At 35.6% G+C, this 1153433-nt stretch overlaps 2 protein-coding genes and 1 pseudogene across 4 annotated transcripts; all 3 read right to left on the bottom strand.

Annotated features, from left to right (window-relative positions):
• Window positions 1–156446: 156446 nt before the first annotated feature.
• VWC2L (von Willebrand factor C domain containing 2 like) lies at window positions 156447–188438 on the bottom strand (the record flags this gene model as incomplete). The annotated part of the gene is made up of 2 exons (XM_082467502.1): window positions 156447–165525; window positions 188049–188438. 2 exons carry the CDS (start codon window positions 188436–188438, stop codon window positions 165376–165378), a joined length of 540 nt encoding a protein of 179 aa, XP_082323628.1. The 3' UTR covers window positions 156447–165375.
• A 3846-nt stretch (window positions 188439–192284) lies between these two features.
• SPAG16 (sperm associated antigen 16) lies at window positions 192285–1093695 on the bottom strand (the record flags this gene model as incomplete). 2 transcript variants are annotated; one of them, XM_082467474.1, is made up of 16 exons in its annotated part: window positions 1088362–1093695; window positions 1073937–1073983; window positions 1073012–1073107; window positions 1063761–1063879; window positions 1051733–1051870; window positions 1038691–1038798; window positions 1032559–1032676; window positions 1028187–1028256; window positions 1022753–1022862; window positions 947213–947340; window positions 671729–671872; window positions 619882–620067; window positions 558069–558195; window positions 470142–470207; window positions 436865–436991; window positions 192285–192460 (listed from the first exon to the last, which is right to left on the bottom strand). In XM_082467474.1, exons 1-16 carry the CDS (start codon window positions 1088594–1088596, stop codon window positions 192285–192287), a joined length of 1995 nt encoding a protein of 664 aa, XP_082323600.1. In that variant the 5' UTR covers window positions 1088597–1093695. The 2 variants fall into 2 exon arrangements, with proteins under 2 accessions (XP_082323600.1, XP_082323601.1); XM_082467475.1 differs by lacking the exons at window positions 1022753–1022862; window positions 1028187–1028256; window positions 1032559–1032676; ... (4 more) ...; window positions 1073937–1073983; window positions 1088362–1093695 and adding an exon at window positions 1018173–1018180.
• On the bottom strand, window positions 585779–586385 carry LOC309663506 (large ribosomal subunit protein uL11 pseudogene; annotated as a pseudogene). Its single transcript has one exon. The product of its transcript is annotated as a large ribosomal subunit protein uL11 pseudogene (transcript).
• Window positions 1093696–1153433: the final 59738 nt, after the last annotated feature.

Here is a 1153433-nt window from a genome sequence, read left to right as displayed (position 1 = left end):
ACAAAAGACCCCCAATAGCCAAAGCCATCTTGAGAAAGAAAAACAGAGCTGGAGGAATTAGACTCCCTGACTTCAGACTATACTACAAAGCTACAGTAATCAAGACAGTATGGTACTGGCACAAAAACAGAAATATAGATCAATGGAACAGGATAGAAAGCCCAGAGATAAACCCACGCACATATGGTCACCTTATCTTTGATAAAGAGGGCAAGAATATACAATGGAGAAAAGACAGCCTCTTCTATAAGTGGTGCTGGGAAAACTGGACAGCTACATGTAAAAGAATGAAATTAGAACACTCCCTAACACCATACACAAAAATAAACTCAAATTGGATTAAAGACCTAAATGTAAGGCCAGACACTATAAAACTCTTAGAGGAAAACATAGGGAGAACACACTATGACTTAAACCACAGCAAGATCCTTTTTGACCCACTTCCTAGAGAAATGGAAATAAAAACAAAAATAAACAAATGGGACCTAAAGAAACTTAAAAGCTTTTGCACAGCAAAGGAAACCATAAACAAGGCAAAAAGACAGCCCTCAGAATGGGAGAAAATATTTGCAAATGAAGCAACTGACAAAGGATTATCTCCAAAATATACAAGCAGCTCATGTAGCTCAATATCAAAAAAACAAACAACCCAATCCGAAAATGGGCAGAAAACCTAAATAGACATTTCTCCAAAGAAGATATACAGATTGCCAACAAACACATGAAAGGATGCTCAACATCACTAATCATTAGAGAAATGCAAATCAAAACTGCAATGAGTTATCACCTCACACCTGTCAGAATGGCCATCATCAAAAAATGTAGAAACAATAAATGCTGGAGAGGGTATGGAGAAAAGGGAACCCTCTTGCACTATTGGTGGGAATGTAAATTGATACAGCCACTATGGAGAACAGTATGGAGGTTCCTTAAAAAACTAAATAGAACTACCATACGACCCAGCAATCCCACTACTGGGCATATACCCTGAGAAAATCATAATTCAAAAAGAGTCATGTACCACAGTGTTCATTGCAGCTCTATTTACAATAGCCAGGACATGGAAGCAACCTTGTCCAAGTGTCCATGGACAGATGAATGGATAAAGAAGATGTGGCACATATATACAATGGAATATTACTCAGCCATAAAAAGAAACGAAATTGAGTTATTTGTAGTGAGGTGGATGGACCTAGAGCCTGTCATACAGAGTGAAGTAAGTCAGAAAGAGAAAAACAAATACTGTATGCTAACACACATATATGGAATCTAAAAAAAAAAAAGGTTCTGAAGAACCTAGGAGCATGACAGGAATAAAGATGCAGTTGTAGAGAATGGACTTGAGGACACGGGCAGGGGGAAGGTTAAGCTGGGACGAAGTGAGAGAGTGGCATGGACATATATACACTACCAAATATAAAATAGATAGCTAGTGGGAAGCAGCTGCATAGCACAGGGAGATCAGCTCAGTGCTTTGTGACCACCTAGAGGGGTGGGATAGGGATGGTGGGAGGGAGACACAAGAGAGAGGGGATATGGGGATATATGTATACATACAGCTGATTCACTTTGTTATACAGCAGAAACTAACACATCATTGTAAAGCAATTATACTCCAATAAAGATGTTAAAAAAAAAAAAAAAAGTTCAAACCTCAGTAAGACTCATTGTGTTGGTGTCTAAGACATGTTTCCTAGGTCACATGGGTTTTATTTGTGAATGTCCTCATGAGATTCATGCTTTCTGAAGTAGAGGTGCTTTTTAGTGATTATTAAAGAAATGAAGGCAACCCTGCTTTTCCATGTTGGTATCGTGATACTGCTGCTAATCACAGTTTCCAAGGCATACAATCACCTTTAGCTCTCCTACATATAACAAGAGAACTCAGGACCTATTTACACACACGTAAACAGAAAGGAGCAGCCTGGTGAGGATAACTTAATGGCAGAGGGCAAGCTGAGAGCTCTTTCAATGCTTAGAGATCAATCGCCTTTCCACGTAAGATGAAGTGGGCATATTTCTAAGCATTTTCTCAAGAGCTTCATTACATCTCTATTTCCACCTTGACTGCACATGCCCTATTGGGTTTTATGGGGATGATAGCATAATTTCTAAAAGAGCCTTACAAGTCAAGATGTAGGTGACTCAGGGTTTTATAGGAAATCTGCTTTCAAGAGGGATGAAATGACTATGAGGGCCTGTTTCCTTTACAAATTTATCACTGCCTAGAGAGCTTACCGTATTAATTTTATGCATGAGTGCCTTATTTGTTTCATATGAGATACAGCATGAGGCTTCCGGAGCAAAATATCATTAGGTCTGGAAAAGGATTGGGTCATTAATGCTTTGTCATCAAGGATCATTGGACACAGATTTTGTGTAACTTTTCAAGTATCAAGTAATAAGTATCAAATGAAGCATATTGGTATGTTGTACAAAGGAATGACACTTGAAATCTGTTAGTAAAGTGATATCCCGCTTAAAAGCAAGGCACAAGTGCAACTGTGTTTGTTACCAGTCTACGCCAGGGCACCTGTAGCGATTAGTCTTCCTCTTCTAGTTTTGACTCTGGCATTGGTGGAAAAGATAATCTTAGTCCAATTTCACTGCTGAGGATATTTTCTCATGGGTCTAGGCCTAAAGGCCTACTTAATACTTTGAAGAAAAGGGAGGGGCAGGGTAGGGTGTGAGGGATAGTTACAGGTGCTTCTGGATGTCTCTGCCTATCTATAGAGATAAGTTATTTTCATATATAATGTATATTGTTATAACTTTATGTAGTAAATAGCAGATTCAGATTGCTTGGGTTTGGTTCTCAGCCCTACAGCTTTAAGACCTTGGGTAGGTTAATCAGTCTCTCTGGTTCTCAGTTACCTAATCATCTCGCAATTCTACCTTATCTCGATTTTATTAATGGAGTCGCTCAGGTACAGAGGACTTAATAGTTTTCCTGACCTCACACATTTAATAAATGGTAACGCTGAGGCTTGAACCCAGGTTGTCAGTTTCCAAGTCCATGTTTTTTACACTACATCCTATTGCCTTCAATTTTTGTAAGCATTTAGAACAATATCTGGGACTTAGCAAATGCTTATTATGTGTATGAGAAAGTTAGGTGCTGCTATTAAAATTTTTGCAGAGCATTGTTATATGCCAGTCACTCTGCTAGATGCTGGGAGTATAAAAGTGAACTAAAGCTGATACTATCCCCGTGGAGATGATGGTGAATTTGCAGAGAATGATAATTAAAAAGGAGGCAAAAGTCTAATTATAAACTGTAAGAAAGGCTACAAAGTGAAGATACTTGAAATTCTAGTAGTATGTAACAGGGGAATCTGACACAAACCAACGTGAAGGGAAAACCTTCCCCAAAGAAATGATGTTTGAACTGAGATCGAAGAATGAATAGACATTAACTAGATAAAGCCAGTAGGTGGGGGAAAGAAGTGCGGTTGAAGGGCTGGCCTTTCAATCAGAAAGAGAAATAGGAAGCATAGCCACTTTGGGGAAACTGAAGATGGCTGGTGTGTTTGGAGGGTCATGGTCGTAGGAGGTGGAGGCATAACATGGGACAGGAGATGTTGGCAGGGAACAGATATTGCCAGACGATGTGGACATGTTAGGGAGTTTGGATTTTTCCTAAGCGTAACGGAAAGTCATTGAAGTGTTTTAAACTGAGGAGTAACAAGCTTGACTTATAAAAAGATGGTTCTGACATCAAGATCTTCATACATCCCAACCCCCCTTAAGACTTAATCTTCCTCATCCCTTTCTAATAATAAACTTTAAAACAAGTTATTATTTGCTCCAGGTTCTGCACATATCCTATGTACAAATTCTTGCCTTTCTTCTAGAGAACTCTAAGCTTATGAGTTATAACCTGCTTACTCTAAGTGTTGGAAATTTTTTTTTTTTTTTTATCCTATTATACCCAAAGCATTCTGCCGTGTTATAAAGTGTTTTCATCAATCTGGTTTTTTTTTTTTTTTTTCCTGAGCACCTTAACACACCAACTTTTTTTTTTTTTTTTTAAACTTTGGGTTTATTTATTTATTTATTTATTTATGGCTGTGTTGGGTCTTCGTTTCTGTGTGAGGGCTTTCTCTAGTTGCAGCAAGTGGGGGCCATTCTTCATCGCGGTGCGTGGGCCTCTCATTATCGCGGCCTCTCTTGTTGCGGAGCACAGGCTCCAGACGCGCAGGCTCAGTAATTGTGGCTCACGGGCCTAGTTGGTCCGCGGCATGTGGGATCTTCCCAGATCAGGGCTCGAACCCGTGTCCCCTGCATTGGCAGGCAGATTCTCAACCACTGCGCCACCAGGGAAGCCCGGAAATTTTTTTATATACTACATAGTAGTATTGCTGCTGCCTTTAGATGGTTTTTTTCCTCTTGCAAAGTATAATTTGTAGGTGTTATTTAAGGTTCAGTGTTTGATCCATTTCCCTAATTTCTACATCATTATACTTTGCTATACTAGTCTTTTCCATTGGTTCAGCTATAATCTTTATTCTTTTATTGAACAACTATTTTCCCCCAGCTTTACTGAGATATAATTGACTTAAAACATTGTGTGAGTTTAAGGTGTACAGTGTGTTGATTTGATACACTTACGTAATGCAAAAAGATAACCACCATAGGTTACCTAACGCCTGAATCACATGACATAATTACCATTTCTTTTTTGTGGTGTGAACATTTAAGATCTACTCCCTTAGTAACTTTCAAGAATATAATACAGTATTGTTATCTACAGTCACTATGCTGTACATTAGATCCCTAGAACTTATTCACCTTGTAGCTGGAAGTTTGTACTCTTTGACCAACATCTCCCCTTTTCCCCAATGAAATATTTATTAAGTAAATACTCTTAGTAGTTACCAGATTATGTGTTGAGTATTCAACAGTGAGGAAAACAGACACAGTTTCTGTCTTCATGGAACTTAGGTTTAGGTCTGCAGGTGACTGCCGAAGTCCAGACCTATTCATCCAGTGGTCTGCTGGCCCGGTCTCTAAGATCAAGGCTTGGAAATTACACAGCACATTCTCAGCAAGCTTTACTATGATGATTCCAAATTTCAAACTTCAGAGCTTTCTTGGCTCACTCCTTCCTGATGCCCTACTCTCCCATTGACCCCTGATCACAAATTCTCTCCCTTGAGACATTTGGCAAAACCTTCCTCTACCTTGTTCTTCAAATTCATTCCCTTCTTATTTCCAGAGCTATCATCCTAGTGAAGGTTTGTTCCTTTGTACCTGGATCATTGCTTTAATAAACTAGCTGATCTCGTGGATCTGTGGTCATTCTCTTCTCTAGACCATGATACTCCTGTGATGGCAGAGTCATTTTCTAGATGTACAGTTCTGATATGTCACTCTCCTTGTCACAGCTTTCTATGGTGCCCACATTCCTACTAAAAGAAACCCCAACTGTCTAGATGGACCCTCCAGACCCAAAGGTTCAGTACATTTTCCTCCTCTCCAGGCATCTTACATTCCAGTTAAACTGTATTACTGCTCTTCTCCAACACTCGTCATGTTTTCTTGCTTTTGTGTCTTTTGCTAATGAGGTTCCATCTGGAATATCTTCCTGAAATATGTCACCTGTCAAATTCTTTCAAGACCCATCCAAAATGCCACCCACTTCATTAAGCTGTTCTTGAGTTCTCCAACCAGATATGTTCGCTTTTCTTTTTTTTTAGCTCGTCAGCAGACAAATACTAATAAAAGACAGCTTGTAAACATGTGTTCACTTTGGCAGGTATTTATTAAACTATCAAATTAAAAGAAAAACACTGTACCAGGCACATTTTTTTTGTTATTTCACATGTATGTACTTATCACATTCTATCTTATAATCCTGTAAACTAGAAGCTGGCTCATCCATCCATTCATCTTACAAATATTTGTCGGGCACCTGCTATGTTCTAGGTACTCTGCTCCTGAATGGGCTGAAATGGAAAGCCCCCGAGTGCATAGAGCAGATGCGTGTAAGGAGAGATGTCTCAGTGCTGGCCTGGCAGGAATGTTAAGAACGGGAACTGGACATGTGTTCCTTTAAGTGGCAGAATTGTTTTTATATAGTAAATAAGGTGTGTCTGGGTGCTAAAGTGGGCAGGGGTGTAAGAGACAGCAAGCCCACACACCATTCGAGCTCCTCTTAAGTGGTAGTTAGTTCACTCTGCGTCTCAGCTGGTGGCACCCTGGGAGGTGATATAGGAAGCCATGCTATTCCTTTGTATCAGTGGTTGTATCTTTGTCCTCTGTCCATCCCATGTTCTGCTTATTTGACAGTGAACCAAAGTAAAAACCCATTTTGAACTGTGTCCTAGTGATAATTCTCATGCAGGAGGTATCTGATAAGGTCTTGAATACTCTAGTTTTCAACAGTCACGCCTCACAAAGTAGGAAGCAGGCTTTGGTTTTCAACACTGTATGCATCTTGGCCTTACCTCATTATCTACAAAATTACACTAGACCCCCATGGGGCTTTTCTAGCTTCAGATGCTATAGCATCACACTTTTTAGAGCAGTAGAGGGAAGGGAGTCTGGCCATGTGACCTATGTAGACTGCACACATTTCTCCATATGTAGATAACCCCGAAGGCTGCCCTTCTTTTTCAGGAGAGCAAAGATTCTCCTCATTTAGTTTCCATCAGAAGGGATTTTTCCTAAAGTCTTCAGCTCTCTGTACCATCACCTTCTCCCACAGAAGTAGAATGAGTTACCTAGGTTATAGGTTGACTGGACAAGTTAATTTATCAAGTCTGTGCAAGGTGGATTTAGCAAGAAGTAAAAAAAAGCCTTAGGCCCCTCCTTAGCACAGACCACTTCCAAGGCCCTGGTTAGGGCCTCTTCAACTCAAAGGGTGATTAAGATTAGTTGCTGCAATGAAATACTTAAAATGTCCTAAAATCCTACAGCTCATATGTGAATGAAACTTGACAGAGGTTTTTCCAAATTCAAGCCCGAAGACACCTTATCTAAACTCTCAGTTAAAAAGATCATCATTCTAGAGAAAAGAATGAATTATCATTTTTATCTCTGTAGAAATATTATAAAATTTTTATCCTATGCAAAGGCACCCAGACTAATCAGTGGAAAAAAAAAATGGAGAAAAAGAGGGTTAGAGATGAATCCTAGGAAATCAATTAATAAAAGTATTATGTTATCTTGTAGTTTTTGATACTTGTTAGAGTTAAATTTTTGTTAAATTTGTTTCTCTGATTCTAAATGAATATTTACTTGGTACCTAACTTTGTATTTTTTTTTTCCTTAAAAAAGACCTTGAAATTGTGTTGACTTCAAGCTCCTCAAAGCCTGGATCTACCCCCGCTTTCTGCACTTTCCACTATAGACAAATGAGAGGTGGCGACTCTAGGTAAGTGTGTCTGCCCTGCAGATCCACACTTTCTCTGTTTGTGTTTCAAATCAGTGGTTCCTAAACTACAGCATTCATCAGAATCACCTGGATTGTCGGTCCACTGCCCATCTCCCCCAGGGGTTCTAATTCAGGAGGTCTGACCCTGATTTGCATTTGTAACAAGATCCTAGGTGATGCTGAGGTTGCTGTTCCAAGAACCCCACTTTGAGAATCACTGCTCTAATCCAGTGGTTCTCAACTTTGGCTGCACAGTGGAAGCACCTGGAGGGGGTTTAAAACTACTGATGCCTGGGGCAAGTCCTTAGTGAGTCTTCTGATTTCATTGGCCTAAGCATGGGATAGTTTATAAGTTTTCCAGGTATTTTTAAAGTACAGTCAAGGTTGAGAACCAGTGGTCTAGACCAGCGGTCCCTAACCTTTTTGGCACCAGGGACGGTTTCGTGGAAGATGATTTTTCCGTGGACGGGGGGAGGATGGTTCAGGTGGTAATGCGGGCGATGGGGAGCGATGGGGAGCGATGGCGAGCGGCAGGAGAAACTTTGCTCACTTGCCCGCTGCTCACCTCCTGCTTTGTGGCCGGGTTCCTAACAGGCTGCAGACCAGCACCGGTCCGCGGCCCAGGGGTTGGGGACCCCTTGTCCAGACTGTGCGACAGGAGTCAACCTACTTAGGTAGCAGATCTAAGCTATGCTCTCGCGTTATCAGTAACAAGGGTGACATTTTACACATCGTTTATTGTGCCCATGGTAGTCCAACGATGATGACATATGAAGTCTATTAACTAAGAAGACTTTGTTATATGAAACAAGTGTACCTAGCATTATGCCACCTATAGCTTTTTATATTTTTAAAATATAATGTCAATATATATATGGAAAATCAACGATTAATATGTTGGGGAGATCATGATAGAATTCATTAAATGGAAGACTTCATAAGAACTCAGAAAATGAACAGTCTTCATCTTGGACGAGAAGTTGGATATTGTAGACTTTGGATTGGTGTACATATCACATGCATAATTTACCGTGCTCTGGAAATCTGAACTAGCTTGAAGTTTCTCAGTAACATTTTTTGAATTATAATTTTATCTTCTTAAGTAATTTCATGTCATTTCTCGATTTGATCTGGCTTAGCAGCTCTAAGAAAATGTATTGTAATAGTTTATTTCATGCTCAATTTATAATTTTTTCTCACTGGGAACGAAATCTCCTATGATGGTATCTCTAAAACATAGCTGTTAGCCTCATTCACTAAGAACCAAAAGGATTATGGCATCTCTAGGTTTCTTTTTAACAAGGCCCTAAAACAGCTGGCCATTGATCCTCTAGTGAGCAGTGGCTTGAGAATGAAAGTAATTTCTTCCTCTGAATATCTGTGCCTCATGGAGATGGGAAGTCTTGAACTACATACTACATCTCTATACTTATTATCATTCCATTTGGAAAAACATGTCACACAGAGCCAAAGAGATCCAGTTAGGCTGTGGATTCTGCTTAAATGAATACCCGATGAAGTGATAAACCCATTTGAAAATGAATTTACTGCTCCCATCAATTCTTTGCGACTCTGAAAAATGTATCAAATAATAAAACTTGATAATCTGACCCTGCTAAAATGCTGCAAGCAATGTCCCAGGCTGCACATATGGTGAGCTCTTTATTTATTTAATTCCTAAAAGAAAAAAAAAAAAAACCTCTGTAAAGGAATGTCTTTTCCATCTTCCAGATAATGCATTAAATCTGGCTACACATGAAACTTAAACAAATTGTATTGGGTTATTTGGACAAACATGGAATTAATTTGCATTAAGTGCAGGGTGACACTGTCATTAATTATGATAGAACAGAGTGTTACAGTGGGAGCAAAAAATGCCTGATTCTTGTGGCCGACTTTACCACTGGACAGCTCATGGAAGGAGGTCAAGTTTCCAACAGGGGAGTTACCCTCATTGACGGTGGAAAGAGCACACCTAGTGAGGTTATCTTCTCTTTCACAGGCTTTTGGACTCCATGTGAATAGTCTTTGGGGTGAGGGAATGTATCTTGATCCAAAATCCATTATTAGGGCTGGAAATTCATGCATCCCAGAAGTACAACTTTTATCCAAGTGCCTCATTTTATCCCGGTGAGAGATTAGCGAGTCTCGCAGGAGCACTGAAACTAATTGTTACAACAAATTAATTAATGACATGTACAGAAGGAGTTATTCTCTTGCATGGAGAGGCCTAGAAAGGCAGCAGATATCATTTTTCTTAATAATTTAATTATAACGGAATGATTATGATAACACCTTGTTTCTGCGGGTCTTCAAAAATTGAAGGCTTAGGTGTGATTTTATCGCTGGTTGGGGATGTGTTAAAGAAACTTTCAGTGTCACTCTTCATTTGCTGCTTTCCCATACCTACAGAGCAGCTTCCAAATGATAACTACTACTTACCATAATTACTTGTCCATATGACAGTGTAGTGTTGACCCTCCTGCAGTAGAAAATGGATTTTTAATTAATTTTTTTCCAGTTATAATGATGAGTTCATACTGGGCTTCCCATGCTTCTTGACTTCACCGTCTTTGTGATTAATAGTGTTTTTTTCTGAGATAACAACTTAAGCCTTTGATGACTATCTATTGGTTTTGCCTGTCATTTCCCCTTCTGATAATAAAACTCCAGTGTTGGCGGGAGAACCAGCCCTCACCCATTTCAATCCATTTGGTTGAGGTGGTTGGTCCCTCTCCTAGACTCCGGGGGTGGGTACATGGACCAGACATGGGAGATGAGAGCCCAGCTTGTGCTTAGATACACTGATTGGTTCAGGGATAGTCATGTGATCATGAAACCTGGGATACTTGCTGGAAATTTTAGAAAAGAGAAGTTTCATGTTTTTCTTCTGGTGTTGCTAAGCTGGTAGTATGTGATTAGAGAGCTCCTGTTGGACCTTTGTGTCATTATTTGAGGAGAGCCTATCTGAAGAAAGTAGACCTGAGAGATGGAGGGGGTGGGGTACAAATGTCTGAAGTTTGAGCACCTGAATCCAGCTATGCCTGAAGCAGACACTTGAACTCTTGAATTGTGAGAGGTTAAAAATCCTTCTTTTTGTTGGGTTGAATTGGGTTTCTATTACTTGCCACCGAAAGAGTACTCTTATACACATGTTCTGTGGTCATCATTCTGAGAATACTAACAAAGAGAAAAGTGCAAATAGAGTCCTCCCAAGTTATACCTGTGTAATGAAGAGTCTAAGGCATGGTGTTTCTAGCCAATTTCTCTGCATTATAATCCACATCAATTCTAAGTCTCAGAGTTCCTGAGGCGGGAGGGAGCTAAGAGTTTCTCACTTTAAAGTGGACAAACTTGGAAATCTTGAATGCTTTCATGAGAAATCGGGAACGTTGTTACTATCTTCTGCATCTGAACGTGAAAGCCCTTGTCTTTATTTACAACCAAGATTTGACCAAACCAAGCAAAAAAACAAGAGAGAGAGGATTCATTTCTTTTTTGTAAAGTTTAGAATAGCTTTTTCTGTAGAATTCCCAGTCTTTTACAGAAGGGAAAGCTAGAATGGTTGATAAATGGTAATAAAATATTTGTGAGTAATGATTATTCAGTTTAAACTTTCCTGTAATTATTTCATTAGGTACAAAAGAAATAGTCACATGAGAACAGAGTTGTTAACCCCAGGCTATGATACCTCCAGATAGTTTTATTTGCGCTTGTTGTGCCTATGCATCGGTTTGTGTAGACTGTTCTGTTCTGTGAAGATTTTGTGGTGTTTTTTTTTGCACAATGTTAACCACATGGTCATGGAGGTCTGAAATAACATGGGAGAGTCTGTTTGAACTGGGATAAAGGTAGCCTCCCATTGCCTCTTTCCTGCTATTAGGCTACAGATTCTGGGACTCAGAAGTCAAGGCTTTGTGAACAGCCAGTGCCCTGTTTTTTATTGGCTTCAGTTGTTCCGTGGGTCAGTCGGCAACAGCTAAGTGGCTAATGATGTGGAGGGATGAGGGCACTAATGAGCTCTGACGGGAATCACGCGTAGGATCTTGGCGTCGCTAGCCTTCTCCTCCAAACCCCTGAGCACACTGGACATAGAGTGACAAATGAGAAGCTGGCAGGTCCAGCCTTTTGTTTGGCCACAGAGCTCACCAACACAGGTGTCATAGCGCATCTGAAAAGGAAGAAGCTGAATTTAGAAACCTCATTCTATCATTCCTCAGCCCTCCTCCTAATATTTGACCGATGAATTAATATCAATAAAATAGTGACTTTAGTTGGGGATGAGCTTAAACTTCTTAAAGAAAACATTTTTTTCCTTTATATATTTTAAGTATTGACTATGGGCAGTAGGTGTTATGGGTTGAACTGTGTCCTCCCCAAATTCATTTGCTAAAGTCCTAATGCCCTGTATCTCCAGATGTGACTTTATTTGGAGGATAGGGTCTTTACAGAGATAATCAAGTTGAAATGAGGTAATTGGTGTAGGCCCTGATCCAGTATGCCTGGCGTGCTTATAAAAAGGGGAAGTTTGGATACAGACATGCATAGAGGGAAGACGATGCGAAGAGATACAGGGAGAAGACAGCCATTTATAAACCAAGAAGAGAGGTCTGGACTGGTTCTTTCCCTCACAGCCCTCAGAAGGATCTAATCCTGCTGACACCTTGATTTTGAACCTCTGGTCCCCAGAGGGAACCCAGAGGGGTTACTGGGAGACAATAAAAACCTGTTTTTGAAGCCAGGCAGTCCCAGCAAACTGATAACAGTCAGCCAGTATCCAAGGCCCTATAACTCAGGATATCTCATTTAATCAGCCCCTGTGACGTAGTCATTACATTTCCATTTAAAACTCAGGAGACTTGTCCACGGGAACACAGCTATCTAGTAGAAGAGCTTGAATTATAAACCAGGCATTTGATTGCAAGTCCAGTGGGTTTTCCACTCCCAGAAAAACAACTTCAGGAAGCTAAGGGAAATATATTACTTTTCTTAAAAAGGGGAAAAAAAACACATTTAAAAGGGCACAAAGAATACTGCTTATAAACACCCATTTAGGTGCCATCCAAATTTAACAAATGTTAACATGTTATTATGTTTCCTTCAGACTTTTTTCTTCAAGACATAAATCATTATGAATATTTTTCTTGTGTTTCTCTTTATAGAGCATTCCTTTTTCTCCTCCCTATAGGCAAACAGAGCCATTAATTTAGTTTATATTCAGTCCATATTTTAATATTCTCACTCTGTTTATTTTCTAGTAAAAATAATTCTGCGCAAAGTAATGCTTCAGTGGAAATCATTGAGCATGTCCCTTGTGTATGTTTGCAAGAGTTTTCTTTAGATTCATATAGCTGGAAACCAAATTGATGGGTTACCAGGTAGGCACTTCTCCATTTTTACTAAATATTGTCAAATTGGTCTTCAAGTGGGTCATACCAAATCATACTCCCACTTATAGCATGTGAGAATTAGTTCTCCATGACCTTGGTATTATCAGACTTTAAGTTTTTAGCAATCTGTTGTAATTTTAAAATGTCATATATATATACACATATAATATATGTATATGTACATCTATACATATATATTCATAAATAACATAGTATTGTTTCCATGTTTTAAAATTTATGCTAAATATATTATACTTTATGTATTCTATTGGAACTTGCTTTTTTTCGCTCAATGTATTTGTGAGATTTATCTAAGTTAATCTAAGTTGATGCTGTCCTTTTTACTGTTCCAGTTCATTCATTTTCACTGCTATATAATATGCCCCTGTGTAAACATATCCCAGTTTATTTATTCATTCTCCTCTTGATGGCTATTGAGGATGTTTCTGACTTCCTGGCCATGGCAGTCAACATTGCTCTGAATATAGTTATATATGTCTCCTTGTACATACATGTGAGGATTTCTCTGTATGCCCTAGGAAAGAAATTGCTGAGTCATAGGATAAATGTTAAGCTGTTTAATATCATTATCACCATCATTATTATTATACCTTGCCTTTTAAAAATATTTCTCTGTGCTTCAGTCCGGGTGAATACTTTCATACCTGCCTTCAAATGAATTATTTCTCACTTTGTATCCAGTGAATCATTTATAACCTATATTGAAATTAGTATTTTTAATTTCTAGGAATTCTAATTGGCTCTTTTTTATTCTAGTCTACTTATTCTTTTTAAAAAAAATTAATTAATTTGTTTTTGGCTGCATTGGGTCTTTGTCACTGTGCGCAGGCTTTCTCTAGTTGTGGCGAGTGGGCGCTACTCTTCGTTGCAGTGCGCGGGCTTCTCATTGCGGTGGTTTCTCTTGTTGAGGAGCACAGGCTCTAGGCACGCGGGCTTCAGTAGTTGTGGCATGAGGGCTCAGTAGTTGTGGTGCACGGGCTTAGTTGCTCCGCAGCATGTGGGATCTTCCTGGACCAGGGCTCGAACCCATGTCCCCTGCATTGGCAGGCAGATTCTTATCCACTGCGCCACCAGGGAAGTCCTAGTCTGCCTATTCTTGATTCATACCCGACTGCTTTGGTCTCACAATTTTTGTTCTTATTTTACAAAAGTTATTTCTTTATTTCTTTGAAGATATAAAACATATCTACTTTAAGGTCATTTTTGACATTTCCTATTTGGATTTTCTTCCCTTCGCTCTGTTATTTATCACATACTTGAAATTTTAGTTTGCAAGTTCATGTTGAGTGACAGTTCCTTTTCACACTCTGTGTTCATTCCTTCCTGTCTCTGGTTTTGTAGAGGCTTCTACACTGACTCTGTTTTCTCCTATCTCAAGCCAGGCTCCATAGTGGTGCCTCTGTGCTCTTGTCCCATGGTGATGCTGGAGAAAGTTCAGACCCAATTGTGAGCTTTTGGGCAGCCTGGCTGGGGTCCCACCTGCACGGCTGTCTCTGCTTCCTTTAGCCCCACGTCCCCCAGCAAAGTATATTGCTTCACATGCACCAATGTCCTGAGAATTTGCATAGCTTTCCCAACTTCTTTTTAATGCTTCTGATGCCTTATTTCAGGTCCCTGGTTTAATACAGTTAGTCTGGTTCAGGCATTTCCCCACATTCTACAGGAATAAAAACATCTCAGCTGCTGTTTCCAGTCTTCAATTCCCCATTAATTTATATGTGTGTGTGTGTGTGTGTGTGTGTGTGTGTGTGTGTGTGTATATATATAGAGAGAGAGAGAGAGACTGAACGTTTGCCCCCTGCCACCCCATTCATATATTGAAGCCCTAACCCTCAATGTAATGGTATTTGGAAATGGGGTCTTTTAGAGGTAATTAGGCTCAGATGAAGTCATGAGGGTAGGGCCCTCTTGATGGGATTAGTGCCTTTATAAGAAGAGGAAGAGGCATAAGAGCTTTCTTTCTCCAAGAGCATGCACTGAAACAAGGCCGTGTGAGATGCAGCAAGAAGGTGCCAAATGCAAACCAGAAAGAGGGTTCTCACCAGGAACTGAATCTGTTGGCACCTTGATCTTAGACTTCTCAGACTCCAGACCTGTGAGAAATAGAGTCCTATTGTTGAAACTACCACTCTACAGGATTTTGTTATAGCAGCCTGAGCTGTCTAAGAGATGTACAGTGAATAATTCTGGAATCTGGTTGATCTGGTCGGCTGTAGCCCCTACTTATCTCTGTTTCTGTTCTATTTCCAACTCTTGTGCATATTTATATATTTTAAAAAATGTCTGTGGTTTTAATATTTTTAAAAGTATCTCATCTATCAGTACTGTGTGTGTGTGTGTCACAGAGAAAGTTGAAGTATTAATTCAAGGCACCATTTTGAATGGTAGCCTTTAGGCTATTTCTCTAGGAAGTTCTGTTAAATAAAAATGTAAGCTCAAACGATAATACGACAGAGATCGAGGTATGGATTAAGATAGAGGTAGCATGTTTAGGACAGACGCTCATTATTCAAGAAACCCCTGGCATTTGCAGATTTAACATTTGCAGATTTGAGTTTTCCCAAGTGACCTCCAGAGGGCCCTGGAATTTTGCTGCTCCCAGCAAGTGCATCTCAACGTGACTTGGTGGTCCTTTGTTCTTTATCAAGTGATCTTTATTGCATGTCGTCATCAAGTGCTCACAACTGATTTTTTTTTAATGTGTGTAAAATAGAGGTGAAATAAGATATATGACAATAAACAATTAAAAAGAGGTAAATTTATTGGTTAGATATGGAAAGGAAACAGGTGATTTTCAGTAGAATGTGGTTATGGAGAAAACTAAGATACTTTGCAAAATGTTTTGAAATAGTGAATTTAAGGATATGTAGAGGACCCTGGAAGTATTCATAATGAATGTTGGATGTCCATGGTAAATATTTGTCCATCGAAATACTTTGAATTGGTCTTGGAAGTTGCCTATGTGATATGATTTGAGAAACAATAGGAAGACTCCATTGTCCCTGAATTCCTCCCCTACTATCAGTGTCTGATATTCCATTGTGTGAGATTCATTACTTTGTGCTTTGACCTCTCTCCAGAGATATCTTTTAACATTTATATCCGTTATTGTGAAAGGAGCAAGTACATTGTTACCAACACTTTAGGCTATAGGTTTTCAGATCCACAGACCCAGCATCTCTTGAATGTCTCTTATATGCAAGACTCTTCAAGGTACTATGAATGACACGAAGATGAAACATAGATACTTGTCTTTTGGGAACTCATGGTCCAGTGGAAAAAGGGATAGAATGAAATATTAAACTATGATATAATGAGTGACATTAAAAGGTATCAGTAAAGCTATCCTCTGGTAGCTTAGAGATGGGAACAATGAATGATTCCAGGAGAAATAAGGACAATCTTTAGAGAGGAGGCCACATTTGTGTCTTATGAAGGACAAGGGGTATTGGCTTACTAGGAAGAGCTGGGAATGATTCTTCCTATGAATGAGAACCTTAAGTCCAGATCTGGAACGTGAAAATATGGGTAAAGAAATGGGGCTCTGGGGGAAGGGGTACGTATGGCATAGACAGAGTTCATTTCTCAACTGTATTGTCATCTGTTCCAGCCAGTTAAGAATCCTAAGAAAAATGCTTTATTCCGTAACACTAGGTGCTCTTCATAGTCTGAGTAAGACCTCAACGATTTTATTTTATGTATGTATGTTTATTGCATGCTTGGGGTAGAGTAAAGACAAAAGTTTGCCTAGAAGTCTGAAGCCTTAGCTTCTAGACCAGTTCCACCGTTTACTAATCATGTAATTCTGTGCAAACCATTTAACCTTTTGGAGCTTCAGCTGCCCCAAAATGATAATGCAACACTAAGAGCTGCTCTGTCACTACAGTGAGTTCTTGGGATAGAAAGTTAACTAGCATATTTGAAAATACATTGGAAATTACAAAGTACTACACAAATATAAAATTAAATATGAAGTATTCAGCAAGTCAATGGGTCAGACTAATGCATGGATCACCAGGGATAAAGTGTTGGTAAAGGCTGAGTTTAAGGCACACAAGCTAGTAAAATAGTATAGAAGATTTTTTGCCCAAAGATATTTTCTGTATTGTGTTTGAGCTGTTGCCAGAATGAGCATACTCTACACTTGGTTAACCCAACCCTAGTCCTATTCCTAATCTGCCATTTTGCAAACGAGGATATAAATATAGCTGGGCAGTTGCACTCTTGGGCATTTATCCCAGAAGAATGAAAACTTAGGTTCACACAAAAACCTGTGCATGAATGTTCCTAGCAGCTTTATAATACCCCAAACCTGGAAACAGCCCAAATGCCCTTGAGTGGGTGAATGGTTTGTTTAAACTGTGGTACATCCATACCATGGAATACTACTCAGCAAGAAAGAGGGACTAACTATTGATACATGCTACAGCGTGGATTGAATCTCCAGAGAATTATGCTGAGTTAAGAAAGTCAACTGTAAGTGGAACTATACAGTTCCATTTACATAACATTCTTGAAATGACAAAATTATAGAAATAGAGAATATATGGTTGCTAGGGATTTAAGATGAGGGGTTGAGGGCAAGAGAGAGGTGAATGGGTGTGGTTATAAAAGGGCAACAGGAGAGATCCTTGTGGTGATGGAAACGTTCTGTATCTTGACCATGGTGGTGGCTATAGGAGCCCACATGTGATAAAGTTGTATAGAATATTGGGCAGAGTTCCAGTTTTGAAAGATGAAGAGTTCTGGAGATTGGTTGCACGACAGTATCAGCATATTTAACGCTACTGAACTTTGCCCTTAAAAATCGTTAAGTTGGTAAAGTTTATATTGTGTGTATTTTACTAAACAAAAATTTAATTAAAAATGCATGGGACTAAACACACACATACACACACTCAAGCACAAGTAAAACTGGAGAAATCTGAATAAGAGCTGTAGATGTAGCCATCTCAATATCTTAGATGTGATTTTGTACTATAATTTTGCAAGATGTTACAGTGGGGGGAAACTAGGTAAAGGTTACGTGAAATCTCTCTGTATTATTTTTTTTTTTACAACTGCATGTATGTCTACAATTATATTAAAATAAAAAGTTTATTTGAAAAAAAATATATAGCTGGGGATATGCAAACTCACGTTTAAGAATAAGGAAACAATTTAAGGGCATGCCACTGGACCAGAGGGACATCCCCTTTGTATACAGACAACCACCTCTTTAGTCACGAGGAAAAGTGAGTTGAGCTGTTCGTTCTTTAGCATGTAGTTGTTAACTTAGCAGAAACTGGAACCCACATCTCCCATCACACTGTTGTCTTTTGTATTTTGAGGAAAACAGCATTCCTACTCTTGTTTTTTGTACATGATACAAAATTAGCTAAAGACTAATAAGCTAAAGCAGTAACCTTGAATTTTGTGAAAGTTAAGGAAAATCGAATGTTGAGAGTTACACATCCGCAACTGAAATTAGTCCCAGGACCCCCTTCTGCTCTCAGATTCTGGGCATACCGATAAAATACCTGAAGACAAGCAATACAGTGAAAATTGGTTCTTTGGGTATCGTAGCATCTTGACTTAGAAGGGCTTTAACCTTGGCCTCATGCTTCCTGTGGGGCCTGTTGCCGATGCTGTGTAGATGCTAGAATTATCAAGCAGCACTCAGAATGTTTCATCTGAGTAAAATCAAAAATGAAACCTTCAAAGTCCTATTGATTCTAGACATGCTCTCTGTGCATTAAATTGAACTTAATGGACTGAGAAATGAGCATTTCAGCACATATAGGTAAAAATTATTTGTATGAGAATCAATTACTCACATGCCCTTTATCCAGCAGTATATGTATTTATCTACATAGGTAGGTAACGCCAAAGCATCATGTTGAATCTCTCTGAGATAACTGAGAATCACTTTTCATTCAAGCCACTTAAATTTGGCTCAACATTAATCCATCATTAGCTCTTGGCTTTGCTTCTCTAAAATATAAGCGACAAGATTTTATGAATATTTTGACCATTGGAAACACTGAGTAAGGGCTTTAGCGTGAATAGAATACAGAAGAATGTGTGGCTGTACAGATGGATGACCTCCTGATCATCGTCCCATGTATCTTCATTTGGCTTGTTTCTATGTGTTATAACTGATATTTTCCCAGCTCTATAGTCTTTACTTGTTCAAGCTTATCTGCTTCATGTCTTTTAATGTTGTTAGGACTCTTCACCCTGTGTTCCTATTTTAAGCTTGGCCTTGAACTTCAAACTCATATATCCAATGGTCTGCTGGAGAAAGTGACTTAGAAACCTCACACAGTCACCTGTAATTTAACATGCTTAAATTTGAAAGTCCTATTCCTACAAACCCAACCTGTTTTTCCCCTTGTAATTCAGCTCTCACTTAGACTACACTGCTTCCTCCTTTCAACTCCCATATTCAATTCTCAAGTCCTCATTTTACTGCCTAAATTTAGCTCAGATGGATCCATTTGTCTTTATCCCTATAAACAGTGCTCTAGTGTAGACTTCTGAGTACAGCTGCCCTCTAATCCTGCTTCAGTAGAGTGTCACTGTCCCAGATACATTTTCACGGTGTAGCCAGAACCAGAATCCTCTCTCCAATGTGCACATTTGACCACATAGCTCCCCTCTTGAGAATCTCCCAGTGGTTTCCTAACATCGACCAACAGAAGTTTAAGTTCTTAACAGAGCTCACAAGATCCTTCCAGGCTTGGTCTACACTTGTCTTATTAGCTTCATCTCTCAATCCGAGGGTACCATGGATTTGGTCATAACTCTCCACACTTGCAGTGCTGCCTCACATTGCCTGTCCTTATTCGTGGTGTTCCCTTGGCTGCAACAGCCTGCTCAACCTTTTTGCGTCCAGTTAGCCCTTGTTCATCTTTCGAGACTCAGATGCAGTATCCTTTTCTCCAGAAAGACTTCTCTAAAATCCAATGGGAAGTAACCCTCTCTTATGCTCCATCACCTCTTATGCAAACCTCTATATGTTGAAATTTTATTGACAGTTTTGTGTCTCTACTTCTCTAGGCTATGAAGTTTTTTGAGAAAAATACTACTTTGTATTCATCTTAGTACCCTCAACATGAAGCCCAGTGCCTTCCATTTGGTAAATGATTCAAAATGCTCATTAAATTGTCTTTGGGTAAAATTAACACATTTTAGAGTTTTATATAAGATTTCCTTTGGCTGAAAGTTTTAGGTAATTGGGTAGATTATGGAAAAGAACTTTGGAAGGATTCTTGATTTAGATACTCTCTGTGTCACTTATAGGTTGGAAACTGGTTTTAAGAGCAAGCATTGTGTTAAGAAACTCCCAAGGGATATACACCAAAGTTTCAGCTTAGTGTTTTAAGATACTGGCTAAAAGTTTCTGGGAACTGGTGGCACGGCCAGGATTATAGGATTGTTGCTATTGTGTAGTAACATGTACTATGAATGCATTTTAATTCTTAGAAATGTGAGTACCTTTATGTGTAAATTATCCGTAATAATTAATGGCCATTAGATTAAGGAATTCACAGCCTCTGAGGCCCTTCCAGTTTTGGAGTTCTAGGAATTCCTAGAACTCACCCCTAAAAAAAGTCAGAATAAAAATTGTTTTAACTTTATTGTACCTGCCAAATCAGACTGTCACTTGGTTCTGTTGGTTATCTATAACTGCAAAAACTGAACCCATCATGTGACCATCTGAATCACTTTTGAAGAAAGCACTTTGTATTAACATGCTCTCTTGGTCATTTTAATCAATTTCCTCACAGTCTAAGAGTCTTGAAAGAAGAAATCAAAAAGTCTAATTTCTCTGAAGAAACAGGAGGTTAACATAAAAACACACAACACTTTAACTGTCTCCTCTCTTTGCCAAATACTTCATCCTGAATGGATCTACTAGCTGTGAGGAGGGGTATGCACATTACAAGTTTTTTTTAAAGATGTCATTTAATACTCTCCATGGATCCATTTGTCTGAGATGGGGTAATATGCTTCTTATTAAGCAAATGTGTTTGCTCTCCTGATTTTCCATTCATTTGGTGGGTTTTGGCACCAAAATGCTGAGCAGTTGGACCTCTAATTTAAGGAACCTATAATGCACACATTCCTGGAAATGAGGAAACATTTTGTGTTTAGAAAGAAGTAGATTTATTCGACACTCAAAAGTTTCTGGTTTGTTTGTTTATAGAGAGACTTACATATTTCTCCTGACATGAGAATACCAAGAAGAAGGAAACAAATCATAAAGTTTAGGGATAAAATTGATTTTGTATCTTGAGGACTTCTGCAATATTTAATTTTGTTCCTTTATTAATTCACCCATTCAAAAAATACTAGATGAAAATCTGCTATGTGCCAGGAACACTGCTAAATGCCTCATCAACTTATAGTCTGGTGGAAGGGACAGCTAAAAAATGTTACTTATGGGGTCATAAATATTCCAAAAAGAGAAGTCCAGAGGGCTAGGGAAGAACGTCCTGGGGACCTGACCCAATCAGGGTGAGAGGCTAGTGCCTTTTACACTGAGAACTGAGGGCTGGAAAAGAGAAGGAGTGGGGGTAGGGTGGGTCCAGGTGTGCCAGGCCAAGATTACAGAGCACACAGTTCCTGCTAGGATGAGTTGTCCCCCTTGGGAAATATTTGACACTCTCTCTAGTCTCCAGTGACCCCAGCTTGGATGTCATGCTGCTTGTTCCTTCTCTGTTTCAGAGCTAACCTTTCTGAGCTCACTTTCTAAGCCAGCGTAAGACTCTATTGATGAATGAAGGGAGGTGGTGATAAATGACAAATTCAGTTAGAAGTGATGAAATACTACAATGAAGGACAAGCCCTCATCTTCAAAAATAGAAACTGACCTTGACTGCTGGTGCTTTTTAACATTTATTTCTGCTTTGAAGCAGCTCCCTGTGTAGGAGTCCAGTACATTCATAAATTAATGTATCTTATTAAATCCGTAGAAAAAGAAGAAAAAAGTAAGTTTATAAGAGATTTTTCCCCCATCTCTGATCTCTGGGTGAGATTTTAGTTTTTTTTAATATTAATGATTACATTTCTCCTAGTAACTCGAGGGATGTAGCTCTGGCAATGAAATCAAATCTCCTTTTCATAAAGAAAATAAAAGAATGTAATAATATGGATGAATTTCACAACAAGATGTGGAATGAAAGAAGCCAGGTTCAAAAAATACATATTGTCTGATTCTATTGAGTTTCAAAACAGGCCAAAGTGAGTTGTGCTGTTTGGAAGTTCACCATTCTTAGTGGGGGTTATCCTTGGTGGTGGTGAGGGCATTGACTGGAAGGGGGCACGTGGGGACTTCTGGGGTGCTAGTGATACACCCTATATATCCCATGTCATAAGTATTATGTGTGTGCTTGAATGTATGTATAGTGGAAGTCAATGAGAAGCTTAAAAGATGTTCACTTACAATGAATCCTTTATACAAAGGAAGAAAGCATTTGGCTTTGCAAACGTGGTTCTGGCAATATCTACAGAGCCATTAAGAAGTGGGCCTTTACAAAGATCCAGTTTCTTTGGTTCAGCTCAGTAGCCATAAATCAGTTCTCAAAGAAAATTATTTTGGACTAGATTATTTAGTTCAACCCCAAGTCCGATGATGCTAAAGATGCAATTGCTCAAACTAAGCAAACAGTTCAAAAAATCTGTATCTCATTGTGTGTCAGAGCTGAGGGTAAAAGAACATGTTTCTAGGTTGTATTTCACCACATGCGTGATGCATTTCCAACATGCCCTTTTATTTCTCCGGAAGACAGCTAAAGAAGACTGTATGGTGCTATATACCCAGTCTATATACAGTGGATTTGTATGTCCTGAAATATAGATTTTATGGTAAACAAAGAATATTTTTCTGAGTTGACATAATTTCAATAGGCATGTGAGTTGGATGACTGACCTTCTATCTTCTGTAAGAGCAAAACAATGGGATGGAGTATGTGATTACAGATGTACATTCTGGTTTTACTTCCACAAGTGCAAAGAAGGAATGTATCATTGCACGCTACATTGGTGTTATGAAATATCATAATTCTGTGCATTCCCCTATTTTTTTTGAGTTACTTTATGCTTTTTGGATGAATCATTTCACAACTTTGCTACTGTGACCCTAGCCATCCCCGCTCACTGGAGGATAGCTAAAGGTTTTTTTTAAAAAAAGACCCAGTCAGAATCTCTTAATAAAGCTATTATAGGCTGCTGACTCTGGAGGCTGGGTAGCCAGTGGCCTGACTGCTGATAAAAAGCACATGCTGGAGGAAGGGAGTGGGGAATGGACCGCTGCTGTCTCTGCTCTCATTCATGACTGATGCTGGGGCCTCTCCCTCTACTATTCGTATCCAAAGTGGCCTGTGTAGAGCTGTTCAATCACTCATGAGCTGGAAGATACAAGTGGGTATCTAAAGCAAACTCAGGCAATTACAGTCAACATTCCTGCGGTCAGAATACTTGTCAGGCTGAGAAACAGGCAGTTGAGTGGTGAGAACCTCCTGGAACATTGCTGAGTTCTCTGGAGAGCCCAAAGTGGCATCCAGCCCAGCCAACAGGATAGGAGCGTGCTTCATGTAAACAAGTGAAGCAGCCTGGAGGACGTTCTCCTCTGACCGCACGCAGGTATCCCCTGCATATCTGGATACTCAGGGCAGTCCTTCTCTGTTCATCTTACAGCAGTACTGCCCTGCAGGGCCGCAAGAGATAGTAAACAGAGCAGATAAATGGAGGATATGTCCTCTCGGACAGAAAAAATGACTGCCTGGTTGCAAGACAGAAACAAACAAAAAACAACCCCAAAACAATCGAACAAAAACCCAACTATATGCTTATGTTAATATTTTACACATTTAATAAGAAACTCTTCTTTTTTATATGTATATCTCATTGTCACTGCAATGATTTTAGGTTCCACGCAACTTGATTTTCATTCCCCTCTGCAACTCTCCTTTGCTCGTGTTCAACCTCCCTCTGAAATCAATGTACCACATGAGACACAAATGATTAGGGATGGAAAATTAAATCTATGAACAAGCAGAACTAATGAAATGCTTCACAGCAAGGCAAAGGTGGGATAAGAGTTACTGTAGGCTAAACAAGCCTGCAATTGTTAGGCACAAAAGTGGGAGAATGTTCTAGCTGTATGGAGACATAGCAAGTATGTGATCTTAATGACACAGCCATCAGTCCACCGTAATGTCTATAGCTTTTTAAATTTCTATCGATATACAGTCCTGTACTAGTAACACATGGATACAAATACACATATGCACCTTAGACATTTTCTACTTGCAGTTTAGAAATCGTATGCCTTATATTTATATATCCAGTAACCACAAATCTTCTTTATAAGATGTTGCCTAGCATCTTTTTAATTATCTCTTTGTAAAATTTTAACCCAGGAAACTTATTGACAATTGGTTTCAAGGCTAGTCTTATGAGTTTATAGAGTGCGCAGTCATCCTTAGATTGTCATTTCTGAACATTTAGGAAGGGCTCCTTGCTCACCAGTATGTCTCCTGCTTGCTTTCTGATGCTTTAATAGGGGCCGCAGTCTTCCATTCCACAGTTGAGCCTGGTACCAGGTAGGACAAGTCAATAGGTGAAGCCAAAAATGTAAATACCATGGAAGGATGGCATTACCCAAATTCCTACTGAGATGCAAGGACAAGTTTTGATAAAAGGCAGTGTACTTGGTACCCCAGTTGGGTAGAGGACAGTGAATTCCACCGGTCAGTAAGTTGACTATAGAGCAAAGGACAGATGGCACCAAGATAAGTAAGTGATTCCTTCACAATAGGAAGGTGACGTTTATTTATTTGCTCAAAGTCCTTGGTTTAGTGTCAGGCACATATTTACTGATTTGGATGGATTTCATTATTAGCAACAGGGGGACAGTTACATGGTCTGAGCTGTATCAGTAGAAAGTTCACCTTATATATCAATACTACACGAGGGCATTGGATACTTCCTCATTCTTTTGTCTAGTCGTTTCCTCTTTTAAAACTTATATTGCACATTCCATCTCCCAGGAAGCCTTCCCACAGGCCTGGGATGATGCCTTGCCTTGTGCAAATATTCCCAGTATGCCTGTTCATACTTGGAGCACAGCACGCCCCTCTCTGTCATTGTGGACTTGCCTCGCTAATTTGCCCCACCAGACTGTAAGCTCCTTGAGCGCAGGAAAAAAATGCCTCATTTAGTTTTTTTTTTTAAATTAGTTATTTACTTATTTATTTATTTTTGGCTGCATTGGGTCTTTGCTGCTGCTCATGGGCTTTCTCTAGTTGCGGCGAGCAGGGGCTACTCTTCGTTGTGATGCGCGGGCTTCTCATTGCGGTGGCTTCTCTTGTTGCGGGGCATGGGCTCTAGGCACACGGGCTCGGTAGTCGTGGCACGCAGGTTGTGGCTCACGGGCTCTAGAGCGCAGGCTCAGTAGTTGTGGTGCATGAGCTTAGTTGCCCCACGGCATGTGGGATCTTCCCGGACCAGGGATCGAACCCATGTCCCCTGCATTGGCAGGCAGATTCTTAACCACTGCACCACCAGGGAAGCCCTGCCTCATTTAGTTTTAACCCCAGTGTCTAGTTTCCTAGCTGGAACATTATTTATTGAATAATTGAATAAACTTTATTGAATATGACAAATCAAAGGAAAAGTCTGGATGCAGTGATTGGGTTAGCCACAAGGCAACATGGAGAAGAACCAGGAAACTTGAGCATTTACTTTATTAACATAATGCACTTTAAAAGGTCAAATCTATTTTTCTGAATTAAAAAATGACTTTATAGTCTTTTTGTCAGAGTTTGCTTGCATAATGAATTTGCAGTGGAGGAATCAGATAAGAGAGTCTGGATAAACTTTTCTGTGATAATTGAAAGGGCCCTAGAGAACAGTGACTTCTGAAATGGCCACTAAGTCATGAGAAGAGTAGGTGGGTGAGGGCAGCTACTGCCTAGAAGCTAAATAACCTGTGAGTGTGCCTACCTTTCCCTTGAGATGGTAGCTACTGGGAGCTGGAGACAGACCTTTCAACAAGATTAAAGAGATGTTATTAATTGCTATCGATCATGGGTCAACAAATTAAATTGCATCTGCAAGTGCATCTCTGAAAGGTCTAAATGAGAAATGCAGTTAATGGGTCTAGCTGACCCAATGTTGTGATTAATTAAAAAGTTTATGAAACCAAAAAACAAAGGCTAAGAAAAATGTATTGGGAACAGGGTGGATATCCTTGGAAATCTCAGATCAAAAGGTTCCCCCAGGAACTACTTTGTCACCTAATCCTGTGTGTTCTGAAAGAAAAAAAAAAGAGAGAAGGCCACAGTGGATGGTTGAAAAAGTTCTTTCTTTTTGAATTTCCAAAACCCTGGTGAATGATAATGTAAAAATAAAACTGACATTTATATTCTGAAGGGGCATGAACAGAGAGAGGTGTTGGAAATTTATAAGCAGTTTGTATCATACTACGCAAAAGAAATTATGTCACCATGGTGTGAGTTTAATATTTACCACAAATTAGTAAAGAATTCTGTTGTTCTTTCGATGCCAACCTTTGACTTCCATTTTAAGAATACTATGAAAACATGTATGACCAGTGGAGGACTTTGGCTCTTCAAATTGCAATTATTCAGACCAGGATGAAAAAAGAATTGGCAAATAGAAACAGAGTGGGCTGCCCTGTAGACAAGCGTATCTGAGGTTAATCCTAAATACCTTGGTATTATCAGCATCTTCAGCATAAAGTCTAAAGTGGGGTATGTGCCACCCCCAAAGAAAGCATGAGCTCCATGCTTTTGGTGGTTGTTATTAGCATCAATATCCTGCTAATCACCTGAACTAGAAATGTGGGCTGTTTTAATTCTTGAATCCCATTTGTTGCTCCATGAAGTCTTGTCCCAACCAGTCTGTTCGAGGGTCGCCACTACCAGATCAGATCCTCATTATTCCTTCCTGGACTCTTGTAATTGCTTCTCCTTAGTGTCTCCACCTCTCTCTCACTAGACCCCATCCCGTCCCTCATTCTGCTGTCAGAATTGTTGTTCTAAGACTTACATGTGGCCGTGTCACCCTCTTTTTGATGTTAATTAGTCCACAGTATCAATAAAAACCAAGTCCAATTTTCTGAGCATGATTTTCCATCACCCGACAGCTAGGTTTCCTTCCTGGACACATCTTTCACCATGTCCCACCATCTTCAACTTCACACTCAAATCACACCTGACTGCTTGTCACACTCCAAAGACACTATTTATTTTTAAACATGCCAATAGCAAACCCCAAATTCCTGCCTGTCTTTTACTCAAGCTTCATGATCCAAACCTAGGGCTACCTTATCCATGAGATTTCTTTTATCATACCATAACCTCATAATGATAGCTGACACATAATAGACTCTTCTTATGTGCCAGGCTCTATTCTAAGCTATTTTATGGGTAGCATTCTGTTTAATAGTTACAGCCCTGATATAAAATTGGGCGAGCCTGTGAAAATGACTGAACTTCTCTGAACCTCACTGTTCCAGTCTGCAAAATGGGAATGCTAGTGCATGATTTCATGATAGTTATCAGAATGGTTGAGCTGATGAATGTAAGTCATTATCTCTTGTAAAGTAGCCAATATAGTATCTGATGCACAGAAGGGGCTCAAGACGTGGTAGCTGAATAGCTGAACTTTATATCCGAATTCCTCCGCCACCTCACATAACTATTCATTTGAAAGGCTTTAAAACTGAAAATTAATTTTAAAAGTACAGCTTTTTATTTTTATTTATTTATTTTTTATTTTTTTTTAGTACAGCTTTTTAAGAAGGGCCCCTACTCAAAGCCAGGGAGTAAGGTAAGCACTGGGATAAATTAAATTGAAGTTTGGGCTTCAAAGAACTATGAGTTCAAGATTTTCAAATTTAAAGAGAAAACCATTAAGTCATTACCACAACTGAAAATGTTTGGCATATAAAACAAATTTTGAATCCTTAACATTAAAGAAGCTCCTTTAACTCAATGTGTGTAACTCTTATTCTGTGAGAGGCACTAAGGCACTAGCTCATCAAAAGAACAATATGCCTTCTGGGTCTATAAGGTTGATCAGGGCGAATCCGGTGTTCATACCAGATAGTACAGTTTGAGGCTCACTGATAAGACTATCCCCCCAGTTGGAGGTATAAATCCCTTATAAACAGAGTAAGAAAGTATAGGTAAGGTTGCCAACTCAGAGATAGCATTTGTCCTTCAAAATCATGAAGGTACCTTTCTTTAAAAGAGTAATATTACCAACATAAACCCTGAAATAACAGCAAACCCAGGACTGTCTCAGTTCATAGCTTTCTCTCCTATGCTTTGAAGTGCCCTTCCATGAAAGTTGAATCAGAAATGAACTGTAAACAATCCTTTGCAAGGGGCATAGGGGGAAAGAGAGTTGGATGGATGGGAAACTGAAAAGCACGATAGTCTAATCTTGTTTTAAGAAAATGTTGGTGGAGCCGGGGGTGTGTAACTGTGTATGTGGGGATGCCATGCTTATGTTTTCTTAGTGGTTGGCTTATTTCTTTCTTCCTCCAACAATGCAGTAGATGATGGCAATTTATAAAGTATTGTTCAGCTTTACTCCGTGAGGCCGTATGTTTGTCTCAAGGAGAAGGAGAATAACAGTTTGCTCTTACTCCGTAAGGAGAGCTTACACACGTACAGAAGGCGGCGTCCTCTGGGTACTGGTCATTGGAAATGGTTCTCAATCTGGGGCTTTGTTGCCCCTATTGGTAGAAAGCCTCTTGCCTACTGCTTGCCCTGCTTAGAGTCTAGGGAGGAGTTTAACATGGACTTTAAAAGAGTAATTTTCCCCAGCACAACCCCTCTGATAACAACAACAGACCCAGGAGTCTGTCAGAGTTCACAGCTGTGTGTTGGCAGGGTTCATATCCCTACTGTGGACTTAGGAGGCATAACGACCAAATGCAGTGTTACAGATGGTTTGCTTTGGATCATGCAAACACCCCTCCTCCCCTGTAGTTTAGAAAAATCTAAGAAATTTGAATATAAACTGGATATTGATGATATTAAGAAATTATTAATTTTGTTAGGTTTGGTAAAAACTATCCCTTTTTTCAAGGAGATGATTACTCTCTTTGATGATGTAGGGATGAAATGATATGCCTGATGTTTGCTTTAAAATACTCAAGGGAAAAAAACAGATGAAGTATTATGCAGAACCTTGAGAACTGTTGCATCTTGGCAATGGGTAAGTGGAGGTTCCTTATACGATCTTCTCAATTTTTGTGCATGATGGAAAACTTCTACAGTAAAAAATTTCTGCTTTGCCACTTAAGATCCTGTGAGCTTGGGCAAAGCATTTAACCTCTTCGTATTCTGGTTTCCTCAACAACAAAGCAGAGGTAATAAGAGTCCCTGTCTCGTAGCTGTGCTGTGTGGATTGAATAGAAAAGGTTCAGGGCACAGCACAGGGCCTGCCACAGAGTAAGCCTTCAAAAATTACAGATTATCACTAGTAGTGTGCATGGATCTGGGTCAGGGAAATATTTTTCCTATCACTTACCCTCTCACTGCTGGTTTGGGTTCCTCTCTGATCCCTAAAGCAGCCTTGCCTTCTATTATGAAAATGGAAAATGTACTCAGACAAATGCTAAAGCTGATGCCTAATTCTAATTGAATATAGCTCTAACAACACATGTATTTTCAGATGATAGAAGTCACTGAGAATTAGTCATTAAATGAAGAGTATGGAGAAGGGAGAAATTTAGGAAGGAAAATATACCACAAACCGTGTTTGCTGGTTAACACACTTTATATTTAACAAAATAGTTTTTTAATAATATATTCTTTTACACATCAAATATTGTTGCTAGAATCCCCTTTTTACAGTTGAGTGTTTAGTGTTGTTTTTTTTCTCACTAGTTTTTCAGGCACACCATTTTTCAAAGATTTTAGAAACTGAATCGTTTTTTTTAACAGGCATCAGCTGACAATCAGGATGTTGATCCCTTATTTAAACAGAGCTGTAGTTAAAGCCAAGAACCAAAGGCGGAGGAGATGTAGGAGGGTAGAGGTGATGGGGTAGCTGCAAACAAATCTTTCAAAAGAAAAAAAAAAACAACAACAGATGAAACCAGAACTCTGTTGTTCAGAGTTTGGAAAGGATATCTCAATGACGTGGGTAGAAAAGTTGTAAAGTGTTTATCAGTTTATGAGAAATTCTGTCACAGTATAGGTTCATCTCTCCCTAAAGGGGGAGAAATGTCAGTGCTACAAAGTCTTAAAGGAAACAGCTTGTAGTGAGATTCTGAGAGGGAAAAAAAAAATCCAAGGACAAGAATAAAATAATCCCTCTCTCTGGCTGGTAACAGAGGCTGCTGAACAGCCTTCATTCTGCAAACTCTCTGAAGAGAGTTTCTTGGTGGGTATTATACTCCATTCTCGAAAATCCTTGTTGTGACTCTCACTGTGCCCAGCCTTTGATGCAAAATTTCTGTACCCTGGCTTCCCAGTTGCTCTCGCCTTCTGTTTTCTACAAAGGACATAGTAACTCCTTAATAATAGATAGGGTACTATGAAACATGGCTCTATTAATGATGTTTTCTGGGTTTCAAACCTTATTTCTGTCATTTATTATTATTATTTCTTTCCAAGAGTGAAGATTTTCGAGGCTGGCAGTAGGCAACCTCAGGGCAAAGAAAGCTCTATAATACATCTCTGTCTAGAAACAAGCTGGAGTGTGGAGTGCCTTTACTTTGAAGTGCAGGAATAAATCATGCAGAATTGTTCATGAATGATTCATGACTGTCTTTATGATGTATCCAGGGTGGCAACTGAAAAGCACCACCCTTGCTGCGAATTGGTGTTCTAAGGGAAGGCGGCTTGATGTTCTCCCTCGGATGGCGCCGGCCTGACTATGGGTATCAGAACACAAGCACAGTGTGTGTGCGAAGTGTCAGGTCCAACGCGTCAACACATTCATTTTGGAGATGGCGACTCTTTCTTGATGACGGGAGGAGCTTCCAGGGAGGAGAGGCTTGACGATTTTCAAGGAAAACCCAGTTGATGAGACTAAAGAGATGTGTGTCCTGAGGGTGGACCTGTGGTGGTGAAGCATCACTCCCTTTGGAGGAGACGGACCCGTCCCCTTGGGGCTGCTGATGTGCCTGTCTGCAAGGGCTCAGAGGCTCCCCAAAGCCACAGCCTCAGCCAGACCTTGCCTGGTACTTCCCCCACCCCCCGGTAGAAAACCACTCTGTACTGATTATTTTAGACCAGTGGTTCTCAACCAGGTGAAATTCTGCCCCCTTCCACACACCCTGGGGACATTTGGCAACGTCCAGAGACATTCTGTTACTATAGTTAGGGTACTGATCTTGGCATTTAGTGGATGGAAGCCAAGAATGCTGCTAAACATCCTAAAAATGCACAGGACAGCTCCCAGTGACAATTAATTGTCTGGCCCCAAATGTCAGTAGCGCTGAGGTTGAGAAACCTTGTACAGGAATGCGGCAACTCCACTGGAGCTATGGCCAAGCCCCGGTGGGAGTGGGAGCAGGAAAGGAAAGAACATTGGTAATGAAGACAACCTTCAAGGCTCCTCAAGGACCCTACCAGATCTGTGCCAGGGTTTTCAAGACAGGAGAGTGGAATAAGTGACTAGCTATGCCATGTGGTTTCAGAATTGTTAAATTTGCACTTGAATAGAGGTGGCATCAGATACCCTGTGTATTTTATTTTTTCTGTTACTATACTAGCAGCATTACCAGGGCAACCTTGAGACTCTTCAAAGGTTCATTTGAATTGTTCAGTGTCTAATATATACATTTTAAAAAATGTTCAACAAATGGAATTGTATTGTGCAAGACTCACTCTACCCTAATCTTTAAATCAGCACTTGAGGTGGAAAGAGTGTCCTGAATCTATGTTTTAGACAGAGGGCTGAGCGGTCGTTACTGTAACATGGCAAACACAGTCCCGAACTAGAAAAACTGCCTGTGTATGTGACTGGCTTTCAGCCAAATCTGAACTCAAAGGCCAGAAGGATTCAGATTCACAGTGGGGCTATTCACCCTGGTTCTGGTATTTATCATGCCAGGTGACAGAGTGGGTGTAATGTGTTTCGTTATAAGCCGAACTTAAATTCAGCATCATGAGAAAGTCTGGTGATTGATGCTGCAATTTTGAATACCTGTCTCCCTTTGGATTCTTTAGTCAAGCTCATGGTATTCTTCACATATTAGTTTTTGATTGGCAGTTTCAAAATTTTGTGAATGAAATGTGTGGTTTGTAAGAATCAAGTTGTGAGTTCCCGCGTAATTCACTGAGCCCCAGTTCCCCACCCAGCCCAGCAGTGGGTCCATCTATGTGCACGTCTCTTCTGACCCTGCAGGGCAAGATTCACTTGAGGGGAGTGATTGCTTGGCTGCTTTTGCATCTTCCTAATCAGGAAGGTCCTCACTCCTGACACTGCTTTACTGAAGCTTATTTGACACAACTCAAAACCTTACTGTGCAGTCAAATCTGGCCCCTTAGACTCTAAAGAGGGAAAAAAAAAATCACTCCAAGAGAAAAATGCCAGGTTTACAGAAGAGTAAAGATGGAGAAAGTCAGTAGATGGTGAGCTGGCAGGCCAGAGGTGTCACCAGAGAAGAAACCTGTACAAGGCTATTTCTTTCTTTTTGTTCCAGAAATCGAGTTGTCAAGTCACCATCAAGCATGGATAATTACAAAAGCAGTTTTGATAGCTATATGCTATATATATATTTTATATAGCAAGAAAGAAAGAGAGAAATTTCCTCTTAGTAAAATATTCACTTTTGTCAACCCTAAAAGGTTTTGCTGGTGACCCTGTTGTAGCTGGCAGGAGTTTGTTTGTTTTCTCGTTTTAAACATGTGCGGTGTAGAAGCCATAGCAGCCTCTCCTAAGAGCTTGTCATCGGGTGGGAATCTTCTACACAGTCTGCTTGCCTTGGCATTCGCGTTTTGAACACTGAGCGGGCTTCCACCAGTCCCCGTTGTGACAGTGACAGATGTTACATTCATCCACTTTCACTTCAATGCCAGCCGGAATGATCGTAGTTCCTGCAAAGCAGTTTGGACCTGGAACACATACAGGCTGATTAGTTGATTAAGTCTGAGAGGCTCCCTTTCTTTCTTCCCGACCCCAATAAAAAGAATCCAACCCCCAAAGCCATGAACGAGTAGGTCAGACTACTCTTAACAGTGTATCTTTAAGGAATTTTCTAGTCATCTCCCTTAAATGCAGACTTTTAACTCCTACTGTCTTCTGCATACAGCTCACATTCCCCAGGTATGTCGCGCATTCAAAAGAAAAAAGATCCAATGCTCAAAATGTCTTATGGTCTGTTACTAAGTACATGCAATTTTCTAAAGCAAGATAAGGATTAAACTCTATTTGCTTTATGCTCTGGGGTGTAAATGCTGCCGAAGTGTCCCCTGAAACCATCTAGGATGGTCAGCGTCACTTGTCAGTACCCTGTGGCCTGTCCTCTCCCTTCCCATGGTGGGTTTGAGGCAATGAACTCCCTCCCTCCCTGGTTTTAGCACTTCCCTAAGCCCAGTTCCTGGAATCCCAGCTTGTTTCTTGATAACAATGAATAATTCATGACCAGATGATTTATTCATGTCCCAAACAAGCTTTGTTAGAGGTTCATTTGATTTTTGTAAATGGAGTTCCTTTAATCTGCTGGCTATCTGTTTTTTTAAAGAATGACCCAAAGGTTTGGCTTTTGAAAGTCAGCAGGAATTTTATTTTACTTTTTCAGATTCAGAAAAGCTTTACTGAAAATGTCACTTGCTCGTTAAAGATGGATGATTTTTAAAATTCACCAATCTGTTGTTTACTTCTTGTCTTTCTCCCCTTTCTCTTACTTTCCTTTTATTTTCTCTTTTTTTTTTTCCTTTGGTTTTTGTTTTCTTTTAACCTTCCCAATGTAGAAATGCACATGTTCGGTATTGGTGATATTATTTCTCAAATTCAAATGAGATAAAGATTTCTTCCCAAGGTGCAGTGGATTATAGCAGAGTGATGCAAATTGCTGTTTCTTAGAAACGATTTGGTATAAGTCTCTGAGGTACGTATTTAGATTAAGGGAGGGAGCACTGAGTTGTGTCTACTAGTGATTTATTCATCCAGCATTATTGGCCACTTGCCATTACCACTACAAAGTAACATGGCAACATACATTGACATCAGTGCCCTACTTTCATTTGCTTACCACTTGATAAGAATTTACGAGACTATCTTTACCAGGAAATAAATGAAAGCGAGGTGGTTTGTAGTTCACTTCATAATTGGAATCTTGCCTTTCTAAAAATGGTAATTATTACATTACAATGACGATTTCTCAACACACAACTATTCAATATGCTACAGCTTTAATCACCGTTGTTTCAGAGCTCCCGGAGCTCAACTGTGCATTTATTTACCAACTGCGTTTGTATACCTATGCCTTTCCTTCACTCAGGTGGACAGACACCTGGGGCGTGTGCCTGGGCGTGAAGAGCCAGCAAGAATAGGAGGGATATAATGGGTCCACACGGATAAATTAAACAGCTTAGTGAACTGTTTTCTTTCGCCCAGGAGGTGCTTCTTCTTAAGATGCTGTGGTTATAAGCTCTTGGCCATCTTAATTGCTGATTATTTAAGGATCACTATATCAATTCCATAAGTCTTAGCGTTTAAGTCATTGTTTGATAGACTGAACTGTCTTTGGGTCTACACCTCCCTGAGAAAATTCCACACCAAATCATGAATTTGTTCTGTTATTAGAGAACTTGGCAAGGAGTTTTTTTCAGAATGTAGCTGGTTCTCCCATGGCTGCTGTTGACAGGACCTCTCTCAGCCCTGCTGGTTCTCAGCCAGACAGGGTCTGACCACAGCCATACTAGCTTCAGAAATTGAACTAGATGAACACTAACAACTGTTTTCCCAGAACTAGCCCAGAGAAGGCAATAGTTTCTCTCTTTCCACTTCTCCATATCCAACCGTTTTTACCCTAATTGTATACTTTTAACTTTTCCAGATGGGAAGATAATTTATTTTTTCTAAATAGTGGCTCCAAAACAAAGAAGTCCCTGAAACAGAATAGGTAGAATGTTACCCAGAAAGAGTTTTCCCAGCTTCTTGAAAGCGTTTGGAAATGTGTCAGTAGAATCTTCACACACTCTCTCTCCTCTGTCTCTCTCTCTCTCCCCCTCTCCCCTCCGCTCCTTTTCTCTCCTTTTTCTCTGTGTGTGTGTGTGTGTGTGTGTGTGTGTGTGTGAGTGTGTGGCACACTACTGGCTCACAGGGGGGCAGGTTCATCTTAGTGGAACAATAAGAGAAAAAGGCAGGGAGGGATCTTGGTAAAAAGAGATTTCTAAGTCATCGTGCTTATCTTGAAGAGGGTTTTTACTAGAGCTCTGGTTTTCGTATCTGCCCCTTTTGGCATATGTTGGTACCATACAGTGATCAGCATGTATTTGATCAGCCTCTGTACATCATTTCTTAAAACTCATTTAGAATTCCTGCACTCTCAGCTCAGGAAATATTAATTTCTATTGATTGACAGAATGAAATGAAAGATCCTTTGCACTTTGCCAGGATTGACCAGTCAAAGGCGCTGCCCGTAAATGACATAGTAACCTCTGGACAGTCTACTTGGCAGCCAGAGGTATTGTACAGAATCAAAAACTCCTGTTTGATCTCATTAACAGTGATTTTATAAGCACCCGTCTGAGAACTTCAGGTGTAACTAAAGCAAGTCCCAAATTTGCTCGTTAATAGCCTTATCTGCTTAAAAGTAATTTAGATAATTGTCAAGCAAAATGGTTGGCACTATTTAGAAATTCTTCTGGTCTTGGCCCTTTTTCCTTAATAGTGGTGACAATAAATGCTATTTGCTTTCAGCGTGTGAGTGTCCTACATGAATTCCTTACATAGGAAATCTGTCCTTCTATCTACTCTCTTCCTTTAATTTGGGGGCTGCTTTCCTTTTGTCTTGGTTTATGTGAAAGAATAAGTTGCTTAGAAGAGTGAGCTCAATGGCAAAAGCAACAACTTTTAATGCTGAAGACTTGGAGAGAGTCCAGAGGGTGCAGTGAAAATGATTAAACTGAAGGCTGGCAAATAGGACCTCTGAGAAAAGGTTAAAGGGGTTGGAATTGTTTAATCTAGAAAGAGAAGACAAAGGTATAACTCAATAACTCTCAGGGAGTGAAGGCTTATTATGTGAAGAATGGTGACCAAATGTTCTTTCTTCTGACACCCAGAATAAGAGGAAATGGCGATGCATTGATTCTCAAGGAATTAGAAGCACACACACAAATTACTCAGCGAACTGAGAATTGAGTGTGGCAGTTGCCAATAGTGTGGTGAGGCCTTCTCTCTCAGAGATCTTTCAGAACACAGGAGGTCTCCTTTGTCAGGTAGATTGAAATCGTCAGTTCCTTGAAAACAGGAACGGAGTATCTGTTATTTCTGATGGTCCAGGCCTAATACTGTGTCTTGCAAATATTAAAAACTCAGTATGTGTTTGCTTAACTGAATGAAATAGTATGAACTAGCTAGTTATATATTGGAAGCAAAATTATTTTCTGAACTTATAGATCCAGCCTTACATATATATCAGGCCTAGCCCTAGTAATATAGAAATATTTGACCCATTGAGGAAGTTGGAAGTTGAAAAGCCAATGGGTTTAGAACGATGAGTGTACTGAGAAGTGGCTGGGAAAACAGGGGTGTTCTGGAACTGGGGGCTCCTGTTGGCTTGAGAGAGCCATTATTAAATATTCAGGAATTTTATAACCTTGTTGATATTATTTTGGTAGCTTGAAATTAACATTTGGGAAGTATTTATGCCACTAAAATCAGCAAATGCTACAAATCAGGATTTTAACTGCCCCTCCCCCCACCTGAGAGCCAAATGATATAATCATTTATATCACTAGGTTAAGGCTCAAGATTCAGGGCATTACTGGGCATGTTAAAGATTTTGCTCCTCATTCTAAAAGCAATGGGAAGCCAATGAAGTATTTAGGTAGGGGTTCGTGTGTGTGTTTATGTATGCGCACACATAAGCATCTGTGTATATGCAGACACGTCTATAATCATGAAGTAAAGACTGATTCCATAAACTGCACCAGGGTCACCATGTGATTGGTCCACAGTGCACCCATCTTTGGACTGTCCATGATGTCTCAGTGGAGGGTAGGACCTTTGAGATTGCAGACAAAGAGTAGAACCCTCACAGGCCCTGGCCACTGTGTGATTCCTTTCTCCTTTGCTCTGAGGCATTAAAAGTATCTGCTAAAATGCTGGGGTAATATTAAATTAGCATCAGCAATTAACACATCGGCTTGAATTAACTGATCAGATTACCCCTTATAGAAAGTAAGGTCCTAAGGGAAAAAGCACCAGGAAATGTCCAGTTTGATCTGGGAAAAGGAAAAGGGTCGTTGGGAGGGAGCAGGTAATTGCTAGGAAGACAGTTTAGCTGGAGTCTCTTAGGGGACCAGGGTCACTTTTAATCTGATGGAGATACTGGGCTGTTTGGGGAACTGGAGGATCCTATCAGTCAAGCAACAAACCAGTCCTGGATAAGTCAAGCATAAAGGCACTAATTAAAGTTGTATCTAGAGAATATCCAGAATAGCCCAAAGAACCACGCTCGGAGGTAATACAATCAGGAGCAAGGGCCAATATCATGCCACAGATAGGACCCAGTGAAGACACACCTTGGGTGCAGATATAGCAGCCTGCTCCATCAGTATTCCCAACCCAGGACCCTGGATGCGGCTATGAGGACCATCAGCAGCGCTAGCTCCCTGACCAGTCCTGCCAGGATGAGGATTGTGTAGTTCTTCTTGAAGTCACTAGCTTTCAGTGGAAAGTGTGCAGTGGGTGAGCCTGGGGACAGAGCCCAGTCAAATTCCTGCACCCTAGCTGCAAGGGAGGCTGGGAGGTGGGTACCTGGCATTTGTAGCTTCTCTAGGGAGAGAGAGACTTTCTTCGTACATAGAGGATTCCCCAGTCACAGGAAGGAGGCAGTTGTTCATTTCGGATGCTAAGATGGATGGGGAGAGGGGTCAATGAGGGCAGATTTCATCTGCTTCAAAATGTTTTCTCTGGGGCTGACTGCCAGTATGCTTGTCTAGCAATCAGGTAACAAATATTCAGAAAAAGACCACTCTAAGCGTGAGTGATACAGCTGTTAAGACAGAGTTCCTGCCTTTGGGCAGTTGACATTCTAGTGGGGTGAATCAGACAAACAGTAGAAAAACAAACAGGACATTTCAAGTCATTCTGAGCTATGAAGAAAATAAACAAGACAGTGTAGTTGAGGGCCTAGACCCAGGGAAGGAACATTCGTTAGAGTTTACAGAACATGTTCGTATATGTTTTCTTGTTTCATATTCGCCGTAATGCTGTAAGGTGTCATCATGAATCCCATTACATACATGAGGAAAGTAAAGCTCAGAGAGATTAAGGGACTTGATAAAAGGCAGAGAGCTAGATAATGGGAGAGCTTAAATACCAACTGTCTTATTCTGACTACTTTCCTCGAGGAGAGGCTTTTTTATGTGTCCTATCACTCCAAATGTCAGCCAGAATGGTACCCTTTCCTGTTCCTGACTCCCCAGCTTGCTCTTGTAGGAAGCTCAGATGAGATCCAGATCCAGTTGGCAACAATGAATTCAGTGAACACCTTGGGAGTTCTTTTTAAGAATTTTCATGCACGACCTTATTTCCTCCTCACATGAGCTACTATTTGCTGTGTATTATAGGTCAGACAATGAGACACGGAAGTGTCAATGACTTTCTCAAAGTCACACAGCTAGTGAGTGATTGAGCTGGGACCCAGAGCCATTTTTCTAGGCTACGTCCCAGAAGTCAGTCTTCCTGTGAGTAGGAGCTACTTTTCACTTCCTGCAAGTTTTAATAGCACCTGGGATGCTATGGGATGGATTAGAGGGAAAAGGTTAGGATGTTTAAATTCCTGTTTAAGTGTGTGTGTGTGTGTGTGTATGTGTGTGTGGGCATGCACACATGTGTAAGTAAAGGGAAGGTCTGGCTACACAGTCCCTGTGGGGCAGAGAATTGAGCCCCTCCAGCAGCATTATTCAGCCTCTTCTCCGTAAGTGCAAAGCAGGAATTGCTCGCAAGAAGCAGATGTAGCTGAGAAAAAGTGTGGCTCTAGCGATCGTCTCCAAAGGCCACCAGGCTGGTGCTGAGATCCTCAGTAGGAGAAGCCCTGTTCTTGTTGCCCCACATCTCCTTTACAGCCAAACCTCCTCCTTCCCAGAGACTTGGAAAGCCAGGCTGGTCATGACCATTTTATAGGCGCTTCTGGATTATAAACTGGTATATGGTGTCCCTGAAAACCCTCCTTCTGACAACAATTTCATATTGCTTGACAGGCCTTTTTTGAGTATTGCAATTTCTGGCCTTGATTTGAAAATTTATTATTGATGCTCGGTGTCTTTTAGAAATTGGCTGTAAACGATCTTCCTGCTGCATAAATGAGGCAGATTCCTATTGTGTTAGGCTATAAACATCCTATATTTATTTGGCAGGGCATCTAAATCATTGTTTCAGCAAATAGGAGGCTTGCAGGCATCAGTCTGGGATTGAATTGGATTGGATTACGTTCATCCTTTTAACTGATTTTAATTCTCTGCTTCATGAAGTCTGACAGATGTTATTGTGCTACCAAAAAGCAAATAGGCTTCCGATCAGGTGAACCCATTTCCGACTATTAAAATCTTGGAGAAAATGTTTCTAGCAACCAGTAATTAGAGCTGATTGCAGTGGAAATTGAACTAAGTGACTGAAACCTCCCCAGTAACACATTCCAATGGCCTTTTTAGGCCTGGACGGAGAGCAGAGATGAGGTTCAGGTTGCTAAGGGAGCTTGCAGACTGGAGAATGGGGTGCCGCTCTCTATCTGCTTCTAGACCCTCATCCCTACGTTACTTTCCAACTATTTTATTAAACCTGAGAACAAAAAGCTTCCTCGGATTAAGGTGGCAAGTCAGGAAGGATTGTTTTCTCAGAGGCTGCCCTAGAGCAGCCTGTTAATCATTTTATTTGAAAATTCAGTACTGTGGAACTCCCACACAAATTGCAGTGTGAGGGCTCCGGAGAGTTTTTTGGCCCTTAAGTATGTAAGATTTATAGCATGGTGCTCCTATTAAGCCAAGTCCAAAGACTGGAGCAGAGAGAGGAAGGACACGGTCAGTCTACACAACAGAAGTAAAGGTTGGCTGCTTTTTTCCTAATTCCAGGCAAATCAGCAGCTGTGAGAATCTGGCGTCATTCACAGTCTGCATTAGCTGGCCCTGTATGTCCAGTCTCACCTTCACAAGAATATGTGTGGTCAGAAAATGGCTTGGTTTGCTGTTGTATAAAACGCTATCTGGTTAGTTTTTGCTTCAAATGATGAAATAGTCTCAGCCCAATTTTCCAACCTTAAACCAGATGACCTCCCCTTGTTAGAGCTTTCAGTGATTTTCATGTTTCTTCTCAGCAATCCTAAAGGTAGGAAGAGCTGGTATTACTCTACCCATTTTGCAGCTGAGGGTACTGAGTTTCAAACAGAGAGGAGGTGAGGTGATTTACTACTTACTTATTTCCCAGGTGAGGCGCTTTATTTTGAAGTGAGCAGATAGAACTCTGGAGTCATACTGTCTACATTTCAGTCCTTCTGCCATTTACTGGAGGTATCATCTCGGTGTCCTCAGCCATAAAGTGGGAATAATATTAAAATAATAAGAGTATTTACCTTATAGAGATTTTGAAGAAGCAAATGAATTAACATATGTAAAGTACTTAGAACAATGCCTATCATGAACTAACAATAAATGTTAGTTGTTGCTATTTATCATTTTCATTATTATTATTACTTGAGTTACCATCTGTGCTACTTTGGGTAGCTTATGGATTCCAGGACCTTTGATTCCTAGTCTGTGTTTCTTTTTTTAATTTTAAAATATCAGTGAAGAAATTAATATGGTTAATGTCAACCAATATTTTTTGCAAAGTGAGTAGTTGTACAACAAAAAAATCATTCCTATGTGGATTTTCCCCAACTTTGTTTAGTATTTACCAGGAAACCAGACAGTTGAAGAGAACAGCTGAGTAGAGAGTGTGTGACTGGGGAGAGTTAAGGGGAGATATATTAGTCTGAACCAGTTGTTGACTGTGGAAGAATTCATTAGGAAATTGATTTAAAATGATTTGCTTGGATGGTACAGACAACTGGTTTCATTTGTTGGAAAGAAAGAGCCCAGATATGGTGGGAGAATATCTAAGGTAAAGGCTAACAAAGAGATTGCAAGCTCACTTATTTATTTACTTATCTATCTATTTTTAAATTTTTTTTGTTAAATTTATTTATTTTTGGCTGCGTTGGGTCTTCGTTGCTGCGCGGGCTTTCTCTAGTTGCGGCGAGCGGGAGCTACTCTTCGTTGTGGTGCGTGGCTTCTCATTGCGGTGGCTTCTCTTGTTGAGGAGCACGGGCTCTAGGTGCGCCGGCTTCAGTAGTTGCAGCACACGGGCTCAGTAGTTGTGGCGCATGGGCTCTAGAGTGCAGGCTCAGTAGTGGTGGTGCACGGGCTTTGTTGCTCCATGGCATGTGGGATCTTCCTGGACCAGGGATGGAACCCACGTCCCCTGCATTGGCAGGTGGATTCTTAACCACTGCGCCACCAGGGAAGTCCCTGCAAGCTAATTTAAAGAGAGAGTAGGCAATGATAGCTATCTATGGATTGATCAATTTATCTACCTATCTATCTAAAGGTTTCTGCTTTTCTATAGCATTTTCGTAGTGCTTAAAAAAAGGATAAGGTGTAAATGCCCAGCGATAACAGAAATAATGAACGAATTATGGTACTCCACTTCATAGACTCTTCTGTAGCCATGAAAAAGAATGAACGATAACCTCTAGCTGACTTGCAGGGATTTTCATGAGTTATTATTGAATAAGAAAGGAATTATGCAGAGAAGTGGGTATAATATCCTATTTTAAAAAAACAAATATAGACAAACTTCTGTGTGTACATTCGTATAGAATTATATGAGGATGGAGGAAAAATAAAGAAGCACAAATACTAAGTTGTTAACGTGGATTATCTTGCTGGAGGAAGGGATTGCTGATGGGGGAGGAGATGGGGATAGGACACATAGCAGGAGGAAAACAAGTGCATCATGAGATATTTGGTTCTATGTGTAAAAATAAAGAGAAGTTTTAGACTGACATGCATTTTAAAATCAATGTGTACATTTAATGCTGTAATTGTTCCTTTTTTCCTTACAATCTGTTAAATCGATAATGTGTCTGACAGTCAGGTACATCTTAAAACTGAGAAAATGTAGTGAAAGTCATAGAAGTGGGCAGACCATGAAGAGCCCTCAATGCCCCAGTTTTCTTGACTCTAAAGTTCTATGGCACTGCTGCCCATGATAGCAGCCACTGGCCATATACGCCTATAGAGCACTTGAGCTATGGCGAGTCCAAAATGAGATGCTCTGTAAATGTCAGAAACAGACATCAGACTTCAAGGAATTAGTAAGTCTTTGAACGTAAGAGAAAAGGAGTAAAATTACTCATTAATATCTTTTATATAAAGTATGTGTTGGGTGACAATATTTTGGATATATTGGGTTAAATAAAATGTATCAATAAAATTAATTTCATCTTTTTACTTTCTAATGTGGCTAATTTAGAAAATCGAATTTTAGAAAATTTACTTAAATTTGAAACTAAGTTTAGAGAATTTAAGACTCAGTGTACGTCTCACATGATATTTCTATGGGACAGTACTGGCCCTAAGGAATTACAAAAGAATGAAGAGGTGTTAGGAATGGCCAAGAGGAAACTAATTTTTACATAATTTGGGAGGAAGGAATGCTAGGTATTGTGGAAAAGGGCATAACTTTAAGACAGGGGTTCTCAAAACATGCGCCCTTGATCAACAGTATCACTGAGAATATCTTTGAAATGCAAATTCTCCAGCCCCACCAGACACCTACTGATCAGAAACTGTGGGTATGGGGTCCAAGATCTGTGTTTCTGTGTTTTAATAAACATTCTAGGTGATTTTGATGCAGGCTAAAATTTGCTTTAGGAGAAGGCAGAGCTTGGTTAAAAGCTGTAGAAGATAGCGTGGTTAGTCTGAGTTTTAGAAGATGCCTCAAAATAGGCTAAGCTTATCCCAATGGCAGTGAATTCAGCATGCTACATAGGCTTTTAGCAGTGGGTCATTCCTGAGGAGAAACTCTGAGCAAGAAAATGGTGGTTAAATGGTTCAATTACTTTCAGGTTTCAGCATCGGCCTCTGAGCTGTCATTATTGTGTTTCTTTGATAAGTGTGACTTTTATCCACACGATAGCTTTGAGAATCAGAGTCATGTGTGAAATGTCATGTGTGACATTTGAAACCATTTCGGATGCTTTAATGACCTCACTTTCCAAAACCAATTTGGTTATCACTGGAAAGAAAATAATATATATTTATCTTTGGGATAGAAACAGGTTAGAAAAGATTGTACTACTCAGTTTTATCTAACTTTCATATAAAAGATAGAATTTCTTTAAGCAACAAACTTTCTATCTCTGACAGCGAATTTAGTATCATCTTTAAAACTGCCTACCTCATTGATGAAAAGATTGCAAACCTATTTTCATTTCCTTAAAATGCTTGAGTGAACGTACTAAAATGGAAGTAGCATCCTCACTGTGGGGGAGGGGCATGGGACGTGGGGTATGCTTGTCAACAAAGTGGGTACCAACACACACACACACACACACACACACACACACACACACACACACACACACACACACACACACACACTATCCACACAGCATACTTCATAACGGAGATGAAACAGAAAACTTTCCATTTTCATTTTCTATGTTCAAACACACAAAATGTCTTGCAACTGAAAAAAAAAAAAAAAAAAAGGTGGTGAGTAGGTTATTTCATTAGTGGATCATATGACCAAAGGTGCCCTATTGACATTTCCATGATTTTCATGGTCATGAATTATTAGACATGCCATGGGTAAGTTAAGAAACAAAATGACATTTTCTTTAATGTTCATCTAACAATGCCTATAGCTAGCTAATAACTGTGGCACAGAAATGAGGATAAGATTAGTAAAAATAAATGTCCACACACTGTATACTGAGTCTAGTCTAGGAATATTTCTAGTCTAGAAATATAATGTTTAGTAGGTGGGCATATTTCCTTCCTGTATGGATGTGGCAAAAGTAGATACTGAATATAAATAACAATGGGATAAAATTTGTAAAAAATAAAGAGTAAACATATTAAGGGGATTTAATTTGGTCTAGAAGTCAGAGAAGATGCCTTGAGGAGATGATAGATGATAATGAGAGGGAGAGGTCAAAGGAGCTACATGTGAACATCTCCTAAGTGCAACAAAAGCTTGGCTCTTAGGGAAGCATTTAAGGTACTGCAGAGTAGAGAGCCAGTGGAAGGGGGGAACCAAAGATAAAAGAAGAGATCTAAGTATGAGCAATTTCTTAGTATTTAAAAAAAAACTATATTTGGAGTTTTGGATTGCTTCTAGAGGGCCATTGAAACCATGTCATCATCAGATTTACTTTTCAGCTAGATTATGCTGGCTTCAATGTAAATAATGAGCTGGAGCAGGGGTGAGGGCCCTGCTGCAGAAAGTAGACCAATTGAATCAGTTCTTACATTAGTCCAGGCAAAGGTAAGTGTGGCCTAGTCTAGGGTGGTGGCCATGGGAATGGAGAGAAGTGAATGGATGTGAGCAGCATTTAGATTGAATCAACATGATTTGGTGGTGGAGCGAATGTGTGGAATGAGGTAGAAGATGGTCCTCAAGTTCCTGATGCAAGCAAGGATATGGGACACTGATGAAGGAGCAGGATTTGGAGGAAAGAGAATGCAGTTAGTGTTAGAAACATTGAATTTATGCACACGAGTCATCTAGGTGGAGATGAATAGCAGAATAGAATTGACTGAGCTGCCAGGAAGAGTTGGGTGTCCCTGGCAAATGAGTGGTAATTGAAGCCAGGGGAGTGGATGAGGGGTCCCTGGAGCTTTTGCTGTAGGGCAAGAAGAAAGAGGGCCTAGGACAGCAGATGGGACAGTTGGAGCCAACTAAGGTGACTGAAATGAAGTCTCCAAAGGGGAAGGAGAAAAAATTAGCAGTACATGGCGTCAGAAAAACAAAGGAAGGGAAATGTTTCTGGTAAGGGCAGTGACAGCAGTGTTGAATGCAGCTGAGATGGCAAATGAGATATGGGCTGAGAGAGGTTTATTGGTGACTCACTTTCTGTGGCGTAGTAAAGGCAAAAGCCAGAAGGCTGAGGGAGGGGTGGACATAAAGGAAGCCTGGTCAGTAGCTGAATGAGGCCAGAGTTGAGGGAGGATATTTAAGATGAGAGAGAGAGAAATATGTTTAAATGCTGGTGAGAGAGTCTCAGGGAGAAAGAAGAGCTGAATGTAAAAAGGTGGGATGTAGGGGGAAGATAATTGACAGAACAGAGTCCCTGAGAAAGCAGGAGGGCACGGGATTCTGTGCTCTCAGATGGGAGAGGGGGAACTTCTTCCATTGTAATAGGCAATAGGAAGCTACAGGAGTTTCTTTCTGATAATTTCTATTTTCTCTGGGAAGTAGGAGGGACACTAATCTGCTGAGAGTGAAGGGAGAAGATGAGGATGAGAGAGGGTTGACATAGTCATTCCAAGAATGAAAAAGATAGCAGCCTGCGGAAGCATAATGGAATTGTCGAACAGGGGGAGGGTCCAGATGAGGATGCTGACCATAATTTGCAGTGGTACCCATTTGATTGCTCCTGTGATCTTCCCACTGGAGCCCAGCAATATTGTGGAAGAGTGCCCCAGGCAGAGAGCATCATTGAATAGTCTCGTGACCTTGGGCAAGTCACTTATTCTCCATTTCCTCATCTGTGAACTGGGAATAACAAGAGTACACATCTGATAGGATTGTTGAGATTATTAGATGAGTTAATACACATAAAGTACCGAGAATAGTTAGTAGATAGTGTACCCTGGATATTAAGTGGTTAGCTATTCTCCAGCTTTGGGGTTTTGACAGGCATGAGATGATAAGAGCAAAGGAATGGGAAATGTTAACAAGAGAGCGATTGAAATTGTACATGAGGAGTTAAACTGGAGAACAAGGGAAGTGAAGCCATAGATTCTGAAAATCACTAGATTGTTTTGTATTTACTGGAAGTCCTCCTGGTATGGATTCCTGGCCTAAGATTAGAATACGCTAGTTTTGCTGACAGAATTGGAGTGTTAATGGAAAATGAATAACAGTTTCTGAGCTCTGTTATTCCAGCTCCCATTCTATACTTTGGCTTTGGTACCCAATTACACGAGGAATTTACATCAAAAAGATGTCGCTGTTTTGAGAATTTTAGCTTGAAGCAGATCCTGTGTGTGATACTTTACGTTCTGAATTCCTGTGAAATGGGAAAGTTCTTAAGAAAAGAAAAAAATTTATAAGAAGCAATATTAAGGGAATCCCCTCAAGATAAGGTAATTTTGTTTAAAGGCTGTAAATTTGCCAACTCTTCCTGTTCTTTTCCTTGAGGTCCACAATGCAATTTAAGCCAGAAAAACAATCAGTTTGGCCCAAGCTTGAATTGCTGCAGCATATCAGCCTCCAAAAGTGAAATTTAAAAGGAACTCTCTGCATCGCTGATGGGCCTAGACACGTACAGGTGTTATTTTGTCTCCAAGAATAGATTTTGTACGGTCACTCAGCTCACACACTGGGACCCTGGCCTTTAATCATAAATGTAAATGGACTTTAGACACCAACATTTATTTCCAGGTTGGAAAATGATTGAGGTTTTATATGGTAAAAGTATTACTGACAGGCCTAGTGAGCTCTCTGAAAATAGTTTCATGTGCTAACTAGCAAATAAATAAAATACAATTATAGACTAGGGCCTGCCCCCCTAGGAGTCTAGAAATCTTGATTTTATTCTTGCCCGGGCAAATGATTTTTTCTTAATTTAGAGGAGACATTTAGAGGTGGGGAGGGTGGAGAGAGGAGAGATCAGGGTGGTCTATCTCAGGTGCAAATACCACCATTCTTATCTCAAAAATACCCCTTAATCTGTTGCCTTCCCAGAAATTGCCAATGGACAGATGTCAGTTTGGCAAATAAACTATTATGGATAGTTTATTTATTCATTTATTCAAAAGCATTTATTGAAACCTTCCTGTATGCCAGAGACTGTGAACATCCCTGGAGATACAGTGAGCACAAGACATATTCCCAAGTCTCAGTGGGGTATACTCTAGCGGGAGTGAGGCAAGTACAAAGTTAGAAATAGGATTTTACAGGAGGATGTATGAGGGAACCCAATCAAAACAGAGGAAGAAGGAGGCTTCCTGGAGATGCAAAGACTGAGTGGATCATGAGGGGTGAATGGGAAAAATTTTGGTAAAGAATCAGGACGGTGTGGTGGTGAGTGGGGAAGTTAGTGGCATAAACAAAGAAGGGGTTATGGCCCACTGGAAAAATGTAAGAAATTGTGTAGAATTGGAGCTTAGGGTCCCAGGAGGAGAATAGGGAGCTGAAACTGGAAGAGAAGAAAGAGCAGTGGCCAGGTTCTGGAAGACCTTGTAAGCTGTACTGAGTAGAATGGACTTTACTATTACAACACTGTGGGGACACTGAAGAATTTTTAAATGGCGAGGGCTGTAACCATACTTACGCTTCAGCCAGATTGCTCCTGCTGCTGTGTGAGGTGGGGTTGGAAGGCCCCCAGCCTGGTGGAAGCAAGAGCAGTAATTGCTCCAGGAAAGAAATGGGGAAGGTCCACACAGAACCAGTGGCTGTAGGAATGGAGAAGAGGGGATAAATTGGGGTGATCTTAAAGGGAGAATTAATAGAATGTGGATGTAAGTGATACGGAAGAGAAAGGAAATAAGATGATGCCCATATTTTTTGCTTATGTACTGGCTAGCAGGTGGTATCTTCCACGGAAAGAAGAAATATAGGAACTAAGGCTAGTTTAGGTGGAAGGTCCAGAGTTCAGTTCTAGACATATTGAGCTTCAAATGTCTTTAGCTTATAACAAGTGGAAAGCTTAGAGTAAGTAGTGGAATCTATGGCTTCAGATCTCATGGGAGATATTTGAACTGGAAGCACCAATTAACTTAGAAGTCTTCAGGATATAGATGGTGATTGAATACATGAAAGTGGCTTCTTAGGAAGAGAGAGAATAAATAATGGGAAGATTACTATTGACAGAACCCAAGGAACTAACATTTACGTCATGAGTAGAGGAATGGAACTCTGAGAGTCGTGTGTGAATGAATGGTTATAGAGATGGGAGTAAGACGGTATAACAGAAGTTAATGGAGAAGAAGATTTCAATAAGGAGTCAGTGCTGCTGGATGTTAAATAAAATAAGGGTTGAACATATCCATTAAATTTAGTATCCAGCAGGCCCCGGATGGCCTTGGCAAAAGCATTTCCACGTCATTGTGGGGATGAAGCTGGATATCAGTGGATTTAAGAGTGATGTGTGGACAAAAATATGTCAACTACACATTCAAGAAAACTTGTTTTGAAAAGAAGGTGAAATGTAGGGCTAAGTGACGAGAGAGAGAACTTACTGGGCTGGAATTGAGTAATTCAGTCAACTTCTGAGTTTTGTTGTTGTTGCTGTTTTTAACATCAGGAGATGTGCCCATCTATGTGCTTAGAGGAGAAAGCCCCTAGTGAAGGGAAAATTGCAGGTTCGGAGAAGAGGAAGCTCTGGATGTTCTGGCAGGGATGAGTTCTAGGAGTTGTTCATCGAAGTACCATGATCTTAGGGCCAGCAGCAAAGGCATCAGCAGAGAGCTTGTTAGAAGTGAGTAATGTCGGGCCCTACCCTAGATTTATGCAACCAGAATCCACCTTTTAACAAGAAAGAACATTCTCCTGAGATAGGAAGATAAGGACAGATAAGTTTCTTGATGTTGGCCAAGAAGGGAGTTAAAATGATGTGATGTCATTTTGCTGTGAGGGAGTGAAGTGATTTACTGAGAATAAGTAGGGGGCAGTGCATGTAGTAAAAGAGAGCCGGCTAGTGGGGTCTGAACGGGTAGCACTGAAAGTGACGGAGGAAGAAACCCTGAGCTTACTGTGCCTTGCACGTGAACGTTTGTGTGGATGTCTCTAACAGCCTAGGACTGGTATAGGAGCGGGCAGACACTTAGGTTGATGTAGGTTTGGAGTTTTAGCAAAAGTGGGAGTCAGCAAGAAAGAGGGTGAATGAATGAACCACAGGGTCTCTGTTGGAAAGAGAAGTCAATGAACATCAATGGGAGCTGATAGACTGGAAGGAAATGGGCGTCAATCATAGTTATTTATAGTAATGAGAACTATTACGCTGCCAGCAACAGGGGCCACTCATCCAAAAAAGCTCTTCCTTCTCACTGCAGAGTGTTTTTGTTTGTGTGTTTTACAAATAACACATCTAAAACATTCAGTATTCTCTCTCCCCTGGTCACCTATCGAACTAGAGTCTGAGGCTGCTCCAGGCACTGAAACTGCCCACTAAAATGGCATGCTCATTATGATATCGACTATGGCTTCTCAGTTCTTTAAACGGGAATAAGAAGACTCGTAAGATCTGGCTGAGGGCTTTAAAAGATCAGAATGATATTCTTTGCTACCTTGAATGCCCTTTTTTAAATAACTATTTGCAAAATTTATACTGGAAGTATGTTTTATGAATATTACACTGATTCTTCACCCAAATGTTTTTTCTTTAATTTTTGAACCTCAAAGCACTTTGTTCTTCCCTTATGACACTATTTAACCATACAGTTGGCCCTTGAACAACACGGGTTTGGACTGCTCTGGTCCACTTATATGTGGATTTTTTTTCAATAATAAATACTATTGTACTACACGATCCATGGTTGGTTGAATACAGATACGGAGGAGCTGCCTGTATGGAGGGTCAACTGTAAAAGTTATTCGCAAATTTTTCACTACACAGAGGGTTTATGCCCCTAACCCTCACATTACTCAAGGTTCAACTGTGTGTGTGTGTCTCTCTCTCTATTTTTAACATAGCTCAGTAGTTTCATCCCTTCTAAGAGACTGTAAAACTGTGAATATCAGGAGCTGTCTTGCTAATTTTTGTTGCATTGCTGAGCAAAGAGAAGGTTTTCTAGCTGAATCACAGGGTTCAGGAATAGGGTAGAGTATGCTAGAGAGACGACTGGTAGAAGATTATGAAATGCCTTTTGTACCAAAATTAAATGCTTGTATTTTAACCTCTAAGATAGGCAGTCACTAAAAAGTAAAGTAGGGAAGTGATATGATATGCATCTTCTGGAAGCTCACACTGTCCAGTCCAGAGAGTAGAGTACTGAACAGAGATGTGTAAGACGAGAACAAGGACATGAGTTACAAAACCGTTGTGTTGGTCCAGTTGAGAGACAAGGGTCTGAAATGAGGCATAACTTTAAATATGGACAGGAAGGCTTTCATTTACTACATTGTAGGATTTAATGACCTTGGAGGGGGGATGAGACAAGGGAAGAAGCCTGTAGCTCACTCTGGGTTTCTGGATTGGGTGACACAGGTAATGCCATTCACTGAGATGGGCAGAGAGAGAAACAGGTTCAGGGAAGAGGAAGAGGAAGGGGATGGTTGATGATACGTGGAAGGTGGGGAGTGATCAGTTTTAGAAACTCTAAACTACTTTACTTATGGTAATAAACATTGGTTGAATACGCTAGAAGAAAAATGAATATGAGACTGTTTTGAACTTTAAGGAAGAGCCAAGGTTGAAATGGAAACATGTTATTAAAAATGTTTACATTTATTTCCCCCAAGTGGAATTTCTAAACCACTCCTACTGCCAAGTCTGTGGTGGGGAAGCAAAACATCTGGTTGAAATTCCACTGACCTTTAGATACACCTGAGTTTTCCTGTGATGCTCATTTTCATTCCAAATGGTACAGCAGAGCCCTAGGGATTGTACTTCCTGGAGCATTTCACCAATAAAGAGCATTTGTGCAGCACTTGCATTTCACACGCAGGTTTTTGAGCCAACTTGGTTCTAAACACTGAATTGGGCACTTTTAAAATATTTGCGTATCTGAGTTTGTTACGTCTTCACATCAGAAAGTTTGCAGAGTGATTGTGAAAGAGGTTAGGAAGTAAAGTCTCTGATCTAGTCAGTGTTTTTCTCTGAGCCTTAGCAGAGGCACATAGATAAGGGGCGTCAAGGCAATAGAAGGGGCGTCAAGGATGTCCTGGTTAGGAATCAAGAAGGAAGATTCAAGAAATGCACCCTATATTTCTAGACAGGTTCCAATTTTTCACGACATAAATATGTGGCTAGGCCAACTTCTTAATACAGCTTGTTTCCAGTGGCAGAACTTAATGTTGTCCTAATTGCTTCTTTTCATTTGTGATTCTCTGATGCTTTTGAGGGGGGTATAATGTCCTAAGTACGTGGAGCTGCTGTTTTTGTGTCCTCTTTGCTATACCACCTGTGGTAAGCTGAATAATGGCCTCCTTGAAATGTTCCCATCATAATCCCGGGAGCCTGTGAATATGTGACCTTATGTGATCAGAGGGGCTTTACAGATGTGATTAAGTTGAGCATTTTGAGACAGGGAGATTATCATGGATTATCCACATGGGCCCAACATAATAACAATTGTTCTTGTACGAGGGGAACGGGAAGATAAGAGTCAGTAGTAGGACATGTGATTAGGGAAGCAAGAGATTGGAGTGATGAGAGAAAGGGGTCATGAATCAAGTATGCCGGTGACCTCTAGCAGCTAGGAAATGCAAGCAAACAGAGTCTTCCCTGACGCCCAGGGGAATGCAGTAGCCCAGCCTACACCTTGATTTTAGAACACCACCCCTTGAGTCAACTTGCGGATGATGCTAGAGCAGGAAGGGTCGACTTAGATATCAAGCAGTATTTCCCAATGGATTTTAAAAGAATTTCAAACTGTATATTGATTACTAATGCTGTTATTAGTGCTCTTAAAAAGAATCTCTGGAGGGGTAAAAGTTTGGTCCACCCTAAACACAGAAGGTCAAAAAAGTTGCCCTTCTTAAGCAGGTTATTGTGGTGGCCACTTGACAAATTGTCTATGTTGACAATGTGGTTAGATTTGACTGAAGCATTTGTTGTCTGCCCTGACCTGCTTTCTGTGTACTTAAATCAAGGATTCTTCAATGCTCTCAGAATGGGACTTTGATCCACTGGATTTGGTTGAATTCCCTGCTTAGATCTGAATTTGCAGGCAGCATTTTAGAGTATTTATATCCTGTAGGGAAAACATGAAAATTTATTTATGAATTTAAGTCCTGGCTTGCCCTGTTCATTTACAGAAATCAAAAGTACATCATCTCTGCCAAATGCAGTTTTTAAAAAAAATTGCCCACGCAGATCCTAGAGAATATTGGCATAACATTTTTTACAAATTTGTGTAAATGTTTTAAGCTTATAAATGACAAGCCTTGTGTTGTCAAGTAGTGATGAAACACCCATAACACAAGGAGAGACGGTGAGTCACATAGCTTAACAGAACTAACAAGTTCTGAGTAGTACAAGTGACTAATTGCTCTGCTAGTATACTCCGGGCGACGAACCCCAGAGAGGAAAACATTCATGAGTCATAGGATTTTTGTAGATTTAATGACAACCCTAGAATTACATTAGCATTGCCTCCAAATTGAGAAGACATTGAAGAAAGCAGAATTCAAATGAACTGGTGTGACTCAGTGTGAAACCTAAATCAATGAAAAAGAAGCTGGAAGAAGAAATAAAAACTCTCATGCATGCAGAAGAGGAAAACCTTCATGTATTTATGGATTCACTCAACAAGCTCTACTCAGTGCCTACTGTATATCATGCACTGTGCTTTTTCAGGACAAAATAATTTGCTTCCAACTGTGAATATGGGAGAATGGTCATACTAAGCTGAGAATGAATGAGGTCTTGGCAAGACTGTTTTCCACTAAAACCCAGGTACTTAGAGGATGTGCTTTTACTTATTTGCATCCCATGAATTTCTGTACTTTTGGGTATCTGTGACATTGAATGTACTTAGAACACTTTAATGATTGAGTCCTGTTACTAGGGGAGAAAGCTAGGTCAGATTTTGCTGAGTTTTGTTCTGCATTATCTTCAATGAGTGCTGCTCAATTGGTCTCTTACTCTCCAGTAACTTTCATATTGAGGCTGGTATTTATCATTAAAAAAATTAATTGTAGCATTTATTTTTAAATAAAGCCAGGAGCACAGATGTTAAGAATCACAGATCACTTGGTGAAAAATCTTTGAATATCTCCTATGCTGTCAGCCCTAGTAAATTTTACCTTGTCCCAGATTGTGTATGTAAAACGTCCTCCAGCCTACTCTAGGCTGGATTCATCTGCACCTGTCTGTTTTGTGCTACTCTTGCTTGAGTTCTATGGATGATTCAAGGATTTTAGGACAGTGTAAACTCAAAGGTTTGAGGATGTAACCCCAAGAGTTCTCTTTGTTTTCCTAGAATTTACCCAAGCCCTCAAATCATTGCTGGATACATATAGTGGCATTCAAGGGATTCTTCAGACCCCAATTAACAAAATGCCACCAGTTCCAACTGCCCATCCTCCCTATAGGGCCTTCCCTGCCCTGGGTTCTGTTCTCTATTGTGGCGTCTGTCACAGAAGGGTATTTATTTACAAGTTCATGTCCATGCTGGACTTTGAACATCACAAAGGCACTCAGCACAGTGTACAGAAGGAGTTCAGTAAGTGATTGTAGCATTTATCTAAATGTACTCCTGAAAGGAGGTTTTGCCTTTGGTATTAAAAATAGGGTATCATTCTCCTTGGGATTCCTTCTGTGACTCTTGGGTTTGGCGAAGAATCGCTTGAACATGCCAACTCTACCAATGAAAACCCTTCTCACTCAGCCACTTACATGGTTTGTGACATTCGATGCTCTCAGTGTTTGCTAAAAATGATGTTCATAAAACCTGCAACTTCAGGGATGGAAGAATGACATTCATTTCAAATGTGCCAACATGATCATGTGTCAAATGACAAGGTTTCCAAACATGGCATGAACTCTTCTGTTGTTAAAAATCTGATATTTGCAATAATTACTTGGCCTGCCTGTAAATGCTACACTTCATTTTTATGAAACTAATGACATCTGCCACATAGAAGTGCACTATTACTCCTACTGTGGCCATTTCTAGAATAAAACAGAGCTTTTGCATGTTCCCCACTAGAACGTTACTGAGAAAGGAAGGAAAACGTTAGAATTCAGGAGAACCTAGGCGATGCTAAAAGATTCAGCAAACAAGATCTAGAGAGCGTTTGGTTGAAAGAAACATAGCACAATGAACATATGGTAATCAAACTGAAGTTTTGTACATCTTAGTACCTTTGTGCCAAATGCCACAGCAATTCCTTCTCACTGCTTAGTAAATGGGCCCAACCATAAGAGGAAATGAAAGATTCAACATCACGAGAAAGAAGAGATGATTAAGGCTTAGCTTGCTAGATGGTTTTAGGGGCAGTTAATTTCCTAGAGCTATGCTAGGGTTGTTTCTCTCCTGTTTATACAAATTACCTCCCCCGTTCAACCCCAAGCAGGCTAATATTTATGCTCTGGCATGGGATTGCAAATCAAATCCAAAAGTTAGTGAGTAGGGTTAGAGATGGAGGTGAGAGGAGAGTGAATATAGAAATAGCTTACAGGAAGAGAATTATTTTTGGTGAGCATCCCTCAGTTATTTTTGTTAGTTCCAGTGTAAAAAATTCGAATCAGTTGATGCTGAATGATTAAGTGATTTCCTGGATTATTTTCCCTCTAAGGTGTATGGAAAATCAGGTATTCCTCAAATTGTATCGTGAGGACCAGCGGGATATCACAGTTGTCTTTGTGGTGAGATTCTTGGAACATAGCTGTCAAGGATGTTTATGGAATTTCTTGTTTTCTCTGATCGTCTACCAAGAAAGTTTTTTTTTTAACCATATTTTCAATTTGGCTGAAATTAAAAAAAAAAACAACGTTATAAAATTGCCACAGAGAAATTTTTTTCAGGTGAGGTATCAGTGCTTTTAGCTTTCTGCTAGCTCTGAAACAGAAATATCACATTATTTTAAAAAATGTTTTGTTTCTTGTAAGATGCAATGTTTGTTTAGACTTAGTATTACTGTCACAAATACGTTTTGTGTTTTGAGCAGAACGATGTCTTGTTCAAAACACACCCTTTACGATGATCATGTGCTACTATGGTACTTGGTTAAATATAAATTATGTCATTAATCCACCAGGCAACAGCCATGGATCAGTCTATATTTTCTACAACAGCTTGGATAGCGCTGTTATTCAGCGTGTTGGCAGAGATATTACTTAAGAATGAGCAATTAATAATAACAGCTTTCAAAGTGAGAGTATACACAGATATAGCACATGCCAGTGCATCTAAAGTACCTGGTAGATTTTTTTTCCTATTTAACTAATCTTTACAAAATACCTGTGCTGTAGATAATTCAGCTTTCCTGACTGACTTTGATTATTTTACTACTTTGCTTTTATCGTCTATTTTATAATTCTCCAAAGTTCTATTGAAGAATACATACATCCCATACTCTACATAGCAGCTACCCTATCATTGCTAGAAGATGCATTTAGTGATGAATTCCTGGAGACTGGGCGTTTTACATCCTGCTATCCAAAGTAACAAACATTATTTTACAGTTTAAGTCACATGGAGTATGTGAAAAATCAGGATAATTGGGAAGCAGCATAGCATAGTGAATTTGGGAGCCTGGGTTCAAATCTCAGTTTTGCTACTTACTAGTTGCATACTTTTGATCAAGTTACTTACTTTGTCTATGCTGTAGTTTTCTCGTCTTGCAAAATGGCATAGTACTAGTACTTACCTCATAGGGTTGCCAAAGGACATAAAATAATGCCTGACCCATAGTACAATCTAAGAGATTAGTCCATTAAAGTTCTGTAATCTTCTCAGAAAATTTGCAAAGAATGTAGTAATATCTCCCATTATAGACAAGAAAATTGGAACTCGGAGAGGTTATAAGACTTCCCAAAGGTCCATGTCAGATCCCTGCACCATTCACCATTATTCAGTCACCTGTTGGTTACCAAGTCTTGGCTCGAGAGTCTTTACCCAACTATGAGGATGGAGTGGCGGCTGGGTCAGGGAGTATCAGGGGCACCAGTCTTAGGCTGGAATGTCCTAGGAAAGACAGCCAGGTGTAAGGGGGGGTTCCTGGAAGGTTACCAGGCCTAAGGAACTTGTAAGTTACAGAGGGGCTAAAGAGAGGCACGGTGCTATCCAGTTTGGGTCAGTGGCTCCAACTGGCTGCTTGCTGGTGGCAGCTACTACCTTCTTGAAGGCTTTACAAGCCAGATCTTCTCGCAGCACTGGGTTCTAGCTACAAAATGGACCAGCAACTCTGAGGATGCATCTCTATGCCTGTGCAGGCACATGCCCTGGAATATTCTGAATGCTAGGCCTTGGCTGTACATGCCTGGAGTCCCTCCCCTGTCCCCTTAAATGAACACAAAGCAACGGACTTGGAATCAGAGGCCAGGAGCTCTAATTTCGGTTCTGTGTCTTTTTAGCTATATAATCATTCTGAATCTTAAATCCTCATTTTTAGACAGGGATAGGAATATCATTCCTGTATTTTTATCCTCATAGGGCTGCAGGTTTATCAAATAAAATAAATAAGAAAACATTCCCATAACTTGCAGAGTGCTATGGTATTCTTATTTCCATAGTCACAATATGACTACACAATATGACTACAGAATATTTCCATAGTCACAATATGACTACACAATATGACTACAGAATAACCACACTTTCTGGGTGTACCGTAAAGACTCCAGGTTTTCCTCTTACCCAGAAACACAGTGAAAGTGAAGCCATTTGGCAGATCTGGCTGAAAGCCAGGATTTCTTAATGCCCTGTAGGAACCACTTAGCACTTTGGAATTAGCCAGACTGGTTTGGATTTGAGAGGGCATGTAGGACACTATTTGGAATTCCCTTGTTTATTCAGTTAAGTTGAGACCTTGCCAACCATCTTTATTTTCCTCTCTCTTATTTCTCTTGCTTTCTTTGGTCAGTGTATTCTGCTAGAGGATGACTATAACCTATAAGTTTTCTGGGAGCAAATACAACATAGTTTGTATTTCTGGAAAGTGCTCTGGATAAGACAAATACTTTTTGTTGGTTATTCAATAACTATCTTGAAAAGCCCCTGTTTATGAAATGAGAAGGGAAGACCCTGATCATATTGATTTGGTTCACTTGATTAACTTTTTAAGTTGTGAAATCGAATTAGGTTTTCTCTATAATTTCTATTAAATTGAACCACACCCACATGGAATTACTGTCATGATCGGTATAGTTTTTGTAGTTAAATCAAATATATTTCAAGGAAAACTCCCTGGAGAATTGAGAGGCCTCAAAAATGAATCAAAGTTTGGCTGGGTTGGAAATTATGTTTGAACACATCTGAATGAAATCATTCCTCTTCAACCTTTTCAAGATTTCTGGAGGAACATGGGGAGGGGTCTTTTTGTAATTTAACTTGGAAGTCAAGTTTTCACATTAACCTCAAAGGGCTGCTGTCACGAGGTTGCTCTTGCTACTGAATATCTGTCAGAGGGATGCACGCTAAATACTGCATTCTCTTAGGTACGAGTCATTCTATGAGCAGGATTTAGAGTTTTTAATGAGAACCATCAGGAACTTACAAAGAAAAGGACTTAGTGTGATACAGTGACAGTCTAACGCGGGACGGGTGTGCAAGAAATGTTTGCTGAATAAAGGAACCTCAAGTTGGCACATGGTTTCTAAATTGTGCACATGTTTTGGTAATGGGAAGGTTTATATAAAACCTTGTTTTGGATGAAAGTGTACGAAAATTGTACAGCCATTAGCTATAATCACCCCTGGGATAAATCCATTCATAGAGTGGGAAAGGCAGACAGAGGATGAAGGTTGAAAGATTGGAAAGGGCATAAGAGAGACACACTAGGGGGGTAATCAGATGCAGGGAGCTTGTTTTGATGGATGCCTGCAGCAATTTTCGCTTGCCTGGGGCACCCGGTCACCCCGTGGTGGACACTCGCTAAAGTAGGAATGGCCTCCACAGCTCTAGCAGCGGCATCTGGATCTTGCATTAACTGCACGTTTCTGAATGATGTCAGGGTCAATCGGAGCCAGGCAGCAGCAGGAGAAGTTTTCAGTCACTTCAACTTTGCTCCCACCCCTGTGTTAGGACCATCAAGTCTTGTCAGCGGCAGTGATTGCTCACTGATGCGCCAAGCGTGGAAGTTGGAAAGGCACTTGGCGATGCTCGTCCCCAGACAGGCGCACAGCTGCTGGGTCAGGCTCCTGAGAGGCACTGCGCTCCTGGTCGGGTTTTGAAGGTGCTGATGTTATTTTCCAAGCTGCTTGGAAGCTTGGTGGGTTGTGTACAAATGATCAGATGCAAATCGTCCCCAGTGATCACAGCTTGTTTTCCCCAGATTTTACTCTGCTGCACTCAAGGACAAGCTGAAAGCACTGTTACTAATCTACCGCCAGAGCCGCCTAAGATGCCGGGAAGCCATTAAAGCCAGACAGACTGTCATGGGCATTCTGTTCGCCCCCGGGAGCCAACACTGTCCCATAATGAATGCCCTCTCCCACTGGAGCAAAATAAAACAACCACACAGCTCTTCTGCAGCTGAACTTCCCTTCTGGTGGCTGTTCATTATTGTTCTAAATTAGATGGAGCACTTTTACCTCAGGAAAAGGAAAGACTCAGCAGTGCTTACTCTTCCCCAGAACGCTAATGCTATTCTAAAATTCACCTAGAGTATAGGAGGGTCAATGGCTCATATTAAACTCTCCACATTATGAGGGTAAATGCATTAACTGTTTAACCACCAAAAAAATAAGCAGTGCTATTATTGTATATTTGCCTGGTGTCAGGCACAGAGCTGAGAGAGCCTGGAACAAGCTAATTGTCCCAGTTTTAGGGATGAGGAAGCCAAGGTTTGATGGGGTTGAGTGACTTGCCCAAGTCCCCAGCAAATGTATAGTAGCGCAGGGATGCAAGATGAAGACTGCCCTCCCCCCAAAGCTGGAGTCCTTCACCACGATGCATACTGTTAGTTTTATCCGTGCACCACTCAGAAAATTCTTCCATTATAAATTGCAAATTCATTCAATTACTTCCTTGACAAATGTTGTTTGAGTTCCTATTCTACGCCAGAAGCAAGCTCATCCATGAATCACGACTACCTGGAGTAATGAGGCAGCTCTCCTGGGGATGGGATAAGCAGCCCCCAGGAGGACATGTGCCTGAGACGCTCGGCTTGATGTGGAAATAGCTAAATGTCACTCAGAGACACGAACAAGGAGAACACACACAAGGGAGAGTTTTGGTTTTTGTTTGCCTCTTAGGGTGGTACCAAGACTGGAAACAAAATGAGGGAATTAAAAGAGATGAAGAATAAGCTATGTAAAGGGCCAAATGGCCTTGATAGGTGATGGCAGAATAGAGGACATATAGCTGTCCATCCGAACCCAGGTAGTTGTCTTTCACAGCATCCCACCACTTTGGGCCAAAGTGTTTCTGAAGTTGGTCTGAACAGAACACTGAATTTTACTAGCTGAAGTACCAATTTTCTGGGATTTTATCCCAAGTATTATCATCTAACTAGCATGTTAAAAAAAAAACTAAAAACAAACAGAAAAACCCAACAACGACAAAGTGCCACCTGAGATGGGAGAGGAAAAACTAAATTTTGAGACATGAGGAGGTAAAAGAAAGTGAAATATTTGGTGGCGGGGTACGGTGCTTTATTGGCTTCTTTCCTGTGTTGTCTAAAGAAAGGGGTTGGTCCCATCTGCTCACTATCTGGTAAAGGAGAGGACATTCTGACAATGCTGAGGGCGCATGTTACAGCATCATAAAATCTACCCCAGGTCTCTCCCATCTTGCTTTTCAGTGTGTTGTTTACAGATGCTAGGCATTTGAGAAGAAAAGCTCTCTGTTGTTTACCACACATTTCTCAAGGGGCAAATTAATTTCCCTGGGATTCCTCTAACACAGATGAGGTCTGGGTTCTTCTCATGCAAATGTTAGTGAAAGTTTAATGTTGAAAAACATGGAACTCTGAAAATAAATGTCTTCCACCCAGGTACAGAAGATGTTGGTTATACACAAGAAATAAAGACACCAACTCTCCGATATGTGCCCACCATATATAAGGAGAAACCATCTCTTCTGGGAAAAAATAATGTTTCATTCTTAGACGGTATTGCACACTGGTTCCCAGTGGGGATCATAGGGCCACAGTGCTTGGGTTTGTATCTTGCTCCAGAATTTACTACCTGTAGGATCTTGGCCAAGTTACCTCACTTCTCTGGGCTTCAGTATCCTTAGTTGTAAAATGGGATGTCCTGCTCTTAGGTTATTGAAGATTCAAGAGATAATGCACATAAAGATTCTACTAAGTGCCCATTAAATATTGTTTTTGTTGTAATAATCTATTATCTTCTTTCTGATTTTTTCCAACACAGGTGGCTTATGTGGTATCCTTAGGACATGTAGATTCTATTCAATAAGCATTAGAGATTATCTACTATTTCATATGAGCCTCTCACCAAACAGGTGTCAACACTTCCAGGGAGATACTCAATTCTAAGTAGGCTTTCTTAGGAAGGATGAATCAGAAGTGGTAGGTTCTAAATTTTGTACCTCATTCCTTTAGCTAATTTATCTGATATTTTGAGTTTTCTGTGAATTCTGCCAATGCAAAACATACACCAAAAGCCCTAGGTAGCATTAAAAAATATATACCCCAAATCAAAATTATTTTAGAGGTGAAGTTTAAACTGTGTTAATTAAATTGTGCAATACGTTGTATTAGCCAATATCAGTGATGTTTAAAAGTTGTAGTTTATTTTCAATGAGGATAAAACAGCCTGTTCCAGGAAACTTAGTATCTTTGTTAAAATACTAGCTGGAAAAAGTTTAAGCGATTTAATCACAAGTTGCCTATCAAAAAGAAACAGTACATCAGGAGAATACAGAATACAAAGCAAAACCCTCAGCTTATATTAGCTACTTTTAAACAAGGTCAGGATAACTTCGTTATTCATTAACAAAGTTTGTGGATAAATATGGAATTTAGAGGTTCTCGATTTAATGGTTCAGAATAATAAGTAGTCAGACAGTAATGGACCTAAAAGGTCTCTTTCATTCTCATTGATCTTTTTTTCCTAATTGGTACAAGGTACACACAAAGATTTCAGCTGGCAGTGACAACTTTACTAACAGTGAACTAATCACAGCATTTATTTTGCATTTGCATTTTGATTGTGGCAAATTTTGGAAAAAGGAATGAAAGGGCTACTGAAATAATTTTATAAACTTTTCAGCAATTGAACTGAATACATTTAAGGATAAACAGTTTTCCTTGATGCCAACTGGGCTATGCTTTTTTGCGCCTCTAAGTTGATTTACATCTCCTTTGCAGTGTTATCAAATGTTTGTTATAGTTCTTAGCCAAGCATGGTAGTCCCCAAACAAATCAGAGGCAGTATGGCCGCCAAGGAGAGCACTGTCACACTGCCTTTTAAAAAATTTAATTGATTGAATAGTTGCTTCATTTTATGAGGAGGCATTACAGCAAGCATTGCTAGATATGAAGCCAGAGATCCATTCATGCAAGGAAGATCTATAGATGCAATTTAAAAGTGCTCAGTTTAGAAATTATGAGGGTTTGTCCCCAGTGGAAATTTTAATGTGTGTTGTGCAAATAGCCTAGATAGCTAATTCCTCTCTCAAATAACTGAGAACTGAGGGTTTTGAGAGAAGTGATCCTGCATTCATCCACTTAACGTCTACCTCTTAAGTAACTTAAAGTTGACAAAGCAGAGTATTAAAATTAAGGTAGCAGGAAGTAAAATATTTTATAAATGTACTTGGGAGAAGGTGGAGAATACATTCCATTAAGGCATTTCTTTAACTAAAAGTATACTGTTACACTAAATTATATATACTAAATATAATATATACACTAGTATATATACTAAATTATACTAAAATTATACTGACAGTGAACTCTAAGGATCTGTTTGAATTTTTGAGCTGACATTGCAATAGTCACCCAATAAAAAATATTTACTTTAGTCAAAATATTTTTATTTAGAGTATGTCCTCAGCCACAGCATTAGAAGCCACAAAGTTACTTGCTCAACACACTTTTGATGAACTGTTTGAATCGGAGACATTTGTACATGATAGTATTTGTTTAACTTGCATAAAATAGGCTAAGCATCTCACTGTCTTTCTACTCGTACAAGGTGCCAACTGTACTTACCTCCAGAGTAGGAGGCTGTCTATGGGTCTAATCAAACTGAAAATTTTCTAGAGTGATAACAGCTTCCAAGTATGTAAACAAATTAGTAGATCATGAGGAGCCATTCAGCAATAGTCAATGAATAGTACTCAGTCTGTCTCTCAGTCTTTTATTTTGTCTCTTGTGGTCATTCTGATGTTGGGATATATGCTTCTCACATTGTTTGCCGCATCTTCTTGCAATCCAGTTCTGGGCAAAATCATCGCATTTCCTACAGTACTCTCATGTAATATGGCAATAAGAATACACTTGCCCCCCAAAGGAGAAAACTGCCTGGGGAGAGGGGATGGGCATGCATGATGACATACAGATTTACCCAGTGTCCAGTTCAAAATCTTATCCACAGCAAGCCCACCAGAAAGTCCACCACCAATCCATTTGGAAGCAATCTGCTTGTCCTTGGTTGGTTGTTTGGGTTTATTCATTGAGTAAATAGGTTCAATAAGAAATCCATGTAGAATCTTTCCGGGAGGAAGTATAAAATTAAAAAGGCATGGACATATTCCTTTGTTCCATGAAGTTTTGTTAAGTTTTGATTATAATAATAAGTATTATATTGGAACCTGGGGATCCAAAGACATTAAGACTCAAACCCTGCCTTCCAAGAACTTACAGACTACTAGGGAAGGGGTGAACTGACAGATGAGTTATGATAGTGAAAGTTTTCTTTAAGAGGGCCACCCAACCCAGCTTATGGGAACGTGTGCTGGGTGATGACTTGTATGTGTTTCTGGAAGACTGATCCCCGAGCTAATTAAAAAGATGAATAGAGATTAGCCTGGTGTGTGTCTCAGATATGAGTTTGTGGGTTTAGGAGAGAGAGGCATTATTATACAGAGAGGACAAGAGGGAGAAAAAAGAAATATGTATTTAGGAACTTGAAGTATTACAGATTTATTTTGGGGGTGGTGGTGGTTACTGTTGGGAAGAGTGCTAGGGCATGAGCTTGCAGAATAAGCAGGGGCTGGATCATCAAGCTTTTGGTAAGTCGTACCATGAATCTGGATGTTATGCTGAAGGCATTTGTGGGAATTTTAAGCGTGGAATGAGAAGATCAGGTATATATTTTTAGAAAACTCTCAAGAGGCAGTGAGGGTAAAACGCTTTTTTAGGATCATAAGAACAATGATAATAATTTTTGTTCTGTAAGAAGAGGTATATATTTTTTTCTATAAAAGAGATAAATGATAAATCTTTGTTTCTTTTTTCTATTTTTACCCACAAATTTTAAGTTTTTGAGCCTCCGTTGGATGTCACCAAAGTTTGAAATTTCCCATCATGGTTTAAGTAAGTACTGGCCAGGAGGAGGCAGTCTCTTAGCTGGCTGAAAAGAATACAAACAGTACAGGAGGTAGCCAAGGCCATGAAGTTCACTCCTACTCATGGTGATCATGGGGAATATAGAAGGCACTGCTGGTCTAAGAACTGGTTTCAAGTCCATCTAAGGTATTTTCTCATCCTGAAAGCTGACCTTGAATTGAAAGTGCACTACAACTTAGATACATGTTTATTGAGTGCTACTATAGGCCGGGAAGGCCCTGTGGCAGTTACTCAATAAATGTGTATTTCGTGAAAGAAAAAAAAAAAATGAACTCTTTTTTTCAGTAATCCAAAAAATATTTACTGAGCCTATACTATGTATCATACAACAGGCTAGCCAATGGGACTCCAAGGTGGATGAAAATAGGTTGTGGGCTTCCCTGGTGGCGCAGTGGTTGAGAATCTGCCTGCTAATGCAGGGGACACGGGTTCAAGCCCTGGTCTGGGAAGATCCCACATGCCGCGGAGCAACTGGGCCCATGAGCCACAACTACTGAGCCTGTGCGTCTGGAGCTTGTGCTCCGCAACAAGAGAGGCCGCGACAGTGAGAGGCCCGCGCACCGCGATGAAGAGTGGCCCCCGCTTGCCGCAACTAGAGAAAGCCCTCGCACAGAAACGAAGACCCAACACAGCCAAAAATAAATAAATTAAAAAAAAAAAGAAAGTTGTCATGGGAGTCAGAGTGTAGTGTAATAATGAATGGGTAAGAAAACAGAATAAACACATCTCCTTTCTTATACCAATAAAGGTACTGGAGAATATTTAAATGAGTGTGCCAGGAGGACTGTCCAGGGCAAAGATTAGCCTTGGATGGAGAAAGTCTGAGAAACTGAGACAACGTATGCCCATTCTAGAAAAGGGCATAAGTTATTCACTTTGTAAGGTCAGAGCCCTGTCTTCTCTCTTGGATGTTCCCAGGTATAAAATATCGTGTGTGCGTGTGTTTTCATTTTTGTGACTTGTGTTTGAATTTCTATGATGATTGTTAACTTCTGTTATAAAACTCCATTTACCGAATTGAGCTCAGTCCTGTGTAGCTGCTTCCAGCCTGAGTTAGGCTGACAGCCTAATACCTAACGTTTGAAACTGGGACGACTTGCACAATTTTAAGAATCACCCTTCTGTTTATATTTCTAAAATAAAAACACATGGTTTATAAGCAATCCTAGTGCCACTTAGATTATAGTTTTTAAAGTGGATCCTAAGTCTGCTTAAATGCAATAAACCTGGTGTTTTCCATCAGGAAACCAAACTCGGCTCACATTTCATTAGGCCAATGTGGATACAAGGGACTCTTGATTGGGAGGTGTGGCCTCACGCAGTGTGAGAATCTTGGACCTGAGGAGTTGAGAGGGACATGGGAAATTTTACAGAAAACGTATCTTCAGTATATCTATTTTATAAATCAAATGACAGACTGTAAAGCTCAGTAAAAAATTTGGATGGTGGTGTGCAAAAGTTAGTCTGAGGAAACGGGAAAGAACAGAGTTTGTGTGTGTGTGTGTGTGTGTGTGTGTGTGTGTGTGTATTTCACTCTCCCAGATCAGGGATGTTGTTTTGTTTGTGTTTGATTTAAAGCAGATTTCATTATTTAGCTCAAAGAATATACTTCCAGCTTGGGGGAAATGAACCTCCTAAAATCATTTTTGAAATACTGCCTATACTACTTCAATGAAACTTTTCTTTATGATTCCATTTTGTCTTTAATTTTTATGTAGTATTTTCATTAGTTGTGAGAGAAACTGAACTGGTCAGCTGTCCAAGGATTTAACCTCTTGCCAAAGGCCTACTTCAAAACAAACAAGATGATTGGGAATTTCTTCCTGTTTTCACTAATATGACGCTAGTCACAAAAGCACTGCTTGAAAGAGGGAAACATTTGCATCAGTCCTATTACTTGATGTTTATGAATTGATCTTGACTCAGAATATGAGTCTAAGTGCTGGAGTTAATACTGGAGATGATCTCATGTAACCTTCTTGTTGAAAATGAGAAAAGTCAAGACCCAGAGAGCAGAAGAAGTGGCACCTATGTCTCCTAAATGGACATTTCTAATTTATTTGAGTCAGTTTTTCTTTAGGAGGATTTCCCTAGGGATATCTGTGAACTTGCAGGATTTCTTCACAGCACAACTCCAGGAGGCACTGTTCACATTGTGATCTGAATGAATGGTGCCCCTTAGGGATATGCATCAACTTGAAGTCGTATACTCTCTGCAACCCCTACCACTGCTTTCTCGTTGGTGGTGACGTTATCTCTGTTTAAGTGGAAGGTGCTCAAAAACAGTCCCTAAGACTCCATCCGTATCACAACTTCAGTTTTGAAATGTTTCTGTCAAAGAATCCAGGGGTACTAGGCAATGATCTGGAAACACAAGGAATGCAACAATTTCTTTTAAATCCTAAATTTTAATTGCAGCGTGTGCAATGAAAATGTATAGCGCCCAGGACAGTGGTGACCTGAGCCGGATGCAGTGCTGTGAGATGGGCATTAGGATGCGACATGGCTTTTCAGTACAGCTCAGTGTTGGCTCTATTTCACCATCTTGGCTGCAGTATTATCAGTACCTCGGACACTTACCACACATCTCAGAGATAAACGGTGTGAATCGGAGGGTCCGATTTGGCCCTAAGTATGTCACCTCTGTAAACCTTTTCTGGGGCTTGGCCCTTGATTTCAACCGCCAATATCTGCAACTGAAGGGAATCAAGACGTGCTAGGGTTCTGAAGCTATGACCAAGAAAGAGAGAGAGAATTGAAAGCGTTCCATCCATTTTAGTGGCAATGAGTCAAGGAAAACCGTTTAGAAATCTTTGTTCGAAGAGGTACTCAAGAAGTCACGGTTACGTGGAAGGTTTATGGCTAAACTCTGCCTGCCGTTATCCATAGATAATCCCAACAATTTAAATTATAGAAGCCTCATACAGATGATTCAGGGCAAAGTTATAGGCAGTCCCTAAAATCTCCTGTTGTTCACTTAGTTGGTTAAAACCAGAAAAATGTCTGTGACTTACTAGACAAATGCCTTAAATCAGAGAATTCCATGTGATTTTACTCTTGGGCTGAATTTGCATTTATATGAATAGAAATAACAAGTGTGCATTTGAGGGATATATCCTGTCTCTTATCTGTTTTTTTCAATTACACTTATTAAATCCCTTGGCTTTTTTTCTTTTTCCCCTCCCTAGGCTTTTAAGGGAGTTCATCACTCTAGATTGTTTTAAGGATGCGTATTGAGGCAGGGAGAATACAGAGTGGAAGTTACACAGTACAAGTCGGGGGTGAGGGGAGAGACCTGGCAAGAAAAGCTCTAAGTCAACTGCTCGGTACTAACAGCCTCATGTAGAGCAGACTATGACAGCTGCAGGCTTATTCAATTATTCTGACTTTATCTTTAAATATTGCTACAGCATCTGATAAAGCTAGTGCTTTAAATATATATGTATGCACACATATACATATGTATTTATAATGACTGCTCAAAACAATCCCATGAGGTAGATTTGCACATTTCTGTGTTTCTGGGTTACAAGAGAAACTGGAGCTGGGTGAGGTTAAGTGGTTTATCAGGTAATTGTGAGCAGAGCTGTGAATCAGGTATAGTGAGGCAGGCAGAATTCTATTCTGCTCGCTTGTAGAGGTTGTGGGCTTTCCTGGGTTTTGTTCTATAAAAAGAGCCATGACTCTGGAAGTTGGTATATGTATCAGAAACTACTTTGGGTTGAGGGGAGGGGGTCATGAAAATGAACATGGAAGTCAGCCTACCAGGGACCAGTCCCTCCAGCACAAGGTCACTGGCTCTGGCATCTAGTTCCCCAGGCCAGCCTCATGGGTTTTAATGGGGTTGCCCCTGGCTCTTCCCATCCAGGCTCAGGTGGCAGAGACTCAGGTGGGAGAAAGTTTGAGGTTTGTAGCCTGACATCTGAAGTGAATGCTGCCTGTTGCTCCCCACCCCACCTTCTAGTCCCAGTTAGTTGAAACCACCAAATAGATACAGTTGCCATTGTCAGTCTCTTATGTTCAGAAACATGTGACTTAAAAACAAAACATACAGCAACACACACAAAAAATTCGATCGTTTCATAAAAGCCAGTAACATTACTGTGGAGTTAAAAATCTCCTTCTCTCCTAATTTTGGTACCAACAGAATAGAGATGGATTTAAAAGACATTTCAACATATTCATAAAATTTTTATTAGACCGTTGGAAGAAATGGTGGGAATTTGGTTGATCCTACATGTCAGTGGAAAGGCTACTCATGTCGCATATGTGGGGTCTGTTTCTTAGTGTGGATCCAATGAAGTGAGTTATAATTTTTTTTCCCTAGTATACTTATCGAAAAACGCACATTCTTACCTCAGTATCCATGTGAGTAAAGCAAGAAATCAGATTTTATTGCCAGTTTTTACATCTAGAATCTGAAGTAACGATGATACGCCCAATATTATTACTACCCTTACTGTGACTATTTATGGCTTCCCTACTATGTACCAAGTGCTCTGCAGGTGTTTCACTGTGATTGGAAGTGGGTTATGTCAATCACAGAGCAGGTTTTTGTCAGTCCCTGGTCTGTTTCCTATCTCCATGGCTGCCTTTGCATTCTGTGATCTAAAGGTTTATAACCACGCTTTGTGGAAATTCCCAGAGAATTAGATTTCTTTTTCTTCCCCTAATCTTACTGAGCCTACAGAGAAATAGCAAGTATTAAGGATAGCTCCTTTTGGAGGAAAGACTGTGCATTGCAGAAATGTAAAATTAGCGTGTAAGGGGAAATATAATAATATTGCAACTGAGTATGTTACTATAGTTTTCATTTCTTTTTTTTTTTTTCTTTTAACATCTTTACTGGAGTATAATTGCTTTACAGTTGTGTGTTAGTTTCTGCTGTATAACAAAGTGAATCAGCTGTACATAAACATATATGCCCATATCTCCTCCCTCTTGCATCTCCCTCCCACCCTCCCTATCCCACCCCACTAGGTGGACACAAAGCACAGAGCTGATCTCCCTGTGCTATGTGGCTGCTTCCCACTAGCTATCTACTTTACATTTGGTAGTATATATATGTCCATGCCACTCTCTCACTTCGTCCCAGCTTACCCTTCCCCTCCCTGTGTCCTCAAGTCCATTCTCTACGTCTGCGTCTTTATTCCTGCCCTGTCCCTATGTTCTTCAGAACCATTTTTTTTTTTTTTTAGATTCCATATATATGTGTTAGCATATGGTATTTGTTTTTCTCTTTCTGACTTACTTCACTCTGTAGGACAGACTCTAGGTCCATCCTCCTCACTACAAATAACTCAATTTCATTTCTTTTTATAGCTGAGTAATATTCCATTGTATATATGTGCCCCATCTTCTTTATCCATTCATCTGTCAGTGGATACTTAGGTTGCTTCCATGTCCTGGCTATTGTAAATAGAGCTGCAGTGAACATTGTGGTACATGACTCTTTTTGAATTATGGTTTTCTCAGGGTATATGCCCAGTAGTGGGTTGCTGGGTCATATGGTAGTTCTATTTTTAGTTTTTTAAAGAACCTCCAGACTGTTCTCCATAGTGGCTGTATCAATTTACATTCTCACCAATAGTGCAAGAGGGTTCCCTTTTCACCAAACCCTTTCCAGCATTTATTGTTTCTGGATATTTTGATGATGATCACCATTCTGACCAGTGTGAGGTGATACCTCATTGCAGTTTGGATTTGCCTTTCTCTAATGATTAGTGGTGTTGAGCATCCTTCATGTGTTTGTTGGAAATCTGTATATCTTCTTTGGAGAAATGTCTATTTAGGGCTTCTGTCCATTTTTGGATTGGGTTGTTTGTTTTTTTGATATTGAGCTGCATGAGCTGCTTGTAAATTTTGGAGATTAATCCTTTGCCAGTTGCTTCATTTGCAAATATTTTCTCCCATTCTGAGGGTTGTCTTTTCATCTTGTTTATGGTTTCCTTTGCTGTGCAAAAGCTTTTAAGTTTCATTAGGTCCCATTTGTTTATTTTTGTTTTTATTTCCATTTCTCTAGGAGGTGGGTCAAAGAGGATCTTGCTGTGATTTATGTCATAGAGTGTTCTGCCTATGTTTTCCTCTAGGAGTTTTATAGTGTCTGGCCTTACATTTAGGTCTCAAATCCATTTTGAGTTTATTTTGGTGTATGGTGTTAGGGAGTGTTCTAATTTCATTCTTTTACATGTAGCTGTCCAGTTTTCCCAGCACCACTTATTGAAGAGGCTGCCTTTTCTCCATTGTATATTTTTGCCTCCTTTATCAAAGATAAGGTGACCATATGTGTGGGGGTTTATCTCTGGGCTTTCTATCCTATTCCACTGATGTATATTTCTGTTATTGTTCCAGTACCATACTGTCTTGATTACTGTAGCTTTGTAGTATAGCCTGAAGTTAGGGAGCCTGATTCCTCCAGCTCCATTTTTCTTTCTCAAGATTGCTTTGGCTCTTCGGGGTCTTTTGTGTTTCCATACAAATTGTGAAATTTTTTGTTCTAGTTCTGTGAAAAATGCCAGTGGTAGTTTGACAGGGATTGCATTGAATCTGTAGATTGTTTTGGGTAGTAGAGTCATTTTCACAATGTTGATTCTTCCAATCCAAGAACATGGTATATCTCTCCATCTGTTTGTATCATCTTTAATTTCTTTCATCAGTGTCTTATAGTTTTATGCATACAGGTCTTTTGTCTCCTTACGTAGGTTTATTCCTAGGTATTTTATTCTTTTTGTTTCAGTGGTAAATGGGAGTGTTTCCTTAATTTCTCTTTCAGATTTTTCATCATTAGTGTATAGGAATGCAAGAGATGTCTGTTCATTAATTTTGTGTCCTGGTACTTTACCAAATTCATTGATTAGCTCTAGTAGTTTTCTGGTAGCATCTTTAGGATTCTCTGTGTATAGTATCATGTCATCTGCAGACAGTGACAGCTTTTCTTCTTCTTTTCTGATTTGGATTCCTTTTCTTTCTTTTTCTTCTCTGACTGCTGTGGCAAAAACTTCCAAAACTATTTTGAATAATAGTGGTCAGAGTGAGCAACCTTGTCTTATTCCTGATCTTAGTGGAGATGGTTTCAGTTTTTCATCATTGAGAATGATGTTGGCTGTGCGTTTGTCATATATGGCCTTTATTATGTTGAGGTAAGTTCCCTCTATGCCTACTTTCTGGAGAGTTTTTATCATAAATGGGTGCTGAATTTTGTTGAAAGATTTTTCTGCACTTATTGAGATGATCATATGGTTTTTCTCCTTAAATTTGTTAATATGGTGTGTCACATTGATTGATTTGCATATATTGAAGAATCCTTGCATTCCTGGGATAAACCCCACTTGATCATGGTGTATGATCCTTTTAATGTGCTGTTGGATTCTGTTTGCTAGTATTTTGTTGAGGATTTTTACATCTGTCTTCATCAGTGATATTGGTCTGTAGTTATCTTTTCTTGTGACATCTTTGATTTTGGTATCAGGGTAATGGTGGCCTTGTAGAATGAGTTTGGGAGTGTTCCTCCCTCTGCTATATTTTGGAAGAGTTTCAGAAGGAGAGGTGTTAGCTCTTTGCTAAGTGTTAGAATTCCCCTGTGAATCCATCTGGTCCTGAGCTTTTGTTTGTTGGGGGACTTTTAATCACAGTTTCAATTTCAGTGCTTGTGACTGGTCTGTTTATATTTTCTATCTCTTCCTGGTTCTGTCTCGGAAGGTTGTGCTTTTCTAAGAATTTGTCCATTTCTTCCAGGTTGTCCATTTTATTGGCATATAGTTGCTTGTAGTAATCTCTCATGATCCTTTGTTTTTCTTCAGTGTCAGTTGTTATTTCTCCTTTTTCATTTCTAATTCTATTGATTTGAGTCTTCTCCCTTTTTTTCTTGGTGAGTCTCGCTAATGGTTTATCAATTTTGTTTATCTTTTCAAAGAACCAGCTTTTAGTTTTATTGATCTTAGCTATTGTTTCCTTCATTTCTTTTTCATATATTTCTGATCTGATCTTTATGATTTCTTTCCTTCTGTTAACTTCGGGGAATTTTTTTCTTTCTCTAATTGCTTTAGGTGTAAAATTAGGTTGTTTATTTGAGTTGTTTGTTGTTTCTTGAGGTAGGATTTATTGCTATAAACTTCCCTCTTAGAACTGCTTTTGCTGCATCCTATAGGTTTTGGGTCATCGTGTTTTCATTGTCATTTGTTTCTAGGTATTTTTTTTATTTCCTCTTTGATTTCTTCAGTGATCTCTTGGTTATTTAGTAGTGTATTGTTAGTCTCCATGTGTTTGTATTTTTTACAGATTTTTTTCCTGTAATTGATATCTAGTCTCATAGTGTTGTGGTCAGAAAAAATACTTGATAAGATTTCAATTTTCTTATATTTACCAAGGCTTGATTTGTGACCCAAGATATGATCTATCCTGGAGAATGTTCCATGAGCGCTTGAGAAGAAAGTATATTCTGTTGTTTTTGGATGGAATGTCCTATAAATATCAATTAAGTCCATCTTGTTTAATGTATCATTCAAAGCTTGTGTTTCCTTATTTATTTTCATTTTGCATGATCTGTCCATTGGTGAAAGTGGGGTGTTAAAGTCCCCTACTATGAATGTGTTACTGTCGATTTCCCCTTTTATGGCTGTTAGAATTTGCCTTATGTATTGAGGTGCTCCTATGTTGGGTGCATAAATATTTACAATTGTTATATCTTCTTCTTGGGTTGATCCCTTGATCGTTATGTAGTGTCCTTCTTTGTCTCTTATAATAGTCTTTATTTTAAAGTCTATTTTGCCTGATATGAGAATTACTACTCCAGCTTTCTTTTGATTTCTCCTTGCGTGGAATATCTTTTTCCATTCCCTCACTTTCAGTCTGTATGTGTCCCTGGGTCTGAAGTGGGTCTCTTGTAGACAGCATATATATGGGTCTTGGTTTTGTATCCATTCATCCAGTCTATATCTTCTGGTTGGAGCATTTAATCCATTTACATTTAAGGTAATTATCGATATGTGTGTTCCTATTACCATTTTCTTAATTGTTCTGGGTTTGTTTTTGTAGTTCTTTTCCTTCTCTTGTGTTTCCTGCCTAGAGAAGTTCCTTTAGCATTTGTTGTAAAGCTGGTTTGGTGGTGCTGAATTCTCTTAGCTTTTGCTTGTCTGTAAAGGTTTTAATTTCTCCATCGAATCTGAATGAGATCCTTGCTGGGTGGAGTAATCTTGGTTGTAGGTTTTTCTCTTTCATCACTTTAAATATGTCCTGCCACTCCCTTCTGGCTTGCAGAGTTTCTGCTGAAAGATCAGCTGTTAACCTTATGGGGATTCCCTTGTATGTTATTTGTTGTTTTTCCGTTGCTGCTTTTAATATTCTTTCTTTGTATTTAATTTTTGATAGTTTGATTAATATGTGTCTTGGCGTGTTTCACCTTGTTTTTATCCTGTATGGGACTCTGCACTTCCTGGACTTGATTGACTATTTCCTTTCCCATATTAGGGAAATTTTCAACTATAATCTCTTCAAGTATTTTCTCAGTCCCTTTCTTTTTCTCTTCTTCTGGGACCCCCATAATTCGAACGTTGGTGTGTTTAATGTTGTCTCAGAGGTCTCTGAGACTGTCCTCAATTCTTTTCATTCTTTTTTCTTTATTCTGCTCTGCAGTTGTTATTTCCACTATTTTATCTTCCAGGTCAATTATCCCTTCTTTTGCCTCAATTATTCTGCATTGATTCCTTCTAGAGAATTTTTAATTTCATTTATTGTGTTGTTCATCATTGTTTGTTTGCTCTTTAGCTCTTCTAGGTCCTTGTTAAACGTTTCTTGTTTATCCTCCATTCTATTTCCAAGATTTTGGATCAGCTTTACTATTATTACTCTGAATTCTGTTTCAGGTAGACTGCCTATTTCCTCTTCATTTGTTTGGTCTGGTGGGTTTTTACCTTGCTCCTTCATCTGCTGTGTGTTTCTCTGTCTTCTCATTTTGCTTAACTTACTGTGTTTGGGGTCTCCTTTTCGCAGGCTGCAGGTTCATAGTTCCTGTTGTTTTTGGTGTCTGCCCCCAGTGGGTAAGATTGGTTCAGTGGGTTGTGTAGGCTTCCTGGTTGAGGGGACTGGTGCCGGTGTTCTGGTGGATGAGGCTGAATCTTTTCTTTCTGGTGGGCAGGACTAAGTCTGGTGGTGTGTTTTGGGGTGTCTGTGACCTTATGATTTCACGCAGCCTCTCTGTTAATCGGTGGGTTTGTTTTCCTTTCTTGTTAGTTGTTTGGCATAGGGTGTCCAGCACTGTGGATTGCTGGTCGTTGAGTGGAGCTGGGTCTTAGCATTGAGATGGAGATCTCTGAGAGAGCTTTCACTGTTTGATATTACGTGGTGCCGGGAGGGCTCTGGTAGACCAGTGTCCTGACATCGGCTCTCCCATCTCAGAGGCTCAGGCCTGACACCCGGCCGGAGCACCAAGACCCTGTCAGCCACATGGCTCAGAAGAAAAGGGAGAAAAAGAAAGAAAGAAAAAAAATAAAATAAAATAAAGTTGTTAAAATAAAACATAAAAAAATATTAAAAATTAAAAAATTAAAAAGTATTAAAAAAAAAGAAGGAGGGAAAGAAGATAGAAACCAAACCAAAAAACAAATCCACCAATGATAACAAGCACTAAAAACTATAGTAAAAAAAAAAAAAAAAAGACAGAACCCTAGGGCATATGGATAAGCAAAGCTATACAGACAAAATCACACAAAGAAGCATACATATACACACTCAGAAAAGGAAAAATATATGTAAAAAAAAAAAAAAAGGAGAGCAACCAAATGAGTAAACAAATCTACCAATGATAATAAGCTCTAAATACTAAACTAAAATAAACATGAAACCAGAAACAAATTACATGCAGAAAGCAAACCCCAAGTCTACAGTTGCTCCCAAAGTCCACCGCCTCAATTTGGGGATGATTCGTTGTCTGTTCAGGTATTCCACAGATTCACGGTACATCAAGTTGATTGTGGAGATCTAATCTGCTGCTCATGAGGCTGCTGGGAGAAATTTCCCTTTCTCTTCTTTGTTCACACAGCTCCTGGGGTTCAGCTTTGGATTTGGCCCTGCCTCTGTGTGTAGGTCGCCTGAGGTCATCTGTTCTTAGCTCAGAGAGGACGGGGCTAAAGGAGCAGCTGATTAGGGGGCTCTGGTTCACTCAGGCTGGGGGGAGGGAGGGGTAAGGAATGCAGGCTGAGCCTTTGGTGGCAGAGGCCTGCATGATGTTGCAATAGCCTGAGGCGCGCCGTGTGTTCTCCTGGGGAAGTTGTCCCTGGATCACGGGACCCTGGCAGTGGTGGGCTGCACAGGCTCCTGGGAGGGGAGGTGTGGATAGTGACCTGTGCTTGCACACAGGCTTCTTGGTGACTGCAGTAGCAGCCTTAGCTTTTCATGCCTCTCTCTGGTGTCCACGCTGATAGCTGCGGCTTGCGCCCATCTCTGGAGCTCATTTAGGCGGTGTTCTGAATCCCATCTCCTCTCGCACCCCGAAAGAATGGTCTCTTGACTCTTAGGCAGTTCCAGGTTTTTTCCTGGACCCCCTCCCAGCTAGCTGTGGCGCACTAGCGCCCTTCAGGCTGTGTTCACCTAGCCAACACTGGTCCTCTCCCTGGGATCTGACCTCTGAAGCCTGAGCCTCAGCTTCCAGCCCCCGCCTGCCCTGGCAGGTGAGCAGACAAGCCTCTCGGGCTGGTGAGTGCTGGTCGGCACTGATCCTCTGTGCAGAATTCTCTCCGCTTTGCCCTCTGCATCCATGTTCCTGTTCTCTCCTCTGTGGCTCTGAAGCTTCCCCCCCGCCCACCCCCCCATCTCCACAAGTGAAGGGGCTTCCTAGTGTGTGGAAACTTTTCCTCCTTCATAACTCCCTCCCATAGGTGCAGGTCCTATCCCTATTCTTTTGCCTCTGTTTTTTCTTTTATCTTTTGCCCTACCCAGGTAGGTGGGGAGTTTCTTGCCTTTTGGGAAGTCTGAGGTCTTCTGCCAGCATTCAGTAGGTGTTCTGTAGGAGCTGTTCCACATATACATGTATTTTTGATGTATTTAGGGGGAAGAAGGTGATCTCCATGTCTTCCTCCTCTGCCACCTTGAAGCTATCTCCTAGTTTTCATTTCTACTCGTCCTTTTAATCTGCTAATAAGGTAACTGAGGGAACCTGAATCCTGACATTTAAACTGGCTCTGTTTCACTAACAGAATATGATAGTGGGAGCTTCCACTGACGTATTCCTGTGTGGGCTCTACCCCCGACAGTCAGTAACATGAGAAACTGCTTTGGTTGTGGTGTCCCATGGGCCACTTGTAGCTCTGACTCTGCCTTAATGTGAAGCAAGCCACTTCTGCAAAGAGCCCACTTAAGAAATGGCTTTGCTCGGCATCTGCCTAGTGAAGAGTTCACCTTTCCCCAAAAACAGAACACTTCACTCCCAGGAAAGTTGATTACCTGCAAAATGGAGCTATACTCCAATATAGAGAAAATGCAAAACTGCTTCTTTTATTTCCACATTTTTCTACTGTGCCAGAACGAATTACCTGTTCCTCTATACATTTGGAAGAAGGAAGGGCAGACTAAGGAAAAAATAACTTGATCTAAAAGGCATTTGTTACTTCCAAGTAATAATTATTTGGCACTGTTTCTTCACATCCTCAGCAGAAAAATAGGTCCTGACTAACACAATCAGAACGTGTTGACATGTGGAAAGTCCTATATATATTTGCTGGAGAGAGAGAGCATGCTAGTTGTTTTGCTTGTTTTCCTGCATTACTTGCATTTTTTATGTTTTCTGTGATCCCAACATGATCCAAGATTTGTAGAGGTGTCGGTTGGACGGCCCTTGGGGAGTAACCACTTTGCTTTTCAATCTCATTGAGTCTACAGAGAAGTAACAACATCAGTGCCAAAACACAGCAAAGTTCACTTGAGAATGAGAACAGAAATATCCTAGATTTGGGAAACACTAAAATTACTTTGTCAGTGGCAATATTAAACCACCCCTCTTGCAGATGCTACTGTAGCTTTCATTCTACTTATTCATCGTAACATGATTACCAATGCCTCTAACTAAAACACACAAAGTTAATATGGCTGTTTAGGCAATGGTTTAGAGATTTGGGGGTCTCCCTTTTAAACAGGTGCCATGTTTTGTTTTGTTTTTTTAAAAATTTAAAATTTTATTTTATTTTTTTTATACAGCAGGTTCTTATTAGTCATCAATTTTATATACATCAGTGTATACATGTCAATCCCAATTGCCCAGTTCATCACACCCCCACCCCCACCCCCCGCAGCTTTCCCCCCTTAGTGTCCATACGTTTGTTCTCTACATCTGTGTCTCAATTTCTGCCCTGCAAACTGGTTCATCTGTACCATTTTTCTAGGCTCCTCATATATGCGTTAATATATGATATTTGTTTTTCTCTTTCTGACTTACTTCACTCTGTATGACAGTCTCTAGATCCATCCATGTCTCTACAAATGACCCAGTTTCGTTCCTATTTATGGCTGAGTAATATTCCATTGTATATATGTACCACATCTTTATCCATTTGTCTGTTGATGGGCATTTAGGTTGTTTCCATGACCTGGCTATTGTAAATAGTGCTGCAATGAACATTGGGGTGCATGTGTCTTTTTAAACTATGGTTTTCTCTGGGTATATGTCCAGTAGTGGGATTGCTGGATCATATGGTAATTCTATTTTTAGTTTTTTAAGGAACCTCCATACTGTTCTCCATAGTGGCTGTATCAATTTACATTCCCACCAACAGTGCAAGAGGGTTCCCTTTTCTCCACACCCTCTCCAGCATTTGTTGTTTGTAGATTTTCTGATGATGCCCATTCTAACTGGTGTGAGGTGATACCTCATTGTAGTTTTGATTTGCATTTCTCTAATAATTAGTGATGTTGAGCAGCTTTTCATGTGCTTCTTGGCCATCTGTATGTCTTCTTTGCAGAAATGTCTATTTAGATCCTCTGCCCATTTTTGGATTGGGTTGTTTGTTTTTTTTAATATTGAGGTGCATGAGCTGTTTATATATTTTGGAGATTAATCCTTTGTCCGTTGATTCATTTGCAAATATTTTCTCCCATTCTGAGGGTTGTCTTTTCATCTTGTTTATGGTTTCCTTTGCTGTGCAAAAGCTTTGAAGTTTCCTTAGGTCCCATTTGTTTATTTTTGTTTTTATTTCCGTTACTCTAGGAGGTGGATCAAAAAGGATCTTGCTGTGATTTATGTCAAAGAGTGTTCTTCCTATGTTTTCCTCTAAGAGTTTTATAGTGTCCGGCCTTACATTTAGGTCTTGAATCCATTTTGAGTTTATTTTTGTGTATGGTGTTAGGGAGTGTTCTAATTTCATTCTTTTACATGTAGCTGTCCAGTTTTCCCAGCACCACTTATTGAAGAGACTGTCTTTTCTCCATTGTATATCCTTGCCTCCTTTGTCATAGATTAGTTGACCATAGGTGTGTGGCTTTATCTCTGGGCTTTCTATCCTGTTTCATTGATCCATATTTCTGTTTTTGTGGCAGTACCATATTGTCTTGATTACTGTAGCTTTATAGTATAGTCTGAAGTCAGGGAGTCTGATTCCTCCAGCTCTGTTTTTTTTCCCTCAAGACTGCTTTGGCTATTCTGGGTCTTTTGTGTCTCCATACAAATTTTAAGATTTTTTGTTCTAGTTCCATAAAAAATGCCATTGGTAATTTGATAGGGATTGTATTGAATCTGTAGATTGCTTTGAGTAGTATAGTCATTTTCACAATATTGATTCTTCCAATCCAAGAACATGGTATATCTCTCCATCTGTTGGTATCATCTTTAATTTCTTTCATCAGTGTCTTATAGTTTTCTGCATACAGGTCTTTTGTCTCCCTAGGTAGGTTTATTCCTAGGTATTTTATTCTTTTTGTTGCAGTGGTAAATGGGAGTGTTTCCTTAATTTCTCTTTCAGATTTTTCATCATTAGTGTATAGGAATGCAAGAGATTTCTGTGCATTAACAGGTGCCATGTTAATGCTGTTTTTTTTTTTTTGTAACAAGCTTTACTCATGAGTATGCATACATTTTATGTATCCTTACATCATTAACTTGCTACAGGATGGAAACATATAACAGCTTCTTCTGAAACTAATTTACTTTCAGAACTTGCACAAGTTATGCATAATTTACTGAAGTTGATTTCAATCCCTAATCTCCTCTTTATCCTCTCACTACCTGAAAGCTCCAGATTGGATTCCCCAAGTGGCTCCTCTTCTGGTGTTTTTCTCTTTACTCTCGCAGGTGGTCATGAGCCCGTGAGCCAGGAGTGGGTGGCCAGGTGTGCCTATCTTTGCAGCTTCATCTGTGCTAAGAATGTGCTTATATTAAAGGACCAACTGCTATGGCATTGGGGCAGAGATAAATGTTACCTCTTGTATATTATAAACAAATGGCTAAGTGGGGATCAAAATTAATATTAGAAAATGAGGACTCTGCCATCACTCACAGCTGAACTCAACAGCAATCTCGACCCCCTCCCCCCTGCTTTCGGCATTAACTTGCCCTCCTCATGGAATAATTGCTGGTTGTCTGTGTTACCCACACACCAGGAGCCATGGGAATGATGCTGTCATGACTTCCTCATTTTAACTAAGGAAAGGTGAGCTGTGAAGGAGAGAAGGTTTGGCTTGAGCCCCACTTGGCAGGAATTCATTTTAAAAGTACTCCGCAAAGAAAATAGAGACCTAAGTACAGAGTAATTTCATTTTTTCCCCCGTATGGTTAAGTTATTTTCTGAGCTACTGTAATTCTCATGACTCTGACATGGTTATTGCTGTTTCAACTGCTGGTGCTGTGAGATCTGAAGAACTACTGGTTGGGAGGAAACTTGTTTTTTTAAATTTACGATGCTATTGAATTTACTGAATTGTATGACTTTATAATGGAGGCTCCTGGAATGCCAGTCCCTCACCTGATAGAAGATCAGGGATAAAACTATCAAATATCTAAGCTTAAGCATGAATCACTTTAATAGATGCACAGACACGATTTGGTAATTCCATCTATCTGAGAGAAATTAAAGAAACCTGAGTGACTGTTTGACTTCCTCACACATGAATGCCCTATGCAAGATCCGTGCAATAATGGAAATGACTCAGCACTTTCCCTCTGAACCCAGTTTGTAGAAAACTTTCATAATTTAGATGTAAACCTGCGATGGAGCAAAACCTGAACCTGGCGATGGCTTTGGTACAAGTGCTTTGTGCCCCACAAGCTTTTCCAAATTATCTCCATGGGTTCCACTGCCTAAAGATGTAAAACAAATAGGCTTTCTTGTGTACTTGGAGGGAGAAATGACTTATAAAAAAACATACATTAAAACGAGAAAACAGATTTTGGTCATTTTGCTCCTATTGACTTTTTCAAGTTAAAAAAAGTCAGAAAACCCCTCACAACCAGGAACTATTAATAGTAAAGGCAAATGGTAGCAGTGAAATAATGAAACTGTCACACTTAGTCAGAGCCCCCGTGTTTCAATTCCCAGCTCCCTGATTTGTGATTTTAGCTAAGGTAATAAACTTCCCTGAGATTCAGTTTCTACATTTGTTTAATGTGGAGAAGATGATGGAATCCGCCTGGCAGTATAACACATTCACTTCGTCTCTAGGAATCCGAAGGGCTGACCTCAGGTAGAGACTGTGTGATACGGTGACAGCAGCCTTGGCTCAGGAGTCTGGCTTCTGATCCTGCTCTTGTCACTACCTGGCTTGTGATCCCGGGCAAGTTACTTACCCTCCACTAACTAATTTCTTCACCTGAACAATGTTGATAGTGTACTTTGTTCTTATATACATGATACAGTGCGTCGAGTTCTAAGAAATCACTATTTTTTCCAGCTTTATTGAGATATAATCAATATATAGCATCTTGTAAGTTTAAGGTGCACACCATGCTAATTTGGTACACTAATACATTGCAAAATAATTACCCACGTATCGTTAGCTAACAACTCTATCATCTCACAAAATTACCATTTCTTTTATGTGCTGTGAATATTTCAGATCTACCTTTTTAGCAACTTTCAAGAATATAATGCAGTATTGTTAACTCATCACTATGCCCTACGTTAGATACCCCAAACTTATTCATCTTGTAACCAAAAGTTTGTACCTTTGGACAAACACCTCCCCATTCCACATACACCCCCTTACCCTCTATCCGCCGCCCCGGTAAACACCATCTGGTCTCAGTTTTTAGATTCCACATATAATGATATCATACAGTATTTGTCTTTCACTGTCTGACTAATTTCACTTAGCATAATGCCCTCAAGTTTCATCTATGTTGTCACAAATGGCAGGAATTCCTTCTTTCTCATGGCTGAATAATATTTCATTGTGTGTATATATACATATACACATACACTACATCTTCTTTATCCATTCGTCTATTGTCAGACACTTAGGTTGTCTTGGCTATTGTGAACAACGCTGCAGTGAACATGGCAGTGCAGATATCTCTTCAAGATCCTGATTTCATTTCTTTTGAATATATACCCAGGAGTGGAATTGTTGGATCATATGGTAGTTCCATTTTCAATGTTTTGAGGAATCTCAATACTGTTTTCCATAGCAGCTGTACCAATTTACATTCCTACCAACAGTGCACAAGGATTCCCTTTGCTCCACATCTTTGCCAGCACCTATCTCTTATCTTTTTGATGATAGTCATTCTAACAGGCATGAGGTGACAGCTCATTGTGGGTTTGATTTAAAAATTGCTATTTTTGTAAGTTAAAATAACCACATATTGGCAATTTCATGTAATTTGAGCTAAGTAGGATTTTTTTATCTTTATAAATTTAGAGAGACTGTCATAGTGATCTCCAATTTAATTGCAAAAAAGGGAAATAAAGAGACAGGAAATGATTAGAGAGTGGTGGAGGTTTGGGGGGTAAAAGGGAGGCCAGTATTTTCCAGATTCTTTCCTTTTATTGTTTCCCTTCTCTGTGTTAAACTCCTAAGTGGTTTTATATATTTTGTTGTTGTTGTTTTGACAACATGAACATAGGTTTCGACAGATTGTTTTGTTCTGCAGTGATCAGGTCACTTGTGGCAAGAGGTTTGTTTCTGGGCTCCACCTGCTAAGAGGACTCTAGAGACAGTGGTGTAAATTAAGAAGATTGCCCCCAGTGAGAACTTGAAACAATGGCATGTTAAGAATAGTTGAAAGAACTAATGATGATGTCCCAGAGAAGAGAAAAGTTAAGGGGATATTACAATTGTCTTCAGAAACATAAAAAGCTATTGTGTTTAAGAGAGATTAGGTTTATTCCACTGAGATTTAAGATACTGAAATCAGACCAATGGGTAGAAGTTAATGTGATCCTGTCTCATCTCATCTTTATAGATTTTCTAAAAGTCAGACGTCTCCAAAGAAGAAAGGGTTACCTTAAGAGGCTGTGAATCCGTTATTAATGGAGGACAAGTACTTTGTAGGAACATTATGGAAGGGATTCAAATATTAGATGACTGGATGGTTCTAAGGCTTTTTCATGGTTTTCTAGTGCTGAAATTGTATGACTTCATAAAATTTTGATCCTTTCAGGGTTGTTACAGGATCAACCAAAAAAGCAGAGAGGCCCATTATTTGAAAACTGTAAAACACTTTGCATATGAACTATGTAAACTTTAGTTTCTTCTATGTGTTACCATTATTCCTACACAAAAGGAGTGTTTTAAAATTAATGTTGAGATATATACCTTGCAATTTACTGTGAGTCATAAAAAATGAGTTAATGTTTATCTTAGTGGCTGGGACTTATAGGTCAATAACAATAACTAAATAACTTCCATAAAGTTAGAACAGATGAAAGATTTCCCTTGTGCTAGTATTAATTTATTAATGTCAAATAAATATTGGTACTTCAAGGGAAATAAAACTGGTGGTATGATAGACTTAAGTAGGGAGAGGAAGAGTAGGAGGGCTACCTTAGACTGAGTGGTCAGGGAATGCCTGTTGGAGGACATGTCATTTATCATCTCCTACCAGCTCAGATGGTAAGATGAAGTCAGGTCAGGCTTGATCTGGGGGATAAACATTCCAGGCAGAGGCAATGGCAAGTGCAAAGCCTCCGAGGCAGGAAGGAGCTCGGTTCAAGGAACGGAAAAATAGCAGGCCAAGATGGGGAAGAGTGATGTGAAATGAGGGGTCAGAGGCAGCAGCAGGCCATATCATCTGGGGCCTCATAGACTGAATTAAGGATTCCCTTCTAAGCATAATAAGTCACTGGAGAGTAATAAGTAGGGGAACAAGCTGGCTATCATGTGATAAGTGGGTTTTAGTGACAAGCAAAGCAGTGGGAAAAGGGAGACCAGTAGAAGGAAGAAGAGACTTTCCCCAGTCCCTTCTAGTTGGGTTTATGATAATGAATCAGGTCAAAGGAGAACTGAGTAGAACTAAGTAGACAAAGCAGAACTAAGCTAGGCTTGAGTCATCTGTCATCCTTATGCTTTTTGTCCTTATATCAATAATAATGACTTTTTTTTAAAATTGTGGGCTGTGGTTTTGCCATTAAATACCTCAGACCCTAATTGTGTCATCCATTTCATTTTACCCTAAAAAATTAACTAATGCAAAAGAACTGTCGTATGAAGATGGGGCAATGCTGGCAGGAAGATTGATCTGTCTTTATTGCGTCTTTAACCAAGTGTCTAAATGTTGATGTAGCTCTGCGTTATCTGTACAGAACAAAATGGAAATGTATCCAACTCTCTGGATAGAAAATGGTTATTTTCCCAAATATATGACTTTCTTCCCCCCAAATATTTCAGTTTATATTCAGATACTCTGAGAAACAGTAGCCACTGCCTGCTTCTGAAAATACTAATACTTATCACCTCTCTCTGACTATATAAAATATTCTGAGCCGATCGATCAATACTTAAGCAGCAAAATATATTAATGTAGCCACAGAAAATAAAAATTATAGCTAATATTTATTGGGCACTTCTCTGCTGGACACTAACTGAAGTGCTTTATATGTATTAACTCATTTAATTCTCACAGTAATGGCATACATAGTAGGTACTATTTTTCACCCATGTTTAACACATGTTAAACCCATGTTGCTTAGAAACATGCTCTAACCACCTTAACCTTGGCCTTAACCTTAAAAGGCCAAAGGTTTCGATAAACAGTGAAAAGTTCCATCAAAATAAGGGGACACTTATCTGTTTTTAATACCTACGTCTCAACATTCACTAGTAGTGCTATTGATTGACTTTTTTCTCATAGGAGATGATCTCCTTCAGCCAGATTCATTGATGGATCTAGGAGTGTGGTAGGGACATGAGGAATAACTTATTTCTCAGTGTTTCTTAGACCACCAGTTAGAAAAGGCAATTCAAGGGTGGATGTTGAAAGGGGGTTCCGTGCTCAGAGCATTCAGGGAATGGCCCCACATACAGCATCTTTTCAGGGAGGTGCGGTGAACGTTAATTTACTAAAGCATTTTTAAAAATTATTTTGAAGACTCATTTTAAGTCCAGAATTTTCCAGACTCATTCACTATGGAGACATTTTCCCTTCAAAGTAATAGTAATACCAGTTTTTGTAGAACACGCATAATGAAGTGCAGTCTTTTGTAGAATATAACAGTCAACTTGATACTCTGATAGGAGTTGATTAACTTGGGATCCACGAACTTCCTAAGACTAGCTGCAAAATGGTGTATATATGTGCTTATTGCACATATGTACTGCCCACCTTTTCTAGGCCTCCCTGCCTCCCAGGTCTCAGGTTCATTGCCTTCCTCTGATTCTCAAAGGGACCTCTGACCCTCAAAGGGATCTCTGACCCCCAGAATGGTTAAGAATCCCAGGCAGGGATTTTCGCTACAGAAGAACATACTTGATAGAATGAAATCCTTTTTAGCTAGTGTAAAAGGAAAGTATAGAGGGACCAATGAGCTCATTGTTTATTTAAAGTTAAGAAAATAAAAGAGAGAATGCTGCTCTCCCTGACCCCTTCCAATTCCAGGCTTTTAAAAACACAAATCACTCAGTAAGTGTGTGGCTCTGTCTTGTACTTGGCACTGCTAGAAAGCATAAAGTCAACCGCAGTATGCTTTCCTCTGAAGCCATCAGTGAAAAAATGAAAATGAAATCTCTTTGTGTTCCTCTAAACCTTTGTTTGAGCCAAGATTACATGATAACTGTCTGTAATATATATATATATATATTTAGTTTGATGGTCAGATGGTCTGTGAAAAGTGGAGTCTTGCTCTTGAGGAGACCAGGACGTGAGTGAGAGAACAGCGATAGTGGAGGTCACAACACAGCATCGCATTTCCCTCACAAGGGGGTAAGTGAGGTGCAGGCTGGGACCCTGTGCTGTTCTCCCCACTGTGTTGTTGGTACTTAACACAGTGCCTGGCACGTGGCAGTGTTCACTCAATATTTGTGGAATGAATAAACAGAGGGGCTTAGAAGCAGAATAATTTTCATTTTATTGCCCAAAATGTTCAGGGAGTCCTTCTGGCTTAATCCTTTCATTTTTAATATATGAGAAAACCTAGGCTCTAACTCAGACTAAGGGAGAAAAATTCTCAGAACTTGGCGGAGGTCTAATAATTTTACAGAAGGTAGAAACTCTCGGAAAAAGAATTTCCAGAACCAGGTCTGGTTACCTTTAGAAAACTGAGATACTGTTCGTTCTACTGTTAAGGTGATATTATGTGATTGAACTTCAACATTTAACAACTGAGACTAACTTGGATGGATAGAGCCAGGAAACTGAGAGGTTGACAAGACACAAATCAGACAAAGAGGGACCAATATAATGTGAATTTTATTGCTGTTAGGTGAAAAAGCATGTATTATGATAGTTTGCTTTTTAAAAATGACTGTATAACAGGATGTGGTATGGTTCAATCTATTTGAAATTTTCTTCTTTCATTTTGTTCTCCTGTAATGAATAAACAATGATTTACTTAAAATAAGCTTATGGCTATATGAACAATGAATTTCTTAATTTTCCTCCCCAAATTAACCTTAAATCATTCCATCCACCATGCTTTCCTTCATAAGCATAGCTAACCCCAGGAAGTAATTATTACCAGTAAAGGCAGGCAATTTGGCAAAACTTGAGTCTCTTCAAGACTTTAACAGTAATTTCATATTCATTTCTCTTTGGTGTCTCAAATCATTTCTTTTTCCATCTTTGAAAAAAAGATCTCAGCTTCTCAGTTAAAGGAAGTAGACGTTAGGATTTCTAAAATACTTTTCTTTTCTAATGAGGAATCCTCACATTTAAAATGCAAAGGATACCGGCAAATTAGAAGCTTGTCAAACTATTGTAAATATGTTGGACATCGTAGGGAAATGGGAAAAGCAAAAACTTATCAGATTCCCAGGCTTTTACTGGCTCTTGGAAAACAAGAAATAGGTAACTCAGACCCATAAAAAAAAAAAAAAAAAAAAAGGAAATAGGTAACTCCGTGGCACTTTTCTCAAGAATGTGAATGCCCCAGAGGCTTCTGTGCTTTGATTCCTGTCGTCATAGAGGTCAGAAAGTTAGGACATGACTGGAGTTAAAATGAAATGAGGTGATGGTGTGAGACCAGGAGAACAAGGCCTGGACATTGACACTGTAGCCTTAGACAGAAGTCACTGCTAAATGATAGAATTATGATGAAGTTATTCCTTTTCTGACAAAAGTCAACAGAAGATGTTCACCTGGTTCCTTTCACCTGAAAGTTTATTAACAAAGTCTGATTTGTTAATGCTTATTTCTATATGGATATAATGTATGACGATGTGTCTGAAATATATTACATTTACAAGCAATCAGTGTGTTTCTTGAATATTAAAAAAGTTAGCTTTGGGACTTTTACCTTGCATACAAATGTTCTTTATTTCTTTTTTATTGTTCTGTGTGTTGTGTTTTCACTATAAATATTTAACATATCAAGATTTAATAAAACCCAAAACAGAGATAACATTTGGAAAAGTAGCTTCTTAGTCTATAAAATAGCTATGGTATTTGTCTATGTGCAAACTTGTATTTTCATAGCTCATAATGATCATTAAGTAAAATGCTTTTAAAAATTTACTCAAATGTTAGGGGTGTTTTTTTGTTTTTTGTTTTTTTAGGTAGGTAATATATATTTAAAATACTGTGTGTATGTTTAAGGACTATCATAAAAATTGTCTAGTCGTTATCTGGATTTCAACAAAAATAGAGGCAAACTTGCCATTTATAAACACGAGAACATATCATATTTACATCATTGTTTCCTGTCTTCTATCTTCTTAAAATTTATTAAACTCAATACTAATACAGAGAAAGTACAATCATCCTATTAATACAGGAAGGACAATAGTTTGTATTCTTTTTTTTTGGGGGGGGGGATAAAGTCTTTATTGATAAATAGGTTAAATAGAATAAATAGAATGGTGGTTTGTTAGGGAATAAAAATGCAAGCAGAATCTCAGTGTTTCTCCACCCTGGCCTCTGGCTCTTGGCTTCTGCTTCTTACTGGACCCTTTGGACAGTGAGGCCTTGCTGGGCAAGCCAGGCCTTCTTGGGCCCTTGGGGGTCTCTCTCTTCCTGGCCAGTGATACAAGCATCATCTTGGACCCACTGCCCTTAGGAGGAGCAGTAGCCTCGGCTCTTGGCCTCCTCAGCTGCTTGGATAGTGACCTCTTTAAGGACCTTGGCTTCCCTCTTTTTTTGTCTGGGGAAGCAGCTCCATTCTTGCCTTTGGTGACCATGAGTTTTGAACTCTGACTCTCAGCTTTTGTTTTCCTGTGGGCCTTGGCGTCTCAGCGGCTCCTTCTGCCTTTGACCTTTGACTTCCTGCCTGGTTCGTTGGCACTGGGAGGGGCCTGTGTAGCCTTGACTGGCTGTGGGGAGGCCTTCCTGGCCTTGCCCAATTTTCCCTCTTGGTCTTTGGTCTGGCTGCCTTTCCTGGGGGTCTTCTCCTTAGGTACTCCTGGTTTGGAGGGAGGCGTCCTCACCTCTGCTGGCTTCTTTTTTTTTTTTTTTTTTTTTCACACACACACTGTATTTTATTTTTATAAGAGATAAATAGACTGACTTTGTCTCCCTAATGTAGCCACTTTGCTCACAGAGGTGGCATTTCTCATGGACAGAGTACAGTGTTAGACGCCAAGGCCCAGTTAATGCTTACTGAGATAAGCAACTCCCAATGTAGTGTAGTTTTGGGGGTGTCAGGAAGTGATGCTTCAAGTTATAACAATGCTGATCCCTTGCATTTGGGCAACCCACGGTCATTGTGGGACACCCAGAGTATCTCATGGTCATATCTTCTTGAGCTAGAGGATAAGATCTTTTTCTGGGAAAGCTGGTCAAATTTTATTGACAACGGTTTTGGTAAGGAACCCTTTTATTTGAGAATGGCTGTAAAAAACATTTACTGCTTTTTATGATTTTTTAAAGGGTTTTTTAAAAAAATTAATTTTTATTGGAGTATAGTTGATTTACAGTGTTGTGTTAGTTTCTGCTGTACAGCAAAGTGAATCAGTTATACATATATCTACTCTTTTTTTGATTCTTTCCCCATATAGATCATTACAGAGTATTGAGTAGTGTTCCCTGTGCTATACAGTAGGTTCTTATCTATTTTACATATAGTAGTGTGTATATGTCAATCCCAATCTCCCAACTTATCCCCCTCTTTCCCCCTTGGCAACCATAAGTGTGTTTTCTACATCTGTGACTCTATTTCTATTTTGTAAATAAGTTCATTTGTACCATTTTTTAAGATTCTACATATAAGCGATATCATGTGATGTGTGTCTTTCTCTGTCTGACTTACTTCACTCAGTATGACAATCTCTAGGTCCATCCATGTCACTGCAAATACTCGTTAAACAAACACTCATTGACAAAAAAGCAAAAATGCGGTAAAGTAGGAGGAAGAGGAGGAAAAAGCAGGATCTGTGGAATTAGTTTAGCTTGGGTTTAAATCCTGGCCTGGCCTCTATCTAGTTTTCTTGCCTTGATTATGCTCTTCTGTAAATGGCATATTAAAACTTTGTAGAGTTCTGAGGATTAAATGAGATACTGCATGTCAATTACCTAACATGTTTCCTGAAACATGCAAGCTTTTGAATAAATAGTACATATAGTATTATTAATGCTATAGTAAAATGCTTATCAAGAGTTCAAACAGTGCTTGCATTATTCTCATTGTATAACTTATTTTTTTTTAGTATATCTTTATTGGAGTATAACTGCTTCACAATACCGTGTTAGTTTCTGTTGCACAACAAAGCGAATCAGCCACATGCATACGTATAACCCCATACCCCCTCCCTCTTGAGCCTCTTTAGGCATACATTTACATTGTTGAGATCATATCGTATATACAGTTTTTTATACTTTGTTTTATTTAACACATAAAGGGATAGTTTTTCGTGTATCAAGAAGAGATAGTTTTTCATGTATCAAATTGGCAATGGTGATAAAAAGATAACACTTGAGACAGAGTTACAAGCGCTGTTGTTTATCATCGGTGAGAGTATCAGCTAGTATAACCTTTCTGAAAAGCAATTTAGGAAACATATTTCAAGAGCATTAAAAATCATTTTTGTTTGACCTGGTAATTTTACTTCTATATAGCCAGTCTGAGGAAATAAGTGAATATATGAACTCATGGTCTCATGGTCAAGGTAGTTCCTTGAAGCGTCATTTATAACAACAGGAGGATAAAAATCATTACTTCCTACCATAAGGAAACTGCTAGATAAATTATACTACATTAAAAATATAAAAATAAAATGTACAAAGACTAATTAATAACATGGAAAGAGTTCTTGATATGATGATGCATGGAATGAACATAATGCATGCTGCAAAACCCCAGTATTTTGATTCAGTTTTTAAAAAAGCAAGCATGTACGGAGAGTGGCCCGGAAAAATATATGCCTAAATGTTAGTAATGATTATCTCTGGCTGTTGGGATTATATATGATATTCATTGAAGTATTTAGTTATTTATTGTATTTCTCAAATTTTCTACTTTGAATGTGGGCTTATGTAAACATAAAAGGTGAACAGATATGTATGTATGTATATATACATACATGCATGTTTACACACACATATTCACCTTTTATGGTTACAGGTATTCAATGCCAGTGTTCAATGCAGAAAATTTGAGAAAAATACACACGTACACACACACATATATACGTATAAATGCACATATACACACATATGAAACAGAAGCAAACATCATATCCTGAGAATTTTCCCATGCCATTAAATAGTCTTAAAATTTCAGAACTATGTATTTTTAATAGCTTTACAGTGTTTCATTTTGAAGATATACCATAATGTCCTTAACTTTTTTTTGGTATTGTTTAAAATGTGTAAATAATGGCAGTGTACGTCTTTGCCTATAAATATCTTTGTTAGCATTTCTAGACCATTTGCTTTGTGGTGCAAAGACATTGTTGGGTCACCTAAGCAAACCCGGGGGGAGTACGCTTGGGCGTGTGCATACACACACCTAGACATGCACCTCCAGGAGCAGGAGGGAGGAAATGAGACCAACCCTTCAGAGAGTGGAGAGAAATGACGTGGCATTTCTGGGAAGGAAGGAAAAGCTTTTCTAACTGGAGACCAGGATATTCTGAGGATGACCTATTTCTTGGGAGAGAATTTAACCAGCATGCTGCTGTGGCCGCTTCATGTTTTTAATTTTTTTTATTTTTTCTTTTATATTGAACTTTCCTTGAAGATTTCTTTGCCTGGCTAGACTCTTATCTTTCAAGACACACTTGCGCTCTAATGGTTTCCAATGTGGGCTGAGGGCAGGGCTCTCACAGCACCCTGTGCCCACTTCCATCTTTGCAGTTTCTCTTCTATGTTGAACTGATCTATATACTTAAGTGGTCTCCATACCCTGCTGTCTTGCATGCATCTCAGGGGCAATCTCAGGGGTAATGAGGCTAATTCTTACTCATTTTTATGTCTCCAGTGCCCTGAAAGGTGCTTGGCGCATAGTGGGTGCTCCATAAATGTTTTTTTGGGACCAGCAATACATTGGTACGAAGTGGAAATCCCAAATGGAGGGACAGTGGAGAGGGACACGGGTAACCCTGTGTTTCCTCTCTGCCCTTTGCTCCCTTATCACACTGATTATGAATAAATCAGCATGATGTTCATGTTAAGGCTTTCTAAAAGAACAGAAACTTTCCCAAACTACCTGCAAACCCGCTTTTTGCCACGATGCTCGCTGTAGCTCATTGCGGTCACGTGTTTTTTCTATAAGCTTGCATTAATGTGCCGCTAGTGAGGAACGTTGGCCTTCCAGTAAGATCCGGTATTCTCTTTGCCGAGCATGTGGCAAATAAAGCAGGATATTCCCCTAAGGAACTCAAGGGCTTTGTAGAAGTAAGTTATCCAATGTGAAGGTTAATATTTGTACTGCAGTTTATAAATTAAAAGTGATTTCATCTACATTATCTCACTTAATTTGCTGATGGCTAATATTCCTTGGAGAATAAAGCTGTTCATGCCACAGTTTCAGATAAAACTTTAAGATAGAGTCCTACTGAGAAAAGTAATCCCCGTAATGGTACTGTTATCAGATCATTTTCTTCTGAGAGGTATTTGCGAGTGGACAAATCCTGGTCTTGAAGGACAGGAAAGGGGGAAAATGACATAAAAGAGAATAAGCACACCAATCAGAGAGAAGTTTTTCATGATTCACAGTGTTCCTTGCGGTAGCTCAGGTTGGAGGAAGAAAACCCAGCTTAGCATCTATCACGGTTCTCTTAAAATTGAAAGCGCAGGGCTTCCCTGGTGGTACAGTGGTTGAGAATCTGCCTGCCAATGCAGGGGACACGGGTTCGAGCCCTGGTCTGGGAGGATCCCACTTGCCGCGGAGCAGCTGGGCCCGTGAGCCACAGCTACTGAGCCTGCGCGTCTGGAGTCTGTGCTCCGCAACAAGAGAGGCCGCGATAATGAGAGGCCCGCGCACCGCGATCAAGAGTGGCCCCCGCTCGCCACAACTAGAGAAAGCCCTCGCACAGAAACGAAGACCCAACACAGCCATAAATATATAAATAAATAATTAAAAATTAAAAAAAAAAAACAAAAAAAAAAATTGAAAGCGCAATCATAGGCCAACTTCTCAACTTAATTCCCCTAACTTTTGCAAAGGCCTGCATCATCATCGTAATCATCGTCATCATCATCGTAATCATCGTCATCATCAAATGTGTTTGCTATGTGTCAGATGCTGCTCTAAGAGTCATATATGAATTATCTAAATAAATCTTCTAAGAAATTTATGAGATACGTTTATTGTTATGTACATATTAGAGATGAAAAAAACTGAGGCACTTTGCCCAAAGTCAAAGAAAGTGGTGAAACAGGAATTTAAATCCAGCCAATCTGACTACAGTTTCCTTATCAATTGATACGCAGCACTACTTCTCCTCATTTTTATCCTTATATTCATCATGAGCCCAAATCATCTCTATTTGCTCTGAATCTTTTAAGTACTAGTACTTTATAAGTATATATTTTATGGCATCTTTCAAATGATATTGTCTTGTATTATAGCCATTGGTGTACAAATATTATATTCTTACTTTCTTTGCTCCAGTATCACTAACCTTTCTCCTCTTTGGTATTTACTTATCTCCTACCTTCCCCATGGAGCCTTTCTATAAACTGTTTCCTCCCCTTGGGATTTGATTTGACTTCTCCTTCTTCGTCTAAATCAGTGTTTCTCAATGTTGGTTGTACATTGTAATCACCTGGGGATCCTTAAATAATACTAATGGCTGGGTCTCACCCCCAGAGAGTCTGATTTACTTGGTGTGGCCAGGATAGCAAGATTTCCAAAAGCTCCCCAAGTTATTTAAATGTGCAGCCAAAATTGAGAAACATTGGTCGGAACATTTACTACTCATTTTTCATATCTTAGTTGCAGCATTTTCACCTCCTTCACTAGGGTTCAAGGTCCCTATTACAATCTGTCATAACACAATGTAGTTATAGCCCATAGACCCCTGGAATCGCTAGTGCCCATGGGGAGGAGAGGAGCCCTGAGAGTCTGGGGTACCGAAAGCAAAGTGAAGAAAGTATATGAGCGAGGAGGGGTTGATTAGCTGTGTCACATGCTAAGTCATGTAAGATGAGAGCAAAGACTTGACCAATGGATTTAGTAACATGACATCACTGGTAGTCTTGACGAGATCAACAGAGGCCATTGGAGTGGTGGGAAATACAACCCTGAGTGGAAAACAAAAAATTGAAGATGCAGGAGAGAGAGGGAGACAGGTGCCAGGACAATATTCTTGGGTAGGCGAGAGGGATGGGGTTTAGTGCGCTTCATCTCATTTAATCCTTGCCACAGTACTAAGAGGCAGATATTATTTTTATTTCCATTTTACATTTGAGGAAAGTGAGGCTTAGAGAGGTGTCTAACTTGTCCAAGTTCACAGAGCTCACAGTTGTCAGAGCTGGGATCAAATGTAAGTCTACCTGCCTACAAAACCCTTAGCAACTATATCCCCTTGTCTCTTATTGGTAAGAAATATCCTTTTATTTGCAGCTAAGTCAGCTGTCTATGCGTTTCTTCCTGAGCTTATTATTTTCAAGAACCTGTTTCTCCTAAAGCAAAATTCTGCTTAACGATACACTATATACAATCTATATAAACTAGATACCAGTGTACTCTTTAGATTAAAAGAAAGAAATCTTTGGGACCTGAAGCTCTGACGAAACTATTGAGCATATTAGCTTTCTCTAAATCAGTGACAAAACTTCCTGTTCAGGTATCTCCTGGCTTCAGGAGTCCTGGTAGAGCCCTGATCCCCTGACACAAGTAATTCTCAAGATCTCTTACACTCTTGAAGGAGCCTCATAGCAGCTTCCCACAAGCTGGGCTGTAAATGACTGAGAGTCGGTAGCTGGAGACTGAGGTAGAGGATGAGTGTTGGTAGGTGAGAGCAGTATTACGCCTAATCCTTGATGAGCTAACTCCTGGGGTGATACAGTAAGAGTAACGTGCTGATAAGTATTTAACAACCAGCTCTAGGAAAAAGAAGAACCCTGATTTGTAGTACTTGCCCACTTGTGTGGTGTAAATACTCTCACCATGGCTAATTTCAGGCTATCAGCTTGAAGTCACTAAATGGTAGTCAGGAAGAGATGAGAACAATAGACCCTCAAGAGTCTGTACAAAACTGGCTCCGGCACACCATCAGATAAGAAAGAGTTTTCTCCTGTATCGCTCAGTGGACATTCTTACTTCCTGAAGCAGCATAAAGTGAAGCAGCACGAAGAGACAGAAAGAACTTGGTATTCAAATTTCCAGAGAATGGCAGTCTGGTTCTGATTCAGTGATTAGCCATGTGGCTTTTGCCAACTCGCTTAGCTTGTTTGGACTCTGAGAAATGAAGCAGCTGGCCCTTTAAGGCTCTTGAGAGTTTGAATATGCTGTGATGCAGTAGCACATAGGATGCTGGAAGTCAGCCCTCTCCTCCGTAGAGGTGGAGAAAATCTCCTGTAAAACTGTGTGCTACATTGTGCTTTTGGGTTTCAGATGAAACCTTGCCTTTCCTCAGTAGCTTGCCCATGCTGTTCTCTATCACTGTGATCGCTGAGATTTCTCAAAGAGACCAGCAGGGATGTTTGAGGCTGTTCAGTGAGGCTGTCTAAATAATGAAAAGGAGTATGCAGTCACACCAGATAACTTCTCATTCTGGGGATAGATAGAACTGCAGTCTTAACCTTTAATTTTACGGCCTTCCCATCTTTTGCTAACCCTTTCACATTATATTAACGAAAGATGGACTGGGCAGGAGCAGGGAAGGGCTTAATGCTCTTCATGATCTATTTTAACATTTTTATCTCTCTTAAAACATAAATTTGCCGTAAGAATGAAAACTGTATTTTATCCTTTTAAATGTAGCCTTAGATGATGTAGATGACTGTGCTGGCAGCCAGTCAAGTCTACACAAAGTCCACATTGAATCTTCCTTCTGCCTACAGCTGTGCGTGATATTTTATGCAATTTTTTATGCGGGTCATAAATGAGGTGGAAACCGTGATTATGCCAATTATGGAATAATGCATCTCCACCAAAAAAGCAACTGCCGGTTTTCAGACGTGTGTATGTATTTACAGGATCCAGCCCTCCTTTTCTCATCACTAGATGGCATGTTGTTGACCTGATAAAAGATTTCTGGGTGAAGTGCTGTAGGCACTTACTAACCTATCGCTATAGAACCTAGGATTGCAAAAAAGTATCACGATTTCCGCTTACAGCACTATCTATTTGGTAAAATGTAGCCCTTTAGCCACTGAATGTTCTGAAGTAGGGGGTGGGTTTTAGCTGTAAAAACCTATTCCACTACATATGTAGATGGATCGGTCTAGCTATCTAACTAGATAAAGACCCAAAATGAATGGGAAGGGAAGTTTAAGAATACAGAAATATCATATTTCACTGTGTTACATGAAATGGTGTCAAGAAGGAAGAAGAAAAGTATTACCTAAAGGTGAGGGATTGATGCTTTTCTGCTTCTCTTGCCTATGCTTGCCACAATATAGATGCTTTCTATCTGCATCTAGTATTAACACAGAGATTATCTTTAAACAATTTAAATTGGAAAGTTTGAGAGGGAAAAATTAAAATGTTGAGTAAATGATTACAGAATAAAATAAACCTTGGATGTGAACCTTAACAACTGTTTATCCAAATTAACATGGCATTACATTTCAGGCTGTAAAGATGAAGCTGTTAGCATGGGTGTGTGTATATGGGCTGAACCATCAATCGGTTCTCACTGACAAATAAAACCCAGAGCCAAAGATAGTTGCTCCACCAGCACTTTGCTGTCATCCTGCGGACCACTTCTGGCAGAATGACAGCCCTTCAAGTTGCTGACTGAACGGAACCTGCCATGTGACCAGCAGAGAGCACTGTAGCTGCAGGTGATCATATTAGGGGGCAGATTTCCTACATTTGAGAATTTGTCTTTAGAGCTTTCTGGAAGGTTTTAACCAGAGACTGGATGACCATTTGCTACGGGTGCTGAAGATGATACTATTGCATTGGATAGAGGGTTCTGTTGTGTAACTTACATGTTTTTTTCCCCCAACTTTGTCCTTTATTCCATAAAAAAGAGAGAATGTGTCTCATTAAGACCATCAGTAGCAACTTTTGTTTGGCACTGAGCAGCTCTCCAAAATTATATGTTGAATATTTGAATGAATGAATGAATGAATGAATGAATGGCAGATCTGGCCAGATACCATGTTGAATTCTGTGCCACTGTGTCATCCTTCCGAGGAACGTCAATAGTGAGAACCTTCTCTGCCATATTATGAGTGTTCATATGTAATTCTTGAACTGCAGATAAAATGTCAGGTGTTAAGAACCTTCTTCCCTCTCATCTTGGCCTAATGGAAGAATGAATTGGGATTTTGCACATCTTCAGAAACATTACTCGGGATTGTAATTTTGGCATCTTAGGCATCATTTAATAATCAATTCACAGACACATTAGCCTGGCTTGCATAACGTTGGATGTTCCTGATTGGGAAGGCTGACTGATTAAATTTCAAGATAAAGGCATTAAAGCTTGAAGGTCAGATTAAAGGTCTAGTGTACGTAATGATTGGGGAGATACTGATGGCTTTCCTTGACCTTAAGGGAATCACTTGTCTGACCAAAATGACATTCATTTTTAAGATGTTAGCATCAGTTCTAGGACAATTCTAAGATTTCCCTTGTTTGTAGTTGTGCAATAATCTTTTATCTAACTGAGTTTAATGACCAAGATGCAGGCTTCCTCTTCAAAAGGGCTTTGCTGCCTTTGTCCACACATTATAGGTAAATTACCACTACAGTGGATTCTAGAAGCATTCAACCTTGAAAATCATATGTCAGTAGATTCTGTGAGGAGTCAGCCTTGAAAACCACTGATGTTTCAGGAGGAACTTTCTAGCATATATTTTACTGAGGTACTGTAGTTTATGTGATCATCTTCTAGCTATGATTCATCTTGCCAACCTTCATACATAAAGTCATAAACAATTCAGTTTCCAGTTATGTTCACATTATGCATTCTTCTTATGGTCTATCACTGTTGTACGGGGAAACTACCTCTTTTGACAGCCTTTAGATTTGAAATTCTTAGGTGTTGGATTTAATGCATCTCCTCTTGAATTTTGTATTTTGACCTGATGGCACTGGTTTTCGGCTTGCAGCATAAACCCTATTATTCGTCAGCAGGTACCTAATCACATTGATAACAGAATTTTAGAAGGGGATAATGATTGATTTTGAAATGCATATGACTCTTATCACACTTCAATAGAAGAGGTGCCGTAAAGATGGAGTAAACAAGGCAAACAAAAGACCTGCTGACCTATTTTTGCTTGAACAGGTAGAATACAGTTTCTTCCCAGCTAATTTGTTGTAAAAAGAAAAATTCATTTCAATTCCTCTTGCGTGCATTACACGAAACCATAATCAAATGAGATCAAGGCTATAATCAAATGAGATGAAGACTATAATCAGATGAGATCAAGTGAAATGGATGATCTATTTGTGAGAGAGGGATAGTTTGTAAATAACGTATCTCAAAAACAGAAGTGCAAATGGCAAGGATAAGGATTAAGTTCATCACCCCTTGGGAGCAACACCAAAACCATCATATATATATATATATATATATATATATATATATATATATATATATATATATATATATATATATATATCTTTTATTTCATCCAATTCAACATCCTTACATCTTTAAATTATGCAGGATTTCACCAGATTATGTACATCTTATGGAGAAATGCCATGTGATGTCTTTTCCAGGTGTGTGTATAAGTCTACTTGGGCTGCCATGACAAAATACCATTGACTGGGTTACTTAAACAACAGAAATTTATTTTTCACAGTTCTAGAGCTGAGAGGTCTGAGAGCAAAGTGCTGGGGGAGGTTTCTGGTGAGAGTTCTCTTCCTGGCTTCTAGTAGTGTTCTCCTGTGGCAGAGAGAGATCTCTCCCTTCTTTTTATAAAGCCACAGTCCTATCAGATTAGGGCCCCATCCTTATGACCTCAGTTAACCTTAATTACCTCCTAAGGACCCTTATCTCCTGTCCCACTGGAGGTCAAGGCTTTAACATAACAGAATTCAGTCCACAGCAGCAGAGTTATGGGTTTTCATTTCCTGGCCACTTTAACAAATATTTACATATAGGTTCAAGGTGTTATGTTGGTGCATAAAAATATAAGTAAGACAGGATTCTTAACCTCGAGGATCTTACGGTAAAGCTTATTGGCTTCTTGCTCTCGAGGGACTTACAATGCAAAAACAGGGTAAGAGACACAAAAGAAACATCAAAATAGGCCATAAAAATTTATGAAAAGGAAAGATCAGTTCATTTGGGGAGCAGGAGACGTGAAAAGGTTTCATGTGGAAGTGGCATTTAAGATGGTTGCTAGAGGATGGATAGACTTTTTGACAAGCAGAAACAAAAGTGAGGATATTTCAGGCATAGAGGCCAAAGACATTATTTTCTACTGCTGCTGAAACAAATTACCATAAACTTAGTGACTTACAGCAACACAAATGTATTAAATCACAGTTCTGTTGGTTAAAATCTGTCACACTTGGCTAAAATCAAGGTGTCAGCAGGGCTGCATTTCTTTCTAGAGGCTCTAGGGGACAATCCATTTCCTTGTCTTTTCTACCTTCTAGAGGCCACCAGAACTCCTTGGCTTATGGTCCCATCTTCCATCTTTAAAGTCAGCAAGACTGCATCTCTCTGACTTTAGCTGGGAAAAGTTCTCTGCTTTTAAGGACTGATGAGTATATTGGGTCCAAATCAAGGGTAGTCTCCCTATCTCAAGATCAGTGACCTTAATTACATCTGTAAAGCTCCATTTGCTTTGTAAGGTAACATATTCATAGGTTCTGGGGATTAGGATGTGGCTATCTTTGAGGGAGCTATTATTTTGCCTAGTATATGGGCCAAGAGTAGAGCTATTCTAGGATTCATTCTTTTATTCAGTAATTATCTGTTAGGGAATGAGTGCATGCCAAACAATATACTCAGTGGGTGCATACTTGAATGGCTGAGGGTGGAATTCCAACTGAGTAGAGGAGCCATTAGAATGTGTCTACAAGGATCAGTAAAAGTCTCAAGTAAGATTAACCTTTCTTTCAGTGTTTTACATTACATTAAGCAGCCCTTCCCAGAACTATGAGAGGGGATACTAGGAGGAAGTTAATTTACTACATGACGTCTCCTTTTAAATAGAGGGGAAAAAAATCTCAGAACCACAAATACCTTGTCTGCTTCACCTAGAAGGATAAATTGAAGAATAAGATGTGGAGGAGAAACCAGAAATAATATAGATCTCTCAGGAGACTTTCTAGAACTAACTGAAAGCAGCTCCAAAAAGAGGAGTTAGATAACATGTGAATCAATTAAGTACTTAATGCATAATACTTAATGCATAAGAGGAATAAATTAAAATTTCTAAACATTTCAGCAGAGCCATAGAGAGTGCCCAGAAATATAAACATAATTGATCATCACAATCTCTGATAGTCAATTCAGCTTACATCTGGATCCCATTAATGAGTTATTAGGATTCAAAAGTTTCCAGAATGAGTGTCAAATGGCTTTCTGATTCTGAAGAAAGAGAGACAAAATTATAATAAAGATTGGGTTATAATAGAGATTTAATTAAAAAGTAAGGCCCATCAAAATTGAGCCAGGTGCTTTCTGCACCAAAATTTTATATATTTTATGATCCTCTAGTCACAAATGGGATCTTATTTTAATAGTTCATAGTTATATAAGGTATAAAGTACATTTTGCTGATAACTTTATTAATAAAATGCAAACAGCTAGCATCTATTTTAATATGGCACTCTGATCACATGCATTTGTTTCCTTTCCTTCAAGAGGCCATCCTTAAATTGATCATAAAGTGACTGATATAAAAATGTATAAACCTATAGTCATGAGAATAGGAAATGAACCATCTTCGGTAGGAAATTTCAGCAATGATCTGGAAGAAGGAGAATAAATGAGCTTTAAAGTGGAGCAGAGAAAGCTATTGCTGAAATTATGCAGTAAGAGGTTAAAGCCAAGCAGAGTCACTATACCCTGCAGAACCCCAAAGCAATTCAGCTCTCAGATACACTGGGTAGAGCAGAGGAGACACTGAAGAAGTAGGTAACAAGGTCGTCTTCAAATCAATTGTATCCTCCTTGCCACCTCCCTCCCCAACACCAACCCCACCATCCAAATCTGCAACATCCAGAAGTGAAGACATTTACCTCCCAGGCAAATTCAACATCAGCAGCTAACGAACAATTGTTTTTAAAGTAGTATATTTTTTCTTTAAAGAAAGAAAACTCAAATGTCTTGGCAGTGTGTGGGCAGTGTCTTAGGAACTAGAGGCTATGACAGGTAGTAAGGGTATTCACGCTTAAGAGCAAAAACATTTAAATTGGTTAAGTAGGAATCCTCCAACAAAATGAATGCCTTATGACAATTTAATCAATTACTTTACAGTTTATGTGAATGAACAGTCAAAGATCTGACACACTTTAGAAATTTACTGTCTTCGTTTCAATGCAAGTAGAGTCGGGCCTTGGTATCCATGCGTTCTGCATCCACTTGGGGTGAATCCGAGGATGCAGAACCCGCAGATACCGAGGGCAAACTGTACTATGTGATTTTATGTAAGGAACTTGAGCATACGCAGATTTTGGTATCCATGGTGGTCCTGGAACCAGTCCCCTGCGCATACTGAGTGAGGACTGCAGTTTATTTAGGAGGTGATCTCTAGAAACTCTAGTGGGAGAGTAGGGGAGTGAGACAAGGAAAGGAAGGAGGTGATAAAAGCCTGTGTACAAGTGGGGCCCAATCTCACTGAGGACCTCTGGGACACTGGAAACTTGTTACAGAGTGATCAAACAGAGGGCAGGGATCCTGTGAGCTGTTATACCCAGAAAGTGAAAGAGAAAGACAAGAGAGGGAGGGAAGAGGAAGAAAAGAAAGGAAGGAAAGAAAGAAAGGAAAGGCTCATGACTTCATGTCTCCAAGGCTGTTCAATACAAAAAAAGTTAGAACTTCCAAACTAAAATTCAGATTAAGTTCTTAAGTAGAGCTGAGAAAAAAAAGAAACTTCATTAGTAAAACAAAAAGAGTATACTACATAAAAAGTAAAATCAGAAAACTTGAACAGTTTCTGGAAAGTTAAAAGTGATTATGATTGGGGCTTCCCTGGTGGCGCAGTGGTTGAGAATCCGCCTGCTAATGCAGGGCACACGGGTTCGAGCCCTGGTCTGGGAGGATCCCACATGCCGCGGAGCAACTGGGCCCGTGAGCCACAAATACTGAGCCTGCGCGTCTGGAGCCTGTGCTCCGCAACGAGTGGCCACGACAGTGAGAGGCCCGCACACCGTGACGAAGAGTGGCCCCCACTCGCTGCAGCTGGAGGAAGACCTCGCACAGAAGCGAAGACCCAACACAGCCAAAAATAAATAAATAAATTAATTAATTAATTAAAAAAAAAAAAACAGATTCGCAGTTACATCACCACATGCAAGGCAGGTTCAAGTTCGGTTTAAAAAAAAAAAAGTGATTATGATTAAAAAGAAAATCCATGGAAGTATTAGAAGAAAAGTCAAAGAATTTTATGAGAAAAAGGAAAAATAGGGGGAAAAGGAGATGGGAAACTCCAGGTCAAAATGAACATATACTAGTTATGCAGGAAGGGAAGTGGGATTATAGTAAACTGCTTGGTTGTTAGTGAAAAAAATATGTTGTCAGTTATATTGTTACCCTATTTCTAGTTCCATCATTTAAAGTCACCCTATGAACGAAGCTTGACAGACAGATTGTAAATGTCACCACCTTTGATCATGTAAAAGTAGAGATGGCAGTTATAAGAAGTAGAAAGGGAAAGGTAGGGTGAAAAGAAGGGGGAGACACACTGATCATCTTACCAAATGAGAAATCCACAGGTCATTTCTGTAGTTTTGGAAAAAGAAATAAAGGTATATCACTTAAAAGTTCAAAAAAGTAGTGATAATTTAAGCCCTTACATTAATTGGCTTTTTAAACAATGTTCATGTAATTATCTGTTAAGATTTTGATTACATTTAAAAATGTGACAAATTGCTGCAAATTCTTTGAAACCCACTCATCAGGCGAGAAGTAGGCTGTATGCCATCTAGTGGAAATCTGAGCCCACTTCAGGCTCGTGACTGTCTCCAAGGCTGTTCAATACAAATATGTGTTGTTCATCAAACTCACCGGTTACAGATGATGATATACTTAACTTTAAGAGCAAATATTTTTGGTAGAATCACATGAGTGGATAAGAGAGAGTGATTATTTTAGGGTGCCAGCGTGGAATATTGGCACAAACTCTGGACTTTGGTCCAGGATTAGAAATCAGAGGAACAAAGTCAAAACTTGGTTCTATCACTGATTTGCCAAGAGACTTTGGGCAACTTCCTTAATTTTGCTCTAACAAATTTCTCCATATCTCTAATCAGAAAAGCACTATTCCTATTTATAAATATAAGGGTAAAATATAGTAATGTATATGAACATGATTATTAATGACTATTAATCTTTCTATGATCATTTTATACCTGCCATTATTCTATCTGATTCACTAATTAGTGGATTTCCAAATTATTTAGCACAGAATTAAGGAATCCAAATAAAGTTCAATTTGAAATTAAACTCTATATGATTATGTTGGGTAGATAATGACATTTGTCACTTTAAATTTATTAGTGAATTCCTTAATAATGTTAAAATATCTATGGTTTGAATATTGTGCCTTTATGGTCTTTAGATACACAGATTAAATATTATAAATATTTTCAGTTACATTTAATTGTGGCAGGTCTAATTTTAAAAACATGTTTCTGCTCTAGTACTTATTGCTTCAAAAAAGCATATTAATCCTGACCTTGTTTTTTAAAATAAATTTCGTATTTTACAATCATAAAATAGAACTTATTACTTGTAGGGCATTTTACAAAAATTAGAGAAGAAAATTTCCAGTAATTTCAACCACCTAGGTATAATTCCATTAATATTTTAATATATTTCTATTCTTCTCTCTGTATACTTAGACATAATGTTTAAAAAAAATTGGATAATATAGTTTTATATTTTGTTTTCCACAAAACATTATATCATAAGTATTCTCCATGTCATTATATATTCTTCAGAAATAGTTTTATTGGCATAATATTCAAGTAAATGTATGATTAATATACATTTCAAATTTTACTGTTGACATTAGATTATTTCTATTTTTTGATATCACAAATTTACTGTGATACTTGTTACGATAAATAACTTTTTATGTAAGTCCTTAACTTCATCTTTGAAAATAATTTTAGAAAAAATTCTTAGAAGTAAAATTACTAAGTCAAAGCATGTGCTCATTTCCAAATATCAGTTTTACCCTAGCCTCTCCAAATATCGGGTATTATGATTTTAAGACATTCTTAAAAACGATATAGGAGTTAAGGGTTATTTCATTTTTTTAAATTGCAGTATAGTTGATATACAATATTATATGTTACAGGTATACAATATAGGGATTCACAATTTTTTAAAGGTTATACTCCATTTATAGTTATTATAAAATATTTGCTATATTCCTTGTATTGTACAATATATCCTTGTGGCTTATTTTATGCCTAATAGTTTGTACCTCTTAATCCCCTTCCCCTATGTTGCCCCTCCCCCATCCCTCTCCCCCCTGGCAACTACTGGTTTGTTCTCTATATCTCTAAGTCTACTTCTTTTTTGTTATTTTCACTAGTTTTTTTATATTTTAGATTCTGCATGTAAATGACATCATACAGTATTTATTTTGTCTGACTTATTTCACTTAGTATAGTGCCCTCCAAATCCATCCATGTTTCTGTAAATGGCAAAATTTAATTTTTTTTATGGCTGAGTAGTATTCCATAGTGTGTGTGTATATATATATACATATATATATATATATATATATATATATACACACCGCATCTTCTTTATCCATTCATCAGTTAGGTTGTGTCCATATCTTGGCAATTGTAGGTAATGCTGCTATGAACATTGAGGTGCATGTATCTTTTTGAATTAGTGTCTTTGTTTTGTCTGGATATATACCCAGGAGCAGAATTGCTGGGTCATACGGTAGTCCTATTTTTAGTTTTTCAAGAAACCTCTATACTGTTTTACACAGTGACTGCACCAATTGACATTCCCACCAACAGTGTGCAAGGGTTCCCTTTTCTCCACATCGTCTCCCACATTTGTTATTTGTGTTCTTTTTGATGATAGCCTTTCTGACAGGTGTGAGGTGCTATCTCATTGTGGTTATGATTTGCATTTCCCTGATGGTTAACGATGTTGATCATCTTTTTATATGCCTGTTGACCATCTGCATTTCCTTTTGGAAAAATGTCTTTTCAGGTCTTCTGCCCATTTTTTAAACAGTTTTTTGGTTTTTTTTTTGATGTTGGGCTGTATGAGCTGTTTATATATGTTGGATATTATCTCCTTATTGGTCATATCATTTGAAAATATTTTCTGCCATTCAGTAGGTTGTCTTTTTGATTTGTTGATGGTTTCCTTTGCTGTGCAAAAACTTTTAAGTTTAATTAGCTCCCATTTGTTTATTTTTGCTTTTATTTCCTTTGTTTTAGGAGATAGATCCCAAAAAATATTGCTCTGATTTATGTCAAAAAGTGTTCTGCCTATGTTTTCCTCTAGGAATTTTATGGTGTCCAGTCTTACTTAGGTCTTTAATCCATTTTGAGTTTATTTTTGTATATGGTGTTAGACAGTGTTCTAATTTCATTCTTTTACAAGTAGCTGTCCATTTTTCCCAGTATCACTTATTGAAGAGGCTCTCTTTTCTCCATTGTATATTCTTGCCAAGGGTTATTTCATTTTGATTTGTATTTCTTTGATTACTAGTGAAATTGACCTACTTTATGTTTATTAGTCATCAGTATTGTTTGTATGTGATTCTGTTCATGCCCGTTGCCTGCCTGCATTGGTATTTTTGTATTATAGACTTGTATAAGCTTTTTTTTTTTTTTTTTTTTTTTTTTTTATTTATTTATTTTTGGCTGTGTTGAGTCTTTCGTTTCTGTGCGAGGGCTTTCTCTAGTTGCGGCGAGCGGGGGCCACTCTTCATCGCGGTGCGCGGGCCTCTCACCATCGCGGCCTCTCTTGTTGCGGAGCACAGGCTCCAGACGCGCAGGCTCAGTTGTTGTGATGCACGGGCCCAGTTGCTCCGTGGCATGTGGGATCTTCCCAGACCAGGGCTCGAACCCGTGTCCCCTGCATTGGCAGGCAGATTCTCAACCACTGCGCCACCAGGGAAGCCCTTGTATAAGCTTTTTATATGCTAAACATATATGTCATTAATCTGTCATACTTGTTATAATTGATTACTATTTTTTGGCCAAATATAAACTATTATACATCATTTAAAGTAGAAGGATAAAGTTTATGCATGTCCATAGAAAACAGTCTTGTGAAAGACTAAAGATGGAAGCATGAGATAATCTTTTCCAAATTCTTTATTAAACTGCCCTTCATGAGACCTTGTTATTGTTAGAATTAACCATATGTATAATATTTCCATATATATTATTAAGCAATAGAGTCAGATTGCTCGGTGTGAAAATAAGTCATCATGTTTCCAACACTTTTTGCTGTTCCCTATCCACACCCCCCGACCCATTATCCGTAAGAGATTTGGAAATTTAAAAAATCTCCAAAATCTAATGTCACAGCTGAGAGATTTGATCATTTTAAACAATCTTACTGGAATATGGATTTATACCTCTTTCTGCCCTTCCTCTCCCACCATTCTTATGCATTTAAAAAAAATTTTAGTGATTGGGAATGTCATTGAATTAAATACAGTGACAGAACATGATCTACAAAAGAAGATAGTTTTATAAGACAGTTAAGATTTTCTCATTGACATTTTCTATTGTAACTCACATTGCCAATTAATTTCTTAATTCATTATCAATGTAACAGAAGAAAAGACTTTGAAAACACTGTTCTTTGTGTAGATGTCTTTTAATTATGGCTAATTAAATACTGTGGAAGGACCTGATTATAACTTTGAGTATTTCTTAGTCTGAAAAAAGGAAAAGAAGAAAAAAAAAACCCACCAAGACTTGTAATCATGAATACATTGAACAAAAGCTGAATTCAACAACTCTTTTTAAAAAACAAAAACTTCAAAAAAAGGAACAAATTATAGAGCAGCACTGGGGGAGTATCCTCTAAATATGCAGATTCTCTATGGAGGCTTATGCACCACTGTTTGTTTTGGTTATTGGGCAGAATCTCAAGTAAACCCAAGTAGAAATCACACTGATTCTGAAAATGAAGAGCAGTGCCAGTGGGTAAACAGTTTCAGTGCAAACTGAAGCAATACTCCTTGGAGTTAGGAACAGATTTTTCCAGATGGCCACTGTGCATATGGCTGGGGTACTGTGGTAGCCAAAATAGGAAACGAGAACATGATTCTTTCCAATTAAATCAACACTGTCCTTGAGAAAAGAAATTTCACAGACCATGTCCAGGGGGATGCGGGCAGATAAGAAATAGCATTCAAGTCCATCAAGACATCTTTAATTTAACTAATTATACTATCTTTTTAAATGTTCAGAACAGTCAAATCTATTTTGGGATTTTAGGCGAGCAAGGCAATGAGCTAAATGATGCACTAGAAATTCACAGCTCAGAATTCGACTTGTCTATCCTCTTTCATTCTGGAACATTAGGTGAGTTACTTAATCTCTCTGTGATTGTTTCCTCCTGTGTAAAATGGGAATCATATCTCCAGGCTGCCTAACAGGCTTGTTGTAAAGATAAAATAATACATGTTGTTAGGCACTTTGGAATCATGAAACACTGGATTGTATTTTCCAGGACTTGGAGGGAATAACCAATGACTTCAGTTTATGCTGTGGCTCACATCATGGTCTCTCTTAGGGAAGATGTTACTATTTATAATGGGGTAGGATTTCTAGCTTTATTTAGGCCCTGACCCCTGACAAATTCTTTGGTGGTTATTCAATTCATCTTAATTAAAGAATAATTTACCAGCCTCTGTATAATCAGCTTGGCTGGAAGCTGACTTTTGCTGGACAATCTGGTTGAACTTCTTAATAAATTTCAGGTCCCTAAACCATCAGCCACATAGGCTACTGTTACACACCCTGTCATAAGTGAGTAATCAGGGGGAGACTCTAAATACTCGTACACGGAAAGCAGCCCATTCTTGCAGGACCTTTGATACATCCAATGAGTGCAGGGATCACAGGTGGCTAGTTTCCACACCAGTCATTCCAACCCAACTATCTCTTTTTTTCTCTTTGCCTTGTACATCTTGATTTCACCCTTCTCTTAGGGAATCATCTAAAGCTATTTAAAATGAACAAAAAGAAACTTTCTCTCTTCTTGCTTTGAAATGTACATTTTTTTCATTTTTTGCTTAGTATTTCAATCTCTACCCAATTGGTCCCATTTGTACACAGACCCAGCTGCAATTTGTATAATGCACTGGAATCTCAGCTTTTTTCAAGGCTAATCTGATATATTTTGTTTGCCAGTGTACAATAGAAGTGGTTGTCTTGTAGTCAATAAATTATGATCCTCTTCTGTAGAATAATCTACCCACAGATAGAATTTCAAAGGAATATCAAGTAGTTGCTGATCATGGAGCCAGCAGCTTAATACTTGCCATACGCAGGTGGTGAGAACAAATCAATTAGGACAGAAAAGTTATAAAGCAACATACTCATACCTTATTTGTCCCATGCCTCAACTCTGTTCCATAGAGACAAAAACTTTCATCATTTCTGGCTTTACTTCTTTAGTTTTCCTCTAATTCAGTGTGTAGTAGAATTACCTAGATTGCCCATTAAGAATGCAGATTCCTGAGATTTATTCTAGCCTTGCTTAACGGAATCGCTGCTACTGTCTCTGAAAATCCATAAGAGAAAGATCACAGGAAATTCTAATGCCTTCTAAATTTTGAGAACGATTAGCCTAATAAAGCTTGGGCCACATTATGACTTTCTTGGGCTCGAGGCACTTTTGCCTTCATGGGTCTCTTCCTCCATAAAAATATTTTAAATTATATTTTACTACTGTGTTAGTATATGGATGAATATGTTAATATTATAATATTAAAATTTTTTTCTTCAACCTAAGTTCGTTTTTTCTTCTGATTGGAAAAAAAAAAAAATTTTCATTGGCCCCTAAAAGTATTGTGGGCATTAGACATTGTGCCTCCTGTTTCTCCTACAGCCCAGAATGAATACAAGATTAGTCAACCTAGAAAACTGGCAATCAAATATTCTTAAAATTTAGATCCTAAACGTATCTTTGACATATTACAGTGAGATCCAGATCAAAATTTGTTGGAGTTCAGAGGATACAACTTTGCATGAAGAAAATTTACAGGTTGTCTTTTTGCTCCCAGCTGGATGCCTAGAGATGAAGGCAAGCAGAAAGCTTTCCACTGACTTCTCAATACTGGCAGATGCAAAAGGGGAGGAAATACTGGGTCACCAGTTTGCCCAAGTATTACCATCCTACTTGTTAATACTAACAAATGCATTCGACAGCTACATAAAATACAAGTTTATGGAATATTAGGCTATAGGAATAGCAACTATTAGGGCCCAGTGGCTGCAGTCTAGAAAAGCTTCTTATCAGAAGCAGCAGAATGGGGGGAAAGAGAAAGGGAAGATGAAAAACACAAGTGTAGATAAGAAGGAAGTTCATAATATATGATAGCACTCATGAGAACTTCTAAGAGGAAGCAAATAAGAAAGACTGCCTGATGTTGTACAGAAATAGAGGGGAGACTACAACTGATAGAAGACCATAAAAATGACAATCTTGGATCCCTAAGAAGACTGGGTATCATTTTAGAGTTTCGAGAAGACAACAACAAACAGTGCTTGAAAATGGTTATTACTCTGAATATTTACACTTACTCTTACATTTGCCATTTACAAAGCGACTTACAAAATAATAGCTAATATTTATTGCGAACTTGCCAATATTTCAAGTTCAGTGGGAATACACACTGAAGCCAAGACTAGATAAGAAGGAAACAGTATAAAAATTATAGAAGAAGAAATAGCAGGGTGTAATTGCTTTGGTTATTGATTGTTCTGTAACAAACCACCCCCAAATTTAGCAATCTAAAACAACCAAGACTTTATTTGCTTCTTTCTTGCCATCTGGGCTGACTTAGCTTAGCACTCCTGCTCACCTCGCGGGTGGTCACTCGTGGGGCTGTAGTTAAGCAGGCGAATCAGTAGGGACCTGGCTTAGCTGAAACCCTGGGACAGCTGGATTTCTCTTTCTTCCTCTGTAATCTCAGGTCCCCTCCCTCTCTAAATGGCCTTTCTGGAAAGGTAGCTTGATTCTTACAAATTGGCTCACAGGTCTCAAGAAAGCCATCGAAGCAGCAAGTGACCTTTTTAAGTTTTAGGCTTAAGGCTGATGCATTCTTTTGGTCCAAGCAGATTGAAGGGAAGGGTATACACAAGGGCCTGAATTCTGAGAAGAATGACTCCCTAGGGCCACAAGTAGGCTAGATACCACAAGTGTCAGGGAGAACTTTTCCCCCACACCTCAGATTTCTTTCCAGGTGGTGGTGACAGTGAAATACTCCACTACTGGGTGGCTTATCTGATTGCTAAGTTTGTGAACTGTAACAGCATATTGGCCTCTTGGAAGTGAGCTTTTTCTGTAGGAGTCCAGCATTGCCAGTAGGAAGGTCTGTATTATTTTGGGGTTCAGTAGTAGCTACTGACTGATAAACCTGAAACCACACCTTCCAACTTGGTCTCTACGAGTAACCAAAATGCTACTTGGCTTCCATCTGCTACTGCTTTATTTTATTTCCCCAATTCAGGGAAGAGGGATGCTATTTGTAGACTTCCTCAGGGATTATAGCAACCTGAGGAGATTACAAATGATGAGATATGTGTGGAGACTCAAAGAAAAGGAATGAAGAGTAAGTGATGAATATGCTGAGAAAGGTATTCTATAACCTAAGGAGAATAAACGATTGACAGGATTATTGAGCTTCAGACTCATATCTGGCTATCAGATGGAGGTTGATCATTTGTTTACACCTCTTATAACTGAAGCCATAGTTATTTGGTTTTAGTAGTCTACTAATATTGATTTTCCCCTTCATCCTTATATCACTCTGATCTTGTTGAGGATAGCAATGTATCCAAGTAAAAATATGTCTCCTAACATTCCTTGTAGATAAAGGGGCCATATGACCAATTGACTTGTGACAGAAACGGTTAGGTGAAGGTGTGGGAAAGTTCTCCAGAAGCTGGCAGTTAGGGGTAGAGACCAGGAAAACAAATTCAGATAGGAGGTGCTTATGTGCCCTTGTTTTCCTATCTGGAATTTAGGCATAAAGCTTAAAGCTGCAGTCGTCATACTGTGACCATGAAGTCAAGCTGAAGATGAAATCCATGCACTAAGAATGGAAAAGTAAAAAGATAGGAGGCTGAAACCTTGATGTTATGGTGGAGCCCCTTTTCCAGCCCTCCATCACCTGCCTCCCGACTTAAACTGACATGAAGGAAAGAAAATACCCTACTTTGTTTATGCTCCTGTTTTTTGTTTGTTTGTTTCTATTACTTTGCAGTGGAACACAGTTCCTGAGTGACCATTTTATCAGAGCAGACAAATAAAAGTATGTGGTTAATGATTTTTCCAAGAAAGATGATGCCATATTTATTCAAAATCATATAAGAGAATTTTCTTAAATGGGCACATGCTAGAGATTTCTCATATAAGATAGACTCTTTCATCAGAGCATTAGCACTTTTTCTTACCTTGCCTGATACTCTTCTCATGAATATTCACATGGCACAACCTTCCCTTCACTGGGGTTTCTATTCAGATGTTTACAGCTCGGAAAGGACTGTCCTATAGTAATAGTCCCATCACACTCTATAGCTTTATTCTATTAACTGCCGACTCTTGACATTTTTTACTTTATGCTTGTTCATTATTGTCCCCTCAATGCTTGAGTGTCTTATACTTAGCAGTTGTTCAGTGAATATTTGTTAAACAATTGACTTAGGAAATGGAAAAGGCACAACTAATGCACGTTTGATTCTGAAAGTTTTCTGAGAAAGCTGCCAACAAAACAATGTGTGTATGATGAATTAGAACTTACAGCCCATTTCAGGTTGAGAACTTCAAATATACTGTTAAACTTCAGGATAGCTCTGTGCCTATTAAAATAATGTGTCTGTTAAAATTGTTCAGAGTAACCAGCAATGTTTAAGTGAGAAGGCAATTTTTCAAACTTTGCGGATTTCTTCAATTTTATGTGAAAGAAATAGAACAGTGAGATATAAGCCTCAAAAGGCACATGAACGTATTCGTAAATCACCTTTATGTTGACTTGGTCATGTAGTCCTTAATTTTTCCTGGGCAGGTGCACCCTATGTCTCCTTAGTCATAGAATGAACACAAAGCAGTGGTTTATGTTCATGAAAACTATATCTGCTACACAACAAAATCCAGCTGCAGATATACATGTAATATACATATGTGAAAATGTATATGATGTGTGTGTGTATATATATAGAATATGTGTGTGGGTGTATGTGTGTGAACAAGAAAGTTGTACACATACACAACTTTCTTGTTTTTCAATATCAGGAACATATTGCTTTACCCACCAACTTTTATGTATTAGAGTATTCATATAGCTCATCTGCAAAATTTCACAAAATCTACCTGTGTTTCTAGATAACCAGGGAGAAATGTTAAGAAAAAGAAATATGGAGGATTCAGACAGGTCAAGAGAGAAGCCTTGAGGGGATCCTGGTTCTCCTCCTCAAGCAGGAAGTTCTGGAAATGGGGGTCTTTGAATAACAGAGCTCCGATACTTCTTAACGTGTTGTGGAACTATGCACTTTGTTTCTTTACCCTCTGGGTGGCGTTAGTGGCAGAGATGCCAGGGTCCAGTAGAGTGTTGCTCAGGGGTGCACAGTGCAGTGCACAGTGGTTTCTGGAAATTGGCTGCCCAGGGCCTGCTTTCCCTAGCACTTTCCAGGCCTCAAGGTGGAATCTCAAGTTCATGCCATGGTGATATAGACAGAAGTGATGGAGGCCACTTCCAGGCCAGGCCCATAAACATCTCCTAGGGGGTCTTCCACTCTCTCTTCCCTAGTTGGCTGGCTGGATGTTGATATGCAGGGTGACCCTGGGAAGCATGGAGTGAAGAAGCAGAAGCCTGTCAGGCTCAGTCCCACAATGATTGTCTAGAGCAGAGCATCTCTCCCTGTATGTCTATTGGGTTAAGTCACAGAGATTTTGGTTTTTACTGTTATAGCACTGGGCACTACCTCAATTACACATATGCCACAGCTTTAACAGAGGTTATGAAGTTACCATCATTAGAGAAAGCTGGCTGAGCAGAGAGCAATAGTTCTCAAACTTCAGAATCTTCTGGAGAGAGTTTGTTATGAATACGAATCCCCAGGCCTCTCTTCCAGATTCTGATTCATTAGATTTGGGATGGGGCCCAGAAATAGGCCTTTTAATCCCCACTCCAGGTGATTTTGATGCACATTTGGAGGAATACTAGATTTGCAGAAATGGCAGCTAGGAGTCTGGGGTTGGAAATGGACAGCAGGTTATATCCTGAGCCAAAGTATGAGCTGGATGAATTAGAAATCAGTGAGTTAAGTGGAAAAATTGTCAAAGAAACGTTCCCTACTGCAGCAATGAGTACTAATACTTGGGCACTTATGACCCTGCCATCTCTCAAGGAGGAGAAAGTCTCAAAGATGGGGTGGCAAAATGGGGTGAAGCCAAAAAGGAAGCACTTGACATTTAGAGAGGCAGGAGAGGATAGTTTCAGTATAAACATTTGTTAACAGAAGCCCCTTTAAACCGGCATAGCAAAAGTGAAATAGATCATTTAAGGGAAGCAATGGTTTTGAGGCCAACACCACTATCAACACCAATTCGCCTCTCAAGAAGAACAATATGTTGGAAAAACAAGAGCTTAAAATGAATGTTTTTTTTTTCTTTCCAATGCACTATCAAATAAAAATGTTACAGGCCTAAGGCCAGAGACTATTCTTGGATTGATCTTTTCCAATGCTCTAAATTTAACCAGCTGTGATTCTGTAAGTACCAGTCTATTCAATCTTTTGAAATGCAGAATTTGCCTTTTAGTGGGAAATCTGCATTTCACCTTAAGTGGAACAAACCATCTTTTCAACTCAAAGAAATATAGTCTTTTGGTACTGTATAATTAGCACAAATAAAAGAAAGTTTGTAGTAAGGGGTGAAAGGACCAAAACATACAAATCACCACATGTAATACTAAGGACCATGAAAAATGTACCTCTATTAATGGTTAACTACAGGCCATATCATGAATACTTATTAGGTATGTTCACCATCAGGTTTTTACTAAGAAATATGTATCTGGTGAGAAGAGAATTTGAAAGAAGTGCACTTTTAGAATAAATGGTTGATAAAATTATAACTTTTTAAGTTAAAGCATCACTCAGTTATTGAAGATTGAATTGGTCAGCAGCAACTTTAGGCAATCGTATACAGTTGCATGGGTTGTCTCTTCAATTGTGCTTCTTTTGGGAATTAGATGCTCTAGTTAAAAACATCTTTGTGCTTGTGAAATCCAACTCCAACATGGACGAAGCAGAGTGGTGAACCTGTTCTTAGAAATATCAAATTATTTAAGGGGCTCATCAATGCTCTGAAAGCCAGTGCTCTTGTAGATGAACAGGTCTGGAGACCTAAGCATAACTGATATTGTAAAATAATACAGGATAGCACCGGGGGTCATGGTCTGTGGGAAGATACCTGATAGCTTGCGTAAGGTTAAAAACAAGTCACGGAGACGATGATATTGCCTATGCTTGCAGCTATTCTATTTCGTCTTTCTTTTCAAATATGTAGGATATTCAATTCATGAAATATCTGAACAAACTTATTGGCTTTTTTGAAACCTTTCTTGTAATTTACATGTTTTGAAGCTGGTCATGAGGATTTCAGAAAGAGGTCATGCTGCTGTTCAGGTTTATATCTCTTGCCTGTAAAATAAGAGTTTGAATGTGAATGTTTTGGGTGCTTCATACTTTCAGAAAAATGGTCATAGCGTTTTCAAGTTGATCAAATACTTTGACAGAGATAATTCATTTGACACCCACGACAGCCCCGTACAGTAGATGCTAGAAATGTATTGGTGGAAGTGTATTGGTTCTCATTTTACAGATGAGGAAACTGAAACAGAAAGAGATTAAGTAATCCCACTAGACTAGAGGGACAGTGACGTGCTCTGGTGGTGGTTCCCGAATACCGGTCAGTCAACTGAGCAAAGCTGATGTCTGAAAGACCCCCCGCTTCATTATCTTTGAAAGAAACAGAGAAATGAAATCATTCGAATTAAGAAATGTTTGTTGAGAAGCTACTCTGGCATTTCAAGTGAAACAAAGATGAGAAAGCACAATGCTTGCCATGGAGAAGCTCACAGCTTTCTGGGGAGAATAAGGCAAATACTTTCAAAACAGGCAAATGTTGGGTAGCAGTTCAGCAGTGACAGATGTACTTTCACTTCTGCAACCCTTGGTGACTTGATAGCGGGAGGAGAAAGTCGACAAAGACGTCCTCCTTGACCAAATTTTAGTCAGGCTCTTAGGAGCCCTCTTCCCAACCAGGCCTTGACCTGTGGACTTACGTGTCCATCTTTGCATTGCCCAATTTTGACACAGTCTTGCTAAGCAAGTTTAGCAGAATCCCCACCCTGGATGTCGTGAGTACCCACCACCTCTGATCCAGTTCCTCATTCCCCAACATCTCCCAGGTAATATTTCATCACCCCGGTCTGCCTTCAGCAAGAATCCTGTCAAGCCTGTTTAGTCAGAAATCTCCCTTTACCCTTGACATACCTCTTAGTAATTTTCCATTCACTGACCATCCTCCCCACCTCCACCCCCCCACCCCCCTGCCCCCCGGCCATAAGCTCTTCCTTGGCTGGAAATCCCCACTTGTCCATGTTGTATTTAGAGTTGAGGCCAGTTCTATACTGAGGTCTCTTTCCTCCTATTCCAATGGTTCCTGAATAAATTCTGTTTTTACTACTGTACTACTGTCAGGCTCTTGGTTGTGTGTGTGTATGTGTGTGCATGTTGTTGTTGTTTACAAAGTATTAGCAGAATATTTTTCCAATCCAGATAAGTATAAAGTCAGACTAATGTAAAAAAAAAAAAAAAAAGTAAAACACATCAAAAATCATTAAGCTAGTCATCAACGTAAAGGTATGCAATACTTAGTTGTTCATGAAAATTCTAGATAAACCAGACCACTATGAAAGCATTGTAAAGACTCTGATGCATTAGAAGATGGTTCAGAAGTAAAGACCTTAGAAATCTAAGAGTTGTTCTAGATGGAAACTTTAATGGGCAAATGAGAGCAGCAGTGTATTTGTCACTTTTCCAGAAAGTTTTATATACTTGAAGTATGCCCTTGAAAGGAAAAACAAGAAGAAAACACCCAGGACACCAAATTAGAAGCTAAAAAACAAAGTACCTGGTGCTATAAGAAAATATAGTTGTGTAACATTTCAAGGATGAATTTTAAGCACATTCAAGTCTTGAGGCAGGCAACACTTGCCTAGTTCTGATAAACTTTAATTTCTGCTTTGACTTTAAGAACCTCTGCGAGGAAGGGGTAAACAAAGCTGATACGCAGAGACTTTGAGACTCAAAGATGAGCTGAGATTTTCTTTTGAAATGGAAGAGACTGTCACAAATGTGTGAGGTCAAAGAAGACTGGCTCTGAAGAAGGTGGAGGTCAAAGTCGTTCCCAGTGATCCTCAACTGGGAAACTCTTCAGCAACACACAGAAATGGAGTTTCATTGTTTGGTTTGCTGCTAAAATGCTTTTGGCAGTGCGATTGGCAATATTTATCTGTCTTAAGTCATTCTAATAGCCCTGTGCTCTCTCTGCATGGGAAAGCAGTTTTCTTTGCTAAAACATATTCCAAATCAGAATAATTGAGAAGTACTTTGCTTCATGTCTATGAGAATAACTTATAATATTTTATCATACCTAGGACTGGATAAATAATTGAAGGCATTGTAGCAAGAGACAAAACCTGAGTTAAGCAATTTACAGCATTCCCTGTTCATCTGGGGGTGAGGTTATGCTAAGTAAGATGACTGCAGTCTCACTGTGTAGTGAGGAAGATATGGTGGGTGCATTTAGCATGAAATATAATAACTAGCAAAGTAGAGTGGACCTCTCCACTGATGTCCTTTTGAACTTTAGAAAACTAGGAGTAGGATTATAGAATTTGGCTGTATAGTTGTTCTTTAGCCTATTAGGAGCTGGTGGTACTAGACAAGTACATTATGGAGACAGAATGAGAGAAAAAAGTGGGTGAACAGGGTAAGAATAACCTCACCCCAGAATGCTTACAAGTTGAGGATTTGAGGTACTTTGCTTGCTTGCTTTCTGTGCAGCAATTCCTTGGTCAACAACCTCTTTGTCATCTCTGTAACAATCCTATTCAGTCTATGAGGTCCAGGTAATCCCCTGCTGCCTGCCCCCTGCCTCTAGTACCTAAGATGGAAGGTGACCAGGGCCTAAGCTCAGAATACTCTCCTTTTTGGTTTCAGAGGTGGACACATGACTCAAGCTCAATCAGACAGAATTCTCTTCAGAAAATTTGTCGGAACTATTAGAAAGGCATTTCCTTTTTTTTTTTTTTTTAACTGCAGTTGCTAGGTTGGTAGGTTATAAAACTGATCGTGGCTGTCTTTGCCACAAAAATTGGTGGGATGCCTAAGAATGAAGGGAATAGAGAGGAGAGAAGTGCCAAAGTCCAGAAAGACAGAGACAGGATCCTTAAGATATTTCTGGACCTCTGGGTCTAGCCATGCATGAAACGATACCTATCCTTAGATTTTTTTTCAGTTCTTTGAACTAATAGTTTTCCTTTGGATCTTGTTAACATGGGATTAAGTTTTGTCATGTACACAAAGTTGGCTGCCTAATTGAGTAGAACAGGGGTTAAAAGAAATAATACTTATTGAACTACTCATTTAAACCCTGCCTCTCAGAAGCCATAAAGTTCTTCCCTGAGTTATTCTTTTGTGGTGGTAAGGTATTGTTATAGTTTCCCTAGCTTTCTCAGAGAAGCTAATCTAATCTAACCTGAACCAGTGAATTTTTTCTTTTTTTAGTGTGCTAGCACTTTATTTTTTTTAAATTGAAGTATAGTTGATTTACAATGTTGTGTTAATTTCTGCTGTACAGCAAAGTGATTCAGAGATATATATATACACACACACACATTCTTTTATATATTCTTTTTCGTTATGGTTTATCTCAGGACATTGAATATAGTTCCCTGTGCTATACATTAGGACCTTGTTGTTTATCTATTCTATATGTAATAGTTTGCATCTGATAAACCCCAAACTCCCAGTTCATCCCTCCCCCACCCTCCCCCTTGGCAACCACAAGTCTGTCCTCTACGTCTCTGTGTCTGTTTCTGTTTCATAGATAGGTTCATTTATGTCACATTTTAGATTCCACTTATAATTCTTTCTGACTTATTTCACTTAGTATGATAATCTCTAGTTCCATCCATGTTGCTGCACATGGCATTATTTCTGAACTAGTGAAATTTTAAAAGTTTAACAGATACACATATGCAGATATACTCTACATTAGGAATATATGTTATGATAGATTTTAATATAGTTCTCAATTATTTATCTCCTCTCCCTGTAAAACAACTCTGTTTTCCTGCCCCATTAGCACAGACTTGGCCAGATGATTTGCTTTGACCCAGTGGAATGTGAATGGAAGTGATGAGCCCCATGTGTGATGAGAACCTGTAAGAGCCCTCATTCTTTCTGCCATTGCTTTTTCCCTCCTCTGCCAAGAAAAGTACGGGTCCCAGATAGAGACTGCTCCTTCAGCATAGGCTCCAGAATGAGGAAATTGGGAGAGGCAGAGTCATAGCCAACTCACATCCAACATGTAAATGTCAACAAGAAATAATAGCTTGTTGTAAGCTCCTAAGATTGTGGGTTTGTTTGTTACAACAGCAAAACCTAATAAACACTGACTGGTACATTAGGCATAAAAAACCTTCAAGTTAAGAAAAAATGATTATTTAAAAAAATTTTTTTTTATTTTACAATTTTTTAAAAATAAATTTATTTTATTTATTTAGTTTTGGATGTGTTGGGTCTTCATCGCTGCGTGCGGGCTTTCTCTAGTTGCAGCGAGTGGGGGCAACTCTTGGTTGTGGTGCGCAGGCTTCTCATTGTGGTGGCTTCTCTTGTTGTGGAGCACGGGCTCTAGGCACGTGGGCTTCAGTAGTTGTAGCACGCTGGCTCAGTAGTTGTGGCTCATGGGCTCTAGAGCGCAGGCTTAGTAGTTGTGGCGCACAGACTTAGTTACTCCACGGCATGTGGGATCTTCCCAGACCAGGGCTCGAACCCGTGTCCCCTGCATTGGCAGGTGGATTCTTAACCACTGCACCACCAGGGAAGCCCGAAAAAATGATTATTTAAAATCAGTTATTCATAGGATCAGTGGATGTCTTCTCTAAATTACAAGTTCCTCTGGTGCATTATAATATTCAATTTACCAAAAAACAAAATTTATACTAGATAAATGAACACATTCATTGTAAAGCCCTCCCCAGTCCTGAATGTATTGTAACTCCATTTTCTTCCTTGGTTGTCTTTTCTGGGCTCTGGTGGTTCTTGTATGTCTCACAGATACAGTACTCCATGGAACTGAACTGTTGCTTTGGTAGATCCCTTTGATGCATTGTTGTTCTGACAGCTCCTCAGGTGCTCTGCCAACAAATGTCACAAGAGAAGGCACTTGTCACAGCTGCACCTCCTTTGTAATAACCTTTTGTGATCATGGTTGATGGCCAGTGGAGTTCTTCGAACACCTGTTCCCCATTGTCACACATCACACTCTAAATGCTGTGCACCCCTGGTACCAACGACTACCTCTAGGAATAGTCATCATGCCCTCTTGCTTCCAAGAGGCTTTATGTTGCTTAGTGGGTTACCCCATGTCCTATCATGCATCCCAGAGTTACACACAGAAAATCACTCTGACTTTGCCCTCTTTGATTTGTTCTTCATGTTTAATTTTCTAAGATCAGCTGTCATCATGCTTACTTTTATCCCTCTGATATTATGTTCCCAAAGCCCTAAAGTATTTTGAGTTGTATTACTTTCCCTTTCATATTTTTGGCAAATATATACATGTAAAATAAAAACATAATACTCTTTATTAGTTGACAGATTTCTACAAATTTCAGTATTTCATAATTGGGAGGAAACCAGAAAGTGAGGTTGGAATGCAGGAAGAAAAGGGGGGAGAAGAAAGCTTATTATGCGCCTATTATTGGGCTAGGAACTATAGTGACTAAAAAGTAGATATTATTTTCCCCATTTTACACATGTGGGAATAAAACTCAAAAGGTTAAGTAAAATGACCAAAGTGCCATAAGTAATGGTGCTGGGATTCAAACTTATTTCCATCTTGCAACAAAATTCTTTTCTTTCTTCTGTGTGATGCTGTTTCTTAGCATTAGGTGAGAAAGTTCTCAGGGCATGAAGGAAAATTCATAATTTGGGGAAAGTTATTTAAGCTTCCTAGTTAATGATGAGGTTGAGAAAAAATTACCACAAGGAATCATAACAACTTATGAATCTAAAATGGTTGACCAAAAGCCTTTCTAAGCCAAGGTCTGTTCCTGGAGTTTGGCTACATCCCTGCCCTTGAGATCCAACTGATCCATTCCCAAATATGTCATCGGCTCAAAATCTGTTCTGTATGTCCATTTGCCTCTGAAAACTCTGCTCAACAATTTGTGGCAGAGACTGGCTAGATAATGGCTGTTTCTTCTTCTCAGGCACGCAGCTAAACTGTTCCCAACCTCCTTGCATCCAGTGACTAGTTCTTGCCAAAAGAATGTGACTGAAGGTGATATGTTAACTTCTGGGCTTAGATGCTTAAGAGTAGGTGTGCTTTCTTCACTTTTTCTCTTCCCCCATCTGGTGTGGGACACTGTCAAGATGACCTTGAAGCCACATATTGAAGATGAAAGGTCCTAAATGATTGCATGGAGCGGGTCACCCCCCACCCCAAGGCCACTTGAACAAGAAATAAACTTTTATCGTGTTAAGTCTCTGAGATTTAGGAGGTTTAGCTATAACAGTTGTAACACGATTATTTACCCTGACTAATGTGTTGTCTCACAGCCACTTCAAATTCAACATGCTTAAAACCTCATTTATAATCTTCCCTTTCTCTCCAATGCCTGTTATCTTAGGGAATGGTTCTGTGTTAGGAAAAACCCAGCCTTCCCTTCTGTGTTTCTCCTTCACTCACACTACAACCACACTCACAACACTTCTGACCCCAGATGTGTGAGGGATTTTCCCCCACCAGATGATTCTCTGTGACGCCAGCTGAGTGTCCTACAATTTAACTCAATTCTGACCCTATTTACCTGGAGATAGTATCAGATTCCATAGGTTAAGGGCTCAGTTCCACAAGACTGCTCCCACCCCCCTCTAGATGCCAATCACAAGTCCCGGTTATTACCTGTGCTTCTGACCGATTGGCTATAAGTCTAAGGTCCCCATAAGCGTTGGGTTCAATTTCTTTGCCTCATTGGCTCACAGAACTCAGGAAACACTTACCTATATTTACCGGTTTATTATAGGATATGCTAAAGGATACAGAGGAACAGATGAAGAGATACATAGGGAAGATCTCTGGGAGGGCCCCAAGTGCAGAAGCTTCAGTTCCCTTAGAGTTGGGGTGCCTCACTCTCCCACCCTCCCATTATGTGGGTGTGTTCGCTAACCTGGAAGCTCTCTGAGATCCATGCTATTGGGATTTTATGGAGGCTTCTTCATGTAGGAATGTTCAGTTATTAACTTTATTTCCAGACCCTTTCACCTCTCTAGAGAAGTGTGTGTGTTTGCGGAGGGATGCTGAAAATTCCAAACTTATAATTATGGTTTGGTCTTTCTGGTAACCAGCCCTCATCCAGGAGCCCACCCAGAGTGGCACCCATAGAACAAAGGACGCTCCCAGTACTCTAATCACTTGGGAATTTATAAGGGTTTTAGGAGCTCTGTGCTAGGAACTGAGAGCAGAGACCAATATACATATTTTCTTTCATTTCACGAGTTCTACTGTCCATTAAGCCAGAAATCTCAGCATCATACTTGATGGCTTCATCTTTTGTAATTTCTGATTATAGCTGGTCGGCAACTACTATTAATTTAACGTATTTAAAATCTCTCCATTCTACCCCCTTCTTGCCGTCACCACTGTCAATGCCTTAGTTCTAATCTTTGGCATCTCTTGCCGGGTTACCACAGAAGCTTTACAACTAGTCTCTTTAGGTTATTTCACTTCAAACCACTCTTTCCTTTTGCTATACTATAGTTAGCTTTTAAAAAAAAATTCATATTTTATTTCTCTTAATCTTTTAATGACTCCTTAACATCTTCTGGATAAAATCTATGAAATTCCATTTACCTGGCACTGTCATAGCCCACTTCTGTAGTGACTGATTGGAATTATTTCTTTGAGCACTAGTTGATATGTTTATGGCCCAAGGTGATTTGATGAGGGATAGGAGACTGAACCAGCAGTGGACCTCTGATTAGTGTGTAGCAGCTAATGAAATAGCCTAGTACTACAACTCTGCCCAACGGGGTTTCTCTATATTGACTTGTGACTTATCAACCCAATCAGACTCTCTATCCAGTGGGTTTAAATGTGAGACATGAGAGGAACATAAATAGTAAGAGCATCACAGATAATAGACTTATAGTGAAGTGCATCAAACAAAGGCATCTGTGAGCAAAAGTTATGAAGCCACAGAAGCTGCAGTAAACAAGATCCATGGATTGGAGAGACAGGAAAGAATTGGTGGGGAGAAGATGTAGATTTAGGCACAGTAGAATCGAAAGCCTAGGGGAGTAAAATCTAAAGTGTAGTGAATCCCCGGAGGAACAGTAACAGACACGCATTTTGGAGGAGATGAGTTTTGCTAAAGTAACCAGAATATCAATAAGCCGAGAGCCGTTGTTGCAAGCTGATCAACATTCCACTTTGCTGGTGAGGCCTGATGGTTTGGATTATGAGATGTTTTCTGTGTTTCTTCACTCTTCCACCTAATCTACTAAAGCCTTATCACTTGATTTAAGCTGAGTATGCGTGGTTTAAGCTTGGTTGCGTGCAACCAGAGATGTCATGGTCTACAAGGCATCCTGACTTGCCGTCTGCTTGCTTCTCCAGCTTCCTCTCCTAATACTTCCATTCACATCAGACGCTTTAAGCATGCTGGCTTCACAGCATTCCCCAATGCACTGTGCTTGGGGACACGAATTCTCCAGTGCAGCTCCTAGTGTCATGGCAGGACCCTCCATCATCGGCTGATTTTTACTCATTCTCCAAAACGTAATGGTTACAAACATCTCTTGGATGACTTGCTTATCTCCAGCATGTTTTGGATTGTATGTCTCTCCTCATACACCACACTGGGCAAGACTGTTTCATTGCTAATTTATCACACTGTGTGATAATCCTCTCTTCCTCTGTCTATCTCCTCTTGAAGGCTTGCAACCCTTCTAAGGCCAGCAGCTATGTCTTGTTCACCACTGTATGCCCAGCAACTGGATAGAGCCTGGCACATAGTAGGTGCTCAGTAGTGAGCACAGTAGGTACTTACTAAGTGATGGATTGAATACCTTCAGTTCTTCGAGCCAATGCTTGCCAGTTAGTAGTGAATATAAAATTACGATTACTAAATGTATTAGTTTGCTAGAGCAACCATAAAAAAGTAGCACAGACTGAATGGCTTAAACAACAGAGATTTATTTTCTCACAATCTGAAGTCTGGAGGTCTGAGATCAAGTTGTCAGCACGGTTGGTTTCTTCAGAGACTTCTCCTTATGTTGTAGATGGTTGTCTTTTCCCTGTGTCCCTACAGGGTCTTCCTTCTGTGTGTGTATCCTAATTTCCTCTTATAAGGACAGCAATCATATTAGAGTCCATCCTAATAAGCTCATTTTAAATGAATTACCTCTTTAGAGACCTTATCTCCAAATACAGTTATATTCTAAGGTACTGGGGGTTAGGTCTTCAACAAATGAAGACACAGTTCAGCTCATAACACTAACTTACCAAATTTGGTAAGTTGTTTCGTTAGAAGCTCTGAGTTCCACTTTAAGTGCAAAGTAGATTAAAAGCAAACTAAGAGCAGCCTAAAGCAGACCCAGTGATTACACAGAGAAGCTGCAGCTGACAATGAGGGAAAAAATAAATGAAAAATAAAAACTCATGGTAACTAGACTTATTGTGGAGATAATTTTGAAATGTATAGAAATATTGAATCACTATGTTATACACCAGGAACTAAGATAGTGTTGTAGGTCAATTATACTTCAAAAACAAACAAATAAATTCATAGAAAGAGAGATCAGATTTGCAGTTAACAGAGGTGAGGAGTGGGGGGAGGGGGAATTGGATGAAGATAGTCAAAATGTACACACTTGCAGTTATAAGATAAATAGTAGGGATGTGATGTACAACATGATAAATATAATTAACACTGCTGTGTGTTATATGTGAAAGTTAAGGGAGTAAATCCTAAGAGTTCTCATCACAAGAAAAAAATCTTTATTTCTTTAATTTTGTATCTATGAGATGATAGACTCCTACTAACTTATTGTGGTAGTCATTTCATGATGTATGTAAATCAAACCATCTTGCTGTACACCTTAAATTTATACAGTGCTATATGTCAGTTATATCTCAATATTACTGGAAGGAAAAAATGTGGCTATGTATTACAGAAATAAAATAGACAAAATATTTTTATGAAATAAATAAAGACAGAAGGCCCAAACTGGACATCACATGCAAAAAAATGAATCTAGACACAGACTTTATACCTTATACAAAAGTTAACTCAAAATGGATCATAGACCTAAATTTAAAATGCAAAACTTTATAGTTTTATAAAGTTTTATAACTCCTAGGAGGTAACACAGGAGAAAACCTAGATGACCTTGTGTATAGTGATGCCTTTTTAGATAAGACACGGAAGACATGATAATGAAAGAAATAACTGGTAAGGCTAGACTTCATTAAAATTAAAAAGTTTTACTCTGTGAAAAGACAATATTAAGAGAATTATAAGACAAGCCACAGACTAGGAGAAAATATTTGCAAAACACATATCTGATAAAGAACTGTTATCCAAAATCTACAAAGAACTCTTTAAAGTCAACAATAAGAAAAACACCAACCCAATTAAAAAATGAGCCAAAGACTTTTACAAACACCAAAGAAGACATACAGATGGCAAATAAACATATGAAAAGATGCTCCAAATCATATGTCATCAGGGAAATGCAAATTAAAACAACAGTGAGATACTACTACACATCTATTAGAATGGCCAAAATTCAAACACAGATAACATCACATGATAGTAAGGATATGAAGCAACAGGAACTCTCATTCCTTGCTGGTGGGAATACAAGCCACTTTGGAAGACAGTTTGATGGTTTCTCATAAAACTAAACATACTCTTCCCGTATGATCCAGCAATCATACTCCTTGGAATTTAGGCAAAGGAACTGAAAATTTATGTCCATGCAAAAACCTGCACATAGATGTTTATAAGCAGCTTTATTCATAGTTGCCAAAACTTGGAAGGAACAAAGATGTTCTTCGGTAGGTAAATGGATAAATTGTGGTATATCCAGACAATGAAACATTATTCAGTGTTAAAAAGCAATGAGTTATCAAGTCCTGCAAAGATATAGAGAAACCTTAAATGAACATTATTATGTGAAAGAAACCAATCTGAGAAGGCTACACACTGTGTGGTTCCAACTGTATGACATTCTGGAAAAGGCATGAAGACAATAAAAGATTAGTGGAGACAATATAAAGATTAATGTTTGCCAGGCATCGGGAGGAGGGGAGGGATGAATAGATCACAGAGGATTTTTAGGGCAGTGAAAATACTCTTTATGGTATTATAATGATGGATGGATGTTATTATACATTTGTCCAAACCCATAGAATGTGCAACACCAAGAGTGAATTCTAAGGTAAACTGTGCACTTTGGGTGATGATCAATGTAGGTCCATCCTTGGTAAAAACAGTATCATTCTGGTTAGTGATATTGATAATGGGGGAGGTATGCATGTATGGCGGCCAGAGGTATAGGGGAAATCTCTATGCTTTCCTCTCAATTTCACTGTAAATCTAAATCTGTTCTGAAAAAAACGAAGTCTTTAGAAAAAAACAAAGTACAAACAAACAGAAAAACCCAAAGGCCCAGCTAGCGAAGTCCCTGGGCAACAAATATCAAAATCCCTTCCAGGCTTCCTGCATGTAGGGGCCAGTAGGGTCCTCTGCCCTGCCTCCCTCAGCATGGCTAATTTCTACTCATTGATGCAGAGGTATGCACGTAATTACCAGAGTAGTATGAGTGCTGTTCTGAGCAGCTCTCTGAAGCTGCCAGAAGCACAAGAGAGTCTGTTTGGGGCATGAGAAGAGTTAAGGGGAGGTGGCAGCCTGTCTCAGATCAATTTTCAACCCCAGTCTTCTAAGATTTCTTGTAAGAACATACTATTACAAATACTGGTGGTAACTCATGTGCAGTGGTGCTAAGCGGTAAATAGAGGATTCGAGAGCTTCGAGCTCTAACACCTGCTTTGCCATTGATTGACTGCATGCGCCTCACTAAGCCACTTAACCTTTTTATGGCTCACGGTCTTCTCTGTAAAAAATGATGGTCTCAGTGTCATTCATCATCAGGTTGTTGTGATACATAGGCAATTAAAAGGGCTCTGAGTGTATAAATATACCTTAATATAGCAATGGCTATTTCCTGTTTACACACACACACACACACACACACACACACACACACACACACACACACTCTACACTACACTACACTACACTACACGGTATGGGAAGGAAAAAGACCTCTCAGGATTATTCTCCGATGAAATGGTCAAATAACAAATTCATTATTAGGGGTCAGGGCGTATGCCAACTGTACCTTTAATAATTTATTTCTATGAAAAAACTCTTTCAGGTTTTATTATATCTTTTAATATCTACGAACATAATGATAATTTTCCTATTACTTTTTTCTTTTAACTCACTTATTCATTCATTTTGAGGCTGTTGACTCTGCTGGGTACGAGAGAGGAAAAGATGAAAGAGACATGGTTGTTATTTGTCTTCAAGGAGAAGAAACATGAGAACAGTTACAATCTTAAATTCTGAGTGTGGGTAGAGATATATGTAAGGTAGTGCTGGCACAGAGGAAGGAAAAACACAGGCCCTAGGTGGGTGAGGCAAGGGCGTGAATTTCAGCTTCCCACCACGTTTTGCTGTCGGGTTCTCCTTTTTCACCTCTGTGCCAGACACTGAGCTAAGTGAGTTTCATACATTATTTCTCATGTCTTATGGCCACCCTATGGAAAAAATATTTTTTTAGCCTTATTTTTCAGATGAGGAAAAAGAGACTCAGAGAGGTTAAATAACTTGCCTAAAGTCACAGAGCTAATGAATGGTAGAGCTAGAAATCAAATCCAGTCTTATCTCTTTACGACTGCACGCTATTTCTTCTCCAACAAGTTGTGTTTAAGATACAGAGTTCTAAAGGTAGAAAATGTTTGTTTTTCATATCTCAGCTTCAAACAGCCCCTTAATAATTTTCATGATGATATATTTTTTATGTTTATAAAAATATAGATGATCCAGGAAAAGGTGCTGTTTAAAAAGTTCATTGTATGGAATGATCTCTATCAACGTTACTCTGGTGCCAAGAATTTGTGAGAACCTGTAGCTTGCAAAAACCAAATTCAATTATGAAAAAACAAAACAGGTGTTATCATGTCGTTTCAGTTTCTACCATGCCTTAGAAAAGCTTTTTTCCATAGAATTTAAAATAAGCATGTTAGGAATAAAGCATATTTTTTGAGCTGTAAAAACTCCATCGATTTCTATCTGATGCTGTATCTTAAAGTGGAATTCACGTGAAGGCCAAATGGAAACTTGCACTCTCACTGACCGAGCTACCTGCTTACCATTGCTCTGTTGCATGAGCATTGCTCCCCGCTGGCCAGCTGGCTGATAAGTGTGTGCCATTGTTCATAAGGGGAAATTGGGACGGCTGACACTGAGCACATGAGAGAGTCACAAATGGTAGAGTTTTGGAGGGCACTCAGAGAACATCTAGTTCAAAGCCCTTCATTTTAAGGCAAGGCGCTGAGGCTTAGAGTGGTAAAGTGAGTTGCCCAGTGTCACACAATTAGCTTGTGACAAGTCTCAGGGAAGAATTCAAACCACCTGAATCCCTCTCTGGCATCCCTGCACTGGGTTGAATAGTGTCTCCCCGAAACTCATGTCCACCCGGTACTTCAGAATGTGACCTTATTTGGAAATAAGGTCTTTGCAGATGTAATCTGTTAAAATGAGCTCACACTGGATTAGGGTGGGCCCTGATCCAATGATTGGGGGTTTTTATAAGATGAAAAAACAGACACAAAGACACATAGGTGAGAAGGCAATGGAGGCAGAGGTTGAAGTGATGCATTACAAACCAAGGAACACTAAGGATTGCCAGTAACTAGCAGAAGGTAGAAGAGGCAAGGAAGAATTCTACGCTAGAGCCTCTGAAGGGAGGATCGCCCTGCCAACCCCTTGATTTCAAACTTCTAGTCTTCAGACCTGTGAGAGAATAAACTTCTGTTATTTTAAGCCACCCGGTTTGTGGTCAGTTATTTCAAGCCAGCTGGTTTGTATGGCAGTCCTAGGAACCAAATACAGTCTCTTCTGCCTAACCATGGCTCATCTTGGGCATCCTTCTAGATGAAAAGCCCAAAGTGTACTGCCATTGTCAGTGCACTTAAGGGTCCTAGCTGCAAATATGAAGGGCAGCATTTTAATCTGTAAACTGACGGCTCTTACAGTCACACCTGACAAACACACTTACTGTTGTTTTTGTTCCAATTAGCTGTAAATCACCTTAAATCTCATCATAGGAAGGCAGTGATCTATTTAAATTGAACGTAAATATATTGCTGCTTGCTTTTCTACCAAACAGAAATAGAACATGGACAAATTACTTACTAGGTGTTATGTGTCTTGAAATCTAGAACTGATAAGAAAGAATAGATGATTGGAGGTCAGGGTAAGAGAAGTATTGATATTCTGGGTACTAAATCATCATGGAATTGACTGTCACGTTGCAATTTTCAAAATCCTCTTAAAAAAAAAAAATGCCAGATACATTGTTCTGATTTTTACCAAGGTCATCAAAGGTGAAAGTAACAGAAAAAGAAATAGTTGAGCCGTTAACTCAGATGACTATATTATGGTTTATCAGAGTCTAAACTCATCTCTAGGGTGTCCTCTGTTTGCCTTCTTGGACATCGTAGCAATAGCTGATTACTCTTACTTTGCACTCAATCTGCAGTCACACGGGAGTAAGGTAGCTCAGGCTCTGTGACCAGAAATGTCATTTGAGACTGAAGCACTTAGGTTTTGTTTACATGACACATAAACAGCCAGCCAGTTAGAACTTCACATTTCAAGCCCCCTCATTCTTATGCGAGAGATAATATATTGACTTCAAGTCCACTGCTTGGGTACTGCTGCTTGTGATCAGAGGAGAAAGAGAAGGAGGGGTAGATGCTTTGCTGTCAGGAGTGGGCTGATAGACTGAACACAAGTGCTTTTAGTGCAAATGGTCTTTTGACATTGCTATGTGCCCCTGGAATGTGCAGATGCTCAGAACCCAGGACAAGAGATCATAGGGAGAAATAGGGGGGGAAAAAAACCTGGCCATCAAGTAGACTAAAATCAATGTTGAATGAACATTTAAATTTTATCTTATTTTTTTGTCAGTTTGGAGCAACGTGCAGACACAGTTATTGCTCTTGAGTAAGAGAAGAGGAGGGAGACGTAGAGAAAATGTTCTCCAAGCTGGTGCTGGGGTCAGTGAGGTAGGGGATGGTTCACATCCTCAGTAAGGAGTTGTGAGGAAGGAGGAATTGGGTAATATGTTTTAGGAGGAATCTGGTCAGCCTTACATCTCCTTTTGGGTCTTTTTAAAGCTTTATTAGAATTAAAAAAAAAATCTTTTCATATACTCTGGGATATCAAATGCTGTTGGTGAGCATTGAGGAGGATGAAAGCATAAGGTTTTGAAGGCTTTTCTTAAGGTTTTGACTATATGGCTGCCCCTTTGGTCTTTGGCTGTCCTTGACTATTCATGGTGGTCATTCTGCCGTGTTTGGTGTGTCCACGTAGCTGTTTACGTATTTTTGCCCATGTTTCAGTTGTCAGTATCCCAGACCCTAGTAGTATTTGCACCTCTTGCATATGTGCTATAAACTAAGAAATTGGTTTGCTTTTAGTCATGTCTCCCCACCCCCGACCCCTACCACCATTTATTGTATTATCTTTTTTGTATTGAACATTTCTTCACCTTATTAATCAAGACCATTTTTTAAAAAGTTATACTAGGCACCAATATCTGGGGAGAGGTTGCACAAATATGGAAATGAGGCTTTGTGTTACTTTTATTTTCAAGAAGCCAGTAAAGTCTTATGTGATGCCTTGATGGTACCAATGCTGTCATACTCCAGAATTAGAATTCAAGTTAATATTTTCATTATTTGTCACAGAGGTGATTTAACATCAGGACTATAATATAGTTTGTGTAAAATTTAACAGCCAGCATCTCAAGGTGTGTCAGATATCAAACTGTTATTCTTTGTGATGATTTTCAAATGTACTGTCGTATCAATTGTCTGTTGCCACGTAACAAACCACCCCAAAGCTTCGTACTTAAAAGAGCAATGGTTTATTATTTCTCATGTTCTGTGGATTGACTGGGCCATGGGCCTCTTCTGAGCTCACTCACAAAGTTTAAGTCAACTGTCAGCTCAGATGGTGCTGGAAGGTCTAAAAATAACCTTATTCACAAGTCTGAGATCCTGGTGCTGGCTGTCAGCTGGGCCTTTTTCTCTACGGTCTCTCATAATTCATTAGCCTAGCTGGGCTTCCCCACGTGATGGTAGGAGTGTTGCAAGAGGATGAAAATAGAAGCTCTGAGGTCTCTTAAGGCTTAGCCTCGGAAGTCTCACAACGTTGTTTCTGCTTCATTCTGTTGGTCTAAGCAATTCATAAGGTCCACTCAGATTCAAGGGGTAGAGAAATAGACTCCACCCCTGCTTGGTGGGAGGATGAAAGAGTCACATTAAAAAGGGATGTGGGGCTTCCCTGGTGGCGCAGTGGTTGAGAATCTGCCTGCTAATGCAGGGGACACGGGTTCGAGCCCTGGTCTGGGAAGATCCCACATGCTGCGGAGCAACTAGGCCCGTGAACCACAACTACTGAGCCTGCGCGTCTGGAGCCTGTGTTCCGCAACAAGAGAGGCCGCGATAGTGAGAGGCCCACGCACCGCGATGAAGAGTGGCCCCTGCTTGCCACAACTAGAGAAAGCCCTTGCACAGAAACGAAGACCCAACACAGCCAAAAATAAATAAATAAATAAATAAAATTAAAAAAAAAAAAAGGGATGTGTACAGAGGAGGATGTTGGGGTTATTATTGTGCATCTCTATCATCGTTTTCTAAGCCAAGTCCTTTGGGAGTTTTATCTCTCCGTGTCCCTGTAATCTTCTTCCTACTTGGCTGAGTACTCTGGATTTAGTTTTAGGTTATAAGAGTAAATAAATTAATTTATCCTTCTATGGCAGAGACTGCTAGTTGTCCTTCAAAATCCATTATTTCCTTCCTCATCAGAAATAAATACCCTATTTTTTTAGCTAGGCATATGGACCTCTGAATCCTTGACCCCAAGAAATGCTACACAAGCTCTGGACTGATTTCTTCTAGGTTTCTTGAATGTAAAAGAGAAATACATTTCTAAATCATCTGAGCACTATTCTTTGAACACTATCTTCAGAATAAACTTCATGAATATATCTCCTTTTATTTTATAATTAGCCATTCAGAATGTACTGAACCCATCATCAAGTTGTCGTCTATTCTTCTTTTGATATCATACAAGAATGGGAAGCTCATTATCTTCTTACTTGCACTTATTCATCTATAACTTTAATACAACACTAAAATCAGTGACTTTGGGATTTTTCTAATTTTAATTCACCTATCTTTTTTATCAACATAGAAAATGAGGAGCTAGTTATTATTTTTAAAAATACTAAAACATGAAAACTAATAAAATGTAATTGGATCTAATGTTCTTACTATTTGCTCTACTTCCAGACAATTATAAGAAACAGTTTAAGAACACTCAGTTCTTTGAGAAAGTAGATCCTTTAATAGGTTAAAAAATTTTTTTTGATTACTTTTTTTGGTAGATGCAAAAAGAGATGAAAATTCAAAGTTTTATAATCCAAAAGATCAACAGCAGGAAACAAAGAGGTAAATATGGAAAACAAATAAAGAGGAATATTATGCAATCATGGAGAAGAAAACACAATAACCATAACAAGGAAATTTTTATAGCTAATGTAAAGTCGTAAAATATAATATTTTTGGTATACTATGAATATATCTGTAAAAAGATATAATGGGAAGTTTGTTCCATCAGTTTAGAATTCCGTGATATCATGATAACAAAGATGAGTTTGAGATGACCTTACCCATCTGCAGAATTTACAAAGAGAGTAAACTGCTCCATGGCTTTTGGGCTCCTCTGCGAGATCAGGGATATTATAGGGTGTCAGAAAGTGGATCAGAGTGGGGAGGGGACATTGCTGAAGGGACTTTTGTGGAAATGGCTGTCCTACCTGTGTCCTCACACCAAACTTTGGAAGAGGGATATGTGGTGTACTAGCTCCTGACTCCAAGCCTAATGAAGGGGACTAATTGAGAGCTTTGAAATATGTTTCCTGCATTTTGGGAAATATATAAGACTGATGCCTGACCTATACCTGGGAAAGGGAGGTCGCTTAGGGATTAGGGACTGGGAAATAATGAGGGCAAGTGAATGGCTGACTGGCTTTCTTTTGTGGCAGAACCAAGAAAGAGCTGCTGCTTAGAAATATTAGTCAGAGAAAGAGGGGTTGAGTATTTCCCACTGCACACTTGTGGGCTATATGAGAAAGTGAATCCATGTGGGGTTGTCTTGGATTCTGCTTAATAGTGTTACATGGAGGTGAGGAGAACTCAGTGGAAACCAAAATTCAGGAGTAGGTGGAGGAGGTATGCATGGAGAAAATCACAGAGTAGGACCACAGCTTCTCCCCCATTTCTGGCTTCCAGACTGAAGCTAGAGAAGTGGAAAGTTGACATTAAATAAGGTTTAGAGTTTTGATTAATATCTTGGACTAGACATTCTAATTAATAAGTTGAGGCTATGTTTGTGACTTTAAGTGCCCAAAGCCCTGGCTGAGTTTTCATCTAAGCTCTGGGAAAGGTAACTTACACCAAGGAAGTTCAAAGAGAAGGTAAGCGTCAAAAATAAAGTTGCATTTGTTCATAATCTATGTTAGCCTTGATCAATAAACTATATGCAGAACATCATCTGGAAAAAAGTGATTTTTTTTTTTTTAAGTTTTTTAAAACTAATTAATTTATTTATTTTGGCTGCATTGGGTCTTCATTGCTGCACGTGGGCTTTCTCTAGTTGCAGTGAGCGGGGGCTACTCTTCCTTGCAGTGCGTGGGCTTCTCATTGCAGTGGCTTCTCTTGCTTTGGAGCACAGCCTCTAGGTGCTCAGGCTTCAGTAGTTGTGGTGCGTGGGCTCAGTAGTTGTGGCTCATGGGCTCTAGAGCGCAGGCTCAGTAGTTGTGGTGCACAGGCTTAGTTGCTCCATGGCATGTGGGATCTTCCCAGACCAGGGATTGAACCCATGTTCCCTGCATTGGCAGATGGATTCTTAACCACTGCACCACCAGGGAAGTCCCCAAAAAGTGACATTTTAAAGCAGCTATTTCGAAAACCTCCGAACATAGAAAAGCCCAGCTCCCAATGGCTTCACTGGAGAATTTTACCAAACATGTAAAGAATTAATACCAATCCTTCTCAAATTGTTCTAAAGAGTTGAAGAGGAGGAACACTTCCAAAATCATTTCGTAAAGCTATCACCACCCTGATACCAAAGCCAGACAAAGACACCACGAGGAAAGAAAACTACAGACCAATATTCCTGATGAATATAGATGCAAAAATCCTAAACAAAATACTAGCAAACTGAATCTAATAGCACTTTAAAAGGATCATGCACCATGGCCAAGTGAGATTTATCTCTGGGATGCAAGGATGGTTCAACATATAAAAATCAATTAATATGATAGGCCAAATTAACAGAATAAAGGAGAAAAATTATGTGATCATTTCAATAGAAGAAGAAAAAGTATTTGGCAAAATTCAACATCCTTTCATGACAAAAACTCTAACAAACTTAGGAAGAGAAGGAAATTACCCCAATGTAATAAAGACTATGTATAAAAAGCCCACAGCTAACTCAACAGTAAAAACTAAAAGCTTTTCCCTTAAGATCAGGAACAAGGTAAAGATGCCCACTCTTATCACTTCTATTCAGCAGAGTACTGGAAATCCTCCTCGGAGCAAGTAAGTAGGCAAGAAAAAGCAAAAAAAAAAAAAAAAAAAAGCATCCAAATCAAAAGGAAGAAGTAAAATTGTCACTGCTTACAGAGGACATGAGCATATATATGGAAAACCCTAAAGACTACCTCCCCTGCAAAATTGTTAGAACTAATAAATGCTCAGTAAAGTTGCAGATACAAAATCAACATAAAAATGTCTTTGCATTTCTATACAGTAACACTGAACTATCTGAAAAGGAAATTAGGAAAATAATCCCATTTAAAATAGCGCCAAAAAGAATAAAGTACTTAGGAATAAACTTAACTATTGAGGTAAAACACTTGTATACTGAAACCTACAGACCACTGATGAAACAAATTAGACACAAACAAATGGAAATGTGTTGTGGATTGGAAGACTTAATATTGTTTATATGTCCATGCTACTCAAAGTGATCTACAGATTCAGTGCAATCCCTATCAAAATCCAAAGGGCATTTTTCACAGAAATAGACAAAAAAGAATCTAAGATTTTTACAGAAGACCATGAATAGCTAAATCAATCTTGAGAAAGAGCAAAACTGGCGGCATCGCACTTTCTGATTTGAAGCTGTATTACAAAGCTATAGTAATCAAAACAGTATGGTATTGACATAAAGGCAGACATATAGACCAATGGAACAGAATAGACAGCCCAGAAATAAATCCATGCATGTATGGTCAACTAATCTTCAACAAGGGTGCCAAGAATACACAATGGGAAAAGGATCGTCTCTTCAACAAATGGTATTGGGAAAACTTATATCCACATGCAATGAAATTGGATCCTTAACTTATACCATACACGAAAATCAACTCAAACTGGATTAAAGTCTTACACATAATACTCAACTGTAACCCTCCTAGAAGAAAACACAGGGGAAAAGCTTCATGACATTAGTCTTGTTCTTCATGGACATGACACTAGAAGCACAGGCAATAAAAACAAAATAAGTGGGACTACATCAAACTAAGAAGCTTCTGGACAGAAAGAAAACAATCAACAGAGTGATAATGTAATTTGTGGAATAGGAGAAAATATTTGTAAGCTATGTATCTGAAAAGGGGTTAATCTCCAAAATATATAAGGAACTCCTACAACTCAATAGTAAAAAATAATAATAATAATAATAATAATAATAATAATAATAATTACCTGATTTAAAAATGGGCTAAGGACTTGAATAGACATTTTTCCAAAGAAGACATACAAATATTCAACAGGCATATGAAAAAATGTTCAATGTCATAATCAGGGAAATGCAAATCAAGCTACAATAAGATGCCACTTCACAATTGTCAGGATGGCTATTATCAAAAACACACAGAAGATAGTAAGTGTTGGCAAGAATGTGGAAAAATTGGAACCCTTGCACATTGTTGGTAGGAATGCAAAATGGCGCAGCTGTTTTAGGAAACAGTGTGAAGGTTCCCCCCAAAATTAAAAGTAGAACTACCACATGATTCAGCAATTCTACTTCTGGATACTTATCCAAAAGAATTGAAATTAGAATCTCAAAGAGATATTAGCAATCCTATGTTCATAACATCACTCTTCACAATAGCCAAGATGTGGAAACAACCTAAATGCCCATCAGCAGATAAATGGATAATGAAAATATGGCACAGACGTACAATGGAATACTATTCAGCCTTTAAAAAGAAGAAAATTCTGCAATATGCAATAACATAAATGAACCTTGAGGACATTATGCTAAGTGAAATAAGCTAGCCATAGAAAGACAGATACTGCATGATTCTACCTATATGAGGTATCTAAAATAGTAAATCATAGAATCAAAGAGTAAATTGGTGGTTGCCAGGGGCTGGGGGAGTGACCAATCAATGGGCATAAAGTTTCAGTCAGGCAAGGTGAAAAAGTTCGAGATCTGTTATATAACAGATATAGTCAACAGTAATTCATTTCACATTTAAAAATTTATTGAGAATAGATCTCATGTTATGAGCTCTTACCACAATAAAATAAAATGCAAATATGTATATAAAAAAGAGAAAAAACAAGCAAACAAATAAACCCTAAAAACATCATAGCTGGGAAATAGCTTAAAGAGTTCCTTTAATATTGCGGTAGTATTATCTAAGAATGAATGAAACTCAGGGCAAGATGAGGCTTTTCATTGTACCTTCAGCATAACATATAGGGATTAAGAACAAGCCTGCCTAGGTTCAAATCCTTCCATATCATTTACTAGTTGTGTGATTTTATGCAAGACACCTAGTATTTTAAGCCTTTGTTTCCTCAGCTGTAAAATGGGGATAATGATAATTATAGCTGCCTCATAAACTTGTTGTGAGGATCAAATGAGCTCATCCATAAAATATTAAGTGTTCTATACGTGTTAGCTGTTTTTGTTATGGTTCCAGGGACAGTGATGAAATGAAGCAGGACTGTCTGCTTTTCTGAGGTTGTGGTCAGAGAAGCAAAGAACATTTTCTTATAAATCAAGGGGGTGTTGCAAATCTCCTAGCAAAGATTTGTGCCAGAGCAACGAGTTCCCACTAGAGTTGAACCAAGGATGACTTCTGCATCTCTCTCAAGGCTTGCCTGCAATTCGAAAGCACAGCTGTGGCTTCCAGGAACGTGATGGGTTGAAGGAGAGAACATCCTGGTCCCTTCCATACCTTGGGGAATTTTCCAGCGTTGATATAGGACAGTAAGAACTCAGTTCACAGCCTCATTAGGGAGTGGAATGTTCACACAAATGACATTTTCTAATTCATTAGGTCTATCCATTTTTGTCCTTACATAGGTATTCCTGATGCTTCAGTTCTGAAGGGATGGTATTAGCTGCAGGTGTCATGTAGCTTTAGCAGATGGAAGATATATTAAATTTGGCAGCCTTTTCCTTTTCTTCCTGTCTTCAGAACTTTTGATTTTATCACAGCATAAAATTCAGTCTCTCTGAGTACAGGGTTCTAAAAGGGGTTTAGACCTTAAGGGAAGTTAATCAGTACCCTTAGATGTGGAAAGAACACCTTGGTTTCAGCTACATAACCAATTGACAAAATAAATGTTTGAAGTTCAGCTTTTCTTACTGAGTTTCCACACAGTTAATAAGTAGATGAAATACAAAAATACATCAATAGCTCAAAAGGAAAAAGAGAGAGAGCATGAAAAAGGCAGGGGAAAAATGTGGTTTCACTTCCAAATGTGCTGAATAAAAATAATTATGGATGTAAGGAGGCCAGCTTTAGGTTTTAATCATTGTTTTTCCACTACCTAATAATTTGCTATTCAGCTCCTGCTGTCATATAGCTTTTGGGTTGGGTGGCATAAGCTCACCAGGTAACCACAAGTAATCTCTTTAGTTTAAGCCTGTGGTGCATCAGAGCATGAGAGGCTGGACCAATTAGATGCACTATGTAAAAAAAAAAATTTTTTTTTCATTAATATTTGGCATTTGATGCCCTGATCTGTAACCAAATGAGTAATTTTGCCATTGTTATGCTGTATGGAAACTATCATTTTGACCAGAATGTCGATATGTGGTCTTTAAATTTCATACTGGGTATTAAAAACTATGCAAGCTAGCAGTTAGAATGTGCGTGATTTTGTTCTGAATGTATATCATTGAAAATATTGATTTAAATGATGCAATATGTGCTGCTTGTACCAAATCTCTCTGCATATTGGCTGCAGTATATTTCCTTAAATCTACCAAGACATTAGCTATCAAGCAGAAGATTGCTTTCTGTGAGTGGGGGAATTGTTATCACACGAAGAAAGGAGAAGAGGGGGGTCTTATCATGTCCTAGATAATACATGAGAAAACGGGGAAATCTCTTGAGGAAAAAAAAAGAGGAAGAAATAATAAGAACATGTATTTTTAACTGGTCTGTTCTATTTTCATGAATTCTGCTGTCAATAATATTGTGACTTGTTTAGATGTGAAAAGACAAACTGATTTTCCTGGGCTGGGGGGTCAGGAGATCCAGGTTCAACTTCTGGCTTTGCCAATATCAGTGTGACCTTGACCAAGTCACTTAGCCTCCTTTGCAATCTGTTACTTCCCTGAAACGGAGGCTCTTGCAATTGTCAGCAATCACAAAGCCACATTTGGCCTACAGATATTTTTTGTTGACCTGCATTGTTTGTAAATTTCTCCAAGCCAAGCCAACACTCAAAAGTTGGGAGATTTCACTTAAAAACCAGGTTTCTGCCCTCCATTCGAAAATTGGAAGACTTAATACCAGCCTCACATTCTTACATGGCAGAATAGACTAGAGCAGAATGGTGCCTCCAATTCAAATGGCATCTGCTTCCGCCATTTGTCTCAGTCTTCACCACTCCCTGTTTTCACCCCAATGCAGGGACTAAATGCTAGTTCCACTTGCTATGCTTATTGTTGATTTTCTTCTAGTATGGGTATATATTTCAGTATCCACCACCATCTCTGTCTAATTTGGAAAAAATAAAAGTCAAGGCATCTACAGGTTTCAAAAATATATGGGAAGACAAGGCATCTACAGGTTTCAAAAATATATGAGAAGAGTACATTTCCTTTTTAAATGCAGACTACCTCTTTGTTTTTAATATGCTAACAATATGCTAACAAAGCAATTCTAGTACTCTTTAAATCACATGATAAAGTTGCATGTTTGAAGAAGCACTGAATCCTGTCTATAAATTTTTAGGACATGATTCTATAGAACAGCATCTGATTCAGTAAGGTTAGTGCAGTGGAGCAAAAAACCTTGCTGTGCATAAGAAGCATCTAGAAGGCTTATTAATGAATACAGAGATACCTGTTAGTCAACTTTGTTCAGAGGGGCTCAGAAATATGCCTTTATTATAAGTCCAGTAATTCTGGCATGTGGTTCAAAGAACTCACTTTGAGAAAACCTGTTTTGAATATCCACAGAAAACAATTAAAAAGTCTCAATTGTTCTAGTAAAAAAAAAAAAAAAAAAAAAAAGAATACGAGCCCTACTTCACTTGTTTATGTTACTCTCTCTAGGCATTTAAATTTGTCATCCCTGGGCTATTTAGGAATAAATGCTATAATTCTATAACTTCATGAAGAAACTTCTCAAAAGATGCCTTCTTTTAAATGTCCCATTGATGTACAACAAAGAGAGAATGTCTCTGGGAAGATGTCTGGGTCTAATAGCCAGTAGAAGGGCTTATACAAGCTGTAAAGCTTTCAAAGGAAGGGCTCTGGGGGCCAGACAGTAGCTTGCTGAACAGTTACAAGCAATTTGCATTAGTTCAGGGGCCTCGGTGAGACTGCTGTGTGCTAGAGAGAATGGCTTTCCCATACCAGATTCCATTTCTTCCTGTATATTCCTTCATTTCCACCATGAACCAAAGATTTCTGTTCCTCTTGGCACTGCATTGCTTTGCTTTTTTGGCAATCAGAGTGACCTTGAGCAGGGTGGGAAGCGACAGAAGCAAGCCTAAGGGAAATAGCATTTCATACCCTTCCTGATAATAAATGCCGGTGCCGGCAAATTACTGTGTCTATTATGTGCCAGGTGCTATACAGAGTATTTTACATACATTATCTCATTTAATCCTCATAATTAGTTTATTAGGAACATATTATTTTCCTCAATACACATGGGGAGTCTCAGGTGCTGGGAGGTTAAAGAGCTGGTTCAAGGTCACACAAGCAGCACTGGGGAGTTGGTCTCCCTATTGCCACAGGCTCTGCTTGAAGCCACTTCACTGGATTATATCAATACAATGGCTGCAATGGTTTTAAAAAAGGAAGATCAGGGAATAAAATGAATGGTTTACTTATGCAATAATAGAAAGTATTTTCCCCCTCAAATGTTGTAATATTTCTCTATAAATACACTCTTTTGTCTTCCTGTAATTCATATTTGACAAAATACTTTCGTATGCATTTAGCTCTCACAACAGACTCAAGAGGCAGGCAGGCCAGGTCTTAACTGACTGCATTTTGCAAGTGAGAAAACCAAGTCCCTAGAGGTGAGGTGGCTTGCTCAAGGTCACACTGCTAATTGAATTGAGGGATAGTTCTCAAGTGCCCCGTGCTTGTCACTCCCTAGGACGCCATGCTGCCTCCTTCTTGTAGGTAGTAGGTTGATAAATTTTTATGTATGAAAGAGCCTCTCCTCTCACAAAGTGAGGAGAAATGACCTGCTCTCTATGTAAACTATTCAATATAAAATTATTTTCTTCTTTCTCAATTATTCTTTCATTATTACAATGCAGATGGTAATAAAACAAATATTATTGGAAACTGGGTTATACTGATACAGCAATCTGTTCATTTTGAACCCTCAGATTCTTCTATCTGCCCTGGGTAGACTTTTCAGACTGGCATGACATCTTTGAGAGGTGTCTGTGATGATTAAATTCGTTCCTCATAGTATCAGGGACCCCGTTAATAATTGATTAGCTCACTTAGACATGTGTTAATGAGACCAAGATGATGATGTAGCTTTGCTCATGTCCATAGGTACAGATTGTCCCCTGACCTTGACTATGTTTCCCAATGGTTGTAGGAAGGACAAGAAAAGTGAGCTATTATTTTGATACCACCAAAATTGTAAAACTCAGTGCTTTCTTTCCCAAACTCAGCATATGAAAAAGCTATGTGTTATATATGGAATCTAAAAAAAAAAATTCTGATGAACCTAGGGGCAGGACAGGAATAAAGACGCAGATATAGAGAATGGACTTGAGGACACTGGGAGGGGGAAGGGTAAGCTGGGATGAAGTGAGAGAGTAGCATGGACATATATACACTACCAAATGTAAAATAGCTATTGGGAAGCAGCCGCATAGCACAGGGAGATCAGCTCGGTGCTTTGTGACCACCTAGAGGGGTGAGATAGGGAGGGTGGGAGGGAGACGCAAGAGGGAGGGGATATGGGGATATATGTATACATATGGCTGATTCACTCGTTATACAGCAGAAACCAACATAACATTGTAAAGCAACTATACTCCAATAAAGATGTTAAAAAAAAAAGCTATGTGTAAACTAGGTGTAATTCTCTATATATTCCTACATGAATATTCATTGAGGGGGAGGCATAAAAATGCAACATTTCTCAAACTCTGTTCCATGAAATGCTAATAGATATTCTGAACAAATGAGATTACTGCCACCATGGTGACATGGAATGCCAGTCTGTTGAAGATAGGACCTGTGTTCTAGGTCTCTTCCATCTGTTGACTGTCTTTGGGTGATGTTCTATATCAGGATTCCTTGTATACAAAGGTGGTTCTCACTATCAGGTATGAGTTAAACATGCAGAAGCATGACCATGATATCTTTTCTATCAATGTTTGCTTGGTCTTAATTATCCTTGATGTGTTTGTCACTGTTATTCGCAAACACCTATAGCTTTGGTGCCTGTGCATGAGACGTTTTCATAGAAAATACTTGTATTTTCTTCTAATTCTGAACTGTAATAGAAATGTCATGTTTTTTGACATTTAGGAAACATTAACCTTGTTTTCTGAGTATAGTACTTTTATTTACCTTGGGAAAATACCCACTGTCACTACCCTGTGACTCTAGTAGTATTGTCTTCATCCCCACCTTCAGGAATGGGAATGTGGCTCCAGCCTGGCCAACTGAGTGTCACGTTCTTCTGTCGAGGGGGATTGGTTCAGGAATTTCTTTATTTTCGCCAATGTGAGTCACACCAAATACTAATGTTAGATAAAATACCTATCCATTCCTTCATCCTCCACTAGATCTAGACATATGAGGAAGTAAACCTGAACCTGCTGGCAGCCATCTTGTCACCATGAAGGGCCTCAAAATGCAACCAACAAGAGAAATGCAGAACAGAGGAATGACAAAAAATCAAGTCCTCATATTGTCTGAGTCCCTTGATTCATCTAGGTCTAGAGCTGGTGCCCTTGGATTTTTCAGTTAGGTGAAACTTTTTGTCTGACATCAGCCGGAGCTAGTTTTTTGTTATTTGCAACTGAGCAGGTGCTCACCAAAGCAACCAGGGAAAATAAGGAAGCTAAAGGCAGAGGGCAGAGCGCATCTATAGTATTAAAGCCTGTAGAGCCCCATGAGTTTGCTTTAAGGCCCCAAGGCCCCATTCAATTCTCCTTTTATTAATGTAAGTATATGAATGATAGTGTTACACCCAGGAAGTCTGCTTATAGAGTACATGTTGGCTGTGTGGTTTAGTGGAAGGGGCATGGGCTTCGGACAGGAAAGAGTGGTGAAAATAAGTGCTACAATTTTCCAACTATGTGACCCAATGATAAGTAAGTTTCTAAGCCTCAGTCTCATCTGTACAAGGACCATTGGGAAGATTAAATGAGATTACATGTGTACAGTAACTGACCTAGATGCCCAATAAATGTCTATTTCACAGACAGATTTACCTTTTACAGCTTTACTTTCATCTAACCTACTCATCTTACAGTGCATAAAACAATGCCTACTTTACCCATTCTTGCCTTAAATGATTCATTAATTCATCAATTTTAGTCTCCAATGAATTTCTATGAATAACCTTAGTTTTCCATTTAAATTTCACATACATACCCATGAGATGCGAAGTAAAGAGTCTACAAGCTTTTGGGGGGCAGGATTTAAGCTTTGAAACTTTTCTTCTCCCAAGAGATTTCCAGGAATGTAATGCAGATTAGAACATGGCCAGTCTGGACAGTGTCATCTGCACGCTGGGAAGATTACTGAGACATTTGTACGAACAGTAAAAATTATTGAGAAATCATTGAAATAACCTTTAAAAATTCTTGTGGAGAAAAAGATGGTTTGTAATCAAGAACATACATTTCATAAATGACCTTGGACAAAATTAAATTTAAAAAAAAATTAAAGTATAGTTGATTTATAGTAATATATTAATTTTAGGTGTACAGTGTGGTGATTCAATATTTTTAGATTATACTCCGTTTAAAGTATTATAAAATCATATCTATATTTCCCTGTGCTGTACAATACATCCTTGTAGCTTATTTATTTTCTACATAGTAGTTGGTGCCTAGTCTGAATCTGCCCCATGACGTGCTCATTTATCTCAGTAGGGGCTATGAACTGAGGTTCTATTATTTCTGCTTGCTTATTCTTTGAAAGGCAAATACTTTTATTTTCCTATAAGGGGTCCTTCAAACAACTTTAGGCATTTTCTGTTGAAGTCCTTGAAACAATAGTGGAAGTCAATATTTTCCATGTCTAAGAATTAAAGGAATATGTCACAAATGTTATCATTTGGAATTAGATTGTTCTTTACCTGCTGGTGTTTTAAGTGTAATTATAGATGATTTAAGTATCTAGGACTGTCAGAGGCATGGAGGAATGATGATTGAGAAATATCAAGTGGTGTGGGAGCAAAGAGAAGAAAATAAAGTCACAGAACTTTTAAAATAGACTTTCCAATCTGTATCTCCTTAGTTTCCTGGGCTCTAATCTTTATTTCCTATTTTTATTTTATTATTGTGTGAGTAGAGAGCAGGAAGTAGGGCAAACATCTATTTGACCCGCAAATTCCTAACACTCTGTCAATCCTTTGTATAACCAGACACCAATAAAAAGACATTAAACACATTAAATTACAAGTACATGAAATCAGTCTTTGCAGCTGTGCTCAAACTAGTGGACATAATAGTTCAAAGATTCTGTAGAAGGGAAAGCATAAGGATCAGTAGATTTCCCCATATTGGTTACTTATAATTAATTCTTTCCAATATAGCCAAAGTGACAAAGTTCTGTTTGCTTTTTTCTCCCTCTAGGCACTCTTTGGCAGATTTTTGCTAAAATTTTCTTTGAGCATATTGCAATAACAATTCATTGCCTCTTTTTTGTTTGCTTGCCTAGATTTCCCTTAAAGCTGGGGGTTTCTTGAAGGTAGGGACTAATCTTGGTCACCATTGCATTTTTAGCAGTTCCAGCAACACGGCTGGTATGTGGTGGGTACTCAATAAATAAGTGTTGACTGAGTGAAGGAGGGCAATATATACTTGCTAAACTGAATTGAGCACAGAAGAGTTGATATTTTAATTTTCTTGTGCTGCAAGATATATTCATCATGACAATAACAATATGTGCCCCTAGGTAGATATGGATGCTAAAAAGGAATTCTCATCAGCCATTTTTCAACATTTCACTAAAAAATGTTGGCATCTCTTCTCCCAAGAATTACTTTGAAATGGGTTCCTTCTTTCCCTCCTCCTTTCATCCCTTCCTTCCTTCCTTCAAGTTGGCCCTGGGGCATGGTGTTTCCCAAATATATTAACATGCCAGATCCCCTAATCTTTAATAAATATTGTCATTAACATTCTAACCACAATTTTTACTTGTAGGTGCACAAGTACTTACAAAATCAAAAATAGCCTTAAGAATCATTTGATTGGCACTCAACACCCAGCGGCATATAAAAACAAATTAAATTCTATAAAATACTTGTCATAAAAATGTACAAGCATTCCTGTTAACTAAAAACAAACCAACAAATACCTGTGGGATATCACACAGAATATGTATTTCTTTAGTTTAAAACATGGGTCCCCTGAGAGTAGCAAAGCTGTGTTGTAGTCCTGGCTCTTTCTGCTTAGTCTTCGAAGATTTCACCTTCACTTGCCATCCTGGGGTTTTTCTTCAAGTGCAAAATCAAAGATTTATATCAAATAATTTCCAAGGTCTCTTTCAGTTTTAAAATTCTATTTTTCTATGATTTTCAATTTTCTCTAGAAAGTAACTGGGGAAAAATTTATTTATAGAGTCTGCTGTCCAGCCCTCTTCTTAGAACTATATTTATTCTATAATGGGTCTTTACCTATATCCACACTGTCACCGTATTGTTTTACATATATTAATAGTTTCTCTGAGGACTTAGATGTAACATCACTTTGCCTCTTGCATTTTTTTTTTTTTAAAGTCAAACCCTGTTTAAAGGTATTAGAGTTTCTTTTCCCTCTACAGGATTTAGCTCTAAGTTCCTTGGATGCTTGAAGAATGCTGAGACATAGGGAAAACCAGCTCCGTTTCTATTCTTTACAACCATGCTACAAAGGAAAGTAATCATATCATGAGTATTCATTTGTACAGCCAAGATTTTTGCTTAGGTCTCTCTTCAACAAGAATGAAATAGTCAAAGTTTACATTTTACTTCAGTGTAGGAAATTTTAAGAAGTTGAAATGAATAAAGAGTAGTTTTAGAAAATTTATTATTTTGTCCTAATACCTTCCAAGGTGATATTTTGCTTTCAGTTTTCCCTGAGGAAATAGAGATCTCAAATGCTATATACATTTTCTTTTCATACTCTCATATACATTCTATCCATGATACTTTAAGAGCTTTTAGTGAGGAAGTATGACTCTGAAGCAGACCCACTTCTCATGTAGGGTTGTACTTGACTGCATTGGTTACATTGGAGCTAACTGGTCATTCCTGACTCTTTGATAGCATCATTAGCACAAAATGTATGGGGTTTTCTTAGCTTTACCATATTTTGTGTACTTTTCATCATTGGGTAATTCAGTAGTAAAATGCAATCATTTGATGTTTTGTAATAGTTACAGTAACATAGATGTTTTAAAAATCGTTATATTTTGTACTGAAAATATTTATTAAAATTTTATTTATTTAAAATATTTAAACCAAGATCTGAGAGTGTCTTTCAATAAAAAGAACATGATTCTTTGGTAATACTTTTAAGTCAGAAAAAATTGGATACCTTTAACGAAGTTTAACTTGGTAATATTAAGTTTTAAAAAGCTCATATCTTCAACATCTAAGACGGGGTTTGTAAGCCACCAAAATAATACAGCTTCTAAAAAGTCCAACAGTTTTATTGCTGAGTCAGCAACCATGTACTCTGGTGGTTTGTCAAATGGAGCAGTTTCCTCTTCTGAGGCTTCCTTCAGATTTCTGAATCTCTGGGCCTCCTTCTCTTCTACTACAAATTCTTGTTCTTAGTGTTTGGCATTAATCTGAGTAACAAAATTACCCACTTTATATTCTTTTCATTTTATCACTTTCATTCTTGCAATATAAATTTTCTTTCCCTGCTGATCTACAGAAAATCTCTTTTAAAATTCTACTAGTCAGCTAAATCTTTTAAGGTGGTAAGTTAGAAATGTTTTAATATCCTCAGCTGGAAAGCACAATTAGATAATCCATTATTAAATGTCCTATTTCTATTTTATGGTAAATAATAACCACAGCACTACGGAAAGTGAAAAGTCCTTGGAATCAGAATCATCTGAATTTGAAAGCTAAATACATCACTTACTGGGTATCTGGCGCATTATTTCACATCCCTAAACCTAATTTCCCTCATTTACATAAGAGGTAAAATAAAAAGAGAGGTAAAACGTCATAATGTGTTATTAGGAATAGAAATAATTAGTGTAAACTATCTAGCAAAATGGCTAAGACGTAGTAGGTACTCATTACTTATTGAGTGACAACCATTTGGCAGTTATTAAGAGGGCAATGGATATTGCTATTTTAATTTGTTTAACTATGAATTGCTCAGCACTGTTGTGACAGGTAGAGATTGTACAAGCGTGGGTCTCTGTTGAAAAATACAAGTTATGAAATTAAACTATGCTCTTCCAGTTATGTCCAAGGTAGAGTAATTGAGAAGATTTACACCCCCACTAGAAATCATGAAAAACAAATACAATATGTGAAACAGTCATTTTCAAGACACTGGATATTGGGCAAAGAAGGACAGTTACCCCTGATAAAAGAGAAGCAAATAAGGGGAGTTCTATGATTGCCCTATGTTTCTGCCTTGGGAGTTTCTAGTTCATAGTGTTGGGTAGTGAAACCCAGGTGACTCCCAGTGTTGAGGAAACAGAGCTAAGGTTTTGTGGAGACCAAGGCACCTTGAGTTTGCAGGACAGAGTACTGGTGAGGGGACAGCTGCCCAGAGACACAACTCCAGAGACCTGCAGATGGTTTCCCTCAAGCATTCAGCTGAGTACTGATCAGCATATGCATGTGAGGAAACTACCCAAGGCAGGGAAAGAACTAACAGAGGGAGTAGGGCTGGGAAAAGTACCATCCCCACCAGCCAGACTGAATTAGCAGGGTATTGAGACCAGTAGTCAATAATTTTTACCTTAGTAGGGAAATAATTAGTCCTGGACTAAGCACCGTTCTAGTCCTGCTGAACAATTCTTAAAAGCCAGATGTAAAAGGAAGAAAATATTTCCAAGTAACTTAACTTTGTACTGCAGCAAATCTCAAAAATATTTATAGAAATGCAAAATGTCCAGCACTTAACAAAGTAAAATTTACAATGTCTGACATTTCAATAACAAGAGATAGAAAAACGAAAAGGATCTAGAACTAACACATATTAGAATAAGCAGGAAAAAATAAGTTATAACTTTTTTCCATATATTTAAAAAAAAAAAAGTTGAAGCCAGGAATGCAAATCCAAAACCAACAACAAAAAAATCTACCGTCTAGAGATGAAAAGTACGAAGTGTGAATATACTAGATACGGTTATTGTCAGATTAGATAATGCAGAAGAAAAGATTAGTAAGTTTTAAGACATAACAGTAGAAGCTATACAAAATGAAAATCAAACAGAATGGAGAATCAGAAAAGGTGAATAGAGCATGATGTGTGAAACAATTTTTGGCAGCCTAATACATGTTTAATTCGGGTTCCCAAAGGTAAGGGACAGAAAAAAAATATTTGAAGAAATAAAGGCTGAAATTTTTCCAAATTTGGATGAAACTATAAATCCAGAGAAGTTATTGAAGCACAGGCATAAGAAACACTAAGAAAACTATGTCGAGATATATAATAATCACATTGCACAAAAACAGTGGTAAAGAGAAAATCTTAAAAGTGGTGAGGGGGTGAGGTTGGAGGGAAACATGTTCACAGGAATAAAGATAACAGCTGACAGCTTGTCCGAACAAAAAATGCAAGGGAAAATACAGTGGAGCAACATCTTCAAAGTACTGGAAAAAAAACACCGCAAACTCATCAACCAAGAATTCTATAGACCACTAATGATGATCAGATTGGATTAAAAAGCAACACCCAATCTTATTCTGCTTACAAGAAAAGGACTTCAAATATACAAACAGAAATAGATAAAAGTAGAATGACAGAACAAGACACAGCATCTAACACTAAACAAAAGGAAGCTGGATAAGCTATATTAATGTCAGCACAAAGTAGATTACTGAGCAAAGAATATAAAGGCATGAAGAACGTCATTTAATAAGTAGAAGTCTATTTATGAAGAAGTCATAATAAATCCTAAATATTGATACACATAATAAAAGTTTCAAAGTATATGTAACAAAGCTGATAAAACTGCTAGAAGAAATAGACAAGTCCAAGTATAGTCAGAGGTTTCAATACCCCTCTCTCAATAATTAATAGAACAAACTAGACAGAATAGCAATAAGAGCATGAAAGACTTAACACTATTAATCAACTTGGCTTAATTAATAGCTAGAATCCATACTCAAAAACAGCAGAATATATATTCTTTACAGGCACACATGGAATATTTCCAAGATAGAATGTATTCTTGGCCATAAATCAGGTCTCATTAAAAATTAAAAAAATTGAGTAATAAACACATGTTCTTTCATCTGTGTGAAATTAAATCTGAAATCAATAACATAGATTCCTGGGAAATATCCAATATTTGGAAACAAATTAACACATTCTAGATAACCTATGATTCAGAGAAAAAATTAAAAAGAACATCAGGAAGTATTCTAAATTTAATAAATGTGTGAACACAACATATGAAAATTGGCAGGTGATGCTGAAGTAGAGCTTGGCGTGTTTATAGAAACCTATATTAGGAAAGGAGAAAGGTATCAAATTTACTATGTCAGATCCTACCTTAAGAAATTAGAAAAAGAAGAGCAAATTAAACCCAAAGTAAGTAGAAGAAAGGAAACAATGAGTAGAACAGATATCAATGAAATATAAGAGAGGAAATATTAGAGAAAATCAATGAACCCCAAAGTTGGTTTTTTGAGAAAATAAAATTGATAAACATTTAACTAGACTAATCAGAAAAAAAGTAGAAAGGATAAATTATCAATATCAGAAATAAGAAAGAAGAAATACCTACAGAATTTGAAGATATTAAAGAATTCTAAAGGAATATTAACAATTTTATGATTACAAATTCAGAAACTTAGATGAAATGGTATATTCCTTGAAGGCACACATTTCCAATGATAACTCAAGATGAAATAACCCAATCACCCTACATCTATTAAATAAATTTGTGTTAAAAACTTTTCCACAGAGAAACCTGCAGCTCATAAAACTTCATAAGTCATTGGTGAATTCTGCCAAACATATAAGGGAAAATTAATACTAATTCTACACAAACTTTTCCAGAAAATTAAAAAGAGAGACTATTTTCCTTACTTCTATGTGATCAGCAATACGTTGATACCCAAACCTAACAAAGACATTATAAGGACAGAAATCTACCGATTAATATGCCTCATAAACTTATATAAAAAAAATTTAAACACAAATTTAGCAAATAAAATCCAACAACATTTAAAAAGGATAGTACTTCATGACCAAATGAAGTTTATGTTAGAAATGGAAGGTTGGCTTAATATTTAAAAATAATCAATGTAATTCACTATATTTATAATTATAAAAGAAAATCACATGATCATCTCTATAGATACTGAAAAACTCTTAACCAAACTCAGTCTCCATCCCTGATAAAATCTCTTGGCAAAGTAGGAATAGAAAGGGAGTTCCTCAGCCTGATATAGGCATCTGTGAAATAGCTACAGGTAAAAACATATTTAATTGGGGAAGACTGAATGAGTTTTATTCCCTATCTGGAAAGCACAAGGATGTATGGTTTTAGCACTTCTATTCAATACCGTATAAGATATTCTAGCAAGTGTAATAAGATAGAAAAAGAGAACTAAAAGGCATTCAGATTGGTAAGAAAAGAATGGAACTGTCTGTCTTTGCTGGTAACGTGCTTGTCTATGTAGAAATTCCAATGGAATCTACAAAAAAAAAAAAAAAAGCCAACTAGATTTAATAATTGAGTTTAACAATGTTTCAGGATCCAAAATCCATATACAACTATCAATTTTATTTCTATATATTAGCAAATAATAAGATTTAAAAAAATGTATACTAACTACAGTAGCATTAAAAAAATAAAATACTTTGGAATAAAACTGACCAAAACACTGCTGAGAGAAATTAAAGAACTAAATAAATAGACATATCATGTTCATAAATTGGAAGACTCAATACTGATAAAATGTCAATTCTCCTCAAATTGATGTAAAACATTCAACATAATGCCAATCAAAACAGACTTTTTCTTTTGTAGAAACTGATAAACTGATACTAAAATTCAGAAAGAAATGCAAAGGAACTAGAATAGCCAAAATAACCTTACTGGAACAGAATGGAGAGTTCAGAAATAGATGAAAATGTATATAGGCTTAAATAGACAACTGATTTTTAGCAAATGTACAAATACAGTTCAGTGGAGGAAAAACAGTCTTTTTAACAAATGGTATTAAAACAACTGGATATCCATATTAAAAAAAAAAACAACTTCAATTCCTCGCATCATATTCACAATATAATGCAAAGTGAATCATCATCCTAAATGTCAAATCTAAAATATTTCTAGAAGAAAACAGGAAAAATACTTTTGACTCTGGGTTAGGCCAAGATTTCTTCGTTACAACACTAAAAGCAAAATTTATAAAAGAAAACACTGATAAATTGGAATTTGTCATAATTAAAAACTTTTGCTCTTCAAATGACACTGTTAAGGGGATGAAAAGACATACCACAGACTGGAAGAAAATATTTGCAAATCATATGTCTAGTAAAGAACTTGTCTCTAGAACATATAAAGAACTCTGGAAACTCAATAATACAGAAACAAAAACCCAACTTTAAAAAACTGTCAAATGATTTGAACAGACATTTCTCTAAAGCATATATATAGATGGAAAATTAGCATATGAAAAGATGTTCAACATCACTAGCCATTAGAAAAATGCAATTTAAAACCATAATAGAATAATAATAATACGCTTCTATTAGAGTAGCCAAAATTAAACAGGACTGATGAGCCCAAGCACTGGTGACAGGTACAGGAATTGGCATTCTCACACATTTTTGATGGAAATTTCAAATAATACAGCCACTCTGAAATAGTTTGGCATTAAAGAAAAAATAGTGAAATATACGCATACCATATGATCTAGGATTCCACTTCTAGGTATTTTCACAATAGAAAATAAAGCATATATCCATAAAAAGACTTGTGCAAGAATGTTTGACAGCTTTATTTGTAATAATCAAAAACTGGAAACAGTCCAATGTCCATCAACAAGTGAATGGATAAATTATATGGTGGTATATCTATATAATTGAGTACCATTCGGAAATAAAGAAGGAATGAACTAGGATACACGCTACATGGATGAATTTCAAAATAATCATGCTGAACGAAAGAATTCAGACAAGAGAGTACATATTGAACAATTACATGTATACCAAGTTCTAAGAAATGCAAATTTATGTATAATGACAGAAAGCAGAACAGAGGTTGCCTGGGATGGGATGGGGCAGAGAAGAGCTAAAGGGAAGGATTACAAAGGAACATGAGGAAAGTTTTGGGAGTGACTGGTATGGGTACTTTCCCAACTATAATAATAATTTCACAAGTATACATATGTCAAAACATCAAATTGTACACTTAAAAAATGTGGAGTTCATTTTATGTCAGTTAGACCTGACACAGCTATTTAGAGGGATTAAAATATTCTTAAATATATATATGACTTATAAAATGTTAATTGTTATCATAACTTAAATTCAGAAAATAATTTACTTGAAACAATCGCTTCATAGTAGATCAGTATCTCACGTTGCCTTTCCTTTCATTACTGTGCCTTTCTTAGTGACTCTTGCTGCCTTTAAAAATCAGTTGAATTTCGTTCTCAATGATCACGGCTTTGTTATTAAGAAATCTCTTTGGGTGTGACCATTCTTGACAGCTTACCTTGAATATCATCTTCCTGGTATGTCCCACCTACATCACTTCTAGGCCCTGGGGGACCTGCCTTTGCCCCTATTGGGGTTTACCATTCCTGGATCCTCTCCAACCCTAAGTGCCCTTGCTTTGACTCCAGGGCATTTTGTGTCTAACCCTTCCTTTCCAGCCTTGTCTCACTTCTTGTCCTGGTATAACATTGTCTCCGATACCACTGACTAATAATTATTCACCTTTTACTCCCCTAGCTTCCCCCAACATACACATCCTTTATTTGAAAGAGAACAGACTTCCTAACAGACACCTGTGAAGAAGTCCATGCTTCTCAAACTTTGAGCATCAGAATCACCTAGAAGGCTTGTTACGGCACAGAATGTTGGGTCCCACTCCCAGAATTTCTGCTTCTGTAGATTTGGGATGGGCTCAGAAATGTGCATATCTGACTAGTTTCTAGATAATGGTGATGTTGCTGGCCCAGGGCTACTTTGAGAACAACTGGTTAGACACTATGGCTTTGAAGTTGGATGGAACATGGTTCAAATCCCATTTGTATATCTGACGGTAATTTATATACTTTAGTCTCAGTTTTCTCCCCTGCAATAAATGAAAGCTAGTGCTACTCTCAGTAGTTAGGTTAATTATTATTATTAGATCAGTCATTGAGGAAACATATGAAAAAGGCAACTATTTCCCTCAACATGCACCATCAACAGACATGTCGGTTCATTTCAACCTCCCAGCGTTCATGGCTCCCTCTCTCATCCTAAAGGCACCTGTGTCAGGCGTTCTCTCTTTCTCTGGTCCAGTACCTTCCTAGGGTCTCCCTGTTATCCCGGGTTTACTCTTCCCCACATTTAAACTAACTGGGCCTATGTTTGATGATCTAGTCATCTGATAAACCCAAGAAAAATATATGTAACTTAATTGGTGTCATTAATACCTGATGTACTAGCTATTTTTCTCAAGTGTTTAGTGACATTAATTATGAAAATTTTTAAAATAAAAGAGATTATGAGCATGAAAGTATGTACGAATGTGTATGTGGACATGTACGTTGGCGGGCTAGAAGGGGCACTACTTTTGATGGGTTGAACAGCTTTCAGTACATCTCAGATGACATTGCATGGTGGCTGATTACTTCACTGAGCTTAGGGATCTGACTATTGCATTTACTGGGAGTTAAAACAGAATCCAGTTAAGTTTCTTGCCATCCACCTGGCTTGAGAGGCTCGCGGGCCCTCCTCTGCACTGCAGTTTTCTTCCTTTGCTGCTGTTTACTGTCATCTATCTCCATTCTTAAAGAAATCATCAAATCAAATCAAAGCGGGTAGGATAAAACAGACACTGAGAATCCCACATCTTAAACACAGGCCATCAGCCCCTAGTGCCCTGCATCTTACTTCTGTTTTAAATCCCAACACAGCAAGTTGGAGTGAGCAGGCTTTTAAGATTTGGATACAACACTGCCAACTATTTTGTTATTTAATGTTGTTGGAAACGAACTGAGCTTAGCCTTCCAGAAGGCAGGTGTGTTGCTTTATGGACCTTTCTGCAGAATGCATAAAAGTGATGGGTGAAAGGAGGAGAGGACTCAGGCCTGGCTAGTTACTACCCTGACCAGCAGCAGCATTTATGGCTGCACTTTGCCATCACCTTGTACAAATGAAGCTAGTGTAAGCAAAATAAGTGTGCATGCAGGAACTTCCCATTCCCTTTTTCTCAATTGAGGGGCATCCAACCATAAATATGTTTCAAAAGAGGTTTAAAAAAAAAAAAAGAGGTTTAACATTTCTGATAGTTTGATTTGAAGCAGCTCAGAGCTACATTTAAACATCAGAGGTCTTACTGCAAGGGCTTCCTACCTCAGCCTCAGCCATCCTTAGAGAGTTTCCCAATCACTATATGCCAGAAAAGATATTGGTTAGCAAGTTTCCTTTGTCCCTGTTTTATGCCATAGTTCTGATATCTTTTTCGGTTGCACAGTTTGATTTCTAAAATTAAATATTATCCCCTGCAATCAGTTCTCCCTCTGCCCTGATATCAAGTCCCATTTTCCGACTCTGTTTACCAAATACTGACAAATCCCATATTCAGTCAATGCTCGAGGCTTCCTTAACTCGTAAATAGTCCAATCCCTATTGTTAGATGAAATACATCATTGTAGATAATACTGGCTAAAGCATTACATTAATTTTGCACTGAAGTGACTCATACATTACATGCAGTCATTTCTTAAGAAACAGAAGCTTTAGGTGTCCCTAGCAAGGTTATAAAGCAGTAAAATATCAAGCTGACTCAATTTCCCCTGGAAACCAGTCTGTCTCTACTAGATCACCTTGATACGCCTCCTATCAATGTATGTACCACTAATCCTAGTGGTAAATTAAAGCAAACTTAATTAGGAAAAAAATCTGATAAGCACCCTCCTTCCCACCACACAATGCCTCCTAAGCTCTCCATTTGAAAGCTCTTCTCTGTGAAATAGAAGACTTTTCAAAAGTGAAGCTAAAAGAACTCAAAGAATCAATTTTCTTATTTAATTTTGGCTCTTCCAAAGGTACAATACAGGTGTGCATTCATTCATTTATTCACAAACATATATTTGCACCTACAATGTGTTGTAGGTAGTGGGAATACAACAGTGAACAAAAGAGACAAAAATCTTTGCACGAACTTTGTACTTCTGTGAGCAGGGGAGACAAGCAACTAAGTAAGTAAAATATATACTATTCAGGTGGCAGTAGGTGTGATGGAGAACTAAAAATCAGGGGCCAGGACTGGAAAGTGGTGACTTGGGGTGTTACCTCTCAGCTCATAGCACCATATGGAGATCAGAGTCCCGGGGATGAGGGGTGACCTAGTGGTCCTGGGCTCCTGGTGGGGTCTGAGCTAAGCAGGGAGAAATCAGTCCTAAGTGCCTCAAGCCCGACGATGAGGACGAGGCTGTGACTGCTGGCCAGGGAGGTGTTAGGATCTTTTCAAGAGGACCCAGAATTCTGGATCCCGTCTTTACCAGTGACGTGGGATATAGAATCCCAAGAAATTTGGTCTTATCTGTAAAAAAGGGAATCTGTGCCTCAGAGATGAGTGTATTAGATGCTCTTGCTTCAGACCGCTGAAACTTCTGAGGAAGACAGAGCAATACCTTCCTCGAGGCCCCCCAGGCTCATCTTGCCCAGTGCTTTAGAAGACATTCAAATTCAAAGCAGGTCAAGGAACACAATTTGCATGGCAACCTTGTTTTGTTTTTGTCTGACTGCACAAGGTTTACATTAGTAATTAGTGAAGGGGAAAAGGGGTGCTGGTGGATGGACATGTTTTTTCCTGCATCTGAAAAGCCTGAGTTTCTACATGGCAAAGACATGAGGTAAAGGAGGGAACGCAACTTTCTAACGCGCCTACCTCAGGAAGGAGGTTTGGATGAAGGGAAACTCTGCCTTACCCTCAGGGAGGCTCTCCCACGGCAGACGACTCAAGCCTCCCTTAGATAAGACTTGGCAAGACCAAATGCCTTGGCTTTCCCATCAGACCCCCACCCCATTCAATTAACTCTTAGAATCAAATCCAACTCCTAAGGATTGTACAAATGAAGCTAGTGTAAGCAAAATAAGTATGCATGCAAGAACTTCCCATTTCCCTTTTCTCATTTGAGGGGCATCCAACTATAAATATGTTAGTGATCCCAATTGCCCTTTTGCCATCATCCACAGTTCAGAGGTGTTTTATAGAGATTACTGTATACAATCCAGAAGTCAGCACTATTCTATAAAAACGTAGTTGAAGAGAGGCTCAAGAATAAGAGAGAAGGTGGGGTTAAGAATAGAAATGCACGGGCAGTTTGGGGAGATGTATTCAACCCGCTGCCAAGCTACTGTTTTTGAACCAGATTATCTGTGAGGTTATCTGAATGTGTAAGAATGAGACATTCAGTACATGTGTGTGCATTACCCTTCTTCGGGGCCCTTAGGCTCCCTTTGGGGTGGTGCGCGGAACATCAAAGTACTACGTGGCACTCAAAGGAGTGAGGTCTACTTCTTAACATGTCTCTTCTCAACTAGGAGTGTGTGCTTTGTGGGAGGACCAGACCCAACATTCTAGATGATTACATAGGGAAAAAATAGTCCTGAAGCATTTTCTATATGTTGAGGAGAAAAAAGAGAAAAGTTCTCATTTTTGCAGATGTTGGCCTTCTTCCCTTCATTTTCTGAAGGACTGGGGGGCCCTGATAATTAAGTAGAGATGCAATTAGCAGGAAATGAACGTGGCATTAATTTTCATTGTGTCAACTTTGTAAAATAATCTTTTTGAAATCTAATTTGCTGATGAATTGAGAGGGAATCCTGTTGGTTTAAGACAACATAAATAAAAATATTTCCTTTCATACTTTGGAGGAAGCTTTATGAAAGCAATAGGAAATTGTGGCTCATTAAAATAGCTATTTATAATTACTCTGTTTTGACATCTACTTTATACGAATATGATAATTCTGACTTTCAGTTATGAAGTCAATGAAATGCAGGCTTAGAAACTGCCCTTCATAGGGTATGCTTTCATCACAAACTATTTCAGGGGCTCTGTAGCCTATGGATATGTGCAAGTGCCAGAAATTTTTTCATCTTCAGTGTGTTTGTTTAATGTCTGTGTTTCATTTGTTACTAATTGTCTCCCTAAGAGGAAGTGAGAAAATATCAAATTAAGGTGAAAGACTTGCATCTAATTTTCAAACTTAAAAGGCTGAGTTTGCAAAATAGCTTCATGAAAATGTAAATGCATAGACTTAAGTGAATATTTTAACCATTACCCTAATAGGTACATAAAATGGGCAATGATGTTTTCCAAATTCTTTGCAAAGAATCTCACAGTTAAAGGATTTGAAAGTCAAGTGGTAGAATTATTAGTTGGTTTATTAATTATGGAGTACAAATTATAACAAGGAATCAGTGCAATTTCTAATAAGTGGCACGTCATTGATTATTAAATCATAAAAATAGAAAAATTTTTACATTATCTTTTTAAAGAATTTTTCTATTTTCTCCTTTAAATAGTAATTTTAAATCACAGGGATGATGCAGATTTGTTGTAGGTAATTTAGAAACTAGGGGCTAGCAAAGGGAAAAAAGGTAAAAATCATTCATTAGCCTACTACTATTCAGAGTTATGTGCCATTAACATTTTGAAGTATTTTCTTCCAGTGTTTTTCTATACATACATTTTCTTTTTAACAAAATTATTTTAAAAATAGTGCTTTCTGGCCTACTAGTTTAATTTAATAATATACTCTGAACATGCATTTTTTTTGTTTGTTTTTTGTGATGTCCTTAATTTTTTTTCCATGACATCATTTGTAATAATTTTTTAGTAGTTAGTCCATGTAGATATACTATGGTTTTTTAAACACCTCCTTATTGTCAAATATTTAGGTTTCAGGTTTTCCAAGGTTTTGCTATTATAAACAACTCTGTAATAAATACCTCTCTATATAACATCTTTATATTCTTATCTGATTATTTTTGATCAATTTCTAGAAGCCACATTGCTGGATCAAAAGTCCACACACTTTTACTGCCTTTCAGAGAAGATATATTGGTTTATACTCTCATCAGTAGTGCTTGAGAGTGCCTGTTGCGTCTTACCTTTCCAAAGTTAATTTATTAAGAAATTTAAGGATAAAATTATATGTTATCTAATTTGAATTTTAATTTTTCCTTTTATAAATTCTTTATTTGCATTTATGTTTAGGAAAACCATCCTGATCCTAAGAGTAAGCTAATGTTTACGTTAAAAACAAATCCCTTTATGATCTCATTTTTTAGATTTAGATCTTTAATCCAATGATAGTTACTTTTGTATAATGGGTAATACAGGAATGTAATTTCACTTTTGTAAAAAATGATTAACCTTTATTTTTAGAATAACACATTCTTTCATCAGATACTTGGACGTCACCTTAATTGTATGCTAAATTGTGATACAAATGTGAATTACTTTCTGATTTTCTGTTCTATTTATCGATTTATTTTTGTTCCACTATCACACTGTTTAAAACTATTATACCTTTACATATTATTTTAATATATCTGGTAGATTGAATTCCCCAAACTTACCAAGTACATTCTTTTTTTTTTTTTAATTTATTTATTTGTTTATTTTTGGCTGCGTTGGGTCTTCGTTGCTGCGCGGGGGCCTTCTCTAGTTCCTGTGAGCGGGGGCTACTCTTTGTTGTGGTGCATGTGCTTCTCATTGTGGTGGTTTCTCTTGTTGCGGAGCTCCAGCTCTAGGCGCATGCGGGCTTCAGTAGCTGTGGCACATGGGCTCAAGCAGTTAGCTGTGGCGCACGGGCCTAGCTTCCCCGTGGCCTGTGAGATCTTCCCGGACCAGGGATCGAACCCACGTCCCCTGCACTGGCAGGCGGATTCCCAACCACTGTGCCACCAGGGAAGCCCACCAAGTACATTCTTTTTCATGTATTTAAATTTTCCAACTTTTGCCAACTTATAGAAGAAAATTACATTACATGGAAAATCTGATAGATTTCCATTTATCATTAGAAAAATAGCATTCTAACAAATTTCAGTTTTCACATTTAGAAATCAGTTATGGCTCCTTACTTACTATTTTAGAAAATAGTTCTTAGTAAGGTTTTGTGACTTTTTAATCTCTCTCTCTCTCTCTATATATATCCTCCACACATTAATATCTATTTTAATGTTTTTAAGTAGCCTATTATCTGTTGATTCTGAGTAGATTTCTATTAGTTTCACAGTTTTGAGCCATTTGAAATTAGTTTAAAATATATTATATGAGATGAAAAACATAAAGGTAAATAGAAGCTAATAAAATTATAAATCAATAAAAATATTTGAGTATTTAAAGAAAGAAATTATCTCTTTTTTGACTATCAACTAATAGCATGTTAAAAGGAAATTTAAATCTATAGTTATTTTTTACAAATTTTCTGATTATTCTTTATTAGTAGTAAACCTGAAGTACAACATAGAAGATGAACAACATTATTTGTCATTTCACACATCTGTAAAGAGAAGTGGAATTGCTGAGATAAAAGATATATGTACTTCAATTTTGACATATATTGTCAAATTTCCTTCCACGGGAATTGTACCAATTCATACATTTACCAGTGATGTGAAAGACTGCCTGTTTTACCACAGGTATCAACAACAAAGTAGATTATTAAATTATAGGATATTTGGCCAATCCATAAATAAAAAACTGGCATCAAATTTTAATTTGCATTTTCCTTTTAGCAATTTTTTGTATGTTTTAGGAGATTTTGTTTTTTGTGCAGTAAATTTTGAAGTCCTTTGCCCATTTTTAAGATTGAGTTGTTGATCTTTTTCCTTATTAGTTTCAAAGAGATCTTTATCTATGAGAGACATTAACCCTTTGCGATATAAGATTATTTTTCCCTTAGTTTTTTATTTGTTTACAGTGGTGTTTTGTTTGCTTTGTGGAGATTTTTTTGTTTGTTTTTAAAATCTAGCCACTTCAGGATTAAAAATCAAATGTCTAGGTTTTCTTCTTGTACTGTTTGGGAAAATAGCTTATATTTAATCTGTTGAATTGAAAGTTTTCTTGAATTATGAAATAATGTAGGACTTTAAAATTATTTTTTTCAGACAACTATCCAGTTGTCCCAACACCATTTCTTCTACAAATTAACTTTCCCCCATTGATTTGAAATGCTATTTTATCTATCATGTATCAATTTTCATATGTATGTTAAGTCTGTTTATGAAGTTTCTTATATTCCATTGATATCTCTGCATCATGTACCAGTGCCACAATTTTATTTTCATAATATACGTACCTATACATATATATATATATATAGAGAGAGAGAGAGAGAGCTCTGTATTCTCATTTTGTACTCTGCTATATTACTAAATTTTTGTTATAGCAGTTTTTAGTCTATAGTCTTGGGTTTTTCAAGTATACTCTCATATAATATGCAAATGGTAGTAGTTTTGGCTCCCAATTTTTCTCCTCTGAATTCTTTCTTTTCTAATTATACTAGCTAGTTCATATCTACAATCTGAAATTTTGAATAATAGTGGACAGCCTTGTCTTGTTCCTGACTTTATCAAGAATGCCTTTAACGTGTACCTATTAAGCATGATTCTGTCTTTGGGGCTGAGGTAAATATATTTTATATCCACTTAGTCTTATTTTATCAAGAGTTTTAGTCATCTTTATATATATGTGTGTGTATATTTATATAGAAATAATATGATTTTCTCTTGCATTTAGTAATAGGATAAATTCTATTAATATAGAGTTCCTAATTTTGAACTCTCTTTGTAAACTCCACTTTGTCAGAATGCACAATTATTTTAACCTACTGCTAAATTCTGTTTGCTAACACAAATATACAATCCCTTTCCCACAGTCTCTGAAAACCCAACATTTTTTCACAATTTTGATACCAAAACTCAGCTGAGATTAAAACCTGACCTGAGACGATGGGAGACTCTATATTTATTCCATCTCCTTAGTATAATTATCATATATTTTGTGGCAGAGGGTTCATGTGATTGATTGAAGAATGCTGCTCTAGACCCATTGGGTGATGTAATATATGATCGGGGATTTTGTATTTTAATAGATCCCCATTACTTTTTCTTAGTTTGTAATCTTTGGTTTGTATCAGTATTGTACTTCAGAAAAAAACTGTTCTTGTCTCTCCTCTGGAAGAGTTTAAATGACATTAGAATTATCTTTTCTTTAAAGGTTTGGTAAAACCTTTTAACTTATAAAAAATAGTTTTTTGAAAATTCATTCAGTAAAGAGGCCCATGAAATAAAAAGTCAAAGTTCTCGGCTTCTACCTTCTCACTTCTACTCTTTAATTACTCTTCTGATCACTGGATCACTGTTAAAAATTTGGCGTGTGTTCTTACAGAACTTTCCCTATGCTACATACAAACATAATAAAGAAGGGTTTAAACAATAAAAAGCAAATTTGTTAGTGAGGTTGAATAATTTTTATATTTTTTGAACATTTGTATTTTGTTTGCGAACTGCCTGTGTACTTTTCTGCTGTTTTTATTATCAACCTGTAAAGATTTAATATTTTAAAGAGATTAACTCTTGTCTCCCCTACTTTTACCTTCACTCTTTTATTCCCTAAAAGTAATCATTGAATCATTGTTAATATTCTATTGTGTATCCACACTTGGCTCTTTTCCTATGTGCATGTAAATGTAATATCTATTTAAAATTATATATCAGTTAAAAATAAAAATGTCTTACATATCACTTAAAATGTACAAATTATATATAGAACACATTACTATATTATGTATAAAATATTTGTAGTCTAATATACACTTCTTGCTTATTTTACACAGCAGTGAAAAATGTTAGTAGGATCTTTTCAAAGGCTGCAATATATTTTCACTACTCCATTGAAGTACTATTACATTTCTCTGACCTTTATGCTCTTAAAATGCAGTGGAAATTTAGTGCATGAATGTGGGACAAAGTACAAAAAGTAGAACTGCTGACTTCAAATTTCTTAAAAGTTGTTCCAACATCTTCTCAACTCTTAGTATCTTTGCTGATTTGAGGTATCATCAATCTCAAATTATTATCAATGCAATATTAGTATCACATTGTTTGAATTTCTATCACCCTGATCCCTTGTGAGGTTAAGCATATTTTCATATATTTATTAGACATTTGGTTTTCTTCTCTGAATTTTCTTTGTATACCCTTTTCCTATTTTCTTCCCTGTGGAATTATTTTTCTCTCTTATTTATTTCAAGGGGCTCTTTGTATATTATATGTGTCAACACAAAGCAGCGTTTTACCCAAGCACCTTTAGAAGGCGTTGGATGGCTCTAAAGTCCTCTCTCTTATTTGTGCACTTCCCATCCCTTTGCTGTCTTCTTTCCATTTACCTTTTGGCTAGTCTATTTCCTTCTTTATTTGTATCACTACTAAACTGGAAGAGAGTAAGGGATATGAAATTAAATATTTGAACAGGGCTTATGACACCTTCAGTTTAGTTGAAAAGGATATGAAAACTCCTCACTTAATGTGCATGGAGGATTTTGTGGGTGGTTCCTCTCTATTTCAATTTTTCATGAAGTGACTTTTTTTCCAAACCATGAATAATGACTGACTATATATTTCAATGAAAACAGAGAACTCACTGACATACTGACAGATGAAATGTAAAAAAAAAATGCAGTTAGTCATTTGGATGATCTAATGATCAAATACTTCACTAGTTAAATGAAGGGTCAGTTACCGAATATTTCAAATATTTACATGACACTCCAAAATAGATATATTTTCTTTAAGTAGGTGCTGTGCTAATCTATTTTTCATATTATAAAAACAAAAAAACATAAAGAATATTAATTCCCATGGAAAGGACTGGAGCTGAAAGATAGGCCAAAGTAACTCAATCTTGGAGGAAGAAAAACAATCTAGAAATGTTAGATCTTTCAGGAAGGCATTTGGATTGCTAGCTCATGGAGATATATAGAGAAGGGAGAAGCAGATGCTTAATAAAATTGTTTAAAACAATAAATTCCTATATCAATCACCATAATCCTCCCCAAATAAAAAATTACTTTCCTCCTTCTCCTCCTGTTTTGTGTATGCCCAGCCATTCACATCTTTCCTTAACGTTTCTATTGTATTTTATTCAGACTAAATTAATAGACTTTTCTTGGTGCTAAACTAACTTTAATAAGAATGGAGTATTTTTAATGGCTTGGCTATATTTATTGATAACCACTGGAAAATCTTGCTTGAGGTAACCATTGAGACCAAGAATTTAAAAGTTTTCTTTCTTTTTTTTTTTACATCATTAGAGAAAAATTTTAGAAGTATAAGTCTTTATATTTATTCTTACAAATTATATTATAGAGAATAAAGAGGTTATCATTATTTATCTAGGGATCAGATTACCTTGCACTTTATAATATTAAAAATATTTATTTGTAAGGGCAATTGTTACATTTTTATTGGTAAACAACTGTTTTCTGGGAAAACTTCATATACCTACATATATATCATTGTACTTCCTTTTTTTTTCTTGCTCTAATCTGAGAACAAAGATTTTGATATTAGCTGAATACTGTTTGTGGTACATTCTATTGCTTTAAACTTTCATTTTATATCTTTAATGTCTCTTGCTCTTGGCAAGTTATAATTCAGGAAGGCGGAAAAATCAATCTTAGTATGAAGAAAGAGTTTGGCAGCCAAGATAGTCTGCATTTGTGCAAACTAAATGTTTTCAACATTTATGAAGATTTAAGAAAATACAGAAAATATTATAGGACTGTTTACAAACTAGGATCTATTGCCTCTACCTTGAATCCTGAGGGTAGATGTTTATCTTCTTGTTGTTTGTTTTTCAAAATCTAAGAAAATAGTACAATACTTTAAAAATAGTTTACACTATACTGGGCAAATGAATCTTGTCATTTAGAATAAGATAGTCTTATCGTGTGTTGGAAATTTAAGAAATTGTTCTAGTTATATTCTGTCAGAGTAAACATCTGTTTCCCACCTGGCTCTTCTGCACATAGGTCATCTGTTTCTGTTTTCTGAACTAAGAATGAGAGTCAGCAAGCATTGGGGCTCGGTCTGTTCACTCAAAAATACTGGTACGTGGTCATAAGGATTCTCCAGCAGTCCTCAATATGCTCTTCTTTGACAATGATTATACTTTACTTTTGGGGCATAAGTGACGAATTAGTGGCATTTAATAATAAAAAAGATAACATGTCATAATGTTATATTAAATTCAGAATTAGTCTTTGGGCTAATTTTAATTCAGGTTAATTTTCCTTATTTAAAAAAGAAAAAAGTTTGCTTGGAAATGGCAAAAGGGAACAGAAGTGGTTGTTTTGTAGTGCTTCATGAACAAAAAATTGGAAAACCTAACTAATATATTTTGTTCTCTCAACATATGTTTTTCAGGAGTACTAATGGGTTACTAATTAATTACCTAATTAATCGAACAATTAAAGTTCATTCATTATATATTTTTGTACAAAGAGAGTTTCATTCTAGGACAGATTTCTACTCTGGCATGTGACAGAAATAGGATAATCTTGGGTGACATAAAATTCAGTGTAACTAGTTTGTAGTGGCTGATTTAACATTTGACACAGACATCAACTCTGGATGTACTGTTGGTTTGGGTGGGGAGTACCTAGGATAACGTGGCAGATGCATGTGTAAAACCTGTATTCTAAATATACAGTCTAGCATGCTTTAATTCTCTGAGTATTCTGAGTATGTCCAGATGAGAGTTTTTAACTTTCAGTATAGTTTTGTTTACCCTAAATGTGTAACATAGCCAACCAGGGCCTTCCAGGGAAGACAAGATCCTCAAGGACCTGTTTAGACAGTTGCTTCTAGAAAAAAACGGTCTTTAGTCAAAGACTTGTCAATCCTAGTTTTAAAGATTGATTAGGTAGCTGATTTTTTCTTCCTTCTGTCCTTGGAGAAAATGAAAAATAACAGGTGCTCTTCTACTTTAGACTAACCATTCATATACTTTATGACAGGTCTCCCTGGAGCCTTCTCTTTTCTAGGACAAATTATGCAAACTCCTTCAGTCTGTCCTCATAGGTCCTATTTTTCAACCATTAAATCATCTTATTTTTCTTCCCTGTATCTTTTCCAGTTTCTTCAATATCCTTTTAAAAATATAAAGTCTTAAATTTGATATCTTTGCATATATTAGATCGGCTTGAACTTCAGGAGGATATTTATCTCCACCTTCTAAGTCAGAGAGATGGGCACTATGACACACGTCAGTTGGATGAGAGGGATGAGAAGAAAAAGAGAAGCCAGGTGTGCAGTAATATTAGACTCAAGAGATTTACACAATCAGAAAGAATAAAAACTGTGCCTGAAGAAATGTCATAAGGGTTCTTTATAAGTCATTTGAGAAGATACCAAAACACTACAAGTATTATAAAAACAATCAGAGTTGCTTGTGTTTTTTCTTTGGCTAAATAACCTGATACCTCTTTTCACAAATTATAATTCTGCAAGAGAAAAAGATTAGTAGGTGACCTCACATAATGCCAAATTCTGGACAAAAAAAATGTGTAATAGAGAAGATGAGAGCTGCTAATTCAAGGAAGGGCATAGGGATTCAGCATTACAGTGACCTCAGCTTAATTAAGAGCTAGAACTCCTTTTTCAAGCATATATTAATGCCAAGTGGGGGCATTTGTGGAATGTTACACAGGGAAGCTTTATTTTTTGGTTGGTATATGACCAGTAGCAAGAGTGTGATTTTGGCTTTGCTGATATGCTGTCCTGGGTTAATGGCATTGCATTGTCTTCTCTGCAGCCTCACCTGGATTTTGGGTGATTGGCATGCCATAGTCATTTCAACCTCTCCATCCTATGAGGGCCAAAAGGAACCCATAAACTTATAAGCCAAGTTCCCCTCTATAGCAATTACTCTGAGAGCAGATTTCCGTTGTATTAAAAACCTAGAATAAAAGCCATAAACTTTCTAGTCTTCCTTACTTCAACTTAAGTGTATGAGTAATTGAGTTCTGTAATTCTTTGATAACTTTAAGCCTAAAGTCTTATCTATGCCCAAAGCAAAATACCTGGCATTTATCCTACTCTCTGTCCTGGGTTATGCACTAGGAACTGCTTCATAGCCTCCCCAAGAGAGAAGTTCAGTCACTATAAAAAGATGGTACTGCGTTCTTTCCAAAATTCTCCGTATAGATCAACAATAAATAATAGGGACCACAACAAAGTCAGCTTATAAGAGCTTAAATTCTCCAGATGGAAAGCTTCACGATTCACCCATTGCTGGCTTATTTTCACTTTAAGATGGGATAAAAATATTAATTGGCCATGCCCACATTGCAAAACCACAGGCAGATCTTAGAGGGCTTTTGCACTGAATGGTGTGCAGTGGTGGAATATCTGTATTTTGCACTAACCCCTCTTTGAAAGCTAATGCAGTACGGTCTTACCATTTTTGCAGACAGGACAACATTGTTCTGGTTCATAGACTGGGTTGACACACTCAGGAACTGCGCAGTCTGCTACAACACAGTGAACTTCATTGCTGGGCTCACAGCGACACCATTCACATGGAGAGGGCTAGGAACAAATCTAAAATTAGCCCCTTTTCTCCTATAACTTAATGCTTGCACATTCATATGCTGTCAGAAGACAAAACATCAGTGTTTATTTGGCTTTACTGTATTAACTCCATTTACCATGTGTATGATCACTCTTCCCCCATGGAAGGCCACCTGGACATCCAAGCAAAGGTGGGTTGCCATGTGCAGCTCAGGTTGCCATGAGCAACCAGAGTGCTCATGCATGACTTTTCTTATGTCTTATGTTCCTACTTTTCAAAGAAAGGTTTGGACAACAAATATGTCACCTCCTGGTTTGGTTTCCAGATGCATTTATTGCTCTGCCTTCCTCTGGGAAACAGGAATGACACTGGAGCATGTGAAATAAGTTTTTGCCATTTTTCATTTTATTTCCTAAGAAAGAAAATTTATTTCCTATTTTACTGAGAAACAAGAAAATAGTAAATGGAGATCTGTACCCTTGGTAGAAACTCCTTTTCAAGCTAACCTAGACTCTAAAGGGCATTTTTTTCCGTTGTGAATTTTAGAGGAGATTGCATTTGGGATCCAAACATCCAGGTACTGCCTCTTGAAAGATTTAGTGAATACCTTTCATCTTGCCTGCTTGCTTTTATGAATGGACTAAAATTGATTGACTTAAAAAGTCACTATTTAAGAGTCAGAGACTCTAAAAATGGAATTGAACAGTGATTAATTTAGAGAAAAAAATTAAAAAGCAGAAAATTTTTGTCTTCACAGTACTTACCAACCAAGAATGAGTTTGGGGTTTTGTGTTTCCTTTCTAGAAACTTTCTATACCACAAATAATCTAAAGCAGTGGCCACTCTGTGACTATCTCATCCTTTATACTTTCTAGGTTTCCCTTCTCATAAAACAGAAATTGAGAATTCTGGAATGAAAACTTAGAGGTCTCAGCAGTTATACAGGTCTATACTTCTCAAAACAAGCCATTTGTTCCTGGAAAATTCTGTCTCCAATTCTGTGCCACAGTGCCACAGTGCCTCACTTCAAAATTGTGTTAATTAAAGTCCACAGCCTTTATCTCAGTGACTACTGTCCATAATGCCTGCCAGCTCTTGTTTCTTCATGAACTTGGCAGTTTGGGTAATATCAATATTTCTTGACTCAGGTGGTCTGTGAGAGTGGAAGCCTTTCAAACTAATTATTTTTAAATTAATTTTCTCTTTCTGCTTGAAGAATGATGGTCTAGCTTTCAATGAACTATTTTACTTTCAAATTTAGTAGAAACAAGAGAATTAGCCATAGACTCTGTGGAAGAAATATTGCTATTTCTTAGCATGGTCAGTAAGTTTATTGCAGAGTACAGTTAAGCTCTTTACCATGTGGTTGAGTTGTGTTAAGTATTCCAGAAAAATCTACTGGATCATCCCAAGGGCGGGAAGTTTCCTGAAGCTCCCTCCACTGAAAACCTCAGTAAATTAAGGAAAAGATTTGTTACCACAACACATTATTTGATGAAGGAAATTTTGAGTGAGGAAACAGCGTGAGAGATGGATATTCAAGCTGCTATACTGCCTCTTATTTTGCAAGTCCCATTGTGATATCTTAAATTCCCAAGCAAAATTGTCAGAGGTGTCTCCCTGTTCTTGATTAGTTGCAAAGAAATATTTTTGCCCAGGCTTCTGAAGTACAGCAAGGACTTGGCCTGCATTTATTGCTAACATGAGAGAAAAAGGGAGTGGCTAATATTGTTTCTGCACCTTGCTCTTCCACAGCTGTGATTGTGCTTGCTGTTTCCCTTCTTGCTGAAGGAGGGGCTGATCTATGCAATCTAGTGGACTGATTTTGGCACTAAAAATCCCAAAGAGCCCCTAGATTTTCCAATGCAAAATGTCTACCTCTAAGTACCTGTGGTCCTTGAGAAAGATCTGTTGGATTATTAGATTCCCATCACAGACTGAGGAAGAACACCATTCTGACTCAAACAGTGTTTTTGAACATTGTTAACTACTGGGTATCATGCTAGAGCAATTTACTTATATCAACTTACTTATTTTTCATAATAACCCTATGAAAGAAGATTTGTTATTATCTCCATCTCACAGATAAGGAAATAGTCTTGAGAGAGGTTCAGTAGCTTTCCCAGATCCTGTAGGCAGTAGGAGCAAGGGCCGGATTTGAATCTAGGCATCCTAACTGCTATATGGTGCTGCCACGTGATAGCAAGTATGCCTATTCTGTGTACTCCCATATGAGTAGTTTATTGTCCAATGTGTTGTACACTTCTTCAGGCAGACCAGATCCATAGGAATAACCATTAGCAGCTGAATGATTGATTTATAGAGGATAGATACTTCCTGTTAAAGAGAATTTCACTAACTAGGGTAGTTAGTGCATAGATTATTATGGAGCTGTAGAGCTTTTAAACTTTTTGCAAATGTGAGTTCGTAGAAAACTGTAATAGGCTGAAGTTAGGTTGCCATGAGGCTCATGTTCTTGGGCACTTTGGCATCTTCAAGTCTTGTAACCTGGTAGCTACACTCATGGTAGTTATCCGGGAGAAGCAATAACAGATAGTGGTCCAGTAAAGACTCCAGGGCCTCTGCCTGAAATCAGTGGAGGCTGGATGTGTATACACTGGAGTCCTGAGAAATACTCTGAGGAAGAACTAAGACTATAAGGCTTAGTGATAAAAGGATGCCAGATTTTTAAAAGGGATTTTGAGTAATGACAAACATAAATTAGAAAAATTAGGCTATCACTCTAGCCATTGGCAACTTCTAATCAATCCTTCCCTGAACCTGGCTTTATTCATATACCAGTCTCTTTCTTCCTGGCCCAGAATCTCTTGTCAGAAACATGTTATTTCCTCTTTTGTTATCATTCAGTTGTTTTTAGAAAGAATGCCTCTGTTAACAGCCTATTTCTTCTCATCTCAAGCCTCTGTGTGCCCGCCTCCACCCCTCCAAACACTCTATCAAATTTAATCTACTGACCTCACACTAAAGCCCCCTCTGTCCTCTCCAGCCTCACCAAGTCTCTTTCCTTTCATAAAGTGGCCAGCTTGCACATCATTGTTTTCTTGCCTCGCTTGACTTCCTCTACCACCCCTGCTTCCCACTGTGCTTCTAAAAAGGTGTTGCTTATACAGCCAGAAGTTCCTAGGGGTGGGCAGTGTGCTACTTTGACATTAACATTACTGTAAAAATCCTTCACATTTATTTGCATTACCGTAAAAACCCTTCCCACCTTACAGCGTAAAACTCTGAAAGATTTGATGCTTTGAATAAATCTTTACATCTTAAGTACTGAGCTGGTTACAAATTTCCTTTTATCAGGCTCTTCAATGTGATAACTATAGATTAAATCTGAAAATATGGCCTGTAAAACCAAAGATTAAACAATAAAGCTATCCTGAGAGGAACAGAGAACACTGGAACAAGTACTTGAGAAAAAATTATTCTTACTAGCTTTTTTTTTAGACGAACATGTGAAATTATGACCAGTACATGGCTTTTGTCGGTTAGAGATCTGGTCAGTACAGTAAGATGATTAAACGACACCATCCTAAAATTTTATACATGGAAAATCTTTTTCTAAGAAATCTCACAGAGCATTTTATTTCAGTGAAAGCTTTGAAAAATAAAGTAACATTCAATATATATACAAACATTAACAAATAATTAACATTACTTTTTAATTATTTAACAAATAATTAACAAATTATTTGTCAACAAATCTGTTAACAAGTTATTAATGTTAATACAAACATTAACAAATAAATAATTATTTGTTAATGTTTGTATAAGATGATCTGAATATTGTATGTCTGTTATGAATCTGTATGCCTTTAGCTTAGTGTCTTTTGAATATCTAACGTGGGACTCTGTTTAAGCAGAAACCGTATATTTTATCTGTAGTTCTCCCTGTCACTGAATATATTTGCATGGCAAATCCAAATGCTGTCCCAGCTGTTCCTAAAGTTCAAGGGGTTTCCTGCTAGATATATATTTATTTTAAAATTAATAGAATAAAATGGGGCTCTTTCTAAAATATTGGTTTAGGTGACTAGAATTCAAATCTTCCTCCTTGGTATTAGAATGGAAACATGGCAATACACATCCTTTAAACTATGGTTCACTTCTGAAGACCTTGAAGCTGAAATCCCAATGCCACTGACTGTGACTTTTGAGAATTCTAAAAGAACTGGAATTCCAGAATCCCAGAATCCAGGAAACAGTAGAATGCTCTGCAATTTAAAAATGCAAAAAAGTAGCCTGAGAACTAGTAATTTAGATTAGCAGAGTGACTGAATAACTCCAGAAAAACAATCAAATATGTTCTTTGTGAGAATTTGGAATCTAATGGGGTCATCAAGCGTTAACATAGGATTATTAGAACGTGTTATTGGAGACTGGTTGCAAGGAAGTTTCCAGATGTTTATAGAAAATACACCCTTATCTTGTACTCTGAATACAATGAGACTTACTTATCCATACCTGAGGAGAGGCTGGATGTTTGGTCCACACAGTAATACCTCGTGGCATTGTTATTTATGTGATGGCTGTGACTGGCATTTTGCATGTAGGGTGCCTGGGAGGAAATGGCCACAGTCTGTAAGGTTTGTTATACAAACTCAAACCTCAGAGTGACAAGGGACATGGCAGTGTTCAGCTTACTATTTTAATTTGGTAGGGTTTAAGATAACATTCTTACAAGTTAAGGAATTCTAAATTAGGAAAAACTGAAAAAAATTTTTCATTTTGTTGGCTTCGTTTCAGTGGCTGTGGTATCATGGTTAAAAGCAAGTTCTCTATAGCCTTAGGACTTGAGTTCAAGTCTCAGATGCTTTACTTTGGTTGTGAATCTTGGGAAAATTACATAGCCTTTCTGTGCATTAGTTTCTTAATTTATAAAACAAAAGAATAACAATATTACCGGCCTCACAGAGTTACTGGGAAGCACATAAAATATGTAAGAAATATAACATTATTATTATAATTCACTTGCATACTTAGCTAGTGATGGCTTTCTGAAAAATAATTCAAAAAATATAAAATTGGAAGCACACAACTGTATTTAAAAGAATATTCAGGTTATTTCTCTTATTCAAAGTAGTATATGATTGCAGAGGTGGTTGCAATAAAGTTTTATAGGACTTGGTTTGGTAGGGAGATTTGTGAACTAATAGAATTAATCATGTCAGAAACACACTGAAGAAAAATTCTTAGTAGAAGCCTCTAGGTGAAGAGTAATTGTGAATGGTTAAAATGACCATTATAAATCACTCAGAAAAAAAAGAAAGGCAACAAACCTATTTTCTTTTCTTGAAGTCTCATCATTTAGGTGTCAACTCAAATGCCCTCTCTCCGGGGAGCTCTTACACGACTATTCCTCCGTCATCTTTCTCCAACACATTGCCCATTCAGTGCTCTCATCAGTTTATGAAATTACCTTATTGATTTGGTTATATTTGTTTATTTTTATCTGCCTTCCCCATAGTTTATAAGCTCCTTACAGTATACTGTTCTTGGCTGTATTCTTGGCACCAAGAAGATATCTTAGTACATAATAGATACTCAAGAAATCTTTGTTAACATATACATAATTAATTATGCATATTCTATGTTTTCTTATTTGTTAAACCATACCTCTGGGCAGTTTCATCTGTGTTTATCATACATGGACAGGATTCTGATTCAATAAGATGTTTGCATTTTACTTAAATGTTGTAAAGGGCACTTTGAGGGGGAAAGGTTTCTGATTATGAGTCAGGAAATAAATATTTGGGTTTCAGCATTATGGCAATGAACAATAAACTTACTTTCTATAGGTAATTTGAAATTCCTTGAATATCCATCATGTGGATCACCAGTTAAGTCAATCTTCAAGCACTCCACTGACTAGACTATCTAGCAGTTGATGATTACAGACTTTTATTGCACTAGAAAATACCATGATAACTAAGATGAGAATACATGTAGAGGTACTGTTAAAGGGTCTAAGAAAAAGCTAGCCTCATTTTATAGTGTGTGTCAAGTTTAATGGTTACTTATTAAACAAAATGATTTTAGTATATTATAAAATATTTTTCAGAAAGAAGCCCTGATTTTTTTTTTTTTTATTGGAGTATAGTTGCTTTACAATGTTGTGTTAGTTTCTGCCGTACAATGAAGTGAATCAGCTATATGTAAACCTATATCCCCTCCTTCCTGGACCTCCCTCCCCCACCCCATCCACCCATCTAGGTCATCACAGAGCACTGAGCTGAGCTCCCTGTGCTATCCAGCAGGTTCCCACTAGCTAGCTATTTTACACATGGTAGTGTATTGATGTCAAACCTAATCTGCGAGTTCATCCCACCCTCCTCTTCCCACCCTGTGTCCACACGTCCGTTCTCTATGTCTGCATTTCTATTCCTGTCCTGCCCTGATTTTAAACATGTCCTTTTTCCTAAAGGATGAGTTAAAGTACAAAGTCCAACAAAACACATGCTGAATACTCTGAGAAACAAAACTTGATTCCTAGAAAGTCCTCTGTGAATATTGTTGAAGATTGAATGGATGGATACATAAATGGATAGGATATATTCTTTTTTTTTAACATCTTTATTGGAGTATAATTGCTTTACAATGGTGTGTTAGCTTCTGCTGTATAACAAAGTGAATCAGCTATATGTATACATATATCTCCATATCTCTTCCCTCTTGCATCTCCCTCCCTCCCACCCTCCCTATCCCACCCCTCTAGGTGGTCACATAGCACCGTGCTGATCTCCCTGTGCTATGCGGCTGCTTCCCACTAGCTATCTGTTTTACACTTGGTAGTGTATATATATCCATGCCACTCTCTCACTTCGTCCCAGCTTACCCTTCCCCCTCCCCATGTCCTCAAGTCCATTCTCTATGTCTGCATCTTTATTAATAGGATATATTCTAAGTGCCAAGTTTTAGCACAGTAACTATATCGATGGCTTTCCTTCTGTCCAAGTGATAGTGGGCCTTGGACCCACGTGGCACTCCATTTCTTTGATAACGGGCAAAAATTTTCAGAGAGAACATAGCGCAGACTGCTTTTCCAAAAACGTCTTATTAAACAACTATTTAAAATCTGATCTCTACCAAGGAAATGTTTCTGCTTTAAGAAGCACTCTTCTCTTAGAGATAATTTATGGCATAAATTTCATCACTTTATGGAACAAATCTCATTACTTTCAGACTATGAGAAATTTGGAAGACTCTATTTCAAAGTTGCTGATGCCTGTCAGAAATCTCACTGTTCAGTTCATTAAAATATACATTAAATTACAGAGTACAAGAGTATTTAACATCCACTGCCAATCCTGTAGCCAGTAACTTGCATGTGGCGGATGTCACCTAATAATCAATGGGTCCAATGGATTTTAACCAAAATTCACAATCATCTGAAATAAGACCCATTGTGTCACTGATTAAAATGCTCCCCATTGTCCTATGTCTAATGGGATTGCGGTGACCTCTCCAGTGATCTGTCCTATTGATTGGAGCATATTTGAAACACTGAGGTTTTAAGTCTAATCGATTTATGGACATAGAGCTGGAACTTATTATGAATTTCAATACTGCTGAAGCAAATTAAAAAACAGATGCATAGATTTTTTTTTTATAATCACCTCCATTGGTCAGCAAATGTGTATGATTGTATCATTTGAGTAACAAGTTAAGTAGTAGATATTCTTTCTGAGAAGTTGGTATTTTGATAATATATGCTGGAATATTATCTCTACGGTGTCTGTCAAAGACTACTTCATGCTTGTTGAAAACACAAACATTTTAGTCAAGCAATTGTAAAGAGTGCACATAGCTTTGCCCATGTAGATACAGTAAACTAGGTAGGTAATAAACTAAAATTCAGAAATTATATAAATTTTAAAAATTATTCAGCATATTTATTAAATGTGTATTTACACAAGATAATGTATATAAGGTATACTAAGATGAACTCCATAGCTAGCCTTCCCTCAATAAATAGCAATAGTGATAATCTAGATGTCTATAAAAATAAGTTTTGAGTTTTTAAATCAATTGATTATTTATAAGAATAACTGATGCTACTATTATAATGGAAGACAGAATTATTAAATTTAATCCTTCTACTCATTTGCATTTACTCTGAGCTAATGTAAAACACAAGAATATCGCAAAAACAGTTGATGAAATAACCAGTTTAAAATTATTATCAAGTATGGAAAGTTTACTCATTCTTGAAAACTCATCATTATAGATGCAACACAACAATGACATTATATTAATGGTTTTTTTTTCTCTAAAATATTTTCTTCTAAAAATTATTTAAATATATTTTGGCATTTGTTTTAAGGATAGGCAACTCTACAATTATATATTGCCTATTCTGATAAACTGATGGTATATAGAACCATTTTTTTAATCTGAGTATTTTCAAGGAGTTTTATGACAATAAAACATAGCTTTTTCTGAAAAATGAAGACCAGCATAGAGAGAAATAAAATATAGATAAGGAGAAGGTAAGCAAAAACCACTCTTCAGTTGCAATCACAGATGTATTTTTTTAAGTAGGCAAATGCACACTTAAGAAGAAATATCAGTGTGTATTTAAGAGGAAAATAAAGGATGCTTTAGTTGCCTCTAAGATCTTCAAAGGAGAACCCAAAGGTGTAGACAAAGGCTAGCAGATTCAAGATAAAGATTTTGATAAAGTAATGATATCACACCTATACTTGTGAAATAGCCTAGAAAAGCAGCAGTCTCTAGTTCTTCACTGATACTCTGGATTGACAATTGCTTTTAGTACAAAGGTCTTTGACAAGGAACTGAATATTTCAAGTAGAGCCTGTATGTCTCCATGCTAAGGATGTTCCATTTATTACACATTTATGCAACAAGGGAAAAGTGAGCAACTGTATAACTTCAAAACTTTCCTGTTGACACTGTGAAGGACAACTGTTGATATCAGTTAAAAGCCTATCATCTACAACAGCATTAAAATAAGGTCATGTGTGGGTGGGGGAGAATACATCACCGTGAGAATTCTACAGTGTGAAAGTTCACGTAAGAGACAAATACAATCAGTTCTATTCTACAGGAAACACTGAGCGAAGGTGATAACAGAGAGGGCCATAAACTCTAGCCTTCTAGCCTTGCGTGGATGATACTGAGTTCACAGCTTTTCAGGGTCTGCGGGATGGGAGTTATAGGCACTCCTATACAAAAATCCATTTGTATTGGGAATGCCAATCAGATTATTACTTAACAAATCTTTCCTTCATTTTCCATTTACTAGTAATATTCTTTTCCATGTTATAAATAGAGAGTAATTAAAAATTAATAAAGTGCTTTATAATTGCTAATATTAAAATATTTTCATTTTAAGTCCAAACAGCAATTTCCTACTATATTTTATACTACGCTATTTGATGCTTAATTCATAGCTTACACCTTATTCCACAAAAATAGATTGGGATGGCTTATGGGCAATAATATGAAAGAATATTGTAATTGAAAATTACAATATTGAAATTGAAAAAATCTTGAGTAATTTCTTGATAAACTTTCTGACTTTAGTGTGTATCTTTTGTGCAAGTAAAGCAGAAGCAGTCAAAACTTTGTAGCCATGTATAAAAATTGTTAGTGCTACGGACCAATGGAATTCAGCCCAATTCCACTGGGCTGAATGGCCCATTGGAATTCAGCTATTGGAAAATGTGGAGTAGGCACGTTTGGAGCTCAAGTCCTGCCATCAAACACTGTTGTATTACCTTGGACAGGTTATTTAAACCCACTTGACACTGGTTTTTCTTATTTGTAAGATGGAGTTAATAACATAATATTAAGGGAGCTCTAATTTTCCTCATTGGATTCTTATGAGACAAAAAGGAAATAATGTAATATTTGAAGGAGCTTGTAAATTATGCAGCATTGGGTAAATGACTGTCGTTGTCATCAGAGCTTTCAACTTGACCAGTGTTTTTTTGGTTTTTTTTTTTTTTTAAAGTTTAATTAAATTTATTTATTTATTTATTTATTTATTTATTTATTTATTTATTTATTTATTTATTTATGGCTGTGTTGGGTCTTCGTTTCTGTGCGAGGGCTTTCTCTAGTTGTGGCAAGCGGGGGCCTCTCTTCATAGCGGTGTGCGGGCCTCTCACTATCGCGGCCTCTCTTGTTGCGGAGCACCTGCTCCAGACGCGCAGGCTCAGTAGTTGTGGCTCACGGGCCCAGTTGCTCCGCGGCATGTGGGATCTTCCCAGACCAGGGCTCGAACCCGTGTCCCCTGCATTGGCAGGCAGATTCTCAACCACTGTGCCACCAGGGAAGCCCCTTGTTTTTTTTTTTTTAATTTTAATTTCCCTTTGTTCATTTTCAGTGGCTGTGTATTTCTCAAAAAGTATATTGATCATAAATTATTTTTATTACATTATCACATAATCATTTCCAATACGAATTATTTGAGATATTAAGTTTGTAAAGAATATATATTTTAGTTTTGAGAGCAATCTGTGTTGCATCTCTAAAATGTAGCAATGTTTGCACTCAGATTGTGTTTAGACTAAGAATGACATTGGACAACATTTTTTCGATAGTTTATTAGATTCTTATTTACAGTGATGAAACTTCAATCTTTAATCAGAGTCTTGCCAAAAACAGATTTGCAACAGGGTAACTTGAGCTCTCATTTTTTTGGAGTCCTGATTAAAGTATCTTCTACTTTCAATGTGAAAGGCCTAGAGTCTCATTAACAAAAGGAAAATTCTCTGTGATTGTCCTGTTTCTCCCTAAGGAAGCTTTCTAAATCTCAGCAGTCAAAGGTTTGCTATTTTAGCAGACTTTTATTTTTAATGTTGGGAAAAAATTAAAGTTAGACTGAACAATTTTAATTTTTTCTCTGTCCTATTTAACATACAGTGAAAATAAGTGGAGTTTCAGGGAGCTGGGCTGTCCTCTCCTCATACAGAAATAGGACTGAATTTGGTAACCACTGGGAGTTTCTACAATGACTGTGGTATTTCTAAGGCTGCAAAAAAGCATTTTCAAGGCCCACGTTTTCTTTGTTGTTTCTTTTAATTTGTGTTTTCCTGATGCAGAAATTTAAAATGAAAACAATAACTAAATTTGCAATATTTGCAATATTCCTGGTCAATCCTTACTGCATTCAGAATGTAGGTTTTTTTTTTTTTAAATAAATAGTAATGCACCTTAAATGCAACCTTCTTTATTGCCATGGGAGTTTTTTAAGTGAAGCCAATTGAGCCATGTAAAACATGGAGCAGGCAAAGAATTTCCTAATTTTCAAATTTCCTAATTTGCTAATTTTCATGTTAGCAGTGTACTACATTTCCATCAGAAAGATATGAGACTTAACAGGAAATATTTCAGAGTTATAATTGAACAGGTATTCCAGAATATAGGATGTGCACACTCAAATGAAAAATAAGCCATCTCTATCACATTTCTTTCATAATGTCCATAGTATACTCATGGAATCCGGGCAGGTGTAATAGAGCATTAGAATTAGAGTCAGAAGCGTCCCTTCTTGTTTATAACATGAGAATAAAAATATCTTAGAACTAAATCATTCAATGAAGGAACAAAGATGCAAAATATTTCATAAAATTGTCAACAATTATTTGTATTTCCCTCAGGCACAAATCTGGTTGTGTCACCTCCCTGACTCAAGCCATTTGGTAATTTTCTACTTGGTCCAGGCTTTGCCCCAAGCTCCTGAACCTGGCATCCACATTGTGAGCGGGTGCCACACTCCCTTCTCTCTCTTATCTCTCACTTTTTATCTTCTCTACACCCTCTGCTCTGGCCACTTGGGTTAACTCACTTTTCTCTGAACGTGCTTTCCATTGACTTTTGCCAATTTTCCTGTTTTGTCTAAGATGTTATCAGTGCACTGAAATCCTCACTCCTAGGATCTTCCTAAGCTCTTCAGACTGAATTATTTCTTTCTTCATATGAGTTCCTAGAGCAATCAGCCCACGCCATCTGCTATTAGTGGTACCTGTGTTATTCATTTTAATAGACTAGGCGTACCTTGAGGGTTTTATACATTTTTGTACACCCCCCACCAAGACCTATCGCCTCTCTACATGTCAGAGACACTTAGGACATCTAATGGAATCAAACCATGGATTATATAAGTTGATTTGAAAAGATGTTAGTGAACGTAATAAGTGAGCAGACAATATACATATTTTTATTTATTAATATAATAAGAAATATATCTATTACACTAAATGAAAAATACCTACTTGTCACACTGTCAAAGGAGAGCAGATGGGATATCAAAATATGACATTTTTATCATCTTTGCTTATCTATTTCATCCGAGAATTCTCAGTAAGTGGAAAGTTATTCAATTATTATACATCAATGCAAAGAGCAAAGCCGTACTCCTTGGAGACAAATGTGCAAAGAGACTTAACACGTCTGCTGTTAAGTATGTATAATACACTTAAAATAGGCAAATTTAGATGCCTTTGAAGATTTACACACTTGGAAAGACATCCCCGAGACCACCTACAAATGAAGTAAAACCTATACCTAACAGTACCCAAAGAATTCGTAACTTTGAAGAATGCGGGTTACATGAAAGTACAATTTGAGGGAAGTAGAAAGGCAGGGAAGAAGAAGAATTTGATCCTAGATCAGAAGTTGGCAAACTTTTTCTACAGAAAACCAGACAGTAAATATTTTTGACCTATTTGGGTCACATAATCTCTGGAGCAACTACTCAGGGCTGGATTGCAGCCTGAAAGCCACTATGCACAATACATAATGAATAAGCATTGCTATTTTCCAATAAAACTGTACTTACAAAAACAGGTGGTGAAGCTGAACTTGGCTAATGGATTGCAGTGCGCTGATCCCTGTCTTAGATTTTTGGTAACATGTAACTGGCATCATCATTATTACTTTGAATAAGTCATTGTCCATTTAAATTGTTTTATGTAACACAAATTAATAAATTACCGTAAATAACCACATTAACTGCAATTTTGGAAACTTTAAAAAGGACCAGGCAATAAAAGATAAGCTGAGATATATAGATTTTTATCATTAACTGCCCATCAGAGTCAGATAAAGGAATAAAGGATGATCTTGGTCATTAACAAAATACTTCTTAAACTGTTTCATTGAACGCTTATGAACTTTAAGATGTTAATAGATGTTCAGAGAAAAAGTATTCTGCTGTTACATGAATCTGTGAAATACTGGACTTAAATACAGGTAAGTAGTAATAGTAGTAAAAATGTCAGATAACTTTTATGAATCCCTTATTGTGTTCCAAGTAGTTTTTACTATTATCTCTATTTTAGAGATGTCTGCACTAAGACATAAGAGGTAAAGTAATGTGTGCCTGGGTCACTTAGCTGGTAAGTGGTAGAACCTACTGTAAAATACAGTTTTCACCATACTGTTGAGCTCTTAGCTGTTGAACTGTGTACATACTGACTCTCAAAGCTTTAAAAAATGTTCAAGCACTGTTAGTATATATTAATATATACATTCAAGCAGTGCACATTTCCAAGAGATAGTAAAGGACGCATCATTTCTCAAATTTACTTGACCATGAAAAAAAATAAAAAATCCTTACTAAAATTCCAGCTGATCATTAGAATAATCTGGGAAACTTTAGAAAAATATAAATTTAAATCATTTCAGTTGGCATTGAAGAGAAAGAGGTCAAGGGATGTGAATTTTTGCAGCATTCTTGCCTTAGATGATACTGATCATATGCCAGTTTAGGGATATCCCTTTGTTCTAATGCCAAGCAACTAGAGATTTTTGTACACTCCATCCATTTTTCATACTCCATTCCTGTCATGTAGTGAGAGGTGGGAGTTTGCAGAGTGAAAAAAATCAAGAACACAGGTCCTCAGTTCCTAAAATCAACTATATGGCAAGAGCAGCTAATTTAGTTCCTTTGTTACTTCCTAGTATAAAGTAGTCTCCGTGAAAATAAATAAGCAGTGTTTAATATATTATAATTTTATTTTGGCCTATATTGTTTGGTTTAATTACAGAATTTTTCATTTTTAGGCAAAGGATCCTCTTTTTATTAGAGCCTTTGTAAACTTAGGCTCCTTTTGCAAATTGTCCTCTATCTGTGTCAAAGACAGATTTTAGATATGGCAATATTTTATTGTTCTTGTCTACTTGTAACTCTGGGTTGTCATGGAGCTAGGTCCTGATATCACATTTCTATAGACAATTGGATGAAATAAATGTTTGCATCCAATGTATTTATTGGAAAGGAAGATGCAAGTGAGCATTAAACCTGAAGGCTTAAAATGTAGATAAAAGACCACAGGAAAGAAATATATTTATATTGCCTTTGCAAATCGTAAGCTATGCCAGCCATTGTGGTGTTTTTACTAAGTTTCTGTTGGTCTTTGTTTTATCATCTGTAAAATAAGTTCAAAGTTCTTTTCCATATCCAAAATTCTGTTGTCAGCTCTTAAGAGTAGGAAGGACTTAGATTTAAAAAAAAAAACCCCATAATGCTGGCCTTTTATAAATAGAACTTGTATAAACTCAGATACTAGAAATCCAATCCCATGCCAAGAAATAACAATCATAGTCAAGGGTCAATATTAAAACAAAATGATTTCAAAATCCCAACCAAGTAATGTTTAATTAAAAAAAAAAACACAAACTTTTGAGCAGTCAGAATTGTTAATTATAAATTGATATGCAATACTTTAATTTTCAAATTCCCAATACTATTAATTCTTCATAAGACATATGATGACATTATTGTATCCATCCTATAGATAGAAGGATTAAAATTATTTGAGTTTTGTTCATGGTCTCATGACATAATAGGGAGGAAATTAAGAGTTGTGTTCAGTGGATTTGTATCCACTTTAAACAAATTTATACAGTCATAAAATAATATCATCTAAAAGCTTTTTCAGGACATAAATGAATTTTTTTGTCACTTTAGTACTTTATTCACTCTTTTCGTGGTATCATTAGATTCTTGCAAAGATGGCTTTATTGTGATGTGCTGTATGGCAGGCTGGAAGCAAGGAAATCAACACTGGTGATATGTGAGACTGAGATTACTGATGCTAATCAGTGGTGATTAATAGTCCAAAGTACAGACTCTAAAATAAGCCAGTCCCCAATTAGTAATGACTAAGGCTTGAGAAAGATCACCGGGATAAGCAAACCCACTGATCACTTCACATCGCCTCTAGTTATTTGTTTCAAGCTCTTCCTCGAAAGCTTGGCAAAATACAACTAAAAAATAGACCAATAGTTTTTTCTTGTGCTGTCCTTCATAAAACACACTGCCTGATATATAAATCAAGCTATAGGAAAACAAAACAAAACAAAAATATTGTCAGGGAGAATAAGGAGGAGTAGAAAAAGATTTTCTTAAAGTAAGAGCATTTCCCAGCTCCCTCAAATTTCACACACATACACATACAACGCATGTATGAAGCAATTTCAATTTAGACTGTATAGATTATAGATTAATACACAAAATTTGCATAAAATATGTAGACCTAATTTATGAAATAAGATATAAGAGACAGAAGAAAACATGCTTGTTAGTATCACACCATTGACTAATTACGTGTTTTGGTGAGTAAAACCACAATTAAAAATAAGCAAATTTCTGACATATTCAGAATCTTGTACAATTAAAGTTTGGAGGGGAGACTACCAGGTCCCTCTCTTTTCAGGTTCATCTTCTCACAGTCTTGGAGAGTCAGTAAGGAATGGACAGCGAAGTCTATACACAGCTCATGACTGACCTCAAGTGTGAGGTAGTCACAAGCAGTGATAAGCTCTGCAAATCTCAGATGTGGCCACAGATCAAACACCAATCTCCTGGTGTGCCCTGGGAACAGAAGGCCACACACAAATCTCTGTAGTCATGCTTATCACACAGTTAACACCATTAACGGCAGCATCTTGCCATACGAAGGACAGCGATAAAAATCAGTGGGTGAGTCTATATATAACTAATCAAAGGGCCAGCTGACCATCAAGTCTCTTAAAATTTAAAGCAAGAGACTTTTTCAGACTATTTCATCCTTCAGGGGTTAACTTGGAAGCCATTTATTCCTACAATTCTAATCTCTCATTTTTAAAAGTGTTGAGGGTCATTTCCAGTTCTCATTGGGGCTTTTGAAAAATTATTTCAAAAATCTGGTCTGTTTTCTAGATTTAATGTAGTTTTGTAGAATTAAAACATGTCAAGTGAGCACAATATAAAAAGAAAGAGAAAGGTTTGAGGAACTTTATAAAGTTTTAACAAAATTGACTTCTAATCTTTGAAACTGGTCAGACATTATACAAATTGAGCAGAGGCTCCCTAGTTATTTACAAAGATGGACATCCCCCATTGAGAATTATCCACTTTGAGCGTGTTTGTTGTACAGGCTGAGGGCTGAGCTCCAGAGGAGCAACTGTCATTACTGATTAAGATTACTTAATCTCTGTTATTTTGTAGCTACTTGAAAGGAGAAGCCATTCTTGAATTCACTCAAAGGCAGTTTCAATATTAACAACTACAGCATGTTCCACAAAACAAAAACCGCATTTTGCAGAGTCAGTGATTGTGGAATTAGTCTTTTCAATCTCCCAACAAAGACCTCAATTATCTTTGTTGTATGAAATTATGATGTTTTCTAGGACTTTCTTTGGATGAAATCTTACAAATGCCCCTGTTTGTTCCATTAATCATTTGTTGAGAACTTGTATATCCTCTCTTGGGAAAAATATCTTTAAAAATCCCACCCATATTCTTAAAATTCATCCATTTCTCTGTTATTAAAATAAATACAGAGGGTCAAAAATAAAAAATAAAAAAATAAAAATAAAACAAAAAAAACCCTTCCAGTTGTTAGGATGAAACTTTCACTGCCTTGCCTCTCATATTTCAGCAGGACATAACACATTTGATTCCATTTGGTGGCATTAAAATACATACATACATACAATCTTCATACCTCTGGAAAGATGCATTCTGTACCCCTCTGTCCTAGTACAAACATCTTAGTTTCTGTGCCTCTCATAGAAACTGGTGCCATGGCAGATGAGTGGGTGGGGTACAATAAGTTGTATTTCTGCAAGGTGTTAACTATTAGTCCCCTCAATTGAGATTTCTTTACAGACCCCCATTTTTTCCTGTTCTTTCACCTATTTGGTTATCAGTTCCTAGAATGTGTTACTTTCCATTCTTTCTCTGTATTAAAACAAACAGACATAAAAAACAAACTCCCAATCCTAAATTTAAAAAAGCCTTTCTACTCACTTTTACAGATTTAATGTTAGATTTAATGTCCATTAATGTTAATTGGACATTAATGATGGGGGCATAGATTAATGAGAAAGTTGGGAAACCTGTCTTCCTGTGAATGTACCCATTGAAGAGCAAGTCAGTTCTAAACCTTAGTTGGCATCGACATTTTTTATGGGTGTGATGATTTGGCAGAATACTCTGATTAATTTTCTGTCCTCTTTGCTGCTCTCCTCAAGATTTAAATGTTAAATCCAAAATTCAGGGCAAAAACTAGGCAGCTTACCACAGCATGAAAACATGTTTTTTTTTTTTAAAAAAGCAACAACATATTTACAAAATGTGCAAAATGAGAAAATAACCACACTGAACCTATTAAAAATAAAAACCAGAAACCTGATCAACTGTCAGTGTCTGAAATAAAACTAAAACACTGCAAGTTTTAAAGTATAAAAAAATCCAAAAAGGCTAATTCTAGCTGAGTGAGAGTTATAAAAATACTGAGCAAAATAAGAAATTATTTCTCCATTTAAGAAATTCAGCATGAGATAGTTATCACAGAGCCAAAGCTGATAGAACCTACATTTCCAATCAAGTTTTTCTGTAGGAAATGCTATTGTAATTTATTATTTATACTTCTTATTTCTCAAAAAGTAGGTTCCAGTGTCATTTTGCCTGAGTACACATAAAAGAAAGATGAGAAAACCTACTATACAATGACCTTTAACTTAATACAATATTACCAGAACACTGGAAAATTTAGAGTTTTCAAAAAGGGTAGAGAGAAATCCATTTTCAAAGCTTGCATCAGTAAGTGTTGAAAAAACCCCAACGTTTATAAATAACATTATTTTTTCCATCAGGTGACACATGTATATCAATTTTTTTTTTAACCACACTAAATGTTTATTTTTTACTGCGGTATAGTTGATGTACAATGTTATAAGTTTCAGGTGTACAACATAGTGATTTACATTTAAATTTAGTGATCAGAAAAGACTGAAGTAGGGACTTCAGTATGTTTCTGTAACTGTATAGAGTGAGACCACACAACTAAAACACTGGATGGTCATTACAACACTTGGGATGGAGATGCAATCCAAGATGAGTATTGGTTAGGAAGGGGTAGGGAGAAGGAGTAGAAAGTAGAAGCAGTATGGAAATATGTGCTTTATGAACAATGCGTGTCATCTTTAGGGGTCCAAAGAGCACTGTTTACTTGAAGCTTGAATGCTTCTCTAATTAAAATGGAGATGTCAACACATAAACAGAAAGAAATGAAGGCATTTTAAAGGAACTTTTTTTATTCCATGTGTTCAGTTATAACCTGACTCATTTTGTTCACCAAATATATTAAATGCCTGTTATGTGGTTTATATGGGGCTAGGGTTGGGAACAGAGGAGAAAAAAGAAAACACCGTCCCTAGCCTCAAAGGGTTCACTGTCCAGTGGGAGAGACAGGTCCTTTCACTTTATGTTATTGCAGTGTGACAGAGGTGGTAAAGGTGGTGAAGAGTTTATATTCTGAAGCCAGGATGCCTGGGTTTGAATCCTAGTTCTTCTACTTTAGATATGGTGTTGGGCAAGCTGCTTACACTTTGGTGCTTCAGTTTTCTCGTCTGTAAAACAGTGCTAATAAAAGTGTAACCTCATAGTGTTATTATGAAATGTGCTATAATACATGTAACGGCCTTAATGGTGTCTGGCTATGATTATTGTCCTTGTTATAATGGTGTGAGACGCAGCCCAGGATACAGAAGTAGGACAGTCAGAGAGGGCTTTGCAGTTGAGATGAGATTTAAATGGAATTCTGAAGCAGTCTAGTAAGACTTATACAGGTGTGTATAAATGGTGAAAAAGTATGGGACAGCATGTGTAAGCACACAGGGAAGAGAAGTCAGTGAGAGTTTGAGATACTTGGAGAGGTTGATGTGTAGAATCTAGACTATACTAGGGAATTTAGATTTTTATCCTCAAGACTGCCCTGAATGTTTTTGTCCTTTGCATGCTGGTCATCTCCACCTCCCCAGCCATTAATATCTCTTCACCTCTATTCAGTTATATCCTTGGCTATAAAGTCATTTTGTTTAAAAAACATATTTAACTAGGTCATCTCTATGTATAACAACCTGCATTTTGTCCCTTGTTATTCTTTAGACTGAATCTAAATATTTTGGCCCAGTACTCAAGTTCCTCTTTCCACGTTCCAAAAATGCTAGGCAAATTTATGTCTCTCTCCTTATAATGGCATTTTAGTAAGATCCATCTTCCTGTTATTCTCATCTCCCTCCTCTCCTTGCAGATTTTATTCATCCCAATCTCTGATTTTGCTCAAGCAGTTTCCTCTTTGGAACTTTAATCTCCCTGGATAAATTTTAATTTTTTAAGGCTCATCTGTGACCATCCTGAAGAAAAGGAAAGTTTGTCTGACCAAACCTCACACCATGTTGATAAGCTTCTGGCACCACAATCCCTTGGTGTTGACCTTCACAATCACACACTTTAGACTTCCTTTTCCCCACTTCTCTCTCCACGTTGTTCATGCCTTCCTTGTGGGTGGAGATTTTGCCTTCTAGATACCTTACTTTCTAATGTATGTACAGTACACCTACAGTATCTTATATATCAAAAAGCCCAATAAATGCTTGTTGGATGAATATATAACATGTAAAAATATCTTGTAATACAACCTTCTTAATAACATGCCAAGATTATTATGTGAAAGTTGCATACAGCTTTAAAGATCAGCTTACAAGAGACAAGAAACTAAATTAGAAGACAATCAGATGGCTGATATTTACTTAGGCGTACATAGTTCACATAGATAAGTAGAACATTTAAAAAAAGGTGTTGGAATTCTTTCACTTGAGTGACTTTTAAAATCGAGCTTCCTTCATAAAAATGTAGGTGAAGACATGGAGGAATGGAGAATTTAGAGTAAATCCCTGGACATTAGAATTTAGAAGGAGTGAAACAACCATTTCTTTAATATCTATTGTGTACCAGTCATCACAAGACTGCTAACTTCATATAAATTATCTCACAAAATCTTTCCAACATCTCCTCCCATCAGAAGTAATGATCATGATGGCCATTTTGTAGCGAACGCTACTGTGGCTCCAAAATTTAAGGACTCCTTCCAAAATCTTACATCTAAGTGATGAATTTGGGATATGAATCCAGGTCTTTCTGACTCTAGAGTGCTTTGATATAGGCTTTCTTGTTTGAATGTATTTAGAAATAGGTTAAATAACTTGACAATTTTGGACAGGTAACAAACTTTCTTGGTCTCAGTTCTTCATTCTTATTAATGATCTCTAAAGCTCTTAAAACTAAATCCTTGTGAAAAAGTGGCATCTGTTTTCTTTTTTTAAATCACATTGATTTAAAATCAATGATATTGAAAGTCAGGGAAAAAGTTGTGCATATCAACAGATTAAATATTAACTATAGCAGGGACAGATAGTTGGAGTAAAGGAATTACTAACTTGATATGTCTTTATTGTTTGACATGGTAAAGTTATTATTACCTATGAGATAAAATAAAATCTAATAAAAACAGGGAAAACTATAGCATTTTAAGTGGTGAGCTAAGTTAAAAAAAAAACAGTCAGTATCTTTTCTTCTTTTATATAATTTGGTAATCAATATGTAATAATCTCATATTTTATCTTGGGTACTTTTTGTTTGGGCTAGGCTATCTTAAAATGTCTTTTTGCATTCTACTCTAGATAAATATGCATGTTAGAGGAGAGTGACATGATTCTAGAACCACGTCTAGAGTCAATCACGTGTTGAATATTTGCATTTACTTTTGTTATCCTAAGAGTAAAAGTAGCTAATATCAAAATGTGTCCAATATGTTAAAGACCAGAAAGGTATTAATAAATATATGATACTCAACTATTATTTGATGTCAATAATGGTAATTTTACTAGACTCTCAAGCCTCTTCTCAATATTGTGCAACAAAGTATCATAATGCGTGAAAAAAAAAGTCTAGAATAACACTTATGTGTAAGAAAGTTGAATATGATAATTATCATTAAAATTTCTCTCGTGTCCTGAGGAATCTAGTTAAAATAAACGGGTTCCTTGGGTAAATTAGAACTGGTTTGAGCCCATAACTTGGAATAGACCAAATGCAATGAATTGCCAATACACAGGAGGTACTCTGATCATGATCAGTTAAAACCTTTTTCCACGTATTGACTTCTTCCACCATTTGATTCTTGTAAAGAAGGAAGCTGGGTCAGTGCTAATAACTGAACATTTCTTCTCTCAAACATAAACAGTCTCACTGAAAACTAGCTATATCTTCTTTTGCCTACAAGATTCTGAGCACCTTGTCACAGAACTTAGTTAGGTGAAATGAAAATCTTTATATCAAGCCATCAGTATGACAGAAACTCCAAGGCACAAACTGCCATTACATTTGAGGACATGTTGATATATTAATTTATACCTAAAGGGTTCATACCTGGCTGTAGAAAACACTAATTAAAACTAGCCATTAGAGAAAAGAGACTCCAATAAGAGATAAAAGTGAATTCCAAGTTACTTGAAAATATGACACAAGCATAAAAGAAAGACTAAGAAATACCATGGTATCATGGAGGCTGAAAGGCTGAAAAATTAGTCTTTTTTTTTTTTTTTACTACCTTTTACAAGGGACTATGATAAAAATTCAGTTCTCTCTGGGGTCCTGTAAGTAAAAAAAAAAAATCTAATGAGCAGAGAACAGAATGGGGACCATGCTCTACAATAAGTAAGTCCAATGTATATTCTTAATATAAAGACCACAGCTCAGAAGTGTGTCTCTGTAGCACTTGCATTTCCATACACTAAATAGATAATTCTAGACTATAATTAAATGGCTCCAACTACAGGCTAATAAGCCACACACACACCCACCCAAAAACTCACAAAATTTAAACATTAACTTAATGGACACATAGCCTTTAAACAAAGTTGTTTCCTTCAGAAAACATATTTTCTTATAACACCAAAGAAATGTTTAAGGGCAAAAATAAAAGATGGTAACATGCTCCAAATACTTCTGAAGGAAAAAGTTATTGTGAAACCCTACAGATACTGATCAACAAACCAATTACCTATTTGTTGACCACACTGGTACTTATGCTAACTGGAGTCATATTTTTGTAAATCAAAGAGAAATTTAAAACTGTGTTTTTCCAACTGTCATTTTAATGTAGTAATCTAAGTATGTGGTGTAAAAAGTTAGTATTCAATAAATAAAAAGGGTAACTCATACCTTAAATTCCTCCAAGATTTTGTAATTTTTCCCATGATATTCACAAGAGTTTTTCACTTCTTTGCACTCAGGACAGCATCCGTTGTGTTCCACTTTAGTACACTTTGGGTGAATTTTAGGGCATTCTGGCTGGTCACAAACAGGTCCATCCAGAGCACAGACACATGGACAGTTGGAATGCCCTGGGAAAAATCGTTCTCCCAACTTGTATACAAAGCCGCTATCATCCACACACCCTTTCCCTCGATAGTCATCAAAAATCAGATTGTCATTACTGGAAGTCTGGTCACCTTCATCAGCAGGATAGTCTTCATGACTGATGGCAGCAGAGGTGACCAATCCGGGGATGACCAACAGAAGTACACAAGCTTCATGAACATGAAGAGCCATCCCCCTCCTCAAAGGATTCTGGATGTTCTCCTAATATTAGATATACTCAGCTCCTTCCATGAGAATACAAGAGGGGTAGGCTGAAAAATAAATATTTAAAAAGAATAATTTGACATATATAAAGAGAATATAGATTCATTTAAACCCATGCTCTTAACATGTTTATTTGAGATCTATTTGGAAGCTACTAAGACCTCAAATCAACTAAGTTCATGCAACTATCTACACTTTATTATGAAGTTTGGAGGGTTGATCCTTGGCCATATATGCATTAAAATTGTCCTTTATGGACTTATTTCACCTAGGAATCTTCAGCTTAAATTTACCTTCTGAATTTCAAAGGTCTAGCTTTGTCTAAATTATAAGAAGTGGTTTTACCGAGACTCAAAGGGTGATCTTACTAATAGTTACAAATAACTTGAGAATATTTGAATTCACATTCTCTTTGAATTCACTGATTAAACTAATGAGTGACAGAATGTATATATGTTACAATCATCTGAAAGAAAACTCAAGAGATTAGTGAGAAGACATTCTACTTCTAAAAGAAAGGGAAGAAACCAACAGCTGAATGTAAATTATCATTGGATGCAGCTACTACAAAGGTCTTCTTACTTCTTTATGCCCATAATTGGAGAACAATGGTCTCAATATAGGTGACTTGTTTAAGTGAACATGAATCTGGATTTTGAAACATAGTTAAGAAGGAAAATAGCACAACTATTCCACAGTGAATAAAAGAAAGAAAACTTTAAATAATAAATAAGAAAATGCCAGGTATTGAAAAGGATTTGTTAAAAATTTATTTGTATTATTGTCCACATCTTTATTTTACTCAGGAAGTAAGCTCCTAGTGGGCAGGAAAGATGTATCTGTAAATTATTTTTACAGCAACTTGACTCTAATATTCATGTAATAAATACTACTTGAATTAATTACTTCAACATAAAGTAAATGACATTCACACACTCTTGAAAACATAACTCTTTTTTGACATGCCAAAGATACTTGCATTTAGGCAATTTGCACAAAAATGCCAGTGTAACTGTTTATTGAAGTTTCTTAAAAATAGGGTGTTGCCAATTCATAGAAAATATGCCTTATTAATTTGGTGTTATTGACTCTTGTACACTTCACTTAGTATTAGTGCTTGGTGGGGAGTGTTGGTAGGGGGCTCTTATTTAAATTATCAGAGTGACTAACTCATACAAAGCCTTGGGAAAACTGTGACTTTAGGGAGTAATAGATAAGAAAAGTGTAAAATAGTTCATTTGCCTATTTAAATGATGCTGGCTTTATGCCAATATTGCTAAAATTGTATATAGGACATTTTCAGATCATTTATAAATGTTATTTGTTGGTTTGTTTTCAGATTATAATAGCAATGATAAACCATCGATTTTTAGTCTAACATGCAGATAATTTTAAATAAGATAAAGATAGCATTAGAAAACTTCAAGAACTATTATACTTGCATTTTAAGTTAGATATGCAAATTCTAGTAATAGTAAAATGGAAGGGAGTATATTCATGCCCTCCTTTACGAGAAAACTGCTCTCTAATATTAGAATTCCTTTTGGGTAGGTAATGATAAAGGAGATGGATTTCTTTTAAAATATGTCAAAAACAGTGAGTCATGACAGAACAAAAAAAAAATGCAAACCTATAATTCTACTTGAGAAGGTGGAAGCTCCCTTTGACAAAGCATTTTTTCCCTTAAATTACTACAGAGCCCACAAACATAATACAAGCTTCTGAAAAAGCATAATTTTCCAATTAAAGCATGCATTTATACATTTCCCACATATTTAGAAAGTTTATCTTAGAAGAAAAAGGAGCTATTGTGCTTTCTTATAGTTTTCTAGTAGTATCTGTCAATACATGCAAGATAAGCCGTATAAAATACACATCTCATTCTGTTTCAAAAGGACATAGAAAATGATCTCTTTGTAAGCTACAGGTAGGCATTAATGTGTCAGGTTAGGGTGAATGTAAACTTAAAGGTAAAAATAGGGATGTAATACCTACTTTATATAAACATTAAGCATGCTTTTATTATATGAAATATATTTTACAATCTGCATGGAGAAAACAAGGTCTTCTTTTCAGTATAAGAAAGTTATTTTTTTCAAGAGCATTCTTCTTAATTAAGCTACTCTAGTGCAGTTTAATATTTATTTAAGAGAAGAAACATTAGAGAAATCAAAATGTTTATCTGAAGATTTTTTAATAAGTAAGCAAACATTGCTAAACTGAGGATCACTTCCCAGCTAAACTTTCCCCCCACCCCATATTGCTACATATGATTTTAAATGACTGCATCTATTTCTTTGAGAAAACAAACATAACTCATGTCATGAGATACACTTACCTAATCACTCTGGAGGTTAAATGGTGGTGGTGGGGGTCATTGACGAATACAAACTAAAAGATCAGGTATGTTTTAGAAAAGCAGTTTCTTTTTAATTATCCAAAGAATACATTTTCAGGCTTGAATTAAAGGCAATCCATTCTACCTCCCATTTCAAAACACAGTCAAGAAGCAGTCTCCCGCCCTTCCAGAGAGAAACACAGCAGACACACATAAGAAATATGCTTTGGATCTGTCTTCAGAATTCAAAGCAAGAAGCAATGCTGGTCCTGTAGCGATCCAGACCCCAGTAGCAGAATCATGTTGAACTTATTTTTAGCCTTTTCCCAGATCCTTCTATGAAATTTCCCGGCTGATTACGCCTCCTCCACACATGAGTTCACTTACACAGTGTTTGATATGGCAGTAGAGGTGATTTGGCTAGGCTCTGAGGATCAAAATCAGCAACAGCATGCTGTAGCTTACAGCCCACTCCGCTGGCAGTACCGTCAGCATCATCCACGATATGTTGCTTGAATCCCCTCTTAAACACCAGAAAATACTAACTGTGGCCGTGAAGGAAAGGAGCAACTTTAGCTGGGTTTCTGCATCACTGAGCGCAGTTTGCAGACTGCTGATTTGGAGCTCATTCTGCCGGCAGCTGGGAATTCCTCAGCACCACGGACAGCGCCAACAACTGGCTTCTGAGCCGAGCTCGGTCGAAATCCGAGCTGCTCCTTTGGACCAGGCTAGAGCGTTCTCTAAGCAGTCGCACTTTATACAGTGGATGCATGCATTAAAGGGGGAAAGGCATTTTACGTGCACGATACTTACTTGCATTGAGATTACGATGTTTTTTTTTTTCTTTTCATTTTTTATTGTAATTATACTTAATGCATTCTCCCATGGGCTTCAGAGATGAAAGTTCTGGAAGAGCCTAGCATTTAGACTTAAGCCATCTGCAGTCTCTGATTATTATTAACAGATAAAGTATAATCATTGTTAAAGAATCTGTGAAAATGTATGCTCCCCAATTCTACTTGACCCTTTGCTTGCAGAAAGACTTTCCCTGTGCTACATGATTAAACTTCAGGTCTTCCTGCAGTTTAGATTTGATTTTTTTTTTAAAAAGTAGCCTGGTTCTCCTGCAGTTTGTTTTGTAACATTCAGAATCAATCTCCTGTAATTCATCTAGTCTGTCATTAGGCGTCATTGTAAAGCTGTTTCTTCCAAACCGCTAGCAAAGATGCTCTGTCTCGAAATTCTTATCAAAAGGAGAAAGAAAAAGACCCAGACACAAATAAATGAGCAGAAAGTTATTTTTTTTTTTATTGGTAACAGTAATGAGCACTAAAATATATGTCCAAAGCATGTTTTAAAGCAAATTGTAAATGTTACCTGCTGGCATATTTAACCAGATATTTACTGGTTTGGGACTATACAAGGCATTTTCAAGCCTTAAAGGGAATGCCCTCCGCAGTGGGATATGCTGACTGTCAAGACCACGTTCGAACGGTGCCGTCAGAGTCTCCAGAAAACAGAGTCTCTCCGTCATGAGAAAATACGACCGTGTGAGCCTCACTCTCGTGGCCCATCAGTTTGTGGATCTGCCCCGATTTAAGATCCAGCAAATGGATAACTCCATTGCCACTTGCCTGAGCTAAAACTTGACCTGACAGAGAGAAAGAGGGAGGGAGGGAGGGAGGGAGAAACAGGGAGAGAGAATGAATATCAAAGTTTTATTTCAAGCAGTCACAGTTTATAAGCAACAGAATATACAGTTTTGTTTCAACTGTAATTCAGATTCATTTTACGTGAGATGTCAGTCATTAAATAGGAACTAACTCCTGGCTGTATAGGAAAAAATTCCAGTTAAAATTAAGATATGCCAATGATTAGATTATAAAATTTAAAATGCTTTATCTACTTTACATGCAGAGGTCATCAAATACCCTGCTAGTCTCCTTATATTTGGGATTGATAATTTTGAGAAGATGAGATTGAAAGCAATTAAGCAATGAAGCTTTCTTCTTCGAGTGAATTATTTCTGAAAAAAAGTGTTAAAAAATAGGATTCAAAATGTATCTAAGGCAAAGATATATACATATACATATATACATGTATACATATATACACATACACATATATACATATATACACACAGCGGGTAATTTAGAACTTAATTTATTATAATTAAATTTGTTTAGTATACTAAATCACTACTTAGAACTAATAATATACATTTATACTTTAAAAATTGTGGTACTCATTAGTGCAACAAATTTTTTTTGGAGTTGAAGTGAAAATAAATACCTCCATTTCCAAAATGTCTTAGGTTTTTTACTCTAATTTAAAATTCAAAATTCTGTTAAACTAAAATTTTGTGTCATAAGAGAGCTAAATACAGCACAGAGTATTCTCATAATATTTATACCATATATTTGTGAGTTAATAATTTCCTTAAAGTGAAAAACATATCAGCAATACCATTCTAACTAATACTTTTATTAAAGGAGTCCAGCAGCAAACTATCAGGGAATTTGGAGGTAAGTAAAAACAACAGAATATGTCTACATAAGTATGTGGGTTAAATAAATGACTTTAGTACTGTCCCTGGGATTATCTAATCATACTTAGAAGGCATATAATATTATCATTCCAGTAATGCCATTTAAAATTCATTAAACTCTTTCAACACATTAGATACTAGATTTAGTTCCTAACATATATATTGATAATTCCATATAATCCTTACAATATCTAATGATAAAGAAAATAATATTAACTCCATTATATAGGTGAAGAAAGAGAGTCCTGGAAAGGCTAAGTAACTTGCTTAAGATGACACCCTAGATACGGAGGGAGCTAGTATTTAATCACAAGCACTCTGAATCCAGAGCCTGGGGTTTTAGTCATTTTTTCCACATCCAGCATAGCATTGTTATCAGTGATGCCTTCTTGACAGATGTTAAGTAGGTGATATATTGTTAAAATAGAATTTTTCCATTCCATAATAAAATTTCAATAATAATATTGCCATAAAAGTCACAGTCAAATATTTAATCAAGAATTATAACCCAAATTGCCATGAATGTCTCTAAAACAGAGAAAAGTTATAAAAGTAAAGTTAATCATGATAAATATGGCCTATTTGCAAACCTTTATATCTACTGAGCTTCTTCATCTAGAACAAAGCCTGACACAGCAAAGATCCTTAGGATGGATTAGAGTGTCCAAAGCAGCAGATGTGAATATTTATTATAAAGCCCCTTCTACTAAGTCTTTGCCGACAGAGGCATTACATATGGATTCCACTCCCAGCCACACACTGTAGGCAATTGTTGTTCGTGACTTTCCTAAGAATCAAATAACTTTTTTCTTGTATTCTTCATACAACAACTAGGAAGGTGGTAAATATCATTTTCTATTTTTGAAAACAAAACCAAACAGAATCAAAGCCTGTAAAGAAAAAGGAAAGAATTTAGCTTTTAAACCATTATCTTTTGTTGGAGTCAAATCTGTAAAAATTTTAATTGGAAATATTTATGAAAGTTCTTGGTAATTCCTGAAAGCTTGTTCAATAAAATAGAGAAAATGATAATATTGGAATTTAATGATAGGATTATATAATTCAGCAGCACCATGCCTCAGGTATCTAAAAAATGTGTCTTTGTTAGAACAGATATGAGTCAGCAAGTTTATGGTGAGGTTTTCAGGTTTACTTGAATTCATTTTCAAAAGGCTGTAAGATTGTGTGTGTGTGTGTGTGTGTGTGTGTGTGTGTGTGTGTGTATATATACATAAAATCATGTTCATCTCTAAAGTATACTGGATTATTACATGGCATATAATGTCTGACCCCAAACTTAGTTTTACTGGGAACTGAGATGCTGAACTCTTTCTAGGTTAGAAGATTTTCAAAATTACTTAACCAGGATGTGTCAATTACTACATTAGTATCTGTTGGTGTGAGAGACAGAGAGGTGGCACTCCCAAAAGAAAAAATCACAGTATGACTATTGGTGACATCTCTACAGAGTATTTAGAGACATGTGCATAGTTATCTTTCTATATATCCTGATGATTGGCAATAAAAAGTAAACTACAATATGAATCATTGGTCATACCAATGTCACAGTCTTAATGACAAATTTCGGAAGAATAGAAGATGTACCTATATCAAACTTGGTCAATGGAATTAAAATATGGTAGACATGAAATTTTAAATAGTACTATGAGGATTTATGAAAACTTGTACCAACAATGTTCATGTTAAAGTGAATAAGCCTTTCAAAATAGAAATATAATTTATTTATTTCACATTTTAAAATTTTATAACATTTTAATAAAATATGTAACCATTATAACATTTTAATAAAATTTTGTCTCCTAACATGCAATTCCTGAATAGATTATTTAAAATATCATTTAACATGGTATTTTAAGAATAATTATACTAAATTATAAATGCACATATTCCACAAATATCACATGGATTTAAAGTATATTATTAAAAAGCATAGAATAATATAGTTTGCCAACATTGATTTAAAAATAAAATAGCCAAATTGGTTCATAAAGGTATTTAAAAATATAAGTATCTCAACATGTATTAAGCAAAAAAGAAGCAAGTCTAGTTTCCTTTGCTGTGCAAAAGCTTTTACGTTTAATCAGGTTCCATTGGTTTATTTCTGTTTTTATTTTCATTACCCTAAGTGGTGAATCCAAAAAGATATTGCTGCAATTTATGTCAAAGAGTGTTCTCCCTATGTTTTCCTCTAAGAGCTTTATAGTATCCAGCCTTACATTTAGGTCTTTAATCCATCTTGAGTTTATTTTTGTGTATGGTGTTAGAGAATATTTTAATTTCATTCTTTTACATGTAGCTATCCAGTTTTCCCAGCACCACTTATTGAAGAGACTCTTTTCTCCATTGTATATTCTTGCCTCCTTTGTCATAGATTAGGTGGCCATAGGTGTGTGGTTTTATCTCTGGGCTTTCTATCCTGTTCCATTGAGTTATATTTCTGTTTGTGTGCCAGTACCATACTGTCTTGATTACTGTAGCTTTGTAGTATAGTCTGAAGTCAGGGCATTTGATTCCTCCAGATCCGTTTTCCTTTCTCAAGATTGCTTTAGCTATTTGGGGTCTTTTGGGTTTCCATACAAACTGTAAAATTCTTTGTTCTAATTCTGTGAAAAATGCCATTGGTAATTTGATAGGGATTGCATTGAATCTGTAGTTTGCTTTGGGCAGTATGGTCATTTTGAAAATATTGATTCTTCCAACCCCAAAACATGGTATATCTCTCTATCTGTGTCATCTTTGATTTCTTTCATCAGTACTTTATAGTTTTCTGAGTACAGGTCTTTTACCTTCTTAGGTAGGTTTATTCCTAGGTATTGGGTTGGCCAAAAAGTTCATTTGGTTAGTGAATACATTGTTCAATAAAAGTCTTGGTGAAAATGAAAAATGTCTTTTACTTAAAACCAAACGAACTTTTTTGGCCAAGCCAATACGTTCTTTTTGATGTGTGGGCAAATGGGATTGTTTCCTTAATTTCTCTTTCTGATCTTTCTTTGTTAGTGTATAGGAATGCAAGACATTTCTGTGTATTAATTTTGTATCCTGCAACTTCACCAAATTCATTGATGAGCTCTAGTAGTTTTCTGGTAGCATCTTTAGGATTTTCTATGTATAGTATCATGTTATCTGCAAACAGTGACAGTTTTACTTCTGCTTTTCCAATTTGGATTTCTTTCATTTCTTTTTCTTCTTTGACTGCCATTGCTAGGACTTCCAAAACTATGTTTAATAAAAGTGGCGAGAGTGGATATCCTTGCCTTGTTCCTGATCTTAGGGGAAATGCTTTCAATTTTTCACCGTTGAGAATGATGTTTGCTGTGGGTTTGTCGTATATGGCCTTTACTATATTGAGGTAGGTTCCCTCTATGCCTACGTTGTGGAGTGGTTTTTTTTTTTATATCATAAATGGGTGTTGAATTTTGTCAAAAGCTTTTTCTGCATCTTACTGAGATTATCATATGGTTTTTATTCTTCAATTTGTTAATGTGGTGTGCCACATTGATTGATTTGCGTATATTGAAGAATCCTTGCATCCCTGGGATAAATCCCACTTGATCACAGTGTATGATCCTTTTAATGTGTTGTTGGATTCTGTTTGCTAGTATTTTGTTCAGGATTTTTGCATCTATGTTCATCAGTGATATTGGCCTGTAGTTTTCTTTCTTTGTGACATCTTTGTCTGGTTTTGGTATCAGGGAGATGGTGGCCTCATAGAATGAGCTTGGGAGCGTTCCTTCCTCTGCAATTTTTTGGACGAGTTTCAGGATAGGTGTTAACACTCAGCAGATTGGTGCCTGCTGCAGGGTTTCCTAGCAGTGGTGGCAGCTTGCCCACTCCTCAGGACAGCAGGGACAGTGATTGGTGCCTGCTTGCAGGTCCCCTAGCTGCAGCCATGGCCCATGCACTCCCAGGACAGTGGGGGCAGCCACTGGAGCCCACTTGCGGGTCTCTTAGTGGTGGCGGCAGCCTGTGCCCACCCTGGAGCTCAGTATGGCAGTGGTGGCTTGCGCCTGCCCCCAGAGCCCTGAAAGCACATGTGCGCAGGGAAAGAAGCTCCTATGGTGGTCCTGCCCCTCTCCTCGTGTGACCCCAACAATGGTGCCTTGCCCCTCTGGCAGGCCCAGGCTTCTTCTGAGTGACCTTCAGTTGCTACACTCCAGCTTCTTCAGGCTGTCTCCATGCAGCCAACCCTGGTGCTCTCCCTAGGTCTGACCACTGAAACCTGAACTTCAGCACCCAGCCCCTGCCCGCACCAGCAGACGAGTGGCCTCAGGTTGCAGAGTGCAGGGGGGTGGTACTGACCTTCTGTGCAGGTCACTCTCCATTTTGCCCTCTGCACATCGGTTGCTGTGCTCTCCTCTGAGGCTCCAAAGCTCCCCTCCATCTAGACAGATCTCCCTGCCAGTGAGGAGCCTTCCCAGGGTGAAGGAACCTTTCCTCCTTCACAGCTCCCTCCTTGAGGCACAGGTGCCCTCCCGATTTCTTTTTTTCCTTTTTTCTTTTGTCCTACCGGGGTACGTGGAGGGTTCCTTGCCCTTTAGGAAGTTTGAGGTCTTCTGCCAGCGTTCAGTAGGTGTTCTGTGCGAATCGCTCCACTTTTAGATGTATTTTTGCTATATTTGTGGAAGTGAGCTCCATGTTCTACTCCTCCATCATCTCCCACGTATATCAATTAATTCTCAAAAGCACACATTCTAGTGTATATATTGTACCTACTAAAAAACTACAAACTCATATTACATCCCTTCCCACATCTCCAGCAAAATTATCTGTCTAGTTCTTCCATTTCAATTTTGAATACTATATTCTGTTTTTCAGAGTCCAAACTGCAGTGGCAGTGATTTCACACCTTTTCTCCCTCTCCATCCTTGACCCAACTTTTATCCATTTTTCTTTGCTACTTTTCTATAATTTTCCCATTTCCAACTGTTATGTTTACAATATTGAAGTGCTTATTTTTAAGATGTCAGGACCATTGAAAAGATAACCCCAAGTGATTTTTGGGTACAATTTCTTTACTTTTAAATCTACCTACATTAATTCTTAAAGCTTTCTTCAATTATGCCACTCCCATCCTAAAATACCATAAATTTGAATAGAACAACAACAAAAATAGCAGGAACAGTGAAAACAAAGAGACCCCTTACAACTCTTGACATTCTCAGGTTTTGTTTTTTTAGATCTAATTACGTCACTTTAAAAATACACAACTGAGATGAAGTGACTCCCCCAAGGTAAGAAATTGGCATATTCATGGCAATTGTGGAACTTGGTTAAAATCAGATCTTTGACTTCCAAATCAGTGCTCTTTTTACTATTTCCTTCTGACACTGAAAATATCCTAGTATCTTAGCATGGCTTTTAAACCCCCTTCACTAATACAAATCTGCATTTACTCACCCAAGTACACTCTTACATGAACACTGTGTTTTCAATCAAAAATTGCCATCATTTCTTGAGTGTATTTTTTCACTTCCCCACCTTTGAATCATTGCTCCTATTATTCCTCTGGTAGAATATTTTTCTTAGCTAGCTTCATGGTCCCTTACCTTATCTTCCTGAGAAAAGTCAACCCATTGATTAAATCCCAGTTCAAAATGATTTTCTTCACCAAGGTGGGTACAAGGCAACTCTAGTGGGGAAGATCTTCCTCTTCTGAGCATTCATTGCGTTTTATTCATACATTCATATGGTAATAAGATGCCATAAATTATAGTTAACTATTTATTTATCTTGCCTTCTTAACTTTGTAATTACTCAGGAACAGAGTCATGTCACATATTTTTGCTTTCACCCCAGTTTAGCACCTAGGCTGCTGTAGTCAGTACTCAGTTATAACAGTAACAGTTTTCACAACTCCCTTTTTTAGTCCTTTTTATTTGCCAAACACCTTTCTAAACACTTTACACACATTTTCTCATTTTATCCTTACAGCAACCCTATGGGGTGAATATATACCTGCACTATCCATGATAGCAGCCACTACTCACATATGGCTACTGACTGAGCATTTGAAATGCAGCTAGTGCAAACTGAAATGTGCTATCATTGTAAAATGCTCACCAGATTTTAAAGACTTAGTATGAAAAAAGAATGTAAAATATTTCATTAATAATTTTATATCAATTAATTACATATCACAGTAATACTAATTTGGATGCATTGTATTAAATTTTAAAAAATTTAAAAATTAATTTCACCTGATTTTTGAAAACATGGCTACTAAGAATTTTAAATTGTATATGTAGTTCACATTATGTTTCTACTGGACAGTGCTGGCACACACTCTGCTTCATGCAGGAGGAAAATGAGACAGATAAAAGCAACTTCCCCAAAGCCACTCAGCTTATAAGTGGTGGAATCTGGAAATGAGGACTATCTGACTCCAGAGCTAACGCTCTTATCCTCCACGTCATGCCCTAATACCTCCAGATGAAATTTTATTGATTGATTGGTTCAGTGTTGTGTTTCCCACTGTGATTAAGCTGCCCTCACTAAAATGTAACATGAGTCAGAGTAAATATCTCTTGGGTGTGCAGCTCGTTTCCAGCTGAATCTATGCTTGCTCCTAGGAATACTTTACTTTAAGATTAATTTCTATTTAAGTACAAGAAATATTTCAAAAATTTCATTTCTGTGGTTACCCTAATGGTACTTATTGACTCCAAGAATCTTATTGTACAGTTAGTTAGCTTCCTGGGACTATATGAGAGACTTAGGAAAGCAGGTTTATCCTTTTAGAGCCCAACCATGTACTCAAGATTCAATAGAGCCTTAGTGAGCAGAAAGCTAGATACCTCCACATCTTTGGGAAGTATTTTATATTAAGATGTTATAAAATTTATTTTATTTTTGCTCTAGGCGAAACAAACCAGAATATATCATCCTTCTGATGCTATGCTTTCAACATTGACTAACATTCCTCAGATTCACTCAAATAGTATTTTTGAATATAGTGAACATAGTTTATGCAATTCCTTACACTAATTGTTCATGAAAACACTTCTTGTTTTGTTGAAAGATTTCAACTTTGTTTTGCATAAGAGATTCCTTCAGAATTAATTAAAAAAAGAAAAATTAAATTGTTAGATAAATAAAGTAAAATTATCTAAAGTCGAGATATTGGGACTTGACTATATGATAATTCATATTCCCTGAAATTCCAAATGAAAATCATGAGATCAATGAAACCTTTCAATAAGTAAAAATTGGTGGTCAAGTTTTAAGGAGGTAGTGGTTCAGTGACACTTTCCACAGTAGCTTATACAGTGGCCAAAATAATGCCATTTTGTAATGGAACATTCAGATAAGGAAAATAGGTAGTATAAGGTTATGAAATTTACTAAGTCATGTTGACAGGAATCTTTGGCTTTTTCGTTATAATTCACAACACTAGTTAATGTATCAAGACTTAGAAGTTGAGCTTCCTTGGAAAAGTCCTTAACCTAATAATATTTACCCAATGAATCAATTGTTTAGATCAAAGATGAATAGAGTCCTATTTAATGAGACTCATTAAATGCTATATCTGTTGAAACTGTACACTTATTGTTAGACAATTTATAAGACATACTTTTCTTATTACTCTGTCTATACACTTAACACATATATTAGCAAAAAGGTCACAATGTCCACTTACATGTTTGATCATGTTACCAAAATATAACTTGCCAGCAATATAAGTCAACATTTGACTAAAACTATGCAATTTTCTATTATTTATACCACCGGGAATAGCATCATTCTGGATTAAATGCATGTGTCTGCATGAATTCTGTTATAAGAAATAGAAGCAGACTCAAAAAAGCTTAAATTAAGCTTATTACAAATAATGAAAATGTGAATGAAAAACATCATTACATTTCTTATTAAATTCAGTAATTTCTCATGATTATTCATGCTTTAAATTTCAAGCAATATGTTCCCCCAAAGAAACAAAAACACCCATTTTACATTTCATTCAAATTAGTCTCGTACACAGATCACAGGAAATTTGTTTATCACAGATATACATGAAGTCTAAAACAGTTGTATGCCATATATGAAATAACAGAGTGGAGAAGGGAGGCTTTGATCAATAAGGAAATGATTTTTATACACATCTGAACCAATTTGAAGCAATTCTCCCGATCAATATAGATAGGCAGAAATGCTTCTCAGCATTTATTACCTGTGGAGAGCATTATTGATTAATTGTATTGATTTTTAGAATGCATGTGGAGAGGCATCTGTTGTTTCTTTAAAAGATGCCTCAAAATGAAAAGTATCGAGAAACTATTTAAGTTTTGAGGATTTGCATTAGTGGCTCAACCTGGGTCATTACTCAGAATTTCAAAAACATCACTGAAGGAGATGTGAAATTTGATTTAGTTTATTTTGCACCCTATCACTAATCAATACGTTTCAGAAAAAATTATTTCTTGGCAATTTAATTTGCTTAAGTGCTGGTAACAATTTTTAAACTTTTTCAGTATTTTTTTTTACTATGTATACTCTTGCTAAAAGGTCTTAACTTTTCTCTTGCAGGTAGTACCACTGGAACAAGGATTGAGTCAAAGTGTAAATATAGGCTAAAAATAAATGCATTTTAAATTTCTCTTGGTGGAAACTCACATCATAAAATGACAATAGAAAGTTTCAACATCTTATTTTAGGACTAGTCAAGCAGATATGTTATTTAGAATAGATAATATGTTTAATGGATACAACAAACTGAGAGGATAAAGATAAAATCTACTGTTACTTAAACTTGGTATGGAATGTAATTTATTAAGTGAATTTTGTTCCACAGAGTATGTTTTATCTGTTCACCCTAAATAAAGTTTTAAACAAATATGGTAATTGTTTTTTGACTTACACTTGAAATCCACGTCCTATACAGGAAGGCAGTTCTTTGACACTGCAGAAATTCCTAAAACTCAGCAATAAATCCAAAAAGTAAAGTATTTCCCTGCTAGGAACAGAACTTTTGGTCTTACCATGTACAGTTTTTAAAATAATTTCCCCCTATTTATTAGGAGAGCATGAATGAGTATCTTCCTGAACAAGTGCTTTCCTATGTGAGCTGTCTTCTAAATATTACAGAAATCCCTTGTGAGATGCACCTAAAGTCCTAAAAATGTTCTAATTACTGAATCTATTTAGAATATCAACAGCCACCTGCTTTCATTAAGAAATCCTTGTAGACCTCTTTCCTAACTTGGTCTTCACCTATGCAGCTGATCAGTGTTGAAATAATATTTATTCAGGGACCCATGCACCTGGAGATTTGCAAACATTTCAGAAAAGCTTTTGCTGATGTCAGAGGAAAATCTAGTTTCAGTTCAGTTCTGAGGATCAGATAAGCTATGGTAAAGTGAAGTTGAGAGCAAATCATAGACTGCAATATCTTTTCCCCCATTATTCTTGAGTAGAGAAAGGACCTGAAGGCTTATATTTTATACCAAAAAGTAATTAAAACTAACTTTTAAATATTATTATAATTAAAGTACGTAGTATTTCTCTCTGTTTTTAACTACTTAAACCATAATGTGTACTACAGTTTAAAAGTCAGAGTTCTAATATTTCGGAAATTTTTCTCTTCAGGGACATTTGTGTCATCACTAACTTCGTCATAAGGGAATCCCCCTTTCTGAATGTGGAGTCTTGTCTGTGGGACAGAAAACACTGTCAGCTTCTGTTGGTTAATGTTGAGATGGTGAATTATTAATAATTGCATCCTTATTTTTAGAACTTCATCCTTTCCTACTCCTGGGCAATATCGTCCAATGGGTGAAAGTGGTTAAGTGATAAATCAGCATCACTACACCATTAATAGCTATAGTCAAGAATATGCATATATGTGATTTAGTAGTTACAGTCAAGAAGATGCAAATATGTGATAAAAGAATTATAGCCTGATGATAACCTCTCTACCCACTGCCAAAAAAACAGAAAAGAATGGCTGGGATAACAAATGTGAAAGTTCTTTTGAGTATGGAGTGGCTGAACAAATTAAAGATAATATAATTTGCTTGGTTTTAGAAAAATCATTAAACTCTTTGAAATCATAGAGATTAGCCTAAATTTCAAATCTGTCATAATTCATTACCTGAGGAAATACACAGTCCTACCATCTAATTGACATGTTACCTTCAAAGTGATTTGAAGGGGTTGATAAAAGATAAAACCACTAGTTTCCATGTTTTAGGTGGGGGGGGGGGATGAATCAGGAGCTTGGGATGAACACACACACACTACTATATATAAGATAGATAACCAACAAGGACCTACTGTATAGCACAGGGAACTCTAATCAATATTCTGTGATAACCTATATGGGAAAAGAATCTGAAAAAGAATGAATATATGTATATGTATAACTGAATCTCTGCTGTACACCTGAAATGAACACAATGTAAATTAACTACACACCAATAAAACATTTTTTTAAAAACCCACTAGTTTCCATTATCTACTTTTTCCTCAATATTTTCTATTATATTCTGTAATACTTACAACCATATGTGAAGAAAACATTATTTTCATGCTTCATTTCAGAGAAAGAAATGGAATCATAGAGAACTGAAGTAACTTCTTTAAAGTAACAGAGCTAGTGTTAAAGCAAGAATGGCAACCCAAGATTGTTGTAAACCTTTTCTATAGCCTGGGGAAAAAGGAAAGTAGTTATGTCAGAAAGCTAAGCTGATTTGGCTATTACCTGAAGTGCTAAATAAATTTATATTAACTCATAATTCTGTGAAGGCATCTTTATGGAAATCTAAAGTAATATTCTAGTATATTGCATTCTGATGGCCTGGCTTTGTATCTCATAGAAAATTTAAAGCAACTATATGATTAGTTTGTTTTTACTCAGACTTTCTCCATCACACTTTTTCATTCTTACTCTCTTAATCTGGCATTCCAACTTATATCAAATGGGCTTTTGATAAAAGCTAAGAGACAATTTGAGATTTAGGGCCCTGATGAATACTTGGGGTGAAAGTTACAAGACACAAATGATTTAGATGTGTACATGAGGCATAAAAATGACAAAGTTGACACTGCAATTTTTTTTTTTTTTTAAATAGAATTTGACTTGTCAATAGATGGAGTATTAGTTCAGGAACTGTTCAGTTGCAAGTGAAAGAAAACTCAAAGTGGCAAAGAAAAAAAAATAAGAATATAGATTTATAACTCAGAAATAAAAGTAGACTGAAATCAGAAATAGTTAGACCAAGAGGTTGGAATGATATTATAAGAGCGCCATCCCTCACTGTCTTTCAATTCTGCTTTCTGCAGTGTGGATTTACTCTCAGGCAGGCTCTGTCTACTTTGTAGTCCCAACAGGTTCAGAGCCTCCCAAACTTAATATCCATGGCAAGAGTACCTTTATTGCTCAGCAGTTTCATACTGGGTAAAAATGTCCCAACTTGTCAAGCTGGGATCATGTGCTTATCCCTGGACCAATTACTATGGCTGGCAAGTGGAAAGGTGTGATGGACAAAGCCAGGACTGACTGCCCACTACAAAAGCTGAGAGTGTACAAGAGTTACCCAAAGGAAGATCAAAATGCTGTTATTTAAGAGAAATGAATTCACTTTGCATGAAAAAAAACAAAACCCAAAAAACTACAACCTACTTTGGATAGTCATTCCACATATGCAAAGCCAGAGTCAATATTTGCGTTAGAGAAGAAAACAAAAACAAGACACATTCTAGGCTACTGAAACAGTGCTTTACTTTCCCACTATTTTTCCATTTGGCAATCCATCTCATTCTATAATCTTGCCTCCTAAAAGACTCCAGTGTGAATAAATTGCATCTGACTTCACTAAGAAATCAGCACAATTATTTTGTTAAACAGATTGCCAATGTTTGGAGTCCCTTGATTTACAGTCAGACTTTCAAATGCAGAAAAATCCCAAGGAAAATTGCAAGGAAGGTGGGGGTGAAATGGGAATTACAGTTGCAAAGGAAAAGAAAGAGCTGAACACCTATGTAACAAGCAATGTGTGTTAGAAAGTGGAAAATATCCCCTAAACTCAAGCCTCCTTTGCACTGACTAGATATTCTGATTATTAATATCTGAGTTCCATTCATATACCAGATTATAACCTCGAAAAGAAATGCCAACCCAGAAAGTCACACCGAATTTCAAGTTAAAGAATAAAACTGTTACAATCTCTATAGTTAGAAACATATGTCATAGTTTTTAAAAAGCTTTCCTAATAATCTCAGTGTTTGCAGGAAGGAAAATGACTTAAGAAAACTGTCTTTTCAAGGGCTCTTCTATCTAGGTTGATATATTTTAAGTTTCAGTTAACAATCTTGCACATGTTCAAAAGAGCTTGATGTGATTTACGAAGAGTTCTGAACACTAAAAAGTTTATTATTTCAGCTATCTCGAAAATAGAGACCATTTTCAGAAAAAAAAGGCTAAAAATATATACAGCCAAATAGATAAAGGTTATTTTGAGAAGTCATTCTCTTGAGAAAATATACTCTTTTTGCTGTAGTCAGTATTTACACTAAAAAAAAAAAAAAAATCATTCTTTGGGAATTGTTTCAGAATAAAATAGATGAAAACGCAAGGGGAGGGTATCGATGAAACAAAATTGACAAAAATCTTATAGTCATTGGGTAAATGGTGTTCATTATACTATTTTCTCCACTATTATGTTTGGAAAATAAAAATTGAGTTTAAGGAATATTAGACAAAATAAAGTCAGCATTACTGTGTAGTCATTTCTTACATTTAAGACTAAAAATATGTTTGTTATCAGAGAACAACAGTGTTCTAGAACTAGGTATATATACAATGTGTCTAAGTAATTATGTTACCACCTATAGAGAGCCAGATAGTGATAACTGAAGTTACTAAATATTATGTGTTAGAAAAATAAAATTGAAACCAAGATGAGATTAATAGATCATTTTAATTGTAATTAAAAAAATAAAATACGTATTACTTAGGATGACCTTATCCTAAGTGCTAAAAAGTAGTTGCTTTCAGTGTCTTTTTAAAGTCCTTAACTCTTGTACATAATTCTGAATTAGCTTTCAAAAGTGTCTTCTCGACATACAGATGGCCAAGAAGCACATGAAAAGCTGCTCAACATCACTAATGATTAGAGAAATGCAAATCAAAACTACAATGAGGTATCACCTCACACCAGTTAGAATGGGCATCATCAGAAAATCTACAAACAACAAATGCTGGAGAGGGTGTGCAGAAAAGGGAACCCTCTTGCACTATTGGTGGGAATGTAAATTGATACAGCCACTATGGAGAACAGTATGGAGGTTCCTTAAAAAACTAAAAATAGAATTACCATATGACCCAGTGATCCCACTACTGGGCATATACCCAGAGAAAACCATTATTCAAAAAGACACATGCACCCCAGTGTTCACTGCAGCACTACTTAAAATAGCCAGGTCATGGAAGCAACTTAAATGCCCATCGACAGACGAATGGATAAAGAAGATGTGGTACATATATACAATGGAATATTACTCAGCCATAGAAAGGAATGAAATTGGGTCATTTGTAGAGATGTGGATGGATCTAGAGACTGTCATACAGAGTGAAGTAAGTCAGAAAGAGAAAAACAAATATCGTATGTTAAAGCATATATGTGGAACCTAGAAAAATGGTACAGATGAACTGGTTTGCAGGGCAGAAATAGAGACACAGATGCAGAGAACAAACGTATGGACACCAAAGGGGGAAAGTGGTGGTGGTGGGGTGGTGGGATGAATTGGGAGATTGGGATTGACATATATACACTGATGTGTATAAAATGGATAACTAATAAGAGCCTGCTGTATAAAAAAATAAAATAAAATTCAAAAATTAAAAAAAAGTGTCTTCTCTACATTGTGAACCATACCATATAATTTTAAGTATTTAAAGTTTTAAAATTAAATACTAAGATTTGTATATACTAGGAAGCAGTTATTTAGCCAAAGAATTGATAGTAATAAGCTATGCTGATACTGTAAAATAATCACAGCTCAAACTCAAAAATTCGAATCCTGAAATCATTACTATATACCTCCAATTGGACTTTAAAAAAAACCAGTTGCCTGTGTAGATGTAGCTTGTATTATAGACACTAAAGTAATACAAAGATTTTTGTTAAAAAAGCACTATCCATCATAACCGGAAAGCAGATTGAAAATACAGAATGAATTTCCTGGCACACACTCTATGAACTGGCCAATGGTAGTACCCAAATACACCAGATAATTGTTCCACCATCTGCTTCACATTGATTACATAGTCCTGATGGTACATTTCCTATGACTGTGAGAGATTCCATTTAAAAAATTAAACATGATTTGGACTTTCTAAATTAGGAGTCTCTTCAAAATAGCATAAAAACTGGTTTTAGAGCAAATCTAAAGCTTTGATATGGTTCTCTCTTCTAGGAATTAACATCTTTAATATTTCTCATGTATAACATCTTCCTTGTTTTTTTTTTTTAGCTTCATGTTAATAGTGTTGTAAAGCATGAGGGGTTTCTAGTTTTTAATCGAGTGTAAACATGCCTCTGAAGATGTACAGGGTCCTGTTTAATCCTGCACATAAAACACATGCACACTTTCACTTAAATGATCCTAACTGATATGAATGGCAACTTATTTTACTAGATAACTATTTTGCAATTTTAGCAAAAATATTTATAAAAAGTATTTTATTCTTTTCCTAAACCTGAAAGTACAAATCCTCATTTATTATAACTTACTCCAATAAATAACTTACCTTTCATGTTTATTATTTAGTGAACTAGTCAAAGAGAAAAAAGTAACTTTTTTTTTTTTTTTTTTTTTTAACACAACCCTAGATATTCTTGAACAAAGCTTTTCCAACTGGTGACAGAAAGGAGATGGTAAGACAAAGTCAATCAAATCTTACATATTTCCTTCAGGGGCTGACAGCCAAAGAGCAGGGCATAATTGTAGGAAAACTGTATTATATTGTATCATTCAACCAAGAAAAGGGATAAGCTACCAGGAAGTCATCTAAGATTCATGAACATATCTTTAATCTAATTTCAAGAAGAGAGATTGAAAGGCTGCTTCCATATGAGATATTTGCATTTTAAATTAATTTTGATTTTTATTGAGGGAATATGACATGGTTAAAGAAATCAAGTTCTATAGGCTTATAATAAATAATAATACTTTTCTGCCCTAACTCCTTTCACATCACATGGGCCCCTTCCCCAAAGTGCCTATTTTAAATCCTTCTAGCTGCTGCTTTTGAAATTTGCCACCATATTGGACAATCATTTGTGCCACTGCTATTTTTCAATGTATCAATTTCAGACATTTTCCATGGAATTCCTATTAGGGAGAATATTAGACTTTTATGTAATTACATTCAGTTCTCATCTCTCCATCCTTCCAACTAGTTGAGACCACAATTCTAGGTTCAGTATTAACAAATTCAGTTAATACTTAGTTCAGTTACATTATTATGACATCTATCCTTATAATTCACTGCTGACTCAGTTAGGATGCTCTGATTATATATTCCTTGTTGCACAAACTTACTTCCCAGTTTTTTTCTTCTTTCTGGGTTGGTTTCTATGTACCTACCACTAATCACTCCTAAACTCTTCTCTAGAACTATAGAACTTCTTTCAGTACTATTCCTTGCATGGTCAAATACATCAAGTTTATTTTTGGATTCTTATTTCCTGGAGACCATACCTCCAAAACAAGAGCTTGGTTGGTTGCATAGGAAAAGTCTATCTGGGGGTTCCTAAGTAAAGGTATATGTGTGGATAAAATTCTAAGTGGGAGGCAAACTGACATTTTCATTGTGTATAATGAAAATTATCCCCTCATGTCACAATCTGTAGGCATTTCCTTTGGGTTCTATTCAATTCTTCCAGCAATGAATACTGCCTGGTGGCCTGTGTTCCAGGAGCTGAATGAGGGGAAGGGTGGAGAGAATGTTGTTGGTCAAAATCCATGTTTTGTATTTACATTCTGTGCTTTGTGTTTCTGAGTCCAGAGCCCCTTCTGATTCAATTTTTCTGGAGAACAAACCTTTCCTTTGAGAATTGTGGTTGAAGGGAGAATGCTTGGTTGAACAGAGTTGGAGAGAAGATCTCAGGTTTAAACTGCTCTTTATATTAATACAACCATGTCAGCTCCATACCTCTTCCCTAAATTCTTTGTAGCAGGTGACATCAGTTCCAGAATCATTAGGGAGCTCTGTTGTGTAAATTAGCACATCATCTTAAAGTTTTCCTTTATAGGCACTTGGGTCCTGCATCCTCTACTTTGCTAAGTCAGTTATCACTCCTCCACCTGTCTCCTACTGACATCTCTAGCCCATTACAGTATTCTCTTCATTTTCTGTCTTTGTGTATTTATACCCATGTCCTTCTTTACTGTCATTGTAGTGGTGTCTTGGCATTTAATTCACTATATTTAATGCATTCTTCAGTGTGATATTTACATTTTGGTGATTAAAAAGTGGTGCCAATTTTCCCATATGTATTCTATTCAATAAATTAGGTAATCTGAGCTTTAAGTATATACTTTAAAAATTATTCCACAAGATCTTAAATATGAATTTGAATGAAAAAGATGAATCCCCCTAGTATTTCTGTTTCTCCTTACTTGACCTTCACTCTCCATAGGTGTTTTACATGTACTAGCTTATTTATTCCTCAAAATCATCCTAATGGTTAATACAATATTACAGAAGAAATTAAACTCAAAGAGCTTCAGGAAATTGCCTTGTGTCATACAGCCAGTAAGCAGTAGGGCAAGAATGACCATGCAAGAAGTATGGGTACTTGCATGGAATCACAAAAGACTCTGAATAGCCAAAACCACCCTGAGAAAGAAGAACAAAGCTGGAGGCATCACACTTCCTGATTTAAAACTGTATTATAAAGCTATAGCAATCAAAAAGGTATGGTACTGGCATAAAAAGAGACACAAAGATCAACAAAACAGAATTGAGAGCCCAGAAATAAATAATAAACACATATATGGCCAATTAATTTATGACAAAGGAGCCCAGTATACACAATGAGGAAAAGATAGTCTCTTCGATAAATTGATGTTGGGAAAACTGGATAGCCCATGCAAAAGAATGAAACTGGGCCCTTATCTTATATCATGCACAAAAACCAATCCAAAATGGTTTAAAGACTTGAGCATAAGACCTGAAACAATAACACTCCTAGAAGAAAACATACAGGGTAAAGTCCTTGATACTGTTCTTGGCAGTGAATTTTGGAGTTGACATCAAAAGTGTAAGCAATGAAAACAAACAAGCAAACAAACCAAAAAACAACAAAACCTACCTCAGGGGGTAAAAGACCTGTACTGGGAAAACTATAAAACACTGATGAAAGAAACTGAAGATGACCCAAATGGATGTAAAGATATACTGTGTTCTTGGATTGGAAGAATTAATATTGTTAAAATGACCATATCACCCAGGGCAATCTATAGATTCAATGCAATCCCTATCAAAATACCAATGGCATTTTTCACAGAAGTAGAATAATTTTAAATTTGTATAGAAACACAAAAGACTCCAAATAGCCAAAATAATCCTGAGAAAGAAGAACAGAGCTAGAGGAATCATGTTTCCTGCCTTCAGACCATGTTACAAAGGCACAGTAATCAAAACAGTATGATACTGGCACAAAAACAGACACATAGATCAATGGACAGAATAGAGCACCCAGAAATAAACCCATTATGGTCAGTTAATCTATGACAAAAGAGGCAAGAATATTCAATGGAGAAAAGACAGTCTCTTTAATAAGTGGTACTGGGAAAACTGGACAATTACATGTAAAAGAATGAAATTAGAACATTCCCTAACACCATATACAAAAATAAACTCAAAATGGATTAAAGACCTAAATGTAAGAGGGGAAACCATAAAACTCCTAGAGGAAAATGTAGGCAGAACACTCTTTGACGTAAATCATAGCAATATTTTTTTTGACTCTGTTTCATAAAGCAAAAATAAACAAATGGGACTTTAAACTTAAAAGCTTTTGCACAGTAAAAGAAACCATGGACAAAATGAAAAGACAACCTACTGAATGGGAGAAAATATTTACAAATAATATGACAAATAAGGGATTAATATCCAAAATATATAAACAGCTCATACAACTCAACATCAAAAAAACAAACAACCCAATTAAAAAATGGGCAGAAGACCTGAATAGACATTTTTCCAAAGAGGACATGCAGATGACCAACAGGCACATGAAAAGATGCTCAACACTGCTAATCATCAGAGAATGCAAATCAAAGCACAATGAGATATCATCTCACACCTGTCAGAGTGACTATCATCAAAGTGTCTACAAATAACAAATGTTGGTGAGGATATGGAGAAAAGGGAGCCCCATACACTGTGGGTGGGAATGTAAACTGGTGCAACCATGGTGGAAAACAGTATGGAGGTTTCTCAAAAAAACTAATAATAGAGCTACCATATTCCTCTCCTGGGTATATATTTGAAAAAAACCCCAAAAACATTAATTCAAAAAGATATATGCACCCCAATGTTCATAGCAACATTATTTACAATTGCCAAGATATGGAAGCAACCTAAGTGTCCATCAACAGGTTAAGGAAGATGTGGGGTGTATATATATATGTAAATGTATATATATACACACACATACACTATTTATATACATATGGTATATATATAGTGTATCTATATGGTATATATATGGTATATATATATAGTATATATATGGTATTATATATATAGATGTGGTGTTTGTGTGTGTATATATATACATATATATACATACAATGGAATATTACTCAGCTGTAAAAAAAATGAAATTTTGCTATTTGTAGCAACATGGATGGACTTGGAGGGTATTATGCTAAATGAAATAAGACAGAGAAAGACAAATACTGTATGATATCACTTATATGTGGAATCTAAAAAATAAAACAAACTAGCAAATATAATAAAAAAGAAACAGACTCACAGAACAAATTTGTGGTTACCAGTCGGAAGAGGGGAGGGGCAACATAGGAGTGGGGATCAAGAGGTACTAACTAATATGTATAAAATAAGCTACCAGGATATATTGTACAATACTGGGAATATAGTCAATATTTTATAACAACTATAAATGAATTATAACCTTTAAGAATTGTGAATTACTATATTGTACACCTGTAACATATAATATTGTACATCAGCTATACTTCAAAAAAGATGAAAAAGAAAACCAAGTGGCACTACTTCAAACTAAAATTCTTCTGCACAGCAAAGAAAACCATCAACAAAATGAAAAGGCAACCTACTAAATCAGAGAAAATATTTCAAAATCATACCTGATAAGGAGTTAATATCCAAAATACATAACAAACTCATACAGCTCAATAGCAGAAAATACAATCTGATTAAAATGGGCAGAAGATCTCAATAGACATTTTTCCAAAGAAGAGGTACAGATGGCCAACAGGTACATGAAAACGTGCTTAACATCACCAATCATCAGGGATATGCAAATCAAAACCACAAGGAGATATCACCTCATACCTACTAGAATGGCTATTATAAAAAAGACAAGAAATAACAAGGGTTGGTGAGGTTACCGGGGAAAGGGAACTCTGCTGCACTGTTGGTGGGAATTTAAATTGGTGCAGCCACTATGGAAAACTGTATGGCGCTTCCTCAAAAAATAAAAATGGAACGACCACATGAGCCAGCAATTCCCCGTCTGGGTATTTATCCAAAGTAAACAAAACACTAACTTGAAAAGATACAATGTTCATTGCAGCCTTATTTACATTAGTCAAGAATGGAAGCAATGGAAGCATCCATCAATGTATAAATAGATAAAGAAATGATATATAAATGGTATATAGGTACAGTGGAATATTATTCAGTCATAGAAAAGAAGGAAATCTTGCCGTTTGCGACAACATGGATGGACCTTGAGAGCACTACTCTAGGTGAATTAAGTCAGAGAATGACCAAGACTCTACCATTTCACTTATGTGTGGAATCTAAAAAGAAGAAAAAAGAAAAACAAACAACCCCAAAATAAAAAACAAAACATGAAAAAAAAAAAAAAAAAAAACAAAACATGAACTCATAGATACAGAGTACAGATTGTGGCTGCCAGAGGCAAGGGTTGGGAAGCAGGCAAAAGGTACAAACTTTCAGTTATAAGATTAATGAATTCTGAGGACGTAATGTACAGCGTGGTGACTATAGTTAACAATACTGACTGTACATTTAAAAGTTGCTAAGAAAGGAGCTTTTAAAAGTTTTCATCACATGAAAAAAATTTGTAACCATATGAGGTGGTGGGTGTTAATGATTACTACCATACATTTAGTTAACTAATACATTTAGTTAACTAAATGTATGGTAGTAATCATTTCCCAATATATACATATACCAAATCATGTTGTACACCTTAACCTAATACAATGTTGTCAATTATATCCCAAAACTGGAGAAAAATAAAATTTAAATATAGAAACTCTTAGGCCAAAAAAAAAAATGAAGTTTGGGTCCAAGATCTCTCCTCTTAACCATATGCATATGCCTGTTTAAATACAGGTCATGGTTTTGTGATCTTTAATATGATAATACTTACCTCTACAGCCCTTAAGAGCTCCCAAGAACCATCATGTCTAAAGCTACAGATATATCTAATCAAGTGCCCTCCTCAGCTAATGATCATCAGCTCAGAAACATCTCTGGGCTTTGCTCTGCGCTTCCTTTAAGCTTCTTTTCTCATGGAACATGCCTTAACTATGCTTGTTAGTTTCATATGTGGACTTGTCTCTTTTGCCTCTTATTCATTGGCAGCTCAATTTTGGACCATGATTTTGAGTCTGATCTGGCTCTCCATTGGAACTGTGCTTCTGGTAACTTTTCCCTGGGCTCCACATATTCCATCTAGTTGAATATGAGCCACACGACCAACACTCCCCTCTGGAATCAATGTTGTATTCCCTGACTACCACCTGCCTCTCTCATCTCATTGGGGGGAGGAATGACAATGTTCTACTGTCTTTCTAATTGGATGGTACTGGATTTTAACTGCCCCTTCAAATTATATTTTTAGTGATATTTAATTCAGCATTCAGAATATGACCATTTTTAACCAATTTATACTCAAAGTGAGCCTGAGATAAAACGGGAGCTGCGCAGTGTAGAAGAATAGTCACTTGTTTGGCTATCCAGGAAGCCAAGTTTAATTTTAGCCTTGAGAGAATTTGAAATCATTATAATTAGATGAGTATTAAAGCCCACAAGTGAAAAGGACTCTTTTTTTTTAAAGCACACCCATTCATTTAGCATCAATTCACAACTGGCAGTTCATTCTCCCAAATGCTTTATCACTGAGCATGCATACAGAGTTATCTGGAGGAGTTCAAGTAACTTGGAAGTAGGTCATTGCTGGGGATGTGATATAGACACTATATTTAACTGGAATATCTATAGAAATGTATAAAATGTGTATGTATTTGTAGAGATTATATTGTTTCACGTATTTTATTTGTGAGGCACAATAGTGGGATAGTTGGTTTAGAATGATTGTAGGGTACACCCTGCACATGGTGCTGGGCATCAGTACAGATGTTAGGTAATAACCACTCCTGAGCTTGGGCTCCAAGGTTAATTTGAAGTGCACGCCAGAAAAATAGGCACTTATTTCACAGTTGCTTTAAAATGCTACGTAAGTTCTGTTTCACTCCAGACTAATGCCCTGATTGAAGAATGTCAGTAATATGATGATCTGAGGTATCTTGAAAAACAGATGAGAAAATATGACTGGCAGTTTAGTCTTCTAGCCCTGCAATTCTAGAACTAAAAGGTGTTTTTGTAAGATTTAGAAGAAAACAGTTTCAGAAATGGGCTTTGGAATTTCCAGTAGAAAATGAAAGCAAGGACTCTTAACATAAGCATGTTATTGTCAACAGTCGCATCTCTGTTAAGCTTGTTCCCTTACTTAAACACTCCTATTACTGTCATCTCTCAGGTTTGTCATACCCACTGCCCTGACAGTACAAACATTCCACTGTAAAATCTGTCAAAGAGGCCAGTTGATTTCCTACATCTTCCGACACATGCTGCTCTTTAACATCAGCCTGTCAGAACACCTAAGAGAAAGGCATCAGCTTACATGCTTGGAGCTGAGGCTAGACCTACCATCACACACACTGTAATCGTTAGCCTTTCCCTGCTATAAAATTCTGCCTTTTGGAACCATAGAACCTGTTGCTGGAAAATGCTATTGGCATAAATCTATCATGCAAATTAGATTGCATACATCTCGGTGGAACTAGTTATTTCAAAAAAACATTTTTTTTCCTGGTGTGAATCTGCTTTAATTTCTTTAACGATAAGTTGTTTTCAAATGTATATTGGATTTTCCTCAGCCACAATCAAGTGATTCCTGCATAGAAGTCAAGAAAAATATTTTTGGCTTGACTTGTCTTGATTATATTCTATTCTTGTGGGATATATACACCCTTGCATTCATCTTAAGTTTGTCTTATCTTGGGAGGAATGTTCCTTTTGGTTTCAAAAATGTGATTAGGTAATTTCAGGGTGACATACTGGACAGTCTTTCATTTACAAAAGATGGTTTTCTTGGCACCCCATGGGGAGGTCATTGAGCTTTTATGTTCTCTCTTTTTATCTGGTTCTCTTGTGGTATGTGTTTATGGGAGGCCTGGGGGCAGTCTATTAATATAAGGGATGTTCTCATAAAAGAATGTAGCTAATTTTATAACAAATACAACAGAATGTCTAAAATCAGTACACATGGTATATTCACGTAGTCACCTTGGGAGGATGTGGACTTATCCCAAAGACCTTTTTTGGAATGCCTTCAGAGTGTACGGCAGCACATGCTTTTATCCCTACTCAGTAAAGTTTATTTTAGTATTTGAAATTAAAAAGTCATACATTATCACCATAATAATGAACAAAAGTATCCAAAATAAAAATGATGACCACACACTTACCCCAGCAACTTACTTTAAGCCCTGGCTTAACCCCCCTTGATGAAGCTAATTTTAGTATCTTGGTTTATAATCATTCCACAGTTTTCATCTGCTCATAAAACATATACACTATATATATGGATTTAATTTTTATGGAGAATATATAGATTATATATATTCTTTAACTCGTTCTTTTCCCTTTAACAGTATATTGTGGGTATGGGCAGGTTTACCATGAAATAAATGAACTATGAACTTTAGGGTCCCTTACTTTCATGGGCCCTTTCCAAGGCCCTGAAAGGGGGAGATCCTAACAATTTTTTTTTTATTATATTTTTGTATTTTTTATTTCTGAAGGAGGCCCTTGACCTTTTAATGTACCAGGCTCTACAAAATCTGGATCTATTTCTGAGCTTGGACATCTTTCCAGGCCAGTAGATCTGGTCTATGTATATCCTTTTTGTTCTAGTATTCTCATGAATGTGAATCTTTCCAACAGAAGAGAATTGTCAAATATACAAACAAATGCATACAAGGATTACTGTAACATTTTTAAGATATTAAAAATAGGACAATCTGGATCTTCTCATCACTTGGGGAGAAGTTAAAAAATTATGGTACAACCATACTGTGAATATGTGTGGTTTTGCATTTTCTAAAGTGATGGGAAATTGTTGGTTTCTAAGGATAGATTTGACATTTGGAAGCAATCAAAAGGTATTCAGAGTCTTGTGAAAGAAGAAGAGACACTGGAATAGTACTACCTTTGGTTAAACCAAATTAGAACATGACTGCAAAATCATGGGATTATTTATTTGGCCAAATCCTCCCTTCAACAGCAGTGCATTGAGAACCTGCTTTGTTTCAGGTATTCTGGTGGTTAAAACAGGGCCCCATTTTTAAAAGTGGAAACATTTGCATGATAATCCCCATTTAATGCAGAGTGTCAGATAGCAGGCACTCAATGAGTCTTTGTTAAAAGAATAAGCAAGTAAGAGATAAGATTTGTGGTTACAGAAAAGAGGGGTGTTGTGGTGAGGGGAAATAAATGAAGGTCGTCAAAAGGTACCAACTTCCAGATATAAGATTATAAGTACTAGGGATATAACGTACACATGATAACTATAGTTATGATTGTTTTGTGGCATATTTGGAACTTGTTTAGAAAGTACATCCTAAGAATTCTTATCACAAGGAGAGAAACTTTTCCTTTCTTTCTTAATCTATATGAGATGATGGATGTCAACTAAATTTATTATGTAATCCTTTCATATACTGTAAGTCAAGTCATTATGGTGTATACCTTAAACTTATACAGTGTTGTAGGCCAATTATATCTCAACAAAATTGGAAGAAAAAGGATAAGCAAGTGAATCAATAAGATGCTATAATGGTATTATGTATATGGCATTATAAGAACACAAAAGAAGGAGAGATGTTAATTACTTAAGGGTGTCAGACAATGCTTGCTTCACAGAGGATATGATGTTTGAGCTTAATCTTTAAAGATAAAAAGAAACTGAAGGGAAAAAAAGAGTGAACAGAAAACATTTCGGTTAAAAGGAAGTAGTATATAAAAAGGCATAGATGTGTAAAATTTGACTTGTATTAATCGGGCTTGGAGTACAGGGTCTGTATATGATTAATAGAAGCTGGGATTGAAAAAGTTAGGTAGCTGCCCAAAGGCAAGTAGTTCTCCTCATTTCATATTCTTATACTGATTCCTTATTTTCATTCCTCAGTGGTCTTTGTTAGAACAAAATTTCTCTATTGGATGAACTTTGTTTACCATACTTAGCTGACATTTCCCTCTAATGTTCTTTAAAAAATTATTCACAGTTTTTCCCTCTCTGGAGCATGCTATGAGGTGGTTATTATCAAAGGTATATACAAGGTAAGAGCCAAGTTGAAATATTAATAGAAAATCAGGGTCATGAAAAAAGATAACACACAAATGGCAACCAGAAAATTCAACACAGTGTCTTCATTATTGAACTTCAGATTTGAATCTGTGCTTGCTGTTAACTGAGTCAAAAAATAAGTTCACAGTTTTAATAAAAAAAGATATAACTCTGAAAGTAATATTCTTTGTGTCTCTTTATAAAGAATAATTCTTGGAGTCAGAATGCCTTGGTGGTAGTTACTTAAGCTGTTACAGCAAATGGAGATTTTATGTGGTTTAAATGAGATACTAATAGGTAAGACGTTTAGTATGTGTTAGGAACTGATCTAAGTACTTTACATATATTAGGTCATAAACCTCACGGTAACTCCAAAGCTGGGGACTGTTATCTTCTGCCCCATTTTACAAATGACGCACTGAGAAGTTAAGTAAGTCTCTAAAGAGCATATAACAGTGAGTGATAGAGCCAGAATTTGAACCCCAGTTGGCCCTGTTCTGAAGCCAGGCTCTGAACTACAGGCCATGCTACCCATCTGAAACAATGAAAGCCACCAGACAGTGCCTGGCACGTCATGAGTGCTTAATATCTACCTAATGGCTCTTAGTGCTATGATAGAGGACAACATTTTTCAATCCCTATCTGAAAGCAAACATAGTCACCTAAAGATGACTTCTTTTAGTTCGTCTCCCACATTACAGATTGAGGAAGCAAACATATGCTTTGGAAACCAGATCAGCAGATGGCTTGTTTGGCGACCTATTGCATAAATTGAAGAAATGAAAGAGGTTTCCTTCCTAGAAAACATGTTCTGTCACTGGCATGCAAGGACCGACCTTCTGTCTAGAGTGGGATGCAGGGTGTTTACCAGGAGGGCATCCAAGATACTTAAGATATTTTTATGTAAGTGAAATAGTGAGTGGAAAAGTAGAGATAGTGGTTGTGAGGAGGAAAATTAGTTAAATCTTCCTTTCTGTGAAACATGGCACCACCCTGAAACCCAGCATGGTTTCCTGAGTGAAGATCACAGCAAGAAACAGAGGCAGAATGAGAAGTACATTCATGTTAATTGTCCCATTTAAATTCCATAACCTGGTGTGTCACGGGATTACTTCTAGAGAACAAATGAGTGCTAATAAGTGCTGGTATTATTTAAATAGAAAAGGAGAATCCCACATATAAAGTAAAAATTATTGGACAATTTTTAAAATTGAAAATATTATAACAAATAAATTTCAGGTGGTAACTGTCATGCCTTGGTAAAGAACAAGTCCTTTCAGACAACTCAAATATCTTTGTGTCCAAGATCAAAAGCAGAGACTTGGTTTTAAATTGAAATGATCTGGCATGGTCTTGGACAGGTTAGTAGCTCATATTCAAAGTAATGATGCTATTTTAGAAGTCCTGGACCTAGTATCTTAAATATATATCAATCACCTGTAGGATAGAAGAAATATGCCAGTGATAACAGCCTAATGGGCAAAGTTGTTTTATCAACAGAGATTGATAGAGGGTTTGTCATGTGTGTGAATTTTTACAACATTCTCCACTCTGGTCTTCCAGCATCTTCTCTCCTCTCTCTCTAAACAGATCTCCACACAACAGTGAGTTTTAAGAAATCTAAATCTGATCATGTCACTCACTGCCGGTCCTTTGATGGATTCCCATTTGCCCTATGGTTTACATAATCTCCCTTCTGTTCAGTTTTTATATCACCTGCCCCCACCTGTTTCCCACCTCCCAGCCTCAGATTCTCTCTGGTGGAATGTTCTTCCCTCCAAGCACCCCCTTTTCCTTATTAAATGAGTTCCCTTCTAGTTCTAGTCCAAAGGTCCCTCCTTTGGGGAGCCTCCTTGGATCTCTCGACTATGTCTAGGACCTCTTGTTATATGCCTCCACAGTACCTGTTCCTCTTTCCTGCACCATGCAACATGTAACTACTTCAATTATTTGTGATAATAATGCCTGTCTTCCCCACTAGACTATATATTGCCAAGGACAAACACTGTAAACTGTGCTCAATAAAAAGTTTACTGACTGAATGGAGTTTGTTGCTTAAGGGATAGGAGAGAGAAGGAAGGGTGCTAAGGTAGGGTGGCGGCTTCAGCATGAGCAGAGGCACAGAGGTGGGGAGCGCACGGCAAGCCTTTGGGTTGGTGGCACTCAGTAATCCTTTACGAAAGGCCTTAGCAATAGCTGTGCTGAGAGAGGCAGAAGGACAAACAGGCTGATCTGATGGGACCCTTCCTACCCTATGATTTTCTGTACCTGGCACATCTTTTTACAACTCTCAGAGGAAAAAGCCCAGTCTCTGGTTGCATACTGAATAACTGTTTGGACACAAAAAAGGGACATGAAGGCAACGTTCTTCATTTAGAAAAAGATGCTCTTATTCAATACGAAAACTTTCAGTAAGCACAGACCAATGTCATGTGCTTGATGGATACTCAATAACTGAGCTATTGTTGCTGAGAGAGGGTGATGCCCCCTGTAAGAATCTCTCCGCCACTATTATCTTTTCAAACACACCCTCCTCCATGAGAGCGATTAAGTCTGAAGGCTATTACCTGCAATTGCAAAATCTGCTGCACAGAGCAGCACCTGCCATGAGTTATAAAGGTACTTATTACACTAATGTTGAGTCACTGGATAGGGAACCACAAAATCTAAGGTTAGGTGTGAAAAATGGAGGATCTATCTTGCAACAAGTAAGTTTTGGTTTAGGGATACTGAGCACTTCTTCTCAGTGGAGTTATGTTAACAAAAAGCCATTTTGCAAGGATGAATTATGCTTCTTTGCACATTTGTAATGGAATTTAGTTCTTAGTCAAACATGAATCAGGTTAGAGCCATTCCATATTAATCAGATTTTTTTTGAGTATTTGATCTTTCTGGTCATTGGCATCATTCACATGGGTAAGCCACAAATATTTTCTATTCACCACATGGCATTGACCCTGGCAATAGGAGGGATAGTCAATGATTCTGTTGCTGCAAAACCTGGTTAACAAACCACTGTGATATTTATTTTTCTTTTTCCAAATCTGCAAGGAAATAAATTTATGGATCACTTAACCTTTTGCCCAAGGAACAAATCCAAGTCAGTTCTGAATTAATATTGCTCTGAGGATGCAAAGCGAGGTCTGGTTTTCAAAGCAAAGCTGAGGGTTAAGGCAACAATCCAGGTAAGAGGTGGAACTGCTTGTCCTCACCTGATTTAAAAGATTGCTCCAGCCCTAAGTATATTTGCACAGACATCTAATAGAATGCTTTTTGTTTGTTTGTTGTGCTTTGCTTTGTTCAGCTTGTATGAAGTAACAAACTGCCTACTACTTTAAATCAGAGTTCTCCAAGGCCAGAAAAATGACAGTCACCTATGTCCCATTGGAGACGGCACAGATGCTGCTATTCCTTCCTCACCTGAAGACCCCTGATCTGGCTTCACCCATAAAATCTGCCTGTACTCAACATCAGAAGGTGTGGAGAATGCATCAAAAATTTTGTAGATGGTTCTGATTTCTACATTACATTCCAAAGCTTGCCAAATATGCTGTAAATGTGAGGTTCTAGGCTCCTATTCAAATAATAAAATCTCTTGGGTGTTCCGAAAATATTTTACTCAAAATGAAAAATGTTGGCAGAAAAGAGGCAACCATCTTTGGGAATTATGCCTTCCCGTAGCTCACACTCAATGCATGAAGAACTTGCTTATGTGAAAGGGCATCATTACTCTTTCATACTTGGAATAACTTTTCCAAAAGAAAAGCACCTCTTGATTTTGCTAAGTTACCAAAGATCTGGTTTGATGCAGGAACTGTTAGAAATTTAGCTTTGGCACGCATTTTCTTAATAGTAACTGGGAATTTTAAATTATTTAGAAATGGCCCCTGCTTTGCGCCTTCCTTTGAACTATCCCCTGAACACACTGAGTATTCTTTAAAACATGTGATAATCAATACTTTGAAAGGTACTGCTTCTTAGAATTGTTGTCACTAAGCATACCAATTTTCTTGAAAAAAAAAAAAAGTGCCATTCTACTTTCCCTTGCAAAGGGAAAAAGGGTATTTACAGACACAGCAGTACCAAGAATTCCCTTATGATCTGGAGGAAACTAGGAGTGATTATCCATCCCAGTGGATTCAGTAGCAAATAGGGACCCTTTTCCGCTTATTTACTGAAAGTGCCTTAATAAATTCTCCTCTGGAGAGTAAGAACCAATTACGCTAATGTAGATGTGGAACCAGTAATTGACTTCACATCATGGAAAACATCCACTGAAAATGGTGATGCAAACAGTGGTGACCACGTTAAACTCACTGCTGTCGCCTGATATGTGCTGTGGAGTTTATCATTTCCACTCTGTGATTTCAAGTTACAGCTACCATGAAAAAATGTTTTGTGGATCCCGAGAGCCTCTGAGCCATCTCATGTTGGAAGTATGCTCTGTTTAAACGTTGTTATACACTGATCTATCTCTAAATTAGAAGTAAATTAAACAATGTATATGCCAATAAATTATCTCTGGAAACTGACTCTAACAGGGTCTTTACTTTTTTTTCATTAAAAAATAAAATAAAAGAAACTTGGGTCCCATCCTGTTGCTCGTTTTCTGCATATTAAAACTCTCACTCATTATTAACAGTTCTTGAACAATAAAGCAGAAGCAATCACACAGGACTACATAAAATGCAATTTCAGTAGGGTTCAATAGAAGCATTTCTGAAAACTGTTTTAGGCATTTTCTTCAAGACTGCCAGGGACTAGAAATGCTTTTCAAACACTAACATTTTGCAATGCCTGAAAATTCACGCGATGCTTATTGGGTAAAAAGATCTTTCGTTTCTACCCCATGAATGCCAATAGTGGAATCTGTGCTATTTTAAAGGTCGTCATTATAGGTCTGGGACTTAAGGATCTGCCTTGTTTAAGGCAAACTGTTCCATAAATTTTGTTGGATAATGACACACATCCACTGTAAACACACTGTTTTACCATCTTGCTCTATCCTTGCCTTCCTCTCTGCTGACAAGATGTTTGCTAAGTTGACCATTCCTTTCATTTATTTAGTCCTTCATTTAACAATAATGATTTGTGTGGGTCAGGCACTGTACTTGAAACTGGAGATGCAGTGTTTCTAAGATGCAGTCTCTGCCCTTGTGAAATTCAGGATCTGGACCATTCATACCCTGTTTCCTGGATGCCTGGGCTCTCCTGAGCTGTATATATGGCTGGGGCAGTTTGAGTGTTCTTTCTGAAAGGTCTCCAGAAACAGAAGGGTATTGAAGGGTAATTCTTTTCTATTTTTGGTGTGAATCCTCTGTAAATGCTTAGACCATGATAGAGGAAGGATATGCCCACCCAGCAAGCCAAATTACCATAATCAATCCTGATGAGCAATGTTATTGCACTTAGGTTTCCCCTATTTTTAATTGGGGTAGAGCAGACAAAGGGGCCACGAAGCCACTATATCTATTCTAGCTTTCTTCTGGAACTCATCTAGAGGGACCTTCCTTCATCTCTATTTTTAGTTCGAACAAACTTGGGGAAAGTTTGATGCTCCTCAGATTTCTCAGCCTCTCTATAGGACATCAGGACCAGTTTGGGGATAAATCTTAAGTCATAAGGATAGTGTTAGGATGGGGCAACTCTATTCAGATATTCAACTCTGGGAGTGGCCCCTCAGAGTACAGAAGGAAGAACATGGGCTTAGGAATCATACTGCCTTAAGGTTAATAACAGCTCTGACATTTACAAGCTTTGCAAGTCAGTTCTCAAATTTCCCCTTCTCTAAAATTGCAGAAAGTAATGCATTGAAGGTTGGAGATTAAATGAAATATCTTACAAATAAGTGTATATAGCTCAGTACATACCTTATCACTACCCAACTGATATCCTTTCTGTATCCTTTTTTTCTCCCTGTATTACTTTGCCTGGCTACAGAGCTGGTTGGGTAGGAAGTTGCTCAGAACTATCATATCAGATACTTGTACAACACATATGAAGATGCAGATTTCAATGCAGTAATGTATACAAAGGAATGTATCCATTTTCAAAGGGAATGCACCATGTTTAGGGATGACTCACAAGAGGCTATCTGGTGTCAATCTAATCCAGAGTTCAGCAAGCTGCAGCAGGTATGCCAGACGGTGGTGTGACGAGCCAAGGTGCTGGGCATGTTGCCATTCCCCAGGTGGAAAAAAGTCCAGAGTCACTGCCAGTCTGAGCCTGGCAGAATGAGTTGTGAGTTTTACTAACGGCCGCTGCTCCTTCTATTACACAACTGTCCTTACAGGGCAAGGGAAAACATGGCCAAGTAAAAGTTGGAGCTTGTTTCCTAGTCCTAGGACTGAGGGCACGGTATCCCTGGAACTTGTTTAAGCATTCTCAACCCTACACTTTCCTAATGACAGGATTTTGTGATATACTTTGTGGGGCATTGCAAACATTCAATCTGCCTATGTTTTCCTCTTGCCCTTTACTAATAGAATTCTGATTTCGTTCAGGCATCTGCCCTATCACAGGTAGCCCTTAAGGGAAGCTCCAGGGATGGGCCCTGATTTGTCCAAATCTATCAAGGTAGATAATTAGGAGAAGCCTAGCTTTTTACTGCTAAAAATCAACAAGGAAGCATTTAACTCCAATTGCTACTGGCAGTCTTCTCAAATTTATAAGGGAGAAGTCAATAGAACAGAAATACCTACAGAGCAGAGATACAGGAATGAATTAAGTGGAATCACTGATGATATTACTGAGACAATGAACTCTGCCTCTTATCAGACTTCCTAATTTGCAAACCAGTGTACTTTCTTACTATTTAAACCAGTTTGGTTTGAAGTTCTTGCTATTCGAAGCCAAATTATCCCTAACTGATTTCCCTTTTATACTAGTTTCTTATTGCCGCTGTCACCATTACCACAACTTAATGGCTTAAAACACACAAATTCATTATTTTACAGTTTTAGAGACCAGAAGTCTGAAATGGGGCAGCAGAGCTGCATTCTTTCCAGAGGCTCTAGGGAAGAATCCACTTTCTTGCCTTTCTGGGCTCCTAGAGGCTGACTGCATTCCTTGGCTTGGCTATGGCTCCACCTCTACTTTTGTCATCGCATCTGCTTTTCTGTCTCTGATTCTCCTGCCCCCTCTTACTAGGACCTTTGTGATTATATTGGGTCCCCTGGATAAATCCATGATAACCCCCCATCTCAACAGTTCTAGTTTAATCACATCTGCAAAGTCCCTTTTACCCTATAAGGTAACATAGCCTCAGATTCCAGGGATTAAAACACGCTATCTTTGGGGGGCCATTATTTTGCTTGTCACATGTCCTTAACATAGCCACATGGCCCCATTCCGAAGCACTACTAATATCACATTTTATTTTTTAAAAATTTGTCATTCATTCATGTCATTTAATCAACATGTATGGAATCCTACCCTACATGCTAGCCATCATGATAAGCATCTCTCTTACAAAGATGAATGTCTTTGTTCCTCTTCAAAACAGGAAGACAGACAAGGAGTCAGGAGATCTTTTTAGAGAATGTTCAGTGCTGTAGGGAAAGCTGTGTAAACAGTGAAGGACACCCAGTCTAACTGCTGAGTTAGGCTTGGTTTCGTTATAATAAAGTCTTTTTAGTTGAAGATATAGAAGATTCACTACAACACAAGATTATCATCAAGAAAAATATTGACCAGAGCCTCTCATCAAGCCTCTTGGATAGCCTCAACCACCAGAGGGCAGACAGCAGAAGCAAGAAAAACTATAATCCTGCAGCCTGTGGAACAAAAACCACATTCACAGAAAGATAGACAAGATGAAAAGGCAGAGGGCTATATACCAGATGAAGGAACAAGATAAAACCCCAGAAAAACAACTAAATGAAGTGGAGATAGGCAACCTTCCAGAAAAAGAATTCAGAATAATGATAGTGAAGATGATCCAGGACCTCAGAATAAGAATGGAGGCAAAGATCAAGAAGATGCAAAAACTGTTTAACAAAGACCTAGAAGAACTAAAGAACAAACAAACAGAGATGAACAATACAATAACTGAAATTAAAACTACACTAGAAGGAATCAATAGCAGAATAACTGAGGCAGAAGAACGGATAAGTGACCTGGAAGACAGAATGGTGGAATTCACTGCTGCAGAACAGACTAAAGAAAAAAGAATGAAAAGAAATGAAGACAGCCTAAGAGACCTCTGGGACAACATTAAACGCAACAACATTCGCATTATAGGGGTCCCAGAAGGAGAAGAGAGAGAGAAAGGACCCGAGAAAATATTTGAAGGGATTATAGTCAAAAACTTCCCTAACGTGGGAAAGGAAATAGCCACCCAAGTCCAGGAAGCACAGAGAGTCCCATACAGGATAAACCCAAGGAGAAACATGCCGAGACACATAGTAATCAAATTGACAAAAATTAAAGACAAAGAAAAAATACTGAAAGCAGCAAGGGAAAAACAACAAATAACATACAAGGGAGCTCCCATAAGGTTAACAGCTGACTTCTCAGCAGAAACTCTACAAGCCAGAAGGGAGTGGCATGATGAAAGTGATGAAAGGGAAGAACCTACAACAAAGATTACTCTACCCAGCAAGATCTCATTTAGATTTGATGGAGAAATCAAAAGCTTTACACCAAACCAGCTCTACAACAAATGCTAAAGGAACTTCTCTAAGTGGGAAACACAAGAGAAGAAAAGGACCTACAAAAACAAACCCAAAACCATTAAGAAAATGGTCATAGGAACATACATATCGATAATTACCTTAAACGTGAATGGATTAAATGCTCCAACCAAAAGGCACAGGCTTGCTGAATGGATACAAAAACAAGACCCATATATATGCTGTCTACCCACTTCAGACCTAGGGACACATACAGACTGAAAATGAGGGGATGGAAAAAGATATTCCATGCAAATGGAAATCAAAAGAAAGCTGGAGTAGCTATACTCATATCAGATAAAATAGACTTTAAAATAAAGAATGTTACAAGAGACAAGGAAGGACACTACATAATGATCCAGGGATCAATCCAAGAAGAAGATATAACAATTATAAACATATATGCACCCAACATAGGAGCACCTCAATACATAAGGCAACTGCTAAGAGCTATAAAACAGGAAATCGACAGTAACACAATAATAGTGGGGGTCTTTAACACCTGACTTACACCAATGGACAGATCATCCAAAATGAAAATAAATAAGGAAACAGAAGCTTTAAATGACATAAAAGACCTGATAGATTTAATTGATATTTATAGGACATTCCATCCAAAAACAGCAGATTACACTTTCTTCTCAAGTGCACATGGAACATTCTCCAGGATAGATCACATCTTGGGTCACAAATCAAGCCTCAGTAAATTTAAGAAAATTGAAGTCATACCAAGCATCTTTTCTGACCAAAATGCTATGAGATTAGAAATGAATTACAGGGAAAAAACGTAAAAAACACAAACACATGGAGTCTAAACAATACGTTACTAAATAACCAAGAGATCACTGAAGAAATCAAAGAGGAAATAAAAAAATACCTAGAGACAAATGACAATGAAAACACGACGATCCAACACCTATGGGATGCAGCAAAGGCAGTTCTAAGAGGGAAGCTTATAGCTATACAAGCCTACCTAAAGAAACAAGAAAAATCTCAAGTAAACAATCTAACCTTACACCTAAAGGAACTAGAGAAAGAAGAACAAACAAAACCCAAAGTTAGCAGAAGGAAAGAAATCATAAAGATCAGAGTGGAAATAAATGAAATAGAAACAAAGAAAACAATAGCAAAGATCAATAAAACTAAAAGCTGGTTCTTTGAGAAGATAAACAAAATTGATAAACCATTAGCCAGACTTATCAAGAAAAAGAGGGAGAGGACTCAAATCAATAAAATTAGATATAAAAAAGGAGAAGTTACAACAGACACCGCAGAAATACAAAGCATCCTAAGAGACTACTACAAGCAACTCTATGCCAATAAAACGGACAACCTGGAAGAAATGGACCAATTCTTAGAAAGGTATAACCTTCCAAGACTGAATCAGGAAGAAACAGAAAATATGAACAGACCAATCACAAGTAATGAAATTGAAACTGTGATTAAAAATCTTCCAACAAACAAAAGTCCAGGACCTGATGGCTTCACAGGTGAATTCTATCAAACATTTAGAGAAGAGCTAACACCCATCCTTCTCAAACTCTCCCAAAAAATTGCAGAGGAATGAACACTCCCAAACTCATTCTATGAGGCCACCATCACCCTGACACCAAAACCAGACAAAGATACTACAAAAAAAGAAAATTACAGACCAATATCGCTGTTGAATATAGATGCAAAAATCTTCAACAAAATACTAGCAAACAGAATCCAACAACACATTAAAAGGATCATACACCACAATCAAGTGGGATTTATCCCAGGGATGCAAGGATTTTTCAATATATGCAAATCAATCAATGTGATACACCATATTAACAAATTGAAGAATAAAAACCATATGATCATCTCAATAGATGCAGAAAAAGCTTTTGACAAAATTCAACACCCATTTCTGATAAAAACTCTCCAGAAAGTGGGCCTAGAGGGAACCTACCGCAACATAATAAAGGCCATATACGACAAACCCACAGCAAACATCATTCTCAATGGTGAAAAACTGAAAGCATTTCCTCTAAGATCAGGAACAAGACAAGGATGTCCACTCTCACCACTATTATTCAACATAGTTTTGGAAGTCCTAGCCACGGCAATCAGAGAAGAAAAAGAAATAAAAGGAATACAAATTGGAAAAGAAGAAGTAAAACTGTCACTGTTTGCAGATGACATGATACTATACATAGAGAATCCTAAAAATGCCACCAGGAAACTACTAGAGCTAATCAATGAATTTGGTAAAGTTGCAGGATACAAAATTAATGCACAGAAATCTCTGGCATTCCTATACACTAATGATGAAAAATCTGAAAGAGAAATTAAGGAAACACTCCCATTTACCATTGCAACAAAAAGAATAAAATACCTAGGAATAAACCTACCTAGGGAGACATAAGACCTGTACTCAGAAAACTGTAAGACACTGATGAAAGAAATTAAAGATGATACCAACAGATGGAGAGATATACCATGCTCTTGGATTGGGAGAATCAATATTGTGAAAATGACTACACTACCCAATGCAATCTACAGATTCAATGCAATCCCTAACAAATTACCAATGGCATTTTTTATGGAACTGGAACAAATCACCTTAAAATTTGTATGGAGACACAAAAGACCCCAAATAGCCTAAGCAGTCTTGAGGGAAAAAAACGGAGCTGGAGGAATCAGGCTCCCTGACTTCAGACTATACTACAAAGCTACAGTAATCAAGCCACTATGCCACTGGCACAAAAACAGAAACACAGATCAATGGAACAAGATAGAAAGTGTAGAGATAAACCCACGCACCCATGGTCAACTAATCTGTGACAAAGGAGGCAAAGATATACAATGGAGAAAAGGCAGTCTCTTCAATAAGTGGTGCTGGGAAAACTGGACAGCTACATGTAAAAGAATGAAATTAGAACACTCCTTAACACCATACACAAAAATAAACTCAAAATGGATTAGAGACCTAAATGTAAGACCGGACACTATAGAAGTCTTAGAGGAAAACATAGGAAGAACACTCTTTGACATAAATCACAGCAAGTTCTTTTTTGATCCACCTCCTAGAGTAATGGAAATAAAAACAAAAATAAACAAATGGGACCTAATGAAACTTAAAAGTTTTTGCACAGCAAAGGAAACCATAAACAAGACGAAAAGACAACCCTCAGAATGGGAGAAAGCATTTGCAAACGAATCAACGGACAAAGGATTAATCTCCAAAATATATAAACAGCTCATGCAGCTCAATATTAAAGAAACAAACAACCCAATCCAAAAATGGGCAGAAGACCTAAATAGACATTTCTCCAAAGAAGACATACAGATGGCCAAGAAGCACATGAAAAGCTGCTCAACATCACTAATTATTAGAGAAATGCAAATCAAAACTACAATGAGGTATCACCTCACACCAGTTAGAATGGGCATCATCAGAAAATCTACAAACAATAAATGCTGGAGAGGGTGTGGAGAAAAGGGAACCCTCTTGCACTGTTGGTGGGAATGTAAATTGATACAGCCACTATGGAGAACAATATGGAGGTTCCTTAAAAAACTAAAAATAGAATTACCATATGACCCAGCGATCCCACTACTGGGCATATACCCAGAGAAAACCATTATTCAAAAAGACAAATGCACCCCAGTGTTCACTGCAGCACTACTTACAATAGCCAGGTCATGGAAGTAACCTAAATGCCCATCGACAGACGAATGGATAAAGAAGATGTGGTACATATATACAATGGAATATTACTCAGCCATAAAAAGGAACAAAATTGGGTCATTTGTAGAGACGTGGATGGATCTAGAGACTGTCATACAGAGTGAAGTAAGTCAGAAAGAGAAAAACAAATGTCGTATATTAACACATGTATGTGGAACCTAGAAAAATGGTACAGATGAACCGGTTTGCAGGGCAGAAGTTGAGACACAGATGTAGAGAACAAACGTAGGGACACCAAGCGGGGAAAGCCACGGTGGGGTGGGGATGGTGGTGTGCTGAACTGGGCAATTGGGATTGACATGTATACACTGATGTGTATAAAATTGATGACTGATTAAAAAAAAAAAAAAGAAAAATATCGTTTTAAACTAATCAGTTTCCAATTTGGTTTTTTTCATTTTGAAGTATTTTTTCCCCCAGATTTCTGCAGGTCTGGTTTCCTGAGGTCAAGCAGGCATAGTTTGAGAAAATGACTAAGAGGTCTGAGAAATGTGCTCTGGATAAATTTGCACAATATATTTAAAAGCTAATTCATTTCATAATCTATTTATTGAAACAATGTTTGCTAATTTACTGAGTTACCAAGGAGTATGCTGTATCCCAGAGGTAATTCAAAATTGAATAAGATATCATGGTCTCTTGTATTCTAGTTAGAGATAGGTCAGGTATACAAATAACTAAAATACATTTAATACACCCTAGAATATTTAATTCTGCCATGAATTGCCCCATTATCAATTTCTATTTTGTTTTTCAGCATTTCCTCTCATTTTTTCCATTCATTATTTTTTATTCCTTCCTCTTTGTTACTTAAAAATTTTAAAACACAGGGAAACAAAAATCACCTATCATGCAATGGCTTTAAAAATAGCATATCTTAAAGAATCTAAGGCACACAGATTGAAAGATGTGCTGCTATTTTATGTGTCACTAAGAAAGAGAAGAACACTTCCAATTAAGCTGACACATTGTCAACTGAGAAACGATTCCCAATTGTGGAGATGTTAACTCGTGAAATTAGGAAAATCTCCCCTCTCCCTATCTCTTATTTCAGAGGTAACCATTATGCTTAGTTCAATACCAACTTTAGATACATGAGGAAAAAACCACAGGGGGCATGATGTTGTATGATTCCATGGTTAAGAATCTATATGCCTAATACTTATAGATATATTGATAGACGACAAAGCATACCAGGGTTACTATTGCCTTTCTTCTCTGTTTCCATATGTGTTTTTGTTTATATGAGGTGTGTGTGTGTGTGTGTTGGTGGGGTGAAGTGTATAAATGTCAGCACGCATTCATGACATTCATGTGCTGGTGGAGAGTTTACTCAGTGTAGGCGGTAATGAAAAGCTATATTCTAGTCTCAGGTAATGAAGAGAGACTACGAAGGCCAAGTTAAAGAAAAAATAAACAAGAGAAAAAACTGCCACATTTAGTAAGCTGGTTTTTGGCCACTGTTCCCTAACAAGTTTCTAGAAAACCAAAATAGCTCATTATGGAGATACTTCAACGCTTACGTTTTCTAACAATTTCACATATTTTCTTAGAAACCCCAACTCTTATTCATACTAGAAAACCATTTAAAGTTCTGTTTCAAAATTAGTTGAGGTCTAGAAAAGCTAGCAAGTGCTAGAGAAAGGGAGTCAGTTGAGGCTGCTCTCCTTCCCCTAAATCTTTAACACTCAAGGGGCTGAAGGTGTTAGTTCCACAACCGATTAAAGGAGAAAAGCCCTGTTTTCACATGTTCCTGAAGACCCATATTTATACTAACACAGTAACAGCGTGCTTATCTTGAGGGCATTTTGATATTAAAAATCTTAAGAGTACAGTGTATCTTTCCATAATATACCAAGAATGTAGGTGACATGCAACTGTCACCTAACAGGATTTTGAATCATGCAGACCTCATCTCCATGTGCCAGGAAGGACATACACCAAAAATAAAAGACACAGTGCCCTCTCTAAGGAAGGAACTTAGATTTATTGAACGCTTACTGAGAACCACACATTGAGCTAAATGATTTTGTTTGTGGTGCTTTATTTAATTGAATGAGGCATGCATCTACTTCGAGGTAACTTTGGTGCAGAAATCAAATATTCTATTTCACATAATGATTAGCTTAGTAAATTACTCTAGTGTTTGGGATCCCTGATTATTCAACACATTTGCTTTTGGGGTTGCAGGTGCAGGCTGCCTTTCCAGAGTTTTGTATTTTGAGAAATTTAGAGTTTTGGATGTTCTTTTTGTCTCCATTCTATTTGAGAAAAGAGTTTATGATACCAAATATTTTAGAAGAGAGAGTTTGTCAGGCAACAGGACCTAGAGGAATAAGCTGGTAAGCGAGTTAAATGCTGGCTTATTTTTATTTCTGCTGAATATTCAGAGAGGTTAGTTAGTGTTCTTACGCTGGTAGCCCCTCGAATTTCCTGTCCTGTTTAATAATATAATCAGATATATTTCATTGTAAGGATTGATTTTAACATCTATCAAATAGATTTTGGACAAATCTGCTTATTTGGGAATTGGATCTGAAGAAAATCATCCTGGATATTTTTAGAGTCATTCCAGATTCCCTCCCTGGCATATTGCTGCCAAGCAGACACTTTTGGATGTTCACCTAAAACAATTAGCATAAAGGCAGTCTTTATCAGTTGCCCTTGAGGTAAAATCCGAATTCTATAGTGTACAGTTCCAGGTAGGTTCTTGCAAGCTGGCCTCAATCTATCTCTAGCCATTGTTCTTTATGGACTTTGCATGCTTCTGTTTTAGCACTTTATCCTGCTACATTCCAATTTTGCCTGTTTTTGGCTCTCACTTGACAGACAAACTCAAGAATGAAAACCATGTCTGTTTTCCTTGCTTTCACATTCCTGGAACATGGTCAGTTTTGTGCACGTAGTGGGTGCTCAAAGGAATATTGCTAAGTGAAGGAACAATTTCACATTATTTCAACTGTAACTATGATTGATGGAACTATCGCCATGAGAAAGTGAAATCTGAACAACTTCTATTCCATTCATCATTGGCAGGAGATAAAAAAGATGTACAGCAAAAATCAATTGCTTTCTCCACCTCTACCTCTTCACAAAAGAAGGCCCCTCCCTTCAAGTTTGCACTCCTATCAGCAAAGTTATCTGTCTGTCTCTGTCTCCTTCTCTCTGAATGACCTACCAGAACTTTTGAATTAGAAACTAAGGGCCATTGTTCTAGTGAAGTGGGGGCTTTACTCTGAGATTTCTCTATTCTTTCTTCTACACATTGATTAATAAGTTGAGCATTGCAAGTCATGGACTGCCTGCATAATAATTTAAGACATTTCCATTTTGCAAATTAAAAACTTTATTCACTTTTATCCCATACAAATATACTAGGTTTGATATTGTTCTGAGAGGATAAGCTGCATTATAAGGTTTAACCATGTAATGTGTGGCTCTTGTAATCACTTTCGTTGCTTTATAGCTATGTCTCATATAATCAATAGTATCGTGAGAGGAAATGTAATCCTATATTTTTACTTTGGCATATAGCACTTCCATATCCTCTTCATAATATCTGTTGGTGGTGAGAAAGTGCCATTTCATTAAAGGTATTATAAAATTGTCCAAACAAATTCTTGGTATCATTAGTTTATCCTGAAAGCATTTTTTTCTGAAGCAATTATTTCTTTTTATTAAGAAAGTACCAGTCTGGAGGCATATTAACATCACCAGGATTTCATAAATAAGGAAAACATATAATTTTATTACATTCTTTGATATACTCTGATTTTCTCATAGACTTGGAGTTACCTAAAATATTCATTATGAGTTTCCTTCCTTCTTGAGTATTGCTTTGTCATGCAGAGCATCAGAAAATGTAGGTAGCAGCATTTCCTGGTACATATATACATTTGAATATTTCAACCCAAATAAAAGTTTTATTTCTAATCTTAAAAAATAGCAAGATGGGTAACAAAATATCATGGCATTTCTTGGGGCCAGGGAGGAAGTGATAACAAAAGAAGGGCTGAGATTTTTTACTACAGGTTGGCAAAAAAAGTTACAATTCTTTTACTCCTACTGTCTAGGAATTATGTCATTATAAAATACTCTCTTTGCCCTAAAACGTAAACTTCTTGGGACCAAGTCTCTGGAATCCGTGTAGTTCTCTCTAGATGAGTGGATGAACAACACAGAGAAAGGACTTATGGACAAGGCCTGACACCTACCTATGCCTCCTCAGCAAAAAATTGGCTTCTTTTTTTGTTTGAAACAGCTCCCTAGGATATATTTCAAATGAGGTTAAACAGGAAAGTTACTTGTTTTTTCACTCTTTTCCTTCAAGCTCTTGTGGTATCCTTGGTCATATGAAACTTGATTTTGTTTGTTTTTAGGAAAGGAAGGAAGTCTGATTTTTTAAAATTTTGAAGCTTAAATGATAGAGACTGGTTAGTTTACACTGTTACGGTGCTTCAAGGAAAGCTGAGATCACTATTTGTCCCATCTGGCCGTGGAAAGGAAATAGTATAAAGAGCCTGTAGTGCATTCTACCTCTATCATAGAGATAAAGCATGCAACAGCATGGAATTTAGTTTTATATATAATTCTCTATCTTCAAACCTGGTACAAGAAGAATCACTAATATCTGATTGCAGTATGAATCTTCTATATGGTATATCAATTTTATTCAAAATAGGAAATATCTAATAGGAGAAACCTATGAGACTGAGATGTATCTCAAAGTTAAGAGAAGACAAGGGAAGGTCGAGTAATAAAACTATACACAAGATATGCACACACACACAGAGCAGAATCTTCTACTCTGCAAGAAAATAAATTCACATAAGCCAACGATATGAATTATAATGTTTTCAGGTTTAGCTGCCTTTACAGACAGCCTCTAGCATAAAGCCTGGCACAGAAGAGCAAGTGCTAATGTGCAACTTGTGCTTGTTCAGTAATTGATTGGCTGTTGTTACATAGGAACAATGGACTTCCCCATAGAGGACTTCCATTAGGGTGACTTCACTGAAGAACAGCCTTAGAGTTATGCTACATTCTGAAGGCTTCAGCCAGATATAGGGAATTACCCTTATACCCTAACAGTCTACCTTAGACTGTGAACTTGACAATGGCTCCATTAGAGGGACAGCCCTTCAGAGCTCTAAAAAGACCCAGAACAACTGTACTAGATGGCGGTTGACCTCCTGGAAGTTAAACATCCATCTATAAATAGGCCTGAGAGTGTCAAGGAGTTTGGGACTATATAGAAAACTTGACTGAAACGTGACTTCACTTGTTCATCCTCACAACACAATCCTATCATTATAGTGTGTTCTAACACATGTTCTTGAGAAGCACAGCAGGTTAGATTTTCCAGGAAAACTGAATGCATTTTAGGGTGAGCACTGCAGCTTTGTAATATGTGGAAGAGCAAGGTAAGTGGAGGCATGTTGGAGACCGGATGCAGTTCAGGTATGGATGGGGAGTGGTCAAATAGCTTAAACATTTTGTTATGTTTTTTTGAAAAAACCACTCTACTTAATGAGAAATGGGAAGAAACCTACCATTTCTTTATATAATGTCAGTCCATTTGGAGAATTTTTATGGTAGAATTGAAGAAGAGCAATTAGTAAAGATATATAAACAAGATGAGTCAGAAAAAGACAAAGAAGGGTGGCACGGTAGACATCACAAGAAGGTATTATCAAGGAATAGGTTCTGGGCAATAATGTCAAGAGCTGCAGATATAAAAGCCAAGTGTTACAGTTTGCCAACCACGAGAACATTTTTGACATTGGAAAAAAGAATTTCAACACTGAGGTGAGGGTGGAAATATATATTCTTTTCTTTTTTTTTTAACATCTTTATTGGAGTATAATTGCTTTACTATGGTGTGTTAGTTTCCACTTTATAACAAAGTGAATCAGCTATACATATACATACATCCCCATATCTCTTCCCTCTTACATCTCTCTCCTTCCCACCCTCCCTATCCCACCCCTCTAGGTGGTCACAAAGCACCGAGCTGATCTCCTTGTGCTATGCCGCTGCTTCCCACTATCTATCGGTTTTACATTTGGTAGTGTATATATGTTTATTTAAAAATTATTTTATTGGATTAAGTTGATTGGTAGAGTGGGAAAATGAGCCAGAGATGAGAGATTCATGATACCAGAGAAAAAATAATTGCTAGAGTAGTATCATCTCAGAGGAGGCAAAAATGATAAGATCAATATGATAGATGGAGGATTGGCCTTAGAAAGGAGTTACTTCTTCCCTGAGATAACATAGACGACTATTTAGGTAAGTTTGGAAGAAAAATTGAAGGAGTTCACAACCTCATGATTTATATTCTCCTGATTTAAAACCAAAAAAAACAAAACAAAACAAAACAAAACACCAAAAACATGTTGCATCTGTTGAGAATCAGGAGCCAGAAGTGGAGCATATGTCTTGGAAACAAAATTGAAATAAATCATTGTAGAGAATGAGAAGAGTCAACCAAGGATCAATACTGAGATAAAGTTAAGAAGCGATAGTCTCTCTCTCTCTCTCTCACAGTGAAAAGAGAGGCAGAATCATCATTTATTGTCTGCTCTGAGCTAGGGTGTTTGCATCATGTAGCTTTCATAAAAACCATATAATGTGGTAAAAAGAATTATCTTCATTTTACAGATGAGGAAACTGAAGCTCTCAACATCACAAACCTAGTGGGTGGTAGAACAAGATTCTGGTCCAAGTTAAGATTTCAAAGCCTGTTCTTTTTCTTCTCATACAACCTTTAAATTTAGATAGTCCTTAGGTTGACATAAGGTTGGAGATTGACAAGAGGTGTGGTACAAGATAAAGGAACACAACAGGATTCAGGGTCCAGACAGTAGTAGGTGAAATAATTGATCATGGGGTTCTATCCTGGAAGACAAGAAGTTAATTCCAAAATGGAGAAGGTGAACTACATGAGTATTAAGGACTTCTGGTGAAGATTCCTGATGCAGAACAGATTTTTTTTTAATTTAATTTTATTTTATACAGCAGGTTCTTATTAGTTATCCATTTTATACATATTAGTGTATATATGTCAATCCTGATCTCCCAGTTCATCCCACCACCACCACCACCACCCCCCTGCCCCGCTTTCCCCCCTTGGTGTCCATATATTTGTTCTCTACATCTGTGTCTCTATTTCTGCCTTGCAAACCTGCTCATGATGCAGAACAGATTATGATGGAGTAGGGGTAGTGGAGAATTGGAAAGCTAAGATACTTTAGGCAGAGATGGGAATTTCACAATTTACATTCCAAGAAGTATAAGGATTTTAGCTAGTAACAAAAGTTCATGGTGTGGTCATGTGAACTGATTTCTAAAATGGCTTTGAGTTTTGCCACAGGAATACAAGGAATCAAAACTGAAGTTAATTAATGAGGTGGACTATCTTGAGATTTTCTCAGGATGACAGTAATAGTGGAGAGAGGATAACTGTGAATTAGGTACTCAGTCTTCCAAAAATCAGGAAAGATGGCTCACAGTTTGTTGATTAAAGTAGGATTAAGTTGATATGAATAGAAAATTTGCTTTAAATTAGGATGGACTTCCCTAGGGTAGTATGAGACAAGTGTTCTAGGATAAGATAAGGTGGAACAAAATGCTGTAAGTTTTTTCTCATTACCTTCACGCAGAGAAAAAACAAATAGCCTCCACTTGTGAAAACTACTTGTGGGGCATTATTATGAGAAAACACCAAGTTTCAATTAAGCAAAGCGATTGATGGTCTACTCTCAAGAGAAGAAGAAAATATTCAGATATTTCTTGACCACAGACTAAAATATCAGAGGAGATATTATAATAGAAAAGTATGATAGGATCAGGAAGAAGAGAAGGGAAAATATGGGTTAGGAAGCAGGACGGAATGGGTTTGAAGGTGTCAGTAGAAAATAACAAGGCATATTTAAACAGATGTGATAGTTTTAGAAAGAAAAATGTATTTAGAGAAGTCAAGAAAAAGTTATTTCAAAAATATGTTGATGATATGGGATTGATAAAGAACATTTTCATGAGATACTTATGTAACTGAAGGGAAGACTTAGTATGCTTTACAGAAATTTGAAGCTATGATATTGAGATTCCTGTCATTAGAAAGAACATTTTTCTCTCCACCAAATCCTCACAGAAGCTTTCAAAGTTTTTCACCATATGCTTACATCATTCCAGCCTCCAAGATATAGGTCAAAGAATGTGGAAAAAGGTTCCCATATTGTGAGAATGAGACTTATCATGGGAAGAGATGGAATTGATAGAATTAAAACATTTAGAATAAGTATCCAGTAACAGAATTTTCTGAAAACACAATTGAAGCTCCTTGACACAGCCAGATTATAGTCAGAAGACAGTATATCACATGGGAACAAGTATCAGGGAAAAAAGGGCTTGAGAGACTTGGGAGTGTATTTGTATGGGACAGCAGTACTATTTTGTCTACACAATAATAATTAAAAAAAAGTTTGTTGGGAGTAAAGGCATTATTTTATTTACATGCCTCAAGGTTTAGTCCACATTCCCTGAAGAAGATTCTTTGAGTTCAAACTTGTAATCATATAGCATAGAAACCTTTTCTGCTTTTTAAGTTCTAAAAAGTCATTAATCTATTAGGCTAATTAGAGTCAGTTAGGTTTGATGTAGAGTTTCTTTAATTCCATGGAACTATTCCCTCAGGCCATACTAGTATATGGTTTTCAGTTCACATGAAGGACAATGAAAGCATGTTTACAGAGAACAAGCCAGTAAGCACAGCTAACTCTGAGTTGTTTGCCTTGTGATAATCAACGTGAAGTTTACTGCCACATGAATTGTTTAAGAAAGTTCCAAACTTTCTACTCTTGAATTCGTTTTGTTTTTAAAAGTGTTTTTTTTTTTTTTTTTTTTTTACCTAATTCTTAATCTTTTCTATACAACAGTATTAAGATATCATAGGTTAAATTTCCACATCTGGCATTTTAAGGCAAGAAGAATTTTATCTCTGCCAACTTTCCAACCCTGTCTCCACTGATCCCCAACAGAAACCTTCCTCTCTAGGCACACCAAAGAGGAACAGCTGGAGAATGGTTACGAGCAATAAAAGAAGGCTTTCACCTTCCTTACCACCTCTGTTTAGTTGGGCTTGAGAATTTAAGGCTTTAAATCTCAGAAGAGTCTTTACAATAGACTTTGGAATATAACATGCTAGGAAAGACTACTTGGGGGGAGCATTCACACTAACAAATGTGCTTTTCTGAACTGCATCGAACCATTCTGGTGCTCTATATAACCTAAGTTACAGCAGATGGCAGGAGCTGAGCAATTGGCATTTAATGCCATTACTTATCTTCTTGTGTATTCACCTTTTCCCCCAATGTTCTAATTATTTCCTTCCAATGACTGGAAACTCACTGAAGCATCAATCAAACCAAGCTTTGGTTGATTTTATGGTAACTCAAACATACTCAACGTTAAATGATACAATGCACAAAATTTAACACCTATTCATTAAATTCCAAATTCCCTTGAGTCAGCTATTGCAATTTCCATTTATGGATCTTTGCGCTTACTTGCTCACTGTGTTTTCTCTATGCCATATACGTATATACACACACACACATACACACAATATACACAAACACACACCCTTATAGATATTTGTTATGTATCACATATATCTCTATATATGTGATATGTGTGTGTGTGTGTGTGTGCTAGAGATACATATTATATTCATTAGGTAGACATGCACTAGAGATTTTATTAAATATTTTATATATATTTTATTATATAATAAAATCTCCAGCACATATCTATATACATACACACACATTTCATTTTATACTATGTTGGGTAGTTTTCCTCTGAGGAAATGTTTAAATACTTCTGATCTAGGTAATACTTTGAAAAAGTAGGTCATACCCAAACTATCACTCAGTAGTGGAAAAGCATTTTGATAGAAGCTATATACCTACTATCTGACCACAGTCACAATTTCAGTAATGCACAGGAAACACAGAGTAAAGGCCTTTAAAAGTTATCTGACAAATATAGTTGTGCTGATGACTAGCCTCTTACATTTTTCCTAGGTATGCATTTATAGAATTCTTTTTTATTTTCAGTTGTAAGGATAAATTTATTGGTGCTTTATCAAGGCTACTTAGAATTTGATAATAGAATGCATCAGACTGTCACTTTTAGAAAGAAACAGACCTTGAAGAGAGTGAAGAACTAGTTTTATATGACAGAATAATAAAGATGTCATCTCTCCCTACCATCTTGTTTTTTTTTTAACATCTTTATTGGAGTATTATTGCTTTACAATGGTGTGTTAATTTCTGCTTTATAACAAAGTGAATCAGTTATACATATACATATGTTCCCATCTCTCTTCCCTCTTGCATCTCCCTCCCTCCCACCCTCCCTATCCCACCCCTCTAGGTGGTCACAAAGCACCGAGCTGATCTCCCTGTGCTATGCGATTGCTTCCCACTAGCTATCTGTTTTACATTTGGTAGTGTATATATGTCCATGCCACTCTCTCACTTTGTCCCAGCTTACCGTTCCCCCTCCCCATATCCTCAAGTCCACTCTCTGGTAGGTCTGTGTCTTTATTCCCGTCTTGCCACTAGGTTCTTCATGACCTTTTTTTTCTTTTCCTTAGATTCCATATATATGTGTTAGCATACTGTATTTGTTTTTCTCTTTCTGACTTACTTCACTCTGTATGACAGACAGACTCTAGGTCCATCCACCTCACTACAAATAACTCCACTTTGTTTCTTTTTATGGCTGAGTAATATTCCATTGTATATATGTGCCACATCTTCTTTATCCATTCATCCGATGATGGACACTTAGGTTGCTTCCATGTCCTGGCTATTGTAAATAGAGCTGCAATGAACATTTTGGTACATGACTCAACCATCTTGTTTTTTAATGTCATTTTTCACAGCAGGGAAAATTAATATATTTCAAAAGATATAAAGTAGAGGAAACAGGCATCAGTCACCTTCATATTTTTAATGGAAATACTGTGAAAAAATATAATTTTAATCAATTTTAGGGAACTATGGTTTTTTTTTTCATTTACTCAGCTCTTAACACTACTCTCTCTATTATATAAGGAATACTCCTGAAGCATAGATTTTCTTCTATTTAAAATTCTTAAGGTTACATTTCTTATGTCTTGTTTAATTTTGCTATTCACTTCATTGGTAGTGCTGCTTATGATTTTGCTGTCAGATACATTTGGATGGCAACTTCCAATCAGTCAAAATGGCAGTCATTCATTGAAGGCTGCTGTTAGCAGGAGAATTTGGTCTTGAATATCTTACCAAGTGACAGTTCCCTAAGTCATTTAATAGGAAAAGGAAAGCAATCCTGATGTGAAGAGTTTAAGTAAGTGCTGATATTCAAGTTCAAATTCATATTTGCTCTTCAAACTCACTATGTCCAAAATTGAACTCATAATATTCTCCTACAAACTTAGGCTTCCTCTTGTATTTCCAATCTCTTGTTAAAAGCAGGAGCATCCCTCTGTCACTCAGGCTTAAAACCTTAGTTATCCTCTTTCTCCCCTGTCCTCTAGCAGCCATATTCCTCAGTCTCTAGGATGGTCCCTTTACAATGTGTCTCCTACCATTCGTTTTTTTTTTTTTTTCTATTGCTCATTTACACATTTCTTCCTTTCTGGACTGTTGCAATATCTTTCTAATACCTTTTGCAGCCTATATCTCATTCCTTAAGACATACTGACATCACAGTAATCTTCATAAAGTTATAAATTTGAATAACAACTCCTCTGTGCTCACAAACCATACAAGCTCACCTCTGCCCAGAGGAAAATAATATAATAAACACACTTGCCTGTCATTCAAGTCACCCCATAATCATCTGTGGTCTACCCTCCAAATTTATTTGTCATTAATCCTTCTTCTGAAGTGTCCCTGTATTTTAGCTGAGTTGACTTTCTAGGTATTCTTAAAGAATACTCTGTAGTTTCAGTGTAAACAGAATGCCATTCTCATCATACCAGAATACAATCCATTTCTAAAGCCCTGTTCAAATTCTATCTCCTGTGTGAAGCTTTTAGTAAATTCACAATCATCAAACATGCAACCATGAAGATTTATCTAAGCATTGTAAATATGATGAGTATACCAAAAAATATATAACACTGATGCATATCCTCAAGAAGTTAATTGTCTAATGGGGAAATAATATGAAAACAAAGAGTAACATCAATATAACATAAATGGTATGTAACTCTTACCTATAATATGAGGTATTAACAAAGTACTATGGGAACACAGAGGAATGGGTATCTCCTTATTAAAGAGTTAGGGAATATTTTATAGAGTGAGTGTGAATTGAGCTGTTTTCACAAGTAGAACAAAGAAAGTACTTTTCATATGCAGTAAACAATTAACCTATTCAACAAGTATTTGAGAATCTACTGTATATCAGCATCAATTATGTATCAGTATAATTACTGGAGATACTATAGAAGGAAGGATGGAGAGGAACAGAAAGAATTAAAAGGTATGTTTTAGTAGAATGAAAAGATAATAGTTACTATTTAGTTGTAAGAGGGTGTGAAGATGGAAAAGTCCATGAAAACTTTTGGATTTCCTGATTGGAAAGGATGATAAGCCCATTAACTGAACTAGAGAAGACTGGAGAAGGGGTATGTTTGGATCACTTTTCAACCTGTTAAGTTTTAATTATAGGTAAGATGTTCACATGGTGAATGGAAGTGTGGGTCCATAGGACTCATCAACATTTAAATAATATTTGAAGGCATGGGGGTGGATTTTATTTTAAAGAGAGAAGATGTACATTGAGACTAGAGGAAATGTCTCAGAGACTAAGAAAAGAATGCTTAAAGATATAGGAAGTGGTCAACAGCCTTAGATAGTAAAGAATAGTTATGTAAATTATTGGATTCAACCATTACAAGGCCCTTTTAATTTGGTCTTTGAAAACCCAGTCATAAAAGGATGGCAGAGGCTGACTGCAGTGGTTTGAGCTGTGAATAAGAATAGAGGAAGTAGAGGTAGTAAGATTATTTCTAGCTCAAGGAGCTTTAGAACTAAAAGAAAAGTGAAATATAGATATGTTCAGGAAAAGATGTTATTTTTGATGGAGAAAAAAATTGGGTAAAGTGGTAAATTGAAGAAAACACAGTAATGGAAAAGTGATTAAAGCTACGGGAGAGAGGGAAGAAATGATAAAGCAGACTCTGGAGAGGAAAGAGGGAATGGAATGAAGAGTCTTGATTAAAAAAACAGGAAAATAACAAACATGTGGAGACTAAACAACATGCTACAAAAACAAACAAACAAACACCAATGAGTCAATAATGAAATAAAAAAGGAAATCAGAAAATACTCCCAAGAAAAATGAAAATGGAAACAGAACACTCCAAAATCTATGGGATACAGCAAAAGAAGTTCTAAGAGGGAAGTTTATAGCAACACAGGCCTTCCTCAAGGAATAAGAAAAATCTCAAACAACCTAAAAAAAAAATAAGAAAAAGAAGAATAAACAAAGCCCAAAGTCTGCAGAAGGAAGGAAATAATAAAGATCAGAGGAAATAAAATAGAGATTAAAAGAAATAGAAAAGATCAATGAAACCAAGAGCTGGTTTTTTAAAAAGATAAACCAAATTGATAAATCTCTAGCCAGGGTTCCCAAGAAGAAAAGAGAGAGGACCCAAATAAACTAAAGAAAAGAAAGAGGAGAAATAACGAATACCACAGAGATACAAAAAATCCTAAGAGAATACTATGAATAGTTACATGCCAACAAATTTTATAACCTAGAAGAAATGGACAATTTTCTAGAAACATACAGCCTGACAAGATGGAGTCAAGAAGAAACAAACAATTTGAATAGATTACCAGAAGTGAAATAGAATTTATAATTTAAAAAAATCTCCCACTGAACAAAAGTCCAGGACTAGATGGCTTTACAGGGGAATTCTACCAAACACATAAAGAAGAACTAATGCCTATCCTTCTCAAACAATTCCAAAAAATTGAAGAGAAGGGAACACTCCCAAATTCATTCTACAAGGTCACTATTACCCTGATACCAAAACCAGACAAAGAAATTAAAAAAAAAAAAAAAACACGAAAATTACAGGTCAATATCTTTGCTGAATATAGAAGCAAAAATCCTCAACAAGATATATTAGGAAACCAAATCCAATGATACAGAAAAAGAATCATACATTGTGATCAAGCTGGATTTATTCCAGGGTCACAAGGATGATTCAACATTCACAAAATCAACGTGAAGCACCACATTAGCAAAAGAAAGGATAGGGCTTCCCTGGTGGCACAGTGGTTGAGAGTCTGCCTGCCAATGCAGGGGACACGGGTTCGAGCCCTGGTCTGGGAAGATCCCACATGCCGTGGAGCAACTGGGCCCGTGAGCCACAATTACTGAGCCTGCGCGTCTGGAGCCTGTGCTTTGCAACAAAGAGAGGCCGCGATAGTAAGAGGCCCGCGCACTGCGATGAAGAGTGGCCCCCGCTTGCCACAACTAGAGGAAGCCCTAGCACAGAAATGAAGACCCAACACAGCCATAAATAAATAAATAAATAAATTAAAAAAAAAACAAAAAAACAAAAAACTGCAGATTTCATTTAAAAAAAAAAAAAAGAAAGGATAAAAATCACATGATCATCTCAATAAGTACAGAAAAAACATTTGACAAAATTCAACATCCATTCACGATAAAAACTCTCATCAAAGTAGATATAGAGGGAACATATCTCAACATAATAAAAGCCATTTACAACAAACTCATGGCCAACATAAAACTTAACATTAAAAAGCTGAAAGACTTCCTGTTAAACTCAGGAACAAGACAAAGATGCCCACTCTCGCCACTTCTGTTTAACATAATGTGGGAAGTAGCCATGGCAATCAGACAAGAAATAAAAGGTATCCAAATTGGAAGAAGTAAGAATGTCACTATTTGCAGATGATATGATAATCTCTATAGAGAACTGTAAAGTCTCCACCCAAAACTACAGAATAAATGAATTCAGCAAGGTTGCAGTATACAATATCAATATTCAGAAATCTGTTGTGTTTCTATACACTAATAATGAAATATCAGAAAGAGAAAGTAAAAAACAATCCTGTTTAAAATCACATCAAAAATATACCTAGGAATAAACTTAACCAAGGAGGTGAAAGACCTATACTCTGAAAATTATAAAACACTGATGAAGGAAATTTAAAATGATACAAAGAAATGGAAAGATGTCCCATGCTCTTGAATTGGAAGAATATTGTTAAAACGGCCATACTACCCAAAGTAAGCTACAGATTTAATATAATCCCTATCAAAATACCCAAGACATTTTTCACAGAACTAGAACAAATAATCCTAAAGTTTATATGGAACCACATAAGACCCCAAATTGCCAAAGCAATCTTGAGAAAAAAGAACAAAGCTGAAGGTATTACGACCCCAGACTACAAACTATATTGCAATGCTACAGTAATCAAAACAGCATGGTACTGGCACAAAATCAGACACATACATCAATGGAACAGAATCGAGAGCCCAGAAATAAACCCACACACCTATAGTTAATTAATATACAACAAAGGAGGCAAGAATATACAATGGAGAAAAGACAGTCTCTTCAATAAGTACTGGGAAGACTGGACAGTCACATGTAAAACAATGAGACTAGAACATTCTCTCACACCATATACAAAATAATGAGACTAGAACATTTCTCACAACATATACGAAAATAAACTCAAAATGGTTTAAAAACCTAAATTTAAGACCTGAAACCATAAGATTCCTAGAAGAGAACATAGGCAGAACACAGATAAAAAAACATTGACATAGATAGAAAAATATTGCTATGATTTATCTCCTAAGGCAAAAGAAATAAAAGCAAAAATAAACAGATGGATCCAATTAAACTTAAAAGCTTTTGCATATCAAAGCAAATCACTGACAAAACAAAAAGACAACTTATGGACTGGGAGAAAATATTTGCAAATGATGTGATTGACAAGGGGTTAATATCCAAACTATACAAGTATCTCATATAGCTCAATATCAAAAAAACCCAAACAACTCAATCAAAAAAATGGGCAGAAGACCTGAATAGACATTTTTCCAAAGAAGACATATAGATGGCTAACAAGTACATGAAAAGATGCTCAACATCACTAATTGTTAGAGAAGTGAAAATAAAAAGCACAAGGAGGTATCACCTTACACTTGTCAGAATGGCTATCATCAAAAAGTACTTACAAATGTTGGAGAGAATGTGGAGAAAAGGGAACTCTCATGTACTGTTGGTGGGAATATAAATTCATGCAGCCACTATGGAAATCAGTATGGAGTTTCTTTAAAAAAAAAACCTAAAAGTAGAACTACCGTATGATTCAGCAATTCCACTCCTCAGGATGTATCCAGGAAAAACAACGACACTAATTTAAAAAGATACATGCACCTCAATATTCATAGCAGACTATTTACAATAGCCAAGACATGGAAACCATCCAAGTGCCCATCAACAGACAACTGGATTGAGAAAATATGGTGCATATATATGCAATGGAATATTACTAAGTCATAAAAGAGAATGAAATACTGCCAATCGCAGCAATGTGGATGGACCTAGAGTGTGATATTCTTAGTTAAGTAAGTCAGACAGAGAAGGCCTAATGTTGTATGATATCACTTACATGTGGAATCTAAAAAATAATACAAATGAAAGTACATGCAAAACAGAAACAGGCTCATAGATATAGAAAACAAAGTTATCGTTACCAAAGGGGAGAGGGGCAAATTAGGGTCATGAAATTAACAAACTACTAGATATGAAATAGATAAGCAACAAGGATATACTGTATAGAACAGGGAATTATACTCATTATCTGTAATAACCTATAATGGAATCTAATCTGCAAAAATATTGAATCACTATGCTGTATACCTGAAACAATATTGTAAGTCAACTATAAGTCAACTGAAAAAAAAAAGTCTTGTTGGAATGAGTGGTTTAGGAAAGCAGGAGGAACATAAATAAGGATAAAAGGTAATTAAATTTAGGGATGGGAACGAGGAAAATTGGGGGAGTTCAATGGCTCCAATTTTGTGCGTGTGCATGAATGGTTCCTACTGTGTTATGGCATTTTCTATTTTTTAAAACACTCATCACAGTCTACTCTGAATCACAGATGTACTTGTATTTTATCTTCCTAATAAAATTAGAAGCTGCTTAAGATTAGGTAACATGTCTAGTTTTCTTGTGTTTCCTCCATGCACTTAGGCAGTGTTTGGTACACTGCAATTTGGGGGGAACTTATATAATGTATTTTTGTAGCTATCTCATTAAGTAATAGTTCAATATATATTCATTAGGTAAATTCTTTATCGACTAGCCATAGTGAAGGGGAAGCCACGGGTATAACATGAGGTTGTGAAACTGGAGAAGAATGAGAGATTGTCAGGATTCAAATTCATTCTCTACTTAAAACAAAAAATTAAAATTAGATTAAGAAGTGATCTCACAGTAGGACTAGCAACTCACATTCAATGTGACTACATAATAATAAATTTAGTAACAAAGGCAAAAACATAAATTAGTGTGTGTATGTGTATGCGTGTGCATGTATATGTGAGTATGTGGGTGTGTAGCCTAAGACTTCTACTTCACTTGATATCTACATTTCTAAATTATATTATTAGTGGTGTCCTGACCACTTGAAAAATAGTAAGGTTTCAAAAAAACCAAGAAAGCATACATCAGAGATGAAGGATTTTAACTTTCTGATCAATACCAAATTATTGGCAGCTTCTGACTGGGACAATGCAAAAGACAATTTTAAATTGTAACAACTGTATTAGACTGAAGTGGTTTCATTCAGTTTGAGAAGTTTTGACCCTAGTAGCCTACTTTAAGTATGTAACTCCATAGCGATGGACTTCTAGCGTAAATGGAACTGCACCTACCTCAGAGTATCCTATAAATGACAATAGAAACTTTGCTGAATATAAGGTGGCTACAGAATCTTGCTTCTGTGAAAATGTTAGAGCTTCCTAAAATTGTTGTAAACTATCTTAGAACTTGTTTATAAAGATGAAGTTGGTGGAAAGTTATAGAATACCTAGGCTTTTCAATTTGTTTGCTATGGCTAAAATGAGATGTCAACACCACAGAGTTTATTTTTAGTGATTTTTTCTGTCGGTAGCTGTTTAAGAGTTAAAGAAACATGCTTGAATGTCTAAAATACTTGTTTCTCTTGTCCAGAAGAATATTCTAATATACTTTAAATCTATTAACATATCATGTTGACTTTTTATCAATTCATAATCCATCAGTTATTTGGCTGAGAGAGCCATTAAGGAGAAACTACTGACGTCCTAAAAATTACAAATCATCTCATTTCACAATAAATATTCTTTGTACCCTGTCCCAAGAAATGACACAACTGTGGTGATTTATGGCGGGAGGAAGGTGACAGGGTAAACTTGCACACCAAGTTCTACTCAAGAAGTTGACTCAGGAGGTAAACTTCCTGCTTGTTTTAGAGCACAGCACCTGAGACCGATCTACATCTTGACAGTGCTCATTAGCAAGCCAATTGTAGACTCAACACTCTCCCTCAGAGGGGCTTTAACCAAGTCAGAGCTCATTAGCAAGGAGTCCTTGGTGGCCAGACAAGTCTCCTGCAGATTATGCAGATCAAACCTTCTTCATTTAATTCTGGTTTTAATAATTTCTCTCAATTTTTCTAAATTAGAACAAATTGACACTATATTTTCCTTAATATAGTTAATTAACTCTTTAATGATATATATGGCATTGGGATATATTCTGTTGCTCTGATCACTTATTTCTCTTGAAAATTTCTTGAGTCTAACTTAGGCCTTATGATCCTCTGATATTTTCTCTATTAAAAATGTAAATAGAACCCTGGAGCGACTAATTTGGAAGTTAATAGTTCATCCACAATTGATGTAGAAATACGCGACAGGCACAGCCATGAGAATTAAATGTTCTTTGTAAGGCCAAAGAGCTGGATTTTTTTCAGTTGTTAAAAATATTGTCTTGTGCTCTGAAGTTGTATTAACTCTTTAGCATCACTGAAATGTCTTTTTGTTGTTCTGTCAAACAAAAATACTGCCTCCCCAAGTGCCCAATATGATTTTAGAACAGTAGCCTATTTGTTGCACAAAGAAAGGACATAAAGCCTGGAGTCAGGCAGTCCTGAATTTAAACCCTGATCTGTCACTCACTAGCTCTATGAACTCAGAAAATTAACTTCAAGATTATTTCTTCATCTATAATATGGGGATAGAAGTGGCACCTCACAGGGTTGTTGTGAGGAATATAAAATTTGATACATGTGCAGTACTTAGAGCAGTGCCCAACACATAGTAAGCTCTCAATAAATGTAAACCTGTATCACTATTGTTGTTGATGTTATTATCTATAAAACAAGAATAAAAAAATAACATATAGGTAGTACCTAGCAGGTGCTTATAGTAAGCCTTTAGTAATTGATCCTTCATTTCCCCTTCACCTCTGTGAGGTTGTGAAAAGAATCAGGCATATATTTACAAGGGGAAAAAAAGCAGCAAATTGATATAAATGGGTTCCTTGTTATATGAGAATAGATTTAAAACTAATAGGCAAAAAACATTGTAGTAATTTGAAATAACAGTGTGTATGGCAAGGGGAAACTGAAAATACCCAACACAGTCAACTGATCAGCCTGACAAGTCAGAAGTACATCCTTCCTCCTGTTATATCTTTCCCAACTCTCATCATCATTGGAGTCTCTGTAGACTCTCCATGATGAAATAAAACCACCAGAGTTCAGAAGACTGCAACAACCAGAGCTCCTAATTCTGGAGCCATAGCTGGTAAAGATCCCCTGCTCACAGAGGTGATGTGAGCAGCAGGAATAACAGTGGCTAAGTCTGTGATTTCAGAGTAGGTCCTATAGGTTCTTTTTTTTTTGGCGATATGAGAGACCAAATGTCTAGAGAACCGCTTCCAGTACAAAAACATATAGCAATGCTCTACAAAGTAAAAAAAAAAAAATTTGAAATGCATTCCTTAATTTGTAGGGGAGAGTGGGTTATAGTTTAGGAAAAAAAGTAAAGATGCAAAAATTCTGAAAGACAGAAGATCACTAAAGCTTGAGTTTGCCCTAGAGATCTATCTGCTCATTTCTGGTGACCTGGTACTGGGTAGAGTTTGTGTTTTAAGGAATTAAGTGACATTGGGGGAGGGATGTGGCAAACTTGGTGAGCAAAGTGAGCAGTCAGGTCAGAGATTCATTTAAAACTAGGATGCCCAAATGATGACACCAAGACCATCATGCATACTTGTAAACGTTGTTCACTGCACAACCCCGGGGAGTGCTCTTTCCATGAACCACAATGTGAATGTGGGCCACTCAGGCTGTACATGGCAGCTCTGGGAAACACCAACACTAAGTTAATTACAGAAAAACATGCATTTCAGAAGGATCCATCAAGGATATGTGCATGTTCCAGCCATGACTCTGGGTAAAGAGGAGAAGATTTTTCTTGATTTAAATCTTCTGAAAATTGCTAACCATAAACTCACACTCCTAAGAATTTGGGCCCCAAATTCACACTAACCACATGATCTGAAAACTCCTGAATTCAACTATTTGAAGTTTTCCTGGGAGAGCAACATCTCCAGACACTTGCCAGAGCAAAAGTAGATCCTCCCTAGCAGAATCTCTGAAATCAAACCCTCAAAGAATTCATATGGGACAGAAGTCACCATAAAGAAAATCACAGAATAAATCAAGTAATAAGCTACGGGAGGGACAATTAGCAGAAATAAAAGACTGCAAAATCAGACCTACAAAGACTGCAGATGATATTATCAATACAGAATATAAAATAAGCATATTAAATATATTCAAGAAAATAAAAGACAGCATCAAGATATGATAAAAGACTGTGCAAATGGCTAGGCATATTTGAAAAGGAACCAAATATAATTTCCAAAAATAAAAAAACTGAATAATTCAAATTAGAAACTCAATAGATGGGATAAAGTGCAGATTAGACACAGCTGAAGGGAACCTGAATAAACTAGAAGATAGAGCAAAAGAAATTAAACAGAATGCAGCACAGAGCCAAAAACAGATGGAGATATAGAGGTGATAAGAGAAGGAGCAAAGAAGGAATATAACATATTTCTCACTGGAATTCCAGTGGGAGATAATAGAGAGGCTGGGGAGATAAAAGTATTTCAAAAGAAAATGATAATTTTCCAGAGTTGATGAAAAGCACCAATCCTAAGAATAAGATATTTAAAGAAATTCATACTAGGCACATAGTAGTGAAATTTCAGAGCACCCAAGACAGGGGAGATCATAAAGCAACCAGGAAAAAGACAGGTACCTTTCAAAGGATAATTATAAGATTGAAAGTGCTATCTCCATAACAGCAGTGGAACCAGAAAGGAGAGGGGTATCTTCAAAGTGCTGAAAGACAACTGTTGATCTACAAATTTATACTAACAAGACTTTCACGACTATAGGCAAAATGAGGGTATTAGAGAAAACACAAAGTACTTAGGATGAACAGAGCATCTATAACATTTTCCAGAATGAAACTGACCACAAAAAAAAAGGTATCAGATGGAAGAAAACTTGAGCTAAGGGGATAGTAACCATTTTGGAAATACTAAATCATTATTACCATTTTAACATTAAGTGTTAAAAAATTAAGATAGAATTAAAATACCATCTTCTAAAAGTTTAGTTAAGAGAGGACAAAGTGGCTTGAGTTAAATTGTTTAAAGGTCCTTGCACTATTCTGGAGTAGAGTTAACACAGATTATCTTTATGCTAAACGTTTATGTTGATATTTCTAGAGTAAATGCTAAAAGAATAGAAATAAAGTATATAACTTCTGAGTTAGGAGAGAGGGATATATGGATTGAGGTGGGGGCTTTCAATATATACAAAAGAAGAGAAAAAAAAACTTAAAAATGCATTTGAATTTTTTTATTAACTGTTCTGCTCTCTGACACACATTAAATGTCTTTCACAGAAAAGCTTAATTATGGGAGGCCTAGATTACACACACACACACCCCTTCTTCCACTTTATATTGGTTGGTAACATTTGTATGCAATCCTACCTAGGGACAAGTTTTCCCCCTTTTCTCCATAATTTTCTTAACATTTTTCTCTATAATTTCTTTCATTTTTCTTCACATAATTTCTAACTCTGTTCAAAAAGGACATGGAATGTGTTTATTGGACATGTTTATTTCAGGGGGAGAAACGTATATATTTTTTGAACATTATGACCAGGAAGAGACTGACATCAATGGAAGTGACTGATTTCTCCAGTCTACATTTTCAGGTGTATATTTCTCATTAACGTAATTCAATCACAGCTAAGACACATGCTGCCATGCTGAAAACAAATGTAATAAAAGCAGACTAGAAATTAGTGGCTTTGCTCTATTTTATATTATAATAACTGCAATCACAGGTTATCACTGACCATATAAATAGCACTTTGATTTTCATGTGATGAAAGAACTGAGATTTAGGGGAAGTTTAAATGTCTTAGAATTCTAAGGGAGGTCTTACATCTTCATGCAATTGCATCTTTTATTCCTGGGTGATTCAACTCTGCCTATTAGCATTTGATCCTTGACTAATTGGGTATTTTGTTGTCTATGAAATGAGGGCTTAATTTGTAAAGAGAGTAACTGATCTGCAGACCTCTCTCTTGCAGAAAAGAATGGCTCTACTGAGACCTTCGTCAAGGATTGCCCACATCTCTTGCAGATAGATTCTGGGTACTGGAACATTATACAATTTAAAACCTAAATGGTAGGTTTGAAAATGTGACTCTTTAAAATCCTTGATTATCCTTTGAGCACAGTAGCTAGGCTTTGGAAATTTATTATACTGATCTCTCTATGCACAGTGTTATCACAGGAGTTAGAAAATGAAATCAGAGTTGATTTTTTTTTTTACCCTCAGCAATTTCATATATAATTAGTAGTAAATTTAAGAAATGTTAAAATTAATCAGCTTGATTTTTAGTGTTTTGGTAAAGGTACCTCCTTTGTTTTTGCCTTTGGTTTCTTATGATTTAGTGTGAATTTTATGCAATAAACACTGACAGTTGGATCAAATCAATATTTAGATTAAGCCCCGTTTGTAACAGGATGATGTAAAAGAATTCTATAGGACTCCTCAAATAAAGAACCAGGAAATCTTGCCATTTGTGACAATAAGGATGAACCTGGAGGGCACTATGCTAAGTGAAATAAACTAGACAAAGAAGGAAAAATACTACATAATATCACTTATCTGAGGAATCTAAAGCAGTCAAACGCATAGAAACAGAGAGTAAAATGGTGGTTGCCAGAGATTGAGGGAAGGAGAAAAGGGGGAGTTAGTAGTCAAAACTTCAGTTATGCACGATGTGTAAGTCCTAGAGATCTACTATACAGCATAGTGCCTATAGTTAATAATATTGTACTGTAGACTTAAAAGCTTGTTAAGAGGCTAGATTTTATGTTTATCATTCTTATAATGATGATGGAGATGATGATGATGATGGAGATGATGATGATGATGATAAGGAGGAGGAACAGGAGAAGCAAGAGTAGTAACAATAATAATAGTACAGAGCGCAGGTGGAAACTTTTGGAGGTAACGGATATGTTACAGCATAGATTCTGGTGATGGTTTATGGGTGTATACTTATCGTCAAACTCAGTTTGTATACATTAAATATTTATAGCTCTTTTATATGTCAGCCATAACAAGCAAAAAAGAACCAAGAAAGATACAAGTAGAAAGAGCAGTGAGTCACATATTAAATGTATTAAACGATTTATAAGAAACAAAAAGTGGAGGATTCCAACAGACCCATTTAGATCTAGAATCACAGGAGAGCACTAATATCACAAATGAGGTAGTAGAGTAACTGTATCACTAAAGGCTCTCTGTAAAAGTTATGAGAAAATAATTGAAAGTAAGTTCAATGGCAAAATAAAATGTATGCTAAAGTTAAATAATCAGCTTGAAGACAGCATAAAAACTGAAGGAGTATAAATAGTTTTGAATAGCCAGCAGTAAAAGAGCAAAAATATAAATCTAAAGGGAGAAGAAAAGCACATGGATTTCCCAGTATTTGAAAAGTATACTTTAAAATATCAAATAATTTCAAAAAATAAAAACCTACGATAATAGTAAAATGCTGTAAGCAATATCCAAAGAGGAGAGAAGAACAAAGTGTTAGGTAGGACTAAGTGACAAACACATACACTTACACTCACACAAAGAAAGAATCAGGAAAAAAATTCTCATGTGACAAAGTTAAAACTCTGAGGTCCGAGTATGAGGACAGGATAAAGACTGGAGAAAGTCAGAATAAAGGCAAAATCTCTTTAAGGAAAATGTTATGGAAGCAATTGTGCATTATCAAGTGTATCACTTAATCAAGGGAACTAATATGTGATTTATCCTTCAAATATATGACAATAAAATACTTGGCCTCTCTAAATCATTAAAATTAAAACTTTAAAAATGGTGATAACTTTAAGGACTCAGTTAGGAAATCTGGGATACTTGATTAACAGAAACTATTAACTCATATACAATTTAAAAAGAAATTATATTGCTTTTTTATGATGTAAATAGAATACATGTTAATTGTAGAAAGTTAAACTAAAACCTCAAAAAAAAAATAACATGGATAACAAAATTATTTCATCATATACTACTGTCAATATTTCAGTGTTTTTTATATATGTATATAAATAAAAATATATATGTATGCATAAATATATGATGGTATATGATATATGATAGGTAACTTTAATATATGGACATAATTTGATAGAAGTGATCCTACAATACGTATATGTGTATACATACATACAGACACAAACCTTGTTCTTTCTCCTTTTGTAATTTCAGATTTGATTTGTACATTCATTTTTCCTCCTAGTTCTTAAATGAAAACATTAGAAAATTTCCATAGCTTTTCTGTTAACTGTTAGATTACAAGAGACTTTAGTCTATTCCAGACTATTCATCACATGTCCCCATTCCCATACAGTATCAAAACCCCTGCTCTCATCCAATGAATGCTTCTCTCCTCATTCAGCTCAGATCTGCTAGATGCGTGCAGTGGAAGAGGAGTGTCTGGTTCATTATATTTCTTTTCTTAATCCAATTATTCTCAGCAGACATTTTGGGGCAACTCCAGGCTGAGTTCAGAGAAGGTTCTCTTTCTTTCATGGGTCTCCTTTGGAGATTTCTTAGAGAAAATCTAAGGGGTGCTGGGGTCAGAATGCTTACTGAGGATCCATCAATCTGGTATTGCCTTTACTCCTGCTGGCTGTCAACAACTTCCTCTTCAACCTCTGAGCTTCCAAAAGGTCATTATTATTTATTTTATTTTATTTTATTTTTGGCTGCATTGGGTCTTCATTGCTGTGCGCAGGCCTTCTCTACTTGCGGTGAGTGGGGGCTACTCTTCGTTGCAGTGCACAGGCTTCTCGTTGCGGTGGCTTCTCTTGCTGCAGAGCACGGGCTCTAGTAGTTGTGGTGCACGGGCTTAGCTGCTCCGCGGCACGTGGGATCTTCCCAGACCAGGGCTCGAACCCGTGTCCCCTGCATTGGCAGGCAGATTCTCAACCACTGCGCCACCAGGGAAGCCCCCAAAAGGTCATTATTAATTTGGAATTATGTGGCTTCCATGAGATTCTCTTAGAGTCCCTCTTGAGATGAATCTGAGACTTGCAAGGAGACAACATGTAGACCAAGAGAAATATGCACCATTTCCTGCCTCTATTTATTAGTGTGTAGTTCACTTCCAACCCAGCCAACCTCATATAACTTTTCAGTTTCAGATTTCTCCAAGGTCAGGGTCAGACAATTCTTATCTCGCTCACATGACAAAATACATATCTACTCAGGGAAGTTCTCCTGAAGCCTGCTTACTAAGCTTAAGTAGAAAGAAATTCTAGAACTGAAAAATGCAATATTTGAAATAAAAATTCACTAGATGGGCTTAAAAGCAAAATGGAGATGACAGAGTTAAGATAGAGGAGGTCTGAAAACAATAAAACTATATAATCTGAAGGACAGAGAAATAAAAGATGCTAAAAACAACAACAACAAAAAAAATCAAAGCTCCAGGGACCTGTGAGGCAGTATCAGAGGGTCTATTATATGTGTAACTGGAGTCCCAAAAGAGAGGAAAAAAAGAATGAGGAAGAAAAAGTATTTGAAGAAATAATATTTGAAATTTCCCCAGATTTGTTAGAAGAGATAAATTACAGCATCAAGAAACCCAGTAAATCCCAAGCAGATTTCAGCTGCAGAATGAGGTAGTCTTGAGGGTACAGAACAGCTTCACTCACATATCTGGTGCCTTGCTGAGAATGGCTGGAAAAGTGGGCTTAGCTATTGATAGGAGTGCTAACACAGGACTTCTTTAAGACTGTAGTTTCATACCTTGTGGCTCAGGGCTCCAAAACCAAGTTCTCCAGTGAATGCTGTAGAAGGTGAATGGCTTTTTATGACCTAGCCTCAGAAATCACATAGCATTACTTCCTCACTATTCTGTTATTGAAGAAATCACAAGTCTGTGCAGATTCAGGAGGAGAGAACATAGACCCCATTTTCTAATAGGGGGAGCATCAAAGAATTTGTGGCTATGATTTAAAGCCATTTACGAAACCCAAAAGAAAAATAACAAGAGACTTAAGCCAGAAACTCTTCATAAAAGAAGATACCAAGATGGCCAATAAATACTTTGAAAACTGCTCAACCACACTAGTCATCAGAGAAATGAAAATTAAAAACATAATGAAACATCACTACACACGCACTGGAATAGCTAAAATTTAAGACAGACAAGACCAAGTGTTTGAAAGCAGGTGGGCATTCTCATAAGCTTCCGGTGAGAGTATATTTGGTACAACCACTTTAGATAATTGTTTGACAATTATTAAACCTGAACATACAAATACTATTTCAGAAATATTTTATACCTAACATAACCCAACAGAAATATATGCACATGTGTACTGAAAATTTTTACATGAATGTTCACAGCAGCATTATTTGTAAAAGGCTAAGCTGGAAACTCAAATGTTAGTCAACAATACAACGGATAAATAATTTGTGGACTATTCATACAATGGAATTCTGCAAGCAATGCACTGAATGAACTATGGCTAATGTTAAAAAATAAAAAAAACGGGACGAGTCTCTAAGACGTGAAGTTGAGCATAAGAAGCTGAGTACAGAATATATACTACGTGCCTCTGTCTGTTTGCTGTTCAATAATAAGCCAAACTCATGTATGGTGTTTTAGGAGGGGCAGAGGGCCATGTGCTCTGGATGAATGTGAAGTCACTACGGGGTTACCTTAGGAGAGAGCTCAAGCAATTCCTCCATCATGATAGGAGCCATCTACTGAAAAGGCCATCAGAGCCCAGTAGGGAGGCCCAAGGAAAGCAGATCTGGTAGAGGAACTTGGTATTTGGGGATCTGTGGATCCTGGGGGAAATCTGAAGCTGCCAGTTCTCCCTGAACCCTAAAAGGGCAAGGGGTCAGGATAATGGTTACCACTGGGGATAAGGGAGCAGAAAATGATTGGGAGAGGGCTTGTGGGTTGCTTCTGAGATGCTGGTAATGTTCTATTCTTAGACCTGAGTAGTGGTTTCAGGCGTATGTTCACTTTATAATAATTCATACTACTTCACACTTAGGATTTGTGCATTTCTGATGCAAGTTATGTTAATTAAAAAGATAGAGCAGATAGATTATATACTGGAGTGGAAAAAACAAGACAGCAAGACTGTTTAGAAGAAAATTTAGTCTTGGAAAGAGATAAAGAGTCTGAGTTAAGGCAAAGACAGTGAGAAAGGAGGCAAAGGGAGAGATGAGAGTCTAATGGAAGCTGGTTTGTTTGTCACTAAGACAGAGAGAATAGGAGCTATCACATCCAAGAAATTAGGAATATTTATAGGGTCTGCATCTGTGCTCAAGACAGGGACTAATAGCAGATAACAGCCCACAGTGCAGGCAAATGGCAAGTCAACTTCAAAAGAAAGCTGTTGAAATCCAACTGTGAAAGGATGGGGATACTAGGACTCTAGTCCTAGAAGTATTAGAAAGACTAGGTTCTGGAAGCAGAACTGGGATACTGAGTTCAATAGTCAAATAAGACTACTTTACTCTCCCTTTAGACTTTAAGTTGACTAAAGTAAGAATTATTGTTCTTCATGATAGACTAACAAAGAGGCATGTGCCTAGAATATGATAGGCATACAAAAATCTGATAAATTGGTCAATAAATAAATAAATGACTGGAATAAAAAATAACTCATTCACTTGAACTGAGGTTCAAGGGGAGGGTTTATAGAAATGTGTATAAATTAAGATCCCAGTTACTAGAACAAGGGGATATCAGACAAGGAGCAAGATCATCTGGAGCTAGTGGTTCAGGATTGTGTCTATTTCCTTCTTTGTTAACGGGGATGATGTCAGAGGATAGTTTGGTCTGAAACTGCAAGTATATTTTTGGTAGTTCCAGCTTTGTATGTAATTCAGCTACAAGAACAGAGTCATGCACATAGAAATGACTTGTATTAAATTCCCATGTTACAAACCACATATGAACCATTATTTGAATGACACCTTAGATAAGATCACGTTAAAAAAGACTCAAATTTAATCTTAATCTCCATTAATTAGTAAAAGTAAGAGAAACATTAAACTTTAAAATATTGACCCTGTTTTTTGGCTAATATTAAAGAAAGGTGTAGAATCATATTGAATACAGTAGATTTTCAAAAGAACCTGTCATTTTTACCAATAGTAAAAATAATTTCTTTAAGCAATTCATATTTATAAAAAAGCAAGGAATTATACACCCAAACTAAGTCTTTCGATTTTTTTTAAAGCTCTAAAAGCAGAGTCAAGTTGAAGCTTTCACAGTGCTAGGAAAGCCAGTTTTTATTTCACATACTACAAAGCTATGACATTCTGATTTTTAAAAGTTAAACGAAGACTTTGACTTTATTAAGTGTTATCTCCTCTACACAAGGAAGTCAGGTTTTAAAAGGTCATTCAAATGCATAGCATCTACACATATCTCCTTTTCCAATACATACTGATACTCACTTGAATATAGAACAGTGTTTTCAATAAATGGTATTTGATAAATGTGCTTTTACCGAGAGTATATGGGTTAAGAAAAAAGAAAAGTTCTGTGTTGGAAATGGAGACCATTATTAAGGTAAAAGAACAAAAATCCATTTATTCTTCACAAGCCATTTGCATGTGGTTGAGTTTGAGACTCAGAACTGCATCCTGAATACTCTCACCTCATTATTATTGCTGGGTTCTTTCTATCTCATTGTTCATTCTCCCTTATTCAAGCTCAGTAAGGCAGATGGTCAATTTTATTAATTATGCTCAGTAAAATTATTTACAGTATTGGGAGTTAGTTATGTAAGTTATGATGTATTTGAAATTTGGAAGTTAATTTAGAGGCCATTCTGGAGTAGAAACTATCAATAGAGTAACTAAATAGAAACAGCTTTTATTATTTTAAAATCTAATACCTCATTGTATGTAAGTTTACCTGGTTAGCTTAAATGTGTGTCAGTTCTATAACCTACTTGGGCTAATGGTATAATCACTGACATATAAAACCTTCATCTACAAAATCAACATATACAAATCAGTTGTGTTTCTATACACTTACAAAACTACCTGACAAAGGAATAAAGAAAAGACAATCCCATTTACAATAGCATTAAAAATAATAATACTTAGGAATAAATTTAATCAAGGAGGTTAAAGATCTATAGACTGAAAATTATAAGATATTGATGAAAGAAATTGAATAAATGAAAGATATCACATGTGCATGAATCAGAAGAATTAATTTCATTAAAATGTCTATACTACACAAAGGCATCTATAGATTCAATCCAATCTTATCAAAATTCCAATGGCATTTTTCAAAGAAATAGAAAAAAACAATCCTAAAATTCTTATGGAACCACAAAATACCCAGAATAGCTAAAACAGTTTTGAGAAAGAAGAACAAAACTAGAGGCATCACATGTCCTGGTTTCAAACTTTATTATAAAGCTATAGTAATCAAAAAAGTATTATACTGGCATAAAAACAGACACGTAGATCAATGGAACAGAATTGAGAGCCCAGAATAAAACTACAAATGTCTGGTCAACTAACATTTGACAAAAGAGCTAAGAATACTCAATAGGGAAAGAAAAAATCTCTTCAATAAATGGTATATAGAAAACTGGATATTCACATACAAAAGAATGAAATCAGACCCCTATCTTACAACACTTACAAATTAACTCAAAATGGATTATAAAGACTTAACCGTAAGACCCAAAACTAAAAATACTAAAGGAACATACGGGGAAAGTTCCTTGACATAATTTCTGGCAATGATTTTTTTTTTTTTGGATATAACACCAAAAGCACAAGCAACAACAAAAGTAAAAATCAACAAGGGGGACCACATCAAACTAAAAAGCTTCTGCACAACAAAAGAAAAAAAAATGAAAAAGCAACCTACAGAATGGGAGAAAATATTGTCAAACCATCTATCTGATATGGGGTTAATACAACTCAATAGGAAAAGACAAAACAAAAACAAAACTGACTAAAAATGGGCAGAATATCTGAATAGATATTTTTCCAAAGAAGACCTCCAAATGACCAACAGATGCATGAAAAGATGCTCAACATCACTAATTATCAGGAAAATGCAAATCAAAACCACAATGAGATATCATCTCACACCTGTTAGAATGGCCACTATGGAAAAGATAAGAAACACAAGTGTTGGCAAGGCTGCAGAGAAAAGGGAATGCTAGTGCATTGTTGGTGGGAATGTAAATTGGTACAGCTGCTATGGAAAACAGTATGGAGGTTCCTCAAAAAATTGAAAATGGACTACCACATGATCCAGCCATTCCACTTCTGGGTATATATATGAAGGAAACTGAATCACTATCTCAAAGACATAACTGCACCTCCATGTTCACTGAAGCAATATTTACAATAGCCAAGACACGAAAATAACTTAAGTGTCTACTGATGAATGGATTAAAAAAGACATGATGTGTATATATACACAATGGAATATTATTCAGCCCCCCCCCAAAAAAGTTCTGCCTTTTGCAATAACACGAATGAACCTCAAGGGTATTATACTAAGTGAAATTAGTCAGACAGAGAAAAACAAATACTATATGTTCTCGCTTACATGTGGAATCTAAAAAAGCCAAACTCAGAGAAATAGAGAGTAGAATGGTGGTTGCTAGGGACTGTGGGTGGGGTGTATGGGAAAAATCTTAGCCATACAAATCTTAGCCAAGTTTGTACTTAGAGAGTACAAACTTCTAGCTATAAGATAATAAGTTCTGGGGATCTAATTACAGCATGGTGACTATGATTAACAGCACTGTACTATATGCTTGAAAGTTGTTAAGACAGTAGATCTTAAATCTTATCACCATCATCACCATCAACAACAAAAAAAATTGATAATTAAGTGAGAAGACCTGAATTAACATTATTGTGGTAATCATTTCACAGTGTATACATATGTTAAATCATGTTCTACACCTTAAACTTACATTATATCAATAATATCTCAATAAAGCTGGGGAGAAAACTGTTAATATATACCTTATTTGTAAAAATGTGTACAAACATGTCAGTATTTGTAGTGTTTGGCTATATATTTTACACCTTGGCTTTCAAATTTAATTTTTTTCTACTAGTGGTCCAATACAATCAAGCTTAAAATAATATGCTTTACCAAAGTCACTCATACTTATGAAAAACCAAATAATATAGAAGAATCTAGGATAAAAAGTTTCCTGACACCTCTCCCCCGGAAACCTGATTCTTCAGTGTCTGCTTTTAGTTCTACAGTGAGTTCAGCAACTCTAGTTAATATGTGTACAACCTCATTTCTTGAGGCAATATCTATTAATTCCTCCTTACTGAAAGATGGGGTTATTTTTCTTAGAATACCCTTTTCTCCTTTCTTGTTCTATTTGACAATACCTTAAAATTTTTAAATAAGATCATTGTTAAACTTAGATTTTTCATAGCATGACATTTTTGACAATATCTTTTAACTTACTATTTTGTAAGATGCACATATTAAAGACTTCACTTTCCTTAAATTCCTCTCCTGCACACAACCATTTTCTCATCTCCCAAATTCCATCTTTGGCCAGCTAACCTTTTACATTGTCAGGATTGTTAATAGTTACATTCAATTCTATGACTTGAAATGGTACCCACGGCTTTATTCGCAGCCTAGGTAAAAAGTTGGTAATGTTGGAGAGTATTTATATTGTTATAACTATGTTGTGAAGGTATAAATATTGCTTAATAAAGAGGCCAAGTAGGGTGAACTCTTTCTTTAGGATGTTGCAACCTCTAGAATACTTTAAAAAGGATGCTTCCAGCATTAAGGTCAAATGAATTTTTTTTAAATTAATTTATTTATTTTGGCTGTGTTGGGTTTTTGTTGCTGTGCACGGGCTTTCTCTAGTTGTGGCGAGCGGGGGGCTACTCTTCTTTGCAGTGCACGGACTTCTCATTGCGGTGTACGGACTTCTCATTGCAGTGTCTTCTCTTGTTGCGGAGCATGGGCTCTAGGTGCGTGGGCTTCAGTAGTTGTGGCATGTGGGCCTCAGTAGTTGTGGCTCACGGGCTCTAGAGCACAGGCTCAGTAGTTGTGGTGCACGGGCTTATTTGTTCCGTGGCATGTGGGATCTTCCCGGACCAGGGCTCGAACCCGTGTCCCCTGCATTGGCAGGCGGATTCTTAACCACTGTGCCACTAGGGAAGCCCCAAATGAATTTTTAAAATGCTTCAATTATTTAAAATCATTTTAGTTTATATCACATCTAGATTACAAATTTGAGGGGCAATTTTTTCCCCCCTAGAATTTCTAAATTTCTTTTTTTTTCCTTGCATTATTTTTCTTTATTATATCCCTAATTTAAAAAGAAAACTTCTAGTTATGTCTTCTAGTAGTCTACTGACTCCACTTTTTGCCCTGAAGACCTCCTTGTCAGAGCCCTTAGACTTTGGAACTTGTTCCCTCAGTCTGTGGTTATTCCACAATAATCCTCCACTGCTATCCTGAGATGGATTAGTTGTTTCCTGGTTGCTGTATTTTCATCTTCTTGATTAAGAGGAAGTTCTTTTGCCGGAGTGCATTCCTAAGCAAGTTGCTAAGGAAAAAAAGTACATTGAAGGTAAACTTTCTTTCATGTCTGAAAATATGTTTATCATGACATCATTTCAAATTAATACTTTAGCTGTCTACAGACTTCTAGATTAAGTTATTTTCACTCTCAGAATTTGCTTGAAAAACATCAGTTCATTCCCCCCCACCCAACCCCCAGAATCTGGGCTTGCTGATGAGAAGACTCTAATCTGATTCACATTCCTTTGTAGGTGGACTTTCTATTTAATCTCAAAAACATTTTAGAATATTTTCATACAAGTTTCCTTCTCTTCAGACTCCTTGAAAATTTGTAGTTCAATGGTAATCCTGTGTGTGTGTTATTCACTCATTGTACTGGATTTTCAGTGAGCTCTTTGAATCTAAAGACTTGGCTCTTTCAATCGTTGGAAATTTTCTTCTCTTTCTAGGACTATTGTTGAATGAGTATTAGACCTTTTGGGTTAATACTTGATGTTTCTTGTATTTTCCATCTCTCTTTTTCTTTCTGGAAATTTTCCAAATACTTATTTTTCAGTCTTTTTATTTAGTTTTTTTTGTTGTTTGTTTTTTTATAGCAATGAGAGTTTTCAACCTTTTGAAAAATTTTCCCTAATTGTTCCCTTTTAGTGGCACTATGCAATGCTTTGGACATAATAATATATTCACAAATCATTCTGAATGTATTAATTCTCCAAGGTTTTGGCTGAGACTACAGTCCAACCTAATGCTTGGAGACCTCTTCCAAGCTCATTCAAATTGTTGACAGAATTCAGTTCCCTACAGTTGTAGGACAGCAACCAGAGGCTGTTATCAGCTCCTAGAGACTACTCACTGCTGCCTGCCACATAGCCCTCTCCATAACATGGCATTTGCTCCTTCAAGACCAGCAGTAGAACATGTCTGCTATTTTGAATCTGTGACTTCCAATGTCTCTCACATTTAGAACCACATGTAAAGAGCTCATGTGATTAAGTCAGGTCAATCCAGATAATATCCTTTTAAGATTAACAATGTCAACTGATAAGTAAACTACATTGTATCTACAATATTCATTTTGCAGTATAACATCCAATATCACCCCCTTGATTATTTTATCACAATCATAAGTTCTGTACACAGTCCAGGGGACAGAACTGAAGACAGCAAGTGACATTGTACATCATCTTAGAATTCTACCTACCACATAGAACTAAATGTAAATTAAAAAATAAAATTCTTAACATTACTAATTTTCAGGGAAATGCAAATAAAAACCACAGTGAGGTATCACCTCACACCTATTAGGATGGCTATTATAAAAAAAAAAAACAAAAGTGTTGGCTAGGATGTGGAGAAAAGGGAACACTTGCACAGTGATAGTGGGAATGTAATGGTACAACCACTATGGAAAACAGTGTGGAGGTTTCTTAAAAAAAAGAAAAAGAAATAAGTAATAGAAATGTCAGGAAGAGAAAAAAAAATCGTATATTAACGCATATATGCGGAATATAGAAAAATGGTACAGATGGACCGGTTTGCAAGGCAGAAATAGAGACACAGATGTAGAGAACAAACGTATGGACACCAAGGGGGAAAAGTGGTGGTGGGGGGGGGGTGGAATGAATTGGGAGATTGGGGTTGACACTACTATGTGTAAAATAAATAGCTATAAAGAACCTGCTGTATAAAAATAAATAGAAATAACATATGATCCAGAGAGTCTACTTCTGGGTATATATCCAAAATAATTAAATCAGGGGCTCAAAGATACACTCCCATAGTCATTGCAGCATTATTCACAATAGCCAAGACATGGAAGCAACTTAGATGTCTGTTGATGTATAAATGGATAAAGAAAATGTAGTATATATATACGATGAAATATTATTCAGCCTTAAAAATAAGAAAATCCTGTCATTTATATCAACATGGATGAAGGTGGAGGACATTATACTCAAGTGAAATAGGTTAGATGCAAAGGACAAATATTACATGATACCACTTATATGAGTAATCTAAAATAGTCAAAGTCAGAATCAGAGAGTAGGATGGTGGTTCCTGGAAGCTGGCAGGAGAGGACAACAGAGAGGTCAAAGATACAAAGTTTCAGTTATACAAGATAAATAAATCTGAGTGATCTACCGTATAACATAGTGCCTACAGTTAACAGTACTGTACTGTGTACTTAAAAATTTGCCAAGAGGGTAGATCTTATATTAAATAGTCTAATCACAAGGAAAAAATAAAAAAAGAAAGAGGGCAGGAAGAAAGTTTTGGAGATGATAAATATGTTTATGGCATATACTGTGGTGATGATTTCACAGAGGTATACTTATCTCCAAACTCATCAAGTTGAACATATTAAATATCTACATCTTTTTGTATGTCTCAATAAAATATTTAAAAAAGAAAAAGATAAGGTGGTATTTAAATAATGTAGTATCAGTTCCTAAAAGAAAAGAACCCATACTGAGGAGTTCATTTTGCATGAAATGATAAGTTAGATTCAGGGAAGAAATAAGCATGTTATTCTGATCCTACAAGCTGAGAAGTGTGCTTTGTTTGGCTAAAATAGAGATGTTAAAGTCCTCAGAGTATCTCTTAGGACAAATTGCTTATTAGTCATTTCCTAGAATGGCTTGACTGTCTCGAAGAGAGATCTAATAGTGAGGTAAAATTAAATTACAACATTACTTTGATTAAATCAATCAAATAAGATTTAGGCTTATCCAGTCTTAGTCCTATACTTATTTTATAACATTTAAAATTAGTCATTTAGGTAATTTTTGCTTTACTCTCATATTTTTGTCTTGTATCTGTTTTACTATAGACCAACAATAGCATTTGAGGAGTGAATAATGAATATATACTTTTATAGTACAAAAAACTGTTCTGAGTTCATTGGCTTTTTAGTTTTCTGTAATGGAGGAACAGCAACCGTCCCTCATCATCTTACCAAAAAAAGGCAAGCCCGTCACCTCTTAGCTAACCCAAATTTCAGGCAATTGGCTTAATAAAGAATGTAATTGCCCTCTAAATAGTACTTTACTAAATTCAATCCTTTTTGAGCAGAAGTAATCATCATAGCTTCATTTGATTGGGTATTTATTGATTTCTTAGTTTTTACTTATAATTTTGGTTGCTGTGGTTGGATACCCATGAAGTATCAAAAATATTCTGTTGGCAGAAACACCATTTAGGCATATCAAAACTGAAGACAATACTAAGCAGTGTTAACAAAGCACTTGATTTCAATATTATCCAGTGTCAAAATGCATGGTTCAGGCAATTATTATAATTAGTAGTTGTCCAAGGAAGTCACTAAAAAACAACAACTATTACTCTTTAGTGTAAATATTACATACTAGGACTGGGGGCATAGGAGAATTATAAATAGTTGGAATTTCTGATAATTAGACATACTTCAAAGATTTTAAGATTTTTACTTTATTTCTACCAAATCATTTTAGAAACCCATTACAGACAGAAAAAACTGACAGAATGGAGATTTGCCTTTTCATTCTATTCCTGTCCATCCTCAATTAGAAGTTAAGTTGATGCTAAAGACAGAAGCAAGACAAGAGGAGAGAAAAGCAAAAGACCGAAGGACTAATGTAATCTAATCTCTTATCTATAGGAATCCTGTTGGAGAAATTTTTTTCTTGGAGGTTGAAGGAGATCGAATCCATTTTGACTGATAATCCATTTTGGATGATAGTACATCTATTAATTTAATAAAAATTCTCAACTCTGTTGCCTCCCTTTTTAGAGTATATAAGCTGAAATGAACTGCTTACAAATAGAATAAGAACTTTGGGTTTCACCTATATATGCCTTTTTTTTCATTGAATGAAAGATTCTTTAAGTTCTATAGTGCTTTACAATTTTCAAAAGTTTCACTTAGATGATTTCATATAATCCCATAATAACCCTTTTTTTAACCCTACCCTGTTATTGCCCCTCTCCCTTCCCTCTCCCCACTGGTAACCACTAGTTTGTTCTCTTATCTGTGAGTCTGCTTCTTTTCATTTTATTCACTAGTTTGTTGTATTTTTTAGATTCCACGTATATATGACTTTTTAAAGTGGATGGTATCCTTAAACTATTAAAAATATTCAAGTATCCTATTTGTACCAGTTTAGATAAAAGCTCACTATCCCTAGCACTAGTCATGTTCCTCTGGAAGAAACTGTCTTTTAATTTCTAGAAGGAATCCAAGTTCTTGATTTGAAAGAAGATTTATCTTAAGGCCTCAAGTAATTCTTTGGTCACCTAGTTTCACCTTCTTGTTTTCAGGTAGAAATGGTTAGCATTCAGCTTTAAAAAGAAAAGAAAAGAAAAAGCCCTGAATTATAATGTTTGTTGATTTCCAACGTATAAATACTCCCACCATGGGGCAAATCAAGCTACCAATGTAACATCACTGAATACAAAATTTAGCAGAGAGATGCATATAATTGACTCTCATGAGGCTGTGATCATTCTCTATAGCTATATACTTCCTGGCTAAAAGTATCCATAGGTGATTCTTGTAGTTTGTTTTGTTTTCCCTAGAACATCAGAATGATAGAGCTAGTTTTAGAAGAGCCAGACAACATTCATTACCCCCCAAAGGTACTCCTAAATTAATCTGAAATGTAATAGGACATGACTGCCATTACAGTATGGCTTTTCTGCAATTATGAATCAGAGAAGGCAATCCAGGTACCTGCTATTTGTATGGAAAACAACAAAACATACTTGTGGAGGTCTTCAAAGTAATAATTTTGACTCTCTCATTAATAGATGAGGAAACTGTGTCCAAAAGGGGTCAAATGGCTTACTCAGAGTTAAGATTTTTAGGAATGGATTTCTTAGTAAGTTGATGAGTTTGTTTTTTTGTGGTTTTTTTTTTTTTTTTTTTAACAAGCTTCTTAAACATTCTTTTTTTTGCCTATGGTATTTTCACATATTTGAACTGAGAAAACTTTACTATAAAATAGAAAACATTGGTTTAGATACAAGAATAACCTCTGCAAACCCCAGGGATTTATATAGACGGGATCAACACCATGATTTCTTAGACATTTCAGTGGGGCCCCAATACTGTGAAGTTGTTCTTTCAGGAGTGGGGAACTTGGATCCTTAACTTGCGGGCATGTTCTGCATTACTTCAATTTCTGTTCCCTTTAAACTTATCTGTATTCAGCTATACTGAAATGAGGCAGCCTAGGAGATTCATTAGGCAGTAGAGAAGAAATCCTACATCTCGTAGCCTTTACTGTTGGCGAATTATTGACATCTAACATTAATCCTTTTAGATTATTCATAAGCTTTTCCTTTTAGCTTTAAGAAGATGAGAGTGGTAGCCAGAGTGGCTCAACATGCAGAGCACTATGGAGATAGTTACTAGAACAGACATCCTGGTACAAGATAAACAGGCAGTCAACAAGAGAATTTCTCAATCTATATAATCTAAAGAAATCATGCATGCAAGATCAGGAGGCTGCACTTAGCTCTACCAATAAAAAGTCAAGATCCCTTGATCTGGGTTTCCAGACCTGAGTCAATGCTCATATCCAGGACCTACTGACTGAAGCAAAGGTTTGATCCCCTTGATCAAGAGAGATGTTGCAACATCATGGAAAGGGTATATGGTAATCATTCACTTGATTCTTCTCCAAAGGTATCTATGGCCATTTCTTCAGATAACATTAAGGAAAGGAAATACCTAGACAATGTGAGGCCTTTTGACATTAATCAGTGGAGACTTAAGCATCACATCATGACTCTCTTGTTAGAGTTGTTGAAGTACATGAGCAGATATAGGCAAGGTAATTAAGGATACCCTATCCCAGTTCTAGGTCACAATTGGTCCATGAATCCATCTAGTGATTATTTCCCTGGCCACCAAACATGTAATTACAATGGATTTACATGGTGGTTGGCTGAACTCACATTGGTTCCTTGGTTTCTGGAGTGACAGCATAATGGGAAAATCAAATGGGGAGTATTTGTAGAAATTAGTGCCACTCAAAGATTTAAAAGACTGAAGTATGGTAGTCCTCATAATATCCTCATTTAATTAACCAGTCTGGCCCCTATAAAAACTACACAGATCTTGATGAATTACAGTGCACTGCTGCAAACTCAAACAAGTATTTGTCCTAATGCCTCTGGGGTATCAGATGTAGTATCTCTGATAGAGCAGATGAACGCAGTTTCATATACCCGGAATACTACCACTGCGTTCTCTTCCATCTTAATCAGGAAGGAGAATCAAAAGCAGTTTGAATTCATGTTGGATGGACAACAGTACACAATTATGGTCTTGTCTTAAGGCTATATTAACTCTTCTGCCCTCTGTCATAATACAGTCTGGAGGAGTCTGGACAACTTGGAACACATCGGTCCACTCATGTGAATATTTAGGAGTCTGCCACATCAGTGAGGTCTTCAGAGGACCCTTGGTCTGAGGCATAGTGCATCTTCTCCTAAAATAAAGGGCAAATTATTGCATCACATAATTTCCACCACAAAGAAGGAAACATAATGCCTGGTAAGCCTCTTCGGGCTCTAGAGGCAGCATATTCTATGCCTATGAATACTATTTCAAACCATTTACTGAGTAGCATGAAAAGCTGACAGCTTGTTGTGGGTTCTAGAGCAGGAAAGAACTCTGTAGCAGGTCTATGCAACCTGGCAGACCATATAATAACAGATACCTATATGTGGTTGGAAAAAAATATATTGTGGGACTTAGGGCAAGCCCATATAGGAGAGTCACTGCATAGACAGCTCAGTTTCTGGAGCAACATCAGGCCATCTGCCTCAAAGAACTATATACAACTCAGAAAACAACTGCTGATGCTTATCACTCTGGTAGCAACAGGCCACTGTCTATGGGACATCAATAACCATGTGGCCCAAACTGCCTATCCCAAGCTGGTTTCTGCCATAAGCACTAAATCATAAGTTTGAAGGTGTCCAGCAACAATCTGTAATAAGATGGGAGAGACACATCTGGGATTAGTCACCGGTGGGATGAGAAGGCATAAGTAAACATGAGGAAGTTGCATGAGTGGCCCAGACCACCATGTTACTATTTACCCTTGTGCCAGCACCTCTCCTTCAGTTCACATCTATGGCCATATAGGGGTCCCTTATACGTAAGTGATAGAGAAGGCAAAAGGGCAAGCTTGATTCACTGATCAGTCACATCAGTGTGTGGGTGCACACTGAAAATGGACTGCTGATTCAGCCCCACACGGGGGTAGTTCTAAGTCAGTGGTGAAGGGAAATCCTCCCAGTGGGCGGATTCAGGTAGTGTACTCAATTACCCACTTTATGTTGGAAAAAAAAAAGTAGCCTGAGGTAAGATTACACAAAGACTCTGGCAGTGGCAAAAGTCTTGGTTGGTCAGGGGCCTGGAAGGAGAAAGACTGGGAAGCTGGGGACAAAGGGAATGGAGAAGATATATGTAGAGAGACATATGGGAGTAAACATAAATCATTAACTTTAAATCACATGATAATGCCCTCAAGAGAGTATCTACTATCAAAGAGGCACAAAAAACCTAAACAGATAGATTGACTTGGCCATTTGATGTCAGCCCGTATCTGTCATCAAGCATCCCAACAGCTATGGTGTCATAAAAGTACCCATGTGTGGACCAAACATCTTGGGATTCCATTCCCAAATGCTGATTCATTCTGAATGTACAACCTACCATTAAAAGAAACTAATATTAAGTCATGAATACAGCAAAATCCCTCAAAGAATCCCGCAAACCTACATTGTGACAAATGTTTTTATTAGACACTTTGTACCCTGGGACAAAGTCTATTTTTGACTAGAATGGATGTATTTTCCTGGTGTGGGTTTGCCTCTTCTGCCCTCAAGGCTTTGACTAGTTCCACTATGAGAGAGTTTACAGAGCGTTTGTTTAAATGACATGGAAAAACACAAAATAATCTTAGACCGAGGGATTTTTTTTTCACGGAAAAGCAGGTATGAAAATGGGCACAGAATAATAGGTGCCATAGGTCCTACCGTATACTCCACTATGCCAAAGTTGTGTGCATGAGAGTTATGGAATGACCTTTTGAAATTGCAGCTGAGAGGCCAGCTTGGAGGAGGAGGAACCTTACTCCCAGGGACCCATTGTGGAATTTTTGCTTTCTGTCTCTGGAACTTAAAGCAATGTAGATGTAGTTTTCAAGGGAAAACCTTTCAAAAGGGGGGTAGTTAGAGTCCCATTAAATTTTAATCTATGACTGCTATCTGGTCACTTCATGCTCCTTCCAAGAGTGCAGGAAGTAATCAGAGGAGTCACTGCCTTGGCTGAAGTAATTAACCCTGATGATCAGGAAGAGGTAGGGTTCTGTTATACAAGGAGAATCAGCAAAGAATATGTTTGGAATCCAAGTGATATACTTCGGCATTCCATGGTTTTTCCCTTGGCCAATTTTGACAATAAATGAACAGGCAAAGTTATTGTGGCCTGAAAAGGGTGTGGTGACTAGGTGCTCAGACCTATCAGATTTTGGCCTCTTCCTAAGGCCAGTCAGCACAGAATGACTGGTTGATGCAGGGGTCAAAGTCCGCACCCGCTTGCTTTGATTTGGGACAACTCTGAAGGGCCATCCCAGATTCAGGGCTTCCTATAGGATTGACTGAGGCATCTTTGCCGATGCATTGCAGCTTCTCCGTTTGCCCAATTATGTTTCTCTCATTCTCTTACACGTGTTCCCAAGAGCACTTTTCAATTAACTGCCATGTCAGAGCTTTTCTTGGGGAGTCAAACATAAGGCAGTGCCCTTTCCTTTTCTCATAACATTTCCATTTTTTTCTACTTTATCTTCAACTCTGTTCCCATAGAGCTAAGAGATCTAGCTGTGCTTGTCCCATAAACTTCTCATTTTAAATTGTTCACTTCCTGGCCTCTTTCATCTATCTTTTTTTCCTTTTCTCTCTAATGGCCCTAACATAACTGGACTTTCAAGTTGACATCCCATTGATGATGTAGGGGCAAAGTTGGAACCTTTGCTAAAAGCAGTGTCTTATAGTCTTGTGATATTTCACCTGGTTAGGGTACCATTACCGGGCAGTGTTACATTGATTTATATACTCTAGTGAAAGTACTTGGAAGAAAATCCTACCCGAAGGGAGGTCTTTAGCAGGAACCAACAAGACAAAAATGCCACAATCTGAAACTTCCTTTTCAATCTTATTCTAAGTAAATTTTTAAACCTTCCATGCAGAGCAGGTCAAATATTCAACTGTCTGTTCTAGAAGCTTTAAAAAATTTCTCCCTCCACCATTCAAATCTGAGTGGATTTTAGAAATTCTATAAAGTACTGCATACGAGCACCCACTAATTTCAATTTGTCTTTTTTAAAAATCCTTTTGAGTGCTGCTTTCTGAGCACAGAGAATACTGCTGTTTGATTCTACTTGTCTATTCAGTTGTTTGATTTAATCAAGTAGACTAAATGAAGAATACTGAAGGTTAAACTTCTTTTCCAAATGTATCAAAGAGAAGCTAACAAAGACAAGTTAGAAATATACATAAAAAATGATTCTTTTAAGGATTGGCACCAAAGAACTGTACATAATTTTGAGTTCTTTTAAACTTTATTTTCTGCTACATTGGCCCCATCGTGTCATACTTGGCACTCCACAGAGTTGATTTTAGATGGAGCATTCCTCTGCTTCAAAGGCAGCTTTATTCTTTGAGCAGCTCTGCTTCTCACAGAATTGAATGAGAAACCTTTGTTTCTGTGTCACAGATTTGGTATTTGTTATTGTTTGCAATGATACCTTTCTAACCATCTTGGTGTCCCTGGCTGGGCAAGTAACTTAGCTTTTCTGTGTCTTGGTTTTCTTATCTGCATAATGAAGAGTTTAGGCTAGTTTCCTGAGTAGTCCTTCAAGCTTAAAACACACACACACACACACACACACACACACACACACACACACGCTGAGTACATAGGAAAAGATATATAAAGTAATTTCACCAATGCTTGGAACCTAGTAACTTGTCAATGAACGTTAATTTTTAAGATTGTTATTATTGCATGAATTGAAGTGTTCACAGAGTAAGAAGCTATAATAGAAAATACCAATCAAAAGTAGATTTGAATAATTATAATGACAACATCAAAAGAGAGGGGAAAATTTCTGATTAATAAGACACTTTTTCCTTACTATGTGAATTTTGGACTTTTGATTTTGATGAAATGGATTTAAAAATATAAATCTGATATATCTGATTTAAATACATATGTGTTATTCATCCTATGAGGCCATCATTACCCTGATACCAAAACAGAAAAAGACACTACAAAAAAAGAAAATTACAGGCCAATATCTTTGATGAACATAGATGCAAAAATCCTCAACAAAATATTAGCAAACCAAATTCAACAATATATAAAAAGGACCACACACCATGATCTAGTTGGATTTATTCCAGGGACACAAGGATGGTTCAATATTCATAAATCAATCATTGTGATAACACCACATTAACAAAAAGGATAAAAATCACATGATTATCTCAGTAGATGCAGACAAAGCATTTGACAAAATTCAACTCCCATTCATGATAAAGCACTCAAAATGGGTAGGGAGGGAACATATCTCAACCTAATAAAGGCCATTTATGACAAACCCATAGCTAACATCATACTCAATGGTGAGAAGCTGAAAACTCTTCCTCTAAATTCAGGAACAGGACAAGGATCCCCACTCTTGCCACTTCTAACATACTAACACAGTATCGTAAGTCCTAGCCACAGCACTCAGACAAGAAAAAGAAAAAAAATACATCGAAAATTGGAAGGGAAGAAGTATAACTATCACTATTTGCAGATTACATGATACTTTAAATAGAAAACCCAAAAGTCTCCATCCAAAAACTATTAGAACTAATAAATGAATTCAGTGAATTTGCAGGGTACAAAATTAATATACAGAAATCTACTGCTTTTCTCTACAGTAATAATGAACTATCAGAAAGAGAAAGTAAGAAAAAAATCCATTTAATATCCCATCAAAAAGAATAAAATACTTATGAATAAACTTAACCAAGCAGGTGAAATACTTATACTTTGAAAACTGGTAGATATTGATGAAGGAAATTAAAGATGATACAAAGAAATAGAAAATGCCCCATGCTCTTGAACTGGAAGAACTAATATCATTAAAATGACCATATTACCCAAAGCAATCTAAAGATTTAATACAATCCCTATAAAAATACCCAAGACATGTTTCACAAAACTAGAACAAATAATCCTAAAATTTGTATGGAACCACAAAAGACTCCAAATTGCCAAAGTAATCTTGAAAAAAAAAAAAAGAAGAATATGGAGGTATCACCCTCCCAGACATCAGACTATACTAACAAAGCTACAGAAATCAAAATAGCATGGTATTGGCACAGAAACAGACACAAAGATCAATGGAACAGAATAGTCCAGATATAAACTCACACACCTATGGTCAATTAATCTACAATGAAGGAAGCAAGAATATACAATGGAGGAAAGAGAGCCTCTTCAATAACTGGTGCTGGGAAAACTGGACAGTCACATGTAAAACAATGAGATTAGAGCATTCCCTCATACCACGTTAAAAAAAAAAACAAGAAAAACTCAAAATGGTTTAAAGAGCTAAATATAAGGCCTGAAATCATGAAACTCCTAGAAGAGAACATAGGCAGAACAGTCTTTGACATAAATCATAGCAATATTTTTTTAATCTGTCTCCTAAGGCAAAAGAAATAAAAGCAAAAATAAACAAATGTGACCTAATTTAAAAGCTTTTGTACAGCCAAGGAGACCATCAACAAAACGAAAAGACAACCTACAGAATGAGAGAAAATATTTGCAATCAACAAGGAGTTCATATACAAAATATATAAACAGCTCATACAAACAATATCAAAAAGGAAACAACCCAGTCAAAAAATGGGCAGAAGACCTGAATAGACATTTTTCCAAAGAAGACATACAGATGGCTAACAGGCACATGAAAAATTGCTCAACACTGCTAATTATTAGAGAAATGCAAATCAAAACAAAAATGAGATACTATGTCAAACCTCTCAGAATGACCATACAAATAAGAAATGTTGACGAGGATGTGGAGAAAAGGGAACCCTTGTAGACTGTATGTGGGAATGTAAATTGATGCAGCCACTATGGAAAACAGTATGGAGATTCCTCAAAAAACAAAAAATAGAACTATCATATGATTCAGCAATCATATTATACTCCTGGGTATATACCAGAAAAAAAAACCAGAAACAGTAATTTGGTACATAAGTTTCAATATTCACAGCAGCATTATTTACAGTAGACAAGATATGGAAGCAACGTAAGTGTTCGTCGGCAAATGAATGGATAAATTAGATGTGAAATATATATATCCACACACACACATATATATATACACACATTGGAATATTAGCCATAAAAAAGAATTAAATTCTTCCATTTGCAGCAATGTGGATGAACCTAGAGGATATTATGCTTAGTGAAATAAGTCAGAGAAAGAAAAATACTATATGATATCACTTATATGTGGAATCTAAAAAATAAAACAAACAGAATATATATAGCAAAAGAGAAACAGACTCACAGATACAGAAAACAAACTACTGGGAGAGAGGCAAGGGGGGAGGGCAAGATAGGGGTAAGAGATTAAGAGATACAAACTAATATGTATGAAATAGATAAGCAACAAAGATACATTGTACGGCATAGGGAATTTTAGCCATTATCAGGGAATTTTAGCCATTATCTTGTAATGTTATCTTGTAAAAGTTATCTTGTAACTTTTAATGGCATATAATATGTAAAAATACTGAATCACTATGCTGTACACCTGAAACTAATATTGCAAATCAACTATACTTCAATAAAAAATTAATGCTTATAATAATAAATCAGTGAAAAAAGTATGTATGTGTTTGAACTGCCTAAATATGTAATTCCCAGCCTACAGTAATTTAATGCAAAAGAATTGGAGCTTGGGGGTCCAAAGTATACTGGGATTCAACGTGATACCCTTTAACCAAAATTTTCTTAAGGACTCCTTTATAATATCAATTACCTCCTGTTCATGGACTAATTTACAACATGAGTTCAGAATAAAACTGAATTTAACATAGACAAACAGCTTTTCTGTAGATTTTTTTTATAAGCCTGCTTCTACCATAGAGTCTCCAGGAACCTGCACATAGATGACATTGAGTTAATACAGTGTCAGATCATTCATTCCATGATCTATAACCCACCCTGCTGATGCTCCAGTTTCAATCAGACAAGTGACTAATTAACCAGATGGGCCCTCTGCAAAGTCCTCTGCAGGCCAACAAATTCCAGACTTTTCAATCAGGAAGGAGAAATCAATTTCAGAGGAAGGAACATTTAAAAAAAAAAAAAAAAATGGAAGAAGGCTATACTATATTTTACCTTTTTACTCTCAAGGAAATGCAGGCTCTCCTAGTAATAGCTCTTTGACAGTCTCATGACTCATGAAACGATGTAAAGAATAAAAATAATTTGATATCTAGAATCTGTACTTTATATGACTTCATAGAGGTAAGTTTATAGTTTGAACTGAACTTTAAAAAGTATATGTTGCGCCAATAAAAATTAATGTAAAAAAAGTGGGACTCTAAAACTTAAAAAAAAAAAAAAAAACCCACTAATGATAAAGAGTTTATCCTAAAAGTTCCCAGAATGAGAGGAAAAAGAAAACAAAACAGGTCACCAAAAAGGGCAAAAAATTTTAAATTATACTGGTTTTCTCACCAGCAACATTAAATGCCAAGAGACAGTGGAGCAATTTATATAAAGTTCTGAGGGACAATGATTTCTAGAAAAATCTCAAATGCTATAACCAAGCAAATATAAAGCAAATGTTCTCTGGTTAATGGGACAAGGTATTAAAAGGTTAATTTAAAAAAAAAGTATATGATGGCTATGGGACTGCTTGAACAATTAAGATAGTTAAAATATCTTATTATTTTAGTCCAACTACAGGCTTGAGTGAAAACATTCAACAAATACTGATTGAACTCCTACCATGTACCTGACACCAGACAGTAATGACATGATATGCCAAGGTCTGTGATCTGGACCTTAAAACTTTGTCTCATTTAATCCTCAAATTTCTTAAAGAAAACACAATTTTTATCCCTGGGAAACTAAGGCACAGAGAGGTTAAATAACCTGGCCAAGGTCTCACTGTCCCTGGATGGTAGAACCACAATTCAAACCCATGTCTATCTTCCAACAGAAATTGTATGCTTAGCTTTTATTCTCAACTGTTTCCTCTTTTTATCCTGTCATTGAAATAACTAGTCGTTTAATTGAAATGATCAGGAGCACTGATGCCTCACAAACATGGTCTAGTTTGATTATGACACGAACATTTTATAATTCTTAAAGTTTTTAGAAACTAGATGTCAAAAAGTTATTTACAAAAATGCTAATCTTATCCCAGAGAAAGATATTCATAATCTTACTGCTATCCAATATTCAATATTTTCACCTAACATTTTGTCTTCTGTGGACAATTATAACAGCTTGACAACTAGTCAAATGTTGTAAGTCTTAGTACACCAACACTAATATATAGAAATAATATGATATTTGATATTTCTGTCATGCTGGGCTGAGAAAACCTAGGCAATTTACTTCACCACTCTGGACCTCCCTTTCCTTATCTTTAAGATTAAATTTCTAATATCTGTCATCCTTCAGTTATTCAGTCATTCCATGAATTTTTGCTTACTGTATTAGTAGTTATCTGTGGCTGCCATAACAAATTATCACAAACTCAGTGACTTAAAACAACAGAAATGGATTCTCTCACAGTTCTGGAGGCCCAGTGTCCGAAAGCAGGTGTCAGCATGGTTGTTCTTCCTCTAGAAGCGCTAAAGGAGACGATACTCATAGCTTCTTCCTTCGCCGGTGGCTGTAGCTGCATCACCCCAACCTCTGCCTCCACCTTCCTGCGGCTTCTGCCTCTGTGTGTTTGTGTTGGCGCCTCTTCCTCCCCTTATAAAGACTCTTGTTATTGGATTGGGCTCACCTGTGTAAACCAGGACTCTCTCATCTCCAGATCCTTAGCTTAATTACACACACAAAGACGCTTTTTCCAAATAAGGCCATATTCACGGGTTCTAGAAGTTCACATGTCTTTTGAAGGGAGGCCACTGTCCAACCCACTGTACCTACCAGCTGCCAGGCATTGGACTTGGATGCTGGGACTATTTTGGGGAAAGAGGCATAATCCTCAAGCTTATGGAGGGCATCTTAATTGTTGCAAGAACTTTGGAAATTATAAAATCCTGTAAAAGTGGAAGTTATTATCCCTTAAAAATTAATAACTCCCTTTCTCTTCTTGCTTTTGCCTCAGTATGCTAATAAGAGAAAAATAATTGGACTACCCAATTGATTGATGCTACCCTTCATTTGTGACTAGAACACATGTCAGAGGAAGCTGATCAATAATAAGGAATACTCCGGGAATAACTGAAGAAAGCATCAATCAGAAACACATGTTGATGAGGGTGTTTTCCAAGTAGGTAAGAGTAATAATACTTAACGTGGCATGATTTGATCTGAGGACAAAATAACCTGTAAATGATTAAGTTTGATTAAAAAGTTAACCTCCCTGAAAATGATGCCCTGATAACATCATCATTACAGATTAATTTCTTTGCATTTTTAAGGATTTTCATCATAATACACTCCTCTCCTCTACCTTAAAAGTTCTAGAAAGGATAATGCCTTACAGGTTAGCTATTAACACTTGGGGGGAAATAGTTTTGTTCCTTGATATTCAAAGTGTGGCCCACAGATTAGCAAAATCACTATCGCACGGTAGCTTGTTAGACATACATAATCTCAGGCCCTGCTCAGAGCTACCAAACTGGCATGTAGGTTTTAACAAGATCCCTAATAACTAGAAGACACAATACATTTGAAATGTTAATTATATCCTTTCCAACTAGTACAACATGTTGAAACAAGGCATTTGGTATGCTAGTTCTCAAAAGGTAGACTGCGGCTTTTGTTCATTTATGACAAAGGTCACCAGTGCGTGACAAAATGAGAAAAATAAGTTTATTTAGTGGGTTCTGTGAAACTACATTTACTCAGTTTAAAGAAATACCCTTTATTCTGATATTGAGAGCTTCCTATTACTTCTTCATTTCATTTCTTTTCAAATGATGATAATATAAGATGGCATGCATGCATGCGTGTACAGGGATGTTTAACCCTTTATTTACAAACTGAATTGGACAAATATCCACAGTATTTTTTCCCCTTTAAATTATTTGACCCATAAAATCCAAGTGGTATGGACAGAAGATGAACCACTGAAGAGAAGGGTGGAGTTAGAAGAAAGAAAGGAGGGTGGGGTGAAACGTCAAAGAGGAATTTTTCTTTACATTTTTCCTTAACATTTTCTTTACTTTTTTTCCTTAGGCTGAACCTCTTTGGAGAGACCACACGGACAAGGCTTGACAAATTACCATAATGCCACTCAGCTTGGGAGTACTATTTGATAAGCCCTTATTCCTGCTAGAAACGTTCATCAGATACAGTTCACCCCATGAACTACTAGAAAACTTGTTTCAAAGTAGCAGACCATGGTGTAGAAAGTATTCTTAAGTTCTAGAGTCTTCCCAAAGGGAAACTCTTGCATGTGCATGCCCACCAAATATCCCTTTTCTGTTCTTTGAAAATAGAAATCCATGTTCAAACCTTACCCTTTGCTTCAGAGGTGGTTCTATTTCAGTTAACCTGAACCAGTAATTGAAACATTAAAAACTTTGAAAACTGTGCAAATATATAATATTTCTTCAAAAGTATACTTTGAAAGAAATGTTAAGGGGAGAGTGAAAGGTGACAAGGTCTTTGAAAATGAATATCATAACATTTGTGCATTCTTTGAATAAACTAGTGACATTTAAGATTGCTAAATTAACATTTTAATTTTTCTGAAGCAACTCAGTGGTTCAAAAGGCAAAGTTCCTAAGCTATTTTCCTTTTCCCACAGATCCCATTGTTTCTGATGTAAATGTATACTGTGCACTCATTAATTAAAGGTTATGCTACAACGGATTCTTTTCTCATTTACCAAAGATCAGACCTTTTTAATCATTAGGATAAGCATGTTATTTAGTAAATTAAAAAATGCTTATAGATCAAAGACCGAAAGAATTCAAGTTTAGAAAATTATTCCTACACAACTTTCTTACAAATAGTTCATGTTCCTTACTTTTCTCATAAAATTGGAAGTAAAACACAAACACATGGGTAAATAAATATTTGATCTTTCCTAGCACTTGTATCTTATAATTAATAGTGTGATGGGATTTTAAATGTTAAGGAAATAATAATTTGCCATGAACAGGGATGGGAGAATTTTGTTTATTAGTTTAGTGTGATTCAATTTGTGAAAATGTGCTTCATTGATCTTTGCAAAAGAACTTTAATTGGAAATGAATATCACAATTTGCCACACCAATAAGCCCAAGTTGCTGCAGTTCATTAAGTACCACACCTGCTACTTAATTTTCCATGGGGAGAAAAGTAATTGATTTAATACACTTAAGGGTGGCCAGCTGGGAGCTCAGAAAACAATTTGAACTATTCAATACTTATTTCTCTACTCATCCAAGTTGTTAAAATATACCCCAATTCCCTGCTTGAGATAAAAATGCCCTAATACTTGATCTGGATATTACTTTATACTTTTGTATAAATTCTTTTCTTAAATACAAATGTAATCCATTTAAATAATATTCTTTTAAAAACTCACAAATAGCACAGGGAGATCAGCTCTGTGCTTTGTGACCACCTAGAGGGGTGGGATAGGGAGGGTGGGAGGGAGGGAGATGCAAGAGGGAGGAGATATGGGAACATATGTATATGTATAACTGATTCACTTTGTTATAAAGCAGAAACTAACACACCATTGTAAAGCAATTATACTCCAATAAAGATGTTAAAAAAAAAAACAACTCACAAATAAATGAGGAAAGTGCTTTTTAAAAAAAAAATACCAGTGCACACAAGGGTTGCCAGATCACCTTTACAAGCAATCTGAAGCTCAGTGGGGTGAGAAGAGGAGAAAGAACAGGGACTTTTATTAGGATAAAAACCATAGGACAGATGCTAAATAAACAATATCAAACAACCACTCTCAACAGGACAGATACCCTCAACAAATAATCAAGAAACAGCGGTGGAGAATAAGCAACACAGTAAAGAATAAGTGCGCAGTAAATTCCTTTAGATGTAAGAGCTAAAAATAATGGACTGAGGGCCCAAGAAAGACTTCACAGCTTTTAGTTATTTGAAAAATGAGTTCTTACATCAGTCAGTAACTGGATTTGCAGGAACCCTCTGTGCTTAAGCTTGAAACAAAACTAGAGCCATGGGCTTGGTCCCCACATGGATCAATCAGCGCCGCCATGAAGCAGTTAGGCTGCAGGCTGTGGATTCACATTGTGATTGTGAGCACGATAAGGTCACGGTAGGGCATGGTTTATTACCAGCCCACCTTTTTCCCTGGAGAAGTAACTCTCACTGTGCAATTTTCATTTTTACAAAGAACGGTTAGCACTTTTCTGATGGTAGGTGAAGTGAGATGGTTAATATCTTAACTATATTTTAGAAATATTTGAAATGTTCACTAAAATTTACAATTTAAACTTTTTAAAGCCAAATATTCCTCCATCCAAAATATATTCCAACTTTCTGTAAAACTATGGGAAAATGTCATTTAATTTTTGGAAATATACTTCGCTATCAATGTTTCTGTGATGCATTTTTTCCATAAGGTGAGGCATTTCTGTATGCAAATTAGAAATAGGAGATTTAGATATTCTCCATTCCAGTTAAGGCAATTCTGTCTCTTTTAAAAAGTTAATCAATTTATCCAACAACCATGGGTACCATTTTCTTATGAGACTTCAAGATGAGGAAAAAGTGGGGATGGGGGACACACAGATAAATCAGACGTCATTAACACTTGGGATGGTTTCAAAAATGTGACACCTGGTTTTCACCTCAGTTAGACCAATGAAATCAAAATTTGGGGAGGAAATGTCAGTATATTTGAATTTCTTGAAAAATGCCATATGTGATTCTATTGTGCAGCCAGGGTTGAGAATCACTGGAACAGTGCAAGAAAGAGTCCCAAACCAAATAATTATAAAGCAATGTGGTAACATCACTGAATGAAATATATACCAGACAGAGAAAAGTGCAGAAGAAAACTCACAGTTATTTCTCTGATTAACTCGGGACAGCTGGGCTTGGAAGAGGGAAGCAGGAGGTTGCTAGTCCTTTTTTTTTTAAACACAGCTCTGTATACATTCCTTTCAAAAGAACAGGTGTCACTTTTGAAACTTAGAAGCCAGCAATACATTAGGAAGGTTGAAATAACAATAACATGTGCACAAAATATTATAGAAGCACAGAAAATAGCAACTAATCTAGGTTCTATGACCATAGAAGGCTTTCTCAGGGAAACACAAGTTTAATCTTCAGGTTAAACCTTTACCTATCAATCAATCTGAAAACTATTTCAAATTCTCTTATCAATAAAATATCACACAAATGTAAAGAGAGCTTATTTGTAGCATTTATTTAATTTCCAATAATATTCTAGTTTAATAAGCAAACAATTATATTCTAATAAACAAAGAAATTATATCCCAGATTTATTATTGGAATCTGTTAGTATTTCTATACTTTAAAAAAAATTTTTTAAACTATACAGGCCTTCCTTGGTGGCGCAGTGGTTGAGAATCTGCCTGCCAATGCAGGGAACACGGGTTCGAGCCCTGGTCTGGGAAGATCCCACATGCCGCGGGGCGACTAGGCCCGTGAGCCACAATTGCTGAGCCTGCGTGTCTGGAGCCTGTGCTCCGCAACAAGAGAGGCCGCGATGGTGAGAGGCCCGCGCACCGCGATGAAGAGTGGCCCCCACTTGCCACAACTAGAGAAAGCCCTCACACAGAAACGAAGACCCAACACAGCCATAAATAAATAAATAAATAAAATTAAAAAAAAAAAAAAGATTCAACTTAAAAAAAAAACAACTATACAGTGGTTTTAAATAAATTAAAACAATTTGGTAATAGATCAATTTAACCTACTGAATAGGGCAGAACCAGGGCCACTGCCTTTGACGATGTATGTTTGAGCAGCCATACCTGGTATCCCTAAGTAGAACTGTGCCAAGAACAGTGATTTCCAAATATGAACATTAACATCAACAAAGAATGCTTGCTTTATCCTCTATGCAAAAGCTCACTGATTATCGTCAGTGGTCAAAATGGTTAAATATCCAACCATAGTTCTATCCTATCCATGTAAAGTTTTTGGTGGAATCAATGATCTTAGGCTCCAGATGGCCTTGCCTAACTATTTTAGCCCTCACTGATCTAAATTTCTCCTGCATATATATCATGTATACGATAAAGTAGCACTAATTGGGTTTACCTTCAGTATTCATGATTGTTCTGATAGGTTTAGTATTATCTCCCTGACTGGATTCCTGGACAGCAGTGACTATATTTCCTACCTGTTAGGTTTTTAGGAAGTATTTGGCTGGCTTGATTACAAAGTGTGTAAGATGGGAGATTTCAAGTTTATTTTTATCCAGTGCTGACCATTGTGTCTGGCCTGGCAGCACCAGGGAAAGGAGAGAAAGGAACACGATCATCTGAAGAGGAGTGTAAGTCTACTTGCAACAATGAGTAGCCTATTCAGGATTTTTGCAAATTCCTTCTTCTCCTTGGCTACATGAAGACACCTATCCTTCCTTTGTCATTGCTTTATTTAACTCCATATGTGAGATTCTTTTCATTATACTCTTGGCACAAAAACCCATTTTTGATTAAGGTGTTCTAGTTATTCTTTCTCTGAAAGCCATTATCTTGTTCTTTCTTTTTTCCTGGTAAGGAAATACTGAAATACAAACTAGGTGAAATACTGTCTATTGCAGTACTCTCATTATGTTCCAATCTGCAGGCAATTATTTACTAATATACCAACAGGCTTATGTGATTTTTTAAGAGGATTTGGGACATTTAAACAAACATTTATAAGTTTCCCAACCAAGACACTTAAAATTACTTTTCTTAATTAATGCACAAATTAATTTAACCATGTTAATTGAGCAACTGCTAAGTACCGGGCTGTCTACTCCGGGCTAGTGAGAGTATGGTTATTAAGAAAGGAGTGTAGACAAAGAAACATTAGATAATATCATGTGTGCTAGGTGAAGAAGGGCTAGTGTGTATTGGGAGTAGATAGGGTCTCTTAACCCAGATGTGAGAGTACAGGGAGTTCTGGAAGGAAGTGACTAAGCTGAGATCTTAAGAATGAGCAGGACTAGACCAGATAAAGGTAAAAGTGGAGTAAAAATTTTCAGGCAAAGAACCCAAAAGAAAGAGCGTGGCAATGAAAAATCAGAAGGGTCACTATGACTAGACAGGGGGATTTAGGTAGGGGGGTAGGGTGAAATAGCAAGAGGTGGGACTGGAGAGTTTGGCAGGGGTTAGATCACGGGGTCTTGAAAGCAATGTTGAATACTGGCAGACTGAAACACATAGAACACCTTCACCTGATCTTGTATCTTGTGTATAATTTCATGGCACTAGACAAACATTTTCAGCACTGAAGAAATACTCTATGTTCTAGGTAAAGATATTTGTTTAAAAAGTATACCCTGAAAAATGGTTTACAAAATTGTTTCACTGTTAATTGACCATTGCTGAATTATAGTTTCAGAGATATATTAACAATTGATGGACGAATAAATCTTCCATCTACTCAGTAATTTTAATGAGCATCTACTATATTCCGGGCATTGTGTTAGATATTCTAGGGTTAAAAGATGAGAAAAAGAGAAGAATGCCATCTTCTCCTTCAAGGAAGTATTGACGTTAGAAAAAACAAAACCATAGATTTTTCTAAACAAAAACAATAACAAACGACAACTCTGTTTCTGTCATTGTCTCTGTTGCCCAGCCTTGGCCACTAGAGCCAAGTTCTACCACTACCTCCTACTTCCACCGAGTTTTCCATATAGTCTAGTCCTCTATCTTCCATTAATTCCTATTATTATTCTTTTGTAATGGCTCTTTTTGGCCTGAGTCATTTCCTTGTTTGGGAATCTTATCACTTCCATTTGAATCATGCAATATTTCACTAGCTGATTCTCTGCCTTTACTCTTTTCCTCTGTTCCATTCTCCTGTCCTCTGAAACCCTGATTTCACTCTTTCACTACTCTGTTTAAACACATCCTCTGGTTTACTTAGTTTATTAATATAGAATCCATGTATTTTATATATATTATGCATATATAAATAAAATATATTTTAATATATTTATCAAACAGATAAAATGCATACTTTAATAAGTAAATTAATTAAAATATTTAAATAAATAAATAAAATATATATTCTATTTTAATAATTTAGCCTAACATTAAGGACCCCTTAGACTCTAAACTCAACTCCACCTTTAAGATCTTTTCTCTACTTCAAAGCATAACTGGGAGGAGGAGGGGAAGGACTTGCTCACCCTGAACAGAGTCTCAAAACTGGCATTGTTTCAAAGTGTATTAAGGTAGTATGTCCACTTAAAGGTTTCTAACAACATAATGAGAGTGCTTTAGAAGAAGCAAGGTAAAAAGGAAGATTTTGATATGAAGAAAGCCAAAAAAGAGTGGCATCTTTTTACTTGCTCATAGTTTATCTAGCTCATGACCCCAGGCTTGCCTCCCCTTCAGGTTAGGTTCTGGAAACACCTACATATCAGGAATTCTCTGTTAGAACCAAGTGAGTCTATTCAGTGTGCTTTGAAGACAAGATGCCTGTTCATACCTCTGCTCGCCCCACTTGTAGACTTTAAAACACCACCCTGATACATTAGATCTGATCTAAATTCTGAGCCATTGTGAAGCCTGATTGTTAAAGAGTCCACACCCCTTGTCAAGTGCAATTTCTGGGACAGTCAATGAGATTATGAGGGAGAGGGAGCAGGGAAGTGAATCGAATCTTCCATTATTGCTTAAGTTAAAAGTCTTGTTCTCTGAAGTTTGCTGAGCTTCCTGTTTCTGTGAGTAGAATAATGATTCCTCCAAATATGGCTGATCAGTCATAACTGGCACAGAAGCACATTCTCCCAGGTTCCAGGTTATTGCACACAGCAGATGTTTTTAGATTTGTGGCCAGTAGTAGTATCCTGTCAGATGCTGCTGAATCCTGGGTTCTGATAATGTCTTACACCCTAAATATCTTCCAAAAGAAACGCATGCTTAGTAATTAAGAAATACACTCAAATTATATTAATCCCATCCTCCCTCAAATATGTCTTAATTTTTTTTCTTCCAACAGAACTCTGATGTTGTTCAGATATTTGGAGGCTTTGTGCTTCAGGGGAAATGAAGGTTGGTTACTCTAAGACAACTGTGGTAGTTCCATTTTCTTGACAGTGGTTGGTTTAGACAAGGGCACGTGATGTAATTCTGACCAATGAGCTGTAAGAGGAAATCTGCTGAGGAGAGTGAGTGGGAAAATTTTTCTCTTTTCTGAAAAAGGTACACAGGCAGAAATTAGTCACTTTTTTTTCTTGCCTATGGCTGCATGTAATGCCTGGAAACATAGAGTTACTGGAAAATCAAAGCCAGTAGAGAGAAGAATTCACAGAGAAGGAGAATCTGGGCATTGTGAAACTGATGAATTAACTTACTCTGGAACCTTCCTACCTCTGGTCTACTTGTTTTGTTCAATTAATAAACCCTTTATTGTTAACATCACTTTTAGAAGTAACCACTGGGATATTTGCAATCTAAACCATCTAAACTGTTCTAGGAAGTTACTAATGTGAGTTTGAGACTCAAGTCTTAAGTAACTGACAGGCATCTCTCAAAAGGGAGTATGAGTCAAGGGCTGTGCTCATGTCATTTCGGAGACCTGCCTGCCATTCAGTTCACACTATAATGGTTGCATTCTTGGACTTGGATCATTTCTGATATTACAACATAGTTTGTTTTCAATGGAGCATGTGCCCAAATTGCTTTTTATGTTAAAGTTAATGACTTGTACTTTGTGACAGTAAAGTGAAGTGGAAAGAACATTGGGCTGGAAGTAAGAAGACTTGGATTCTTGCCCTTATGTTGATACAAAGTCTCTGTATGACCTTGGTCAGAAAACGGAACACTATGGGATGTGGTTTTCTCAACTGCTATAGCAGGAGGCTATACCTGATTGTCTCTAATGGGGTTCTGATTCCAATTTTCTAAAGCCCAAACATACCCACGAATTGCATCCAGAGTAGAGAGTAGGCACTCAACCTGGGGTGTTTCTAACAAGGAGATGTACTTTATATACTTTCTATTTTTTGTGTTCCATTATCTATCCATGCTTATTGTATAAAGTTCTGTTAATAATCCAATAATGAGAGCTTTCTCATTAACTAATTTGGATCACAGTGCTGTCTGCACAGGGTTTGGCAAAATCAGGCCTACCGACCATTTTGTGAAGTGCTGGATACAGTGGAGGTAGGAACAATGAGAACTGCCAAGAGGTGGGGGGATATCAGCTACTTTTGAAGTTGTTGAATGATATGAAGATTATATCATGCAACACAATAGAATCTTGAGACAAAATAGCCAAATTGAAAAATTAAAGAAAACCATTTTTATGTATTTACGTAAGATTGAGCATTCAGAAATCTGGTTTAGAGTAATAGAAGTCAGTGTAGGAAATATTCTTAACAAAAAACATTTTATTAAAATCTCAGGGCCTACAAAGGAAGGGAAAGGGAGAGGAGATTTCTTCATAGTTACTATATACAACTTTCATTACTGGTCTTTATTAAAAGAGCCCCAAATAAGGTGTTCACAACAAAGCAGGCAAGAGTAACTGCGTGTCACTGAACAGCACTATGATAAGCAAGGGGCTTCATCCCTAACTGAAAATTAGGATCCGTACTCAGCTACCTGCTGATGAGGTTAAGAGAGTCTCTTGATAAGCAGCCCATGGACAAGCCAGAATGTCCTCCCGTCTCACTCAAACTGCTTTTTTATGTTATCGCTGACACAGGCTGCCTTAGTTAATAGGATTATTGCTGTGTTGCATTTCTAGTGCACTGTTTTGCTTTGTTATAACTTTGCACAATAGGCTACCTACAGAGGCACTCATTAAGCCACTTGGGATTCATAAGCTGGATAGAAAATCTTTGAAGTAAAAAGGTCAGAAGAGAACATGGTCACCAAGGTGACCAAGGCTAGTATAACAAAGAAGCTGGTTACACAGAAGATTACAATCAGTACAATCACGTCTTCATTATTAATGCTCCATGAACAAAACAAGCTGATGCAGATAAATGACAAGATATTTCCAACCTTTTTCACTCACTATTATCATTGGATTAGAAGTCAGATGTCTGTACTGCCTTGCAAAGTACATTTCCATGCTAAACTAAGGCTGAATAACCAAAGCCAATGAGAGAAATACTTATGCATGATCTGGTAAAAAGAAAAAAAAAATTATTCACCTCAAGCTAACCACACTGTCTCCCTAAACTAACTCATATTCAAAATGAAATCACTCATGCTTTTCCTTCCATTTGGAGGGCAACAAAGAACCTTTTTAATTTTTAAACTGAAGCTATGACAACTGAACCAACAGTAGGAAATAATAGTCTCTAAATCAGTTTAATGTGTTTAATAATAAATACCAACTCTTCATAAATTCAACAGCAGGCTGGGTTTTCAGAAATGTTAACATGTGGAAAAAATAGGTGGTATAGGGCTGTATTCTTTGGTGCCTGCACAAAAGAAGGCCATACAAGATAGCAATGCTATTATCCTATCTCATGACTGCTCCACTCCTAACATTTTCTTTCCAGTTACTGATGCTTCCTTCACTTAGCTGTTAATTCCTTTCCTGCTGAAAAACAATGAAAAAAAAAAAAATAGATGAAACTAGGAATGGTGATGGGAGAGAGGATGGGCTCAGGAGCTTCCATCCAGGCAGTTCTTCCATTAAAATTTGCTCACATTGTTTCAATCCCTTCTCTTTATACATGACCATCTTTAGTTGAACATTCTTCACCACACATCAGGATAATACATTACCTTTTTGCTTTAATGACACTCATCATTGATTCTTCTTTCTTCACGCATGGATTACCTTTTAAAATACCTCTCATCATTACACCCTTTTCCTCACTGTTATTTTTCTAGATTTTCAAAGTCTTTCATGATGTGAACCTACCCACCCTAACTAATGTTTCCTAATACTTCCTAACTCAGCCCTCCATGTGCATCCTCTGGCTTAGTCAAATACTTCTCCGGGTCTCCTGACCACTTCCTGCTCATGCCTTCGCTATGCTGTTCCACTTTATTGGAAGTCCCTCTCTTCCCACCTCCACTCATCCTAAAAGCAGTCAACCTTCCAAATTCAACAAGATATTCAGGAAGATATTAACTTGCTCAAACTTTCTCTAGTAAATGGTTGAACCAGGATTCAAATTCAGAGAGACTGTCTCTAGAGTCTGTGTTCCTGACTATTAAATAAGTATTAAAACTAAAAAGTCAAAATGGAACTTTAGGACTTTATTCACATTTTAGAATTTGGAGATAATGAAGTCTGCACTTAGTGTAAATTTAGGGCTTCTCGAAACAATTTTAGAAATCCTACATAAATAAGTAGAACTCAATATTAATGCTGTCATGCATAAGTTTTAACATATATAACTATAACCATAATTACATAAGTGGAACTAACTTGAGAAAAAATATTTTAAATGTATGTGAAAAATGTTATTGATGGGATAGTAATGATTCCATTTCTAAGAAAGCATAATCCAAAATAGAGTTATGTATGTACTATTTTCAGAAGTGTAATAAGAGAAATTGACTAGGTTTTGTTAATTTTAAAATTATCCGTCTATTACAAAGTAACAATGGAATGCTAGTCACAACCACAAGAAAAGTTGTAATGAAAAAAAAAAGTTATCAGATCTAGATTTAAATATAATGCCTCAAGTAGATAAGTTAATAATGCCACTATGGGATAGATTTAATTGCATAATTATTAGTGCATGAGGATATATTTGGAATTAGTAATAATCTCTTTAAATTACTTTAAAATTTTTATAGGTAGCTTAATAAAGATATGATCATTGTCTAATGATATGGAGAAGCAAAAAAGAAAATAGAAAAAAAAATAGAAGAAAACTTGATCGTATACCAGGAAGTATTTAAAAATTAAAAAACAAAACAGAACCAAAACACATTAAATATCATGTTGCCATTCCTTGTTAGTGGCCATTAGCCTGAATGTGGGATTTATATTTGATTGCTTATTTCAGGGGTTTTATTTTGTAAATTAAAAGTACCTGGAAAAAAATCATGGATAGAGAAATTGAAGGAAAATCATGTGAAATGAGAGAAAAAATAAAAATTATTTAATTTGGAGAGACCATTTAAACTAGTGGATGTTAGAGATAATCAGCAGGAATAATAAAAACTTTTCAAAATAGCTAATATATATGAAACTCTTATGTGTCTAGTCTGTTCACTGTCTTTTTTAGCCTTCTGACGAGGCTTAAGGTTGGCATAACAGATTTCAATTTTAGATTATGTAATAATATAACTATAGGTAGCTTTATTGGTTTTCTTTCTGTAGTCATGATTTTTTTATACTAAGTCATTTTTTTTTGGCTTATAATAGGTAAGAGTTGTTTCCATTTTCCACTTCACTTTGACAGTGATAACCCTGACTTGAATGCTTTGTCAGCAGGATCTGTTCTAATAGAAATGAACTTGGGTAATTTGCTTCAAAGAAAGCAAAAAAATGGAAAGACCATACAGATATAGGGTACTAATTACATTCCACTGTACACAACTTTTTGATTAGAATAACTGAATGATACTTCTGAAAAATAAGTATAAATCACTTATATTCTAAGGATAGATTGTTATTTAAGGAAAATAATAACAATGCCTTGGGCTCTACATACATAAAGTGATAAAAGATCATTAGTGTGGATGATCAGATTTCTCAAAATCAAATCTGTGCAGCTCAGCAGGCTAGGACACATGGAGAGAGGCCAATATATAGGTCTCTGTCCATAAGAATTGAGCACTTAGAGGAGGATTAATCTGATGTGCAATGTCCTAGGCCTACACTAAACAAATATGACACCAAGAACCCCATGCAAAGGGCTCAAGCTGAGGCCCAGGTACACCTTGGGTATAAGACCAAATTTACCCAGGGTGAAAATTATTCTCTCCATAGCCATTTGGATTCAAATTTTTAAAAGTCTATAATAAGTCATCTTTACCTCTGCATGAAACCAAAGTACACATTAGTGCAGCAGGTGAATTTATCAAGTGGTATTCAAGTGTTAAAAATTACTAACTCACCCTGGGAGGGTATTTCTTTTGCTTTTAATTTGGAAGCCCCTGACACATAATTTTTAGTTTGGATTTAGCAGTTTTATCATAACTGTTAAAAGATATGATTCACGTCATTAAACATGATCATTTTCATCATAAAGAAAATGATTCACACAGTAAAACCCATGCAAAATATTTTATTTTTTTCTTTGAATAATTCAACTTAGTATGGAAATACTTTTATCCGTGAAAGTTTAAAATTCCTCATTTTAAAAAATACACAGTCAGTGTTAATCTCTTCTATGTAATAATATGTTTTATTCTTTCTAATTAAAAAAAAGAGTGGGAGTGTATGAGGGTAGGTTTTATACTGTAAGTACACTATATAGATTGAGAAGTTTAGTTGTGCATTTCAGCCACAAAATAGTGAGTATACCCTTATTTCTTGGAGAACATTACATTTTGAACCTACCTAATCAAAGGGAAGCTTTTAGAAGGAAACCTCTTAGAAAGGAAAATCAACTAAACTTTTAGAAAAGAAAATCAACTAAAAATGGCCAAGAAAACAGTTTGACAATGTATAGCAGATTGGTCACCCTGGTCTAAGCTCATATACATACCTTCCTTTCCAATTAAGGGGAGCTTGAGGAGGGAGAGTATTTAGAATCTTTTAAGGATTATTTATTGCAGGTAAGATGCAAATATATATATATACTTAAATGCTAGTTAGAAAAAGGTGTTTATTAGAGTATGGAATAAGTTTAAAATTTTAAAAAATATGCCTCACAGTATGGGTGTGAGCAGAAAATTTGCTATGTAATGGAACATACACTGATCAAGTACTTACCACCCAGATTCACTGGCCATAAATGCCCTGCACACTTTCTCTCCTTGGGTGCCAACTGCATGACCTTTCAGAAAGTGATGATGAAAGTAGAGATTCTGATTTCAAAAAGGGAGTGAAATGGTAGACCTGAACATGAACTAACTCTTAATGGTAGGTCTGGGTGCTATGTCTTCTACCAATCAACCCCACCATAGTCGATGGGCCTGATTTCCCTAAACCCTGTGCAGATAGAACTGTGACAATGACTATATCAGTTCCCACACAGGGATATGGGCACAACTATTATTCTGTGATAAACCAAGCACTCCCCATTCTGTGAGGAAACAGAACCATCATTAATGGTGGTTATACATTCAAGAGTCCAATCTAGCTAATTTGTAGTTTGGCATCAGACAGGCATTTTGGGAAAGGTAGTAAGATCAGACATTAGCATTATTATGTCTTCTTTGATAAACTTCCTTTCTTGGGGGAAGGGAGAGTCGTGTCCAGGTATAAAGGAGGCTGTTTATAGCCAAATAAGAATGGAATATACACAGCCAAACATCAGCAGAGTCCCTTTGACTAAGTCCATGATTTGCTGTTGAGTTAGGCTGGGTATCACCCATGGTCAAGGTTGACAGGTAGCAAGTGAGCAGGGGCAAATCATGAACTGAAGCGGAAGGTGCTCACTGCTCATCCTAGAGCTAGGTTTTTCCAGAAGTTTAGTTGGCATTTCAGTTGAAACACTTTAAGCTAAGATTCATGAAAATTGGACTTTTACATTTCCACACACACTAATTTTTCAAGTATGTAAATCAACTCCACTTCAAAAATATAATTTTCTCTTGGTGTTGATACTTTCACTGAAATGCACAAATGTGAATGCATTTGATTATAATGATTAGACAGAAAATCAATATTTTAAGATATTAAAACTCAAAAAAACCCCACTTCTACCTCAAGTAGATGAACAGATGAAAAGTGTTTCAATCTCAGGAAGCCCACACCTAATTATGGTCTGATCAAGCCGTGCTGGCAAAAAATACCACTCTGAGAGGACTGATTCCTTTTAAGGAGAGTTAATCTCTTTGGATTCATTTAACTGCGGAACATCACTCTTTAAAATGTGAGTATGTTAAATAGAATAATGAATCTGTGAATTGTCAGCATATATCTTATTTCATGAAGCTATTCCTATAATGGGATATAGAAAGAAATCACTGAGAAGTTCTTATAATAGAGAAAAGATAAAAGAAACAAAACATGTGAAGAGTAATTTTCACTTTCAGAGACTTTCAGTGCATATATGGATAGAACTCAGCAGTCATTCAAAGTCAATATTTTGAAGAATACCATCAATAGGAAGTGGTTTAGAAGGTAACAGCAGACCACGCAAGGCACTGACATTGTTCAACATATAAGAAGGAAAGACAAGTAAGACAACTAAGATTTGTATTTTTGTGGGTGTAATCATGAGATTCAGGGAATCTTATCCCAAAAATGAATATGTCATTAAAGACATCCTTTTCAAAGGACTTTATTAATCACTAAGTTCATGTTTCTAGCCCTAATTCAGCTAATTCAGTAACGCTTAAATAATTAGGAAACAATCTTTCAAGGCAGTTATAATCCAGCTTAAGAGACAAGGGAGATGGGATTCAAGAAGGTGATCCACCATTTGCCCATTATGGAGAGCATTAATACTTTCATGGATCTATCAATCACTTCTAATGATTCTAAAGCATTCAGTTGGGGAACTTTAGAACAAGTTACCATGATTTAAAATGAAAAAAACCTCGACTTAGTCCTTTTACAATATTATTTGAGGTTTTACATGGATTTTGGAGAAACACATAAGCACTGATATAAATATTTTGAGATCATTGGAGATTCTTTGATAAAGGATAATTTGGTAATGAAGTTGGACTATATTAGAAGAGCCAACAGACTTTCTTATCCAATGAAGGCCTCAATCATATTCAACCTAATATTTGGCTGGATTTTTAACTTTCTGCTTCTATAGATCTCAACAGAATGCTATTTAAAACCTTTCAGAGATGAAAACTCTTCAGCTGCTGCTTCCTTTATGAATTAGCACTATGCCCATCTTCAAACGAAAATGCGTTTTAAAAAAATGTTCAGCTTCATTGAGACATACTGACAAAATTGTAAGATATTTAAAGTGTATATTGTAGTGATTTGATTACATATACAATGTGAAAGGATTCTCCCATCTAGTTAATTATCACATCCTTCACCTCAGATATCTACCAATCTATCAATCGATCTATCAATCTATTTTTTTTTCCTTTGGTGGAACATTTAAGTTCTACTCTCTTAGTAAGCTTCCATTATATAAAACATTGCTATCAACTGTATTCACCATGTTTTACATTAGATGCCTAAACCCTATTCATTTCATAGCTGAAAGTTTGTACCCTTTTACCAAGCTCTTCTTATTTACCATACCCACCAGCCCTGGCAACTACTTTTCTACTCTCTGTTCCTATGAGTTTGGCTTATTTCACTTAGCATAATGCTATTAAGGGTCATTTATGTTGTTGCAAATGGCAGGATTTCCTTCCTTCTCAGGGCTGAATGATATTCCATTGTATATACATATACCATATCTTTTTTTTTTTAATAAGAGCATTTAAACTTCTATCATTTACTCTATCAAAGTAATTCTTTTTATTTATTTATTTATTTATTTATTTATTTATTTATTTATTTATTTATTTATGGTTGTGTTGGGTCTTCGGTTCTGTGCGAGGGCTTTCTCTAGTTGCGGTGAGTGGGGGCCACTCTTCATCGCGGTGCGCGGGCCTCTCACTGTCATGGCCTCTCTTGTTGCGGAGCACAGGCTCCAGACGCGCAGGCTCAGCAATTGTGGCTCACGGGCCTAGTTACTCCGTGGCATATGGGATCTTCCCAGACCTGGGCTCGAACCCGTGTCCCCTGCATTGGCAGGCAGATTCTCAACCACTGCGCCACCAGGGAAGCCCACCATATCTTTTATATTCATTCATCCATCGATGGACACTTAGGTTGTTTCCATATCTTGGTTGTTATAAATAATGCTTCAATAAACATGGGAGTACAGATATCTCTTCAAGATCCTGTTTTCATTTCTTTTGGATATATACCCAGAAGTGGAATGGCTGGATCACATGATAGTTCCATTTTAAAGTTTTTAAAGAACTTCCATAGTGTTTTCTATAGTGGCTGCATGAATTTACATTCCCACTAACAGTGCACAAGGGTTCCCATTCCTCTATATTCTTAACAACACTTACATCTTGTCTTTTTGCTGATAGCCATCCTAACTATCATCAGGCATGAGGTGATGTATCATTGTGGTTTTGATTTGCATTTCCTTAATAATTAGTGATGCTGAGTACCTTTTCATGTAACTGTTGGAGATTTGTATATCTTTGTTGGAAAAAAATCTCTTCAGTTCCTCTGTCCATTTTTTAAATCAGACTGTTTGCTTTTTGCTACTGAGTTGTATAAGTTCTTTATATATTTTGGATGTTAACCCCTTATCAGATATATGATTTGCAAATTTTTTTTCATTCTGTAGGTTGCCTTCTCATTTTGTTGATGGTTTTCTTTGCTATGCAGAAGCTTTTATTTTAATGTTATCCCACTTGTTTATTTTTGCTTTTGTTGCCTTTGCTTTTGGTGTCAAATCCAAAAAATCATTGCCAAGGAACTTACCCCTATGTTTTCTTCCAGAATTTTTATGATTTCAAGTCTTTAATTCATTTTGACTTAATATTTGTGTATGGTGTAAAATAGGGGTCCAGTTTCACTATTTTGCATGTGGCTGTGCAGTTTTCTTAACACCACTTATTGATAGGGATTGCATTGAACCTGCAGATTGCTTTGGGTAGTATGGACATTTTAATAAAACTAATTCTTACAATTTATGAGAATGAAATACCTTTCCACCTATTTGTGTCTTTTCAATTTCACCAATGTCTTATCGGTTTCAGAGTACAGATTTTTCACCCCCTTGGTTAAATTTATTCCTAGATATTTAATTATTTTTGATGCAGTTGTAAATGGGATTGTTTTCTTAATTTCTCTGTCTAATGGTTCATTGTTAGTGTATAGAAACCACCTGATTTTTATATATTGATTTTGTATCCTGCAACTTTACTGAATTTATTAGTTTGAACAGTTTTTTTTTTGTGTGTGTGTGGAGACTTTAGGGTTTTCTATATATAATATCATGCCATCTGAAAATAGAGATCGTATTACTTCTTCCTTTCCATTTTGGATGCCTTTTATTTCTTTATCTTGCTAATTGCTCTGGCTAGGACTTACAGTACTAGGTTGAATAAAGTGGTGAGAGTAGGCATCTTTGTCTTGTTCTTGATCTTAGAGGAAAAGCTTTCAGCTTTTCATCTTTAAGTATCATGTTAGCTCTGGGCTTATCATATATGGTCTTTATTATGTTTAGATTTTCTATTTCTTTATGACTCAGTCTTGCTGGGTTGGATGTTTCCAGGAATTTATCCATTTCTTCTAGGTTGTTCTATTTGTTGGTGTATAATTATTCATAGTAGTCTCTTACAATCCTTTGCATCGTCTGGTATCAGTTTTAATGTGTCCTCTTTCATTTTTAATTTTATTTAGTTGAGTCCTCTTCTCTTTTCTTCTTGGTAAGTCTAGCTAGACATGTTTACCAGCTCCTTCCGGGGAGACACTGGAATGGAGCAGGCCAGAGGGAGAATGTAGAGATGGTATTCTCAGCCAGCAGCTTTTAAATAGGCAAATAGGCCTCTTTCTGGAAAAGACTAAGGAATGGGTGTCCTCTTTTTGTCTTCTCCCTCTGTGCTGAGCCCTGGTGGGAATACTCACAGCAAGTCCTCGTGAGCCAACGCTATAGTCTTGCAGGTTTTATGGACCCAAACCCTGTTGGCTCTCTGAAGTGGATGTCTTGGGTGTCCTTCCCTCAGGTGGAAGTCTTAAAAGTTGGGGTGCTAGATGTGGGGTCCAAACGTTTTGCTTTACAGGGAGAAGCTGGGAGTTGTGAGTTCCCTCCTGATTGTGTATTGCTGTGCTAGGGGTGAGGTTTATGGCGAGAACATGTTTCAGTCTTTCCCATCTTTTTCGATGTGGGTAGTTTCTCATTTGCCTGATGTGTAGGAGTTGCTCAGCTAGTTTCTAAATTTCTTTCAGAGGGAATTGCTCTGTATGTAGCTGTTGATTTGGGGTTTCTGTGGGAGCAAGTGTGGTCAGGAGCCTCCTGTGTGGCTATCGTGGACCGGAACTCAATATGCATTTTTTCTTTAGGTGGATAAAGGGACTAGAGTGTCCTGAGAGTCTCCTACTTGAGGCTCTGTGGTTAAGTGCTGTGGAGTTAGAGAAACAAGAGGCAGAGCCACTACCTGCAAGATGTGTACTATTTAATACACACACAGTCTAGCTGTCGGAATCAATAATTAACAGCAAAAATACCATATAACTTAGTGCTAGATGTGGGTCTCAGTGCTGTGGAAAAGTCAAAGGATAAAGAAATCAAACTAAAGGAAAACTTTGGTGAGAAAATAATTAAACTGGGTTTCAGAAGACGGACAAAATTTATCATGACAAAGGGAAGAAGAAAAAGCAACACAACATAAAATAATGAAGCCTTATGAGTGACTTGGAAGGAAATTGTTATTTTGTGTTTTTTCCCATGGAGCAGACTCTTTCAAAGGATATTCACTGCCAGGTATAACCCGCTGAAAAAAGGAGGGTGCTGTATGAGGTTATGGACTATTCATTAAAATCCCTATGTATGTATGTATGGTGTTTATTGCTAAATGTTTTCTGAAAGTCTCCTTACTGAAGAGCTCTCAAATCAATAGGATACATTTTGATTATTAATCACTGTTTTCAGAACAACATTATAATAAATGCTACCACTGTGCTTTATTTAAGCACAACTACTGATCTGATTGCCCCCATTTATGCATTAGTAATTTTTTTAAGTTTAAAATGTTAATTTCTTAAGTGTTATATTTTTTTCAGGTTAAATTCAGAGTGCTATTGTACAAATAGGCAGCACTGGAATTGTCACAAATGAGGGAGAAATTGGCTAAATATCTGTATCCTCAGTGCCACAGTGGTATAGTGTACTTAAAGCAATTTGCTCATTAAGCAGAAACTGTCAGAGCAGAAAAGTTCTGCCAATACCAGCAGAAAGTATCAGTTTGGAATGCAACCTTTCCTCTCAATTTTGGCTAAAGTGTCAAGCTTTTTTTTTTTTTTTAATGCTAATTTTACACGTTTTAAAAGTGGTTCAGGGTGTTATCTCCAGAGTTTATTTTGTTTCACAGCTTTGTATATCCTCCTCATTTTCCTCACCTGTAAAATGGAGATAATAAAAGACCCAAACTTACAAGTTTTTGTAGCAATTAAAGGAGTTAAAATATGTAATGTATCAATATTTAGAAATATCTAAAGTTTCCAAAGGAGTAAAAATATATAAAGTATTATGTAGCGCTAATTTGTAGCAGGCATATATTTAACACTGTATAAGCATTTGCTACTTTTTGTTGTTGTTGTTGCTATTAATACTAAGCCGTAAATTAACAAGAAACCAAAGTCCTTACACTGGCAAAAAAAAAAAAAAACTGGTTCACAAATATGATTATAATAATAATTCAACAAAAGAACTGATGCAGGCAAGACAAACAAATTATCCAGTCAAGAAACCGGAGTAAAATCAATTTACTGACAGAAGACTGGTGAGCACTAGAATTATTAATAATTATTAATAATTACCCATCATGTACTTTAATGCTTTTACTAGGCTGCATCTTTTTTCATCTATATACAAGTATATTAAAGTATTGCTTGCTGTCATCTACGCATCTCATACTGAGTCAGTATCAGATTTAGATGGTGTCTCCTATCAATTTTTCACTTGAATCTGCTGTGATCCTTTTCATCTTCTTTCAACTAATTTGTCAGTCCAAGGTAAAGCCTTGTTCAACTTATTTAAAAAATCCATTATGTAGTAGCCTACATAATGTATCACAAAGAGTTTTGGAGTGTATATTATGAGACTTGAATTTTTGTTCTAGCTCTGCCACTACCTATTCTTCAGATCCTAAACTAGTCATTTAAAATGGCCTCACATTTGGCCTTCATACAATAAGGTGACAGGCTACATGATTTCTGTGATCCTTTTCAGCTCTAAAGTTTTGGTTCTAAGTCTGTAGAAAAAAATACATTTGCGAATTAAACAACTGTCTCTTTAATTCTTTATTCAAAATCAAGAAGACTATACCTGGGAAACCATTTCCTGTTAGATAGTTAGCTAGGATTACTTGGAAATTACACAATTTCAAGATAAAGCTTCCTCTGCATTTAGAAGAAATGAACAACCTATCAATTGTGTAAACATGAATGTTTCATAAAATAGATTAATATTAAACTCATAGAATACTGAATTAATGGATTAAAGCATCAGAAACAAAACCTACTGGTCTTCATCAGTACTATTTAGAATTTTTCCTCACTAGATTTATTGTGACCACATGAAAGCACTTTCTTTTTTTTGTTTGTTTACAAACTTTTTTCATCAATTTCACTAGATTTGATTCAATCTGAATCATTTATAATTTATACTTCATTTATGATATTTCTGGATGGCTTACATATTCTTCACGTTTTATTCAGATAACAATGAAATATACATATATAAAGTGTACAATTTGATGTTTTAATATATTTACATGCTTCTTTTTTTAATAGGTATACACTTCTGGGGCTATTATCACAATCAAGGTAATAAACATATTCATCACCCCAAAAAGTTTCCTTTTGCTCCTTTGTAATCTGTCTCTCCAACCCACCTATTCCCCCACCCCCGACCACTGCACTCTTCCCCCCTGGAAACTACTGATCTTCTTTCAGTTATATAGATTACTTTGCATTTTCTTGAGTTTTATATAAATGGGATCATAAAGTAGGTACTCTTTTTTTTTTTTTACTAAGTTCTTTCACTCAGTATAATTATTTCAAGATTTATGCATGTTGTGTGTGTCAGTCAGTAATTCATTACATTTTATTGTATGAACACATCACATTTGGTTATCCATCTACCTGTTGATGGACATTTGGGTTATTTCCAGTTTTGATACGGGTACCATTTTTTTGTATGGACATACAGTTTTGTTAAATAAATACCTAATATTGGAATGGCTGAATTGTATGGTTTTTAACTTTTTAGAAACCTGTCAAACTATTTTCCACAGCAGTCATACCATTCACATTCCTGCCAGAAGTGTGTAACAGTTCCATTTCCTTTACATCCTCAACTTTGTCAAAAATCAGTTGTCCATACACGTGTGTGGATCTATTTCTGGAATCTCTACTCTGTTCCACTGATCTAATTGTCTGCCTTTATGCCAATTATACACTGCAGCATCATAATAAATCTTGAAAGTAGGTAATGTTATTCCTCCAACTTTGCTCTTCTTTTTCAAAGTTGTTTTAGTGATTCTACATTCTTCGCATTTCCATATGAGTTTTAGAATCAGCTTGTAAATTCCTTCAATTAAAACATGCTAGGATTTGGGTTAGCATTGAATTTAATATACAGATAAGTTTGGTGAAAACTGACACCTTAACAATTTTGAGTCTTCTGACTGATAAATAAGGTACAGCTTTCCATTTAGCTCTTCCTTATTTATTTTTTGCAATGTTTTGTATGGTTTTCTTTTTTAGTTTGTTTATATGGTGAAATGCATTGCTTGATTTCAAATGCTAAACCAACCTTGCATTACTGGAATCATCCCTATTTTGTAATAATTTCTGCTCTGATATTTATAATTTAGAGTTTAAAACACGTCTTCTAGGTTCTTCAAGTGAAAACTGGGGTGATTAATTTGAATCTTTTTGTCTCTGTAATATCATCTAGTGCTATAAATTCCTCTTAAAGTACTGCTTTAGTTGTATCCCACAGCTTTTTATATGATTGTATTTTCACTGTCATTTAGTTCAAAATACGTTATTATTTCCCTTTTGATTTATTCTTTGATCCATGTGTTATTTGATTTCCAAGTATTTGGGGACTGATTTAATTCTAGTTAATTAAATTTCTGTCAGCAAAATACTTTGTGTGACTTCAATCACTTTAAATTCACTGAGACTTATTTTATTGTCCAGAATGTGATATATTTCAGTAAATGTTTCATGTGCACATGAAATGTACATGTATTGTGCTGTTTTGAGGTGGAGTGTTCTATAAACGTCAATTAGGTCAAGTTGGCTGATAGAGTTCAAACCTTTTATGTCCTTATTATATTTCTGTCTACTAGTTCTGGTTCTACCAGTTATTTAGAAAGGCATATTTACATTTCCAAATATAATTGTGGCTTTAGAGCTATCAGTTTTTGCTTAATGTATTTTGAAGCTATGTCATTAGGTACATAAACATTTAGGATTGTAAAGTCTTTTTAATAAATTGTTTTATTGTTAAAGTTTACTTATTAATATTATTATTATGAAATGACCTGTATGTTATACTTTGCTCTGAAGCCTACTTTTTCTTATGATTAGTGTTAACATAATGTATAATTTTCCATCTATTTAACTATTTGTATCTTTAAAGTGTGCTTCTTATAAATAGAATTAGTTTGGTCTTGCTTTTTAAAAAATCAATTTATAATCAATTTTTAATTGTTCTATTTAGCCCATTTATACCTAATGTCATTATTGATATGGTCATGTTTAAATCTACAGTCTTGCCATTTATTTTCTATCTTACTATCTGTTCTTCAATCTCCTTTTCATCTTTTTCTTCCTGCTTTTAAACTAATAAAATATTTTCATGTTTCCATTTTATTACTTTTTTGGAATTATTATAAACTCTGTTTTGTTATTTTTATGGATGCTTTAGGTTTTAACACTTATTTAACATATAGTACAAGAACCTTACAATATTAAGACTTATATTGCTCTTCTCTTGGCCTTTATGTTATTGTTGTCACAAATTTTATCCATATGCATGTTGTAAATACAACAATACATTGTTTTACTTTGTTATCTCCTAAAAGGATTTAAATACTAAGAAAAAAAGCATACACATTTATTTGTATAGTCACCATTATCTGGTGCTATTCACTTCAAATACCGCTGTGTATTTATAGTCCATCTCCTGTTGTTTTCTTTTGATTGTATATCTGAAAAGTCATTATTTTGCTTTCATTTTTCAGAATTTTTTTTCGGTAGGCATGGAATTCTAAGATGACAGGTTTCTTTTACTACTTATTATTTTTTAATATTTATTTATTTATTTAGCTGCACCAGGTCTTAGTTGTGGCAGGTGGGATCTTTTACTTGTGGCATGTGGGCTCTTAGTTGTGGCACGCGGGATCTAGCTCCCTGACCAGGGATCAAACCCAGGCCCCCTGCATTGGGAGCATGGAGTCTTAACCACTGGACCACCAGGGAAGTCCCTCTTTTACTACTTTAAATATGTTGCTCCATTGTCTTCTCACCCTGTTTCTGACAATAAGTTTGTTATAATCCTTAATTCTGTTCCTTTTTTAAAAACCATTTTAAAATTATTTACTTATTTATTTTTAAATTAATTAATTAATTTTTGGCTGCATTGGGTCTTTGTTGCTGCATGTGGGCTTTCTCTAGTTGCGGCGAGTGGGAGCTACTCTTCGTTGTGGTGTACGGGCTTCCCATTGCGGTGGCTTCTCTTGTTGCGGAGCATGGGCTCTAGGTATGTGGGCTTCAGTAGTGGCAGCACACAGGCTCAGTAGTTGTGTTGCGGGCTCCAGAGAGCAGGCTCGGTAGTTGTGGTGCATGGGCTTAGCTGCTCCATGGCATGTGGGATCTTCCCAGACCAGGGCTTGAACCCATGTCCCCTGCATTGGCAGGCGGATTCTTAACCACTGTGCCACCAGGGAAGCCCTGTTCCTTTTTTTTCTTTTTTTTTTTACTTTGAATTTAATTACAGTTTATTTTATTTTCTTTTTAACATCTTTATTGGAGTATAATTGCTTTACAATAAATAGTGTGTTAGTTTCCACTGTGTAACAAAGTGAATCAGCTATACATAAACATATATCCCCAAATCTCCTCTCTCTTGCGTCTCCCTCCCACCCTCCCTATCCCACCTCTCTAGGTGGACACAAAGCACTGAGTTGATCTCCCTGTGCTATGTGGCTCCTTCCCACTAGCTATCCATTTTATAATTGGTAGTGTATATATATCCATGCCACTCTCTCAGTTCGTCCCAGCTTACCCTTCCTCTTCCCTGTGTCCTCAAGTCCATTCTCTACATCTGCATCTTTATTCCTGTCCTGCCCCTAGGTTCTTCAGAACCATTTTTTTTTTTTTAGACTCCATATACATGTGTTAGCATTACAGTATTTGTTTTTCTCTTTCTGACTTACTTCACTCTGTATGACAGTGAGGTCCATACACCTCACTACAAATAACTCAATTTCATTTCTTTCTATGGCTGAGTAATATTCCATTGTATGTATGTGCCACATCTTCTTTATCCATTCATCTGTCGATAGACAAAGGTTGCTTCCATGTCCTGGCTATTGTAAATATAGCTGCGATGAACATTGTGGTGCAAGACTCTTTTTGAATTATGGTTTTCTCAGGGTATATGCCCAGTAGTGGGATTGCTGGGTCGTATGGTAGATCTATTTTTAGTTTTTTAAGGAACCTCCACACTGTTCTCCATAGTGGCTGTATCAATTTACATTCCCACCAGCAGTGCAAGAGGGTTCCCTTTTCTCCACACCCTCTCCAGCATTTATTGTTTGTAGATTTTTTGATGATGGCCATTCTGACTGGTGTGAGATGATATCTCATTGTAGTTTTGATTTGCATTTCTCTAATGATTAGTGATGTTGAGCATCCTTTCATGTGTTAGCTGGCAATCTGTATGTCTTCTTTGGAGAAATGTCTATTTAGGTCTTCTACCCATTTTTTTTATTGGGTTGTTTGGTTTTTTTTGATATTGAGCTGCATGAGCTGCCTGTATACTTTGGAGATTAATCCTTTGTCAGTTGCTTCGTTTGCAAATATTTTCTCCCATTCTGAGGGTTGTCTTTTGTCTTGTTTATGTTTTCCTTTGCTGTGCAAAAGCTTTTAAGTTTCATTAGGTCCCATTTGTTTATTTTTGTTTTTATTTCCATTTCTTTAGGAGGTGGGTCAAAAAGGATCTTGCTGTGATTTATGTCACAGAGTGTTCTGCCTATGTTTTCCTCTAACAGTTTGATAGTGTCTGGCCTTACATTTAGGTCTTCAATCCATTTTATTTTTGTGTACGGTGTTAGGGAGTGTTCTAATTTCATTCTTTTACATGTAGCTGTCCAGTTTTCCCAGCACCACTTATTGAAGAGGCTGTCTGTTCTCTGTTGTATGTTCTTGCCTCCTTTCTCAAAGATAAGGTGACCATATGTGTGTGGGTTTATCTCTGGGCTTTCTATCCTGTTCCATTGTTCTATATTTCTGTTTTTGTGCCAGTACCATACTGTCTTGATTACTGTAGCTTTGTAGTATAGTCTGAAGTCCAGGAGCCTGATTCTTCCAGCTCCGTTTTTCTTTATCAAGATTGATTTGGTTATTCGGGGTCTTTCGTGTTTCCATACAAATTGTGAAATATTTTGTTCTAGTTCTGTGAAAAATGCCATTGGTAGTTTGATAGGGATTGCACTGAACCTGTAGACTGCTTTGGGTAGTATAGTCATTTTCAGAATGCTGATTCTTCCAATCCAAGAACATGGTATATCTCTCCATCTGTTTGTATCATCTTTAATTTCTTTCGTAAGTGTCTTACAGTTTTCGGCATACAGGTCTTTTGTCTCCTTAGGTAGGTTTATTCCTAGGTATTGTTGCTTTTTATATACTGTTTATAATGTGTTTTATTTTTTCATTGCTTTTAAGATTTTCTCTCTTTTGTGAACAATTTGATTATAATATGCACTGGTTACATTTTCTTCATAATTCTTGGGTTTGGGGTACATTGAGCATTTTGGATTTACAGGCTTTTAATTTTCATCAGACTTTGAACAAATTTGGAAATTATTTCTTTAAATATTTTTTCTGTTCCTCATCCATTTCTTTTAGGGACTCCAAATACATGTATACTATAAGATTTGAAAATTGTCCCAGATCTCTTTAATGCTCCGGTCAACAGAGTATCCTTTCTGTTTGTGTATTATTTTGGATAGTTTCTATTGCTGTGTCTTTAAGTTCAATATGCTTTCCTTTTGCCACATATAAATTTCCATTAATCTCATCCAGTTTATTTTCCATCTCAGACATTGTAGTTTTTATATCTAAAATTTTGATTTGGCTCTTTCTTATAGCTTCTATGTATCTACTTAAAATTTTGAACATACAGTATACAGTCACAAGAAATGTTTTTAAGTCCTTCTCTGCTACTTCTAGCATCTGTGTCAGCTCTGTGTTGGTTTTATTTTTTTCCTCCTAATCATGGGTGTGTTTTTGTGCTTCTTTGCATGTCTGGTTATCTTTGATCACAATGCCAGACATTGTGAATATTACCTTCTTAAATGCTAGACATTAAAATAATTCTTACAAATATTCTTGAGCTTTATTCTGGGATGCAATTAAGTTACCTGGAAATAATTTAATCCTTTTGGGTCTTGATTTTAATACTTATTAATCTGAATCAGAACAGCATTTAGTCTAGTTGTAATTATTTTCTACCATTGAAACAAGTCCTTCTAAATACTTAACACCCCATGAATTTTGAGAATTTTCAGTCTGGCTGGTAGAAACAGGCATTATTCCTAACTCTGTGTAAGTAATGGGAACACTTCCTTCCATTCTTCTCAGATGATTCTTTCTTTATCCTCATGCAGTTTCCTTATATGCATGTTCTGATCTGTACTCTGATGAATGTTTACCCTATGCAAATCTCTGGAGTTCCCTGTATATCTATTTTCTCTCTAGAATTCTATTCTGTGAATTCTGCAAGGCTTGACACCCCTAAACTCTTATTTCCACCCACCTTTTAGAGTTCACCAAATTCCACATGGGTTCTCCTTCCTTGAGTTGTGGCCTAGAAACTCTAAGGCAGTAAGCTGATGAAAATGTAGGGTTTAGTTTATTTGTTTATCATCTCTCTGGGATCACTGTACTTCATTGTCTGATTTCCAGTGCCTTGAAATTGCTGTGTCATACATTTGTCTGAATTATTTTTGTTGTTGTTCCTGTTATTGTTTCAGGCAGGAGCATAAATTCGATCACTGTTCCTCTATCTTAGATGGAAAAAGAACTCAAGTACCATTTTCAAAATAAGAAATATGCAAAGGTGCATAAAACATGGCACAGGAAGAACAGTGTTTGAACTGCTTACAGTAATGTTTAAAATCACAGTCCACATTTTGGTCAAAATGTAGTAGTTTCTCACTAGTTGACAGACCTTCTTGTTTTCTCAAGTTTGAAACACAGCTATTTCAAACTTCAATTCCTTTAGTTTGAAACAGAAACATTCAAAGGAAATAAATTCTTCTATTTGAAAAATGGGATTTGTATATATGCACTTTAGCAAAACCCCAAATCGAGTATGAGCTTAAAAGAGAATAACTGAAAGTTGAAAATTCTCATCTTTGTTCCTTCATATTTCCTCATTTTATTTACCAGAAAATAAGCTTTTCCCAAAGATGGTGCTTCTTAGGAAAATATCAAGTTATTTAAGGCATTTAGGTAGTCTTATATTTTAACCATATATAGGAAGATCTATCAGTACAATAGTAGCTGAAATACAATATTACACTGATACAGTCCATCTATCTTAAGCAAAAGAAGGCTAACACTATTCCATACCTTGTATCATGTTAAAAAGTCAAATTAGTAAATATTAATTATAATTTTAAAAATATACGGACAGAAATGGTACAGTATGATATAAAATTTTCAAAGAAAAGCAGAAATGTTCAGCATTTCTATGAAATATTGTCAATATTATATGGCACTGTGTATTAAGATCATAAATTTACTTATTTTATATAAAACTTATTCTCACTGATTTCATTTGAAGTGGGATAGATACTATAAGAATCACATATACAGTGAAAAGTCTTCAAAGTTTAACCTTTAAGCTTGTTAAGCTCAATGAAATTCATATAAAACAAAATCCTGCTGTTCTGCTGTTCTTTCCTTTTTTTTGGTCTCCTAGGATTTATTTTAATAAGCTTTCAATATATTGTTTGAAGTTATTGTTGTCTTTCATTAGAAGTAAAAACTTTCTAACTTTCAAATTTATGAACTTTTGCCCAAGCTAATTATTAAAATCTATACAGATATGGAATTTGAAATATTTGTTATCACAAGATATCTATCTACATTTTTAAAAAATTTAAAACAAATTTAGTTACTTCTTCTCTGAATAAAAACAAAGTGCACAGATCTCTTTTTTTCAACCCTATCATTAGCTTTGGGAAAATCTCCTAACTTTGTATGTCTCAGAGTCTCAATTGTTGAAATAATAATATAGTTTGGCTAACTCACAATGTAGAATACTAACTAGCAATTGGATTTAGACAAACAAAAATGTAAATGAGCATCAGAATTACACTTCACTCTTCACTCTTCAAATTAATTTGTTGCTTATATTAAGATAGTAAATATTACATTTTTGCAGCAAATATTGGCATATTTATTCAGGTTCTTACCGTCTACCAGGCACTGTGGTCTGCACAGTAGGTATATTAGGGGAAAAGTTAGGAAAAAGTCCGTATACTCATGGAATTCACACTTTGTTGGAGAAAGTAGCCAATTAATATGATTATCATTGTGATAAGCCCTGTGAAAGAAATAAAAAGGTGATGTGACAGCAAACAGTTCTGGTGGGAAGCTATTTTAGATAGGTGGTCAGAAAACACCTCCTTGAAAAGGGGATATTTAATCCAAGCCCTGCAGGACTACGGAGTCAATCATGGGATTAATCAAAGGATAACCATTTCAGGCAGATGGGAAATCAAATAAACATTCCTAAGATGTCATAGAATGGAGATATTCTAGGAACAGAAAAATAACTAATACGGTTGAAGCATGATAAGCTGAAAGAGGTAGGTTATTTGGAGGTAAAGATGAACATGTAGTCAGCAGCCATATCACAGAGGCTCATGTGTGCCATTCTGAGTTTCTTTTTTTTTTTTATATTATCCCATTGTTTCTATTTATTTATTTAGTTAGTTTGTTAGTTAGTTAGTTTTGGCTGTGTTGGGTCTTCGTTGCCGCACGTGGGGGCTACTCTTCGTTGTGGTGCGTGGTCTTCTTATTGCAGTGACTTCTCTTGTTGCAGAGCATGGTCTCTAGGCACGCAGGCTTCAGTAGTTGTGGCACACGGGCCCAGTAGTTGTGGCGCATGGGCTTTGTTGTTCTGCGGCATGTGGGATCTTCCCGGACCAGGGATCGAACCCATGTCCCCTGCATTGGCAGGCAGATTTTTAACCACTGCACCACCAGGGAAGTCCAAGGAATTCGGTTTTATATTAAGTGTAATATGTTATAAGCAGAGAGTGACAGAAAGAAAACTCATATCCCAAGATACTTATTCCATTTTATCAACCAACAGGGTTAATATCACACTTCTTATGAAAGTCAAAAATACCAGCAAAGGACTTCATTTTTACTTTTTAAATATGTTTGGATTATGGTCCAAAAGGAAGCTCTGAACTCTAAAATACTTGAACAATGACTATGCAAATGGAATTAATACAGCAGTTGTTAAGATGCAGCCAACGTTCAGTAACACTATCATTTCAAGTCTAATTTGCCAGTTGAATATTTATGGATAAGTAGACTCCTTTGGAAAGTTATTTAATTCAATACATTTTTGAATGCATGATATTGTGCTTGGCTCTCTGAGGGATGCTAAAATGAATATGACAGAGTTCTCATCTTAAAGGAGTTTAGAGTCCAATGTGAAGAGATTAAACTATGAGACTAAACATATTGATAATAATGTATCTGAAAGTCAGAAGACATTTTCTTTTCTCTTTTCCAAGTTCTATCTCTGGCACTAATTCATTATAAGATCTTGATCAGGAAATGAGATTTGTCCTTAAGCAAACATTTCAGGATAAGCTTCTTTACCAAATGCTAATTTTAAAGTAAATAGAGGATAAGAGATCCCCTCATGATTCAGAGGTCAATATTTGGATTCTGGTTTCAGCTTAAGTGGTTGAGATACATTCTTCTCACGGACTTTTTCTTTGTTGCAATTATTTTCTCCTGAATGAAAATCTTCTTTTGAGGTACCTGAGAAAAATCTCCTCTAATAGCTACATGACATATGTTTTACTACGCTTCCCCTCCAATCAACAGTTTGGAGTAACAAAATGCATGCAATGTAATTCTTATGGCATTACAATTTGTAGTTTGGTGTAGAGTGGATTGAAATAGTTTTGCAAAGTCAAATGCATACTAAATTTACTGCATTGAATAAAAATGTATGCTTCAGAAGATGTAGACAATTAACTAATTAAATGCTAATGTGATTTATTTAAGCAACATATACACACAGATACATTAGTGCACACACATATAATTCTATGTTCACAATTCAGCTAGTGTAACAATGCAAAGAACAGGCATATGTCTAAAGATTAAAAAAAAAAACTAAAACAGAAATAAATTATTGGATCTGGGGGGTGGGATTAGACTGTATGATTTTTTTTCTTCTCTAAAAATCTCATTAATGTTATAATGTTTTATAATAAAAAATTTTAATGCCTTTTCTCTTCAGAAAGACCATACTAGGCAGTTTCTTTTACTATGATATACTAGCTTACTTAGGATTTTCCATGTTTAAACTGAAACAAATTTGTCTTACTGTCTATATATTGCATGGACACCCCTAGAACAAAAATGTCCATTGTTACAATTCAAATTTAAAGTGGATTTTTAAAGATTTTCTAATTGTTCCCAGAAGATGTCTTATCAAAAGGCAAATGTCCAATGGCTGTATCTATAATAGCACTCTATTTCTTTCTATAAGTGAAAAATCTGGCAAATGTTTATTAAATTCAATTTTTAGGGATTGTTTCTATTTTATTGAAGTCAAGACACCAAATTTTAGTCACTAAGGTAATCAGAGTAGTTATTTTGTTGAATCACAAATTTCAGTAAAATAAATTAGTAACATTTACACGTAGCAGTCTCCTGCTTTTCAAAAGAAACTATTACTCCTGAATAGAACAGGAAAAAAGTTCTATACTGTTCTTTTATGCATGGTGTGTATTAATGCAGAAATCTAGAAGCTAGTGGTGTATTTAATGCTACATAAATATACAATGAAGAATGCACACACACACATACATACACACACACACTCTTCAGACTCTTGCTGTCTTTCCTCATTGTATCCGTTAAGCCATAATTTCTCCATTGTTTACATTCAGAATAAATACAAATGCCACTCACTTATTTTTCAGTTACATTAGTTCTTCTTTCTGGCCTCAGGAAGATAAAACATTAAGTCTTGGAATAGTATGATTATTCCTACATCATTTTCCACGAGGAATGCCCTCCCCCTTCTTTCTATCTCCCATCTAGTCCTTAAAACTCTATTCAAGTATTTTTTCTTTATAAAGCCTTCTTGAACATTCTAGTAAACTCTATTGTTTCTTTTTTTCTGATGTATGGCTTGAACTCATAATATTTTACCTATCATCCAAGATTATTGAGCACCCACTATTGGTGAACAACTAATGCTAAAATAGGAGAAACTAAGACAAATACAAAACAGTACCTGTACAACCAGGAGTTGCATAATCAACTAAACAGCATGCCATTGTATGAAACTCAAGTTCTAGATTTATTTAATGAGCAAATTTTTTATTCAGTGGCTACAACGTGCCAGCCCTGATGTACACACTGTGGATGCTTAGTATACAGACAAAACACAATTTTTCTCTTCACGATTACAATCCAGCTTTAGGTCCAGTCCCAGATCCACCATTGAATGACTTTGGGTAAATATCATTTAGCCTCTGTATATCTTATTTTGCCCATTAATAATATCTTCAAAAATTACTGTGAGAATTAAATAAAATAATAAATGTGAGAAGAGTTATTCAATTTAAAATGTGAAATAATTTGGCAGGTATTTTTTAAAAATCATTTTTGGTGTTTTACTTCTAATTTTTAAATACCTAAATCCTATTTCTCCAAGAAGAGAGAATGCAGAACCTGCATCACATATTTCTTGGTAACCACCACAGTGCTTTGAGCCATTATAGTTGGATAGTAGTTTGTCGAACAAGTATTGTTGAATCTAATGTGCTTTATCAAAATACAGGAAGATAAATCTTTCTCTCTGACTTCCTCCATAACCATTTGCAGAATCACCGATAATAAGGCTCAGTAGGAAAGACCAAAATAATTTTAATTTTTCTTTTTTATGGGTTTTACAAAACCCATAAGTTTTACACAGAATGACCAGAAAGATTCAAGTGATAGAGGACTAGTTAGTCCCAACAGACATATTAATACTGTGATGATAATGACTATAGTTTACACCAGGCACTCATCCCTGGTCTATGGCAGGCAAATCTGATATAGATACTATGAAAACTCAAGAAATCTTTATATGATGGCCCATCAGCAGCCAGCAAAACAATTATGAAACATCTTTGGCTTTTGGTTTGTTCTAATATTCAGTAGAGGGTCTGTATAAAAAGGTTGTGTCACATAATTACTTCCCCTTGTAAAAGAAAGATATGATAATTTATCATTTAATCTAACCCAGATTATCAATACATTCTTTTCCATTATTTGCTTAATAGAAACTCAGCTAAAATTAGTTAGAACTAATTTGCATTTTGTGGAAAGGAGAAGCAATCTATATGCATCTTCTGTTGATTGTTCAAAATGATTAAATAAATACTCTCCAAAAATAAAGTTTATTGGCAATTGACCAGGGACTCTAAACACTTCCATACAAATCATTTGATTTCCCTAAGTCACTTTCTTCTTGTGAACCATATTCTAGATTCAGCAGGGCTTAATATATGTTACGGGCAGAGCAAACAAAATAGCTATACTTTTGTTCTAACCTTGATTCCTTTTCTGTACCCTCCTTTTTAATTCCTGTAAATTTTCTGTCCTTGTTAATTATAAAGGCACTCATGGTCAAGGTCTTTAACATATTTCATGATGTGCTTGAGAGTTTGGCTAAGTGTATTTCTTGTTCATTCATTTATTTCACCAAATATTTGCCAAGTCCTTAATACGTTCCAAGCACTGTGTTAGGCACTAATGATAGAGCACTGAACAAGATGGATTGAGTCTTAGCACCCATGGAACTTACATTCCAGACAAAGAAAGTAAACATGCAAATAATAAAGGACAATATGATTTTAGGTAACAATAATGCTAGGGGAAAAGCAGGATAGTGGGTTAGTCAGTGATTTTGGTTGTGAGGGACTGCTACAGCTAGTATGCTCAGGAAAGGTCTCATTGAAAGGGTGACAATAAAATAAGAATACAAATGAGTAAGAAGCTATAAAAATCCCTTACAACTTTCACAAAAACTAACTCAAAAGGAATTATAGACCTAAATGTAAAATGAAAAAGTGTAAGACTTCTAGAATATGATATAGGAGAATATCTAGGTAAACCTTGGGTTTGGTGTTTATTTTTTATAGATACAACAGCAAAAGCACTATCCATGAAAAAAAAAAGTTGATAGGTTGGGCTCCATTGAAATGAAAGACTTCTGCTCTGTGAATGACATTTTAAGAGGATAAAAAGTAAGCTGCAGACTGTGAGAAAATATTAGCAAAACACATATCAGATAAAGGACTTGTACCTAAAATATATGAAGAAGTCCAAAAACTCAACAGTAAAAACACAAAGAACCCAATTAAAAAATGGGCATAAGATCTGCACAGACCAAAGAAGTTATACAGATGGCAAATAAGTATATGAAAAGATGCTCAACATTATATGTCATTAGGCAGTTGCAAACTAAAACGACAATGAAATACTGTTATACACCTATTAGAATGGTTAAAATCCATAACACTGACAATAGCTAGTGCTGATGAGGATGTGGAGCAACAGGAACTCTCATTCATTGCTGGTGGGAATGCAAAGTGGTATGGGCACTTTAGAAGATATTTTGGCAGTTTCTTACAAAGTTAAACTTCTCTTACCATATGATCCAGAAATTGTACTCCTTGGTATCTACTCACAGGATTTGAAAACTTATGTCTACATAAAATCCTGCACACAGATTTTTATAGCAGCTTTTTTCATAATTGTCAAAACAAGGAAGCAAACCAAGATGTTGTTCAGTAGGTAAATAGGTAAAGAAACTGTGGTACACCCAAAGAAATCTTATTCAGAAATAAAAATCAATGAGCTATCAAGCAATAAAAAGATATGGAGGAAACTTAAATGCCTATTACTAAGAAAGAAGCTAGTCTGTAAAGCCCACATAATATTTGATTCCAACTACATGACAATATAGAAATGTCAAAACTGTGGAGACAGTAAAAAGATCAGCTGTTGTCAAGGGTTTGGGAAGAGGGAGGAATAAATAGGTAGGACATGGGAATTTTAGAACAATGAAACTATTCTATGTGATACTGTAACAATAGAAAACAAAAGCACATAACACAAGTTGAACACGTGTATAGAACAAAGAGTGAACCCTAATGCAAACTATGGACTTCAGCTAATAATAATGCATTGATATCTATTAATTATAACAAAGTTACTGTAAGGTGTTAATAATAGGGAAAACTGTGTAAAGGAGTGTGGAAGTGTGGGGGAGTAGTGGAGGGAGAGTATATGTGTACTCTCTCTCTACCCATTTTTAAAATAAACCTAAAACTGTTCTAAAAATAAAGTCTATTAGTGAAAAAGAAAAGTCATTGCAAGATTCATGGGCAAGGGCAAGGCATCCTAGGCAAAAGGATTAGCAAACACAGCAGAAATATACTTGGCGTGTGCAACCAGTGTAGCTGGATTGCAGAGAGAGGAGTGGATGGAGATGAGGTCCATGAAGGAAATGCTGTCACAAAAGCTCTCAGAGGCCATAGAGATGCTTTTAATTCATTTGAGATGCAATGGGAAACCGTTTTGGGGTTTTGATTTGAGATATTTGATTTGATTTACCCAAAATCCAGTTGGCTATTAGGAGAAGCATGGATTTCAGGAATATGGGTGACAGTACAGTTAGGGAGAGGTTTCAAGCAGAAAACACAGTCAGGAGGTGGTTTTCACAGTCCAGACAGCCATGCACATTTCTGTAGTTTAAATGTTTTGCAACTCAGTTTCTTGTTCCTAATTCTGATAGAGGCCACTTTGTGCTTAATTTTAAGTATAGATTCAAAAGTGTTGATAAATTCTTCATAGACCTGATTCTATAACTACTTTAATTATTCCAAGGATGCCAGTGAAATAAATATTCCCCAAGAGCTTGCAGGTAGAAATAAAATATGTTAAAATACAATTCTTTATAAAATGGCCAATTTTGGAAGATGTAGGCACAAATGTCTGTGTTATTGTCCTCTGTTTTAACTGAACACTGCTTATTTTAACATGGCTTTCTGCTTGCATTATAAAAGTTAAAAATCATCTGGAGAAGTAATCCTGAGGGAATTTAGCTCAAAATTCCCAAATGAACTCTCTTTCCTGGCAAGTGCTGAGGAGTTGTCCATATGCTGATGTTAAGCCTGAAAGATCTTGGATTGGCCTTGGTTTGTACCTGTGCAGCTGTAATGCAATTCTGATCTATTCCATAGCTGCTAATGACTCAACACCTGAGACCTGGAAGTATAACAGCCAAGATTATTTTGCAATGTGATGCAAGAAGAAAACAGCCACTTTGACATGACATAGTGTTAAGATTTTCGTTAATTTAACAAGACTCTTTCAAAATTTCATCATCCTAAGAAAAAATTAAATGACCAGTTTGTATATAGCATAGGGGCCACGAAAAGTTTATTTCAGTCTGTGGTGGCAGCTGTTTCTTGGTCACTGAAACAGGAATATACTATTGTTAAGATAATAATAAAAGACAGACTACTACTGTTTTTAAAAGTACTTGAAATGTTTCAAAAAAATTAACAAGTGTATATCAAGCTGAAATCAATTATATTATAAAAGGTAAATTAAGAGACTTTCCAAATATGGCAACTTTTAAACATGGAAATTCATTCAAAAAACTGACCCCAAAAGTTTTAGTTTACCTATCCTCATTTCTAAAATTCCCCCTTTGCTTCCTAGAACATTATATTTTCTCATGGTAAGGACAGTTCAGAGGAGTATTTCTTGCATAGAATACATAGTATACTGGAATAAATAAAGGTATATTTTAAAAACAAAGTAGTTGGAAATAAGGAAAATTACAGAAGGATAAAAATGATAAATTCATTATGTTATCTAATGGATATTTCATATATCTAATGTCTAATATATAGACATTAACATATAGTGTCTAAGAAAGAGTAAAATAAAACTCTTTGAAAGTTTTCCTTTATTCATGATGAAAACAAAACAATCTCCTACTTATAGAGATGCCTGCCCCATAATTCAGCATTATGTCTTGGATTAGACAAGGAGCCTAAGTTGTCAATGTTTTTTGGTTGATATTTGCATCAAAATTGCATAGATGTCTCTAATGAAACAAGTTATTTGGCAAAACTTTTATAAGTAAGGTAAATAAAATATAATCTATTAAGCTCGATTGTAATTATATATACATGTACATATATATTTATATACTGATTTTTATTTTCAAGTTGTTAGAAAAAAGAAAAATGTTATTTAATGAACACCTAAATGAAAAATCAGTTCTGTATAATATTAAGATTATTACTTTTATTTGAATATCAAAAATAATACATAACCACCAAATATATGTGGTAAGATAGTATTTCCAAAGTATTAGCTGATGTGCTCTACCTTCCCACCTCCAATTCCTATCCACCTTACAATCTTATTCCCTTTGAGCTAGATTGTGATTCTCCCATTAGTTCAAGGACTAAATAATTTTCTCTGTCCTTTGATACATATAAGTCTTCTAGAATGTGGAAATAACCCCTGGGAAAAGGACTGCGAAGATGCTGAATGACTGAAATTAACTTCCCTACCTGGTGGCAGAGGCTTATAATGGAAACTAAGTAGATTTTAGAAAAATTTTCAAAAGTACCTTCCTCTGTCCCTGGAGTAATGGGCTGAGATTTTGTCTACATCTTGCATCGATATAAAAGACAACACTGCCCAATAATCAGAACGAAATCTTCATCATAAATATTTATTAGTGTATTTTAGTTACTAAATCACAATAGTTTAATTCTCTGCTAAGTAAATTTATTTTAGTCCTTTGCCTTCAAACATTAAAAATTATGTAGTCTTGGTAATATGGCACAATTCTTCAACAAAGGGATTTTAAAATTATCTTTTGTCCCTGAACTTTCATAATAGAAAGGTTAGGTCAAAATAAGAACTGCTTTAGACACACTCTCTGGCTTTTTATGTAGATACTTCATCTGGATAATTCAGAAGTTCACTTAGAAAATAAATCCAAACATACATTCTGGGATATCTGACTTGGGATTTCTCCTATCAAAACAATAAATGTAGATAACACACACACACACACAATTACTCAAAGGCACTGAGGAGTGAAATAAATAAATAAATAAATAAACAGGCAGATAGACAGTGAAGGAGAGTGAATACTAAGAAGGACATGGCTCAGGATATGTTAAGCATTTCTTTACTTTCAGAAAGAAGGAGTCCCCAGTCTGCAAGATAGGGATTAAAACACTAATACAAAAACCTGCAGTACTATCAAAGAACCAAAGGACAGAATTTGGGTCAAATATATCTAATTAAATTGTGTGTGTGTGGGTGGGTGGGTGTGCACGCACATGTGCACGCAGCCAGGAAAGAAGAGAGCCAGAAAGTGGAAGACCTCACATATGTATACAAACTCCACTCAAATACCTGGTTGACCCCTAAAATCAGGCATGCAGAAGGCTGACTCCAAGCAACTCAGCTATAGTTAAAACAACTGAACTGCTATTTGAGTTGTTGGCCACTTTTAGGGGAGACAGACTTTGTAGTTTTGAGTTCATGCAATAAAATTCATTTTAAAACAAAAGCAATCAACACTCTTGAGGAAAAGAAAAGAAAAGAAAACAGAATTTAGAGTATCTACAACCTATTGTTAAGCAAATCCAAAATACAAACCAAAATAACTCAACTTACAAAGAAAAGGAAACAAGTGACCCAATCTTAACAAAAAATAAATGTCAATAGACTACAATCTCAAGATGATCCAGGTGTTGGAATTGGGAAAGGAGTTTAAAATAGCTATAATAATTATGCACAAAGGCATAAAATAAAATATACCCACATAGAATACAAAAAATTAAATCTCAGAAGAGAAACTATTAAAATAAGACCAGATCATAATTGTATAATAGAAAAATACAATATCTGAAATGTAAAATTCACTAGATAGAATTAATAGCAGAATAGAGATGACTAAAGTAAGAGAAGACTGAAGAAAGGAAGATCACAGAAGATAGACTAATATAAATAATCTAAATTGAAGAATGAAAACTAAAAAGATTGAAAAATAATAAACAGTGTCTCAGGGACTTGTGGTATGCTAACAAATTTTACAACATAGATGAAACAGGTAAATTCCTTGATAAAAAAAACTTACAAAAATTGACACAAAATCGATCATAAAATCTGAGTAACTCTACATCTATTGTATATACATTGTTATCAAAAACATTCTCACAAGGAAAACTACTGTCCCTTATGGTTTCAGTACTGAATTCTAGTAAACATTTAAGAAAGAAATAACATCAATCCTACAAACCTTCTTATCAAATAGAGGAAGAGAGAACACTCCCCAACTGGTTTTATGAAGGCAACACAACTACAATACAGAATTCACAAAACATAAAACTGTAGATTAATGTCTCTCACATCCTTTGAGAATATTATTAAAATTATCCTGTAATAAATAAAAATAATGATGCATCATGATTATGTTTTTTTTCTTGTTTGTCTTTTACAAATTCAGAATTAACATTTAAAAATCAAATATTATCATTCATCACATTAAGAAACTAAATGAGAAAAATCATGATAATTTCAATGGATAGAGAAAAGTATTTGACAAAATTCAACACTATTCCTGATACAAACTGGAGCATTTATTAAAACACTACAAGTAACATCATATTTCATGGTGAAATATTGAATATTTTAACTTAATATTAGGAACAAAGAAATTCACATCATTTCTATTCAGCATTTTACTGGAGTTCTTACCCAGTACAATAAAGAAAATTCTATTTGCAGATGCCATGATTGTTTATGTAGAAGATCCCAAGAATTCTACAAAACAACCATTACAACTAAAAAGTGAAATTACTAATGTCACAGGATATAAGCTAAATGTACAAAAATTAATCATATTTTTCTATACTAGAAGCAAACAGTTGGAAAATAAAACTAAGAAAAAATTTTATTTATAAAAGCATGAAAGTATATAGTAGACTTAAGAATACATTTAAAATAATAAGTATTAGACCTCTACGCTGAAAACTACAAAATTGCTGCAAAAAATTAAAGATCACATAAATTGTGAGATACACCATGTTCGTGGATTGCAAGATACAATATAGCTAAGATGTCAATTATCCCCCAATTAATCTATAGATTCAATACAATAGCAATCAGTTACCTCAAACGTTTTTTGGTAGAAATTGACGAGATGATTCTGAAATTTATATAGAACTCTAAAGAAATTGGAATATTCATAACAATCTTGAAAAGAACAACTCTGGAGCACGTTTACTACTGACTTCAAGGTCACTAATGCTAGATTAATGAACACACAGTATACTACTGACATAAGAATTGACAAATAGATCAATGTAACAAAATAGGGAGACAAGAAATAGGTCCACAATTTTACAGATATTTCATTTTTGATAAAAGCAACAAAGAACACCAATGGGGAAAAGAAAGTTTTTTAACATACGGCACTGGAATTAGATAACAAACAGCAAAAAAAAAAAAAAAAAAATCCTTCACCCAAACTCACATTATACTGAACAATTAATTTGAGATGGATTCTAGATTTTTACCTTATAGCTATAAAATGTTTAGGACAAAGCAAAGGAGAATACCTTTGCAAACTTCTGGAGTTTAACAGACGTTTTTAGGACAGGTGATAGAAAGCACTAACCATAAAAGAAAGAAAATGGTAATTTAGACATCAAGAGCAAAACTTCAACTCACCAAAATATATTGTTTAGAAAATAAATGAGTAAGCCATAAGATGGAAGAAAATATTTCCAAAGCGTATATCTGGCAAATGACTGGTATCCAGGATATATAATGGAATTCTACAGTTCGGCGATAAAAAAATCAAACAATCCAATCAAAAATGGGTAAAATATTTGGATAATACTTCACCAAAGAAAATATACAAATGCCAATAAGAACATGGAAGGATGCTCAACATAATTAGACATCAGGGGAGTGCAAACTAAAACTATTAGATACTAATATGCATCCTGCAGAATTGCTAAATTTAAAAAGATTCACAACACCAAATGATGGTGAGGATGTAGAGTAACTGGACTTTCACAGTTTTAGTAACAGGAGTGTAAAATTATACCATCACTATGGAAAGAGTCTGGGTTTTTTAAACCTGTATCAGCTCTATAATTTAGACATTTCATTTCTCAGTACTGAAGCACGAGAAGTGAAAACACATCCCAAAGAGACTAGGTACAAGAATGTTCATAGTAGCTTTATTCATAACAGCAAAAACCAAAAAGAGCCCATGTCCGTCAGTAGGGAAACTGATAAATAAAGTGATAAATTCATACCACAGATTACTATTCAGAAATAAAAAAGAATGGACTACTGATACACACGGATGATTTCCATAAACATTATGCTGAATGAAGGAAACCTTACATGAAAGATTCCATTTATTTGCAGTTCTACAACAGTCAAAAACTAGTCTGTGGTTTAAAAATTCCTGGGCAGTGGTTGCTCCTGAGGGATGTAGGTGGAGTTTAAGTGAGAAGGAGCATGAGAGAACAATTTTCTGGGATAATAACATTCCATATCTGATAGAGGTTTGAGTTGCATTGCTTTATGTATATATTGGAAGTCAGCAAATGGTACACTTAAGATTTGTGCAAAACTGAACTCTAGTTAAAAAAAAAAAAAAAAAAAATATATATATATATATATACACACGTTGAAGTATATATATATATATATATATATATATATATATATATATATACACGTTGAAGTATTTGGAGTAACTGTAATAATATCTGCAACGTAATTTTAACTGAATCAGAAAACAAGATGCACTAATATAAGGATAGGGAGGATACATAGATGGATAAATTAAATACAGTAAAATGTTAATTGTGGAATGAATGTTGTGGATATATGGGTATTCACGATTAAAATGGTTAAGCATTTCTCTATGTTAGAAAAACACTGGGTCCAGACTGATTCCCTTGCTATTGACAAGAAAGTAAGAACAAGAGAATAAGAGAATGTCTCCAAGCCACAAAATGTGTTCCCTACAGAAAGAGCTAGTTATATTTCCAAAAGAAGGCAGTGGGTGTGCTGGAGAGACAAGGATGCCAGATAGTCACTGATCATATTGATAATGCTTCACTGATGATTTATTTCACACTAGTAACTTTCATATAATAACACACTGCATCATGTTAAAGCAACAACGATAATAATCATTGGTAATGGAAGAATGTATTATGTGTATTAAAATGCATTTTCCTCCCATTTTATAAATGCAGGAGGTTAAATGATTATTCTTCAGGCTAACAAGTGTCAAGACCTGCCCTGAACTCCGGATTTTGACTGAAAATCTAGGGTTCTTTGTACCATCAACCTACACCACATTTTGGAAATAGATGTCATCTAAGAAATTACAAAGAATTTAATTTTTTAGTAGACTTTGCCTATAAAATGGGAAATATATTCTTCTGATAATATTTTTATGACCTGAGCATAATAAAATTTTACTTACAGAGTAGAAATCTTTTAAAATCATCCATGTAAAAGAAAGATAGTCATATTTAAAACAGCAAATCAACTCATTTAAGATTATTATCATTTGGATGTAATTAATAAGAATTTAAAGGGAAACAATAAGTTAACTAAAGGTATTATGCTACTTTATCAGTGTTTTACTCCAAAAATTTTTGCAGGCAGAAATAAACATCTCTTCGGCTACTTAGACCCTACTTTTTAGCAATTTGTGCTTTCAGGTATGAACAGTTTAACCTTGAACTGAAAAACAGATTCAAACACATACTAGAATGCATCTGAAGCAATGAATCAAAGCAAGCAAGAACATTACAGGAGTACCTTTGTTGGACACAGAGCGAGCCCATGGGATGACACTCTTCTTGAAATATATAAATGAGGAAACCACAAAATTCAGTAATGTGCATCCTCAGCCATAACACATAACATGAATTTTACTGATTAATAATTTTGTAAGTTAATTTTTACATATGTATAGTTTTGACACAATGAACCGTAACCACATAATGTTAATCAATAATGTTTATCGATAGTAGTTAGTCATTATGGTTACTTAATATTTTCAGAATAAGTTTATTTTTATAACATAGAAATAAAGGTGAAAATAAAGGAAGAACTCTAATTTCTTTTAGTCTTTGTTCCCCATTGTTTATTATTATTTTTAAAATTTTTGAAATTGACTATATGTCTCTAGTTTTGCAGTGACATTTTTTCTTTTTCTCTATATGCAGTAGTCCTAAATTTGCTTAGGCCTCAAAGCATGAGAAAGTGTGTGTGTGTGTGTGTGTGTGTGTGTGTGTTTGTGTGTGTGCACATGCACACGTATATGTGTGTATCAAAATATACTCACCCACGTCCTGATCTGGAAAGTATTTATTCACAATATAATAATCTGCACTGTAACTTGACATAAGAATATGCATTTAAAACAAAACGTGCTCTAAGTAAAGGATAAGGGGATACTTGAAAGTTTCTATCAAACTGTACTCAATTGATATGCTAAAATAATAGCGCTTTATGTACACACCAGACAAAAGAAAAAATATTTTATTTTTTTAATGGTAATGGTAGTTTGAAGCCAAACTTCTATCTTTTTAATATGATATTAGTATATTTTTCCAACCTAATAAATGGGGCAAATCATCAAAATAATGAATCAAAATCTGAGAGAATCATGCAACCTATTTAAGAGAAAACATGGCAAAAACCCCTTTGGCTTAAACTCTGCTTATCTTTTTAAACTTTAATATTTGTCCATTTATATATTTCTTTCCAAAGGAGCTTTATATCTTTATTATATTGCAAACTTAAATGCCATTGTTTTCTAATTTACAAAAGGTTAGTGAATTAATAACAATAAGATAGCTTTTAACTTGTTTTCTTCCTTTAACTGATATTAAAATGCTAAATTTATTCCAATGTGATTAGGATTAGGAAACAGTAATTAACTAGAGAATTTGTGAACCCATTCATCTATTTTCTATTCTTAGTAAATATTTAACATAAAATACATTAAAAATGAAATTTATATTTGCTTTACTGCAACTCAAACTTTATCTCTGTTAGTACTGGCCTTAGACTTACAAGGTGGCATATTTTTTCTTCAGTAGTTTCAGATTCCTAGTTATCCACAATATTCCCCCTCTGAATGGTTTCTATTGATGCACTTTTCCTCATTGAAGGAACTCATTTCTTTTTAACTTTTTCTGAAATTCATTTGTCCAAAACATATTCAACCCTTTTACATAAAATGATAAATAGCTATCAATGAATGTGGCAGAGATAGCACTTACCAACTATCCATGTGAGCACCTACTTCTACAGGCTTCCTTGTACTTGGTTGTGGACATGTGAATAATTCTTGTCAATGACAGTGTGAGTGAAAGTGATGTATGGTTGCTGGTCTAAGGTGCTCAAGAGAGGATGTGAGTTTTCCTGACGCTGACTTCTCCTAACCTTGTACCTGGAAGCAAATTTCAAGATGACTGAGTTGCAAAATGAATGTAGGTTGAATTGCTGAATCATCACTGGAGGAATGCTACCAAAGAGTTAACTAATACATACCAAACTTTTCATGAGTGAAAAATAAACTTTCATTGGTCCTAACCACTGAAATTAGGGTTTAGTTGTTACTGTAACATAGCTAGTCTTCTTATAACTAATACAGTACCTAAAGCTACTTGTCCCAAAATAGTAAGTATTTAGGAAACCCTAAGTCAACAATATTTATGATAATTTAATCTTTTAACCAGACTTTTTAGTCCTACTACTACTAGACATTACTCATATACTTCATGTGTGTCAGTTTAAAATTATAAAAAATGTTTAAGTGCTTTTCTCATTATTTTAATTTTCCTGCTAACTATAATGCAAACTATAATGTGATTTAACTTTTCATCATGTTATTGTCAATGGTTTTAGTCTTACTTTTTCATATAAACTTTTTTCAGTAATTAATTGAATTTATTGACATGTTATTAATTTCTACATGCACTGTTGTTTCCGATATCTTATTCTTTTCCTTTTTCTTCTTCTTTCTTTTAGTGTATTATCTGTGGGTGGCAAACAATTCTAACTTTTATGCTGAAAAACATCTTTAATTTGTTCTCACTATTGAATAAAAATATATTTGTATTTTTATAAAACTCTAGGTTACAGTTTTTTCATCATCACTTTCAAAATAATTCTGCAGTGTCCTGGCCTTTATTTGATACTTCATTGAGGATAATCAGTCTGAATTTTCTCCCTGATAACTTTTAGGTTTTTTCTTTTTATTATTCAAGTTCTTCAGTTTTACACAGTGTGCCTAAGTGTAAATTTATATTTCTTTGCCTTCAGAGGGCCCTGTCAATCTGTGGTCTCATATTTTTTTTCAGCTCTGGAAATTCTTACCTATCATTTCTTCAAATATTGTTTGTCTGCCACACAGGACTTTTTATTGTTCTTCAAAACTTTTACCTTTTGTGATTCTGTGTTTTGGGAACAATTTTCTCCCAGATATTTGCAAGGCTAACATCATCAAGTTGCTCCACTCTCTCCAAAAATTTCACTGTATCAGAAAATCCTTCCCTGACCATCTTATCCCAAATCTTACTCTCATCTCTATCACTTTCTTACCCTATTATTTTCTTCATCGTATTAATTACTTCTACATCTTATATACTTATTTGTTCATTTATCACCTTATCCTCCTAAAATTTAAATCCAGTGAGGATTTTTTTTGTCTGCTTTATCATTGCCCAATAAAGTGCTTACAATAGTGCCTGGCACATAGTAGGTACTCAATAAATATTTTCCAAGTCAATGAAACTTCAACTTCTTAGTTCTGTCACTGTTGATATATATTGTACCTCTCAATATTTTTACACCTTGTTACCTTTCTTGCTGTGTTCTGGATGAATTCCTCAATACCATCTTTTAAAAAAAATGTTAATGACTATAAATTTCATTTCTGTGATTTCTTATTGATCTTTCTTTAGTATCAGCTGTTCTTGTTTCTTATCTGTATGTTTTTGTTGCTTGTCTTTCATATTATTTTTTTCCAAATATTCTGGAATTGTGGATTTTAGATTCATTTTTAAAGTGATCTCCTACTCACCCTTTCTCTTTTTCTCATCTGTCTATCTTTCCCATTCTAGTTGTTTTTCAGTTGCCTGGTCCTTTGAGCCCTCTGTTCAAAACTAGGTCTTTAAATGTCATTTTGGAACTCTTGTCCTAAGATGATATTGAATCTTTCACAGGTGCTCTCTTATTTCAGTTCTGGTTTGTTAAAATGTGTTTGTCTTCCCAGAACCATAGTCTGGTGCTTGCTATAGAGCTATAGCTGCACACAGTGGCCTGACATTAGTTGAAGTAGTAGTGTTTCAAACTATAAAGTTATTGTATCTTCTTGACTGAAGTGTAATAACTATATATTCTGTGTGATTAATTTTTAACGTCCCACTATAATTAATCATTGTTTCTTATAGGCTTTTATTCAGTTATTAAATATTTATTGCACATCTATTATCAGGAAGATATTTGGTAAGCATGAAGAATCCATTCATAAATACGACCGTTATATCCTTCAAGAGACAATTAATGTATGAGAAAGCCACATCAATGCAATATATTAAAAACAGAAAATAAAACATAAACTACTAGATCTTAGAGAACTCTAACTTTTTTTTTTCCATGATGGAATAGATTATCTAAAGCAGGCTTAACACATGACTCTTCTGAGATACATGGTGAAATTCTTAACAGAGATTTCACTGATGAAGGTTCAGGGAGGCCAGGATTGAAAGCAACAAACGAGTAGGAAGCAGGCTGTACATATCCAGTCTGTAGCCCTTGGAAATGACATTTTCAATTACAATTTACATGTGATTCTACCCTTGTGTTGATGTGTTGGGAATTGCATCTAATCCAACTAAAACAAGTATTCTATTTCTTAAAGAGTCCGTGATCTAATAAACAAGATTATTGTTATAGCATGTTTCCCTGAAACAATTCAAGGCGCTTAGCTAATATATCTGTGCCAAAAACATTTAGGTAGTCAACTAAAAAGGCAGTATTTAATTTTTTTCAAAAAATAAAGAAGCCGTTTGTGGCATGAAATAGTTCTCTCTAACCTCACAGATGCCACTGTATGCCACCTAACAAATCAGTCTAAAACACAGCAGTTTAAAACAAAAATTATTCTGCTATATTTCACATTTTCTGTGGATCTGGCATTCAGGAAGGACTTGGCTGAATGGTTTTAGCTTAGGGTCTCTCATGTAACTGCAGTCAGAGACTGGCAAACGCTGAAACAATGGGAGGCTGGAGCAGCTGGGGGTGGCTGGATTTCTCCGCATGATATTTTGTGTCATCTAGTTTGGTCATTTTCAAAGCGTGATGGACACAGGGCAGGCAAGGGCTTATAGGATAGCTCAGGACTCCAGGGCAAATGTTTCAGGAAAACAGTCCCGAATTACATCACCTTTTCTGACCAAGCCTCAGAAGTCACACAATGTTACTTCTGCCACTTCTATTAGTTAACAAGTGAGTCTCAAGCCCACCCAGATTCAAGGGGAGGGATCCTAGACCTCACCTCTTGAAGGGGAGGGATGTCAAGATCACATTATATAAAAGAGCAAGTTGGATGGGAGATACTGTTGCGACCATTTAGGAAAAATACAATCTGCCACAGCTACTAAGAGCTAAACAGCTTCCTGTCCTTTTAATTTATGAGCTTGTAAACTATGGGGTCCAATAGTTTGGATTTGTCCAAAGTACCTCTGTTAGTGGAAGAGCTAGAAATAGAGCATATATCTCCTGACCTCCACTCTCATTTTTCCCTTTGTCAGCAGAGTACCTCCTTGAGGGTACTAAAAGGAAATTCAGAACCTAGGAACACATGGTTGATGTGAATTCCTTGGGAATTTCTAAGGCATACAAAATGATTACTGAGGATGGTAAAAACCCAAATACACATACAATGGGGACATATACTGTAAATCTGTCTGTACATGGAATGTCTTAACTGAACATATGATTTCTAAGTTGCAAATTCATGCATTTAATTACTTATTCATTCAAAACTTATTTTAAGTCCTTTGAAGTGTGCTGGGGGATATGTGAATACATATAAGGTAAATTAAAGAAACTTCCTCTACTTAGGGCTCTAATTCAATAAAAAAGTACAAATGTCAAATACGATCTAATATTGACATGAATCCCTAATTTAAAGAACTGAAAAATGTTTGCTTGAGTTAACCTGAAATATCTTTAGATTTTATCAGTAGATGGTCAGATGCTTCCTTAGGTACACACTAGAACTTGTGTTCAGTATAATCTATAAAATAAAAGGATATCCTCTTTATGTGCGAGGAATAGGCTCTTTTTAAATCCAAAACTTTTTTTTTATGAAAAAAAAATGCTCCAGATTATGGCCCAGGTTTCTCTCTAAAGCTTTCAGGCAATATATTATTAATTATTTTGACTATATAGAGGAAATATGCTCAATGACTTCTATTTTTTAAATTCCTCTTTTAAACATCCAATTTTAAAAAATATAGAAATATATCATTAAGTTAGGCCCTGAAGAAGGTGGTGCCGAAGGCATTTTAGCTGAAGATAAATGAGTTGTCTTTGGGGATTGGGGGAAGAAATGTTGGTGGAGAAATGCGTGGTAATCAGGAAACTGTAGGATATAGGGAGGACTAATGAGCTGAGAATAGGGTAGATACTTTAAACATCTACAAAAATCTATACACATCCTAAATCCATGATTTCAGAATGTGGCTGTATAGTCAGAATAATATTCCTGTGCAGTAAAGTAGCAATTATGGAACAGCATACAGAAGCAGAAATTTATAGGTGGTGTTTGAGGAACATGCATAATTTATATTTAGAATGCAGATTCAGACAATACTAGTTCAAGGACATTGGAACACAAGAAAAGTAACCAATAGTGCCAGGAAACTGAAAGATGTCTAGGCATAGTTTAAGGTTTGGGAAGATAGTTAAGGAAGTTTAGCGTTAGAAAAAGATACTTGGAATAAGGAGTCATCTTTTGGGGGAAGAGGTAGAGAGGATAAGACTACAGAAATTTCTAAACATAACTTCTTGTTTAGAGTCCAAAATAAAAATATATGCTGAATATGGAAAATGATTAATGATAAAATCCGCTATGTCAGTCAGCAGGGAAGATCATTATGATAAAAAAAAGAATTTCAACATTATTAGTTACTGAAAATCAATAGAGCACTGACAGTCATGACAAACTTTTCAAAATAGCAATAGATTTTCATGTAACTATTTTGAAAAGTTCTCTAAAAATTAATTTTTAATTACATTCTGAAATGTTTTAGTAGCATAAGAGTTCACTTATAACAATTGTTTCTTCTACCAGTATTTTAACCTATGATCATTTTTATCATATTACAACATTACTTTGCCTCATATCAGAGTCTCAGGTACTATGCTTAGTTTCTTAATTTCTCTGAAAACACAGAGAGTAATTTAAAAATCATATGCATAGTCATTTTAAGTCTTTATTTATTTTCAGAACTTCAGCTTATCATTGAGGAAGTCATATGCTGAGTGAGCTGAAAATTCTATTAATTAGTTACACACTAGTAAGTAAGCTTTAAATCCCAATGCCAATTAAATCTATTTATAATTGCATTGGGAGCTGCTTAATAGACATGTCTCCAATCTTCATATGGATTCTGACCCATGATGCTATATATATAAAAGTAATTATTTTAAACATATTCAATTTGAATATTTTCAATATATATATATTTTTAATAATCTGAAAGCTTTTCTTTATTTCTTACACATATATTACTGATTCAGCGGATTCACAAGAAAGCCATTATAGTAAGTTTGTGTGATACACAAAGCATTATGATTAAAATTATATTATCAAATAATTTATAAATGGCTGCCAAAGTTCTAAATTTGAACTTCAGAAACATTACTGCTGATCACATTATAATTTCATGCCTTTCTATCTGATAAGTGGCTTTGGGGCAAAAACTGACCTATGCCTCAAGATGACTGGGAATATTTGAGAATTTCTTCATTCCTATTCACAGGTTGCCTGGAGGCAGTGAAAATGCTAGAACTCTGAATTGAGATCATGAGTCTGATGAGAAAATCCACAGAGAAGAGCTATGGAAGCAGGAAGATACTGTGTGTTATGGTGCTGATCCAAACTCCACACTGCTTGATATTTATGACACAATTTAAAATATCTTTTTTCATTAAAATTCTCAGAAAATTATTTCCCTATAAACATTGATTGTATGTGATTGGCAAACTCTTGAAGGTAAGTACTGACATTTGAATATAAACTCTCAAACAGGAACTGATATGTATAAATGTTTATTCTTACATTAGACAATTGTGACATATAGACAAAAATGCATTGTTTATAATACACTATAGCCTTTTATATGATTCTATGTATATCAAGGATATCATAAAAATAATTTATTATACTCATCAACACAGATTAATTAATTAGTGATTCACAATAACATAATTAACATATGGTTCCATAAAACCATACAGAATCACACAGGCCCGGTTCTGTAGATTTTAGGAACTCTTACTCCGGGGACAAATTTTTTTTTTTTTTTTTTTAAATAAAGGATTGTATATTGGTATTATCATGTTTTCCTGTTTTTTCCTCAATGGCTTCTTTTTTATTTATTTATTTATTTTTAAAATATCTTTACTGGAGTATAAATGCTTTACAATGGTGTGCTAGTTTCTGCTTTATAACAAAGTGAATCAGTTATACTTTAACATATGTACCCATATCTCTTCCCTCTTGCATCTCCCTCCCTCCCACCCTCCCTATCCCACCCCTCTACGTGGTCACAAAGCACCGAGCTGATGCTAATGCGGCTGCTTCCCACTAGCTATCTATTTTACATTTGGGAGTGTATATATGTCCATGCCACTCTCTCACTTTGTCCAAGCTTACCCTTCCCTCTCCCCATATCCTCAAGTCCATTCTCTAGAAGGTCTGCGTCTTTATTCCTGTCTTGCCCCTAGGTTCTTCATGACCATTTTTTTTTGGTTGTTTTTTAGATTCCATATATCTGTGTTAGCGTATGGTATTTGTTTTTCTCTTTCTGACTTACTTCACTCTGTATGACAGATTCTAGGTCCATCGACCTCACTACAAATAACTCAATTTTGTTTCCTTTTATGGCTGAGTAATATTCCATTGTATATATGTGCCACATCTTGTATCCATTCATCTGTCGATGGACACTTAGGTTGCTTCCATGTCCAGGCTATTGTAAATAGACCTGCAATGAACATTGTGGTACATGACTCTTTGTGAATTATGATTATCTCAGGGTATATGCCCAGTAGTGGGATTGCTGGGTCGTATGGTAGTTCTATTTTTAGTTTTTTAAAGAACCTCCACACTGTGCTCCATAGTGGCTGTATCAATTTACATTCCCACCAACAGTGCAAGGGGGTTGGTTCCCTTTTCTCCACACCCTCTCCAGCATTTATTGTTTGTAGATTTTTTGATGATGGCCATTCTGACCGGTGTGAGATGATATCTCATTGTAGTTTTGATTTGCATTTCTCTAATGATTAATGATTATCATTAATAATGATTATCCTTATTAATAATGATATTAATAATGATATCATTATCATTCTTGATAATGAATCAAGAGCATTATCTTGATTCTTTCAAGATAGAAATGCATCTTGAGCATTTCTTTCATGTGTTTGTTGGCAATCTGTATAACTTCTTTGGAGAAATGCCTACTTAGGTCTTCTGCTCATTTTTTGATCGGGTTGTTTGTTTTTTTGATATTGAGCTGCATGAGCTGCTTGTAAATTTTGGAGATTAATCCTTTGTCAGCTGCTTCATCGGTAAATATTTTCTCCCATTCTGAGGGCTGTCTTTTTGTCTTGTTTATGTTTTCCTTTGCTGTGCAAAAGCTTTTAAGTTTCATTAGGTCCCATTTGTTTATTTTTGTTTTTATTTCCATTTCTCTAGGAGGTGGGTCAAAAAGGATCTTGCTGTGATTTATGTCATAGAGTGTTCTGCCTATGTTTTCCTCTAAGAGTTTGATAGTGTCTGCCCTTACATTTAGGTCTTTAATTGATTTTGAGCTTATTTTTGTGTATGGTGTTAGGGAGTGTTCTAATTTCATTCTTTTACATGTAGCTGTCCAGTTTTCCCAGTACCATTATTGAAGAAGCTGTCTTTTCTCCACTGTATATTCTTGCCTCCTTTATCAAAGATAAGGTGACCATATGTGCGTGGGTTTATCTCTGGGCTTTCTATCCTGTTCCATTGATCTATATTTCTGTTTTTGTGCCAGTACCATACTATCTTGATTACTGTAGCTTTGTAGTATAGTCTGAAGTCAGGGAGCCTGATTCCTCCAGCTCCATTTTTCTTTCTGAAGATGGCTCTGGCTTTTGGGGTCTATTGTGTTTCCATACAAATTGTGAAATATTTTGTTCTAGTTCTGTGAAAAATGACAGTGGTAGTTTGATAGGGATTGCATTGAATCTGTAGCTTGTTTTGGGTAGTAGAGTCATTTTCACAATGTTGATTCTTCGAATCCAAGAACATGGTATATCTCTCCATCTTTTCTATCATCTTTAATTTCTTTCATCAGTGTCTTATAATTTTCTGCAGACAGTTCTTTTGTCTCCTTAGATAGGTTTATTCCTAGATATTTTATTCTTTTTGTTGCAGTGATAAATGGGAGTGTTTTCTTAATTTCACATTCAGATTTTTCATCATTAGTGTATAGAAATGCTAGAGATTTCTGTGCATTAATTTTGTATCCTGCTACTTTACCATATTCATTGATTAGCTCTAGTAGTTTTCTGGTACCATCTTTAGGATTCTCTATGTATAGTATCATGTCATCTGCAAACAGTGACAGCTTTACTTCTTCTTTTCCGATTTGGATTCCTTTTATTTCTTTTTCTTCTCTGATTGCTGTGGCTAACACTTCCAAAACTATGTTGAATAATAGTGGTGAGAGTGGGCAACCTTGTCTTGTTCCTGACCTTAGTGGAAATGGTTTCAGTTTTTCACCATTGAGGACGATGTTGGCTGTGGGTTTGTCATATATGGCCTTTATTATGTTGAGGAAAGTTCCCTCTATTCCTACTTTCTGCAGGGTTTTTATCATAAATGGGTGTTGAATTTTGTCAAAAGCTTTCTCTGCATCTATTGAGATGATCATATGGTTTTTCTCCTTCAATTTGTTAATATGGTGTATCACGTTGATTGATTTGCGTATATTGAAGAATCCTTGCATTCCTGAGACAAACCCCACTTGATTATGGTGTATGATCCTTTGAATGTGCTGTTGGATTCTGTTTGCTAGTATTTTGTTGAGGATTTTTGCATCTATGTTCATCAGTGATATTGGCCTATAGTTTTCTTTCTTTGTGACATCTTTGTCTGGTTTTGGTATCAGGGTGATGGTGGCCTCGTAGAATGAGTTTGGGAGTGTTCCTCCCTCTGTAATATTTTGGAAGAGTTTGAGAAGTATAGGTGTTAGCTCTTCTCTAAATGTTTGATAGAATTCGCCTGTGAAGCCATCTGGTCCTGGGCTTTTGTTTGCTGGAAGACTTTTAATCACAGTTTCAATTTCAGTGCTTGTGATTGGTCTGTTCATATTTTCTATTTCTTCCTGGTTCAGTCTCGGCAGGTTGTGCATTTCTACGAATTTGTCCATGTCTTCCAGGTCGTCCATTTTATTGGCATAGAGTTGCTTGTAGTAATCTCTCATGACCCTTTGTATTTCTTCAGTGTCAGTTGTTACTTCTCCTTTTTCATTTCTAATTCTATTGATTTGAATCTTCTCCCTTTTTTTCTTGATGTGTCTGCCTAATGGTTTATCAATTTTGTTTAACTTCTCAAAGTACCAGCTTTTAGTCATATTGATCTTTGCTATTGTTTCCTTCATTTCTTTTTCATTTATTTCTGATCTGATCTTTATGATTTCTTTCCTTCTGCTAACTTTGGGGTTTTTTTTGTTCTTCTTTCTCTAATTGCTTTAGGTGTAAGGTTAGGTTGTTTATTTGAGATGTTTCTTAAGGTAGGCTTGTATTGCTATAAACTTCCCTCTTAGAACTGCTTTTGCTACATCCCATAGGTTTTGGGTCATCGTGTTTTCATTGTCATTTGTTTCTAGGTATTTTTTGATTTCCTCTCTGATTTCTTCAGTGATCTCTTGTTTATTAAGTAGTGTATTGTTTAGCCTCCATGTGTTTGTATTTTTTACAGATTTTTTTCTGTAATTGATATCTAGTCTCATAGCGTTGTGGTCAGAAAAGATACTTGATACGATTTCAATTTTCCTTAATTTACCAAGGCTTGATTTGTGACCCAAGATATGATCTATCCTGGAGAATGTTCCATGAGCACTTGAGAAAAATGTGTATTCTGTTGTTTTTGGATGGAATGTCCTATAAATATCAACTAAGTCCATGTTGTTTAATGTGTCATTTAAACATTGTGTTTCCTTATTTATTTTCATTTTGGATGATCTGTCCATTGGTGAAAGTGGGGTGTTAAAGTCCCCTACTATGATTGTGTTACTGTCGATTTCCCCTTTTATGGTTGTTACTATTTGCCTTCTGTACTGAGGTGCTCCTATGTTAGGTGCATAAATATTTACAATTGCTATATCTTCTTCTTGGATTGATCCTTTGATCATTAAGTAGTGTCCTTCTTTGTCTCTTGTAATAGACTTTGTTTTAAAGTCTATTTTGTCTGATAGGAGAATTGCTACTCCAGCTTTCTTTTGATTTCCATTTGCATGGAATATCTTTTTCCATTCCCTCACTTTCAGTATGTATGTGTCCCTAGGTCTGAGGTGGGTCTCTTGTAGACAGCATATATATGGGTCTTGTTTTTGTATCCATTCAGCCAGTCTATGTGTTTTGGTTGGAGCATTTCATCCATTTACATTTAAGGTAATTATCGATATGTATGTTCCTATTACCATTTTCTTAATTGTTTTGGGTTTGTTATTGTAGGTCTTTTCCTTCTCTTGTGTTTCCTGCCTGGAGAAATTCCTTTAGTATTTAGTATGTAAAGCTGGTTTGGTCATGCTGAATTCTCTTAGCTTTTGCTTGTCTGTAAAGGTTTTAATTTCTCCGTCAAATCTGAATGAGATCCTTGCTGGGTAGAGTAATCTTGGTTGTAGGTTTTTCCCTTTCATCACTTTAAATATGTCCTGCCACTCCCTTCTGGCTTGCAGAGTTTCTGCTAAAGATCAGCTGTTAACCTTATGGGGATTCCCTTGTGTGTTATTTGTTGTTTTTCCCTTGCTGCTTTTAATATTTTTTCTTTGTATTTAATTTTTGATAGCTTGATTAATATGTGTCTTGGCGTGTTTCTCCTTGGATTTATCCTGTATGGGACTCTCTGTGCTTCCTGAACTTGATTAACTATTTCCTTTCCCCTATTAGGGAAGTTTTCAACTATAATCTCTTCAAATATTTTCTCAGTCCCTTTCTTTTTCTCTTCTTCTTCTGGGACCCCTATAATTCGAATGTTGGTGCATTTAATGTTGTCCCAGAGGTCTCTGAGACTGTCCTCAATTCTTTTCATTCTTCATTCTTTATTCTGCTCTGCAGTAGTTATTTCCACTGTATTATCTTCCAGGTCACTTATCCGTTCTTCTGCCTCAGTTATTCTGCTATTGATTCCTTCTAGAGAATTTTTAGTTTCATTTATTGTGAGGTCATGATTGTTTGTTTGCTCTTTAGTTCTTCTAGGTCTTTGTGAAATGTTTCTTGTATTTTCTCCATTCTACTTGCAAGATTTTGGATCATCTTTATGATCATTATTCTGAATTGTTTTTCAGGTAGACTGCCTATTTCCTCTTCATTTGTTAGGTCTGGTGGGTTTTATTTCCTTGCTCCTTCATCTGCTGTGTGTTTCTCTGTCTTGTCATTTTACTTAATCTACTGTGTTTGGGGTCTCCTTTTTGCAGGCTGCAGGTTTGTAATTCCCGTTGTTTTTGGTGTCTGTCCCCAGTGGCTAAGGTTGGTTCAGTGGGTTGTGTAGGCTTCCTGGTGGAGGGGACTAGTGCCTGTGTTCTGATGGATAAGCCTGGATCTTGTCTTTCTGGTGGGCAGCTCCATGTCTGGTGGTGTGTTTTGGGGTGTCTGTGGCCTTATTATGATTTTAGGCTGCCTCTCTGCTAATGGATGTGGTTGTGTTCCTGTCTTGCTAGTTGTTTGGCATAGGGTGTCCAGCACTGTAGCTTGCTGGTCGTTGAGTGGAACTGGGTCTTGGCATTGAGATGGAGATCTCTGGGAAATTTTCGCTGTTCAATATTAAGTGGAGCTGATTGGTCTCTTGAGGACTAGAGTCCTGAACTTGGCTCTCCCACTTCAGAGGCACAGCCTTGATGCCTGGCTGGAGCACCAAGAGCCTGTCATCCACATGGCTCAGAATAAAAGGGAGGAAAAAAAGAAAGAGAGAAAGAAGAAAATAAAATAAAATAAAATAATGTTCTTAAAATAAAAAATAAAAAATAATGAAAAAAAAATTTTTTAAGTTATTAAAAAAGAAAGAAAGAACAATCAAACCAGAAAACAAATGAATCAGTGACAACAAGTGCTAACAACAAAAAAAGGGACAGACAGAACCCTAGGACAAATGGTAAAAGCAAAGCTATACAGACAACATCACACACAGAAGCATACACATACACACTCACAAAAAGAGAAAAAGGAGAAAAAATATATATATATATTGTTGCTTCCAAAGTCCACCTCCTCAATTGGGGATGATTCGTTGTGTATTCAGGTATTCCACAGATGCAGGTACATCAAGTTGATTGTGGAGATTTAATCCACTGCTCCTGAGGCTGCTGGGAGAGATTTCCCTTTCTCTTCTTTGTTTGCACAGCTCCTGGGGTTCAGCTTTGGATTTGGACCTCCTCTGCGTGTAGGTCACCTGAGGGCGTCTGTTCTTTGCTCAGACAGGACGGGGTTAAAGGCGCAGCTGCTTCGGGGGCTCTGGCTCACTCAGGCCGCGGGGAGGGAGGGGTACGGATGCGGGGCGAGCCTGCGGCGGCAGAGGTCGGCGTGACGTTGCAGCAGCCTGAGGCGCTCCGTGTGTTCTCCTGGGGAAGTTGTCCCTGGATCACAGGACCCTGGCAATGGCGGGCTGCACAGGCTCCCAGGAGGGGCGTTGTGGATAGTGACCTGTGCTTGCACACAGGCTTCTTGGTGGCGGCAGCAGCAGCCTTAGCGTCTCATGCCCGTCTCTGGGGTCCGCGCTGATAGCCATGGCTCATGCCCATCTCTGGAGCTCCTTTAAGCAGTGCTCTTAATCCCCTCTCCTCGTGCCCCAGGAAACAAAGAGGCAAGAAAAAGTCTCTTGTCTCTTCAGCAGGTCCAGACTTTTCCCGGACTCCCTCCCGGCTAGCCGTGGTGCACTAGCCCCTTCAGGCTGTGTTCACGCCGCCAACCCCAGTCCTCTCCCTGCGATCCGACCGAAGCCCGAGCCTCAGCTCCCAGCCCCCGCCCGCCCCGGCGGGTGAGCAGACAAGCCTCTCGGGTTGGTGTGTGTTGGTCGGCACCGATCCTCTGTGCGGGAATCTCTCCGCTTTGCTCTCCGCACCCTGTTGCTGCGCTCTCCTCCACAGCTCCGAAGCTTCCCCCTCTGCCACCCGCAGTCTCCGCCCACGAAGGGGCTTCCTAGTGTGTGGAAACCTTTCCTCCTTCACAGCTCCCTCCCACTGGTGCAGGTCCCGTCCCTATTCTTTTGTCTCTGTTTTTTTCTTTTTTCTTTTGCCCTACCCAGGTACGTGGGGGAGTTTCTTGCCTTTTGGGAGGTCTGAGGTCTTCTGCCAGCGTTCAGTAGATGTTCTGTAGGAGTTGTTCCACATGTAGATGTATTTCTGATGTATTTGTGGGGAGGAAGGTGATCTCCACATCTTACTCTTCCGCCATCTTGAAGCTCCCGACCCGGGGAGAAAATTTTAACCAAAAATAAACTATACTTTGAGACTACTTTGTAAAATAAATATGGGCAAACTTGTATGTTATAATACAGTTCTTTTTGTTTATATATTGGGTTCATCTCAAGGGACTACTGAAAAAGATGGTGAGTGCTTAATATCAGTATTTTCTTCCTTGATTATTGATAACACTTAGAATAATACTCCCACTGGTTCTATTTCTACAGTCAAATTGATTAAAACTCATTTATCACTGTAAAGAGACAAATATTTCAAGACATTGAACCAGGTTTTCAGGCTCTCTCATGTCTCCTCAGTCTTTGAACACTTAGTTACCACTTCCATAAATTTGTACGATGCCTCAGGACCTTAGAGAGGATTTTATTATACTTGCTTTTCATTATGACCCAAAACATTTATCTTTCCAGTTATTGATTTCCCAGTCCAAAGCTTAAGAGAATTCAGTTTTCCTAATCAGCAAGTCATTCTTGAAGTAAATTTTTATTTCAACAACAGGATGAAACAATCGGTACAGGGCCATATCTACTCAAATGATAGTTAATAGATCACATTTAGCATATGAGTAGAAGATGCCAAATACATGCTGATAGAAATTATTACATATTTCATGTTTTTTTTTTTTATATAAGAGATTTATGTATTTGAATTATGGTGACTTTGTGAAATGTGGATTTTGCCTTATTTTACCCAGTGGGGACTTACTGTATTATTTATAATATTAACCAGTTCATATGTTACTTTTATTTTCTTATAGCCAGTGATTAAGGAAATTCTATTATTCAAAAATATAGAAAAATATACTGGGGGGAGAAGAAAAGATGACGGAGTAGAAGGACCTGGAGCTCACTCCTCCCAAGAGAACACCAAAATCACAGCTAACCGCTGAACAGCCATCAATAAAAAAGACTGGAACCTACCAAAAAAGATATTCTACATCCAAAGACAAAGAGGAAATCACAATGAGATGGGAGGAGGGGCACACTCGTGTTATAATCCAATCCCATACCCCCCAGGTGGGCGACCCACAAACTGGAGAATAATTATATCGCAGTTCTGCCATGGGAGTGAGTTCTGAGTCCCATGTCAAGCTCCCCAGCCTGGGGGTCTGGCATCAGGAGGAAGAGCCCCGAGGGCATTCAGCTTTAAAGGCCAGTGGGTCTTGATTTCAGGAGCTCCACAGGACTGGGGGAAACACACACTCCACCCTTGGAGGGTGCACACAAGGTCCCACACACACTGGGTCTCAGCACAAAAGAATTGACTCTATAGGAGCCTGGGCCAGACTTACCTGCAGGTCTTGGAGGGTCTCCTGGGGAGGCAGAGGGTGGCTGTGGCTCTCTCTTAGAACATAAAAGCTGGTGGCAAACATATCCAGGAACACGCATCTGAAGGCTGACATCTTGCTTGGGACATTAGCACTAAGACCTGGCCCCACCCAACAACCTGCAGGCTACAGTGCTGGGATGCCTCAGGCCAAACAACCAACAGGGTGGGAACACAGTCCCACCCATCAGTAGACAGACTGCCTGAAGGCTTTCTGAGCCCACAGTCACCTCTAGACAAGTCCCTTGACACCAGAGGGCCAACTCCACCCACCAGTGGGCAGGCACTGGCCCCTCCCACCAGGAAGCCTGCACAAGCCTCTAGACCAGCCTCACCCACCAGGGGGCAGCACCAGAAGGAAGGAAACTATGATCCTGCAACCTGCAGAACTGAGTCTTCAAACACAGGTCAGAACCTATCCTGAAACCAGCTGGTCCCTGGCCCTTGACTGATGAGAGGGGATTGTACTGCTGGGACACACAGGACATCCCCTACAGAGGGCCACTTCTCCAAGGTCAAGAAATGTAACTAAGCTACTATATACATAAAAATACAAATAGAAATTTAAATAAAATGAGAGGGCAAAGGATTATGTTCCAGATGAAAGAACAAGATAAGAATCTAGAGTAATGGAAATAAAAACAAAAATAAACAAATGAGACCTAATTAAACTTAAAAGCTTTTGCACAGCAAAGGAAACCATAAACAAAACAAAACACCAACCTACAGAATGGGAGAAAATATTTGCAAATGATGTGACTGACAAGGGATTAATCTCCAAAATATACATACAGCTCAATATCAAAAAAACAAACAACCTAATCAAAAAATGGGCAGAAGATCTAAAAAGATATTTCTCCAAAGAAGACATACAGATGGCCAAAAGGCACATGAAAAGATGTTCAACATCGCTAATTATTGGAGAAATGCACATCAAAACTACAATGAGGTATCACTTCACACCAGTCAGAATGGCCATCATCAAAAAGTTTACAAATAACAAATGGTGGAGAGGGTGTGCAAAAAAAGGAACCCTCCTACACTGTTGGTGGGAATATAAATTGGTACAGCCACTAATGGAGAACAGTATGGAGGTTCCTTAAAAAAACTAAAAATAGAGCTACCATATGATCCTGCAATCGCCCTCCTGGGTATATATCCAGAGAAAAAAGATACATGCACCCCAGTGTTCATTGCAGCACTATTTACAATAGCCAAGACATGGAAGCAACCTAAGTGTCCATCAACAGACAAATGAATAAAGATGTGGTATATATATATATATATATATATATATATATATATATATATATACACAATGGAATATTACTCAGCCATAAAAAGGAATGAAATAATGCCATTTGTAGCAACATGTATGGACCTAGAGATTATCAAACTGAGTGAAGTAAGCCAAACAGAGAAAGTATCATATGATATCGCTTATATGTGGAATCTAAAAAACGATATTTACAAATGAACTTATTTATAAAACAGAAATAGACTCACAGACATAGAAAACAAACTTATGGTTACTAAAAGGGAGGGTGGGAGAGGGATAAATTAGGAGTTTGGGATTAAAATATACACATTACTACATATAAAATAGATAACCAATAAGGACCTACTGTATAGCATGAGGAACTACACTCAATATCTTGTAATGACCTATAATGGAAGAGAATGTAAAAAAAAAGAATATATATATTTATATATATATGTATAACTTAATCACTTTACTATACACCTGAAACTAATACAGCATTGTAAATCAACTATATTTCAACAAAAATTGTAAAAAATTATGAAAAAGAAACATATTCATCTTTTTATTGATTGTTTTTTTTTCTAAACAAAATATTTTGGTAGATTCAGTAAATACAGTTGAGAGGTTTCTTACTCATCAGGAATGAAGAGATTGGAGAAGAAGCAAAATTCAAAATCATTCACTGTATGTCTGTGAAGGAAAAAACAGAACAACCCTCTAAAATTCCCTCCCTTTTCTTGATATTAGAGAATCAGAATGTGATAGGCCAATCTTAGGCTTTCTATGTTTTTGACAAGCAAAAATTGTAATGATTCATCTCCGTTTCTGCATGTATCTTCCTTTGGTACAAGTCCAGCCTGCATTGAGAAACTTCTAGAGACTTGTGGGGATTATGGGGTGCCTGGCCACGCCAAGTATCTTGTCTTGTGAATGGATGAAAGTTACAATATAATTTGCCAAAGTTAGGAGTAGAGTCTATAACCTCAGAAGAAAGGGAAGCTAACAGGTTGAAGTAAGAATTAAGCCTGTGACCTTAAATTCATAAAGCCCTCATTTTCTAATGGGCTGAGCAGTTCAGTCTAGGAAACATAGGATCATAGCCACAGGAAGTTGAACCAGCTTTCCTAGTTTTGACTAATTTATCTCCTTGCTTCTAGGTAAGAGAAAGTTAAGTTTTACCAGACAATTGATTATCTGCATCTTTCTTTAAACTCTCTAGGATATGAAAATCTGAAAGTTTCAGCTAGGAATCTGTTTCAATACTACTAATGAACTCTAATATCAGAATGTTTCTTTTATACAACTTACAACTCTCTTATGGCAATTAAAGGCTGTTTCCTTGTCCTATACTTAGGGGAGATGAAAGGCAGTTAGCATGCCCTGTAAAACAAGTAACTCTAAGGTCATTAAACTATTCTCCTTTCTCTTAACTTCCAGTTTAAGTAATACTTTTTTAAACCTTTCCTACATCATTTTCATTTTTTAATTAATTGATTTTTATTTCTTAGAGCAGTTTAGATTTATAGAAAAAAATGAAATAGAAAGTACAGAGGGTTCCTATCATCAATTTATTTTTATTTAACTAGGTAGTAAAAACTGTACTTTTTTTGAAAATGTTGTCACTAAATAATTTACTTTGAGTCAAACATAAAGCCATATGTACTGAAACTGTGTAAATGTTACAAAAACATAAAAAGATGCTAGAAAAATGGGATGGGCATGTTTGAATAGTAGTATATAACTAACTTGTTCTAGCTGACAATATTAAAGTCTATAAAGGTACAGCTAAAGGTTAGAAGAGACTTAATGGCTTCACTAAGTTTTCAGAAAGATGTAATTATCCATCTCTATGTACAGCTGAAGGAAAATAAATTATCTATACCTACTCTTATATATATTTCATAGAAAGAGTGGGACTGTAGATATAATTTCTCATCTACTCTTGAATATTAAGACAGATATTGGAAGGAAAAAGTAGTTGTCAAATAAAAGTATTCCATCAGGATATGTATTTTTTATGATTATGAGCTTTTTCAGCATACATTTACATTTAATTATTTATATGCTGTGGAATGTATTCCTCTTTCCTATAAAGTAAATGCTTAGTAGAATTTATATAAATTCTAGCTCTATTATACATTTTTGATGGTGACTGATTTGCATTATTCAACTCGGATGATTTTATCTGGCACAACTGGCCAATTTCTAAATAGCATCTAGAAGCCATCATCTGAGGTAGATTGTATAGGTAAATTTTATAAATCCTTAGAGAATTTCTGGAAGAAATAAAAAGGAAAACTTCATATTTCTTATTTTAAGACTTCTAGCTTGAATTTCCATTCTGAGACACCCTTCCTAAACATTGCTTTGGTGGTGGTGTGAATTACATAGGGAACTTGTGCATTTGAAACAGAAATCAGATAGTTTTTCAGACATTCTACGTGGAAGCCAATTATTCATTCATTTACCAAACTTTCTTACCCACCATAAGCCAGATACAGAGAAAGCCCAAGGGATACAATGAAGAATAGGACATAGACCTGTCCTCAAAAGTGTACATTCTCTTCAGGAGTGTGTCTAAAAACAAATGAAAGAACAAAGTCAAATATAACTTAGCATTTTAATTATTTGGCTTTGGAATTCTTTTTCCATGACATGAATATGAGGGAAATCAGAAAAAATAATTCACTCTTTTGAAGGCAGTTTTGTACTGCTTTAAGACCCCTGGATTGGGGGGATAAGGAAAAGCCTTTCCAACATGGCAAGATGGAAAGATGGAAAGAGCACTGAGGGATGAGGGAAAGGATCTGATATTAGTCCCAGTTGTGCCCCTCAGCAATCATGTGAGTTTGGGAAGACACTATTTGATTTCTGTGGTTCAGTTTCCTCATATTTCTTTAATGCCCACTCCACGGAGGTACATAATCTTTATCCGGGTTGGTACTGGCTACTTGGACTGTGTGGTGGAGGGTGCACTGTGGGTGGCTGTTCTTCCTATTTTTTGTTTTTGCTTTCTCTCAATAAAATTTTTTGAATTTTAAACTGTTTTAATCTGTCACAGTAAAACAGAAGTATGCCTATGCTTCCCAATTTACGTAGCTGATTTAAGGTATTTAATACTAACTAAACGCATTACATTTCCAACGATAACAGCTTTCCTCTCTCAGGGATTCTGAGTGGGGACTTGACAACCTGAATGTCCTCTACCTTGTTTCCAGTGCAACGCTAATACTGCCCCATCTATGTCAAAGGGACTGTAGGAAAAAAGCAATGAAGTAATGTCTGTCAAGGTGCCCTGCAAACTAAAAACAGCTAGGTGAATTAAAGTTTGCTCTTATTGTTAAAATAGTTTTAATACATGTCCATTAAAATGAGTGTTTATGTATTTGTTTCCTCAAAGTCAATTTAAAGTCCACTTTCATTGAAGAAAGGGGAAATAATGAAGAAACAGAGCTTTTCCAAATCTAGAAAGATAGTCTAGTTTTAAAAATGGTGGTTCATTGTTCAGTGGGTATAGAGTTTCAATTTTACAAGATGAAAATTTCTAGAGAGATGCTGCACAACAATGTGAATATAGTAACACTAAGCTGTACATTTAAAAATAGCTAAGATGGTACATTTTATGTTTCATTAACCATAATTAAATAAATAAAAGGCAGTTCAATGATTAACTACATCAGAGCTATGACTCCAGTAGCCTTGAAGACCTCAAAATTAAATTTCTAAATCAGTGAACAGCCAGGTATGGCAACTGAATGCCAATTTTCAAATAAATATCATCTACTCTTAAGAAATGTTAGCTGCAGATATATTTATTGTTAGGAACAAAAATATTTATATCATGGAAGGTAGTCACTTAAAATGCGTATTAGCCTCATGAGTTAAGTTTTTGTAAGTCAAGCACATAAAGTCATGAATTTTGTGGGAATAGGAAACTAGATAGCACATGAAATTCTAAACTATCCAAATGCCCTAGTATTTATAATTTATATCTATATTTATAATTAATTTATATTTAATTTAAATTTAAATAAAATTTATATTTATAATTTAATTTATGCAATATTCACTTAATAGTGCCTTGTTATATCAACTATAATGTTAATTTAATAAAATATCTTTACCATATATTGAATTAATTTTCCTGATTAAAATGCAATTACAATTTTGCCATCTGAACTTGGCACCATTACTGATGGAACACATTAATGCCGGGAAATCTAATTTTTTTGCCATTGAAATGGTAACAGTAGGATTGTTTGTAATGATATAAAATAATTTGCAAGATGATCCTGAGCATAAAAATAACTCCTGAATGAAAGACAGCTTGATTTCAAAGGAATTACAAGATTAGAGGGGCAAATCCCATGGAAATTGGACAGTATGAAATGAACAGTGGTGAAAGAGTGATAACTCAAGACGATGGAAAGTTAGACATAAAATATCTTATTATATATCTATTCAGAATATACAGTTCTAACATTGATGACTTGAATCTGAGGTAACTTTCAAAAAGCTAGAAATAGTATATTTGAGTTTGCTAACCCATATGGAAATGCTGCATTTTCTGCAACAGAAACAAATTGTATGATTAACTAAATTAAAGGTTGTTAATACAGTAAGAAATCTATTTGATGTTAGTGACAATCTAAATTACAATAGTTTATGCAACATGAGACCTTGTTCCTAATTCAAATATTTGTTTTAGAATATGACATAATGCTCTAATCTCTAAATCTATAGCAACAAGCTTGTAAATTTAGAAGAATGATAGTATAGTTTCTAAAATGTGAAAAACAGCAATTAAAAGTACTGAAACTGTTAGTTTTAATCTTCATGTACAGAAGCAGTCATATTAAATTTCTTCTACATGTTCTTTCAAAAACATATTTTCATTCTTTTACACTATACTTTTTGATCCCAAATGATTTTTATAAGGAAAATTAGATGAAGTAAAGATAATATTACTCCCAGGAAGGGAGTTATAAAATCATAGAAATGAAATTGTATTATGCACACTACTATTTAATTTAGTAAGTGACAAGAGTTGAATCAACAAAATATTGGTCCCTAGATTGTTAGTGCATTTTAAAATGATATAAGAGATGAACCTATTTCAAGGGCAGGAATAGAGATGCAGAGGCAGAGAACAGACATGTGGACACAGTGGAGGAAGGGGAGGGTGGGACAAACTGGGAGATTAGGAATGACATATATACACTACCATGTGTAAAACAGATAGCTAGTGGGAACCTGCGGTATAGCACAGGGAGCTCAGCTCAGTGCTCTGTGATGACCTAGGTGGGTGGGATGAGGAGGGTGGGAGGGAGATCCAAGAGGGAGGGGATATATGTATACATATAGCTGATTCACTTCATTGTACAGCAGAAACTAACACAACATTGTAAAGCCATTATACTCCAATAAAAAAATTTTTTAAAAAAAGATAAGCACAATTTGCAATTTATTTTTCCCATTTTCCAGGAGGATTATAAGTATAAATATTTAAATACATGTATTATTAACATTTTAAAGGAAACATAGTTTTCAGAAATCTAGTAATGCAGAATTCATTCTGAAAACTTCTCATAAATACCATCCTATAAAAACATTCTCCTTGAGAGTAGATCATTAATGATTACATGATGCTATTTATCTTACGAATAAAATACTAACAACAATTAATGAATTAAAACCTGTGTTTTTTAATATTTGACAGCCAGCTCATCAAACACTATTAACTCAAAAATGTTGCAGGTCTATTAGGAACATATGTCAGAATGCTCTTAGGAAGTGCATTCTTTGTCTTTAGAAATATTTCCTCATATCAAAACAGACCATGCATCCAGAGCATAAAGAGAAAAGTAACAATATGGTTGCAAGTGATAAAATTGTTCTTCCCTTTTTGCTGACCACATAGGGACTCACAATACTCTCTCTCCTGATTTTTGTGAAAAAAAAATATCCTGGTTCTTAAAATAGGGTTCCACCTGCCCTTTCATGATGAGGCTCAAGGATCAGAAGTACACATTATGGATGTGGAAAGAAGGGGTCACACTGAGGAGAATGAGTTCCAGGAATAAAATTGGGGGAAATGCGAGGCAGAGAATTCAAAATAGACATCACGCTGTTATTCTAAGGAAGATGGCATATAAGCTCTTTCTCACTCTCAGCTTAGCCATAAACTTTATGTTATTTCTCATCCCACAGTCACTATCAGGATGCACGATATGTTCAGGGGACTCATTTGAATCCAGAGAATGCCTAAAGCTTCATGATCTAAAAATCTCTATGCACCTTATTTGGCGACTCATGATAACTGCTGGGCAATCAAGATATAGGAGGTGAATTCAAAAATTGTGCCTTTGAAGACTATTCATAGTCAGTTTCCTTTTACTAGTGATTCATTATAACTACCGACACACTTAATGTAATTTTTATTGTACTAAACTTCAACAGCTTAAACTGTATCTCTCATACTGCTTGGCACCCAGGAAATAAATGCTTGCTAGATATAGCTATTATTGTTACTGAACTTGAATTACAAGTATTAATTGATCAGAGTTAGTAGGGCAACTGATGGGAATTATTTATGCAACAATATGGTCTGGCAGGTGGTTAGACTCTAGTTATCAAAGTCATAAGTGAAATATGTATATTTACTCTCCTGTCATATTCCTTTAATAGAAAATGAAGAATTTATTGTACATTTTATTCTTCAGAATAACAAACAATTATCACTCCACTTCACTCTACACATTGTATTTCTATGTCCTTAAAATTACTTCAAAATTAAAAAGCTAAAAAAGAGACAAATAAAAATTTTAATTGCACTAGCAGTTGTAGAACATAATAACAAATTCGGGTATATACTGTGGTGCTGTGGTAGCTACAATACATAAAACAAATACAAAATTTAATTGCACTGTTAGAAATAAATGTTATTGCTATGATCAAAAGAAAACTAAATGAAACCTAAATGGTTTGAACATTGAAAGTTGTATTACTTTGAATAGGCATGAGGATGAAAGAAAAATAAATTCTTAGTAATTGTTAAAAACTTGGGTGACCATAGATCACTCCTCTGTCCCACTAGTGGTAAGATCTTCAATGACAAAAAAGGGAAGATAGGAGCACCTTTTTCAATTATATTCCACACATATATATTGAGGGGGGGATCATTCTATTCAGGGGGCAGGGAGGGATCTTTCGAGCTTTAGGTATTTGGTACAAGACATCTCAATGCTCAAGTATAGTCCAATATTTATGTGAAAAAAAGTAGGGTGTAATATCTATTTGACGAATATGCATTTGAGAATAGTATAATGCAATATTTATTTGGAAAAATATTTTTAAATCAGAGAAATATTAAGTTTGGACTTTAATAAAATCCATGTATATTTTATTCCAGTTGTAGAAATTTGCTTTTGTCAAATGTTCTATTGAACTCTTAGCTTGCTACCAATTAAAACCATTTAAATCAATACTACATAAACATTCAGGTATAGCCTTTTCACTAATATCACAAAATCTAGGTATACATTAATATAGTAATCGACTAGTGGCACTTAAACACAAAATAAATTGGTTTCCAAATTACTCAAAAGGATCATTATTAGAAAGAATTTTTCATAAGTTTAGGACTGTGACCTAAATATTTCTGAAAACTGGTTCTGGGTCATTAGTTGGTTATTTTCTTCCTTTGGCATGTTAAAGATAGCAACCAATAAAAAATAAATTAATTAAAAAACTGTCTTTGGGTGTGTACGTGTTTGAGAGTGAGAGATGGGTGGGGGGTATACTCTGCAGTAGTAGAGTCAGGCAAGTCTGCGGTGAAATCCTGATTCTGGCATTTATCTTCCATGAGACCTGTGAACAACACTTGATCTCTTGGAGGCTTGATTTTATTTGCAGTATTTCTGTGAGATTAAATGGAGTATTAGGAGAGACAGCATCTAGCACAGTGCATGGCACAAAAGAGGAAGAGATTCTGAATAAATATCATTCTTTTTTCCTAATTCTCGTTGTGTATATTTTGCAGTCAGGTTGATGCCTGTAATGATGTGGTTTTTTGCTACGTCCCTACCAACTGGAATGACAATAGACAAATCCTGGCTAAGAACCACTTTGCTCTTTTTTACTCCTTGATTTCTTTTTTCCAATGTGCTTAGCTGACAAAGGGTAGAAGGAGTGTGTGTGTGTGTGTGTGTGTGTGTATGTGAGTGTCTTTGTGTATGTGTGCAATGAAAATGATAAAATCTTTTGCCTTATTCATGACCACAATGCTTTGTTCAATGAAGGTTTGTTGAAAAAAATAATGAATGTGTGAAATATGTAAAATACTTCATACTTTTTGGCAATTATAGCTGACATCATTTCCACATTTTCATGCATAGAAGTGAGGATTTGTGGTGAGAAGGATGGAGATGAGGAGATAATTATCTAAATAATTTTTGTACTTTCATTGAAATTATCATCCACTTTTCTATAAATAATTATTACTCCCAATTTGCAGATAAGAACTCTGAGGCTCAGGGAACTGAAGTGAATTTTCATGGTTTACACAAAGCTAAGTGTTTAAGTACGGCTCTGGGTGCTGAACCCAAGTTTTCAGTCTCTTAGTCTTTCCAAAATATCTCCCATGACCCTTTGTGATACGTTTTCTATGGCAGTCCAACTGTACACCTTGCAAGAAATAAACAATACATCAAATACCCTGGTTTTCTTGATTTTAATTTTAATTCTCCCTTTTTTTTATATTTATCTATTTTATCTATCTATCTACCTATCATTTATTTTTACTGAGAATTAGGGTGCACATACAAAAGACTATATAGATGAGTGAATTACTGAAAAGCAAACACTTGTGTAACTGCCATCCGTGTCAAGAAAGAAAACAATGCCAGAACCCCAGAAGTGCTCCCCTTTGTGCCACTTCCTGTTTCCAACCCTTGCTCTCCCTCTTGAAGGTAAACTCTGTGCTAACATTTATGGTTATCCTTCCCTTGTCTTGCTGTGGAGTTCTGTACAGTATGCACCCTTAAATAACAGAATAGTATTGCTTGATTCTGAACTTTTTATAAAAAGAATCATAGATTATGTATTCTTCTTGCCTGATTTCTTTCACTCAACATTATGTTTTGCTGTGTGCTCATTCATTTTCATGATAGCATGTATTCATTTCAAGGATAGATTACATTTTATTTATCCATTCTACTACTGATTGATGTTTGGGATGTTTTCTTACTCCTCTTCTTAACTAATGGTCTTAGCTTCTTGTAATATCCATTCAGTAAAGAAAAATATAACACTTCAGAATTTAGTGATGCTATATTTGAAGTGATCCTCGTAAATTACCAAAGCGGGAAAAGCAGGATAATCCTAAAAATAAGTCACTGAATACACATTAAATCTCATTTGTTAATGTACATTTATATACATATATATATGACATATGTCATATATATATATGACACTAGTGATATTTAAAGAAGTTTAAGATGGTTATTGTTCAAATCTGCATTTAGCACTTTTAGAATAGATTAGGCAATTGCAATATAATCAGAAACACCCCCTTCCCCCAATTCAGTTGTCACTGGTGATTTAGGTAGTATTTGAGTGCATCCTTCTAATTTACATTTCTCAATATAAAGATTTAAAATATTCTCAAATATTCTTCCATAGTTATTAACTCCTTGACTAACTGGACTTTCCACGACCACTGAAAACTCTAAATCAAATTCACCACTAATGTTGAGTTATCAAAAGAGAACGTTAAATAGGAAAACAAAAATAATAAAAGTAAACCTTATTTCAATTTTGGATAATATAGTGAAATATTCCATATAATTTAGAATATCATCAAGAAATCATCTTAAATTTCATTCTGATTCACTGAAAAAATAAAAATACCTGTTGAATTCTTAACTTTTAATTTAGCAATCAAAACAAATAAGCACATTATCACACTTTCTGAAAAAAATTAGATAATAGTTCCTGATGAAACCTGACAATATGTTTAAGGAAAAGGTAATGTCTCTGGAATCTCAAAATGTGTGTGGTTTACTTTGTTAAGTGTCTCTCCCCTCTTTCTCAGCCTCAATACCACCCTTCTTCTTTTTTGGGCTCAGTATTTTATTAATACCTTCTGGCTACATGAGCTTCCCTAGCATAAATCATGGATTTTTATAAATGTTAATAGAATAAATCATAATTAAATAGAATCAATAGTTCTATTTAAATAAGAATTTCAAAATTGTAAACAGAAGAATACTATTACTTCTTATATTTACGAGTATTGTTATATAATTCTTGTAAATTTAAAAACAGGAATATCGTTTATTTGACATCTTTTACAAATATATATTATTTTTGCCTTGTTTTAAATCATGGGTTTCCTTAGTCCATTATGAAGTTTAATAAATAATGTGACTTCATATCTAAGATACTTCTTTAAGAAATCACATGCCATAACATACTGTTGTATTTAAAACATCCACTTGTAAAGTTGATCTTGATAACTTTAATCTCTATTCTAGATTGATTTGTCTACTTTTTCATTATAGGCCAGAAATATATTTGGAATATATTTGAAAAACATTTGTCAATAAATAACATAGACTATCTCAAGCTCTGACCTAGTCCTGTACTCATTTTATTTGTTTCCATTGAACACAGTTCTAGGACATGGCTGGCTGTTCCAACCCTGTCTAGCTCCAATGAGTTAGGAAATCAAGAATTATTACAACATTGAAAACTGTAATAGGCTGAAGTGGGCTGGAGCTAGTCAATCAAAGAAGACACTCAAACTCCTTGGCTACACTTCCAGTTAAGACCTCTTGAATGAATGGAGTTTTTCTCCATTCATAACTCTCTCTCCCAATGGCATTGATATCCAGAATGGTAGAGAGATGGTTTGCGTCTGCTTAACATGCCTTTCTTTCAAAATATTCTGTTAAAAGTTGACCCACAACAACAAGTGTCAAATCTGCTATTTCTGAAATTTCTGCTCAATGCCTTCCCATTTGACATCTCCACAACAGTGGCCTCCCCCTTGGATATCAGATACCAAATTAGATTTGAGCTGTATTTTCCTGCCTCTTTTTGGATCTAGTCTCAGAATCTTGGTGTCCTCTGGAGACTCTCTGTGGTACATTTCATGCCTATTGTAGCAGCATGTACATAGAGGTGTATTTTAATTCCCTGCTGGGAGCAAACTAACAAATTTATAAATACCAATTATTTATGAACTGATTTTTAAACTATCATATTTCTCCCTGAGATAAACTGTTGTTTTCAACACATAAAAGTTTAATATAATAAATATTTAATATCACTGGCACATTTATTTATATCTGATCTCATTGCAAGAAAGAATTTGAGGCATAGTCAGTCAGAACTGCACCTAACATTGACATTACTTGACTAATAGTGAAATTAATATCCTTATATATTCTACAACTCAGTATTTTTGTGGGCTAACAAAGGGTTAGGAACATCTCTTTTCTCTTGTCATGTTTCTTGGTCTATTAGCTACATATATTGGTTAATGTAGAAATTAGTTAGATGACATAAATATCAATATTATCTAGAATCAGGTAGCACTAATGCAAAACAATATAATTTAATACAGAAAATACTCTAATCACCGTGGGTTCACTGTCGTAGAACAACTGCAATGGAAAGGCTGTTGCATATTAAATCTTTATTTTTATTGTGTAACTTACTGAAAATTTAGGAAAATCATTCTGATTTAGTTATTTTTCACTCTATCTGCTCTAGTATTTTAGGTGTTTCCTGTTTTTCTACTTTCATCACGTAAAATGTTGGAAGGTAAGAGAAAACTCATTATCAGTTTTATTCAGCAAAACTGGAATAGTTCAGTATTACTGTGCTGAACTTAGCTGACACTTCTATGAAAATAAACTATATTAACACTATAAGAATCCTCAGTAGATCAGAGGCTACGTAGATTATAGATCTTTCATTATAATTCATTTTACAACATGTTCAATGCTGTCTCCCACTTTTGCACTATGTAAATATTTTCCGATGGCATGAAGTCACCTTTTATATCTGATTCCCCCAAATATGAAATAAGCATTGAACTATGATTTTTGTTTTTAGTATTCTAAATTATAGTGTTTTTTAAGCAGAATGAGTGTATGCTTAATTTTTATACTGTAAAATATTTAAATTATTATATTCCAATGAAGAAACTCAGTTCAAAACTTTTCTCTGGATTTTAAATGTATCTTTGGACAATGATTCTTCAGAATAATGACATTTGAAAGTGTATGCACTCTTCTTTAGATAAAAATTGTCAAGAGAATAAGGATTCATGCCCATTCATTCTTTCTCATGTTGTTAGCTATTTTTATGGGTTAAGATATTTTTCCTCTCCTCTGAGATTCTATAATATTCCAGGAAGTGGTCTTTGAATCACTTGCCAGCCCTTCTCTCAAACTAAGAACCAGAAGAAGTGTTTTTCCTATGTGTTCATCGTGGCATGCTTTAATACAATACAAATATATTTTGTTCTGTATTGAAATTACCCATTTTGGGGCATCTGTTTCACCCAGTAGACTCCAAGATCCTTGAGGGTAAGGACTGTGTCTTGCTTATGGTTGTATCTTCCATGATGAACACAGCTACTGATATATGATTTGTTAGAAGAATGAAAGTGTGTCACATAGCAGGAAGCATACAGATTAATTTTTTGCAGCCTTCATTCTACTGAGAAAATCCTCTCCTGTGGTGTGTGCTCAGTGAATATTAGTGTATTGATTGTCCTTCCCCTACTTTCAACATCATGCCAAAGTCAATGTCTTGCCTGACTTAGATTTTCCTTTTCCTTTAATTTTTCTGTCCAATTAAAGTGAAAATTATGAGTTTGTTAATAGAGACAAGTTTTAGTGAAAGTCAAATCAGGTACTGGTTCTGTCATCAATCTAGCTGTGGAATTTTGAAGAAGTTAATCTTGCTGAATTTTAGTCTTCTCAATTAAAAATACTTTGATTTTTTAAAATGCAGATTAAATGATATTATGATTATAATAGTGCTTGAAAAGGATAAATAACTCTATAGAACAGTGGATGTCCCAACTTTAGTGTTCATTAGAATCACTTTGATGTCATTTTAAAATGCTGATGGCTGAGCACCACCCTTAGAGTTTCAACTCAGAAATTCTAGGGTTTGAGAATTAGCGTTTCTCACAAGCTCGCAGGTACTACTGATGCTGTCAATGCAAAGACCACACTTTGAGAACCACTGATATAGGGAACTGTTACTCTAGAATGGTTAAACATTTTCGTCTCCTTCTGTATTCATATTATAATCCTTTAATATTCACATATTTCAGTTATTCTACTATCCTAGCTGAATATATTCTTTTCTATTTCAAAACTTAGTAGCTTGAAAACTTACTTATAAAAAACAAGGTAAAATATTTCCTACCCATACATTTTAATATATTAAAATGACAAATTATTTGATCAGCTATAAGGCTAGCAAAATGAAAAACATATGAAAAAATGCTTTTGAGAAAACCCTTTCAATGGTATGTATATTGAATTATGATATAAATCCATGGGTCATAAGATATAGTTGAAACTTGCAGAAAGTTAATAAACTTGAACAACAATTAACTCACAATTGTACAAAGTTCTTAAGAAAACTAGGTTTGGATCATGAATTTAAACAATTTGATACATTAACCTACTCTACCCAGTCTACTAATTGGAATGCATGCTTGCAGCATACTATGTGACAGACTTGGTGAAAGATTATTTCTTTGCCAGGGCATGTTCAATATTCAATTATTTTCTTATTAATAATTTATCCTGCATAATAGAAAAAACACAGTAAATAACCATCTGTCTCCAGGAGCAGCTTTTATATTTACAAATAGACACAGCATAGAATCTCAGCAAGAGGCATGTAAAAAGAAAGGACATTCCAGGTTAACTGCTTAAATGAAGGAATTTGCCAGACTTCTATCTTAAACTGGTTGCTCTTCTTGGTTCCTAGTCTGAATAAAACAATGACAACCCAAAATTGGCCTATAAGGGGGAGAAGATGGTATGTCAGGAAAGTTAAAGGTTTTAGGATATATACATACAGACAGACAGACACACAGATGTATAGAGTTAGTTTCCACAAGGAACAAATTTTATTAATAACACAAACTCCTAGCTATCCATTGGGAAGTTGGAATTTTCAAACTGGCCACCATCTATGGCAGAAAGAAGGGAACCGCTACAGAGAGCAGCTACAGCAACTACTAGAGGTAACCAGGAAAGAAGGGGAAGCTGCATCATGATATAAAGAAAGTGGAACAATGCAAAGTCACCATGTTTGTTTCTGGGAGACAGGTGAGTACATATTGCCGTCCTGACTGGGAAAGGAGTTAGAGCAAGAATGACAGGAGATAAAATATATGTAGCTTTTGGGAGTAATGAAATAAATTATTAATATCGTTTGTTTATTTATTCTTATCTTGTCCTGAAAAGTATTTTAAGGATATTTGGCAGCAAATGTTGAAATAGTTCCTAATACTGACTTTAGCTTATTAATTTCAACACTGAGGCAGCATATTATTCAGATCATGCTTTATAGTCAGAATAAGTTATACAGAAGACACAGAATGTCTAAAACGTCTATAATCACTCTTTGACCACAAATTAATTGGAATAGTTATCAGGAGGAAGACAGAATTTAACACGTTTTAGACATGAAGTTTATATGATTTTTATTACTCAATTAAAAATAATTAATGATATATATGAAAAGCTCTTTCTGAAAAACACTTTACTGAACTTATTTACATTTTCTGGATTAGTTCTCTAGACTAGTGCATTGTTATGTCTTTGAGATGCCCTTAAGATTAATCAATTTGAATTATTTTTATTCATACTTCACTGCCAATTTAGCTGTTGTCTGATATAAATAAAAGATATGTATAAAAGCCTAAGATATAAGAGTGTATAAAGTAAAACTTTCAAAGATCTTATTACTGAAATTTTAGGAAACCAAGCACATTTAAGAGCCAGGGAATCAGTATCAGCCAGAAACTACATTTTTTTTCCTCAAAGACTGACCTGCTATCTGAATAATGCTTCAGTTTCATGTTTTGTGATTTCTCATTTTTAAATTAAGGGGCCCAAAGTATGACCTTATGAGATTCTGTTAATGTGTTTATCATGGTAAGGTCTGGGGGGAGTGTGTGAAAGTGCTTTAAATAGCCTTTAAGTCATTTTGCTGTTCTGAGCGCGGTGACCAAATTTCAGAGAGCAGCAAAAGGTCAAGATTGGGAATAAGGTCTTAACCAAACATGCTTGTCTTCCAGACTTGACACCTGCAAAAGAAATGGTGGCTGTAATGCTTTTTGGGTTTGTGGTTAATACCACGTATTTTGTTTGCTCTTTACTTGTGTCCTTGAAGTTCTCATTAAATGGTCAGAGCCTTTTTCCCCACTCCTTACATCTGGGATTGGCTGTGTGATTTGCTCGGCTACAGCCATTAGGATGTTATCAGACTTGACACAAGCAGAGGATTTTAAAAGTGCTGTGCATTTTTTACTTTTTTCTTGGACTTCCACCACCATCACGAGAAGAACCCTCGGCAAATCGCCCACAGGAGGAGAGACCACAGGGACAGAGCTGAGCATCGCAGCTAAGACCATTCTAAGACCAGCCAGCCCCTCCCAACTCACTAGCAAACTGTGGACAAGAGAAGGACACCTGAGATCCACTGAGACTTGTGAGAAATAATAAACACTTCATATTTTAAGCCAATAAATTTGGAGTGGTTTGTTATATAGTGATTTACACATAAAATCCTTTTCAGAGTCTATTTCCAGCCTGTACTTAAGTAAGGACTGAAGTCCCACTGTCCGTTTGCTACCGCAAGTAATCAGATTCCTTGATTCAGGATGCTTACTCAGCTATAAAAAAAACAGTATCAATTCTAGACTGTATAGGGCCAACATGTAAGAAATGATGTTATCGACTTATCTGTAACTGCTTCTGAGTGTCTACATAAGCATTTAGTTGGTAAATTTGATTTCAATAACATAGTCAGTTTACATGATTAGAATGAAACAAGCATTTATTCTGCATTTACCCTCACTGATTTTTTAAAATCAGATATTATATTTTAAACAAAATGAACTAATTTGTGGGCCAGTTCCATAGACTGGATGCTCAACAGTTACAAAGGTAGTTTTGCTTCTATCCTTTTTGATGCTTGAGGTCAAAGAAGAGTACATGAAATACTGTCTGGTCTGTTCTAGGGGTGAAGAATCCTCTGTGATTTTTGTGGTTTTGGTAATATCAAAACTTTGCCACCTATATGAAGTCAATTTTAATACATAAGTAGAGAGTAATTCAATATTTCACATATTGATATCCCTGCCTCTTATATCTTCAAAGTATATCCAGAATGCAGCTATTTGTTCCTACATTCTCTGCTTCCACTCCAGTCCAAGCCCCCATCCTCTCCCTCCTGGGTTATCACAATAGATTCCTTATGCCCTCATTCTCCATAGTCTAGTCTCAGGAGCAGCCAAATTGATTGTTCTAAAATGTATGACTCTCCAATCGATTCCTATCTTACTCACATTAAAAAACAAATTCCGAGAATAGCTGGCGAGGCCCTACACGATTTGGTTCCACCTTCCTCACCCCATGCATTCTTACATTTTGTTCATATCTCCTGCCATTTATTCTATCATTGGCTCATTCTCTTCCAGCTGCATTAGGCTTGCTTGCTTCCCCTTGAACATCGGGGAACACTCTTGACCCGTAAGTTTTGTTCTTTCTCCCCGCTTCCATCTGCATGGCTTAAATGCTACCTTATTAAGTGAGCCCTTCTCCAATCATTCTCGTACAAAAATTAGCAAATTCCTCTTTTTGCCAGTAACCCAGACCCTTTTATCCTGCTTTTTTGTTTCAACATCATCCACTGCCACATGACATATTATGAATTAGTTTATTTTCTTATTGTTTGACTGTTTTCCTGCCCCCATTATGACAACTGCCTTTAGAATGCAAGCCCCATGAGGTCAGGGTTGATTCTACTCTGTTTCATTGCTGCATGCTTTGTGCCTGGAACATTGCCACACCCATATTGGGTGCTTGATAAATATTTGCTAAATAAATGACAGTTCATTTATAATATTCATTTGTTTGCTTTCAACAAGTAAAATGTTTAAAAACAAAATTTCCCAGGGTTGTAAAATGAACCTTAAGACTAAAGTGGTTTGTCTTATCCAACAAACAAGCAAACAAGTAAAGAGCTCTGTTCTCAGAGTAATTATTTGTACAGCCTTTCCTCCAAAAAGCCTTAGTTTTGCAATTCTTTCCTCTACCTTAACTCTCAAGTTTTTCATATAACTTATGTATTATTTATTGGTTAAGAAATTGCAAGTCTTTTTGAATGTGTTTGTCATAAAATAAATTTGTATTTGATAAATTTTAGACATTTTAATTTTAGACATATCAAAATTATAGTACTTATACATACCAATGAAATCATAAACCTCAATCATAATGATTTATCTTTAATAGAAATAACTAACATGTACTAATATATATTTTTATGGGACACTTACCATTTTGTCTTAATTTTAAAGAAATAGAGTAATTGTAAAACATCTGTAACTTAGCAAATTGACTAATGTGAAAGAAAAAGCTAAAGTATGGCTGTGGGGAGACAGCTTCGTGTCAGGCCAAGGAAAGTGGCTAAGAAATCGTAAGTCTTAAGTAACTCAAAATTACATTTTCTGGATTGTGTGAATGGTGCTTCATTGCTCCCAAGAGGAAGATCAAAATCCTTAGCATGACATTCAAGATTCTTCATGATCCCGGGTCAAAGTGACCACAGCCCCAGTGACAGCTGATCTTCACACCTGTACTCTTAAGTTTTGGACATATTGAACGGCTTGCCTTTCTGCAGAATGCTCTAAGTTTTATTGATTTGCTTTACTCATTCTGCTCCCTATGGAAAGCTTCTCATCCTTTGAAATCCATTTCAAATGCCTCTTCCTTTGGGCAACCTTGCTCAGTGTCTCAGGCTGAAACATACCCTCTTCTGATCTCCATGATTTATTAGTATAGCACTCACTATACTGCAGTTTTTATGCATGATTCTGTGTCATCCAAATATGGTTAACTATCTAAGAGTGGGAATCATTTCCTACTCATATTTACATCACCTGTACAGTATTAGATAAACTTGGCACTTAATATGTATTTTTTAAATTGTAAGTAGGAATAGATATTTTATTATAATAGCATATCTTTTCTATAGCGAGATTCTATAGAATACATAGTATATTCTATAGGGAATATTTAGACTTAAGTTATTTTAAAATATTATTACCAAAATTATTTCTTTTGCTTTGATTTTTGCTAGTGAACAACTACCTCTTAAGTTAATCAAACTTTCCACCAGTTTGCATTTTACTGTTCTGAAGGAAAAAGTAGGACATAACTTTTATCTTTTTAAAACAAAAATCCTTCTTTTGTTCTACGTTCATTATTACCTATTTGATTTTGTTTATATGCTATATGTATTCAGAAATAAGTTTAAAGGTAAGTCTACTACAATAAAATATTGTAGAGTGCCCATGTGGGAAAATGACTATTACAGGAAAGTAAATCTTGTGATAATGTAGTATTCATTATTATAATGGATCAGTGAATACTTCAATTTCAGCTTTTTGCTAATGACCTGTATGCCCCAAGCCTTTCTGAAGAGCTTTCATTTTCTGAGTTAAGACTAAACATAGATTACCTCCCAGTGAGAAAAGTCCCCCTAGGAAGAGCTGAATGAGCAAAAATAGTTCACAACAATGGAAATCTTTTAAAATGCAGATGTTTATGATTATCAAGGGTTTTTGTAACATGTTTCATGTTAAAAATGAAAGGAAAAACATTTGACATTAGCCAGCAACACTAAGTGAATGTCTTTTTGACAAGGAAATGGTTCTCTACAAATGACTAAAAATTGAATAATAAGATTCTGAACATTCGTTTGGCCCAAATAAATGGTATTTCACCTTAGTTTCACCTTAGAAGTACCTGGGGAGTTTCCAAAAATATAATCTAAGGCCCCAACTCTAAAGATTGTTATTTAATTAGTATAGGACTTGTGCAGCAGGCATTTTATAGAAGCTCCAGGCAACTCTAAAGTTCAGTAGGTTAGAGAATCCCAGGGTAAATATCCCTGGGGCGAATCTCTTGAAAGAGTATGTTTTAGCCGGGTTAGTCACATGGCTTTACTGAAAATAGATGTTTCTGACAATTACATTAATAGTAGTAGGTATTCTACATCGTAAACAACTATGTCATGGCACATACAACAGAAAGAAATGTTTATTTTAAACAAAAAACATTTACTTGGGTTCTGTGTTTCACAGACTGAGTAATAAAATTTTTTTTCTTAGAGAAAAATGTCAAATTACAATCTGACTGAAAAGGGTTATTAACAAGAGTTTGTGTGGATGGCTAGATTATTTGGGGCTTAAAATAGGTCAGCTTTTCACAGCCTGCTAATGGACAACAAGTGTCTTAGTTCAGGCTTCTATAACATAACACCATAGACTGAGTGGTTTATAAATAACTGAACTTTATTCTCACAGTTCTGGAGGCTGGGAAGTCCAAGATCAATGCACGGAAAGAATCACCGTCTGGTGAAGACCTATTTCCTGGTTTACAGAACTCTGTCTTCTCACTGTAACCTCCCAGTCAGAAGCAGGGAGGGAGCTCTCTGGGGTATCTTTTATAAGGGCACTAATCCATTCATGAGAGCACCACTCTTAGACTCTAATGACCTCCCTCTCAAAGGCTAGGCCTAAGACCATCACATTAAGGGTTAGGATTTCAACATATGAATTTTGAGGGGACACAAACTTTAGTCCATTGCAGCAAGGGAATTAAATTCTTAACACATACTAATCTTTTAGTTAGTTGGTAAATAATCAAAGCTATTAGGCAGGAGACATGGTTGTACCTGTCACATCCAGTATCACTGAATATCACACTGGATATCATAAGGCACAAACATATATTTTTATTCAAAATGAATATTCAGATATTTCCCAATTCTTTTAATATAATATTTTCCAATTGGTACTTTACTAACTCTAAAATAATTCTTAAATAGTGTTGGATGATTTTTAATCAAACTAACATTCTAAAAAAATAATCATGGTACTACACTCAGCAAAAACAAAGGCAATGACTTTTTAGATACAACACCGAAGGCATGATCTGTGAAAGAAATAATTGATAAGCTGGGCTTCATTAAAATTAAAAACTTCTGCTCTGTAAAAGACAATGCCAAGAGAATGAGAAGACAAGCCACTGACTGGGAGAAAATATTTGTAAAACACATATCTGATAAAGGACTGCTACCAAAAATATACAAAGAACTCTTAAAGCTCAGCAATAAGAAAACAAGCTGATTAAAAATGGCCAAAGACTTTAACAGATCCCTCACCAAAGAAGATATACAGATGGCAAATAAGCATATGAAAAGATGCTTCACATCATGTGTCATCAGATAAATACAAATGGAAACAATAAGACACCATTCTATACCTACTAGAATAACCAAAATCTAGAATACTGACAATACCACATGCTGGTGAGGATGTGGAACAGTGGGAACTCTCATCCTACGCTGGTGAGAATGTCAAATGATACAGCTACTTTGGAAGATATTTTGGCAGTTTCTTACAAAACTAAACCTACTCTTATCATATAATCCAGCAATCATGCTCCTCACTTGTTACCTAAAGGAAATGAATACTTATGTCTCACAAAGACCTCCATACAGATATTTATAGCAGCTTTATTCATAATTGGCAAAAGTTGGGAGCGACCACGATGTCCTTCATTAAGTGAGTGGAATAATAAACTGTGGTACATCCAGACAGTGGAATATTTTTCACTGCTAAAAAGAAATGAGCTATCAAGCCATGAAAACACATGGAGGAACCTTAAATGCACATTACTAAATTAAAGGAGCCAATCTGAAAGGGCTACATACTGTATGATTCTAACTATATGACATTCTGGAAAAGGCAAAACTATGGAGACAGTAAAAAAGACTGGGGGTTGCTCAGGTTTTTTTATGGGAGGGAAGGGAGAGACAAACAGGCAGAGCACAAAGTATTTTTAGGTCAGTGAAATGCTCTATATGATATTATAATGTTGGATACACGTCATTAAACATTTGTCCAAACCCATACAATGTACAACACCAAGAGTGAACTCTAAGGTAAACTATGGACTTTGGGTGATTACAATGTGTTAACATAGGTTCATCAATTATAACAAATTACCTCTCTGGTGGGGGATGATGATAACGGGGGAGGCTGTGCGTGTGTGGGGACAGGGGATGTGAAAATCTCTGTACTTTTCATCTCAATTTTGCTGTGAACCTAAAGCTACTCTAAAAAGAAACACACAAAAAAATCCAAACATAAGAAGAATGTACACTAATAAGCACATAATTGAAGTGCTCATTGGGAACACTAAAGATAGTATGAAATATTTTTTCTTACTTTCTTAAGCATTCCTCTGCTGCATAAAAAGTTCTAAAGCTAGTTTTGGTTATACATATAGGGTATGGAATGTAAAAATTTCATTCTATCAATTTTTTGAGAGACAAGAGGGAGAATAAGGAGCTAAAGAAATACATTCAAGAGGAACAAATATCTATTCTTTAGCAGTTTCTCTCTTTTGATAAAGAGAGTTAAAAGAGAAAGATAAGCCATTACCAAGTCATGACGTACAGTGAGACATCTTACTTTAACCATTGTACTTTTTTTTTTAAGGTGAATATTTCTAAAGTGTTACATAGACGTAACTTTTTCTTTATCTTGAGTAAGAGGAAGAGGCTGAAAAATAAAATCATTGGAGAAAATAGAGACAAATGTCAAGCCTGAGAAAGAGAACAGAGGTGAAAATCCTCACCTATCAGACACTTAAGGGAAAAATAAGACAAGGTACGAAGAAAACACCATTCTATAAATCTGTTTAAAAAATAGTTTGGCTCTGCCCAAGATATTTGAAACGTTGTAAAAAGAAAAATAAATAAAAACTAGTTGTGGGAATTGAAAACTTTCTGCAGAATAAGAGGCAATAAAACATAGCATTGCATTTGTATATAAAGCTGTAGTTAGGAAAGCACTAAAGAACATGAACTCAGTGAATATTTCTGATGGGGAATTCTAAAATGCAGACAGTGTTTTAGCCAGGATGCTGTTGAACATGTTTGACACCCAACTGGAATTATCTAAAGCAAAATAAAGGAATACATTGGTTCTCATAATTAAAACATTGGGGGTGGGGAAGAAGTATCAAAGGTCGTGGATTGAATGTCCACCCTGAAGGAATGGAGTTGGAGTCACTCTCTTTCAACCACATGGAAAAAGAATGTGGTAGGAGTATTCCCCTAAAAGATAAAGAAGATATAGAATAGCTAGAAAATAAAATATGTCCATCACATGGCATATGATATCTTTTTTTACCCTGATAATTTTATTTTGCTTTTAGGTAAAAAGCTACTTGAAGATTAATTCATTAATCCCTAAAAATACTCACTTGTTGAGGGTTTACTATTTCCCTGGCACTACCCTAAGAATCAGAGAATAAAAACCTAACAGAAGCTTTGTGTTCCCTGAAATTTGCAGTCCAGTTTTAGCATATTTGACTATAACAAATTCCATATAGTAGTATGTACAGAACACAGAAGGTGTGTTTAATTCTGATTAGATATGAGAGGTGTTACTGGGGATTCTGAGTGGGCTGTGGTGTGGGTTGGGATGGTGGTGACATAACTTTCAGGTTATACAGTATATTTCTCTACTGAGAATGTGGAGAATTTTACTGATTAAAAATTAACAAGCTCAAAAAAAGGAACAAACAAACAAACAAACAAAAAATTAACAAGCTCAAATGCAATTGAAATTAGTTAAACATTAAGTATTTCCATACCTCAAGCAGACAGTACTTGGATAATCTCCAATGTCTGAAACTGTATACAACCAGTCAGAAGAATCAAACAAGTTTTAGATGGCTGTGGGCAGGCTGCAAGGTGAGGCTAATTTTTTAGTAAAGGTTCTAAACAGCCTAGATAAAAGACCATCTGGATCAAAAATTCAAGGCTTTCTAAAAATGTATAAACTTTCCATTATAAGATAAAGTTTAAATAGTTACTGGTAATAAAATTTAAACTAAATTTGATATGAAATATCAAATCATATTACAGTCTTCTATTTTTTTTTTTTAAAGAAATTCACGTTCTTTTATTTATTTTTTTATTTATTTATGACTGTGTTGAGTCTTCGTTTCTGTGCGAGGGCTTTCTCTAGTTGCGGCAAGTGGGGACCACTCTTCATCGCGGTGCGCGGGCCTCTCACCATCGCGGCCTCTCTTGTTGCGGAGCACAGGCTCCAGACTCGCAGGCTCAGTAATTGTGGCTCACAGGCCCAGTTGCTCCGTGGCATGTGGGATCTTCCCAGACCAGGGCTCGAACCCGTGTCTCCTGCATTGGCAGGCAGATTCTCAACCACTGCGCCACCAGGGAAGCCCCAGTCTTCTATTTTTAAACATCTTATTCTAAAGCTTGTATTCCTTTAACATTAACATATTGATGTAGTGAGTATTTTCATCCATATGTGTAAAATTTCCTTATAAAATAAACTATCCAGAAATGAGAAAGTATCAATAAAAAATAATTTTAAAATATGATGTTTCTCTAGAGGGTGAACCTACCAATAGGTTTTTCTAAATTCTCTGTCCATGTCTATTAAGTTTATTTTAAGGTTTATACTCTTTAAGCTTCCTTCATCAGTAAATGGCAACCAAAGGAATAGCTGGCCTAGTATTTTAGATAGAAATAATCATCTGTGAGCTTGCCACATAGAATAATTTATTTCATTGAAAGTAAATTCATGTAAATTACAGTAAACACACAGATAGACAGAGGGAAGCTAGCAAGACTTTTTTCTAAAAATGTGGAGACTTTCATGGAATTGCATTCCGTGCTGTGTAACACATATTACCCAGTTCTATTCTAGGCTCTCTATCCCCAATGCCTAAAAATAGTAAATGGCACAGAGCAGGCCCTCCATAAATTATCTTATTTTTTCTTGTCATCTTATTTATTTATTTTTGGTGATTGGTGTTTGTAAGAAAGTATAAAAACAGCAAAAACTTACATAGCACTTTATATATGCCAAGCAATTGTTCTAAGCCTTTTAAATACAGTCCTGCATAGATCATCCTAAGTTATATATAGCACAGAAAATTTCACAAAATCAGAAAAATTTATATATATATATATGATTAAAGCTGGAAATATCCCTATTTGATAAGTTTTTTCTGTTTTACTTTATAAAGGTTTTGTAAATACTATTTAGTATAACTAATAATTAATAGTTTTAGCTTCTCCTAAAGATTAGATTTTAAACAAAGATTTCACAACCACACCAAATTGAGAATTAAAAACAATGCTAATTATTCTAAATTGAATTTAAACATTAATTTAATATAGTAGCCTCAACATTTTCAAATGCTCAAATTTGTGAATACTACAATTGTATCTAATCAACCTCATAAAGTGTAATAAATCTTAAATTTAAGTGATATTTTTGGATACACAATTATTTCATGAATATTAGACTGAAGTGAAATGTAGAGTTTTTTTGTTTGTTTGTTTTTTGGGATTTTTTTTTTTAACAAGCACCATACTTTAGTTTCACTTTCTCTTTGTTTGCATACCAAAACTGGTAGTTTGCTTTTCAATTACCCGAGGCCATTTTTCACAAAACAGCAATACTCTCCCAAATTCCAAGACTTCCAAAAATGACTTTATTCTAGGAGCAGTTCTCCCTGGAAGAGTGGTCATTAGTAAATTCCACTGGGATGGAGATGTTGGGGATCCACTAAGCCCACTTGTCACGTGACTCACTCACCCTTGCACACCAACCTCGAGGCCTATTCCAAACTCATGCCTCAACAAAGCTACGAATGATTTCACGCCATGCATCTTCATGACCACTTGTGAAACAGCAAATGTTAAATCTGCGTATATCAAGGATCTACAGTATTTAGTAATAAATCAAACCACATTTACCCCGAAAATGGAGTTTGGTAAAACCTCCACAGCATCAACATGTAGAAATGGAGTCTGTGTTGCCAACAGGGCACTAAAATGGACCCAGGAGGCCTCTGGGGAAGCACAGCCTGTGCACATCTCCCCCCTGGAAGGAATGTGAAATTTGAAGGAGGCCAAGCCACAAGACCACAGCATCCTGAAAAAAGCTGATACAATGAACTCTTGCCTAGTAACAGCCATAGCAACCAATTACGTATAGTTTCGATCTGCCAGCACCAATCATGACTCTTGCAAAACAATTTAGGTAAGCTCCCTCCTTTTCCTTTAAAAAACCCTTCGGCTTTCAACCCTCCTCAGAGCACATTTAGGTTTCTGCCTGAACCTGCATCTCCTGAACTGCAATTTAACTTCAAATAAATGCTTTTGTTGCCTTACAGCCCTGGTCTTATTTCTTGATTAGCAAATGTGTTATTACACAAGTAGCTCCTGTCTTCTCTTTCCAGCTTGTTTTTGTCAAATGAGTGTAGACTAAAGTTCTTATCATCTCGGCAGGAGCAAAGTGCGTGTGGGCTATAATAGCATGGTGGATAGACAACCAGGTTAAAGGTGACTTGAAGGCAAAAGGAAGGTCTCTAGGTCTTCAGTATTTTCCTGTCGAATTTCCCCAGATTTGACATGAAGCCAATGCTGGAAACAGTCTGCTTTCCTCCCTTTTGCTTCTACTCCCCACAACAGCAATTCTCAAAGTGTGGTTTCAGAACTTCTTGGAGTCCCTAAGACTTTTTCAGGGAGACCTTGAGGTCTTCCCTTTTCCTACCACAGATCTGTGTAAGCCCTCATTTTCTTTCTATGCTTCAAACAAAACGATGTACTGCAAAACCTTGATGGCAGAAGCAAAAATTAGAATCTAGATCTCTTAGGCTACATATTAAAGAAGTTTAAAAACAATAAAGCAATGCCAATCTTCTCCCTTTTTTTTGGGTTTTGGAAAATATAGATTTTTATAAAATGTTTATGTTGGGATGTAGAGAGTATATTATAGTTATTTAAAATAAATTAATAAATATGTATTTTTATATTATATAGACATTTAAATTTTAATTTAAAATATAGTATTAAAAGACTTAATCTAAATAAGCAAAAGGTTTTTGGGATCCACAATAAGTTTTAAGAATGTAAAAGGGTTTTAAGAGCAAGAAGTTTAAGAACCACTGCCCTAGAAGCAGCTTCAAAACCAACTCATAAGTCAAAACAAAAAACCATGAATCAACTCCCAGAGAGCCCACTTCATCAGGGCATTCCATCAGGCATCTGCAGACATTAACTTTTCCTTTATTCTCATAGCTGTTTTATAAAGTAGCTCTTGTCAACTCACATTTTCAGATGAGAAAATTGAGTAATATAGGCATTAAAAAATTATGAAATCATAACACCCCAAATGTGTGGCCTATTCTTCACCATGTGTGTAGCCTAGTGGGAGTTTATTTAAGTAAGTCTAATATGGTTCTTGCATATATTAAGCACTCTTAAAAGTGATGACATAAACTTTTATAAAATATATTTAGTTTGGAAGCAACAATTTAAAGGTAGCTAGGCTGATAGGGACCTGACTTTTGGAGCACAATGGTTTTTAAAGCATTGGCATAACATAGTCAGAGAGGGTCACATACATGCTTTCAAATTTGTGAAGCCCTTTATTTTACAACTTCTTCTCCTTTTTCTCTTTGCATTTCCCCAAGTCAATTAAAATGCAAACACAGGAGGTTTGATAAGAGGCAGCAAGACAAGTGAGGCATGGGATAGCACTAAAATATGACTGCCTAACGCATGCAGAGTAATAGGAATAATTGGATTTTTAAAGTCTGAGCATTGCATGCTTTACCCTTTATCTCCCATTAGATCGATCACTGCCTTGCTCTTTTTATATCTAAATTGTTAACCTTTTTGAATTTTTAATAACTAAAACTTTGTAACACTTATTAAAACCTGAGATTGTGCTAAATCTGCCACTTAGTTCTTATAAATCATTGCTCCTTATCTGAATAATAGATTTTTAATGTCTGATGAAGTTTGTATTTGTTAATCTATAAAATGATGATTGTAAAAATGACCCCATAATTTAACACTATCTTAATCACATTTTTGTATACCTCATGCCTATACAGAATGCCTATGCAGAATTTTATCATCCATATCTCTTTAACAGAATAACTTCAACTAATGAAAAAATAAGTTCAAGACTGTACTTAATGTTCTTAAGTGTTCTCAAATGTTGACTGTACTTACATATTCAAAACATTTACTGTTAAATATGCCTGTCTGCATCCTACAATTAACATGAAGTTGTACATATCTCACCATAATAAGGGTCATTTATGACAAACCCACATCTAACATCATACTCAACAGTGAAAAGATGAAAGCCTTTTCTCTAAATTTGGGAACAAAAGAATATCCACTTTCATGACTTCTATATAACATAGTATTAGAAGTTCTAGCCACAGCAATCAGACAAGAAAAAGAAATAAATGGGATCCAAATTTGAAGGGAAGAAGTAAAACTGTTACTGACTGCAGATGACATGATACTTTATATAGGAAACCCTAAAGTCTCCATCCAAAAACTATTAAAACTAATAAGTGAATTCAGTAAAGTTGCTGGATACAAGATTAATATGCAGAAATCTGTTGCTTTTCTAGACACTAAAAATTAAATATCAGAAAGAGAAAACAAAAATCACATTTAATATTGCATCAAAAAGAATAAAATATATAGGAATAAACTTAACCTTGGAGATGAAAGACTGAAAACTATATAACACTGATGAAGGAAACTGAAGATTATACAAAGAAATAGAAAACCCACGCTCTTGGGTTGGAAGAATTAATATTGTTAAAATGGCCATACTGCCCAAAGCAATCTACAGTGCAATTCCTATCAAAATACCAATGACATTTGTCACAGAACTAGAAAGAATAATCCTAAAATTTATATGGAACCACAAAAGACCCAAAATTGCCAACAATCTTGAGAAAAAAGAACAAAGCTGGAGGTATAACCCTCTCTGACTTCAGACTATACTACAAAGCTACAGTAGTCAAAACAGTATAGTGCTGGCATAAAACAATGGAACAGAATAGAGAGCCCAGAAAAAAACCCATGCATCTGTGGTCAATTAATCTACAACAAAGCAGGCAAGAATATACAATGGAGAAAAGACAGTCTCTTAAATAACTGGTGCTGGGAAAATTGGACAGCCACATGTAAAACAATGAAATTAGAACATTCTCTCACACCACATACAAAAATAAACTCAAAATGGTTTGAAGACCTAAAGGTAAGATCTGAAACCATGAAACTCCTAGAAGAGAACATAGGCAGAACATTCTTTGACATAAATTGTAGCAATATTTTCTTACATCAGTCTCCTAAGGCAAAAGAATTATCTTATGGCAATCAATATCCATCCTTAACATCCTTACAGATCCCTATAAGTCAGAATTCTGATCACCTCCCGGTTATATTATTTCCTCAGTCTGTCTTCTATTTTGTTTTGTTTTGTTTTCCTGCTTTCCAACCTCTTCCTATCTCCATTTAACCTAATATCCTAAACAGTTTTATCATGTCCTCATCACAATCAAGCATTTCATTATTTTGGTCTTTTGTATCAAGTTCAGTCACTTCTGTCTGAATCAGGTTACCACCTGAATATCTCCAACTTTCTCTCATTACTCTACTAATTAAACTAAAATTAAGCTAATTTTATTGTGTTTAGGTATGAATTCCAACTCCTACCTCTGAGATTTCACATACAATTGTTTGCATCTGGAGTAGCTTTTCCCAGACTTTTTGGAATTTTTATCTATTAAGCCTTTCAAAACTAACTAACTGTCTCAATTTTAATTGCAGAAAAGGGGTCAGGTCTTCTTGGGAACTAAGCCAGGAAAAAAATCTGAATTGATTAGGATCTAGACTGACTCATGATGAAGATGAAGCGTAAGCCAAAATGAAGGGCGAGTTCAGGACTGTTTGATAATATTGACAAAATAAATGTATAGTTATGGCTGATAGATAAGTGGATTGTAGCAGGTATAATAATGTCAAAATCCAGAGTCCACATGGGATCAGGAGGAGAGCAATGGCATTATCATTGCAGCAGCACAATTGTTACAAGGGAAGCTGGATGCTTTAATAGTTCTCCTTCATTCACTTTTTTTCCCCAGTAATTCCACTGTCAAATGAAAAACAAATCTGGTCATAAAAAGGAGAGAAGTCTGGAGAAAAGAGACCTCTTCCAAGGCTGGGAAAGGAGACAATTATAATGGAGAGACCTTTGTGATTATAAGAACTGTAAGTTTCTCAAGAATTAGACAAAAGAGACGTCCTTTTACAAAGAAGAGTAAACAAAGCTAAAAAGAACCAGGTGTGGGCAAGTGGGATGAAAAGGTGGCATAATAGGATAGTAGGTCAGAGAATGTTTTATCCTGAGGCCAGTCTACTCTTACGGGGGTAGGTGGGGGGAGGGTATGCTGGCACAGGCTGAAAGTGAGCTAAAGTTTAGGGGCCTGGAGGAAGGACAGAAGCTTAATCAAATTTTGGTTAAAAAACATTTTGTTCTAGTTGATTAGTGGAGATAAGAAGTTCAGCTAGCCATTTCTTACACAAAGAATGGGAATTGGAGGGTCTGTGTTCAACCTTGTCTTAGATAAACAAGGGGGACATCTATAAGCCTTATTTAAAGTCATATTTGGAAGAGTGCTTCCTTGAAGTAAGTCTTTTTTTTCTGGAACACAGAAGGGTGAGGAGATTTCTTAACCTTCAAGTAAAATTAAACATTGTTACCACTAGCATTTATTAAGTTCCTTCTATGGGTCAACCACTGGGTATTGGAGATTCAGATAAATTTTAAAAAGGTAGATTTATGATAAAGGTAATGAATTGTAAGATCCAGGGCCCCTTAATTATAAAGAATTTTGTGAGATGCTGATAGCTGCAGAGCCTTCTAGATGGTAGGGAAAGCCAGGTTGCTATTAGCAATATATGTAAGTATTTCTGGAAAATTGACTAAAGAGATCTTAGAAAAAAGAGCCTGCATCTTTAAGCTTCCAGTTATTTGTTGTCACTTCTTTCTTAAATAGCTAATTTTGTGTGTGTGTGTGTACGTTTGTGCACGCGCACGTGAAGGTATTCCAGATTGTAAAAACTTTAGGACCCAGAAACTTTAGATCTGCCTAAGTAAATAAGATACAGCCCTCAAATGCCGCATGGGACATAGGTTAAAAAATCCAACCAACATTTACAGGACAGAATAACCAGTAAGAGTTGGTGACTCAGAGGGGAGAGGAGCCTACTGCCCTGAAGGGGGGAGTGTCAGGGAGGAACAGTAGCAGAGGAAAGTTTTTCAATGTTATAGAAATTATAATGTCAGAAAAAATATGGAAGTTTGGGGGGGGTATTTTAGGTAGAGGGAACAGCATGTACAAATGAAATAGAGATATTAGAAAGCACTTTTTCTCCCATAGAATAAAAAAAAAAAAATGATATGGCTGGCCATAGGACACATGCTAAGGAATAGTGGGGATTCAGGTTTGAGAAGTGAGCCTGAGCTCTATCACAAAAGGCACTGTAAGTAAGAAAAAGTTTAACCTTAACCATGAAAGTAATAGGGCTCTGAAGAAATTAGGATCACTTTTAAAAATTCAAATCTATAAACAGATTATATTCATCTACCAGTTTTACTCCCAATAGATCCTTATTGGGCTATAAAAGCCAGGACCTGTTAAAACTGGTTCAACTCTCTAAAGAAGAGGTGGGACCCTCACCTACTCAAGACTTCTTACTACCTATTTTCAGGGATAATGGATGGATCTGATTATTTTTTTTAATTGCCAGATAAGTACTTTCTCTATAAACATGTCATTCTGAACTGGGTGCAATCCTTCCCCCCAACACACACATACCAGGGGATAATTGTCCAAGTCTGTATATTTTGGGCTGTCACAAAAGTGGTACTACTGGCGTCTAGTGAGTACAGGCCAGGGGATGCTGCTAAACATGATACAATACACAGACAGCTCCCGTGCATGAATATTCAGCCCAAAATGTCAATAATAGTGCTGTAATTGAGTAACCTGCCGCAGACTTGTACTTGTTCCCTTGTGTTTGAGGCAGAATTCTGGCAGCTGGTCTCTGGGCTTGGCTTTGACACAGCTCCCTGCCTGTTCAGATTGCCTTATGTTACTACAGGGATGGTTTCAGTATGCTCAACATTTATGAAGCTCTGTGAAGTCATCAGCTTTGCCTGGAAGGCAGGAATAAGTGGTAGCTTCATGCGAACATTTGTATAAACAAAATCAGGGGTGCAGATTGGTGGATAACCAGTCTTCTTTAAGACTTGATAGGGATGAAGGTATTACAAGATATGGTTCATGTGTTATTTGCTTACTGTGTGAAAGATAGACAGAGCCAAGTGAACTCAATTTTGAAAAACTAGACTTTCCTTTATAAAAATGCTTTGCAAATCTGGAAGAGTAAGGGAAAGGTTAAGAAGGGAAAGAAGGAGTCAAGGATTAGTCTTTCAGATAGTAGGTGAAGGGAATACACAATCACATAAAGAACAAAATACTCAGTGGGGGACAGAAAAGGGTCTTTGACTATATTGACAATAATGGTGGCCCATGGTGCATCCAGAGGTTAATCTAGGAGATGAAAATTTGTGCTGTGTGGAGTTCTACAGCACAGTGCTCTGGGCACAGATTTGTGGTGTTTCATGGGTCTCCCCACAAAATGCCCTGAGTTCTGAAACTAAATCTTCAATTGGCTATTGTTTTAGGGATCTTTCAGTTTCAAGTGATAGAAATCATATTCAAATTAACTAAAGAGAAAAGGAGGACTTTTTGGGTTCACTTAAACTAACAGATGAAAAAGAGAGAAAAGAGAGCAAGTTGGGATGATTCTGAGAACTAAAGCTATACCAGTTCTTGCTCTTGGCTTCTCCATTTGGTTGGTACTTCAGTCTGTCCTTCTGCAGCCTGCCTTTCACCATGCAGTGGTGATCTAATTAAATGTATGTCCAGGCCCTGGGCACAATAGCAGTAAACCAGACAGAGAAGTTCCCTGCCCTTATGGAACTGCCATTTTAGCGATAGTCAGACAAGGTACATGTGACAGACTATTAGCAAGTGCTGAGGGCTGTGACCTGAAAAGGCAGGAACAGAGCACAGAGATTGATGGGTGGTGGGCATAGGAGGAAGGAACTATTTTCATAAAGCAGTCAAGGATGTTGCCTCTGAGGAGGTGATATTTGAGCTAAAACTTGAAAGGAATAAGGGAGGGAGTCATCTGTAGGTCTGGGAGATGAGCAATGATGGCAGAGGAAAGAGCAAATATAAAGGCAGGGAAAGTTTGCCATGCTCAAGAAACAGCAACAAGGTTAGACCCAAGAGACTGGGGGAAATGGTGAATGAGTTTGGAGAAATTAGCAAGGGATAAACCAAACAGGGGCTTGTCAGACCAAAGAAGTGTGGATTTTGTCCTAAATGGAATGGGATTTCATTGGAGAATTATGAGCTGAGGAATTATCAATACATCATTTGATTTTTGTTTTAAAACTGTATTTGGCTGTGTAGACAATATGTGGACAAACAGCTTTTAACAAGACAAAAATGATGCAGAAGACCAATTATGCACCAAGTGGCATAGTAGCTCAACAACAGAGTGGTAACTTAGAGGTTAGGAGAAGTGGGCAGATTTGGATTATATTGGGAAGGAAAAGCCAAAGGACTTGCTGATGGATTGAAAGAAAGCATGAAGGAAAATATTTTACTCTGATCATGACGGGGGAGTAATAGTGCCATTCTTTCGACAAGGAAAACTGGGGTGAAGCAGGCTTACTTTACAATTCACTGGCCACAGTCAGAAAAAATCCTTGGTAATGACTGATTAGTCAAAGCCTGGACCACTCACTGGCCTACTGGCAACATAGCAGATGTTGGCTTTCCCAGCCTTGATAACAGGCCTTGTCTATGGCCATGGAGCAGGGGTTTGTTACCACAAGAAGGGAGCGGAGAAGTGCTAGAGGGATACAAAATTTAGTACCATATTGCTTCCAGTGGTCTTTTCCAAAAGAAGCAAAACCTTACAGAGCTAAGTTTACTGGGAAATATGCCATAACTGGAATAGGCATCTATCATCCTTCTGATCATTCACTCACATTATACTATTGATACTTGGTTCTCACAATATCCTGAGAAATGAGTATTCTTTTCCTCAAGGCCAGTGGTACCCAAATACCAGTTTATGGACTGATGCTGGCCTGTCCACTTAAGAATCACTTCAGAACCATGTGAAAAATGTCAACAACAAAACAGCAAACCAAAAACATTTTGATTCAGCAAGTCAGCGTAAGTTTTAGAATGTTTTAAAAATGCTCCCTCGTAGTAAATTCTAATATAGGTTTATTTCCTCCTTGATGAAAGTAATTTTTCCTGTTAAAATTACTGCATAGTAACTGTGGGAAAAATGGAATGTGTATGAAGAGTCGAAGAATAGAAGTTAAAAAAGAATTCTTGCAGTATCATCACCCATACAGTCATTATCAACTTCAAGGTTGATATAACACAACACACATTACCTTTGTTCACCACTTACCTACATTATGACATCTTTCTTGTGTTGTCAAATGTACTACATTGATATGATTTTAAACAGTCACATAGTGTTTTATATGAATGTCATAACATATCTATATACATGTACACACACAGATATACATGCATATTTGCAAATTCCAAATTGTGTCTCTTTTTGTTATTTTCTTATTTCAAATAATGACCATTCTACATAAAACTTTGTTCTATGCTTGGTTGTTTCCTTTGGAAAAAATTCCTAGGAATAGAATTTTTGTGTCAGAGGTATAAATATGCCTAAGGCTTTTGATATATACTGGTTCCCATCCACCAATGAAAGATTACCTTAAAATACTCAGTAGTAATGGACAAAAGTGCTCATGTTTCTGTAGGAATAGAGTATCATTATTCTTTAAAAAGAGCCCTTATAGATATTAAGAATATTCATTCACCTTTTTATATATTAAGGAATGTTGCTTTTCTATTACATATTACAAATAAATACTTTTTTCTCAGAGTATATTTTGTTTTTAATTTTATTTTTATTGTATTGTTTGAAATACATTATTTTAATTGTATGTAGGTATGTCTTACTTTTTAATGTTTATCCTGTTGTGACTTTTGTTTTGTTTTGTTTTGGGGTGTGTTTTTTTGTTTTAAGAATAACCAACCTAAGGTGAGATGAGTATTCACCTTATTTCTTCTAAATCTCTCAAGACTTTATTTATTATATTTAGGTCTTAACTCCATTTGTAATTCTTTCAGTGAATGGCAGAAGGCAGGAATTCATTACTACTACCACCACCAACATCACTGCCATAAAGGGGTAGCCAAATGTCCTCAAATCATTTATTGAATAATTCTTTCTTTTTCCAATTATTTGTAATGGTTATGAGGTATAATTTTTAGGATCACAAGAATATGTTAACTTCTATTCAAACATATGCTTATGTAATGTTCTAATTAGATCCTAGAAAGCATTGTTTAGAATATGTTAAACAGAGATAAATATCCTATGCAGTCCAAATGATATTACCAACTATTCAAAATTGTCATGAGGATCTAAAAACACAGTCTTTCATGCATACTTAAAAAAAATCTTTCTGATACTGACTGGAGATATGACCCTTCCCCTCCTCTCTTCTCTACCTTTGAACACTGTCCTGGAGTTTCAGCTGATACAAATCACACTTACTCAAGTTGACCAAACAGGCTGAGAAAACTGTAGGAGGGAGTATTGATTTCAGATGGTGATCTCGTTCAACATCTGGTATTTATCACAAACATTAAATTCTCCAATTTTCTTGACAGGGATAGAGCAAGATTGGGGTTGGTAAAGGTCAGGTGACAAACACAGTAGATGGACTTTAAGAATTCCCTTGGTGTTATCTCCATTAAAAAATAAATAAATTCATGTACTTTACTGAAGTATAGCTCTTGGTGTGACATTAATAAATTATGTAATATTATTGACTGCGGAAGGTTGGAAGTTAATAACCTCAATTAGGCTTAATATACAAGGCGAAGGTGCTAATATTTCTGGGTAAAGCCGGGACATCCTTGTTACGGGCATAAGTATCAGTAACTAACCAATAGGTGGCGTTGATCATACTGGTAACCATACCTGGAACCAAGGGTTAGGGTCCTCTGCTTTAGTGATAAGACTTGGTCCTCTGCAAAGACAGACCTCGTTCTATGGCCCAGAATACTCTTTCATGTTGTTGAAAGGAAAGTGAGAAAAGCAGAGGACATTTCCTTGTGGCCTATTTCATGAGTGGGTGTGCTATTTGAACAGTCTTCCAGAGTATTTAAACAGCTCTTGGGTAATGCATGCTTTCAAAATTTCAAATAAATCAGAGCCTCGTCTACTGTTATCTTACGTCTCAGGAAGCAGAGGTTGTGGGGGTGTGGGGCACAAGTGAATACCTTATCTCTGACACGTTGCTGTGGGTTTCTCTACAATTAGGACGGAACGTTTCTGCTTTTTGGTTTTATCCAGAGTTCCAGGTGTGTCCCCAGGATATTAGGCATGAATAGGTGAAATACCAACAACCTAAGTTATATAGTAGCTATAGAGGACTAAATCCAGGTGTGGAGAGGAACTTGAGAAGAGATCTATTTTGAGTCTGGACTCTAAATAGGAAAGGATTCTTTCAGCTAATGGGATTTAACATTTCATCATAGCTTTCGGAAAAAGAAAGATCTATGGAGGTATTGCAGCGACCAGAAAATAGAATAAAAAAACAAACAATAATAACAAAAACAGATCAATTGGGTTCAAGAAATAGAAAACATCATACCATAACCATAAAAATAAAAATAACAACTAGTATTGACTTACTGAAAACTTAACTATGCACCAGAAAATGTTATAGTCACATTTCTTTCTTGCCACAAACCTATGAAGTAGTTACTATTATAACCCACATTTTACAAAAGAAGAAACCAAGGCACAGAAAAATTAAGTACCTTACCTATGGTCAGATAGCTATTAATCCAGCTAGTAAGTGGAAGAGTTGGGACTTAGATCTAGGTATTTTAGCTCTAGAACCATGTTTTTAACCATTCTATCATTCTAATATAACCAATATTTTGATGAGCTCATTATGCAAAATAAAACCTTCAATTGAAATAATTTGAAAATACTCAGCACTTAAGGCCTCTACTTGAGCACCTTTATTAAGAAAAGCTAAGCATGAGAAATAAGGATCTTCAATGAAAATGAAGCCACCCTTTTGTAGCTGAGAAGAGCAACAAGGAACATATAAATTGATCAACACCACTGGTGAAGAGATAGGATCCATTTCTTAATGAGCAAAAATAGAAACTTGGAATCAGAACTCACTGTATATCTTCACTGAATATACAACCAAGTAGAGTAAACTATCAATTTTATAGGTGGAGGAGGTAATGGGTGGGGAGAGGAATAGTACAGACGAGAAGGAAGAGGACAGACAGTTACAATAAACCCTGTGCTGTTTTAGTAAATTCCACATAGAACTACCTAGTCAAATATTGTTTAAGAACAAGCATATGAACTGGGTGGGCGCTATCTGATGATTAGAATCAGGATTCCAGCACCCAGTGTAGGCAGACATTGGCAAATCATACCATTTACAAAATTTTGACTTGAAAGTAATATTTTGGCCTGTGGGTGCATCACAATAGATCCAAGAAACAGAACAACTCATCCATATAGACAGGCTGAAGTCTACATGTCATAGAAGTTAATGGGAATACCTTCAAGAAAAATCATCTTTTTGTGGTATGGCCCTAAACAATTACAGTATTTTTTATCAGCAAGCTAAGAGACAAATATATCTTACTTTTGAAGAACAAGGGCTAATAAAACAGTTCTAATCCTCAAATGTCATAGGTTGAAGTCCAACCATCTAGAATGCCTGGATGTACAGGGTAATGACACAAGTCCTTCAGGCAGAACTGAGTTTTCATTGGAGGCTTAGGTTTTCCAGCAGCTATAAGGGAACTACTTCTTTAAGATGATCACATTCTATTATATTGGAATCTACTTTAATGAGGTTGAGATTAAACCTTTGGCAATGGTTTCCCTGACTTTATACATTTTCTGGGATTCATTTTTTTGATCAATCACTCAATGTCTCCACAAAAACTGTAACACATATAACTTATTTATTTAGAGTATTTTAATGTGTTTTTTGTAGGGATAACAAGTTATTTCATGAATGTAAGTTTTGTATCCTCAACTAAAGTAAAAATATCTTCAGGTGAGATATGCTTCCAAAAAATGTTTATATACGGGCAAGGTGATGTGCAACTGATACCTCTGTACTAAATATATAATTTAAAGAAATATTTCTATGAATAAAAACACACTTAAAATATGAGATTTATAAATATAAAAATGAAAAGATATCATTATGCCTTTCACTGATTTATAGTTTTTAACTCTCATATTAACAAAAACAACTAGGCATCCAAAGTCATATGTTATCAACTTAAAACTTTAAAGAAGTCCCAGAACCAGAAAATTAAATAAAACACATTATTGAAAATAATATTGGGATTTACTTTTAAATGAGGTGTCAACCAATTATGTTCAGCATGATATAGTTATCTTCATCATCAATAATCTCTCACATATAGTTTGAATGGATCACCTTTTTTGGCAACATAAAGGAATAATTTTAATTGCTATAGCTAAAAATCTCAACTTTGGATTTCTACACTGACTTCACCTTGTCAGAGATTTCAAAAAATATAAATTTAGGAATTTGTTTTAGTACCAGAAGAGAAGGTAATTCTCTTAGGTACATTTCCCAGGATTATATTCTATAATAGTTTAGCAGATAGCAGGGGGGGAAAATCTGTGATGCTTTCTGTGGTAGTCCCAACAGGAAATCAAAAAAAGTGTTTGCTTCCTTTGCTTTTCTATTTAAATGTATTTGGATACTGATGCTTTGAACAGATTTGTGTACCCTAAATGCCATTCTCTGTCTTTTGGCCCTTAAAGTTATACATTAGCTAGATATTAGATAGAAACGATTAGTTCAAACCAACTTTCACGTTTTGAGGAAAGTACAATGTTCTTAAAATTAGTTCAAATATTCACTGGTGCACATGGTTTCATGATCATTTCTGGCTGCTACTTCCTGGCTCGACAGAATTCCCATGCTTCAGGCTTTTTCCTTCAAAATCCCTTTACCTCTGCCCTGATGTTGACCATAGTTAAAATTTATCCCCTCTCCATGATTTTATTAAATACTCCTCCAAGTCCTTTTTAGTCATTAAGAGGTGTTACCTTATATAAGGTTTTTATATTCTAGAAATGCAGACAGACTTAAATTAAATATCAATCATATATGTCTTAAAAATCTGTCAGAAACTCTGCAATGTTATTCAACATCTTTCCTTCCCCATATCATCTTTCCTCAGATAATTTTGTCTTCAATCGATATATAGACATATAATAAAGCAACTATCAAGTTAACATCTTTTGGGCTTCCCTGGTGACGTAGTGGTTGGGAATCTGCCTACCAATGCAGGGGACATGGGTTCGAGCTCTGGTCGGGGATGATCCCACATGCTGCAGAGCAGCTAAGCCCATGCTCCACAGCTACTGAGCCTGTGCTCTAGAGCTCATTAGCCCCAACGACTGAGCCCGTGCGTTTAGAGCCTGTGCTTTGCAACAAGAGAGGCCACCTCAATGAGAAGCCTGTGCCCCACAACGAAGAGTGGCCCCTGCTCACCACAACTACAGAAAGCCTGTGTGCAGCAACGAAGACCCAGCACAGCCAAACATAAATTAAAATTAAAAAAAAAAAAACTTGAAAAGAAAAAAGTTAACGTCTTTTGGTCCCAACAGATTTTTTAAAGTTATACTTTTTCCCCTAAATGACTGCTTTTGTTGGTATAAATGACTTTTCCCCCAAAATATATACTAAAGAAATGGGATATTTTGACATTACAGTTCAGGCAATGGCATACACATCAATTTATTTGACCCCAAAAGTTTCTTATTTGAGAATATCATATGAATTGCTCTAGAATTTTGATTGGTATTGTATCAATACAATAGAGTTGATCAGACATTACTGAAGGTATACTGAAGTGAACTAACTAGTATATTTCCTAAGTAGCATGCTGGCTAATAGTATGGAAATAGATGCTTCTAAAGAACATAGGAAATTGGTTCAAGATGGCGGAGTGGAAGGACGTGCTCTCACTCCCTCTTGCGAGAACACTGGAATCACAACTAACTGCTGAACAATCATCGACAGGAAGACACTGGAACTCACCAAAAAAGATACCCCACATCCAAAGACAAAGGAGAAGCCACAATGAGACGGTAGGAGGAGTGCAATCACAATAAACTCAAATCCCGTAACTGCTGGGTGGGTGACACACAAACTGGAGAACACTTATACCACAGAAGTCCACCCACTGGAGTGAAGGTCCTGAGCCCCACGTCAGGCTTCCAAACCTGGGGGTCCGGCAACAGGAGGAGGAATTCATAGGGAATCAGACTTTGAAGGCTAGCAGGATGTCATTGCAGGACTGTGACAGGACTGGGGGAAACAGAGACTCCACTCTTGGAGGGCACACACAAAGTAGTGTGTGCATCAGGACCCAGGGGAAGGAGCAGTGACTCCAGGGGAGACTGAACCAGACCTACCTGCTAGTGTTGGGGGCTCTCCTGCAGAGGCGGGGATGGCTCTGTCTCACTGTGAAGACAAGGACAATGGCAGCAGAAGTTCTGGGAAGTAATCCTTGGTGTGAGCCCTCCCAGAGTCCGCCATTAGCCCCAACAAAGAGCCCGGGTAGGCTCAAGGGTCACCTCAGGCCAAACAACCAACAGGGAGGGGACCGAGCCCCACCCATTAGCAGACAAGCGGATTAAAGTTTTACTGAGCTCTGCCCACCAGAGCAACAGCCAGCTCTACCCACCACCAGTCTCTCCCATCAGGAAACTTGCACAAGCCTCTTAGATAGCCTCATCCAACAGAGGGCACACAGCAAAAGCAAGAAGAACTACAACCCTGCAGCCTGTGGAATGAAAACCACATTCATAGAAATAGACAAGATGAAAAGGCAGAGGGCTATGTACCAGATGAAAGAACAAGATAAAACCCCAGAAAAACAACTAAATGAAGTGGAAATAGGCAATCTTCCAGAAAAAGAATTCAGAATAATGATAGTGAAGATGATCCAGGACCTCAGAAAAACAATGGAGGCAAAGATCGAGACGATGCAAGAAATGTTTAACAAAGACCTAGAAGAATTAAGAACAAACAAACAGAGATGAACAATACAATAACTGAAATGAAAAATACACTAGAAGGAATCAATAGCAGAAACACTGAGGCAGAAGAACGGGTAAGTGACCTGGAAGACAGAATGGTGGAATTCACTGCTGCAGAACAAAATGAAGAAAAAAGAATGAAAAGAAATGAAAACAGCTTAAGAGGCCTCTGGGACAACATTAAATGCAACAACATTCACATGATAGGGGTCCCAGAAGGAGAAGAGACAGAGAAAGGACCCAAGAAAATATTTGAAGAGATTATAGTAGAAAACTTCCCTAACATGAGAAAGGAAATAGCCACCCAAGTCCAGGAAGCACAGAGAGTCCCATACAGGATAAACCCAAGGAGAAACATGCCGAGACACATAGTAACCAAACTGGCAAAAACTAAAGACAAAGAAAAATAATTGAAAGCAGCAACGGAAAAATGACAAATAATATACAAGGTAACTCCCATAAGGTTAACAGCTGATTTCTCAGCAGAAACTCTACAAGCCAGAAGGGAGTGGCATGATATACTTAAAGTGATGAAAGGGAAGAACCTACAACCAAGATTACTCTACCCAGCAAGGATCTCATTCAGAGTCGATTGAGAAATCAAAATCTTTACAGACAAGCAAAAGCTAAGAGAATTCAGCACCATAAAACCAGCTCTACAAAAAATGCAAAAGGAGCTTCTCTAAGTGGGAAACACAAGAGAAAAAAAGGACCTACAAAAACAAACCCAAAACAATTAAGAAAATGGTAATATGAACATACATATCGATAATTATCTTAAACGTGAATGGATTAAATGCTCCAACCAAAAGACACAGGCTCGCTGAATGGAAACAAAAACAAGACCCATATATACGCTGTCTACAATAGACCCACTTCAGACCCAGGGACACATACAGACTGAGAGTGAGGGGATGGAAAAAGTTATACCATGAAAATGGAAATCAAAAGAAAGCTGGAGTAGCTATACTCATATCAGATAAAATAGACTTTAAAATAAAGAATGTTACAAGAGACAAGGAAGGACACTACATAATGATAAAGGGATCAATCTAAGAAGAAGATATAACAATTATAAATACATATGCACTCAGTAGAGGAGCACCTCATTACATAAGGCAACTGCTAAGAGCTATAAAACAGGAAATCGACAGTAACACAGTAATAGTGGGGGACTTTAACACTTCACTTACACGAATGGACAGATCATCCAAAATGAAAATAAATAAGGAAACAGCAGCTTTAAATGACACAACAGACCAGATATATTTAACTGATATTTATAGGACATTCCATCCAAAAACAGCAGATTACACTTTCTTCTCAAGTGCGCACGGAACATTCTCCAGGATAGAGCACATCTTGGGTCACAAATCAAGCCTCAGTAAATTTAAGAAAACTGAAATCATATCAAGCATTTTTTTTGACCACAACACTATGAGATTAGATATTAATTACAGGGAAAAAAACGTAAGAAACACAAACACATGGAGGCTAAACAATACGTTACTAAATAACCAAGTGATCACTGAAGAAATCAAAGAGGAAATCAAAAAATACCTAGAGGCAAAAGACAATGAAAACACGATGATCCAAAACCTATGGGATGCAGCAAAAGCAGTTCTAAGAGGGAATTTTATAGCAAAACAAGCCTACCTCAAGAAACAAAAAAAATCTCAAATAAACAATCTAACCTTACACCTAAAGGAACTAGAGAAAGAAGAACAAACAAAACCCAAAGTTAGCAGTAGGAAAGAAATCATAAAGATCAGAGCAGAAATAAATGAAATAGAAACAAAGAAAACAATAGCAAAGATCAATAAAACTAAAAACTGGTTCTTTGAGAAGATAAACAAAATTGATAAACCATTAGCCAGATTCATCAAGAGAAAGAGGGAGAGGACTCAGATCAATAAAATTAGAAATGAAAAAGGAGAAGTTACAACAGACACCACAGAAATACAAAGCATCCTAAGAGACTACTACAAGCAACGCTATGCCAATAAAATGGACAACCTGGAAGAAATGGACCAATTCTTAGAAAGGTATAACCTCCCAAGACTGAACCAGGAAGAAATAGAAAATATGAACAGACCAATCACAAGTAATGAAATTGAAACTGTGATTAAAAATCTTCCAACAAACAAAAGTCCAGGACCAGATGGCTTCACAGGCGAATTCTATCAAACATTTAGAGAAGAGCTAACACTCATCCTTCTCAAACTCTTCCAAAAAACTGCAGAGGAAGGCACACTCCCAAACTCACTCTATGAGGTCACCATCACCCTGATACCAAAACCAGACAAAGATATGACAAAAAAAGAAAATTACAGGCCAATATCACTAATGAATATAGATGCAAAACTCCTGAACAAAATACTAGCAAACAGAATCCAACAACATATTAAAAGGATCATACACCATGATCAAGTGGGATTTATCCCAGGGGTGCAAGGATTCTTCAATATACGCGAATCAATCAAAGTGATACATCACATTAACAAATTGAAGAATAAAAACCATATGATCATCTCAATAGATGCCCAAAAAGCTTTTGACAAAATTCAACACCCATTTATGCTAAAAACTCTCCAGAAAGTGTGCACAGAGGGAACCTACCTCAACATAATAAAGGCCATATATGACACACCCACAGCAAACATCATTCTCAATGGTGAAAAACTGAAAGCGTTTCCTCTAAGGTCAGGAACAAGACAAGGATGTCCACTCTCCCCACTGTTATTCAACATAGTTTTGGAAGTCCTAGCCATGGCAATCAGAGAAGAAAAAGAAATAAAAGGAATACAAATTGGAAAAGACGTAAAACTGTTCACTGTTTGCAGATGACATGATATTATACATAGAGAATCCTAAGGATGCCACCAGAAAACTGCTAGAGCTAATCAATGAATTTGGTAAAGTTGCAGGATACAAAATTAATGCACAGAAATCTCTTGCATCCCTATACACTAATGATGAAAAATCTGAAAGAGAAATTAAGGAAACACTCCCATTTACCATTTCAACAAAAAGAATAAAATACTTAGGAATAAACCTACCTAGGGAGACAAAAGACCTGTATGCAGAAAACTATAAGATACTGATGAAAGAAATTAAAGATGATACCAACAGATGCAGAGAAATACCATGTTCTTGGATTGGAAGAATCAATATTGTGAAAACGACTATACTACCCAAAGCAATCTACAGATTCAATGCAATCCCTGTCAATTTACCAATGGCATTTTTTTACAGAACTAGAACAAAAAATCTTAAAATTTGTATGGAGACACAAAAAGACCCTGAAGAGCCAAAGCAGTCTTGAGGGAAAAAAGCAGAGCTGGAGGAATCAGACTCCCTGACTTCAGACTATACTACAAAGCTACAGTAATCAAGACAATATGGTACTGGCACAAAAACAGAAACATAGATCAATGGAACAAGATAGAAAGCCCAGAGTTAAACTCACACACTTATGGTCAACTAATCTATTACAAAGGAGGCAAGGATATACAATGGAGAAAAGACAGTCTCTTCAATAAGTGGTGCTGGGAAAACTGGACAGCTACATGTAAAAGAATGAAATTAGAACACTCCCTAACACCATACAGAAATATAAACTCAAAATGGATTTGAGACCTAAATGTAAGACTGGACACTATAAAACACTTAGAGGAAAACATAGGAAGAACACTCTTTGGCATAAATCACAGCAAGGTCTTTTTTGATCCACCTCCTAGAGTAATGGAAATAAAAATGAAAATAAACAAATGGGACCTAATGAAACTTAAAAGGTTTTACACAGCAAAGGAAACCATAAACAAGACAAAAAGACAACCCTCAGAATAGGAGAAAACATTTGTAAATGAATCAACAGACAAAGGATTAATCTCCAAAATATATAAACAGCTCATACAGCTCAATACTAAAGAAACAAACAACCCAATCCAAAAATGGGCAGAAGACCTAAACAGACATTTCTCCAAAGAAGACATACAGATGGCCAAGAAGCACATGAAAAGCTGCTCAACATCACTAACTATTAGAGAAATGCAAATCAAAACTACAATGAGGTATCACCTCACACCAGTTAGAATGGGCATCATCAGAAAATCTACAAACAACAAATGCTGGAGAGGGTGTGGGGAAAAGGGAACTCTCTTACACTGTTGGTGGGAACGTAAATTGATACAGCCACTATGGAGAACATTATGGAGGTTCCTTAAAAAACTAAAAATAGAATTACCATATGACCCAGCAATCCCACTACTGGGCATATACCCAGAGAAAACCATAATTCAAAAAGACACATGCACCCCAATTGTTCATTGCAGCACTATTTACAATAGCCAGGTCATGGAAGCAACCTAAATGCCCATCGACAGATGACTGGATAAAGAAGTTGTGGTATATATATACAATGGAATATTACTCAGACATAAAAAGGAACGAAATTGGGTTATTTGTAGAGACGTGGATGGATCTAGAGACTGTCATACAGAGTGAAGTAAGTCAGAAAGAGAAAAACAAATATCGTATATTAACACATATATGTGGAACCTAGAAAAATGGTACAGATGAACCAGTTTGCAGGACAGAAATTAAGACACAGATGTAGAGAACAAACGTATGGACATTAAGGGGGGAAAGTGGCAGGGGGTGGTGATGGTGGTGTGATAAATTGGGAGATTGGGATTGACATGTATACACTGATGTGTATAAAATGGATGACTAATAAGAACCTGCTGTATAAAAAAATAAATAAAATTAAATTCAAAGGAAAAAAGAATAAAAGTCAAAAGTGAATGAGGCAAAAGACAAAAAAATAAAATAAAGAACATAAAAAGTTGCCCTTTCTGGAGCTTTAAACATTATCCTTATACTTTTACCTATTGTTTCCAATTGATTTCTTCATAAATACAAATTCTAAGCCATGTATATGTCCACATTGTCACATACTGTGAATTACTGGGGTTGCATTCATTCATATAAAAGCATCAAGAAGGATGCAGGTGTCTCTCATACATTCAATATCTAGAAAACTAACTAGGTTGGATAGAACATATTATAATTTTTCTCATTAAAAGTAAGGGAGAATTTTTATTATTTAAACATTTTTAACTTAGCAGCAAGATTTTCAAGAACTAATTAAAAGTGTTTAGTATGGAATAGGTATATTAGAACATCTATTCAGATTCTACTGATATGCTGATGCTGAAGCAACAGTCTCTGAAGTAACTATTTATTGTACTTCACTGTGGCCTGTAGACAAATTTGGCTCCATCTTGAGAAAAGATATTTTCAATTATTTCACTAATTGACCCACAAAATGGTGCAAATCTGTAATCTTGTGATATTGACACCATTTTTTTTAGTAGATTTTTTTTCTAGCCTCTGGGCAAACACAAGAGCTGAGCTGATCCAATGGATCATCTGTTAATTGGCTGGAAGAAGAAAATATTTTTAGATTATTCTGTGTTTCAGACAACATGTTTCTTTGTATTATAATTATTATTTGATTCAAATATTTCGACTTAATTTATTTTCTTAAATCAAAAGCTAATGGATACAGCATGGTTACTGTGGTTAATAATACTGTATTGTTTATTTGCTAAGTGAGTAGATCTTAAAATTTCTCATTACAAGAAAAGAATTGTAACTATGTGTGGTAATGAATTGTGGTGATCATTTTGCAATGCAGACAAATATCGAATCATTATGTTGTATACTTGGAACTATTATAATATTATTTGTCAACTATATCTAAATTTAAAAAAAAAAAAAAAGAGCTAATGGGAGAGGTTTCTGGGAAGATACTGGAGTAAGAAGAACCAGAAATCTGTCTCCTCACTTAGACAACAATCACATAGGCAGAATCTATCTGATATAACTTTTTTGGAAGTCTTGCAACTTCCAAAGGAGGGCTTAGATGGTAAATCGAAGTTAATTTTGGTCAATTTCAGCTCTATGTTCAGTGGCAGTCCCATGAAAGGCAGCCATGAACGTGTTCCTGAAGCAGCTTGCACACAGCTTACAAGAGCTATGTGGGAAAATATTAGGGATCTGTGTTCTGATAGCTGATTGCTGCTTCTTTTTTTTTTTTTAATTTATTTTTATTTATTTATTTATTTATTGGCTGTGTTGGGTCTTCGTTTCTGTGTGAGGGCTTTCTCTAGTTGCGGCAAGTGGGGGCCACTCTTCATCGCGGTGCGCGGGCCTCTCACTATCACGGCCTCTCTTGTTGTGGAGCACAGGCTCCAGACGCGCAGGCTCAGCAGTTGTGGCACACGGGATAAGTTGCTCCGCGGCATGTGGCATCTTCCCAGACCAGGGCTCGAACCCATGTCCCCTGCATTGGCAGGCAGATTCTCAACCACTGTGCCACCAGGGAAGCCTGATTGCTGCTTCTGATCATAAAGGTGCAGACACAGAGGCAGGCAGTCCTCCACCGTTATAAGTTCCTTCTCCTCCAGATGAATGGACTTCCAGGGAATTTCAAGAGCTGGTACCCATTACCCTTGCCTTTTCATTTCTCTCTTTTTCTCCTTTTGGGAGGCAGATATTAAAGATTAAGGCATTCAAAATAAACTTCATATATGGAAAAACTAGAAAGTTACCATGCAAGCCCAGAGAAAGGCACAAGCTCAGAAAAAACTGAGAATTCCTTAAGCTTACACCTCAGGTTGATCCTTGCATAGAGAAGGCCTACAACAATCAAAATAAAACAAAACAAAAACAAAGAAGAGCAAATTCTGGGGAACAGGAAAAATCTTATTTCCAGAGTTACCACATTGTTAGATTCAAATGTCCAGTTGTCAACAAAAAAATAATCACAAGGCATACAAAGAAATAGGAAAATAGGGCCTCTTCAAAGAAAAAAGAAATAAACCAACAAAAACTGTCCCTGAGAAAAACCAGAAGGCAGACCCACTAGGTAAGGACATTAACATAGGTATCTTAAAGATACACAAAGAATTTAAAAAAGACATGGAGGTGGTAAATGATATATGAACAAAATGGAAATATTTTGTTCAAATATCAATCAATGGAAAATCAAAATATCAATACCAATAAAAAATATAAACCTAAAAATAAAAACCAAAAAAAAACTCTAGAAGCTAAAAAAGACAATAACTGAAATTTTAAAATTCACTGGAGAGATTCAAAAGCAAATTTGAGCAAGCAGAAGCAAACTTGAAGACAGGACAATTGAAATTATCAACTCTGAAGAACATAAAGAAAAAAGATCAAAAAAAAAAGTGAACAAAGTCTAAGGGACCTGGGGGATACCATCATGTGGACAAACATATGAACTGTGAGAATTTCTGAAAGAGAAGAGAGAGAGAAAGGGGCTAAGAGATTATTTGAAGAAATAATAGTTTAAGATTTCTCAAATTTGATGAAAGACATGAGTACAACAAACTTCAAATAGGATGAATACAGACTCACACCAAGAACACATTATGATCAAACTGCTGAAAGCCAAAGACAGAGAATCTTAAAAGCAGAAAAAGAGAAGTGACTCATTACATACAAGGGAATCTTATTAAGATTGTTAGCAGATATCTCATTAGAAACTTTGGAGGCCAGAAGGCAGTGGGTTGATATATTTAAAGTGTCATAAGAAAAAAGAAAAAGAACTGTCAACTAAGAATCCCATATCCAGCAAAACTGTCATTAAAAAGTGAGGGAGAAATTAAGACGTTTTCAGACAAACAAAACTGAGAGAGTCTGTTACCACTAGGCTGGCCCTACAAAAAATGCTTAATGGAGTCCTGCAGTTTGAAATGAAAGAACGCTAGACGGTAACTCAAAGCTATATAAAAAAACAAAGATCTCGGTAAATGTAAATACACAGGCAATCATAAAAGTTACTGTTATTGTAACAATGGTCTGTAACTTCACTTTTTGTTTTCTACATGATTTAGGAGACTAATACTTTTTTAAAATACAAAAAAATTCTCATTTTAAAAGCTAGTATTATTATAACTTTGGTGTATAAGTCCACCTTTGTTTTTATATAATTTAAGGAACTAATGTATTAAAAAGGTTACTATTAGTGTATTTTTGACATATAATGCAAAATACGTAATTATGAGACACTGATAATTGAAAGGGGTAGGGATGAAGCTGTAACCGAGCAGAGTTTCTGTCTGGTAATGAAGTTAAGTTGGTACAAATTCAAATTAGAATGTTACAACTTTAGAAAGTTAAATGTAATCCTCATGATGACCACAAAGAAAATAGTTATAGAACATACAGAAAAAAAATGAGAAGAGAATTAAAATATTTCACTACAAAAAATAAAGAGACAATGGTGCAGGAAATGAGGAACAAAAGCTATAAGGCATAAAGAAAACAAATACCAAAATGACAGAAGTTCCACCTCATCAGTGATGCAAATGTAACATAAATTTAAATGTAAATGAATTAAGCTATAAATACATTAAAAAACAAGAAGGAATTCAAATCAGCAACCTAAGTTTACAACTTAAGGAACTAGAAAAAGAAGAACAAACTGAACCTAAAGTTAGCAGAATGAAGAAAATAAAGATTAGAGCAGAGATAAATGAAATAAAGACTAGGAAAACTATAGAGAAAAAGAATAAAACTAATATTTGGTTCTTTGAATAGGTCAACAAAATTGGCAAACCTTTAGCTAGACTGACAAAGAAAAAGACTCAAATTTCTAAAATCAGGAATGAAAGTGAAGACATTACTACTGATTGTACAGAAATAAAAAGAATTGTAAAAGAGTATTGTGCGCAACTATATGCCAACAAATTGGATAACCTAGATGGGGTAGACAAAGTCCTAGGAACTTAAAACCTACACAAACTGAAAAGTGAAGAAATAGAAAATCTGATTAGATCTATGACTAGGTAAGCAAATTGAATCAGTAATCAAAAATCTGACAAAGAAAAGTCTTGGATCTGACGGTTTCACTGGTGAGTTCTACCAAACATTTAAAGAACTAGCACCAATCCTCAAACTTTTCAAAAATTGAAAAGGAGGAAACATTTCCCAGCTCATTCTATGAGGCTAGCATTTCCATGATACCAAAGCTAGACAGTCATTTGCTGAAAAAAATCTTCAGACCAACATCCCTTATGAACATTGATGCAAAACTCTTCAACAAAATACTAGGAAACCAAATTGACCAGCATGTTAAAAAGATTATATGAACACTATAACCAAGTGAGATATATTTCTGGAATTCAAGAATGGTTCAATATATGAAACTAGATACATATAATATACCCCTTTGACAAAATGAAAGAAACAAACCCATGTGATCATCTCAATTGATGCAGATAAAGCATCTGACAAAATACTCTTTCATGATAAAAACACTCAACTAACTAGGAATAGAAGGACATTTCCTCAACATAATAAGAGCCATATGGGAAAGACCCACGGTGAATATCATACTCAATGATGCAAGAATTATAGTTTTTTCTTTAATATCATGAAAACGGCAAGGGAACTTGTTTTTGCCACTTCTATTCAACATAGTACTGGGAGTTCTAGATAAAACAATTATAAGATAGAGAAATAAAGACATTAAATTAGAAAATAAGAAATAATATTCTCTCTTCACAGAATATATGATCTTGTATGCAGAAAACCCTAAAGATTCCACAAAAAACTGTTAGAACTAATAAACATATTCAACATGTTAGCAGGATACAAAGTCAACACAAAATCACTTGCATTTCTATACATTAAAAAAGAATAACCTGAGAAGGAAATTAAGAAAATAACTCCATTTGCAGTAGCAGCAAAAAGAATAAAGGACTTAGGAATCAACTTAACCAAGGAGGTCAAAGAAATATATAATGACAACTAAAAATATTCTGAAAAAAAATGAAAGAAGACATATATAAAAGGGAAGATATCCCATGGACTGAAAGACCCACTATTGTTAAAATATCAATTGATCTCAAATGCTCTAAAGATTCAATAAATCCCTATCAAAATTCCAATTTTTTTGCAAATATAGAAAAATCCATCCTAAAATTCATACGGAATATCTAGGAACCTTGAATAGCCAAAACAGTCTTGAAAGAGAACAAAATTGAAGGACTCACACTTCCTGGTTTCAAAACTAACTACAAAGCTACAGAAATCAAACAGTGTGGCACTGGCATAAAGACAGACATAGAGATCAGTGGAGCAGAATAGAGAGCCAAAAGGTTAACCCTTGATTATTTGGTCAAATGATTTTTAACAAGGATGTCAAGACCATTGAATGGGGAAAGAACAGTGTTTCAACAAATGGTGCTTAGAAAAGTGAATATCCACATATAAAAGAATGAAGTTGGGCCCTTGCCTAATACCATATATAAAAATTAACTCAAAATGATCAAAGATCTAAACATAAGAGCTAAAATTATAAAAATTTTAGAAAAAAAATAAGGCAAAAGATTCACAGCATTGGACTTGGCAGTAATTTCTTCTATATGACATCAAAGGCACAGGTAACAAAAGTAAAAATAGATAAATTAAATATTAAAACTAAAAACATCTGTGTATCAAAGGAAACTATCAACAGAGTGAAAAGGCAACCTACAGAAGGATAGAAAATATTTGCAAATGATATATTTGATAAAGGATTAATATATGGAATATATAGAGAATTCCTAAAACTCAACAAGTACAAAAACAAAACACCTCAATTCCAAAATGGGCAAAAAACTTGAATAGACATTTCTCTAAAGAAGATATATGAATGACCAATAAACCAATGAAAAGATGTTCAATATCACTAACCACTAGGAAAATGCAAATCAAAACCAGAAATGGGATACCCTTTAAAATGGCTACTATAAAAAAATAAAATAGCAAATTGTTGGTGAGGATGTAGAGAAATTGGAACCCTTGTGCATGGTTAATGGGAATGAAAAATGGTACAGTCGCTGTGGCAAGCAGTATAGTGGTTTTTCAAAAACTTGAAAATAGAATTACCACATGATTCAGCCAGTTTGCTTCTTATATATACCCAAAAGAATTTAAAGCAAGATCTCCAAGAGATATTTGTACATCCATGTTTGTAGCAACATTGTTCACAATAGCTGAAACGTGGAAGCAACCCACGTATCCATTGACAGATGAATGGATAAACAAAATATGGTATACACATACAATGGAATATTATTCAGACTTAAAAAATGAAGAAAATTCTGACACATTCTACAACATAAATGAACCTTAACGCCATTATGCTAAGTAAAGTAAACCAATGACAGAAAGACAAATACTGTATGACTCTAATTATATGAGATACCTAGCAAAAGTAGAGTCAAAGTAGCAAAAATAGTCAAAATCATACAGACAGAAAGTAGAACAGTGGTTTCCAGGAATGGGAGGAGAGGATAGAGGAGTTATTATTTAATTAGTATAGAGTTTCAGTTTTGCAAGATGAAAAAAGTTCTGGAGATGGATGGTGGTGACAGTTGCACAACATTATGAATATATTTAATATCATTGAACTGTACACTTAAAAATGATTAAGATGGTACATTTTATGTTATGCATATTTTACCACAATAAATATTGAAAAAAATGCTAATGGGCTGGTGAAGAAAGGGACTGGTATTTGGAGTCAAATAATATTAACTGTGGATCCATGTTCTACATTTGTTTTAGAAATCTTAGACTTTATTCTGCTTTCCCAAAAGCTCTCAAAAACTTTATATTTGTATAGGATTATAATTTTTATATATCTATATTTTATGAGCTCTTTCAAAGAATTATAAAAAATACATAATTAACTCTTGTTCAATTTAATTTTTGTTTCACATGATTTAAAATAAAACAGTACAAATATTTCACATTTTGAAAATATAAGATTTGAATGAATTAGAAATGGATTTGTGCTTTTAAGAATTTTTAGTTAGCATATTGGTCTAGATTTTTACTTGTGTAGTTGGCTTATCTTCTACATTTTAAACAATTAAATAATAGGTCAATTCTGCTACCAAATTAGAAATGAAGTGGAAGTTATGTATTAAATTACATATGATTTACACATAGAATTATAGAATATAAAAACCTTGGGCCATTTTCAACCAATGGCCAGGTTAAACTCAAGAGCAAATGTGGCCCAAATATCATCTTTTACTGACAAAAGAAGTGAGAATGAATGTGATAATACTTATTTCATTATATATATGATAGATTTTTAAATATCACGGTCCTCAATATTTTCCTAAGCACTTTACCAGTTAATGGGTTAAATCAAAAGATGAAAAACGCATAAAAAACACAGATGATTGTCACATAAACTGATATTACCACATATAGCTGTCACATCAATGTCAATGAAAAGTACTAAAGTATAAATAACAGGAGTAGAGCTCTAATGACAGAGAAATCTGAAAAAAAGTTTTGTGAACTAAATTATACGGAGTACCTAAAAAAATTTTATTAATATTGCCATTGATATTTTATTTGCAATGACAATGATATTTTTACTCTTTCAGTAAAAGTGTAGGAGATTTGGGTATATTCACTATGGGGAGTTACTATTTAGTCCATTCCTATTGTAGAATGTTTCCAAAGGAATGATATTTTATTTTAAATTGAACTTTATTGATTCAGAAATTCTACAATTTCTAAACAGGGCTAACAGCCTTTTAAAGTAATATTAATGTCAAAATATGAATATAAATTCAGTAAGGATTTTCCCATTTATTTTGTCTGTATAAATTGCACGTTCAGATTTATTCATTAATTTCAAAGTTATAATTGAACAATGATTAATTTAAATATGGTGTGTCAGAACTATAAATAATACTGTAAGTCAATTACTGACCTACATTATTTTTATAACATTTTTTTGTGCTTAGAAATTCAGTGGAATGCTGTCAGGTTAACTGCCCTAACTTTATCTGAGTAATGTTCCAAAGCTTCATATTGACAAGCGTACCTGTCTTCTGTTAACTATATATCCCAGGGCCATTTAAACCTTTAACTATTACTAATTGTGCCTGTTAGATTTATATATTATCATATAAAGCTAGTAGCAAGTAGTTTTCCCTCAATTTAGATTTCTCATCACTTATCCTTCTAATCATATACTCTGAAGTCATTTTTCAATCTAAAATAAAGGAAGAAAATTATAGGTTCTGTGGTTTTGATGGATTATGTTGTGCTATATGACTTATGGCATTATACTATCCTTCAGCTCTCTCTTGCATTATTTTCAGCTCAGTCCTAAATTAGTGTTTTTATTTTGATACTTAAATATTCAATTGAATTCAATTAAGGAATTTACCTGGTTTGAATATGATGCATTTTGTTTTTATTCAATTCCTAGTAATGTAATAGGCATGTAGATTGATTTTGTCTTTTCATCTTTCTTCTCCAAGGTTTTTCTATACAATTTCTGAGCATCCTCTGCATTTTTCTTGGTTTGTTGTGTGCCTTCAGTTGAAATTAACAGAATATTCTGGAGCTGGGTAATAATTTATCACTCTATCATTCTGAATTACGTAATAATATTTGTCTCTATTTTGCATTTCCCTAATAAATAGTCACCTAGGAATAGAATCTGTGTCCACTATCTTAGGAGAGTTTTCCTTTGTATCCTACTTCTTAAGTGGGATCTAAACCATCACATAGCTCATGTAGATGTGGAAGAGAAATGACATTAAGATATCAAACCTTTTACAGCTTAAGTCCTGATGCTAAAGATAATAAGATGCCAGGATCTCACAAGGAGATGAGGGTAGAGGATTTAAAGGACAAGGAGAAAGGCTACAGTGGCCTATTGATTTCTGTCTCCTTAGATAAGGTTTCTTCCCTCTATCCTATACCTCCACCTTCCCTGACATGTAACGCTTGTCATTATGACATGCAACATGGGGTTAATATTGGGAAAACAGTGAAAATCTTTCTTTCAGACCCTAAAAGTTTTAGGGGTGATTCTGGTCCCAGTAACATTCTACACTTAGTTTGAAAATTCTTACAGGAAAGCAGTGTGACATGGTAGAAAGACCATGATGTGTTAGTGTTTCTCAGGCTCAGTCCTGGATATTTTTTCTAATCTCTCTCTCTGCTAGCCTAAAAGATACTATTTATTTATTTGACTTTAAATAAAATCTTAATGTTGGTGACTTAAAATTCATAACTGCAGCTTGAAACTCCCCTTCAGAATTTAGACACACATAGTTACTTTTCTACTTGAACCTTCATTTGTTCTCATAAGAATCTCAAACTTATCCAGTGTAAACATGAACTGCTGATTTCTCTCCTGAATCTTTCTTCTACATTTCCCTCATCTTCTTCACCTCAGTAATGGCAAACCATGTCATTTAGTCACTGGGACAAGTCAGAAACCTAAGGGTCAAGTCACTTTCTTTACTCACCCCCTCCATGCCCATCTACAACCCATCACCACTTTCTATTAGCTTTACCTCTAAAGTTTGTTCAAATGTGTGTTATTCACTTCTCTCTACCTCCACTGCCTCCTTTGGAGTCCAATCCTGCACTTGTAGAGTAGCCCTATCAGTGGTCTCCCTACTTTCACTCCTAACCCCCTCCAATTCTTTTCCTACACAGTTGGTAGAGTGATCTTTTTAAAATGTAAATTAGATCATAACACTCTCCCCTGCTTGAAATCAATCAGCCTTCATTTGATATTGGAATAAAGTCCAAACTCTTTAACGTGGCACCTGTCTATATTTCTATCTTCATCTCTCCACTTAACATCCATCACTGGTCACTCTACTCCTTTTACACTTCATTTCTGATTCTTCCTAAAATTTGCAAAGTATTTTCTGCCCTCAGAGCCTTCCTACAAATTATTCATTGTTACCTGTTTACCTGGCTGATTTTTCCTCGTATTTTAGGTCTCATCCTAAATGTCACTTCTTCAAGAGGCCATCCCTATAGGCTCTGCCAATTACACTGTTCCATTCTCTGTTCTTTCATTTCATGACATTCAAAGTTTGTTACAACATAATTTTTTTGTGTTTACTTACATTGTATCTGGCTGCCACATTAAACTATCAACTATAAGTTTTAGGATGGGCAAGATATGTTTGTTTCATTTACTACTGAATCCCTACTATCTAGTACAGTGGCTATCACATGTAGATGTTGTGTAAAAAATACGTACTGGGGACTTCCCTGATGGCGCAGTGGTTAAGAATCCACCTGCCAATGCAGGGGACACGGGTTCAAGCTCTGGTCTGGGAAGATCCCACATGCTGTGGAGCAACTAAGCCCATGCGACACAACTACTGAGCCCACGTGCCACAACTACTGAAGCCCGCACGCCTAGAGCCCGTGCTCCACAACAAGAAGCCACCGCAATGAGAAGCCCAAGTACCAAAACGAAGCATAGCCCCCGCTCGCTGCAACTAGAGAAAGCCTGTGCACAGCAACAAAGACCCAATGCAGCCAAAAATAAAAAATAAATTAAGTAATTAATTAAAAAAAAAAACTTACTGACTAAAAGATACTGTGGTCTTATATTCCAGTCCTAGTACTAAACATGCATACTTTTTTCTCTTTATCAAATGGACTCCAAAAGCAGAGCATTCTGAGTTATGGGGGGGAAAAAAGGCTCCTTACTTGAAATCTAGCAGTATGATAAGCATGCATCCTAGGAGATCTAATTATGCGTCTGAAATCCAGTATTGTGACTTCGCAAAAGTCAAAAATATTCTTCATGTGTAAAATGAGAATATCTATTTGACCAGCAAACCCTAGAGTGTGTTATAAAAATCTAAAGTGATAATGTGCATAGATGTATCTTGTACTGCAAGATATACACAAATTTGACAAATTGTTTCTCTGGGGCTGTTAATTGTCAGTTTGAAAATGTGTGGGTTTATTGTGGGTACCCTTCTTCTGTCTCATTTTCCTGCTTCTAATTCACCTGTAGTTTCAGATACCAGATATCCAAAGCTCGCTATAACAGTTTGTAAAGTGAGAGCTAATGTCTCTGAGAGTGAGGGAGGGGATCTAGTAAATAGTCTGGTAATCTTTGAGTTTTATTCATATGTGTACTAGTGCATACACTTTGTGACTATTATGATCCAGGTAGATGGATTTGCCTGTAGCTGATTTTGGATCCAAAGCATTACTTTTATCTTTAAACATGTCTGAAGTGAACTTTCATATATCACCATCTAGTGGTGACCAGTAGAAAGAGCAAAAGCCCCATGAAGGCCTGTCAATCTATTCTTATCTATGGGTTATATAATAACACCCTACTTTAGAATGTCAGTGACAGTTCAAAACATCTTGCTGTCCAAGTTGTGTTTACCGTTTTCTGACTATATTTAAATATTGCATAAAGAGTAACTCTCTTTAGAAAGCTCTATAGAATGCCAGCCGATTTTGCTGATGCAATGGTGTGTTTGAATGGTGCATTTCCTTATTTACCACAGTAATGTCTGAGAACTTTATTATTTAAAAGAAAAATATAAAACTAAATGTTCTGATTTTTTATATAGAGACGATACCCAGTGTTGAGCTTTTGTCCGGTTGAGATGACATTTGCACTGACACAGCAACACTTTCTCACTTGGTCTATTTTTTGTTTTCAAAGCAAGTGTCTGAGGCCATGAAATAAGAGGACAGTAAAATAACTTACACTATATATAAAAAAAGAGCCACCATTAAGTGAGTATCTCCCTCTGGGTAGCAACCTTGTACACATATTCTCCCAATAATCCATAGGAAGGTATTATGACTGCAACCACAGAGATAATGAAATAGATTCAGAAAAGTTAAGTAACTACCTAAGATTACACAGCAAATAAATCATACAAATCTATTACTGCCAGAGGACTACTTTTTAACAGAACCACTTTGCCTGGAACCTTGGCAGTAACAGCCCTGAGCTCTACCAAATGAAGCAAATTCTCTCTTTCTCTTTCTCTCCCTCTCTCTCTCTCTCTGACACACACACACACACACACACACACACACACACACACGAAAGATCTTACTTTGGATTGAATGTTAATGAATTTTAATGAAAGCTCTTAACATTTTAACTACACAAATATATTTGACTGGCTTAGCATCAGTAGTAGAGGCTACTGGGGCTTCAGCCAGGTACCTTTCTCTAGCCAGTACAGCATCCATCCCCCGGCTGCTGACAGTGTTAGCTGTTAATTGTCCACAAGGGCAATTTTCTTTAAAAAAAAAAATTGTCTTTTGCCGGAAGCCATCTTGCCTGGAAATGTTTGAGAAATTACCCGTCACCATGGCCGCCTGCAGCCAACAACTGACTGATATAGGGGCACAAAGCTTGGAGCCTGTGCTTCCAGGTTAGACAACACTACAGACACTACAGTGTTAATCACACTCCAGAGTTCCCTGCAGGCCAGGCTGAAGCTAGACTTGAGCTGAAACCTCACCACTTCTGGCTTCAGTCCCTTCCCTATCCTGCTTCCCTCACTCCATCACAAGTTTCTCTGAAGGGCACTCCCTTGCATTAGAATCCCTGTCCCACAGTTCAAGGTCTTCTTTTGGAGGAATCTGATGTAAAACAGAAGCTTATTGCAGTTTCACTACTTATTTTTAAAAATGCAGTATGGCAACAGAGCAACAATCTTATATAGGTACAATTTGGCAAGCAGAGTATTTTGCTTACCCATGGGTCCTTATTAAAGAGAAGAAATATCACATGAAAAATTAAAATGTAAAGAAAACAAAACCATTCCAAATGGTATAAAATATCAGAACTGTCTCTTTGGAAATGTTTTAAAAAAAGATATAAAGGATTGTACAATGCCACTAAATGCAATAAACAAATTACAGTTCATGATGAAAAGAGAAGAAAACAGCTTTTGGTAGAATATATTACAAAAATATAGCTAAATGTAGGTAAGTAAACTGTGCAAACAAAATACTATTTTCTCCTTGATTTTTGCCCCTGGGTATTTAATAGAAGAAACAAATCTCCATTTCTCCTTAAGAAATACAAAATGCACTGCTTTACCAGACTGTAAAGTAACTCAGTAGCAAATTTAACATTATTCATTAATTATTTCACACAGACATTATTTTCTTAAAGCAACAGGAAAAAAGAAACATTAAAGAAAGCAGAGCATTGAAAGAGAAAATGACTACTTTGTTCTACATCAATCTTTTATGCTTTTCACCTTTATCCTAGTTCTGTCTTTTCAAAGTCAAGTCCAAGGACTCATTCAGACTCCTTGAATAAGAACATATTGGAATTGAAGCTCAGGAACCTGCACATTAAAGCGTTTTCAACTCTTAAACTTATACTGTTATATGTCAATTATATCTTAATAAAGCTGGTGGGGTGGCAGTGAGGTAGAAAAAAGGCACTTTAAGCAATAGTCTTCAAAATCAGTCTCTACGTACCCTTGGGAGTCACAAAGAATTTCCTATGGGTACATGGGCACATAGGCACATAGTTACATGATAATCATTCCTAGAACCTCAACTTCTATAGGAACTCCTTCTTAAAATTGGTTCACACCATTCTGGTTCACAGCATCTTGGCTTTTCCTTTCCAGCTTCCCTTTTTTCAATCATTTTTTTCCCCTACTTTGCTAAAGAGAAGTATGTTACTGCCCTAGGTATAACCAAGTCAGTCATGCCAAACCAAGGAACGGTTAGAAAATGGATGGCTCCTAATGGATGAGTCTTACAGGGGAAGCAAAGAGAGTTTTGGCAAGAGATACTGAAGATGGCCGTGCCTTTTCCCCTGCAAACAAAATCTCATGGCAAGGTCTCATGTTTCTTTTTTACCTACCTATCTATCTATCTATCTATCTATCTATCTATCTATCTATCTATCTATCTATCTATCTATCTATCTATCATCTATAGCTATCTATTGTTTTACTGTTTTATCATTTTATCTTCCTGTCTAGAATTCAGAAGAGGTGATCTTAAGAATGGATATCACATTTTTATTTGAATTGATAATGAAGTTAGTTTGATTTGGCTGATTGGTTTGATAATAAAGACTGGTTTTTTTACCATTTACCATAAACTCAGTAATTTAATTGAATAATTGTAGTTGCAGCTATAAGCTTTTGGCAAAAATATATTTATAGCACAACTACAATATACAACATGTTGGGAGATAATATCCTCTGTGACTACTTAATTTTATGAAACAATTTTAGATATCAACTTTGTGAGAGAATATATACTATTTTTCAAAATGTTCAGGCATACATGAAGAAAAAAATTGATGCACACTGCTCTAAAATTTTCAAACCATATGTCCTAGATAAATTCCAAAGCAAACCATACAATCTGGCAAATGAGGAAGAGAGGAAGTCTGCAAAGGTCCCACTCATATTTCTTTTAAATTTTATTATTTACCTTTAGTCTGAGAGGAGTACCAGAAACTGTCTGTATTGAGACAGACACAGAGAAGAGACCTGGAGAAAATTCCAGTGACACAGCGGTATGAATGTTTAGAGGCTGACTGGTATCTGATTGCTTATATCTACATGCACAAATCAAGGTAGAAAAAAGATAATGTAAAATAGGGAAACAGAAGATAATTTTAGGAGAGGGTGGTCATTTTGAAGGTTGGTTCACTCAATTAATTAAAATTCTTAATCATTCTATTATTTCCAACTATAAAATCTGAATTTGTGAAAATTCTAAGTGGCATTATCTAGTTCTTCAAGGGGATTATTGGTAGTTTCAATAATTCAAAAGATAAACTATGTGAGCTCAATTTTTGATAGAAAGAGAAACACACATCTACTTTAAATAGTCACATAAATTAATATACATGTAGAGGAGTTAACTGTATAATTAAGTTGATTTTTTAAAAGAACCTCTTAAAAACCTCTCTCTTCCCTGGAGTATTTTCAATCACTCTATCAAAATATCATGGAGAAAAAAATGTAAAAAGATGTTTATGCATTCAATACAGAAAATTCATATTTGGCATTTGCTGTTTTTGTGATAGCCTCCTAGGATCACATTTCACTGTAGTCTTAAAAAAATTCTCCAATTCAAGCTTATATTTATAAAAGGTGCAAAATGCACAGGTAGAGTATAGGATTTTATCCAAAGACAAGAAACACTGTTTACATGACTGGCATTTAAAATGGTTATGAAAAAATTCTCAACATTACTTGTAGCATGAGAATCATGAATGTCCTAGAAAAGACAATGATAACCTTAGCTGGCATGAAAAATAAGATAGATCCAGTGTTTAATGGCTTTTGTGATTTTTTAAAATGTGAACTGCATGTTTTATAAAAATCCCTTTTAGTTTCTGTTCTCAAAAGCCAGCTATCCCATTATTATTCCACATTAGTTCCATTCACTGATTTGATGAGTAAAGGCCTGGTGGCCAGATGCAAATTCTGCTTTCTGATGTTAATTTAACAAGCAGAAGAGCTGTGAATCTGTCATTCGCCAACCAAAAGCTTGGAGGAGTCACAGAGGATCCTTGTGAGAGGTATCACACAAATCTAAGCAATACAAGGTAATTATATGAATTGACTTAGTTCTGAAAGTGAAAATTCATATGACTAAAAGAGAAAAAGCCATGAGTTTTGTGTAAAGATTTGAGCTCTTTCTTGGTCAAGAGATGTTGCTACGTATAAAATACTACTCATTTTCTCCTAAACCACACCCAGACTTTCAAAACCTGCTTATAAATGAAGCACAGAGAGAAATGAACAATCTCACATTTGAATCAATGAGTGATTACTATGAAATTAGTTGATGACTCTGCTATGAATAAAAGACAAGTTACAAGGATAGCTTTGTTATTTAAGCAGTGTGGGATTCACTGTATTAACAGATTTTCACATTTGAGCAACGTTGACTAACAGGAGTTCAATATTCCTAAAATTAGTATTCAGGATCATAGCAGGTAAATACAAGGCTAAGGAGAGACTTAGAGGTAAAGCTATGTTGCCTCTGAAGACTGAACCATTATATTTGCAAAGAGTTTGCATTTTTATGAATATGAAAAAATATTCTATGTGGATTAGGTACAAAAGAATGTTTAGTTTCTGAGATGTTAAGAAGTCCAGATATCTAGTTCAATGAGCCCCTTGTATTCTGAAATATGGAAATTCAAATATTTTGATATTTGATTTGAAGAATCAGAGATAATTAAAATAACTGCATTCAGACTTAATTTTCAGATGTCCCTTTATGGTTGTGCCTACACAAAAACCAAGTACAGGGGACACATTCTTTGTTGTATACTGCTTGTCACACAGTATGTGCTTTATAAAAATGTGTTGAATGACTGAATACACAATGTCTTTGAACGACTGTACGGGACAAGAATAAGTCTCCCTATAGATCCTCATTATACTTTCAAATATACTTAATGGCATGTCTAATTAATGCTCTACTGGCAGTACCTCTCAAATTTTAATTGCAGACTCTCGTTCTCCAGCTTTACTGAACCAGTTTCACGTGGTCAAGTCAGAGGTTGAGCTAGGTGAGAGGCAGATATTCAGGGAGAAGTGAAGACACAAAAAAGGAATGATCTGGGCAGAGATAGGAGGGCAGACACTCTTGACTTGTTCAGTGTCTCATAACTAGAGCTTCTTAAGGCTCTGGAAGGAGTTGCTAAAATAGAGCCTCAGCTTTCAAAGTCATATGTTCTAAAAGTCTCTACAATCTGAAAATCGAGAAAAATGCACTTTGATAATAAAAAAGGAAGAGGTGGGGCTACCGAAAATAGCTACTTTGTATAAAGTGGAGAGGCTAAGAGATATGGAGTCATAAGAGTAATCTGAAAGAAATAGACAGCTAAGATTTGGTTAGGCAGATTTGTCTTAATCTGAGGTTCTATTATGTATTGTGTCACACATTGTTGTTTACATGACAGTTGCCAATCCTCTTCTGCCTGGTTACCTCCTGCTATAGACGATGGAAGAGACTCTTTCCCAGTCTCTCTCATAAGTAGGGGAGGCATATTGTTTATATCTGGCCAATGGAATATAAACTTAAATTGCTGATAAATTCTGGAAAATTTCTTGCTTTATGATAAAAGGGACAAATATATGTTGAATGAATGATGGGTGGATGGATGAGTGCTTAGGTCTCATAATCAGAACAAATGATATGATTGGATTGCCAAGATTTTTTCCCCCATTTTGCAGTGATTTACAACTCTAACATGCCAATATAAAATACTGATAACTTAAAACATAATACCTACCTCTCACCTGCTAAGCAGCTTAGTCGAGGTCAAGGAATAACAGAGATATTTAAAACAAGAGTCTTATGGATTAAAATAGAAATATACAGGAACTTTGTGTGTGTTTGTGGGGATGTATATTGATGCCTGCATATTCATTTAAGGTATAACTACTTTATGCCCATATAGTGTCCCATCATAGTCGTTCCTAGGAGAATAAACTTTGAAAATCTTCTATCTGTCCCTTCTATTGAAATTATTTGCATATTGCAAAAACTCCTGCATTGAGCTCTTTACATCCCCTAAGGGAGAACTCCATCTTGGCAACTCTTAATACACTAAGTCAACTTAGCATTCATTCCCTCCATCCATCCCTTCTCTTCCAAGTAGCACACATGATGTAATGTTACTGCAATGGAAGGGAAGCTGTGTGGTTCTTGACCACTGTTATTCCTCCATGGTAGCATCTACTGAATCATCTGAGTCATTTAACTCCCTGGTCATATAATTTGTACTAGTTTACTAAACCACTTCATAATCATTGCTCTGCATTGGTCTCAATCCCCAGTAACTTTTTTTTCCTTTCTTAGACTCTCTTCTTTTCTCCCCAGCCCATGGATTCTTTATTTAGCTTAGAGGAAAGAAAATCCCCAAATTATTAGATTCTCAAACATCTTTCTCTTATACTTAGACCATGGACTTAAACTTGAAAGATGGGATGCTTTACGCTCTAGCTTCATCGTGAGCTATGATGACTGCTGTGGCAGTAGAGAACTCACTGAGAACAGTTCTATAGGGAAAGACAGCGTGGTGGGGTGAAGGTGGCATGGATTTCTCTGATTAATACCTGACAGTGTCATTCCACAATTTATCCAATAAGGTTTTTTAAAAGGATTAATCCTCTAATTTTCAGCTCATATTCATGAATTTATTGATTTAATTTTTGTTTTTTGAACACTGACTATTTTATAGCTGTCTGGTATAATGCTAGGTATGTCTGAATAGAGTGCTGAAGAAGAAAGACAAGGACTCTGCCTTAACAGAACTCACAATGTAGTTGGGGAGAGGGACTGTAAATTAAATAAATAGAAAAAGATTATAAAGTAAGTAAATAGAAAATGAAGAAATGTAAAATTTGATATGAAGGAAAAAACAGACTGAAGGTATCGCGTTGCACACCTATGGCAGGGCTACTCTAAATATAAAGAATGGGCAGGTCCTGCTGCTCTCTGATTTCCATATAACTCTACATCTGTCTCAGGCAGCCCTTTGCCTCTCAGTTCTGGATTAAACAGGCAGTTTTGGTCATGTCTCCACTAATTTGCTCTCTCTCCATCCTGCGAATTTTGCTTGCTCTGCGAAAACTTCTCAGACCTCTCCAGTTCAGGCAGAGCTCCCCATCCTTTGGAATAAAATAATATATGTGCTCTTTCTATATTTGCATGATGTTTAAGGAAAAACGTCTTTGTAATGTCTCTGGTTCTTCTGTCATCTCATCTCACTTATCAAGCTTTCTGTAAACTCTTTTTATCAGATAGGAATTAAGTTAGGGGTCTTGAATATAGTTACATTGGTTTGTGCTACTATGTATTGTTCTTTCTCTTATTTTACCCCAAATTAGTATTCTCATTTCCAAATGCAAAGTATGTCCACTCAGTAACTAAGAAATAAGCTTTTCCGCAATAACCATAAGTTATCAGGTGCATATTATGTAGCAGGAATTGTACTCACTAATTTGCATAAAATTTCTCATTTTATGCAGAGAAGAACCTTATGAGAGGCAGATCCCAGTTCAGAAAGGTTATTTTCTTGAACTGTCTGTACATGCTGGATTACAGTGGAATGTGCTTAGAAAGCAGGGCTGCCTCTGCAATGAGCAATTTCTGAAGCATTTTTCAGCCTTTGCATAAGTCAATTTTGTGTGTGTGCAAATCTACCTTAACTGTCAGTCAGCTATGCACATTATTTTTTTTAATCTTTAAATATAACTAATTATTGATGTTAATAAGCAATGTGATTCTAAAAGGTCCAGCTGCCACCTTTTTATATCCATAGCGATATTCTAAATGCAAAAGCAAAAACTAATTTTTTTAGAGACTTGAAATCATTATTTCTATTTTGTCATTAAATTACTTAAATTTTACTGAAGGCTTTCTATTGGAATTAAAATTCATTTTACAGAGGCCTATCTCCCTAGGAACTCAACAACTAAAAAGCAAAAAAAGAAAAAATTGAAAGCTTTAGGTTTTCAGTGATAAAAGTGATTTGTTGAATTATATGGCAATAATTACACTTATAAATCCTACTATGAGATCAGTCAGCCATGTACTGCCCTTTAAAAGAAACCAAAACTGCTGACAGATGTCTGCTAGCTATCAGGCAATAAGATTTTTATCAAATTATGCCCTTTCATTTTTGGCTCTGAAATTGGTTTCAAATTCACCCTTAAGAAATGCACGAGTAATATTCAACCAATAGCTGGCCTTATAATGTACTGCAGTTCTTCCTGAGAGTATTGTGGGGTGAAAAAGAAATGCTTACATTTCTGCTGTTATGTAAGACAAAAGAAATGAGTCTAAACATTAATCTGTTATGGGTAAGCCCAGCTATTCCAGTTATGTTAACAGTAAACTGTTAGTGAAGATTAGCAATTATAGAGAGATTATGTTGAAATCAGTGGTTACCATTACCAATAAAACTTGACAAGGTTTCAACTATATATTTTTGTGACATAAATAAGCCTTGGTAGCTTTTAATATCCGATAATTATGATCAAATTTTATTTAAATGATATACCAGGAATCATTCATTTTATCATCTAGATAAAAGGAACACAGGAAGATGTTTACCACATGTGAAAGTGAAATAAAGAGCAAAATAGAACACTAGCATATTTTATGTGACTTGTGGTTGGCAAACCAGTGCTGTAATATCCATTCTTTGGATATCACTAGAACACTTGATTCAGTCTTGGTTCCAATATATCACATTAACACTTATACATCTTGTAAATCTGTATCCTGACAGCTTACACAATTATGTAGCAGCTGTGAAAAGATTGAAAGTTAAAAAACAAACAAAAAACCCCTGAGCCTTTTGACTCAAGATTTTTTTATCCTTATCATGAAATACATATACATAATGCACATGTCGGTCATCTTGTAGCACTGACATTGAGCAGAGAAAGAATTGCAAAAAAGGCATATTATCTTTTAATCTTGGTTGTATAACGCACACATTAGCCTATCCGTTAAATAGTCTGTTAATTATTCACATCTATTTTAGATTACACTGTCTGAAAAGACATAGACCATATTTGTGAATGTCCAGTGTACTAACAGTATGTTTGCTTTTAAAATGAGGAAACTAATTATCTGTAGTCTCAAAAATATAAGAATAATAAAATGAGCAAACTCCTGAAAACTACAAAGTTTATTATTTAGTGTAAAGTATATCTAGAATCTCCATTTTTATTTTCCCCCTTCTTTGGCTATAGTTTTTTCATCTCCAGTAAAAGGTAGAAAGGACAAAGAGAAAGAGATAAACTATTCATTTTACTCCATGATCAATCTAGTGGAAGATATATAGAAGATTAAAGACCATTAAACTTCTTAGATAACATAGGGTTCCAAATCATCCTTTCAATCCTTGTCCTCAAGGAGTTCGTGTGTATAGCAGCATGTGCGTGTTGGTGGCGGGTGGAATTTAATAGCATGCAGTTTTGATTTTACAGGCCATCTAAAGAGTACTTCAAGTCACTACAATGCAAGAAGCTTTCTGTCATAAACTTGACTACATCAGGATCGCCTTAGACATTTCCTCTTTTTTTATATTTTAATGCAAAAATTAAACCCATCCGCTTGACTACCAGGTATTTACCCGGTCTAAAATATGCAATTTTACATCTTATGAAAGTGACAATGGCAGAGAATTACAAGACCTTTTGTTTTATAAAATTCAAACTTAGATGTGTAAAGAAGGAAGTAAAAGTAGAGGAAGGAAAGAGGAAAAGTATGTGGAGCTAGAGCCATGCTCTAGCAATTCTTGTGCCCTTTATAGAGAAGGTCTGTGAGTGGAGAAGCTGTGCATTCCCCTCCATTAGGTTTCTTCCCTGTGTTCATACAGCAAGATTGGTAGCCAGCAGAGTCAGGAACTGATAAAAAAAAAAAGACTGTTTATAAAATAGGAAGCTATGTTAAAACCTCCCTTGGGATCACCTTAATAGAGAAAGCACATTATATCTGCCACCATGTCAAATCAGAGGCCTCTATTTTGCACTATTTCCTTTAGCCAAGAAATATGACTTCCCTTCCTTCTGCTTATTATATCATGTTCAGTTGACATGCTTCTGTCAGCTTAGTACTACAGAGAGAGATGTGTTGTAAGTATACAAATTTAAAATCTAAAAATCACATTTATCATTTTAGATATTCCCCTTTGTTACATCTGCTCACATTTATTGCTTTTCCTCCTTCCCAGATGTTCTCTTTGAAACTATATTCTGACTATTGCTAATTTAATCCCTTTCAAACAATATTTATGCCCTTTTTTCTGAAATTATTCCTAAATTTAGTTGTAAAACATAAACTAAAGCTTAGTAAGTAAAATTAGCCAGAAGTTATCTTTACTTTTGAATAAAACAGGGTGCTTGTATCTTCAGTACAACTGTTAACTAAACCAATCAGGGATGACTTCAACTGAGAGAAAACACAATTTTTTAATGAAATCCATTCAAAGCCAAAATGGCCCCAGGTAGGTTTGGTTTGAGTTTAGACTAGGCAAAGATCAAAAGTCATTTTGCACTGGCACAATATTAGAACTTTCACATTCAGCCTGAATTATTAATTATTCCAGAAAAGTTCTTCAGATATAAGAAAAGTCTAATTCTGGAACCACCATCAGGGCCCACACTGCAAGACACCATTCACAATTTATACCTTACTACTGTAATATGTGTTTGGTTGGTCCGCCTCTGAGTATCCAGACATTCTTTGCCTTACTTCTGTGATTATTCTATATACTACAGTGCATGGTGGTTTCTGAATGCTACCTTGTTCTTACTGTATTAACTTGTCATTTAGAGGGAGCATGAATGCTGACTTCTCAGAAAAAATTTGTTGGTAATTAAACTGGAAGGACAGTATAATCTATTTATAGCTTTTTGAAACTTATCTTGGGAATACATGAACCCTGAATGCTCTTCCAGGGATCATAACAGGACTACATACTAATTCTGAGTTCTGGGTAATTTTTATGATCAACTGTTCTTTTAACTGAAATACTGCATCCATTACCAATCAACTCACTGCAGACCACTGTGTCATCATATAAGAAAGGAGGATTAGAACAAAAAAATTCCCACTCTGCTCTGGACAAATTCCCTAAATACTATGAAATATGCATAAATGTCAGGCCTGTTTCATTCTTCCTGCAATATGTGTATAAAACATATAACCTTGAGCACAATCTGCTGGGTAAATTCCTAATGTCCCTCTGAATTACTCTCCAACTATAGGTGATGTAGGTATTATAGTCTCTGGTGCTTTTATATGTATCTTCATATTTAGTAAAACTGATATTAGTTTGTCATGAGATGGGGGTGGAGGATGCAGGACATTATTTATCTGTATAACCTTATATATCTCCATGCTAGTTATCTAGGGGGATTTATATAAAATTGATAGTCTCTTTCTAAATAATTGCTAACCCTAAGTGGCCTAGTAATATCTGAACTACTCTAACATCAATTGTGTAATTTTCTGAAAAATAATAAAAACTGTTAAATTCTAGGCACATGAAACCATTTTTGTCAGTTATAGTGTTCCTCATGAGTTCAAATTAAGTTGAAATCGAAATATACCAGTTTTATGTGGTTGACAAATAACAGTTCGCTTACTGCTGCTGATAAACTCAGTCACAGGTACATGTAATATTTTGTGATATTGTCCCTGAGAAAGCTTCCTGTAGCCACACATGCATCCAAGCACATTCATTATATACCTATTCGGTTGAGGGTATTGTCTATCAGATTCATTTTATTTTACCTCTTAAGTTAGCCAGAGCCACCTTTGCTGGTTCTGTAATAAATAACCCAGTTTCGAAGGAATAGAAAGAAGTGAAGAGAAGACGAGAGGCCATTTTATGGGGAAAGGTGTTTTGACATCATGGAGCAGTTCTTCATGGAAGAGGAATTGCTCCTCTGGGAAAAGAGGTGTCTACAAACAGATGGTCTTTACTAAGTAGAATTGACAGGTCTACAGGTAATGAATTGGCTTCTATAAAAGAGGCAGTTTATCCACTGAGGTTTCAGCACTACGGGGCCTAATTATTCCTGACATATTGCCCATTTCGTATGCTCACAATATTATGGCCAAATAGGAAAAAATAATTATACAAACCAGTAGCACAAAACTCAAGGGAAACAATGCAGGTTATAAAAACATTACCAGAGAATGGGTTCTTTTTGAATGCAGGTCCATCTGTTCCTTCTAATTCTGCAAATGGTGAAGACCAAATGCTATTACAACAAATTCCTAGGGACTAGATTTTTTTTGCCTTATACATTTAACTTTTGTTTTAGTAAAAGTTTCTAGAATAAGCAAGTGATTGGAGCTTGGAAATATTTTCATTATTCAGATACTATAGCTGTAATATCTTGTTGTGTATCTAGTTTTGTTGTTTGTTTTGGTAGAAGCGTAAGAAGGAAAGCATGGTAGGTCATCTTAGCTCGTAAAAGAAAAAATGTTCATAAGTCAAATGAAAAATTTATAAGCATTCCACTATATGACAGACACAGCTGTGCTTTTATTTACATTTTACATATGATAAATAGCACTTCTAGAAGAAGGACTTTCAGAAGAATAAAGTTCCAGAAAATGTTTTCTATTAATAAAATCATCAAAATATTTATGTAAGAATGTTTAAGTTTAGATACTGGTCATTAGAAATTAGAAATATTTAATACTAAAAAAGCCTACATGTGCTATAAAATAAACTTAGTTGTATATGCAATGTGACATACCTGTAAGATATCTGTAAGCAACATATTTTCACTCATGACTCATGTGACCCAGCCTCATTACTTTATAGACATTCAAAAGCAATATGAACTTAAAGATCACCTGGAAAAACTTTTTTGATTCAACTCTATTCACTCAAGAAATTTCTTGATTTTATTTTTTGATAGCAAGTTCTAGCTTTGGGATAAAACACACACATCCAGATGTTCCTTTAGCACGAGAGTGCTGAACCAGAGCCATATTATTTTTTGTTCAACCACCTGTGTATTAGCATCTGTTTCCAATTTTATATATGCAGTTTTCTACATTGATTACCATCACTTTCATTATTTCACAAACTACATGATGTAGCAACCACAAGACTCTTACATTCCAATTTCCTAGATTGGTTTATTATAAAAATATACTACAGTGTTTGCAGAAACCCAATACCTCTTGTCTAAAGAAACGCAGTCAAACAAGAATTTTTTATTCCAAAAATATTCTAATTAGATCTAATTAGATTAGACTAAAAAACATTTTTTTAAATAAGATTTTTATGGGTAATAAAAAATTAAATATGACCATTATAGAAAATTTCGAAAAGATAACCACCTGTGTTTCCTTGGTTTCTTCTTCTGCATCATGTGTATATGCAAATATATATACACACACATATATTATATATATACACAAATATATATAATATATATGTATATACTTAATACTTACATATTAAACATATATACTGAAGTATATGTGATATATATACTTTATATAATAGTATATATATTACATATGTATGTTTTAAAAAATTGGGAGATACACATATCTATATCCTGTTTTATCTATGTCCTGGTTTTTTTTTTCACTTAAATTTATCTTGAACATTATCTCTATAATTAGAAAATTATTGTTAAGTCATATGAAATTTCTGCTTACAGGAAGAAGTTCACTGTTTTTATGAATTATTATTAAACCTCATTGTAATGTTAACTTGACACTAGCAGAAGTATAATGAATAGTCAAAAAACCACAATACTAATATTTAGTCTTACCATAAATGCATCAACACAAAGCAAATATAACTTCCATAAGCAGCTTTTTTTTGGACAAAAGACCTTCTTTTGGCATAATTCTTACTGCGTTTTCAATGATCTGACTTTCTGAGGTACATAAACTTCCACTTCTCTTTAGGGCAGGCTGAGTGAGGAGCTCAGAAGTTGAAATCTCAGTGCCTTCATGCTTCAGATTTTGCAATCATGATTATAAACTTTATAATCTAATTGTTATATGTAAACTTAATAATTATATGCAAATGTCTCAGTCCACAGATAGTTCTAGAATTCTTTCTGCTCTAACCATATTTATTTCAGCACAAAATCAGCTTCAGAGTAAATCCATAAACATTTATTGGCACCCACAATAAGCCAGGCACAACATCAAAGATGTGGAACACGAGGGTGAACAAGTATCCCTTTCTCTGGGAGTTCAATTCTGCAAGGGAGACACGTGAAACACAACTTAATGCTAATGCAATTTGATGAGCCATAGAGATTGTACAAAGTGCAATAAGAACATGGATAAAGAAGAAACCTATTCTGACGGAGAGATGGAGTTGAGGAGTAGAAGTGAGGGAGTGATATTAGAAAAAGTGCTATATCATTAAAGAATGAATGAATCTGGGTTTTCTACACAGAAAAGGGGAAGACAGGAATTCACAGAGCAAAGATGTTGAATCCTGAGTAAAGAAATGGCTGGTAGAACAGCAGCACCCATCAAAGATTTAAAAAAAGGAAACTGCCATGATCAGGTCAGTCTTTTTAAAGACAATTCTAGGGGATAAGATTTTGCAGCTATTTCTCAAGCAAAATAGCCCTTGGTGATAGTCCATATGTTAGGAAAAAGAATTTTTTAAAAATTCAGGGGTTTTGAGCTTAGGCAATGGTGTGAATGATGCTCTTTTTTACAGAAAATAGGATATACATGTCTAATAGGACAATAACTTCATATCCCTTGGCAAGAAAGATGGTTTTAGATCTTATATAAATATAATAAGCTCACATACTAAAAGTTGCCATTAACAGGGTATCATTTCAAACATTAACCTTTAAATTAGACATGTATTAATTTTCTAATAATTGTTCCATATTTATGTGCATTCCTGGAGTTAGGGTTTAGCCCTAATTAAAAACAAAGAGACATTCCACAAATAGAAATTAAAAAAAACAAACAAATAATCTAGTATAAAATTCCACCCGAATGATCTGCTAATAATGTCTAGAAAAACTACTGTAACATCAAGGAAAAATACTTTTTTTTTTTTTGGTAAAGTACTCTTTTTATAAAAACATATGTATAAACACACACACATAAAATAAATTCCGCTGGAGTCTCAGGGGAGAACAAGCAAGCTCAGAAAGCTTTGAAAAAAATTGACCATTACTGTATTTCTAGTGTAATGTGAGACACTTGAAGAAAGATTCAGGGGAAGATTGTCTTATTGAGCTCCAAAAGGAAAAGAATGTACAAACTGTACATTCTTTGGAATCAAAGGAAAAGGAGAAGAATCTTTTTCTTAGCGTACCTTTTAAAAATCCACAAAATTATAGGGTTATTTTACTTTCTTTGTGCATAGATGGAAGAGCCATTTGCTAAAATAAACCTCTGAAAGACAACTTAGTAGCCTACTTTGAAAACTACAACTACAGGGTAGAGTGAAATGATAAGAGGGCATACTAAGCTCTGTTTGGAGGATTTTTTTTTCATTGTAATTTTTACTATTTTCCACAGGTCTATATTGTAATTTTCAAAATTTGCATTCATTTTTAGGGACAACTATTTATAGCAATTCTAACTCTAGTAATACTATATTTTTTTACAACTTCTTACCCTTCAGAATATTTTAAAATGTATCCACTTAGATATTGTTTATTTTGATCCATTTTAACCCTCAGTTCTTTGGTGGGGAATTTGCACACACTGTCATCAAAAAAAGTCTTTAATAAACCTATATGTAATCTGGAGCCACCCTAGAAACACAGGTTAAAAAAATGTATTTCTTGGTGAAATACAAATGAATATATTCTAATATCTCCTTGGCAAAATACAAATTTATTTGTAAACAGTAATCATCTTCTTTATTATGGAATATTCCAAGGAATCACTACATATAAAATAACAAATACATCAACTCTCATTTCTATTTCCTCACCACCCCCCAGTCAGTTTCCATTGATTGCAGCCCAAGAATCCCCACACCCAACCACCACTGCCTCACATGACAAAAAATGTCCTCATCTGCAATTTTATAGAAAAAGAAACTTAGCTTCAGAGAGATTCACAAGTGTTTCTAAGATCATCAAATTACTACAAAAAAGGAGAAGGATTTTGTAACCAATAGATAATGAAATCCTTTATTAGACTTTGCATATTGATTTATTAGTTATTTCTCTTAGTTACTTGGATCAGAAACTGTTTCTTTCCTTTGAATTTATCAAACATAAAGTAGTCTGGAATTTCTGAGTTTTAAAGAGCACATATATTGTTTGATCTGCCTATCCCCTATCACCTCTTCCTCTGACAGTACCCATATGTTGTCTTGGCTTGGGGGATCTTCCTGTTCCCCACTGAATACAATCTTGGGAGACTGTTAATCCAGATACCCAACTCTCCACTAGTCAAGGGGAGGGAAAGTGACCAGCTAATCAGATGTTCTTTCCCTCAAAGATTCTTCCTGAATCTTGACCGGATTAACACCTGGGCTGAAAGTGGCTGGAGCCATCTTATCTTACTGACAGTACTCTGAAGACCATGTTCATTAATCTAATTCCAGTTGTCTTTGCAGCTTCTCTGATGCCAGGATTTTCTGAGGCTTGGCTGTTAACTTTAACCTTTCTTTCTTTTGGATTCTGCAAACTGCATCATGCCCTTCTAATCCACTCCTTTCTTAGCTAAATTAGCAGAATCAGTTTTTAATTACAACCCAAGAATAGTAACCGATACAGTATGGTAGATACTGTTGGTTCCCCACCAAAGATTCAGACTCCCTTCCACAGAGTAGAGTTGTTAGAAAATGGCCGCTACGCCAGGGAATATAGTTCTCAGTTCCCGTTGAATCTAGGCAGTGCCATTAGACTAGTTCTTGCCAACTGAATGAAGTAAATAATGATTTTGGCCCTTTGTTCTTAGTGGTAGAAAATATTTCTTTTATATCTCTGCAAAGGTGACTAAGGAGCAGGCTTCCTTCCTTCCCTCCCTTCTCTTGTGTATTGGTTAGGTATTGATACCCAGAGTGAGCTTGGAAACTGCGTGGTAAAAATGGAAGAGCCTTTGCCAACCTGGGCCATGGCTGCATGGAGCAGAGCCCCCCTCACATTGGATCCACGTGAGTGAGAAGTCAACATTTTTGGGCTAAGCCATTGATTTTTGGATTGATATTTTTCATCACTTATCATTATACTAATACCTGAAACATTAAATGATTTAATGATAAAGGTAACATTAAATGATCTTTTTCAACATCAATAAATTTTTACTTAAATATATTCTATTTATTTATTTATTGTTCTTAAAGAATTTCAGTAACACTTCATACACTGGTATCAGTTGTCAATCAGTATCTTTAAACCTGCTTCTTCAACTAGCAATTTATGAAACCACTGAATCTATGAAACATAATAAAAATCTTTTTTACAACATAGGAGTAGATCTAATTTGCCAGTACACTTTCTTAGTGCAAGGAGCCAAAGTTCTTCTTTAATAGTAGAGCGAAGTTGCTGAAAAATATGCTCAAATGTAAACTTTAAAAGCGTTTAATGGGTGCTTTTCAGAAATTATCTGAAAAGCTCATGAAAAAGCACTGACAATGATGAGGGTCAAAGGCTCTCATTAAATGTTTTCAGTGTAGTTATCAATCAACAAATATTTATTGAAATGCTAGTATCTGTACAAGGGAAATGCAAATAACTTAGCAAAATGCAACAAAATAACAAAATACACTTTGTAAATTAGAGAAAAGTACACTGAAAAAGGAAAGCTTTGACATTCTGAGCACCTTAAACAACCTATCTCAATGTTAAGGAACCAAACATTGTTCTTTCAAGTTTTTACTGTTATAATTAAGGTCCAACATAAGTAAAGTGGTAGCCCCAAGTAAAAGTGACCATACCTGTAAATTAGAATTTTTTTTTTTTTTACCTTACCTCATTACCTTGAAAGCTGTATTAGTCTTGGAAAAATCTCATTGACTCTAGTTTCAAGGGCTAAGGAGTCACAAAATATTGGGATCCTGTGAGGTGCTCCTGGAGATAAAGGCAGAATAGCAATTCTCTGACCCTAGAAAATCTTTCAGGAAATCTCATAGCCATCCCTATTATTTCTCCATCCCAGTGCCATGTGGGAGCCTGCCCAGGATCTTTGCTGATGATGTTGGAACTATAATTATGAAATTCTAGGGATGGAGGTGGTATGAGTTTTTAATTTCTAAAACTCTGAAGAAATGAATAGAATTATATCAGAGGTCCTTTCCCAGTAAACTAGCTCTTAGAGTTTGCACAGGTAGATTATCTCAAGTGCAAAGGCAATAAGACCAAAGAGGGTACAGCAACATGTCACGTAATCACATTTACTGTTACAAACCACAGGATATAATCATGAGCTTATAGCATGCCACTTCTCTTTCACACATCCAGTTGACCTGAAATTGATTGATACTTGTGATATCCTGAAGGTAGGCAGTCTGAATAGCATAAATAAAAGGCTTATTTGATGATAACCTTGTTCCCTAAACACAGGTTTTTATTACCTTCTCCGAATGAAAGTAATATTCCTTTTCATGTATCTATAACACAGCAAGAAGCACAAAGGCAGCAAAAACTTGCTAAGCTGCTGAACTTCAAGGATACTTTCAGAAAGGGAAGGATATGATGACTTTCAAAAGGTTTCAGTATCTGATTGTCTGCAGGAGCAAACTAATCAGTAGATGAAGCTCTTGTATTTAAGCCAGACACTGGAGAGAACTGCAGCACCAAAGTTAAAAATATACACACACACACACATATATACATATATAAATGCATATATACACACATGTATGTGTGTGTATGTGTATATATCCCTCTCCCACAGGAGACACTTTTTAATACAGAATAGTCATTCAAATTGAGATTTTTGCTAATTAAACCTCTATGAAACAACAATAACATAATTTATATGGTTTCATCTGACTTCTAGCAAAGTGTGACATTTTTAAATCAAAGAGAGATATCTTTGATTAAACTCCCACAGGAGAGACAAGTCACTGCCCAGCTAAGTCCTACTGGGTAGGCAGACCTCCAAACAGTTCATTTGTATCTTTTTCATTGTATTGCTGGCAGAAATCGCCATTTTTCCCCTTTTATCCCCAGGATAATTAACTTGTTCATTACCAAGTTGGCTAGCTTAATAACAACAATACCATCCAGGCTCGAACCTCTTTAAGGATATATTCTAGGCAAATCATAGCAAATTTAACTTTGCAGGTTCAGACAAAATTAACAAGTCAGTGTAATGAGGTTCCCAGTCGTCTTAGAGAATTTTCTCATGTTGCATATATGTCTTTGAGAAGAGAATATTTAATACCATACTATCGGCTAGACAAAAGCAGTTTCTATTCAATAGCTGTCCATCTTCCTATACTCAGAGGAGAGCAGCATTTCTCTCCGAAAAATGAAGAGAATACCAATGGGGCTAATCTCTTCAAAGTGCTTAGAGCTCAAAGCAATTGCCTGCAGTTGTAGAGTCCCACCCTCATTATCTCAGCAAAAGAAAAATGACCAAAATGCAAAATACTGCCTGGTTTTTCGGACAGAAATGCTCAAAAGAAAGTTAAGATAAACATTCACCAACTCACTTCTAAGCTCAACATTTTGAAACCTAATTTACTTCCTTAGAATAAGAGAGTCAAATGATGAACCTGAATCTTTCTTAATACAAAATGTGCCTCTTTAAGGCACAAAATTAAACCATATTGGTCAGCATCAAATAAACAGATTGATTTATATCTCAGATACTATTATAGTCCAGGAAATAATAACTTTTACAATATAGTCATAAATACCTAAGAATTATCAAATTATGAATTACATGATATAGTTAGCTCTTTTCTAAGCATCTTATTTCACATGAAAATTTACTCAGTGTTCTAACCTACAAAAAGATAGGTGTTTCTAGAAACCACCAATAGGAGAAATGGGAACACATCTTACAAAACCATGATTATTTAATTTTAAAAATGACATGAAATGTTTAATATTCATGTCCCAAAGGCAAAATTGCTCTGGTGAAGTAAGCTGCATTTGGGGTAATGACACTTGCTCAGGCTGCGTTGTCACAGTTTCCCACTGTTTTGATTTCCCAACAGTAGCAACATATCCTTTAGAGATCTGTAGGTACCGAGAGTTCAAAGGGACTGGTGGCGGGGGCGGGGGGGGGGGCGTTGATTCCCTTTGTTCTCAGGCAATGTCACCCAGCGTACCTTTCCTCAGAACAACTCCTGAGCAAGCCACACAGAGTATATAATAAATAAAGAGGCGAATCAAGCTACCACTCATTATATAAATTTGATACAAAGAATTACCACCATGAGGAAGACTACTATGCATCTTGAGGTGTTTTAGACACTGGCTTGAGATATCGACTAGACCAGGATTTTCCAAATTGCAGCTTGAAACCAATAAGTGGGTCATGAAAGTAATGTAGTGCAGCATTAAAAATGATATAACACAGAAAATATCTATTTATATCTATTTATACATATTTATATGTAAATATAAATATATAATATACATTATATATATGCATGCTTAAGATCGTGTGTTAGGGTTAGAATATAAAATCAATTTCCTTCTGTGGGCTGTCCTGGTAATGAAGTTCTCCAGTCACTGCATTACTTAAAATCCTTTCTAATGCTTTAGTTTTCTCCTTCCTTTTCAAAGTAATGTTCCTCCAGCTTCCCCCCAAACAATTCCAGGAGTGTATACTCTCTGCCTGCTGAGCTACTTTTATGTCGCTCTAGTGGTTAGTGATGTTTCCCTACTGACTACTTCCTTTCCTTTCTCCTTGCCTTCTGTCCCTCCCTTTCTTCCTTTCTCCCCAAACACACACACACACACACACACAGACACACACACAGCTGTGTGCCCCAGGGGAAGCTGACACCACTGCCTGGTATAAAAGTAACGATTCCCCTTTCTAGAGCCTCGCTCTGAGATGGGCATATGTCCCAATCCTGGCCCAAAAGACATGAGGGAAGTCTACCTGGGGACTTTAAGAAACAGTTCCCTCCCTTCTGAAAGCCAGAGGAAGAGACAGTCTCACAGCTTCCCCTGGATGTTGTCTTGTTACAGTATGATCTGTGGGGGTGTAAGAGCCACCTTGCTGCCAACATCAGGATGACAGAACCAAGAGAAAGAAAGAAACTGACTCCATGAAAATATTTTAGATTTGCCGAATCAACCAAATCTGAAATCGGCCCCACCTGTGGACTTTCTTTTATGTGACGTAACAAGACTGCTTCTTGTCAGTTCCAGTTGGGGTTTTTGATACTTGTAGCCAAAAGCATCTTAACTAATACATTAATCAATGAACCTGCATAATTAAGAAGTCTTGAAAAATGATATTAATTAAATGGTACTCAATTTACCTAACAATAAAATATATTATAAAGAAAAACAATCAGTATAGTGTAGAACTGACAAGTCAATTGAAAGGAAAATCAACAGATGGGAGTATATAGCCTACTAACATATCCTTGCCCTGAATAGAGTGTGTTTGTCTACATGGTTGTCAACTTGTTTATTGTTGGCTTCTTCTAATGTAGATCAAATTTCATTACCTCACTGCTAAAAACTGTCCACTGTTTTCACGTTATAGTCAACTAATATTCAATCTCTTTACCATGGCCTATGAGACCCTTCATGGTCTAACTCTTGCTTATCTCTCTAAAGTCATCTCATGCCAATCTCTTATTCATTTTCCTTATTCATTTTGCTCTAGTTAATGTGGATCTTCTCAACCTTATTCTAACTCAAGGTCTGTCTACTTGGAGTCCTCTTCCTAGAATGTTCTTTCCCAAGATCTGTGCATGACTTACATCCTCACTTCATGCAGGTTGTCCTTTCTCAGAGATCTTTCCTGAAAATCTTATCTGAAATAGCAACACCCCACCCTTTCACTCTATACACTTACCACAGCTTTATTTTTCTTATACCATTTATGCATGCCTGTGTGTGTGTGTGTGTGTGTGTGTGTGTGTGTGTGTGTGTGAGAGAGAGAGAGAGAGAGAGGCGGGGGTGGGGGGCATAAAGAGAGAGACAAGGATAGAGACAGAGATAGAGAGACAAAGAGTTAATTTTCTGCTTCTCACACTGGAATGTAAATATGGGAAGACAGAGACTTAAGCCTTTTTACCATGTTTATATGGATTATCTCATCAATGCTCACAAAAAAATAACAAGTACTGTTTTTTGTTATCCTCATTTTACAGAGGAGGAAATTTAGGCATAGAAAGATTAAGGAACATGCTCCAGGTTAGAGAACTAATACGTGGTAGAATCTGGATTTAAAACCAATCAACCCATCTCTGTCACTCTGGAGGCTGTTGTTCTTAACTTCTCTACTGCCTCTGTATGCAAATAGAATGAAAAAAGGCCCAATATAAACTGTAAAATAACTGTATTATTAGAACACTGTAGGACATAAGGTTGGATGTGGTAGATCATTAGGATAGAAATATAGTGTAAAAAACACTATATATACACATATATAGTATTTTTACTATATTTAGTAATATACAGTAATTCTATATTATACATAATTATATATAGTAATTTTACATGGAATTTCATGAGAAATATAAAATTTTTAAACTCTGATTTATATGATTTCATATGATTTATTTTTCTTTTATATATTTTTCATATTGCTTTTTTGAAAATGTCAGTAATAATCACATAAAACATTTAGAATAACCAAAAATATACATCTTAAAAAATAATGCATCCTGTGGGCATATAAAAGGACCCTGAATATTATTGTGGTCTGAACAGCAGTTCAGACCACAATAGGAACAGCAGTTCCTATCTACTCCAGTTCGGAACCACCTGAGGAATAGACACAGGAATTATAGGGATGGAGATAAAAATATCACCTTCAATGTGATAAGGGTGAATTTTAAAATATGACATGAATATGCAGCCTCAGCAGTGTCCTAATAGTTTCCATAAATAATTAACTCTGCCCAGCCAATTATTGGCAGAATTGTAAAAACTCTGGCTTCTGCTATCTGCTGGCAGCAATGGATGAAAGAAACTGCGTGATCAGAGGACAGACTTTCCCAAGGAGAGGACCACTGGAGAAACTATTCAGTGGGACTTGGTCAGTTCCTTCTGAGCTCTTCAGTTAAGCAAGACACCCCTTTCAGAGGGAGAGGGGAGGGAGGGTCAGAGATGGAGTAGAGGGGGGCTAGGAATATTCTAGGTCTCTTTCCTCCATGCAAAAGCGAAAACTAGAGGGTTTAAGTGTTAACCTCTCATAGATATAAGTGTCACCTTTTTCTTGGCTTCAGATGAATAAAATTTTTTGCCCTTTCCCTCCTTTCTTGCTTTCTCACGTTGGGAGGAGATGGGTAGGAAAGATCATTAGGATTAATCTGGCCAACAACAATAAGAAGCTAAAAAGATACCAGCTCTTCACTGTTTCATACCAGCATAATTTATTTGCATGTTATTTCTTATTTCATGTACAGACTCTTTTTCCTTTTTTGTATTAAACAATTATTACATATCTACTTTAAGAAATTTACATAGAACATAGGGAAAACACCTCACAGAGAATTCCTGTACACATTTTGGTGGCTATAATGCCAGGCTCTTTATGTGCATCTGCATCAGTTAGGGTCTTGGCAGGAAACAAGGAGCACATGCTCAGATAGAAATTTTAAAGAGGCTTATTAATGAAGGGACCATTTACAGAGGGGAAAAGATCGAGGAAATTTTAAGAAAATAAATACATAAACTAGGAGCAGTGGGAAGTTGTTACCTACCCTAGACTTGAAGGGGCAAAGAGTGGAAATGACCTAAGTGGAACCTGGCTAAGAACTGGCGCCTTAGAAGTGGGGCTGCCTGACAGGAGCTATAGCTGTCAAGCAATGCAGCCATCATTGCAAATGCATCCAAGGTGGGAGCAGAAGGGATAAATGCTCCAAACTCTCCTCCTGCTCTCTCCTCTCCTGTCAATGCCTCTCATTGGTCAATCCCAAACATAAGTCAATGGGCAAGCATCTTTCTCAGGGAATAGAGGGGGGCAGCGAAGAGATAGAATGGATGAGTGGAGGAACAGAGCCAGTGGAGAATGAGCAGTATAACATCCATCTTTCTGTTTGTCTGCCTATCGATATATTTATCTATCTATCTATCTACCTATCTATCTACTCACTGTGAAATTATATCCTATACTCTATTTTGTTACTACCTTTATCTTCACTATGTATTATGAAATACTATCTTTGTACTTCATTATATATACATTAGTGACACTTTAATGGTTACTTGGTATTCCATTGTATGAGATTTTTGAACAAGTCTTATGCTTACATATTTAACTTATTTTCAAATTGTCTTCAGTTATTATCTTTTCATGACTGGTATTCACAGATGCCCTTTTGAATTATTTTTGAGGATTATTTCTAATTAGAATGAATAATGCTCTCTTTATTTTATCATTCAACACTTAAAATGAGGATCTCTAATAATTTCATCACATGAGAATGCTAAATGACTTTGAATTATAGCAAATATGGCTTTGTTAACACAAATTTTACCTTCATTACTGAAAATAGTAGGGCAATATTTTAATCTGATTGACTGAGATATGATGGGGATATTAAGTACTACTGTCAACACAACATTCATCATTGATTATGATCAGTTGGCTATCCCAAACTCCAAAGCTGGGTTAAGGCTTTCTTACAAGTCGCAATGTTTAATTGGGACTACAATTTCAGGAGGAAAAGAAAACAGAGAAAAGTTACAGGATACCTTGAATCTAGGCAGAAGAATGGAGATAACAAACCTGGAAATAAAACCTAGTTCAACAGTCTCAAAATAAACTGGATGTCAGCTATGGCAAACAAGCACACAATAAAAACCAGTACAAAACATGTTAAAAGAGAAGTCTTTTTGATAATGAAAACCCCACCGGACTAAGTGGTAGAAATATGCTGGTGAAATGAATGATATTAAAATCGATAAAACGTTATACAGATACAGGATATTATTACTCCAGGCCTCCCATGTTGAGATGAGGTCTCTAAGCACTCTTTTTCCATTGCTTCACCATTACAGAATGTATAGCAAAATACTCCCAGATTCTCACTGATACATATTTTCTTTAAATGGAAACACTTTCCTCATGTAAGCTTATATATAGGCAAATATCTTCAAGGAAATTCTTAAAAACAAATCAAACTAATTTAATTTTAACATGGCTGTCAGGTTGACAATAGTAAAAGTTAAGCACCTCTAAATGTTATCACTGTTAACATGTCTCTGTATAAGTTTCCATAGTGGTAATGAGTAGCGAATTATCTATTGATATGAGAGAGGAGATTAGCAAATCCATAAACTAATTCCTCCTCAACAGAACATTCAGCAATATTCATATACATAAATATCTTATCAGCTTCTTAAAGAAGAAGAAAGTGTTGCAAAGGTAACTATAGTTCCTGAAATTGTTCATTATCATGATATCAATTGCTGTCTATTAGCAGTGTCTGATGAATTTAGATTTCTATATTTCATACAGTTGAGTCAGGAACTTAAGTCTTACCACGTCTTTAAACATAAATAAGGATAACAATTTTTGCTGTGATTTGATCACCCATAAATAATAGGAAACCAATTTACTGACTGTTCTTTGACTTGATCAAACATATTGGCTCTCTTTTAAGTTTCATGTGTTATTCTTTTTCAGCAAGACTAATTTACCCATACCCCACTGAATGTGCATGCATTTTAAAAATTAAGATAATTTATCACAATAATCCTTCTTAAAAATAAAGACCAGAGTTGGGACCATAGCCTCCAACACCATCCATGATCTGGTCTTTGGATAACATTTTGAATCACCCCTCATAATTCTCCTCATCTAACCTCAAACACACAAGTATAGTTCCAGCGTAGAGACTTTGTAGTGCTATTCTCTCTGCCAAGAACACTCTTCCCTCTGATAACCACTTGATCTATTCCCTCACTTCCTTCAAGTCTCTGCTCACATTTATCACTTCATAGAAACATTATCTCTGAACATTCTCTATAAAGTAATATTCCACCTCACTACACTCCATTCTGGTTTATTTTTTTTAATAGCACTTATCACCACTTGTTAATGTTGATTCTATTAGTTGTTTATCATCTACCTTCCTCTGATCCTTCTCCCCTAAGTAGAATGTAAGTTCCATGAGAATAGAACTATGTATATATATATACACACTGCTCTATACTTAGCATCTAGAATAGGGCAAAATAAGTGTTTCCTGAAAGAATCAATATCATCAAAAGAAAGACAAGAGACAGAGGGTATCAGAAAAGAATTGTTGTAGTTAATTTTATGTGTCAACTTGACTAGGCCATGGTAGCTACGGTACCCTGTTTTGATCAAACACCAGTATAAATGTTGCTGTGAAGGTATTTTTGTATGATTAGTATTTAAGTCAGTAGACTTTGAGTAAAGCAGATTACCCTTCATAATGTGGGTGGGCCTCATCCAATCAGTTGAAGGTCCTAAGAAACATAGACTGAAGTCCCTGAGAATAAAGCAATTTTGCCTTCGTACTACATTTGGACTCAAGCTGTATACACATACATACAAACACACATCCTATTGGTTCTGTTTTTCTGGAGAATTCTGACTAATACAGACATTTTTCTATGCACGCATATTAATGTTGAAAAAAAATCATTATTATAAGTAAAGCAAATTCATCATTCCAAAGATAGAAATATTAGATTGAAGAAAAAAGCAAAAAATTAAAAAAAAAACAAATATGAAATTCCCACAAAAATGTGAAAAGTAAAGATATGGAAAGAAAGATTATCAGGAAAATACAACTCCAAAGAAAACAGGGTACCAATTTTTAATACAAGACCAAATAGAACTTAAGGCAAAATCACCATGAAGATGATGTTACAGACTGACAAAAGGGAGAAAATATCAAGTAGATATCGTGATTATGAATATATGTAACTAAAAACATGGCCTCAAGATATATGCAGCAAAACTGATAGAATTATAAGGATAAATTAATTAATACTTGTGGTTAAGGATTTTTACTATATCCATGTTAGAAACTGAGAGCTCAAGCAGTCAAAATAAATGTTATAAATTATTTGAATATCTAGTAAATAAGCTCAAACTAAATTCCAGAAAAATGTTTGACCTAATAAGGTGTATATACATATGCATTCTTTTTGATTACACAAAGAACACTGAACAAATTGTCTATATTAGAGGCCACAGGATATCAACTTAATACAGGCCATGTTCTCTGACATAATACAATTTAAAATTTTTAAAAGGGTAACTCTAAAAATCCCAGGGGATAAGAAGCCCAATAGATACTTTTGGAAAAGAAGAGCAAAGAGTGGCTTCACATTCATATATTAAGTAATACTAGAACATCCAGTAATAAAAACAGAATTGTACCAACTCAGAAAAAGACGATGTTACCAAAAGATTAGAAAAAAGAATTCAGAAAAGACTGTTTCTCTATATGAGGTTAATATATGATAGAAGTGACATCACAGATTTAACTGTGTAGTTGATGGTGTCAGGAAAAATGTCTCAATAGATAGGAAAATAAAGTTGGATCTCCCACTATAGTCATTGAATTATTGTTCCCAACTTTGCATTTCTTTCCTGTAATAAGGTTAAAAATCCCTAGGCATTATCCAAGACATGTCCCTGTAATCTGTGATAATAGTATATGCCCCCATCTAAGTGGCTTTGGACTTGCTTATAACGCTGTGAACATGCTTTGGACAATGGGATATTAAGCAGACCGTATTTGTCACATTCAAAAGAAGATACAAATATGATTGCTGTGTTTCTTTTTCTTTCCAGCTATGCTTACTGTAGGAGGTTAACATGTCCCACACACAGGCCCTGGGGTTCAGAATGAGAAGACACATGGAGTTCAGCGGGAGCACAGCAAAGTACATCAGGCCTGAGCCAACCTGAAGCTCTCTCATAAGAGAACAAGAAGCAAATGCTCCAATAAATCAGGAAGATTCTGGGTTGGTTTGTTATTGGAAGAAACGCTAACTGATAACAACTCCTTGCACTTTGAATCGAAGTCCTAAAATGTGAAAGCTAACAACATAAAGCTAAAAAAGGAAGATGCACGAAAATCCTTTTGTGACCTAATAATAAGGATAAAATTCTCAAGCAATGCCCCCAAAAGGAAAAAAGTACTAAGAAAAAAATAAAATAGTTTTGATTCTATGACATTTAAGGATTTCAATTTAGTAAAAGACACCATAGATGAGATCAGTAAATATTTTTCTCTTTGGGATAAATATACATTCAAAACTAACAGTAGATTAATACTCAGATAATTATTGCAAATCTGTAAGTCCCAAGAGGAGGGAAATCCAATAAAAAAAAATGGGCAAAGGCAATTAGTTCACAGATAAGGAAGCCTGAAAGACTGACAAGTATGTAAAAAGATGTTCAACATTACTAGTAAGTAGGGAAATGCAATGCATATAGTGCCCACTGTACTGGCAGAATTATAAAATTAAATACTATCTGTATTAGTCTATTCGGGCTGCCATAACAAAATACCATAGACCAGGTGGCTTCAAAAGCAGAAATTTACTTCTCACAGTTCTGGAGGCTAGAAGTCCCAGATCAGGGTGCCAGCATGGTCAGGTTCTGGTGAAGGCTCTCTTCCTGGCTTGCAGACTGTGGCTTTCTAGCTGTGAGACTTCATAATCCTTCTTCATGCATGCACATGTCTCTTCTTAAATGACTACTCATTCTATTGGATCAGGGCCCCACCCTTATGACCTCATCTAAATTTAATTACTTCCTAAAAGCCCTTTCTCCAAATACAGTCACATTGGAAGTTAGGGTTTCAACATATGGATTTTGGGGGGGATACAATTCAGTCCACAGCACTACCAAATGTTGAAAATGAGGTTCCTTGAAGGACTGTAAACTAGTTATAGTGATTCTGAAGAGCAATATGAAAATGCTTAATTAAATTAAATAACATACATTCTATGGCATAGCAAGTCCTCCCCCGGGTATATACCCCAGAGAAACTCTGACAGATGCCCAATACAGAGATATGTATGAGGACGTTTAGCACAGCATACTTTGAAGTAGCAGGGGCTGATAGGGAATTTAGGTGCCCTACACTAGTATAATAGACAAATAAAATGATAAAATGAATAAAAATGGAATACTATCCAGTAGATTGAACTTATAAACCTGACAGACATATATTAATATGGATAAAACTTAATAACATAGTTTAGAATGAAAAAGCAAGAAATTGAATGAAATTTATGACAAAATAAGTTTTTTAAAATCTTAGGTACATATGTATATAAAGTAACTCTATATATTCTTCAAAGATACTTGTAAACTAAGGAAACATATCAAAGATATTTAAAAACTTCCATGGAGTGTCGGAGGGAATGAGAGTAGGGATGGAACATGAAAGGTGAAAAGTAATAAAATCGAATGATAATTGTCTACTATGCATTGAGAAGTATGGTTAACTCAGCTCTTTGTTTTTGAGGAAGAAGAAAAGAAAGGAGAGATAAGACGAGTGAAGAGAAGGGACCTATGGAGGAAGGGGGAGGAGGAAACAAGTAGAAGAAGGAGAAAGAGAAGCTGAAGCAGAAGCAGCAGAAACATCCATCATTACAACTAAATTTTGATAAGGATAAGTGGTTCCTAATGCCACATGGACAAAGGAACAAATCAAACATTATGAAAGGCATAGTGAAAGGATAACAGAAGATCAAAACTTAAAATTAAACTGAGTCCATGAGAAGAGAAATGGGTAATGTTGTAGTTAACATTATAGACGTGCCCATCTTTTTTCTCCAGCTCCATATACAGCTACCGGATATTCTTTACAAATCACACTCTGATGGCACCTATAGCATATTATACGTGGAACGGTTTAACTTATAGTTTTCAACACTCCCAGTTTATTACTTGCACATTCATGGCTATTGCTTCAATTTACTTTGTAAATAGAATCTTACTGGTCTCTTCATAGCTGAATCCCAGAATTTAGAACAGTACCTGGCGGATAATAGGCTTACACTAAATATTTGTCAACTGAATTAACATAATTTCCACCATTAGACACACAAAAATACAAGAAAGAGAATAATAAAATTCTTGGCTAGAAGGCATGATCTGAAATGCATATATATTATTCCAAATGCATATCTATTATTCTATTTATCAAACTCATTATTTCAAAACATTTAGAGAGTGTTGATTTTCATAATACCAATACTATACTATTTCTTCTTTACAATTTTTTTTTTTTCCTTTTGCTGGTAGAGTGCATAGTAGGGGATGTTGCATGAAGATGATTTTAAATAATTTTTATTTTCACTCCTATTATATTACAAGTGAGAAAAGATACTTCTGAGATCAATTAGATTTGAATAAATCATCTGTGAATATCGTTTGAAATTAAATTTTAGATAAATATAACTGAGCGTTATCACAAGTGCCAACAGTGCCGTCTCCATCTCCAAGAGCGGTGTGCTATTTGCTCTGGGTTGATTTGCACGTCTGTTCAACTGCAACTTCTCTTAAAGAATTATCCTATTAAGAAGTATCAGCTGGCAGATTAAAGATGATTATCTATTCAATTTTGCATACGTAATCTATTAAAAAGATGACGAATTCTTGGGCTACTTGATTTTGGGCCATGAAGTGTGTGTAGACTACAAATTTCAACTGTATTATTTTTAAATCTAATAACTACTATATGCTATTAGATTAAAATAGTACATTCCCCTTAATACCATAACTGTGAACCCCTTAGAAAAATTCAAAGGTCTGATTGTGCTTTAATTCTTTTTATAAAATGCATTTTTCTTGATTAATATATGCATGAGAAAATAGGTCATATTTCATAATGACCTATGCTAGCATTTATATGTAATTTTTATTATATCTGTAAACATACAGTCATAGTTAATTATATGAATTGGAATATCTTATTGCCTAGATGATATTAAGATACAGCTAGTCATAAAACTAATTTCTCATACTTGTTACATAGATACAAATCTTTTTGAATTTCTTAAATGCGTTGACAAGGCATTAGCACATTAATTGTTATATGCATATAACTAATATAAATGCATTTGAAAACTATTTCTTACATGACTACTACAAAATTAATCTTCATTAAATGTGATGACAGTAATTTAGAATTTGTCATTTTTTGGACATGAGCTGGATTTAAATTGTTTATATATAATTAGGCACATAAGCTTTGTAACGAACTTCCAAGGAGATACTTTACGTACATAGGAAAACATTTCCAAGTACTTTTTGATCATCTATGCCTATAATGTTACAATTATATTTCTATGCAGTACAACTACAACAGAGAACTAAGCAACAAGTAGAACTATACTTGTTTTAAAAATATTACACAAAATTGAGGACCTAACAACACAAGTGTGACTTCTTTATTTCATCCAGGCATTTGTAGCTGCAATAGCTGATTGTACCTGTATAATGCCCTAATTTGTAAGATTAAGAAGTTATTTCCTGCTCTGATCAAACCAGAATGGGTCAGGTTTTTACTATCTCATAAAGTCTTCTATGAAGAATCTGAGTCATTAATTTGTTAAAATGTTGAAACTTAAGCATTTTTTTTTTTTGGCCAAAATATCTGTTCCTACAGAGACTGAATGTGTTGCTAGGTTGGCAAGAATAAAAGTTTTGTATTGCTGAGCAATACAGCTGTCGTTTAAATTTGAGCCTCAATTTTTAAATAATCTTGATTTTTATATCAAATTGTATTTCCATTTTGGATCAAGGAAAAGTAGAATGTTTTACTTACAATTTGATATTTTTAAATAGTATACAAAAGCATTTAAGTTTTATTTTAGAATATTATTGTTATCTCAGGATACCATGCTCTAACGAACAGTGGGAAAATGCAATACTCAGTTGTGTAAAACTTAGGTTGGAAACCTAATTGATGAAGTCACTTAATCCAAATCTCTCTTTTTTGAGAAGATCAAGTTGAGGTCAACAGAGATTAAGTTTCCTGCTCAATTTCATGTTACAAATCATAGATGAACAACAATCTTTATTCTTTAGAGTCTTGCCTTATGCTTAACTCAAATGTCCTTTTCTGACACATAGGATGTGAATTATTTCTAGATGTTTCTACGAATTCAATCCAGACTCAGATAAGACATTTGTGAGTATTGGAGATATGAAATCATTGCAAAAGTAGAGCTTCATAGTTTGTATAATGATGTTGTCATTAGATTAAGTACACACCCTTTCAAACATAATATCTGAAAGGAATAAGACTTAGTTACATGTATAAATTCTATATTTTGAAAAAGTCAGTAACTTTCATTTATATAAAACTTTCATAATTTGTGTAATTCAAATGCATTCCAGTTCTCAGAATTTGTGATCCATTATTAGGATGACAGTCTAAATACTTAAAAACTAATATGGCATCGCCACCAACCATTTAGAATGGAAAATAGACCAATCAGAACAGGTTTATGGTCATAACACTTTGTACAATTACAAATATTATTTCTGAATTAATATATCTTCGGTCAATACACCTTTAATTAAAGTTTTCACGGTGTCCCCACTATCATTAACATGTTATTTTCCATACTTGCTGTCAGGTGAATAAAAATGTTTCTAAAACATGGAATAGCATGACAAAAACCAAAGAGAAAGAATAGCTTTTTTACAGGTAAAGTGTAAAACCAGTTCCTATGAATCTCCAGAGTTTTTTCTTTACAATTTCCTAGAGCTAAATTCAGGCTCTCATAGAACTGTACAAATGTGTATATTTATTAATATATATATGTAATTAAAGCTCTCAAAACTCTTTAAAATGGGAGAAATGAACCAAACTCATAGTTCTGTGATGATTAAAAGAAAAAGCACCTAGCCCAGTTCCTAGATCATAGTATACTTCATTGCAGGTATTAATGATGAAACCGTGCACCTCAGATTGGGACTTGAACCCATGCGGCCAGGACTCGAACACAGCCAAAAGCCAGTCTTCCAACTGAGATCACAGACCTGGTTTCGGGACTTAATGAAGCTCAGGTTCTTGATGTCTCATCACAGAAAGAATTCAGTGAAAGACAAAGTGATAGGTAAGAAGTGCATTTATTTAGAGAGAAACGCACTCCACAGAGCGTGGGCCATTTCAGAAGGTGAAAAAGGCACCAGGGTATGGAATGGTCAGTTTTTATAGGGGTGGGTAATTTCATAGTCTAATGAGTGGGAGGAGTATTCCAGCTATTTCAGGAAGGAGCGGGGATTTCTAGGAACTGGGCCACCGCCCACTTTTTGATCCTTATGGTCAGTCTTGGAACTGTCATGGCACCTGTGGGTGTATCATTTAGCTTGCTGATGTGTTCAGTGAGCGTATACTGAGGCTCAAGGTCTAGTGGAAGTCCACTGATCCACCATCTTGGACCCATTTGGTTCTAATCAGTTTATGTCATGTCCTCGGGCTATGTCATTCTTTCAAAGGTTGTGCCCTACCCCCTTCCCTCCTGTTTCAATGACACACTTGGGTCTCCAAGGGAGATACAAAATCTGATTTCCTTCCATTCCTCCAGTTCCTTTCTCCAGCAGCAGAGGGGACCATATTCTACTCAAAAACAAAATGGATTTGCATACAAATATGGGATGAAATAATGGGATTATAAATAATTGAGCAGAGTCATCTGGTCTTTTCTCTCTTGTATTTTATCCCCTCTCCTTGTAACTCTCTTTCCTAGGAAATTGATGTAGTAGAATGGGCTTGCTCTTAGGCAGAGCAACTTACCTCAGCTCTGCCTTAAGCCTTAGAGATAATAGAAGTTAGCTTGCTTTCTTCCTTTCTTATTTCAGTTTGTAATCAGGCCAAGACTTAAGTAAATAGCAAAAGTGCCTGCAGGCACTCACTTATTCCACCCAGATTAGTCTGATAGGAATTTTCCTTGAGGTGTGGGGCTGGAGTTCCAGCTCCCATTAGGAACATATTTAGGGTTCCCCCTTGTTATAAGACACATCAAAAACCTGGCAGATAATACTAGGGAGATCTTCTTTTCCTGTTTTTCTTCCAGAGACAACTAATTGACAAATAGTGTTTGTTTGAGTCAAACATTGCCAAGTGGTCATTAATTAGATTATTTCAATATTCACAGCAAATGAATTATAACTCCTAACAGATGTCACATATCAATATGAAACTGAATACTATTATTACAATGAGAAGCAGAATAATATAAAGTCTAAATTCTAGTCTCTGGAATTAGACTGCCCAGCTTTGAATTCTGACTCCACATTTGATCAGCCAGGTGTCATTAGGCTTGTTGTTAACTTCATGTCCTAGTTTCCTTATCTGTAAAAAGGAGACAACAGTAACAATCTCATTAAGTTGTAGTAAAGAATAAACAGGTTTTTACACGGGCCAACTCAGATGGTTCAAAGAAAGTGAAGGGACTAGATCTAGAGGTGTGGACTGATGCTGCCTCCCTACTGAGGTAATGACCTTCTGAGCCCTCTCCCTTGGCAAATTTTTCTGTAAAGAGCCAGACAGTAAATGATTAAGGGCTTCACGGGCCATGCCAGTTTCCCTTGTGAATACTCAACTCTGCTGTTGTAATGTGAAAGCAGCCTTAGATAATATGTAAATTAATGGGTGTGGTTGTTGTTACCATTAAAATTAAATATAAATACAGGCCATGGGCAGTAGTTGGCCAATCCCTGTTCTATCTACTATCCTTTTGAATTGCAAGGTTTTACCAACCGGGTTGGTGGGAGTACAAACTATTCTTAGGCTCCCCTGATCTTTGGGGATTTTTCTTTTTAACTCTTCAGACAGATTTTTCTGTGGCTTTAGGCTGTCGTGGACTGATCTGCACTCAGCTAAAGACTGCAGGGGATCTTCTGCAAATCTCCAGAGCTCTCTCTCTGTGTTGCTGTCCCCTGTCCTGTACTCTGCCTGCAAACTCTAGCTGCCTTGGCCTCCCTGGACCGCCCACTCCATCTCCTCAACTCTGGGAGGCTGTGGGGTTTCCCCAAGGTTTCTGTCCATCCCTGAGATGTGACCTAGAAATTTTCTCCAGACAGTATTATGGGCAGCCATAGAGCTCATCTTATTTACCCTCCCCCTTCCCTTCAGTACTGTCTTCCATTGCCCAATGTTCAGTTTCTGAAAACCATCGTTTCATAAATTTTGTCTGTTTTTTCATGTGTTTCAGGTGGGAGGGTAAATCTGGTCCCTGTTACTCCATCTTGGCTGGAAGTGGAAGTTGTGATAGGTTTTTAACATTTTACATACAAGGAAACTGAGGCTCAGAAATGTTCGGAAAGTTCACCAAGATCATTCAGCTAGTTAGCAGTGGAGACAAAATTCAAAACCAGGGTTTCCAAGTGAGTGCTTCCTCCATTACATTACACTGCTTCCAACAGAAGGAGTTAACCACAATCTGTCTTTTAAATACAAAACAGTGAACTGCAGCCTTCACTAACAGAAGCTAATAAATCAAATTTGAACAAAAGATTTGAGGCTTATCTTATTTTTGAGCAATTTTAGAGGGGTCTGGTAATTTTCATATTTTATAATGGGGTCATTATTTTTTCTTCTATTTTAGTATTTCTATTGTGGTTCTCCTTGTGGGAAGTATTTAGGATTACCGCCAAATGGTGGCAAACCTTGCTCATTTCAACGATCTGAGACTGATAAGCTTTCTACTGGAAAGTCCCCGTCTGGCTCAAACTTCAGCTCCGGCATTTTCTAGGGATGTGACTTTTTTGCAAGTGTACCGGAATTACCTTTTACAAAGGAGTGAAAAATATTGCTAAACTACATAAACGCAACAAAATGAGAGATGTGGAAAAGTGTATGTATAAATTCTCACGGTTCATTTTTATTACTTTCACTACACAATTCCATTTAATATTTTCTGAAATAGTAATACATTTTTGAATGGTAAAACATATGGCATTTGAGTATGCCAAGTGGGAGATATTTAGATAGTGAATATTCGTAAAAATGTGTAGCGTTATATTACCAGAAGGTTCTCTGTTTAATGAGAAAGGAACACTTATCCCTTTACAAATATGTAAGTTATAAATATATACTGATATATGTATATATCTATAAACACAGGTAATCTGTGTTTGTTGCAAGCAATGTATTTGCAAATAAAACATTATGTAAATAATACTATGCTGCATGCAACTCCTCTTTTAAATGTGCAACAAGCTGATTTCTTACAGCAATAGAAAAGCTAACCTCGAGATGGTGATTCATATATCTTTAAATCTTTTGATTTTAATTATATATGCATATATAACATTATATGTAGCTTTACTTGCTAGTTAACTATTTAAATTATTTTGAATATTACATGAAAACAAGACTGTGTTAGGATTTCCTCATTACAGAATATAAGTAACCCTTTGAAACACATTAGAATATAGTAAGACAGTTATCTCCTCCATTATTTCTATGAGGAAACTTAGTTCAGGAAGATTAAATAATTTGTTTATAGTCTAAAAGGTGGGGAAGAGCTAAGGGTCTGAATTATAGTCTATATTCTTTTTCTATACCACTGGTTTTCAAATATTATCAAAGATACATTTCAAAAATGATACACTATGAGAAGTCTCAATTTTAAAACAGATAAAGTACCATTTTGCTAGCACATAATTTACTTTTATAAATTTAAAATAAAAATATTTATTTATGAGGTTAATAAATAATGAGAAATCTTTAATATACATAAAAATTTGAAATCAAATGTTATGGACCACAGTTTCAGCCTTTAATGACTACTCAAATTTATTTGTATACCGTGTTGGATTTGCAGTGAAGGAATCCCTTATTTATAAAGATAAGCCATTGTATATGGAAACAGCTCTTTTTAAGCAGCACACCTCATAATTTCAAGATGCCCTTCAATTAAACTGATCCAGAGATATGAAATATGATGAGAAAATTTTTGTTTCTATGTTGATTATTTAGAATATCTAAAAACTATGTATATGAGTAGTTTATATTAAATTTCTTATATTAAATTTCTCAGACAGAATACTGTCAGTACTTCCACATATATTATATGATATTGTGATGATATTGCATGTGTATTATCAACGACTTTTCCTCAGGCCCAAGGAGGAAAGCTTGTATTGGCTTGCCACTGGGAATAAATAAAAGTATGTCAAATGAAGAGTATTTTGAACTTATTAAGTTAGATTTGATCTTATTCTCATAGTTCAAATATTTTCATGGTATCTTTTTATACTTTTCTTTTAAATCATCTTTTCCTGAAGAAATGCAGATGAGAAGAGATCTATGTGTCCCTGTCCTTATTTCAATTTTGTTTTGCTCTTGACTTCACTTTTCTTTACTCTCTTGAGATGAACATAATTTCTGGTATTTAACTTTGTGATTTCACCTCTTTGTTCAGACCCTCAATAGACCTCTTGTTTGCTCTACCTAGTTCCTTCAACTGCTGATATATTTCAGACTTTTAAAATGACGAGTCACTGAAGACTTCTCCTTAACAGAAGCACAAATTTCTCAGTATTCAATGAGAAAAAGACACTTATTTCTCAAAAACGTAGAATTAAAATTAATTATAGTATGTTCCTTGAAGAAATGGTCAAAGGGATAGGAAGGTCAGGTTGAAATTATATTCCTTCAAACTGATGAAGTGTTCTCATTAACAGGGTCCCTGGTTTACACTCTTTATCGTTTATGTTTCTCATTGTTCCATCCTTGATTCTGACAGTTTTCTTAATATTAGTGTACCATCAAGTATATAGCAGTCATGGAGAAAAAAAAATAGATCTGTTGTACTAGCGGCTTTAAGATGGTATTGACTTGTACGACAGTATGATAGGAACTGACATATTTAAAATAAGTTCGCCTGACAATGCATAGAAAAGAAATTTTGGGCTGGATGACAAGGACAGTAAAAGGCAGTGGCAACATATTAACAATTATGACAGTAAACTATGTACCTAGTATTAGTTGTACAGCATATCAAAACACCCTTTAACTTCTATTATTAGAAAATACAGCCAAAAGTTTTGAAATTTCAGAATTCAAAACTCAAGGCCATGAATACTCGGATGCTACCTCAAGATAGTAAAAAGGGAGTTATGGATGTGAAAACGTTTGTAAAAACCAAGTTAAAGTTCCTTTAGAATTATGATGTCAATGTATATTCTATATATCAAAAAGTATAAATTGAAACACTAATGGGCCTTTACATTATAAAATTAAATTCTCATAGTTGGGATCTTTTATTCTGTACAGTGCTTTCTGTTTGAACTCTAGCAGAGCATAAAAGTCTTAATGTCAAGAACATTACTAACATATTTTTAAGGAAGTCATATATGTGGTTCATATACCAATCTGCAATGGGAACACAGTTTAACGTTTTTTAAGAAGACAAACTTACTGTATTCTGAATTTTAGATATGTGATGTCAATATCATGAAACCAGTTCCATGAAACACACAATTACCTTATGGCTTCAGAATTGCTTCCAGTATATTCATACTTTTTGGACTATTTTTAAATAGAACATCATTATTTCCTTTATATATATGCTACCTTTATTTCTTTATCTAAAATTTGAGCTACTGCAAATAAATATCAAGGATTTTTAAACCTCTCAAAACTTAAAAAAGTTTAAAACATGTATTACAACAGCAAAGGTAAGTTATATCAATAACAGATATACGTTATTGAGCATAGGCTATCATTAAAGATAGAGTTGTAATTGTAATTTTAACCTTTTAAATGATCAAGTGGAATCACTGTGTGATTGTTAACATCAGTTGCTACACTATTCATCATCAGCAAGGATAAAATAATTTATCTCACTGTTAACGGTTATATTATTGCAGAAAAAATGCTGAACACAGATAATAATACTACAATTATTACCAATTAATATAATTATTATTGGACACAATTTGAAACAAGACGAATATATATTTAAAATTAATTGTAAAATCTAGAGAATATGGGGTATTACTAAATTATTATAAAGTATTCCATTAGTTTCAATTTTATTTTTGCCAAACTTTTGTTCTTCCCTACTTTTAGCTATTTTACCTTCAAAAAACTCAATTTACTTACGTTGGATGGTGATTCTAAGGGATGCAGACTCCAAATTTTGCATGACGCTGCTAGGAACTTGAGTAATCTAAATTAGTACACACTTATCTCCTCTATTATTTCTTCCTTTACATATGTGATAAATGTAATGCTTTCACTATATGACGTGATACGATATATCATATGATAAATACAGCATAATGTAGTATATTCTAGTATCATATCAAGAACAGATTTTTACATAGAAGGAAATGCAAAAAACATAAAGTGGCAATAGAAAATAGTTTCAGCACAAATACTAAAGCTGTTAGTTTGGTCAAGAATGTTAAACAAAAAAGATCCTACCTGATGAATCAAAGTTCACCTCATTGCCAGGACTTGGACCTACATCAATGGACACAATTGGTAAGAGCTTCCGAAAATCCCATAGCTTTGTAACTCCACAGGCATCACAGGATGCGATCATGTGACCCTTTAAAGTATTAAAAAGAAAGAACTGTATATACATACATATATATATACAAATATATATAGTAACTCAGACCAAAAAAAACAAAAAAGAAAGATTTCTGTTACAATTTTATTAAATACACAAGAATACATTCCTCTAAACTAAAAAGTATTCATTATACCTTTGTCTTTGACATAAAAGTATTATAAAATGACAATTTAAATATATAAAATCCTATACTAAATTTTAGAAGATGATTTTTCAGGAAATCATTTTGATGATTTTAATTATATAAGATGTAATAAAACAGAACTATAAACACCCATGCAATTTGTCTAAATATACACATATCACATATATGATATGTGATCTACATATAAAAACTATATATGTAAAATATTGCACTAAAAGCACACTTCACTTTATATGCTTGTAATTAGTTAGTATTGATAATTTATAACTCAGAGTAAAAATAAAAACAGAGGTAGGAAAACAAATGGACAGGAAAGAAGAGTTTTATCATAGTGGGTAGAATCACTGGGGCCAGGTAAAATTGATGGCAAGGAAGCAGTGCTTATTGTGTTCTGTTAGACAAAATTATTAGAAATATTTGGGGCTATTTTTTTAACATGTAGTGGAAAAAGGAAGAAGGTGATTGGATAAGGGAATGGAAAACAAAAGGAAAGGTGGATGGATTCAAGTATTATGGAAACAGGGGCGGATATTTTCCCAGTATAGAAGTACCAGCCCAGGTGCATCAGTTTGGAGTTCAAGGTCTATCTATACTCCTCTTGCAGGCCTCTCAGGAGATATCTATTCAGCAGCTACCTCATGTCAGAGACTGGGATATAGTGATGAGTAAGAGGGCTTCCATCATTCTGTCATTTAATTTCTGTGTCCACTGACCAACTAAATATGAGTGCTGGCCACATCAGCTTTATGTACAATGTTTATAAGTCATTATACTCTTTCCAATTCAATATACAGTTTCCCTTTCAGATCCAGCTTAATTTTTTTAATGTCTAGTCAAAAATCAACCTCTCATTATTTTCCTCCTAAATATTCTAAAATGTTAAAGATAATAACTTGATTATTATACAATTTTCCCTATTATCATTTTGAACTAGCTCGCATACTTTTTTTCTCATTTACTCCTTGATTTCTACCCTTTCTATAAAAAAACAAAAAACAAAAAACAACTGCATAGTGTATTACAGTCCGAGTGGATTTTTTGTTTTTTTCCTTAAATACTCTGGTAGTACAACAAATGCCACTAGTTTTAAAATTCTGTAACTGCTGTTACTGGCAAAGCAATACAATAACCTTTTCCTCAAGCTAATAAATGGGATATTTAATCTTTTTTACTGTTTAAAAAGAACATGGAGAACTTGGAATGTTTTCAAATATGTAAATGTGTATTGTGAGAATTGTGAAGAATCAGTGAATTTAATTTTTGGAAAAGAACAGTTCTCAGGATTATAGGGAATATTAATGTTAGAAATTATAAAGAACTCTTTCCAGCGATAAGGGTTTTCAAACATCTTTCACAAGTCGCAGAATGGAATCTTTTTTCAACTGTGAGTACAGAAAAAAATTTTAGTCAGAATTTAATCTGAAGGCACTTCTCATTAAAGTCAGGTTATAGACTTCATGTCCTTTTCTTGCCTAGATTCTATGAAACAAAGACAATCTTAAAGTGTGCTTTATACCATTGAATATTAAATTTTTAGGAAATATACTAAAAATTAAAAAATAGTCCATCATTTTCTGGGTGAAAATTAGTACTTAAATGGGTTTAATATTTTTATATTTAATTTTTACCACTGTCAAAAAATCAATTAATACAGTTTGATAATACTAAAATAATAATATTCAATACTTATTAAATGCTTCTAATAACCAAGTGCTGTGCTGAATGATTTATTAATAAATAGTAGATAGTATTTTAAACAATTTTGAATAACTAACGTCATATAGCCAAACTTTTCCATTTCCCAAGGAACTTAAAATTCATGACAATATATGCATTATGGTAAAACAAATATAATAACTTATAAAGTGGTAGAAATAAGTTTGTGTTCAGATTTGATAACTTGGTAGCTATACTTCCAGTTAACCAGAGAGGCAAATGCAATGCCTATCGTAGTACCTGGAGCATAGTAGAACTAAAAAAAAAATTTGTTGGGACTTCCCTGGTGGTCCAGCGGTAAAGAATCCACCTTGTAATGCAGGGGACACAGGTTTGACCCCTGGTCAGGGAACTGAGATCCCAGATGCCACAGCCCAACTAAGCCTGCGCACCACAACTACTGAGCTTGAGCGCCTCAACTAGAGAGCCCGTGTGCTGCAAACTACAGAGCCCATGTGCTCTGAAGCCTGAGTGCCACAACTAAAGAAGAGAAAATACCCGCACACCACAACTAGAGAGAAGCCCGCGTGCCACAGTGAAAGATCTTGCTTGCCTCAACGAAGATCCCGTGTACCGCAACTAAGACCTGATGCAGTCAAAAATAAAAACATAAATAAAATAAAATAAAATAATAAAACAATTTTAAAAATATATTTGTTAAACCACTAGATGATGAATGCCTCATGGGAGTTTACCTAGAAGTTTTACTTTAGTTCAAGTACTTCCACAGCAGTCTTAAGGTAATATTGATTCTAACCCTGATGGTTCTGAATCAGTTAGATAAAAGAAAGAGATAAAAGATGCAGAGAATCCAAAACCAAAAACTTGGAATATCAAGATCTTGTATGCCTCCTCCTCCAGTCTCAGGTGAACTGGAACCATTTGCCATTCTCCTTCCATAGGGAAGAAGAATATTAAAATATTACTAATCTAAACCACACATTGTGAATTTTGAGGAATCTGAAGATGGAGTGTGTGGAAAAGGAATTAGCTGACAACCTGGGGAAAAAACAAATATTTTATCTAGAATTTATGTCAGGTAAGAAAGCAAAGACTAGTTATAGTTAGGCACTTAACCTAACCAAGAAAGATTTCAAAGAAAATGTTTTTTGGAGAAAGGTGGAATTGTGACAATTTTAAAGAAAGTAAAAACTCAAGAGTTTTGGAAAACTATCTAAAATGTAATTCTGGTTATGTCATTGGTACCAGTACTGGCTGAGGAGGAAAGGTGATAAAGATGGTTGCACTGAAAGTTCTCGGAGAAGTTCGGATTCAGACAGAAGGTTGTTTTTGTGACACTGAATCGCCAGCACCCGGCTCAGTTCCTGTGATATGTTTGGCATTTGATCTTGAATAAATCATAGAATAATATATGAATAAAAAATGAATATAAGGGGAGTAGAGAGTAATCAATGTTGACTACATGCAACTGTAATGAATTTTTTTCCAAAATATGGTAAATGAGCTGAAGCTCAGAATTTTGTTTTTTTTTTGGTTATCACAGACTCAAATAGTAAAACAAAGCAAGTGGAACTTAGGAAAATGGACAAAGGATACAGTTGAGATGAAAGTGAATAGTCACAACTCCTGACTGCCCCTTTTAAGCCTTCCCGTTTCCAACTTGAAGATCCTAGTGAGAAAATCCATATGGACACGCAGTTAATAAGTTAGAGTAGAACAACATAAAACCAAACTAGCTTCATCTAGGCTGCTGGAAATATACTGGAAAAATATTTAGCAGTACATATCAAGGATCACAAAGGTTCATACTTTTGAAACTTTTAAGGCTACTTCTGAAATTTACTGTAAGGTTTAAAAACAGATGATCAAAATATTAAAGTAGCACTATTTATAAATAAAAAATGGAAACAAGTGAAATTTGTAATAATCTAATATGGAAGAAATAAATCTTGTGCTATTGTGGATCCAGAGCACTGCCAGAGGCACCTCTTATGCAAACTTGATACCAACAGTGGCAGGAAGACAAGCAGACTGAGCTATCTCTCTGCACAGTGGTTCCAAGCATATTTATATATTATAAAACAAAGAAAGAAACAGAGAAAGCTAGGATGCTAATGATGTCATTTATAATTTAAATGAATGATTAAAAGACTATTTTCATAAACCTATAGTATTCCTTAATATAAACATAACTTATGGCTTTATATAATTTTCAAAAACAGATTTTACACCATAATTCAAAAAGAGTCATGTACCAAAATGTTCATTGCAGCTCTATTTACAATAGCCAGGACATGGAAGCAACCTAAGTGTCCATCATCGGATGAATGGATAAAGAAGATGTGGCACATATATGCAATGGAATATTACTCAGCCATAAAAAGAAATGAAATGGAGGTATTTGTAATGAGATGGATGGAGTTAGAGTCTGTCATACAGAGTGAAGTAAGTCAGAAAGAGAAAAACAAATACAGTATGCTAACACATATATATGGAATCTAAGGGAAAAAAAAAAAAAAAGGTCATGAAGAACCTAGTGGCAAGATGGGAATAAAGACACAGACCTACTAAAGAATGGACTTGAGGATATGCGGAGGGGGAGGGGTGAGATGTGACAGGGTGAGAGTGTCATGGACATATATACACTACCAAATGTAAAATAGATAGCTAGTGGGAAGCAGCCACATAGCACAGGGAGATCAGCTCGGTGCTTTGTGACCACCTAGAGGGGTGGGATAGGGAGGGTGGGAGGGAGGGAGATGCAAGAGGGAAGAGATATGGGAACATATGTATATGTATAACTGATTCACTTTGTTATAAAGTAGAAACTAACACACCATTGTAAAGCAATTATACCTCAATAAAGATGTTAAAAAAATCAATAAAAAGTGTTAAAAAAACAAAAACAAAAACAGATTTTACAAGTTTGGGCATTACCATAAGTTTGGGGTTAAGAGGCTATTTTTCAGGTAGTGTAAGAAATGTCATGGAGTAATATTCTATATGAGATTCCTTATATCTTTATATTGTATATCAAGAAGAAATATATAGAGTCTTAATTTATTATAAAAAAAGGTCCAATTTGATTATACTTTGTACCTTCATCCTGATGAATCAGCTAAATCAGCTAAGTATTTTCTTGGTTCAACACACTATGTTCATATATATATATATAAAGGTATATATATATATATATATGTATATATACACACACACACATTTATTTTCCCATCTTTTTTTGGAAACTGAATTTACAGAACATCTAGATAAGCAAAATATTTTTAGGGTCGTGACATTACTTCTTCTGCAAAGGTTCTTCAAGGCTGAATAAAACAATATATATAATTGTTCTCTTCTCAGAGTTATACAACATAATAGAAAATTAAATGAATGATTATATATCAACTATGCACACATGAGAATGCTGTAAACTCTGTAAGTGCAGGTACTTTGGCTTAGCAGTACATTCCCATGACCTTGAATAGAACCCAATAAATGTTCAATAAATAATTGCAGATGAATAAATACCCTAGATGAATTATTACAAAGCCATAAAAAGAACAATTACAGAAACAATGTAAAACATGGAAAAGTTTATACTATACTGTCGTTACACTGATTAAAAGTATACAATACATATGGTGCAGTGACTGAATAGGGAGATATGTTTATAAAAAGTTGCCCTATATATTTTTTAGGACTGTATTTTTTTAGGATAGTTTTGGTTCACAGCAAAATTAAAGGCAAGATACAGAGATTTTCCATATACCCTTGGCCTCTACACACACATAGCCTCCCCCATTTACAATGTCCGTCTCCTTCAGAGTGGCAAATCTGTTACATTTGATGAACCTACATTGATACATCATAATTACCCAAAGTCTGTATTATTACAATTCACTCCTGGTGTTGCACATGCCATGAGTTTAGACAATTGTATAATGACATATACCCACCACTATGGCATCATCCAGAGTATTTTCCCTGCCCTAAATATCCTCTGTAGTCACCTATCCCACCATACTACCCCTGCCCAACCCCTGGCAATCACTGATCATTTTGCCTCTCTATCTAAACTTTAGAATCAGTTTGTTTGTATTCACAGAATACCTTTTCTTGATTTTTTACTGGGATTGCACTGAATCTACAGATCAAGTTGGGAAGAACTGACATCTTGACAATATTGAGTCTTCGTTTCCATTAACATGGAGTATCTCTTCATTCACTCAGTTATTTTGTTTCATTCACCAATGTTTTATAGTTTTCCTCATATAGATGTTACACATATTTTGTTAGATATACTTAAATATTTCATTTTTAGGGGTGCTAATATAAATAGCATTATGTTTTAAAATTTAAATTCCACTTTTTCCTTGCTGGTATACAGGAAAGCAAGAGACTTTTGTGTATTAGCCTTGCATCCTGCAACCTTGTAATCACATATTAGTTCCAGGAGGTTTTTTGTTTGTTTCTTTTTTCTTTCTATTTTTTTTTCTTTTTTACTTGTTTTTTAAAATTAATTCTTGGATGGTCATATCATCTGTGAACAAAGATAGTTTTAGTTTTTCCTTCTCAATCTGTGTAACTTTATTCCCTTTTTTTTTTGGTCTTATTGCATTATCTATAACTTCCTGTACAATGTTGAAAAGGACTGGTGGGAGGAAATATCCTTGCCTTGTACCTGATATCTTAGTGGGAAACCTTTAGTTTCTTACCATTAAGAATAATGTTAGCCGTAAGTTTCCTTTTAGATATTCTTTACCAAGTTGAACAATTTCCCTTATATACCTAATTTACTGGGAGTTTTTAAGCATGAATAGGTATAGTATTTTGTGAAATAGTTTTTCTGCATCCATTGATATGATCATGTAATTTTTCATCTTTACCCTATTGATGTGATGGATTACATTACTTGATTTCCAAATGTTGAACCAGCCTTGCAAACCTAGGATGAATCCCATTTGGTCATAGTTTTTACTTCTTTTTATACATCATTGGATTCAATTTGCAAACATTTTGTAGCGGATTTTTGTATTTATGTTCATGAAATATAGTGGTCTGTGGTTTTCTTTTCTTGTAATGTCTTTCTCTGATTTTAGTTGTAGGGTAATGCTGATCACAGAATGAGTTAGGAAGTATTCCCTCTGTTTCTATTATCTGAAGGAGATTATGGAGAATTGATATAATTTCTTCCTTAGTTTGGAGAATTCACAAGTGAACCCATGTGGGCCTGGTGTTTTCTGTTTTGGAAGTGCATTAACTATTTGGAAAGGTAATATGATTCAACTTCTTTAATAGATATAGGCCTATCTAGATTGTCTATTTCTCCTCGTGTGAGTTTTGGCAAATTGTGTCTTTTAAGAAATTGGTCCATTTCATCTAGGTTATCAGATTTGTTTCAAGGCAGATTTGCTGAAAACAAATTCACTCAATTTTTGTTTATCTGAGAAAGCCTTTATTTCTCCTTCACTTTTAAAGGATAATTGCACAAGGTAAAGAATTCTATGTTGGTGTTTTTTCTTTCAGCACTTTAAATATTTCACTCCATTTTTTCCTGGCATGGTTTCTGAGGAGATGTCATATGTAATTCTTATCTTTATTTCTCTATATGTGAGCCACTCCCCTCTTGGTTTCTTTCAGGATTTTTTCTTTATCTTTAATATTCTATAGTTTGAAAATGATATACATAGATCTAGGGGTTTTTGTTTGTTTCCTTTGTTTTTGTTTGCATTTATCCTGCTTGGTATTTTCTGTGTTTCCTGGGTCTGTGGTTTAATGTGTGACGTTAGTTTGAGGATATCTTAGTCATTATTTTTTCAAATATACTGTCTGTTTCATTCTCGTATTCCCATTACATGTATGCTTTACCTTTCGTAGTTGTTCCATAGTCCTTAGATGTTCTGTTTTGTTTTGGTTTTTGGGGTTTTATTTTTTGTTTTGTACATTTTTTTAAAGTCTTTGTTGTCTTTGTTTTGGTTTTTGATGATTCTATTGATATATCCTCTGTGTCAGAGGTTCTTTCTTCAGTTGTGTTCAGCCTATTAATAAGCCCATCAAAGGCATTCTTCATTTCTGTTATATTGCTTTTATCTCTAGTATTTCTTTTTGGTTCTTTCTAGGATATTCATCTCTCTGCTTACACTGCCTATTTATTTTTTCATGCTGTCTCCTTTATCCATGAGAGCCCTTAGCATATTAATCATAGATGTTTTAAATTCCTGGTCTGGTAGTTCCAACATCCTGTCATGTCTGGTTCTGACGCGTGCTCTGTTTCTTCAAATTATGTTTTTTGGCTTTTGGTATTTCTTGTAATTTTTTCTTGATGGTCATACATGATATATCAGGTAAAAGAAACTGCTGTAAATATGCCTTTAGTAATGTGGTTGTGAAGTATGGGGTGGGGCAAGTGTTCTATAGTCCTATGATTAGGTCTTAGTCTTTTAGTGAGCCTATGCCTCTGGACCATGAACTTCATAAGTGTTTCTCAGTTTTTCTCTCCCTCTTAGGTGGAACAGGTTGGCTAGAGTGGGCTGGAACTGGGTTTTTCCCTTCTCCCATGTGTAAGGCAAGCCAGCTGTAATTGTTTATTTCCCTTCCCCCACGTTAATTAGGTGCTGATAATACCCCAGCAGGTTAAGCTCTGTGTATATTTTTTGTAATGAGGGATTCTGAGTAATCTGGGTGGAAAATCCTTTAATATTTTAAATGTGGACAATAATTACAAATAATTAAATTATTCAAGAATAAAAGGTATATATTCTTCAGATTTAATTATCAAATATATTACTTTTTCTTTAATGATACTTTAAAATAAATTCAGGAAAATTATACATTTGCATATTGCATTATAATTTATCTTATAGTAAATCCATAAATAATGTCACAGCTAATTCTCAGAACTATATGATGAGTCAAAATTTAATCCTATCTCACAATATTCAACTAAATAAATTTTAGAAAAATTAAATAGTGTATTGAAGGACTTCTAGTTGAGGTGGTCTTAAAAATAGAGTTATAAAATGAGACAAAAAATAATAATAGTTAATACTAACTGAGTAATTACCATGGGCCACTCAGGGTTCTGAGCATTTATATACACATATGCAGGTATTATACACACATACAGGTATTCTCTACTTTTCAAAAGTTTGCTTTATACTATTTCTCTTTTATGAAAGATCTACATTATTTCCTGCTTTTGCTAACTGAAAGAAATCCAAAGAGGATTTTCACATTTACAAAAAAGTTAACTGCTTCTTTGCTTTATGCCATTTTGGCTTATGCAAGTTTTTGAAGGAGTGCTCAGCTTTTGGATAGTGGGGGAAACCTGTATACAAATATCACGTAATCTTAAAAAAACAAAAAGAAAACCAAAAAACTACTATGAAATAGGTTGCTATTAACACTCCCATCTTATGGATGAGGAAATTGAGCCACAGGAAACTTAATTACCTGGACACCACCTATGCAGGTTAAAGAGGAAGAGCCAGGATTTGGACTTGTTTGGCTCTAGAATATGCACTAATCACTAAGCTCTACAATGTGTCTCAAAGAGAAAGTTTGCCTAAAAATTTATTTTTAAAAGTATAAGATCTCAGGGACTTCCCTGGTGGCACAGTGGTTAAGAATCCACCTGCCAATGCAGGGGACATGGGTTCGAGCCCTGGTCTAGGAAGATCCCACATGCTGCAGAGCAAGTAAGCCCGTGCGCCACAACTACTGAACCTGTGCTCTAGAGCACGTGAGCCACAACTACTGAGCCCGTGTGCCACAACTACTGAAGCCCGTATGCCTAGAGCCCATGCTCCACAACAAGAGAAGCCACTGCAATGAGAAGCCCGCGCACCGCAACAAAGAGTAGCCCCCACTTGCTCAACTAGAGAAAGCCCACGTGCAGCAACCAAGACATGACACAGACAAAAATAAATAAATTTATATTAAAAAAAAAAGCAAAGAACCAAAGTTTTAAAACTATAAGATCTCAAAGAATGATAAAGAATAATAAAAATAATAATACTCATTACAGAAAAATAGAATAGAAACATAAAGTAGAGACTAGAAGTAAAACCATAGGCTTCTGGGCTATGGGTTTAGGAGCAGGCCCTAGTTATTCAGCTTCTGTAGGGTATCAGAGACTAAAGGTACTTTGTGTCAGATGGGAGATAAAAGCCTACATATCGTTAAAGCCACGGATACTGTAAGTTTTCTTGAAAATATGAAGCTGACAAAAGTTGCTTTCAAATGCTGTTTGAAGCTGCAATTTATTTGAAGGTATATATTTAAGGAATCTGGAGTTATACACAGTCTTACAACTTGGATCTGAACCAAGTAATACATGCTAATAACTTGCTCAGTGGTTTTCAATCCTAGAAGGCAGGATTCCTGAATCATAAATGTAGGACTTATTCTAGGATACCCCGAGGCTATTGGCCTGGGAGACAAAGGAAATAGCTACAATACTGAAAGCTGTGAAAGAGTAAGCACAAATAGAGAGCAAGAGAGACAAAGAAGCAAAAAGAGAGAACCACTTTTCTTACTCTACTCAAAAGTAGCTACAATTTTTTTTTTGTGACAGGTAAAGAGATCTAACGTTATTGAGCCTGTCAATAATTGGAAATAAAATTAATCTGAGTGCATTAAAATTACAAAAAGACTGAAAAATATTTTAAAATAAGTATGAATCTCAAAGATGTTAATGAAAAATTAATACTCATTAAAGAAAAAGAAATGAAACCAAAACAGTCTAAAATGACTTGAAAAAAACAAGAAAATTGAAACATTAATCATTGAAAACAAAAGGCTCAATAGATAGGAAATACTTTAGAATAGACAAAGTTGAAAAGAGAGTTAGTGAATTGGAGATTGTACTGGGAAATTCAGCTAGATTGCATATGTAGAGATAAAAAGATGAAAGCATTCAGACCAGTAAGAGATGTAGGGGAGTACGGAGCTGGATATTCCAATATATTACAAAAGAAGAGCATGTACAGACAGGCAGAAGAGCAGTATTTGAAGGTATAATAACGGAAACTTTTCCAAAATTGAAGGAAGCTATATTAAAAATAACAGTGCACTCCAAGTATTGAGCATGATATATAAGAATAAAACACACCTAGAAACAAGTAATGAAAGTATGATCATTATGAATGAAAAAAATGATCTACAAGAGAAAAATTACAGATTATTTACAAAAGTAAAACAATTAGATTGATAACAAAAACTAGATGTTAGAATTAGTGGAATAATGTCCAAATCGTGTGGGAAAATAAAATTCAATCTAAATTTGTTTATTTAGCTAAATATGACTCTGGACTAAATGTATTTTAAACATTCAGACTATAAAAGTCTAAATATAAACATCTTATGGAAAGAACTATTAATAATTATATTTTGCCACAACTATTAATAGTTATATTGCCAGGTGATATAATGGTCAGCACAGATATTGAAAAATCAAGGAACTTTAGGCAATGTTAGTTAACTGTTTGCTACAAAAAAGAAATGCCCAAACCAAATCCTAACTCTAACCATCCTAATCTAACCTTAATTTTAATCTTAATTAAAGAAAAAAAACAAGAAATACGTTAAAAAGAAGTAAAGAAAAAAATAAATGGGAAACACAGTAAGTTGCGATAGCAATAACAATGAACATACAAATAATTACACATACACACACACATAAATAGGCTATACTTAACAATTAAAATAGACAAAAAAATGTTTAGAAAAACAGAAAATACAATCTTTTGCAAAATACAAGAGAAACTTTAAAATAAGAACAGTGGCAAAAATAAAATACTCAAACTACAATGAGGTATCATCTCACACCAGTCAGAATGGCCATCATCAAAAAATCTAGAAACAATAAATGCTGGAGAGGGTGTGGAGAAAAGGGAACACTCTTGCACTGTTGGTGGGAATGTAAATTGATACAGCCACTATGGAGAACAGTATGGAGGTTCCTTAAAAAACTAAAAATAGAACTACCATACGACCCAGCAATCCCACTACTGGGCATATACCCTGAGAAAACCATAATTCAAAAAGAATCATGTACCAAAATGTTCACTGCAGCTCTATTTACAATAGCCAGGACATGGAAGCAACCTAAGTGTCCATCATCGGATGAATGGATAAAGAAGATGTGGCACATATATACAATGGAATATTACTCAGCCATAAAAAGAAATGAAATGGAGGTATTTGTAATGAGGTGGATGGAGTTAGAGTCTGTCATACAGAGTGAAGTAAGTCAGAAAGAGAAAAACAAATACAGTATGCTAACACATATATATGGAATCTAAGGGAAAAAAAAAAAAAAGGTCATGAAGAACCTAGTGGCAAGATGGGAATAAAGACACAGACCTACTAAAGAATGGACTTGAGGATATGGGGAGGGGGAGGGGTGAGATGTGACAGGGTGAGAGAGTGTCATGGACATATATACACTACCAAATGTAAAATAGATAGCTAGTGGGAAGCAGCCGCATAGCACAGGGAGATCAGCTCGGTGCTTTGTGACCACCTAGAGGGGTGGGATAGGGAGGGTGGGAGGGAGGGAGATGCAAGAGGGAAGAGATATGGGAACATATGTATATGTATAACTGATTCACTTTGTTTTAAAGCAAAAACTAACACACCATTGTAAAGCAATTTTACTTCAATAAAGATGTTAAAAAAAATTGATGACTAATAAGAACCTGCTGTATAAAAAAATAAATAAAATAAAATTCAAAAATTCAAAAAAAAAATACTCAGAAAGAGTAAAAATAAAAGAATTTAATTATTAAATACTAATTAATAGGAAGCTGGCAAAGGAGTATCAGTATCAGAAAAAAAGAAATTTAAGTGAAAAAAATTATTACTAAAGCTAATTGAGATCAAGTGATTTTCCTAAAATTATCTTAGTAGAATAATTTGGAGTCAGGATTCAAGCATAGGTCAGTTGACTTCAGGGTCTGCGATTTTAACCAATATATATAATGTAGCATAATATATCACAAATGCTTAAATATATTTAATATATTCTTCCATTAGAATACATTTAAGTGAGTGAATAACTCAGATCAATAGTTGTTCACAAAGATGTTCCTCACAATATTATGTATAAGATGGGGCAGTAGAAACATAAGAAATTAATTGTTCAATAGATAGACAGATACACAGAAGCACATGTATATATACATATCTTTATATAGATATAACTGTAACATATAATTATATAACTAAACTATTATTTAACTATGGACGGCATTTCCAAAGATTATTAATACAAAGGAAAACATACATATGGTAGTGCAATAAAGCAGCAAACAGAGTTATTTACAGTTATACACACACAGAAACATATGTTGAAAATAAGATTGGTAGGACTAAATCATAACTGATTATCTTTAGGTGACAGGATGAATCATTCTTATTTTATTTGTTCCTTTTCACATTTTCAAAATTCAAATTTCATGGAACTAGTATCTATTAATTATTATAATCAGAAAAATATTTTTTAATAAATAATGAAATCAAACCATCATACACAATATGATGGCAAGTCAAGTGATCTAATTTTCATTAATAATCCTGTCAAGTGATCTAATTTTCATTTTCTAAATATCTACTATGTAAAATGGGCAAGAAAGAGGGGTCATCAAGCAAATGGCAGATACCTTAAGCCCTAGAAACATCAGCTGCTTTCAATACATGAAGGTAATGACCTGCAGTTTGGTATTAAGGTATAACTATAATAAAATGTTTAGGCTCATTAGGAAAATCAGTATTTCAAACATTTTTAGTACTGATACATTAGTGTCTCTCTTAGGACAGGCTTGTGTAGCATTAAGCATTAGCTCATCACACTCTTCCCTCAGTACCTTAATGGCACAAATAAGCTAAAGAAATTATGGAATTAGAATGGAAACAGAAGGTAAGTTTTGGGAATTTTCAAAGAGTGTGAGGCTAAATAAGGAAGGAATAAAAAGCACTGGAAAGATGTTGATAAGATTGCTGTTGTCAGTACGTACTTCTTCCCTATGCCATTGTCAATCAGTTAGGTATTAATAACTTGAATCGCCAATCATGCCCCAGGGATACGGGACCTGGACATCTTAAACAAGTACATAGCATCTAGAGTACACAACACTGCAGTACATAATCACGATAACCTGTTCAAAGTGATTTCTATTTAATTTCTCATTTAATCCTTCATTTCTATAGTTAGGTTATACCACCAGATTATTCAGATGAGAAAACTGAGACTTAAAATACTATACAACTTGCCTAACGGCATTTTGTTAATAAAATGTAGACCCAGGATTCAAATCCAGACAATGTGACCAAGTGTCCCAGATCTTAAATGTTTAGCAAGGAATATTTTTGCATGCCTTGACCTAGATGCTTTGGAGAATAGAACCCCATAAAGTCCCATTTTAAGTGCTTAAAGAGCATAGTCCGTTATGGAGGTAGAATGCCCTGAAAGAGCTAACGTTACTGTAACAGAATAACAACAAATATGTATTAGCAAAGAACAAATTGAGCAAGCAAGTGTTAATTTACAAGGCAGAAGAATAATTAGAAACAGATGAAGACAATTAATGTATATAAAGGAACAAATATTTACTGAGCTGTACTATGTCCCTGGCTTGGGGTCATGATCTAGAGATAAAATAGATATAAGCGCTATACAAATACAATGTTAAAGGCAAAGTTAAATGCCAGAAGTAGATAAAGGGTTATTTCTAGTACAAATTGACCACCTAACCCAAGCCTGTGGGATCAGAGAAGCTTTCCTCTAGGAATGCAGTCCTAGGATAGGTCCATTAAGTGAATGCAGCTTTCTAGAAACAGCGACATTTTAAGTAGGTGCAGATCATGAAGAGACATTAGTGGACAGAAAGCGGGAGGGCATCGTTAGTATTGAAAATGGTACAATGTCAGAATACAAAGCAGAGATTAACATATTTCACTAGGCGGAATTAGGTGAATTTATGATGAGGTTAATAATGTGTAAAAATTCTGAAGTTTTTGGAGCTCACACTGAGAAATATGAATTTCATATGATATAAAAAGTTATGTGTTTTGAAAATAAATATTGATATGTTAAAAAGAATGAAGGCCAATAGTTTCAGTGAGTTAAGCAGGTACCTAAGTACAAAATTGCCTCTCTGAGACCCTGCAAAACAAGTAAACATGACTTTCCTGTGGTTTTCAAGTTTGTGCCATAAGTCTTAGTAAGAATTTGACTGAACCCAGGCAGACTTGTCTGGACCAGTAGGAAACTTATTCATTCATCAAAGAAATATTGATGGAGTTCACTAGATGTTAGACACTGATTTAAGTGGTAGATAAACAGGAGTGAACAAAGCAGAGAGAAGTCCTGGACTTATGGAACTTGTATGCTTCTGGAGAGAATCATACGATAAATTAAATAAATCAGTAAAATATGTGGTACGTTAAATGTTAATAGGATTTATGGAAAATAAAAAATATATATATAGACATGGAATATCTGGCAGAAAGTGTGTTAAAGCATAAATAGCCTGGTCAAGAAGGGTCTCACTAGAAATATGACTTCTGAGTTCAGAGAAAAAGGAAGAAGAGTGATCCAAGAAAAGGGAAGAGTGAGATCAAGGCCCTCCAGGCAGAAGTACTGAACATAAATAGGCTGGTGTAGCTGGACTTCAAAGTCCTTGATTCTACATGAAGTCAGGAGAAAAACAAAAATCAAAACAACACTGGGCTATGTGTTTGAATGGATTGAATAGGACTATATTTGGAGATCAGGTGGAAATGATGACAGTTGTCATTAAGTCTAGATTGCTAGGTGCAGAAAGAAGTGTTCCCGTGATTTCAACAATATCTACATACTTATGACTCCCAAATTTACACATCCAATTGACATCTCTATTTTGAATTCCAGATCTTTATTTTCAAATACCCACAGAACATTACTATTTGGATATTCCACAGATATCACAAGTCAGCATATTCAAAGCCAAGTTCATCTTTCCCTCAAACTTGATCTTTCTGCTGTACTTTCCATTTCAATAAAAGGCTTCATATCCCATTCAGTCAGCAGAGATTGTCATCCTATTCTCCATCTCTCTCCTCTCCAATCCTGTTCAGTTGTAGGCCTCCACTCTCCACAAATCCCTCATTTCAGGTCTTCCTCATCTCACTCACAGACACATGTAGTGAACTCTGCTTCAACCATGTATTTTTGCAGTTCATTTTCACAACTGGTTCTCAGCCAGGGTGATTTTGCCTCCTGGAGGACATCTGACAACATCTAGAGACATATTTGATTATCACAGCCGGGGCACCTACCACTGGCATTCAGTTGGTAGAGGCCAGGGATGTTGATTAACATCTTATAATGCACAGGGCAGCCCATCCCCACCCCTGGATTTATGAAATTACCTCGTCCCTAATATCAATAATGCCATAGTTAAAAAATTAATGACAGAGTAATATTTTCTAAAATACAAATTTGAGCCCCTCCTTGACCTGCCTCCTTCCTGCCTCTCATTTCCCACAACTTCTCTACACATTACTCTGCTCTACTCCTTGAATACACTATGCTCTCATCCTTTTCTTCTCACTATTTCTACTGACTAGGATGCTGATTTGCTATTTCTTTCTCTGTTAAATATTAAATATATTTTAAATCTTGGCTCCAACATGACTTCTTCTAAATTATTCTAGGGAACATAAGGTATTCCTTATCTTGCTCCTGAAGAGCCATGTCATAAAACTTACACAACAAATTGTAATTTTTTGTACACATGCATGTCTTTTCCTTCTAGACCTATATTGTGCAATGCTACTGGCTACTGAGTACTTGAAAATGTTAATTACTGCAACTAATTTTTAAATTTAATTTAATTTTATTTAAAATCGACATTCTCTCATGTAGCTAGTCACAATCATATTGGACACTTTAGACAAAGAACAGTTCCATCATTACAGAAAGTTTACCTAGATAGTACTACTGTAAATCTTTTGTACTCTGTTTGGGGCTTATATTATACACTTAGAAAATATTTAAATGAATGAGTTAATGAATCATTATTTCCATAGCTGAATCATCAGAGCAAAACTTTTCCTAATGCTTATGATTGACCTCTCTCAAGAATTATGCCAGATATTCCCATTGATTTTTAATTTGCTATTTTTGGTATTTAAAATGTGTTACATTACGTTGATAGATAGCTATCCACTTTGTGTGCAGATTTTTATTCTTTAATTATACTGTAGTTCATCAAGGAGCAGGACTAAATACTTTACTTGGCTGAATCGCCCACAAAACCTAACATAATGCCTTTCATTCTGCAAATGCTGAATAAATTGAAAGCACAGTTCTGGTAGAATTGAGGACACATTAGCCCAACTTCCTGTCTACCAGATATGGTGCAAAATTAGTGGATTTCTGAAGGTAAAGGGGAGAAGAAGGTTAAACAAATCAGTGAGAGTCTTTCTACTTTAAGGACAGTTTTTGAAACTAATGTTTTATTCAAGGAGAAATGGAAAATCCCTAACATGGCATATAAAATTAATGCATTCTGCCTCTGGCAATGAGCCACTTCTAAAAGCACTAGAGATACATTTTCTGACTCTCATGTGAGTTTACTTCATTTTCAGTGTCATTATTGGCATTATTTCAGATATTCATGTATGAGATCTTTGTCTCGTAGGCCCTTGATGTTTTCTTGTGATGTGGCTTGTCACACTGCAATAGTCATTAATGATATATTTACATAGTAACATGCTGACTATAATGTCAAAATAGGGCAAGAGGATTTTTGGAATATGAAGGAATAAACCAAAGAGGTATAAAGTAAAAACTAAAGCTTAGTACTTAATATCTGAAGAGAGAACAATATTAAATTATTTCAGTTTGGCATTGCTGTGTACATCAAAGGAAAGATTTCAGTTTTGCTGTTGGGTTTGCTAGTAAGTATGGAGTCAAAAAGGATCATTCAAATTTCAGAAAGACCAGATGTTGAAAACACATTCTTGTTTCCCTTAAAAGCCTTCTAACTGATATATTCAAATTCAATAGCTTTTCTCAATTTCTAAAGAAAACATTAGTGACTATAGACACATTTCTGAAAGAGAATATAAAGGTTGTCCAGATCAAAGTCTCCCACAGATTAGAAAAGTGAAGGCTTGAGAAATTAAGGGACTGGTTTAAGCCTTCACATGAAATCCATGGTCCAATCAGGACTATAATTCAGGTTTACTACAGACACACTGTCAACCTTTATTTTTTATGGGAGGAAGGGCTAACTATAAATTTTAAAAAGAATGTCGTTATCATTATAATCACATATCTTCTGATTAAAGGCAGATGATAAAAAGACTCCCTCTGTCAGTCACAATGGAGAATGGAGTAACAGGGACCAGGTTTACTCTCCTGTGTGAAAAATCCAAAAAAATGGTCAAGATACAGGAAACAGTAGTTTGCAAGACACCGTCCATAAGGCAACAAAGGTCAATAATCACTGACATACAGGAAACTAATGGTGTGAGCCACAGAAGATTGCTGTGACATGCTGCCTTGATAGTTACTAGTCCACAGCACAGGAGAGGGAACTGGACAGCGCATGGCTGACTCCGAGGCTGAGGGGATAAAGCTGAGAGTCCAGGGAAACAAGGCAGCTCAAGTTTGCAGAGCAGAGTACACGAGGAGAGAACCCTGGAGATCTGCAGAGCAGGTTCCTCCGGTCTTTAGCTGAGTACTGATTGGCATGTGCATTTGAGGAAACTACCCAGAGGCCTGGAAAAGAACCACTTGAAATGATTAGAGGGAACAGGGAAAGGCACTCACGTAAGGCTGGGAATTGTGCCTGTCCCAGTAGCCAGACTGAAGAAGTTCAAGATTCGGGGGGGCTGTGTGGACTTGAGCACAAAGAAGTGTCTTGCTTCAGAAATGGGGAAATAATTAACTCTAGATTAAGAATGGCTCCAGTCCCACCTAACACATCTTAAGAGCAGACCTGAAAGAACCAATTTCTAAGTAATTTAACAGAAAAAAAGCTCAAGAATATTTATAGGAATACAAAAATACCTAGCACCTAACAAGATTAGTTTAATGAATTTATGAGGTTCATGGTAATATTGGCCAGAGGTTTGTCAATTTTGTTTATCCTTTCAAAAAGCCAGCTTTATTGATCTTTTCTATTGTCTTTTTCGATCTTTATTTTATTTTCTCTCTGATCTTTATTATTTCCTTCCTTCTGCTGACTTTGGGTTTTGTTTGTTCTTCTTTTTCTAATTCTTTTAGGTGGTAGGTTAGGCTGTTTATTTGAGACTTTTCTTGTTTCTTGAGGAAGGCCTGTATCACTACGAACTTCCCCCTTAGAAATGCTTTTGTTGCATCCCATAGATTTTGTAAGGTTGTGTTTTTTTGTTTTTTTGTTTTTAAGATTTTTTTGATGTCTTTTTAAAGTCTTTATTGAATCATTTTTACAGTCTTTCTTGAATTTGTTACAATATTGCTTCAGTTTTATGCTTTGGGTTTTTGGCTGCGAGGCATATGGGATCTTAGCTTCCTGACCAGGGATCGAACCCGCACCCCCTGCATTGGAAGGCAAAGTCTTTCATTGTTGTTTGTCTCAAGGTATTTTCCAATTTCCTTTTGGATTTTTATCATTGACTCTGGTTTTTTAGGAGAATACTGTTTAGTCTCCATGTGTTCGTTGCCCCCCCTCCCTCCGTGGTTGAGTTCTATTTTCATACTGTTGTGGTCAGAAAAGATGTTTGAAATAATTTCTACCGTCTTAAATTTGTTGAGTCTTGTTTTGTGACCTATATGTGGTCTATCTTAGAGAATGTTGAAAAGAAGGTATATTCTGTTTTTTGTTTATTTGTTTGGTTGGTTTTTTTGGTGGGGGGGCACATAGTGTCCTGTAGATATCAATTAAGTCCAACTAGTCTATTGTGTCATTTAGGATCTCTGTTGCCTTATTAATTTTCTGTCTGGAAGATCTGTCCATTGCTGTCAGTAGGGTATTAAAGTCTCCTACTATTACTTTATTCCTGTCAATTTCTACCTTTATGTCTGTATTACTTTTATATGTTTAGGTGCTCCTACATTGGGTGCATATATGCTAATGAGTGTAATATCCTCTTCTTGCATTGATCCCTTTATCATTATATAATGTCCTTTGCTGAGTAGAGTATCCTAGGTTGCAGGTTTTTCCTTTTCAGGACTTTCAATATATTACGCCACTCCTTTCAGTTCTGTAGAGAAATCAGCTGATATCTTTATGAGGTTTCCCTTGTAACTGACTCTGTTTTTGTCTTGCTGCCTTTAGAATCTTCTCTTTATCTTTAACTTTTGTCATTTTAATTGTGATATGTCTTGGTGTGGGTCTGTTTGGGTTCATCTTGTTTGGGATGCTCTGTGTACCCTGTACCTGAATATCTGTTTCCTTCTTAAGGTTTGGGAAGTTTTCAACAATAATTTTTCAAATACAGTTTTGATCCCCTTCTTTCTCTCTTCTCCTTCTGCAGCCCCTGTTATGCATAGGAGGGCATATTTATATTATCCCATTGCTTTTTTTTTTTGTCTTTTTGTCTGCTGTTGTGATTGATTTCCATTATTCTATCTTCCAGATCACTTACTCATTCTTGTGTGTTATTTAGTCTGCTACTCATTGCTTCTAGATCGGTTTTTATCTTCGCAACTGAGTTGTCTAATTTTGATTGGTTCCTCCTCTTGTTCTTTTCACTGGGAGTAGTTCCTCTGCTTTTTCATTTTATTTAACTTTCTCTGTCACTACAAATTTCGGAGAAACAGTTATCTACTGTGGTCTTGAAGGGGTGTTTTTATGTGGGAGCACCCCTGTGTAGACTGTGTAAGTCCAATATTTTTGGTGTAAGGGCTGTTTTTGGTATAGATGCCAGCCATATCCTTCCTCAGTGTGTGACGGCCATTAGCCCCTTGCTGGTGGGTGTGATTGGTGTTGTGGTGTCCAGAGCCTGCACTGGATGTTGGGTGGGGCCTCCTCTTTGTTCCATGGCTGATAGCCCTGTCAGAAGCTGAGGTCTGCTCTCCAGTTGTTGGAATGGAAGCCCTGAGTGTTGGGTTCAATAAGGCTCTGTTGTCCTTAAGTGCATGCTCTGTCCCAAAGGAGGTGAGTGCTGAAGCAAGTGAGGCCCGTGTGGTCACAGTAAACCTATGCACCTCCCGTGCATCCATGGTTTTGCCCAGAAGCAGCCCAAAGTTGTGTCCTTTTCTCCATTGTGTTCGTCCCGGACCCAGTGCTAGGCTGGTGCTGGGGGATGGTGCCCATACCCCAGGCCCTCTAGGCTATCTCTGTGCAGCTAGACTGAGTCCTCTCTTAGTGCCCATCCTCCTGCGATTCACTGCCTAGTTGTTGCACACACTAGCAGTCCCCAGTTGGTGTGCATTTCAGGCTGGGAAGTGCAGCAAGGTGGCAGCCATCAATGCAGGGGTATCTCTGTCCTGACTGCTAGCAAGCCAGCACATAGCACTCCTCTTGAGCAGAGTCCAGGCCCCTCAAGTCCCTCCACTTGTCCCAGCAGACCTCCCAGCAGGCAAGGGGGCTTCCCAGGGTGAGGGCCTGCCCGTATCAACCTTCTCTTCTTCACAGATACCTTCCAAGTGTGCTGGTCTTGTCTTGATACCTTTTTTTTTTTTTTCCTTTCTACCTGGTTATATGGGAATCTTTCTTGAAGATTTGGTTGTATAAGAGATCTTCTGCCAGCTTCCAGTTGGTTTTCGGTGAGAATTATTCCACATCTAGATATATTTTTGATGTGTTTGTTGGGGGAGGTGAGTTCCATGTCTGCCATCTTGATCCTCTGAGGCTATTTCTAATTCACATACCTGGTAAGCAGTAGCTGGCATCAGAAACTCAATCTGATTGAATTCAAATCCATTAGATAAACAAGAAGAAAGTCAGGAATAAATTCATATGTAAATCAGATGGAAGGTCTTTATTCAAAGCTTTTAAATTGAATTTCGATGCACATTATTATTTAATTTTGGCATAGTGACCTTGGAACTAGCATAATTTGAGGGTAAAAATACGAGATATTGGGGGAGGGGGAGGGGGAGGGGAACGTGGCTCATTAGTGAACATGGCCAGACAATGAAAAGCCTGAATAGAGCTTAGAGTTTTATATATTTTCTTGCCACTTTCCCTGTTAAACTGGAAAATAAATTTAAGATTTAACTAACACATGCCAATAGAATTCTCATCCAATGTTTAAGCAATTATAATATCACACATATATGTATAATTAATATGGTCACTTGAGTAATTCACACACATACTACACACACACAGAGCATATATTTTCTTGAAATGCTTATAACTTGAGAGTTCTTTGCCTCTGCCCATGAACTTATTTTCTCTAAACAACCATTTTTAAGTAGAGCACATATGCCCATATTAATTAACATTTGAATGAAGCCTGCACTGATAATCTTACTTCCTAAAACAACCCACACTAATGGGTTTTCTAATTTGTGAATTAAAGGACATTCAAATGCTTTTAAAAACCAGTTTGTCAACTGCTAAACTTTTACTACTTTTTGATCCATTTAATCAAGCTGCTCTAACCCATCCTTTTCCCAGAATAGTACATTTCTATCCCTCCACTAGTCTACTTTCATTTGTTATGATGAGCTGAAGAAAGAAATTTGTACATAATTTTAAAAGATGATGAAATTTCTTTATTTAAGGACTCTGATAAAATTTAGTCATTGATTAAATATTTACCAGATAAGTGTTCCGTGTTAGAATGACCAAGTTCCAGGTAATGGAGTGTGGTGAGGGAGAGAGGACAGGAGAGATGCAAAACAGAAATGGATAAGACATGATCCTAAGCCCTTAATGAGGTATGGAGTCATCTGTTGAAAATAATTTGTAAACCTCCTAAATGAAATAAAATATATTTTCCTATAACTTTACATTTTAGAGAGATTTATACATGAGAACAAAATAGATATAAATGAATCTTTGATTCAACAGACCTGAGAATAACACCATGCTTTCTTTCCCAGCGCTCTTCATCCCAGGTTGTACTAATATTCTGTTAACCTGTAACTCAGCACACTGCCACTCTGTTCTTTCCATTTGCCAAATCAAGAAATAGCACATTCCGTTTGGAGTTTGAAATGAATAGCACGTGATACTACTGGAGCAGTTTTGCATTAATTTACATAAGGAACTGGAGATCAGAGTACCCCCTGAAGAGTAAAAACTAGTCACAGTTGATGTTACGCTTGAAATATACCAGGGATGGCAATTTAAATGATGTAGACACTTAACTTTATTAATCTGTTGTCCTTCATCAAGGGAGAACGCCAGTCCTTCTATATTCCCAGAGTAATGAAGGGGGCAGGGCAGGAAATGAAAATCAGAGAAATATGAGTCTTCTGCTACAGTTACTAGAGGTCAGAGAGGGGTTTGGAACCTGGATGTCCACATTAACAGCTGACTTTTGCGCAGACTGCGAAATATCCGGTCAAACCAGTCTCTCTCCTTGTTAGAACAAGATTTGATTTTTTTATTCACCTAAATCATTTCCACAAATATCTACAGAGCACTTACTAAGAGTTTTAACATCTTTATTGGAGTATAATTGCTTTACAATGGTGTGTTAGTTTCTGCTTTATAACAAAGTGAATCAGCCATACATATACATATATCCCCATATCTCCTCCCTCTTGCATCTCCCTCCCACCCTCCCTATCCCACCCCTCTAGGTGGTCACAAAGAACCGAGCTGATCTCCCTGTGCTATGTGGCTGCTTCCCAATAGCTATCTATTTTACATTTGGTAGTGTATATATGTCCATGCCACTCTCTCACTTCGTCCCAGCTTACCCTTCCCCCTCCCCATGTCCTCAAGTCCATTCTCTAGTAGGTCTGCGTCTTTATAGCAGTTACTTCTTGAAGTATGGATTCATAGGGTCACATTCACCCCCAAACACAAAATTAAGTGGAGAAAATCACATTAAAGGGGATAATTAAATTTTCTTGTCATTATGCTTATGAGTAAATTGGTGTGACAATTCTTTTTGCTCTAATTATGTGATTCAGGTATAATGTATGATACATTCGGCATTATTCATATATGTAAAACGAGCTCTTGAAAAACTCATGCAATTTACCATGCATGTAGTTTTTCAAACTTTTTAAATCTCAAGCAAGTTTAGACTGACTACAATTAATCATGACTAGAGAAAAATGTATAATTTTATATTGATAGTTTGATATTATTTAAAACATTTTTGTACTGTGAAAATCACTTAAATAAGACTTCATTGTACTGGAAGACCAGTTGCCTAAATGGCCAAATACTCTGAGCAGTGACACTGTTTCTTATAAAAGTAGTAAATATATTTTGAACAATTTTTGGCAGCTGTATGCTCAAAACAAACATGGACAATCTGAAACGTGTCATAAATTTTAAAATAATACTTTAAGATCAATAGGATAAAATAAATTTAATCATATCACAGCAAACATTGTCCAAAGAATGTCCTCTAAAATACCTCTTGAGTTCTGACCTGTGTTGGCTTTCTAATATTTCCTAATCAATGAATATTTATTGGTTACTTTCTGTACCAAGAATTATGCCAAGGGCGATGGGGTAAAAAATATTAAGGTATTATTCAGCCAAAAGAATCTATTGTGCTTCTCATAGCCAGGGCATTTTTGTATAAATAAACATTTATGAGGTTACTCTAAAACGGCCTCAACCATTCCACATTTAACCAATAAGAACGACCTAAGTTAACGATTATCTATTAGATGTAAGATATTCCACCTGCTTCATCTAATCCTTGTCCACTCCATGCGCCCTGTTCTTCTAACATTGCCACACCTCCACCATCTCAGGAACTTGGCCTTTGCTGTTGCCTTTGCTTGAGTTTTCCTTAAAATCATTGCATGGTTTTCTTAAATGTCATTCTCTCGGAGAGTCCTTCTCTGACCATTTCATTATAAGCTTCAATTCTTACCTCATGACTCTTTACCCTAATTGATTCTGGATAGATAACACTTATTATTCTTGAGACTATTCATGTGTTTACTTGTTTAATGTCTCTGGTTCTTACCACAATATAAGGTCCATAAGGATAGAACTTGGTATTGTTCATTGCTGAACCTTTAATATTTAGAGCAGTGTCCAGGACATAGTAGGTGCTCAGTAAAGAGCTACGTTGAAATTCCATTATTAAACTTTTTATATATGCCAAAATATTTTAAGTCCTCTAAAGAATATCTATATATGTATATATATAGATATATAGATATACACATACACACAAATTATCACTTTCATAGTCAAAGAAGAAGTCAAGAAATATGGCATGATCATGTTGTTTCTAATTTTCTTGGAACCATCAAGAAAACTACAAATGCAGAAATCACCTCTATCCAACTAGGGAAGTTATTGAAGGTTAAACTTTGGCGACAGGGTAATATCTTAAATGTATTGTTTCTTCTTTGTCATATGCAGTGTTAAATTTCTGAGAACAAAACAAAGTAGAACTAAAGAACCTCTATCAATTTATTACACTTAAAAATATTCTCTAATTAATCTCTGAATATCTGCTTACACAAACTTTTTATCCTTCACTTTTGTTTGTGTCACATTTTTCTATCAAAAATTATTTTTTCTCCACAAAATGTTAGGGCAAGAAGGTTACTTTCTAAAAGATTTAGTTTAAGAATATATACTATGGCATTAGTTTAAAAGATATGAAGTTAATTTTTAATATGTAGGAATTATTGAAATCAAATATTATATAAAATGAAAATGTCATGTTCCACATGCTTTAATTTTCTGTTCTGCTGTTGTCTCCAGTTTCCCCAGATAGAACCTGCTTCAGTGTTTTTCACCATATATCTAAAAGTTTTGACTTATGCATCATCTAGGTGCAGTAATGAATAAGAACTGACATCAAATATCAATATTATTGGCCCAGCTAAATGGTAGTTGACATCAAGTTGTATTGCTAAAGAAGTAAACAAAATTAAATTCTTCTGGTGTGTAAGTACTGCCTGACATCATTTGTCCTTCAGAAGATCAATGGCTGCATGACCTAAATGTTATTTGTATTTCTTTATATAAAATGGCCAAAGATGGATACTAAGCACTTTCTGTTTGAGATTGGTTAAAAATAAACAAAATTCAGAATATCAGAAATTGAGCTTCCTTTGCTAAAATGGAGTGAGGATAACTTTTTAGGTAGGCAATTGCAGTATTTACTTTTTCATGATTTTTTAAAAAGATAATTAATGCATTTATATCCACATACTAGTAACTTGGGAAAAGCAATTAATCTATTCCAGACCAAATTAAAAACTCTTAATTGCCTAATTATTAAATGGTATACTATGATATGAAATGGACAAAATACTCCTATGGAGGTTTATGCCCATTTTTTTTTTAGTGGAATTTAGCTCAAGTTTAATACAATTCCATAATTTCTTATTTAGAATAGTTTTAGAATTTCATTTTCTTATTTTTGTTAAGGTATGAAATATATACTGCAGCTTTATAACATTTATATTATATTAAATAAAATTAAATTATAGGATAGAAGAAAGTCATATATTTGTGTGTGGTTGTTCTTTTATTTGAACACAAATGGCTAGAAAGAAATATTAGCTCCAAGAATAATAGTAGTAGTAGTAATAATAATAATGATAGTAATAGTAGGAGTGGTAGGAGTAGAAGTGATAGTAATAGCATTTTCGATTTGCCAGGTACTATGTTAAACACATTATATGTATTATCTAATATTCACTGTTCTTTATATCATTCATTTTTACAAAAGAACTAAACGATTTACTCAAGATTATACATCTTCTCAGCCATAAAAAGGAATGAAATTGGGCAAATTGCAGAGACGTGGATGGACCTAGAGATGGTCATACAGAGTGAAGTAAGTCAGAAAGAGAAAAACAAATATGGTATAATATTGCTTATATGTGGAATCTAGAAAAATGATACAGATGAACTTATTTGCAAAGCAGAAACAGAGACCCAGACGTAGAGAATGGACTGGACGTATGGATCCCAGGGGTGGAGGGGGGGGGAGTCGGATGATTCACCACTATGTATAAAATAGATAACTAATGTGAAACTACTGTATAGCACAGGGAACTTTACTCAGTGCTCTGTGGTGACCTAAATGGGAAGGAAATCCAAAAAAGAGGGGATATATATAGACATATAGATGATCCACTTTGCTGTACACCAGAAACTAACACAACACTGTAAAGCAACTATACACACACATACACACGGTATATATGGGGCAATACACATGTGGGAGCTGGCAGGGCAGAGAGGAGGAGACACTGGTCTGCAGCAGCAGCTTCTACTACCAGCCCTTGGGGCACTCAGTCCTGTGCTCAAGCAATCACTGTCAATGACAAAGTGACTACTGAAGTTATAATTGTATTAAATTAATGCTAATAATTTGGATACTTTATTTTACTTCTGGCTGCTCGGGTAACGTTAGCCCTTAACCCAGCATATATGGCTTTTTCCCTTTTTTTTTTTTTTTTTTCTTTCTGGGTACAGCTGTAAAATATTTGGATGTAGGAAATGTGTTATTCTTGCAGCCTTGATATTCATGGTGGATTGTAAAATATACATTTTTGTGAGATATCAAAGATTAAGATTATTTCAATAACATTATTTACAGATTTAAAAGATGTGGTTATCACAAGTCTGTTGAGGGGGAAAAGTACTGCATAAAATAACTAACTTGGAATAAATATTTTGCATCAGTTTGGAAAAAAAAATTAATGAGAAAAAAAAAAAGATTATACATCTTGTGAATGGCAAAGCCAGGATCCAAAATGTACTAGGAGACAAGTATAACTGCAATTGGGTAATTTTCCAGTGCTCCAAAGTTATGGAACACTATGATTTATAGAAGCTTTCTAAGGAGCAACTAATCTATTGTGAGAATTATCAATAAATGAGTTTGTGTCTTGCAGTTCAATATCCACAGGACTTTGAAAGCCAGTAAAGTTGAAATAAATAAGATGCAATGATACAATGCTGTAATGAAATCCTTGTGCTTTCATTTGTCTAAAACTCTGCATTTATTCATCACATTTTTTAATATTAAGTATGCAAAATAAGGTATACTAGATGCTGGAGCTATTGAGCCAAACAAGATTTAAAATGTCCTTTTTCTCATTCCTTTTTACTGCTTTCCAGTGTAGAGAGATTTTTTTTAAAAAGTGAACAGACAGAAAGCCCCAAGATAATTGTGAACCATGACTGATCCTTCTGCTTCTGCATTGGGATTAACAGGGTCACAATGACTAATGAAAAGATGGGGAAAGGAACGAGTTAGGAGAAAGGGAAAGCAATAGTTTCATTTTTAGCATATTAAAATGAGATACAGATATTTAGGCTGAGATGCAAAATAGCTAACAGTGAGTCTGAAGTACAGAGTGGGATTTACCTAGAAATCATCACATGCAGATGAAATTAAAGGCCACAGGTTTGCGTGAGATGATGCAAGAAGAGAACCTGCTAGAGAATAAGATTTAAGATTGAGTCTTGATACAGTTTAGTATTTGGGAGTCAGGCAGTAGAGAAGGATCCAGAACAATAGTTTAAAAAGCAGTGAGATTTTACTTCTCAGGATTCAAGAAGAAGGTTTTAAAAGTAACTATGAAAAGTAAAGTTTAATAATAATGGAGAAATGGTCATTAGATGAAACAATATGGAAATCAGAGAGTTTCAGGGGAGTTGTTGACTTGGAGCTCATATTTGAATGGTTGAGGAGAAAATGATATGGGAGACTTCTGGGCAACATGGAGGAATAAGATATAATGCAGAAATAATACCACCACTCAAAAGTCAAAGAAATTATGGATATATAGATATAGATATAGATATACATACCTCTGAACTCAAATAATACATAATGAAACAAGGAAAGGGAAATTTAAATTAAAGAAAAAAACCAGTTTGTTTGTATAGTTTCCTCCAGTGTTTTTTAGTCTGTCCCAGTATAGACCAAAGAATGTAGATTTGCCAGTTAAGCATTGCAGAAAAAATGAGGTCAAATTGAACCAAAGTCCTTTGTGGTGGAATTGCCAGAATGACAACTGAGGAACCCAGGCTGGGATAAAATGGTAAGTGAAGGCAGAAAGGTGATAAGATGCTGAGTAAGATTTTAGCTGATTAGAGCTCTCAATGAAGTGGAAATATTGTACTGGCTTTACTTAGAGCTGGAAGACATGTATCTTTAGAAAAGCAATGTTTGAAATTGAGATTTTGGAAGTGATGCATTTACAGTTAATGACAAAGTGCTCGCAGTTTGACTTCGCGAGTATGCGACTGAGGATAAAGAAGTGTTGGAGGAAAAGTGGTCAACAAGAAGGTGATCAGAGTGCTGCATGGGCCATATGTGTAGGGAAAGACAGTGATTCAGGAACTCTAGCCTTCAAAGAATGAGGGAGAGTGACCGGGAGCTTCCAGTAGTGAAGCACAGCAGTGAATCTACCTTAGGACTTCAGTGGAGTTATGGCACATTTTGATTTTAAAATATCTCATTTGATCCATGATCCATGACTTAATTCTGAAAGTCCAATCTGCCCTCAATGACTTTTGAACTAAAGCTGACCTAGCCCACACTTCCTGGGGCAACTCTTTATCAGACAACTTGAATCCATAACCTCTGATACCTGTGGATAGGAAGCTCAGGGTAAGATACCTAGGGCTAGGAAATGCAGAGTGGACTAAATCTTTTTTCTATACTATCATATTTTATGAGTATTTGGCTTTTTGATTTTTCATTTTGGTATCGTCATTTTGATTCTATGGTCATTTTGACATGCAGAATGTGATTGTTATACTTATTTCTGTTATTGATAGGTGTCCGGGCCAGCATGTTTTCCCTTATTACATAGATTCTCATCTTCAGAGAGCTGTGTTTGTCCCTTAATCTTATCCCATCACCCTTCCTCTCTCTCACACACCCTTCTACTCCATCCTCTAATGACCCATATACGTGATCAAACAATTCCCCTGTAATGCCACGCTCTGTTCCAAACACTTCCTTCACCTCCTTGGCCTGAATTACTTCTCATAGTTACACTCTTCTTCAAGTTCTCTAAAACAGGAAATTATTTCTCTTGCCCTCCACATGACTCAAGGCCAACAGAGGGGGTATCTACTTTTCTACAAATTACTATTAAACCCCTTTCCCTCTTATTTGTTTAAAACTCCCAACCGCTGTAAAGATAAAACTGATAGACTTCACTCTCTTTCACCATATTCACGGCAGTTACAGTTTCCATGGAATTATACAGGTGGGAAACAAGTTAGAATTTGACTAGTCTTCTATTAAGGCTATATATTATATCATTCACTTCAAAATCAAAATATCCATATTTTATATAATTAGTTGCAATAAAGATATACACCTCTACATTAAAATAATCAATATAACAGTATTTGAATAAAACAACAGGTCAATTAAAAGAAGTGAGAATAGTACTTGAGGTAGGTCTGAAGTTTCCTTTCATGAGCTGGTTAGACCTCTAGAACTACTAGTAGTTTCTTTGATTCTACACAGCCTTTCAATTTCGTTTAATAACTAATGAATTGACACTAAATTCCCAGCTTGAATGTGTGAAATGGAGGTAAATATTCCCAAGGAAAGATGCACTGGTATTCTAAAAGTTGATTTATAGTGTTCACCTGGCCTTACCAGGCAGGCACAGCATAGGCATCCTGACTATGTGTCTCTCAGAACAGCTGGGAATGTCCACAGAGAGATAAGGACACCCACCCCACCATAACATCACTCTAGAAGAGGACCAGAAAGAGTTTCCAGAAGGCTTGATGGAATCCCTACCCTAGTCAGACTATGGGTCAATTTCCTGGAAAACTGAAGGCCGGGGAGACTCCCACTGATAGGAATACCCTGCTCATTTTCTTGCTATGTATTTTTACATAGTTTAAAAAAATCTTTTACTTACATTGAATTGTATGTGTCTATTAATATTATTCCAGCAATTACTGTCAACTTTTAAAAAATATTTTGGTTTTGCTTTACAAAATTGACCTAATAAAAAGCTTTCATAGGTCCTTAAAGTGTTTCATTAACAGATTACTTTAAAAAGAGGTTTTAAATAAATGTGTATCTCCAACAGAAAAATCAGTCAGAGATGAAGACATCAGAGCCCTAATATTATAACATAGAAATAAAATTCAATTTATACATCTTTACAGAACCATATATATATATACTGTATATTGTATATTTGTTTCCATGATTCTTGGTTGCTAGCTGGATAACACTGAGTTTTACATTTTTTATTTCTGCTTACAAATGTAAAATTGTAGACTTTTCCTAAAATTGTGTTTATGTAGACAGCTGAACACATTTTTAACTGGTAATGTAACTTGAATGCATATCCCTAAGGCATCAGACAATTAGCAGAGCTAATACTAAATAATTCAAATCTCTGCCTGCCATGTATGTACCGCATAATGCATTTATGACCACAACTTTGCCTGAGGTTTGAATGTGTACTGTGTCATGATGCCATGTCCTTGAGACATCCTGGAAGTCTTTCAGTTACTGCTGCCTCCTCCCTCTTGACATTCCCTACCAGGTACGTGAAATACGACAGTTTTCAAAACAGTTGACATGAGTGATGGAAAATTTTACTTAAGAGTGTCATTCATCATAACAAAACATCACTTCCTTAATAGTTTATTAACTATTTCCAGTGAAGATGAGATAAATTAATGGAAAAATTCAATGAGGCTTTGGGATATTGATTTGGAATAGTGTTGTAATAGTCCCTTTGGTATGAACAAAGTGTGTAAGCAAAAACGGGTTAGCCACTTTGATATTGGACACCTGGACCTCATATTCATTATCCTGCTTTTGAAATATACATAATTAACGTATGTGTCCCTTGATTGTTGACTGAGTAAGTCTAATTTGGCTATTTCCATATTTATTAATTATACTATTTAGGATGTTAAATGGTATGTCTTTTTCAGCTATGATATTGCTTACCAAAATAAATGCCTGACTTACAAAATATTAGTTTACTTCATTTTAGCTTCTATTTAATTTTCCTAGGGTATGTGAAGCTCTAAGCCACTTAATAGATTTTTTAGCATAAATATTCTATCATGTGGGTCCATAGTGCTTAAATGGTTCTATACTCTGCTAGAAATAAAATCTTACTTGGTATTTAGAACTAATCCATAATATATTGGCTCAATAGAGTCAATCAAATGGAAATTCCTTACTAAGACAAATTTGTTAGAATTTAATTTTAGTTGAGCCAATCATGAACATTCCAGGGCTGACGACACCAGCACAATTTCAGTTGAGGTAAACAACATTCCTTCAGTAGAAATGATTTTTAGTGAATATTTTTCTCTCTCTGAAAGAATAACAGCATGATAGTAATGGAGTTTTGACTAAGCTATCATTTTGAAGTTAGATGTAGGTGATCTATCAGATTTCTTTTTTACCTAATTGGAAAAGAAAGAGGAGTATGGAATTAAGATTTACACTCTCCTGGGAACTTAGAGCCAAATTAAAATGTTAGCTATAATTAAATCATAGAGTTTGAAGGGACTTGAGAGGTCATCTATCTAGTCAAATTGCTTTCATCTGACAAGGAACAAACTTAAATCATCCTTCCATGATTACTATCTGAACTCTTTTAGAGACAACCCCAATTGGCTCAGAAACTCAAAGCCATGTTTAACAATCTTCATCACTGGTGAAATCATCCTGATATCTACATATCTCAAACTGCAGATAAATATTTATGCTATGTCATCAGTTTACATAAAGAAAGACATATGTGAAACCTGTCCATGAGGAACTGAAGAACTGTCAAATCAAGGTTGCTCTATTCTAACCTGAAGAAAGGCCCTATTTCTTTAACATTTTTTATAGGTTTCCTTTCAAGCATTTTCATTATTTTATGATTTTACTTTAAAATTTACAAGTTTATATCCCACTTACTTTCTTGAAGCCCACATTAGACAAAAAGCTTTTTAAAAATGTGGTTAAGTGGAGTTAAGTACAATAGGAGATTACCTCCTTGTTTCTACCACTGTATAGTGTGTGTATTTTAAACTTCTGTAACCCTATACTACATATATATTTTTTTCACTGCTATAATTAATTCTCAAATTTGTTCTCTCACCCTGTTAAGGTGCCATTTTTCTCTGGAACTCTGTTTCATTAAAATGAATTTGTATATATGAAGCAGTAAAATAATTTATTGGGAGAACTGAACTCACCCTAGGAGTGAAGGTGGCATCATTGATGGAATGCATGTGACCATAGAGGGACTGCTCACATTTACCCTAAGAAAACAAAGCAGAAATACAAATCAAATAAATTCAATTTAATATGTGAAAAGAAAAGGAAAGATAACAGATCTTATTTGTTTCAAAGTAATGTTTAAGTCCATAAATAAAACTAATACATACTCATGGGAGAAAAGACTAGCTTTTGCTGTCAGCTACCATTCAGAATCAGACAGGGCTGTGCTGGTGCGTGTGCCAACAGCGTTAGTATCTACACTGAAATTCCAGGGTCCTCACTTTTTTTTTTTAAACGTGATGATCCATTTATTTATTTATTTATTTATTTATGACTGTGTTGGGTCTTCGTTTCTGTGCGAGGGCTTTCTCTAGTTGTGGCAAGCGGGGGCCACTCTTCATCGCGGTGCACCGGCCTCTCACTATCGTGGCCTCTCTTGTTGCGGAGCACAAGCTCCAGACGTGCAGGCTCAGTAATTGTGGCTCACGGGCCTAGTTGCTCCGTGGCATGTGGGATCTTCCCAGACCAGGGCTCGAACCCGTGTCCCCTGCATTGGCAGGCAGACTCTCAACCACTGTGCCACCAGGGAAGCCCAGGGTCCTCACTTTTATACCACTGAGCCGGTGGTGAACTCTAACTGATTCTATTCTGCAATTAACATAGCTTTCAAGCCATGGTGCCAAGTAGTGAAGCCCTTGTTTTCAGCACATTTTCCCCACTGCTGAGGGTGTGGGGTTCTTTCTCCTTTTTAATCACAAGATCACATTTTAATTCATAAACTTTCACAGTTTGGTATTAATATCATTACAAGTATAAAAAAAATGTTACAAATGTGCCCAGTAGTATTTTTAACAGAAAATAAGCATTTGTTTTGTGAAAACCATACTTTGCATCTACCCATTCAGGTCATCTTTTCCAAACAATAGCCAAAACTAAAATTCAATTTAACCACAAAATTTCCAAGTTTTAGTTTAAACAATTTTAAGAAAAATGGGCCCATAACACATTACAAAAAGGATTTAAATGTGGGACTTTTCATTTCGACAGTGATGTTCAAAAAGCATTCTTACCTATCTTAGGGAAATAACTCAAATCCCATAGAAGAACCAGGGAACAGAGAAAGTTATATCTGGAATGTTGTTTGTAGATTCTTGTTATGGGCCGGAATTCTGATTTCATTCAACAGTGTATTATTCATTTAACAAATATCTTTGAACAATTAATATATGTTCAGCACAATTCTAGGTGCTTAGACTATGTCAGTGAATAAAACAAAGAACCTTGTCTTCACTGACCTTACATTCCAGTGGGAGAGGGAAAGTACAAAAGGTACAAAGTGTGTTAGAAGATAAGAAATATTTTAAAAAGGTACAAAGTGTGTTAGAAGATAGTAAATATTGTGGAAAGAAGAAAAGTCAGGTAGGGTAAGGGGTGTCATGAGTCCTGGGATTGAAGGGCTAAGGGCAAATCCAATTATCAAGTAGAGTGATGGAGTTTGACCACGCTCAGAAAGCAGGGTTTGAACCAAGACTGAGGCAGTAAGGGAGTTAGGCAAGCAGACATCTGGAGGAAAAGCATTCCAGGAAGAAGAAAAGCTAGACCAAATCTCAATGTGGGAGTTTGCCTGGTGTGTTTCTGGAACAGCAAGGAGGCCAGTGTGGCTGGAGAGATGTCAGTCAGAAGGAGAGCAGGTTTACTCAAAAGGTTTCACCTACTTTCATTCACTACCTTGTGTTTACTTAGTCCTAAACCATTTAAGGCTGGAGGAGAGATTACAGAAAAGACTGCAGAATGAGCTATTAAAGATACAGGGTCATCATCATGCCCCCTCATTGTTTCAGAACATTCATGGAATAGCTTGGAACTAAATGGAAAGGCTTTGTAACTAAACTTACTCAATCCTCATTACTGCCATTGCATTCAGCACATTATATTTCAAATATCTATTTACAGAATTAATGCATGCTGTTAATCCCTTTGTATAGAATGCAAAATTTCCTCACATGAATTTAAAATTCATAAAAATATGTTGAAATACTTTGGCACCCTCTCAGGATTCCCCTACCTAGGCTCTTCTGGTTCAGTATCTTGATACTGTTAATAACATTAAACCAATTATGCTGAGGACTTCCAATCATCCAAATTCCCAAAGTAGAGATAAATTACTTACAAAGCCAAAAAGGCAAAGTATAAGATGTTATGGTTATGTTTCATACATTATCTTTGGAGCGTTTATGGTTAATTCTTTTGAGAACTAATATAAATCGTTATATAATATTATAGTTGTATAGTGAGTGTTAATATTTTAAAATATTTGTTAGTAAATTTGTCTTAAAATACTTTTTGCATTAATAAAAGTTTTATGTTTGGTCCTCTTCTAAACTGAGAACCTCTCAACTATTTGATTAATTGGTAAGGAAAATGGAGTTTTCTGATTCAAATCCTGAATGCCAAGTTTTAATTCAAAGTAGAATCTCTAAGGCACTCTTGAAAAGCCCTGGAAATATGGGGTTATAATGGAAATGCTGATGGACCACATTTGTGCTGCTATAACAAAACCTGACTCGAAGATAAATGTTTCATGAATTAAGAAAAGTTAAAAAAGCTTTTCTATCCAGCTTTGTTTCCAAGATAAAAGTGAATCTACTCTTTTTTTGTGGTACAGGGAATATGTGGGTTACTAATATTCTAGTCTTCAAACAGCCTTAATCAAAAGCAATACCCACACCAGGGCATTAAATTTCAGAATATCTTCTTTGATGAATTCTTGTCAGAATTGTTTTCTTTCAAAGAAGTGGAAAAAATGAAAAAAAGGGAAGAGTCTTACCAAAAAAAAAAAAAAAAAAAAATCTTGTGACCTAACGTGTCACTGCTCCAGTATTTGATTCTCCTAGAGAAGCTGTATGCAATAATGGTTTCCATTATTGGCTCTGGGGATAAAAACATCTGGAACTTAATTCTTGGCTCTGCTACCAAATAGCTATGTGAACTTAAACAGGTTGCTTCACTTCACTGTGCTTCAGTTGCCTCAAGTAATTCTCAAAACAAATCTATAGGTTAAACGCTATTACCCATGTCCAATGAGATAATGATATTTAACCTATAGGTCTGTTTTGAGAATTAAATGAGATAATGCATGTGAAATGTTGGAACAGTGCCTATCACAGAGTAAGAGCTTACAAATATTAGCTCTTAGTACATGCTAGATAGGCCACTGAAATAGTGATGATGTCCAAATCAACATCTCTACCCTTAGCTACCTATCTGTCTCCTTAAAGACCCCACAAAGGAGTCTTATCGGCATCAGTGCTGTTTTTTCTATTTGTCTCTCAGATTCATTCCCCATGTGGCACTTCCCTGCTCTGTGCCCTGATCTCTACTAACTACATCACTGTGGGCTCTCAGGTTCTCTGTCTTCTGGTTGGATTCAGTAAGAGAAAACCACCAGCAGGATATGGAAGAGTGGGACTATATAGAAGATGGATAAATGACCACTTCAGCTCCCTTCCTGTTCAGCTGTGATTTTCTTATTGGCTCTGCCCTCTACCTAATTCCACTGCCTATGTTGTGCAGGTCCTCTCCAATGGCTACAGCTCACACTGTTCAGTAATGTTCTCCTTCCCCAGCCCCTTCAGACCTAGTGGCAGTAATAGCTTTCTATTGTTGCTAGCGTTTGGGTGCTGTGCTTGGTCCCTGAACCCTGTTCACATTTCTGTAACCATTCAGCTTGAGTATACTCCATGTATCATCTGTTTCCTGCTTGTGACCTGCCTGATACAGCATGTTAGACATGATATGCAAAAGCAGACTTTTTGATTTACTACTTCCCAACTGCCTCTCTTGACCCTTGCCAAATCTTTCCCTTTAAGTAAATGGCATCACCAGTTGCTCAAACAAAAAACCTACGCAGTCAAAAACCTGAGAATTGATTACCAACAAGGACCTACTGTATAGCACAGGGAACGCTGCTCAATATTCTGTGATAACCTAAATGGGAAAATAACTTGAAAAAGAATAGATACGTGTATAGTATAACTGAATCACTTTGCTGTACACCTGAAACTAACACAACATTGTTAATCAACTATGCTCCAATATAAAATAAAAATTAAAAAAAACCCTGAGAATTAGAACTCTCTTTCTTTCCCTATCTCCACCCCAGCCCTAATCCAGTACATCAGTTCCTTCCTCAACATACGCCCTTACTCCGCCCACCTCTGCTCTCCTCCTCTGTCACCACTCTGGTGCAGGACATCATCACATGGAGAAAGAGAACAGCAGGAGCCCCCTTAGTCATCTCCTCGCTCCCACCCTCACCCTACCCGCCATCCATTTCTCTCTCAGCCACTGAAGTGATCAATACAACCTGAATCAGATCATGCCATGCTGCTGCCTACAGCCATCCCAACCATTACCATTGCACTTGGAATAAATTTTAACCTCTTTACTTAGTTCCAAAGGCTCTGTATTATCTGGCTTCTGTCTGCCTAGGCGACCTCATCCTTTACCATTCTCCCTTCTCACGCATTATGCTCCATGATTCTTTTCATGTTTTGATAAGGTCAGGGCTTTCTGAGCAGAGTACTGCACTTGGATGTCAAAAGATGCTTGAATAGCAACCCTGAAGATGGAGACTTCTGGAGAGATTTAGGGGTATCTCCCCCTGAGGCACTTGTTTACATTACAGTGGTGGGAAGTCTAAAGTCCTTCCCCTCCTCCTCCTATAGTGGATTTGCTTACATTTCAGAACAAAGGTTTCTCTTTCTCTTTCTACTGCAGTAGTGGAGGGGCACTTGGTTTCATAGTGTGGAAGTTCCTTTCCATGGTACGTAACCCCACTGTACCCACAGGGTACACCTGGTTCTCACTGCTTCTCCCCCTGGGCAACTGGGGGATGGAAAATCAACATGAGCTGCTCTGTGAGCAAATAAATGGCATGAGCTCTGATCCAGAAACCTCCTGTTTCCTGTCAGGATAAATAAATAACTATAGACACCAAAGCATAACCCTGTCACACTGGCCTTTCTGTTCTAACAGGCCTAGCATGTTCCTGCCTTTGTACATCCTATTTTCTCTACCTTGGATGTTTCCAGGAAGCTGTACACATGCCCTTGTCCTTCTTCCCATTCTCCTTTCAACTCCAATAGAACCTTTCCAGTGATGTCTGATATCAAATATTCTCCCCCCACCCTTATATCTTCTCATTACAGTAGCAGAAATTTCTGTGAAACTGCTTTCCTTTTCTCCTTGGGCACTCAGCCAGACTCGAGGTCAGGTGCGGCCATGTGACTGAGTTCTGCCCAGTGAAACGTGGGCAATTGTGAAATAAGTCCAACATGGGCCTGGCCTGCAAAATATCCCACACAATCCTTTAAGCTCTTTATTGTTGTCTGTTTGCAGGCTGAAGGCAGAGGAGCTTCTGGAATATGGCAGAGCACAGATGGAAGGAGTCTGGGTTTCTGAACCACCACAAGGAGAAAAGCCACCGGTCAGGACCTGCTGACTGAACAGTCTATGAATGAGAACTAAGCTTCTACTGTATTAAGCCCATGAGACCAGCGTTTAACTGTTTCAGCAGATGTTGGTACCCAACAAATAGGTCACCCTGCTTTGTTTCTTTTGTATCGCTCATCATTAACTAAAATTACTTAATGAAATTAATAACAATAATAAACAAGTAATAAAATTACTTGTTTCCCTGTTTATTGTTAGTTTTCCACCCACTACAATTAAGTCCCATAAGAAAAAGTTGTTTGTCTTTTCCACCACTCTATCACCCCCAAAGCCCAAGACAGCTCTGATAAGATTTCATAAACGGTTGTTGAATGAAAAAGTAACCAGTTACATGAAGATCACAACTGAAAACTGGAAAAAATCTACACTCACCAGATATGCTTATTTTTTGGTAAATAGCTTGATCTTCTTTCCAACATTCATTTTTTATCTTGATCAGTCATGACATGAAATGTACACTGTCTTATTCCTTCCATTCCTTTGCCATAACTTGGTTCTAATCCAGTAGCATATTTAGCCACTGACTATGCCATTGTGTCTTAATGTTTTGAACAACTACATGGAGATAACTGATGACTCCAGGTAAAAAAGGCAGCTTTACATTTACTGAGTGCTTATTATGTACTTAAAGTGTTGTGCTAAGTGCTTTACTTTCATTACCACATTTAATTCTCGGAACAACTCAAGGAGATGGGTACTATTGTAATTCCCATTTTGGAGATGAGAAAACAGAAGCACTAATCCATGATGGCAGAAGCAAAGAATGCCAGAGCCAAGACAGTACCTCTGTTTTGTTGCAAAGTAATCTAACATTTTATGTGCAAGAAATTGAAGTGAGAAGATGGAGGCAACCTTTTAGTGCCATTTGCTAGTTTTTTTCCAGTGTTCTTCCTTTCTGGTAGATGTGTATCTCCTGGCCCCCCCGTGGTTGTGTGGAGCCATGTAATGAGTTCTGGCCCAAGAGTTGTGAGTGGAAATGACATGTAGCGCCCTTCTCATGCTCTCTCCAACCACGCCTTTCTAGCATTTAATTAGAGGTACAACACCCTCCCTGGATATCTTTTTCCTGTGGCAGAAACCAGTAGCATTCAAGGTGGCTGCGAGATGATCCTGGATCCCAGGTGAGTGTGATGAGGAGAGCTCTCCCTTCCAACTCACGGAGGACACAGACCTCGAGCAAGATATAAATGTTGCTGTGATTCGGAGACTGTGTTGCCGTAACACAACCTAACATAACCTGACTGATGTAAACGCTATGGAAGAAGATTAATCTTACCTCTTTAATTATTAAAAGCTTTTCTACTATCAATAGTGCCATGTGAAAAGTTGAAAAAAATACTAAAATAATACTTACAGAAGCCTAATACTCAAAAGTTTAAAAACTCTTAAAAAATTAGGCCTAATATAAAATTATGAAATAATCATAAACTATAAAATCACAAATAATCATAAAATAAGCAACCAAACATACCATCACTAAAATCATTAAAGGACTGAGGTTCACAAACTTCCCTTCTCATTATAATGACATTTATTTAACCAATGGATTCAATATTTTGAAAAAAAAATTAACAAACTTGAAAATATAAAATGAGCCTTCCCAACTCAGAAGATTTTGTTCGTTTTTTGTTTTTGTTTTTAAACAAGGCTAACTTTTAAAATGTCTTTTTGATGTGTTAAAGTGCCTTTAGTAACATACAACATAAATTATGCACAAATTTTAGAGGCTTAGCTCAATTTTTATCTATGTATATTTCTGTGTAGCTGCCATTCAGATTAAGATATAGAACATCTCCAGAAAGTTCCTTCATGCCCTTCTTAGTAAAAACATCCACAAAATTTTTTATTAACTGTATTTTATTAGAGAAAAGAAATATAGGAATATGGTTGAAAAAAATCAAATGTTACAGAAGACTCTCCAATGAAAATTTAGTCTCCTATCTCAGGTCATCCCTAGATGTGACCACTGTACATAGTGTCTTTTGTATATTACATGGAGTAGCCTGTGCACATACGTTCACGCCTCTGTGTCATGTTATCTACCTCAGTTACACATAAAATGATATCATACTATATGTGCATTTTATTATGAAAGATAGTATATTTTGGTGGTAAAGATTGTGATACTGGAGTGAAATTGCAGGATTTAGAACTCAGCTCATTAGAAAGTTATTGGTAATATTTCTCATTTGTCTAAATGCTATGCTAAGTACTTTACATATCTTAATCTCTACCATATGAAATTGGTAATATTTAAAATTCTTATTTAAATTCTTATTTACAGTTGGAAAAATTTGTGTAAGTGATTCGTATAGTGCCTACACAAGTAAGAGATATTGCCATTCATAGATTAATTGGTAGTCTTATTTTCTATTTTTGTTCTACTTTTCAATTTTTGTTGATCACTGATAATAAAAGAAATTGCCACTCTCCCAGGAAGGACTCATTTTACTATAGCCATGTTAACAAACACCAGACTAGTTTTAAACTTGTCCAATCAATTAGTAACTGTTCCATAGTCCTGCTTACAAGTAAACAACCAGAACTGGTTTTAAACCTATCTAATTAATCAATGACAACTAACTTCAGTAAACACTCCTAGAAAAGCCAAACCATATCAGACTCATGATTTGAAAGCCAGCCAGCCATTTGGCCAGATTCACTACAGTGAACGTGTTCCTAAGGCTGATATTAACCTTTTTCCTCCTGTGTAACAGACAAAAAACGAGCTTCAATAACCAACACAACTACCTTCTAAGACTCACCTAACCTACTTTTGTCTCTATAACCAACACAATCCAAAGTAAACTCTTTACGAAAACTGGATATGAGATCAGCAACTGGGTTTGCTCAATGGATATAGCTCTGACAAGTATAATCTTCCTCACTCATGTATACGACAAATTCAGTTTTGTTTGTTTGTTTCATATACTGAGTGGTGGTCTCCTCCTTTGACACCACAGAGAGGTTTAAGGGTGTGTTAGTTTGGGGCTGCCATAACAAAGTACCACAGACTTGGTGGCTTAAACAACAAAAAATTATTTTCTCATTCTTTTGAAGGCTAGAAGTCCCAAGATCAAGGTGTTGGCAGGGCTGGTTTCATTCTGAGGCCTCTTCTTGGCTGTATAAGGCTCTCTTCTCCCGTGTCTTTACATGGTCTTCCAGGTAGAGATAGATAGCCATCTATCTGTATGGATCTGTGTTCTAACCTCCTCTTCTTATAAGGACACTAGTCAAATTGATTAGGGTCCAACCCAATGAACTCATTTACCCTTAATTGCCTCTTTAAAGACCCTATTTCCAAATACAGTCAGATTCCAAGGTACTGGGGGCTAGGTCTTCAACAGGAATTTGAGGAGACATAATTCAGCCCATGACAAAGGGCTGGAGATATCTTAACACCACTATGCATAAAATATGTTAGGAGTGCAATAGCCATTGTGGCATTAGCTGGTTGCAAGAGTTAAACTGTGACATTATTTTACAGTATTTATTGTATTGTATATAGAATTTACATAATTATATAAATATACTTTGAGCCAATATGCAATCTCAAAATGAAAAGTTGTATTTTTATGTCACATTTGGGCATATAGCTAAACAGATGAATACTATGCATGCACATAATGCAGTGGTTAAGAGCACAGGATCTGGAGTAACACTGATTGAATGTGAATTGAGGCTTTGCTGCTTATTGTGTCTTTGGAACACTCTGAGACTCAGTTTTCTCATCTGCAAAATAGGAATAATAAGAGTATCTACATGATGGTGAGGTTTAAGCTAATTCATGTAAAGTGCTTAGACTGCTGCCTGGACACAGTAAGTGCTCAGTAAATGTTAATTATCGCATAGTAACAATATGCAGATTATAAATTTTGTGATAGCAGGATGACATCTATTATCTTCACTGCTTCATAATTATAACTGCAGAGACGTGCTGCCTCATGAGAGGTATTTAATAAGTAGTTTTTGAGTTAGTACACACACACACACACAAACACACACACATAATAAGGCCATTCATAGGAAAGTTATTAAGTTTAGTACGTTTGCCCTTCATCAACTTTCTTTTCTTCACATGACCTCTGTGTTTTCAAGGCAATTCAGGCAAAAGGGTTAACCTCTCAGGACTTTCGATTTTACAAAACAGTCCTCATGGAGAGGAACTATAGGAAATGGAGCCCTAATAATTGAATTTCACACCCATTTGACCGTTGCACAGAATACAATTTTGTGCACTGATGTTTCTTGCCCACAGCACCCCTTGCACTTAGCCACCCCTCAGCCCTGCAGTACAGAGGCACTGTCTCCTCCTAACATTATTCCTGTGTATACTTCTAGAAAGTAATTGCTTATAGTAAAATAGTTTTAAATTTTTCAGGAAAAATTCTCTAAATAAAACTTATTGAAGTTAAACAGGATTATATTGTGCAATTGTGTCCTATGAGTTTTTAATTTCAAATTATGTGACCAATGAAAAGTACTAGTAAAGAAGAGAAAGCAAACTGTGTCCAAGGGTGAGCAAAATTAAAGTTGAAACCAGCTTGAGAAAAATATTCTCCTACTCACTACCAGCAAGACGTAGCTTGTTTCTATTATAGCTACTACCTTAGTCATCAAGTTTAAAAATTAATGTCAAAGAATTTTATAAAGATCCTTTTTTAATTGAAAAGGGTCAAATACTTAATATAATAGAAAAATTTGTATAACATTGACATTTTCTGCAAATCTTTCTAAAAATAACTTCGTAAAATCAAAGCATTTTAACTTTATAGGTTTACAAATTGTTAAAGAAAATACACTCTATTATTATTACTGAAATAATCCCACTGGCATATAAATTGGAAACAGAATAATCATTAACGAGGTTCCTGGTTTTTGTTATTCCATATAAATAACTAACCATGTCTGTGAAAGATTGATCGCAGCTTTTAAAATGTTTGCTGAATGCATGTGTAATTAAGATGAGTTAAATACGCAAATCAAGCCTAATTAGCTTCATTTATTAATGTTAGTTTGCCTTGCCTCTACAAAATTTATGCTGTAAATTTTTTTAGCACATAGTATTTTTGATTTCTCTGTTCTAGGCTAAATTGCTGAACAACAAGATCTATTTATTTATTTATTTTTTTTACAGAAGGAGGAACAGCTTTCTCAAGGGGTTCTGGGTACCATTTAGAAAGGAAGGTTTAAAAAAATGTTCCCAGTAGCATGAAAACTAAGTTGTTATTATATATATTTCCAACTACCTTCCTTTAGATTATATTTAATTAATTCCATTTCATGAAAGCAAACCTTCTGGGAACTTCTTTTGATGAAAATGAGCCTTCAGTCACAATATATCCAACATAGTGATTAAGTAGAACATAGAGACTGGGTAGAGCAGGCAGTATCAAATGAACCAAAGTTGCCTGTAGAAGTGCCTCTTTCTTGAGAAGATATCTAAGTTCTTCTGTATTAACAAAACAAACCTCTATATGTAAGACCACCAGCCTCATGTAATTCATGTGGAAAACATTGTCAGGCATTTACAGGAAACATAGTTATAGGAAACAATGCAAAGGATATACAGTATAAGGCAGAGGGAAACACAACTATTAAAGTTCAGAGTCAATACCACTAGCTCCTTGTAAGCGAATGGGAGGAAAAAAATCACATCTCAGGGCAAATAGATTTTAAATTTTCACACTTCTCTTTTTGCTATTTAATTCTTCTCACCATCGTACTCTGCAATTGAAGTTTCCAAAATTCAGAATATTGTTTCACATTATTATTTATTTTATTGCCTACTTAAGGGTTTACTGTTATTTTTAATAAAGATTTCTTTTTTCCAGTGGAAAAGAAGTCCTTTTTTCAAGGTTTCTGAGGAGATATACACACACACATATATATGTATATATATGTGTGTGTGTATATATGTATGTGATTATTTTTTCCTAATTGTGATTATAAAAACCCCATAACATGAGATATACCCTTATTATATCAAGGTGGAGTCAGGAGTTAGAAACCATGCCATTTATTCCAAAAGAGAATTTAAGATGGAAAATGTTATAAGAATAAATTTGCTAACCAGGTAGCTAAAAGTGTTAAAAGAGAACCCTAAAGTATCCTAGAGGTAGTAACTGTAGGAAGCCGCTATAATCTCTAGGGCTGAGAGACCAAAGGGAAGAGGTTTGTGTTATCAAATCTTAAAAATTTAGAAGAAGGGTTTAAACTCAGACCTCTGAGGGGGGCCTGCTTAGCTGAGGTTAATGTCTGAAGAGAAGGCAATAATGTGATGAGGACTGTTCTCTTTGAAGATGGCGGCAAGTCCCATTTTATAGTAAAGTAGAGTCTGGAGTCAGAGAGCAGTAGCCTGGACATGAATGCCTTAAAAATAAATATGATCATAGTTTCAGAAGACTAGCATATGGAGATCTTCACAGTAACTCTTTCGACTCATTCCCCTTTACCCTATTCTTTCGTATTTTAATTCTTTACTCCAGTCAAACCAAATTTTGGATTGCTTTATTGCATTCCTGACCTTATAAATGCTCTTCTAGTAACCTCCCATAAGTGTCTTCTCTACTTTTTAAATGCTCAATTCTTATGAAAGACTCAACTGAAGTACCGACCTCACGTGAAGCATTTTGTCAACTCCCCCACTCGGCATGAATCACTCTCTTCTCTGTGTTCCGAAGGCCCTTTAGTTGTATCTTTAGAACAGCACTTATCACATAGTTTGTCAGTCTGCTTCTCCAATTATAGTATAAGATCACTGAAGAGAGATATTGTTTTATTCTCCTTTGTAAACCCAGGACATAAATGCACTCCTTGGCAAGAAGCAGGTACACAATGAATAATGGAAAAATTAATAAATGAATGTATGGAATGACACTGACACTTTAAGCCTGAGTCATGAGGAAATAAAGTTGTCATCTACTGAAATGAGGTATAAAGAGTAAGCTGAGAAATTGGGGTAAAGACCCATTGAGTTTAGGTCCAAGTGAATAGTTATAAATATGAATATGAAGTGGGGGAGTGGCAACAACTTTACATTACTATATACCGTCAGGAGCTGAAGTCTAGTGCATGCATGGATTAGGAAGTGGGAAAGAGAGGAGAGAGACAATGTGAGAACTAAAGAGAAAAACTTGATATTTATTTTATTGATGAATTATAAATGAGGCATTTCCATTGACTTAAGTGGAATTTAAAAATGCTGTGAGGTGTGAGAAAAAAAAAAGTTAAGTCTGCAAATCTAGGTGATTCTTTCAAGAATCATGTGCCAAAGAGAGAAAAGAAAAGTCATTTCAAGGAGTAATAGGATTGAGGATTTTGTTTTCAGTTTATTTCCTCGTTTGTTGTGTCTGTGTTGGCAGGCAGAGAGAAATTATTTTGCAGAGAGGGAGAAGTTAAACATGGAAACAACTGGGAGAACTTTATGAAATGAGGTCTCAGACAGAGGAGCGACTGAGAAGGTTGTGAAGGATTACTAAGGGAAAAAGAATGGTTAATCCTGAGAGAGAAAGCACAAAGGAAGAGAAGATGGATAGAGATAAATTTTAAAGTAACGATGAGAAAAGTGAAGACTGTAAATGTCGTATGGCCTCCTCAAAACTGTAGGAGCAGTTTATCCATTGAAAATTTGGGAGAGAATGGATTTGATAGGACAAGGAAGAGAAAAAGGAAAAAGTAGGGGAGATTACTGAGTGGAGGCAGTGGAAAAACAGCCTGAAAATTGCAGTAGACCTGAAGCAGTAGGAATCCATCAGGGCCCCAAAAGTCCAGGGACTTGGAGAAGGAAACAATGTAGTTAAGAAGGATATAAAAGATCTTGTGTCTTCAAGGTGCAGATACATTTAATGAAAGGAGGTTAATAAAGAGAAGTTTATTTATAGAAACACAAGGTTGAGTGGACCTCTTAGGTGAGGAGATTGTTAAATTGCTGTGGGTGGACTCAGGCATAAACAGGGAAGAAATAGATAAATCCAAGTGGTAAGAGCCAAAAATGGAGGACAAGTGGAAAGTTTCACCAGGTCCAGCTGTAGGACATTGCAGCGGTATCAAAACCAAGAGCAAGGGGCAAGAAAACCAGGAGGAAAGCCAAGGATCAGAGCCAGAAATAAATAATTGAGCCAGGATGTTGAAGCTAAAGGTGAAGGACAATTAAAACAGCGTCCAGAACTTGAGTAACCTGATGTAGAGCCAGAGAGAAATGGCCAGAAGATCATGTCCTTAGTGGTACAGCTTTCTTGAGTTCTAGTGATTATAGTGAGATGGTCCCACTTGCCCCACCCTCTTCTTCCTTTCTTCCTTTAATGCAGCCCTCCTAAGGGTGAGAAAATAAAATGAGTGTGGGAAAAATACACTAACAATGTTGTGATTTGAAGCAAATTTGAGAGGTAGGCTGAGAGTCTTGTAGGTACTGGGGTAAGGAAGGTGTATTGGGTTCCTAGAGCGGCCATAACAAAGTACCACAAACTGGGTGGCTTAAAACAACAGAAACTTATTCTCTCACAGTTATAGAGGTTGGAAACATGAGATCAAGGTGTCAGGCGTGTTGGTGCCTTCTGAGGGCTCTGAGGATGAATTTGTTCTATACTTCTCTCTTAGCTTATGATGGCGGCTGGCATCCTGGACATCCCTTGGCTTGCAGCATTCCAATCCCTGCCTCCATTTTCACATGGCATTCTTCCTCTGTGTCTGTCTTCTCCTCCTCTTATAAGAATACCAGTCATGTTGATTTAGGGTCCACTCTACTCCAGTGTGACCTCATCTTAACTAATTACATCTGCAAAGACTCTACTTACAATCTAGTACCATTCACAAGTACTGGGGGTTAGGACTTCAATATATCTTTTCTGGAGGACACATTTCAACCAACAACAGAGGGTATGTTATAGGTAAGATTTAGTTAATGAAAGCATTTAAAGAACTATGCATCTTGGAGCCTTGGTGTGATCCTACATCTGGAAGGGTCCTACTTCTGAAGATGTCTCAGTTGAATTGTGGTTTTCAGTGAGGAGATAAAGGAGAAAGTTGGTTACCCTAAATAATACATATATGTCCTTACATGATTTAAATTTTATGTACATAAATATATGTTCCCATTTATTTTATATTACTTTATAGCCTTGAATTTGAGAGCATCTAAGAGAAAATTGCCTTATACAATAGTTCTCAAAGTGTGGTCCCCAGACCAGGTATGTCAACATCATTTGGGAATTTGTTTGAAAAGATTCCAGACCCACTGAAGAACTTCGGGGATGCGCCTAGTCAATTTGTGTTTTTCCAAGCCTTCCTGGTTCTAAAACCAAGTCTGGTTTTAGAACCAGATAATTCTGCTTAGAGAACCTTGCCTGTAATTAGGGAAAGTAGCTGTTAGGTGAAGGTTGTGTTTGTTTTGGCTGAAAAGCTTTCATCTTGAAGAGTCTGATTAATAAAGAGGATCAGTATAACACTGTTATCTTGAGTTATTCATAAAAATTTTAAACCTTTCATGTGGTTAGCATTGTTTTAAAGGTCTTGTTAGTTCATTAGAACTTATCTGAGAAAGTTCTGGGACTGGGATCTCTTACTGATGTCTACTGGTGGTTTTAATGCTTCAAGTCTTCAGATCATTCTGCTGCCAATAAGTCCTTGGCCTCACTTTTGTTTTCCATATGCCAGGTGCCCTATATGAGTCATATACTAAGTGAGGTATTTGATTTCTTATGAAAATCTTATCATAAATATTATCGCCCTTTTAAAGGATGAAGAAAAACAGATACCAAGAGGTTAAGTAAATTGCCGATATTTACACAGCAAGGAGTGACAAAAAATAGATTCAAATCCAATTTGACTGACTGCAAAGCCCATATTCCTTCAACTACACTGCTTCGCTTCAATTTAGAGACCTAAACAGCTGCTTAAACTAATCAGAATTAGTTTTCTTTTCTAAACTCTCTTTACTCATTTAAAACAAAAACAAAAGATCTCGGCCTTGGGTTAGGGCTGAAAAGATTCAGTCTCTTCTTTCTGATGTTCTCCTAGATTCTTCTGAATCTGCAATCTGATATGATGTACACACTGTCTTTCCTCTAGTCAATGGAAAACTTAGCTGTTTTTCCAATTTTCCCTGATTTGAATTTTCAACAGGGATAGCTAGAATGTAGGTATTGTTTGAATTTTATTGGGAACTTAAACACAATGATTAAGTTTTTGCAATAACCCCTCCCCTGGAATTCTAACTTTCTAACTTGGCTCGTGTAAGAATTGCTAAGAGTAAGGGAATATTAAAACTACAGTAAAATTTAGCATTTTAAACATCATGAATTGAGAACAAAACAAATTATTTAAACGAAGTGCTTTCCCTCCCAGATTGTGAAATGATTATTGCCAAGGGCAGGGACATATAATTTGTTTAGTATTTATAGCCCTTCTATGGTGCTCTACATAATGTACGCTTCATACAGTTTGCTGAATGCATTAAAGGGAAGCAAAGAAAGATAAATAGTGCCTTCTGATAGTGAGGTGGGATGTGAAGAAAAGTTAGTGATTTATTTTTTTTTCTCAGTGGTTGAAAGATCTAATTTTGAAGGGTTTCATGTTTTTCTATATTGTTTTCTATCTTGCTGTGGTTATCTTTACTCCTAACTATGCTTAGATGTCTCTTAGGCTTATAAGAAGCAATGGAAGAGCAGAGATTTGAGGTGCCTTAAAAGATCTAAACACCAATCCCACAGGTCACACACAAAGATTGACTGTCAAGCCCTAACCCATCTTCTCACTGGTTGCTGCAGCCTTCCTCTGTGGTAGCGAGGGTAAAGTGTGACAGTATCTTCCCCACCTTACTTCAGTGAATTGAACTGAATCAGTGATTGTATGGTTCCTGGAAATCCAAAAGATATGCCTTGCAAGGAAATAATTTTGATAAGGGCATGTAATTATACCTCAGAGCTATGAGATGTACATTGAAAATAATTACATCCTTAAATATTCTAGAGAAATATCCTAGTTTTATATTTACATATATAACATGTATCATAAATATCATATATATAATAAATATATATATCACGTCTACCTCAATCTACAAAAATTATTAGTTATAATAAATTTCCCAGTAAAATGATTTTTCTCACAGTTATCAATATACCATATTTATTACACTTCATTTGATCAGATCCATTCAAGTGCTGGAGAAGAGGCAAAAATGTAAAAGGGAGGCATTTGCAGTTATTAGAGCCACAGGGAAGGAGTAATAACTTACAGAATAATCTTTGATGACTACACTTAATTTCTGTCAGATATCTTTTGGGGTGTCTGACCTGATGGCAGTGATTCTTTCTCCTCAGGAAACAAGCTTCCTGTACCCTCTGAGCCACACAATCACATGGACGGGACTCTAGCAGATATGTTGGGAGTACTTTGCCTTCCTTCCCCATGAACATCGAGTCGGAGGGGGTCCTGGAGACCATCTAAACAATAAGCAGCCTCTCCTAGTCTGAGTTCTCTAGAAAATGGAGCCTGAAGCAAGGATTGATATGCTAATGCTTTACTTGGGAGGTGCAAACCCAGGGCAGCTCAGGTGAGGAGAGAGAGATGAGGCAGGACAGATGGGAAATGAGCCCTCCCTGCACTGCCTCCTATGTACAAAGACAGGCGCATTGCTCGGCAGTTGCATCCCTCGGCATACAGCGTTCCTGAGGACAGGATGCAGGAAAAACCTTGGCTGAATACTCCGTGGAAGGGAGGGAGGACTGAGATTCAGTTAAATTTTGCTTCTTGGAAATCAAAATCCCCTATATTTCTGCGGTGCACCAGCTAGGTACTTTGACAGCCTTGTGGTATACCTAATTCCACACCCTCCAGTGTGGTGTTTCATTTAAGCCTGAAAGTAATCAGTGGAGTCAGAATTCTTGGCACATGGCTAGTCTGCCTGCCTGCCTGCCTGGGGCAGCCAAGGGGAGGGGAGAGCTCAGCGCTCTCAGGATAAGTGACTGGATGGCTCTGGCACATCAGTGCGGTCTGACTGGTAGTGCTGGGGCAGTCAGTGAAGATGCACAGGGTTTGTACTTGACACAATACCCATTTCCAAAACTCAGAATAAGGACTTAAAATCTACTTTCATGTTGCACTGGCTTCTTGGATGGATGACACAGAAAACCCAGAATCTGTGGTGTAAACTTTTTTTGTCGTGTATTCAGTGGAACAAATAAAGTCTGTGTGTAAAAGAATAAGGAAGATGTGCAGGTAGGAGCAGAGGCAGGAGTGAGAGGGCAGACTCTCAGGAGCCCTTACGGCTTCTTATTCCTGGATCTAGTACCTTATAAGGCACAGTTGTATTCTTGCCCTTAGGTACCCAGAGACTTTTGTGACCTGTTATTTTTATTAAATAATGTTTCTCTACTTGCTCAACTTTGTTTATGTTTATTTGTATGCGGAGTCAAATGGTACAGATGGTCTGTCCATATCATCAGATCATAAGACACGAAACAAATATCTTCTTGGCCTCCCTTAAATATTCTTTGGTTTCTAGATTCTAGGTTCTCTTCCCTTGTACTACACCCTCATCCCAGAGGCCTTGATTCATGCCTATAGCTTCCTTTGCCAAAATGTATGATGACTCTGTAACTTACATCTCCAGCCCAGATCTCCCTAAATTCAACTTGCTATTGATCATGATACAATTGGATGGTCCCCTTACACTGACTGTATCCCAAACTGAATTCCTCCTCTTCCACACAAACCTCTAACTCATGATCTGACCCCTGCCTACTTATTGACTTTGCCTTACTGAAAGCAAACTATCAACTTCTATGCCATTGTGGTTGAATTCCCACAATCACAGTCCAAGAATCTGGTACAAGAACTACAAGAGGCCAAGTAATTTGCTAATACAACTTGAAAGTAACAGACTCAGTGTTTGAACGCTTGTTTACCAGAATCTGAAGCCTGTAATTTCTTTATTATAGCACAGGGTCTTTCTCAAAACACACACACACACACACACACACACACACAGGAATAGAACTAAGAAGGATTAAAATTCACTGAGATATCCTAATTTTCACTTTAGGCTAATTTCTTAATTTTATTTAACTCTGTTATGTCCTTATTTTAGTGATTGATTTTAATTTACAGCTAATTCTCATTTATCAGTATGTTTGATCTTTTTGGATGAATATTGTCGTAAAATACTTAATCTCCAGATAGCTTCTTTCTGTTATCCATATATTGTAGATATAATTCTTCAGGATCAGGTATGTGTCTAATTTTAATATTGGGCAAAACAAACTCTAATCAAGAAGATAAATATGCCTCAGAAATCATGCAAGGCATTCTAAATTTAAATAGAAATGAAAATGATTCTTAGATTATCCATACCACTATTTTCCATTCATTTAAGATTGAATATATATGCTTCTGTGTGACTCTGTATTTGAATATATACTATATAAACACATATTTAAATATATAAAATAGATAGTCACATATAAAAGTACATTCAATTATAGACATAACTTATTTTAATGTTTTTGATTCCATATAAAGGAATGTGACTGAAAGAAATTTTCTTTTGCTAATCAGTTGTAATCAAGACAGGAATCTTTACTTAAGAAAATTAACAATTCCTTTTGAAAAGTCTAAACTCAAGCACAGTTCTAGAATTTACAATTGTTTGTTTCTTACTGCAGACATCAGAATGCATTTTTCCTTAAGCATGACACATAAAGATATAAAGAGCTATGATGATGTATATTGAAATAAAAATAAATCAGTTTCACTTAGTTATCATCACGTTTGTATTTCCTTGTCTTGGACTTAATGGGTGTGGCTGCATTTGAATTTTGCTTCTGTCTTAAAGACGTATGCTTTATTTTTCCCCACAGGGTGTGCAGTTTCTCTCTGCATACTTCTATTTTGTTTTGTAAGAAAACATTTTTATTGAAGTGTATAACATGCATACAGAAAAGTGCTGAAATCATAAGTGTTTAAATTAAAGAGTTTATGCCAAGTGAAAACACCAAGATGAACTTATAGATCATTACTAGGACCTAGAAGCCTACCTCATGCCCCTCCCAATCACTACCTCCTCACACTGTAACCACTATTTTGATTTTTATCAATACAGATTTTTTTTTTCTGGTTTTGAATTTTACATAAATGGAACTACTAATTAAGTTTATGCTTATAAGATTCATCCATGGTGTGTGTAGCAGTATTTCATTATTTTTCATTGTTTTATGGTATTCCAATGTATGAAGCTACTCTGTTTATTGATGGATTTTACTGTTGTTGGACATCTGAAGTTATTCTAGGTGATCGTTATTACAAATAATGCTATATGAATATTCTTTTTCCACTTACTCTACACCCTTGCCAACAGTTGGCACTTCTCATTTTTTTTTTTTTATATCTACTGTGTCTGTTCTTTTTTTAAATATAAATTTATTAATTTATTTATTTTTGGCTGTGTTGGGTCTTCGTTTCTGTGCGAGGGCTCTCTCTAGTTGTGGCAAGCAGGGGCCACTCTTCATCACGGTGCGCAGGCCTCTCACTATCGCGGTCTCTCTTGTTGCACAGCACAGGCTCCAGACGCGCAGGCTCAGCAATTGTGGCTCATGGGCCCAGCTGCTCCGTGGCATGTGGGATCTTCCCAGACCAGGGCTCAAACCCGTGTCCCCTGCATTGGCAGGCGGATTCTCAACCACTGTGCCACCAGGGAAGCCCGGCACTTCTTTTTTTTTTTTTTTTTGCTTTTAGCCATTGTAGTGGTTGTAGGTACCTCATTGTGTTTTTAATTTGCATTTCCCAATGACTAATGATGTTGAATACCCTTTCAAATGTTTATTAGCCCTTCCAATACCTTCTTTTTAAATGTCTTGTTCAAATCTCTTACTCATTTTTTTAAATGGAAATTTTCTTTTTCTTAAATTTATAGGAATATTTTTATGTCTCAGGATTTTTTCTTTTTTTTCAGATATTTTCTCTGACTCTGGTTGTCTTCTCTTCATAATGGTACTTTTAATGGACATAACTATTTATTTTTATAATCTCCAGTTTATCAATCTTTGCTTTTAGTAGCAATATATTTTGTGGTCTGTTTAATAGAGTCTCTCCTACCTAAACATCAAAGATGATTGGAATATCCTTTTCTATTATCTTCTAGAAAATTTATTGACTGGCATATCATTTTTAGGTCTATAATTTACTGGAATTAATTTCTGTGTATTGATGAGTTTGGTGCAGTAATTATTATTTTTCATATAGATATAAAATGGTTCCTGTACTATTAGTAAAAACTATTCTTTCACTGCATTTTTTTTAACTTTTTATTTTATATTGGAATATAGGTGATTAACAATGTTGCGTTAGTTTCAGGTGTACAGCAATGTGATTCAGTCATATGTACATATACACGTAACTATTCTTTTTCAAATTCTTTTCCCATGTAGGTTGTTACATAATATTGAGCAGAGTTCCCTGTGCTATACAGTAGGTCCTTGTTGGTTATCCATTTTAAATATAGCAGTGTGTACATGTCCGTCCCAAACTCCCTAACTATCCCTCTTTTATTGCATTTTGGGTCACTTTTTCGTTTAGCTTTATTGAGACATAATTGACAAAAATTGTATATATTTAAGGTGTACAATGTGATGATTTGATATGCATATATGTTGTGAAATGATTATCACAGTCAAGCTAATTAACACATCCATCAGGTCACAGTTACTTTTTTTTTTGGTGATAATACTAAGATCTAGCAAATTTCTCTTAGCAAATTTGAAGTATACAATATAGTATTACTAACTATTGTCATCATGCTGTACATCAGCTCCCCAGAACATATTCATCATATAACTAAAAATTTTTACCCCATGACCCTTTGAATTTCCATATGAATTTTAGAATCAGCTTGTCTTTCCATAAACAAAACTGATGGGATTTTTTTTAATTGCTATTGTGCTGAATTTATAAATCAATTTGGGAAGAATTGACAACTTTATGATATAGCATTCTTCCAGTGTTTCTTTCTACAGGGCATATTCCAACATGTATTTATGTCTTTTAAAATTTCTCTCAATAATATTTTGTAGTACTTCCACATCATTCATTAATTTCTAGGTATTTGGGTTTTCTAAAATGCTACTTTAAGTGATATCTTACTTTAAATTTAATTTTCTAATAATTTGTTGCAAGTATATAGAACTACCGTTTATTTCTGTACATTGACCTTACATTCAGCAACTTTTCTAAAAGGAATGAAAGGCCAGTAATTATCGTTATAATTTTTAACTTTATGATAAAAAGTAAGAACGGCCTAATACGTTTCTGTGTGTTCAAATTCACACATATGTTTAATGGTTGTATATATATGACTATATTAGAAATGCAAATATTAAAATGTTATAGGAACCAAATCCAAATTCATTTATAACCAAAAATTAGCTTTGGCTCTTCCCTCCTCTTTTATTGTTGAAACGAATTATGCTTGAGTTAAAAAAAAATTTTAATCCTAGACTTTCTAATTAATGTACATTTTCTTCTACTTTTTCAGAGAATGATGATTTTTATGACATCACCTTGGATTCCATTTTTAAAATATCTTAAATGTCCATCTTCAAATACCTTCATTTGGTCACCTAAATTTCTATGAAACATCTAAATTTTTATCTTCAATTACCTGTTTTATTAAATTTATGGCAATTTTATTCAATAGCAGATTTCACTAAATAGCAGATTCCCTAGTCCAATATCTCCCTTTACTTAAGTGATGGGTAACTGATGGAAAAAATCCTGATTAATAATATTTTGAGGCAGATTTGTATGCAAGCGTAGTGGGACTGTTGTGAGTGTGGTGTGGTGTGATGTGATATGTTTAACAAGAACATATCTCCCAGCAGTTTTCGTTAATAGAATTTGAGACTTTGAGACTATAGAACACTATTTAGGCATTAGAAACACAGGCCAGAAATAGCAACAAATTTTCTCATATTATTCATTAGATATTTCTATTTTATTTTTATATAAGATTAAAATATTTGCTCTTCTTTACTTTGTTATAATTTATCTGTCAGTCAGAGTATTTCAAGGGACATTTACTGCTCTCATATAAAAGGTGCAGAATTGATGCTTGCCAATTTAACAAAGTGTGACAAATGGAAAACTGGAAATGTTAAGGGTCATGTATTTATCTTTAGAAAAAGTACAGCAAGGATAAAAAGTAACTTTTCTAAAAACTCAATTGGTGACTTTTGTGGTCAAGGAGTTGTTCCTCAAAACAAACAAAAAAAAGTTTGCACATATTTAGGATGAATTAACTTTCCAACCAAAGGGGAAAAAAACGTCGTTAACTTTTAAAACCGAACCTAAAAGATTTTAATATTAATTAGCTATAATTTCTCTTTTGAGTCTATGAGATAAATTTCTAACTAAATGACAGTGTTTTTGCCTTACAAAAATATGGCAGAAATAAAAGAATGTGATGAACAGAAGGCAATAATTGGGTTCTTCATCCTAGATCCTGATTGCAATGACCAAAGGCATACACATAAAAAATGGGAGCTGAAAATGAGGGAAAGGTGCCATCACTTACCGAAAAATCTTCTGGAGTTTTAGCAACCCATTACTGGAACTGAAGGGAAATCACAGCTTACTGGCAGTTGCATTTCCTATGTAAATAGCGCAGTAAACGTGGAGACATTCACTAACACTCCCAACTTCCTGCTGGAGTTCACATTGGGTCATTATAGAAAAATCAGTATCTTAGCTACTCATCATTAGTTATCTATGTAAATGGTTTTCCTCTGGTTATTTTCATCATACTTCCTTTTCCCCCTGCATTCTGAATGATCATCTCAAGCTTGTCCTCCACATCCCTTATATGATTTACTGCATTCTTTTATTCTTTAAGCTTTTAATGCCATGCCTGGGACAAGTTCGGCTGTCTGAAGGCTTTTGGTCTAAGATAGCTATATTTCTATGGAATGTGCTAGGCCTAGCCACACTATTGCAGTGGTGGTAGACATTTCAAATTTCATTTATCCACAGCTCTGTCCTTGCTTTCAGGGCCCAACCATGCAAACTGGACGACTTTATTAGAGATCTGCCTAGATATTTACTTTCTTCCTGAGATACCCCACTGTTCCCTTGGGACATGGACTTGTGAGTTATCTATCATGAAATTCTTTCATGTGTTCCCACATGCACCACGTGCAGCAGAAACTACTCAATATTGTTTGCTGTGTGGATAGACTCCTTTCTTGGTTTCCAGTATTGGTGTAGGCTTTTAGTTTTCTCTGCCTTTGTTCTTTTGATTATTTCTGTAGTTTCTGAGTAGGGTAGATGAAAGGGAAGCATTGAATGTCTTAGTTGACTCAGTCATGTTCTTAGAACTTTTTAAGCTATATTTTCCAATTCATTTTACGAATCAATAAGAAAAAACTTATAAAATTCTGTGCAATGACAGGTCAAAAATAAAATCATAGAATATTCTTAGTTATACTACTTATGAAGAACTCCACAGAACATTAGTAATGTGTTAATATAATAAAACCATAACCAAGTAGGATTTATTCTAGAAAAGCAAGTATGGTTAAATGTTAGAAACCCTTTTAATATAATTAAATCCTATATTGTCATATCAAAAGAGAGAAACTATATTATCAGCTCAATTGATGCCAAAAATAGAGTTGAAAAAAACTGAACTTGTTATCTAATACATTCTATAGTTTCTTACAATAGTAGAACATTTCCTGATATTGGAGTAAAAATAAATAAATGACTGATACAGACTAAGAAGCCTAGCAATAGACTCATATATAGTGCATTTAGTTATTTATTAGGTTATAAATAAGCTACTTCAAAGCAGCAGAGAAAGAATTTCATTTGATAAATGGTCTTTGGACAATTGGTTAAGTATTTGGAAAATAACAAATAAAGATCTACCCCACAAGACATACCAAATGAATTATATCTGTTGTAAAAAACAAACCAGAAATACAGAAAAAAATGTAAGTAAAGATTTATTTGATATCAGAGTAGGGATAGCTTTTCTAAACCTAAAACTATGGAAGAAAACATTAAGGGAAATATTGATATATGTGATCACACAGCAGAGTAAACACAACTATGCATTAAGAATATAAAAATTAAACAGCCAATGATAAGCTGGAAAAATATTTGCAGCAAGGAAAGAAGTAACAGTCTTAATGTATGAAGAATTCTTTCAAATCAATCAGAAAGAAAAAAAAATTCCCAAAGAAAAATACACAAAGGACACAAAAGCAATTAAAAAGAGAAGAAAAACAAAATTGCCAAAACATATACGAAAAGAACTTAACTGCATTCACGATCTAATGCTATTAAGCCACGGTACCAATCCAGCTTATTAAACAGAGATTCCCAGTGACAGCATCCCTGCTTTGTTCTGGTTAATATAAAGGATCTAGATTACCCTGGGCATTTGCCTGCTGTCTGTCTGATGCTGAACACTGGTGAGGGACCTACTATTGATACATCCTGAGAATTTTAATAAAAGCTGAGATTTCTTAGAAAGCCCAAATTTGTCAGTATTTATGAGTGGATGCAGAAGCTTATTAAATGCTTAGGGCCTAAAAAATGAAGACAGAAGGGGCCATGTCTGAACAAATGAGAGCCCATTTATCATGTCCCTCTGATAGTGCTTCCTCTGCACTTGTTTCTTGGTCATATGATTTCAGGTCAGTGCTGGGGTGAGGGTGAAGGGATGGAATTGGAAGGGGACTGGTGAATTTCTGTTTAAGGCAGCTCTGAGTAAACTACTCTTCTGACTCATCCTTACACCAGGCTTTTGACTGACTCATAGTTCATGGGGGCTGTCACACAGCCAATTAAATCTCCTGAGATGCCAACCTGCCAAATATTCCTTGCTTAGTCACAGCTATGAGGGAGGGGCGTCATGGAAGCAAGAGATAGCTTTGGTTGAAATCTCAGGGCTGGAAAGTCATCATCTAAACTTAAGATGACCACCAAAAGACACTGGGATGCTCACAATAGAGATTTCCAATCATAAAATAGTGTGCCAAGGCAAAAATGCAACCCTTTCAATGGTCTTCAAAAATAAATAGCTAAATAACATACAGATATCAGAATGATTCAAATCATACTGAAGCATTATCAAAGTATATACAAAATGATTGATTTTAAACTTTATTTTATGTAGGAAACAACTGCATCACACAGAAAGTTTGTAGAAGAGTAACAATGTATGTGGCATCAAGAGTAAAACTATATGGAATGCAATTTAACCATACAGAACATGTAAAAGAAGCACATACTACTTGGGTATTTAGAAACGCAGGCTTTATAATTTCTCTTCTAAGTGGCACATCTTTAGAGTATATATAGTGTGACTAATTTCCGAGGTCATTTTGACCTTTACTTCCTAGAGCATAAAGTATTATTCTTCTGTAAAGAAGTTCATAGTTTAATGGATAAGGTGTCAGGGAATAAAAAAAATGAGACTAAGCAAGAATACCCTGGTTCTTGGGCTCTCTGTTATAAATAATGCTCTCATTAAAATTCTGCCTCGGAAGAAAGGCAAGTCCATTAGTCTGGGAGCTAATTTTTACTGGCTCCTTAGATGCATGCATATTAAAAATTCAGCTTTTATAATTGCCAGTCATCAACCACCTAGTCGATGCTGTTCTTGAAGTTTTTAATTATTTACTTCATTTGCATAGACACTCCAATTTATGATCAACGATTTAGTTATCAAGGGACAGTTTAGTAATTTTTCTTGTACATTTTTATTTATCCCTTTTGTGTTCCTAGGAAAAGCTCTGAGTCAGACCTTGCACTGCAATGACTCTTATTAGGAAATAAAAACTATGGCCACCTCCATGAGTACTACATGGAAACCATGGTTACTGATAAAACTTAGGCAAATTAGGGTTTTATTAGAACAAATAAAGGCTCTATGTCCGGTGAAAATATGCTCTTTCTGAGTTCAGAATAATGGTTTGTGTGAAAATATCTAATAGCACAGTGTACACCAATAGTGCTTATTTTCTGTAATTTCCTTTTAGGAGTGGATCTTTCCAGGAAAATAATAACAAAAATGGCATATTGAGCAACTAAAATACATTCCCAGGCTATTTTTTATCCCAATATTTTCATGCTCTCGTTAGGAATCTGTGTCATTGTTTCCATTTTAAATAATATGATTGGAAGACTCCAGAAATTAAGCGACAGGTTCCAATGTCATAAAAGCCAGTGATTGTTGTGGGAATAAGTTGTGTTTCATCCTTGTACCACAGGACATTTTCTGTTACACTGCAGGGCTTGTATACAGATTGGATGTTCTCTCTTAACTTTCCCCCCAAAAATGAGAATTAAGCTCTAATTTGAATTCTATTTACAAAGGTTCACATTATTTTTATAGTTTTGCATCTTCTCCAAGTAACTACTTACTTTCTAATTACTGAAGAATGTTTCATACTATCTCTTTGTCCCACTTATAGATCATGTGGGTGTGACATTTGGTGGTAATGATGTGAGAGAATGAGGAAGAAAATAGGGGCAAAAAACACACAAACAAAAACACCAAGAAGGCACATCTAATATCAAATATTTAGAACATTTGATAGCATAAAAAGTTACTTCAATAAAGTCCTGACAAAGTTCATCTTGAAGGGGCTCTGATGTATTCAAATCCAGGCAGATATTTTACTAATATTTTAATCAATATGATACAGTATTCATGACTAGCATTGCCATAACTTTAGTTTTTTTCAGAGAGAAATATACACACATACCTATGTGCATAAAATTCTTTTTTCATATCTTTGCTTAAGATTTAAGTACATTTTCTAAATTTACTCAGCAGTAGTACCTTGTCTGAATCCCCCCTAATTTAGGGAAAGTGCACCTTCCCTTGTTCCTGGGGACAGGTGTCACAGACATTCTGGCTGTATACCTGTGGTAGAGCCCACCCTTCCCCAAATCTAATCAAATCTGCCTTATAACATTCGATGTTCACTCTAAGATCCATTGTGTGCCACCCGATGTTTGAAACAACGTACGTATTTTCTAAAAGAGTGGAATACTGAAAAGATTTCATTTCCCCCTCCCCTAAGAAACAACTCAATTATTGAATAAAACCATTGCTTTGTCTATCATTTGTGTTCTGCTACTGGCTCTGGCAGCAATAAAAGTGATTGATTTGTAATCACTGGTCTTATTGCTCTCCCTCCCTCTGCACTACCTGGAGGCTATCTTCACATCGAATGCTGAAAAGTTCATGTGAATGGAGCCAAGCAGCACCACCTGGAAAGTGGGGAATTGATTACCAAGCCTTCCTGTGCTAGAAAACTTTGGTGCCATTGTGTCCAAAGCTCCTGGTGTGCAATCTGCTGAAAACCCCCAGAGAGCGTGGTGGGTGAAGGACAACAGTGTAGCAAAGGATGACAGTTCTGGAAATTACAAAATCACTTCTCCCCAATGCAGGCAAACTTAGTACCTGAAAATAATTTTTCCCTGAAAACTTGAAATCAAAGAATAATTTTGATTTATTTTTCCTTTCTGCTTTCCTGTTTCTCATTTCCAGTAAGACATCCATCTAAATTCACACAGTTATCAATGTAAGTTTTATCATGTTCTACTTCTATAATACAGAGATTATGTTTTCTCCCCTGTGCCATCCTTATTCTGTATATTTTTTAAAAAATAGATTATTGCAGTTTTTTGAATTTTTTGATATTTCAGTAGACAAAATATATTTATTTTAACTGGATTTTGTTCTGTAAATATTGCTCTATCCTAGGCACTTGAAGGAGAAAAACTTAACCTACTGTACTTGTCCATAGAGTTCAAGCTCAATAAGGAAATGCACGATAACAACTATAATAAAGATGGGAAGTAGATATGCAGTAAATAGAGGTATGATAAAGTTTGATGGAAAAAATTATAAGTTGGGAGTGAAATGGGGGAGACTAGGAAAAGCATCATGAGAGAGATGACATTTTTTCTGAGCTTTGATGCTTGAGGAGAATTTTGATGACAAAGGAAGGACCACGACATTTTAGACAAGATTTAGTATGCGATGATGCTTGGCCATTTGGGGCAGTCATAAGGTGCTCTTTATGATTGTAATTCAGGTGTATGGAAAGGTGAGCCAGGAAAGGTGGCTGGGGCAAGATTCTGAGATTCTTTAATTTCATGTGGAAGTTTTAGACTTTTGTAGGTGATATAGAATTAACAAGATTTAAGGACAGATCCATGTTCTAAGAAGATAAATCCAGTGTCCACAGGAAGAGAGGATAAGTCAAGTGGACTTCTAACACGAGGAGAATCTTTTGAAGGTGATTTCATTACTTCTAGCAACAGATGATGATCTGTACTGGTGAAGTGGTAGAAAGAATGAAAAGATGGGGTGAACTTGAGAACAATTACATGCATAGAATACAGCATGACATGATATTTTGAAAGTGGTTGACAAGGTTTAGAGAAAGGAGTGGGTCAAAGAGAAAGTAAAGCATTATCAGTTTGCTTGACTAGGCCCAAGTGAAAATTCAAAGGCAAAGACAAGTCTCCCATTTTAATGGAGAAGAATGAACAGCTCATTATATCTGGCCTTTAGACAGTGTTTTATATTTTAACTATACCCTCAAATATTTCAAAATGCATAAAATTACCAAAGAAAATAAATAATTTTCTATCAGTTATACAAGCTCGGGTGATCTCCTGGTTTTTTAAAAAAAAATCAGTAGAGGTGCATTATTATTATTATTTATTTATTATTATTTTTTTAGGCTTCACTGTGTAGCATGCAGGATCTTAGTTCCCCAACCAGGGATCGAACCCGTAACCCCTGCATTGGGAGCATGGAGTCTCAACCACTGGACTGCCAAGGAAGTCCCTTATTACCTACTTAAAGTATTCAAAAATATATGTCTGTCCAGTGACACCTCAGACAGATTATGGAATATCCTGGTACTTTCCAGCTTTATCTATTGTTTAGAACTGATTCTAATCTAATAAATTTTAATTCTCTTTATCTATTCCACTTTGAATTTCTAACAGTTCTCCATACCATTTGCTTCTGCTCTTTACTCTTTGTAAAGTTTTTTTTTTCTTTCCCTGTAAAGATGTAGATTGTTACAACAGACAAAAATTTCCTCATTTCATTAATTCAAAATTATTTATTGTGTGCCTATTCTGTTCCAGTTGCTGTTTTAAGTGTTGTGATATAATATTACACATGTCAGTTTCATATAACTAACTTAAAATAGATTTTAGGTCAAAATCCCTTTGTAATTTTAGGACTATCTATTTTTGAAGATAATTGAAAGTCATTGGTTTCACTATGGTAACCATATTATTGGCATAATACTTGAGAACATGGGTTTGGAACGAAACCAAATATGATATTTAAGTACTGACTCTAATCTCACCAGCTGAGTAGACATGGGCAAGTTACCTCAACTCTTTAAACCTTAATTTTCTCATCTGTAAAAATAGGGGTAATATTGGTACCACCAATTTATAGGCTTACCGTAAGAATCACATGGGATAAAATATTTAAAGCTCTCAGCATAGTGGCAATTCTAGATACTACTAGAATACTATTAAATTTCCATTTGTCAAAAGAAAAACTGATTTGAAAATGTGCACTTTCTAAAGTAATAAAATAAAAACTGTATTAAATAGTCCCTCTTTCCTTCGGGGTATATATATATTTTTAAATTCAAGCCATAGCTATTACTTGTATGAAACACAAATCAGTTATATTACTGCACAGTGTATTTAAACATCTTCAGTGAATTTACAAAATCCTCTTTAAGAGCAGTTACAGGCTAGAAAATTGCCAGGGGGCCCATTAAAACAAATTTAAATTACTATATCCAATGGACAGCTGAAATCTGTTCATTTGTTTACATTTGATTTCTGTAATTCAGTTAATAGGTCAACATACAATTTAACTGCAAAGACTGTGAGCTGAGGAACAGTTTATCAAATAACTTCTAGGAATTAAAATGATGGAACCCAGATGGCCCTATATACACAATCAAAAAGATGGCATAATAATACATGTATAATGAAGAGGTCTCAGAATATTGCTGGAGAAATACCTATAGTGTTATTCAATGGTGACCTCTAAGAAATGGATTTTAGCACACTAAATGAGTTAATTTTCAGAGCAAGACAATAGATGCTCATAATATTTTATAGCTATTACCACTCTTAAAACTAATACTAATGTTATGTGATATGCTATCTTAAACACAGCTACACTTATACCTACAGATGTATATCTTAATAAACAATAAAAGGATATATGCTTAGTTCTTCAACATGTTTTTTTTTTCCTTTATCAAAGTACCTTGAATATATCTCAACGTCAAATACCTGTGACTCTACATTGTTAAATGACTGCATAGTAATACACTGCATTTATTTTTTCATTCATTCAACAAAGTACTTATTGAGGAAATAGTACATACTGGGCATTTATTTGGGAAGCTAGGGATACATAAATGAACGAAAAAATCCAAAGTTACTCCCCTCATGGGAGTGATTCTAGTTGGGGGAGAGACAGCTAATAAAAACAATAAATAAGTAATTTATGTATTATCAAAAGGTGATAAATAATATTTTAAAACTAGAGCAGGTGAGAGGAACAGGAAATGCAAGGGTGGGGTGAGGTAGAAGGTGTCTTAAATAGAGTGGCCTGGCATGACCTCACTGAGGTGGTGACATTTGGAAAAAGACTAGAAGGAGGTGACAACACAAGCCACGTACATATCTAAGGGAAGTGGTTCCAGAAAAAGGAAAAGACTAATACAAAGGCCATGAGATGAAAGTATGGTGGCATGTTCCAGGAATATCAAGGAAACCAGTGTGGCCAGAGAGGAATGAGTTAGAACTGTGCTGTCCAACATGGTACCCACTAATCACACGTTGCTACTGAGCTAACACAACTTTAGATGTGCTGTAAAATACTGAAAAATATCTTATTAAAATATTTATGTTGATTATGGGTTGAAATGATAATATATATGATACAGTAGATTAAATACAATGTCCTTAAATTAATTTAACATGCTTTTAACTTTTTTAATGTGCTACTAAAAACTTTAAAATTGTATATGTGACTCACAGGACATTGCTATTGGGCAGTGTTGACTAGAAGAATGGTAGGTTCTGTGGTCAGAGTGAAAGGGAAGGGGTAGATTATGTAGGGCATTGGCTTCTAATTTATAAAATTATAAAATGAAGAATTCTTGTTGAGACTGGACGTAAGAGTGACTGATTAGACTTACCTTTTGCAAGAATCACTCTGGATAACGTGCTAAGAATAAACTTTAAGAAGACAGGAACTGTAAAAAGAACAGTTAGAAGGATATTACAGTAGGAGAGGTGGTTTCAACAATATTTTGATGAATTGGATGTGGAATCAGAAAGAGAGGAATAAAAAAATAACTCCAAAATTTTAGGTCAGACCATCTGGAAGGATGGTACTGTCATCAATTGATATGGGCAGTATGGTAGGAAATGCGGGTTTGGGGAAGTAGTAGTGAAGATCAGGAGCTTGGTTTTAGATCTTAAGTTTAAGATACCTATTAAGTATCAAAATGGAAATGTTGAGTGGACATTTGGATAGATCAGTATAGAAATCAGAGGAAAGATATATGTATGTCAATTTTTTCTCTGAATTCTACATACTCTGTTTGTGTACGTGAGTGTGTAAATTTGGGAGTCATCAACATATGGGTGGTGGTATTGAAAGCCATGAGACTTGATGGAATCACCAAAGGAGTAAGTGTAAAAAAGAAGAGGCCCAAAGGCTGACCTTTGGGTGACTCCATGGTAAAGAGAAGGAGTCAACAAATGGTTAGATAAAAAGCAGACACATCAGATGAAGGTGAGGTAAAGGAGCAGAATGTTGGAGATGCTTCCAGGAAAGTTGCCAGTCGTAATTTTTTGTTTGTTCATTTCTTAAGCTTGGAATTCATTAATTGTCTTGCCCCTGTGTGTTTATAGTTTTAGGAAATCTGGAAATTTTTTCTTCAAGTATTTTTTCTATCCCCTCCTGCTTCAAGGACTCCAGTTACACATAAAATCAGCTACTTGAAGATATCCCAGAGCTCACTGATACTCTAATTTTTACAATTCTTTTTTCTGTGCATTTGGATGATTCTTATCTTTAAATTCAGTGATGTTTCCTTCTACCACATCTAACCTGCCATTAATCTCATTCCATGTACATTTCATTTCAGGCATTATAATTTTCACCTGTAGACATTTTATTTGGGTCTCTTTTTATATTCTACATCTCCATGTATCTTTTTTTAATATATGGAATATAGTTATAACTGTTTTAATTAGAATAAATGTTTTTATGATCTAATTCTGACAACTGTGCCAATTCTGGATTGATTTCAATTGATTGCTTTTTCTCCCAATTATGAGTAGTGTTTTCCTACTTCTTTGAATGCCTGGTAATCTTTGATTGGGTAAAATGTATTCAGAACTCTACCTTGTTGAGTGCTGGATTTTTTTCTTATTCCCAGTAATCCCCTTGTGCATTTTTTTTCTGGGATACAGTGAAGTTACCTGTAAATAGCTTCACTCCTTTGGGTCTTGCTTTTATACTTTGTTAGATGGGTCCAGAGCAGTGCTCAGTCTAGGGCTGCTTACGTCCTGCTACTGAGGCAATCCTGAGTATTGTAAAATCCAGAGTGTGGTGGTTAATTTTATGTGTCAGCTTGGCTAGGCCATGGCACCCAAGTTTTGGTCAGACATCAGTCTAAATGTTTCTGTGAAGGCATTTTTATATGTGATTAGCATTTAAATTAGTATACTTTGATTAAAGAAGATTACCCTCTATAATGTGGGTGGGCCTGAAGAGAAAAAGGCCGAAGTTCCCTGAGAAAGACAGAATTCTGCCTCCAGACTGCCTTTGGACTTAAGGTGCAACATCAACCCTTCTCTGGTCTCCAGCCTGCCAGCCTTCCCAGAAGATTTTGCATTTACTAATTCCTCTATCTATATATTGCCAGCCCCAACAATCACATGAGCTTATTCTCCCCTCTTTCTCTCAATCTCTCTTTCTCTATATGGAGACACACATACATACATATCTTCAATTGGTTCTATTTCTCTAGAGAACCCTGACGAATATACTGAGTAAATACTAAGAACTTCCTGAGTACTCAACACAATGCCCCATGAATTATGAGTTTTTCCAACCTGTCTGGTTGGAATAGACGCAATTCCCCATGAATTATGAGTTTTTCCAACCTGTCTGGTTGGAATAGACACAATTCTCAGCGCCATATGAGCTTTAGATACTATTTAACCTTTATATGGTTCCTTCCCAGACTCAAGTGTTTTCCTCACATACAATATATGTTGATCAGTACTCTGCTAAATGTTCAAGGGAGTCCCTTTGAAGATCTTTAAAGTTCTCTGTGAAGCACTCATCTCTCCAGTACTCTGCCCTGAAAACTCTAGCCATCTTGGTTTCCCTGGACTTTCAACTCCTTCCTCTCAAGTTTGCCATGTGCCATTGCCTGAAAACTCTCTCAAGGAAGTAAGCCAAGGCACTCCTCATGGGGCTCCCATCATTTGCTCCCCATCACTCAGGTATCACTGTTCCTCAATTCCTGATGTCCAATGTCTTGAAAACCATCACTTCCATCATGTATTCCTTCACCTATATTACATTTTAATTGTCAGCATTTTACAGTTTATTTATATTTGGAAATAATTTTCTGACTCTTCTCATATGTAATACATCATGTACTAGAGATTCACCTTGTATTGTATCTTTCTAAATTCCTGCCTTATTCCTGCCCCTCAAAAAAGGATTCCTATTAGAATTTTGAACAGTTGTTCTGATTTCATAAAAATACTTTGGGAGATCTGACCTCTTTACAATGTTAAATATTCCACTGAAATTGAAAAAAGAAAACTTTTCCATTTACACAAGTCTCTTCTGTTTCCCAAGAAAATGCTATAGTTTTATAAGTATTACGCATTACCTACTGATTCCATTCTAAAAGTTTTATGGTTTGTTGTTATTAAAAATGGTCCTTTCTCTTTTGTTATTTTTTGTGTGTTTTTGTTTGATTTTTTTGACATTTACTAAACCAGCATCTTATTGAATTTCCTTATTATTTTCAAAAAGCATTTCAGTTTATTCTCTTGGTTTTTAGAGGTATACAGTAACACTTTCCATAACTAATGGTATTTTTGCCTCTTTCTTTTCAAAAGAAAGAACAAGAACTTAAGCTCTCATCCCTGGCCCCTTATTTCTTCTAACTCTCTGGAGTAGTTGAGAATCTAGGGTATGTAAGCTTTGGATTCTGGAGGATGCATCTAATATTCTGAGGATGAGGTGGGGAAAAAAAAAATTTCCTTAAGGAGAATCAATTAAAAGAAGCCTGCAAATTCCCTTAACAAGGGGATACACTAGCTTTGTCTTCTTTAGAAGGTCACTCTCTTAGACTTGGAGGAACCCAATCACCCTGCACACACCTGCATTAGGGGCTACACAGCCCCAATTTTCTCCAACTGACAGAGGGATCTTACTTATAACCAGGTAAAATAAGGACAAGGGAAGCTGTACTTCCATGCTTTAAGAAAGAATAACCCATTTGACAGAAAATGTAACCTGAATCCAAGAGCAAAAATGATTGTGCCTTACATTTTATTCCACCACTTCCTTTGGAAAATTTGCCATGGCTCAAAACCCATAATATCCCTATATGTATGAAGGCCAAGGGTACATACAATACAGAGCAGGCAAAGAAAAAAAAATACGTAAAGGGTATTAGCCTGAGAAATGGTGAGTGAGCCAAAATTCCATAAGTAATATTTCCCAATAAAGTAAAACTGATAAATGCGTCAAAAGAAAACATTAATATAAAAGGAATGAGGACCATCAAAGGGATATAGTTAGAAATTAATCTATAACTAAATACTGATTTATAACATAAAACATAATGGTGGAACTGAAAAGATAAAAGGCCAGACATAGCTCAAAACTATATTTGCAATGATAAGATTAACTGGAAGAAATAACTTAGAACAGAGAGAAGAAATACAAGAATATAAGGATCATAAGGGAAAGACAAAAGAACTGGAGGACAGATCCTAGAGATATAACATACCAACAGTGTTTCAGAAAAGGAAAAAGTAAAAAATGGTGATGAAAGAATAAACAAATAATAGACCAATTCATAAACTAAAACAAAAACTTGATCCTTTGGAAACCCCTGACTGGGATAAATCTAATATAAAAATTTTGGTAGGAGGAGCTTCAAGATGGCGGAAGAGTAAGACATGGAGATCACCTTCCTCCCCACAAATACATCAGAAATACATCTACATGTGGAACAGCTCCTACAGAACACCTACTGAATGCTGGCAGAAGACCTCAGACCTCCCAAAAGGCAAGAAACTCCCCACGTACCTGGGTAGGGCATAAGAAAAAAGAAAAAAGAGACAAAAGAATAGGGACAGGACCTGCACCAGTAGGAGGGAGCTGTGAAGGAGGAAAGGTTTCCACACACTAGGAAGGCCCTTCGCGGGCAGAGGCTGCGGGTGGCAGAGGGTGGAAGCTTCGGAGCCACGGAAGAGAGCACAGCCACAGGGGTGCAGAGGGCAAAGCAGAGAGATTCCCACATGGAGGATCAGTGCCAACCAGCACTCACCAGCCCGAGAGGCTTGTCTGCTCACCCGCCGGGGCGGGCGGGGGCTGGGAGCTGAGGCTCGGGCTTCGGAGGTCAGACCCCAGGGAGAGGACAGGGGTTGGCTGCGTGAACACAGCCTGAAGGGGGCTAGTGCGCCATGGCTAGCCGGGAGGGAGTCCGGGAAAAGGTCTGGAGCTGCCGAACAGGCAAGAGATTTTTCTTGCCTCTTTGCTTCCTGGTGTGCGAGGAGAGGGGATTAAAAGCGCCGCTTAAAGGAGCTCCATAGACGGGCACGAGTCACGGCTATCAGCATGGATCCCAGAGACAGGCATGAGACGCTAAGGCTGCTGCTGCCGCCACCAAGAAGCCTGTGTGCAAGCACAGGTCACTATCCACAATGCCCCTCCCGGGAGCCTGTGCAGCCTGCCACTGCCAGGGTCCCATGATCCAGGGACAGCTTCCCCGGGAGAACGCACGGCGCGCCTCAGGCTGGTGCAACATCATGCTGGCCTCTGCCGCCGCAGGCTCGCCCCGCATCCGTACCCCTCCCTCCCCCCGGCCTGAGTGAGCCAGAGCCCCCGAATCAGCTGTTCCTTTAACCACGGCCTGTCTGAGCGAAGAACAGACGTCCTCAGGAGACCTACAAGCAGAGGCAGGGCCAAATCCAAAGCTGAACCCCGGGAGCTGTGCAAACAAAGAAGAGAAAGGGAAATCTCTCCCAGCAGCATCAGGAGCAGCGGATTAAATCTCCACAATCAACTTGATGTACCCTGCATCTGTGGAATACCTGAATAGACAATGAATCATCCCAAATTGAGGAGGTGGACTTTGGGAGCAATGATATATATTTTTTTTTCCCTTTTTCTCTTTCTGTGAGTGTGTATATGTGTGCTTATGTGTGTGATGTTGTCTGTATAGCTTTGCTTTTACCATTTGTCCTAGGGTTATGTCTGTCCATATTTTTTGCCTTTTTTTTTTTTTTAGTATAGTTTTCAGTGCTTTTTATCATTGGTGGATTTGTTTTTTTGGTTTGGTTGTTCTCTCCTTTCTTTCTTTTTTTTTAATTACTTAAAAAAATTTTTTTTAATAATTATTTTTTGTTTTTTATTTTAATAACACTTTTATTTTATTTTATTTCAATTTATTTTATCTTTTTCTTTCTTTCTTTCTTTTTTTCTCCCTTTTTTCTGAGCCGTGTGGATGACAGGCTCTTGGTGCTCCAGCCAGGCGTCAGGGCTGTGCCTCTGAGGTGGGACAGCCAAGTTCAGGACATTGGTCCACCAGAGACCTCCCAGCTCCACGTAATATCAAACGGCAAAAATCTCCCAGAGACATCCATCTCATTGCCAAGACCCAGCTCCACTCAATGATCAGCAAACTACAATGCTGGACACCCTATGTCAAACAACTAGCAAGACAAGAACACAATCCCATCCATTAGCAGACAGGTTGCTTAAAATCATAATAAGGTCACAGACACCCCAAAACACACCACCAGAAGTGGACCTGCCCACCAGAAAGACAAGATCCAGCCTCATCCACCAGAACACAGGAACTAATCCCCTCCATCAGGAAGCCTACACAACCCACTGAACCAACCTTAGCCACTGGGGGAAGACACCAAAAACAACAGGAACTATGAACCTGCAGCCTGCGAAAAGGAGACCCCAAACACAGTAAGTTAAGCGAAATGAGAAGACAAAAAAAACAAACACACAGCACATGAAGGAGCAAGGTAAAAACCTACCAGACCTAACAAATGAAGAGGAAATAGGAAGTCTACCTGAAAAAGAATTCAGAATAATGATAGTAAAGATGATCCAAAATTTTGGAAATAGAATGGAGAAAACACAAGAAACGTTTAACAAGGACCCAGAAGAACTAAAGAGCAAACAAACAATCATGAACAACACAATAAATTAAATTAAAAATTCTCTAGAAGGGATCAATAGCAGAATAACTGAGGCAGAAGAATGGATAAGTGACCTGGAAGATAAAATAGTGGAAATAACTATGACAGAGCAGAATAAAGAAAAAAGAAAGAAAAGAATTGAGGACAGTCTCAGAGACTTCTGGGACAATATTAAACACACCAACATTCAAATTAAAGGGGTCGCAGAAGAAGAAGAGAAAAAGAAAGGGACTGAGAAAATATTTGAAGAGATAATAGTTGAAAACTTCCCTAATATGGGAAAGGAAATAGTTAATCAAGTCCAGAAAGCACAGAGAGTCCTATACAGGATAAATCCAAGGAGAAACACACCAAGACACATATTAATCAAATGATCAAGAATTAAATACAAAGAGAAAATATTAAAAGCTGCAAGGGAAAAACAACAAATAACATACAAGGGAATCCCCATAAGGTTAACAGCTGACCTTTCAGCAGAAACTCTGCAAGCCAGAAGGGAGTGGTAAGACATATTTAAAGTGATGAAAGGGAAAAACCTACAACCAAGATTACTCTACCCAGCAAGGATCTCATTCAGATTTGACGGAGAAATTAAAACCTTTACAGACAAGCAAAAGCTAAGAGAATTCAGCACCACCAAACCAGCTTTACATACTAAATACTAAAGGAATTTCTCCAGGCAGGAAACACAAGAGAAGGAAAAGACCTACAATAAAAAACCCAAAACAATTCAGAAAGTGGTAATAGGAACATACATATTGATAATTACCTTAAATGTAAATGGATTAAATGCTCCAACCAAAAGACGTAGACTGGCTGAATGGTTACAAAAACAAGACCCATACATATGCTATCTACAAGAGACCCACTTCAGACCTAGGAACATATACAGACTGAAAGTGAGGGGATGGAAAAAGATATTCCATGCAAATGGAAATCAAAAGAAAGCTGGAGTAGCAATTCTCATATCAGACAAAATAGACTTTAAAACAAAGAATATTACAGGAGACAAAGAAGGACACTACATAATGATCAAGGGATCAATCTAAGAAGAAGATATAACAATTGTAAATATTTATGCACCCAACATAGGAGATCCTCAATACATAAGGCAAATGCTAACAGCCATAAAAGGGGAAATCGATAGTAACACAATCATAGTAGGGGACTTTAACACCCCACTTTCACCAATGGGCAGGACTTTAACACCCCACTTTCACCAATGGGCAGGACTTTAACACCCCACTTTCAACAATGGACAGGTCATCCAAAATGAAAATAAATAAGGAAACACAAGCTTTAAATGATACATTAAACAACATGGACTTAATTGATATTTATAGGACATTCCATCCAAAAACAACAGAATACACTTTCTTCTCAAGTGCTCATGGAACATTCTCCAGGATAGATCATATCTTGGGTCACAAATCAAGCCTTGGTAAATTTAAGAAAACTGAAATCTTATCAAGTGTCTTTTCCGACCACAACGCTATGAGACTAGACATCAATTACAGGGGAAAAAAAACGGAAAAAATACAAACACATGGAAGCTAAACAATATGCTACGAAATAGCCGAGAGATCACTGAAGAAATCAAAGAGGAAATCAAAAAATACCTAGAAACAAATGACAATGAAAACACGACGACCCAAAACCTATAGGATGCAGCAAAAGCAGTTCTAAGAGGGAAGTTTATAGCAATATAATCCTACATTAAGAAACATGAAACATCTCAAAAAAACAACCTAAGCTTACACCTAAAGCAATTAGAGAAAGGAGAACAGAAAAACCCCAAAGTTGGCAGAAGAAATCATAATGATCAGATCAGAAATAAATGAAAAAGAAATGAAGGAAATGATAGCAAAGATCAATAAAACTAACAGCTGGTTCTTTGAGAAGATAAACAAAATTGATAAACCATTAGCAGACTCATCAAGAAAAAAAGGGAGAAGACTCAAATCAATAGAATTAAAAATGAAAAAGGAGAAGTAACAACTGACACTGCAGAAATACAAAGGATCATGGGAGATTACTACAAGCAACTATATGCCAATAAAATGGAGAACCTGGAAGAAATTGACAAATTCTTAGAAATACACAACCTTCTGAGACTGAACCAGGAAGAAATAGAAAACATGAACAGACCAATCACAAGCACTGATAGTGAAACTGTGATTGAAAATCTTCAACAAACAAAAGCCCAGGACCAGATGGCTTCAAAGGCAATTCTATCAAACATTTAGAGAAGAGCTAAAACCTATCCTTCTCAAACTCTTCCGAAATATATCAGAGGGAGGAACACTCCCAAACTCATTCTATGAGGCCACCATCACCCTGATACCAGACAAAGATGTCACAAAAAAAGAAAACTACAGACCAATATCACTGATGAACATAGATACAAAAATCCTCAACAAAATACTAGCAAACAGAATCCAACAGCACATTAAAAGATCATACACCATGATCAAGTGGGGTTTATCTCAGGAATGCAAGGATTCTTCAGTATACGCAGATCAATCAATGTAATACACCATATTAACAAACTGAAGGAGAAAAACCATATGATCATATCAATAGATGCAGAGAAAGCTTTCAACAAAATTCAGCACCCATTTATGATAAAAACCCTACAGAAAGTAGGCATAGAAGGAACATTCCTCAACATAATAAAGGCCATATATGACAAACCCACAGCCAACATCGTCCTCAATGGTGAAAAATTGAAACCATTTCCACTAAGATGAGGAACAAGACAATGTTGCCCACTCTCACCACTATTATTCAACATAGTTTTGGAAGTTTTAGCCACAGCAATCAGAGAAGAACAAGAAATAAAAGGAATCCAAATCAGAAAAGAAGAAGTAAAGCTGTCACTGTTTGCAGATGACATGATACTATACATAGAGAATCCTAAAGATGCTACCAGAAAACTACTAGAGCTAATGAATGAATTTGGTAAAGTAGAAGGATATAAAATTAATGCACAGAAATCTGTTGCATACCTATACACTAATGGTAAAAAATCTGAAAGTGAAATTAAGAAAACACTCCTGTTTACCACTGCAACAGAAAAGAATAAGATATCTAGGAATAAACCTACCTAAGGAGACAAAAGAACTGCATGCAGAAAATTATAAGACACTGATGAAAGAAATTAAAGATGATACAAATAGATGGAGAGATATACCATGTTCTGGGATTGGAAGAATCAACATTGTGAAAATGACTATACTATCCAAAGCAATGTACAGATTCAGTGCAATCCCTATCAAACTATCAGCGGCATTTTTCACAGAACTAGAACAAAAAATTTCACAATTTGTATGGAAACACAAAAGACCCCAAATAGCCAAAGCAATCTTGATAAAGAAAAACGGAGCTGGAGGAATCAGGCTCCCAGACTTCAGACTATACTACAAAGCTACAGTAATCAAGACAGTATGGTACTGGCAGAAAAACAGAAATATAGATCAGTGGAACAGGATAGAAAGCCCTGGGATAAACCCACGCACCTATGGTCACCTTATCTTTGATAAAGGAGGCAAGAATATACAATGGAGAAAAGGCAGCCTCTTCAGTAAGTGGTGCTGGGAAAACTGAACAGCTACATGTAAAAGAATGAAATTAGAACACTCCCTAACACCATACACAAAAATAAACTCAAAATGGATTAAAGACCTAAATGTAAGGCCAGACACTATCAAACTCTTAGAGGAAAACATAGGCAGAACACTCTATGACATATATCACAGCAAGATCCTTTGTGACCCACCTCCTAGAGAAATGGAAATAAAAACAAAAATAAACAATGGGACCTAATGAAACTTAAAAGCTTTTCCACAGCAAAGGAAACCACAAACAAAACAAAAAGACAACCCTCAGAATGGGAGAAATTACTTGCAAACCAAGCAACTGACAAGGGATTAATCTCTAAAATTACAAGCAACTCATGTAGCTCAATATCAAAAAAACAAACAACCCAGTCCAAAAATGGGCAGAAGACCTAAACAGACATTTCTCCAAAGAAGATATACCAATTGCCAACAAACACATGAATGAATGCTCAACATCATTAATCATTAGAGAAATGCAAATCAAAACTACAATAAGAAAAAAAAAAAAAACTACAATAAGATATCATCTCACACCGGTAAGAATGGCCATCATCAAAAAATCGACAAACAATAAATGCTGGAGAGGGTGTGGAGAAAAGGGAACCCTCTTGCACTGTTGGTGGGAATGGAAATTGATACAGCCACTGTGGAGAAGAGTATGGAGGTTCCTTACAAAACTAAAAATAGAACTACCATACGACCCAGCAATCCCACTATTGGGCATCTACCCTGAGAAAACCATAATTCAAAAAGAGTCATGTACCACAATGTTCATTGCAGCTCTATTTACAATAGCCCAGACATGGAAGCAAACTAAGTGTCCATCAACAGATGAATGGATATAGAAGATGTGGCACATATATATAATGGAATATTACTCAGCCATAAAATGAAACGAAATTGAGCTATTTGTAGTGAGGTGGATGGACGTAGAGTCTGTCATACAGAGTGAAGTAAGTCAGAAAGAGAACAACAAATACCGTATGCTAACACATATATAGGGAATCTAAAAAAAAAAAAAAATGGTCATGAAGAACCTAGGGGCAAGACGGGAATAAAGTCGCAGACCTACTAGAGAATGAACTTGAGGACATGGGGCGGGGGACGGGTAAGCTGGGACAAAGTGAGAGAGTGGTAGTGTATATATGCACATATATACATTACCAAATGTAAAATAGATAGCTAGTGGGAAGCAGTCGCATAGCACAGGGAGATCAGCTCGGTGCTTTGTGAACAGCTATAAGGGTGGGATAAGGAGGGTGGGAGGGAGGGAGATGCAAGAGGGAAGAGAAATGGGGATATATGTATATGTATAGTTGATTCACTATGTTATACAGCAGAAACTAACACACCATAGTAAAGTAATTATACTCCAATAAAAATGTTAAAAAAAAAAAGAAAAAAAGAAGAAGATAACCAAAAAAAAAAAAAAAAAAAAAAAACTTTGGTGACATGTGAAAGATAAATCCACATAAAGAGCAAAATATTTTAAAAGGTATGAAAATTATACTGACAGATTTTACATATATTACTGAAGCAAGAAGACAGTAGAACAACACATACAGACTACTGAGAGAAAAGGACTACAATCCTCAAATCTTATAACCAGCTGAAAATCCATTAATCTCTCAATACCACTGTAGCAGTCTCCTGGGTTCCCTTAATTTGGGTTATCCACTTTATAGGACCTATCCACTTTTTAGTTTCAGAAGTTCACAGAAATCTCTGGTGTGTAATGTCGCCATCTACTCTTCTTAGTATTTCCATGAATATAGTCATGTGTTTATTTTTCTTCCTTTACTTCAGTGGGATTTGGAGACAGAAGGGAGATAAATGCTTGCACCTCTGTGTGTGTGTGGTTGTGTGTGTGTGTGCACGCACATGCACATTTCTACTGTATCTTGTACAAAAATATTCAAGATATTTTGGTTAACTGGACATGCATAAAGAATGTATGACTGTTTCTATTTTGTATATAAGGATTTTTGTCATGTTCTTTCAGTTATTAGGAGACAAATTATGTACATATAGTAAAGGAGGTGTTAGGAGTCAAAGCTTCCTGTCTTTACTTGCCACTCTGTGCTCCATTTAATAGATGGAAATTACTAGACATAAGTATAGTAATTATCTCAACACCACTAGGAGTCATATCACTGAACTGATTATTTTAAATTACTGCTGACAGAATCCATTCCAACTAAACAAAACAACAGTGCTTCACTTCATAATGAAATTCTCATTTATTGATTTTTCTCTAATAATACATGTCTTTCATAAATGACTGCATAATTGCTTTTCTACAATTTCTAATTCATAGGTTTTCAGAATTTTGTATAGGAGAAACCAAGAAATGTGCTCCAAAATAAGGATGTATGGTTAGAAGGCATTTATTAAGTTGCTTTATTTGTAAGCAAAATATTTTTTTTAAATGATGGCAATATCTTTCTTTTGCTGGCAACTGCAATTGGCACTCAGCCACCCATATCCTAATTTTGTAATTTTTATGCCTCTGTGCTAGGCAGATGTTTATCTAAATCATTTAAATCTCTGTCTCCTACATTTTAGACACATTCAGTATTAAGAGATGCTCCCTGTATAACAGCACAGATTAAAAGTTAATTAAGAAGAAGTTACAGATGGAGAAGATTAATTACTTTTTCCATAGGCATTTGTTTCATTTTTGGCAGGTTAAAATTGAGAAAGCCCTGAAAATCAAATTTTTAAAAAAAATCTTTATTGTTTGCTTCTTTATACACTGAGAAGTGCCAAGTTAATTAAGAAAAGTTATCCATTTAGTAAGGCAGGATGGGCTAATGGATAAAGTAACCCAGCTCATTCAGTAGGATTATTTTATAGGATTGATATTTTTAAAGTTCTATATGTAAATTATCCTTAAAAATAGAAATCACCAACATATAATTGGAAATTCTCATAGGATTTCAAATACAGTAGGGTACAAGAAAAGAAATTTGAAGAGTTTTTCCCAGGCACTTTAAAAATATATAACCTCTAGTTGAAAAATAAGTGTAATGAAGTGATTTTACATATCTAATTTTGTGCTACTGTGATTTAATGGGGAAAAATCCTGTTAAACGGCTGCAGAATTTAGGTTTCCTGTATATACTCTGTCACTCTCCTGCTGTGAATATCTTTCTGACCTTTATAAATCCTTAGAGCTATTTCATACAGTGGTATTGTTAGGGCAAAGGAATTAGTGTACACATATTAACGATCTCAGAAAATCTCTAGATTAGGATAAATTATTTTCAGCCTTCAATAGAACATTGTTAATTGCCATATATTTATATTAAATTCTCCATGATAATAAGAACTGTTATTAGAACTGCAAGATTACTGCCATTAAAAACCGTTTTAATCACCTTAAATTTGCAACAACAAAAAAAATCTCTTTGGACTGAAATATGTAGCTATACAAGCAAAGGAACACAAATGCATCCTGTCTTTGCGAGGAGTCCAAGGCTACTGTTCATCAAAGTGGGTCACGTTCAGCAGAAAGTTACAGGAACAATAAACTAGGTGCTCTCTTTCCTATGGGTTTAGTTCATGATTAATTAATTGATAATAGGGTCCATTATACCTCAAAAACACATCAAGCTTTGCAAAGGAAATATGTTATTCTCCTATTTTCTCTTTTATGGTCTTTAATGCTCTATGAAACACTTTAAAAGCTTCTGATATGAACAATTATATAAATAAATCCTTGAACTAAGAATTCCCCATGGATTTTCTAGTTTGTATTTAGCAATAAAGAGATAAAGGGCCTTAGGATAAAAAATGAGAAGTGGAGAAGAAGCTATTTCATTGTTTCATTATTATTAACCTCTGAGTTCCACTTAGCCCCTTAAAGAAAACCAAAACGTTCAACTCTCTTGCTAGCAACGTGTATTAATACAACCCGAAGTTTGAAAAGGAATGATGTGTGGAATGATGGAAAGAACATAATCTTTTGCATCAACAGACTGATATTTTCTCAGCTTGCCATTTCCTGGCTGTGTGAGTCTGGTCAAGTTACTTCCCTGGGCTTCCATTTCATCACTTGTACTGTTGTGATCATTAGGGGAGCAAACCTGAGTCAGTCTGGACCTCCACTCTTAATAATTCATAAGCGATACAGCGGTCAGCATTGGAGTCTGTGGCTGCTGCCCCTAGTCAGTTTTCCAAGAATTATCTGTAAGTGAGCTGGCTGTGTTTCAGGAACAAGGCTTCTCTTTGGCTCTGTGCTTCTCTACCTGGCTCTGGATTAAACTCAGGGGAAGTTAAAAGCAGTGTGTCTACATAGAGGTCACAGGAGTTCTAGAGGGCCCACTTCTGCTTTAAAGGATCTGACATGGAATAAGTACTGAGCACACAGTCGTACCCCTTCTCATCTACAGCCCACCTCTGCTTTCAAGCAGCCTTAATCAAAGACAATTTTTGGTCAATTTGTAATTATAACTAAAGAATATCTAGTTTCCACTTTCCCTTGTTATGGTCTAGTTAAGAAGATGGCATAGGAAGTACACATTCCTCCTGGTGTAAATTAAAACTAAATTTAATTTTAGCTTAATTGGAACTAAATTTGAATCTCTGGTTCAAATGGAATAGCTGTCTTCCATATTTTATGCGGCATCTCGAACCATGCTTGAATTGTATTCCTCCTTAGTCTTTCTCCTCCAGGTAAGATAATCTCATTTTCTTTAACTTTACTGCATGAGCTCCAGTTTTCATGTCTTAAGTCACTCTTTTTTGGTCCCATCTGAACTCTGGAACACTTGAGTTATGGTCTCAAGTAGGAAGATATGTAGGCCCACCCAATGTTGAATGTAGGCAGAAGATCCTGTCATTTTCACAAAAGATGCTTTCAGTTTTTGCCTATATTTGTCTTTCTCCAGCATACCTCAACCACGTTGCTAAGGTATGAAGGAAATTTTATAGAAAATTAGCTAAATTATAAAGTTTTCCTTTTTTATTCCCTTTTTTTAGTTCATCTTGTATTCATGTTTTTTTGTTTTTTGTTTTGTTCCTTTGTTTGTTTGTTTTTTTAATGAAGCTTTGCTGTTAGGAGAAGGCAAAGGGGAACTACAAGAAAAAAAAAAGAAAAAGTCAGCCTTGCATGGAAATTGGGTATCAGCATATATAAGTGAAGCCAAAGTACAACTAAAATTGGCAGGGAGAATTTTTTACTTGACTATTAAAAAAGGCACTTCCTCTGTATTGAATTTATACTCATGTTATAATAATTTATGGTACAAAAAGGAAAAGAATTCTCCAAAACTAAGTCTGGAAGAAATGGATGAGACCTTGACTCCAGTTCATTTGTGGGCAACACCGCAATCCACATCAGAGTCGGTGGCTCACGCGGGCAAGTCAGAATTTTCCAGACGGGAAATGTCTGGAAATGAATTAGTTGTGCCCCAGGGACAAGGTGTCTCGTTCCCTTCCTAATTAACTGCCACACTCTGAGTTAAACGAGAAAAATTCAAAAGCAATGAAACTACAGCAAGGGTCATAAGACCTCTAGAGAGTCCACTTCTGCTTCAAAGAAGGTCACCTGATGGCTGACCACTGGTCACCAAGCTCTTTATCCAATCTAGCACATTTGGACCAGTTAATTCAATTTACTTTATCAAGTGCTTATGCAGAACTATAAGAAGTGCTAGGTGAAGAATGATGTTAATGTTTATAAGAAGATTTTAAAATGCGCTACCCTCCTCTACTCCATGCAAAAATAGTCCCACCAATAAAAATAATTTCACAATAATTAAAAAAAGAAAATCATTGTTTTAATTGACATGAATAGAGTTTACACAGCCTATTCATGAGTTTGAAAACAATATGCAAGTATGTTCCTTTCAGGATCAATATGTCATATTACAAATCTTATAGGAAAAGAGGGAAATCTATTTTTCATTAAATAAACTGGAATATGTTAAAGTTAAATCTGCCTCTTGGCAGACTTAAATTATCAAGTACATCTAACAACATAGGATAAAAACTCTGTGATATGCAGCTGCTTGGAGCCTGACAACAGATTATCCAGGAAAGTGATGGTAATGTACATCATCTTCCACAGAGGTGTCATCTGTCAGACTCTGGAAGGCAGATCCCCCATGGGTATGTCAGCATTCTTGCTGACTCTATTAAACTGGATCTATCTGAACTTCCCCATCATGGGTCATCTACTCTCTAGATGCAAGAAAAGTTCTATCGTGAGATTTTACACTATTCTAAATACAACTGGAAAAGGCCTAATTAGAATGTTACAGCACATATAGTACATCATTTAGAAAAGCAAAATGAAAGTTAGCACCCACAAGGGAAGACACAACACAAACTTTGAAGTGAATGAGATGGGGAAGAAAATAGCAAATAAAAAGGCAAATGAGCTTGATACAACTGTACTCTCTAAAACCTGTTAGAACTCTCTAAAGTTGGCCATTTCATCACTCACAGAATGTGCTTCTACAACTATTCCTCATATGGAACATTAGGAAAAGCTTTTCTTGGCTATTCTTCCTGGCCTCCCTTTTCTACCCTTTTGTTTTGATAAATGTCTTTTCTTTTTGAGATATTATTGCTTTGCTATAAAATATTTTCAGAGAAAAAAAAAAACCACAATGAGCTGAGTAAGAGACTGGCATGTAAAACACGAGCGTTAGCAAAATAGTACTGCACATTGTACTTTAAAGGGTGGAGGCCACAGGAGAGGAAATGCTAAAGTGCAGAGATATTCTTAGACCTAAATTAAAACATAACAAAACATCGTGTCATCAGTATTAAAGAGTGAGACACTGGCTGTGATTGTATGTTTCAAAAAGTAGAGTCATAACTATTCCTTGGGGAAACAAGCCACCCCAATTTTCTGGCATGGCTCACCCTTCTGCATTCTAAGTACTCAACAATGATGTTTTAGAGTAAAAATGAATAATAGTGTTCTGCCAGTGACTGTCACAGTTTGGCTCATACCCTATAATCTCTTTGTAGGTGAACTTTATTTTTCCAAAGCTCATAATGATTTTGGTGGGGAAAGAATTTAGTTTAATAACTTGGGGGAAGAAATGGTATGGTGACAGAGAAGGGGAAAAGAAAAGAAGGTAGGAAAGGGGGGTGGAGACATTTAGCAGTGCAGAGTACCAAACTTCAAGTGCGTATCAGGAGTGGATGGTGTCTTGTACCATTTTCAGGGAATGACTTTTACATTAATTGCTTCATTCTGTGCAAATAAGCTTGGTTCTTTACATATTTAATGTGAATATGAGACGGGGTTAAAATTAACCACTTCATTCTTAAATGTTTATATGGGGTTTTAAAAAATGTATTATTAAACAAAGCTAGACAGTCAGAATTAAAACAGACAGTAATAGCAGTACAAAACCATATTCTCTTTGTGATTTTAAATTCATTCATTCGTTCACACATGTATTTATTCAAAAATATTCATTAGGTTCCTATCTGGATTTAAGTGCCCATCTGTAAAGATACATATGTGAGTACAAACAGACACATTTCCTGCCTTTATCGATCTGACAGTGAGTGTTGTGTGAAGAAGAATTTGCAGCTCTATGAGTGACTATGACAGTGAAATTTCACGTGGTCAGGTTCCCCTGAGGAAGTGATTTTAGTGTTGAGATCTAAAGGATTGGTGGGTGTTAACTAGGCAAAGAAAGGTAGGAAGACCATTATAAGTATAGAGACAACATCATATGCAAAGGCCTTGGAGAGGATGTAGCTGGACCAAAGAGGAGGATGATATAAGATGAGGTTGGGGAGGTAGGCAGAGGCCAAGTCATTTGAGGTCTTATAGGTCATATTAAGAGATTTTGATTTTCCCTAAGAACACTGTGAAGCCACATATGGTTCTTAAACTGGAGGGAGGTGGGATTGGAGGGAAGTATGAATACACAAAATCAGAATGCACTTTGGAAAATCACTATGGCTACAATATAAAGAAAAGATGGGTGTCAGATAGACTATATATGGATAAATTAATTAAGACATTATTACTGAAATAACTAAAGGAGGTGGCCCTCCTCTCTGGAACTCAGGAGGAGACAGCCCTGCCTTCAGGGTCATTCTTCCCTTTTCTTGGAGGATAACACATGTTCACAGTCAGAGAACTCTACCGTCCTATCCTGTAGAATCCCAGAAGTCCAAGAGCCTTTCTTCATTTTGTCCCACCTCTGTCCCCTTTGGTCTACACTGGCAGTGCTTCTGCTGGTATAAATCCATCTCTATTCCTGGATTCTGCTGAGATGGCTGATTAGATCCATAAGCCACACTCATCATCTCCTTCTGGGGTTGTTGTTCAGTCACACCCTTGGCATTCTCTCTAGAATACAGTTTCTTTTTTTTTTTGCAGTATTGCTAGGCTGAGAATTTTCTAAATCTTCAAGTTCTGGTTTCTTTTTGTTTAACAGTTCTGTTTTTAATCCATCTCGTCCCTCACATTTACTATAAGCAGAAGGAGAAACGAGGCTGTACCCTCAACACTTTGCTTAGAAATCTCCTCAGCTAAACATCCAAGTCTGTCACTTACTACTTTCCACAAAACACTAGAAAACAATTCAGCCAGGTTCTTTGCTACTTTTTACAAGGATTGTCTTTCCTACAGTTTCCAAAAACATGTTCCTTATTTTCATCTGAGGCCTCACCAGAAGCACATTTAACATCCATATTTCTACCAACAGTCTCTTTAAGGCAATCGAGGCTTTTTTCTAACAAGCCTCTCAAACCTCCTCCAGTCTCTACCCATAACCCTGTTCCAAAACCACTTCCACAGACACTTGTTACAGCAGCACCTCCTTCTTAGTATCAAAATCTATTTGCCAGCAATTAGTTTGCTAGAGCTACCATAACAAAATACCACATATTAGGTGGCTTAAACAACAGACCTTTTTCTCACCTTCTGGAGGTTGGAAGTTCAAGATCAAGGTACCATCAAGATTGGTCTCTTCTGTGGTTTCTCTCCTTGGCTTGCAGATGCCTGCCTTCTCACTGTACCCTCACATGGTCTTCCCTCTGTGGGTTCACATCCCTGATGCCTCTTTGTTCAAATTTCTTCTTCTTACAAGGACACCAGCTATATTGGATTGGGCATACCCATAAGACCTTATAGGCTTTTAACTAACCTTAATTACCACTTTAAAGGTCCTATCTCCAAATACAGTCATATTCTGAGGAACTAGGGGTTAGAACTTCACCATATGAATTTGAGAAGGACACAATTCAGTCCATAATAGTCCCTTTCCTATGCTCCTATGCATCTGCTTAATTCCAGTTCCTTACTAATACAATCACCTGTTAGGCTGTGCCCTGATCATCTCACCTGGACCAAGTTAGACCTTTTATCCCGTGGATGAACCCTACCTTTGGTATCCTCGTATCAATGGCTGTCAAGTTTTATATTCAGCTATTCAGCACACAGATCTAGAATTCTGATTTGTTGTAATAAGAAGGAGGGGAATTGTATCTGTTTATTGTGAAAATAAATAGAGGAAAACCTCATTTAAAATGAAATCAGGAAGCCCTGAAAGAAGAGCTCTCATATACTACATACCATACCATTCCTTGCAGCCTGCATAACCAGCAGGAAGAAGGAAGATAAGAACTACTTTAACAAGATCTGTTTGTATAGAATTCATTGTACAAATTATCTCAGTCTCAACATCTCATCTATGATGATAAGAATGTTACTTTTCTTCTGATACAAGGGAGGACATTTTTCACATGAAAATTTCATCTCCTACTTTTAAGAAAAGGAAGGAAGATCCCTCCCTGCCCCATCAACAGTGCACTAACCACCACTTACAGTCAATAAGAAACCACCACAGCCTTGAACTCTTGTTCTTCTCCAATGAACTTTTATTCAAAACAACCCTCCCCAATTTCCTCCTATTACTTGACCTTCCCTTTGACACTTTGGATTTGCCTATGATTCACCATATCTTGCTTGTCCCAAATTGCAATTCTTTGCTATTACCAAATAAACCTTTTTTGCTGGTAAAACAACTGGCTATTTTATTTTTGAAGTTGACATTACATACATATATATATATATATATAATATATATACATGTACATAAAATTTTTACATGTGAACATATACAGAGTATGTATACTGTTTTCTAATTTTCTATGGAACTTCATAAGAGCCCAAATTTTGTTCTGATTTCATGAATAATATCAATTACTTAAGGGATATGAACGATATCAAGTGCTTGGACAAGAAAGTCATGAATTGAAGCTCTACTGCTGTGTGCTACCTGAGTTTCTCAGTTTAGACCACTTAGATATTGATGCTGACACAGAAAGTACCAAGACTGTTTTTCAAAGTATGCTCAGAGAATCAATCGTCTTAATCAAAACAACTTGGGATACTTGTTATAATACAATTCCTGGGATCTCCAAGATAAACTTAAGTAGAATTTTTTGAGCCGAGTCCGACTCTACACTTAAACACAACCTCATCAGATGATTCTTAAGCACAGTGAAGCTAAACGACAAGGACTAGAATTTTCTTCACCTTTTGGTCTTGGTATTTGAGACTACCATCTTGTCCCTATGGAATAAAAAGACAGTCTTTTCTGGTTTCAATTCTCTCCTCTACCCACCATCTGGAGCTCACTGCTGGGTATCCCTAACAGGCTCTTTAATAGGGCTATGCCAATCATGTCAACGGTCTCCAAAGGAATAGAAATAAAACCACCTTTAAAATAAAGGCTCTTACTGAAAGGAACAAAGTACTGTAATTTAACTCATCAAGTTTTGATAACATGAAATGTGAAAAATAAGAAGTGCTTTCAGTTTGCTGATGTCCTTCTAAATAAAGAATTCTATCTGAAATATAGCTGATTCCCCCCACCCCGACCCCAGGCAGTTGGAAATGCGGGTATAACTTTCGACTCTTCTGAAACTTAGCTACTAATAGCCTGTTGACTAGAAGACTTACCAATAACATGAACAGTTGATTAATGCATATTTTGTATCTTATATGTTTATCTACCTCTATCTTATGCATGACATACCAAACTTTTTAATTTTTTTGATATTTCTAGGCTATGTGGTTCGTCTGTGAGTTTTTTCAAATGGTCACAAATCTCCAAAATAACTTCCAATGTATTTATTGAAAAAAATCCAGGTAAAATGGACCTGTGCAGTTTGAACCTTTGTTTTTCAAGGGTCAAATGTATATACAAATAAAATCTAACTTTAATATAGTCTTCCTTTCATCAGCTCTGTTTCTTACTACAGGAACATCCTGTATTTCTTTTGTATATTTTTCAAATGATGTTTCTATAAATTATATAACAAAGTATGATTTAAAAAAATACATTTTTTCTTTTGCCTTGTAATTTGAGGTATGTTATACAACTTCTCTTCAAAAATTAGTTCCATATTGGTCTAGTCTTGCCCTCCTGAGATTCTGACCCTAAGAGTCCCCAGGGCTCCCTCCAGATTTCTCGCAATAAACTCACAACAGTTGTGAGGCAGCCCACTGGTCACCAGTTACCTGGCATAGAACCCACTGAACACACGACAGCAAAATCTGGTTTTGAGACATCTTGGAAAAATAATACTATGTGAATAGAAAACACTTATTTATAAGCAAGTGTTTTAAAGTTCATAATTTACATCAATGTAAACTTCTATCACCAACTAGGAAAAGGAATATATCTATAATGAAATAGATAACCAGAATAATTAATTTGTTTTCCATATATATATGATTTTCCTCCAAAACAGCATTGTTATTTCTGAACCAAAGTTGAAATATTGCAAATCAGAAAGCTTAAGAGGAGTTTTTAAAAAAGCATCTTTAACTCATATATTCTGGGTAAGGAGGTGAGGCTATCATTCATATAATCCAGATCAAAAAAGCTTAATATTGAAGGAAAAGGTGAGAAGCTTCGGCTCAAATGATCAAGACTACTTTTAATATAGCAAAGCCCAATTTAATTTCTTAACTGCTCCTTTCTAGTCAACTGAGGCAAGCTTTGCTATGAGTAAATTTTCACTTTAGAAAATGTCTAAAATACTAAATTCTCCTTCGATTTCACCAGTGGGAAATAATGGATAAGAGTTGCTTGTTTCTTTCTTGAAAGCCATCTGCCATGTTGTAAAGGGGTGTTTGTGACCTCAGAGAGCCTCAGTAACCAATGCTGTTTGTTGACTGGGAGAAACTATAGCTTGGTAGCAGAGAGAAGACTAAAGTCAGTGGTGTTTTGTGAGCTGAAATGACTGAGATGGTGTTTACAGCATTTCTCAAAAATTATTTTATTACTAGAAATTTGTAGTTTCTAGGGTTTTTTAGTGTTTTATAAATTAAAAAGTATACATATATAAGGACTTTCACAATTATTATTTTCTTAGTATTTCATTTTTGTGATAGAAAACATCAGGAAAATATTGACATGAAATAGAAGAGACAGAGAAGACAAGACCCTGGAGGAGTAGTAATTCAACACACCTTCTGCTCAGAAAACAGGATAATGATAGACCATAAATCATATTCTACATGGAATTAGGCACTAGAAAGCAAAGAAGGATAGTAGAAATTTATGTTCAGATGACCAGTATACACATCTAGAACTCCAATTTACTGTAATGAGAATAAAGGAACCCATATGTGTGTGTGTGTATAATATTTAGTATTATACATACGTAGACTACCTACATTGTTTCCTAATTTTTAAAGGGATTTAATAAAAATCTCAATTTTTCCTCTGATATCATGGATAACATCAATTACCTAAGAAACTAGGCCACTGCCTATTCCTTCAGATGAATGAATCTTCAGGTATAAAATCTGCTATTTATATGAACATAGACGACTGCTGCAACTTGTTAAATGAATGGTTCTAACTTCATGTCTAAATGCCCAGACTTTTCCTCCAACTTCCATCACATTATTTTTTCTTCCAGCTATCCATTCAATACCTAGTATTTTAGAAAAAAGTTAGAAAAATGCAAAAAAAAAAAAATTCACATCAAATTGCTGGAAGGAAGAAATTAAAACAGCTGGTCCAAAATCCATTAACTTCCTGTCTTAGTCTTTGGGATGCTCTAACAAAATACGACAGACTGGGTAGCTTATAAACAATAGAAATTTATCTTTCACAGTTCTGGGGCTGGAATCTGAGATCAGCGTGCTGGCATGGTTGCCTGAAGGTCCTCTTCTGGCTTGTAGACTTCTTGTACCCTAACATGCTGGAAGGGGCTAGAGAACTCTGGGGATCTCTTTTATAAGAGCACTAATCCCATTCATGAGGGCTCCACTCTCATGACCTATTCACCTACCAAAGGTCCTATTTAATAATACCATCACTTTTGGGGGTTAGGATTTCAACATATGAATTTCGGGAGGACACAAACATTCAGACCATAGCACTCCCTTTAGGCAGTGAGAGCCCCTAAAGAGAGGAATATTGGCAGGTGACTCAGTCTAATCTCCTTGTTAACTGGACATTTGGGTTTATAACTATTAATATTTTCTAGGAAGAAGAGAATTTATCTTTAAAATACACTTCACAGGATGCTCTAGCTATAGGTGAACCCAGGAACTATGAGGCTCAAATCCCTGGAAAATGTGTTGTCAGATACACAAGTGTTGGAGCTATTAAATGGAGGTGTTTCCTAATTTAAATATTCCCAGTTCATGAGGTGATCCCAAGATCCTCAAATGGAGACCTCATTTATAATTCTTGGCCAGAAGTGGGTGTCTAATGTGGAAAGACAGGATCTTGGGAGCTGCCTGTGTTGTACTAGAATCTTCTTTATATTTCAAGGTGTTTTGACATTATTTAGTAAAACTTCATACTAGGTAAAAATCTCCAATTCCTGTAAATCTGATTAGAAGTCCATTCTTTTATGTTAGCTCACTACCCTGAAGAGATTTTTCTGTTAACAAGTATAGATTTTAAGACTTTTTTCACCCACTGTATTAACAGAGTAAAAATGGGCTACATTTCAACATAACTGCTTTCTGAAAAGGTGGGTATGGAAGGTCCCTTTTACTGCTGAGCACTTTGATGAACTTGTGCAGATAAAGTTGGAGAAGAAACTTTGGGGAGTGGCACTGCTCTTCATTCTAGAAAGAAAACATCTAGGGAAATTGCAACATAAATCAAGAGACACAGAAATAAGGGAAAGAGACTAAAAAAGTAAGTGCTGTATTCTTCTACCTGCCAAAATCTTAACAAAGACTACTAAATCTCAGGAAATTATTGTACTATGTGTATTTCTTATAGGAACTCATCAAAGGGATAATACTCTTTACTAGGGTGAGATGGGGAAAAAAAACAAAACAGAGAAGTCATACTTGGGCACAGAAAGGAATATAAAAACCAAAAAATATACATAGAGATAAGGGATTTTTTTTACTTCTTCAAATTATATATTTGAAGCAAATTTAATTAGGTCTCCAAGATTTGGAGGACTTCCAGCTGATAGGTTTTGATATACTTATATATGTTTGTAAATATTATTTGAAAAAATAATATCTCCTATAATTTAGCATATTTTTTTCATCTAAAATATTTCATAAAAAGACCTCTTAAAAAAAAAAAAAAAAAAGACCTCTTATGTGTGAAAATTCTGAAAATGTTAGAGCAATGATTATAGAGAAGAAAAAGTGCATACAGGATACAAGGAGTCAGTCTTCAAGAAGAGAATCAAAAGGAAGAAAGAAGTGCTATTTGGATACTGTGTGGTGAAGGGAAAAAGAAGCCAGAGGGAGAAATTTAGAACTCAGCAAGATAAAAGGAAATAAAGCACAACTGAAGGATGAATAACTCATCCCCTTACAATGTCCTCACCCTCCAACAAAAAAAGAATCCATGCAATAAAAAAACTATCCTTTTTCACAATGACAACAGAGGACATTTTTGAACCATGAACCTCAAAACCAACAGAAATCATCAATCCCGGTGAACAAAAAAGCAGAAGTATAAACAGTGTTTTTATTAAAAACTACTATAAAATAAATTAGAAATCAGAAAATGAGACTACAAATAACTCAGCTGATAAACCCTCTTCTACAAGCCACCAAAACCAACAGTGAAGAAAAAGAAAACTGTAACACAGCACTCCAAACAAAATTAATTATTCTCAGGACTTCCCTGGCAATACAGTGGTTAAGACTCCATGCTTCCTCTGCAGGGTGTGCAGGTTTGATTCCTGGTCAAGAACTAAGATCCCCCATGCCATGCAGCCAAAAAAACCCAAATCAATTATTCTCCAAAAAGCATTTTGAGATGTGTGGAAAATAAACAAAAAACTTGAACCAGAAATTCAAAAACTAAGGGAAGTTTTTAAAAGACAGAATCACATAAAAAATGAAAACTAAATCACAAGGTGCTCAAGGAAGAAGGGATTCAAATGAAAACATAAGTTTAATTAAAATAATATTAGGAAAACAATAAAGAAAGTAAAAATGAGATTAGGAAAGAAACAAAAAATCTGATCATATTTTATGTCACAAAAATGTTTCATAATTGTAAATATAATTAAAACTCCAATAGCATAAAAAACTCAAAATTATGAAAAATAGAAAAAGGTGAAAAGGTCATTTTGACTGGACATAACAAAAAATCTTTTATTAAATAATCCTTGAGTAAATTGTGAAATACAAAACAAAATTAAAGAATGTATTAAAAATTACAAAAATAAAAACACATATATATATACATATACATGTATCTATCACATTATATAACAGAATCTGCAAGGAAATTATATAGCCTTAAATACCTTATCAATCAAAATAAAAGAATATGATTAAATGAATCAATTAAATATTCTGTTTAAAAATCTAGAAATATAAAAAAGAAACTAAACCAAGAGAAAAGAGAAAGAAGAAATAATATAGGTGTAAGTAGAAGTTAATGTATGTCTGACATTTAGAATGTTAATGTTTCACAGATTCAAAGAAAAAGAAAGAAAATAAGTAAATAAAATTTTAAAAAGGAAGAGTGTAAAATCCTAAAAATGAACACAAACAGAAATAGATGACTCAACATATTTCAATAAATAACATTTGAATAAATAACACTAACTAGTGGGGAGATCTAACCCAAATAACTGTTGAACACAGTAGTAGTTGGACTATTCAGGATAAAGCAAAAAGAACTATAAGCAAATACTGAGTGCCAATTAACAGGCTTCCTTTCTTAGAGACCTGGGTTGGTAATACTGAAACTACTTTCTGTACATTATAAGATTGACCGTATAAGTAAATATATTGTAGATAATGGTAGCTATGTTTGTCAATGGCAGAGAGGAGACTTTTAAATATGGAAAGAGAGAAAATAGAATGAATTCTGTTACTGGATTGGAATTAGAGATAATCAGTGTGAACACATAGATTTTAATGCAGCTAGTTAGCTGTATAGATAGACATAGCGGGGTCTGTGTGTGAATAAGGGGACATGTCAAAATGACACTGTGGACATCTTGAAGGAGCTTTCATTAATGAAGAATGGAACAATCTGAGTATTAAAGTAGTAACATAAAGGGTTATAACTTGCTGAATAACTAGAAATACACTAATCCACTTTGATATAAATGAAAAATGAGGGAGATAAGAAAGCTCTTCCTTTCAGTAGAAAATCAACTAATAAATGAAGAAGAAATGATGGAATTAGAAAATCACCATTACAGTCATAATAGATGAAGGTGAGAATTATAAATGAATGCTGAAATGAGTAGGTGAAATTTTGAGAAGACACAGGATATTTACACCATCTAAAAAATAACAAGATATTTATTAATTACAAAGTGAAATATTAGTTCTATAGTGCAAAGACTTAGCAGTGTATCACGATCCAGTGATCAAAGTTACATCACCATTAATAAGATAGATCAACATATGCCTCCTGATACAATTCCCTGAGAAGGTCATCACTTCTGAGGTATTTTGTTAAACTTTCAAAAGCTGAATCTCAACAAGAGGAAATACCACACAAACACAAATTGAGGGACATTCTATAAATAACTGGCCTGTACTCTTCCAAAACGTCAATGCCATGAAACACAAAGACTGAGGAACTATTCCAGATTAAAGGGAACTGAAGAGACAACTGAATGCAACAACTGAGACAACTGAATGCAACTATTTCAGATTAAAGGAAACTGAAGAGACAACTGAATGTCTTTTGTTATAAAGACATTATTGGGGCAGTTGGACAAATCTGAACAAGGTCTATAGATTAGATAATTGTATCAATGAAATTTTACTGAATTTTTTTAATTGAAATTTTAGATAATTTTCCTGTAGTTGTTTAAGAGCATGTCCTTGTTTCTAGATATTAAATAATGAACTATTTACGGGTAAAAGGATATCATGCCTACAATTTATTCTCAAATGTTTCGGAAAAACATATATGCATGCATATATTCAGAAAGAGAGAAAAGGACAAAGCAAATACAGCAAAACCTTAACACTTGGGGAACCTCGGTGAAGTGTGTACAGATGGCGTATCTGTGGGTTCCATATCTACAGATTCAACCAATTGCACATCAAAAGTATTCAGAAAAAAACAATTCCAGAAAGTTCCAAAACGCAAAACTTGGATTTGCCACAAACTGGCAATTATTTACATAGCATTTACATTGTATTGGGTATTATAAGTAATCTAGAGATGATTTAAAGTATACAGGAGAATGTGCATAGGTTATACATATATATACAAATACTCTGCCATTTTATATAAGGGACTTGAGCATCTGAGGACTTTGATATCCTGGGGGGTGGGAGGGCCTGGAGTCAGTCTCCCATGGATGACTGTATTGTATCATTCTTTTCAGTAAGCTGCATCTGTGTTTAAATGAACCCATGTTGAATGAATAAATAAATAAAACTTTTTTCATCACCTCCATTGCTGCCATTTTGTTACAAGCCCACCAAAATTTTCTGGCTGGATAGTTGTCTCTCTGCTCCCTTTCAAGGTGTTCTCAACAGGATAGCCAGAGTAATTCTTTAAAAAGTAAATCAGATCATGTCTCTCCTTTGCGTCTAAGGACACAGTGCCCTTTTCACACTGTACTGAAATAACTGGTTTATGTATCATTTTCAACCACTAAACAGTAAATTCCTCAAGGAAAGAGCTGCATTTTATTTAAGCTTGCCTCATTTTCTCTCGCCACATGGTACACAACCATCAGAGTACTGACACTGTTAGCACGAATCATGGGGAAAACACATGATCATGCATTTGCTGCAATTTTCACCTACTTTACAAGTTTATTAGTTGTTACATTAGTTGTTACATATTATCTTAATTTGGTTTACGCTGCTTTGATCAAAAAACATTTCACTTTTTCTATCATTGCAGGAAAATGATACAGGGCATCTGACTTTAGAGTCTCTCTTCATGTCTTTTCCCACTGCCTGATTTATCTGAAACTCTTTTCATGGCACAAGAATGTGCTCTCTGTTAACCGTTTCTCAGACCTCTAAACAAGTAGCGTCTTTCTGATGCTTCATATAACAGAAAAAAAGGTGTCCTGCAATATGGATATTTCTGTTCCTAAGGCTTAGAGTATGCCAGAAGAGGGAAAGAAAAGGACCACTGAATATTTTGCTCATCTATAGTCTTTATAACTCAACTTTCCCAAACCAGAAACCCTTGCTATACCTTCAAAGTACATTAATATCAAAAGTTAATATAGAATTAGGGGTTTTATTCTTGTCTTTTCTATATTCTTCATTTCCTTATAATTTCAGGATCTGATCTTTACCAAGGGCTTACAAGATATGATTTTCCCAGAATTCAGTCAAACTGTGAATCCATTTGTGACTTCCAGATGACTATGGCACTTTAAATTCTCCCTAGCTTTACTCTAGATGGTAGAAACACATAATCCTCTGGCAAAGTCTCCTTTTTGTTCTCCAATCTGGCCCTGGCTCCAAGCAGCTGTATTCCTGCTTCTCTGTTACTAATACAAAGTGATCATTATATCTCCTTAGCATGCCCATAAATTTTCAGCTCCCTGTTATTCATTCTGCATTTCATGGCTGTATTCACTCGTAACTATTGACAAAAATGATTAATTATGGAAGTCGCACCAGATTCACCACTTGTAAAATATGTTAACACTAACAGTGCATTGGTAGGTGGACACACAGAGCTCACTAACTCTTTAAGATCCTTTGTTTCTGTCATGCTGGAAGAAATGACACCCACAAGGACAAAGAGGAGTCAAGTAAAGCCAAAAGGGCCACAGCTCACCTTTGCCTAATTCCTGTGGAATGTTCCTGGATCTTTTGCTTTGTCAATCAGACACGAGCAACTTGATTCAAGTGTCTGCACCTGGCTTGATGTGGGCCCCCTAAACACACACTGAGACAAATACTTTGAAGGTCGTTTATTTGGGAAGTGAACCTAGAAGGCACACGCAAGGGAGTGGGAAAAGTGAAACAAAGAAGAGAGAAAGCTCTATGAGCTCTACACTATGAGCAGCTAGAACTAGGGCTCGCTGAAGACCCTGTGAGGAACCATATAAAACATGCTTCACAATTGTAGCACTGTAGGGAGGGGTAAGAATGCTGAGCTATTTATCCACTTACTTCATCTGTCCCTGGAGGCACTAACTTCCTCACACTTGAGCCTAGTAAGTTGCGGCATCTAAGAAGAGCCCTCAGGGAAGGAAACCTCAGAAAGATGTAGCTGTGAGCCCTTGAGGTGGGAAGTTCATAATGGCCCGGGACCTGTCCAGCAGGGCTACAGGTGAATGCAAGGTTATGGGGCAAGGCAACAACAGCATTTACTACAGTCTCCTAGCTTTATTTTGGAGGCTGACTCAGTGTAGTACATCATCTCTGAACACAGAGCTGTTCAGGGAACACTTGCAGAATTGAAATCACTTGAAAGATATAAGTCATGGATAGAAACCTTTGCATATTTAGTATTGATTTAAATAAATAACTGTTTCAAATGAAACTGGCTGAGAAGTCTTTGGCCCATTCCTTTGGAAGCAGGGATTGTTTCACTAAAATTGTGCCAATTTTTAGTGTTTGCCTGTTCCTTTGGAATAGAAGCTATTCATGGGAACTGGTTGAGAGGCCTCAGCCTGGTTCCTCCAGGACCAAGCTGTTTCCTTAGAACTAGGTGATATTAGGTCTGCAGGCTGTTTGAGTTGCAAGCTGTTTGAATTGAACTGTTTGAGGTGCATGCCATTTAATCTGTTTCAAAATTGTTCTTTTACTCTAGAGAAAAACCTCTGAGAAATGAGATTCCAGTTATCTAAATATGTTGAGGGTATCATGCCTACAAGGGACTCCAGCTGATTTCATGTTTAAAAACCTCAGTCCTTCTTCATGCACATTTCTAATTAAATGGACCACTCTGACCAAAGACAATTTAGAATATCAATGGCCATCGTGAGGAACTTTTGAAATCTCCAAACTTAATTTTCTAAAAACCAAATTGGACTGTAATAGTACAAAAATTTCCAGAACTGAATGGCATACCTATTTCAATTGGTATTTTGAGCCTTCCACAACATTATCAGGAGCCTAAAATTACCTCTCTGCAAAATAAAATGTTAAGATTAACTGAGGCAAACAAAGGGTTAAAGAATGATAAAATGGCTCCTGAAGCCTCAGGCTCTTCTACCTTGGCTTTTTTGTCTCTGGCTCCGCCTCTGGCACCTTCTTTTTCCTTCCCTTCTATATTGCCTTTACCTCCTCTATACCCTCAGTTCACCCACATGAATTATCTTTCCAAACTTCCCCGTTTCTCTGAAACTCTTCTACTTCCTTTCCTCTGAACTTAGCAGAAACTGTCTCTTTAAAATTAAGCCTTCTGAGGATTCAGAAGTTAACTCTTAATTTCTTATATTCCCTGGGCTAAAGCTGAACTGTTAGCCATAGTCAACGACTTTCCCAAAGTAACCAAAGGTCCTCACAGATTTGCTGAGGAATTTAATATAGTCATTCAAGTTTATCAACCTGGTTTCTCTGACTTATAGCATCTTCTTCATACACTTGTTGGTTAAGGTCAGGCCCAACACTGGATAAAAACTGATACTTGGGGAAATCCTGAAAGGTTTCTAGAATTACAACTGGGAAATTGATTTATGCAATGCATTCTTTAGTACTCCAGTTGCTGAAGTTAGCCAATACCTTTCTGCTTGCACTTGGGAAGAAAAAAATGCACCTGGACAGTAATGCCTCAGGATTATACTGAGAGTCCTTCTTATTTCTCACAAACCCTGAAGGCTCATCTGGATGACATCAAGTTCCCAAGAAGTTCTACTTGTAATAAGTGAATGGTTTGCTTCTTTGCTCTCCTTCTCAAGCCTCCTCACAGGAAGATAGCATCCACTTGCTAAAGCGTTTAGCCTTAAAGGGACATAAAGTCATCAAAGAAAAAATGCAATTTGCTCAAACCCACGTTTGATACTTAGGGCATTTGATATCAGTACAAGGGTTACCCAGATAGACTTCATTATGTCCCAAATTTCCCAAAACCCAAAACTAAGTGCCACCTGTGAGGTTTCCTTGGGCTTGTTGGTTACTGCTAAAACTGGATTCCAAATGTGTCTCTTATGGCCATATCTCTATCTGTTTTACTCAAAAACAACAACTCCGACCCAATTGTATGTGAAGAATGAGACAACATAGCTTTTAAGGCCTTAAAGGAGAGTTTGATGGACCCACCTGCCCTTGGGCATCTCAATGATCAGTTTCCCTTTTTTCCTTTCTGTATATGAAAAGGAAGGGAATGCCCTTGAAGTACTCACCCAAAAACACATGGACCACGATTAACCCACAGCTAGCAACCAGACCCTCTGGCACAGGGACATCCCCCCTTGCCTTAGAATCATTACAGCCACTGCCCTTTGGGTTAAGTTCAAAAATAAAATTGTTGTGGGATCCACTTTAACCATTTCTGTACCTCATCCAGCAGAAGCCCTCCTGACTTCTCATCACATTCCACATCTCTCCGTCAGCTGCCTCACTTGTTATGAAGTCCTTTTATTAAGTGCTTCTCACATAACTTTTTTATGTTGTAATAATCTTAACCCTGCTACTCCTCTCCACTCCATCACCAACAAAATCCCTTACAATTCTTTAATGCTGCTAGATCACCTGACTCCTCATGATGACCTACAGGAACTTCCTTTGGGTAATGCTAACTTCTCATGGTTCATTAATAGTTCTTATTTAAAATAAGACAATGGCAAATATTATGCTGGGTACGCTATTACAACTCCTTTTGATGTTGTTAAAGCAGCGCCTTTACCTGTGGCTACTTCAGTCCAACAGATTGAACTGTATGCTTTTATATGAGCATGTACTGCAGCCAGTAGCAAAACTGTCAATGTTTATACTGAGAGTAGATATGCTTTCAGAGTAGCTCATGATTTTGGAATGTTGTGGCTTCCTCACTTACAGCAGAAATAACATAAAAAATGGCCTCTATATTCGGGAATTATTGGATATAGTAATTCTACCTGCCACTTAGCCATTATTAAGATTCTGGGGCATTCAAGCCTCGACTCTTTGGAAGCTAAGGGAAGTCATCTTGCTGACATTTTAGCAAGGAATCCTGCTCTTAAAGGGACTAACAGCAGCCAAACCTCTGTTATGGTCTGACGGGATATTTCACCAAGTGATAATTTAGAAAAACTGGCTATAGCAGCCAACAATTGGCTTCAGAAAAGGAAAAAACAAGATTGGAAATTCAACAATTGTTAGTTTGATAAAAAGAGAAAGCTTTGGTTGGGACCAAATAAAAACCCAGTCCTACCAGAGACTCTAAAATTCCCACTCCTTCACCACTGTACGTGCACTACACCATAGGTCTACTGACACAATGATATTCATAAATCAATATTGGTGGGGGAAACATTAACAAGGCCACAAAAAGTGCCTATCTCCCTTGAGCCGGTTGTCCAAAATACAACCCAGGGAAGCCTGTTTTTACTTTCCCCAGACTGCCTAATGGACCAGTAGAGTTATGGCAATAGATGTCATGCAACTTTCTCTGTCTCTGGATATAAATGTGTTTTAGTCACTGTCTGTATGTTTTCAGACTGGACTTAAGTCTTCTTTTGCAGACAGGCTACTGCTTCTTTTGTGGCTAAAGCCATTTTGAAAAAAAAAAAATTATCCCTACCTGGGGAAATTTCCTTGAACTTCATAGTGATCAAGGGATCCCTTTTACTAGTCAGGTACTTCAACAAGTCTGTGCTGTTTGGCCAGTTTTACACCACTTCCACTGTGCTTACCAAACTCAATCCTCTGGTTGAGTCAAACACACTAATAGCATTATTAAGATTCAACTGGCAGTTGCATGGCCAGGAGCTAAGATGTCAGCACTAGGAACTCTGGTCCCAAGCGCCTGGGGCAAGGCATTTACTTGCAGCCCCCTATAGGCAAGTGAACTAAGACTAAGCACAAAGGATTAAAAACAGAATGACAAGGCATCTTGCTGATGCCTCCAACCAACTAGGAAGCCTCTCCAAAGGAGGACATGGTCAATATCAGGCACTTCTCCAAAGATACAGCTAATTCCAACCAGCACATTAAGATTCTGAAATTAAGAGCCCATTGTGAACTCTGATCTGAAGTGCCAGGTGTGAGGCCACTGAATGAAGCACCCTGTGAACAAGTGAAACTAGACAAAGCACAAAGAAAAAGAAAATAAAAAAGCAAGCTGCAAACCATCTGAAAAAAATGCCTCTGCACCTCTAGCTCTTGCAGAGGTTGGCATCTTCAGTGGAGTCTCCTACTGCAGGGGGACCTTCAACATGGCAGAGGAGTAAGATGTAGAGATCACCTTCCTCCCCACAAATACATCAAAAATACATCTACATATGGAACAACGCCTACAGGACACCTACTGAATGCTGGCAGAAGACCTCAGACTTCCCAAAAGGCAAGAAAGTCCCCACATACCTGGCCATGTGGCTGACAGGGTCTTGGCACTCTGGGCTGGTGTCAGGCCTGAGCCTCTGAGGTGGGAGAGCTGAGTTCCGGACACTGGACCACCAGAAACCTCCCAGCCCCACATAATATCAATCAGTGAGAGCTCTCCCAGGGATCTCCATCTCAATGCTAAGACCCAGCTCCACCTAATGGCCAGCAAGTTCCAGAGCTGGATACCCCATGCCAAACAACTAGCAAGACAAGAACACAACCCCACCCATTAGCAGAGAGGCTGCCTAAAATCATAATAAGTTACAGACACCCCAAAACACACTGCCAGACACTGTCCTGCCCACCAGAAAGACAAGATCCAGCCACACCGACCAGAACAGAGGCAACATTCCCTTCCACCAGGAAGCCTACACAAGCCATCAAACCAACCTCACCCACTGGGGGCAGACACCAACAACAATGGGAACTATGAACCTGCAGCCTGCGAAAAGGAGACCCTAAACAAAGTAAGTTAAACAAAATGAGAAGATAGAGAAATAGGTAGCAGATGAAAGAGCAAGGTAAAAACCCACCAGAAAAAACAATTGAAGAGAAAATAGGCAGTCTACCTGAAAAAGAATTCAGAATAATGATAGTAAACATGATCCAAAATCTTGCAAACAGAATGGAGAAAATATACGAAATGTTTTAACAACGACCTAGAAGAACTAAAGAACAAACAAACAATGATGAACAACACAATAAATGAAATTAAAAATACTCTAGAAGCAATCAATACCAGAATAACTGAGGCAGAAGAATGGATAAGTAACCTGGAAGATAAAATACTGGAAATAACTACTGCAGAGCAGAATAAAGAAAAAAGAATGAAAATAATTGAGGACAATCTCAGAGACCTCTGGTACAACATTAAACACACCAAGATTCGAATTATAGGTGTCCCAGAAGAAGAAGAGAAAAAGAAAGGGTCTCAGAAAATATTTGAAGAGATTATAGTTGAAAACTTCCCTAACATGGGAAAGGAAATAGTGAATCAAGTCCAGGAAGCACAGAGAGTCCCATACAGGATAAATCCAAGGACATTACATAATGATCAAGGGATCAATCCAAGAAGAAGATATAACAATTGTAAATATTTATGCACCCAACATAGGAGCTCCTCAATACATAAGGTAAATGCTAACAGCCATAAAAGGGGAAATCGACAGTAACACAATAATAGTAGGGAACTTTTAACATTCCACTTTCACCAATGGACAGATCATCCAAAATGAAAATAAATAAGGAAACACTAGCTTTAAATGACACATTAGACAAGATGGACTTAATTGATATTTATAGGACACTCCACTCAAAAACAGCAGAATACACTTTCTTCTCAAGTGCTCATGGAACATTCTCCAGGATAGATCATAACTTCGGTCACAAATCAAGCCTTGGTAAATTTAAGAAAACTGAAATCTTATCAAGTGTCTTTTCCGACCACAACGCTATGAGACTAGACATCAATTACAGGGGAAAAAAATGTAAAAAATACAAACACAAAGGCTAAACAATATACTACGAAATAGCCAAGAGATCACTGAAGAAATCAAAGAGGAAATCAAAAAATACCCAGAAACAAATGACAATGAACACAACAAGGACCCAAAACCTATAGGATGCAGCAAAAGCAGTTCTAAGAGGAAAGCTTATAGCAATACAATCCTACCACAAGAAACAAGAAACATCTCAAATAAACAACTTAACCTTACAACTAAAGCAATTAGAGAAAGAAGAACAAAAAAAACCCAAAGTTAGTAGAAGGAAAGAAATCATAATGATCAGATCAGAAATAAATGAAAAAGAAATGAAGGAAACAATAGCAAAGAACAATAAAACTAAATGCTGGTTCTTGGAGAAGATAAACAAAATTGATAAACCATTAGCCAGACTCATCAAGAAAAAAAGGGAGGAGACTCAAATCAACAGAATCAGAAATGAAAAGGAAAAGTAACAACCGACACTGCAGAAATACAAAGGATCGTGAGAGATTACAACAAGTAACTATATGCCAATAAAATGGACAACCTGGAAGAAATGGACACATTCTTAGAAAAGCACAACCTTCCAAGACTGAACCAAGAAGAAATAGAAAATATAAACAGACCAATCAAAAGCACTGAAATTGAAACTGTGATTAAAAATCCTCCAACAAACAAAAGCCCAGAACCAGATGGCTTCACAAGTGAATTCTATCAAACATTTAGAGAAGAGCTTACACTTATACTTCTCAAACTCTTCCAAAATATAGCAGAAGGAGGAACACTCCCAAACTCATTCTACGAGGCCACCATCACCCTGATACCAAAACCAGACAAAGATGTCACAAGAAAAGGAAACTACAGGCCAATATCACTGATGAACAAAGATGCAAAAATCCTCAACAAAATACTAGCAAACAGAATCCAACAGCACATTAAAAGGATCATACACCATGATCAAGTGGGACTTATCCTAGGAATGAAAGGATTCTTCAATATACGCAAATCAATCAGTGTTAATACACCATATTAACAAACTGAAGGAGAAAAACCATATGATAATCTGAAAAGATGCAGAAAAAGCTTTTGACAAAATTCAACACCCATTTACGATAAAAACTCGCCAGAAAGTAGGCACAGAGGGAACCTATGCCTATATGATAATAATAAAGGCCATATATGACAAACCTACAGCCAACATCATTCTCAATGGTGAAAAAGTGAAACCATTTCCTCTAAGATCAGGAACAAGACAAGGCTGCCCACTCTCACCACTATTATTCAACATAGTTTTGGAAGTTTTAGCCACGGCAATCAGAATAAAAGGAATTCAAATCGGAAAAGAAGTAAAACTGTCACTGCTTGGAGATGACATGGCATTAGACACAGAGAATCCTAAAGATGCTACCAGAAAACTACTAGAGGTAATCAATGAATTTGGTAAAGTAGCAGGATACAAAATTAATGCACAGAAATCTCTTGCATTTCTATACACTAACGATGAAAAATCTGAAAGAGAAATTAAGGAAACATTTCCATTTACCATTGCAACAAAAAGAATAAAATACCTAGGAATAAGCCTACCTAAGAAAACAAAAGACCTGTATGCAGAAAACTATGACACTGATGAAAGAAATTAAAGACAATACAAACAGATGGAGAGATATACCATGTTCTGGGATTGGAAGAATCAACATTGTGGAAATGACTATACTACCCAAGGCAATCTACAGATTCAATGCAATCCCTGTCAAACTAACAGCGGCATTTTTCACAGAACTAGAACAAAAAATTTTACAATTCCTATGGAAATACACAAGGCCCCGAATAGCCAAAGCAATCTTGAGAAAGAAAAATGGAGCTGGAGGAATCAGGCTCCCAGACTTCAAACTATACTACAAAGCTACAGTAATCAAGACAGTATGGTACTGGCACAAAAACAGAAATACAGATCAGTGGAACAGGATAGAAAACCCAGAGATAAAGCCATGAACATATGGTCGCCTTATCTTTGAGAAAGGAGGCAAGAATATACAATGGAGAAAAGACAACCTCTTCAGTAAGTGGTGCTGGGAAAACTGAACAGCTACATGTAAAAGAATGAAATTAGAACACTCCCTAACACCATACACAAAAATAAACTCAAAATGGATTAAAGACCTAAATGTAAGGCCAGACACTATCAAACTCTTAGAGGAAAACATAGGCAGAACACTCTATGACATATATCACAGCAAGATCCTTTGTGACCCACCTCCTAGAGAAATGGAAATAAAAACAAAAATAAACAATGGGACCTAATGAAACTTAAAAGCTTTTCCACAGCAAAGGAAACCACAAACAAGGCAAAAAGACAACCTTCAGAATGGGAGAAATTATTTGCAAATGAAGCAACTGACAAGGGATTAATCTCTAAAATTACAAGCAACTCATGTAGCTCAATATCAAAAAAACAAACAACCCAATCCAAAAATGGGCATAAGACCTAAATTGTCATTTCTCCAAAGAAGATATACAGATTGCCAACAAACACATGAAAGGATGCTCAACATCACTAATTGTTAGAGAAATGCAAATCAAAACTACAATGAGGTATCACCTCACGGCAGTCAGAATGGCCATCATCAAAAAATCGACAAACAATAAATGCTGGAGAGGGTGTGGAGAAAAGGGAACCCTCTTGCACTGTTGGTGGGAATGGAAATTGATACAGCCACTATGGAGAACAGTATGGAGGTTCCTTAAAAAACTAAAAATAGAACTACCATATGACCCAGCAATCCCACTACTGGGCATATACCCTGAGAAAATCATAATTCAAAAAGAGACATGTACCACAATATTCATTGCAGCACTATTTACAATAGCCAGGACATGGAAGCAACCTAAGTGTCCATCGACAGATGAATGGATAAAGAAGATGTGGCACCTATATACAATGGAATATTACTCAGCCATAAAAAGAAATGAAATTGAGTTATTTGTAGTGAGGTGGATGGACCTAGAGTCTGTCATACAGAGTGAAGTAAGTCAGAAAGAGAAAAACAAATAGTGTATGCTAACACATATATACAGAATCTAAGAAAGAAAAATGGTCCTGATGAACCTAGGGGCAGGAAAGGAAAAAAGATGCAGACGTAGAGAATGGACTTGAGGACACGGGGAGGGGGAAGGGTAAGCTGGGACGAAGTGAGAGAGTAGCATTGACATACATACACTACCAAATGTAAAACAGATAGCTAGTGGGAAGCAGCTGCATAGCACAGGGAGATCAGCTCGGTGCTTTGTGACCATCTAGAGGGGTGGGATAGGGGGCTGGGAGGGAGATATATATATATACATATAGCTGATTGACTTTGTTATACAGCAGAAACTAACACATTGTAAAGCAAATAAACTCCAATAAAGATCTTTGAAAAAAAAAAAAAAAGATTCAGTTGGCAAAATTTGTAGAGGTCCTCCAAATACCTGGGACAAAAGCATCGCTGTTGATCTTTCTAAATCTTAGACCCACCCCTTTTAAAACTCATAAACTTTCACGCTTGAGATAGTCACAGGACACCAATGCACTTGACTTCTGCCTCTTTTGACTCACAACTGATAAAAGGAGAGATATTCCAATATAACAAAGGAATAATTCTTTCTGTTAAAAATAACCTTGCTCTACTGGAACAATCTCTTCACAGTGCACTCTCAGGAGACAAAGACAGTAAGCATTACACCTTGCAACCTGGAGATCTAATCTACTAGAAAAGATACCTCCAGAAAGACTCTCTTCAACTTCATTTGAAAGGTTCCTATCAGATACTACTAAGCAACCTTTATGCCACCCAACTCTAAGGAACAGATTTTTGGATTCATGTGACATACCTAAGGAAAGCACTGAACCCTAACTGAAACTGCACATCACTTGGTGACCTAAAAGTAAAGATTTCCTGGAAATCTGTGAAAAGCCTATGAAATGGGTAAACCTGACTCTTGATCAGCAGTGGTTTCAGAGAAAGCACTTGATCAAAAGGGAAAAATATAAAAATTTAATAACAGAAATCTCAATTAAATATAGTTGGGAGACCAGAACTGAGAGCTCTCACACCCTGTGACAAGAGCAGAGCCCAACAGGATGAAGAAAGTCTTCTCTCCTTTCCTGGAAGAGACTCAGCCTATGAAAAGCCATGGACTCTTTGTTTACTATATCCCTCCCAACTTCCTTTCCCCTTTATAAAACTGTTCTCTTTCCCTTGCTGTGCAGGGAATGCTTGCAGACCCCAAATTGTAATTCTCTGCTGATCCCAAATAAACCCATCCTTGTTGAATAAGTAACTGGCAGTATATTTGTTTTATACACACACACACACACAGAATTGTATATTATTGGAAGAGTATAAATTATAAGATGATAAAAAATAGTGAGGCAAAGACAAAGCAGGTCTAAGTATGGTTTGTTATTGATTTTTCCAAAAAAAGTCTTCATAGCAACAAATTCTTTCTCCCCCCCCATTAAATTGTGCTTTAATATTATTTTCTATTTGCTTTCATTTTAAATTTATTGTATTATCCCTAATACTGTGAAGTAACTTTTTTATTTTTAGACTTTCTTGAGCAGTAATGAAAGCATTTAAGACTCTGACTTCTTCTAAGTATATTTTGATTGTTGCTCATGAATTTTATCATGAAATAAATTCCTTATTGTTATTTTAATAATTTGTTACTCTTTGACTCATGAGTAATTTAGGATGAAAATACATGCATACACATATTTAAGTACTGAGGATTTTTCTTTGGTTCATAGGTCTTTATAAATACTGTGGTTCGTGGGTTCCTTTTTATTGTTGATTATCGTTGCTTTCTTTTTGCATTCACTCAGTATCTAATAGCCCATCTTTAATCATTTTGTACCATTTGGGTTTTGAATATAAGCAACAGAAACTTAGTTTGCTAATTATATCCACACATGCAAAAAATAAAATCTAGAGAAAACTTTTATAAGATTTGGGAAAAAAATCTAAGAACCAAAGGAAACTAAGTAACAATAACCTTGTCAAATACTTGATAGGAAAAGTCTGGTCAGGACACTGTTTTTGGTAGATGTGGACTCTCAACAATACTGCAACCAGAATTTCCTTCCTGATCCTCCATCTTTGCGTTACTCCTTTCAAATTTGAAGTTCTAGATGGGCAGACCCATATGCTAATTTCCTAGAAACCACAAAATAAACAAAAACAAACACAGAAAACCCCAGAACTCCTGAGCCCTGCCTCCTACCAAGTTTCGTACATTACCGGTTTCCCCTCAAAAGAGAATATTTCTTGGATGCCAGGCAGTCAAATAAACAACAAATGGCCATTTCAATATTTACAGAAGATCCCATAATTTCATTTTGTTGTAGGGCTATATTTGAGACTTTTTGCCTTTAAATATAGAATACATAACTGCCACAAACTGATGTGTCTGAATTTACCTCCATTTACTAAGAATCCAGATAATTTGTGGTATGTGATGAGTAAAGGGGGATACACACAAGGCAGCTTGTCTCTTTTTTGTTTTTTTCAGTATTTCCTTTATTGAATGAAAGGCTTTAGTATAATTAATGGTAAAAATGATTATATGGAGCGTTTATGATTATTCATTAGAAATGTACTTTAATTAATCGTTAATAATTTTCTGGTGCTGTAGATCTACATAGCAAGAGGTGTAGCTTTACTTTACACTGATCACAACCACACTGGGATGCCAGAAACAGTTGCCAAAAATACTTCATTTAATTTCTAGTTTCATCAATGGTACCTTAAAATTATAATTGACATGTAGTGCTACAATGAATTAAAAGTTAAGATGATCTTGAAGTACAGCCAAGCCATCACTATTGAATCTTTAATGGACTGAGTGTATAAAAGAATAAATACCATGTGACAAGATTATTCTTAAGTATTTTCTATATGTTGAACTGCAATTAGGGGACTACGGACAAGATAGGTCAAATGAACATTATTCGGACAGTGGAATTACAAATTGATGCAATGAATTACAGTCACTGAGTTCTTGAAAGTGACAGCAACAGACAAAACGCTGGGTGAAGCAATCTGCAATGGAATTGTTCAGTTTCATTAAGCATCATTTAACTCATCAACCAAAGAGACAGAACCACAAATCATGAGAGGACTCGCCACTAGCTACCAATATAGGAAAAAATAACTGTTCGTTTTTGACTTCCAAATACATGCTCCCAGTGTTAACACTGTGATTTAATTATTTCTATTTTAAAAAGAGAATGCTGGAGCTCTACCCACCACCAGAGCCTACCATCAAGCCTCTTAGATAGCCTCAACCACCAGAGGGCAGAGAGCAGAAGCAAGAAAAACTACAATCCTGCAGCCTGTGGACCAAAAACCACAGTTACAGAAAGATAGAGAAGATGAAAAGGCAGAGGGCTATATACCAGATGAAGGAACAAGAAAAAACCCCAGAAAAACAACTAAATGAAGTGGAGATAGGCAACCTTCCAGAGAAAGAATTCAGAATAATGATAGTGAAGATGATCCAGGACCTCGGAATAAGAATGGAGGCAAAGATTGAGAAGATGCAATAAATGATTAACAAAGACCTAGAAGAATTAAAGAATAAACAAACAGAGATGACCAATACAATAACTGAAATGAAAACTACACTAGAAGGAATCAATAGCAGAATAACTGAGGCAGAAGAACGGATAAGTGACCTGGAAGACAGAATGGTGGAATTCACTGCTGCGGAACAGACTAAAGAAAAAAGAATGAAAAGAAATGAAGACAGCCTAAGAGACCTCTGGGACAACATTAAACGCAACAACATTCGCATTATAGGGGTCCCAGAAGGAGAAGAGAGAGAGAAAGGACCAGAGAAAATATTTGAAGAGATTATAGTCGAAAACTTCCCTAACATGGGAAAGGAGATAGCCACCCAAGTCCAGGAAGCGCAGAGAGTCCCATACAGAATAAACTCAAGGAGAAACACGCCGAGACACATAGTAATCAAAGTGGCAAAAATTAAAGACAAAGAAAAATTATTGAAAGCAGCAAGGGAAAAACGACAAATAACATACAAGGGAACTCCCATAAGGTTAACAGCTGATTTCTCAGCAGAAACTCTGCAAGCCAGAAGGGAGTGGCATGATATACTTAAAGTGATGAAAGGGAAGAACCTACAACCAAGATTGCTCTACCCGGCAAGGATCTCATTTAGATTTGATGGAGAAATCAAAAGCTTTACAGACAAGCAAAAGCTAAGAGAATTCAGCACCACCAAACCAGCTCTACAACAAATGCTAAAGGAACTTCTCTAAGTGGGAAACACAAGAGAAGAAAAGGACCTACAAAAACAAACCCAAAACAATTAAGAAAATGGTCATAGGAACATACATATCGATAATTACCTTAAACGTGAATGGATTAAACGCCCCAACCAAAAGACATAGACTGGCTGAATGGATACAAAAACAAGACCCATATATATGCTGTCTACAAGAGACCTACTTTAGACCTAGGGACACATACAGACTGAAAATGAGGGGATGGAAAAAGATATTCCATGCAAATGGAAATCAAAAGAAAGCTGGAGTAGCTATACTCATATCAGATAAAATAGACTTTAAAATAAAGAATGTTACAAGAGACAAGGAAGGACACTACATAATGATCCAGGGATCAATCCAAGAAGAAGATATAACAATTATAAATATATATGCACCCAACATAGGAGCACCTCAATACATAAGGCAACTGCTAACAGCTATAAAAGAGGAAATCGACAGTAACACAATAATAGTGGGGGACTTTAACACTTCACTTACACCAATGGACAGATCATCCAAAATGAAAATAAATAAGGAAACAGAAGCTTTAAATGACACAATAGACCAGATAGATTTAATTGATATATATAGGACATTCCATCCAAAAACAGCAGATTACACGTTCTTCTCAAGTGCGCACGGAACATTCTCCAGGATAGATCACATCTTGGGTCACAAATCAAGCCTCAGTAAATTTAAGAAAATTGAAATCATACCAAGCATCTTTTCTGACCACAACGCTATGAGATTAGAAATGAATTACAGGGAAAAAAACGTAAAAAAGACAAACACATGGAGGCTAAACAATACGTTACTAAATAACCAAAAGATCACTGAAGAAATCAAAGAGGAAATAAAAAAATACCTAGAGACAAATGACAATGAAAACACGACGACCCAAAACCTATGGGATGCAGCAAAAGCGGTTCTAAGAGGGAAGTTTATAGCTATACAAGCCTACCTAAAGAAACAAGAAAAATCTCAAGTAAACAATCTAAACTTACACCTAAAGAAACTAGAGAAAGAAGAACAAACAAAACCCAAAGTTAGCAGAAGGAAAGAAATCATAAAGATCAGAGCAGAAATAAATGAGATAGAAACAAAGAAAACAATAGCAAAGATCAATAAAACTAAAAGTTGGTTCTTTGAGAAGATAAACAAAATTGATAAGCCATTAGCCAGACTCATCAAGAAAAAGAGGGAGAGGACTCAAATCAATAAAATCAGAAATGAAAAAGGAGAAGTTACAACAGACACTGAAGAAATACAAAACATCCTAAGAGACTACTATAAGCAACTTTATGCCAATAAAATGGACAACCTGGAAGAAATGGACAAATTCTTAGAAAGGTATAACCTTCCAAGACTGAATCAGGAAGAAACAGAAAATATGAACAGACCAATCACAAGTAATGAAATTGAAACTGTGATTAAAAATCTTCCAACAAACAAAAGTCCAGGACCAGATGGCTTCACAGGTGAATTCTATCAAACATTTAGAGAAGAGCTAACACCCATCCTTCTCAAACTCTTCCAAAAAATTGCAGAGGAAGGAACACTCCCAAACTCATTCTATGAGGCCACCATCACCCTGATACCAAAACCAGACAAAGACACTACAAAAAAAGAAAATTACAGACCAATATCACTGATGAATATAGATGCAAAAATCCTCAACAAAATACTAGCAAACAGAATCCAACAACATATTAAAAGGATCATACACCACGATCAAGTGGGATTTATCCCAGGGATGCAAGGATTCTTCAATATACGCAAATCAATCAATGTGATACACCATATTAACAAACTGAAGAATAAAAACCATATGATCATCTCAATAGATGCAGAAAAAGCTTTTGACAAAATTCAACACCCATTTATAATAAAAACTCTCCAGAGAGTGGGCATAGAGGGAACCTACCTCAACATAATAAAGGCCATATATGACAAACCCACAGCAAACATCATTCTCAATGGTGAAAAACTGAAAGCATTTCCTCTAAGATCAGGAACGAGACAAGGATGTCCACTCTCACCATTATTATTCAACATAGTTCTGGAAGTCCTAGCCACGGCAATCAGAGAAGAAAAAGAAATAAAAGGAATACAAATTGGAAAAGAGGAAGTAAAACTGTCACTGTTTGCGGATGACATGATACTATACATAGAGAATCCTAAAACTGCCACCAGAAAACTGCTAGAGCTAATTAATGAATATGGTAAAGTTGCAGGATAAAAAATTAATGCACAGAAATCTCTTGCATTCCTATACACTAATGATGAAAAATCTGAAAGAGAAATTATGGAAACACTCCCATTTACCATTGCAACAAAAAGAATAAAATACCTAGGAATAAACCTACCTAGGGAGACAAAAGACCTGTATGCAGAAAACTATAAGACACTTATGAAAGAAATTAAAGATGATACCAACAGATGGAGATATACCATGTTCTTGGATTGGAAGAATCAACATTGTGAAAATGAGTATACTACCCAAAGCAATCTACAGATTCAATGCAATCCCTATCAAATTACCAATGGCATTTTTTACGGAGCTAGAACAAATCATCTTAAAATTTGTATGGAGACACAAAAGACCCCGAATAGCCAAAGCAGTCTTGAGGCAAAAAAATGGAGCTGGAGGAATCAGACTCCCTGACTTCAGACTATACTACAAAGCTACAGTAATCAAGACAATATGGTACTGGCACAAAAACAGAAACATAGATCAATGGAACAAGATAGAAAGCCCAGAGATTAACCCACGCACCTATGGTCAACTAATCTATGACAAAGGAGGCAAAGATATACAATGGAGAAAAGACAGTCTCTTCAATAAGTGGTGCTGGGAGAACTGGACAGCTACATGTAAAAGAATGAAATTGGAATACTCCCTAACACCATACACAAAAATAAACTCAAAATGGATTAGAGACCTAAATATAAGACTGGACACTATAAAACTCTTAGAGGAAAACATAGGAAGAACACTCTTTGATATAAATCACAGCAAGATCTTTTTTGATCCACCTCCTAGAGTAATGGAAATAAAAACAAAAATAAACAAGTGGGACCTAATGAAACTTCAAAGCTTTTGCACAGCAAAGGAAACCATAAACAAGACGAAAAGACAACCCTCAGAATGGGAGAAAATATTTGCAAATGAATCAACGGACAAAGGATTAATCTCCAAAATATATAAACAGCTCATTCAGCTCAATATCAAAGAAACAAACACCCCAATCCAAAAATGGGCAAAAGACCTAAATAGACATTTCTCCAAAGAAGACATACAGACGGCCACGAAGCACATGAAAAGCTGCTCAACATCACTAATTATTAGAGAAATGCAAATCAAAACTACAATGAGGTATCACCTCACTCCTGTTAGAATGGGCATCATCAGAAAATCTACAAACAACAAATGCTGGAGAGGGTGTGGACAAAAGGGAACCCTCTTGCACTGTTGGTGGGAATGTAAATTGATACAGCCACTATGGAGAACAATATGGAGGTTCCTTAAAAAACTAAAAATAGAATTACCATATGACCCAGCAATCCCACTACTGGGCATATACCCAGAGAAAACCGTAATTCAAAAAGACACATGCACCCGAATGTTCATTGCAGCACTATTTACAATAGCCAGGTCATGGAAGCAACCTAAATGCCCATCAACAGACGAATGGCTAAATAAGATGTGGTACATATATACAATGGAATATTACTCAGCCATAAAAAGGAACGAAATTGAGTCATTTGTTGAGACGTGGATGGATCTAGAGACTGTCATACAGAGTGAAGTAAGTCAGAAAGAGAAAAACAAATATCATATATTAATGCATGTATGTGGAACCTAGAAAAATGGTACAGATGAGCCAGTTTGCAGGGCAGAAGTTGAGACACAGATGTAGAGAATGGACATATGGACACCAAGGGGGGAAAACTGCGGTGAGGTGGGGATGGTGGTGTGCTGAATTGGGCGATTGGGATTGACATGTATACACTGATATGTATAAAATTGATGGCTAATAAGAACCTGCAGTATAAGAAAACAAACAAAACAACTAATACTAAACTTTCATTGGGTTATTTGTATGGAAATATGTTAATATAAATGTTTCAGACATTACATGAAATTCCTAAAAATCTTATATTTGTATTTGTATGGAAATATGTATGGAAATATGTTAATATAAATGTTTCAGACATTACATGAAATTTCTAAAAATCTTATATGTTCTGGTATAATGTTATAAGTAATAATCCTAGTTATTACTTTAAAATGTATATCTCAGAAATAACTAATTTTCTTGTCAACTGCATTATTATGAACTTTCATCAAATCTTTTACCGTGGTCATTTTTAAGTCTTTTGTCATTTACAGACAGTTCTGGGTGTACTCTGATGATTTTGCAAATATGTTCCTATAAAAGGGTTTCATCTTCAAGAAATTCATGGAAAAGACTCTGACAAGTACAGGTTTCTGGTAACTGACTGTACTGCTGAACTGAATGAATAAGCATTTTCAGAACTCTGATGAAAAACTGATGAACTCATAAAAGTGCTAACAAAAGATCAAGATGAAAAAAAACAATTAATTACATGGGACTGAGTGAACTGATGAGGATGAGTATAATTTTTGTGACTTTCTGTCTGAATTAAAAAAAAAAAAAAATCCCACAAGGACTCAGAGGCAAAGAATATACAAATCAATTTTCACTGCAAAGTAAAGGAGCTGTTACAGTGGAGGATTACTGGACTGAATGTCAATATTATGACATAGTATGAGTGTGTTTCATGTTTGGTAATTGCAATCATTGTTGCTTTTGTTGTGGTCATCCATGTACAATGCTTGGTGTCAGTCTATTTATCTCTTGTAAAAATAAAATACAGTGTGTGTGTGTGTGAAAAAAAAAAAAAAAAAAGAGAATGCTGAACTTTACAGATATTAAATATCATGCCTTACTATATACAACCAGGAAGTGACAGAACCTAGATTCAAACTCCATTCTATCTGATTTCAAAGTCTATATTTTTCTCTATACTCTATTTAAGGCAGAAAGGGCTGAACGCAATGCACAGGTATTTCCTTTTGGTCAAACGCATTCTACGATTAAGTTACCCTCAATATTCTTACATGATAATCCCATATCTTATTCAATTCAAATAGGGCCAAAAATTTATTTTTGCCAAGAGACCACACCTAGGTTCAACCACATCTAAAATGGTGATATCCAGGCCTCTCTTTTGGTTTTTAACTTCCACCAATTATCTATCCATATAATTTCACTGGCAATCTGAATGAAAGTAAGAAACAGTCATTTACATTATCAAAAGAGGGAATGAAAAAACACCTCTGTTTAACTTTGGAGCATATTACATGATTCTTACAAGGATACTAAACTAAGTAATTATGTTTTACCCTACGTTCGTCTTTACTCTTCCCTAAGAACATACATCATGATAAAAGAGGCAAGGTTATGAAGTAGAATTAGACTTAGAAGTTTTTCATTTTATATGGAACAGTATAAAACTCAGTATCACAGACAGATGCTTACAAATGCCTTTCAATAATCAAGTTTTATTTAATATCATGTTAAAATAGAGATAGGATGTAGCGGTAAAGGGATATGGACTTTGTTGCTGGAAGGAACAGGTTTGCAATCTCAAGACCACCACTTATAGCTGTAGACCTTTGAAAAAGTTATTTAACATCTTTGATCTTCAGAGATGTTAGCTTTTTTAGCTATAATATGGTGAAAATATTCTCTAACTTGCAGTGTTGTGTGATGATTAAATATAATCATGTGTCTAAAATGCCTGACAGAGTAAATGCTAATTATTTTTATTACAGCTATTATTAAATGACCTAAGAGGAAATGAATTTAGGAATCTACCATACCTAAATTTCATACCTTCCTAGATAATTATTTCTCTTCTAATAATATAAATACTCTAAAATTGATACAAATAACCCATTTCAGCCATGAAATAAAAATTGGGCAAGCATATGGAAAAATGTTTTTGAGAAGATTTAGCCTGTGTTATTTTTACTCAAAGGATGAGTTGTGAATATCTGGTATTTTTCCTTTGGATTGTTCCCACTAATCCTAGAATTCAACCCAATCCATACAATTCAATATATAAGACAGTGCAAAGCAGTGTCTTAACCATGACAAAAGTGAAGTGCTATCTTGTCAAGAATATTCAAGTTATCCTAAACAACTGGTTAGGGATTTTACTTATTCTTATACCTTCTTTTACCTCAACTCTACATCTTTATTGGATTCAACTTAAATAAACTGCATGAAGTATGACTTTATTTCTAACTCTTACAGAATTGAAATAATCCCATAAAACGAATCTATCCATATGTTTGTTAGGAATACACAGTCATTACTAATCATTGTTTCCAATATTGAAATATGACTTTTTTCAAAGCCTGATAACCAGATACAAAAATCTAGTCTTCCCACTGCTGGCCATTGTCATGCTACTTATATTAACTGCAAAGGATAAGAGAAAAAGAATGATGGTATTTGTGTTATGTATGCAAAGATATTATATGGTGTATATGAGATATAAAAGGAACTGTGGCATTTTATGAGGTAAATAATCTTTTGAAACCTTATAACATTAAATTGATTTATTTACTATATGATTATTTTATTATTTTTTTTAAAAATACTTATTTTTAATTTTTAGAAAACAGTGATTTTTTCTTTTTAGATAAAATGTTTTCTTACCTAAAAAGCAAAACATCTGATTTTTGGTCTCTCCCTCCTTTCCTCCCTCCCTCCCTTCTTTCCTTCCTTCCTTCAACAACGATTGATCATCTATTATGCCAAAGGCTGTGAAAGTATAGAATAAAGCTCAGAGTTTCATGTTAGAGATATATTAGTAGGTGAACAACTATGATATATGACAGTTTCTATAAGTATATGTAAAATATATTAAGTTCTTACATGTATTAGTCAATTTTCTAAGCACTTCAATTTTCTATGCACTTTAATCCCCATTATACCCTTATGTGATAAGAACTATGACTATATTTTACAAATGAGGCAACTGAGGTTCACAGATTTCAGGCAATTATGGCCAAGGCCACACTGCCAATAAGCAGCAGAATTTGGGTTTGAATCCAGGCACAATGGCTGTGTGCTATTACTGTGCTGTACTGTCTGACATACATGCAAGATAACATAGATTTAAGCCAAGGACTCTATAGAAACACAACTAAGCACATTTATTTTTCAAACGTTAACTGCTGGTACCATGTTACTGAAACCATTAGTTATTACAAAAAAAGTCAGCAAATTGGTAAGGTTTGTCTTTTTGTGGAAAAAAAAATACCTCATTTGTCAAGTTCAACATTTTAAGTACTTTACCCCCCAAAAAGGCAAAATTCTATGTGGTATAAAATTTTCTTAGTTGCCTCTTGAGACACCTAATCCACAGGGGCAAAATGGAGAACATTTTTTAGGGAAGGATAAGTAAATCTTTAAGAATAGAAGTAAACTCTCCATTTGAAGGGAGGAAGAGGTATTTTAGCTAGAAAAAAATAGCAAAGGAAAGGTTTTTTCGAAAGAAAAGATCATTGCACTATACTGGCTAATTTCACATGGCTAGTATATAGTGAGTTTAATAACTGATGGTAGCTGACATTTATTTAGTGAGGGAGCAGTAAGCTTTGCATAGGATTTGTGTAATATATGTAAAGGTCTTTGAATTGAGGTCTCCAAAGTAAGGTGCATCACAATATATGGAAAACAATGCAGTGAAGCTTTCTTCGTGTACTGCAACATATTATTGCAGTTTGGAACACTGAGTATTTTTAAGTTGCTTAATTTTATTCAAATAGATCCTTTGATGATTAGAATCTTCAGAATCTTTTATAATAAATCAGACAGTGACCAAGAAAATGTTTCATACCCCCACAGAACTTCACTGTTACATTTAGCAAAGCATGTATTTTAAAGTTGACCTTAAAGACGAGTCATATGCTTTTTTCCCCAAAACACAGGTATTCCTAATTTCTTGACCTTTTATGTTTTGATAAGCATTTGTTAGCCATGTACTATAAAGCAAGTATTTTTGAAAATAATAATAAAGTTAATCATTCCATCAAAGTAAAGGTGACATTTTAACAGTGAACAAAAAAGGAATCATTTTAAAAAGAAACTTGCTCCATGGAGCATTTGATAACAATTGTTTGGAAGTGCTTCCCCTGCCAATATGTAAGGGCAATCACCTTTCAAAGCTATTGAGTCAAACTCTTAAAAATGTAGGAAAATAATTTTCTACTTTGTTTTAAAATAGTAGAAAACTTCTAGTTACTTTATAAAACCAACTGATCAACCTCAGGAGGGGAGAAATGCCTAGCAAATTTTAACAAAAATGCCATTGCATAACTGGATGAATTTGAAAATCCATTATCCAAATTGATAGCTACAGACCATGATGCACTTTTTTTCTTTAGAGTTTTGTGTCTTTGTGAGGGATCATTTGCACATCTGACAGTTGTTAAATCCAAGCATAGATCTGACTAATGAATCATTGAATTACAGTGTTAAACAAACATTTTTGAAAATGTAAGCATATTGAATCATCTTTTCTTACTGAAATGCCATTTTAACACTATTCTGATTGCCAGTGAGAACCAACTAAAACTAGAGGCCGTAAAATAAAAATACAGACTTGAGTTTGGAGAGTTAGCCTGCTTCCTGACTCTTGCACTGACCAATTGGCTGGTCTGAGCAACATATTTTACTCTTCTGAGCCGTTGTTTTTTCAGTTCCTAATACAGATGATAATGATGATTCCACTAAGCATTACATAGCTGTTACAGGTAAAGTGATGGCACATAGTAGGTATTCAATAAGTGTTATTCACTAAATCACCTCTTGGAATAGTGAGCTTTGGCACAAGAAGCCAAAGCTATAGTTATATTGAGTTTATATCAAGCATATATCAATTACTACCTTTAATTTTAAGATAATTTCTCTTTTTGTCTGCTCCCTAGTAGACTGTGTGTACACTGAGGGCAGGGACTCTGTCACAGTCAACAGTCCAGAACCCAGGATACTGCCTGGCACAAAGATCTTCAATAAATATTACTAAGCTGAATGTGGCTGAGGAATAAAACCTAGAGAGAGAAGGTACAATCTTTGCCTTTGTTTCCACATTTGGGCTTCTGAATAATGTCAGGCTCCTTTAAGAGTTCACCAGGTAGCATCTGAGGAGAACAACAGCCTAGGCAGGGTGCAGGTTGAACTGTGGAGTCCACAGTGGGTTAGCACCACACAGGACCCAAGAGTAACTTTTTTGGTGAGTTCTCAGTTTTTTCACTTCATCGGAACTCAGAGTGATCAGTTACTGGATCTTTTGGCTACAGCTAAGTTGGGACAACACAGTATGCTGGACTAGAGCCTGCAGTTAGTCTAGGGAGCAAGACATGGACACCAAAGGCGGTCCAGGCCATGAATTCTGTGTGTCTGATTCATCGCAAGAGGCGAAATGTCAGCAACTCTGATCTTTGTCAGCCTAGCTCTGAGCTCACAGATGTATTACTCATTCTATTCTATGTTTTACTGTACAGTGAGCACATTCTTTCTTTTCTTTTTTTCAAAAAAATTCTAAAGCCTTAATATTTTCATTGGACTTGTGAATGACTAATAATCTCGGCCTTTATTTTAAATAGGCTTCCAAATCACTGATGTATATTTGAATTTTTCGTGTCGCTTTTTGAGAGGGCATTATAAGTTTTCATTAAATGTACTATATTATACATCATTTTCTGACAATATTACAATCTTTTTCTATTTTAATAAAATAATTTTATTGTTTCATAACTTTGAGGAAAAATACTCTGCATGTAGTCCTATAAAACAGAGCAATTTCATGAGTTTCCAAACTGCAAGCTACTTAATAGCCTCCATTTGGTAATTACAAAGATTTATAGGCCTTTCCTTGTCTCCCACAAAACTCAGAGCCCATCTGTCCAGTTGACTTAGAGACTGACTTAGAGGTCTCCACATTCATTATCTTTGACAATAAGCTGTTAGATTAGGTTAATGATTTAAGGCTAGTATATGTTTGGGAATGGGAGGAAGAGGTTTAAAACTAATTTATAGGAATATAATCCACTAGTCATTTTCATGTTTCATCAAAAAAAATTTTAGAAAATGTCTCAATACTAGTTGGTCACATTGAGGTGACAAAATGTTCTGCTTTTGCTTTACTGTGAAGGAAGTCATTCATCTCATTTTAGGTTCAGTCTTTCAGCATCACCTGACAGTTTATCATTTATCAAGGAATTAACATAATATAAAAGTTATAAAAAAGGAGAATACCAGAATACTACAGATGTAGTTGATATTACAAGTCTAATAATACCATCCATATCAGTATGTTGTACAGTTTTTACTATTACACAGAAAAAACTATAGCTATTCTGGTTACTTTTTTCAACATCTCATAATATTTAACTACAAAAATACATTTATTTTTAACTTCTTCACAAATCATTGTGAAATAAAAAAGCTAATAATATCATATTATATAAACAACATGTAACATGTACCCTTTAAAAACTATATATAAAATATGAATTTTTTAAAATCCGGCTGTTTCAAGATTTTTTGTTTTGTTTTGTGTTTTAAAAAAAATGAGGTAGATCTGAAACAAATCACCAGAACTGCTAACGCAACTTAAGTGAAATGATTCTGTTTAATTCTAGAGTTGCTGTCATATATTATTTGTAGACTTTTATAATAACATTTAGTTAACAACTTGCATTGTCTACTTATTAATAACCTAAATTAAGTGAATTTCCCTTTGTTTTACATGCTAATTCTATTTTATATAGATACCAATTTAAATATATATTTTTTAACATCTGGTTTGAAATATTTTCAGAAAATAAACTAATTAAATGAACTTTATTTCTAACCATTGATGTATTTACCATAATTTATGAACAACATTTTATTTATACCAAGGTATTTTACAGTCCTTTCCCTAGTATTAATGACTATAAAGCTAGCATGCATACTACTAATAAAACTGTAATAATATTAATAATAAAAATTTTAATTTGCCATTAAAACAAATTTGAAAAATATATGTTAATATTGATTAAAGAAATACAACCTTTTTAAGGACATACATTCAATCCACATGCTATCCTGCTGTGTGCTAAATGCCCTGTGCTGTGCTGAATCCCTCTTTTCTCCTGCTCCCGGACATATTGTAGGAAATAAGACCAGTATACAAGGAGCTCCCAACAAGAGGTAGGAAGGCCACCATCAATAAGCAACTCTAGGCATTTAAGGCAGATACACGAGAGGCAACTTCTCTTTGTAAGAGCAGTTTTACTTCCAAGCATTAGTGTTCCAGTTTTTCACAGGAAAGAAAATAAATAAGAGACATGTTTCCTGATAACATTCAGTTACAGCACTCTGAGAGACAGACAAAAAAAAATCTGATATCAAAAGAAAATGAGCATAAAATTTAGGTCACTACTAAATTAATATTTTCTCTGTGGGTTTTCCTTTACCAATGGCTTTTATACACACTTCACATGTAAGTATTTAGGCTAAATGCGTTGAAAATCTTGCTTTTTCCTTGATGCTCCATTAGCAGGAGTGAATTCTGTTGCACCAGGGTCTAAGCTATTTTAAAGCAAGGAGAAGGTTGTGGCACCTTTTTTACCCAACAGCAAATCATTCTGATTTTACTCTTAATTCATGGCTGATACACTTTTCCCACAGTGCCCCTTGACTGCTGCCCCTTGACATGCTGCAACATGTGAAGTTGTGTCTAAGGTATTTGTCATTCTACCATTAGCTGTTTTTCTATAATATGTGAACCTAAGGTCTCCTTGTTCCCTATTTATCCTAAATCAATTTGCCTCAGAGGACTAAATAGGGCCTCCCATAATGAACTTGGGTCCCTGTTCATACTATCTGTATGTTCACCATCATATTCCTCTATTGATGTCAATCATGCATTGTATACAGGAAGATGAATGGGAAACATTACAAGTTGCATTTCTTTCCTGACTCACGAACCATAAAATATGGATTTTTTCTCTTTTTAGTATAGTCTCCTACATTATCCTCATCAAATGTTGCTAAGAACAAATAGGGAGACCCTGTTTTGCATATTTTGGCATTCCACAAATTACTAAAGTGTGTGCTCAATTAGTTGTGTTTAATCTTTCCCAAATCTTTAATCCCTTCCTCTCCCCTACCGCTAAGCAAATAAACATGCTGTCTCCTATCTGAACAAGGGAGACCTCTATTCGATCCTACAGGCATAGACTTTTCTCCTCTTCATCTCCACAGCCAAACTCTTTGAAAGTGTAGTTCCCAAATTCCATCTCCATTTCTTCACATCTAATTCACTTCTGAAGCCACAGTAATCCAGGATTATCTAGTTTTAACACTGAAAAATCCCACAACCCAGGAAAACTCTCAGTCTTAGCTAGATAAACTGGGACAGTTGGTCACCTTTAAACCCCTTTTCTTCCCTCCCATTATCTCCACATCCAGTCACTTTTCAAATTGTAAGAGTTAAACCCCTTATCTTGAATCCATACTTTCCTTTATATTCTCACAGTCTCCTAGTTCAAATTCTCATGTGCTCACAGCCTACTGTACAAGCCTCCTATATGAGAATGACTCCCTTAACTCTACTATCAAATTAATCTTTCTAAAAGGTTAACCTGATTATGTTACCCTGTTTGCTTAACATGCTTTAATAGATTCCTTCTGAAAACCATAAAATTTCAATCAGATACTTAATGATCTTGTCCTTGTCTATCTGTATACTCTTGCTTGTTTTTTCTTCCTCCTTCCTTAAGCTCTATTCAAACATATTATTACTCTCAGAATATGCCTTTGTAGCCTCATACTTCTATGGCTTTGTACATGCACTGCTGTTTCCTGGAATCCACCTTCTCGAGATTACCTGGTATATCGTGCTTACCCTCCAAATCTCAGCTCAAGCACAGCCTCCTCTTGGGAGCCATCCACAGCCTTCTAGGCAGATAAGAGTTCTCCTTCTTGCTTTTCCCCTGCGTCTTGTATCCTCTTCCTTTTTAACACATACCTCATTGCATTAAAATCTCGTTACTCCTTCCTTTCCAAGCTACAAAGTCCTTAAGGAGAGGTGCTATGCGTTTCCCTGTCATATGTTTTGTATCAGCAGAGTTTCTATCTCAATAAAAAATTGTTGCATTAATGTTTAATGAAGTAATTACATTATTTTTATAGTCCTACTTTTAGGAGGCAGGGTACATAAAAGCACATAGACAAGATCTTGTAAATAGGAACTTATTACCATTCTTTTAACCTACATGCCCCTGTACAATTACTTCATAAATTGTACCTAATACCTGAAAAGTGACTAAGAGTAACTAGACCTATCAAAATTGGAAAAAGTGTTGATGATTTGCTTACCGTTCTTGCATCCCATGCAGACAGGGACTTATCTGCAGAACCTGTGAGAAGAATGTTGGAGCAAGGAAAAAACTCGATGCTGTTCACAGAGTCTGTATGTCCATACAAAGTGCATCTGCATCTTTCACTGTATAGAGAAACAGTAAGAGTTAAAGCTGTAGGACTTAGCACTACATGTTTCTTATGCTGTCTATACAATGCTAACAAAGATAGTTCAAGTATCTGAGGCATAAAGTAGCTTTACAAGTGGCAAGATGTACAAAAATAACATTTTAAAAGGAGAGTTCTACAATCACCTTACATTCTAAGCACTTTATAGAATTAGCAGCATAAAATTGACTAAATTTAAATTACGTTCAATTTATAAAGTCACTTGGTAAAGTCATCTTCATACTACCTCATTTATTCCTTATCATGAAATGACTACTTAAAAACTGTTCCCATCTCATAAAGGAATACACTGATGAAGAAAACATTTCTTAATATGGGAAGACCAGAGAAACTTCTTTAAGTTGCTCAGTCTCTCTTCCTCCCCCCCCACTCCCCCACCCCGCCCCTGCCTCAGCTGCTTGGGCTTTATGTTAGAATCACCTGAGATACTTTTAGCAGCTACTCCACCTCAAGCCCCAGACATTCTGTTTCACTGGATCTGAGATGGAGCCTGAGCAGAAGTGTGATTTAACGAATCTAAACCCGTGGTTCTTAAAGTGTTTTACCCAGACCAGCAGCATCAGCACCCCTTGGGAACATATCAGAAATGCAAATTGGGCCTCATCTTAAATCCACTGAACCAGAAACTCTGGGGCTGGGGCCCAACAGTCTGTGTTTTACAAGCTCTCCAGTTGATTCTGATACTCACAGAAGTCTGAGAACCACTGATCTAAATGATTAGAAATAACTCATAAGGAAAGACAACTGCAGTTTGCCGTTTGCCATTTTATGAAAGGACTGTTTCTTAATGAAGCAGGATATATTCATAGAGCAGTATCACTTCTCATTTGTAATGTTTGATTGTCTTTAATTACCTTTATTTATAAACCTACTTTAAAAATAGAGAAGAAACAGGATAACTAATAATGCCGAGAACAGAGGAGTCAATATAAGTACATTTCTAATATGATAACCAGCTCATTAAGCTCTGATCAGCTGATGGCTGTCTGGCTTGAGCCATGCCATACATGACAGTATGGTGGAGTGGGAAAAACTCTGCGATGGGAGCTGGTAGCCTGGGTTCCAGTCCTAACTTTGACAAGAACTAGCAGGGTTACCATAGAGAAGTTATTAACCTCAGTGGCAGTAGGGGTCCTTCTTGTGAGAATGAGATTACTTAATTTGATGCACTGAGAGGTCCAATCTAGCTCCGACAATCTGAGATTTTTGACCAAGGTTGTAAATGTAAAAGGCAAGGGAAGAAGTCAAATTGAGCATAACATCTAAGAACAGTTTGGAGCAAAGTTTGTTCCTCCTTACTTAAATTTTGGCTTTTTTGAGAAGTTAGAAAATATTAAGATTTATGTGGATATGTATGTAAGTTACTCAGTTTTGCCCCTTGATTGAGACTTTTCATATCAAAGTGAAGTATTATAGTAATTAATGTCAGGAACAAGGAAATAAAATCAATAAATTCATTAATCAGGGCCATTTTGTATCAGTTTCTTTATCTTAATATTTCTGAGAGAGGCTGATAATATTTTGATCATTAAGGTTGATGAAAGGTCAATATATACCAGGGCTCAAAAACCATGGCCCATGGCTGGCTGCCTATTTTCCCAAAGAATGATTTATTGGAACACATCAATTTGTTTACACATGTCTATTGCTGCTTTCCCATGACAACAGCAGAGTTGCACAGTAATGAGAGACCATATGGTTCACAAGCCTAAAATATCTAATACCTGACCCCTCAAAAATATATTTGGATATTTGTAAGTATGCTCAGATTTTATTTATGACATTTTTTTGAGATGTGTGCTAAAACTTACAGGATAAATTATTTTCTTTTATTTTTATAGAAGTACTGTTTTATGTAGAAATTTTACCTGCTATTTTCTAATGATTCTCAAAATATAAGTACAAAACATTTCTTTAAACGTTTATATTCCAAAGCCCACTATATTGACATAATCATCTTTAACTATTAGAGTAATTGCTCCAGATATAGCTCTATGACAGAGAAAAAGAGAGAGAGATTGATTTCATAGAAAACTGAAAATTATATATAATGTAGTAAATTATTAAATTAAATTATATAAGAAAGTCAATAGTTTATTATTATGAAATATCATTCTCTAAAAAACATCCTCACATTAAGAAAATATTAAGTATGTTATTTTTAGTCATATTTCATTTATAGAAAGTATAATTTAAAAAGGAAATGTTTATAATTATAACATGTTTATAATTCCTCCCATTTTTCTTTTACTCACCTACCAATTTTTTGAAATCATTTTGTTAATCTTACAATGTCAAAAATTATAACACACACATATGATCAGTAATCATAAATCCCAGTGTTGCTCAGTGCCTCCCATCCTCCTAGTGTTCAATTAATATCTATTTAAATTAATCCTCTGAACCCATACTTTTATATATTTTCTTGATTATTCAGTACTTCAAGAGCAATTCTGAATGGTTGTAATATCTTGGGACCATCAGTTCTCCTTCTCCAATGTTTGTGGAGGAATGTTTCACTGTCTCATACCAGGGGCAAAGTCTGAGGCCAGCCGAATCTCTCTTCCCTTTCCTGCCTAACTTCCTTTGTGGATGATTTGCTTTTTATACCCATAGCCCTAACAGTTCTTTTGCAAACACTGGAGTTCAGAAATTTCACCATGGCATGGCTTGATAGCAATTTCCATCTTAGACTTTTCTTATTCTAATAAATAGTTACTCTTTCACTATATCTTTACGTTTTTCTCTTCCATTTATTCTGCTTGTTTCTTCTTTTTTCCCCCTTAAGAACACCCGCTATGTTTTATTTTGTCTCATTTTCCTCTACATTTAACATTTTCTCTATAATCCTTGTATCCTTATATATATATATATATATATATATAAAATTTCTTTTTCACACCTGTTCTTTATAATTCTTAATTGTGGTTATTTGTGTGTCTGTGAAGAGGGAGCAATCAAAAACCTTTATTTCTGTTTTTGATTTCACTTTTTTCCTGATATTTCTCAGTCTGCTTTCTATCTGCATCTATTGTCTTCTAAAATCATAATAACATGCTTTAGCTCTTTTGATGTTCTATTTTATTATGTAAAATCAACTTGAAATATAGCATTTTGGGCTTCCCCGGTGGCACAGTGGTTAAGAACCTGCCTGCCAGGGGCTTCCCTGGTGGTGCAGTGGTTAAGAATCTGCCTGCCAATGCAGGGGACACAGGTTTGAGCCCTGGTCTGGGAAGATCCCACATGCCACGGAGCAACTAAGCCAGTGAGCCACAAATACTGAGCCTGCGCGTCTGGAGCCTGTGCTCTGCAACGGGAGAGGCCACGACACTGAGAGGCCCACGCACCGCGATGAAGAGTGGCCCCCGCTCACCGCAACTGGAGAAAGCCCTCGCACAGAAATGAAGACCCAACACAGCCAAAAATAAATATTAAAAAAAAAAAATAAAAGAATCTGCCTGCCAGTTCAGGGGGCACGGGTTTGAGCCCTGTTCCAGGAAGAGCCCACATGCTGTGGAGCAATTAAGCCCATGCACCACAACTACTGAACCCACGTGCCACAACTACTGAAGCCTGTGCACCTAGAGCCCGTGCTCTACAACAAGAGAAGCCACCGCAATGAGAAGCCCGTGCACCGCAATGAAGAGTAGCCCCCACTCGCCACAACTAGAGAAAGGCCGCGCTCAGCAACGAAGACCCAATGCAGCCAAAAATAAATAAAATCAAAATAAATAAATTTATAAAAAAAAGAAATACAGCATTTCTGTAATTTGACTGAAAATATAGAGGACTTTTTGTCTGAATTATTGGTAACTTTACTTACATAATTCTTTGTGCACTGTATGATCTTCAGTGGAATTTGGTTTATATTCATTTATTCTTCAATTTTTGCAATTCATCATCAGTTCTGGGTTGGTTTCTTTTTATTATGACTTAACATTATATGGGACAGCTACTTGCTAAAGATTAATGGCAAAAGGAGGGAAATTAGATTTAGGTTAACTCTAATTTCTAATCAGATTTGCTATCTTCCCAAAAGACTTCTCACTGAGTGTGTTACTGGCTTGATTCCTGAAGTTCATCTTTCCTCCACTTTTATATTTTAAAGTACAGATGTAGCTTGTTGCAAAACCCCTCAAGTCACAGGCTCTATATTAACTCTAAAGGCCCTTGTCTCCCTTACCACCCTCAACCTGCCTCACCTCCGGCAGTTTCCTTGATCTCCTTTAACCAGCAATAAAAGTGTCTTGCTGGGATTTGTGCTATGATGATAAAGTAACCGGTACTGTGCCTCTCCCTCCACAACAAACAACTATAAAATGACACAAATTATATGAGGCAACTGTTTTCTGGCACTGAACTAAACACAGCACAGGATGGGAATCCTTGAGCAAAGAAAAAAATTCAAAGAGCTCCATGACCTCCCTGACTTTCTGCTTGGAAGCACTTCCCTGCTATCAAATATAGTAGTAGAACCCCAGTAGATTTGAAGTCTCACTGAGCCAAGAGGAAACGGGAATAGTTTGACCTGCTGCTGTGCCTGAAATTTGCAGTGAAGGGTATGTGAGAAAAGGGAGCTGCATGGGAAATGGCAGTAGTTTGCGTGGGGATTTGCCGTGAATTGTTGGCCAAGGTCTAGATGGCATTTCTACAGAGTAAGACTCTACAAGCCCTGTGTGGTTGAGTGCCGTACGATGATACCAGAGACCAGGAACTGTTGGAAGACACTGGACTTTAATCCCAACTAGAGTGGAGGGAACTCAGTAGGCACCTCAGACTTTCAGTTGTGACTACAGAAAAGCACCCAGCATAGGAGTAAGGGTCAGGTTCATGAATTAAGTTCAAAATCAAAATAGACTTGTCCTTACCAAGAATAAAACTAAGCCTGAAAGGGCAAAAATGATCTGCCTGTAATTAAACAGATTGCCAGAACAGAACTCACTACCTTTTGTAGAAAGACCACTTAATATAGACTCTCTACAATTTGCTATTAACAACATCCAGCATATAATTTTTAAAAAATTAGTACACATGTGAAGAGGTGAAAAATGTGACCCATAATCAAGTAAAAAGCTCAGTGGTAGAAACAGACTCTAAGATGAATCAAATGTTGGTAATCAAAGACCAAGACTTCAACCATATATCATAAGTACGTTTAAGGATTTAAAGAAACAGTTATAATGGGTGTACAAATAGAGACTCTCAGACAATAAATGGAAACTATACAAAAAAGAATTGATAAGTATAACACATGAAATAAAGTTTATTGCATGAGCAAAATAGCAAGTTGGATACTGCAGAAAAAAGGATCAGTGAACTTGAATAAGATCAATAGAACATACCTAAATTGAAGAACAGAGAAAAAATATTGAAAAACCATAGATAGAGCCCCAGTCATCAGTGGGGATAATCACATGGTCTAACACAGGGATAACAGGGTTTCCGGAGGTGGTGGGTAGGTGTAGAGGAGGAGGGAAAGAGAAAAGGGTTAGAACATTTTTGAAAGAATACTGGCTAAAATGTTCCCCAATTTGATGAGAAATACCAATGTACAGATCCAAGAAGCTCAGGAAAATCCAAGCATAATTAAGAATAGACAGAACACACCTAAGCATATCATAGTAAAACTGCTAAAAGCAAAATTTAAAACAAAAATCTGAAAGTCACAATCAATGAAAGAAACATAACATGTAGGAAACAATGATGCCAATGGCAACTGACCTCTCAACAGAAACAATAGACAGAATACAATAAAACAACATTTTTAAGGGCTGAAAATTCAATAATCCATTAAAATACCTTCAATAATGAAGAAGCAACAACTTTTCAGATAAATGAAAGCTGAGAAAATTCATCACCAGCAGATCTTTCCTATATGAATGCTGAAAAGAAGGTATTCAGACTGAATGGAAAGGACACCAGATGCAAACATCTGTATACAGAAAAGAATATCATCATCTGAAATGATAAGTATATGGGTAAATGTAAAACATCTTTTTCTAATTTTTAAAAGACATCTGGCTAAAGTAAAGATACCATCACTGTACTGGACAGTGTTTTAAGTACGTAAAAGTAAAATACAAGACAGCAAAATCACGAAGATGGGGTAAACATGGAATTACACTGTTTTAAGGTCCTTACATATTAGATGAAGTAGTATCATGTTAACTCATTAGATTGTGATTAAAAATAATAAATTGTTGATTATTACAACAATATACTTTAACCCCAATAATACTGAATAAAAGAATCCAGATAAATATGTCCATGTATCATATAATTAAATTCATATGAAGTTCAAGAACAGACACTCTATGGTTATAGAAACCAGACAGTGTTTGCTATGGGGAGTGGGCTTTCATCAGATGAATGGGAAATTTCCTGTGATCATAGAAATGGCCTATATCTTCATTAGTTTTAAAGGTATATACATTTGTCAAAACTCATCTAATTGAACACTTAATAAGCTGCCCATTTCACTGTATATATTACCTTGACTAAACAATTAAAAATGAATAACACTTTTCAGAATACTTTTCCTTCTGGCTTCACTCTCCTGGTATGTGGGACACAATAACTACTTAATATACATTTCTGTGAATAATTGAATATTTATAGTGATCCTATTCTCTTATCAAGTACATCTCCATGCGTGCATGTGTCAATTACATGCATCTTCATAGATGGATAAAGAATCTTTAATATTTGGAATAGCTATACCATTAACATATATATCTCTGTTTTCTAAAGGCATGCATTACATAGTTACTGGGAAGTCTTTTACGTTTAATTAAAAAGGAAGTAAAAAGGAAATATAAAGAAATAGACAAACAAAAATCCACAAAAGATTTAACAGAAAAACATGAGAGAAAATAAAACAATACATATAACTGCATAAAAAAGATCTGTGAACAGCATCAGCAAAATATTAAAGAATGATTACTATTTCTAACCTCCTGTGAGTTATTACTGAAAGATAGTTCCACCTCTGACAAAGCTAAGCATTGCTATTTGCAAGTAGTTCATTAGTGGTAACTTTTTAAAAGGCTGTATTTATTAAATAGAATAAACCTGAATAGAATTTCTATTATTTTTTAATTGAAGCATTTCAACCTATAAATAAGTATGCTCTTACCTTAATCTTCTTTACATACAGAATTTGCCAAAAAACTAAAAAGTCTCCTATTTGCAAAATCTGGTAGTATTTTTAAGGCAAATTCAACAGTATTATAAATATGATTATATCTGTTTCATCGCAATGAAGATCTAACAAATACACATACACAGAAAATGTATAATTTAGAAATGTGTGTCCTTACATATTATGTGCACTATTGTGTCCTTACATATTATGTGCACTGTTGCACTGTGCACATTCACAATTGATATTCAGGCTTTGTCTGTTGTCATTAAAACCCAATTTAATTATTTGGGAGTATATTCAGTTATGGTAGTGGGATAGAGGGAGAGGTTCCTCAATGATATATTCTAGTGCACATAGTTTCCCAAACAAAAAGAAAAAGCTGGGTCTTCATGTAGCTTAAAGGAAGAAAGAACTGCTCAGGGGGGCAAGAAACCTGCTCACAAGTCACTTGTTTAATGTGTGGGGCATTCCAGGCAGACAGGCTGCAAGAGCAGGCTTGTAAGAGATTAATTAGCTGCCAGAGAAGGAAGTCCCATTCAGAATTCTTTGCAAGGTGAAAATGGACTAAAGTGATGGAGCATGACAGCACCGCAAGGGATTGGAATTATTTGTACATTTCCATCAAAAACATAAACACTGAAGCCTGATGCAATTTTATCTCTGTTGCTCTGTCTGCTGTTTTCTTATCATTTTTGTAGGGAGAAGTTAGTTCACAAGAAAAAGCCCTTTATTAACCCACCTCCTGCTTTTACTTTATTTCCCCTTTTTTCTTCTATCTCTCTCCTTGCCCCCCTTGATTCAATTTATTAGTCTGGTAACTGAAGGATGAATATTTCTCTGAATTTTGAACTTGCTATAAAACAAAGTGATCTGCTCTTCTAGAGCAGATGCCTTTTCACTTAAAATGTATTTCCCATTTGTAACTTGTAAGAGGGCATCGTTTTAATACAGTTCTCCCTTGTGAAGCATGAAATTTTAAAGGTTTTATTTCCTTTGGTGTGTTTGTTGTAACACTATTAATATTGGATATGAAACTGTACTTTTGAAACTTCAAGCTTGTATGAACTTTCAGATCAACAAAATGTGGTTAACGGAATTATGGAACATTTACAAAAGGCAGCAGCAACATATATTCAAGTGAATATGAAGAAAAAGGGTAAAAATTATCTATCCTTGTTTTGAAAAAAAATACTGGAATTCATTTTCTTATTAACCCTTAGTAAGACCTGAATTTTATTTTATTTCATTTTATTTATTTACTTAGTTTTTACTCTACAGGTTTATTTCAAAAATTTAGTAATTCTGGCAATTCCTTTGCTTCATAAAGAGCTGAAATTAATAGCAAGAATATTTACATTCTCATTTTGTTTTACAACGCATTTCATCATTTTCCATTTGGCGTCATCTTATTTGTCCTCTTTTTGTCTCTAACCCTCTAAAAGGGCAACCCATGTCCCTACATTTTTTTTTTCATTTTGTACTTGAATGATAAAATCTCTCTTAGTTTCTTAACTCTTTATAATAAATCTTAAAACTTCCCCCATATTACTGCACCAGGCTTTAATTAGGAGAAGATTATTCCTGATCCCATCTCTTTTATTTTTTAAAAATTTTATTGGAGTATAGTTGATTTACAATGTTGTGTAAGTTTCTGCTGTACAGCAAAGTGAATCAGTTATACATATACATATGTCCACTCTTTTTTAGATTCTTTTCCCATATAGGTCATTACAGAGTACTGAGTAGAGTTCCCTGTGCTATACAGTAGGTCCTTATTAGTTATCTATTGTATATATAGTGGTGTGTATATGTCAATCCCAATCACCCAATTTATCCCTCCCCTCCCCTTTCCCCCCTGGTAACCATAAGTCTGTTTTCTACATCTGTGACTCTATTTCTGTTTTGTAAGTAAAAGCCCTGGATTTTAAATAGTATTTATATAATTGAGCCAACATACAATGATAACATTTATCACAAGGCTTATCTGAAATAAAAATTCTTTATGAAATACTTAAATCTAATAGGCTAACATGAGCATAAGTGAAACATATTTAAATCGTCATACTACAACTATAACATCCAAGTTGAATGAGTGATTCCTCCCACCCCCATCATAGTTTTAAAAGTTTATACATAAGCTATTTTAAAAATCTGAATTTCCATCTCAGTAAGGCAAAGTTCTCCAGTGACATCCAAATTTTGACTTAAAAAGTTAACATTTTAATTAATGTTATTTTATATTACTCAAATAATATAAAATCCTTTATTGTGCAACAGTTTCTTTGTGACCATAAAATTCAATTGAACATTTAATGGAGGGAGTGATATTTCGATAACATCTACCAGGGAGTATACCACAAACCCTATCTTAAAGTTCACCATAGGGCTTCCCTGGTTGTGCAGTGGTTGAGAGTCTGCCTGCCAATGCAGAGGACACGGGTTCGAGCCCTGGTCTGGGAAGATCCCACGTGCTGCGGAGCTGCTAGGCCCGTGAGCCACAACTACTGAGCCTGCGCGTCTGGAGCTTGTGCTCCGTGACAAGAGAGGCCGCGACAGTGAGAGGCCCGCACACCGTGATGAAGAGTGGCCCCCGCTTGCCACAACTAGAGGAAGCCCTCGCACAGAAACGAAAACCCAACACAGCCGAAACTAACTAACTAACTAAATAAATAAATAAATAAAGTTCACCATAATCTACTGTGAAAGAATAATTATGTGGTCTGAGTGTCTCAGCCAGGAAGGAGCATCAATAGGCCACAGCTCCTAAACAAAAAAAATTTTTTGACCAAAACCCTTGACAATAAATACACTATCTGAGAATTACCCCCAAATGGTAATAAAACCTCACTCCACATATGTAAAGGGCAGATTCCCGGCAACCTCAAATACCTGGAATGCATCCAGCATTTGGGGAATAAAAGCAAAAGATGAATAAATAAAATAACCATAATTTAGATGGGGACTTGCTCAGAGTACCCTCAAGTCCTCACTCAGACTTGTTAAATAGTCACCTGAACTGTTTTTGAAAAGGGTGTGAGCACAGAGAGAGGGTTACAGAGGCTGGAGGAGTGCCCACTGATAACAGTGAGGAAAAAGTGGACGCTTGGCAGTAAATGGCAGTAAACTGGATAATGGAAAAAATTAAAGTAAAAAGACTCAATTTTGAAATGGCAAACTGAGGCAAATGAATGAAGACAAAAGCAAATAACTATATTTCAACAGTTTCTATTACATTTAACACTGTAGTTTAAGTTGATATCTGTTGAACATTTATTATTCTAAGTAATTTGCACACCTTAACACTATGAAGTGTAGTTGGCCCTCATTATTCAAGGATTCCGTATATGCAAATTGCCTGCTTGCTAACATGTACTTATAACCCCCAAATCAATGCTCTGCAGGCATTCACATATGTGGGAATGCAGAGCAGCAACAAAATTGAGTCACGTGACATGCACATTTCCAACTGAGGTCCAACTAGGCCATGCTCTGCCTTCTTGTTTCAGCTCTCATAACTTAAACAGTGTCCTTTTTGCAGTCAATTGAGTGCCATCTTTTTTGCATTTTTGTGCTTTTTCTGGTAATTTTGGTGATCTTGCTGTTTAAAATGGTCTGAGTGCAGTGTTCCTACAGTTAGATCAGTCTTTAAAAGAACTCTGGCTTCTAAAAATCCTAACTAAAACTATCTAATATCTTGTTTTTTATATACAAAGAAGGTCAAAAGGGTTGTTTTGAAGCACATCTTTCTTAGAAAAGGGCTTTAAAGAAAAAAGGAAATAAATTAGGTTTAAAGATGATTGTGATCAACTTCATTAACTGTAAATTGATCAATAGATGTAACATTAAATAATTTAAACACAAAAGCCATTTCTGAAATCATTTATTTAAACTTCTCTCTCCAAAATATTTAAATATATTAAATTTAAACATACTAAGATCACAAGTAGCCACAGTGTTACTTTAAAGCTTACACCTCTTTTCCTTTCCATGTCAATCCCCCGAAAGAGATCTTAGTCAGAAACCAGATATCAGGAATGCGAAAAGTCAATGACAAAAGGCAAGATCTCTAGTCACAGAAGCATGGCTGTAGGAGAGTAGGGTTCCCAGCAAAAAGCAAAGCAGAAAGGAGAGAAAGCAGGGCTAAAATGAGGGGAAAAAATCCTTAGAACATCCAGGGACTGGGTTGTTTGAGAAAAGAAATTTCAATCCAGCTGTTTCCTCATACTCAGAGCTTTCATTAAAAACTCAGTGTCTTCTGATCACAAAGGGGTACAAAGCTGAATCTGTCACATTATCCTGCTCATTCCCTTCAGAGCACCAATCACTAAGTGAAATTAACTTGACTACTTATGTCATTGTACCCTCTCCCCCCCCATTAGCCCTGCCTCAGAGTTTTACACTCTATGAGGACTCTGGCCTTACCTGTCATGTTCTGTGGCTGAAGAGTAGTACATAGTGGGTCCAGAGTCAATAATAATTTATTATTATTAATGAAACTGCAAATCTTCATTGTCTGTGAAGAGACACCATTACTTCCCAGTATTTAACCCTCAATCCAATATCCTTCTCTTTGAACTTAATTGTCAAATATTGAATATATTGTTTAAAAATAAACTGAGTTTTATGTTGATTTCAATTAGCTAAAAAGGAAAGGATTGTATGATCAACACAAATGATCCAAGAATTAGTTCCTCCTGAAGGAGCTTTAGAAACTGCCAGTATTTTAGTTTTTATTTTCTCATCTAAAAGCAGAATTTAGTTAGCTTAAACTTCTGATCTTAATTCACAAGCTTACTCTTAGGAATGAAAGCTTTTTAAAAGTATTAAGCTGAAAAATCTTATGTTACTATCCTTGATGGTATCAATCTGAGGATCCAATTTTGCCACCGTGTTACTTTAAAATGTCTGTAAAAATGAGTACTTCTAAATGTTTGGATTAGGATAGAACTACTGGTAAAGAAAATGTGAGAAAATATTTTAAGCCTATCAGGGAAACTTCAGTTGTGCCATATATGTTATTCATGGCAGAGAGAGGGAAGTTAGGAGTTGTGAAATGAGTCCTTTCTAGGCTTTGAGTATGAGTACCTCCACAGTTCTCTCAAACTCTGGACGTGCTTTCCCTGACACCCTTACACTTCCTTGAGGCTTTCCTGGACCCGTCCTCCATGAAAACCCCACCTGAAAATAATCCATGCTGCTCGCCAAATCCCTTAGGGTATTTTTCTTTGTTTCTAATACATATTTACACTTAGTGGCTTTTCCACTTCATAATTCTTGGGTCAGGTAGGCTTTCGTGAGCAAATAGTTAATTTAATAAATTAATCTGTGCTAACGAAATGAGAAGGATGCATGAGAAGGCTTCCTTTAAACTAATATCCTCCCTCCCATTTCTCTTGGGCCCATTTCACCTGAGTGTATTTTTAATAGTTACCTTCTAAATGTTTTCATAAATACTATATAAAAACGATAATAAAGTCCTTTCTTTCTTCTTCTTACAGAAGAAGTAATTCTAATTGCAGGAATATTAGTCCATATAAGAAAATAAACAAATAAGATAGTAAGCTGGTGGGAAAATAAATATTCAGGGTCATGCAGGACCTTCTAATAACCTTTAAATTATATGATTAAGTCACTTGTCTGTATTTGGATCTGTTCTTGATTATGGAAATAATTTTGTTCTATTGATATCTTTAAACAAGGTATATCCATTTTATTTCCTATATGTTACAACTGTAATATGGAGAACAAAATTCAGAATAGAGGGCACTTAAAAGCAGCCATGTGTAAGCAAATCAGTCAGGTCGGTCTCAGATTCAGTGAACAGAAAGAGATACTTTAATAGTAATAATAGTAATTACTTTCTACTTGCACCTTAGTCTTCTAAACAACTTGAAAATTATTTTCTCTCTCTGAAATATCTATCTAAATAATAGCTGGATTATAAGAGACATGACTTCTAAAAGGATCTCATTTTTTATCTGTAACAAACTAATTAATGAAACTTTGATCATCTTGTTGCTCATAAAGAATTAAATACCACAGGAAGGATTTGAGGTAGCAGATTTTAAAGGCTATTTAAAGAATATGTTTTCTTGCCACAATTTCATTCATTCAATGGTCTCTACCCTTCATATTGAAACTGAAGTTCTCTCTTCTCTTGGTCATTCATCTAGTAGTCCATTAAAATATGTCACCTAAGGTGTGTTTCTCCTCTTTATTAAAATGAATTATATACTAGGGCTCACTGCATTTTACTGCCACCATTATGGCTACTCACACCTCCTCCTCATAAAATCACACAAACGCTGAACTAATTAATGCTCTTAAAGAAAACTACCTTCTGTAAAGAATATATTAAAGCAAATTTGAGAAAAGACACACATGCTTTTCTTTATAACATCATATTGCACTAACTTTTCCTAACGTCCATCTGCTGTTTTTCCACCTCAAATTGATTTGTTAGGATCTGAATATGTTGTTGGAAAAGTTCTGCAGGATCCTACAGATTATTATAAAGATAATCATAATAATAATCATTGCCTTGGTTGTGTGATGGAATGTCACCAACCTAAAGAGGAGGCTCATAAACAAAACGCCATTTGTAACCCTCATTTACCGTGTGATTTTTACCTCTCATACTTGATGTGTTCAAATCAGGGACAGGACTTTGTAGTGAGGACCGATAAACAAATACAGTAAAGTGGCCAGCTTAATATATTAAAATGCCATTTTGTTTCACGAGGTTATAAATATGTCCTATTGTGTCTTTATATTTTATGACCTCTATTTTATTCCTTGGTAAATTCATATAGGACATATCCAATCACTCACGTCAAGAATTTAAAACTAACAGCATTTCCATAAAGAAACACATACTATTTTTTTTTTTTTTTTTTTTTTTTTTTTTACTATATTTCACCTTTGGATTCAGGATCTTTCTTAAAGAAAACCTGGAATTTACGTGAGAAAATATTGTTTTCCTATTAAGCATATCTTTCTTAAAGAGTGATAGAGATATATATGGAATCAGTACTTCTTTCACTTAAACTTGGATTTCCCCTGCTTTTCTGGCCTGGACCTGGAACTGGATTCAATATGGGTTCAATTTCCAAATTGGGATTGAATACTGTATATGGTTGTAAGGCAGTGCCATTAAAATTATGCTTTAGGGTATTTAGTTTTTCTTAAGAACAATCATAATCAACAAATTATTTATATTTATGGAAATATAATAGTCCTGTTAAAATTACTTGATCCATTCCACTGAATCATATAAATATGGCAATATCTTCTGTACTATGTGATTGGTTCATTGACATTGATGCTTTCTGCTCAGAGGAGTGGGTCTATGTGCCAATCCCAATCTTCCTATTTATCCCTCCCCCCACCCTTACCCCCCGGTAACCATAAGTTTATTTTCTATATCTGTAACTCAATTTCAGTTTTGTAGATAAGTTCATTTGTAGCCTTTTTTTAGATTCCACATATAAGCGATATCATATGATATGATATTTGTCTTTTTCTGTCTGACTTACTTCACCAATAAAAATTTTTCAAAAACTACAGAGCTTTCAGACTCAGGAAGACAAAGTTAAAATGAGAAATTTTACCTGCGATGTGACCTTAAATGACAAAATCTTACTGAGCCTTCCTATCTCTTTCAGCAAAGAGTGGAAAAGAGAACATACATCTCAGGGTTGTTGTAAGATTAAGTGAGATAATATATGAAAAGCCTATAGTACTGGCTAGAAACATACCTATTTTTCCCAACAATTAGCATCGTAAACTATGAAGAATGTAGAATAATAGAATGACAAATTATGTTGTGAAAATAAAAATCAAATTAGACATCTTACACCTGACCACACCTTTGTAAACGGCCTCTTCATTAAACTCTGTTGCCTCTTTAAAAAAAAAAAAAAAAATTAATAAAATAAAATGCCAAAAAAAGAGTGGGTCTAAAAAGACTTCCTCACAGAGAGTGGCATGGACATATATACACTACCAAGTGTAAAATAGATAGCTAATGGGAAGCAGCCGCATAGCACAGGGAGATCAGCTCAGTGCTTTGTGACCACCTAGAGGGGTGGGATAGGGAGGGTGGGAGGGAGACGCAAGAGGGAGGGGATATGGGAACATATGTATATGTATAGCTGATTCACTTTGTTATACAGCAGAAACTAACACACCATTGTAAAGCAATTATACTCCAATAAAGATGTTTAAAAAAAACACAATACCTTTAAAAAAAATAAAATAAAAATAAAAAGACTTCCTCACAAATTGCAAAATTAAATAAATATGTCTTCTATATAATTCTGTCCTTTGGGGGTTAGCAGCAGCTGTTCCCTGCAGGGTGTCATTCCCTGTAAACTGTCTCTTAGCTTCATGCTGAGCATACTCTTCTGTTTAAATGAGGCAGTGAAGCAGCTCTAACTCTGCTTGCTTCAAGCAAGCATGATCTGCCTGTGCTTGTGCCTGTCACTTCTTAGCTCATTATGTTGCTGTTAGTTTAGCTTGAAGTATTCTGTTCATCCTTTGGGTATGGCCACCCTCCTTCAGATCGCCACATAATTGTTTCCTCATTTCAGGTGCCATCCATTTTTATTACATGACTGGTCAGCACGGCTGAAAGGTGATAAGGATGACTTATATTCCCATTAGACATCTGTACTGTAAGGTCAACTTTTATATGACTTTGTTTTATCATTTGTATATAGCATCATTTATACATGACAGAAATATCAATTGATATATATAAATGTGTCAATTATTCCTGACAAATCTTGATTTCAGGCTTATATAATTAACACTTTTTATGTTCAGCTAAATAACTTATTACCCAATTTTTTGTCCCCCATAGTTGGTACTAGTTTGTTTAATTACTTCATACAGTAATTCTTAATTCTATGAAATCTATGCATTGAAAAACAAATATATTTAACGCTCCATCTATTATACAGAAAGAAAACAGATAATAATTTTTTAAATCAATGTATTTTGGCTTAACTCTGCAAAGAAATAAATAGCAAGTAATTCGTAACAAAATATTGTGTTTTTCAAAGTGTAAATGTTTAGGCTCAACTACATTAGGAGACATAATCATGGAACCAGAGGCTCACATCTATGGAATTGTCATGGTTGCAACTGCCATAAATGCAAACTGTTAAGGTGTGCTGTCTAGGAGAACTCAAATTCAAGTGGCCTGACTCCCACTGAGGTAATTTTATGCAATAGTAAAACACTCTTGGTCATGTTTCAATAAAAATTTAGTTAAATATTCCCTTGATTTACAAAGTAGTTGAATTCCTGAAAAACAACATATACTAAAACTTTGTAAATGATGCTTTGGTTTATTTTCAATGTGAAATTGGTTCTAGGGTAAATATAAAAATTTAAAAGGATTATCAACAGGCTTTTTCTTTCAACTTCATGAATATATATAGGGGAATTTGGAAGTCATGAAGTACACAAAAAATTTTTCATTACGTAGACTGTCCTACTCAGCAAGATGTACAGCATGCCTGGCCCCAACCACTTCAGTCCCCATGAATCACTGAAATAAGAAAAAAACATTTTGTGATTTATCAAAACATCCCTTTGGGAGTTGCACTGCCCACCGTCCTGGTGAACCACTGACTTAATGATTAGGTTGACTTTGTCATTTGTTCTTACTTCTCAATGCATTGCCCAGAAAAGACTCTGAAACCCAAGCATTGAAGATTCCAAGAAAGCCAATTCTGTATTTATTATTGCTCTCCTTTACATCACTTTAAAATATAAACTGGTTGCAGTTGGGTGCTTGACTCATGGCTGTCTGAGCTCCAGTAGTTGCAGTACCAGGAGAAGTTGGCAAAGCAGCAGGAGACAAGTGAGGATTACCAGGAGGACCAGGATGTGGGAAATATATGGAGTCAGATGAAGAAATGAATGTGAGGATGCTAAACCAAAGAAAGGTGAGAACAGCAGGATTTAGAAAAGGAAGAAGCTGGGAAAACCCTCCACCTGCTGCCATCCCTATAAGGTACTACTTTTGTTGTTTCCATCATTCAAGCTCATCATGGAGAAAATGGGTTATGTAACAAAATTCCACAGTTGTTTTAAAATTTCCATATAGAGTATCTTTTTGAGTGACTTCTTAGAGTAATGGTGAATGAATAGATTGCAAAAAAGTAATTAACCTCTCAGTTTCTAATATGATCTTTCCCTACAATGTAACTCGAGTATTTTGGCTAAAGGAAATTTATCACTTGTATTCAAATATAATAATATTCAAATGTAAATATAAATCACATTTCTAGACATATTATTTTATTTTTACATAAACTTTAATTGGGGACCATATATCATTTATACCACTTATCTGTCTATCAAGGCGATAAGAATTTGATTATTCCCATCAGGAATGATTTCTGCTAAAAGTCATATCTTACTTGGACATAATGGTCCAGATATGACTGTTCTTGGTTGAAGTCAACTATGAAGACATGAGAATTAGTTGAGTCATGTGGAGTAGGTATTTCTACTAAGGGCATGCTCAAATGAATTTATTAAATTGGAGCTTTAGAAACAAGAGAATATTTTTAAAAAATAGAACACCCCATGATAACATACCAGGTGATAATGCAAATGTAGATACAGTGCAATTGACATTTGCTCTTTCTCCTGCAACCTGGGCTAGATAAAGCTCTTATCTTCTATATGGTAGCTTGGAAGGGATATAGAGAAAAGGATAAGGATAGCCAAGCAAACATTAGGGAACTCTCTTAGAAAATGAGAAAGCAAAAGGAGGCATACTGTGTCCTCAGTTTCTGCAGGCCAAATCTACAGAGACTGAGTCCACAAAACAAGCACTAACCGGGGAATCATTCTCGCTGTCCTAGTAGTTTCGGCCCATTATTGAATCCAGTATCATCCCTGTACCCAGCATAAATTTGGATACAACATTCAAACCCCTACAATTGCTGGCATGCTAGGTGAACAGCCCTGCCTTGGCTCTTTTAATAACTGCAATAATAGGACCCCCTGCTTTACACAATTGAATTATTTGTTCACATTTACAAAAAATATTTCTGGGATTTTTCTAGGAATTGCATTCAACTTGCATATCAATTTGTAGAGAATTGACATCTTTATTATATTGAGTCTTTTAAACCATGGACATGGTCTGTCTCTCATTTATTGACGTCTTCTTAGATTTATTTCTTTAGTATTTTGTAATTTCAGCATTTAGATTTTGTACTTTTTAAAATTCATACCAATGTATTTCCATTCTTGGAGCTATTGTGAATAGGCTTTTAAAAAGTTATTGGTACAACTGTACATTGCTGTTATACAGAAATAAGATTGTTTTTATTTGTTGACCTTATATTCTACAATTTTGTTGAACTTTATCCCACAATTTTAATATGTTGTGCCTTTATCCAATCAGATTATTTATAATTCCTCTGTGATTTATTCTTCTTTGACCCTTGAGATATTTAAAATGTTTTTAAATTTCAAAATATTTGGAGATATTCCAAATATCTTTCTGTTACTGATCTCTAATTTAATTCAGTTTTCTACCAGAAATACACTCTGATTTAAATCATTAAAAATGTATTGATCTTGTTTTATGTCCCAACATACAGTCTATCTTGGTGATGTTCCATGTATATTTAAAAGGAATATGTATTCTGCTGTTGTTGGGTGGAGTGCTCTATAAATCTCAATTAGGGAAATTTGGTTTGTATTGTTTTTCAGGTTCTCTATATCTTTACTGATTTTCTGTCTATTTGTTCTGTCAATGACTGATAGCATGCACTTGTATGAATGACCGCCGTTTATATAAATGGGTGGCACTTATCCCACTACTTATCTATTTGTATCTTACAGTACAATCATCTCAGTTCCCTGTGTTTATAATCCCTTTCTTCTCCCGTTTCAGTTGGCTACTTCTTGACAGTGTAAAATGTATGTACTTTAAAAATAGAGTGTTTCCTCCTACCCTAGAATATTTTTTACAATTTGCTCGAACTAGATATAGTTCCTCTCTTATGGCATTTAGCACAGTATTCCTTGCTTATGTATTGTTGTTAACGTCATTTATTCAAATTTAAGGACTCTGTGGTTAAAGAATGTGCATATATTTTAAAATCTGTACAGAGCTCAGTATTGTCCTTCTTCACAATGTCAAATACATGCTTAATTGAGAAATTAAATATCAGCCAAGTGGGAAGAACTAGAATTGTCCAGGATTATAATTCTAGTCTCAGACAAAAGCCAGAGAGTTAAGATAGGAAGATGAACAGGGGCATATTAGTTTATGAAAAAGCATGGACCAAAAACAAGGTACTTGATCCAAAATTCAACCTGCTCTTCTCCTGCAGGTTGGTGAGGCTCTGTGGTGCTAGTACAGATCCAGTTCGGTTAAAAATGAAGGTGGCCGGCAGTGGGTGTGGCAGAGAAGTTTGGAATTATCATGGCTGAGTAGAAAGGACAGGGTTCAGGGTCAGGTAAAAAGGAGACTAAATATCAAGCTGCAATCTAACCTCTAGCATATGGTAGGAGTTCAGACTACATTGAATGAATGAATGAATGAATGAATGAATGGGTGATGGATGTATGAATATAATTCATGACCAATTAACAAGACTATCATGACCTTGAACAAATGGACTTTAGATTTTCTTCTATTTCCTCCCACTGAGATTCCCATAAAGGATAAGTATGATCAGATCTCAGGATCAATTTAAAACAAATAAGCTTAAAAAAGTTTTCAGATACTTTCTTAGATTTTTGTATAATAGCTGGGGGCACAAAAATTGACTAGAAACTGTCTTCATTTAACTGGCATTATTAAAAAGACAAATGCTTATGTTTTATTAAACTGCTATAGTTATATACATGGTCTAGTTTCTTTTCCCCAATTTCACAAGTTATAGAAAGGATTTACTAAAGAAATATGAAAACTTGAGCATTTCTTAATTTAAGGATTTTTGGCAATTGTTGGCAACAAGTTTTATAAACTACTTTAATCATATTTTTGTAAGATGTTTTAATACTTTATAGAATTATTTTCAATAGCATCAAAAACATACTTAGAACTTATGCTACCTAGTATCATAGGTTTTAATAAATTGAACTGTTTTTTTCAAACTTTTTTCAGACACAGAGATTTTGTTACAAAAGAAAAGTGTTCTTCAAAGACACTTTGTGGTACACCGAAAAACAAAAACCAAAAACTGGTTGACATGGATATAAGGGACTCACTTTTTCATTTATTCATTCATTATGTACTTTTTGAGCACCTCCATTTTTTCTATATTCTAAGCAGTGGGACATATCAGTATAATTCTGACAAACACTCATAAAGCTTTCATTCTTGTGTCTGTGTGAGAGACAATAAACAAAAAATATTTAAGATATCCTACTGTGGTAAGCTCAATAAAGGAAAATAAAAGTAGTTGAAGTTATTATTTAGGTAGGTAGTCAGGGACGTTCTCTCTGACAAGATGAATCATGAGCAGAGAGTTGAATGAAGTGAGGGAATAAGCCATGTAGATATCTGAGGAAGTGATATCCAGGTGTAGTAAGGTCACTGAGGCATAGAGGCCAGTGGCTTCTGGACTGGAGTGAGAGACAGGGAGAGTGGTAGCATGTGGCATCAGTGGAGCAGGAGGCCAACACATATAGGGCCTTAGAACCATGGTAAGGATGTGGGTTTCCTTCTCCCCTTATTTGTTTCACCAAAGCTCTATTAAAAGCACCTTCTCAAAACACCAGTGGTTCTATGGAACGTAGTTTAAAATGGCTCACAATGATAATCAAAGTGTAATAGAAGATGCTCGAGCTAAGACGATTCACTGACTTTCCATGTACCAAGAGATGTGATGGGTTTTAGAGACAGTGCTCTACAGGAGAGACAAGGCCCACCGTGGAGCTGGTTGACTAGACTGGAGGACGTATGAAAATGGTGGTGCTAGAGAGTTATGGTGAGCTTCACTGTCTAGTCATCCAAGTTCAAAGGACACAAAGAAAGCTTTGATAAGTTACATACTTTTTATATATTGTATACATTTGGATATATTTGTACACATATTCACACATATGTGTATATATATATATATGCATGCATGTATATATATAAACACTGCCAAGAATTTTGTTCCCATAAATCATAAATGAGGTATAATCCTGTATACAATGTCAATTTGAAACATATTAGGAAGAACCTCAGCAATAAGTTCTGTAACCAGCAATTAGATTTTTTAGTCAGTTGACAATATTCATGTAATTGGATTTGCTAGAATAACATATCAATTATCTAAATCATTTTCATTCGTGCATAAAATGATATAAGCAGCATTTACTTCTCTACTGGGATTCCAGCTAGAACGTGGAGACAGTGCTACACTAGTTACAAAATCCCCCAATCCTGGGATTGATCTCTCTCAGTTCCATTTAATCCTTTTACTTCATTATCTCTTCTGCTTTTGATGTATGTGATATGGGTGGGAGTTTATAAGTTGTATGTTTGTTCTAATGTCACTACAATAATATGACTATGATGCCCTATGCTTAGGAACCTAAGGTAATGTCTTTATCATTTTCTATTCTACATTATGCTCTAAAAACTGGAGGATAAAAAAAAAAAAAAGGATGTCAAGGGCTTCCTCAACTCCCCCTATTGCTTGGTACATAATAAATATTGTTTACTAATGACAAATAAGCCAAATAAATGATGTAATAAAGCTTTGTTGACACTAAAGAGAAAGCACTTTATTTGGGGGAAGTTTGAAAATACTGATTCAAAACTCATTCTCGAAACTAACACACCATTGTAAAGCAATTATACTCCAATAAAGATGTTAAAAAAAACAAAACTCATTCTGTTTCTAGAAGGTGAAGTAATTGGTGCCCACAGATTCTTCTTTCATAGAATATCATAGGCCTTTCAAAATATCTTCAAAATTATGTTAAATTTGATTCTTATCTATGGACTATAAGAGGCTTTATAAAAGTTTTCAGTATGTTAAGCAAGTCTTTTGATACAGGCCACCTAAATCATGCGTAAATAGTTAAAAAGAAACCAAGGATGGCAGCAGCAGAGTTTAGCATAAAGTAGTACTTGAAACTGTCATGCATTATTATTACTATTATTACCATTATTATTGTTGAAAAACAAACTACCTCAAAACTGTCTTAATGAAGCCTGAACTGGCTTATTCTTAACTTGTTACCTGATCATCAAGGCAAAATACCAAACTTTCAAGTGACCTTTAAATGACTGATATATTTAGCATTTCCAACTAATTTTACCAACCCTAAATCTACACAACAGGGTACCAGAGTTCTTTGTATTAAACCATAAGCAAGAAATTATAAGCTTAAGTCTTCATTAAAAAATTATTCCCTTAAGTTTGAAATTTTCAATAGCAGCAATTAATATTTAGTATTTATTATATTCTACATCATTGCTCACAAAAGCTTAGAATTTATAGAAGACAATGTGATTTAAAGTAAATATTTAAGATTGCAAATTTTGTTAGGAGTGATATTTTGGACTGTAAGAATTCCAGATGACTATCATAGTAATAATAAAAATTGTTAAAATGATGATACTATTAAAATACATTTTTGCAACTTTTCTATGAAGTACCCTCTCATTAAAAAAATGTACTGTTCTCAATTAACTGATTAAAAGCAAAGCAAAGAATTTGTGATTTTTCCAAATTCCACGTAAGTTAACTTTCAGCTTCACATTTTGCTCATTTTGTGTTCTTATGTTGTCAAAAGTGTAAGAGGCAAATACACTGTTATTCTGTAATCTTGAACGACCTACACCATGTACATACTCCCTCCTCCCTCTCTCTCTCTCAGACATACACATACGCACAAACACATGCACACTAGAAACTATACCTTGGGGATAGGTTTTATTTGTTTGTGTTATATTTACTTAGTGGAAGACATATTTTATTTCTTATAAATAGTCATTGTTATAATTTCTTTGCAGAGCTAGAAGGTGCTACGAAACTTTGTTGTAAATAAATGTAAAATACAAAAGCATCATCCAAATTGTTTTCTTTCAATTCCTAAGACAATAATTCCATGATATATTAACTCATTAGTAAAAATGATCAAAAAGAGAATGTAATTAAGATAGTTGAACAACTGGCTTCTCAGAGCTGTTTTAGGAGACGGAATTAGAGAATTTTGTAGGGGTTTTAATGACAATAGAAAACAACTGCAGACAAATGGATCAAAACACATGGATACATGATAGCCTCTATTTTATTCTTAAAATTACTCTTTTAAAATAATTCCTTCTTTTACTGACTTCAGAAGACTGGTTGATAAATTTAACACAAGTTGGTACAAACAATATAATGCTAGGTAGAGCTCTAAAGTCATTATAATATCATTTTATATTTTACTAAGAACATGTTTCTTATGCTTTGACTATAATATATATCAGTTACTGACTTTAATACATTCAATAGCTTGTCAATTTCTGTTATAAGGGTCACATTTTCCTTAAAAGTAGTAAAAATATATAGTATTTTTGAAAAGTAGTAAAATCAGAAACTCAAATATTAATCCAAGAAAATGGATTCCTTCATTAATTGAATTGATTTACTTCAAAAATGTTTGTTGAACAGCCCTTTTGATTATAATGAGCATTGTGTGTATGTAGGTCTAGAAGAGAAATGCTGAGAATAGCTTAATTCAATCTGCTACAGTATCAATGGCCTCAGATAATAGTGAAATTATTATAATGAAGTACTATACTGGATTATTAACATAATGTATTTGTTTTACTCTTTATATTAATATAAAATAAATCTGATCCTCTAATAGGGTGCTACTTAAGTGACTAAAACAAATTCAAGTCCACTTTGAGGTAATGCTATTTTCATTACTTTAATTTTACTTCAGTACTACCAGCCTCTTATGTAGGTAAATTTTGTCAATTTTCCTTTTTATAGAAAAGTGTTTTAAATTGCAATGTATTATATTAAATTTAAACAGGGAATGTTTATAAAACTTGAAACTTAGGAAATACATTTTTCTAAAATAAGAGCAATAATAGAACTCCATATATTGTGAGCAACTTACTTATTGGAAACACAAATATATTAAAAGTTCATTATCTGGACTACTATTGAGAAAAATAATGTGAAAAAACACAAGCCCCTTTGGAAAATGAAAAGCCCCTTGAAAGCTGTAATATCCCAAAGTCCAGGCACATTTTTTCCTCATAGGGAAAGTGTAAAGGACTTCATGGATTTTGTGCCCCCAAAACTCATATGTTGAAGCCCTAAATCCCAATGTGACTATTTGGAGTAAGGAAGTGACAAAGGTTAAATGAGGTTATAAGGGTAAATCTATGATTAATATGATTAGTTTCCTTATAAAAGACACAAGAGAGCTTGCTTGCTTTCCCCACCATGTGAGAATACATGGAGAAGGTAGCCATCTGCAAGCCAGAAAGAGAGCCATCGTCAGGAATCGAATCAGCTAGAATCTGTGTCTTGGACTTCCCACTTCCAGAACTGGGAGCCGTCAATTTCTTTTGCTTAAGCCATCCAGTCTGTGTTTTGTCATGGCAGCCTGAGCAGACTAACATGGAAAGACCCATACATTTTCACTTCAAATGTATTTACTCCCACAATTCATGCGATCTGAATAAGTCTGGTTCTATAGTATACATGTCTATTGAAAGAAAAAAAAACAAACAAACAGTAATCTGGAAAAGCAGAGAGAGAATTTGTCAGTCTGGAACATTTATACCAGTAGGATATGGCTGAGAGTAAACTGAAGGCTAGAGGATAAAGCAAAACTGAAGCAAAAAATAGTCATGACGATTTCAAAAGCTCAGCAGTATAGAAATATTATGAATGCTGGAAAACAGTGCTACACACAGTAGTACACCTACATGGCATTCTATTTTATTGCAGGAGAAAAGCCATGAGGCTTTAGGTCAGAAGACCTGGGTTAAATCTCTACTGTCTTAACAGTAGTATCTTGAAAAAGATTTTTAGCTTCCTGGACAAATGTTCCTACATTGTAAAATATAATCCCTTACCAAAAAATAACTGAAAGAAATGGCTCATTTGAGTGCTAGAGGGTGTACTGTGGTAGCCAGTTTCTAAGAGGTCCCCAATGATCTCCTGGTATTCCCCTCCCACACTGTACCAGAGTCAGTGTGTATGACCAACAGAACATGTGAAAAGCAGTGGTATGTCACTTCTGAGATTAATTTACAAAAGATACTGAAGTTGTCATCTTTAATTCTCTCTCTCTCTCTCTCCCTTTTTCAGAAATTCCAGATTTTTTTCTAGCCTATTATGGTGGAAATTTTCCTCTCACCACCAAAGATCCATGCTGGAATATATCAATGTTTTTCTTTTCTAATGTATTAACAGGTTAATTTTGTTCTTTTCATCTCTAGATTATTGAGTATGATACTTTTATTAATTTATTTGTTTATATTCTATCTTAATTATAAATGTCTTTAACATATTTCTTTGATAAGTATTTTCTTATCATCATTTGCAGTTTAATATGTAATACTGTTATTTTCCTTCATTAATCAAAAATTCTATAATTATATTTTAAAATTCTCTTAGATATATTTTAGGAATATATTATTAAATTGTCATATGATTAAATATTTTAGTTACTGAGAATGTGGCATGCAACTTTTAATGTTTAAAGAATTTTGAGAATAACTTTTTGCCCTATGACATTATCACTTAATTGACTTTTTAATTGTTCTACAAGTATTTGAAAATAATGTATACTATTTGTTTTTACGGTAGAAGTTATATCTATATGCATCTATGTCTGTCTATCTTGTTATTATGTATCACATTTAAAGTCTATTTTATTTATTTATTTTTGATCTGTTGAGGACTTAGAAAATAGAATATTATTATTTGAACATCGTTGTTATGATGGTACTTTTCTCAATGTCTCTTTGTGCAGATGTTGCTTTTTTTGTTTTAATATCTTACTCTGGTACCTGATGCTTGATGGCTATTACAAAGGGAGGAGACAAGGTCATGTAACAATTAAGGTCTAACTCTCCAGAATGGATTCAAATTGCAGCTCTACTAATTGCTGGTTACATGGAAAGGCAAGTTTCTTAATTTATCTGTCTCAAGTTCCTCATTCATAAAATGGGTATTATGGTAATAATGGTTCCTAACTGATAGGCTACTGTGAGAGTTACTTGAGCAGCCACTTACAAGCATTTAGAATAATGCCTGACATACAGGAAGCGCTCAATAAATGTTGGCTCATAACTGTAATTATCTGTATTGTGGATTTTAAATGGTATTTATATAAATATATTTCTTGTACTATTTATTAATTTCCTTAAGCTGTACTTTGATTTAATATTGATATTTTAACAGTATTTGGTTTTTTAATTGCATTTGCCTAGTATTTTGAAACTGTAGGCATCATGATGTTTCAGTGGGCTTTAAAATAAGCAAATTTCGTTCTTTCTTGACATAAACTGAGAGTCATTAGTTTGTAAGGTTTAACATAATCACATTTATTATAATAGCTAATGCTATTATGTGTTATTTTATTTCATGCTTTCACTTTTCTTATCATTCTGTTTTTTTTTTTTTTTTTTTCATTTATTTTTGTCCACGTTGGGTCTTCGTTGCTGTGCACGGGCTTTCTCTAGTTGCAGCGAGCGGGGGCTACTCTTCGTTGTGCTGCGTGGTCTTCTCATTGCGGTGGCTTCTCTTGCTGCAGAGCACGAGCTCTAGGTGCATGGGCTTCAGCAGTTGCGGCACGTGGGCTCAGTAGTTGTGGCTCTCCGGCTCTAGAGCACAGGCCCAGTAGCTGTGGCACACGGGCTTAGCTGCTCCATGGCATGTGGGATCTTCCCAGACCAGGGATCTAACCCGTATCCCCTGCATTGGCAGGTGGATTCTTAACCACTGCACCACCAGGGAAGTCCTTCTTATCATTCTTTATCTTTTTAAAAGCTTTTATTTCTTTTACTATATTGATTCTAGTTTTGTTTCTTTTTTCTTTAATAAATAAGTTATAAATTACACTTTTCTTTAACTAGTGGTCAAAAATAAAAGTGTCTATTGATTTCTCTTTATGGAAGGAGATAAACATATTGTCTTACATCTTTTTCTCCAAACTCGTCAAACTCTTCCAGGTTTTTATAGAGATAATCTTGGACATTTGATTCACATTATTATTTGAATCTCTTTTTATTTTCTTATAGAATATTTAATATTTTCTTGAAAGTTGATATCCATATTAATAATACATAAGAACTTAGTACAATATTTTCTTGTTTCTATCACTGTTTCACTCATATATTTCTTAACTTTTTTTTTTTTTTTTGGTTGTCAAATAACCCTTTATTATTTTTCTCTGCAGTTCTTAACTAGCTGGGCATTCCACTGCACCACTGTTGATGTCATCTATGATGTCGTGAGGGTAGCGGCCATCAACATTGCAGCCCACAGACTGGGCGGTCCCCAGGATCTCTTTAATGGTTCCAGAGAGTTCTCTAGCTAAGGATCGATGCCACATCTGTCGGGCAATGTTGACAATCTCATCAAAAGTGATGTTTCCACTGTGCTTAATGTTTTTCTCCTTCTTTCTGTCTCTTGGTGGTTCCTTGAGGGCTTTGATGATCAGGGCAGAGGCAGAAGGTACCACCTCAATCTGGGCCTGTCGGTTCTGAATGGTCAGTTTCACTGTAATCCTCAGACCCTTCCAATCACCAGTTGCTTTGGCGATGTCATCACCAACTTTTTTTGGAGACAGACCCAGGGGGCCAATCTTGGGGGCCAGGGCAGACGTGGCACTGACTTCCCCACCGGTGCACCTCAGGTACACGACTTTGATCTCGTTGGGGTTGAACTTAGGCGGCATGGTGGAGGCGGCTGGTGTCGGATGAAACCCGGATTCGGGACGACCGAAGAAAGTTGCACCTGAGCCTCCTCCGAGCTGAAAGCTGAAAGGTTAACTTCTTAATTTTAATTAATTTCTAAGTTGGCTGAAATATTTTTAGAAATGTTTGAAAGTAGGAAGAAAGGTAACTTTCAGCCAGGAACAGACTGGATATGGAATTCCTGAGTCCCAAACTCTTTAATTTTCTTTGTATGCATGTATGTATGTACATATGTATGTATGTATTCATTTAAAGTTGTATAAGCACACCTTGTTGTTCCTCTTCTACTCTGGTTTTAAATGAGCTATATTTTACAAAACTCCTCAATATTTCTAGCATTTGGATGATGCATTTTCCTAGTTTCTAGGTGAGGATATATATTTTCTCTTTTCCTTGTCCTTTGCCATTGTAATGATATATTTTAAGCAGAAAGTAAAATTCACAGGTCTGATCAATATCTTGGACTGGAAGTAACTCACATACGATTTCTGAGGTTCCACTAGATAAAGTCCTGATATATTCTTTTTACACACTCATACACGTTATCTCTGGTCAAATCTAAGTGTCGTTCTATAGAGGTTATTTCAGTGGGCATGCACTCTAACAGTTTTGGATGGCTGCCCAGGATGGAGAGTCTCGCTGACTCTATATTACTTGGAAATTATTATTTTTTCAATCTGTTCAGGGACAGATTAATGTATTTTAGTCTTAATTAAGTATTGCAACAAACTGCTGGAGACAGGATGCAGCCACAAAACACGGGCAAAAAAAATTCTGGCCACTGAAGAAATACTTAGAATTTTTGTCATTGTAGTTGTTCTCTGCTGCTTAGTACCATGAAGGGTTGGGACAGGGTTAGTTTGGGGAGTAGCATGGATTGATTAACATTGAAGAATCAAAGCACATAAAATTATTTTCACTACAACTATGGGAATTTTTTAGTAACAAAATTTCTTAACATTTCATTGTGAGAGAACATCATTTATTGTATCCAATGTAGGTAAAATATGATAGGGCATTCAAAAGAAATTAGAAATCATGCCATAAATAATGTTGTGAATTGACATAGACTTATGTAATAGGATTAATTAATATTTTGGATTTTTTCTCTTTTTTTCCCCTAATGTCATATCACCAAAACAAGGTTGTATATAATATGCTCAAGATTCCCTGTATATACCAGTGATTTCAAGAAGTCAGATTACACCAAAGATGTTGATTTGTTAGGAGACTTAGCTTATAGCCAACATTCTTTGAGAACTTGATATCCTTACTAAAATCATATGTAATTGAGCTAATATTACTTGTTTAGATTTACCCATTTGAAAGTATGTAACAGAGATTTAAGATAATCAAGTGGTAACATAGTGATTAATAGAAAGCCAAGGGCAAATGAGAAAAAGAAAAAAAAAAAAAAACTAGTAATGGGTTTGTATAGCTTTTTCTCTAAAGCATGATCCTGCCCAGGTTTAGTGACTTTATTCTTCTCTTATGTAGCACACAGAAAGACTTGGAAGATTAGTGATGGTAAATTATTAGATAAATGAATAAATGAACAGCCTACAGAAGATCATTTACTGCAAGTTCCCATGGTCTCTGCATATGCTAATTTACCAGTCTCACTAGGATAAAAGAAAAAACAAACAGTTCTTTCTAGCTGTGTTTATATTCTCACCTTTAGAGACATTCATTCATTTATAAGTCAAAGCAGTACACAATCTGCTGAATATCACTTTTTAAAATGTAAACGTTAAGTGGAAGAACCCTGGAAAAAGATGTTTTGCCTCAAACATCTCTTACTAGCAAGTTATATGGATTTGTTCATTAAATTTTTACCAAGGTAAAAATCAGTTAATTTCATGAACAAATTCATTGAGAAGAGTAAGACAGAAGATCCTTTGATACCAAGATGGCAGCAGGGAATACTGACTTGTGAGTCAAGACTTTAGAAAAGCACCAAATTGAGAATGTGGCATTGAGTGTGCAAGTGGCATCTGGGGAACAAACAAGGAGTTGGGATAAAAGTTCATTAGTTGAGATATGCAGAACAAGATTTCTTATCACCCCATCACCATCAATTCATATTTCCATGTTCTCTAGCTTCCCTTTTCCTTTTTTTCCCCCCAGGTTATGTCTTAATTAATTATTGTTTTAATACCAACTTTTTCTTTTATAAATCTTAATAGACACACAAGAGAAAATTATAAAGAAAAAAATTGCATCATCATTCTATTCAATGAAAATAGTGTTAAGTTAATCATATAATTTCTTCTATTTTCATCAAATTTTTGACAGACTAAACATACCTCTTATGGAATAAACAGTCTATTAACGTAAACTCATATATGAGGGAAGAATAGGTAACTTAGCTATGAGAAATTTTATTTATTACTGTCTTTTATAAATAGTGTATTTAAAAAATACTACCTTTATATTAAAGGCAGATATTCTTTAGATCATACATCCAAAAATACTTATCAAGAAACTATATGATGATAGGACTCACCTAGGTTCTGTGAGTAAAGAGAACAAAACAAGTGTTTGCACTCAGGGAACTTAAATTCCCCTGGGTTAGACAGAAAACAGCCATGTCTGAATGCTAGTGAACATACATTTATTTATTTATTTATTCATTCATTCATTTAATTTTTTATTATTTTTGCTGACCATTAAAGATTATTTTATTTTTAATTCAATTTATTTTAACAAAAACAGTCCAGAAATACTTTGGAATATTTTAAAATAGAAAATACTATCTATTTCCAAATAGGGAGCCAAAATACTATAATTAGAAGTATTGAAAATTGAAAATTTTCTACACACTTTAGTGTTGGCCTTTAAAGAGAGTGTAACAGACACTAATTAAATAAAAAATAGGGAAAACTATGCTTGCTACTGTTATGAACAATCTCTATACATTAAGCATAGAATCTATATTCATTAGTATTCTTTAATTATTCTAATTTTTATTGTAAAATGCAATCATTATATATTGTGTGTTAGATGTTGTAAATGTAAAGTTTGCCACAGATTGATAACTAAACACCAGAGGATGGTTTTCACTTGTTTCATACTTTTAAACGATGCTAAATTTTTACAGCTATTAATTTATTTGAAATTTCCAAATTAGAAGTAATTCTTAAGTACTTATACATAAAATACAAGAATTCAGCCACAAAGCAAAATATACCCATCTCAATCCAACTTTTGTGTTCTCAATACATTTTTGTACACCCTTGCCAAACTAAACTCCTAAAGCAATAGCTTTAATCATAGCATTTCTTTGCTTAAAAGCTTTTATTTTCATTGCCTTCTGAATAAAACATAGACATAATTATATCATCTGGCTTTATCTTTTACCAAACTCTACAAATAGCCTACAAACCCATAAAACAGGACTCTCCTCTGTTCTATTTTTCATTCCTCGCATTATACGTATGCTGTCACTTCCAGCTGAACCTTTTCTCCTCATTATCGCCAACTATAAAAATCCTGGTTAACCTCCAAAGTCCATCATAAAAGTTATCATTAATCTTTCCCAACTCCTTGGGTTTAATGCAGGTCATAAACTACCTTGTATGAGAGAAATTTATATGCATGTCATATCAGTCTCTAAATTCCTTGACGGTCTAGTCTTCCACCTGTATATCTCCTACAGTACTTAGGGCAATGCTTACTTATTAATTCCATTGACTCCAGTTAGAAAATAAAACTCTAGTAAAGGGGTGTGACTTCAGCAAAATGGCAGAGTAGGCAGTTCAACATACCTGTCTCTTCACAAAAACACTGAAAAACAGGCAGAAACAGTCACAACCAACTTTGTCAGTACTCTAGAATAAACAGGCAAAGGTATACAGTAACCAATAAAATGCTGAATTCAGAAAAAGGCAACCTACAAATGGTAGGAAGAAGTTGTGGCATTCTTACTTGTCCTCGCCCAACTCCCTCCCTGACTCGGCTGCAGTAGTGAAGCTGGAAGCCCACATTCCAGTGTGGGACCCTGGTCCCTGGTTCTGGAGGAAGCAGAACAGACCTTATTAGTATTCTATTGTGTTTGCCTGTTCTCATTTGCCTGGGGGCCTATCTGAAAGATGGGCACAGGGATTAATATCCAGAATATACTAAAAAAAACTCCTACATCTCAACATCAAAAAGATAAATAACCCAATGTAAAAATGAGAAAATATCTTACATAGACATTTCTCCAAAGAAGATATAAAAATGGCCAATAAGCACATGAAAAAATACTTAACATCATGTGTTATTAGAAAACTGCAAATCAAAACCATAAGATATCACATCTCACCTACTAGTATTGCTGTAATAAAAAAAAAGAAAAAGAAAATAACACATGTTGGCAAGGATGTAGAGAAATTGTACATTTCTGGCAGGAATGGAAAATAATGTGGCCACTGTGGGAAACAATTTGGTGGTTCTTCAAAAACCAAAACATATGTATGTGTACCAGTATCTCCTTGAGTCCCTGTTCTCAAATCTTTTGGATATATATTTAGAGGTGGAATTGCTAGATCATATAATAATTCTATGTTTTGACCTTTTGAGATACAGCTTCTGTTTGGGATGATGGAAAATATATTGAATTAGATTCTGCTGATGGTTGTACAACACTGTAATTTTAATTAGTGTCACTGAAAACTGTACACTTAAAAATGGTTAAAATGGCAAATTTTATGTTATGTATACTTTCTCATAATAAAAAAAACCTACAGTGCATTAATTTTACATTCAAGTAGTATAGTAATAATTATAAGCAGAATATGGCAGATATAATTTCCAAGAACCTAATATGGTTCAGTTTCAAATACATGAATTTTTTCTATATACTGATACCATTCATTCAATGTAAAGGTAAAAAAAGTACTTAATTCAATTAGCAATGTGAAGTTTTGCACTAATGATGCAATAGTTATAACTGAACAGGTGCTCTCAATATACTCAGATTTAGAATATCAACTACCTAATTTTTCTTGAAAATTTCTTCTAAAATTTATTAAAACCATGTCTTCAAATAATCAACTAAAGAAGCTTAGGGAAAAGAATGCTTACTTAAAGTGTTAGCTAGCTGGCTAGGATCACTATCATTTGATTACATTTAAGTTGAAATTAAAAAAATGAAATGTAACATATACCAATTTGTTAATATACATATTATACTCACTATCATCAAAAACAACCTAATTACTTTCTTGGGTATCAAAACAAGTATGGCATTAATATGATTAGTGTAGGAAAACTGTAGTCATGCTTAATGAAAATTAGGCCATTTCTGGCAGTGTTATGAACAAAAGGGGTAATTATGTAAACTTAATGAGTAAAGGTCCTCTCTACATATATCCATTTAGCACACATATTTTTAAGCATTTATTCTATATGATGGCTATATGCATGTACATATTATGTGAATTGTCTAGTTTCATGCATATACTTAGAAGAGGGACTTCTACAAAATATCTCTATGAGGCCAGGATGCACGTTTTCCTAAAGCACTATGCCTGCAGATCCTATTAACCAAGAGATTACTCATGCATTTTCATCAGTGGTGTACTGTTATAAACTTTTAGCATTTATCTGTCAACACTTCACTGCTGCGCCATATTTTTACTGTTAAATAATTATAAGTAGATTGGCAAAAGTGTGGGGTGTTTTTCCAAATTTTACCCACACTCAGTTCATTAAACTGTGACACTTGAGTTCAGGGTTTCAGGTCTTAGGAATTAACTAGTTGGCATCTTCTACTGCCACCAGATTTACAGCAAAAAATGTAAAAGGCATAGAAGTCAATTGGCCATAATCTTGATTAAGAATCATTACAAAGCTCCAATGGCTCCCCACTGAACCAACGAGAAAGTCCACACCCCTAGCTTGCCTCCTAGCTCTTTATCCTCTGTGTCAAAATGCTTTCCAAACAGTTTTCACCACGTTTCCTCCTATTCTACGCTCTAGCCAGAGTCAATCTCACACCACTCTACAGCCATGGTAGATCCTGCTCCCATTAAAATAGCTCATGATTTTCTCTCTATCTGGGGCTCCTTTTCTTCTCTTTTTAAAGTTCATTTCTCTTTTTAAATGCCACCACTTTAGTCAAGTATCCCATATTTATTTAAAGAGTTGTTCTCCTGCAAGCTTCCTATAACACTTTGCATGTCTGTATATTATCTGATTCTTTGAATGAATATTATTTGTGTTTGCCTCAACTAAGATATGAGCACTTCAGGAGAGAGGGAACTCAGTATAAAACGAGGCACTAAATATATATATGTACTATGTACAAAAGTTATAATAAAGCCCTGTAATTTACAAAACACTTTTATATTCATTATTTCATTTGTTTTTCTCTAGGTGATATTGTAGCTCACATTTCACAAAGCGGAGCTGGTATTCATAGAAATCAAGAAATATGTCCAATGTCAAATGTCCAGTAAAACCAGATGGAACAAGGATTTATATTTAAGACTTTCAATACAAATTCACAGTTTTATATAACTTGGATAGAGAAGAGAAATGAAGAAAAAAGGTTAGTTAAATCATTGTCCAAGGATTTAGGATCTGAATTCAGTTCATCTGAATTTAAGCCCTGTAAGTTTTCTATACTATCAGGAAAAGCCTGACACTACAGGCGTAAAAAAAAAAAGTTGATATTTTGAAGTTGTAAATCAGTGGATTTAGACAGCTATGTGGACAGCTTCATATAATATGTTGGATATTTTAGAACTAGACTACCTTTAAACACTGAAATACATTAATGATTGGCCATTAAATAAATCAATCATTGCTATGTCATAAAAAGAAGCATAACCACTATAAACCTCTGTTATCATTTAAAGTAATGCTATTGTCCTTCAAGTCCCATAAAATTGGCCTAAATGTAGTATACACAGTGATTATGCAAAGAGCCTCAGTGTATAATAAAATGTGCACAAAGTCCATAAGACACTATACTCCTATATATTTATATATGTTTAACCTAAAATTAAGATGCTAGATCTAATAAACATAAAAAATTATGACACCTTAATTTATAATTATCTTACTTTACTTTTTAGTAATCATAGACGAGGTTAAGGTAGAATTTACATCTTAGGTCTTTTCACAAAAGCTTTTATCTGAATATTTTAATGTATACACATTTTCTGTATTAAGTAAACTATTTAAAATTGACCTTAGAATTACAAATAAAATGTATCTTTTTTCCCCCAAATAGGTACGGTAGTATCTGAATATTATACATTTTATAAATTATTTCATCTGTGTGTTTAAAATATCTTTTTTCATCCCTATTTTGATCTTTTTATTCACCTTTGAGATTTGGCTTTGTTGTATTTGAGAGGTTTTATTGGGTGAAATTCAAAGTGACAGAAACCAGTTCTCTAATGGATACCTAAGGAGAGAGAAATAGATTTGCTGACGGCCATATTTTATGAGTTCAATTTATAGAAGGTGCTGATGAGAGATTTCGTCAGACAGAATACAGTCTGAGGTGAAGTAGTTGAGTTTTTATGTTCTTACAGTGAAGTGTAAGAAAGGACAGCTATATTAGGCATGCTGAATGATATAACATGTTCTAATGTAAAAATCACAAGAATAAGGAAGATTACTTGAATTTCCAGGCAGAAAAAGTAGCACTGAATTGAATTAAGCTATTCAAAAATTGAAACAACTTGAGAAACTCCTGCTGGGTACTGTTAAATTTCCTGCTTAAAAGGTGAGCGCTGACTGAATTTCCCAGAGTTTCATATGACCTGCAGGAGCTGTAAACAGCTTGGAACCAGAAGGAAGCTGAAGGAAATAACTGCTCAGGTGTGAATTTTATCTGCCCCTCATGCTTCCCTTAGTAAGTAGAGGAACAGAGGTGGCCATAGTAGGTCACCTACCATATCAATCAAGATGAAATACCGAGATAGACTAGGCAAAGGTCAAGTCAGAAGACCGGGGAAAAATGATCAAGCAAGCAGCCAAGAGGCACTTAATGAAATTCATTCAAACACTGTACAGAGTTGCAAAAGGCATTCTTATTTTTAATAACAGCTATTTCTCCACCTATTAAAAAATAAATGTATATTGTAGAAGACTTGGAAAGTATGTAAAGATGTATCAAAGAAAATAAAAGTCACCTTTAATCATCTGGCTCAGAAAAAAATATTTGTAACATTTTGGTATATTTAAGAAAATTATTTCTCTTACTCTCTCAGCTATGCCTGTATTAATATTTTTTCAAAAGGATTATACTGTATATAATATAAAGTTTCACTTCTGCTTTTATAGCTAATCTAATATTAGGGGCATTTTTCTTGTTATGAAAAAAATTAATGTTTTTATACTTTTAATTCTTTAATTCATTAACATTTTTGGTTTATATAGTAAATTAGAATTTAAACTTGTGTTTCTTCCACATACGTTCACTAATTGTCTGAACTCCTACTTTAATGATAACAGTTTTAGATACATTTTTATATGCTCAGCACACTGTATATTTGATATATAATAAACCAATTTCTTCTCTATTGCTTTCCATTATGAAATCATTTTTGTCATTTTTCTTCCATCTTACATTCTTACGTCTTACATTGCCTGCAAATTTTTAAAATCAATTTTGCTTTATCAAATTACAAAAAGAGTTCATGGGATTAAAACTTCTAGGAATGAGTGATGGTAGATTCTTTACATTATATCTGATTTTATGGGATACACATTTAAAGTTTCATCATTAAGGAAGATGTTGGCAGTAAGTTTGAAAAAGACAATTCTGTTTTAGTTAAGTAACATTTCCTCTATTGCTTTTTTGTAAAGAGTTTTAAAATCAGGAAAATATGCTGAATTTTATCCTTTCTCTTTGGCAAATATGAAAATTAATATATGGATTCTTTCATTTACTATTTTTTCCTACAAAAAACAAATTATTTATTAATCTAACATTAGCCTTGCTAGCCAATAATAACTATGCATAAAAATGATGCATATTTTTAACAGTGGTAACAGTTACCATCCATTTTTTCAGTGTACATTTCGAGTACATTTATATTGTTATATAATCATATTTCCAGAACTCTTTCCATCTTGCAAAACTGAAACTCTATAGCCATTAACAATTTCTCATTTCCTCCTCCCCTCAGCCCCTTGGCAACCACCTTCTACTTCCTGTCTATGAATTTGACTACTCTAGGGACCTCACATAAGTAGAAGCACATAGCATTTATCTTTTTGTGACTGGTTTATTTCATCTAGGCATAATGTCCTCAAGTTTCAGCCATGTTATAAAATGTGTTAGAATTTCCTTTTTTTTTTTAAGGCTGAATAATATTCTATTTTACTTATACACCACATTTTGTTTAAGCTTTCATCCATCAATGAACACTTTGGTTCCTTCCATCTTTTGGCCATTATGAGTAATTCTACTATCAACGTGGGTATACAAATATCTCTTTGAGATCCTGCTTTCTATTCTTTTAGGTACATACCAGGAGTGGAATTGCTGGATCATATGGTAATTCTATTTTTAATTTTTAGAGGAACCGACATACCGTTTTCCATAACAGCTGCACCATTTCATATTTCTATCAGCAATGTACAAGGGTTCCAATTTCTCCACATCCTTGCTAACATCTATTTTTTTTTTAAATTGTAGTCATTCTAATGGGCAGGAGGTGATATCTCATTTTGCTTTTGATTTTTATTCCCCTAATTATTAGAAATGTAAGCATTTTTTCATTTTTTTTTTTTTTGACCATTTGTACATCTTCTTTGGAGAAATGTCTATACAAGTCCTCTGTCCATTTTTGATCAGGTCATTTGGTTTTACTTGTTGTTGAGTTGTAGCAGGACTTTGCAAAATATAATGTGGATAAACCCCCTTATCAGATATATGATTTCCAAATATTTTCTTCCACTCCATAGGCTACCTTTTCACTCTACTGACTGTATCCTTTGATGTTCCAAAGTTTTTCATTTTAATGAGATCAAATTTATCTAATTTTACTTTTGTTTACTATGCTCTCAGTGTTATGTCCAAGAAATCACTGCCAAATCCAATGTCATGAAGCTTTCCCCTAGGTTTTTTCCTAAGATTTTTATAGTTTTAGCTGCTATGTTTAGGTCTTTGATCCATTTTGAGTTAATTTTTATATATGGTGTAAGCTAAGGGTCCAGCTTCATTCTTTTGCAAGTGGATATCTAGTTTTCTCAACAACATTTGCTGAAAAGACTGTCCTTTCCCTATTTAATGGTCTTGGCATCTTAGTAAAAATTTATTTGACCATATATGTAAGAATTTATTTGTGGTCTCTCTATGCTATTCCATTGGCCTATATGTTTGTCTTTATACCAGTAACACGCTGTTTTGATTACTATATCTTTGTAATAAGGTCATTTCCTATTTCAATATGATGAATTATATTTCTCAAAACAAACTATCTTGCATTCTTAGAATAAATATTATTTAATCATACTCCTTTATTACTGTAACATTTCAAGACTGAAGTCACTAAAATTTAACTCATGATTTTGGAGCCTATATTCATAAATATATATATATATATATATATATATATATATGTATGTTTGTGCAACTGAGTATATGTGCTCTACCTATAATATTCTTTTGGCTGTCTTCAGGCACTTCTTTGAGTAAATTTTTATAAGTAACATGAAATTTTACTATTGATGAATTGATCAAGCTAATTTTTTATTACAAATAATTTATCAATATCTATCAGAAAAAGAAAAATATTTTCTATCTCTGATGAAAGTTTTCATTCCTAATATTTTACCTTATGAATGCAATTGAGCAACAATTCTTGTCAATGGAGTTTTTGATCATAACAGTGAAAACACTGAAATTAACCCAATTATCCCTCACTAATGAAATGTCTAAATAAAGGATGACTGAGAATAGGTTCTGGAGGAGGTTACCTGGAATCCATCACAGTTTCACCACATGGTGCCAAGATGTAGGCCTTGCACAAATGCCTTCCTGTTTTGAATCTCAGTTTTCTTATGAGTAAAATATGGATATTAAAAGTACTACTTCATGTATTAGTTCTTGTTATAATTTAATGAATTAATAAATACAAAATACTTATATGAATAGCTAGTACATAGCAAGTATGTGCTTCAATCACAATGAAATTAAATTAGTAATCAGTGACAAAATGAAATTTGAGGAATTAAAAATATGTGAAAGTTGAGTAACATACTCCTAAACATTTAATAGGTCAAATAAGAAATCACAAGGGATATTAGAAAATACTTTGAGATGAATGAAAATGAAAACATAATATACCAGTATTTATTTGATGCAGCTAAAGTAGTACCTAGCAAGAAGTCTATAACTGTAGATGTTTATATTTAAAAAGAAGATCTCAAAATGGTAACCTTAGTTTCTATCTTAAGGCACTGGAAATAGAAGAGCAAAGCAAACCTTAGGCAAGTAGAAGACAGGAAATAATAAAGATTAGAGTGTAAATTAATGAAATAGAGAATAGAAAAATAATAGAAAAATTAATAAAACCATAAGTAGTTTCTCTAAAAAGATCAACAAAACTGACAAATCTTTAGTTAGACTGACCAAACAAAAAAACACAACAGACTCAATTAGCATTAAAAGAGAGGACATCAATATCAACCTTACAGAAATAAAAAAGGATTACAAGGAAACCCTATAAAAAACTGTATGCCAACAATTTAGACAACTTAAATTAAATGGACAAATTTCTAGAAAGACACAAACTACTAAAATTGACTCAAGAAGAAATAGAAAATCTGAATAGACATATACTGAATAAAGAGACTGAATTGTTGCATTAGTCAGCTAAGGCTGCCTTAACGAAATACCACAGACTGAGCGACTTAAATAACAGTATTTATTTCTCACAGTTTTATTGGCTGTAAGTCCAAGATCAAGGTGTTGTCAAGTCTGGTTTCTCTGGAAGCCTCTTTACTTGGCTTGGAAATGCCCATCATTTTACTGTGTCTTCACATGGCCTTTCTATTTTTAGATAACACGATCTTATACATAGAAAATCCTATGAAATCTACAGAAAAACTATAAAACTAACAAGTTTGGCAAGGTTGCAGGACACAGGATCAATATACAAATATCAATTGGATTTCTAGATACTAACAATGAACACCCCCCCACATCCAAAATTAAGAAAACAATTTCCTTTAAAATAGCATCAACAATAGTAAGATACCTAGGAATAAATTCGACAAAATAATTTCACATCTTGTACTCTGCAAACTCTAAAACATTCTTAGAAGAAATTAAACACCTAAATGAAGGGAAGAACATCATATGTTCTTAGATTAGAAGACTAAAACTTTGAGGGTGATAATAGTACCCAGTTGATCTACAGATCCAACACAATTCCTATCAAAACCATAGTTTTTTTTTTTCCCAAAATTGACAAACTGATCTAAAATTTAAATGGAAATGCAAGGGACTCAGAATAGCCAAAGTGATCTTGTAAAAGAACAACAAAGTTGGAGAATTCACATCTCCTGATTTCAAAACTTACAATAAAGCAACAGTAATTAAGACAGTTAGGTACTATCGTAAGGATAAACATATAGGTAAATCAAATAAAATTGAGAGTCCAGAAATAAACCTAATGAACCCTTACTTTATGGTTAACTAAATTTCAACAAGAATATCTAGATAATTCAACATGGAAATAACAAAATTTTCAACAAAAGTGTTTCAACGAAAGTTGGAACAACTGGATATCCACATGTAAAAAAATAAAGCTAAACCAATTATTTGTATCTTACACACAAAATGGATCACAGACCTAATTGTAAAAGCCAAATTTATAAAACTCCTGGAAGAAAACATAAGAAATATAAGAACAGATGTTTATGATCTTGGCTTTGGCAATACTTCCCTACACAGAACTCCAAAAGTACAAGGAATGAAAGAAATAATCGATAAATTGGACTTAATCAAAATTAAAAGTATTTGTGCTGCTAATGATACTATCAAAAAAGTAAACAATCCACAGAATGGAAAAAATATTTGAAAATTATATGTCTAATGATATGTAAAGAAATGTGTATATAATATGTAAAGAAATATATAAATAAATTCTAAAACTGAATAATAAAAAGTTAATCCAATTAAATTGGGCAATGAATCCGATTAGACATTTATCCATAGAAGATACGCAAGTGGCTATAAGCACATGAAAAGATGCTCAACTTACTATCCACTAGGGAAATGCAAATGAATGCCATGATGTGACACAACTTCACACCCACTGAGAGAACTATAAGACTAAGTCATATTAAAAAATAGCTAATAACAAGTGTTGGCAAGGATTTGGAGAAATTGGAACCCATATTCATTTCCAATAGAAATGTAAATGGTATAGCTGCTTTGAAAAATAGTTTGGATGTTCTTCTAAATGCTAAGCAGAGAGTAACCATGTGACCCAACAGTTCCATTCCTAGGCTTATACCCAAGAGAAATGAAGACATATGTTTACACAAATATTGTAGACAAATGTTGCAGACAAATATTCCATAGCACCATAATTCATAATAGTCAAAAGTGGAAATATCTCAAATATCCAATGATGAATGAACAAATATGGTATATCCATATAGTAGAATATGTACATGGTATTTTCCAGTGCTGATCTAATTTTATTCTTATATGCTTTTATTTTTATAAAAGTTTTAGAAAGCATAGAGTTCTGTGTTTGGTTTACAAATTGTCTTTTGTTATCACAAATCACTATGATTAATTTATTAAATATATCCTGTTCCTCACCTTCTTGAGAATACCTGCTTTCTGGAGTTTAGAGCTCTAGAGCTCCATATCCTCTATTTTCCTTATTCGTTATAATCCCTTGAAGCATTTTATATGTTTTTTTTCCTTTTTCTCTGCATTCTATCATGCCTTTTAATATGCATACCCCATAATACTATTCTGATTTTTTTCAGTATGAGTTATGCTCTTAATTTATCTTCAATGTATTTTTGTATTCTACTATCATATTTGGGTTTACTTGAATTCCTCTATACTCTAAAACTGAATCAAAACAGTTTTCTGAGGAGAATTCTGGTACTTCCAATTGGTAAGCCTTTGAATCATCCCTGAATGATGGACCATAGGTGATATCCTTAGAATATATTTATGCATTATGAGGAGCTACCCTATCAAACTTATTACTGTATCCATTATAAAAATATTGTTGAGGGCATCATTTAATGAACGTGCCTGCATTCTTTGATGAGTTCATCAGTTAAAATCCTCCCTTATACTAATAATATAATTGTGTGTTTTTTTTCTTAACTACTTGATTTGAGTGCATCTCAAACATTCTCAATTATACAAATGAAAAGAAAAATGTCCTTTGCTTGGCTGTTTGAAAGCTTAAAACTAAAAGTGTGCCTCAGCATTAGTGAGTTATAATAGCATGCATTTGGTATATTCTTGGTTCCATTTTCTCCCCTTGATGTTTATCTTATTTCTCTCTATTTTAATTTAGACCCTTTTGCCAAATTTTATTTATCCTTGTAAGCTGGCTTAAAACTTTCCTAGAAAAAATTAAAAAATATAAATAAATCAAATTTAGAGTGGAAATTAAATCTGGCTCAGGCATGCTTTTGCTTCTTATTCTTTTTTTAAAATTTTTTTATTGTAGATTAGTTGACTTACAATGTTGTGTTGGTTTCAGGTATACAGCAAAGTGATTCAGTTATACATATACATATATCCATTTTTTTTTCAGATTATTTTCCCATATAGGTTATTACAGAATATTGAGTAGAGTTCCCTGTGCTATACATTAGGCCCTTATTAGTTATCTATTGCTTGCTTTTAAAATAATGAACATGTGTGCTTTATAAAGAGTGGTAACTTTATTACTTAATAAAAATAACAATACAAGATAATGAGTTTTCTAGAAGTCCACTGTAATCTGGGAGCCCTTAAGTTTTTTTTTTTTTTTAAACATCTATTGACCTCTATCTCTAGTATTCTAAATATAATTGATCTTGGTTAATAGCAGCCATTTCTCAATGCTAAAAGCTCAGCTATTAATTTTGTATTTGTATAAAATTCTCTTGAAATATTGTACTTTCTGTTTCTTTTTTAAAATTTTTAAAAATTTTATTATTATTATTTTTTTACATCTTTATTGGAGTATAATTGCTCTACATTGTTGTGTTTGTTGCTGCTGTATAACAAAGTGAATCAGCTATATGTATACATATATCCCCATATCCCCTCCCTTTTGCGTCTCCTTCCCATCCTCCCTATCCAACCCCTCTAGGTGGTCACAAAACACTGCACTGATCTCCCTGTGCTATGTGGCTGCTTCCCACTAGCTATCTATTTTACATTTGGTAGTGTATATATGTCAATGCCACACTCTCACTTCATCTCAGCTTACCCCTCCTTGTTTCTTATTCTTATTTTCTGCATTTTATATATTGACACTTTTGCCTTTTGTATAGTCTATTTAAAATAGGAACTTGAGAAATCATGGCAGGCTTGCCATATTGCCTTCTTGATTTTCAACATTTCTCTACCTTAAAGGACAAGGTTACTATTGTAACCGTGAATTTATAGACACTCAATATTTCTTCTATACAGAAAATTATTTTAAAATTCAGCGTATTATAATTGACATTTCTACTTGAATATTTATTTTGTGTCACCAGAGTAGCCAAATTTTAAATACTTTATGTTTTTGTAAATATGAAGGAAAGTAGATTTTATATTTTTCCAAAATGTTCCTTAAATTTTTTACTTATTCAGAGTTTACATGTCATCTTTAAATTATTAAATCTTGAATTTCAATAGGAGATTTTGAGCCCTATTACCATTTATGTTTGAATATGGGAACTGCAATTTAAAAATCTTGGTTATCAAACTAAAAGTGCTTCCAAGGTTAAATATTAATCAACTTATGCCAAATATATTATAAAGAAAACTATGTCAAAGGGGGAAATGAGAAACAACTTACTTCTAAAGCAAAAGAGATGCTATCCTGAATATTTTTTAAATGCCTTGAGAAGGTACGAACTCAATTTAGAAGCTGCTGACTTGAGTGGAATGCTCTGGAGACCTTTTGAACAGGAGAAGCCTTTGTGAAAGGGTCATGTGACCTGTGGTCCTCCTCGAACTGAAACAGGCCAAAGATGCAAGGGGGAGCTTAAAGATGAGATAACTGTGTCTGTGCGTGGGTATCCCTCCAAGAGCACATACATGTTAGGATAAAAAAAAGTCTATGACATGTGAAGAGACAAAAAGTCACTTAGTGTAATTTTTTTGAAATCCCAGTTTTCATAATTCTTAGAAGAATAAAGGGAAATAAAGATCATTTGCAAAGATTGCCACTGGCCACAGGTACTGGAATCCGAACGAGAAGTACTTATGTGTGTGAAGCAGTCATTGTATGAACCTTTTCTTTGATCAGCTTATCTTATTCTAAACTAGAATATATTAATGGTTAAACTAGAATATTTATAATTAAACTAGAATATATTAATGGTTCATAACATTTTAAGATTCAGGTGAATCCTCTGACTCACGCAGTACAACTCATGAATAAGAAATATGTGCCAGTTCATGTCACCTAACTATAGATATATTCAGTGAAAGATGCTTCAGTCACTTCTGATCCAACATTATATATTTTCGTGTCATCTGAATAAAGCCTACATTTTGTTCACACATGTAAGGCTTGTACTCAGTGAAGGAGTGGTATACAGCAAAGATTTGCTAAAGGAGCGGAAAGAAAGAAACCATCTTAATTAATGTCAGTTTTAGAAAATAACCTGAATCTGCTGTGTAGCATTTCCCCTGAATATAGGAGTACAGGCATCTCTGTACATAGATTTGTGCACCTTTAATTCTGTCAGACTCAAACTTGCTTTCATACACCTCATCATGTAATCAAATAAAGGGCACATGTAGGCATGATAAACAGTATTTGGAGTTAATGCTCGGTGACAATATTCTTTCAATCCTACAGTTGATACTTATTTGCTTTGATGAAAAAGTTTAAATACCGAAGACCTCGTAGTGCAAAACAAATGTATATTGAAAGTGAAGAATGGTGATCATTTTGTCAAAATGTTTTTTAACTCATTAGATTTTCAGTATTGGATGAATGAAAGTTGGGCATTAAAAAGTTGAGTGGTGCCCCTGCCTCCAGAAAAGACTGTGTATATCTGTAGGCACTATTTTCATACAACTTGAACTCTCTCATCATTCTGTCCTGTAGATGTTAGTAAACTATCTGAAGAAAGTATCAAGAGTTGCTCAGATTTCCTTAGTTCTCATTCAATGTGGCTATCTGAAGACAAGGCCAAAGAGACCCTATTTCAGAAGATAATGGATGGAAAGAAGTTGTAGGGAACCATTTATTTAAGTTCAGGTACTGCAGGATATATACTTGTCAAGGAGAGAGATGTGGAGGAATGATTTAACAGTTTGCAATCTACGGAACAACTATGACAGAACTACATGGGAAGGTGTAGGAAGTAACGGCTTACTTTGAATAAGGTGAAGATTTAAGAATGGATTCTAAGGGAAAATGTGAGGCAGAAGATGGGATAACATGCCATTAGTTAACTACTAGGGGCTACATAGGATATTTTAAAGGGTAGAGAAAATAGGAGACTGTGATGTGGCAGAAGGACAACAAAGATAAAGAGAATTAGAGCAGAAAAATGAATGCTTTATGACACAGAACAAATTATTCATAAAATCCAATTTTGGATTACCCAACAGAAAGAAGCAGCATGTGCCTAAGGCACCCACAAAACAGCTACACCAAAAAGAAGGATAAAGGGCAAAAAGAAAAGGGAAAAATCGAGAAAGAAAGATAGAATTTTAAAAGAATTTTATATTCTAAAGTAAACAGAATAACATCAAAGGGATTTTCATAGACAAAAACCGAGTCTTGATGGGCTTTCTTATACACATCGTTTATTGTTTTTAATTTTTAAATGTTGAATTATGTGTGGGAGGAGTTTATTTTTGTGTGTGTGATTAAGGCCTTAAAACTCACAATCTGACTCTAATCAGAAAAAATAAATAGGAAAGAAACGTGTATCCATCAGAGATTGAGGTTAGGCACGGAGGCTTCTTAGAAGGGCGTAGTCTTCCACTCAAATTTGGAAGGAACAAAAAATAGGTGGATTATTGGAGAAGAGTCTAGAGAGAATTTAATTCTGAGGAGTAGCATGAAAAAAAAATTGGCAATAAATAAGACATGAGTGAGGGTCTGTAAGGAAAAAAAAAGATAATAACTAGAAAAAGAATATGAAATTTACTGGCCAGGAGAACCAGGCTGAAGTGATATTAGATAGAGAGAAAAATAGGTTTGGGAAGACAAAGAAACTAGACTAGCCCAAAAAAATTTGAAAGAAAAGAAAGCAAAAACTGAAGAAGTCACACTACCTGATTTTAAGACTTACTATGTACTACAGTAATCAAGACTGTGTGGTATTAATGAAATAATAAATGCATAGATCAGTGGAATAGAATAGAGAACACAGAAACAGACCCACATGAATATAGTCAACTGATTTTTTACTTTTCTCCATTGAATTACTTTTGTGCCTTTCTCAAAAATCAGGTATTTTGTTTGTTTTTGTTTGTAAATTTTCATCAAACTGTGATCCTACACCTCAGCAAACTCTCTGACAAAGGATGTGAATCCAAAATAAGCAAAAAACTTTCAACAGAAAATGATCAGTAAGAAAACAGTCCAATTAGAAACTGGGCCAGAACATGAACAGATACTTCAAAGAAGATACACAGATGGCAAATAAGTACAATCGACCCTTTAAAAACATGGGTGTGAACTGTGCAGGTCTACATATACACGGATTTTTCTCAGTAAATATCTACTATTGTACTGCATAATTCACAGTTGGTTTACTCTTTGGATTTGGAGGGCCGACTTTAAAGTTATACGTGGATTTTCGACTGAGCAGGGGTTCATGCCCCAACCCCTACATAGTTCAAGGGTCAACTATACATGAAAAGATGGTCAACATCATTAGCCATTAGAGAGATGCAAATTAAGACCATGATGAGATACTGCTAGACACCTATTAGAATGGCCAAGATAATACAAAAATACTAACAGTTCCGAATTCTGATGAGCATGTGGAGAAACCGCATTTCTCATGCATTGTGACAGTAATGTAAAATAGTTTAGTTACACTGGAAAACAGTCTGGCAGTTTTTAATAAAGTTAAATGTACACTTACCATACAACCCAGCAATTGTACTCTTGGGCATTTATTCTAGAGAAATGAAGACTTATGCTCACACAAAAACCTATACATGAATGTTCACTGCCGCTTTATTTGTACTATCTCCAAAATGGAAACAAACGAAATATCCTTCAAGGAGTGAATATATAAGCAAACTGGTATACCTATACAATTTACTATTATTTAGCAATAAAAAGGGTTAAGTACTGATACACAAAATAGTTAAATGAATCTCAAGGGCATTTCACTGAATGAAAAAGAGCCAACCTCAGATGTTCACATACTGTATGGTTCAATTTATATAACAATTTTGAATTGACATTTATAGCAATGGAGACCAGAACAGTGGTTGCCAAGGGTTAGAGTTGGGGGGAAGAGTGTGATCATGAAGGGGTAACCTGAGGGAGTTTCCTTATGGTGATGGAACAGTCTGTATCCTGATTACAGAGGTATAGAGTTGCATTGGTTACTCTAATTTACATGTGTGATAAAATTTCATAGAACTACACAAACACACACATGAAAATGCATGTAGTAGAAACTGGTGAGATTTGACTAAGGTCTGTGCTTGTGTTACTAATACTGTACCAATGTCAGTTTCCTAGTTTTGATAATATACAATAGTCGGATATTATCATTGGGGGAATCTGGGTGAAGAGTACGTGAAAGCTGTTCATTCTTCAATTTATTCTGGGTAATTAAACTAATTCAAAATAAAAAGGTATAAAAGAGTAATAGGGATCATCTAAAATTTACTGAGCAGAGAAGCAATGATACTCTAAAATTACTCCAATAACCTATTTATAAGAATTTCTCCAACCATATATTTTTAAGAATTGAGACAAGAAGTTAGACTCCACTTTCTTCTAAGAATGATCATAAAAGTCTATTTAAGTACCTAGGTCAACTGAAGAAGCATGAATTCTATAATATAAAATAGAGCTAAAATACAACTTTAATACTATATTCACATTTGCAAGGAGATGATTATAAGGGAAATATGGGGTTAGAAAGAGGATATATTGTTTGAAAACTGGTTGCCATTATTCCTCTCCCTAAATACACACTTTTGTGTAGTCACTTCTTACACTCATCCTGGTCTTGGCCATGTGATTTGCTTTGGTCAATGGGACAGTTGCAAGCAGAAGCTTGAAAAAGAGGCTTGAACACAGGGGAGAAAGGAGTAGGGAGGGTGTTAGGGATTTAAAGATAGAGGAGAAAGGAATGAAATATTCATTTTGTATGGTAGAAAGTTAATTGACAGAGGATATGCAGTAGGATTCAACTTGTGAGTTGAGGTTATAAATATAAAGTGAGACCAGTCATCATGATTCTGGTGTGTGTGTGTGTGCGTGCACACACGCGTTTGTGTGTGTGTGTTTCCTATCCATGCTCAGCTGACCAGGTGTAGGTAGAGAGTAGGCAGAGAACTGGTTTAAATACAGTTGGGGTGTTGACAGGCAAAAAATGTGGAGGAAGAGAGGACCAAGGGATTTGCAGCTGTGTGGGAAGGGCAGACCACTGTGATGGACCTTGGATGTCACTCTGGGTAAGAAGGGAGAAACAGGAAGGCTGTTATCAGGGCAAGAGAAAAAACAGTGGAGACAATAAGTTATCAACACCTCTGGAATAAAAGAATTGTTGGAACAGGTGGTATTAGAGGATACAAGCCAGGGAAGCGGGGTGGGGAATGGTACGCACAGAGCAGAAAACCTAAAATTGAGATTTGAAAGTTGTTGGAAGTAAGGAGGTGAAGAAACTGGAAGTCCAAGGTGTCAGATGAATTTTCGGCTTGGATACCGATATTGCACTCTATGAACACAGTAAGCCATGTGATAAATCATTTCAAACGTGATGGGTATGACCATACAGTGAAGGAGTGGCTAATGGTATGGTCTCAAAGCATGTGCTTCTGTGGTTTGTGAGGAGGCGGGAGGAAAGAAAGTGATCTAGAAGTGACAATGAAGAGCATGGAGGGCATGTAAACCATTAATTTATACATTAATTTAAAAAATGTTTATTACTTTCCCAGTATGTTCCAAGCTCCGTTTGAGTACTGGGAACAGATCAGTGAACAAACTTCCAGGTCCAGTGGTGGGAAAATTTGTGTCAGTATTCCAGAAAAATTTAACTTTTGCATATATATATATATATATATATATATATATATATATATATATATATATATATATTATGATAAATGTGTATAAAACTCAAACACATTTTATGTATGTACCTCAAAGACAGGGTCTAGTGATCACTATTTATTATGAGTTGTAAATCTTTTGGAAAGAATTAAGGGGAGGTAGTTACAGGATCCATTAGAAAAGGAACTCCGTCTCCTCAAGGGAGACCAGTTTAAGTAAAAAGATAAAGAGTACAATGAAGAGATGGAGGATATAAAATATTTTGCTAACGACAGGCAGTGGATTCCAAAGCATACAGTGGAAGGGAGATCAGAGATGAGTGAGAAATCAAGGCTGATTGGTGGATATATGGGCAATAACTAGAATATAATGGCTGTTTTTACTGAGGTGATCCAAATAAACAAGACTCTCAGTCATATGGGATTAATCCCAATAGCCTCTTACGGGAAGATAATCAATTCCAGCTTGGGGACTGGGTTCTTAGATAGAGTTTAATGATAGGAATATGAACATAGGTAGTAAGAGCCATGATCATTCAGATAATGAAGAACTAATTTATTGTTGGGAGCTATCACTGAAAGCTTCAAGTCTAAGACATCATAGTCGGCTTAGATATGATTAAGAGGAAATGAGAGCAAGGAATAGAGGTGGCTACATAAATAATTACCACATATTTGCTGGTTAATGTTATTTGTGTAAGAGATTTACAATCCATGATGAATATTAAGTACGTAGGCAGTACCTTTGAGGTGTAGATATATAATTTATTGTTACAGGTTTGCATATACCTATGATATATTAATTTGTATTTGTGTAACAGTGAAGCAAAGTTCAAAGTAAAGTTAAATTTACTCTGGAGATACTGACATTAATATTCTCTAAAAAGTGCATTTAATTGGTCACATGATAACTATAGAAATAAACAATGAAATGAATTATATAACACCTCTAAAATTGGAAGCATCAGATGCTTTTATAAACTTGTCAGACATTGGCTCAAAGATAATCAAGAAAAAAATGTCAAATGTCCACTTTCTTTTATAGCAGCCATGGCTTCACATAAAGATATCTTTTGTGTTTCTAGGCTAAAACACTGCACCTGTTAGAATACATATTTAGATAATCACCATGAATTTCCAACAGTAACTTTAAGTCTTAAATTTATGGGTAAGAAAGTTTTACTTGGACATGTATTCAGACAATAACACATACAATTACTATAACTAACTCATTTGACATCTTTAGTTTTTAAATGTCCTGAATTACTTAGCATAAGAAAAAACAAGTTTTGGATCTCTTTGTATCTGTCTGTATACTTAGGAAATCACATAATATAGGTATGCATCTTTCTAACCAGAAGTAAAAGAATTAAACATAAGCAGGGTCGGATACAACAGACACATCTTAGTATAATTATTTCTATTTGTTATTACTGAATAGCATTTTAGACTGTTTCTTGCTAATGCGTATTATCCTAAAATCCATCATATTCTTCCTTATGCAAAGCAAAAAACAAACTGACACCATAACCCCAAACCAAATTGAAATGGAACCATCACAGGAGAGTTCATTCTTCATGTGAAAACTGCTCTAAACTATCATAATTGGATGGTTTATGTGTGATGGATACCTACAGGCTACTAATAATACTTAAATACCAATAAAAAAATTATCTTTGGAAAGATGACAGACTCAGCACCATTTTTAATATCCACGTCGTTGGTGGCTTATTACCCCGATGGTTCTACTTATTTCCAAGAATGGAGAACTAGTACGTACTCACAGCATTTCAGAAAGCCAGTCACCCTCAGTGATAGTTGCTTTGGATCTCTAGAGGTAAGGAATTAATATTGTGATCAATGACCAGGTTAGAGAACTTGTCTAATAATTTATAAATTGTAGAAAACCAGCAACACCTTCTTCTATACTGTAAGCTCCACTAGGGCTAGGCTTTGTTTGTCCAATTCAGTGCTGTATCCCCAACTCCAGGCATAAGAGTTGCTGAGTGACTGGTAAAAATTGAATAAATGAATAATCAATTTTAAAGATAGAAAGGAATTTCTAATAATTCCATGGGCAAATCTACTAAATGATTCAAGAAATTATGGGCCAAATCAGAAGAGATGACTTTTCTCGAAGGTGAAATCCTGCTAGAGGCAATGCTTCCTGCAGGATCCATTCTAGGTTAAGAGGTAACCGAAGGCCAGACCAGGGAATAATCATTTCATGTTCCTTGACTGAAGAAGGTCTGGTTCACTTCCTACCCAGGACACACGTTAACAAGTTCTGCTCTTACTGATACACGTTAATATTTTGTACAAACTCATGCCAGATACTATGAAGAAACAATATTTAAAATTTCTATGAAAAAATGTCCCTAGTGTTTTAAGAGAACGAATTCAATTTTATTTAAATAGGAAGTATTTCCCATCTCACAACATAGTTTTATATAAGAAAGCAGTTTAATTCTACCTAAATTTTTATTGCTTGCTATTTTTATATCAAACAGTTTACATCTTTTGATATGATGCACTTGGACATCCAATTCATTTCAATAACAACTGAATCGAAACTTAGAGTTTCCTTTAAATGAAAACCATTTCAGTAATTCCAAAACAATGTTTCAGGGACATGGTAACAGTATTTTCTGTCTCCAATAAATGGTTTTGAAACAAATTGGGTTTTGGAGTCATATAGGAAGCATAAGTAAGTAAGTAAATAAATAAATAAATAAATAAATGCAATTTAGATTAGATGATATTTAAAATATCTGAGATAGTCAAACATTTATGCACTGCTTTAATACTAGTATATGTACATACATCAACATTTGGATATACACACACAAATACGTGTAAGCATACTATACATATGATCAAACCTTAAATATAAACATATATGTGATTTTAGTTTTTTACCTTATGTGTACTATGCCCATGTATCTTTTTAACGTGCATGAATGAGGAAATACATCAAACCCTTTTAGTCACTATTACTGAGGAGCACTAAGACTCATCTATTGACTAGATTCTCTTGGGCAGGGGTGGAGAAGGAGTGTTGCATCTTTTATATGTCAAAGTGTTTGCTTTGATTGGTGCTAGTAGAGTAATAATATATCATGTTGTAAAACACATACATTTGCTCCTTAGAACACCTTTAGTTTCATCTGTACTCATCCAAATTATTTCTAATATACAGTTCAGTTAGTTTGCAAAATAACAAACAGAAGGTGTACCTTATTTACTGAAAGTTAGATACAAATTATATAACTCATTTATTTGAAATAGTGTTTGTTTTATAAATGTAAAGAGCTAAATGATAAATTTGTAATGACATCTATCTCTTTTATTGATCAGTTTCTATGCACTGATGTAAAAGAATGCTCACATCAAGTTTACTGAAGTGGACACTGCTGCTTGAAGCACTCTTCATGCAAACACACAAAGCCACACGGAAAAATCAAGAAGCTCTCTCACAACCAATCAATGTATAACTTGCTAAATGAAATCTGCACTTTAGCTTTAATATATTTTTCGTCATAAGTAGACATTTCTTTAATAGTGCTTATTAATTATGCACTGTTTTGGAAGGAACATGACAGTGAAAATAATATGCTATTTTCTTTTTTATCATTTTTGTGCTTATCTATGTATTTATATTCAATAATACTCAGCTATCACTTAAAGCCTGTATTTCAAGAGAAAATTATTCATTTGAATATAAATGGAAATCCAAGATGATGTAATAATTGATTTATTATCTGTGGAACAGGATAAATTGATCACAACAGGTCAATTTTAGAATGTTACCATGTCTTTTAATATAACATAATTATGTTTCAAGCATTGCTCTAGCAGTCTATTAATATATACCTTGGGTGCCTTTTCAAGTATAAGAAGGGAAGCTGGGGGGTTTTACAATACAAGACAGGTATTAATGTACCAATAATCCATGCCCTTGAGTCTTAATACTTCCTACATTATTATGCTTTAAAACCATTAATATTGTACAATATGTCCTTCGTCTTTAATATATCCAATTTTGCATATGTGTCATAAAGGACATGACATATATTATTAACAAAATATATAATAAATACTAACCTCCCTTTTTGTAACTTATTTGGTGCTATCTCATCATTACTAATTTTGTAGTAAAGAAATAAATTTCTCACAATTTGGAGTTCATGTTGGTGCACTATCTGACCAAAGAAATTAATAGTACCTACTATTTAAAGAGGATAACTCACCATTAAGAGAATCTTAATATTTCACATTTCCTTTTTCTTAATTTTAACTGTTCCCTTTATTTATAGCATTCTGTTTCTCTCATCTCATCCAGGCTGGGGGTTATATTGCCCAATGAATTATTAAATTAAGAAGGAAGCAATGCTGGTGGGCAGGAAGGAACTCTCAGTTCTCTTTAATGGACTTCACCTGTTAGATGAACAATGAGAAGGCATCCCTCATTCTACAGTATTTCCTGGAATGCCAGTTGATGAATCTGGTTGGAAAAGCCTTTTATAAAGTTCACATTAGTGTTCCAGTGTAAAGAGAAAGAGCTTTACACCTCCCAGGTGTCTCAAAATATAACAGGTGATTTGCTTTCTCCTTCTCTCATAACTCATAACGCCTCAGCAATTCCTAGTGTCTTTATCTTCCAAATCTATCCAGAATACAAGCAATTCTCATTACTGTCACTGTTCCCATCATGGCTCAAACCTTCACTGTCTTTTGCCTGGATGGTTGCAATAGCCTCCCAGCTGCTCTTCCTGCTTTTACCCTTGTCTCCCCAGCCCTCCTCTGTCACAGTTTAATTTAAAACAGTAACCAGAGTCATCTTGTTAGAGTATAAAACAGATTATGTGACTCTTCTGCTCAAAACTCTCCAGTGTTTTCCCATCTCATTGAGAATAAAGGTCAAAGACATTCAAATGGGCTACAAGGCTGTGTGTTATGTGCCGCATACACGTTTAACTGCCTTATCTCTACTATTCACTTGTCTACTCCAGTCACACTGGCCTTCTTGTTGTTCCTTAGTCATATAAATCCTGCTACCACCATAGGGGAGCTCACTGCTCAGAAAAGCTTGGAATGTTCTTCTCCTAGATATCGTCTTGGCTTACTGCCTCACCTACTTCAGATTACCCAAATATCAACTTCACAGTGAGAATTTCCCTGACCATCCTGTTTAAAATTGCAATTCCTTCCTATGCCCACCATTCCTTTCCACATTTCATATTTTATTTTTTCTCTACCAAACTTAACACCCCCAAATACTATATGTAATAGTTTATTATTATTATTTTTAATTTGCCTTATTTTCTGCCTCGCAATAGAATGTCATCTACATGAGTACAGGAGTTTTTGTCTATTTTGTTCACTGATAGAGCTTAGTGACTAGACCAACGCACAGAACAAAGTATCCAATGCATATTTGTTGGGTCTATAAATAATTTTTGAAAAAAACAAACATATAAGGTTAACCACAAAGCAGGTACTATTTTGTATCCAGTCAGCCTGACTGCAATCAGCAAAACTGATTTTCATCAGTAGGTACAGTCAATGCTACTATGAAATTGAAGTTCTTAGTGTTTTTTTCTATTGTTCAAATGAAATCATTATTATTGAATCAGCTTTCCACTAATGGAGGCACTAATTTACTGTACTTGCATTTTAACAGCTACTTTTATAGGCATTAACTTCCCTGCAAACCAGTTATTTGACTTACAGATATTGCTAATGGCAAATAGGACTTCATAGGCTCCAACAGTATTGCAACAGATGTCAAGGATGAGAAGTGAGAAGGGGCAATGGAAAAAAAAGCAGTTGAATGGCCATCTAATATCAGCACAGAGTTTCTATTACTATGCCATCCAAATAATTTTGATAACATTACAGGGCTTGTAGTAGTTGCCTTATTAATATGTCATGAGGAAAAAAAAAACATTACCTGAAAAATATTTACAGGGTACCTATACTGGACTGGGCAGATCAAAGTACTACAACAAACAGAGTGGGAATATAATTTTTCAAATAAAATAGAAATTTATTTTTTAATTTCTGACTAGTCCAGAGAATGCTGCAGGTGAACTGGAGGTAGGGATTGGGGGTGGCTTTACATCAAGCAGGCTGACGATCACACTGTCATTTTCAACGACTGGTTTCTAAGGTTACTCTGGTTATGGTCATTAATATCCCATCCCACCACATGGGAGAAAGAATATGGAAATGGTGCATATCATTTCAGCTTATATTCTATTGCAGAGAACTTAGTGACGTAACCACACTTAACTTAAAGTGAAGCTGAGAAACACCACTTAGATAGAAAGCCAGGTGTCCAATTCACATGGAAGAAGGAGAAAGCGAGTTCTGGTGAACAGCTAGCAGTCTCTGCCACAGTTTGGCCTTTTGCGCACCAAATATCTGTGCCGTCCTTCTTTTCACATGTACTGTATTCAGTTACACCCGGCCCCCCCCCCAAAAGGAGACAACACAAATTCTCACTCATTTACTGCTTGTACCTCTCAGTCCATGATCTCTGCATGATGCACAATCAGCTCCACTGGGTTGAAAGGTGTCTCTTGTGTTCTAGTGACCACCAAATAAAAGACAAGTTTTCTGCCTTCTCTACTATCACAGATACAATGTACAATGATGAAGCAGGGCACAATACTGCAATACAAACTCCAGTATAGAAAGTAGGAAAAAATGGGAAATACACAAGAGTCACTAGCCCAAAGAGTGACAGAATTCTGGGCAGGCATCGTGAGAAACTTTGCCATTGCACTGAAGATTTTTGATTGAATCATGCCTCTCTCACTGAGGAGCTCTTTGCTTATTACTCTTTGTGGTCTCTGGCTTTGTTCCATGGCCAAGGTTTTTCCTTGTCCATTTTCCTCTATGACCACATCTAAAGTGGGCGCTGTTGTCTGTGACTACCTTCCAAACTATATAACACTAGCAGTCCACTTCCTTGAATGTAATTTCAGGGTCCTGAGGACTGTTTTACAGTTTGAAGAATCAGGAGGTTATTAAGGATAGGCTCATGGTTTCCTTGCCAATACAGTTCTCTCAAAAACGAGGTAGGTTTTCCGATATATTCGCTTCCAGTCAATGGAATGCAGAGGTAACCACAAATTATTTTTCTAAACATAGTTCTTAAACCTTTATTTTTCTCTCAAACATAATCTTGAAGTCATCTGAAACAATACACCTGGATATAAGGGCAGCAGATTTACTTTCCACTGTTTAGCTTCCAGAAGCTGAATTATACAAAGCACTCTGTTTCCTTCCATCCTTGTTACAAACCACTCAATTCTTGCCTTTGTAATATTGTGTTAAAAGCAGTGGGGGTGGCCACACTTGGTAACATTTTGCTTGTTTCAAATCCTTTCCCCTCAAACTACAAGCTAAGTACAAGCACACGGTCTGTGTTCCAAACCTCAGAGATACAGTGTGGTATAGGCACTCATACAAATACCCAACTACCTTGGGGAGAAAAGCGTCCACGGGCCAACCAGAATATCTTATCTGATATTATAAATTACAGATGCATTGCACATTCTGTTTCAAAATTGCTGCATTTTTAAATTACTTGTAATCTCACTGAGGGCAGTAATGGAGTCTTAGAATTTTCTAATGTCTATAACACAGTCCAACACTGGTAATTCGTTTCATGAATATTTATTGATAATCTTATGCTTTAAAGAAACACAATTTTTATAGTCGACTGAGACATTTTCTGATTTTCCTATCTAATTTTCATCACTTTATAGATTTATGTAGAATAAGACAATTAAATTATAATTTGAATGTGGATGGGAACAGGGAAAGCACTTTCTTCATGTGTATATGTTGATTTTCTCTATTATTTATGCAACCAAATTGCCATGTGTCAAGAATTCTCTACTTAGGATACAATGGTGTGTGTGTGTGTGTGTGTGCTTTAAGACTGATTTTTAAATGGTTCTGAAGAAACCAGGGGCAGGACAGGAATAAAGAAGCAGATGTAGAGAATGGACTTGAGGACACGGGGAGGGGAAAAGGTAAGCTGGGACGAAGTGAGAGAGTGGCATGGACATATATACACTACCAAATGTAAAATAGATAGCTAGTGGGAAGCAGCCACATAGCACAGGGAGATCAGCTCAGTGCTTTGTGGCCACCTAGAGGGATGGGATAGGGAAGGTGGGAGGGAGACGCAAGAGGGAGGAGATATGGGGATATATGTATATGTATAGCTGATTCACTTTGTTATAAAGCAGAAACTAACACACCATTGTAAAGCAATTATACTCCAATAAAGATGTTAAAAAAAGACTGATTTTAAAGCATATATTTGAAAATTAAGGTAGCAATCAATGATTACAAATTAAAACACATGTACGTTTCCACTTTTTTATAAATGATTATTCAAAAGATCATTGAAGTACTACTTTTAATTATTCATAGAAACCTTGTAGAGTGTCAGTGCATCCAGACTAAGAATGACACAGATATTGTTCAGAGATTCTTATTAGCATTTAGTAAACGTGGGTCTTGAGCTGCATTTTTTACATTAATTATGATTTCCAGGTATACAATTTTCTGGTGAGGAGCTAATTAGATGGTCTTAGTAGGTAATATCCAATTCAGGAAGAGTTGTAGGGCTAGGGATATGACACCAACCAAAGGATATTCAAGGCTGAGCCAAGGGTTCAAAGGGAAGGGCAGACTGTAAATACGAAAAGAATATATTCTAAATTCTTCCTTCTCTGGTGAACAGCAGAGTCTATCAATATTTTTTTAATTAAAATCTATGTGGCATTAGGCTCCCCTGGTGGCACAGTGGTTAAGAGTCTGCCTGCCAGTGCAGGAGACAGGGGTTCGATCCCTGGTCTGGGAAGATCCCACATGCCGCGGAGCAACTGAGCCTGTGTGCCACAACTACTGAGCCTGTGCTCTAGAGCCCACGAGCCGCAACTAGTGAGCCTACGTACCACAACTACAGAAGCCCGTGTGCCTAGAGCCCGTGCTCTGCAACAAGAGAAGCCGCCACAATGAGAAGCCTGTGCATTGCCACGAAGAATAGCCCCTGCTCACTGCAACTAGAGAAAACCTGCGTGCAGCAACGAAGACCCAATGCAGACAAAAATAAACAAAATAAATAAAACTTTAAAAAATAAAAAAATAATAATAAATTTAAAAACAAAACTATGTGGCTTCAATATAAAAGTATGTGACCCAGCATAGCACAGTTTCTACCACCATCATCTTACCAAGGCAAATAACCTCTCCCCTTAAGTCACTAAGCCAGTTCCAATGACCTATAAAATTTTAAGCAAGACACTAGTTTCAGACATATCTACACAGTATGGATCCATGAGCAATCATAAATTACAGCTCAGTGCTTGGATTATAACTTTGAAAGGTCTATCAATAGCCACCAAAGAAACAATCAATCTCTCCCTATTTGTCAGTATTTATCCACTACCTCAGCTTCAAAACTGGTATAATTTCTTTGTCTTTGATGATGACGGTGAGCTCTTGACATTCATGGGAAATTTGAAATGTAAAGGATTTTTGGCATCAATCAGAAGCAGTTTTGATCTGTTATATCAATATCTACTGGGTCTCAAAAGGAAGACAGTATTTGGATATCAGGGTTATGGAGAAAAGCTTTCAAGTCAAAGTGTCTGAAATTATTCTAAGTAGGGCTGAGTCTACTGGGAATCCTTTTTTTTTTTTTTAACACAGTTTGATTTAAACACTCTGAATGATTAAGACATTTGAAGATATATTTTAGAATGGACCACAGTCTTCTATTAAAATCCTCATCTAAGCCAAAAGTGATAAAAAATTAAAATTAGATAAATGTTAAAAGTTCACTTATATAAGTCCTAGATATCTACTGTACAACACAGTACCTATAGATAACAGAACTGTTAGCATACTTAAAAGTTTTCTAATAGGCTAGATCTTATATTAAGTGTTCTTATAAAAATAACAATAATAAAGAGGGCAGGAGGAAACTTTTAGAGGTAATAGATACGTTTATGCATTGATTGTAATGGTTTCATGGGTATATATTTATCTTCAAATTCATCAAGTTGTTTACACTAAATATGCACAGCTTTCTGTATGTCAATCATACTTCAAAATAAAGTGGTTTAAAAAAATTCCAGTAATCTATTATAATAAATATTTATGAAATATGGTTGCATACTATAGAAACATAATAAAATTAAGAATTACATGATTGATTATTCCAGATAACCAAATGGTACACACATGAGTATTAAAACCTATCTTAAATTGTCACTATTTTAGACAGAAATAGGTTTAAAATGTATTATTTAGAGCTATGTTTCCTCATTCAGAATATGACAAACATTATTGATCTGTATCTTTGTAACTCAAGTGGATTATGCTATTTATCCATTAATGCTCTGTAATTGTCAAGGTCTGGACAGGAGACAGAACTTGCACTTAACATTTTAACAGCAAGAATTTAATATAGGGGATTGTTAACTATGCATAAAGTTGTTAGCTAGATAACTAAAAAGAGAAAGCAAGAACATTAAGGTATCATGGAGAAAGCCACCGCAGGAAAGAGCTACCACCCATAGGACTGAGTGAACAAAGGGACTGCAGTGGCATTATTGAAACATAAAACCTTGGTGGGGGCACTACGGAGCTGAAACTCAGCCCTCTGAGGAGGGGGCACGTGATTGCTAGTATTGATGTTCCTCATCTTGGAAAAGAGGCCATGCAGAGTTGGGAACACAGAGCTCTGAGAAGGGGGCACCTGTTTGCTGGAACTAATGTCTTGGATGATGGACGGCATGAGGCAGCTGTTTCTGCGAGCACTGGAAAAACTGTCAACTGGATTCAGCTGCTGTGATGAGAACAAACTGCTGTTGCTAAGGTGAAGTGCTGCTAGGGGATGTCCACTGGAACCGCAGGCCCAGAAGCCCACAGGAAGGGAACAGGAAGAAGCAGGCCCCTCTACCTCCTCTAGCCTTGTGGTCCCCTGCAGGCGCCCACTATTACCAAAGCCTACTAGAGAGTCAGATGGCAAAGCAAAAATGTGGTTTGCAAAGTTCCAGCTCCAGCATCACAAAAAAGATACAAAAGGGTGAGTTTGGTACTGAGAGAAAATAGCATAATGACTGGCACATGGCCTTAAGAGACAATCAAACTACAGATAGAACAGAGCATACCCTTTCAAGGAACCCTCCCAGGAAACCTGTTGACTTTTCTGTAAGTACCTTACGTGCTCTCTCTCCTAAATATGTTATCCATGATTCAAGGAAGAGTGGGGAAAGTTTGTTAAAGGTACCTGTTTTACCCATGACCCCCAAAACAATAGTGTCCACCTTTAATGCAAGTTCATCTTTCTCTTACAAAATAAATTACAATGGCTCAGTGATAACTGTTCACACAAATTTTGAGGAGTCACTATCACTTATATTTGGAATCTGGGCATGGATTAAAATATTAAAGTGATCAGAAATCTGACTGATGATCTGTAATCCCTTAGTTAGCTGAAGCAATCAGGGTATTTGATACCAGCTCTTTTTATCTTATTTGGATACCTAACAGGGTGGAATAATCATCCAAAAATACATGGATGACAGGTATTTTGATAGCAAAAATATAATAAATTTGTCTGTCTTGAATTAGGATCAAAGCATATGGTATTGTATAGGACTTTGCTTACAATAAATTGGATTAATTCTTACAATTTGTGAATTGCCAAGAAGCATTTAATTTGGGAAATGTTACAATATATCAAAATTTAGTGAAAAGCAAACAATTATTTCTGTCATCTTCATGCCTACTGAATTGTTGGTTTGATAATCCAGAGAGACAGCAGACCTGTGGAGGGGAGAACTAAAAACCTAACTCTTTAAAATAAGTATTTGTCTCTATCTTGCTTAAAACAAACAGCTTTCCAATGAAGCAATTCTAATCTAATTACATAGGATTGATCTTGAACCTACATTTAGAAAGAACTCATTACATCAACAGAGATTAATGGAATTAGAAATGGATTTCACAGAGATTATTTAAGTAACTCTATAGTTTTATAATTAAGAGGTTTTTTTTTTTTAAATTTCCCACTGAGGGAAAATTTATCCATGTATGTTTATCAACATAGAGTGCTAATATTGTTCAAAGTACTTCTTACCTATTAACATCCCAGATTTTGCTAGTTGTATCTAATGAGGAGGAAGCCACAAAATCACCACAGGAGTGCCACGTGCAGGACCATACTGCATGGGTGTGTCCTTCGAAGGTCAAAATGCAATTGCCTTTAGACAGGTCCCATAATTTAACTGTAGTGTCACCACTTGAAGTAGCCAACTTGTTGCCACTATTTGCAAGAACATAAAAAGGTAATCTGTTAAAAAAATTAACTTGCAGTTAATTTATTCTTATGAATGGTTGTATTCTGTGAATAACGTGTGTGTGTGTTTGTCTGAGTTATTTTTACTTTTAATGACATATCTTTATGCCTGAATCTTATTATCTTATTTGAGTCTGCACAATTTGATACTTCCTTATATTGTTTAGTAATTCAAATAGATTAGAGAACTGCTGTTGCACAGTTTCTGTATTAATTCTATATTCTTCCAGATTAATCCACTAAACAGCCCTTTTTTAACACATACTTTGGTTTCAGGGCTATGTTAGGCTCTGTGGATGATATAGCCTCAGAATGATGAAAATTTAGACGTGGGCTAAGACAATTTCAAAAACGTAATACAATATAAAACAGTAGGTCAGCATTGTTTATGTTTGTATTAATTAAATGCTGCAGGAGTGCAGTTTGGATGATGAAGAAATATGTGAATCAGAAATGAGAGGGCTTTGGAGCTACATCTTGAGAGATGACAGATTTTGAAGAGCTGAGTGGTTAAGAATGAGTCACTGGATTTTCCATTTGAGTCATTAGTAGATGTTAAAAAAGCAGTGGCTTTCAAGTGGTGGACCCAAAAGCAAATTTAAGAAATGAGTGGGTGTCCATGACGTGAAAAGAAACATCTAAGTTTTTTTGGTAAAATATCAACTGCAAGAAAATTTCAATGCCATCATCTTCTCCACATCCTTCAGCATTGTTTGCTCCTTCTATGTGTTCTCTTAGTAACTTTTCTCTCACTGAATATAATGAACTGCTTATCTGCCTCCTTCCCTGTGTTTTTGATAGGGAACTGTTTCCTCTCTCTGTTTCTACAGCATCAAGCATTATGATTAACCAACTGAAGTGCTCATTAAATGCTTTCAGAATGAATAAATATATGAATGAATGAATGAAGTGATGTTATAAATGAAGAAGAAAAGTTGCCCAAAATTTCTAAGACCGTTAATGGCACTTGCATCAAGACAAGCATTTTGCTTGCTTGCTTTTACTTGCTTACTTTTATGCTGAGAGAATTAAACTTTTATGAGCAGCAACCACTGGAGAGGAAGGCTCAGAGATGCTGCCAGAAAAGCAGATTATAGAGTGAAGACGTTCGCATTAAAGTGATAAAAGGATATTTATTTCTTTTTCAAATTAGCAGATTTTAAAAATTACTAAAAAACGTACTATATAAGGGTAGTCCTTTACTAATAGGTAGATATTAAAAACTGTCCTTTGCTTTGCAGCTGTTGTTTATCTGTACATGTTTGCCATTAAAATTTTTACGTTTTAATATTAAAAACTGGACAATACATTTGTCTAAAGATACCGCATTATAACATCACATTGAGGGTTATAGCTTCAAAATATGAATCTGGGTACGGGCTGGGGGGGACACAGACATTCAGTCCATGACAGTATATAAGTTAAAAATAGGGATGATAGAAAAAAAGAATACAGTTTCCTGGTCAAAATCTCAGAAGAGAATGATATAAAATGGGATACAGGCAACACTCAAAGAATTAAAAGTTGACAATTTACAGAAACTGGAAATTTAAGATGTAGAACCACAGATTCTGGAAGAAAAACGTATACCAAGTGGAATAAACAGTGTAAACAAAAAGAAATCTTCACTTAGATAAATTTTAGTCAACTGCAGAGCACCATAGGCAACAATAAAAATAACGAGAAAAATAAGAAGAGAAAAAATAGAAGGAAACGTTATTTATTTACATAGTGCTTAACACATGCTAGAAGCTCTACTAAGCACATTATATAATGTGACCCTCACAAGCATCTAATAGTTTGGGCAGCTTTATTATCTTCAAAGCACTTGAACAGTATCCCAGAGCTAGTAAGTGGCAGATCTGGAATTTCTTCAAAGAGCCAAGAGAAAATCAGGTTACTTTAGAATTATCAAAAATTTCTCTCAAGACAGGCAAATAAAAATATCCTCAGCTAAACAAAGCAGTTCTCCCCTACAGGAACTACTACGAATGTATTTCAAGGGGGAAAAAAACGGATCCTAGAAGGAAGATCTGAAATGAAGGAAGGGTGAGCAAAGAATCTGGTAAACATGTCAGTATATCCAAACACTTATATAACATCAATAGGGCTTGAAGAAATTTAAACAAGAAAACAACAGTAATATTGACAATAATATTCCTGTGGAAGATACTGCATTGATAAATTTTAAACTTTATGAAGTCAAGTCTGCATGGTAAAATGTTAAGGGTAACCACTAAAAGAACAGGAATAGAGTACATAACTTCTAGACCAGTACAAAAAAACGAGAGATAGGTTTTTTTTTTTTTTAATATCCAAAATAAAGCAAGAAAGGAGAAATACAGCACTAGAATAAGTGGTAGGAATAGAAAACAAACAAAAAAAGACAGTAGAAAAAAATTGAAACATAATAATACCAGTAAATACAAATGACCTAAACAGGAAGTTAAAAGACAAAGATTTTTCAGTTTGGCTAAAAATGAACAAGTTCAGCTACATGATGTTTACATGAGGCACACTAAACTCCTAAGGACATACAAAGGTCAAAAGTAAAAAAAAAATACCTAGGCTAAAAGGAATGAAATAAAAAGATGAAGTGGCTATATTAATATCAGACAAAAAAAGACCTTAGGGCAAAAATGTGTTATTAGGGATAAAAAAAATCCCTATGTAAATAAATAAAATGATAAAATGTTTCACTCCTAGGAAGATTTTTAAACTAAATTATATAAAAATACTGAATGCATCTTAACTGATAAAAGTGACAATGTTAGCACCATAGAAACAAAAATAACCAATCTACTGTCAAAGTGAAAGATTTATGCACCTCTCTCAATTTATTTTCTAATTCAAAATTCAAAAAGATATGGAATCTTTAAGGAATAAAAATTACAACCTTAATGGCCGTATATAAAAGCCTTCGCCAAATAACTAGTGACTATACATTCTTCTCAAGTATATATGGAACATTTATAAAAACAGACAATATAGAAAGCCATAAAGCAAGTCTTAACAAATTGAACATATTTGTTATCATAGAGGTTATATTTTTCTCATCACAATTCAATTGTTATAAATGAATAACAAAATCATATATTTTTAAAACCTGTATATATGTGAATTTTCAAACAGTTTTAAATAACTTACATATCAAAGAAGAAATAACAGTGGATATTTAAAAATAATTAGAACTAAATGAAAACACAACATATTAAAACTATAAAGGTGAAATCAAAATAGAATTTTAAAGGCAACTTAATTTCTTGACCTCCTAATAATGAAAAGAATACAGCCTCAAAATTGTTCTGCTAAACATGAGACTTTAAGTTTAGAAAAAATATGCTATCAACTATTACAATGGAAGATCAATAAAGACCAAAGTGGTTCTTTAAAAAAACTAAAATAAATATATCCCTGCTAAGGCTGAAAAAGAAGAAAAGAAAAACGTCCCTCAATATGACAATCTATTAAGCCATACACTAAAGAGATTTTACAAAGGTATAAAGTAGTGTCATTCTTTTCATTTTTCTTGGAAATTATATTCATTTTTCATAACAAATGTTATATAAGCATGAGTTTTTTGCAGCTTATAAACAGCCTACAAATATCAAATTTGGTTGGGTCAAGCCAATTTATACTTTACAAACAGTAAGCAAGAATTATCATCTGTTTTTATAAATACTTTATATTTCCTGTAATTGCTTTATTCCTTATTTTTCCATATTCTTTGTGCAAATTATTGACTTTTTCAGACTTTAGCACATAACTGCAGAAATATTAGAGTTTGCTACTGTCGAAAATGACTTCAGTTTTGAGAACTAAATACATTATAGCTTCCAGATTGATGCTAATTACCTGTTTTTACAGAAATGTGCTAATGTGTTTCATTAGAAAGGGGTGGAACAGAACGAAATTAATGCCTCTTGTGTCACAAAATAGGAAGTGGAGAGAGTAGAAACAAGAAGATGTGGTTGGCTTCTCACTCTGGCTCTGCTAGAAGACCTACGTGACCTTGGACAGGCCATTTCACATTTAACACATTTATTTAACACTTGAGAAATTCATTGCCTTTATTTGAAACTATGGATGATATGTTCTGCTCAGTATAATTTAAAGTGTTGTTTTGAAGATCAAATCAAAGAACTTTTATAACAGCACATTTTAAATTCCAGGTATCATTCAAACTTGCGATTATTTTTTTAAAAAGATTCTCTTGTGATCTCTAGTTAGTTTTTATGTGAAATTTTTTACCCACATTTCCATAAATAATGGAATGAGATCCAATTACTACCATTATATTGTAGTCTCATCTACCTGTGTCTATCTACTCAATAGGACTATGTGAATTTGTAAAAGGACTATCAGTCACAATGTTCTCAATTACCACAGAATACGCATGTATTATTTTATGTAGCAGAATAACATACAACCAAAATCTAATTAAATTATTTTCTCCCTCTGTGTTTGCATAGGTAAAAGATCTAATTTTGGTTTCACTGAGCTCATAAAATGATGACATTAGGAAAGCTCACATTTAGAATTTACATTACTTGAAAAACGTTGTCACATTTAAGATACATTTTTACTGTCCCATTTGTGAGAGTCCCCCAAACTTTAAGCTAAAAGTTAAAAGGGCTTCATGCTTTCATACAAGTTACTTTAAACCCTTACTTAGTCTTCGATACAGAGCTGCTTGGCTGCATTAGGGCTGGGTGTTGAGGGCACTGTGAAAGAGGAAAGTAAGATAAGTACAAGTCCACAGAGAGAATGGTCTTGGTTGGTTTTCTGAAGTAAAGGGTGCCCATGTCCAAATGTTCTTGCCTTCACTCCCAAGTGATACACCCTTTTTTGTGCAGGAATCTGGAATCAACCAAGAATCACAAACAAAGCGAACACGGAAGACAGCATTATATGCAGATATTACAGACTCCAGCAGAATCAGAGAGGCAGGATTGAACATTCAGGAAAGAATAGGCTTTCCCCGGCTGGCTGCAAAACTACTGCCCTTTCTTGGGAGGGTAGATTGCTTGGAGCTCCAGGTTCACCTCTGTCAATTGAGAAACTTCAATGGGATTCTCAGCTCAACCATCGTTTACACAGGAAAGGCAAGATGCTGGCAAGTAGACTCCCTTGCAACTGTCATACAGCGTTTTTAAGATATACTATTTATTAGGTAAATGCACGAATGATATACATAATAAGGAAGGAGAGAGTTCAACTGGAAATATATCTGTGTTAATAGAAGCATAGCCTATATCATTTAGGGCTGCATGTATGAACAAGTTTACATATAGCAAGACATCTTGGTACAGAGGAAAGAAAAATATAGAATTATGAAACTACTAACATGTTACTAGTTATTTTTATTCTGTTTCATCCTTTGTATTTACGTTATTGTTTTAGGTTGTAGAAGCAGAAGAATAGAAATTGGTAGGTTAGTTTATGAAACTTTATGTGGAGATTATGAACAATGGTGTCATCTTGGAAATAAGACAGAGATGTCCGCAGAATGCCTTCAAACTTTCAAGTATCAATTTAAATTTGGTGAATTATATATTTTATTATGTAGTTTTCTTATTGGACCCAACATGCTTCTCTGAGTATTCTCCAGTCGTCATTCATATACGTGTACGTATGTGACATATTAAAATTGAATATTTGTGAAAAACATAACCTTGGGTAATTAAGTGATGTTCTCATTCTTTTTTAAATTAAGTTTCTATGCATACCCTAGGTTTCTGTCTAGAAAAAATTATTTTCAGGGTATTAAATCTAAATTTTTTCAACTACCTCAAGACCTCTACATTTGATACTTTCCTTTTTTTTTTTTTTCCTTTCTTTTGGCCCAATGTTCTAGGTAGAACAGAACACAAAGTGCAGGGTACAGGCCCTGAGAAGGGCATGACTTGTTCAAGAAGCTGAAAGGTCAGTGTGGGGGGAGGTGGGGGAGGCGGGAGGTAGAGGAGGTGGGGAGCGGAATGAATGGGAGGGGGTAGTGAAGATGTAGAAACGGAGACTTGAGAAGTAGGAGGAGCCAGGCCACTCAGGGCCTTATTGGCAACAGTGAGGTATTTGGAATTTAGCCTAAGTGCTAACAGATTTCAAGACACAAGAGACTCATTCATCCATTTCACAGTTGGTCACATGCTCCAGACACTGTACCAGACAACTCAGTCCAGCATCCCTCCATGCTTTTCAAACACACCAACCATGCTCCCCTCTGCACACACTGCCTCTGACGCTAGGATGCCACCCCCCTTGGATACTCCCATGGGTTGGTCCATGACTTCAGTTAAGAACCTTTTCTTTAACTTCACCTTATCATGGAGGACATCTCTGACAATTCCACTGAAAATACTGTACCATCTCAGTTTTTTGCTTCTCCCTTTTCCCCTTCACTGTTTATTTCTCTATAGCACTTATCACCATCTATTAAGCTATATATCACGTATTTCATTTATTGTCTCTCTCTGCCAATAGAATGTAACATGGATGAGGGCAGGAACTATTTTCTACTCCCTACCATATCCCCAATGCCTAGCTTTGTGCTTAGCACATAGGGACTCTCAATAAATAGCTGTGTTTCAATGAATGAAACACAATCACGAATATGACAATGTCGCTGAATCCGTTTTTAATGGATAATTCTTGAGGTTTAGAAATACAAAGAACAATGTAGGCAAATGGATCCTAATGCCCCATTTTACCATGGGATATCTTATTTGGGTATTTATTTTCTCAAAGAAGCTTTATTTCATGGCATGATAAATTATTTCCTTCTGAATTCTGCCTGAGTTATTATATATAAAATTTCAGACCATGTTGAAAACATTATCATACAGCCTCAGGAAAATAGCATTTCCCCCATCCACCTCATACCTTCTTTGGACAGATGCAGGACATAAATAAATTCAGTGAATAAGTAATTAGCTCACTTTTAGTTGCAGAAATGATATATTTTCTATTTCTAGGGAAAAGTCAAAGAGTCTTTGAGTCTTTGGATCATCACAACAGGGGTTTAATAAAGAGTCATGGTAGTGTAACAAATTCTAAACATTACGTCTGAATTACACCAGTAGCCTCCTAACTGCTTCTGCCCTCGTCCCTCTACAATCTTTTTTTTCGGTACAGAAGCCTAAAGGATCCTGTTCATGCTGCTCCTCTGCTCAAACCCTCCAATGGTTCCTCATCTCCCAGAGTAAAAGCCAAAATCCTAACTACAAAATAAGGCCCTACACGATCCACCCATCACATGCCTAGTTACCACTAATTTCTTCTCATAGCACTCTCCTCCTCCCTCTCTACTCTAGCAACACAAAGACTTTGAACACACTGTTTTTTCTTCTGGGAATATTCTTTCTCAGAAAACCAATGACTAGGTTCCTTCCCTATCTTCAGGACTTTGCAGAAAGACACATCAAGGAGGCCTATCTAAAATGCAATCTCACCTCTGATACTAGGCTTCTTTCCTATTTTGTTTTGTTTTGTTTTCAGTAGCACTTACTATTAACTTACTGTGTATTTTACTGATTTCTCTTGTCTATTATTTGTTCTCTTTAAGCCCTCACAGTTTCGTGGGCCTCTGCTTTACCTAGTTCTGTGCTGTTTAATATATTCACAGATAATGAATGCTTTTAAGTTGGATTCCACATCCTGTCTGAATCTAGTTCTTACAGAAACATATTACAGTTGGCCCTCTGTATTTGTGGGTTCCAAATCCACAGATTCAAACAACTGTGGATCCAAAATATTTGAAAAAAACACTCCAGAAAGTTCCAAAAAGCAAAACTTGAATTTGCTGCATGTTGGCAACTATTTACATAGCATTTACATTGTATTAGGTATTATAAGTAATCTAGATATGATTTGAAGAATATAGGAAGATGTTCATAGGTTATATGTAAATACTGTGCCATTTTATATTAGGGACTTGAGCATCTGCAGATTTTGGTATCTGTGGGGGTCCTGGAACCAATCCCCCAGTGGATACAGAGGGACAACTATATTTACTAATAGCCTCAATCCTACCATCTTGCAACGGTGGGATTAAAATTAAAAATTTTAATTAAATTACCGTCTCTCTGAGCCTAGAATGTGAAGACCCAGCTACTGCCCCTCTTCTCACAAAGTTCCAGGAGATGCCTCATTTTCATTCAGACCAGGAGCCACGCCTCTTTCTCATATCACCAGAGTCAAGACCTCTCTATTTCCAAATATTTTGTCTATTTCTGGCCCAGTGTTCACATGGTCCATAGGACAGAGAAGCAACTCTTTATCAAGTATTTTTTTTCTTTGGCCACGTATAGCAGTCCTTCTCTATATTCGAATGTGGCCTTGCACATCACTGAGTCTGCTTACATATGAGGAAATTTCTACAACCCAAATTCTCTAGTACTTGGGTCTCTTTCAACCAGTTCTCCACTAAAATTAGATTATTGTGTTTTTGTTAAGTTCGTTAACTTATTCAATTACTTCTGAGGATCCTCTATTTACCAAGGATACAAAGGATATGAAGGATATAAAGTACACATGTTTCTCAAATTCTTTACATTGTTTCTTTGGATTATATTACAAGAGTTAGAAGTTTGTATATTCAGAGATCACTTTCTCCTCTTTCCCTTCACCACCATAGAATTGCTTTTACTGAGTTGTCTGTGGTTTTGTTCTACTGCACGAGAGTAAGGAAAGTTAAAAGGCACAGCACTATGAAAATCTGTATTATTGAAAGGTTATTGTTGAGGCTATTGTTCAATAGATTATATATTACACTAGAGTATCACATACTCTTAATATGGGCCAAGTGTTGAAATGTCATTCAGGCCTTAATAGCAGGAGCCATTGCATTGCTGCTGAACAGCTTGAGGGGATTTCTCTTATTGACAATGAAAATTCCATGGCCGACTAGGTCTAATTTCTGTTGACTGTTAGAATACTTAGGCCCAAAAAGTTGAAGCCCTCCTTTAGCAATTAAAGAAAATTACATTATATTATGGCTTTTATTAAGGAATGAATGTCCATATAGCCAACCTTTAATAGAAAGGATTTAAGGTAGAGTACATGCATTTTATGTATTAACTTGACTCCTTGCTTCATGCTATTTTACCTATTCTAAATTATCCTTCACCTTAATTATCTCTCAAAAACATTATCTTCTTATAGTTGCAATTTTTCTACATTCCTTTTGAAAATGCATGATATAAAATATAATGCAAAAATCTCAAAATGTACTATGCACTGGGGATCTAAAGATAATTGAAACAAACTTTGCCTTCAAGGACCTCATGGTCTAACAGTTTACACAATTATATAATCAATTAATTATAATATTTTCATAAATATTTTAATATATAATATACAGGATACAGTGACAGAGGACAGAGAAGGGTGTAATCAGTTTTCTACTTGGGAGACGGTCATGAAGTCTTTAAAAAGGCAAACATTTGAACAGTATCTATACGTATAAGCAGGTGTCCACAAGGTGAAAATAGGAGAGAAAAAAGGATGAGTGTTCAGCATGTGTAAACTGTGGGATATTCAGAGATTGTTAAGTATTTTGCTTTCAGGAAGAGAAGAGTAATGGAAAAAATTGTCTAAATAGATTAAAAATAGTCATATAACAAAAGATCCTTCCTACAGCCTTAAAGAGTTTTCATCTGTAGGCGATGAGGAGAAATGAAAGGGTTTTAAGAGGAGTTGGAAAAGCAAGTCAGATAACAATTTTAAGATGATGACTCTGGGAACATGACAAAAACCAGATTGTTGGGGGAAGAGCAGAAAAGATGTTAGAGAATTGATAGTGATTTCCCAAAGAGGCTGGCACTTGATTATAGAACTTAATTATTTTGAGATCTATGCTTTGTATAATTATAGTCATTCCCAGGTTCTGGTAAATGATTCTCAAGATAAAGTCTCAGTCTAACACTTGTGTTGTCCACTTAGCTAAAAGATTGTTCCAAGTCTAAACTGTAATAATGAGGATATGCCATTTTTCCAGGGGAAAGCCCCTCTGTGATGATGCTGCTTCGTTACCTTACCTTCTTTTGACCTCTGATCTGAGTCAGTAAAAATCCTGAAATGCAGAATTTTTCGATGGACTCTTTTCTGACTTTCAGGAATACATGGTAACCAAAATATGCTGGTGTGATGCTGAGTTCAAGTCTTTGGAGGATTGATCTGGCAAAAATATTCAAGGTCAACAGAGGCAGGACACGTATTTCATCACCTGAAGCAAATGACTAAATATAGAATGAAATACTTTCTTAGCAGCCTCTGCTTTGGCACCAAGAGTTGTTGCACAAAGCTGCAATAAGATAAGAAATGTAGTAAAGAGGATTGCTTTCCACAGACATGTGAAAATTCTAACTGAAACTGGGATAATATTTTCCAAATAATTATTCTCCACATCCAGTTTGGAAAGTACAATTAGAAAACGATTTTCCTCGCATTTCTGGGAAGGAACATTCAACCTTGGAATAAGGTTTTCTCATGATCCACATCTGCCAAAGCCACACTGGCTGAAATCCTTACAATGAATACAAATGAGCAGGATATTTCTATGGTTCCAGAAGAAGCAGTGCCTTTGTTTCTGGTACAAAATAAGATGTTTTCCATAATTGGCAGTATTATAGGGACAATTAAGATATAGTCAAAACTAGCTTGATGAAAGTGAATTCATGTATCATGGAATTCTAGAATCTCCAGGCTGGAAGACTCCTTAAATCCATCTAATCCACTCACACATCCCTCAGTTTAATTATTTCTACTAATTTTATATTATTTTATTGCCCATCCTCTATTTAAAACTTCTGGTAACAGGAAACTCAGTTTATTTGGTCTTGAGCAGCTCTGTTAAAAAGTCTTTTTCCCCCCACCCCCTCATTAAAGTTAGTAATAATCCTTGGCATCATTCAGAATTCAAATAATTCCACTTTTACTCAATAGCTTTCAGTGTAGAGGAGGAAATCTATCATGCCCTAGGATGACATGCTATTCACTTTCTTTATCACCCAAATATTCTTCTCCATGCCACTTCCACTTTAGAGGTACACAGGGATCTAAGAAGCTGTACATCTACTCTACCTTGATGCAAATTGGTCTATTTCTATTGAATAAGGCATGTATTTCCATTATTCTATTCCAATCTTGCATCCTATCTCTTTAAATCTTGGTAAAAAATTTAAGATCATATGTATTTCCATATAATTAAAATATGTGGTACACTTTGTATATTTCCCGTTCTCTGAGGCATTAGATACTCTTATTCTTTTATTACTTCTCATGTTTCACATACAAATTGCTATTTTCCTTTCCATGACAGATTTGTTTGCTTTTCTTTTTTTTCTTAATGACTAGGCTCATATTCAGGTTGAAGTTCTCTTGATAATATCAGTTTGTTTCAGGATAAACAAACCTGTTCCTAATATTCTGAGCTATACTGCATTTCTACCTGGGAACCCAATTGAGCATTTCGGTTTATAAAACCACTTTTCAGAAATCCAAACTCCATTAACTTAAATCATGTACAAAGCAGGCTGTTCACCAATCTTGTCCCTCCATCCCTGCAAGTGTGATAAGGGAAAGAAGTAATAGTAATAACACATGCATCCCCAAGTTCTCTAATTTCCAGTCAAAGATCTCATAATCCCCAGAATGTTTTGCTGATCTTTCTGGGAGTGTCATCTGTTCCACCATAAAATCAGTGGTGTGGATAGGGGAACATAAATATGATCTCAGGAAATTTTCCATCACATTTCTCATATACACTGGAAAAACAGCACAAATTCCATCTGAATTTGCCAAGCCTTCACAGATCGGATATTCTTCACCAGGGCTGCACCATTTACCAAGGAATTAACAACAAGCAGGATAGATATTAGTTTATTTTCTCTGTGAATTCTGCACCTCAAATTTTATAAGTATAAGTAAATAAAATCCTTTAGGTGTATTAAATTTCATACTCAATAGTTCTTGATTGTTCTGGAAATAGGTTAAACTAGAATATTAGCAGAAGTTAGACTCTTATGTTCTAATCACATCTTTGCCATTTAAAAGCCTGGTTGCTTATGTAACAGTCTTTCTGGAGACTAGTATTCTCATCTGTAAAAGGAAGAAATGATACCTTTCTACTGTGACTCCCTAGTATGGATTAAACTAAGGATGTTTGCCAAAATATAACCCACAAAGCAGTTGTGGGCACTAAGAAGTAAACTTTGTGTATCTCTGTATAATACTCTTTAAGGAGTTGTCACTTGCATGGGGCACACTGATTTAAAGAAATAATAATAATAAAAAAAAGTAACTCAGGGGCAGGAAAGACATTGTTTTTTAGAAGGATGATTGCTCTTCTTGCTACCTTCCAGGAAGTCAGCTCTTTCTTGCAGATAAGATGAGGTTTTGTGCACAGAATAAATGTGAACTCCCACTGTGCCATCACTCCATGTAAGGACTAAATTACTGGCTATGGAACAGTTAGCTACAGCAGAAGCTGGAATTAGAAATTAGATGTTCATCATCCATCATATATGGATAAGCACAGTGTGCAATGAGCTCTGACTGGCAGTGACCCACTAAAGCTAAGCACAAGCTTTAGCCTGAGACTAACAACAGACAGCATGACTCTTGGAGGGTGAAATCTCTAGAAAATAAAATAGTATTGATATAATGCTGAAAGCTTAAGGAAATGCATGTGGATGTAGAAACAAAAAAAAAAAGGAAACATATTTTTAAAGATATTCAAAAAAACAACAAAGTCTTAGATATAAAATAATTGGGTGGAGAAAGTGATGAGGAAGTTTGGCAAACTACCACAAGATCCAAAGTAAAGGCTGTGGAAACAGAGTGGGCAAAAGAAGCAGCACTAGAGTCAAATGGTACATGATTATTATTATTATTGTGCAGTTATTATTGTGGGGATACTGGTATTCAAATTTGGCTGTAAAGCATAGCCAAACATGCTTCATTGTTAATAATGTACTATTCATTATACCAAATTATACAGAGCTGTATTATTTGTAATTACTTTATTTTCTTTAAATAACAACTAAGGAATTCTAAACCTGTTTCATCTAATGTAGAAGAATATGTGCAGCCACTATGGAAAATAGTATAGAGGTTCTTGAAAAAACTAAAATTAGAGTTGCCATATGGCCCAGCAATCCCACTCCTGGGCATATATCCAGACAAAACTATAATTCAAAAAGATACATGTACCCCTCTTTTAATAGCAGCACTATTCATAATAGCCAAGACATTGAAACAACTTAAATGCCCATCCACAGATGAATGGATAAAGAAGATGTGTTATATATATACAAGGGGATACTACTCAGCCATAAAAAAGAATGAAATAATGCCATTTGTAGCAACATGGATGGACCTAGAGATTTTCATACGAAGTGAAGTAAGTCAGAAAGAGAAAGACAAATACCATATGATATCACTTACATGTGGAATCTTAAAATGTGACACAAATGAACTTATCTGTGAAACAGACTCACAAACATAGAGAACAGACTGTGGTTGCCAAGGCGGGTGGGGGGCATGGTGAGAGATGGATTGGGAGTTTGGGATTGCAAACTATTATATATAGAATGGATAAACAACAAGGTCCTACTGTAGAGCATAGGAGAATATATTCAATATCCTGTGATAAACCATAAGGGAAAAGAATATGAAAAAGAAGATATATATATCTGAATCACTTTGCTGTACAGCAGAAATTAACACATTATAAATCAACTATACTTGAATAAAATAAATTAAAAAAATAAGTAGAAAAATATGAATTTTAGTTACTCCTACTGATCAACTGCACACTGGACTTGTGTCAATTTAGGTCAGATCATCCCAGAATGACTCTACCTACAGATCTGTATACCTGGATGATATGCTTGGTGTCCCCAAACATCACAATGACAAAAGTACTTGGAATACTGTAAAATATTACTGAAATATTATACTACTCTCTGGCTAATAAGAGAATTGACACATTTGGGGACATATACATACAACGACAAGGGTCTTTATTTTAGTCCCTATTCAAAGTTCCCATAGATTTAAAATTTTTATTTATATTGGCACTATTTGAAAGTCTTACTGATGGCCCATTAATATCATAAAGAGTCACAAGTAAAACTGTTCTATGCTTTTTAATTTATATTTTTGTACATGTAAAATTATATTCACAAAAATAAAAATTAAACTAGAAAGAAAAATAACAATCTAAAAATTAATGATAGTATGTCAAAATTCAGAAATACTCTGAAGAAAACATGATTTAAAAATATACTGGTCACTCCCCAAAAAATGAAATACTAAGGTATCAATCTAACAAAATGTGTACAAGATCTATACGAGGAAAACTACAAAGTTCTGATGAATGAAATCAAAGAACTAAATAAATGGAGAAATATTCCATGTTTAGAGAAAGGATGACTGAATATTGTCAAGATGTCAGTTCTTTCCAAATTATCTATAGATGCAATGCAATCACAATCAATATCCCAAGAAATTATTTTGTGGATATTGACAAGCTGATTCTAAAGTATATGGAGAGGCAAATGTCCCAGAAGAGCCAACACAATATTGAAGGAGAAGAACATAGTTGAAAGACTGACACTACTTGACTTCAAGACTTACACTAAAGCTATAGTAATCAAGGAAGTGTGATATTGGTGAAAGAATAGATAAATAAATTGATGGAACAGAAGAGAAAGCCCAGAAATAGACCCCCATAAATACAGTTAACTTCTCTTTGACACAGGAGCAAGGACAATACAATGGAACAAAGATAGTCTCTTCAACAAATAGTGTTCGAACAACTGGACATCTACATACCAAAAAATGAATCTAGACACAGATCTTACATCCTTCACAAAAGTTAGCTCAAAATGGACTATAGACCTAAATGTAAAATGCAAAACTATAAAAACTCCTATAAGGTAACATAGGAGGAAATTTAGATGACCTTGGTCATAGTGATGCCTTTTTACAATACCAAAGAAATGATCCATGAGAGAAATAATAGGTAAGCTATATTTTATTAAAATTAAAAACTTCTGCCTTCTGAAAGACAATGTCAAGAGAATCCACAGACTAGGAAAAATATTTGCAAAATACACATTTGTTAAAGGACTGCTACTGAAAATATACAAAGAAACCTTCAAACTCAACAGTAAGAAAGGAACTTGATGAAAAAATGGGCCAAAAACTTTAATAGACATCTTACCAAAGAATATATACAGATGTCAAATAAGCATGTGAAAAGATGTTCCACATCATACATCGTCAGGGAAATGCAATTTAAACCAACAGTGAGATACTACTGCACACCTAATTAGAATGGTCAAAATCTGTAAAACTGACAACACTAAATCCTGGCAAGGATGTGGAGCAACAGGAACTCTCATACATTGCTCAGAGGAATGCAAAGTGGTACAGACACTTTGCAAGACTGGTTTCTTATAAAACTAACCATACTCTTACCATAAAATTCAGTAGATACTCCTTGGTATTTACCCAAAGGAGCTGAAAACTTATTTCCACACAAAAACCTGCACATGAATGAATAAAGCTGCATTACTAATGCAATTACTAATGTGTATGTGCCTCATAATAGAGCATCAAACTACATGAGGAAAAATTTACAGAATTGTAAGGAGAAATCAATTAATTTACTATCGTAGTTGGAAATTTCAATACCCCTCTGTCAAAAATGGACAGATCCAGCAAGCAGAAAATCAGTAAGAACAGAGTTGAACTCAACAACGCGATAAATCAACTAGATATAATTGACATTGATTGACTACTTCATTCAACAACAGCAGAATATGCATTTTTTCTCAACTTCACATGGAACATTCATCAGCACAGACTACATTCTGGGCCATAAAACACAGCTTAACTAATTTAAAAGAATATAAGTCATACAATGTCTGCTCTCAGACCACAATGGAATTTATTCACTCATAACTGCCAAAATGTGGAAGCAACCAAGATGTCCTTCATTAGTGAATGGATAAGTACACTTTGGTACATCCAAAAAATGGAATACTATCAGCACTAAAAAGAAATGACCTACCAAACCATGAAAAGACATGGAGGAACTTAAAATGTATATCTCTAAGTGAAAGAAGCCAGTCTGAAAAGGAAACATATTGTATAATTCCAACTAAATGATATTCTGGAAAAGGCAAAACTATGGATACAGTAAAAAATCAGTGGTTGCCAGGAGTTGGGGTGGGAGGGAGAGATGAATAGAGCACAGAGGATGCTTAGGGCAGTGAAAATACTCTGAATGATAATTATAATGGTGGATATGTATCATTAAACTTTTGTCCAAACTCAGAGTGTACAACAAGAGTGAACTCTAAGGCAAACTTTGGGTGACAATGATGTGTCAATGTAGGTTCATCCTTGGTAAAAAATGAACAATTCTGGTAAGTAATGTTAAGGAAATATATGTCTGAGGGTAGGGGAGATGGGTAATACTGGAAATCTCTCTACCTCTCTCTCAATTTTGCGGTAAACTTAAAACTGCTGTCAAAAAAAAAGTCTTAAAAATACACTGGAAAACTAGAAGAAATGTAATTGAATATTAATCAAATTGTAGATGTGAGGGATGACTTTCTAACCTCTACGTTCATGGAAAAAAATCCCTCCATTCTCACCAAAAATGTGGATAAAAACTACAAGTTCCAAAGTTCAATATACAAAATTTAACTAAAGAAAAAAACTGACAAGTAAAACAAAATGTTACTAGTATTTCACAAAAAGAGAAACATATTTGAAATATAAATGATTAATTAAAATTGAAAATCATTCCATTCAATATTTCCACAAGAAAAATTAATAAACAGGTAATTAACAAGTGAGAGAACACAACTCATCTACACAAAGAATAATGGTCAAGAAAATAATTAAAGGAATATAAAAACCATCTTTTCTGTCTACCAAAGTAACAAAAGAAAGTCATTTAAAATTACTGTTATTCATGATAAAATTTTTGTATTGTGATGACACTGGAAGTTGGATAGAGAACAATGGAAATATTTTTGATTCTATTACCTACTTTTGAGGGCCCTCAGTTTCATAATAAACTGTTTATAATAACTGTGCTTTTGTAGCTCATACACATTTACTTACTTTTCAAATCCTGAACAGTACTTCCTTGGTGCAAATAAATAATTGAAAGTCACTGAGAAGTACAGTAAGATTACTGAAAGGAAAATATCACCTACTATTATGACCTTTTATCTTTAACATGACAGTTTTTCTATTTACATTTCATGTTTTTGTATTCAGGGTTTTTCTGCACACAACATGTAGGTGTTTAACAATGCCACTGAAGTCATGAGCTCAGAAAATTGCTAAAAAGTGTCCCTCTCACTAAACTTGCCAATGTTTATAAGTCTTGAAATTGTTTAAGTGGCTTGAAGGATGCCAACTTATGACTGATGTTGGTCCGCTGAAATTGAACTCAAATTTTATAATTTTTATGAAGATAATTACAAAGCAAATTACTTAATGATCTCAGTGTATTCATATTACAATTATTCCATCTACATTTACTACCTATCACACTATAAAATTATTCCTGTATGATTTCTTTTTTCAAATAATAGTGTACAGATTTTTAGTATTTTATATTCAGAGGATATGAAACACTTTACAACCATGTAGTATTATATTTGGGCATAAAGTCTAAATATTTTGCAGATTAGAAAATTACCATGAAAAGGTTTCTATGTCATAATTTTACTCAAACTTTTAGGTTTGGTAAAGTAATTTACATAAGAAAACGTTAAATGTTAAAAAAAAAAAGATTTACTTCATTAGGCAACATTTTGTTCTCAGCACTATTATCTCCCCTACCTTGAAAGATATTTAGTTGGAGAACAATATCTATATTGCTGTTCAAGGAAATAACATAACCATAAGCCCAGGTTTTTCTTCATAGTTTAATATAATAACTCCATGCCTGAATAATTCTTCTGAGATTTTTCTCGAGTGGTAAAATATGCAGAGTAAATAGTTTACAAGGGGGGAAAGGGGAAGCGGGATGAATTGGGAGATTGGGATTGACATATATACACTATTGATACTATGTATAAAATAGACAACTAACAAGAACCTATTATATAGCTCAGGGAACTCTACTCAGCACTCTGTGGTGACCTAAATGGGCAGGAAATCCAAAAAAGAGGGGATATATGCATACATATAGCTGATTCACTTTGCTGTACAGTAGAAACTAACACAACATTGTAAAGCAACTATACTCCAATAAAAATAAATTTAAAAATTAGTTTACATGGGAGGTTAGGTATCTTTTAAATATGTCCCATACTGTGAAGGTGATCTAAGTTGTTGCTTTATACATAAAGCTAAAATGTTTTGTTTATTTTTAGAAGTAATTTTATTTCATATTTTGGATGCAAATGTTTTTAATACGTGCACAGTGCAATTTATTGACATTGCAATCAAACTGAAAAATTATTCAAGAATTAGAAGTATTGCTTGTGAAATTTATAATGCCAAAACATTTAAGGTGTGGCCTTTTTAAAACCCCTTACAGGACTTCCCCGGTGGTGCTGTGGTTAGGAACCTGCCTGCCAATGCAGAGGACACGGGTTCAATCCCTGGTCCGGGAAGATCCCACATGCCACGGAGCAACTAAGCCCGTGTGCCACAACTACTTAGCCTGTGCTCTAGAGCCCGCAGGCCACAACTACTGAGCCCACACGTCACAACTACTGAAGCCTGTGCACCTGGAGACCGTGCTCTGCAACAAGCGAAGCTAGCACAATGAGAGGCCCATGCACTGCAACGAAGACCCAATGCAGCCAAAAAAAAAAAAAAAAGCCCTCACAGTTCTTTATAAATATTTTATGGTGCTTTAAAATTAATTAAGAATAAAAAGGACAAATGTTAAAGCAGAAATACAGTATATCATTATAGATCATCCATATACGCAATATTTCAATACTATGAAGTGAATTTGATTTTGTTCAGTATGTACTAGAATATATTAACCTTTTCCTCTTGTAGGAATGAGGGGAAAACGTTTTTCTCCAAATCTGCTTTGATAATCGAGCCCAGGGAGCAGTTCACTAGAATCATTAGGAATGAACTGGCCCTACCCTCAGCAACTCTCTCTTGCCTAAGAGAACCTTGCTTCCAGCTTTGGTGTCCAGTAACCAGAAAACTTTATATTAGACAGAAAAATGGTTACTTGAAGGGTTAAAAATTAAAAGGTAATTGTTGATTGAAAGGTTAAAGCTTTCAAGTTCAGGCTCATGCTGACTCTGACAGGCACAGATTATTGGTGTCTATTGAATGGGAAAATAAGTCAAAGGGAGAGCCTGACAGGCTACTCAAGAGTCTCATGCAGCGTCTCTCGCGGTCAAGGACTGGATGGCGTGACACTATGGTAGACGACAGATGGTTGAGGCAGAAAAGACTAGTTCATTCTAAACTAACTCACAAGACCTGGATAAAAGTAAATTCTAAGGACAATTTTTAGTATGAAATGTAGCTGCTTGGCAAGCCAGAATACTAAATCTTCATATTCTCTCTCAAGCTTAAGAGTCTGAAACGGAAGCTAATTTCTGGTGAGAATATTGTTTGCTGACCATGAAATTAGATAAGAAGGGTTGGGTTATTTTAATATCTATGATATGTGGATGCAATCATCACTACTATACAAAGGTACTGTCACACACCATCTCCTCTAGAGGAAGCTTGATGTACTGACAAATTCTTACTTCCGGCTGCACTTTTTCCATTTAGAACACTTTTCTCCTGCTAACATAGTTTCTCCAGACAAAATACTATGAACTTGTAAGGCTGTTTTATTTACACTCTTTTACATTAATCACTTTCCAGGCAAACCTTCCCCAAATCTCCATCAGCAGTATAATAGGAGATAACTTAAACTAACTGATTTCTTTAAGTTAAAAAAAACCACAGTTTTGGTCCAAAATGACTTGGACAAGGATTGGTGGTGGTTTTTCTTTAATAGGACAATCCTATCAAAATATCAGGAGATTTCACAAAATATTTCAAATAAGGGACTAACTGTAGTAAGAGTTTTTAGAGCCTTAAATAATATATCTCTGAATATTAAAATCTCCCCAAAGAAAAGGAATTATTTATATGGACCTTTAATGAAGGGTGGCTTTTCATAGTAAGTTCTTCAAAGTGCAGGTTTCTCAGAGGCTATCAGTTCAATTCCACAAATATTAAAGAATACTTCTACTCTGCTAGCCAGCTTGCTAATATCAAAGATTCAATATAAGCAATATACCAACCTTTCTCTTAAGAATGTCACAGTATAGAAAAGAAACTAATGATCTACTAAGTAGCTGAAGCCCGTCACTCAATAATATTGGCTCTCATTTGGGGATTTTCAGGTTCTTAGTCCATGAGAACAGTAATATAGGTAATTTATTTCCAAAGTAATACAAGTGACTTATAGAAAATTTAGAACTACAGATAAGAAAAGAAAAATCTGGGCAAAATATCCACAACCCTTGTATCCTCAGATAAACACTACTTTTAGTTGTATTTTTCCAGACTTATTTTTCTGAGAGATATGAAGGCCACTAAAGAATACAAAATTAAAAAGCATGTGCTCAAAAACATTGACTTTCTTCTTTAATAAAAATTATATAATCTCTTTGTAAAAGGGAGTTAAAAATAAAACAAAACAGAAAATTACATGCAAAATGTTTTAAAAGATATAGTTCATTAATATACACATAAATTTCACCACCCAGGAATATATATAGTCAATATTTCCCAAAATTCATTTAGACTTTACATCTTTGCAGCCAGAAATAGACAGAGATGGAGGTAGAGATATTGACAGAGAGAGAAAAACAAAGATGAAAACACAATCTTATTAAAATTAGAATCATAGTATATACATTAAGATTTTGCTAAAAATCATTATTACCTGAATTCACACACCCCCGTCAAAAAAAGGAATTAAACTGCAGGAATTTTTGAGCTTAAGTACATTTTTCTTCCATTCCAGTTTATGGAAAAAATAACTGAAAAATATGGGTTATTAATATTTTTTAAATGGCATGTTTCACTGCCTGATATGATGTGTTGAGGACACATCATTTCTATGCTATTCTTCACAGAAATCGTCTATCTTCCCAGAAAACATGGGACAAACACAATTTGAGAGTTATCCTACAAAATACATAACCAGTGCTCTATAAAAATATCACGATCATGAAAGACAAGGAAAGTTGGAGGAACTGTCATAGATTGGAAATAAGATAAATGACAGCTAAATGCAACATTGGATCCAATATTGGATCCAATTGGATCCTGGGTTGGATCCTAAAACAGAAAAAGGACATCAGTGGAAAAACTGGAGAAATCTGATTAAAATCTATAGTTAAGAGTATTATGTCAATGTAATTTTCTGAAAATTCTGTTCATTGTACCACAGTATATAAGATGTTAAGATTAGGGTAAGTCAGATGAAGAGTATAAGGGAACTCTCTGTACTATATTCATAGTTCTTCTGTAAGTCTAAAATTATAATAAAATTTAAAACTTCTTAAAAGTAGAAAAAATATTATGTTTCACTTTTTAACCATTTCTGCCAACTCCCAGCTCTGAAGCACATAGAAATTAGAATTGTTAAACTTCTACTCCTCACCAGATTTTTATTTGTAATATTTCTTTCCAAGTTTTAGAACATATACCAGCATATTGTCCTCAGTTCTAATTTCTAAATAAATCCAATAATCTTCACTAGTTCTTTATTCACAGCTTCTTTTTCCTGTGTTGTTTCTTTGACTCATTTTTAGTTAGATAAATTTCACTGCCAAGTCTTTTTTTTTTTTTTTTTCCCAAGAAGGGCTTTTAAATCCTATGCCCTCAAGTTCTACTGTGTTTATGATCTATTTGCTGCTGCAGTAGTCTTGCTTGTTTTCCCTCAGAAGTTTGTTGGCACTGCTCGAGTATTTTTCTGGCATTGAGGATTATGCTACTCCTTTGTCACTGCATTTTCATTCATCATTTGTTGGGTGGACATTATTCTCAAGTTTTTGCTGTTGCTGCTGTGGTTGTTACTTGTTTTATTCAACAAGGCCAGGCTCATGGATTCTGTATTTTCTGAGTTCTTTAATACTTGGGAATGATTTGCAATGTTTGAGTATACTCGATGTACATGGATTATAGTTTTCTCCTACTCAACACTTTGTAGACATCATCTCATGGCATTGAATGTTACTGTGAAAACCAGCCTAATTTATTATTCCTTTGTAGGCAATTTCCTTTCTACCTGCTTCTTTGAGGATTTATTTATCCTTGAAGTTCAATAATTAAGAAGAATATATCTTGGTATATCCTAGAATAATTTACCAGGCTGTTCTATAGATTTAGCTCTTCCTTTATTTCAGGGAAATTTTTTTTTTCAGGGAAATATTTTTTATATCTATGAATATGCTTTCTCTTTCATGTCAGTAACACCAATTATACTTATGTTGTGACATTTGTTTATGTCCTCCACATCTGTTATTTTTTCCCCAACTTTTAAAATTGTTTTCCTATTTTCTCTGCAGTTAGTGATTATTGCAAGCTTTCTTGGAATATAATTCATTTTTATATTATCACTCTCTTGAAAGGTTAAAATTTATTTTTAGCTGTGTATGTTTTCTTATAAGTTATTTTGCTTTGATATGGTGAGAGTGAATTCCCCTTTACTCCCTTGCTTATTTATTTGAGATATGTTTGTCTTCCCTTCCAATCTAGAGTTTAAGAGCTAAGAATTTTATATTTTTCACTGGTATACCACTAAAATCCGTGTGTGTGTTTGTGTCTGCGTGCTTGTGTGTGGAGGTGGTCAACTTAACAGGATCATGTGAGTTTTCATTTGAGGAGCAGTTTGGGAACTGCTCTTTTGTTTCTGATTTTAAAAAATGTTTCTTATAAGCATTTATTCTCTTTAATCTAGAGTACTGTTTTCCCTAAGGGATAGCATGACCCAGACTCTTCCTACTAATTTATATGGGGCCCTGGAAGATGAGAAGCTTCTAGTTGTTTCTCCTACACTTAAAGAAAACCTATGGTGGTAGAAAGTTACTTCTGCACTTACAGCTTTTCTATTATTTTTTCCTAGCTGCCTAGACTCTCCTTTAATTTGCATATCTCCAAATTGTGGATTATTGTTGAGAAGTCTTAATACATTCTAATTTACCTTTCCTACTAATGTGGGTAGGATTGAGGCAAGCACTGGAGACTTCAAATGTTCCTACATAATCTCTTCCTTTCTTTCTTTAGCTACACTTTTCTAAAGTTTATGTCAAGAAGTTACAAGCATTTCATTTTTCAATGGCAGCTAATGAATTTTTTTGCCATGTACAATATTCCTGATTTTGTTTATTTATTTTTAACCAGCAAAAGGGGAGAGATGCTGTTTGATTCATATTAATCTTCAATATCTCTGAGCTTCTCCAATGTCTTCTTTTCCTTAAATCATATCAACTAACTGTTATAGCATGTCAATACCATTTTAATACTATGTTGTTCAAGAGTATGCATTCACAGTCATGAATTATCAATTAATTTTTACAAGGGAAACTATTCATTGTCTATATATATATATATATATATATATATATATATATATATATATATATATAGTTTCTGCATTTGTTTATCATTTAGTTTTTCAAACCTTTGAAGTATGGAGATGATAAAGGACAAATAAAATATTCCTTTATGGTAAATGGTAAAATGTGATAGAAACATAACTAAAATAGTAATATTTAATGGAAATTGAACAGAAAAAGAAATCACTGAAGACTGGTCTGTCCAAAGCAGACTGAACCTTCTACTTTGTAGAAGGGGTGAGATGAGCCTGGATTTCAAAATGGGGAAGGCTCTGGATGGACAAATGAGAAGGTGGAGAGCATCCAAAGTGAGTAAGGAATGGGGTAAAAAGTCAAAATAAAGTCCAAGAGCAGGATTAAGTATTTTGTATCCAGTTTCTTAGGGACTTTGGCCAGGACTAAGCATTGTGTTGGAGAAAAGGGGTATGCCAAGATCAGAAAATTTATCTGAGTCAAATTATGTAGGTCCTTGACTGTTATTCTGAAGAGAATCATCTTTTCTCTCTTTCTTTTTTTTTGTTGCCAAAAATAACAGATAGTGACAGAGTAGTTGCACTGGAATATAACACAACAGATAGCAGTGTTTTAGGATAACAAATCAGTCAGGGCTGGACAATATGGACTTAAGGGAGGCAGGCATACAAGTAAGGCAGCTGTTGTCATGATCCATAAATTAGATCATGAGGTCTTAAAATAGCAACTATAACATTAGTATGATGGCAAATATTTTTTAGTGCCACAAAATGTTGGGAATATAGAAGTGAGCAGTATGATTCCCAGCCCTACTATCCCAGAGTTCACAATCCAGCAGAGAACACAGGTATTCTTTTAAAAAAATGTCTTGTGTGATGAATGCTGATAAGGAGATATTACGTGAAAAACTATATCTGGGAAATTATACTAATCTGGGAGGATCAGGGAATGCCCTTAATAGTGACTTTGAAACTTGGTGCTACAGACTGACTGTTTGAGTCCCCACCCCCACCAAAGATTCATATGTTGAAATCCTAACCCCTTATGTGATTGTAGTTGGAGATGGAGCCTTTGGTAGGTAAGTAGGTTGTGAGGTTGGAGCCCTCATGAATGGAAACAGTGCCTTTATAAGAAGAGACAGAACATAGCTTGCTTCTTCTTTGCTACCATGTGGGGATACAATGAGAAGATGGCCATCTGCAAATCAGGAAGTAGGCTCTCACCTGACATCCTATCTACCAGCACCTTGATCTTAGACTAAGATCTCCAGACTAAGAAATAAATGTTTGTTGTTTAAGCCACCCAGTCTATGGTAATTTGTTATAGCAGAACTAAACTGACTAAGATACTTAGCCCTGAAAACAAATTAAGAGTTAGCTATGTAAACGATGAGGGGGTCTGGGGGAGAGAGTCTAGTGCATATTTCAAGCAGAAAAAAGAGACTATGTAAAGGCCTTGAGGTGCTAGATAAATATCATGATCAGTTTTCTGTAATTTTCTATGATATCCAAGAGCCTTTGATGAGCAAAATGATTGAGAAGACTTAACTACATTTAAGCTGAGCAAACTCGATCTGAATTATCTTGCTAAGCATGTTGCCTCTTTTATAAAAATTATAAAATGCATTAAAAAGTTGTCAGAATCAAAATAAATAATTTGTATAAATGAGGTTTGTAAAATCTCCTTAAAGTCTATTAATAAGCTTAGTGGCACATGCCATGACATCAGAGCACAAACCCCAACACTGAAATTATGGAGAGGCAGAAAAGTACATGATTCAGAAATGAGTTCTAAGGCCTGGGGTACTATGACAAGAAACAAGGCCAGCCAATAACTATAACAGAGATCATATTAGTATGGGAAAGGGCTATTTATCTTTGTAAGGAGAAGGGTGGAGGGGAAAAGTAAACATTTTAATCAAATCCAATACTTTGTTATTGATTTCTCTTTGCCAGACATACCTTGTAGAATACTTACAATGCTTCTGACATTGAGATATTTGGCCAAAGCTATTGGATTAGTCAAGGTAAAAGCTCTGCTCCTGGTGTAATCTCTTGAATTTTATTTATATGTGATTTATTCCTTTCTCCACAAGAAGGCTATTTTTATTGATAAAATTAATGAAATTGAGAATCCCAAAGGGATTTGATGTCCACTCACACAAAATAGGTTTGCAAAACGTAAGAAGCAGCCAAGAAAAAGATTCAACTACATAAAGATTGTGAGTTTCTTCTCTGCCTTTTGTTTTCTTTTTTTCTTTTCTGTTTCAAAGTAAATACTAGTCAGATTTTCTGTCCTTTTATGTGTTAGTCAATTAGTTATCCTTGAAGTTTCAAATTACTGAAAGCAATGTTCCTAAACTTGAAATGCAGGGTTTTGTTATTCAAAAAAGTTAATGTCATTTACTGCCATTAAGGCTGCACCTGCCTGTAGTTGGAAACTTTCACACAATGTCAAATCTGCAAAGATTTTTAAAGTAAACTCTCTACTGGGGTTGTTGGTATAATCGTATTTGCATCATTAAAATTAGGACAACTGTCAAAAATATCTTGACAAGCCTTAAAGGTGTCTTCTTTTAATAGCCTCAGTAAGGGTTTCGTATCAGGCTGAGCTATCACAGCTTCCCCAATGTTTTAAACTAATGTCCTGGTTAATATTTAATATAACTACAGTAGGTCTTATTGAGTTTTCTGTCAACCAAAGACATCAAATACAGAGAAAAAATAAATTTACAGTCATAATAAAATAAAATGAGAATATTTCCTAATGAATACACATCAGACCCATTTTTATTTAGTGTCAAAATGATAGATATGGAAGAAATATAAGCTATAGGTCTTTGTTCTTGCACACATGGTTTTAGTCTGGAGTTGGTATTTAGTTTTCAGACCCTGAGAATGGTAGCACTCTAAGGACATTATTCCTCAGAGCCCAGTCCCTCTTGTTTTAAATCTAAGGCCCAGAACAGACAAACAAAAAGTTTCAATGTTAAATCAGCATGAGAGCAAGAAGAGAGTCTACTCTTTAATCCACTTCAATCACTCTTCTGAACCCTCTTCACTGTGTTCCAAAGACTTCTAAGTTGTCAAATGCAATGGACATATTCACTCCATATCTTATCTCACACTTTGGTGGTGCTGACCTTCTCATTTACCCTGTTTCATGCATCTCTTTTTTTCCTGGCTTCCTCAGATCCATTCTGTCCTGGCTCATTTCCTGCTCCCTGGCACCTCCTTCATGGACTCTAATCATAAATCAAGAGTCTCTTCTCCTCCCATTGAACATTCTGCTCCAATTAGTTCATCTATTCCTAATCAACCCCCACAATGTAGGCCTTCCGTATAATTTATCACTCAAATTGGAGCAATTTTTAGAGTAAGGGGGTGTGCTATTAATAGTTCTATAAAGGTAACAGGAATACACTGGGACTTTTCTGGGCAAACCTGGATGCACAGTCACTCCATCCATATGAAATGATAGAATGCAAAAATGGATTCAATTCTTCACCTCTTCCTGTATCCAAGCCTTTGACCTTGACACTTTGTAGTCCCCACCCTCTTTCACTCTGGGCTTTGGCCAATAGAATGAGAAGGAAATTATGTTATGTCCATTCAAGCCTAGTCCTCAAGATAATATGCACAAGTCTGTTGGTTCTCTTGCATAGTTGAGCTTGCTTGTCTTTGTGCCTGAGCCTCTTTGTGAGAAAACATCCAGCCTACCCTGTGGGAGGAATGTGAGAAACATGTAGAGGATGAGACATGTGGAAGATTTTGAAGGCACTCCAATGACACTACCAGAAGGTGAAATACACAGCGGCTTGGCCTGAAAACAGATATATGAAAGAGCCCAGGTGAAATCAGATCTTCCCAGATAAGCCCAATCTTTACTGATGACCTACAAAATTATGAGCTGGAGAAATAATTCTTGTATTAAAAGCTAAACATATTTGGGATGTTTTATTATGCAACATTATTGTGGCAGTAGATAACTCACACACTAGCTGAAATCTCCTGAGATTCAGATTCACATACTACATATCTTTACCTAAATACCCTAAAGACATTTCAAACTAAATAAACCCAAAATGAAGTTATAAAAGTTTCCATAAATGTATTCCTTGACCTATATTCTTTATCTCAGACGCCCAGTTTTTCAAGTTAAAAATCTGGGGCCATATTAAATGTTCAATTTTTCCCAATTCTGATAGGAAAGTTATTCTTATTGTGTCTATCTCATATATCTTTATAAATCAAGTTTTTGTTCTATTACCACTCACTGGGCCTTAGCCTTTCTCAATCAGGGGTCTAGCAAGAGACTTAAGCCCTAATGCCATAATACACCCATTGAATATACTATATTTATTTATCTCTTACACATTCAGAAATCCAGAATTAGAGAATTGAAAAAGTATCACTCAATTTTCTCTAGTGTTTAATTCCCTTGAAGAGTCCAGATTGAAAAAGGATAGGAGGGCTTGCTCAGTTTTCACCTGGACTATTTCATTAGTCTATCTGGTTATTTTACCTTTAGCCTCACCTTCTTCTAAGTGGTCCTCCATAAGTTATATTTGCTTTAGCCTTTGCCATTGTTTTTCATCTGTCAGTGAATTGTATTTAAGAGGTAAAGTTTGATTCTCTCTGATAAGATGCTAACAAAATTAAAACAATGGTATATTTAACATATTCTTAATACCTTTATACTGCTTACTTTGCTATCAGTAGCAATACTTAGGTATGAAAGCCTGCTGCTGTCATGTCATGATTTTTATGATGGCTATTATCACCCTATGATTGTGCTGAGTATTTGATACAGTCTTTGAAGAGAGTTGAAAATAAATGGAAGAGCCATTCCATGAGCCAGTTTGCTCATATGAATGTGGACCTGGTGCACATTTACATCAAAACACATTGTCGATCCAGAATGACAACTCTCTACCTGAGGGCTTGATGTGTCTTTCAACGTTACATCCTCTCAGTTAAAATGCTTTCATATATATTATAATGCCTTCCTGAGATGAGAATTGTGAGCTTTATTTGTAAAGCAACGGAATTTTCTAAGATCTGCACTAACTTGCCAAGGTTTCCTCTGTAATTTAATCAGGGCATCAATCAGCAAGGTTAGGTCACACAAGCTAATATTTCTTTACAGCTTAGATACAGTTGAATGATTTTTGGTTTAACTAGAGGCAAAATGTTAGTTCCTCATGACATTTAACAGTTCCTGGAGTCATTATTTTGACAGCATCTATTTGACCTGAGAAACTTCTTGCCTATAGAAATAGTCTTAGGGCAAAATTTGCTTATATAAAAACTCGAGAATGAAAATTACCTGAAAGGTCAATTTTAATCATCTATTAAAAATAAACACAGGCTTCTGAGTAAGATGATGATATGGACACAAGCTACTAACTCCCCCACCCAGAGTTTGTAAGAATGACCAGGAAAAAATGAAAACAAAGAACAAATGCTCTAATCCTGAAACTAAGAAACTTGTCATCAGATGCCCAAGATCTCAAGGAATGTCTGCTAAATACGTTACACACCAAATTAGCTAGAAGAATGCATAAAGATCTGGTTTGTAGTTTTAAAAACAGCAGCATTGGGACTACCCTGGTGGCACAGTGGTTAAGAATCCACCTGCTGATGCAGAGGACACGAGTTCGATCCCTGGTCCGGGAAGATCCCACATGCCACGGAGCAACTAAGCCTGTGCACCACAAGTACTGAAGCCTGCACACTCTAGGGCCTGTGCTCCGCAACAAGAGAAGCCACTGCAATGAGAAGCCTACACACCACAACGAAAAGTAACCCCCACTTGCCACAACTAGAAAAAGCTTGTGAGCAACAATGAAGACCCAACACAGCCAGAAAAAAAAAAAGAAAGAAAGAAAGAAAAACAGCAGCCTTAAGAAGTACTCAAAAAAAAAAAAAAAAAAAAAGAGCCTGGAAAAAACCCCACTGAAACCTCCTTATGGAACAGAGGGGAATTTATGGGACTAGAGTTCATAATACAGAAGGTCACTGCAGCAAGGAGTGTTTTTGGGATCAAGTGTCTAAAGTATAAGCAGAATACCCAGTGGGAGCTCCCTCTAGATTTGAATGGGTCACAAAACCTCAGAAGCTGACCTTCCTTTGGGGAAAGGACTAAGAAAAGAAAAAGCTCACAGAGTCTTAAAGTTTCTTTTTGAAAAGGTCATGCAAAATAACTGGAAAGTCAGCACACTTAGACCAGTTTTCAATTGAATTATTTCATCTTGGTTTTTTCATTAAACCAGAAGATCCTCGAAATGATGCTAAAAGAAGAAGAGGATAATTTTAAAGAATCAGAGAAAGTAACTCCCTCTGAAATCCATTCACTAACAAAGAAAGGATAAATATCTAGAAAACTGCTGCATCATACTTCCAAAATGTTCAAGACAACTTAGCATCAAACAACTTAGCATCTATGAAGTCAGAGAAAGCAGTGGTACAGTGGGAAATATCTGAAATGAGGATCATGTAATGCAACCCAGACATAGGGGTATTTGTAAAAATGGGATACAGAATGATAAACCCCACTCAGGAAAGGAATTCAAAACTATAAATGATTTTTATATATATAGAATGTGTATTTTAAGTTTAATGTATCAGTCCCATGTGATCAAATGTTTTCTGCTAATTGGATATGTACCACTTATGGCTCACTCATCCAGAAGTGTTTTATAACAGTAAGGCCACTGACAGCTTCTTAGGTTGGTCAGGTAAGGCGAGTGTCACAGTTTCCTGAACCTGCATCAGCAGCTAGCTGAAGACCCAAGGGAGATTGGAGTGGCTGTACCAAGAATGTCCCTTCCAAGTGATCTCACTCTTATACCCCAAGTTGGAAAAAAAATGTGGATGTGAACTACCATATTCTGTCAAGCCTGTCGAGTATGAATCCATGACCTAAATATATTATTTATGTGAAAACTGAATATTTTCCTGCCATGCAACAAGTCAGATTGGAATCAAATCTTGGTGTCTGGTAAAAACAACAGGATTTCGTACAATGACAGCTCTATGCAAATGAAACAAGCTATTAAAATATGAGTCGAATTAAAGCTCTTCAAGGGTGTGCCCTAACACTGGCTGTGGCAGGTGGCAGGTGGCAGACATGGATGTGAATCAGAGACCTGGAGAAAGAAAGCAGAAGCTACTTCCTAGCTCTTCAGGGGGATACACAGAACAACCCTAAATGGGGTTATGTGTGCAGTGCCTAATTGTTTACAGACATTAAAAGAACTATAACTACATGGCTCTTCCATGGAGCAAGGGAAAACATCATTATCTAATTAAAATCTGCAAAGGGGCTACAAACATATGTAAGTTATTTTATAAATGTCAATTAGTAAAGTAAAAAATCATAACTTTTAACTTTGCACCTAACTTAGAGGAGGGTAAAGAGATGAATTAGATGAAGATGATAAAAATAGATGACAGACTTGGCAATAATACTGTAATAATTTTGTATGGTGACAGGTAGTCACTAGACAATGTGATAATCAATTTGTAATGTATATAAATGTTGAATTACTATCTTGTACACCTGAAACTAACACAATACTGTATGTCAACTATACTTCAATTTTTTAAATTAAAAAAAACACATGGGCATAAAAGTCAGATTGCTTAATTCCTTAGCTAGGTTACACAGATCACATAACTGGCATATGTTTATCATATGTATATTCGACAATATGTCCTATTAATCTTTAAAGAATAACTAATACTTCAGTAGTTTGAGATGCCAAAATAAAATCCAGACTATTATCAGACCTAGTTAAATAATTCATAATATCTATTAAATATCATTGAAAACCTCCTGTGCGCATGCACACATATAGATGATAGGTCTGGGAAATCAAATATATGTTTAAGAGCAGGGTCAGAAAGAGAAAACAAAAAAGATAAATCAGAAAAATTAATTATTAAAATAATGTGAATAAAAATGACTATTATAAGTGTACCATAGCCAAGACATGGAAACAACCTAAGTGTCCATCAAGAGATGAATGGATAAAGAAGATGTGGTATATATGTTCAATGGACTACTACTCAGCCATAAAAAAGAATGAAATTTTGCCATGTGCAACAACATGGAGGGACTTGGAGGGTATTATGCTTAGTGAAATAAGTCAGACAGAGAAAAACAAATACTATATGCTATAATTTATATATGGAATCTAAAAAATAAAACAAACTAGTGAATATAACAAAAAAGAAAGACCCACAGATACAGAAAACAAACTAGTCGTTACCAGTGAGGAGAAGGAAGCGGGGAGGGGCAAGATAGGAGGGAGGATTCAGAGGTACAAACTATGTATAAAATAAATAAGCTACAAGGATATGTTATACAGCATGGGGAATACAGCCAATATTTTATTATAACTATAAATGGAGTATAATCTTTTAAAATTGTGAATCACTATGCTGTACACCTGAAATTTACATAATACTGTAATTCAACCATACCTCAATAAAAGATTTAATGCCTTGAATTAGATACAAAGATTAGATTCAACATTTTTTATTTAAAATAAGAAAATGGGTTTATCAAGAATCAGTAAATTAAGAAATCCTATGGATCCATGCTTGAAGGGAATCCAATAATTACTAAAAGGTGAATCAAAAAACAAACTCAAGAATGTACTGAACATATTGCTGCAACAATACCAGCAGTAAATGATATCACCAACTAACCAGAGTTGCTTAAACATCTGATATTAAAATAAACCTTGATAACAAAGGTAAACAATAAAAAAGACGTTTAATTCAACCTACAGTTCATGTTGTATTTAATGGAAAGAAAAAATTGTTTTATTTTGTTTTGGGAACAAAAATACAGCATTCCAAAACTTATGGAATGTTTCTACAGCATTGCTTAGAAGGAAATGCATAGCTGTAAATGGTACATTAAAAATAATAAAGATTACAATGATAACGTAACCTTTCACATTAAGAAAGGAGAAAAAGAGAAAACTAAATCCAAAGCAAGCAGAAGGAATAAAATAATATATATTATAGTGGAAATAAATGAAATAGAGGATTTTTAAAAATATACAGAAAATCAATAATAAAAGTTGGTTCTTTGAAAAGAACAATAAAACTGACAAATTTTGGCCTAACTGATCAATAGAAAAGGAGAGAAGGGACTTCCCTGGTGGCGCAGTGGTTAAGAATTCACCTGCCAATGCAGGGGATGTGGGTTCGATCCCTGGTCTGGGAAGATCCCACATGCCGTGGAGCAATTAAGTTCGTGTGCCACAACTACTGAGCCTGCACGCTAGAGCCCTCGAGCCACAACTACTGAGCTCACATGCCACAACTACTGGAGCCTGCACAACCTAGAGCCCACACACCACAACTACTGTGCCCACGCACTACAACTACTGAAGCCTGCACACTCTGGGGTCCGTGTGCTGCAACTACTGAAGCCCATGTGCCTAGAGCCCGTGCTCCACAACAAAAGAAGCCACCGCAATGAGAAGCCCATACCCTGCAACGAAGAGTAGCCCCCGCTCGCCACAACAAGAAAAAGCTCATGTGCAACAATGAAGAGGCAACGCAGCCAAAAGAAAACAAAAAACAAAAAACAGCAGCATTAAGAAGTACTCAAAAAGAAAAGAGCCTGGAAAACCCCACTAAAACCACCTTAGAGAACAGGGGGGAATCAATCAATCAATAAATAAATCAAAAGAAAAGGAGAGAAGACCCAAATTATTAAAATCAAAAATGAAAAAAGGGATCAACATGGCAGAATAGAAGAAAAGGGAGCCCACCTCCTCCTACGAATACATGAAAATACATCTACATGTGGAACAATTCTCACAGAATACCTACTGAACACAGGCAGAAGATCTCATACAACTAAAGTTGTAAGAAAGATTACCACATAACTCAGTAGGATGAAAAAACAAAAAAAGGAATTGGGACTGGGCCTGTGCCCCTGGGAGGGAGCTGTGAAAGAGGAAAGGTTTCCTCACCCCGGGAAGCCCCCTCACTGGCTGGGAGATCAGCGAGTACAGCAGCCAGACTGAGGCAGGCAGTACCAAGAGACACCAGCACAGATGGTCCTGGCCACCTCCCTGCACTGGCGAGCCCAAGACCTGCATCTTCCAGTGCACGTGGGGACTAGAGGCTGAAAGTCAGGCTTCAGCTGACAGACCTGAGAAGAGGACTGGGGTTGGCTGTGTGGAGACAGCCTGAAGTTGCCGGAGTATGGCCCAAACCACAACAGGGGTGTACAAAGGACAGAGCCTGAGTGCACCACAGAAGCCCCACTGTTACCATGTGACGAAGGGAGGGGCCCTGCCAAAGCAGCCTTACTCTTGGCACACTCACAGGGGAGGCAGCTCCACCTCTACGAGCTCTGGGAGTGTGCAAGTGCCAGCTGGTGGTCCACACATGGAGCAGGGGCTGAAATCTGAGCACTGTCCGGGCGTCTATGCGATCCAAGGATTTATGCCACTGCTAGCAGCTTTGAAATCTCAGTGCCTGCAGCACATCTGAGCAGAGTACTGCCCTGACTGGGGCAGGTCTGGTGTTAGCAGCTGTGGGCTTTGCCAGCTGGGACACAGTGAGGCAGGGCCAGTGTATCAGCTGATTCTGTAGCTCCCAAGATGGGTCCAAATGCGTGACTATAGCTGTCCTGGTGCCTGACTTCAGCCAATGTGCCAATGGATCTGCACTGGGGGCTTTGTCAGCACAGCACCTTAGGGACACTCAGGCCGACTGCCTGTCTCACGGTTGAGGCAGGCCAAGGGCAGTGCCAACAAAAGTGTACTTTGTGAGCATGCATAACAGGTGGCAGGCGACACCACAGAATTCCAGGTGAACAGCTCCTGCAGAGGAATACTCAGTGGCTCTCTCAGCAGAAATGCTCCAGTCCTGCCCACCTCACACCACAGCTCAGAAACAGATGTGGGGGATTCTACTCCAACAACTGGGAACAGATCCTGCCCGCAACAGGGCTGTGACAACCACAGAGCAAAGAGGAGGCCCAGTTCAACATCCAGTGCAGGTTCTGGTTATCACAATACCAATCACACCCCCTGATCAGGGGGATAAAGGCCAGCACACATTGAGGAAAGACATGGCAGGCATCCATACTGAAAACAGCCCTCACACTAAAAATATTAGACTTATGCATGCTACATAGGGACACTCTCACATAAAAATACCCCTTCAAGGCAACAGTAGATAACCTTATTCTCAACTCATAGAGTCAGAGAAATATAAGTAAAATGAAGAAGCAGGGGAAACTCCCAATTAAAAGATCAAGAGAATTCCCCTAAAAGAACAATGAAACAGACCTCTCCAGTTTACTAGGGCCCCAAGGTCAAAAAAGAGGTAATAAAAATACTGAAGGAATTAAGAAAGGCTATCGATAGAAATATGTAGATTACTGTAAAAAGGAACTAGAAACTATAAAGAGGAGCCAATCAAATTTAGAAAACTCATTTGCTGGAACAAAAGCTGAGCTAAAGGCAATAAACAGAAAACTGAATAATGCAGAAGAACAAATAAGTGATCCTGAAGATAGAATAATGGAAATCACCCAATAAGAACAGCAGACAGAAAGAAAAATGAAAAAAAAATGAAAGCAATATATGAGACCTATGGAATAATATAAAGTGTGCCAATCCACACATAATAGGGACCCCAGAAGGAGAAGAAAGAGAAAAGGGGATCAAAAATGTGTTTGAAGAAATTATGGCTGAAAACTTCCCAAACCTAAAGAAGGAAACAGATATCCAGGTACAGGAAGCACAGAGGGTTCCAAAAAAAGATGAACCAAAACAGACCTACACCAAGACATTATAATTAACATGGTGAAATTAAAAGATGAAGAGAGGATTCCAGAGGCAGCAAGAGAAAAACAAAGATTGAATTACAAGGGAATCCCCATAAGGCTATCAGCTGATTTCCCTACAGAAATGTTTCTGGCCAGAAGGGAGTGGCAAGATATATTCAAAGTCCCAAAAGGGAAAAACTTGCAACCCAGGATACTCTACCCAGCAAGATTATCACTTAGAACAGAAGGAGGGAGAAATAATTTCTCATACAAGCAAAAACTAAAAGAATACAGCAATACTAAACAGATCCTAAAAGAAATATTGAAAGGTCTTATCTAAATAGAAAAGAAGCAAGAATCTATAGGAAAGAAAAATCCAAAATTGAAAAGTAAATCACTTAAACAAGCCAGTACACAGATTTGCAAAAAAAAAAAAAATTGTGAAAGCTATGATAACTACAATGAAGAGCAAAAGGATAAACATGAAGATGTAAAACAAGACATCAAAATGATAAAATGTGGGGGAGAGGAGGAAGAAAATGTAGATTTTTTTTAGAATGTGTTTGAGTCTATATGACTACCAGTCTAAAGCAAGTAGATATAGTAATGGCTTAACATACTTGAAAAACAGGGTAACCACATATAAAAAGCATACAATAGATTAAAAAAAAAAAAAACTCAAGTGTAATAAAGAAGAAAACCATCAAAACACGAAAGGAAAAACAAAAAGTAAAAGGAAGAAGAAATACAAAATCAACTGGAAAACAAGGATTAAAATGGCAATAAATACATATCTATCAATAATTACTATAAATGTCCATGTACTAAATGCTCCAATCAAAAGACATAGAGTGGTAGAATGGATAATAAAACAAGAGCTTACAATGTGCTGCCTATATGAGACTCACTTTAGGGCAAAGGACACACATTCATTGAAAGTGAGGGTTGGAAAAAAATATTTCATGCAAACAGAAATGACAAGAAAGTGGGGGTAGCAATACTCATATGAGACAAAATAGACTTTAAAACACAGGCCATAAAGAAAGATAAATAAGGATACTATATAATGATAAAAGGATCAATACAAGAAGAGGATATTACGCTCATTAACATGTATGAATCCAATATAGGGGCACCTAAATACAAAAAAAAAAAAAAAAAACAAACAAAAAAGAAGCAAATATTAACAGACATAAAGGGAGAAATTGGTGGGAATACAATAATAGTCGGAGACTTCAATATGTCACTGACATCAATGAACAGATCTTCCAGACAAAAAATCAATAAGGCAACAGAGATACTAAATATAACAGTTATATTTAATTGATATTTTCAGGACATTACATCCCCCAAGACCAGAATACATATTCTTTTCAAGTGCACATGGAATATTCTCTAAGATAGATTGCATACTAGAACACAAAACAAACCTTGACAGATTTAAGAGGATAGAAATTATTTCAGTTATCTTTTCTGACCACAACACCATGAAACTAGAAATCAACTATGGAAAGAGAAACAAGAAAAAAAGATTCCATGGAGATTAAACAATATGCTACTAAAAAACCAATGAGTCAATGATAAAATCAAAGAGGAAATTAAGAAATACTTTGAGACAAATGACAATGAAAACACAACCATATAAAATCTACAGCATGAAGCAAAAGCAGGCCTTAGAGGTAAGTTCATAGAGATACTGGCCATCCTCAAAAAACAAGAAAAATCTCAAACAACCTAACCTACCACCTAAAAGAATTAGAAAAAGAAGAACAAACAAAACCTAAAGTCAGCTGAAGGAAGGAAATAATAAAGATCAAAGAGGAAATAAATAAAATAGAGATTAAAAAAATAGAAAAATCAATAAAACCAAGAGCTGGTTCGTTGAAAGGGTAAACAAAGTAGACAAACCTCTGGCTAGGCTCACCAAGAAGAAAAGAGAGAGAGGACCCAAGTAAACAATATAATAAATGAAAGAGGAGAAATAACAATGGATACTGCAGAAATACAAAAAAACATAATAGAATACTATGAACCATTATATGTCAACAAATTGGACAACCTAGAGGAAATGGACAAGTTTCAGAAACATACAGCCCACCAAAACTGAATCAAGAAAAATAGATAATTTGAACAGACTGATCACTAGAAGTGAAATAGAATCTGTAATTAAACAAACAAACAAAACAAAAAACAAAAAAAGACTTCCTGAAAACAAAAGTTCAGGACCAGATGGCTCTACTGGGGAATTCTACCAAACATACAAAGAAGAACTTAAACTGATTTTTCTCAAACTCTTCCAAATGTTTGAAGAGGAGGCAACACTCCTGAAATCATACTATGAAGCCATCATCTTAATACCATAACCAGACAAAGACACTACCAGAAAAGAAAATTATAGGCCAATATCTTTGATGAATATAGATGCAAAAAATTTCTAGCCAGCCAATCCAACAATACATAAATAAAGATCATACACCACGATCAAGTTGGATTCACCCCAGGGTTGCAAGGATGGTTCAAAATACACAAATTAATCAATGTGATACACTGATCAACAAAAGAAAAGACAAAAAACATAAGATCGTCTCAATATATGCAGAAAAAGCATTTGATAAAATTCAACACCCATTCATGATTAAAAACTTACCAAAATGGATATAGAAAAAACATATCTCAACATAATAAAAGCTATGTATGACAAACACACAGCCAACATAATACTCAATGGTAGAAAGCTGAAATCCTTCCCACTATAATCTGGAACAAGACAAGGATGCCCACTCTCACCACTTCTATTCAACACAGTATTGGAAGTCCTAGCCATAACAATCAGACAAGAAGAGAAATAAAAGGTATTCAAATTGGAAGGAAATGGGAAAAATTGTCATTATATGCAGATGACATGATACTATATAAAGAAAACCCTAAAGACTCCACACAAAAACTACTAGAACTGATAAACGAATCCAGCAAAGTAGCAGGATACAAGATTAACATACAGAAATTGGTTGTATTTCTTTACACAAATAATGAAATATCAGAAATGTAAAGTGAAAAAAAAAAAATCCCTTTTAAAATTGCATCCAAAAAATAAAATACTTAGGAATAAACCTGAACAAGGAGGTGAAAGACTTATATGCTGAGAACTATAAAACATTGATAAATTAAAGATGATTCTAAGAAATGGAAACATATTCCATGCTTTTGGATTGGAAGAATTAATATTGTTAAAATAGCCATAGTACCCAAATTAATCTACAGATTTAATGCAATCCCTATCAAATTTCCCATGACATTTCTCACAGAACTAGAACAAATAATCCTAAAATTTATATGGAACCACAAAACACCCAGAATTGCCAAAGAAATCCTTAGGAAAAAGAACAAAGCTAGCAGCATAACCCTCCTAGAATTCAGACAATATTACAAAGCTATAGTAATCAAACAGCATGGTATTGGCATAAGAACAGTCACATGGTTTAATGGAACACAATAGAGAGCCCAGAAATAAACCCACACACCTATGGTCAATTAATCTTTGACAAAGGAGGCCAGAATACACAGTGGAGAAAACACTGTCTCTTCAGCAGGTGATGTTGAGAAAGTTGGACAGCTGCATGTAAATCAATGAAGCTACACACTCCCTCACACCATACACAAATATAAACTCAAAATGGCTTAAAGAGTTAAATATAAGACATGGCACCATAAAACTCCTATAAGAGAACATTGGCAAAACATTCTGTGACATAAATCATAGCCATGTTTTCTTAGGTCACTCTCCCAAGGCAATAGAAATAAAGGCAAAAATAAACAAATGGAACCTAATCAAACTTACAAGCTTTTGCACATCAAAGGAAACCATAAAATGAAAAGGAAACCTATGGAATGGGAGAAAATACTTGCAAACAATGCGACCAGCAAGAGCTTAATTTCCAAAATATACAAAGAGTTCATAAAACTCAATGACAAAAAAACAAACAACACAATAAAAAATGGGCAGAAGACCTAAATAGATATTTCTCCAAAGAAGATTTACAGATGGCCAACAGGCACATGAAAAGATGCTCAACATCACTAATTATTAGAGAAATGTAAATCAAGACTACAATGAGGGGACTTCCCTGGTGGCACAGTGGTTAAGAATCTGCCTGCCAATGCAGGGGACACGGGTTTGAGCCCTGGTCCAGGAGGATCCCACATGCTGCGGAGCAACTAAGTCCATGCGCCACAACTACTGAGCCTGTGCTCTAGAGCCAGCAAGCCACAACTACTGAGCCCGTGTGCCACAACTACTGAAGCCTGTGTGCCTAGAGCCCGTGCTCTGCAACAAGAGAAGCCACCACAATGAGAAGCCTGCACACCGTAATGAAGAGTAGCCCCCGCTCACCGCAAGTAGAGAAAGCCCACGCACAGCAACAAAGACCCAATGCAGCCAAAAATAAAAAGTAAATTAAAAAAAAAAAGACTACAATGAGGTATCACCTAACAGCAGTCAGAATGGCCATCATTAAAAAGTCTACAAATAACAAATTCTGGAGAGGGTGTGGAGAAAAGGGAACCCTCCTACACTATCGGTGGGAATGTAAATTGGTGCAGCCACTAGGGAAAACTGTATGGAGGTTCCTTAAAAAACTAAAAATAGAGTTGTGATAGGATCCAAGAATCCCACTTCCGGACATATATCCAGAGAAAACTCTAATTTGTAAAGATACATGCACCCCAATGTTCACAGCAGCACTATTTACAATAGCCAAGACATGGAGCAACCTAAATGTCCATCAGCAGGTGAACAGATAAAGATGATGTGATATCTATATAATGGAATACTACACAACCCTAAAAAAGAATGAAATAATGCCATTTGCAGCAACATGGATGACTTAGAGATTATCATATAAGTGCAGTGAGTCAGAAGAGAAACACAAATACCATATGATATCATTTTTATGTGGAATCTAAAATATATTACAAATGAACTTATTTACAAAAAAGAAACAGATTCACAGACCTAGAAAACAAACGTTACCAAAGGGAAAGGGGGTAGGGGAGGGATAAATAGGAGTTTGGGATTAGCAGATACAAATTACTATATATAAAATAAACAACAAGGTCCTGCTGTATAGCATAGGGAACTATATTCAGTATCCTGTAATAAAGCATAATGGAAAAGAATATGAAAAAGAACATGTGTATAATCATTTTGTTGTATACCAGAAACTAACACAACATACCAGTAAATCAACTATACTTCAATAAAAAAAAAAAAAAGAAGAAAGGGACATCACTACCAAATTTACAGAATTAAAAATGATGATACAGGAAGCTATGAACAACACTGTAATAAATATGGCAACAATATGGCAACAAATTAGATAATCTAGGTGAAATGAAAAAAAAATCCTCTAATTGAATTAGTAATAAAAAGTATTCCACAAAGAAAAGGCTAGAACCAGATGGCTTCACTGATGAATTTTGCCAAATATTTAAAGAATTAACACTAATCCTTTATAAATTCTTCCAAAAAATATAAGAGGGAAACTTCCCAACTCATTCAGTGAAGCCAGTATTGCAGTGATTCCCAAACCAGGCAAAGACATCACAAGAAAACTATAATCTATATCTCTTGTGAATATACATGCAAACATCCTCAACAAAAACAAGCAAACTGAATCCAGCAACATATTAAAAGGGTTTCCAAAAAGTCAAGAAATAACAACTGTTGGAGATGATATGGAGAAAAAGGAAACCTCATACACTGTCAGACGGAATGTAAATTTGTGCAGCCACTATGGAAAACAGTATGAGGATTCCTCAAAAAATTAAGAGTAGAACTACCATATGATCCAACTATTCCACTTTTGAGTATTTATCTGAAGAATATGAAAACATTAACTCAAAAAGATATATCCACCCCTATTTTCATTGCAGCATTATTTATAATAGCCAAGATATGGAAACAACCTAAGCGTCCACTGATGGGATGAATGGGTAAGAAGATGTGGTATATACATACAATGGAACTCTTCTCAGCCATAAAAATGTGAAATCTTGCCATTTGAGGCAACATGGATGGACCTTGAGGGTATTATGCTAAGTGAAATAAGTCAGAGAAATACAATATCATTTTACTTGTATGTGGCATATTAAATAAACTAAATAAATAAACAAACTAAACAAAAACAAACATATAGATACAAAACAGAGTAGTGTTACCAGAGGGGAAGAGAAGTGAAGGAAGGGCGAGATAGGTAAAGGGGTCAACTGTTGACGGATGAAAATGACTTTTGATGGTGAGCACACTGTAGAGTATACAGAAGTCAAAATATAATTTGTACACATGAAGCTTATATAATGTTATAAACCAATTTTTTTAAAAGGCGTTATATACCATGACCAACTAGTATTTATTCCAGGAATGGAAAGTTGATTCAACATACAAAAGTCAATCAATGTAAAACGCTATATTGATAAAATAAAGGACAAAAACTATATAGTCATTTCAATAGTGGCATAAAAAGCATTTAATGAAATCCAACACCCTTTTGTGAGAAACACACTCAACAAATTGGGAACAGAAGGGAACTTCCTCAACCTGACAAATACATCTACACAAAATTCACAGCTAACATACTTAGTGATGAAAGATGGAAAACTTTCTCCCTAAGATCAGAAATAAGACAAAGACATCTCCTCTTACCATGCATATTCAACACTGTTCTAGAGGCTTTAGGTGAATAATTAGATAAGAAAAAGAAGTAGAAGGTATCTATACTGGAAAAGGAACACTATCCTCAGAGATAACATGCCAAGATAAAATATAGGGAATATTCTAAGAAATCTACTAAAAATATTAAAATTAATAAATGAGATTGTATACTGATACAAGATCAATATACAATAATCAACTGTATTTCTGTACCTTAGGACTGAACAATCTGAAAATTAAATTAAGAAAACATTTTCACTTACAATAGCATCAAAAAGATTAAAATACTTAGGAATAAATTTAACAGTGGTAGTACAAGATATGTGTATTTACTTTTTGCTGCTGTAACGAATGACCACAAACAGTGGAAATAAAATAGATGAATTTATTATTTTCTAATTCTGGAGGCCAAAATTCTGCAACAAGTGTCACTGGGCTGAAGTCAAGATATCAAAAGGGCTGGTTCTTTCTGGTGTCTCCAGGCGAGCAGCTCTTTCTCACGACACATGGCGTCACATTGCTCTTTCTCTGACCCTTCTGCCTGCCTCTTTCACATTTCAAGGAGGCTTGTGATTACATTGGACCCTCCTGGATAATCCAGGATAATCTTTTTAAAGTCAGCTGATTATCTTAATTCCCTCTGCAATTTTCATTCCAACTTGTTATTTAACATATTTACAGATTCTGCAGCATCTTGTCCAGCTTTATTTCATGCTTTCAATTTTTTGTCATTTTTGAAAACCTGACATTTTAAATAGTACAATGTGGAAAGTCTATAAATGAGATTTCCTCCTCTCCAGGGTTTGTTGTTGCTCCTGTTTGTTGTTGCTGTTTTTAGTGATTTTCCTGAAGTAATTCAATAAAGTCTATATTCTTTGTTGTGTGGGGTCAAAGAAGTCTGCCTGTTTCGTTAAAGATTAAACAGGTGATGTTTAAATGCCTTGAACGAATGAGTCATCCAGTCTTTGTTGACTGGCTCTGTTGGGGCACATGTTCAACACTCCAGAAATTCGGAAATTCGCAACTCTGCCTTACTTAGCCTTTACTTCCTGCTTGAGCTGAACTTCACAGCTCAGCCAGCTGTGAGAGATTAGACCCTTCTCAAGTCTTTCCTGAGCATGCCCTTTAAATGCATGTGTCCGTTGATATTCCTAGGAACATGATAGTGTTTCAATGCTCCCTATGGACATTTAATTATCTAGGTTTTCTGTTTAAGAATTTTGCTTAACTTCTTGTTTGCTTAACTGTTATTGTTACCTCAGGCAGCTGCAATATTAAACATGTACTGCTGATTGTTTGCTACAAATGCCCTGGAAAATAGTCCATTCACACAAAGTAAGCCCTGACTCAGGTCAAATAAAAACAAATAGGGCCCTGCAAATAGGGGTTTCCAGGGGGTTTCTTGAAAGTTCATATAGTGACATTTCTCTGAGAATGGGGCTTTGTGGAGCTTTTCAAACTTGTTCTGCTCTGCTACTTGCTACCATGGTTGTGAAGCAGTTGGTTTTCAAGACTACTGCAGAGTTGGGGAAAGAAAGGGATGGGGATGGGGCAAGTTAAAACATGAAAAAGGTCACATTCTTACTCGGGTGCAGTAATTTTTCTTTAATAAATGCTCCATTAATTGGTCCATGCTTGGTTAATTTCTAGAGTTCTGAAAAAGTTGATTGTGACAATTTTTGCCAATGTTCTCTCTGTTTTTATGAAGGAGAGATTTTTGAAGTTCTTCCCCTAATGATTGGACTTTTGACTGAAATTTATCCTCAGTGCAATATTATTCAGAGAAGATTTTATATTTTAGGGTTTTTATGTCAAATGAAGGACTAATATTAGGTTTTAAGTTCCTATGATAAAGCGATCTCAGTGGTAACAAGTGGTGCGTGTGTGTATGCATGTGTATGTTTGTGCGTATATCCGTATAATCACATGATACTACCAAGAGTATGAGAGAAAGTGGTCATATTCCTGGTCTATTATCTTCTACTCTGTTCATTTTAGTTAAACATTTATTGATTCCCTATAATGTTTCAATTGATAAGCTATGTCCCAAGGATACAGAGATGAATAAGATATAGACCCTGCCCTAAATAAGCTTATAGTATTCCTCAGATTTTTTTTTCTTTTTTTCCTTGCTAGAAAGAGAGAGACAGGCCAACAGACCTGGAGACAATATTGGTTTCAGAGGAAACCAGATCTCGACTAGAATCTGCCAAACAATTCCAACAGTGCTACTTTTACCAAATGCTTACTCTGAGCCCAGGGCTGCTAAATGTTTTAGATAGATTTTCTCATGCATTCTTCATGAAAAGCTTATAAGTCGGTAATCCCCATTTTCAAATGAGCAACTGAGGCTCTCTGATATTAAATAAAATGACCTACCTGGTTCTTTGTCACACTGACACATGAAAACAAGGCTGACTTTAGAAGGTGCTTCTTTTTTTTTTTTTTTTTTTTTTAAAGAATTTATTTATTCATGACTGTGTTGAGTCTTCGTTTCTGTGCGAGGGCTTTCTCTAGTTGCGGCAAGTGGGGACCACTCTTCATCGCGGTGCGCGGGCCTCTCACCATTGCGGCCTCTCTTGTTGCAGAGCACAGGCTCCAGACGCGCAGGCTCAGCAATTGTGGCTCACGGGCCCAGTTGCTCCGTGGCACGTGGGATCCTCCCAGACCAGGGCTCGAACCCATGTCCCCTGCATTGGCAGGCAGATTCTCAACCACTGCGCCACCAGGGAAGCCCTAGAAGGTGCTTCTTATATGTAGAACCAGATTCTGCCACTTGCCCGAGGACAGCCCTTGGGCAGTCTCTCCAAGTTTGCACTGAGTTGTGAGACTATGGGAAATTTTTATTTTCTTAACACTTTTCTCTATGGTGATCATGTATTACTTTTAGAATTAGACCAGAAAAACATTTAAAGAAGTATGTTGTTATGCTTAGCCTCTTCACATACAGGTAACAAACTATATTAAGAACTATATTAAGAGGCATAACATACACCTCTTCAAAGAATATAAAGTGGAATTTTATTATTTAATAGGTATACCTCAAAATTATCTTGGTAAAAATCTACTGAGGTTTCCAGATTATGAAAGTATCTACCTCTGAAGCTCAGAACATCACAATCTTAGGGAAATGGTACGTCAATCCCTTCATTATCTTTTGAAATTTGAACTCTTGGCTTTATGTTTATAGAAAATAAAACGGTTAACCATGCTTCTATTTTTTAATAACTAAACGATATACCTGTCAGAGAGCTTTCATACTATGGTTTTAGGCACTGTATAAATACATGAACAGGTAGCTTGTACCACAAACAGAGAATATGAGGGATTTTGTAGAGACCCATTTACTCACAAATTCATAAATCAGCTTATAAGGGTAGAAGTTATATTTAACAGGATGCTGTCAGCTCTGTTTCTGTCTCAGGCAGTGAGATCAGGAAAAAAAATGCAGCACTGTGAAATTGTTTAAACCACTAATCCCAACTACTTTCATTTTATGGAGATATCTGGGAAGATACATGCTGTTTCACGTAATAAGCTGTGGTCATATCAAAGAAAATGCAACCTCAAGTACCAGAGAACTGGACATTGTATTTACATTCAAAACCACGTTACTGTCATTGAGCAGTCCTCCTTTATGAGGTAAAGACCAAATGATGTATTATTAAGGTAGTGTAGCATATGTTTTATTGATCTATTAATATTAACCCGGAGATTGATATACAACTCTGTTTCAATTGCCCAAAGCTAGTCTAAATGGGCCAACAATAATAATACATGCCTGTGGACAGAGCAGGTCAAACATTACGTGCTTTACTTTCCTCAAAAACAACAAAAATATTTTATTTTTAAATGCTTTCAATTTAAATACTTTTTATTTCAAAAAGTAATTTTTTTTGTGTTTCTAGCCAATTATTTTCCTTCTAGAACCTAAAAAAAAGGAAATATGCAGAATTCTTTCTCTCTTCTGTAAAAGCAAAATACGATGAGCTTCTTGGTACAATTTTTAAAGAGACACATTTTTAAGGGCTAAGGACAGATGAGTAACATACATCTTTTTGCATTAATTGTATTTGTTTTTCAGTTTATAAATGATTTTATTTTTAACTTGGTAAGACCTTCAGACATGATCCTCAAATGTTTCATGGTTTGAGAGCATTCTTCTAATTCTAGCTTGGTGTAACCCAGACATCACAATATAGTCTTTCCTTCCTAACCCACTGTGTTCAAGGCTACCAGTTTTATAAAAATTTCTGATCTAAGTTCTCAACATACCTATCAATGAATAAAAAATAATAATAGGTAACATTTCTTGAGCATATGGGTGCCAGGCAACAGAACTTGTGTTTTTCATATATGATAGAATTTAGCCTTCATAATTAACCCACAAAGTAGATATCATTATTACATCCATTTTGCAGACAAGAAAACTGACAGGACTAGCAAAGGTGAAGGTAGGATTCTAATTTGGGCAACCTAAAACTCTGATTCCATGTTTTAGCAGTTTTAGAGCATGACGTCTACCTTGCACAGGATTATGCTTAAGGTTCCTGCTTTTTGGCATTGTACATTTCATTCTTTCAACAGTGCAAAGGCAGCACCAATGCACATTCTCTGCATTGCTCCACCCCTTCATCATTTTCAGCAACCAATGAATCACTTTCAACAGCCAGTTCATCAGTCTACCCAGTAAATGCAAAGGGTGCTTTACCTTACCACTGTATGATCGCCATCTAGTGGTAAATATGTAATAATAGATGGTTCTACAGTGATTAGTTACCCATGTCATTCCTAAAAAAGTGTCTTGATTCACAAATTCTACTAAGGAACATAAAAACTTAGATGCAATCAAAACCAATTGTACTGTAAACAACAGATGACAATGATTTAGTTATATGTATAGTGTTATTTTAAAAGAATACAGCCTTTGCAGTAAGAGTTTTAAATTGCCTTCAATTTGTAGAGTCTGTATAATATTTGTATAGTGTTTATAGTTAAAAGTTTTCCACATACATTTTATTTTTTAACTTATAAATATGTTATAAAATTTCAGTGTTGAAAATATTTTAATAAAATATAACCATTATCATTAGGAAAAAAAAAATGTGGCTAACCTTTACTGAGAATAAATACCAACTGGACAAGTAACAATGCTTGCATAGCTACCGAAGGCTTAGACAAAGAGGCCTTGCTTCTATTTGGATTTTAGGTATTTTTGCCTGTTTGGTTTTATGTTCCCCACTTTGCTCTATTACCCGTGAATACCCATTCCTCGTCTGACCCATCCGACTTCATGGCATCTAGATTCTACACTCACCTGCCAGACCTTCTTAGTTCCCAGCTGTTCCAAAAGCCATTCTCCTTGTCAATTCCAACACATGGGGCTTAATAATATTTGCAAACATCTGTGTCTTAAGTATAGATGCTAGATTTTTACCCAACAACTTGAAAGTAACTTTGAATGTTAACTATTAGTATAATTTATAATATGATGTCCTCATAGTTGGATCACTTACATATTCCATGCTTTTCAAGTACAAATCTTACTTGGTCATTGTATACCGCTCTTTTTAAACATGCAACGGAATCCTATTTTCTGCATTCTCTTTAAAAGTTTTGTATCTATAATTGTGAAAAGGGCCTAGAGTTGTGGCGGGGGTACTACACTTGCCCAATCTAAAATTATGTTTTTGCTATGTTTGTGAAACCAGTAGTAAAATTTCATTTTTTTCTTGTCCTCAGAAAATTCAATGAACCTAAAAATTAACTAATTTATCTTGTTTTTTTTAAATAAAGTTTTTAAAACTCAGTCATAAAACTTCAGAAGATGGGAATGAAAAGCAGATCTTCTAGAACTCAGTTTCTTCCACTGTTATTAATCTATTCTGGGTTTCTGCTCCATCTTGATTCAATATTGGTAATGCTTATTTTCATAGAAATCTATTATTTTATCAAGAATTCCAAACATATATATTTTTTTATCTCTGTATTTGTGGTTTTAACTCTTTCCAAATTGCTAAGGTTAATATTTCTGTTTCCTACATGTATTTTTTCTTTTTTTGAGTTATCTACTTATTTCAATATTATAGTTCCTTATTTTATTATTTTTTCTTGAAAACAAACTTTTGGATTAATATAAATGTACTCTTTTTATTCTAATTCATTCATTTCTACTTTTCACTTATCCATTCTTTGCTTTTCTATATTTGTTGACCAGTTGTACTTTTTAATTTAAATTCATAATTCACTTATTTTCTTTTTTTTCATTTAAAAATAAAACTGTCAAAGTGATGAATTTTACTCTGAACACAGTTCTGGTTACATCTCGTAAGTTTGATAAGTATTGTGTTTGGGACTGTTTATCAACTAGGTAATAACCGTTTATAGTTCTCTGACCCAATATTCATTTATTTACTTTTTAATAATTCAGATTTCATTATATTTCAGTTATTGATTTATTTTCTTTTACTATTGAATCTTGCTCACAAACTTTAGTTTGTATATTTGTTATTCTGAAGAATTCATTTATGTTAAATTTGTGGTTTAAGAGTTATATATTTTTAAAAACCTAACAATGAATGATTTCAAAGAATCTACAATCTCTCTTCATAAAGTATAAAGTTCAATATATAATACTAAATACACTTGCTATTTTATTAATTTCTCTAATTCCACTGTAACTTTGTTTACTTGACATATTAAAAACTGATATACTTTGAAGTCTTTGACTCTGATGACTATACTTTCGTCAGAATTTTCTTTTATTTACGAGCTTTGTTTTATATATTTCAACATCATATTATCTGATCCTCAAGTGATATTTAGTTAACCCTCCCAGTTTAACTTTTTTCTGTTAGTCCTCTTTTGCCTGATATTAATATTATTATGCCTGTTGTGTTTGTCGTTTATGTATTGAAGGTGTCCGTTATGACAAGGGAAATAAGACGACTAAGACTGATTTGGGTCACTCAGTGTATATACCACTGTCATATCAAGTGGGTTTGATCCCCAAAAGAAATCTGAATTATGTCACTGTGGCAGGAGACACAGTGGCTCGAATGTCATAGTAATCAGGAATACATACAACTGGAAGTTACAGAAAACACTCAACTAGGAACAATTGCAATTAAAAATAAAGTAAAGAAAATGTAAGAGTTTATTTTTCTATGTGAAGAGCAGAGGAATTAGGCAGGTGTCACATTATAATGTGTCTACTCTGGACCTCATCCAAGGGAGCAGAATCAAGCTAATCACAAAGATGGGCTCTGAGGAAGACTATGACTGCACTTATTAATCAAAGATCCAACTGCAGATTAAAGTGTCATATTTGAATCAAATTTATTTTATGTTTGATTCTTTGATTATAGATGAGTATATAAATAGGAAAGATATTATCTTTAACAATAAATTATTTTTTTACCAACCAAATTACCTAAGCAAAAATAAAAATCAAATATCACAAATTTAAGTTTCAGAAATAACTTTTAAGGCATAAATATTATGTATGTATACATATGCATATATGATATATATTATAGTCCATAATGTATGGTCTTTGGTGTTGATTTACATACAGTAAGCATTATAAAATGTCTGAGGCCTGAAATATAAACTCCTTCAGAACCGATCTGTACCCCAAATAAAAAAGAGCTTTTTTGTTGTTGTTTCTAATAATCATTTATTATTTTCACCAATTCTACAAATGGAACACTTGCTATTCATTATCTCTTACTTAAAACACATATAGTTAAATGTATTTTCTCCCATTATTTTTATCCCACATGCACTAGAAAAAAAGGAGTGTGGCTGCATTTTACTAAAGTTCTGCCAAAGAAAGTACTGAATGTAAATTCATACTATGAGTGAATAATGATGTATTTCACCTCATTTTAATTTCAGTAATTGACTGGGAAAACAGGAAGATCTATTAAAAGGACCATGTGCTGGTCAAACACTAATGAGAAAATTTCAGAATCACGGGTTGTCATGGTGACAGGGTATTATAGAAATCTGATTAGTATGCCCAGCAGCTACAGAAGTGATAGGCTACACTTCTAATTGTGTTGTCTCTGCTTGCAAGATGGGCTTTATGTTCCTGAGACATGAGAGGCAGTGCAGATTCGTTTATCCACATACCAGATACAGAACACATTACATGTTCAAAAATTAAATTCAAACATCTAGTACCAAAGATAAAATTATATTTTAAAAACATTTTCAAAAATTAAAATTAAAAAATTAGTTTACTCTTCTCATAAACACACAAATTTCTGAACAATTTAGTTATTTTTTTCAATCTAATTTCATTGACATTCATACTAAGGATAAGACAAAGATGGTTTAAGAAAAAAACGTCTTGTGAAAACAAAAAATAAATAAATCAATAATGTCCTCCTAAGACCAAAATTTCCCAATGGAATGGTTGAGAAGTTGCACTACGGACTATGCATCTCCAAGAGTAGTGAGACCAGAGACTGTTAGAAAGAGCCAGATACAGCCAGATGCTTAACAAATGTTAAGCATAATGTTGAATAAGAGACGACAGTTGGGATTAGGGATAGCAGCTGACCACAAGCAACTGTGGGCAGAGCTTCCTGCTACCAGAATAATGTATATGTGTGTTTAACAATGCCTTTCCTTCTGTGCCCCGGTTCTTTTGGTACAAAAATTCAGTGAATCCTGAAAATTACAGGGCTCAATGCTTTCTGTTCTGCTTTATTTTCTTTAATGTCTTGAGTATCATTGAAATTTTTAAAGAAATTGATCACTGACTCCTGATCCTTTTTGGTACAAAACTTAATTCTAAAAGGAAAACATGCAAGATTAACAGAGGCAAAGTAAACATTGATATGCACTATTGAAATTCATGTGCCTTTTCAGAGCTTATGAGTACAAGGAGCATTTCTAATGCTTGTCCTGGGAAGCTTATCACTCTTTTTAAATGCATCAGCATGTGGACTACGTTTTACATGTACTAAATATCAAAAGCAATCAATCTAAAGTCAATATAAGGAAAGCCAAAGGAGCATTTATCTACACATTTCAAAATTCAGTGGAAGAGGTGGGGTTGCAGAGAGAAAAGTGGCAGTACAAAGTTTCAAGTTTCATTTATACAAGACGAGAGAGTCCTAGAGATCTACTGTACAGCACAGAGCCTACAGCAAATGATACTTACTGAAGACTTAAAAAATTGCTAAGAAGGTAGATCTTACGTTAAGTGTTTTTATAATGATGAGGATGATGATAAAATAAAGTGGATGGGAAGAAACTTTTGGAGATGATAGATATGTTTATGGTATAGATTGTAGTGATGATTTCAAGGATGTATACTTAACTCCAAACTTATCAGGTTGTATACATTAAATATGTACACCTATTCACACTTCAATAAAGTGGTTTAAGAAAAATAAATAAATAAAAGCCAGCAGAGTGAAGACACAGTGTAAACAAGTGCATTCCTGGAGAGATCAGGCTGTCTCTGGGAGTTGTGTGTACTGACCTGGGGTGGAAGCAGCAATTCGAAAGCCAGTCGGTGTGGCCCAATCCTGTGAGAAGCACATTGCCTTTGGGGAGCCCCACCACCTTCCAGACGCGGTCCTCCCCACAGGAGACGAGGATGTCTTTGTGGGGGTGCGTGGCGATGCTACACAGGGAAAGAGAAGAAAAGGTAGTTATGAGGAGGTAACAGTGAATGGTTTCATACTGGGAACAAATGAAATGGCAGGGATTATCCATTTCAGCCAGGCAGGACGGCTTACTTGGAATGCTGGCTCAGAAGCCAGAAGAGCCAGGTTCGACGTCCTGGCTATAGCTCTAGCTCATGGCTTCTTGAATGCCATCAATCTAATTAACTTCACTGGATCTCAGATTCCTCATTTGAAAAATGGGATGGTTGATTTAGGTGAATGCTCACGTCTAATTCTGGTTTGAAACAATAATTCTGTTTTTTATCTTTCAGGGAGGAAAAGTTATGCCAATGAAAATTTGGTGTTAGGATATTTGGACCAGTAGCCATGCTTATTATATAAAAGCAAACTTCTTTTCAGACTATAGTATATCTTAAATCAGGCATTATCCAGGAAAAGATCATGAATCATAACCACATTATCATAGCTCTATAATAAATTCTATAAATGAAACATTAACTCCATGGTCCACTATCTACACAAAGAAAAGGAGCTCAAATTCTGCACTAATATGTCACTTAAATTTGCTTCAGTCAATGCACAGTACACAAATTACAGTAATGAATTCAGGATGCAAAAGACAATTCCCACTCTATAAAGGCATAGAGGGAATTGAGAAAGAAGTATGTAAAATTAATGATTAACACATTGAGCAGTATTATTTGAACCAGACTATGATCATTGTGGCTGTTTATTTATTTATTGAAGCTAATCCATTCTAAAATCAAGAGTCTCAAAGGTTAATGCCTGATATTTTATCTATGGCAATGCTTTAATCTTATTTATACAGCGTTTCATGTACAATGTAATGGGAACGAATGTGCCCAATGTTAAGTACCTATTAAAATACCAGCCTAAATATTAGCAACAAATTGTTCAGCTTCAACATAGCCATCTCAAATCAAAGACATAATGCATTTACTTGCCTATATAGTGAAGTGAAACAAATAATGACTTAAAAAATAAGAATTACACATTCATTTCTCCCACAGTCCATTCTATGAATGGCACTGTTCCCTTCTTCTGCAAAAAAGACTTTAGAAATCAACTTCCCAAAGAAATCATGGTCTGGGTCCATACCTACATGAGGAACTCCAGGGCTTACATGAGAGCAAAACTTTTCTCCTTATGGATCCCTTCCAATAATACCATTAAATCCCAGAATTTTGAGCTGAAAAATCATGTCCTTCCATTAGACCTATCCAGTTTTGGAAATCTGCTGGGGTCAGTGTTGGAACTGTTCAACTCACAGGCATGTTAACTATTATGAGCAGGGCCTTCTTTCTAGTGAAACAGTTTCCCTTTTCTCTAGCACTTTGCTGCTCAAAATAAGCATAGTAGAAGGGAAATTATTCATTTTGTAATTCATCATAATGTTGGTTTGTGACTTTCAGAAGGCCAGTTCAGGAAAGGAATTTATTACAGCTCAAACTGGGGAGAGGATACATTTATAGAACTTAATTAGAAGAAAAATATGATGAGAGGTAAAAAAATGTCAGATTGAAATGAATTCTATATTCAAACACACCTAAGAAGGCAAACCAAATCCTTGAAGCTACTGAGTATGATGTATGTTAGCTCACAGCTTTCCGGGCAGACACATGCACACTTGACTAGATGATAAATTACCCTCTTTACGTGAAGATAACTAAAATCATTGATGTCTTTACGAACTTTGAAAGATAAGTTTCCAAAATGACTTTTGTGGGGGAAGCTACTTGTAGAAGTTAAGGAAAAAAAGATAAACACAAACCTATTGTTGGTTAATCAGTTTTGGAAGTGTTTTTCCAGACTCTTCTGAACCCTTCTACTTTGAGGGCCCCTCCATAACACCCGAACTTCCCGAGAACTGATCATACTAATCACACCCTCAGGTTTCTCTATGCATATATTGCTTTTCTAACATTACATAGGACTTTTTTCCCTAATTATTCTGGACCAGTTTCAGTCAAACACTGACATTTTATTCTTTAAAAAGTATAATTTACATCATCTATGAAATGGTCTTTAAGTGATTAGAAATATTTCCAGCGTGTATAGAAGGGAATTTAATGCTCTCGTAAGAATCAATTAACAAGTACTTGTTATTGAGTTAGTCACAGAATAAGTGCACCAGCAAAGACTGGGTCATAGTGATAAAGATTCCCCAATCAAGAGCTGCAGATTCTGATTCCGATCATCCCCTGTGGGAGATGATCAAGATGGAGAACACAGGTCAGGGGCCACGGACCAGAAATATTCCCCCAGATACAGAAGTTTAGTGAAGTTGAGTGTCATTATCAACTCCATAATGAGGCACTGGTGTCTGAAATCCTCCTCCTTCTCTCCATCATCAATTAACAATAATAATATCCAACATTGTTTGAAAACTAAATGTGCATCAGAATTTGTACTAAATCCTTAATTCTCACAGCAAGTAGAAAGAAAGCTCATGAGGGCAAGGGTTTATGTCTGTTTGTTTGTTGTGTACTTGCTGTATACTCACCCCCAACAGTGGCTGGGATATATTAGCTATTCAGTTCATACTTGTCATATGTCTGACGGGGGGGACTTACTTCAGTACAGTTAGTTTTATTATATTATGACTAAGTAAACAGAGGTTGCGACATTATGTAAATTGCTCAAGTTTGATAATAGATGGAGGCTGACTTTGAATCCAGGATGGTCTGAATTTGAGGATCATGAATTTAGACATTTTTACTTAGTGTCAGTCTTTCATAGTTTATTATTTATATGTGTGTACTGTACTGTAAATATCAATAATTCTTGCAACAGAGATGGGAGATATCATTCCCAGTAAATGTTTAAGTCATTTAATCATTATTAAGTCCTGAGTTAAAGAACACATCGAGGAATTTTCAGTGTATATATCAGAGCTGGGTACCACCTGACATAACAGTCTTAAAAAGAGGACCCTACTCTTTACAATAAAATGCTCTGGTCCTATAAGAGAAACCCTATAAGAGTAGCACCCCTCGTACATTCTGATCTACAAAGGCTTTTGTGCTAGTATACTACATGTTGCACTTAATAAACTCATTAATTTGTTCTCTTGTGCTGATATTATGAGCCTTGTATTATACTTTAAGTTATCAGAGGGCATTAATGTTTTATTCACCTATTTTCATACAGCACTCTTCAAAGAATAAATAAATATTCTCTGTAAAGAAAAGATAAAGCATACATGTAGAAGGATATTTAATAAGCATTGATTCCATGGGCATTTAATTCACTGAGAATTTTCCCAGTATATTCAGGCCTCAACTTTCATCATTCTATTTATCTCTAAATCAGTCTTTTAAAGAAGTTGAAAAGTGGGAGAAATAACTAACAATTTATAGGAGTCAGTTCCTGACCTCCAAATGGCATACATTAACTCATTTAATGGTCATAATGCCCCGATGAGTTAGGTCTATTATTATTCCCATTTTGCAGATAGGGAAACTGGGGCACAGAGAGGTTAAATGATCTACTCAAGGTCACAAAGCCAGGAAGTGGCAGAGGGAGGACATGAATTTGAGCAGACTGTCTCCAGAGTCCATGTCTCTCTGGAAAGTGAGCTCAGAACCTCAACTCTTTCCTGTTTTTAGATAACATTGGAGAAGAAGCCAAGCTGAAGATTGTCTTATTTTTATCTAGGAAATTTACTGAGATGCACCTTGAAATTCAAAAACACTGATAATTTTTTTTGTCATTTTTCTAATGATGTGTGAAAGGTTTTAACTATTGTCACTTATTTTCTGGAAGTTGGGCACTGGTTAGGTTCAGAGTGGTGGAGAAATAGATCAAAGTTGATTGGTAAAAAAAGTACTTATGATCTAAAGCTGAGGTTGGACAACATTTTCTTAAAGGGCCAGAGAGTAAGTATTTTAGGCTTATAGACCATATGGTCTCTGCCATAACTACGTAACTCTCCTTTTCACAAATAAGGAGGGAATACTAAAACTGACCCATAAGGGTATTATGCTGTGAGGATAAGTTGGTATATGTAAAGCGGTTGGAACAACATCTAAGCATGGTCAGCTTTCCATAAATATTAGCTATTATTATTATTACTGAACATTATTGCACTTCATTGTAACCTGGCCCTTCATGTAAACTTCTATAATCTACACATGCCTCTTTTAAAGATCACAGGTAGTAAATTTAGTCCTTAAAATTGTAAATATTTAGAGAAAAATGATGTTTCCATGTGGTTTTGATAGACACCAGACATTGCTGTACTTTATTTGATATTAAATCCTCTGACAAAAATGTAGGACTCACACATAATACTTTCACACATGAACATAAGGAAGCTTTGTGGTGGTCTCTTTCATAATGCGGTTTTTAGTAATGTATTGCGGGAAACAGTGGACAATATGTACACACTGACCCTTCTCCCTGCCTTCATGCACACAGGCAGCATCAAGTAGTTGCTGGTCACTGGGGATGGCCTCTGCGAGGCCCTGGTCATACTGAGATGAAGACAACACAGTTCCTCTCCTCAAGTTCTGTCCACAAATAGGTATCCCTCTTCTAACTAATCATAAAACGATGTTCCTTCTCAAAGATGTCTTCCTGAAGTTCTAATTAATAAGAATAATGAGTTCTTACTTAATATCTTCCTGGCACCTGCCCTAAGTGCCACAAAGTCATTTTACTTTAAACTTTGAATATAACCTTTCTGCTTCCCTTTAACTTACTATTAATTATAATTGCAAGATTCAAAGACAAAGGCCCTGTCACCTCATTCCTAAGTTAATAAGCCTGTGACTAGGGTGAAAATAGTACAGGAAAATATCTTAAGGATTCAAAAAAAGAAACTGTGGGTGAATGCTAGTCCTGCTTCTTAATCAAGTCATGTCCTGATGAAGCATCCATAAAATGTTTTGTTAAACAATATACCAGGCATGTTACATAAAATATTATGTTCTATCAGAGATTTTCTCTCTTTTATAATAGGACACATCCCTTATAATAGACCACGTGATATACACTTCAGAAGCTCTCCTCTCTAATTGAAATTGTTCTTTCCAGTAGTGGCGTTACACAAGGATATTTTGGAGGGAATGTGTGGGGGTGTATGGTGAACACTATTAATTATCAACAGAGTCACTGACATAAGCGCCACTGTTAGACTTTTCAAAGAGAAGAATATTAATCTAAAAAAAGATTGTCACAAGAAAGACTAATTAGATACCCCTGTCTTCATTTTAGGTTATTCAGCATTGTAAATGTTTCCTTCACTTCAGTTCACAGGCTCTAATTATTTCCAACACAGAAGATGCTCAGTGGGTTGAAAATGAATCAGTATCAAAATGTGAGCCCTGTGAACACTGGGTGACCACTATCTACTCGTCCTTAATGATAGCACACAGTCACACACTGCATATGCTTTTATCCAGCTGACCAGAACAAAAATATACAAAACATCTGTTGTATACAGACTGTTGCTCAGCTAATAACTGCATCTTGTATTTGGATATGCATCAGGATTTACAAAGCACTCTAACATGCAACTTTTACTCTTTATTTCAACACATATGGATTAAGAGCCTACGATGCAGTATGCAAAACAGACAGGAGCAGGACTCTCAGGGAGCTTACGTGTGAATGTGGGGAAACACGGCAACAATCAAATGACTGAGCAGAATAGCCTAGCAATGAGAAAAACCTAACAAAGTGATATGACAATGATTTGTAGGAGAATGTTATTTTTTGTTGTTGTTGTTGTTGTTGCGGAGCACGGGCTCTAGGCACGCGGGCTTCAGTAGTTGTGGCTCGCAGGCTCAGTAGTTGTGGCGCACGGGCTTAGTTGCTCCGCGGCATGTGGGATCTTCCCGGCCCAGGGCTCGAACCCGTGTCCCCTGCGTTGGCAGGCGGACTCGTAACCACTGCGCCACCGGGGAAGCCCCGAGAATGTTATTTTTGATGAGGTGGTTACCAGAGTCCTCACTGAAGACATGACATTCTAGCCAAGATCAGAATGACAAGAAGGAAGAAGCATTTTTAGGACAATTTAGGGGCAGGTGGTTTCAGGCACAGGTGACTGCACCTGCAAAAGTGCTAAGGCTCAAAGGAGTTGGTGTATTCAAGGGACAGAAGGAAGGCCAGGGTGACTACAGAGAGAGGCAAGGACTGTGTTGAGGATGGAGGAGAGCGGGTGGAAAGCAAGGACCAGATCATATGGGGCCTCACAGGCTGAGAAAAAAAGACTGGAATTTATCCTAACATCACTGAATAGTTTTAAGTAGGAGACCGATATATGAATGATAATTATTTAAAAGATCTCTCCAGCTCATGTGTGGAAAATGAGAAAGTGGGGAGCAAGAGGAAAAAAAACAAAACAGCAGCTAGGAGTATACAGTAGTAACTTAAGTATAACGGCTTTAGATCCATTTAACACACAGCTGCTTGTCATTATGAAAGGTGTTGCTTTAGTATATTAATATTTTTTGCCATTATCCTCAGGAACAGTCAACTCATAGTTCTTCTCACTAATAAAGAATATTAAATTATTAAGTGTACTTTAAAAAAGTGCCAAAGTAAAATGGATTAAAAGCCATAAAACAAATGTGTACACAAAACAATGAAAAAATCTGTCAAAATAAGATATCAGGTCCCATTCTTTTTCAGAAGTCAGCTAAGAAAATGTGAAAATATGAAATATTAATATTTCCTGGGCACTTTAAGTTTAAAAATGTAATATTATAGATTTTATTCAAGACTATATAGGATTTATATTGTCAGGATCTGGAAAGTAGTACCTACCTTTCGTTTTTATTAAATAGGTGAGGCATTTTCACAGTTTGCAGCATTATTAATAATGCCCCAGAGGGTAGTTAGTCATAAAGGCTAACACTTCCTTTATATTTTTCTTGTCCAGTGTTCTTCCAACCTCATACGTACAGTAAATTTGGAGTCGGGTAGGGTACCAAATAGTCTTCCCCTTGCTTTGCTGCGTGGGTGGTAGTTCTAATCCTAATCATGGGCAAGGGAAGAGGCAGGCAAGACTGTAAGTGTGTCCTGGCTCATCTCTAGGGCAATACTATTTTTGTTACCTCTTCTATATACTTATATAAATGCTCCATTGAAATTTGTAGATTTGTATTTTTATAAGAAGAATTCCCCCAATACATATACAAATGTAAAGATTTTCCACCAACACTCAAAGATCATTTGTGAAAAGTCAACATATATGCAAATATGCAGCCCCATAATCTTGCAAAATATACTACCGCCTCATCTACACAGCTGGGTATCTTTGTTTCATGGCGTGGCGGGAGCTCCCACTTTGGTGAGTGCACAAGCCAGGCTGTTTCTCAATTATCTCCCAAATTCAAATTCTTAAGATCAGGGACCTTAAGAAAAGCTATTTAAATTTATTATGTTTCTGTTTTCTCACATTAAAAAATGCAATATCATTTATCCTGTCTCCTTCACTTCATTCCTGTTTTATTAAATAAAACAAACCTTAAGAAAGTATATTCTTAAGCTAAACAATATATAATTTCCATCTTCTCCAGAAGTTGTTGTTCCAGAAGTTGTTCTAATATGTGAAAGAAAGACTATTTCAACATACACAGAGTCAACTAAATGAAATTTATAAACTCCAAAGACAGAGGAATGAAGGCCCCACTATTTTGGTAAATGGAATAAAGAAGATCAATGTAACAGGTCAACTACTTCCAGATTTATGAAAATAGTTCCTGGAACCTTTCTGCTAACTTAGCAGCTGAACATTTTATGCTACACAGTTTTTTTTGTTTGTTTTTTTTTTTTTTTGCTACACAGTTTTATACACACTGTGTTTCATGTTATGAAATTGCTGTAGTTCTTTATGGTTTAACAAGTTTGAAAAGTTACATTACACATTCATATTCTTAAGAAACCCATTTCAATAATAAAGTTTATTTGGTTATTTCATGTTTCAGCAATCTACAAGGATTCTGTGTAGTTATAAATATAAGAATTTTCCATTTCCTTAGTATATTAGTGACACAGAGTAGATGCTCTTCTAAGCTTAAGTCAAACATCTTCATGGTAAGAGCTCTATCATGAAAATCTCTTCTCAAGGAGGATATTTAGAAATATAAGCTACATATAATCTAGGAATAATTGGAAGTGTTACCACTTAAGACATGGAATTGAGGTACATTTATACATTGAAGTATAGTACAAAAGTCTGTTCTGAACTTGGCCTAATTTATTAGAAACCACCAAGCCAGTGTGATGATTGTGATGATGTTTAACCCTTGACAACTTCTTTTGGTACCTGTTTGATAAATAAATTAGAAAGCCAAAATGAATTATGTATGGCTGCTTTATCAGTAAGGAGTACTGACTAAAATTCAACACTTTTTTACAAAATAAGTTTTGGAATTTAAGAGACATATATTGAAATTATCATAAGTTACATAAATCGTCCTGAGTCTCAATTTCTATATTGAAAAATGTGCTAAGACTGAATGAATTTACATCATCATGTCTCATTTGTGTCAGAGGCCATGTGGCAGAACTGATGGGGACAAGAGAAGGGAACTAATTGGCACTCCCTGTGTGTAGCTGGTGATATTAGAGGAAGCTGAAGAGCACCAGTGAGTGAGCCCCCACCAGTTTCCAGGGGACTGGGGAGAAGGAACAGGGAGTCGGATGAAGGGGACAGTAGTAAGAACTGAGATTATTAAAACACCTTACTAAAGCTATTTAAAAACACAAACAAGTGGAATTCAGGGTTGGCGGCCAGATGTACACAGCCAGAATTGATGAATAAAATAAAAAGTGTAAGTTTAAGGGGAGGAATTAGATGGCCAATCAGGCCAAAGTGAGATCTGCTAAGAATGGTTATGGTGGGACATAAATCCTAAAGGGAACAAGGTAGACAAAAATGGATCCACACAATGGCAGATTAAGAAAAGCAAGAAACAGATATGAAATGGGTCCTGATAATTGTCCATGTAGTAAGATGCTGCTTCATCTGTCTTTTATTACCATGCATTTGTCTCTGCATCGTAGATGCTACTGACCTCTTCTTTCTTCTACTACATGTGAAAGAAACAAAAATAAAGAGGTATGTATTGATTCCCTATTCTATTTCCAACTACCCACTTTGGGTAAGAAAAGGGGACAGAGAGAGCAATCCAAGCAGCAACCTGCTACAATTTCAGGTAAGCCTTGGACCTTCTGTTTTTGCCCAGCCCAATATTACAACCAGTTAGAACAGAAGCAACTGCACAGATATTCAATACCATGATTTATTGTCTACCCTGAGTTCTACCAAATTCAGTGGGAGAAACAAAAGGTATGCACCATTCCCAGTTCTCTGAAGCACACAGCTTAATCAACCCTCCTTTAATAAATAACTCAAATTACTTTTCTTATTGCAGCACTCAATGTCTGTAGCACAGACCCCTCTGGAAATTACCCAGTGCTTCTCCTATACCATAAAGCTCTGTCTCCAGTTATTTTTGTATTATGTGCTTATATTTGTGTCTGTGTATTTGTGTGTGTGTGTGTGTGTGTGTGTGTGTAATTTGTTTATGTTTTAACGTTTTGTTGTCCTTAGTGAGGAGAGGGAATCTCACTGCAAGGGCAATCAGGAGAGATGGTTAAGTGTTTGCTGTAGTGTAAATCCCTTAACCCTGCTTGTTTAAATTCCCAAGTCTGAAGTCCTCTCTTTACCTCACTCACAGATGTAAAAGAATGCATAAGAGTCTTTGGTTCTGTGTACTTGCACATTCTGCTTTATCTCTTCTCAATATAAGGTTCCAGTGACCTGTAAAATTTCATCTGATTTAATAACTTCACTTATTTTAAATCTACTTGATATCTTTCCATCCTCTTATATGGCAGATCAGCTGTCCCCCTGGCCCCTGCCCCACACCTTTATCAATATTTCTGGTGCCTTAAAGCAATGTTCACACTGTAGGAGATAAAAAGAATGATGTGGGTAGATAATCACGGAAAATACTTCTTTAGTTCATTTTGGGTAAACTTAGGCACTGACAATTCCTAACACAAAGTTGCAAATGTATTAAACATCATTCTTACTCGAGAATACTTTTGCCAAATGAAAATTATTTTGTTATTAGTTTAACAAAAATACAAAGGATTTCAGATGTCATGATCAAACTTTTTTTTTTTTTTTTTTTTTTGGCTAAAAACAATCACAGCAATAGTATAGGCAATGGAGTTCTATATAATAGTTACCCTAAAGGTTCTGTGGTCTGTGTACCCTGGACCTGGCACTTGGAAAAATACCTAAACCTCAGTTTCCTGGTATCAGGGTAATGGTGGCCTTGTAGAATGAATTTGAGAGTGCTTCTTCCTCTTCAATTTTTTGGAACTGTTGGTGGGAATGTAAATTGGTGCAGCCACTATGGAAAACAATATAGAGGTTCCCCAAAAAACTTAAAATTGAACTACCATATGATCCAGCAATTCGACTCCTGAGTATATATCTGAAGATAACAAAAACACTAATTCAAAAGTATGCATGCACCCCAATGTTCATAGCAGCATTATTTACAATAGCCAAGATATGGAAGCAACATAAGTGGTCATCAGTAGATGAATGGATAAAGATGTGGCATATATACGCAATGGAATATTACTCAGCCATTAAAAAAGAATGGAATTCAGCCATTTACAACCACATGGATGGACCTAGAGGGTATTATGCTTAGTGAAATAAGTCAGAGAAAGACAAATGCTGTATGTTATCATTTATATGTGGAATCTAAAAAATAAAACAAATGAATAAATATAACAAAACAGAAAGAGACTCACAGATTAAGAGATCAAACTAGTGGTTACCAGTGGGGAAAGGGGAGAGGAGAGGCCAAAATAGGGGTAGGGGATTAAGAGGCACAAACTACTATGCATAAAATAAATAAACTACAAGGATACACTGTACTGCACAGGGAATATAGCCAACATTTCATAATAACTTCCAGTGGAGTATAATCTATAAAAATATTGAATCACTATATTGTACACCTGAAACTAATATAATATTGTAATTCAACTACACTTCAATAAGAAAAAAGAGTATCATATCAAATATTGCTAGTCCAGGAAAAGATCAAAATTCAAAATGTGAAGTTTCACCTCTACTTGTGTGCATTGTTTTTGCACCATTGTTAAGCTGAAAAATCATAAGTCAAATCATTTAATTCAGGGACCTCTGTAATTAAGTCAGAGTAACTGTAGGCAAAGAAACATATATAAAATAAAGTACTTTAATTTTCTCCCCAATGAAATGTTAAAGGGCATCTTGTTCTAAGAGGAGTTTCTTTAGGCACTTTAGGCAGGTGATTTTACCAGGGAATACACATATACATACACATGTATATAATATTATATCATTATGTAATGTTATGTTACATATATTTTGGGTTTTCTCGGGGGGGAACACAGACTTAAGGTTAAAAAAGCTAACTGATACAGATTTTTGTGTCTTTTCAGATATTCATATTTCAAGATCAGAAAAAAATGTTCTTTTCACATTTTCTCCACTTGCTGCTATTGAAATAAAACATTTCTTGTATATATTAATTCAAATTTATTATTAAACTTTATGTTCATTATGATTAAGAATCTAACTAGGTATATAAAAATAAAATGTTAACAATTAAAAACTTTTTTCCATTTAATATCTTATGCATTTTTTATGACAGTTTGCACAAGATAAAGTGTTTAAACTATTGTATAAATCATAGCATTTACAGTTATACTCATTGAACATTGGAGCCAGAGGGACTACCATTTGGATATATACCATGTTATACATGCATTGTGAAAACTATTTAATTCCAAGTTCACTCTCCATTGCCTCTATAACTTGGGGCCTAATCCTGTGTTTTCAATGTATCTATATCCTATGACAACCTTTAATTAGGAAAGCAAATCTATTTCAAAAAGGGCTGATTCACTTCACTGTACAGCAGAAACTAACACAACATTGTAAAGCAATTATACTCCAATTAAAAAAAAGAGTTACATCACATATAGATGAGTGACTAAAAATCATTTTCAAAAAATATTTAGTATTTATGACACTGCTTCCTTCCACTTCTAAAAATAGTAAAAACTTGGATATAGCTTTAAATATTTAAAATCAACTTAAAAAATAATCTATGCTTCTTAGAGCCGACACCTTATCCATAATCAATTAGCATTACTGACTATTTATTATGATTTCAAGATTTCACTAATCAATAAAACAAGGAGAATAGAAAATAACTTTTCTGTGAAAACTGATGAATATGGTGATATTAAATGATATATTTTTCAAATTTCATTTTCTTTGATCTAAAAATCTGGTACCTGTTAGAAATCCCAAAATATTTTGCTGTAAGTGCCTGCAGTCTTGTTAGAAATGAGAGATGACCAAAATCACTGCTTCAATATCTATCAGTTATAATTCCTCTTTATCAAGTACCATAAGTTCCCTGTAGTTTTTGTTCTTCTTTTTGACTTTATGATTTCTATCTGAGCTTTGAATGTTAATTAGGCTGAGACAGAACTATTACACTGAATACTCCTTCCATCTAACTTTTTCCATCCGTTATTTCCAGTGTCATTTGGTCATGCTACTACTAAGTTGCTGGAAATGTCAAAGGAGAGAAGTAGAAAATCTTTATGCAAAATGAGTATTCCTTGTTATAACCCCCTGTTTTCTGACAGTCTGAAGATAAAAGGACAGCAATTAGAAGGCAACTAGTTCCTTGACCTTTAGGTTTTAGCTTTCTTATTCCTAATACTACTGCCACCCAAACCTGCTTCTCTGAACTATGAACAATCTACAACTGTTACAAATGAGTCTAAAAAATTTAACTTATTATAATTTTCATATTATAATTATAAAAGATGGCTAGAGGGAAGCCTCTCACCAGGTCTTGTGTGTTTTAAAGAGGAATTTCCTGTAAAAGTTATACTCTTGGCCTCTCTCCACCCCATCGTTCACTCCTTCTGAGGATGTGGGAAAAACTTATCTGCACGGTTGTACAGCAACTCTGGAGTAAAGGGTTAGCTTTACAACGGACAGCTTCTTCTAACTTCTGTCTCTTCTCTGGATCAGCCTGCCTGCAGTGAACACACATTTCCAGCTCTTCTGTGTTGTGCTTTGCAAGGATAGGTCCCTGTGTGATAGGTCAGCTGTCACTCAGCATTATCTGTGCCCCAGTAGGTTAGCCTATTCACAAGAGTGGAGTAATAGAAAGCCCATTGTGGCAACACATTGCAATATCCCTTTAATCTAGCTTTTATCAGTAAAAGCTAACATTTTATCTCCATCTTTCAGAGTCCTATGTTTAACTCCCAGTGGGTTCTTGACTTGATCAAGGAAAGAGGGTTTTTATTTCCTGGCTCTCTGAATTCCAAATCTTCAGGAAAAAACAAGCACTAGCATTTGGAAGACTAGCATAACATGGTTTTCATAATCTTGGGGCATGCTGGATTTGATCCTAACAGTTTTAGGTAGCTCCTAATGGGCCTTGTGCTTTTAGGTTTGTGGTTGCTTTTGTAGACTTATAGAGGATAGTCCTGACTAATATGGGCCAAATCCACAGACTAGGAGCCATGAATTGTATGGCTGTCTGTGACTAGGTTCATGAAACAACTTCTCAAACAACAGGAAACATTAAACTCTAAAAATCAGATTTTTCCCTAGAAATTACTTATAAAAAATAAGTTTTCTTGAGATATACAAGAATCAAGGTTTTTCCTTTCTATAATTTTCTTAAGACTTTTAAAATAATGTTCTCCATACTTTGAACAAATCACCTGGGTTACCTGTCTGTACATTTATTTTCTCATTCCATGAGAAAACATGGATGTTGGGGAATTAAATAGAATTTAAATTAAATTACATAGAAAGCATTTAGGAAAGCACCTATCACATATTAGGTGCTCAATTAAATGTTGGTTACTATTATTTTTCCATTATTTCCACACTTACAAATCACTTTCAAATTTCTCAGAAAATTTATTTTTTTCTAATTTTAAGCCACATAATAATTGGGTTTTACATATCTATTTTATTTCATATCTAAATTCCTCAAACTTATGCAACGTTGAAAGTGTTTATATAACTGTTTGGAATATTAATGAAAAAAAGACAGATGGTTACCTGTTGGTCTTTTCCAGTCTTTTAATGCTCACTGGAAATGTAGACTCTAATGCAAAGAAGCTAGAGATAGATTCTTGCTTCACACCAACCCACGCAAAGAACTGTCTCTGTGGATTTTTTTCTAGGTTAGGTTATGGACAAAGGCTGTAAAAGATTCAAAACTGTTGATGAGTATTTTGCTGCCTGCATGTAACACAGAATGGTTGGTTTTCTACTCCCCAATCTGACAGCAGTAACATATGTTCTCCCTATCTTTGTCATATCTAATTATGAGAATTACTGGTTTTAACAAAAGCCAATGGCCAAGAATGATGATGAATGTTATTTTATATAAACATAATTTTAAAGTTACCTAAGAATATTTTTTCAGGTAAATTAGTTTTCTACCTCAGCTTTCTCTGGAAATATCGAAATCTTACATGTCATCATCTGGGCAATGTTTACCTCCCCATTCAATGGCAATCCACATGCAGAAGGAGATGAACACACCACACTAACAAATTTTTCAATGAGCAGATGTTCCATAATATTTAGTTTTGGACATTAACAAAATGATCCTTTGGCAAGCAAGGCATTAAACCTAATATATTCAACTCCTTTTTTTAAACAATTCACTTCTTATTAAATTTATCTAAGTGGCAAAATATGCAAAGGAATTGAATGCTTATTTACAAATTGTATATGTAATTTTTTGGTAAAAAATACAGACATCTCATTTCTTACTATTAAATGAATCATGAAAACAAAAACAAAAATACAAAAGACAAATAAACACCAAAGAGTTCCGAGGAGACTGCCGAGAAAATAAGTCTACTTTCAAAATATAAGTGTACACTGGATGTACCATGATAATAATAAATGTTATTCAGATTACGTCTTTAGTCCCTTGCTTGTATTACCAGTAGATGGTTCTCCACATGAAAGAATTCCATTTCATAAGATTGTAAACTTTCTTAATTCAGGAAAGAAATAAAATTATAACCTGGAGAAGAAAATTATTCAAAACCCACAATTCTTAACTCATGTATTACATGGAATGTTATGGTGCTTTCATATTTCATTAAAAGGTTAAAAAAGGTTATATTATACAGACACTACAAGACTATAGAAATGAATATGAATGCTTAACCATGAATTTTAAAATCATTTAGTAACTATATCTCATCCCACTTTTTGGCCATTAAAATATTCTCTGTTTCCTATCATTAAGAGAAAGTGGATCCTGAAGAATATAGAGATTCAGATAAGTTTTTTTCTTATTAATACAACCTAGATTTCAGTTATATGAATATTTGTGACACTATGCAAAGCCCCAAAATAGTAAAGTACCAAATTTATTAGGGGTTTGAAGGTCTAATAATGCATGTATAATTTGACACAATGAACACAGCTATAATTACAGTCTACAAGAAAGAGTATTCCATGTATGTAAAAAATAAGTCCTCAATTACCTAAAAGGCTGCATTATTTTTCATTTATTTAACAATATAACTCCACTTTAAACCTGAAAGTAATGAACCTTAAAAATACATCAACAATTAAATCAAAACTGCAAGCATGAAAATAGTAATGTTAAGCCCATGCAAATTATTGTTACAGTTAAGTGATTTTCAAATTTTAACTCTATTTCCACTTAAGTGATTATTTCACTCATTTTATTAAGGAAGGGATTTCTTCAGAAAAAAATTAATGGCACTAATATCCATCACACAAGTAGTCAAGCAATTAAGTAGACCAAAAATCTAAAATGCTCTTGTGCCCAACCAGCTTCCCACCAAGAGAAGAAACAATCTTGCCAACCCAAGTCTGTATTTACCTCTCCATTGTTCTTACCCTTTAATCCACAACTGTCATGCTCACGGCTACTTTTTCAGGGGTGGGCTGGGTTTGACAAAATGTCTACCTATCACCTCTCTCTCATCTTTCTAAGGGAAATTGATCATAAAACAAAAGCAAAAAAAGCACAATGTTTTCTTCCACCAAACTACACCGCTCTCTGACCCACAAGCAGCTCAATAATACATACAATGTTTTCAACCTTACTGTTTTTCTTCTGCTGTCTAATAAGCACTATTAAATACACTTGTTCCTCCATAAAACACACACTACCCTACCCTTCTTCCCACTTACCAATCTTAGCCCTATTTGAGACTTAGAAATCCTATTTCAAAGATTACCTCTTCCTCAAGAAGCCGTTCTTGTTTCCTCTAACTGGTTGCCTTCTTCCACATTTGAACCTTCAGAGTGTTTTATAGACATTTACAGAATGTACCTTACCCTGACTCAAATGAATTTTTTCACCTTCCCAAATTAGTAAACAGTAATCAAATTTCCTAAATTCTAGGTGATTTTCCAAAGTCAAACAATCACTATTTTATTTCTCATTCATCTTTTAAATTACCTCTTATCAAAAGGTAACTCAATGCAAGAGTTTGTCACAGACTGGAAAAAAAGAATGTTCTCTTCCATTTTGGGTAGTTCAGGACCTCCTGAACAAGCACCATCAATTTCAGGCCTCTTGTCTAGCATCCAGCTAACTAAACAGTATCATATCCTCTGTATGGTTTTGTCTCAATTGTCAAGGTAATTGTCTCAATTTTTTCCTTAACTGGGTAATAGAGACCTGGCCTAAATATGGTTATTATTAAAGTTAAGTGATTACAAATTTAAATTCCTTCTCTATCTACTTAATTTCCTATCAACATTTTAATGCACATTCTTAATTTTCAAGTGTGAAAAGATTATCCCAATTTGAAACAACAACAAAAAATATGGCTTCTTTCAGAAATGGCCTGGTTTAGAAACCCTCAGGAACCTAAAGAGTAATTATAACACTGGAATATGAAAAGCTTGCTGAGCATATGGCTTTCTTTTAAGAAATGTTGCCCAAAGTGTTCTTTTCCTACCTTTTCTGTTTCTCTCTTCCTTTTCTTTATAGGAAGAGCCTTCCCCTCCATTTCCCCTCTTCATCTGCCTTCTATAGCTGTTAGCAGGAAGTCACAAATTTCATTTCAGAAAAGATGCTTTAAATGGTAGCTCATAAGAAAGTGGGTAATTTTCCACTATAGGATTGTACTGTAGCATAATCAACCCTTGAAATTTCGTTGATGGATGACATGGTTGGACGTGTGCCACACACTGTACACATCAACTTTACTGCTGTGCAACAATAATCTCACATTCCAGGTTGTGAAATATGTTCTCTTTTAAGGAAACTTGCAATACATAATAAAAAGATCTCATTTCAGAATTGTTGGTTTTGGCTAGATACTATCTGTGGGAGAGCTTGCAAAATGTTTTAGAATTTTGCTACCTGATCAGCCTGCATAAGTGGAAGGATCATTTATTTTAAATCACTGTTATGTCTAAGATCTTGATAGAGAAAGTCTGCTGAGATAGTCGACATTTTCTTAGGGATTATTTGTGACTCCAATACTTTTTTTTTTTTTTTTTTTTTGGTTAAGAGTATGAAAAATGTTTCCTTATATATAGAGGAAAAGAACACATTTTTAATAATTTCATTAAAATTCTACATTGCAAGTATTTTCTTTTTGAATCAAAGAACAGCAAGAAGAGTAAAAGGCTCAACTAATAATAAACCTGGTGACCATTCTCCCTGTCTTTCTGTAGAAGCGCTACACAGCTCAGTATTTTAAATAGGATGGCAGCTGAAGAACTGTGGTATCTATAGTAGAGTTAGCCAATCCATCTGACAGAAATTACTCATTTAAATTTGTATTTCACAGTTTCTGAGGATTGGCTCCCCCAATCATTCACAATGTCATTTCTCTTTCTTTTCTTCACTACAGAGCTTGGAAAGGTAAAACACCTTCCTGGATTTTCTTATAGTAACATTAACCATGTGACATAGTTTTGCTCAATGAGATATGGACTGAAGTTTTTGGCAAAGAGATTCTTTCCTGCGAGTAAAAGCAGGGACAAGGACAAAGCTCTTTCTTTGCCTTTTGATTTCTGCCCTTCGCTCTATGCATTTTATTTTATCTTTCCTGCTGGTCATGAATATGATGCCTGAAAGTGCAGCAACACATTTTGTAACCATGAGGACAATAGCAACACACTAAGGATGACAGTCCTGAAGGAAAGAAGGCGTCAAATTCCATTATGGTTTTGTTGAGCTGGCCTGCATGAGATAAAGGAATCCCTCTATGTTTAAATGACCGTTAATCTCATGTTGCCTCTTGTCAGCTGGACACATTCTAACTGATATTCCATTTGGCACCTGAAAAGTGCATTGCTGTAGTGTCAGAACCTAAAATATGGAACTGCTCTAGTGGAGAAGACACATGTTAAGGACCTAAGAGTTTTAGGCTAGAAGGTTAATAACTCTGGTAACATGATGGTAAAAAATGTGTTCAAGTCCACATATACTACATGCCGACAGCATACTTATCAACAGGACATATCAACGAATATATACTTGTGTCCTTGTTATAGTTTTTAAAAATTACTAACTCTCAAGCTTAGAATGGTTGGATACCCAATATTCACATTGCTACCACTTCCATACAGACAATGAAGCAACACCATCAAGTAAGAAGGATGGAGGATGTTATTCCCTGGGTTGCCATATATTCTCAAACTGGCAGTAGCCAATTATTGATAAAGGGACTTAGTCTTTGGCCACGGATGGTCTTCCCTCTTCAAGGAGCTGCTGCTTCTTCAGGGCCCTTAGAGCTCTTTTCAGAGAAGCACAAACTGCTGATCACTAATGGGGCCTAAGGATACATAAATGGTTCAAGGACTGTGGATATTTGTATATTCTATTGCTGGTGTAACAAATTGCCACAAACAGTGGCTTAAAACAACACAAACTTATTATGTTGCAGTTCTGAAGGTCAGAAGTTTGCAATGGACTTTACTGGGTTAAAATGAATGTGTTGCCAGGCTGATTCTTTCTGAAGGCTCTAGGGGAGATTCCATTTCCTTGCCTTTTCCAGCTTTTAGAGGCCACCTGCATTCCTTGGCTTATGGTTCCTCCATCTTCAAAGCCAGAAGTGGAGCACCTTCAAATTTCTCCAAGGCTCTGAAGCTTGTTTCCATTAGCACATCTCCCCTGACTCCTGCTTCCCTCTTTCTCTTATATGGACCCTTGTGATTACCTCAGGCCCATCTGGAAAATCCAGAATAATCTCCTGATCACAAGATCCTTAATTTAATCACATCTGCAAAATCCCTTTTGCCATATAAGGTAACATTCTCAGGTTCTGGGGATTAGGACACAGTCATCTTTGACAGGACATTATTCTGCCTACCACAATATTCTTTTTTATTTTCAGCAAAAAATAAAGATGGGAGTGTTAGTGATTTAAACATTGCCATGAAAATAACCCAATGTCCTTAGCTACAAAAGAGCAACATTATACTGGCACTGTAAGGAAAAGTACATTTTAAAAATCCATAAATCATTCTGAGAGGTAGAAATAACTTTTGCACATTTAAAAGTGACCTTTGCATAGAACAAATACAATTTGGCATAATTGGGATTCATTTATGATTTTCAATTAGGAAGAGTACAGAAGTTTTCAGGCTATAAATGATATTTATTTTAACATGTATTAAGATAACAAAAAGAATTTTTTTTATACTTGACCTAAGGCCTATATAGCAAATAGATTGAAATTTTCTCCAGCTTAGCTTCTTAGCACAACACTAAACTATTATCTATTATGGTGACCCTCCAGGTAAACAGGAACATTGTATGGGCACAGAAATAAATTTTGTGGTTTATTCCTATAATACGGTATCCACAAAGGAAGGAAGCCACTAAGAATCTGCAGGATGATAAGAAAAAAGAACTGATGGTGGCAACAAGAGCAAGGAGAATTAAAATGAGGAGTCCTCGACAAAGTCAAAAGTATCAGGGAGACCCTGCAGGCTGACCCAGAGAAAATAAATATATATTTGGAGGTGGGTTAATATCAGCTTCTTTATTTCACAGAGGGAAGGCACTGTTGGGGAAATAAAAATATTAAGATTTGGACAAAGTTCTCATAATTAAAAACCAGAGTTGCTGGCAGGCATAGAGACATTTTAAAAGGAGAAGTTGGGTAGTTATTTGCCATCATGAAGCACTAATTTTAAAAACTTCTGAAGCAACATAACACCTATTATAAGTGCAAAATAGCAACAATGTTTTATATCCTCCACTATAATCGTCGAGTTAGATAAAAAATATATTAATTAAAAACTTAGCAATACTTTTCTAATTTAGACAGACCAAGAATTTCCACTAAAGCATATTTCTCACATATTTAGTAGAGAAAATCTTGGTAAAATTACTTTTACCTTTGGTTAATATATTCCTTGATTGTGCCTCTAAAGAGATGAAAATACAAGGAATAATTATAACACCTAATGGCTTCAAAGCTGTTTTTATTCTCTCAGACATGGAAAGAGGAAAGAAATACTGAAAATACCTTAAGTATTTAGTTTGAATTTGCTTTTAGAGATAAAATGAGTACTGCTAATTCACTGTATCCACTCAAACTTTTAGATGCTGTTGGTCTCAGATAACTAACAGATAATGTTTTCATTCAGTAACCCAGTTTCCACTGAATCTGCTCCTCAAAAGTAAATCTATTTATCAAAATATACAAACATAGTTATTTTCAAAGCATGTAGTAAAAATGGCTATTGGTTTACCTTTGCTTTAGTTGTACCACAGAATAAATAGTGGAACCTGTCAAAATGTCATCAATACTCCCTTCCATCCATTCTCACTTTGCTTCAAGTGAGAAATCATAACCTTTTGATATTAAAATAAAGAGCAAATGGATAAATTCACCTAGTTTGGGCTTGTTATCCTAAAAACTCCAAATTGGTATTTCTCCAATGTGAATATAAAATATTGACATGCCAAATTAGTACATTTTATATGTGTGGAGGTTAAAATTTTAGGGCATAATTCTCCCATTGGGATGATTCTCATTATGCAATGACTTGTAATTATGGAAAAAGGGAAAATACTGCAGTATAAAATAAAACCTTGGGGGAAAAAAAAGAGATAAAAGGTTGGATACCCAAACAGGAGAGACCTAATATGTTAGAATAGATTCTAAAAGAAAACATGTCTGTATGGATGCCAAGGGGGTAAAGGGGGGGGGGTGGGATGAACTGGGAGATTGGGATTGACATATATACACTAATATGTATAAAACAGATAACTAATGAGAACCTGCTGTATAGCATAGGGAACTCCACTGTGCTGTACAATAGAAACTAACATGACATTGTAAAACAACTATACCCTCCCCCCCAAAAAAAATGTCTGAGAGGTAAAGTTCACAATGAGCTTTAGATTTGCAAGCAATGGTTGGAAGAAATAGTTCATGGGATTCTCTAAGATCTACCCCACTCAAAAAAGACAATCATGGGACAAGTTGGCTGTGTGGGAATACGGCTTAATGTTATTGGATTATAAATTAGAATTCTCTGTGATATACTCAAATCTTTGTTTTTCATAAAGAAAAGTGATTTTCAGCCTATAAATGAAAAGGAAACATGAACATAAGAGTGGAAACAACATGGCACTAGAATCAGATATTTCTAGATTTCAACCCTGGCTCAATATTAGGACCTAAAGCAAGTTACCGTTGACTCTTGAACAACATGGGTTTGAAATGCATGGGTCCACTTACACACGAAGATTTTTCAGTAGTAAATACTACAGTACTACATATTCTGAGGTTGGTTGGTTGAATTTGAGGATGCAGAGGAAACCCAGATAGGGAGGACCAACTGTAAGTTATAGGCTGATTAATCCCCTGCATTGTTCAAGGGTCAACTGTATTTAATATCTCTAAGCTTTGTTACTGTGTCTTGATAAAATTTCTTTGAGCTTGGTTTTCTAAAGTTCTCACTAAAATTTAGCTTATAAAATCAGAGAAAAAGAAACTTCACAAAATATTCTATTGTAAATCTAACAACAACCTATAACCAGAGACAAGGAAAGTCTGGGATGGGGTGAGGGGGTTCATATGTCTTTTGCAACTTGAAACAGTATCCAGTGAAAGATCTAGGAATGAAAGATAGTGGGAAGGTAATTCAATCTAGCCAACCATTTGCTCCCTAAATCAGACACAAGATTATAAACCAATCAGTCTTTCTTCCCTCGAAAGAGAACTGTTTCTGAAGGCAAACAGAATATTATGACTTCTTTACATAAATACTACTCTTTTCTACATTACTTTAGATTCTATAATTAATATGTCTGAATTACTACAAGCAGGAGAAAGGGAAAGTACCTGTGGTAGGCTCATTATAGGAGATGTGTTAAAAGTAAGGAGATTGGGAGACAAGACAAAGTTTTTCATGTGGTCTACTGGTTTAAATTTCTCAGAAACAAGCCATGTGGGAAGACAATCCCACCTCAGTCAAGCAGAGGTACATTAAATAACATCTGAACAAGTTAGATCCAGGAGCTGTATAAGTGAGTGTGCACACACATGTGCAGGTGCCAGGCCTCCAGAAATAGGTACAGAGCTATTATAGCAGGACAGACAAAGCTAGAGAATTTGATTAATACAATTCACATGCTTTGTATGTTAGAAAACAGTCTGGTGGATCTCTCCTCATTAGAAAATAAAGAGAAAACACCAGCTGCAATAAGACCAGCAACAGCTTAAGGCTCCAGAGAAATGCTATAACACAAAGGAAACAGAGCATTTGAGGTGAAGAAGGCCATCTCCGGGTGACAGAGCATATTAGAGGAATTAAAGTTTAGGATACCTGAAAATATTAAAGATGTGGTTTCCAAGAAGAAGGACTAAAATGCCATGAAGAGAGAACACATAAAGATGAGAAAAAAGGCAGGGGAAACAGCATAATAATTTAAGACTGAAGTTCAGAGAGGACTTAGATAAAAAAGGATTATATAAAACAAACATACAACATTCATAGCAGAATTAAAATCTGTATTATAGACAGTTAAAAGAAAAATTTGCACTTCAGAAGCAATACAGACCAGTGGTCAAGGGTACTAGTTTGAAGCAAGATTGTTCTACTTCTTACCAGTAGTGTGATTATTGGGCAAATTACAAAAACTATTTATGTCTCTGTTTCTTCATGTACAAAATGGGGACATAATAATAGCATCTTTAATATAGAATTATTAGGAGGATTATATGAATTAATACTTGCAAAGTTTTAAAACAATAAATATTAGGTATTATTAATAATACCAAATCAGTAGTGTGGCATGTGGCATGCATACACTCTCCTAGAATGCAGAGAAAGTTCAAGGAGCTGGCATGGGGTGAGGAGGGGGGAATTATCATACTAAAGTGTTACAAGTTCCTTAAAAGGAAGTTATATAATTGAAGTGAAATGAAAATCAAAGACACAAATGAAGAAAAATTTCCTGAGCTAAAAACAAACAAGCGGGGCTTCCCTGGTGGCGCAGTGGTTGAGAATCTGCCTGCTAATGCAGGGGACACGGGTTCGAGCCCTGGTCTGGGAAGATCCCACATGCTGCGGAGCACCTAGGCCCGTGAGCCACAATTGCTGAGCCTGCGCGTCTGGAGCCTGTGCTCCGCAACAAGAGAGGCCGTGATAGTGAGAGGCCCGCGCACCGCGATGAAGAGTGGCCCCCGCTTGCCGCAACTAGAGAAAGCCCTCGCACAGAAACGAAGACCCAACACAGCCATAAATAAATAAATAAATAAATAATTAAAAAAAAACAAGCGAGCAAACATAAAACAAAAACTACTAACCACCACAACAAAGACAACAACAAAGAATTATGAATGTTGGCTCACAGGATTTACCTATTCTACACAAGTGTAACAAAGGGATACACTGAAAATACTTTTTAAACAAAACAAAGCTAAACTAAACCAAAAATCTGAAAACGTTTTGGCAGGGGAAAATATCAGTTGCAATCAAAGACAAGAAGTCATGCTTCACTTTTCAACAGTAAATTAGAAGACAATGAAGAAACAACTGAAGAATTTTGAGAGGAAAGAATTGTAAATCAGATCCTTATGCTGCTAAATCATCATTCACATGAAAAGATCAGAAAAAGCCAATCTAAGCTATTCAACATCTCAAAAACTGCAGCACTTACAGTAAATGTCTTAGAAAAGAAGCACTTAAAAATATTTGGCAGTCAACAAAATATGAATCAAAACTAAGAACTCAGGTTTGGGGAATCTGAAGGCAGTGAGCCTTCAAGGAAGGAACACAGATTATAGCAAGTATTGAATAAAATGAAATATAGGATAAAGTCAAATAATTGTTATAAATGTGGATCCAAAATATAACACAAAAATTAAATCATAATCTTTGAAAATAAGCCTGCACATTTTACAATAAGCAATAATTTACTAATAAAAGAGCAACTTACTAAAAGCAATTTAAGTCAAATACTTTTTTATAATGAAAAGATGAAATTTAAAATTTATATCATTTTTATTTGACGAAAAAATACAGGTCAAAGAATGTTTTGCAAATGTCAAGGTAAGTAGAATTAGAAAAGCTATAGGCTTCCCAATTTACTGGAGAATAAGAAAGGCAAGAAAATACTTCATAAGGCAGAAGTTAGAACATAAAGTCAATGCTTTGCATGAATGCATACAACAGAAAACTGTATGACAGAAGAATGAACTTAAGGGATTTAAACAGCCTATTAAAAAACAAGATTTTACAGACTGAGTTAAAGAAAGCAGACACACAACAAAATTTACCTGTATTCTATTTATAAGGAACACAATACAGAAATGTTAAGAAAAAAAAAAAAAAAAAGGGTAAATATTTATTAGAATTCAGAGAGGAATTCCTTGTATTTGTTTACTTCTTTATGACCAGATCCTTGCATAGCAGACAAACTTAGGACACATGTAATAATTATTTACATATGAAATATAAAAAATGCATTACACATATGAAAAGTGAACAAAATAAGATCGATAGTACTAATTTTACACAATTAGCAACTACATTAAGAGGATAGAATTGGTAACATAGTTCATTTAATACTGACAAAACATACAGTCCACAATGATTAGTTAATGTCATAAACCTATATACATCTGATAGGATATCATCAAAATATATATAGCAAATCTGAAGCTAGGAGTCTTTATTATATCTCTCTCAACAATTAACAGATTAAGTAGACATATAATAATCCAAATATAATAATATCATGTTCTCAAAAAGTTTCTCATGTTTTATAGTCAGTAAACCAAAATTACACTTTTTTTCAAGTGCCTATGGAAACTGAAATTAGGACTTTTCAAGCATTTATTCTTATGAAAGCTGCCAACAAATCACCCAGGTGCTAATTCAGATCCCTGGGCCTGTCATCAAAGGAATTTGTAAACTTTGATGGAATAAAAAAGTTTCCTGCAAAAAGTATGTTATCAAAAATCAACAAAGAAGTAGGAACATAAATAGATCAGTTTCTATCTTCAAAATTAGTCTGATAAAAAGGCTCGTTCATTCTTTTAGAAATATTAATTGAACATCTGTGCTAGTTAGTAACTGAGAACATAAGAACAAGAAATAGTCCCCATACATCTTCTGAGAAGAAAACAGACATTAAAAATATAGATTAACAAATCTATAATAAAATGTTGGCTAGTGATTAGTTCCACATTAGGGCTTAAAGTCAACACAATTTTATCAGTAAGGTCTTTCAAACTTCCAAACATTCTCCACATTATACACTGAATAGCCTTTTCTAGAAAATAGAAAGAAATGCAAAACTTCCTGATTAGAATTGGATGTTCAGATACTATACTACTGTAGGGCCTGCTTTAATAAAGGACTGTGGGAGTAAAAAGGCAACGTTATTCAATGCCTCTATGCATTTTAAAGCTCAATTTTATAAAGAAATTCACCACATTCATTTAGAAAAAAATCACTAAAACATAACCAGTAATTTTTTTTAGGGATAATTACACAGAAGGATAACTGTACACATTCATTCATTCATTCATATATGTTCATTTATACATGCCTCCATATGACCTCTTGAGCCTTTCTGGTTGCATGTATGTCAATATCATTGTATGCATATGACTAACATTATCTTTACTGTGTATTCTGTTCCTTAATTTTTTCCTGTTTTTTGTAAAAAGAAACTTTGTAGAAGTCAATTTATTATATATATATATTATTATAATATATCTGTGTGTGCATATATATATATATATATATATATATATATATATGGAGAGAGAGAATATATAAGGTATTAAGTTGAATTGTTGCATAATAGATTAGAAACTATTAAAATTATTTCATAAGTTATTTTTGGAGAATTGTGTAAGTATGGTATATTTACACCTATTAAATATACAAACACTACTTCTTTTTTTGTTTTTAAGTTTGCCTTTTTTGAATAGCAGGTTTTGTGAGGAGATCCTTCACCCAAGATCCAGGCAAATTTCCCTAGGGGCAGCCCGTCCTTGCAGGTCATTTTTTGTCTTGATTCTTCTTGGCACTCAAATAAGCCTCTCATCACATTTCTAGAGCATTTATTACAGTAATATTGGACCTTGCAAGTGAAACACTGACAATTGCATTCACTATAAGGTCAGTTGTCACATTTTCTAGAGTGATGAAATATAAAACTATGCAGATCTTTAATCTGTGAACATAACACTGTTATCATGCATTGTCAAAGTAAAGTGCCACTAGAGGTCTTACTAATATGTCTTACTAATTATGAACCTAAGAGATGTGTGTGAAGACTATCTTTCCATCACAGAAAGATATAAAATAATGTGTTCTGGATATTGGAATAGGTGTCTCCTAGGATGTCAAGCAGATAGTAGCATTAATCATTTGTCATAATTTATCAATTCTTAATAATTTAACACAGCTTAATTTAATATAAATGTCATACTTAGAAAAATAAATTCCATTTGAGAAAAACCTGTGTTTTGAGGAAAACTGACTCTGGAGAAGCCACTTTAGTTTTCTTATGACTAGTGTTTATGGCATATGCTTTTTGATCTTTTAGCTTCTAACCTATCTGCATCTTTATATCTTAAAGTGATGTCTTATACAAAGAAAATGAATGGCTGGGTCTTTTTAAAAAAAAAAAATCACCTGACAATTGAGATTTCTAGATAAGTTATATTGAATGCATTAATTGATACAATTGAGTTTAAATCTACCATCTTGCTATTTATTTTTTATTTGTCCTGTTCATTCTTTGTTGCTTTATTTTTCTTTTCCATCCTTCTTCTAGATTGATTTTTTAAATTTTTATTGAGATGTAACTGACATATAACACTGTACTTTTAAGGTGTACAATGTATATAATTTGATACATTTATAAACTGCAATACATTTACCCTATAGTGTTAACTAACACTTTTATCAAGTTATTAGATTGATTTTTTATTATTCCATTTCATCTTCATTATTGACTAAGCTATACCACTTCATTTTATCTCTGTTAGTTATTCCTACAGTGATTAGAGTATAAATCTTTAACTATCACAGTATATGTTGTGATATAACTTTATGTTTACAGTAAAAACCCAACAACTATACATCCATCTCCTTTGTTCACATCCTCTGTACTAATTTTGGTAACATTTTATTTTTATACTTAATATAAACTTCAGATAAAGTGTTACTATTTTTTGCCTTAAGCAGAAATAATCTTTTAAATATAGTAAAAATGAGAAAAATGCTGTTTATATTTACCCACATATTTACCATATCTGGTTCCCTTCATTGCCTTGTGTTTAGATACAGATCTCCATATGGTATCATTTTAACTTCTTCCTAAAGAAACTTGTTTAACATTTCTTGTAGTGCAGGTCTGGTGAAATCAAATTCTTTGTTTAGTTTTTTGAAAAAGTCTCTTTCATCTTCATTTTAAAAATTTTATTTTTTGCTAAGTAAAGAATTCTGGATTGGCCGGGGGGGGGGGTTGCTTTTGTTTTCCTTTCTTTCAATATCTTAACGAAGTTTCTCATTGTCTTTTGGTGTACTCCATTTGTGATGTCCACTATCATTCTATGTAATGTGTTTCTTCTCTTTGGCTGAATTCCATATTCTTCCTTGTTCTATTTTCTCCTCCTAGTACTCCAATAACTTATACGTTAGGGTACTTAATATTGCCTCCTGGCTTTTGGCTATTCTTTTTTGTTTTTCCATCCTTTTTTTCTCTTTTTATTCAGTTTGGATAATTCCTACTGACCTATGTTCAAGATCAGCAATGCTTTCTTTCTGTGTCCAGTCTGCTGATAAGCCCACAGAAAGAGCTCTTTGCCTCAGGTATCATGCTTTTTATATCTAGCATTTCCAACTGACTTTTTTTTTCAAGGTTTCTATCTCTCTACTAAAATTCCCCATCTGTTCATGCATAGTTTCCACATTTTCCAGTTATGTCCTTTAACATAATAATCAATGCAATTTTAAAGTCCCTGTCTGCTGAAAGCTCTATCATCCAGGCCATCTTTGCATATGACTCTATTACTGCTTTATCTTTTGATAATGAGTCTTTTTTTTTTCTTGCATTGTTTGGTGTTTTGTAATTTTTGATTCAAGGCTGGCTATTGCACATAGAGACAGAGATAAATAGTATTTACACACAGAGATGAACATAGTTCTTCAGTCAGGTCCTTAATATCAATCTAGTGTGTAGTTAAGCTGAGTTTGGGTTTTGTTGTTGCTGTAGTTACCTTCATTTCATCACAGAGACTTGAATTCCTCCAGTGGTGTAGTGCTGTTTTCTTCGTTTACTGTGAGGCTTGATATATCCAAGAGTGTTTCACAGTGTTTTTGCTTCACTCTCAGTACCTAAATGTCTGCACCAAAGAGGGAGTTTCCCTCCATAGTTTTTCTCCACCTCTGGCAGTAGATATTGTATATTGCATGTTACTTGGTCCAAAGCGGACAACTTCCCTGGTCCAGCCTCAGCCATGCCTTTGCATTTTGGCTTCAGGGTTTGGCTTTCTCAGAATTTCTGCCCTTCCTCATGATGGCAGTTAAATTATGTTATGTATCTTTGAGGGGGAGAGGTTGTCATGTAAGCAATCTTCCTGCACTTCTCCAGCAGCAGCAGACCTCTGCCTTTTATCAGCACAAGAATCTGGAACTGAACTTATTTCTTACTCCTCTCTCAGGGTGAATAACTTTCACTTCGATCTGTCCCCCAGTTGCAACTGACCTTTGCCTATGAAGAGGGGACAGGTGGGTTTCCTACCCTTCCTCCAGCGCAGATGGCTTTTGCTGCAATGAGAGTTAAGTGTGGAAAGCAGATGTAATTTTTTGTCTGTGCACCACCGAGGGGACCTCTCTCAGATGTCCCGCCAGCTCCAAATCTTCCTAGTGAGCACAGGGTAGAAGTCTATGGAAAAGATTTGGTAAGTAGGTACTGATTCACCTTGGGTCCCGGGCTCCTAGGGATTCTATTCAGCTATACTAGCCCACACTTGACCTTTAAGAACTCATTAAAGTTTTAGTTCTTTTCTTCTTACCCACTTTTACACTTTCCACATTTTCCTCCCTTGCTCTGCTAAAGGTGATATCATTCATGTGCCCTGACTCTTTGAAGGTTCTGTCACCCTCTGGAATTTAGTTCACCTGGTTTCCTGTAACATTTGTTCTCTTAGGGGCTCAAGAAATGTTATGATTTTGTAGTTTATCTGGTTTGTTCTTACTGTTAGGGTTGAAGTGACTTTATCACAGGTTTTCTATTTTTAAGGTGAAGCAGAACTTCTCAAAAAATTTTTAAGTCATGAAAAAGAGTCAATTTTATAACCTCTGATGTTTTTAATGTTAATTTTTTGCTTACCAAATGTGAAACTATAGATTAAGGATAGTTTCTCAACTATTAAAAATCCTATCTTGTTTTTTAAACATATAAATCTCATAACCTCCTTTCGTATTATTTTTAAAAGTTAATAACATAAGAAATAATGTGTTTTTGTTTTTAAATACTCAATCCAGTTTCCTAAAGGTAAGACAGGTTTTCCCTTGTTACATAAATTAAAGGGCAAAACAATAAATGTCTGTTGTATGAATGAAGCAATGAATCAATCAATCAATCAAATGTTCTCTATTAGGTTAAGCAGCATTAAAACATTTGGATACCAAATATTACATATGTTAGGAGAGAGAAAACTCCTTGTATATTCTAAGATAAAAAAATGTGGGCTTCCCTGGTGGCGCAGTGCTTGAGAATCTGCCTGCCAATGCAGGGGACACGGGTTCGAGCCCTGGTCTGGGAAGATCCCACATGCCGCGGAGCAACTAGGCCCGTGAGCCACAACTACTGAGCCTGCGCGTCTGGAGCCTGTGCTCCGCAACAAGAGTGGCCGCGATAGTGAGAGGCCCGCGCACCGCGATGAAGAGTGGCCCCCACTTGCCGCAACTACAGAAAGCCCTCGCACAGAAACGAAGACCCAACACAGCCAAAAATAAATATAAAAATAAATAAATTAATTAACTTTAAAAAAAAAAAAATGCAGTTTCTTTTTCCCAGACCCAATTCTCTGTACTGCACTGCACCCTCTTTCCCAAAACAAGCACACTCCTGCTACTAGGTAATTATTGTACAACAGCTGAAAGAATCACATCTCTCAAACTCAATTCTCATTACTTTTAAAAATACGTTCTGGCTGTAACAACCTGCTACGTTTCCTGTTCTTAACTTCGTCCATCACCTAGAGCCGAGTCTCTTAGCCCTCAGCTGCAGACTTGGTTCTGTTAGCGGGTCAGAGACAAATATCCTCCTAGCCTAGCCTTGGCTTCATTTACACAGGCAATTGAGCACAACATTGCTCTTACGACTTTGCTCTACTTCTGAGTCCCAGTTCTAGCAAACGAGCATTTCTCAAGTTACTGCACACTTGTTCCAGTCTCCTGGCCTCTCTCTTCTTCATCTGTGCCTCGCCTTGATAAAGTGCCAAGGACCCTCGCTCCTCTCATTCTGTGACCCTGAATCTTCCCCATCTCTGTCCCTATCTCAGCTTTACTGTGCTGCTGATTCCTGTTATTATGCCCACTTCTTAGCTCTTGTTGAGTTGCCCCTACCCCTGCAAGTATGATTATGTATTATCTCTTTCCATACTCTTTCTGCTTGCCTGAACTTCTTCCAGGAGCCTGCAGCTGAGTCAACCCATGTTGTCTACCACCTCTGTGCAGTTTCCAGGATTGGCCCCTCCCTACTTGACTTTCCCCAATGACCTACCATGCTAAAGCCATCAATCAGGAATCTCATGGATAGTTACAGCTGATTTTATGTTAGGATTGTAAAGAAACATTTTATCTATATAAATTATCAGTATAAAATCATTTCAGTTCTCAATCACCTGCCTGACTAAATACCATATGTTGGGAGACTGCATTTCCTTCTTAGCAGACATTTGGGACATCTGCCCTTTGTTCTTTTTCTGGCTGCTCTTTTGCACTTTCCATCTCATCCCCTTCCCTGTCAGGAGTGAAGTGTGCTGGGGTATAGAAGAAAGATGGGAAGGAATGGAGAAGACAAACCAAAGAGGAAAACTCCCAGCTTTTCATCAAATGAGACCACTGGTCCTCCTCACTACCCTGAGAGCCCACCACTCTCATGCTGTAATGACCATATTACGTGTAAAAAGCACACATGCATACACATGTACTGACATACGGTATTTAAGAGTTTTATAAGAGAGCGTGTAAACTGAAGGGAAAGAGAAAGGGAAGCAAACCCTCATCTTGCTCTGGTTTATCTGTCACAGCTAACACTATGGTATGTTTATTATGGAGCCTAATGGCTGGCCTTTTAGAAAACATGTACCTTAATTATAGTCATTAGTAAATGAAAGAGATTTTGCATTTCCAAGAGGTATATATATATATTTTTTGTGGCCGCACTGTGCAGCATGTGGGATCTTAGTTCCTTGACCAGGGATCAAACCCGTGCCCCCTGCACTGGAAGCATGGAGTCTTAACCACTGGACCACCAGGGAAGTCCCCCAAGAGGTATATTGAGTGACAAGCCTTAACATTTACACTACTAATCCGGGAGAGAAGTCTTTGCTTAAAAATAAGCAGAAGTGTAAACATTGAATATTAGTATGTTTTAATTATTCTTTTTTTGAATTTTATTTTTTTATACAGCAGGTTCTTATTAGTTATCTATTTTATACATATTAGTATATATATGTCAATCCCAATCTCCCAATTCATCCCACCACCACCACCCCGAATTATTCTTAAAAGTATATGCATTAACTATTGCTTCCTTTTCATAGCTAATAAAAGTCAGTATGAAAACAAGATTTCCAAAATGGTCTAGCTTCATCACTACTTCTCTCTTGCTCTCCACATCATACATAAGCCAGGCCCAGAAGGAGGACCACATGGCTACTCCACAATCCTCACAGTAGTCCGTGCTTCACCACGGCCCTGGCCACTGCTCCAGAACAGAACTGTCCTTCTGAACAGTAAGACTGAGTGCAACTTTGAAATATCATCACCTTCACATTTCTACTAACAGTGGACCAGATATTATCTGGGACCCTCAGCCAGTTCTACAACCAAAACATCTGAAGCCAATATCAGAATACTTGAAGCTGAAACTGAACAGGAACCTGTGGGACTCATGGGCACAAAAGTTTTTCTGCGTCTATCATTTCTTTGATTACAGGAAATAGGATTCATTCAGCTTCCATGTCTTCCCTGAGTTCCAAGGAGCAGATTCTAACAGTTGCTAATAAGGGAAGGGAGTGGGTGGGGACAAGGGAGGAACAGTCAAAAGAAACAATAGTGCCGCCTTGGGGCAAGATCCTGGTTCCCCCTCTCAAGGGATATACATAACAATATCTTTGAGCTGTTTTGCAGATACTGAAATCCCCCCCAAATGGGAGAAGTTAATGGTATATTCTCCACAAGCATGTAGACCCCAGGCTGGCTGGAACCAGAAGGTTGATGGTGCTGACTCCCACTTACTTCATCACCAACCAATCAGAAGAATATCCATGAGCTGATCATGCCCTCTTTGAACCATTACTATAAAACTCCTCACTACCCCCCTCCAGGTTGGGAAACACAGTTTTGAGGGCATTAGCCTGCTGTGGCCCCCCTTTGCCTGGCAAAGCAATAAAGCTATTCTTTTCTATTATACTTCACCCAAAACTCTGTCTCTGAGATTCAATTTGGTGTCTGGGTACAGAGGCCAGATTCAGATTCAAAGCTAAATACTATTAGTTATGCAACTCCCAGCAATCCTCCACCACCAAACTAAAGGCAAGCATTTTTCTAAACCCTCATTCTTCAATACGCTTTGCCCCTTGTTCTTCCTGCTACGTTGACTTCCTTTTCTCAAGCTCTTCTGATGTGCTCTCTGTATCTCCAAACTCTCAAATGGCTGAACTGAAATTTTCTTTCTTTGCAGAGGTGACACATGTCCCCATATCTGTGCCATTTGGATACAGTTGGGAGGCGAAAACATTCTCTGGAAAACTTTGATCTTTTATAATGCCTTTTCTGAAGGCTCATGCCATAATATCATATGGACACTACTTTTTCCTTGTTACTTCCATCAACTTTCTCAGTAAATTCTTTTAATTTGCCAAAATTGGGAGATCTCACATTCTTTTCATCAGAATTTCCATTATAATATTAGAAGACTTCAGAATTTATGAATATGACCTATCCAATACGAAACTAAAAAAATCCAGGAGCTTCTTAATTCCAGTGCTGTTCTCAATCCACTTTGTTAACAAAATCCTAGTGTTACAGTCTAGCTCTCACCTTAAATGGCTCTACCTAAAACTATGTAAACACCAGCACTCCACAGTTTGATAAAGGCCTCCAACTACCCTAGGCTCTCAGGTTCTTACTCACAATCCATGGGACTTCTGAAATAGGGAGAATATTGGCCTCTTGATGAATACTTTTCTCTTGACCTGTAGGTTCCTCGATGTCTTCTAACCTTTTCTCACTACATGTGGATGCTATGGTGTATGTTTTAATATATAAACTAATCTCTCACTGGGCAGTTTCTTCAGTTACCATGAATCTCATTCTTCTGTCAACTATATCTAGAAAAATCCCAAGCATCTATCAGTTCTATAGCTGCTTACCATATTTCCATGAACAGAGGCTAAATGTTGTTAAAAGAATGTAAACACAAGCACACATAAACACATGCATGTCAGTAGCACTGAAATTCATAACCACCCCCCCAACCCATCAGCTGGGACCTGAGCATTGTTTATCAATCTTTTTACTTTTTCTCATCTTCTCTCATTTTCATATTGATGATTTTAAACTTTTACTATGCTCTTCAAGCTCCCTAACACAATCCCTCCTATTCTCAGCCAAAGACCCCCTGCCCATTTCACTGAGAAAATTGGGAGCATCACTAAAATTTTGTTGGCCTATCCCTTCCCATTTCAAATACTTTATATAATCACTTCTTTTCTCTAGTCTTAGATGGAGTATGTCTCCTCTCGTTTAAAGCTGTCATACTATCGGCAGACCTTAGGAGCTTCTGCTGGGTTGCATGGACAGCGAGTTTGCTAGGACGTGGGTGAATTCATTTTTCTCCCAGCTCAAGGCACACACCCAAGTCCAACTTCCCACAGAACTTATGGCTTCCTCCTCCAGCCAGGGTGGACTGAAGAATTCCTCAGACCCCTAGGATCCCTGTTTCTCCAGATATAGAGCATTTGGCTTTCCCAGAAAACTCTCAATAATTGGCTGGCACATCAAATCCAGACTGTCTGATGCCCAAAACCAATGTATTCCCCTTACTGACAAGGCCACTTATCATGCTTGCTCTCTTAATAGGAGACACATGGAAGTGAGGGTTCTTCCACTAAAATGAAAACCTGCCATGTCCAGCAGATGCCCCGTTCCTAGTATGCTTCTCTGTGGGATGATAAAGAGACACTTTTACATCTCTAGCTAGCTAATTCTAGCCATGCAACGTTTTCCTTCCAGCAATAAAGGTTCTACCATTCATGCTAGATGCTATGAAATTTGTCCCAGTGTCTTGTATAACTTGAGACAGCTCCAATGGAATCCATCTGGCAGGACAAAAGTCAACTCTCTGAATTTAACTTCTGACACCTAAGCTAGGATCTTACGCCATTAGTCACTATCCTCATTTTAACACTGTTCTTCCTCACAAGGACAGCTTCCCTCATAACTGGCCTCACTTATGGTTCCTTCAGCAAATTAATCCATGAGTCTGCAACTGCAGATACTACTGTTTTATGTCTCATTCTTTCCATGCTTCTTGATTCAAATTCAAGATTCAAAGTGAGTCTGTACTGCACTCCTGTTTTCAGCTGGGCAAAATACTTCACACCAAGGCATGTCAAAGGCCACTAACTAGCCTTGTGGGAGGATGACTCTTGGCAGTTTCCCACTCCAAACCAGATGAAACAATAACTGTAAAATATGTTACAGACATATTCAAGTTGACAGATCTTTCAATCTAAAACAATCAGTACAAACCAAGAATCCTCACTTTAAGAAATTTATGAATTAACACAGTTATGAAAACTCACTGGCCCAAGTTTACATTCGAGCTGTGAGTTGTCTAGTCTGTCAATTAAAGCATACCTCAATTATATAGCTATTACTGCCCAATGCAGAAATAAATTTTCAAAATCCTTTTTAAACAGCCTACTTCTGAAGGAGGGTTATGATACTTCGGCCCCTCTATTGTACAGTCACTTTTTTTTTTTTTAGCTTGTGATAAGAATGTAGGTTGTGGTTTTTACTATAGCACGTATTTTACATTTTTACCAGAAAGTGGAACATTATGCAGGAAAACTAGTCTAGCCCCTACATAAAGTCAATGACATCAAAAAAGGAAATGTACTAGAATAAAAGAGAATTAGTTCAAGGAGGGAGTTGGATATATGAGTCTGGAAGTCAATGGAGATAAGTGGGCTAGGGTGGGTATCTGGGAGACTTCATCACATAGATCAGCGGTCCCCAGTCTTTTTGGCACCAGGGACCAGTTTTGTGGAAGACAATTTTTCCTCGGACAGGGGTGGGGGTTGGGGGGGGCAGTGTTCATTAATGTGAGTGATGGGAAGCCAAAGATGAAGCTTAGCTCACTTGCCCACCACTCACCTCCTGCTGTGCTGCCCAGTTCCTAACAGGTCGTGGGTCGTTAGCAGTCCGCGGCCCAGGGGTTGGGGACCCTTGATATAGAGAACATTTGGAGGTGAAAGAATGAATGACACCATATAAAGAAGCATTGTTGAGGGAGGAAACAAACTGTTCTGTGATCTCTGACATCTGAAGGTGGGGTAGAGGACCAGAAGCTCCTCCCACCAAATAGATTTAAACGGAATGCAAAAGGGAACATAGAGGAGTGTGGTATCATACAAGTCAAGGAAATATCATGTTTTAAGATGGAAAGCACAGACAGCATTCTCACTTGCTACTGTGAGTTTAAAATCAAAACAATCTGTTGGGTTGGCAAAGAAGGAGCTGTCCTTACAAATGACTCTAACCAGACAAACTTAATAGATACGAATATTTCCTTTGTCATGGGTAGGATGATAAGTCAGATGTAGAGGGATGAAGAGTTAATGGAACACAGGAAGTAGAATTTTTAAAGAACAGAACAAAAGCATCAGAACAAAAATGTTAATTGATATGGAAAACAAGTTAATGTGTCCTTGATCTTTAAAAACATTTCTTGATAAGCTGTAGCATTTACCATTTAGCAAAGAAAATGTGTATCCCTTTGGAATAGCTTTTTAAAAATGCCTAGGGTCTAGATGAAGGAATTTAAATCTTTTTAACTTATTAAGGCCAGTCAGGTAATTTTATATGAATAGACATGCACTTGTTTGAATCCTGTTTGTAGCACTTGTGATTCTTTTTTAATTTTATTTTTTTAAACATCTTTATCGGAGTATAATTGTTTTACAATGTTGTGTTAGTTTCTGCTGTGTAACAAAGTGAATCAGCTATACGTATACATATACCCCCATATCCCTTCCCTCTTGCTTCTCCCTCCCACCCTCCCTATCCCACCCCTCTAGGTGGTCACAAAGCACCCAGATGATTCCCTGTGCTATGTGGCTGCTTCCTACTAGCTATCTATTTTACATTTGGTAGTGTATATATGTACATGCTACTCTCTCACTTCATCCCAGCTTACCCTTCCCCCTCCCCATGTCCTCAAGTCCATTCTCTATGTCTGTGTCTTTATTCCTGTCCTGCCCCTAGGTTCTTCAGAACCTTTTTTTTTGGATTCCATATATGTGTTAGCATACAGTATTTGTTTTTCTCTTCCTGACTTACTTCACTCTGTATGACAGACTCTAGGTCCATCCGCTTCACTACAAATAACTCAATTTTGTTTCTTTTTATAGCTGAGTAATATTCCATTGTATATATGTGCCACATCTTCTTTATCCATTCATCTGTCGATGGACACTTAGGTTGCTCCCATGTCCTGGCTATTGTAAATAGAGCTTCCGTGAACATTGTGGTACATGTCTCTTTTTGAATTATGGTTTTCTCAGGGTATATGCCCAGTAGTGGGATTGCTGGGTCAAAGGGTAGTTCTATTTTTAGTTTTTTAAGGAACCTCCATACTGTTCTCCATAGTGGCTGTATCAATTTACATTCCCACCAACAGTGCAAGAGGGTTCCCTTTTCTCCACACCCTCTCCAGCACTTTTTGTTGATGAAGCCCATTCTGTCTGGTATGAGGTGATACCTCATTGTAGTTTTGATTTGCATTTCTCTAGTGATTAGTGACGTTGAGCATTCTTTCATGTGTTTGTTGGTAATCTGTATATCTTCTTTGGAGAAATGTCTATTTACGTCTTCTGCCCATTTTTGGATTGGGTTGTTTGTTTTATTGATATTGAGCTGCTTGTAAATTTTGGAGATTAATCCTTTGTCAGTTGCTTCATTTGCAATTATTTTCTCCCATTCTAAGGGTTGTCTTTTCGTCTTGTTTATGGTTTCCTTTGCTGTGCAAAAGCTCGGAAGTTTCATGAGGTCCCGTTTCTTTATTTTTGTTTTTATTTCCAATTCTCTAGGAGGTGGGTCAAAAAGGATCTTGCTGTGATTTATGTCATAGAGTGTTCTGCCTATGTTTTCCTCTAAGAGTTTTATAGTGTCTGACCTTACACTTAGGTTTTTAATCCATTTTGAGTTTATTTTTGTGTACTGTGTTAGGGAATGTTCTGATTTCATTCTTTTACATGTAGCTGTCCAGTTTTCCCAGCACCACTTATTTAAGAGACTGTCTTTTCTCCAATGTATATACTTGCCTCCTTTATCAAAGATAAGGTGACCATATGTGTGTGGGTTTTGTAATTCTCTTTGAAATCATCTATGTATTAACTCAATAACTATATTATACATTTCTGCTTGGTCTGTCCTTTACACATGCATAATGCTTTAAAATTTACCCCTATTTATAAATCCACTGAGCACCTTTAGAATGACACAGCAGTTATTAATATATAAAGGAATAATTAAAATATTTACCTCATGCATTAAAACGCATCAGTGGGAATTCCCTGTCAGACTCCTTTTTTTTTTAATAAAGAAAACTGTTATTCTAAGGGAATACTTTAAAAAAAAATTGTAATGAATTTAATTCCAAAATCTCATTCTAGCTAATATTTTCCATCTTTACCATTATCAAATTTGTTACAAGAGCTATTAAAATATTCAAATTATTTTGATTTAATCTCATTACCTAAAAAATATTAAAGCACTTTAACTGTAAACTCCTACTTAAGTAATGCCTACTTTTGCCATCTGGTGGCAGAAGCAAAAGGTATATTCATTGTTGGTACCAAAGCTGTAAAACAGGCCTCATTGAACAATGATAAATTAACATCCCAGATTGCAGGTATCATTCTTCACTTGAAAAACTTCAACATTTATAGTTTTGTTTTTGTTTTTTAATAGGACAATGCTCTCTGTAGTTTATGGAACATTGCTAGCTGTGTGCTGAGCACATTAATAATGCCTAACAAAGGAACCATCAATTTTAAACCAACAATCACGTTAGACATAAAACCTGATAATAATTCTCCATTTATTTTACATATACAGCAATTTCTAGCATGTCTAAATTATTTTCATTAATGATCAATATATCTCAAGGAAGCTTTTCAAGGAATTGATCTTTTGTTATATAACTTGGTATGTCTAATTTACCACATTGCCTAGAACCCAGCTTTTAACAACCATTGTTATATGATGACATATTTTTTTAAAAAGTAGTCTGAGGAGACTTCCCTTGTGGCGCAGTGGTTAAGAATCCACCTGCCAATGCAGGGGACACGGGTTCGAGCCCTGGTCCGGGAACATCCCACATGCCGCAGAGCAACCAAGCCCCTGTGCTACAACTACTGAGCCTCTAGAGCTCGCATGCCACAACTGTTGAAGCCCACGTGCCTAGAGCCTGTGCTCCACAAGAGAAGCCACCGCAATGAGAAGCCCGCGCACTGCAATGAAGAGTAGCACCCCCTGATGGCTGCAACTAGAGAAAGCCCACACGCAGCAACAAAGACCCAATGCAGCCAAAAGTTAATTAATTAATTAATTTTTAAAAAAAGAGCAGAATCCTCCATCTCCTATTTAAAAAAAATGCAAAACAAAATATGTGGCCTTTTCTCATGTTCTTTTCAGTCATTTTTTGTTTTTTGATGACCTGAGAAAGTTAGTGATAATTTGCCACAAATGACCTACGTTTACGTATAGGGGTCCCTCTTTTCCCCAGGGGATTGTTCCAGGACCCCCCCCCATGGATACCAAAATCCATGGATGTTCAAGACCCTTATATAAAATGGTACAGTATATGCATGTAACCTATGCACATCCCCCCAAATACTTTAAATCACCTCTAGATTATTTATAACAAATGAATTTATTTACAAAACCAAAATAGACTCACAAACATAGAAAACAAACTTATGGTTACCAAAGGGGAAAGTGGGGGAGGGATAAATTAGGAGTTTGGGAGTAACAGATACACACTAGTATATATAAAAAAGATAAACAACAAGGACCTACTGTATAGCACAGGGAACTATATTCAATAACTTACAATGGAAAAGAATCTGAAAAAGAATACATATGTATATTCAAATATATAACTGAATCACTTTGCTGTACACCTGAAACTAACACAACACTAAATCAACTATACTTCAATAAAAAATAAAATTAAAAAAAAAAAAAAACCCTAACATAACGTAAATGCTGGGTAAGCAGTCGCTAGCATGTGGCAAATTCAGTTTTTCTTTTTGGAACTTTCTAGAAATTTTTCCCCAAATATTTTCAATCTGTGGTTGATTGTATCTGTGAATATCCCTGGATATGGAGGGCCAAATGTAAATGCCTATGTTTTACATGGAATTTATAACAACGTGACTTGGCATTTATAAAGTGTTTCATTCTGATTTTATAAATGAATAGAGCAAACTCAAATCTTGTCAATAAGCAAATTATTATTCACATTGAATATGTGGCTCCCACAATCACGATCAGGAGCTCAATTATTCCCAAGCTTAGAATACTTTCATCCCCTTCCAAATTTGCTCCTAAATTCAGGGACCATAAGAAAATGAGTTTGAGATTGGCAATTCAGCATTCTCAAGGTTCCATCTCAGATTCTCTGTTTCTGCCATCTTGCTCTATCTTTCTACTTCCTTTTCTCCTGGTATCTCATACCTGGCCTCATTTTGTTTACCTTACTCTCTTCAGAATTTACCTTTAGTTCTTCCATCTTCTTGGCTTGTAAGAAGGTTGTTTGGACAGTAAGGAAAGATGTGTGACTCATTTTGTTGCCCTGAAAAAGACTGTGTACCTCGTGTTCTGCAAAACATATGTGACTGTGGAGCTAATATGGCAGATGCCTGGACAATCTGTCAATCTTCTGAAATACAGTTTTGTACTTTTAATCTTTTAGTGCATGATGAAAACAATGGGAATAAATGACAGAATTAGTGAAAGCTTTCAGATTTGTTTTGCCAAAGAATGCATTACCATTTCGAAGACAGATGATTTCTAGAATCATAAATTAGGAACTATAGAAAGTATTTTCTCCACAAAAAATGAGCACAGATTCTTCCTCACTCCTTTATTTCATAGTTCAATATTCTTTTATGACTGCTTTGACAATAATAGTTTTCCAAGTATATCAGAACAGATCCAAAGAATAAAGAATTATAAATGTCACCTATTTATCTATGCCATTAATTTTATTAATGTGAACAAGAACGAGCAAATATAAATTTGTATATAATTTCTAATAAAAGGAGTGGTGTGTTTTCTGAAGGCAGAAATTTGATCCTTTTAGATAAGGGATATATTAATCACAAATGGGAAAAGCTTGAAAGCGTAAGAATTTAAGGTTCTCTTCCAATGTTAGAACATAAATGCGGGGACTCCCCTGGTGGCGCAGTGGTTAAGAATCCACCTGCCAATGCAGGGGACACGGGTTCAAGCCCTGATCCGGGAAGATCCCACATCCCACATGTCGCAGAGCAACTAAGCCCATGCGCCACAACTACTGAGCCTGCGCTCTAGAGCCCACGTGCCAAAACTACTGAAGCCCGCGCGCCTAGAGCCCGTGCTCCGCAACAAGAGAAGCCACCCCAATAAGAAGCCTGTGCACCACAACAAAGAGTAGCCCCCGCTCCCCGCAACTAGACTAGAGAAAGCCTGTGCACAGCAACGAAGACCTAATGCAGCCATAAATAAATAAATAAAACAAATACATTAAAAAAAAAAAGTGTAGAAACGACTAGCAGTATTAGTATCAATTTTATGTTGATTAATTACAATAGACTTATACATACTATTATGTAAATAGCTTACGTTTAACATTAATCTAAGGGTCCAATCATATGAAAACAATTTCTTTTCCAGAATTTGCTAATATGAATCCTTAATAATTGCTAATCATAAAATCTCATTACTTGCAATACTTACAGAGTTTATCTCACAACTATCACATTGGAGAACCTTCTTAGATTTTTAGAATTAACGCTCAATTATCTCCAACAATATACTTAAGTGGGGCTCACTTAGCATTTAAAAAAAATGCACTGGTTTTTATTCTCATAGGTTCACATTATCACAAAAATCTTTCACCTTCATTTGCTGCACGTTCAGAATCTACATATTAATTTTAATAGTGGCCAAATAAACAGAAAATTAACATTCTAAAGCCAAATTTAAATGAATTTTGGATAAAGTTTAGATTCATGTCATTTAGTAATTTCAGAGAAACCAAAGCATGAAATTTAAGACAGAATTGATTTAAGATAGAATTAGAATTGTGTTCCAATTTGAAGTCCCTTATCAACTGTAATCTCATGTGTTATTTAGCTTACAAATCTAAATCGGTTTCTTCATTTGTAAGATGCAGGGCATAATTTTATTGTCTGTTTCAAGGGAATGCTGCAAGAATTAAATGAGATAATGCTTTAAAGAGTATTAAATCTATCCATGTAACTTGTAAAACATGAAGCATATTCTCTAAAATGTAGTTTGTTCTTCATACTACCAGTCCAACAATTTTATTTCCTGCATCTCAACAACTGTCTTTGCAGATAAGAATTTTAGAAAGAAAAGTTTAAAATAAAATGATATAATCAACAGAAGGGAATGGAAAAAGACAAGGCAAAAGAGCAAAAAGGCTAGGAAAGAGAACATGCAGAAAACCAAGAATCTATTTTTAGTACCCCTTTCTCTTTGCAGAGAGCCTAGATACTTTGTTTTAAATCACTGCTTATAAAATTGGGTTACCATTATGACTTGAGCTACCATTTACATACTAAAATTGTATAATGTTCATATAAGTTATATCCGATATAATTTCACTTCTTAAATGAACTCATATGAAACAAACTACCTGAAAGAAATATTATATTGATTTTTCTGTTACTGTAATTAAAATAATTTTCATTTCAAATTCAGCGAGTTTTTAGAATACAATAGGAAAATTATCAAAGTAATTCCCTGATATTAAGCACATTCTGAATAGGAATAAAATGAATAGTTAAGGACAAAGTTTGAACTTTAATTCAAAACACCCTGGTCTTTTAAACACCTCATTGATGTAATGAGAAGTCTTTATTGTACTTTATAAAAGGTTGAAGAGTTTCTTAAATCTGGATTTGATGTAAGGGTTAAGAATTTAATGAATGATGTTTGTGAATAGAAGACCTTGTTAAATTCAAAGGTATTAGGTATTTAAAAAAGAAATCAACCTAAGACATTTGAGAAGCATTGCATATTCATAATCCACTGAGAAATGTCTAATTTATGCATGGCCCATCTATAAATTATGTAGGTATAGAGGAGATACCCAGAGATGTTAAGATGTGATACTTTATGACTTCTGAGATATTCAAATGGAGCCACAGGGGAAAGAAACTAGCATTTTAGAAAGGCAACATGAATATATCTTGTCTCTTTATTTTTGATCTTGGAAATAAAATCTTGCATTATCTAACGTCTTTTAGAGAATTCCTTTTTGAATTGTTATCAGTGGTTACAGTGATCATTTGTATATGTAAACTTATGTCTTATGTAAATCACAGAAACTTAGAAATTTGAAATCACTTCTCAAAGTATTTTTCAAAGGATATTAAAGTTGTTACATACAAACAAACGACTAGCAGCTAACTATTTGGAAGTAAATTTGAGAGTAAATTATATGTGCAAGAGCTGAGGTGATGATTTATTTATTCAGAGTGACTAGATGGTGAGGAAAAGAGGTAGCAAGTGCAGACAATTCTTTCAAAGAAATTTGATTCCAAATGGGAGGAAGGAGAAATGATGGTAACTGAAGGGTACATGTACAACAAAAGTTTGCATGTTTTGTTGTTGTTGTTTTGTTTTGTATGTTTTTGGTGTTGTTTGTCTTGGCTTGATAGGAACAACAAACTCTTTTTAAACATTGATGGAAAGAATCGAAAGGAGACAAACTCAGTGAAAATACAAGACAGAGATGAAAAATTTGCTTAGAGCTCTGAGGATGTTGAAGAGGGTGGGATTCAGCCCTCCTGTGACTGAAGAAAGTACACAACCATTTTAATAGGAAGGAAAGCACTGGCAAGTTGTAGGTGAGTTTTAGAGACATGGCAGCAAAACACTGAGGACTCCCATAAGATTTACATTTTCACTGAGAAGTAGGAAGCACTGTCACTCGACGAGCAACACAGCTAGAGGCATGTCCTCAAAGATGGGAGGGGAGTAGCATATGTTCATAACAGACATTTCAGACTGGTAAAACCAAAATGACTTGAAAACTTGAGGTTGCTAGACAGTGTGAGGCAAAATGAAGTTGGAAAGCATGGGAATTTTTGTAGCACTTTAGGACTGATGAAATAAATGTCTGTATAGAATCCTCACAACCACACATTCAGGGAGGCAGCACTGTTGCTTCTTTATAGATGAGAAAATAAAAGTTCGGTGAGGTCAAATGGAATATACCACAGTCAGTGCACCGACAGAAAATTCACTTCCCCCTAGCACCAGCCACGGATTCCTCTGCAGTTTCATTCCATGGGCTAAAGACTGTGGGCCATTGCAAAGGACTTCTTACTTCAATTCTTTTCTCTAACTGTACAGATTTTGTTTTTTCAATTGGTGACATTTTAAAATAGTATTCCAGAGCATCTGTCTTGATGAATACTGGTTTGGTGGTTTGAGGGAAAAAAAATGTATTTGGCTTGGGAAGGTATCTTGTACTGAAATAATCTTGAGGAAAGTTGGTTTCCAGTGTGTCACAAAATACTCAAGTCTTTAATATGTTAATGAGTGACTTTTCTACAGGATGACATAACATATGCAATATTTTAAAAACATTTATTCATGAATACATTGTTTTTTAAATTAAACATCTTGTAGATCTTATTTCCCACAAAATAAACTTTGGGAAATGTGACTTAAAATATTTTTACACTCATACCTAATCCCTTCCATTATATGATAAGGACTTGTCTCACCATGCTTGACTTACATTTTGAAAAGAGTTTAGAAAATCCATGTGGCTATTCTAAGAACATGTTTAGTATTTATAATATTGAATGTATATTTAAAAATGAACATGATTTTCATGTTCGGGATTAGGCTGCATACATTTCTTCTCCCGGTCAAGTTCGAGATTTATGCAATTCACCCCATTCTTAGAGAACACTAGTTTAATCCCTTTCCATGGTTTAATACTCTCATTTTGTGTATCCTTTAAGCTGCTGTCAAATAGTCTCCCATAAAAACTACGATTATATACTCAGTAGCTGAACCCAATGTACCATTTTACTCCTCAAATCTGCTTTCTTTGTATAAACAAACAGGAGATGAAGTAAAGATCAACGATAGTATTTGCTCGCCACTTTTACTGAACATGTCTTATGATTCAAAAATGAAGGGTATATAGAAAGGATTAGGGTGTTTTAAAACTTCGGTTTTCTCCAAGAAGACTTTCATTTTTCCACCATAAGCTTAAAAATGAACAAACACACAATAAAGATTTGGATTTGTAAAGAATCCTTGCCTATAGGACTCCTATATTAGTTTTGCTCTAAAAGAAACCTGGCAATTAAAACTACCCTAAACCCATGAAGGCTTGTTTAATATTTTAACACACTGCCATGTCCATACCACAGAAAACTTATTGCTAAATTAACCACAATTGTAGACCATTTCAAATTGCTTCTAAAAAAAAAATCAGTGATAATTAAACCACCAGGGATTTCTCAGTGGATACTTATGTGCTATTTTCATCTAAAATAGTATTTCTAAATTAGCTGAGTAGAGAATAGATTAAAGCAAGATACACAGGCAGCTGCTGGATGATGAGTTAAAGTGAGACAACAAAGGTCAGAACAGGCAGAAGAAAGTTATTTAAGACATCCTGATGTGCAACTTCAACTGATGTGGAGTAGTCAGAGTTGGACGGTGACAAAATTGTGAAACAGGCAAAGGTTACCTCCTCCAACTTAGGCTATTTTCTTCTTCTACCTCTGTGTGTACACACACACACAAACACACACACACACGCATGCTTATGCATGCATAAGCACATATATACACACTCTTAGATATGTATATATTGCATACAATCAGGTGTTTTTTCATCCATAATATAAAACAGAATTATACAAAAATAATATGAAATAATACCTAACATTAATATTTTGAATAAATTAATAACAATACAAGTACAGAAGTGGTAGAAATTGACAAAAATTTCAGAAATAACCCATGAAATCTTCATGGAAAAGACAGTACTAAAATTAAACCGTATTATATATGTATATATTTTTGACTATCATGATCTGGGTTGTGGAGAACATTTAAGCTGGTGAGAATAGTGCTTTAGGAAGAAAATGTTCAGAGAATGGTAAGTGATCCACTTGATTGAACTCAAGATAAGAATATTGAGAGCTAAGAGTTGGGGGATGGGGAGTTGAAAAAATATAGAAGTGAATTATAGAGCTCAAAAGATAATTTGTAGAATTACTGTTGAAAGTCTTGCATACCATAAGAAAAAAATACACCTTATTTTATAAGCAGCGATGAGTCATCAATGGTGTTTAGGAATTAAATTAATGAAATCCATGTTTGGTAAGAGCCACTTTGGCCATAAGAAGAAAATACAGACAGTCCCCAACTTACACTGGCATGACTTAACCATTTTCCAACTTTAGGATGATGTGAAAGTGATATGCATTCAGTAGGAACTGTACTCCAAATTTTATATTTTAATCTTTTCCTGGGATAATCATGTGCAGTAGGATGTTCTCCTGTGATGCTGGGCAGAAGCAGCAAGCCATAGCTCTGTCAGTCACACAATCAAGAAAGTAAACAACCAATACACTTCCAACCATTCAGCACCAAGAAAACCATTCTGTTTTTCATTTTCAGTACAGTATGCACTACATCACATGAGATATTCAACACTTTATTATAGAATAGGCTTTGCATTAGATGATTTTGTCCAACTGTAGGCTAATGTATCAATAAGTATTCTGAGCATGTTTAAGGTAGGCTGTAGAAATTATAATTCTACAAATTATAAATTATAATGTTCTGTAGGTTAGGTGTATTAAATGCATTTTTTTTTTTTTTTTTTTTTTTTTTTTTTTTTAAATTTTTTTTTTAATTTATTTATTTATGGCTGTGCTGGGTCTTCATTTGTGTGCGAGGGCCCTCTCTAGTTGTGGCAAGTGGGGGCCACTCTTCATCGCGGCGCGCAGGCCTTTCACCGTCGCGGCCTCTTATTGCGGAGCACAGGCTCCAGACGCACAGGCCCAGCAGCCGTGGCTCACGGGCCCAGCCGCTCCGCGGCACGCGGGATCCTCCCAGACCAGGGCCCGAACCCGCGTCTGCTGCATTAGCAGGCAGATTCTCAACCACTGCGCCACCAGGGAAGCCCTATTAAATGCATTTTTGACTTACGATATTTTCAACTTAGGAAGGGTTTAAGGGGAGGTAACCCCATCATAAATCAGGAAGTACTATATTGGGGAAGGACAAGGGAGTAGATGGTATCATGGGATTAAAAGGTAACTGCAATAGCAAAAACCAAGTTAAATGATATTGAGAGTCAGTAACAAGTGGATCGAGAGGACAGAACAAATGAGAGGCAAGGTTAATGTCACTTTTGGAGGGTAGATTTTAAGATAAATGGGTAAGAAGGATTTAGAAAAGTAAAGAATAAAAATGATAAAGGTTTTGATTCAAAATGGACTGGATGATTAAAATGTCATTATCAAAAACTGGGCACATAAAGGACTCACATATTATTTTTTACTTTGAGGCAAAATAGATGATTATATTTTGGGGTTGATAGTGGATAGGTAGATATAACAAGTTTGATTTTAGTTGAAAAATGAATCTATTTGGAATGTCAAGCATCATAGATCCTATGGGGAAAGTATGGTGGGAACATGAGAAGATCAGGGAAAGTCCTTTGAAACAACAGGAATCATTGCATCATGTGAGTAAATAAGGCAATCACTGAGCAGAACTGTCAAATGTTGAATGCAATTTACTGAAATGGTGTGTCGTTTTCAAGCTGCTAGTTAAACAAAAGATAGAATGACAAGCAAATTTAAATTCTGCATACAGCATCTCCAACAAAATAGCAACCAACAGTCTCTTGTGTGCATTTATCAGGAGAGATGCCAGACACTGTCCCAGGCACACTTTAACACAGGGGCAATGCTAATTCTCAGCACTGTGGTCTTACTTATTGAACAAGCATAGGTACTAATTAGTCACTCTTACTGGTGGGTATGATTATGGGAAAAATCTCAGTGAGAAACCATATAAATCACTGAAGTCGAAGTCAAATGTATTAACATACCTGATAAAACATCAAGACTCATGCTAAATGTCAAGAGCTGAATTCATCTTATTTAGCGATGAACCCAAAATGAAATACCATAGCCTGCAGAAAGGATGTTTTTATTTCCAACTACCGAGTAATCAAATGAGTGAGTGCATTTATTGAAGAAAATTGTAATCTATTTTTAGATTCTATTACATGCATTTTTAAGTGCTCCACTACAATCATAGTGATTAAAATGGTCCTTCCAAAGTACTAGCATTCAACTGCTTATCTTTAAGTACACCAATATTTTTCTTTCAGTGAAACTATTCAGACTTCTGTTTTTCATCTATCTTTATAAAGCAAACATGGTACTAAAAGAGGAGAGAGAAGGAATGATATTACTTAGAATTAATATAAAAGGAAAGACCCTACCTATGGAAACTGAGCAATGATTTGAGAGCTATCATCTTAGTATTAATAACTGTGGATTCATCTATAAAATCAATAGTATTGATACCTGGCATGGTGATCAAGAATTTGATGTAACTTGTGAAATTAAGACAACTTTTATATATGTCCTTTAGGAAGCTGACAAAGACTAGTTACATACATGAAAACCCAGGACAAACTGAAAATCAATTAAGCAGCAAAAGGGTTTGATGGCCTTATGTGGCTGAAATATGTGAACGTTTCACACTAAATTTTTTTAAGTTTTGATAAATTGAAGTCTCATACAAGTTTTTAAAAAATATTAATGCAGGGGCTTCCCTGGTGGCGCAGTGGTTGAGAATCTGCCTGCCAATGCGGGAGACACGGGTTCAAGCCCTGGTCTGGGAAGATCCCACATGCCGCGGAGCGACTAGGCCCGTGAGCCACGACTGCTGAGCCTGTGCGTCTGGAGCCTTTGCTCCGCAACAAGAGACGCCGCTATAGTGAGAGGCCGGCACACCGCGATGAAGAGTGGCCCCCACTTGCCGCAACTAGAGAAAGCCCTCGCACAGAAACGAAGACCCAACACAGCCAAAAATAAATGAATAAATAAATAAATAAAAATTTAAAAAAAAATATTAATGCAAAGTAAGGTCTGACACAACATACTACAGTCATGCGACATGCTAGATTCAAATGTAACATCCCACCATGAAGAAGCCACACAAGTATATGGTCAGTCTCTCACAGCTACAAAGCAAACACACAAAACTAATAAAAGATGAGAGATTAGTTTAGAAGTTGTTCTATTATTTTTGTCATTTATAGGTAATATATAGATAATATATTTTAATCTATGAAGAAATTTTTGAACAAAGGGATTAAGCCAGGCTTATGCAAACAATGATATCAAGCACCCCAGTGATCCAGTCTCTTGCAAGTCTTTCCTGCGGAGTTTAACATGCCAGGTAAATCCTTTAGGGGAAGAATATATGAGCCCTCTGAAAGGACAAAGGCTTTACAGATGTTGGTGATGAGATCTAGAATTCACATAAAACAAGGTTTTAGTGTTTCTAATTAAATAAATAACAATCATTGTAGAAAAATTAGGAAGTAGTTATAATGCCACCACAAAACAAAACACTACCTAAAATTCTGTCATCATGGATCTACTACTACTAAGAGCTTGGCATAGGTTTTCATAATGTTCATATTTCTACACGAATGTAAATATGTTTTATATGGGATTTGTGTAGACATGATTCTGTAACTTTTTCCCCTTTTTACATTTATTATGACTGCCTTTTAATTCTATAAATATTTTTATTAATGACTACATAACTTCAACTGTGTAATGTAGCATAATCTATTTATTTGTCTTATTTTTGTTTCTAGTTTCTAGCTATTATAATTCACATTATGTGAATTCCCTGGTGGTCCAGTGGTTAGGACTCTGTGCTCTCACTGCTGAGGGCCCGGGTTCGATCCCTCGTCAGGGAGCTAAAATCCCACAAGCTGCGTGGCACAGCCAAAAAAATTTTTTAAATGACATTATAATGGCACATTTGTACTTAAATCTTTGAATATCAATCCAATACATTCTTAAGAACAGGTAACTAAAAGTTAAATTTCTGAGTCTGTCTTAAGTCTTTCTTAAAGGTCAAATTACCCTGCAGGAATATAATGATGATTTAATCCATCAGGGCATAAGAGTGAAAAAATTTCTAACTACCAACAACACTAGCTGTTATGATTCTTTCTCATTATTTGTACATATGATAGGTCAGTCTTTCTCAAGTAATGACATGATCGTCTAGGATATATGGATACCCTCTCAAATACCCATTTCAGAATGAATTTATGTGTGGACAATCTAGAGTGTAAATTCTAGTAGTTGTGTTTCTTAAGTCAAAGGATACTTGACATTTAAATTTCATTTCATAATACAACACCATCATCCAAAAGTGATAATTTATCAACTTATACTCCTAAAACAGTGTGTAAATGTCTGTTTCTTTACATTTCACTAACTTGAGATTATGCTAAAACTTTAAGGAATTTTCCAATCTAATAATGAAATAAATCCAAATTTTAGTACATGATGGAAAATCATGTGTAATCATATTTTTATCCTATAATATAATTTTACTGCTTTCCCACTGACCATGGAATAAAAGGCACATGACTTACATGGCTGTCCAAAATCTACAGCCTTCGTATTTCCAAGATTACTTCATCATGAATCCCATGTTACGGCTATATTTCATTCATTTCCTCACACCCTCAACTCAGAGCCTACAGGAAATATAGTGAAGAAACCTAGGATGAGGTGAAAATTCAGTAAATAGTAGTTCTTGATTTATTTTTATTTCATATTCCCAAGAGCATATAGGAAGCATCAATATTATTGTCCTCAACATCATCATCAGTTTTTCATCCTGGAAAGAGTATAGAATCTCCTAATATACATATATTTCTAACTCTCTAATTTATCTAGTAGTACCCAACTTGCATATAACAAACATCGCACTTAATATTGGTTATATAACTTTCCTTAGACCTTTCACCCAAAAAAGATAGTAATCAATTTTACTTGTAAATAATCCTCATCTGTTTCAATACCAATTTATATAGTTTTAGCCCTTTCCACATGAAATTAAGCAGAATTATTTTAACTCTCTTGATGATTTTGTCTCAAATCCCTCAATAAAATATGAATTTACATTAATCCCAGTTTTTATACACCATTAAATTAATGCACAGTGAGATAATTAAGACCTAAATCAAGTCAACATTAAGGATGCAATTTATTCTGTTGTTGTCTATTTATTGCCCATCAATCTATGTCAAACCGTTATTGGACATATATTAAGCTCTTAGTCTGCTATGATTCTTAGAGCTTTTCTGCCATATTTTTGATATATAGTTTGCATGGTTATAATTCTTCCTCTATCTGAGGCACATAATGTTTATGCCATACCAAGTTCAATTTAAGTACATGGTGACCTGTTATAGTTTACTTACTTATTTATATTCCAAAATAAAAAAGATATCCACTAATTACCTATAACTTGCCTTAGGGAACAGAAAATTCTGCTTTCTTAACCAACCAGTTTTCCCTGTGGCTAGCTAAAATCTATTTAGTTCAACCATAACTCATTTATTCCCTATAATGCACTATTGTTTATTTCCTTTAATTCTCAAGGTCATCATCACATCAAATTGTTTTCTTTTATAGAAAGGCATTGAAGTAGTTTAATATTATAAATTAGTACTAGAGTTTTTAATCACATAGACTTTCTATACTTTAAAGGTTTTTTTGTATTCTCAAAGCATTTTATGGATTTAACTTATTAATTCAAAAATCACATTGTATTTGTACACGTAAAAAATGTCTAGGAGTTTCTGAATCAAAATGCTAAAAGTGGTTACCAGAGGGCAATAGAAGTGGGTGAAGGAGATGGAAAAGTTTCACTTTTTACATTACACACTTTTAGACTGCTTAAATTTCCCACAAGGTGTGTGTACCTTTCTAATAATAAACATATAATAAACCCATGCATCTACTGAGCACTTACTGTGTGCCAAGCACTGGGCTTAGCCTTGTAAAAGTAGGATGAGTAGGAACTAGTCTTCACATTCAACAAGCCCAAGATAAGATTAGAAATAATTATGAAATACAATTACATGTAATCATAATACATGTGAAAATCATACGTTTGTTATGTATACACAGAATTCTAGGAGATCAATAAAATAGGAAAATTAGCTCTGAAAGATTAAAGAACTGTTCAAAACTTGCAGGCCCAAGCTTCTATATAAAGGCATGTAAAAACTTGAGGATATTTGCTTCTCTTTCCTTTCCATTAGACTGGAATCTCTTTGAGAGCAAGGACCACATGATTCTACTATGGAGTTTCTGTAGTTCTTAGCACTCTGTCTTTCACAGCAAAGGCACCTCAACATTAAATTAGAAAATAAGTCTCCTTTAGGAAAAAAAAAACACAATCATAAAAAACTTTAATTCTCATTTCAAGAGCATCCCCTGTCAAAAAATAAATAGTACGGTATAGTGAGAATTTTACTAAACTTAGAATATTAACATCAATATCCCACTGTCAGCTCTCTCATACTTACTCTTATCACTGAATCTCTCCTGAGCCTCAGTTTCCTCATCTATAAAATAGGCTAGCATCTACTCTACCTATTTCTTAGGGTTTTTGTGAGGCTTTCAAAAGTTCTATATTATAACCAATATAGATATTCATAATTTCAACCTTTAATTCCACCTACCTCCATATACCTTTTTATTGATGAATGCTTTTGCATATTCTTTTTGACAAGGATTACAGATCAGCATAAGACAAAGACTTCTTTTAAAGACAGTGATGTAATCCTTTTTGAGTTGTTACATCTGGGACTGTAATTCCTCTTAGATTCTTTGATAAAGTGCCATACTTCACTGTATTCAATGTTCCAGTTCCTTCTGAGAACATTTCCCTAGACGGTAGCCTCTCTTTTGAATAAGTTCTCTCCACGTCTCTACTTTGCCATCTCCAGTCAAATTTATTACTCAGATTTGTTTTACACTATCGAAATCAAATCTCAGTACAAAACAGATCCTCTCACATCAATGAGATGATACTGGAGGTGACATAAGGAAGAGCCTCTATATGATCTCTCATATTACTGTTCAATGTTAATGTTTTTGTCAAGATAACTTGCTATGAAATCGCAAAGAGAAAGTAAAAGAAACAGGCTAATTCAAACCAAATTAATGGAAGGTTAAAAAATCCTATTGTATTAGTCATGTAACATGCTGGGAGGAAGAACACTAATGCTCACAATTACTTTCCTTCTTTCTTTGATTTCTTCCTCTCTCCCTCCTTCCCTCTCCCACCCCTCTCCCTCCCTTCCCCCCTTACTTCTTTCTTCTCCTCCCTTCCTTCTTTTGTTCATTTGTTAAACACAACAACAACAACTTAAAGAGGACTATTATAGCTAAGAGTACTAGGAAAATCAACTATAAGTAATAAAATAGATACACAAACTTCGAAATGAGATAATATTTCATTTTTGGCACATATTATGCTAATGTAAATCGAGGTGCTATAATTTAGGAAGCAGAAAGCTTTCCATCAATTTGACAGTCTTATTAGCCTCTCAAGAGGTGAAAACACAAAGGAGATAGTTACTGTTATAGAAAACATGCCTCTGTTAGCTTTTTTCCTCTAGTCATAAAATGCACTATGGAATTATTTACCAAAATGTCTTGGAGATTTTAAACTGTAGTCTAAACGTTTACTAAATTTTGACCATCACACTACAAAAGACAATCACAGGAGTTAAAAGCTTTTCAATAAACAAACTCAAGAATAGTTTTACTCAAGACTAAACTGCAAAAAGGAAGTTGAACACATGACATGATTTCAGAAGTTTGGAAATTTTACCCAGCTTAGAGAATCCCTCCCGAGTTACAGTGTTGATACCTGCAGGTCCAAAATTAAAGATTCTTCCCCTAAATGTAAAATATTGCCTTCTGCTTAGATGTGAATACTGCTGTGAACAGGAGCCATGTTAAGATGTTTCAGTCATTTATAAGGTAAAAAGGAAGGTATTTGTTCCTTCCATGGGAAGGTAGGGACAGGTGAGAAGTTAGGAAAATAAAAACTCCAGATAACAGAGATGGAAAGAAGAGAGTCAGAACAAGAAGGCACCAAGTTTTTGCTTCTAATTTTTAATTTTTAATAAATTAAGGCAATGTCTTACGTCCATTAATGCTCATTTGTCAGAAGCAAATTATTTCTCAATGAGTGACAAGGACAAAATATTATATATAAGTCCTCAATGTCCTCCCTCCTCATAAGGGAGAAGTCTTAGACAAAGGCTAACACATTGCTTTGCATAAGAAAAAGGCAGTCACCAGAGAAGGGTAATGTGAACTGTGAGGATTGAGGACTTGAGAGATGGAAGAACCAAGGGGAAGACGCATCCAAAGAGGATCTTTAAATTTTGCTGAGTGTTATGCAATGTCTACAGTGTCGCTCCTGTTGCTATCTCCTCAAGAGGCAATAATGTAGAAGCCTACATTATTTTTCAGGGCTTTTTATTTTTTTTTTTTTTAATCTATTTTTTTTTTTTAACATCTTTATTGAAGTATAATTGCCTTACAATGGTGTGTTAGCTTCTGCTTTATAACAAAGTGAATCAGTTATACATATACAATATGTTCCCATTTCTCTTCCCTCTTGCATCTCCCTCCCTCCCACCCTCCCCATCCCATCCCTCTAGATGGTCACAAAGCACCGAGCTGATCTCCCTGTGCTATGCGGCTGCTTCCCACTAGTTATCTATTTTACATTTGGTAGTGTATATATGTCCATGACACTCTCTTACCCTGTCACATCTCACCCCACCCCCTCCCCATATCCTCAAGTCCATTCTCTAGTAGGTCTGTGTCTTTATTCCCGTCTTGCCACTAGGTTCTTCATGGCTTTTTTTTTTTTTTTTTTTCCCCTTAGATTCCGTATATATGTGTTAGCATACTGTATTTGTTTAGGGCTTTTTAGAATGACAATGTCCAGAGATAGACTATCAGGTAGAAGCAAAAAGGCCTAGTTTTATGCGATTACCAGTGGCATCACACTGTACGTGATGTACGTAACTAGTAACACGTACTATGAGGCACTGACTGTGAACAAACCATTCTTTGCTATTATATGTGTAATCATTATCTTACGTTTTAGATTCCATGATTGCCAAACTATAAATGATTAGGTATTTTTAAGACTACTTCTGTGAGAGAAAAGAATATGGTCATCTTTAGGGAAACTATAGAGAGTTCTCAGATTTGAGAACATGAGTTAGAAAAGAAACAAAGTAATAGTACATAAATTATTCCCCTTTGCAAATGCACAGAGATAAATGCTTTCTCCCAGTTGTGAAATCCAAAGTCAATAGGATTGACTTTGGATTTCTAAGATATTTGAGATTTTCCAAACAATGAGAAAATTGTTCAGATCTGCCTTGGCAAAGCTGCAGATTTAGCAAGGCTCTATTTGAACCCACCATCAGATTCCACGTGGCTGAATAAATAATCAGGTTAAAAAAATAGTCAAGAATAATAGAAGAGAATGGTATTATTGCTTAAGAGGAGAGGACACACTAAATATCGAGGATGTATATATACTTCATGCAAATCAAACAGAGAAAAATGGGCAGAAGCCTGGAATCAGAAAAACTAAACACAGTGAAAGGATATCCTTAAAGGTAGCTAATTTGAATTTGGCAGAAACATCATATGACAAACGTGAAAGAACTTCTCATCAAAAATTTGGGGGAGGTGGGAGGTGGGGAGGGGAAACGCCCCAGAGTTGGCTGAAGAGGAGCCAAAGTAAAGCCAAATCTAGACATTGCTCTCAAAGGGCCTAAGGTTCATAGCTAGCTCCCAGGATCAGTAACCTAAAGCCACCCAGCCAAAGTCCCTCAGACAGAGTGAGTAAAGGAACAGGAGCGAGCCAGCACACCTAGAATGCTGTTTCTAGCAATAAATCTGGAATTTTATTTAAATATTCATAGAATCCTGGATCTGTACCTTTCTGTGCAATCATTATTATGAATTTGGGTTCACTCTAGTCTCTTTGCTTCTTTGTGTAACAGACACCATTGGTGGCTTAGCCAGCATCCTCCTTTCCTCCTCACTGGGAAAAATAGCAACCCCTCACTTTTTTTAAGTATATACACTTCTGTTACATAGTCCTTAGGACTCAGGAGATGTTAAACCTACCCTGAGCTCCACACGAGGGGCGTGAGTAGACTTAGCCAATCGTGGGAAGCCCATCCCTCTTGCCAATGATTGGTTCAATTATCTTGGCATAAGACAGAAGTTCTATTTCAGGGAGTAATTTTTATTTTGTAGTTGGAGGAGACAGTGTCTCTCTCTCCCTCTGCATATTAATAAGTTAGATGTTGCTTCAGTTGTAGATGGTTGCTGTCTTTCAACCATGGAGAACAAAGACAACATTTAAGAGGCAAAACTCAAAAAAATCACAGAGGAATAGAACTAGAATCCTGATTGACTGGACATCTTACATGAGCTAAAAACTCCTTATTGTTTAGTCTATTTTAAGTCAGATTTACTATAATTTGTAGCCAAAACCATATCAAATGATAAAGACATGAATATGGAGTGTGGAAGTGAGGGAAGATTTGATTTGAGTTTATTACTATTGCTATTGCCTTCTAATATAAAACAAATGCCAACGCATTTGAGACATCAATAAAAGACCTCACAGACAAAGAGAAGTTAGAGATTTAAATAGCTTTAAAAAAGAGGAAAGTGATGGAGTAGGCCCTGGAGAAACATTAAAGAGGAAAGATGACCCCTCTTCTATTGTGGAAAAAAATAAGGCAAGTTGGAATGGGTTGAAGTAGATGGAGACACCTGTGCAGGTCTGGTGGTAAGTTGATTACATTCACTCAAAAGGATTTTTATGTTATTTGGAAAGAAGTAGGTAAATTGATGGGATGAGAGTGAAATGACATATGGTGACTGTGTAATTAGCTAGAGAGAGCAGACATGTTTGAAAATTATTGGACAGAGAAGAGGAGAGATGACTAAGAGGACGAAGAAGGCTTGCTGAGAAACACTACGGATATGACACTGGCAAACACTGATTAACATTAATTCTCACCTTTCCAGGTGCGTAAGAATTATTTGGTAGACAGCTAGACTGGTGCAGCTGGATCACTGCGGCCAGAGACTGAGAAGATTTTGGCAGAGGTTGGTTGAAGTGGTGAGCCATGGATTCAGGCAGGAACAGAAGAGGAGATATGAAAAGATAAAAATATTGAGGAAAAGAAGAAAATATGTACTAATAAGAGTCAGCAAGCCCTTGGCTTATGTTCAGAGCATTGAGTATTAAGAGTTATGACAAACTCTAGGGTATAGTTATTGGAACAGATGGATGAAGATATAGTACAGATGTAAGCAATAGGATTAAGACAGTAACAAAGCATACTGCATACTGCCCTTGGGAAATAAAAGAGTATAAAGATTTTTGTCTCTATCATTAAAGATTATTTGATTCTATTTTTTAAGTTTTTCCCTGTTATTCTATCCTTACTGTCAAGATTTTAGTTATCACTTCTTAAAACAGTCGACGTCAAAAAAAAAAGCCTAGCAATGATTTTCTTATCTGTAGCTGATTGTACACTTTAAGTTAAAAAATCAGACTCTGATTGAAGACTTTAAGCACCCTCTGGAAATGACAGTGATCATGTGAGCTGATAATATAAGTATTTATACAACTCTCATCCAGTATCAGGATATTTTAGAGCACACAATTTTAATATCAAACAGTGTAACAATTATCCTATGTATTTATATATTCTCTCACAACTCATCTATAATTAGACTGTAGAGATTATATACAGAACGTTTTGGTCTTTAGCCAGCACCTTATTATAATCTCAAGAGCAAAACTAAAAAGCCAGATTTTCAAGGATCATTATGCTTCACCCTTTAGGAAGATGACATTTTAGAGTGCAATTGGATTGGTTGTAGAAAATTTAGAGTGCAGCTGAATTAGGCACAATTGGAGTGCAATTAAGTTATACTTAAAAACTGGCCGCTTGCTAGAGAACCATGGGAATATCTGGGTTTAGCAGTGTTAGAAAGGTTGGATTTTAGTAGGAAAAAATAGCACCGTCTTTAGGAAATATTTTTCAAATGGTATAGATAAAAAAGGAAAGCATACTATAATGTTCTCAATTATGACCAAACAAATCTATGAAGTTTTATTAAGTTTGATATTGTTCTAAAATTAAATCAGTTGCTTCTGTTTTTGCTCCTTTACTGAATATTACACAACCCCAAATTTACCTGTTTTCTACTATTACAGTTTCATTAAAAATACTTAATTCTAAAATACTTATATTTTATTAAGATGATATTAGTGATGATGTACAGAACATTTTTAAGTCACATGTGAAGAACGATGCTCTGAACCTCAGGGCTACTGAATGCTGAAAAGAGAATGTGTTATGAGATCTCCTTTCCTTGGGGATCTTCAGATTTTATAATATATATATTTCTCTACTCTAGTCTTTTAAATTAATGTTTATAAAAATGTTAATATTTCTTTCAGTGTTCTAATCTCTTTTTTATCTTACTCTCCTGGCAAACAAAAGATAGGAGAATAAAAGAAAAAAAAATATTTCTTTTGTAATTTTGCTTCCACAGTTTTCAAAAATAAATAAGCAAAAAATATTAATCATCTTACACTTTTGTAGGTTAGAAGCCCAGTATGGGTCTCACGGACTAAAATCAAGGGGCCAGAAGAGCTTCATTTCATTCTGGAGTCTGTAGGGGAGAATCCCTTTCCTTGCCTTTGCCAGCTTCTAGTGGCTGCTGACCTCCATGTTCAAAGTCAGCCACATTTTCAGTAGTTTTTCTCATATGCAGTAACTACTGATGCATTGAAAAATTTGATTAACTATCTATGTGCTTAGCAAAATGTGTGAGCATTTTTTGACTCAGACTAAACATATAGGACATACTTGCAATTTTTACTAAGATTTAACCCTACTAAGAGTAAAATTTCTGTCAACCCATGGACCTGTGCTTAATTGCAAAGATGCAATTGGAATAGTTAAATTAGGGTCTCAACTTTGTTCTTCATGTCCATCTGACTAGGTTTTCTAAATTTTTCACTTATTTCATTCAACATTGTTATAACTATTTATTGTTAAGTAACAATGCTTAACGTGAACAAAATCTTAGTATGTACTGTGCAACCATGCAATTTTTTTAGTACCATAAATTCCTCCCAAATCTAATAATTGACTGATAATTCCAGGTGTGGCTATGTTCCATACATATCTGATTCCAGCGTATTCATATTATCAATAAATATTGCAATCTTTAGTCTTTTAAACATATTAAATTTCTTTAAATTATGAATTAGGAATATTAAATATGCTATGGGGTAAGAATGAAATTGTAGATAATGACATGTTTATTTTTCTATTAAGAAGCAGCAGACCAATAGACCTCTAATAATTATATCTAATAGAAATGTATCTCATGCTGGACAAAGTAATCTAATCATGGCTATTACAAAGGAACATGATCATTACTCATTCAACATTTACTTATTGAGTGCCTACCTTTGGCAACAGACTGTTCTAGGTATTTCAGTATTTATTTCATATATATCCTGGTTTAGGAATAAAACCGTCATCTGGAAATAGACTTTTTAAAAATTCTGTTGCAAATTCTGTTGTCATGGATAATTAGCAGAAAATTCAGATAAATTTTCAATATTTAAGCCTGTGTTACTTTCTACCTTCACATCTATTATGCATTTAATTGTACTGATTTTAATCTCTGTGTGAATTAGCCCTTTTACATTGTATTTATTTTTGTAAAGTAAGTAAATTTTTTAAAAATACAAAAGAAAGTATGCTATTTACAGTATATGTCAGTAGAAAAAGTAAACAATGTGAGCAAATGGGTAGAAAATTTCAATAGAGCAATGGAAGCTATAAAAACAAGCTAAGAGGAAATATTACAAACAAAATATAATAATGAAGCTGAAAAATATTTTAGTTGGCTTATTTGTGGCCTAGAACTACAAGAGTAAAGAGTCATTTAACTTGGGAGAGTCAATAGAAATTCTCCAAATTAAAACAAAAAGAAACAAAGGTCCCAGACAAAGGAAGACTACCACTAAGGGATGAATATGAGCAAAATTCATTTGCCTCTGGAAGGGAACAGAAACTCTCTCCCATACAAGTTTTCTCATAGATTCGATGAAGAGTGTGAATGCCTTAAGTGGAAGAGACACAAGTGCTAAGAAAGCATCATCAACAAAACATAAATATTTAGGAACTGACAAAAATAAAGACATAAAGCCCAGCATTCAATACAAAATTTTGAGACACACAAAAAGATGAAAAGAACTCTTTGCCACAAGATAAACAGAATGATATCAAGATATGATGCATATATTGAAACTATCAGAGCGTAAAATAACTATAATTAATATGTTAAAGGATTAAATGAGATGAACAACATGTGTGAACAGATGTGAAATTTTGGCATTGTGATGGAGAATATAGAAAGGAGTTAAGTGAAAACGCTAGAAAACAACTCTAGAACAGAGTTGAAAACAACTCTAGAACAGACACCTAAACACCCCAAAATATGCAAAAAATAAATTTAAAAATGTTCAATGTTGTTAGTCATTAGGGAAATGCAAATAAAAAACCACACACACTCTAGAATGGCTAATTTTTTTTTTTTAAAGACTGATAATATCATGTGCTGATAAAGATACTGAGCAACTGAAAATCTCTTATTTCTGGTGAAAAGGTCATGCCAAAAATTGAAATAAAATATTTAAATACATATTTCTGACAAAGAACTTGTAACCAGATTAAACAAAAAACTTAGAACTCAAACATAAGAAGAATCCAGATTTTTTAAAATGCAAAAGACATGAACAAATCTTTCATTTAAAAACTAAATCAACAAATACCAAGTAAGCATAAGAACAAGTATTATTATTAACTATCACTTAAATGCAAATTGGAATTAAGATGAGATTCCACTTTACATCCACAACAAAAACTAAAATTAACAAAACTGACAACTGCAAATGTTGTCAAGGATGTGGAACAAGTGGACCTTTCATCTATTACTGACGGAAGTGAAAAATCTTACAACTTTGAAAAATTGCTTTTCTCAGTTTCTTACAAAGTTAAACATGCCCCTACCCTGATGCTCAGCAATTCCACTTCTATACCATAAATATCTACTGGAAATGACAATTTGTCTATAAAAACTAAAACATAACAAAACAAAAAACTTATACAAGGATGCTCATAGCAGTTTTACTCATAGTAGACCCAAACTGGAAACAGCTCAAGTGTTCATCAGTAGCTATAGGATTAACACACTGTGCTGTATTTATATAATGAAACAAAACTCAGCAACAAAAAGAAACAGAGCATGGATAAAAGCAGTAACTGATGAATCTTCAAAACTCTGTGCTGAGTCAAAGAATCCAGACACAAAAGAGTATATATTTATCTTTCTATTTATATGAAGGTTTAGAACAGGCAAAACTAATCTGTGGTAATAAAAATCAGATACTGACTGCTCTGGGAAGGACTGGGAGGTCAACAGGGTGTACTTTGTACATGTGAAGACAAATGTTCTGTGTCTTCATAGGGGTTACATGGTTGTCAAAGCTGATTAAACTGTACACTTAAGATCTGTGCATCTCACTTTATGTAAATTATATCTCAAAAGTGGTACATCAGTAGAATTCTTGTGTGGAAGCAACAGAAACTGACTTTTAATTAAGCAGATAGAAACATATTTAAAATATATTGGGTAGCTAGCAATTTCCAGGAAGCCTAGAAAGCCAGGCTGGGGAAACCAGCAGGAAACCAGAGAGGTTATGAATTCAGAATTGTATTCAGAATCATGCCAGATAACTCACAGATGAAGACCCGATTGTCATCGTCTCTGCTACTGGTATTGGGAAGTGGGTTCCACAGCTTCCACTGCTCAGTTTGGTATATCTCCAATCTGATATGTTTTCACAAATGCCATGGACAGAAAAGATGCTCTCTTGGTCCTGCTTGTTTTTATCAACAGTCCTCAATTCAAAGTCTATTTGACTGAGCCTGTCTCATGTCCACATCCTATTGCAAATGAACTTAGGATATGGTACTTTCAGCTTCTATGGACGTTTTCACCATAGTGGGAGGAGAACTGTGCAGCTTACTGAGGTGTCAAAGAAGAAGGAATTCCTCAATATAAAATTGGCCATACCAAATTCATAAATGTGTCCCTAAACCCTTCACTGTTTAACTTATTAAGAGTTGACTTTACTCACTCTACTTCCTCCTTCAGTTCACTGATGTTTGTTTTCAACCCCAGTATTATACTGAAAGTACTCTTGCCAAAGCTAACAATGACCTTGATTCTAAGGGAATTGGTTCCTTTCCAATCCTCTGCCTACCTGACCTCTCACCTGTTTCTAATACCACTGACTACTTCCTTCTTATAACCATATCTTTCCTTGGATTTCATAACACCACTTTTCTGGTTCCTCCCTTACATCTGACCCTTACTTACCCATTCTTTATTTTATTGCCTCTTCTTCGCTTGCCTTTTGTTAAAAGTTTCTGTTCATCTGGTGGATATTATAGACATTCCTTTCTGCTGCGTATTTGCCCTGAATAACCATATCTATTGTCATACATTCCTTACCACCAATAGACTAATGGATTTCCAAATCTACAGCCACAACTCAGATCTCTTTCCTGCGTCTCACACACACACACATCATTGAATACTTCCATCTGGATTTTTCATATATATTACAAATTCAACATATTTAAAATTTGTTATCTTCCCAGATCTATTCCTCTTTCTTCATTCCCTTTTTTGAGTAAATTGCACCACTGTCCACCCCACTGTCCAAACTAAAAATTTAGATCCTTTCCCATACCTTCCATATGCAACCACTAGCCCCCCCATGCATTTTAAATCATAAAGATTTTTTGTATTCATATACCATTCTCTATTATGATGGCCAATATCCTAAATTAGAACACCATTATATTACCTGAACTAAAGCCAAAGCTTTCAATATAACTTTCTGTCTTTGCCTTTACTCAGTACCAATTCATTCTTGGCATTGACATCAGGAAGACTGTTGGTGAAATGTAAATATGATTATGTCATCACCCTGTATGACATTCAACTGTTTCCCTCTAACCTATCTTAGAACGTCCTCCTTATTCAGCCATCACCTCTTTTTCTAGCTCCTGCTCTCACTGATGTCTTAAGTAATACTCCATGCTCAAGCCATATTACACTCCATTCAGATCCCACACAACAACTTAGTTTTGTGGGTGTTGGCATATGTTCTTTCCTTTTCACTAGATACCCTTTTCTTTTTATTGCTTCCTTTCTATTTTCATTATTTAAGTTGGGAATAAGAGCTTACTTTATCCAGGTAGACATTTCTTAAAAGCCAGCCCAAATCACTTGCAAAACTGAATTAAGGGTTATTCCAGCGCAGCCCTTTAACAAACTACATTTCCCTCATTAGAGCATTTATTACACTATAATTGGCTATTTGTATATACCCCTCTGCTACTCTATAAGCTTGAAGAAGGTAAAGACTGTTTACTCCTTTATCATTTTATCACTTAACAGCCATCTTACTATCATGCTCATAATAAACTGCTCAATAAATGTTTCATTAATATGATTTACATTAATTTTAGTTATTCCAATGGAGAAAGTAGGCAAATATCCATGACATCCTAACTTCAAAGTTCTGCCTTTAGTTATCTGAAAGATTCATAAACCTTTATCTTTTATCTAAATTTTTGTGCAGTGTTTCTTAATTTTCTTAATATACCCGTCTACATTATCAATTTTCATTCCTCACACTAAAAAGGAGACCATTCGTTACATGATGCCCTAGTGCACTGAATGGGCATGTATTAAATATCAGCTGATATTTAATATGATGGAATATTAATACTTTGATAACAGAACATAAAATGTATGTTCAAACACATCTTTGATGGTAAAGGGAAGCCCAATAACGTAAGAATTAATTTACCACCTAGAAGATACTGAAAAGTTTTTTTTTTTCCTCTGAAGACTGAGATGATAACTTACTTGGCAATCTAATGCAAAGAATTAAAGGGATGACAAAAAAAAAACAGCCTCACAAAACAACTGGTGATTTAGAGATTAAGCAGTCTGGCTCGTGGTTAAAAACATGGCGTGATGGTTCAGGGCTGACCATAGGCAATTACTAAGGCTTTACCTGGCGGGCTTCACAGAGCGAAGCTGCCCTCTCGACTCCAGCCTTGGTGCACGGTCGGCGCATTGCAGTCTCTGAAGGGTGTCGCAGTCAGGAACTCTGGCGTTATGGTCTTTGCACATTTGCATTTCTAGCCAGGTACCTTCAACCTTAGGTCTCTTTAGCTGAGTCCTTGGGCGGAAGTCTCGCGTAGGCACTTCTGCTGAGACCTCCTTATTGGGCGGCGTGGGATCCTGCGGCGTGGGCGGCGCGGAGCTTTAAGATTGAAAACACTTTTCCCCACTCTGCCTCAATGTCCTGTACTTTTCTTTTCCATTCCTAGCCCTTCTCCAGCCACATCCCGAGGTCTATAAAATTGTTGAAGCCTTTTGTTCATGGCTCCCTCAACAGTGAGATGACCCCCTGATCCACCACACCCTCCATCTGGGGCAAACGGAAAGGGGGAGTCGGCATTTTCTCTAGTTTTAGCCTCTTGCTTATACCATCGCCGTAAGTGATTAAAGGTTGACTCTTTCGGTTTGGCTTATCACTTTAATAACCTGAACCTGACAGCTCAAGGCTGGCTCTCCCCTTCAGCTGAGCTCCTGACAGAAATCACTGCAGATTTCTTTTCATTGAGATACAATTTACATAAACTCACTCTTGAAAAATTTACAATGCTGTGGATTTTAGCATATTCACAAGGTTGTGAATATCACCTGTATCTAATTCTAGAACATTTTCATCACTCCAAAATGAAACCCATAGTGTTAGCAGTCACTCCCCATTCTCCTATGCTCTCCCCTCCTCCCACCACTACCACCCACTAAACTGCTTCTGTGGAAGTCTGTTTTTCAGAGCCCTGAATACAGCACTCCACACACACAATCCGGAAGGCAGCTAAAATACAGTGTTGAGGCCCCTAGACTGAGTTCTGAGTACCTAGAGCAGGAAGCAGAAATGCCTTATCCTCTCCACTCCAACGTCCGTTCCAGGCAAATGTTAACAACTGCTGCTCTCCTTTGGCTTTGGCTTGTTCCCATTCACTGAGCAACACGTTCCCATTTCTTAGCCCCTCTTTTTCCCTGACCCCACTGTCCTAAACATGTCTATATAGCTCCTTATTCAAGTTTGTTCTATCTCATAGCAGCTCCAACTACAAAAATGTTAACTTCCAGCATAATCAGGCCTCCATCATCACCAAAAACAGAACTCCCCTAGTGCTTCAATGTCAGGAAAGAGCAATTCTTCCTAATTAACTGGAAGTTACCATGACTCTCTGTTATGATCTTAATTACAAAGGGGCTTATATTTTTAAGAGAAGATATTAGGAGGGTGGGGTGTGTATTGGAGATATTTGATAGTAGAGCCAAGTAAAGAATAATACATGTGTAAAATCTCAAGAGAACATAAAGGGATTCTCTAACTGGGGATCTGCTTACTTTTTCTAAACCTGATCAAAGAATCACTGACCTTTCTGCTTTGCTTTTTTATTTTTATATTTTTGTTGGCTTCTTTGTTGTTTGCTTTTCACCTGAGTCAATGACCATAAGAGGTCTGAAATGGTAAGAAAGGGCCACATCAACATATGGGGCAACAGTGACCTTTGCCCATGTTGAGCATTTACAATTGTCATGATGTTCTCCCAGACTTTTGTTCTTGAAATCTTTATCCTTCTCAGAATGACTATTGTTTGAGAAATAAAATATTAAGATGGGAAAGTTATAAATAAATGTTTTGCTGCCAATAAATTTATTAAAATATTAATTATATAATATTACTACATATATTAACATTTATAATTCCATATTTCATAGTTTTATAATCTTCCTATATTCTTTTGGTAGATGGTACTTGTGGGAGAATAATGCAATTTCCTCTCAGCATTTTCACATATTTTGCTTTTATTCAAGTAATAACACCAGAGCTGAATTCAAAGAGAGGCCAACCCTAAAATGAAACAATCTAGCTATTTAAATAAAAGAAGTTCTGAGAAGTTGTTTCAGCCCTAGGTGCTTTATTTTTTCAGAGAGTTTGAAAACAATATTTGGAATACAGTATGTCATCTACAAAGTTGCAAAATGTAAATCTAAGGCTACATTCTAGCTCACTGTCAATTTACTGCCTTTTGCAGGTTATTCTCATATTCAGTAACTGACATCTTGAATTTACTGGGTTTTTTTTTTCTTTCCTTGCATGTGTCAACGTCACACATACTGATAGAAGCACTGCAAAGTACTGTGGGAGAAACAAAAGAAAGTAAAAAAAAAAAAAAAAATTGCAAGCAATCGCTTGTGCTCTGTCTCAAAAATCATAAAACAAACACCACCCCTAACGGGCAAAGTAGTGGAGAAATTAGGTACAACGGGAAAGTGTGTGACACTTAAGACCAATAGTGAGTTTTTTAGAGTATCACTGAGATCCATGTGAGGCTGTGAAGAAAGAAACGAAACCACACTCTTAACATTTAGATTCAATTTTAGTTGGTTCAGAGACCAGCTGCAGCCATTAGCACTCCTCAGGTTAAGAACCCCTGTTTTAAAGTTTATCTCATTTGATTCTCACAATAGTCCTGAATAAGTCAGTGAGCTTTAGTAACTTGTCCTATGTAAAATAACTCAAAAGGAACAAAGCAAGTCTTAAATTTGTATCTTTGCATCCTAAGTACAGTGCTCTTTCCACAATACAGACTTCATCACAGATGAAATTCTATTCCAAACCCCCAGTTCATTTCTTTGTCTTCTCTTTCCTCCATAAAGGTAACCCCATGACATTTCCTTATGTTTAAGCCTTCAGAAACACTTCTTAAGAGAGGCTGGCCACTGCCAACTTACTTGATGCCAACGTTGACATGTGGGTTTAAAATAACAATCATTAACAGCAGTTAACTTTGATGTTAAGACTTTATTTACTTTAGCCCTTTAGAAAAATGTTCCAATGCATTTTTTACGACATGCACACACACATAGCCTAAGCTATCAAATTTTAATCAATCTGATGTATATTAACAATTTGGGGCTCCCACTCCTAGATCCTAGAATCTATTGATACTTTTGAAAACATGTGGCATCAAAATTACTGTAGAGGAGTGGCTATAGATTTGTAAAGGGTGCTTACTTTCTAGATCCCCCAACAGAATATATGGTCTCCAAGGGCAAACCATTGCTCTTCTTCACAATTCTATTGCCTGTGCCTAGGACAATGCCTAAAACATATTAAAGTAAAATGATTTTAAGAAAAAGAAAAAGAGAAAGGTTTCATTCTCTTTCACAAAAAGAAGGTATTATATATGATATATTTTCACATGCAGAATTAAACTTTGATTTGGGATATTTACCTGTTTGGTGGAATTACATATTATATACTATATTATATTATCTATTATATATATTTCATAGGAGCAATGCTGACTCTACCAGGATTTTTTTTCAAAATAAACAAGCACAATTTTTTTTCGCATTCCATTACAGAGATTCTTATGGCTTCCACATCTTCTATACAAAGTGCTATTGATAGAAAACTATTTTAAGATATTTACCTTGAATAATCAGAGACAGACATTTAAATTTTAATTTAATCTATCTTTCACTTCTTTCTCAAAGCTATGATGTAGAGATTCATAACACTGTAATAAAACATCTTTCCTTTTGAAATACTAAAAGATTTGGTAACTATAAAAACAATAATAACAATAACATCAAAAAATAAAACTTAGCCTGCCAGTGGCACTAAATGTTCTTGCCATGTAGTATATCATTATATCATCAGAAAGATCAAAGTTTAATATTGTTAACACAATTATTTTTATCATTCGATCACTATGCCTGTTTGCATATTACTTCTCAATACATTTTAGATGTATCCAGACTCAATAATGAAAACCTAGAATTACTTAGGAAATAGTAATTACAGGTTTACAAAGACTAGATTACAACCTCCAGAAGAAAGCTCAAGTGCCAACAGCATGATATCACTATCAATTGTTTCTTATAAGTTGCCTTCAAAAAAGTCAGCAGGTGAAATCAAAATCACATTCCTTAACATTGAAAGCCTCTACAGTTGAATGCAGCTCAGCATACTCCAGATGATTTTATTCCTACTAACAGCCTTCTTTATGTTCACCAGGTGAATGAAAAGAAACTAGTCATTGGGCTGTGAAACTTTATTTTTATTTTATTTCAACATTATATTTAAGACATTTTTAACTCTTTAGGACTAGTATAGCTCTCATTTTTATTAAAGAAAAAAACCAGATTTTTTCCATATCAATGAAAGTTACAAAGGGAAATTAGACCTCATAAACTATATTATGTTTAATATGTTCATACATTGTTTTATATTGATTATGAAGCTACACCTATTAGATATAATCTTTTAGTAACTGTTATGGAAAACAGTGGAATGTGATGAAGCTAAAATGAGTTTTCATGTTTTATTGCCATATTCAGCTAGTACAGAGGACACAGTAAAGACAAGCAATCCCTTCTCAGTCCCATCCTTTTCTAGTTCCCTCCACAGCAGGTATAAATGCTTTGAACCTATAGGCATAGTCTTTCCTCTCCTTTGTCCACACTGACAAGGCTGACAGTGGATTGGAAAGACTGGCCCCAATACCTGGGTAAAGGGGAGCAAGCAAGTGAAATAAAATGCCTAGTATTTGTCTTCCTGTCCTAAGCCCGGTATCTGGTATGCTTAGAGATGTGTTCCCAAATTTTAAGTTTCATAAGCATCTCCCAGGGAGTTTAATACAGATTTCTAGATCCTCTCTCAGGCCTAACAAGTGGAACAGGACTAAGTATCTGAATTTTTAGCCAGAACTCCAGGGAATCATAATAGATGACATTTTAATAAACAGTAGGTTAGAATGAACTCCCAAGACACCTCTGTGCCCAGTGAACTGCAATCTTCTCTTCTGACCTAGGCCATGGCTTCCAAAATATGCAACTGGAGTTATGTCTTTTTTTCTTGATTATAGTCTATCTCCATTATAAAGGTAGAACATTGCCCTGATTCCTGATAATCTGGACATATTTTGCCATCCCCTTCTCCCTAAGACCACACATGTCTTCATGTCTCTATTCAAGTCCAAATCACTCACACCATCTACAATTACAATGATGACACTGATCCATCTACAAGCATCGTGACTTGCCCTGGAGGAACCTGCTGCCACACTGTATATTGTCATCTGTCTTACTGTCACTCCCTACGGGACTAGTCCTACAGCTCTCCAAGGGATCTGACTCTGGATCCACCTGTTTCCTGTCTCTTCCTATCTCTTCTCTACCTGTGACTACTGGGACTTCAGCATGCTTGGAAGTTAACACTACAAGAAACTAATATCCTTTATCTGAATGTATATTCTAATATCTATACATATAATAATTCATATACATAGATATTAAAATTAACTCACAAAGGGATAGAGAGATATCTTATATAATCATAAATAATCTGGAGGAATCATGAAAAAATCCAGTGGAATCTCAGCAGTGTCAAATTGCCTTAAGCACTTATGAGGAAGAGATTACTAAGCTAAATGACGTTAAGACAGAAAAAAATATATAACTTTGTGAGTTACCATACAATTAGCTAATAGGTTTCAATATAAACAAGTACATAGTAAAGTATTGCGGAAAAGTAATCCATGAACATGATGGCTTGTAAACTTTCAATTGTTGTCCAGGAAAGGGAACAGGGAGTCTCTGTGTATTGTATTGTTTAAATTGTTCCCTGAAGTTATTCTGCTGCAAATTAAATAAGGTTAACAAAGTGATGACCGTCTACGTTTTAGAAACTCATAATAAAGCAAAGCCTACTCTTTTTTCTCAAGTAGAATTGGTTATGTTTCAGTGTAGTGTGTAGTTTCTGGTGCTTCATAGAATACAAAGCAGAGAAAAATATGAAGAGAACAGCAAATAAAACACCAAGGCAATAGAGGGATTTCAGTATGAGAAAAGACTAAAGTGGAACTTCTTATTTGAAAGATCAGGAATTAAATGACCATGAGAAAAGGTAATAAAATTATGAACAATCTGATAAGAGAAATAAGACTTTCATTATCAAATCCTAATATGTCTAAAGAAAGCTTAAACCCTTTTGAAGTTTAATAGAAATTTTTAAGAGAAAGAAAATGTGCTATTTACTATAGATATTCTATTTATAACTACAGAAACAAAAACACAATGGAAGTAGGAGTGAGAGAGAGGAGACAGAGGTCAGGGAAGGGCAGGGGTGATATATCCTTATCTTACAAGAGTGGAGTCAAAATATTATTTCTAGAGTTGATGAAAAGGGGATAAAAGTATAGACATATTGTTGAAGTTACAAACATAATAAAGAAATAAAAAATTGTGATATAACTGTATTGGGTGGTTGTTGGGAAAAGAGATGGGAAAGAGCATAGGTATCACCTAGTAGAAAATCAGCAGAACATGTCTGACATGAGCAAATCAACATTGCTGCAATTTTCACTATTCAGAAATATGAAGTATGAAGTACCAAAGAATATGAAGTACTAAAAGAATAAAACCCTGAAATATTGAAAAGTTATTATCTCTAGCTAAGGGATTGGAGGTAGGGCCAGGGAATGCCTACTTATTATTATAGGATCATCTCTACTTTTTTGGTGTATTTTACTATATATGTTTCTCTGGTTAAAAAAAAATATTGAAATAAGTAAATAAAACAGAAAATTAATTATTTTTAATGTTATCAGCTGGATCAAATGCAGAGGACACAGTTTGCTACTAACAGCAGAAAAAAAGATGCATTAAATGGCCTTCAGATTCATAGTGAAGGCTGAAAGGACAGATGCCAAACTGCATTTAACAAAACAATCCTGAGAGCTTTGCCACAGAACCAAACCACTCAGGGAGTTAATACATCTTCTGTGACCTAGAAGCTGGTCATGATTAGGAAGTTATTATGAGGATACAGCTCTGATCAAGGAAACCATGATCCTGGAAAGGCACCCTAGAGATATTCGACAATTCCAGCAGATGTCTATCAACAGTAAAACCTCAGACACATACCCTAGACTCCTTTCCACCTTCTAGGTTTCACGTAAGTACAACTAATTGGCAGAACCCAAATTACATACAAAACTTGAGCTTCAAGTGTTTCTGGGAAATGTAGCTTTTTAACTTCCCAGCCTCTAGAAGTCAGAAAGGTTGTAGGGAGTGAAGTAAGCAAGTGTCAATCTGCTATACCCTCCACTTAGATAAAGGAACATGAATTTTTAGTCTCCTGGGATTTACAATCAAGAGAATATACCATAAAAGAGGATTAAAGTAAGTGTAAAAATCTTTGTAAAAATTGTAAGAGGATTAAACTAAGTGTAAAAATCTTTGTAAAAATTGTACATTATAATAAAATATTATTTTTTATTTTTTGCAAATAGCTCTCCATAATTGAGATTCAAATATTCCATTTTGTTCATTTATTAACAATCACAGCAGGTAACATGAAGGTATGTTTTATTTCTTCATTTGTAATTATGATACATATTTCAATTTAATTTAACTATTATGGTCTCTTTATTCAGTGTTTCATATAATATTAAAATTGTCTCTTTGAATGCAGACAGCTGGCAATACTAATCCTGTTAGGGAAAATATGTGCTTGCATAACTGTACCAGCATTAACATTTACAAAGTCTTTGTATAGCATTTTCTGTCTTTACTATGTTAACAACTCGCGTTTGTTGGAATACTTCTCTGCCAGTACAAAACACAGCAAAAATTATTATTTTGGTCCTATTATTCAATGTAGTTATTGTGTCTAGGGTTCAATAGAGTGTTCCTCTCAGCTCATTGGAAACACACAAAATACAGAATAATGCCAGTTCTCAGAACGCAACCCAAGGGGGCCAGAAGGGTTGATGAGTGGAAAAATAAGGCTAACAGTTATCTTAACTAAGGTTTCACTGATGCCATTTCTGCTACAGAATAGAACTTACTGACACGTTCCTGTATCTCAATATGTACTGAAACAAGTGAAATTACTCAGGAGGAGAATTGGCCAAGAGAAAACTCAAGTTTGAAAATAATTCTTAAAGTCCAAGTAAAGAAATCACAAAGAGGAAAACAGAGGAACAAAATAAAATAGTACTTATAAAAATAATACCAATTTTGAGATTCAATAAACTAAGATAAATTCACAAAGAGTGGTAGCTAATAGCCAATATGTTCAGCTCAAGCAGTTATATCTAATACATCATTATAATATTTAAATTGATAATATAAAACACAATCTTCTTCTCGCTCTTTTTAAGGAAAGAAGAATTATAAACTGATCTAGACACTAGTTCAGGAATATGGGAGCAGATCTCTCTTTTAAATGCTGCTTTCACCCGGTTGCTGTCATTTACTTTGCCGTCCTCGGCCCTAACCCAGTTCCTGAAGCTTTCCCATGCCAAGCACAGACTCATACAGCACGGATAGCAAAACTTGTTCAGATAACAGACGATGAGACCATCAAACTCCGTTTATGCTGCCAGAGTGTACTAACTAGGAAATGTAGGAAACATATCAAATAGCCACTGATACAGTAGAAAGGGGGGTGGGGGGAAAGAGACAGTGGAAAGTAAGTGGCAGCAATTAAAGTTTCCGAATTTTTTTTTTAACAGGCACAGGATAAGTCAAATGAATATATTTTTATACACAAAAAAGATACCAGAATACGCTTGTTTTTAAGTCCTGAATAATAAATTTGCTATTTATATCCTACGTCTAAAAAGGAATTAAAATAGATTATGTATCAGTAACTTTAGCATATTATGGATATCTGGATATGGAAAAAGACACATGATTGTATATAACAAAATTTATAATTATTTTCAGATTATATTCCTAATTTGTGTTATGTGTTAATAGATGATACAGGTAAAAATAAACACAGTAAATATATACAATTAATATCTTTCAGTGGCATGAGCTATTTTTACATATTGTGACTGTATTTTAAAAAAGAACTAATAAAGTAGCCAGTTAACCGTATTAATGATTGCTTCATATTTTTTCAAATTTAATTTAAAAAAGCAAATATAGTTCAGGAAGAAAAGAAATATAAACTCAATAACAATGCAATTTTATTTAGATTTATTTTAGGACATGTTTATGTTCCCAAGGAAAGTAAAACGCATTTGTGTTTTGTTTGAAAGAGTCTAAACAGATGTTCACTCAAGTTCTATTCATTAAGCAGACTTGAATAAAGTGCTTCTGAAACATGCACCAGAAAGTATTTTTTCATTTAGGGATATGTTCACTTTCTCTTTTTTTTAAATGTAAGTATTTTTTATAAAATATTCTTGAGTACAACATCTAGACCCTCTGATATATATGGACCATACTGTAACTTTATGATGGGTACTGGAAGAAGAAAAAATAAGAACTGATTTGACAAAATTTAAAGTAATCTAAAATAATTAAAATAACAATTAAGATGGATAATTGCTAACAATAATCTGCCAATCTAAATAAGTTAATTTCTATATAAGGTTGAGTTTTATATAGGCAGTGTAGTTCAAAGTTCAGCCATCTTAAGGACAGCATATTTCTGAATGATAAAGTGTTTTATTATGGTAAGAATTTAGAATATCAGAAAAGCTGACTCAAATGCTATAGATAAAGGATCTTTTATACCAAATTAATGAGATAGTTTTCAGATAGTAGTATTCTCAATAATTTCAAAATCTCTCAATTTCAGAAGAGCTGACATGCACGGCATTTACAAAAATTATGTAATATTCCAGAAGACTTTAGGGCCTTAACGAATAAAGTGTAATGAGAAATACACATTTTGTTTCAAGTAATGCTTCGTGTGTACAATTTTCAAGGAAAATTACCAGGGCTCAGAATTTCAGTAGATTTGCTTCTCCAGGCCCAACTGTCACAGGTCAAAAAAGCATATATTATGAGCAACTGAGTCAATTAAACTTCAACCAGGCAACATCGATAATCCCTATGTTAGAATCAGAGCATGGATCAACTGTATGAGAAATCAAGACATAAAGACATAAAGAAATCATAAACCAGAGAAAATGTGTGATGAACTTCACTTTCAAATTTAAGGTACATAGATGTGCTCAGTTTACCATTTCAGATAACTTCTTTTATTATCCCATTCTGATATTTAGGGCAAGAAATTTTTCCCCTTGACCAAAAGGATGTCTCCTTTTAAAGTTGATTATTATAAGATATTCTTATAGATATGGCATTTGAATAAGCTACCATGAACTAAAGAAATGCTCATAATTAAGTCAAAACTATAGGTGCAATTCAAAACTATTTGTAAATATAATAATTATGGGACAATAAAGATAAGTTTTATCTTCAAATATTAATATATCTGTAATTTAAATGTGTAAAATTAGAAGACTATTTAATGATAGGTAGGAAATAATTACATAACAGAAAGATATGGTCCACGAATAGGCCAAATTAATTTATGATATAGGTAAAATCCTAAAATAGTGACATAATGACATAATGTTTATATTTAATAAATTTCAACTGGTTAATAAAAAAAACTGGCTACCTTTTTGGAAAAAAAGACAATATTAATCCATAAAAAATAAACTCCTGATTAAATCTCTAAAAAATAGAGGTTAAGAAAGTGAAACCAGTAATAGTTAAAAAACAAAAAGTTCAGATAAATTTATGTTTGACCTTTGAGTGGGGAAAGGTCTACTTATATCATGCAATACACAAAACCTAGAAAAGATTATAAATTTTTTAAATGGGCAAAAATGGCTTTATGAGTAAGCACAAACTTGTGCCTGAAAGCCTATGAATGCCAGAATTTTATCCTAGATATTCTTTGTCACCAAAAATATTAATAAGTATAGTAAAAAGTGTATCTAGTCATAGAGTGAAAATTAACTAGATTCAAATCACATAGGTGTCAGTCCTTCTCCTCTTCCAAAGTGTTCCTTCACACTTCTAATTATTGTTAACCAATTCTCCCAGATGTTTTATTCATTAAACAGTCCCTAATAATCCCCATTGACTTGAAACTATTTCTAAGAGCAGTGAAACAGAGATACTATGACTGATTAAGTTAAGGGATGGAATCTCTAGCTGACAATGAAAACTATTCAACATGATGATGATAATATATTATTTTATGCTTGCATGTATAAATATCTCACCAAAGAACTAACAAAAAAGTAAAGAAAGAAATCCAGAGAAGTTAGCAAAGCACTAAAGCTTATTTTGTCCACGTTTTTACCAAACTTGGGGCACTCAAGCTTAATATTATCACAGGCTACCTGAGCATGGATGGGTACAGAGAATGAGCTTGGGTGGGAAGAGAGAAAGTAAAACTCAGTTTCCAACCAAAGTCAAAGATCAAATTCTTAACAATAAAGCTGTATCCTCAGAGGAAACAGGTGACCCAGAAATAAGTGTACCTCACTTCACTGCAATCCCAAGGGGGCTGAGAAAATATGCCTTGGCAGAGAAAAAAAGCAAATGGGTAAGAGATCCCTGAACTAGCATACATATGCAATCCAATTTCACAACTGAGCAGACCAAAAAAGACCTCTAGCCACAAATTTAACATAGACAGTTCTTAGAGAGGTAGGGCCCTTTAGGTAGCAAAAACATGTCCCCTCTGAAGAATACATGTTCATTCTTAGCCTTAAAACTCCTACAAATAATTTTCCAAGGAAAAAGAACAGCTCACAGTAAAACTCAACTCAGCACACAAGAAGCAAGGCACTGTCAAGGAGAACCAGTAAGAATAAGAGTTAGCAGGAGCAGAGAAAATGAATGAAGGAGTGAGGTTTAACACATGTCCAAAGTTTAAATGAAGCATAGAGGGAAAATGGGCTGGAAACAGTATTTGAAGAGGCTGGCAGAGAATTGTTCAGAACTGATGAAAGACAACCCATAGATTCAAGAAATCTAATGAACCCCCAGAAGAAAGAGATAAAGAAATCCATACCAAACACGACAATGTGAAAATGCAGAGGATCAAATGTGAAAAGAAGTTCTTAATAGTAGCCAGAGAAAATATACAGATTACCACAAAGGAGGGACAGTTGGGCTGAGATCTGACTGCTCAGCAGCAAAAATGGAAGCCAGATGCGAGATAATTGATATCTTAAAAGTTTTAATATAAAATAACAAAGACATTGAATTCTATACTAAATATCCTTTATGAAAAGTTTTTTTTTAAAAATCAGAGAGCACACCAACAAACCTCTACAAAGGGAACTTCTAAAAGGTGTACTTTGGACAGAAGCATATTGATGTTTCGATGGCTCATAAGAGGTGTTAGAATAAATTTACTTTACTCAATAAATATATAATTCGTGCTTACTATTCCAGGAACTGTTCCAGGTGATTGAAGCAAATCCATGAACACAAGTGACAAAAGCACTGCATTCAGAACTTAAATTTTAGTTAGGAGGAGATATAGATTTAACAACAAAATAATTTTCTAAAAAGACAATCATGTGGAATGTTAGAAATTGGTAACTATTATAGAATTAAGAAATAGATCAAAGTAAGAGGAGCAAGAGTGTACATGTGGAAGTATTTGCAAGTTTATCTGAGGTGATCAGTGAATGTGGTAAACATGATGAGTAAATCTAAACACTATTAATTGAATAAAGCAATAATAATTTCTTTTTGGTTATTATAACACTAGAATAAAATTATGATATACAAAAATGATAAGATATAAGTCAGAAGGGGTGCAAATGAAGCTAAAGTATTTTAACATCCTTGTATTTTTGAGAGGGAGGATAAAATTATTAATATTAGACTTTAAGAACTTAACGTAACACATAATCTCTAGAGTAATGCCCCCAAAGTAGTAATCAATTTTTATAAGTCCCAAACTTCATAGGAAAAAATTGAAAATACTTTTTATAATAAAAAGGATGCCAAGAAAGGCAAGTTAAAGAAACATTGAACCCAAACACATTAGTATTATATGTGATAGAAGAAGATAGAAGATTTAAACCCAAACACATTAGTATTATATGATGTGTAAATCAATTTATGTAATGCTCCATTTAAAAAAATATTGAGGACTAGATTTAAAAACCAAAGCTCTAAGACACTTACAAAAGACTTCTAAAATATAATTATACATAAAGTTTATAAAAAGAACAAAAAATGATATACCAAATAAATACAAAGCCAAAGAGAGCTAGTATAACTTTATTAACATCAGACAAAAGAGATTTTAAGGAAAAAAACCTTAAAGAGAGTAACAATGAAAGTTAATTCATCAGGTACATACAATTCCAAATATGAATGAAATTACTAACATAACTTCTAAATATATAAAGCAGATTTTAAAAATACCTATTGAACTATTTGGCATATTCTTACAATGATTGTAATTGCATACTTAGGGATTTTATACTTCAATAAAAACAACCATATTGGAAATGCTCAATTTTATTTTGCTTTTACTTCATTTTAAATCTGAAATCAATATATAACCTCTGCTTTCTTCCTTGCATTTGATTAATATATCTTTGCCTAACCTTTATTATCTCGTTGCATCATTTTATTTTAGTCAATAGTTAACTTTTTATTTATTTTTTTTCTGAATCTTTCAATAGGTAAGGATAACTCATTTAGGATTATGGCCCTATCAGATATGGTTGAACTTACTTCTATTTTTAAAGGCAATAGAGTGTACTCAGACTCAGTCGTTTTAATTTGAAGTTCCCTGAAGACATAAAATGCGGAGCAATTTTAATGACATCCAGCTCATCAGTAATTTCTTTCATGGATGATGTCTTTGGTGTTGCATCTAAAAAGGCATCACCATACTCAAGGTCACGTAGATTTCACCATACGTTATCTTCTAGGAGTTTTACTGTTGTACATTCTACATTTAGGTCTAGGATCAATTTTGAGTTAATATTTGTGAAGGGTGTAAAATCTGTGTCAAGATTTTTTTTTTATCATTCTGTTTACTGAGAACAGTATGTGATCCACAGAAGTATTTGTTGAATTGCAGTACATTCATGAAGGAGAAATGGGAAGATGATCTGGATACTGCTAGTTGCCTATGTGTTCCAGGAAGAGAGACTAAATCTGATACAACTTTGTGATCTCAACGACATTTTAAATAACAGTTTGATTCTCTTGCTCTCATTCCCTAGCTTTTTTTTTTTAAGTTATTATATACTTATTTCATGAAATTTATTTTTTGTACTTTAAATTTTTTTTTTATTTTATATTGGAGTAGAGTTAATTAACAATATTGTGTTAGTTTCAGGTGTACAGCAAAGTGATTCAGTAATACATATGTATCTATTCTTTTTCAAGTTCTTTCCCCATTTAGGTTATTACAGAATATTGAGCAGAGTTCCCTGTGCTATACAGTAGGTTGTTTTTTGTTAACTATTTTAAATATAGCAGTGTGTATATGTCAGTCCTAAACTCCCAGTATATCCCTCCCCACCACTCTTCCTCCCTGGTAACCATAAGTTCATTCTCCAAGTCTGTGAGTCTGTTTCTGTTTTGTAAATAAGTTCATTTGTATCATTTCTTTGGATTCCACACATAAGTGATATTATATACTTGTCTTTCTCTGTCTGACTTACTTCACTTAGTATGATAATCTCTAGGTCCTTCCATGTTGCTGCAAATGACATTATTTCATTATTTTTAATGGCTGAGTAACATTCCATTGTATATATGTACCACATCTTCTTTATCCATTTGTCTGTTGATGGACATTTAGGTTGATTCCATGTCTTGGCTATTGTAAACAGTGCTGCAATGAACACTGGTGAGCATGTATCCTTTCAAACCATGGTTTTCTCCGGATACATACCCAGGAGTGGGATTAATGGATCATACAGTAGCTCTATTTCTGGTTATTTAAGGAACGTCCACACTTTTCTCCATAGTGGTTGTTACATTCCCACCAACAGTGTAGAAGGGTTCCTTTTTCTCCACACCCTCTCCAGCATTTATTGTTTGTAGACATTTTGATGATGTCCATTCTGACCGGTGTGGGGTGATATCTCATTGTAGTTTTGATTTGCATTTCTCTAATAATTAGCAATGTTGAGCATCTCTTCATGTGCCTCTTGGCCATCTGTATGTCTTTGGAGAAATGTCTATTTAGGTCTTATGCCTATTTTTTGATTGGGTTGTTTTTTTGATATTGAACCACGTGAGCTGTTTGTAAATTTTGGAGATTAATCCCTTGTAGGTCACATCATTTGCAAATATTTTCTCCCATTCTGCGGATTGTCCTTTTGTTTTGTTTATGGTTTCCTTTGCTGTGGAAAGGCTTTTGAGTTTAATTAGGTCCTATTTGTTTATTTTATTTTATTTTTTTATTTACAAATATTTATTGAATAGCCATGACAGACAAAGAATTGTGGCTAAGAGGATTAAGCCCAGAATGAGAGAATGCTTGTGGAAAAGGAAAAAGACATCAAGAGATATTTCTAAATTAGCCTCCTCAGAGCAAGAAGATGTGAGAGGAGTGATCACTGCTTGGGAAGATAACAAAAATTACAAGATAAGGGAGAAGGCAGAACTACTAAACTACCATTGCATGCCTGGAAAGATCAGAACAGACCTCACAGGTGAGAAGATAGTAAGATTTTTTTTTTTTAACATGTTTATTGGAGTATAGTTGCTTTACAATGGTGTGTTACTTTCTGCTGTATAACAAAGTGAATCAGCTATACATATACATATATCTCCATCCATTTGTTTATTTTTGTTTTTATTTCCATTACTCCAGGAGACAGGCAAGAAAGATATTGCTGCAGTTTATGACAAAGAGTGTTCTTCCTATATTTTCCTCTAAGAGTTTTATAGTATCTGGTCTTATATTTAGGTCTTTAATCCACTTTGAGTTTATTTCTGTGTATGGTATTAAAGAATTGTTCTAATTTCTTTTGCTACATGTAGCTGTCCAGTTTCCTCAGCATTTTTATTGAAGAGACTATCTTTTCTCCATTGTATAGTCTTGCCTTCTTTGTCGTAGATTGACCATAGGTGAGTGCGTTTATTTCTGGGCTTCCTATTCTGTTCCATTCATCTATATTTGTTTCTTGTGCCAGAACCATACTATTTTGATGACTGTAGCTTTGTAGCATAATCTGAAGTCAGGGAGCCTGACTCCTCCAGCTCCATTTTTCTTTATCAAGATTGCTTTGGCTATTCGGGGTCTTTTGTGTCTCCATATAAATTAAAAAATGTTTTGTTCTACTTCTGTGAAAAATGCCAATGATAATTTGATAGGGATTGGATTGAATCTGTAGATTGCCTTGGGTAGTATAGTCATTTTGACAATATTGATTCTTCCAATCCAACAACATGGTATATCTTTTACATTTGTTTGTGTCATCTTTGATTTCTTTCATTAACATCTTATAGTTTTCATAGTACAGGTCTTTGCCTCCTTAGGTAGGTTTATTCATAAGTATTTTGTTCTTTTTGATGTGATGGTAAATGGGACTGCTTCTTTAATTTCTCTTTCTGATCTTTTGTTGTTAGTGTATAGAAATGCAACAGATCTCTGTGTGTTAATCTTGTATCCTGCACTTTACCAAATTCATTAATGAGCTCTAGTAGTTTTCTGGTAGCATCTTTAGGATTTTCTATGTATAGTATCATGTCATCTGCAAACAGTGGCAGTTTCACTTCTTCTTTTCCAATTTTGATTCATTTTATTTCTTTTTCATCTCTGATTGCCATGGCTAGCGCTTCCAGAACTATGTTGAATAAAAGTGGAAAGAGTGGACATCCTTGTCTTGTTCCTGATCTTAAAGGAAATGTTTTAGCTTTTCCCCATTGAGTATGATGCTAGCTGTAGGTTTGTCATATATGGCCTTTATTATGTCATGCTCCCTCTATCCCACTTTCTGGAGAGTTTTTTATCATAAATGGGTATTGAATTTTGTCAAAAGCTTTTTCTGCATCTATTGAGATGGCATATTACTCCATACTGACATGAGTTTTCCTCCCCATGCTTACTTATTTTCATTTTATCATTTTAGTCATTATGATGAGAGGGAGGCAAATATTGAAGGCTGGTGCTCATATCACTATCTTTTCCAAAGGACTTAACATTGACTTCTTGAAAAGCAATTTGGCCCTGTACAAACGTCTGGATGGGACTCACCTCTCTTTGGTAGTGCCTTGCTGTTCCTTTCAGGTTTTTACTCTTAACAAAGCCTTCAAATTTCACAAGATATCAATCTTTGTTTACAGCTTCTTTGTTACGGAACCTTCACTCATCTGACTGAACCTCTACCCTAGATTTTTATATTCCTGGAATCAAATGTTTAAACTTCAAAATATTGATTATATTGATTATTTTACCACTCTTAGCTCTTATTCAAGAGAAATTATTGGAAATAATTTACAATTATAAATTAACTTACAGCTACAGCTCTGATTTAACAAGATATGAAATTTAAGGCTGATATTAAATTTAATTTGGGAGTAAACATGATGCTGATTTTTCACTGTAAGTAAAGTCATTTTATAAAATCTTAATCATTAATAAAGATAAATAAAGATAAAATAAATCTTGATTTTCCAAAAGAATTCATAGTAATGTTGCCCTAAAAAGCAGCAAGATCCTCCAAATGCATTTGAAATTCAAATATATTAATATAAATTCCCACTGTATTAAACATTTTAAGGAATATGCAGATATATCAAATGAGTACACACTGTAACATGGTGTCAGAACAAATTTTTCCATGAAAAATATGTCAGAAAATGCTCCCTTAAATAATAAATGCCTGGAATATTCCCACAGATAAATCAATAAAGACATGTTTATAGTGAATTCCTGATAAACTTGTGGTTATATGTAAAATTAAATTAAAAAATAAATGGTACTTAGAGAAGAAAAATTTGAAAAAATAAAGTAATAAATCTGCATTCATTAATTTATTTAACCAATATTTATTCTGCAATTGAAATGTTGCTATACAAACGACACATTTATAATTCTGAAGTGTATGAAAGCAATGAAACTTACTATAAAATAAGTAGCTACAAAATTAACTTGCTGGAGAATAAATCACAGGGGGGCAACTTAACTAAACCACCTTTTCCTACTGAGATTACAGAAAAAAAAAAGATATCAATAAATTGAAATCAGAACTCTTATTATTTGGCATAAATTGCTACTAGGACTAATTAGATAAGCAAATGGTATATATTCAAATACAAATAAGAACTGACTTTTCTGTAATGAGCAGAATATGATAGGTTATGTTGCAGTAACAAACAATCCCCAAATCACAGTGGTTTAAATCAACAAAAGTTTACTTCTTGTTCATTCTGTAAATGCATCAAGACCAATGTGGACAGAGAAGCCATTCTCTGTGAAAAGGTTAATTGTGGTGTCAGAGGGAAAATGAACTCCAGAGAATTACCCATGGTCAATGAATTCTGACCAGAAGCGGCACATGCTAAAAACTATAATCCAACCAGGTGCCTAGAAATGGAGAGTTGGAAATAATTGGTGAATAGTATTATAAGTGCCATATTTTTCATAGAGTACATTTTTAAATGTGTCAAAATAATAATAATAATAATAATAAGCAGTAGTAAACTAATACCAAAAATCAAATGAGGAAAATTTTAAAGTTTTAAGATAAATGTTTTATGGGATCTCTATGTTGAGATTATTAAAGTTCTGATATATAGCCCATGCCTTCTAATTTAAAAAACTCTATCATAGGGCTTCCCCGGTGGTGCAGTGGTTAAGAATCCGCCTGCCAGGACAGGAATATAGATGGAGACGTAGAGAATGGATTTGAGGACACGGGGAGGGGGAAGGGTAAGCTGGGACGAAGTGAGAGACTGGCATGGACATATATACACTACCAAATGTAAAATAGATAGCTAGTGGAAGCAGCCGCATAGCACAGGGAGATCAGCTCGGTGCTTTGTGTCCACCTAGAGGGGTGGGATAGGGAGGGTGGGAGGGAGATGCAAGAGGGAGGAGATATGGGGATATATGTATATGTATAGCTGATTCACTTTGTTATACAGCAGAAACTAACACACCACTGTAAAGCAATTATACTCCAATAAAGATGTTAAAAAGAAAAAAAAAAGAATCCGCCTGCCAATGCAGGGGACACGGGTTCGAACCCTGGTCCAGGAAGATCCCACATGCTGCAGAGCAACTAAGCCTGTGTGCCACAACTACTGAGCTTGCGCGCCTAGAGCCCGGGCTTTGTAACAAGAGAAGCCACCACAATGAGAAGCCTGTGCACCACAATGAAGAGTAGACCCAGCTGTACTGTACCCAGTACAGTAATAGAGAATTATAGCTGAAAGAGCTACAAAACACAGACTCACTCTGAAGAGACATATTTAGAAAAGTCCAAAGTCAAAGAAAGACCAAAATAATAGACATGAGGAATTTGAAGCCTCTGGAACCCGTGGCCACATCAAGCATTAAACACAGTTCAACATCCAGACAGAATAATATAAATATACCCACTAAAGACCTATTTACCTTAGTTCTTATATATGGCTTTCAACAATAACAACAACAAATTCATAAGGCATTCTAAAAGGCAAGAAATAAACACGGTAGAAAGAGATAAAGCAATCAGAACAAGACAGATATGACACACATGTTGGAATTATTGGACAGGGAACGTAACTATGTTTAATATTTAAGGGTTCTAGTGGAAAAGTTAGACAATAAGCAAGAGCAGATGGAGAATGTAATCAGAGAGATGAAAATACTAAGAAACAATAAAAAAGAAACAATAGAAATCAAAATTTTGTAACAGAAATGAAGAATGTCTTTGATGGGCCCATCAGTAGACAGCATGGCAACAAAAAGAATCAGTGAGCTTGAACATATGTCAGTAGAAACTTCCCAGCCTGAAATGCAAAGAGAGAAAAGAATGGGAAAAGATAGACATAATAAAACACTGAATAATTATGAGACAGTCAAAAGGTGTAACTCATTGGAATTCCAGAAGGAGAAGAGAGAGAGAACAGAGCAGGAAAATATTCGAATTAATGACTTAGAACTTCCCAAAATTTCGTGACAGACATCTAACCAAAAATCTAGGAAGCTCAGTGAATACCAAACAGGATAAATACATCCTATTTAAACTGCAGAAAACCAAAGACAAAATCTTGAAAGAAGCCAGAGAGGAAAATTGCCTTACTTGTAGAGGAACAATGATAAGAATTACAATAGATTTCTTGTAATAAACCACACAAGCAAGAAGAAAGTAGAGTGAAATATTGAAAGTGCTGAGAGAAAAAGCCACCAATCTGTTTTTATATTCAGCAAAATTATCCTTCAAAAGTGAAGGGGAAAAATAAAGTGAAAGTGATAGAATGAAAACAGCTAAGCCATTCCAAACACCTGGTACCCAACAGAGGGCAGCAGATGCTCTCGCAGTGGAAGCATATTGCTCATTGCTCTATATTTGCATTTTGATTCCTAACTTCTACTTTACCCAATCTAAAATTCTTATATGTTTTATAAACTTTAGCATCAACCATAGCCACTACCATTTTCTCCTTAGCTGGGTCTTTCCCTCTTTGATGTTAAGCCCCAGGTCTTTCATATCAGTAATGAGACTGCTCATGGTTAACTGATAACACCTGACATAATGGATAAGATTAATCAACTGTGAATGAGTCATTCAGGCCACTGGGCATTCCCAGGTAACCCAATGTAATCACAGGAAACCACAAAAAGAAAGAGACTATGACTAAATTAAAATCAAATCATTGGTTCTCTGTCCAATTTGTAACAAGACAGTTTGAACTGAAAAATTTGCTCAATTTGTATAGCTTAGAAAGAGGCATCCTCTCAGCCCAATAATGGAGAGTTGACCTAGACACTCAACATAGCTGATATGCTCACTGAAGAGCTGAGGGCTTATGTGCATCAGTTCTCATCAAGGCCGAAAGAGAATATCCTCCACAATATACGTATTGTTTTTCTCTCTGATTCACTGTGCTCATTAAACAAACGTTAAACTCTTTACTTGGCATTCTCAAATATTCCTATAGTGGAAAGAAGGTGTCATGAATGGGAGTCACAAACATAGTGGTCCCAGACTATTTAAAATTAATACATTAGGAGTCCTGTTTATGTACAACTCTATGTTATGAGTTGACAGGTAGAGTTTGGCTTTGCAGATCTATTTTCACCAGTTCCAGGGTGTAAAAGCCTGAGGCCCAGCCCAGTGGCCATTGTCAAGATGATACCACCCTGCAGGACTCCTTGATGGTCAGACATGCAGCCTCCTCATGGTAAAAACTCTGCATCTCCATGTGCTCTGCTCTGGGCTTAGTTACAGAAACAGTTATAATAACACTCTTTTATACTTACAGTGCTCACATGTACAATATTTTATTTGACTTGTATAACACTGTAAGGATAGCAGTCTAAGTAGTAACAGGTTCATTTCAGAATCAAGGATAGTATTTCAAAGAGAGTTAAAAACTCACCCAAAGTCACACAGGAAGTATGGGTTAAAGACCAAAGTCTTGTCTTCTAAACAATAATTCATTTCTTTTCCCAAAGAATATTCTAAGGAATACTATTTACGTGATACTGTCTATTAAGAAATTTCTGAAGAATTCTTTTAGACAACTGCCTATTACATTTATCTTTAGGCAATAAAAAACAAAAACAAAACAAACAAAAAAGCCTATGCTTAATAAAAGTTCTAAGAAATCTTCTGTAAAGACATACAGCATTTTCCAATCATGTTTGATCTGAACAATTTTTTTCATATAGCCTCTCTTAATATTGCTTCTCCTCCACCAAAAAAAGAAAAACAAGAGCTTGGGAAATTCTTCAGTGCATCATCTCGCATTACCGCTGTGGAGCAGGCTGCCATCATCTCTCTCTTGGACAAAATCAACTTCCCAACTAGTTCCCTGTTTCTGCCTCTGTTCCCTATAGCAAAGACTATAATTGTTCTCCAAAACCCACTTCCTTCTCCTCCTGAACACGGATTTAGACAGCATTTCCTAGCCTACTTTGCTGTTAGATACAGCCATGTGATGGAGTTCTGGCCAGTGAATTATTGTTGGAAATAAAATGCACTGCTTCTCAGAGGCTCTCCTCTCCTCCTCTGACTGGCTGAGGAGTAGAAGGAGGTAGCAGACACCCTTGGGCTGGGGCTCTGAGGGAGCCACAAGATACACAACCCTGAATCCCTCATTTGCTACTTGGATCAGAGCTCTTCTCTGCCAAACACTCATATTCACTTAGTTCTATGAACAAAATAAATAAATAAATGAATAAACTACTATTATGTTAAGCCATTGTGACTTGAAGGTGATTTATTTTTTTAACAGCCATTTGCCTAATCTGACTAATATATTCCATTTCTAACATGTTAGCCAGATTGATGGTACTAAAATATAAGTCAATTAACGTCCTTCCTTTGCTCAGAATCTTCCAGTGGTTTCCCACACAGCTTATACAATATTAAGAACCAAACACCTTAGAATGGCTCATGGGGCCTTATATGATCAGACTATTGCTACCTCTCTTACCACATCTCCACTACTCCTTTTCACATGTATTCCTCTCCACGTGGTGCTGACTTAATTACTGTGCAGAAACATTTCTATGTTAGGGTCTTTGCATCCATTGTTCTCTCTGCTTGATAGGCTCTTACAGTAGATACTGGCAAGGCTCACTCTGTCACCCGCTTTCTGCTTTTGCTGAATCACCTTGATGAGTTTTTCCCTGACTACCTCATTTAAAATAGCTATTCCCCCAAACCCACCTCACCATGTCCTGCCACATTCCCTTGATGTATATATTTTTTCTCCATAGCACTTGTTAACATCTATATTATTTTTTTAAACTTTTTTTTTAACTGCCATTTTCTTCTCTAGAATTAATCTCCATGAAGGCAGATGGTTTTTTTGGTTTGTTTTTTGTTTTTTGGGGTTTTTTTTTTTTACTGTATATTTAAGTCACTGTTCAATTTCTATTGCCTGTCATAAATGACTGAATGAATCAGTGAATGAAATTTGCTAGAAAACTGACATGTCTACATCATGAAATCTAATGACTTATTTCCTCTTGGCATGTGTGTCAAGGAAATTTATTTTAAATTTTAGTGTATGTTCATTATATCCTGAGAAGTTTTGGATAGTGACTTTATAATGTTAGACTCATATAAAAACAACCATAAAGACTATGACTGATATCAAGATGGAATGCATGAAAATGTCCATAATCTTTTCTGAAGATAAAATTCTACCTTGACTATATGTTCAAAATTAAACTTGCAGAGCAGGATGTCTAGTGCATGTATATATCATCAACTATCTTTTGAGAATCCTTAAACTGAAAGGAGTGAGTTAGAACAAAACAGGCAGGCGTTTGCCTCTGACATTCAGACTCCTCGTTTCCCCATAAAGAGCTCCACCTCTGTTAGAGTCGTCAGCTCCACCAGCAGCACATTGCATATTTTAAAGCAACCCTTATGAGTGTGATCACACCAGTAAAACCAGCAGTTTCCCTACTCAACTTGATATGAGTAGTGTCACGTCATGGTATCTTGACATCCTTGATACTGCTGCTTCTACTGTTTAGTTCCTGAAACTTTCAAAGTGAATGCCAAATGCCAATTAGTGACCAGTGTAGTGTGACGCCTGTAAGGAGCACGTTTCTGATGGAAACTGCCAAGATACTAATATTGCCCAGTCATTGATTGCAATGGATTTCAGCAACTAAAAGGCTTAGGTTTTTTGCTTTGTTTTGTTTTGCTTTTTCCAAAGGAAAGATTGGCAACTAATAATCTCCAACTGTATTACCGCAGCTAAAAACACAGTCAGTAGATGATATTTTGGATAGGAAAGGTTGTGTTAAGTTACCCTTGCCTATAGCAATTCTAACTAAGACAAGAAAGGAAAGGTGGCTAATGAAGGCTTAGGAAGCCAGCTACCACTGCGGGGGACTGGACCGTGACCTTGCTGGAGAACCTCTGCAGTACAGGCCACGTCTCTCAAAGACATCCAACCTCAGGGGCGAGGGAAGTGGAGTATGTATACACTGACTACTACCAGTCGCTGACTGTGGGTTGTTCTTAGCACGCTTTAATGCCACATCACTTCTTGACTGCCATAGGGGTGGCCACAGTGGACTTCAGCAGTGAAAGGAAAACTTCAAGGATTATTTAGAATATAAAAACATTTAAAATGCCATCATGTTGGCAGTTGGGAATCAGACTGACATGCACTGAGGGGTAAGTGTGGGCATATACGAGCAGAGCACTGACTGCATATGCTTCACAAGGTAAAAGTGTTTAAGAAGAGAGATCTCCTGACATGATCTCTTGGTGAAGAATGCGGGTGGAAGCACATTCTAGGAAGATGAAATTAAGAATATGATTTTTTTCACTGAGGACAGAGTCTGGGGGTAGTAAGAGATCAGATAAGAAAAGCACAGGGGAATTGAATAATGAAGGGCAGGGATTTTTGTTTGTTTTTGTTTGCACTTGCTTTATGCACATGTATATCCCCAAGCCTAGAAATAACACAAAGTATTATGTTCAATGCACATTTGTTAACTGAATGAATGAACTATCAGATTTTTCTCATTTCCAAATTTTCTCATATTCCCCAAACTTGCTTTTTTCCAATAAAACTATCTGGCTTACTGCCTTTTGGATGACTGTCATACCTTCTCACTTATCAATTAAATTCAGATTATCTCTTTTTTTTTATGACTTTGATCCACTCTGCAAATAATGCTATTTATTTAATTTTACCACTTTCAGTTTCATCTCCTTCACTAGAAGTTGTAGAGGAAACTCTTGTCTTACCTTTATTCTATTCTTAAATTTACCAGTTTCTGTCATTTCTTTCTTTAAAATACCTTTGGGTTTCACTCCTTCCTCCCCGTTGTCATTTCTACTGTAATGCTCGACTCACCATCTCATGCCTTCTGACTGGTCAATCTATCCCTGTTTACTCACCCCTAAACTTTTCTATAATGTCTGGCTAGGCTCTTCTTCTCCAAGATAAAAGTTTTCTTATATTATTTCTGCTCATAACAAACAATAATAATTATTTGGATTAATGTCAGAAGGTATACTATGTCTATTCCCACTCCTGTATGTACTTTTCTACCCTAGTCTGTAGGAATTGAGTGGGTCTGGGGAAGAGGGTGTTAAAACAGTGGCTTGTGATTTATTTCTCTCTGATTACCAAGAGACACACTCAGGGAAAGAAGGTGACCTCCTGCATTATCTTTCTTGTAAACATGCTCATAAGGCACTTCCTGGTAAATAAATTAATAACACTTACTAGGAAGAGAGTTCTTACCTATAGAGTGCTCTCAGTAGGATGTCCATGGTTTGGTTAGCTTATGGTAGACATATCTAGAATCTGTGGGTTTTCGAAACATAGTTCCCTGGAAAATGCCACATGAGGCCTATAACAATCTGGCTATAAAATACAGATGTTTCATAACCTAAAAATCTCTGCTAGATGAGGTGATTTGCAAAACTTTCTAAAAATTTCATCTATTACTCCGTGTTGGAAGGCATGTCTGATGCAAAAAAGAAAGACCTGAGGAGCCACTTAGAATATCCTAGATCTCACCCCCCCAACCCCCGCCTTTTTTCCGTCCGTGTTTCTTGATTGCTTGTTTCCTTGAAACTATTGGTGAAATATAACACTAGGTAAACTTATTTTATGCTTCTGGTTTGACAATCTGATCCTCTGTGCTAGTTCAGGGCATAATGAGAACAACCACCTTTCCCTTAAATTTCAGAAGTAAATGAAATATAGACAGAAGAATGTGAAAGAAAGAGTAGCTTGGATTATAGAACATGACTTATGCACACATAAGGGCTTCCTAATACCTTACCCCGGAGTTAGTATCTAAATCCTACTGAATGACTAAACTGGACAGCCATAGGCCATCCCTGCAAGGGCAGGCTCCTTACTGATTGAGAGAGAGTAGTCCAGAAAGGTTATCTGATTATAAAATTAAAAGCAAAGAAGAATCTCAAATTACCAATCAAATAAGTCACTCTTCATCCAAAGAAGAAGAGAAAACGAGGGGTAGAGGAAAAGACCAGGAATGTTACTCTTTTCAAAATCCTTCCAAATGGAAGGCTCCTTCCCAAGAGGGTCAGCTGTGCTAGTTAATTTGAAAGCTCCCCACTCCCAGTTCAATACTTGAGAAAAAGTTTACAGAAGGCACCCCATTCAGAAGAATTTAGTTCAAAGTTAAGGTTAGTTTTGTTGCTTTTAGTAGATTAATACTGGAACAGTACCTCAGTCATTGGTTCCTTATAAATCTCTCATTTGACAAATGAGAAAATATGGTTCAAGAAACATATAGTCAGTTGCTCAAACTAGCACCGACTTTAACTTCAGGTTTTCTGATCCTTATTCCCATGCTCTTCTAAAAAAGAAAAAGAGATGCTATCTTCTAAGTGGTTGTTTTTTGTTTTCATACTACATCCACTTGAACCTCGAGGATCCTTCAAATCTGAGCTTGTCTCGTTTATCATCCCTATAATTACTCCTGCCTTCTCCCATTTTTGAATTCTTACTTTGTATTTTCACAAAATTTAGACAATAATTAATTTCTAATTATTTGTGTGTGATTTTTTTTTTCTTGAGGGCAAAGGGCATTTCTTATACTTCTATGGTGATTCTCACTTCAGTTACTGAAATTTCAGTTATGTTTAGAAAGAAAAATTTACCTTTTATATATAATGTTTTTTGTTTTATTATATCATTTCCTTTAAAATAAAGGATTGTAAAATAATTAATGTTAATCACAAATTTAAATGTATTAATGCTTTATTAAAAGCTTCCAGTTGGTGCTTTCATTCTTTTTACATCTAGTGGAAATTTGTGATTCTTGTATAAGATAAAATAAAGACTTATTAACATAAATTAAGGCATTATACCATGATAATCTTACCACTTCAACATGATGCTAATTAACAATCTTGAAATTACTACATGACTGGCGTACTAGGGTACACTACTCGACTTGTACTTTCCCATGCTGAGAAAAAAATACATACTCAGGGTGCCTCAGTGTTGACTAATGAAAACTACAAAGAAGTCAGTACATTCATAATTTGCAATGAATGGTTATTACCAAGGTTATTATGTAAAGAGGGAAAGTAATATTATATGATTAAGTATCTTAACCAATCAGGTCAATAGAAGTACAAATTTGTCAATTACACCTATAATTCAAATTATACCATCTCTTAATGGCTAACACTAAATATGAAATATAGGCACTTAAGTATTTTTCTTAGTTGACTGGCAAAATATACTGCTACAATTAGAGCTGTAACAATAACAATAAATAACTTTTTAAGGGCTTACTTGGGTCAAGCACTGAACTAGATACTGTACATACATCTCAACCCCTTCTAACATTCCCTGTGAGGTATCTATTTTATCCTCTTTTTACAAAATGGAAACTAAGACCTTCAGAGGTTAGGTACTTTCACAATGCACACCTTGCTTATTGAGCAGAGAGACGAGTTTGTTATTCTGGATTGCTATATCTATGTTTGTCTATTTATGTTCCCATATCTTAGGGATAACATCACTTTCTAGAGCTATTATGAAGGTTAATAGCAGATAATAGATGTTAAGATGCCTAATACAGTGAAAGTATTAAAGTAAAATATTTAGGATACTCCTAGCCTTCCCTTCATTCTTCATTCAATATTTATCCTTACAGCTCAAAGTGTGGTCCCCAGAGCACCACCTGGAAACTTGTTAGAAAAATGGAATTTAGGGTCTCCAGACCTACTGAGTCAGAGGCTGCATTTTAAGGAGATTGTCAGGTGGTTTCTATATACACGGAAGTTTGAAAAGCACTGCTCTATACAGTAGGAGTATGGTGGAGAGTAGATACAAATGCCCTTGTATTCAGCCTTATAGAAACAAACACTTATTATGTCTTTATTAATCCATCTTTATTAAAAAACATCCCTGTCTTTTCAACTCTAAGCATATCAACCAACTCTACCAGGAAAAAAATAAAACACAAACTATGAACCAAAGTATGGAAAGAAAAACTTCAAAGGCTTAGAATGTAAAGGCAGTGGAATTCAGGCGTGTATGACTGCATTTCTTTTTCCCACTGAGATCAAAGAACTTATTTTCACTCCTCAATACATTTTAATTCTGGCTGTGTTTACCACTCCAGGTCCTACAGATTGCAAATAGAATTATTAGAATTATACTGATGACAAAGTAGCGATAAGACAATCCCAGTATCTATAAAGTGTAGCAAAATGTGATTTAAGTTGTATAGCGTTAACCTTGAAGGTAATTAGAAATGATAGATTAAAGAAAAGAAGTTAAATTGCCCTCACAAGAATTACAAACAGAAGATAAGCTGATTTACTCTCAAAAGCCAGTTATTAAATGATTATAAATGATGCCAAAACAATAGTAATTTAAGACATCAACTTTCTTTTGGGGGAAGGTTCTTATTCTCATTCTTGGTTAAAAAAATCTTTGTTACTCTCTTTCTCCCTCATGATATTTCCTTCAACACAAATTTTGGGTTTGCTTCTAGATTTAACACCATTCAACTCTGAATTGTGCGATTTGTTTACAACCTGCACACTTCTGTATATTATTCACTGACACCCCCAAATTACCTTAAACATCAGCTAATTAACATTTCAAGCCATGATACAATGGAGCTGTGTATCAAATCAATCTTTAAATCCCTTTATGTGTCACCATTTTGATATGTGGAACAGTGTTTTTGCAACAAATTGAATATTTCATTGCATCTTAACTCTTTATATAATTAGAAAAATCCAAGTTTTGTTAAAAAGAAAGATGTCTCAAAAATGTAATGCATTTGAGAAAAAAATGAAGTAGAACTGAAAGAGCTGATTTGACTTCAGCAGATATACCATATGTTTAAATATGAAGGGAAGAGAACCAATGTAGAGAACACGTGTAGAATACAGAAAATAAAGTGTCAAAAATGTCCCAGAATGAGACAGCTTTGTCAGAGGTCTTCAACATATAGATGAGGAAAATTTTAACCCTTGGTAGGGTTTTATCACTTCCTACTTGACACAATATTGCACTTTGTAGTTAGTTTGCAATTATTTTCCCACTTACTTAATTGCCTCATCTGTTATGTATGCGGAATGGGTGACATCCCAGTACCCTCTGCACATGTTTCAGGCCAAAACAGAGTCATTTTGTCAGTAGATAATGACATCTAATAGATCTTTGCTATTTACATAAGAGCAATGAACTTCATGAAATCTCAGCTTCCTCTGAGAGCAACCGTGTGTCTTTAGTGATGTGTAGAAATTACCCCAAAGAGCTTTATCACTAATGTCAGGTAGATGAAAAGATAATGGTCTAGTAAAAGATGGGTAGAATTAATTGAGGGCTGTTGTGTGCCAGGAACCATGCTGATCTCCTAACAGGAATCCTTTCATGTAATCCCCACTATACACCATGAGGAAGGTATTGGTGCTTCATAGATAGGGCATAGAAGTGCAGAGGGTTTACATTTCTTTCTCCAGGATATACACATACACTGAACAAGGAATTATAGTTGTAGAAGCAACGTTGTAATTGTTTCCCTTGCTATATTCAAACCTGCTTAGTGGGGAGGAGGGAGATTCCCTATGTCTGACACTTGATGAAAAGTAGAGCAGTCCCTGACGTTTATCTTTACTTTTAGCCTAGAAAGTAGTGGTAAGGATCATGTACTCTGGAACCAGACTTCCCGGATATAAGTCCCAAACTGTGTCACTTACAAATTGTATAACCTTGGCAAGTCATTGTGCCTCAGTTTTCTCCTCTATAAAATGCATAATATTTTCCTACATCCTGGGGTTGTTTTGAGGATTAAAAGAGTTAATAGAGATAATAGCTATTAGAACCACGCTTGGCACATACTAGGGGCTCTATGTGTTAGTTCTTATTACTAAGGAAATGGGAAATTTTGGGTAACTTTAATGTCAAAACACAGTTTAATTTAGTAATTATAAATGCTCCATCTTATATCCTATAATCAAAATCTCTTATGATTAATCTGGGCTTCCAATTTTGTTCCATTGTCAGATCTCTTTTACGGCCCTTCCCTATTGCTTATTAGCTGCTGTTTCTATCTTCCTCCAGAATCAAAGAGGAGGAAGAAAAGGAAGGTGAGAAGAACATGAAAGTTCCTACTTGACTGGACTTATTGTACGATGGCTTAGCAATCTCTCAACCTGACAGGTTTTAAAAGGTTTCCTTCCCCTTATGGGATGCTTTTGTGCGTGCCTGGAGACACCAGGAGAGAAAGTGCAGTACTTTTTTTTTTTTTTTTATTTATGGCTGTGTTGGGTCTTCGTTTCTGCGTGAGGGCTTTCTCCAGTTGCGGCAAGTGGGGGCCACTCTTCATCGCGGTGCGCGGGCCTCTCACCGTCGCGGCCTCTCCTGTTGCGGGGCACAGGCTCCAGACGTGCAGGCTCAGCAACTGTGGCACACCGGTCCAGTCGCTCTGCGGCATGTGGGATCTTCCCAGACCAGGGCTCGAACCCATGTCCGCTGCATTGGCAGGCAGACCCTCAACCACTGCACCACCAGGGAAGCCCGAAAGTGCAGTACTTTGACAATATTCTGCTACACTCTCTGAGGCACAAGAGATGGATTTTCGTCTAGCCTTTTGACCCTCCTCAGCTCCTGGTTTTCTGTCTTGCCAACCACCTCTTGGAGACACCTCATCTCTACAGCCAGTGTCTTAGGCAGGATTTACCATGGATCCAAGATTACGTTCTCTTCACCTCTACCATCATGGAGTAGTTGCAAGCAGAGTAGCTCAGAATAGCTGGATGCAAAGCTCTCTCTGTCCTCACATAACATGCTTCATAGCCTATATTATAGAACTTGTGATTCTTTGTTGTTATTGCTTTTTGGGACCAGTTACTAGAATGAACTAGGCTGGATAAAGTGAAAGAATAACATGACTTTATACTTTTTCACAATTTCCCCTTAAACAATTTCCTCCCTGTGATAGATGAAGTTTCAACCAAATTTCATTGCTTGTCAAGTTACTTCATGGTATTAACATATCAAAAATACCATGTCTAGGCTAGTCTAGTGTAATATTAAATGACATTCACTTTAAATCTTCCCTCTTCCAATTTGGCTTGAAATGGGCAAGGCAGGGAGTTTGGGTTTCTTTCCCTACCTTGATCTTTTACTCTAGGCTGCCTCTGACTCCTCAGGTGGGATGGAGAAGAGATGAAAAGCAGAAGAAAGCTTAAATGACTGGCACAGTTGCCATACATCATTGACACACTCTATGGTGGCTGGTCCAAGATCTGTTTGTTTGTTTCCTTCTTTGAGATACTTGTAACTTCTTCAGAGAGCCCCCCAACTGGTGACCTCCATTTGTTTTTCCTAATATTCCTAAGACTGTGATTTCTTCCCGTGTAGGCAGCTTACAATGCCCCTTCATTCTCTGCTTCCAGCAGCTTTTTGCTTGGTCACTGTATACCTTCAGAAGGTCATCTTGAACAAAGTTCTTTCCAAGACTTCTCACAATTCTCTCTCTTTTGTGGCACCCACATCTGATCCAATCTACAAGAAGTATGGCATGAAATGTCCTTCATCCCTAGGGGAGTTTCTCCTACCCTTGCCACCAGGCCTGCAAGGCAGCTAACTATTCTCTTGCCTCAAGACACTTTTATATTATTTTTAATTTATTTAGTAAATCATTAGCCATCTTTGATATTCCTCCAATTTCAGAGAACTCAAGCAAATTCTCACTTGGTTTAGGAGGAAGACAGAAGAGCCTTTCTCCTTACCTAGAGGAAGGGAGGACAAATGTCACAGGACTCTGACTTCCCTCAAAGAAATTCTCCCTTCCAAATCTCAAATTCAAATGAATTCCCAGCCTTTTCTTATTAAGTGTGGAGGGTTGGTGATACTAGCAGAACCATTTCTCTGGTTGCCTTTTATAATTCTGGCATAGAGGGTTCATCATCCCAGTTTGGAATATAAAGATACCTCCTAGCTACTGTCTGCAGTCATAGAGCTGCCAGACATTTTAGAGCTGTGATATCAGTAAAAGTCTCCTTTTAACACTCTCTTACACTATCATCTGTAGTATTTTCAAGAGGGTAGGAATAATGTCTGTCTTACTGATACATTGCTTCCCTAGTCCTTAGCTCAGTATCAGCACACATAAATATTTATTAAACCAATGAGTTGATGTGCATTTAATTTTGAGGTTATTAGTAGGGATAAATATTAGTTTTATAAATAGATTGATAGATATAAATCTAAGAAGTAGTAGCAGTAGTAGTATCTATCTACAGTTTTATAGATAGATTGATATATACCTATGGCTATTATATTTGTGTATGTATTCATGTGTATTTACGCATTATGTAAGTATGTATATGTATTACACATGAATACACATACATGACCACAGTGTTGCACATCTCTAAAAGAAACACCAGGCGCATAATGGTCTGTATAAATAGAGTTACACCTTTGGGAGTGTTATTTACACAGATAATAGTGAGAATAGTGCATCTTGTGAAAACCCTAGGACCTACTACATGAGTGTATAAATATGCATTCTTCTGGTATCTGGATATATTTCATATATTCAATTGATCACATTTATTAAATATCTACTATGTATTATGAATAGTGTTAGATGATACAGATGGTGTTAGATGTCTATAGGGATAAATAAAATGAAATCGAAAATTGTAAGACAAACAGATATGATTACAAGTATATGCAAAAATGTATACAAATATAGAAAATGATTAGAATAAATTATATTTAAATGCTAGTAATTGTTTTGTTAGGTTAAATGGAAATGGGTTTTTACTTTTCTGTTTACTTTAAAATTTTTCTTTACATATATAAAGAAAAATTAATTTCATAATCAGTTTCATAATAAAAATTCATAATGAATGAATTTCATAATGAAAAATAAACACATTCTAAATGATCTAAGATATTGATATTTTAAGTCTTCAAATCAGATCCACACATATTTACCACCCATTATTTAGGGATAATTTTAGCCAAAACAATTTATCCAAAAATCATTTTTTAGCACCTGAGAGAAAAATCTATCAACTTGAAAATAGGGTGACTGAGGCAATAAATTGGGAGACTGGACCATGATAATTTAGAAATATTAATTATTTATGATCCTGTACCACCAAGGAAACACCAACAGCTAAAACTGTTGACTGCAATTGTAGCTGAAGACTTATTTAAGCAGTCTTTTACAAGGACTACCTAGAATAATTAGCATATTACAAACACACAAAAACATTCTTGGTCACTTCCACAGTTTCATTTTTTTAAACTCTTTTATCATTACTTTAATAAAATCACCAGAAGGGATTATTGCTGAAAATAAGCTATTTATTTGCCTGCTGTTTGCCTAGCATGTGATGAGGAAACAATATGGTTATCAGTTAATGATTTTAAAGCTTACTAAATGGCTAATTTCGAATCACATCCCATACAGATGGGAGAAAAGAAAACTGACCACATTGTCAACATCTTGAGTCATTGTGATACCAGTCTGAGCCCTTAATATGAACTCCTAACATTAATGGTATACGTTTTTGAGTTTTAAGCTTACTGATCACTGAAGTTTTGCTACGAAAGCAATTGTATCTTCAACTATTCTATCCAAGAAACTATTGTATCTTGGACCTTAAGAGAACACACGTTTTTCACTAAAGTCTACTGAGAGAATTTTATCTTTTTTACCCAGTTGCAATAGCAGTTTGTCAGTGTCCTCACAATAACATCAACCCAACACATCCATACAATGTGATTCACATCCAAAAGTACGTTTGTGAATATTGAACTATAACATATATGATGAATGTTACATTAGTACTTATTACATAGATACATATTTACATTCTGGTGCTGGAGACCTAAGAGCTCTTAGGTTGATACAATAAACTAAGCTAAAAAATTATAAAATAATTGCTTATGAATTAAATATAATTCTGTAATTTTCCTTAAGATTTATATTATCTCCTATAACTTAAATTTTTGTACAGTAACATGTACTCGTACACTGGTAGTTTCAATAACAAAATAATATACATAACTTGTAGAAAATTTTATTTTCAAAATAAAATGCATTCTTTGAGTTAAAAATGTGCATTTAGGCTATGATTAAACTTACTAGTATATTCCAAGAAATGCCCTTAAAATTTAAAAAATCAAATATACTTTGTCACCCTTTAAGGGAAATGTATGTCACCATTCTCTGACTCTTTAGAGGATAAGGATTCAGGTAGACAAAAGAACTATATTCTCCATATTTTTTACAACTTTTCTTTATTAGTTAATAAAAGTCTATCTTTTCACTTGGAAAGCTTGAGAGCTAAGTCCACAATATAAGCTTTTGATAGTATTTATTTTCTCCTACTAGCATTTTCATTTCCTTTGAATATTTTTCTGTTGGTGAGAGTAAAATAAACCCCTGATTAGCAAACTGAAGCTTTTATCATGGCTACATGATACGTAGTCTAAAACTTTGATGAGCTGAGCCATAGCTCAAAATACTGGTTTTGTTTCCTCTTTTCAAAGTTCATAAGGTAGGTTGTGAATTCACAAGAATATGTCCAAGTACCCCCAAATCTGTCCTAAATAGACCTTATATAAGTATCATAAACAGAAAGGAAACTCACACTTTCCTTTTCCATTGTACCTCTTACATGCATGTCTCAAACCACAAATAATCAAAGAAAGTTTTACAAAATGCAGGCTGTGTGATGTGTAAATGATGCCAATATAGCAGAGGACCACAGAGTACCATGAACTTATTATCAAATAATGTACTAATTTTTGCTATATGTAAATACTGCGCTGACAAAATTCAAAGTAATTGTTCCAATTTGGGGACCTTTTACAAAGATGTCTTCCAAATGAGTTCATCCATGGGGCAGAAAAAGGATAAATGTGAGCCCCAAAGGCATTAAGACCAGAAACATCAGTATAATTGAGACAAGTAACCAGCCAGGTTCTGTTCAGTCAGATGGTATTTACAGATGCCACATCAACCTACATGAAGTGCTTTCTCAGAGTCTTCAGTCAATAAGATGGAACACAAACTATCCCCTTTCCTGCTTCCCTCCATTTATTTGTCATTTAACATATCTGGAGAAGTAGATATTCCAACACTTTTAAAATAATGGAAATATTGACTGAAACTTTACCAATGAAGTACTTTTCTTAAGCACTACTATTTCTCTAAGCATATGCACAGTAGGGTCTCTTACTGTGAATAGCGATTTGGTTATATTCAGTGACGTTTAGTGGGAGGTAAAGTGACATATTTAATAAAAGCATTTCAAATTCGTAGAAATGTCTTTAAGTGATCTTTGTTTTGTACAATTAATTAATAATACTATATTTTGCTAAATGATGTTTTGTTCGTCTTTAAAACTGGAATACGAAAATAATATATAGGTAATACTAAGTTTGAAGACATGAAAATTTTGACTCAGTCTATTTTAACCACAACATTGCAATTTCACAGATCTGAAAGAAAAAATATTTTAATGTAGTAGAAAATCTTAACTGACTTTCACTGATTCTCAGATGCCAGAGTATTGATCTATAACTTAGAAAGATAAAATCATTTTCATTAGTTTATCACTGATCACTGGAAGAAAAATATGGGGTATGTATTTCTAGAATCAACAAATTACTAGCATGATCCGAAAAGAGTACCAAACCCTAGTCTTGATATATTACACTGGCTTTTTCTTTTCTGTTTTTAATGTTTATAAAGAGAGATAAGTTAGATAAAAATGATTATAGGTGAATTTAGCTATTAGATAGTATCTGTTTTCTTAGAAAATTAGAAGTAAATGTCACTGAGAGTCAAGATATTCTTACATTCATTTTTATAATCATTCATTCATTCATTCATTCAACATATTTCATTTTACACTTGGGGTGGGCAATGAGGCAGAACGAGAACAAAATATGCAAAGCTCCTTCCTTCATAGATCTCAAAGATTTCTAGTGCATACACAATAGGAAAAAAATGTAATTATAAAAGATAAGTGTAATGGATATTATAATTTAAGAAAGACAAGATACTATGTGGGAACAGAACCAAGTCGCCAATCCACGATTGGGAAGTCAAGGTGAAACTTTCAAAAAAGAGTAATATCTAACAAGTTAACCTTAGGAATGAGTAGAAGTGGATCAATAAAATAATGGGAATATGAGATCTGAGATGAGAGTGAGAACAGTATGGTATGCATTAGAAGAACTAAATAAAGATTTTTTTTTATGGCTTGAGCATGATCCAGGGAGTGGCAGGATGAAGGTGAAGATGTAAGAAATGGTCAAATCATTTTGACCAAGGTTTTGTAAGCAATGTCTTAGAGTTTGAACTTTTTCCCAAAGTAAACAAATGAGAACCAACTATGATAGCCAGACTCCAAGATGGTACCCAGTGATTTTTGCCTCCTATTATTTACACCTCTGTGTGCTCCCCTCCCATAATGAATGAATGCTGGCCTATTTGACCAATAGAACATGACAGAAGTGATAAAGAAAGTTCTGAGATTAGGTCACAAAAATCAGTGGAGTTCTGCATTGATTGCTTGAGTCAATCTGGGGTAAACTAGCCACCATGTTTTGAGGAGATTCAAGCAGCCCTCTGGAGAGAAATCAACTTGTGATCAGCAACGTAACAGCCACATAAGGGAGGTGAGCTTTCTTAGGAACGGATCCCCAGCCTCAGTCAAGCCTTCGTATAACTGCAGCTGCAGCCAACAAGCCATCACAGCCTTAGAGAGACTTCAGGCCAGAACCATTAAGCCAAACCACTCCTGAATTATGTATCCATAGAAACGGTGAGGAAAAGAAAATGATTTTGTTGTTTTAAGCAACTACGTTTTTGTGTGATTTCTTACATAGCATTAGTTAATGGATTAACCTACTAAAGTTTTTTAAATAGGTGAGATCACGAGATATTTTAACAGGGAATGCCATGATCAGATTTTTCTTTTTTTTCTTCAGAAAAGTCTCTTTGGCTACATTGTGTAGAAAGACTGAAGAAAGCAAAATAGGAGATAAAAAGGTTACTTCGGTATTTCAGGCAAGAGGTGATGATGCCCGCACTAGAATAAATATTTAGTATTGTATTTATCTTCACTGCTACATTTACACTTACTGATATTTTAAAAATAAAATATGAATTCTTTCAGAATTTTTTTAGAATGATAACAAAACTTAAAATCAATTATTGTTTTGCCTGTTCATTTAATTCAACACTCAAGAAACATCGTGGAGTTCTAGAAGTACAAGTAAGTTAGTAGATCTTTTATTCACTCGACTATTATCTGTCAAAGACTTGCCAAGTGAAAACAGACTCTGGCACTTTTCTGCCTCCTGAAACTGATGTCAGCTATTCAGCAGACTGACAAAGAGCCCAGAAAGTGCTCATACCTAGTGACCCTGTCACCCCAGCTCTGCAATGACTTTGGAAACCTCTGTTGCGGTAGTGTGCAGTAACCACACTCAGCAGCAATTTCCAAAATGATACACTGTACTTTGCCAGGTCTGTAGCAGATGCAACACAATTTGCCAAAGCACAGGAGAGTAAAGTAGAACTTCTTTCTTTACTTCTCCTACAATTACCTGTATTGCTTAAGCTGTAGACTCAAGTCACTACTCTTTATGGCAAATATCTATTTTCCCTGACTGCCAAAGTTTATGAGATTTACATAAATCCTAGAATTTTTTGAAAAGGAAATTTGGTTTTATTGGGCGTTTGCTTAATGCTTTTCACAAACTTACCAAATACCCCCATTACAATTGACTCCCTCTTCATATTTAAGTGACAGTTCTAAGATGTTATAAATTCTCTTTCAAAAGACTAGATAAAAATATGTTTATGGTATTAAGAGATTTTAAAAGAAAGTTAGGAGGCTACAGGAACATAAATCAGGATGTTAAATGCACTTTAGATTTTTGCCTGAAAAAAAAGACTTCTCACTAATGTCATAAATGTGCAAATCTTCCCAACCAAACCTCTTTCAATCTTTTCTGCTATATTCATCCTATAATTCCACCTGCCCTGTTCCTTCCCTCCCCTTCCCCTTTGTCCACCCTCCCCCACTTTTTCTCTCTGAATAGTATTGAAAAAATTTTAGCAGTTACCTCATTCAAATGACTCCTTTTCACAAGTGAGTAAACCAAAGTTCAGATGAATTAAACATCCAGACTAATGTGACACAATTTAGTGGCAAAGATAAGCCTATAATTCGAGTTTCCTAAATTTTTTTCAAATCTTTTTTTTCCCCACTTCTTGTCATTAAAGACCAGTTAAATACCAGTTAGGGCATCCATTACTTCTACCTACAGTGTAGATAAATTCCACCATTTCTTTCTTTCATTCTTTCTAATTTTAAAAAATTTAAAAATTTTTTTGTTTTTTATTTTTTTGGTCCTGTCTTTATACCTAGGAGGGCACTCTCAAAAAGTTGGTGAATATTGTGTGAGTTTGTTCCTCCAGGAAGCAGATGTTAAGCCAAAGTTAGGAGTACAAATTATCTTGGAAAGTAATATCGGTGAAGAAATAAGAGAAAGCAGGATTGGGCAGGAGGAACTGCCAGGCAGAATGCAGATCTGATGAAGTCTCAGCCAGCCCACTGGGCAGCCGCAAAGATTACCCATTAGATGAGTCCCATGTTGACAGGAAGTGTCTAGGTGCTGGCACTACATTCTGGCTTAGTCACTGTCTAAGGCTATTCTGAGGAGCAGATGGCCTCAGCTCAGTCTGAGGTGGACCCAAAGGAGTTAACAGTTGGTCCTCACAACTGGGCAATGAGTACTTTCCTGAAGGAGGCGCTGATCTGTGCAACTGTGCAGTGTCTGCCACAGGTGGTAAGAGCCACTCAGTTGCTAGCCAAGAACAGGAACTAAAGACTGGACGTCTATCAAGATGTTTTTACCCTGGGGTTCCATATGGAACTAGAGAATCAGTAAGAATAGGTGGGATTATGCTAGATTCCAGGTTTTTTCACAGTTTTCTGACACCTGGTTTTAGTGAAGGTACTTAGCAATGGAGGATCAAGAGGAGTGCCTTTGACCACATTAAGGTCAGAATATTACAAAGGGAGTAAGTAGCAACACTAGAGAACAGGATAGTGAATAGTCTTAACAAACCTGACCAGTGAAGTCAGCCTAGGTTGTGCTTCAGTGCAAACGACTCTAAAACATCCGTGACTTACAACACAAATGTTATTCTTCACTCACCATACATGTCCATTGTTGGCTGCCTGCAGCTTTGTCATGCCATCTTCTTTTAGGACACAATATGTCTGTCACAGGAGAAGGAAAAAGAGAGAGTATGGCAAAGCCTGTGCCAACTCTTAAAGCCTGTGCCAGCAAGTGACATCCTTCCCTTTGTTCATACTTCATTGACCAAAACACATCACATCATCACATGGGTACACCTGAGTTCAACTCTGTGGACGGGTGTAATCTCTCAAGGAGGAGGGCAGGGCATACAGGGGACAGTGACACAGTCCAAGACAGAGCCAGGGGGAGGTACCCTCAGTGGGGCTGGGTGCCAGCACTACTGTCAGGCTTCACCTCCCAGGAGGAGATTGTTTTATTTACGGCCAATCTTAAATCTTCTTGATTTTTATCAACTAAGGAAACAGGCCTTTCCAAACAACAGTCAAAAGAAAATCCATTCTGAGATTTTAATTTTATAAAATTGCTCTCCCTTGTAATTCAATAAACTGGAATATGCAGAGATCTCAGCTTCTGTGTGCTGTAGATTATGATATTTATATATTGGAAATATCTTGAAATGATTTTGAGAAGTTCGATACAAAGGTGAAGGACGATACAAAGGTGAACTTTTATTGTTCTTACATTATAATTAGTATTGACTCCCCTTTCTCTTTTTTTTAAAGTTTTTTTTTTTTTTTGATGTGGACCATTTTTAAAGTCTTTATTGAATTTGTCACGATATTGCTTCTGTTTTATGTTTTGGCTTTTTGGCCACGAGACATGTGGGATCTTAGCTCCCTGACCAGGGATCAAACCCTCACGCCCTGCACTGGAAGGCAAAGTCTTAACCACTGGACCGCCAGGGAAGTCCCTCCCCTTTCTCTTGAACCCAGATGACTTTTTCAGATTCCCAAGTCCCTTCAGACTGTAATCCTCTCTACACATAGATCATCTTTCAAAAGATGCAGAAAGAAAAGCAATGTTTAAAAGTATCCAAGGAACCCTTACTAAAAAGAAATAGAGAATTTTGGAAATCTGTAAAAGGAGGAGAAAAAAGGGGCTTCACATAGATATTTGAATTCTTATCAACCGACAACAAAGCCTCATTGAAGAATATCTTTATTTTCCATCAGGTACATGATGCATTAAAAACACAAAAGAATGAAAAAATTTTTTCTACAAAGTGAGAGAATCACTGAGAAATAAATGTAATGTCCAAAATATAAAGCTCCACAGCATGATTATCCTTTCATTAAGATGTAAGCAACATTCTAGGAAATGTTGTGGTCCTAATTACAATATGATGAAATACACGTTTGGAAAATAGCACACTTGAAAAATATGTAATATTCATTGTAACAGCAAGAAAAAGAAAAAGGCACAACTATGGTGTGTTATATTTCTACTTCTCATAAATAGTATCTAAATAGTTTAGGTTACAATTTTCAAAAGAAGATGGGATATTTTGAAAATAAGCTAACCTTATTTGTAAATTGGTTCATATGTAATTCAGTGAAAAATGCATATATTTTTATAGAAATGATTTCTTAAATAGTTGGAGGCTACATGAATGAATTATTTATTTATTTATTTAAATAGTCAAATATTCTAGAGGCTCTGTAATAGCAAATCACTGATCAGATTGATGTTTGCTCTGTGGCATTATACAGACTCAGAGATATAGACATCGATGACGCATTGCAATATACACATGTATACATGCTTCTTCACTGAATTACTATGATAATGCATTGCCTCAAAGGGAAGTGTAACCATTACAGATAGTTATTTTGGAATCATAGCCTAGCATTGACTCAAATATCTAGAGAGAAGTTTTCCAGCAACTTCAGTCATCTGAATGCCACCATATCTACTGAGAAAACCCAAAGGTTTGAACTGTCAAGTCAGACTCACACAAATCATAAACCTCACCCAGTGTCAAGCTTTACTAATGATTTCAAGGATACACATAATCAAATGACACAGACAAAGCAGGGACATATACAGAAAGACGAACACAACTTCCCAGGCCTTTCTTGTCAATCAGGACCAGGTTAACAAATGAAGCCCCTGACAGATATGTACAGTGCTAGTTTTTACCTAAAAGGAGCTGTTTGGACATTTTTAAAAATCTCCATTTTACACTAGGAGTGTCACAGAGTATACATTACATTTCTAGGGGACCATGCCACATAGATCTATAGATTCTATGTTTGTTTTCCGTAAGCACCCTAGACATCCTGCTATAGCAGTCCATAGATAATGACTCTTCCACTAGTGCATACCATTAGTGTTTGCCAGGTGATCTGTCACTAACTTATTTCAAGGAAATTTCTTTTCCAGGGCTGTCCTCAGGTTAAGGAGCCTTACAGGTCTCTACTAATCATCCCTTCCAATTTTTACTATAAATAATAATGATAAAATATCTTACAACTATAAAAACTAAGAAGCAGAACTTGGCATAGAGGAAGATGTCTTAAAGCAGGGGCCCCCAACCCCCGAGCCGCGGACCGCTACCGGTCCTGTTAGGAACTGGGCCTCACAGCAGGAGGTGAGCAGGGAGCAAGCAAAGCTTCATCTGCCGCTCCCCATCGCTCACATTACCGCCTGAACCACCGCCCCTGCCCGCCCCCCTCCCGCCACCGGTCTGTAGAAAAATTGTCTTCCACGAAACTGGTCCCTGGTGCCAAATAGGTTGGGGACAGCTGTCTTAAAGAGTGGTCTGGACTACTGAGACTCAGGAGGAGGAGGGGAGTGACAAAGAGAACAGAAAAATGAGTGTGGGAATGACAAGGAAAGTGAAACAAAACAGAAAAGCAAATGCAGGAGGGACAGGAAAACTGATGGAGACAAATGCAAAGAGGAGTGGGGATAGCAGTGGTGGGCTGTGAATACCGAAAGCTGTGGAAGAGTTTAGAAGCTATTACAGAAACAGCACTAGAAAATACAAGTGCCATGGTAGTAATTACCAGTGGATACAGTACTTAGGAAAAGAAGAAAACTAGCAGTAATAATAATGGCCAGCATTTATTAATCACCTACTGTGTGCCACATACTATGCCTTGACTTGTATCTTGTGTCATTTAATCATCAGAGTTTAGAGGGGGTTTACTATTTTACAGATTAACATGAGAAATCGCTTGCCTATGCTATTGCAGGAAAGAAGGGAGCAAAGCCAGACTCAAATTCAATTCAGTGACCCCAGATCCAATATTCTTAGTCACTGCAGTCTAGTATGAGTGTGCTGTGGAACAGGATGACAGAGACTGTCATTCCAACTCAGGACATCTCACTGTGACAGGAAGGTGTAGTAGAACAGGGTGTATTTGAGCAGGTGAGAACTCTGAGCGTCAGAGAGAAAATTTGGAGTGATCAGTATACAGATAGTAATCGAAGTCCTGGAAATGGATAAGATTACTCAAGGGAAGTGTATATAATGAGAAGAAAATAGAGTTCTATTAAGAACACTCAGGAAAAAATTGAAAAAAGGGCAGCTCATAAAGGAGACTAAAGAATAGACAGAGAGGGGGAAAAAGTAACTAGAAAAAAAGCGGTGTCATAGAATAGAAGAAGAGAGAATATCACCAGAACAGGGAAATCAATTGCTTAACCAAGAGGCTAAGAAAAGTAGAAGTGAACAGATTACATTGGAATTAAGAATAAAAGCACATTGCTGAATATTTAGAGTGGTTTACTAGCGTAAAAAGTTGAAGACAGTTGGCAGTGGATTAAGGAACAGATGAAAGGTGAGGTGGAGAAGATAAAAATTAAGACCTTTAGTTTTAAAAAGGACTGTTTTAAAGGGAATATTAGCTAGAGCTGAGCAGGTGAAGTTAAGAAATTTTGTTTATCTTGTTTTTGTTTATTAATGTTGTTGCTTTTTAAAGGAGACTCTTAAGCATGTTTAATGCTAATAGGAAGTATCCTAAAATAAGGGAGAAGTTATAGATACAAAGGAAGAGGAATGAATCAGTTAATTAATTAATTAATGGAGCATATCAGTTTCCTATCGCTGTATAACAAATTACCACAAAACCACTGGCTTCAAACATGAGAAATTTATTCTCATCATATTACCTTTTTCTCTTTTCTAATCAAATCTCCTTCTGCCTCACTCTTAAAAGGACACTTGTGATTACATTTAGGACAGATCTAGCTAACCCAAAAAAATATTATCTCATGATCCTTAATTTAATCACATCTGCCAAGTCCCTCTTGTCATATATGGTGATATTCACAGGTTCAGAGATGAGAACCTGGATATTTTGGGGAACCATTATTCACCTACCACATGGTGCAAACTTCATGATGCACAATAATGCTCTCTTGTCTCACTCTAAATGTATGACCACAGGGTGACAAATGGTATTCTCTAATACCCTGCAAACCCACTACACTGCATGTTTACTCTGACATTATCCAAAATGAGAATCTCATACCTTCTCCTTTGTCCAATGGTGTCCTCACCTCTAGTCCCACTTCCTTTCCACTCACTCTTCCCTCTCAAATGCTGACATAGATAAAATAGTCAGCCTAAAGTTTCTTCACTTTCATCACAAAATTTACAGACCTACATGAAACTGAACTTCTATCTCTGCCCCTCTATTTTTTCTTACAATAAATGATATGTCCCTGTTCATATTAAATTTCTCCTTTTTTGGTCTAGCTCTCACAATGTTCACCTTCTAATGAACCTGGCTCTGGCAATTATCCCCTCTCCTGCATAATCAGTTTCTTTCTACCAAGTCAATCCTACCAACGTACATATTCTAGAATCTTCCTACTTTATAAAACCCTCTTTGGGTCCACATTGCCTTGCAGCTATCATTCTTCTTCTTGGTTCCCTTTAACAATAAGCTGATTGGAAGAGTTGTTTATTGTCTCCCTCTTCTTTGTCCTCCATTCTTTCCTCAAAAGATCATCGTTCAACTGAAATAGCTCTTGTAACACATGACTTCCCCCATGCTAACTTTAACAGCTATTTCACTGTTTTAATATTACCGGATCTCTCAGCTAAACAGTTGGCCACTTGCTTCTTCTTGAACTACAATATTTTCTTTCCTTGGCTTCTGTGGCAACACTCCTCCTTGGCTTTTCTCTTACCTCACTAGCTATTTCTCAGTCTCCTTTGTTGATTCCTCTATTATATTTATTCCTCTTTTATTCAATATTGGCGTGTCCCAAAGCTATGTTCTAGATTTTTTTCTCTTCTTTCTCTATAATTTCTGTTTAGATTATTTCACCTGGTCCCATGACTTTACAACCCATAGCCATTGGGTCTCAAATATTAATAGCCAGCGCTGACCTCTCTTCTGAATTCCAAATGCAAATATCCAACTACCAATTAGACATTCCTAATTGCAACTTTAAGAAACATCTCAAATTTAGCAAGCCCAATACCTAACTCTGGAGTGCAACTTTATCTTTACCTTAAAAATATACCGCTTCCATGCTCCTCAATTCAGTGAATGATACCACAAAATTACTAAAGTAGAAAAAATATTGCAGTTATCGTTGTTGCTTTCTTTTTACTCACCTTCTACATGAAATATATCAAAAAGTCTTTTTGGTTCAACCCTCCAAATATATTCTTAATCTGTAATCATTCTCTACTTTTCTACGATCACATAAACTCAAGCCACCATTTTCTCCCATCAACATTGCTTGAATTATCTACTAAATAATATCTTTTCTTCCAATTTTTTTTAACATCTTTATTGGAGTATAATTGCTTTACATTGTTGTGTTACTTTCTGCTGTATAACAAAGTGAATCAGCTATACGTATACATATATCCCCATATCCCCGCCCTCTTGTGTTTCCCTCCACCCTCCCAATCCCACCCCTCTAGGTGGTCACAAAGCCCCAAGGTGATCTCCCTGTCCTATGCGGCTGCTTCCCACTAGCTATCTATTTTACATTTGGTAGTGTGTATATGCCAATGCCACTCTCTCACTTCGCCCCAGCTTACACTTCCCCCGCCCCGTGTCCTCAAGTCCATTCTCTACGTCTCTGTCTTTATTCCTGTCTTGCCCATAGGTTCTTCAGAACCTTTTTTTTTTTTTTTGATTCCATATATATGTGTTAGCATACAGTATTTGTTTTTCTCATTCTGACTTACTTCACTCTGCATGACAGACTCTAGGTCCATCCACCTCACTACAAATAACTCAATTTCGTTTCTTTTTATGGCTGAGTAATATTCCATTGTATATATGTGACACATCTTCTTTATCCATTCATCTGTCGATGGACACTTAGGCCGCTTCCATGTCCTGGATATTGTAAATAGAGTTACAATGAACACTGTGGTACATGAATCTTTTTGAATTATGGTTTTCTCAGGGTACATGCCCAGTAGTAGGATTGCTGGGTCGTATGGTAGTTCTATTTTTAGTTTTTTAAGGAACCTCCATACTGTTCTCCATAGTGGCTATATCAATTTACATTCCCACCAACAGTGCAAGAGGGTTCCCTTTTCTCCACACCCTCTCCAGCATTTATTGTTTGTAGATTTTTTGATGATGGCCATTCTGACCAGTATGAGGTGATACCTCATTGTGGTTTTGATTTGCATTTCTCTAATGATTAGTGATGTTGAGCATCCTTTTATGTGTTTGCTGGCAATCTGTATATCTTCTTTGGAGAAATGTCTATTTAGGTCTTCTGCCCATTTCTGGATTGAGTTGTTTGTTTTTTTGATATTGAGCTGCATGAGCTGCTTGTAAATTTTGGAGATTAATCCTATGTCAGTTGCTTCCTTTGCAAATATTTTCTCCCATTCTGAGGGTTGTCTTTTCATCTTGTTTTTGGTTTCCTTTGCTGTGCAAAAGCTTTTAAGTTTCACGGGGTCCCATTTGTTTTTGTTTCTATTTCCATTTCTCTCTAGGAGGTGGGTCAAAAAGGATCTTGCTGTCATTTATGTCATAGAGTGCTCTGCTTATGTTTTCCTCTAAGAGTTTTATAGTGTCTGGCTTTACATTTAGGTCTTTAATCCATTTGGAGTTTATTTTTGTGTCTTGTGTTAGGGAGTGTTCTAATTTCATTCTTTTACATGTGGCTGTCCAGTTTTCCCAGCACCACTTATTGAAGAGGCTGTCTTTCTTCCACTGTATATTCTTGCCTCCTTTATCAAAAATAAGGTGACCCATATGTGCATAGGTTTATCTCTGGGCTTTCTATCCTATTCCATTGATCTATATTTCTGTTTTTGTGTCAGTAGCATACTGTCTTGATTAGTGTAGCTTTGTAGTACAGTCTGAATTCAGGGAGCCTGATTCCTCCAACTCCATTTTTATTTCTCAAGATTGTTTTGGCCTTTCGGGGTCTTTTGTGTTTCCATACAAATTGTGAAATTTTTTGTTCTAGTTCTGTGAAAAATGCCATTCGTAGTTTGACAGGGATTGCATCGAATCTGTAGATTGCTTTGGGTAGTACAGTCATTTTCACAATGTTGATTCTTCCAATCCAAGATCATGGTATATCTCTCCATCTGTTGGTATCATCTTTAATTTCTTCCATCAGTGTCTTATAGTTTTCTGCATACAGGTCTTTTGTCTCCTTAGGTAGGCTTATTCCTAGGTATTTTATTCCTTTTGTTGCAATGGTAAATGGGAGTGTTTCCTTAATTTCTCGTTCAGATTTTTCATCATTAGTGTAAAACAATGCAAGAGATTTCTGTGTATTAATTTTGTATCCTGATACTTTACCAAATTCATTGATTAGCTCTAGTAGTTTTCTGGTAGCATCTTTACTCTGCTCTATGTATAGTATCATGCCATCTGCAAACAGTGACAGTTTTACTTCTTTTCTGATTTGGATTCCTATTATTTCTTTTTCTTCTCTGATTGCTATGGCTAAAACTCCCAAAACTATGTTGAATAATAGTGGTGAGAGTGGGCAGCCTTGTCTTGTTCCTGACCTTAAAGGAAATGGTTTCAGTTTTTCACCATTGAGAAAGATCTTGGCTGTGGGTTTGTCATATATGGCCTTTATTATGCTGAGGTAAGTTCCCTCTATGCCTACTTTCAGAAGGGTTTTTATCATAAATGGGTGTTGAATTTTGTCGATAGCTTTTTCTGCATCTATTGAGATGATCATATGGTTTTCATCCTTCAATTTGTTAATATGGTGTATCACATTGATTGATTTCCGTATATTGTAGAATCTTTGCATTCCTAGGATAAACCCCACTTGAACATGATGTATGATCCTTTTAATGTGTTGCTGGATTCTGTTTGACAGTAGTTTGTTGAGGATTTTTGCATCTATGTTCATCAGTGATATTAGCCTGTAGTTTTATTTTTTTGTGACATCTTTGGTTTTGGTATCAGGGTGATGGTGGCCTCATAGAATGAGTTTGGGAGTGTTCCTCCCTCTGCTATATTCTGGAAGTGTTTGAGAAGGATAGATGTTAACTCTTCTCTAAATGTCTGATAGAATTCACCTGTGAAGCCCTCTGGTCCTGGACTTTTGTTTGTGGAAGATTTTTAATCACAGTCTCAATTTCAGTGCTTGTGATTGGGCTGTTCATATTTTCTATTTCTTCCTGGTTCAGTCTCGGAAGGTTGTGCTTTTCTAAGAATGTGTCCATTTCTTCCAGGTTGTCCATTTTATTGTCATAGAGTTGCTTGTAGTAATCTCTCATGATCCTTGTTATTTCTGCAGTGTCAGTTGTTACTTCTCTTTTTTCATTTCTAATTCTGTTGATTTGAGTCTTCTCCCTTTTTTTCTTGATGAGTCTGCTAATGGTTTATCAATTTTGTTTATCTTCTCATAGAACCAGCTTTTAGTTTTATTGATCTTTGCTATTTTTTCTTTCATTTCTTTTTCATTTATTTCTGATCTAATATTTATGATTTCTTTCCTTCTGCTAACTTGGTTTTTGTTGTTGTTATTCTTTTCGTAATTGCTTTAGGTGAAAGGTTAGGTTGTTTATTTGAGATGTTTCTTGTTTCTTGAGGTAGGATTGTATTGCTATAACTTCCCTCTTAGAACTGCTTCTGCTGCATCCCGTAGGTTTTGGGTTGTCATGTTTTCATGGTCATTTGTTTCTAGGTATTTTTTGATTTCCTCTGATTTCTCCAGTGATCTCTTGGTTATTTAGTAGCATACTGTTCAGCCTCCATGTGTTTGTATTTTTTACAGGTTTTTTTCCTGTAATTGATATCTAGTCTCATAGCATTGTGGTCAAAATGATACTTGATATGATTTCAATTTTCTTAAATTTACCAAGGCTTGATTTGTGACCCAAGATATGATCTATCCTGGAGAATGTTCCATGAGTACTTGAGAAGAAAGTGTATTCTGTTGCTTTTGGATGTAATGTCCTATAAATATCAATTAAGTCCATCTTGTTTAATGTGTCGTTTAAAGCTTGTGTTTCCTTATTTATTTTCATTTTGGTGATCTATCCATTGGTGAAAGTCGGGTGTTAGAGTCCCTTACTGTGATTGTGTTACTGTCAATTTCCCCTTTTATGGCTCTTAGCATTTGCCTTATGTATTGAGGTGCTCCTATTTTGGGTGCATCAATATTTACAATTATTATATCTTCTTCTTGGATTAATCCCTTGATCATTATGTAGTGTCTTTCTTTGCCTCTTGTAATAGTCTTTATTTTAAAGTCTATTTTCTCTGATATGAGAATTGCTACTCCAGCTTTCTTTTGATTTCCATTTGCATGAAATATCTTTTTCCATCCCCTCAATTTCAGTCTGTATGTGTCCCTAGGGCTGAAGTGGGTCTCTTGTAGACAGCATATATACGGGTCTTGTTTTCCTGTCCATTCAGCCAATCTATGTCTTTTGGTTGGAGCATTTAATCCATTTACATTTAAGGTAATTATCAATATGTATGTTCCTATTACCATTTTCTTAATTGTTTTGGGTTTGTTATTGTAGGTCTTTTCCTTCTCTTGTGTTTCCTGCCTAGAGAAGTTCCTTTAGCATTTGCTGAAAGGCTGGTTTGGTGGTGCTGAATTCTCTTAGCTTTTGCTTGTCTGTAAAGGTTTTAATTTCTCCATCAAATCTGAATGAGATCCTTGCTGGGTAGCGTAATCTTGGTTGTAGGTTTTTTCCTTTCATCACTTTAAATATGTCCTGCCACTCCCTTCTGGCTTGCAGAGTTTCTGCTGAAAGATCAGCTGTTAACCTTATGGGGATTCCCTTGTATGGTATTTGTTGTTTTTCCCTTGCTGCTTTTAATATTCTTTCTTAGTATTTAACTTTTGATAGTTTCATTAATATGTGTCATGGCGTGTTTCTCCTTGGATTTATCCTATATGGGACTCTCTGTGCTTCCAGGACTTGATTAACTATTTCGTTTCCCATATTAGGGAAGTTTTCAACTATATTCTCTTCAAATATTTTCTTAGTCCCTTTCTTTTTCTCTTCTTCTTCTGAGACCCCTATAATTCAAATATTGGTGTGTTTAATGTTGTCCCAGAGGTCTCTGAGACTGTCCTGAATTCTTTTCGTTGTTTTTTCTTTCTCTGCTCTGCAGTAGTTATTTCCACTATTTTATCTTCCAGGTGACTTATCCGTTCTTCTGCCTCAGTTATTCTGTTATTGATCCCGTCTAGAGAATTTTTAATTTCATTTATTGTGTTGTTCATCATTGTTTGTTTGCTCTTTAGTTCTTCTAGTCCTTGTCAAACGTTTCTTTTATTTTCTCCATTCTATCTCCAAGATTTTGGATCATCTTTACTATCATTACTCTGAATTCTTTTTCAGGGAGACTGCCTATTTCCTCTTCATTTGTTTGGTCTGGTGGGTTTTTACTTTGCTCCTTCATCTGCTGCGTATTTCTCTGTCTTCTCATTTTGCTTAACTTACTGTGTCTGGGGTCTCCTTTTCACATGCCACAGGTTCGTAGATCCCGTTGTTTTTGGTGTCTGCCCCCAGTGGCTAAGGTTGGTTCAGTGGGTTGCGTAGGCTTCCTGGTGGAGGGGCTGGTGCCTGTGTTCTAGTGGATGAGGCTGGATCTTTTCTTTCTGGTGGGCAGGACCACGTTCAGTGGTGTGTTTTGGGATGTCTGTGAAATTATTATGATTTTAGCCAGCCTCTCTGTCTTGCTAGTTGTTTGGCATGGGGAGTCCAGCACTGGAGCTTGCTGGTCATTGAGTGGAGCTGGGTCTTAGCATTGAGATGGTGATCTCTGGGAGAGCTCTCACTGATTGATATTACGTGGGGCCAGGAGGTCTCTGGTCATCTAATGTCCTGAACTTGGCTCTGCCACCTCAAAGGCTGAGGCCTGACAATAAGCCAGAGCACCAAGACTCTGTCAGCCACATGGTTCAGAAGAAAAGGGAGAAAAAAAAGAAAGAAAACAAAATATAATAAAATAAATAAAGTTATTAGAATAAAAAAAAATTTGATTATTAAATTAAAAGAATAAAAAAATTTTAAAAAATAGGAAAAAGAAGAAGAGAGCAACCAAACCAATAAACAAATCCACCAATGATAACAAGCACTAAAAACTAAACTAAGATAAACATAAAAGTCAGAAACTAGTCAGTTGCATACAGCAAACCCCAAGTCTACAGTTGCTCCCAATGTCCACCACCTCAATTTTGGGATGATTCATTGTCTTCTCAGGTATTCCACAGATGCAGGGTACACCAAGTTGATTGTGGAGATTTAATCCGCTGCTCTTGAGGCTGCTGGGAGAGATTTCCCTTTCTCTTCTTTGTTCACACAGCTCCTGGGGTTCAGCTTTGGATTTGGCCCTGCATCTGCATGTAGCTCACCCTCTGGCGTCTGTTCTTTGCCCAGACACAAGGGGGTTAAAGTAGCAGCTGATTAGGGGCTCTGGCTCACTCAGGCCAGGGTGAGGTAGGGGGACAGAATGTGGGGTGATCCTGTGGCGGCAGAGGCCAGCGTGACATTGCAACAGCCTGAGGCATGCTGTGTGTTCTCCTGGGGAAGTTGTCCCTGGATTATGAGACCCTGACAGTGGTGGGCTGCACAGGCTCCTGGTAGGGGAGGTGTGGATAGTGACCTGTGCTTGCACACAGGCTTCTTGGTGGCTGCAGCAGCCCTGTTAGAATGTCATGCTTGTCTCTGGTGTCCATGCTGATAGTCGCGGCTCTAGCCCATCTCTGGAGCTTGTTTAGGCAGTGCTCTGAATCTCCTCTCCTCGCGCACCCCGAAACAATAGTCTCTTGACTCTTAGGCAGTTCCAGGTCTCTTGACTCTTAGGCAATTCCAGGCTTTTCCCCAGACTCCCTCCCGGCTAGCTGTGGTGCACCAGCCCCCTTCAGGCTGTGTTCACGCAGCCAACCCCAGTCCTCTCACTGGGATCTGACCTCTGAAGCCCAAGCCTCAGCTCACAGCCCCCGCCCGCCCCAGCGGGTGAGCCAACAAGCCTCTCAGGCTGGTGAGTGCTGGTCAGCACCAATCCTCTGTGCGGGAATCTCTCCACTTTGCCCTCTGCACCCCTGTTGCTGCGCTCTCCTCTGTGGCTCTGAAGTTTCCCCTCCGCCCAGCCCCCGTCTCCACCAGTGAAGGGGCTTCCTAGTGTGTGGAAACTTTTCCTCCTTCACAGCTCCCTCCCAGAGGTGCATGTCCTGTCCCTACTCTTTTGTCTCTGTTTTTTCTTTTGCTCTACCCAGGTACATGGGGAGTTTCTTGCCTTTTGGGAAGTCTGAGGTCTTCTGCCAGAGTTCAGTAGGTGTTTTGTAGGAGCTGTTCCACATGTAGATGTACTTTTGATGTATTTGTGGGGAGGAAGGTGATCTCCACGTCTTACTCCTCTGCCATCTTGAAGGTCCCACCTCTTCTTCCACTCTTAACTTTCATCCACCAACAGAGTGATTTGTTTTTGTTTGTGTGTTTTCATCTATATCAGATCATGTCATTCACTCTCATGCTTAAAAACTACTAAATACTTCCTATATAACCTATATTTGGCTCCTGAATCACTCTCTGAACTAACCCTCCACTGTACTTTCCCATGATCATTCATATATATCCACACTGACCTTATATCTATACTTGTAACACACCAAGTCATTTCCCAAGTTAGGACTCATGTCTTGTTCTTCCCAATGAAATCACAGGCTTCTTCTCCATATCTTCTCATGATTGGCTCCTTCGTGTCATTCAAATCTGTGATCAAATATCACTTCCTCAGTGAAGCCTTCCTGCCCAAATGATATAAACTTACACACCCAGAGATCCACTATCTAATTCATGACCTGTCTTATTATTCTTCAAAGCATTTACTACTAGATGAAACTAATCATATTTTCCTAGCAACTGATTATTTCCTCCAATAGAGTATAAGCTCTCTGAGAATCAGGTCCTAATATATATTACTCATTGCTGTGGCCCAAGAGCCTAAAACATTACCTGGCACAAAGTAGAAGATATATAGATATAAAATAAATGAATGAAAAATGAGGAGGTTTTAGCAGTGGTACACTGACAGTTGAAAAAAATTAGCCTAACATAGAAACACAGAATTTTTCTTGTTTTACTATGCTACCTTGTTAGTGTCAACAAGTTGGTAGTTGAGGAAAGTGAGGAAATTTAAGAGGTTATCCTGATGGTCATTATTTAGAAAAAGTTATAATAGGAGTTGACCTAAAACTAGTAAACTGTAGACCAAATTTAATATATGCATATATGTTTGTTTATTTATTTGTTTGTTTCATTCTTTTTGCCTTGCAAAGAGTACAAAAGAATGAAGTAAATTCGATGTTTATTAGTTTGGAGATATGACATGATAAACTCATATTCCTGCCTTTTCTCACAGGAACAAAACACCTGGCATCCTTGGGCCCACATTTCAGCATGGCAACCATCTGGTAGAGATGAGGGGTAGCTGCCCCACTCAGATAGGGCTTACAAGCTTCAGTCTCCACTATACCCACTTCACTCCTTTTCACCATGTTTCAGGCCTTGTGCATTTGATTTTGACTTCCCCCAAATCAAAGCCAAAAAAAGCAACTACTTGGTTTCATGTTAAAGATTTCTACCACCAAGGACTAAATAATCTCAGGTCATTCTTTATGTAAAACCATTTCAAAAGGGGCAACTTGGCATTTTATTGACTTAACTTAGTGCCTAGTTATCATGATACTCCATTCTATAAGGAAAGGAATATAGGATAATGGTAATGTTAGGTTAGAATCTGTTAGCAGCACTTTAAAAAAAAAACAAACTGTAAATTGTTTAGCAAACTACATCATGTATTATTATTTAATGACATTTTATTTTGTTTGTTTTGCTTTTTAATGTGAAAGTTGTATAGCAGAAGTTAAATAAATGAGAAATAGTCCTGTCTATAAAGAAAACATGAAAAACTTGTTTCAGTGTGTCACAGTAAGGTTTGGTCTTAATTTTGGTTTTGCTCCAAATTCAGACTAAATTTTAGCCTTTGCCCTTGGCTCACATGACATCTCAATCTGTATGCTGAGTCTGTGTTATCTATCCATACTGATATTTTTAAGCACCCCCGACAGTTATGCCTCATTGCTTTAAATTACATATACCCAATGACTGAATTCATTGAGCATAAGAACTGATAAATTTCCCAGTCAGACCTGTAAGATATTCAAGTTCAGAAGGAGTCCAAAAGGATTAATATAAAATTCACGTACATTGCAAGCTTAGAGGAAGGTGCTTGGCATTTTTCTGTTTTAGTTTGCTTAAAAATGCATGTTGGCATTAGAAGTCAAACTTTGATGATTCTTTTACAACGATATCAAGATTCCTGTTGTAGATTCAAAAAACGAATCTATATGAATGTTTTTAAAATTCAGAGCCTATAGTTTTAAAAGGATTTTCAGTGAACATTCTTAAAAAGTATTTTTCCTTAAAAACTCATAGCCATTCTTCATATCACTTATTTATAACTATCTAAGAACTGAAATATAGTTTTCAAGATAAAAGATCTTTAAGGAAACAGCATGACATCACTCTTTCACAAAAAGCAATTTGAACTGCATTTGGACACCAACACAATAAATCAGTTTCTCTCCCCCTCCTCTTTTTGAAAAATATATTTTATATATTTTGAGCACAAATACAAGTCAATCTCCAGCAGACAGTCCATTAAATAGTGCCAAACTGATGTTAATAAACCTGTATAACTCAAATTATGCTAACTCCTTAATCACTCAAAAAAGGTACTGCCAGAAATCCTTCTCCTGGAAAATTATAGTTATATGCTCCTCATCTTAAATATTGTTTTGTTACTTTTGAACAAAAATTCTTTGGTCTTCTGTTCATTATGACTCCATAAAATTTTACAGTAATGTAAAATCACTACCAAGAGTCATATAATGGTCTAATATTTAAAAGTAATTTCAAGTAGCTTCTATTTCTCCTAATAGTTTACCTTTCAGTTTTCTATTTATAAGTCCCTAAGTTGAAAGACACTCTATGATATTTGTTGATACCTTAATTTAGCATTTTGGTTTTGGAAATGTGTCACATTTAAGGTAAATTTATGATCATCTCTAGAATGATTCTTGTTTAATTTTTATGATAGACTACCGCTTTGTTCATTTATTCTTTCTACAAATATTTATTGAATCCCTACTGTATACCAGGCATACTGTTCTAGACAATTAAGATATATTACGGAAGAAAATAGACAATGATCAGCACCTTCTTAGAGTTTTTAATCTGGTGGAGACAACCAGACAAAAAATAAATACTAAACATAATAAAGTAGCAAGTCATAAAGTATATTAAAGAATAATAAATACTCAGGGGAAAAAAATAAAATGTAGTATAGGGGATTTGAAATTAAGCAGGGAAAGGGGATTTCTAGTCATCCTTAACTATAAACTACTTCAAAACTAAGTGGCTTAAAATAAGGTATTATTATTTTCTATAGTATTGTGCTTTAACTGGGCTCAGCCAGTTGGTTCTCACTTGGGTTTCTCATGTGTTTTCAGAAAGATATTAACTAGGGCTTTTGTCTGTGCTGGATGGAGGTCCAAGATGAATCACTCACATGGCCAGAAGTTGAAGCTCAGTTGAGGTTATTAGCCATAGTGCCTATAGGTGGCCTCTCCATGTGACTTTGGCTTCACAGCATGGAGGCTGTGTTCTGAGAGAGAGTGTACTGTCAGTGACCACCGTGAGAGTTAGTATTTCAAGAAACCAAGACAGACGCTGCAAAACTTCCTCTGACTTAGCCTCAGAAGTTCTAGATTGTCACATTTGATACATTTTATTCGTTACAAACAAGTCCCAGGGCAGCCCAGATTCAAGGGGAGGGGGCTACACAACGTTCAGTGAGGGTCATTTTTAGAGACTAGCTATCATAGGAAGTTGTTGCAATTTTAAGTAGGGTGATCAGGCTTGGAAAAGGGCAGTGAGTTAGGCAGGTAGTTATCTGAAGAAAGGTCATTCCAATCAGAGGGAACAGCCAGTATAAATAATCAAGAAAAAAATCATACAGACTACGTTTGAGGAATTAATAAGAAATGTAGTGGAGTGAGTGAGGGGGGATATCAGCAAAGATGGGGTCAAACATTATGGAGGCCATATCACTTAGACCAAAAATCAACCCGTAGGTTTAACAAAATGATGGTCATTGGTGACTTGCTAAGGATTTTAGAGAGAGGGGAAAACAAGAGGGAAAGAGGCTTAAAAAAGGAGGAAATGAGTTATGTAAAGAAAGTATAAACAATCTTTCCAGGAGTAGACAGGGCTAGGAGTCTAAAGAGGGTAGCATTCTGAAGAGAAGAGAGCAGCAGAGAGAAAACTCCAGAGATTTGCACACATGTCCTCTTGATTATTCATCTGGGTACCGATCAGTGCATGTTTGTGAGGAAACTACCAAAGGCTGTGAAAATAACCACCTGAAAGGATTAGAGGAAATGATTTTCAGAGTTCACGCGAGGCTGGAAATAGTGAATGTTTTTCAGACTAGGAAACCTCATAATTCATGGGGGTATTGGGAAGAGTACTTAGAAAGACCCTGCCAAGGCAGGGGGACAAAAAAAAAAAAAAATCCAGAACTAAATACTGTTGTTTCCACCTAAGTTTAAAGCAGGACCCAAAAGAATCAAATTGCTCCTAAGTAACTTAACTATTTCTCAGAATAAAGCTAAAGAATATTTATAGGATATATAAAATATATCCAGCACACAAAAGGTAACAAATCAAAGTGCCTGGCATAAAATGAAAAATTACCAGATATGCAACGAAGTAAAATCTGAACCATAATGACAATAAAAACGTATCAATTAAAACCAATCCAGAACTTAATATTTAAATATATTCCAATGATATTTGACTTGTGAGATTTTTAACATATGTAAAATAATAAGCATAATAATAAAAACAGGAAGATCAGGAGAAGTATAAGTGTGACTTATATTCTTATAAATTGCTCTATCTGTGACGTGGTACACCACTTAATATTAAAGGTAGGATCGACCACTAAGATAGCCAAAAATAATAGCTATAAGACAATAATATACATAAAATGAAAAAATAAAAATATTCAATCCAAAAGAAGGCAGAGAAAAAGGCAAAAACACAAAGAACAAATGAGACAAATAGAAAGCAAGTGGCAAATGGTTAACACTTAACCATGCTAAGAGTCACATTAAGTGTAAATAAATGAAACACTCCCAATTAAAAGCAAAAGATTATCTGATTAGATAAGAAAGCAAGACTCGATTATTTGCTGTCTGTGAGGAACCTACTTTAATACAAAGATACAGATAGGTGAAAAGTAAAATGATGACAAACGATATGCCATGCTAATAATAAGCAAAAGAAAACTGGAATGGCTATATTAATATCAGACGAAATTGATTTCAAAGATAGCAATATCACTAGGGATAAAGAAAGTCACTGCAGAAGGATACTAGAAAACTTTCGGGGTTGGATATGTTCATTATCTTGACTGTGGTCAGTTTCATGGCTATATCAATAAGTCAACTTTTATTAAACTTCACACTTTTAATATGTACATAATATGTCAACTATATCTCAATCAATCCATTATCAACAACCAAAAAGAAGTGGATAGAAAAAAGGGGTACCCTTTGATGTGAGGAGAATGATCCAGTGTAGACTGAAAAATTAATGGTAAAAGAAAAGAGCAGAGAATTTCTGGAGTGATATCCTTGAGTAAACTTCCTTTTTTGTAAGTTATTTATAATTACCAATCCACTCTCTTGTTCCCATTGACTTCTCTTCATAACCATTATCACCACTCTTGTCCAAGCTACTATCATCTCTGTTTGGATTGCTTAACTACTTTGCTCTGAGAATAAAAACAAAACTCCTACAATGGCCTTTAGGACTCTCTCCATGACCTGGTTCCTACCTATTGCTCCAGCTTCTCTTCAGATCAACTTACTCTTATTTTCCCTTTTCATCTGCATTAACCTGCTTTCAATCCCTATACCAGTTTCCTAAGGTTGCTGTCACAAAGTAACACAAACAAGGTGGCTTAAAACAACAGAAATTTGTTGTCTTACAGTTTTCTGCAGACCAGAAATCCAAAATCAAAATGTGAACAGGGCCATGCTCTCCCGAAGGTGCCAGAGAAGGATCGGTCCCAGGCCTCTCTCCAAGCCTCTAGTAGCTTCAGGCATTCCCTGGCTTAAAGATGGTTATTTTCTCCCTGTGTCTCTTCACATAGTCTTCCCTCTGTGCATATCTGTGCCCAAATTTCCCCTTTTTATAAGGACACCAGTCATATTAGACTGGGGGTCTACCATAACAACATCATTTTAACTTTGTTAAATCTGCCAAGACTCTATTTTCAAATAAGATCACATTCTTAGGTACTAGAGGTTTGGACTTCAGCATATCTTTCAGGGAGAGCACAACTTAACCTACAACACTCCCTGTATTCACTGAACTGCATTTTGCCAATGGACCTTTATGCAGCTCTTCTGCCTGAGCAGATCCTTCTCTGACTCTTTACCAAAACTGGTACCAATCCTTCAGATCTAAACTAAAGTGTAACCTCTTCAAGACTTTCTTGACCTGCTTCATTATGTCAAATTCCCCTACCCAGACTCTCATAGTCTTGGAAACCTCTCCTTTATAACACGTGTTTGAGATACAATTTTTCATGGTAGGACTATTTAAATAAGTATATTTTCTCTCAATAAACTGTTAACTCCATGAATATAGGTAATGTGTCTGTTTTGCTTACCATTTTATCGCCACCACTTTGTAGAATACAGAGAACATAGTACATTATCAATAAATAATTATTGCATAATAAATAAGATTATTTTTAATTAAATAAGTTGCTTGTTAGTGACTTAAAGTAACGCAGAAGCTTACAAAGATATTTTTATCATTTCTATAAGAAAGTAAAAGTGTCATGAGGGCCTGGTAATTTAATTAAGGAATGAATAAAATAAAACAAATACATTAAATTAATTTAATATATAATTTAAGTACAACTTTAACAAGTTTTATTCTGTTATATTGTAGTAAGTTGGACATAGGAAGTACTCTATTTTCACTTTCTCAATGAAATTAATTTTGTTCTAATATGTGAATCAATATGAATGTTAAGTACAAAATCCATTCTGGAATGATCATCAAAGTAAAGAGATATTGTTCCCTATTTTGCTCATTGTGAAAAATATTGAAATTAACCTTGGCTGTGTGTATGCTCTGATCTAATTTTAATTAAATATTTTGCACATCCCTTTGCACCCTGTTGCTTTCAGTATAAACTAAAAACTGGCCTATGAGATCTCATTTCTTATCCATGGATGTACACATACATCACATAACACACGTTAGTCACATATTTTAGTGATAGAACTGATTGATATTTTGAGCTTTATTAACAAGCAAATTTGTTTTAATTAATTTTTAATGAAATCCCAGTATTGACAGGATAACTTGAAGCCTTTATAAGCATTATATAGTCTACTAAGTTTCAATATGACAGGCAATGTTGACAACTTTTATCAGCTGTCAATCCAATCTTGTCAGTCTTAAGTCAGGCTGAATTCTTTTTATGCACTTACAAATCCACAAAATTGAAAAAAGAAGTTATGGCTATAAAAACACATAATCCTTTCCTGATTTGAAAGCAGAATATTGTGAAATTTCTATAAGCTAATGTTAATCCTTTTATACTTTATAGAAATAAAGTAGTTACTAATCTTTTGTTGAGGGGAGATCAAGATGGTGGAGTTGGAGGATGATGAGCTCACCTCCCCCACAAACACATCAAAAATACATCCATATGTGAAAAATTCTCACTGAAAACAAACTGGAGGCTGGCTGAAAGGCTCCTCTACAATAAAGGCTGTAAAGAAAGATCCACACAGAGTCAGGTAGGAAGAGAAGAGATCAGTTCAGGACCTGTGCCCCTAGGAGGGGATACAGAAGAGGAGGAGGATTACATGGGCTCAGAAATCCTCCCTAGAAAGTGAGCAGTTTGAACCACATATTGGGTACCCCAGCCCTGGATCTGACACCAGGAAGACAAGTCCTCTTAGCTGCTTCAAAAAACACTGGGACTAATAGGAGGGTTATAAGAAATCTAGACTCCACTCATGAAGAACAAGTAGTTACTTGCTTACTTCCAAAACAAGGCAGCCGAAGCATACTGAAACTGCCCAGGACTCAGACCAGTTTGCCATGAACACCCCAGAGTGTGCCCCAGCCCACATCATGTGCTTGACCCTGCACCTCTAGCTCAGGCACAATTCCACACTAGGGCAAAGACTGCTATTGGCAAAGAGAGTGCACAGTTTGAGGGGGATGGAGCTGGCTGACCATGGCACTTCATCTGAATGGGACAAGGGTGGCCATTACTGGTACTCATGGAAACAGCAGATCAGAAGCAGTCTGGAGTTCTCACTGGTGTGCCAGAACTGTCCCAGAGCATGCCCTGGCCCACACTGGGCAACCACTCTGGCCCCTGTTGTTCCAGCACTTCTCCCCTCTGGGGCAAAGGTGCTGCTGCTGGGAGTGGGGAGAGTGCACACTTAGAAGGAACAAAACCAGCTTGGACTGAACCCTTTTGCTATATCACCTTGGGACCCGACCCCACCCCCAGTAGGACAATGATGGCCACTGAGCATAGGGGAAGTCCCAGCTCACACCTGGCTTTAGCCCTAGTCCCACCATCTCCAGCCCCACCTCCCATTAAGGTGATAGCTGCTAGCTCTCACCCTGGGAGAAGACATGACCCATGCTCACTTCAGATCCAGTTCTCCCACTAAGGCACTGGATACAAATAGACTATATAGGGATGCTCCCAAAAAGGATACCCTTTCAAGTCCAGAACAGATAACTGTTTCACCTAATTTCAGAAACAGAAAAAGTTAAGCAAAATGAAAAGACAGAGGGATTTGTTTCAAGTGAAATAACATGTAAAATTTCCCAAAAAAACCCACAAAAAACTAATGAAACAGAGGTAAATAATTTACCAGATAAAGAGTTCAAACCATTTGTAATAAGAATGCTAAGTGAACTAGGGAAAAGAATAGATGGACACAGTGAGAATTTTAACAAGAAACTAAAGAACCAGTCAGAGCTGAGGAATATAACAACTGAAATGAAAAACGCACTAGAAGGAATTAAGAGCAGACTAGGTGATGCAGAAGAATGCATAAGTGATCTGGAAGACATAGTAATGGAAATCACCCAATCATAACAACAACAACAACAACAACAAAAACGAAAAAAAAATGAGAGCAGTTTAAGGGAATTCTAGAATAACATCAAACCTACTAACATTCGCATTATGGGGATCCCAGATAAAATTTTAAAAATTAAAAGCCATAATAAAATTATGGCTGATAACTTCCCAAACCTGAAGAAGGAAACACATATACAAGTACAGGAAGCACAGAGAGACCCAAACAAGATGATCTGAAAGAGACCCACACCAAGACATTATTAAAATGGCCAAAGTTACAGATAAAGAGAGAATTCTAAAAGCAGCAAGAGAAAAACAAAGAGTAACATACAAGGGAACCCCCATAAGACTATCAGCTAATTTTTCTGAAGAAATTTTGCAGGCCAGAAGGCAGCGGCATGATATATTTCAAGTGCTGAAAGGGAAAAAACTTACAACCTAGGATACTCTACCCAGCAGGTTAACATTCACAATTGAAGGAGAGACAAATAACTTCTGAAACAAGTAAAAACTGAAAGAGTTCATCAATATTAAACTGACTCAAAACAATGTGAAAGGGTCTTTTTTAAGTGGAAAAGAAAGGGCTACAGTAAGGGGGAAGAATTTATAGGAAAAGAAAAAAATCCACTAGTAAAGGAAAATATATAGTAAAGGCTGTGGATCAACAACTTAAATAAGCTAGTAAAAAGAAAAAAGAAAAAATGTAAAATAAACTATAACCTCAGTAAATAGTTAAGAGATAAACATGAAGATGTAAAATATTACAACAAAAACACAAAATTTGAGGGACAGGATGAACAATACAGATCTTTTATAATGTGTTTGAACTTCAATGACTATCAGTTTAAAACAAGTAGATATAGTTATAGGTCAACATATAAAAGCCCCATGATAACCACAAATCAAAAATCTACAATAGATACACAAAAACTAGAAAGAAAGGAACACAAGAATACCACTAAGATAAACATCAAACCATAAGGGAAGGAAGCAAAAAGAAGAAAAGAATAGAGAAGTACAAAATAACCAGAAAAAAAGTAATGAAACACTAATAAATATAAAACTATAAATGATCACTTCAAATGTCAATAGACCAAATGCTCCAAAAGACTTAGTGTGGTTGACTGTAAGCAACTGAATCAAATAACCAATACAAATAACTCACTATTTATGCTTTCAAAGCATAAAGAAATCAACAGTATCACCATCATCAAAAGTATGTATGATTGAATGCTGGCTGGGTTAAAAAGAACCATGAGACTAAATTCTTATTCTCCAGGAGGTTATAATCTGGTTTGGGGAACAGACAAAGACAACAAAATATAATAATCCTGAGGCTTACTGTTATTTTTTTTTTTTAAATCTTGACTTTTCTACCCTGTAATTCCAATCTTTTATATAGACGTAAAATTCTCTAGAGAGCCAGTTCCCCTTTTATCAAGAAGTAGGGCAGATACAACAAAACACAGAAATCATTGCAAGGTATTGCTTTGAAGAAAATTCTGTTGGGATGGAGAGATAAGGCAATTTACTGAAAATGGTGTTTCTTTAGGATCAGTTGGGCTGGGTATAGGAGGGGCTGGCAGGAAGAGAGACAGAAAGTGCCAGAGGAAAGTTTTAACAGACCCAAGCTGAAAGGAAAGGAGCCTGCCTGCACCTGGTTAATGGCTGTGTATTTCAAATAAAGAGACAAATACTAAGAAAGAAAATGACATATTTAGTGCAACAAAATTAGAGAAGAAAAGGGAGTGGGCAGGAGAAAGAACAAAAAGACAGGCTGATTCACTCATTTGACTGGGTGGATGAGAAATTATATTTTTATTTCCTGAAAGAGAAAACTGCAGAGGGGAACTGATTTGATGCTCTGAGATATTTTGCTATGCACATTCAGAAGGTCCTGCTCCCCACACCTTTCCTTGCTGAGGAAATCTTTGCTCTCAGTATCTGCTCAATTATTTAGCTATGTTTTCTCATATATCCCCATATCTATATCAGCTGAGGCTAATTATACATGAAAAGAACAGACGTCTATCTCAGAAATAGCTAATTCCTAAGCTTGCCATGATCATATGACTTAGCCTGGTGTTGATGCCTCTTCAAGAATGCAAAAGTCTAAGACAATCAAATGCTGTCTTAAGAATTTGAACCTGCAAGCATAGAAGGAGGTTGCCAGATGTTAGCAGTCATTAGAGCTAGAAAGTCAAGTATTTCTAAGGTTGAGGAGTGTGGCTCTCATGAGAAGCATCCAAGATTATTAGGAAGAGGAAGAGTCAAGAGAGAGAGTAAGGATCAGAAACACACAGCCGAGCAGATCATCTATGGAAGGGGGAGAGACCATCTTTTAAGAACACAGAACACAAGTTTGGTTCCTGATGTCTTGCCATAATTCTGGGCCTTGGATTTCCATAAGAGTCTCTGTTTTGCCTTTATAATAAAGCATCATTTTTATACTACCAGAGAAAATATTTGTTCCTCACAAACAAAAGACAACATAAGAGTGGTTTTGTGTTGTAAGGCCTGAAAATAAAACCTGATATTATGGCCTGATACTATGTGCTGCCATGACATCTGGTGAAACTTGCCAGGCCTCCAATGGCCTAACTGCAAGCTCCCCTCTCAACTCTGCTCCCGTGAATAAAGTCCCCTAACCAATCAGTCTTCTTGTCAAAGGGACTAAGTACAATTTCTCCTTAACCCTGAGTCTTGGTTTCAATTCCCTGCTGGTGGTGGAATTATTCAAAGAAGCCAACCACATCCTTCTTTAGGAACCAGGGTCACCCTACCCTCTTGATGCTTTAAAACCTATCTTCCACAGCCCCTACTTGTTCACTCTGTTCCTGAAGGCAACCCCTTTGTGGTCCAGAGTGAGTGGTGTGCTGTGCCCTCCCCAATGGGTTATGGGTTTATACGCTAATCTGCTGCGGATCTCACATGTTTAGTTTCAGGTGGGTCTTGTGTATTTGGCCATCCCCATTGTCCTAGTAATAATCCCTTTCTCACCAGTGGAGTGCATTGGAGGTGATTAAAACCTTTTATGTATGTATCTGAATCCCATGGGCTCTTCCTGTGAGGGTCCTCCCGTTTAGATTCCCATTTCAAGTTCCTTTTCCTTAGGATCTCACATACTTGTTGGAAAACAAACAAAATTTTTAAAAATATAGTCTCTATTTCTTTAAAATAATATCCTTATCAAAGTTATTTTAAAACTTTAGTCCTAAATATCATACAACCATAAAATAAATGAATACAACCTTCAGACCCAAGTGAACCTAACATTTTCATCATACATAAAATGGCAAACACATAAATCATTGGAACAACAGTGAATTGTGAAATATAGTTAGAATAAAAGATTTAGAAAGTGAAAAAAAGATTCTCCTCAGATGTTTTTTAAATGTATTTACATTTTGAATGCCGTCTGTAAGTGTGGAAAAAGGAAGTTAAGGGGAAATTAAAATTATCAATAGTGTCAGGACAAGCAGCACAATTTTAAATCAAATTGTAATACTTATTTGGCTAGTGGTTCTATTTTCTGGAGTACCAGATTTGCAGGAAGTAGCAAGACTGAAAAAGAATAGAAATTTTCTATTATTATCTGGTTCTTGGAAATACCGATTCAAATTCTGAAAGCAAAAAAAAACTAAACAAAATTGTTAGTAAAGAATATTTCTTCTAAGAGACCTTCAAGATGGTGGAGGAGTAAGATGTGGAGATCACCTTCCTCCCCACAAATATATCAGAAATACATCTACATGTGGAACAACTACTACAGAACACCTACTGAATGCTGGCAGAAGACCTCAGACTTCCCAAAAGGCAAGAAACTCCCCATGTACCTGGGTAGAGCAAAAGAAAAAAGAAAAAACAGAAGCAAAAGAATAGGGACGGGACCTGCACCTCGGGGAGGGAGCTGTGATGGAGGACAAGTTTCCACACACTAGGAAGGCCTTCACTGGTGGGGACTGCGGGTGGCGTGGGGAAAGCTTCGGAGCCATGGAGAAGAGCTCAGCAACAGGGGTGCAGAGGGCAAAGTGGAGAGATTCCCGCACAGAGGATCGGAGACGACCAGCATTCACCAGCCCGAGAGGCTTGTCTGCTCACCCGCCGGGGCAGGCGGGGGCTGGGAGCTGAGGCTCTGGCTTCGGAGGTCAGATCCCAGGGAGAGGACTGGGGTTGGCTGCGTGAACACAGCCTGAAGGGGGCTAGTGCACCACAGCTAGCCGGAAAGGAGTCCGGAAAAAAGTCTGGATCTGCCTAAGAGGCAAGAGACCATTGTTTTTGGGTGTGCAAGGAGAGGGGATTCAGAGCACCACCTAAACGAGCTCCAGAGATTGGCTCGAGCTGCAGCTATCAGTTCGGACCCCAGAGATGGGCATGAGACACTAAGGCTGCTGCTGAAGCCACCAAGAAGCCTGTGTGCAAGCACAGGTCACTATCCACACCTCCCCTCCCAGGAGCCTGTGCAGCCCATCACTGCCAGGGTCTCGTGATCCAGGGACAACTTCCCCAGGAGAACACACGGAGCGCCTCAGGCTGTTGCAATGTCACGCTGGCTTCTGCCACCACAGGCTCGCCCCGCATTCTGCACCCCTCCCTCCCCCTGGCCTGAGTGAGCGAGAGCCCCCTAATCAGCTGCTCCTTTAACCCTGTCCTGTCTGGGCAGAAACAGACACCCTCAGGTGACCTACACACAGAGGTGGGGCCAAATCCAAAGCTGAACCCCAGGAGCTGTGCGAACACAGAAGAGAAAGGGAAATCTCTCCCAGCAGCCTCAGGAGCAGCGGATCAAATCTCCACAGTCAACTTGATGTATCCTACATCTCTGGAATACATGAATAGAGAATGAATCTTCCAAAATTGAGGAAGTGGACTTCGGGAGCAACTGTAGACTTGGGGTTTGCTGTATGTGACTGAGTGGTTTCTGATTTTATGTTCATCTTAGTTTAGAACTGAGAGTTTATTATCATTGGTAGATTTGTTTATTGATTTCGTTGCTCTCTTCCTTTTTTTAAAATATATCGATATATATACATATATTTCCTTTTTCTCTTTTTGTGAATGTGTATGTGTATGCTTCTTTGTGTGATTTTGTCTGTATAGCTTTGCTTTTACCATTTTTCCTAGGGTTCTGTCTGTTCATTTTTTAGTTTTTTGTTTGTTTGTTTGTTTGTTTTAAGTATAGCTTTTAGCACTTGTTATCATTGGTGGATTTGTTTTTTGGTCTGGTTGCTCTCTTCTTTCTTTTTTTTGTATTACTTTAAAATTTTTTTATTTTTAACAATTTTTTAAATTTTTTATTTTAAAAACGTTATTTCTTTTTATTTACATTTTTTCTTTCTTTCTTTCTTTTTTTCTCCCTTTTCTTCTGAGCCGTGTGGGTAACAGAGTCTTGGTGCTCTGTTTGGGTGTGAGGCCTGTGCCTCTGAGGTGGGAGAGCTGAGTTCAGACATTGGTCCACCAGACAGTTCCTGGCTCCACGTAATATCAAACAGCGAAAGCTCTCCCAGAGATCTGTGTCTCAATGCTAAGACCCAGCTCCACTCAATGACCAGCAAGCTACAGTGCTGGACACCCTATGCCAAATAACTAGCAAGAAAGGAACACAATCCCCCTGCCCGTTAGCAGAGAGGCTGCCTAAAATCATAATAAGGTCACAGACACCCCAAAACACACCACGAGACGCGGTCCTGCCCACCAGAAAGACAAGATCCAGCCTCATCCACCAGAACACAGGCACCAGTCCCCTCCACCAGGAAGCTTACACAACCCACTGAACCAACCTTAGCCACTGGGGGCAGACACCAAAAACAACGGTAATTACGAACCAGCAGGCTGCAAAAAGGATACCCCAAACACAGTAAGTTAAGCAAAATGAGAAGACAGAGAAACACACAGCAGATGAAGGAGCAAGGTAAAGACTCACCAGGCCAAACAAATGAAGAGGAAATAGGCAGTCTACCTGAAAAAGAATTCAGAGTAATGATAGTAAAGATGATCCAAAGTCTTGGAAATAGAATGGAGAAAATATAAGAAAGGTTTAACAAGGACATAGAAGAACTAAAGAGCAAACAATGATGAACAACACAATAAGTGAAATTAAACATTCTCTAGAAGGGATCAATAACAGAATAACTGAGGCAGAAGAACGGATAAGTCACCTGGAAGATAAAATAGTGGAAATAACTACTGCAGAGCAGAATAAAGAAAAAACAACGAAAAGAATTCAGGACAGTCTCAGAGACCTCTGGGACAACATTAAATGCACCAACATTCGAATTATAGGCGACTAAGAAGAAGAGAAAAAGAAAGGGACTGAGAAAATATTTGAAGAGATTATAGTTGAAAACTTCCTTCATATGGGAAAGGAAATAGTCAATCAAGTCCAGGAATCACAGAGAGTCCCGTACAGGATAAATCCAAGGAGAAATATGCCAAGACACATATTAATCAAATGATCAAAAATTAAATACAAAGAAAGAATATTAAAATCAGCAAAGGAAAAACAACAAATAACATACAAGGGAATCCCCATAAGGTTAACAGCTAATCTTTCAGCAGAAACTCTGGACGCCAGAAGGGACTGGCAAGACATATGTAAAGTGATGAAAGGGGAAAACCTACAACCAAGACTACTCTACCCAGCAAGGATCTCATTCAGATTTGATGGAGAAATTAAAATCTTTACAGACAAGCAAAAGCTAACAGAATTCAGCACCACCAAACCAGCTTTACAGCAAATGCTAAAGGAACTTCTCTAGGTAGGAAACACAAGACAAGGAAAAGACCTACAATAACAAACCCAAAACAATTAAGAAAATGTTAATAGGAATATACATATCAATAATTAAGTGGAAATGGATTAAATGGTCCCACCAAAAGACACAGACCGGCTGAATGGATACAAAAACAAGACCCATATATATGCTATCTACAAGAGACCCACTTCAGACCTAGGGACACATACAGACTGAAAATGAGGGTATGGAAAAAGATATTCCAAGCAAATTGTAAGGAAAAGAAAGCTGGAGGAGTAATTCTCATATCAGACAAAATAGACTTTAAAACAAAGACTATTACAAGAGACAAAGAAGGACACTACATAATGATCAAGGGATCAATCCAAGAAGAAGATATAACAATTGTAAATATTTATGCACCCAACATCGGAGCACCTCAATACATAAGGCAAATGCTAACAGCCATAAAAGGGGAAATCGACAGTAACACAGTCATAGTAGGGGACTTTTACACTCTACTTTCACCAAGGGACAGATCATCCAAAAGGAAAATAAATAAGGAAACACAAGCTTTAAATGATACATTAAACAAGATGGACTTAATTGATATTTATAGGACATTCCATCCAAACACAACAGAATACACTTTCTTCTCAAGTGCTCATGGAACATTCTCCAGGATAGATCATATCTCGGGTCACAAATCAAGCCTTGGTAAATTTAAGAAAATTGAAATCGTATCAAGTATCTTTTCCAACCACAACGCTATGAGACTAGATATCAATTACAGGAAAAGATCTGTTAAAAAATACAAACACATGGAGGTTAAACAATATACTACTTAATAACCAAGAGATCACTGAAGAAATCAAAGAGGAAATCAAAAAATACCTAGAAACAAATGACAATGAAAACATAATGACCCAAAACCTATGGGATGCAGCAAAAGCAGTTCTAAGAGGAAAGTTTATAGCAATACAATCCTACCTCAAGAAACAAGAAACATCTCAAATAAACAACCTAACCTTACACCTAAAGCAATTAGAGGAAGAAGAACAAAAATCCCCAAAGTTAGCAGAAGGCAACAAATCATAAAGATCAGATCAGAAATAAATGAAAAAGAAATGAAGGAAACAACACCAAAGATTAATAAAACAAAAAGCTGGTTCTTTGAGAAGATAAACAAAATGGATAAACCATTAGCCAGACTCAACAAGAAAATAAGGGAGAAGACTCAAATCAAAAGAATTAGGAATGAAAATGGAGAAGTAACAACTGACACTGCAGAAATACAAAGGATCATGAGAGATTACTACAAGCAAGTATATGTCAAAAAAATGGACAACTTAGAAGAACTGGACAAATTCTTAGAAAAGCACAACCTTCCAAGACTCAACCAGGAAGAAATAGTAAATATAAACAGACCAATCATAAGCAATGAAATTGAGACTGTGATTAAAAATCTTCCAACAAACAAAAGCTCAGGACCAGATGACTTCACAGGCGAATTCTATCAAACATTTAGAGAAGAGCTAACACGTATCCTTCTCAAACTCTTCCAGAATATAGTAGATGGAGGTACACTCCCAAACTCATTCTATGAGGCCATCATCACTCTGATACCAACGCCAGACAAAGATGTCACAAAGAAAGAAAACTACAGGCCAATATCACTGATGAACATAGATGCAAAAATCCTCAACAAAATACTAGCAAACAGAATCCAACAGCACATTAAAAGGATCACATACCATGATCAAGTGGGGTTTATCCCAGGAATGCAAGGATTCTTCAATATATGCAAATCAATCAATGTGATACACCATATTAACAAATTTAAGGAGAAAACCCAATGATCATCTCAATAGATGCAGAAAAAACTTTCGACAAAATTCAATACGCATTTATGATAAAAACCCTCCAGAAAGTAGGCATAGAGAGAACTTACCTCAACAAAATAAAGGCCATATAACAAACCCACGGCCAACATCGTTCTCAATGGTGAAAAACTGAAACCATTTCCTCTAAGATCATGAACAAGAAAAGGTTGTCCACTCTCAGCACTGTTATTCAACATCGTTTTGGAAGTTATAGCCACAGCAATCAGAGAAGAAAAAGAAATAAAAGGAATCCGTTTGGAAAAGAAGGAAAGCTGTCACTCTTTGCAGATGTCATGATACTATACATAGAAAATCCTAAAGATGCTACCAGAAAACTACAAGAGCTAATCAATAAATTTGGTAATGTTGCAGGATACAAAATTAATGCACAGAAATCTCTTGCATTCCTATACACTATAAACAAAAAATCTGAAAGAGAAATTAAGGAAACACCTAGGAACAAATATACCTAAGGAGACAAAAGACCTATATGCAGAAAACTATAAGACACTGAGGAAAGAAATCAAAGATGATACAAACGGATGGAGAGATATACCATGTTCTTGGATTGGAAGAAACAACACTGTGAAAATGACTATATTACCCAAAGCAATCTACAGATTTAGTGCAATCCCTATGAAACTACCAATGGCATTTTTCACAGAAGTAGAACAAAAAAATTTCACAATTTGTATGGAAACACAAAAGACCCCGAATAGCCAAAGCAATCTTGAGAAAGAAAAACCTAGCTGGAGAAATCAGGCTCCCTGACTTCAGACTATACTACAATGCTACAGTAACCAAGACAGTATGCTAGTGACACAAAAACAGAAATATAGATCAATGGAACAGGATAGAAAGCCCAGAGAAAAACACACGCACATAGGGTCACCTTATTTTTGATAAAGGAGGCAAGAATATACAATGGAGAAAAGACATCCTCTTCAATAAGTGGTGCTGGGAAAACTGGACAGCTACATGTAAAAGAATGAAATTAGAACACTCCCTAACACAAGACACAAAAATAAACTCAAAATGGATTAAAGACCTAAATGTAAGGCCAGACACTATCAAACTCTTAGAGGAAAATACAGGCAGACCACTCTATGACATAAATCACAGCAAGATTCTTTTTGACCCACCTCCTAGAGAAATGGAAATAAAAACAAAAATAAACAAATGGGACCTAATGAAACTTCAAAGCTTTTGCACAGCAAAGGAAACCATAAACAAGACGAAAAGACAACCCTCAGAATGGGAGAAAATATTTGCAAATGAAGCAACTGACAAAGGATGGATTAATCTCCAAAATTTACAAGCAGCTCATGCAGCTCAATGTCAAAAAAACAAACAATGCAATCCAGAAATGGGCAGAAGACCTAAACAGACATTTTTCCAAAGAAGATATACAGATTGCCAACAAACACATGAAAGGATGCTCAACATCACTAATCATTAGAGAAATGCAAATCAAAATGACAATGTGGTATCACCTCACACGAGTCAGAATAGCCATTATCAAAAAATCTACAAACAATAAATGCTGGACATCCCTGGTCTGTACCCACTGGCTGCCAGTAAGCACACCACACCCCCCCACAACCAAAAGTATCCAAACATTGCCAAATGACCCCTGGGGGTGAGGAGGAACCTCCCCCACCCACAGATTGAGAAACATTGGTTTGTGTGAATTGGTATTATAACCTTGCCTAAAAAGAAGCTACAATGTATTGACACTTGTTTCCTACAAAGGAAGTTTAAGGCGGCAGAGCTGTCTTAAGTTACCAGTTAAAAAATTCATCTGCATATGGCTGATTCACTTTGTTGTACAATAGAAACTAACACAGTATTGTGAAGCAATTATACTCCAATAAAGATCTATTAAAAAAAAAATAACTAAATGCTGGAGAGGGTGTGGAGAAAAGGGAACTCTCTTGCACTGTTGGTGGGAATGTAAATTGATACAGCCACTATGGAGAACAGTATGGAGGTTCCTTAAAAATCTACAAACAGAAGTACCATACGACCCAGCAATCCCACTACTGGGCATATACCCTGAGAAAACCATAATTCAAAAAGAGTCATGTACCACAATGTTCATTGCAGCACTATTTACAATAGCCAGGACATGGAAGCAACCTCAGTGTCCATCAACAGATGAATGGGTAAACAAGATGTGTGTGGCACATATATACAATGGAATATCACTCAGCCATAAAAGAAATGAAATTGAATTTTTTGTAGTGAGGTGGATGGACCTAGAGACTGTCATAGAGTGAAGTAAGTCAGAAAGAGAAAAATAAATACCATATGCTAATACGTATATATGGAACCTAAAACAAACAAACAAAAAGGGTTCTGAAGAACCTAGGGGCAGGACAGGAATAAAGACGCAGACATAGAGAATGGACTTGAGGACACGGGGAGGGGGAAGGGTAAGCTGGGACAAAGTGAGAGAGTGGCATGGACTTATACATATCAGTAAATGTAAAATAGCTAGCTAGTGGGAAGCAGCCGCAAAGCACAGGGAGATCAGCTCGGTGCTCTGTGACCACCTAGAGGACTGGGATAGGGAGAGCGGGAGGGAGACGCAAGAGGGAGGAGATATGGGGATATATGTATATGTATAGCTGATTCACTTTGTTATAAAGCAGAAACTAACACATCATTGTAAAGCTATTATACTCCAATAAAGATGTTAAAAAATAAATAAATAAAAACTTAAAAATGGTAAAAAAAAGAATATTTCTTCTAAACTTTCCAGTAAAAGCATTTTTTTATGATTATTGTGTATAGATCATTTTGAGCAAACTCATAAATCTGTTTCACGTCACAGAACTTCAGACTAAGCTTAAATTGATATCTAGATCTATGTTAGAAATCGAGGTATCCCCCAACCCAGGAATCCATTTTTTTAACTGATTTGCATTCAGAGAAGTTGCCCTTCATTAAGGAGGACCCAGGAGGATGTTGGTGCATCCCTGTGGGCAGGGAACCAGAAAGCAAAGCAGGAAAATGAAATAGCAGTAGAAACATAGGTGGTCTGGATTGAAGAGTTGGAGAGTAGCGTGTCCCTGCTATTTCTGTGTTATAAACAGCAGAGCTCTAGTGAGGTAAAACCAAAAGGAAACGTTGACTATTTACAATCTTTCTGTTTTGCCACTTTGGGAGCCCAGAAGACCACCTAAGGCAGAAAGCAGCATTCTCCCAGGGTGGCTCTGGCAGCAATGACTGGGCCACTGCCCTTAAGTGAGATTTTCCGCAGCAGGAGGTGAGGAGAGAAAAGCAGGAAAGACTTGATAATGGGTGAAGGTGAGACACCAAAAGGATTTGCGAACTTATACAAGGGAGGGCTTCCAGTATGAAATAAAAGGAGAGACTCACTCTGAAGGCATGTAGGTAGAGGTTAGGAGCAGTAAGATTAGTGAGGCCTGGGCAATTTTATATTATAATGCATTATAAGAATAATTATCACATCTTTATCTACTCCAAAATCTATGTTGTGTTAGGGAACTAAATGACATTTCAAACTACAAACTATTATAACTACAAAGTTATAACAGCATGTCATTTTGACAGATATAGTTATTTTGTTATTATTATTATTCGTTCCAAAATCTATTATTATTTAATTAAATCTTCCTGTTCAACTGAAATACGTATAGTAAATTAAATTTGTTTAAAGTTTATAACACCCAGGTAAAGACAAGTATTATATATTTTTACCCAGGTAAAGAAAAGTATTATATATTTTTCAATTAATTAATGTAAATATCTTTAGAAACTTTAAAAAACAGAGCCAAGATAATGAAACGATTTTTAAAATATCTACTTATAAATTATGCTTGCAACTGCTAAGTATTAAAGCCATTAACATTTTATATAGAATTCACTGGGACTTCCCTGGTGGCGCAGTGGTTAAGAATATGCCTGTCAGTGCAGCAGACACAGGTTCAAGCCGTGGTCCGGGAAGATCCCACGTGCCACGGAGCAACAAAGCCCGTGTGCCACAACTACTGAGCCTGCCCTCTAGAGCCCGCGCACCACAACTACTGAGCCCACGTGCTACAACTACTGAAGCCCATGCACCTAGAGCCTGTGCTCCACAACAAGAGAAGCCAACACAATGAGAAGCCTGTGCACCACAATGAAGAATAGCCCCTGCTCCCCGCAACTAGAGAAAGCCCATGTGCAGCAACGAAGACCCAATGCAGCCAAAAATAAATAATAAATAAATAAATTTATTTTAAGAAAAAGAATGCACTATGACATATGAGATTTCAAAAATTTTTCACAATAATTCAACAACTAGGGATGGAATGAGTATTTTCTTTAAAGTTATGGCTATTTCTTGACTGTTCTTTCCTACCCTTATTTTGTTGTTTTGTAATAAATTTATTTTATTATAATATTAATTTAGGCCTATTGTAAAATTTCAAAATTTAATGAAATGTCTGTAACTATTGCATTCCCTTGTAGGAACCACTGTTGACAAATTATTGCATAATTTTCAAGAGCTTCCCTGTAGGGGTGTGTGTGTGTGTGTGTGTGTGTGTGTGTGTACGTGTGTACATGTGTGTATATAAAACACACACATATATATATGATGTTTGCTTATCTATGTATGAGCCTAGTTTTGTATACAAATGATGTTAAACTGCGTACCCTCTTCAGCAATGCACTTTTCTCCCCCTCTGAACAATACTACAGTACTGCAGGACATATATTGACATGCGCGCATCCCTCTTCAAAACTGTGTGATGTTTCACTACATGGAAGTGTCATAATTTATTTTTCCAATGTCTTATTAATGGACACTTGGATTTCATCCATTCTGTTATAATGTCTAGACCCAGTAATAATATGTAGAAGTGAACCTGAAAACGAATATATATTAGCAGTATAAGCCTCTCTACCTATAGTAACATTATAATGAGCATATTAGGTTTAATTAGTCTAAAAAGTGAATTTTTTGTAAAACTTTTTTCATAAAAATATTCTGTTTCTAGGAATATGACTATTTTAAAAATATCTCTTTATGATTGCCAATTTCTGTGGTGTTCAGAAAATACAGTTACAAACAAAGATGATAAAAGACTGCAGCATTAAGACAATTTCATGAGTGTGGTGCTATTTGGGTCCTTGCAGGATGGGGAAAGTTTGAATAAAGAAGAAAAGAGATCAAATATTTCATGAACAAACATCTACATGTACATCATCAGTAAACAGCAAAACAGTGGCAAAACTCTGAAATTCAAGAAAGAGGAGACTATGGAGCAAGTTAGAGACCTCATCATTGATGAGAACCAGTTATTTGGGAGAGCTCTGGTGTAGGGTGGGGCAGATGATGCTTTAATTTTTGAATGCTTTGAGGTGAAGCAATAGGCAGACATCCGTGTAAATATTTTCAAAATAATTGGAAATATGAACAGGAATAGGTAATATAGGGTGAGGAGATGCAAAAATGCATATCATGAGAATAGATTTAATAGAATAGAAAAACAATGAGGTACAAATATAGAGCTCTAGTAGAATAGCAGTAGGCAGTTAACGAGATGATACAGGAAATCTAAAAGGTGGGACCAAAAGAGTGATACAAGAGAAATAAATACAGTGCCATGGATTCCAAGGAAGAAGGTCCTAACCTAAGAAGAGTTAATTGTCAAATGGCAATGTTTAAAAATGTACAAAAATGAGAGAGATGAGAGAAGATTTGTTCTATTGGTAGCAAATATATTTATAGTCTGATAAGGACTGAACAAGGAAAAGAAGGGACTTCTAGACCAGGGCACAGCATGGTAGTAGTGGGCTGCTGACAGGGAAAGGAAAACCACATAGGGAAATAAAATATAGTCAAAGTGATTCAGTAGATTCAGAAACTGATCTTGAACACTTGACAACTTTCTAGTAAACTATTCCTTCCTATGGTCCCTTAATTGTCCTTCCACATACTGGGATCTCTTTCATATATTAGTTTCCTAAAAGGGAAAAGCTTTGTATGCTGAAATCATTCTTAGTCACTTAATAATATCTTATGTGCTTCTGATCTATAAAAAACAGTTTTGGATAAGTGGTGATAAGCACTGAGCAATGAGCATAATCAAAACTGGGCTCTAGTCTTGGATCTGTGTTCATTTGCTGTATGATTATTCTTAGGCCTCAATTTCCTCATCAGTGACATTAATGATGTCCTAGAGATGACGTCAAACTGTCATCATCAGCTCACAGCCTGTTTAAATAAGTATGCCCTGTTCGCAGCTCTACATAGATCTGGCATCCCTAAAACACCCTGACCATAACTGAGTATATCAAAATTGGGGTACATAACTCAAAGACATCCAAATTTAGAGAAGGTAATGGTTAATTTTATGTATCAACCTGACTGAATCATGGATGTCCAGGTATTTGGCTAAACATTATTTCTGGGTGTTTCCAGACAAGATTAGCATTTGAATTGGTAGACTCAATAAAACAAGTTGCCCTCCCCAATGTGGGTGGGCATCATCTAATCCATTGAGTGGCTGAATAGAACAAAAGGGAGATTCTGTCCCTTCTGCCTGAGTGTGTGAACTGGGGCATTGATGTTCTCCTGCCTTCAGACTGAGACTTACACCAAGAACTCCCTTGGTTCTCAAGCCTTCAAATTTGGACTAAACTACACACCACCAGGATTCCTGGGTCTCCAGTTTGCATACAGCAGATGGTAGGACTTCTCAGCCTCCATAATCACATGAGCCAATTCCTCATATGTGTGAAAGGATGGATACAGAAGGAAGTATTGTGGAGGAGATGACAGGGAATTGGAAGCAGCAGAAGCACCAGAGGAGAAAGCGGTCCTTGGTTACTGTCTGGGTTAGTGTGAAAATCTCCACCCCAGTAATGTGTTTCTTCTCCAGAACAAGGCCTCTTGCTTCAAGAATCCTTTGAGAAATCTTGGCTCTTTACAATCAACTACTACCCAAAGGGCTACTTTGGACCACCCTTTCCTGAACCTCTGAGTCATGTACCACCTTCAGTATGGCTGCCGCAGCCAAGTTCCAACTGTCCTATATTTTCCTTAATGTTTTCCTTAAAGTGACTTCTTTCTTTAATTTATAAGCATATTTAATGCTTTATCTTAAACAATATCAGCCAAAGCTTTGTTTTAATATAGCAGTCAGTTTTAGTATATTAAAATAAAGACACAATTATCGAAAAGAAAGCTCTTCCATATACCCCCTTAAAATTACTTTATGTAATTCTGGGCCTCTTTTAATTTGAAAATAATCTAGGAATTGATCATGGATGATAACAGTGAAATATTTTCATAGTCGTTTTCACAATTAAAGACACTCTGTAGTAACCCTGTGGGAGTTTCTGATTTGTAGTACAGACTTCAGTAAATAACTGGAGAAACAACTCTGACCTCCTTTAGTTTATCATGTGAAAATTACCAATATTTTTGTCTTGAAATTCCAATTCTGCTTTAATTTTCTAATGGACTTTATCTTGCTTATTTGAGACAGTCCCCAACATTTTAAAATATTGCAAACACATTTAAAAACTAGAAGTAAAACAGACAAGAGGCTGAACCCTTTGCATGCATAGGGTGAACAAATTAGTGCTCCGATGATCAATCTGCAGTAGTTAGAGAGTTAGCTTTGGAATATTAATGTACGTATTACCCGTATGTGAAAAAGTCTCTCTAATATTTCCTAGGACATATGAAGCATACTAAGTCTTTTAACTCAAGGAGAAAAATTTTGATTTTGAAATGGCTAAAAATCATTCGGAAATTACCCTCGTAGAAAAAAAGTCATAGATGAGTGATTTAAAACAAAATAAAGTAACCCTGTCCTCAAACTCTAGATTGTAAGAGTGATTTAACAGTTTATGAGAAACATTACTTTTATGCTATGAAGCTAATTATTAGTATTAATTTTACTTAATTAATTAAAGTACTTAACAATAATGAAATTACTCTATGTAACACATGGACTACCTGTTCAACACATCATTCAACAGATTGTTGAATCTGTTCATTGTTCAACATCATTTTCAGATGAATTTTAAGAATTAGAGCATGTTTGACGAACAAAAAGTAGAAAAGCCCCATTTTCATAGATTTCTAAATCTAATCACCCAGGAGGAAGCAGTACAAAATCAGATGTTGCTAAGGAAAGGCTGGTTGTTTTCTAGTTGCACCAGGAACACAGCATCACCTAGAGGCACCATTCCTAATGCAGGAGGTGAGAATAAAGGATTGGAAGCAAGTGAGAGATGGGAGCACTGATGTTCGCGAGGGGACAATACTTGTTAAAAAGCTACTGCCTAGAGTTCAAAAATCCAGTTTCTTTTCATCAGAATACCTCTCATGGAACTCAGGGGCTTTTTTACTCCCAATCTGAGAACCACTAGGATTAATGGAGGATTCATACTGCCCTATTTTAGTATTAAGGAACATAAAGTTTTGGGAGTTTTTATTTTCTTCTTCTCCATTTATTTTTGTTAATAAAAAAGGTTCAGCCAAACATCTATTTGGTGTTTTCGAACATTACAGAGTTTTGTGCTTAACTATTAGTTTTCATTTGTGGATATTTCTGAAAACTCATTGTATAAAATGAAGAAAGGATTTCTACAGACTTCTCATAGCTAAACTAAGATAAATGATGTTTTCTTAGAAGCTGCCTTAGAGGGGATATTACAGGCAAAACAACAACGTCTTGTGACAAGAGCAGTAATAAGAATTTGAAATTTTTACTCTTCTATCCCAAGGCTCAAACTTTAATTGCCATGTAGCTTTGGTGATATGCTACTAATACGATTCACAGTTTTCCTAAAGAAAACAAGATCAGGATTAAGGCAAACAAAATATTCACATCATAACTATGAGTTAAGAATGCCACTGGGAAAGATTCCCAACACTGGTTGAAAAACGTGAAAACATCCAAATGAAATCAAACTGATTTTCTACAGTTTTTCTCAGCTAATACTTCTAAAAATATGCAGCTCATAAGTATTTTAAATAGTCAAGCAAGAGGCAAAATTTGCATTTTAATATAATAACAAAATTTATGGGCTATCTTCCAAAGAAAAGGGTTTTTTTTTTACATACTATTACATTTCTCACAAAATGTGCATTCATAATGCAATGTGCTACACTAAGAGCTATGTTAAATATTAATTACATGAAAGTAAAATAAAAATATACCACTCTAAAGATTTAATAGAATTCAATCTGTACATAAAATTATGTTGCCCAGCTTTAATTAAGACACTACACACTAATTTTCCTTGGATGCTCATAGTCATAATTATTGCATGCATGGATGAGTCCCTGAATTATTTTAATAGAATTTAGTGGGTGAGCTTGTGTCCCTAAGGCCAATAGTGTACAGATTTAAAAAAAAAAAAAGAAAGCACCCATATCACTACTAAAACCTAGAAAATTATCTAAATATGGGTAAGATGTACTTTAAAAAATAAGATTTTTAACTACATATGCTCAATTCCAATTATATAAAAGTAATATGTACTCTACCTATGCACCTCACCACCCTAAGAAAAAAAGTTAAAGAATTTTGTAAAATAGAAAATAACCATATCCACTGACTACATTTTTTCACATCTCTACATACGTGAGACATGACTTGCCATATTTATTGCTATATTTAGCATATAAAGATTTATTTATTGCTCTATTCAGCATATAAAGATTTTTATTTCTTTCTTAACCATTTCCACTTCTATTTTCCATAACTTAGTAGGACTACTAAATTGCCAATCTCCAGTGCCAATCTCCTTGACCTTGTAGTCCTATCACTTTATTCTTTACAGCAACTAAGACAGGTACCTAGAACACAGAGCCACCTTGGGGGTTCTCTTAGAGATCACTTAGTTTACCCAAGTCATTTTACAGGTGAGGAACCTAAAGAACCGAGAACCTGACTTGCCTGATATCCCAGAGCAGGTGCAAGAACCTGGTTGGGATTTTGGGTTTCTGAGGCCACCTCACTCCCAGGGCCACTCACTCTTTACAGTTCTGTTTCAAAACTCCTCCTCCTGGATTCCCTCAGTGCTCTATTTTATACTATTTATATTAATATTTTAGTTTATCCCCAACACCTGGCTCATGTCATGGGTTCTCACGGTTTAACTTTCTGACTGACATGAAATGTCACTCTCTATCCAGATTCATGTCTCTGTTTTATTCTTTTAAAACAGGTTTTCTTTGAGAAATCTAAAACTAGATGCTCATGAAGGAGAAGAACTAGAAGAGCCCATTTAACCTTTTCTCCATTATCTTCGTCAAACACCTTCTGCATTCCAACAGGCAAGGGATCTTGGTGGATATTAATGCGTTTCTACACTTTATCCAGAAATGCATTAGGCAACCAGATTATGGTGCTCCATTGTATCACGCTTTCCACTTCGTCATGATTGCCACTCTCCTAGGCTATGGATGTATCTCTTCACATCTAGACACTCACACTTTTAGCTGGTCTTCTTTCCCCAGCTAGAGAACCATGTAGCCAAGCCTCAGTGTGACTCCTACAGTCTCTTCTTCCTCTTCCATTAATCACATCAAACCCTCTGTTACATTTGTAAATCAATAACACTTTCATGAATGAATATCAATGGACCTTGTTTTCTCCCCTTTGAACTGAACTGGTGTATAGTTCAAAGTATGTGAAAACAAAGCTCTATAAACCTATCAAATGGATATTAGTTAGGGTCAAGTAAATGTAAAATTGATGATCCATGCATTTCCAGATTTTATAAGATTAAGCATATAGATGGCATAGCTGCTGATACCGCTGAAATGTGTGTGTGTGTGTGTGTGTGTGTGTGTGTGTGTGTGCAGTACAAGAGTTTTGCTCCCATTTAAGAAATACAAGACTCAGTAAGCATGCTGTATGAGTTGACAATAGAGAGAAAACCATATGATTAAATACAGATAAAAGGGACCAGGTCCAGACATAAATTTACAGTATCAGGCTATACTTTATTCAAATAGCTACAGCCCTCCGTGATGTTAACATATAGATGCCTCTAGAGTGATAACTGGTGCAACTGCTCAAAGTGGGAAGCAGCTGCATAGCACAGGGAGATCAGCTCGATGCTCTGTGACAAACTAGAGGGGTGGGATAGGGAGGGTGAGAGGGAGGCTCAAGAGGGAGGGGATATGGGGATATATGTACACATATAGCTAATTCACTTTGTTGTGTAGTGGAAACTAACACAACATTGTAAAGCAATTATACTCCAGTAAAGATGAAAAAAAAAGTGAGTAGAAATGAGAAGTTCCCTCATAACGAAAGAAAAGATTACAAAAAATATAGTTTTGAGATAAATTTAGCTGTTGTGAGATACTAAATAGGCAAGTGTGACTTTTTAGATCTGATCCTAAGATATTAAGAAGTTCAAAAGCCTAGTACTTAAGGAATTTGAATGTAAAGACACTTGTTATTAAATGTGATATGTTTGTAAGGCCAGACAGATGAGATAAGCAAGAACAGAATAAAAGCAAGCAAGAAGCAAAAACACATGGACTTGATGAAACAGGTATGCTAAGTTCCATGAGGTAATAATCAATTTAAAAAGCCACACAAAATTGCCATCTGCAAAGCCAGTGCAAGTCACTGGAGATATAAAGATGAATCCCTACTTTCAAAGTTCTCTGTGCAGTGGTTAAACCAAGTCATGTAAGCAACTCCCTATGCTATAAGGCACAATTAAATAATGACTCAGTTGGGGTAAAAGAATGCACATGAGTGCTCAGGAGAAGGAAAAGTGCAGTCTGCACTGGGGGAGCTGGGGGTAGGATTGGGGTGGGGGCAGTAGTCAGGGAAGCACCTTGGAGAGTCTAACACTACCACTGAGCCTTGCAGGATGCAAAGGATTTCAGAAAGTAGACAAGTAGAGATAAGACTAGTTAACTAGCAGGCAATAGAAATTTCAAACTGCACTTGCCCCAGCTCGAGCCCTGATCACCTCTGCATCCTTCCCCGAAGCTGTTCTTTACAGAGTCATCATGATTTCAGTAAATGGCACCTATCAAGTTCATCTTAGAAAGCCCCACCCTCAGACACAAAAGCTGTACATCACTAAATCCTATCAGTTCCATTTTCTAAAAACAAATCCTGCCATCTGCCTCTCACTAACCTTACTTAGTCAAGCTAGGACTGCATCCTGCTTCCCTTTTTGCTCTTTCTTCTTTTTTTTTTTTCCTTGACTTCTTTTATTTTTATTTTATTTTTTTAACATCTTTATTGGAGTATAATTGCTTTACAATGGTGTGTTAGTTTCTGCTTTATAACAAAGTGAATCAGTTATACATACACATATGTTCCCATATCTCTTCCCTCTTGCATCTCCCTCCCTCCCACCCTCCCTATCCCACCCCTCTAGGTGGTCACAAAGCACAGAGTTGACCTCCCTGTGCTATGCGGTTGCTTCCTACTCTTCACACAGCAGCCAGAAGAATCATAAAATAAAAATCAAACAATGCAACACTCACGCCTAAAACCCTTTGGTGCCTTTCTATTGAACTTCGAATGAATCCAATTTCCATAACATGGACCAGCTGTTCTGACCCTTCTCTACTTTCCAAAATGATTTCTCACCATTTTCTCCATTGTTCATGATGTTCCATCTAACCTTGGTTTTCTTTCTTTTAATTTCTTAAACAAACTTGAGTTCCTTTTTACCTAGAACTTAAACATTCTGTTTTTTGTACCTGGAATACTTCTTTTCCTAACTCTTTCTCCAACTAGAGCCTTCTCACCCTTTATACTAAAATAGTATTTTCTCAGCAAGCCCTAACACTAACCAAATGCAAGTCATCATTCCACTTTTTCATTACATGCAACACTTTTATTTTTCTTTCACAGCAATGTGTAATTACAGTATACATGTATTTGTATAGTTGTTTCAATAATATTTTTCAGTATTAATATAATATAGAATTGTCTTTTTTAAACAATTCCATATCTAGCACCTAATATAGTACTTAAGAATATTTGAAGGATGAAGGAATAAATAAATAAATGCTAATACATTTAGGTCTGCATCTACATACATCTTGTTATCTACATACATCTTGTTATCTACATACATCTTGTTTATTGACAGATAAGTCCTGTTATAGAATATTTACAGGTCCCAATCTTAGAGAAGCAACTTTAAAGGTCCTAGGAATGTCCTCGATCAGAGGCCATAAAGGCCACACTGCTGGGCTCCTCACTATTTCCACTCAGAAATAACACCCTGTCCCATCAGATGATTGATGGAAACTAGAAAGCAGGATACTGTGCCAGTCCTGTGGTAGATGATTTAAAAAATGGAAGTAGAAAGATACATTGCACCTTCAGTAGTGTATCCTTCCCTAAAGACAAAAGACTTCCCACGGATAGGAGAAGTCAAAAGAGTAGACTTATTACTCAGTTCTAGCTTCATGAGCATCCAACTAGCAAACTCACACAGGGTCCCATACTCAGAAGAGTCCTGTACTTGGGGTTAATGATCTATGGTTGCCATCTTGAAATTCATAATAATGTTGTTTTTGAATTATTTTGTAAGTGAAATCAGGTTGGACAAAAGTATGTTCAAAAGGCTTGGAGCCTTGGCTCATGTGCAGTCCTGCATCTAGCCGCCTCCACTCACTTATTATCTGAGTGAAGTGAGGTATTTTATAACAGTTCCCAAAACCTCAGTTTCCTATTTCATAAACTGAGTCATAATATCAATGTCACAAATTTATCATGAGGATTAAATAATTTCATAAAACCCTTACCCCAGTTATCTATTGCAAAATAAAATTTTAATAAATATTTCTTTTATTCCCTTTTCTTCCCTAACCCAGATTGCCTTTACTAGAAAAACAAGTAGTAAACAGAAAAACCAAATAGATGTCCTAATGGGAATATGAGACAGATGTTTAGTTTTTTCATATATGCTTTAAGATGTTCAGCAAGAAAACAAAGAAACCTGAAAACTTAAAAAAGAATGTTTTCCTATGAAAATAAAGGTAGAAAACAGACATTTTAAGAAGTAATAGTTCAATTGGCTCTATAGTGGGGAGATAGCAGTGATACTTTAAGAAAGTGATAATTTAAGAAAGGTGCATCGTGGAATCAAACTACTTGGATTACAGTTCTGCTTCATTATTTACCAAGGGGTGAACTTGGATACGTTATTTACTGTATCTATTCCTTAGTTTCTACATCTGTAAAATGGAATCAATTTTCTCCTCTTATATACATATGAGAAAATGTAGAAAGCACTCATCAAATAGTAACAATTATTATTGCTGATACAAGAGGCAGAAATTGTTGTTTTGTATATAACTATACTTATTGGGAAGAAATTAGTACACAGTACTTTTATTACAAATGGGAGATCCCAAAATAGTATTGTATTAACTCCAGATTTTATATGATTGACCAAGAAAGGGAAATTCAATGATTGGCGAATAGAGCCACAGGAAATTTGAGATCTCCCAGAAAGTAGTCTATTTCCTGAAAAAAACCTAGGTATTTGGGGATTCATTTTTGTTTTGTCAAATTAATTTGTCTCATGGAATATGTAAAAAGAAAGCACAGTCTATCTTTATTATTAGGGATTCTGTATTTGTGAATTTACATACTCACTAAAAGTTTTTTGTCACCTCCAAATTAATACTCTCAGTGCTTTCATGGTTATTCATGGACATTTTCAAAGCAGCTAAAGTTTTGAGTCGCCAAACCTACATTGCCCCAGCTGAAGTCCAGGGTAATGCTCTCCCTTCTTATTTCAGTTCTAATACTGTAAACACGTGTTCTTTTCATGGTCTTTTTAGGGCTATACTTGTACATTGTTTTGTTTTTTTGTTGTTGATTTCTCGTTTTAAATGGTTTAATTTCAGCCCCCAGGCATAGTAATAAAGTGCTGATTAGTGTTCCTAAGTGCAAAAAGGCTGTGATGTACCTTACAAAAAATATATATATGTTAGATGAGCTTTGTTCAGGCATGAGTTACAGTGCTGTCAATGGTGAGTTCAATGTTATTGAATCAACCATACATATTAAGATATCTTTAAGCAGAAACACACATAAAGCAAGGTATGTGTTGATTGGTTCATGAAAATGTTGTGACCGAAGGCCCTTAGGAACATAACTCTGTACTTCCCCTAGGAAGTTTATAGAACTTAACTGCCGTGGCTAATGAGAATCAACTGTATAGGCATTTTCATACCAAGTTAATAGAAATTTAAAATGTACAACCTTTCCTGTGGAAAAGAAAGGCTTAAAGTTGATGTATTTTTGACATTTAATATAAGTGCATAATCACAGATATGCCTCAACATTTGTGTGTGTGTGTGTGTGTAATCAAGTATTCCATGATGGGCAAATATATATATATATATATATATATATATATATTTGTATCATAACAGCTAAGAAAGTACAAACAATTTATAATAAGTGTATAAGTAAATTGAATCATAACTTCTTCATACAATGAAATAAAATGTAGCCATAGCTTACCTTCAAGTTAGAAAGTTAATAGAAATGTCAAATAAGCTCTTCAAATTCCATTTAAATTACAGTAGAAAAGTTAAAAATTAATTAATACTTATTAGCACTAAGACTAGAAAAGAGTACCATCAGGGAATCAGAAATTTTTATAAATTTTAGGAAGTTGAAATGTGGAAAGAAATATATTGAAATATTGAAAGAGAAGTCAGAGCAGAGGAAATACTGTGCAAAACATGTGAGATGTTTCAAAATCACACAGATCCAGATGGCAGCCAGGTTGGCCAAAGTAAATAGGAAGATAAAATGGAATAAACCTCAGAATTTCAAAAAGATAGAGATAGAAAACATGAGAGAATTTAAAAGACATGGAGAACCTACTCAGAAGGTTCAATACATATAGAGAGAGTTTCACAAAGATGGAAGAGAAAAAAAAATTAGAGGAGAAAAATCAGAGTAATAATAAAAGGAAAGTTTCCTGTATCTAAGAAAAGCATTTATCTTGAGATTAAAGACCAAGAATCCTTGAATATAATGAATAAAAAGTTCCACATCTAGATACATAACAGTAATATCCCAGAACTATAAAGAAGAGGAGAAAAAAAAATCAAACTTTCCTAAGATAACAAAAACAGATCCCTTTCAAAAATGTAAATCTGAATGAACTCAGTTTGTCATTTCTCATCAATCTGGTGGTATACTAGATGACCATTCATCTAGGTTTTTCAAGAACAGCTTCTGTTTACCTCTGTTATCCTGAAATAATTATTAATAGTGTCCTTTTTTACACTCAACAGTATCCTGGTTTAAATGATAAATATGGTCACTCTATGTGTGGTGGGCAGAATTATGTCCTCCCAAAGATGTCCACATCCTAAGTCCCAGAACCTGTAAATATGTTACCTTACATGGCACAAGCAACTTGCAGATGTGATTAAGAATCTTGGGATGTGATAATCCTGGATTATCTGGATAATAATCCACTGCAGTGTAATCACAAGGGTCCTATAAAAAGGAGGCTGAAGGGTCAGTGATGGAGGATTTGACAACAGAAGCAGAGGGATAAATGCAATGCGATGAATGGCTATGAGTCAAGGAATGAGGACAGCCTCTAAAAACTGTAAAGGCAAGGAAACAGATTCTTCTCTAGAGCCTGCAGAGGGAACCAGCCCTACCAACACCTTGATTTCATCAACCCACTGAGATTGATTTTAGACATCTGACTTTCATAAATGTAAGATAATAAACGTGTGTTGTTTTAAGCTATTAAGTTTGAGGAAACTTGTTACAGTGATAATAGAAAACTGATACACTATGCATACCATAGAGTTTAATTTCCTACTTTCTTCCACTAACATAACATTGTGAACCTTTTCTTATACCATTTAAGTCTTTGTACATACTACTTTTAGGGATCAAATAATATTACTGAATATATGAACCCTAATTTTCTTAACCAACTCCGTTTTTAGACACTTAGGTTGTTAAACATTATTTAAGAAATACAAATAATTCACAATGTATTTTCACCAATAAATTCTTGTCAGAATGTTTTAATGTTTCTTGTGGAAGACTGTCAGAATGTAATTATTAGGAGAAATAGGATAGATGTTTTTAGGATCTTTGGTAGATACATTATCGAATTGCTTTCCATAAAATTTTTAGCAATCACAATATACCTAAGCATGAGGTTTAAAATGATAAAAAGCCTCGATCTCATTTTTAAAACATATTGGCTAATTTTGTATATAAAATGCATCAGTTTAATTTACATTATTTGGTTATATCTTTAAATTTCACTTACTATTTAAATTACTTGAAAAGCATGGATTGTTGAACATATTAACAAAATTTTTATACATTCTTATATATATAAACTGAGACTATGCATAAAAACTCACAACCATACTTGAAAAAAATTACAGGAACCATAGTCATAGTATTCAGGAGGGATTAAGAATTCACTATAAAAGTTCTTTGTTTTTATTTTTTTCCATATAAAAATAATTTATGCACAACTGTCTGCCATGTGGCTGGGGAGTGAAGGATAGGTAGCTGCTACTATGCTAAGATCTAAAATTGGCTAAAATTAACTGCAAGTTATCTTCTAAGCCTTCCCCTGGAAGTTGCAAGCCTTCAGTAGACTCATAGTTACATCATACAGTTTCCATCAGTGTAATTGTTGTCTAGATAGGGAGACAGATTCCAGGTACTTTCTACTGTACCATCTTCTCAGAATCATCCTGTCTTATTTATTCTTGAAGCCATCTGTAGTATAGGTTGTACCACTTCTTGGAATACTCAATTCTATTATTTCATTTCCAAATCCTCTTTAGAGCACTCAGCAACTCATAATCTGTTACACTTATTTGATGTTAATTTTTAATATTTCTTATATTTGTTCACTATTGTTAAATAACATTTATTTGTATATTGCTTATCCAATGAAACTATAAGATCCTTAAGAAAAGGAATATGACTGAGTGCCATGAAAATAACATATAAATTATTAATTAGGTAGCCCTAAGTATTGTCTTCATACTTCAAATGATGCCTCCTTATTTAGAAATTGTTATATGGGTAAGCATATCTGCAATCATCATTTTCCTATTAGATAGTACAGAGATTTTAATTGTATTGCTAACTAGTTTTGTTTTTTTTTTTCGCTCTTGAGATAGTAACCAAAATCCTTAACATAGTATTTGAAACTGCATAGCGTGGCCTCTGTCAACCACTCCAATTTCATCTCTCATCCCTTTCCCTCTTGGTATTTGGCTTCTTGAAAAAGTCCATAGTGGCTTTTTTTCAATTCCTAGAATGTTCTATGCTCACTCTCCGCATGATTTTCAGGTCTTTTGTAGGCTAATCCTTTTGTCTGGGGAGATCTTAATCTCCCCTTCACAATTCCTACAACTTGTTAACTGCTATTCATACTTCACATCTCAGGTCTATATTTAATCTTGTAATGATTGGTGTCTATCTTCCTGCCCATCCCACAATTCTGTAAAGTGGACGAGTGAAAAGGTAATTTGATTTGATCACCATTGAACCTAAGTACCTAGACTAATGTTTCTCCTTGAGAAGATTTTGAATAAAGTTTATTGTTATTGCATATTATAGATTGAGACAGCTTCTAGGGAAAAATAATTATATATATATATAATATATATGCAAAGACATACGCATTATGTATTAATTATAAATCCTAGGAAAATAACCCAGAATAATAGATAACCATAGCCATTATATTGGTATAGCGATAGCACCATCTTTGAGGAGGAGGAGGAAGGATGGTACACATCTTCATATGGAAACCAAATTCTCTTGGGTAATTACAATGTGGATTAATTCAGGAATTATTATCTATATTTTATTCATTGATGATTGAACATAAATAACACAATTTTTCTCACAAACTACAATATTTTGAAGATTTTAATTAATTAGCATTAGCCTCTAGAGAAAAATAATTACACTGTCATTAAAATGTCATTGCTTTTTAAAATGACCTTTTAAACATAAGACAAAATTGAGTTATGAAGAATATTTTTGGATTAAAGTGGCAGTAGAACCTTAAGCCTACATTAAGCATTAGGTTTTCAGAATCCATTGTTTTTAAATCAAAAGAAATTAGAATATCCTATTTTCACATATTAGGGCGCATTAAATGTTAATCAATCTATTTAAAACTGAGAATAAATTGAGGTATCATAGGGAAATCCAATTAATTTATTTCTAGAATTATATTCATGCTAGAGACAGACAAATATTTAGGGTCAATTTGATTATCAAATTGAATGTAGATCTTAATTAAAATATATCACAATAATTATTAGAATATATATATTTATTTTGTTTTTATCCAATCTGAAAAAAATTCTATTCAGTGAGAAAGCAATCTATGATTTCATTGAGAACCAAGAGAAATATTTATTAACATCTATAAACACTTTGATTTAAGGTCTATCAAGGCATTCCACAAAGATTTTCCAATTTTTATTTTCATAACTAGGTAACCTATATGCCCATCATATAGGTGTTTATAGGTGTTTAATATTATATAGACACAATGGTGAAACACCAACCAGAGACCTAACACCATTATGAACCTAAGACCACCTAATTACATACACACATATATAAGTACATACACGCAGACCTACATGCATGCATACATGCCTATGTACATGCATGAATGCAAAACACAAACACATAAATAAATAGCAAGAAACAATTCGTTTTGTTTAATTTTGCTTATACATAGAGTTAAATATAATCAACAGCACATCAATAAAATAAGTGCAATGGATAAAAAACCAACTGTCATATGTTGTTATTGGAATAGGAAAAAAATCCATCTGTCTCATTTTGAAATGGCATTGTTTATTGCGCTGAACTGTATTTAAAAAGCCCAGCAGGTTGCTTTGTGAATCAAAAGTCACTTCCTAGGAGCCTTAATTAGTCCACTTTGGTTTTTAGTACTCATGGTACCATTTATAGTTGTATCATCCAGAAGAAATCTAAAAATAAAGATAATAACTCTGGCCATTGGGATGTTTCAAGAGAGGGTTCTATATTTTAAAAAGTTGATAATGTGAATATCCTAACTTTATAATTATAGAATTTTTATTATTATTATTAATACAAATATGTTTACGTTTAGCATATTCATTAATGCAGTACTTCTTATATAAATGTTTATCAGTGAACCCACTTTATCGGTTACTCTGTTGAATTTTCTTTAAGCTTACTGGACCCTCACCTGAATACCACTGAATCAGAATACCTGGGAGATAGCCTGGAGAATATATACTTTTTAAAGGTTTTTGTAGCCTTTCTCATCATCAAGTACTTTAATACTTGAGAACAACTGCTTTCAAACATAACATAACAAAGAGATGTAGCAAAAGAAAATTATAAAATCAGTATATATTCAGACGAGTTCTATTGAAGAGTGCATGAATATAGTGCAGAAAAAGTTTTAAACATCATTTAAACATCATCTGTTGCTCACAACAGAGTGGCTCTTAGTGTTCTTTTTCATATAAAATATCCTAGCTCTCTCCACTCTTCAGCACATTTCTAGAAAGGGAGTGGATCACAGTGGTTAAGCACAGAGGCTCGGGAGCAAGCTACCTGCATCTGACTCAGACTCTGCCACCCACCCACTATCTAACCTTTCTCTACCTCAGTTGCCTACCTGTAAAACAGGATGTTGCAATGAGCACAGCATAAGTTAGTACATGTACAGTGGTTAGAACAGCGCTTACCCCATAGTGCTTGGCTCATTAGATGTTGGCTCTTTACGGCACAGGGATAAACAAGACTGATGGTCCTGCTCCTTGTGGCTTGTAGCCAGGTATTCCATTACATACATTAAAGTACGATGAAGACTACATAGAAATATACGAAAAAAAGGAGCCTGATCTATTCTGGAGGAGTTGGGGAAGAAGGCAGGGTGCTGTTTCATAAGGAAGAAACTAATAAACTGATACAAAAAGGAGGGGATTACTAAGGAGGGTGTTCTGCCCACAGGGTGTGTCTTAAGCAAGTGAAAGCAGTAGCCTGTGGTCCAGAGAGAGGAGAGGGCTCAAGATGAGACTGGGGAAGCAGTCTTGTAAGATTTTATACTAAGAGAGGGACAAAGGGCAAAAGAGTTTCTCCTGATGAATTGGAGCCTTTTTAAACAGGAAAGAAATCCCTCCTCATGCCCAAAATTGTGTTGCAGGAGTAACCCTGGGATATAAGAAACCCTGGGAAATCAATAACTTAAGCTTTTCACACTGTAAAGTAATGAAAGACAAAGGAGGAAAAAATTGTGAATGCATTTTGAGTAGCTAATTCACAAGGTATTATCATTTTTTCTTTTTTAAAAAAATTATAGGAGAAATTCCGGGTGAAAGGACTCATCCTTGATCTTTATCAATAGAATACTGAAACCTCTACCAACTCTTCCTCTGTTTCTTTCTCCTTCTAAAATATTTATAGAGAAGCTAGTATGAATACAAGTCTGTATCGTTTCTCTCTTTACAAAGATTAGATCATGATAGGAAACCCTTAGCAAGGGGAACTTTGGTTTTAAGAGATTTGGGATTGCAAATTTTCTATGATCATTGTCTTTCTTTCTGTAAAGATTTTTCCGAGGAAGAGATTTCAAGATGCTGAAAGTAATAACTCTATAGGAACATGCTGCTGAAAGGATTTTGAAAGTTGGTAAAAGCAACCAAGCTTGCATAAAGTTATAGAAATTAAAGATATCAACATTTATTATTTTACTTCAACTTATCATGATTATTGTGATATCTGTTTATTGAAAATATATTTTTGAAAGCTGTCACATACATAGTCAAATATACAATATCACTGTAAAACACTGCAAACTAACAATATAGTTAATCTTCAATGAGCACTTATTATGTGCCAGACACTGTGTTAAAATTTTAAATATATTACCTCATTTAACTCCCTATAAAGTGAATATTACTGTATCCTCCACCTTACAGACAAGGGAACTAAGTAAGAGGGAAATTAAGTAACTTGATCAAGTCCACCACTCATAAGAGGCTAAACTGATACTTGAATCTTTGACCTATGATTCTGGAGTTCACAATTAAAAAAAAAACCTCAATATTGTTAGGATTTTAAAATGTTGTTTTAAAAATACATATTTGTGTATATTTACAAATACAACTAGTTACATAATATACTCAGTAGTGTACTTGTACTTATCACTTTATAGAGTCAATGTATTACTATGGAGAAAACATGATATAGAAATGGAAAACTTAAGAAACTCTGTTTCAGCCTTGGTAAAAATGAAAAGAAACTGCATAGGTCATCAAAATACTTAAAAGAAACAAAAAGAAAGAATTTTATCCTGTCAAGTACTTGGGAATTTCAATGAAATGATGAAGAAGGAGTTGGAGAATTTTCACTCCAGTGATGTCAAGATCTGTGGGAAACCGTCCAGACAGGTATGGGAAAGGTCTTATTTAAATTTAATTTAAAACAGCACCTGCTACTTATTCTGTTTTATATGGAACAGACACTTTTTGAGAATTCAGAGATTCTCCACGGGCTATTCAAACTTCTTTCTAACATATAACATTTTTTTTTAACATCTTTATTGGAGTATAATTGCTTTACCATGGTGTGTTAGTTTCTGCTTTATAACAAAGTGAATCAGTTATACGTATACATATATCCCCATATCTCTTCCCTCTTGCATCTCCCTCCCTCCCACCCTCCCTATCCCACCCCTGTAGGTGGTCACAAAGCACTGAGCTGATCTCCCTGTGCTATGTGGCTGCTTCCCACTAGCTATCTATTTTACATTTGGGAGTGTATATATGTCCATGCCACTCTCTCACTTTGTCCCAGCTTACCCTTCCCCCTCCCCGTGTCCTCAAGTCTATTCTCTAGTAAGTCTGCCTCTTTATTCCCGTCTTGCCCCTAGGTTCTTCATGACCATTTTTTTTGGTTGTTTTTTAGATTCCATATATATGTGTTAGCGCACGGTATTTGTTTTTCTCTTTCTGACTTACTTCACTCTGTATGACAGTCTCTAGGTCCATCCACCTCACTACAAATAACTCAATTTCGTTTCTTTTTATGGCTGAGTAATATTCCATTGTATATATGTGCCACATTTTCTTTACCCATTCATCTGTTGATGGACACTTAGGTTGCGTCCATGTTCTGGCAATTGTAAATAGAGCTGCAATGAACATTGTAGTACATGACTCTTTTTGAATTATTATTTTCTCAGGGTATATGCCCAGTAGTGGGATTGCTGGGTCATATGGTAGTTCTATTTTTAGTTTTTTAAAGAACCTCCATACTGTTCTCCATAGTGGCTGTATCAATTTACATTCCCACCAACAGTGCAAAAGTGTTCGCTTTTCTCCACACCCTCTCCAGCATTTATTGTTTGCAGATTTTTTGATGATGGCCATTCTGACCGGTGTGAGATGATATCTCATTGTAGTTTTGATTTGCATTTCTCTAATGATTAATGATGCTGAGCATTCTTTCATGTGTTTGTTGGCAATCTGTATATCTTCTGTGGAGAAAGGTCTATTTAGGTCTTCTGCCCATTTTTGGATTGGGTTGTTTGTTTTTTTGGTATTGAGCTGCTTGTAAATTTTGGAGATTAATCCTTTGTCAGTTGCTTCCTTTGCAAATATTTTCTCCCATTCTGAGGGTTGTCTTTTCATCTTGTTTATGGTTTCCTTTGCTGTGCAAAAGCTTTGAAGTTTCATTAGGTCCCATTTGTTTATTTTTGTTTTTATTTCCATTTCTCTAGGAGATGGGTCAAAAAGGATCTTGCTGTGATTGATGTCATAGAGTCTAACACATAACATTTAAAATACAAATTCCTGAAATTAAACTGTCAATTTTGAATCATATAAGGTATTGAGATTCTTCAAGTCATAGAACATTTATATTGTTAAAAAAAGAATGTATTACTTAGTTGTACATGAACTGTAACCAAACCAGCTCCTGTGGGTAATTCACATAGGCTCTCCTGTCAGTGAGTAAAGCCACAGATCTTTCTTTGCCCTCTGGGCAAACAAAATCAAAATGGCATATGTGAACACGGGTGAACACAAACACACTGCAAAGCCTGACCCACAATCATTGAGGTACAGTACTGTGCAAATCTGTCCAATCAGTGATTCTTGTCATAATAAAAATGGCATAGACCAAAACAATTAATATTTTCATAAAATAATAGCAGGACATGCTTTTGAAAGAAGGGTATTTTCCTAAATATATTCACTTTAGTCTATGGTAGCATATTAGGACGGAAAAGAAAGTTTACAATCATCCAAGATATTTTATCTGGAATGAAGATGACTAGCAATTAGAAATAAAGGATTACATAGCCCAAAATACTGCCTCATAACCACATTTCATTTCAAAAACTACCAGAAATAGTTTACGGAGATGCCCAGGAAATTCCAGAAGAGCCTCAAACTAGTGGTTTTTGTATTTTTTAACATAAAGCTAACATCAACTAAATCGATTTCTTTTTCATTCATGAAATTGGAACTTGGCTCAGATCAAAGTTCTTTCCACTTATTTTACATATGTAAATATTAGGTGCACTTAAATTTTAATTTAATGTATACTTTCATGAAGCAGCTGATGGGATTTGATCAACAAAGGGGAGTCAATAAGAAATTGATTTTGAGGTAAGACTCATTCCAAAACTGAAAAGACTTATGTGCCAGCCCCAGGTCTGGATCAAGGAAACAGAATGTTACCATCATCCCAAAGCCCCACTTTAAGTTACTGACCCTGAAAGGGTAGCCGCTGTCCTAACTCCCAACAGCATCCCATACCACACCAGCATAGCACTGAGTTACACACACGTGAAGGTAGTTCACACCCAGTGTTACTAGGTACAATTGTGGAGTACTTTGAATGCAGATATTGCAGTCTGAGCAGCTAAAATTTGTTTTGTTTTTAGGTATATATATTCTAGAGCTAGAGACCAAGGTTTCAAGATAAATCATTTTATTTTTCTTCTTGCCCCTGATATCCAACCTGAACAGTTTCAAGTAATAGTAATTATTTCTGTGCTCATTATTGTATTTATTATTTTCTGTGTATCAACCAAACTTTGGGATTATTATATATTATATTACATTACATTGTATTACATTACATTAGACAAGGTATTCCTTAAAATACTAAAATGTTTAGGACTAGAGAATATAAATAAATGAATTAAAATAATACATCTGGGAAATCATGGATCTGGATTATGAACTCAGATCCTATCTCACCCTTTCAACAACAATACATTTTATATAGTTATAGATGACATCAGGAACATGTGTCTGCATTATGCTGACAGCAATACATACATATACGTACATATATGTATATATATATATTTGTGTGTGACAGTGATATAGATATGTGTGTACATATATATACATATATACACACATATAACATGCAATGTACATTATATATTACATTTATACTGTATGCTACATATAACTTTTATTGTGCGATGTTATATAACATTACTGTATTTATTATATATTGTTATATTAAATGTATTTTGCCAATTTTGGACTCTCTGGGGTTGGAATCTTCAAGTCCTGTTTCTGCCTCATTTTTTATTTCTTCTCTTCTTGGGAGCTCCAATTGCACATATGTTAGACCTTCAACATATGCCCTAGATGTCTTATATTCTTTTATTTAGAAAGGGGTACTGTCTATCATTTTTAATCATTGTGCTTTAGTCTGAATTTTTTCTGTTGACCTCTGTTCCAGTTCGTTTAGCTTTCCTTTTGCTTCATCCAATTTTCTCTTAAGCTAATCTACTGAATTTTAAATTTCAGTTATTATTATTTTTAGTTATAGTATTTCCATTTGATGTTTTAAAGCTCTAGTTCTATGGTAAATTTATGTAGCTTTTCACCTATTTAGCATATTAAAATTATTTTAAAACAGTTTGTACATGTCAATCCCAAACTCCCAATCTATCCCCCCCCTCCCCCTTCCTTCCTGGTAACCGTAAGTTTGCTTTCTATGTCTGTTGGCCTATTTCTGTTTTGTAAATAAGTTCATTTGTATCATTTTTTTTCACATTCCATATATAAGCAATATCATATGATATTTGCCTTTCTCTGTCTGACTTACTTCACTTAGGATGATAATCTCCAGGTCCATCCATGTTGCTGTAAATGGCATTATTTCATTCTTTTTAATGGCTGAGTAATATTTCATTGTATATGTATTATCCATCTTATTTATCCATTCATCTGTTGTTCAAGGTTTTTTAAATCAGAATTTAATGTTCATTGTGCGTTTTGTAATGACTCAGGGTCACCACTATGACCATTAAATATTTTACTCTACTATGCTCCTCACTTTCATTCCCTGTGTCCTTGTTTATTTTCTCTTTAAACTAAATTACCCATAACTGTTAAAGTTCTTATTTTCAATGATTTTGTTACTCTTTTTTTTTTGCCCTTCATCAAATATAATATAATAAATACAGTGGTGCCACTTATAAGAAGATTTGTTTTTAAAGCCTCCTCTGTCTTTACATTGTAACTTCTAATTTGCTAACATTAGAAAAACAGACATGTAAGTGTCCGTTAGATTTGCAGTTTACCTGAGTGATTCTCTTGAGAATGATTCAATGGGTTTTATTATTCAATGGGTTTTGAAATATGTTATTTAGACATTCAGAGTCCTTTATGTTGACATATTGAGTTTTGGTTAGGTTCTCCATAATATAAGATTCAGGCTAGTGATATCTGAATAAGTGAATATATGCATTAAATCAATTTTGGAGGTTTATATTACTCAAGTTGTTGATTTAATATTGATTATCATAGATATGCATAGAATATGAAGCAGACTTTCTAATTTAACTACAAATCTGCCATTATCAGTTATCACCAAAAAGAACACAAATAACATATGTTGGTGAGGATGTGGAGAAAAGGAAACCCTCCTTGTACACTTTTTGTGGGAATGTAAATTGGTGCAGCCACTGTGTAAAACAGTATGGAGGTTTCTCAAAAAACTAAAAATAGAACTACCATATGACCCAGCAATTCCGTTCTTAAGTATATATCCAAAAAAAACAAAAACACTAATTCAAAAAGGTACATGCACCCTAGTGTTCACAGCAGCAGTATTTACAATTGCTAAGACATGGAAACAACCTAAGTGTCCATTAACAGAAGAATGGATATAGGAGATATATATCTAAAATATAGATATAGATAGATAGATCATATAGATATAGATATCTATCTATATATATGAAATACTACTCACTCATAAAAAAAGAATGAAAATTTGCCATTTGCAACAACATGGATGGACTTGGAGGGTATTATGTGCTAAGCAAAATAAGTCAGACAGCAACAGACAAATAATGTATGTTATCACTTATATGTGGAATCTAAAAACGTAAACAAACTAGTATCTATAACAAAAAAAGAAACAGACTCACAAATAGAGAAAAAACTAGTGGTAAGTGGGGAGAGGGAAGGGGGAGGGGCAAGATGGCGGTAGGGGATTAAAAAAGTAAGAACTATTATGTATAAAATAAATAAGCTACAAGAATATATCGTACAACACAGGGAATATAGCCAGTACTTTATAGTAACAATAAATGAAATATAACCTTTAAAAATTGTGAATCAACATGTTGTACACCTGTAACTTAGGTAATAATGTACATCAACTGTACTTAAATTAAAAAATGAAAAAAAACTTCCATTATCTACTGTGAAGTATACTAATTTCTATATTTACAAAATGAGAAATTTCATTTTTCTCACATCCCGTTTCAAATTGTCTATTAAAATGAATATTATAAAAATGTAAGATTCATTCAAGTCAGACTTTAGCACATTTTAATATCAAGTACACATTTAATTATCGCATGGAAAAGAAGTGGTAACTACATTAGAACTGTATATTTTATTCATAGAATATATCAAGGAAATGAATGCAAAACATAGAGAATACACTTTATATGACAGAAATTAGAAGGGGTTATCTTTTATTTTCTCCAAAGAAAGAAAACAAATTCACTGGTTGCCAATTTGAGAAATTGGGTCTATTTTGGAGTACAAAGTTACTGTACTTTTTTTTGTATAACTTTGACAGATGGATAAATCTTAGAATTTGCCACTATGTACATTTTCTTCTTAAAGGTATGTTTCGCTCAATAAATAGCAATTCATAAAACACCAAGGCTATGCTTAAGGCTTAAAATCTTAAAAAAGGATTGCTCTGTGTAAAGTAGAATGAAAAATTTAAATATTACTACAAATTATCTAACTTGAATTATATCTTCAAAAGTAATTACTATCTGTGTATAGAGGGAGGGTGTGATAAAATAGGGAAGAGGAAGGAAACTCAAATGCCAATTCAAGAGCTTAGAGCAATGACGAAAAGTGATTAAAGTCATAGGTTTAATATCTCAAACAGCCAATGACAAGCATTCGTCCCAGAACTTACTCGTACTTCTACATGTTTGACCTGATAAGAAATTAATCTTGATAAAAATTAATTTTCTAAACCAAACGTAGAAATATTTATTAATTTTATACACACAGTACACAAACAATATAGAGACAGCCTAAAGATACCTTGTGGTGGCTTAGTAATGTGTGGACTTGCTTAAACTAAATTACATTTTCTGGAATTTCCTTCCCTCTCTGCTTCAGATTAGGGTGGGCCACAAGAGACAATTTTGACTTGTGATTCGGAGCAAACAGGCAAAGCAGCAGCCATATTTCTTATGCTCAGAAGGAGGCTGCGGCAGACTCAAGAGGTGCTTCTGTAGCTCACACCTGTTGTCATTCATCTGCTGACCCCACTGATTGGCATGGGGCAGCAGCTGGGCCTATGACTTCTCCACCATCCCCTGGATCTTCCTTCAGCATCTCAAATCCTTGGGACAGGTTTCTGCTTACCTTCAAGAAGGAAGTACCAGTTTCTCCTGTGGGTTGGGAAGAGTGAGAACTGACACATGCTCCAGACTGTCCTCATGGGCTCCAGCTCACACGTGTGGATTTCGGCTTGCCTTTGGTCTCTCTCATTTTATACCCTTCTTCTTTTTCCTTCCTAACTGCCTGCCCTACACACTTCAAGCTCCAGCATCAGATGCAAAATCAATAGGCTTACACAGGCTGTTGTAACCAGCTTCCATAATGCATATGGTCAACTCCTTGTAACAAACTGTAACAAATGTGCATGTACATGCAACTTTTGAGTGATTCTGATCTAATCGATACAGTACTTGGTAAATATCAAAGGAAATGATTTCAGGGCTTTACATTCCTAGCTGAAGTCCACATAAGGGGCCTAATAACTTTCAAGCCTACCCTAAAAGAAGTCCTTATCGCCTGTAACCTCAGGTCTGATAGATCTGAAACCAAATCCAAAACCTAATCACAATGGCTGAATTACAATGAAAATTGATTTCCCAAACTCACATGATCATTTTTGATAAAATTAGGGCACTTGGAAAGGAATGGGACCCTGAAAATTAGGATGAGAACATACTGGCAAACTTAGATAAAATTGGGACACCGAACTCCTAAATTCTCTCAAGAGTGCTTTGCCAATTAAGGCATGCTTTCTACTCCTACCTTAGAAATCTAGTCTTCCCATTCCTGAAGAACCTGTAATGGGCTCACCTGAGGCAGGTATCTTGCAAGGGACAACTGAGAAAATGTAATAGATAGTGGAAGAAGGTAAATGGAAGTATCTGCTACAATCACATGACAAACTGCAGAAATTAAGGCTATAATTGTTGAGTTTTCCTTCCTTATTTTGATACAAACGAATGTCATGTATGTGCATGCATGCATAAATACATATATATGTATTTAAAGCAAATATAACAAATACTGTTTTATCCGCTTCCCACTCACCTATCATGTAACATACAATGTGTTAATAGTTAACGAAATATGTCTCACTATTTAAGTTATAGGATATCAAAGGGGGAGTGTGAATCAGCAAAAAGAAGAAAAGACACTTTTTAAAAATGGAACTTGGCATGCTGCTTGTGAGAAAAAAATGAGTTTATATTTGTTTATAGGGCAAGATAATTGTTATATTTTCATATTAAACAAAAGCATGACTTTGTTTACTTATAGATTAAATATGGCTAAAAACAGTTTACTGTTTTCAACCTAAGCTTTCAGGTTGAAAACAGTAAACTGTAGTGACTTTATAACGTGTCAACTGGGCCAGGTTGAACTATGTTTCCCAGAATTCCCTTCTCTGTATATTTCCAGTTAAGGCAGACTGCAAGAGGTATTTTTTCCCATAAGATTTTGAGGACAGAAGTAAAGCAGTAGACATATGAATTGTTACCCTCAGTATGTCAGGGCAGGGCCCCAGGTGCTTTTGTAGCTCATACACATTGTCATTGATCTGCCTGCTCATCTCTGGCATGAATAGCCCCCAAGCACACTATTGATCCACCTTCCCTTGGATTCTTCTCCAATTTCTGAGCCAGGTGTGTGTTTAGCTCTGAGACAAACGGTGCCAGCTTCTCTTGCAGGACATCTATAACATCAAGGCTGGGGGCAATGAGAACGAACACATGTTCAGTCCATTCTTATGGGTTCCAACACCTGCCCATGGGTTCCATCTTGTCTTTGCTCTCCCTCAATTTACATCCATCTTCCCTTCCCAACTAATAGAGATTAATCAGCTCCACAAATTGCATACAGTCAAACCTCTGTTACAAATTCTTTATTCCATTACCTTTCAGGGAATATTTACTGGTCTTTTACATTTATCCAAACATGATTTCATGGTAAGTAAAGGATTTTTAAGCTAATTTTTATTAGACTTGAAATAAATTAAAAACTGCCTTTCTTCTCCTTGAGAATAGAATATAATAAAAGTCAGGAACTTCCTTTTCTTCCTTTTTACAGATGGATCGGTATGGAATGATAATACTTAACCTCATGACAGTGTCTGGGCCCTTTTATTAAGAATGTTCTGTGATGTTGAGTCCTGAATAACTGGATGAATAACTAACTCTGCAATGATTTTCTTAATAAAATGAGCTGTGCAAAATCAAATCTATTTTACCCTAGTTTATTTTGCTGTTTTTATATTTCCCATCTTCCAGAATTCTGCATGATTTTTCATGATGAGTTGAGAAAAAAAAATCCATTCATAACTATTGCAACAAAAGCAGAATGAATAGACTAGTCATCACCTATCTACCCCCTCATTGTGAAACTTCCTGTAGAAACACAAAACTATCCTCATCCTCTAACTCTACTCCCTTTATAACATTGCATCCGGATAACCACAATAGTGATAGTGTCTTATTTTTCCAGCTCGCTCCTCTCTGATCAATCCTGCAAGTTGCCATTAGGTAAGGTGTCATGACACTCACTGTTCAAAATGTCATTTTTCTGCTTAAAAATAATTTAACTGGTACCTTAGTTTTCTCTGATTTTGTTCCTAGTATGAAAGGAAAATCTACTTTACAATTTATAAGTGAGCAATGCAGATTTTATTTTAAAACGTGACAATAAAGAATTTATATTGTATATCTAACAACACATACATGTATCAATTGTCCTACATTTTCATTTAGGTTATTTTTTCCCAACCCCCAAAATACTTCATTCATCTGTTCCTCTCATGTGGTTATGATGGACTCTTGTTTTTGTGGCCACAGGATTAGGCAACTAACCTCAACTGGATCAACCAGGGTATCCAGTCCTGTTCAGAACAGCATCTGACCTGAGCTAAGCAAATCTGAGTACTTGCCTGAGATTTTTCAAATTTGAGTTGAGGGAATAGGATATAATGTTCTTGTCTGATTGCCATTTGTGTGTTTATGAGCCTGCAAGGCCTTCGACCAAATATCCTATGACTGAGAGAATGAAGAAATGAAGGGAGAAGCAGAGATGAGACGACTACCGTGCATGCCTCTGTGTGTGTGTGTGTGTGTGTGTGTGCACGCACCTGTTACATGCCAAAACTGACGTGTGAAATTTTTCCCCTTTTCACTATGCTGCTTTAATCTAGACATTACAATGAGTTTTTATGTGAGAGTGAGTGAATTCATTACATTGCTGAAGCTGCAGGTGGTCTATAGCTCAATCAAGGTGTTAATTGGCTGGCACTAAGTGTGGTTTGAGGTTAGTGTGGCAGATGGAATCCAATGAATATATAGTTTTGTTATACAAACTATAGATGTACTTAAGCTTTCTACATCTGTCCTACATTTTTTTTCAAACAGACATAGGTGATAAAACATCTGCTACTTAATTAACACCCTTTGTAGTCAGTCACAAAGTTAGGTTATTCTCAAACCTGCTCTGCCAGCTATAAATGTTAAAACTTTACTTGCTATTCTTGGAGATATTTCTTTCCTTTATTTTGCAAAGTCTAAATTGAAAAATATTCAAGTCTATCAAATGAAGGAGAATACAGATGATTAATGAATGAGTGAATGGATAGATAGAGAGGTAAAGTAGAAAATTTCTGAAATTTTGAGCTGGTAATCCTATGAAAATAAAAACAGTAGCCAAGCTAAAGAAATTATTTCAGAGGTTAGACATTTCTGGGTAAATAGCAATTTTTAAATCTCCTGGCTCCCCTTCACTCTCAAGTCCAACACATCTACCTCCTATGAGCCAAGAGGCTGCTGTGGCCAAAAGGGAGGAATTAATTACAGGAGGCAACTGAGCCTTCAAGTCTCCTTTGGTCCTGATGAAGATCCTTGGGACATGACTTATATCTGTCCAGGCAGATAGAGCCTGGGGCCTGGGGATGAAAAGACTGATGGTTTAGATTAAGCTGAGACAGATCCTGGGAAGAGTTCTGTCTACAGAGCTCCTCAGAGTTGGGGAACGGTGCCATATGTCTCATTGATGTTTCTAGTCTGGCTGGCCTTCAGAGCTTGGAAGAAGAGCTACAAGGTTCTCTACACAACTAAGTCTAGGAGTCTACACGGAGATTGGTGAGCAGAGATGTTTTCCTTCTGGGACCTCAACAGGAACTCTAAATCTGCCTGTTGCTAAATCAAAGACCCAAAGGAGCAGAGCAAATGCACCATTCACCACTCTAGGGATCACCCCAATATATGCTATGCCAGCAGCTAGACTTGAGTCCTAAACAAGGGAGAAAAGTAATAGCTTACTCCTAAGATGGGTTCAAAACAGAGAAGAAAGAACTGGTCCCTAGAAAAATAACAGTCTATTAAAACAAACAGCACTCTTTGTTCCACACCATGGTATACAGAATGTGATCACTCATAGACCTTGGCATGTAACACTTTCATACATGGCCCTCTGTATTTATTAATTCATCCTTTTTGAGTAGTATAATAAGCAACTAAGAGTCCAGCATACACAATGCAAAAAGTAGGATTCACCAATCATTTATATCTATTTATGGGTCTTCCCTCATTCTATTCCCTCTCTCCCCTCTCCCAAGCTCCTTCTGAAGCTTGTGTTTGTCATTCCCCTTCTTTTATTTTCATATAGTTTTACCTCATCTTTATCATTAATAAAAATTTATTTTCATTTCAACTGTATTACGTTTAAATTGCTCAGGTTTATATTGTTAGAATTCATTCATACCATTGTATACCATTTGTATTAAGTCAGGGCTCTCCAGAGGACAGATCCAATAAAATATAGAAAGATATATTTAAGAGAAGATTTATTATAGGAGTTGACTCATGTGATTGGCTCATGGAGTCCCACCATCTGTCATCTACAAGATGGAGAACCAGGAAAGCCAGTGGTGGAATTCAATCTAAGAAGGGAAGTCTGAGACCCAGGGGAGCTGACAGTGTAAGTCCCTGTCCAATTCTGAAGGTCCAAGAACCAGAAGTATTGATGTCTGAAGGCAAGAGAAGATTGATATCCCTGTCAAGCAGAGAGATCAAATTCATCCTTCTTCCAATGTTGTTCTATTCAGGCCCTCACTGGGTTGGATGATGCCCACCTGCATGGATAAAGGCAGTCTTCTTTCCTCAGTCTACCAATTCAAATAATAATCTCTTCCAGAAACACTCTCAGAAAATTCAGAAATAATGTTTTACCAGCTATCTGGGCATCCTTTAGCCCAGACAAACTGACACATAAAATTAATCACCAAACCATTGTAGTTTATTTATTGTACTGCTTTTTAACAGTCTATTCCACTACATTCAGCCACCCTGCTGCTATGGAAGCATATGATTTGCAAATCTATGGAAGCATGCATATAGGAGGCAATAAGTAAACACAGAAAATCTCACTTGCTTAAAAATAATGAGGTCTCTAGATTAAAATGATCAGCAATGGAGGCATAAATAATGAGAAAAATCATAACATTAGGTATATTCTTGCTATATTACTGAACTCCAAATGTTACCAAAAAAACACAAAACAAAGAACCTTATAAGTTTCCAGCATAACAGATAAAAGAGGAGGAAAAGTTAAACAAAAAAAAATTAACCACCCAGGAAAATATTGATATTAATACTCATGTTAATAGATGCAGTCATCCCATGAACTTTGTAAAATAGGAAGAAGCAAAAATAACTTAAATATGATAAATATTATTTACCTTAATCAACAGAAAATATCACTTTAAAAATAAAACTTTAAAATTATTTTAATTAAAATCAGGAAGCTTATAGTGATATCAACATTATTGTTTAACATTGGAGTTTTGAGCAATAAGGAAAGAAAATTAAATAATACAAAACTATTTTTGCTAACACGATTTTAAACCTAGATAATCTAAGATGTTCCCATAAACCACTAGAATTAATAAAATAATTTATGAAATTCTCCTACATAAGACACAGGTACCAAAAAACAAACTATTCTCTCTTCTAGAAAAAAGAATCTAGAAATTAATATACATACATCTATGTTTTCCTCCTTTTCTAATACAATGCTGTACAACTCAAATGGGTTAAATCTACTTATTTACTAAATAATTCAATGCAACAATTGATATCATTGGAACTAATTTTGTCTTTTTAAACAAAAATGTAAGTAAAGAGGTATTAAAACTGCATAGATCTTTGGATGCCAATATAAGCTCTGCATTTCTAAGAAAGTATAATTTGCCCAGTTAGTTCAACAGTTGAAATCAACAAATGTTTACAAATTTAACTTTAGAAAATCTTGCTATAGAATGATTGTTATATTAATCCATGTGCTTTGACAAGTATAGGACTTCATAACATACTAAGTAGTAGTAGTAGTATGTATTGGGCTAACTGTTTTCCTTTTAGACCAAAGTAACCACAGACAGGGACACAAAAACATTCCATTGATCTTCGTATTCCAACTCCTATCCTCTGCACTTCCTATGAAGTTACAGCCAGACTGTCATACTCAGGAGACTACCATGTATCAGGCACCATCTGTGCAAGACACAGTTGGGGAAAAGGTAACGCAGAAACTTATAATTTAGTGTAATACCAGTATAGACCTAATTGTCACACAAGATAGAGTATAAGAGACATCCATACCATTGAAGGAATTGCAAGTGATATAAGATCATGCTTCGTAGAGGATCTTCTTCACATGGTTGGGGAGATGGTTGCAATGGAGTTAGAGATGCTTTACATTAAAATCATCCTACATGACTCAATGCTCTCAAAGCCAATTACCAAGGATCTGAACTCTGAAATACTGACTATTTTTCTAAACCACACAGTAATAATTTCCTCTTGCCTACAAGGTTTTCTTTAAATAACTGGAGGAATTCTACTCATCATGTAAGACTGTACTCAAATAGAATCATTTCTAACAAAGTCTCCCTTTACTTCTCAAATTCCCTACTAATCATTTCCTCCTTTTTCCTCTCAAAGCAGTTTTATCCACTGTTTTAGCAATTTCAACGTATTATTTTAGTTGTCTTCCTCCTTTACCACACCATGAACACTTAGAGCATCCTATCATTTTATTTTTAGTACTGAAAAGTTAAAAGAACTTAATAATTGACTATTGGAAGAATGAGAAGGAATGAATAAATTGACAAATGAGCTAAATGATAAAACAGTCCTGAGATCTCAGACATACAAACAAAAACAGTATACCAATGGAACACTCCATAAAGTAAATGTACCCATAGTATAAATACCTTAAAGCTCTTTACCAGGCATAGCCCATCTTTACCTTGAAGTCAAGCTCTCTGGCCCAGCTAGCGTTTCACAGAGCAACATCACTGTCACTACTCTTTCCGCCCATCCTTAAATCACCAAAGTCCAAAGCAGTATTTCGCTGCCGCTTCAATCCAGAAATGTCACCATGGAAAACTTACAGCATTTTTAAGAGTGTAATACTTTGTCTACACAATTCTATTCAGAGAGAATAATATAGACCTTAGCACTGCCTCACCTATATTCATATGTCCTGCATTGCTTAAAAAGCCAGTGAACAAGGCTGTGTTCTTTTAACACTAGATTGAAATTTCACTTCCCAGTGTTACTACAGTCAACTGTTCACAAATTTGTAAATATCTAGTTATGGTTCAATCATGAGATCAAGTTTTCTCAGCAACTAAGTTTCCAGCCTTTTTTTTTTTTTTGTGAGGTCAGGAAAATCCTGAGTGCTTTCTAAGATGCAAATGTTTCCAGTTTTACAAGTAGCCCCAGGAGCTGAATCAGGCTCCTGATTTCTCCCAGGAGTCTAGTAAAGCACAAAGTAAATTCTACTTATTATGACACTTCTGTGCACCTAAAAATACAGCTGGTCCTTCGGAAATTTTATGCACTGAGTGGACTTAGTCTATTTATTACCTTTATGTTTAACTCTTATGAAGAGTCTTATTACTCATCTACATGTCATTATTCAAAGCAGTGTACAATTTCACCAAAGAAGATGTACGTGCCAGATTTAGAAAATTGGTTAAGGAAATATAAGTTCCTAATGCCTGATCATAGGACATTGCACCATGGACTCATTTATTTTGCATATCATTATGACTTATAGATCGACACACTTGTGTTTTACTTGCAATTGCCATCTTCTATTTCTTGACTTGGTTGCTTTGCAAAGTTTACAGCCCAAAACTAGTCTTAATTGAATTCAGTTTTTTGCATGACATTACACTTGTTCAAATGGTTTGGGTCACTTTGAATTTTGGTAATATCTATCTTTAACTAAATGCCAACTGTAAAAGTATTAAATATCCTATTTACCTCATCAATAAGGAAAATGGATTGACCTAACCAAGGTACTCCTTTTATTTACTCATTCATTCCCTTATTCATTCATTCATTCAAAGTGTCTACTGAGCATGTTGCATGTGTCAAACACTATGGAAGGTGGTAAAAATAAAGATATAAATAACAGTGCACCTACCCTCAAAGTATCTAAAAGAAAGAGAAGGAGCAAGCTGAATGCCCTATTACAGTGTTCTAAATGCTATGACAGAGGTAAGGCAATAACTTTCTCCGATGAAGTAACACATAAACTAAGGATTGAAGAAACAATTTTGAAAGGAGTATTAAGATGTCAGCATAGTTGAAAGAGCATAAGTTTTAGAGTCAGAAATCCAGAATTCTAAGACAAACTCAGTTAGTAGGTCACAATTGCTGACGTTGTCCCTTCAACAGCCTTAACTATAAGAGCAAAGGACAAATTGGTCAGGATGAATGGCAACAAGAATCACAGTAGCCACTTTCTCAGAGTCATTGCCACCAAGGACTACATGTGCTACTAACCCACAGCTGTAGCTGTAGCACCTAGTCAAGTGACTAATAACCTTTAAAAAATATATCTGGGAGTAAAGTACAACTCAAAATATATTCCAGAAGATTCCTGTGCACAATGCCAAAAGAGAGCCATAAAATTGACTTTACATTCTTTAGGAACCAACACAAGGAGAGAATCATGATTGGTGTCATATTTTAGTGCCCATTATAAATAAACAACTCAATTGCCACGAACGGCCATGCCTATTTCCTATCCTGTGGACTTAGTACAATTTGCACTTATGCTTCCTCATGGAGTAGTATACCAGCCCTGGGCCAGTTTGCCTTCAGTTCTATTCCTCACCTCTCTACTCCTTTGCTCGATGCTGCAGGGGGCTGATATGAAAGCCACTTCCCCCCAGGGTCCCCTACCAGCTAACTTCCAGCTGGCTTCAGCCAATGGAAAGTATTAACTGGAGATTGGAGGGGGACAGAAAGGGGGCAGCCAGGGTATTTCTTCCCCAACCTCTCGAACATGAACCTCTGAAGGTGCTGTGTCTCTGGCTCTCACTGCTCAGGTGGCGCTTCCTCCTTCCAGGAACCCTGACCCCCTGAATTCAGGAATGTCACCTACTCGCTTTGTCCCTCCAGCTTAGCAGTGGTAGCTAGTCTGTCACTATTTTCTCATTTTCCTCTTCTCTCATTTGGTTGCTCAGTGCTTCCATCACCCACATAACCACTGTCCTGCTTTAAATTCCCTCTCCTCTATTTTAACTACTTAAAGTTGTTTCTGTTTTTGTCAACTGATACTGAAGGCATAAGTCAAATCCTCAATTACACCACTTCCAAAATAATAATGGTAAGTTTTACAACTCTGTCTTACAACATTCCTCAGTATGGACTAGGGCATAATGTATACACAGTTCAATAAAAGTAATTCTGCAGTTTTACCAGTAGCAAAATGATGCCAGATACCCAGCTTGATGATAGCTGGTTAAAAATTCTGAATAAAACAAAGAATATCTAGAAGAATGGATAAAGTTACAAATAATTCAGAGACCTCCAAAAATATATTTTCCCACTCAACCAAGTTTTAGGTAAGTAGTAAAGAGCCGAGAGTATGTGTTTCTAACTAGTACTTAGAAGACCATTAAGAGCACTGCCATACTCCTCACAAGTCAGTAGCACTGGAGTAAAATCAGCAACCAATAGGGTACCCCCAGGACATGATCTCTGCCCCCAAGGCGCTTACATTCAAGCAGGGAAATTAGGCAATAAACAAGTAGCAAACAAACAAATGAATGAAAAAGAATGCCATTTAGGGTAAATAATAGAAGAAAATATACAGCAATGGGATAAAGAGTGATGAGACAGGGTTGCTGTGGTGGTGATAGAATATTAGATTGAACTGTCAGGGAAGGCTAAAGAGGTGCCATGAAGCTGAGACCTGAAGGATGAGATGGAGCTGATTTTATGAAAATCCAGTGAGAACACTATTGACAAAGCAACAGTAAGTGCCAAGGCCCAAAGCAGAACAAATTTGGCCTGTTTTGAGAACTAGAAAGACAAACTCGTTTCTGAATCAGAAACTTGTACTTTCTAGTTTCTCAAACGGCAAAAAGTACAGAAGAAGTACTGAAAAAAACCCACTTGCACTTTCTAGTTTCTCAAACGGCAAAAAGTACAGAAGAAGTACTGAAAAAAACCCACTTGCACTTGCACTCAAGTAGCAATTAATTCATTTTAAAAAATGGAATATGTAACTGTGAACAATATAAATTCCCAGAAAATGCCCTAAAATTGATAGCAAATATATCCCTAGGTAACTACATTATTCCACTTGCTAAATTGCTTGAGCACTGATTATGTTCCATCGACCATTCTGAGTGTTTTAAATGTTCAAATTCATTTAATCCTCATAACCACCTTATGAAGTAAGCACTGTTATTATTATTGTCTCCATTTAGAGCTGAAAAACTGAAACACAGGGTTTAACATGCCCAAGATGATTCAGCTGGTAAGCATAGAGCAGCGGTTTGAACCCAGGTTATCTGGCTCAACAGATAACCTTCTTAAGCACTATGTCAAAGTATTGTGGTCAAAGGTGTGGAGACTTGATTCAGACAAACCTGGGTTCAAATCCCAGCTCTGTCACTGACCTAACATAACAATGTGCAAAAAGAAGACATCGTTTTTGTCATTGTAATTAATTACTCCCCTACTGATATTTTTCAGTCTTTTCTTTCAAGGCCCCAGGAAGGACACGTCTTCAAAACTTGCCTTTGTCACTTACTTCCTGAAGCATCAGCCTCTAGCATTGCATTAGCCTATATGTCTTAACTTTTAAAAAGAATGTTAGAGATATATTCTTAGAGAATAGAAAAAGATATGTTCCAAATAATTTTTGAACATGCTTTTTAAACCTCTGCTTGCTTCTGGAGTCACAAAAGAGATTAACGTGTCTCCTAAATGGGCTTTATTGTTATTTTACTTTTTCAAAGATGATCATAAATAGCTTGAATTATTCTTCAACTACTGATATTCCCCCTTTAAAGGAAAAAATTACCATAATATAATTTGTTCAAGTATAAGCATTTGTAATTTAAAATACTGATAATCAAAACCCAGAATGCAGATATATTTTCCCTCTAGTTTATATTCTACAAGATTTTGAGATATTAAAAATAAATCAAAGATACAGAAAAAGGTATTTTCCTTAAATTGGTATAAATTCATTATACCATAGTTTATATAATTACTAATTAAACCTCATGGAATTGATCTAATAAAGTGCCTTTTAATTTTCTTAATTTATTTAATTTATTCCACTATTAAATATGTACCATAAAGAATAATGCCATATAATCTTCCTGTATATAAATGGGATAAATGCCTGTTTGACCCTTGAGAGTACATTCATTGTACAGAATTTGGATATTGAGGAATGAGTTAAGGTTGATAGAGGGGTAGATTCATTGATGTTTATTCTGGTATGTTTGGATTATGATTAATATATCTCTTTATGATTTTTTAATAAGTCAGTTTTTTAATGTTAACCAATATGGCGTACATGCATTATATGCTTTTAAAAGTGCCTAACCCATTCCTAGTTAAATATTTATTACTAGAATAATCTCTCTCCATTTAAATTATTATTTTTCAAAGCAGATCAAATAAATGCACATTATTCTTCATTTTTAAAAAAAAAGGGGAGACGAGTTTAGTTGCTAGGTAGAATGCTTCCATTTCTTTACAGAGAACAAAAGAACATGGTATAAAATGGGCACATAATATAAAAGTAGAATACTACTAAGAAAACCCTGACTACTTCAGATAAGCCTAAAGGTGGATGCTTCATGAATATTTTCGAGTCTTCTAATATGTTACTTGTCTATCTTCATCTATTGCAAGGGAGACAGAAAATATACAGTCCAGGCAAAAACCATAAAATTTTACCTTCAATTTAGTGACAGCATAGCAAAAAAGTTTTAAACACATGATAAACCAGTAACTGTTTCATTTTTTAAAAGAAAAGTAAGTAGTGGGTTGTGATACAATAAGAAATATATATTTGGTCTTTGTCCCCAGTTCCTGGCACACTGCTCCTAAAACTCCTGGAATCTCCAGAGTGCTGAGTTTTACATTAGCATATTTTATATGCTAATGAGATGACTGGTACCTGGAGGCCCCAGATAGTTTCTGGATGGGTTCTGGTCACCATGATTAGAGGACTGGAACTTTTAGCCCTGCTCCTCATCTCTGTGGAGGGGGGAGGCTGGAAATTGAGTCAATCACCAATGACTAATGTTTTAATCAATTATGCCTACATAATGAAACCTCCATGAAAACTTCTAAATGATGGGGTTCAGAGAGTTTCTGGGTTGATGAACACATCAGGCAGGGGAAGGGTGGCACACCTGAAGAGGGTATGGAAGCTCCATGCCACTTCCCCCATACCGCGCCATCTGCATCTCTTCCATTTAGCTGTTCCTGAGTTTTATCCTTTACAATAAACCATAATAGTAAGTCATAACAGTATGTACAGCACTTTCCTAAGTTCTATGAGTTGTTCTAGCAGATTATCAAACCTGGGGAGGGGACTGCAGGAACCCTCTGAATTTATGGCCAGTTAGTCAGAACTACAGGTGGCAACATGAGACTTGTGACTGACATCTGAAGTGGGGACAGTCTTGTGAAAATGAGCCCTTAAACTGTGAGGTCCATGCGAACTCTGGGTAGTTAGTGAATTGAACTGAATTGCAGGACAACCAATGGTATCCAGAGAGTGGGATAACTGGTTGTTGGTGTATAAATGAAAGCACGTGTTTGATGTCAGAAGTGTTGTGAGTAAAAGCAGTTCAGATGGGTTTATGTCTTAAATATCAGCAGCAATAAAAACTGATTTTACCTGAGCAATCAATTTATATAGGAAAAATTCAGCATTTAACTTCACATGGCATCTCTCACAACAGCCTTACAGTCTTCAGTCACAGGGTACAGAAACTGTGAATATTGAATACCAACACCTAGCAAATGGAAGACCTGGGAATGGTTGGTTTAATTTTTTAAGACTTTAGTTTTTAGAGCAGTTTAGGTTTGCATTAAAATTAAGAGGAAGTACAAAAATTCCCCATATATCCCCTGCCCCTCACATGCATAGCCTTCCGTATTATCAGCATTCCCCACCACAGTGGTACATTTGTAACCACTGATAAATCTGCATTGACACATCACAATCACCAAAGTCCATAACTTATATTGTGGTTCACTCTTGGTGTTGTACATTCTATGGGTTTGGACAAATCTATAATGACATTTATCCATCATTATAACATCATATAATGTATTTTCACTGCCCTAATAATCCTCTATGCTCCACCTATTCATCCCTTCCCAAATAACATCACCCCCCAACCTCTGGCAACCAATGATCTTTTTACTGTCTCCATAGTTTTACCTTTTCTACAGTGTCGTATTGTTGAAATTGTACAGTATGTAGGCTTTTCAGATTGGCTCCTTTCACTTAACGATGTGTATTAAAAGCTCCTCAACATCTTTTCATGGATTGATAGCTCTTTAATCTTTTTAGGGTTGAATAATATTCCATTGTCTGGATGTACCAAAATTTATTAATCCATTCGCCTACTGAAGGACATCTTGGTTGCTTCCAAGTTTGGGCAATTATAAATAAAGTTACTATAAACATCTGTGTGTAGGCTTTTGTGTGGACATAAGTATTCAACTCTTTTAAATAAACACCAAGGAGTGCTGATTTGATTTTTCAAAGGGGAAGGAATAAAGGAAAAACATTTACAGGTATTTGAACAAAGAATTGAATCCTTCATTACTCTTCACACACATTTCATGTGTCCGACAGATTAACAAACACCATTATACAAAGGTATGGAACTGTATTTCTTTCCTTAAATGCTGTTTTAGACTTGAATTTTTCATAAAATGCAAATTTTAAAAACCCTAAAAACAAAATCCCAAGTGAAATTAACTCATTCACAAAAAAGTAAATTTTCTTCTATCATAGTTACAGAAATGGAATTGCTGAGTTTGCATATTCTATGGATTCTATTTCATTCAACCAAGAGAGTCCTGATTAATATGATGACAATTTAATAAAGGTAACCAGTAATGTTCTCTGAGGGTCTCGGCTCTGAACACAGACTGGGAGAGAATCACAATTTCTGATAATTTCAGACTTAGTATAAAAAGCAGTCATCTTCAACTATGCAGGTGTATTGTTGAAAGAATGTTTGAGATGTTCTTCATTTGAAGACAAGCCCTGGAGAGGGGCATTAGATTCTGAGGCTCTAGCAACCTCAAAGTAGAGTTCCACTGGCTATGGTCTCTCTTCCAGTGGTTCTGGGACCTCATTGTGAAATAAGATATAGGAGATCTTGCTAAAAATGCACAGTTCTGGATCCCACTGAGACTTACTATATCAGAAGGCTGAGGTTTAGCTACCTTGAATATGCATTTTTAGCAACACCCCAGATAATTCTATCAGGTGATCCATCTGTAGACACACTTTGAAAATGACATATATCTAATCTTCCTCTCTAAGAAATCTTCCAAAGATTAAAAAACTGTTAATCCACCATTGGTAAAGTATACAATTCCAATACTTAACTCTTCAGAGTTCCCTACAATCTTTCCTAAACTAGCTTTTCAAATATAGCTCACTATTCTATAAACAATTAATCCTCTCTGGTCATTTCACATCCCCTCTGTTGCATGAACCATTTCCATTTCCCTTTCTATCTCCATCAACTCTTTCTTGAAAGACTCATCCATCAATATTCTGCCTCCTGATATCAAACAATTTTCTATGCCCATTAAAAATCTTCTATCATGAAGTTTTTCACACTAGCCAAACTAACAGTAACCTCTTCTAATAGCACAGCACCTCCTTTCTAAAAGTAGATTGCACTTTATATATAATATTTTGCCTTACTTATGAAGTATATTGTTTGCATTGTTATTTATCTTTTCAGAAGGTGTTGCAGTTGCCCAAATAGATAGTATCTAAGGGCTCATGATTCCAAAGTGTTTTTCTGTAATTTGAATGACTTAAATATAAAAATAAAGCTCTTCAAATATTAGATTGCTAATTAATAAAAATATATTTATACATTATAAATCAAATACACTAATACACACACATTACACATGAACATTTGTATTTTAAATGGATAAAATTAACACAATTAATTATGCACTGACCCATAATTAGCCAAAAATGTCCTCAGCTTTGTTGTTCCTGACTGTGATAATTACTTTAATTTTAATATGTATATTTCTTTATAATAATAGGAAATGTCATAGTACTCTATTTTCACTACAGTGTTCCTATCCCATGAACTGAAGTCTGCATTTTCTATATTAATTGTTTCACTTCCAAGAACATTAATATGTGTGAAAGGTAAATGATAATATACTTCATATTATTTTCTGAGAAAAGTAGTAATTATATTGAAAATGTAATAAAATTTGATACAGTTATCTTTTAAAATTGATAATTAAAATTTAAATATTGATTATGTCATTAACTAGAAATATAAAAATAATTCAGCCTACTTAAACTATGCTCATTCATCTCTCTCTCAAATTCTATAAATGCATAGCATCATAAAAGATTTATATAACATTTTTTTTAAGAAAGCAGTAATATCATTATAATATCTCCACTGGAAAATCATGATCACTCATTGACTCACAAATAAAGGTTATTTTAAATATTTACCATTAATTTAATTTTTAAAAAATAATGAAATCTAAGATCTTTTACTTTTTCTATCAAATCCTGACTTCATAACAAATTATATTTCAATAAAGTTATCTAAACAAGGTTACTAGCTTTCTTTATGAAAGTATAGGTAAATCACAACACTAGCATTTAATTTAAAAAAGACAAATCAAACTTGGTATAAATCAATAGAGAGTGACTTACTGAAGAGTGCACATAGTTAAGAATGAGTTTACAGAGTCCCTTGAAGGAGGACCCATGCATTTGAAAGTAAAAACCCTGTTGTATCTGAATTTCATAGGCATTAGAATCTAACTGCAGGTTATAAAGGTCCTATACTAAGCAAAAATAAAATAAAGTAAAATTAAATTATATCAAATTAAATATATATTTAATTGAATAAAATTGATAATGTTATATCTAACATATGTATATTATATATAATATATATATTATACATAACCATATAAAACATATAATTATATTTGAGAACAAAATTGTAAATGTTACTGTAATCAACACAGTTTATTAATGTTTCAGGTCTAACAACTCTCATCTTTCCTAATCATTGTCTAAATTTAAACACTCATATTTGTGGTAAAACTAACTTACATTGTGCTTTAGAGCTGTAATAATTTTTCCATTTATGGTTTAAACGTACACACGCTATGTCTAAATGACTATATTCAGAAAATAATGCTCATTTTATTCATTTATTTATTTATTGAGTTATAGTTGATTTACAATATTATATAAATTTCAAGTGTACAACATAGTGATTCACAATTTTTAAAGACTAAACTCCATTTATAGTTATTATAAAATACTGGCTATATTCCCTGTGCTGTACAATAAGTTGTTGTAGCTTATTTATTTTATACATAGTAGTTAGTATGTATAATCCCCTAACCCATCTTTCTCCTCCCACCTTTCGTCTCCCCACTGGAAACCACTAGTTTTTTCTCTATATCTGTGAGTCTGTTTCTTTTTTGTTATATTCACTAGTTTGTTTTATTTTTTACATTCCACATATAGGAGCTATCATACAGTATTTGTCTTTGTCTGATTCATTCCAATAAGCATAGTACCCTCCAAGTCCATCCATGTTGTTACAAATTGCAAAATTTCATTCCTTTTTATGGCTGAGTAGTATTCCATTGTATATATACACCACATATTCTTTACCTATTCATCTATTGATGGACAGTTAGGCTGTACCCATATATTGGTTATTGTAAATAATGCTGCTATGACCACTGGGGTGCATGTATCTTTTTGAATTTGTGTTTTCTTTTTTTGCAGATAGATATCTAGCAGTGGAATTGCTGGATCATGTGGTAATTCTATTTTTAGGTTTTTGAGGAACCTCTATACTGTTTTAAAAAGTGGCTGCACCAATTTAAATTCCTACTGGAAATCTACTAGGGTCCCTTTTCTCCACATTCCCCCCAACATTTGTTATTTGTGGTCTTTTTGATGATAGCCATTCTTACAGATGTGAGGTGATATGTCATAGTTTTGATTTGCATTTCTCTGATGATTAGCAATGTTGACCATCTTTTCATGTGTCTGTTGGACATCTGTATGCCTTCTTTGGTAAATGTCTGTTCAGGTCTTGTGCTCATTTTTTAATCAGGTTGTTTGTTTTTTGATATTGAGTTGTATGATCTGTTTATATATTTTGGATACTAACCCCTATGGATCATATCATTTAGAAATATTTTCCTTATTTAGTAAGTTGTCTTTTCATTTTGTCAATGGTTTCCTTTGCTGTACAAAAGCTTTCAAGTTTAATTAGTTACCATAAAGCTTGCCTTAGAAAAAAAAGAAAAAAGTCTCAAATAAACAACCTAACCTTACACCTAAAGCAACTAGGAAAAGAAGAACAAACAAAACCCAAAGTTAGTAAAAGAAAAGAAAACATAAAAATCAGAGCATAAATAAATGAAATAGAGACTGACCAAAAAAAAAAAAAAAAATAGAGAAGATCAATGAAACTATGAGCTGGTTCTTCAAAAGATAAATAAAATTTATCTTTAAATAAATAAACCTTTAGCCAGACTCATCAAGATAAAAAGAGAGAAGGCCTAAATCAATTAAATCAGAAATGAATGAGGAGAAATTACAAACAACACCACAGAAATACAAAGCGTCACAAAAGCTTACTATGAAAAACTATACGCCAATAAAATGGATAACCTAGAAGAAATGGACAAATTCCTAGAAATGTACAATTTCTCAAGACTGAACCAGGAAGAAATAGAAAATATGGACAGACCAATTACCAGTAATGAAATTGAAATAGTAGGTAAAAAAAAAAAATGCTCAATGAACGAAGTGCAGGACCAGATGGCTTCAAAGGTGAATTCTACCAAACATTTAGAGAAGAGTTAAAACCTATCCATTTCAAACTATTCTAAAAATTGCAGAGGAAGGAACTCTTTTGCACTCTGTGAGGCCAGCATAACCGTGATAGTAAAAGAAGGCAAAGATATCACAGAAAAAGGAAATTACGGCCCAAATCACTGATGAACATAGATGCAAAAATCCTGAACAAAATATTAGCAAACCAATCCAACAATACATTAAAAGGATCATACACCATAATCAAGTGGGCTCTATCTCAGGAATGCAAGGATGGTACAATATCTACAAATCAATTAATGTGATATACCACATTAACAAATTAAAGATAAAAATCATATGATCATCTCAATAGATGCAGAAAAAGCTTTTGACAAAATTCAACATCTATTTATAACAAAAACTCTCCAGAAAGTTGGAATAGCGGGAACATGTCTCAACATAATAAAGACCACATATGATAAGCCCACAGCTAACATCATACTTAACAGTGAAGAGCTGAAAGCATTACTTCTAAGATCAGGAACAAGACAAGGATGTCCAGTCTCACCACTGTTATTCAACATAATATTAGAAGTCCAATTAGACAAGAAAAAGAAATAGAAGCCATGCAAATTGCAAAGCAAAAGTAAAACTGTCACTATTTGCAGATGACATGATATTTTACATAGAAAACACTAAAGGTGCCACCAAAAACTACTAGAGCTCATCAGTGAATTTGGTAAAGTTGCAGGGTACAAAATTAATACACAGAAATCTGCATATTGCTTTTCTATACACTAACAATAAACTATCAGAAAGAGAAATTAAGGAAGCAGCAATGCTAAATTTAAAAAGAAAATGCTTAAGTTTGTGAATGTGAGCCAAGTATCTAACCTCTTTATTAGAACTAGTTACTAAGAAGATATTTATATTTAAATTACTGATTTGTACAAGGCACAGTTAAACTCTTACTAAAAAAAAGGGCAAGGAAATCTGGAGAGAAAATTTAGCAATAAAAATAAGATAAAAGAAACAAAGTAATCAGGGGATGTCACGAGGTCTAGCAATCCAATCCACTCTGTGACTTTTCTCTCTATTTTTTGGTACTCTTCGTGGAGGCAAAGAAAATAGAAATCCTGATGGAGGATGGAAGAGTGTAGCATATTCAGCAAACTCTGAAGTATAGTAGTATGTTTAAGTCATGGGGTGAATGATGAGACTTGGTTGAAGATAGGAAGGAAAAGAAGGGCTTTCTATGCCCCTGCTAAGGAGAATGGCATTATGAGAGCTACGTATTCAAGTAAGAAATATAAATGTATTATGTCTTATTCAAAGTAACTGACATTCTTAAGCGTGCCACAGCGAAGGAAGCAAACACTTTCCAGTTTGTGTGTGTGTGTGTGTGGCAGGAACAGCAGGTTAATATTCTAACATATATCAAACAAGTAAACCAATGTACAAATAAATGATTTCAGATAATGATGAGTGCAATGAAGGAAACACCTTGTAATGGATTAGGGAGCGATCAGGCAGTGAAGGCAGAGTGGAAGGCAGGGTCAGTGGTGGGGAAGTTTATGGAGATTTGATGGTTGCAAAGGACTCTTTGAGAAAATTTCATTTGAGTCCATTCATTGAGTATGGATGCTGATAAGGAGTCCAAATATGATGATCTGGAGGAATGTTCTAAGTAGAGGGACTGTTAAGGCAGAGGACAGACAACAGAAACTTAATGGCATGAATACTATAGTTATATGAAAGTTAAACTTTACCCAGCAGCTAACTGAAGTGGGAAATACTCCATAGAAAAAAGTGATTTATCTCTACTATTTTTTCACAACAAAACATTATTGAATTAATCAAAACTAGGGGGCTACAGCCTAAAGCTTGCCAGGCCCTCTTATAGTGAGGATAAGGTAATAATTAGGTGTGCACAAGGGAAAGCTTTTAGGACATGAAGCACCACCAAAGGGCTGAGGTAGGCTGGACTGAGGATTTTTAAACCTCTAGCACTTTGTCACTGATGACATTAGAGTTCATAACAGGCATTTGGTCTCATTGTTTCTATAAGTGGAAGCCCCTTCCAGGCTACTCCTTATGGAAGATGCTTGCAAAATGCAATATTAGACTTCATGTCTATACTTGCAAAATGAAGTCATTTTAAAAGATAGCTCTAATGAGCCAAGGATCCAAACACACTATTCACTCCTAATAACAATTCTGGTATTCTCACTGGTGGGTTTTTCTCACCTGGCAAATCATGACAATTACAAATGTAATCTGCATCATCTCTCTAGAATAACTGTGCCTTTAGTAGGTATTCAATACATATCTGTGGATTAATGGTCTGAGTATCAACTTGATCTTGGGGAACTCAAATATTCTGACACTCTCAGGTTACATATCAGCAAAATGTTTCTAATAATATAAATGTTGAAGGATTATTTCAAAATTAATGTAAATATATATAAGTACTTAGCATATTCCTCAGCGATGAGAAGTTCAAAGGAAACATTGATTCCCTTCTCTACCCTTTACTGCCACTTCCCATCACTCCCCATCACTCCCATTACTGCCTGAACCATCCCCCCCAACCCACGTCCGTGGAAAAATCGTCTTCCACGAAACCGGTCCCTGGTGCCAGAAAGGTTGGGGACTGCTGCTTTACTCCACGAGTGGGTAAAAGTTATAGAACTCACAGCCAATCATTCCTGTATTGGTCTTTTCAAACATAATTTCAATCAGAAGTTATCTTTGTTATAAGCATAAGTTGCACATTGACAGTACAATATTAACCAATCTCCATATATTAATGCTCCATAATGCCTTATGAAAGCATAATAAGGAAGTTTCACAGATGAGCTAAAAGAAGAATAAAGCTTTCCAAAACGTAAATGTCAAGTTTAAGTAATGACCTACCTGGGACTGTTCCCAACCTTTGTGACCAAGCAGATGAATAGATGGCATACCCTCATTTCAAGAAATGGGCATACAGGTTCCAAGAAAAATAACAGGGTTGTTGTGATGGGTATTCATTGTTTGATGCCTCCAGACCACTGAAGACAGAAGGGACAGGCTTCTGCAATAGGCCAGGCATCAAAGGTTGAAGTCAGAAAATTTTAAAGTTAATTAATTGCCTCTACTCTTTCTGTTTTAGATTGACTGAAACCTGCTGATTCCATCAATGGCTATCTTCTGGTGCTAGCACTAAGAGGTGCAGGGTAAGATGGGAAAAGGAAGAGATATGCCAGGTATCTTATGACCTTTGCATCCATCTAAATAAAATTTGTTATAAAACCCCAGATATTATGAGAGCTTAATTTAATCAACCCCTTGCAGGGTGTTAACAGTTCTAGTGAATGATGAAAACTTTCATTTTACGTTCGCAAAACAAACCTAGCTTTGTGTAATTCCAGAACTCCCATTCCCCCACTCATAGATACACCCAAATCAACAGGATTTCAATGAGTAAGTTGTTTTGGAAACACTATTTACCATACCATCTATTCAGAATATTCTCCCAGCAAGACATGAGGATGGGATTTTAAAATGGGTTGCTATCCTGTTCCCAAAGCTAGAGGAGTTCTTGCTACCTGAGTACACTGTATGAAAAAGAGATTGAGAGGTGGGATTCATCATAACATCAGAGTTTCTATTTAAAACCTTTGAGCTGAGTACTTCTACTCTCAGTTTATACTAAGCAATTCTTTCTCACCCACTTCCAAACTCTGCTCCCTAAAGGAAGAGAATTAGAATAAACTATTCATGCAACCATCAGATATTGTTGAGCATCTATCACATGTCAAAAATTTGTGATACAGTATTGAAAATAAAAAGGAAAAAAATCTCAGCCTTCATAGAAAATGTATTTTAGAGGAGAGGCAGAGAATAAAAACCTAAATAGACATATGAGCTAAGGAGAAAACAAAAGTGGAAAAGGTAGATAGAAAGTGTCAGAGAACGTTCATATTATTTAGCTAGGAAAAGTCTCATTGAACTGTCATATGGATAAGACCTAAGGTAGGTGAAGGAAAAAAATATGTAGACACTTGAGGAAAGATTATTTCAGGCAGCAGGAATGGCAATTTTCAAAGGCCCTAAGTAAGGAATTACCTGGTCTATTCAAAGCAAGTCAAGGAGACCAGTATGGCTGGGTAGAGTAAGCAAGAAGTAGAGTATCAGTAGGTGAGGTCAGAGAGTAACAGGGCTACAAATCATGTAAGGTCTTTGACTTTTGAGAAGGATTTTGACTTTTGTTTCAAGTTAAATAGACAATGGGTTTTGTGAGCATAAGGGTAACATGATCTGATTATATTTTAATGGGTTCACTCTGGCTACTGTGTTGAAAACAGACTTGGCTAGGATTGAAGGGGAACAAAGGCATACACAGAGACACCAGTTTGGAGGCTACAGTAATAATCTAGGTGATATGTAATGGTGGCTTGGATTATAAGTGGTTAAAAATAAAGATGGTTATGGGGTGGTCAGATACTGGGTAAAATCTAAAGGAAAACCAATAGATTTTCATAATAGAATATATGGTATGGAAGAAAGAGAGGATTCAAGAATGATTTTAAGCTTTTTTAACCTAGTAACTATGAGAATGGAGTAAGGGAAATAACTGAAATCAGAAAGAAGTAGGTTCAGAGGGTTATATCTGCCATGTTAAGTTGGAAATGCCTTTTAGATATCCAAGTGATGATGCAAAATAAGCAGCTGGAATTCAGAGGAGGTGTCACGGCTGAAGATAAACATTTGGAAATTAATAAGTTACAACTCGACATAATTCTAAGAGAAAAAAGAAAAATTGCAATTATTGATCCTGGGGCACTTAAAATTTTAGATGTTTATTTATGTAAAAAATATATTAATCTTGATATTTCCTCTCTGAATATTATTTGAATACCTGTACTTATTACTCAATGTATGTTTGTTAATTAAGAAAAATAAGGGCAAATTATCTATATCTAAACTAAAGATGAGCGACATTAACATTTCAGATGGAAGTATACACCGATTGCTTCAAACTCTCACTCTGCTTTTGCTGCAGGTATTTAATATATACAAATTGGCCAAAATTATAACATACACACTAACATAGTTTTGAGATAAATAAATGTCACTGTATTTATATAAAGCACTGCAATTTTTATTATTACTGTCATTATTATATCATCAAACTATCGTTTCTTTGCTTTTAGAGCTCCACCCATACAATATATTAAATGTGGAGAACATTCTAAAAGCATTAAAGTATTAAAAGTATTAAAAATGGGTAGCTTTCTGTGAAACCAAAGTAGGGAAGCTTGCTTTTAAATTTAAAAAAAAAAAAGAAGAAAGAAAAATTTAAAAAAAGAAATCACTGGTTTCAATTGTAAAAGGTAAAATGTTACAAATATGAAACAAAAGATCTCTCTACATCTCCAAAATGAAGCCTAGTGCTTCATCATTTATATACTTGCATATGTTATCAGATACCATTACCTAATGCAATAATAGGATATGTATGAATTACAAAAATGTGTTTCTTAGTGAAAAATTCTATTTCTTGTGGGAATACTATTACTAGTTACATAGCATATCTCCTAAAAACTGGGGTAGTTAACAGTATAGCTATCTGTGAAGTAAATAAAATAGACGACATAATTCATTATGTATTATTAACTAAACATTCCATTTAAGCCAAATAAAGCCATAAAAATGGATTGAAATCCGTTGTACTGTATCTAATATAGCTTATCAAGATATTTAAATGTTTTTCATTCAGCATGGTAACAATTAGATTTATTTTTCAAGAAGTTATAGCATTTGTACAGATTCCTGCATAAAAAGATATGCTATTAATATATAATTATTGATCTTCATTTTAATCAATGTCCTTGACTATTTTGTTTTAACCGATAATATACCTGATAGTAAAAAATTCAAGAATGTTATCATTAAAATAGGAAAAAATGAGGACAAAGCAAATCAGTCAACAAACTTTGAAATAACAGTGTCAAGAATATTGAAATTAAAGGTGCCATAATTACAACGCTGAGGCAATAACAGAGGAGCTAGCGGGAGTTCCAGCCAGGAGCCTCAGCCAACCATGACTGGGCCTAAGTCTTAATTGTGAACTGCTTTCTCTGTGCCTGTGGTGGTTACATTGGCTGGACTTTGAATAGGTAGAGTAAATTTTGTTTAGAGGATTAGAAGATAAAAATACAATGAATAAAAAATACATAGACACACACACCACCAGAACACAACCATCACTACTATCATTAAAAGCTGAATTAAAGATCAACACTCAATTTTCTTAGTCTGAAAAGTCTGAGAGAAAATAAGGATTAATCTGCATTTTTAATGATGAGAATCATGTAAAATGACAGTTTGGACCGAAAATGAAATGATGGGGAAATGGGCAGAAAAAAATGGGCCTCAAATAAGAAGAGAGGCAGTATAACCTGAACTTGATTAGCGTAGGACTTGCAAAGAGGCTTACTGAGTAGTTGATAGACTGTCATTGATGAGTCCTAGGGGGAACTGGTTAGTCACTATGGGGTGTAAGAAAACCAACGTAGCAAATAGAAGATGCAGCATTCAGAATAAACTTAAAAGTCCACACATAGAAAAACAGAGAAGGATGTATTAAAAATATCCAGAGAAGAAAATAAAAGCCTGGAAAATTAAGATGGCAACAGTGTCAGAAAAGAATTGGCGTAAACAAAATGTATAAATGTAGAATAAAAGAGGTTACTATTTCTTTAAAGTGAATTTAGTGAACAGTAAGAAAGGGGTTAGAATGGTCAATATAAACCATTGTTCCAGTAATTTAGAACAAATGTAGAGAATCAAGCTAATAGGTGCAAAAATGTTCCTGGGAGGCTTCTAAAAATCTGGGGGTTTTCTGGCTTTTATTTTTAAAATGGACAAAATCACTGGACAAATTCAGGCTCTTACTTGATTTTTGCTGTAAAGTTAAGCCTCTGAGATCAATGAATAACCAGTTGTATTATCACCTTTGTAAAATGACACAATATATAATATTTTTAAATGACTGTTCTTTTAAAAATTTGCCTGCTTTTATTTATTGGTAGATTTCGTTTTCTATTTGAAAGTACAGTATCTATCATGTTTATGAACCCAACTTCTTGCCCCTTTCCTATCTCTCTCTCCAGCTCTCTCTAACTCACTCTCTCTCTCACACACACACACTTAGATAAAACAAAATTAGCAAGGGTTGATGGGCATGGATTTGGATCTGTGGTCTCAAGAATCAGTAGAGATAACTTCTTGTCGAAAAAAATGTATTATCCTTCACACTATAAAGGACCATAGTTAAATTTAGTACCTTAGAAAATATTAAAAGTGAATTGAGATCCAGAAAATAAAAAATTAAACAACTATGAAAGGTGCTTATTAGCCTCAGTGGAAGGGAAATTAAATAACTTCCTGAAATCAGACGCAGCTGCACCTGCAAATTACCAACTTTCTCCAGAGGAAAAATGTAAATATTCCCTGTAATCTGTGGGCAAAGGAAAATGAATACCTCCTGGTCAAAATATCAACTGTATCTTAGATAGATTTTTAAATGCATATAGGTGTAGATCACATAGTAAATAGAACAGACAACTCAAGATGGACAGAGGACTGGGCTTCAAATCATTAGACTCAGGTGTATGTCAAATCTCTGTTCTTACTGGCTAAGTCAATTTTAGTAATTTGTTAGGTATAAAATGACACTAATATTGTCTCCTAGCACTCTCTCATTAAAAAGTAAATTATTAAATTAGACTGTGCATGAGAAAATTTTGATATGTTCTCACTAACATAGATGCTGTGAGTAAATAGACAACCATTCTAAATTTCACAGGTGCAGGTGCAAAACATCAATCAATATTAATCTAGAAAGTTAACTCATATACCTAATTTATTACTTAAGCACTGAGGAATATATAGCCCGTCTTTTTTTATAGAAAAGTTCAATAAAAAGAAGTAAACAAATATTTAACTAGAATATGTGTTTATAGCTATACTAATTTTTAAATAATCAAATATGCCCTTTTAAAAATCCATAATGTAAAATATACCCATGGAAGAAATATAATTTGAGAACTGTTATGGCTGGTTGCTCCCTATTTCCTATTAAATCAAATTGAAACTATCTGACCATACTTCAAGGTATTTTACCATCTCTTCCTTCACCTAACCAAAATACACCTTCTTCCTGATGAGTCAGACACACGCACTATAAACGTCGACTGATTTTTACTCTCTTACATGCTTCTGCTATTTTCTTCCCTGAGAGTATTCTGCCTTTCTCTATCAACACCTTCTCTCACCTTTATTTTCATCTGATGATTCCCATAATATTCTGTGGATTAATTCATTCATCACTGTCTCTGTTCCGATGAAGGTAAGATAGTATGACTGAAGGGCAAATGAAAATTTCTCTCTCACTGACTGCATGAGTGACAGCAGAATCAGGGAAGTAGTCGTTGCTAAACATGGATGGAGTGACAGAGAAACCAGCTGAAATCAGTAAGCTAAACAAGAGAGGCTTAGGATTAGATGTAGATAATGAAATCTGGGGTTGAAGATGAGACTAGGGTTCAATATCTTTAGTGGGTCCAGCTGCAAGTTAATAGACACAGTCAGGTGGACATTCAGTAACTAGACCAAGTAAGGAGACCTATATAAGAATGTTCATGGCCACATTATTTATAATTATTAAAAATGGAAATGATATCCAAGAAACATATAAAAGAGTGCTCAAATCATTATCAGAAAATATCAATTAAAATATCAATATATATTAACAAAAAAGCTATAATCAAGAGGAATAACAATATCAACTTCTGGCAAAAAATGTGAAGTAAATAGAGTTCTGTTACATTGTTTCTGGGATTATAAATTGGTTCAACCATTTTGGAAAGCAGTTTAGGAATACCTACTAAACCTGAACATATATCTCCCCTATTATCTAGCATATTTTCACCAAAAACACACATACATGAATGTTCACAGCAGCTTTATGCATTATAAAAACTAAAAAGAACATAAATGCCTTTTGATAGAATTGTGGTATATTTATATAATGGAAAGCTACTGAACACTAAAAATAATTATCAATGTCCATATAACAACATGGATAAATCTCAGAAATACTGTGTTAAGTGAAGGAAACCAGATACCACAAGGACACTATTCAATTACATTCATTTAACGTTCATAAAGGCAAAACTAACCCATGTTCATTGAAGTCAGAATAGTATTAATTCTAACCTTGATGGTTTTGCATCACCTAGGAAAAAGGAAGTGATAAAAGAAGGTGCAGGGAATTCATAACTGAAAATTTGGAAAATCCTCAAGATTCTATAGCCTTCCTCGGGGAAGAAGAATAAACTAGAATAGAATATTGCAAATCCAAACTACAGCATGTGTGTGTGTGTGTGTGTGTGTGTGTGTGTCCATGTGTATACGTAGGACTTGTAATAGTTAATCCTATGCATCATTTGACTGGATCAAATGTCTATTTGGTTAGACATTATATCTGGTTTCTGCATGAGGTTAACATTTAAATTTTTAGATTGAGTAAAACAGATTGCCCACTTCAATATGGTTGGGCCTCATCCAATCTATTGAATGCCTGTCTAGAACAAAATGCTTTTAGTTCTCTCTGCCTAACTATCTTTGAGATCAGTCATGGATCTTATATTGCCTTCAGTCTTAGACCCACATTAGAACTTCTACTATAGGTTCACCTGTTTCTCAGACCTTTAGACTCAGACTGGAATTATAGCATTGGCTCTCCTGTGTCTCCAGCTTGCTGAATGCAGATCTTGATTCCTTATAAATAAACTATATACATGTATCTTCAATGGGTTCTGATTCTCCAGAGAACCATAACTATAACATATGACTCTTGGGATGGAGAGTTGGGGAAAGGGGAACTGGCTAAGAAACTATGAAGATTATCCAGTTATTATAATGTTTTATGTAAGATCAAATCAAAGAAAATTAAAGGAAAAATATAAAAGATAAAGAAAATTTAAGCATAAACTGTTAGCCAATAATCTACTTCAATGAGTCTACGAACAGTTTGGAATTATAAGTAATCTACAGTAGATATTTAAGAGAGCAATCAAGAAGAAGTATACAATTCTTATACAGCCCTTCAGAAATATTTTCTTAATAACTGTTCCTCCTTTTCTTCATTCTGTAATCATCAGGCTATTTACATTTTCACCTTATTACAAGTAAACTGAGCTTTAAAAGTATATTTGTTAACTGAGTCTTTAAATTCTGAAATGAATATTTTACTTGGGGCCATATTTTCTTAAAGAACAAATAAATAGATCATAAGTATTTGAGAATATAAAAGAATGACACTGAAGAGACATAACCTTTCCTAATACACATTTGCTCAATTTAGATAACATAAAGATAATACTTTCTAAAGGTCAACTTTTTGACTCAAGTATTTCATATTCAACGGCAATAAGTAGGTTGTCTACAGAGTTTGTTTTCCCACCAAAGTTTATGTAACATGATGACATGTTATGTTTCACTTTAGGACCCATTACCAAAACATGTCAGCACACCCCTAAACAAAACAAAACAACAGAGAGAAAGTATGTGAAACGCTGCCTTTCTTAGTTCATTTGAGATCTTGATTGACTTTAGTCTGAAATTTTTCCTTTGAACAAAAATTATAATATAGAACATAAAAGAAGCAATTCATTAGAATAGTTCAGCTCATTCTTATAACCTTTCATTTAAGTCTCAGAAGTCAATTGGGTTCACAGTTTCCAATCATTTGTAATTCTTCCCAGTGATGCTGAGTGTTCTGAATTTTATACTCCAGTGAACCTGGCATCTGGCAGTCTTGTTTCTGTAACCAATACCATATTGCTTGATGCATTATTGACAAAGATTAATTTGATTATCTCAAAAGGCATTTAAAGCCACTCAGTGTACATAATATATTGTTATTACTACTAGTATTTGAAAACTATTTGATGAAAATAATTTGCATAACATGTAATAATATCTTTCTGTTTATTAAATAAAATAGTAATATTTGTCAAAATTTCAGAGAAGCAAAGCTCATGGACTTTAGTTACTACATATAATTGGCCAAAAGTAATACTGAAGTAAATTAACTTTAGAAAAAGAAAAGAGAAATTCTAATAGATCAAAATAAAATTTTTAATTAAAATGTCAACATGTAGCAAATTTCTAGAATTTAGAAACTAATTGTGTAACACGTGATTTTAGCAATGTGATTCAGTGTACCTTTTACAACTGTGTGAAATAAGTTCTTAAAAATATTCTCATGTTTGTAGAACTGTAGCTAGCAAGAACAAGGACTCAGGTAAATTAAGGATATAGAGAAAGTCATAAAAATATATAGCAACTATATCTACATATGTTATAAGTAGACGATAAGCTCCATAAGGACAGAGATCTGGAATGTATAGCTAACACAGTATCCCCAGTGACCAGCAAAGTGCCTTGATCAAAAATGTATGCAGTAATTATGTGTTAAATTACCAAATGAATAAACATATGAATGAATGAATGAATCTCTTTCAATACAAATCAGAATTTGGGTACCAAAATTTCTTCAGTGAGTAAGGTTCTACTGAATTGCCATCTTCAGTTTGGAAAACCTAGGGCAACATTGCTTACTGCTGAGGCAGATTCTCATATCAGTTTTATTTCAGTTTTTGCCTTTTTAAAAAGTCAACTATTTGAGTGCTGAAAAGTAATATCTCGTATTTCCATTCTGGACATTTTATTTTCACAAGTCTCAGCAAAATGCTTTTGTAACCTCCAGCCCTTTCATAACAGGGAAGACTGGCTGGCCATTGTTTAGCTGACCACACATTCTCTCTCCAAGGAAAGAAATTAAGAGGGGTGTCAAATAATCAGAAGTTTGCTTAGTGACGATGGAATCAGACTGATGGAAGTGTATTTAATTTCAAAGATCTGATAACATTAACTAGTATATCAAGCTGCACTGCTTCCACAATTGGTGTACACCTATCTCAGAGCTCACTCTGTGCCTCTGACTTTCATAAATCTCCTTTTCCTTAGCTTCCAATACTAAACAACCCATTAGGATTACTGGTACCTCTTAGAATCCTTAATGGGACTGACAGATATGCACTACTATATATAAAATAGAAAACTAATAAGGACCTACCATAGAGCACAGGGAACTCTTCTCAGTACTCTGTAATGGCCTATATGGGAAAAGAATCTAAAAAAGAGTGGATATATGTATATGTATAACTGATTCACTTTGCTGTACAGCAGAAATTAATATAACATTTTATTTAAATTAACTATACTCCAATAAAAATTTTATTAAAAAATTTAAAAATATGTAAGTGAGCATCCAAAAATTACTAAAATTTTGCACTTCAGTTGTTTTAATTTGAAAATTTGTTTAATCATATTAATTGTCAGTCCTAAAAACATGATCTGAAATTTAGGTCAGAGAGAGGCCTCAGAGTTAAAGGATTTCAATCTCATATTTTCAGGTTTTATACTCAAAAGTGAGTATGTTCTGAAGCAGCAGTAGTGTGATCTGAAGTAAACATTACAACCAACTCGTCTGCATAAAGGGAAACGTAAAATGCTATTTAATAAAATTTCATCCTTAAGTGCCCTAAATAAACCAAAATTTTAAAATAAGTTAGATTTCCCAAGAGAGACAAGAATACACAATTATTCAGGGTTCAAATCAGCCTAAAAAACTCTGTACCGTTACCCAGAAGCTTACAACCTCCTTCTGCTCTCAGTCAAGGAGATATTATTCCCCACAGAGAAATGTGCCTGGCCTTTTGCTTATTAAATTAAAATGTATTATTCTATTTATCTGATGTACTACCAGTTTGATCTTTGAATGTGCTATAAGAAGAAGTAAAATAAAGAAATGTTGCTGGTAATTTATAATATTTTGTGATTTGGCATTGAATAACAAATGATTTTTCTTGAGGAGACTGACACATGATGAACATTAACTTTCAGTCAGCTGCTAATTAATGAAGCACAAAAGCACATTGATGAAGTACACAATGGTGATCAGAGTACATTTTAATATATTATTGAATAATGAATGCAATAACTTGCAGAATAAATACTTCTAATTTTAATAAAAATTGCCATCTAATTTGCACAACACTTATTTCTGCCATTTACATATGAGGATTACTTGATTAATATTTCCAGGGAATATAGTAAAACAGACCTCAGAATGTTTAAATTCTAATATGTGTTGGCCTAGTTGGAATTTTAAGTCCACTATGTTACTTGAAACAGCAATATAATTTATTCAATGCCTAGAAATACTTGTTTCTACTCAAGTGTTGTATGATTTTATAGATAGTACAAAAACTTTATGTGGTGTAACAGGAAAATTCTAAAGCTATTAGCTCTATAACTACTTTAAATTTAAATTATCTAGACTTCTCACAGCTATCATATAAAACATTTTAAAGTAAAATTAAAAGTGAAAAATGTGTCAAGTTTGATATACGATGAAAGAAAAACTGCATTTCTTCTTAAGCTAATTGACAGTAAAGAGTTACCTGTCTATTTGTCTTTGTCTAACTTTTTCCAGCTGGATAAACTCAACTGTTATTAAACTTGACAAAAAAACAATGATATTATTAATGGAAGTAACCACATGATGTTAAATTTTTCACCACAATATCCCAGTGAGTTTGAATTAATTGAATGATGTTGGATATAAGAGAAGTTCATAGGTGAGAATGTGAATTCTTTCGAGTTTGTTATTCTTATTTTTGATGGAATAGCAGCTTATTATTTGCACACTTCAAAAGGTAAATTACATATGTTTCTAAATTATCATCTAAAATGTATTTTTCCCCCTCAAGAAACTCACGTATTATCCTTATTCAACAGTAGAGTTACATTTATAATTTGTCAAACATTGACTGTCAGAAGTCCCAAGAGCCCTCTAAAGCCTTGAACTAATTTACATAGATAGATAGATACACACATACATAGATAAATAGACAGACAGACATGGATATGGTTATTATACTATTAAGTGAATTCCAAAATCATTACAATCTTTATGCTATTCTATTCAGAAACAAAGATGTACATTAAAACACTGGAGAATATACTTTAAAACAACATATATATTCAAAATGAAGGTTTTAAGTATTGAATGGAAAAGTTCAATTTGGTTCATTTTAACAAACATTCTGTTGATTATCTCCTATGTGTCTGGTCCTATATCAGGTCCCAGATACATACCTGCAAGTCCCTGCTTCAAGGACTGAAGCTGACAGAAATGTAAAATAATTAATTACAGTAATATTTATTGGGGGCCCGGAAGAGGGATCACTTAGTGAATCCAAAGGGACATGGGAAAATTTTCAGGAAGCAATGATATTTGAGATTTACAAGATGAATAGGGACTTGTCAGGTAAAGAAAGAGGGGGAAGAGTGATGCAGGCAGAGAAGAAAGAGAAAATACACAAAAGCATGAAACAACATGATCATTGGGAAGAACTTTTCTTGTAATGAAACATGAGGCTTGTAATGAAGCACGAAGTATAGGGAGGAGCTATCTTGTATTACCTCATCTCCAGGTCACAGAAGGCTTTATAAGTGATTCCGGGGAATCTGGACTTAAATCTGTAGATCACGGAGTACTCCAAGAGATTTTATTTAGAAGAAAGATCCATGAGATAGATACCACTACATGGAAAGCAGAGATTAGACTGAAGAAAAAGGAGAAAGGTTGAAGGTGAGGAGATAAAAGACCCCTGAAATAATCTGTGTGAGATAGATACGACATGAGGGTCTGACCTGCCAGTAGAGACAGAAAGAAAGTGATGCGTTGAAAATGTGTATGAATCAAAGGCACAGGAATTGGTATTTGATAAGATGTAGAGGAAGTGCTGAAGTAAGTGAAGTCTACTTTGACTCTCTGGTTAGAGCACAACCATTAGCTAATTGGGCATGCAGAAAAAGAAGCTGATCTAGAAAAGAGAAGGAAATCATTCTGAAGAATTCCAGAGAAAACTTTTTTTCCCTGGCAAACAAGAGGACTTAAACATTGAGGCAAATCTTCAAGAAATATATAATTATAAACAAAATTCACATTATTTGAATTTTTAAAGTAAAAATATCTAAAATGTCACAAATACTTAAAATGCTGCAATATTTTAAAGTATATTGTTAACTTAAAAGCCAAGTCATGTTAAGAGTTCATGAGCAGAAGTGAGATATAAATGATACGAAGGAAAATAAAGGAAGAAGGAAAAAGGCAGTTTCCAAAATGATCAAAGTTGTGATTGTGATTCCATGAATTTGACTGAGGTCGACACTGCATCTTAGTATGCGGGATATGGTTAGGGGTTAGGAAAGGACATGGACCCAGAGGAAAACACAGTGTTATATCTGAGAGGGGTATTAGGAGTCACACACTAAAATAACCAGAAGCACGTATGCCATGAAATAGGGCTCCAAATGCATTACATCAGGTTTTCTTATTTCTGAGGAGGCTTCCAAGAAAAGGCACTGGCTAGCTAATCTTTGAAGGAAAAATGGGTAAATTAGGTGCTTTCTAGAAATAGAAGAAAATTGGACTGAGGCTGCTTTCCTCTAATCAGATGAAAACAGGGATACAGAAAACTCAGACAAACATGGAGGTGGTGATGGCATGGGAGTGGTAACTATTAAAGTGAAGATTAGTATAGTTTTTGAAAGCATTAAAATAAATTACAATATATTATACTTGTCTGTTAGAAGAACTGCCTTCTAACGGGGAGAAGAAAAGGGAGAAAGGGTCTCTGTTATAAGAACAGTACACTCAGAGTGACAAAGTGGTTACTCCATTTTAGAGATTCATTCACATCAACAACCTCAAATTGCTTGCTCTGTGTTGCCCAGCAAGGAGCTTCATCGGCGCCATTCAAACTCTGAACTTCCTCCCTTCTTGAAGAACAGACACGGATATCATTTCTAATCTGCACTGAAGATCCTTCTTTGAAGAGGGACTTCTCACAGGCCTCCATAAAAACGTTAAAGCTAAAAGGGACTAAGGAGTCATCTAGTCTATTTATCCTCATTGTTAAGATTGCCAGATGCTTTCCAGAATATTGAACACCAGGGTACAGGGCAAAGACATATATATTTAATTATTTAATTTGTTAAATGTATTTGCATTTTTCAACCAATAGTGACTTATTGAGTATGTAGCTTTTATAAAATGTTTTCTTTTAAAGCAAATACTTCAGAACAAATATTAGTATATGGAATTATAAATGTCTTAACTTTTCCTAATAGAAAGTTAAAATACTAGACTAGATTCAGTCAGAGGCCCTTTGTAAGGGTATTCATTTTACACATGAGTAAAGCAGGTAGACCCATTTTAATGATTATGTATTTATGTATATGTGTGCATGTGATTGTTTATAGATTTTATATAGTTACACTTCAGTATCCAGAGGAAAGCATGGATCTATTTCATACTTCTGGAACTAGAGATCCTTTCTTTTTTTTAATTTTTAGGTCCCAATATTGTAAAGATGAAAGTTTTTTCTTTGCATTAATTTCTTTAATATAAATAAAATTTCACACATAAATGAGAGATATGGAGCAAGGAATTTTAAATGTGGTAATCTTTTAAAATTGCATATTAAATGTAAAACCAATAGAAATTGATTAAGTGTTAAATTTTATAATATATATTGGAATTCCATCCCTAATTTTGACCCTCAGGGTTTATTATGTTAGTGGCATTTTCTTCCTTGGAACATATCACTAAAAATTATATAATTCTTATTACTAATTGATACTGGCAAGGAACACAGAAACAAGAATTTGTGCAGAAATATTCCTAAGAGGGCGGAGTCAAGATGGTGGTGTGGGAGACGCGGAGTTAGCATCTCCCCACAACTAGGGCGCCTGTCGGCCACTGATGGGGGACTCTGATACCCAAGGAAATGAGAGGAACCCCCAAGTAAACCGGTAGGACGTGGGTGTACTGAGGGGGGAGGAGAAGTGGAGGCCAGACAGGATCCGTGCCCCTGAGACCAGGGAGATCAGGAGAGGCGGGTGGGAGGGACCCTCTGGGAAAAGCGAGAAAGGAGCAGAGGTGATCACCAGGCCCACTCAGGCGGGGAGCCTGCCGAGCTCGCAGGCCAAAACCGCCCCTCCAAAGCCCCCTCCAGGCCACCTGGGTCCTGGGAGCATAGAAGGGAGGCCAGGGAGATCAGGAGAGGCAGGTGAAAGGGGTCCTCTGGCAGGAGCTGGAGAGAAGTGGAGGATGATTGCCCCACCCACTCCGGCCAGGGAGCTTGATGAGCTCCCAGGCTGGTCCCCTGCCTTCCAAGAACCCTCCTCCCCCCCTGCGTGGGTCCTTGGAGGCATAGGAGGGAGGCTGGAGAGACCAGGAGAGGCAGGTGGGAGGGGCCCTCCAGGAGGAGAGGGAAAGGAGTGGAGGGCGTTTGCCCTGCCCACTCAGACAAGGGCACAGGGAGCCTGCTGAGCTCCTGGGCAGTACCCCCCCCCCCCAACCAAAGCCCCCTCCAGGCTGAGTGAGTCCTTGGGGGCATAAGAGGAAGGACAGGAAGATCGAGAGAGGAAGGCGGGAGGGGTCCTCTGGGAGGAGCAGGAGATGAGCAGAGGGCGATTGCCCTACCCACTCGAGCCCAGGAAGCCTGCTGGGCTCCCAGGTGAGTTCCCCCACCCTCTGAGACCAGGGGTGGGGGGCACGACTGGGCCCCCTCTGTTCCTTGAGCCTACACCCCACCCACCACAGCCCCCAGGGCCTTTTACAGCCCTGTGGGTCCTAAGCACAGGCCCTGCCCACCACCCAAACCTCACCCTTGCTTAGGCCCAGCCCTCCACAGCCAAGGCCTTTTCCCTGCTACTTTTTTTTTTCATTTTTTTTTTTTCTTTTCCCTCCTCCTCTTTTTTACTATTGTGGTACTGCTGTACCTTCCAGTTGTTGATTCATCTATATTTTTATTTTGATATTCTTTCTAACATATCTGTCAGTTTCCTAGTCTAGTTTTATTTTTTACTTTGTTATTGTTCTCTTTTTATTTTTTAGCCACCCCACACGGCTTGCGGGATCTTGGTTCACGAGCCAGGGGTTGGGCCGAAGCTCTTGCGGTGGGAGCTCCAAGTCCGAACCACTGGACTAATAGAGAACCTCAGACCCCAAGGAATATTCATCAGAGTGAGGTCTCACGGAGTTCCTCATCTCAGGACCAAGATCCAGCTCTACCCAATAGCCTACAAACTCCAGTGCTGGAAGTCTCAGGCCAAACAACCAGTAAAACAGGAACACAATCCCACTCATAAAAATAAAAAAAAAAGAGATGGCAAAAAAATATGTCACAGATGAAGGAACAAGGTAAAAACCTACAAGACTAAATAAATGAAGAGGAAATAGGCAATCTACCTGAAAAAGAATTCAGAGTAATGATAGTAAAGATGATCCAGAATCTCAGAAATAGAATGGAGGCACGGATTGAGAAAATACAAGAAATGTTTAACAAAGATCTAGAAGAACTAAAGAACAAACAAACAGAGATGAACAACACAATAACTGAAATGAAAAATACACTAGAAAGAATCAGTAACAGAAAAACTGAGGCAAAAGAACAAATAAGTGAGCTGGATGACAAAAGGGTGGAAATAACTGCCAAGGAGCAGATAAAAGAAAAAAGAATGAAAAGAATTCAAGACAATCTCAGACACCTTTGGGACAGCGCTAAATTCACCAACATTCAAATTATAGGGGTCCCAGAAGAAGAAGAGAAAAAGAAGGGTCTGAGAAAATATTTGAAGAGATTATAGTCAAAAACTTCCCTAACATGGGAAAGGAAATAATCACCCAAGTCCAGGAAGCACAGAGAGTCCCATACAGGATAAACCCTAGGAAAAACACACCAAGACACATATTAATCAAACTAACAAAAATTAAATTCAAAGAAAAAATATTAAAAGCAGCAAGGGGAAAAAAAAATAACATACCAAAGAATCCCCATAAGGTTATCAGCTGATTTTTCAGTGGAAACTCTGCAGGCCAGAAAGGAGTGGCAGGATATACTTAAAGTGATGAAAGAGAAAAAGCTACAATCAAGATTACTCTACCCAGCAAGGACCTCATTCAGATTCGATGGAGAAGTCAAAAGATTTTCAGACAAGCAAAAGCTTAGAGAATTCAGCACCACCAAACCAGCTTTACAACAAATGCTAAAGAAAATTCTCTAAGTGGGAAATACAAGAGAAGAAAAGGACTTACAAAAACAAACCCCAAACAATTAATAAAATGGTAATAGGAACATACATATCAATAATAACCTTGAATGTAAATGGGTTAAATGCCCCAACCAAAAGACACAGACTGGTTGAATGGATACAAAAACAAGACCCATTGTTGTCAACAAGAGACCCATTTCAGACCTAGGGACACATACAGACTGAAAGTGAAGGGACAGAAAGAGATATTCCATGTAAATGGAAATCAAAAGAAAGCTGGAGTAGCAATACTCATATCAGATAAAATAGACTTTAAAATAAAGACTGTTACAAGAGATAAGGAGGGACACTACATAATGAACAAAGGATCAATCCATGAAGAAGATATAACAATTATAAATGTTTATGCACCCAACATAGGAGCACGTCCACACATAAGGCAAATGCTAACAACCATGAAAGGAGAAATCGACAGTAACACAATAATAGTAAGGGACTTTAACACCCCACTTACACCAATGGACAGATCATCCAAACAGAAAATAAATAAGGAAACACAAGCTTTAAATGACACAATAGATCAGATAGATTTAATTGATATTTACATAACATTCTACCCAAAAGTGGCAGAATACACTTTCTTCTCAAGTGCACATGGAACATTCTCCAGGATAGATCACATCTTGGGTCACAAATCAAGCCTCGGAAAATTTAAGAAAACTGAAATTGTATCAAGCATCTTTTCTGACCACAACACTATAAGATTGGAAATCAATTACAGGAAAAAAAAAAACCTGTAAAAAACACAAGTACATGGAAGCTAAACAGTGTGCTACTAAATAACCAAGAGATCACTGAAGTAATCAAAGAAGAAATAAAAAAATACATATAAACAAATGACAATGAAAACACAATGACCTAAAGCCTATGGGACGCAGCAAAAGCAGTTCTAAGAGGGAAGTTTATAGCAATTCAATCTTACCTCAAGAAATAAGAAAAATCTCAAATAAACAATCTAACCCTACACTTAAAACAACTAGAGAAAGAAGAACAAAGAAAACCCAAAGTCAGTAGAAGGAAAGAAATCATAAAGATCAGAGCAGAAATAAATGAAATAGAAATGAAGAAAACAATAGCAAAGATCAATAAATCTAAAAGCTGGTTCTTTGAAAAGATAAACAAAATTGATAAACCCTTAGCCAGACACATCAAGATAAAAAGGGAGAGGATAGAAATCAATAAAATTGGAAATGAAAAAGGAGAAATCACAACTGACACTGCAGAAATACAAAGGATTATAAGAGACTATTACAAACAACTATATGCCAATAAAATGGACAACAACAAAGAAATGAACAAATTCTTGGAAGGGTACAATATTCCAAGACTGAACCAGGAAGAATTAGAAAATATAAACAGACCAACCACAAGTAATGAAATTGAAACAGTAATTAAAAATCTTCCAAGAAACAAAAGTCCAGGACTAGATGGCTTCACAGGTGAATTCTATCAAACATTTAGAGAAGAGCTAACACCGATCCTTCTCAAACTCTTCCAAAAAATTGCAGAGGGAGAAACACTCCGAAAATCATCTACAAAGCCACCATCACCCTGATACCAAAACCAGAAAAAGATATCACACAAAAAAGAAAATTATAGACCAATATCACTGATGAACATAGATGCAAAAATCCTCAACAAAATACTAGCAAACAGAATCCAGCAACACATTAAGAGGATCATACACCATGACCAAGTGGGATTTACCCCAGAGATGCAAGGATTCTTCAATATACGCAAATCAATCAATGTGATACACCACATTAACAAATTAAGGAATAAAAACCATATGATCATTTCTATAGATGCAGAAAAAGCTTTTGACAAAATTCAACACCCATTTATGATAAAAATTCTCCAGAAAAGGGGCATAGAGGAAACTTACCTCAACATAATAAAGGCCATATATGACAAACACACAGCAAGCATCATACTCAATGGTGAAAAACTGAAAGCATTTCCACTAAGATCAGGAACATGACAAGGATGTCCAGTCTCGCCACTCTTATTCAACATAGTTTTGGAAGTTTTAGCCATGGCAATCAGAGAAGAAAAAGAAATAAAAGGAATACAAATTGGAAAAAAGGAAGTAAAACTGTCACAGTTTGCAGATGACATGATACTATACATACAGAATCCTAAAGATGCTACCAGAAAACTCCTAGAGCTAATCAATGAATTTGGTAAGGTTGCAGGATACAAAGTTAATGCACAGAAATCTCTGGCATTCCTATACACTATCAACAAAAAATCGGAAAGAGAAATTAAGGAAACACTGCCATTTACCACTGCAACAAAAAGAATAAAATACATAGGAACAAACCTGTCTAAGGAGGTGAAAGACTTGTACTCAGAAAATTCTAAAACACTGATGAAAGAAAACAAAGATGATATAAACAGATGGAGAAATATACCATGTTCTTGGAAGAATCAATATTGTGAAAATGACTATGCTACCCAAAGTAATCTACAGATTCAACACAATCCTTATCAAACTACGAATGGCATTCTTTACAGAATTAGAACAAAAAAATTTATAATTCGTATGGAAACACAAAAGACCCCGAATAGCCAAAACAATCTTGAGAAAGAAAAACGGAGCTGAAGGAATCAGGCTCCCCAGTTTCAAAGTATACCACAAAACTACAGAAATCAAGACAGTATGGTACTGGCACAAAAACAGAAATATACATCAATGGTACAGGATAGAATGCCCAGAGATAAACCCACACACATATGGACACCTAATTTATGACAAAGGAGGCAAGAACATACAATGGAGAAAAGACAGCCTCTTCAATAAGTGGTGCTGGGAAAACTGGACAGCTACATGTAAAAGAATGAAATTAGAACACTCCTTAACACCATATACAAAAATAAACTCAAAATGGATTAATGACTTAAATATAAGACAAGACACTATAAAACTCTTAGAGGAAAAACACTCTTTGACATAAACCACAGCAAGATCTTTTTAGACCCACCTCCTAGAATAACAGAAATAAAAATAAAAATAAACAAATGAGACTTAACTAAACTTAAAAGCTTTTGCACAGCAAAGGAAACCATAAAAGAGACAAAAAGACAACCCTCAGAATGGGAGAAAATATGTGCAAATGAAACAACAGACAAAGGATTAATCTCCAAAATATACAAACAGTACATGGAGCTCAATATCAAAAAAACAAACAATCCGTTTTAAAAATGGGAGGAAGACCTAAAAAGACATTTCACCAAGGAAGACATAAAGATGTCCAAGAGGCACATGAAAAGATGCTCAACATCACTAATTATTAGTGAAATTCAAATCAAAACCACAATGAGGTATCACCTCATGCTGGTCAGAATGGCCATTATCAAAAAATCTAGAAACAATAAATGCTGGAAAGGGTGTGGTGAAAAGGGAACCCCCCTGCACTGTTGGTGGGAATGTAAATTGATACAACCACTATGGAAAACAGTATGAAGGTTCCTTAAAAAACTAAAATAGAATTACCATATGACCCAGCAATCTCACTACTGGGCATATACCCTGAGAACATAATTCAAAAAGAGACATGTACCACAATGTTCATTGCAGCACTATTTACAATAGCCAGAACATGGAAGCAACCTAAACGTCCATCGACAGATGAATGGATAAAGAAGATGTAGCATATATATACAATGGAATATTACTCAGCCATAAAAAGAAATGAAATTGAATTATTTGTAGTGAGGTGGATGGACCTAGAGTCTGTCATACAGAGTGAAGTAAGTCAGAAAAAGAAAAACAAATACCGTATGCTAGCACATATATATGGAATCTAAAAAAAAAAAAAAAAATGCGATGACCTAGAGGGGTGGGATAGGGAGGATGGGAGGGAGGCTCAAGAGGGAGGGGATATGGGGACATATGTATGCATATGGCTGATTCACTTTGGTGTACAACAGAAAGTAACAGTATTGTGAAGCAATTATACTCCAATAAAGATCTATTTTTAAAAAAAGGAAGTATTCCTAAAAGTATCAATGACTAAATTTTCAAAACAGGGTCATTTTAGAGTTAGAATTAAATGATCTTTCCTTAAAATAAGCAGATAGTGAATTGATTTTATTTTTTTAAATAAATGTATTTATTTTATTTATTTATTTTTGGCTGTGTTGTGTCTTTGTTGCTGCGTGCAGGCTTTCTCTAGTCGCGTCGAGCGGGGTCTTCTCACTGCAGTGGCTTCTCTTGTTGCACAGCATGGGCTCTAGGCCTGCGGGCTTCAGTAGTAGTGGCTCGCAGGCTCTAGAGCACAGGCTCAGTAGTTGTGGCGCACGGGCTTAGTTGTTCCACGACATGTGGGATTTTCCCTGACCAGGGCTCAAACCTGAGTCCCCTGAATTGGCAGGTGGATTCTTAACCACTGCGCCACCAGAGAAGCACTGGTGAATTGATTTTAAAACATGTACTCTAGAATGTAATACAGCTGAAGTGACAGATCTTATAGTTTCCTAAGCCTGGAAGATAAAGATGACCAGATGCAGAACAAAAATGTACAGTTATATTGAAAAATTGTTAGAATTTAGGTGTTTTAGCTTTTGTAAAGAAAACAGCCATTTTCAAGCATGTTTTCATAGCAAATTCCTTGAACTTTTTACATGTTATATATATGTTTTTTGACTATCAAGTTGGGTTGAAGATTAGCATAGGAACACTGATACTTTCAGATGATTCATAACTGTGCAGATCTGAAAAAGAATGGGAGGAAATACTATCACTCCTGAAGTATAGATGACAAAATTTGTAAACTCAAAAGAGCACCCAGCACTCCCCGTGTTCAAGGGAAATTATTCTCAGGGAAAGATGAAGCTGTGGTAGAGCTCTTTGGGGAAGGAAAGATGGAAAGTGGGGCCTATCTTGGCACAGGAAATGGCTAAAGAAACTTGATTTGCCACAGTCAGAGCTACAGTCATGGTCCCATCTGCTCCCATTTGTGTACGAAATCTGGAGCAATTTACAAGGTGCAATATTGGGAGGAAATAGGAGTGAACTTTGATAGCTAATTAAAATTTATAAATCATTTAACTGAATTGAAAAATTAGCATCTTCCATTTGTTTACCAATAAAATACCTACAAATATTTAGCCAAATGAATTGTAGACAAATTATTTCAACTATGAGGGTACATTTATGCTATTGGTTATATAAAGTCATAATGCAGAGATATCTGTTTGCTCATCCACACTGTGATCTAATTTTCTGCTATTTTGGAGAAGTTTGGTCAATCTACATTAGCCCAACACAACTGAGGAAACTTTACACATGAATATAATCAAGTAAGTGTTCTATGTTATTCTTTCTTTTTGGTTCACAAGAGTATGGTTGAATCTGGTAAACAGTTTACTATACTTTTTGTTTATTTTTCTACAAAACCTAATAAATAATGTTTGAGAAAAATTATTATCAGCAATAAGGCTTTCCATTTCAAGAAATATTTGATTAGCTTATCATTTAAATTTGAACTCATTTTTCTAAACCATCATTTTTATGCCATGTAAGAACTTTGATATAAACCTGATTGTACTTTCTGATACTTTCCTATTCAATTGTAGTTTCTCAGAATGGATAGCACAATGTCCTTATGCTGTATTTTTAAATTTTCTTACAAAAAAATCACAAATATATGAGGTGGCTGGTGTTTTGCTTAAAACTAATTTTAAAGTTTTCCAACAGTCTAAGTCATTGTCATATTAAATTACTATAGGCCTTCATTGTAATGGTTCATATTCAATTTCCTGTTAATATAAGCATATGAAGATGTGTCTTCTTGACTGATAAGTAATGGACAACATATACATATTCTATTAAAAAAGATAAAAAGGAGAAACTGGACTATCTGAAACCATTTTAAATTATTCATGTGCCTTTGATGTTTAATATATTGCTTAAATAACAAAAAAAAAACCCTTTCACATACTACTCAGGGGACGATTTTAAAATCCCACAGGAGAATAATTTTTCCAATCTAATAACAGAAATACACAGGAATAAACATAAGAACACTTCATGACTTCCAAATTTACATCTTCAAAGTTGATTTTTCCTCAACTTCAGATGTACATCCAATTTTCTATTAGTAATCGTCACTTTTCAGGCATTAAACTCATTATTTGTCCTCCCACTCCCACCATCCAGTCTTCCTCATCATGCTCCTAATTTTAAGGAATGAAACTACCATCCACTCAATGAACCAAGCTGGAGGCCAATACATCTCCCTCTTCTTCACTCTAAGTATGGAATCTAGATTCTACTCCACCAAATCCTTTGTAATTGGTCTAGGCCCTTCCATTCCCAAAGCAGTTACCCTAGTGAAGGATCTCCTTTCTTTTCACTAGAATTTCTGTTGCATCTTGTCTCTTTGCCTCCAATATTAACAATTTCTAACCCATCCCCATTTCTAAAGTGTATGCCATCACATCAGTTCCTTTCTTAAAATCCATCAGTAACTCCAAGTTAAATTTACAAAGTTCAAACTCCTTTTTATGGATAGCATACAGCATCAATTGTGATTTGGCCTCTGCCCACCACTTTAATCTCATCTATCACATTTACACTTTGTTCTAACAATATTTAATTTCTTTCAGATCTTTTCCACAACTAAGATTTGTTTCAACATATTCAGTTTCTTGCAATTCTCCTATAACATATGATTTTCTACATTTTTAGGTTTTTCTAAAACAGAGCCCTTTTTATTTTCATCCTTTCATCATCATCCACTTTCTTCCCACCACCCGACCGACCCACAAATCCTGGACTAAATTATAAATAATCAGTTCAATAATCATCCCTGTCAAAACACTATCTCTGATTAACTCCACCCCCGGGCTGATGTAGGAATTCCTCCCCTGTTATTTGTTTTTATAGCCTTTAACATTTAATTGCGTTGTTAGTATCTTCCCTTACTATGAATTCTTGGAGGTCAAGGACCAAGCCTTTGATGTCTGAATACCTAGAAGCTAGCAATGGAACACATAGGGGGCAGGTAATAAATGTTTCAAAAGCCCTTTTTAATCTTGCTTGGTACTATTTCCTTATCATGGACAAGAGTCATAACTCAAACAAGTTCTGACAATTTTGTCACTTCCAAAAATTATTTGTTAAGGTTAAATTTATGCAAATTTAAATGTTTGCAAATTATTGATTTGACAGATATTGTATTTTACCTCTCCAAGAATATAAACTTTGCTATATTTTAGAGATTATGCACTTAAAAAATGGGAAAAAACCCAAACATGCTATAAGTTGAATGGATAAAACTAATATGTTTAGCAAGAAATATATGGTCATATTTGGTTGTCTTCAAAGTTTTTATACTTCTGAAAATTATTTCATCATTCACAAATAAAAGTCAGGGGATTTTAAAAGTCCTTTAAAGGCTATTGTTAATCAGTTAAGAAATTAAAAAACAAGGAGAGCTCCTTTTAGCCATGCTTCCTCCAACACACCGAAACACATGTTATTTGGACTCATTACTATTAAAATATATTTCTTAGCTGCCAATAAATTCTTAAAGTGAAGACATCAGTGAATAATCCTGATGAATGAGTTACTGAAATGGCCAGGTTCCTTCCTCCACGAATATATCACCTAGATTTATCATATCCTTTTCCCAATCCTCCCTTCAAAGGCCTGCCCTGCACCCATGTCTAGTTGGTTTTTCTTTCTTTCTATAATAAGCAAAAAATTCTGCAATTTTCTTTGCTCTAAGACTCTTTGGGCTCTTCTTTATCATGTGTTAAAATATGATTTCCTGGGCAACTCTGAGCCCAACCTCAATTTCCTTCTGAACCTCGTCATTGTTTTCCCATTTTCTATTCAAGTCATAGTTTGTTCCCACTGCAGTGGTAGTTTGTTCCCACTGCAGCTGGAAGGATCCCAGGTCGGTAACCCAACCTCATTTCCCAGAAGTTGGCTTCAAATGTTGACATATAAAAACTCCAACAAAGAGTAAGTTACTAGCAGGGTAAAAACAATTCAAATAGATTTAGCCAATAACATATGTTAGAGGACTGGGCACTCTGCTGGGTGACTGGGGGTAGCAGAACTTGGCTATTACATAATCCCTAGCTTCAAGAATGTTATAATCTTACTAAAATGTACATTTCTACAATTAGATTAGTCCATGATATTTCATAAAATGTCAGAGTGCCAGGTGTTTTTTTCTTTAATTAGCCAAATGGTGTGTGGAACTGTCTGCACTCATCTTGTTTATAATCTACTGCCATATTTTAAACCTAAAATTATTGTTAACATCTAATAGTTTCTACAAAATATTTCAAGTCATTTAAAAAAAAAGCAGAGAAATCCAGATTTTCCAACAGAATTTCTTGTTTCACTGTCTACTTAAATTCTTTAAAAAAGGAATCAAGTGATCATAAGGAGTATCAAATTTGAGGGAAAAAACTTTAGAGAGAAACCCATTTCTTTCTTTGCAAAAGGCAGTAGGGAAGGTATTTTAACATTTAGTTACTGAAACTTCAGACAAGGTGGTGTTTTCCTCCTCAGCTATTTGAAAAAATATTAACATTTACTCCTTAGTTGTCTCTGACATAATCCTTTTATTTTCAGTCTTGCATAAAGATTTAGCAATATATAAAGCACTACACAAGCAGTTGAGGGACAAAATGCAACATGGTTTTCTACCATCTGTTATTTCTAAAGAAGGCCAAAATGTTTAATAGGAATTTGGAAAAATACTGTAGCACAACTGATATTTCTAAGAGCAGTTGCAATGAACATTTGAAGGAAAATTGACAACAGTGTTAAACACTTGAGAAAATATTAAGCAGTATGTCATATACTTTTGTTTTAGATTCAGTGTAACTAATTATTTTCAAAACTAGATATAGACTTTTCATTCACTGACAAGTTGATATGTGATTCTTCTCATGTGGAAAGAAGCCTGTTTTTTCCAGAGAAGATGTACTATTGGTAAATAAATAGTGCAGTCAATTTAATTTATATATCTATATACTATATTGGGTTTTTATTTTAAAACACACTCTACTTTATGTTGCATATACAATACTCATACTTAAAATAACAGAAATACAATATAGAAACAATGGCTTAATTTGCTAAAATGAGCATAGCTATTCATTCAACATATAACGTTTACTAAATGTTAATGTATCTTTTCCATTTATAGTTTCATACTATTTTTAAAAAATTTAAGTGTTATAATGTTTACAGTACTGCTTCCAGAAATTGAAGTTCTGCCTATTTATGTAATTAGTCCCTGGTACCTAAAGAAAGAACTTCTAAATAAAAATGAACATTTTACTCATTGCAGAACAGTGTTCCCTCCTACCAAAATGTAAGCAGAAGGTAACCTAAGTTCCTATACTCTTCCACTGAAAAAATAATTTTCAATATTATCAGGAATCACGTATGACCTCCTGCAACTGAGTTTACTTCAACACATTGAACATGCCATTCTATGGACACAGTGCCCTTCCCAAAATACATTCATCTAGCACAGAAAACAACTTGAAACTGATTATCAAAAACTCCTGTTTAAGGTTCCCTGTTTTCCACTTATCGCTTGGTCCTGACCCCAATCTCCAATCACTATAACTTATGATACAGCACAGTTTCACCTCTCTCTTTGTTCCCCTGTCCCTTTCAGTTCATGACCTCCAGGCCTCATGTGCCATGGCTAAAGTTGTGCAGTCAGCCCTCCATCTCCTCAGGTTCCACATCCACAGAGTCAACCAAACTCCAATGGAAAATATTAGGGAAAAAAATTCCAGGAAGTTCCAAAAGCCAAAAGTTGAATTTGCCACTCACTGGAGACTATTTGCATAATATTTACGTTGTATTTACAGCTATTTACATAGCATTTATATTGTATTAGTTATTATAAGTAGTCACAATGATATAAAGCATATGCGAGAATGCACATAGGTTATATGCATATACTACACCATTTATATAAGGAACTTGAGCATCTGCTGATTTTGGTTTCCTCAGAAGGTCCTGGAACCAATCCCCTGTGGATACTAAGAGATGACTATACTCAGGAACCTTCTAATTAGAGAATGCTTTTGTATAAAGAAGAATTTGAGGTCAATTGTTAAAAATAACTAATTTTTTCTTCCCAGCACACTTGGCCATTTAAAAAATAAGACTATGCATTAAGGTAAGACATATTCATTTGATTTATGATGCTGTTAAAATAATAATTTAAGAGGATACAGTAGAGAAGGAAAAGTCATATTATCTAAGCTATAAAGTTGAAAGACTTAGACAACTCTCTGGATAGTATCAAAGGTACCATATATAGACCCTACATAGCACCTATTCTCTCTTTGAAACTATTTTAAGAGTAAAAGGTAAGATTTTTATATTGTAAATAAAACATAATAATATAATTTAGATTAAGAAAACTGAAAAGACAGATTGCGTTAGAACATTTAAGCAAGAGAGTCTCTCTTCATTCCATAGTTCGCATTTTCCAAAATTAGGGAATGTCTTTGATGACTTTTTATGCTGTACAGAGGAGAGAAGAGGACTCATTTGAAAAAGGCTTAATATTGAAAGGAATTGTTTGGCTCTTTAACTGAAAGGTCCATTGATAGGGCTAGCTTTGGGTAGGGCTTGATTCACACTTCACATATCACAGCCTCTATGTCTGAGCTATACTTCTTTTGAGTATCAGATCCAAAAGTTGGCTTCCATTGTCATAACAAGGTGGCAGAAGATGCTTTACATCTTAGCACCACAAAAGAGGAACACGGAAAGCCTTCTTTGTTGCTACTTCCCCACTCCGACCGCAACATTTCCTAAAATTCCACTGACTCCAAATGGGCAAGAAGTAAGATGTGATGATTAGCTTAATACAATCAATATCAATTTGGACTTGGGAGTGAGATCAACAATACATGGCTAAAAAGTGTTGTTTGCTAAAAAACATTTAAGGCCTTTAAAAAGCCAGAGGGAAAAGGGTTACCAGGCATCTGATAAAAGATGTTCAATAGAGCAGATACCATATATTATTATAATAGTTATGATAAATATAGCAAAAAATGATTAGTAATTGGAAAGAGATATAGAGTTAATTAACAATGTTATTGAACTTTCTAACTCTCTGTTTCTTCATTTGTAAAACTGAGCAACATTCTTATATTTAAAGGTAAAATGACAAAAAAAAAAGTTAATTTGAATTAGAAGGAGGAGTCTTATGAAGCAAAACAGGAAGAAATCCATAAAATAACAGATAGGCTTGCTTAATTACATAGTTTATTGTTAAATGGCAAGAACCAGAACAGTGATAGGCTACGAGATACATCATCAATATAGTTGTCAAACGATGATCTATCTCAGTATTAGTAAGGGAAAAGCAACACAGGAAGTTAAAACAACAATGTATTACTTTCCATTCTGAGTGGAAAAAATTAATGAAGAACAACAACATGCATGCTGACAAGGATTTTTAAAAAGTGGCACTCTATCCACTGTTGCTGGGGTTGTGAATCACTACAATCTTTGGGGAAATTATCTAGAAACATCAATTACAATTAAATCTTAGATATACTGTTCCATGGAACTACGTAATGGGATATTTAAGGGTATTCAGATAAATAACATCAATCTTCTGATATTTATGTAAAATCACGATCAGTAGCACAACTGTGCTTTTTATTTTGATATCATACATGATGATAATGTCATGTCAATTAATATTAGATCACAGATAAAACGTTGTTGATGAGGAGAGCCAGGGAGAATGAGAAGCAGTTACTTTATTTCTAAACTTATCACTTTGACTAACAAAATGTATATGTTAGTGAAAAGTTGTAAATAAAATTGTAGATTTTATCAATACAAATGCACTCAATCTAAATAGAGTTAAATCGATTAAATGTTCATGAAAATTGTTTATAAAAAAGAAGAGTAAAGAGAAAACCTTTATAAAGGAAAACACAAAAATTATTCCTTCTTGATATAGATACCTATATGAAGAGAATATTTTTAATAGAGTATATGAAAAATAGCCCACTCAAGATATACAGTAAAAATACTTCTTCTCAGAGAAGACTGAAGCAAATATACAGAAGAAAGGATGAAGCAGAGAGCCAGTGGTTCCAGAGGAAGAGTGGAAGGTAAAGAGTCATTATCTCTGTCCTCAGTGGCTTCCAACATCTCAGTGCCTGTCTCCAGAATGCCCAATTGTATTTCATTCATTTCCACAACATTCTTGTATCCTTAAACATTTAAGCTGCTTTAGGTGGGTTTCTGCTTCTTGGAACCAAAGAGCTTTGAATAAAATGAAGATGATTAAAGCATGCTTGGTGAATATTTTCATGACTAAATTCAGCATACTATAAGGGAAAATACAGTTATTATCACTACCAGAATTTTCCTAAGTTTCAGGACTTCATCGTTTTGTAAATTGAACAGTATCTGTTGGAAGTTCTAGAGCAGACCTGCAAACAGGTATGTACCATCTGAGCAGAAACAGATAGTTGTGAGATGGGGTCATGACGAAAGAGACAAGACAGACAGAAAGACAAGCCCACTGGAAAACAGAAACGGAGACTGGGAAAACACACATGGTCACAGTCTTGCTTAAGCAAGAGCAGGTGTGTCAAGTACAAAGCACAGGTCTAGAAGGGGAATATAAATTCTGGTGTGAGGAAGAAAACCATCTGCCAGCCACACAAGGTCTAATTTGGACTGTAGAACTCAAGGGAATGATGGTACAGGAAGCAGAAAATAATGCTCAAGTCAGGTAGAGTGTTTAGAATAAGGGTGTACTTCTAGCCATCTGGGATCGTGTTGCCAGGGAAGATTTTCTTTTTTAATTTAAAAATTCCCTTTTCTTTCCACGAGGAGCATATAATGCTGATCTCTGTATTGAAATGTACCCTTTATAGCATCTATTAATTACATGTTTATGATTATATTTAACTAAAGACGAGAAGGAGAAAAATTGGATTGCATATTTTTTTTAACTTTGAAAAAATGGATTTCCAAATAAAAAGTAAAAGAAAATTAAAATGGAGTATGAAAACATAGGAATCAATTGAGTAGTTTCATGGGCTTCTGGGTGTATGCTCATTATCAGAAACTCCATTTTATAATACAAGAACTATTTGGAAAAACAAAACCAGAGATTGATAAATGATTAACGACCATTTGCAACTATATTTGTAAAAAATGAGCATGGTGAGCAATGACTTTAAACCTCATAAAATGAAGATCGCAAGGCAAGTGAGTTATATCCATTCAGAGTGTATCGACTAATGGAAATGAAACATAATGTTGGTTTGAGTTTCTGAACAACTCATTCAATGAACAATTGAATGAATAAAAATATAATATGGAATTATTTTGAAATCTAGCAATTAGAAACGGGCATGGCAATTCATAGACCACTAATGTGTCAATGTTTTATTAAATAGCCTGGACTTCCAGTGAAAATTACAGGAAAAAAGACATACATAAAACAAAAAACTGATAAATTTCTTTTGAAGCTATAATAGATCACTTCCAATATGATTTATTAAAACATAATAATCAATTGAAATGAAAATAAGAAAGCAGCTCTCTAATAGATAAAGAAAGGTTAAGAAAAATACAAAAGAAAATAATAAATACCCATTAGTTTATAAAAATACTATCCTATTATTTTAATGCTTTTAAGGTTATATTCAAGGTATCAGCATACTTATGTCCCCCACAAGATCCTATAAAAGTATAAGTAACACTGTAGGCTATTTGAGAGAATAAAAATTCGAAGGTAATATCTTTATATATAAACTAATTCATTCAGTCTGGCATAGGGGAATTACCTGCCAGTCTCTTCTCCTCACTAATTTTATAAATAAGCAGTTATAACTCAAGGATTTTAGAGACTAGTGTAGCATTATGTTGATGTATGATGGTTCACGGGGTTTTGCTTATGAGAGAAGTGGATAAGAGGCTACACTGGTTAGGTCCTTTTTTGATGGAAAAGGATCTCAGCACTAATAAGATGGAGAGAAAGGAAAGGAAGGAAATGGCCAAACTTGCCCATACATTGACTTCCGGGATCAAATGTGAAAGCGAACTGCAGACACTGTCAGCCATTTTTATGGGTTTGTGTGTACGTGTGTATTATACAAATACAAATATTATTTGTATTTGTGTGTGTAAAGAGATATTGACTAGATGCTAACCTATGCCAAACATCATAATTAGTCCTCTGGTTCACGATAGACCAAGAGGGCAATAAGGATGACCTGACACAGCTTAAAAATTTTTGAGACGTATGTGCATGTATAATATATACATATCTGATGTGTATATGGTAATCCTCACAAGTAAGGTGAGGTATTAACAAGAACACAACTAGTGTGGTTAACATTATCTAGCAGCCTAAGAACATACTGATGTGTAACTGGTGGTGCTGGTTCCAAAATATCCAACCTGACATACAGGATTTCATCTCCTCCCAAACACCATACTCAGCTCCTTAATTACCAATACCTCTAGCACCCAGATTCCCTTGTCACAATTACTGTGATATAGGCTGTTCCTTGTTTCCTTGAAAGCTTGGTTTTGCCCTCCACACACTAATTTGCTATAAGCAATGATCATAAATAACCTTGGTTTGGAGATGAGTGGGTTGATACAGAATATTAAAAGAACAGTCATGGAAACTGATGTGGGTATAAATTTGACTGTAAGTCTCAGCAGGGTTGATGAAAAACTGGATAAACAACATTAGACTGCTTTTGTAAGGAGTTATATAATGAAAGGATAGAAGAATAGTATATCATCTACAACTAAAGACAATTAATATCCTCAATAAACTTCAAAGGTTTACTTGAAGAAAAATATTCAAACATATTACAACATACAGTTATTTATATCTTTGTTTCTCACATTACGGTCTGAGGACCAGCAGCATAGGCAACACCCGAGAGCTTATTAGAAATGCAGACTTCATTCCTGGTATATCTGAACCTGACCTTTTAAAAAGATCCCCAGGCGACAAGTATGCACATTAAATTTTGAAACACACTGGTTAAGATTAGCCTAAACTTTAGAGTTTTATATATTTCATAAATATGTTCACATTATTATCAAAGTTAGCTAATCAAAGTCTCTAGAAATGGTTAGAAAATCATCAAAACTTTTTTGTACCAGCAAAACAAATATGCATAGATATTTATGACAAAATTAAAAGAATTAAAATTCTGAAAAGAAGAGAAGACATCACAGACCATAGACATGTTACGTACAAAATATACATGGGAAAAAAAAAAAAAAAACTCCCAAAGCAATTATAGCAACAAGAAACAGGAAGTCCTACAAGCAACTATATGCCAATAAAATTGACAACATGGAAGAAATGGACAAATTCTTAGAAAAGTACAACCTTCCAAGACTGTACCAGGAAGAAATAGAAAATATGAACAGACCAATCACAAGCACTGAAATTGAAACTGTGATTAAAAATCTTCCAACAAACAAAAGCCCAGGATCATATGGCTTCACAGGTGAATTCTATCAAACATTTAGAGAAGAGCTAACACCTATCCTTCTCAAACTCTTCCAAAATATAGCAGAGGGAGGAACACTCCCAAACTCATTCTACTAGGCCACCATCACCCTGATACCAAAACCAGACAAAGATGTCACAAAGGAAGAAAACTACAGGCCAATATCACTGATGAACATAGATGCAAAAATCCTCAACAAATACTAGCAAACAGAATCCAACAGCACATTTAAAGGATCATACACCATGATCAAGTGGGGTTTATCCCAGGAATGCAAGGATTCTTCAATATATGCAAATCAATGTGATACACCATATTAACAAATTGAAGGAGAAAAACCATATGATCATCTCAATAGATGCAGAAAAGGCTTTTGACAAAATTCAACACCCATTTATGATAAAAACTCTCTAGAAAGTGGGCACAGAGGGAACCTACCTCAACATAATAAAGGCCATATATGACAAACCCACAGCCAACATCATTCTCAATGGTGAAAACTTGAAAGCATTTCCTCTAAGATCAGGAACAAGACAAGGTTGCCCACTCTCATCAGTATTATTCAACACAGTTTTGGAAGTTTTAGCCACGGCAATCAGAAAAGGAAAAGAAATAAAAGGAATCCAAAACAGGAAAGAAGAAGTAAAACTGTCACTGTTTGCAGATGACATGATACTGTACATAGAGAACACTAAAGATGCTACCAGAAAACTACTAGAGCTAATCAATGAATTTGGTAAAGTAGCAGGATACAAAATTAATGCACAGAAATCTCTTGCATTCCTATACCCCAATGATGAAAAATCTGAACGTGAAATTAAGAAAACACTCCCATTTACCATTGCAACAAAAAGAATGAAATACCTAGGAATAAACCTACCTAAGGAGACAAAATACCTGTATGCAGAACACTATAAGACACTGATGAAAGAAATCAAAGACGATACAAACAGATGGAGAGATATACCATGCTCTTGGATTGGAAGAATCAACATTGTGAAAATGACTATACTACCCAAAGCAATCTACAGATTCAATGCAATCCCGATCAAACTACCAGTGGCATTTTTCACAGAACTAGAACAAAAAAATTTACAATTTGTATGGAAACACAAAAGACCCGGAATAGCCAAAGAAATCTTGAGAAAGAAAAACAGAGCTGGAGGAATCCGGCTCCCTGACTTCAGACTATACTACAAAGCTACAGTAATCAAGACAGTATGGTACTGGCACAAAAACAGAAATATAGATCAATGGAACAGGATAGAAAGCCCAGAGATAAACCCACACACATATGGTCACCGTATCTTTGATAAAGGTGGCAAGAATATACAATGGAGAAAAGACATCCTCTTCAATAAGTGGTGCTGGGAAAACTGGAGAGCTACATGTAAAAGGATGAAATTAGAACACTCCCTAACACCAGACACAAAAATAAACTCAAAATGGATTAAAGACCTAAATATAAGGCCAGACACTATTAAATTCTTAGAGGAAAACATAGGCAGAACACTCTATGACATAAATCACAGCAAGATCCTTTTTGACCCATCTCCTAGAGAAATGGAAATAAAAACAAAAATGAACAAATGGGACCTAATGAAACTTAAAATCTTTTGCACAGCAAAGGAAACCATAAACAACACGAAAAGACAGCCCTCAGAATGGGAGAAAATATTTGCAAAGGAAGCAACTGACAAAGAATTAATCTCCAAAATATACAAGCAGCTCATGCAGCTCAATATCAAAAAAACAAATAACACAATCCAAAAATGGGCAGAAGACCTAAATAGACATTTCTCCAAAGAAGATACACAGATTGCCAACAAACACATGAAACGATGCTCAACATCACTAATCATTAGAGAAATGCAAATCAAAATGACAATGAGGTATCACCTCATACCGGTCAGAATGGCCATCATCAAAAAATCTACAAACCATAAATGCTGAAGAGGGTGTGGAGAAAAGGGAACCCTCTTGCACTGTTGGTGGGAATGCAAATTGATACAGCTACTATGGAGAACAGTATGGAGGTTCCTCACGAAACTAAAAATAGAACTACCATATGACCCAGCAATCCCACTACTGGGCATAGACCCTGAGAAAACCATAATTCAAAAAGAGTCATGTACCACAATGTTCACTGCAGCACTATTTACAATAGCCAGGCCATGGAACCAACCTAAATGTCCATCAACAGATGAATGGATAAAGAAGATGTGGCACATATATACAATGGAATATTACTCAGCCATAAAAGGAAATGAAACTGAGTCATTTGTAGTAAGGCGGATGGACCTAGAGTCTGTCATACAGAGTGAAGTGAGTCAGAAAGACAAAAACAAATACCGTATGCTAACACATATATATGAAATATAAAAAGAAAAAAAAACTTCTGATGAACATAGTGGCAGGACAGGAATAAAGACGCATTCGTAGAGAATGGACTTGAGGACAATGGGGGCGGGGGGATGGGGAAGCTGGGAAAAAGTGAGAGAGTAGCATTGACATATATACACTACCAAATATAAAATAGATAGTGGGAAGCAGCTGCATAGCACAGGGAGATCAGCTCAGTGCTTTGTGACCACCTAGAGGGGTGGGATAGGGAGGGTGGGAGGCAGGCTCAAGAGGGAGGGGATATGGGGACATATGTATATATATGGCTGATTCACTTTGTTATACAGCAGAAACTAACACAACATTGTAAAGCAATTATACTCCAATAAAGATGTAAAAAATAATAATAAAATTAAAAAAATTTTAAAAAGAAACAAAGTAAAATATTTCAAGAGAATTTTATACAAGTATAAAATTAATGGCTGAGCTTTTAGCATTGAGAAATGGCTACTATTAACCAAGATCAATTATATTTCGAATACTAGAAATAGAGGTCAATAGAATGCACCAACCATCTGCAGATTAATGTCAACTTTGTTGAAAGAGTTTTATTTACATTTTCTCTTTGCATAATAGCACCCTACTGAAGAACAGAGATGTCAAAAATTATCACAGAATAACAAATATGATTTTTATAGATGATTATAATTAATCAAGGATTAAAAACTGACATCTGAGTTGATTAGAATCTGTGTTGATTGGAAAAGAGCATTCAACTTTGTCTCCAGAGCTTTTGGTCACTCTATTGTATTTCTGTTTGCATCTGACTCTCCTAATTAGAAGATTTAAACAGCACTGGCAATGGCTCAAGATAAGCCAGAGGATGAAAAGCATATCATCATAAATTAATTATATGGGGATTATTTGAAACTGTTTTCCAACTCTGAAAAAAAAGTTTGATAAGAAATCAAGTGCTAGAGTTAGAAGTACTCAGAAAATTAAACAATGATTTCTGATATTGGTCTCAAAACCTATTAATATACAATAATGTATGCTATTAACCACATAAATTAAATCTAATAACCAAATGAGAAAAGACAAGCCAAATATTTTCAAATTGTACACTCTAGGAAAGGGCAGTTTCTTAAGCCATGAATGTATCTTACTACACCATCACCAGAGAGACCATTTAATTTGCCTTTGAATTAGACTGTCTTGCAGATGTTGCACAAAAATAATTAAAAATTCTAATTGATTTTTAGTCCACAGAAGGTATACCAGATGTTACACAGTGAGCTTAGGTCATTACTCTGTTGTCAAAAATTACTGTGAAGAATAGCAATCTACTTATGAGTATAATAAAATAATAGTTATGAAATTTAAGGTTTTTTCCTCTCAATACTTATCTTAATTTTCAAATAAATTTAAAAAAAATTCCTTCCTCAAATTACATATTTTTTCTTAAATTATGGATTGCAGAATAAAACATTGAAGAGGAAGAGAGAAAAATGCCGCTTAGCCAAAGAATAAAGGTTTGTGGGTTTTTTCTTTTTTCCTTCTGAATATTTCTCCTGTTAAAGTTGAAATCTCCTTAGAGAAAATATTACATAACTTTTCTAGTACTTCTTATTCTGAGAGGTCTTGACTTCCTCTCAATTTAATTCCTGCCAGTATTCCATGCAAATGAACCATCTAATTTGGATAATTCCTCCAACTATCTAGTTGTGCAGTTTCCTGGTTTCTTCTTGATCAATTATCTTCTCTTTCACTCCAGCAACCACTTTACCATCTCTGAAGTTTGTCATCACTCAGTCCTTGAACTGTTCAACTGGGAAAACTAGCTTTTGTTCACAACTTCCTGTGTCCAATCACCATGACCTCCAGCTTTAAAGCCATTCCTTTCTCCCAGCCTGTGAATCCTCTTTCTTTTCCTCCCTCCCCAATTCAATACAGACCCCATAATCATTTAATTCAACATGCCCTCAGCAGCACCAGCATTTTCCTCCCTACTCTCTATTTTACCAAAACACCTCCATCATTGCTTAGAACCATCAATATGTTCTCTATTGCTCAGGTAGTCAATTAGCTACAAAGATAACCTTCAAGACCCTGAGATGTTTCAAAACTGGTCTTCAGTCCTAATGAGGTCTGGGACATTACTGATTGATTCTTAGTCCTAGGCTGTAGCCTTTTTTAGTCTTTCAGGGTCTCAACTGACAGTCAGGGATTTTTCAAGGGAGCTTGTTGGTTTGTAGACCCTGATTATTTCCAACTTTTGACTGTTCAAAACCCAGTCTATTTCTCAGCCTCTTAGCTTCCACTTCCTACTCAGCTACTCAGCTTCTCAACAGCTGTTTTGGAATTGACACCAGCGAGGGGAAAAGCAGCTTCAACTGTCAGGTTCACCTATTTAGGTTTGCCTTCTTTCCAGGATTTGGGCTCCCGCAAATCCTCCTGCTAGCACGTAGCCCTCCCATGCCTTTTAATAGATGATATTTTATACTTTGCTCAGGTTTCTAGTTTTGAATAGAAGAACTCAGAAACAAGCTAGTTTCATTGCTGGAAGAAGAAGTCCATATTGAGTTTGTATTTACTCGTGGATTGTTTTTCCCACAAGAATATAAATTTCCTGAAGAATCCTCTTCTATTCATTGCTGTGTCTCACACTCCTAGAATAGAGCCTGGAATGTAGCATTTAATACATTTTCATGAGGAATGAAATGAACATGTAACAGAAAAGAAAACTGAAGAGCAGAGAAGGTAAATAAATCAATACTAGTTGCAGAACTAGGATGTGCAGTACATCTAGAATTGGAGGCCTGGTATTCTTGCCACCGAAAGTAACACTGACACATTACTTTGAACAACTCTTCTAAAAAAAAGTATTACTAAATTTGTTAAAAATAAATATTTTGATATTAGGGACCATAATACAACCAATACGTTTTTGAATTTTCACATATAATCTTATTTTTGTGATTTTTAACATTTTCATCACAGTAGTGATATAATTTAGCTTGTAGGCTTAGGGACTGTAGGACTGAATCTTGGCTTGGTTGTTTAGTAGCTGTTTCACCTGGACAAGTCTCTTAATCATTCTAGGTTCAGTTTCCTAATGTGTAAAATGTAGTTAATAGTGGTATAAAACTCACAGGATTCTTGTGTGTATGAATGAAGTTAATAAATATAAGATACTCAAAACAGTGCTTGACATGAGCCATGTTCAATGAATGTTAGGAAGTGGTAGTTTTATCACAAACTATTTCTCTAATTGTTTTATGTGCTGCAAGGCATGTATTACAAGTTGTCACCATAGTAATTCTCAAGTATCTTCACTGAAAATATTTTACCCACAAATTAAGTTACTTTGCAGAACTTTATAATTTAAAAAGTTAATAATATTCTCAAATTCCTCTTAAATGTGTGGCTCCAGATGATAGGGCACATGTATTGTCCTCTGCCACCTCCTCTTATTTTTCAGTCAATCATTGAAATAACAGCAAGGACAAAAGACATTTACAGAAATGCAGAGAAGGTGAATGGGATTGCACAAGCAGGTTAACTCAAACAGTGGGAGTCATAGCTTAGGTCAGCACCTAAGAAGGCTTCACAAAGGTGGCTGCTGTTTCCTTTATAATGACAAAGCTCCCATTCCTTCTCTCTCTTCCTAATTGGCAGGTAAGGAGAGCAAAAGAAGGAGTGGATTTGCCAATGAACATGTCCTTCCACATATATGGCGCTGTAGTCAGCACAATCACTCAGAGGAGAGTAATGTAATAGCAGAGAAAACCGAAACAAGTCACCTATATTAATCCATTTAGTCCTTCATTGATAAATATGTGCAAATAATAAACACCAAGGAAGATGAATAGAACAAAAGCAAGAGAAAAAAGAAAGACAAAGATAACATATTGGTAACAGAGAAACCAGAAATAATTCAAACTTTAGAAACCAATTATAATTGGCACTCCCAGAGACATTCAAAAAGACATACTGCATACATGGAAAAAATCTATCATTTAAAAGAAGCCATCAGGGAGTAAGAAAGTGTTCATGTGGAACCTAGAAAAATGGTACAGATGAGCCAGTTTGCAGGGCAGAAGTTGAGACACAGATGTAGAGAATGGACATATGGACACCAAGGGGGGAAAACTGCGGTGAGGTGGGGATGGTGGTGTGCTGAATTGGGCGATTGGGATTGACATGTATACACTGATATGTATAAAATTGATGCCTAATAAGAACCTGCAGTATAAAAAAACAAACAAAACAACTAATACTAAACTTTCATTGGGTTATTTGTATGGAAATATGTTAATATAAATGTTTCAGACATTACATGAAATTCCTAAAAATCTTATATTTGTATTTGTATGGAAATATGTATGGAAATATGTTAATATAAATGTTTCAGACATTACATGAAATTTCTAAAAATCTTATATTTGTATTTGTATGGAAATATGTATGGAAATATGTTAATATAAATGTTTCAGACATTACATGAAATTTCTAAAAAAAAAAAAAAAAAAAAAGAAAGTGTTCATAGAAATTAAAGCTATAAGTGTGAAAATAAAAGCAAAATCAATATTAAGTACTAAAAGAAAAAAAATTTTAATTCCCCCATGTAAAGGAAAAGATTAAAATGATGGAACATATGAAGAGAAAGAAAGACATAGAAGATCAATTCAAGAAGGTCAACATCAATAAACATACTTTCTAGAAAAAGGGAAAAGGGGTAAGAGAGTAGAAAGGAATAACAGCAGGAACTGTTTCATAGCTAAAGATAGTTATCTTCAGAATGCAAGATGTCACTGGGCAAAAGAAAACTGCACATACTTAGACATATCTCATTAAATATCACAACAAGGATCACTAGAAGATCCCCAAAACATACAGAACCTTCCCCTCCCCACCCTGCCAAGAAAATGTCAGTTAGTGTTCGATTCCTTGTTATCAACTCTGAATTCTGAAAGACAATGGGGGAATGTCTTCAACATCCTGTAGGAAATGATTTTCAATACTAAATTCTCTGGCAACGAAATTATCAATAAAATATGAAAGCAAAAAAAGACATTTCAGACACGTAAAAATTCAGAAAATATCTCCATGTTTTGTTTTTTAATTACTGGGAGACATTTTTAATCAAACAAAATGAACGAGGAGGTTAAGAAAGAGAAATTGACAGGCATAAATTGAAATTCAAGACACTGTGTATGTATGAGAGAACTACAGTAAGAAGAGATTTCAGAATGACAGCTGACCAAGGGATCTAGTAAGAAATTATTACTGAGTAGCACTTTCAAGATATAATGTGTTCAGTGAGCTAGAGTATATTAGTAATACAACAAAAGGCAAACTTCTTTTTGCCTGTCAAAAGAATAAAAACAAATGCAGTTGAAAATTCTTGGATAAACAGAATATTGTTTTTCAAAGTCCTTGTTCAAATACAGCAAATGAAAATATGGCGTGATTCTAAGCAAGAAATTAAATTTAAGAAAAGAGGATCCTATTGTTCTGCATACATGAATATACTCCTTCAGGCAGAAAAGTTTTGTTAGAGGTAAAAAATTTACACTCTTTCACACACAAATCCAACCACATTACCTAGTCAATAGTAGCTACATAATCATAATATTATAAATACTATTTATTGAAATCTATTTTAAGAATGAATCTATAGTAAAAAATTAAAGATTTTTATGCCTAATATATATATTAATGCCAGAAATTATTAAAGTACTAGCATATGAGACAGAATTTGAGATGTGGAGGGATACTGGAGGAAAATTAATAGATGCTAAATTCATTCATCATTCATTGTGTGAAGTCAAAGATAACTGTTCAAAATAGATGGATACAGAAATAAAGGTTAACTTTTATTAATTCAATGTATAAACATATCCAATTGATAAAACAAAAACCAAAAGAACGCTTAAGGTATAGGAAGTACAAAGAGTGAAAAGAACTAGCTCTCACCTTCCATTTTGCAGAAACAGTAGATTTTGCTTAGAGGTGATATATCAAGAAATACACAAGCATATAACTTATACCAGGAGAACTAAATATAGAGATGGTAAAAGGAGCTACATTTAAAAAAAGAACTGAGAATGTGGATTAAGAGGGAGTCTTTTACTATTTATTTTTCTTCTTCAATGCTTTTTGAATTTTTATTTCCTTGTCGTGGAGTATTAAAATTATAAAATTGTATTTTTGAGGTGTGCTGAAACAGTCCACTAGCATTACTTGTAAACCTAAATAGATTCTATTTGTCCTCCTAGAATTGCTTGAAATATATGTGGACTTATTTTTCCTGTTAAAGACAAATGACACATTATTGGTTTTATTAGTTCAAGTAGTTAGACAGACCATGGTTTCAAACCATGGTTTCTAGGTTTATTTGTCTCCAAAAAATAAACAATCCACTCTTGCTTATGACCCTCCATATCCTAACACTTCATTATGTTCTAGATTCTTTTTCTGGGATCCACAATATTGAATAGGTTCCTTTTCTCTTACGGAAGTTTCATAATAAAAGGAAAATTACAAATTAGAGGGTACTTAGAGTAAACATGATATAATTTCACACGTTTGTTTCCTGAGTGAACACTGTATACACAATTCAACATTTATAATATATAAGCAGTGTATGAGCAATATGTGTCCATATTCAGGCTGGGTGAGGTAGAGAACAGTTTGCATCTTTACCTTTGAATCTCACTTGACTTTTATAGTTGATTTTTATGTGCATAGACCTAATAAAAGGAAAAAAAATGCAAGAAAATACCTATGTGAATTATATGCATTCTAGAAGAATACTGTATTTAAAATACTGATTATCACTCATAAAGCAATGTAGGAACAATTCAAAGTGGTCCCCTGTTAATCATTAGCCAGTTTTTGCACTTCAAAGTAAATGTACATGTATTTACATATTTTATAATAAGAGAAAGATCATCTCTATAAATCCTTAATCTAATAACCCACTGGGAAATTAAATCTTTAGAAAAAGATAGTGAATAAAAATTTTACAAAGTTTTGGATATTTTTTGGCATTTCCACATCTCTCATTGTGAGAGTAATTAAAATTAAAATACGTGTACTATAATTTTACAAATATACTGAGGAAATCTTTTAAAATATAACCAACATTCAATGACTAAAACATAATGTATGATTTAGATTAAATATGCAAGTATTCAGACAAGCAAACATTTCTTTTTAAATTAGAATATGACTTTTAGATATGTAATGTAATTTGAATTTATGTCATGATCTTTCCACTGTAATTCGGTTGTTGAATAACAAGGGCCCACAAAAGCTGCCATATAGCTGTTAACTTTTTTTTTCAGTCTGTGAGATTTCTCTTTCCTCTTCTTTCTCCATAAAAATGATTGCAATTACCTGCAGTGATTTGATGCACCTGACACTAATTGCATTCTTTCTCTGAAAACCTGCCTGACATCACATTGTCATCACAAAGCAAGAAGTTTATGCACTTGCTGACCTTCTCTTGCTGACCTTCTAAGTTGAAATGATAATAAACACAGCCATTCCTTTTGTAAATTGTACAGATAATTCAGAACAGATCTCTAGGATGACAATTATTATTTTGCTTTAGAAGATAAAGGCATAGAAAACTAATACCCATGATTTTAATCTTATTTTGATGAAAGGATAAAATTAATAGTCTTATTTCTTCTATATTTCAGTCACAGCTTGTATGGTTAAAATGAATTCTATGCAACTGAAGGAAATTGAATGAGGACTAGGTCTTAGATAATATAAGGAATTATTGTCAATATTGTTAATGTAATAATGATATTCAGGTTTTTTAAAGCTTTTATCTATTAGAGAAACATACTGAAGTATTCATGAGTGAAATGATATGATGTCAGAATTTGCTTTAAAATATTTCAGAAAAGAAAAAACAGAAACTTTAAAGGATATAAAACTGATGGCTTTTGAAGCTGAGTAACGGTATATGGAGGTTCCTTGTACCATTCTGCTTTTATGGGTGTTTGAAATTTTCTATAACTAAAACATAAAACTAACTAAAAAGATATTCTGAACATAGCAAAAGAGCTCAAAGAATCAAAACTATTATACCGGGCTTCCCTGGTGGTGCAGTGGTTGAGAGTCTGCCTGCCAATGCAGGGAACACGGGTTCGAGCCCTGGTCTGGGAAGATCCCACATGCCGCGGAGCAACTAGGCCTGTGAGCCACAACTACTGAGCCTGCGCGTCTGGAGCCTGTGCTCCGCAACAAGAGAGGCCGCGATGGTGAGAGGCCCGCGCACCGCGATGAAGAGTGGCCCCCGCTTGCTGCAACTGGAGAAGGCCGTCGCACAGAAATGAAGACCCAACACAGCCAAAAAAATAAAAATTAATTAATTAAAAAAAAAAACTATTATACCTGTCTATGATTTACACCTCTGACAGAAAATGTTGCGAATATTCTTAAATATATTATAAAGGATAAAGACTATCTTTTACATTGTTTTTATCTCCACGTCCCTAGTACATAACATGTAGAAAGTGTTTAATAAAATGCTAGTAGAATGAATAAAGCTAAATCAACATATATAAATAATTAAAACGTTTTATTAACATTTAATAATATTGGTGTCATAAAAAGTTTCTAACTTGTTCATCATAAAACCATGGTTTTTTTTTACCAAATTTTTGGTGATATTTAAAAGACATCCCATACTTAAATATGTTATTATGAGTTCATCTGTTTCATGTTTTTAATTTCTAGAACTTTTTATAATGATTTATGGGAGGTGAAAGGAAATTTAACTGTGGAACTGATTTTCACATGGTAACTTTATCAGTCATCAATATATTTATATTCATTTAAGTACTAATATATTTATAAAAAACTAATACATTTTACAAAGACATGATTGCTAAAGTATTATTAAGTTATTGGATCACTATTAAATCTCTTACTCTAGAATGTTTTTAAAAGAAAATTTCTTACATTTCAAGTAGATAACATGTATCTTTTAGAAGTGAAAACTCACAAAACACTTATAAAGAACACTTTATTCTATTCTCCTGACTGCTTCCTCATTAAAACAAAACAAAATATCTTTGCAAAGAGATAATAGGATTATGCTTGTGAAGACAAATCAAAAGAATGCATTTCAAATGTATTTCTGCTTGAGAAGAAAATTAATTTTAGACCAGCCAATACAAAGATTTTTTGAATTTGAAAAAGGTTTTTTAAAAAATGCAAACTCCTTAAAGATGTATAATCTATCTGCTTTTTATTATAAGTTTTCCATTTATAACTTTCTTTGTCCTTTTTTATTATCCTGATTTCTCCATATACCATATCCTGGGAAGAACTAGCAATTTTTAAACTTTCAAAATATTTCATTTTTAATGATTAATATTGTCTCATGGAAATATCATTATACTTCATAAAAATGTAGGAACTATAGGACAAAATAGTTGAAAGGTTTAAAATTTTCCAACTATTCAAAATTGTCCCAAAATATATAAAATTAAAGGGAATGGAGGTTGAATATGTGTGTGTACACACATGCGTTTAGAAAGAAATGACAAAAACAGACTGAGAAAAGCAAACGGCAACTAAAAAGTTAAAAAGGGAAGTGGTTAGATCATTATTACGAAGATACTATCTCAGCTGGCAGATTTCAAGAGCTCTAAAAGGGGTACCGTTCTAACGCCGTTCATTACTCAGTCACCTGAGCAAATGAAATCCATTTACTGACGGAAAACCACAAATAACATAAGTATGACTTTTTAGATCAAGCTATACTAATTTTAGTATATTTCAATCATGATGCTTAGCCAAATATTTCATTTCAGTGGAATATTTTTTTGACTTCCTGATGTAACATTAACAGAAATGATATTATTTTGCATCAGGCAGATGAATGAATTGAGAAATAAAGGAAGAAAGAAAACAAGCACAAGCAGAAATCTATGTTGTAAATAGGTTTGTGTCTGTTCCCCTTAGGGTATGAAACAATTAAATAAACATCCATGTCAAATGAAAACATGATCTCACTGAAGTGAGGTTTTGCTCTAGGCAATAGCAAGAAAAGAATCTTAAGGCCATAGTCAATGAAGAAATAAATATAGGCAAGGCTTTCACTAATTTAGAGTTGGATGGGGCATCTGGTTGAGGAATGATAGAAAAAGACATCTGATGTCCCATCGGATATAAATATAAATAATCAGAACCCTCAAAAAGTCACATTCTTTGTTTAATGACATATACTAACATAAGTTATATGAAGACATATAGGGGGAAAACGGAAATTAGAGATTTAGATGATAAAAATTTTATTTAAATAGCAAGATTGGGATAGAGTAAAAGATTTCAATGCAAGTGTTTAAGAACTACATTAAATTTTTATGTCAAGACATCCACAAAATTATAGATTACCTTCAATATTCCTGGCATAATTTTGAAATAAACATATAAAATCAAAAAAATTTAAGAATTAAAAATATCAGTTGGAAATTTTGTTTTAAAATGGCATGTCTAGCATACACATTTAAATTTATTTCCTTCCAAATATCAACCAAAATATATTTTAAATGTCTATTCTAAACACACAGTTAGTATAACACTTATTATTAAAACTAGAAGGGCATTCCCATCAAAGTCAGCAATAATACAAAGGGGCTCACTGTTAGCTCCATTATTTTCATAAAGATATTTTTATGGAAATTATAGCAAATACAATTAGATGGGTAAGTGAAATCAGAGGTATAAATGTTGAAACGTACTATACACAACAGTGAATATAATATAAGTAAAAATAAATTTAACAGGAATTTTGGAGACATCATATGATAAAAATGGCAAGAGTTTCTTGAGCGATATAAAAGAATACTTGAATAAATGGAGTGGAGTGATATAACATTCTTCAATGGGATTACTCAATATTGAAAACTATAAATTATCATTTTAAAAAGTGTATTTTTTAAATAAAATACACTTTAAATCAAAATCTCAGCAGCATGTTTTGCTAAGGAAACGAACTGCTAAAGTTTATCTGTAAGACGAAAATTCTAAGATAAAAGAGAAATAAATATGTAAATGTATATTAAAAGTTATGACATAATTTGAATAGTGAAAAATAATGTCATAATATAACAAAAAGAAGACTAAAATTTAGAACATGGTAATTCCAGCATTTATATATTAGTGGAAAAGTACCATTATTCAATAAATGAGGCTGGTCAATTGGCTATTTAGAAAAACAACTGTAATATTCCTAATTGAAATCTTTTTTCTCTTTTTTTAAATTATTTATTTATTTATGGCTGTGTTGGGTCTTCGTTTCTGTGCGAGGGCTTTCTCTAGTTGCGGCAAGCGGGGGCCACTCTTCATCACGGTGCGCGGGCCTCTCACTATCGCGGCATCTCTTGTCGCGGAGCACAGGCTCCAGACGCGCAGGCTCAGTAGTTGTAGCTCATGGGCCTAGTTGCTCCGCGGCATGTGGGATCTTCCCAGACGAGGGCTCGAACCCGTGTTCCCTGCGTTGGCAGGCAGACTCTCAACCACTGCGCCACCAGGGAAGCCCCTGAAATCTTATATAGAAACGAATTCCAGAAGAAAATTTAAGAGTAGGAAGGGAGCAATATAAACATGGTATAAGAACAGGTGAATATTTACCCCTGAGCATACACACACAGGCCCATGTTCCAGTCCAAGATGACCACATAGTAAGCTCCCATGGACAAATCAAATCTACAGCTAAACATGGAACAATTTCCTCCAAAAAAAAATGCAGAAACTAGCTGAGTGACTCCTACACATTGGTCAAACAAGAAAAAATACCCTCATTGAAATGGTAGAAGAGGCTGAGACACATTCTCACCATAAAACGACACCACCCATACACCCCATCCACACCCCACCCACAGGCACAGTTCCATACAATCCATACAATCCAGAGAAAACACCCAACTCCCAGCTTCTGTCTGAAGAGCAAGGGTTTAGACCCCGTATCTATAGCTCTAAATTTTAAGACCCTCATCTGAGGGAAAGGACACCAAAACACCTAGTTCTGCCTAGCTCTGAAAGCCAATGGGGCTTGTGCCCTTGCCTACTTACCCCCTTGTCTCAGATCTGAGGGGACAGGCAGAAAACACCTAGATCTGTCTTCCCCTTAAAGGGCCTATTTGCATACTTTTTAAAAGCTGCTGGGCTTCCCTGGTGGCGCAGTGGTTGAGAATCTGCCTGCCAATGCAGGAGACACAGGTTCAAGCCCTGGTCAGGGAAGATCCCACATGCCGCGCGCAACTAGGCCCGTGAGCCACAACTACTGAGCCTGCACGTCTGGAGCCTGTGTTCCGCAACAAGAGGCCGTGACAGTGAGAGGCCCATGCACCGCGATGAAGAGTGGCCCCCGCTTGCCGCAACTGGAGAAAGCCCTCGCACAGAAACGAAAACCCAACACAGCCAAAAATAAATAATAAAAATAAAATAAATAAATTTAAAATTATTAAAAAAAAAAAAAAAGCTGCTGCCTGAGAGTAGGCTTCTAATTTAGCACGCATGTAGGGGCTGACTGCCATCCGTCCGGGAGACCAAGGAAGCCAGCAGATACCTCCTCTACCTTCTCCCACTAGCCTGCCCCAAATTGCCAGTGTCTCCATGGAAGAAACTTGTACACACATTTGTGCCCCAGCTGTACTAGCTTCCACCTGAGGGATAGCTCCCTGGATTTCCTGGCTCTCATAGACAACTGTCTTGCATGCAGCAAATAAATAAATAATTCTTAACCAGCTATCCTCCCAGGGCTCAGAGCAGAGGGAACAAGCAGAAACACCCATCTTCCAGTCTTTCCCAGAAACAGTTATATTTGCATACCTTAAGAGCTGTTGCCTGGGGTCAAGCTTCTAATACATACAAATCTTAGGGACTGACTGAGATCTTCCCCTAAGACCAGGGAAAACTATGCACACCTGCCTTGCCCTCTCCCTCTAGGCCACTCTAAGTCTCCAGCACCTCCCTGGAAGGAATTTGTACACATCTCTGTTATATAAGATTCTGGAGCTGCTGCCCAAGAGATGGGCTTCTGGATCACCTGGCTCAGGTAGCCAATGGTGTTTGCTTTCATGAGTCTCACGGACTGCAGCAAACGAAGCAGTAGTTCTTGACAGGTGCAAGACACACATCCTCCGTAACCCCACCACCCTCGGCAGCTATAAAGCTAGGCCAAATTCAAAAGGAACAGGCAAAATGCCCATTTCCCAGTTTCTCTCTGGACGGGAACTATGTGTTTTCCCAGCTGCTGTCTGAGGTTCTGGCTTCCAATCAAACTACATCTATGTGCTGACTGTGATCATCCCCTTTAGGACACAGCCAGGACTTGGCACACTCTTAACTACTGGGAGGTACCACTAACAACGAGGGTAGCTTGGATAATTACAGACAGATAATTCACATGACCCAAGTTGATCTACAGATTGAATGCGTTCCCTCTGAAAATTACAATGGCATTTTCCACAGAAATCGATTCCTAAAATTTGTGTGGAACCACAAAAGACCCCAAATAGCCAAAGTAATGTTGAGAAAGAACAAAGCTGGAGGCATCACACTTTTTAATTTCAAACCATATTACAAAGCCATAGTAATTAAAACACTATGATACTAGCATAAAAACAAACACATAGATCAATGGAACAAAACAGTGAACCCAGAACTAAACCCATGCACACATGGTCAATTAATTTCTGACAAAGGAACCAAGAATATACAATGGGTAAAGAATAATCTCTTCAAAAAATGGTGCTGGGAAAACTGGACAGCGACATGCAAAAGAATCAAACTAGACCCCTACCTTACACTATACACAAAATTCAACTCAAAATGGATTAAGGACTTGAACCTAAGACTTGAAACCATAAAACTGGAAGAAAACATAGGGAGTGAGTTCCTTGACATTGTTCTTGGTGACGATTTTTTAATCTGACACCAAAAGCAAAGGCAACAAAAGTTAAAATAAAAAAGTGGGACTACAGGTATATCAAACTAAAAAGCTTCTAAACAGCAAAGAAAACTATCAACAAATGAAAACGCAACCTTTGGGGGAATAAGAGAAAATATTGATAAATCATATATCTGATAAGGGGTTAATATCCAAAATATATCAATAATTCATATACCTCAATAGTAAAAAAATAAACAAACCAAAAATCTGATTAAAAAATGAGCAGAGGAACAGAATAGACATTTTTTTTCCAAAGACATACAAACAGCCAGCAGGTACATGAAAAGGTGCTCAATGTCACTAACCATTCGGAAAATGCAAACCAAAAACACAGTGAGATATTACCTCATACCTTTCAGAATGGCTATTATCGAAAAGACAAGAGATAAGTTTTTGCAAGGATGAGGAGACAAGGGAACTCTTATACACTGTTGGTGGGAATGTAAATCGGTGCAGCCACTATGGGAAACAGTATGGAGGTTTCACAAAATAAATTAAAATAGAACTACCACATGATGCAGCCATCCCACTCTGGTATATATCCAGTGGAAAGGAAAACAGGGTATTAAAGAGATACCTGCACTCCCATGTTCACTCCAGCATTATTCACAATAGCTAAGATATAGAAATAACCTACGTGTCCATCGATGGATGAATGGATAAAGATGTTTTATACATAATGGAGTATTATTCAGCCATGTGAAAGTAGGACATCCTGCTACTTGAAACAACATGTATGGACCTTGAGGGCATTATGCTAAGTGAAATGATTCAGACAACAAAAGACAAATACTGTATGATCTCACTTATATGTGGAATCTAAAAAAGCCAAACTCACAGAAACAGAGATTAGAATGGTGGTTACCAGGGCCTCAGCAGTCAGGGGAAAGAGGAGATGTTTGTCAAAAAGTCCAGTTATAAGATAAATAAGTGCTGGGGTTCTAATGTACAGCATAGTTATTAGAGTTAATATATGGTATTTTATACTTGAAATTTGCTTAGAGAGTAGATCTTAAATGTTCTCACCACAAAAAAGAAATGGTAATTATGTGACAATGCAGATTTACCTAAGACTATGGTAGTAATCACTTTGAAATATATGTGTATCAAATCAACATGTTGAACCACAAATTTACACAATGTAATATGTCAATAATATCTCAATAAAGCTAAAATACACATGTGCACACACACACACTCAAACATCTAAGAAAGATTTTTTTTTTTTTTGGCTCCGTTGGATCTTAGTTGAGGCACGCAGGATCTTCATTGTTGCACGCAGGATCTTTCATTGCAGCGCGCAGGCTCTAGAGCACGTGGGCTCAATAGTTGCGGCATGTGGGCTCAGTAGTTGCGGAGTGTGGGCTTAGTTGCCCTGCAGCATGTGGGATCTCAGTTCTGCAACCAAGGATTGAAGCCTCTTCCCCTGCACTGGAAAGGTGGATTCTTAACCACTGGACCACCAGGGAAGTCCCCCAGAAGATAATGATAGATTTGAACAAATAAAAAACCTAAAAGCATATTTTTGCCAAATAAAATTTTCTTAAAAAAATCTCGCTTCCATATGGAGAATGAACTTACTCAGATAGCTTTAAGCAGGACTTGTTGACCTAACATAGGTAAATGATAATGGCAATTTTCTTCAAGAAGGAGACAGTAAGATTGGTCTGGGAAAGAAGTTGGAGAGGAGACTGTTAAGAGTCAGAATTAATAAGACCAGGGAGTGAGAAGCAGGAGACAAGGATGACACCCAGATATGAGTCTTGACACTGGTAGGATTAAGAGAGAATAATAAATTCAGTTTTAGAGAAGTTGACTTGAGTATCTGTCAAATTAACTATTAAAACATCTTAAAATAACCCATCAATTTGAGATTTTGTTAATAATTCATCAAATAAAGTTTGTACCTTAATATTTAGAATAAAAGGTATAATAAAAATTTAAAAATAAATAATAGGAAAAATAAAACCTATAATGTAAAAATTCCTATTTGAATATTATATTCAAATATTATATGGATCTTTCCTCAAAGTAATTTTTAAAAGCAAAAAAAAAATTGAGTTTTACTTTGAATTCCATTGACCCTAGGTAGAAACACAAAACATTCAAGAATATAGCATATAATTAGGGTGACATCTTAAATATATCAATTAAAGAATGATTATATAAATAGTATCAGAAGAACTCAGTGGCATCTGGAAAAAAATTAAGTGGCATACATACTTTATCTGAAAAACCAGGATAAATTCTAAATGTATAAAATATTACAAGGTAAAATATACAATCATAAAAATATCAGAAGTCATGAGAATAACACTTCAAACTTTGAATGGGAAAGGCTTTTAGATTTTTGATACAAAATTTAAAAATTAAGACCATAAGCAAAACACAAATAACTGGGAAAATATTTGAAATTTATAACACAGAAAAGATAAATAAATTATCTCATACATAAAGAGCCCCTAGAAATTGATAAAACTAACCCTAAAGAAAAATGGTGAAAATATATAGTCTTGCAGAAAAAGAAATACAATAGTGGTTGTTAAAATGATTCTCATCCTCACTTATAATATGAGAGATAAAAATTAAAACTGCCCTGAGGTATTATTCTTCACCTATCATATTGGTACAGACCAAAAAGCTTGAAAAGATATTGTAAGGGAAACACCTCTCTCAATTTTTGATGTGGAAAATATAAACTAATACAACGGGGGAAATTTATTAATGTTACTATTCATCAAAATTACAAAAGTCTGGATGTTTGTATTCAGTAATTCCACTTCTGGGCCATTCTCTACAGATTTACATGTGCAAAACAACATAAGTACAGTTGCCCTTTGAACAATGCAGGGATTAGGGGCACTGACCTTCCCTGCATTGAAAAATCCACACATAACCTTACCAGCTTGCCCTCTATATCCTCAGTGCCAAAGATTCAACCAACAGAGGATCGTGTAGTATACATTCATTGAAAAAAACCCACATATAAGTGTATCCGTGCAGTTCAAACCCATGTTTTTCAATGGTCAACTGTATATGTCATTGATTGCAGTAATACAAGACTGGGAAAAAGCTAGAAATGCATCAGTTAGAGACAGATTAAATGAATCTTGGGATATCATAAAATTTAATACTATGTATATATTAAACAAATGAGGATGCTCTTTATAATACCAATATTGAAATACCTCCATGACACAAGTGATAAAAAGAATGTACAGAACAATTTTTAAATATGCTAAATTTTAGATAAATAAGGGCAAGCAAGAATATATATTCAAGCTTGTTTATATATGAATAAGAACTTTGGAAATATACACAGTAAACATTTACTTCCACATAGGGTATGGAGACTGGGTGAAGGCAGGACCATGGTGGGAGGGGGAATTTCACTATGTACATACTTTTACATATTCAGTTTTGGAACCATATGTCTGATTTAATCCCAAACTTAAAAGTACTCCACACTTTAAAAAAAACACTCATTCTATATACCAAATACACTGTTATTTGAAAATAAGTGGAAAAAAAAATAAATGAGGTTAAAATAATTTAAATGTTTATATTTAATAATTTTAGTAGAAAAGTACTGATACTACAGAACTTCTAAATTAAATCACTACTGTATAATAAATATGTGCAAGGTATTCAAAAGAAAATAAATTATGAATTTAAACAGGCCAAATAAATGTTCACTTTCAAAGCAATGAACAGGAAAGTATTTTATATCGTTTCTCTTTTAATAAAAAAAAAAAAAAGCAAGACAATAGAGAATATACCAGGACTACTTTTACTGGAAAAAATGTATTTGGGGAGCCCTTTTCTATTTTATCATTTCAAGACTATAAAATGTGATATTGCTAACATGACATTTTGTCAATGATACTGTGATTGGAAGAAACTATATCAGTGATATATTAGGTCATCTTCTGATAATGATATTTTTTAAAAAGCCCTGAGGCTATTACTTAAATAGAAAAAGTAAATGATATTTAGTTTGAATTCTGAAGGGAGGTCCACAATAAAATATATTATTTTAATCTATGTTCCATAAGTGAGATGTAATCTATTTCTATTAGCCTCAGGTTTCTTTCCTTCCCTCCTCCATAAACAAAGGAATATAACTGCATTATACATCTTTTTCGAAAGCAACTTAGATTTCCAAAGGGTATTTAAACCACAGTTCATTAAATAGCTTTATTTTTCCAATTCTCCCAAAGCAGGGAAAACAAGGAAGAGAGAAATACTTCTTGCAAAGTAATTATAACCACTACCAACCATTACAAGTATCATTTTTATTTCTAAGTGAATTTTTTAGTGATTCATTTGATCCCTGTGTAAATAAAACATATATTTTTAATATATATAAATACACTAAAATATATATATTTAATATATTAAAAAATATATATAAATATATATTTTTTAATGTTAAGCAATAAGGAAAAGGGGAAGAGGCTTCCTTGAACTACGTGTTTAAAACATTCTTCAAATCTGTTGCTATCACCTTATCTGCTGTATATTTTTCTGTAGCATTTACCACTAACTTCAACTGTCATACAGTTCTTATTTATTATTTCTTACTCACAAGAATGTAGTTCTCAGTTACCTAGCAAAGTGATTGAAATTTAGTAAAATATTTGTTAAATTAAATCATTATCACTACATGTTTGTATACGTTACAACAGATATACATTTGATCTAAAACATTTATGGAATTCTTCCTATGCACAGAAGCTAATATGACCACTCTGAACAAATGCATAACACAAAATATATGTTTCTGACTTTTAATTTAACACAGCAAGGTAAAGATATATCAAAAAACAATCAGAACAATAACATACGTTATGCTTAATGAAAGCAGGAGGCCTCTGTAATTCCAACCTGCAATATAAGAAACAGGAAACAGATGGAAAAATAGTAGTGACTTAGCAGAGGAGAAAAGCGCAAACCTAAGTGTTTACAGAGAGGCATAACAAAGAGGCGAGAGAGTCAAGTAAGAGTCAAGCAAAGGCAGGAAACTTTATACAAGGAATCTACTCAGTTTGTTTAAGGAGCAGTTAGGTCTGAGGGTCCTTGGTCCCACTCTCTTCTCATGTATAGAAAAATTGCAAGATATATTGTCTAAAGAAATTCAACAGTAGAGGCTCTAACTCAGGGACCCCATTATCGATTAGGGCAAAGGTGAGGTGCCATACTACAAAAAAAGGGATTAAGTAATATTCTACAAATTGAATGGTAGAGACCCCCTCCCCCCAGCCCTCACAAGTCCTTTTCTTCAAATATGCTCTGGAACACAGAAACCAGGCTTATATCCCTGGAAGTTCATATATCGTAGCTCATTCTCTGCAGAGAGTAAAGACCTAGAGACATCAACAATTGGGGAGCCCCAATTAAAATGGTGGCTGACTAATAAACCTCACAAACGTCTCCCACGCATGAAGTGCTTCTTCATTCTTAATCACTGATGGTCAGCCAGTTATCACCAGATATCAAAGGATACCCTCTTACATGAAAAACAGAGCCCAAAACAAATGAACAAATAATAAGCAACTCAGAAAAGATGGAGTTGCTACAAGCAGAAAAATACTTCAGAAGTTCCATAATTTTCTCTGAGACATAAAATATTCACATACTATAAACAGGAGTACTATAAAGAAAGAATACTCCAAAAAACAAGAAAGATCTTTCAAATTAAATATATATTAATGAAAACTAAAATGATAATTAAGTGTTTGAAAAACAATGTCAAAGAAATTATTGAGGGGGCTTCCCTGGTGGCCCAGTGGTTGAGAATCTGCCTGCTAATGCAGGGGACACGGGTTCGAGCCCTGGTCTGGGAAGATCCCACATGCCGCGGAGCAACTAGGCCCGTGAGCCACAACTACTGAGCCTGCGCGTCTGGAGCCTGTGCTCCGCAACACGAGAGGCCGCGATAGTGAGAGGCCCGCACACGGCGATGAAGAGTGGCCCGCGCGTGCCACAACTAGAGAAAGTCCTCGCACAGAAACGAAGACCCAACACAGCCAAAAATAAATATTAAAAAAAAAAAAATTACAGTGAGTCAGGAACATCATCTTTGTCCATGGCATCCTGCCTGCTTATTAAAAAAAAAAAAAAAAGAAATTATTGAGTGGAACAATTTGAAAAAAAAAAAAAGGTTGACTGAACTGGATAGAAAAACATAAAAACAGAAAGCCAATTCAATATGTTCAATATTTGACTAATATGCATTCTTGAAAGAGAAGGCAAGAAAATTGTGAGGAACTTATTAAAGAAATTAAAGTGCCTATAAGACTTTCACTGAGAAATATGAAAACCTGCATTAAAAGATCTGAAAGATGTTTAAAAATGTATACCATGTGTATGGATAAAACCATTTAGCACTGCAACTTTCAATTATCCGCAAATTAACCTGTAAATTCAACACGATTTCAATAAGAATTCCATGTGGGGTGTTTTGAGGAAGTTAACATGTTTAATCAAAAGTGTATATAGGAAAATAATAGTCTATGTAAAGCTTGCACCAAGTTTGAAGAAAAAAGTAAAGGAAGTAGGAAGGTTATTAAACTATTAAAATATATTAAACAGCCATAGTAATAAAGCTGTTTGGTCAAGAACAAATTGACCAACAGAACAGGATAGAGAGCTCAGAAAATTACCAATATGAAGATGGATTGTTATATTAAATCTCAAAGTGGAATCAACAGGAATTAAAGACATAAATCTGAATGGAAAGGTATAATGCCAGTAATTGAAAATGTATGAGTATATTTTCCATCTAGGGGTAGGAAAAATTAAATAAAACCCCAAAATTGAAATTGATAAGGGGTAAATTTAATGAATTTAAATGCATGAAAATTAAGTATTTTTAATTCAATAACAGACACCATAGATGAAATTAACCAATAGAAAATAGGGAGAAGTTACTTGCAATGTCTAAAACTAACAAGGGATCAATCTATAAAATAACATATAAAATTCAACAGTTAAAATGAAAATTTTGAGATTTGAACAGAAAATCTGCAAAAGATATGTAAAGGGCATTCATAAAAAAGCAATAAACTTAAAACAAGATGCTCAACCTCACCAGTTTCTTTACTAGATAAAAAGTTATTTAGGTCATCTATTTCTTCTTGAGTGAGATTTATTAGTTTATGTCTTTCAAAGAATTTGTTTATTTCATCTAATTTGATGAACTTACCAGCTATAAAATTGTTCTTAATATTCCCTGACTTTTCTTTAAATGTTTGTAGAATCTGTACTGATGGATCCCCTCTCATTCCTAATATTTGTTAATTGAATCTTTTCTCCTTTTATTCTGATCAGTCTGGCTAGACATTTATCAATTCTACTGATCTTCCTCAAGAATCAGCTTTTCATTTCATTGATGTCACTATTCTTTCTCTATTTTCTATTTCATTGATTCATTTTATTTTTATTATTTCCTCCCTTCTGCTTACTTAGGTTTAATTTGTTCTTCTTCTCTGACACAAACATTTCCATGTTTCAAGAAAAAGCATAGCATTGAGGAAATGGAAAAATTAAAGTTAAGAATTAGATTTGAAATTATACTTTTTTATAAAAATATATTATGTTAACAAAAAAAAGAATTATATTCAGTAATATTAAGTCCACTATCAGAGAAAAACATAGCTGAATCACCTGATTTTTTTCCCCTTTGCCTTTGCATAGTGGCAATGAAAATACACCTCATCTTACAATTAAAAATATTTATACTTAGTATAGGTTGTTTTTATTTTTCTGTTCCTTCTACTAACAATTTCATGATTAATGAGTCACAATTAGTGACATCAGTGAGGGAAAGTAATTGAGGAAGTTGTACTAATGCAATGGCTTATTGGTGAGATTTTACGACAACAAAAGATGTAAACAAAAACTAAGTAGCAACAGCAACTCAATATTTTGTTCCTTATTTTTTCTTTATTTTAAACTTGGACTGGGCAGGTTTTTATCTCATAAACTGTAATGTTGTGAGAATAATGCTTACTTCCTAATGAATAATAAAACCATAAAGCAAAGCTTTATTAAAATAATTATATTTGTCTGGTTTCATGTAACAAAAAACAAGAATGAAGGGGATAGATGATCATAACTACCATTATCTTCAAAGGAATTTAGTATGCATTAACTTAGTTTAAATTATATAATAGCAAAGATTTAAAAATTCCTTATTTTTTACTGAGACAGTTGCCAAAATAAAATATATATTATTTATGTTTATTTTTAAATCAAAATGAAAATTCTCATCAAAATAGATTAAAAGATCAAGTATAGCTCAGGTTTAATATTGAGGACTTAACTATGAAAATCAACTTTTTTTTTCTGGATTAACCTAAGCTTGAATTTGTCACACTTGCGGGCAATAGTACCTGGGTGATTTTCAGGAGTAATGAGGTAGCCATAAAGATAGAGTCTCTATCAGTTCCCCAGTCCTATTATACTTCCACCCTCATTCAAGAAGGATTCTTTGCATATAATTTAAGTTGAGGGAAAATAATTCTCATCTATTAAAAAACATTCATTTATCTAGACAAAATAAAACATTGCCAGTTTTTGCAAAAGGGAAAAAAAAAACTACTATTGTTTTCCTTTTTAGCTGTGTGTTGACAGGGGTCTGATAGTTTTGCTTTTTATGTTTATTATACATGCTGTAAGGTTCCTTCTTACTCTTCTATATCTAGCCAAATCCTCACCACCCTTTAAGAAATTTCGGTAGCCATAACTCTCAGCAATCTTCACCTCCTATAAAGCAAGAAGCAGTAATAACATCTATAACACAAATCTGGCAGTTAACTGTGCAATTCTCCATGATAACTTTTACATTCTATTTTTTAAATTTATTTTTTCATATGTTCATGTGTTCTCTCTATACCCTCACTATAAGTTTCTGAGGGATTTTCCTCTGAAGATTAGGGGCTGTCTCCCCAAAATTCCCTTCAAGCACCCCACTGGCCTATCACTACTTCGACTTATGTTTCTTCATGGCCTCCATTCTCAGCCTTTACTTTTCATTATCTATAAGTGAAACCAACATGGAGATGTCAAATTCAAGAACAGGAAGATCATGATGTTTATAATACTGACCGAATCAATAGTAGAAATAGCACATATGCAATAAGCTATGCAGGGGTAAGCCACCTCTAGTCTTTACTTGTAATTCAGTGAGCATATACATACAAATTGAGAATATGAAAAATTAGGGTGATGTAAACTACTTGCTGATGCATTCCAAACTCCATTTTTACGTTGGAGATCCAGAACCTACTCCTCCAGTTTTCTTCTTCCTATTTTCTACTTCATACTTCCTTATTTAGTTGGCAAAATTATCCCCAGGTACAATAATGTTCATTTGCATCCATGTTGGGTCATCAGATGATCTTACAAAGTGGTGAAGTATAGTTTCATTTTCATCTTAGGACCGCTATCTCCCTCAATCTCTTGATTCCTGGGTAGACCAGGGAACCACTGCATTCGAACGAGAAAATGATCCCTTTTTTAGCATTCCAGGAAACCTTTATGAGTTGGGGAGACACCAAGAGTTGCCAAGTTTAGCTGAAAGAAAGGATGACTGGAAGAAATTAACAGGTGATTTCTAACACTTTTAATTACTTTGATCCAAAAGAGAAGATAATATAAATTATTACAGATTATCACACTATAAATATTGCACTTTCTGAATAACTTTCTATTTTAAATTATAAAAGTGACTCCCCAAAGTCAGAAATCGCTATCTCTGTAAATATGACCTAATAGGGTCATGTGTGGTAGAGGTATTTGAGGAAGTCCTGGAACACGACTTCCAAAAATTTATGCTACATCTTTAAGGAGTAAAAAATAGATAAATAGATAATGATTCATTCCACTAGGACCTAACATTTAAGAACACAAACTTGAAACACAAACTTTCAAAATATCAAATACTTTTTCACTTGAGTACTGATTTTGGAAAATTAAACATTTTAATTGTTTTTTTAACTGGGCCAGCCAGGTTTAGATAAATAGGACTTCAGTCTCTGACAATAAAAATAATAAATACAATAGACCTCCTTTGTTCTGGGGAGATATGTTCCGAGACCCCAGTGGATCGCTGAAACCACAAATACCAAAACAGATACATGCTATGATTTTTTCCTATACATACATACTTATGATAAAGTTTAATTCATAAATTAGGTACAATAAGAGAGTAATGACAATAATAATAAAGTAGAACAATTATAATATATTGTAATAAAAGTTATGTGAATGTGGTCTCTCTCTTTCTCAAAATATCTTATTGTACAAATTTAATGCCTTTTCCATCTTTCTTTTCCTTCTAGTTTTATTGAGATATTATTGACATATAGCACTGATAAGTTTAAAGTGTGCAGCATAATGATTTGACTTACATGCATCATGAAATGATTATCACAATAACTCTAGTGAACATCCATCATATCATATAGATAACAAAATTTTAAAAACAGAAAAAATATTTTTTCTTGTGATGAGAACTCAGGATTTACTTATCTTCACCATTTTCATATAGAACATACAGTAGTGTTAATTATATTTATCACGTTGTACATTACAAACCTAGTACTCATTTATCTTACAACTGGAAGTTTGTGCCTTTTGACTGCCTTTAACCAATTCCCCCACCCACAGTAACCACAAATCTGATGTCATTTTCTATGAGTTTGTTTTTGAAGTATAATTTTCCTACAACACTATATTAGTTCCTGTTACATAACAGAGTGATTCAATATTTCTATACATTTCAAAATGATCACCATGAATATTCTAGTTATGATCTGTCACCATAAAAAGACATTACATAGTTACTGATGATATTCCCCACACTGTACATTTCATACCTGTGACTCATTTATTTTGCAGCTGGAAGTTTGTACCTCTTAATCTCCCTCACCTATTTCTTTACTCCCCAAACCTCCCTCTCCTCTGGCCAACAACCTGTTTGTTCTATCTATAACTCTGTTTCTGTTTAGTTACATTTGTTCATTTGTTTTTTAGATTCCACATATAAATGAAATCATACAGTATTTATCTTTCTTTGTCTGATTTATTTCACTTAGCATAATACCCTCTAGGTCTATCCATGTTGTCACAAATGGCAAGATTTCATTCTTTTTTATGGCTGAGCATATATATATATATATATATATATATATATATATATATATATATATATATACACACATATCTCACAAATCCTTTATCCATTCATCTATTGGTGAACATTTAGGTTGCTTCCATATCTTGGCTATCGTAAATAATGCTGCAGTGAACATAGGGGTGCATATATCTGTTCTAATTGGTGATTTCATTTTCTTTATTTAAAAACCCAGGAGTAGAATGGCTAGATTGTATGGAGTTCTATTTGTAATAATCTGAGGAATCTCCATACCATTTTCCATAGTTGCTTCACCAATTTACATTCCAACCAACAGTGTATGAGTGTTCCCTTTTCTCTACATCTTCACTAACACATGTTATTTGTTGTCTTTTGGATAACAGCCATTCTGACAGGTGTGAGATGATATCTCATTGTGGTTTTGCTTTATATTTCCCTGATGATTAGTGATGTTGAGCATATTTTCATGGGCCTGTTGGCCATCTATATGTCTTCTTTGGAGAAACGTCTATTCAAATTCTCTGCCCATTTTTTAATTATGTTGTTTGTTTGTTTTTTGATGCTGAGTTATATGAGCTGTTTATATATTTTGGATATTAACCCCTTATCAGATATATCATTTGCAAATATCTTCTCTCATTCAGTAGGTATCCTTTTTGTCTTGTTGATAGTTTCCTTCGCTGTGCATAAGCTTTTTAGCTCAATGTAGTCCTATTTGTTTATTTTTGCTTTGTTTCCTTTGTCTGAGGAGTCTTATCCAAAAGAATATTACTAAGACCAATGTCAAAGGGCGTACTGCCTATGTTTTCTTGTAGACATTTTACAGTTTCAGATCTTACATTTAAGCCTTTAATCCATTTTGAATTTATTTTTATGCATGGTGTAAGAGACTAGTCCAGTTTGATTCTTTTGGATGTAGCTGTCCAATTTTCCCAACACCACTTATTGAAAAGGCTGTCTTTTCCTCATTGTATATTCTTGCCTCCTTTGTCATAGATTAATTGCTCATAAGAATGTGGGTTTGTTTCTGGACCCTCTACTCTGTTCCATTGATCTATGTGCCAGCTCCATACTGTTTTGAATACTGCAGCTTTGTAGTTTACATTGAAATCAGAGAGTGTGATACTACTGTTTTGTTATTCTTTCTTAAGATTGTTTTGGCTATTCAGGGTCTTTTGGGTTGCATATAAATTTTAGGATTATCTATTCTAGTTCTGTGAAGAATGCCATTGGTATTTTCATAGAGATTGCACTGAATCTGTAGATTGTCTTGGTCATTTTTGTATGGTCATTTTAACAATATTAATTCTTCTAATCTATGAACACGATATATATTTCCACCTGTTTGTGTCATCTTCAATTTCTTTCATAAGTGTCTGATAGTTTTCAAAGTACAGGTCTTGTACTTCCTTAGTGAGATTTATTCCTAGGTATTTTATTCTTTTTGATGCAATTGTAAATGCGATTGTTTTCTTAACTTCTCTTTCTCATAGTTCATTGTTAGTGTATAGAAATGTAACAGATTTCTGTACATTAATTTTGTATCCTGTGACTTTACAAAATTCATTGATGACCTCTAATAGTTTTTGGGTGGTGTCTTTAGGATCTTCTAAGTATAGTAGCATGTCATCTGCAAATAGTGGCCATTCTACTTCTTCTTTTCCAATTTGGATTCATTTTATTTCTTTTTCTTGTCCAATTGTTTTGGCCAAGACTTCCAGTATTTTGTTGAATAAAAGTGGTAAGAGTGGATATCCTTGTCTTTTTCCTGATCTTAGAGAAAATGCTTTCAGCTTTTCATTGTTGAGTATGATGTGAGCTGTGGGTCTATCATATATGGCCTTTATTATGTTGAGTTATGGTCTCACCATACCAACTTTGTGGGGGAGTTTTTATCATAAATGGATGCTGGATTTTTGTCGAAAGTTTTTTCTGCGTCTGTTGAAATGGTTTTATGATTTTTATTCTTCAATTTGTTAATGTGGTGTGTTACATTGTTTGATTTGGGAATATTGAAATACACTTGCATTCCTGAGATAAATCCCACTTAATCATGGTGTATGATCCTTTTAATGTATTGTTGAATTTGGTTTGCTAATATTTTGTTGCGGATGTCTGCATATGTTCATCAGTGATACTGGCCTATAATTTTCTTTTTTTGTGTGATATTTTTGTCTGGTTTTGGTATCAAGATGATGCTGGGCTTGTAGAATGAGTTTGGAAGTATGCTTTCCTTCGCAGTTTTTTAGAATAGTTTGAGAAGGAAAGGTGTTAACCTATCTACAGATACAGAAAAATGGCTTCACCAAATAGAGACATCAGAAAACCAAAAAACCGTGACTGACAGTAATACATAATAGCACTCATAAATTTTAAAAACTAGCATTTTAAATCAATTGTACAATAATAGAAAACATAATTAATGTTCTGAGCATTGTCTAATAATATAGAAAAATAAATTAGATCCTACTTTACTATGTAATTGAAACTCCAAAGAAATTACAAGAAAGTTTGGGTGAATATTTTATCTCAAAGTGGGACATAGGCAGAGCAAAAATGCAAAGGAAAGCATAGACATAATTGATATTTTTTCATCTCAGACAGTGTAATCAGCATTGCTAGAAGTTACATTTGTGTATTTTTTGTTATCTTCCATGTCTCTACTTAATATGCTTAAACTTTTTAGGTACTTGAACATACGGAATGCAGTTATAATAAATGTTTTAATGTCCTTGTCTAATAATTATATTATCTGTGTCATTTCTAGATCACTTTCAATTGATTGATGTTTCTGTACTCATTTGGCGTCATGCTTTTCTGCTTCTTTTCATGGATGGTAATTTTTGTTTGGATGCCAAACACTGTAATTTTATCTTATTGGGTTCTGGATATTTTAAAATATTAATTAATATTAAATAAATATTCTTAATCTTAGTTCTGGGATATGGTTACGTCACTTTGGGACAGTTTTACCTTTTAGAACTTATTTTGAAGCTTTGTTAGACGGACAGTAAGTAGTATATGGATAATTTGGCCCAACTACTAAAACAAAACCTTTCTGATTACATGTGCTGTGAAAGATAAGATTTTCCATTCTGGCTGGTGATGAGAGGAATCTTCTCAGCCCTATGTGAAACTCTAGGGATTTTTTACTCTGATCACTTTGTATGGTTCTTTCACCAGCCTCAAGTAGTTCCTGTATACACATGCATTGATAAGTACTCAGCTAGATAATTCAGAGACCTTATGTAGCTATTTGAAGTTTTCTATCTACACAGCTCTCTACTCTCTAATACTCTGTCTTGAAAAAACTCTAGCTTGCCTTGGACTCTCTGAATTCTGAGCTCCATCTCCTCAATTCTGGAAGACACTGGAATCCACCTGAATTCCCCCAAACTGTGAAATAATCTGGAATTTTCTTCAGGCAGGAATCAGAAAATTACTCTAGGGCTCACCTCATTTATTTCTTGTTCCTCAGTGATAACCATCTCCATTGGCTAATTCTGAATATATTGAAAGCCATCTACTCATATGCTTTGTCTGTTCTTTTCTCATTATTTCAGTCAGGAGAGCAATTCTTTCCCTGTTACTTTGGCTTGGCCAGAATTGTCTAATAATCGAAATTTTGCATTTTTTTGAGTATAATAACCTGCAGTAATCTGCACAAATCTAGAAAGTAGATGTATTAGTTTTCTATGGCTACCATAATAAATGCCACAGACTGGGTGGCTTAAATAATAGAAGTTAATTTTCTCACAATTCTGGAGGCTAGAAGTCTGACACCAAGGTGTTAGAAGGGTTGGTTTCTTCTGAGGTCTGTCTCCTCAGCTTGTAGATGGCTGCCTTCTTTCTGTGTCTTCACATGGTCTTCCACTGTGTATGTCTGTGTCCTAATCTTCTCCTTTTATAAGGACACCAGTCATAGAGCATTAGGGTCCACCTATATGACCTGTATTCTTTAATTACCTCTTTAAAGGCTGTATCTCCAAATACGGTCACATTCTGAAGTAGTGGAGGTTAGGACTTCAACATATAAATTTTGACAGGACACAATTCGGTCTATAACAGTAGAGTTTCTTGAGTTGTGACTAATATAAACCCATGTAACCAATGCAACAAATGAGAAATAGCCATTACCAAAACTTCTGAAAGTTCCATTGTGTCCCTTTCCATTCTTTTTCCCTTCCCCATTCATGAAGGTAACCATTCTCCTGATTTCTAACACTACAGATCATTTATACCTGTTACTTAACATCTTAGAAATAGAATTACACAGTACATATTATTTTGTGTCTTGATTCTCTCAATGAGCATGCTTTTAGGATTCTTCTATGTTTTCGTGTGAATCTAGGGTTTATTTCTTTTAATTCTTAGCATTTTATGAATACATCACAATTTTTTTAATCTATTCTTTTTTGGTGTAAGTTTAAGTTGTTTCCAACAGTTTGTTATTATGAAGAGTTTTATAATGAACATTTTTACAAGTGTTTTGTGGACATACGTTTTTAATTATTTGGGGTAAATCCCTAGGAGAAAAGTTGCTGGATAATAAAGTACTATGTGTTTAGGTTTTTGAGAAACTGTCAATTTCTTCTCCACAAAGACTGTACTAAAGTAGACATTTTAAACTAAAATGCATATCAAAAATGATCATAATTATAAAGCAACCAAAAAAGTTAAAAAAAATAATTTGCAGCATATAGGATAGGCCAAAGCTTAATACCATTATAGAAAAAAAAAGGTTCTTCAAAATCAATTAAAAACACACATATTTAGATATAAAAAATGTTAACAGCATGATCAGATTACACAAAATAAATAAATAACCAAAGCCATTGTAGATTTGCATGATAATTTATAAATGTATTTTATCATGGTGTAATTTATAAGAGCAAAAATTGAAAATAACAAATATCCAACAATATAGGGTGATTACATGTTATAATGTTCATAGAATGAATATCATGCATCCATTAAAAACCAAACTATCAAGATGTTTAACATATTTCAATGACATATATCTTTGAAAATTAAGTTAAAAAGTCTATAAATATAAACTGCATGATTCCAAATACACCTATCAAATATATATATAATGCATGATTATACATAAATATGATTAAGGCCATACATAAATTATCAATAACAATTATCTTTGACTAGTAGGATTGTAGATATTACTATTTCTTCCTGGTATTTTCTAATATTTTCATAGTTTCTAATAGAAATGATATTATATTTAGAGAAAAAGTAATAATGTTTCTTCCTCAAAACATATATGCAAAAGAATTCCTACATTACTTTTTAAATTTCAAAGACAGAAAATTTTCCATGAACTTTTTAATATATATTACAGTCAACCTCTGGTGTCATTTGGTTCATTACACGCAAATTCAGTAGGAAGATGCCAAATGTTGCTGGGGCTTCATAATAGAATAGAATGAGAATTGTGTTAGAGCAAATGTCTTGCGACCCTAGGAAAGTACTCGCAAATTGTTTGTCAGTGAAGATAAATGTTTCTGCCTTTCAGTCTGAAAAGTGTCAGCCTAACCCTAACCACTCAGTAAGAGTGAATGCATGGTGCAGAATAATAAGGCATGGGAGAAATGGGGGAGACTTTAAGTATTCTGCTTAATCTGGCCTTGAAAACACACATATATGTATACATACATACACAAAAAGAGGATGTATATACATTACCTATACCCATATTTATGTTTTGTGTATATCTGAAACATAGGTGACCACAGTCACTTCTGTGCATGCACATATATGTTAATTTTCACATTTAGTATTATGTACACATACATTAAAGCTATATATACTCAGGTAGATATTTATTCTATGATGTAGAAAAACTAAATTCTAAGAATAATTAGTTGCATTCATAGCAGTATATATGGAAATAAATGAGGTCAGTTATACTTATATTATTGCCCAGTTGTATTAGTTCTAAAATTTACTGGAAAATATGTACACATATTTTTGCATAAGTTATTTTTTTTTAGAATGTATAGGGGTTTTAAAATTTATTTTATTTTATTATTATTGTTATTATTTTTGGCCACACTGCACAGCATGCAGGATCTTAATTCCCCAACCAGGGATCGAACCCGTGCCCTCTGTAATGGAAGCACGGAGTCCTAACCACTGGACCACAAGGGAATTCCCTAAATTATTTAATATTATTAAAATTCAGGGTTAATCTTTAAATAACTAGTTTATTAAATAATTATAAATGGTTAGAAGATAGCATAGTAAGAGTTATAGTATCTGTTTTAAAATACTTAGAAAAAAGATATCTTATTATAAAATAATATTCAATTTTTCTAAATTCAATTGAGTCAATATAAAGTGAAACTCTTAGTCCATAAATTGAATTTATCTTCAGAATGTCAATTGCTTTGGGTTCCCAAGCCCCTTTCAAAATCAAATTATTTTTTGGAATATGAATATATAATAGAGTATTAAGAAATAATCCTTATAGTTTGGGCTAAAATAATATGACTATAAACATTTTCTAAGATTATTTGACAAAGGAAGCTTTAACGAATGCAAATTTATATTTTGATTGTGATAAAAATATAACCAGATCCAGCAACACAACATTATAATAATTTATAAGATTTTGTTTTATTCTTCCAAATGAAGAGATCTTCCTAAATATACTCCAAACTTCATATATAATGCTTTTAATTTTAAAAACCAGAATTGGAATAAGAATTTTTATAAATGGGTACACTTTCAGAGGAAAATAATTTCCTGATATTGATATTTTCTTAAAAACAAACAAAAAACCTGATGCTATTGCTCAGTACTTAGCTAGAGCTCATATCAAAGTCCGAAAAACATTACTATATACATATAACAGATACAATGTGGAGAGCACCCAAAGAGGGTATTGAAATGGTTCACTGCTGGTAGGATCCCAAATGGGTTCACTGTTTAATGGTCCAGTGTGATGAAGTTTTCATTTCAAGTTCCAATTCACATTCAAATAATTAACAGGGTAGATAAGATACTTCAAACATTTCTGGGGATATTAAGGCAGACTGAAACCTTCATTGGATGAAACAAAAACATGAAGCCATAACCCAGAATGTATGGATACAGTATGCACCAGAGAAAAATGCATACAGCCCTAGCAGAACTCTCCAAAGGTACTGTGTTTGGAATCTGAAGGTACCGCGAAAAGCCTGGAAGACTGGCAGTGAGCGCAGGAGGAAAGGACTGGTGGCGGTTTCCATCTATGAAACAACTGCACCGGTCTGCTCTCCCACATGTCCCTTTCCCATCCACGTTTCTCTCTCCTGTTACTCCTCACCTTCAGAGTACAGGCAACCTGGCATATAGTGCCGAGGAGAATCACACCCATACACCTCCCACAACACCCCCGCCCCCTCCACACAAACCACTTCTCTAAATAAATTGAAACAGTTGCATGAGCAGAAGTAGGAATGGAAGATTAAGATCATGTGCTAGGGTTCAAGCCTTGTCCATTCTGACATTTGGGAGTACCCCAGGGTGATCCCAAATTGAAGCCTGAAGCCCTGCCAACCTATGAAAGGTGCTGACAGGCCTGCTGAAAGTCATAGTGTGAACACTTCATACAGAACTGGAGAGAACACTCAAATCACCCGGTAGACAAATCAACCCAGTCCCACATTATTGAATACAAATAGACAACCAGAGGTCGACGGGTATGTGAAAACTAACGGTACAAACGATAAAGCTCAAGACAAAAAAAAAAAACTGAAAGAGAAACTGACAATTCAGAAACTAGAAAAGCTTTAATTAGAATCATAAGATTGTAATAATACTTTATCCATTAAACAAGATAATGCTAAGAAAAAATAGAAAAAACATAAGTGTATAAATACATGATTACTAAAAAAAATCAAAAGAAAGATGAAACAGCAAAAAGATGACTGAAAATATGAAAGATGCAGAGAACTATATTCAATATCCTGTAATAAACCATAATGGAAAGAATATGAAAAAGAATATATATGTAAAGCTGAATCACTTTGCTATACACCAGAAACTAATACAACATTGTAAATCAACTATACTTAAATAAAAAAGAGAAAAATATGAAAGAAAAGACAGTATCATTCAAGATGATTATGTCCAATTAATAGGAATTGTAGAGAACAGAGAAAATGGAGAGAAGAAAGTTACTAGATAATGGAAAAATTTCCTAGCTGAAAGAGTTGCAAGTGTTTGTATTGTTGCCAAATCAAGAAAAAGTCATATTAGTAAATTTTTTAGATTTAAAGGAAAATAATAACCAACAGCACTACAAACAGAAACAGTTCAAAGGAGTAACTTCTGGGGAGCAGTATTAGGGTTGGTAGAATGAGGTTTGAATCATTTTTCATTATAAACCCTTCTGTTCTATTTGGTTTTTTTTAAGTGTATTAACTTTGAGAGGAAAATAAAAATAAATTTAAAAATGAATATATTAATCCAGTGGCGCACTGAAGCTGGCTCACCCAGCCAAGGAGAGCCAATTGTGAACTTCCCTCTCCAACTCTGCCTTCAGTGACATCAGATGGATACCTCAAAGTCAGCCATGATGGGAGAATTTCCATCATAGAAATCAGCAAATGCTGCCAATCGGGACTTTATACTGGTGGGGAGGACTGGTTTACCAGCAGACCACTAATCATTCTGAAGTGGTCTTATAATGAAGAACAATATCCATGGTGGCTGCATTTATCATGTTAAAAAACCTATTAAGCATCCTAAGGTTTAGAATAACAAATTTATTTCGTTCCTACAGCTCTAAAGTAGAGAATGGTTTTATTAATGTGTCAATAAAAAAAAATTAAATCCCACAGAGAAATGTTATCAGCCTGAACATCTAAAGATCAATTTAAATCTACTCTAAAACATATCTTCATTATTAGAATTTCATACAATGTAACATGTTACATAAAGTTCTTGTCTACCAAGAAAGGGAATTTTCCAAATATCTATCATTTCAAAATAATATTTCTAATATTTCATTTAGTTTCAAGAAAGGCTATGTGACTGATAACCAGCTTGCCCAGGCTGCAAAAATATAGGAATGCGGCCAGGTTTGCTGTTGCAGGGAAGCAACAAGTGACTTTTGAATTTATGTATATGATTTTTAGTGGCATTTTTCTGCATTGAGAAACCAATTAAATGAAAAAATTAGGCACACAAGTGTAGAATGTATGCAATTGAAAATATAATATCATATATATACCTATATATTAAAAAGTTAATGCTACTGTTGTAAAACCAAAACAGGTTTCCAACTCTAAAAATCAAATGATACTTAAAAATACTTTATAATTTTATTTGAAACATCAAATTTGACTCAATTTTTACCTTTTCTTCAAAGAGATGAGTTTTTCCAGGTATTAATATCTTAGGAAATTAATCCTATTTTTCTCTAAATTTCCAGCATAACACTGGAGTTTCAACTTCTGCTGAAATTACCCACTGACTATGTAGAATATTCTTTGGTCATGGAGGAGATTAAGATGATGGTCAGCCCTTTGAAAATTTGAGTTTGTTAAGAATTAGAATCCCATATCAGCTGCATATACTGTTATATTTTGAAAGTCTAGAGTCTATCAGTATATATCACCTTGCTTGATACTAATATCATGACGCTTCACTTCTTTCATTTGTCTAAGCCTCTCACCCATATCCCTGAACTTATTTCAACAGAGCTTATGATGCATTTTGCTGCTTCTAGTTTGACTTTAACTTATCAGGGAATTTACTTGTGAAAATTCTGTATACTGCAAGAAATTTAAAAATGTATGTGCACCCTCTCTTCCACAATTTGCTGCATTTTTTTCCTGTACTATTTCCTATATTTCCTAAGCTATTCTTAATAGTATTTTGGGGGGAGTTGTGGCTGATTTCTCATTTAATTAAAACTGGTGACTTATTTTATGTCTGTATGGTTTTGTGTGTGTCATTTTAGTTTTTAGGACTGCTTTTAGTATAGCAAATGAAATAAAACATTCAGTCTTCCATATTTGATCAGAATTTTTGTATATATCAATATTTGCAATTTCAGGAAGAGAAATATTTTAGCAGAGAGACAAAAAAGGACAGAAATGTCACTGAAGTTGTTGATCAGAAGTTGCAATTTCACTGACACATTAGATGTACATGCTTAACTCCTCAAACTTCAACCAGAATGATAGTAAGAAATAAACAGACAGAAATCTCCTAAAGTCATAGACAAGAGCAATAGCAGGGGAAAGAAGATGAAATTTTGGAAAGTGCAAAGCATATGAATGCTAACTGATCTAACAGTCCGGAGAAGGCTGAAACCAAACAGCTTGTGGCAGTAACATGCACAAGAAGCAAGTCAGTTCTTTCTCCCAGATCCTGGAAATATGTTGACTATGAAGCATTGAGTAAAGCTGAAAATTGGTAGAGTCACTGAAACTTTCCATCAACAACAGTTAAGACTCTCTCGACTCCCTGATGTCCCTCCCCAGCATATGCAACCTCCTTGGCAGAAGGTAAATGTTTACACTCTGAAGACATTGAACCATCGTGGACATGGCCTCAAGGATTCCAGGCACAGATGGGAGGAAGGGTGAGAATCTTCAGTCACCTTCCCCCCTTCAGCCAAAGCAGGTCACTGGATGCTTCTCCAGAAAACACAAATCAGCCTATAAAGAAAACACCTGTAGATACTAACCTTTTGAGTTTCCCCCTTGATGAGGTCTTCTGGACAAGCCCCTACATATTCTCAAGCTATAAGGCACTGTAGTAAAACTTTAACATTCTGAGGAAAAGTCATTTTTGACATAGGAATTTTCTCAAATAATCAAGTATGAAGAATAAAGACATTTTTAGATTTTCAAATTCTCAAAACCTTCTTCTAGTTTGCCTTCTTTCTCATAAAGTCAATGTTGGAGGATGGCAGAATATGCCACCCTAAAATATTATATGCCTCTTTGGCATAAGGATTATTTTGAGTTGAAGGCACTTAAAAACAGCAAATGCAGGGAGAGGCTTTCTCTGAATTCCCCTTATCTGCCTAAAGACGAATGTTACAAAAGGAACTCAACTGTCATAAATTCCCTCCTCAGGAGTTTCCTCAACCAGGGAAGATTGACTTGTCACAGGATAGGAGACTAGACATCAATACCACACCCAGACAAACTTTGTCACAAACTACCATATCTCCCGTCTATTCTTCTAAGGGCCCATTCATCGCTCCTAAAAATCATTTATTCTCTCTCCTAAGTGGCCTACTCCCCCTACCTTTCCCCTATTATGACAATATATAAGCTCTTGAATCTTACTGCATCTTAGGGTATTCACTTTTCTTCCCAGTGATGTCTTGTGCACGCAATATCAAAAATGAATAAATTTGTATAACTTTTCTCATGTTAATGTGCCTGTTTTCAGCTTATTTCATAGACCTAGCTATTGAACCTAGAGCGTTAAAGGAAAAAGTCTTTCCTCTCCACAGCGTGCAGCACCAAAATGAGGGGATAAATCAAGAGAGAATAAAATATGGTGTCCAGGAAATGGGATTCAATAAAGAGGGGCCAAGAAATCTTCTAGGAAGCTGACAAAAGGAGGCTCGAGACAGCAGCTGTGCAGCCAACCCAGAGAGCGAGTGGTCCAGACTGGAACAAGAGAACCCAGGGCTGCAGGGATGATGCCTGTCTCCAAGAGGAAAATAGATTGTACAAAGAAGGAAATAATTATCACAACTTGCTTCAGCTAAAAACAGAATTTCATCATAGGATGTAAATACTGAATATTGAATTAGTGAAATATTATGATATAATTATAAATTGGTAGGCTGGAGGGAAAGAAAATATCTGAGCGGGTGGAGGAAAAGAGTGGCAATTTAAGCAAGGTGGCTCTTCTATATTAACAAATGAATAAACAGTTTAAAGTAGAAAAATCCATTTTAAATGGAGGTCATTTAAAAATGTGGAGGTAAGTAACAGGGAAAAGGCAAAGCTGCTTGATTTCAGAGAATGAATATTTGAGGTGGGGAGGATTAGAATACAAAAATGCAATTTTATTATTTTTATAACTGGAGTATTCTTCATTTTAAAATATATATGTGGAGGACCTGGTTAATTATAACATTTTTAACAAGTAACAAAATTAAGAATATCTATATCGATATATTTAAGAAAACACTTTAAAGCCCAAAGGTGGGGAAAAAGTGACGTAGAAAATCAGACATTTGGAAATTAGAACATTATAAGATTAACTGGTAATTTGCAAATCTATCTTTAGGCAGTTTTTTTTAATGTTAATGATCTATTAATAGGAACTAAATTAATAATAATTATTTGACTCTGTTTCTCCATAATTTTGAAAGCATTATATGTATTTTTGTTGTCTGTTTGTTATAAGCATTTTAGAATATATTCAAGCTCTATTTACAAACCTCTCTAAAATTTGAATCTGGAATTATAATTGTGGTAGACAGAAAGGTGTGCCATCCAGATTCCCATTTCAAGCCATGTCCAGCACTGGGGGAGTGTCTCCAGCTATCAGCTTCTTCAGTGCCGGCCTCAGCTGCAGAGGGCCAACTTGCCCAAGGTCATATCCTTCCAAGGGCCAGCAACTGAGAGAGACAGAGGTTTAAGGCAAGACCATTTTAGTCCAGTGAGGGGCATAACCCCACTGGGTTGGCTGAGGCTTTGTCAATTTTTCCCTGAGCCCAGTCCTTACCTCTCTCTTTCACAGCTATTGACAGGACCACCTCTAGGGATATGCAGCCAAGAGCAAATATTTTTTTGTGAGGCTCCTGTTTATATGTTGTATATATGTAACCTATAAACATATATGTTTACATGTTAACAATATACCATATATTGTTTAAACGAAAGATTTTATTTAAAATACATTGTCTCATGTCTCAGTATCCAGGCTCCATCTCTTCATGTTCAGATTCTGGAACTATCTTCTTGTTCCTTACTTTCAAATGTGCCATTCATGGCTAATTTCTTTTATCCAGTCATAGGGAAAAAGATAGCTATACTATTATGACTTCACAATGCCATCCCTCTTCAGAATTTGTTTATATTGAACAGCATAGATATTGTTGGCTCTGCAGTTCTCTAATCTGTTTACTATTTGATGCCCACATTATTGCTCATGACATCATCCATCGTGAATACTGGCTTCCAATGACAGTCTCAAGCGATACTGCGATGCTTCATTGACATTGACCACAAATGAAAGTCTTATGCAGAGCATGCAGAAAAGCATGAACAATAATTTATTTTGTGGTCATGCTAACTTTACCACTTGGAATGGTAACACATAAATGTAAAGCAACACATTACACCATAGAATTAGCATAAATGTAAAACAATACATTTTCAAACATGACTACTGTTGAACTTATTAGGTCATAATCAGTTCTACACACCACCACTAGCAGAGAAGATAGGCAGGGAGCCTATGACCATGCTACTCATGCATGCAAGGAATGTTTGTCCTTTATCAGGCACGGCTTAAGGCTGACTCAGAAGCCTATAATATAACCACGTGGATAAGACAAAAGAAAGGCCATCAACTGGAAGAGCCCATCGGCTCTGTGCAGCACAGTCTCAAAAGCCCTCAAAGGAGACAGGCCTGGCCATCCTGGAAGACTGCCTGAAAGTATGCTTCCAAGCCTGAGGAGGAGATGGGTGACCCTTGGATGTTACAAACTAGGATTAGCACAGCAAATCAGAAGATGAACAGGAGAGAACACATTCATAGATGGACAAGAGCCTACACCTAGATCCCTAAATTGTCCAATGTCCAGAGTGAGACGTCATCCCAAATCAGCATGTCAGGACCATTATGACAGCCCAATCCTGTGGGCTGTCTATGGAAGAATTACCATATCAGTAAGCAGGAGCAATTTGCTGACCAGGCCACCTTCCTGGAACCTGGATCCTGATATTGGGGTCCTGCAAAACCCCATAGGCACAAATTCAGGAGCTCCTCAGGGCATCTGGTTGAATCTACACTCAGGAGAGAGGATCAGAGAAGACCCCCAAAAAGGAGAAATGGGGATGCCAAGCATGTTGTCCGGCAGATGGCATTGTCAGCCCCAGACATTCTCAGATACCAAAGGAGGACTTAAAAATCTCAAAAAAGTCATTCCAAATGGCAGAACCCTCTGAGGCTCAGGGCAAGAGCAGGAGGCCAATTTGTCTGAGGATAAGGGTGAAACTGGCTGCTGCTCCTTAATAAAGATACCCAAAACTCCTTTTGAGTAACTGCTTCCAGACAACACTGCTTTGAGAATAATTTATCTGGGAAGTTATGTAGAATAATCAATATTTGTTTAAATTATTAATAAAAGCAAAATTTGTGTGGATTGCTTTGTTGTTGTAGTTTTGAAAAATTTTGTTTCCAAGACGTCTATGAGCAAGGCAATGGGAATTAAGGCAGTATCAGTCTCCTAGGGCTGCTCTAACAAAGTACCACTAAGTGTGTGGCTTAAAAGAGAAGAAACTTATTCCCTCACAGTGCTGGAGGCTGGAAGTCTAAAATCAAGGTGTGGGCAAGGCCAGCTCCTTCTGGAGGCTGTGAAGGAGAAACTGTCCTGTGACTGTCTCTTTTGACTCTCTCCTAACTTCTGGTGGTTGTTTGCAGTCCTTCTCGTAACTTGGCTTGAGGCAGCATAACTCCAATCTCTGTCCTCATTGTCACATTGTGTTCTCCCTGTATGACTCTGTCTGTGTGTGTGTGTGTGTGTGTGTGTGTGTGTGTGTGTATCTCTTCTCTTCTTATAAGGACACTAGTCACATTGGATTTGGCCCATCCTAATCCAGAATGACTTCAATTTGATTACAATTGCAAAGATTTTATTTCCAAATATGACCACATTCACAGGTACCAGAAATTAGGACTTTAACATATCTTTTGGGGGGACACAATTCAACCTGAAACAAACATTATTCTATAAAAACATGTTTGCTCTAATTTCATTTTCTTACATATATCCTACAGGAGAATTGAATACAAAGACATTCTACAGAGGTGAAGAGAGATTGTTTCTAGGAGTAAATGTTAAAATTCTGAGACATAGTTTTAATTATAGCTCAAGGACAAAATGTTAAGTCAATAAGAAACTGTAAGAGGGTGAGTTGGCATAAAATTACAAGCTTTATATTCAACATTTCAGGAATGTTTCTAATGTAAAAAGTGATAGTAGATTAGAATGCACTAAATAAATTCAGAAACATGAAAATCAATTATGTTGAAACTTTTTCTATTTTTCCCATTTAATGAAAAAGCAACCATTTTATTTTCTTGAAAAAAACTCCCCCCACCTAATATAAACTTTGCTCAATGCTTATACTCAGAGGTCAACTCAAAGAGAGCTTTTCTCACATCCCACACTACCTCACAGTTTGCTTTAAGTGGCCCCCCTAATGTGATTATTATATTGTATTTGTAAGTATGTCACCCAACTAGACTTTGAGTTCTTTGAGGACAGAGACTTCCTTATTTCTGTAATTCCACCATCTATAATAATGCCTGACACATATTAATAGCTAAGTAGATATTCTAGAATCAATTAATAAATGAGTGTATAAATCCATGATTGAAAGACCTATGAGCAATGATAAATCAACCTTTAACCCAGGGGCATTCTTCAGAAAGTAAAAAAGGTAGATCATTTTCTTTAAAAGTAAAAAAGCTTTAATGTCAGTTCATATTTCAAGGAAAAAAATGAAATGTTACAAAAGATCTTGGGCTTCATTTTGTTATCAAGCCTTAGTAAAATGTATGGGCACCTATTAAAGAAAACAATGATTGGACCTTAGTGATGAATTGATTATTTTTATTATACCATTACTTAAATACACAAAAAACTAGGTAAAAATTTCCACAGCTGATATGAATTTCTGAGTATAATTTCATGTGAGCAAGAAATGTATCTTCTTTATCTTTCTCTGTCTTAACTGAGTTTCTTCTTTGAGCATAATTTCTTAGGTTGCCCCATTTTATAACAACACTGGAGATGAGACCATAAGAACCTAAATATCTTCTGGCTTTACAGGCATCACTCAAATAATTCAGTAATAGTTCACAGAAGTCTCAATAAAAACTTTTGGTTCCTGTTCTGTGGCCTGTTTTGGTTCAGTAGCTCTCTTTCTGCTACTTCTGTTCCATTATTGGGAACATAGGAATCATTGGGCAATTCCTACTCCATGCTGAAGGACTGAAGCTGTGATGTTGTCTGTCTAGACACACCATGCAGCAGTTTCTTTTCTGGAATCTTGTCACATCCCTAGGGCTATACTTAGGAAATGGGGCACAGATCTCTTGTGCTCTTGGACCACGCAAAATTAGTTGGAGGTAAGGGAAAGGGAGTAGGCCCTGCTCTTAACACATTATGTTTCTCCACTGTGATTTAACTATGCCAGGAGCCTTTTCTGCTCAACTAAGGGCCAAAGTTCTCCTAAGTAAGAAAGAGTCTCTTTTTCCTCTTTCTCTAATTTTCTGTCATATTTTCCCCCACTGGGCAGAAGTACAGCACCAAACTACTCCAACTGTGATAATGGCAACAGGAAAAAGGGACTGCCATGGTAAAAAAATCAGTTAATATTTCAATAATTTCTTTGATTCACATACCTTCTGCTTGTGTTAGGCAGAGCAGATGCACAAGCGTGGATGGCTCAGGAAGCACTCTGGATGAGAGCAAGGGGACAGGAAGCTACTGAGGGAAGCAGGGGTGGGAAGTAGGGGTCAAAGTTCAGAGGAATTTAGTTTTCATCTTTCCATAACAGGAAGTTGTCAATATGATAGTAAAATAGAAATGCTACATGGTAGGTTTTCCTGTTTTGAAAGAATTTAGTGATTTTGGAGGATGAATTGGAAGTACGAGAAATCAGTAGGAGGCTACTGAGTCCAGGTAAGAAATCAGGAAGACCTAATTTGAGTAACTTTTACAATGATTCAAATAACATGGATATCTACAAATAAAAACTACTTATTTATTGGTTGGATATTTATTTAGTTCATTTCATGATTATACACAAGTTACCTGTTTTGCAGAAAATAAGTCATCTTAGATATTTACTTCGAATAAAAAATCAATTTACTTCTAAGTGATAAAATTTGAATATGATTATTAAGAGCCTTTAAAGACCCTTGATGCTGATAATAAGTGAACTATTATAATTTATCACATTAACACAGCTTTAGGACAGCATCTGTGATTAATCTAGAAAAATGTGTAGATTACTTACATTATCAAAATGATTACATCCATCATAGTAAAATAATGGGATTCCATTTTAGGAATGCATAATAATTAATTATCTGGGTTATTAGCACAATTTGCATAGACTTGTATCTGTCTTATCATAAATAATTTCAATTTTATAAATTATATTTCACTTTAGATCTATGAGAACTGAGAAAGCTAAAAATTAAAAATAATGACATTATGCTAAATTTCGATAGAACTTTTTAAATGAAGTAAACCATAATTATAATATTTTTATATTATTTAGCCTAAACCTTCATTGAGAATGAAATATTCATTTAGGAAAGTCAACTGCATGGAGGGCAGCATTACAAGTGGATACCATGGGCCCACTTCCTCAGCAACCATGCACTCCTCAATAAACCACAATGTGGGAAATAATCTCTTGGTTTCTTTTGGACTGCTTATACTGAATTTACTATGGACCATCTAATTTCCCTATCAGCCTCTTTAAAATCCTCATATTATTGAACTCTTTGCAAAAGATCGGCCACTCCATCTTTTCACATCGCTCTTCTATCTAGGGTTTTGCGATACCATTCTGCCCTGGCTCTCTATCATACAGTCAACCTGCCTGGCTTCGTTCACTACTTCTACCTTCCTTTATAGAATCCTGATTTTGGTCCAGGTATTGAACTCTCCTCCATAGAGCAATATGCTTTGTGACCAAAGCTATAAGGGAAAACTCAACAGTCCATGGTTGGAGGAGAGGATTTCTTTCTCTTTCCTATTGTGTATACATTTGCTACTGCAATCATTTCATAAACATTAAGGGGATCAGCCTAATTATAAAACAGAAAGATGATGTGACAGAGATTCTGCTATGTGCTTACGAACCTCAGCATATGTTGCCCAGTCTCCACTGCAGCTAATTCAATACCATATGACTAAGTTCTGGAGGTGGCATTTGAAATTCATTCCCAGGGCTGGCCATGAAACCCTCACAGGGATATTTCACTCTTTTTTCACTCTTCTCAGAACCTCAAAGGTCATGTGTTAAAGATGCCGGAGTTACAAAAGTAAATCCTAACTCGCTGAGATTTCCTGAGTCAACGTTTGGAAAAAAAGATGCCCAGGAAAGCTATCCAAATAGGAAAATCTCCACTGTCCAGGTTTTAGTGAGAAAAAAACTTTTATTGTATAAGTCCCTGAACCTCAAAATTGCCTAAGGACATGTATAAGAATGGAATATTGGAGGCAGAGTTATAAAAGAGATATCTGGAGAGCTAGCTTGGAGGTCCCTTTCTCTAAGTAGTACATCCAAAGTAGAGAATGACTCAGCCACATTTACCACACTACATGTTTGGAGTAGAATCAGTACATTTATATACCAGTTTATCCAAAAGTTTAGTTTGTTTGTTGTTTAAATTACGCTCTACCCCCTTTATATGCATTTCTGCCTATTATTGACTTTTCGATGCCATTGAAAATTTGTTTCATCATTGCAATAACAGATTTTTTTCTTTTTTTGCCACACCATGCGGCTTGTGGGACCTTAGTTCCCCAACCAGGGATTCAACCCAGGCCCACGGCAGTGAAAGCGCAGAGTCCTAACCATTGGACCGCCAAGGAATTTCCGCAATAACAGAGTTTAACTCTGACTTTTATATGTTAAAAGCCATTTTAGCTAATCAAGCTAAAATATAATCTGTACTTCTCTGTAACAAAAAAGTAATAGTATTTTATTTCATTGTGAGTACCAATATTTTAATAAAAAATAAAAGTTTGGAAAAAATAAACTATATTTTTATATTTAGAGATTAGTTTCTCTATTTTATATAGCCCTAATCTATTACTTTATGTTTATCAAAGATGAGACTAGAATGAACATGAGACCCTAAAGGAAACACAACATTGTACTTCTGAAAGGTAAGAAGTATCACCAGAATAATTTAAGCTTGATGGTAGAAAAATTTTAATTTAAAATACAGTACTAGGAAAGTATTACTATATCAAAGATAAGAAATCCCAGAGAAAAAATGAATCATGATATAAAGGCCCTTTCTAAGCAGAAACAATCCATTTCGATATGCTTTGGGTTTAAAGAAAAATTTTAAAATAAAAGAAATAATAATTATACAGTAGAAGAACCTTACATTTGTTTCCTTAAATCAAATTTTGCTTTTAGAACCAGTTTACTTCAAAACACTACAAGCAAAAATGCAGGATTATAGTTTAAGAAGACACTAAGTGATTTATTTAAACATATATATTTTCTGAATCTGGAAACAATGGTATTTTCTCTGAAATTGGCCTTCAAATCATCTTAGCTTTTGATTGATATTTCAAAAGTAGTGGCATTTGAAATTCATTCCGGCTCGAAAATCCAGGTCCCTACCTGAGCTGTCCATCCTGGTTTAGTTGACATAAAAAGTTAATAACATCATATGAAAATGTTCTCTCCAGTCAGTCTGAATATAAGTCAATGTGTAAACATCTGAATACCAAATAAGATAGCTTTGTGTGAAAGAGACAAATTATTAAAAATAAGTTGAGCTTTGAGGTTTAAGCTATGAAGAAAAGAAACACAGTGCTATGAAGGGAATAATGTGGATTATTCCCTAGTGGATCAGAGAAGTTCTTTCTGTATGAAACATACCTGAGAATTATGTATGGATTAACTGAGCTCATTGTATTCAATTTTTCATTTCCAGTTCACTAATTAACTAAGGCCAATTTCGTTTTGCCACTATCTCCATGAAAAAGTGACTGTAATATTTAAAGTGGCTTGTAATATTGCAGGTATATCTTTAGACCAAATCAACTTGACCTCGTAGTGGCATTCAAGATTGTTGACCATGTCTCCCATTTAGTTTTCCATGACATATTGCTTTCTGAATTCTGTGGTCCTATCTGCCTATCCTTTTACTTTCTTCTTTCAAACTCCTTTTGACTTACTCATTAAATAAATGAGTAATTCAAGCTCCATTTTAAGGTCTTCTACTCTTTTCCCTCTTTCCCTCAAACATTTCCTCCATCCTCATTACTTACTGTCATATATATATATGAAGATGAATCACATTTTTAATCTTCAGTCTATTCTCACCTCTGAACTCCAGATCCATATTAGTTTGATGTCTCACAGGCACATACAACTCACAGGTATCACATTGACCACCTCCACCCAAACTTTGTCCTCTGTGAAATGCACCACCAACAACCCATTTTGAGGTTTTACAGAGGACAATATAACAAAGAGCATGTACCATTTCTAAGAATAAGGGTATAGTTGTATCATCAACATCTAAAATATGCTTGTTATTCTATCCATTACACACTCAAATTCCACTGAACATCTTTTAAGTTATAACCAAACAGAAAACTATAAACCATTAAAGGGCAATATATATTAAAACTGTTCATCTCTTTTTCTTCTCTGTTTTTGACCTTAATTCTTATACTTGCACTAAAGATTTCAGGCAAAGGTTTAGTAAGTCATAGTGAATTCCTCGGAGATATTTATGAACCATGTTTATGATGTGGTAAATATTTTGGTCTCCTCCACCCAGAAATATTTACAGAAAATATCAACAGGCAGTCAAAGGCTGTGGGAATTCTAATTATTACTTTCATTTATCATTTAAATTACTGGAGAAAAGTACACAATGTGATGGATACTGTTTCTATTTAGTAAGCTTAAAGTGTAAATCGGTTATTTTTCCTGAAGATCTTGCTCCAGTCAAATGAGTGATCTACTTCTCTATCTAAAACTGTTACTGTTACTTTTTTAAAAAATGAAGGAGTAGAGAATGATCAGATCTGAAAAAAGACTTAGTTCTAGAATCACAGAGGTTAGAGCCTAAGCAGATTGCAACAGAGATTCAGGTGGGAGAGCAAGTCATACTGACCACAAATTAACCCATTTTTCAGTCAAACAGCATCAGAATTCAAAGATAAATCTCAATAGGTGTACAATACTTAAAGGTCCAGGTTAGTAGTTGAAGAATGGCTTAACTCTATTTTTGTATGTAAAAGGGGCCCTGTCTCAGGTCACTACATTGGTAAGAGGAGACCCGGTCAGAGGAAGAGGATAGAGACAGCAGATAGGCAGAATATCTACTGAGCATATATCATGCTCCAGGAATAATGCCATGTACTATTATGTAGACCATTTCACTGAATCCTTACAGCCTGGGAAGTGTTTTCTTTTTCTTGATCTGTCCAGGTCATAGACCAATGTCCTGAGTACATTTGATAAATGTTGCCAAATAAATGGCTGCATGCATGATTACCTGTGGCAATTTTCTTTTTACTACACAATGCTAAATATTACAAGATGACCTACAAAACTAGTAACAGAGAAAACACCCAGAGACACTAGTTGGAACCCATGGGAATATACTACAACTTGGGGAACAAGGGACTGGTTAGCACTGATTACCATGAAACCTAGCAGAGATGGGAAACTGCATCATGTAGTTGAGACTTGTCCAGCAACCATTCCTTTTAACAACACCCAGGCTTTTTATTTTTTTTGGAGCCGCCCACCCTTTATTATCAGTTATGTGGATTGATACCATCCCCATCTTAAGTACTGATTTTTTTATATCAGGATAGTGGCCATTTTCCTCGTCACAATATTCAACTATGGGATGGCACTTAATCCAACCAGTCAATGAGACACAGGGTAGTACTTGCCTAAAATTGCAGGAAAGAGAAGTTCCATTCTCTTTCTTTAAGAGCTATGGAAGGAGATCCTTCCCTAGATGGCGCTGTGAAAGAATATGAAGTCTAGAAACACTTCAGCCATTTTGCTCCACTGAAAGGAGAACCTGGAGTCTGAGGATAATGCTGATACAAAAGGCAGAATAAACAAAAAACAGTGAAATCAGGTACTTAGTGATATTTTTAAACACTGAATTAAGCTTGACCTGAAGCCACTCCTACTTCTGATTTTCTCAATTTATTGATCCAATAACTCCCTTTCATCTTTTAACCAATTTATGTTGTATTTTTCAGTCACTTTCAACATAAAGTATCCCAACTTATACTGGTAGCAGATAGGATCTCAGCATGGCTCATGCTCAAAGTTTAAAGATACACTTTGCTCTAATATATTGTTTGTCTGTTTGGGGGATAAACACAGCATAAAAATTATACTATGACTTAAGCTTATTATAAATATACATTGTAAAATACCAGTTAAATGTATAGTTATAAAAATGGTAGTAGTCTCCAAAATGGCCATGAGGAGAGTTATTTAATGAGTCTCAGTGCAGAAACTGACAGGGTGACATCAAGTGATACCTAAATTATAAGTGGATAATATAATTTTAAAAGTTGGCTATACGCATAGCACAGGGAGATCAGCTCGGTGCTTTGTGTCCACCTAGAGGGGTGGGATAGGGAGGGTGGGAGGGAGACGCAAGAGGGAGGAGATATGAGGATGTATGCATATGTATAGCTGATTCACTTTGTTATACAGCAGAAACTAACACACCATTGTAGAGCAATTATACTCCAATAAAGACGTTAAAAAATAATAAAAATAAAAGTTGGCTATAGAACTATGCCTGCACACAAAATTTTCACCCAATCCATGCATTCATTCCTTCAGCACACACCAGGCACCTCCTGTATGTCAGGGGCTATTCATAATCAGACATGGTCTGTTCCCTCAAGAGTCCTTGCTGAGGGTTTGGGAGACATAAACATATAAATAAATCATCTTTGGGATTCAATAGGACCTGTTCAATATGCCCCTTTATTATATTATGCATCTAGTACCAAGAGGGCAGAAAGGAGGTTTGATTTATAGGTGGGGATTTCTTTAGGTTTCTTGATATTTACAAATAGAAAAAGGAGGGAAATGCATTCCAGTCAAAGGAACATGGCTAAGACATGAACATCTGAAAAGACTTCATTGAGTCTAGAGCATAGTGGTATAGAGGCTAGCGGTACAGTAAGAGATAGAAAAATAGGCTGGAGCTAGACTGGGAAGAGCCAAGTGTGTCTTGAGGGCTTAAAATATAATTAAAAATTTTAAAGCAGAAATAAGATATCAGATCATTTTAGAAAGATTACTCTAATGGCAGTAAAGAGGATAAATTAAAGTTGAAGGAACAACTGGAGGTAGAGAGACCAGTAGGAGGCTGCTGGGGGAGCCTAAGTGACAGTTGATGGACTGTGAGAAATGAATAGTGCACAACTCATTTTGGATACAGAATACACAGACTTAAGTGACTGACTGAATGTGATAGTAAGTGGTCAGGAGGACCTAAGATTCACAGATCATCTTAGGTAACTATATGGATGATAATGAATGACACAAACCAAAATGGGAGAACGAAGAAGATGAAGGTGGAGGGGAGGGGATGGTAGAAGAGGGAATTGGCTTTGAGAACTACTAAGTTTGATGTGCTCACAAGACACGCAAGTTGAAATGTCCTATTTTATGTGGTACTCTGAGTTACTAGCGATTGCCTTGGGATGATGTCAGTAATTTTAAATTAAGGTTGGATTCAAAGTACAAATATTATTACATATGTTGGATATATAAGTCTAATAAAAAGTTTTATTATTTCCCTTAGATTATAAAACACTATTGATAGTGGCCACATAAAAAATTGCCAAAATTAGTTTAAGATTTAAACCTACTGGCACAAGCACTGATATTTACAGCTCATTCACCATATAACTATGAACAGCAAGAAAAAAATAAATTCTGGGATACCATTCCATGTGCATCAATTTAGCACGGATTAAAGACAAGGTCTTGGCAAGTTTAGGTGAGACACCCCAAGTAATGACAAAAATTGCTGAAACCACTGATTACTTGTACTTCATCAAATCTTGTCATCTCTAACTTTTAAACTGAATTATTAGTATATGTGTGAATATGATATAGTTTGAAACACTAAATAAATTATCAAAAAGAAAAAGAAATATATTGATACTTGTCCTAAACCATCTTGCCTGACATTCTGTATTACAAAGATTAACCTTTGCTTTTAACTTCCATTTCCCTTTCTATTACACAGTAGATAATAGGAAATACTAGTAAGCAGCTAAGCAAGAAAGTAGAGTGAGAGATAGTTTCCATATTCATTGGAAAATTATTATTGCATTGTCATTCCAAGAAATTTGACTTTCCTCATCATAATAATATACTCCAGAAAAAGTTTTATGTAAAAACTGAAGGACTAGTTGTTTGTTTTTTTTCCAAAAAGTGAAGCTATGTCCTAAGGGAGACTAGCATAATTTCATTTTTACCAACTTTAGTTAATAAGTGGGATTTTTATGCATTGTTGGTGCTACACATAATTGCTATATATAATTATAATATGTCCAACAATACCTTCTTGTAGGTCACTGTGGTTATTACTATGGATCTAGATAATTAAAACAGAATGAAAAACCATTATAGCCCCAGAAGGGTAACTGTCGGTCTCTCCGTGAGTCTATGCAGCACTGGAATTGAAAATGCTTTGTGCATCATCTGTGACCAATGAAAAGACCTTTCCATAATTTTAGCTGTAAGTTGATCCACAAAACAAATCAGGGCACCTTCTGGAAGATGACAGCTGCTCAACAAATCCAAAGTGCCTAAACAAAGTTAGTATAAAGCTGAAGATACATGCAAAGGCACTAAAGACAATCTGAAATAAATTGAAAATCTAATCTCCTAATTAGATGATGTATTTATTTATGGAACACACCTAAAAAGATAAATAGGTCATAAAAATATATGTTTACATTTACTGTAAATTCATGTACCTTTTCCTTCTTAAAAGTTTAGGCCATAAATACTATCATTATTTAATGGAAGCTAACTGAATACCTTAGTACTTTGACAGTAAATTACAAAACCAGCAGAATATATCTTTATATTATAGAAAATGTTCTAAAGTATTCTGTACACTACTTGTAAGAAATGATTACAAATATTTTTACCTGCATATAATTATTACCCTTCTAAGGAGACTTTTTTGATGCTTCAAGAAACTATAAGTTATTTTCCTTTGATAATTCAAAGTTTAAATATACACTTTGCTCTAATATATTGTTTGTCTGTTTGGGGGATAAAAACAGCATAAAAATTACACTATGACTTAAGCTTATTATAAATATACATTGTAAAATACCAGTTAAATGTATAGTTATAAAAAGGATTTAATATTTAATTTGGAAACTCACATTTTAGAATATAATCGTGGTTTCTTATAAACATATATAATTTACAGCCAAAACAAGATGAGAAATATTGACCCATGCTAAAAAATTACATTTCTATAATGCCCATTTTTTTGCATTAAAAGCTACTTAGTCACTTTTTCCATTTCTGGTGACTGCTTCCATGGAAGTGCCTGGAATAGTACTGACATGAACCTAACTACTTGCCAGGGAGCACACACAGCTGTGAACCGTGTTCACAGGAGAATCTAAGGGTCCCATCCACATCTAAGTCCACTTGGAAGTTTAATAGGCCTCCCAAACTTAACATGCCAAACCCCACATTCCAAACCGGGCCCTCCCTTAGCCTTGAAATTAATGGCCACTCTATCTTCATTGGCTCTGACCATAAACCTTGAAGTCAACCCTAATTGCCCTCTCTCTCACCCTACATCCTGCCAACCTAAAAATCCTGCTCACTCTCTCATCAAAAAAGAAAAATCTTACCACTTAGCCTCTATAACACTATCAGCCTAGGCCAGGTAATCTTTACAGTTCTCTTGAATTATTGAAATAGTTCCTAACTAGCCTGCCAGCTTCTACCCTTAACCCCCTTTGACAGTCTAATTTCCACACAGTAGTCAGAGCATCTTGTTGTTATATAAGCCAAATTGTATAATTCTTCTCAAAATCCTCTAATAACTTTCCAACATTCTCAGAATAAAATTCACAATCCTCTTTACTATGATCTATAAGGCCCTAAGTCACACTCCCTCTGGTCCCCAAATACCTAACTTAGTTTTCTCCTCCTCTTCTGCAAACTCACTTACTCTGTTTATACTGGACTCCTTGTTGGAACATTTTGGACATGTTCCCACCTCAAGGGCTTTGCATTCGTTGTTCTCTCACCTCTAACCGTCTTCCTTATTCTCTGCTTGTCTCACTTCCTCACCCACTTCAGGTTTTCATTATGCGTCACTTTCTCAGAACAGCCCTGGCCTCTGTGTTTAACCTCAAGCCACCCTCTATTCCATTTCCCTCTGTCTGCTTTGTGTTTCTCTATAGCACTTATGGTCATCAAACATATTATAGCATATATATGTTCACTACTGGTTTATTACTTGTTCCCTGTAACACATGTAAGCTTCCTGGGAACAGATTTCTATGTATTTAATTAATTGTCCAGAATAGTGTCTGATAAATGCTCAATAAATTTTTGTAGAATGAATGAGTGAATGTGAAAGTACCTTCAGTCTGTTTTTTTTTTTTTTAATTACACTCATCTTATAGAGCCTAACTCATCCATTTTCACAAAAATATAGTGCACTAGTCAGGGCAATTAAAGCAGTACCTCACGCAAAGCATGATGAAGGTTGGAGAACTCTCCAAGCACACATGACTCAGAGATCCACGTGCCTTCTAGCACACAGTTTGTCACTTTCAAAGTCCTCTGATTCCAGCTATGAGGATGAAGTCAGAGACAGTAGAGAATCCCAATGGAAGTCTTAAGGGTTAACACACTTCAGAAGACTGGGAGATAAGCTCTTCCAATGGGCCCAGGGAGGAGGAAACTGAATTGGTGAGAATCTAGCCAGTCTCTGCCACCCATAAACTAGAAAAATACTAAGATTTCATGTTCTTTTTCATTTTTATAAAGTACTTTAAAATTTATGCTGCATGCCTACTAAAAACCACGGTGGAAATAAAGTAGAATGACAGGGCTGACAGTAACTGCAGGAATGAGGAGTAAAACATTAGTTACATATTTCAGGAGCTGCCTCTCCAAGGAGGTGATATTTGAGCTGAGATTTTAGAGATAAGAAGGAGCCAGGTGTGCACAGACTGGAGAAGTAACAACACAAGGAGAGGGAAGAGCTAGTGTAAAGACCTGGGGGCAGAGATAAGTGTGGCATGTTTGCAGAGTAGTGAGAAGACGGGGTAGCTGAGAGTCCTGGGCAAGGGAGCAGGGGAGAGCATGTGGTCAACACAATGGCAGGAGGGCAGGAGTCCCAACTTGCAGAGCCTTGTAGGCCTCAGAAAGAAGTTTGGATCTTACTTTAAAACAAGGGGAAGATATTATTGTACCAAAAGCAGCGAATCTTATCTGATTTACATTTTTAAAAGATCAGTTTGGCTATTGTGAAGTAAGTGAATTACTGTAGGGTAAGGTGGGGTGAATTAGTAGGCTTTTGCAATAGTATGAGAGATGGCCATGGTAATATAGATAGATAGAGAGAAGTGGGAAAATGTAAATATGTTCTGGGAGAAAAGCCTATCAGACTTACTCTTAGATTTAATGGTGGCAATTGCAGGGTGAGAGAATGAGTAGTTAAAACTACTCCTAGGCTTTAAGCTTGAGTAAATTCATATAAGTTTACATTTTGCTTTTGCAAAAATGGGCAAGACCAGGAGACCCATTTTTCTGAGGGAAAACAAGAGTTCTTCCTGAGCATGATAATTCAGAGAAGCCTATTCGATATTCAAACTCAAGAGAGATGGCAATGGTAGAGATATTCCCAAGGTGATTACCTATCACTATATGGAGAGTGTTTAAAGTCTGAGCTTGGAAGACGCCACCTGAGAAAGTGTGGACAGTGAAAAAATGAAGCTCTGAGGCTGAGCCTGGGGCAGTCTATCAACTGGAAGTCTAGCAGAAGAGAAGCAGCCTGCTGAGAAGACACTGAGCAGGACAGCCTGGGACTCAGCAGGAAGACCAGGACCATGCAAATAATGGGAGTCAGAAGAGTAAACGCAGAGGTGGTGGTCGTATTGACTGCAGCTGAGAGGAGAAGAAAATGAGAACGGAGAAGTGGCCACTGGTGGTGGACACGGAAGCAGGGAATGACTGACAAGAGCTAGTTCCAGAGCAGAGGAAAGGAAGGGAGCTCCACTGGAGGGGAGAATGGAAGAGCGAGTGGAGGCTGTTAGTTCAGTCAGCACTACTGCCAACTTTTTTAGTGAAAGTGAGCAGAGCAGCTTCTAGGAAAACAGCACAGGTTTGGTGGGGGGTTGTAGGTTCAAGAAAAATCTTTTTTTTAAACTAATAGGAGTTACTGGAGGATATTTTCTAGGCTGATGGGAACCATCCTGTGAAAGTAGGAGAAAGACATCTATCTCAGAACTTAAAAACTCTGTTAACTAATCTGATTTAAAATCCTTCTGGTTCTTCAACCTATGAAACTGCACTCTATAAAAATGCAAATTAGTAAGACATTAAAATTTTTTAAATTATCTGGAATTTAATATGCATTTATTTTATTATGACCTTGTTGGAAAAACATAGTAAAATACATTTTAATAAATCTGTGTTTTCCAGGGAAAGAACACACAATTAAATTCTGCACTTAAACACAATCTAATTAATTATTTTAATATTTAAGTTTAAAGCAATTATCCTAGGTCAAGCTTGTCAGGGGAAAAAAGTATCTTGGCCAAACTTATAGGTTATATAGTTGTATGTTACTGGCATACCTGTATGCTTGATTGTAAAAATAGAAACTATTTCCTTGGGCTTTTTCTCTAAAATACCTTGTGGCTCATTCACTGTTTTGTGGTCTGCTTTTGAGTTAACCAGACCTGATACAAAATTTTTCTTTGTGTTTCTCAAGGTCTCTGAGCCTCATCTGTGTGTGTGTGTGTGTGTGTGTGTGTGTGTAAGAGAGAGAGGAAAAAAAAAAATATATATATATATAGAGAGAGAGAGAGATGGGGGAAAAACAGCTGAATCTTGGCATTGAAAGATGCTTAGTAAAACAGTTTATTGTTATTATTGATATTCTTTCATGATCATTGTCATTACTATTATTGTTATTTTGATGAAGTTAAGGAACCTATATACCATAGAGGAAGAACTTTATTTCCACTGATGGTAATTGAAAAACAAAATAAATAAATAAATTCACAGTTACTTATAAAACAAAAAACATTTTTTATTCTTTAAAGAAACATATAATTGAGTCAATAAACATTATACTATTAAAGACCTATAAAGTACCAAACCTCTGTGTGTGTATATGGGGTGGTGGGAGCGGGGTGATTCAGTTTTAAATTAAGAACAGAGAATATGAAATTATTTGAGAAACATTAAAAATTTACAGTTGAATTTTATATTATGGCTAGTTAAGGATTGGTGGTATAGAATGAGAGTACAGAGAAAGTAGTAGAATAAAATAGGTGGGAAAGAGAAAAACAAACCTGTGACCATGAAGAAATAGCGGTATAATGAAGCAGAAACTGAGACAAATTGGAAAAGAAAAAAGGCCCAGGTAAATGAGTTTGCCCAAAGTCACAGCTTAATTTTCCTTTGAGGTATGTTACACTAGAAGATTAGTGATTAGTTTTCTACTCACAATTCTTTTTTTTTTTTACTGCCTAACTCATAATGCTAGAATCTTCTCTCCTCATGGGCTAACTAGTGAAGATTATGAAGATTATGACAGAGAAATTATTCCCTGAGTTGCAGTAGTAGTTATCAGGGCAGCTGTCTTTCCAAAGTCTGCAAATAAATTAAACTGGAATCCAGACTTTGTTTTTGAGTAAGAGTCAAATGTTTCCCTCTTTCTCTTTTCCACATTTTCATTTAGTAAATGCTTTTCCCTTAACCTCCACTTAATCGTTGGTCAACATTTCCCATTCTCTCTGTAAAACACTCTGGCTGTGCTAGCAGTGCCCTGACTGCTCAGAGCTTCCAGACCATGCCCCAGCAGACCAGCACAAGCCACTCCCACCAGCTAAGGTCCACTATCACAAAGAGTCAAAGGAGTTTGTTACTAAACCTCATAAGCCAGTTGCGTTTGCTACTATAATGTAATTAAAAACTAATCAAGGTATGAAATATAAGTGTGATAAGCAGAATTGCTATCAATGAAAATTAAATTAATGCCATGGAAATGTGAGGAGATCATCTTCTGAGCGTCTGAAGTTCTTGTTTCAGATTAAGAAAATCATAAAATTGAAATTGTTAGTGATGCATTATTGGTATAGCTTATGTAAGAAATATGATGTAGAATTCCAATCAACAGTCACTTAAGGAAAGAAAAAGCCATGGCCTTAGATCAAAAGACTGGCATGTGAATGCAAATGAACTGTTTTAAGTTGAAATAGAATACTTAAGGTATGAATGTATCATTATTATGGTTCCTTTTACTAACAGACCTTTTCAATTCATTAACCTACTGGTTTTGGTCATGGCAGAGTCTTGCTACATGAAAATAATCAAACAAATAGGTCTTAGGTCTTAGAAAGTAAATTATACATACAGTCATCAAGAGCAAGGTAAACTTTGCAAAATAAACAAAACAAAACAAGAAAAACCTTACCACAGTTAAGTGTAGATTATTAGAGTTGGTTAACATCCTCTTCTGAGACATTTTTCCTCATTAAGTATAAGAGGAGCAATTACATAATGTTTGCTGTACATTTTTGTACAAATTTCTTAAAAATCAATAATATAAACTTGGGATTATATGAACAAATACAAGAAAACAATATTACTTACCTAAACCATAATCAAAATAATGTATCCATGATTATTTACAAAAGCTGACCACTTAGTAAAATTTTAAAGTACCATAGAAATCTATTGTAGAATGTATATTTACTGATTCTCCACAGAAATATTTTTCTCAAACACTCTGAATAGGAGTAGTATAAATTTCATAAGATTTAAAATGTTTCCTATGAATGTAAATATGCAGATTCATAAAACTTATTAGCAAGTAATAAGTTTTGCTTTTAAACTGATGTGATTATGGTTCACAAAACTATGGTCCTCAAAACAAAACAAAATAATGTGTTAATGTGGAAAAAACCATAAAATATTAATATTAATATTTGATAAAATATTAAGTAAAATAATCAAATGAAATGCATAGTTGCTGAGATCCTATTTTTAAAACAAATCCTACAAACCTCTCTAAAAACAATCTGTGCTTTATTTTAAGCCAGAACTGCAACCTCTACATTAAAAATGCACAGTAGTGCACTTAGGCTGCACTGCCACCAAGTGCCTAAACCAGTTAGTTTTGAGACTCTTGAAACAGCTTTAAGCGGATTCTTTCAGTGTTATAAGTAGCAATTTCAGAAACAGGCTAAGAGCAAAACACTTTGACCATAAACAGCTATAAGAGCATCAAAATTTAAACATGACAATAAAATCTCAAAGGTATTAATAAAACATCAAGAATCCTACCAGCTCACTGGAAGTTCGTGAAGTCTAAATATGTTATTCAGCTTGTAGTCAAATTTTGCTGGACAAATATTTTCTTTGCATAAACACAGGTTTGGATTTGGTTGCATATCAGTGGGAAACTCTGAATCCTAGAGAAAAAAATATAGCAAGAGTTCTGTGTAAAATAGACAACTCACTGCAAACACTGATACAGTTTTATTTAATATTATATTAGAACATAAATGTTACTATTATAATCCATCAGGATTTACCTTAAATCCCTTATTCCTGATTTTAGTTTTGAGAAAATATGTAAAAAACATAAAATTTTAAATAAGGCGTATATCTACTTGCATAAATCTAAACTGCATACTACATGGTAAAAATTACTTGAAAAAAATCCCCTTATTGAATTACAATGAAGCACAATATAGCATTGTCTTATATTATTGGTCTATTGTCCTTTTGCAATAAGTTTCCATCCCCAACAGTAACATCAACAAAATCTGTGATTATTTTTATACTCCTTTTGTTCTCTATAAATGGGGAACTAAACACATTTTAATTGGATAACAAAATAACAACATTTATTAATTGATAATTATGGTTTTCTTTAAATCTGAGGACACAGGGCTAAATTAAAGGTACTTATTAAAGATAAAAAATTTCTGTCAGAATCATTTTAAATCTCACATACATTAGAATCGACATCTGCCATGTGTTGGTCATTTCCCTCCCCACCCAGCAAACTCTAACGAGAGATAAAAGATCATTTTCAGCCCATGAGAAAGTGGTCTCTCCTCAGTGGAAAGAAGACATGCTATGAATAGCACTTAATTGACACTTAATGATGGATGGATTAATTGTTCAATTCTACACAAAAAGAAAGTAATCAATCTGCTTACCCTTAACACTTTAAAACTGCCTTTAAAAGAGGGAGACATACTATTCATTTGCACACTCATTCATTTATTTAAAAAATATTTATGAGTGCTACTTTATCCCAAACATTATTCTAGGCATAGGGAATCCACCAATGAACAAAGCAGATAAAAAGATTTGCCCTTGTGGAGGTTACATTGCAACAGATTGTTTATTATATCCTCAGAGTTGGAAAATGATAAAGCCAATTTTCATAAATGAAGTATTTTTCTGATCAAGAAAGTAATATACATCCTTATAGAAATTTTATGCATTTTATAATATTACAAAGAAAAAAATTAAAATTATTCTTACCACCCTGGTATAATTACTATTATCACTCTGGTTTAAGAATTTGCCTGCCTCTCTTTCTCAATTTTTACAAAACTGGAACCATGCTCTATTATCCACCCTCCATTTTTCATTTAACATTATATTACTGCATTTTCACAGTATTTAGTCTATTTTGAAAGAATGATATATGTCATATTTTACTTAACATCAGCTATATTTGTTTGCCTTATGATTATCGATGCTGTGAACAGGGTTTTCTGTCTATAAATCTGCACTCTACTGATTACATCCTTAAAACACAGTTTAGAAGTGTAAATAAATAATAATCCAAATAAAATTAACATTTAACAAAAAACATGATACCTCTTCACGGATTGCTCTTTAGAATTGTTACATGAATTCACACCCCTGCCAGTTATATAGTAATATATATAATGTACCACATCTTTGCTATGGGCACACTCACACACGCACATATTTCTTTCTCTTACGAATATTTATTATTGAGTGTCTATTTCAGGGCAGGCACTGGTTTCAGCTCTTACAATATATCACTGACCAAAGTAGACCTTGTGGAACTTGCATTCTAGTATGAGGACGCCATAAACAATAAAATAATAAATATGTAATTACATGACAAAAAGTCTGAAAAAACTGTTGCTAATTCGTATATAAAACTGTATTTCATTGGTATTTTGCCAATGAATTGATTAGGTTAACTATTTTTGTATTTCTTTTTGTACTTCATTTTCTCTCAACTGTATATTTATGCCTTTTGCCCCTTTTCCTATTGTTGTGATGGTACCTCATTTTAATAATATTGCTTGGGCTGGAAATGGAGGTAGGATAAATTATTATGTTGGAAAACATAGCAAGGTGGAGCAGGATCCATTCTGAGTCTAATGTTTTGACTACATGGAAGTATCTAGAACCATAAACTTATTATCTACAGCAACTTGTATAACCACTGTTAAACCCATCATTATATAAAACGAATACAAGGCATTTAATAAACCTAATCAACTACAACCTGTTTGGTATATAGGGAAATATAATAATAACTGAACAACTATTTTAAAAGAAGATTTACAAGAGCAGTAAAGGCCTAGTAACAGCAATCCTATCTAAATATAGATGCACTTGCAGAGGCAAAACGTTAAGACCCTTTATAACCCAGCCTGTATACTGAAACAATCCAGGAGACAATAGCCAATAAATTGGCAGGCACGATCAGAAAGGTAAATACAGGATACATAAATAAGGACAGTGCATAGAGGAAGGAAAGTAAATCTTAAAACTATTGTTTCAAGCTACATAACCATTATCATTCCTTTGTACTGACAAGGTACAATTCGAGGACAAAGCTAAACTCTCAGTAATGTGCTTTGACAGGTCAATGGTCTCAACTCTGAGGACCTGTTGAAATTACCATGTAGCTTTTTAAACCATACCAATACCACCAAGCCCCACCCCAGACCAATTAAGTAATAATTTCTGAAAGAGAGGCTCTGACACTGGTATTTATTTTATTTTAAAGCTCCCCATGTGAAATAAAGGTCAGGATTGAAAATCTTGGCTTTTCCTCACAATTCAGCTTTACTACATACTAGTATGTGAATTTAGTCAAGCTACTTAACAAACTTTCTAAGCTGTATTCTCCCACCTGTAAAATACAATCAAAATCATACTGAATTCATAGACTGCTATGAGGATTAAGTGAGATAGTCTCTGTAGAGCACTAATCACATGCTTGGCACCTAATAAATCCTTAATAAACATTAGCTATTTCTGTGTTTATTATTGCTGCAACTAGTGGCACATGTTAATTTCAACTGGTGAGTAAATTCATTGAGTTATTTCATACTTTACTTACTTATTATAAAATACTCTATCTTAATCAAATTCCAGGATTAATTTCTCCTGGTATGCTGATTACAGCAGACTTTACTATGACCCGACCTGTCGGAATACAGTCTCATATCTGGTAACTGCTGGCTATCTCTCTTCATCCCAGGATCAATAATAAAAGGAGTCCTTGCTTCACTGGCCAGCCAGTTGAGATTAACTACAGCCTTGGTGCTTATATTCATAGGATGAAACACCAGATGGGTAACTTTCTCTCCATTTCAGTGATATATCAGTTAGGCATCCCCTGTATCGATCCTGATTGGGAAGCCAATTATCTATTTTGGCCTCCTTCCACATTAGTCCCTTGGGTACCCAGGCTCCCTATCTATGCCATTTGACTTGTGTCTGCTTATCTTGTTTATTGTTTTCCATTGAGCTAACGTTCATGGGAATTGCCCAGAACAACCTTGAATCTGAAGCTCAAAATTATTCACTCAGGCATTCACTTAACATTTGAGTGTTTACTTTGTGTCAGGCATTAGTGTCGTTTACCAGACCACACATATAAGTAGAATACACTCCTTCCATTGCAAGGACTCAGTCTCAAGAAGGAACAATATAAATGAAAAGAAAAGCTAGAATAGAAATATGCAGAAGATATTAAGGTGAAGAAATAAGCAATAAAACTATTGGAACGAAGTAGATGAAATTATGATAAGTTGCATATATTGTGATTACATTGATAGATGATAGAGATAGATAGATAATCTGTATGAAGCCAAATGGAAAAAGGAACTATAAAGAGGTCACATTACTACAGATATACTACAAATTATAAAAGTAGCAACCTTCATATATGCAATGAATGAACAGAAGATATAAAAGAAAAATATTTCATCAAATCTAGCAACAATAAAATATACAATACCTCATAGAACACTAATAAGAAATTTACTAAACCTACAGAAAGAAAAACACACTTTATTCAGATATAAAGCAAGGGCTGATTTAATATAGATAGTCCATGGACTCAGATAGAAAGTCTATTAATGAACTTCAGAAGTTTGATTTAAATATTTAATTCAATTCAAATAAAAACTTCAGTGTGAATTTTGAGGAGTCTTAGAAAATTATTCTAAAATTAATCTGGAATAACAAACCAGGCAAAATTGCATTGACATTCATAATATCTCCATTTTACAGTTGAGAAAACAAACTCATAGTAATTAATCCAAATACAAACAAAAAGTCTAAGTCTAAATGACTCCAAATCTAACAATTTTTCAACTATTACAAAATGATTACTAAACAAGAATGGAATATTTCCTTAATCATTCAGTTATCAAATTGAATAAAGACATAATTTTTGATAATATAATAATGCAAACTGTTGGACAAGATATGGAAATAAAATATTCTCTCACTTGGGGTGAGTGTAAACTAATTTGACTTTTCAAAGAAATATCTATCGAAATAAAAATTGACTTGGTAATTCCACAGCTAGGAATTTGCCTTGTGGATATGCTCACAAAGTTTCACCAAATTACATACACAAGTTTTCTTTTCTGTTTATGTTTTTTATTTATTTGTTTTTGTGATTTGCTTTTGTTCTCTAATACACAGCATTTCTTACAATATAAGATATTAAAAGCAATCTAATTGTGCATCAATACCTTGATTTACTTTAAAAATTATACTACTATTCTGGTGTACTACCTTTAAATAGAATGAGGTACATGCAGTGCTGATATAACCCTAGTGCACCAGTATGGCCCTGTCAGTTGTTAAAATACTGAAAGATATTCATACTACTTGGAAAACAGCTGATACCCTGAGCACATACTCCATATTCCTCTCACCCCCACATTCTAGCTCCTTCTGTGGGTACAACCCCTGCCCCTGACTTATTCATTATATTGCCTAATTAAGGTAATTTCTGGCACACCTGGGGCTCCAGGACCATTCTCCCACCCTACATCCAGCATCCATTCTGATTGGTCAGTGCTTATGCTCTAATGGTTGTCAAATATTTTGAATATCACTCTAAATTTATATACACTTATACAAAATTAACTCTATGATATATTATTAACTTAAAAAATTTACAGAATAGCATATAAGGAAAATCATTCCATTTTTATAAAATAAAAAAAGGTTCTACATAGGTAAGTGCTAATGTATCTGTGAAACGTTTTTAGAGAGAGACAGAGAGAGCAAGAATCTTAACAGTGGTCACCGGGAGGAGATCAAGATGGCAGAGCAGGAGGATGTGAAGCTCCCCAACCACCATGAACACATCAAAAATTCATCAACATGTGGAGCAATTCTCATTGAAAACAAACTGGAGACTGGCAGAAAGACTCTTACACAAACAACACTGTAAGAAAGATCCAGACGTAGTCAGGTAGGAAGGTAAGAGAAGTGATCAGATTGGCACCTGAGCCCCTAGGAGGGGACACAGAAGAGGAGCGAGATTACACAGGCTTGGCAACCCTTCCTGGGGAGTGGGCAGTTGAAACCCCGTATTGGGTGTCCCAGTCGTGGGGTATGATGCCAAGAGGACAAGTCCCCTTAGCTGGTTTGAAAACCAGTGGGACTGACAGTGGGACTGTAAGAAACTTAGACTCTGCTTGTGAAAAGTGCACACATGCTTGCTTACTCCCAAAACAAGGCAGAGGAAGCAGACTGAAACTGCCCAGGACTTGGGCCAGTTTCCCACAACTGCCCCAGCATGCTCCTCAGCTTGAGCTGAGAACTGGCTCCCATCCCTCTTGCTCCATGGTGCAGCTACACACTAGACTGAAGGCTGCCACAGGCAAGGAGAGTGCACAAATGTGGGGGACGGAGCCAGCTCAGACCTGACAGAGCATCCAAATGGAGCGAGGGCAAACATTACTGGTGTTCATAACGGCAGGAGATGAGGAGTGGTCTGGAGCTCTGACTGGTACCAGGACCACCCTGCCACATGCCCCAGCCCATGCCAAGCACCTGCTCTGGCCCCTCTTGCTCTATAATGCAGCTCCCCACTAGGGCAGAGGCTGCCACTTCTAAGGAAGGTATGGAGTTGTGGGGGAAGGAGTTGACTCAGACCTGACACAGCATCTGAAAGGGGCAAAAGAAGCCATTACTGGCATTCATGGGGGACGGCAGATCAGGAGTGTTCTGGAGCTCTGACTGGTGCTGGGACCACCCCAGCCTGCACGTTGGCCCATGCCAAGCTCCTGCTCCAGCCCCTCTTGTTCCAGCAATGCTCCTCTCTGGACTGAACATGTCAATGCTTGGGGCAGAGAGCACACACTTCGAGGGAACAGAACCAGATCAGACATGAACACCAGGCTTCTTCTCCAGCAACATGGGATTCAACCCACTCCCGATATGGTGGTGTTGGTTATGGAGCAGAAAAGAAGCCCCAGCTAACATCTGGCTCTGGTCCTAGCTCTTCCATCTCCAGTCCTACCTACTGCCAATGTGATGGCTGCTAGCACACACTGAATGACGACATGACTTCTGCTCACTTCAGATTCAGCTCTGCCACCAAAGCCATTGGACACATGCAGACTATATAGGGCCATTCCCACAGAAGGACAGGAATATGTAACTAACTGTTTGACCTAATTTCATAAAGATGGAGAAATTAAGCAAAATGAGAAAACAGAGAAATTTTTTTTCAAAAGAAAGAACAACAAAAGCCTGAAAAAACAATTAATGAAACAGACATAAACAATTTACCAGAGTAAAAAGTTCAAAGGATTAGTAATAAGAATGCTAAATGAACTAGAGAAAAGAATAGATGAACATGGTGAGGATTTTAATAAGAAACTAGTCAGAACTGAAAAATACAATAACTGAAATGAAAAACACACTAGAAAGAATTAAAAGTAGACTAGGTGATAGAGAAGAACACGTAAGTGATCTGGAAGCTAGGATAGTGAAAATCACCCAATGAAAACAGCAAAAAGAAAAATAAATTTTAAAAATGAGAAAAGTTTAAGGAACTTTTGTGACAATATCAAGCAGACCAACATTCACATTATAGGGGTCCCTGGAGAAGAGAGAGAAAAGGGTCAAAAATGTATTTGATGAAATTATGGATGAAAATTTCCCAAATCTGATGAAGGAAACAGTATCAAGGTACAAGAAGCACAGAGAGTCCCAAGAAAAGATGATTCCAAAAAGAAGCACAGCAAGACATATTATAATTAAAATGGCAAAAGTTAAACATAAAGAGACAATTCTAAAGGCATTATGAGAAAAACAAAGAGTCACATATAAGGGAACCCCCATATGGCTATCAGTTGATTTTTCTGGAGAAAGCTTGCAGGCCAAAAGAGAAGGGCATGATATATTTACGTGCTGAAAGAGAAAAACCTACAAACTATGATGCTCCACCAGGCAAGATTATCATTTAAAATGGAAGTAGAGGAAAAAACTTCTCAGACAGACAAAAACTAAAAGAGTTAATGAATATTAAACTGACCTTAAAAGGAATATTAAAGGGTCTTAACAGTGAAGGGGAAAACATGAAGATGTAAAATAGGACATCAAAAACAGAAAATGTCGGGGAGGGGAGTAAAAAAATGTAGATCTTTTAGAATGTATTTGAAGTAAATGACTACCAGTTTAAAACAAGTAGATATAGGTCAACACACATGAACCCCATAGTAACCACAAATCAAAAACCTACAATGGATATACAAAAGCTAGAGAGAAAGGAACACAAGCATACAAATAAGGAAGATCATAAAATCATAAGGGAAGAAACAAAAAAAAATAAGAACAGAGAAGAACCACAGAAACAACCAGAAAACAAGTAACAAAATTGGAATAAGTACTTATCCGTCAATATTCACTTTAAATGTCAACAGACTAAATGCTCTAATCAAAAACATGCCATGTGGTGGCTGATTAGATAAAAAAAAGAAAAACAAGACCCATTTATATGCCGCTTATAAGAGACGCATTTAAAAGCTAAGGACACACAGATTGAAAGTGAGGGGATGGAAAAAGAAATTTCATGCAGATGGAAATAACAAGAAAGTTGGGGTAACAATACTCATATCAGACAAAAGATCAAAGAAACAAAGAGCTAGTTTTTTGAAAATATAAACAAAATTGATAAGCCTTTAGCATACTCCTCAAAAAAAGAAAGAGGACCAACATAAACAAAATAAGAAATGAAAGAGCAGAAATGACAACTGATACCATGAAATACAAAAAAATCAAGAGAATACTACAAACAGTTGTACGCTAACTAACTGGAAAACTTAGAAGAAATGAATACATTTCTAGAAACAATCTTCCAATACTGAATCAGGAAGAAATAGAAAATCTGAACAGACCAATAGCTAGAAGAGAAATTGAGTTTGTAATTAAAAAAACAAAAAACCTCCCAGCAAACAAAAGTCTAGGACCAAATGGCTTCACAGGGGATTTCTACCAAACATAGTAAGAAGGGCTAATATCTATCTTCTCAAACTGTTCCAAAAATTGAAGAGAAGGAATCACATCCAAATTCATTCTATGAAGCCACCATTACCCTGACACCAAAACTAGACAAAGACATTATAAAAAGAAACTACAGGCCAATATCTCTGATGAATATAGATGCAAAAATCCTCAACAAAGTATTAGCAAACCAAGTTCAATGATATATAAAAAGGATCATACACCACGATCGAGTGGGATTTACTCCAGGGAATGCAAGAATGGAAAACATCTGCGAATCTAGCAATGTAATACATCACATTAACAAAAGGATAAAAAATCACCTGATCATCTCAACAGATGCAGAAAAAGCATTTGGCAAAACTCAACATCCATTCATGATAAAAACGCTCATCAAAGGTTGTATAGAGGAAACATATCTCAACATTATAAAGGCCATTTATAACAAACCCACAGCAAACATCATATTCAGCATTGAAAACCTGAAAGCTTTTCATCTAAAATCAGGAAAAAGATAAGGATGACCATTCTTGCCACTTCTGTTTAATGTAGTAGTGGAAGTTCTAGCCACAGTAATGAGAGAAGAAAAAGAAATAAAAGCCATCCAAATTGGAAGGGAAGAAATAAAACTCACTATTTGCAAATGACATGATACTACATATAGAAAACCTGAAAGTCTCCACTACAAAACTATTAGAATTAATAAACGAATACAGTAAAGTTGCAGGAAACCAGATTAATGTACAGAAATCTATTGCTTTTCTATACATTAATAATGAAATATCAGAAAGAGAAAGCAAGAAAACAATCTCATTTAAAATCTCATCCAAAAGAATAAAATACCTTGTAATAAACTTAGCCAAGGAGGTGAAAACTTATACTCTGAAAATTTTAAGACATTCATGAAGGAAACTGAAGATGATACAAAGAAATTAAAAGGTATCCTCTGTTCATGGATTGGAAGAATTAATATTTTTAAAATGTCCATACTACCCAGAGCAATCTACAGATTTTATGCAATCCGTATCAAAAAATCCCGACATTTTTCACAGAACTAGAACAAATAATGTTAAAATTTACATGGAACCACAAAAGACCCCAAATAGCCAAAGCAATCTTGAGTAAAAGAACAAAGCTGAAAATATCACATTCCCTGTCTTCAGACTATAACATAAAGGTACACTAATCAAGATAGTATGGTACTGACACAAAAACAGACACATAGATCAATGGAATAGAATAGAGAACCCATAAATAAATTCACACACTTATGAACAATTAATTTACAACAAAGGAGATAAGTATATATAATGGAGAAAAGACAGTTTAGTCAATAAATGGTGCTGGGAAAACTGGACAGCTACATGTAAAAGGATGAAATTCTCACACCATATAGAAAAATAAACTCAAAGTAGATTAAAGACCTAGTTGTAAGACCTGAAACCATAAAATTCCTAGAAGAGAACATAGGCAGAATACTCTGACATAAATCGTAGCAATGTTTTTTTGGATTAGTCTCCTAAGGCAAAAGAAATGAGCAAAAATAAACAAATGGGACCTATTTAAATTTTAGACCTTTTGCACAGCAAAGGAAACATCAACAAAACAAAAAGACAACCTACTGAATGAGAGAAAATATTTGCAAATGATATGACTGATAAGGGGCTAACATCCAAAATATATAAATAGGTCATACAACTCAATGTCTAAAAGCCAAACAACCCAATTAAACAATGGGAAGAAGACCTGAACAGTCATTTTTCTAAATAAGATATACAGATGGCCAACAGGCACATGTAAAGATGCTCAACATCACTAATAATCAGATAAATGAAAATCAAAACCTCAAAGAGCTACCACCTCACATCTGTCAGTATTGCTATCATCAAAAAGTCTATAAATAATAAATAATGGCAAGGATGTATAGAAAAGGGAACCCTAGTACACTTGGTGGGAATCTAAATTGGTGTAGCCACTATGGAAATCATTACAGGGAGGTTCCTCAAAAAACTGAAAATAGAACTACCATATGATCCAGCATTTCTACTATGGGGTATATACCCAAAGAAAAAAAACACTAATAAAAAGATACATGCACCCCCATGTTTATAACAGCATTATTTACAATAGCCGAGATATGGAAGCAACTTAACTGTCCAGCAATGGATGAATGGATAATTGTCTAGCAACAGATGAATGGACACACACCCACACACACACACAATGGAATATTACTCGGCCATAAAAAAGAATGAAATATTTCCATAAAAAAGAATGAAATATTTGCAAAAACACAGATGGATCCAGATGTTATCAATATTATGCTTAGTGAAATAAGTCACACAGGTAAAGACGAATACTCTGTTATCACTTATATGTGGAATCTAAAAACTAAAACAATGATATGGCAAAACAGAAACAGACTCACATATAGAGAACAAACTAGTGGTTACCAGTGGGGAGAGGAAAGGGTAGAGGGGAGAGACAAGGGTTGAAGATTAAGAGGCATAAACTACAGTATAAAATAAATAAGCTATAAGGATATGTTGTACTGTATAGGGAATATAGCCAAAACTCTATACTAACTTTAAATGGAGTATAATAGATAAAAATATTTAATTACTGTTGTACACCTGAAACTAATATAATATTGCAAATGAACTATACTTCAATAAAAAATATAAAAAATTAAACAGAGGCGGTAGCTATGAATGTTCATAGTGGCACTATTTACAAGACATGGAAGCTAAGACATGGAAGCAACCTAAATGTCCATCGACAGACAAATGGATAAAGAAGATGTGGTATATATATATATATATATATATATATATATATATATATATATATACACACACACACACACACACACACACACACACACACACACACACATACAATGGAATATTTCTCAGCTACAAAAAAGAATGAAATAATGCCATTTGTAGCAACATGGATGGACCTAGAGATTATGATACTAAGTGAAATAAGTCAGACAGAGAAAGACAAATATCAGATGATATCACTTATGTGTGGAATTAAAAAATGATACAAATGAACTTATTTACAAAACAGAAATAGACTCATAGACATAAAAAACAAACTTATGGTTACCAAAGGGGAAAGAGGGAAGAGGAATAAATTGGGAATTTGGTATTAACAGATTCACACTACTATATACAAAATAGATAAACAACAAGGACCTACTGTATAGCACAGCGAACTATCCTCAATATCTTGTAATAACCTATGGAAAAGAATCTGAAAAAGAATATACATATATATATATCTATATAGATAGATAGATATATGTGAGTCAGTTTGCTGTACACCTGAAACACTGTAAATCAACTATACTTCCATTTAAAAAAGGAAAAAAATTATATTAAAAAACAACAAAACATGAAAAACTTAAAAAAATAAAATAAAAAGGAGGCAGGAGGTTCATGATCAGAGACTGGGATATGATGACAGAAACAGAGTCTGCAGTGATGTCCCCTGAAGATGGAGGAAGGGGCCATGATCCAAGGAATCCAAGCAGCCTCTAGCAGCTGGAAAAGTCCAGGAAAGGATTCTCCCCAGGGCCTCCAGAAGAAACCCAGCCTTGAGCCTTGTTTTCAGATTTCTGCCTTTCAGAACTGTGAGTTAATAAGTAAGTGTTGTTTTAAGCCAAAAAACAAAACAAAAGAAAAAACAAAATAGTTGTCACCAATGGATGTAGTAAATGGAGATCAGAGCAAAGGGAATAGAATTAATTACTTTTAATATTATACCTTTCTTTACTGTTTGAATATTTTATCATATGAATGTATCATTTTCTTAAGTTTTCAAATAGAGTAATGTATATAAAGAATCTAGTCTACACATATTAAATGCCCTCTAACCTGTAACTAGTATTTTCAAACCATGGCTTAACTGGATATGATATAGTTAAAAACTTAGATTTAAATGACTGTTCAAATAAAACAAGCTTGGTGGGTATAACAGAGACTTTTAAGAGCTCTTCTACATTTCCCTGCCTCTCTTACAGTTAAATTGAGTTAAAGTTATTGGGTTCTGAAAAACAGGATGTGAGTAGAAATGATGGAAGCCTCTTCGAGTCCTAGCCCTTAAATATCCCAACATAGTTAACCATTTCCCTTCACCTGCCACAGTGACTTTGGAGGACTATTTTCCAGGTGGTGTAGTTACCAGATGGCTGCCAATATACCTGAGTCACTGAATGAACTCAGGAGTCACACCATCCACAGTGAGTACGAACCTTAGTTGTAAAAGCACTTTGCATTTGGAGGCTTATCTCTTGTAGCAGCTATTGTTGTTTACACTGACCTATACAGTTAAAAATGATGATGCTTAATCATTGGCCATTGACATTAATTTTTAAAAATACAAGGTTAAAAGATGAATGTTTTAAAATAGACAATGCATTAAATGTTTTAATCTGCCTTAAAACAGATTTTAAAGTGATTTTTCTCTCCTTGTCCTAAATTCCCATGTTGAGAGGAATTTACCAGAAAAAGAGTTTTGTTCAGTCTTCTGTACCCTCATTATTTCATTCATCATGCAAGTAGTCCACTGCCTGCTGACAAACTTCACAGATCACTACCTAGGAACGACTGACAGCTGACATTCCCTGTTAAGACTTGATTGAGCTAATTGACATTCACAGTCTGAGTATTAAAATGAGAATGAGTCAGGATAAGTCTTCCTTCTTCACTTATGTATTTGTTCAATTGCTTGACCTTTATGTTTGCTTGCATTGTTGTGGCTTTAGATTGTAGGGAGGATTATACTTGCAAAATGTTGTTTTCATATGTATTTAGGCATTTTTGATCTAATACTCCTAAAAGTATCTAATAATTCTTTAAAGTTTCTGCTGTATATGATTATATCAAGCAAATAGTTTTGATACATTTTTAAGGCTATCACTGAGTCATTCTTTGACCCATATCAAATTAGACTAAAGTAAAAAGACTAGCAAAAACAAAACGTACAACCAATAAACTATCACTTGAGAACTCCTCTAGTTTGTCACATTTTTGAAGTATATTTCTAGACTAAACTACTTATTCGTGCCAAATCCTCACAACAGCTCTGCATGTTGGATATCATCTCTCTTTTACAATGGACAAAAACAGAGCTCAGGTAGGAGCTCATCAGTGGAGTGATCAGCTAACTGATCAGTGGTGGGACCAGGAATCAAATTCTATTTTCCCGGCCCCAAAGCCTCAGTTATTTCTTCTTTGCCCTATAGCTCCAGTATCTATGTTGGTATTCTTGTGTCTCCAACTGGACCCTATTAACTAAGGTACATTGATAAAATACTTAAGACCTAACTTTTCTTCTAGCTTAAAGGAATCATTTGGCTTAACTATAAACTACAAACAGCTCCTGAAGTTGCTGGAGAGAATGCCGTATCTACTTGGAATTTTCAGAATTCATCTTGAGGCAGGCTTGGGAGTTACAAGGAGGTAGATGAGGGATGAACATGATGAGACTGTATATCACTTTGATTACAATGTGGCCACACAAGGATCGTTTATCATCTTCATTTTACTGATGGGTAAAATCAGTCTAAAATAATCTAACCCTTTCCCCAGTGTCATGGATTTGTTAGGTTAAGGACCTCGGATTGAAATCCAAGTTTGTCTGACGCCAAAATCCTTTTCATTTTACCATATTTTTTCCCATTTCTTTCCTCAAGGCCTGTTGATTTAAACCTTTATGTTTTTTTAATGGGCTTCCTAAACAGAAAGAGTAAAGATAATGAAACCTTTTCACCTTAATGGCTTGGTAATCATTATGAAAACTACTGTTGAATAATACAACTTTGTCTACCTTCTAGTTTTTCTGTCTCCTTCTAATTATAAAAATTACAGCAATTTCTGCCCTTTTCTCCATCCCCTTTTTGTGTGGTTTCTAATCTGCTATAAGCCACAAAATACTACAACCAGATCAATTAAGAATATTTTCTTAACTATGCCAATAAGGTTCTGTATTAAGACCTTCTACATAGTAGCACAATGATTTTTAATGCAGATCTTTGTCTCTGGTGAGATCTCCCTGTTGGTTTTGTTGACGTGTAAGTCTACATTTTTGATGACTGAGTCTCCAGGAGACTCAATATAGATTAATCAATAAAAGTTGTGAAAACTGATTTAACTATTTGGGAAGAAAAGGTAAAATATTGCATCTTATCCTGCTCCCAAATTAATTCCAGATGGATTAGAGTTCAATGTTAAAAAAAAAAAAAGAAATCATGAAAGAACATGTAAGTAAATATTTATATGATTTTGGAATACAGAAGCCCTATCTAAGCATAACATTAAGGAAGAAATCGTGAAGTAAAAAGTTATAATGATTATGCAATTTTTTAAACTTCTAAAATTAAAAAAAATCAAAGGAAAAACTGCAAGGAAAATGTTGGTATGTACAAGTAATAATATAAATTACATATAAAAATATTTTTAAATCAATCATAAAAAACTAAACTCTCTTGAAGAAAATAGTACAGTCTATGGATACAAAAATCACCCATAAAGTAGTCAGTAAACATGTAAAAATGGTCAGTCTCACTAACAATTTAATAAATACATAATAACAAATGAGATGCTATTCATTTACAAATTGGAAAACTATATTTTTAAATGAGAATTTGGTGAGGTACTCTCACATACTGCAAGTAATAATATAAACTTATATAAACTAATTTCTAGAAGGAAATTTGATAATATGTATCAAACTTATTAAGAAATGATCCAATACCTTCTATCAGTAAGCCTATTTCTAAAAATGTATTCTAGGAAAATATTCAGACTAATGTGCTAGGATGTATATATAAGGATATCCATGGACAATTATTTATTATAGTGAAGTACTAGAAACACCTAAATTCAAAAAAAAAAAAAAAAGGGATTAGTTAATTATAGAATACCATGCATCCAGGTGATGGGACACTATTTAGCTATTAATAATTATATCCACAAAGAAAATTTATGGAATACAAAAGTACCCACATAATATAGAGGACATATATATGATATACCTACATACGCATATGTCTGTGCAACTAAAAGAAAGTGTGTAAAATATTAATGGTAACTAACTCTGTATGCTGTTTATTTTATATTCACTTCTGCATTTTCAAATTTTTCTAGAAGGAACTGAGATTACTCTTAACACTTGGAAAAGCTTGATATTAAACATATGTATGATGTAAAAATAATACAGTCTAGGATTACACATCTCTGCCCTCTTAAACTTGGGTGTGGCCGTGTGATTTACCTGACCAATGAAATGTGAGCAAAAGCCACATGTGGTACTTCCGGGAACAAGTGTGAAGTGCCAGGACATGTTTGTCCACATCTTTGGTCCCTTCCTCCGATACTACGAAAGCAATGACAAGAGCTTCTTCATCGGCCTGCATTCCCAAAGTGATTATGATGAGCAGAGCCCCTTTGTTGACCCACAATGGTCATGTAGCGTATTTATTTGTTTTATTTGTTTTTCTGTTTTAAGCCACCAAGATATTTGAGTTGGTTTTTGTGTGTGTTTGAGTATGCAAAGACACCCAAATTTCAAACTGGTGTATATAAGACCACACACACTGAGAGTTTGGAATGTCTGAATTTTTCTACCCATTACCAAGTCAAGATAACCTATTACTGTTTTAATCCCCGAGTAAAGTAACCATTTCAGTAATACTCTTCATTTATAAAAATCACACTATGACAGCCTTAATAAACTTTAAGTTTTAAAGCAAAGAATGAAGTCTACATCCCTCTCGTGCACAGACCTTTTCTGAGAAATGGGAATAATGATCCAATTCATTTGTGTTCTCTTAGCTAAAATTCCCCTTCTGGGAAAGCAATAAATACCTTTCTGTTGGTAACTTTCTGTTTACCACCGCACATTTCTGGAGGGCAGCCAGCTGGCACAGGTCCTCTTATTGGCACAAAGAGCACACAGCTGGTTGCTTATGCTTCTATTTCTCTGGAAGGCATCCTAGTGGCTCCCATAGTCACCAGGAGCCTAAACAGATGCTAATCAAAATATAAGCAGGATTCACAGAGGTCAAAGGGTCACTCATACAGTATCTAGTTATTGCTTATGCGTAGCTATTTAAACATAGCTGTTTATTTTCTCAATGGTTTTAAATCAGATCAGTTCACTATAGTAAGAAAATGATTATAACATCTTTTTAAATCCTATTTGACCCAAAAATACAAGCAATTAAATGAAAGATGACAAAAATCAATGAATTGGACATTATGAAAAGGACATAATATATTTAGGTTTGTACAATAAGGCAATTCTCAACTAGCAGTTTTATTTGAAAATGAATGAAGACTTTCTGTCTTTATTAATTCCCCTCACTTAGCAGCATGTAAACTAAAATTGATAGACCTGGACTTTTCAGTGACTTTTAGGTTATATCCCTCTCACTGTAATTTTCATTTAAGATAAACAACTGCAAAATCTCTATGAAACAGAGACCAAGAATAAGTCTTATAAAGGTTAAATTTGCCCAAAGATATATCTTGACCAGCTTGAAATTGCTGAATTGTATGACTTGTCTAGTTGCATTCACAGCCTAATATATTCTCTAGTTGGAAGGCTTCCAAAATGAAGAATAATCATGCATTTTTGGAACTGAAATTGCAACATTTAATTCAGCCCTCTTATCCTGACTTTAATGCAGTTAAATTAAGAACTGTAATTTAAAAAAAAATATTAAGTCATCCAATTTTTCATTTTGGTAAAGCTTGTTATGGAATAATGCAAATATCTAAAAAGTTTCAATTTATATTACATGTAAAATAATCCTGTACAATAAATTATAGCTTTTGTTTAACACTATTACAATCACATAAAGGTGTTGCAGATTCAAAAATATTCAAAGGAAGGGTGAATGAAATGGAGAGACATATACAGAAAGCACAGAGGATTCTACCATAATGATGACACAGGTGACCATTTCTGCCACAGTGTCAGGCATTGAAGCAGTGCTAAACAATGCTTTATGCAAAAGTCAGTAAATGGGGCAACTTTTGAAAATGGTGGACCTTTTTTCAACAGATTTCCTAATTCAACAAATCAAGTTTCGTTTATTTGAGTTATGGCATTACTCTGAGTAAATGTCAAGGATTTTCTGATTAGCTTTGTGGATAGAAAGTATAGATAATTATTGACATCTCTCCTCACCAGTTTTATCTGTTTCCGTCCCTCAAAGGCAATGCCTTTTTTGTAGCAAGGTAAAGTTATCTGCATTAGTGGCTAAGGGGAAATGCCTAATACTTCTGCCCCAACTGGATGGCATCTGTTTGTTTTACATGTCCAGATAGAAATGCAAGCCTGTGCCTAAAGTGATAATCATCTTAGCTGCTGAAGTTTTCACTGTCTATGGATATCCACAAGGATGATCTGCTTGTGGCTTGGTGACTTATAACCTTATGAGACTTCACAGTAAAATAGCTAACTTATACTCTGAGTTACTCAAGGTATTTTCTATTAACATGATCTTCTGCAATATTTATCTTCTTTTTGTTAATACATGTGCTTCAGTGGTCCTTCTTATCTTTGAATTTTAAATAAGGTTGCAGTTTTGACTATATAAAGCAGGTTCAGACATTCAAAAGCCAGGAAGATAATTCAAATGAATTAATTTAGTAGTCATTGAAAGATGTATGTTTAATACATAGATAAATTCTTTACTTCAATGTAGAAATATGTTCTCCCCTTTTTTTAGTAAACATATAACTTTCTTGCTCTTTCTTGATCCCATGTTCCCACTTTTGGTAAAGACATGAATACAAGACATAATTAACTTTTCTCTCTTCTGTAAGAAAAACAAAAGCAAAAATATGAACATTAATTCCAACGTATATAAGTATTCGGTACTGGGAAGACAACTGGAGTGATAACTGTAGAGGCTGATAAATGCATGCATGTCTTGCTTAAAGCACCAGTTGCCACCAACCAATGGAGGGAATGTAGTATGAATGTAACCCCAATCTTAAAATATAGCACTTTTTTTTTTTTTCAGAAGGAGTCAGCTATTGGGGGTTTTCATTGAGTCATTCAATAAATATGTATTGATAGTCCCAATATACCAGACGCTATTCCAACGTCCCAAAATATACTAGTAAGCAAACAGAAAAATAAACATCCCAGCCCACATGTAGTTTACAATATATTGGGGAGACATAAAATAAACAATAAACAAACAACAAGTAAATCACATAAAACGTCAGAATACAAAAACTGCTACGGAAAGAAAGAAAAGAGCAGAGTAAGGGAGACTGGGCGCACACTGGTCAGAAGGAGAGTGTGCTGTGGGGGATGACTGTGAAATTTTACAGATAGCAGCCGAGGTAAGTCTGGGTGGCATCTGAGCAAAGACTCGGAGGCAGTGATGGAGCTGACAATGAAGCTATTTAGGAGATGAGCATTCCAGGCAGAGGGAAAAGCCAGTTCAATGACTTGAGGGGGAGTGAACATGGCACGTTCCAACAAAAAAGGAGGCCAGCATGGGTGAAGAAGAAACAAAGAGAAGAAAATATTTTTAGGTGAATTAGAATCGATTACAAATATTGATAACAAATTTACATAATAATTACTCAATCCTGAGAAATGTCAGTGTTGGGAGGGCCAAACAAAATACATCTGTGGACTGTCAACTTTCTATCCCTAGCCCTGATCTATGACTTATTAAACTGCTAACATTTTTTAGGCGGGATTGTTTAAAATTTTGATTTCATTGAAGTTTCCTAAGAGTATTCAGAAGGTGAATGGATAATCATAGTTAAATGAATCCTTCTTAGCGTTTTTTTCCCCCCACTCGCAGAGTGGAAATTAAGCAGAAACTACAGATTCTATTAATTCATACAGAAAAGTGCATTAATGTGCAAGTAGTACGCTAGGTGAGTGGAGCGCAGAGACATGGGAGATAATTCCTGATCTCAAGGAGTTTACAAACACCTAAAGAGAAACTGTCACTAGTGAATTATGATACTTGGGAGCAGAGAATAGGGAGTGAGTGAATACTTTTATAAATACTAGCTATCATAACTTTCATTTTCACAGGTCCCAACAAGCCACACTGCTAACAATGTTTTTATTAGTAATGAAAACAGTACTTGTAATTATGACAATACAGAGTTTACAAAGTCCTCTCACATATAATGTTGCATTGACATAGTGTTTTATTTTGCCATATGGCTAGAATTAAGACAACAAAACAGCTCAAACAATTTGTTTAATTAGAGTCAGAGTGACTTGATTTAAACTAATCACAAAACCAAAAATGTACTTGGTTGCTTATTTTTAATCTTTATAAGTTCCCTGATACATAACCCCACCTAACAAGTTATCTCCCCCAAATATAATCAGGGTTTTACTTTGCATCCAACATCTAAATAAGGCCTAGAACAGGAAGCCATTCAATTTCTAAGAATTGCGCTGAGGTTCTTTTATGGCTGTGGGTGTCGATTAGGAATGATGGATTACAATCTGTTCAGCTGAAATTAATTCCATATAGTATCTACACAATATATCTATGCATTCTGTTTAATGTAAAAGATTGCCTTTCACTGTAGGAATTCCATACCCCATCCCCAAAGTCTGTCAATTCTTTAGAAGTGGCCTTGGATAACATGGGGTAAGATAACAAGTCAGTCTCAAAATATGCACAACAGAATGCCTTTGCCTCTTATTCATCTGTTGTGGATCTCACTAGCAACACTTTAAGTAACAATCGGAATGCTAAGTTTTTAATATTTTTCAACATTTACCAAAGTCTCATTTATGATAGATGTTCTAATGTTAGCCATCAGTTTCGCTGACAGGCATTGTCACTATATTTAGTTTAGTCATCAGAAGGCTACATATATAGACCTGCCTCTTAAACAATGAGCTTCTCAGAATTCATTTCACGTCTAATCCTGTAGCATTTTCCTCCATGACTGAGGTTTACTCTAATATCTTTTCTGGCTTCATCTAACTCTACCTAGATGTTCCATATGTGTCTCACTCTCTAATACTAAACATTTTTTCTTATATTTCACCCAAATCAGTTTCACTTTTTAAAATTATGACCATGATTAATGGCACTGCTTTTCATTTGCAGATCTGCAATTTGACATCATTCTAATAATTCTTGAACCACATTTTCTAAATCAATTCACGTCTCTGCATTTACTTGATCCTTTCTTAGTATAAGTCTTCATCCTTTTCCACAAGAGGTTGCTGCAGCCTTTAACGTGTCTCCCTGCTTAAGGAATCCCCCACATAAAATGGCATTACTAAACGGCATATATAGTCAAAAACCATTCCCTTGTATATTACCATCAAATGACTCCCTGCTGTGCACAGGCTAAAGTTTAAACTCCTATGACACAAGCCCAGCCATGGGGATAACCCCAGCCTGTCTCTCTAATTTCATCTTTGACTGCTTCCCTAAATATACGCCATGTCACATTACCTCTTTCTTTGTGCCACCCCTGTTATTAATGTAGAACCGTACTTATTACAGAGTATTGCAATTGTGTCAGAGCATAGTCCTTCCATTCAACTATGAACTATTAGAAAACAAGTATGGAATATTATTCACTTTTGTCTCCCTAGCGTAGTATCTTACACATAACAGGCACTCCATAAATGCCTATTTAGTGAACAAATGGCCTTCCCAAAAGTCGATGTGTTGTTCATCTCTCATTCATGGAACAGAGTCAGTATATTCCTCTGAGGTAGAAATGGTATAAAAATAACTTTATAATTTATATTGTTGTGTGTGAACGTACATAGGAATTTTATTTCCCTAATTCAATCAGTAGGTGGTAAATCCTATTGAGGCTAGCTAGAGACATTATTCATTTCTGCACTATGGAATGATAATGAGTGTTAAAGATTTAGTGACTCTGAAAATGCACCTACTGATTTACAATGACCAACCATAGCACTCTGTAAATATGATTTTTAAAGCCATTATACATTTATATTTTAATAATACCTTTCAGAGATTGTGATTCAACTTCTATCTTTTGACTTCTAGCCATGCATACATAGGCCAAATTTACTATATATTCATAACAAAATCAAAGGTTAGGCAGCAATAATTCAAGATAACCTGTGTTTCAATGATTTCAAACGTTTATCTTCTGGTCCAAATTAGCTCAATCACTTTCCCAAAAGGTGGCCTCATTCCTGTTTGAATGTTCCTGCAACATTAACAGGCACATACAATGGAGTGAAACACATTCATCCAGATAATTTTCAGCAGAGTCAGACAACCAGGAAGGAGCAAGTTCTCTGACAGGGATCCATCTTGATACAATAATTAGGCCTGTTCTAGGACTATAGACCAATTAATTTCATGTTCCAGGGAACCATGGTCTTGTAGACAGAAAATGGCATTTGAATAAGATGGTGACAAACAACATGCATTATATAAAAAGAATTTGGACTCTGGGAAAATCAAAACCTAGCACCTCAGATATTTTTAGACACAGAGAGAGTATGGAAATAAGAAACCCAAATGCAACTGAAAACATACAGAGGGTATAAGTAGGTAAGGATGGAAATATTGAAAAGGTGAATGGCAGAAGACCATGAAGGAACAGGAAGACCAGATAAAACATTGGACTTTTACAGACACTGAAGGCACTGAAATTTCTGGGCAAAAAACACAATTCAAGAAAATACATCACATTTTTCAACAAAAATATACTGTTTTAAATTATTCAATACATGGTACATCCTATGTATAAATATAAAAATTTAAGGTTATATATACTTCTCCTCAAAGCAGGTGATTTTCAGTAATGACGAATGATGATATAAGGAACAGTTGAAAAAAAAGAGAAAATATGGTCCAAAAATATTTTTTAGATGTCTTTGAAATCATCAGAGTGTTTAAAAATACAGTGAAGAATAATGGAATCAAGATCCAAGAGAAGAAAAACACACATGAAGGTGAGCCTGGCATTTGGAGTTCATTTTCTCCTGAAGCTTTGGCTGCTTGTCAGACAATTTTGATAGAGGAGGCTAAGAAATTGAGAAAGAAGGACGAAAGTTGAAGCTGAGAGCCCAGCCAAAGGATGGGTTCTGTAAGCACTCCAGGCTTTGCATTGAGAATCTGAGGAATAAGAGTGAACTAGAAATAGACTTGACCTTCCAAAGACCAAAGCTAAACTTTGAATCATCTCAGTCACTAATTGGAACAAGGTGATATACCATTGATAGTGCTTCTAGACAGCTGCCTGCAAGATGCCAGCACAGAACCTCTTTGGAAAAAGATAATATCACACTTGGGCCTCAAATCAGACTTCTAGTTTTAAAGAAACATTGTCTGGTACTCAAAAAACAAAAACAAAACAAATAAACAAAAACAGGCAAAAGAAACTCAAGACCATGAGACCAAAACCCAGGAGAAAGGATGGACATTAGAAACTTACCCACCAGAATTGGAGATGATGAAGAAATCAGTCACAGATGTTAATTTCTGAACTGGAAGATGGATCCAAAGGAAACGACCTGGCTGACATAGGGAGAGCTTAAGAATATGGAAAAGAGCATATGATACAAAGGGAATAAAAGGTAAAAAATTATAAAAATGTAAACTGGTATCCCAGATAGAAATAGAGAGAAAATGGTGAAGAAGCAATACTTGAAAAGATAATGGTTGAGAATTTTCAAAACTGATAAACAACATCAAGCCATAAATTCAAAAATCATGACAAACCACATGCAGTAAAAATAAAAAGAAAAACATACTTATATATATCATAATGTAACTGCTGCAAACCAAAGATGAAGAGAAAATCTTTAAAGAAGCCAGAGGGAAATACAGATATATTGCATTTGAAGAAGGAATAGTGAGAATCACAGCCAACTTCTCAACAGAACAAAGGAAGCCATAGATGATGGACCAGTATCTCAAAAGTGCTGAAAAGGGCTTCCCTGGTGGTGCAGTGGTTGAGAATCAGCCTGCCAATGCAGGGGACACGGGTTCGAGCCCTGGTATGGGAAGGTCCCACATGCCACGGAGCAACTAGACCCGTGAGCCACAACTACTGAGCCTGCGCATCTGGAGCCTGTACTCCACAACAAGAGAGGCCACGACAGTGAGAAGGCCCACGCACTGCAATGAAGAGTGGCCCCCGCTCGCCACAACTAGAGGAAGCCCTCGCACAGAAACGAAGACCCAACACACCCAAAAATAAATAAATAAATAAATAAATTTATTTAAAAAAAAAAAAAGTGCTGAAAGAAAATATTTGCTCTCCTAGAACTGTGTACTCAGTGAAATTATCTTTCAAAACTAGAAATAAAATAAAGGCATTTCAGACAAAATCAACTGGGAGAATTTTTTTATGGGTAGGTTTACATTAAAAGAAATTTTTCTTTAAATCTTGAGTTAGAAAGAAAATGATTTCAGAAGGAAACTTAAGGATATATGAAGGAATGATTAGAAATGAAATAGGTAAGTAGTTGAGTATATCTAAAAAATTGACTGTATTAACAATAGCAATGAAGTCTTACAGAGTTTAAAATATATACATATGTAGATATGTGACAACAGTGGAATACTCAAAATGTAAAGGGAATAAATAATATTCTAAGATCATGGTAAAAGTACTAATTTGCACTAGAATCTGATGAGAAGATGACTCAGGGAGAATCTCTAATATGTCCACTAAACATTACCAAGCTAGTAGAGAGAAAAAATGGAATAATTATTGTAATAATAAATTAGTAAAAATAAAGCCATAAAGAAGAAAGAAAGGAATATAAAACAAGAGGGACAAATAAAATGAAAATTATCAGATAGTAAAATTTAGCCCAATACATGGGTGGCTAGACAGAAAGCAAAACTTTCTGATACAAAACTAAAGATACAAAACTGAAATATATGGAAGCAAAAATGGTAAAAAAGAAAAAAGAAAAAATAGATACCATGCAAACACCAAAAAGAAATCTGGCCCAGCTAAAATAATACAAGCAGACTTTAATACAAATGTCTAAAACAAGTGAAAAGGGACATCCAGGATATTAATAAATTTAATTCATTGGGTAGATATAAAAATTCTAAGGTTTCTGCACATTGCCTCAAAATGCAAACTTCAATTGTTTAAAGAACAATAATGCCCATCACAGCATCTCACAAAATTTCCTCCAAAATAATACAGAAGAGCACAAAGAACAAGAAACCACAAAAATCAAACCATCAGCATAATCTTCCAAACAAAAAAAATAAGTAAACAGAAAAAAGCACCAAATTCCAGCAAACAACTTCTGACACCTCCCCCTGCTGCAAAACTTAGAGGGCAAGAGCAAACTGAGAAAGACAGCCAGGAAAGAGGAATGCTAGCAAGGCATAACCATCTACACAAAGAGTAAGTCCGTCCTACATTATAAAATAATAAAATCGCTTCCTGGTAGAGGATTGGGATTCCAGGGGGAGGAATTTTAAAACGTGCGCATAAGTGGTTGTCTTCAAAAGGCATAGTTTCTGGGAAGAAAAAGCCAAAGACAGGAAGATGTGAGCTTTGGCAAATGAATAGTGAAAAGGAAAAAATGCAAGTCGAAAAATTTAGGATCCTACAACACAAAAGGAACCAAATATTGGAGGATACATAACTCTGCCCACAAATTTTAAAAAATATGCTAAAAAAACAGCTTTAATATACAGATAGAAAAGGGCACTAGTGAATTAGGAATCGTAGAAACAGCCCCGAATCAACAAAAATGAACGGAAGAAAAAAATTAATACATACAGGGTTATTAGCAAAAAAATCAAAAAAAAAAAAAAGACTGGTCACATCTGAACTGATGAAAATTCCCCTTCAAAAGCAGCCATGAAGCAGAAGAAAACTGCATGACACAATTCAAAACAACTAAATGCAGTCAAAGAAGCACTTGAAGAAGTATCTTGAATTGGAAATTCCATAGTTAAAAACAGAAATAGGCCAAAAAAGGAAGAAATAAAAACAGAGTTTACTGAACTCAAGAAGGAAATGGAAGAAAAAGACAAAATTATCTCAGAAATGAAAGATAAGGGAAAAGGGATTCAAATTAAAATTTATTAAGGAGTAATGAAGAAAGGTAGGAAAACAACCAAGGGGACAAAAATAAGAAAGTAATACAAAATTTCAAAGAATGTGAGGGAAATGGAACACAGGACAAGAAGGGATAACATTCACATAATCATAGTATCTAGAGAAGTAAAATAAAACCATGAAAGAGAAATAATAGTTAAAACTGAACTTCAAGACCATTTTCCATAAATTTTAAGAAGGCTCCAACCTACATATTGAAAAGAGTCCAACTACAATCAGGATATGTTAACCCAAAATATCAACTCTAAGATATATCCTAGTAAAACTACTAGACCTTTAAAAAAAAAAAAACAAAACTTCAAGGTCCCCAGGCAAAAAGATCAAATAACTTACAAAGGGAAAAAAAAGAGAGTATACTGGCATTTCCCTTTTAAGAAACAAACCAAAAAAAAAAAAAAAAAAAAACGGGGAGAGAGAGAGAGAGATCAATGGTACAGCATGTTAAAAAAAAAAAAAAAGTTCAATAAAAGTGAGTATGAACCAAAAATTTTAAATGCAGCCAAATATCAAGGCTATGGAAATATCAAGGCTATAGAAAAACAACTTTAAACATATAAGAATTCAGGGAATTCTGTACCCCATGCCCTTCTTCAGAATCTATTAGAGCTTTATTCAACCGAGAGATGACTGAAAATGCTTCTGCAAAAGGACTGAGGGAGAACATTTTAATATATATAAGTCTAAGACTAAAATAAAAGTTGGATAAGAGTGAATAGCTAATGTATAAATGCCTATAAACAGTGAAATAGAAAAATAAATTCTAATTTATTCATATAACAAAATATTAAACTGCAATAGAAATGCAAGTACTATAGTTACATACAACATGGAGGAATTTCACAAACATATTTCTGAGTAAGAGAAGCCAGACACAAAGGCATACACGCTCTATGTATTCATATGCATTGTGAACACAGGCAAATGTGACAACAGTGCTTGATGGCAGGATAGCTGCTAGTGCTGGGGAGAAGGGAGGGAACAGAATGAGGAGGTGCCAGGAGGGATTAGCTACAATTTGTGTTCTATTGTTCTAAATGGATGTTATACTTCATTTTAAAAGTAGGTTTATAAAAAAGGGAAAAAAAGTCCAGGGATAGAGATTACTGAAATTGTGGTTAAGTAGTGTCATAAATACTTGGATTTGCTCAGTATCCTACTTCTGGGAATTCACTTTTCCTCCTTTCTTATCCATGGTATCTTTTTAACTCATTCTTTTCTGCTTCTTTCAATTTGATCCTTTTCTTTAAACTTATATCTCAGCATATACAGCCACTTTTCTTTTTCCACAGAATTTCTCCCTTAGTTTCTGAAGCAGGAAGTTGTTTTTGTTTTTATATGGGGGTCTTTGTTAAAAAGTCAGAGACTTTGATTACAAAGCAATACATGGAAACTGTGCCAAGAATTACATACACCACATTAGTGAGAGAAAAATTTTTAAGTATGTATATGTGAGTACAGATATTTCAAGTTTGAAGAATCTAAAAGACTTAAGCCTACCCAAACTGATGGCAATGGTGATCTACCATGGCCTTTCCAACAAGGATCTTGGTCAGGGTGTATATATGCGTTTTGTAGGTCAGGAAAGAGACTGAATAAGGACTTCCTATTGCCCATTTCAGGCTTGATCAGTGTGGTTTAACTTGAAGGGAAGGATTTTTTTTTAAATCCACAATTTTCTAGAAGCAATCTTAATTCACTAATAGTAAGATGTTTTGTTTTGTACTTTTCTGGTATCAAACCCACATGCCCTTTCAGACACTGTGAGGTATGATTGAAGATATTATACCCTTCTATAAAATTACTTGGCTCCAACCCATTTCTGACTTCACTTTGGGAACCCACATTCCTTCCCTGCCTCAATCACATGCATTCAGATATACATACACGCTTCTTCCTTCTACTAAGTTCCCTTCCTAGCCATTGATATTCTTCCCCCAGCCATACATACTGAATAGGGCTCCCTTAGTCTAGACTGGAATTAAAGTGTATCCCATTAATTATTTGTTTCTTCTAGGTTGTAGGTCACAAATGGAGTTCAAGGTAAAGACTTTTCATAGCACTTGAATATGCAAGAAGAGCATAATTAAGAAAGTTTATCATTATAGAATTCAAACTCTTCTAAACATACTGCTAGCAATAGGAGACATGAAAAATCTTACCTTCATAACAATATTATTATGAATATATAATATATAACATTTATAAAGTACCTTATGCAAAAAAGTACATTTGAGTTTTTCTTTTTCCTCAGGTAAAACTTTATATTACAATAATAATTTTACCATATTCTGTAAGAAATTTAATTAATGGTAAGAGAACTTCAAGGCTCTCTCTCGTTAATGGGATAAAAGAAATAGGTAAAAGGTCAAATTTTGGACAAACAGATTTTATTATCTGGCATTTGATAATTAGGTGATTTTGAAACCTAGATTTCAAAAACTAACCCATTAAATTGACTGTTTTTCCACTAAATTAGAATTAACTTTAGATGTTTTCAAAGTCTTTAGAATGACTTTGGAAGTTTACAACACAGACTCAGGCAAAACCATCAGAGGTAGACAAAACACAATTTAAGCCTCTAAAAGAAGTGTGTGTCTAACAGATGGGAAGAATATGTACGTTTCAGAATAGAATGAAAACATAACTAGATTAGTTGAATGCAATCTTGTGAAGCAATTTGTGCTTGGTTTACAAAATTTCATCCATTCTAATCAGGCAATAAAGAAACAAGATAATAAGTTATATGATTTAAACCCAGAGGCACACACAACCTGACCACTCCATTTTTAGGTTTGGGTGTGCATTACAAAAACTATGAAAGAGGAGTTCAGCCTTATGTCAGGGTTATGAGAAAAACTGCTTCACATATTGGCAGCAACGGATCCTGCAGTCCAGCCAGAATATCTGGTTAATAGGCAACCTCAGGCTGTTCATAAAGTCATTCTTAAGCAATATAATTATCCACCTGGCAACCAAATAGCTCTAACTCTGGGGAAATTTTGAGTAAGAATAGAGATAAAGAAGCAAGTCTAATCTATGATTTTAATCTGGGGTCATATTTTCAAAGAAATTCTGAGGACACCACATCTAATAGAACATAAATACAGTGTCAACTTTAATCTTATTAACTATCCTTTAAATATGTAAGAATCAAAGTTATAAATTGAAAGACAAATACAGAGGAAACATATCCTTGATACTATTCTACAAACTAAAATATAAGTATGTATATTAAAAACCAAAGGAAATAAATAGTATTTAGGATGTTTAAGTGTTAGAATTTTGGAATGAAGTATACATGCTTTTTAAAAATAGATCAACATTTTGTTAATATCAAAAAACAAAGCATTGAAATTAATACAGCAAAATTCTTCTGTATTTTCTATTATGTAAAAATATTATAATCTTCATGGTAAAGAGAGAAAAAGCTGCAGATAATAATCCATGATCTCAATTTCACTGGAGAATTGTGGTTACACATTCCTGACATGCCATTAAAAAGGATATGAATGAACTGCCAGATGAAGAGATACATAGGTCAAGGTCCCAAACACAGGAGCTTCTGTCCATGAAGTTTGAGGCCTGACACATGGATGTATTCTGGTTCACCAATCTGGAAGCTTCTGTGGTTTATTTTTTATGTTATATTAATAATAACAGAAACAAATCATTATTTGGAGAATAATTTCTATTAGTCTAACTGATACGGTACCCCACTTTCAGAGACAGGTGATTTGAATCTGGGTTAGTTAGGGCATATGCAAAGGCCCAGTCACAGGAGGGGCAGTGAAACATCAGAGCACCTGAAATGGCAGGTGCCAAAACTTCTTACTAGCACATATCTGAAAATAAAACCTGAGTCCAAGAGCCAAAATATTGAGGTAGATTGAACAGCAAAGAGAGAGAGACAAAGAGTGGAAGCGAAACAAAGAAAATATAGTAGCATTGTTTGAACCCCTCTGATCCAACCATCCCTAAATCCAGAACTGGCACATGGGCTTCTCAATCACCTTAACCAATGACTTCCCATCTTTTAGGTAAAACTAAGCTACTTTGAGATGAGTTTTGACTTAATGCTAGCTTGAGATGGATTTCTGTCAACAGCAACCAAAAGAATCTGAAGCAACAATAACAGGGACCCAAGCTTTACACTGCATTAACTAATGGAAGCTACCTACACGTTCTGCCCAGACACAAAATGGGCGGAGGGACGGCATGAAGAATAAGATAATGTAACAGGCGGAGAGAGCACTTTGATATCAAGGTAAAGTAAATCAAGATTTATCAAGCATTTCCCTAACTCAAGCACTCAAATTTCTCTGACCATGTAAAATAAAATATTGGGACATGATGGTAAGATTGGAATACAAAATTAAAGCTCACTGAAGCAGAACAAGTCAAAGTTCTATAAGACTGAGTGAGGTGTTTATGGGGGTGTTAAAGTTACCCTTATTTTGACAGGATTTGTGGTAGAATAAATTGGGTTTAAGTAAGAGCACAAAGCTTACAAAATGAGAAAAATATTTTTAAGAAACAACCTAAAAATATAGGAAGATTCTTATTAACAGTAACAATATGAAGGCTTGCCATGTGCTGAGCACCTGACTAAATTCTATACAGACATTTTATTATTTAACTCTAATAAAAGTTATTTTTAAAGGGGGTATTACAAACCTGATTTTATAAATGATAAAACTGAAGGTCAGAGAAATTAATTTGCCCAAAGTCTCAAAGTTAGAAAGAAACAAGGCATGAGCAATGCGACTCTCAACCTCATACTTTTCATCAAAATGCTTAACGACTAAGAAGGTTTTCATTATTGCACGGTATTACATGATACAGATATACTGAGAACGGAAAGACTGCATGTAAAAGATTTAGTCCAGGGTTGCCACTAATGATGATTAATGCAAATGTTCCCATAAAAGAAAAGGATTTAATGGTATTTGAAAAGGAATTAAATGGTATTAGGAAAGGAATATCATTTCAGATAAAGATTTGCTGGTTGTGGGTAACATGAAGAAATACAGTACATAATACAATACAGTTAGTATTTCTGACCCTTAAATAACTCATTAACTACTTGACTGGATAAGACATTAAGTCAAGTTTAATGGCATGATAAGAGTAAAATAATCTAATTAGATAATACAATTATGTTAAAAGCAATTTTATTTGTGTTAAATTATATAGATTTAATGATACAGTATCAGAAGTCTACAGTACCACACATTTTTCTAAATGCCCAATATCTTTGTTACTTGATGTATGGGGCTGAAATAAATTTGACTGCCTTCAGAAAAAAGCCACACCGATCTTTTGTGTCACCTCCCTCTCTGCCTAACGCTTCCACTAGCCACAGAGATTTCTCCCACTCCCTCAAGTTTGAAAACCCCTAAACTTGTTTTCAGTTGCCCAATTTAGTCCTACTCACGATCCTACCAATTACTGACGAAAAGCTGCAGCAAAGTGTGATTAAGTGATTTACTTAATATTAAACAGCTGATAAATAATAGTGCACGGACTAAAACTCAGGGCTTATGACTCTAAGCCCAGTGTACTTTCAGCTACATCGGAGCGAAAATTTGAGAATGACTTAAGATAATTCTCAGATATCTCAGTTTATTATCAGATAGTAACTAAAAGACATAAAGCATAAAGGGAATAAAGGCATATCTGCCTTTCATACAAGGGAGAGAAGGTAACTGCATGAAAGGTGAGCTGGTTCCAAAGACTAGGGTTAAGTTACTTGTCTAAGATTACAGAACTAGTGAGTTGTACTAGGACTATAAACAGAGCCCCAACACACATCCTAAAGATGGCCAACTCTGGCCCTAAACACATATTGTATGACTTTCTTATTTTATGAAAACCATTAAAATATATAATTTGATGTAATCAAGTGAGTTCAGATTTGTTTTTAGTCCTGAATAATTGGTGCAATGTGATACAATTCTACCAATCTTTTTAGATTTAATAAATATTAAACTAAATTATACTGAGCTCCACATGGATTAAAAAAGCTCAAATAACTAAATGAAATAATCATCATTAAATTCATTTTATCTCATTATTTTTCTGTATCAGCTTTTGATTATTTGTTTGATTTAACTACATAATAAAAGATAAGGGCTTTTATTCTCCACTCAAAAATCACTGTCTAGAAAATAAGATGTACTATTAGATGAATTTGACATCCAGCAAAAGAAATTAAATTTGCACTAAATATTTTAATGATAGCCATTTGCCAGGTCAGTCTTTCCTGAACAATCATTATAAAGCAGATAAGACATTCAGTTTTGACAACTAAATTTGAGATATCATGGACTACATCCCTTGAATTTAATACAGCAATTATCCCTGGAGAGGAGCATCATCGTCCTTGCTTTCATGGCTTTGGGGGTCACAAATCCAATAAGAATCATAATTTGATCCTTAAGACCACTTATATTAGAAAAATACTTCGGCAATTCAAGGAGCAAAATATCAAAGAAAATATCCCAATGAGTATGGCCTTTTAAAGCAGTATATATATATATATGTATGCCAGTTCTAACCTTTTAAAAAACAGTTCATGGGGGAAATTCATAGGGATGACTGCAGTACAATAGAAGATTGTAATATCTGCCTTCTAGCCAGAGAAGCAAATATATGGATAAAAATGTCATCATTATTGAAACTCATCAGTAGTGCTAATACATAATACAAATTTTGATAACATTTTTGGCTGTGTAAATTGTAGATTTTTAAAATCTGTATAGATTGGAGAAAAACAAATCACTTACTAGAGATAGGAAAAAATAGAGCTGGATTATAACCTCATACCAGATATGCCAAAATAAATTCCAGATAAATTAAAGATATAAATGTAACATATAAAGCCATAAAAGCACTAGAAAAAAATTTTGGTGATTAATATAATAATATTTGGATGAGGAAAAATTTTTATGAAAATATCAAGAAAAAAATCCAATAAAATAAGAAGAGTGATGAATTTGACAAAATAAAAGTTAAAAGCTCCTTTGATGAACATTATCATAAACCAATTTAAAAGGATAATAGGAAACTGCCAAAATTATTTGCAATGCACATGGAAGAAAGGGAATAAGTATCCTTATTCCCTTTCATAAATCACATAGGTAACATTTATAAATCACATAGGCAAGAAATAAACAAAAGACATATGCAGATAATTCACTAAATGAGAGTTGCAAATGGCCAATAAGCATAATAAAATATTTTTTTCTCATGCTACCCCTTCAAGGCTCAAAGCATCCACTATAGCATCCTGGCTGTACTTATTTTCCTCTAAGGTAATCCCTAGTTCCATCCCCTTTCCTGTCTCTAGAATAGGTATAAAGGGAAATTAAGTTTGCCATGGGAAGCACCCTTCTAGTTCCTGCATCATATCTTAAAGTTCAATAACTTTTAAGGCCGACTATGAATATAGGATATGCACACCACTGAAATGCTCTGTAAAAATAAGGTGTCTTTGATAATACTAGTTACTATACTATTATAAGTATACTATATTATAGTATACAGTTTTCACTAAAGACACTCATTATAACAAATCAACAAATGAAGGAAGACTGTGTAATGGAGGAGAGACCAAAGAATTTCAAGGCAGTCTTGCATTTGAGTTTAGCTTTACCCCACACTAATTGGATGATCTGCTGCAAATTAATAACACTTCCTGGGCTTTAGTATCCTTACCTACAAAACAGGATTATTGAAAGAACCAAAATTAAAGTGTATTTAATAGTGTCATTAAATATTGAATATTTAATGTCATTATAATATTAGTGGTAATAGCTAACAATTGAGACAGGAACTGTTCTAAACACTTTTAAACTTCACAGCCACCATACAGTTGGTGGGAGGTACAGTTGTTAGCCCCTTTTTATAGATCAGGACACAGATAATCGACTTAATTGAACCAAGGCCACTCAGCTAGTATGTGACCAACCTAGCATCTGAGTACAAGCATCATCCTTCTCTCCAGTCTTTGATATTCATTACCCTGCCACACTATGTCATTAATTTTAAGATAACTTAATCCTATATTAAAATACTTTTAACATTTATTTGTTTATGTCTAATATTGGGAGTTGAACAAAGTAAACCAAGTTTTGGTCTGTGAATAGGAATTTTCTTTTGCGCAGTTACACCCTTGGAGAAAGAAACAGAAAGTAAGGCCAGAGAAATGCTCAGGTTTTAAGCAGCAAGAATGTTTTTGCTCAAAAGGTACCATAAGAGATAATTTTGTCCTAATCAACACAACCCAGAAAGAAGAGTAATCCATCATTCCAAATGAGATGAAGAGGTTAAACCAAGGACTTCCCTGGTGGCGCAGTGGTTAAGAATCCGCCGGCCAATGCAGGGGACACGGGTTCAAGCCCTGGTCCGGGAAGATCCCACATGCCGCGGAGCAACTAAGCCCATGTGCCACAACTACTGAGCCTGCGCTCTAGAGCCCGCCAGCCACAACTACTGAAGCCCGTGTGCCTAGAGCCCGTGCTCCGCAACAGGAGAAGCCACCGCAATGAGAAACCCGCGCACCACAACGAAGAGTAGCCCCCGCTCACCTCAACTAGAGAAAGCCCGCACGCAGCAACAAAGACCAAACACAGCCAAAAATAAATAATTAATTTTTTTTTTTTTTAAAAAGATGTTAAACCAATGGTAGCCATACCATTACTCCTCTGCCTGAGTCCCATGAAGAAATAAGTCAATAAAAGACAAGCCTCAAGTGTTTGAGGTAAGAGAAGTACTAGGGAGAAGATAGCCTTACTCTGATGGATAAGAGCTGGGGCAGGCAGGGGAAGTATTTGGAAAGTCTGAGCTGTCATCATAGACTGAGGCTGCTGTTGATGATATTCTATCCACCTCTGGAGACTAAGGCTCTGAGATGGGAAAGATGGTACCCAGAGGGCTAAACTTCGACCTACAGTAACCATTAATTTCATGTCAGCCAAGGAGCAAAATTCATAGCCTACAGGAATCGCCTATCTTGGGTCAGACATTGGAGAATGGCATACTTGGGGGTATGAGAACAGAAGTAGAGGGAAGTGGCTCTGTGATACCTGGTACCAATTCTGGTTTTCCTACTTACATACCAGATAAACAGCCTGGTGGTTCTGTGTGCGTGTGTGTATGTGTGAACATGCATGCTTAGGATGTTGTTTTTTTCTTGTTTTTAAAGTGCCTATGGGAAATCAACATTAATTTTTCAAAAAAGAATTAGTTAAAAACTGACAAAAAGTTACTAAAATTAATTAAGCCATTCTTCTATAGCAATTATTTAATGCTATAGGTTATTTTAGGTTATTAAAAGAACTATAAGAACTTCATGTAACACAGAATAATTCAATATATGGCTGCACAGAATGAACTCAGGAAACTTTTTTAATTCTCTCAAGAGTATTAAGGCAACTCATGTGACTTCTATGTTCACAACCTTTATTCTTGTGTAAATTCTAAATACCTTCTTGGCCTTTGTCTTTTAAAATAAAAATGTGTCTCTGTACCTTCCAGTTTGTAATAACACTCTTTGTGAGTGGTAATACACTCATCTTTGCTTCATACAGCAACCCATTTTCTTTTGTTCTCTTTTTGTCATCTCAAAAATGGGTAATATCTGTATCTGAAGAAAAATACAGCATATAAAGTATAAGTCACTCTCTAGGGATTATCTGACAGTGTCTTGTGATAGATTATCCAAACAATACTTACCACTGCTCTTATCCTTCATTATCAGATCAAATTCATCATCTACCCAAGGTTTATTTTTCTGTGATGAGTAAGTTCCAAAAGAAAGCAATAAACAGCACTACCATTTTGACATATATTACAAACGTCAATGGGATGTCACACTCTAGGCAACAGCGCCACTAAGATATGGTATAAATGAAAATTGTAAACCAATGAATATTGCTTTTACTGTTGTTTAATGTTCGATAAAATAAATGTATAATTTAACTTTATCTTGTATTAACTGAGAAAGCAATATTATCCATAGAAATCACTATAAATGCAACCTGCCATTTGTTAACCTGCTTTAGGAACACGAAGAAAAGTATATTTAACTAGTTCCCTTAATGCATCCTTTTGCATGTGAAAGTCCCACCAAAAGTCCAATTACTGCAGTAGTTGAAATAAGATGTGCCCATAACATGACTTGTTCACAGTGATCTCTTACATTATTAAACTATCTTAATTTTGATGTTCAACATGTTCTTTTAAGTCACACTTTTGATCCAAAACCTATAACCTAATCTGCTCAATCACAATGTAGTCCATATAACTGTAAGAAGCATATATGTAATTTGACTAGCTCTTTTCAAAGAAAAAAATAGTAGTGCATGCTTTTAATGCACAACTATTTTAAAGGAAAAAGCAATACTCCTTTTAAAAAACGTGCACCTTTTAAATGTTACTGTGCCTTGTTATTTCTTGAATGCCTGCCATGTCATAAGTGCCATACCCATATTACAAAGTTCAGATTTTGATCCTTTCTTATAAATATCTTCCTTCTCACCCCTTATTTTTATTTGACCTTAATTAGTGCTCCTAAAATAATCTCCTGTATGAGCATATTAAAGAGGAAAATGGTGGTAGAATGAGAAGGCAAGCGGGAAGGACAATGGCTAAAATATTTAATATAAAGGAAAATTAAAAGGCATAATACCACGATAAAGAAAACAAAATGGGATATTGAGAAAAGAGGAAAAGTGATTGGAAAATACTGACAAAGGAAGCAAGGAAAGGGAACCCCAGGCTAGAATATTCACGGAGGCCATACAGTTCAGAGCAAACTAACTTGCTCTGCATATCCACAGAGAGAATGGGTCCAGGGAAAAGCTGGGAAGCTTTCTTTGGAGCAGCACTGAGAAGAGGGGCTAGAAGTAGAGTGTTCATTGATCCACCCAGAAGGGAGTCAGCTCTCACTCCCTTTCACTCGCACTTTTCATTGCTCTCCTTACCTGTACCACACTAGTCCCACAGCACAGAAGGATCACAAGCCAGGCAATTAGATCTTGAAGAAAAAAAAAAAGTTCATTTCTAAAGAAACTGATCAAAAGGCTGGGGAAAAGTACGAACTAAGTCAATTAATAATTAGTATAGGTGTTGACCCCTGGAGCAAAACCCACTGAATTCTGGTATTTAAAAGCCTCAGAGAAATGATCAGCTGCCCGTTAACTCATTCTACACCAAGCTTGCCAGAGGACAAACCCAAATAATTCAAGAGGAGATCCCACTCAGATTTTATATTGAATCATTCTTAAAAGCAAACATAAAATCAATAATAAGCCATTTAAGAGAATCCTGCACCATTACAGAAGACAAAACATATTGTAAAAATAAAAGAAAGATTCTAGGTAAATGAATAGTGCCAGGCTCAAAATACAAAAATCCAGTAATTACCCTTGAAAACTATATTACATTAAGATTAAGCAAGAGCAAGAGGCCATAAAAAATTACAAAACAAGAAATAACTATTTTAAATCAAATGTATCATTCTCAAAATAAAAATTTTCAGTAGAAATGAAGATGTGAAAAACAAGAGAAAGTATAAATGAAACAGAGGATTAATACAGGAAGACCAACAAACAACTAGGAGTTCCAGAAAAAGAGAACGGATTAAAAAATACAATATATTTCTCAGCACATGATCCAAAATCAAATTGTCCACTGAACTGTGAGTTAAAAAAACTAGCATCTAGACTTACATAGTGAAATTTTTAAAAACCAAAAATCATAAAAGAAAACATGATTAGATTGGTTTCAGACTTGCTATTAGTTAGCAATGTAGGATGCTGGAACAAAACAGATCAATTCATTTAAAGTTCTGAGCCAAAAGTTTTTCAATCTGGAATTTCATCCTTGGCCAAAATATAGATTAGTATGAATTGCACATTTTCTTAGGAAGTTACTCAAGAAAGTACGTTAGCAAAATGAAAGTGAACCCCAGTAACAGGGAAAGAAAACATCCAACCAGGAAAGCAGTGAATGGAAATGTCGGAATGACATTCGGGCACCAGACCTAAAGAGTAACCACTCCTGACAGATTTCTAAGGAAGATCTCCAGGAAAAGTGCTGAAGCAGGGGGTGGGGGTGGGGAGGAAGTGGATTTCATTAAATAGATAATATGAAATGTTTGAGAGTTTGAAAAAACTTTAGGACCTAATAAAGGAACAGAACATGAGAAAATACAAAGGCAAAGAGAAATAAAATAAAAACCTGCATAGGAAAGTTACCATCTCAATATAAAGCAATCAACTCTAATTATAACAAAGACCTACTGTATAGCACAGGGAACTCTGCTCAATATTAGGTAACAACCTAAATGGGAAAAGAATTTTAAAAAGAATAGATACATGTATATGCATAACTGAATCATTTTGCTGTACACCTGAAACTAACACAACATTGTTAATAAACTATACTCCAATATAAAATAAAAGCTTAAAAAAAAATAAAACACAACAACCATGCAAAAAAAAAATGTCATATATGGCGGGCAATAGACATAATAAGTATTAGAAGTACAGAAAATAAGCATACATTTCTTCTTCCTACAGGAAACTAGAAAGGTGATTACAGATTTGAGTGGAAAAATCTGTGCTAGAAAAAAAAAGCATGCTACAAACATGAAGAAAACCAATATGTAGCTCGATTTTGAGTATGTAGCAGAGTGTGAAAACAGGACACTACGTGTGGATGGTCTCTTTTGAGTAGCCCCAAATTTATCATATAAAAAAAAAATACATATTCACAGAACACTACTTGGCTGTATAGGAAATAATATTTACATTATCACAGTAATGAAGGAGTTTACTAGTGTTCAATTTGTATAGACAACCTACAGAGAGAACACAAAAGATTTAAAAATTGGTTGCAGATTAGAATGTTATCTAATTAAATGTAATCAATCTTGAAAAATGTAAAAGCACAGCTGACAGATTTTAAGAAGCAGAAGAGAAAATGAGAGGTAAAGGGATGGAGAGAAGCTCAAGTAGTGGATCTTACAAAGGAAAGACACAAGAGATACTACAGTTCATGAATCTAAACATAGACATTTAAGTATATTAATTACTATTAAGTATTTTATTCTTTTTACAAGGAAGAATAAAGATACTGATACAAGTATATCAAAAGAGTAACAAGAAGGTTAAATTAGTAAATGACCTATATTTTCAACTAACATGGCAGGAAGTCAATAAATAACATCTAAAGTTAGAAGTCAAAAAATAAAATATGGGAATATTAGTAAGAAATGGGAGTTAACTACAAAAAGAAGCACAAATACAAATCTTTAGAGATAGTTGCCCCTCAAAAGCAAAATTTGAGGTAGCTATAAGGAATGCAGGACAGTTGTAAGCCCTTTTGTACAATTTGTTTTTTCCTTTGCTTTTAATCCACAAGCAAGTAGAAAGTTCAAAAATATTTAACAGCAGAAAACCCATATGCCAAGCAGAGCAGCAAACTTAAAAGAACAAGCCACAAAGAAAGTTGGAAAAATCCACTTTACCTCTTACTGAAACCCTTCAGACCGCACCCTGGAAATCCCCTAAAATAAGCTGGGAACACCCTTTAGGGGCACCAGTTCCTGCAACAAAGCACGATGCTCTTGACATAGTTGTATGTATATCTAGATAGATAGATAAATGTAAATATATATATCTACAGATAAACTTGCATGCATACATATATGTGTATGTATGTTTAATAGTGTGTGAATAATGTAATCTATAATATATTTAACAATGTAATTAGCAGCTCATATTTATATATAAAATTATATGTCTATGAAGCCAACTAAACATACACTTTATAGAAATATATAATATAGTTAGGTAAAATAATCACATACTGTGGGAGCTACTGTTCATGTAAACATGTATTTCCAACTAAGTTTTATATTCTTTATAAAGGAGCTTATTTCTAAAATAGAAATTGTTGTTTGCAAAAATTAAAATTATATAATATAAGCTAAGAAGATAATTCAGTTCCTGGAACATAGGGCAAACTATTAAAACCTTAGTGACTGCTTTCTAGTCTATGCTCAGTAACAGTCCACAGGACAGGCCTGCATTATCAAGTAACCTAATTTTACCAAAACAAAACATAATGTACCACTTGCAGGTCACTGTTCAAGTCATTTGTGCAGATTACTGTCTCTCTGTGTCACTATAACCACAAAAATGTTATTTGAACTTACATTTCATATGTCTGTAAGAACTACAATTCCCACTCAAGTGAATCATTTCCCCCAATTATTTTAATAATTTAAAATAGACGTGAACACTATAAGAAATTCAAGAAATCAAATTTTAAGTTGAAGAATGTTATCATGCCTGCTTTACCAATGCATTCTTCCAAAAGACAAAACACTGAAAATCAGAATTAAAATAATACTGTCATATTTCTCTAAGTGATAAGAAATTTTACTGTTCTACATCACCTATCTTTACAAATTCCTAACAACAGTTGAAGAAAGATGAAATTTCAAAGTTCAATCTTTGTTAGAAAAGAAAAACTAAGTAGGCAGTAAAGATCTTTGATTTAAATGATGAATCAACTATATGTTTATTTATGTGAAAACATGGTAACTGAAAAAGGCAAGTTTCCAAATTATGCATAATAGGGTCCCATTTTTGTAAAGCCAAAACAAGCAAACGCATAAACAACTATACGTTACTTATGTATTTTTTGTCAACTGTGTATTTTTATCAACTAACAACTGTGTATTGTCAACAAAATTAAAAATTATTCTCTCAAACGATAATAATGACTACCTCAGAACAGTAGGATTATACATGATTTTTAGCTTCTTCATTATGATTTTCTATATTTCCTATAACTCCTGAATGTTTTATAATGATAATACAGTATATTATTTTCTATTATAAAAACTACAGCTGTTTAAGTTATAAACAGATACTCTGTCATGATTTACCAAAATTAATTTACGTATATGTCAGCAGGTATATAGTTTTTCATAAAGCAAGCTATACCCATATTATATATGACCATGTCACACTGAGAACTCTATAGTTCAAAAAGGAGAAAAACATGTCTATTTCACTGTGTAATGTATATTGCAAAACTGTATTTTCTTAGATACATAATATCATCTTCTATATATGAGATACTGTGATAGCAAATTACATGAATATGTGGAAGCAAAAATCACTAAGCAGTTGTCGGAAGCCCCTGACATTTACAACAGTCTTTACCCCAAATCAGAAATGATGAGGACATGATATTCATGGGCCCCACGTGATTTACTGTGCTACAAACTTGAGTAGAGAAAAAAGGATTATCATCTAAGGACTTTAGAAATACTTGAGGATATCTTTTCCTTCTCTTAAGAGTCATAGCACTATATTAACATCTTTCTCCTGGAAATCATTACCTCTTATCATCTTATCATTGTGTTACACAGGTATGTTCCCTTCCCTAAAACACCAAGCAACCTGAGGACAGATGAAATATTACCTCTAACTCATTTTTGTACTCCTCAAAACAGAGCTTCCCAATTGGTTTGCCACAAATGGGTTATGGCCACACCCAAAATATTGATTCTTTTTAGCCCCTAGGGCAGCCAGGAGGGGTGTAGGGATGCCAGAGCCCAATGTCTAGTTTCCTCTATCACTGAAAAGCTTTGTCTATTTACTTCAGTGGGCCATACAAATATTTTATCAGAGTGCTGTGGTGTGGAAAAACATCAAATGTTGTGCTATGCTGTGTTCATAACACCAAGAGTAGGCCACAATCGCTGGAATGGTGTTTACGGTTAAAGCTCATCTGGTTTTCCAATAACCAGTCTGGTCTATGATCTGCTTTTCACTCCTAAAAGCAAGTTTACAACTACTGGGACTATACCTCTGAGCCTGCTCACTCAAAGATCTGGCCCCTACTGTATTCTGCAAGTTTGTGTAAACAGCACTCTGTGGCTCACAATTTGTGTGCGGGTGACAGAATTAGGCTATATTTGAAGTCTCCTCCTCTACCACAGACTAGGACTTTGGAAATATACTCTATTAAGATTCCTGTGAGGACTTAAAGTCTCTCCCAACCTCTCCCAACCCCCATTAAGAAAGGGTTTCTGGTACTGATGTTTTTTGGTAACTTCAGGCCAGTAAACTCACTGTGCATGATGTCCTGCTCAGGCCGGTGACAATTCAAGATGTGTGCCCCTACTCTCTCCATTCATCTCATCTTTACACCATTCCATGTTTAATCAGTCCTTCTCACTGCGTGCTCAGGTTCTTCTGATTTTATGGTTAACAAAATCCCCAAGACAGTATAGTATTCACAAAAATATACACAAATAAATCAATGGAACAAAACAAAGAGCCCAGAAATATACCCACATGAATATAGTTAACTGATCTTTGACAAAGCAGCAAAGTCAATACTATGGAGCAAAGACAGTCTTTTCAACAAATGGTGGTGAAACAACTGAACAACCACCAAAAAATGAATGTAGACACACACATTACATCCTCCAGAAAACTTAATTCAAAATGGATCACAGACCTAAATGTAAAATGCAAAACTATAAAACTCATAAAAAATAACATAAGAGAAAACATAAGATGACCTTGGGTATGTTGATTCCTTTTTATGTACAATACCAAAGGCATGACCCATGAAAGAAAAAAATTGATAAGTTAGATTTCATTAAATGTAAAAGCTTCTGCTCTGCAAAAGACAATGTGAAGAAAATGAGAAGACAAGCCACAGGCTAGCAGAAAATACTTGAAAAACACACATTTGATAAAAGACTGTTATCCAAAATATACAAAGAACTCTTAAAACTTAACAATAAATCCAACAACCCAATTAAAAAATTGACCAAAGACCTTAACAAACCCCACACAAAATGAGATATACAGAGTGCAAATAAAAATATGAAAAAAAAGCTCCACATATGTCATCAGGAAAATGCAAATTAAAACAACAATGAGGTACTTCTACACATAATTAGAAAGGCCAAAATCCAGAACACTGACAACAAACGCTGGGAGGTTGTGAAGCAACAGAAACTCTCATTATATGCCGGTGGAATGCAATACAGTACAGCCACTTTGGAAGATATTTTGGCATCTTCTCACAAAACTAAACATAGTCTTACCAAGCAATCCAAAGATCACGTTCCTTGGACATTCACCCAAAGGAGTTGAAAACTTATGTCCACACAAAAACCTGCACAGGAATGTTTGTAGTAGCTTTGTTCATAATTGCCAAAACTTGGAAGCAACCAGGATATCCTTCAGTAAGAGAATGGATAACTAAACTATGGTACATCCAGACAATGGAATATTACTCAGAACTAAAAATAAATAAGCTATCAAGCTAAGAAAAGACACGGAGGAAACAAATGCATATTACTAAGTGAAAGAAACCAGTCATCTAAAAAGGCTATATACTATATGGTTGCAACTATATGACATTCTGGAAAAGGCAAAACTATAGAGACAGTAAAAAGATCATTGGGGCTTCCCTGGTGGCACAGTGGTTGAGAATCTGCCTGCCAATGCAGGGGACACGGGTTCGAGCCCTGGTCTGGGAATATCCCACATGCCGCGGAGCAACTAGTCCCGTGAGCCACAATTACTGAGCCTGCGCGTCTGGAGCCTGTGCTCCGCAACAGGAGAGGCCGCGATGGTGAGAGGCCCGCGCACCGCGATGAGGAGTGGCCCCCACTTGCCGCAGCTGGAGGGGGCCCTCGCACAGAGGCAAGGACCCAACACAGCCATAAATAAATAAATAAATAAATAATAAAACTTTCTTCCTTTAAAAAACAAAAACAAAAAAGATCATTGGTTGTCTGGAGTTGGGGGTGGGGTTAGGGAGAAATGAATAGGTGGTACACAGAGGATTTTTAAGGCAGTGAAAATATTCTGCACGATACTATAATGATGGATACATATTACACATTTGTTCAACCTCTGTAATGTATAACACCAAGGGTGAACCAAATGTAAACTACGGACTTCGATGATTATAATGAGTCAATGTAGGTTCATCAGTTGTAACAAATGTACCACTGTGGTGGGAGATGATGATACTAGAGAAGGCTATGCAAAGGTTATATGGGAAATCTGTATACCTTCCTCTCAATTTTGCTGTGTACCTAAACTGCTCTAAAAAATAAAGTCTTAAAAAATATTTAGTATTGAAAATCTATCTTAGAGTCATCAAAAAGATGCCAAACTTTATTAGACAGTATGTTAATTTATAACATTTTTCTATATTATGAGTAGATGTTACTTGAATGTTAAATTTGGTGTTTTACTTATCTAATACACTATTAAAAGATAATATATTGATTAAATTATTAAGATAAATTATTAATTAAATTAAGATATAACTTATTAATTACTATTCTTTAAGATTTTGTAACTATGGGAAAAATGAATCATTTACAATAAAAGAGAAAAAGATACAAAACAAAAATGTTTTGTTTTACAAAGACATAGGCTCCTAAGAGATTGTTGTCAAAACCTATAAACACTTTTTAGTAAAGTCAAAAGCCATCACCAGATTCTTAGTCAAGTGTACTTTTTTACTACAACACAAAATCATGTAGAACACTCCACCAAGAATGGAGCAGTGGCATCAGCTACTTATATACAAATACAGTACATTAGGTACAAATAAATTAGAGCTTGAAGTTCTCATTTAACATTTAGAAGGATCTAGGTCAAATAGTTTATCAAGAGTTATTATTATTTATTTATTTGAGATTAAACATAAATCAAATTGCCCTGGTTTCCTATTGAAGGCACAGTGCTTACATTTTTGCATGAGGAGTACATCACAAGACTGGAAATTTATCACTTTTGTAACACAAAATCACTTTCATGTCAAACTAATTATGTGATAGTTTTGATAGGGAGAAAAAGAATTGTCCCTGAACACTTCATTTTACATTAATTTTTCTGTTTTAAAATAAGAATTTGAAACCCCCCAAATTCATAATCTAAAATAAGAATACCATAAAATGAAATTCATATTTAAAATATAATTTAATCTAAAAATAAATACATTTTATTTATAGAGAACTGAGATTTTACATTTTCTACAGTAAAAAAAAAATTCATTCAAGAACCAATCTTAAAATCATGATGAAATTTTCATATAATTAGATAAACTGGATTTAAAATAAACTACAAATTATTTCCAGGTAATTAATTCTAAAAGAAAGCATATTTTTTCTCCTGTGATATTTTTAGAACTTTAAAGTTCTAAGAGTATCTGTATATATTATAACAACAATCAAAATGTTTAATACCTAAGAGAACAATTAAGTAAAGAATATTGCCTGTGCTCAAAGAAAATATATTAAGGTACAGAAATTCCAGAATCTAAATGAAATAGAGCTGTCTGTAGCATACCACAGCTTTAATGATTATCTAGGTTAGAGCCAATTACAGAAAAAATGTACACTAAAATCCCGTAACAAAGCACCCAGTAATAACTGATTTGGAACCTTAGAGTTCCTGTATTATGTACTTGTACTTGTCAAACCAACAGTATTATTGTTTGAGTATCCTAATGGGACTCCAGAGAGTAGAGAAACTGTTGAAGGAACTTAGAAAGGAAGAAGCTGAAAGATAAAGCTGAAATGATATACATGCACATATAATAGCACGTATATTTAAATATTTGAAGAGCTTTAGTAAAAAGCAGTAGTAGGCATAGTCTATGTATCTTAGACAGAAATCTAAGGGGGGCTGGGTAACAGACTCTATAGAAGAAAGCAGATGCCTGACATTCTACCCTAAAACGAACAGGGTTGCCTCATGAATAGTGAACACCCTGCCCTTGGAAATGACCATAATGAAAGGATGCTGCTTTAGGTTGAAGTGATAAAATAGAGGCTGATTCTCTCTCTCACAAATGCTAACAAAATACTTTGTATATACTCATAGTTATCTCCTGTGTTAACGAAACCCCCTAAACTTACTGGCTTAAAACAACCATGTATTATTATTGCTAATGGTTGACTGAGCTCAGGTGGATGGTTCTCAGGTGGTGTGTCTCTTACAGTTATAATCAGACAGTGTTTGGGGCTGGAGTCATCTGAGGCCTTGACTGGTTCGATGTTCAAGATGGCTTCTTCAGTCACATGTTTGGTGTCTCAGATGGGATGGCTGAACAGCTAGCCAAGCCTCTTTATCTCTTTTCTCTATGTGGCTTCTCCATATGGTGAGCCTCCTCACAGAACAATGGTCTCAGGATTGTCAAATTTGTTACAAGGTGGCCATTTCCCCCAAGTAGAGTGTTCAAGAGACATTTCCAAGAAATGTCCTAGTATCAGAAGTCCTGTATCATCAACTCAGCTACATACATTCCACTGGTCACACAGGGTTAACCCAGACCCATTGTAGGAGGGACTAAACTATGGTGTGAATACGGGGAGACATGGTTCACTGGCAGATTTACCCCTGGCGACTATCTACAACATATACTTTGCATTTAATGTTTCCTAATTTTTACATTTGAGGAGAGTGGCTAAAATAAATTATAAACATTCCTACGGTTCTTTGAGGAGATATGAATGAAATGGGAAAGCCCATTTAACTATTCCTTTATTTTTTAGGCATAGAGTTAAACATCAAGATTGTAGATATTTGGCAAATAATGATACTGTGATAAAAACTGATCACCTACTTACTTGTATTTCTCCAGACCCAGGGCTCTCAATCAGTGTATCACAACTTTGCTTGCACTGTGAAGTATCCCAGAGAACTGACAATGTGGTTACAAGAGGTACTAAACACCATCAGATGGAAAAGTAGTAAAATTCTGGGCTTGTGATATATATCATAGCCGAATGTAATGATGATGTAATCAGATCCATCATTCCAAGAGACGATGTGTTGAAAAGTACCACACATTCCTGTTGTGTTCATTTACACTGCCAGCTTTTTAGCTCACTATCAACTTAAGCATTCTTTTCTAAACCATTATTAGAAACCTTAACTATGAATTAATTCGCTGCTATAAGCACCTAGTTTTGAAACTAATCTTTTAAAACATACTTAAAAAAACAAAGATAAATAATTTTGAATAATATATGTAATTTTCTCTACAATTTTAAGAAAGGTAATAAATTTTAAATAGGTCCATTTAAATTAGGAAACATATATAAAATAAACCTAGTACAATGCCTAGCACATAGTGGGATGTTCAACTATTTTAATTAGTATGTAGATACACACAAACACATATACACACATACAAAACAATAATTTTTCTAGGAACAAAAATTATTACTGGATTTCTTTATCCACTGTTGGAGCAATATCTCAACAACCTGATACTCCAAAATTTTTTAAATAATACCTAATCTTATGGATACCACTATAAATATATGAACACTTCAATATAGTTTATATGTATGAGCTTCTGTGGAACAGCATAGCATTTTTTCTAGAAGCCATATGTTAAGAAAATGCAATAAGAATGGTAACAATATTAACCCATTCTTTTATGCTTCAGTAAAGCCATTTACAGTCTTGTATCAACATATTAATTAACAGCATTATTGAAGATAACCCAAGAGTTCTGATATTATGGATTGAAAAGATCCTCATATTACAGATATAGTATATATGAATCCAGTACTAAAAGTCTAATACTCTAGGTCTTTAAAAATATCAATAAAGACTTTTAATTTTAACCTTATAACTCATTTTGAATGAGGAAATTAATGATTTACAAATTTTCACTTTTAACCTCTTCTCTGTGACACTACTGTTTACCTCTCCTTCTTGGATCTATGTTCTCTTATTATGATATTCTTCTCCTACTCTTCTAAATTTTATTCCATGGTGGTTCCTTTTTTTTTTTTTTTTCCCTATAATCTCATTGTGACATAGCATCAGTCTCAGACTTAAACCTTTAGCCCTTCTCCAAAAAAGGGTGAGTCTGCAGGGTGGGAAGGGGAATAAACTAGTGGAAAGTAAAGAGCCAAAATAAAAATAATTAAGAGTGGTACAAGATGTCACTCTAAGTAACTTAGAGAAGTTAACATGGGGAGTATGCTAGGATTTATTAAGGGCCTACAGATGATAAATACTTTGATTCATAAAGGTTAAGTGAGGTGCTTAGAGTAACAATGCCTAGGTATATCCGATTTCTAAACTCAAACTTTTTCTATATATCAAGGTAACACTATTCGTTCTAAATTAAGGGAATTATAACTGTGTATTTTTAGTAATTAAAATCCAATGCTTTGAATTATTTTGGTTCATAAAATTGTCCTATAAATTACCTAAATACAAATTATAAACATTAATATATGGCTAAATAAAATGTTATGCATTAATATTCCAAAGTTAGCAGTTTAGAATCAAGTGAAATAAGATGATTTTTTTCTTCCTGAGTGTAAAAATCATTTGATCAAGAATGTAAAATCCTCAAAACCACTATTCTTCCCTCTTCTTTTGTATCCTCCCACAATGAGAATGGATACAAGAATAAAGTCACAGTTTATATGCCTTTTCTTCTACTATTAAGCCTCTACTATCTGGCTCATAATAAGAAGTAGAAACGAATTTAGAAAACAGAAAACTATTCAAAAAGGTAAAAAAATGGCATATATAGTAATCTACTATATACTAATATACTATATATACTAATAATATATACTATATATATTAATCCACTATCTTTTTGCTATCAGTTAAAAAAAGCTGAACTTAAGTAAAGCTCCTTTTTGATTACACAAAATTTTATTTCACCTTATGCACCTTCTTGTTATCCAAATCTAAAGCTCCTTTTTGACATTACTTCAACTCCTCCAACTCCTACACTAACCAAGTAAATGTACTTCCCAAACTTATCCTATCCCATCTCTCATCCATTCTAGGACAATTCTAATCAAGAGTTTGGTTTATGCACTGAGTATAAAATATTTTAAGTCCAAACAGAAGCATTTAAAATTTGTTATAATTTTCCTCCATAGACTAAAAACGGATTGTCATTCACTTGTATTCTCCCAGAAGACATATCAAATGAGAACCTTAATTGCTAAAATTAAATACCAGACTCAGCAATATATTAAACTACATACTCTGAAGGATTCTTCCACTGAAAAACAACTAAAACCCAAGTAAAACATACTTTTATTGCATTGTTGCACTGAACGGAAGTTAAAGGAGGAAAAAATAAGGGAAAATTGTGGAGTTAACATATGAGCTATAAGCAGTAAGCGCATGGAAAAAATGGGTTGCCACGATGACAAATGCCAAAAGAGAACTGCAATCTGGAGACTAAACTGTAGGCCAGCCATAAGATATGGAAGCAGAACTGTAGGAATGTTTAAAGAAATAAAAAATATACAGAGAAATGTTAAAAATAAAGAGACTTTAAAAAATGTACCAAACAAATACTAATCAAAGAAAGATGAAGTAGCTATATCATAAAAAACAGACCACAAAGCGAAGCATTACTAGAAACAGAGAAGTTTGAGGTAAAGAAGAAAGTGTGTAAAATAAAAATGAATGAGAGCAGCAGATTTTAAAAGGAATTTCTTTATATTTCACTTTCAAAACAAAGTCTAGAATAACCACTTTTTTGTAATCTTTGACCCAACAATGTCAATTCTTGAGTTTTATCCTAAAAAAATAATCAGAGATATGAATACAGCTTTTACATGTAAGGATTTACCTCGTGGAATTATTTAAAACAATAAAATAATGGAAATAACCATACTGAGTACATGTAAGGAGGTAAAATCATTATGTAATATACAAATAATGAAGTATTATAAGGACATCACATCTAGTGTGTCTGAAGAATATATACTGTCATGAGAAATGCTTATATGTTGTTAGAAGAAAAATAAATGTACAAAAGTAGATAAAAATGTGTAAAAATATATATTAGCACTTTTACATGAAAAAATGTATATAAAGTCATTCCAATATTCTCTTAAATATATACTGTATATATGTGTATACAAACATTGAAAGAAAATTAAAAGGACAGTATTGATTATTAAAGTTGGTTTAAAATTTATAAAAATTTTAAAAAGAAAAAATAGAAAAGATTACTACAAATGATGCTTCAATTCATCTAGTTGATATAACAATTCTAAACTTATAAGCATCTAATAAAATAGCTTAAAAATGTGTAATGAAAAAATGGATTAAATTGTAGGAAAAGACTGAAAAATCCATCAACTTACTCAAGTACTGATATTGACCAAAATATAATATAGATACAGAAGATCTGAATATATGAAAATCAAACTGTATTAAATATATATGAAATTCTGAACTCCAAAATTAGAAAATACACATTCTTCTCAAGTATACAGACTTATAAAAAGGGACCATATACTAGTTGATAAAGAACTTGTATATTCGGATAAAAGTTAAGCTGTTAAAACCGAGACTTCTCTAAAAGGGTGGACTGAAACAAACGTAAAATAATCCTCTCACAAGTAATCCTCCCAAGGTGAGTGATCAAATTGATGCACAGCTGAGCATGATGGCCCAGGATTCCTCTCCTTTTTTCTCCATCCATTTAGGACACTGTCTTGGTCTGTCTGCATGGTCAAAGATAGGTTACAGGCACTTCCTTGATCCATATAAATTGAAGATAAATGAGTATAAAGCAGTTCGAACCTGATGCTACTTTAAGAACAAGACCATGGAAGTGGCACTTGTATCAGTGTCATATAATAAGCAACCATAATATCTCAGTGGTACATAACAAGAAGATTTATCTGGCTCATGTACTGTGGGTCAGCTGGAGATGAACTGATATGGACTGGGCCCAGTTATGGCAGCACTGATCCTCATGTCTTTCACTGAACCAGAGGCTAGCTGAGACATGTTCTTCTCATTCCATGGCAGAGGTACAAGAGAGTAAACCAAAATGTGCAAGCACATCCAATCCTCTGCTGTGTCAGAGGATCAAGTTATGATTGGCCAAAACATACATAAGTACATAATCAAGCTCTGCATTAGTGATCAAAGTAGAATCCTCCCTTGAAAATAAGGGCAAAGTGAAAGTATTTCCGAAAAATAATTTCATAGGCACACACCAAGTAAGGGCATATTCTATTGGCAAAATTTATTGTTATGGTCACATATAGGTGTGAAGGAAACTGAGAAATATAAGGTCTAACTACATGGCTAGCTATATCATGAAAACCATGGAATAAAGAAAATATGTTTCAGTGGAGAACTAGCAATCTCTACCACAACAGCTCCCAACATATTTTAAGAATTGGTTTTATACAGCTTATGTGCTCTGACCATGATTTCTTTTAACTAGAAATATATAATAACCAAAAAGAAAAGATAACCCCCAAATCATGCATATGTAAATTTGAAAATGTCCTCTAAAACAACCATGGGACAAAGAAGAAATCATAATGGAAATCTTAAAATACTTCAGACTGAGCAAAAATTAAATTGCTACATATAAACACCTGTAGTATACAGTTATAGTAGTATTTAGGAGGAAATTTATAATATTAAATATTTAGAATAGTGGAAAGGCCAAAAATTAATAAGCTATGTATCCTAATTAAGAAGTGGAAAAAAAAAAAAAGAATAAACCCAAAGAGTGTAGTCATAAGGAAATCATAACAATGAAAGCACAAGTAATGAAAAAAATAGGCATATAATAGAGAATCATAAAACTCAAAAGTTGGATCTTTCAAAATACCAATAAAATTCATAAATCTCCAAGAAGACAGATGAGAGATGGGGGAGAGTCTGGGAGGGGGGAATTTTAAGAAGGGAGGAAATAGATATCAAATATAAAATGAGAATATAACTATGGATTTATTAGGGACTTAAAAAATTAAAAATGCAACAAATACCTTTATGCTGGTAAATTCAAAACTTAGACAAAATGGTTATATTCATGTAAATATATTACTTTATAATTTAACAAAATTGATTCAAGAAGAGATAACTGCTAGAATTCTATTATATTAAAAAATCCAGGGGCTTCCTAAGGCGGTCCAGTGGTTAAGTCTTCGCCTTCCAATGCAGGGGGGTGAGGGTTCGATCCCTGGTTGGGGAGCTAAGATCGCACATGCTTTGGGGCCAAAAAACTAAAACATAAAACAGAAGTCCAAAGCAATCTACAGATTCAATGCAATCCCTATCAAACTGCCAATGGCATTCTTCACAGAATTAGAACAAAAAATCTTACAACTTGTATGGAAACACAAACGACCCCAAATAGCCAAAGCAAACTTGAGAAAGAAAAATTGAGCTGGAGGAATCAGGTTCCCCAACGTCAAACTATACTACAAAGCTACAGTAATCAAGACAGTATGGTACTGACACAAAGACAGAAATATAGATCAATGGTACAGGATAGAAAGCCCAGAGATAAACCCACGCACATATGGTCACCTAATTTACGACAAAGGAGGCAAAAACATACAATGGAGAAAAGACAGCCTCTTCAATAAGTGGTGCTGGGAAATCTGGAGAGCTACTAGTAAAGGAATAAAATTAGAACACTACCTAACACCATACACAGAAAGAAACTCCAAATGAATTAAAGACCTAAATGTAAGACCAGACACTATAAAACTCTTAGAGGAAGACATAGGGAAAACACTCTTTGACATAAGCCACAGCAAGATCTTTTTTGACCCACCTCCTACAGTAATGAAAATAAAAACAAAAATAAACAACTGAAACCTAATGAAACTTAAAAGCTTTTGCACAGAAAAGGAACCCATAAACAAGACAAAAAGACAACCCTCAGAATGGGAGAAAATATTTGCAAATGAAACAACAGACAAAGGATTAAACTCCAAAATATACAAACAGCTCATGGAGCTCAATAACAAAAAAACAAACAACCCAATTAAAAAATGGGCAGAAGACCTAAATAGACATTTCACCAAAGAAGACATACAGATTGCCAAGAGGCACATGAAAAGATGCTCAATATCACTAATTATTAGAGAAATGCAAATCAAAACTACAATGAGGTATCACCTCACACCAGTCAGAATGGTCATCATCAAAAAATCTAGAAACAATAAATGCTGGAAAGGATGTGGTGAAAAGGGAACCCTCTTGCACTGTTGGTGAGAATGTAAATTGTTACAGCCACTATGGGGAACACTATGGAGGTTCCTTAAAAAACTAAAAATAGAACTACCATATGACCCAGCAATCCCACTACTGGGCATATACCCTGAGAAAACCATAATTCAAAAAGAGACATGTACCACAATGTTCATTGCAGCACTATTTACAATACCCAGGGCATGGAAGCAACCTAAATGTCCATCAGATGAACGGATAAAGAAGATGTGGCACATATATACATGGAATATTACTCAGCCAAAGAAAGAAACGAAATTGAGTTATTTGTAGTGAGGTGGATGGACCTAGAGTCTGTCATACAGAGTGAAGTAAGTCAGAAAGAGAAAAACAAACGCCATATGCTAACACATACATATGGAATCTAAAAAAAATGATACTGATGAACCTAGTGGCTGGGCAGGAATAAAGATACAGACATACAGAATGGACTTGAGGACACAGGGGAGGGGGAAGGGTAAGCTCTGACGAAGTGAGAGTAGCACTGACATATATACACTACCAAATGTAAAATAGATAGCTAGTGGGAAGCAGCAGCATAGCACCGGGAGATCAGCTCAGTGCTTTGCGACGACCTAGAGGGGTGGGATAGAGAGGGTGGGAGGGAGGCCCAAGAGGGAGGGTATATGGAGATATATGTATACATATAGCTGATTCACTTTGTTGTACAACAGAAACTAACACAACATTGTAAAGCAATTATACTGCAATAAAGATGTAAAAAAAAAAAAAAAAACCAGAAACAATATTGTAACAAACTCAAAAAAGACTTGAAAAAAAATTTTTAAACCTGAATCCATAGTATAAAATATTCCCATAAATACATAGTAGCTCCTATTAGTTTCATCTAAGAGTTCTACCCATACATTTAAGGGTAGATATAAAAACTCAAAGAAGAGAAAAAGAGGGAATATTCGGCAACTCATATAATGATACCAAAATTATAAAAAGACAGTGACTAAAAAGGAAAATTAAAGGCCAGTTTTATTCAAAAAATAGAAGTAAGCATCCTAAGAAAAAACAATGAACTAGATCCAGTAATATATACATCATATAACACATGATGAATGAGTTAGTTTCATCCCAAGAATGAAAGAGAATGTTACATTAGAAAGTCCATCATGTCATTTACATTAAAATGTTAATGGAGAAAATCATCTCAGAGGCAGAACATTAAATATTCATTCATGATAAAATTAAAATTAACACTTAAACATGATAAAAAACTTATCATTCATTTATGATTAAAAAATTAACACTAACTCGTGATAAAACACAAATAAACTTAGCAAATATAGAAGTAAACTTTTTTAACCTAATAAGGAATATCTACCAAAGACTTATAACAAATATCATCTCCTGTGCTGAAACATAAGAAGCGTTCCCTCTAAAATAAAAAACAGGATAGGAATGCCTGTTCCAATTTCTTCAATTTAACCATTCTCTAGAGGTCCTAAACAATGCACAAAAATAAGAAATATACATAAAATTTTCCAGGATCAGAAGAGGAAAATCACAACTATCATTGTTTATAGATAATATCATTATTTGCAAGGAAATTTTTTTAAAAAAACTTCTTGCAACAGAGAGTTTAGCAAGGTCATTATATTTAAGATCAACTTAGAGTAATCAATTTCATTTCTATGTAACAGTAACAAACAGAACATGTATTTCTCAGTTATTCATTCATTTAAACACAAATATTTGTGGAGTACTTAATATTGGCCAGTCATGTTTTTGGCACTGAGAATACAGCAGTGAATAAAGCAGATAAATATACCTGTTCTTGTGGAGCTTACATTCTAGTGGGGAAGAGATGCAATAAACAAGTTAAAAAGTACAACACAGAATGTAAGAGAAAGATATGTAAGATGTGTAAGGAGAAAAAACAAAACAAAAGCAGGAAAGAGATCCAGGAAGGAAAAGGGAATGAGGGGCAGCATTAAAATTTAGATTGGGTGGCTATAGAAGGTCTCTCTAAAAGGAGACATTTAACTAAAACTTTAAAGGAAGTGAGGGGATGAGCCTGTCAGTTATCTCTACATCAATCTATAAAACCAAAGCTATGCTAATAAAAGTCTCAAGAAAAAAATTTTTTAGGAATTTGGTAAACCCATTTTAAAATTTATGGAGAACTACAGAATAGCAATACGCTTCTGAAGAACAAGAATAAGGTTGAGGCAATCGCCCTAAGATATATCCAAACTTATTAAATACTACAATAATTTAAAAGTACGGTGTATTGTATGATATCACTTATAGGTGGAATCTAAACAAGTTAAAACTTTTTTGAAAAAGGGAGTAAACTGGTGGTTACCAGGGGATGGGGGGTGGAGTGAGGGTAATGGTGTTGAGAATACAAACTTGTAATGAGTAGTAAATAGCCATGGAGATCTAATGCACAGTATGATGAATATAGACAATAATATTGTACTATAATAATGTAATGTGATAAATATCGTTATACTGACAATCAGCTTATAATATATAAATGTATCTAAGTAACACAAGTAACACTTTGTCTACCTTAAACTTACACAATGTTACATGTCAAATTTATTTTAAAAAATATGGTACTGACAAGAAAGTAAACAAATTCACCAATGGAACATAAAAGAAAGTCCAAAAGCAAACCAGTGTATACACAGAAACCAGTTAAATGACAGAGCTGGTATTTGCAGACCATTGGGAAAAAGAAGAACCATATAACAAATTGTGCTGAAATAGGCAATTATCTGAGCGAAACCAAGTGAAACTGGATCCTACTACACTCCACATAAAAAAATTCAATTTCAAGGTAATTTCAATATTGCAACTGGAAAGCAAAATTTTATGATGAGACATCCAATCAAGACTAGATGGAGTAGACTTATCTCTCCCCCTGCTCTTCCCTAAGAACAACTATAAACCATGGAAATAACGCAAGGCACAAGAAAAGCAGAACTCTGAACGGGGGAAATAGGAACGTAAACTAATAGTTCTAGATACCAGGATTAAAGGAAGAGCATAGTGGTAGGACATTTTACCATTCCCTACTGAACAGAAGGTGACTCATGTCTGACCCCTAACCTAGAAACAAAAGGTAATGTATTCTCTTACCATAATCAAATCAAACTAGAAATCAGTAACACAAAGACAACAGGAAAATCTCTTAAACACATGGAAATTAAACAACACACTTCTAAATAATCCAAAGGTCAAAGAGCAAGTCTCAAAGAAAATAAAAATAAAAATACATGGAACTGAATGAAAATGAAAGTATATCAAGATAGGGGGCATGCAGTTAAAGCAGTGTTGAGAGGGCTATTTATAGCACTATATGCTTATATTACAAAAGAAGAAATGGCTCAAATTAATAATTTAAGTTTCTAACTCAAAAAGGAGCACAAGAAACTCAGAGCTGGAGGAAGAATAAAAGAAATAATACAGATAAAAGCAGAAATCAATGAAATTGAAAATAAGAAAACAATTCAGAAAATCATGAAACAAAAAGGTAGTTCATTTTTTTTAAAAGTCAGTAAAATTGATAAAATTCTACCTAGGAAGAGTGACAAAAATAAAAAGGCAAAAGATACAAATAACAAATATCCAAAACACTGGAATAGAGGATCTCACCATAGATCATACAGTTATTAAAAGTATAACAATAGAATGTTATGAACAACTTTATACTCATAAACTTAACAAGTTCAAAAAAACACAACCAAAACTCAATTAAGATGAAATAATCTGAATAGCCCTATAACCATTAAAAAGATTAAATTTGTAATTTAAAAGACCCCCAAAAAGAAATCTTCAGGCCCAGATGGTCTTTGGAGAATTCTACCAAATATTTAAAAAAGAATTAACAACTACTAAGAAAGAAAAATAACTATTGATCCATGCAACAGCTTGGATGAATCTTAAGGGAATGATGCTGAGTACAAAAGTCAACTCCAAAGTTAAATACTGTATGATTCCATTTAAATAACAATCTTGAAATGACAATATTATATAGCTGGAAAAGAAATTAGTGGTTTCTATGATTTGGGATTAGAGGGAGTGGAATAGAGAGAGAAAAGTGGACATGACTATAAAAGAGCAACACTAGGGATGCTTGTGGTGATGGAACTCTTCTACACCTTGATTGGATCAAGGTCAATTGGGGATTGTGATATTGTACTTTAGTTTTACAAGATGCTACAACTGAAGGAAAGTAGATAAAGAATATACAAGATCTCACTGAATTATTATTTACAACTGCATGTGAATCTACAACTATCTCAAAATAAAAAGGTTGGTTTCAAAAAAATTAAAGACATTAGTAGAAAACAGAAAAATTTAAATAAATTCTATAGATTAAATAGAATTGTATCAATGTTAATTTCTTGATTTAAATATCAGGAGAGGGACCTTCAAGATGGCAAAGGAGTAAGATGCAGAGATCACCTTCTTCCCCACAAATACATCAAAAATACACTACATGTGGAACAGCTCCTACATAACACCTACGGAATGCTGGCAGAAGACCTCAGACTTCCCAAAAGGTGAGAAACTCCCAACTACCTGGGTAGGGGAAAAGAAAAAAGGAAAAACAGACACAAAAGAATAGGGACGGGACCTGCACCTCTGGGAGGGAGCTGTGAAGGAGGAAAAGTTTCACCACATGAGGAAGCCCCTTCCTTGGTGGAGACGGGGGCGGGGGGGAAGCTTCACAGCCATGGATGACAGCACAGCAACAGGGGTGCAGAGGGCAAAGCAGAGAGATTCCCGCACAGAGGATCGGTGCCGACCAGCACTCACTAGCCTGAGAGGCTGGTCTGCTCACCCACCAGGGCGGTTGGGGGCTGGGAGCTGAGGCTGGGGCTTCAGAGGTCAGATCCCGGGGAGAAGACTAGGGTTGGCTGTGTGGACACAGCCTGAAGGGGGCTAGTGCGCCACAGCTAGCCGGGAGGGAGTCTGGAAAAAACTCTGGAACTGCCTAAGAGGCAAGAGACCATTGTTTCGGGATGCGCAAGGAGAGGGGATTCAGAACACAGCCTAAACGAGCTCCAGAGATGGGCGTGAGCCACAGCTACCAGTGCAGACACCAGAGAATGGCATGAGATGCTAAGGCTGCTGCTGCAGCCACCAAGAAGCCTGTGTGCAAGCAGAGGTCACTATCCACACCTCCCCTCCCAGGAGCCTCTGCAGCCCACCATTGCCAGTGCCCCATGATCCAGGGACAACTTCCCCGGGAGAACACACGGCACACCTCAGGCTGTTGCAACGTCATGCCTGCCTCTGCCGCCTGAGGCTCGTCCTGCATTCCATATCCCTCCATCCCCCTGACCTAAGTGAGCCAGAGTCCTCTAATCAGCTGCTACTTTAACCCCGTCCTGTCTGAGCGAAGAAGAACAGACACCCTCAGGCGACCTACACGCAGAGGCTGGTCCAAATCCAAAGCTGAACCCCAGGAGCTGTGTGAACAGAGAAGAGAAAGGGAAATTTCTCCCAGCAGCCTCAGGAGCAGCGGATTACATCTCCACAATCAACTTGATGTACCCTGCATCTCTGGAATACCTGAATAGACAACAAATCATTCCAAAATTGAGGCGGTGGACTTTGGTAGGAACTGTAGACTTGGGGTTTGCTTTCTGCATCTAATTTGCTTTGGGTTTTAAGTTTATTTTTGTTTAGTATATACAGCTTATTACCACTGGTAGATTTGTTTATTGATTGGGTTGCTTTTTTCTTTTCTTTTTTTTTTTTATAATACATATTTTTTCCTTTTTCTCTTTTTGTGACTGTGTATGTGTATGCTTCCTTGTGTGATTCTGTCCGTATAGCTTCGCTTTTACCATTTGTCCTAGGGTTCTGCCTGTCAGTTTTTTTTTTTTTTCATTTTGTATAGTTTTTAGTGCTTCTTATCATTGGTGGATTTCTTTTTTGGTTTGGTTGCTCTTCTCCTTCTTTCTTTTTTCTTTTTTTTTATTACTTTTTAATTTTTTTTATTTTCAGTAATTAATTTTTATTTCTTATTTTAATAACTTTACTTTATTTTATTTTTTCTTTCTTTCTTTCTGTTTTTTTCTCCCTTTTCTTCTGAGCCGTGTAGTTGACAGGGTCTTGGTGCCCCAGCTGGGTGTCAGGCCTGTGCCTCTGAGGTGGTAGACCCGAGTTCAGGACATTGAAGGTCAGAGACCTCCAGGCTCCACGTAATATCAAATGGCAAAAGTTCTCCAAGAGATCTCCATCTCAACGCTAAGACCCAGCTCCACTCAGCAACCAGAAAGCTACACTGCTGGATACCCTATGAAAACAACTAGCAAGACAGGAACACAACCCCATTAGCAGAGAGGGTGCCTAAAAACATAATAAAGTCACAGACACCCCAAAACACACCACCGGACGCGGTCCTGCCCACCAGAAAGACAAGATACAACCTCAACCACCCGAACACAGGCACCAGTCCTCTCCACCAGGAAGCCTACCCAACCCACCAACCAACCTTAGCCACAGGGGGCAGACACCAAAAACAACGGGAACTACGAACCTGCAGCCTGCGAAAAGGAGAACCCGAACACAGTAAGCTAAACAAAATGAGAAGACACAGAAACACACAGCAGACGAAGGAGCAATGTAAAAACCCACCAGGCCAAACAAATGAAGGGGAAATAAGAAGTCTACCTGAAAAACAATTCAGAGTAATGATAGTAAAGATGATACAAATTCTTGGAAACAGAATGGAGAAAATATAAAAAACGTTTAACAAGGACCTAGAAGAACTAAAGAGCAAACAAACAATGATGAACAACACAATAAATGCAATTAAAAATTCTCTAGACAGAATCAATAGCAGACTAAACGAGGCAGAAAAACGGACAAGTGACCTGAAAGATAAAATACTGGAAATAACTACTGCAGAGCAGAATGAAGAAAAAAGAATGAAAAGAACTGAGGACAGTCTCAGAGAACTCTAGGACAACATTAAATGCACCAAAATTCAAACTACAGGGGTCTCAGAAGAAGAAAAGAAAACGAAAGGGACTGAGAAAATATTTGAGGAGATTATAGCTGAAAACGTCCCTAAAATGGAAAAGGAAATAGTCAATCAACTCCAGGAAGCATAGAGAGTCCCATACAGGATAAATCCAAAGAGAAACACACCAAGACACATATTAATTAAACTTCCAAAAATTAAATACAAAGACAAAATATTAAAAGCAGCAAGGGAAAAACAACAAATAGCATACAAGGGAATCCCCATAAGGTAAACAGCTGATCTTTCAGCAGAAACTCTGCAAGCCAGAAGGGAGTGGCAGGACATATTTAAAGTGATGAAAGGGAAAAACCTACAACCAAGATTACCCAGCAAGGATCTCATTGAGATTTGATGGAGAAATGAACACCTTTACAGACAAGCAAAAGGTAAGAGAATTCAGCACCACCAAACCAGCCTTACAACAAATGCTAAAGGAACTTCTCTAGGCAGGAAACACAAGAGAAGGAAAAGACCTACAATAACAAACCCAAAACAATTAAGAGAATGGTAATAAGAACATACATATCAATAGCTACCTTAAATGTAAGTGGATTAAATGCTCCAACAAAAAGACATAGACTGGCTGAATGGATACAAAAACAAGACCGATATATATGCTGTCTACAAGAGACCCACTTCAGAGCTAGGGACACATACAGACTGAAAGTGAGGGGATGGAAAAAAATATTCCATGCAGATGGAAATCAAAGAAAGCTGGAGTAGCAATTCTCATATGAGACAAAATAGACTTTAAAATAAAGACTATTACAAGAGACAAAGAAGGATACTACATAATGATCAAGGGATCAATCCAAGAAGATATAACAATTGTAAATATTTATGTACCCCACATAGGAGCGCCTCAAGACATAAGGCAAAAGCTAACAGCCATCAAAGGGGAAATCGACAGTAACACAATCATACTAGGGGACTTTAACACCCCACTTTCACCAAGGGACAGATCATCCAAAATGAAAATAAATAAGGAAACACAAGCTTTAAATGATACATTAAACAAGATGGACTTAATTGATATTTATAGGACATTCCATCCAAAAACAACAGAATACACTTTTTTCTCAAGAGCTCATGGAACATTCTCCAGGATAGATCATATCTTGGATCACAAATCAAGCCTTGGTAAATTTAAGAAAATTGAAATTCTATCAAGTATCTTTTCCGACCACAACGCTATGAGACTAGATTATCAATTACAGGAAAAAATCTGTAAAAAATACAAACACATGGAGGCTAAACAAGACACTACTTAATAACCAAGAGATCCCTGAAGAAGTCAAAGACGAAATCAAAAAATACCTAGAAACAAATGACAATGAAAATACGACAACCCAAAACCTACAGGATGCAGCAAAAGCAGTTCTAAGAGGGAAGTTTATAGCAATACAATCCTACCTTAAGAAACAAGAAACATCGCAAATAACCAATCTAAGCTTACAGCTAAAGCAATTAGAGAAATAGGAATAAAAAACCCAAAGTTAGCAAAAGGAAAGAAATCATAAAGATCACATCAGAAATAAATGAAAAAGAAATGAAGGAAACGATAGCAAAGATCAATAAAACTAAAAGCTGGTTCTTTGAGAAGATAAAAAATAATGATAAATCATTAGCCAGACTCATCAAGAAAAAAAGGGAGAAGACTCAAATCAGTAGAATTTGAAATGAAAAAGGAGAAGTAACCACTGACACTGCAGAAATACAAAGGATCATAAGACATTACTAAAAGCAAATCTATGCCAATAAAATGAACAACTTGGAAGAAATGGACAAATTCTCAGAAAAGCACAACTTCCAAGACTGAACCAGGATGAAATACAAAATATACACAGATTAATCACAAGCACTGAAAATGAAATTGTGAGTAAAAATTATCCAACAAACAAAAGTCCAGGACAAGATGGCTTCACAACTGAATTCTGTCAAACATTTAGAGAAGAAGTAACACCTATCCTTCTCAAACTCTTCCAAAATATAGCAGAGGGAGGAACACTCCCAAACTCATTCTACGAGGCCACCATCACCCTGATACCAAAACCAGACAAAAATGTCACAAAAATAGAAAACTACAGGCCAATTTCACTGATGAACACATATGCAAATATCCTCAACAAAAAGTACTAGTAAACAGAATCCAACAGCACACTAAAAGGATCATACACCATGATCAACTGGAGAGCTACATGTAAAAGAATGAAATTAGAACACTCCCTAACACCATATACAAAAATAAACTCAAAATGGATTTAATCCATTAAATGTACAGTAGTGTCTGACCTCAATGTAAGGCCAGACACTATAAAACGCTTAGAGGAAAACATAGGCAGAACACTCTATGACATAAATCACAGCAAGATCCTTTCTGACCCACCTCCTAGAGAAATGGAAATAAAAACAAAAATGAACAAATGGGACCTAATGAAACTTAAACGCTTTTGCACAGCAAAGGAAATCATAAACAAGACCAAAAGACAACTCTCAGAATGGGAGAAAATATTTGCAAAGGAAGCAACTGACAAAGGATTAATATCCAAAATATACAAGCAGCTCATGCAGCTCAATATCAAAAAAACAAACAACCCAATCCAAAAATGGGCAGAAGACCTAAGTAGACATTTCTCCAAAGAAGATATACAGATTGTCAACAAACAAATGAAAGGAGCTCAACATCAGTAATCATTAGAGAAATGCAAATCAAAACTACAATGAGGTATCACCTCACACCAGTCAGAATGCCCATCATCAAAAAATCTACAAACAATAAATGCTGGAGAGGGTGTGGAGAAAAAGAAAACCACCTGCATTTTTGGAGGGAATGTAAATTGATACAGCCACTATGGAGAACAGTATGGAGGTTCCTTAAAAACTAAAAATAGAATTACCATATGACCCAGCAATCCCACTACTGGGCATATAGTAATGAGAAAACCATAATTCAAAAAGAGTCATGTACCACAATGTTCATTGCAGCACTATTTATAATAGCCAGGACATGGAAGCAACCTAAGTGTCCATCAACAGATGAATGGATAAAATGATGTGGCACATATATACAATGGAATATCACTCAGCCATAAAAAAACGAAATTGAGTTATGTGTAGTCAGGTGGATGGACCTAGAGCCTGTCATACAGAGTGAAGTAAGTCAGAAAGAGAAAAACAAATACCACATGCTAACACATATATATGGAATCCAAAAAAAAGAAAAAGTGGTTCTGAATAACCTAAGGGCAGGACAGGAATAAAGACACAGACGTAGAGAATGGACTTGAGGTCACGGGGAGAGCGAAGGGTAAGCTGAGAAGAAATGAGAGAGTGGCATGGACATATATACACTACCAAATGTAAAATAGATAGCTAGTGGGAATCAGCCGCATAGCACAGGGAGATCAGCTAGGTGCTTTGTGTCCACCTAGAGGGGTGGGATAGGGAGGGAGGGAGGCAGGAGATATGGGGATTTATGTATAGCTGTTACACTTTGTTATACAGCATAAACTAACATACTATTGTAATGCCATTATACTCCAATAAAGATGTTTAAAAAATAAGATAAAAAAAATAAATATCATATTGTGTTTATGTAAGAGAATGTCTATATTTTTAGGAATTACCCACAAATTATTTGGTAAAAGGAAATATAATAAACAAAATTACTAAAAGAAAATATTCAAGCAAAGCATTCTGATTTTGGCATAGGAAAGGATCTCTTGCGCAAGTGACAATAAGTGTTACCATAAAAGAAAGTATTGATAAATTTACCTACATTAAAATGAAGAACTTTTATCTGGGTTACTTTTTTAAAAATAAAAATCATATATATTTAAGGTGTAAAGCATAAAAAAATGAAGAACTTTTATTCATTAAAGACACTATAAAGAAATAGAAAATATAAGTCACCATCTGTGACAAGATTTCTACATTCATGCAATGGATCAAGGAATGAATACCTAAAATACCCTGCAAATATTCTTCAGAGATCAAGAACCTAATAGAAAAATGGGCAAAAGATATGAACTGACATTTCAAAGAATCTAACATATGAATTGTCTATAAACAAAAGAGAACCTGTTAAATTTAATTATTAATCAGAAAAATGAAAATTAAGACCCCATGAGGTAACATATTTTACTTATTAGATTGGCAAAAATAAAGAACCCTGGTAATACCAAGTACTGGAAAGGACATAGAGTAAGAGGAATTCTATGTATGGGTTTGTAGACATGTCCAACTAATTTGAAAAAGAATATGACATCATTTAGTGAAATGCTCATCTCTCCAGCAATTCCGCTCCTAGATTAATATCCTACAGAAAACTTTGCATATGTGCACCTGGAGGTGTGTACAAGAATATTCATGGCAGCATGTTTATTGGGCCAAGATTTTGAAAACAACCTGAACATCCATGAATAACAGAACAGAAAAGGAAATAGTATGAAATGAATTACAGCCCCATATAAGAATGTGGAAGAATCTTAGAAACAAAACACCAAAAGGAAAAAGCAAGTTGTATAAGACTAGATAGATACATAGTCTATAACTTGCATTTATGTTATTTATATATATATGTAAATACATATAATATATAATTTATACATTTATATATTATAGTCAAATATAGTATATTAGATTAAGGAAATATTACTTGAACACATTTATATTTTAAACTGTAGATATTGATATTGATTGAAGTTTTGAAAATGTAAAAACTTAAGCATTTTTTTCATTGCAATCTCATTTTTGTATTTTCTAAATCCTTCATGCTTATGCATAATTCAAAATAAATAGTAGAGTTAAAAACCTGAGAATAATTAGTATTTCTTAATTACTATCATTCTGATTAACATTCACTTCTTTTTATGTAAAGCAGAATATATTTAGTGTAATAATGTATTTCCATTTATTTGATTTTCTACTCAGAACAGAATTATAAACAAGTTGACTTAATCCTTATATATTTAACATGGCACGATATTATGAATAAATATGTTGATTAATATATTTCCTTAGGGATTTTTAATGAATTATTTCAACTGTTAAAGATATTCAACATTATTATCAAATTATAGGCATTAAAATTTCCATTTGCACGTGGTTTTAGACTTTTTAATGCATTCCATATTTCTAACCTCCAAAAATAATACAAAACTAATTTCCTTTTTTTCAACTTTATGTCTGGTAAATAGAATGATTTAACATTTTAATGTAATATTCATAATTATTGGCCAAATGTCAACCAGATCCTTGTTGATGCCAGAATCACAATACTTCAGGCAAAAGCAGTAATAACTGCTTAGCAATATTCAAGAATACAATACAAAATGCGACTAAACTTGCTCTAATAAGGCAAGGTATCAGCATGTAAATGTGTTTAATTGCTTTTGAAGTGCACCATTAGCATGGCCAGTGTGGCAAAACACAACATGATGACATAACACTGACATACCAGAGTTGAAGGGACCTTTCTCTCCTCTTTACATTTTCATATCACTATATTTAAACCATAATCTATCTCATATAAACACCAACAGATATCATGGCAAAGATATTAAATAAGATTCCATGTTTTCATTAAGTGACTCAAAATATAAAATAGCTCCTAAAGAAGTTGAGAGTTGTGTACAATTTTTATAAGCACAGTAGCACTTTCACACATATAACAGCAAACATGTAAACATTAGAAGATCAGAATTAGCCACCTTAATGCACTAATGTACATATCACAGTGTGGATAAAATCTGAATCAGGGAAACCATACCTACAATCAAAGAAAGCTCTTGCTAAATCATTCAGGCCATTATATAATAAAATGACAAAAATGGTTTAAAAGTAATGAATCTAGACGTCTTAACAGACTTCTATTCAGTGTTACCCATATCATGTTTAACACAAAAGAATAAAATAGTATTAGCAATTCAGTATTATTTATCTTCTCCTGGTAAATACCCTTTTCTACAGGAACACTATCCTTTAATTCATATCAATTCTGTAATAGGCACTGTGCTAGATATATTACATGTGTTATTTCATTGAATCGTGACAAACACCTGTTGATGCACATATTATTCTTCCCAATTTATAAAGATGGAAGCATATAAGTCAAGTAATTTGCCCAGGTTTGTACAAGTAATAAGTGGTAGACCTGGGTTTCATATACAGACTAGGCTTCAAAATAATTCAAACTCTAAAACAGTTTCTGCCAAAGTACATGCTACAGTATGTTAACAGACGCCATGCTGAAGGAAAAAAATGGATTGTGATAGTTAACTCATACAAGGATAAGTTATAAAAGTATTAAATTAAGGATAAAAAATAATTTTCTCCCTTAACAAAACATATATGTGATATATAGAGATACATATATATACATGCACAATTTCTAAGACCTAAAAGAAGTTAGGATAAATGGACAAGTATAAAAACTAATCAATAGCATATGAAAACTCATCCATAGCTTATGAGAAAGTAGTTATTTTAATAACTATATTGGTAGTATAAGCTGGGTTTTGAAAAGCCATTCTTATATTACATGTATTATTGATTAATAAACAAAATTAAATGATTAAAAAATAATGTAACTTAAATTATTAACTGTAATTAAAAGCTATTTTTAGGGAAATATCTAAAATTTAGCTAAAGTTTTCCTTATAATAAGCTCTGAAAAGTTGTTGCTAGACCAGCTTTTGGCTGCGTAAGTAATCTACAAATTTTAGTATAGGCTTTTTAATTGCTCCTTTAATAAGATTCTTAAATTGTATTTAAATATACAGAAAACATGAATATTTCCCAAAATGTAACAGGCATCTATTTCTAAATATGATTTTTAAATATTTAAGATATAAAATATTGTATAAATTTTGTTGTACATATTGCAATGTTTATATATCCTTCCCAACTTGTCTTCTGTTCTTACCCATTTGGATAAAAATTATTAATGTTTTCTTGATAATATTTTTACAATACTTTAAAGCATGGTTTCCAACAAAAACATATAAGGGGTATTAAAACATTAATCTGTGTACAGATAGAAGCATAACAATCTAGATAGGACTTTTTCATTTAAAAGAGCATGTCTATACTCCAACCCCAAAGAGGTGAAGAAATAAATCAGGCAGCAAAAGGATGGAAGGGACAGTTAGCAGGCCCTTATCTTTCCTAATTTTTTCCCCGATTTCTTGAAATACTTTCAGTGGTATGTTTTGTGTTTATGTGTGTGTGTGTGTGTGTGTGTGTGTGTGTGTGTGCTTTATCACTTTTCCTGAATCATCACTGAGTACACAGGTCAGGACACAAAGTGTGTGGTATATTTTTAACATACAAAAATTGTAATCTAGCTCCAAATTTAACTCTTCAGCAAGTAATTAAAGCAACATATTTGAATTACAGTGGATTCCATGTGATTCTCTTTTTTTCCCTCTACAATGAAAAAATACATTCTACATCTAATATTACCTTTTAAAACTATTCAAATCTATATGGAATTCTTCTATTTCGCTTCTCTTTAATAAATATGTTGATACCTTTAAAGTTTCACCTGCATAATCATTCAAAGTCTCATTAAAGTAGTAATTTCTTTCTCTTAACTGTGACTTCTGTGATTGCAAAAGACATTCAATTAACTGCATAATGATTCTTATTTCTTTTAGAGTAAAATATATTTCACAGATAGAAGGAAATTATGTTATAAAGTATAGTCATTTTCACAAAAACTAACCCACTGACTATTTTAGTAACCCACTGATTGGCTTAAAGAGAGAAGAAAAACCACTTTTCCACTATTAACACAATTCGTTTCCTTAATTCAAAAGAAAATAGTCTAAACCGTAAGAATTTACTTTAGAGTACAATCTCATATGTTACAGAAAAATACAGAGAAATTAACATGGCATATCAGGAAGCCAGATGGCTAACTGGCTTGAGAAGTAAAGATATACAATTGTCTAAGGAGGATTAATCCGGTTTACAAAGGCACACTTAAGGAAGAATTATTCAATGCCACATGGAATGGACTATTGGAGAACAGTCTAGGAAGCAGCTAAGGTAGTCCACAGAGACCAGCTTTAGAAGGGTGGGAGTGATAATTAAAAGGAAAAAGGAGTAGTGCAATAGGTGGTTTGAAGGTGGTTTTTGAAAGTCCCCTATAACCTCCACCAGGTTCCCCAAACCCAACCAAAATAAACATTAATTTAAGTAAATTTGTTCTGCGAATGAAGCTTCCAGATAAGTTTGTTAGACCCTTTACAATCATATTTTGAACCCCTAAATCTCCCTTCACCACCCCCACCTCCATTTAAAAATGCAGAACCTGGGCTTCCCTGGTGGCGCAGTAGTTAAGAATCCACCTGCCACAGAAGGGGACACGGGTTAGATCCCTGGTCCGGGAAGATCCCACATGCCTCGGAGCAGCTAAGCCCGTGAGCCACAACTACTGAGCCTGCGCTGTAGAGCCTGTGAGCCACAACAACTGAGCCCACGAGCCACAACTACTGAAGCCCACGTGCCTAGAGCCCGTGCTCCACAACAAGAGAAACCACCGCAACGAGAAGCCTGCGCACCACAACGAAGAGTAGCCCCCGCTCACCGCAACTAGAGAAAGTCCGCACGTAGCAACAAAGACTCAGTGCAGCCAAAAATAAATAAATAAAATAAACAAATTTATTTTTAAAAAGTGCAGAACCTGCCAATTAATGTGAAAAAGGCATCAATGGGAGCTTGGGAGACACTGGAAGGATAGGATCAAAAATGATAATGTCATATTTTTCAACTGACTGAATTAGTAGAATGCAGACACTATTAAAAGGCATTTTTAAAATGAAGAAATTAGCCTATTTATGAAATATGATGATTTGTGAATTGTCATGTTAATTTTGAGGTAATGGTACTATATCAAAATGGAAATTATTATAAATAGCTAAATTATTGGTATAAAGCTGAGTATGGCAATATGTAGGTTTGAAAGTCATCAGCAAAGAAGTTATATTTGAAAATATATTATGGAATTAGAAAAGTCATTTTAGGAATAGCAACTCTATTACATGGATTTAGTGGAGAAAATTAATGTATTCTCAGTTCCAAAAAAGAGTTATAGAATAAAACTGAATTTAATTTGAGTCATCTATAGTATTTATGAAATATTGTCTTTTTTAATGTTTTATTTTGACAACAAGAGCATAGTTTGATAGAAAATCATGAGGAAATATACATAGTAGATAGAGATGATACAGAGAAATCTGAGACAATGCACTTGAAAATCTTGTCTTCAGATTTCCCTTTACTCTGTAAACCTAAAAAGTTGCCTGCTCCTCCCTGTTAAAGGCTAGCAGGCCTCCCTTGACCAAAAGCAATTCAGTCCTCTGCCTTGCAAGACAGCTCATACCCCTCTTACAATATATTCCCCACCCCATCACTGGACAACTAACCAAAATCCATTTAATTCACAATATAACCTAGCCAGGGAAGTACTGACTCTGTTTAGAGAGAAAAAGAACTACTCCCAAAGGAATTGTAGGAATTAGCCAACATGTACCTATGAGTGCCAAGAGAGTACATGTAGGCCTATATTCTGAGGCTGTTGAGGCAAAGGAGGGAGAACATAAAGTTGGAGAAGGGAGAATTTATAAATATGGGACTACTCTCCTCTGACATAGCATTTAGCACCCTGGGAAGGACCCTGGTGTTAGTAAGATGCTAGGAGGGCTCCTAAAAGCTTCAAAAAAGTGATGGCCTAACTAAATAAAGTAGAAATGCCAAATCTACCATGAAAAATAGTGGAAAAAAGCATCAAAAGACTCAGAGAAATGAGCATGTGACAGTGGACATACTATTCAAGGCTGAAAAACCCATGAGATAACCACAGGATGTCCAGAGGCTGTAGTAACTATGAAAGCATCAAAGATTGTGCTGGAGAGGGGGGCAGCAACATCACTGAGAAACTCAGCTGTGGCTCTCCTCTAGGATGATGGTAGATGTTATTAGAGAACCAGGGTCCCTGAAACCAATGGGAATGACAGGAGCCCGTGAAAAGAAAGGTCCGATGGGAGCACATAAATATCAAAAGCAAGGTGGGCACAATTATGGAAGAGATCAAGAGTAGCTATGGGAGAGCCTGATCCAGAGACAGCTAGGGAGATAATTAATAGAATCAACATCCTTACAGGCCAGCAAGGGTAATGCTTGGGAAATATGGGAAGCCAGCAAGGGTAATGTTCAGTCTGTATAACAAGAAGAAATTGAGGATCGATTATCAAGATGCTGAAGGCAGCCATCCCATAAAAAGCCACAATCTCTTGCCTGATTTCCAGACCCGAGCCAGTTTTTACACACTGAACCTTTTGGCCAGGCCTCTAGGAAGAAGGATCCTACAACACAAAAGCAAGTATATATGATAATTTACTCAGACAGCTACACACACAGAAGAAGAAGGACTACCCCACACATTTGAAATTGTTGAAATAGGGTCTAGCATGGTATTGATACTCAAGAATGTACAGTGTTATGATGCCCCCCGTTAGCATTGAGGAATATGGAGACCAGGTAATAAAGTATTGGCTCAGGTCTGGCTCCTGAGATAGGAACCATGAACCCACCTGCTTGTCATTTCCTTAGTCTCCAAATAAGTAATTTGCAAGAACATACATGGTAATTGCCAGAACTCCATCATTAGTTCTTGACCTATGGAATAAGGGTTGCTGTAGTTGGAAATGCCAAGTGAATGGCTCTGAAACTGCTCCCTTCTCTGATCAATATAACCAAAAATAATATTGCAAACTGAGGCAGGGCAGGGGGAGTGTTGGCAGAAATTTGCCAAAGGATGTCGATGTGGCAGTTACCATCATATTCCCATATAATCCCCTACCTTTACATGGCAAAGACAGAAGTAAACGTAACTCCTTTCCCTCAGGGCCATGTAAATTCCTCTATTCGCCATCAAATTATAGTAATCCTGATCATCTTTACTTTCCACTATATAAATGAAATCACCCTAAATGGGTCTGGTGAGCAAGAAGTGGCAAGTACCCTAGATGTCTTAATAAGACACATGTGTGCCAGAGAAGAAATAAACACCAAGAAAATTCTGACTAGAGCATGTTGAGATAATGCTTCTAAACAAAAGGCAAGTTGCTGCTTATTGTATCCTCCATCTTGAACAAAGAATATAGTTTAAATGATGTCTGGACCAAGAAAAGTTTTGCAACAGGTCCAGGGTATGATGCAAGACATCCCACCTGCCCCTTCAGTCTTATAGCCCAGCAGATCCAATGGTGCTCAAATTATCTGTGGAAAATAAGGATGCTGTAAGAAAGACTATAAACAGCTCCAGCAGAACTGCAGTACTGACCTCTAGACTTCTAGAGAAAAGCCATGCTCATCTCTGTTGATCACTATTCCTAACAGTTCTCCTTTAAAAGGAGTCAGATCCCAGTATGATCCTGAGCTCTGGTAGAGACTAAGGACTTATGACCTGAGTTACTTTTCATGAACTAGGAATGCTGTCTGTCCTCAAAGCCATGATTCTGGACATGCAAAAAATCCCAGTTCATCTTAAAAAGGAATAATTATAATTGAAATTGTGCTTGAGCACTTCAGAAAGGCACAAGTAAATTACATGAGCAGGCAGCTTAAAATCCCAAATTTCCACTCTTGTTTCAATGCCATATGTCCTACTATACCTATGGCTTTGTGAGTTCACCATGACCAGGTAACAGAGAAAGAAAAAAAAAAAAATCTAGCCTAGTTTCTAGATGGGCTTGCATGATATGCCATCTCTGCTACCAATGGACAGTCACTGGATTATAATTCTGCCAAAGAGGACCTCCTACTGCTCTGGCCCGAGAAGCTATGAAGTCTTCAAGTATGAAGACTATGCACAGGCTCAGTAACAAGGACTTCCCCTAAGCAAAACTGACTGGCCACCACTCAGCGCTAAATGTCCAGCTTGCCAACAGCAGAAGCCAAAGTGGAACCCTTGTTATGGCACCTCACCATGGGAAGCCAGCCTGCCACCTGGTGGCAGACATTATTTTGAACCTCTCTCATTTTGGAGGGGTTACTGATTTGTTTTCACTGGACAAATATGTATTCATCATATCATGCAAGGTTCACTTAGGAAAACAAAAACCTGACTCTAAATCACCTTCCAAGCCTTCCCCGAAGGGACAGGAGCCATTTACAAGGGCAACTCTTTTACCTCAGACCTTTCAGAGATAATTAGATATTAACTTTGAGTGCATTCCCTTTACTGGAAACATAAAAACACCATCCAATAGTCAGACTAGGAGGTCATGATAGCCTCATGATAAATGGTATTTTGGCTCAAGTCTGTTTCGCAGTAAACCCAGTGGGTTTGTGGACTCGTTCCCTGGTTATAGCCTCAGTTTCTGACTGTACACCTGGAAAAGACATACTAGTCAATTAGTAAAATCTCCTCATTGGCTCACTGTTTTATGAAATAAGTGCTACTATGGCAGGAAGGATCAAGCAGAAACCCTAGAAATTAACCCTACCAAAAGAGTAAACTAAAAGCAAATCACAGTCCTGTGGGAATTATAGAAATGTGTGCCACAATAAAGTAGCGGAAAGATATAGAGGATAGATACCCATCGCATCCTCATTAATTACCAGTTCGGCCTTTGCAGAAAATTGATGCATCTCACAAAATGACTGTGGATTACTGTAAAATTAATAAGGTGTGGTCTACAATGGCAACTACTATTTCAGATGGGACATTTGCTTTCACTGCTCTGAGTGCACCACAATCCAAATACTTAGAAATTCCCTTATACATTGTCATGAAATACAATTCATGCTTATGACCAAAGTATGCATTTTACAGTAAAAGAAATATGGTTATGGGCTAACACCCACAGAATTAATGACAAGCCATCCACAGAAACAGATGCCCTAATAGAATAGAAGAATAGCTTATTAAAAAATCAGCTGCAGTGTTAGTTTAAAAACACCACCAGTGTTGTTCTCACACAGTCACGGAAACCAAGGGTTCACAGCAACAGAAGTAGCCCCTCTAATTATTACATCTCATAACCAGCCTGCAAAGAGTTTGCCTCCTGTGCCAGCAAGCTTAGGCTCTGTTATTCAATGGCTTAGTTCGAAAGAGAAGGATGCGTCTATTGTGGCACAGAGGGAAGGCACCATCAGATTAAAACTAAGTCTGACATCTAGTGATTCAGAGATTTTTGTGACAGTTTTGCACTTTTTGACGTGGTCGCTGCTAAACGATGGATTTCGAGAGGACCTTCTGGAACCCAGAAGAACATCTGGGATACCCTTAGTACATCCATGTTAAGTAGTAAATATCAGTGGGAAACTATAACAATCCAAGATAGCAGGACCACTAAATACTCAGACCCTTCAGGATTAAAGACATGGGTCCACTCACCACACAAAGAACCCCAATGAGCACTGGCTAAGCAAAACACAAACCCTGAATGAGAACTAAAAGAAGGAAGAAGTATATCAAGTATATGTCATGACTGGAAATAAACTATTCAGCTGTAAATATTTGTTACCTACATATTAATTAATGAGTTTTTTCTAATCCCTCCCCTGTTATTGTGTGTTAGAAGTTCCTCCCCCCATGCCCTGCATCCCTCCCATGTCTCCAGCTCCTACAAGACAGCCTCTTCCTTCACAGTCCTCCTACCTGAGGGACCCAGTTCCTCGAGGCTGGTAACAATGCTCTCCCACTGTGCCTCCAACACAAAAAAAGTGTCCTGCCATTGACAATCTCTGAGTTGTCTGCCTGTCCCCTAGAGGACATCTTAGCTCTTCTGTCACCTATGTAATCAATTCCATGTATTAAAGTTATTTTGTTCAAACGATCTAAACTAGTTCTTTTTCTGACTTAAACCCTAAATGATTTCCTGACTTTGCCTGAATGAGAAGGCAAAACATCAGAAAAATTCATTAAATAACTGCTTTTAAAATTGCAGAAGTGAATAAAACATTCCTCCTACCCTATTTTTTCTTCACTTTTATACAGAGGATACACGATAAAACTTTTACATGTAGACTAAAACCGAAGAATTCATCGCTAATGAAAGGAGGCAAACTATCTTGAGAGATACACACTTACATGTTGGGATTAAAGACAAGAACAAAGCTTGGAATGACATTAGAGCACCCCTGCCCCCGACACACATGAGATCTGGCACCATACCATAGGAGAGAATGGTAGGATGTGAGGGTAGGGTGTGGGAAAGGAAAGGCAGCCTCTGTCAAATATACTAATGTGTTTTAACCCCAAAGTTCCAAAATTTCTCTACTTATTTGGCCACTGTTGGGGCTATGGCCTGCCGAGCGTTCCTGCCTGCTCTGTTCCAATGTCCCTGGCAGCTGACCCTGTCACCCACTTACAGACAGCCCACAGTCACCCTTCACACATCCTTAAATGCAGAAGAAACTCATGCAAGTTTGGAATTTTGATTATGACACAGAGCTGAATATATTTAACTACTGACCTGAAACAGTCATTTCTAAGTATGACTTACTACCTGAAAAAGAATGCCTATGCCACGTCAGAAGATGAAAATGTTTCTGATGACAACCACCACTATCACACCCAAAATCCTTAACTTTGAATTTTTTTTTATTATTGCGAGTCTTTTATTTGCTCCCTGACTTACTAACCTCTGTGGAGATAAATAAAGATTATCCAAACAAGAACAAGCACTACTTAGTGACAGCAATGGAGTCGTCTACAGCCACTGACTGCATTAGGCAGAGACTCAAATTACAGGCAGGCGGAGAAGTGGGAAAGCTTTATGGTGACAAAAGAGGGTCTGATCTGATGGGACCTTGGAGACATGGGGAACCTGAGGCAGGCTGACTAAAAGAGGGGATTTCCCTCAAATACCATAAATCTAAAAAATTAGTATTGATGATAGAGGAACAGTAAAATACTAGTCTAAATATCACCAGAAAGTGATTATCAAAGCCTTAGTATAAACTAAAAGCATTTAGTCTGTATTTTATTCAAATATTATATGATACTAGATTCCAACGCATACCTTTGAGGAAGAAAAATGTTATAGATATTAGCTAAGTAAATGATTATTTGAATTCATAAAAATCTGTTGTTCTTATAGCATTACTACACTAAAAAAGTTATTATATTTGTAAATGCTTTCATTTTTAAATGAATGTCAGATATTTTAGAACTCAAAGGTAACAACTACTTTATAAAAACATTCATTACCTCAGCTAAACTTTTATGCAATTTTCATGACAAGAAACTAAACCCTTCATAGGTTTTGTGTAATTTTCTTTCTTCCTCATTTTTGATCTCTTTGACCAGACATTTTTAATACCATTTTTCTGTAATCACTGAAGATTTTAACTCTCATCCTGATTGCACAGCAAAGGCACTCAGATATAAAGAGATTCTTAAATGGGGTATAATTCTTTCCATTCTTCTTTTTGAAAAGACTAATGAAAGTTTGAAGTTATAGTATGAGAAAATAAATAAGGGATCATCTGATAGTTATTTCTTTTGGACAAAGGTAATTTTAAGCAGAAGCGTGAACAGGTGAGCAGAAGTGGCCATGATTAAGTTTGAGTAAGTGGCAGAGTGATTCACTGAGCTGTCTCTGCCACTAATAAATGTGTGTCCCTCAATTAACTAGTTACTAGTAACATTTAAGAACCTCCATTTTCTATCTATAGACCAAGTGGTTTGGAATACATAACTTCTAAATTCCTTTTCCAATAAAATAATGATACAATATGAGTCCGTGAATCTGAATATCTGAGAGTTAAATATGAATTAATGGAAACAAAAATATCATACCTTTGTACTAACTTTCATCTTTGTTTTACGTTTGCTTTGTTCTCTGGCTTCACGAAGACCTTTCTGAGTAGGACCTTCTGGTGCATTTTCCTTTTCAAAATTCGGAACAACTATAAGATAATACAATTTACTCTTAATGTTTATACTGTTTGTAAGAAATATTATAACCAAAAAAAAAAAGAAAGCCAAATTCATTATACACGTATTTTTTGAAGTATTAAACTAATAATATTAAAACCATACTAAAATGTTTTAAATGAAGTCTCAAATTCATTTCCCAAAAATGCAGGGTGGCACTGCTGCAAGGTTAGTGAAACAGCATTGCAAGCCACTTGAAGAGCATGTGAGCCAATCTCCAGTTACATTATATCTAAATTCCTGTTATCATGAGGTTTCATGTGTTTATAAACAAAAGTTGAAGGGGGTCAAAGGAGAGAATGGTAAGCAATGACAAAATTTCCCAAGTGGAACTGGATAATAAACAAGAGATTTTTGAATGAATATTGTATTAATAAAATATTCTCTATGCTTCACAATGTTGAGAAAAAAAGAAAAGAAAACACAGGGTAACATTCCAATATAGTTGTAACATTGGTCCCCACACTCTCCTAGACATAAAGAGCAGTTCTAAAGGAATCATCTGAGGGAAAAAGAAAGGTGACAGGAAAAGTCTGTTTCTTTTTCACATCTTTCCATATACATATACATGTTTAGGTATACATAATTTCCCCCTGTATTTCTAAACAGCCAGCAGATTTCAAATAACTAATATGGTTATAATCATTAACTCATAATTAAGTGACTAAATGTTCTAATTTATAATAGAGAAAAGATGATGAACACAAAAATATGTGGATGATTTCAATGTCAAGGCTCTCAAAGAATCCTGACGTTATAAAGTAAGGAAGCATATGCTAACATTTAGTTTCTTTCCTGATCTAATTTTTCCTATTCAGTACCAGTTTCAAGGAAGAAAACTATCAAAATAATCCCCACAATAACATAAAAGCCGAATGCTGCATAAGTTAGTACTACATGAAAGTACTTTAAAAAAACTTCTAACGCTAGGGTATCCAGACTGCATGTCCTCGCTCTACGGTGCCACAAGTTAGAGCCCCACAGCATCTGGAAGTCAAAATGTGGAGAAAAGGCAATAATTACAGCTCACTGAGATTAGAGAAAAATTTTCACTTCAATTTCTCTTTTATTGTATTTTCCTCTTCAACAGCCAAGAGTGAAAGCGTGATAATGATAATAATTTAAAATAATAATTGTTCGCATTTATGCCTCATTGATGTTTTACTATCTAACAGGTACTGGTCTAAACAATTTACACGTATTATTTCATGAAATCCTGTCATTAACCCTGTGAAGGTCACTACCTTTTTTTCCCTTTTACATATAAGGAGAATTTGTATAGTAATATCTACAGGGAAGAAAGGAGAAAGCAGTAAGGTGAGAAATCCAGGATTCCAGGAGATAATTCTAGGAATACGAGCAGACCTCAGATAGCATGCAAAATATTACTAAGCACCACTTTGTGAAAGAAATAAAATAAAAAGCAAGAAACAAACAAACAAAATGGTAAGGATAAATGAAAGTAACAAATCAAAAAGGGCTTGGTTTATATATGAGGATATGTAGTTGTTCCACAATCAAGATGAAATTACAAGAACTTACACTTTATAAAAATATTTTAGGAAAAAAACCGACATTTGCAACCAAAACATGAGAATACACATTGCATAGTGTATGTGTAATTGAAAGAAAAATAACACTTATTTCTCAATGTACCAATAATAAACATGATTCCCACTCTCTATCAGATAAATATCACTTTATACAAAGATTTGTAGAACAAATGAGAGACTCAAACATTGGGTCCTTGTCACATTCATAAAAGTGCATATAATTTTCAAATTCCACATAGTGCTTCTTAATGTTTAGTAACACCCTGGCAAAGTCCATTTCTCCATCACAGGATCCTCATGCTTATCATCTAATGCTTGTTAATGAAAAGGCCTATAGTACTGACTGCTGCTATGCAGTTTCCCAAATTTTACTTGGGCACAATCATTATCTTAAGGAAGGTACAATTCCTTAAGAGAAATAAAGTAAACATCAAATAAACAAATTTTCACTTATAGAAATTATAGTTATTGTACTCCCAGTGCTAAATTTCACCCATTCAACCATTTCTTCACGTTTGCACACATTCAACCAATGTTAACTGAACATGTTCAGGCCCCTGGTTAAATGTCAGATATGCATGAATATATTCATTTAACAAATACGTAAGTACCTATATTGTGCCAGTCCCTAACTCCATTATAGATTAAACACAGCTGAAAAAAGAATTACTTAACTGAAAAAAATGTTTTGAAGAAATTATCCATAGTTTATCCCAGGGAGATAAACAGAAAATATCTAAGAGATTAGGAAGCTAAAATGAGATCAAGTACACATCTAATTGGAATTCAAAAAAAGGTAACAGAGATAAAGGGTTAAAGATTAAAACTGCTTGTATAGTTTTGTTACTATAAATATGAGTGCAATAAACATCTTTGTGCATAGACTCTCTAGGCATCACTGAGCATAACTGATATTTCTTTAATATAAAATATTAGGAAAGGAACTACTGAATCAGGCTGAGAAAAACTTTTTGAATATGAGAATGCTACACATTTCTTTTAAGCTTTAATCAATCAGAGAACACAATGAACAGTCATCTGGAAATACCAGAATATTATTTTTATTAAAAATTCTCCATTTTGCAGTCTTTCTATATTTTAGAGCTTCCCAACATTCTTTTCTAAGTCAACATTATTGAGGTATAATTTACATAAAATAAAATGCATACATTTTAAGTGTAGAGTTGAGTAAGTTTTGACAAAGATAAGTAGGCATATAACCAACCACCTATATCTTCAAATCAAGATATATAGAACATTTGCACTACCCCCCAAATTATTATTTTCTTATCCTTTACATACCTTATATAGCATTATTTTACAAGGCTATAATTTTAGTTTTTATCAGTCACTTTCCTTTTAAGAAAATTAAGAAGAGGAAATCTTAACATTTACATTAACCAGAATTTAACATTTCTAAATCTCTGTACAGTATTCAGTTCTGCAGATCTAAGTTTCTTCTGGCTTACTTTTCTTTTGGCCCAAAGAAAATAGTTTAGTATTTCCTGTACTTTAGAATGGCTTGCAACAAAATCTCTCAGCTTCATTTGTATTGAAATGTTTATATTTCACTCTAATTTCTGAAGGATATTTTTATTGAATATAGAATTCTGAATTAAATTTTTCTACATTTTAAAGATGTCATTTCATTGTTTCTAGCCTCCAATATTTCTGATGAGAAATAAGCCTTTATTTGCAGTATTGTTTCCCTGTAGGTAACATGTTTTTTCTTTCTTGCTGATTTCAAGATTTTCTCACATAAATTTTGAGTATGATGCATCTAGGCATGATTTCTTTGTGTTTATAGTTAGCTGCTTTTTTGGGATCTGTGAGTATATGCTTTACATCAAGTTTGGAAAATTTTAGGTCATCTTTTAAATATTTTTTTGCCCCATTCTCATTTTTTTTCCTTTGGGACTCCAATTACTTGTATGTTAAACAGGCAAATTTTCCTTCCTTTTTTTTCTCTCTCTTCTTTAGAATAGTTGATTTTTATTGATGGCTCTTAAAATTCACTGACACTTCCATCATCTCTAATCTATTGTGAAGTATAAAATTTTGATTTTAGTTACTATATTTTTCAGTAAGAGATTTCTATTTCCTTTTTGTTTTGAGTTTCCATTTATCTGCCAAGATTTTCTACCACTTCATTTATAATGTAATATTTTCCTTTAAGTGCTTGATCATATTAAAAAATAGTTGCTTTAGCATTTTTATCTGCTAAATACAACACCTGGGCCATCCGAATATAGGTTTCCATTTATTGTTTTTGTCTTGATTGTGGATCACATTTTCCAATTTCTATAACATAACTAGAAAAATTTAATTATACACTGAGCAGTATGAAGGTAGATTATTAAAGACTCTGGACAATTATCTTCCTCTGAAAGGTACTGATTTCTGTTCTAGTAAGCAGTTTAATTTTTTGATGATCACCTTGAATTCCAGGCTTAATTTTATGCTCTGTTCGAGTGGATCCATGGAAAGCCCTAAATATTCCCCAAGGTTCTCTAACTTGGCAAAATTCAAACTCTAAACTCTGTTTCCCCTAGGAATCCTGTGTAAGCTTTCTTTTTCGTTTTATAGGGTGGGTACAGGATGGTTAATGTTAATATGGTGTCAACAAGGTGTTGAAGAGGTCTTTCCATCCAGGCCTGGCCAGAATGCCAATATATCCCATCACTGCTTGACAACTAGAATCCCTTGTCCCCTCTTTTTTTTTTTTTCTTACTGGTTTTAATTTTTATTGGAGTATAGTTGATTTACAATGTTGTGTTAGTTTCAGGTGTACAGCAAAGTGAATCAGTTATATATATACATATATCCACTCTTTTTTAGATTCTTTTCCCACATAGGCCATTACAGAGTACTGAGTAGAGTTCCCTGTGTCATACAGTAGGCCCTTATTAGTTATTTTATATATAGTAGTGTGTATATGTCAATCTCAATCTCCCAATTTATCGTCCCCCTCATACCCGCTGGTAACCATAAGTTTGTTTTCTACATCTGTAACTCTATTTGTGTTTTGTAGATAAGTTCATTTGTACCCTTTTTTAGATTCCACATATAAGTGATATCATATGATATTTGTCTTTCTCTGTCTGACTTACTTCACTCAGTATGACAATCTCTAGAATAGCCAAAGGAATCTTGAGAAAGAAAAATGGAGCTGGAGGAATCAGGCTCCCTGACTTCAGACTATACTACAAAGCTACAGTAATCAAAACAGTATGGTACTGGCACAAAACAGAAATATAGATCCCTGGTCCCTTCTTAATCCTAAAGAGCCTTTTCTCTCTGGCAAGTCTCAGGTAGTCTTGCATGTGTAGCCCAGCCATCAGCTAAGGACTCATAGTACACTCTCTCACAAACCAAGCCACTGTTCATTGCAGCACCCTCTTATCTGGTGCCCTTTCCTACAGATTCTAGATGCTTCAACAACTTATGAACTATAGTCTGCCTTTTCAGTTCAAACAGGACTGCTATGCTCTTCTTGACCTCCATCACCATAGAGTTTGGTTTGGAAATTTTCCTGGACAAAAAGTCATGATGATGGTGAAGCTCAACTTACAAATTTTCCTTCTATCATTTGCCTTCTGTGACTTGTGATGTTTTCCAATGCTTAAAAATAGTTGCCTCAAATATAGGGTTGAAAAGTCACCCTATCAGCATTTTGAGTTCTGATAAGATTGAAAAATCACCAACCAATAATAAATTACAGTTTTATTATAGTTCACTTTTACCTCTAATTTCAGGAGCATGGAAAGTATGCCCTATTTCCATATGCTTCAGTGTTTCTTGAAGTCCAGAAATCTAAAAAGTAAAATCCAAAGATATGAGGTTATATACTAAATAACTCAAAAAATGGGTTAAAATGCAATGTTTAAATATTGATTACAAAATATAGAAAATATTAATTTCTCTTGGATTAATCCCTATGTATTTTAAAAATTTAACCATTAATTGCAACAAAAGAAAACATAATTTTAAGTTTAAATTCAATTCCATGGCAAGTATTAAGTGTCTATTATGGGTAAACGTCTGAAACATTTATTTCACAGCATAGTTTCCTGAGACAACAATACTCGTTGCACACTTTTAATGATAATTATTGAGGTGTCTACTTTGAGAGAGTTTTCTCCTCTGTTGAAATTGCTTCACAACAGCCTAATTCATCTTTATGTCCATAAAAGATGAGGTAAGTATTACTTGAGAAGTAAAATATGAAGAGACTGTTGTTATCCTAAAACTCTTAGCTCATTTTCCACCAACAAACTTACTCCTTGTTTTATTCAATTTGTTAGTTTGGTGGCATACCATTTACTGATATTTCCTGAACAACGGACTTAAATTAAAATTTCAACCTTAAAAAGTTATCTCATCCCTTGTATGATTATGCCAACACAAAATATCATCTATTTAATTATATACAGATACACACATTTTTCTACTATCATTGATTAGCAACATTTCTTTATTAATGGAAAATATCAGATAATAATTTGTAATCTATGGATTAGTGCTCATGAAATGCCTGGGTGGGAAAAAAAAGTGAAAATTTTGTATCTATTCTTGGATGCCAAATGGATTATAAAATTTTTTAATGAATTTCTTATTTAGTATAGTGTAAAATTTACATAAAAGTTGCAAATATGGTACAGAGAGTTCCTGTATACCCTGTTTCCCCTGTTAATGCCATGCATTACCATGGTACATCACCAGGCTCAACATCCAAACCAAATTTGGTTGGTGGTCCATCTATAGTTGCCCACAATAGTTCCTTTGTCCTTTGACATACTCCATTATCGTATTGGGTATTTCCTTCCTCACTTCCTTCCTTCCTTGTTTTCTTTTTTACATTATGAACATTTCCTACTTTCTAGCACAACATGATGCCCCAAATGCTCACCCGGGCTCATCTTGTATTTTCCTTGCCCAGACTACACTCAGCCACTTCTCCAAGGAGCACTAACTACTTCCTCTTATTGGAGAATAGTATTAGAAATTGATATTGGGCACTGGGTATACTTGTTGCTACTGCAGTGTCATTACTTCTAGACCCTCTCAGCAGACAGACCTAGAAATACATACATATATATGTATGTATGTATCTTTTAGAATTTATCCTAAATTGAACCCCATGATCCAAAAATGATAAAATGTAATCTATTATACACATATATACTAACAAATAAATTATATTTTATCTTTTTTGAAACATGGGGCTCTAATTCAGAACTTTGGACATTTTCAGTAATTTTGTAAAGCTGAAACTAATTAAATTATAGATGTTTCCATAAGACTTAAATAAATTTAAAAGTTGGGGACTTCCCTGGTGGCCCAGTGGTAAAGAATCCACCTTCCAAGGCATGGGACTCAGGTTTGATCCCCGATCGGGGAACTAAGATCCCACATTTCTCGGGGAAACTAAGCCCACGTGCCGCAACCAGAGAGCCCATGCACTCTGGAGCCCGGGCACCACAACTAGAGAGAAGCCCATGTGCCGCATCGAAGAGCCTGTGCACCGCAACGAAAGATCCCGCGGGCTGCAACAAAGATCCTACGTGTCGCAACTAAGACCTGACACAGCCAAAAATAAATTAAATAAATAAATAAAAGAAATATTTTTTAAAAATAAATAAAAGTTACATTGTTTATTATCTATCAAAAGAATTTGAAAACACATACTTATTAGATTTTTGTCATCTCACAGTATACTTTCACTCTTATATACAAACTAAATACCATTAAAAATTCTAAAATCTAACCCTTCTTCATGCAAAGTATTTGAGAAGTCTATATGTTTAGAGAAACACAGTAAGCTAAATGGTCATTAAGATAAGGTTTTTAAGGAAATGACAATGAATGAGAGTCAGGACAATGAGGTGCAGATGTTAAGGATCTCACAAATGGTGTAGCAGAGGCCATGGAATAAGCAAGGTATATTAGGTTCACACTCAAAAGAACCACCCAGAACCATGTACCTAAACACCAGGAATATAACCAAACCAGTCACACTACACTAGAAAGTGAAGGCCGAAAGGATAGCATTTAGACTTCGGGCCAGTGGACACATAAGGATCTCTTGTACCAGGAGCCATCCGGGAAGAGTGAGAAGAAAAGGATGCTATCTGAAGACAGAAAATTAACACTGACAGATATGTTTTAGCTAAACAATCAGTTAATATAACATTCAAACACCCTGTGTTAAACTCAAAGAGACTGTTTTAACCCAGAAAGATCTGGATAGTCTTTAATAGCAGGTTATGTTTTATTTTGCCTTCAGCAGGAGTAGGGGTTCAAAGACAAAATAAGTTGTAGATAATGAAGATACAGTTCTTTACATATCTGAATGGTAGTGTGTAAAATTCAACCCTTCCTCATAGAGAGAATGATTTTCATTTTTAAACATGTTTTCATTTTAGATACATATCAATCATACGGCAAGTAATTTTATCTTCGTTTAATGAATGAGAAAAGAGACATATATGTAAAGTTACCTGAATGTTCACATGGCTACTTTGCAGCACACCTGGGGCTGACTCCTATCACTCCTAATCCTTAGCTCTTGTAACTAGACCAGTGATGAGCAATCTGAAACCCAAAGACTGTATGTGGCCTAAATATGTCCTTAATATGGCCTTTGATCTAACCTCATGTTAGAGATAGGGGAACTGATGGCCATTCCAGGAAGATAACTTAGCCCTAATCACAATGATATTGACTGGAAGATCCAGTCCAGTGATAGATAGATGGCAGATGTAGAAATTAACAATCTGGAGGGGAGTGTAGGCACTTGCCATCATGGATGCCTGGAAGGCCCTGATATCCTTGAATATTGAAACTTAGTCTGAGTGGTCTGTCAGAGATGCCAAAGTATACGTGGTCACTTGGGAATGTATGGCCAGGGGACTGATGGATTCCTCCTGAGAGAAGAGTAATAGGGAGATGAGCATGAGAACAGGGGGAAAAGGAGAGTAAGATGAGGAGCAAAAGTCTAAGTTGGTTTGTGGCAGGAAAAGAAGCAGGAGCAACCTGAATCTAGCTCACAGTGTTCCAGGTTGTAGAACTGTGTCTCTTGTTGGGAGGCTGTGGGGACAGGTTAGATGAAAAAGAGCAAAGAGATGAAATTCTGAAGGCTTGACAATACAGTACCATAAAAATGTAGACTATTATTAAACTATTTTTATGCAATATTACCATTAATGCAATTCATACATTCAAGAATACACAATTAAATTTCAAGCACAAAGAAACAAGGAGACAAGTGATGTTTTCATTTTAGTAGCTGAAGATTACACTCAAGAAAAGACAATATACAGTTGATTAAAGTAGTCTTAATAAAATCATTCACACTTTTGTAACCATCGTGCAAGCTTCTGTAGCTTCTGAAAGTTTGACCAAAAATTAAAATCTCCAGAATACAATAAAAGAATGTTAAGCATAGTAGCAGTTTTATATTTTCTAAAAAAGTGTTACATATTTTTAATGTGGCCAAGAAACATTTTGTTTCATTTTTCTTGAATTCTATACTAGAGATTCCTCACCACTACCCTAGGCCTAGGCCTATAAAAAAACCCTGCAAGAAGAATGAAAAAGGGTGTCAACAGCAAAAATGACTGAAAATTGGGTCAGTAACTAGGTGTTTCAAATATTCATTTGGGGGTGAATTGCATGGACTTTCTATTCATTAACCCATCTAAGTTTCACAACAATATTAAAAGATAGGTCATTGTGGCTATACTTTATGTATGAGAAATCTGAGTTTAAAGTGTTTAGGTAAGGTCCAGGTTTATAGCTGTCAAAGCTGGCATTTAAAACCCAGTTTAAATGTTGTTATGTTTTAATGGCTGAGTTCTTCTCTGTAACTATATTTTAATAATCTCCTAAAAAGTTATATTTTAATTAAATAATTTTAATTCAATAATAATCTTTGTAGTTTTAAAATGGATAAAATACTTTTCCTGGATGTTTCCAAATTAATCTTTTTTACAGCATGACAACTGGGGGAAATCTTTTAAAATTTAACTCAGAAACAAAACCAATATTTCTAATAATGTTATAAAAAATAAATGGTTAAAAATCATTTTCAGGTAGCTTGGATGGTCTCTTTACCTGTCCCACTGCTCTGTCTCTTTCCAAAGAGGTCAGCATTTTCTGCTTCAGTAAAGCGTGGTGCTTCTCATATAATACTCTTATAGTTGGTTCATAAGATGCGTAATGTAACTTCAACCTATGAAAAATAAAGGGCATCTTAAAGGGTAATTGAGTTAAATCAGTGATTTCCACCTAACACCTAAATCTTTTTTTCTATTTTTTTGCATTGGAATAAGAAATGAATTAACCATATAAAGGTCAACACAACAGAGCCAAGAAGTGCAAGAAGTATTATTTGGCATGCAACTTCCCTGCAACCTAGGTGGAGATGGGAAAGTCACATTTCTCTTGAGTTAACTAGTTCTCTGTTTACTTTTGCTGTATTCAAGTATGCACCCAGAAGTTGCTGCTATTCATTGACAGAAAACAAAATTGCAGTTTCTTTAATTCAGAAACAATCTTCAAAAAGACAAGGGCTACAAACAATAGATGATTAAACAGAAAGGGTGTCATTCACATCAAAATTAAGGATGGTCTTGAAAACAAGTATGAATAACCTCATATTAAGAAAATTAAGTATAAAATATTTTGATATCTCAATTCATCTCAACATATGATATAAATTTTAAGAATCTGTTTTATTTGAAAATGCTTTCAAAATATTTTTTCATTTTTATGAAGTGTGATTTACATGGAGTGAAATATATAGATCTTAAGTATTACAGTTCAGAGTTTTCATGCATGCCCAGGTAGTCCACATTGTTATCAAAATATAGAGCATTTCTAACATTTCAGGAGATTCTAGACCTTCATATACTTGGAATCATAGAATATGTTCTCTTCAGAATCTGGCTTATTTCACTCAGCATAATTTTTTTTTAGATCCTTCCATGTTGTTGTATATATCAGTAATTCATTCCTTTTTATTGTGAGTACTATTCCTTTGTATGTATATTCTACAATGTGTTTATCCAATATTACGCTGATGAAGAACTGAGTTGTTTTCAGTTTGGGACTATTATGAATAAAGTTTCTATGAAAATTCTTATACAAGTCATATAAGATATTTTTGGTTATGTACCCCCCTCATTTCTCTTAGAAACCATACCTAGGAGTTGAATTGCTGGGTCGTAATTTATACTTCCAACAGCAATATATGAGACTCCTGGTTACTTCACCTCTTTGCCAACATTTGGTGATAATTAGTATATCTAGGGTTTGACAATTTTATTATCAATTTTGTCAGTTTTGTTATATTTTTTACAACCAAAATATGATTTTGTTGAATTTTTCTTATGTTTATACCTTTGTTAGTTTATTGGTTTCTGATCTTCTTTTTCTTTCTTTGTATTTAATTGTTCTTTTTTGAGCTTCTAAGGTACAAGATTAGACCATTGGTTTAAATTTTTCTTCTTTTCTAATATAAGCTATCAATTTCACTTTATGCACTGCTTTGGCTGAATCCCATAAATTTTAATGTTACATTTTAAATCATTCAGTTCAAAATATTTTCTCATTTCCTTCTTTGATTCATGGGTGATTTAGAAATATGTTACTTAATTTCCAGGTATTTGGAAATTTTCCAGAGCTTTTTGTCATTGATTTTTAATTTAATTTGATTGAGGTCAGAGATACTTTGTACGGATATCAATTCTTTGAAATTTATAGAGATTTGTTTTATGGCTCAGCATACGACCTATTTTGGTGAGCATTCCATAGGCACTTGAAAAGTCCAAAGTATTGACAGAATTCAAGAAATGTCAATTATGCACAATTAATTTGTCCTGTTCTGTCAACTTGAGAATTTTTGCCTATTTTTCTAATAAGTGTTACAAGAGGAATGTTAAAATCTCCAATTATAACTATGGAAATATCTATTTTTCCGTTCTGCTTTATCAGGTTTCGCTTCATATATTTTCAAGTCTTATATTAGAATCATGCATATTATATCTTTCTGATGAACTGACTCTCATCAATATGAAATGACTTCTTTTTCTCTGGTTCTCAGGATGTCCCTGACAATGTTGTTTCTGTAGCGCTCCTCCTCAGGCCCTATGGGCTTGCAGAGGTGGCCCTCCTGCCCTAGAAAGAGCTAACACTTCAGCTGTGCTGCAAGCTGCTGCAGAGGCCTTTCGAAGTTTACCTTTAAGCTTTTTATAGGGCAAGTCTAAAATAGTTCCTTCTCCAAGACTAGAATAGCTCAGCTCCTATGGCAGGGTTTATCCAGGGTCTTAACTGAGTGCTCGGAGTATTCAGTGAGCTTTCTCCATTGTAGCTGGTCAGAACTCCTACATCTGCAATCTCTGGAATCTCCATTTGGCACACAGTTGCCCAGGAGTTGTTCTTTGCAGGCTTCATGTCCTCTTACCATGTACTTCCACAACTTAGTATCTGGTCAAAGACTAAAAGGAACCACTACAGATATTTCTCAAGTGCCTTTTCATGTAACTCCCTCCTTTTGCGCACCCTGTCCTGCAAATTCTAGCTCTCTCAGCAGCCCTGAACTCTGACCTCTGCCTTGTCAGCTCGTCAAGACTACCGTGGTCTGCTTGGGTCCCACCTTGTCATACTATTTTCTGCAAAGTGCCTCCAGACAGAAATCTGGGCTGATCATGCTGCTCACTTTGTGTATTTCCCTCCTCTTGGACATCCCAGTTCTACTCTAAAAAACAACACCAAAAATTCTGTCCAGTTTTGTAGTTCGTTACAGTGGACAGCTAGTCCAGTACCAGCTGGAGAGCTAGCTTTATACCAGTTATTCTGATATGACTCAAAGCAGAAGTCCCCCAAAATAATTTTACATTTGTTTTTATTAAAAAATTAAAACAGTTAGTCCTCATTTTATAAAATATTTTCATGAATATATTTATGAAAGCCATTGATTTATAAATCATATTTCTCAACATAATTTTGATTATACTTCATTGATGACAGTAATAAAACCTAAGCATTAAAGTTATGATATATATTTATATTATATTATATATAATATGTATTTTATATATAATATATACTTAGTGTGTATTAATTCAGTCACACTCAGCAAAGCAAGAGAGAGTAAGAAAATAAAAGATATAAGTAGTATATATAATTTCACCCCCTATTCTACTTAATGTACTTAGCATATATACATTTTGCTATATACTATACACTTCTAGGGACATTTATACACTTGTAAACACATATTCAGGTACAGAGTTATATACACAAAACATTGTGTGCTGAGTTTGTGGGCAACTGAAGTATAAACATTATTGATGATTTTGGCATCTATTCATTCATGAGACATGACTGGATTATCCTCTGTGCAAAGAACTAGCAACACATAAATACCAATAAGATATAACAAGGAAACAACATTCACAGAAATCTTCTGTTTAATCAGACTGAAAGAGTGTGACTGTTTTATAAATTCCATAAGAACCTCATAATTTATCCACTTATCAGTTCTAATTGTTGGTATTAAAAATTCTGAAAATAAGTGCATTCATAATAAGTCACTCATGTTAAACAGGAAATTCTGAAAAATTGACAGGTAAAAGCAACAAATTACAACTTAGTTGAACAATTTAGAGAAAACATTAAGGCTAATTTTTGTGGTTTATGATAAAAAGACACATCATTGAAATATTTGGGTAAAATATGACACACAGAAGCCAGACCCTAACTTATCCTGGAATCAAAAACCCTCTTCTCTATAGCTGATTTATTACACAACAGCGCAATTACAAGATAAGGTGTTCACTGCTGACTGATTAACTTCACTGGTGATTGATTAACTTCATGACTAGTTTTTTTGTGACTCTCAGGTCATCAACGAAATTTTGTTTTAGGTCCTCAGAAAAAATGTATTAGTGATTTATCCAGATGGTCCAATGGAGACATTATTCTTCCTGATTAAATATGGAAATAAAGGCTATCTGAATATACACTAAGTGTAGTTATATTCCAATGTAATGTGGATTTCTTCACTGGGGCCCCTAAGGATTACAAAAAGTATAATCTGAAAATGCTGAATTTTTACATGAAATAAATTATAATAGTATTCTCTTTAAACATTCTAGGAAATTTAACAAGTATGATATATTTTACACATAGGCTAGAAGTCTCAAAAATAAATTTTAAACAAAAACTCAAACAACAATTTACCATGAATAGAACATCAGCAACCGTGAACAATCATATTTCAGCTGCCACAGCTGGATACAAAGGTGCTCTGAGACTGTCATCAACCCAAGTAACTGAAGTACTGAAGCCTGTTTGTATCAGCACAGAGGGTGAGAATGGACTCAAACCTGAGATCTTTCCCATGAAGAATGTATTGTGATTCAAACTCACGTATGTGTATGTGTATGTATGCACACACGCACACACACACACACACACACACACAACTACTAAAATACCTTTGGGCTTTTCCTCTGTGCAAATGAGTACCTCACCCTGATGAAGGCACAGCAATTAGTTATCTTTGTACAAGAAAAAGCTTCGCTACCTTTATAGACTTCTACATGACTTCAGAAGAGCCCACAGGCCTCTTTATTGTCCTGAGAGTAGGATAATTCCCAAATATAAAAGATATAAAATTAATTCCCAAATATTAAAATATAAAATTTTTTAAAACAAAATACAATATACAGTTCTAAAAAGAGACCTGTATAAAAATGCAAAAGGGAAATCTACATGAAATAGTATATATTTAGCACATACTTTCAATGTTAGGGTATGTGCAGAGTACTTACTATCTATTATGTTCCAGACACTATATTAGGTACTTTTATTATGACAATTTTTACAGATAAGAAACAGAATTACAATGAGCACACAAAGGTAAGTAGTGGAGCCAGGCTTCCAATGTTTAATTGACTCCAAAATCCAAGCTCTTTCCATTACATTGTACTACTTCTCAATTAATGTTTTTGTTAAGAGGAAAACAAATCATTTCAAAGACTTTTTTCTGAATTTTTCTGGACTTGGAACAATTTTATGAACCAAAAAAATAATTTAGACCAAAATATGAAACCAAAAGCATTGATTAAAGTCAATGAATAAACACTCTCAAGGCCTTTTTGTCAAGTTAACGCAATCTCTCTTTCATTAAACTGGTGTTTGATTTCTATAGAGATTCAATTAAGAAAAATCAGAAAAACGCTAATTTCTAATACATTGCTAAGTTAGAAAGTACATTGATTCTTTCAAGACAGCCTATAATTAAGAAATCATAATAGCCATAATGACCATAATCACTACAAAAGACAGCAATTATCCTGACCACCCCTAAGCTATGTTGTTCAATACAGCAGCCACTAGCCAAATGTGGCTATTTAAATTTAAACTTAAATTAACTAAAATTAAATAAAATCAGCAATTGAATTCATCAGTTGTACTAGCCACACTGAAAGTGCTTAGTAGAGGATGTGACTAACGGCTATCATATGGGGGAGTGCAGATATAAAATATTTATAATATTACAGAAAGTTCTATTGGGCAGCACTGCCCTAGAACAAGCAAAGGAGAATTTTAGTTAGAGATTATAAATTATTTTCTTATTTGGCGGGGGCGGGGGGGGGTGGGTGGGTCAGGGAGAGGAAGAGGGCAGAGGGAAGTGAATCTGAGTATTATTAGAGTAATTTCTAAAAGCCTTAGGATAAATTCAAGGTTATGCAGTATATGGCCCCCTCCACCTCGCCCTTGTCAAGCTGCTTCTGCATTTTGCTCTCCATGCTTACAATTTGGCGAACATGTCATGTTCCTCCAGTGACTTGGTGCCGTTGCACAGGATGCTGAGCCCACTCTCTCACTCTGTTAACTCATACTTTAGAATGCATTTCCTTTAGAAATAGGTCCCTGAACCATCTCTCTCTCCAATCTGGTTGGGGTGACCACCTCTTGGCTTGCATAAAAACAATGCAGTATATTTCACTATATTTCTGTTTAACTCCTCCCCCATCACACATCTTAATAGTCTCTGGGAACCTTGACAGCAAGGACCTAAACTTGCTCATCTTTGTATCAAACACATGGCACACAGAAGATGCTCAATAAATGCTGAATGAATAACTTTACCTGGAACCTTCTTCCATGGCCAAATGGCTTAACACAAATTAAATAGTTCTTTAATAAATATGCCAACAAATACTAGCAGCTTACCCTTTGAGGTCATTAATTAATTTGTCTTTCTCCTGGACTGTTCTCTTGTGGTGCATTCGATGAAAATCACGTTCTTTCTGAGTTTTCAGCAGATCTTCTCTAGCCTTGCTGAAAAATAAAAATAATAACAACTTTAAAAATCACTGCTAATTCTTTTCTGAAAAAATTATTTACTTATCAGTTCAAATCCAGTACTAAGCAATTCAAAAGATTATTGAAAAGCAAAGATTCCACTATAATTCTCATTGAAATATCCCAACCAACATAACATATATGGGGGTGGGGAATGAACAGGCTAAAACCTGTAGTTTCAAAAATATCATTTATTCACATTTCATTTAAATAAAGGAAAATTAAAGGTATGCTGCCACAATAACACATAATCCATCTATTTTCAAAGACAATTTTTTTATAAAATTGAAATACATATAAAATAGGATAATTCAAAATAATTACAAATAAAGGAAAAGACTTTACAAAATTTAATTCTGAACTTGCTTGAATATATGGTTAAGTGGGCTACTTAGTTCTGACAGTTGTAAAAAAGAAAGCGTATAAATTCTAGAAAACCAAGATTTCATTCTGGTAAGCATGTGAAAAATATACACCACCTACAGATCATATTACTAAAATAATTGGTAACTTAATGAGAAAAGTCTTCAATATCAGTGTTGTGATACAGAAGCATTCTTCAACTGGATATATCTTCTGTAGATCCCTGGCATAAAGCAAGCAAGAGTATTCTTTCTCAGCCCAAGTCATATGTGAAAAAATTAATGGGAATGTTTCCCCCACCTCTACAATGTAAGTTAGTTCCAATGTAATAATGTAAAATATAATTTATAATGTAAAAGTGGTTATCTAACAGTCTTAGTTAACTGACAAAGTGCTACTGCACTGAGATTCTAACATTCTGAAAAATGGATGGACTAAATTAGAGTACTGACAGCTCGCAAAAAGATCAGAATGGAATAAATCTGCCTCTCATATTTCAAAATTCAGATTATATGAAATAAATGCATGCAATAGATTTCTGCTTTAGGAGCTATGTCAGAGCAATCATTGAGGAATGGTGGCTGGGATACTGCCAGAGCAGTGGTATGAGTTTAGGTTTTCAGACTTCTGATGGCACATATTATGATCGGTGAGACTTCTTGCTGCAAGATCAAGCCACACGTGGCATATGGTGAAAGTGTCTTTTCCATTCTTCCAAGTTTCTTTCTTTCTCCCCTACCATCTCCCACTTATTTTGGATGACCTGTATTGTTCTTCATTCTACTGTCAATGTTGTAGTTTTGACCACATGTAAATAAACATTGTGTCACAGTACTTCATGGTCTAACCATCTAACCCTCAACTTCATTTCCATGCCAACAATCTTGAAGGCACAAGAAAATGCTGATTAAAATATTGAGACTTGAAAAATCATCTGTGGAATATTCCAACTATTAGATAAACAAACAGTTTCTTCTTTCCAGGTTTTAACTCTGTGTGTATGTGTGAGAGAAGATGGACCAAACAAAAGAGAGAACCCCTCTGCCACCAAAATGTGCCTAATGAGTAGAGAAGTGAGTGAAAAGGAGGAGAGAGTTTAAGTAGAATGACTAGAAAAGATAAATGGCTGAGTTGGCATTTTGTTGTGAAAACACAAGAACATCACTTGAATTCGCATTCCCTTACAAGAAAAGTATGTACAGTGTCTTATATACTATCTTGCACATAGAAAATATTCAATAAATGTTACTGTAATCACCATCATCATCATCATCATATTACTGTTTAGTATAGCAGAACAGATATATTCAATTCCTCAAACAGCTACATTTATCTACCTAAAATAGGGGGCATGCCACTAGGTAAATATCCTCTAAGGGATCAAAAATATCAGGATACATGATTATTAGTAACACTGATCTTTATGTATATCTTTATAAAAGAATTTAAACTTTATGAACATCTATTTTGAGTCTACTAAAACTCCATTTTGAGTCTACAACAACTTGATGAATTACTTCATGAGCTTATATTTTATTTATCTTATCTGAAATGTAAACCCATAATAGGTTTAAAAAAACTTAGAAAAATAATATTGCAGAGTTTCTTAAGCAGAACCACAAATGTGCAGCACTGCATCAACTCACTTTTTAAATATACACTTAAAGTCCTATTTGTACTCATCCCAGGAAAGAAAGCATAGGAACTGATTGAAGTATTGGACTTTATAAAGTTTTTCTGACCATTAAACTGGTTTTCAGAGACTTGCTTTCTGTTTGCACAAATGAAGTCTACTCAGTGAAACAATTTAAATTCATTTCATGGTGATGCTTCTCCTATTATGACCTTCCTGCTGCCCATTTGCTTAATAAAAGGAAAATAAAAGTTGTACTAAAAAAGTTTGAAATATTCATATAAGCAATTAATATTTAAACTATATAGTATTTTCTCATTATATTAGTAGAGCATTGTTGTGTTTAAGAAAAACTTTTATTAAGACAGACACCAAATATATAAATTCTATTTCAAGTACAATGAAGTAAGTTATTCAGTGAAACATTCTATTTAGATTCGTATATCATAAAGAACACACTACTAAATGCTTTTCCTTAATGAGATGGCAGAGTGACTAACTTCCCCATTTCAGGAAAGCAGCATATCAAAGTATATAATTAAATTATAAAATATCAAGATACTCATATTTTTTCGTACTATAAAAGCACTGTCCCCAAAACTCCATGTTTAACGTATTAACGTAATTTAATAATGTACTCTAAAAAATTATTTTTAACTGAATGCTCCAAGTAAAATAATTTTTATTAACTGAATAGTTTTTACTAAGCTTTTAATAATAGATTTATTGAGTTATTCTGTTATCATAATTTGGCAAAAGGTATCATATAAACATTTTCTTGTTTACATGCACCAATCAAAGTAGGTCATCTTTGTCATGTATTTTTTCGTGTGCAAACTTGAATCAAAGTAATTTCTGATAACAGTACTATATAATTACCAACTATTTCATTCTCTTCAATTGGTTATAAATAAATTAGTTTAACCCACTACAATTATTATTGGAATAATTGTCAGATAGCCAAAATACTACTCAGCTAGATTAGATGCAAACTTTCATTATATTCTTAACCAAAAAAGAAAGGGGTATACCCATGTCTGGAAAAAAATACCTTCTTAATTTAACAAGCAATTACCTAAACACTAAAGCATGAAATTTTATGGGCCTCATTATTATCTTTATCCACAGTGTGTGTTTCTGAAAAGTCATTAAATTAAATGTGTCTTTGGAAATGCTGGGTACTCTTTGACCTTTCATAGGAGTGAATTTTGTAAGTGAAATTAGGGCCTATTAGTAAAGCACCTAATTTTTTCTCAGTATTAACAGCCATTTAATTTTCGTTAAGCCTATATTTTCCGGCAGAAGATAAAACCAAGTATTTCATTATTTTTAAGATGGCACACTTTAATCTTCTATTAAGTAATCCCAGTCAGTATTATTTCCTGCCTAATCTTCAGGACTCTCAATAAAACTTTTCTGGTCTGCATTACATTTCCTTACTATAAAAGCTCAGCAAAGGAAGACAGTACTCTAAATGGGGCAAGACGTAGCTTCAGAGAAAATTATTTAAATTCCCATCATAAAAGGAAAATGATGCCTACTCCTAAGGAATACTATAAAAGAGGTAAAAATCATCAATTAACTACTCTAAAAATTATTAAAAGCTTAAAGAGCCAAAATGGTTTTTCTATTAATTTTTATTGGAGTATAGTTGCTCTATAATATTGTGTTAGTTTCTTGCAGTACAGCAAAGTGAATCAGTCATACGTATACATATATCCACTCTTTTTTCCATTTCCTTCCAATTTAGGTCATCACAGAGCATTTGAGTAGAGTTCCCTGTGCTATACGGTAGGTTCTCATTAGTTATGTTTCATACATAGTAGTGTATATATGTCAGTCCCAATCTCCCAATTCATTCCACCCCCCCTCTTCCTCCCTTGGTAACCATAAATTTGTTCTATACATCTGTGACTCTATTTCTGCTTAGCAATAAGTTCATCTCTACCATTTTTCAAGATTCCACATATAAGCAATATTATAAGATATTTGTTTTTCTCTTTCTGACTTACTTCACTCTGTATGACAGTTGCTAGGTCCATCCATGTCTCTGCAAATGAGACTACTTTGCTCCTTTTTATGGCTGAGTAATATTCCCTTGTATATATGTACTACATCTTCTTTACCCATTCCTCTGTCAATGGACATTTAGGTTGCTTCCACGTCCTGGCTATTGTAAATAGTGCCACAGTGAACGTTGGGGTGCACGCATCCTTTCGAATTACAGTTTTCTCCTGATATATGCCTAGCAGTGGGTTTGCTGGGCCATATGGTAGCTCTATTTTTAGTTTTTTAAGGAACCTCCATACTCTCCTCATAGTGGCTGTACCAATTTACATTCCCACCAACAGTGTAGGAGGATTCCCTTTTCTCCACACCCTCTCCAGCATTTATTGTTTCTAGATTTTTTAATGATGGCTATTCTGACTGGTGTGGGGTGATACCTCATTGTAGTCTTGATTTGCATTTCTCTAATAATTAGTAATGTTGAGCATCTTTTCATGTGTTCATTGGCCATCTGTATGTGTTCTTTGGAGAAATGTCTATTTAGGTCTTCTGCCCATTTTTTCATTGGGTTGTTTGTTTTTTTTATATTGAGCTTCACAAGCTGCTTGTATATTTTGGAGATAAATTCCTGGTCAGTTGCTTCGTTTGCAAATATTTTCTCCCATTCTGAGGTTGTCTTTTCAATTTGTTTACGGTTTCCTTTGCTGTGAAAAAGCTAAAGTTTCATTAGATCCCATTTGTTTATTTTTGTTTTTATTTTCATTACTCTAGGAGGTGGGTCAAAAAAGATCTTGCTGTGATTTATGTCAAAGAGTGTTCTGCCCATACTTTCCTCTTAGAGTTTTATAGTATCCAGCCTTACATTTAGGTCTTTAATCCATTTTGAGTTTATTTTTGTTTATGGTGTTAGGGAGTGTTCTAATTTCATTCTTTTACAGGTAGTTGTCCAACTTTCCCAGCAGCACTTATGGAAGAGACTGTCTTTTCTCCATTGTATATTCTTGCCTCCTTAGTCATAGATTAGGTGGCCATACATGCATGGGTTTATCTCTGAACTTTCTATTCTGTTCCATTGATCTATAATTCTGTTTCTGTGCCAGTACTATACTGTTTTGATTACTGTACATTTGTAGTATAGTCTGAAGTCTGGGAGCCTGATTCCTCCAGCTCCATTTTTCTTTCTCAAGATTGCTTTCACTCTTTGGGGTCTTTTGGTCAAAGTGTAAAAACTTTTGTTCTAATTCTGTGAAAATTACCCTTGGTAATTTGATAGGGATTGCATTGAATCTGTAGATTGCTTTGGGCAGTAGAGTCATTTTCACAATATTGATTCTTCCAATCCAAGAACATGGCATATTTCTCCAACTGTTTCTAGTATCTTTGATTTCTTTCATCAGTATCTTATAGTTTTCTGAGTAGAGGTCTTTTGCCTCCTTAGGTAAGTTTATTCCTCAGAATTTTATTATTTTGATGCGATGGTAAATGGGATTGTTTCCTTAATCTCTCTTTCTGATCTTTCATTGTTAGTGTATAGAAATGGAAGAGATTTCTGTGTATTAAAAAAAACTGTACACACTGCTATATTTAAAACGGATAACAAACAAGGACCTACTGCATAACATAGGGAACCCTGCTCAATATTATGTAACAACCTAAATGGGAAAAGAACTTGGAAAAGAATAGATACATGTATATATATAACTGAATTACTTTTCTGTAAGCCTGAAACTATCAACTTACAACTTAATCAACTATACTCCAATATAAAATAAAAAGTATTTTAAAAAGCATATTTCTGTGTATTAATTTTGTATCCTGCAACTTTACCAAATTCTTTGATTAGCCTTAGTAGTTTTCTGGTAGCATCTTTAGGATTTTCTATGTATAGTATCATGTCATCTGCAAACAGTAACAGTTTACTTCTTATTTTCCAATTTGGATTCCTTTTATTTCTTTTTCTTCTCCAACAGCCATGGCTAGGACTTCCAAAACTATGTTGAATAAAAGTGGGCATCCTTGTCTTGTTCCTGATCTTAGAGGAAATGCTTTCAGCTTTTCACCATTGAGTATGATGTTAGCTGTAGGTTTGTCATATATGGCCTTTATTATGTTGAAGTAGGTTCCCTCTAAGCCCACTTTCTGGAGAGTTTTTTTATCATAAATGGGTGTTGAACTTTGTCAAAAGCTTTTTAAAGAGCCAAAATGTTAATAGCACACATTCACATAAGTCCCTCCTATTTTCCAGGCACAGCTACAGGCCCTGGGGATATACTGAGCACAAGACAAGTCCCTATTATATGGAGTTCACAATGTAACAAAAATGTATACATTAGATAATTAGATGTAAAGGACACAAATTTCGAGCTCCTTCACAAATATACAGCATTAACTTAAAGATAACCTAATAACTGGAAAGAGATACCATACAAATAGAAGACTAAAACTTATAAATATATCAATCCTTCCCCCCCAAAAAAGTATGTATGTATAAATATATGTGTACACACCCACACACACACACACACATTCTTCCCAAATTGTTATAGATTCAACTCAGTCTTAATTCTAATCCCACCCCTGTCTTTCTATAGAAATTGACAAAGTGATTCTTAAATTTGTATGAAAATGCAAAGGATCTAAGATAGTCAAACTGTCTTTAAAAAAAGAAAAACAAAGCTGGAAGACTAACTCTATCTGACTTTAAGGACTTAATTAAACTTACGGTAATCAAGAGTGTGGTATTAGTATAAGGATAAACAAAGAGGCTAATGGAACAGAATAGAGTATAGAAATAGACCCACAATTACAGGGTCAATTGATTTTCAACAAAAATGCCAAAGAAATTCAATGAAGGATGAAAAATCTTTTTAAGAATGGTGCTGGAACAATTGACTATTCCTATAGGAAAGAAAATTAACCTCTAGCTCCTACCTCACACAGTATACAAAAATTAAAGGTAGATCACAGGCTGAAATAAAAATTCTAAATCTTTAAAGGTTTTAGAAGAAAACAGAATATTTCTGTGACCTGGGAGTAGGCAATGGTATCTTAGCCAAAATATCAAAAGCAATATTGTAAAAAAGATAAATTAGACTTCCTCAAAATTTAAAATTTCTGCTCAGCCAAAGACACCATTAAGAAATTGAAGAATCAAGCCATAAACTGGAAGAAAATATTCACAATATTCTGACAAAGGATTTGTAACCAGAATATATAAAGAACTCTTACAACTCAAAAATAAGACAACTAATTCAACCAAATACAGGCAAAAGATTTACACAGAAAGCAGGATCAATGAATGGCCAATAAGCACACACACACACACACACACAAAAAATGTTCACAATATCATTAGTTATCAGGAAAATGTATAGCAAAACTACAAGAAGCTGCTACCATACAACCACTAAAATGGCTGAAATTTAAAAGACTAACAAAACGCGATGTTGGTGACAATATGGAGCAATTGGAACTCTCATATATTGCTCTTGAGAATGTAAAATGACTCAACTGGAATGTTAGAAAATGGACTAGCAGTTTCTTATACATCTACCCTTCATAAATTCCATTCCTAAGTTTTTATCTAAAAGAAAGAAAGCACATCCTCACAAAAAGACTTGTACACAAATGTTCATAGCAGTATCATTCATAATAACCACAGTTGGAAACAACTCAGTAGAAAAAGGGTAAGCAAATTGTGGTAGACACTACACAATAGAGTACTACTTAGCAATAGAAGGGAACAAATTATTGATAAATGCAAAAATCACATATAAATTTTACAGATTTTAGCTGAGTGGAAGATGTCAAACACAAAGAAATGAATATTCTGTGATTCCATTTATGAAGTTCTCAAACTGGCAAAACTAATCTAAGGTGGAAAATAAAATCAGAACAGTGATTGCCAGGGGAGGGAATGACTGAGAAGGGACACAAAAGAAATTCCTGGATAGACAGAAATGTTCTATAGTAACATGAGTATGGAGGTTACAAGACTTCATCTGTTTGTCAAAATTATGTAGCTAAGACTTGTACATTTCAATTTATGTAAATTATAACACAAAAAAAGAACTGTAAAAAATAATATAATAAACAGGATGTGGGGTAGGGTGTGGGTGGAGATAGAAATGAAATAAGAATGGCAGAAAGTTGATAAGTGTTGAAACTGTCTGACAGGCCCAAGAAGTTCATTATTTTATTTTGTTTATTTTCTATATGCTTGGTATTTGTTTAGAATTAAAAAGTTAATATATATAAGCAAATAAATAAATTGCCTTGTACCTGCCTTCTGGAAAAGATGCCACACTTGGGTGTTTATTCAGTGTTACTGCTGCTGCTAATAATAAAGTTGATGAAGATGATAATGCTATTCCACCCACTTAATAATACTGTGTACTAGGTACAGTGCTCATTACACTGTGATGGGTAACACAAGCATAATCTTTGCCTTACAGGAGTATAAAAAAAAAAGAATAAGGAAATAAAATATATACATATATATCCATAAACTGTAGTGAATGTTCTGAAAGGGAAAAAAATGATACTGTAATACAGAATACTGATTTAATCCTTACTGAGCACTTACCATGTGATGGATATTGTGCTAAACACTAAAATGATTCCCTCAAGGATAGGTAATGTCACCCCACTTACATATGAGAAAACTGAGAGATAATTATATTCTTATAGCTAACAAATGGCAGACAGTATGCATTTGTGTTGCTCTATCCATAGTATCTGATCCAATATCAATATCTGTCCTGAACCAAAGTTTGACTGGGGTTAGTAAGTAATGCAGAATTTGATAACAGCAGATGTTGTCCTTTCAAGAACCTAACTGTCCCATAAGAAGCCAGTTTGACTTCATTATTACTATGTTGTAACCAGATAAGTCAACCTATAAGAAGGTTATTCAGGATATAATGTTCTCCCTGTTTCCATTATGTCCCCCCATCCAGTCTATTTTCCACACAGGAGCCACCTTACATTATACTTCTCCTCAAAACTATCCATTAGCCTCACCATCCCACTCAAAGGAAAAAAAGCAAAGTTCTAACAAAGGCCTCTACCACTTACTCCCTGATTCTAGTCACTATGGTCCCCTTGTTCATCTGCTAACAAGCCAAGCTGTCCCCAACATAGGCTCTTTATATTTCCTTTTCCCTCTGCCTGGAATTCCTTTTTCCCAAATTGACACACAGCCTCCTCCTTCAGTTTCGTCAGATATCTGAGAGGACGTCCCTCACTACACTGTATAAAACAGCACCTCATTTATTTCTGTCTCCTTTACTTGTGTTCTTTTTCTGCATGGCGCCTACCACCACCTGATTCAGCACGTTCTGTCAACATCCACATGTAGTTAGTGGTGATTTTACTGCACGGCACAGCCTTAGAGAGCGTAAACAGCATGGATGTGAGCCTATGAGGCAGAAGTAGAGGCAGAACAGCATGTCCTCACAGAAGCTGAGGGAGGACAAGAATGAAACAGGATGTTGTACACCAGAGTAGCATAGGTGGGGCGAAAGCCAGATTACGGGATGTTAAGTACAAGTATTATATACAATGATGATTTTAAGAGTAAGCCATCCCATTGAGAATATTTGCAGTCTATATTCTTAGCAGAAGACATAATATGCTAGTCAAGATACGGAACAAAATCAAGCAAACAGGTTTCTAATTATAAAACCCATAATTGTTTTTATGCACCTCGGACTGAGGTGAATATTGTGGCAGGTCAACTACCAAATAAAACAAGGTTTATGAAATAGTGTCTTAACTGTGAAAGATAACGCTAAGTGATGATTTTTAGTCTTCATTCAACTAACAGTTCTCTGCAAATGTGAGGTCACTTAAATTCTGGACCTCTGCATTTAAAATAACAATTGGTCTACATTTCAATATAAAAGTACAGTTATATTCTAATCTTCCAAGAAAGAATGTCAAACTACTACTTATATCATTCCTCTCCAGTATCTAGTATGTATTGGGTTGGTCAAAAACTTCACTCAGGTTTTGCCGTAAGACGTTCTGAACGAACTTTTTGGCCAACTCAATAATATATTTAATGTAACTATAAATCTTTTTAATAATGCTGTTTTTCCCTTAAAAACATCCATAAAGAAATTTTCCAAGCAGTTTTCTCCCAACCTTTTATTTATCAAGATTTAATTGACATGTAACATTCTATCAGTTTCAGGTGTACAACATACTGATTGGATGTTTGTATATATTGCAAAATAATCACAATAAGTCTGGTTAACACCCATCAAGAAACATACAGATACACCATACACCAAATTTTATATTTTAGAAGATAATCTACATTTGCAGCAAATACAGGGAAAGCCTCTGTTCTAAAATTGGCATTGCTTACAGGAGAGAAAGACAATTTCTTTTTTAATTATAGCAATTCAGATATTTTATAGTGAAATATTTGCCCTTTTCATCTCTTCCTTCATGCTTCATCATTGCTGAATTTCAAAAATAATGATATGATAATTTTTTTAAAATCTAGGGATGACAGCCTTTAGAGATATTGATAATAATTGCTGACATTTTCACAGCACTTTGTGATTTACACAGCTCTTTAATATAGATTGTCTTATTTAGTTATCACATCACTCCCTAGGAGTTAATAATATTATGCATAATTATTCCCAGTATAACAATAAGGAAACTGAGTTAATAAGTAGCAGAATATTGGAAGCTAGGTATTTGAACTTTAAGTTCAGTACTCTTTCCATGGCAAATCTTCCCTAGATAAATAATAAGCTTACAGCTATATGATTTCACTGATTTTTCTAGATTCATCACTAAATGCTACCAGTTTAATCAAGATAATATATAACACATCTGTAACCTGACTCTTTTTACGTATTAAATATTAATTATTATTAGAAAAGTATTTGACATCTACATTTATCTTGCTTTAAGAAACAGCCTTAATCCTAAAAAAGAAAACTTTAATGTATATTCCTTAAAGGGAATCCCATGTTTATCACTAATTCCTACTGGGAAAATATCCTCACAAGTCAAATTGAAAAACCTGTGTGATGAAACTTACAGTTTGGGGCAAACTTGTAGCATGACAGAGGTAGTTTTGGGAATTCTTTACAAAATTTCAGTCTCCATTTCCTGGGAATGTATCCAACAAAATTAGGCCACAGGGACATCCTTCATCAAAAGGGGCTGTGAAGCACAATTTGCTTAATATTCATTCAATGATATAAATATTAGGCATTTACTAAGGGTCAAGCAGCTTTCCTTCAAATTTTCCATGTCAGGTAGCTTAAACTAAATAAATACTTTCCTTTTCTAATTTGTATAAGTTTAATTATATCAAGTAAGATAGATTTGAGAGATACCATAAGCCCATTGAAACTAAAACCATATTTTAGTAAATACAGTAAATTTTAAAAACATTTAGTAATCTGATATTTTAGTAAACATGAACAAGAGACAGATTTCATTTGAGTGATATCTGTTTGAATCACGGTTTCTTTTAACATTAAGTTAATAATTTGCATGGGCAACAGTTTATATGGTTTTGATTATAGTTATTAAATATAATATTCAATGAACAACCAGTAATAAAAATGATAATTTCATATCACTGGAGCAAAACTCATTGCAGAAAGAGGCTCTACCTATTCAAAAGAAATTAGCAAACTCAAGCAATAATTCAAAGATCAGGAACTGAAACACTATGCCAGGCAGCACTCTGAAAAATTTGCTGTGTCAAATTCCCAGTGCATCCATTAGGTGTCTATACTAAATCACAGTGAGTGTCAGGGCCAAGAGTGCAAACCACTTCTGAGAAATGGAACTGAGGATAGAGAGGATGCTGGTTCTAGTACTATCATTCTGTGGATCATCATACACTTCCATCTAAAATGTAAAATCCCAAATAGTACGTCCATAGATCATATGAAAGTTGTATAACTTGCAAAATACATTTCTGTAAGTGCACATAATAACTGAATAAACAATCGTACAAATTATCATTTATTTACCACCACCTTTCAAAAGTAGAAGCTTATTTTAAATGTTTCCTTTACCTGGCAATACAGTCTCGTTTCTTTACATTGAAGTTTTTTATGAAGATCTTAGAAATATTATGTTCCTTTATGGTAGTTCTGTTCATCCAATTTTTGTTTTAATATGATTCTTTAACAGAGAAAGCCCCTCTTCAAATGTTTAACAAAAATTAATGAACAAAGCATAAACTGTCTACTCCATATCTAAGCATTGATTTTTCATCTAACACTGTCTTAGATAAGTATGTTCACCCCAAGTCAACACATTCACATATTTGTCTTTGCCAGGATAACACTGCCCATTTATCTAAATTTGTTTGCCAAAAATTGCATGTCTTTCATTAATTTAGAAAGAAAGAAACATGCAGAGATATTTGGTTTCTGTTAAGTTTCTCTTCTGTGCATAAATTCATGCTAGGAAATTACAAAATAACAGTTTTCTTTGGGCAACTTTCAAGTACTGAAATTGCTCTACTAAGAATACACTAGCTCCTTCCTTCCTCTAGCTTTCTATAATTTTATTATTATTTCAGAAATTAGCTTAACCTCACAGGGGAAGATTTCCACAAGCCATGATAAGACTATCAAAATACATAAGGAAGCGAATGTTACATAACGAATTAACAACCTCCTGCACAACCCCCGGCGTTCCACTCTTGTTGGTGAATTACAGTTGTGAGTGGTCTGCTCATCTGTTCAATTAATTTGCTGGTGAAGCCTTTCATATTCTTTCCAACTAGAATTGACATATAATTCATTTCTCCATAGTTAAAGCTCTGTTGCATTAACCACCATCCACCTATTAGCTAATTCAATGCCTTACTTTTATTTAGTCCAAAATAAAAAAAAAAGTCATTAAAAAATAACATACTCAGCTGCTTCTTTATAGTGCTTCAAGTCTTTCTTCAAAATTTTGTTCTCATTTTCTAAAAGCATATTCTGGGTGTAGACATCTGGAACATGCCCACCACCTCTAAGTTCGGTTACTCCCTTCTGTATTAACTCATACCTAGGATAAAATCAAACAAAAGACTTTATATTGTTTCTTTCTACTACATTGGCTTAACTTATGTACATTTCAAAAAGTTAAATCACTTTTTAAAATTTTACTTATTTATTTTTGGCTGCATCGGGTCTTCGTTGCTACACATGGGCTTTCTCCAGTTGCAAAAAGCGGGGGCTACTCTTCGTTGTGGTGCGCGGGCTTCTCGTTGTGGTGGCTTCTCTTGCTGCTCTTGTTGCGGAACACGGGCTTTAGGCACGTGGGCTTCAGCAGTTGCGGCGCTCGGGCTTAGCTGCTTCACAGCATGTGGGATCTTCCCGGACCAGAGCTCGAACCCGTGTCTCCTGCATTGGCAGGCGGATTCTTAACCACTGCGTCACCAGGGAAGCCCAAAAAGTTAAGTCTTAGGGAATGTTTATAGTGATAAGTTGCAATATAACTTTTTAAATTTAAAATGTCAATATTCGTAAGATATTTTTAAAATAAAATATTAATGAATTGCTAAGTACTAATATCATCATGGTGCATAAAATATAACTGAACATCTCCTATGCTCCAGGCACTAGTCCAGACACTGGTGAAATTAACAAAAATGCCCAAGTCCCTACCTATCTAATGGAGTTTCCATTCTAGTGTGGATGGTGATATATTCTATGAAGTAAAATAAAGCAAGATAAGAGAAACAGAGAGACTGAAGTAGAGAATGATGGGGGGGTGTTTGTGATATTTTATATAAGGTGGCCAGAGAAAGTATAACTGACAAAGTGATATTTGAGCAGGGAACTGAAGGAAATGAGAGACTAAGCCATGTGGATATGTGGGAGAGGAGCATTCTTGGCTGATAGAAAAGTAAATATAAAGGCCCTGAGACAGGAGGTGTTTGACATATACAATATAAAGCAAAAAGCCAGTACATCTGTAGTATTTGGAAACGGAGCCAACTAAGTGAGCAGGAAAGAGAATGGTGAGAGATAAGTCAGGAAGACAGCAGGGAACCAAAAAGAGGAATGTGATTTTACTCTGAATCAGAAGCCATCGGAATGCTTTAAGAGACAAGTGATGCTGATCAGATTTATGTTTTAAAAGGATTAGTCTGGCATCTGTTTGAAGAAACTGACTCTAGAGAAGGAAGAGTAGAACCAGAGAGTCTAGTTAGGAGGCTGCTGCAATAGTTCAGGAGAGAGAGACTGGTGGCTTAGACAAAGTTGGTAACAGTAAAGATTGTGAGGAATGGGTATCTTCTGGACATGCTGTAAAGATGGAGCCAACAGGGTTCTCCTACAGATCAGATGTCAGGTGTTGGTTAAAAAAGAAAAGTCAAGGATGACTGCAAGGATTTTAGCTGAGCAACAGACAGATATTTAGTGAAGGGGGGACAAATGCAGTAGGAATTGGTGCTTAGAGAAATCAAGGAACTGTTTCTATCCATGTTAAATGCAATATGTCTGCTGGGCAATTAAGTGAAAATGAACATTACACGTACATGTCCAGAGTTCAGGGAAAAAGTTAGGACATGCAGTTTAAATCTGGGAATGATCAGTAAATAGATACACTTCCAAGTCACAAGATTGGATGAGGCCAGTTAGGAAGTGAATGTAAAGAGAGAAGTGAGGAAGACCTAGGACTGTTTCAAGATTGGGAAGAGAAGGAAATACTACCAAATAGAGACTAAGAAAAAGAGGGGGCAGTGAAGTAGTGAAAGAATAGAAGAGTGCTTGGGTCAGGGACCAAGTGAAGAAAGTGTTGCAAGAAATAAGAAATGGGTAACAGTGACAAATGATGCAAGGAGAAGGAATAGGAGGAGTACAGAGGATCGATCACTGAATTTGCTAACGTGAAGTCACTGGAAAAAGTTTCAGTAGAGTCATGGAGATGAAAGTGGAACTAGAGTAGGAATGAGAGAGTAGGAAATGAGAATTAGCAACAAACTCTTTCAAGGAGATAAGCTACAAAGCAGAGCCCAGGAAATCAAGATGAACCTAGAAGAGAAAGTGGAGTCCAGGGTGTTTTGTTTTCTTCTATTTGTTAATATATGACATATTATTGTACATCTCTATGCTTATGTGAGTGATTCAGCAGAGAAGGAAAAAGTTTACAGTGCAGGAAAGAGAGGGGACAACTGCAGGAGTCATGTGCTTGAGTAGGTGAGAGGAGCTGGGATCCAGTAGAGGAGAGCTGGCCTCAGATGACAGTGTATATGGCTCAGCCGCTGTGACAGGAGAGAGGGAGAATGCTGACAACAGAGGTGGCAGGTTGGTAGCGAGGAAGCAAGAGTTGTGGAACTTCCATTTTCTCAGTGAAGTAAGAAGGAACATCAGAAAATCATTTATAAATCTGTAAATAAGTACAATTTTGATCATTATATGTAGCAATTAATAAAGTTAAATAAAAAACAACCAGAGCGGGCTTCCCGGGTGGCTCAGTGGTTGAGAGTCTGCCTGCCAGTGCAGGGGATGCGGGTTTGAGCCCTGGTCTGGTAGGATCCCACATGCCGCGGAGCAACTAGGCCCGTGAGCCACAACTACTGAGCCTGCGCGTCTGAAGCCTGTGCTCCGCAACAAGAGAGGCCGCGATAGTGAGAGGCCCACACACCGCGATGAAGAGTGGCCCCTGCTCACCGCAATTAGAGAAAGCCCTACGCACAGAAACGAAGACCCAACACAGCCAATAAATAAATAAATAAATAAATAAATAAAATTAAAAAAAAAAAAACCAGAGCATAGAAAAACATTTCAAGTAATATAGTTATTAACAAAGAAATCCCTACAAAGCTTGCTATAGATGAGCTAAATATTAGTTTAAAAACGTTTAATTTTCAGCATTTTCATATTTTAAATCTTTATTAATATATTACACATTAGTAGTCGTATGTTTTGTGTTATATATATATCTTATCTGATACCAAAAATAGCAAGAAAACTGTAAAATATCCAAAAGTTTAAGATAATTGAATCAATATTAAATGATATTTGCCACAACTTACAAAACAACAAATAGATAACCATTTAAGCATAAAATCACTTTTCTATGCATATTTGGAATGTGGTTTATACTTATCTCAAAAGAGAAGACATAAGGATTGACTGAAGTATTGGACCATAAAGTTTTTCTGACCATAAAATTGGTTTTCAGCAACTTGCTTTATTTAATGCAGAAAAAAAAATCACTAAAGAAATTATTTCAAGAAGAAAAAAAAGTGATATGAAGGCCACTAAAATAAATGCTATGTAAATAAATTAATATGTGGTAAAAGTTGTAACTGAACTACCCACATTTGAGTAATTATGTATTATGCCAAATTTTATTGGCTAAAAGCAGCAATATTTACCCTTTTGTGAAAATTAAAGGAATATACTAATTTATAATTTCTTCTAAAATTAAGAAAAAATTAAAATAGCTATTAAATATTATAAATAATTGCACTATTACATTTGATGGCATTTTTACTACCATCCAAACTTCAGTAGAATGGTAGGAACAGAAGCCTAACTGGAGAGAACCAAGGATGTAAAACAGTAAAGAAAGAAAGAAAATAAAGAGCCTGTTTTCAAAACATTTGGCTGTAAAGGGAAGAAGACTTGGAGTGAGTTGGAGATAATAAGAGGAAAAGGCAAAGAGCAAGAATGTACATTTCACGTGAGTCCTGACCTTGTTAACAGCCAGCAAAACAATCCAGTGGAGGAAAGGAGATGGTTGACAGATGCTCGGTAAGGGTACATAAAATGCACTACCATAATTCTCCATGTTAACCCTTTCTTTAATTTTGCCCCCCAGGGAAATTATAATTGTCCACAGAGCACTTCTAAAGGGTCATAAAAATATCACTGACTAAACCCACAGTGCAGACTTTTTGTGGTTCATAGAATATTATGAATATGTATAATCTTTTCTGTGTGGGTTAATGGTCAGAAAATAAATATTTAGAATTTGGAGAAAAAAAAAAAGGTTTCTGGGCCATATGGTCTCTGCTGTGACTAACTAACTTTGCCATTATATGTAATAGTGTGAAAGCAACCACAGACAAATAGACAATACCTAAAAGATAGGTCATGGCTGTGTTCCAATAAAATTTTATTTACCAAAACAGGAGGCATGTTAGATTTGGCCCCAGAGCCTTAGTTTGCTGACCCCAGATTCAATGGATTTACTGCAATTACTGTTTGAGGAATGAAAGAACATAAGTCAAATTTTACTGCCCAGATTTTTTGGTTTTTGGAGTTTTTGTTTGTTTGTTTTTTGTGGGTTTTTTTTTTTTTTACAAACCAAAAATAGAGAAACCTTGCTTCACCACCTTTTATAAAATTAAATGAATTTACAGCAATGATATATTACAAGTGTTTTTCTCTATAATAAGAAATTATAAAAATAATATATATAATATTCCTACAGTCTTACTATGCATAATAAGTAATGGTTTCTGATCAAAGTAAAAAATGTTTCATTTGAAATAAAAATATCCAATACAGTATAATCTCATTACAAATAATTTGTAATCTCATTACAAACTGGCGGCTAGGGATAAGAATAAAATAATTTGAACCACAGTATTACTAAGCCCATATAATGAAGAGATATTTATACAAATTTTACATTATGATTGTAATATTATGCTAAATGGAATGCTTACTTAGGGGTTCTATAAATCTTAATACTATTGTACTTTTCTGAAATTTCATCTCAATTCAAATTGCTAAATCTAAAAGGATAATATGGCAACAAGCACCTAATTAAGAGCATACTTGGTTCCAGATTTCTCTAAGGGGATCATTTCACACTTTGGACTGGCCAAACATGTAAGCACTACGTGTCCTAACGCATATCTTTAGAAGAAAAAAAGGAAACTGAACCACATTAATTTTTCATTAGTACTGCAAATTAACCATCTACCTACTTTTATAAAAATGTATTTTCTAATACTTTTATAATTATTTCTTAGGGACATTTTTATAAAAATTATTCACACAACTTCCAGATTTAATAGGAAGAGTATTATTTTTCTACCATCAAACTTGCTCTTTTTCCTAAACCGTATTAATCAAAAATGGTTCTCCTAGTTAAATTTATTAACATTAGACATGCAATTTGAAATAATGAAACTCATTTCTTCTATGTGCATGGTCTCTGTAGATGAGAACGAAAACAAGCAGAATATAAAAGTTAAATCAGAGAGGGCAGAGAGCAGAAGCAAGAAAAACTACAATCCTGCAGCCTGCGGACCAAAAACCACAGTTACAGAAAGATAGAGAAGATGAAAAGGCAGAGGGCTATATACCAGATGAAGGAACAAGAAAAAACCCCAGAAAAACAACTAAATGAAGTGGAGATAGGCAACCTTCCAGAGAAAGAATTCAGAATAATGATAGTGAAGATGATCCAGGACCTCGGAATAAGAATGGAGGCAAAGGTTGAGAAGATGCAAGAAATGATTAACAAAGACCTAGAAGAATTAAAGAACAAACAAACAGAGATGACCAATACAATAACTGAAATGAAAACTACACTAGAAGGAATCAATAGCAGAATAACTGAGGCAGAAGAACGGATAAGTGACCTGGAAGACAGAATGGTGGAATTCACTGCTGCAGAACAGACTAAAGAAAAAAGAATGAAAAGAAATGAAGACAGCCTAAGAGACCTCTGGGACAACATTAAACGCAACAACATTCGCATTATAGGGGTCCCAGAAGGAGAAGAGAGAGAGAAAGGACCAGAGAAAATATTTGAAGAGATTATAGTCGAAAACTTCCCTAACATGGGAAAGGAGATAGCCACCCAAGTCCAGGAAGCGCAGAGAGTCCCATACAGAATAAACCCAAGGAGAAACACGCCGAGACACATAGTAATCAAAGTGGCAAAAATTAAAGACAAAGAAAAATTATTGAAAGCAGCAAGGGAAAAACGACAAATAACATACAAGGGAACTCCCATAAGGTTAACAGCTGATTTCTCAGCAGAAACTCTGCAAGCCAGAAGGGAGTGGCATGATATACTTAAAGTGATGAAAGGGAAGAACCTACAACCAAGATTACTCTACCCGGCAAGGATCTCATTTAGATTTGATGGAGAAATCAAAAGCTTTACAGACAAGCAAAAGCTAAGAGAATTCAGCACCACCAAACCAGCTCTACAACAAATGCTAAAGGAACTTCTCTAAGTGGGAAACACAAGAGAAGAAAAGGACCTACAAAAACAAACCCCAAAAAATTAAGAAAATGGTCATAGGAACATACATATCGATAATTACCTTAAACGTGAATGGATTAAACGCCCCAACCAAAAGACATAGACTGGCTGAATGGATACAAAAACAGGACCCATATATATGCTGTCTACAAGAGACCCACTTTAGACCTAGGGACACATACAGACTGAAAGTTAGGGGATGGAAAAAGATATTCCATGCAAATGGAAATCAAAAGAAAGCTGGAGTAGCTATACTCATATCAGATAAAATAGACTTTAAAATAAAGAATGTTACAAGAGACAAGGAAGGACACTACATAATGATCCAGGGATCAATCCAAGAAGAAGATATAACAATTATAAATATATATGCACCCAACATAGGAGCACCTCAATACATAAGGCAACTGCTAACAGCTATAAAAGAGGAAATCGACAGTAACACAATAATAGTGGGGGACTTTAACACTTCACTTACACCAATGGACAGATCATCCAAAATGAAAATAAATAAGGAAACAGAAGCTTTAAATGACACAATAGACCAGATAGATTTAATTGATATATATAGGACATTCCATCCAAAAACAGCAGATTACACATTCTTCTCAAGTGCGCACGGAACATTCTCCAGGATAGATCACATCTTGGGTCAAAAATCAAGCCTCAGTAAATTTAAGAAAATTGAAATCATACCAAGCATCTTTTCTGACCACAACGCTATGAGATTAGAAATGAATTACAGGGAAAAAAACGTAAAAAAGACAAACACATGGAGGCTAAACAATACGTTACTAAATAACCAAAAGATCACTGAAGAAATCAAAGAGGAAATAAAAAAATACCTAGAGACAAATGACAATGAAAACACGACGACCCAAAACCTATGGGATGCAGCAAAAGCGGTTCTAAGAGGGAAGTTTATAGCTATACAAGCCTACCTAAAGAAACAAGAAAAATCTCAAGTAAACAATCTAACCTTACACCTAAAGAAACTAGAGAAAGAACAAACAAAACCCAAAGTTAGCAGAAGGAAAGAAATCATAAAGATCAGAGCAGAAATAAATGAGATAGAAACAAAGAAAACAATAGCAAAGATCAATAAAACTAAAAGTTGGTTCTTTGAGAAGATAAACAAAATTGATAAGCCATTAGCCAGACTCATCAAGAAAAAGAGGGAGAGGACTCAAATCAATAAAATCAGAAATGAAAAAGGAGAAGTTACAACAGACACTGCAGAAATACAAAACATCCTAAGAGACTACTATAAGCAACTTTATGCCAATAAAATGGACAACCTGGAAGAAATGGACAAATTCTTAGAAAGGTATAACCTTCCAAGACTGAATCAGGAAGAAACAGAAAATATGAACAGACCAATCACAAGTAATGAAATTGAAACTGTGATTAAAAATCTTCCAACAAACAAAAGTCCAGGACCAGATGGCTTCACAGGTGAATTCTATCAAACATTTAGAGAAGAGCTAACACCCATCCTTCTCAAACTCTTCCAAAAAATTGCAGAGGAAGGAACACTCCCAAACTCATTCTATGAGGCCACCATCACCCTGATACCAAAACCAGACAAAGACACTACAAAAAAAGAAAATTACAGACCAATATCACTGATGAATATAGATGCAAAAATCCTCAACAAAATACTAGCAAACAGAATCCAACAACACATTAAAAGGATCATACACCACGATCAAGTGGGATTTATCCCAGGGATGCAAGGATTCTTCAATATACGCAAATCAATCAATGTGATACACCATATTAACAAACTGAAGAATAAAAACCATATGATCATCTCAATAGATGCAGAAAAAGCTTTTGACAAAATTCAACACCCATTTCTGATAAAAACTCTCCAGAAAGTGGGCATAGAGAGAACCTACCTCAACATAATAAAGGCCATATATGACAAACCCACAGCAAACATCATTCTCAATGGTGAAAAACTGAAAGCATTTCCTCTAAGATCAGGAACGAGACAAGGATGTCCACTCTCACCACTATTATTCAACATAGTTCTGGAAGTCCTAGCCACGGCAATCAGAGAAGAAAAAGAAATAAAAGGAATACAAATTGGAAAAGAGGAAGTAAAACTGTCACTGTTTGCGGATGACATGATACTATACATAGAGAATCCTAAAACTGCCACCAGAAAACTGCTAGAGCTAATTAATGAATATGGTAAAGTTGCAGGATACAAAATTAATGCACAGAAATCTCTTGCATTCCTATACACTAATGATGAAAAATCTGAAAGAGAAATTATGGAAACACTCCCATTTACCATTGCAACAAAAAGAATAAAATACCTAGGAATAAACCTACCTAGGGAGACAAAAGACCTGTATGCAGAAAACTATAAGACACTGATGAAAGAAATTAAAGATGATACCAACAGATGGAGAGATATACCATGTTCTTGGATTGGAAGAATCAACATTGTGAAAATGAGTATACTACCCAAAGCAATCTACAGATTCAATGCAATCCCTATCAAATTACCAATGGCATTTTTTACAGAGCTAGAACAAATCATCTTAAAATTTGTATGGAGACACAAAAGACCCCGAATAGCCAAAGCAGTCTTGAGGCAAAAAAATGGAGCTGGAGGAATCAGACTCCCTGACTTCAGACTATACTACAAAGCTACAGTAATCAAGACAATATGGTACTGGCACAAAAACAGAAACATAGATCAATGGAACAAGATAGAAAGCCCAGAGATTAACCCACGCACCTATGGTCAACTAATCTATGACAAAGGAGGCAAAGATATACAATGGAGAAAAGACAGTCTCTTCAATAAGTGGTGCTGGGAAAACTGGACAGCTACATGTAAAAGAATGAAATTAGAATACTCCCTAACACCATACACAAAAATAAACTCAAAATGGATTAGAGACCTAAATATAAGACTGGACACTATAAAACTCTTAGAGGAAAACATAGGAAGAACACTCTTTGACATAAATCACAGCAAGATCTTTTTTGATCCACCTCCTAGAGTAATGGAAATAAAAACAAAAATAAACAAGCGGGACCTAATGAAACTTCAAAGCTTTTGCACAGCAAAGGAAACCATAAACAAGACGAAAAGACAACCCTCAGAATGGGAGAAAATATTTGCAAATGAATCAACGGACAAAGGATTAATCTCCAAAATATATAAACAGCTCATTCAGCTCAATATCAAAGAAACAAACACCCCAATCCAAAAATGGGCAGAAGACCTAAATAGACATTTCTCCAAAGAAGACATACAGACGGCCACGAAGCACATGAAAAGCTGCTCAACATCACTAATTATTAGAGAAATGCAAATCAAAACTACAATGAGGTATCACCTCACTCCTGTTAGAATGAGGATCATCAGAAAATCTACAAACAACAAATGCTGGAGAGGGTGTGGAGAAAAGGGAACCGTCCTGCACTGTTGGTGGGAATGTAAATTGATACAGCCACTCTGGAGAACAATATGGAGGTTCCTTAAAAAACTAAAAATAGAATTACCATATGACCCAGCAATCCCACTACTGGGCATATACCCAGAGAAAACCGTAATTCAAAAAGACACATGCACCCGAATGTTCATTGCAGCACTATTTACAATAGCCAGGTCATGGAAGCAACCTAAATGCCCATCAACAGACGAATGGATAAAGAAGATGTGGTACATATATACAATGGAATATTACTCAGCCATAAAAAGGAACGAAATTGAGTCATTTGTTGAGACGTGGATGGATCTAGAGACTGTCATACAGAGTGAAGTAAGTCAGAAAGAGAAAAACAAATATCATATATTAATGCATGTATGTGGAACCTAGAAAAATGGTACAGATGAGCCAGTTTGCAGGGCAGAAGTTGAGACACAGATGTAGAGAATGGACATATGGACACCAAGGGGGGAAAACTGCGGTGAGGTGGGGATGGTGGTGAGCTGAATTGGGCGATTGGGATTGGCATGTATACACTGATGTGTATAAAATCGATGCCTAATAAGAACCTGCAGTATAAAAAAGCAAACAAAACAACTAATACTAAACTTTCATTGGGTTATTTGTATGGAAATATGTTAATATAAATGTTTCAGACATTACATGAAATTCCTAAAAATCTTATATTTGTATTTGTATGGAAATATGTATGGAAATATGTTAATATAAATGTTTCAGACATTACATGAAATTTCTAAAAATCTTATATTTGTATTTGTATGGAAATATGTATGGAAATATGTTAATATAAATGTTTCAGACATTACATGAAATTTCTAAAAATCTTATATGTTCTGGTATAATGTTATAAGTAATAATCCTAGTTATTACTTTAAAATGTATATCTCAGAAATAACTAATTTTCTTGTCAACTGCATTATTATGAACTTTCATCAAATCTTTTACCGTGGTCATTTTTAAGTCTTTTGTCATTTACAGACAGTTCTGGGTGTACTCTGATGATTTTGCAAATATGTTCCTATAAAAGGGTTTCATCTTCAAGAAATTCATGGAAAAGACTCTGACAAGTACAGGTTTCTGGTAACTGACTGTACTGCTGAACTGAATGAATAAGCATTTTCAGAACTCTAATGAAAAACTGATGAACTCATAAAAGTGCTAACAAAAGATCAAGATGAAAAAAAACAATTAATTACATGGGACTGAGTGAACTGATGAGGATGAGTATAATTTTTGTGACTTTCTGTCTGAATTAAAAGAAAAAAAAAAGTCCCTCAAGGACTCAGAGGCAAAGAATATACAAATCAATTTCCACTGCAAAGTAAAGGAGCTGTTACAGTGGAGGATTACTGGACTGAATGTCAATATTATGACATAGTATGAGTGTGTTTCATGTTTGGTAATTGCAATCATTGTTGTTTTTGTTGTGGTCATCCATGTACAATGCTTGGTGTCAGTCTATTTATCTCTTGTAAAAAAAAAAAAAAAAAAAAAAAAAAAGTTAAATCAAAGTTGGATTAGTAGAAATTACAAATTGCACCTATATTTAAAATTAGGATTGAACTCCAAAACACTATAAACAACTTTATATATCATATTGTTCCTTCTTTCTATAATATCAATGGCTTTTAAAAATCAAACATTTTATTATCCAATTATTTAATAATATTTTGTTAACAAATGTTAGGACTCTGAAAACGTGCCTGGTGACATTACCACTACAGCAAAGGAATAAAGACAGTATGCCTGCTGATTTTCATAACCAATAAGTTATTAAATTTTCAATTATAACAAGAAAAAGGTATCATTTGACAATGTAATTCCACTTACTTCTAAATGAAGGGATATTTGTAGAAAAAAAATTAGTTGTGTGAGTAGAGAAAAGCAGGCCATTACACTCTAAGTAAAACAAGCAAAGTAGTACTGTTAGTAGGATGTCTTAATACAGGAAATTATACCCTTATAATTATTCTAAAGACATTTTTTAAATATTTTATCAAATAGCTTCATATTATATAACTACAGGAGACATTCCATTTTATTGATTCTTGAAAATCACCTAAATTTGTATATTTAGAAAAGATATTTATTAAAAATTTCTTTGAAATTGATATCCTGATTGTGTGTTTATGTGTGTTGTGGTTTCAGTGGCGGTGATGGGAAAAGTTTCTATCCAGTTCATTCATTTTACATAAGCCGAGTCACTCAAAGTCTTTTAAGATGATTAAAAGTTTTACCATTCAGATTGAAAGCAATCAAGAGTTCTGGTCATTCCCATTTTGATCAGGAAATTGCAGAGAAAGTCTTCTATTGCTTCAGGTACTGCGTGCTTTGAAGAAAGGACTGTTTTCTGCTCCTAAAATTTAAATGTGTAATTATTTATTTTGAAAATATCAAAGCTTTGATTAATTGTACACATAGGTTTTACATTCATTTATTCATTCATTCACTTTTTAAAGAATTTTGTTGAATGTTATGTCCAGGAACTATTTTAATCACTAGGGATAAAGCAGTGATGAAAACAGACAACACTCAGTCCTCATAACTAATAGTCAAGAATATGGGGACAGAAAATGAATAACTAAATTAAAAATATATAGTATGGTAGATGGTACTAAGTGCCTGTGGGTACAAACAGAGGGTTGAAGCGAGGGAAAGCCAGGTAGGGAGCAGATATGTGTGTGGAGCTGGGCTGCTATGCACACAGGGTGATAAAGGAAGATTTCATTGAGAAAGCAGCATCTGAACATAAATCTAGAGAAGAGGTAGAGTCATGTTCCAGATACAGCATTAGCAAGTACAAAGGCAGGCAAGACTGTGATTGGATTGTTTGGAAAACAATAAGGAGGTCAGCTTGCCCTAACAACAGTATATAACAAATTTTAAAAAAGAAAAAAATATGTATAGATCATTTAATTCTTTTAATTATTATCATTATAAAAAGAAATGTGGTTTGGGTGCCTTGATTTCTAGAAACACTATGGAAGAAATTATGTGCAATAGAGGGCTCTTGTACTACTATTTCATAATGGAAATAAATAAGTCTATCAACTAGATTAGGGGTCAGCTAACTGTTCTCATAAACAAAGTTTATTAGAACCCCACCATGCCCACTTATTTACATATTGTCTATGGCTGTTTTTGCACTACAGTTGAGCAGTTGCAACAGAGGCCTTATGCCCTTCAAAACTCAAAATATTTTCTATTTGACCCTTGGGAGAACAAGTTTAGAGATCCTTAAACTAGAGAAATGGAGATATTTCAGCAAGTGAGATATGAAATTAGGAGTCATAACAACTACCATATCACATATCACTGTATAAAATAAATCTAGTAATGGGTAGATTCTTAATATCAACAGCATCATTGTCTCCAAAGTACATTCATTTTCTTCTCATTGGTAAGAACTCAGTAATCTCACTGCAGAATATTTGGATAGTCAGATCTATTTTCACCTACAAAACCCAGCAATGGACTTTCCTTCCTACTTCCCCTTCCCAACTTGGTAATGGTTACAGACCAGGTTACAAAGAATGCACACAATGGTTACACAGAAATGCACTGAAGAAAGAGAATCTTTCTTGCTACAAAAAGTCCTTTAAAAGTTCTATAAATACTTTAATGCTGATGTTAACTACTAGTGGCTATTATGACAATCAAAATAGTGATAAGTTTAAGCAAATTTAGGGGGCTACAGAAAATTCCTGACAAATGACGGGGTTTTAAAATAAATTTTTTTTAAAGCTCATGCAGAATAACTTCAAATCTCTTTCCTAAGATCATTAAAAAAGATATCAGATAACAATGACGATAAAGTGTAGGACCCTATATCAAACATCATGGGAGATGCCAAGGTAGCAGAGTACAGCATGCCTGTCATCCATCAAGTTCTTGAATTGTGGTAGAAGATTTTATATTTATAACTGTTAGGTAAGGGCATAATATAGCTCAAAGCAAACATTCATTATACTTAATAAATGCTACCTTTGATTTTGGGTCAGTACATTTGAACATGATATTTTAAGATGAGAAGGATGATAGTTGAAGGAATCAGGAACATAGGAGAAAAGGGAAGACAGACTGTACCTACTCTAGTTTCTAAAGATGCCTATGGACTGCTCGCTTACAAGATGCTGTGTGTGTGGTTGCAACACACAAGATTCCTGCCTTCTCAAATAAATGTTTTCTCTTCCTGAACGCATCTTATACACACACCTTGAAACATCCAAAACAGAAATCCAACCACTTTAAACTGCCATAGTTCTTACTTATACATTGAGATTTATAATCCTGACAATATATTTATGTATCTATAGTCCTTCAGCATTACACACCACACACACACACGTATCAAGCTGTAATGTGATCATAAATGTCTCTTTTATCTTTACAAATAATATTAACTTAACATATATTTGCTGAACATTACCCATATGCCAGGCACTGTGTGAAAAGTGCTAGGAATTAAATATGAATAAGACACCGTCCCTGTCTCAAGGAATTGAAAGACCAGTTGAGTAAAAAACAAAACATGTAAGCAAATAACAGTATAGAAGCTCTACTATTTGTGATTAGTTTTGATTATAAAAGCCTGTTTATAAGTCTACACAGAACATCATACATACAGCCAATAGGTACATTTACGTAATTTTAAGTTGCATTTTTATCTCAATTATACAATATATACAACTCTCATTACAGCTTTAAAACTGATTTAATGATGGTGTTAATAAAGCACCTCAGAATAAGGACAAAAAGAGCTAAGGCTCTAAAAACTAGCAAATATGCCTCACTTTACAAAATGCTGAATTATTAAAAAATCCATCCACATGTGACCCAGAAATCTGTTGGATACAAAAGTGGCTCAAGCATGTTGCTTAGTTTTCTCTATGAAAGTTATAAAGATAAAATTTTCTAATTAGAGAGGTTTCTAAATAGTGTCCCGTGTGAAAAAATAGAGATCGTCTTGGTAAAGTGACAGATAAAGGTGGAAAGTATTTCACTTGTGTTGGGTAGGTACATGAAGGCTTTGTTAAGAAAGACTCTTAAGTTGGAATTTATAGAAGAAGAGGAAGTTCAATGGGTGAAGAAGGATGGAAGGAAATTCAAGGCAAGAAAAACATCAGAGGCAAAGACAAGGAACGAGAGTTCAGTCCGTTCAAGTTCAAGGTCTTACGGAGAAAGGACCAAAGAGAAAGTTGGAAAGCCAGACAGAAAGCACATCAAGAAGGTCAAGGCAGATGGAAGGATGGAGACATTGGTGATTTAAGTAGAGGAGTGATAAATTCAAATTTGTGTTTAAAACCTCCCTTACATGGAAGTAGAAGGAGGCACAGTATCAGCAGCATGACAGTAGCTCTGATGAGAGAAGACAGAAGGTGAATCTGAGAGAAACTAAGTAAGGGATGAAAGCGAAGAGAAGGATATGAGATATGTTGAGAACAAAATCAGACAGGATTTCTTATGTTGAATAGCAAAGAATTACTGGACCATATATCAAAACTGTCTTGATATAGTTTGAACTATTCCAGTCAGTGAGTTTCTTTGAAAACAGTTTTTTTGACTCCTGAGAATCAACTCTAATTCAAATTAAGTCAAAGATACTAGTTTGGAGAATCTACAGGCAAGGCTCGGGGTACAAGTAGCCTGGTTCTTTAACTGAAATTAAATGTGTACATCAAGGGACTAGGAACTCAACAATGACAAACAGCTCTTTTTATTGTGATTTAATCATTGAACCTATAAAAGTAATGAAAATTATTTTATGTATTTATTTCATTAGCATTTATGATATGTAACATTTAAAATGAACTTTAATGAAACCAAAGTCTAAATAAAAGGAGGAGACCTTCAAGATGGCAGAAGAGTAAGACGTGGAGATCACCTTCCTCCCCACAAATACATCGGAAATACATCTACATGTGGAACAACTCCTGCAGAACACCTACTGAACGCTGGCAGAAGACCTCAGACTTCCCAAAAGACAAGAAACTCCCCACGTACCTGGGTAGGGCAAAAGAAAAAAGAAAAAACAGAGACAAAGAATAGGGACGGGACCTGCACCAGTGGGAGGGAGCGGTGAAGAAGGAAAGGTTTCCACACACTAGGAAGCCCCTTCGCGGGCGGAGACTGCGAGTGGCAGAGGCGGGAAGCTTCGGAGCCACGGAGGAGAGCGCAGCCACAGGGGTGCGGAGGGCAAAGCGGAGAGACTCCCGCACAGAGGCTCGGTGCTGAGCAGCACTCACCAGCCCGAGAGGCTTGTCTGCTCCCCCGCCGGGGCGGGCGGGGGCTGGGAGCTGAGGCTTGGGCTTCGGAGGTCGGATCCCAGGGAGAGGACTGGGGTTGGCGGCGTGAACACAGCCTGGAGGGGTTAGCGCACCACGGCTAGCCGGGAGGGACTCTGGGAAAGTCTGGATCTGCCAAAGAGGCAAGAGAGTTTTTCTTGCCTCTTTGTTTCCTGGGGTACGAGGAGAGGGGATTAAGAGTGCTGCTTAAAGGAGCTCCAGAGACGGGTGTGAGCCACGGCTATCAGCGTGGACACCAGAGACGGGCATGAGACGCTAAGGCTGCTGCTGCCGCCACCAAGAAGCCTGTGAGCGAGCACAGGTCACTCTCCACACCGCCCCTCCCGGGAGCCTGTGCAGCCACCACTGCCAGGGTCCTGTGATACAGGGACAACCTGGAAGAAATGGACACATTCTTAGAAAAGCACAACCTCCCGAACCTGAACCAGGATGAAATAGAAAATATAAACAGACCAATCACTAGCACTGAAATTGAGACTGTGATTAAAAATCTTCCAACAAACAAAAGCCCAGGACCAAATGGCTTCACAGGCAAATTCTACCAAACTTTTAGAGAAGAGCTAACACCTATCCTTCTCAAACTCTTCCAAAATACAGCAGAGAGAGGAACACTCCCCAACTCATTCTACAAGGCCACCATCAAAACCAGATACCAAAACCAGACAAAGATGTCACAAAGAAAGAAAACTACAGGCCAATTTCACTGATGAACATAGATGCAAAAATCCTTAACAAAATGCTAGCAAACAGAATTCAGAATGTACTACAAAGCTACACTAATCAAGGCAGTATGGTACTTGCACAAAAACAGAAATATAGATCAATGGAACAGGATAGAAAGCCCAGAGATAAACCTATGCACATATGGTCACCTTATTTTTGATAAAGGAGGCAAGAATATACAATGAAGAAAAGACAGCCTCTTCAATAAGTGGTGCTGGGAAAACTGGACAGCCACATGTAAAAGAATGAAATTAGAAGACTCCCTAACACAAGACACAAAAATAAACTCAAAATGGATTAAAGACCTAAATGTAAGGCCAGACACTATAAAACTCTTAGAGGAAAACATAGGCAGAACACTCTATGACATAAATGACAGCAAGATTCTTTTTGACCCACCTCCTAGAGAAATGGAAATAAAAACAAAAAATAAACAAATGGGACCTAATGAAACTTAAAAGCTTTTGCACAGCAAAGGAAACAATAAACAAGACGAAAAGACAACCCTCAGAATGGGAGAAAATATTTGCAAAGGAAGCAACTGACAAAGGATTAATCTCCAATATTTACAAGCAGCTCAATATCAAAAAACCAAACAACCCAATCCAAAAATGGGCAGAAGACCTAAACAGACATTTCTCCAAAGAAGATATATAGATTGCCAACAAACACATGAAAGTATACTCAATATCACTTATCTTTAGAGAAATGCAAATCAAAACTACAATGAGGTATCACCTCACACCAGTCAGAATGCCCATCATCAAAAAATCTACAAACAATAAATGCTGGAGAGGGTGTGGAGAAAAGGGAACCCTCTTGCACTGTTGGTGGGAATGTAAATTGATACAGCCACTATGGAGAACAGTATGGAGGTTCCTTTAAAAAACTAAAAATAGAACTACCATATGACCCAGCTATCCCACTACTGGGCATATACCCTGAGAAAACCATAATTCAAAAAGAGTCATGTACCACAATGTTCATTGCAGCTCTATTTGCAATAGCCAGGACATGGAAGCAACCTAAGTGTCCACTGACAGATGAATGGATAAAGAAGATGTGGCACGTATATACAATGGAATATTACTCAGCCATAAAAAGAAACGAAACTGAGTTATTTGTAGTGAGGTGGATGAACCTAGAGTCTGTCATACAGGGTGAAGTAAGTCAGAAAGCAAAAAACAAATAACGTATGCTAACACATATATATGGAATCTAAAAAAAAAAAAAATGGTTCTGAAGAAACTAGGGGCAGGACAGGAATAAAGACGGAGACATAGCGAATGGACTTGAGGACACGGGGAGGGGGAAGGGTAAGCTGGGACAAAGTGAGAGAGTGGCATGGACTTATATATACTACCAAATGTAAAATAGGTAGCTAGTGAGAAGCAGCCGCATAGCACAGGGAGATTAGCTTGGCGCTTTGTGACCACCTAGAGGGGTGGGACAGGGAGGATGGGAGGGAGACACAAGAGGGAGGAGATATGGGGATATATGTATATGTATAGCTGATTCACTTTGTTATAAAGCAGAAACTAACACACCACTGTAAAGCAATTATACTCCAATAAAGATGTTAAAAATAAATAAATAAATGAAAGGAATACAAACTTACTAATCCTGAGCTACTTTTTTCTTGTAAGAACATAACTTTAATATGAAAATATTTGATAGTAATTCTTAATAAATATATAGGAAAATATCTTAGAGTACAGTTCTTTGAGAACTACTGATTAATATGTTAAACAGTATAGTAGTTTTGTTCAGTTATCAATTCATCTTCTCCAGAAACACCTGACTATTTCAAAGAAATGCCTTATATTCTTAGAGGAGGAGGTGGAGAGAAGATGTCAGGAAATTTAACAGTTATATGATTTAGGTACTCCACTACTGTTATCTTTAAAGATCAAAATTATAAGTTTATAAATATTATATTATTATGGCAATACATGGACCTTTAAGATTGCACCTCCAAAATTAGCAAAACAAAAAAAACACGAACCAAAACAGCTAAAGAATTACCCCTCAAAATGGTAATAATATGCTCACAGTGTAGAGGGGAAAACCCAGCTTGAATATAAGTAGACTTTTTTTCATAAAATTACATATAAGTATTTCTAAGGAATATGTGTGTGTATGTGTGTGTGTGCCTGTATTCCTATTTCTACTTACATTTGTATTTAGAAAAAAGACTTCAGTTTCAAGAAACAGTGGACAGTACAACCAAACCACACATTTGTAACAGATTAATAACATTTCCTACGTTAATTTTTTTCATTAATCACTTTAAATATGATAAAACTATATTTTATTTCAGAGTTCTGAAACACTGCACCTATCAAGGAAACATATTTTATAGGATAAAAAGTTTAAAATTTATGAAATAAAACATGCATCAATTCTCAAATTTTTCATATATATTATCAAGGTTTAAAGAAAATTATAAAAATTCATTTAAATGTCAACTCTTATATAAATAGTCCTTATTAATTTTCTAACCAATAAAACTACTTACATTATTCCAACTTTCAACTTTTCAATACTTTCAACTATATTCAACATTCCTAATGTAATGATGACCTTTTTTACTTGCAGTCTTTAATGAATTTTCTAAAAGTCCCTGTTCAGTTGAGACTACTACTATCCTCTAAAATAGAAGAAAATATATCTTGCTCATAAACAGATGTGATAAAATCATAACAAAAGGAAGTGGGTTTCATAATCAATAAATATTCTTAAAACAGAAAGCCCATGGCACAACTCAAAGCTAGTTTTTGAAGATAAAATACTATAGAAACAAAAACCAAATTAGAAATACATAACTGAAATGCTTATCATAAAATGAATTCATATTTAATTTTAAAAGCTTAAGGGAAACTTTTGTGAATTTTCGGCATAGCACTGTTCCTCCAAAGAACTCAAAAAACAGATAAAAACTTAAATAAGAGTCAACAAGCTGTAAATATGTCATAAATCTAGAAAGTTAACTCTTGCAAGCTTATGATAAAAGAAAGCTTCTGAGAAACTGATGAGAGAAGAATTACTGATATTTGGTTCAGAAGATATGACAGCTACTACGTTGAATTTATTCACCAATTGCCCTTCTTGGATTTATCTTTGGATTTATAAGCACCTTCTAGCATGATACCGCATACAAAGATGCAATTACAGTTTGGTCATAATTTTTTCATTCAATGATTCATTTATCCATTCATTTAACTGCTATTCATTTAGTGCCTACTATGTGCCAAGCACTGTGTTAGGCATATCTATGTTACCAAGTACCAATATAAATGAGTGGTACATAAAGTATTTTTTTAATCCTTCTTTACTTAATGATGTAAAGCAAGAAGGAAGATGATGAGTAATACATATAATGCAACTGATATGTTTATTCACTGCTCATCGTTCAAATGCTATGTTTTAAAACTTTCCTATAAATTACTGCATTGAGATATCCAACAGACTAATAAAGTCTGCATAGTAGACTTCACTTTACGTCTACCTAGAAGGAACTATATCCATAGCATATATTAGAGAATAGAGTTTTACCATGAGCTAAAGCCCTCCACTTAGAATATAATCAATTCTGGATTCAAAAAATCCTCCTCTTCAGCATTTTTCAATTTTGAATGGACAGATATTTTGGAAAGGAGTAACTAGATTTCTGAACCGAGGAAATCTGCAAAATATGGAAAGATTGACACAGGCCAGAATACGGAGTGAAGTCTATCACATACTATTTTGCACTGAGGAAGCCAAATCTGCACCTAAATAAGAGTATAACAATTTCCTTCATATTTCACAGGAAAGGTTTCATTTTTGAAGAAAAGCAACCTTCTTAATTAGTATTGGTATGACTTCAGTGTTAATTAGTATTGGTAGCACTTTAAAAATATTTTTGCTATCATCATTATTGTCAATTTTTAATTGAGCTTGCAATTTTACAGGAATGCCATCATTCCATGTACTGTTACTTGGTGGTATTATAATCAGAAAGCATCCCTACCATATTTTCTAGTGAAATTAGTTCATTAGCCTCACAAGAAAAAAAGCATAATATATTAAGCATTTCCTATGATCTAAATACTTCCATGAAAAACAAAAAATACAGATGCTTACAAAACAGACTGTAGAATATGTATACAATACCAAGTTCTGTACAAGTGCTGAAAATCCTTGTTTAAACTCCACTTAGATTAAAGAGAGTTCTGAGAGAAAGTGTCATTTGTTGCAAAGTCATGCAAAAGTGACCACCATGTGGTAAATGATGAAATGAGGCAAAGTAAATATGACTACTTACTAAAAGTGAAGGTTAGATGATAAAGAAATAGAAGCGAAAAAGACGTCAGGTGATAGAGCTGCATCTAGTAAGTGAAGTATTTATAGTTTAAATGACTTTCAAAACTTCGTGTCACTGTTAAACTATAGGCTATGGTTGTGTTCAAAATTCTCACCAAAATTTGAGTATCTGTAGCCTGTTCTTGGACCATCTGAACTGCTTTTGCCAGATCTTCTTCACCTTCTGGAATGCTATAATTGTCATCTGGTATCTAAATCACAGAGAAAGAGAACGATAGGAAGAGTTAGCAGGAATATAAAAATACCTCATTTCATTTTAGAAATAAATTTTCCTCACAAAACAAAGGACCAAAGAAATACACTTTATGTAGGACACCATGTCATTCTGAAGATCTATGAAAAATAAACTGACAAGTAGGCAGCCCTCTGACTTCCTTATCAGATCACAGCTTTAAGCCTGTTACATCTATTAACTCATTTCATGTGGTATGTATTAATATTATCTCCATTTTACCAGTAGTAATACAAAGCCTATCTTCTGTGTTTGTCCTGTCTCCTGTTTGCCCAGGCCACAAATGCCAGGCTTGCTTCCACAGTTTCATTCACAGCTTCTGTCATCTTGGAGTGACTCTGCCTTCCAAGTCTCAGATGTAATGATAGGTTCCCTTGGAACAATGAATTAAAGGAAAGGTTTGAGACAGTAACTATATTAGACTGAAGTATTGCTAAGTTGCAGGGAACCATAGGATCTGAGCTCCAGCTAGGTAGTAGGAATCTGGGAAACCTAGACTGGATGATTGGGAACACCTGCTGGACAGAGATGACAGACTATAGTGTGGATCCACAAGGCAGGTGATGAGAAGCTGACTCTGAAGGACAATTAACAAGAAAATCAAAAGAGCCAACCAATCTAAATTTTTAAATAGAATTTCCAAACCTCACTCTTCATCAGCTGATTAGCTAAATTCAGTTGAAACAGTAGCATCACTTAAGAAAAAATATTTTTAAGAAAAAATAAAATGAATATTTCACAGGAATGACTATAATGAATTTATAGAATACATAAAATGAACAAATTACCTCTTCATATTCATAATCATCTTCAGATGCTTCAGTTATGGTGACCTCTAAATGTACTGTTAAGTTTGAATCTCAAAATAATGGAATAAAATTATTATATTTAAAAATTGAGATAACCTTAAAATACAGTATTATATCCAAGTATCTCACCAAGTTAGTAAATACATGTAAATTAAGCTATTTTTTAAAATTCCTCCTCGTCATACAGCCTACAGTTATAGATGTTTTAAGACAAAATATCTTAATTGTTATTTTAAATTATTATTCAAACAACCCAAACTCATGAAAAACTATATTTTTAATCTATGTACTATCTAATGATTTCCACTTTGATTCTAAGAAGGCTTACAAAAATGTACATGGTATCATAACATAAATTAGAAAGAGATAAGAAAAATGATGGACAGGAAAACTATGACAGTAAATTTTCAAACACATCTCAAACCACAGTGGATTTTCCAGAGTTTCTGAGTCATTCACAATGCAGTGTGACTTCTTTATTTGGTTTAAAGTATTGTGAATGAAAAAACCAAAGCACACTAAGATTTAAATATAAGTAAAATATAGATTTCAATGTTTTCATCAATAAAAGATACTTACACCTCCACTCTCTTTCTTACATACCTCAATTTTAAAATTAAATTATCTTCTCAGAAAAGGCAGCCTAATGTTTAAGCAAATATAAACTACTTAATAATCATAACTCAGCAGTTCATAAATTATCAAGATATATCAGCATTAAAATATCAGTGGAAATGATTCTAATAAAAAATTCTAACAGCATTGCTCTAAGACCTTCAAAAATTACAAGTTAGTCTACAAATGAAAACTTCAAGACAACATCTAATTTTAAAAGAAATCAAAATACACGCCAGTAATGCTATTTTGTTGATTGGTTGGTAGGTTTACATTTTTTTTCAAATGCACAGACTTTATTAGGCCAAGTTTAAAAGGTATAAAATTAAACACTTCAGTGCACAGCAATGGTTATGAAAAATCAAAGATTAGATTAGCCTAGTTTTCATTTTGCTGCTAGTTATAAGAAATTTCTCTGTCATCCCATCCTGCAAGAGTAACCTGACAGTGTGTATAACAACTTCTGTTGTTTGTAATAAGAACTGATAACACACACATAGTATTTAACAGGAGCCAGGCACTGTCCTAAGGGTTTTACATGTATTAACTCATTTCATCCTCATCCTACCAATGAGGCTGAACTATTATTATCTCTATTTTACAGATCAGGACTCAAATGCACAGTTACACAATCAGGACCTAACAGAATTGGGAATCAGCCCCAGAAGCTTAGGTTTCACTATGCTATACTACCTCTCTTGTTAACACAAATTAACATATGTAAATCATTTAGAATGGTGCCTGCCTTATAATAAATACTATACAAGTGTTTGTTGTTATTTTCCCTGTTCTGGAAAGAGATGAGTACCTGTGGAGAAGTCTCCTAAGTCTCCCATGATCTAGTGTTAAGATGAATGGATACATAAAAGACATTCTGAATCTTCCTCCTTTTCTAGATTTGTATTTTTCTGACACATTTTCACTTAATGATATAAAATTTCCTTAGGTTCAGCTACAGGAAGTTCAGCCTCCTTTTTATGGAAAAATATGTCCCCTTCTGAGAAACAACTATTAGAAGTTGATTTTGTAGGCAGTCACTTGCCTGTAAGTCTCCAGAAAAGTAATGCTATCCTTCATCACTGTTTATACCATAATAAATTTCACAAAGAAGTTAATATTCTAAAATGATCTGGATAGAGTTTATAATTGTAAATAAGCCAACTGCTTATTTATTGTGAGGAAGAAACGTCAAAGCAAAGTTTCTTGAACATGGCTCTATAGAGGAAAAAGTGATCTGTCCTCAAAGCTTTGGAAATATAAAACAACACTTGCATACTGCTACCAAAAAAAAATATTCTAGGGAACGGAGTATAATCACTAATAATATATTCTGTTTCCCATAATCAAAAAAGAGTAAGAGAAAAATAACTACCATTTTATAAAGCTGAAAAAGTATCATCGCATGGATCATAACCATATGTGCTCTTAAAACCCTGTGAGACTGAATGGCACAGATACAGTCATCTCTAAACTGAAGAAAAATAAAGGAAACTAAGTCAGGAAGATGAATAGATTTGGCCAAAATCAAAGATATGAGTGACAAAGACAAGTTTCTTAAATATAAATACCATGAATTTTCAACTACACCGTGCTGTTTCTACAGTGACACAATAGCAATGTGCAATTTTTACCAATATCCTTAGTAATGGATTCTCACCTATTTGTTTTCCAAACTCTCAAGTGTCATGTTACAAACAGATAAATCAAATCCTTTAAACAGCTCAATCTGAAGACCCTAAAGGAAGGAGAAACATAAAAGAGCTACAGGGCTATAGACCCAAAGATTCAGTAAACCAAGGGCAAGAGATTAACCAAACAAAACATCAGGAAGAGTACAAATACTCAAAACAGGAACCAGGATCCTCCTTAATTGATACTGTTAGTACCCACAATATGATGTGAACAGAAAATCTTCCTTCTCAGAAGCCACATAGTTGAAATGTGATGTTGCAGCGTTACTAAGGAAGGAAATGTACTTTCGCATGTATGTTTGCATGCATCTGCCTAGCTGGCTAGCCGGCTCGCAACACATGGACAAATGCACAAACAAATCCCAAAACAATTCTGTGGCAGTTTACAGACATGCATACAGCTACAGGGAGATGAAAATAATGAATATGGAAATTAGCGGAGAAAGGGAAACAGTAGAAGTAAGGTACTGTACAGGCCGTAAGGTCTCATGAACTTTGTTATATGCCACAGGTTTGACTCTAAGCTTCCTAGCAGTCAGGGTAAAAAGGGAAATGTAATCATATACCAATTCAGTATCCATCCAATGAAAACAGATGAGTTTCTCAGCAAATGTACAGCAATCTCTGATTCTGAAGCCTGAGAGAAATCACGCTCTTAGGTTTTCATAAAGAGAACACTTTGGACTGTACAGATATTGATCCCCTTGGCCCTTGGGACAGCCAGAAAGACAGAGTGAAGCAGGATCTGATGGAGCATCGTGTGTGAAAAAGGTTGGAAAGCACTGCTTTAGAAGCAATATTGGTAGGGCAGAAATGCACAGTTTGTCAAGAATTGCCTGAAAAATAAAACCTTTAATCTTGATTCTACTTTTACTGGGCAACTTTCTCATCTGTAATCTAATCTCTTAGGTGATCCTATTCTCCAGGAAATGTCCATACAATTAAGCTGGTCACAATTTTCATACAAAGTTATTTTTCCACTGCAGAATAATAAACTGGCATTCTGGCTTAATATCAGTTTCTTCTTGCCAAGCTGACTCTGAGCCCCTACAAAACTCCCTTCCCATTACCTGCCTAGCTTTCCTTCAAAAAACATCATTGAACTCCAGTTCCAAAATTCATTTTTTTCTACTCTGACTATTCCACTCAGATCTGGTCCTGCCTTTCTAGAGCTTGAGCTTGACTTGACACTTAATTTTGTGCCTGGTTTTCTAGTCTGATCTTGCCCAGGGTACTATCTGTGGCCCTCTTTTCTCCCTGGCCTGCACCCACAGTCCACAGCACCGCCCCCTTCCAGGCCAGGTACTATATCCTATAGTCATGGCCTGGTCTCAGACTAAGGGTCATTCTCCACATCTCCACTTGCTCTGGAAAGAATTTAGTAGTACTTGTGAGTTTGCATACTATGAATTAGTTCCCTGGTACTTCATCACCACCGGTGAACTATTAGTTTCTACACGAACAGAATCTGCACCAGATCCTGACCTTGTAGATCTTGTCAGAAAACAGGCCAATATACACACACACTGAAACTTCCAGGAAGCCCTAAATCCACCACAGTACTACAGAAGATACAACTGCAAGAAGCTTCAGAGAAGCATTTCAGCTGGCTTAATGGAGCAGAGTTTGATGTGACAGTGGTATGATGGGGTCACAAACAAGGTTGTGCAAATGGACCACAGGCAGAAAGAAATGAACAATTTTCAGATGAGAGCAGCATACAAAGTTCCTCACACACTGGTCTCCTCCACTACTGCATCTGTAGGTAGTGATCACTGCCAGTAGCACCAGCTTTATAAAGAACTGGAGTGAAACATAAAGCTAATTATATTTTACATGATTTCCCAAAGCTACTATAGACAGAAATTGCTTTGTAATCTTTGATATCACTGCAGAATCAATGTACACAAAGGCAATCTAAAGTCTAGCCTGGATCCTCCATGATCAACATTTTACTCACTAAATTGAAATAAAAGAAATGTATTGTAAATACCAAACATTATAGTCATGTTCCCTTTCTTAGGAAAGCCAGTTTAAATAAAGTAAGTTAACTGAAAATAGACCAAAGATGGCAAATAACTGGCACACTTGCTGTCAAAATTCCCATTGCTGTTTGCTTCCTTCAGTCTTTCCTACCAAGTCTTAATACCACATACCACGGAACCACTACCAATTCAATAGAATTGGCAAATGTGGAAATTTATGGGCCACTCCTGCCTAAGACAGCTGTTGCCCATCTTCTGCCTCAGAACCTGGAAAATAATTTTCTTTCAACATATAAGACTCATGGTTCTCATAGTGGATGGCGGTGTAAGTTTTTCCAACTTCTAAACCAGGAGACCCAAAGATATGGGGTCTATATATTATACCTCTATCTGAAAACATAAAGGCAAGAGGTTAAGATATTTGTCTACAGCCTTGCTACTCCAATTATAGTCCTTATATCAGCCACACCAGCAGCATCTGGGAGCCTGTTAATGATGCAGAATCTCAACCCCTGAAACCCGCACTTACTGAATTAGAATCTTCATTTCAAGATCCATATCTTGGATTCATATACACAGTGACATCTGCCTAGTCTAGAAGACACAGAACAAAATACAATTTTTTTCTCTCCAAATAATCTATGACTTTTGTGCATGTAAAATTCAGCACTCCAGGTTTAGTAACATGCCTCTACATTCTACATTCAAATTGTTTATCCTTTTAATTTGAATATATGTAGGATGCAATTAAGCACCCATGAGCAAATCTAGTTTTCCAATGATAATAAGAAATACACTACTTGAGAACATAATGATTATTAAGGATTTTACTAATATCTTCTTACTTAATACTATAAATATTCCAGAGAAGTAACATCTTAGAGGAAAAAAAATAACTAAATGTTAAAAGCAATAAATAACTTTTAAAAAAAACAGAAGTTCTGTTTTAATTAAACAAAGTTATCAGTAAACATTACCATTGCAGTGAGATACTGGCTAAGGATATTACTTAAGAAGAAAAGAATGCATCTTAGATGGGGTATTGGTTTAGTGTGATCACCATATTTCAGGGTCTGGAATCCTTAATTTGCATTTTTGAAACAGCTGACTTTGGGACTGCATCCAGAGTTGGTTAGCCTCAAAGGACAGGCTTCAACTCAGTCAACCCTCACAAACTGCTGTTGGGGCCAAAGGAGACCTTTTCAGGGATCAGCAAATTATGTCCATGATCTAAGTCAAATTCTTAGCGTTAAAATGTCTAGAAAGATAAAATAATAATCAAAAGCCAGTTAGGGGAGCAGAGAATCAGTACAGAGGGAGGTAGGTAACAAAAACAATACGACTTTGGGGGCTCTACTTCCCTGGAGTCCATGCATTTCATTACTCTTCCTTGAATAAGGTCTTTCTTTAGACAAGTAGCAAAAAAATCAATTAAGCATTAGCTTTCCTAATACAATTCATTCCAGCCTGCATCTCTCAGCTGGAATAGGCACTCCCAAATGTCTGCAGCCACACATTAAAAGGCAACCCCCGATCACCACTATGAATGAAAACCTCTCTCAAGTTGTATTGATTTTTAATAGAGCATTCATTCACGAAAGACGACCAATCTTCTTTACAATTACTAGAGATACCTACTTGCCCGTTTACAGATCACATAGTTAAAATCTAGCCTTATATTTTACAAAGCTGCAAATATCTTTCTAAAAAAGAGTTCACTAGAGGATTCATATATTCCATGATTAGATTTCTTAAAGTTCTGGAGATAGCTAAGTAAGATAAGAACTATGTCATGTAAGTTTGCATCTCGCCCATACAAGTTTAAAAATTAAAAGCAGTGATATCATGGAGTGCTTCAGAAGAGATACAGGTGGCACCACTATAGCTAGGAGGTTACAGGGGAGGGGTGTTTCAAGGGTAATTCTATTTCTTGGACCCATTCTCTAAACTGTCATAAAGAACGTGAGGCTTCTCTTAATGAAGCCACTCACCCTCATGGTGGATCCTGGATATGTTTATGGTTTGGACCACACTAACCTTTACATGTTCTTTATGTCTGAAGGTTTAAGAGCAAAGTAAAGGGTGATTTCCTGGAGAATTTGAGTCAAGCCCTTTCATAAGCCTTGCTCCATATTAACAGCTCATTTTCTAGTGTTCTCGGAGCATCTATTCAGTCATAAATAAGGGAAGTCCAGGACCAAATGTAGTGGATTAGAAGTGATTAAGTATATGTGCAAAGCACAGATCAGATTTCTGATTCATTAGTGCATATTATCATTTTTATTTATCCACTGCAATAGCTCAGTTAAATTACCTGAAAACTAAAGACTTTAAACCCAAGAAAGTCTCACTTCAGCAACTATCATAATCACCTTAAGAAACAATGTCAAATAAAACTACACAGTCAACTCTTAATAATGCATGTTAAGAGAGCTCAGGATACAGGGATAATTGTCATTCAAAAGTAATCCTCAAACTTCATTTAACTAAGAGTTAAAGGCTCTCACATGACTAAATCCCTTACCTGAAGACTGAATGTAGGAAAACTGATTGGTTAAATGTTTAGTAACTACTGACTACCCTTTGGTTGAAACCAAAAATAGTCAACAAAAGAGAAAAGGAGGAAAAGCAGAGTGACTCGATAATTCACAAAGAGGATAATAAAATCCTCAAAGAAGGGTGGGATCAAAATGGCAGAGTAAGAAGAACTTGAGCTCACCTCCTCCCATGGACACACCAAAACTACAACTACATATAAAGCAACTCTGAGAACGACCTGAAGACTAGTAAGACAGGTAGGAGGGGTAGAGGTGTGATCTGGTCACCCACATCCCCAGTGTGGTGACCCACAAGCAAGAGGGGATATCATAACCACAGAAGCCCTTGCTAAAGAGCAAGGGGTTCAAGTCCCACATTGGTAACCCCAGGCCAGGGGACCTGCATGAGAAATATGAGCCCCCATAAGGTCTGACTTTGAAAACCAGTGGGGCTTACATACAGAAGAGCTAGAGAGCTCTTACAAGAAACAAAAACTCTACCCTTAAATGGCTCATGCACAAACTCACTCACTCTGAGTCCCAGCACATAGGCAGCAGACTGAATGGCTTCTAGCTGACCTACCAAAGCCACCCCAGCATGTCTCTGACCTGTGCCCACTTCATCTCTAGCTTCCCTGCCACGGCAGCCCTCACTGAGCATGTCCCAGGACCCTCCCTCTTTCCCAGCCCATGCCCACTTCAGTTCCAGCCAGCCTACCAAAGCCAACCAGCACATGCAGTCTATAGAGGGAATGCTCCTACACAAGGCCATGACTTCAATACTAGGGAAAATAACTGTTTTGCCTAATTCATAGAAACCATCACAGAAAGTAAAACAAAATGAGGACGCAGATAAATATGTTCCATATGAAAGAACTTGATAAAACCTCAGAAAAAAAAAAAAAAAAAACCTAATGAAACGGAGATAAATAATTTGCCTGATAAAGACTTCAAAGTAATGGTCATAAAAATGCTCACCGAACTCAAAAGAATGGATGAACACAGTGAGAACTTCAATAAAGAGTTAGAAAATATAAGACAGACCCAACCAGAGTTGAAGAATAAAATAACTGAAATGAAAAATACACCATAGGGAATTACAACAGGTTGGATGATACAGAAGAATACATAAGCCATCTGGAAAACAGAATAGTGGAAATCACCCAATCCAAACAGCAAAAATAAACGAAGAACTAAAAATTGAGGATAATTTAAGGAACCTCTAAAACAACATCAAGCATGCTAACATTCATATTATAGGGGCTCCAGAAGGAAAAGAGCAAGAAGGATGGGTCAGAAAACCTGTTTGAAGAAATAATAACTGAAAACTTCCCTAACTTGGAAATGGAAACATTTCAGGAAGTCCAGGAAGCACAAAGAATTCCAAACAAGATAAACCCAGAGACAGCCACACCAAGACACACTATAACTAAGATGGCAAAATTTAAAGATAAAGAGAGAATTTTAAAGGCAGCAAGAAAAAACCAACTAGTCACATACAAGGAAACCCCTATAAGACTATAGGCTGATTTTTTCAGCAGAAACTTTGCAGGCCAGAAGAGAGTGGCATGATATGTTAAAAGAAAAAACTTACAACCAAGAATACTCTAGCTGGCAAGGTTATCATTCAGAATTGGAGGAGAGAGAGAATTTTCCAGACAAGCAAAAACTAAGAGTTCATCACTACTAAACCAGTTTTACAAGAAATGTTAAAGGGGCTTCTTTAAGTGGAATAAAAGGCCAAAACTAGAAATAAGAAAGTATACAAAATAAAAAATTTCACTGGTAAAAGCAAATATATAGTAAAGGCAGTGGATCAGACATTTAAAAAGCTAGTATGAAGGTTAAAGACAAAAGTCATAAAGTCAACTATAATTACAATAAGCAGTTAAGGAATACACAAAGTAAAAAGATGTAAAATATGGCATCGAAAACATAAAACATGGGGGGGGAGTATAAATGTAGTGCTTTTACAATGCATTCAAACTTAAGCAACTTTCAAGTACACTGCTGTACAGCTGTCACCTACAAGAGACTCACTTCAGATCTAAAGACACATACAGGCTGAAAGTGAAGGGACAGAAAAAGATATTCCATGCAAAAAGAAAAAAGAAAAAAAAAGAAAGCTGGCTTAGCAACACTCATATCAGACAAAATAGACTTTAAAATAAAGACTGTAACAGAAGACAAAGAAGGGCATTATATAATTCTAAAGATGTCAATCCAAGAAGAGGATATAACATTCATAAATATTTAGGCACCCAACAAAGGAGCACCTAAATATATAAAACAAATAATAACAGACATAAAGGGAGAAATTGACAGTAGTAAAATAGTAGTAGGGAACTTTAGCACACCACTAACATCACTGGATAGATCATCCTGATAGAAAAATCAATAAAGAAACATTGACCTTAAATGGCACATTAGGCCAGATAAACTTTATACAAATATACAGTACATTCCACCCAAAACCTGCAGAATACACATTATCTTCAAGCGCTCTTGGAACATTCTCAATGAAAGATCATGTACGGCCACAAAGCCAGTCTCAATAAATTTAAGAATATTAAAATCATAGAAAGCATCTTTTCCAACCACAACAGTATGGAACTAGATACCAATAACAAAAAGAAAACTGGAAAAAAACCCAAAAACACATGGAGGCTAAACAACACACTACTAATCAACCAATGGGCCAATGAAGAAATCAAAGAGGAAATTAAAAAATACCTTGAGACAAATGAAAATAGAAATACAATCTTCCAAAATCAATGGGCTGTAGCAAAAGCAATTCTAAGAGGGAAGTTTCTAGTGATACAGGCCGCCCTCAAGAAACTAGAAAAATCTCAAATAAACAACCTAAATTATACCTAAAGAACTAGAAAAAGAAGAACAAACAAAGCCTAAAATTAGTAGAATGAAGTAAATGAGAAAGATCAGAACAGAAATAAATGAAATAGAGACTAAAAAAACAATAGAAAAGATCAATGAAACAAAGAGCTGTTTCTTTGAAAAGGTAAACAAGATTGAAAAAACTTCAGCCTGACTATTCAAGAAAAAAAGAGAGAGTGCCCAAATAAATAAAATCAGAAATGAAAGCGTAGTTACAACCAATACCACAGAAATACAATCAAAATAGACTACTACAATTATATACCAACAAATTAGATAACCTGGAAGAAATATACAAATTTCTAGAAACATATAATCTTCCATGACTGAATAAGGAAGAAATAGATAATCTGAACAGACTGATTATTAATAATAAAACTTGAATCAGCAATCAAAAAACTCCCAGCAAACAAAAGTACAGGACCAGACAGCTTCACAGGGTGATTACCAAACATTTATACGAAAGTTAATACCAATTCCAAAAAACTGAAGAAGGAACACTTCCAAATTCATTCTATGAGGCCAGGGATATCATGATACCAAAACCAGACAAAGACACTACAAAAAATGAAAGTACAGGCCAATATCCCTGATTAACATAGATGCAAAAATCCTTAACAAAATATTAGCAAACCAAATTCAACAATACATTTAAAGGGATCATATATCACAATCAACTGGAATTTATTCCAGGAATGTAAGTATGGTTCAATATCCATAAATCAATGTGATACACCACATTAACAAAAAATTAAAATCACATCATGATCTCAATAGATGCAGAAAAAGCATTTGACAAATTTCAATATAAACCTATGATGAAAACTCTCAACAAAGTGGGTATAGAGGGAATAAACCTCAGCACAATAAAGGCCATATATCACAAACACACAGCTAACACCAAACTCAATGGTGAAAAGCTTAAGGCTTTTCCTCTAAGATTAGAAACAAGATAAGGATTCCCAATCTCACCACTTTTATTCAACATATTACCGGAAGTTCTAGCCACAGCAATCAAACAAGAAAAAGAAAAGACATACAAATCAGAAAGGAAGAAAACTGTCACTATTTACAGATGACATGATACTATTTACAGAAAACTCCAAAGACTCCTCCATAAATTATTAGAAATTATAAATGAATTCAATAAAGTTTCAGGATACAAAATTAGTATACAGAAATCTGTTGTCTTTCTCTACACTAATAACAAACTATCAAAAAGCAAAATAAAGAAAACAATCTCATTTACAATTGCACCAAAAAGAGTAAAATAGCTATGAATAAATTTCACCAAGGAGATGAAACACCTATACTCTGAAAATGGTAAGATATTGATGAAGGAAATTGAAGCAACACAAATGAATGAAAGAACATACTGTGCTCATGGATAGGAAGAAAAAATATTGTTAAAATATCCATACCGCTCAAAGCAATCTACAGATTCAATGAAATCCTATCAAAATACCAATGGCATTTTTCACAGAACTGGAACAAATAATCCTAAAATTTGTATGGAAACACAAAATACCCTGAATATCAAAGCAATATTAAGAAATAAAAAAAAGCTGGAGTTATCACACTCCCTGACTTCAAACAATGCTACAAAGCTATAGTAAGCAAAACTGTAAGGTACCAGCACAAAAACAGATACATAGATCAATGGAACAAAACAGAGCACCCAGAAATAAACTCTTATTTATATGGTCAAGTAATCTACAAGGAAGTGAGAATATACAATGGAGAAAAGACAGCCTCTTTAATAAATGGTGCTGGGAAAACTAGAGAGCCACAAGCAAAAGAATGAAACAGGACCATTTTCTTTTACCATATACAAAAATAAAATCAAAATGGATTAAAGAATTAAATATAAGACATTAATCATAAAACTTCTGTAAGAAAACATAGGCAGTATGCTCTTTGATTTTTTTGGATCTGTTGCCTCAGGCAAAAGAAACAAAAGCAAAAATAAATGAGACTACATCAAATTAGAAAGCTTTTGCATAACAAGAGAAACCAACAAAATGAAAAGGGAAAGAGCAATCTACTAAATGGGAAAAGATATTTACAAATGATATATCTGATAAGGGGTTAATATCCAAAATATATAAAGAACTCACACAATTCAACATCAAGAAAGTCAACAATCCAATTAAAAATGTGCAGATGATCTGAATAGACATTTTTCCAGGGAATATATATAGATGGCCAACAGACACATGAAAAGGTTCTCAACATCTTTAATCATCAGGGAAATGCAAATCAAAACCACAGTGAGATATTACCTCACACCTGTCAGCATAGCTATTATCAAAAGCCAAGAAATAACAAGTATTGGTGAGGATGTGAAGAAAAGGGAACCCTCCTGCACTGTTGGTGGGAATGTAAATTGGTGCAGCCACTATGGAAAACAGTACAGAGGTTCCTCAAAAAATTTAAGAGAACTACAGTATAATCCAGCAATTCCACTTCTGGGTACTTATCCAAAGAAAACAAAACACTAATTTGAAAAGATATATGCACTGTATGTTTATTGCAGCATTATTTAAAATAGCCAACATATGGAAGTAACCTAAGTGTCCATCAACAGATGAGTGGAGAAGGAAAATGTGATACACATATATACAATAGAATATTACTCAGCCATAAAAAAAACAAAAAACTGAAATCTTGCCATTTGCAACAACATGAATGGACCTTGACGGTATCATGCTAAGTAAAATAGTCAGAGACAAACACTGTATGATTTCACTTATATTTGGAATCTAAAAAAAAACAAACAAGCTCAGAAGTAGTTTCATCGATATAGAGAAAAAACTAACGGATGTCAGAGAAGAGGGAGATGGGGGGCTGCGTGAAAAGAGATGAAAGGAATTAAGAGGTACAATCTCCCAGTTATAAAATAAATATATCATGGTGTTGTAACATATAGCATAGGGACTATAATCAATAATAATGCAATAACTTTGTATGGTGACTTACAGTAACTAGTCTTATACTGGTGATCATTTCATAATGTATAAAAATGTTGAATCACTATGTTGTACACCTGAAACTAATATAATATTGTAAGTCAGTTATACTTCAATTTAAAAAATCCTGAGAAGTTATAGTTGCTTATATTTATAAATATGATTACTTGGAGAAGTCTTTGCAAGATAGGTTTTTTGCAAACTGCTATATGTTGGCAGCTGTAACTCGGTGATCTCCCTGCAAATTAAGTAAACCAGATTTTCATTAGTGAAAGTTGTGCTATATTGCAGTCTCACCACTTATTTCACAAAGATGGTTGCAAAAAAAGTTACCTCACTATGTTTGTCTCATGTTAACAATTAAACTATTGTGATAGAAATCATTTTAATGCAGACAGATATAAGATGCCTGGTTATCACTAGCATGGACATTGGATAACTTTATACTTTTATGTAGATTAGCGCTGAAAGAGTCGTTGAATTGTTTTTGAATTTAAAAAGGAAGATTACTGGAACAGTCAGCTTGTTAAGAGCTAGGAAAACAGAGTATAAAACCTCACTTAAGACACTAGAGCACCCACATATTTCATTCAAATTTATTGCAAACTATTCGAACATATTCTTGTAAAAATCATGTTTGCACTGAATGAAATACTATATATTTTCTTTGAGCTTTTCAACCAAGTTCTTCAAAGCTCCCTGTAGCAGGGATGTATACCGGGCCTGAGTCAGGACAGGTTAATCAGTTTAAAAGCCTACAAAATGAATCACTGCTGGATCTCTGGAATCTTGAATTAAATCCGAGGGGATTATATTTGGACAAAAAAATAAGGTAGATTGTGCAGTTTCCTTGATACCTTTAAGAATAAAACAGATTACCCATCTCTCTCCTGTCTGCCTGAAGAATGGAGTAGTTATCTTTTTCTCATGAACCCTCCCCCTCTCCTCAATACCATTAATTTAGAGAAGGGGAGCTCAAAAGCTTTACACAAGAAATAGTGAACCTAATTATCCACATATGGCGATTCAATTTTCCTGGTTATTTCCAATGATAATCGCTCATCACTGTCTGATCTTGCTTCTTCCTAACATCTCTGAGCTTCGTCAGGTCACCAGGTTACCATTTAGTTGCTAAAGGGACGGGGGGGGGGGGGGGGGGGAGGGTTATTTTTATCATTAAGTAGCCCAAATTGAAACTACCCAGTAAGTAGATGCTACCAAAACAAATCACTTAAGCATTGGACAATTGGACCATCTACAGGATCCGGCTGGATATTCTGAGCTTCCTCCTTCCTCTCCTTAAAGCCTAGAGGTAGCGGTCTTTTCCTTAACCTCCTGATGTTGCCCTACGGATTTATTTTCACGGCATTCTGAACGTTTGGGGGCTTAAGAAAACCCCTGAGTTAAAGGAGGGTTGGATTAATTTGTTGTGCTACTTTAAAATAAAACTGCGAAGTTTACTGAGTGGTGACTACTAACTTTTTCCAACAGGTACACATCAGCCTACAACTACTACAAGACGAAAAATTACAGTGGGTAGGTAGGAGGGGGTCGCGGTGGCGTTGAAACCACCTAGAGGTGCAACAGTCGTCTCTACCGGCTGGGTGACCGCAAGCTTCACAGGGCACCCAGAGCGGGAAGGCCGCGCCCTCGCCCCCAACACCCGTTACCGCGGCCAGCCTCTGGGTGCCGCGCCTACTCGGGAAGGATACGCTCCAGGTAGTAGGCGCCCTCGGCGGCCACCGCCTCCGCGGTGTCCCCGGCAGCCGTCGAGCCCATGCCCAACGCTTCTTCCAAAACCCGCAGGGCCGAGGAGGGTATCCCTTGCTGAGTAGCCATCTGAAGCGCTCCGGGTGCCTGCTCCTGGCTGCCGCACCGCGTCCCAAGGTAACCGCGAAGACGCTCGAGTACGAACACACACACGCAGCTCTCGCGAGAGTCTGGCATCCTTCACCCCTCCCACCGCGCGGGCTCCGGGCCAGGAAGGGCTACCCCGAGCCCTAAATGGGGGTGTCCTCTTCGCTTCCTACGTTACCGGGGCAACCTCGTTGCCTAGTTACCCTGAGCCCTCGGGATGCAGTTCCTGGACTGGACGAGATAAAATGAAGCAGTGGACTTGGTTTGCACACCTTTTCTTACCGAGGTGGCTTGGTTTTCTTCAGTTTTGACCCTAGCATTTGTTTTTCACTTCGTTTTCTTCTCTAAATTGTCTTTCTGTTGGTTCTTACATGCCAATCGTCAGTCCCCAGATTTTTAGGTATGTGTAGAGTCCTAGTTGTCCCCAGGGAAAACTAATGGAAAAGAGGATGATCCTCAGTACCTGGAGAAAAAAAAAAAAAAAAGTCCTAGAAATCATGAGATTGGCCCAGGGGAACTACCAATAAAGAACTAGGATGGTCACCCTAGTCAATTCCATTCTCGTACTCATTCAAAGTATTTATCTGGACGTCTGTTTCGTCTTTGGTTTTATACTCTGGGACTTGGAATTGTAGTTGTAACGTTGATTCTTACCAAAGTAAAGCCATTTCCATAAGAATTTTGAGGTACAAATTGTCCTAACATAATGTATAATAAATGATATTTGCCCAATCATGTGCAGTCCTTTTGCTATGACAGAATCTTTCTCGGGTTTATATTGTGTATGTATCAGAACCATCTACAGGGCCCTTTTATTTACGGATTCTTTTTCATCCCACATTCTGATGAAAATTGGATGCCAAACAGCACCTCATTATAAAAATTCCCATTTATTACCAAAAAACACATAGTGGCAACTTCTAATGAGGTGATAAAGAGCTTCAATGTTGGAACCAGAGAGGCTGCATTCAGAGCCTGGCTCCCCATTACTAACTATGAAACCTTGGGCAAACCACTTAATGCCTCCAGGCCCCAGTTTCCTCATTTTTAAAATGGGGATATTATTACCTACCTCAAAGTATTGTTGCAAGAGGTAAAACAACATAAAGAGTTGAGAACTCACCAGTCACACGGTAGACACTAAGAAATAGCTGTTATTTGTACTTAATTGTTTGGTTTGGTTTTGGGATTTTTTTTTTTAGCATACTCAAGCATCACAATTAGATGTAATAGTTAGAGAATTCATTCTTAGTAGTATTTACTCATTTAATAACTTACTCCTGTCATTGACTTCTCATATCAAACATATCCCGAGTGCTCATTAAGATTCAAGGAAGAATTATAAGGGGCTGAAAATTCAGGGAACTCTGAAATTGCGGAATCCACTGCTTTTCTCATAAGCCTGCTCTTCCTTCCAAAGGGAGGAATTTCCTCATCCCTCAAGGTTGTTTCCTGTAAGCACAAGCCTGAGATATGGCCTGGGTGAGGAGTGTCAGGGCCTTGCACACTCAGCAAGACATGTAGAAACATGAGAGAACCATAGAGGAGGGTGTCTCTGAACAATTAATGTATACTTTGATTTTTTTGTCTGTTATAACAGCTCTCTTATTTTTTAGAGGTAGTATGTCATGTTCTACAGATAGGTTTGAATCCTGGCACTTCTGTATGACCTTAAGTAACTTAAGCTCTGCGAGCCTTAGTTTCCTCTTCTCTAAAACAGAGACTTTAATATCCACCTTACTAAAATATAGATTAAATGAAATGAAATATGTAAGAAGCACTGAAGATCATGAAGAAGCAAAGCCTCTACCTACAAAAGTGAATCTTGCTCATTCAGAAATTTGAGCTTTTTTCTTTAAAGAAAAGTGTAATAGACATATAAGTTTCCATTCCTCATAGAGCTTTTTAAAATGGTTTCATTGGATATAGGGCTTAAAAATCACTATTAAATGCAAATAAAGTTACCCCCCCAAAAAAAATGTCCAGTATATTAAATATTTTCAATAAATGTCAATAAAATTTACTTAAATTATTGAAAGAATATGCCAGTCTCGAATTGGATATTATATTTATAAGGAACTTACATATATAGAAAATTTTTAAGACAAAACTTAAATATTTTTAGAAATATCCAGAATTCAAAAAAGGAGATCTTAAGAGTCATAAGAAAACAAATAAATTATGACCAGCATCCACCGTTTAAGGCAGAGAAGAAGTGGAAAAGATTGTCAGAAGAGCTAAAACAAAAAAAAGTCTGACAACTTAAAGAAGTATCATTACTCCGCTCCTCAAAAAAATGTGTTTTTAATTCTGGAAGTCTCATTTTCTAAGTGTTCCAAATAACCAAAGTTTTAACTCAGAACTACCAATTTGATTACATCCATTTCATGACGTTCAAATTTAGATGTCACCCAAGATGTTTTTGGCTTCCCTCCAATTTAAACACATTTCACAGGACCAGAGCAGCAGTGCATTTAAAAATTCAAATTAGTAGTGTCTTTAATACCTTACTTTGTAAACCTTTAGATTTCTACAATGGATGAGTAATATTTTTAAAAGCAATTAAATAAAAGCAAAAGTAATCTTAACAAATACAAACAGAACAAATAATTTCCTTCAGATAAAAATTGGGCTGCAACCTTCTGTAGTGATTGCTAATATCTTAAAACCAGTATGTCTTTGCAATGGATGAATTTGAAAATAATCCTTTTACATTGGAATTCTTGTTCCATTAATTGCTGGTTTAATTTAAAAGAAGTGTGAAAGCCTTACTAAGAAAAAGCAAAAACTTCAGATCACAGTAGCGGTTTCAGTTATAATGCTATCCTATAGTCCTTCCATTCGATAGTCCTTACTTTTTAAAATATTTTGCAATATTTTAAGTGTAAAAAGAAAAAGAAAATTGCCTTAACATTTTGATAAATGAACAGCAAGCCATCTAATTTCCCTTTGAATATGCTCCTGAAAGAGGTAAATAAAGAAAACCAATGGAGACAGTCAAAATGAAGCAACAACCAAAAAAGTCAAGTTTTTATTTCCTCCCAGACTAAATGCTCCATTATTGTAAAAGTGAAATTATTTTTAAAAGCAAAACCAGAAAAGAATCTGACAATGGATTTACTCTTCACACTTTTAGTTTCAAAGCAGAAAATACTCATATGTAAAGGTATAGTAAATTACTATTCAATTTTCAGAAGTTGAGTGTTCATTTGCTACCAGTAGAGCCCAAGCCATATACTGATGCATCTTTTTATGAAAGTAACTATCTTATTTTCTTTCGAAAGCTCACAGTAAGTGGTAGCCAGTTTTAGAATTTCAGAATTCATAGAAGTAGTGGTAATTGACTGTGGTCAGCCATACAGCTATATTTTCCCTTTTTTCACTAACAACTGTTCGCAAATTCATATCTCTTGTGTTCTTAGCCCATGTAGTTCAAATAGGATCAATCTTCTGACTTTAGAGATGAGCACATGACCCAAGCTTAGCATAATAAGGTTTCATTTCTCTTGGCTACAGTGATCAGCTGCCAAGTTGGCATGTGACCCAAGAAGAGCCAATGAGACATGGTGGGAAATTGTTGGAGATTCTGGCAAAAAGATTTATTTCATCCCTTGGGATTTAAGTTCTAGAGTTGCTAGTCACTTTGCAAGTATGAAGAAAATTTCTATCTAAGACTTGAGTAAAAATGGAGGACCGAGGTGAAAGAAACAGAAAACCTGAGTCCAGATAAAGTCACTTGAACCTCTAGTATATACGTATATATTTCCTTGCTCTGTCAGCTGATAGGGTCTAGAAGCAAAAACACCCCCATAAGCAATGATCAGACCTACCACCCAGATCTTGGTTTATTAATATCATTTTCCGATAAAAAGAAGAGCCAATGGAGAAATGGCTGGATATAGGGCCGGTCTGGGAATGTACAAGACAAGACTGGAGCATCTTATAGTGCCAGAAAGTAAAAAAGTGCCCCCCAACTAAAAATCCCACAAAAATGGGGTATAGCCAAGGGACACAGGAGCTAAGTGAAAAAGCCCCCCAAAATGTACAAAGCTAGAACAATTTGAGCAACAAAATTAATAAAGTAGTATTGGAAAATAACCCAAAGTATAAAATAAGTATCTATAATTTCATACTGATATAAAGAAATGATTTCATAAATAAATAAATAAATAGAAGAGAATGGACACATCTCCTGTGAAGAGAATTCCAAATAATGGATGTAGATACACCACATTCAAGGAATGGAGTATAACTCACCACTTCTTAAGTGTGCACTGCACATGATGATGACTTTCTTCTAAAGAGTAGAATATGGAAAGTGGGGAAAAAAATAAATTTACAGTGGAGAAACCTGACAAACACTACCTCAGAAACCCATAAACCCAGACTAATCATGAGAAAAACATGAAATAAATCTCAACTGAGGGACAGTCTACAAAATACCTTACTGGTATTGCACAAAACAGTCAGCATCATGAAAAACAGAGAAAGTGTGAGCCAAGAAGCTCCTAAGGAGGCCGATGATTAAATGTAATGTGGGATCCTAGAACGAAATATGGACATTAGGTAAAAACTAAGAACATCTGAATAAAGTTTGAACTTTAGCTAATAATAATGTATCAATATTTCTTCAATAATGTGATAAAAAATGTACCATATTAATGTAAGATGTTAATAATAAGGGAAACTGGATGCGGCTATATGAGGACTTTCTATACTACCTTTGCAACTCCTTGGTAAACCTAAAACTATTCTTAAAAAGTTTATTTTAAAAAAATTACTTGAATCTTGATTCTAGTGTTGCCTTAAACAAAACTCATCCCTTGACCCTTCTCTTATTTGGAATCATAAATTCTTTTTCCTTTAGCAAGTTTCTGTCGGGCTTTCTGTCACTTGCAATTCAACAAGGCCTAGCTGATATATTGACTCCATAGAGAATCTTTTTTTTTTTTTTATATACATTTGAAGATATATTTTACTGCCAAGGGTGTTTTTCTAAAACTGTCTGATATAACATACCTTTATGCATTTAAACCTGAAGGAACTTTTCTTTTTCCCACACAGGTGGAAGAAATACAGTTTGCTTTCACACATAGGAAAAGAACTGAATGGCCTATTTTAGAAGGCACTCTCCTCTATCTTGTCCACTTGTCAAGCACTTCCTCATCTACAGACTGAGAAAAGAAAGATAAAAAGAAGTGGTTGTGACCACCTAGAGGGGTGGGATAGGGAGGGTGGGAGGGAGGGAGATGCAAGAGGGAAGAGATATGGGAACATATGTATATGTATAACTGATTCACTTTGTTTTAAAGCAGAAACTAACACACCATTGTAAAGCAATTATACTTCGATAAAGATGTTAAAAAAAAAATTTAAAAAAAAGAAGTGGTGAAGTTAGAGGGAAGAAAAATGGCAGTGGTTGGAAGGAGAGAGGAATTGCACGGAGAGCAGTGAGGGGTTGGAGGTGGAAGTTGAAGAAGGGGTAGGTAGAAGAGGAAGTCTCACTTGGAGAGCATCACAAAAACAAACAAACAAAACAAAGCAAAACTCATGATACAGAGAAAACAACAGTGGTTGCCATGGGGGAGAGGGTTTGGAGGGTGGGTGAAATGGATGAAGGGGGTCAAGAGGTACAAACTTTCAGTTATAAAATAAATAAGTCATGAGAAAGTAATGTAGAGCATGGTGACTAGATTCAATAGTACTATAGTGCATATTTGAAAGTTGCCGAGAGTAAATCTTAAAAAGCTCTCATCAGAAGGAAAAAACCTTGTAATTTTGTATGGAGACTGATGGTAACTAGACTTATCATGGTGATTATTTCATGGTATAAATAAATATTGAATCATTAAACTGTACACCTGAAACTAATATAATGTTATATGTCAATCATACCACAATAATAAAAAATGATACATTTCCTTAAGAGTATATTTCAGACATTGACCCACATCAGTAGATAGAGAAATGGCACATTCTTTTTAGTGACTATATAGTACTTCTCTATATAGCTATATGATAATTTGTTTAAGCAGACTTCAGGGCATTTTCTGCTTTTATTTCAAGCCTTGACACTTCACCCAAGCTGGGAAAGAGAACAATCATCTTCTGTTCGTTCTTACCAAATCTGACTAGAGTGGAAAACACAGGAATGTACCATATGCATGCAAGGAAATGTTCTTCCTCTCATTTTCTACCTCTGGTATTCCTTCAACCAATTCACTGTTGAGTATTATATGGAAGCTCCTCCTACACACATAAAATATTTAACATTTAAAGTTTTCATAATTAGTCTGTGTTTTTAAATGTTTTTTAAGATTAAATGCAACACAATTAAAGGTTCAGAGAGAATTCTAAATTTTTCTTCTGGCAAAATTTCCCAACTTGTTTTCTTATTGTTGGTATTCATGGGTGTACTTCTTCAAACTAACAAAAAAAAAAACCTCACTAAATTTTAAAAAGCTAATGCTTAGGTTGTGGTGATTGGTCAGTTTTAATAAACAGAAGTGTTAGAATTATTTGCATATTCAGCAGAGCTCATTTTGTACCATTCTTTGTAACATTAAAGAAACTGCAAAATTGTAAGAAGGGAAGACATAGAGCTTCTCAAGGTCACCTTTCTAAATCAACTATAATGTGACTAAAGGTTAGCAAATCAATGAGTGAACATGTGACTTTTCTTCCTTCATGATTCTTGGCACAGTTGTGATATGTGAAATGTCTTATGTAGATCAATGGATGTAACTAAACATGAGGATGCAGAGTGTAGCAGGAATTATATATGTAAGTGACTATAGCCCATATCAAGGTATTTGGACATCATCCTAAAATTAATAGGAGGCCACTAAAGGATTTCAATAAGAGAGGAAAATGGCCAGATTTTAGGGTTTATAACCTCTTAAAAAACTATTTGTAACTTATGCTTTTAATTAAATATATAATCATAAATAAATGCATTTATATGTACATATATACACATATATGTGATTATGTATATATTAAATACAGCCTTTTTCATTTCTTTTTTGTTTGCATCATCCTTCCCCATCCCCTCACCCTTCCACCATATCTGCTCACTCCCACCAAGCTTATCCATGTTAAAAATATGATGTCTTTCTATATTTTTCTCATTTGTAACCCACCATGGCCTCTAAGCATCACTTAATATTCTTGCTGAGTGTGCCAGATTACAAGGTTTATCGCGGTCGCCTGATACTGAGGAGTTTCTCTAGTTATACATGTAGCTAAGTAGGTCAAGAAGACCACAACCTGATTATAAAGCACAACTTGACCACCAGGTAACTGCTTGCTCTCCAGAGGGAGAGAGGCTAGATTATTTGTATAAATAAAGTTCACTTTTTTAGTGGCTGTACATTATTCCTTAATGTACATATAATACTATGTATTTATTATAATACTATTTATTTATTTAACTTTCCACCATAAAATGCAACCATGAGCAATAATAAATAAAATCCACGTACATGTAACCTTAAGTAATATTGCTTCGATTTCTGTGGTATAGATTCTGTAAAATGGTAGAAGATCTGCCTCAAAGATATATTTATTTTTAATTTCAGTAGTTGTTGCCAGATTATTTTTGCCCAACATTTTAAAACCTCACATTTACATCTGCAGTACATACATGTATAGATTTCCTTTAATTTTTGACTCTACTGGGGGTAACATGACATCTCAATATTACATTAATTTTCACTCCCTGACGACTAGTGAACTATAGTGTCTCTTTCATGTCTGTTGCCATTTCAATTTGCAATATTGTAAAGTGTCTTTTACCCTTTACCTCTTTTCTATGTTTTTTGTCAAATTGTGAGAGCTGCTTGTAAATGATTGACATTAGGTCTTAGCCTATCAATTTTGTTACAAATATTTGTCCACATTTATCATCTTGTTATTGGCATCATTTATAATATATTTTAAAGTGAAAAAACTTTCGATTTTCTTAAAGTCAGTTATGGCTATATTTTTTGTCTTCTGGGTTTACAGTTTTGATTAAGAATATTTTGCCAGAATTTAAGTGTGGTAAACACTCTCTTAAAGTCTTAAAACTCTCAAGTTTTTACTTCTTTATTTTCATTTTTAAGTCTTTAATTCATTTGGAGTTTATTTTTGTGTAGGAGATAAATAGATTCCAATTTTATTTCTTCCAGGTGGATAGCCAGTAATACCAGAACAAAAAATACCAGAAAAAAATTTTTTTCTTTTCATTTGAATACATAATTTTATACATTAAATTCTTCTTTTTGCTGAGATTTATTTGTGAAATATTTATTCTATTCCTGTAACTTGTTTGTTTCTTTACCAATACTGTATTTATTTGTATTTAGTGGTTTTTCCATTTTGCTGTTCTGATATCTGGAATGTCAAGTTCCTTTTCAGGTTTCTCTTTTATTCTTAGATCTTTTGGGGCAATAAATATTAATATTGTTTTATACATGCTCCTCCCCCTAAAAAACCACATTGGGATTCTAATTAGAACTGCATTAAATATATATATTTAGGAGAATTGACTTCCTAATAATAACATCTTCCTGACTAAGGACATAGTAGTCCTTTCCATTTGTTCAATTTTGTTTTATGTCTTTCAATAAGATTTTATATTTTTATATTGAAATATTTCAAACATACATAAAAGTATGACAAATCATTTAATCTGTACCTTTTACAGAGATTAAATATTTTCACTTGGGAAAATATTTTATATATAGCAACTCCCAGTTATGATGATTTCCTTGATTTAAATCATTTCATTTTGTCCTGTGAAGCATTTTTTATGATTTCATTTCATTTGACTTATTTAATAGTTATTGAATTTAATCAGTGTCCTCTAAAAACGATTTTCAGGTAAAATTCTATTTAGTTTTTTTGTTCTAACTCATTTTTGATCAATATATCTGTATTGATTGCTTCCTCTTGATATTTTGCACTACAAAACACCAAGTAAATAATAAAGAAACATGGTACATTCAAATAAAAAATTTAATAAGTTAAAATCCCAATTGATTCAGGTTTAATTATTGCATAAGACCTTCTATTTCTACAGACTCCTATTGCCTTCTGTTCATCCCTTCTTCCTTTTTTTGCCTTTCTCATATTTAAATTACAGGCTATTTGAAATTCTATACGTGACTTTTTTGTCTTTAGAAGAAAGAAGTTGAGTCAAGGATGTAATACAAGAATGTGGTCAACACAAAACATATGTATTGATTTCTTCTATGTACAATGCTCGGGACTAGGCATCAGTGATAAGAGGGGAGTAGGAATTTAAAAATATATAGCCCCACAGACGTAGAAAACAAACTTATGGTTACCAAAGGGGAAAGGGTGGGTGGAGGAGGGATAAATTAGGAGTTTTGAACTAACAATACACACAACTATATGTAAAATAGATAACCAACAAGGACCTACTTCGCACAGAGAACTATACTCAATATTTTGTAATAACCTGTAAGGGAGAAGAAACTGAAAAAGAATATATATACATATATATATACACACACATATATATATACAATATATATACATATATACATATATATCTGAATCACTGTGCTGTACACCTGAAACTAACACAACATTGTAAATCAACTATACTTCAATAAAAAAAAATTTTTAGTGAATAGCAGATGGTTCCTTCTTCTGAAAGTTGACAATCTAATAGCTGATTCTAATTTGAAATATTACTCAAGAAAGAATGGCTTTTATAGCAACATATAATAGCATAAAATTGGAAAATGTTACCAGAACAAAAAGGGGGCAGAAGGGAAATACAGCTTGAGTTAAGAATACAACAAAGACTAACAAGAAGAAAAATATCCAAAATTTAAAAGAGAAAAAGTGCATCATATAATACATGATGGTGTGTAACCATATTGAATATATTTTGAAGATAAGTTTAAAAATGTACCGTGTCATGATTGAGTTTCTATTTAAAACTGTAAACTGATCACATAATTTCAAGGTACAAAACAAGCATCCTTGCAAACAGTTCTCTAAGTATAGTGCTCAGACCAGGAGCACAGCATTACTTGGGAACTTGTTAGAAATGCAAGATCTAAGGCCCAGTACAGACTTACTGAATCAGAATTTCTGAGGTGAAGCCTAGTAATGTATTTTAACAAGCAGTCCAGCTGATTCTTATGGACACTGAAGTTTAAGAACCATTGCCCTACCATATTTTTTCCTACTAGTTTTCCAACAGGTGACTTCAATGTATCTGGATCTAAAGTATGCAAAAAAAAGTGTTTGTAAACATGTTTGGTACAGTGCTTTTGAGTGGTTAACAGATACAGGTGTTGTCTCTGGACACACAAGTAGTTGATGGGGTCTCCAGCATGTGCAGGTAATCTCCTTAACAAACTTTGATCTCTAGATAATCCAGCCCATCCTTTACTTCCCAAACACAAAAGCTTTTCCCAGTAGATAACTATGCCCACTGTTACTTTAATTACTATCCAAAAGGGGTCAGGTGACATTGCCTACAAAATGAAACATTAATTCCACCTCCAAAATGGTTACTATTTACAATGTCCTGGGGAATATCTGTAAAAGACAAGAAGAGTACTAAGTTGTCTCCAAAACAAAGCAAAACATAATAAAACAAAACCTACACAGAGAATACATTTCAAAAATATATAGCCCCACAGACGTAGAAAACAAACTTATGGTTACCAAAGGGGAAAGGGTGGGTGGAGGAGGGATAAACTTTGATCCTGTATGACACTTCCTAAATATCTGAGGAGACAAATGAGAGAATTAATGAAATCCAAACCCTGCTTTTGCTACTGAAGTGATGCACATGAGTGCATAGGGAGTATCTGAATGGATTTCATCCAGGTAAGACTTGCATGTATGTTAAGTAAAATAATACAACCCTTAAGGCTAAAAAATTCTTATATATAAATATACAGAGTTTTATCTATTAATTTTCCTGACTCTTACATAAAAGTGTCATGAGCATATTATGCCTCTTAACCTCTTAACTGATAATAAGCCTCATTATCAGTACTAGAGTTTCGTCATCATCACCTGGCAGGACAAAGGCAGGTGAAGACCTAGAAACAGCTTTTTGAACTGACAGTTGATGCCTGTCAGAGTTGTAAGACATAGAATTGAGGAAAAACCCAAGGACAAAAAGAGAATATTAATGATTCCAGGCAATATATCATAGTCATAAACACTGCAAGCTCTGGAGCAAACATTTACCAGCAGGGTGACATTGGAAAAGTTACTTAAATTTTGTGAGCTTCAATTACTCATCCATAAAATGGGATTACAAAATAACTTATATGGAGTCGTAGCAAAGTTTCTGGAACATCGTAAGAGCTCAATAAATCTTGTATATTATTAATTATTTTTATAGACTAATCTAAGACCAATATGCCTCCTGGGCTTAGCAGATCTGCCAAATTTCAACTACTGGCATAATGATAAAGCCGAGCACAACTTTCTCTGAAGCATGTGCAGATGTCTCTCCCTGGATTTCTGTTGCCCTAGAGTTTCTGTTTCAACATTTTAAGGAATCGAGCAAGAACACAAAGCCTGAGGGCATTAATTCTCAAAGTGTGTTCCAGCCATCAGTAAGGTAAATTTCACTAAAATAATTCCTATATTTCTATTTATATCTGTTTTACAATACAAGGTAGCTCTCCCCAGTACAGCAAAAACCTTAGTGAGGAAATAACAGGTCGTCCACGGAAATGAGAGTCCCACAACTTCTCAAATAAACTTCTCCAAATTTAGTGAAATTGACAATGAATTATCAAATGAACTGAATTTAACCTGGATTTCATCATACTCAAAATATTTGGAAACACCTATTATCTAATCACCGAATTAGAAATGTGAGTTATAATGTTGCAGTTAATCAATTCACAGTCTTGAGTTTCTGAGACCTCAGGAAGAATCCATTTACCTTTCTGATAGTCAAATTCTAAAACCAAATTATTTCTACTTCACCTCAATTTGACAATTAAATGCATGAGCACAAACAAAATTTGTTATAAAAAGGACACAGTATACTTATATAAGGAAAATGGCATAGTATGACACTATCCAAAAATGGGAATTAGTGATTAATTTTGTAGAAGTTATTATGTGTTTCATTTCTTTAAAAATATATTTGCCCTCAAACTAGTTCAACAATATACCTATAGAGCTACTGAACTGGGACTTATACCATTATTTTTCAGCCTGTCAGGAAATATTTTATAATTGTAGAGAATTCAAAAAATAAATCAATTGCCCAAACCATTGTAAATTGAAATTTAAAAGCCAAGAAGTAAATCAGCATTATGTCAGAAGTATATCAACATTTTGGGGGATTGATGGATTTTTCCTTTTGATATAACCATCATTATTGTCCTAGGAAACTTCCATCTGTAAATTCGGAAATATAACTTCTTCTTTCTCATTCACCTCCTCTATCATCCAATTGAGTGTTCAATTTTTTTCGTTACTGACCCTTTCATCCATTTCTTTATTCATTTTCACAGTGCTAAGTTAAGTAGCAAAAAGTTCGAGTGCTCACTATTTAAACGTTTCTGATAAGTTGTATAAATACCTGAGTTATTTCACATATGAAAGATACTGCAGTTCAGCTGCCACAACTGTTAACAAAGGCCAACATCTGACTTTAAAGTTACCTTCTATTGTGACCTCCCTCCAAAGAGATTGGACTATTTTCTGCTAAGACTATGGAATCATTACAACTGAATCACAAAGTTTAATCAATCTATATCTTATTTATAAGAAATGAAAGTTTTTGACTTTAGAAGAAAAAAATCTCTCACAATTGAATTTACTTCCACACCAATAAAAAAAAAAGTTAAATCAAATGTGTAACAGTTTCCTATTTAGAGTTGACCTTTACTCAGTGAATCACATATAAGATCCCGTTGGTATACTTGAAATAATGAGTTTTGAAAGGAAAAGAATAGGGAGAAATAAAACTCATGGTGGAACTATAAGTAAAAGACAAAGTTTGATTCTTGCCAATGTGAAAATGTAAATTGTTCATAAAATATTGAAGGAATATATATTATAAATAAAATCTTGAAAATGAAATCTGGTATAAAACTAAGAGAGAACAGATCAGAAAATATTAGAGAACATTTCAAAAAGATAAGTATTATAAAACCCCAACTATCTAGAACTCTTTGAATAATTTGTTATTTTGGTTGGTCAGATTTTTACAGGCATATAATGCTTTGCCTCCAAAAGGTAAAAAGTAAAATTTTGGTACATGAATGTTTCTAAAAGGTATTGTACTTTTCTCTGAATTCTTTAAAAAATTCTCTGATTTTGCTGAAACTCTAAGTCACTTTCCAGATGATGGGGCACCATTGTTATGAACATCTGCTATTTCACTATCCATAAATCAAAGGTACGTAAGACTGACTGATTATTAATGTCTCTAGACTTTGTACTTTGTGATCATATAGCTGCTTTCAAATAATTATGTGGTTTCCTCCACTGTAAACTTTTCTCTTACTTCTACATGCTCTCAGTATGCCTACATATAAGGACCTCTCTAGAGTTTTATTGTTTCTAATCTGTAGAGGACATGTTAGAATTGTGCAATAATAAATGCCTTCCAAAAGAAGACCAAATGAGGGAATTCCCTGGTGGTCCAGTGGTTAGGACTCTGTGCTTTCACTGTGGAGGGCCCGGGTTCATAGAACTTCTATTCAGGATAAGTAATATAGTTTGCCAGTGAATTCTAAATGTGTGAAATGTTATCATTTGAGAATACAATTAGCATCAGAAAATTATATATTTGGACTCAGACTCTTAATGTAAACCAATTTATATAAGAAAAGAAACCCTTTAATTTAAACAATAAATAATATCAGTGTTTTTAAAGACATTTATCATAGACAAAAAGTAAATAGATAAATTATAGAATAATCATTTTAAATTGTTACAATTTGTGCACTTATTAAGAGAGATCAAGAACAAACAAAAATTTGTTTCAATAATTTTTTTACATATGTGTTTGAAAACCTCAGAAGCTTAGAATCATAGTTTTAGACATAGAAACTTTCTCCTTTCCTTTAGAGATGTCAGTCTGATGCATGGACCAATGTGTAAGTTAAAGGTGAAGCAAAGAGAACTGGAAGCCAATAAACTCTTTAGGTTTTTGCTATTCTCATTAGGGTATGGATTAATTACTTCTCAACAGACTAATTCTAATGTGTGTCAACTGTCAACTCTTACACAAAAACCACCTAAAACACTGTTCATCAAGCAAAGCTAAGTGCATTAAATTTACTTCAGCAAGGGAGATTATCATCTTGACAGTCTGAGTAATATTTCAAAAGTAGAGGTTACGGAAGAATATTTGGAATGTTGGGAGTCTGCTTGCAAGTGGCTTAAAGTGGAATTTTAAGAAGGAATCTGGTTAGAATTGAACAAAGTTAATGCCCTAATAGATTAGGATCAGGGGTGAAATTCTTAAAGGAAGTCTTGATAAACTAATTGATGTCCTAATAGGTGAGTTGTTTATTCAGCTGAGCAAACTGATGTTGTGATGAGGAGATAGTTATTTGCCCAGATGAGCGACTTGTTTGCCCAGAAAAATTGCTTTGCAAGAATCTCTTGAAGCAAAGAGCAAAGATGTTTATTGGTTTGGAGTCTGATTTAAAATTTCCTGGCTCAAACGAAAGTAATGTTGACATAGGTAGCTTCAGATTACTGTGGGAGGTTTGGTCTGACCTCAGAAAAATCACCTAATCGCTTAGTCTCATTAGCAAAATGAAGCCCAAACTCTTACTAGGCAACCGGAACATCTTGAACAATTTATCAGTCAGCCATTGCCACAAAATTATGGCCTTACAAACCACTCCAAAACACAGGAGCAGACACACAGTCAGATGTTCTTTCTTGCCTATGCATTTGTGAGTCAATTGAGGTTCAGCTGATCTAGACAGGGTTCAGTTAGGCTTGATCCCAAAGTTTGGTTAAATCCAGGCATTTTTCCAGGTGTCTTTCATCCTCCTTGACAAGAGGTTCCACAAAGTATGTTCTTCTCTTGGCAAAAAGAAAGAGAACAAGAGGGCAAATTCAGCCCTACAAAAGCCATTTCAGGCTTTTGCACAAGTCTGTAGTGGAAGCTCTGAGAGTTGGGTTGTTTCTTATTTTAGTGCAAGTGCCTGGCTTAAGCTTTGATTTCCCAGGCATCCATTTCAAAGAGGCCCCCACTTCAAAGATGGCTATCTTGAATAAATACATTGCCCATCACATGACTAGATAAAGAACCAGGCTTCACCATCCCCCTCCCTTCCCAGGCTCCTCTGTTTTAGAGATCTTGGTTGGTTTCAAAAACTGACCATTTGGGCCACTAATTTTTCTCTTCCAGCGCTTTAAATTCTTGCTCTTATGATGTAAATTCATCAATAAAGAGTGAGCCTTCAAAACCCCACTTTCAACAGAACCCTAGGATGATTCTCTCTTTTCTTTCTCTCTCTCTCCCCTTCACTGTGTGGCCCCACGTGTGCCATGTAATTTCCAGGACTTGTAAGTAATAAACCTGTTTTTTTTTTTTTTTCAAAATTTCCTGATGACTATTGCTGAGGGCATCTTGCAATCACAATGAGAACCACAAAAGCTGAGCAAGGCCACAACATTGGTTATCTATAGGATGAGACCAGCATACAATAATGTCACCTCAACTAAAGCCCCCATTGACAAAAATAAAACTCAAAAATCCAATCCAAACATTTATCCAAAATAAAGCTCAAAAATCAAGCCAAGAAAGCACCTGCCATGAAGCCATATCAAGAACTGCAGAGTTGGAACCCAATAATTCAACCTACCAAATTTTTTGAAAGAAACACTCTTAAATTTAGCCTTCAACCAGCCTCTGTCAGAGATGGTTTGGCAAATTAGAAAGTCTCTGTGCAGGCATAGAAAAGTACTCAAATATAATTAACATGGATAGTTTCTCCCCTACATCATTCATTATATCGTTCCCACAAATCAGTTTCTAGCCTTTTTGAATTAGAATCTGATGACGTTTTGGGCATTGGACCAATTAAGAAAAATAGAAAATACTGAAGTACTGATTTCACATGAGATTGTTTCTATGTTAAATCACTTAAATGTACCCAATAAATCTATCAGCTTGTAATGAATATGTAAGAATCTTACAGAGTTTATATAACTCTATCTATGAGATAAAACAGCTTCAGTGCCCCTTGATTATTCAAGTAGCCCCAAAAGAGCTTTCACTGTTCAAGCTATATCCTTCCTTCTTTCTTGCCAAGCTCTCAATTGCTATTTCTAAAACTACCATGTTCTTTTGCTCCCATGACCATACACTATGTTTTGGGTATAATTATAACAAAACTAATGAGTACAGAGTGAATTATAAACTACAGAGCAATTATTTAAAATTCACATTAAAGTAATTAATAATTCAAGTCAAAGTTATCAATGTACAGTTATAGTTTGTTATTTCTAAGGAAGATAGTCCTGAAGTGGTTTTGGCCATAAGTCCAAATATTAGCCCCCGAAAGATAAGGGTGTCAAATTATTGTGCCCTCAGTTTACCTGTAGCCAAGACACACTACTGATATAACAAACGACCTGGTGATAAAGCACTGTTTTTTAACTTTCTTGATAATATCAGTAATTTACTAACCCTAATTAATACATAAATGATAAGAATAGATAGGAGAACTAGCAGTGTTGCTGAGATACAATCTCATGTTAAGTAAATAACTATTCTGAAGCTAAATTTTAATTCCAAAAAGTTCAAAAGAAGTCATTTGGTCTACAACAATAACATCAATAGTCCCACATTATACCAGAATCTTCTATCATACACTTACAAGCATTATTCATATTAAATGTAAAAACTCAGAAGTATATTGTATCACTCCTACTATTCACCTTCTCCATATTAACTATTATTTTTAAAAACCTTATATAATATTTCTATTAAATTTTAATAATACATTAAACTGGTTCATTTATTTTAAATGATCCTGAACTCCTCCTTATGTCTGGTGCTGTACTAGGCATCAGAGATACAAAGCTGAAGAAAACTCACCTTGGGAATAATTGGAGTTTTACTGGAAAAGTGAACAGGTATATTTCTTTTATTCAATCATAGTGTGAGAACACCCAATAAAATCAAGACTCTGCTAGGTACTGCCAACTGTCTTGGATGAATAAGACATGATTGCTGCCCTCTAGCAATCAAGTGGAAGGACAACAATTAGAATACACAGCAGAAAACAGATGCATAAACCAAATACTATGGGGAATTCAGAGGATGAACCTATCAGGCTTCGTGAAGGATCCATTTTTTAACTTGTCTTAAAGAATGTAAAGTTTTCAGAAAACATGGGAAAAGAAAGAAACCATTGCTGGTAAAAAAAAAAAGGCATTTAAGCAAAAGTAAGAAAACAGGAAAGAAAAGAATATTGTCAAAGAATAGTAAGTTATTTGGTTGAAACATTGGAGTAATAGAGCGTGTCTTAGTCCATTCAAGCTGCTATAACAAAGTACCACAAACTGAGTGATTTATGAACAGCAGAAATTTATGTCTCACAGTTCTGGAGGCTGGGAGGTCCAGGATCAAGGTGTCACCATGGTCATGTTCTGATGAGGGCCCTCTTCCTGGTTCATAGCACTTTCTCGCTGTGTCCTCACATGGTGGAAGGGGTGAGGGAGCTCTCCAGAGCCTCCTGTATAAGACATTAATCTCATTCATGAGGATTCTACCCTCATGACTTAAGCACCTTCCAAAGGCCCCACCTACTAATATCGTCACCATCAGGGGTTAGGATTTCAACAAATGAATATGCCGAGGACACAAACATTCAGATCATAGCAGAGAGGAAGAATGAATAAGTAGTTGTAATAACTGTATGAAATACAGAAGGCTTTTCTTGTTATATATTTGCCACTCCACAATCTAACCCCTTTTCTATATCACCCCTCATACACTCCAAGTTAGAGAGTTGCTTCTTTGGTGGTTTTAGGCTGTGTTGGGAAAGGTATCCACCATCCCATCATTCATGTAATCCAGCCTCAATGGCCTTCTTCTTGCTCCTCAGACAAAGCCATCTCATTCTTGCCTAAGGTCTTTGTGCTGTTGTGCCTTCCTCCAGGAAACCTATTACCCACACAAACAACCTACATGCTATTTTCTTTAAACCTTTTATTTCTACTTGTGAATTGTATATATTCACTTTCTTATTGGTTTAGTGCCTATTTTTACCACCAAACAGGGATTTACCTTATTCATCTCTGTTGTTCAGCGCCTAAAATAGTGCCTCAATCTTGTTAGACCTTCAATAAGTATTCAGTGAGTCAATGAAGAAATGAATTGGTAACTTTTATTCTCTAGCCTCTAAGAATCCCAAAGCCAGGAATAAATTTCTCAATAACAGTCTTGAATAGTATCTTCAAAACCTAGTCACCAATCAAAATTAGAAGATTTTTATAATTTGTCAGACCAAATGAAGTTACTGAGTTTTATTATTGCATGTTCATACTTAATTCATAAGATTATTAATAATCATTATTTTTAATTAAAATTAGCTGAAAATATTTTTATTTTATCTTATTTATAGAATAGAAAATGGAAGTACCATGATATCAAGATACAAAATGAAAATAGAGACACTCTGGCTTATAAAAGTGAAGGATATTTTATTGACCGTGTGATCTCCAACAGCCTCCTTGGACCAGTTAATGCAATGTGTCTGTTCTTGCTGAAAGAAATAATTTTCCATGAAAGCTTATATAAGCAAGGCCCTTTGTTCCAATATCATAGTATCTCCTTGGTTTCCTGGTCAATCCAGCCCCTTCCAATACCATAGCCACCTATATTCAGGTATTACTAGGTGAGGTAGAAGTAAAGCTTTTGATATTTTATGTGCTGCAGAAATTAGGCTATAAAAAACTCTAGATGCATCACAGGTCCTGACTGTTTCATGTCTGAGATTGCCATTCCAAGTGCATGTCCTCCCCCAGCTGTCAGGAACCTCATAACAAAATCCTAAATTACATAAATTCACAGAGCAGCTAAGGATAAAAAGATCTCCATCAACATATCCCCATAAACACCAACCAGGTTGTAAAAAAAGAAAAATCTCCTTGAGGGAATGCTTTGATTGAGTGAAACAATGAAAACTGTAGGTTATAGGAGAAGGTATTCTCCTGCATGAGGACATTTTCAAGGAGGAAAAAAGGCAGACAGTTCATCACAGTTATAAAAAAAAAAAAACTGTACTAAGCAAGTCAATCATCAAATGCAGTTTTACCCTCCTGTGTTTGAATATCAAGCTACACAAAATCTGTTTGAACCATATACCTTCCCAATATAAGAGATTTCCTTTAAAATCTGATACGATATGAACTACTATTACTATAATATTAATAATAATACAGGATTTCCTCCAGCTTAACAAATGAGGAAACTGTGCACAGAGAGATTAAGAACGTCCCTAAAAATGCCAAGCAACCAAGTGATGGTGCTGAATTACAGCCCTGACCATAGACTCCAAGCAATTTGATTTTCCTTTTGCATTTAGCAGGCAACATACAGCCCCAGTTACTAGAGCCTCAATTTTCTTCAGTCCAGAGAATGTCCTTATTTCATAATAACTCTCATCATCTCATGTCTTAAATGCTTACTGTCTACCAGATAGAGTGCTAAATACTCTGTATGGATTAGACTCAACATAACCTATACAGTAGGTACCAACTCTCCATCTTACAGAAACTGAGGTATAGAGAAATTAAGAAATTTGCCCATGATACTCCTTTAAACATATGCTTGCCGAATGATCCAATTTAGTTACTTACCCAATGAAATGCGAACATATAGCCACATCGGGACTTGCATATAAACATTCAAAGCAGTTTTACTTCTAATACCCAGGAATTGAAAATAACCCAAATGTCCATCAACAGATGAACAGATTAAAAAAACAATAGTACAACAGTCAGTGAAATACTATTCAGCTACAAAAGAAGTATATAATTGATAGACCTGCAGCAATATGGATGTTCTCAAAAACATTATGCTGAGCAAAAAAAAAAAAAAAAAAAGCCAGATACAAAACATATAAACTGTGTGATTCCATTTATATGAAATTCTAAAATTTGTCAAACTAAGCAAGAGTGTTCTTAATCCAGTGGAAATGTACCATGCAATTAAGTGCTACAAAATACTTTTTTTCTCTGTATTGTTTTGGAGGGAGGGAGCATTATTAGCTTTAAGATAAAAAAGTAAAACTAATATGTGGACTATTGCTAGGAAATTCTCTTTCCGTTTTTCAGACATAATGAACCCTTTATTCTCTACTTGTTTCCTGTGACCCAATATAAATCTCCTGCTTCCATCTTCTCTCCTCCTCCATCTCCCCCACCATCTTTCCCTGTGGCAGGAGCTGTGGTTAAAATAGGTTTGCTTTAAACTAATGAAGTTAATGTTTCATTTCTCTTTATTTGCATGTCACTTCTGAGGCCCTGGGAGAGACCATCGGAATATATTTTTCACTCCTGTAAATTCTTGTAAAATTTGCAAAAATAAGATGTTTTAACTACCATTAAAGAAGATGTCCATCTCTTTCCACTCCAATGTCCTCCCTGTCATATTTCCATCTTGTATAAGGGTGTATTGCAGTGGCCAGGGCATTTCGGTCCTTCTGAGAGAAAGGCAAGTAGAGAATATATTTAGTTTGGGTAAAGTGGGCTACGTTCATGGGGTTAGCGGTCAATTCTGTGTATAATTACATTATTGCTAGCCTTCCTGGTGTACCATGCCCACTGTGTCCCCTTATTCACTTACTCCAGGATGGAGACAGTAATGTGAAAAGCTAGAGGTTATATTTCTATATGAATGTGTCCTATGGCACCAAGAACTAAAAGAATGTGTGAAGTGGAAGAAGAAAAAGTTTGAAATGTGTGGCTCTAGAAGCTAGTCTCTAGGGAATTCTTCCAATAATCAAAGCTGTAAAATTGGGAGCAAAGGACTCAGTTCTCATGGTTGACTAGTCAAAACAGAAATGTACTCCTGTCATGAATGAACTCAATAATGCCACATTTACTATGATTAATTATATTAAACACTCCTCCCATTTTATCTCTTTTTTGATGGCAATTAGGTGGCATAGAATTTATCAGAATTCCTGTACAGAACACCAATCTATAACACTACTGAAAGCAGAGAAATGTCTGTATGCAAAATCACATGTTTTATGCATTGCAATATACTGGTTCACAAGAATAACAAGTTGTGAGGCTGAAGTAAACCTTACTGAAATATCAAGAATAACCAAAAGAACGTCAATTTACCCATACTAGAGAAAACCTAAATGATCTAGTCTTTCTATAAAAAATAATGTTAAAAACTGTAGAGGTTATCATAGAATACGTAGCCAAAAATGGAGTCCAAAAGAGTGTTATAAACAGCTAATTAACAAACGTACTGTGTTTTTCTGGATTTTATGATATTTGTAGTATTTGTCAGCTTTTAAAAATTTGTGATTTATTGTAATTTCTTTTTTCTCCTTCTAAATAATTATTAACTTATTAGTAAAGCTTATAGTTTTATTTTTATAATTCTGTATTCCTTTTCTTAAATAGGGGCCCCAAAGCGATATAACTTCAAGCCCTACAAAACTGAAATCTGCCCCTGAACATATTATAAGCATTCACACAGTGTTTTGGAGTCTCAAATAAGGAATAGAAATAATATTGGAACGATAGAGTACACGAGTATAATACGGCAGAGTTAGAGATTTTTAAAAGCCTACACAGTAGTTTTTAACGGGAGGTGGTCAATTTCACCTCCCAGGGGACATTTGGCAATGTCTGAAGGTATATTTGATTATCGTGGCTGGAGGGAGTATTACTGGCATCTAGTAGGTAAAGGTCAAGGATGCTGCTGCAATACACAAAACAGTCCTCCACGACCGCCCAAATTATCTGAATTTGTCCAAGAATTGTCTGACCCAAAATGTCAATAGTGGCAAGACTGAGAAACCCTGGCCTGTACTAAAACTGCCAGAGAGAAATGGACTTACAACTACTATATCACTACTGATACAAGGAAACAGCCATTCTGATATGGACCAGTGTGAATCAAAATGAGATTGTGGACCCTCCCAGACTGTAAAAGCAGATGATGGCAGAAGGGGGAGAGGTAAAATCCTGAATTTAACTGAGTTTAAACCTCAAATGCTTGAGAGAAATCTCAGAAAATACTCAGATTGCCTGGACATAACTAGATCACAATTTCTAAGTTCGATTCTATGGTTGCACATGTGGGTTTATAGCTTGTGAAAAATCATACACTGCATACATATACAGTTTCTGTATTTCTCAAGGAATCTTTTGTGTTGTCTTGCTGAAGTCTTTAGTAAGTTATTTGCTGAGCAGCATACTCGCCTGCCTAAGGCATCGTTCTAGCTGTGGGGCACAAAATAAGAACATTCCTTGACACATAAGGACTTTTCCTATTTACTTGCAGTATAGAATCTAGCACTTTCCTTTAGTATGTAACACCTAGCACGTCTACAGAGATAAAAGCCAAGTCATATGGATTCTGATGAAAACAGAAACCAAACTGAAATAGAAATTAGAGATGATTTTGTCTCAAATAGCACCACTTATTCATGAGGCTGAAGCATTCGACACCAGCTGAAGGCTATTTGGCATCTAACATCAATCCCAAATATTAAGAATAGCAGTAATTTTATCCTAATTCAGCCATACCTGTAGGATAGTATAGTTGAATGATGCTAGGCATCTAAACGAAGTGCAATGTCTGATCTCTTTGAATATTCCTAGAAAATATGTTTCACCTTTGTTTATACCATCTCTGTTTGCATAGGTGTTGTCAAATCAGATATTTTAAAGTTAGCTTTTTGTCTTAGCTCTAGTAGTAGCTGAGATATAATGAACCAGAGAATCAAATGATGCCCTCTTTTTTACCCAGATTCCTTGGTATAAAATAAGTGTAGCAGATGAAAGACATCCCAAGTATGTTGAAGAAAGTTGTATACATACACACAGGCTCAAATATAATAGTCATCAGTCAATTTTCTGAGTTAGAGGGAAGCATAACGGCAAGTAAAACAAAAACAGATAATCTCCATGGAGTTCTCTCCAATTATTCTCTTACCCATGCACTATTTCACACCATCAATCAACCATGAAAATCCTAGGAAGGCAAACTAGATCTCCATGATTAAAGTAAAATGAAAATCATAGGATGGCAAACCCTATCTTTTTGATTGGAGCAAAACCAAAAAATTGCAGGAAGGGATTGACATGTTTAACTGTTCCTGTGAAAGGAACATTAGCAAGGAGTTTTAGAGAAATGCTTAAAAATCCATTTGGGCCTGTCAATAACATCCACCTTTTCAAGCTACTAATCCATTAGTGACTAATGGCTGACTTGGTATTAAACTGGACAATAGCAAACCGTTGCAGGAAAAAGTAGTGAACTAAGTTTTGCTGTTGCTGCTGTTATTTGTTTTAGGATAAAAAGTAGCAGTAAATGGATTGGGGATTGACAAAAGAGCTGGTGGGAGGTAATTTCAGCAATTTGTAAGGAAATGTAAATACAGATAATCTTACTAATGAAAATTGACTGCACCTTTATAACTGCCATGTTACACATGCAATGCTACCGAAAGGGATAATAAATATCAAAGATAAATAAACAGTATTGTTATCCTTATCATGAGGTGATAGATTTCTTTCCTTAGCATCATTTCTGTAAGACTTTGTTCTGTTGTGTCAGCAAAAGCACTGAAATCATTTAAAAGAAAATCATTACACAGAAAAGAATTTTAGGCTACCCCAGTGGAGCAGTTAACAGCAAATGTATGAGGGAATTTTTGTTCTTTTAAAACAGAGAGTGGCAAAAGAATGGAACTTTGATGTAATTTCAAATTAATAACAACTTTCAAGCTTGATTCTTGGGCAGTAGTCCTTCTCGCCTCTTAAATGAAAGAATGGGTGCCCATGAGAGCCTTTGCCCCCTCTGACGCAGTACATTGTTAGAAAATGACAACGGTGCCATCTACTGTTAACGTGTGGTATCACTCCTTTAAAAACGACCAGAAGATTTTTTTTCCACCAAGCACTATGATAAAATAAAAATCTTTAAATTGTGTGATAATAAGTGTAAATTTTCTAAAATACACAAGAATATGAGTTCACTTTTTGCATATAGGTAAGACATCTATTCTATGCTTTTTTTCCCACCAGTTATTTTAGTACGCACTTATATATTATTTTAATCACTGTTTTACAGATGTTAAAGAAAAGTAAACTGAAAATAGACCTTACATGGTAGCAGTAAAGATTTCATGGATAATTTTGGACTAATTGCCCCCTCTTCTTAAATTTATTTTTTCTATTAGTTTCTAGACTGTTTTCTAAATCTAATTAGTGATGAAATTTTCCTTGTTAAATTGGAAAATTTGTTTTTGCAGACAACTGCACAAAGCGAGGTAGTAAAAGAAGCATATAGAAGTGTTTATAACTTTACTGTATTGCTGCTAAACATTGCCAATAATGAGTTTTAAATGATAATTGAGAATCCCTTAATGTACTTTATGTATTAACTATCCTATAGAAGAGATAAAGTTTGAAGTTACTGAATAAATAGACCACATACATGGAATTTTAATTAAACGGCATACAGACTAATTGCATTTGTTACGTAAGTCACACAGGGCTTATAAACCTAGAAGCTGGCAAAAATTTACCAGGCTAGAAAATAATAATAGGCTTTAGTCAACAAATACATTTTTAAAAATATAAAATGTGACCTGAAGTCACTAAACTTGCTAAGCCTATTGATATCATCAATGTTACAACTGGGCAATTAGTAAGAAAATTAGTTGATTGTCTTCAAGCTTATTTTAAAAATTTACAGTCAAGAATACTCTGCCACATTGTTTTTAATGCAGGATATTTACTGGACTGTGGTAAGGGATGGGGACATCCTCATGTCACATGGACCTTGCTGGTGTTAATTTGACCATTGCCACAATCTTATCTTCCAATTAAAGAACACAGCTATGCTCCTTACTTATTCCAGTAGTCTTTGTCAATATAAACCAATATATTGAACCAATATAAATACCATAAGAAGTCATTATGACTAAAATTCAGAAAATTTCTGATTATGGAGTAGAAAATCTAGAGATGGATGGAAGGGGTAAGGTCTAACTGTGTAGGAATATTGCTGATATACAGCAGAAAGCCCTGCTTTTGCTACCTAAAGATAGGTTTTACCTGGTTATTCTAGGAACAATAAAATCTCTCCATCCATTTCCACAAATTCAGACCAGTTTTTACCTTGCTCAGGAGTCCCCAAAGTCTATTTTCCCCATCTTATTTCACTCTGATTTCTCTAACCTCGAGCCAAAGCATTACTTAGGAATGTGGAGTATTGAAGACTAAAATTCATCCCCTGTGAGTTCTCTCAGGACTCCCCTGACCCACCAGTCACAGAAGTCAACTTGAATTAGTGTGCTGGCTTAACAGCTTCATTTGTTTTTTGTCTCATTTTTCTGTTCACATTTTTGCTCCTTCAAATTATCTTCTGTGGTCACGGGTATCTGTCCTGAGCCACAGTAGAAACTAGAATGCCCTCCTATTTTTTTGTTTCCTACCCATTCAGTTTTTATCCACTATAAATTTCAGTGTAACTCATCTTGGTTCATTCAATGACCGTAAGCTTCTGAATAGCTATCAACTTGTTTAAAACAAATCCCATTTCAATAAAATCAACTGCCAACAGCAGGCTTAGTTGCAACGAAGCTCCTAACTGACTCTTGTTAACAACTTGCACCCAGGATTGATGCTAAGGTGAGCCTGTTGGTTCCAGAAGACAATGAAGGAAAGATCTGCCTCAAAACTGGGCAACAAAGAAATAGGCAGGATGTGAAGAGAGGGGAATCTTTCAGATGATGGAACAGAGGAAAAGTCTATGTTTACAGGAGAAAGATTCTAGCGAAACAAAAGGTTTTGGAAGTAGAAATAGTGTTTTGAGAATTAGGTTTTCAATAGATGATGACATAAAAAAGGGAAGTGCTGGGCTTCCCTGCTGGCGCAGTGGTTGAGAATCTGCCTGCCAATGCAGGGGACACGGGTTCGAGCCCTGGTCTGGGAAGATCCCACATGCTGCGGAGCGACTAGGCCCGTGAGCCACAATTGCTGAGCCTGCGCGTCTGGAGCCTGTGCTCCGCAACAAGAGAGGCAACAAGAGAGGCCGCGATAGTGAGAGGCCCGCGCACCGCGATGAAGAGTGGCCCCCGCTTACCGCAACTGGAGAAAGCCCTCGTACAGAAACGAAGACCCAACACAGCCATAAATAAATTAAATAAATAAATAAATAAAAATTAAAAAAAAAAAAAAAGGAAGTGCTGATGTACGAGCACAAATAGGAGAATGATCCCATTGCGTTCGTGACATAGGGAAGCCTGCCCTGAGGAAGCTGGAGAAGACATATTGTGAGTCAAGGAGCAGCAAGTTAGCTATGTAAGCATCAGTGTCATGGGGACACTGGAGACGCCACATCAGTTCTAGATTGGGTAATCAAGGCAGAGATCAGGTACGGGAGGGGCATGGGACATATCTGCATCCAAGTGAGTGACTTAAATCAAAAAAGCAAGTATCTGAATCCTTAGGATCCAACAACATAGCAAAACAGAGTAGTGAATTCAAAACACAGACCAGAGTCTCAGCAGTACAGGAAAAGGCATGTAGGTAAGTCATCATATGGGGCTCAGGCTGCTGGTGGTGAGACCAGGCGACAGGAATCCTGAGCCTAAGTTAAGAGTCCAGACAGCAGAGTAACCAAAATTCATGCAGCTATTTCTGCAATAGTCATAGAATCTCAGCAGCAAGAAAATCCTGATTTAAATGACAATGATAACTACATTCGGCCCCATCTCTGAAGACTCTGAACTATTTTTAACTTTCTGAAGCATAGACCAGCCTCAGAGTGAATCCAGCCCAGGTCCTCACAAATAAAAATGCACATCAGTTTGCACGTGATAAAAAATGGAAAGGTACAGAGTGGAGATAAACATTACCACAAAAGAGGTATGTTATGAAGGGCTCTGAAATCTTGGAAAGGAGGGCTTCAACAGAAGCAGTTCAATGTACTTGTGGGTTACTCAGTCTGATACTGGCATGCAGGACCACTGGAGGACAGGAGGCCCAGGAAACTGTTTTTTGAGTACTAAAAAATAAGTTTCCATGGTTTAGCTCAAAGGCTCTTCTCTGCTTTACTCATTGCCATATTTTACAAAAGAGTCAAATATCTTCTGTATGGAAGACAGAACTCCTGCTTGCCTTACCAGCTTTTCATGCTGCATGGAAATTCAATTGTTCCAAAAGGTGGATGCATTGAGCCTTCCTGTAGGGGAAGATATCTAATCCTGAGGCCTATTAAGATGATATGGGGGAAAGGTACAAAACAGAATGGGGAGGGAATCACAAATCTCTTAATCTCCACTATACTAATAATTTTAAATTCACTAAACTGCACATTTCTTGAGAACAGGGAACCTGCCTTCTTTATTTATGAAATCCCAGCACTTTTTGCCTCAAAATAAAAGGCATTCATAATGTTTATTGGACTAAATTCCATAGATGATTTCTGTGTTTATATTTTAGAATATTCTTTTGTTACAAAGTTAAGTTTGGGGAAAAAATTAACTATTTAAAGTCCGAACCAAGTATAACGTTTATCTCCTCAAATTCTTAATACTACCAAAAAAACTATTTTAACATTTGTCAATTCTGAGTACATTCCAAGTCTGAGTTTGATAAATTAGGAAACAAATGAAGAATTAAATCTGCTCAGGGTCATTCATAGTCATAAGAAAAATAAATGTTACTTTTAATCTAATAAAAGTATAACATGTTCATGGAAAACTAATTAGACACTAGAAACATTTTTAAAATTAGAGAAAACATTTTGATCTGTCCCTTTAAAATATATTTAACAAACCTATAACAATGTCCAAGCATTTAAATTAGAAAATTTAACTAACACCTCTACAGGAAAATATTTTCCAAAGAAAGAGAATTCCTTACTATATTGTGGGCATAGAGAAATTATACATACAGAATAGAAAGCAGTTTATGTTACTGTCACTATAAATCATTTGTTTTGAGAAAAAGAAAAATTTGTTGATAACAATGATTTCAACCTGCACATATGATTACCGATTTTACTTTAATTCTGAATTACACCATGTACAGTCACAGTTCATTAGCACCCCCTTGTGGTCATGGAAAAATATTTCTCATCAAGGTGCTTACACACCCGAGAGAACTCTTTAAGGTTTGAAGTGCCTTGCTTTGAACAGATGATTTTAAACCCAATTTAAATAAAAAATTTATTTATTTCTAAATATGGGGCATAAATACATTTGATATATATATATTACAATATATATATGCAAATAAATCCCCAAAATCATGAGTCTCATATAAATGCCATAAAATTTGTGGTAGCCTAAAGGACATCTTACAAGAATACCTCTTCTCTCTTGTACTACTTGCAAAATTATATAGAGGCTTTTCAGCTCCTCATAGCCATGATCTGAGAGCGGTTCGCAACCCAGATTGCATAACAGAATTAACAGGGGTGGTAACAATAATAATAATAATAATACCATCTCGGGGCATCCAACAGAACAAGAAGTCAGAATACCTGGATACAGGTCCAGGAATCAATAGTTTTATAAATGACTCAATTACAACCAGTGTTTCAAACCTCTGATCTAAAAGCTATATGTAAGGATTCTTCAGTTGGAAGAGAATATATAAAATGGAGAGAAAAGATGAGTCCACATTACCTGGAAGTGTGAGAATGCTAAAATGTTGAGTCAATTTTCAACATTATCTGCTCTGTACAGGAGCTATTATTGCGGAATTACAAGAACCAGGACAGGTGTTTCTTCTCCCAGAGACTTTGAGACCATTTTACAAACGTACCAGATTCACTCATAAAAATATATTATTGTGCAAAATAAACAGTTATCATATAGAAAGAGGTGTGGAAGGACTACATTTTCTTGGAAAAATCACTACCTGATTTGCACAAAGTCTGCTGTCCTATTTCAGTCAGACCCTGGGCATATGGACAGGTATTTATTTTTAAGGTTCTTAGGTAATTAGTCTGTAGTTTGAAACATTTAAAAATAATCAGCATTTATATCTTGGATGTTTAAAGGTGTTTTGTGAACTTTTGGGCCATGTATGATTGCCAAGCTTTTTTTAATATAAAAGCTGATTTTACTGCCAGTAGACACCTAAAACCATTCTATAGTTCATATTAATAAGACTGAATGTAATTGAATGTCAGCAGATATGGTGATTTATAAAGTACTTCATACCCTGTGTATAATGAAAATCCTTGGCACTGAATCCTAATATTTGATGAAACATCATAGTGGCTTTATTTCCAATAGTCAACTTGACCTAGAACCTTCTATCATTTTTATAGTGAGCTGCTTTACCATGTTTCTACCTGACCCAAGTTTTCATCTATAATTAAGAAAAAAAATTGTACAATTTGAATTTGAGCTCTTTTTCTTCCTTCAGCTTTTGCTATGTTTTCAAGGCAATGAAATGGATATTTTAACAAATATATCAGATGTGTATATATGCCTGAACATAAACTCTTTGAAAGAAGACACCTGGGGAAACTGACATTTACCATACTGATATTACCCTTGCCAAAAATAGTTTTTAGAACCTGTCTTTGGAAACTTCTTTTCATACTGGTAGCACATTTTTGAATATCTATTCCTTCGGCAAAACTTTGCTATGGGTGGTGGATTTGAATTTTTTGAACAGCATTAAAAAGTATTTGCAGCCAAGACAAATGGGTAATTGGGTTAAGCTGGATAATGAGCGACTTAAAATAAAATAAAACAAAACAAAATAAGGTGGGGGAGGATATAATCCAGTAATCATAATGGAGGCGTTGTGGCACTTGTAAAGCAATCTCAATGCTTTATATTCACACATTTATTAAAAATAATGTTGTAAAAGAAAAATGCACCATCTGACAACAACAAAAACTGGGGAGGGTATGCAACTGTAATTTAAAAAGCAAGCTCATAGTTGACTTCAATCCATTAAAAAATAAAATATTTTAATATTACAATAAAACACTTAATAGGATGCTTTTGACCAAGCATACTTCATAATTACCTTGATAATTAAATATTTCATATGAAGAAAACTGAGAGTGAACAAGAAGTAAAACACAAAATTGTTAAGATCCCTAACATTTTCCCATAGCTTTAAAATGTAAAATTCAAACTTCAAAGAAAAATTTCTAAGTAATTCTGATAATGTTTGAAGGTATAGTTGTATTTATTTTAATGTCAAAAACAGGCTCCCCAAATTTAAATCTCAGCCATTAATTTGCCTGGGATAGTGTTAAAGTACAGAACCTGGTTCAAGAGTCTGCATTTGTAACGTGTTCACAGCTGGTGTTGATGCTTCTAGCTCTTGAATAATGCTTTCAGTAGCAAGACTGTAGACTTCAACTTACTCTAGATATTCTCACACAAAATTTGTTCCTTCTCTTTCCAGCTCTTTCAAATGTTTGTCCCAATCCCTGGACATGCCATTCATTTTTTGCTTTTTCTCTCTTCCCTGGTTGGTATAAATAAATTAAATGAAGTAATTAAAAATCTCCTGTTTCTGTAGATTTCCTGAATCTATCCTCTCTGTGGCAGAAATTCTCTCAAAAACCTCTCCACCTTGGCCCATTCACTTCCCGTTCCCACACCTGCAGCTTTCTCTGGGCACCTTGATGTCAGAGCTTAGTCTCTAGCTGAGTGTGATTCTGTGTAGTAAAAATGAAACTATACTATTAGTGTCCTGGGCCCATGAAGGTCAGAAAGCTCAATGATTCTGCTGTTAAAAAAATCAGTTCTGCTTAAAACAAACAAAACCCTGAGATATCTAAGGCAACTGTGCTGTAATACTGCAATTCATCTCTGAATAACATCATCTGATAAATTTTGAAATAATATTTCATTTATGTTTTGGTTACTATAAAAAATACTGGTTCCTTTTATATCAGTTAGGGGTCCATGCTAACTTTAAAGGTTATAAGGCAAAAACAGAACATAAAATTATAAATGTAATTATGACTGCATAGAGTGTGAATTGCTTTGAATTAATGGTTGAATTTTCAGATAATATACGAATCTATCCTGTACAAACTTTTAATTCAAAATTTGGTAATTGGGACAATAACAGGACAGAAAAGCTCAAACCATGATAACATAGAATTTCAAGACATTTCTTTAATGCTAAGTTTGGAAGAATGAAAGAAAAGACAAAATTATCAGTAAGATAGGTACATGGAATTATGTGTTATTTGGTAATTCACTTATAATGGAACTTTCCAATCTGAAAAATCTTATGATTATTGACAATCTATAATGAATCCATCTAAAATCAACCATAGACATGTATAAATTATAATCAGAGAAGTCAGTCAGTTTAGAGGCTTTCTGAAAACCCAAGACAAATTTCTGTATGTCTTTACTAGATGTGTCTGTGAATTGCTTTATCTCTCATTTTATCTCTCCAGTAATCTGTCCCTAATTATTTAATTCTCTTTATGGCTATGAAACAACAGTGACAAGCAAACATGTCAAAAACAATTAAATATTTCTACATGCATTTCTGGTGTGGCATAGAGAGCCCTGGTCTGAAAATTGAAAACAAAAACAGAAATATAGATCAATAGTACAGGATAGAAAGCCCAGAGATAAACCCACACACATATCATCACCTAATTTATGACAAAGGAGGCAAGAACATACAATGGAGAAAAGACAGCCTCTTCAATAAGTGGTGCTGGGAAAACTGGACAGCTACATGTAAAAGAATGAAATTAGAACCCTCCCTAACACCATACACAAAAATACACTCAAAATGGATTAAAGACCTAAATGTAAGGCCAGACACTATAAAACTCTTAGAGGAAAATGTAGGCAGAACACTTTATGACATACATCACAGCAAGATCCTTTTTGACCCACCTCCTAGAGTAAGGAAAATAAAAATAAAAGTAAACAAATGGGACCTAATGAAACTTAAAAGCTTTTGAACAGCAAAGGAAACCATAAACAAGACGAAAAGATAACCCTCAGAATGGGAGAAATTATTTGCAAACTAAGCAACGAACAAAGGATTAATCCAAGGAGGTGAGTGGTGGGTGAGCGAAGCTTTATCTGCTGCTCCCCATCGCTCACATTACCGCCTGAACAAACCCCCCCACCCCCGCCCCCGGTCCATGGAAAAACTGTCTTCCAAGAAACTGGTCCCTGGTACCAAAAAAGGTTGGGGACCACTGGATTAATCTCCAAAATATACAAACAGCTCATGGAGCTCAATATCAAAAAAACAAACAACCCAATTAAAAAATGGGTGGAAGACCTAAATAGACATTTCACCAAAGAAGACATACAGATGGCCAAGATGCACATGAAAAGGTGCTCAACATCACTAATTATTAGAGAAATGCAAATCAGAACTACAAAGAGGTATCAACTCACACCAGTCAGAGTGGCCATCATCAAAAATCTAGAAACAATAAATGCTGGAGAGAGTATGGAGAAAAGGGAACACTTTTGCACTGTTGGTGGAATATAAATTGATAGAGCCACTGTGGAGAACATTATGGAGGTTCCTTAAAAAACTAAAAATAGAACTAACCAGCAATCCCACTACTGGGCATATACCCTGAGAAAACCATAATTCAAAAGGACACATACCCCAGTGTTCAATGCAGTACTATTTACAATAGCTGGGACAAGGAAACAATCTGAATGTCCAACGACAGATGAACGGATAAAGAAGATGTGGTACATATATACAATGGAATATTACTCAGCAATAAAAAGGAATGAAACTGGGTCATTTGTAGAGATGTGGATGGACCTAGAGTCTGTCCTACAAGGTGAAGTAAGCCAGAAAGAGAAAAACAAATATCGTATATTAACACATACATGTGGAATCTAGAAAAATGGTACAGATGAACCTATTTGTAGGGCAGGAACAGAGACATAGACATAGAGAACGGACATGTGGACACAGTGGAGGAAGAAGATGTTGGGACGAATTGGGAGATTAGGACTGACGTATGTACACTACCATGCGTAAAATAGATAGCTAGCAGGAACATGCTATAAAACACAGGAAGCTCAGCTCAGTGCTCTGTGACAACCTAGATGGGTGGGATGGGGTGAGGGGTGGGAGGGAGGTCCAAGAAGGAGGGGATATAGGTATACATACAGCTGATTTACTTCATTGTACAGCAGAAAATAACAAAACATTGTAAAGCAATTATACTCCAATAAAAAAGAAAGAAAGGAAGGAAGGAAGAAAAAAAAGAAAGAAAAGAAGAGAAAGAAAGAAAGAAAGAAAGAAAGAAAGAAAGAAAGAAAGAAAGAAAGAAAGAAAGAGAAAAGAAAGAAAGAAAAGAAAGAAAGAAAGAAAGAAAGAAAGAAAGAAAGAAAGGAAGGAAGGAAGAAAAAAGAAAGAAAGAAAGAGAAAGAAAGAAAATTGAAAACCTAGGATCTAACTTTGGCCCCAACACTAATTAACTTGTGATCTTGAACAGGTCAACTAAATTCTCTAACTGCTGGTATCTGATTCTGGGAGAAATTTTTGATGCTAGACAGGAAGGTTTTAAGAATCCCAAGGGTCAGCTTGGAAACAAATCTCATTCCAACCTTAAACACAGCCTCTAAAAACTAGGTTCTTGGATTAAGAACCTATGAACCTAAGAACTCTTAAGATTAAACATTTCAGTCCCCACTTCTGGTAGAGAGTTCTTGTTTCTCCCTTGCTGCTCTTGCTTCTGCCATGGCTCCCATCCAGGACTGTAGCTGCTATAAGACTGAAATGCAGACTCATTCCCCCCATTGGTCTCCTGATACTAAAGACTTTCTTCTACATCCCCATGCTCCTAACTATCTTCTTTACCTTGACTCCTAGCTGCCTAGACTTCTGGCTAATGCTTCTTGCCCAAACCCTCTGGATTCTGAGATTGCTCCATCTGTCTGGGCTCCACCAGCTGCCCAGTCACTCTTCATCATGTGGCCAGTCTCATTTAGTTTTTCAGGGTCCCCAGATCCCATCCAGGAACCAGCCCAGCAGAACAATACAGGTGCTGAAATAACACTCACCTGAAATATCAAGGCCAGTCATGGGATGGCAGTCTGAGGGTAACAAACTGAAGACACTATTGCAGCAAGGCAAACAGATCAGGGGAAAAAAAAGAAGTGAAGGAGATGAATACATTGCATCACTTCACTAGAATGCTTTCTTTACTGAATATAATTGTCATAAAAAGCAGCAGATCAAGAAAACAATTATAGTTTAGACAATTGCCTGCTGATATTAATCCTGAAATCATGGTCAAGAGAAGTTTATTTTCCCACAGTTTATTCAACTTCTGCTTCTAGGTTAAGTGCCAATATTCATAACCATTATATCCTCCAGGAAGCTCTCATTTAAATATGTGGGAATACATTGAAAGGAAGAGCAGAAACAAACTTCGGCACTGACCATTGAGGATTTATTTGTATTAATCTACATACTCAAATTATTTCCTTTCCTTGGTCTCTACTGCATATTGTGCCTATATTTTACAAAAGCAAAAGCTCAAATACAACCAATAATAAACAGAAATATGTGTAACAAGCCAATATTTAAGCATCAGGACTGCCTCACATCTGCTACCTCTCATTTCAGCAAACACTACATCTTCAGTCACTCACTATCATTTCTAATGACTTTTTATTTTTGAAGTGTGCATCTGATTTTTTTTTTTTTTTTTAGTCCGCGCTGCCCGCGCCACCTGCGCCTGCGCTGCACCCACCCTGACCACACCTGCCATGCATCTGATTTTTTTGATCATTCATTTGTGATCATTTTTAACAGTAAATCCTTAGAAATATACATTGTTTGTACATTAGAATATGGGTACCTAGATCTACAGAGTTAGAATGTCCAATTGTGAACTAGAATTTGCATTAACAAACTAAAGTCATTCTGGTGCTGCCTTTCCACAGAGGCCACTGGAAAACCACTGCCGTATATTCATTTTAATTTAGTCCCTGTACCTAAAATGTTAGGGAGGCAAATGGTTTTGTTTGATGAGCACAGTGTTTTAAAACATGGAGACTGAATTTAAATACTTCTAAACAGAGTATGTCAATGTCTCATCCCAACTCTCAAAACAACCCACCAACTCCAGAAGGTATTTACATGCCTGGCCCTAAGGCATTTGAACTTGCTACCCTTGACTTAAGTTATCCCAGGAAAATTATCATTAACAGTTGCAGAGAGGTATTAAATAAATAAGGTAGACAAGTTATGTGCCGATTTGTATTACTTCAACTAAGCTTTCTTCTCTTTCCGTTCTGGAGCTATCCAAAAGTTGGACAATCAATACTCATTATTATTTAAATCTAAGCACATGGATCATCTTTCAAATGAAATATTTCTTTCAATTATGGATAGACAGCTACATTGGCACCATGGTTTTAAAATAAAGGCAACATACTTTTTTAAATTAATCTGTGATTTCTGAAAATAAATGAAATCACTCTTGAATATGGGGCATTAGGTATATAAAACTTAAATAATTTTGAAACTTCAACAAATATTTATTCAATATCTACTATTTTTCAGATATTCAATAAAAGGTACTTCAGACCAAAATAGGGTGGCAACAGATTCAAATAAAAAAATGCATCCTATTTCTAATGTCCTTTGGGTTAATAGGACCTTTTATATATATAATTAATGTAGATATGTGTGTACATGTGTGTGCATAGATATAGGTTAATAAATATTTCACTTTTAAATACCTATTGGGCTTCCCTGGTGGCGCAATGGTTGGGAATCCGCCTGCCAATGCAGGGGACACGGGTTTGAGCCCTGGTCCGGGAAGATCCCACATGCCACGGAGCAACTAAGCCTGTGCGTCACAACTACTGAGCCTGCACTCTAGAGCCCGTGAGCCACAACTACTGAACCTGCGTGCCACAACTACTGAAGCCTGTGCGCCTAGAGTCTGTGCTCTGCAACAAGAGAAGCCACTGCAATGAGAAGCCTGAGCACCTCAACGAAGAATAGCCCCCAGTCGCTGCAACTAGAGAAAGACTGTGCACAGCAACAAAGACCCAATGCAGCCAAAAATAAATTAAATAAATAAATTATAAATAAATAAATAAATACCTATTGATTTTTCAGCTAACAAAAATTTCTCTAATTATAAATATTTTATGGTGTCTTGAAACATATCTGCCATTCTACACAGTATACATAAGCAGGAGATTTACAAAAATAACCATGTTTTAAAGTAGAAATGTCCAAAAAGAATAGGCAGGGCAGGTGTACTAAACAACACTCTCTCAAAGGAGAGAGGGAGTTTCAGCTCTGAATAGTCACTAATTTGCAGGCTCAGTATTTTTTAAAAGTTAAGTATTAATATTAAGTCTTATAAAAATGGAGCCAACAACTAAACAATCATTTTTGTCTTTTTTACTTCATTTTATAATATATACTTATTTTTAAATCAAAACCAAAGTCTTCAGCCACTAACACTGTTCTGATTTACAATAGCCAGGACATGGAACCAACCTGAATGCCCATCGACAGATGAATGGATAAAGAAGATGTGGCACATATATACAATGGAATATTACTCAGCCATAAAAAGAAACAAAACTGAGTTATTTGTAGTGAGCCTGTTATACAGAGTGAAGTAAGTCAGACCCAGAGTCTGTTATACAGAGTGAAGTCAGAAAGAGAAAAACAAATACCGCATGCTAACACATATATATGGAATCTAAAAAAAAAAAAGGTACTGATGAACCTAGTTGCAGGGCAGGAATAAAGATGTAGACATAGAGAATGGACTTGAGGGCACGGGTGGGAGGGGGAACCTGGGGCGAAGTGAGAGTAGCATCGACATATATACACTACCGAATGTAAAATAGCTGATGGGAAGCAGCAGCATAGCACAGGGAGATCAGCTCGGTGCTTTGCGATGACCTAGAGGGGTGGGATAGGGAGGATGGGAGGGAGGCTCAAGAGGGAGGGGATATGGGGAAATACGTATGCATATGGTTGATTCACTTTGGTGTACAACAGAAACTAACACAGTATTGTGAAGCAATTATACTCCAATAAAGATCTATTTTAAAAAAAAGTAAGCCTTCACATATGTCTCTGGTTTCTAAATGCACAGTAGGGGAAATCCACCTTGTTTTGCACCTCCATGAGGACTTGGTGTTTATAACTGTTTCTTTTATTAATCAACCAATGTACCCTAAAAACAATCTGCCTCTCTTTTTTGTTATTAGATAGTTCATTTTAATTCAGGAACAAAAACGAGCCATTACATTTTGTCTCATTCCAAAATATTCTGGGACAATCACCATTTTTATAATGTCAGTTTTATCTAATTGTACTTGTGTCAATAGGTCATGTAACATCTTGGTTCCGGAAAAACTGAACTTTCCAGTTTGGTAGCCATAGAAAAGTTTAAAATTACGTTATCTCAGGAGAAGTAATTGTTTGTATAATTTGCAGCTCATGGACATTGAATGTGAATGAATCTGATATTCAGACCCTTTAATATTGTGGCACTTACTCTTGAACTTGCAAGATGGCTTTGGCAACATCCCAAGCCTCAGTGCAAAGGGTGTTAGGCATTTATCTGTTCATATCCTAGGTTGAGCAACAAAACTGCTTTTGTTCAAAGAATAACTAACAGATGAGTAATGAAGTCACTTACCCAAAGCCAAATTCCATTTTCAATAAGAGGAGGTTTGGATTGTATAATTTCATCAAACAACTATGTTGGAATTTAGATTTTCTAACCGAAGTCAGAATGCAACTGTTCTTTCAACCAGAATATTCTTTCTCAAGAATATACCAGCAATCCATAAAGTATTTTTCATCTATTCAGTTTTTTCAGAAGGGACTCTTGAACTTGTGTTATATTGTAAGCTTAACCCCTAAAACAAATTGATGCTTTCCCTGTGTATTGTCAATAGAGGTTTTTTTATTACAGTTTTTGAAAGCTGAGGGGGACTTCTCAGTTATTGCTTGCTTTTGCTTTGCTTTACTTTCTTTTTAAATGTTTTTAAATGCTTATTTGGCAAAAGAGTCACAGTGAAACAAGGAAGGCAATTCCTTAAGAATGTTTTTCCAAACTTAAAATTCCTGTGACCCTTACTCTGCTGTCTAAATAAATGTGCCCCTAAGTCATGATGCAAATGAAGTCAGGATCCATCCTTTATCAAAAAGTTCAGAAATTAAGCTCCATTGAGGTGTGCTCTTAGGGTATTAAATATACCTGTATGTTCAACAATGCATCTTTACTTATCATGAAAATACCCAGAACTTAGAGAGGGGTAAATTGGTACTAACTTCTGTGTAACACCCTTGGTGGGTTCCTCCCAGCTCAGGAAATGTGTCCCTTCTCCTAAAAATAAGAATAAGCTTTAAAATAAAATTAAAAAAAATATGTCCTTCCTTCTTTCATGGAGACATCTGCAATTGTTGCCCATGGAAAAGTGTAAAGCTGGTTATGGACACATTTTTACTACGTGTATTTGCACAACTTTAGTTGTTATGGGAATTAGCGGTGTTCCAGCCACAGTTTATTTTTTCTCAGTTACCATTTTTAGGGAATTTTTGACAGATTTCTTTGCCTAATTTCATACACATTTTCTATTGCCTTTTCCGTCACTTTTCTTCTTTACCCAGCAACATTTCTTTATAATAAATTTTGATTTTTACATGATTATGTTACTTTTGGTGTCATGTGTCTACAAGGTGCCTTTCTTGTAAACTCGAGCATCCATGATAGCTGACTTCTCCCCAGGGTGTACCTAACCAGCTGGCAGTCTTGGTCTCTGATAAATGAATCTGAAGCTTAAGCCTGCTTTTTATTTTACTTGTTCCCTTTTTAGCCTGTTTCTTTATAGTCCACATTCCATTATTACTATTATTATTATTTCTCAATTTTGAAGTTTTTCTCATAACCCAGAGCCAGTGAAAGGATTATTTCTAATTTCTAACTATAAAAGATTGCTATTTATTTACATGGTACCCAGTAATAAGGATGTGTTCAGAACATGGCACATACAGTGAAAATGAGAAAATAATCTTGTCTTAAATCTATAAACTTTGTCAGAACCAGCACAAAAGAATAGTTACTAATAAAATTTACGTTTAAGGTCATAAATGGTGGATCAATGTATCAGTAAGAGCATATGCCTTTTCTTTTTTTCCTATAACCGCGGCACAGTTAATCTAATAGTTTTTCACTATTCTTTGAATCCTCAGGTAATGACTATAGCTAAAGACAGGATATTAGGTCATCCAGTTATCTGATTTATTGTTATATGTTCTACATGTTTATATTTTCAGATTTTTCACTATGATGGCAGAAAATCTAGACCTGGAGGAGGCTCTTAGACAAAAGTTTCTCTAACACTCATTTTTCTCTAACAGATACTTTGTGTGGTCTCTCATACATTCATTGAAATTCAAAGTAATTAATTGGAGTAAAGCCTTGTATTTGTGCATGCATTCTGAGTAATTAACTGAAGTGAAACACATGTATTGCTAATCTTGCATGCTGTGATTAAGATAGAAATAAAGACATCCATCAAACTAGATTACTTCTTCATCAAAGAGGCACAGAAATATCTCCACAGATGTTGGGCTCATTTCAATTGTATCAGAGCCTCTCATATCACAGGTTTAAGTGAGGCACTATTTCCCCCCATTAAAAATAAAATATGAAAGTTTGAGAGTATACTAGTCAGCACGTGAAAGGAATCACAATGTATTTAAAGATCTCCTCACTAGTAAAATTAAAGAAACGAAAGGCATGTATGTGCTTATTGATCTATTTCTCAGACTTAGACATGTAAACACAAATCTGAGATGAGCAGCTGGACCCTCATATCTATTATCAAATGTCCCCAAATGATTCCCCTGGCCTCTCTAAATCCTTTAATTAATAGAAAGAATGGAGAATCACGGTGCTACCTTCCCTACGTGAAAAGGAATCTAATTGATGACCCACAAAAAAAGACACTTGCTATCTTTTCCTCAAGTTAACATTCCTCCTTCCAATAAGAATATAGGTTCTAAAAGCAACCTACTTATTCGAAAAAGAAAAGACCCACTTACTCTACCATTTTGTGGTTAGTTATTCAGAATTGCCCCTAGTAATATAAAGGATTCAGGTCATTCACTAGGACTAGAGAATAGCAGAATAATACCAGAAATTGTCTCAGAATAATGAATGATTTGACACAAAGTGATTTCTTAAAAACCAAAGTTACCATTTCAGGAAATTCATTCTCCTGTGGTTCAGTGAGCCATGAGGGAGGTGGACTAAACAGAATGAGAATAAATCAAAATCGGACCTTTCATGAACATAGAAGCTTTTCTTCGGGTATCTCAAAAAGCTGCATGAAGCACTATTTCTCGTATCAGTCATTGTATGATAAATGTACTTATTTTCTTCTTAAAGACTAAGTGAAAAACTGTGAACTTAAGTGATTCAAAACAGAAATATATATCCGTATTCATAACAGCTTAAACCAGCAAAAAACTTCCTATGTAATTATTTATAATTACTTTAGCAATTAGCTGTGGAAAATAAAAATTTGATTTTAATAAATATTTCTGTTCTTTCTTCATTCTGTTGTATATTTAGGGATTCATGTAATATCTATTCATTTTGATGAGTCTTCAAGTTGAACATAAAATAAACATGACTTTAGATTCTCAGACTTCAGAAATCTACAGGTAGAGTTGTTCAACCACAAATGCAAAGAGGTAGGAACTTGCAGATTCACAACAAAATGGCTGAACCCTACACTCTGCGTAAATTGGACAAGCAAATATTTACCTCCTAAAAAACAAACTGGACAAAGTATTAAATAGTGATACTGAAAATGACATATATTTATTGAACAGAATTCAAATATTAAAAGAATATCTCTACACTTTAAAATTTTAATTGTAATTGCTAGATCAAATGGCAGCATTAATGATACATAAATTGAAAAAAAATATATGTTAAAGTAGGGAAAAATCCAAACCATAGGAAGTTGGACTATCTCATAACAACTAAAAATATTATAAAAATACATAATATAGATATGTTATCTATTGGCCTACAAACCACACATTCTAAAAGAATATGCAGAAAAAAACATATGTGTAATACTTGTATAAAAAAAATATTTAATTCAAGAGACTTTGGGTTCATTCTGGCAGTCAATCATGTGATTTTTCTCCCCCCGCCTTTCCACTGAAATATTTCCCAATGAAATATCCATGGAAACACAACAAACAATATAATTTCTCAACAGCGTGGAAAATTAAGAAGTTCCATCAGCTAACTGAACGTCTCTTGAAGGAATTCTTCCTAAGTGGAGTGTGAATGAAACAAGTTGAGAAATGATGAGAAGCAGCCAACTCATGGGGGGAACTTCTCTCTCCCCAGTGGCTATTTCCTGCCTCCAAGGACCCCCTACCACAGAGATGTGGGACCTCAGAACAGAAAAACCTCAATACTGTATTATTCATGACGTCTCCTAAGATTGTCAGAATTGTCGCCTACTCTTTCATCAAGGCCTCCCTTTTTACAACTCTTTGGAAGGCTGAGCTCACAGTCATCCAACATGCCCAGAGGCACAAGAAGAATGGCGGCTTAAGAAGGGAAGAAACAAGAATACTTGGAGCATCAGAATTGAGAATATCAAGAATGAATTTCAAGAAGAAAATTCCAGATCACTCAGAGCACTGTCCCTACTCCTTGGGGATAGAGGAAAGAGTGGAGACAGAGGCAGTTTTCCCTTGGGAAGGGAAAGCAGCAGAGAATTTCCTCTCCTGCCCAGAAATCCTTCGTTACTCTTAAAGCAAAGCAATGAGATAGAAATAATTGTATCTGTTTCAGAGGGAGACTAACAAAGCTCAGAAAGATCAATACTTCGCCCCAAATCACATGAAGGTGATAATGAAATTCTGAACACCCATAATCAACCTTAGTCCTCCAAATGATGAAGTCAGTGCTTTTAAGTTTAGATGCCAAAGATAAATTTAATCAAATGGCAGCATCAATGACCAATACATTGAAAAATATATATGTTTTTATATAGTTTTGTTTTCAAACGAATGGTTTCTTTATTTGACTAGTGGTTCCGGTGTCCACTGAGCCAGTGAAAGTGGTAAAATTATCACTACTGTTACTTTTTCCCCCTAATCTCAATAGTTATTTCAAGGTTTATGATTTACAATAATATTATGATTTATTAACAGGAAATATATATATAAACAAATAAAACCAATCGCCTTCTGGGAGTACCTCATCACCAGGATCTACCACAGTTTTAGTAGTTGTTTGGTGGTGGGATTTAATTTGTCTCTACCATTCTTTTCTCAACCCTTTCAGAAGAGGAGTAATACCTGTAAGTACACAGACTTCTCAATACCTTGTTTTGCATATAATACAAACTTTAAAGTATTTTTTAATTGAAGATTAATTAGTCCTAAGTGGTTTAGGCTTAATGGTTGTGGGATACCTTTTGAATTTCTCCTGAAATTCCTACTATAAATGGTAATTCTACCTAAATTCCATTTGGTAGAAAAATCAATGCTTTCAACCAAGGACAACATCATTTCAATTTGTACCAAATAGGAATTTAAGTGCTGCTAAATTCACCGCCAGGAAGGACAAACATAGATAAGGGAATGTAAATCTGAATCACTTTCCACTAACTACTGGAGATCATTTTAATTTTAAACAGGATACTCTTTTGCTGATAATCTAATATGCAAACTTTCACAGTATGCAATTTATGCAATTATGTCATTATTAAGTGTAGCGTCCTGTATCTTCTACAGATTATTAAATATGCCCTCGTGTATAGTAATCAGTGACCTGTAAGGAGGATGAAATGCTTTTTCCATAAGATAGGTAGAAAAGCAATTGGTCTAGGTTTTGCATTAAGTAGCCTTTGATTTGATGCTTGATATTGTTTTTAAGCGTGTGACTGTTATGTTATTTTGTAGCCTAAACCACAAGTGACTCCTGGCAAGACCTCATACCATTAACAATGAGATTAGCAGAGGAAAATTCAAAAACACTCATGGGGATTGTTTGTACTGTTTTTTGTTGCATATGTTTTTGCTCAGTGGGATAGAAGACAGTTTAAAACAGCACTGCGTGAAAAAAAGAAGCGATTGACCGCAGGTTGCAAGTATGCTTCAGTGAAGCAGACGTTTCTACAGCTCCTCTCAGCAAAGGGGAGGTTTCTAACGGTCCCCTGCTGACTTCAAATGTGTTCACAGCCTGCACCCAGCAGCCACAGTGGAAACTTACTGGTGTGATAATAATCACTTAGAGTGAGACTGAGGTGCCGACCCTTTTCCCCCAACCAGAAATCCCCCGAGTAAAAGCTTTATCCCCTGGGGAGACACAGAGATACAAAGACATGAAAACAGGTGTGTGTTTCCCTGACACTTAGAAAAATTTGGTATGGACAGCTTTTCACTCTTGATATCTTCAGAATCAAAAAATTAGCACAAGCATAGCATTACCTGAGCTTTAGGCATCTAACTTAGAAGTGCCTTCAAAATTTGTTGAGAACATTTTTAATATGTGAAAAGGGATAATTTTAGTTAAAGGAAAAATTAACTGCTGAGAGAGAGAGAGGGAAGGAGAGAGACAGAGACGGGGTGGAGAGAGAGAGAGAGAGAGAGACTTTACATAAAATCCTGGAACAGCGTACACCAATAGAGTAATAGTTATTGCCTCTGGCACATGGGGGCAGGGTAGAGTAGGAACCATTCCTTTTACTTTTTAAATTTCTGCATCACTGGCATTTGTTGCAATCACCATATAGTACTTTGGTAATTATTTTTAAAGACTATTTTTACGGTTACTTTGAAAAATTTCCTCTAATGAAGGCGAACTTTGTTCTCTAAGAAACCTGCCTTAACCTTTTGCCAAAGGTGGGGTTTAAGTAAACACACATAATAAAATGCCTCTCAAGGTTCAACTTCCTATGGATCATTAAATTCAGGAAGGTGATTTTTTCTTAGATTCAACATTTATATATCACTTTTCAGATTACAAAGTGCTTTGCTCATTCGTGACCATATTTTATGCAACAACAATCTTTTGGAGTGGATATTATACTAATTTTAAGGAGTGGTATAATCAAAGCAAATAGGAAAATGTCAAAGTCCAAGAAAACACCATATATGATAAAAAATACTTTTGCTACATTACACTGAGTTGTCATGGAATACAGTCAAACTCTAACAGAGAATCCTAAATGCTAGTGCTTCCGCAGTATCGATGATTCACTTCTTTGGGAAAATTTCATGAGGAATAAATAAATGTAAGACAGAAGAACACAAAAGCAGCTTTAGTTGGCAGACAGGTGAACTTGGTGCTGGGCCCTCACAAATCAAGACGTTCTATTCATTCTCTCACACGTCCTTATTTTGCACTCCAGCCAAACACACATAAGATTGGAAAACAAAATTTCTAGGAAACCAATAGTATGTTCTCTCTGCAGATGTGGCTTCCAGTGCTGGGGCAAAGCTAACCTTTCCCTCGGATTACAAAGGTCTGTGAAACTCACCTTACAGCTTAGTGAAGGACACATTTTAGAATCACTTGTAGATGGTTTAAAATTTATAGATCCCAGAGCAGATCAAACTGAACCAAAATTTCTGGGGTTCAAGTCCTAGCATGAAAATGCATGTTAAATACATTTTTGTATTTAGATCCCCAAAGGTCATTACCATGCCCCAATTGTAAGATGTTTGCAGAGAAATTCAGAATAATAAAAAGAAAGCAAAAGTATCTGGTAGAGAAATAATTTTACAAGTATATACTCCATGTTTCCAATTCCCAAATTGCAGATTGTTTACCTGCAGTTGATAAGTTGAATGCAACAATCAACTGAAATTGTGCCCTAAGATAATGTTCATGCAAATCATATCTGCCCTGGCATAAGGTCGCCATCGTAAAGTGGGTTATTTGCTAGTTTCTTTCTTCAGTGTGCAAGCATTTTTAATTTTGTAAAAGTTAAATGTCAGAAACTTTTTATGTAAAATCTAAAAAATTCATCAGAAAAGTAAATTCCAATTAAATGAACAGTTTTCTGTTTATAAGCATATAGATAGAACCCTTTGTCTGTCAACAAAGCAATTTTATAACTAGCATATGTGACCTAATAGTATAAGCCTTGTGTATGCATATTGGTTCCGTCAAGAGAACTTAGGATTTTGTGGATGTTCAGTCATCACTTCCAAATCCCTGTACATTGGGGAGAAGGAGTTAATTCTATAAATACACATATATATGTATAAGAAATTGAGACATACACATATTAATAAGTTAACAGGAGTCTGTAGCTAGGCCAGGAATAGAATCCAGGTTACATATTTTTAGACTAGTGCCACTTTGATTTTCACACACAATATGATACTTACCCATATACTTTAAAAGGACACAGCTTTGGGCTTCCCTGGTGGCACAGTGGTTAAGAATCCGCCTGCCAATGCAGGAGACACAGGTTCGAGCCCTGGCCCGGGAAGATCCCACATGCCGCGGAGGAATTAAGCCCGTGTGCCACAACTACTGAGCCTGTGCTCTAGAGCCCACGAGCCACAATTACTGAGCCCGCATGCCACAACTACTGAAGCCCACGTGCCTAGAGCCCGTGCTCCGCAACAAGAGAAGCTACCGCAATGAGAAGCCCGCGCACCGCAAGGAAGAGTAGCCCCCGCTCTCCGCAACTGGAGAAAGCCCGCATGCAGCAACGAAGACCCAACACAGCCAAAAATAAATAAATAAATAAATTTATTTTTAAAAATAAATTAAAAAAAAAAAAAGGACACAGCTTTCAGCAAGGAGAGTAGTAGGAAAGAGAAAATTTGTGTAACCTTAGGACTGAATAAAAATCTGCACGGCATAGGCATATGTATCTTTGAAGTCGTCTCTAAACCACCCATGCAATCCTTCAAATTTTTTTCGCCCTCCCCTAGCTCTGTTCTCCACTTCCCCACACTCCCCTAACTCTCAAGGACAACAATAACAAGAGTTACTTATACTCTAGGCATGATTTTAGGCACTTAACAAATTATTCTATTTAATGGTCACCATAATCCTACAAGATAGGTATTATTCCCAGTTTATAGGTAAGGAAACTGAGCCTCCATGACATACCTAAAGAGAACTTGAGTTCTTTGGACACATTCCTCCGGGTAATGAAAAGCTGATCCTTCAGCTTTTTCTGTTTGAATTTGGATTTACTTCACATTCTTTCAGGTGACCGACCAGATAAGGAAGGGAAGGATAACTCAATGGAGATCAATGGGACCTCAGAGTATCACTCCTAGTACACATTAGGAAAATATTAAGGGAGTTATCAAGAGGCAATAGAGACTAGTATAAAAGTAGGAATTTCGGGATTCCACAGTTAGGTTGAAATACTAGCTCTGCAATTTAATAACTTTTTGACCTTGGGCAAATGACTTAAATCCCTATCATTATTTCCTCTTCTTTAAAAAAGAAATTAATTGTTCCTATCTCACATGGTTGTTATGAGGATTAAGAGAGACCATAATACATGTTAATATTTAGTTCTTCACATGGCACATAGCCAGTGCTCGATAAATACCAGCTGCTGCTATTCTAGAAAGGCTAACATCGTTTGAGCCCTTGGTGGGGAGCCTATACCACTGGGGCCGATTATCTTCTCTGTTATCAATAACGGCAGGCAGCCAATCACAGAACCACCTCTGGTTGATCACATTTCCTCAAATAGTATATTAATACTTAACATGATAGGAAGAAAGATTTTCTGCGCATTTTATGTAGGTCTACATTGGTTTGGAGTTGTTAAAATACTCAACACTCATCGAGCACTTCCTATTATCCAGGCTCTGTTTAATTCTCGAATAATGCCGTGAGGAAAGATGCCATCATTACAGAGAACTTCACCGTTTAATAAATAACAGCTAATAAGTGGTGAAGCCAGGACTCCCATCCAGATCGTCTGGCCATAGAGTGCATTCACTCTAGTGTTTCTTGCTAGGCTGTGTATTTGATGATTTCATTCCCACCCCTCTGTTCACAGACAGCATCTATAAACTTGCTTTATTACTCTCCATTCCCAGCATTTTAAAGCTTTGACTTCTTTTGTCATATGGAAAGGCATCATCTAGATGGAGTCAAGGAAAGGGATAAAGGAAGATCTTGATTTCTTATTGCCTGGCAAGACCTTTGCCTTGGGATGACAGCATGCCAGAGTTCCACACCTGATCACACCGTTTGCTTCTCTGTGCTCCTTATGTCAAGTCAGCACATTACCAATGTCCTCTGAGTCTAAAAAACTGAAAAACAGTAACCATAAAATTTGATACTGCTCATTAAATTCAAGGTAGAATAAAAACCTTGCATAAATAAAATTTAGTGTTAATATATTACTCTTCATGGTAAAAAGAGTTAAGAAGAGTGCATTTTAATACAGTGAAAAGCTTTCAACATTAAAAATCTGGCTCCTGGTTGGGCGGTATGTGGGCATGCTAGTGTTATCACAGTACAGTGTCTTCATGAAAGCGTTTTGCATACCTGCAAATTAACCCAAGTTTCTAGCCACTTATATTATGTAAAACAAGATATGTTTCAAGGCTTCCAATGTCATCTGCAATTAGTTGATCCCAGAGAGTGAGAATATTAGTAAATGTGGATTGTAATTAAGTGCTCTTTCTCATAACTTGCATGCACACACACAAACACACACACACACAGAGAAAGAGAGCAAGAGAAGCTTTTTTTCAGTGTATGATTTATGTGACCACATGAGTTTAGCCTCATTTTTTCCCAGTCTTAGAGTTGTGTCCAAGACCTGGGATGACCAGGAGGAGCCCCAGTGGCCTAAGTGGTCTCATCCATTTACTCTACAGTGCTGTATATATATTGTCATTTTCAGTACGTACCACATGTCCCAAGGGTGAGAGGTACTGACTGAAATATTGTTCAGGGCTCTAGTTCAGTTTGTAAGTATATTAATCACCTTACACACACACACACACACACACACACACACACTTTCAATGAACAACATGTACAATTTGTAATTATGTTTCCCTAGGTTGTGTTTGTTCTGATTATATTTATTGAATTCTAATTTTATGTTTTTTGGATCTAATAATTTAAAAATAGGGCTTTAAATTATGGATTTTTTAATTTTTATTTTTCAAGTAATTCATTCTTATTATTTTACAGAGGTATCTGTCCATGAAAAGGGTAGGAGTGGGGAATGGTCCTTCATCATAGTTTGAGAAGGACTACTCCAGGGTACATCTACCTAGATTAATAGGAAGTTGAGCCTCTGCTCTCCTTCCCTGATGGAATCTCCCCATGCTTATTTATATTCAAAGAGTCAGGCTTGATTTTATTCTTTCAACACTCAAGTCAAAGTTCATATCTAACCCCTTGAAGTCAGAGGAATTATGGTCACTTCTTGATGGCATGTAACCATGATACTGGTAGTGTCACCAAACCCAAAAGTGTTTTGTGTGAAATCTGGCTTGTAGAAGTCATGCTTCCATGTGGCTAGTGCTACAGCATCTTCTCCTTGACTGCTAAAACCTTACCAGGGCTGCCAATGATAAATGCTATTTCTGCCCATTATAGTTTTGTGAAGCCTTGACTGTCAAAACACTCTTCTCATTGTTACCCTCAGCCTGGGTTGCCAGTGTTCAGGCTTGTTGGATAGCCTTACGTAGCCTGCCCACAGGTTAATAGGGACAGCGCGTGTTCAATGTTCCTCAGGGATTCCACTGCCTCATGGATTCAGGATCATCACTCTAATTCACCCACCTGACCTGGTATAGGGATCAACCCAACAGCCCCATTTCTTCCTACGTTAATGCTGACTTTATCTTAGAGAGCAATTGCCCTTATATGCTACGAGCCCTAGGTTGAGACTACTGCAGCTTATCCCAACAAATTTCAACAATTTTGAATCTCAGGTGGAAAGTGTTCAGGGTCTTGATCCTTTTTCTATCAAATAGCAATCAGGCTTGATCAGCTCCTTCGCCAGCAGGCTTCAAGCTTGGCTCATTAACAGACTTTTGCCAGAGAATATACATCACATATATTAATTCTGCTTTCCTGGAAATCCCCTTACATATTTAAAACTTTTTGTTAACCTTAACATTTTTCATACATCACAGTTCATTTTAGACTTTAGCACCTCTGACATTATCCTGACAGTATCACTGTAATGTGTGAGTATGTGGCCTTTCTTCTCGTGTTTTGCCAATTTAAAATCTGATCCTGTCAGTAATTTCCTGGGAAATTACACTGATTCTTTTCAATACTTTGTTCCGATTTTTTTTAAAGCAGCCAATATGCAAGTGCATGGGTCACTTGTACCAATTTCCCTAATAACTTTCTTTACCTTTTACTGGGTGAAACTATCAGTGAGATAAGACAAGAATTTATCACATGCTCTGCTGTCAAGAAATGAGATTTTCAACTGAATGTGTTCTTGAAGTCTAGCTTTGTCATTTGCACTAGGTGAATTTAATCTATTCACTTTCTTTGGTCAGGTCCTCTCTAGAACACTCCTACAATGATAATAATGGTTAATATTTATTGAGTACTTCCTTTATACCAGGGATTTCATGTTTAATCTCATTTAATCCTCAGAGCAACACTGTGAAGAAGGTATTATCATCATCCGCATTCTGTAGGTGAGGAATCTGAAGCACAGAGAGATTAAAATAAATTGTCCGGGGTCCCCCAACTGTGAGTGACACAGTCAGGATAGGAGCACAGGCAATCCTGGTAACCACTAATGATATACCGCCAAAGTTTGTTTCTAATCTCCTTTTAGCTTCACATAAATACTCTCCACCATTCTATTGATTTTCATGAGGAATATATCTTTCTAGCACTCAGCTCTACTCCACCTTTCATAATAAAATTCTATTTCTGTCAAAATAAAGGAAACCTCATTTAAAGTGGAGTGGCGAAGCCCTGAAGGGGGAGCTCTCAAGCCTGATTCACCCACCGCAGCTTTCAGACCCCAAAAGGAACGTTTCCTTCTGACGTAGCGACAAGCTGCCCAGAGCCTGAAGCCAATGAAGAGCCACCACAGCCTTCCCCAGTTTCCTTCTTTCCTTTTTAGAAGCAAGCCCTTCTCCTCTGTTCTCCAGACTTACCTGTGACTCACTACAGTTTGCTTGTCCCAGATTTCAATTCTCTGCTTTTCCTGCGTAAACTCATTTTGCTGGTAAAATAACTGGCTCTTTTGGTTTTTTAAGGTCAATATTTCCTTTGAGTCAAGGGTATTCATATCCTTTCATGGTATATTCCAGCAGTAAAATCCCTCCTTCCAAGCCTCTCAGGTCATATTTACTTCCTTATGTCACAACCTCAGTTTCATTTTGTTTATTAATCATATTTTTCAACTACTCTGGCGCCTAGATATTGCACGGGGGGAGAAAAAAACCACAGATGGTCTGACCAGATTAATCTAATGAAATTCCCTCAAAAGTATATTAGGTTTTGATAAATACAGGGAGGATGATATCCCTCTCTCCTTATTATTTATCTTAAATAATTTTTAAGTGAGAACGTTGGAAGAAGGTTCATTTGTAAGTTTAAAGTTAGAAGAGATTGGAATTCATCTAATTCAACATCTCATATTACCTTTGAAAAAATGATGCTTGAAAATGTTAAATGACCTGACTATGGTTAAAGAGTTAATTCCTTAAATTGTTTTTTCCGAAGCAATGTTTTCAGCATGTGATCAATAGTTAAAATGATATTTAGCTTTAAATTTATTTATATTAACTAGCATCTTTTAGTTAATCATTTCCTCCAATTTAATAGGTAATAAATTTAAAATATACCCTTTTATCATTTCATACTGTTTCGATAGATATTGTTGTTTCAATTATATTAATAGTGGTAGATTCAGAATGAATAAGAGACTAGGTATTGTGACATAAAAACTTCTACTTTAATTAGGCAACACGTATTCTGGAAAATACATGTGAAAGCAGTGTACACAAAAATTCTGTAGTTTCTGATGAATAAAACTTTCTAAAAATGTCAAATATAGGCAAAAGGAGAATAATAAAAATAGAACACTGGTTCTAAAAGCAATCTCACCAAGAGGGAAATAACTATTCAGTGGAAAACACATAACCACCTCTTTCTCAATTAGTTTTTCTTTCCCTGCCTTGGAAATACAACAGATTTCTTCTCTAATTCTAGTAACACTGTATTTGATAAGAGTATACACCCATTACCTGTGGTTGTTTAATTCATTATTTTGCCATAAGTGTTATTGATTGGCATACTTTATAAAAAAATATTGTTTTTAAATGTAAGCATTGGCTTTAAAAACGAACAGAGCATTATGAAGAAAATGTTTTCAAAATCTACAATTTGATGATAAAAATCTTCATGAGAAGGTCAATCTGAGTATCCAGGAAGTTGAGAAAATTAAAAATTGACAGAAAACTCTCAAGTTTCAAATATGACATAGTTTTAATTATAACCAAACTCATATAGTTTCATACATCTGATCTTCATATTTTAAAAAATTCAGAGATAATGTGGAAAACATCTGTGGGCTTTATTCCCCCCGTGCAATATCTAGTCTTGTAAGCCAACTAATATGGTGGGATTTACCTGTGTTCTATTCCACAAGGGGCTTATCCTCAGTAAGGAAGAAACTAGTAGCAGACTAAAAGTATCCACCTATTTTTAAGACCTATGATTTCAAACCTGGAAAGGGATATGTTTCAGAAAGGTAATAGTTTGCCTTTTAAAATTAAAAAAAACAAAACAAAACAGTATTATGATCATTACAACCCATTGGGCTTCAAAGATGTCCTCAGAAAAGCTGGAGTTTCTATTGAAAGAAATACTAGATCCAGAATCAGAAGTGCTTGAGTTCTAGGCCTTAATTTGCAGCTAAAAATACTTTCAGTAAATTGAGGCAAGTCATTTACCTCTCTGTTTTAATAACTTTCTCATCTATAAAACAGATGATGCTAATTTTTGTAGTCTTTATCATTTATTTTAGTTTTATTTCTGTATCCATGTCAAAAATAAATTTGAGGCAGCTTCCAAAATAAATAGAAAAACTTAAGCAGGAAAATTAGAACAAGAGGGAAAATATAGAGAGTAAAAGTTAAAGAAAGTCAGGGAAAATGTTGGTAGATAGTTTGCACGGCATTATATTTTGGTGTAATCTTTTCCACAGCTAATAACTCTCATCTTAGTGTGAATTAATGTATTTGCCTTTCCTGTCAAAGACAAGTTTTCATAGTGGGAAAGAGTAGAGAAAGCATAAAAATCCTTAAATTCCTAAGTGACATAAGAGAAGTAAACATTCTTTAATTTTCTTCCAATTTTGCTTCCACTGGACTATACCTGAAAACAAAGGAGCAAGTTTCTAAAACTTAATGTGGGCCAGTAGTGTTAGTCTCTGCCCATGTATGAAAATTCTCATATAATTTTTAAAATAAAAATGTCATAATTCCAGAAGTTAAAATATCTTTTCACTGATGCCGATGTAGTAAATAATCATATAAAATACTTGGTTTTCTGACACTATCACCATTAAAACATATAGAACCTTCATGTGTAACTTTCAAATACTTTCTTTCATTTTTTGCCACTCTCCAGTTTTTTTCTTCATTAGCCCCAAATTATAGAAGCAGTTTCCAATGTCTTACAAATGCACTTCCTTCCAATCCAAAATGAGCCTTAATGATGTTAGCATTAGAAACTAGTTGCATAGCAAGTGTTACAGGAGCTTTTACATGGACACACGTTTCTAGAGAAATTATAACTCACAATAGTACAAAGAAACTTACATGAAATTATCTTTTGTGTCTGGTAGGAGAAATAGGAACACTTCAAATATCTTGAGGGTGTTTCTTAAGAGCTCTCCCTAGGTCAATTAAGTTGTATTATTTTGCTACCAAGCTCATACCACTTTAAAGCAAGATTCAGAGCCTGGAAGTGATACTAACCTCTTCTAGCTAAGTGATTTAAATGATCATGGTTTTACCTCATAGTGGTTTTGATGTGCATTTCTCTAATGATTAATGATGTTGAGCATCTTTTCATGTGTTTGTTGGCAATCTGTATAGCTTCTTTGGAGAAATGTCTATTTAGGTCTTCCACCCATTTTTGGATCGGGTTGTTTCTTTTTTTGATATTGAGCTGCATGAGCTGCTTGTATATTTTGGAGAATAATCCTTTGTCAGTTGCTTCATTTGCAAATATTTTCTCCCATTCTGAGGGTTGTTTTTTCATCTTGTTTATGGTTTCCTTTGCTGTGCAAAAGCTTTGAAGTTTCATTAGGTCCCATTTGTTTATTTTTGTTTATATTTCCATTTCTCTAGGAGGTAGGTCGAAAAGGATCTTGCTGTGAATTATGAATGGCCATCATCAAAAAATCTACAAACAATAAATGCTGGAGAGGGTGTGGAGAAAAGGGAACTCTCTTGCACTGTTTGTGGGAATGTAAATTGATATAGCCACTATGGAGAATAATATGGAAGTTCCTTAAAAAACTAAAAATAGAACTACCATATGACCCAGCAATCCCACTACTGGGCATAGAAAGCAGAGGGGGTGGTGGTGGTGGGATGAATTGGGAGATTGGGATTGACATATATACACTAATATGTATAAAATAGATAACTAATAAAAACCTGCTACATAAAAAAATAAAATAAAATTCAAAAAAAAAAAAAAAGAGAGACATGTACCACAATGTTCATTGCAGCACTATTTGCAATAGCCAGGATATGGAACCAACCTAAGTGTCCATCAACAGATGAATGGATAAAGAAGATGTGGCACATATATACAATGGAATATTACTCAGTCATAAAAAGAAACAAAATTGAGTTATTTGTAGTGAGGTGGATGGACCTAGAGACTGTCATACGGAGTGAAGTAAGTCAGAAAGAGAAAAACAAATACCGTATGCTAACACATATATATGGAATCTAAAAAAAAAAAAAAAAAAAAAGGTTATGAAGAACCTAGAGGCAGGACAGGAATAGAGATGCAGACATAGAAAATGGACTTGAGGAGACGGGGAGGGGAAAGGGTACGCTGGGACTAAGTGAGAGAGTAGCATTGACATATATACACTACTAAATGTAAAATAGCTAGTGGGAAGCAGCTGCATTGCACGGGAAATCAGCTCAGTGCTTTGTGACCACCTAGAGGGGTGGGATAGGGAGGGTGGGAAGGAAGTGAAAGAGGGAGGGGCTATGGGGATATACATATACATATAGCTGATTCACTTTGTTATACAGCAGAAACTAACACAACATCATTATAAAGCAATTATACTCCAATAAAGATGTTTAAAAAAATTAAAATAAAATTCTCAAAAGAAAAAATAAATAAATAAATAAATGATCATGGTTTTCAAGAGATAAAAAAAGAATAGTTTTGCCACTATATTTTGTAATTTCCTTTCTCACATATAAAATAATTTTATTCCTCTAAGAAAACCTGCTGAGTTAATATGGAAGACATTTCCATTACAGGTACTGAAAAATCACAGTCACCCTTACAGTTCATAGAAAGAAAATCAAATTCTAGTTTAGTGGAGTTTTCATAACAGCCTTTTGACTAATAAAGTTGAAGAATCATGATATATTTAAGAGATATTAATTCTAGTAATAGTCATTTATCTTTGATGTCAGAGAGAGGCAAAGGCTTGGGAAATAGAAGATTTACGATGACATTATAGACTCACTTGGTAGATGTTAGATTTTTTACTCTTCCTCTGAAATGACGGATAAGGAAGCTTTATCAACTTCCTTTTATTAAGGCTAAAAATATATCCTATAATAGGATCATAAACATTTAATGAAACAGCTGTACTGAATTTTAAAATTAGGAGAGGATGGACAAGTAGCTCATAGAAAAGTAAATCATCGTAACTCATACATTATTAGTTAACAGCCCAGCTGTTTTAATTTAATATATCTCTGGGTCTGGCCTCTCAAAGTCCAGATGTATATTTCCACCTTCCGAAATGAACCAGGATTTACAAAATGAGTTGATTTTCTTCCCAAGCACATCTATATATCTGAGACATCTCAGTGGAGAAGCTCAAATTCAGGAAGATAGAACAAGATGATTGATCTTTATTCTTCCACTGCTTTATGGGAAGAAGATTAAAATTCTTATTATCTCTGTCTTAAGTTGGGTTCCCCAGAAACAGACTCTGAAAAGAGGATCCATGTGAATGTGATTAATAGGAAATTTTTCCAGGAAAAACTGGTAGAAGAGTAGGGAAATAGGACTAGCAAGGTTAGGAGAGAGAGCAGATGTGTATTATCAAGCAAAGTCTTACGGAGGACAACGCTGGCTCTGTCCCACAAAGGATGTCTGAAGACAGTATAGGCCACACCTCAGATTCATCATGACCAAGGCAAGATAGCTGGAATATTTATATCCCTGCACCTGTCAATCATTGGTTAAGATCTGCCCCGGGGGAGATATAAACTCCCAGGTACTTCTAACAAAGTAGAGCAAAGCAAGTTCTAGCAGCCTGAGGCCAACGCTCCTACAAAGAGACACAGTGCTAGCAATTTAAGAGTGAAAACACACCTGGAGCCAGTGTGCATGGGAATGTAAAAAGAGCCAAGCAAGTTCTGGCTGTGCACTGGCTGAGTCTGCTCCAATCTCCACACTGGTCACTGTTTAAATTTACTTTCCTGATACCTATCTTTATTCTTTTTATATTTAGTTACACATACATTGTCCCTTCCTTCTCCTGAGGTGGGAGGTATCCACTGCTGCCAGTAGAGCGCTTTACATTAAGTCAATGTTGTAGTTCTTTCCACTCTGTTCCGCAGCTTAATTAGGCCAGCTGATGTGTATTACTGGTCAGCTCCATATTTTAAAAATTCGAATATGAATGCCCTCAGATAAGACATGTTTTCTCTAGTTCACTGGAATCTCTTAACTGTATCAGTTACAATTTGATTCAGCTGCCTGAAACAAAAAATCCAAAGTAATAGTGGATCTCAAAGGATGGTCCCCAGACCAGCTGCATCAGAATCCTCTGAAAGCCAACAAATACATAATATGGTTCCTCTATGAAGTCATCAAGGACCCAGTCTCCTCCCCCTTCCATGGTATAAGAACACTGCTTTAGCAGCACCCATCACCTTCCCATGCCAAGCAGCAGGATGAAGAAAGATACAAGAAAGAAGAGGCCAGAGGCTTATGCAAGGTGTTTTTTAAGGAGAGTAACGCAGTTTATAACTCATTGTTTCAAACCAGTAGCATGTTGGTAAATGTTTGATAAACAGCCCTGTAATTTTCATTGTATAAATTCTCCTGCCTTGCTGATTTCAAGCTACCAGCTTGACATCCCTAAACAAAAATTAGGAGCGATGTGCACCACTGGCTCTGCCAAGCCCAGCCAGCTACAGCACACCACTGTCCAGAACTCTAACATAGAGCCATCCGTAGCTACAAGGAAGGCTTTGAAATGAAGGCATTATTGCAAGGAATCATGCACCAGATTAAAATTCAAGGTTATATTGTTTAGGATAAAAAGAAGAATGACTATTGTGCAGACACTGGCTCTCTCTGCCACAACATTGCTTTCTTTTGTCCCACACCTGACCTACTGCATACATTTATGCTACCTGCTTGGATCCTGTAGAAATAAGTCTCTGCCTCAGATGGTGCCCAAATTATAGTTAGATGGCTTTCAAATACAGACAGTTGCTCACAAGAAAAGACTAAGGAATTATTATAGGTGCCAAAATAGCTCAGAATACATTGCATATGATCATACATGAAGTGCAGCACATATGTAGATAGATAAAGCTCACAGTAACCAAAAAGTCATATTCTTCTTGGCAGTAAGAAAAAAATTAGAATATTAGTTGTCCATTTTGTGATGCTGTGAGAAGCCCATGGTGCACTAAGGAAACACGGGCTCTGTTGACTCACAGACCTGGCTTCAAACTGTGACTCTTCCATTTAGACTTTGTAAAAGTTTGTTCATATTCTTGAAAACTGTATCCTCATATGTAAGTAAAACACTCATTAACTAAAATTACATGATTATTTGGCATATAATTTTTCACATAGATGCAAAAGTCCCTTGCATGAAAGAGCAACAATAAAAAGAAATACTAGACAGAGTTGCATAGCAACCTTCCATAGGAAAGGGTACTATTCTATGTATTCATGGGGTCAGAGTATGTTAATGTAAAGACCTTTTCCTAGCTCACATTTTAGTTCAAGAATTTTCCTGTCAAAAATAAAGCCATTAAAACTCTTCTGCCTTTGCCTCCCCTTTTACTAGTCAATACTTGTGACCATTTGTAGTTCCCTTTCCCCATACATGTCTCAGTGATGACTGTTGCTGATGGTTCTGAATCTCAGAATCTATCTGAATTGTGTCTCATTTCTATGACTGTGGCTAAAGGATTTTTGTTACCATTATACTAGGGGGATCTAAATTTGGTCTAGCTGAGCTTCAATTCAAGGCTGCCACTTACTATTTAAATTCACAATTTAAAATTTACTATCTCTTTTTATTAGAGTATTTAATAAATTCACATTTAATGTTATTATTGATATGGTTGGATTTACATCTGTCATTTTGCTTTTTATTTTCTACATGTCTCATTTTTTTGTGCCTATATTCCTTCTTTATTGCCTTTTCTATATTAGGTAGATGTTGATATTTTCTAGTGTAACATTTTAATTCCTTTAATGAATTATTTAATTATACTTTTGTGTTATTTTCTTAGTAATTGCTCTAGAACTTACTTACAAACTACATTTTAACTTATCAGACTATGTCAGCTTTATACTGACTTAGTGTCAATAAAAGGTAGAAACTTTACTCTTATATAGCTTAATTCTCTCTCTACTTTTTTGGTGTTATTACTGTTATACATAGTGGGTCTATACATGTTACAAATCCAACAATACATTGTTATTGTCTATACATGTTACAAATCCAACATGTATTGTCTATACATGTTACAATCCAACATGTATTGTCTATACATGTTACAAATCCAACAATACACTGTTATTATTATTTTATATAATCTTACGTAGTTTAAAGAAGCTGAGAGAAGAAAGAAAACCTAGCATATAATTATAGAGTTTGTTATTTTAACCTCCTTACGTATCTTTTGGGTTCTCTATATTTTTTCTGGCAGATATATATTATCATCTGGTGTCATTTCCTAACTCTAATACAGCTTTGTTCTCACGCTCCTCCTTTATGCTGTTATTGTCAAAAATATTACGGTTCTCTATGTCACAGATCTAACAATACAATTATGTTTATATTGTAAGAATGGAATTGCTTTATAAATTAGTTAAGAAAAGAAGAGAGAAAAATATGGAATTATATTCTCTTTCACAGTTACCTGATTATTTACTGTAATAGATTCCTATGAATGCTGTAAAAAATTACCACAAATATAGTGGCTAAAAACAATGCAGATTTATTCTCTTACACTTCTGGAGGCCAGATGTCCAAAGTCAGTTTCACTGGGCTAAAGACATGATGCCAACAGGACTGGTTCCTTCTGGAGACTCCAGGGGACACTCGGTTCCTTGTTTCTTCCAGCTTCTGGAGGCTGCCAGTATTCCTTGAGTTGTGGCTCCATCAACTCAATCTCCACTTTTATCCTCACATTGTCAACCCACCTGTCTGACTTTCCTGCATCATTTTTATTGAGAACCCTTAGGATTATATTGGGTCCACCTGGAAAATCCAAGATACTCTTCCCATCAAGAGCTTTAATTTAATCACATCTGCAAAGTCCTTTTCACCCTATAAGGTAACGTTAACAGGTTCCAGGGATTAAGATGTGGACATCTTTGTGGGAGCCATTATTCAGCCTACCACAATCTAACATTTGACCCCCAAAGATCTATATATATATTTCATATGCAAAATACATTCCCCCCATTCAAAAATCCCCAAATCTCAACCTATTATAGCATCAACTCAAAGTCCAAAATACCATCTAAATATTACTGGCTCAAAAGTCCCAAATTTTGTCATCTAAATTATCTAAATCAGGTAGGATTAAGATGCTCGGTCTGATCTATTTGGGGGCAAAATTCCTCTCTATTTCTAGACCAGTGAATCTAAAAAACAGGTTATCTGCCCTCAAAGTGCAATGGTGGAGCAGGCATAGGATAACATTTGTTGACACGTCCATTCAAAAATGGAGAAAGTTGGAGAAATGAAGGAGTAACCAGTGAAAGGAAGAAAGGAGTCACCAGTACCAAGGAATTGAGATTGATTATTCCTAAGTACATGCAACCTCAATTAGGTGCAAAACCTTTATGACTCCCACAGTTCATTGTGATCCCAGGAGGGCTTTTCTTGGATGTCTCTTTCCCTGGTTCTATACTAAACTCTGCAATTTTGCTTGGATCAAAGCTACCAGCTTCCTCTTAATTGCTTTCCATCAAGATCTCCCTTGTTCATGACAACAGACTTAGGTAAGGAGTTCTTCACTCTGTTCCAAATAAGATCAGTCCCCTGAGGTAGAGCTGGAGAGCTCTTCTTCCTCATGGCCTTCCTTGTGGTTCTGCCCAGGTGCCACTGCACCAAAGCTGGGGTAAGGGTGTGTTTTTCCAGGAATGATACTCCTGTTCGACAAGTGGTCATGGAGGCAAGTGGCAGCTGTCCCAGTCTTTTTGGCTTGACCCTCTCAATATGGGATTTCAACTCTACGAGTGAACTGGGAAAAGAGGAGGGGAAAGGGGAAGGTTACAATCAGGAACTCAATATTCTCCATCCATTGTGCCTGGGGCAGAACTTCTGCCTTACAAATGGGGGTTGGGTGGGAAAGTGAGTGCTCTCAGCCATTCCTACTTCTACACCGTGGACCTGGGGGGAAATAAGAATTTCTGGCAGCCTGCTCCTCACAGGAAGATAAAGTAGCCCCAGACAGGGAGCTGAAGATTGGGAGCCCCCTTTTATTTTTTATTTTTTTTTGTAAAATTCTTTTTCTTTAAATCATCTAAAAATAATTAATAGATTCTGGTTTGGCTTTTTATTTATTTATTTATTTATTTATTTATTTAATTTATTTTTAAACATCTTTATTGGAGTATAATTGCTTTAAAATGGTGTGTTAGTTTCTGCTTTATAACAAAGTGAATCAGTTATACATATACATATGTCCCCATATCCCTTCCCTCTAGCATCTCCCTCCCTCCCACCCTCCTTATCCCACCCCTCTAGATGGTCACAAAGCACCGAGCTGATCTCCCTGTGTTATGCAGCTGCTTCCCACTAGTTATCTATTATATGTTTGGTAGTGTATATATGTCCATGCCACTCTCTCACTTTGTCCCAGCTTACCCTTCTCCCTCCCCGTACCCTCAAGTCCATTCTCTAGTAGGTCTGTGTCTTTATTCCCATCTTGCCCCTAGGTTCTTCATGACCATTTTTTTTTAAGACTCCATATATATGTGTTAGCATATGGTATTTGTTTTTCTCTTTCTGACTTACTTCACTCTGTATGACAGATTCTAGGTCCCTCCACCTCATGACAAATAACTCAATTTCGTTTCTTTTTATGGCTGAGTAATATTCCATTGTATATATGTGCCACATCTTCTTTATCCATTCATCTCTTGATGGACACTTAGGTTGCTTTCATGTCCTGGCTACTGTAAATAGAGCTGCAATGAACATTTTGGTACATGACTCTTTTGAATTATGGTTTTCTCAGGGCATATGACCAGTAGTGGGATTGCTGGGTCATATGGTAGTTCTATTTTTATTTTTTAAAGGAACCTCCATACTATTCTCCATAGTGGCTGTATCAATCTACATTCCCACCAACAGTGCAAGAGGGTTCCCTTTTCTCCACACCCTCTCCAGCATTTATGGTTTGTAGATTTTTTGATGATGGCCATTCTGACCAGTGTGAGATGATATCTCATTGTAGTTTTGATTTCTATTTCTCTAATGATTAACGATGTTGAGCATTCTTTCATGTGTTTGTTGGCAATATGTATATCTTCTTTGGAGAAATGTCTATTTAGGTCTTCTGCCCATTTTTGGATTGGGTTGTTTGTTTTTTTGATATTGAGCTGCATGAGCTGCTTGTAAATTTTGGAGATTAATCCTTTGTCAGTTGCTTCCTTTGCAAATATTTTCTCTCGTTCTGAGGGTTGTCTTTTGATCTTCTTTATGGTTTCCTTTGCTGTGTAAAAGCTTTTCAGTTTCATTAGGTCTTATTTGTTTATTTTTGTTTCTATTTCCATTCCTCTAGGAGGTGGGTCAAAAAGGATCTTGCTGTGATTTATGTCATAGAGTGTTCTGCCTATGTTTTCCTCTAAGAGTTTGATAGTGTCTGGCATTACATTTAGGTCTATAATCCATTTTGAGTTTATTTTTGTGTATGGTGTTAGGGAGTGTTCTAATTTCATTCTTTTACATGTAGCTCTCCAGTTTTCCCAGCACCACTTATTGAAGAGGCTGTCTTTTCTCTACTGTATATTATTGCCTCCTTAATCAAAGATAAGGTGACCATGTGTGCATGGGTTTATCTCTGGGTTTTCTATCATGTACCATTGATCTCTATTTCTGTTTTTGTGCCAGTACCATACTGTCTTGATGACTATAGCTTTGTAGTATAGCCTGAAGTCCGGGAGCCTGATTCCTCCAGCTCTGTTTTTCTTTCTCAAGATTGCTTTGGCTCTTCAGAGTCTTTTGTGTTTCCATACAAACTGTGAAATTTTTTGTTCTAGTTCTGTGAAAAATGCCAGTGGTAGTTTGATAGGGATTGCATTGAATCTGTAGATTGCTTTGGGTAGTAGAGTCATTTTCACAATGTTGATTCTTCCAATCCAAGAACATGGTATATCTCTCCATCTATTTGTGTCATCTTTAATTTCTTTCATCAGTGTCTTATAATTTTCTGCATACAGGTATTTTGTCTCCTTAGGTAGGTTTATTCCTAGATATTTTATTCTTTTTGTTGCAGTGGTAAATGGGAGTGTTTTCTTAATTTCACTTAAAGATTTTTCATCATTAGTGTATAGGAATGCAAGAGATTTCTGTGCATTAATTTTGTATCCTACTACTTTACCAAATTCATTGATTGGCTCTAATAGTTTTCTGGTAGGATCTTTAGGATTCTCTCTGTATAGTATCATGTCATCTGCAAACAGTGACAGCTTTACTTCTTCTTTTCTGATTTGGATTCCTTTTATTTCTTTTTCTTCTCTGATTGCTGTGACTAACACTTCCAAAACTATGTTGAATAATAGTGGTGAGAGTGGGCAACCTTGTCTTGTTCCTGATCTTAGATGAAATGGTTTCAGTTTGTCACCATTGAGGATGATGTTGGCTGTGGGTTTGTCATATATGGCCTTTATTATGTCGAAGAACGTTCCCTCTATGCCTACTTTCTGGAGAATTTTTATCATAAATGGGTGTTGAATTGTGTTGAAAGCTTTCTCTGCATCTATTGATATGATCATATGGGTTTTCTCCTTCAATTTGTTAATATGGTGTATCACATTGGTTGATTTGTGTATATTGAAGAATCCTTGCATTCCTGGGATAAACCCCACTTGATCATGATGTATGATCCTTTTAATGTGTTGTTGGATTCTGTTTGCTAGTATTTTGTTCAGGATTTGTGAATCTATGTTGATCAGTGATATTGGTCTATAATTTTCTTTTTTGTGTGATATATTTGTCTGGTTTTGGTATCAGGGTGATGGTGGCCTCGTAGTATGAGTTTGGGAGTGTTCCTCCCTCTGCAATATTTTGGAAGAGTTTGAGAAGGATAGGTGTTAGCTCTTCTCTAAATGTTTCATAGAATTCGCCTGTGAAGCCATCTGGTCCTGGGCTTTTGTTTGTTAGAAGATTTTTAATCACAGTTTCAATTTCAGTGCTTGTGATTTGTCTGTTTATATTTTCTATTTCTTCCTGGTTTAGTTTCGGGAGGTTGTGCTCTTCTAAGAATGTGTCCATTTCTTCCAGGTTGTCCATTTTATTGGCATACAGTTGCTTGTAGTAACCTCTCATGATCCTTTGTATTTCTGCAATGTCAGTTGTTACTTCTCTTTTTTCAGTTTTAATTCTGTTGATTTGAGTCTTCTCCCTTTTTTTATTGATGAGTCTGGCTAATGGTTTATCCATTTTGTTTATCTTCTCAAAAAAACAGCTTTTACTTTTATTGATCTTTGCTATTATTTCCTTCATTTTTTTTTTTCAGTTATTTCTGATCTGATCTTTATGATTTCTTTCCTTCTGCTAACTTTGGGTTTATTTGCTCTTCTTTCTCTAATTGCTTTGGTGTAAGTTTAGGTTGTTTATTTGAGATGTTTCTTGTTTCTTAAGGTAGGATTGTATTGCTATAAACTTCCATGTTAGAACTGCTTTTGCTGCATCCCATAGATTTTGGGCCATCGTGTTTTCATTGTCATTTGTTTCTAGGAATTTTTGATTTCCTCTTTGATTTCTTCAGTGATCTCTTTGTTATTAAGTAGTGTATTGTTTAGCCTCCATGTGTTTGTATTTTTTACAGATTTTTTCTTGTAATTGATATCTAGTCTCATGGCACTGTGGTCAGAAAATATACTTGATACGATTTAAATTTTCTTAAATTTACCAAGGCTTGATTTGTGACCCAAGATATGATCTATCCTGGAGAATGTTCCATGAGCACTTGAGAAGAATGTGTATTCTGTTGTTTTTGGATGGAATGTCCTATAAATATCAATTAAGTCCATGTTGTATAATGTATCATTTAAAGCTTGTGTTTCCTTATTTATTTTCATTTTGGATGATGTGTCCATTGGTGAAAGTGGGGTATTAAAGTCCCCTACTATGATTGTGTTACTGTCGATTTCCCCTTTTATGGCTGTTAGCATTTGCCTTATGTCTTGAGGTGCTCCTATGATGGGTGCATAAATATTTACAATTGTTATATCTTCTTCTTGGATTGTTCCCTTGATCATTATGTAGTGTCCTTCTTTGTCTCTTGTAATAGTCTTTGTTTTAAAGTCCATTTTGTCTGATATGAGAATTGCTACTCCAGCTTTCTTTGATTTCCATTTGCATGGAATATCTTTTTCCATCCCCTCACTTTCAGTCTGTATGTGTCCCTAGGTCTGAGGTCGGTCTCTTGTAGACAGCATATATACAGGTCTTGTTTTTGTATCCCTTCAGCCACTCTATGTTTTTTGGTTGGAGCATTTAATCCATCTACATTTAAGGTAATTATCAATATGTATGTTCCTATGACCATTTTCTTAATTGTTTTGGGTTTGTTATTGTAGGTCTTTTCCTTCTCTTGTGTTTCCTGCCTAGAGAAGTTCCTTTAGCATTTGTTGTAAGGCTGGTTTGGTGGTGCTGAATTCTCTTAGCTTTTGCTTGTCTGTAAAGGTTTTAATTTCTCCGTCAAATCTGAATGAGATCCTTGCTTGGTAGAGTAATCTTGGTTGTAGGTTTTTCTCCTTCATCACTTAAAATATGTCCTGCCACTCCCTTCTGGCTTGCAGAGTTTCTGCTGAAAGATCAGCTGTTAACCTTATGGGGATTCCCTTGTGGGTTTTTTGTTGTTTTTCCCTTGCTGCTTTTAATATTTTTTCTTTGTATTTAATTTTTGATAGTTTGATTAATATGTGTCTTGGCATGTTTCTCCTTGGGTTTATCCTGTATGGTACTCTGTGTGCTTCCTGGACTTGATTAACTATTTCCTTTCC

The sequence above is a fragment of the Balaenoptera physalus genome (assembly GCF_965194825.1).
Source record: "Balaenoptera physalus genome assembly, chromosome: 6".
Classification (NCBI taxonomy): Eukaryota; Metazoa; Chordata; class Mammalia; order Artiodactyla; family Balaenopteridae; genus Balaenoptera; species Balaenoptera physalus.
This window is presented reverse-complemented; position numbering and strand designations above follow the sequence as displayed.